General features: G+C 36.5%; 2 protein-coding genes, 1 long non-coding RNA gene and 1 pseudogene across 5 annotated transcripts; 2 read left to right on the top strand and 2 right to left on the bottom strand.

Moving 5' to 3' along the window:
• Nucleotides 1–12992: 12992 nt before the first annotated feature.
• On the bottom strand, nucleotides 12993–199996 carry CNGB3 (cyclic nucleotide gated channel subunit beta 3). Of its 2 annotated transcripts, XM_072603628.1 has the most exons (18): nucleotides 199917–199996; nucleotides 196004–196085; nucleotides 153369–153486; nucleotides 104802–104956; nucleotides 103349–103501; nucleotides 100811–101019; nucleotides 96465–96515; nucleotides 92577–92663; nucleotides 82865–82929; nucleotides 81994–82116; nucleotides 75626–75767; nucleotides 72654–72813; nucleotides 66833–66930; nucleotides 49509–49592; nucleotides 40769–40887; nucleotides 16609–16755; nucleotides 15827–16001; nucleotides 12993–13292 (listed from the first exon to the last, which is right to left on the bottom strand). In XM_072603628.1, exons 2-18 carry the CDS (start codon nucleotides 196044–196046, stop codon nucleotides 13014–13016), a joined length of 2208 nt encoding a protein of 735 aa, XP_072459729.1. In that variant the 5' UTR covers nucleotides 196047–196085; nucleotides 199917–199996; the 3' UTR covers nucleotides 12993–13013. The 2 variants fall into 2 exon arrangements, 1 of the variants encoding a protein (XP_072459729.1); XR_011965859.1 differs by lacking the exons at nucleotides 12993–13292; nucleotides 16609–16755; nucleotides 40769–40887; ... (12 more) ...; nucleotides 196004–196085; nucleotides 199917–199996 and adding an exon at nucleotides 16783–17103 and having other exon boundaries at nucleotides 15823–16001.
• LOC140500755 (uncharacterized) lies at nucleotides 131528–188799 on the top strand. The gene is made up of 5 exons (XR_011965860.1): nucleotides 131528–132928; nucleotides 167881–167933; nucleotides 178240–178300; nucleotides 179575–179838; nucleotides 181328–188799. It is a non-coding gene; the product is annotated as an uncharacterized lncRNA (long non-coding RNA).
• Nucleotides 199997–225107: 25111 nt separating the features above from the next.
• Nucleotides 225108–225251, bottom strand: LOC140502921 (U6atac minor spliceosomal RNA; annotated as a pseudogene).
• Nucleotides 225252–269097: 43846 nt separating this feature from the next.
• On the top strand, nucleotides 269098–964104 carry CNBD1 (cyclic nucleotide binding domain containing 1). Of its 2 annotated transcripts, none has more exons than XM_072603626.1 (13): nucleotides 269098–269511; nucleotides 355373–355445; nucleotides 376458–376571; nucleotides 427066–427218; nucleotides 659685–659830; nucleotides 669405–669601; nucleotides 769687–769824; nucleotides 775272–775404; nucleotides 845199–845308; nucleotides 847121–847271; nucleotides 912655–912722; nucleotides 951861–951920; nucleotides 958591–964104. In XM_072603626.1, exons 3-13 carry the CDS (start codon nucleotides 376498–376500, stop codon nucleotides 958702–958704), a joined length of 1344 nt encoding a protein of 447 aa, XP_072459727.1. In that variant the 5' UTR covers nucleotides 269098–269511; nucleotides 355373–355445; nucleotides 376458–376497; the 3' UTR covers nucleotides 958705–964104. The 2 variants fall into 2 exon arrangements, with proteins under 2 accessions (XP_072459727.1, XP_072459726.1); XM_072603625.1 differs by lacking the exon at nucleotides 269098–269511 and adding an exon at nucleotides 328346–328456.
• The last annotated feature ends 142516 nt before the right edge of the window (nucleotides 964105–1106620 follow it).

Genomic DNA, 1106620 nt, shown 5'->3' with positions numbered 1-1106620 from the left:
TCCTTCCTTCCTGTATAATATATAATTTTACCCCCAAGCAGTGTTACTTTCAAGTCTGAAACAATCAGGTCTTTCTCAGACAGTTTTGGTGGTCGTGAATTTGCTTTCCAGAGGGTCGCAGTATTCTCAATGCTCACCAGAGGGCACTTTCCTACAAACTTTAAGACCTTGTACAGATTAAAGCAGTAAACTGTGTTTGGGAGCAGCAGCTATCCCTGGATTCGGTACTGATCTAGGGTTATGGAAAAAGAAAATGGAAATTTGCTCTAAAATATTAAAGTCATAGAAATCTCCAATTGGACTGTCCCCCCTTCTTCCATGCCTTTAGGAAATCTGTTTTCAAATGACTAATCTCTTTCATGACATCCAGACAATTGATTTTTTTAAAAAAGCAGTCACATGGTTTGTTTAAACTCTATAAAGGAAATACCACATAGAAAAACTGGAAAAAAATTTGTTTTCCTGAGCTTCTTTTTGCTCCATGTTTCTGGGATCCTAGAAGAAGGAGTAAGGGGAAAAGCTGTGTGGCAAGAATCCACCAAGATCAACTCTGAGCAGGTGGAGAAGATGGGGGAAGGTGGGGCAAGGGTTGAGATCAGATTTTACTTGTGGGTCTGTATGACAATGCTAGTCAGTGTTTGCCATCACAGCCTTGGGGTCCTGTCTCCATTCTGGGTCTCCCCCACTGCGACTCTCCAGAGGCTGTTCTGGCATGTGCTCTACAGTAGATCAGCCCCTCAAACAACAGGGACAGCAGCAGCCACAGCCACTGGCTGCAGTCACCTGCCTCCAGTAATAACTCACAGCCTGATGGAAGTTATTGCTTGGGAAAATATCAGACTAAACCTTTCTAAAACTCAAAGGAAAAAGGACATTTGTGCTTGTTTGGGGTTCATGGGCTCATAGACTTTTTCTTCTCCAGTTCTGAGGAGGAAAGATACCATTAGAAGAGCTTGCTACAATAGAAATGAAAATATTTCACTTTTTTGGTGTAAAACAGATCTATCAAAACCCCTTTAAATTTAACTTCCTTGTCCATGTGAACAAAAAGGATCTCAAAGTTCAGCCCATCAGTGGGCATGGGCAGCTATCTCCTTTATTCTCCACTTTCTGAAGAGACTTAAAATCTGAAAGTGCTATCTGGGGTTTAGAAAGAACATTGACGCATTTCTTCTGTGACCCACTCTTCTACCCAAGAACTCTTGGGAAATGGAACTTCTCACCTGGAAATTCCTTTTCTAAGGTGGTAACAATTTCAGAAAGCAGGTTCGGGGATCAAACTCCAGTGACTCATATTTCTTTCCTAAACCTTAAAAGATAAAACCACAGCAAACTTTTACCTGAGGTTATTTTCATGTCCTTTATTTAGTTCCTTGGTTTTCCATCTTCTCTGAAATCTGGACGTTGTTTTCCTAGGATTTTTTCTCCTAGGACCTTTTGCTATCCCAAGGAAAGCTATTCTTTGTACTCTTGATGTTGGGGAGGATTACTCACGGTTATCTGACCACTAGACTATAGGACATCAGACAATTTAAATGGTTTTTTTGGCCTCCTGACATCACCTCACTGGGATAACCTATTTTCAAAAACAGACAACCAAAACCACTTCCCTGATTTGCCTATGCCATAGCCTGCTTTATTGTTCATGTGACTATTTCTATGTTGTTACTCCTATAGACTAAAAGCTACTTGTTTACCTAAAGCCCACTTTAAAAAACCACTTAGAGCATTTTGGAAATACAATATTTGTTCTCACTTTCTTCGAGAATTTTGGAACTAGAGAGTAGTTTAGGAATTATCTAATCCAACTTCATTTCATAGATGAGGACACAAGCCCAAGGCAAAGTATGAAGTGATTCCCCTGAGACTATGCAGTTCACGTCTCCCAGTTCCAGCCCAAAGCTCTTAATGTTACACAAAACTACCTTTGAATAGAAGTTATATTATACAAATACAAATTTGCATATTATACAAATTGTATTATACAAATATAATACAAATTATACAAAGGACAGGTTGTGTGACTTTGGCTTTGTTCTTTCATGTCACAATTTATGACTACTAATTTATTTATAAACAGGGTGGATAACCTTTCATATATTATTTCATTTTCTGCCCTAAGATATAACGACTTTTATGACACACATCTACTTGACCTTATTATCATCATCCCTGCTCATACAGGTCACGATAGTAAAATACATTCACTCATAAACTCATAAATGGCAGGAATGCTGTATAGGCCTGTAATACTTGGGAACATCAATTCTAAGGGACTTTAGGACTATGTTGAGATAATTAAGTCCAGTTCAAAACAACGAGCAACATCTCCAAAAGATTTCTGAAGCCCTTACAGAGAAGTCGATGACTTAGAAAACAGGCCAAATTTTATATCAAATAGCATACAGAGTCTAAAAACAGACGACTTTGGTGGAATGTCTATGTAGTCATTTTTACAACTAATGCCTGTAACTGAAATAAAGCAGATGCTCAGAGGCAAGTTTTTAAGAGTATCCATTACTATTATTTATTACTATACATTTATTAAATACCCAGTGTTAAATACACACTCATTTTTAAAAATTCCTTTTGGGGTGATGCAGAAAAAAAGTAAGTTTTCCCCAGAGACTACTTTACTTATAGTTTGTAGCCTGTTTTCATACCAAAAGTTTGGGATAGTTGTACATTTTACAAATAATTCTGAGCTTAAGGGTTTTTTTCCTTAATAGGGGAAATAAGTTTTCGTTTCTTTAAATACTCTGTGACATTGATATAAAGCAGGGTGGGCAATTTGACTGGAGGTTCACTTTATGAGTCGTACTGAGTTTGGAGGGCCACACACAAGTATAACATATAGAGGTAATCATGTAACAAGCACAGTGTTAATAACTCTTGGGGATGCCCTCAGTGGGCCAGAGGGAATCATTCACTGGCTCAGATGTGGCCCACACACCAGGTTTTATTTACTGCCTTAAAAAGCCTGTGCTTTGGATTCCTGGCTATTTTAAGGTCTGATTAATGATGCTAGATTATGGGATCAGATCTAGAGCTTGAAGGAATCTTAGAGGGCATCTAACCCAACCCTCACCTTTTAACAAGGAGGAAACTGAGACCCAGGGAGGTGGTAGTGTTCTTATTTGATGTCTAAATGGTTGCTTTTTAAAAAAAACAATCTGGGAAACTTTTCAAGATTTGTCTCTTCTAAGAGATTCATTTGGAGCCATCTTGAGCTGTCCGAAGGAGAAAGAGATCAATTAATCAATCAATAGGAATTTATTAACCACTTACTAAGTGGCTGTGGGAGGAAGATTATCTTTTCTTGGAGGAGACAACATGATTGTATATAAAGGAAAAAAACCCAAAATAAAAGTACAAGCTTTTTTAGGAAGGGAGGATGACAGAGGAGTGTGCTGGTGATGTTTAAAAACAGGCTTTCTCTGGGGGAAAAAAGGTAGGCTGGACACATCTTTAACGTTAATCTGCATCATTATCATTTTTGCCATCAGTTTCTTAAGTCTAGATAATCAACAAAATAACAATTCAAGCCCAGATTTTTAGCCTTTGCAAATTTCTGAGATGTAAATGCTCAGGCAGAAAATTTAATAATCGGCTCTGGGGAGCTGGTAGGAGATCAGTGGAGGTTAGAGTAGTTGGGAAATAGAGCAAAATTTCCAGGGGTTTGGAAGTATAGCAACTTCTGAAAAGTAGGAAGGCAGCAATGGAAAGAGAATATAATGGAAGGAGACTGGGTTCTAGAGTCAGTGATCCTGGGTTAAAATTCTGGCTCTACTATTTGCTATTGATATGAACTGAGGCAACAGTAAAGTCCTAGGAAAGAGTATTTGGGGGCCAGAGAGAAAAATGCCCTCCTTATTGTGATAACTAAGGGTGGCCACAGAATGGAAATGCAGTGCTTTGTAGAAAACTAGTGGAGAAAGCAGATTCTGGGAGGTTTTCACAAGACCTGGAAATGATCCCAACTTAAGTCTAGTTTTGTTTGGAATTTTGAGTATTTATGTTTCAACATTCTGATGACAAGTTCAAGAATTCATAACCAGCAAAGGTTTACCTTATTTATATCTACATCCTTCTGGCTCATGAGCCTTTAACATTTTATTTTTTATTTCTGAGGATTACAGGATCATACATATAGATGTAGAAGGAACTTTAGAGGTTATTCTAGTGCCTTTGTTTTACAGTGGGGGAAATTGGGACCCAAAGAGATGATATGATTTGCTCAAGTTCCCACAAATAATAAAGCACAGAGATGGGAGCTGAATCCAGGTCTTTTCACATCATTCGTGCTCTTTGAGATAATATAAAGTGCTTTTTCATTCTTAAATTGTGATATAATATGAGGTATTACTGAGATTAAAAAATGTTTTTAAAATGATGTAAGCATCAAGAACACTTCAATTCAATTTTTATTGCTTTGTTTTGTTTGTTCTAGTTTCTTAGTAAAGTCACCTTCCTCTTGAACCACTTGTGTGTCTTTAAGCCTGAATTCTAATCTATCCCAGGGCAGAATTTTTTTTGTAAATCACTACTACAGAGAGTCTAAATGTTAGCTCTGGAGCCAACAAGATCATGGAAAATTAGATTGAGAGCTCAGGGGAATCCAGGGCTAGGGCCATTTGTGGACAATCGTATCTGGCCCTTGTAGGTCCAATCTCATTTTTTCAGGGAGGAGAATGACTGATATTCATGGCCACTCATGCTATCTAGTTTCTGCTAACATTCTGAAAGAGCTACATGACTAACTAGGAATCAAGCCAAATTTACAAAATGATTAATAATGCAAAGGCATATTTTCTACTATTCTAGCAATTATGAAATTGGATATTATTTTTTAAACTGCTACTCTGTTGGCAGTATTGAAACTGCCTGATATCATCAGTATTATGAATACCAGTATGGAATGGCTCATTTAGTTAATCCCTGGTGACTGATGATGAATTGACTGAATGATTACTATGTGGGTTAACTTTCCTTTGGCATGAATGCTTGGTGACAGTCTGATTGCTTGATACCAGTAACCTGTCTCTCTTAGATAGATACCATTAGAAAAAGGTTTATTGATGTCTTTTGTTTTTAATAGCAAAATATTTTCCAGAAATATACCTTTTCCTTTAATTGGGATCTCCTTTACAGTAAACAATCCAGATTCTTCTAAGCATGTTTTGAGCATGCCCAGTTTGCCCAATATAGAGTGTGTGGTCTCCTAGGGGACATCCCCTTTGATGGCTACCTGCATCTTTAAAAGTGGTGGGACTGAGGTGTTTCCTCTCTTTCCCACCACCTTTTAGCTGTGTTCTTTTCAGGGAATCCTATCTGCTGTACCCAATGTGGATGTCATGAACTCAACCAGTGAAAGGGGAAGGACTTATATTTCTTTGCTTCTCATTTACCCTAGTTTGGAGAAATGGATCTGGTGGTGTTTGTTTCTGTCCTGCGTTGTTTGTCCTCGGTTTCATGGGACAGAAGTGATCATCGTAGCCTTTGGAATCTGAGCCATGGTAACCTTGCAGTCAGCATTGCAGGCAAGGTGGGGAAGCCAGCCAGGATGGCATGAAGGCCCTGAGAAGCTAGGGTGCCAGGGACTTGAGCCTCATACTGAGTGTTTCTTTGTAAATTTTTTGGTAAATACTTCTTTGTAAAAGATCCAGTGTAACATAATTAAGAAAAATCAACTGACACGGTAATGATGTTGGACAGAGTATACAACATTCGCTATCCCTTTCTAACAGAAGAGCAGAAACTATGTTTTACCATCTGTTTGATAGGACCAAAATTATGATTTCTAAGACTTGGGCCCCATTTTAGTGTTCTTTATAGTTACATTATTGTAGTCCTCAGGTATATTGTTATCTTTATTTTGCTTACTTACCTACATCATTTCACTTAACTTTTTTTTGAGCAAAGAGACACAGCACTGATAGTTCTGAGGAGGCTCCTGCTAGTAAATGTCTAAGAAATGGATCTCTGAAAAAAATGTATATACAACACATTTTTAAGTTTAATTTGAATTATTAACATTTTTTCCATAACTTTTTAAAGTCCAAACAATCAACAGTACAATAAATCAAGTCCTGATTTGCATTGATGCTCATGCTGAAAATTTAGCAATTGGCTCTGGGGAGCTGGTTCCAATTGGCTGCAGCATAATCCTATCTCTGAGTAACCTCATCACACCAATGGAAAACATTCAATTCAATAAACATTTATTAAGAGCCAGGCCCTATACTAAGCATTGAGGATACAAGAAAAGGCAAAAAGATCCCTTCCCTCAAGGAACTTAGAATCTACTGGGGGAGACAACATGCAAACAAATATATATCAAGGATAGATAGGAAGCAAGAGAAGGAAAACACTAGAATTAGGAGGAGTCAAGATGAGATTTTAGTTGAGATTTAAAGGAAGCTGAGAGATCAGTAGTTGAAATGGAGGAGGGAGAGAGCTTTCCAGGCATGGGGAATAGCCAGAGACAATGCCTGGAGCTGATGAATGGAGGGTCTTGTTTGTGGAACAGTCAGAAGGTCAGTATTGTTGGCTTTTACAGAGGAAAAAAACTGAGGCCCAGAGAAATGAAGTGATTTACCTAGGTCACACAATTAGTAGCAAAGCCAAGACAGGATTCAAAATCCAGCTGTGCTACCCATTAGTTCAGATTTTTAGCTCATCCAATACACCATCTTGCCTCAGAATCAACCAACAATTATTTGATTGAATGCCTCCTATATGCTAGTGTGTAGCACTATTATCTGTATCCCACCTTTAATAGGAAGTTTTTTCTTCTGACTTCCCTTAATTCTAATGCCTTCCTCTGTGGATTATCTGCAATTTATATTGTACATAATTTGCATGTGGTTGTTTCCATGTTGTCTGCCCCATTAGACTAAGAGATCTTTGAGATCAGGGACTGTCTTTTACCTTTCCTTAGTACAATGCCAGGCATTTAGTAGGTGCTTAATAAATGTTTGGGGTATATAGAGTGTTGGAGGAGTTCTAGCACCTCTGGTATGAGGGCTTGCTGAGCCCTTTTCAAGGCTGCTTCTGTACCTTTGGTGTCCATCTGTCACCCAACTCTCACCTGTGCCTCCAAGAAGCTGTTGCATGAGTAGCAGCCTGGTAAACCTTGGTAAACTGACACTGCAGAAGGGCTATAACCAGGTTTAGGGTAACCAACAGGCCTCAAAACAGTCAGTGAGTTGGGAGGGTGTCTACTCCAAGCATGTGAAGACTTCCTTGGGTAGAATGGGCAGATGGTCCCAATTTATTCCAGTGGCCATGAAGTCAGCTGAACACTTCAGCACTGTGGACTGCTTAGAACTTGGTCAGACATTGAAGACTCCAAGGTCATCCACTGCACCCCAGGCCATTGCCTTGAACTTTTGTCTTGCCATTGAACTTGACTCAAGAAGAGAGAGTGAGGCTGATGACTTTGTGGAACTTTGTCTCCCATAAGTTTAGAGTCAAGATATCACTCACAATGTCATCGATCCTCTTAGAAAATGAAGAACAAGCAACAATAAATGTTTATTGACTGGCTAGGATAAAGCTTCCCCCCTTTCTGCTCCCTCAAAAATATGAAAAGTCTTCAGAAGAAAATAATCAGGGAAAAATTTTTTTTCCCCTCTCAATTTTCCACATCTCCCTACTTACCCTTGGACTCAAGTCTGCCCTCCCTTTCAACCAATTCACCCCCAAAGACTCTCTCATCCTCCCTTCAACACTCACCTACGTTTTGATATTTCTTAACATCTGACAAGAGAAGCAGTATGGTTCAGTGGTTAGAGGGCTAGCCTTGGAGTCAAGAACACCTAAGTTTAAATTCTGCCTCAGACAGGTACTAACCATGTGACTCTGGGCAAGTCACTTAATTTCTTAGAGACCTAATGACCTTAAAACTATATATTTTAGGTGCTTTGGGGATCTGCTTTCGTGGAAGAAAGTCTCGATACCAGAAAATCACAGATCCAGATTCTTCCTCCCTCCCCAACCCCAAAGCCTCTGGCACCGTGTCTATTATGAGACAGAAGACAATAATTTGATAAAGTACAAGCTTTCATCATGTCTGTTGGGATTAGCACAGTTAAAATCCACAAAGGATTACCCATTTAGAGAGGGTACCTAATTTGAAAGCTTATATGACAAGTAATATAGTGAATAGTGTTGGATTTGGGATCAGGAAGACTTGAATTTAAATACTACCTCAGACACTTAATAGTTGTGCTACCTTGGGCAAAACCATTTATCCTCTACCTCAGTTTTTTCAGCTGTAAAATAGAAATAACCTGCCTCACATGGTTTTTGTAAGGATCACAAGACATCAGGCATGTAAAAGTATTTTTCAAACTTTAAAGGACTTTATAAATATTAACTATTATTAGTATGAATGACATTTTTTCTATGTAATTAAAATGTGTTTCCACCTTTATTGATGATATTCTTAACAAAATAACTCATGTACATGTTAAGGTTTGTGACCAGGCCTACCACAGCAGTGTGGGGAGCAGAGTTCTAGGTTCTCTCAGCTGACTGGGGTCAAGGAGCTGGGCCCTAATCAACCAATGGAGTGGGAAGTCTCTTCTGCAAGTGCTGTATTTTGGCTTAGGAATTAGAGGGGCTGGGGAATATAGCCTGAAGCCTCTGATTGTCCTCAATTCTGTTCTGCAGGCTCATCAACCAACACCAACTTCCCCTGGCTCACCAGTACCTGACAAATACAATTTTCAAACCTTTTTCCAGACCATACATTAGGTGACCTCCTCTTATTGATTTTTGTTTTAGAAAGTCTTTTCAGCAGGAAGGTGATGACTTTACCAGCTGTTTTGGGGCCTACTTCACTCTTCTCTTTTATTTTAGATTTTTATAGGGAGAAGTCTATTTTTAAAAGCTTGATGGGACATGAAAATGGTTCAGAGAGATATAGCCTCCTCATTTAACTTATGTAGCTGAGCTAATAGTAGTCTTTGCTAGGGAGAGGCTTATTAAACCGTTTCACCATCCTGTAGATGGGAGGGACTGAAAGAGATGATTGTCAGAACAGCTGGGGCAGAGGTGCTTTGCTAATGAATTGTAAAGATATTCAACTGATTGCAGGTGAGAGACAAGACCTGGTGCAGACTAATGGATAGGAGGAGGGTTTCGGATAGTTGAAGATGAGAGTTGTCTCTATGTTGTGCCCTGATCACTCTTATTCCATATATATATATCATATATACATAATATATACATATATGTATGTCATACATATGTATGTATGTGTATATGTATGTGTATATATGTGTCATAGTCTGAAAGTATTTGTTTTTAAAAGTTTTATTGATACCTTTTGTTTTTATATTTTGCTCATTTCTTGACATACTTTCCATCCCTTTCTAACCAGAGATCTTCCACATACAATAAAGAAAAACAGGTAAGTGAAACTAACACAGATACTTTGTCTGAAAGTGTATGCTTTTATTTTTTTCAATTAACAGGCTTTTATTCCCCCCCTTTCCCTTCTCCCACTGGAAAAAAAGAAAAAGTCCTTGTAACAAATATGCATAGTCAAGCAAACCCCTGAATTTGCCATGTCCAAAAATACATGCCTCATTCTACATCTTGAATCCATAACCTCTTTATCAGGAGGTGGGTTTGCATACTTCCTCATCAGTCTTTTGGAATCTAGGCTATTGATTGTATTGATCAGAATTCTTAAGTCTTTTGAAGTTGTCTTTACAATGTTACAATACAAATTGTTCTGGTTTTGCTCACTTCATTCTGTATCAGTTCATGTAAGTCTTCTCAAAATATCTCTGAAGTTTTTTTATATTTCTTACAGCATAATAGTATTTCATTCCATTCATATACCATACTGTGTTCAACTGTTCCTCAACTGATGGGCATCCCCTTGTTTCCAGTTATTTGTCATTCCAAAAGGAGCCATCTAAATGCTTTTCTATATGTTGTTCTTTTTCCTCTCTCTTTGATCTCTGAGAGGTATAAAATTAATAGTGTTAATACTGGGTCAAAAGACATGCAGAATTTAGTGATTTTAGAGGCCTCTTTTCAATTGCTTTCCAGAATACTTGGACTAATCCTGTCCACAGTATGGGCAGCTAGGTGGCATAGTGGATAGAATTCTAGGCTTGGTGTCAGGAAGACTCATTTTCCTGAGTTCAAATTTGGCATCAGACACTTTACTAGCTGTGTGACCCTGGGCAAGTAATTTAATCATGTGTGCCCTCGCTTCCTCAACTGTAGAATGATCTGGAGAAGGAAATGACAAACCACTCCAATATCTGCCAAGGGAACATGACTGAAAACTACTGAATCACAAATAGACAGGATGCCTATTTTCCTGAAGCCCCTCTGATCTTTGGTCCTTTACCTTTTTGTCCTCTTTGCCAACTGGTAAGTGTGAGGTAAAACTTCAGAATTGCTTTAATTGGCATTTCTCTTACTATTAGTGACTGGGAACATATTTTCACATAGCTGTTTGTATTTTTTTTAAATTAGAAAACTTCCTGTTCATATCCTTTCATCATTTATCAACTGGAGAATGACCTGAAACTCTATAAAACATTCTCTATCTCTAGCCCACCTTCTTTCTAACCAAAAGGAGATGCGTTTCCTGATTCTTTTCCTCATCTAACTTGGTCTTTACAATTAAAAAGTATTTAGCTTTTAGTGCTTTTTGTCATCTTTATTATTGTAGTCATTGTTTTTTACTTATTTCACTGTATTATTTCATAAAGTCTTTCCATGTCTTTGAATTTCTAATTTTTTTCTTGCAATGCAGTAATATCCCAGTACATTTATATAGTAAACTTGTTTGGCTATTGGTAGGCATCTGCTTTATTTCTAGTGTTAGGCTACCACAGAATGTACTGTTTTAAATATTTCAGTATTTATGGGACCCTTTTTTCTCTGTTTGATCTCCTGGAATATCACCCAGTTGTAGGATCCCCGAGTCAAAGGTTACATAAACAATTCTAAAACTTTTAATGTATAATTTCAAATTGTTCTCCATAATGGTTGGACAGATTCACTGCTGTCTCTGCGGTATGTTAGCGTTTGCCCTTCTACAACTTCTCCAGCATTGACTATTTCCATTTTCTTTCATCTTTGAAAATTTGTTCAGTGTGAGGTGATACCTGTTTTAACTTTTATTTCCTTCGTTATTAAGGATTTGAAACTTTTACATAACTGTCCATAGTTTTCAAGTCTTCTTTAGAATATTGTCTGTTCGTATTCTTTGACCCATTATCTGTTGGAGAATGCTTCTTGGTCTTAGACAATTTTTAAATTTCCACATGTATGCCACATATCATTCTTTTATCAGTAGTGTTTGATGCCACAACTGCGCTTCCCCATTTAAAGTGTCCTTTTTTATTTTAGCTGCGTTAACTTTGTTCATGAAAAAGCTCTTAAATTTTAAGAACTCAAAACTGTTTATTTTTTTCTTTTATTATTTCCTCCATTCTTTGGTTAGTTGAAGTTATTTATTAAAATGAAAACTTACATGCTCTCTAACTTCTAATGAGTCTCTTCCAGCTCTTAAGATTTAGATGATTCTTCTGTGAAGAATCTGTCACTATCTGCTTCCTAAGGACATCAGATTTTGTTAGTTTAAATGATGCTAATTAAGTCATCAAGACAGCATTCTAAAGTGTGTTTAATTAAGAGATTTTTTTTTCAAAATGTTTTTAAGTACACATCAATTGGACGCGTGATGTAGCCTGTCTCTCTCATCTTGAAACCTTTCCTAGGGTTTGAACTGAGCAGTATCCTAGCATGGCTATCCTTTGGGGTAAAGAAATGGCTGAGGAATGTACCTGCAATTTATGTAAAGGCTTGGGAGATTTTATTCCTTTTAAAAATAATCAAACTAAAACAAGCCCCAACTGTCTAACAACAATAAAAAAAAAAGCCTTTTACAGGCTTTACTGAATCACAGACTTTTCAGAGTTTTAAGAGGCCTCTGTTGTCACATAGTCCAATATTGTTTACAACATACTCAAGGGCATTGGACCTTTATTTGAGGTCTTTTGGTGACCCATTATCTTTCAAACCTTCCCATTCCATTTTAGAAAACTCCATTGGCTATTTTGAGTCAAAAATTTCCTCCTTTTATGTAGGTTAGATCAAATTATTTGGTTGGATTGTTGTATTGTGTGTTATGTAAGAAGACGGAATGAAATTTGTTTCCTTAGAACACAGTATAAAGTTATAGTCTCACTTTTCTACCATATTACTCTAATCTACTAATGAAACTTTAGACTTGGCTAGTTGCCAAAGTCCCTTAGTGTGTATGTTGTGTTTAGATTTCTGTATGGGGACATTTTTCATCTGAAATGTTTATTATAAGCCCCACAGCAGTCCTGGTTGCTTCTTGTTGAGAGGTCTGTTGCTTATTTGGTCTTGTGAACACTCTTAATATCTACATTAATGTGAAGGAACAGAAATCTTTCAACAGAAGTCACCAGACTTTTGATGGTAATTAAGCCCATGTTAGTTATCAAGGTAAAGTAGGCATAGGGGAAAAAAGAGAAAAATAGGCATAATATATCTAAATAAGAGTCACACTAGAAAGAGCTACAAGATGATGTTTAAATAAGAGTCACACTAGAAAGAGCTACAAGATGGGGTGTCCAGAAGAAAATAAAGAGGAATGGACCAAAAACCAATGATCAAGATACAATGCAGAGGGACAGGAAGAAACAATGACTGATGGAGAACAGGAAAAGGGAAGAGAAATGGAACTAGGAAAAAGAAGTGAGCAAGGAGTAAAAGCATAAAGTTAATAGCAAATATGAATCTGAGTAGATCGTTACTAACCTTACTATTCTTACATACAGTAGAACTGTCAAATAAAGTCCAAGAGATACAAGGTAAATGATTTGCCTGTGAGGGGATCTCAGGAGTAGAAGAAACAGAACCTTTCTTTTTTCATTCATTTAAACTAAACTCCTGGGTATACTCTGCCCTTAGGGAAATGCTTAGACTTTTATGAAATCAAGCATTTATTACTGTGCCTTCTCTTTGATTTCGACTGTAAGAATTTCTTCTTCTGCATTAGAGGAAGGGGTCATGGTGATGATAAGTGATTCTTCAGCATTTCCCCTGGGTAGGACTGCCTTTGGTATAGGCTGGGGCACTTCTTTCGTAGCAGGTTTTGATTGACATTTGAGCCTCTCCATTGGTTTTTCTATTTCATTTCCCAATTCACTTTTGACCTCTTCCAGTTGTTTTTCTGCTGCTTCATTTTCATGGATTTCTACTCCCTCAGTTTTTTTTTCTTTTTCCTGAAAAAAAAATATTGGCACAAGAATTAGCCCTGAAGTCACAACCAAGGGTTTTCAATGACATTTGGCTAGAGGTTAACTTAGTGTTCCAGGTTATCACTTAGAAAAGGAATATCTGAATTATGCTTCTCAGGGGAAGAGAATCTCTGCATGTAGTCTCTGCATGTCAAGTGGAATGTTGATACAGAACTTCTGAGTAAAGGTGAAGGGCAGGTTTGGGCCTGTGCATTTCTACATTTGCCAAAAGATTCTCCACCTCATTCCATGCATGTGATTGTTTAGACAGCAGAAGCATCAGGTTCAAAGTACTTATGCTATGAGTAGCTTTTTCTCTGTGTCCAAGTTGCTGAGGAAGAATGAAATAGAAATGAACTGCTCTGAGGAAGATTCGCATTTATTTGTCACAGTTGTTATTTGCAGAGACCATGGTATGCTCTAGATCTAGAGCATCTTAACCTATTGGGTGATGAACTTTTAAAAAAAATTGATAATTGATAATTTTGACATGAAATAGTGGAGTTAGGAAGACCACAGTCCAAATCCAGCCTCAGAAACATAGTAGATGTGTAACCCTGGGCAATTCACTTACTCTCCATCTGATTCAATTTCCTTATCTGTAAAATGATGGATGATTAGAAAAGCACCTGTCTCTTAGGGTTTTTTTTTTTGTGAGCATTAAATGAGTTAATGAAGTAGTTTACAAACCTTAAAGCACTATATATAACTGCTGGTCATTATTTTGTTGAGGTTGTTAAAAAGCACTATTCTGAGATGGGGTCTGTGGGCTTCACCAGACTGCCAAAGGGGTCCGTGACATAAAAAAGTTGAGCTCTCATTCTAGTTTCTTCTCTAGTAGTGACCTGCTTTTGATGTTAGGCAGGGTTAGGCAGACTACTTTATCCCTAACCTGTGTGGGCCTTAGTGTCAGCATTTGTAAAATGAGTGGGTTGGACTCACTGAGCTCCCAAGGTTCTTTTTGTTAGAAATCTATGATCCTTTCTATTTCACCATATTTCTGATGCCTCATATAGGAAAAATTTGGACTAGGTTTAAATGCTTATGAGAGGCAGAAAGTGAATAAAAGGACAGATTTTATTAGTGCAGAGAACTAGTGAATAAAAAAACCCAATTAAGCATTTATAATGTTGTCATGTGCTGTGCTAACTAAACCCTGGGGATGTGAACACCAAAGTAAGACAGTCTTTTTCCTCTAGGAGTCTCCATTTTAATTGGAGGAGACAACCCATATGGCTAGAGATTAGCATTTGCCTTCCGTTCAAGATGTGAATGACTCTGACCCATACTAGCTATGGAATTTCAGCCAAGTCTCTTCTCAGTATCCTGAACAACTCCTCAAGACTATAGATTGAAAAATAGATTCTGATCTGCATTGGTAGAATTTTTTTTAAACTGGGAGTTCTCTGCACCAATGAAATCACAGATTAGTCTTTTCCTTTACCTCCAAATACACTCACACACTCACACACAGTTTTTGAAAGGGGGTGGAATATCAACTTTTTATTTCATTAGTATAGGGAATTCCTAGCACAGAATTTCCCTTTCATGATTCATTAGCAACTCATCATTTTAGAGAGCTACCTAGGACATTGAGAGATTAAATGATTTGCTCAGGGTCACATATCTGCTATGGGCTTATGCATGTATAAAAGACTCTATTTGAACCCGGGTCTTTTCATATCTGTCTACTACCTAGTATACCATGCTGACATGATATGCATACATAACCACACACCCACCCATAGGCATGTGTGTATATACATATAAACACATGTGTACGTGCATATATTTATACATATCTACTCACACACACATATCTGTCTGTCTGTCTGTCTCTGTCTCCAACTCTATCTCCATCAACTCCACCTCCAAATCCAGCTTGCTGTTTCCAGCTCTCTCCATACAGGTATAACCTGGTCCTGTCCTACCTTTCCAGTCTTCTTATACCTTACTTCCTTTTTTGAGTATTCTTTGATCTAGTGGCACTGGCCTCTTTGCTGCTCCTCCCATAGCATACTCCATCACCTGATTCTGTAGATTCCTACAATTCTGTCTCATTATTTCTACCTGCTGGCTTCCCTGGCTTCCATCAATATCAACTAAAATCCTACCTTCTATAAGAAACTTATTTCTATCCCCCTTAATTCTAGTACCTTTTTTCCTGATTATCTCCAGTTTATTTTGAATATATTTTGCCTCCCTCATTAGATTGTGAGTTCTTTGACAGCATGGACATTTTTGGGGGTAGGGAATGGGGGATCAGACTTTGTATCTATAGACAGTGTAGACAGGTGTTTAATAAATGCTTGTAGATATCAATTCTCTCAGTCTCGGTTTCCTAATCTAAAAAATGGGAATAATATTAGCACCTTTCTTGCAATGTTGTGAATTTCAAAAGATATAATGCACATAACAAACTTTTCAAACTCTAAAGTGCTATATAAATGAGCTTTTCTCATTCTTTACCCTACCCAGGCCCCTGGGAAGTAAAAAATTTTTTTCCACTCATTCATTACCTGAGCTGCTATTTCTTTCTTCAGTCTGAGTAGTCTTGCAAGACTTGTTTTACCTGAGCCACCCAGCAAGGCTTTAAGCATTTTGGGTGTCTCTACTTTGGATGGGTTGAGAAGAGCAAAACCTTTCACTGGAGGTGGGGCCTCTGTGGGCTTAGCCTTCTGCTTTACGAGTAATCTGCAAACAGACAATAGGAGACCATCATTAAGGAGGCTCTGAAAAAATCTGAACAAAAATCATCCTGGTGAGTTGACCATTGTTGCTTCCCTATAAAATATTATCTACTTGTACAAACCAGGTTATATAAAAAATTTAGAGGAAGCCCCAACTAAACTGACATACTGTATTCTATGGTCACTCTTCTTCCTTTTTGTAGTGACTATGTGTACACACACACACACACACACACACACACACACACACACACACTCACACAACACAACACACACCATTTGCCTTGTCTTTAAAAAAAAGGAAATAAATAGCATAGCATCCAGCCATTATACCTCAGCAGTTCAGAGTCTCACTATTTACATCTAAAGGCTACATCTTCCTGAATTTTGGAGGCTCCCAAAGAATACTAATTCTGTGAGCATAAGTCATTTACATATGTCAATTGGATGAAGTTGTCTGTTGCCATCAGAATTCAGTTCTCCCCTCAAGAAGACTGTCAATAGGTATCCTAGGAAATGCTGTCTGATGTTCCCTCCCTCTTTTGATGTGTCACTTCTCAGTTTTTTTGTAAATTAAAATCCCCTCTCTATGGATTTTCTTATGGACGTACTTGGCTTTCTTCATGAGCAGCTTTTCAGAGTCTGGGTAGTGCACTAAGATTTCATTAAGGGTCTTTTTGTCAAGGATAAAGAGATTGGCAAATCCATGGGCCACCACATTAGCTGTCCGGCGGTTTCCTCCACCTTTTGCCAGAAGGCTGTAAGATAGAAAGTGATCATTTTACCTTTTGTGATCTTTCTCTCTTTTCTTCCTTTGATAGCCTTTCTTCAGAAATCCTGTAGTGTCCAGAATTTAGTAATGGTACCACATAGGAGATGATTCCCCACAGTCAAGTGAGCAGGTATGCTTCCTGGGGAGGTCAGGGATGTTATGGGGACAGAACTTATTTCAACTGAAGTACATAGAGGGCTTTATGTCTGTAAAGCACTCTCATACATACATGATCTCATCTACTCCTCAGATGCTACCCTGTGAGGTAATAATAATAATTGTGACTCACATTTCTGTAGCTTTAAGACTCAAGGGTTTGCCTGGCAATGACAGCCCTGTAAGGCAGATGGGGGAGTGTCAATCTCTATTTTACAGTTAAGTTAAGAAAAAGACTAAGGGAGATTTAGGTACTTGCCTAGGATTCTACAACTAAGTAAGCAGCAATTATAGGAGTGGAATCTAGTTCTTCTGATTCTAAATCCAGAGATCTTTCCATTAGATCTCAGGGACTAGAAGTAGCCACAGTTTTCTATCGGTCCTTCCTTTCTATCTATCAAAGACGTGTCCCACCAACACTTTTATCTCAGAACCTATATTTGAAGAAAGTGATCCTCCTTCAAAACCAAGACCAGCTCAAATGCCCAACTTTGATCCTACTGTAACTCTGGGGTATCTAACCTGGTCTCCATGCAGACCATTTCCTGGGATCTATGGACAGATTTAAAGGGGTCCATGAAATTCGGTGGAAAAAACCAGCATCTTTATTTTCAACTTCTACCTGAATGTAGCATTTCCTTGAATTACAAATGTAGAAGAAAAACATTGTGTAGAAGGTTTCATAGGTTTCTCCCAGACTACTAGAGGGGTCTATGACACAAAAAGTTAAGAAAATTTACTCTAACTGAAGTATTCCCTTTGTCTTCTAAATTCCCATTGTTGTACCACTCATATGGCAAATCATATGATGTTTTGAAGTATGTTATTTATATATGTGTCACATATCTTCCAGCTAGAGTGGTATACATTTCTTGAGGAAAAGAATAATTTCTTTAGTTCACTAGAACCAAACCAGAGAAATGGAGTTCTAAACCTTATATGACCCCGAGCAACCTCTATGACCCTCTGTTTCTTTCTCCATAGATGAGGGGGTCCTGAAGTCCCACGCAGCTCTAAATTTATCAATCAACAAAGTCTTCTAAGGTGGCACAATGATAGTGGGCTGGGCTTCAATTCAAATCCAGCCTCAGATACTTACTATAGTTGTGTGACCCTGGGCAAGTTACTTAACTCTGCCCCAGTTTCCTCATCTATAAAATGAGTTCGAGAAGGAATTAACATATTTGCCAAGAAAATCTGAAATGGGGTCATGAAGAGTTGTACAGCACTGAAAACAACTGAACTTTGCTAACGTGCTAGCAATGTAAGGGCAACAAGTGAAATAATTCCTGTCCTCAAGGAGCTCATGTTCTAATGGGGGAGGGGATATATAGAAGCCTATACATAATAGATACAGAATGAAAACAAGGTAGTTTTGGCAAGCTAGTTTTATAATAGCAGCTGGGGGAATCAGGAAAAGTTTTTTTTGAGTTTTGGGAGCTGATTTTTGAAGGAAACCAGGGATTCTAAGAGGGAGAGATGAGGATTCAATACATTCCAAGCAGAGGGGACCATTAGTGTAAAAGCATAAAGCTGAGAGATTGAATGTTTTTATTTGCATAACAGCACTGAGGCTGGTGTGGTTGGATTGCAGCAGAGTGCTTGGAGGTCAGGAATATGTAAAAAGAATGGAAAGGGAGGAAGGAATCAGGTTGCAAAGAGATTTAAATGTTAAAACAGAGAGGTAATAGGGAGCCACCAGAGTTCACTGAGCAGCCCAGTACTGGGGTGGGGGGGACAGCGTAACAGAATCAGACCTGAACTTTAGGACAATCTCTTTGTCCGATGAGTAGAAGACAAACTGCAGGGAGGTGAGGCCTGAAAAAGGGAGACCAGGTAGGAAGCTGTTGAAAAAGTCCAAATGGGAGGTGATGAGGACCTGAACTTTTGGGGCCATAGGAGTGCAGAGGAGGGAGGAGGAGGCAGGTCATACTGTGGTGATAAAAATGACAAAATTTGAATACTGATTGGCTCTATAGGGTGAGTCACAGGGAGGAGTCCAAGGATAGTGATATCTTTTAAATTACCTTGGGGCAGCTAGGTGGTACCTGGAGTCAGAAAGACCTCAGTTCAAATTTTACTTCTGACACTTACTAGCTATGTGACCCCGGGCAAGTCACTTAAATTCTATTTGCTTCAGTTTCCTCATCTGTAAAATGGGGATAATAATAGCACCTACCTCTCAGGATTGTTGTGATGATCGAATGAGATAATATTTGTAAAGAACCCAGAACTAGTTGTCATTATTGTTTGTCCTTTGTTTTTGAAGAAGACACTGGTGATGTCTTGACTCTCAGAGTAAGTTGGATTGAAGTGAAGCAGAGTTGCACAAATACATCAGCCTTACTTACTTTTTGTGAGTCATCCAAGTCCAATGGCAAGACAAAAGTCCGGATGACTGGGATGCAGTGGATGACCTTGACATCTTCTATGTCTGACATAAGCTCTAGGTGCTCCATAGCACCTACCTCAGCTGACTTCATGGCCATTGGAACAAATTGTTCTCATCCACCCATTCCTTGGAAATGGAAATCTTTATATGCTTGGGGTAGACATCCCCCTAACTCAACAAGAAATTTGAGGCCCATTGCTTACTCTTAATCTGGTTTAGTCTGTCAGCAAAGATAGTTTTCTAGGGTGTGACTACTGACCATACTACAGCTTTTTGAAGTCATAGGGGAGAGTTGGATGAAAGGTGGATACCACTGATGGAAGAGCAGCCCAGGAAAGGGCTCAGTAAAATCCTCAGAAATGCTAGTCCTCTCTGAACACTCCAACACTCCATGCACTCTCACCATTTGGTAAGATCTATGTAAGTGTTAGCTATTATTATTATTACCTTAAATTAAGAAGACCTTTCTTTTCACAGGCTCAAGTACTTTGTACATAGTAGGTGCTCAACAAATATTTGATCAATACTTAGTGAATGAAACTAAAGGATCCAACATACCAATGAATGAGATAAAAGATGAATTTTAAGAATATAAAGACCAAAAATAATAAGTTGCAAATTTTCTTGAGGCATTTAGGGACTCTGCTGTGTCAGGATAGCGGGAAGATTTTATCCTTTAGAGTCAGTTAATAGAAAATGGGGAGGGAAGAGAAATGTTAATCAAAAATATAATAGCTAAGGGATGGAAAGGATAAAGAAAAGTCCTTGGAACTAGTGATGTCTAGAATCCTGCAATGACATTTTGGGTAAAACCAGAAGCAGACAGCTTCTGCCTTCTGTAGCAGTGACATGCTGAGGAATATTGATCAGGCCCATGCTCAGTTATTGCTGTCATTCCAGGACGTGAAAGAAAGAGTGTTGCATAGAGATGAGAATGTTGATCTTAAGGTTAGGAAGACCTGAATTCAAATCCTATCTCAGACACTTTCTATGCTTCAGTTTCCTTATCTGTAAAATGAGACAACTGGACACATTGATCTGTAAGGTCCTTTCCAGTTCCAAACTGGCATTCCTGTAAACTGTATTAATGAGAGGAAGCCATAATCCTACTGGTTAATACTGAACTTTATTGGTTTAAAGATTCTCCCCACCCCCAGTTTTTTTCCTTTCTACCTAAGAACAACATCCAACTTCTCCCCCTATAAAGGTATTTTGGTGAGATCTAGACTAGTTTAAGATTTGTTTCCAAAATGAAATATCTCCACAAACACTTGGAAAAGACCTTTTGAAACTATAGCAGTTGAATCCATTAATGCCTATTTTTTTTTTTGTTTTTTTATATCCTCAGTACCTGTAGGGCATTGTGGCATTGTGTCTGGCACATAAGCATTTAATAAATGCCTGTTGATTGATTTTCCCCTGTTGGTCTTTGTTTTTCTTTCTGTTAAATATCTCTTGACCCAGAAAGCAGAGTAAAATTTCTAAGTCTTTCTTTTTTGCATTCTCTGGGGAAAAGAAAAAAAAAATGGGTCTGAAATTTTGTCTAAAGCAATACCCTGGCATTGCTTTTGTTAGAGGTGAAATGAGTGATAGAATTTGAACATTAATGACTAACTGGACCCCACCACAAGATGACCCAGTTGAAAAGCTAGTCACTTATGAAGCATTTGATTGTTGAAGATGGATAAAGGCAGGCCCGAAAGCTGCCCAATTTTGATCTGTGAGTGAGACTTGAGTGTTTATGCACGGCTGCCAGACTGTGAGAGTAGAACAGAAATAGAATATTTAAATGTCAGGTTATTTTGAGATTTCGCAAGCTTTAATTAAACTTGCCTATAGGTCACAGGTTGAGAGATCTTGATGAGCTTTTGAAGGGAAGTAATTGTCAGCCAGATGGATTTTACCCAAACTTTCTCAGCAATGTTTAAAATAGCTTCTTTTCTCTCTTGTCCACAGAGTATTTTTCCAGCTCTTTGGCAAAGGGAGGCTTTGCTCATCTAATCACACAGTTGAGGTTCAGTATGGTATGGTAGGTAGAAAGCTAGTTTAGGAGTGAGGAAGATGCAGGACAAATTTTGGCAGTGTGATGTTGGGCAAGTTTCTTAACCTCTTAGGGACCAAGTTTCAGAGAAGATCCTTATCTACACTGGTAGAAGTTTATCATCGAAGAGCACCCTACATTGATCAAATCAGAAATCTGTTAAAAAAGCCCACCCAGTAAGAAATTCCCCAAATGCTCAGAGTCCTGTAGTAAGATTCTTTAATGTTAGTCAAAGAAGAAAAGACATGTAACAGTTCAGGTTATGGCCACCTATTTCTAGGGAACATAAAATAGTGGACAGAATAATGAATCGGTAATCTAGGGATAAAGTCAAGATTCACCACTAATTTTCTGAGCAACCTTGGATAGTTGTTTGAGATACCTTTATGGGCCTTCATATAACATCAGTCAGCAAATATTTGTGGGATTTATTAACTGACTTTTCTTTCCAGAAAGTTGTTTACTATCTGGTGATTTTTTTTTTTTGGTACAGCACTTCCTAAACCCTTTTACTATGACATGGAAGCAATGAGATATGAGTCAGGGGAAGAATGAATGTCCACACAGAGAACTTGGTGTTTTGAATGTCCACTATTTGTTCAATGAATCAGCAAGCAATCATTAAATGCCCACTGTGAGCCAGGCATTATGCCAGCTGATGGTAGTACAAGGACAGAAATGGAAATGGTCCTGCTCTCAGGGAAGAAATACTTAAGAAATACAGAACAAATTCCAAGCAATTAGGGAGGGCACTAAAAATTTGGTGAATCAGAAAAGGCTTCATAGACAATATGCTGTTTGAACTGAGTTTTGGAGGAATTGAGAGATTCTGTGAGATTGAGGTGAGAAGGAAATAGATTTTAGGCATGGGAAAAGGTCTGTGCCAAGTCTCAGGATGGGAGACAGGATGGGATGAGGAATGTAGAGAAGGCTAGTCTGGTTAGACCGCAGAGGGCAGGAAGGGGAGCATGAGTGCTGGTCATTTTAGTAGAAATATGGACATTTGGTCCTTCCCTTAAGGAGCTGACTCTACTTAGGGAGAGGAGACCAACACAGAGATGACAATTAGGTAGCAATGGGAGGTAAAAATGATCATGGTGCCAAATTGTACAGTACAGACTAGAAGTTCTAGAGGAAATCAGAGAGGAGAGAAAAAAAGGATGAAGTACTAATGAAATACTTATTAAAAAAAGTAGAACTTGAGTTGAGCCTTGATGACTAAATAGACCATAAAGAGGGAGAGGGGAGGACATTCCAAGTGAGGGGACCAATATGAATAAAGGCATAGATGTGGAGAGGAAAATGTCATGTTCAGAAACATTGAGGAACAGAAGAACGTACTAGAGATGAGAGGGAAATAAACTTGGATAGGTAGTATGGAGTTATATTAGTAGGGGAATAGTAATAGGGACAGTTAGGTTGTGTGGTGGTTAGAGTGCTGGACCTGAAGTCAGGAAGATCTAAGTTCAAATCTGACCTCAGACACTTACTAGCTGTGGGGCTCTGGGCAAATCACTTAACTTCTGTTTGGCTCAGTTTCCCCATCTGTAAAATGAGGATAATAATGGCACTTCCCTTCCAGGGTTATTGTGAGGATCAAATAAGATAAATTGTAAAGCGTTTAACATAGTACCTGGTACACAGTAAGTGCTATATAAATGTTAGTTATTATTACGGACAGACTTAAAATTTGGGTGTAGTTCAAATCTGATGCAGTAGGAAAGAGGGAGTCATTGAAAGTGTTTGAGTAGAAGTGCTAAAATAAAATTAATATTTTTATCCCTTTTCCAACTTGTAACACCTGTAGAATTGAGGTCATATATTCATACTTTCTATAGCTATTTCATGGATCTGGTTATCTGTCTGTCTTTACCTCTGAACTCATATCACTCTCATTGCTATATACATTCTCAAACAACTGTATTTTCCCTCCTCTGTCTGACACTGGATCCAAACTGGCATCCTTCATGTCAGGTATTGATAAAAAGAAATGAGGCGTCAGTAGAGGTACCTTTGTACTAGTGGTGAACAAGGAAGGAAAGAAGGAAATAAATATTTTATTATGCCTACTATGTGTTAGGTAGTACTATGTATTTTATAAATATTATCTCATGAGATCCTGTGAGGTAGGTGCTATTATGACTCCCACTTTACAGTTGAGGAAACTGAGGCAGAAATTAAGTGACTTGTCCACGGTCACCTAGTTATTAAATGTCTGGGACTGGATTTGAACTCATGTTTTTCTGACTCCAGGTCCAGTGTTCTGTACCACCTATTTGCCTCTAACAAGGGTTTTTTGTAGCACCTTCTGCTGGTAACTGGATTTCTGCTAGAAGTTATGAGTATTGCAGATATCCTGGGGCATTTTGGGTGGTATGGAAGAAGTAGGGAATAGATAAAATTCTCTCTTTCTTCGGTTTATGTTTCAATTCTTAGGACATAATTAGATAAATCACACCGGGATGTGGGGGGTGGGGGGAAGCTATTTATTGGCAAGTGAAAATTGCTTGTAGAGGATCATAGGTATAGAATTGGAAGAGGTTTCAGAATCTATTTTCTCCAAACCCCTTCATTTTACAGATGAAGAAACTGAGGTCGAGGAAGATTGATTTTTCTTGGTCATTTAAGTAGTCAGCATCAATCAGGCTTTAACTCCACACACTTTGTCTTCAGGGCCAGGACTGTTTCCACTAAACCATACTGCTTGCCTCTAGAAATTGCTGCCTGGTGTGTACACCAGTAATACTTAGGACTTGTGTATGGAGCCTAGATGTCTGGGAGGCAGGGGTTGTATAGCAAAGAGAGAGACTCTGTGTGTGTGTGTGTGTGTGTGTGTGTGTATGTGTATGAAATAAGTTATATGTATGAGTGTGATAATCAGTCAAACATTTTAAGTGCCTATTATGTGCTAGGTATTTGAGCTATAAAAACAAATGTAAAACAATCCTTGCTCTCAGGGAGGTTCTGTAACAATAATTATAGGACTTTAAGGTTTGCAAAGCACTGTGTTATCTCATCTGGTGCTAGATGATTTGGGGAGGAGAGAATATTTGTTGCTTGGAAGAATTAGGAAAAAGCTGAATAAACAAGATAAATCTTGAAGGACACAGAGATTCTCAGAAGTAGAGGTGAAGAGGCTGTATGTGAATTCCATATGTGAGGGATAGTCAGTGAAAAAGACAGAGACAATGTCACCTGCAAGGAACAGTGAGAAGGTGAGTTTGACTGGACTGAAGATTGTGAAGAGGAATTTATAACAAAGCTGGAAAAGTGAGGGACAGGTTCTGGAGGGCAGTAAGTAAAATTAAGATTAAATTAAATGAGAACTAGGGGTGAGGTGGGGACCCAGCAGCAGGAGAGAAAGGGACTGACATGAGAGATTCTGTGGAGATAGAAATGAGAAGTTTTGGCAACTGACTTACTCTGTAGGTAAGGCATAATAGAGGATAACTGAGATGAATAACTTGAGCGATCATTGGACTAAATGGAGAAATGTGTGATGAGAGAGCTCCTGCCTTTTTGGAGATGCTGTCTTTTCCCTCAGATGTACCAGAGCATTTTGGAAATTTCTCTAGTTTTGGAAGAACATTGAATCTGGAGCCAAATGACTCGGATTTGAATTGATGAAGTGAATGGGATACCAGGCTTAGAGTCAGGAAAACTCATTTTCCTCAGTTAAAATCTGGCCTCAGATATTTACTACCTGTGTGATCCTGGACAAGTCACTCAAACTTGTTTGCCTCAGTTTTCTCATATGATTGAGTCAGAAAAGGAAATGGCAAACCACTCTAGTATCTTTGCCAAGAAAGCCCCAAATGAAGTCACAAAGAGCCAGACACGACTGAAAAAATGATTAAACAACAACAGCAATTCTTACTAGACTTTTCTGGTCCTCAGTTTCCTCATCTGTAAAATGAGAGGCTTGGATTAAATGACCAATACGATCTCTTCTAACACTAAATAGATGATTATTAGTGCAACTTTACATTTTATCTCCCTTTCTTGACTCTAGCTCTGAGAGGAAGGAAAGGTAGAACATTTAGGTAGCACCATACACCAGGTATTATGTGAAGGATTTTAGAAATATTATCTTATTTAATCCCCACAACAACCTCTATTATTATTCCCACTTTACAGTTTGGGAAACTGAGGAAGACAAAAATTAAGTGACATGCCCAGGGGTCAGGCAGCTAATAAGCATCTGAGGTCAAATTTGAATTCACGTCTTCTTAACTCCAGGTCTAATTTTCTGCGCACTCGTTACCTTAGCTGTCATATTCACAAAATGTTTTCCTTGTAACAGTCTTGTAAAAGAAATGGTGCCAATATTGTCTTTATTTTACAAATAAGATACTGAAACTTGGAGAAGTTAACTGATTTATCCATGGTCACATAACTAGTACAGAAGGCAGGATGTGATGTCAGGTTGTCTACCTGCTTACTTTTCTTTCTACTACATATCCTTCCAGGGACTTATAGGCAACAAAAGGCAAATTGTGGGGGGAAAAAGGTGATATTTGTGGTCAAGGGAAACCTGTGAGACTTACTAAATTAGAGATAACTCTATGCTGACAGCATTCACTGTCACTTGAGATTATTTTTTATAGGGGAAACAAAGCAAAGTCTAGTGATCTCTCTTTAGAGGTCACCACATCAAACATTGAATGAGATGAAAACTAAGCATTTTTAGCATTAGATACACATTTCAAGCTGAGGTCACGATTTGTAGGAAGAAGGTCACATCTTTTCTTTCTAGGCCTCTTTAGGGAAAAATTTGCATTTAGGTCAAAGTTGTTGAAAAAAATTTGCTGCTAGGGATTTTCAACAACTTCCTAATAATAAATCTGAATAAAACTCTGGTATATGTTTCTCTTTGTCTTTGTCTCCTCTCCATACTTCTTAATAATAAATTTGAAAAAAACTCTCTGTCTTTCTGTCTTTATGTATGTGTGTGCATTAGACAAATTTCAGAAGACATTTTAGGATTTTCTTGCTCTGGTCTCTCTCCCTATAAATGCTTTGATATTCACAGACTTGAGGGTGACAAACGTATATGGAAGCTCAGAAAGTTTTTTTTTAAAGAAAAACATTTTGAGGAGAATATGCACCCACAGATTCTTTGTAGTGCTTTTAGAGAATTCAGAGTCTGCAGGGAACAAGATTCAAACCCTCTTTTCAGACAGTTTTGATTCTGAGATTGACAGAAATTGAATGAAAGGTAGGGGATCAAATAAAAATTTGGGGGGGAGTGAAGAGAGGAAAAGAAATAGACAAAGAAAGAACTACAGATAGAGAGAAGGGTCAACTTCATTTCACTCCATATTTCTTTATTTGTTACTTTTTATCTTTTTATCTTATTTATTTATTTATGTTTATTGGATTTGTTGCTTTTTATCTTTTATTTTATCTTTTTATTATATTATTATCTTTTTTTATTTATTATCTTTTTATTAGAGGCAGCTTTATACAGCGGAAAGAACACTAATTTGAGGTTAAAAGACTGGGCTGGAGGTCTGACTCCACTGACCTTAAGTCACTTGACTTCTTGGAATTTTAGGTTCTTGGGTAAATTGGGGGTGATAATGTGAAATGGAGGTGACAATACTGGTGAGAAAGAGATGAGATAATAATGCATATAAAGCAGTTTGCAAAATGTCACCCTTTTTTATGATGTATATATAATGCTTAGCAAAGCTTAAACTGCTATGAAGCCTGGGCTATTATTTTTAATTTAAAAAATTTCAAATTCAATTTTATTTTATTTTCAGTCCTAAATCTCTCCTTTTCACCTCAACACCCTTGCCCCTCTCCTCACTTTGAGAAAGTAAGAAAAAAAACAACTTTGTTACAAACATCTACAGTCAAGCAAAATCCTGTGTTACCTCTGTTCAAATCTGTACTCTTGAGTCCATCACCTCTGAGTGGAGGTGGGTAACTTATCCTCTGGAATTGTGGTGGGTCATTGTGTTGGTCAGAGGTCCCAAGTCTTTCAAAGTTGTTTGTTTTTACAATATTGCTGTTATTATATAAATCATTCCCTTGCTTCTACTCACTTCATCTGCATCAGTTCACATAAGTCTTCCCAGGTTTCTCTGAAACCATCCCCTTCATCAGTTCTTACAGCACAATAGTATTCCATCACATTCATCTACTATAACTTAGTCAGTTGTTCCCCAATGGGTGGGTCTTCTAGTAGTTTCTGGTTCTTTTCTGTGAACTATTTTTTCATCTGTCCATATTCACAATCTCACAAATGCATCTGCCTTCAATTGAGTAATAGACTGATTCTACTCTGGCTAGACCGAGGAGTTCCTAGATAGAGTTGTTGTGTTGGTCCTTTGTTGCTGAAGAAGACCATGCCATCAGGGAATGATGACATGACTTGCACTTGACTTTGTTTTGTGTGAGGGAGGGCTGTGCAAGTCACCAGCCTCACTTTCCCCTCCTGAGCCATCTGAATGTAGTGACCATCAGATATATTCATCAGGATGTCTGGAGATGACCCAGGATGCATTGGGAGACTTTAGCTGCTTTAGGCCAAGGTCTATGCAGGTACTTGCTTAAGGTCAGGTAAAGCCCATTCATTGAATAGGTGTGTTTAAGACGTAGCCAGGGCATGGCCCCTTTAATGAGGCAAAGAAAAGAAAGACATTAGACTGGGAGGGAAACAGGACTTCTAGACTTTCCTGATGAAAAGACCGGAGTTCAACAGAGAATTTGGTCTTCAAATACAAGACTCAAGAGAGGCATGAAAAGATAAATAGGAAAGGGAAAAAAACCATATTACTCAATAAGGGCAAACTGAGAAGATGACATTATTAACTCTTGAAAGCTGTATTTTTATTATGACATTTAGAAGGGATATATATATGCATATATAGACAAAGGTGGTATGTTTAAGGTGACTGATGTAATGATAAAAAACCTAATTATGTGGTGAAAGGGGACTGTAGTAGAAGAGGAAAGGAGGAGGCAGACAAGGGGAAATGACATCACATGAAGAGGTACAGGGAGTTGGGGGGCCTCAGAGTTGGCATTGCTAGACCTTTGTTTTAGGAAGGCTATTTTGGCAGCTTTACAGAGGATGGATTGGAGAGGGGAGAACCAATTAGGTAAAAGAAACCAATTAAGAGATTTTTATAGTAGTTTAGGTGACATGTGATGAAGACCTTGAACCAGAGTAGTGGGAGTGCAGGCAGACAAAGGCTAATGGATTTGAGAGAGATGGTAGAGGTAGAATTAACAAGAACTGGCAACTGATTGAGATGTGATGGGAAGAAAAGCATCAAGGAAAACTTTCAGGTTATTGACCCAGGTTATTAGAAGAGTGGTTTCCCTCTATAATTTACAAACAAGAAGAAATAGATGGCAAATAATCACATGCAAATGAAGTCTTGCTGTCTATTAAATAAGTGTAAACTAGAAGTTTACACTAGTTCTAGTTTAAACTAGAAAAATCATTAAATATGACAAATGTCCTTTGCTAGGGGTGTAGACAAACAAATGTGGTCCTCTTGTGTATTTATTTATTGTTTTGGGAGACCACTTTGGCAACATGTAACAAATGCTACAAAACGTGAAAACGGTTTAAACACTTTGAGCTGGAAATACAGGAATATGCTCTGAGGAGCTGACTCAAAGGAAAAGAAAATTTTATAAGTGTGCATGTAGCAGCACCACCTATAAAAGCAAAGCATGGAAATAACATAAATGACCCAGAATAGGGGAAAGGTTTAGCTGCATTAGCATTGTGGAATCCTTTAGAGCTATTAAAAATTTTAGTGATTATGAACATTACATATAAAGTGCCGATGAAACACTGGTGCCAAAAAAGCAGCATGGCAGATGGTCATAATCAATGTGACAGGCTATGCAAAAATTTGTATAGCTTCATGAACAAAAATAGGAGAATTTGATAGAATATAAATAGTTAAGAGTTTAATGCTCAGTAGATTGAGATTTTTCCCCTTTGTTCCTGGAGCTGCTAATTCATGAAAATGTTTGACTTCAGATATTGTTACAAATGAATTTCTAACATGACCTACTGCATGTGGTCTTGGCTTGGCCCTAATTATAAGCAGAGTAAGTAGTTGTGTCTATCTATGGTTTCTTTTTGGGGGGACCTAAAGACAGGACCAAATATTTCCTCCTGCTACATCCACCCCAGGTTTCCACAATGCTCTTCAGTTAAGGCATTAACTCTTTTAAAATGCCATATTACCTGGAAGAGAAACACATTAACTCACTATCACACGACTCTGACAATTCAAGTACCACTTTCTACATCAGAAGTTCTTAATCCATTTCTTTTCATAGGCCCCCTTTGGCAGACTAGTGAAGCCTATGGAAAACTTCTCAGAATAAGGCTTTTAAATACATAAAACAAAATTAATAAATTGCAAAGGAAACCAATTATATTGAAATAAAATTATCAAAATGTTAAAAAAAAAAAACCAAGTTTATAATGTTCCTGAAGTGGTCAGTGCTTTCTTTTAGTTTCCTTTCTTCTTCCCCTTTGCCCCCAACCAAAGATCTTGTGTCTATTTTGGGTATATTTTTGTATATACCCTTGTGGAGAAGGAGTTAGTCAGGATACTCTGACCAAATGATCCCCTCCCCTACTCCCAAGCCCAAATGATAAAATCAACTGGACTTGAAAGTGGGCAAGCCTATGCCTGTTACCCCTTTATAAAGTGATGGGATTAAAGGAAAGCTACCATCAGCTAGCTGAAAATTGACCACAACCTAGGTGGGCTTTAAAAAGAATTTAGCTTCACAGCTTGAGAGACAGAGAGAGATGGAGACAGACACATACACACAGAGGGTCACTCAGACAGTCAATGGAGGTGATGCCAATGAGTGGGACATGTGGCAACAAAAAAGAGACCTAGCTATGGAAGGATTGGAGAGTTAGCGCTGACAGTCAAGGCAAGAGAGCTTTGTGGAATATGACCCCTGTATCTCTAATAGAGAGTATGATAGGGGAATTATTTCTTTTTCCTTCCTTCTAGTATTCTCCCTACCCTCCACCCCCCAGACCATGTTATCTTGTACATTTAGGAGACAGTCAGACAGTTAGGCAGGAAGCAGTCAATCAATAAGTACTTATTAGATGCCAGACTCTGTACTAAGCTCTGAGGATATGAAGAAAGGACAAAAATCGATCCTGCCTTCAGGGAGTTTTTATTTTAATGAAGTAGACAATATAAATTATTGTGTACATGTAAGTATATTCAGAGTAAATGGAGAAAGACGTTAGTCGCTGGGGAGGGAACTGAAAAAGACCGACAGAAGATAGGGTTTGAACTGTCTTGAAGGACGTCTGGGAAAGCAAGGAGCAAAAGTGAAGGGGCTGAACATTCCAGACATGAGGGAGAGCCAGGGAAGATAGGGGAACATGGAGTGTCAGCTTTGTGTTCAAAGACTTATAAATAGGCCAGCAGAACTGAGTAAAGCGTATGAAGAATGGGAAAGGTAATGGGAGTTAAAAATCTTCCCCACCCATTGATAGGCCTCAGGTGGGGCTCTTGAGGGAGGCTTGGTTGGGGGCAGCTTGTTTTGTATGGGGGCCAACACCTTTTGCTGATTGTTGGTGAGGCACTGGGTCATAAGGGTTCACCCTCCAGCTCTGAAGACAGGTGAGGTTTTGTTTTGGGCTTAGTCTTTGGAAGAAGATTTGTGTACCAGATAGACTCTGGGAAGCTATTTTAAGAAGCTGTCCCTCCTCCTCCATCCCCCCCCATTTGAAAACCCAGATGTTGGTGCTTCTCTCTGTGGTGATGATCGATGCATTATCTATGGTCAGGCAATTGAAAGCCCTGTTTGTATTTTCTCTGTTGGTATATGTGTTTGATTAAAGTGACTGTTGACTCCTCAAAAGTTGCTTTCCTCTTAGAAAAGCAGATCTAAGAACTGGTGTAGCAGGCCCTCCTGTGTATTCTGGGGTGCTTACTGCTACAAAAAGTAGGAAGGGAACAAGTTAAAAAAAGAGCTTTAAATGGCAAATTTATATTTGATCCTGGGAGCCTGTGGAAGTCATTAAGCAGAAGGTGGGATGACATGGTCAAAACTACATTTTAGAAAAATTACCTTGGTAGTTGTTCATAGGATAGATTGGAATGAGAAAAGACTTGAAGAAATTGTAATAGAGAAAGTGAGAGGTGATGAGAGTTTGACCTAAGGTTTTGGCTGTATGAGTAAAGAGAAAAAGACATGTATGAGAGATGCTGCTGAGGTAGAAATTACAAGATTTGGGACTAATTTGATATGTGAAGTTAAGAGTGAGAAGTTGAGCATAATACCAAAACTATGAGACTGGGTGATTGGAAGGATGGTGGGGTCTTTCACAGGAAAAGGGAGATTCAGAATAGGGGAGGGTTGTTTTTGTTTTTTGAAGAAAATACTGAGGTCTGTTTTGGTTATATTGAATTTGAGATGCCTATGGGGCATTTAGTTTGAGATGTCCAAAAGTCAGTTTCAAGGAGTATGACCCCTGGCAGCAGAGAAGAGAGCCAACTTTGAATTAAAGGGAGAAATAGCATTATTTGACCATTGGGAGCTGAGATGAAAGGAGGAGTAGACTCAAGGAACTTTGTTGAGTGACTCTCTCAGCAGAGATACTGTAACCAGGGGAATAGTATGAGTGTAGTTCTAGAAAAGAAAGGCTACTGGGGGACCCTTGGAAGTACTCAATGGCTTTGACCACGTGTATTTCATACATGTCTGTGTTACTACCAGTGCTCTCTATGTTTGTGGCCATGCTGTGTGTGTATGTATGTATATGATAGGGAGAGAGAGAGAGAGAGCGCTAGCATACACCCAGGTTCATGGGGAAATTTTTTGTGGTTACTGTTCTTATTTTACCAACTTAGTAAATACCTTTGCTTTGAGATAATTGTATTTTCAGATTCACTATTAAAGGTAAATATACAGGAGGGGGCTTGTGAATTATTGGTAGTAAAGATTTATAGAGTACCTTTGAACATCGAAACTAGAATAGTAGATGTCTGCTGGGTTACCTAAGCCATGAATTCAAGCACAACCATGAATTGGGGGATAGCCTTAGAGGAAGTGTTATGCCTATATACACTTTTCTTTCAGACTGTAAGCTTCTGAAGGACAGGGACTATTTCAGTTTTGTTTTTGAATCTCTAATGGCTGGGACAGTGTTTGGCACATGATAGTTGCCTGTTGATTTATGGATTGACATCATCAGCACAGTTCATTTCTCAGATTAGTAGAAAGCAGTTTAGGATTCTGTGGGAATGGGACATTAGATGGCAAATTTTGACAAAGGGAAAGGTAGGTGTTTTTTTGTGATGTTACATAATTACAAATATGTGAATATGTGATATTACATATTACATGTGACATTGTTGGGGAGGACAGGTTCCTAATTAAAGGAGATTCTGGACAGTAATGAGGGAGAGGGAGGAGGAAAGAGTATTTGGTGTTTGGTTGGTGGGAGAACAGAACTGAGAAAGGAAGAGAATTGTAAGAAATGGTGAGGAAGATGTTGAATACGGATGAGGGAGGAAAAGAGGAAAAATGGTCTATTTCAGGTTTTTCCTTGCATAGTTCAGTCAACAGCAGGGAATATGTCCATCATCCATAGCCCTATTGCTCATAACACACATAAAGCTGTAGAAATAGAAAGAGGTAGAGTTTGTATTTGAAATCTGGTGTTCTGACATCAAATCCAGTGCTTTTTTCTCTATTAGAGGTTGGCAAACTATGGTATCTGAAACAAACAAATTTAAAATGTAAAAACCATTCTTAGCTTGTGGGCCATACAAAAACAAGTGGCCGACTGGATGTGGTCTATGGACCATGGTTTGCCAACCCCTCCTCCATGCCATGCTTCCTTTCCCCTGAATTTTAAAGATAGACTGATTTGTCATGAATTATAGCAATACATAATAGAAAAACAGACCTTCAGATGCTTGTCAAGTTGCTACTGCTTTTCCTAAATAGGGAAAAAGAGATTATTCCAACAGAGGAACAAAATATTTGTGTAGAAAATTATTAAACAAAATACTTGAACCAAAAGTCTTGCAGGTTAACCCAACATTCAGGGAGAATGGGAAGGCGGCCAATATTCCCCAAATATTTGCAGACTTTGGGCTTCTTATCTAAGATTAGGTGACTAAGTTTTTCAAAGTACAATTGTGATTAAAATGTGGACATGTGGTATGCAATTTCTTTGTGGGCCATTATGAATTCTTATTTTAATTTGTCTTCCCCGCTTACGTTAATATGTGCGATCTCTTGAAAACTTTCAATTCTTCCCCATCACTTTTTTCTTTTTTTAAAAATTAATTTGTTTCCAGTTTTCTATAATCGTTTCCATAAATCTTAGATTTTCTCCCTCTCCCTCCCCCTCCTTCCCACTTCCCTCCCCTCTCACACTTTTTTTTTCTTTTAGAAAAAAGAGAAGAGCCTTCTCTCCAAACCCATATGATTCTGCTTAATTTAGCTCTTTTAAACAGAGGTCATGGAATTTTTGAATAGCAAATGTCAGAGCTCAATTTTTCCAGGATTCGCATGTTTGGCACCTCTGGAATAAAAAAGCTCAGGGTTCTGTGTGCGACTGAAAGCTGTGGGGGAAGCATGTGGCTGGGGACCATCAGGTAGTTGAAGAAAAGGCAATGACACCCCTCTTTCTCTACAGCCAAAGCACTGCGTAGGAATGAGGCAATTACATAGTCCATTCAGGCAAAAACTACCATTTGCTTGAATCATTCAGATAATTGAGTGTGTTTGTGGCCTGACAGATTTACCAGTTCCTCTTTGGCTGAGCTAACCTGGTTGGGAACAGGAGATTCTACATAAGCAGCTGCTATCAGGAATGAAGAATTTCATTCATTTGTGACTGAGCAACACCTGGATACTAGTCCTAGGGCTGTTTCCTCCTGTGATAATAGCAACAATTTATATTATTTTTTATTTACAAAGCACCATTGTCTTGGGAGCCCTCAATCCTTTATAGATGCCAACTAATTCATCTTCACAAAGTTTCAGAGAGAGAAAAGGGTGGCATGTTTTAAGATCCTAATTATTATAGCTATTATTAGCTAAGTCAAAGAAAGGTTAAATTACTTTCACAAGGTTTTACCACCCACAAAGGACAGTATTAGGAAGAATCCAATTTTCTGACTTCATATCCAGTGATCCTATCCCCTGTTGTTAAGGATTCTCTAAAGAAGGATTGAATGAATGTAATTCCAGATGTTCAGTGAGTCAAAAGGAAAAAAAAAGTACAATTTCATGAATAACCAGAAAACAAAAAAATATACTTGGAAGTGTTGGTGGAGGCCCAAAATATTTCAAAATACGCAGAATCACAGAATTTAAGAATTGGGAGAGACCTTAGAGGTCATCTAGTATATCTTACATTTGTCAAAGAATCTCCTTTATAACATCCTCAATAAGTGGTCTTCTTCCATCCTTTGCTGGAAATCTCAAGTGAGATGGAGGCCTCTGCTTTCCGTGGCAGGCTATTCCACTTTTTGGACAACTAGGAAGATTTTTCTTACATCAAGACTAGACCGACCTCTCTTTAGCTTTCATCTACCTATTGCTTCAAGTTCTAACCTCTGAGAATTTGCAGAAGACTGATAAGCATTTTAATATAAATCTAATCTAAAAGCCATTTATTTTAAAAGTCACAGGACCTGATAGTTTCTGGAGTATCAAAATTTGGGGTGACCCAAAAGACAGTGCAGAGACACATAGTGGGTTTATGAATTCTTGAGGCCGCCATATTACTGATAATGATTCTTGATCAGAACAAAAAGCATAAAACATATGCACGTGATAAATGTATGAGTGTATGTATGAGATGCAAATGTATGAGAGCAAGATATTATTATTTAATTTATTTATTAATTCATATTTGTTTTATTATATTATGACACAATATATATGATTATTTAAATTTTTATAATAATTTATGAAGCACTACTGTGTGCCAAGTACTATGCTAAGCACTTTAGAAATCTCATTTGATCCTCACAACAATCCTGGAAGGTTGTACTATTATTATCCCCATTTTACAGTTGAGGAAGCTGAGGCAAATAGTTTAAGTGACTTGCCCAAAATCACGCAGTCTCAAATCCTGAGACAGGATTTGAACTTAGGTTTTCCTGACTCCAGCTTCAATGCTCTTTCCACTTGTACACATAGCTGCTGGTACTATAACAAACACAGAGAGTTACCTAAAGAATGTTAAACCATTCCTGAAGACATTCAGTACATTGAGTGGTCCGCTCTAGAGAAGGATGAGGATCACATAGGATAAGAAAACATGAATGGGTTGTGATCTTTACCTCAGGCGACAAAACCCACACCAAAGACTGAAAAGGTAAAGTATCATGTTTCGCTTTGGCACAAGCACATTCAGGCTCGTAATCGTCCCTCCTTCATTATAAGTTCCTTCTGAGTTAGCTTCATTAGGCTTGTTGGAGAGAAGGAACTATAAAACAGTGGTAATAATCATCATAGCAAATAAACTCTAAGTTCTTTTCTAAAGATGATTCTGTTCTCTGATTTTTCAATCAACAAACATTCTTAAGTGTTTGCTCTATGTCTTGGTACTATTATAATTCTTACTTTGACCCTCTCGTACTTTGACTCTGCAGACCTGTGTAAGATTTATGATCTGTTTTGGCAGAGAGGGGAAATAGTCAAGTCAAATGAACAAATGAGAAAGTAGATAATCCATCTGAATGTTAATGACGGTCCAGAAAATACATACAGACTCATGTGACTTGGTCTCAGAGAGGATGGATGAAGGGATGAAGAAGGAAATGTGCCTACCAGAGTAGGCAGGATCATGGAATGGAAAAAAAATTTGAATAATACCTTCCTCCTCAATCCCTTTTTCTTTCACTTGGTGAGATAGGAAGAAGGAAAAAAGGATGATGGAAGTAAAGGAAATCCTGCTTCACTTAGTCACTCATGAATTATTCATTTATTTTGCATGAATAAAAGAAAGTTTGGTTTCTAAAAATAAGATAAATGGACAAAGAAATATTATTTTACATAAATAGTGATAATTGTATTAATTAGTAGAATAAAGTATGCATAGGCACACACACATATACACAAAGGCACACAAATATATTTCATATATATACATATATGCGTGTATATATAATATATACACACATATAACATACATATATAATATATACACACATATATAACATACCTATATAATATATACATATATGTATGTGTGTATATATGTTAAGCTTGTAGATTTAAAGCAGGAAGTAACATCAGAGGCCATCTAGGACTATCCTCTCATTTTACAGGTAAGAAAACGGAGGCCTAGGAAGTTAAATGACTTGCCCATGGTCACATTGGTATTAAGTTGTAGAGATGGAATTTGAACCCAGGTCTTCAGACTTTAAATCCAGCATCCTTTCCATTATACATTATGCTATTTCAATGTATTAATGTCCCAGGTGTTAGCAGCCACAGTTATTTTTCTACTCGCAGGCTCTTATTTATAAGAGCTCTCCCTCAGAAAACTTGGCAGCCGGTCTGTTACCAAAGACTTCCTCCCACTGATAAAATGTCTGCAAATAGCCAACACCACTCTCATCCATTGCATAAGAAGAAAAGGGAATAGAAATTTGGCATCCAGATGTAAAAGGTTCTCAACTTTTAATATGGCCTTGAAGAGGAAGTCTGGACCTAAGATTGAGGAGTAGAGGGAGTTTCTTGTAAAATAAATTCCCTCTACCAATGCAGGTTGATAAAAATTCTTAGAATCTTAAAGGGCTTCCTGGTGTTGAGGTTTAGAAGTGTTAGAGCTTGTTCAGGTGTGAAAGAATTCACTTGGACCTTCTCTGTAGCCACTGGGAGCTTTATTGACGTAAAAGCACACAGACCTGAGATTTAGCAAAGACCTAAAGAAAGTCACTGATGTAGGAAAAGAGCTAGACTTATATAGACAGAGCTACACAGCCTGTAGGATGTAATTTTAGGGTTTCTTATGGGGGTTGCAGATTTTAGGGACAGGATAAGTACAAACAAGGTGAGGAAGGTGGCTACTTGCAAGATAAGGAAAAATTATGACACAAGGATGAGAAAGATGAATGACAGGATACAAGGAACACAGGATAAGGGGGACAAAAGCAATTCTTTTGGTACAAGTTGCATGGTATTTCAAGATAAGGGGGAAAGGACATTAGGATTCCCTCAATCCTACAGGATGGGCTATAGAATGAGCCTCAAACCCCCTCAGAGAGCCTGGGAAAGTGACCCTTACTGACCCTCATAGGGAACCATTTATATCCACATCAATGGGGGCTAGAGTGGGGCAAATTAAGAGATTAACTGACACATTAGTTTCTGTCAAAAGTGGAATTTGAACTTCAGCCTTTCTCACTATAAGATCAGATCTCTAATGAATCTAGATCTCCCTGACACTGAGGCCAATGTCTCTCTTTCTATCTACTGTGCTATGATGCTTCTCTTATTAGTGTCCAGCAACTGGTATATCCAGATAATCTCCCATCTACATACTAACCACACCTCACTATGCTTGTCTTTCTAGATTACACAAGATTGGGTATCAAATAAGCCAATTATATGCTGGTTATGGTTTAGGATTATGCAGTGTCAAAGACATTATCTGGTTTATGAAGGGTTAAGTGCTGTACACAAGGCAAAGTGTGACTGGGGACTGGTCACCATGGACTGGTCACCATACAGTCCGGTAATGGAGGAATGATGAATAGACATCCTGTGGTCTGTAGTCCTAGAATCTGAGGTAATATCCTGAATTTTGGTAGACCTGTTGCCTGATTTCTATTGTTAATATACCCACACATCACAGGAGATTTTTCTGGAGTTTGTGATCAAATCGAAATCCATTAGATGCTAGAGGGTTTCTACTGTCATTTAAACTAGAGCAATTTAGGCCAATTTTCAGTCCTCTCTGACTTGCTATCACCTCTCTTTTTATAGGGTCATTATTTGTCTCTAACCAGATTTCCTCATCAAAATTATTTGTCTTGAGGCACCTTTTCATGAAAGATGAGGGAATTGCTGTCTTCTTCAGAAGCTAAATTAGGGGCCTTAGTGCTAAGACACTTTTGAAAAAAATCATATTTGCAAGGAGCTATATAAAGTGTGTAAGTGAATGCTGAATGAAGATTTTTACCTGGGAAACACCACCCCTAAACTCTTGGAAAATGGAAATCAAGTGACTATTAAGTTTTTAAGAAAATATATAATTATTGATTTGTTTTTTACATCCCTTATAGCCTATGCTAACTTTAGGGGTTTAATTGCTTTCAGTTTTAGACGTTTTAGCCAATTTTAAGATAATGTATCTAATGAAAATCAACCATCTGGATTGAGATATATCACAAATTTATTTTATATAACCTCAACTGGGTTTTCATTTTTCCACATCAATCCTTTTATTCTTTCCTATTTTACTGCCTAAGGGCAGCTAGGTGGTGCAGTGGTTAGAGCACTAATGCAGGAGTCAGGAAGACCTGAGTTCAAATCTCACCTCAGACACTTGACACTCACTAGCTGTGTGACCTTGGGCAACTCACTTAACCCCAATTGCCTCCTCCTGGGTCATCTCTAGTTATTCTGATGAATATCCGGTCACTGGATTCAGATGACTCTGGAGGAGAAGTGAGGCTGGTGACCTGCACAGCCCTCCCTCACTCAAAACAAAGTCAAGTGCAAGTCATGTCATTATTTCTGTGATGGCATGGTCTTCTTCGGCAACAAAGGATGAACACACACATTTGACTGTCTACCAAATTCTCTACAATAGATACTAGAAACCTTTATTCCTTTCCTTAAATCTTGTAATCTGACTCCTCTTTTCCCTTGCCGGCAAAGATCTTGACTCCTACTTTGCTGACAAAATGGGAACAATCTTTATAGAGTTTCTCTTCTCTACTCCTTATCTTAAAACTCCTCTTCACATTCCTTTTTGTCTTGTTTGCTTTATTGTCAGCTCAAGAGGTGTCCCTCCTCCTTGTCAAGGACAGCTGTTCTTTTATGTTCTACTCCTATCCCTCACTGTCTCCTTCATGTGTTTGCCTCCTTGCTGATTCCTTCTCTTTCATCTTCAGTCTACATACAGTCTAAGGTTTCCTCATTCTTAAAGACCTTCACATGACCCTATATTCCTCCTTTTACTGCCATGTATCTCTTCTCTTTATCACAGTCAAATCCTTAGAGACTATCACCTACTCATTGTCTCCATTTCCTCAGCCACCTATTTGCTTCTCAGCCCTTTGCAAATCTGGCTTTCAACATGACTGCTTGCCTGGAACTGTTCCCTTCCAAGGTTACCAACAATCTTTTACATCCAGTGACCTTTTCTCAGTCCTCATTCTACATGACCTTTCTGTGGGTTGTGACACTGCTGACTGACCGTTTTGCTATCTTGATTATCCTCTTGTGTGACCATTTGTCCCCACTGTACTGTATTTTCATCCTTCTCCCAACTACTAAGTATTATTGTTCTCAATGCTTCATTCTAGTTTGCCTTCTACTTTCTTCCCCAGTGATCTCATCAGATCTCATAGGTTCAATTAAGCTTCTTTGCAGATGATTCCCAAGTAGATAACAGCTTTGATAGCTTTCCTGATTTCCAGTTCTATGTCACCAACTGCCTACCAGAAATTTATGCTGAGCATAGCACCCAAACTCAAATATCTCTTCAAATGCATTCTTCTTCCAAACTGACCTATTTTGATTGACAGAACCACTATCCTTTTAGCCATCCAGGGTCACAACCTTGGAGTCATCCTTGACTCTCCATCCTCAACTCTTCTCTTTCTCCAATATTCAATGAGCTGCCAAGTCATGTTGCTTCTGCCTATGTAGCATTTCATTTATTTATTTATTTATCTGTGTATGTATTGTTTCTTCCCAGTAGAATGTAAGTTCCCTGAAAACAAGAACTATTTTTGGTTTTGTTATTGCATCTATCCACAGAGCCTAGCAGATCTTCTTGTACATAGTGATGCTAAGTATATGTTTATTGAATTGTAAGAAATATGATCTTCCTACATTTTTCTATATTTCTTTTTTCATTAGTTTTTTAAAAATAAGAATTTTTTTGGATAAAATTATGACTGTATCTGTTATAGTCAAAAGTTTATTAATTATTTAGTTAATGTGGCCCAGTAGAAAAATATCAAACAATAAATAATCACTTAAGTACCTGCTAAGTGCTGGGGAAACAACTATAAAAGTGTGACAATTTTTGCTTTCAAAAATCATATGTGATATTGGATACAGAGATATCTTTGAAGGCATGGTACTGGTAAATATGGGCAATGAACATTTTATGGGAGGAGAAACATTTTTCTGGCTGAATAATATTTTTGAAACAACCACACAGTGTCTTGAAGAAGATACCTGATCTCTCCAAAGACAGCTCCAGCTTTCAGAGTAACCACAACTTTATTACCGTCAGGGCCCCCAAGAACTTGAACTTCTCCTTGTTTAATGATATACATCTCTCTTCCAATCTCTCCCTGGAAGCAAAACATAAAGAATAAACAACAGCTCATTTTAAAGATCATTTTGTGTATCCACAGAAGAAGAGAATTTGACAGTTAGGAGGAGTGACTATCTAATCCAAAGTAGGGTTTCTTAGAGCTTTTTTGTTCATCATGGACTCTTTCGGTAGTCTCTTGAAGTCAATAGTCCCCTCCAAGTATTTGTTGTCCACATTAATAATTGAAGGAAATTCTAAGTTTGAGTTAGAAGTTAGAGAAAATAAAGATGCAATTTTTTTCCTATCCAAATTCACAGACTCACTTGGATATATCCTTTAACTTCTTTGGGGTCTGTGGATGCCCGGTTAAGAATCCCTGCCCTAAAGGAATTCCCACTATAACACATTTGAGAAGAGGTTATCCAGCTTCAACCTGAAGGGAGAACCCACCACTTCTCAAGACTTTTCTAAGAGTAGCATTATAATGAATAATAATAATAAAACCCTTATAATATCAAATATGTATCTCTAAACATAAAAGCAAATAAGACACAAAAACCATCAGATAAAAATTCTTTGTCATAGAATCTAGGTTTTATTATAGATACTAATTAGATATACTTTAAAACTTTAGATCAACTATGATCATGGTATTTTTAACCTCAGAAGCATCCTGTGGAATGAAAACCAATATGGAAAATGAGGCCATTTCAGGTTAGTCCAATGGCTTCAAAAGGATCATTGCTTTGTCACACCAATTTGTGGGAAGGCTAGCTGTGTTAGGGTCCAACAACCCTTTTAAACTTACCACTAATGTTAAGTTTTAAAGGAGTTACATGGGTCATCACTTCTCCAACAGCATGAAGCAGTCAGTACTTAGCTCTAAAGCTGCTCTGGCATCTAAGGAATTTTACCCTAGGGCCAGGAATTGGGGAAACCATATATTATTGAATATATTTGTCAGCACATTTCCATCCATTACTATTTGACAGAGGAATAAAGGACTCTTATAAGTTGCCTTAACTGGCACATATATCAAAAAAGGTTGTTGGACCATTCTGGCTACCTACTATATATCACAGAGAGGTTTTCACCCCTAAAATAGGTTAAGATTGGTACAATGAGTTGAGGTGAGGACTATTTGAGCCAAAAAAACCAAACCAAAACACAAGAATGCATATATATGTACATATGTAAACTGTATATATAAATATAAAACATATATATACATACACATAATCTGATAAGATTAAGGAGTGGATGTGACATTGGGTTCTCAAAGACTATGTCAGTGGAGTGCAGTCTGGGAGGTCCTAGTGGAAGGAGCACTGATCTTACAGTGACAGTACTTGAGTTCAGATCTTGACTGACACATAGTTTTTGCTTGATAACCTTCAGCAAGTTACTGAACTTTTCTAAATCTCTGTACTCTCATCTGTAATATGGTAATAAGAATTATAGTAATAATTTTTACACTATATACCTCACAGTATTGTTGTGGAAAAAAGTGCTATGCAAACTTTGAAGTTCTTTAGAAATGTGATATATTACTTTTATTAAGCTGCAAGAGCTTTAAGTATAGGCCTGGGAATAGACTTTCTTATCTAAGGATGGCAGAAGATATAGGTATGTTGAAAAGTTATAAGTCCTATCAGCTAGATATATCCTAACGTGAATTGGGTTGCCTTGATAGGTAGTGAGTTCCGTCTCACCTGAGGTTACTTACGGTCTTTAAGAGAAGGCCTAATGACTACTTGTTGACCATCCTGTTGAGTATGTTATAATTGGGATTGTTGGTCCATGGGTTGAACTAGGTCACAGACCATCAAGAATTGGAAGGAATCAGAAGAGGTTAACTAGTAAAATGTGTACCTGAGCAAGACTCTCCTCTACAACATATAAAAGAAGGCAGTTAGGTGGTACAGTGGATAAAGGTTATTTGTCCTAGAATTCAGATTTTTTTTATTAGACACTAATTAGATATTCTTTGAAACTGCAGACCTGAATCAGGGCCTGATGGACCTGCAGTCAGGAAGGCTTGAGTTTAAATCCAGCCTTAGACACTTATTAGATGTATGAATCTGGGCAAGTCACTTAACTTCTGTTGACCTGTTTCCTCATTGGCAAAATGGGAATTGTAATAGTACATACCTCCCAAGGTTGTTGTGTGGATCACAGGAGATAATATTTGTAAAGTGCTTTGCAAATCTTAAAACACTATTTAAATGCTAATTATTATCTAGCCTTTGTCTTGAAGTCCTTCACTACTGCCTACTGAGAGAGTACTTTCCACTTTTTGATGGTTTTCATTATTGCAAAGTCTTTTTCTGACAATAAGACTAAATTTTTCTTTTTGAAACTTTGATTCATTACCCCTACTTCTGCTTTCTTGGGCCAATCGGATCCAGTCTGATACCTCATCTTCAAGACAGCCCTTTAAATACAAAGAGACAGCTATCATATCTGTTCTTCACTCTTCTTTTCTTTTTGTTAAATATTTTAAGTTGCTTCAATCTGTTATCATATGATATGACCCCTTATCATTCCCTTGTTGCCCTCTTCTGTATGTCTATAGCTTATCAATGTCCCTTTCTCCAATGTGAATATGATACTTCAGATGTAGTTTCACTAGGGGAGGGAACAGTGGGAACTTAAAACTTTCCTAGTCCTGGATATGTTTCTCAGTGTAGTTGCCATTTCACTCTCTTGTCTTATATTGAGATTTCAGTCCGTTGATAAAGTCATTACGATCCTTTCAACATGAATATTCTGAGATTTTGTATCCCCTTTAGCTAAATTCAGAAAAAAATATATAACCAGAGGATTTGAACTCAGGTTCTGAATTTCCTTTCGGCTACAACCATGTGTGAAACAGTCTGTTAAGGAATAGTGAGTTTGTAATTTTTATTGATGGAAGAATACTAGTACTGAAGAAGTCATAGATATTTCGAAATACGTTCTGTAATTGGGGTACCAAGCGAATAAAAATTAGGTTATTAGAATATGAGAAAGCACTTGACACTAAAACTATAGGAAACATATTTTAATTTTTCTTTGATGGTTTAGTCAGTCCATAAGCATTTCTTAATCACTTACTACATGCCAGGCATTGTGTTAAGCAGTGAGAATGTAAAAAGAGTCAAAAGACAATTCCTGCCCTTGAGGAGCTCCCAACCTAAGGGGTCCAATATCTATATAATTTAATGGGTCCAATAGCATAATTGAATGAGGACAACAACAAGTTAACAAATATATACATGTTAAATACAGGATAAATAGGCTATAACTAACAGAAGGAAGACATTAGAATTCAGGAGGTTTGGGAAACACTTCAGTAAGAGATTTTTAGTTGGAATGTGAAGGGAGTCAGGAGGCAGAAATGAAGATGGAATTCATTCCAGGAATGAGGGACAGCCAGAGAAAAGGTCCAGAAGTGAGAGATGGAATGTCTTGTTCATGGGACAGCAAAGAGGTCAGTGTCAATGAAGATGGTCAAGGAATAAGGCTTGAGAATTTTGGGAGAAAGCAGGAGGTGGGGATATGACGGAGGAAAGGCTTTGAACATCAGAGGATTTTGTATTTGATAGAGGTAAAGGCACTTTAGGACCTTGTCATTCCTCAGGGTCATCATCATGAACTTAAATTGTCATTATAAACATGGGGAAATGCCAATTATTACCAATTATTTCCTATTGCAAGAATACCAAAGAAACAAATTTTTACGTAACATTCACAAAGTAATCTCATTTTTTAAAACAAACTTCCTATTTTATTTCATATTATACTAATACAATCCTTATTTTCACCTTTTTTAGATAGATAAGGGAAAGAAGAACCTAGTCATTTAAACGACCTGCTCAAAATCATGCTTTTGTAGTAAAATTAGGGCAAGAATCCAGGTCTCCTTGGTTTATTTTGTAGCATTATTAGCATCAGCACAAAAACATTGCTAATAATAAATTAAACATGCAAGACAAATGTGATTTTAAGTGCATTGGCAGGCAAAATGACTTTTTTCTCCTCTCAACATAAAATTATGTGTGTTTGATAAGGAATAGTGGAAACTGTCTGCAAGCTACAGTTGTTCAAGAAACACTGCAGGAGGTCATGATGAGAAGAGTCACATTTCTTCTCCCTGACATGAACCAACTTGAAAGGACCCAGAATGGCTTTTTAAAACTTCTCTTGACTAGGGGAAGAAGTACATAATGGGCTCTTCAACGTAATTCAACATTTTAAATTATTTTTAAATAATGTTTCCATAATTTTCTAAGGAGATTAACCAGGCTAAGTATTCACTGTTTCTTACATATTTCTAAGCTAATTTAAACTTTTGTTGGATGTTTACTTAACATTCAAAGGAAGTAGACATTACATGATAAGAATTACATGATAAAGTCAAATCAAGTCAGATTCTTTTGGGATGACATATATTTTAGTTTGAAATGGTTAGAGAGATAACTGAAATAAGAAATAAAATCTAGACCTGTCCTAAGCAATACCTACCTGCCAAAAAGGGTTCAGTAAATTTCCAGAATGCTTTTGTGGAGACTGAGTTCCAGGAATGGTAGACCTCTTCTCTCTTCGCTATTTCCCAAAATGCAAGCTACCCTGTAGCTTGTACCCAATTGCTCCCTGAGCTGATCTGTGCTGCTCTAGGTAAAGTTTCAGTCTGGCAATCGTCCACTGGGGATTACCAGTCCAGATAAATCAGATCTCAAGCATAACTAGTTAACATACAACAAATTAAAATCTTAAAAAAGTTTTGTGGACCTAACTATACATAACAGACTAAAATCTTGGCAATTTCCAGTCTTTAAGTCTCACCAGTATAAATAATAACTAAAAAAATCAACCAAAAATTCAAACTCAAGTTTAGATAAACAAGTTTATAATTTTAGTGTGAGAAGGTAGCATCAGCTTTGGAACTAAGCTTGAAAAGAAGGATAGGAATTCCTCAAAGAAAGAGGTGGAAGTGTTCGAAAGCACAGTCTTGTGCTGGGTGCTATTTGGATAAGCAAAATAGATTCAGTCCCTCAGGGAGATGTATTTATGATACATTTCAAAATTTGCCAAGCAATTAGAGCTACTTAGGATAAGGCTATTTATAAGCTCAAAATAGGAATGATCATCAGTTCCGGTTTCTGATGCTTGGACAATTTGGAATGCTTTCTTGGTGACGTAAGGCTGTGCCCACATGAGAACCTCCAAATAACATCAGTATCCTGAAGGTAGAATGGAAGAAGTCGAGTTGTTCCAATGTATATTTTCCATTTTTGTCACTAGGATTCCTTAACACCAACCTTGTTCTTAACTGATATGGACTTCTTTAGGACTTCGGAGTTAGTGGGGATTCATTAATTGACCTGGTGATTGATAACTGACTATGTACAACTCTCTGTAGCTAATATGAGATCCTTGACCAAATGAATGAATGTGTGTTCAGTGGCTAGGTGACCTTGGACTAGAGCTGACACTGATGATTTTTGCTCCTGGGGTTGGGGGCATAAAACATGCCCAGGGAAGCTTGTGAAGTGTACCTGAATTCCCTTGAGGAGTGGGGAGGGAGGGAGTGGAAATCCTGATTCTGGGATGTCATTGGGGAGAGTGGATGAAAGTGGACCAGGCCACGTCAGGTCAGAAAAGAGGTGGTTAGGGATGAAGCTGTCCAAAGTGGAGTGAGATTTATATGCCACTCAGTAACCTCCTCATTTTACTCATTATTCTTGCTTATAGGTGCTAAGGTTATTTATTTCTGCTCTGCTGAAGGACTACAAGTGCTTTCAATACCTTTAAAATTTCAGGCTTCCTGAGACAAAGCTCAGGCTTGGAGAAATCATTTCACCTGCTGGTGTCTTAAAGGACCCCCAACATCGGATTGTAGATTTAGAGCTGAAAGACACCTTGGACAACATCATTTCCAACTCCCTCATTTTACTATTGAGGAAACTGAATGACAGAGAGATTAAGTCACTTGCCCACAGGGTCTGAGGCAGAATTTGAACCAAGTCTATCCTAACTTGTGCTCCAGTGTCCTATCCATGACGCTATGCTTTCCTCCTAAAATATCATATTGAACTAGATCAGGGGTGTGGAAACTGTGGCCTTCTAGGTCTTTGGGTGCAGCTTTGCAACTGAGTCCAAGTTTTACAGAATAAATTTATTTTATTTTTTATTTAGGGGATTTATGATTTGGATTTGGATTCACTCAAAGGGCTATAGTTGAGGACCTAAAGGGCCACATGTGGCCTTGGGGCTGCAGGTTTCTCAATCCTGGACTAGGTGGTCTCTAACGTTCCTTCTGATTAAAAAATTTTTAAGATTTTGATTCTAACTTCTAATTCTTGATCATTCATACTCTTGATTTTAGGGGTAACCCCAGTGCTGGGCCTGGAGTCAAGAAGACCTGAGTTCAAATCTAACCTCAGACACTAGCTGTGTGACCCTAGTCAAGTCACTTAACTCTCAACTGTAAAATGAGCAGTATCTCTGCCAAGAAAATCCCATACGGGATCATGAAGAGTCAGACACAACTGAAACAACTGAACAATAAATTCCCCAAATAACTCAGTTTGGCTCAGCTTTCCCCTTTTATATAAGACAGAGTACTAGGGACTGGGGCAACAAAGATAAAAATTAGCTAGACTATCCTCAAATAGCTTATATTCTATTGGAGGTGAGGTCATAGACATGCAGGATGTGATATACCTGTCATAAAAGGTAAGTGAATGAAATATAATAATATAATATATTTTATAACATAATTTTTATATAAATAAATTTAAATTTATACATAAATTTATGTATGCATAAAATTGTATTTATAATTTTATAGTATAAAATATAATTTGAGAAGGGAGAGAGGAGAGTACATATACCTTAGGGGCTCAGGAAGAACTTCATAGAAGAGACAGGACTTGTGCTGAACCTTGGAGGAAGATAAGAATTTTGAGAAGAGGATATAGAAAAGGAATGAATTCCTGATACATGGAATAGTATATATGAATGTGGGAGGAGGCTGGAGAAGCAGGGATCTGAGATCTGGGAACAGCCAGTGGTCTAGTTTGGAGGAGACCTGGTTAATGAAGGGGAACAGTATGAAATATTGTTGGAAAAGTCTGATGGAGCCCAATTGTGGGAGAGCCTTAAATGTTGAACTAAGGAGTTTATATTTTATCCTAGAGGGAATAAAGAATAGATAATCGAAAATAATTTGCATTTTGTTTTGAACTAAACTTTGTTTTGAAGTGTGTGTGTGTGTGTGTGTGTGTGTGTGTGTGTGTGTGTGTGTGTATTTTTTGGGAGTGTAAAGGAAGAAAGATGAAGACTTTATTGTTATTGTGGCCCAGTCATTTTTCAGTCATGTCTGGCTCTTTGTGATCCCATTTCAGTTTTTTTTTTTTGGCAAAGATATTGGAGTGGTTTTCCATTTTCTTCTCCAGCTCATTTTACAGTTGAGGTAATTAAGGCAAACAGTTAAGTGACTTGCTCAGGGTCACACAGCTAGTAAGTGTCTGAGGCCAGATTTGAACTCAGGAAGATGAGTCTTCTTGATTCTAAACCCAGCCACTCTATCCACCTTGCCATGGAGAATTTATAAATGATGAACACTATACTAAGTGTTGGGGATATAAATACAAGCAAACAAAACAGTCTCTGCCATCAAACGACTTATATTCTGAAGGAAGATGGGGTTTGGGGAGGAAGTAAGCATTTATTAAGCATATATCAAGATAATATTTACAAATATTATCTCATTTGATCTTTTACAACAACACTGGGAAGTAGATGCAATTGTTACTTCCATTTTCCAGTTGAAGAAAAAGAGGTAGGCAGGAGTTAAGTGACTTGTCCAGGGTCACATAGCTCATAAGCATCTGAGGCCAAATTTGAACTTGGATCTTCCTGACTTCAGTCATTTCAGGCCCAGTGTTCTATCTACTGTGTCATGTAACTGTCTCTAGTCAGGAAAGAGGGGTAGTATGTCCTGGAGATAGCAGGGAAGTGAGATGAAGGCTTAAAAATGGGATAAGGTAAAGCAAAAGGGGGCCTATCTAAGCCTAAGGTGGTTCCAGGGGTGGAGATCAAGTTTTCAGAGGTAAAGAGCTAGGGATGAGTTCTGGAGTTGAGGCAACATGGTCTAGGGATGGGTGAAAGACATTCAGCAGAAAATTTTCCATCCTAATTCTGTTTTCCTTAGGATGGTCCCTCATTAATGATGGGAAGATGGGGTCCTATCACCTTTCTGGGGTAAAACTTTGTTTTAAAAATGGCCTCTAGATAATCCACAAAATAGAGAATCACACAAGAATAACTGCCAGTAGTTTCAAACAGCAGAGCACCTCCAGCTTCTATAAATATTTTAAATTAATGACCTGTGACTAAAATTTACATTGATACGAAGCAGTTTTTCAGATTACCCAAATTCCATATATACTGTCATGGAAGTGATGGGATCCATATTGTCTTGTTCATTTTGAAGTCTGGGAACCCATTGTTATTTTTATTATTATTATCCAGCTCTGTATATTATAATTATCTATGTACCATGGAATTTACTCAGGACAAATTTTGTTTAAAGCACATTCTTGGCCTTTATCTGAATTCCGCTTTGAATCTACTGATTAGTCTTGCATTTGAAAAGTAGAGTTCACTCACCTTTTTGCAGACAAAGTCACCAGGTAAATACACATTGGATTTCAATTTCAGCAGCATGTCATAAATCATCTGTGTATCACACCCCTATTATAAATGAAACAAATGAACAAACAAACACATTTTTCCTCCCTAGACTTGAGCATTACCTTTACTCCCTCTTTAAGAAATAACCCAAATGGTTTTTACAGTACAGTGGAAATAATAGATATTGTAAAGTATTTAGCAAAGCATCTGGAAAATGGTGAAGCCAAGCCCTGGATTCAGATCCTTACTTTCTTCTTTGCTACTTGTATGACTATGAGCAGATGACCACCTACGTGGGCCACGCTTTCTGCATTTGTAAAATGAGGGGGTTGGATAAGAGGCCTCTGAGATTCCTTTGAGTTTTGAATGTTGATCCTATGACTAAGTCACTGATAACTTGAACGGGAATCTACCAACATATCGCCTTTCTCAAGAATAGTAAGTGTTTTCCATCAAGGATACGGATTTTCCTTCAAAAGATAGAGTGACTTGCTGCAATTATTTAACAGAAATTTCAGTTTCTCATGACTATCTTGTCTACATCAAGGCAAGCAAGCATATTGGTAATGACCTAATGTAAGGTGTTATTTTAGTGTGGGATCAGGCTCCATCGTTTCATAGGATGGAATGCACTGATGGTGGCAGGCATGTGACTAGAGAGTTTTGGGTACCAAGTCAACCCTAGGGAAGGAAGTTAGTGTAACAGCAGGCACTTAATAAATGCTTACTGAATTGAATTACATTTATGTATTCATTTACATGTTCAATGTCTCCAACTAGATTAGAGGGCAGGGTACTCTCTGGGCCTCACTTTACTTATCTCTATATTGCTTTGCATCTGTGTATTTACACAGAGCAGGTACCCAATTCATCTTTGTTCTTGATGACGGCAAATTCACTCTTGGATCTTTAAACCTTCTTCACAAGGCAGGTCAGTTTCTGAGCTTTGATATGTGTCTCTGAAACTTAATCTGTGCTTTATTGCACTGCTGTTGGTTTTTTGGATGTCAGTCCTTTTCCTGGTTGGCTTATTCACACATCTTCCTTCCTTCCCCCTTGTAATCATTCAAGTACTACAGGACTTCTTAGGGGAAAATGGAGACATTGAGAGTCTTGACTGGGAGAAAATAAGGAAATATAGATCCACACAGTAAAGATGGTGATCAGTCTATAGCTTTACGATTAGTTATTTTGGTTGGTCAAACCGTAACCAATCATTTTTATTTGGCAAAGTGAGAATGAGGCCAAGGTTATGGAATTTCCACTGCTGACCAGCTACTTTTTGTTTCACTCCCTGGCTGTAGGCTGTGACTTTTAGGATTACCATTTCCCTTGCAAATGTATTATTCTATTTACAAAGGGTGTGAGGAGGCAGAGTTACACAAATTTATCACTACTGAGGGAGAAACATTTTGTAGAATGAGTCCCGTTCCCAATGATCTGCTCTCAAGTTTGTGCCAGATCATAGGAACATCATTTTGTGGCTTCAATCTTCCATCCAGTACAAAGCAAGAAGTACTTAATAGGTTCACACCACACACACACACACACACACACACATACACACACACATATACATACACACACACAGTGAAAAAGTGCCTATCCTAAAGGAACTTGCATTCTTCTTGGGGGAGGTGAAATGAGAATATGTAAATATATACATGATTATTATGGGAGAAACATGGTGGTAAAACATAATGGATAGAAGGCAGACCCTGGAGTCAGGGAAACCTGGGCTCAAGTTCTGCCTTTCACATGTATTAGCTCTGCCACTGTAGGCAAAGAAGTAGATTAGTGAAGTAGTATATAGAACATATGAAGAACAGTTGTGTGAAATATACCTGCAACGGTAGGTTGGAGTGAGATTACGAATGTCTTTAAATGCCAAGGTGAGGCAATTGTACAGTTTGTCCTTCTGTACTGATGACCTCAATTGAACTGACAATGCTAAATTAATTGCCAAGTTTCCACTTGAATTACTGTAGACACAGATCTTACTTTCACTTAGCCACTGAAACTTCGATTCCTTATTTTTTGGCAGGGCACCTTACGGAGGAGTTTTACTATCTTTATTCACATTTATTTTCTTTATGCCATTTTCTACCTACAAATCCTTTTCCAGAACAAATTCCAGACAGCAAATATTATGATTTCATTTGAAGAGTCACTTTCTAAGACCTAGCTTTCAGTGGCAACTCTCAAAATAAATTATCCTTTGGGCAGACCCTTCTTATTTGTTTCTCTGTTGAGAAGTGACTTATTTTTAGAGGGAAGGTATTCCAGCCACTCAGAAGGGATTTTTTTTCCCTTCAAAGCACTTACAAATTGGATACAAACCCTCTTCCTTTAAGGCTAGTAGTGCCTTTGATGTTACACAAGAAAATACATTAGACATGTACTCAGTGATGCCTAAGCATATCCATGTGAAGTAATTCTTATTGCCATAGAGCTAACTTTCATTTATCCATCCTAATGCAGGGGGCTTAGGAACATATCCTTAGCAGATAGGAATGGAAAATAAAACTGTCTTTAGTTGGATTTAAAATAGATAATACGATTTTTTTAGACCTTAGTTTCACAATGCTAATTGTATTTTGATTAGGCCAAGTTAAATTTGTTAATTTGTTAACTGAGAGGATGCTAATGAAATGAAAACCACTATTACCAAACTGCATTGATAGGAATAATTAATTTTGTAACTATTTACCTTGATAACAAAAGGTAAGACCAACTCCATCTAATATGGATTTGTCCCGATGAAATGAAGTTTCTATTTAATTCTTTCTATTCTGTTCTGCTTGTCCTTGGCTCAGGAAGATCTGAGTTCAAATCCAATCTTAGAAATTTACTATGGCTGTGTGATACTGAGCAACTCACTTAATCTCTGTCTGTCTCAGTTTTTTCATCTGTAAAATGGGAAAATAACAGCACCCATCTCCCAGGGTTCATGTGAAGATAAAACAAGATGTTTGTAAAATTTATAAACCTTAGAGTGTTCTATTAATGATAGTTATTATTAAAATTACTATTTTCTTTCAATTTAATCCAGTGTTTATTAAGAGCCCATTTTATGACAATGATTGGTGTTGGGGATACAAAGACGAAAATGAAACATCTTAGTCCTAAGTTTATATTCTATAAGGGGAAATGACAAATCCATAGTGACATAAATTCAAAATATATGCCAAATAATTTTGGGATGAGGGATATAATATTAGCTTCGTTGTTGTTCAGTCTGACAGTTGTGTCTGACTCTGCAACCTTATGAACTTTTGTTCATTGGGTTTTCTTAGCAAAGGTACTGGAGTGGTTTTCCATTTTCTTCTCCAGATCATTTTACAGATGAGGAAACTGAAGCAAACAGGGTTAAACAACTTGTCTAGGATCACACAGCTAGTAAGTGTGGTCCTCTATCCACTGTACCCCCTAGCTGCCCCCTAATATTAACTGTTAATATTAATAATTGGGTTATCATAGGATATTAGATTTTGATCTAGAAAAGACCTCAGAAACCATCTACTCTAACCACTTCATTTTACAGATAAGGAAATCGAGATCCACAAAGTTTAATCAAATTTTTCAAAATCATACAGGTAATAAGCATATGAGGCAAGATTTTTTGATTGTAATTTTAAAAATTGGTAAACAAATATATGACTTGGAATGGATTTGAGGCAGAGTTGTTGCCTGAAATAGGCATTTTTAATTTTAAAAATTAAATGACTAACAAAGTTTTAAAAGTAAGAATAGAAAAACATTTTCTGATGCAAGACCAGTACACAATAAAACAAATGAGTACTTGGATATAGTACACGTGTCTACCATTTTTAAGTGTATGTTGTTGACTGTCCATAGACAGCACAGTGTTTTATAGCTCCCTGTTTCAACAACATACTGGCTCTTCCTAGAGAAACCTTGTTCTTTATAAAAAAATAAAAGCATAACTCAGATGTTCCCTCATTTGACCAACTATATCTGTTTAGTTGTGCAAAAGAGCTTAGATATGTCTAGAAGAATCCACATAGAACACATACATGATCAGTTTCCCCAAATAAAGTTTCAGGATGATGAAAGTAAGGCAAAGGGAAGAAGTGAAGTAGCAGGGGGAAAGCCTTTTACAGAGAAGTAACAAAGGAAAGGCAAATTAAAAATATTGTAACAGAAATTCAATCTATTCTGGACAATGCTTCACTTTGCTGTCATCTTTTATACAAACTCCTCAGAGTTGACTTGACCATCACTATCCCCAATCATTTCATCAGTCTTTTCCTCTATTAACTTCTCTCCAGAGTTGTCATCATATGGCACAGTTCTGCTGTGCTCACTGAACCATCGCTGTGCTCAGCAAACACACAGTGCTTTTCTAATTTCTTCTTCACAATCTGTCTTTCATTTTCTTGCCATTATCAGCAGAAATTCTGCAAAGTCAACTGTGCATTCCTATCAGCATCTAATTCATTAATCATATCCTATAATTCCTCTACTAGGGGGTTCTGCCTAAGTGACCTCATTACACTAATTCCTTTTTCTCTATCCTAATCAAAGAGCAAAAAGACTTCTTTGAATTCTACAGTCTGCTCTCCTGTATGTCAGTTAGCTGTGATGCAAGTTTTGCTCATGCCCAGATTCCTATCAGATAATCCCCATGCTTGGTGGCTGTGCTCAGACTCCATAGGCAAGATCTGAAGCCAAGGCTGACTTCTCTGACTCCAGAGCTGATACACTTTCCACAGGTATCTTGAAGCTGATAGTACATGAGCTTATTCTTAAATCATGGAGATGAGGAGGGAGAATATTCTAGGCAAAGAAGGATAGACTGTATAAATGCACCACATACAGGGTCAGAAAGACTAAGGTTTGTCTGGAGTATAACATAAGGAAAGTAACATAAGATTTGGGAAAGGTCAGAGCAGCTTTTGAAAGATTTTAATGAACAGACAGAGAAATTTATATTTTATGTGAGAGACAACTGGAAGCCACTGGGACTCCTAGAGCTGGGGAGTGACATGGTCAGAACTGGGCGTTGGCAATGCCAGTTTGGTATTTACTTGTATGGAGGAGGAATTGGAGAGGGAAGAGATCAGAGGCAGGGAGGTCGAAAGGGAGACTATTACTGGAATTCAAAGAGATGATGATTCATTTCAACGTAAGATTAAAAAAAATTTGCTATTTTCTTAAGTATGAGTTTTTTTTTATTGCTATGAAGATTGCTTTCTTTGAGAGTATGCATTCATTGTCACAATAGAAGTCATTAGGAAAATTGTAGGACTTACAGAAATTCACTATATACCTAACATTTGAAAATGGTGCCTATTTTGTTAAGTGGATAGTATCAATAAATGGAAAGATGGTTTACCATCAGTACCTCCCCATCTTACAGAGGCAAGTCCTCCAGACTATTCAAATTCAAGGTACTCTGTGGTTCGGCATTCATTGAAAATCATAGCCATAGCCTCACTGATGTGTTTACTTTTTTTTTTTTTCAGCCGTTGAGAGGATATAATTAGTTAAAAAATAAAGGCATTTAATGAAATAGCATAGCAAAAAATGGAACAAAAAATGATGCCTCACTATCCTCTTACCACTTTCATAGGTTGTTAAAGTCTGCTCAAATGTCTTTCATAGAACAACTGGAACACAATGGTCACTCAAGTCCACTGTTGTCCATCAGAAAAATACACTCTATATTTCAACGTTCATTATTACTTCTTCATGATATCTTATGAGTCCAGGTGGAATAGACCCATAAACAATTGGTGATAAGATCAGGTTCTACATTTTGAGCCTGGGGTAATGCCCATATCCTTGACCTATCTTTATTTTCTGATGCTCCTTCTATGGGCAACTGCTTTTGCTGAACAAAGCCTGTATTTGCCTTTTCTAGAACCTTTCCCAGACCAACCATATTTTATTTTCTCCATGCTATAAGCAGAAGACTTCTTACTTTTGTGTTGAATGGTGCTGAGAAATATAGCATATGTTAGGTGTATGGTCCATTTCTGAAAAATTGTTTCTCCAGCATTTGCAAACATTCTTGCCTTGAGAATTCAAGAACTTCACCTTTCCAATTTCATCTACACATAAAACAAGTTTAAAATTTTTCTTGTATGTGTATCATGTGTATCCCTTTGGCAGTCTGATGAAACTTACAGAATTTTCCCCTAAAGAAATATTTTTAAATACATCAAATAAAATTACAAAGGAAATTAATTATATTGATATATAATTATCAAAATATGCATTAAAAATTCATGGACCCCAGATTAAGAATCTCTGATGTTGAAGCTGGTTTTCCAATACTTCCTCTGAGCTTAACCTTTTTTTTCTCTGTATCGCTTTCTTGTCAATGCTTCAAGACTTTGGTTGTATAGTCACCTCAAATTAAGAATGGGTCTTCCCTAAACAGATGTGAATATTATTCTTGGGGTAATGTGGTCCATGCCCTTGGGAGATGCAGAGTCCTCAGAGCATTGCTAGCCCCTCGTTGCTCAGCAGATGACCTTTTCTCCCATTTCAGTTCTGCTTCTCTATCTTCTGGTATTCTGTCTTTGATAAGAGAAATTAGTCTTATCCCCAGGAATAGACTCATTGACCAGCTTCAGTTCTCCTTCACGGCCTCCTTCCTACCAGGGAATTCAGAATGTTATTCATTGAGGTAAATTACTAAGGGAAGATAGGGTTTTTTTTGTCATCTTATATGCAGTTCTTAACTTGGAATACATGAATTTGCTTTGAGAATATTTTGATAACTGTATTTCAACACAATTGGTTTCTTTTGTAGTCATTTTTTTGTATTTTTTAGTTTTGTATTTTATTTTATGCATTTAAAAACTTTACTCTGAGAAGAGGTCTATAGGTTTCATCAGATTATTCACCAAAGAAGTCCATGAAACAAAAAAAGGTTAATAACCCCCATTTTTGTTACTGTTTCTCCTATTTTCAGAGTATCTTGGAGAATTTTACAGAATACTCTTAGCATCTTTATTAAACCGTAAAATATTCCTATAACAAACATGCCTCTGTGTGATTCCAGGTACAATGCTACACATTGGCATTTCAAGAATGTGGCATTCATCCAGCATGTGTCAGTTCGTGTGTGTGTGTGTGTGTGTGTGTGTGTGTGTGTGTGTGTATGTAATGGACACAGTAATAAAAAGAGATCAGGACCTAAGCACACAACTGTGCAAAGTCATATTAAAACAACTAGTTTGAACTGTACATGAAACACATCAGAAAATCCAGCTGTCTAATTTCAACTTGTAAACCAAAGAGAAATTATTATTATTTTTTCTCCAGGGGAATCCTTGTAATAGTGTCTAAAATGGGGATATCAGATGAGCCCCTATGCTGTAGCACCTGGGGGCACTGCCCTTCCAACTTGAGGAATGGGTCTTTTAGATAAGGCTACTCAAGTTTGAAGGTACTGTATAAATCTAGATCCTCTCACAACCATGGTTATCAAATCCTACTTTGGTATTGACTTTTATGAGTCATCCAGAGCAACATGCAGTAGTTTATTCAAAGCAAAGACATTTACTGAAGTAGCATAATAAGAAAAGTATCAATAAACTGTTTCTTCCTCAAACTTGAGGCATCCTGTCCTGCTAATATACACACCAAATACAATGGGAAGGGTAGCCATTCATCTGGAACACACATAGCCAAGGATTCTAAGGTCAGAGCTGGAAGGGACCTTATAGGCCATGGAGTCCAATTCCCTCAGTTTACATGTGAAAAACTAAAATTTACAGTGGTAAATACAGTGCCCAGGATGACATAGCTAGTTTAATGTCTGAGATGGAATTTGAACTCAAGTCTTATACTCTATTAACTATTCCATGAAGAACACATGTGGTTGGAGCACATACTTTGACAGATTTTTTTTTTTTTTGTATTTTAGTAATACAAAAGTCTGGGTCCTGGGAAAACTCAATTGTCAAAGCCATGGAATCTATTACAGAATGTAAAATTCCAGTGAGAACGCTAGGATACATAGTGTATCGTGGGTCAAAAAAGACTGTGAGAGACCATCTAGTCCATTCTTCCTGGAATAAGTCTGATTCTTCTAGTGTGGAAGTCACTTTCCAGTGATTTATCTTAATGGTGTTATTTCTCAGTTATCTCCCTCATCTCATTTGTTCACCTTGGTCAGGGGTGAACTGTAAATAGCTGGCATTCAGTAAATATAAGCAATAGAATTGTCTTTCTTATTTTTTCAGTTACTTGCCTAAGTGATAAATCAAATAGAGATGAAAGCACACACTTTTATTTTTTTCAGATTCTTTCTTTAATGTTGTATCCTGTTTGGGTCATTGGTCTCATAATTTCATGGGGTCTGAGAATAATAAGGAATGCTGGAGATGGAACACATTCATTACTAGAATAGGAGTATCTATTTTATACTTTTCATGTCTCAGTTTTGTTGATACCTACTAGGATGCTGTATTATTTTTCATTTTTATTTGAAAGGAAACAAGCATTTATTAAATGCCTACTATGTGACAGGTATTGTGTTAAGCATTTTATGTATATCATCTCATTTGTTCTTCCACAAAATTCCCAGGAGGTAGGTGTTATTATCATCCCGATTTTTCAGATGAAGACACTGAGGCAGGCAGAAGTTAAGGAATTTGCCTTTCTGAGGGCAGATTTGAACCCAGGTCTCCCTGATTCCAGACCCAGTGCTCTATACGCTGCTCTCGTCAGACCCTTATTGCACATGGACTATGCACTGCAAGACCTGTAATTAGAATACAATGGCTGAAGATTTGTTTCAGATCACTGGAATTTAGGTTATTCTGGCAGCAACATATTCTACTCCTCCTACATTAAAAAAATAACTGAATTTAATAAGATTATTTAGTTAAAATAGGAAGCTACTTTCTATTAGCTCCATCCAATCTCCAGCAGCCACATTCTGACTGCTATTTTCCCCATTCTAGCCTTGTTCTATAACCTCCACTTCCTACTTCTCAAATTAGTCACTTCTCTAGCAAAACCTTGTAGTGATTCATTCTGGGTGGTATCCTGGGAACTCTGCCTTTCACACGACCTTGTGCTACTGGGATCTTTATCTTCCCTCACCCTAATTTATTTAAAGAGGTTAAATTTAGAGGTGCTCTGGGGGGTTTTGTGAAATTTTTCCTGTGCGTCAAAATTGTTTGTTATGGATCTGTCTGCCATACATGTCAGCATATTGTTTAGGTACCAGTTGCCATTTGAGCCATCAGTGGGAGACTAGGGATGAGGGGGAGTTTCTTAATTTCTCCATTTAGGGTTTTGAAATTTTAACTATAGGAGGTGATAAATGACATTCATTAGATCATAGATCTAGAACAGGAGGTTCTTTAGCCCATCTTCCTTACTTTAGACATGAGGAAACTGAGACTCAGAGAGGGAGATGTGCAAAGGTCTAATCATTCATTTGATAGAGTATTTTTGAAGTCAAATTCTCTTATCAAAAGTGTAAGTAAAAACAAAATCTTAGAAAGATTTTGAGGATAAGGAATAGGAAAGTTGTAAGAAAGAAGACAATTTCCCAGTACATGGGCAAAATTCTTATTTATCTGTTTAGAAGGTAGGACTGGGGTTGAGACAACATGTACCCTTTATGAAGATGAAGTATAATTTTTAAACTTCCTCAGATGAGACTCTCTACACAAAGTAGAAAGCAGATCTTGACATATCATAGATTTTGACATAATTCTAGGACTGAGAATTATCTCAGATATTGAGGTTGTTAAAGACTAAACCCAATCATGGCAGCTGTAGTATCCTAGAATGAACTGTCCATTTAGAGTCTTACTTCTGAATGCTTCTGTACAATGATTCCTGCTTCAATATAGCTTAGATTAGATGATCTCTTAGGCATGTCCCATACCTTAAAGTTCAATTTTAGGAGAAGACAAAAATTCTCCCTGTTAAAGGCAAAGGAAATATGGTATTCAAGAATCCAGGTTTTTCTGCTGAAGTCTGTGGAAATGCAATAAGTTGAGATGAAAGAGAAAATCAGACCATTATGACACTTTTCTCCACCTTTTTTATTCATTCTAGCCCATATTGATATTTCTATACTGAAATATGTGAAAAGATGACCTTTCAAATTTTTGCCATTTTTTCTGCATATGTCAATATCCAAATACCCATACAGGCATGGCAAAATATGAATCTTATTAATGGTTTGGTTTCTTACTCTGGGGTTAATTATATTTCAAACAATCCCTACAGCATTTTGGGGGCCAATAAAAACTGGAGGATCACCAAAGTGACTGGTGATATTGTTCTCGGAAATAATTAATGAGTTGGAGAGGCATGTCTGCAAAATATGCCAAAGTCCAGAACTGGTTTAAGAAACATCACTATTTCTTGCCAAATAACTAGATACTTTCAGTCTGGAGTATATAAGGAATCTTTCCCAGTATTTTGGAGAAGATATAAGCAGACAGTGTCTGACAGATGGTAAGAAGACAGGAAGGAAAAGATGAACCTTATCATATAGGTTGGAGGGCAGGTTCTTTTTCAGGTATAGGTTAAACTATGTGTTTCTTAGGTTCCTTTCAACAATGAGAACCAATGCAAGGACACTCTGAGTATAGACAACTACTGTTTGCATTAGGTCGCTGGCATGAACCTGCTCATTGCAAATCAACTGTGTCTGGGAAAACAAAAATTATTAAAAAAACCAAACAGCAACAAAAATAGCAACGAAACACCCTTTCCTAAGGGTGTTTCACCCTCTAGCAGCTTCCTCCCTTCCTTAAGTTTGGCCAATAGGTGGAAAAACTAGGTAGTTAGTAATGAGGCTCAGAGAAATGAACATTTCAGTGCCAGCCAATATGCATAGCAAGATGAATAGTGGTCCTTCAGGACAAGTGACTTCCAGTGATTAAGGAATTGTGCCATGTTTTTCCCAGCACCGAACAACAACTGTGCATATGCTGAAGGAAGAGGTGAAAATAGTAAATGGGAGGGAGAATGAAGAATTTCTTGGAAGAATGGGAGAAATGCTTGAAGGGGAAAACGAAGAAAAAGAATCCAAGGATCTAGTGAGGCATCTAAACGTGTGACAGCAAGTTCAAGAAAATGATGTAGAGAAGTAAAGGAAGGACTATTGTATGTGGTACATATGAGGTTATTTCCCCTGAGTTAGAGTCAAATTCTTTAATGAGAAAGCAGCTTACCATTCCATTTAGAAGGGATTCACAAATGCCATCAGGGGAAGGAAAAGGGAATCAGGTATTCATTAAAGAAAGAACTGGTGCATTGACTTTCTTTTAAGGGTACTATATGGGAGAGAAGAGGTAGTAGACTGACTGCCAAACTGAAGGTCTCCAGAGCCATTGTGCTGACCTCATTGTTGTATGCCTGTGAAACCTGGACAGTCTACCAGTGCCATACCAGGAAACTGAATTGCTTCCATTTGAACTGTCTTATGAAGATTCTGAAGATCACCTGGCAGGATAAGGTACTGAATGCTGAGTCCTTTCTTGAACTGAGCTGACATGCATTCAAATTCTACATCAGAGAGCACAACTCTGATGGGCTGACCACATTGTTTGAATGCCAAACTTGCTTGCCTAAAAGACTATTTTATGGAGAACTCACACAAGGCAAGCACTTACATGGTGGTCAGAAGAAGCAATGCAAGGACACTCTCAAGGTCTCTCTGAAGAATTTTGGAATTGGTTGTGTGATACAGGAGATACTGGCAAAGGACTGCCCAGCATGGTGTGCCTATATCAAAGAAGTTACTGTACTCTGTGAACAAAGCCGAATTGAAGTAATTCAAAAGAAATGTGAAATGCACAAATTTAGAGAATCCAACACAAATGTTCATGTGGACTATTTGTGCCCAACTCGTGATAGAGCATTCTAAGCTCATATTGGTCTGATCAGCCACAGTCAGAAACACTGTAACTTGACTCCAAAATAGTGATATTATTTTGGTCCTCTTCATGAGTGATGAACGACCAACAAACCATATGTTACAGACAATTGGGATGTAGTCTGTTTTTGTAGGGCATGTGGTTAGGATGTAATGGTGAACCTTCTGAGATTTGTCAAACCAGACAGTCGTGACTCAGTTTGGGTGATTCACAGGGCAACAAATGACAATGTTAGAAAGAATGCTTTCTAAGGAGGCAGACATCCTAGACAGGAGAATGAAGACAGTAGGGGCACAGGTGGATTTTCATCACTGATGCCAATTGAAAACAAGGGCTTTAGAATAGAAAGGATATTGGGAACAAACCATTGCTTAAAAGATGGTCTTAGAGAATAATATTTTGATTTCTGGGCTGGGCTTAAGATATGGAAATGATGAATTTCTGGTAGCTGTGTGACTTTGGGCAGCACACAATCTCCTTAGGACTCAGTTTCTTCAACTATAAAATGAAAGTACCAAGTTTCATGGTCTCTAAGATTTTGTCCAGCTCCAAAATTCTATGGTTTTGTGATTAGTCCTTTGGCATTCATTTAATGAATATATTTGCTAGGGAGTTTCCTGATCTGATCAAAAGAAATTTTAACTGAAGACAGAAAAGGAAGGGAATACCAGAATATCAGACTTAGAAAGGTCTTCAGGGACAATTTCAATTCAAATATACTTGAGCAAGAATTCCCTCTGTAAATCACCTGACATGTGGTTATAGAACATTTATTTGAGCATCTTCCAGGAATGGGAATCTATCACCTCTCAAGACTAATCATCTACCTTTGGACGGCTTTAGTTGGGTACTCTCTTTCTATACAGTAATCATTCCTAGGAGAATGATTCATTCAATATACAGTAATCATTCCTAGGAGAATGTTTCCCACAATTGCTAACCTATATAATACAGTAAATAACAGGTTTAAGATAGAAAGTTAGCAGTGGAGGTGCCTAGTAATTAAAAGGAGATATCTAAGAAGAGAAGAGTTAATAATAAATGTTGAGAAAATAAGTGAGGATCCAAAAAGTCAAGTTGAATCAACAAATATTTATGAAGCTTCTTCCATGTGTCAGGCACTGTGCTAAGCAAAAACTAGCCCTGTTCTCAAAGAGCTCACAGTCTGGTGGAAGAAACAACATACAAAGAACTATGTACAAATAAGCTATATTGGATGAAGTGGAGGCAATCTCAGAGGCAAGGCATTAAGATTAAAGAGGATTGTAAAAGGCTCCTTGCAGAACGTAAAGCTTTAGCAGAGATTTGAAGGAAGAGATCCTAGGAAGCAGAGATGAGAAACGAGAGAGTCCCAGGACTGGGGGAAAAGTAGTGTAAATTCCTGCATTTGAGAGATCAAGTGTCTTGGGTGAGGAATAGTAAGGAGGCCAATGTCCTCTATCACAATGTATGTAGAAGGGAATAATGTGTAAGAAGACTGGAAAGATAAGAAGGGGCTAAATTATAATGGAATTTAAAAGTCAAATAAAGGATTTTCTATTTGACCCTTGAGGGAGTAGGGGGTCACTGGAGTTTACTGAGTAAGGGGGTGATATGGTTGAACTTGTACTTTAGGAAGATCAGTTTGACAGCTGAGTAAACACTGGAGTAGGGACGAAGCTGAGGCAGGGAGTCCAGTCAACATGCTGTTGCAATAGTTCAGACTAAGATCTTGATAGGCCAAGAGCATAGAAACAAATTTAATATGATGAAATATGAGAGTGATAAATTTAAAGTCCTACTTTTGTGTTAAAAGATCCACTTCAGAAAATCAATATTGGGGAATAGTGAAGAACAGCAGTTGAACTGCAAAAGTCTGCAGAATTTTAGGGGACTTTAAGCTCAGTAATACAGGGAGGTGTATTCAGAACTGATTGAATTACTCAATCCAAAAAACAATGATTACTTTATTTTTGAGCCTGGAGAGAGGTTTCTAGCAGAGTCCCCTAGATATGTGTCTATTGGTTCTATGTTGTTCAACATTTTGATAAATTGCTTGGATAAAGACATAGATGGCATACGTAAATTTAGAAATAACACAAAACTAGAAGGCGTAAATAACATGTCATATGTCAGAGATATAATCCCAAAAGATCTTCTCATGCTAGAATGATGAGCTAAATCTAATAAAATGAAATTTTATAGGGATAAATGTAAATTTCTACAGTTGGTTTAAAAAAATCAATGGTGTTGATTAGGGGAGGGGCAATTAGATAACAGTTAATGTTAAAAACCCACTTCAGCCTCATTATGTGTCAGTAGTGTGACAATAGCAGCCAAAAAACTAGCATTATCAGGCTGCATTAATAAAAGCATAATTCCCAAAATGAGGGAGGTAAATCACCCCTCTTTAATTTGCTCTAGTCAGGGCACATCTGGAGTAGTAGGTTCAGATCTGGACATCATATTTTAAGAAAGACATTGATAAACCCAAACTTAGGATAGTAAGAAGACTGGAAACCACCCTATATACACATTAGTTAAAGCAATGGAAGATTTTTATTATGGCAAAGATAGATTTAGATGGGACATTATAAGTGCTGTCCAGTATCATAATCCAGTATGTCATGTGGGAGACACATTTTGCTCTTCCTCAAAGAGCAGAACTGGGAACAGTGGGAAGAATTTGCAAAGAGAAAGATTTTAAGTGTGTATAAGAACCAATTTTTCAATATTTAGAGCTGTGAAAGCATGAAATGGGCTGCTATTGAAAGTCTTCTAACTCAAAGATGAATGAACCCTTATTGGGGATGTTATATAGAAGATTCCTGTTCAGGTACTATTATACCAAATGACTTCTAACTGGACAGAAGTAAAAATTTCCTTACAATCAGAACTGTTCTAAAGTAGAATTGACTGCCTTGGGAGGTAATGAGTAAGGGAGGAAGTTAGAACCATCATTTTAGGTGTTCAGGATGACCCTGGGTGACTATTTGTCAGGAATATTTTGGCAAAGGTTCATGCTTTGGATGGTTTTTGGATAAGATGATCTCTGAGCTATTTTCCAACTCTGTTGTCCCACTATTATATGGAATTGCTTTTCATTTAGCAAAACTATAAATGGAAATGGTCTTTCTGGGAGAAATAGAATCTTTAATGGTAATTTTAGGAAATAATGACTCAATATATATAGAACCTTAACCAATGAATATTTGATTTTTTCAATTATATCCACTGTAGAATACAGATTTTATGAATTTCAAGGAATATATGCTAAAAGAAAAATGGAAAAATTGAGTGACTAAGATCTAGTTGTCTTGAAAGTGAGAGATAATCTCTTATGAGTTATTGGTTTCTGATTTCAAAACCTTTCATTCAAAGAGGGGAGCTCATAATTGGTACTAAAATAATAAAAATAAGTTAATAGCATAATACATATTTATCCATCAAGTTGTCATGATATTTCCAAAGATCTAAACCCTAAAGAATTACATTTAATCATAGGGATGAGAACTGGATTTCATTGGTATAACAAACTTCCAGATGAGGACACTCTCTCTACCAATGCAGGTTGACGCCATTGACACAACTCTGAGAGAAGTGCCTAAAGAATTAAATGACTCGTCCAGCGTCATACATCTAGTATGTCCAACTACATGGTGCAAGGAATAGTGTCGAACCCAGAGTCAGGAAGACCAGAATTCAAATACAGCCTCAGATACTTACTAGGTTTGAGAAACTAAGTCACTTAATAACTGTCTCTGTTTCCTCATTTGTAAAATGTGACAATAATAGCACCTACCTCCAGGGTTGCTATGAGAATCACATGAGATAATAATAGCAAAGTACCTAGCACAGTGCCTTGCACACAGTAAATACTCTATAAATGGTAATCAATGCTAGTGACAATGATGAGGACGTTAACGATATGTCAGAGGAGGGACTTAAACCCAAGTCTTCCTGGTTTTAAGACCAGCTACCTCTCTGTTTAATAAGCTATGCTGTATTAATCATAGGATTGTGGAATCCCAGAGTGAAAAAGATCTTTGGAGACCATTTAATTCCATACCACCTAATGCAATGACCCTGTCATATGGTCATTCAGTCTCTGCTTGAATATTCCCAGTGATTTACACCTTCTTAAAATAGTCCTTTCTGTTGGATTTTATTGTTAGGAAGTTCTTCCTTATTTTGTCAGTCAAGAAGCATTCATTAAGTGGTTGTTATTATATGCCAAACACTGTGCTAAGTACTGGGCATTCAAAGAAAGGAAAAAAACAATCTTTGCTCTCAAGAAGCTCATAGTCTCACAGAGGAGACAGCATGTAAATAATCTATAAATAGACATAGTGAATAGACTACTGGACTTGGAGTCAGGAAGTCCTAAGTTTAAATCCAGCTCTGTGACCCTGGGCAAATCTCCTAACCACTCTCTATCTCAGTTTCCCCATTGTAAAATGAGATAATGATAGTACCTACCTCCCTAGGTAGTTGTGAGGATCTAATGAGGTGATTTTTATAAAGCACTTTGCAAACCTTAAGGTGCCATATTAATGCTAGCATGTATGTTATGTATTATAATAATATATTATATGTTATATTGTTATGATAATGATGATTTTATGTATATTTTATATATTTTATCTATTTTACACACACACACACACACACACACACACACACACACACACACACACACACACACACACACACACACACACTGAAAAGTAATTTCATAGAGGAAGGTCTTTGCAATTGGGAGGACCACAGAGGGCCTCTTGAAGAAAATGAGATTTGAACTGAGTCTTGAAGGAAGCTAGAGAAATTAAGACGCAGAGGCTCCAAGGCTAGCTTGCTCTCTCTTTACTATTCTTTACTTAAACTTGTATAGTAAATTGTACAAGTATTTAAAGATTTTAAATAAATCTCTACTTTACAAATGTGTAAAAAGAAGTATATTTTTGCAACAACTATAACGAAACCCCCCTGAAAAACTTAGAGTTTCAGATCCCAAGCCTTTAGAATGGGAGGCATCATTAAGTTTGATAATCAGATCTTTGAGCCACTCTGGACCTAACCAGAGCCTGGCTCAATAGACATGGCTAAGGCACAATCAGAAACCAGATAACTCCACAGATGGACCATAGAGTGTAATTATGTTTAAATTAATGCAAATTAAATTAACAACCTGAAGAAATCACTTCTTCCTTGGTTCTAATTAGGAAAAAGAGGAAAGGAGACAAAAGGGAGCAAATGAAAGCTTTGCTGGAAAAAAACTTAGCAAATGACTTTCTTATACATATACCCTTAATTTTTGAGCTTAATATTATAATATAATTATTAGGATAAAAGTTATTTCTTTAACAGTGACCATGGTTCAGATTCTACAGACCCCAGGTGTGGTGTACTATCCCTCATTTTGTAAGTACTTGCTTTGAACAATTCGATGTTAGTCACGATCTTGAAGTTCACATCGATGGCAATGGCCAATCGCATCTTGACTGGCAGGTGTTCCAGGAATTCTGATTCATCTTCAAAAAAGCAAAAAAAAAAAAAAAAAGTTAACATATTAACCAAAATGGGAAGGTTCATTATATAATAAAGAATAGATAAAATAGATGTGAGATGAAAGAAATGGAGCAATTAAATTAATTTATCAATTTTTATTGATATTATAATTAGTTCCCATTTACAGAAGCAATATTGAATAATTGGGAAAAGTGAAGTCAACAAGCGTTTGTTAAGTGCTGCTCTATGCCAGCAGAGTAAATGCTGGGATGGAAGTCAAGAGACTCATATTCTAGATTGCTGGTGATCCTAACTATAAAATGGTGATAATAACTTTTTTTTCTGTATCAGTACAATGGTTAGTGAGAGCCTACATAAGAAAATTCTTCTGAACTTTAGGATGAAAGGTGCAATACAAAATATTATTTAATTATAATCATTATTGTCAATATGATTATTTTCTCAAAAAGGTGACTTTTCCAGACTTTTTTTTTCTGTAGGAGTGCAAAAAGGACACAAAATTTTAGGTGAGTAAAATGTATGATAAATGACATAGCTTAATCACAGGTGCCAAGATCACATGAATTTGTGTAAGTTACTACTTACGAAATTCCAGGATTTTTATTGAGAATTACAGAAGATAGAAAATCGCAATATTATGCTCTAATCTGCTCTGAAAATTTTAAAATGAAATTAATGTTATAATTCATTGTTTTGCCTCAGAGGCTGAGAGTCATGGAGTATTGAGAGGGTGTTATTAGGAAAGAGGGAAGGATTTTGATTCTTTTATTTCTATCCTTCCATACCTACTTTTAGGATGGCTCTTGGAGCTCCTTTAGGATGTGTACTTCTTTCCCTTCCCCTCCCCCCATTCTTCATGGAGATGTTGGCAGTAGAGATAGCCAAAAGGGACAGGAGAGGAAACAGAGGGTGCTAGCCTCCATCACTAGAGAGTTACCTCTAGACACCTCCAGAGGTTAGTTTCTAGTCTTTAAACTTGATGGTTCCCAGAGGCACTAAGAGACTGCCTCATTCTTCACTCAGTGAACTTTTTAGAGCGTAGAGTTTGGCTGTAAGGATACCATTTATCAGGAGCAAGCACTGCAAAATGCCCTGAGGGATACAGCAACTTTTTGGCTATTCAGTGGCACTAATTCTTTAAGGTCACCAAGATACCAGTTAGCATACAAAAGCAGCCACTTAGTTGCTTGAAAGAGTTATGATCTCTCTGCACATACTTATTGAACTCCCTGGGGATGGGGGGATAACATAGTCTTGGAAAATCTTGTTGGCTACTTAAGAAAAAAAATCCCCATTTGTAAATTTCTTATATAAATACTGTATATGTTTAAAGACATACGAATCATGCAATTATTTGCTTTTGAGACTACCTTTTCTCAATATCTCTAGCCTCAGTTTCTACCTCAAAGAAGAATGAAAAGGATATGTTTTGAATAGTCGTCATTTTTATATCTGTAGAGTGCTTTCAATTTAATATAGTTCAAAATAACAAGTATTTATTGAATGTCTACTATTAAAAAGTATGGTGCTAGGTTGTTTTTGTCCATGCTTCAAGAGGACCAAAATGACATCCCTATGTCAGGGTCAAGATACAGTGTGTCTCATTGTGGCCAATCAGACCAATATGAACTTTGAAGGCTCCACTATAGCTAGAGCACAAATAGTTCATGTGAATATTTAGTGTACAGATGTCTCTAAATTTGCACTTCTCATGTTTCTTTTGAGCTACTGCAATTCTGCTTTGCTCATAGAGCATGTCACCTTCTTTGATGCAGGCATCCTGTGCTCTGTGGTTTTTTGCCATACTCTCTCATGTCATGCAAGTGATTCCAAAGTTTTTCAGAGAGACCTTGAGAGTGTCCTTGTATCTCTTCTGTATGTATGTATGTAGTAAGTAGTTAATTACGTATGATTGCTATGTGAGTGCCTGATTTGTATGAGTTCTCCATAAAACAGTCTTTTAGGCAAATGTACATTTGGCATTAAACAATGTGGCCAGTCCATCAGGGTTGTGCTCTCTGTAGTAGAATTTCAATGCTTGGCAGTTCAGCTCGAGAAGGGACCTCATTGTCTGGTATCCTATCTTACCAGCTGATCTTCAGAGTCTTCCTAAGAAAATTCACATGGAAGTGAATCAGTTTCCTGACATGGCACTGGTAGACTGTCCAGGTTTCACAGGCATACAATGATGAGGTCAGCGGCTCTGTAGACCTTCAGTTTGGTAGTCAGTCTAATACCTCTTGTCTCCCACACTTTCTTTCAGTCTCCCAAACACTGAGCTAGCTCTGGCAAAGCATGTATGGATCTCATCATCTATGTGTACATCCTGGAAAGTATACTACCAACATAAGCAAACTTATCCACAGCATTCAAAATTTCTCCATTTGCTTTAACCAATGGTTCCACATAAGAATAGTGCCATACTGGCTGGTGGAGAACCTCTGTTTTCTTGGTGTTGTCAGGGTGAAATTAGCACAAGTGGGAGAGAATTGATCTATATGGTTGCATCTCAGTCTCAGAGGCCGCTTTGAATGCAAAGTCATCTGTGAACAAAAAGTCACACACCAACCTTTGGCCTTTTCAAGCTAAATAATTTACTGTCAGTGTGGTAGCTGACCTTGATGCAATTTTTATCCTTGTTAAAGGCATCTGACAATATGTCTGAAAACATCATGCATGGGAGCAAGCTCGCAGCCCTGCTTCACTCCGCTGGTGACTGGAAAAGTATGAGAACATTGTGCATGATTTAGAACCTTGTGTAAACGTTCTCTCATGAAAATGATGTACAACACTGATGAACTTTGGGCAACCAAATTTTGCCACGTTCTTCCACAAACCTTCATGATTGACAGTATCAGAGGCCTTGATCAGATCAAAGAACATTGTGTACAGATCTCTGTTCTGCTACTGAAATTTCTCCTTGAGTTCTTGGGCAGCAACTCACTCATTCTTTGGCCCTTTTTGAAGGCTGTTGGGTAGATGGATGTAATGTTAATTATGTTAATGAGAGTTAAAGATCTTCCCCACCCATTAATGGGCCTACCCATAGTTTAATTATGGGAGATTTGTTTTATAAGAAGGTCCATGCCTTTTGCTAATTTCTAATAAGGCACTGGTTCTCAAGGGTTGTGATGCCCTCTGGCTCTGAAAAGTATATTTATACTCTGAGGTGAGATTTTATTTTCAAGTTTACTCATTGGAAATGTTTGTTTGGCCAGACTTTGGGTAGCTGCTAAGGAGGTCCCTTCCCCTCCTTCCCCCACCCCCTTTGAAAACCCAGAGATTGGTGCTTCTCTCTCTGGTAATGGTCAAACAGTTGGATCTGTATGTTGATCCGTGATGTATGTATTGCTTATGGTCAGACAGCTGGAAGCCCTGCCTATTGGTTTTTATTTCTCTGTTTATATTTTCTCTGAAGTTCAGGGTGCTGACATTTTCCCCTGAACAAAGTGAATGATATATGTGCTTGATTAAAGTAGATTGCTGGCCCCTCAAAAGGCAGGTCTAAGCAGCTGTAGAGCAGGCCCTCCTGCATATGCTGTGGTCCTTGCTGTTATAGATGAGCATCTTCCAGGTGAAAGATCAGCTTATTAAGGACGACTCTGGCAAGAATTTTGCCAGCAATGACTAGGAGACAGACTGCATTGTGATTGTCATAGCACAGACTATTTCCCTGTCTTTTATAGAGATGGACAACAGAGGTATCCTTGAACTCCTGGGGAATGACCTCCTCTTGTCATATGACCCGGAAGATTTTAGCCAGCTTTTGTAAGAGCACTGGACCCCTGCATTGTAAATCTCAGCTGGAATAGAATCAGCACCAGGTGCTTTGATACATGAGAGGAGCCTAATAGCATTTAAAACCTCTGCACCATGCATCGCCTTTGTCACTCTCACATCCTGTATGTCTCTTCTCCTTACAATGTCTATTAAATGCCAATGTTTGCTGCAAGGGCGCATCCATAAAGTTTCATTGTGTTTACATAAGTGGAAGACATTGTAAATAATTAGATTATGAGGGGCACAAGTCTTTAGTAGTAAGTGACCATTGCTGTTGCTGTTTCCAGCTCCATTCCTCCCAAGGATACCCTGCCATGTCTAGTGGTCTGTGCCTACTCTTGCGTTAAAGTCACTCAGAATTATGAGCTTGTCCTCTTTTGGCACATTGATGATGAAGTCTCCAGGTCTTCGCAAAAATTTTCTTTGACTTATTAGGGTTTGTCATGGTGGGAGAATATGAACTGATGATCAGAGCATGGAGCTCTTCTACAAGTGGCCATCACATTGTCATGAACCTGTCATTCATTCATTTTAGGGGGCATATGAACTTGTTAACCAAATTAGTTCTGATTGTGAAACCTATGCCAGCTTCACAGTGCTCTCCATCCCTGTGGTTGGAAAAAACATTTATCCAGGTCTGAATTTGGTAAGTTGAACTTCATTTGCCAGCCTTGTTTCACTCAGGGCTGCTATTTGGATATATTACCTACCGAGTTCTTTCACAGCAAGAGCTTTTTGTTTTTCAGGTCTACTGGATTTCATACTGTCCATAAGTGTGTGTACATTCCATGTACCAATGGTGAATGGAGTCATCTTTACAAGATTTTTGTATTTTTTTGTGTGTGTGTTTTGATGACAGTGTAGGATTCTTGCCTGCTGCAGTAAGCAGTCCAGGGTTGGGTGAAGCTGAAAATTTTTAGGGCACTTTTTCAAGCCCCTTCCTTATGCTAACAAGGTGAGCAGTGAGGTCCTTAAACAAATTGCTCAGATACCTATGGGCTGCCAAATCCCACTGCTGCTTTAGTCCCAGGATAAGACAACCCTGTGCCCTGGGCTGCCTGTGTGCAGGGATCTTTTGGGTCTTTTGACTTGCACATAAACTGGGTTTAAATGAGGCAGAGTTGTGTGAAGGTGTCAGCCTCATTCTGTCTTCCATAGTCATCCAAGTCCAAGTGCCAAGACAAAAGTCAGGGTGACTAGTGATGCTCTGGGCTGCAATGGATGACCTTGGCATCTTTGATGTCTAACCAAGCTCTAAGTGCTCCACTGCTCCTGCTTCATGGAGCTGCTGTCTTCACGGTCATCAGAACAAAAGATTCTCATTTGCCCATTCCATCAGTGGAAGTCTTTACGTATTTTAGACACCCCCCTAACTCACCAACAGGTTTGAGGCCTGTCAGTTACCCTCAACATAGTTTAGCCCATGAAATGGTCTACCAAGATGTGGTCACTATGCATACTATAGCTTCTTGGAACCACAGCTGAGAGTTGGGTGATGGGTGGACATCAAAAGTGAATGAGCTGCCCTCACACTAAAGGCACTAGTTTTCCCTGAACACCTACACTCTCTAAATAGGAAACAGGAATAGGAGGATAAGGAAAAAACCATCTCTGATCTCAAGGGACTTTCTTCTTTCATTGATAAGATACTTTTCTCTAAAAATCATAATGTAGAAATTCACATTTACCTGATGTGTTAGGATTTATAGAGTACTCATCTCACCCTATGAGCTATATAGGGAAGCTATTACTGAACCCATTCCCTGCCCCCCTCCCCAATTTACAGGTGAAGCAACTCAGGTTAAAATGAATTTTAAGTGATTTATCCAAAGACCAACAGATGATAGGAGGCAGAGCTCAACCTCATCCTCAAGTCTTTGTATTTCAAGTCTAATGCTCATATTACTACTTTTCAGGGATAGGGTGAATAATTAGGCATACTTACCCAATATTCTTTGAGAGACCCAAGTGTATTCATACCAAGTCCGAACTCGATGCTGCACTAATTTGGGTATTGAATACATATTCATATAAGAGATAGCATTATCCATGCAGGCACGGAAGTGGTTCTGATTTGCAGTAGCTGCACCAATGACATCTCTCATCTGAAAACATAAATTTCATATTTCTGATATTTTCATTTGTTTCTATAAATGGTGACAGAAGAGAAACTAAAAACAAACTAAAGTTGTATGAAATTAGTCTTTTGATTTGATAACATTCTTATTCCTTACTGATATATGGATCATTTATGTTTGAAAATCCTATAGACTGTGATTCCATGGGGGTGCTGGGGAAGAGGGAAGGATCAAGTACTTGTAAGCACTAACTATGTACTAGGAACTGAACTAAGTGCTTAAAAACATGATTTCATTTGGTAGCAGAATGATGTGGAAGCTTAGTAACTTCTTGGCAGAATAGCTAGTCAATCCAGATGTCAGGAGTCAAAGTGGAATTACGAACATAGATTATGCAAGTTGGCTTTCTAAATAATCCTGATTCATTGGATAATTGACAACTCCCAATTTCACTTGGTGCTATTTATACAATGTTAAACAAGTCTATGTTTAGAGTGTAGTATACAACCAAATTTAAAATATGCTTTGAATTTATTTGACTCTCCTCAGCAGCTATGGTAGTAATGAAGGAATGATTACATTTCAATTCATGGATGCTGATAGCTGAGATGTAAAAATTCACTCTAAATTAAGCCTGGTCTTTAAGGTCTTAGTTCAGAAACAGATGTATAAATTAGTTCTTTATATTCATCTCCCATTTCTCTCCTAAACCAGGGCACAAAGGATTGAAATTTGCTTTGTTTATTTAAAATGGCAGTGGGTGGTGGGGATCAATGACCTCTTCATTCAGAAGAAGTGAAACTCTTTGGCATCTTTTTTTCCTCTGTCTAGCTTAGGACATGCTATAAAAGATGCAAGAGTGGATTAACGCCAACTAATATGTATTACTAGTTCTTCATACTAGTATTTAGTCAGGTCCCCACTGATAAGAATCATAAATCCTGTGAAGTGGTCCTATATATTTAAACGTGTAACATTCAAAGTTATGATTACGTAAAATATGGTAATAATTCCAGTCCAATGGAAACAGGGAGTGCAAATAATGTTACCACTTCACAGGATTCATGATTTGACCTATTCAGGACCTAGATGTAGAGTGAAAATTAGTATTGTCTTTGGAGTCAGAAGTGGCCTAGGTCCAAAGAGCAACTCTCACATTTATGCATCCATCATGTGATCATGTGCAAGTCACTAAATTTCTCTAGGTCTGTCTCATCCTCTATATAATGGGAACAATAATGGACCTATATCATAAGTTTGTTGTACGAATTAAATGAGATAATGGATGTAAAGTACTTTAATAAAAACATTAATATTCTTCAAGTAGTCTGAGAACATTGTCTATGGTGCTATTTAAAATAGGATTCACCAGTGTTCCACCATAAGCTCAAAATGGAGTACAACCTGAATATTAAAGGTCATACCATTAAAAAATAGAAGAGAATGAGTTCATGTACCTTCATAGCTATGGCTAGGAGAAAAATTCTTAACCGATAGCAATGAATACCAAAGAAAATATACATGAAATTGGAAAGCTTTTAGATGAACAAAATTAGTACAACTAAGATAAGAAGGAAAGTTGTTAATTGGGCAAAACTCAGCATCGAAATCACTGACAAGGTTCTAATATCCAAGATCTATAGGGCACTAACACCAATGTATAAGACAGAGATATTATGCAATGGATAAGTAGTCAAAGGATAATGAACACATGAATCTTATAAGAAAAATTGCGAGGATAAGATTGCTCTAAATGACTACTAAGAGAAATGTAAATCAAAACAACCAACATCTAGAAAATTGACAAATATTGACAAAAGATGAGAACAGGTTAATTTAAGGGACTGTGGAAAGACTGGCATACTAATGTTCTATTGGAAGAACTATGAATTGAGTCAACCATTCTAGAAAATAATTTGGAATTTTGATGACTAAGATCATGTCCTTTGATTCAGTGTTCCCATCGTTAGACATACACCTCAAGGAGATCAAGGCAGAAAAAAAGTCCTATATACAACTGAGATATTTGTAACAACACCTTTTATCTTGGCAAAGAACTAGAAGCAAAGGACTGTAAACAAAGCAGATGCTCATTGATCCGGAAATGGCTGAACTAATTGTGATACATGACTTATAGCACATTGCTATGTTATAAAGATGATGACTATGAAGAATTCAGAAAAAACATGGAAAGATTTGTATGAGTTCATGCAAAGTGAAAAGTGAAATAAGTAGATAACAGACATTGACATAGTGCTTCGAGGTTTCTTTAGCTCTGTATATGTGTTATCTTAGATTATCCTCACAACAACCCTGAACTATAGATACTATTATTATTCCCATTGTATTTTTAAGAGACTGAGACTGAGAGAGGTTAAGTGACTTGGTCAGGGTCACGTACCTAGTAAATATTTGATAATAATCTTCCTGCCATGTCCGGTATGCTTATACACCATACCTATCTGCCAACATACATAATTATTAAACTAATACCAATGCAAAGGAAAAATTAAACTGGGCACTATTTAATTACAATGATCAAACTTTGTGCTGTAAGAGAGATAAGAAAATGCACAACCCTCCCTTCGTTAGAAAGGTGGAGAACTATGGGATGTGGAACATTGCATGTACTGTTAGGCTCAGTTAATGTATTGATTGGTTTTGAAGAATTCTTTTATTCTTATTTTTTCTTTTTTGTTAAAAGGGATGCTTCTAGATAGGGGAGAAAAAGAGAGATATATATGGAAATAAAGGTGATTTAAAAAACAAATATCAATAAGAATATAAATTAATATTAAAAAAATGAATGCAGCATAATGCAATTTTTTTTTCATTTTACCTGTCCAATTAGGCTGGAGAACACAAAAACTCCAGAGAAAAAATTCAAGAGTTGAAAGATAATCTCAAATGTGTTTTGTGGTTCTGGAAGACCACCAATGGTAATTAAAGTTCGAACTGCCCAGTAGTAACATCTCAGATACCTGTGAATACAAAGAATTTTCATTTAGGTTTTTAATCTGACATTGGTCAGTAACATTGAAGGACAATGATGATTACTTATAAGCTTTTCTACCAACTTACCTATGAACATATACATAGAAATGTATGCCGGTCTATACACATATCAAAGCTACTATGCATTATCTTGATGCAGAAAACAAGGAGGAATGCCATATGTGCTAGCACATCAGATGAATGGAAGTAGGGAAAATCTTATTAGAAAAATGATAATTTGGCCAATGACAAAAACTCTCCACCTCTTGTCAGAGAAAAATGTTGTAGGATCTACAGTGCCTTGAGGTGGTTGAAACTTTTGGTTCCAGTAGAAACAACCTCTATTAACAGACTGTAGTTTGGTATAATGCTTAACATTTCCTTTTCCTTGGAGAAAAATGATTCATTTGGACAGAGCCAAGGTAAATGTCTTGAGATACCTTGCTTATTGCCTATGGTTCATTCACTGTGGGCACACCATGGAACCTGGAAGGAATCTCTGGGAAAATAGCTATTCATTATTGTTATCAGAGGTGGAGGCTGTGTGGAGATTAAAATTTGGAGATCATTAGAATCTGGACTTTCTGTTAATCTATCAATCAACAAATATTTAAGTTATGTGTTGGGAACTGAGAATACCATATAAAGAATCAAACAATCACTAGGAGTTTATATTCAAATGGCAGACAAAAATAAGAGACTGCTATTTGCCAAGCACTGTTATTACCTAGAATGCAAAGACAAAACTAAAACAGTTCCTGTCCTCAAGGAACTTTTACTTTAATAAGGGACACATACAGGTACATGCAAAGTACATAGAAAGCAGGTACAAGGTAGATGGAGGAGAAAGCAGTAACCACTGGGGAGACCAGACCTCATATAAAAGGTGAAACTCAAGTTTAATCTTGAAGGAAATAAGGAATTCTAAGAGGCTGAGATGAGGAGAGAGAATATTCCAAAAATGTACGATAGCCATTGCAAGGCCTATAGACTACAGATAGACTATGGTAGATGGGAATGACCTAGCATGTCAATATGGCTGGATTGCAATGTTGAAGGGGAATAAAGGCTAACGGTAGGATAAGACAAGGTTATGAAGAGCTTTAAATATTAAACAAAGGAGTTTATGTTTGATCCTACAAGTAATAAGGAGGCCGCTGGAGTTTACTGCCTAGGTGGAGTTACGTGGTCACCTTTGACTAGAAAAATCACTTGGAGTATGTCATTAATTTTTTTGAAAGACAGCTGTTGTATCTTTTATATAAATGTACATTTTTATATCAAAGATAATTCTCATCTTTGAATAAAAAGACTTCATGGTTCCTTGCACATAGTATTTACTTTTTAAAAATTACTGAACATGTTTCTTCTTGATTATACTCCATATTAGAAACCATAGAAGAATCTCTTTCTAGAGGCTTTTATTTATTTTAAAAATAGATTTCTATATATTTTGTTAAATATTTCCCAATTATATGTATAATTTATTTTTTTTAATAATCATTTAAAAAATTTTTGAGTTCCAAATTCTCTCCCTCCCTCTCCCCAGAAGGCAAGTGATTTGATATTGATAATACTGTGAAGTTATGCAAAACACATTTCCATATTAGTCACATTGTAAAAGAAAACACAGACAAAAGAAAAGCAAAAGAAAGAAAAGTTTTAAAAAGTATATTTCAATCTGAATTAAAGCAGTATTTGTTATTGCTGTGGGGGGAGCTGTGTGGAGATGAAAATTTGGAGATCATTAGCAACTGGACATTCAATCAATCTATTAATAAATCAACAAATATTTAAGAAGTGCTGGCTATGTTCCAGGAACTGATACCATATAAAGAATGAAACAATTTTAAGGAGTTTAGTTTCAAATGGGAGATAAAAATAAGAGAGTGGTATGTGCTAAGCACTTTTGCTTAGAATTCAAAGACAAAATCAAAACAGTTCTTGCCCTCAAGGAGTTTTTAGAGTGCGTTAGTTCTCTCTCTGGATGTGGAGCATTTTTTATCATGGGTCCTTTGGAATTGTCTTGCAGGGGTGGAAAAGCTGTACCTTTAAAGCCACAGGTTCTGAGAAATTTGTATTTGGTCAAAGGGCCACATTTGAAGACCTAGAGGGTCACATGTGGCTTGGAGGCTGTAGGTTCTCCACCCTTGTTTAGATCATTTTTTAAATCAGATTAGCTAATCTTTCACAGTTAATCATCCTTACAATATTACTGTTACTGTGTACAGTGTTCTCTTGGTCCTGCTCACTTCATTCTATATCAGTTCAAATAAATATTACCAGGTTTTTCCAAAATCTTCCTGCCCATTATTTCTTGTAGCACAATAGTATCCCATCTCTTTCATATGCCATTATTTGTTAAATCATTCCCCAAATGATGGGCATGCCCTCAATTTTTAATTCTTTGCCAACATAAAAAAAAAGCTGCTATAAATATTTTTGTACAAAGAGTTTTTTTCTTTTTTCCTGGATTTCTTTAGGATACAGACCCTAGTAATGGTATTTCTGGGTAAAGGGGTATGCACAGTTTTATAGTTTTTTGGGCATAGTTCCAAATTATTCTCCAGAATGTTTGAAACAGTTCACAACTCCACAAACAGGGCATTAGTCTTCCAATTTTTCCACATTACCTCCAGCATTTGTCATCTTCTTTTTCCGTATGTTAGGCAATCTGTTAGGTGTGAGGTGGTATCTCAGAATTGTTTTAACTTGCATTTCTCTAGTCAGTAGTTTAGAGCATTTTTCATGTGACTATTGATAGCTTTGATTTCTTCTTCTGAAAACTGCCTGTTAATATTCTTTGACCATTTGTCAACTGAGGAATGACTTTTTTTTTTTTATCAATTTGACTGAAATCCCTAGGTATGTTTGAGAAATGAGACCTTTATCAGAGAAATTGACTATGAAATACCCCCTCCCCAATTTCCTGTTTTCCTTCTAATTTTGGCTGCATTAGTTTTGTTTGTGCAAAAACTTTTTGATTTCATGTAATCAAACTCATCTATTTTACTTCCCATAATCCTCTCTATCTCTTGTTTGATCAAAAATGCTTTCCCTTGTCCATATGTATGCCAGGTACATTTCCCTGTGCTCCCCTGATATACTTTTATTACCACCTACCTAAATAATTTGTCTGTTTTGACCTTATCTTGATATATGGTATGATTGTAATGGCAATTTAAATGAGAAGATCTTTCCCATTTATTAATAGGCCCATGTGACCTGCCTGGGTCACATGAAAGTCTGAGTCATATGGAGCCTATGTGGGAGAAGTTTGCTGAATGGGTGGAGCAAGAAGAGGCGGAGCCAGAGCAGAACTGAGAGAAAATTTGGTCAGAGAGTAGCCACAACTGAAGAAGGCTGGCAAGTCAGCAGCTGGCAGCTGGTTGTAAGTGAGATAAGGGCATTTTGTTTAAGGGAGCCTGTTTGTGATTTGTTTAAAGGAATTTGTTGGGAGCTAGTAGGGGGAAGGCTTGGGGCTGGTGTTGCCCTCTGCATTGTTATTGTGTATGGATGTCTTTGTTGCTATGATGGATTTGGCTTTCTGATGTCTGAATAAATTTTTTGATTCTTTCTTCCAAGTGGAGAGTCTGTTGTATTACATGATTCAGAATTACGCTGGCATATTCATGGCAACCGTAGGTGATGTGAATATTGCATTGGTGCTACAATGACATATGGGTCTATGCCTACTTCTGCCAAGCTGCTTTTTAGCCTTTGTAGCATTTATGTCAAATTCTGAGTTCTTATCCCAAAACATGGATTTTTGGGTTTATTAGACACTAAATTACCATGGTTATTTACTTTTTTGCATTGTGTGACTAATTTATTCTACTGATCCACCACTCTATTTCTTAGCTAGTACCAGATTGTTTTGATGATTGCTACATTTGAAATCTGGAATTGCTAGGCTGCCTTCCTTAACAGTTTTTAATTTATTTCCTTGATATTCTATACCTTTTATTCTTTCGGATGAATTTTGTTATTTTTTCTAGCTCTGTAAAATAATTCTTTGGAAGTTTGATAGATATGGCACTGAATAAGCAAATTAATCTAGGAAGAATTGTCTTTTATTATATTGTCTTGACTGTGCGCTTTAATATTTCTCCAGTTGTTGAGATTTGTCTTTATTTGTGTGAAAATGTTTTACAATCGTGTTCATATAATCTCTGGGCATGTCTTGGCAGGTAGACTCCAAGTATTTTATACTGTCTGCAGTTATTTTAAATTGAATTTCTCTCTTTTGTTGCTAGGTTTCATTGATAGCATAAAGAAATGCTGATGATTTATGTGGGTTTATTTTATAACCTGCAACTTTGCTGAAGTTGTTCGTTGTTTCAACAAGTTTTTTAGTCTATTCTCTAGGGTTCTCTAAGCATGCCATCATATCATCTGTGAAGAGTGATAGTTTTATTTCCATATTGCCTATTTTTATTCCTTCAATTTCTTTTTCTTGTTTTATCACTCTAGCTCCCAGTTCAAATACAACATTGAATGATAATTGAATTGAATCATTGTCTTCAAGGACAACTACTTTGTGTTTTATAGAATTTTATAGAATTCATTTTTCTAAAACATCTTTTGCTTCTCTTCTGCCCAATTTTTCTCCATTTCTGTATTTTTGTGCTCTTCCTTTTTGCTTTCAGAGCCTCCATTACTTTAGAAGGAGATATTAAGTTTTGCACTCTGATCCCACTACCCCTCCCCCAATTCTGCACCGATAGCTCTGATTTCTGACCAGATTTCATTCCTAGGAGAACATTACCTATGTCAGCCTACCTGCAAAAGGGGATCTGTAAAGGAGATCTTTTCTCATGTGTTTTCATGAAAGATGGATGATCTTAAACCACACTTAAGAGATCATTCTTATAAAATTCAGTTTAAAAAGAAAAGAATTGCTTCTTTCATGCTTTTCTCACAGTCTAGTTCAGATTCTGACTGAAATGTAGCTGATATCATTTGGTTCTCATGCCAGAAAGCCTGTGACTAGATTTGGACACTGTACAGACGTACAGGCATACTACCTTCCAATGTATAAAGAGTAATTTTGATAGAATGATATTGCCTAAGTCTCCCAAGATTTAGACGCAACCTTCCATCATGCAGAGCATGTCTTCCCTATCCCCACTCCTCACTAATTTAAATGGTAAACTCCTTAAGTGTATCATCTGTGTCCTTTCTATCTGTGTATTCCCGCTGCTGGACTTAGCACATTGCGTCGTGCTTAATTTGAATAAAATTAATTAATTTGAATTAAAATGAATTGAGACATCTCAGAATAAAGTTACGACTGAATAAACTGATCTCATGGCCTGAATACATTGAAGTAGATACTCACATATGCTTTCTATTTGTGTACTTTACAAGCAGCTTAATTTTCTATCCTAACTAGTCATTTGGATTGAGAAAAAAAGTGGGCAATTCTATTTACATTGGATCATTTTCCAAAGAAAGGAACCCACAGGACTGGTTATAAGTCTTTCCAACAAATCATTACCTGGTTTTTATTCCTGTCAGTGGGCCTCTATGATTTTAAATTCATTAAAACCAGGTATGGAAAAAAAAAAAAGCCCAAATATTTTTCTACCACTTCTTATTCACTCCAGGTACTATATTATCCTGTCTAGTGTTTCCACTCTCTTTCTTTTATCCTCTAATTGCCATCCTTCCCACAGCTGCTATGAGTTGCCCTTGATAGGACATACTAATACCTGCTACTTTCCAGCCAGGACATTGCTTTACAATATACCCATATGTGATTTTCACTGGAGCAGAAAACTAGTGGGGCCTCTTTTAAGCCCAAGGCCTTTGTCCCTTCAGAAAGGAAACTTCACTATTAAATAAGCCAGTGACATCTTGCTGTACACTGTATCATGATTCCACTCCACTAATCTTTTCAAATGATCTCTTATGCCTTGAACACTTGCATGCCTAATCGGCAAGTTTAATTTACAGTCCTTTTTACTTTCTAAATGTTTAATTGAGTTAGTGGTTATAGCTGACTCATAAACCCATAAAACCCCTCAGTGGTAAACTAATTATTCACTGCACCTGCCCACCAAATAATTAGCATCATTCATTACTAACAATCAGCAGTGGGGTTGTTGAAAAGTTAGTTATCCAAACAGTTGTAAAAAAAAAAAAAAAGACATTCCTTGAAATAGAAGCCGAGAAAAATCAATAAATGTTTCTCCCCAAATTAGCACTTACCTGTTTCCTTTACCATCATATACCCATTTAGTGCTACCAATTCCTTCATATTCTGAAGCCCAGGAATAAATGCATGCATTAACATGTAGGACAAATAACAGGTATCCAGTGGTACGAAAGATTCTGTCAGGAATAACATATGTCAAGCAAGGATTAATGGTTTTACTAAAATATGACCTGTTATTTTCCCCTGAAGATCCCCCCAGACCCTCTTGCTTTCACCTCTAGTGCTGTTAACTCTCATTAGGACTACTGAAAGTGATGGTGCCATTGCTTGTTTTCTGGCTCCAGCATCTTGACTGGGTCTGACAAAGTGGGAAAAAAAAAAAGATCCTGTTTTCTCCATTCACACATGGTATGAATCAGCTCCATGAAAGACTTGGCCTCCAGGGTCACCTCTGTGCTTGGAGCCTCATAAAGTACAACATGCTGATTTAACTGGATATCTCAGGAAGCCTCATGGGATTCCACCCTACAATTCAATATGACTGAAGGACTCTTTGCAAGAGGGTCAGAACGGCAAAAAAAAGAATGTATTTCAGATTAAGTCTGAGGTGTGATGACAGAGACATAGAGTGGACTTGCAAAAGAGCATGTCTGTCTAGACTAATCCCAATTGAAGCTGGTAATGGTCTTTTTTTTCTTTTAGAAGTAAAATCATGTAAGATCATGAAGTAATCCTTATACTTATATCTCATTTAAAAATGTGTCCATCATATCAGCCTTGGAATGAACCCTTATGTTTCCATTCTAGAAAATGTCTTCCCTTTGGTGAAGAGGGAGGTCATGACTTAATTCCACCCACATGTCTGTCTGGTTGGTTGGACCAATTAATCTCTTCCCTTTTCCAAGAACTTGAATTATACTCTACCTGTAGATATATGCTTTGTCCATTCTAGACTCCAGGCGGTCATTAAACTCAAAGAATGTGATGCACTTCATAGAAGGCAAGTGAAATAAATCAAAGAACATGTTAGTCTTATAGACACCTACTTTAAATGTAGCTACTCCTAATGGGGTTAGTTATAATGATCTATGTGCTCCTGAAAATGATACATTGATGTATTTTCATTTATAAATCTTCCATCCCCCTAAAAAAATCAACTTTATTTTTCATGGGAATTTCCTCTGGATACCATTTTAGACGTGACACTTTTCTATGTTATTTTGGTTGTATCATCAAATTACAACTTCTTGGTTAAGGAGCAGTGGAATAAAAGCAACTATATATATTATTTTTTAAAAAAGGCACAGGAAGACAAACAGTGTAATGAAAAGAAAGTTGCTTTGGAATCAAGAGTACTGGGTTCAAATCCAGCCTCTGACATATACTAGCCATGTGATCTTGGGCAAGTCATTGAATGTTTTATTGCCCTAGGTAACTCAGTTAAGACTATTAGTGACAAAATAGTTTCCTACCTGTAAAGGTAGAGGAAGATTCCTCACTGGGAGTTCCTTACACCATAAAAATCACAATTATGTTTTAAAACAAACAAATGCTATTATAATATGAATTTTACTTCTGTCCCCAATACCAATATAATTAAAAAGTTTTATGGTGTATGTGTGTGTGTGTGTGTGTGTGTGTGTGTGTGTGTGTGTGTGTGTGTGTGTAACATCTAAGTGGTATGCACATAGATGACGACTTGGAGTCAGTAAGATCTAAGTGCATATTTTGCCTTGGATAATTATTATCTGTGTGAATCCAGGCACGTTACTTAACCCCTCTGTCTTTCAGTTGCCTCATCTATAAAGTGGGGATAATGAAAGCCAGGGTTGTTGTTAGGATAAAATGAGATGCCATATGTAAAGTGCTTTTTACATTTTAAGTTCTATATAAATGCTAACTATTTTTAGGAAGAAAAAGAAAGAAACAGGCATTTCTATAGTAGCTACTTATGTGCCAGGTATTGTGCCAGGCACTTTACAGTTATCCTCTCATATGATCCTCACAAGAGCCTTAGGAGGTAGATTCTATTTTCGTATTTATTTTAGAATTAAGCAAACTAGGGTGGAAAGGTTAAATGACTTGGCCAGTCACACAGCTAGTAAATATCTGAAGCCAGATTGGAGCATGAGTCTTTCTGACTCCCAGTGCTCTGTCCACTGATCCACCAGATGCCTACTATTTCAATTAAATTCAACCACTAGCTAATACCAACATTGATTTGTTGTTGTTCAGTCATTTCAGTCCTGTCTGACTCTTTGTGATCCCACTAGGGGTTTTCTTGGCAAAGATACTGGAGTGATTTGCCATTTCCTTCTCCAGCTCATTTTACAGATGAGGAAAACTGAGGCCAACAGGGTTAAATGATTTGCCCTGGATCACACAGCTAGTAAGTGTCTGAGGCCAGATTTGATCTCAGGAAAATGAGTCTTCCTGACTCCAGGTCCAGTACTCTATCCACTGTGCTATCTAGCAGTCCCTAATCTTAAAACTGGTCATGATACATCTGCATTGACAACATGTGTTGCCAGAGCTAATTCAGTGTTTGGGAGGCTCCAAAGAAAAGTTTGGGAGAGAAGAGATATTAGATTGACTACTAAACTGAAGGTCTACAGAGTTGTTGTGCTGACCTCATTGTTATATGCTTGTGAAACATGGACAGTCTACCAGCGCCATGTCAGAAAACTGAATCACTTCCATTTGAACTGTCTTAGGAAGATTTTGAGAATGACTTGGCAGAATAAGGTACCAGACACTGAGGTCCTTGCTCGAACTGAACTGCCAAATATTCAGACTATGCTTCAGGGAGCACTACTCTGATGGGCTGGTCACATTGTTTGAATGCAAAATGTATGCTTACCAAAAAGACTTTTTTATGGAGAACTCGCAGGTTCTCCTGGGGCAGGTGGTCACATGGTGGCCAGAGGAAGCAATACAAGGACACTCTCAAGGTCTCAAGCTCTCTCTCAAGAACTTTGGATTTGACTGTGCAACTGGCACAGGACTGTTGAGCATGGCGTGCCCACATCAGAAAGAGTGCTGTGCTCTTTGAGCGAAGCAGAATTGAGACAGCACAAAGCAAACGCAGGATACGCAACTTTGGGATATCCACCCCAAACATTCACATGAACTATTGGTGCCCAACCTGTGGTAGAGCATTCCAAGTTCATGTTGGTCTGATCAGTCACATTCAGACACACTGAAAATTCACTTTATCATGGTGATGTCATTTTGGTCTTCTTCTAAGACAAAGGACAACAACCAAGCAATCTTAAAACTGGTCATGACACATCTGCATAATATATGTATATATATTATATAAATATATTTCCACAAATATATATCTCTGAATATATATACAAATAAATCTACATGTATATGCACATATATACATGTGTATATATGTGTGTATGTATGTATGTATATATGTATGTGTGTGTGTATCTATCTATACTCCTCTAGGGCTTGCTTTGGTGGTTTGCATACTTTTGAACATGACAACTACTTTTTCCTTAAAGTCATCATTTCTTTTGCTTCCAGATTCATAACTATATTCCAAGTGGTAGAAATTGCTAAAAGTATTATCTCTGGATAAATAGGGTGTTACTGGATGAGTAGGGTTTTATGTTCTTTAAAATATCTAAAATTATACTGCAACATAGAGACAGATGAAGTTGCTCAAATCTACTGATAATAGAAAGAATGTTTAGGTAAACATTCGGAAAAGTTGTTCACATTTGAAAAAAAATTGTGCCTCTATCAAAGATGTAGCTAAATTCTGATGTTGATTTTTGATCAAATTATTCTTGGGCATAATGACCCAATATGTCACGTTAGCCAAAGGTCACACAAACAACTGGACATCATTGGTGTGAGCCACAAACTCAAATAGAATATATGAGCCACTCATGTATGTCTGTGTTTAGAATGTTGTGTAATTTTAGTTCTTTTACCTCAAGAAGGTGGAAAATGCGAGTTCTAAATGATTGATTTTGATGGGAGTTTAAGTGGGTAAGCTCTGACCTCACCAAATCCTGGAGTCCTGGGAATAGTAGGAAATCCTTGGAGTTGGAAAGGATTTCTTTTTTTTTTCTAAGCAAATAGAGAGAAGTGCTACTTTGCATATGTAAAGTCTGTAGCTTCATTGGTGAAACATCAGTGTAGATCACGCAGTTCATAACCCATAAGTTTAGAGAACCTCTTAAGGCTCAGAGAAGTTAGAAACTTTGTCTAGTCACATAGTCAAGTGTCCTAGGTAGGATTTGAACCTAGGACTTCTTGTCTCCAAGTCTGGCATTTTAGCCACCATAACTTACTGTTCTTAATATTTTACATAAGAAGTAATAAAGTGCATTTATTTATTCAACAAGTATTTATTAAGTGCTTCCTATGTGCGAAGTACTATGCTAGGTAGGAGGGATATAATACCACAAAATATTCCCTGGCAACAAGAAGCTTCTGTTTTATTGGGGAAAACAATATTTACACAATTATATAAAGTAAATACAAAATACTATTTCTGAAGGAGGATCAGGCAAAGGCCTTGTGTGGCAGGTGGCAATTGATTTTAGTCTTGGAGGAATCTTAGGATTTTGCAAACAAAGGTAAGGAAGGAGACTGTTCCTGGCGTGGAGGACAGCTTGCACATAAACATGGTAGAGGGAGATGGAATACTATGTCTGAAAAACATCAAGAAATCCAGTATGACTAGAAGGGAGGGTGAGTGAAGGGAATTAATATATAATAATCTTGGGAAAGTTGGCTAAGGTCAGATTGTGAAGAGATTTTCAATGCTAAGTATGTTTGGTTTTGATCACAGAGGCAACAAGACAGAGTTTCTTCAGAAGCAAAGTGGAAGGTCAGACCTGAACTTCAGTAGCATCAGTCTGGCAGCTAGGTAGAGCATGAACTAGAGGTAGGGATATCAAATAGGAGATGGATACTCTGGGGTGATGGTTGTATTTATGGAGATAATGGGATAGACAGAAGAGATATTGTCAAGGAGGACAAATCGCTGTCTTGGCACCCCAAAGAATGTGGTTGGTAAGGGGAGTAAAGAGCCAAAAGACCGCTCCAAGGATATGTACCTGTGTGACTGGAAAGATAGTGGTACACTCCACAGAGACAGGAAAATTAGGATGAAATATCGGTTCTGGAGAAATGATGAGTCTGTTTTGGACACAGTACATTTCAGAGACTTACAGGAAGACATACTGGAAATACCAAGAGGCAGGTGGTAGACTCAAAACAATAGGATTGAGCTGTTTGAATAAATTAATAAGTGATCTATGACTAATCTGTTTTAGTGGTAATAAATGACATTTTTTTAGTACTTTACATATATCAATCCATTTGATCCTTAAACTTTGTGAGATATGCTATAGGTATTATTTCTCTACTTTATAGATGAGAAAACCAAAGCAGTGAGAAGTTGATATGGCTTGCTATTATCGTGCAATTTTTAAGAGATAGAATTTACACCCAGGTTTTCTTGATGCTGGGTCCAACCTAATCTACTCTACTATGTTGCCTTTCTCATAGCATATTCCTGAACTTTTGAGATTAATCTAATAGATTTTCCCTAAATACCTTTTGGCAGATAAACTATTGGTTTGACCCACTGTAACACTTATTGTACTTTTATTTTTACCCAATTAATTTTTATTTTTTTTCTAGCTAGTCATCAGACTTAGGAGTTTAAGATAGAATATATTCTTATAACATGTGCTTATTGCATATGTAGTATGTATTTGGAAAATAGTTAACAGCATATTGGGATAATGACTCATTGTCCTTCTTGGTAATGTGTAAGTACATAATAAATGGTAGCGGATAGTCAAACATGATTCCACAAAAGCAGTTATTTGCTGAAACTTAAGAATCCCCATTCTTTCTCCTCTTGGGGATTCTCCTTCTCTCTCTGTCTCTCTGTCTCTTTCTCTCTCCCCCTTCTCTCCCTCTCTTCTAGTTAGTGTGATAAACTATAATCAGACCTTCATCCTGTGGAAGATGTGAAAGCCCTTTATAAACCTCTGTAGATAAATGCCAAATTCCATTCTATTCCAAAAAAATCATAGAATCAAACAACTCTAGTCTATCTATTTCAATTTCCTCTTCATTCCAAGTAGCTATATGATAGAAAAATCGTATAACTAGTATGTGAATGGGGGAATTAGTTTTCTTTCCAGTCCAGTTGATATAATCACCTAAAGAGGCAGATAACAGAGAGATCTTACTGTGTTGAAAAAAGTGGGAAAATATGTCTAGTCTTCATCTCTTTATGAAGTGCCAAGCAGTTCTCACTGATGGAATTAGAAGGACAGGTGGTCATTGACTGGCAAAAGACTCTTAATGGTCTTTAGAAAGTCAAACATTGCCACCTTGCCTTTACTGGAGGGCACCTAGTGAGGGAAAGAATTCCTCTCTCTTTACTTTTTCCCATTGGCCATGCCTTGCAGAAAAACTACTTGCCCAGTAATAGATACTGAATCTAATAGAAAGTAGAGAAACAGAGAGAGAGTGAGTTAATGGAAGAAGTTGTAAGGAATATGATGACATTTGGCAGCCAATAAGAGAACCAATTGTGAATTAAAGAGAAAATTAGCCCTGAAGATGGGAAATGAACTGCAGAGGGCAGCAGGCTTAGGGAGCCCAGTTGAGTGACCTGCACAACAGAGATGCGATGCTCAGTGGGGAAAGGGGAACAAACATCATGAGGATTCTGTGAAAAGAGAAGGGATGTTAGGGTCATTCAGTACTGAACCCATGAACTGCCTTGGTAGCATATCTCACTTTTAATGTAGTCTAAGTTTATGACAACTCTTTCCGTTGATGCTGCATTTGTGGGAGCATGTACCTTAGATTTATGGAATGGATGTTTTGTAGTTACTGTTTTTACTATTCCATTTTAGTTGATTATTTTGCTTGAATAGTCTACTGTTTGACTATTAAAAGTAAGAATACAAGTGGGGACTTGTGAGTTATATTTTTAGTAATGCAGATCCATGGAGTATCTTATGAACCTGAGAGTAGTTGTTTCATAGGGGATCCAATTGCAACCTGTGAATACCTAATTGGAGGAGGAAGCCCTTGAGGGGCTGCTACACATGGACATACAGATGCACAGACACACACACACACATCTTTATGTATAGCAAAAGAAAAAAAAGGAACTGATTTTAGTAGATTGGGAATTTACACAAATAACTTGATTCTGCTTTAAAATTTCTTAAAGGACTAAAACCAATCAAGCTATTGCAACAGAACAACCAAAGCATGACAGATCTCAAATACTATTTAAAATATTTTGACATGGAAATGGTATCTTTCTAGAAATGTGTTAGATATTTGTGAAAACAGTCATATTAAGCAGTAGACATTTTGGGGGAGTAATAAGAAACTCATTTGAAGCAAAAACCACTGAACATTTAGCACAGTATGACGTGTTCTACAACTGTATAATTATCTATCTCAGCCTGTACATTCAGTTTATTTGTGGTTTGGGACTGGTAGATTGAAGTCTGAAAAGGAGAATGCAAACTCCTTGAGTTCAGGGTTCATGTAATTTTTGTTTTAGTATGTGTTATATGCTCTGCACTTTTTCACAGTGCTTTGAACATAGTCGGTCCTTAATAATTTTTTATTGAATTTAATTTAATTTCCTTTAAAGAAGTCCATACCTGAGATGCACACTTCCAGATTTTCAGGTTCCATGTCCTTTTTAGAGTAACTTGTTGCCAACACTTAATTACTTTGTTCATTTATAATTCAGGGACAAACATTTGATAAAGGCCCCTCTGTATGAATTGGTCTATCAAAATGACACCTTTTTCAGCATACTGAAATGACTTACAGTTTGGCAACTACTGAAGTCAAAGGTGGCACTGTTCATAAAGACTGAATGATATCCACCTCCAATTAGGTATTCACAGGTTGCAATTGGATCCCCTATGAAACAACTACTCTCAGGTTCATAAGATACTCCATGGATCTGCATTACTAAAAATATAACTCACAAGTCCCCACTTGTATTCTTACTTTTAATAGTCAAACAGTAGACTATTCAAGCAAAATAATCAACTAAAATGGAATAGTAAAAACAGTAACTACAAAACATCCATTCCATAAATCTAAGGTACATGCTCCCACAAATGCAGCATCAACGGAAAGAGTTGTCATAAACTTAGACTACATTAAAAGTGAGATATGCTACCAAGGCAGTTCATGGGTTCAGTACTGAATGACCCTAACATCCCTTCTCTTTTCACAGAATCCTCATGATGTTTGTTCCCCTTTCCCCCCCTTTCAAAACTCAAAAACTCTAGTTCCTCTTTGGGAGTACAGCTCTGAGGAACACTTACGGTCCTGGAATTTTCTAATTTAAGCCCAGAAAAGTCCCAAATGCACTGGATTTGAAGTAGTTTAATGAGTCATGTTTGATATCTCTCTACTTGGACTGGAAATTTGGTAAGGGTAGGGATCAAAACTGAGTTGTCAGTTCAAGGAATCTTGTGGTCCTTTGAGGTGGTTATGGTCTTGGAGCTGGCTACCAAGAATTCTTTAGCCTGGACCAGCAATGCAGAGATCATAGCACATGATGAGAATCTCTCATGACTTAGTAACACCGAAAGGTCATGGAAGTTTTATCTAGTGTATAGATTATCCAGCATGTTTACTGCCCATTAATTGGTACATTTGGTTGTTCTGTCATCCTCTGGAAAGTGATATAATTATGAAGTCTTCCATTTTTGGTACAAAAATTCAGAAATGAAAGTTTCTACTTCCAAGGAGATTACATGCAGATGGGGAGACAATAAAACACAATACATGAATATATCTCATATAAATAGTCATATAAAACCTATAAAATAGATACAAAATAACATTGGAGGGGAAAACACCAGGAAGGGCCTCATGTAGCAAGAAACATTTGAGCTGAGGCTTGAAGGAAAACAAAAGATGAAGGTGAGGAAGAGAAAGCATTCCAGGAACGGAAGACAGCCAGTACAGAGGCATGGAGATGGGAGATGTAGCATTGTATTTAAAATTGTAGGTCAGATGGGCCAGTGTATAATGGATAGACTATTAATGTTGGTGTTAGGAAGACCTAGATTTAAGTGAGGGCTTTAGCTGTGTGACCTTGGGCAAGCCACTAATCTCTATCTGTCACCTTCATCTAATTGTGTGGGATGGTTGAGATCTGTTTTGGTGGAGGGTATTTTCATATTGGTGATTAATTACTCATGATCATGCTATAGGTCTTTCATGTATTGCTATTAATAACAACAATTGTATAGCATTTCTGCCTTTTTTAAAAACTTTTTTCTTTTTTAGATACATGATAAAATTGTTAATTAAATATTTATTCCCTGGACTCTTTTGAAAGTAGAACTTTTCACTAAAAGAAATACCCTAATTTACCCTTTATAAGGTCACCATGTAAATGTAAACAATCATGTTTTGCAGGGGTTTACTTAAAAATGAGGTTACTTGAAATTGCTAAAAATTAATTGTTACAATATATAATAGAAAACCCAACAGAGAAGTCTCAATTATCAAAAGACATATAATTTGTATTTTATTTCTCTTACGATTTTTGCTGCTGGTTGGGATTAGGTTAGAGGGAATGAGTCAACATGGAACTGAGGAGAATTTGAAGAATACTGTACATTCTTTTTTTTTGTTCTGGACCCATGATTTTGTCTATGTAATCAGGCAACAAATATTTATTAAATGCCTATTATGTGCTCTCAGGGACTCCCAGTCTAATGGGGGAAGACAATGCACAAACAAGAATATATATGCAAGTTAGAGTCAGGGTAAACTGATGATTATTTTAGAGGGAAGATATTTGGGAGGGTAGAAAAGGCTTCATGCAGTAGGTGGGATTTTAGTTGGGACTTGAAAGAAGCCAGGGAAATCAGTAAGTGAAAATGAGTAACATTCTAGGCATAGAGGATGAGTCAGAAAAAATGCCGGGAATCAGGAGGTGGAATGTCTTGTTTGAGGAGTGGCCAGGAGGCCAGTCGCTGGATCACAGATTAAGTCAGGTCAGTGAGAGCTTCCAGTGAGGGAAGTACCTATGTACTTGTGTAGGCCAGTACTTTCTCTGTAAGATGTAGTCTTAGAGAGTTGCTTAGGGCACTGAGAGGTTAAGTAATTTGCTTACAGTCATTCAGTTATGTATTGTAAGCAGAACTTAGACCTAGGTCTTGTTGCCTTTGAGTTCAGCCCTCTATTCTACTACTACATACTGCTTCATATATGTATATGTATTGGAGTCAGGAAGACCTTCAAATCTAGTCTCAGATACCTACTAGCTATATGACCCTGGGCAGGTCACTTAAACCTCTGTTTGCCTCAGTTTCCTCATCTGTAAAATGAGGATGATTGTAGCACTTATCTCTCAGGGTTATTGTCTGGATCTAGTGAAATGATCATTGTAAAGCACTTAGCACAGTACCTGGCACACAGTAGGCACTATAGAAATGATAGCTATGATGATGATGATGCCTTGTAGACCTTATGGAAATTTAGAAACTCTTAAAGTACAGCCAGTAAACATCTGTTGAACTAACTGAAGTGGCTCCCAAATTTTCACTGTTTCTGAAAGAAGAATGGATTATAGATAACTCACCTTCAGTGTCCTATTTGTTCTAAATACTGGATTAAACCCAAAAATGAAGTAAAGAACATCGAATGGTATTATTGACATGAGATCCAGCTGTTGAAAGAGCACAGTTGACAATTAGGATGTGTTTACACCCCTTCATGTACATGGCTGGATTCAACATTCATTGTGTAGAAAAGTTGATCTGTCACCAAGAATTGTCCATGGGCCTCTATTTGAATGAACTTTCCATAGTAACATTCAGAGTCTTTGGAAAGCCACATTATCACCACAAAAATAAGAACTCTATTATGTTGCATACATACTGTCCACTTTAAATTTATTGAGGATTAACAACCATGAAACTGATCCTTTCTTAGTCACTGAATCCTGTGGGAGATCCCTCCCCCTTCTTCTCTTCCCCTCCCCCCCCAATTATATAGCACAGGCTTGAGTCATCACATATACTGAATTTATAGCATGGCTGCTGATGCTTAAGTACATTCTAATAGTATTTTAAAAGTACCCCTGGGAAGCAGCCTTCTGGCCTGAAAATCAAACCTAGCCTTGGCTTTATTTTAAACCAATGAACATTCATTACCTCCAATGTATTTTTATGTTGCAGCCAAATTTTTGATTACTCTGAGGCTCATTATCTAGCTTGTGGATTATCCAGGCCCTTTGTCCCATTTTCCCATTGTCTATCTTTGGACTGATAATTTACTGCTTTGGGTAGCACATTTAGTAGAGTCCATATTAAGGAAGAAAGAAGAGAGGAAACTCAAGTCAGGCTCCTTTGCAAGACTTCGGCAGCTTTCATAGATGGTCTGAAGGGAGTAGCTGCTGAATAGCTAAGGGATCATTTTGGATTTTTGTTTTGGCCACCATTTTTATGGTACTTTATGGCTATTCAAAGTCTGTTACATACATTATATCACTTATTCATCACAATAGCCCTTCAGGGTAGGCAATAAAATTATGACTATCCTCATTTTAAAGATGAGGAAACATAAGCAGAGATATTAAGTCACTTGGGCAAAATTCCATAACTAGTAAGTAGAAGAAGCAGGAGTCAAAGCTAGGTCTCTGGAATTCCAAATCACTGCTCTTTCCATTATGCTTCTCAGTGTGTCTATCTGTCCTAATTATTTCTCCTTTTCCATGGATAGCTGTAAAGTGATTATACAATACTTGTATACTATCTTGGTGGCAATGCCTTACCTTAGATCTTTCACTCATACCCATTATCAAAGACACCTCCCCACTTACCTTCCCTTTGCTCCCTCTTTTGATTCTCTCCAACCCCAGACCCACTGGGGTGACCTGGAAGCAAGATGTGCCCTTGGGTATATCCTCTTCCTTTTATTTCCTTTGCTCCTTTCTTGATCCCAGTCTCTCCCCACCCCAACCCCATGGGGTGGCTGGGTAGACTACCACAGAGGTGCCTTTGCCTCTTGACTTTCCTTTACTCATCCACTATCAAGTTTACAACAAGGCAGCCAGTGAAAAAGTGGCAGCATTCACATGGTTTGGAGGAGGTGAGATCTACCTTGGTGAGGTGGAGGACCCTGAGTACATCTTTATCATTTACCTTGCCACTGCCTCTTTAGGTGCTCTGAATCTTATTATCTGAGTTGATTCTACACCCTACAGACTCCCAGCACTGTTATCTGACTTACAACTAATGTGTCCTAAGAATTCCTGGGTCTTTCCATCCACCCAGCCATTATACCTTCAGAATATCCAGTTTTTACCATTTGCCATACAGCTGACTTCTCTTACATGCATTGTCTACCCTAAATAGAGTATGAGCTCCTTGAGAAAAGGGATTATTTCTTTTTCTCTTTGTATCTGTGGGACTTAGCACAGTTCTAACCACTTAACAAGTACTTAATAATTTTTTTTCCTTCATTTAAAGTAAGAATGCAGTATGGTTCGATGAAAATAGCATTGGGCTGGGGAGTCAGGAAACCTGGGTTCTAGTCCTATCTCTTACTAACTAGCTGAGTGTCCTTAGGCAAGTCATTGAATCTTTGTGGCTTAAACTCTATTTGGCTCTCTACTCTATAAAACAAGGTCATTGAATTATATGAGATCTCTAAAGTCTTGTACAGCTCTGTCAATGAGTAAATGAAAAAAGTATTCATCAAGTGTTTACTCTGTGTCACTGCACTGTGTTATAGTCCATGGGTACGAGTACAAAAGAAAGATAGCTCTTCTTAAAGAGCTTATGTTCTAAAAGAGTTGGATAATACCTACAGGGGAGTGGTAGCCTAGGAAAGATGATTTGGACTGGGAATAACACAAAGATTAATCCTTATATAACTTTGAGTTAGAGGGTTTGTATGTATTTTCATAGATATCTTAGAAATAGTAAAACTAAATTACAGAACAATTAAGGGTTTTATTCAAGGTCACAGATATGAAAAAGGAGATTAAAACAATTATCTAGAGAATTGCAACTTTGGAATAAAAATTGAACTTTTGGTCTGAATTAACCAGATTATTTGTTATTTATTAACATGAGTTATTGACATAGTAATCATGTAATGTAATCAGACTCCTTATTTTGCCTCTTGATAGCATTTCTTCAGCTATTATCTGTTCCTATAATAATTTTGGGAAGGAGGTGGGGCAGCCTCAGATGCATTTTGAAAATGAGGGGACTGTGATCTGGAACTGTGAATTGAATTATTTGAAGTCACCCTGTAGACCTAGTGGAGGAATCCAGGATCCCTGCCTGAGCCTAAAGTTCTTTCCACTGCCCTGCCAGACACTGGTTTCCCATTTCACTTGACATGTGCAGACTTGGTCATAAGGATTAGTATTTACACATTGCCATGAATGTAAGTTGGCCACAAATATCCTTGAACTTTTTGCTCCTTGTAAAATTACTGATGTTTTGTGTTACAAACTAGATAGGAATATGTTTTAGTAAGTAGAACAATTAAACTAAGTCCTTTCATTCATATTTAGGTTAAAAAATGATTGGGAAAGAGTCTGGGATGAACTTTGTAACATTCATAGAGATTACACATCTCTGATGGAAGGAAGGAAACAAGCATGAATTAAGTGCCTACTGTGTGCCAGGCACTATGCTAAACACTTTACAAATATGATCTCATTTGATCCTCACAACAACCCTATGAGGTAGGTAGTGGATATGACAGGTTTCTACTAGGAAGTAGAAACTAAATAAATTATAAAGAGATTTCAATCAATGTCAATTAACTAATAAGGATAACAAGGATTCTAAGTCCTGTTTTCAAAGGGTCATAGACTTAGAGCTGGAAAGGATCACAGAGCTCATGTGGTCCAATTTCTTTATTTTACAGATATGGAAACTGAGGCTCAGAGAAATTAAGTTACTGGCCCAAGGTTATGCAAGTAGTAAGTAAGGTCACTGGGATTTGAACCCAGGTGCTGAGAATTCAGCTTTACTAGTCTTTCCACTGAACCACATGCTTAAAACTTTTTTTTTTTTTTTGGAGGCATGGTGGGAAGAATCATGTTATTTGTTTCTTCTTTTTCATGCAACTTGGGTAAAAAAAAATCCCCAAAAGAAGCTGGGAGTAGAAACTAAATTTATCTGACTTTTATACTCACGTGCTGTGGAGTTAGGCAAAGTATACTGCATAGTACGCACTTGATAAATGCTTAAAACTTTCATTTTTGATGCTTCATTTAAATATAGGCATGAAATAACTTTGTTTAATATATTTTAACCCATGTAATAAAATAGGGTGCAATTGGTAAGGAGCAAACATTTTACATCTACTTGTGGCCAATCTATTTTCAGCTACAGGATGCATTTCATAAAAGGGTAGAATTAATTCTAAGAGAGAAGGGCTTTGTTTTAAAAAACTGAACATGAAAAGACTGCTTGGATTTTTAAAGACTGTGAAGGATACCAACCTTAAATTTTGTAGAAGTCCGGTAGTGCTCTTTCATCTCCTTTGGTTCTATCTAAAATATACATGTAAATGCAATATTAAGAACATAGGAGTTCATATTTCAAACTATATAACCCCAAATGATTAATATGAATACTGGACTCTATTTGCTTCTCTGCTTTCTTGGCCTGCCTTTTTCTGGATGGGAACTGTTTCCTAGCTCGCATTTGTCCTGGTGGACTGAAAGAGTAAATGCAACTTCAAGAGGAGAAAGTAGAGCCCCTCCTTCCAGTGATTTCCTGGACTCTAAGGTGCTTGGGCTTGTGTCTCTGTCTGCTGTGGTAAGATCAACAGCCTTCCTCTGTGCTAGTTTTAGTCTGTTTTCTGAATACTGCAGGGAAGTCAAGAAGTGCTAAGTCCTCTTCAGCTCTGCCCTCTTTGCAGACTTTTACATTTAGTTGTATACCCAACCTGGTTGAGATCCCCAGAGTGGTTCCAAGCATTTGAAGGATAATTTGCATTTATTATGTAGCACCCTGTAGGTTACAAAGCCCTTCGATTTTCCCAACCATTCTGTGAAGCAGGCAGTGCAAGTCATCATCTCTACTTTATAAATGGGGAAACTGAGGATGAGTTAAGTGACTTGCCCAAAGTCATTCAGCAACTAGTTTCATAGCTAAGGTCTGAACTCAGATCTACTGACTCCCTAGTAATCTAAAGGTGGACGTAGGTCAGATTTGTAATTTGATTTAGAAATTACAGATGCAAATCTGCTGGTGGTTCCCAGTACCTTCCTTTAATTTAAAATGGTTGGGAAGAGGACTTGATATACTTTTTATCTTTGTATCTACCGCTCCTAGCATAGCACTATTCATTCAGCTGCTTAGTATTTATTGAGCTGAACTATATGCACAAAAATACAGATCGCAGTCACTGAAACTGGTAGACTACACTACAAATGAGAAAATTAATTTCCAAGAGCATAAACCATTTCTACTTTGGGAAATTTATTACTATTATTTCATAACGCTATCATACGGTTATACTATGTATCTAAACATATCTATATATTTATATAAATGCAAACATAAACATATAGATTTGAAAGTAAGTAGATTAATTTTACACCATACAAATATTAGGAACGTTACATTACACCCATTTTAAAGTAGCAGACTTCATAGTTTTTCCCTTAGAACATTTAGCTCCATAGCCTTTATCCAATCCCCAAATTTCATTGAAATCTGTCAAAATGTTATACTTTTGACTGAGCCACAGATTAAACTTAGAGTGTATCTTTGTGCCCCTCAGTAGTGTACCAAATCTGAGCAAAATCAGTTATCCCCACGGAAAGCAGACATATGGGAAGTGCTGAGCAGGGTAGAAGTTAAAACAAAGAGCTCACATTCTGGGTCAGTAACAGCACATTCAGCAAATTGTTTCCTTGACTTTGATTCACAGTGTTGTCTATGGCCACAAGACTGGATGTATGGGTAAATTCAGTGGAAAATATCCCTTGTGAAATTTTGTGTTATACTATTTGAGACCAAAATTCAGTATCATTATGAATGACATATGAACTGCCAAAAATAGGTACTTAAAAAAATTTTAAGAACATCATTCGGTACCACCACTTACTAACCATATGAACCTAACCAAATCACTTAACTTTTTTGAGCCTTAGTTGTTTTTTCAATCTGTAAAATGGAGGCACCATCTACCTTGGGAGAAGGTTGTGAGGAAAGCCCTTGTAAGTCATTAAGAATAGTAGAAATTGCAATTATTGGCTGTGCAACTCCTGGCAAGTCATTGACCCTTTCAATGCCCCAGCTCTCTAAGTCTATTTTTTGTAGAGCAGTTTCCAGTCTGCATTGGCATAGGGTATTTTCTTCCTGGGAGGTCAATGAAATAATAGATCCTGACCAATTTCCTCCCTTTCTTTCAAATAAATAAATAATATGTTAATAGCTGGAAATATAATAATCAAGTTTAGTACTTGTGTAGCAATCTAAATAAAGGGACTCCTTGATCCAACAATAAATAGCTACTCACATCTATATATAACCCATATTTGTATAGTACTTTATATTTCCAAAGCTCTTTACCTATATAACCTTTTTGAATATTCATATTAACCTATAATGTAGGTAATGTAAGTATTCTCTTCTCCATTTTCCAGAGTAGGAAAGTGGAAGGAACTGAAAGAAAACTCTTCTATCCTACTGTCATCACCATCAAGGTATTAGGAAATTAAGGTTTCCTTGGAAGCATTTTTATGACAGGAACTAATCTAGTACTTAGCATTTTATGCATCTTTCCCAAGAACAGTCTAGGTCAGTTGTCTACATCCACATTAATTTCAACCCTTTTTATGTAGTTCATTAGGTCAAAGATTCTTTAATAGTGATGTCCTAGACTTAAGTCACTTTCATTTCTGTTTGCCTCAATTTCTTCTTCTGTTAAAATAGAGATCATAATAGTATCTACTTCCCAGGGTTGTTGTGAGGATTAAATGAGGTAACTGTAAAGGGCTTAGCACAGTTCCTGCCATAAAATAAGTTCTATATAAATGTTAACTAACATTATTTTGTTGTTGGTAGTTTTCTCTGACTTTAAGAAGGAAAAAACTCTTCTGATAAATGTTTGGAAAATCTTGCATCTTATACACCTTGCCAGTTTGGTGGCATGTAACTCTGAGCCTTGGGACTACACGAGGGTCTAAATGTAGATAGACGTTCAGGTTGTACCTTAGTCCTAAAAGGTTTTCTTATTAGAATACTAGCAATATTCCTAGCGGTCAAGAACAAAATCCAAGCTTTGCAACTTACTTCTTCTGGGATCTTGGGCAAGTTATTTAATCACTTAGGACAGACGTTGTTAACCCTTTCTGTGCTGTGCTCCCCTTTGGTTCATATATAGCTTGGTGAAACCTAGGGAATCTCTTTTCAGTTGTTTTTAAATGCATAAAATAAAACATAGGATTACAAAGAAAATCAAGGATCCTGAACTATGGTTATGAATTTTTTAAAAAAGTTTGTAGACTTCAGGTTAAGAACCCTTGTTTTAGGGTCTCAGTTTTTTCCTCTGTAATAGGAATGGATTGAAATATATGACTTATGAAATCCAGTCCATGTCTAACCCCTATGATCTTGTTTGCCTTTGAACTATTTTAAGTGAAAGAAAGTATTATGTGTCTTGTGACACAAAGCAAGTAGTTTTTACCATGTATTAGTAATCCATGATGATGCATTTTAAACAAATCCTGCAGAGTGTGTTTTTGTAGGTTATTTTTCTTGGCTCTAACTCTCCATTGTGTGCAAAGGCCTCTTAGAAAATTGAAAATAAAAGCCTTTCCTTACTGGTTTTGTCATTTTCCATTTGTCAGACATTGATTTCCCCCCCTTGTGTATCTAATGGAGGTTGAAATTAGCATTCTTTTTTGTTTGTTTTTGTTGATTCCTTATTTGTACACTCTCATCATCATTCTTCAAGCTGTCAGTGAGCTCTGGGGATATCAGTGGTGAGTTAACTAATGCTCTGGAGCCAGCAGAAGGAACACATTGAATAGATTCTACCTCATTGTTGACTTGTTATGCCATGCTGCCTGTTGTTGAGTTAATATGATCCTAATATTATAAGATTTCAAAGTCTTGCCCCACCTCAATTCATGTGAAAGTCCTTTTACGCGGTATTGGATTCAGAGAGGCTAGAATACCATTAACAGGTGCTCTTTACCTTTTGGCAAATGCTTCATAAACAAATAGAATGCTCACCTACCAAGGAAGATTATCTGGATAATAAAATAAAAATAATAATAAAAATAGATCATTCCATGATCTAAGTTAGGGATGTGCAAAGTATAGCCAGGGGACCAAATTCTGCTCTGGGGCCAAATCTTGCTGCAGTTTGTTTTTGTATATTAAATTAAGAAAATACAATTATGCCTCATACCCTGTTGATCTGGAAAATCCCTGTGAAAGTTTTTGTCCCTCCCTTCATACCAGAGAAAAAGTCTGAATTTTTTTCTTTTTCTTTTATGGGATGTTTATAACGCCTTATTGTAAAATTTGGGTTAAGTACTTGGTCATAGACTTTGTGTTATCTGCTGGCCTTTATATGTCATCTGCAGCTTTCATAAAACTCCCCCTCTAAAAATTTCCATTTAATTTCTTATGCTGTCCTGCAACAGATTGAAACCACGATGGCGAAAGCTGCGATGTAGAAGGGACAGCTGTAGTTTTTACATTCTAAATAAAGTTTTATTGTATCGGTATACAAAAATAGGCAGGGCCAGATTAGGACGTCAGGCTATAGCTTGTCAACTCATTGACCCAATGTACGAGAATTTTCCGACCATTTTCCACTTACTATTTTGTCTCCTCCTTTTAAAAATTCCAGTCTGGGCTGGACTATCAGCATGTCACTCAGGTATATGATATCACAAATTATGTCAATGACTAGCCAGTATATCATGTTGTTTGGTGTTTGATAGGGAAAAGTTAGGCGTATTGGAATAAACCAGCAGTTCCAGTTATAGGCAATAGTAATTAACAAGAGCCAGAAGACATAGGAGACATCTAGGAAAAACAAAACAAAATGAATAATTGACATAAAATAAACATCATCATCATTATTATTATTTTTGGTTTGGAATAAGAGGGGATTTCCATCCCAGAAACACAAGTTAATTGATATTGTAAATATATTTTAGCTTTTTAGCTCAATTCTTCATGTATATCTTATATATACTTAATATATAATTTAATATATTCATTCTATACATATATATGCGTATATAATATAGAGAGCTTTTTGAAAAAGAGACTTCACAAAATAGCCTTATTTTCCCTTCAAATATGAGAGCTTTCCCTTCTATTTCCTACTATCTCTTCTCAAGTGGCTATTTACCATGGCAAGACCAAGGAAAATCCAGGAGAGGACCATGGAGAAGCCATTAATTGACATGACTTCATTCATTTCCTTGTTTGGTCACTAGATTGCAGGTCAGCTCTAAGCAGGTGGGAAGGGTATAGACTATCTGAAGGGGAGGAGACCAATCCTGGGGAAGGGGCAGTCCATTAGTGGTCCCTGTATCTCCTCAACTTATTGACTTCTCAGGTTAAAGAAGAAAAAAAATAATGATTCATTTTTAAGGAATCACTGGCAATGTTAATCCAATAAAGAAGTGGCATAATATAGGTGAAAGAGTAACAGATTTGTTGCCAGAAGATTTGAGTCTTGCTACTATTGTTATTACTTTTTACCTGCGTGACCTTGGGTCTAATTTTCCTTAGCTGTCAAATGAGGAGATTGGACAAAATAATCTTTAAGAGGATTTTTCTAATTTTTGTTTTTGAGAGAGAGAAATCCTAACTAGAGATTTATTTGGTTAGGAGAATTCCCATATAGTCACTCCTTAGAACCTTAACTATATTCTTAAGAGAGTTACCTGGGGGGTATTATATATTTAAGTGACTTTCCCATAGTCACTCTGCTATTGTGTCAGAGTGAACTTGAATCCAGACCCTTTTGACTGCATTTTACCATACTAGCCCTATAATGAGATCATAGGATCATAGATTTAAAGTTGAAAGATTGCTTATCAGTCAGTTAGTCCAATCCCTTCTATTTGAAGCAATTAAGGTGACTGCACCTAGATTACTTCTTGCAAGCCATTATGAGTACATACAGGTTCTCTCAGGAGTCCATGAGGAGGATAAACAATCCTTTACTTTATATGAAGTTTAAATGTTGTTGTCTGTCCTTTGTTCTTAAAGAGGACCAATGACACCTGGAAGGAAGGAAGAAAGGAGCACCATTGCCCAACTGGAACTGGTCAGTTGGGTCCCCAGTGGGGCAGCAACTACCTCTTACAAATTGTTGTTTGTGCTTTGTTCTTGAATAGAACCAATGACATCAGGGAGGTGATGTCTGGATTTGTAAGTGAATTGGAATTAAGGGAGACAGGGCTGTGCAAAGTCACCAGCCTCACTCTCTCTTCCGGAGTCATCTGGGTCCAGTGGCAAGACATAAATCAGGATGACTGGAAATGGTCAAAATGGCCTCTTTTTCCTACTCAGATAACAAAAATCAATCTGGGAGGATAAGACCCTTGGGATTTCTGGCCAGAACAGAAGCAATTGCTATTTACACTCACTCTGAGCCATCAAAACCCAAATAATGATCAACAGAGACTTGGGCTGGGACTTATTATTGGCCAGTCAGTGAGAGCCTGAGTGATTTGGGTTTAAGGCAGTCAAGTAGCTCCATGTGAATCCAAATGAGCTTTATCAAAGCCTGGTTTAACAGAGCTTTATTTCAAGAAATTTATGTTCCTTTGGGCATGTAAGTGTATGTAAGTATGTAACTCCCTGTGTTGAAGGAGGAAGGGAAAAAGGGAAGGAAGGAGAGAGGGAAGGAAGGAAAGAAGGAAGGACGGACATTTAAATGTTGCTTCCTAGAGAAAGGTAAACTCTTGGGTTAGGACAGGTCAAAAACAAAAAGTCCTCAGTGCACCGTGCTGTATCTTGGCCTCTTAATGAGGAATTTCCTGATTCCATTCCAAGCCAAAACTACTGTTTCCTCCCCCCAAATTATATTATATATCCTTTATATAGGTTTCAGATATATTTATATGTGCACACATTGTTTTCTTTGGCAGTCCATACACAATTATTAAGCACCTACTATGTGCTGAGGCTAGAAGTACAAAGAAAGGTAAAAGACAACCCTTGTTCTTGAGGAGCTCACAGTCTAGTGATAGCATGTAAGCTCTGTGAAGGCAAAGACTGTTGCATTTTTGTCTTTGCAACCTCAGTGCCTAATGTAGCGCCTGGCACCTAGTATATGCTTGCTAAGAGATTAATTACGAACAGTCAGCCTTCAATGTGGGTGCCACCTATTTACCTGTTTGTGAATCTATACTGTTCGGTAATTTCATCTTCTTCAGATACTCCTTCAGTGGGACCTTCCTGAATTTGCAACACAGCATGTCACAGTAGTGTTCCTCTTCTCCCTGGGCCTCATCTTCTGGGTGAGGAGGAGGAACTACAGGGGCAGCTTAATGTGCCATGAAAGAAGAAAAACTTTCTTAAGGGTTAGATGTGATTAATCTCTCCCTTCTCCAATCCTCCCCATGGCTGGGCAATTAATATTCCTAAAGCACAGATCTAGCAGCGACACCCCTTACTCACCATCACCAATCACAAAAGGCTCCCTATTGGCTCTAGGATAAAACACAAACTTCTCAGGGCACTTGAAATCTTTCACTATCTGGCTTCCACCTACCTTCCTAGCAGTCTTTCTTTATTTTTAAAATTTTTATTTATTTAATTTATAGAATCAAACAAGCATTTCTATAACCTAGTATAATATATATTAGCATATACATATTAGTATATAATATAATTTATAGTGCATATATTAGTATAATACATATAATGTAATATACTATAACTTAGTATAACTAAAAAGATGATTGCACTTGAAACTGCAAATCAATTATATATAACTTGCTATTCCTTATATATAATATTTATCATCTAAATTTTCTTTTTTTTTTCTTCCCTCCCCTCTCTACCTCTCTAGAGATCAGATACCAATATGTATCTGTTTAATACATACTTCTGTTTATCAGTTCTTTCTTTGGATGCAGATAGCATCTTCCTTCATATGTGCTTTGTAGTTAATTTCAGCATTTATAAGAGTTAGTCAACGTTGTTCACACCTCTTCACACATACTCTGTTCTAGTCAAACTGTTCTGTTAACTGTTTCCTGTATATGACATTCAAGCTTCCACCTCTCTGCCTTTGAAATTAGGTATTCACTCTTTTTGGGAATGTGGTTCCTTCTTAATGACTCAGTGTAGAATCTTTAGCTTCCTTCAAAGAATAGTTCAAAGGCTGTCTTTTATACAAGGCATTTCCTGATCTCCTAGTGATTGACACTATCTCATTTTGAATTAATTTATATTAGTTTGCATATCTTTGCATTTGATTGTATTCCTGCTCTCTCCCTTCTCTCCCCCCGCCTCCCCGATGGAATATAATCTCTTGAGGAAAGGGACTTTTATTTTTGTCTTTGTATAATCAATATTGTTAAATAGAATTGGATCAAACATGTATTGATTATGATTATAAGACTTCAACTCTATCAATATTTATTGAGGACATACTACATGCCTAGTACTATGCCAAGAACTGAGGGTGAAGGTAGGTGGAAAGGGTGAAGAATACTTAGAGATAGAATTTCTACTCTTAGGGATCATAGATTGTAATTATGGCTTTTCTCTGGTACATTTCTTAAAGTATATTTGACCTAAATTTTCCTTTGCATTCTATTTTGATGAAAAATGCTTACCAGCTTTGGGACTGGCTTCAGGGGAAGACAAATCATCCTCTTCCAACTTTTTCTTATAGTGGGCTGTCCTTTGCTGCATCCTTTTAGCAAAATCCTGGAGCTGAGTTTCAACATACTTACTTACAATGGGGTTCTGATGTGACCTGTTTTCTGTACTAATTAAGCAAAAGAGAAAAAGCATTGAGGGATGGGCCAGTGAAAGAGTATACCTGGAGAAAAATGCATATTCTCTTCAACAGACTGTAATTTTCTTTAAATATTCCAGGATCTTCTTAATTTGCCCTCACCATTATTGAAAAGACCTGTTCTAATGGCAAATCTGCCTGAAACGCTGCTGGACTAGTATACATCTGCCATTAAGAAATTGACATCTTGAAGTGAATAACAATTAGGTTAGAACTGTGGAATTTTAGAACTGGTAGGAATCTTAGATTTCACCATATCCAGACTCTTCCTTTTGCAGGCAAGGAAATTGAAACCTAGAGAGGTTAAGTGACCTGTTACGTAGTACATACCATGTCTCAGGGTGTGATAGTTGAGACTAGAACCCAGGTCTTCTGACTGCCATCCAGTACTCTTTTCCCTGCAGTGCCCTGCATTCTTTATGTCCTAAGGTGGCAATACTCCTGTACAAAGCGTCATCTAATTGTGTTATGAGTTATATAAATTATAGTCAGTGTTTTTTCTTAGACTTTCCTCTGGAAAGAGGTATACTTTAACAATGGGCTAATTAGTGTAGGGTTTTTCCAAAAAGCATAATTTTGTAAAGAATGAAAGTTTCATGATTAATTATCTCTGTGTCTCACTCAGAACCTCCCATAAATTTGTGTGTGCTTTGCACATAGTAGATGCTTAATAAGACATGGATGAATGAATGAGTGAATGAAAGATCTTTCTCCCTTCCTTCCTTCCTTCTTTCCTTCCTTCCTTCCTTCCTTCCTTCCTTCCTTCCTTCCTTCCTTCCTTCCTTCCTTCCTTCCTTCCTTCCTTCCTTCCTTCCTTCCTTCCTTCCTTCCTTTCTTTCTTCCTTTCTTTGTTACTTGCCCTTTTGGAGCTTACAGTATAGTAGTAGAATATTTCCCTGCTACCTATGGGACAGGAGAAGTATAACACAGAGTCAGTCAGTCAACCAGCATTTATTAAGTACCACTAGCACTGTGAGAAGCTTAAGTATGCAAAATAAAGGCAAAAAAACAGTCCTTGCTCTCAAGAAGCTCACAGTCTGATGGGAGAGACAACATGCAAAAGCTATGTATAAAATGAGATGGATACAAGTTAAATTGTGGATTGTCTCACTGGAAGATAACATGGTTAGGGAAGACTGGGAAAGGCTTCATGCAGAAGGTGGGACTTCAGCTAAGACCTGTAGGAAGCCAGGGAAGCTAGAAGATAGAGATGAGAGGTATGAGGGCCCTGGCATGCAGAGGAGGGCCTGCTGTACAGGTTCTTAGATATGCTTTTCTAAAAGGAAGGAAACTTTTGAGGGGTCAACAATTACTTTAATCAAGCACATATGTCATTCACTTAGTTCAGGGGAAAAAGTCAGCACCCTGAACTTCAGAGAAATACAAACAGAGAAATAAAGATCAACCAATAGACAGAGCTTCCAACTGTCTGACCATAAGCAATACATATATCACAGATGAACAGACAGATCCAACTGTCTGACTATACTTACATAGTTACCAGAGAGAGAAGCACCAACATTTGGGTTTTCAAAGCTAGGGGACTCCTTAACAGCCGTCCAGAGTCTCATCTGGCCAAACAAACACTTCCAGTGAGTAAGCCCCAAAACAAAACCTCATCTCTGAGTATTTATGCACTTTTCAGAGTCAGAGGGCATCACAACCCTTGAGAACCAGTGCCTCATTAGAAATTAAGAAAAAGGTGAGAGCCTCTCCTAATCAAACTTCCCTTAATGGTCAGGCCCATCAATGGATGGGGAAGATCTTTAACTCTCATTAGCATTACAGAGGGAAAACCAGCGAAACATTCAGAGTGGGGAGATGAGTGTCTTGAGCAAGGAACAACAAGGCCAGTGCCTGTGGGATTCCCAGAGTATCTGGAATGGATGCAAGAAGGGGTCAGACGATGTAAAGCTTTGAAAACCAAATAGGAGATTTTATATTTTATCCTATAGGTCACAGGGGGTCAGGTAATACAAAATAACATATGTTAATTACAAAACAGAGTCTGTTCAAGCAAATTATTGTGTAAGTCTGGATAGGTAAAGATTGTTGCCTACTAGGGAAATCAAAGAAGACATTATGGAGAAGGTGAAAGATGAGTTAAACTTTAAAGGATGGTTATGAACTCTATAGGTAGAGAGGAAAAGGAGGGCATTTTAAGTCTAGGGAGCAATATGAGTAGATGTGCCCAAATGAGAAAGTACAGATGTGTTCAGTGTATGGCAAGTACCCAATTAGTTATGGTCTTAAGGAGTATGGAAAGGAGAACAAAGAGATAAAAATGTAGTAGAATGACCCTGGATTGTGGAAGGACTTGAATGTCAGGCAAAGAAGTGGGAACTTTCCCTGAATGGCAGTAAGAAACTAAGGAAAAGTTTTGAGCAGAGACATGACATGATCAGATCAATATATAAAAAGGATGAGTTTGGCAGCTGTGTGAAGGATGAATTAAAGGAGAAAGAGTAAAAAACAGGATAATGTAAGTCCAGTCACAATGGCATACCTGAGAACTGTGCTGTGGATAATTTTAAGGGTCTAATCATATAGTACAATAAACTCTCTATTTATTCAACAATAAATTAAACATTGTTCAGCACTTGGTATGTCATATGGCACATAGCATATATCATTGCATCTCTAAAGTCAGGGGGTTCCTGGCTAGGGTCTTCCCTAGTACTATACCACACCATCCACCTCTAGGTTACTATAAGAACAATCTCCTTTATCAATACACAGTGTCCAAGTAAAGTCCTCTCACTTAATTGGCTAAAACTCAACCCAGAAAAACAGCCAAAAAATCTTACTTGGCTTGTCATTACAGATGATCTAGCAGCGTTTGTATTAGGATTGAGATTATCATGAAATACAGGCCATACCAAGGATGGTCTCATCTCTTATTTTTTCTTTTGGACAGGATTACTAGGCTAATAAATTAGGGCAAGGTTGTAGATATAGTTTAATCAGCTAAGCATTTGACAAGTTTTTTTTTTTTTATCAGTCTTGTGGAAGACATAGATGAGGGTAAATAGAGTACAATTAGATGGATTTGTAATTTAAGGAATAAGCAGAACTAATCAGTAGTCATAAATGGGCCATTGTTTCTAAGTTTTTAATGAAAGGGATTGACTGCAAATAAAATTCCTATCAGCTTTAGAAAAGACTATTTTGTCTATGAGGGGACACTCAAATGCGTGTGTATGTATGTGACAGAGGCGGGGGGGGGGGGAGAGAGAGAGAGAGAGAGAGAGAGAGAGAGAGAGAATGAAAGAGAATGAATCTCTCCTTGTGACCTGGCAGAATCTCTTTTATTTATTTTCTTATACTTTCAGTATATAGTAGATCAAAATCAAAAACCATTTTAAAAGAGACATACTCTTATTGTTACAGTTTTTTTTAAAAGCCAATCTTTGGGATGAAGGAGCTCTTCAGTGGAGTGTCCCATGGATCTATGTTTGGCCCTTGGCAATAGCATTTTTATCAATAACTTGGCAAAAGTCAAAGATAGTATATTTGTCAAATCTGTAGGAATCAAGATGGTGGATTAGGGGCAGTCTCCCAGCTGAACTCTCCCAACATTACTCTCCAAACACTTTTAAAATAATTCCTCAAATCAAGTTTTGGAGCAGTAGAGCCAATAAAAGCTTGGGAAAATACAATATTCTGGGCTAAGAAAACTTAAGAGGTTGATTGGAGATGTCTTTGATATAGTGATGGAGGCCTATCTGGAGCCACTTCTCTCTGGAGTCCAGCAGCTACTTTGGGAACTCTCAGCATAGAGGCAGGAAGATGATCAGACAACTGGTCAGAAAGAGATTATGGAATCTTTTACTGATACCTGGGCACAGCTGGCACTGATTGGCAACTCTATTGACCATAAACAGTTTTGTGTCACAGGTTCAGGGAGGAGAGGAGTGCTGGTCACAAGGGAGCAGGGGCCAGGGAAGTTCCAAATGCTAGTGCTTGTGGTTTCAGGGCCACAAGCCCAAGACCCTTCCTGGATAAAGATCAGAATGCAGACCAGGAGAACAGTGATCATACCTCTCTCAGGATCACACCACCTTGGAAGCACCAAAAACTTTCAGACCTCCAGAATTAGCTCTGAAAACAGCAACATAAAAAAGCCTGAAGTTTAGGCTAGGGCCTTCCCAACTCCATGTGAGCAAAGCCCAATTTTAACATAAAATTCAAAGTAAAAAAAATTAGGCTGGAAATTGAGCAAATAGAAAGAAACAATTCAATTATCATGGAGTCACAATCAGGATCACACAGGATTCAGTGGTTTCCATATTAAACGAGTACAGAACTTGGAATATGACATTTCAGAAAGCAAAGGAGCTCAGATTATAACCAAGAATAACCTATCCAACAAAACTGAGTATAATTTTGTAGGGGAAAAAATGGACGTTTCAAGAAATAGAGGTCTTTCAGTATTTCTGATGAAAAGACCAGAGTTGAATAGAAAATTTGACCTCCAACACAAGATTCAAGAGAAGTATAAAAAAGTAAATATGAAAGAGTAATCATAAGGGATTCAATAAAGTTAAACTGTTTATATTCCTATACTGAGAGAGGATATATATAACTCCTAAGAACCTTACCATTATTAGGGTAGTTAGAAGGAGTTTACATAGACAGCATGGATGTGAGTTGAGTATGTTGAAATGATCTCCAGGAAAAAATGAAGGAACAAGAAAGAAGAATGCACTGGAAGAAGAGGGAAGGAAGAGGTAGAATGGGGGAAGTTTTCTCACACTTCTTCACAGAAGTGAAGAAAAAAGACAACTAGACAACAGTCTATGTAAGAAATAGTTGGAAAGTCTTTGTTAGGGGACTACAAACTCCATATCAGTCAGTATTGTTGTAGCCAAAAAGCGAACAAAATTGTCAACTCTATTAAGAGAAGCATAGTATCCAGAATTAGGGAGGTGATAATCTGGATCTTGTATTCTATCATAGTCAGGCCACAAAGAGTATTATGCAAGAAGGACATTTGGAGAGTATCCAAAGAAAGGTGACCAGGATACTTAGGTTTGAGCAAGTAGCTCTAGTAGCCAGAAAAACAGGGAAAAAACAGAGTTAAAGGTTTAATTAAAAGGGAAATTGGAACTCCTGCTCTCGCTCTTTCCAGGCTCTCTCTTTTCCTGGCCTAGAACTAGCTCACTCACCCCCTCCTGCATATTGAGATGGTTTCTCAGAGACAGTGACAGCTACATGCTGCTGTCACTCAACTTCAGGGTCCTAGGTATAACTTTATTGTGAGAAAAAATATGTTTCATAATAGCTAACATTTATATAGCATCTACTATGTGGCAGACAGTGCTAAGTGCTTTATACATATGACTGCATTTGGTCCTCAGAATTACCCTGGAAGGTAGATACTATTATTATCCCTATTTTACACTTGAGGAAACTGAGGCAGGATTTAAGTGACTTGTCCAGGATCACAGAGCTAGTGTCTACATTTGGACTCAGGTCTTCCTGATTGCATGTCCATTTCTTTATCGACTGTATGATTTAGCTGCCTGTCTACATTCATGGCTCAGCTCCTAGCATTAAGGCTTTCCTGAAATCAGGTTAGTTCCACATGTCAGTTGCAGACCCTGGTTGCTTTGTCAGCTTCTGTGCTCTGTCTTCAGTGAGCAGCTTCTTTTTCTGGTTTCTCTGAGTCTTTTCAGTGATTTCCAATCCTTTCACCCTTCAATTCTCCCCCAGACTATTATTCTGGCATGATCTACTTTCTCTTCTTCCCCATCTTAACCTCTTGGTGAAATAGTTCATCTCTCCTTTATCATCTTCTCTTGAGTCCTATGCCTCTTATCAAATGGTTGATGATGTCCTGCCAAGCCTCAGTCTACCTTTCCCCCTCCATTCACTACCTTTGCTCCTGTGGAATGAAGATAGAGAAAACCATGCAACTGTTTTGACTGGGCTCACTACAAATTAATGTTATGCAACCTCAACTAGGCCCTCACTTCTGCTAGGCAATCTTATTAAACTTCCCTTATCAACTCACTATGCTACTCTCCACAAGGACTTTTCCAAACGTTTTCATTTTACTTGTCCTGCCCCAATCTCTCTGCCGATCTCCAATTTTGCATCTCCAACTGACTTTCAGACATCTCAAAATGACTGTCTAGTAGACATCTTAAAGTTAACATTCCAAAACAGAATTCAATATTTTTCTCCTTAAACCCTCATCCCACTCCAAATTTCCCTATTTCTCACGAGGGCACCACCATCCTCCCAGAATCACAACTGTAGAAGGCAACACCATCTTCCCAGACCCTCATGTTCAAAACCTAGAAGTCATCTTCCACTCCTCACTTTCACCTCACATACTCTATATTGAATGTACCTTGCTTCTTTCATCTAATATTACCACTACCCTGGTATAGGTCCTCATCACCTTATACTTGGTTGATTGTAATAGGCTGCTGGTTGGTCTGTCTGCCTCTAGTCTCTCCCCACTCTGGTCCATCCTCCATTTAGCTGTCAAAGTGATTTTCCTAAAGGACAGATCTGACCATGTTCCCCGACCTTGCCAACCTTCCGCCAACAAACTCCAGTGGCAACCTATAACTTCTAGGATCAAATACAAATTCCTCTGTTCATCATTGAAAGTCATTCATAACCTGTCTTCTCCCAGACCCATGTTCTCTGCAATCCAATGACACTGGCATCCTTTCTGTTCTAACAAGACACTCACTCTCTTGGATCCAGGCATTTTCTCTGGTTGTTTCCTGTGTCTGGAATGCTTTTCTTCCTCATCTCTGCCTCCTTGTTTCCTAACTTTCTTTAAGTACCAACTAAAATATTGTCTTCTACAGGAATCTTTTCCCAACCCTTCTTAATCCTAGGACCTTTCCTCTGTTAATTGTTTTTTGTTGATCCTGTATATAGCTTATGTATATGCACTCCTTCCTCCACCCTCCTCTCCCCTTTGGATCATAAGCTTTTTGAGGGAAGGGACTGCCTTTTGCCTCCTTTTGTTTCCTCAATGCTTAGCACAGTGCCTGGCACATAGTAGGCTCTTAAATATTTGATGAACTAACTGCTTCTCAAGCTTTGACTTCTCAGCCATATGATCTAGCTTCTCATGCCTCAGACAAGGGCCTGATAATATATGGTAACTGATCTCTTAGACTGAGAAACTCCAGGTCCATATTTTTGCCAGATACAACATAGATATGGTCCTAGAGCCTCCAAATATCTTTTTAATTCTAAATTTCTCAGCAATAGACTTCCAAGTCCTAAAAACAGTTTAATGTAGAAAACAATTCACTGAAATAATCAGTCAATACTTTTGCTTTAAAGAGAGTCTACTTTCTCTCAGGTTATCCTGAGAGGATATCAAGGATATCCTCATATGTTAAGAGGGGCTGTTTTATCTTTGATACTCAGAACTGTTGATTTCTTTATAAGCTGCTTTTCTCTAGGCTTCTCTACAGATATCCTTTTCCCACCTCTTTCAGCAAATAAAATATTCATGTAAGTTAGGGTCACTATTTACATATAGATTTGGGAGTCCTCTGGAGAGAGGTGACCATTGTAGGCATAGGAATAGATGGATTGCCAAAGTAGAAGTGTGGAGTTGATGAGTTTTGAGAGATTCAGGGCCTCCCAAAGACCAGAGTACTGGATAGGGTTGTCTGGAATGAATTCTCGGACTCGTGTTCTTTAAGTCAAGGTGGCAAAAGTTTATTGTAATGCCAATATAGTGGGCAGAGTTGCTTAGGGAACTTGCAACTTGACAGAAAAGATGATAAAGCATGTATAAGAAAAGTAATGGATTATCTGGCAGATATGCTAATTGGGTATAATTTACAATCTTGGTCACTGGTGTCATTCCCTACTGGAAACCATGCGAAAGGGTTACTCAGGGGTGTATGTTTTTGGTCTGTTACATCTGTAGAAAGATAGCTTTGAGAGTTGATGTCTATAGCTTGACCTCTGGATTGAATATGATAACTTTGGGAATCAATACATGATAATTCTTTGGTTACAAAATAGTCCTGTTTTTACAAGAGAATTTCTTCAGAGGTCAGCTTGTTCTTGTGATGGGGGAAGATAGTTTATTTTACTGGGGCCCACTCATGAGTAATTGTGGGGAAAGGTAATTTGTCTTTACTGAGGCCCACTCATCAATTATTGCTAGGCTTGTGTCCTTGGGCTGGAGAGAAAACCATCAGGGATAGTGTTTTGAAGCTAGAGAGAATGTGATCTTGGAATTGGGGTCTAAGCACAAGCTTGATGGGGATGGAAGCTAGATTGCAAGGGATATGAAAGTAGTTTACAAAGAAGGTGAGCCCATTAGGCATAGACTTTTTTTTTTTAAAGGATATGACTTAAAGGAAAAGCAAAGAAAGAAAGAAGGGAAAGTAGTTGGATGGGATAGAAGGAACAAGGGAAGTCCTTTATGGTAAAGGGGAACCTGAGCATGTTTTGAGACAAATGGAAAGAAGACTATGAGAAGGGAGACATTGAAGGTACATGAGAGTGAGGGGGGAAGGTAGCAGGAGGGAGAGGGGGAAGGAGAGGACATGGGAGAGAGAAAGAAAGAGGGAAAAGGAGAGAGAGAGACAGAGAAAGAGAGAGAGAGTTTGAAGGGAGGATAAGAATAGGAGAAAGGGTACAAGATTAGCTTTAGTGACAAATAGAAATACTTCTTCTGGCACAGGAGAGGAGGAGGAAAGAGTAGGTTAGGAAGCTGAGAAGTTTTGTGCATGGAAGAGTTAAAGGACATGTTGCCATGGTAAAGTGGAAAGATCATTGGATCTGAAGTCAGAGGACCTGGGTTCAAATATTTCTTCTATTCCTTACTTATTTGTGTGACTGTGGGCAAGTTACTACCTTTCTGAGTCTCTTTTCCCTCATCTCTAAAAAAAGTGAGTTGGACTAACTGGCCTCTGAGGTCTCTTCAAGCTCTAGATTTATGACCAAGTAGCCTCAGTCATTTTTTTTTTTTTTTTTTTTTTGCGAGGTGGGAGGCTAATCATCATCCCTTAAGTATGATGGGTGAAAGTATGGTTATAGACTTGAGAGGGAGGAAGAAAGGTCAGAGTAGTCACTTTGGGAAATGAGACAGAGGGTGATCGCCGAGCTATCATTGTTTCTTGGTAATACACCCATTTTTGTTTTTCTGTCCTCTCTCTTTCCTCTTCATTATCATCATTCTGGGATCCAAACAAAGAGTTTCATCATTGGGTGTGGGATCCTTTCTAGGTGTGTCATTGAGAAATTTAAAGTTTGCCAAGGAATAATGAAGGCTGACATGTGTAGTATAGCAGCATTTAATCTATCTTAAACAACATAGAAATGCCTGCAGTTACACCCTTATCCAGGGAAACAAATTACTTGATAAAGAAATCCCTATTCCCCCATCTATTATGCCAGTGATTCCATTTAAAAAATTTTACTTAGTATGCTTGAAAGTTCAGCATTCACTTGAAATTGAACAACCTTTCAAATGAATAACAAATAACTCTTTACTACAATAACATCTGCGCTGAATCTATTATCAAGGGATTATTGGGAACATTTTTAAAAGGGATCTATAACCACCAACATGAAATATAAGCTTCTCTTCCTGCTCAAAATAAAGTATCATAATTCGAGGCACATTCATCAAGTCTCCTCTACTATACCCACCCTTCGTCTTTTATTTTTTTTTTAGCAGAAACATCTGTTTAGCCAACTCAGTTTTACTTTTTTACCCTTTTCTTCTACAATATTACTTAAAAAAAAGAAATGTAGATTAATAGTATGAGCATATGCTGAGGGGTGGGAGAGAGGTGGGAGGAAGTTTTCATATAGAAAAAAAGACTGCCATGTCAGTAGGCAGCTAATGGGCAAAGAAGGCAAAACTGTAGCAGCCATTGAGGTACTGCACTCTTGGAATGAAATAGATGGAGTGTTGTTATGACAGGGTTCCTAGTTCAACCCAGGTAGATCAGAACACTGCAAACTGATGTAGAGGGATGGCAGGTTTCTGGTCAATTAGGAATCAGCAGATAATACAAAGGAAAAAGACAATCACATTGGCACTTAGATTATCTAGATTGGCTGCCCATGTAGTCTGAATTTATTGGTTAATGGCCAAGCTGCCACTCCACTTCGTGCATTCTATAGACTTGGCCTGACTTCCTTAGAGCATCTGTATGCTTTAAATGAAATATGGCCAAGAAGATAAAAAAAAATAAAAGAGGAATAAGGAGTTGGGTAGGGAAATGTGAGTGGTTATTCATTTGGACAAATTTATTATTAGTTTTTCTACTGATGTTAATAGCAGGTTCACATGACAGGGACTTGGAATGTATTTATAATCCTCAAATAGTGTTTTGGGCAATTATTCATTTCTGGACATGTTTCTCAGAAATAGTCATTTCCTCTTAATGTTTCTCTTCTGCTGGAGACCAGGGCTCTGCAAAATTCCTCTTGTCAGGTTGATCTAAAGTTTGCTGATTGATGCATGCACCCATTTGCTTCATCCTTCTCCAATTCCAATTGTCCAAATTCCCCCCAAGTCTGCTTAATTTTGTTTTGTTTGTTTAAATAGCGGACAGGGATGGAGCAGGAAAATATTCTGTCCCTAATCTCTTTGCTTCATTTATTTGTAATTGTTTTCTTTTTTCTTTTGCCTTTTTTAAAAAAAAATTTGATGTGGGGAACCATCCATTTTCTTCAATCACTCAGCCAATAACTGATAGTTCAAAAGCTGACTGACAAATGGAGATAATTTCTTAGAACTCAGTCTAATTCTAGAAAAACTCTGTACTTGTCTTTTAAAATCATTGATGACTTTTACAGTTGCTGGTTTTCCCAGTCTCTAAATTCATGCCCTAGAGCAAAATCCAGTCACCTTGCCTTAGTTATGGTTTTGGGAAAAAGCAATATAGATATAACACAAAATTTAGAAGTTTAGGCAGTGAAGACCATCCAACTCATACGTTTCCCCTTGTTCACCTCTAAAAACTGCAGGCATTTTGAGTTGTTTATCACATTTGATTTTTTGCATATGGTTATGTTTCTACACATTCATTTGTACATATGGTTATGTGCATATGGATGAAGATGCATAATTTTCTAAATAAAATTATTCCTGATCCTTGTAGAATAAGTTAAAATGTAATTATGCCTCCAGAGACTGTTACTCTGGTGTTAGCCCTACTTCACAAGTCTTTTCTTCTATTCCATATGTGGGGGTGGAGGGTTGTGTCCTTGGTGTTTATTTCCCACCAGTGATAGAAATAGATAGAATGTCTGTATCTGTAAGAGACCCTAACATTTACTGGATAAATTGATGTATATGGATTAGCTTGCAAAGTCTCTACTTATAGAATGTGAGTTCCAAAGGACAGATACAATTTTTTGCTTTTCTTTGTGTCCTAAGTACCTGGCACAATGCCTGGCATAGAACTTTTGTTGTTTGGTTGTTTTTTTAGTTACTTCTGATTCTTTGTGATCCCATTTGGGATTTTCTTGGCAAAGATAATGGAGTGGTTTGCCATTTCCTTCTCCAGCTCATTTTACAGATGAAGAAACTGGGGAAAACAGTGTTAAATGACTTGACAAGGGCCACACAGCTAGAAAATGTCTCAGGCCAGATTTGAACTCAGGAAGATGAATCTTCCTGACTCCAGGCCTAGTTGCCCAGAGTAGGCCACTTACTAAATGCTTATGGACTGACTCACTGATGTGTTTGTTATATGCTATCGAATATATAGTAAGCAACAGTATATAACATGTAGTACATACAGGGTGGCACAGGGCAAGGTATCAAACACATAGGATGGCCTGCAGGCTGCATTGCCCTGGAAACACTCCCTAGTGCAGCAGGAGCTAAATTAGAATGAAATTAGGAAATAACAAAATAAATAAAAATATGATAGAAAATAAACAATGATAATTTGTGTTTTCTGAGTCAATATGTGGCATGCAAGAATCATTATGACCCCCATTTCTATTTAATTTTTGACACCACAGCATTGGACTCAAGAATACCAGGGTCCAAGTCCTCCCCCTTATGTAGACTAGCTGAGCAACTCTGGAAAAGTCAAGCAACCTCTTAGTGACCAAAGCAACTCTCAATTTATAATCTTAATATTATTTACAATCTTGAGATTTTTCATAATCTAAACATTACAAATCTCAGAGCAGGTGCTAAACTGCACTGGCAAAAGAAGTTTCCTTATCAGGAGTTTCATATGCAGTGAGATTGCAGTTCTGGTCTAAAAAAAGTATAGGCAACCTTCTATTAATAATAGCTAGTATTCATGTAGCACTTTAAGGTTTTCAAACTGCTTTCTAAATATTATTTCAGCTTAACTGATTGATTATTTGTCCTTTCAACAACTCTGGGAGGTAAGTACTGTTTTACAGTGCCCATTTTACAGATGAGGAAACTGAGGTAAGATAGAGGTTAAGTGCCTTTCCAGGGTCATACAGCTAGTAAAGTATCTAAGACTAGACTTAAAATATCTTAAGTCTTCCTGACTTGAGGTCTAGTGCTCTATCCACTGTGGCACCTAGTTTCCTAAAATTGTTTTCTGAAGACTCATCAAGAAATGGAAGTGACTCTGTGCTTTTGAAAGAAATGCCAATGGGATATTTAAAATCCAAAAGTAAAATTCAAATGAAAATGGTTATGAGGTTTTACCTTACACCCAAGAAATTATCAAAGATGACAAAAGCTAGAAACAGAAAATGTTGGACTAATGCATTTTTGGTGCAATTGTGAATCGATCCAACCATTCTGGAGAACAATTTGGAACAATGCTCAAAGGGCTATAAAACTGTGTATACCTTTTGATCCAGTAATACCACTACTAGATTTATATCCTAAAGGGATCATAAAAAAGGGAAAAGGACTCACATACACAAAAATATTTATAATAGCTCTTTCGTGGTGGTAAAGAATTGGAAATTGAGGGGATACTCATCAGTTGGGGAATGGATGAACAAGTTGTATAATATGAATGTAATGGAATGCTGCTGTTCCATAAGAAATGGTGAGGGATTTCAGAAAAAACCTGGAAAGACTTACATGAACTGTTACTGAGTGAAGTGAGCAGAACCAGGAGAACATTGTATACAGTAATAGACACATTGTGTGATGATTGACTTTGGTAGACTTAGCTCTTGTCAGCAATGTGATGATTTAAGACAATTCCAAAAGACTCATGATGGAAAATTCTATCCATATCCAGAGAAAGAACTATGGAGTTTGAATGAAGATTGAAGTATACTATTTTCTCTTTTTTTTTTCTTTCTCATGGTTTATCCATTTTGTTCTGATTCTTCTTTCATACCATGACTGATGTGGAAGTATGTTTAATATGACTGATTGTACACATATAGCCTATACCAGATTGCGTACCATCTTGGCGAAAGGCAAGGGGAAGGAGGGGCAAGTTTAGAATTCAAAATCTTATGAAAGTGAATGTTTAAATCTAAAAACAAATAAATAGGAAATAAAAGGAAATGTTGGATCCGTAGGAAGATAGGCACAATTTTACACCATTGGTGTTGAATTGGTGCACAACAATTTGGAGCCTCTCTTTGATTTAGTGATCTTACAAATGGGAGCCTACTCTCAAAAGGTCAAAGATAAAAAGAGAGGTCTCATATATGATGGGATGATGGATTTAGAGCCAGAAGGAACCTAAAAGTTCAACTAGTCCAACCCATGATTTTTACATGTGTAGAAACTAAGGCCCAGAGAAATCAAGCATTTTCAATCAAGCCCAAGGTCACAGAGGTTATTAAGAGTCAAGCTGGGATCTGAACCCAACTACTCTGACTCCACACTCAGTGTTTTCCCCAGTGTGCTTTCTGTGGTAGCCAAAAACAAACTGAATATCTGTCAGTTGGGGTATTGGTTGAACATAGCATGGTATATAAATGTGATGGAATATTATTGTATTGTAAGAAATAATGAACAAGAGAAATTCTTAGAAGACTTGCTGCTTGTGCTAATTTTGGCCTAACAACACCAAGAAAACACAGGTGCTCCATCAGCCAGCACCACACCATCCAGATGTGGAACCATCAATTACAGCAAATGGAGAAGTTTTGAATATTGTGGATAAGTTCACTTACCTTGGTAGTATACTTTCTGGGGATACACACATTGATAATGAGACTGCCACTCATTGCCAAAGCTAACTTAGTGTTTGGGAGGCTTGGAAGAAAAGTGTGGGAGAGAAGAGGTATTAAACTGACTACCACACTGAAGGTCTGCAGAGCTGTTGTGTTGACCTCATTGTTGTATGCCTGTGAAACATGAACTTTCTTGCCATGTCAGGAAACTGAATCACTTCCATTTGAATTGTCTTAAAAAAATTCTCAGGATCACCTGACAGGATAAGGTACCAGACACCGAGGTTCTTACTTGAACTAAACTGCCAAGCATTCAAATTCTACTTCAGACAGCACAACTCTGATGGGCTGGCCACACTATTTGAATGGCAAATGTATGCTTGCCTAAAAGATTATTTTATGGAGAACTCACACAAGGCAAGCGCTCACATGGTGGTCAGAAAAAGCAATACGCAGACACTCTGAAGGTTTCATGGAAGAACTTTGGAACTGATTGTATGACATGGGAGACACTGGCAAAGGATGTCCAGCATGGCATGCCCTCATCAGAGAAGGTACTATGTGGTATGAGCAAAGCAGAATTGAAGTAGCTCAAAAGAAATGTGAAATGCACAAATTTAGAGAATCCATTCCAAATGTTCACATAGATGCTTTGTGCCTGACCTGTGATAGAGCATTCCAAGTTCATATGGGTCTGATCAGCCATAGTCAGACACACTATAACTTGACTCTAACATAGTGACACCATTTTGGTCTTCTTTGAGAACGAAGAACAACAACCAACTGAAAACCAAACCAAAACCCAATATGAATATGATGGAATATTATTGTTATAATAAATAATGAATAAGAGGAATTCTTAGAAGACCTGTATGAATTGACACAATATGAAGTAAACAGAATCAAGAGAAAAATTATAAAATAATAACAATAATGTAGAGGGAAATAGTGCTAAAAGACACCATAACTCAGATGATTAAAATTATCCATCTTGACTCTAAAGAACTGATGATGGAATATGCCTTTTTCATCTCAGTAAAGAGATAGAGATCTGTAGGAACAGAGTGACTGTAAGTATAAAATAATAACAGTATTTACATGAAATAGTGAGGTGGCTCAGAGGATAGAGTGCTAGGCCTGAAGTCAGGAAGGTTCATTTCCCAGGTTCAAATACGGCCTCTGATACGTCTTAGCTGTGTGACCCTGGGCATGTCACTTAATTCTTTCTGGCTGAGTTCTTCATTTGTAAAATGATCTGAAGAAAGAAATGAGAAACCACTCCAGTATCTTTGTCAAGAAAACTCCCTAATAGGATCACAAAGAGTTGGATACAGTTGAAAAAGGACTAAAGAACAACATATGCTTTGCACTATGCTAAGCACAGGGGACACAAAAATAAGCAAACAACAGTTACTGCCTTCAAGGGACTTGCAGTTTAATGGAGGAGATAACATGCAGGCAAAGTTATGCAAAGTAAGCTATATATGGGATAAATAGGAAAGAATTAAAAAAGGGAAGGTACTGAATTAAGAGGGTTTGGGAAAGGCTTCCTGTAGAAGGTGGGATTTTAGTTGGGACTTAAAAGGAAGCCAGAAAAATCTGTAGTTAGAACAGAAGAGGGAGAGTATTCCAAGCATGGGGGCAGCCAGAGAAAATGCCCAGATGATGGAGTGTCTTGTTCATGAAACAGCTGGAATGCCCATGTCACTGTTGTGAAGAGTATGTGTTGGGGTATATGGTGTAAGAAGACTGGAAAGGTAGGGGAAGGCTAGATTATTAGGTGCCAACTATGTGCCAAGCACTGTGCAAAAGCATCAATAAAATATACACACGTTGTTTCTTGTGTGGGATCCTCGTATTTTCTGCATCTGTCTTTGTGTTTTACTGGTGTTTTACTCATCAGAAGAAGGTGACCAGACTCCATGAATTGCAGTAAAGTAAGAGAGCTCAGAGGCCATATAGTCCAACTCCCTCCACCTTCCCCACCCCTAAAATGTATTTGACATGTGGCTGGCCACATTTTACTTGAAATATTCCATTGAGAGACTTCTTCAGGCTGTCCATTCCATTTTGGTATAGCTCTAATTGTCTACTATTCTCATTGTAATTTTATTGTCAGTCTAGAGAACTTTGGTCCTTATTCTTGTGTGTGTGTGTGTGTGTGTGTGTGTGTGTGTGTGTGTACGTATGTGCACGTATGTGCATGTCACAGACCCCTTTGGAAGTCTGGTGAAGCCTTTCAGATTATGTTTTTTGAATGAATAACATAAAATACATAGTATTATAAAGGAATCAATTCTATTGCAATAACTATCAAAATAAAATAAAACGAAAAAGTTCAGGTTAAGACCTCGTTCTACAGAGTTTACCTGTCTGTCAGTGTATGTGGAACAGATAGTAAAAATGGACAGTGATTTAAAGTTAGAGTTAACTAGGAGGAAGGCTGGAATGCTTTAAGGGAATTGGAAAGTCCCTTTGATGACCCCAAACACATCCCAGACACAAAAACCCATCTTTTGAGTGCCAGTGTTTTTATGTAGCTAAGAGACCTGGAACACAATGGTCTCTAAAGAATTGATAATGAGGATGATGCAGAAGGTAACTGAGAGGTTGCACGATGGGTGTGAACAGGCTGTAATACATAACCAAGGAGGAACTTAAAAGAGTAACAAAGAAAAGATGTCATCGCTGAAATGTAAGGTAAGAAGATGGACTGGTCATGTGACAAGGACAAGAGACGACAAGTTGACAGTGTATGTGCTCTACTAGTCACCTTGTCAAGTCAGGAGAACATGAGGAAGGCATTAAATCTTGTGTTGAACATATGGAAGGACAAGTTGAACTAGTATGAATGGCTCATGACTGGCATCATTGGAGGGAACATTCAAATGGCTGAGATCAGAGGTCCATTTGAATTTTAGGGAATTTTAAGAATGTGAGCTCCTTGAGAGTCACCGTTATTTTAATTTTTGTCTTTTTATCTGCAACACAGCAAAATTATTGACTTAGAGTGCTCAAAGTATTGAACTGAATTAAATTTTAATCAGTTTCTTTTCTTGTTTTCCCTTCTTTCCTTCCCTCTGCTGCTTCTCTCCTCTTTTTAGTCAGTGTCCAAAGATTAAAAACTACTGAGGAAAATTAATTTTAATGTTGTATCCTTTGATTATTAATATTAATTTGCAATATACCTTTCTTTGTTTAAAATTTCTGCTTCTTAGTTTTAGCTCACATAGGAAAAAGTGTCCAGAAACTAGCTGAGGAATGGGGTCACATACCAGCCCCTCCCAGGGCTTGGTCCGGGACTTTCTGTTTATTCCATAAACAAAAGTTAAACTGAGCTGTGTTAAAAAGCTAAATTTACTATCCAGTCACCGAGAGTCATTTTTGTGACCTTGGTCCCTTCATCAGAGTTTGGAGTGGCCTTTCTCATGAAGGAGAAAAAAAAATTAGAGAGAACCTTATCAGGGTGCCCAGATTGCTAGAGGGACCTCAAAACTCATGATCACACCTCATTTCTCAGCTGACCTTCCCTTCTTCCCCCAAGAGTAATCAGGAGGAGTTAAAGGGCTCTTTGCTCACTTACTCATTTAATATTCACTAATCAGGGATTGCTTTTGTCAGGTGTGTTCCAGTAATTTGCTGTCAGGAAGACAGATCCACATTGGTACTGGGTCTTTGATTACTGAGAAAAATCACTATCAATTTAACGCTTATTGGCTGACCTAATTAATAAATTGATTTTTAATACTGGGAAACTTTGTCTCTCATATTTTATTCCTGACACTATTTGTGAGCAGAGATTCTATTTTTTAATACTATGGAGACAAACTCAAATAGAAATGGGGGGGGGGGGTCACTATTTTGTAACTGAGCATCCCAATGGCCTATACCTTGATTTAGTTTAAAACTGTAATGTTGTCTATGTTTTATAGTATTTTCTTTTGTTCATGTTGTTGAATATTTTCTAGTTACATGTTAATCTGGTTCCAGCCAAACTGGGGAATGTTGTGAGCTTCATGCAGCCTGTGGGTACGTTGGGGGGCTGTTTGATACTTATGCTTCAAAATATATTCTATCCCTGAGGTCTAGTACCCTGCTGTGCATTTTAATATAAACTCTTAACTTAGATTATTAAGTTTTTATTTGGTGATAGCTCCTTCATATACTCTCTGAATTCTTAGAATTAGATGTTATTGGCAGGGGTGGATATTTTCTGATGTGAACCTTTATGTTATTTCTTTCTCTCTCTTTCTCTCTCTCTCTCTCTCTCTCTCTCTCTCTCTCTCTCTCTCTCTCTCTCTCTCTCTCTCTCTCTCTCTCTTCTCTCTCTCTCTCTCTCTCTCTCTCTCTCTCTCTCTGTTAGCAACTCTAAAATTTAGTTACTCAATTTCACATTCATTTCCTGTTCACCAAGGGCAGTTCATTGTTGCAGAGGATCTCTGAGTCTGGATTGATGACTTGATCACCTCCATCATCTGCTTTCAATTCAATTTGATAATCATTTGTAGGCTATTCAACATTGTACTGGGCTGCTGAGATAGATGCAAAGATGAATGTGTTGGCTGGCTCAAAGCCTGAGGAATCTGTTTTCCAGCCAGACTTATATGTGAAGGCAGGAATCTGGGGAAAAAAAGAGTTTGAGGCACCAGACCTAACCTCTGCTGATCTCTCCTGGTTTTTTTCTTGCTTTCCTTTATCCATCCATTTATGTGGTAGGCTCAGCAGAGATTGGGAAAAGGGAAAAAAACCTCAAAAAAACTAGTCATAAACACTCTCAAAGTTCTCATGACTTTTCTTTGTCAGAGTTGTCTGAAGCAGATTTTTAGTTGAACAAATTATAAAGATCCTCTCATCAAAAGTCAGACAGATACTTGGGACAGGAGAAAAGAGATTTAAAAGATAGACTTGATTTTAGCCTGGGAATGTCCTTCCTGCTTTCTGTTTTTGTCCACTTGCTGGATGTGGCGGCTTATAAAACCATTTCAATCATTGCATCTTTGTAGAAAGGAGCCAAACAGTCACTGAGTAGCCCTGAAGAGATGAAGTTCAGACATTGGTAACAGATTGAACTGCAGCCACATACCTAGTGGAGATGCCAAGCACAAACCATGGGACTGGCAGAACTGTACCCATAGCAAATTGAGGGGATTATGATAGCAAGTGGTCAGTGGTGGGAACTGAGTGAATCACACTGACTCCATCTTGTACTGCAATCCTGGAGCTAGATTAATTTCTATTCAATTATGGGTCTAATCCAATTTCTGTTTTTTGAGAAAACTTTGTTCAATTGTGGGAATTGGGAGATCTTATTGCATTCTTTGAACCTAGTCCTGTATGTCTGGTAAAATGGATCACCTCTTCTTACTGCTTAGAAACCCTTGACCAGGGATCTAGGTTATACTGACCAGAAACTCAATCAGATCCAGAGACTGATGTAAGGAATTTTCTCACAACTGCACATTTCAACTAAATTGTGGTTGATGGTTGAACTTCATTCTCAAAGAAGACCAAAATGACATCTCTATGTTAGACTCAAATTACAGTGTGTCTAACAGTGGCTGATCAGACCAATATGAACTTGGAATGCTCTACCACAGGTCGGGCACATGGTCCATGTAAACATTTGAGGTGGAGTCTCTAAATTTGCATATCTCACATTTCTTTTGATCTGTTTCAGTTCTGCTTTGCTTGTAGAGCACAGCACCTTCTCTGATGAGGGAAGTCCTGTGCCAGTGTCTCCCATGTAACACCATCAGTTCCAAAGTTCTTCAGTAAGACCTTGAGAATATCCTTGCATTGCTTCTTCTGACCACCGTATGGGCACTTGCCTTGTGAATTCTTCATAAAATAGTCTTTTAGGCAAGCATACATTGGCATTCGAACAGTATGGCCAGCCCATCAGAGTTGCTCTCTGCAGTAGAGTTTCACAGTTTAATTTAAGACAGGACCTTAGTATCCAGTACCTTATCCTGCCAGGTGATCTTCAGAATTTTCCCAAGACAAATGGAAGCGATTCAGTTTCCTGAAGTGGTGCTGGTATATTGTCTGGGTTTCACAGGGATTGTGTGAAGCAACCCATATGTCTTATCTGAAAACTGGTCTTATATTGATCAATCAGTCAGTGTTTCCATATCCCTTTGATTGTTTACAGGTGCTTGGGTGGAGTAGGACATGTCTTTTTCTGAATTCAGGGAATTGCACCTGTTTACCTTCCTCCTCCTAACTTGGAAAGTCCCTAATTTTTCATCCAACTAGATATTAGGTTAGCTAATGTTGTATTGTTTCCTTTTAATTAAATGGCCTTATTTGATGAATTATTTTTAATGTATAACGGTCTGTTTCCCCCTGTATTCGATTAGCTGACGAGGTCTGGTCTGACTTTGTTAGGCAATTGGCATTCATTGCTTAATAAATTGATATACTTGGAAGATTGAGCCTTTGTTTTCCTCAGTCTTTCAACTGCCATACCCAGAAGTATGAAGATATAATTGTATAATAGCTTTCATGATTGCTCCTAGATATTTCGGTTGGACCTTTTCTGCCACTGAGATTTTATAATACCCACTGTCATCCAGCACTAAAGACCACAGGTGAGTCTTCTGTGGGTAAGTCTTTGTCATGCAAGCCTCCACTGATTTTGTGTCTTTCACAGGTGAGTCTTTGTCACTCTATTTATATAGTTACTTTTTATAGTTAAGTAGAGTATACAGTTAGTTCAAAGCTCATAATCTGAAGCAAAGACATTAAATGAACTATGACAGTATGAAAAATAGCAATTAAACATTTCGCTCATGAACCTGGGATATGATTTTTTACAAAGACATGTATCATCAGTGGGAGGAGTGAAGGTGCTAGGGAAGATATAGAAGGTCATGTATGTAGTGAGCATGTGTGGAGAACACACACATAAAGAATTCATGTGGCCATCTAGGGAGGACACACATGAATGAAATATATATATATATACATATACATACATACATATATATATATTTTCCCAGGTATATGTATACCTGGGAAAATGTATGAAGAGGCACATATTGGTTATCTATGTTGAAGTCATATGTGTTCGGGGAAATTTAGACTTCTGACACTGGAGGAACAATGATATCCTCTTGGGATGGCTTTGTGCTGATGTTTCTCCTGGCTGTTTATTACTCTGCTGGCCTGGCGATCATTGCTTGGTTTGTCGTTGAATGGTCATTATTCCATTTGTCTTCTGGTCACTGATGGGCATTTCAGAACTTATTTCTACTATGAACTTCTGGGCTTTATCTCTTTCTGTCTGCTGATCATCTCAATTCTTATTCTGTTACGGTAAAATGATTAGAAAATCTCTCCTTGATAAAAACAGACTGACATTTCTGACATAGCCTTTATACTCAGCAGTATACCCTATAAATGGCCCAGAATAGAAGCAAGAAACACCTTTCTGGCTAAGATTAATTCTGCCTTTTGAACTATCTCCATCTAATAGGATCTTTATGTCTCAAGCCTCTATCTGATTTAGGGTAAGAAAGTCCCTATAATTCCTTTACAGTCTCTAACAGGAATCTTGTGCCCCCCTAACATCTTTCAGTTGTCCCTGCCTAAGAAATCCCATAGGAACACACCGAGTCCTGAGTCACTACTGTTTTTCCTCTGCTGACTTATTTTGTGTCTCACATGGAAATTAGTAGGTAAAAAGAATCACGAACAATGACAAGAACAGGGAAGATTTGTCACCTTTCACATGAAAGTGTGCTCAGTGACAAACCTCCCAGGTTTTGTTCAGGTAAAGATTCATGGAAGAGGCACCTAGCTCCAAGCCTGGATTCAGGAAAACCTGAGTTCAAATCTAGCCTCAGATCCTTCCTAGCTGTATGATCCTAGGTAAGTCACTTAACTTCTTTTTGCCTACATTTCCTTATCTGAAAAACGGGGATAATAAAGTACTTTCCTCCCAGGATTATTGTGAGGATCACATGAGATAATAATTGTAAAACACTTGGTTGGGCACATAGTCAGCACTATATAAATGTTAGTGATAATTATTTGATCTGAGCTTTGAGGGATGGATAGGATTAGCACAGGCAGAAGAACGATGCAATATAATGAAGACTGGCATGAACATGCTTATTAATATTTTAATAGTTCAGTGGCTCTAATTAAACAAATAACCATCAGGATTAGGGTCCTTGATTGTGTCTTGGGTGCTCAACCCTTCACTGCAATTGAAGAAAGTGCTGAACACAGTGGGTGGGCCTCCTGGTGCTGCAGGAAAGCAGCAGTCATCCCAAAGCTCGGCATCCAAATGGTGTCATTTGCTCTCCTGGCTTCTGACCCTGAAGCAAGATGAAAATGAAAGGGAGCGATTTGGGGAAGAATAGTTAAGCAGCCGTAGAAGCGTCCATTGTCTCTAAGCTAAAGTCAGCTTGCATAGAAGTTCCAATTCCAAACCCGTCATGTGGCTTGTATTAGATCCCTTTTGCTAAGTTCAAAGGTTTGTCATGGCTGTTGCTTCGACAATCCCCTTAATCTTCCAATCACAACAGGTGGTGAATCCTTTAATCTTCCTTACAGCCTTGCTAAAATGACTGTCAGTCAGGGCCGTGGATAGAGTTCTCAGATGGAGGGAGATATTAGATTAAAATTTGAATTTTGTTTTCTGCCTGAATCAGATTTGAGAACTGTAGTTGAGGATGGGGGGCTTCAAAGGGCTCGTTAATTTATTTAATTTTTCAGATGAATAATACAAAGAGAGCTGATTGCACTGAATTTTTACTGCTGCTTAAAAAAATCAAAACCAAAAGGAGAGACTTGAACCTTTATAAAACTAATTACCACAGAGTGGAGATAGTCTATGAGATGCAGCATTTTATAGTATAATCTCACTTAACGTAGTCACACATCTGGAACCCTGGAGCCATGGGGTTTTCCTACTTGGGAGTGATTAACTCTGTTCTATCTCGGGCATCTTTACAATTTATCTCAGAAATTATTGAAGTACACTGCTTGCCATTTTCAAGCACTTATAAACTCAACATGATTTACTTAAATGCTAGGTAATTTACACCTAGGGAATTTCCCTGAATGTTATTTTCAGGCAATTTTTTTTTCTTCCACATCTATAGCTTTAGGTAAGAAGAAATAAAAGTGTTTCTACAAGGTGGACTTTTCTGTCTGTCTGTATTTATGTTCTCATCTGTCTGTCTATCTATTTATCTATCTATCTGTCTGTCTATCAGAAGTTGTCATTAATTCAAGCCTCTATTCAGTTTCTTAGGGTAATGGGCTAGAGGTAGCATGAGCCACCAGAAGTCATAGATTTCAAATATAGACTCTCAAGTTTCATTTTAATTAGCAGTCTTAGCTTCTTTGCCACCAAACCTTTCTCTCAGAACAGTCAGCAATCCCTTTTTATATCTCAAGCCCATTTTTTTATCCTTTTCTTCCTTACCACTCTTACGTAGACTTACTGATTGTTCAAATGGCCATTGCACTTTTTTCCTTTAGATTTAGTTGTGTATTGGGGCAAGGAGATTCTCTTTTAACAATTTAACAAACACTGGAGAGGTGGCTAAGGACTTGGCATTTTCTATCTTTTCTGAGAAAGATTAAGAAGAAAATCCTTACAATTGAAGATATGGAAGACTTATGAAATCAACAGATTCCATTCCAGTTTGGTTCAGTGGAAAAATCACTGACTTTGGAGTTAAAATCCTACCTGTAACATTTATTTCTGTGTGACTTTGAGGTAGTTTTGTGTATTCCTTAGGCCTAAATTTGTTGTTGTTTAGTTATTTCAGTTGTGTTTGTGACCCCATTTGGGATTTTTTGTGACTCTTTGTGATTCATTTGGGATTTTTCTTGGCAGAGATACTGGAGTGGTTTGCCTTCCTCAGTATATTTTACAGATGAGGAAACCAAGGCAAACAGGGTTAAGTGACTTGGTCAAGATTACACAGCTAGTTAAGTGTCTGAGGTTGAATTTGAACTCAGGAAGACTAAACTTCCTGACTTTTGGCCTGACAATCTATCCACTATACAATCTAGTTGTCCCAGACCTAAGTTTACTTTTTAGTAAAATAAGGAATTGTTGTACTAGATGACCTCTGAGGTTCATTTTAACTCTACTTCTGTAATTCTTATTACAATTTTATGGATGTATTTTATTTTTATTTCATATTCATTTTACAATACATTCTACCCCAAACTATCCCTTATAATAAAGAATCAAAAAGTAAAAAAAAAAAAAATTAGCTGACCCAAAACTAGCAAATACATTAAACACATTCCTTGTTCTCCACTTTTGCAAAGGACAAGGCAGCTAGGTGACAAAGTGGCTGGAACACTGGAGTTGGAATCAAGTAATGAGTTCAAATCCTTTCTCAACACCAAATAGCCATGTGATCCTGGGTAAGTTAACTAACATCTTCCAGCCTCACTTTCCTCATATGTAAAATGGGATTAATAATAGCACCTACCTCATAGAGTTCTTGGGAGGAGCAAATGAGATTACATATGTAAAGACCTTTGCATATCTAAAAGCATTTTTAAAAATGCTAGCTATTATTATTTTTATAGTTCTTTTTTGTGACCAAACTTGGCTCTTATAACTTCACATTCTTGAGTTTAATTTATTTTACTACAGTTTTTAGACTTTGATTTACTTTCATTTATAGACATAATACATGTAGTTCTCTTGATTTGCTTACTAGATTTTACATCACTTCATGCTTTCTCATGATTTTCTAAATGATTCATATTCATTATTTCTCACAGTACAGTAATAGCCCATTACATTCATGTATTTCCATTTACTTTGGAAGGATTATCTTGCTTGCTATGATATGCACTTTAGGCAAGGCAGATTTATCTTCTAGGATTTTAGAGTGAGATGGAACTTTGGAGGTCACCTTGAACAATGTCTGAGGGACAGCTAGGTGGCTCAGTGGATAGAGTATCCTGTCTGGAATCAGGAAGGCCTGAGTTCAAATCTGACCTTAGACACTTACTAGCTGTGTGACCCTGGGCAAGTTAATGTGTCTTTGTTCGTTTCAGTTTCCTCATCTGTAAAATGGGGATAATAATAACACCTACCTCCCAGGGTTGTTATGAAGATCAAATGAGATAATTATAAAGTGCTTAGCACAGTGCCTGACATATAACAAAGTGTTCTACAAATATTAGCTAATATATATTTCATATTTCCATAAACTATTATTTATTGTGCACTATTATTTGTATATACGTATGTATGCATATATACCCACATACATACTTATACGCATAGGCACACATATATGTTGTCTATTCCTTTAGAATATGAACTTCTTGAGGACAGGGACTGTTTTTGCCTTCATATTTTAGCATAGTGCCTAGAATAGCAAGTGTACAATAAATGTTTGTTGACTGACTGACAAGAAACTTTTAGAAATATTTGATATATTTCATTTCTTTCCTATTCCCAGTAAGTACCTAGATATGTTCAATACCCTTGCAATCTTGTATAGTATTTTCCCTGGAACTCTATTTCCAAATGCAATACATTTTTCTCTAAGCAGTATTTTCACTCTCACATTTTCCCTAAAGTTTGTTTTTTGAATGCCTCTTCTAATTACATTCCTTGCCTGGACCCACACAAGGCTATGTAACCCTTACAACTTGTAGTATAAACAGGTAGGGCCCCCTTCTCCATGGTTTTTGCATTGTTCTCAAAGATTTCCCTTCCCTCTGCACCCATGTAGAGAGTGTGTAGGGAATGCCTTATACTTCTACTTTTTATTTGTAGAAGATAATGCATTTGGTGCAAACAACTTATTTCTTCTCTAGTTAGCCTTTTCTTCCCCTTTGTCTTGATACTTCTCTGATATATCGCCTATTAGTTTGCCAAGAACATTCAGAAATAGGATTCTGATGTGGTACTGCCCTGTTTAGCAGCAGAGGGCACTGTGAGTACACTTTCTAGGGTACCTAAAATGAGCAGAGCTGTGGGAAGGAGCAAACGTGTACTTCTGTATAGAGCTATGTCTTTGTTGAGACTGCTCCTTAAAATAAACCCTTTCTTTCTTAATGCCATCCGTGTTTCTGTTTAGCAGAGGTGTAGACTAGGACAAAATGTTTCCTATCCTACATACCTAACTAAGCACAGACCTTGGCACGGGGTATGCTGGGAGTGCACAAGCATACTTTAGAGTTTCAAAATTTTTTTGGTAGTTCATACTTCATTTCTTTAGTTTTTAAATTTAAAAATTCATTTTAATGAAGTTTTAGTTTCTTTAACTTATAGTGTACAAAAACATCCTTTATGATTGATATTTAATAAATGTTCTTCTTATAAACATTCCTAGGGTACATACCCTAATGAAATTTGCTGTGTGTTCTTATAACTTTATGCTATCCATGTACCAGCAAGCATTTATTAAGTGACTACTATGTGGCAGGCTAGCTAGGTACTTGGGTTTAAAAAAAATTGAAAGTCTCTGACCTGCAGGAGCTTATCATTTATAGCCATAATAGCGATTTCTCCTTATTTTAATATCATAGATTTTACCCATATTGAGAGTCATTGCTATCTACTTGTTTGAGCATAGTGTGGGGAAAAATATGAATCTGGAGGGCAATAGTATAAATTGAAATTCTGGGACCCCAAGTACAAATTTTGGAATAGGTTTCTTGCCTTGTCTCAGTTGAAATTATAGGAAGAATCTTAATTTATTTAAATCCTTATACATGTGATGAATGGACATTAAGAATGCCCTCTCAGGAATTTGTTTTTGAATTCTTTTTTTGTCCCCTTTTTTTGGACTTGAGATTTCTCTCCCTCTCTCCTTCCGATTCCCCTCATTTTCATCCACCCTATTACTTCCCAGGGTTACCCTTGTTCTCCCAATCTCAGTTTCTCCTCTTTGCCTTCATGGAGCATTATAGAACATCTTCAGTATCAGGGATAGCTAGGGGTTGGAGAGGGTAGAGATGAAGAAACCCTTGAATGAATAAAACAAAAAGCATTTTAGGCATTTGTTATGTGACAGGCATTGTTTTAAATGTTGCAGGTGCAAATATAAAAAGAGAGGGAGTACCTGCGCTCAAGGAACTGATGTTCTTGTAAGGGAAGACAACACATAAAAGAGCTAAGGGGCCAGAGAAGTGAGTCACCTGTGACTGAGAAGTCACAGACAAAAATGGTAAGTTGGTATGTAGGGTAGTCAATTGACATGGCTTTTCCAGATTTAGGGGCACTTTTGATTTAATTATTGTGCTCCAAACAAGAGGTGGAAAGGGGGGTCAGGAAAAGTACTTGGAAGGATGAAAATGGCAAGATGGCCTGGGCTGGTGGCTAGGTAGTTGAATGGGATATGAAGGTGAAAAACAAACATTTATGGTCACTTCTCCTCTACCCCACTGTCCAGTCACCATTGTTGAGTAGCTGCTGAAGCTTCTAGTCAGTGAAGAAACAGTATCAGTCTTTTCTTTTTTGCAATTTGGGTCTGAGTTATTGCCATGCTTTGGTTAGCAGGGTTTGTTTGTTTTGTTTTTCGTTTTTTTTGGTCAGTCTAATTAATTATTAAAAAAAGTTCTTAGAAGTCTTTCATTTCCAAGCTGTAGGCTTTGGTCTATGAATTGTTTTTGTTTCACTGTTCTCTCTGCACCATGGTGATTCAACCCCTGCCTGGGAATCAGGTTTTTTGTTAAGAGTCAGGGCTGTGCACTACAGGAGTTGTAGAGTTCATGATGGGAGTGTGACCTAGGTGTAACAGGATGGGGGTGGTAGCACAGAGGACAGACTGAACATGCTGGAATCAGAGCTTTGCCCTGGGACTTTGTTTCTCTGGAGGCAAGTGTAACCTCCAAATACAGGTAAGCAGACTTCTTAAAGAACTCGCCTAAGAATCCTTAGTAAATGATCACAGTTACCAAAGGCTGTTAGTCCTGGTGTAGATTGTTCTCTGAATATCGTATACGTATTCTCCTTTCTTTCCTGTTTGTTGAGCCCCTCATTTTACCTCTCTTTGTCTCAGTTTTCCCATCTGCAAAATGAAGCAGCTGGATTAGATGATTGCTAAAAATCCCTGCCAGCTCTAAATCCTATGATCCTTCCATCTTCCCAGCTCACAGTGTTTTCCTTATCCTCTGAACTCCCACAGTACTTAAGAGTCTATACCACATAGTTCAGCAACTCCAACCTTGCTTCTGACACATACTGTCTGTGTGACCCTGTGTTAGTCACTTAATAACTAATATAATAATAGCTAACACTTATATAGTGCCTACTATGTGCCAGGGACTGTGCTAAACACCTGGAAATTATTATCTCATCTGATCCTCCCCATAGCTCAGATCTTCCTGACTCTGGGCAGGGAGCTCTATTCATTGTGTTACCTAGCTTATCTGAACTTCTAAGTGCTTAATATAATTTTACAAAGCAGGTATGTTATTGATCTACCTTGGGAGAGGGGGTGTCTTACACCGAAGAAATTATCAATCTGGTAATGAACGATAATGAGATAATAACAAAGCATATTTATACAGAGCTTTAAAATTCAGAAAGTGCTTTATAGCTAGTCTTCCATATATTCCTCTTAACAACCCTATGAATCAATGTCATTATCTCCATTTTGCAGATGAAGAAGTTGAGATTCAGAAGGGTTAAATGTTTTGCCCACAATCACACAGCTAGCAAATGCCCAGGGCAGGATTCTGTCCCAGGTTTTCTTGACTCTAGGTAGGGTATTCTATCCAGATTATTCAGGTAAAGTGCTTTTTCCAACTTTAAGGTACCATATAAATGTCAATATCATATTTATTATAATTCACTGTTTTTTATTTGCTGGTCACCTCTCTGACTCGACTATAAGTTCCTTAAGGATGGGACCACCATTTTGCTGTTCTTTCTGTCCTCCATAGCATCAAGCACTATGCCCTGTGTAGGAGCTACTCAGTTACTTAGTTGTCTCACTGATGGACATAGATATTAGCACCTAGTGAATGCCACCAGGCAGAGGAAGTTGGTCCCTGTTAAGTCAGAACTAAGATCACTGAGGAGGAGTTCTAACTCAGATGCAACTCAAACTTAACTCAATTGCATTCCATTTTGAAACACATGTTGCTGAAGTGGAAAGGGAATACTCATTGATTTAAAAAATACCTTCTGCTCCTCATTTAAGAATCACATGAGTAAATATATTGCTCACTATATTGGGAAAATTGCAGTCCCATGATCCTCGTAGGTAAAAATGTAGCAGCAATAGCTTTCTCAGGAATGCTTTTACGTGACCAGTTTGTTTGCCTTTTGATGTTGGCCTGGAACAATAACTTTCTACAATTACCCTGGCACACAATAGGATATAAATCTCAGGGAGTTTTTGTCTTATGGATTAATGCTCACTCAAGACTAGACTCACATCGTCATGTTTGTTTCATTTGGTTCTTAGTCACGTCCAGGACTCCAAAGATGAAAAGTCAGCTCACTAACCTTCTGATTACAGAGCTCTCCCCAAACCTGGATATTGCATAAGCCATTACAATAATAACACTTGAAAGCAGTAGCTGCAGAAAGGGAATGTAAGAGTTTACTTGCCTTACTGGAAGCTCTTTTGTTTTATATAAGGTCATGAGGATTGAGCTTTACACCTGAACCTGGTTAGGTTAAAAGCACATTGAAAGTGACACTGGTGGAGTTGCAGAGGTATAAAGTATGCTAAAGTAGGCTATGCCTTTCATTAGGAATGGGGCTTGATTAGCAGGAATAGATAATGGCTCATTGGTATCTGAGCTATCCCAAAGTGAAATGTTTTCCCTTAGGAGACTGTGAGCTCTCTCTCATTGGAGGTCTTCAAATGAAGTCTAGGTGATTCCTTTTTGGGGGTGTTATTGAGGGGATTTTTTTCCAACCTGGGTTGACCTAAATGGCTACCAATGTACCATCCAGCTCTGAAATTCTATGATTCTATATGTGCCTATTATTTAGGCACTAATGGACTTATTCCAATACTACAATTGCTGTCCTTCATAAATGTTTTAGTAGAAAGTTTTGCCTTTCCTTCAGCTTTGTGACTTTAAAAGGTTTGTGGCACACACAAGTAGGTTTTTAATTACATCTACAAGCCAAATTTGGAAGACAGTGGAAAAATGAAATTCACTTTTTAACAAACTTGGCTGGAATTTCACTCTCCCTCAGATTTTTTTTTTTTTTACATTTATGTCATTTCCCCTTTAGAGTATAAGATTCTTAAGAGCAGGGTGTCATATGCAGGGTATCATATCTGTTTCTATCCATGGTTTCTAACACAGTGCTTTACATAAAGTTGTTCTGCTGTTTCAGTCATGTCAACCTCTTTGTGATCCCATTTGGGGTTTTCTTGGCAGAGATACCAGTTTGCCATTTCCTTTTCAAACTCATTTTACAGATGAAGAAACTGAGGCAAACAGGGTTAATTAAGTTGCCCAGGGTCACATGGCTAGTAAGTGTCTGAAACCAGATCTGAACTTAGGAAGAAGAGTTTTTATGACTCCAGGCCTGGCACGCTATGCCCTGGACCACCTAGCTGCACATTTACATATAGTATGCACTTACTAAATGTCAAATTGTTGAATGATCTATTTGGTTAAGGAATAATAGCACTGTCTTTCTTTTTGTTATGGTAGCACATAATTTGAAAGCAATTAAAGAACCAAGGAATAAGTTAGGTCTCAATCTAGAGCTAAGTTAAAGAAAATAATAAATGTAAGACAATCATCTTTTTAGATGACATAAAAAAGTTGGTGAGAAATAGTTTGGTTATTTGCTATTCTTTTATGTCAAAAGGAAACAAAGGAAGTTTCGTCCATCTGGACTGATTTGTTTGAAATAGAGAAAACTGATGTATCTCTCCTTCATGATAGATGAATTGTCAGTGCTAAATTAGGACCACAAACTGAGCCTGTAGGCGGCCTATCTCTCAGGGCCACTACACATCTTTAGGGAGTTTTTGCCCCCTTGGCATGTGTAGAGTCATTTCTTAGTCATCTACTTTAGTACTCTTGCTTTTTCCAATACAGACCCATCCCCTTAGTACAAGGATTTAATTCATGCTGTGTCTCTAATAACTTGAAAACACTAGCAGGTAATTCTCTGTTGAGAAATGTCCTCTCCCATCATTAGAATGAACCTAAAGCCTGAATACTGCATTTGGAGTAAGGATTTATGTTTCTAGGATTACCAATGACACGCTGAATTCCTTTAGGCCACTCATCAAAAGGCGCTGTGCTTCTTTTCAACCTTAGAAATGAACAAATGGGAATAGCTGTAGTGATCTAAATCACTCGGACGGATCTGTGATCTCATGGAGTTGAGAATCTCCTTCAGTTCTACAGATTGCAAGCCATCCATGCCTGCCTGTGTCATGTAACTCTCATCCATGTTTCCCCATAAGTCTGCCAGAGAGGGTTCACCCAACATGCAGAGGCCTTCTTCATTTTCTTCTGAAGTCTCAAAAGTACCAGTGGGGCACTCTGGCTGTCACTCTTTCATCCATTGACCTCAATACATAACCAACCCTTTTCTTTTCTCCTCATCACACAATTTCTTGGTGACATCTTTTGCTTCTGTTTTTCAGAGCTTCTCATTAGTTTGATGTTGTACTCTGCTCACAACCACAGTGTGCCTCTGTATTTGTAATTAATTCTTCCGTGGCAGCGATATTTCATCTCTCAGTGCCTGCCGATATCAAAATGATTAAATCCTTAATAACTTTTGCCCTCTAAAATGGAATGGAAGCACTTTTACTTCAATGAACTGATCTGCCTAATGAAGTAGATGCCAACCTATCCCTTTATCTCATATCATCCTTATTCATGTTTTCCATTAAATCTTCTGTAGATATCTACCCAATGTATTGGAAGACCTCCTCAAGTTGTACTAACAGTTTGTGAGTATGAGAACAATACGTGGGTTGATATCTGTTATTTCTTACTTTTACTGCATGATCAAGGTACTTCCTTTTCTAGTCACATATTACATTTCCTGGATGTTCCTTATTCTACTTTGTATGTGTAAGTCACTGTTGGTAATATTTCCCAGACTACTTATGGCCTAATTATACCCAGTCTACTTATACTAATGTCTGTCCATTGTCCTTTGCTTGAAATATGACATTGTTTCTTTGGAAGTTATGGTTTTAGAACATCGCTTGAAGAATGCTCAAATGGATCTGATTTTATTAATTAGATTCACTGCATTGACTCTAATGATACACAGCCATCCTTTGCAATACTTTCAGCAACATATTCATCACATCAAGTTTACTGAACATGCTGGAAGCCTTTATTGCTTTTTTCCCCCAACATCACGTTGATGACAATGGAGTACACAGGCTTAATCAATAAGGAGTCCTTCACTCTCACCACATGATGAGCTTATCTTCTTTTATAATCATCAATTTATTTGATCTCATCATTTATTCCATTTCTCTTTCTAAATCCTTTGTCTATAATGTTACAGCCTGCTTACACCTTCTGTTGCACCTCTCTATTCAACCGTTTGAGCGATTTTCATTGTCAATTCTTCAGAGGCTGCAGGGTTTCTTGACTTACGCCTATAAATCATTGTTGTGAAAAAGATGGATTTTGACTTCAGGTAGAAGACTAAGATCACTGAAATTGCTGTACAATTTCCCAAATGCAAGCCAGCCTGATTTCTCCTTCATATTCAGGTGCAGGCCCATTCATTGTCTATCTGCAGTACCTGTCCAAGATATGTGTATTCATACATAAAATCAATGGATTGTATACACAGCTGCCTGACATAGTTTGAGCAATAGGCATTATTATCCAATATCAAGTGAGGCATAAAATGGGGAGATGTTAGCTCATCAAAAGTGATTGTCTTTGTGATGAAGAACATCCTATGCAGGGTCCAAGAAGAGGGGAGTCTCTCCAGACTCTCATTTTTGCAGTTAACATTCAACTGATTGCTTCAAACCCTAGAAATGTTTGCTTCAATTTATATTAGTAATATATATGCATAAAAATGGAGTTAGCCATATGAGGCCAAATTCTCTGTAGTCATGATAATTTTTTTACTCTGAGAAACTTTCACAGTGTCCTGGAATCATTAAAAATCATTATGAATGTGTTCAGTCCTGCTTAAAATCTTTAACAGCCTCCTCATTGATTATAGGATGAAGGCTAACCGTCTTAGTTTGTATACAATTGCTAACAGTTATATAACACTTCAAAATCTGTCAAATGTTTTGTGCACATTATCTCATTTGATATGCAATATATTAATGTTTAAATTGTGAGTTATGACCATAAAAGTTCTAATATCCAGTTTTGGTAAGCATTTAATTACTAAACATAAAACAAGGTGCTGTGATTTAAATTCTTTACACACTGGTTCCTATTGAGTTGAGCTGAGGAAAAGTGAGCTTTGAAACTGATTCCTGGCTGGAATCACCCTAACCCTATTTTTAGATTATCTATATTTTACAAATAAGGAAACTGAGGCTCAGAAATTAAATGACTTGTCCAGGGTCACCTAGCTAACAAGTGTCTTTGGCAGGATTCAAACTCAGCTCTTCATGACTCTAAGCAATATCCACTCTTGACAAACTGTCTCTGTTTGTGATCTGATCCCTACCTAAAAATAAATAATTCATATTTGTATGGATTGAGCTTTAAGGTTCACTAAGCACTTTCTCCAAAATATTCCTATGAGGTAGGTAATGCAAGGAATTGATATCCCTATTTCACAGATGAGGGAATTTTAATCATATCTTCTCAGATTTTGCCAAGAATCAAAGTGGAATAGTACCCTGACCTATAGTTTACAGATATTACCCTGCTCCCTTTTTAAATAGGAGGGACATTTACCTTTCTCTAGTCATGTGATACCTCTTCCATTTACCAAGATCTTTCATAGAAACTCAGAAGTCCCATCTTCCAGTTCTTTTAATACTCTTGGCTGTAGTTCATCTGAAACTAGTGTCTTGATTTTTTTTTTTTGAGACACTAAAGTATCTTTTTGCCATCTCTTACTTATCTTGGATTTAAACTCCTTGTTAACCACTTTTTTTTCTTTTTGATTTGAAGATCATTATCCTTGGCAGGAAAAAAAAATCCAAACAAAAACCAGAAGCAAAATGACAGTTGAAGATTTCTGCCTTCTCACCATCATCCGTCATTATTGTCTTATTCAATAAAAAGCATGGGCTTATCCTCACTTGGACCTTTCTCTTTAGGAAAATCCTTAATTTACTTGATTGGAGCTCCATTTCCTTTGACACATGCTATGTGCTCTAACAGTAAGTTTATATATTTTCATATGTATATGTACGTATGAAAATATGAATTTAAGTATGCATATATAAATGTGTACATGTGCATAATAGAGGTCAGATCATCTAACATGGAGGGACTAAGATGGAAGCTTGTCTGAGTATGGCCAGATCGCCTAGGAGAGACTCTTTATTCTGGACCACTTAGGTGAGTAGCTTCCTTTGTTTGGCTATGTACCTGGAACAGGCTACATCTTTAAAGTTGGTGAGACTGATTTGGTTGTGCTCTTCCTACTGTAGTTTTTTGGATTTCACTTTTTCTTTCCTGCATGATCTTCCTGCTGTATCCAGAGGGTGAAGATCATAGTTCACCCACATCAGGGATGTTTTGAACAGAACTGTCTCCAGTTCAGTTTATGGATGCAGAAGGAAGGAGCATGCAGGAAAGACAGAGTGAAATTCAGAAAGGATGGAATATATAAATACATCATACATATACACACACGTTTATTAATAGGAATAATGACAAATAAGGCACTTATGATGTGCTAGGCATTTTACAATTATTGACTATTTAATTCTCACAACAATCCTGTGAGGTTCAGTTTAGTCATTTTTCAGTCATGTCTAACTCTTCATGATCCCATTAGTATCTATGACAGTGGTTCACCATTTCCTTCTCCAGTTCATTTTACAAATGAGGAAACTGAGGCAAACGGGGAGAAGTGACTTGCCCAGGATCACATAGCTAGCAAGTGTCTGAGTCTGGATTTGAACTCAGGTCCTCCTGACTCTAGGGTCAGTATTCTATTCACTATGCCAACTAGCAGCCAGGAATCAGTTTTAAAGCTCACTTGTCTTCAACTCACCCCAGCAGGAACCAGTGTGTGAAGAATTTAAATCACAATACCCTGTTTCATGTTTAGTAATTCCATGCTTTCTAACCTGTGAATATTAGGACTTTTATTACCATAACTCATGATTTAAACAATAATAGATAATATTTTCTGTTTTGTGGTTAAAAATCTTTGTACATCGAAATGTTTGTATTTGTTGATAAGTTCAAAATAACAATAAAAATTTTAAAAATTTTTAAAAATTTAAAATTTAAAAATGATGAAAATATTCTCTTACCAATGAAGAAAATTTCAAATTTCAAAACATTTTTGCTTGTAACAGATACACAGTAATGCAGAGATAGCAAAAGCTACAACTGGTATTTTCTATATTTATATATGATTGATGTAAAAAAATCCCTATATTTTATTTTTGCTAACATGGTAGAATAGATTTCTTTTCTAGTCCTAACTATGACATCGCTTACTAATCTTTCAACGTTATTACTCTTTTGATTTTTGCTTTCCTGGTTATAACATAATATAAACTTCAGTGTCTTCTAAATGCTGATAAGATTCTGAATTCCATTCTCTTTTCATTGTTCCTGCTGAGAAGTGATTGCATATTTTAAAAACCACCAAAATAGAGACTGATTGCTATTGTGGAGAAAGAATCCCAGAATCCCAGAATACCGGAACAGCTATTCATAGCCATAACCTTGCTTCCTGACATAATGGTAAGGGATGAATATGTACTGAACTAGAAAAGTCAGTTTTCTTCCTCACTCCCCTTTCCCACCTCCCATTCCCCTCTTCTCAGGCACCCCCCTCCCCAGCCTGATTGTAGCCACTGAGCATCCATCTCCTTTCCTTCCTTGTTCATCATTTGACCACTGGGCCCATCAGCTATTCAAGTGTGTGCTCTATGCAGAGCACTTTGACATTTCCAGGCAAAACACATCTCCTTCTGCTGGCTCTTCATTAATGTCCATCAGATTGTATGTTTTATATTTAAAAATGAGAATGTGCTGAGATAGAATGCCAGAAATAGGTCATTTCTCTTGGTAATGGGCAAACAGTATCAGTGGGACTTTTTAAGGCGTGAACCCTGTGTCTGTCAGGAGCTAAGTGATTTGTCTGACAAGGTAATGAATTGGTTTCTTCTCTCAGAGAAGGTTGGCAAAGAATATTTTTCCCCTCTTAGGATGAGAAATTTAGGAAATGTTGTGATAGGAGCAAAAAGCTACCTTAATGCAGATGGATTCCAATCAGAGATGTAGACAGGTATCCTGGAAATATCTTGAAAAATCCCCTGCTGGGTTGACATGTGGCTGTTTGAGATACATTGCATTACTGTAGTAGCGAAATTAGGGATAGACTCTATCCTATTTAGATTCTTATCTAAGGGAAGATGTAAAATCACAGAAAAGGTGATACTGGACTTTTGGGAAAAAAAACCCCAACAAACTTCAGTTTTAATAGAAATAATACATTGCATTTACCTAGAACCTTCCCAGAAGCTGGTGAGATAATACATGTTCAAATGCAGCTGATTTATATTTTCTATACAGATTTTTTTTTTTTTTTTGTGAAGGGGAGAAGAGGGTTCACGTCTGTGATTTCATTGGCAGAGAGTTTCCAGTAAATAAGGACCTTCTATCAGTGCAGAAACAACCATTCCATAACAGTTTCCTGGGTTCACTGAGGAGTTGTCACACTGCTGCACATGTCAAAGACAGGATTTAACTCCAGGACTTCCTGACTGAAACAAGCTCTCTACTCTGCATTTTATCATAGTATAGGATGCTGGCTCTAAAGTCAGAAGACCTGGGTTCAAATTCTGCTCCTAGTACCACTTGACCTCAGTTTCACTAGATAGAATCTAGGATAATTCTAGGTGATCTCTAAAGTCCCTTGAAACTCTGTGCTAGACATACATTTTTGCTCTTCATTTCCCCTGGAATTTGTCTATTAATGGACAAGAATATATTAAGTACTTACTTTGTACCTGGCAGTCCTAAGGGCTGGGAACATAAAAGAAAGTCAGGAACTGTCTTCAAAGAGCTTACATTGTAATGGGGAAGGCAACATGAACAAGGAAGCCAAAGGAGTAGGCTTTAGGGTGGGGATAGGCAGCCTGGTGAGAAGTGAAGAGATGGCTGACCTGGCTGCCTTCCTTTAATGGAGCTTCTGGGAGGAGCCATCCATTCAGAGGACTGAGGGTCCTTCCAAAGTGTGAATACTAGGGCTGAAGTGATCTTCTAGTATGAAGAGATTTCTGGGGCAAGATGGAGTCTAGATTTCAGCTAAAATCTTAACTTTTATAGGAGTCTTTCCTGATTTCTTGTAATTCTAGTGCCTTCTCTCTGCTGAGTAGCTCCAATATATCTATCTTCCCTATATCTTGTTTATACATAGTTATTCTCCTGTTGTCTCCTCCATTAGACTGGGAGCTCTTTGAGAGCAAGGACTGTCTTTTACCTTTCTTTGTATCCCCAGGACTTAGCACAGTGCCTGCCACATAGCAGGCACTAACAAATGTTTGTTGACACATTCTAACAGGAAAAGGAAATGCCTTACCCCTTTAACAAACTGGATAATGAAGTTCTCCTTTGTTGCCTTACTAGCTGTAATCAGTACTTCTGTGGTACTTAGGTAAAGAGTAATTTTTTTCCCTTTTATCTAGAATTTATTTGTCAGGTTCTCCCTCGATATACGTATACCTGGACCTTTGGTTAGATGTAACGGAATCAAAGGATTTTAGAGTTGTAATTCCGTCATCTAATCCAACCACCACATTTTATAGGGGAGAAAACTGAGTACCTGAGAGATTCAGTGATTTCCTGAAGGTCAAATAACTGGTAAGTAAAGTATTCCTGAAACACAGATCTGATTGTGTTACTCCCTTGCTCCACTGGCTCCCTATTGCCTCTAGGTTCAAGTGCAAACTACTCTGTTTAGCTTTAAGACTTTCCTCAGCCTGGGTCCAAACTATATTATTAGACACTTCAGCTATGGTCCAACTAAACTGGCTTTCATGATATTTCTAACACATGACACCCTCTTTACCATCACCATGCTGGCTGTGCCTCATGCCTGATGTGCACTTCCTTCTCATCTCCACCTTTTTAGAACTCCTGGATTTCTTCAGATTCAGTTGAAATATCACCTTCTGCATGAGGCATTTCTTGATCCCTCTGGTTGTTAGTGCCTCCCTTGGAAATTTACTTTGCATAAATTTTATACTTATATGTGTTCCTGATGTTTCCACTGATAGAATACAAGTTCTTTGAGGGCAGAGACTTTCATTTTTGTTTTTGTAACCCTAGCATCTAGCACTGTTGCTGGTATATAGTGGGCACTTAACGAATACTTATTGATTCATAATGGGCACTTAATAAATGTTTACTGATTCATTGATCGAAGTAAAGACATAAAAAGGGACAGTTGAATCCAGGAGAAGAAACAGGGGGTAGAAGGGCACTTAAGATGTTGCCTGATTCAAAATGTGGCCAGTCCAGGAGAGGCATGGTGGCCAAGAATGAGAATGGTAAATTGGTAGGAGGAAGAAACTTGAAAATAGTTCTTACTCTCTCTAGACAGTCCCCTGAAAAGTCTCTGCTCATGATATTATTTACTAATATGAATAATAATAGCTAGCAATTATATAGTGTTTTAAGGCTTGCAAAGTGCCTTACATTATTGTCTCATTTCATCCTCATATCCTAGGAGGTAGGCGCTACTATTTCTCTCCATTTTACAAATGAAGAAACTGAGGCAGACAGAAGGTAAATGACTTGCCCAGAGTCACACATGCATGAGGCTGGATTTGAACACAGGTCTTCCTGACTCCAGGACCAGCTTACTATCCCCTACTTTACCTCCCAGCCTTTTCTCACCATACTGAAATCTAGACTCTATCATTCCCCAGAAATCTCTTCATACTAGAAGATCACTTCATCCCTAGTACTCACACTTTGGAAGGACCCTCAGTCCCTGTGGTCTCCTTTTCTCTGAATGGATGGCTCCTCCCAGAAGCTCCATTAAAGGAAGGCAGCCAGGTCAGCCATCTCTTCACTTCTCACCAGGCTGCCTATCCCCACCCTAAAGCCTACTCCTTTGGCTTCCTTGTTCATGTTGCCTTCCCCATTACAATGTAAGCTCTTTGAAGACAGTTCCTGACTTTCTTTTATGTTCCCAGCCCTTAGGACTGCCAGGTACAAAGTAAGTACTTAATATATTCTTGTTGATTAATGGACAATTATTAAAGCTTTAGAAAGGTAAAAGGAAATCTTGGTTAGATATTTGTGCCTCTCTTTTCTTTTAGAAGCTTCCAAAATGAGAGGCAGCTCTGAGGACTTGAGATAAAACCTAGGATAGTTAGAGAGTCTGGTGAGAATGATAACTGGCTCACCTTCTGGATTATCTGTGATTCTGTCCCATCCTCCTGGAATGAGATCAGAAGAGTTAGCTTAATTATGCTGAACTAGAATTGGTTGCCAGGGAGATGGATAGTTAAACGAAGGGGCCAGAAGTAGGAAGCAACGTTTGAATCAAAAGAAGTGTGGTACCATTTTAAAGTGTGAACAGAGAGAAATGGTCTGGGCTTAAGGTTGAAGGACTGATATTGAGATACTGTTGTCTGGGTTCTAGACACAGTTGACACATTTAGAGGTCCAGATTCAGGGCACATGAGTGTTTTATATCCAACTACATAAGGATGGTTTTACCTTCCAGCTTCCTCTAAGGTAGAAATATCCTACCAGTTAGGAGCAGCATGTTCTCTATGGAAATGTTTGGCTCTAAGTGGCAACCAGAGAGGTAAGTAGAGAATTCTGGGACCAGCAATTTCAGTTGGAAGTTGGGGTAGTAGCGCAGGCAGGCTTTGTGTAGGGCAATCTACTTGCTGGTGCTGCATGTGGGGAGAGGGGGCGATTCATCCAGTTCCTTTTTCTCCCATGACTACTTGGTGGTCTTTGTCTTATCCTTTTCTTTCTCTCACAGGATCTCCTTCTGCCCTCCTTTAATTTTTCCAGTCATGGATTGAGGCACAAGAATAGCATTCTCTGCTTTCTTTCATGAAGGAAGTTGGCATCCAGGGAAAACTCTAGTTGTCTCACCCGCTCTTCCCCTCAGGATCCTGAGGCTTGGCTTGGTCCAACTACTGTTGGAAGTCCTCCATGAATTTGGGAGCATTAAAGAAGTGTGCAGGCTTTTAGGTTCTTTCCTTCAGCATGTATCAATGAGTGCTTGGTTAACTGTATGACCTTGGGCAAGTCACTTAACCCCAATTGCCTCATCCTGGGTCATCTCCAGTCATACTGATGAATATCTGGTCACTGGATTCAGATGGCTCTGGAGGAAAAGTGAGGCTGGTGACCTGCACAGCCCTCCCTCACTCAAAACAAAGTCAAGTGCAAGTCATGTCATCATTTCTCTGATGGCATTGTCTTCTTCGCCAACGAAGGAAGAACACGTATGAGTGCTAAGGGTGACTCTATGAGTCAAGAATCTCGGATGAGGAAATTCTCCTTCTTCCTGATCAGCGTTTGAAGCAGGCAAAGATGTAACAATTCTACTATAAACCCAGATCTACATGTGTAAAGTGGAGCAGAAATTGATAGGTAATTACCCTCAAAAACTAGGAGGAGATAGGACAGTGGACTTATTAGCAGAACAATGGGTAAATTATCATATGACCATCTATCAGCTACTTTGAGGATCTAAATGTTTGGTGCAGTCTGGGTCCGATCTGTCCAAGGTTTATAGGCAACTTTGGCCACTTGCAGTATCATCTGTAGACTGACCTGGGCTGTTTCCAGTTTTGCCAGGAAGTTATCACCACTGGTGTAGCCATGTGGGAAGTGAATTCAGGGAAAAAAGTAAAGGCAAAAGTCTCATTTGCAAAGATACAGGAATAAATATTCAGGCAGAAGAGTACATGTGCTATCATAACAGAACTTTCCAGTGAGCAAGAAAGTGTCCCCTACTTACTAAGTCCTCATAATAATGAAAGACAACAGTAATAAACCACTTGAATACTTTCTGGCTAATTCACAACTCTAAAGTACTCGGTCCTCAAATGCTCTCTATTTGTGTTGTCTATTGCTGTCTAAAACACATTTTTCCATTCATTCCTTTCATGAACTGAATAAAGTTATAGGCCTCCCTGTAGGATAAGTCTGGTGAAGATGCAGCTGGTCTAATAAGTTAGAGATCAGGGGTGGAGAATACATGCTGTGATAGCACAGAGGGTCTCATAATTGTGTCTGAATTTCTGTTCCCTATTCTTTTTCTTTATGAAGAATATCAGGACCCTAAGGGAAGAGGTGGAAAGATGGATGAACCCCTTATGCATATTCTTTCTCCAGAAAGCCTGGCATGCTTCCTCCTGGTTCTGGTCAATAAAGAGCCATGACTCCAGGAAATGAAAATACTGGTAATAAAATGAGTCATGCAGTCTGTTCTGTTCAAGAACAACATTTCCACCTGGATGGCTCTTAACTCATCCTGAAGCTCCTATTAACAGCAGCACTGGTGTACTTTCTGACTCAGGAGACCACATGCTCACCTCCCCTGAAATTCAGGTGGCAGATTTCAGAGCAGGAAAGGATTGACTTCCCCTGAGGCTCACCTAATAACTGGATGATGCTAAACCAAACATGTAGGCTGAAAAATGATTACAAATACAGGAGATCAAGTGACAATGGGTAGAGGCTGTCAGCACCAGACCAGTCATCCTTCATTCTCTGGACTTTGCCACCAAGCCCCTACTTTTTTCATTTTTCAACTCTTTTTTATGTACTGTCTTCCCCCATTATAGTACAAGCTCTTTGAGGGCAGGGGCTATCTTTTTTTTTTTTTTTACTTGTTTTTTGTATTCCCACCACCTAACAGTACCTGGAACATAGTAAGCATTTAATAAATACTTGTTGATTTGTCGATTTGACCATATTCCCCTATTCTGTGCCCCACGATGATTTTATTTTCCTGAGTCATTTTTCCCAAACTTCATGTCTACCAATGAGCCAACCAATCAATAAAGCTTATGTAACTGGAATTTCTAGGACCTCAATTTCTGACTGTCTTCTGCCTTTCTGTTTTCTGTTCATGAAGACAAATCAGAGACTACATCCTGAGAAAGGATATTTTTAGCCTTGCAACAGTTACCTTATGGATAATTCTGAATTCCTGAATTAGGGAGTTTGATGTTTGGATATCAGCTACACAGATGAAGATCTCCTCAGCAGTGACTTAAAGTAGAAGAGAAACATTAACAAGATGACCATTCAGTAGTTGAAACATTAAACAGTAGCAAGCTGGGCAGGAGATCTGAACTTTGTCAACGCTTCATGATAATTGCTATGAGTTGTTTGAACAGTACAGGGGTGAGATGAGTGGTAAGTATCTAGTAGTCCCACAAAGGGCTTTTTGCCCCCTGGGGCAATATAATGAGTCCCATGGGATCCTTGAGTGGGATCCTATATTTCTGCATATGTTCATAGATTCTTGGACATTGTATACATCTTATAAATTTTCTGTGTATGAGGAAATAAAAAGCTGACTCATATCTGAAATCCATATCATACACTGGTTGCCTTTTTTGTGAGGGGATACCTATTATTAGACATGAACCATACCTAAGCTTTGTTTTAGAGATTTTCTTGGAGGTAGAAAGAAATCTGAACCCATTGATTTCAGACCCCCCCCACAGTATTGAACCCATAGAGTCCCTTTGGGGTACCCTGGACTATTGGTTACATCTGCAGTGCTCTCCTTCACCTCACCTGTGTCTTGGAACCCCTTAGCTCCCTTCAGCTTTTCCTGATTTTCCAGTTACTCCCCTGTGCATGTATAACCTCTTTCTACTCATATGTTTTGTTTCCCAGGTAAAACGTAAGCTCCTAAAAGACAAGGGGCTGTCTCATTTTTGTATGTGTATCTTCCATGCCTTGTACATTTCTGATAATGATAAGAAGAGTTAGCATTTACAGAATGGTTTAAAGTTTTTGTAAAGTGCTTTATATTTATTACCTCATTTGATCCTCATAACTATGTGAATTTGGTACTATTATTATTCCAATTTTACAGATGAGGAAACCGAGGCACTGAAAAATTGTATCTTGCCCAGGTCCCAAGCTAGTCAATGTCTGAGGCAGGATTTGAACTCAGATCTTTCTGATTCCAAGTCTGGTACTCTACCCACCATTCACCCAACTACCTCCAGGACATAGTACGCTTTAATAATTGTTGATAGATTGGATCAATTGCTAGACACTGTTCTGAAGGCTGGAATAGAGATACAAAAAATGAGACAGTCTTTGCCTTCAATGAGCTTGTATTCAACAAGGAAATACAACATGTGCATGGATGAGTAAATACAGGATAACTAAAAAGAAATACATGGTGGGGATGTGTGTGTGGTATTAACAACCAAGGAAATTGGGAAAGATCTCTTGAAGAGGAGCCGTTTGAGCTGAACCCTGATACTCTGAGCTCACTCAAGGACTATGGAAACACCTTTTCCCTCTGGGGTTGTTTCATGTGCCCAAAGTTTGCTGACACCCTTGGAATCTACCAAGATCTGAACCTGAAGCACCTAGCTTTAAGAGGCAGGAAAAGAAGGTATTTTTTTGAGGGGGGGGTGGAGAGGAGGCATCTTGCTTGCAAAGGAGGTATCTTTACCATTAAATTGTTGTGTTCCTTTTGTCCTATTCCCTACTTGGGAAATTTCTCTTGAATAGTGCTTTGAAAACCCACAGAACCAATGAACACCCTTAATGAAACATCAGACCCCTTTAATCCAGGCTGGTTCTCTGTCAAGGTTTCTAGACTTATTTAAGGTTGGAGCTGATTGATATTTACTCCATCAAATCTCTATACTTCATTTACAGTATGTGATTGCCCCCATAGCCATTATCCAAGGAAGCAACTCTTTGGAAAGCTGGGGTCTTTTCCCCCCATCTACTGACAACTTGCAACACACAGGACAGGCAAGTGAGCCCATATGAAGCAGCAAAGCATGCTAAATCACAGGCAGGAGGCAGCAGATGCCAGGTGAGTCAAACTGTCACCACTACCTTGACCAATATCTTCCCTTAGACCCCTGATGGAGACAGCCCAGAAACTTAAGACTAAGAACCTTGGGAATTTCAGTGCCTCCCAAACCACCAAACATGCTTCTGGCTCGAAATTGAGAGCTGAAATCATTGTGGAGAGGGAGCCCACATTTCTCATTACCACCAGTAACAACTCCTGAGCAACTGTAACTAATGGACAGATAGGCAAAGGAGCTAAAGGCAGTACTCCCCAGACCACCAATTCTGTTTCCAGCTGAGTCATGACAGCAATCACCTGGGGAAAAATTCCTGTGGAGAAGCGGTTAGCCTTCCCTACTCCAGAGCCCATGGACAACCAGCATCAGCTTTGAACTAGTAAGTGATTAGAGAATTTCCCATCCAGGGAAGTTCCATCTAACTGAAGGGTATTTTCTAAGCCGGGGACAGTTAGGTGGCACAGTGGATATGAAGCAGGCCTTGGAGTTAGGAGGAACTGAGTTCAAATGTGACCTTGGACACTTACTAGCTGTGTGACCCTGGGCAAGTCACTTAACTCCGTTTGCCTTGGTTCCTCATCTGGAGAAGGCAATGACAAACCACTCCAGTGTCTTTGCCAAGAAAGCACCAGTTGGGATCATGGAGAGTACGATGCAAGTGAAATGACAACACATTTCGCTAAACTTTTCCCTCAGCAGGTGTGTTGGAACTCTGACTAGTGATCAGGAAATAGTGATAATGTTAATGATGATATTTATATAGCCTGTTAAGATTTGCAAAGCACTTTTCATGTTATTTCATTTGATTCAAGAACACATTATAGTTATCCTATTTTTTTATAGACTATAATACTTTTATGTCTCTGTACTCAAATATTTAATACCAGGACCCGACCAAGTTGAGTAGAACTAGGAGTCTAAGAGGATCTGAGATGGTTTGGTTGAGAGCTGCTTCTCTCCCCAACATAACCAGTCAACCGGAGGTGCTGATGAACTACCGTCATTCCCATCCCCTGGCTTCAGTCCTGGAAAGGAAGGCTAAAAGTACCATCCTTACATTCTTGTGTGCCACAAAGTAGTGCCGGGAGGAAGTGGGGCCCACAAGATTATGGACCATATGACATACCATATCATCTCTCCCCCAAACCAGCCTTCTCCTGACTTCCTCCCTAACTCTGCCACTCAAGCCTTATGTACTGCGTAAAGTCAAGGAATCAAGTATCGTACATAAATAAAACAGGCAGTCTGGTTCACAGCATAGGCTTAAAAGAGGGACATGCTTGGGGTCATACAGAAGGAGAAAGGTCAGTTCAGGAATTCAGAGGCTAATCTTGCTTGTACTGACTGGGCTACCACAGGCAAGCTAATTAACCTCTCTGTGCCTCAGCTTCTTATCTGCAAAGTGAGTATTATAATAGAAGGACTGCAGGTCATACTACATACTCTGCAAACGTGATGATTCTAAAACCTTCTGCAAATATTATTAATAATGCCTGGTCCCAATTGGAAAGCTCCAAACCTAACAAAGAATTCAATCACCTTCCATATTTCTCTGCCTAAAGACTGTCATGTTACACCTTTTGTCTAACTGCATTTTTCATTGCAAGCCTGTGTTTATTTTTGTATATGTATAACTTTATGTTTACCCCAGAATGTACCCTCTGTTTTAGAAGCCTGTTGTTCCATAGTAATATACTGGATCCTAGATATTTGGTCTCACACATATTGACAAGCACCCATTATAGCAAATTAGAGCAGCTGCTGGAAGAGGAGAGGAGGAAAGAAGGTATTTTTAACTTCTTTTCAGACTGACAACTTTTCTTGCCTGTTGAATGAGACATGTACGCCTTTATTGTCCCATAAGCATATTGCAATTATATTAACCATGGTTAAGCAATTCAAAATTGGATCAGTAGGCGCATAATGACATGCCAAAGAAGTGGCACAATGAAGGAGCTCTTAGTTGGGCTTTATTGTGGATTTGCTGATTCACATTTAAATTGCCAAGTCTTTTGTGACATTTCTAGTAATTCTAGTGGGAGGTATTTATATAACTGTATTCCTTTGGTGGTGTAAAGATTACCAGTTCCTGTCATTATTCCTGGTCATTATGCCATAGCTTCTTTAGAAGAGAAAAAAAATAATACACAATCTTATTTAACAAAAAAATAGTTACAAGATTGGAAAAGCCATTTCTTTGCATCCTTGGAAGAGATTCATGCAGCATTTTTCTTAATTTTTTTTCTTGATTTATGCTTCATAAAGATATAGGCTATGTCTGTATGATGTTCTCTTTGTACTGGATATAAACTAAATAATCTGGTTCGTTTGGTTTGATACATCTCAATCTTTGAAGACTAAACTGACATTATGCAGCCCAGTTTGGTTGGCTCTTCTCTGCAGAAACTCCATTCCATTCAAACTGGACAACTAACTCTTCCCTGACCTCATCCAATCTCTGCATTCATAGAAGCCATTTCCATAGGCCTACAACATATACCTTCCTCATTCACTTCTCAGAATCCTTGTTGTCCTTTAAGTAAGTTAAGATGACACCTCCAGTGGGAAGCCTTCCTCAATCCCTCCAGTTGTTAGTGCTTTCTCCCTCTTCAGCTTACCTTTTATTATTGTCATCTGTAACTGTAATATAGCACTACTCTACTGACTCCTATCTGCACCAATAGGTTGGATCTCCAGAGCGAGGCTAGCTAAATCTCCTCTTCTGGATTATAGGGTACCCCTGAGGTATTAGAGGTATCTTTCTAATCCTATAGCACATAAACTTTTATGATCTCCCCTCTCCGCTTCATGATTATCAGTCGACATCCATTAACCAATCAGATTTACTTAGTTTTGAATTAGTGGCATATGAGATGGTATTAAAACCCCCCAAATCCAAAACCAACAACAATTGGTACAAAATGTTCCCTCTTTCCTTAACCCCTCCAAAAGTCTGGGACTCTCTCTTTCACAAGTCCATAAAGAACCCAAGGGAAAGTGGGATCAGATTTAGAGGGCATGTGTAGCAAAGGAGTAACTCATAGCCTCTGGTTACTGGAAGTCATTTTGTCTCTTTTGTGGCATCTGATGAAGCTCCTTGGGCATACAGGAGCAGAATCTTGAAGCTATCTTTCCTCAACATTGTCCTCGGCTCTTGATACAGACACTACATTGGTTATTCTGGGGATACTGATATAACTAGACTTCTGATGGGAAGTTAACCTTCTCTGACCCTTTGAAACTCTCAGGGGCCTCCTCTGGCCAAGGAGGTGGGAGAAAGAGACCAATGCCAAGGCTAGGAATGAAGCTTCTTCATTCCCAAACTAGTCCTTTTATGGACTTGGCCGGAAAGCTTCCACCCCAATTTACTAGTCTTGAATCTCCAGTTCCAAATTAGATTGCTAGTTTTATGCAAACACCATAGCATGTGACAAAGTCCCTCAAATAAACCAAATATTTGTTGTCACATTTAGCTGAAACTAGATTGGTTTTGATTTGATTGATTACAATTATTCTAGGCCTAGGGGGTCTGGGTCTTATTCACACTTAATTTATCCATTTGATTGATTGATTCAATCCAGATGTATACAGATGTATTTTCATCTAGTAAAAGTACCAGGGCTAAGTATGGTGGGGTGATGGATTGACTCAACCTCCACCATTATAAGTACATGTTGCATGCCCCTTTAGAATGCAATCTCTTTGACAGCAAAAATTGTCTCAGTTTTGTCTTTGTATCCTAGTACAAGTATGTATCTTAGTACTCGTATATGGTAAGCACATAATAAATGCGTTATTAATTGCTTGATTTTTGTTGAAATTCCCTAGTAGGATGTTATTTTCTTGAAAGATGACAGTGTTAGTTTTTGTCTTTAAGTCCCCAGTACCTAACAGTGCCTTTAACAGAGCAGGAACTTACTAAGTTTTTTGATTTGAACTGAATAGACAAAGGGTGGTGAGTTGAACTGAATCAATGGTTCTGTCTTGGATCACTTCCCTTGTGTAGATATGTTGATAGCTATTCTATTAGCCTCTAAAGTAAAAAAAAAAAAACCAAAAGAACAAGGTCTATGAGGAGCAGGTGTTTGAGTTTCTCAGTGCAAGCTAAAAAATTTTTATAACATGCATTATATGTTTCAGAAAATTCTTACTTGTCTGCTTCTTTTTCCCAGTTATTCGTTTCCTTCTGAATTGGTGTTATTCTGCTTCGTTCTTCTGGATTTTGAGGATGTACAAGGTCAGGATTTAAGTTCTCCCCTGGAATTACATCTAGAAGGGGGGGAAAGTACAGCTATAAGAATAATATAATAATAGTACACAGGAAAATTACACACGGAACTCAAAACTATGAAGATTTCACTTGTTTTTTTCTAAGACACATATTGTTATAATTCTTAGGCAAAACTTCCCTTTGGTGGCTGCTTCAAATGATTCAGGGTCTCCAGTAAGAGAGAAATATAGCAGAACCCTTATAGGCCAAGGATTGTGGTATTTCAATGTAGATGTATTATGTAATAATACCATGTTTTACAGGCTATTTCTTTGTGACTCCTGCAGAGCCCTGGGTAGTTCAACTTGACTTTAACATAATACCTGCTCAGTATTTAAAAGGAGTTAGAAGGAGGGAAGAGAACAAGTTTTTGTTGAGTACCTACTATGTGCCAGATACTGTGTTAAGCAGTATTATCTCATTTGATCTTCACAACAAAGGCTGAGACAGAACTTACTTACTAGGTATTGTTGCTTTGCTCCTGTTGGACTCTTCCTACCCCATTTGGGGTTTTCTTGGCAAAGATATTGGAGTGGTTCTCCATTTCTCCAGCTCATTTCACTCTCCAGCTCATGAAGAAGTTGAGGCAAACAGGGTTAAGTGACTTGCCCAGAATCACTCAGCTAGTAAGTGTTTGAGGCCAGATTTGAACTCGTGAAGATGAATCTTTCTGACCGATATGCCAGGATATGCCTGGCATATCCTCTGCATCACCTAACTGGTAGGTACTTTTGTTATTCCTATTTTCCAGTAAAAGAAACTGAGACAGATAGAGGTTAAATGATTTGTTGAGGGTCATGCAGCTAGTAAGTCTCCAAAACTGGATTTGAATGCAGGTCTTCCTGATTCTAGGTCCAGCTGCAAAAACATTTTTTCTTTTCATCCATCAGAGTTCTAGCTTCCATAAAAATCTTCTTCCCTAATCTTCCTTTCCTTCCACCTTCCCTTTCTTCTTTGTCCAATGATGCCTCATTGTAATGTGCAAGAGTGGATAGATTTTTTATTTTTGTCTTTGTAGCTCCAGTGATCAGCACAGTGAGTATGTTTGCTTAATTTGTGCTTGTCAATTGATTGTTTCTTAAAGGCTATCTGAGCCCATTGTGAATTCTGGCAAGTCTGGCTAAGTGAGAAAGGTTTTTAGTATGGTATGGCAAGGGACAGCTATCTCTTTATTATATGGGGGATCAGTCTAGGTCCAAGAGGTTCACCAGCATATGAATGATGACATCTTTGGCCATCATAATTCATGAAACTAACTTGTGTGGGTGGAAATGTTCTAAATCTTAAGTATCAATGAGGCAATTCACATTTCTTAAGTGCCTTCCATGATAGGAGATGAAGATACAAAGGACAAAAATAAAAGTCCCCACCCAAGGAGCTTACATTATATCAGGGTAGATGATGTGTAACATATATGTATTTTCATACCATATGTAAAATGAATACAAAGTAATTTTTTACGTATTCACTTAAAAATTTATTTTAGACAAATACTCAAACTTACATACATCATAAGAAAAAGAAACATTGTAGACTTAAATATAAAATAAAAAAGTCATGTGCACAACAGAACAAAAGAGAGGATTCAAAATGTGTATCAATAGCTTATTTCAAGAAAGTCTATATATTAACTATGGTGCATTAGATTGAAAGTTGTCCATCTCTCTTTGGCTGCCTTGTAGATTTTCTTTTATTCTCTGCTGTGCACTTTTTACTTTGTGCTTTTTCCCTCCTTCCTTCCCCCTACCTGCCACCCCAAGACTACAATGGAGCATGGATATATTTTAATAGGTACCGATATATACAAACACCTATACATACATGCACATACATACATATATGTAAACAGATACTTTCCCTAAGAGATTCTACTCCTAATCTTGCTTTAATTTTTGTGCATATCTCTTTTTTCCTATTTCTCCAAACTCCTTTGCTTCTACCTGCTACCTTCCCCATTCCTATTACTTAATCTACCTCCACTTCAACAATCCCTCCCTTATCCTCCCATTCTCCTAAATCTAAACACCCTTCTATATCCCCCTTTTAACCTATTCCCTCACCCTCTCCTCTAAAGATCCCTCCTTTATCCTTTTCCTCCCTCCCTATTCCCTTAGTTTTATTTTTTTCTAAATTTAGAAGACTTTTATACTCTTCTAGATGAATGTGTATTTTCCCCTCTTAAACCCATTCCCCATGAAAGTAGGTTTTGAAAACTAGCAATCCCCCTCTCCCATCTAATTCCTCTGTATTAGTTCTTCCTCTTGCATCTTATTTAGATAAGATTATCACTCTTTTGGCTGTTCTTGAATGATTTTGCTTCTTTTTTTGGATATACAATTTATTTATTTTTCAGTTCTTAACATCCACTTTCATAGGAATTTGAATTCAAAATTTCCTCCCCATCTCTCCCCATCCCCCATCCCAGGACAGCATATACCCCATCTACTCTTTCCTCCAGTCTGTCCTCCCTTCTATTACCTACCCTTCTTCCATCCCCCTTCCCCTCTATTTTCCTGTAGAGCTAAATAGATTTCTATACTCCATTGCCTTTATAGCTTAATTACCAGTTGTATGCTAAAACATTTTTTAACATTAATTCTTAAAACTTTGAGTTCCATTTTCTCCCTCCCTCCCCACCCACCCTCATTGAAAAAAGAAGCAATTCAGTATATGTTATACATGTGTAGCAATCCAAAGCACTTCCATAATAGTTATGTCATAAAAGACTAACCACATTTCCCTTTGTCCTATCCTGTCCTTCATTTATTCCATTCTCTCCCTTTACCTGTCCTCCTACAATAGTGTTTGTTTCTGATTATCCCTTTCCCCAATTTTCTGTCCCTTCTATTTTCTTCCCTCTCCCTTCCTCTTCCCCCTTGTCTTCCTGCAGGGTAAAATAGACTTCCATATCCAACTGAGTATGTGTTATACCCTTCTTAAGCCAAATACCATGAGAGTAAAGCTCAATTATTTCCTTTCATCTCCCCCCTCTTCCCCTCCATTGTGAAATCTCTTTCTGCTCTCTTTTATGTGAGATGATTTGCTACATTCTACCTATCCCTTTCTCTTACCCCTAGCACATTCCATTCAACAGTAAATTTTATTTTTTTAGGTATTCTCCTTTCATATTCAGCTCACCCTGTGCCCTCTGTGTATGTATGTATATATACATATACACACACACATATATACACATATACACACATACATACATGTACATATACGTATCTACACAAATATAATATACACATACGTACATACCTGTACACTCTTACATATATATTCTCTTTAATACTGAAAAAAGTTTCATGAGTTACAAATAATATCTTTCCATGTAGGAATATAAACAGTTCAACTTTAATGAGTTCCTTAAGGCTTCTCTTTCCTGTTTACTTTTTCATGTTTCTCTTGGTTCTTGTATTTGAAAGTAAAATTTTCTATTAAGCTCTGGTCTTTTCTTTTCTTTTTTTTATTTCACTTTTAACATTCATTTTCACAGAATTTTTGGGCTCCAAATTTTCTCCCCCCTTGTCCCCTCCCCCCCCCCAAAACACCAAGCATTCTAATTGCCCCCATCTCCACTCTGCTCTCTTCTCCATCATTCCTCTCTGCCCTTGTCTCCATCCTCTCTTCTGCCCTGTTGGGCCAAATAACTTTCTATACCCCTTTACCTGTATTTCTTATTTCCTAGCGGCAAGAACAGTACTTGACAGTTATTCCTAACACTTTGAGTTGCAACTTCTTTTCCTCCCTCCCTCCCCTTCCCCTCCCTTTGGAACGCAAGCAATTCAATATCGGCCAAATCTGTGTAGTTTTGCTAATGACTTCCATAATAGTCGTGTTATATAAGACTAACTATATTTCCCTCCATCCTATCCTGTCCCCCGTTACTTCTATTCTCTTTTGATCCTGTCCCTCCCCATGAGTGTTGACCTCAAATTGTACCCTCCTCCCCATGCCCTCCCTTCCATCGTCCCCCCCACCCTGTTTATCCCCTTGTCCCCCACCTTCCTGTATTGTAAGATAGGTTTTCATACCAAAATGAGTGTGCATTTTATTCCTTCCTTTAGTGGAATGTGATGAGAGTAAGCTTCATGTTTTTCTCTCACATCCCCTCTTTTTCCCCAAACTAAAAAAAAATCTTTTGCTTGCCTCTTTTATGAGAGATAATTTGCCCCATTCCATTTCTCCCTTTCTCCTCCCATATATTTCTCTCTCACTGCTTGATTTCATTTTTTTTTAAGATATGATCCCATCCTCTTCAATTCACTCTGTGCACTCTGTCTCTATGAGTGTGTGCGTGTGCATGTGTGTGTGTGTAATCCCACCAAATACCCAGATACTGAATAGTTTCAAGAGTTACTAATATTGTCTTTCCATGTAGGGATGTCAACAGTTCAACTTTTATAAGTCCCTTATGACTTCTCTTTGCTGTTTACCTTTTCATGCTTCTCTTCATTCTTGTGTTTGAAAGTCAAATGTTCTTTTCAGCTCTGGTCTTTTCATCAAGAATGCTTGAAAGTCCTCTATTTCATTGAAAGACCATTTTTCCCCCTGAAGTATTATACTCAGTTTTGCTGGGTAGGTGATTCTTGGTTTTAGTCCTAATTCCTTTGACTTCTGGAATATCCTATTCCATGCCCTTCGATCCCTTAATGCAGAAGCTGTTAGATCTTGTGTTATTCTGATTGTATTTCCACAGTACTTGAATTGTTTCTTTCTAGCTGCTTGCAATATTTTCTCCTTGACCTGGGAATTCTGGAATTTGGCCACAATATTCCTAGGAGTTTCTCTTTTTGGATCTTTTTCAGGTGGTGTTTGGTGGATTCTTTCAATATTTATTTTGCCTTCTGGTTCTAGAATATCAGGGCAGTTTTCTTTGATAATTTCATGAAAGATGATGTCTAGGCTCTTTTTTTGATCATGGCTTTCAGGTAGGCCCATAATTTTTAAATTGTCTCTCCTGGATCTATTTTCCAGGTCAGTTGTTTTTCCAATGAGATATTTCACATTATCTTCCATTTTTTCATTCTTTTGGTTTTGTTTTGTGATTTCTGGGTTTCTCATAAAGTCATTAGCCTCCATCTGTTCCATTCTAATTTTGAAAGAACTATTTTCGTCAGTGAGCTTTTGAATCTCCTTTTCCGTTTGGCTAATTCTGCTTTTTAAAGCATTCTTCTCCTCATTGGCTTCTTGAACCTCCTTTGCCAATTGAGTTAGCCTATTTTTCAGGGTGTTATTTTCTCCCTCATTTTTTTGGGTCTCCTTTAGCAGGGTGCTGATTTGTTGTTCATACTTTGCTTGCAAGTCTTTTATTACTCTTCCCAGTTTTTCCTCCACCTCTCTATCATGATTTTGAAAATTGTTTGGGCTCTTTAAGACCTCTTCCCAGAACTGATCCCATTGAGTGGGCTGGGATGTAGAAGCACTGACTTCCGTGTCTTCCCCTGATGGTGAGCACCGCTCTTCCTCATCAGAAGGGAGGGGAGGAGAAACCTGCTCACCAAGAAAGTAACCCTCAATAGTCTTGGTTTTTTTCCCTTTTCTGGACATTTTCCCAGCCAGTGACTTGAGCTCTGAATAATCTCCTCACACCCACCTTGCCTCCAGATCCTCCCAGCCCGCGCTTGGGGTCTGAGAATCAAATGCTGCTTCCCAGCCTCAGGGCTTTGGGTGGGGGCAGGGCTGCTATTCAGTGTGAGATTAAGTTCAGGTGCTCAGGTGGGGGCAGGGCCGCCTCACAGGCTCAGTTCCCTCAGGGGGTTTATGCAGAGACCTTCAACAATGGATCCGTGCTCCTGCCTGCTTGGGGAGCCCCAGTCTGCTCCTGCCTCCGCTGTTGCCTTCCGCAGGGGCCTGAGTATGGGGGCACCCCACTCTCCTCTTGACCCACCAAAGAGACCTTCTCACCAACCCCCGTCACCTGTGGGTGGAGGGACCCGCGTGGCCGCTGGAGATCCTGTCTCTGAAGTCCGGATCTGTTCCTCTCGTTGTCGGGGCAGGTGCAGGGCTGGGCTGGGCTCCGCGTCCACAGCGTGACAGACCTTTTGCAAGAGGTTTGCAGGTCCCTCTGGAACAGAAATCTTATCCGCTCCACTATTATGTGGCTTCTCCTGCTCCCGAATTTATTGGCGGCTCTTTACTACGGATATTTCATGGGCTGTGGGTTCGGAGCTAGTGTATTTGTGTGTTTCTACTCCGCCATCTTGGCTCCGCCCCCCTGGTCTTTTCAACAAGAATGCTTGGAAGTCCTCTATTTCATTGAAATTCCACTTTTTCCCCTGAAGTGTTATACTCAGTTTTGGTGAGTAGGTGATTCTTGGTTTTAATCTTATCTCCTTTGACCTCTGGAATGTCATATTCCAAACCCTTGATCCCTTAGTGTAGAAGCTGCTAAATCCTGTGTTATCTAGATTATATTTACACAATACCTGAATTTTTTCTTTCTGACTGCCTGTAAATATTTTCTCCTTGACCTGGGAACTCTGGAATTTGGCTACAACATTCCTAGGAGTTTTCCTTTTGGAATCTTCTTCAGGGGGTGATTGGTGGATTCTTTCAATATTTATTTTGCCCTCTGGTTCTAGAATATCAGGGCAGTTTTCCTTGATAATTTCATGGAAGATGATATCTAGGCTCTTATTTTTGATCATGGCTTCCAAGTAGTCTCACAATTTTTAAATTGTCTCTCCAGTATCTATTCTCTAGGTCAGTTGTTTTTCCAATGAAATATTTCACATTGTCTTCTATTTTTTCATTCTTTTGGTCTTGTTTTATACTTTCTTGGTTTCTCATAAAGTCATTAGCCTCCATCTAATTTTTTTTTTTAAATGAAAGAAATCATATAACAAATCAAAACATGATACACAAACACATACACATACACAAACATGATCTGCTACATTTTGTGAATGACTTCCATATTTCTTTCTCTGAGTGTGGAAGGCATTTTGCCTTGAGAACCACCTTTGGGATTTTTTTTTTTTTATAAGAAGTTTTTGCGTTATTACAAAATTCCAAGTCTACCAGAAAAAACTCTTGTACACTGTGGTCGTTGCTGTGCACAAAGTTCTCCTGGTTCTGCTCCTTTCACTCAGCATCAGGTCATATAAGTCCTTCCAGGCCTCTCTGAAGTCTTCTTGTTCATCATTTCTTATGGCACAATAGTACTCCATTACATTCATATACCATAATTTATTCAGCCATTCCCCAATTGATGGACATCCCCTTGACTTCCAGTTTTTGGCAACTACATAGAGTGCTGCTATAAATATTTTTGTACATGTGGGACCCTTTCCCATTTTTATGATCTCTTGGGGATATAGTCCTAGTAGCAATATTGCTGGGTCAAAGGGTATGCACATTTTTGTAGCCCTTTGGGCATAGTTCCAAATTGCTCTCCAGAATGGTTGGATGTGCTCGCAGCTCCACCAACAATGAATTAGTGTTCCAACTCTCCCACATCCTCTCCAGCATTTATCATTTTCTTGTTCTGTCATGTTTGCCAATCTTCCATCTAATTTTTAAAGAACTATTTTCTTCAGTGAGCTTTTGAAGCTCCTTTTCCATTTGACAAATTCTACTTTTTAAAGCATACTTTTCCTCAATGACTTTTTGGACCTCTTTTGTCATTTGGGTTAGTCTATTTTTAAAGGTATTATTTTCTTCAGCATTGTTTTGGGTCTCCTTTAGCAAGCTGTTGATTCACTTTTCATGATATTCTTGCATCACGCTCATTTCTCTCCCCAATTTTTCCTCCACTTCTCTTACTTGATTTTCAAAATCCCTTTTGAGCTCTTCCATGGCCTGAGACCATTACATATTTTTTGGAGGTTTTGGATGTAGAAGCCCTGACTTTGATGTCTTCCTCTGATGGTATGCTTTGTTCTTCCTCATCCAAAAGGATGGAAGAAAATACCTATTCACCAAGAAAGTAACCTTCTATAGTCTTATTTTTTTCTAATTCTAATTAATTCTAATTGTGGCCCAATCATATGTAAATTGTTTTTTTTCTTGTTGCTTGTAATATTTTGTCCTTGATCTGGAGGTCTTGGAATTTAACTATAATACTTCTGTGAGTTTTTCTTGTAGACTTTCTTTCAGGTGGTGATTGGTAGATTTTTTTTTTCATTTCTACTTTCCCCTCTTGTTCTAATGCCTCAGGATAATTAAAAAGTTATTTCTTGTATTATTGTATCAATATTCTTTTTTTGATCAGAACTTTCAGGTAGTACAATTATTCTTATGATTTCTCTTCTTGATCTGTTCTCTAGATCTATTGTTTTTCTTGTGAGAGGTTTCACATCCTCTCCTATTTTTTATTCTTTGTATTTTGTTTTTTTATTTCTTCATCTCTTATAACTTCACTGGTTTCCTCTTGCCTAATTCTAATTTTCAGGAAGTCATTTTCTTCCTTGGATTCTGAATCTCCTTTCTAATTGGTTGACTTTCTTGTCATAATCTTCTTGTTTTTCTTATATTTTATTTTCTTTTTTAATTTTTCCTCAACCTCTCTCATTTGATTTGTAAAGTCTTTTTTAAGTTCTTCAATGGATTCTTTTTGAATAGATGACCATTTGACATTACTTTTTGGAGTAGAAGAGGGTTTGTTTGTTTGTTTTTTTTTGCTTAAGTATACTCCTCTGAAGATGAACCTTGGTCTTCTCTATTCCCATAATAGCATTTTTATTTTTGGTAATAATTTAGGTTTTAGTTCTGGAGTATGGGGGCATGGTGCCTTTACACTCAGTTCTCCCCCTCTGACCTTGAACTCAAACCAAGACCTCCAACCTCCTGTAAGTACCCACAGCCACCAATGTCCCTGCCCCCACTGCTTCTGCAACTCACCTCAGTGCACTGGTTCCTTCTCATCCGCGGCTCTGCACTGCGGGGTCTGGCATTCCTTGTTAGCAGAGGTTCCTTAGATCTTTCCAAGGTCAGAGGCCTAACTCCCCTCACTGTCCTGGGAGTAAAAGTTCCTGTGGCTGGGGCCTAAGGCAGCCTCTCAAACCAACTAACCCCAGGGATGGCGCTTGTTCTAGCCTGGAGGTGTTTATTTTTCACAGGATGAAATCTAGTCTGGGATTTTTCTTCAGATGGTCCTCCGATTATCCCAAAGGGACCCCTATTATGCCCCTACTCTTATTTGCTTTCATGGCTCTAGGTTCACCCAGAAGCACTATTTTATCTCTTTTTTGGAGGAAAATCTTGAGAGCTTGAAATTTTCTGACCCACTCCTCCACCTTCCCACAATCCTCCCAAAGTAACTTTTGATAAGGAAGGATGAAGGTTCTGGGAAGCAATTTTGGGGAAAGAGGTTCTAGTAGCTGTGGGAATAAAGAAATAAAAATAAGAAAATGTAATACCTGGAGTTTCATTCAGCTCAGGTGCAAAGCAAGACAACAAAGAAGGAAAATGCAGAAGAGATATTTGAATTGAAATCACTGATACTCTGTATTAAATTTGAGTATTTGTCTTTTATGAAACTAAACTTTTAAAAGCTATTGGTCAGTTTCTGTTACTGCCTAGGACTGAAAGTAACAGAATCAATAATAACAATAAATAAAAAAATCTATGATCACAAAAAACAGGAGCAAAAAGAGTGGGCCAGAAAGTTCCATGAGCAACATGCTGTTGATTTGGTGATGATCAAATAAGCCATCAGAAAGCCCCATGGCAATTCTATAAACCCCTCAATTGTGGTGCCTTCCTTCTGTTAATTGCTGCTTATTTATTCCTTTATGTACCTTATTTGGTCATATTTGTTTGCTTGTTGTTTCCCCCCTAGATTGTGAGCTTCTTGAAGGTAGCGATTGTCTTTTGCCTCTTTTTATATTAGCATTTAGCACAGTATCTGGCACACAGTAGATGCTTTAATGTTTATTGACTGACTAACTGAATATCTTAAACCTTTTGACTTGATTCTTGACTTACAGCTTAGTCATGGATTGTATATAAATAAAATTAATCTACACAGAGTCAGAATGTCAAAGTATTTGATGTCCATGCAGAAAAACAATTTCTATTTAAAATAGACCTCCATTGCAAAGTAATGTCAAGGATGGTTGATATCAAATGCGGTATTTTCTAATCAACCAACCAGCATTTATGTAGTGTCTACCATATGCCAGATACCATAGTAGGTGGTGGGATAAAAGCACCAAGAATTAAACAGTTACTGTGCTTAGGGTAGCTAGGCGGGGTAGTGGATAGAGTACTGGACTTGGAATCAGTAAGACCTGAGTTCAATCCAATCTTAAACCTTTACTAGTTGTGTGACTGCAGGCAAGTCACTTAACCCTGTTTGCTTCAGTTTCATCATCTGTAAAATTAGCTGGTGAAGAAAATGGCAAAGTACTCCAGTATCTTTGATAAGAAAACCCCAAATGGGGTCGTGAAGAGTCAGACACAACTAAACAACAACAATAGCTGGGCTAACCTCTTTCGCTATAAAGACAAAAAATGAAATGGTCCCTGCCCTCAAGGAACTTACATTCTAATGTGGGAGGCAAAAATGTACATATACGATTCTATACAAAATGAATAAAGCTAGTTTTGAGTTGGAATGTACTAGTAACAGAGGTTATTAGTAAAAACTCATGTATAAGGAGTAAACTAGGGATTTAAAGAAGCAGAGGTATATAAATAATGTATTCCAAACATGGAGGATAGACAGTACAAAAGCATGGAGTCAGGAGATCAAGGATTGTGTATGAGGAACAATAAGTAAGTCAGTATGACAGGAGCATGTACTATGTGGAGAGAGTTAAAGGAATACCAGTAACAGTGAAGAATACTAGAAATCTAGGAAAGGGATAGGTTGCAAAGAACTGTCAATGTTAAAAGAGCTTATATTTGATCTTAGAAATAACAAGGAATCATTGGGGTTAATAGAATGGGGACTGATACAATCAGTGCTTTAGGAAATCATGGTATTATCTGGAGGATGAATTGGCCTGGGAAGAAGTTTGAGGTAGGCTGTCCAAATAAGTACCTATTATAATAGGCCAGGTGAAAACTAATAAGGAAGGACTGTGGAAGTGGAGAAATGAAATATGGAAGAGATGTTGTGGAGAGAGCAGCAAGGTTTGCCAGCTATGTGGGCTATGTGGCATGAGAATGAGAAGTCAAGGATGACACCAAGGTTGAAAATCTGAATGACTGGAAGAATAGTGAAGCCCTTAACAGTAATTGGGAGGATCAAGAAAGGACTGGAATTTTGGGGAAAGATGTTTTTGTCATGTTGAGTTTGAGATGCTTAAGAGACATCCAGTTCAAAATGTCCAATAGGCAAGACTGGAGCTCAAAAGAGAACAGTAGCTAGTAGAATCAGGCAAGTTTCCTTCCAAGTGGATGTATCACTGCAGGTTGCAAAAATTTAGTATCTACCAGATACCTGGAAAAATAGCTAGAGTTAAGCTCATTATCTTTTATGAACAAATGGATGACAGATCCCTATAGTACAAATACAAACCCAAAAGCATCCTTGAGAATTCATCAAATAAATTTTACTGGACCTAGCCAGTACTGCCTACAACTCTATGGACATAACACTGATCCATAAAAATTTTAGAATAAGATTTTAAAAGATGTTTTCATCCTGAATACTCAATGTCCAACCAAATAAGATGTATAACTTCCTGTATATAAAGACCTCATGGAAGAACTGAAAACAATTTGGGAACAAGATAAAGTACATGTCATCCCTTCCATTTTATTTGCTGCTTTGATGTTGCTTTAAAGATAAGCTTAAATTCCAATGTTCTTATTCAATTTCAAAAGTAGTAATTTTGTTCATCTGTGTAACAGTCAACAAAACATTTAATATATGTGAATACTAGCAGGGAAGTGACTTGCTCTTGGGCTATTTGTTTCAAAACCTATCAAAAAAGATGAGACGAATGAGATAACAGTGATATGATGATGATCATGATGATGATAGGCATACCAGGTAATAAGTTGTGTAAGTTAAGTAACACACTGACTATGTGATCCTGAACAAGTCATAAGTCATTTTAGTGTTCTAGTCAGTTCTGTAAGACCCTAAGCTAAAGAGAAGATGCCAACATGAATTGGTGAAGAAAATTTTCTCACTCGGCAGTACCCTATGCAAATGAAATCAAAAGTCCAGACCCTGTCCCTAATAATAACCATATATATCTAGATCTATGAAACACATAATGCTTTGAAGTACTATCCTCCCAATAGCACATTAAATGATCTTGCTTTGCATTCAATGTATGAAACTCTTTCCCTCAAATTGTACATATAGAGCAGTCCATTAATAAAGATTAATTTAAGATCTGCCCCTGGAAAATTCATGCTTAAGCAGTGAAATTGCTGAAAAGTTTTAATAAAAGGAAATTAATGTAGAGAGAAATATAGAATAGGAATAAGAGGAATGATATGAGAATCATGTAAAGTACATTTAGTAATTTGTTTTTAATTGGATGTAGTCTACTTAAGAAATTACAATTGCCCTGGGAAAACTTTCCTTGTTTAGTTTTCTGAATTTCAGTTTGAATACTTTAAACAAACACTATATAAGAAAATCTGTATTTACGAAACCAGGAAATTTGAGAGTGACCATCCATTTAATGCTACAATTGTCTTTTAAATTACAAACTCCCCACACACGTTTAAAATGTGATTTGATTTACCCAATTTGATTTTTTTCATGTAACATTGCAAGAACTATATCATTTGGAAGAAATGAGACACATGCAACCAGCGTAAAATTGGATAATTAGTCATATTTTTAAATGGAGAAGAGAAAGTTTCATGCTATAACTCTCCCAAGATGCTTTTGGCTATTATACCTCTTCTACCTAGATTCACTTTAGAGTGGGAAGATAATTTTGGCCTGAAGGTAGCAAATATAAACATCAAAAAAGTCTCAGTTCATTTTAAAGTCCAATTCCCAGAGCTGTAGCAGACCCCCCCGACTCTATCAATATGCAAACACCCAGCAGCCTCACTCTAATGCTGTCCTGTAGGTCTAGTCAGCAGGAACATGTTTTAGGTAAAACACTGCTATCTGTATAATGAGGTCCTGCTGTTATTCCAGTAATAAAGCCAAGGGTTTATTCCAAGGGAACAAGCAGCAGGACCTCATTATATGTATAGCAGACGTTGGAAAGGGGCCATCCTTTTACCAAATTCCACACTAGAAGGTCATGATATAGCAAGATATAGGATTTAACGGAGAAAATCCAGCATTTGCAGAATAAATCACTTCCCACTATGAAGGCTTTGAGAATAACAAGATGTACCGTATTTCTCACTCTTTTACACGTTGAGTCGGGATGGCATTTTTCACACATACAAACAAAAACGGATCCACTCTCAAATTTATGAGCTCGTTTAAAAGGCAACCAAATAATCTGTCTGGGCTCATAAATAACGTCAATTTTGGTTCAACTACAGAAAAAAATTTACATATATTCAGGTCTTTCTCCGCTTCCTTCCCCTCTCCCCAACCCCAATTAGCTGCCTTGAATGTTGGCATTGGGAAAATGATGAGAGATTTACTATAAAAGGTGAATATAATGATTGCTTGTAAAATCTGAATGCCTAGCAAGAAACGGCTAACCAGTTGAGATTTTAGAATCAAAGAACATGAAACCTGGAATAGGCCTTAGGTATCATTTAGCTCAACCTCTACATATAGTAGATATGTAAACAGATCCCGGAAAACGAATGTCTTAGACTTTGGTCACATAGTTTCCAAATGGTATAGCCAAGACTTAAACCTAGGTCTTTGCACTTCAAATCCAAAGCTTCTCTTTCTATTCTTAAAAAGGATTTCATGAAACTCTTTGTTTTTAAAGCCTTGGGAATGTGCACACAATTATTTATAGTATGGAAGTTACTTGAACTAGTGAAAAGAACACAGCAATTAGCGTAAGAAAATCTGAACTTAGCTTCTGACTTCTACAGTTGCCTGCTTGCCTTGGATTGACTTGTCAGCCTCTCTGAGCTTCAGTTGTCCTCCTTAGTAAAGTGCTGTTTTAAGACCTACTGTCCCTTACCAACTTCACAGAATTGTGGGGATCAAATGAAAGTATGTATATATTTGTGAAATAGTTGAAATTTATATAATGCCCATATAGGGTTTGTAAAAAACAAACAGCAAAACCCCCAAACCTAGATTTTATTTTCATTAACCTAGTGAGTGATTATCCTAATGAAAATTATCCTGATTTTGCCAATAGGGTAATTGAGAACTAGAGAAACTGTCACCTGTCTAGGGTCACATAGCTAGTAAATAACTGAGGCAGGGTTTGCACCCAGGTTTTCCTGACTCAAATCCAATACACTATCCGCTATCCCCATGCTACCTCAGTAGATACATACTTATTTTATAACTTTATTTTCTTTCATTTGTTTCATAGATTGCCATGATCAACAGTCTCATTGTCTAGTGGGCAGACCTGCATGAATTAAGGTAAGGGTTACTAATGGAAGAGGCAGTGGGAGAATCTTATATTGTGAGTGAGAGATAATAGCTAGTCCACATGCGGTATTGGTATCCATGTGATGTCAAGATATTAAAAGGAGTATGCCTATTGTCCTGGAAGGACTCCCTGTAGGAGGATTTAGGTAATATATGTACAAGAGTCACATAGGATGAGAAAGGATGGATGGGTTAGAATTCACAACATTGGAGAGAGCACCCACATGGATGATATCATAGGCTCATGGTAATTTTATAGCAGAATATCCAATTCCTTGCTATTCTCACTAATTCGAACTATAGCTGCCTGCATGTCTAATCTCTTTACGGTATTTGCAATATTTCCTCCCATGTTATTATTCAAACATGACTGTCCTGTAACTCTCTCCCACTCTGATGATTTTATTAATGATGGTTCACTTTTCCTGGCTGCAGCACATGGCTTAAATTAAGCCAAAGCAGAACTCAGCTCCCCACCAGGGCTTTTCTTGTTCTCAGAAGTCATGAAGACCTTGTAAAATGACACCACCTCTGTTATAACAGGAATAGTAGAAGTAGCACTTGCCTGACAATATGTTTTTCTTCTTGGAAATAACCACTGAATTACCAGGTAAAGCTTGGGGGAATGGTATGTTGATGAAGACCAAGGAACCTACAGATAAGTTATTGCACATTCTTGGACCCACAGCCAAACCACTATCTGAGGAAAAAAAAATGTCTTGGAGACTTTCAACAAAAGAGCTCCAGGCAACTGCAGTTTAGGGTGGGTGTTTCTTTGTACAGAGTATGACTTTTCTTTTTTGGGAGAGCAGATGGTCAGATTGATTGCATCATTTTCGACATGAAATACGAATCCAAAATACATGGCACATTTTGTTTTGGCATCTGGGTGAGGTTGTGCCAGCCATGCATTGTGCTTCATCCCAGACTTCACATAGGGACAGCAGGATTCCTTTCTGGGGCCATGCAAAGGAACCGTGTAAATCATGTTGCCTGCCAACCATGCTTTTTACATTGCCCTTCACATTTGCCAACTTCCTTCAATGCACATAGTCAAATTATGCCCTGGGATGCACCCACATAGCTCCCCATGAGATCCAAGCTCAGCATGCTTAGGGATAGGTTGGTTTTTATCAAATAAGGAAGCATGATTAAAGCACAGTTAGCCTTGCAAACAGCTGATGCTGACGATCTGTTTGATTGTTTCCCACTCTGAGTGACTATAATACACTTCCAGCCTGCTGTGTCCTGTGCTGTAGCAGGGCACATTGGAGACCCTTGCAGGTGTGAGACATCTGTTCCCCCTTCCAGTGATGAAATCATGATGCAGAAAGCCATTAACCTTTAGCAATTAATCAATGGCCCTTAGTCATTGCTTTAAAGGAGGTCTATGAAAAGTGACTAACTTAGGAATGAAATCTTATACTGCATCCAGGATCTAAATTAAACAACTCAGTTTTGAGTGATAAGATCACTCCTCCTTTTTTTTAAAGGTCACAGAAAGAAGGCCTTGGCTATTCCAATCTAACTAGTCAAATCAACAGGAAAAGATAATGTATTTTTATTTTATTTCCAATAGTTATATAGAGGTAGCATGGGATAGTACTGGGCTTGAAGTTAGGAAAATCCATTTCCATGTTTAATACTTACTAGCTGATCCTAGCAAATCTTTTAACCTTCATGTGCCTCTGGAAACTGCCTAGAATTTGTCTAAGTCATGTGTGGGTTGTGTTGGAGGAGAGATTTCCCACACAGGGAGGAGTCAGATCACCCATTCTTTCTATATTTGTGTATCCCAACAATGATAAACCTAAACAGCAGAACTGTTCTATCTCAACAATAAAATCTATCGGTAGAATGTAAATTTATCAATGACAGGGATTGTTTTGTGTTTTCTTTTCTTTTAATCCTTTAGCATGGTCCCTGATTACTTAGGAAGCAATTTATCAATGCTTATTGAATTAACTTAAGTAACAACTACCTAAGAGGTGAATGTTAAAGGAATTCATGATTATATATTGATATTTTGGTTAAATACATCAGTGTAAACATATACTTTTTTTGTTGCTATGAATGAGCATTTGGGACTTAAAGGGGTATTTACAAATATAATGATAAATTATTTTCTGATGTGTCTTCATTTTTTATGATGACTTTTGCTGAAGTGCTCATGACCTGTAATTAGAGAAAGTATATTTAAAGAAAATCCTCCTATTTAATTTACTATTATGTAGCTGCTAGAATGCATAGCATCTCTAGAATGATTTTAATTATCCTCTGTTGGGGGTGGAAGCTCAATTCCATGTGGACAGTCTCGGGCGGGTAAAGGTGGGAACTTCTAAATCTTAGAGTTCTCATGAGGCCCCCCAGGAAACAGCAGGGAATTGAGGAGTGAGACCGAGCTATCTCGTGTATTTCCGCCTCTTCCCGTGAGAACGTGATGGGAGAGGCATCCCTGCCCTCGAGACTGGCCCGGATCTGGGCACACCTATTGTTATCTAACAGGCACGGTATTCAGGTGCAAACTATGCAGCAGGAGAGCTTAAGTAGGGTCAGGAAAGCCTGAAGGCGTTCTTAGCGCTGAGGGGCCCTTACAGGACAGAAGGCCCCTCTTCCTTCTCTCCTCTCTTCTTTCTTCCCTCTCCCCTCTCTCCCCACTTCCACTTCTGCTTTCATTCTCTTACTGTAAGATCTTTGCCTCCTTGGGAGATTTCTCTCTCTCTCCTAAGGAAGAGTTCCCCCTGCACATGTAACCAGGACCCTGAATAAAGCCTAACCCTTGTTCGACTCTGGAAAGTCTCTTCTCTCATACGTTTATCCGGTTTGGCCAGCCGAAGACCTGTGATAGGTAAGGTAAGACTCGGGTAGCCCTCAGGCCTCTAGGCCTGGCAATCCTCTTACTATCACTTTTGAGATTATGCTTTATTTTGCATAAATCATTTAAGAGAGAATAGCCAAAATACAGTTCCAAGGAGGAAGATTTTGGCTATCCACTGAGTCATCTAGCTGCCTACTGTATGCCTAGCTTTGGTGTACAAGCATTAATAAATGGAACAGGTATTAAGAAATAGTGATACTGAGAAGTAGATACTTATAATGAACCATCCCTGTCTGTGTGACTACAGGGAAGTTACTTTTTGAAACAATTTCTTCATTTATAAAATGAGAAATACTTATGCCATAAAAATTTCTGTAAGAATTAAGTAAAGGCTCCATTTGGAGAAGACATCACATAAAAACATAGGCTCTATTTTACCAGGGAAGAGAGTATAAAAAGCATTTTATTTTGGAGATACATTAACTCCTTCAAAGTACCATGACACAGTATGATGGGTGTTGGAGCTACAATTTATGAAAAAGGAACCCCAATGGACTAAAAGGTATAATGCAGCTTCCCAGTGAGAGGCAATTGCCTTCCTTTAACTCTACAGAGAGAGACTCAAGGTCTCCAAGGGAGAGATGTGGTATTTTTTTCTGTTGAATTACCGAAGAATTGTTAAGAAATGTGAACTATAAATTTAGGCTTAGACATTTGCTTAGAAAAAAGAAAAAATGATTCACTTTGCCTCAACTATCTTCTAGTTTCGGTGAATTTTTTTTTTAGTTCATAAAAGAAGACATATAGAAATAGATTGCTTTTAGAGAGAACTGAGGAATGTCATTAAAAAAGTCCCACATCTATCACGGTAAGAAGATATTCTATATTTGTTATTTCTCTAGATAAATTTTCTGACACCTTTTATATCAAATCCCTTCAATTTCTAATTTATTTTGATTGTTGAGAATATGTTCAGTAATGTATAAATAAAAAAAAAAAAGGTAAAAAAAATTCCTTAACACCACAAAACTAACAGATTGCCATGAAACAGGTCATTTTTGGACAAGATGAAATAAAATCTTTCTGAAGTTGAAGAACACTGAGGCAAATTGACAGAGTAAATAACGTATTAGATCTGGAATCTGAATGCCTGAGTTCAAATTTTAACTCTTCAACTTACCGCTTGTATCACCTTTGGCAAATCATTTGATACCATTTGTCTTTAGTTTCTTTTCTTTTCTTTTCTTTTTTTGGTTTTGGAGGCAATGGGAGTTAAGTGAGTTGCCCAGGGTCATAAGTGTCTGGGACCAGATTTAAACTCAGGTCCTCCTAACTCCAGACCTGGAGCACTATCCACTGTACTGTCTAGCTGCCCCTGGTCTTTAGTTTTGTTATATCTAAAATGTGAGGGGGTTTTACTAGAATAAGGTTTTTAACCTTTAACTTGTGTCAGAGACCTTTTTGCAATCTATTAAGCCTATGAACTTCTCAGAATAAAGTTTTTACATACATAAAACACATAGGGTTACAATGGAAACTATAGTGAAGATTAAGATATATTTTTTTTCCATTCAAATTCACAGACTCTTCAAAATCTATGCACAAATCCTTAAAAGGAGTTAAGAAGTCTTGGACTCGATGATCTCTAAGGTCTTCTTCAGCTCTAAATCTATGAACCAAGTATTGATGACTTGACTTCATACATTTCCCTATTCCCTTTTTCTAATGCTTTTCTTTTTCTAGCCCAGGAGGTTAAATCAACCAACTTTTGTAAGGGTTACCCAAATCTCTAATCCCTGAAGAACTATCAGGCAAGCTTGTTGCTTTAATATATCTGTGCACTAAATAATTCTCACAAATGAAATTTCAATGAACTTTTGGGAGCTGCCCACCTTTCACACCATGTTCACATTCGGTCATAATGAATGAATAATTATTGATGACTAGGAGCTAATAGTGTTTCTCTATCCAGTTAAAACATGGATAATTTTTTTAATGGAAAAAAGGTAGCAGTAGAATCACTACTCAATTTGGTAACAAATAATTTGTGATTATATATAGTACTTTTCAGTTTGTGAATGCTTTTCTCACAAATCTCAGAATAGGTGTGAAATGATTTGAGTAATGTTTGAATGAAAATCCCTTTAATTCCAAATCTCTCTCAATGTACCTTAAGTTTTCAGTAGTGTTTGAAATGGGCATCATTAAAGATTCACTTGAATTAGTGATTTATTAGAGTGAAAAGGATCTTAGAGAGTTCTATTAAAAAAAAATTATCCCAGGAGATATCAGCAAATATTGATCCATATGCTTACTTTTTTTCATCTCTAAAAAGTCTTTTGAGAACTCTATTTACAACAGAAGAGAAAGTGGAAGCAGTTTTCACTTAATTGAATGCCATGCTCTTTAAGTTTCAGAGTACTTATTATGTTATGCAATAAGCAACAAATTGCACAATATTGATGTTGTAGAAATGTGTACAAAATCCATATTTGCTCAAAGCATTGTATTGCCTGAGTACTCTTCTAGAAAATTCTTTGACATCTATAAGCAGTTACAATAGGTTTGTCTAGGAGAATAAAATGTTCACAATTTTTACTGTATGTACTTTACTAAAATAGTAAAATATACCTGTAGTTTGATATTTTAATTTAATAATATGATGCTCTCCTTAATTTTACAATATGGATTGGTTTGTTAAGATAAGAAAAGGAACAGACAAACTGAATTATAATTAATATGCTAGTAGCTGTGGAAATGGCATCAACTCTTCATTTTAAAACTTACATTAAGATAATGATGCGACCAGCTCATGTTTGTACAGTAAAATGAATAATGACCAATTGAAACAGACTTTCTCTCTCAGTTTTTTAGTCTTGGTTCAGTGTAATTCTTATTCAAAATTATCAAACATTTCATTTGATGATCTGATTGGTGGTGGTACACGCAGTTCATCAATCCTCTCTTTTTCTAATTTGTTAATGTATGTTTTTAGGAACATAATTTTTCCTCTGAAGACTGTTTTTGCTGTAGAAATATATGATATATATTGTTGATATATATGAGCCATCATTATCTTTTTTTTACATATTTATCATTTCTATATTTTCTTCTTTGACCCACTCATTATTTAGGATTTCTACATTAAGTCTCTATGGCTTCTTGAATTGATTGCTATATTTATATTATTGTCTTGGAAAGATGTGTGTCTGTCTGTTTACACGTATTTGTAATGTATGACCCATTTTTGTAAGAGTTCTGTTTGGTGCTGAGGATATATACATTCTTTAGTGGTCCAATTCATAAGGCATTCTCAATCTTTTAACTTTAAATCCCTTAAGAATTTATTTGATTCCATCTTCCTATTTGTTCATCTTTCTTTTGGATTTGTCCAGCTCTGAGAGAGGAACATTTAAGTCTTCTAATATTATCATGCTATTATTGATGTGATATTGTAATTCAGATAATTTTTCTTTCATGAATTTAGATGATATGCCATTTGGAACACAAGTTTGATGTTGATATTGGTTCATTGTTATGGTTCCTCCAAACATAATGCAATTTGTTTATCTCAATTTATATTTTGAATTTTAATTTTTTCTTGGCCTGGGATATTTAACAAAAAAAGATTAGAAAGTTACTACCTATTATCTAGAAGCCCTTCTTAAGCTAGATTTAATATGTTTCCTACAAGTAAATTAGGTAATAAAAGAATGTTTTCTCTCTGAATGTTAATGAAAATTATAGGTGAACAGAATACAACTCATCAAAGAATGTAGCATTTTGCTTTTGTTGCTATTTCTTCTCTATGTGATGCAGCAAACAAAAGTTATAGTGAACCAGCATTTATTGGTAAAGAATTTAGAGATTGGAATGGAGCTGACAAATGTTTTGGAAAATCACTATCTGTCAAAATTTTATGTGCTGGTCAAAGTTTTATAAAGGGAAACTTATTGATAAATCTATGGAAGAGCACAAGCAGTTTTATCTAACTAAATAAGAAGGATGGTGTCATAAACAATATTTAATAGAATGATTGAAAGGCTTTGTTTTGTATTGAGAAAAAGACAGAAGACCTTTGAAAAGTCATATTGAAAAAGCTAACTGTTGTGAGGAAAGTTTATTTCTTAATATTGCCAATATGATCCATAGATGTGATCTTCAAAATCTTTCAAATAACTTGAAATAATCTCTTTAAAATATATATATATATCTGGACAATTGGATCCAAAATAATATAATTTAAGTTTTTTTTCAAAAATATTGTGAAACAGAAGATTATGTCTTCATTAAGTGGAGAAATGATCTCAGTAGTGAATGATACTACTGACTATACTCACCATGAACAAATAGCATTTGTCATATATTATCCTGCTGAAAAAAATTCCAGTTGAACTTTTGTGTCTGTTTAGAGACTATTAACAAGTTATGCTCAATCCATTTTTAGCCAGTTTAAAGATATCTTAAGTATTCTTAAAGTTGATGTCTGTTTATTTTAATCATGCAACTATAATATCAGATTTTATTGTGGGAATTCATGTGAATACAGGAAAATATTCACATGAATATACATAGAATATATATATATAAATAGAAATATAGAAACAATGAAATATGTACTCTGTAAGTTGCTATACATATTATTTGAACTCTATCCCAATAGAAGCATTCATTTAAAGCAAAAATAGACTGTTTTTGATTTTTGGGATGTCATTCAGACTCTTTATTCCTTTAGACCTTCAAAATTAATGATTTCTTAGTTACCAAACTAATGGTCTTTTATTAATCCTTTTTCTTTTTGACCTTTCTGCTGATCTTTGACATCGTTGATCACCCTTTTCTCTGATATTCTGTTCCCTCTAGATTTTCATCATGGCACTACTTTCTCCTAGTTCTCTTTACATTTTTGACCACTCCTTTTCAGTTTCCTTTGCCAAATCTTCCATCCACATCACACCTCCTGAGCTAATGGTGGGGGTCACTCATGACTTTGTCCCAGGCTCTCTTCTCTTCTTTTATATTATTTCTCTGTAATCATCTCAACTCCCATAGATTCAATTATCTGTATGCTTATGACTTTCATATCTACTTATCAAACCCTAACCTAACACTGACCTCTTCACTATTCCTCAGAGAAGATAATCCATTTCCTGACTTGGGGCATTTTCATAGTTTCCCTTCATTCCTACAGCTCTCTTCCTCCTCCTCTTCACCTTCTGGCTTCCTTCCTTCAAGTCCCACCTACTACAAGAATACACATACACACACAAACTATATGTGTATGTATATATATATGTACATATACATATACACCCATATATATGTACACATGTGTATATATGTATATGTATGTGTATTCATACATAGTTTGTGTATCTCTCTCTTTATCTGTTTGTACATAGTTTGCATATTTTCATCTCCCCCAATAGACTTGTTCCTTGAGGGAAAGTACTGGTTTCTTTTTTTTTTTTTTTTTTGCTGTCTTTTTATCTCCAGGACATAGTACAGTGGCCGGCACAGAGTAGGCACTTAAAATGCTGATTTACTGACTGACTGGTTCATGGAGGGATTCTTATGTAATATGTGGGAAATTTCACAAGAAGAAAAACCCAGTTGATGACTTTGAAGTTATTGTTAAACACTAGATGGCATGCAGAGCTGAATCAATGACTGCCCTAAAATAAAACTGTTTCATCATTTTTCAGATATTACAGGAGATTAAGCTAGGTGGCATGGTGGATAGAACACTGGGCTTGGAATCAGGAAGACTCATCTTTCTGAGTTCAAATCCAGCCTAAGACACTTACTAGCTGTGTGATCCTGGGCAAATCACTTAACCCCTTTTGCCCCAGTTTCTCATCTGTAAAATGAGCTGGAGGAGGAAATGGGAAACCATTCCAGTATCTTTGCCAAGAAGACATCACAGAGTTGTACACAACTGAAATGGCAGGAGGAGGAGGAGGAGAAAGAGGAGGAGGAGGAGGAGAGTTTTCTGACACAATTTGCCTTGATGATCTTAGTTTATCCATGAATAAAATTCATTCAAGTTTATCTTTGCCCTTTATTTGCTGCATTCTATTCTCCAGATTGTGGTAAAAGTGATTAAAGCTTTTCTAGCTCCAGATTTCGACTCAAGTCACTGTCATCAAAGCAACAAAAAGCATGTATGACTTTTACTGTGATGAGAAGTGGACCAAAAGACCTATTTTCAAAAATGGTGTGAATGTGTGTACAGAATGATATGTAAATTCCCACAGTTAGGAAAAGAAAAACATTTACTTTTACAGATGATTTGTTGCCTATAAAAGAAAATACCTTCTTTTTGCCCATTTCTAGGCTCTGATTACTGGTATTGACTGGTGATTTGAATAAGAGATGTGTAAAATTGTGGCTGTAGTACGGAAACTGCATTGGGAGAGACAATATAAGGAACTATTGATGATTTTCCTTGGATAAAATGGGAGCTGAAGTAGGATTGCTTTGGGGTGATGTTGTATCTGTTCCTAAAGGAAGCATAATTAATGCCAACAGTGAGTGGTTTGAGGATCAGCTGAATTTTCTATGATTCGTATCTTTTCAAATCTATTCCATACTTTTCAGTTTTATTTATGAGAAACTATTCATGGGACGGGTATGGAGTGGTACCTCACAGTTGTTTTAATTTGTATTTCTCTAATCAAGAGTAATTTTGAGCATTTTTTCATATGACTATAGCTAGCTTTGGTTACTTCACGTGAAAATTGCCTTTGACCATTTACCAATTGGGAAATGGCTCTTATTTTTATAGATTTGACTCAAATCTCTATATATTTGAGAAATAAGGTCTTTATCTGATAAACTTGGTGTTAAATTTGTTCACAATTATGATTGCTTTGTATTTCCCTCCATTCTCTTTCCCCCTGTATTTATCCTACTTCCTCTCTCCTTTTACCCTGTCCATCCTTGTTTTTTTTCTGACTAATACCTCTCCTAACTCAAACTCTTTTGTATCAGTCCTGCCTTTTCCTATTCCTTCTGCTTTCCAGTGGAATAAGATAGATTTCTATCTTATGTGTATGCTATTCCCACTTTGAGCTAATTCTGTTGAGAGTAAGTGTTGTTTAATTCTCCCCTGCCTGTTTTGCCTGCCATTGTAAAAATTTTTTTGTGCCTCTTTTATGTGAGATAATTTACCCTAGTCTATCTCTCCCTTCCCCCTTCTCCCAGTGCATTTCTCTTTCTCATCCTTTAATTTTATGTTTTTAGATATTATTCCATCACATTCAACTCACATGTATGCCCCTTGTCTTTATGTACTTCCAACTGCTCCAATAATGAGAAAGTTCTTAGCAGTTATGAGTATCATTTTCCCCTGTAGGAATGCAAACAATTTAAGATTATTGAAGTCCTTATGATCTCTCTTTCCTTTTTACCTTTTAAAAGCTTCTCAAGTCATATTTGAAAGTCTTATTTTCTGTTCAACTCTTGTATTTTCATCAGGAATGCATGAAAATTCTCTGTTTCATTGAATGTCCATTCCCCCCTGCCTCAGTTTTTCTGGGTAAGTGATTCTTGGTTGTAATTCTAGCTCCTTTGACCTCCAGAATGGCATATTCCAAGTTCTATGATTCTTTAATGTAGAAGCTGCTAAATCTTGTGTTATCCTGACTATGGGTCCATAATATTTGAGTGGTTTCTTACTGACTGCTTGCACTTATTGACCTGATAGCTCTGGAATTTGACTATGCTATTCCTGGGAGTTTTTATATTGGGATCTCTTTTAGGAGGTGAATGGTAGATTCTTTCAGTTTCTATTTTACCCTTTAGTTCCAGGATATCAGAGCAATTTTCCTTGATAATTTTTGAGAGATGATATCTAGGCTCTTTTTACAAAAATCATGGCTGTTAGGTAGTCCAGTAATTCTTAAATTCTCTCTCTTCAACTATTTTACAGGTTAGTTGTTTTTTCAATGAGATATTTCACATTTTATTTTTTTCCCTTTCTTTTGATTTTATTTTATTGCTTCTTGATGTTTCATGGAATAATTATCTTCCATTTTCTCAGTTATAATTTTGAAGAAACAGTTTTCTTCAGTGAGCTTATGTACCTCATTTTCCATTTGGCCAATTCTACCTTTAAACGACTTCTTTTCTTTAGTGAATTTTTGTATATATTTGTCCATATCTTTTTCCAATTCTGTTTTTAAGGAGTTTTTCTCTTCAGTGAATTTTTGTGCTTCTTTTTTTTTAACCATTTGGCACATTCTATTTTATAAGGTGTTATTTTCCTTAGAATTTTTTTGTGCCTTTTTTACCAAGCTGTTGACTTTTTATCATGATTTTCTTGTATCTCTGTCATTTCTTTTCTCAATTTTTCATCTACCTCTCTTATTTGAATTTTAAAATTCTTTTTTGAGTTCTTCCAGGAATCTTTTTTTTTGGTTTTGAGACCAATTCCTATTTTTCTTTGAGGCTTTGGATCTAGCAATTTTGAATTTTTAAAAAATTTATTCTAAGTTTGTTTTTTGGTCTTTTCTGTCATCCTAGTAATTTTCCATGGTTAAATTTTTTTTTTTATTGTTTGACCATTTTCCATTCTATTTCTCTTGACTTTTAAGTTGTTATTAAAGTTGGGCTCTGTTCCCAATGTGGAAGAGGCACTGTGCCAAACTTCACTTTTTTTGTACAATTTTTTTTCAGTGCTAGTTCTGGGATTTGTGTAAGTTTTCAGTTCTTCTAAGGTGGTATGATCTAATGAGAGATGTGTTTACTACTCTCCTGGTCTGTGCTCTAATCTGTGAGTGACCAAAAGCACTCTTTTCTGCCTTGGAACAGACATCAGGGTCCCTGTTCCCCTGTGGCTACAAACTATTGTGTGTTAGTGGCCCACCTTGACTGTGACCTGGATCCATGTATGGGCAATGCAACAGGATCCTGCACCCAGTGCCAGCAGAAGAGTCCTGTGGGCTCTCCCAAGTTGCCACTACCACCACTGATTTAATTGCCTCCAAGACCTGATGATGGGGCCTGGCCTATGCTGGACTGACTGTGCTCCATTCTCACCTTGGTGTGACAGATCTTTCCTACTAACCTTCTAAGGTACCTTGGGCTGGAAAATTCTTTCACCTTGTCCTTTGGTCAGCTCTGCAACTCCAAAATTTGTTTTGAGGCATTGTTTAAAATTATTCAGAGGGGAATCTGGGAGAGCTTAGGTGAGTCCCTGACTTTTTCCCCCCAGTTTGGCTTTGGCCCCCCTTAAATTAAATTATTTATATGACATCAGTTGTGATAAGAAGCATTGACTTTTGAGTCAATAGACCTATGTTCAAATAACCAAGTTCCATTTATTCATCTGTAAAATGAAAGCATTGGCCTCTGTGACCACTAAGGTGTTTTCTGACTCCAGATCTATGAACCAAGAATCATGGGGGTGGACAATGAGCTAGTGCTTAAGCCAAATGGGAAGAGTGTGGAAGTGTGTCACATTTAGCAAATCACAGAACATTTCCAAGGATCCTAAGCAGCTCCCTGTCATAAAGATACACCTTTTAAAACCTATATTCTCCTAGTGTTACTACATGGCTACAAACCATGGAATATCACAATCTCAGAAGATCAGAATTTTAGGTAAACTAAAAGATGATGAAAAGATGCAAGATGAGTGCAAATAACCTGGAGCATTTTACTATAAATGCCTTACTTTGGAAAAGTGGCATGAAAGACATTATCAGGAAGGACTGTGACAAAGAAAGATACTGGCCAACTATGTAGGGAGAACCCATGGAAAACCTCAATGCTCATACCCATGAAATATTTAAAAAAATAGGAGAGTCTCCAGCATATTAAGCATATTATCCATGTAAAATATAAGGAAAGAAATTGCTTGGAATGAAAATACATGGATAGGTAATGACCTGAATTGAGAGAATGAACATCCAAATTAATGGAACACAGATTCACGGATATAGTAAAAATCCAGGTTCTTTCTTTGTGGATTAAGTCAGTGCTCTATTAAAAATGCCCAGTTTTGGAAGGTACCCTTATTGTAAATAAGTTTATCAGAGTACCTCTTGAATGCCACTTATCTAAGAAAGAAAAGAAGTAGAGATAGGTAAGAAACAGAGAGAATAATGGAATGGATTTGGAAGGTCTGAGTTCAAGAGCCAGCCTTCCCATTTATTAATAGACTGACCATGGAAAATGACAATTTTTCTGAGCTTCAGGTTTCTTATATATAAATTGAGAATTGGACTAGATGAATAAGGGTTTTCAAAGTACCTTCCAGCTTTAAAATTCCATGACTAATGTAAGCAAAAGGGATAGATCCAGACTATAGGGTAATGTCAGAGAATCGTCAAAGGACTTTAAAGGTCACCTTAAAGGTCACCTAATCCAACTCAGACTAAATGCATGAACTTCCTCTGTAGCACCTTTTCAAAATAATCATTCAGCCTTTGCTTGAATACCTCCAGTTATGAGGCACTTACTACTTTAAAAACATTAGATATCTTTACTAAGTAGTTCTAATCGTTAGTAACTATTTCTCACACTGATTCCAAATCTACTTCTTGTAACTTCTCATTCATAGGATCACCATAGAACCAGAACCTGAAAGCTTACCTCAGAAGCCAATGTCATCAAACCTCATCATTTTACAAAAGAGAAAACTGAAACTTGAGGTTTGCCAACATCACACAGAAGCAGCTAGCTGGTACATTGGAAAAAGAGTTGTGCCTGGAGTCAGGAAGACTTGAATTCAAATCCAGCCTCAGACACTTCCTAGACAAGTTACTTAGCCTGTTTGCCTCAGTTTTTTCATATGTAAAATGGAAATAATAATAGCACTTATCTTTTAGGGTTGCTGTGAGGATCAAGTGACATAATAATTGTCAAATACTTAGCACAGTTCCTGGCACACTGTAAGTATAAATTTCTTCTTCTCCTCTTCCTCCTCTTGTTCTTTTCCTCCTCCTTCTTTTTCTTCTCCTTCTCCTTTTTCTTCTCCTCCTTCTCCTTTTTCTCCTTCTCCTCTTTCTTCCTTCTTCCTCCTTCTTCCTCCTCCTCCTCCTCCTTCCTCCTGCTCCTTCTTTTTCTCCTCCTCTTTTTCTGAGGCAGGATGTCCACAAAAGTCTAATTCTTCTTTCATAATATTTAAAACTCATTGGCACATCTTACTTGGAAGGGTACCAGATAATATGTCATACAGGACACTGAGCCTCCAATGGGACAGTTTGAGGACCATTTGTATGAGGGGGTGGATACCATAACTCATGAAAGGACCCCTGGAGTGGGAAGGTAATAATGTGACTCAGAAAATCATGGACTTCAATTTTCTTATCTATACAACGAGATTGTCCATTTAGATGATAGCTAAGGTATCTTCTAGCTCTAACCTCCTACTATTAAAAACTTTGCCTACATCAGAATTTTTCTTAGGGTTGGTAATTTCAGCAGTCTTTTCTCCTTTTAGCAGCATCAAGTCAACAAGTATTTATTAAGACCTTAGCATGTGCCAGGCACCATGCTAAGCACTAGGGATACAAATAACAAATCAGAAGAAAGATAGTCTCTGCCCTTGAGGGGCTTACACTATAATGGGGGAGGAAAACACATAAAAGGGAGCTGGAAAGACTGAGTTGGGGAAGAGGCGATGGTGCTGGAGCCACCTCCACCTGACTTTTGAGAAGTGATTGTTAAATTTTCAGTCTGAACATTTGTACCTTAGAAATCGACAAATGCTACAATTTGATGTATTCTTTATTGTTTTGTTGATTATCTTGATCTAAGAAAGTGTTGGGAAAAGGTTAATAATACAGATTAATGTTTTTAACTCAAATATAGTATTTAGCTTTACTTGATATTTTGTTCTCTTAAAAATTTTATTTATTTTATTCTGAACCTAGGGAATAAAATGAACGTTTCCATAATAGAGGAGAATAGAAAAAAAGATGATTGTACATGAAATTACAAATCTATTATGTACAACTTGCTAGTCCTTTTAAATATATAATGAAGTTACCATGTAACTCCTTTTTTTTCTTTCCTCCCCCCTTAAAAGTGTATTGTAGGCACATTTTTCTTCCTCTAGAGAGCTAGTTATTGCACATTTAAGCAGCACACTTCTGGGCAGAAGATATTTGTGTTGGGATATGGTGGCAAAGTCTGGAGAATTAGCAGCAGAACAAGGAGAAGAATGCAGGATGGCTAGCCTGGACCCTTGCTCAAAATAGAAGTTCTGGGTGGAGCTCACAAATGGGACAAAGGGGCATAGGAGCCAAGGGATGTTCCAGGTGAGATGATAGTTGAAACATGGTAGTGCAGTCTGCAGAGTCAGAAGCAGAGATGACAGAGGCATTTGGGAAGACTGACCTAAGACCTTCACCTATACCCTCACTGCCTTTGGAAGGATTTGAATCAATGATGTTTACCTTGAAGCAGTGTCTCATATAGAATATGACTTTGACATCGCCATGCTAAGCTTTTAACTCACTTATGATTACAGCATTAGCTTTCAGGGTTCTCTGAATAGGTTTGAATTCCACCATTAGTTAAATTAAAATTGTTTTCAGAAAGCACTCCATATACTCTAGATAGGGAATGGAGAGAGAGAAGGATCACAAATGTGATTTCATTGATACAGGAAATTTCTAATGGCAAACTCTTTCTACCAATGTAGGCTAAAACCTTCCTTGCACCTTACAGTCTTAGAGCATTGCCTAGAGCAGTGAGAGACAAGACACTCGATCTCTCAGCTCTAAGCCTCGTCTCTGACTAGTCTACATTCCTGGAATGCCCTCCCTCCTTTACTCTGACCACTGACCTCTCTGGTTTCCTTTAAGTCTCAACTGAGATCCCACCTCCTACATGAAGCCTTCTTCAACCCCTCTTCATTCCAGTGCCTTCCCTCATACACTATTTCCTATTTATGTTGTGTATAGTTTGCTTTGAATATATTTGTCTGCATGTTGTCTCCCTCATTAGAGTATAGGTCCATTGAGGGTGGGGACTGTCTCTTGTCTCCTCTTGTATCCCGAGCACTTAACACAGCACCTGACACATGGTTGATGCTTAGTAAATGTTTATTGAGTTGAACTAAATTGAAAAATTAAAGGGTTTGCCAGGAGCTGACATATGTCAGCGGTAATACAAGTGAAATGAGAAAAATACAGAAAAAGCCCTTTTAAAGTAATTCTCACTCTGAAATAAAATTTGTTGCATTGTGTATTGCATTATAAAGGTTAAAAATGACATGGGTGGGGGAGCATGACAACTGTCTTCAAGTGCTTGAAAGACTGTCATGTCAAAAAAGGAATTAAAACTAGATACATAAGTCCCAAAGAGATCAAAGAAAGGAGAAAGAGCCATCCATGGAAACGTATTTACAACAGTTATTTTTTGTGGCAAAGACTGAAAAATGAGAAGAGCTTAAACTGGGGAATGACTGAACAAATTATGCCACATCAGTGTAATGGGATATTACTGTGCTCCAAGATATGACAAAAAAGGTGGTTTTAGAGAATCCTGGGAAGACTTATGTGAACTGAAGTGAAGTCACGTGAACAGACCCAGGAGAACTATTTATATAGCAATTAAAAGACTGTAAAGAAAGACATTTAAAGAATAAGAACTCTGATTAATGGAATTGCTGTGGAGGAGTGATGAAGAAATACGTAGCTCATCTCCTGACGGAGGAGTGACGGATTCAAAGTGCAGAAAAAGACATAAGTTTTTGGACAAGGCAAATGCGTATGTTTGTTTTGCTTGAAAATGCATATTTATCATAAAGATTGTATTTTTCTTTTCTTTTTGTTTGGCAGCGAGGTAGTTGTTCCAAAGAAGGGAGCTAGTGATAGAGTTGACAAAAAGGTAAAGAGAAGACAACTGGAGTATTGGGGCATTAAAAAATATACAAAAGAGAAGTCAAGGAGATTAAGAAAAAACAAATAAGGATAGTTTTGAAAATAACATGTTGAATATGTTATATACTTTAAAAAGCAAGTTATATGTAATAGAAATTCATGTTTTCACAATATGCTTCTCATTCTGTTCTACTTATTATTATTTTGATGATAGTCAGATTCCAAATGGAAAAAAGTGATTAGACTTGTCCCAGAGGGTAAAACTTGGAGCAGTAGGTAGAAAGTACAGAGATACTGATTTTAAATATTTGTAAGGAAAACTTCTTAACGTTTAGAGCTATCCAAAAGTGGAATGACCTGCCTTATGTGGCAATGGATTCCCCCTCACTGGGGGTCTTCAAACAAAGTCTAGATGATCACTTATTGGGAGTGGTTGAAAGAGGATTCTTGTTCAGGTATGTATGGGTCAGGTTAGACAGGTTTTGAGGTCTCTTCTCATTCAGCAATTCTGAGATTCTGGGGTGTATGTCTTTTTTCCCCCCAGCAGATAGAATTTAGACTGAGCTCTATAACATAGTGCTATAATCGGCAGCCAACATCTGCGGACGTTGTGACATTGCACCTGCATGTTTTGAAGTGAGGAAAATGAAAATTCCCAGCACATATAAGAGGCTATCTTTAAACACTAATAATTTTGTTTTTTCAAGACCAAATAGCTTTTATAGAACTCTTATTCCCATTAAGGAATGTAAGTACATGCCACGTCTGCAATTTTAAACGAAATCGTCTTTCCGCCCACTCTCATATAAGTCAGAAATAGTTTTTATCTTTTCAGTGAAACTTCCACAAAAGAAATCACCCTTCCCTGTAGAATACCAATGAAAAATATAAGCTTACAAGGAAATTTTTTGGAGGAAGGACTAGGACATGAATGAAGCTGACTGTCATCACAATTTGAACTTCATTTAGGTCCTATAGTGATCTGTGATCTTTGGTTACATAGGTCATTGGAACATAATCTACCTTCTAAATGTAGGTTGTCTCCATATGTAAATAATGAGAGAGTTTAGGGAGTTACTAGAGTTAGATAATTCCAGCACAAGAATTTATCTGGTCTGAATTATCTGGATAATTTTATGTTTTTTTCTTCTTTAATTGGTTTTTGAAGATCTGGCCTATATTGTAGGGGATATTTTATTATTTTCCATATGAATATTACATGATATAATACAGAAAATTGCTATTTTATATAGGAAATTCAATAAGGCAGTTAAATGGTAAAGTAAATAGAGTGTTGGCTCTGAAGTCAGAAAGACCTGAATTTAAATCCTGCTTTAGGTACTTACTGTCTATGACCCTGGTGAAGTCATTTAACCTTTGTCTCTATTTTGTCTTTTGTAAAATGTGAATAATAGCTCCTCTCTCTTATGAACTGCTTATTCATATCCTTTAACCATTTATCCCTTGGAGAATATTCTTGGCACAAAGTAAACAGTTAATAAATGCTTGTTGATTGATTGACTGAGGAACGCTGTAACTTTCCCCTTCCAAGGAGAGGCTTAATAACCCCAGTACTCCCAAAGGAATGGTGACGGTGACTGAAAAATCCAACTGTCAGAATCATTATCTTTTCCAATAGAGGAGAGCTTACTACCTAAAACATTGCTTAGTGGATGTTTGAGAGGGTGTTAGGTGACCTTGAAGGTGGATGCATAACTGGAATTCAGTTTCAGTGAAAATATAATGGTAGGAAACAAGGGTGAGCAGAAATCAGCATCATAATGTCTCTTGTAGAAAACTGATACTTTTCAGTATTGGGGATGTGAGTTGCCCCTCGATGCTTGTGTCCTATCCAAGTTTGCATGCTCCATGTGATTCTTGTCCACGTCCTTTTTCTTTACTTATTGGGGTATATATTTGTTGACAAGTGAGCTCTGAGTTTTTGAGAGGATCATTCTAAAGTTACTTTTCTCATTTGACAATTTCATTAAATGCCTTTGCTTTCTCTGGCTAGCGAGTAAACACAAACACATTGGTAGGGACTTGTGCCATTTATGGTCTGAAGAGAATTCTGACCCACAAAATACCTGGAACCTAGGGTAGGTGAGGGCAATCCTCAGTGCTAACACCATAAGACTATTAATTTTGCAAGACCACAGTTTTTGAAGGATCAAAATTGTGGAGAATGAAAGACAATGTAGACAGAGATCATATTCCTTATTTACAAAGATACAAAAACACATTTTTATCCTATATTTTGGGTGTGGAATATTTAAAAAATAAATATATCTATTTGAAACACATCCTCGTTAAAGGCTTACATCATTTTGTAATGATAATAATAATATCTAATATTTATATAGTGCTTCAGGGTTTGTAAAATACTTTAGAAATATTATCTCAATCCCTCAAACTCTTGGAGATATATACTATTATTATCCCACTTTACAGGTCAGAAAACTGAGGCAGACAGACAACTTGCTCAAGTTCTTATGGCTAGTAAAATCTGTAAAATGTTTTATATATATTCTTTTATTTTATCCTTACAACAACCCTGTAAGGTTGTTTCAATTGTTATATTAATGGAAATTAATCAATGTACCTTTAAAACCCAAGTTTTTTTTTTTTTAAAGTGGAGAATGTTAAGAATGGACAGAAAATCACTATCTTCATGGTACTTTGGCCACTGTATTATCTCTTGGTCAGATAGCCTTGAAAGGGGAGGGTCAAGATGAACTGGGAGTTGAGATACTTTTAACAGTATCTTTAATAATGAGTATTCATTTGATTGAGAATTTTATTTTTCGTCTGCCTAAATCTTTGAAGTCACCCAAACTTCCCTATTTTGGGACCCTTCAGTAGAGGTAAAACTCATGGGGTAGTTAGTTTGTAGCATTTGTTCAGTGGAGGGAGAGGTGGATTGTTATGAAGATTAAACTGGGCATATTTGAAGATCTTTGTAAGCCTTAAAGACCCATATAAATACTAGTAATCATTAGAGTCTTTTAAATTTCCCTATTTCATTCCCTTTTTTTTTCAGTTGTAGTAGTAGATTTTCTCCTTGCCGCAAGAGCCCTTGCTCTGTATTGGCACCAGAGAGGAAGGGAAGGTAGGTGATGGTTAGGTAATATCTGTGTGAGTCCAGGGCTAGAATGGCCAGCTATGCAGAAATCTCTGCATCAGTCACCACCAGGTGGCATTCTGAGCTCAAGCTGCTCCAGCTCCCAGACTTTTTCACTTCCTATGTCCATGTTCAAATGTGATTTGCTTGGGTTCCCCCATGGCTTATTGCTAGTGCCTTGCCCAGGCTTTCTGACTAGGGAATGAAAATCCTAACTTATTTGGTCTGTTTGCCTCCATTCTCATTAAGATTCATATCTCCTTTCCAATTTCACCTGACCCCAAAAGGACTGTAGTTACTTCATGGAATTGAAATTAAAAAGATACAACATTAAAACTCCCAAGTGGCTGAACTCAGCTGCTCTCAGAAAAAGGTCTGAAATTTCAATTTCTCAGTGCCTGCAATCACTTTCCTTAAGGCCTAGGAGTAGTGGCAGACTGCAGGATGATAGGGAGAAGGAAAATCCCGGAGGCTAGGAAGGCCAATTAGAGGACTAGGTATTCTAGGTATGTAGAAGGCAACAATCTAGGTAGGGAATAGTAATAATAAGGACTTGGACTGAGATAATGGAAGATAGAAAGAATGAAACAAATGTGAGCATGATTTTCAAGGAATAATAAGGAAGATGATGTGTGAATGAATATGGAATATGTTGAAAATGTACCACAGATGACTGTTTTCTGGGATATTAGAAATGGGGTGGTTTTATTAATGGAACCTATAGAAGTTAAGCTGGGAATTAGTTTTGGGGGATGAAGGGATGTAGTGAAATGAAAAGGGCTTTGGTTTTGGAATCAGGTGACCCAGGTTCATGTCCTGTCTCTGCTATTTATTCTGTGCCAAAGTGGGAAATTTACATTCCCTCTGTAGACTTTATTATTCATTTGTAAAATGAGAATGTTGTATTATGTAATCCCTAAGGTCCCTTTCAAGTAGGGATATATTGGTAAATGTTTACTCTCCAAAAACAACAACCAACAAACCAACAACAACTGTGTGTGTGATACATTTTAAAGTTTTATCAGTATTGTCAACATTTTTCTACCAATCAACAAAAAATAAATGGAACTCTAGTTTGTAGTGTTTGCCTGATCTGATTTGCCTTACACATCTGATGTGTAAGCGCTACACTGAAAATTGAACAATTAACTTTTGGGAAGTTATTGGTATGAGGTGACTCTAGCAAACCACTGCTTTCAACTCTAAATCCTGTCATTCTATGATGAGATCAACTTTAGACATGCCAATTTTAGGTGACAGTAGGAGATATAACTGGAAATGTAGAGCAGGGAGTCGTAGCTGGAGTTCAGTCTCTGTGGGGCTAGAGTTATGGATTTGAGAGTCACATGCAGAGAGGTGATAGTTAAAGCCATGAGTTTGAATGGTGGGATTACTATGGGTCAGAGTAAAGCGAGAGAAAAGCATGGGATCAACAATGGAATTGTTTTTTTTTTTTACAAATTTGATTCTTTAGATTTTCTTCATTCTTTAAAATTCTTCTGTATGTTTTGGTTGGTCATGCTGTTCTTTAATCTCTAAGAGGACCAAAATGACACTACAATGTTGGAGTAAAGTGTGTCTGACTGTGGCTGATCAGACCAATACAAACTTGGAACACCCTACTGCAGGTTGGGCACAAATAGTCCACATGAACATTTGGAATGGAGATGTCTCTAGGTTTGTATAATTTCATTTGTGCATGTTTATTTTGAGTTACTACAGTCTTGCTTTGATCATAGAACACAGAGCCGTCTTTGATGTGGGCAAGCCATGCTGGGCAGTCCTTTGCCAGTGTCTCCCATGTCATGCAATTGATTCCAAAGTTCTTCAGAGAGACTTTGAGAGTGTCCTTATCTTGTTTCTTCTGACTTCCATATGAGTGCTTGCCTTGTGTGAATTTTCCATAAAATAGTTTTTTAGACAAACCTAGGTTTGACATTTGAACAACATGGCTAGCCCATTGGAATTGCACTCTCTGAAGTAGAGTTTGAATGCTTGGCAGTTTAGCTTGAGAAAGGACCTCAGTGTCTGGTACCTTATCTTACCAAATGATCTTCAGAATCTTTTCAAGATAATTCAAATGGAAGAGATTCAGTTTCCTTACATGGTTCAGGTTTCACAGGCATACATCAATGAGGTCACCACAATGCCTCTATAGACTTTGAGTTCGGTGGTTGTTCTAATACCTTTTTATTCCTGCACTTTCCTTTGAAGCCCCTGAAGCACTGAGCTCACTCTGACAATGAGTGTGTCAACTTCATCATTTATGGAAACGTAAATGGAAAGTGTATTGCCAAGGTAACTTATTCACAGTAGTCAGTATTTCTCCATTTGCTGTAACCAATGGTTTCACAAATCTGTGTTTTCTTGATGTTAATCATTAAACCAAAATTAGTACAAGTGGTAGAGAATCCATTCATGCTTTGTCTTGGCCTCAGAGGCTTCACTGAGTGCACAATCACCTGCAAACAAAAAATCATGCACCAACTTTCTCCATTTTAGTCTTGGCGTGTAGTCTTTTTTGAGTTAAATAATTTACCCTCTGACCTTGATGCCCTGTTTGTCCTCATTGAAAGAATTGGCAACATTAGATGGCAGAATAACAACACTGACTTTTTAGAGTACTCCCACAAGCATAGCCAAATACCTATAAAAATGGAACTAAATAAATTCTAAAGCTGCAGAACCCACAGAATGATGGAGTGAAGTAAATCTCCAGTCCAAGACAGTCTGAAAGGTCCCTGGGAAGTGTCTGTTGCACCACTCTGGTCCAGTGTGGCCAGCACCAGTACAGAGGGACCTGAGCAGGCCTTGGGGAGACTGAATCTCTCGGTGGCAGTTTCCAGACTTCAGACCCCCAAAATACCAAGGACAAATTGGTCAGTGGAAAAAGCCTGTGGGACCAGTGTAGAAGAGTGGACTGGTCTGGCCCCAGCTCCAGAGCAGCAGAGGGGGGAAGGGATGGAGGAACCAGCAGCAACCACAGCAGCAGCTGCAGCCACTGTTTCTGGAGCTCTAGGCCCACAGATTGTGGGGGGAGTTGAGTGGCTGACAGTACACTCCCCAACCCCACTGGAAGCACAGAATTACTGCGGCAAAGAACTCAAAAGTCAAATAAATGACTGGGGAAATGAGCAAAAACCAGAAAAAAATCAGACTATAGGATCTTACTTAGGTGACAAGGAAGACCAAAACATGCAAACAGAAGAAAACAAAGTCAAAGTTCTTCCATCCAAAGCCTCCAAGAAAAATATGAATTGATCTCAGGCCATGGAAGAGCTCAAAAAGGATTTTGAAAATCAAGTAAGAGAAGTAGAGCAAAAATTGGGAAGAGAAATGAGAGTGATACAAGAAAATCATGAAAAATGAGTCAATTGTTTGCTAAAGGAGACCCAAAAAATGCTGAAGAAAATAACCCTTTAAAAAATAGACAAACTCAAATGACAAAAGAGATCCAAAAAGTCAATAAGGAGAAGAATGCCCTCAAAAGCAGAGTTGGCCAGATGGAAAAGGAGATCTAAAAGCTTACTGAAGAAAATGATTCCTTAAAGATTAGAATGCAGCAGATGGAAGTTAATGACTTTTTGAAAAATTAAGAAATTATAAAACAAGACCAAACAAATGAAAAAAAGAGCAGACAATGTGAAATATCTCATTGGAAAAACAACTGACCTGGAGAATAGATATAGGAGAGACAATTTAAAAATTGTGAGACTACCTGGAAGCCATGATAAAAAAAAAAAAGAGCCTAGATATCATCTTCCATGAAATTATCAAGGAAAACTGCCCTGATATTCTAGAACCAGAGGGTAAAATAAATATTGAAAGAATCCACCAATCACCTCCTGAAGGAGATCCCAAAAGAAAAATTCCCAGGAATATTGTAGCCAAGTTCCAGAGTTCCCAGGTCAAGGAGAAAATATTGCAAGCAGCCAGAAAGAAACAATTTGAGCATTGTGGAAATACAATCAGGATAACTCAGATCTAGCCACTTCTACATTAAGGGATTGAAGGACTTGCAAGGAGCTGGGATTAAAACCAAGAATCACCTACCCAACAAAACTGAGTATAATACTTCATAGGAAAAATGGTCATTCAATGAAATAGAGGACTTTCAAGCATTCTTGATGAAAAGACCAGAGCTGAATAGAAAATTTGACTTTCAAACACAAGAATCAGGAGAAGCATGAAAAGGTAAACAGGAAAGAGAAATCATAAGGGACTTACTAAAGTTGAACTGTCTACATTCCTACATGGAAAGATCATATTTTTAACTCTTAAGACTTTTCTCAGTATTTGGGCAATTGGAGGGATTTTATACATATAGACAGAGGACACAGGGTGAGTTGAATAGGAAGGGATGATATCTAAAAAAATAAATTTAAGGAGTGAGAGAGGAATATATTGGTAGGAGAAAGGGAGAAATGGAAAGAGGCAAATTATCTCTCATAAATGAGGCAAGGAAAAGCTTTTTTAATGGAGAGAAAAAGGGAGGAGGTGAGAGAGAAAAAGTGAAGCTTACTCTCATCACATTTGACTTAAGGAGGGAATAACATGCACACTCAATTTGATATAAAATTCTATCTTACACCACAGGAAAGTAGGGGATGAGGGGATAAGAAGAGTGGGGAGGATGATAGAAGGGAGGGCAAGTGGGAGGAGGGGGCAATTAGAAGTAAACACTTTGGGGAGGACAGGGTCAAAAGAGAGAATAGAATAAATGGGGGGCAGAGTAGGATGGAGGGAAATATAGTTAGTCTTTCACAACATGACTGTTATAGAAGTATTTTGCATGACTACACATGTATAATCAATATTGAATTGTTTGCTTTCTCAAGTGGGGTGAGTGGGGAGGGAAGAAGGGAGAGAACTTGGAACTCAAAGTTTAAAAAACAAATGTTAAAAATTATTTTTACATGCAACTGGGAAATAAGCTATACAGGTAATGGGGTATAGAAATCTATCTTGCCCTACAAGAAAATAGAGGAGATGGGGATAAGGACAGAGAGGGGTGTGATAGAAAAGAGGGCAGATTGGGGGAAGGAGTAATCAGAATGCATGTTATTTTGGGTTGAGGGGAGTGGTGAGATGGGGAGAAAATTTGGAACTCAAAATCTTGTGGAAATGAAAGTTGAAAATTAAAAATAAATAAATAAAAAGAATTTGACAACATTACTGATATCATGCTAAAAAGTATGGGGAACAAGCACATAGTTCGATTTCACTCCATTGGTAACTATCAATCTCGAGAGTATTGTTGATTATCCAGAAGTTGGGCAAGCATGCTATCATGAAACTGGTACATGATACTTACGAACTTCTTACAGGTACCCATATTTTGTCATAATTTTCCACAAGTCCTCATGGTTGACAGTATCAAAAGCTTTGGTCAGATCTGCAAATGTTATGTGCAAACCTCTGTTATGCTCCTGGAATTTCTCCTGAAGTTTTCAGACAGCAAACACATATAAACAGTTTTTCCATCCTTTCTGAAGCCACACTGGTTCTTGGGTGGACAACCATCTTCCATGTGAAGGATCAACCTATTAAGGAGTACTCTGGCAAGAATCTTGCCATCAGTAACTAAGAGAGAGACTCCCCTGTGATTGTCACAGGACTACTTATTTACCTATATAGAGATGGACAAAGGAGTCATCCTTTAACTTCTGGGGGATAATCTGCTCTTGCTGTGTAACTCAGAAAATTGCAGTCAGTTTTTCTATGAACAGTGAATCCTCTGCCTTGTAAATCTCAGCTGAATAGAATCAGTATCAGGTGCGTTGTCACACAAGTGGAGCCCAATTGTATTGAAAACCTCTTCTTCAGTTGCAAGTTTTGGCTAAACAGGGATTGACTTCAACTTAAGTGTATGGTCAATGACTTCAGCATTGATTGATGATGATTTGTTCTGAACACTGTGGAATTGTTCAGCCCACCTCTCCAGGATCATGTCCTCATTACTAATCAATGTGACTTCATCAGTACTGGGTGGTTGAGATGCACCATAGATCTTTGACTCATAAATATCCACAGGCCATCATAAAAGTATTTTGGTTTGTTACTTTCAGCTTAAAACTGAATTTCCTCTGCCTTCTTACTGAGCCAAGAATCCTGCATCTTTCTAAGTTTCACTTGTACTTTACTTGTGATGGAGTTAAACGTTGCCTTCCTAGAGATGGATGAACTACCTTGCAGGTAAACCCTTTGGAGTTCTTGTTTTTTGTTTCTGGATTTTCCCATCATTTTTTGTTAAACTGATTTTGATGTTTGTGAGTTTTCTGGCCCAGATGAGTAATTGCAGTGCTGTGCACCAAATCTCTGAAACCTGTCCACTCCTTTTCTGCTCCACTGTTGCCAACCATGGGTTGACAATTTTCCCTCCAAATTAGCCTAACTGATCTCTCATGAAGAAGCACCCTCATCTGTTGACAGTAAGTCTTCTGGTAGTTGTCTTGCTTTGGGGCAATTCATTTTTGTTGAATGCAAATTTTTAACTTGGAGAGGATATCTATAATCACTCTGCACCATACATCACCTTCATCACTCACATCCTTTTTTTCCTCCTTAAATGACATCTATTAAATGTAAATGTTTGCTGCAGAGGTGCATCCACAAAGTTTTATTGTGTTTAGGTAAACAGAGGACAGTGTTGGTGATGAGAAAGACATGAGGCACATAAGACTTCAGTGGTAAATGACCACTGCTGTTGCAGTTTGCAACTCCATTCCTCCCAAGGACTTCCTGCATGTCTGGAATTCTGAGCCTACCCTTAGAGTATTAAAGTCACCTAGGAGGATAGTTTGTTGTCTTTTGGTACATTGATGATGCAGGTCTCCATAAAATTTTTCTTTAACCACATCAGGGTTTATTATACAGGGAACATATGCACTGCTGATGGTGGGATGATGCTTTTTTGCAAATGGCAGTCACATCATCATGAGCCTCTCATTCACTCTTTTTGGGAGACATACACGCTTGTTGACTAGATTAGTTTTGATTACAAACCCATGCCAGTTTCACGATGCTCCCTTTTACTGTGGCCACTCCAGAAAAATGTGTATCCTGCTCTGACTTTGATAAATTGGCCTTCATTTGCCAACCTTGTTTCATTCAGGGCTGCTCTTTGGCTATGGTATTTGCTGATTTCTCTCACAACAGGAGCTCTTTGTCTTTTTGGTCTACTGGATTTTGTGCTGTCCATAAATGTGCACATATTCCATGTACTGATAGTGAGTGGAATTATCTTTGCAAAAGTTTGTGTTCATTTTTTGTGTTTTCTGCAGGGTGGGATCCCCACCTGCCATGGTTAACAGGCCAGGGTTGGATGAAGCAGAAAATTTTTAGGGCACCTTTTTCTACCCTCTTCCTTACACCAGGAGGGAGCAGTGTAGTCATTAAAAAAAGACTGCTTAAGACATCCAGGAGGCTTTTCAATCCCATTGCTGCTTCAGTACAGTGAGAAAAAAACCCTGTACCCTGGGCTGCTTATGTGCAAAGTTGTGATTACAGCTCCCATTGCATCTGCACCTGCTGTTTCCTCACTTACCTGTTGCCACAGGACTTTGAGACAGTTAAAAATGGTAGAATAGCATGGGTGATATCTTTTGATTCGTGCGTAAATTGGATTTAAGTGAGGCAGAGCTGCACGAAGGCATTGGCCTCATTCTTTCAGTCATTGAAGTCCAGTAGCAAGACAAAAGTCAAGATGACTGATGATGGTTCGGGATACAACAGATGACCTTGGCATCTTCAATATCTAAACAAGCTCTAAGTGCTCCACAGCACCTGCTTTGGCTGCCTTTATGGTCATTGGAACAAATTGTTTTCACCTGCCTATTCTGCAGGGGATGTCTTCACATGCTTGGAGAAGACACTCTGCTAATTCACTGAAGGGTTTGCAATGCATTGGTTACCCTTAACCTGGTTCAGTCTATCTGCCAAAATGGTTTACTGGGATGTGGCTATTGTGCATGCTACAGTTTCTAGGAGCTTGAGAGTTGGGGGGCAGGTGGAAACAAAACATAGGAAATAGCACTGAAAAGGACTTGGCAGCCCTTCACACCAGAGGTACTAACCTTCCCTGAGCACACTCTACACTTAGAATAGTGACTTTTTTTTGTTCTACCCCCCCACTTATGTGTGTATATATACATATATGTATATACAACATGTATATGTCATGTTAATAGAGATATTTTTCCAGAGAGAAGAAAATTTCCAAAATAATTTGACTCAACATATTTCTATGACAGCCAAAAATTTCTGTTTCATGCCACTTACTGACCTTTTCTTTGGGGAAGTGATGGTTCACCTGAGGCTGAAGACATCTTGGCTTTAGGAGGTTCCTTTTCAGCTTGACATTCTCTCTAAGGTAACAAAACATGTGCATGATGTATTAAAATATGAAATTGGGTATTGGTCAAACATCAGTGCCTAGTACAGTGTCTGACATATAGCAAATGTTAAAAAATGCTTCCATTCATTAATTTTTCTTTTTTCTGTTTGTAATGCACTTAGAAAATAATACCTTATATCTGTGTATTTAGTCTTCACCTTTCTTTAGTCAAATTTAAAAAATAACCTTTACTTGGTTAGTGACTCTTACTTTGTGGTCACCCAGGTAGAGTGGTCATAGGAATGCTACCCTTGAACCCAGTCATTATTGCTTGAGATTTCCCTTTCTTCCCTTCTTTTTCCTTTCCTTATCCCTTCCCTCCTTTCCTTCTTCTCTTTCCTTTCCTGTTCTCTTTCCTTGCCTCTCTTCATTACTACCCTTTCCTTGCTTCCTTTCTTCTCTTTCCATCACCCTTATCTGTCTTCTCCTTATTCTGCCCACAGTTTGGTGTTGTCTAAGACTCAACCTTCCAACATTGGTTCCTGCTTCTGACATCTTCCAGTGTTCATGTAGATACAATGGAGTCTGTAGCAATACTGAGGGGTAAAAAAATTGGGGTAGGTAAGTTCTCTAAACTCATCAGCTGAGATGAAATACCCCAGAATCTCACTGAGTCTGAAATACTGATGAGTTTAACTTTCATTCTTTGTATACCAAGGATGAACCAAGGGGAAAGGAAGGGAATAGGTATTTATTACGTGCTTATTATGTGCTAGGCTCTGTGCTAAATGAAATTTGTTTTTCCTCTGGGGTCTGAGAAAAAAAATAGAAGGGGGAAAGGTAGAGAAGATTCTCAAAACTATAATGTAACAGATGTGCTGAGCCAGAGATGAAGATTTGGGAATCCCTTGTATAGAGGTGATAGGAGCCAGATTAAAAGAAAAATCATCTATCTCCTTTTGTTACTGGTAGTAAAACCTTTGGGCAAAGGTTGAAAAGGTTTTGTGGCTTGCTTTTAGAGGCAGAAAAATATGACGATTATGTGAGACTACATTGCTTTGTTCTGGGCCAGTGGAGGAGAAAAACCCTGGCCAGAAGCAGCAGGTAGATATGATTGAAATGGAAGCTCGCAGGCTGATTCCTTAGAAGAAAAAAAAGGGAGGTGATTATGGATAGTTTATTCCAGCAGAAAGGTCTGGGCTATATTCTTCCTCTCTGACTCACTGGAAACCCCTACCCTCTTCTCCTACCCCCTCACTTGAATGGAGCTTCTGTCCATGTAAGCTTAATAAAACCATTGGAAATTGGGAAAGTATAAGTGGACAGGAATGGGGAGGAAAGGGATTCTCTAATCATGATTCTGGGGTTAAATTAGAAGAAAATGTGTTTCTGACATCCTAAGTTAGGACCTCCCCACTCTACCCTCCTCCTGGACCACGGATGGTTAGGTTCTAATATCGTTAGTATTGAAGTGCAGGAGGAAACATTAAACACAGTTTACAGGCTGCACAGCTTCCTGTAGCACTACCAAGTGCAACCTGAACCAGATTAAAATGTAATTGGGAAGTATGAAAAAAAAAACTACAAAATCCTTCTACACAGATAATGTTAATTTGTGGTTTTCTAAGTTGATATGTGGCCTGCTGGGAACCTCATATATGGTTTAGCGGCCTCAGTTTCTATTTGAGTTTGATACCACTATTGAAAAAGACTGTTTTTCAGTACATTATGGGTTTCTGTAAACTGACCTGAAAAGATAACCACTTATAGTATTATTTCTTTGGGAAAATGCTTTTCGAGTTCTAAGCAGTTGACTACTTACCAACAGATTCCTCCATTCATTGATTTGTGTAAAAACACCTGTGTAGAGCTTTATAGATTGCAAAGTACTTTTACAAATATTATTTAATTTTAATTTTTTATTTTAATTTATTTTTTAATTATTTAATTTATTTAATTTGTACATGTTAAGTCTGAAAGGTATGTAGGTGAGATATTATTATCCCTATTGTCCAGATGAGGGTACCAATCAGTAAGCATTTATTAAGGGAATGTTATACAGTAGGAACTGAGCTGGGCATTAGGGACACAAAGGCAGAAATGCAATGATCTCTGCCCTGACAAAGTTTACATTCTTTCCTAATTTTCTACTGGTAAATTTAGTTTAGTCAGTCCTCTGTAGCTAAGTGACACAATGGATAGAGTCCTGGACCTGGAGTCTGGAAGTCTCATCTTGGTGAGTTCAAATCTGGCCTCAGACATTTCCTACCTGTGCAACCCTGGGCAAGTCACTTAACCTTGTTTGTCTCCGTTCTTCATGTGTAAAAGCTGGAGAAGGAAATGGCAAACCACTTATATGTCTTTGTCAAGAAAGTCCCAATGACTGGAAAAGGACTTTACAACAACAAAAACCAAAGACCAATCAAGGGGAAGGGAAGAAGCATTTATTGTTTGGGAGAAAGTTCCTTCTATTAGAGACATTTAGAAAGTTATCTTTCTAAACAAGGAAGATTAAATAGTCATGGGTCTTTTCTATGTCCAATGTAAATGTTACCTGCCTTTACTTTCTGTGAGAAAGTAAAAGAACTTTTTATGTGAAACTGGCCTGAAGTCTTGGAGTCATGGAGAAAATCTTCAAGAGAAGGTTCAGGCTTATTTTAGAAAAAAAATTGTGTGTGTGTGTGTATACATATATACACATATACATACATATATATGTGTGTATATATGGATACATATGTATGTATATGTGTATATATAGATACATATATATGTGTGTATGTATATGTGGGTGCATATATACATATACACTCACATATATAAAAGTCAGGGAATAAGACCTCTGAGTTATTCAAAAGGGGTGGTTTTAGGAAGTCCCAGATTGATCTGAGTGAGTTTTTTAATCAACTTGATAAGATTATAGGGTGTGTGAACCTTTGTTTGAAAGCATCTAAGGGACAAGTCTCCAGGGAATTTGAGTGTGCCCACTTAATTGGATAGAGCAGTATTTTAGGATTCTGTCCTACAGTTGCTCTTGTTTTTCCTTAAAAGGTATTAAAATCATCCTGGGAGATTAGGAGGCCCAGGGGACTAACCGATAGGGCAAAAGTCAGGTTATGAATAATAGCTGGCCTTCTGAACCACAGACCAACTACTTGCTCAATACCAGCACAGGATGTCTATGTTCAGTTGAACAAACATTTTTTTTTCATGAATAACTTTTCCTTGCAGTAAACTTCCTTTCTTTTTTCCTTTTTAACTGTTCAATGGGCTACAAATGACTCATTTTACCTCAAACACAAAGCACCAGACCTAGGTCAGGCCTACCTTACTACAGCACTGTTGCTTTACTGATGGGATTTCAGAGACTACGTTACCCCTTAGAATCAGCTGTACCTTTTCTGCTACTCATTTTCCCCTTTCCCTGTCCCTCTTTGGAAGAGTGTTGGGAGAACAGCAGTGTGGACCAGCACTTTGATCTCTAAGCTTGTACCCTTGTACAGTTTCTTTCCCCAGGAGGAGTTCATGGTGATTTGTAGCAAAAGCACATGAAAAGCTGCATGTGTTTGCTAGGGTGACCTTAGGGGAATTTGAAGATCTCAAGTTTCATTACACATATAAGAATATAAAAAGGAATTTCTCTTAAGAAGGGGATAGACTGATTATAAGCATCATGTATGAAGAAGGAAGACAAAAAACTTCAGCTCAATGGTAGATACAAGCTAACCTCACAAATCATCTGTCAGGATCCAAGACTACCCCTCTCTTTTCACTCCTCTCTTTTACTATTAGGAGATAGCCTGTTTTCCAGAGTTAAGGTCCAGCAAGTGAGCTTGGCATAACAACAATCCTTTGCACTCACCTTCTAAATAATCACTGCTGAGCCAAATCACAGAACTGATGGTCCTGGAGCTCAGACAAGCACCAACAGGCCCAGGCTTGAAGCCCTGCTACGATGGGCTCTTTGTTACTAGGCAACCTTGCCTCACCGTTGCTGTTGTGTCTTACTACTGTTGCTACACTACACTGTTTGATTCTTTATCTAGCCACAAATATATAAATCAAGGTTTAGCCCCACTGCCTCAGGTCTCCTATTAGAGGAGGCCCTGACAAGTGTCTAATTTCTCTCCCCCATGGTAATAAAGAAAGCTTTTTGCTTCTAACCTGCATGGGCTCTGGTATCTTTAGTGTTAACAATGGTTGTAAAACCTCTGTGACTCTTTGGTCATCTGTTACCAGAGTTGACACATCCATATTTCTAAATGGAAAGAGAAGTGTCATTGAAAATATTGAATATATACATGTATGTATATATATATAAACATACATACCAACACAAATATATACATATATACACGCATATACACATACATAGTTATATTCATATACCCAGATACTTGTAAAACCTATAGAAAGATAATAAGACTTTTTTATTTGGTCAGAAATAAAGTGGAATTAATTCAATATTAGTGTCAAGGTTGAGCCAATGTAGTTTACCTATATATAGATTACTTATATATTTACATCAGGCATATTTAGCAATACCCTGAAGTACAGCTCTCCAATGCTGGTTTCATGGAGGAGAAATGACTCTTAATGGTGATAGACTTCTAAGAGAAAAGCCTAGAAGGACAGAGATATGGAATAAGAGAAGAGGCAAAGAATGGACTTTGAATGGTGAATGGGGGAACCTTTGAGCCCCAGGCATGTGAGGGAAATCTGGCATCCCAGCATGTCCATTGATTCTCAGCATCTACACCCGCAGAGATTCTGAGTGGACTACTCCAATGAGATTATTCTTCCCCTGGTTAAACTGAAATTGAATTGTAATTCCACACAGAGTATCTTGGTTCTTCTTGTGGTTTCTATTACCTAAATTGATCTGTGTAATTTTCCTGCTTCTCTGTTTCTAGAATTCTCTCTATTGATTGGGAATTATCTCTCCCTACATTTAGAATCACAGGACTGTCCTCCAAGGAGATGGACAAATTTACCTGGGGGTGGAGGTGGGGTGGGACTGCAGATGTAAAGAGCAGCAGTATGCAAAACAATCTATAGATTTAATGTATTATCTATCAAAATATAATGGGAAACCTGTAAGAAATGGATAAAATACAAGAAAATCTATGTGGAAGAAAAGATAGTAAAGAATTTAAAGAGAAAATATAAAAACAGAAGAAGGGAAACTTTTATTGCCAGACATCTCCAAATATATGACAAATCAGTCATCATCAAGGCAATTTAATTGGGTTCTAAAATAGAAATACAGATTTGTTAAATAGATTTGATGACTAAGAGAAGGAAACAAAGAGATTTAAAAAGAGTGTTTGATAAATCCAAAATCACAAAATACAGGAGCAGGAACTTATTCAGTGGAAACTCTTGGGAAAATTGGATAGAATTAGCTGAAAATTGGACATTACATATTATATACCACAATAAATCCCCAATGAATCTGTGATATTTCAAAAACCACTTTAAAATGAGAAGATAATGGATTGTTATATCTATAACAATTAAATCCTTAGCTTTTAACAACAGGAGAAATTATTGGAAACAAGAGACAAATTTGATTATATAAAAATAAGGTGATCTCGTAGGAAGAAAAAGCAATACATACAGAATAGAAATAAACACATTAGCTGAGAAATCATTGAGATTCCTGACAAAAGTCTGACAGCTAAAATTTGCAAAGAATGGGGACAAATTTATGAGTAATATCCATTTTCCAAAGGATTATTGCCAAAGAATATGATCAAACAGTTTTCAGGAGGAGAAACATATAGATTGATAGCCATGACAGCCAATAACATGACAGTTATTCGAACTGGTCTAATGATCAGATAACATGAAAATTAAAATGACTCTGGAATACCACCTTTTGCCCATTAATTTGGCAAAAATAGTTTACAGGGATAAAATTCAGTGTTGACACGTCTTGGAGAAACAGGAATGCTATTATAATGTTGGGTGGAGTGGTGAATTGGTTCAATCTTTTTGAAAAAATTTGAAATTACACAATACGAAATACAAAACTGTTCATATACTTTGATACCAGTATTCCATTACCATTATAAGGATGTTATCAACAGAAGGAAAAAGATCTATTTGTGAGAAAAATTCTCAAAACGTGATATATGAACCTACTGAAATATAATTGCTGAAGAAATTATTGTTATATGTGAATTTAATGGAATAACATTGTGCTACTGCAATGACAAACTTAAAAAAAATACTAAGAAATATAGGAAGACACAGGAAGTGATGCAGATTAAAGAAAGCAAAATCAAAATAACTGTATAGACATCAATAATAGCAACAAACTCTGGAAAAATATACAGTAATTGAAATAATTTCATAAGGGGATATGGAAAGAAAGAGAATAATTTTGTTACTACCTTGTTAAAAGACAAATTTATCTACAGAAATAGTAAATCACTGATGTGATTCCATATGTATTTCTTGGTTTTGTGTATTTGAATGCTTGTGTTTGTTGGTGGTTATTACATTTCTAATTTTTAAAAAAAGTAATAGTTTTATTAATAACCTTTTTTTGCATTCAATTTATTGCTGAATGTTTCCCTCCCCATTTCCCTATTCAGTGAGCCATCTCTTATAACAAATATTTTTTAAAAGGGGGGGGGAAAGAAATGCACCAAAAGAAAAACATGTATATTGTGATTGGCTGCATATATAATATTCCATAGTCATAGTCTCACATCTCTGCAATTAAGGGAAAGGGTGAATTTTCTTAATTTTTTTCTCTAGATTCTGTTTATTTTTTCATTTTTTTCTGTATATGTTATTGTGGTCATTGTGTATATTGTTGTCAGTTTTTCTAAAACTTCCTGTATTTCTCTGAATTCTTCATATTTGTTCCTTCTTATAGCAGTATAATGAAACAAATACTGATGAAGAGCTCAGATGTGCCAGTCGTTCTAGTGGTTAGTGACTTTAATTTGCACATCTAGTGTTAGATTTGGTCCCAAAGAGATCCTTGCCTGGTAGACTACTGTGTTAAATATTTATTTACTCATTATATTTGCACATCGTAGTCCACAAAGTAAATTTTAAGACACTGACATATTTAGAAATGAGCAAATCTAATAACTTTCAAAGATAAAGAAGTAAGTGAAGGACAGGAAGTGTACTTCAGGAAAAAAGAAGGAGTGGTCTTATTTTTTGGATAAAATGAACTTAGAGAATAGCAAAAACCAAAACCAAAACCAGCCCCCTCAAACCTAGATGATTAAAAAAATGGTTCTGGAGCAATTGACTTTCTGTTTTACAATAATAACTTTAAAAATTTTTTTATCTTTGACCTATATTTGCTCATTTTCTCTCGTGCTTTTGCTTTTCAAGGCCAATCCCTTTCCATGAACCCTTGATGCTGTCGCCTGTTGATTTTTCTGGAAAAGTATACTAAATAATATCATCCTTCCCCCCTTACATTCCCTCTACTCTCTCGTTTTTAATCTTTCCCTGTCTAATGGCTTCCTTGCTGCCTACAAATATATCTAAGTCTTCCCCTTACCTTAAAAAAAAATCCTCATTTGATCTGAGCATCCCCAGAGGTATCATCCTCCCCTTCTCAGCAAAACTCCTCTAGAAAGCTAGTTAAAATTGATGCCTCTACTTCCTGCACATTTAATCTTTTCTAAACCTGTTGCAATCTGGCTTCCAACATCATCATTCACCTGAATGCTGCCTTATCCAAATTTGCCAGTGATCTTTTAATTGCTAAATCTCTTGGGCTTTTCTCAATCCTGATCCTAGCTGACCTCTCAGGCAGTTAGTCTAAAAGCATTTGTTAAGTGCTTGCTGTCTCAATTACCGTGCAAAGCATTGGGGACACATGGAAAGGCAAAGCACAGTCCCAGCCTTGAAGGAGTTCACATTGCAAAAGGCGAGACAGTATGCAAACAAACTATGAACATACAAGATAATTATAATGTTGATCTCAGAGGTAAGGCGCTAAGTGGGAGAGACTGAGAATGACCTTCTCTAGAAGGTAGAATTTGAGCTGAGTTTCCTGGCCAGGGAAGCCAGGAAAAGGAGGTGAGGGAGAACCTTTCAGGAATTAGAAATAGCCAGTGAAAATTCAGTCAGGAGATGTATTGTCCTCTAAAGGGAACAGAAAGAAGACTAAGGTTGCTGGATGATAGAATTTATGAAGGGATATAAAGTGTAAGAAGACTGGGGAGGTAGGAATGGGCCTCTTCAAGGGAAGAGATCTATGAGAGGGGAAGATCTATGAGGAGGGATCATAGAATGGTAGCAGAGGAGGTCAGTTCTCTCCTGGGCAGCTTACAACTAAATCTCAGGGACTCTTAATGAGGGACATAGTTAGCCACAGGACAGCTGCCACGGTAGCTATGCCTATGACTTTAGTTCAGAGTTGATTTATCACCCCTTAAGCAAAAGGATAGGTGGATTGTCTGTTCTTAGCACAGGCCCATTGGTCAGGTATCATGATAGTGAGGGAGATGGAAAAGACTTTGCCCCTTTGATCATCCTTTCTCTCTTTCTAATTGTCTATTTCTCCCTATACATTTGCTCCATCCTGTTGTCTGCAAATATGGTGAGGTTACCCTTATTCTTAAAAAACAAAAACAAATCTTCAACTTGACCTTATTTTTTTCCTATTATATCCTCTTCTACAGTCAAACTTCTAAAGGGGGAAAACCTGTTTACACGTTGCCTTCGTTTCTACACCTTCCACTCATTTCTCAGCATCTTGTGGTCCAGCTTCTGACCACTCTACTTGATCGGTCGCTTCCTTCAAGGTCATCAACAATCTCTTAATCACTAAACCCAATGACTTTTCCTCCTCATCATCTTTCTTAACTTCTTTGAATTATTTGACATCATTGACTACCCTTTTCACATCAATAATCTCTCCTCTTTGGATGTTTGTGGTAATGTTCTCTCTTGTTCTTTATGTGATTGCTTCTTCTCAGTCTCATAAAAAGATCATTTTCTATGTTTCATCCCCTCTCTGCGAATGCACCTCAGAGTTCTGTTCTGGGCCTTCTCTCTTTACTGTCTCTGCTGCTGGCCTCACTAGCTACCATACATTTAGCTATCTTCTCCATGCAAATGACTCCCAAACATACACAGTAAGTCCTGATTTTTCTCCTGAAATCAAGTCCCATGTCATTATCTTCATTCTGGACATCTCTACCCAGATGTTCCATTGGCAAACTCAACACAACCACAGCAGAATTTTTTTTTTTGCCCTAAATCCACCTCCCTTTTTAGCTTCCCTTTTCTTTGAAACTTTGAGTCATTTCAAATACCCAGTTTACAAATTTTGTAGTCATTCTTGACTTTTCCCTTTCCTTTACTCAATCAGTAACAAACATTAATTTAGAACCCACTATGTGTCAAATATTATGCTAGGTGCTTAAAACAGAAATAAAGTAATCCCTGCCCTCAAGGTGCTTACATGTTACCATCTACCATATTCATTCCCTTCCTAAGTATTGTCAGTTCTACCTTGACATCTCTAGCATGTATCTCTTTCTCTCCACTTACTGTCAGGCTCTCATCATCTCTTCCCTGGACAATTGTAATAGTCTCCTGACTGGTCTCTGTGCCTCCAGTCTCTCTCCTTTCTGATCCTTCTGCTAAGCTGCTAAATTGATACTCTTTCTTTTTTGTATATTTTTTATTTTCTCCCAAGTACATGTTGAATAATTTTTCATGCTTGCTATTTTTTTAAGTTTTAAGTTCAAATTCTATCCCTCACCACCTCCATCCACAATAAGCAATCAGATATAGATTATATATGTGCAAATTTGATATTTACAAAAAAACAGGTCTGAGCACCTTACTTCACTATTCAAGGAGCTTCAGTGGCCCTCTAACACCTCTAAAACCCTTTACAATCTGGCTTCAGACTAGCTTTCCAGACTGATTTTATATTACTGGCCTTCACATTTTATGTTCCAGCCATATTGGCTTTTCTTACCATTAAAATGCTTCATGTCCCATCTCCATGCCTTCTTACAGGTGTCTCCCACAGATGGAATGCTTTCTGTCTCTAGCTATCTCTTAGAATCCATCATTCATTTCCTTCAATATTCAGCTCAGGAGCCCCCACCTACAAGAAGCAGTTCCTGATTCCCTTGTTAGTGTTCTTCTCCTGATGCTACTTTTTGATTTATTTTGTATTTACTTATCTCTGTGCATGTTATCCCTGATAAGAAGATGACAGCTTCATTTATATCTCCAGTGCCCAGCATAGTGCTTGCCACAATTGACTACACATAGGTGAAAGTCTGAAAGACAGTTGACCTGGATTTCATAGGTTCACTGCCTTGGTCTCTTCTGACATGTATGTTCAGCTAAGAAACCAATGGTCATTTCAAGTGAATATTCTTGGGATTCTTTTCAATCACCCTGCTCTTTTTCTCTCACCCCCAGTCCCAAAAACTTCAGGGTGGGAATTTTATTTTTCCTTTCAATTATGCTATAGTAACCTAAACATAACTTGTGAAAAGGACTTATGTCTTCAATGGATAAAAAAAATGCTATGACACAATGTTATTTACAAATATGCTCTTCATTCTCTGTCCCATTTTCCTCCATCCTCAGCCAGGTGAGCTGATAAGATAAGGTTGACAGAAACTGAAATGAAGACAACACAGTCTCTTAAAAAGCTGGAATAGCTTTCTTTTTGAGTGATATCACATATTAAAAGCTACACCCAACACTTTTTTTCTGACATAGGAAACAGCTTCCCAATCCTTCATCACATACCAGTAAAACACAGGTAAATGGACAGAGAGAGAAAATAAACCATAAAAGAAGAAGAGATATTTTGAACAGATGATGCTGAACAATCGTAGGGAAGCCTTGAGATTTCTCCCATGTTACTGCCCTAATTTCCATTAACCATTTCAAACACACAGCTGTTTCACATGAGTATATTCAACATTGCGTGTACATTACCTGGTCCATGGATGACTGAACATCTGGCTTAGTAGTTTCTTCATTCTTATTTCCTTCTTTAGGCTTCACCTTGTTGAATTTTGCTTTTAGTGGCTTAAACATCTTCCCTTCCAGATTAGGAAGCCTTGTTCTTCTGCCTACATTAGTCGATAGAGTTGTGAACCTTGTTTTTCTTTCTACCACTAGATAAGCCAATTAGATGCTTAATCAGGATTTTGTTCTGGTTAATTCCTAGAACCAACTCCCTAGAGAAGCAGGCTTTTCTAAGACATATTTTGTCAAAGGCCTTGATTTTAAGAGAAAGATATTTCTACTTTGGTAGTCAGCTGTGTTTAGAGAGTCACTTTCTGTTTTTCAGAAATGTGTGTGAAGGGAATGTTTGAGAGGCTTGGATATTTAGTTGTAACTAAATTGCCCAAACTAGTAACATTTCCTCACATTATTTTTGAATATGAATTCACAGTTATGCTTTTAGATTTAATCTTTTAGTTAAAAAGACAAAGATATAATGGGGAACTAGTTAAAGAACATAATTGACACATAATAATCTGGGCATGCCATCTTCTAAGGTGGTATATTTTCCCAAGTGGAACCTTTTTGATTCCAAAGCACTTGCACAACTTCTGTTATATAATACTATATGAATTTTAAGACTTTGTTCAGTTAAATTTCATTTTAATTTCCATTTTGGCAGTATTATCAAAATACAACATACATTTAGTTCAAGTGAAAATACCAAGAGAAGATGGAAAAATCATCTACCCAATACTGTTCTTCACTGAGACTTGGACTTGCAAGTGGGGACCCAAAGCCTGTTTCCCAGGAACCTCATGATATTGTTTTCCTTTTGAGTCAAATAGCTTAGAATCTAGTTCACTGGCATACTGGGTTTTTGGTATTGCCATTTCTTGTCATATTATTTTTTTTAAAAAATATTTATTTTCAGTTTTCAACATTCACTTCCACAAAATTTTGAATTTCAAATTTTCTTCCTAATCTCCCCCTCCCCCACCCCAGGACAGTGTATTCTTGTTACCCTTCCTCCAATCTGCCCTCCCTTCTATCAGCCCCCTCCTCATGTCCTTCCCTTCTATTTTCCTGTAGAGCAAGATAGATTTCTATATCCCATTGCCTATATATTTTATTTCATAGTTGCACATAAATACAGTTTTTAAAATTCATTGTTAAGGTTTTGAGTTCCATATTGTAAGGGGTGCTGACCGCCACACCATCTGGGATGCCACACTGACGGACATCAGGTAAACTGAGTCCGGTGCAGGGAAGGGTGAACAAGATGGTGCTGGAAGGGACGGCCCCACCCCTGGTTTGTTTTTGTCACTATAGTACCAGCTTGTGTTCATTACTATAGCTTTGGGTTTGTTTGTGTGTGTTACCATGGTTCACTGGGCTAGCTGGCAAAGACTATATAATCAGAGTGCTTGCTTGAATAAATTGGAGTTGCTTCATGACCCGCTCTCCCGCCTCATTCTTTTACTCGCGAGCTCCACAGGAGGACAAGCAGCCTGCTGGTCAGGCATAAGACTTGCTCCTCTTGGTAAGCTATGCCATCACTATAGCACCATATTCTCTCCCTTCCCTCCTTCCCCTCCTCCCTCATTGAGAAGGCAAGCAATTCCATATAGGTTATACATATGTAGTCATGCAAAACACTTTCATAAGTCATGTTGTAAAAGACAAACTAGATTCCCCTCTATCTTGTCCTGCTCTATGTTTATTCTATTCTTTCCTCTGACCTTTCAATCTACCAAAGTGTTTGCTTCCAATTATCCCTTCCCCCAATATGTCATCCCTTCTATTATCCTCCCTCTTGTACCCCCTTCCCCCTTACCCTGTAGGGTAAGATCAACTTCCATATCCAATTGAGTATGTGTTATTCCCTCTGATAAAAGGAAGGCTCACTTATTCCCTCTCATCTTCCCCTTCATTTTAAAAGATCTTCTTGCCTCTTTTATGTGAGATGATTTACTACATTCTACCTCTCCCTTTCTCTTTCTCCTAGTGCATTCCTCTCAACCCTTAATTTTCTTTTTTAGATATCATCCCTTCATCTTCAGCTCACAGTGAAAAGTCATGGAGTTAAGAGATGAAGTGTCAAGTGCAAAAGATAACAAGAAAGTCAATGTTGCTGGATTGTGGAATATATGGAGGAGAATAAAGTACAAGAACATGGGGAAGGTAGGAAGGGACCAGTCTTTGACAGCCAAACTGAAGATTTTATATTTGATCTTGGACATAAAAGAGAGTGACTGAAGTTTATTGAGTAGGGGGTGATGAATTTACATGATCAGACCTGTGCTTTAAAAAGATTACTTTGGCAAATGAGTGGAGGATGGACTGGAGTTGAAGCAGGGAGATATATAGGGTTATTATAATAGTTCAAGCATGAGGTAATGAGGGCCTGTATCAGGGTGGTGGCTGTATAAGTAAAGAGAAGGGAATGTATATACTAAGATATTGTGAAGGTAGAAACAAAGTTTGGCAACAGGTTGAATATATGGGGTGAATATGAATATAATGAATGAAACAAGCCTTCCCCTCAAAAAGCTTATATTTTAACTGAGGAAATACATATTTAGATATATGTATAGATATAGACAAACACAAACAGTGCATATGAAGAGAATAAATACAATTAAACATAAAGTAGTTAAATATCAAGTAGTTTGAGAAATAGGTACATAACAGTTGAAGAGATCGTGTATGAGTTGGTCCTTTAGCTGCATTGTGAATAGAAAGAGGGTTCCATGAATCATAATGTGAGAAGAGAGTTCATTATGGAGGACATCCATTACAAAGGCACAGAGAAAAGAACTGGAGTACGTGTGTGAAGAAGAGAAAGAAGACCAACTTGACTAGGTCACAGAGTAGAAGAAGGGGAATGAGGGAGGAAAAATAGATTGGGATAAGGCTTTAAACAACTTTAAAAGATAAACAGAAGAGTTTTTATTTGATTCTAGGGACAACAGGAAGCCACGGAAGTTTATTGTGTAAAGGAGTGGCGTGATCACATCTTTACTTAAGTGAAATTATTTTGGCAGTAATGTGGATGGTCTCAAGTGAGGAATGACTTGTGGCAGGTAGAAGAATTAGGAGGTTGTTGCAATAATCTAGACAAGAGGTGATCTAAGGTGGTAGCTGTATGAGCAGAGAGAAGAAGTCAGATGTCAGACATGTGGAGGTAGGAGCAATAAGACTTCACAATTGGTTGGATATATGGGCTAGGGGAGATTGAGGTGTCAATGATAAAGCCAAGGGTGCAAACTTGGGAGAATGGAAGAATCATAGTACCTTTGACAGACTTAGGGAAGTTTGGAGGAGGCATGGGTTAAAGGAGAAAGGTCAGTTTTCAACATGCTGAGTTTGAGATGTTTCTGGGGCATTCAATTTGAAATGTCCAATAGGCAATTGGTGATACAGATTTGAAACTCAGAGGGGAATGAATGTATAGCTTTTGGAGTCATCAGCATAGAAATGATAATAAAACCACTGTCATCTGAAGAGGTCATCAAATTAGAGAGTGTAGAGAGAATTCTTGAGGAACACTTACAGTTAGGTGGCATGATCTGGATGATGGACCAGTAAAGGGGACTCAAAAAAGAGTAGGCAGATAGGTAGCAGGAGAATGAGGATAGAGTAGGGTCATGAAAACCTAGATAGGAGAGCAAATCCAGGAGAGACTGGTCAGCAGCAACACATAAGGAAATGAAAATGAGAACTAAAAAGAGACAACCAAATCTGATAAGTAAAGATCATTAGTAACTTTGGATAGAACAGTTTCGGTTGAATGATGACATACGAAACCACATTGTGAAGACTGAGGAATACTGAGATTGAATGAGAGATTGAAGGTCTCAATGAAGGTAAAAAAATGGTTCTAGGGGCAGTGAGGCAGAGAGAGAGAAAGAATGATAGGAGGTAATGGTGAGAGAGAGTTAGTCCAGTTTTGATTCTTATAATATAACTGATACCTTAGTGATTGATACATGCTTCTACACCAGCTGTGTGGACTCTGGGCAAATCAAACTTTCTATGCCTAGCTTTTCTCATTAGTAAAATGTGGGGTTTCATTCAGTGGCTTCTATCATCCCTTCTAGCTTGACATCGGTCATTCCATTTTCCAACAACTAGATGGCCTCAAGGGTCAATTTAAGCTCTTAATCTATGATCCTATGAATTTATAATTCAAAAGTTACTCTTCTTTCTCTTTTTTCTTTCTTTCTTTCTTTTTTCTTCGTTCCTTCCTTCCTTCCTTCCTTCCTTCCTTCCTTCCTTCCTTCCTTTCTTTCTTTCTCTCTCTCTTTCTTCTTTCCTTCCTTCCTTCCTTCCTTCCTTCCTTCCTTCCTTCCTTCCTTCCTTCCTTCCTTCCTTTCTTTCTTTCTCTCTCTCTTTCTTCTTTCCTTCCTTCCTTCCTTCCTTCCTTCCTTCCTTCCTTCCTTCCTTCCTTCCTTCCTTCCTTCCTTCCTTCCTTCCTTCCTTCCTTCCTTCCTTCTGTCCTTCCTTCATTCCTTCCTTTTCTTTCTTTCCCTGCATGTCATACACTGGTTCATGATGAGGTATGAACCACTCTGGTTCTTGTTGGGGTAAATTCTGACAGCTGGACTTTTCTGGTAATCTCTTTCCTTGATAATGAATTTGCCTCATCTATCTGACCATCTTTTCACATGGAACTCTTTCTCTACAATGTCCCCACACTGCTCACATAATGGCAGCTTCCCCTCCCCCAATTATATTCTCCTTCATTCTGGACTTAGGTCCTCTGGCAGGCCTGCTTCTAGCTTTCCTTTCATTGGTTATGCTAAAATTGGCTAAATACCATAGGACTAATGGATGCTTTGGTATCAGCTGCTGGCCCTAGTCATTTCCATTTCCCTACCTCATAAGCAGTGTTACAATATTTTGTTTTATAAGTTATGTCTCTTTTTTTTTTTGCTATCATGTTTTAAACAGGAATTGAAATACAAATATTTATCCTTATAATTATCAAATGTCCTTGAACATCATTCTTTATATTGGTAACTTCACAGACTGCAATAAAAACATGGTCCCTAACCTCACAGTATGTTTTTGCAGCTAGACTCTCAACAGTAAAGTCAGGTCCACATTTAAGAAGTAATATAGATGCTTATTAAAATATTTTAGAAATGAAGAAATGATTTATAATAATCTTACTTGGTAAACACAGTGGTGGTAAATTCAGCTATTAAAAATTAACTATAAAGGAATTTTAGTTTCAGTATCACTTTCTCTGTGTTAATCCTCTCACCTTCCTCAAATCTCTTATGTTTTCTTCAGAGCATCACCATAGATTTACAGCTATAGGGGGCATTGGAGGCTGTGTACACATTTTAATGCCATGGTTTATTGTAAGATCCTAGTGTGTAGGTACTCTTTCATTTTGTTTTTGTGTTCTCAGCCACTGGTAGAATTAGTTGACCAAAGCAGGCATACGATGTTTGTTGAATTTAAATGGAATTGAATGGAATGCTTTGTGTTCTGTCTTTATAGATCAATTCCCAAAGCATAGTTAAATTTTCTCCATCTAGGCTGTCTTCAGATATTTACATGTCACTATATTGTCCAATGAGAATAACTGTGTATACACACGCAAATGTATATACATATACACATACATATGTATAGCCATTGTAGGCTATATTTAGTAACATCTATGATATACACATTTGTTATATATGCATATACATTCTCATATAAGTACATATATAAATATGTATATAGATTCCAGGATTGATTTCATGAGCATAAAGAACTTCTGACAAGAAAATCCTGGCTGCCAATGCAGATGAGATGTTCTGAAACTTCTCATTTTAGAGTTGCCTGGGGCAGGGAGAGGTTAAATGACTTGCCTAGTCACACAGTTGGTATCTGAGTAGCTGCTTATTAGCAAAGAGGCAGATGCATAGTCTTTTCTGACTAGGGAAAGTGATTGAAGAAGGATGGCAGAAGTCTGGAAGGACAGGGAATCTGGGAAATTTTTGCTCTCCATGTAGAGAGTTAGGGAAGTCACATTTGTGTGCCACCAAGAGTGTGCTTATTGGAAGGAAGGGTGATCTAACTCCAAACTGAATATAATTGTGAGCAGTTGGAGCCTTGTCTAGCTCACTGACACACTGAAGGAGTGATCTGCCTTCACAGAATTCATTGTTTGTCTGGCTCTTCCTGTTTGCAGCACTGTGGGACAAGATGAAGCTATCTCCTTTCCACTTCTCTCCTCTGCCAGATTACAGTTCTACTTTGCATTACTACCCTGAGGAGTCACCTGCTCTCCTTAAACCTTGTTTATTTGCTGTTCATACTTTTACAAGGTTTGGTTTACTGAGAAGTTAATTTTTGGCATATTTTGAGCAAGTGTTTTCTATAAAGGAATATACTGTGCAAGGGAGGGGATGTCAAAAGGGAATGAACAAAATGACTACATCTGATAGTGTATGTGACATTTCATGTCATCTCTCCAAAGAAAATAGGGTAGTGCATTTCCTCATGTTTTCTACTGGGGCCAAGATGGGTCATAATTATACAGAATTACCTCTACTTATTTGTCTTCTTTTATTTCTCTTCTGAAATTGTATTATTTTCTGCTACTTTCCCCCATGCCCATAAAGAATGCAATCAGATATTGAGGATGCTATGAAATTCTTCTGGTTTAAGTTATGGTAGTTTGATTATAATTCTTTATAGACAATATAGAGAATAGGATCAAAATTTCTATACGGAATGAGATTGTTGGACTAGATTACAGCTAAAGTATCTTCAAGCTTTAATATTCTTTTATACTCTTATTCTACGATTCAGCAAACTTAAAATGAATGATTAGTTTGCCACAAACTGAACCCAAGATGCTCAGGATTCGGAATTAATCAGAACTAAACTAAATAAAGCTTAAGCAGAAGTTTTGTAGACATACTTTCTTCATATAAAGAAGTAATTCACATGAAAACAAGCTGATAATTACCTTGAGGCCCTGTAATATTTTGGCATCATTGAAGAAAAAGGCCATTATGTTCATTTGCTATCTCTACTAAGGCAGGAATGAATGTTAGTACATTTTACAAAGATTTGCAACAATAAGGGTTGGAATAACATGTAATTTTCTGATAAGCCTCTGAGTTAGTCAGACAATGTTAAACAAAATATACAGGTTTTTTTTCTTCTGAGCATCTTGTTAATCAAATTTTGAGAAAAGTAAGTGCAAATTTTGGCAAAAGTAAATACAAAGCACAGAAGATATTATTACATTAAATTATAAGCTAGACTATTTCTTTGTCATTATTGTCTGACCTGTGATTTCTTTGTTAAAAGGCACTCTCTGGTAAGAAAACTTCCTCTACCAATGCAGATATGCAAGTGTTCTCTAATTTACAGTTTTAGCTATTAGGAGGCATTGAAAGGTTAAATAACTTTTCCTTAGTTACCCAAATGGTAGATGTCAGGGGCAAGTCTGATTACAAAGTTTCTATAGCCACTATGTCCTCTATTCACTATGTCCTGCTGCTTTGTATCATTCTCATTTTTAAGCGTTGATTTCAAATCTTTCAAGTTTTAAATATTCGACATTGTTTGTGTAGGAAGCATAAGGTGCGTAAGATGAATTGCTAAAAAAAACTTCAGAATATATTTATTTTTTCTTGAGTTTAATAATTTGAATACTTAATGAATTTATAAAATTGCTACTTTTCCCACCATGGAATATGTAAAATTCTGTTTAGAAATATTTATCAGTATGATTTTGTGGATTACAAATTTAGACTTATTTAAATATTTTTTTTAGTCACTTGCAGGTGTAATGATAATGAGATGTTGCATTTTTTCAGGTGACTCAGCTGATGCGAAGTTCTGTAACTAACATACTTTTTAATATGATATTTCAGTAAGTAGAAATGATTTCAGTTTCTTTGATTATAATATTTGCATTGCTTTTAATTTATAATTAAAATGCATGAAGAGGGTAACAGATATTAAGGATGAAAATGCCTTTAGGAAGTTGCTAATAACTATTGGCATCTGTGACTAATGAATACTATATTGGCTTAGGCTGTGACTAATGGAATAAATGTTTTGGGAAAAAAACTCTTGTATGTTATTATTTTATAAACAGCAATCAGACCATGATGAATTTGTTATGTGAATTCAAATGAGATAACTGTTTGACCTTTACTCATTCTTTGCCACTCCACAAAGTTGATTAACCTGCTTCCTTATTTGATTCCCTTCATGTACAATGCCTCTTTGTTTGAAAAAATCATTCATTGAACGTTCCGAAAGCAGCTTCATTAATCAGACATCATGATCAACTGTTAAGTAAGAAGATTAATAGTGTGGCTGGCAAAGAAGATAGTCTATAACCAATTAGCTTCTTAGCTAAGGTACATTTAATCAGTGTGCTTAAAAAAAACAACTATATGTTAACTTTGCCAATAGTAAAAACACAAATGACTTGCAAAGTTATTCTATGTTTTTCTTAAGTATAACAAATAATATTCTCATTAACCCTTAATCCAGTAATAGAAAGCTACATACCCCAAACTTCCATTTCTTCTATCTTTGGAAACATGAAGTTATTACTAAGGTAAGTTACAAATTTGTCACCTGCTCTGCTTTTGGCGGAAAAAGAGCACTGTATGCTCACATCCTGATGATGCATTTTTATGACAAGTTCAAGAACTGTAACTTCATCTAATTCCTTCTTCTGTCCTGATGGTTTTTAGTATAAATCACTTTGAATTTTGACCTCTTTTGATCTCACCCAAGTGTTTTTCTCTATGTTTGTTTCTCTCAGTTTCCTGGAGGTCCTAAAGCATAAAGCATTTTCAGGGAAGTAGGGAGAAGCTACTGTAGTAGTGGCATAGAACAAATAAAGGAAAGTTATGTGACATGTGGCCGGAAAGGTGATATGATAACCACATTATCTTTTTATATCAATTTGAATGGGATAACTGTTTGAGATATAACCTTTCTTTTACCTTCGCTACTCCACAAAATTGATTAATCCTTATTTAATTCCCCTTCGTGTACATTTCCTCTTGGTTTTTAAAAAAATCATCCATTGAACATTCTGAAAGCACTTTCATCAAATGGACATTGTGATCAACTGGTGAACGAGAAGATAACTAGTGTGGCTAGATCCTATCTGTAGATAGGATCATAGAATTCCTGAGTTGGAAGCAATCTCAGTGATCACCTAGTCCACCAAATCATTTACACTGCAATATCCCAAGTGGTCATCCAGCTTCTGTTTGCAGATCTCTAGTAAGGAGGAAGGAACTCTGTTTAGTGCTTTATGAAATAACTCTTCGCTTTTGCACAGTTCCAAAATTTACCCTGATATTAACCCTAAATTTGTCTCTATAGTTCCCATCCGTTACTCAGAATTCTGTCCTCTGAGGCCAAACAGAACAAGTCTAATCCCTCTTTAACAGGACTTTGTTTCAAATATTTGGAGACAGCTATCATATTCTCTCTCAATTTTTCCTTCTTCAGGCTAAATATCTCTAGTTTCTTCTAATGATCTTTCTATATAATAGAGTTAAGGCTATTCACCATCCCAATTGTCTTCCTCTTGACACTGTCTAACTTGACAATGTCCTTCTGTGACTTCAGTGCCCAGCACCAAACACAATACTAGAAAATTTTGCATGATCAATGACAGGTTACAGATAGACTGTATGTATCACCTCCTTATTTTTCTGGAAGCAATGTCTTGCTTAATGCCATTTAAGACTTCATGGGCATTTTTTGGCTGCCATATTAGACTGCTGATTCCCATTGATCTTGAATTTACCAAAATGTTTTTGTCTTTTTCAAATTGTTGTTTTCTAATACTCTCCCCATCTCATACCTAGGAACTTGATTTTTTTGAACCCAAGTTTAGTATTTTACATTTTTCCTTTTCATGTCATCTTCTTCAATTCAGACCATAGTTCTACTTTGTCATGAACTCTTTTCATTCGGACTAAAAATGTCTTGTGTTGGTATCTTTGTATTTGACAAGCATACTAACTATGACTTTTCCCAAGGCATTTATAGAAAGATTAAATAATGCTGGACTCTAGTCCCTGGAATACTCCACTGGAATCTCAGTTGACATAGAACCATTTTTTACTCAGGTAATTCAATCCCTTCCTAATTCATCTTACTGGACTATTATGTAACCTGCATGTCTCTATAGCACAAGATACTTTATCAAAAGGTTTATTAAAATCTATATCTCTTTTTCTTTAGTATTTTTTGGGTCTCCTTTAGCAAGTTGTTGACTCATTTTTCATGATTTTCTTGCATCACTCTCATTCTTCTTCCCATTTTTTCCTCTACTTCTCTTATTTGATTTTCAAAATTCTTTTTGAGCTTACATGGCTTAAGAACAATTCATATTTTTCTTGGAGGGTTTGGACGTAGGGACTTTGACTTTATTGTCTTCTTCTGGTTGTATGTTTTAATCCTCTACAATATGATACCCTTCCCCCCAGTCCCCAACTGTATGCTCATTTTCCCACTTTGACTTTTTAGTTCTTTGTTAAGGTATGACTCTGCTTCCACTGAGTAGGGTATACTGTCCCATGCTTCAGGGATTTTGTATAGCTGTTTTTAGAGATACTTCTAGGGACATATAAATTTTCAGTTCTTCCAAGGTGGTATGATCAAAGGAGAGGTGTTTACTCCTCTTTTCTGCCTTAGAACTGTGAGGAGGATTCCCTCTCTACCACCACAAACTCTGCCATGCCAGCTCTCCTCCTTGTCCCAGGACTACCACCCAGGATTGCAATACAAATCCAAGCATGAGCAAGGCAAGAGAATCCTGCCTCAGCACAAGCAAAGAGATCATTGCAACCTCCCCCCCTGCCCCCAGCTCCTTGATTTCCCCAGTCTGTAGGCTGAGAGTTCTGGAAGCAACCACCACCAGTGCTGCCTCCGTAGCCACCCTGAGGCTACAGCATGCTCCTCTCTCACCCAGGTCCCACAGACCTTTCCTACTGACCTTCTAGGTTGTATTTGGTGTTTGTGGGTTGAGAAGTCTGGAAACTACCACAGCTGCCAGTGATTCAGTCCCCTGAGGACTGCTATGGCCCCATCTGTGCCAGTATGGCCTATGGTGGGACTGCACTCTTCTCTTAGACTGGTGCAATAGACTTTTCTTTCCAGGTTGTTTTAGACTAGAAATTTGTTTCACCCTGTCATTTTGTGGGTTCTGCTATTCTAGAACTCATTTAGAGTCATTTTTAAAGGTACTTAAGCGTGTTTGGGGGAGAGCTCAAGAAGATCCCTGCTTTTACTCTGCCATTTTGGCTCTGCTTATGTATTAAAATCTCTACCAACAAATTTGTTCTTATCTGTCATTTTAGAAACCTTGCCAACAAAGGATTAGACAATTCTGGCTTCTTTTTGTGGAAGCCATGTATACAATTGTAAGTTCCTTTTCTAGCTATTCAATAAACATCTCTTTAATTCTAATTTAAAAATGGATATTTTTATATTGCCTTAATTTACTTTTCCTCTCTTTTTCTTAAGTTTTATTGATGTCTTTTAGCAAACATTTACATATTATATTCATTCTATAAGAGGGATCTTTTAACAGATTAAGACTAATAATTAAATGACCTCATCTAAAAGGGCATGCACTTTTCCCATAACTGCGATATCTCACTCAACTCTCTAAAAAAGAAAATCAACAAAAATCTATTCTCACTTTCATCCTCTACCTCACTGAGAAACGAAAATAAGAAAAACAAATTCCTTATAACAAATATGCATTATCAAACAAAATAAATTCCTTCAGTGACTGATACACACACATTTACCTTAAATCTGTCACCTCTCTTGTAATGTTTCATCATGGAACCTCTAGAATCATGAATGGTCACTGTATTGATCATAGTACAGCTTTTAAAGTTTTTTTTGTGTTATCATATAAATTATTCTCTTAATTGTACTCATTTTATTAATCAGTTTATAGAAGTCTTCAAAATGGTTCATTTTTATAATATTGCTGTTACACTATGAAATATTTTAGTTTTGCTTCCTTCACTCTGTATTAGTTCATATAAGTCTTTCCTTGTGTTTTTGAAATAATCAATTTCCTATTTTCTTACTGTACAACAACATTCCATTACACTGATATCAGGCATTTCTTCAATTGATGCTTTTCCCCTTAGTTCCCTTTTTTTTTGACACCACAGAAAAGACTGCTATAAATATTGTTCTAGCTATAAGATCTTTTCTTCTTTCTTTGATCTCTTTTGGGTATAGGATTAGCAGTTGTATAGCTGAGTCAAAGGGCACACTGTATTTAGTAACTTTTTGTGTATCATTCCAAATTGTTTTCCAGAATGGTTGTACCACTAACAATAAATCAAGAAGTCTGTTTTCCACAGTCACTTCAAAATTTATTATTTTTACTTTTTTTTTTTTTTTACCTTTTCCATTCTAATGAGTGTGAAGTAGAATCTAAGAATTGTTTTTATTTGCATTTCTCTAATTTGTAGTGATTTGGAATTTTATTTTATATGGCTATAATAGATAATGTGGAATTCTTCTTTGAGAACTGCCTTTTCTCATTGTTAGGCCATTTATGAATTGGAGAATAACCTTTAAGTCTTACAAATTTGAATCAATTCCTTATATCTTGGAAATGAAATTGTTATCAGAAAAGCTTGCTGAAAAGAAAATTTTCCTTTTAATTTTAGTTTTATTGGATTTGTGCAAAAACATTATAATTGTATATAATCAAAATTAACTAGTTTATCTTCTTTGATTCTCTCTATCCCTTGTTTAGTTACTTTTCCCCTTTTCCATAGGTATGCTAGACAATTTTCCCCCTTAGTCTTCTAATTTGTTTATCATGTAACCTTTTGTTTAAGTCATGTATTCTTCTAGAGCTTTCTTGATTAAAGTATGAGGTGTTGATCTAAATAAAATTTCTTCTATGCTTATTTTCAATTTTTTTTCAGTAATTTTTATCAAATAGCAAGCTCTTGTCCCAATAGTGGGGGATCTGCATGTTAATCAAATACTAGGGTACAAGATGCGTTTGCTTTTATATGCTGTGCACTCAATCTGTTCCACTGTCTGATTTCTGTTTTTTTAAACCAGTATTAAATTGTTTTGAGAATTATTGCTTTGTAGATCTGGCATCTTGGCCTACTTTACCCCATTTCTTTTTATTGTTTCACTTGAGATTCTTGATCTTTTTCCTCCACATAAATTTTATTGTTTTTTTCTAGTTTTTTAAAAAAATATAATCCTTTGGAAATTTGTTTGATATGGCATTGAACAAGTAAATGAATATAGTATTGTCATTTTTACCTCTTCACAGCAAACCCTCCCTTGAAACAAAGAATATATTGGAAAAAAATGCACTTCAGCAAAACTAAGCACATAAAAATATATTGACAGTATATACAATATTTCAGGCCCCTCATCTCCCACCTCTGCAAAGAAAGGAGGTAGCTGCATCTTTTTCATTTCTTCCCTGGAGCCAAGTTTTAGTCATCACTTTAGTAGTACTAGAATCTAGCATTTTCTGGTTTTTGAAGTTAGGTTCACTGTTTTCTAGTTTGTGAGATTAATTTTCTTTTCTTTTTTGCAAGCAGGGGAATTCATGCAACATCTGCCCTTCTTTTATCCTGTGGTTCATCTCTCGGTCTCTGTCATCTTTCAGATATTACTGACAGTGACTTAGTAATCAAATCTATCAGTGTTTTTAGAACTGAAGGATGTAGTTCATTTGGGACAGGTGATGTAAAGGGCATCAGTAAGGTCAGCAAGGTATTTCTTATTACTTTCTTCCTTATCAAATCTCATTTGGCCATTTTGTTCTATCTTTAGGCTGAAAGTCATTTTTTTTGGCAGAAACCAGAACAAAAATAAGAGTTCAGCTTCTTGACCTTGTTATTATCAGTTACTATCACTCCATCCATGAGGAGCAGCTAATCCAGTCCTTTTTTGGTTCTTTTTTTTCCCTTTGATCCTCCATCTGCCCCATATACCAAAAACAGCTACTTTTGTTGTTTTTAGAGTTTTTTTTTTTTTTTGTCAATTTCGGAACATTCTGAGCTTTAATACTTTTGGTACTATTTTTATGATACCATGTGATACAGGATTATATTAATCCTCTCTTACCTGCCCTTGCTTCCATCTTCCACAAAAAACCTTAAAAAAAAATCGAAGTTGGTTAGTGACTTATCTGTGTACATATAATGGTCTCTAAAGGTACTTCCAAACTGGATCAGCTTGTAGATCTGGCCCTCTGGGTCTGTACTTCTGCATCTTAGACCTCCAAAATTCATACCCCTAATTCTTGAGAAAGTTAACTCACTCATCTTTGTGGCCCTAACTACCAGATATTACAACTACAACCCTTTTGTTCAGAGTCCCAAACACAGAATTGAGGACACTACAGAATCAGAGCTCCTAACTAATTTTTGCCAGTCGTGATAATAGCAGTGAAGCTCCAAACCCCTAAATTGAGGTTTACTTGGGCACACTGACCAGCAGGAAAATGCAATAGGATCAGACCAACAGATCTATCTAGCCCTGGGACTGATCCAGAAGGCTAGTCCATAACCACTCTGATCATCTGGCTGAAGAAAATTTGTGAATCCATATTAAAACAGCATTGGGAGAAGAATAGACTATCTGGCACTGTCAGAAAGATGATAATCCACTGTCCTGTAAGGCATGCCAAAGAAAATATCATTAAATAAAACTGAAAATTGGTTTAAAAAAGGTCAAGTTTATTGAGGGACTTTAATATGAGCATAAGGAGTACATATTTCATTTCGTAGGCAGCGGGAGGTACTGAAATGCTGAGCAGGTAAATGCTAAGTCCTATAGAGAAGGAAGATTAATTTGACAATATTGTGAAGGATGAGTTGGAGAAATGAGAGAGAAGAGAAGGGGAGACAGATTAGGAAGTTTTTAGCCAATAATAAATAATGAGATCTAGAATTACAGTGACAGCACTAGGAGAGGGCAGGGGGTGGAAGCAAGAGAAGTTTTGGAGACTGAAGAAGACTCAGAAACACTTTTGACTACAACCTATAATTCAGGGCAATTTTATGGAACAAAAATTAAGATTACCAAGAAAGGTACCAAATTGGAATTTCTGGAAAAACAATGATGCTAACATAGTATTAGCACTTTTCCAAAAAAAAAACAGGTAACCATCAAAAAATGGTTAATTCATATTAATAATTTAACTTTTAAATTGTTATATTTTTGATAAGATGAAAAATTTGTGAAAAATTATTTTTAAAATAATGTAGTTTTAAAACTCTTGCTGCCATTTCTTGAGTCTAAAAATGCCCAAATATTATAAAATATATTTTTTAAAATATAGAAACTCTGTAAAATAATGAAGTAAACGGTCACTTCATGATGATTGTCTGCCTGATGCTATGCAAAACTTCACTGAATTACATTAAAATATTCATAACATAACAGTTTGAAAAAATTCTTCAGTTAGGGGGAAACTATAAGGAAATAAAACTTCCAATGAAAGACATGGAAATACATGTGATTTTCTCCCGAAGCTCCTTTTCCCTCGCCACAACCCATAATCTGAAGGCCATCAAGTATGCACCTTGATCAGCTCTAAGGGGCTAAGCTTATATGCTGATAGTCAGTTTTTAAAAACAGTCTAGAAAAACAGATTCAACACAATTCGACCCACAGTCTTATTTTATTGTTAGGCTTGCTTCATTTCACCATAGCTTCCTACAATAAAGATTCCTGTTCTACAATAAAGATTGAAAATTACAACTTTCTGCTCGAGTAGTTTCACTCTCTCTAGATTTATTTTATGCTGCTAGACTCCCTTAACTCTTTGGTCTATAGCTTGAGCATTTTATGACATATAACAATAAAATTAAGCTACTTTTTCAAATGGGGAGACATTTTGAGTCTTTATTGTATTAATTTTGAGCAACCTTTTTATGACAATGAATGAAGAATTTGGAAAAAGGAAAGGGATTATTATCAGATACATAGAAATAAGGTGGGGACACCTTACTAAAGGCCTATGGTGTGCCCTCATTCTGTCTCTTGATGAATGAAATCACTTTGGTTGGATCATGCTCACAGTATACCCAAAGAAAAATAAGAAGAATAAACATTCATATAATGGAAATTATTTGTATGACTGTGCAAAGTTTCTTGCAATGATATTTCGCAAGATCTTGATGTTTTAGAGAGTTTATGATCCTATTGGAGACAACTAGACAGAGACATAGATAGACAAATACTGAAAGAGTGAGAGCAGTGTGGTGTATAGGAGCATAACCATTGGACTTGGAGTCAGAAGAAACCTAGGATACAAACACTAACTTGAAGATTTACTATACATTGTATTTCCAAGTGTCTTCATATCTCTGACCACCTGTCTCTTTATCTGTATATTGTTACCAGATACTATTGATAACTACTTGCTGGGAACTTCCACATTTGCCCTGAAAATTTCTTCCTGCTCTTCTTGGTAGAAGTTCTTTGCTGTATATAGAACTTGGAGTGTCAGTGACACTTTAGTTTTAGCCTTCTCTATAGTTCACAGTGTATAGGACAGCTTCATTTTCAGGGTTATTTGGAGTTGTAGATATATCCTAAGTTAGAACTTAGCTTTGAACCCCTTGCCAACTGGCAAAATCCCATTTTCTCCTCTAAATTTGCTATATTGCAATAAACCTAGTCATGTAGCCTTGGCAAACGGAATTTGTAACTTATCCTGGGCTTCTGCCACCGTCAGCGGCCTCATTGTTAACAATGTCTTCTAAGGCCCACTTTTGACTTTGTTCTCCAGGATCTGTGGCTCTAGATTAGTAACCACACCATGGAAGTTATTGATGTTGACATCTTTCTTCTTTGTATTCTTGCTACCTCTTAATGTCTTTTGCTTTTGCTAAGTCTACCACTTTTGTCTTTCACCAAGCCCACTTTTTCATGAAACATTTTCCTTGACATCTCTATTTTCTTGAAGAGAACTCATCTTTCTCATTTTATTGTTTTCTTCTATTTCTTTGCATTGTTCAAAACCTTTTTATTTCTTCTTGCTATTTCCTGGAATTCTGCATTCAATTCAATATTTCCCCTTCTCCTTTCCTCTTTCTTCTATCCCCAACTATTTGTAAAGCCACATCAGACAGCCATTTTACTTTCTTGGTCTTCCTTTTCATTGGAACTTTTTTGTTGTTGTCTCCTAATTGTCCATATTTCTTTAGGCACTTTATCTACCAGATCTAATACCTTAAATCTATTCATCACTTTCACTTCATATTTATAAGGAGTAATACTTAGGTGATACCTATACAGCCTGATGATTTTCCTTATTTCCTTTAAGTCTGAATTTTGCAATAAGAAGTTCATGATTGGAGCAACAATCAGCTCCAGGTTTTGTTTTACTGACTATATAGAGCTTCTCCACTTTTGGCTACAAAACACATAATCAATCTGATTTCTGTATTGACCACCTGGTGATATCCATGTGAGTTGCCTTTTGGGTTGTTGAAAAAGAGTGTTTGCTGTGATCAGTGAGTTATCTTGACAAAACTCTGTTAGAATTTGCTCTGCTTCATTTTGTACTCCAAGATCAAACTTGCCTGTTACTTCAATTATCTTTTGATTTCCTGCTTTAGCATTTCAGTCCCCTATGATGAATGTGACATCTTTTTGGGCATTCTTTCTAGAAGACGTAGGTCTTTAACTTTGGCCTCTTCAACTTCAGTGGTTGTAGCATAGCCTTGTATTACTGTGATGTTTAACAGTTTTCCTTGGATTTGGACAGATATCACTATAATTTCTGAGATCATATCCCAGTACTGCTTTTCTCACTCTTTCATTGACTGTGAGGGCTACTCCATTTCTTCTAAGGGATTCCTGCCCAAAGAAGTATATGTAGTGATCACCCGAATTAAGTTCACCATTGAAGTCATACTATTCTGATTAATAAAAATGAAAATGTAGAAAAATAGAATAGCATCTGATTAACAAAAGTCTACAACATAATAAACCAAGGATTGAGAAAATGATTCAAGGAAGTTAGGTATTAACCATATTGATTGTTTTCCAGACATTAAAATAACAGTATTTAGATGCTGTAGAAGAGGTGACAATGTCTTAACTATTTATGTGTCTTAAAGTCTATTTGGACAACATAGGGTCTGACTTCTTCCATCCTTTATCAAGGGCAATGCTGAGATTTTCTCCTTGTATACAGCTTATTAATCAATTAAATAAGTAATGGTATATTTTGTGATAAATGGTAAAAATAACTTGTAATATTTACTCAGTCATGTGTTATTGGAAGAGATAACCTCTTCCCTATGTACTGGATGAAAAAAAGATTTGATCATGCTATAAATTATGAGTGTGTGTGTGTGTGTGTGTGTGTGTGTGTGTAGTGTGTCCATGCAAGTGTGTTTATGTGAGGTCTTTCTCTGGTCAGAGGCAGGAGCAGTAGGATACATCCACAGGATATTTTATCCACAGGAGAAAGCTGGTAAGACTCCTGTTGGGTCTACATGGGGCCAATTATGCCTGTTCTGCATGTACCAGTGTCCTTGGAATTCATTAATGTATAAGCAACTAAAGTATTTTTTTACATTAATCAATTAATCAGAAGGTATTTGTTAGGCAATTATTATGTTGTATCTAGACACTGTGCTTAGTGTTGGGGATGCTAAGGCAAAGAGAAAAGCAAAGCAGTCTCTGCTCTCAAGGAGTTTTCTGGGGGAGTAACAGATACATACAAACACAGGGTAAATACAAGGTAATTTAATGGTGGGGAGATTCACTAGCATCTGGAAGGGGGACAGGAAAGGCCTCATGTAGGAGGTGTTACTTGAGCTACGTGTTGAGGAAAACTAGAAATTCTAAGAGGCAGAGCTGAGGAGTGCATTCACACATAAGAAACAACCTATGCTAAGGCATGGCAATGAGAGAAAGAAATTCTATGTTTGAGGAGTCCTGAGTAGGTCAGTTTGACAGGACTGTAGATTTGCGTATGGAGGGGAGTAATGTTTTGTATATCTGGAAAACTAGGCTAGCTGCAGATTGTGAAGGATTTTAGTCCTAAACAGATGAGTTGAAATAGAAGGGAGTCACTGGAGCATATGGATTGGGGAGGTTAGACTTGGGCTTTAGGGATAGCACTTTGGCAACTTTGTGGAGAATAGAGTGAAGAAGATAGGAGAGAGGAGAGAGAACAATTAGGAAGCCATTTCAATAGTCTAAGCAATGGATGATGATGACCTGAACTAGGGTGATGGTCATGTGAGTGGGAAAAGGGGAGAGATGTGAGAGATACTAAGACAGAATCAACAGAACTTAATGACTGTGTATATGTGAGTTGAGAGAGAGTATGGAACCAATCAATCAGTAAGCATTTACTTAGCACTTATTACATATTTGGCATTGGAGTTACAAAGACAAAAATGGTATGGTTACTGCTTTCAAAGAGTTTACATTCTGGATACAAAATAAATAGAAGGCAATTTTAAGGAGCAGCTTGGGGGTAGGGTGGAGGTGCAGAATGCATTAGAAAGACCTCATATCTTCATATGAAAGATAGCATTTGTGATGAATTTTGAAGGAAATAAGCAAGTCTAATAGGCAAAAGAGAGTATATTCCAGGCAGAGGGACAACCAATTTAAAAGAATAAAGAGGGAAGAGTGCCACGTATGTAGACTGGCAAGGTCGGTTTGACTTGACCGTAGAGTATGGAAGGAAAATAGGGTTTGAAAAAGTTGGAAAGATGGATTTGAGGCCAATTGTTAAGGGTTTTAAAAGTCAAACACAGGAATTTATACTTAATCCTGAAAGCAGTAGAGAGCCATTGGAACTTGTTAATTAGGGAAGCAACATGATCAGACTTGTGTTAGGGAAAATCTCCTGAGTAGTTGTGTGGAGAATGAATTAGAGGGGGGAGAAACTTGATGCAAGGAGATCAATTAGGAAGCTATTGCCATAGACCAGGTGAGAGGTGATAAGGACCTAACCTAGAGGGGTGATTTTCTAAGTAAAGAGAAGGGGACGAATGTGAGAGTGTGAGATTTGTTGTAGAGATAGTCTTTGACAATCATTCTCTTGCCCTTGACACTCTCCTTTTTAGGGTTTTGTGACACTATTCTATCCTTATTCTCTTCCTGCCTGTTTAACTATTCCTTCTCAGTCTCTTTTGCTATTTTTGCATCCATGTCAAGCTTGTTATCCATGGGAATCCAGACTCTGACCTGGGACCTCTTCTCCTATACTATTTTGCATGCTGATTTCATTATCTTCTATGGATTCAGTTATCTTCCCTATCTATGCTGATGGTTTTCCAATCTATTTATCCAGCCCTAATCTTTTGGCTGATCTCCAGGCTCCCATCTCCCATTGCTTATTGGACTTCTCAGACTCAATGTCCCATAGACACCTTAAGACTCAGCATATCCAAAACTGAACTCGTCTTTCCTCCCAAACTCCTTCCTCTTCCTAATTTCTTTATGATTGTGAATACCACTGTCCTCCTAGGCACATGGGCTCCTTATGTGTCATTTCGAGCTCCTCACTCTTATTCCCATATCCAATTAGTTGTCAAGGGCTGTCATTTCTACCTTCACAAAATCTCTCTTATATACCACTTCTCTCCCCCATACTACTATACCTTGGTCCAGGTTTTCATCTCCTCACACCTGAAAATGGTTGTGTGTATATTGTCTCCCTCATTATTAGACAGCTCTTGAGAGCAAGGGATGTCTTTTATCCTTCCTTGTATCTCCAGTGATCAGCTAAGTGCCTGGCACACAGAATATATGATAAATGTGTGTTGCCTGACAAAGATAGAGACATCTGCCAACTGATTGGCATATGTACATAACCTACAATAAGGATAATACTCATATTGCAAAACTATGATGCAAAGGATGTTCTGCCATTAACAGATATAGGAAGGTATAGAAGGGGGTTGATTTTTTTTTTTTGGAAAAGATAATGAATTCTATTTGGGACATGTTGAGTTTGAGATGTCTATTAACCATTGATTTTGACATGTTCAGTAGATTGTTGGAGGTACACAAATGGACTTCAAGGGAGAGACTAAGGTAGGTTTGGTAGGTAGATTTGGGAGTCATCTGTATAGGGATGATAGTCAAACTCATGGGAACTGGCAGATCCCCAAGATAGGGAGCATAGAGGGACAGGGCCCAAGACCAAGACTATACTTCCACAATAAGAGACATGATACAGATACTGAATTCCACAAAGGAGATTGAGAAGGAGCAATCGAAGAGGTACGGAAACAGTCAGGGAAATTAGGGTCATTGAAACCCAGAGAAGAGTAAATAGTCAGGAAGAGAGTGTGGCCACTTGTGTCAAATGTAGGAGAGGTCAAAGAAGATGAGGACTGAGAAGAAGCTATCACATTTGGGAATTGAGGTCATTGGCAAGTTTGGAAGGTACAATTTCAACTGAGTGATGAGATATTTTAGAGGGTTGCAAAGAGAGTGAAAAGAGAGGCAATGGATGCAGTGAATGTAGATGTCTTTCTTTCTAGGAGTTTTGCTGACAAATGGAGGAAAGATATAGGATGCTAGCTTGGGTGGGGTTGTTGAGTTCTAATGTGGATTTCTTTTTTTTTTTTTTTGAAGGATGGGAGAAACTTGAGTTTGTTTGTAGGCAGTAAAGGAGGAACAGCAGAATGTCACTGAAGATTAGATATAGATGAAATGATTGTGTGTGGACAGTCTTCTAGAGAAGACATGACAGGTGGGATCAAGGGTATATATAGAGATTTCTTGGCTTCTCAATAGGTGGTGAAGGGGTGGAAGAAAGTGTAATTGGAAATAAATGTAAAATAAGAGACATGTATCTATATCTATGTATCTAATCTGTAGAGATGTTGAGTTTGAGATGCTTAATAGGACATGTGGTTCAAAATGTCCAATAGACAGTTGGTGATGTGTGATTAGACTTCAGAAGAAAACTTGGGTAGGTGATTTGGATCTGAGAATCATCTGTATAGGAATGATAATTGAACCCAAGAAAATTGATCAAAACATCAACTGAGAGAGGATGGATAGAGAAGAGAAGAAAGTCTAGGACAGAACCTTGGGTTACAACTATAGGTAGAGTATGAGACATGGATCATACTGGTCATGCTAGTAGGAAAATGAAGAGAAGACAATATCCCAACAAACCATAGCAAAGAGAGTCTCTAGGAGGAAAGGGTGATAATTAAAGCTAAATTTTGCAGAGTTCAAGAAAGTTGAGTTCTGAAGGAAGACCACTGACTTTCACAATTCAGAGGTAATTTTGGAGAAAGTTCATTTGCATCATGAATTTACTAGTTAAGGTGAAAGGGGTTGAGAAGCCAGTGAAAAGAGAAGAATAGACATCAAGAACAGACATCTTTTTCTAGGACTTTGACTATGAAAGGGTGGAGAGATATAAGACAACAGCTTGTAAGGTCAAGTGAGAAGTTTTTTTTTTTTGAGGAAGGGAGAAAGATCTGGATGTGTTTATGCCTTAAAGGGAAAGAGTCAGTAGATAAGGAGAGACTGAAGATTATATACAGAAGAGATGATTAAGTGGATGATTTGTTGGAGAGGGTGAGAGTGAATGATATCCAGGGCATGTGTAGAGTGATTGGTCTTAGTGAGGAGAGGGACCACCTTTTCATGAAAGACTGAAGGAAAGAATGGAGGGTTGATATCAAAGAGTTTTAAGATGTAAAGAAGATCAAAGGGAGAAATTGTGCTAATAATTGTGTTGTCAAAGTGCAGTTTCAGGAATGGACTCTTTATATATTGAGACCTGCATGCAATTTATGCAACTCAATTCAAATACTCAAATGGATCTGTTTTGATTGAGGAGTTCCTTTAAAAAATGTCAACCCATCTATACTCAAAGTGTGTGACTTTCATCTATATTCTCCCAAATGTTTGCCACAGGGGATCTGCCTAATGCACTCTTCACTTTCTCCTGACATTATTAGGGTACCAGTAGAACACTCTGGCTGTTTGGGTCATTCCTTGGTTTGGCTATCTGACCAATTCTTCTTTTTTCATATTATCCAATTCCTTAATGACATCTTTTATTTATAGTCTTCCTTGGAGTTCCTTTTTGGTTATATGTTCTTTAATTATCAATTCTATTTACAATAAAATACCCAATGTTTTAATTTTACATTCTCATTATCACTGAGTCAAATAGTTTCAGTTCTTACCAAGATGGTGGGGGAGCCATAGCTGAGAGATGAAGCAAAAAGGGAAGAGAGGAATAAAATTTGTTTCAGTGAAGTACAATGTAGTTAGCATAGATTTAGTTAAGTCAGGAATTATTGAATTACTGACTGCCCTCTTTCATTTTCAGGTGTTTGGGGATTTTTCTGCAGACAGAGCCTTAGAGGGGTCAGGAAATAGCCACAGGGAGATTCTAGGGGATCCAAATGAAAAGCTCCAAATTGTTATTGCTTCTAAATTTGATCTTCAAAGAATGATTTCATTTTTCTATTTCACCTTAAGCTAATTAATGGTCTAATTCACTACTGGGCACATTGCTATATAAATCTGATCTTCAGGTCTCAAACTAATTAGGAATCTGTCCACTTGAATTTGTGTCTCTTTCAGAATCTCTAGTCTCATCTTTACCATGAGTGGCATTCTGTGTAAATTCTTCCAGATTTATTTACAATGACAGAAACTCAAAAAATAATACTTTGTTAGTTGTTTCTTTGAATATTTTTTTTGAGTAAGTAATTCCAGAGGGAGAAAACTCCATTCATTTTGTAGACAATTACATTCTTGTAATCTCAGGACTTTCTGTACACATCAAAGAATGAGAAGGAAGGTGTTTTGCTTTCAGAAGACAGGGGAAAAAAAGAGAAATCAGTCACTTGTGGCTATCTTTAGTAACCTAAAACTCTTCAGGAAACTGCAATGTGTTATGATATCAAAGGAAAAGGCTCAAAGAGGTACCGTACTTCTTCCAGCCCTCATGTTGTGTTGTCTGCACTTTCCTGAACCATTAACCTGAGAGTAACTTCCTGCTGCATTGACACAGAGACTTCATGTTCTTTTATCATGAATATTTAAAGCATGCCACTGTAGAAACCAACTTATTGAATTCACAGCATAACCTGAGAAGTCTTGCTCTCTGGTAAAATGAGAGCACTTAGCAAAGGGGGAGTCTATCCCTCCAACTCTGATGATCATCCTGAACAAAACTGATTTTTTTCTTAAGTTTTGTCTCTGACTTGTGTGGAAATATATGGGCAAGTCACTCAGTATGCCTCAGACAATCTCTAAGACTTTAAAAATAGTTGTTCTTCATTGGTGGAACAAGTTTAGTTTCCCTAAGTCAGTGAAATTACACATATGGCCAAATTTTTTTTTAATTTTCGCTCCCATACATTGGAATTAAATTGGTTTTTCCCTGATATGACAATTATTTAAGAAACCTTGGAGAGAGAATTCTGGGAAGAGTAGGTCAGAAAATTCTAAACTCTCAAGATTTCTTCCCACAAAAGAGATAAAATAGCACTTTGAAGTGTACAAAGTATGAAAAATAAATAAGAATAAGGGCACAATAAAGGTCTTCCAGGGATAATTTGAGAAGATCCGAAGAAAGATCTCAGGATGGTTTGGTCCAGTAAAGAGTAAAAACTTCCACACTAGAGTCTGCATTAATGAGCTTTAAGCCACTTAAACAAGTGGCAAGCCCTGGGGTTAGTTTTTTTGGGAGGCTGCCCTGACCCCAGCCATTAGAACTTTTCCCCTGGGATAGTGAGGGGAGATGGGCATCTGAGCAGGGGAAGATTAAGGGAACCTCTGCTGACAAGGAATGTCAGACTCAACTGTGCTGCTGAGAGTGGTGAGGGGAGAAGGAATCTGCACACACCAGGTAAGTGGAGACGCAGTGAGGAAGAATGCCCTTGGCTGTGAGCACTTGCAGGAGGCTGGAGGTGTGGCTTTGGTTCCAGGTTAGAGGGGAGAACTGAAGATCTGTGGCAAGAGGCACTATCCCCCACACTCTAGGACTAGAGGTGATTACAAAAATCAAACTATTACTACCAAAAAAAATGCATAGACAAACGAGAAAGAATCCAACCATAGAAAGTTATTATGGGAATAGACAAGACTGAGGTTCATCTTCAGAGGAGGATATAGAAGCAAAGAAACCCTCTTCTGCCCAAAGAGTAATGTTAAATGGTCACCTGTCCAAAAAGAATTCATAAAACTTAAAAAAAAAACTTTAAAAATCAAATGAGAAAGATGGAGGAAAAGCTAAAAAAAAAAAAAAAAAAAAAAAAAAAAAGAATAATCCAAGAGAAGCAGAACAGTCAATCAATTAGAAAAAGATATCCGGAATTTTAAGGAAGAAAATGATGCCTTGAAAATTAGAATTGGGCAAGGCAAAGCCAGCAAAGTTATAAGAGATCAAGAAATAATTAAACAAAATATGAAGAATAAAAAAATTAGAAGAGAAAGTGAAACATTTTATAAGAAAAACAACTGATCTGGAGAACAGATCAAGAAGAGAAAACATAAAAATAATGAGACTGCCTGAAAGCTATGATCAGAAAAGGAATCTTGATACAGTAATACAAGAAATAATCAAAGAAAATTGTTCTGAAGCAGTAGAACAAAAGGGAGGGAAAGTAGAAATAGAAAAAATCCCTCCATCACTACTTGAAAGAGATCCTATGAGGAAAACTCATAGGAATATTATAGTCAAATTCCAAAACTCCCAGCTCAAGGATAAAATATTAAAATCAACAAGAAAAAAATCCAATTTAAATATGATAGTGCCACAATTAGAATCAGACAAGACCTAGGAGCAGAGACATATAAAAGACAGCAGGCCTTGGAACACTATATATCAAACAGCAAAAGAACTGGGGTTGTGTCCAAAAATATCATAATCAGAATGAAAAAATAAATGAACGTTTGATCAGCTATCAGATTTTCAAGACTTTGTTAACATGACAACAACCTGAACTTAATAGAAGATTTGACATACAAGTGCCAAGAGAAACATAAGTAAGGTACATCCCAAAGACTGATTACAAGGGATTTGATAAGGACAGACCATTTACTTTTTATGTATGTAAAATGTAAAATGTACAATTAGTAACTAGGTAGTTTGTAAGAAAGATCAGGATAGAACTGAGTATGATACGACTTTAAAAAGTAAATCCATTTAGGAACAGCTAAAAGGAGTAATTATTCTATACAAATGCGGTGGAAGAGGAAGAATCAATAGTGAGGAATTAGAAGGGGGAGTTGGGCTGGTAGTTCTGATAGCCTACTTTCATCCAGAATGGGTTTAGGAGAAAACAATACATATATATACATATATATCTAGAAGAGCATAAAAGTCTTCTAAATTCAGAAGAAATAAAATGGTAAGGGGATAGGGAAGGGGGACAGGACAAGGGAGGGATCTCTCCTCTAGAGGGGAGGGTGAAGGAATACGTTAAAGGGGCTGTAGAAGGGTGTTTAGATCAATGGGAATGGGAGGATAAGGGAGGGATAGAGGAGACAGTGAAGGAATAGGGAATAGGAGGTCATAGAAGGGTGTTTAGATTTAGAGGAATAGGAGGATAGGGGATGTATCCTTAGAGGTGGGTAGGTTAAGTAATAGGAGGGCAAGGTAGGAGGCTAAAACGTAAAGTAGAGGAGGGGGGAGGGATAGGAAACAGATATGTACAAATATAATAACAAAGATCAGGAGTAGAATGTACGTATTTATGTTTGTGTGTGTGTGTGTGTGTTTGTATAAATATATCCACATTCATTTGCAGCTTGAGGTGGGGAGAGGAGGAAGGGCAGAAAAAAAGAGCAAAGTACACAGCAGAGAACAAAAGAAAATTCGCAAGGAAGCAAAGATGGACAGCTCTCAACACAACATATAGTATTTATCATACAGGCTTTCTTGAAATGAAAATTTATCATTACGTATTTTGAATCCTCTCATGTTCTGTATGCACGACATGCTTTTTTTCTTTTCTTACTTTATTATTTATTATTATATTACTTTAAGTTCCAATATTTAAGATTTTTTTCTCTATTCTGTATTTGTGTTCTAGTGTTTGAGTCTAAAATAAAATTAAAAAAGAAATCCTGTGTCCCCATGGACACAGAGCATGAGGGAGTACAAATTTAAAGAAATTAAAGCCATTTAATATGGCTTTGAATGGGACCTTAGTTAAATGGATCACTGGTCACTTTGCACTTTGATTCTTAAGGTGTCATTTGTGCTTTATAAAATAAGTAAGGGGATCAAGAGGGTGTGGGGAAGATAAGAATGCTAGGAAAATGAACTTAAACTACCTGGAAGGACAATGAAATGCCAGCAATATACATATACATATATATACACATACATATACATATACGTATGTATAGTGAATATGACTCTTCATTCGTATATGCATATATTAAATATTTATGTATAGGCAGATACATATAATACTTATATGTATGCACACATGCACACATACAGATGCTAGACAGACAGACAGAGAGATAGAGAGGAAACAGACCCAGAGGGCTAGATTTATAAATAAAAGCATTAAATTCATAACTTGGCTCTGACCAGTGACTGCTTTGTGGTTTGAACTCTTTGTGCATTTTTTTCCTCCCCCTTTTCTTCCTGGGTATCTAAGATTAATATTAGATGTGTGCTGTATGCCCTTACTACCTCACCCTAAAAGTTCATCCTTATTGAGATTAGCACCACTCTTCCCCAGGCCAGCTTCTAACCCTCTCCTAGTATGTTCCACAGGGTACTTTGAAATGCCTGCTTTATTCTTAAATTTCTTGAATTTTTCTTCCCCCAACACACTTTTCACCTTGACTTAAATCTGACTTTCCACCAAGAATTCCATAGTTCTTTTCACTGGAGTTTCCTGCTTTTGCCCTGACCATTCAAAGACAGGAGAAGGGTTTAATATACGGTATTTCTTGTTCTTGGGTGTGGTTTCCAGGCCACTTCTTTTGCCATGGGTGTTTCAGTAACTTTTCCAGCTTTAAAGTACATGAACTCCAATTGTTTCATCCCCAGGCCTCAGTCTGAACAGATAAAATAAAAGGTGTAATAATAATTGTAATAAATTGTGTCAATAAATTGTGTTAATTGTGTAAATAAATTGTGATTACAAGGGTGTAATAAATTGTGTAATACCTTGAAGGTCGTTACAACTCAAAAACTCTGAAATTCTATCATCCTTGTAACTTTCCTGAATTCTTTGATTTTAGGTCTTGTTTTTCAATCTTCCTAAACATTATTCATTGGGATAGAGAGGTGACATGGACTTTGAGTCCACTGGGTTTGGAGTCAGGCAGTGAATCTTGCTTTAGATCCATGTAAGATATGAGAGGCTGAGAAAGTCCGTTAAGATCTCTAAGTATCAGTTTTCCCATCTGTAAAAGGAGAAAAATAATAGCACCTACCTCATAGAGTTATTTATTGTAAGGATCAAATGATATAATGCATCTAGTGTGGTTTGCAAACCTTAGCACACCATATAAATATCAGCTAGAATTATTGTCCTTGCTGTGCTCCCATGACCCTTGATGCCTACTTATTCTCTTAGTCTGAGAGCCTCTCAGGGTTAACCATGACTAAGTAATGAGTACTCACTTGTGTTATTAGTGACAGAATTATGTTTTTTAAAATAAGGCTGAATATTACTAAATGCCTGATTAAGGGAGTTTATGGGCCAGATTATGCAATAGAAGTTTTGCATAGTATTTGATTTTTCTCCAGGGCCAGGTTATCAAAGTAGGTTATAAATTGTTTTATTCTGAGGCAACGATGGAAAATATATTGATACCCAATCTATTTGGATGAGAGAATATGCATAAAATGCCTTGCAAACCTTAATTGTTATATCTGTGCTGTTTAAATGAACATTGCAGAAAGATACAAAGTGAGAAATAGGTCCAAGGCTCATTTTACAAAAACTATAAATATGAACTTTAGAAATATTATTTACAATAGATGTATACTTCAGGGGGTAGAGTTATTTTCTGGGTGCTGAGTGATATTTTTCTTAATTACTCTTTGCTTTCTATTAGAAATGTTTCAAGGATTATCTGTGGCTTTCCTTGTGAAACTCTTTGGATATTTTTTGGGCTCAAGACTTCCCTCAGGCATGTCTGAAGTATAGCTTGGAGCACAAGATTTCCCCATGGACACAGAGCATGAGGGAGTACAAACAGTAATACAGACAGAAGACCATGTTACAACAACACTGAGGATGCACAGATATATCACATAATCATAGAATGTTGATGCTGGAAGCAACCTTAGAAGCCATCTCATTAGCTATATGGCTGCCATATCACACTTAATTCATATTAAGCATTAGGTTCCCTAAAACCCCTAGATCTTTCTTTCCCTCAGCTAAATGCTAGCTAATAGTCCCCTAGTTTGCATTTGTGATGCTGATGAACTACAAAGATGTCTCACCTGGTTCCTCTCTCTCTCTTTATAAAGAGAGCTCTGTGCTCTGCATGTTGACGGGGCCATCTTGTGTCTTGCTTTGTAACAGTAGTATAATGGGCCAGCATCCCTGTCTGAATAAAGAAGCTCTGCCTCCAAACTTCTATTTGATTGAAAGGCTTTTGGTGAGCAAGAAAATGCAGCCCTTTTTTAATGTTATTATTAGAACAAACTGCTGCATTTTGACCTATACAGCTCAGTTACCTTAACTTTAATATATGTCTCTCTCTCTCTATATATATATATTCAATGATATCTTTTGTTTTTACATTGCTTTGATTTCCCCCTCTATCACTTCTCTTCCTTTCCCAGAGAACCATTCGTTATAACATTGAATTTTTTAAAAAGAAAAACAAGGAGGGAAAAAATGTTTTATAAAACTGAAACAATCTGACATTATATGCAATGTGCCATACCTATTGCTGCAAAGGAGTGGGAGGAGGTATCACCTTATATCCAAACTTATTCTTTATACTTTTGGAAATTTTCATTTTTGATTATTTTATGGTAGTTGTTCCATTTACATTGTTATAGTTATCATATTTTTTTTTCTTCCTGGCAACTACTCTGACTTTTAAATAGTTGCAGTAAAACTGCAATTCAATACTGAAATGTTTATTTTCATTTAGTATGACAGCCAAATGCCATCAAACTGTAAGAAATATATTCACATATGTATACATACATACATACACACATGTACTCCTATATATCTATATCTTGCTTACTGTATACTCAGTTGCCACAAAGTTCTACTCAGATGACTCTTCATGGTATGGTGTCAGTGATGCTTAAATTCCAATAAGTTCTGCTATGTTGAGAAGGCTGCAAGTATGATCTTAATGACAGAATGAGTCTCTGAGGATAAATCTAGGTAAGGACAGACATGTTCTGCATTTCTTCATCACAGCATCCCATGAAATAAAGTAAAAAAAAAAGGTTCTTAATTCTGTGTGGTTTTCTTCTACTTCTGTTGTGATAGAGAGGAAGATAATGAGACAAAAATGATTGTAGGAGAGAGTTTGTAGATAATTTATTTAAATAAAAAATTTATTTTTAACATTCTTTTAAAAAGATTTTGTGTTCCAAATTCTATCCTTCTCTCCCAGCCCCTTCCATATCCACTGAGAAGGCAAGTAATTTGGTATCAATTGTACATGTGAAATCATGCAAAAAATGTTTTTACATTTGCCATATTTTAAAAAGGCCATGAAAAATAAATAAAATGAGAAAATTATACTTCAATTTCCACTCAGAGTTTATCAATTCACTTTGTGGAGGTAGATAGCATTTTTCATCATGAGTCCTTTAGAACTGTGTTGAATCAATGTATTTATCAGAGTAGTTAAGTTTTTCACAGTTGATCATCATTAAAAAATTGCTATTTCTGTGTATAATGATCTAGTTCTTCTCACTTCACTTTGTATCAGTTCATAGAGGTTTTCCCAGGTTTTTCTGAAACCATCCCCTTTGTAATTTCTTATAGCACAACTGTGTTCCATCACAATTATATACCACAACTTGTTCAGTCATTCCTCAGTTGATTGGCATCCCTTCAATTTCTAATTCTTTGCCACCACAAAAAAGAACTCCTATTAATAATTTTGTACATGTAGGTCCTTTTTTTTGATCTCCTTGGGATACAGATCTAGTAGTGATGTTACTGGTTTTATAGCCTTTCGGGCACAGTTCTAAATAGTTCTCCTGAATGGTTCAACCAGTTCACAACTCCACCAGTGGTTCATTGGTGTCCCTATTTTCCTATATTTCCTCCAGCATTTGTCATTTCTGATAGGTGTGAAGTGGTACCTCAGAGTTGCTTTAATGTGCATTTCTCGAATCAATAATAATTTAGAGCATTTTTCTTATGACTAGAGGTAACTTTGATTTTGTCTTCTGAAAGCTGCTTGTTCATATCTTTTGACCATTTATTACTTTTTATAAATTTGACTGAATTCCCTACATTTTTGAGAAAGGAGACTTTTATCAGAGAAAATTGCTATAATTTCTTTTTGATATTACTTCATTGTCTATGGTAAATTTTTTCAAAATATTGTTTCTCTGATTATTTTTTAATTAGGTCTACTTTCTTTTTGCTTTCTGATCATAATTGCTACCTTTGCCTTTTTAAAGACAATTTTTAATTTTTTCAATAAAAAGCTATATTTATTGCTTTTTGCAACGTTCATTTTTTATAAGATTTTGAGTTCCAAATTTTTTTCCTTCCCCCTCCTCACCTGTTCTTATACATGTACAATCATGTTAAATATAATTCTACATTAGTTAGGTTTTGAAAGAAGAATCAGAACCAAAAAGAAAAAGCACAAGAAAGAAAAAAAACACCAAAAGTGAAAATAGTATTCTTTGATATATCTTTAGACTTCATAGTTTTTTCTTCTGACTGTGGAAAGCATTTTTCATCATGAGTCTTTTGGAATTGAGAAGAGCTATGTGTATCAAAGTTGGTCAGTTCACAATGTTGCTGTTACTATGTACAATATTCTCCTGGTTCTGCTCACTTCATTCAGCATCAATCCATATAAGTCTTTCCAGATTTTTCTGAAATCTGCCTGCTCATCATTTCTTATAGCACTATTGTGCACTCTTCCATTACATTCATATAGCACAGCTTGTCCAGCCATTTCCTAATTGATAGGCATTCCCACAATTTCAAATTTTTGCCACCACAAAAAGAATTGCTATAAACATTTTTGTACATGTAGGTCCTTTCCCCTTTTTTAATAATCTTTTTGGTATACAGACCTAGTAGTGGTATTGCTGGATCAAAGTATGCCTTTGGACACAGTTCCAGATTGCACTCTAGTTAGATAGTGGTTAGATAAGTTCACAACTCCACCAACAAAGCATTAGTGTTCCAAGTTGCCTACATCTTCCCAAACATTTATCATTTCCCTTTTCTGTGATATTAGCCAATCGGATAGGTGAGAGGTGATACTTCAGAGTTGTTTTAACTTGAATTTCTCTAATCAATATTGAGAGTATTTTTTCATGACTATGGATAACTTTAATTTCTTCATCTGAAAACTGCCTGTTGATGTCCTTTGTCTATCTCTCAATTGTAAAATCACTTGTATTTTTTACAAATTTGACTCACTTCTCTATGTATTTGAGAAATAAGGACTTTTTTTAGAAACACTGGCTGTAAAAATTGTTTCCTAGCTTTCTGCTTTTTTTCCAATCTTGATTGCATTGTTTTCATTTGTGCAAAACCTTTTTAATTTAATGTAATAAAAATTATCCATTTTGCATTTCATAATATTTTATACATAATATTTGTATGATAAATTCTCCCTTCTCCATAGATCTGACAGGTAAACTATTTCCTGCTGTCCTAGTCTCCTTATGGCATCATCCCTTATGTCTAAATCATGTACCCATTTTGACCTTATCTTGATATAGAGAGTAAGAATTGGTCTATGCCTATTTTCTACCATACTATTTGCCAATTTTCCCAACAGTTTTTGTCAAATGGTAAGTTCTTATCCCAGAAGCTGGAGTCTTTGGGTTTATCAAGCAGTAGATTACTATAATCATTGACTACTGTGTCTTGTGTACCTTACCTATTCTACCACTGTAGTTTTTAGTTAGTACCAAGTAGTTTTGATGATAGCTGCTTTATAATATAGTTTTAGATCTGGTACAGCTAGGCCACTTTCCTTTGCATTTTTTTTCATTAATTCCCTTGATATTCTTGACATTTTACTCTTTCACATAAATTTTGTGATTATTTTTCCTAGCTTTATGAAATAATTTTTGATAGTTTGATTGGTATGACTCTGAATAACTAAACTAATTTAGGTAGAATTGTCATTATAATTATATATTAGTTTGACCTACCTATGAGCAATTGATATTTTTCTAATTGTTTAGATCTGACTTTATTTTCATGAAAAGGTGTTTTGTAATTGTGTTAATATGGTTCTTATGTTTTTCTTGGCAGACAGACTCCAAAATATTTTCTGTTGTCTACAGTTATCTCAGATGGAGTTTCTATCTCTTGCTGCTAGGTTTTGTTGGTAATATATAGAAATGCTGATGATTTATGTGGGTTTATTTCATGTCCTGTGATTTTGCTAAAGTTGTTAATTATTTCTAGTAGTTTTTTAGCTGATTCTCTAAGTATAATCATAGCATTTGTAAAGGATATTTCCTCATTGCCTGGTCTATTTCCTTTAATTTCTTTTTCTTCTCTGATTACTAAAGCTAACATTTGGTGATAATGTGCATCTTGTTTCAACCTTGCTCTTATTAGGAAAGTTTTTAGCTTATCCTCATAATAGATAATGCTTGGTGGTAGTTTTAGATAGATACTGCTTATCATTTTAAGGAAAGCTCCATTTGTTCCTATGCTGTCTAGTGTTTTATAATAGGAATGGGTGCTGTAATTTTGTCCAAAGTTTTTTCTACATCTATTGAGATAATTCCATGATTTCTGTTAGTTTTGTTATTGATATGGTCAATTATGCTAATATTTTTTCCTAATGTTGAACCAGCCCTGCATTCCTGTTATAAATCCCACCTGGTCACAATGTATTATCTTGGTGATAAATTGCAGTAATCTCCTTTGGCATCAATATTAATTTGGGAAATTGGTCTATAATTTTCTTTCTCTGTTTTGGCTCTTCCTGGTTTAGGGATCAGCACCATATTTGTGTCATAAAAGAAATTTAATAGCATCCCTTCTTTGCCTGTTTTCCGAAATAGTTTATATAGTATTTGAATTGATTGTTCTTTAAATTTTTGGTAAAATTAACTTCTATATCCATCTGTCCCAGGAAAAATTTTTTAAGGTGTTCATTAATGGATTCTTCAATGTCTTTTTCTTAAATGGGGTTATTTAAGTATTTTATTTCTTCTTCTGTTAATCTGGCCCATATACACACAAAAATAAAATATTCATCCATTTCAGTTAGATTGTTAGAGATATTGGGATACAATTGGGCAAAATAGCTGCTAATTATTGCTTTAATTTTCTCATCATTGGTGGGTAATTTACCCTTTTAATTTTCATCCTGGTAATTTGGTTTCTTCTTTTTAAAAAAAATCTAATTAACTAAAGGTTTATCTATTTTATTAGTTTTTTTCATGAAACCAGCTCTTAGTTTTATTTATCAGTTCAATAGTTTTCTTACTTTCAGTTTTATTAATCTCTCCTTTGATTTTCAGAATTTCTAATTTGGTATTTAATTGGAGATTTTTAATTGGTTAATTTTTTTTTTTTTAGCTCTTTTTAGTTGCATGCCTAATTCATTGATCTGCCCTTTCTCTATTTTATTCCTGTAAGCATTTAGAGATATGAAATTTCCCCTAAGTACTGCTTTGGCTGCATCTCATAAATTTTAATATGCTGTTTCCTTATTGTCATTCTCTTGGATGAAGTTATTGATTGCTTCTATGATTTGTTATTTGACCTACTCATTCTTTAGGATTAGATTATTTAATTTCCAATTAATTTTTAATCTATCTTTCCATGACCCTTAATTACATGTAATTTTTATTCCATCATGCGATATAATTTATCCTAGTGTGCCTCCCCCTTTCCTGTTCTCCCAGAAGAATCCTTTTTTCCTATCTCTTAATTTTTTTTGTCATATAAAAGTTAACCTTTACTCACACCCTCTGTCTATATATACTTCTTCTAACTGCCCTAATAGAGATACAGTTCTCAAGAGTTACAAGTATTATTTTCCCATGTAAACAGTTTAACTTTCTTGAAAAACATACTTTATTCTTTCTTGTTTACCTTTTTATGCTTCTCTTGAGTCTTGTATTTGAGGATCAAATTTTCTGTTCAGCTCTGGTCTTTTCATCAGGAAAGATTTAAAGTCTCCTATTTCATTGAATGTCCATCTTTTCCCCTGAAAGATTATGCTCAATTTTGCTGGGTAGTTGATTCTTGGTTGTACAAGTTCTTTTGCCTTCAGGAATGTCATTTTCCAAGCCCGCCAATCCTTTAATGTAGAAGCTGCTAAATCTTGTGTAATCCTGATTGTGGCTCCTTGATATTTTTTTTTTTTTTTGGCTCCTTGATATTTGAATTTTTTTTTTCTGGCTGCTTGCAGTATTTTCTCCTTGACCTGATAGTTCTGGATTTTGACTGCAATGTTCCTTGAAGGTTTCATTTTGGGATCTCTTTGAGGTGATCAGTTAATTCTTTCAATGATTATTTAACCCTCTGGTTCTAGGATATCAGGACAGTTTTCCTTGATAATTTCTTGAAAGATACTGTCCAGGCTCTTTTTTTGATTATGGCTTTCAGGTAGTCCAATAATTCTTAAATTATCTCTTCTGGATCAAGGGAGTTGTTTCTCCAACAAGGTATTTTGCATTCTCTTCTATTTTTTTCATTCTTTTGATTTTGTTTTACTGTTTCTTGATGTCTCATAGAATTATTAACTTCCACTTTCCCAATTCTATTTTTTAAGGAATTATTTCCTTCAGTTATCTTTTGTACCTCCTTTTCCATTTAGCCAATTCTACTTTTTAAGGAGTTACTTTCTTTAGCGAGTTGTTTCCCCCATTTGGCCAATTGTATTTTTTACAAATTTATTTTCTTCAGTCAATTTTTGTTCTTTTTTTTTCAAGCTATTGACTCTCTTCCATAGTTCTCATTTCTTTTCCAAACTTTTTCCTATCTCTCACTTGATTTTTAAAATCCTTTTTGTGTTCTTTCAACAAGGCTTTTTGGGCTAGACACCAATTCATCTTCCTCTTTGAGACTTCAGACACAGGTATTTTGACATTGTTGTCCTCTTCTGAGTTTGTTTTTTGATCTTCCTTGTCACCATAGTAGCTTTCTATGGTCAGGACTCTCTTCTGTTTTTTTCTCATTTTCTAGCCAATTTCATGACTCTTAAAGTTGCGTTCTGCTCCTAGGGCATAGGGAATATTGTCCCAAGCTTTTGTGCTAGGTGCCAGGGGACTGGTCACTGGCTTTCTGCACTATATCCTCAGCTGCTGACAGCTTACTCACTGCACTGGGGTGGCCTGGCCTAGTCATACCTGTTGTGATGGGATTCCTGGGCTGGTAGTTTGCCTTCCACACTAGGGCTTGAAGTTTCACAGTTGGCCTACTGTACCACTAACCTATTGAACCAGGAGCTAGGGGCCTCAGTTGCTGATCTGTGCTGTGGCAATGAGCCTCCTGCTGACTTGTCTAGATACAATTCACTGGACTGTGCTCTCCTTTTACCCAAGTGAGACAGACTTTTCCTGAAGTCCTTATAAGATATCTTAGGCTGGAAAATTATTTCACTCTATCTTTTTGTGGGTTCTGTCATTCTAGAATCTGTTTAGAAGTTTCATTTGATGTTGTTTCTGAGGGAAACTGGGAAGAGCTCAGGCAACTTCCTGGCTTTTCTCCTCCATCTTCTGTGTCTGCCTTTTTTGCCTCAGTTGAAGCATAACAGATTTCTGATCCAGCCCCTTATTTTAACCCTGTGTGTGTCTTTTTGTTTCAAGTATGTCTCTTGTAAACAACATATTTTTGGATTCTTATTTCTAATACTTCTGCTATCTGCTTCTGTTTTATAGGTGAGTTCATCTCATTCAGATTCTCAGTTATGATAATTAATGATGTATTTCCCTCTATCCCATTTTTTTGACATTCTCTGTCTCTTTTTACCCTGCCCTTCTTCAAAAAGCATCTTCTACTTTTCCTTTACTTGATAGTTCTGGAATTTGGCAACAATATTCCTTGGTGTTTCTAGTTTGGGGTCCCTTTCAGGAGGTGAAAGGCGGATTCTTTTGGTGACAATTTTGCCCTCTGGATCTAGGATTTCAGGGCAATTTTCCTTGATAATTTCTTGGATGATGTTGTCCAGGCTCTTGTTTTCATCATGGCTTTCTGGTAGACCAATAATCCTTAGATTTTCTCTCCTGGATCTATTTTTCAGGTCAATTGTTTTTCCAATTAGATATTTTGCATTTTCTTCTATCTTTTCATTCTTTAGATTTTGTTTGACTGATTCTTGATGTTTTACAGATTCATTAGCTTCTACTTGTCTGATTCTAATTTCTTCTACTTGTCTGATTCTAATTTTTGTCAAATTGTTTTCTTCAGTTAACTTTTGCATCTCCTTTTCCATCTGTCCAATTGTCCTTTTAAGGAGTTATTTTTTCCAGTTAGATTTTGCACTTCCTTTTACATTTGTCCAATTGTCCTTTTTTAATTCTTCTGTGATTTCTTTTTTCATATTTGTAAAGTCATTAGTCAGTTTTTCTTCTCTTTCTCTAATTAGGCTTTTAAAATCTTTCTTAAGCTCTTCCAAGAAGACTCTTTGTGCTTCAGACCAGTTCATATTCCCTTCTGAAGTTTCAGATGGGAGTACAGTTTCAATGCTGACCTCTTTGGTATTTTTGTTTTGTTCCTTCTCCCAATAGAAAGATTCCATGGTCTTTTCTGCTTTCCTTTTTATTCATTATAATCACCCTTTTCCTGGATTTTAAAGTAGATCTCTGCTTCTGGGGCACAGGGGGCTCTGTTCCACAGTTCTTGTGCCTAAAACTTGAGGGTTTATGTGTTGTGGTCTCTGGTTCTTTCATCTAGAAGCTAAAATGTTGCAGCTTACCTGGAGCTGAGCTGGTTGGTGTTGGAAAGCAGAGGCCAGGTGAGGTCTTTTTGGTTTTCCCTGCAGTTACCCTGTAGCTAGCTTGTCAAGTGTAGGGGAGGGGTGGTCTGGCCACAGGGGGTCTCCTCTGCTGACCTAGAGCATAGGGAAGCTGAGGGGTTGTGCTAGTGTCTTCCCAATTTCTCTGGGATACTGAGGTACACCCAGGGTCCTGGTATTGGCAGTTGCTGGCTTCACCCCACCATGGGGCTCAGGATCTTTTTCTGGTTTGTGGAGGTGGGGCTGTCTGGGACAGCTCTGATCCTGTACTGGTTCCCTTTAGCCAAAGCAAGAGAGACCCTCCTTAGCAATCTTCCTAGCCTCATGTGCTAAGAGTCTGTTTACCCCTTCAGCTGCTCCCACTGTTCCAGGGTTTTTCCCATGGAGATATTCTCTGGGCTCGTCAAGATCAACGATGGGAGGCAGATAGCAATTACCAATTACTCCACCATCTTGGCTCCCAGAACCAGAAATCTCATCTCTTTTACTTCTGGCCACTACCTCCCTTAATCCTCCCTCCCTTTTATTGCCCACCTTTTCCTCTTATCCCCTTCCCTTCTTATTCCCTGTTAGCTAAATTAGATTTCTCAACCTACTTGCGTGTGTTGTTGATAATTTGTAATCATCAGCTTTACTGCATGTACTCTAAATATGAGATCTTTGTTCAATGACATAATATTGATAAATTTGTTGGAAGAATCAAACCATAGAAACACTGATATTCATAAGAATAATGGTCAGATTAAAGGAAATTGATTTGTTTTCCTTGAGTAGACAAATGAAGGACTTGGTGGAATTGGTCTTATTGGGCATCAAAGGCAAGTAGGATCATAATTTCAGGGACTTCTTACAACTTTCATGGGGATCTTACAACACTCACAGTGAAACTTCCATGAAGATAATTGGAGGTTATGTACCAGTTTCTGTTGTAGAGGATGAAGGGGTAAAGAACTTGGTGACATATGAACTTTACAAAATCCTTGAAAGCATGCCAACATATACTTTTATTCCTCAGTGGATTTAATGCAAATGTGGGCACTGGGGAGAACAGAACACACAGAAATATTAAAAATATGGCTCAGTTCTGAGAAATGAAAGAAGCTAAAAAGAATCATAAATTACTCAGAAGCTTCATACCTATATATTATGGATTCTCACTTCCAGAAGAGAGTTAGAAAGTGTCAGATATGGTGAGTACCACACAATAATACAAAAAATGAATTCTTTTCTTGACAGGAAACAACAGGTTATTAGTATGGGAGTCATATCAGAATCAACTCTCTATGTGTAGTCATACCATCAGCTGGTCAGAGGAAATTTACATAAAATTAGAAGGAAGTCTAAAAATGAGAACAAGATACCTGGAATAATTGCAACTGTTTCAACCTGGCATTAATATGAGTCCTCAATATTGAAAAATGGGAAAAAAGGGAAGGAAAATATTGAACTTTATTATTTTCTAATAGTTTGGGTATTGTAAATTAGTTGCCACAATGTGAAGAACAAAAGAATTTAGAAATTGTCATAGATAGAAAATACTTGATTTGCTCTCCAAGAAAAGAGAAAGACAGTTAAAGACAATGCCAGACAATCTGGCCTCAGACACTTAACTATGTGGCTCTGGGCAAATCACTTAACCCTGTTTGCCTCAGTTTCCTCATCTATAAAATGAGCTGAATTAGGAAATGGCAAACCACTCCAGTACTTTGCCAAGAAAACCCCAAATATGATCAGGAAGAGTCAGACGCAACTAGAAAATATCAACAACAACAACAACTCAATCATAATATTATAAAGGGGAATGATTAAGGATTATGGGCAATATTTCAGTAGAGGTGAATGTCTACAGAAAAGCTCAGCCCCTTGATTGTGAGAACATTATAGATGAAACTGATAGGACAGCAAATAAAAAATGAAACACATTTGCTTATATTTCTATAATTTATTTTAGTGATCAGTGACAATGGAAACACTGTAATTATATTCAAACACCTCAGTTCCCATAAAACTATATGAGGAATTTGAAATGGCTCTTAAGAAGATAAAATCAGAAAAAGTAGCAGGACCAGACTAAAAGCGTATTATACAATCTCAAAAGTATTGCTTCATCATAAGCTATTTCAGGGGAATGGAAAATTCCAAACAAATAAAAAAATGACAGAGAAAACAATTGAGAAAATGTCAATAAGTGATAACCCAGTGCTATAACAAAGCAGGCTGATCAGGGCTTTCAATCGGGAACTGACATCTGTGGGAGTGGATGGATACATTTCCTCCCTATGATTGTCCTTTGGTCTATAGGCTACATGTGGTTTGACTATTCTTGTTCCTTTATTCAGCCCCAGCTTCTGTCTTTAGGATCATGCTGGGATCTGTCTTCCCCTACTTTAGAATCCCTCTACTTCTTCTGGAGAGTTGGAGACGATTGATTAAGTTATGGTACTGTGGGATAGATTCTCTGGGGATTGACTGCCTTGCTGATATTCCTGTTTTGGAGATAGTTGGTTCTCTTTGAAACTTGCTTCCACTCTGACCCCATCTCTTTCAAAAGAATTTGCTCTCAGTGCAAGAATTACTGATTACAGCCCTGTAGTGACCCATATACTTACCTTTTCATCTTTATGCAATCTTTAGTAGAATTATTTATTTATACATCAAGGGCATCTTTCATGAAAATATGAGAAAGGGAGGCAGATTTTTCACAAATCATTTTCGACAACAGACTGCAGCTTTACAGTCACACATTAAACCAAAAGGGGAAAAGTATATTAGCTTCCACTGTTTATTATTTTCTTGATTACCACCCTCCCCAAACAAACTCAAAACAAAAAAATAACCCCTTTAAAAAACAAACCCAAAATGTTTGATTCTATTAGCACAAGGCCAGCCTTGAAAGTATTCGTCCAATAAAAAATTTATGTTGCACATATTAAGATTGTATGATTCCTAGCTAAATACAGCTAGATGATTTTGTCAATGATATAGCAACCAATATATATTAGAATCAAGTGAAGAATAAAATAAGGAGGATGTTTATTAGTCAAAGACGTTTACCAGTATCATAGAGAGATGGCAAGTAAATACTGTCTTGCCAATATCATCTACTTATCTTGAGTTTCAAAACCATTTTGGATTTTTTTCTATATTCTGTCCTTTCAAGGTCAAAGAGCTTTTTTCTTGGTGGAGAAATGAGAACATGAATAAATGGAAGAGCTAGGACTTCAGGAATTCAATTCAGCAAACATTTGGGTAATTCAATAAAAACTGCTAGTTGGTCTGGAAATGGCTTGTTCTAGTAAAAGAAAGAAGTAGATTGAGCAGACCAAGGAAGTGTTGAGTAGTTATGCCTTAAGCAAACAAAAGAAGCAAGCTAGAATAAGGATGAGATAATGTACTTAGATTGGAAGTATGGATTTAATCTATTGGTGTGCACAACATGGTACAATGGAAAGAATAATAAATTTGGAGTTGAAGGACTAGATCCAAATCTAGACTTTACCACTTCTTGTATGAACATGTGAAAGTCAATAAACCTCTCTCAGACTCAGTTTCCTAATGTAAAGGAAACAGTTTGCACTAGATGATGACTGAAGTCACTTCCAGCTCTAAATGTGTCATCCTATAATCCTATAAGGTGAGTAATTTTTCTTTTTCTCCACAAGCTGTTATAATTTCGCTCACCATCAGGAAAATGGACTCTATCCACTTGAGATTCCTATTTTCTAGATGAACAAAAAACCCCCAAAGTAACAAACAACAAAAACCAAACAATAACAACAAGAAAACCTTTTTTTGTCTGTAACCTTCCTTCTTAGTTGGAGCTCAAGTTTCCCATTGACTCTCTTGACACTACCCCTTAAAGATCATTCCATGATTTGTTTTAATTTTTCCATTTCTAGCATTTGCTTTCATTTTCAATTACTATCGCTTTAAAGACCTATATTGGGTGTTCTGTTCCCTTAGACTTTTTTCTTCTTTAGAATTTTTGTGTGTGTGTGTGTGTGCACTCACAACTTTATTCTCAGACTTACCATTATTCCACTGTTGATGGCCTCTGTTAAATTTTTTGGCCATGAAATCTTGCCTGTTTCTCTGAACACTTTGAAATCCATTTTTTTGAATGAGAAATCTATTTTAGACTATGCCTAACTTTTATCTTTTTCTGAATCATAAATGCCAGTATATAGCTTGGTCACTTTTTCTCAGTTTTGCTGTCATTTCAAATTAAGAAAACAATTCCTTCCTGAGAAGATCAGGTCCAGAATAACAGATCTACTTACTACCAACTTTTAAAGGCTGAAATCACTATTAAGAAAATATACTAAGTAATTAATTGCTTTGCTTTTGGTAGAAAGAGACCTCTAACAGATGTCTGGATGATTGAAGTCAATCATCATGAGGGATAATAACAAACGACATTTATAAAACACTGTTGGCAAAGCACTTTACAAACAGAAACTCAACTCATGTGAGCCTCAAAAATCCTGTGAGGTTGGTACCATTGAAGAAGGTAAAGTTCAGAGCTGTGAAGTAGTGTGTCCATAATCTCATAGCTAAAATTGTCAAAGGTGGGATTTTGAACCAGATCCTGCTGACTAAGTTCAGCTCTATTCATTATGTAATGCTTTCTCTCCACTATTGAAATATACCTCTGTGTAGCAGGATTGGTTTCTAGAACACGTCACCTATATTCATCAATGTTTAATGTTTCAATGTTTAAGGTGTAAATGTTTAGGTATAATTTAGGTATAAATGTTTAATATGTGGCTCTCCAGAAAGAAAAGGACACTTTTAAATTTAATCTGCATTATTAACATTTTCTCTATTTCTAAGTCTGGACAGTCAACAAAACAATCAGTGAAGCTGTGATATATAGAATTTGCCAATTTAACAATTGACTTTCCTGAGCTAGTATGAGCAAGCTTCAGCATACTTCTGAATCTCTGACCTGTTACTGTGTAATGTACTAAGACCAGAGTTTTTCTGTAACAGTTCATTCAGATCATACATGAGAGTGGATGATTGTGTTCAGTGTGAGCATTAATATTTCAGAAATAGGCCTTGATTTATTGTTTTCTTCACTTCTCAACTTAAGAAAGTGATTAAAGTCAGTCAGTAAATACACATGACATGGTTACTCTATTTTACACATTGTACTAAGCATTGATGATACAAAGAAAGGCAAAAGACAGTCTGGCCTCAAGGAGCTAACAATCTAATGGAAACAGACAACACATCAAAAGAAACTTAAAAGAAAGGGGTTTGGATGGAGGTTCCCCATGGTGGGGGGTATGATAATCTCTGGAGCAGTGCAGCCTGGTGGGAAATGAAGAAATGGCTGCCCTGGGCTCCTTCTTTACATAGGGAATCTAGAAGGAGGCTCCACTATTTGCCCTCTACCTTCTCCACTCCCAACAATGGCAGAGGGTACTTGTTGAGAAGTGAGTTTCAGGGCTGATATAACCTTGCAGGATGATGAGTCTGGGGAACATGTTGACTACTTTACATCTATGACAAAGTGCCCACCATCATTTCTTCATTCTAAACCATGCTTGGAGAATCCAAGTCCCAAATATCATTTTCTTAACCAACCATTCACTTTCCAAAAACTAATATGAAGTTTGCCCTTCTGGAGAGTAAACCCTTCACTTTGGGAATAGTACAGCTATGCTTCAAAAACAGAAAGAAATGCTGAGTATGGATGTTTTAGCCTGTGTTGCACACATGGCCAGCAAGTATATCAAAATCATCAGATAATTTGAAAATGAATTGCTCCAAAGTGGGAGGATTACTTCTCAGTTCTTTTCAGGCTACTATCCTGTTTTATCTTTCTGCTTTTTAGTGTTGAGATAGTTCAAATGTTTTAGAGTCTTTGTACTTTATAACTATGGTGAGTGTGGGATGTATCTATAAGCAAATAGGTTGAATTCTGTAATACTTTGTCAGTTATGAGTAACCAATTCTAATACTCTGGATAGTGTCAGAGATCTAATAAAAGAGCAATAAATATGGCCCGAATTGAAGAGTGGATTTTAGAAAGTCCCTTCACACCTGTGGTGTATTTTCTATATTTTGATTGCAATCTGACTCAAATTCTAGCAGGTGTAGGTATAAAAATATCCATATATGCATATATGTAGCTGGTATAGTGAGGAAATTGCAAAAATTAGGCATCCTTTTAATTTTATCACTCAAAGAAATTGCTTGTCTTATTCCATTAGGTAGCTTTTTCAGGAGTAGGATGACACTTTTTTTCCTCTCTTTTGAAATCTCTTGCCTGGTTAAAAAAAATCCACACTTTTCTCTGAAAAATTGCTTTGATTTCATAGGGGGAAAAAACCCTTAAGTTAAAAAAAAATACATATCTCCTCCAATATAAAATGAGAGTGATTACTACTGTTTACTGATTACTTAAATATTCACAAGGAAAAATATATCTAAGATAAAATACTTGTAAATGGAAAATAAGAAAATATTAGTTTTTTAAAAATGTATTTTACAAAAATATGTGACCTAGTTTTCCCTCCACTATGAGATTCCTGGTAAATCTGGAGTTTTGCCTTCTCTATCTTGCCCCACAAAACAGAATGTTTCTACCCGGAGTTTGATGCCATGGTCATTCAGCTGTTATATTACTGCAGCTATGACAAAGGGGCTAGGAGGGCACAATGGGGTTGCACTTAATTAAAATTATTTTGTTATTATACCTTCTATGGCCAGCTTGTGAAGTCAACAGGTTGCTCCCTCCCACCCCCCCTCTTTTTTCTTCTTGTTGTGGTTTCCCCATCCTTACCCATCCCAGGTCTGCTCTGTGTTTATGGTAACAATCACCAAAATGTGTTTTCAGGACAAACTTTGATATCAGTCTTTTGCTCTTTCATATGAGTTTAAGTCACTATGTGTGTTACTTATGGAGTTTTATGTATTATGAGCCTTATTTGTTTCCTTTTCTTTTTTCCTAATTAATTAATTGATTGCTTTTTAGTTTTCAACATTCACTTCTGAAAGCTTTTGAGTTCCAAATTTTCTCCACATCTCTCCTCTTCCTCCATGCTAAAGCAGCATGCATTCTGATTACCCCAATCTGCCCTCCCTTTTATTGTACCCCCACCTTCTCTTCTCCCTTTCCCCTCTGCTTTCTTGTAGGTCAAGATAGATTTCTGTACACCATTGCCTGTATGTCTTATTTCCCAGTTGCATGTAAAAATAATTTTTAACATTTGCTTTTAAAACTTTGAGTTCCAACTTCTCTCCCTTCTTCCCTCCCCACCCACCTCCATTGAGAAGGCAAACAATTCTATATAGGTTATACATGTGTAGTTATGCAAAACACTTCCATAACATTCATATTATGAAAGACTAACTATATTTCCCTCCATCCTATCCTGCCCCCCATTTATTCTATTCTCTCTTTCGATCCTGTCCCTCCTCAAAAATGTTTACTTCTAATTACCCCCTCCTCCCATTTCCTCTCCCTTCTATCAATCCCCCCCTCTGCTTATCCCCTTTCTCTCTCCTGTAGTGTGAGATAGATTTTTCATACACAATTGAGTGTGCATATTATTCCCTCCTTAAGCCAAATCTGATGAGAGTATGGTTTACTCTTTCCTTCTCACCTCCCCCCTCTTTCCCTCCATTTCTTGTCTCTTTTATGTAAGAGATAATTTATCCCTTTCTATTTCTTCCAATTCTTCTTTTCTGAGCCTTATTTGTGATCGCTGAATTTGTAATTGCTGAGCCTTATTCCTAATTGCTGAGTGTAATTATTTATGTTGCATTTGGAACCAGGTGACTTGGATTCAAATCCTGACTTTGTTACTTACTCCCTGTATAACCTTGGGTAAATTACTTAGACTATTCAGGTCTCAGTTTCTCCATCTAAAAAAGCTAGGTTTGGGGGTGGGGTGAGTATTGACTAGATAATCTCTAAGGTCCCTTCCAACTATATATCTATGATCCTGTGATCTCTCATTAGTCACCTCCCTTTGATATGTTAATACTGTGTTCTTAATTAGATAGACTATAATCACTTTGAGGGCTGGAACCATACCATTTTCCTATACCCTTCATGGTAGCTGAGAATTCAATGCTTAGCTTATAATGTACACTCATTCAAAATGTGTTTTTGGCTGGCTCTATCAATAATTATCGCAAGCCCAAGGCAAAATCATCATAGGCAGCTTCAGCCCATGATTTACTTACTGTACTCTTATGACAAAGCTACAAAAATGCCTTACACTCTCTCACCCTCTTGCTCATAAAATCTGCCAAAAAGCTAGGTGCCCCCACTAGAAACTGTAATCAATTGGCAAGCTTGGTTCATTAATCAGTAGTAGGATCCTATTTGTATTGTTTCTTCTCCCCCTTTTGGGGGCTTCTATTAATTTCATTTAGTTCCTTTTGGGAATTCTTTCATTATCCTTTCAGAACTGGGATTTGGGAAGTATAGTTTTGGTTTGGCTGAGAAGAATAAGTGATGTTGTAGAGTTGGAGTGTGGGGACCTCAGTTCAAGCCCTGGCTAGTCACTTCATCTCTCTGGACCTCGGTTTCTTCACTTTAAAAATGTGAGGTTGGACTAGATGTTCTCAAAGGTCCTTTCCAGGCTTAAGACTCTAATAGTTTGTGAAATAACTTTTCTTCAGAATGCCCTTATAGACATTAACTATAGCTAGTAGATTCTAGCTATAATTTTTTGTTCTCTATTGTTTGAACCCTCAGTAAAATTTTTCAAATATGAAAATGGTTTGGGTCCATTGTATGACAGAAACTTACCTTAGTGAGATATTTGGGTTTTGGAGATTTTTATTTTTGAAAGGAAAGCAGGAGGAATGCAAATCACTCTTTCAAATCCATTTGCCTCTAGGAGAGGCTATAACTCTAAAATCACAGCTTTGAAATAACTTTTTTTTTTTTGTCACTTACAGGTATATGATTTTTCTTTGCTTTTACCAATGACAGTTATTTAAATACAACAACACGTGGTTCAAAATCCTTTGTGGTAATGAGTAAAAATCTGCTGACATTTAATGAAAAACTGAAAAATACATCCTTTTGTAGAAATAGTGCTCTTTTCCTACCTGAAATCATTATCCTCTTTTACAATTATGTAATAATTTCCATGGAAACAAATTCTAATGCTATAAACAGATGATAGTTAAGTAGATTTTTTGGTGGAGAAATATTATTTTCCTAATGTATTTGGGAAGAGACCTGTGGAAAGTTGTATACAATATGCACAGAAAATATTATTTATAAGAAAAGGTAATGTATCTTCATGACAAATAAGAATATTTTCTTCCTTCGTTTCTCAGAGGAGAAAAGTGACAGAACAATAATTAAGGTGGGGGTAGTTTTGCCCTAGATTGTCAGATTTAGAAGACTCTGAGAATCCTTCTGAACTATAGGAACAATAGAACTTAGCTCCTAGTTAGCAAGAATAGCTAAAATTGAAAGCTACCAGATGATGGACTGGAATGAGCTCATCTCCTGTTTTCTTTATTTTTCCTTTCCTTCAATTTAAATTGTGTTTCATGTTATTTGCCCCAAGTAGAATTTTTTGTACTTGCCCTGGGCACAAAAGTTCCTAGTTACAGCTCTGAGTAGGCAATATAGGTTAAAGGCCCAGCTCTACTATCAACTTGCTGAGTGACCTTGAGAAAGACAATTTCCTTTCCTTCACACTCAGTTTCCTGTTCTGAAATAGGAAGGTACAGGGTGAGAAGAACTCTATAATACCTTCTATTTCTAATATTTTATAATTCTCTTCACCCTCCTAGATATGTAGAGGGAAAAGCCCTTTTTTTCTATGTCTCTATCCAATCCTAAATCCACCTTTTTGTCCTGAAGCAAGGCAAAAAAAAAAATCTTTGAAATAAAAAAAAAATTACTTTGTTTGTAATTTATGAAATAAAACAAGCATTTCCATAACATAGTAGAATAAAAAGATGATTGCATATGAAACTGAAAATCTGTTAGGTATAACTTGTGATTCCTTTTCAATATATAATAAAATTATCATGTGAATGTCTTTTTTTCCCTTTTCTCCCTTTCTTCCCCTCCCCTACCCCCGCCCTAGAGAAGGCTACCATTAGATACAAATACATCCATGTAAGTAAGATCATTCTGTACATACTTCTATTTATCATTTCTTTCTCTGGATGCAAATAGTATCTTCTTTCACAGGTCCTTTGTACTTAATTTGGATATTTATTATAGTCAAAATGACTCAATTGCTTAAAGTTGTTCTTAAAACAACATTGCTGTTATCGCATATAACGTTCTTTTGAATTTCTTTAAGATTCAGGTTCCAAATGTCCTGAAGTGAAGTGGTGAGATGACCATGGAGTAAACACAAGAAAGTGTATCCACAAAAACAATGTTAATACTAACTCACAATTATGTTGAACTTTAAGGTTTGCAAAGAGCTTTATTCAAAGTAACTCAATGAGGGAATTACATAATATAAATATAATTTTCTCCATTCTATACAGAAGAAAACTGAAGACTCAGAGAAGTTACTGGATTTGCCTACAGTCACCTGCTCAGTGAGTATCAAATCCAGACCTAGAACCTAAGTGTTCTGACTCCAAAATACTGCCTTTTAATTACCAGTGTAACTTCACATTCCTTAGCACACAGAGCCCTGTGGGACAGAATAGAGTAGTGAAAAGTGCCCTGGATTTGGAATCCAAAGACTTGGTTTCAGATCCCAGCTCTGATTTTTACTGCCTGTATTACTTTGGCCAACTCCCTTAATATACCTGAGCCTCACTTTCCTCAACTGTAGAAGGAGAGGGTTCAACTAAATTAACTCCAAGGTCTCTTCCAGCTTGAAATCCTCTGATTTCACTTTTTAATTCTTGATGAAGATTAAGTTTAAGTCATCCAGGGTCACTGAAAAATTTTCTCTGGCTGTGTACGTCTACAAAGGCTCCCTTGCCCTCCTGTGACAGAGAGGATAGATCCCAATCAATATATGAGACTTTGTTACATAGGAGCATATGATTTCAACCCTTCCTTGGCAACAAGAACAGATAACTTCAGCTCAAAGACCTTGAGCCCAAGTTCCCCCATGCATAAGGAGGATATTGATAATGCTTAACTTACTAACTGGAAACACTCTGACTTCATAGGTGAAAAGTACTATGTGAATGAAAGATATTCATCCTGCTGGCTTCACTCAAATTACTCAACCTCCTTAGTGTCTCTGGTTTAAGTTGAAAATCATTCTTTTGCAGTGGGTGGCCTCTACAATCATGGACCAAAACAAGTCTAATGAGTTTTCAAAGCTGCTTATGATGGCTATTGAAGTGGGTGATCAGAGGCTACATCTGTGTGACCAGGACACAAACATCTGGACATGCGTATGTTAGCAATTCCACTCATGTACCCAGATAGGATTTTTGTTTCTCTTTTATGCAGAAACCTTAAGAGTAACCACAGTAAAGGCAGACAATATTCATTTTTTCCCATCCTGTAAATCCATAAAGGCAAGCTAGGTCTCTACTGACAGATTGTAAAATTGAGTTCAACATCATAAATGTGCATATAAATATATATATGTCTAAAATACCATATAAATAAGTAATTAGTTGACAGCATTTCTTTAGATTGGCTCATCTAGAGAGCTCACTTCAGATCTGATTCTTTACTTGCTATGCTTTCCTGCAGAGTTCCCATGGACTTCAAAGTCAGCTTTTCACTTAAATCAGCTGCATTGGAGTAGAGAATTAGATAAGCTGGGGTCTTTCAGCTGTGAAGCTTGAATTTCTTCTAATTCACTTTCTCTCAAGATATGCACTCATAGAATATTCATTCATTTATTATTTAAAATGTGGTTTATGACAGAAAAATAGAGCGTACCAACTTTATTTTAAAATATATGTAAAAATTCAAGCCTTCCTGTGTTCCCTCCCCCTTATAGAATGACCCAAAATTGTCCTAAAAGGAATATAGCCCTTGCTGTGTAGTGAATGAGTGTATCTTTCCACCTGCCTTTTTCTCTGTCTTGACTGTCATAGAAATGGAAATATGGAGCCTCCAGAACACCAGGATAAAGGGGATTTGCAAAAGATTGAACCTGTTGGTATAATTTTTAAAAGGGCAGATTTTGCTTTTGCTGGCTTACTTGGACTCCAGGACCTTTGCAGCTACACACTAGGGAACCCTACATCTGAGTGATAGCAGAAATAGGAAGGTATTTTCCTAGGGTGTGTCCATGGAAATACTCAGTGGCTGCCTTGTTTTAAGATTTCTGGCTGATCTATGATAAATTGATGTAGTGACAGGAGATGTAAAGAAGGAATCTGGGCTGCCTAAATTGTACTGCTGGTTTTGTATGAATATTGTCCAGAAGAAAATGATCACTGCTGCTAATCTTTCAAGGAGGCAAGCCATGGATACAGTGTTGGACTTGTGCTCCAGAAGACTTGAGTTCACAATCCTGCCTCAGAGGCTAATTATGTGAACCTTGGGCAAATCATTTAATCTTTCTCAGTCTCAGTGTCCTTCTCTGTAAATTAGGGATAATAACAGAGGACTTGTAGGTTTATTGTGAGGATCAAATGAGATAATACATGTAATGCGCTTCATAAACCAGAAAGTTCTATAATGATGCTCACTATTAATATTATTATGGTGAGAGTATGATGAGGTATCTTCCCCTTTTCCTGATGACTTTGTGACTGTGAGAATGCTTAGTAGGGCTTCTTTTCTCTTCCCCTTTCTTCATGATATTTTGACCCAGTAATCCACATGGGAAAAGCAACATGAATAAAGAATGCTAGATAGTGGTTTGCTATTCAATTGCTTCAGTCATGTCTGATTCCCTGTGACCCTATATGGGGTTTTCTTGGTAAGATGCTGGAGTGATTTGCCATTTCCTTCTACAACTCGTTTTAGAGATGAGAAATGGAGGAAAACAGGGTTAAGTGACTTGCCCAGGATCACACAACTAGCAAGTATCTGAAGGCAGATTTGAGTTCTGGTCCTCCTAATTCTATCCACTGTGCCACCTACCTGCTGCACTAGATTATGATAAGTTGTTGGATTTGCAGGCCTCTTAGTTGGTCCATCAGTAGCTTGGACAGACAGTATAGATAGACAGTATCCCACTGTTAAACAGGGGAAGAGCAAGAGCAGGGGGCACCAAATTTGAGAAGTTGTATAATGTGTGATTCCAAGTTGCTCATTATCAAAAGTTCATCTTTTTAAAAAAATGCTAATATTTTCTGAATGATTCTATATAGGTACAAGCGATCATTCATTAATAGATAAATATTAAATGCTTAGCATGAACCAAGCAGGATGTTAGGTACTGGGGGCACTAAGAGAAATGAGATTGCTGAAACGTATACATGTTAGTCCATAAACAAGATAAAAACAATTTATTTATACATATATTCTATACTCTTTTGCTACATATCAATACATCCATGATGGCAGAGGTGGTGGTTGAAGATCTGACTACAGAAAGCAATAGTTATAGAACTGGTTATGGTCTTTGTGACCATGGCCAACTCAATTTCTTTCCCCATCATTTTCAGTTCACCTCCCCTCCTACCCCGACCCCTGGACGGAGATGCCCAGGGCTTCAGAAATAGCATTTTACATAACACTGTGGCCTTCTGCTTTCCCTCTACGGCTGCTGACCCGGGGCTGAATTGACCCTTTCCTGTGGGATAAGATGCTTCCAGTCACAGTAGGGATGATTTTGACTTCTTCTTCATCCACTGCCAATGTGTCAGGGGCAGTCGATCTTAATTTCACTGAATTATAATCACAATGTGCGATAATGGCATGAATATTGGATCTTCCAGACTTTCTCACCCTTAAAGATCCTTCCACACATGGGGCCCCCTCCTCTGATTGGTGAGCTCCTTCTGGAATCTCCATTTAGAGGAAATGCTCTGATTGGACGTGCTTGTTTCTTTATACCTCTCCTGGCATCTCTCTTGACTCTTCAAATATTTCCTTTCCTCCCTGATTTTCAGCTGTCTTAGATATGTTTCTCATTCCTAAAGTCTGTCAAGAGTTAAAAGTACTCTTCATAGTACTAGAGATTTTCAGCTGACAAACATGCTCTTCATATTAATCACACACCCAACTTTTTGACTGAATTTTATTGGAGGATCAAAGATGAAAAGAGCAGTAATCTTCTGCATCTTTCCCTTTAGAAATAGTAGAGAAAATTGGGATATCAATCCTCACTCCAAGGTTGATTTCTGTTATATTGTGCTGGAAATCCATGAGCTCAGAAACAAAAGCTTGGAGTTATTAACAAACAATGCCCCCTACATTCAATGGGCTCCATTTGTTAAAGCAGACACATAGACAATGAGATTTTTGCCATGTAGTTACTTATGTCCTCCTGCCCAAGGCTTAAATATACCATCGATAATATTAAACTAAAATTTAAGGCATTATATGGGAGCAAACCTGGAACTTTGAGGTAAATTAAATTGGATCTTTTTTTTTTTTATTATTATTTTCTAGTATTATAAGCTTGACATTGGGGCTTAAGGAGGGATCATAGGATCATGGACCTGGAGGCCACCTCATAGGTCATTTAATCCAGTATCTTCATTTTACAATTGAGGAGACTGAGACTGAAGGAGGTTAAGTAACTTGCCCAAGTTTGCACAGGTTGTATGACAGGCAGGATTTGAACCCAGGTACTGAGACAGTTCTCTGGGTTTATTATTCAACATTTAGGACAAATAGGTAATAAATAGATAATTGCAATATGTAGCAGTTTAAAATCTGTGACACTCAACATATGTCATTTGGTCTTCAGGTGAGGAAACTGAGGCTGAGAGGTCATGCAACTCGCCCAGAAACACATAGCTAGTAAATGTCTGATGCAGGAATCCAACTCTCTTCCTGATTCCAAGCCCATTGCTGTAACTACTGCACCACCTAATTGCCACCTTTTGCTCTTCATTTGTCTGTCCCCACTACAGATTTGGAGTTTTTAGAGGGACTTGAGAAATGGCAAGTACCTGGTCTGTTACTCAGACCAGAGTCATACAATTCCTGAAAATAGCATAGAATTTGATTAGTCAAGTCTGATGGCCATCTCAGATCCCTACTGTCTTTCTCTCCATTGAAGGCTGTGCTTTTTTGTGTTAAAGAAGCCTGCCTGGTGTATATAATACCCAGGCACTCTTTCTTTAGAAATGGGGAGTTCTGCTAGATCTTTGGTGGCTTTCCAGAGAGGACTCCCTTCTTCTAACACATTTCTCCTGTCTGAAGGTAGATATGGAATTCTTAAACCAGAGAATACTCTGTATCTCATATTAGGTGACTATATAGTTCCTTTAACATTGCATATTCATGCCTTTAGCTAAAGATACTTCAGTTTGCCCCCATCTCAAACTGAAACATGCTCAGGAGATATTGAGTTGACTTGTTTGACTGGAGCCAAAATCATACATGGGTAATCTGGCAAAGTACTGGGTTTCTCCATTTTGTTCCAGACTCATGGAGTCAAGACAGTGAGAGCCAGAAGTAACTTTGAATATCAAAATAGCTAGGTAATAATAATAATAGCTAATATTTATATAATACCTTAAAGTTTGCCAAATGCTATTTCATTTGATCTCTACCATAACCTTTCGAGATGAGTGCTATTATTATTCCTATTTTACAAATGAGAAACCTGAAGTTAAGTAAAATTAAAAGCCTCACCTAGGAATATACAACTAGTAAGTTTCTGAGGCAGGACTTGAATGCTGATCTTTCTGACTCCAAATCCAGTCTGCTATTTATTATTCCACTAAGTTGCCATCAGGTCAGCTTTCTCCAACTTACTCATTTTGTGGAATTTAACTTTTTTCATTGCACTGCATTTCTTCCACTGGGAAAGTCAATGAAATGAATGGGAAAAGAAAAGTATTTATTAATTGTTTAATATGTACCATATAGCATGCTAGAGAAAAAGAAGACAGTTGGTGAAGGCAGGCCCCCTTTTTCTAACAATTATTTTCCTATATACTCAGTAAGAGGATTAACTTATCTTCAACAACATGGGAAGGATCTCTTTGTGTAAGGAATATATGGGTTATTGGGTAAAAGTGCCATGGGATTTGATGTTAAGTACTCAAGTGCTCTCAAAACAATGCCATTGACTCCGTAGAAAGTCTTCACAAAAATGCATTTACATAAAGCACATTCATTATTTTCCAATTAATAAACGTAAAGGAGCATTCTGAAACATTTGCTTGGAAATTCAGGGTTCTTGAATTTAAACTTCGGCCATCCGTTTATTGATTCAAAGTAGACCTATGATTGCATTATAGTAGGAAACTCCCAGTGAGGAAACTCCCTCCAACAATGCAGGGGAGCAACTACTTTTCAGTTTAGTCTTAGAGAGCTGTCTGGTGAATTGGAGATTAATTGCATTGCCCAGGGTTACAAAGTCAGTATGTATAACAAACAGGTCTCAAACCCAGGTCTTTCTGACTCTAAGGATCTTTAGGCAATACTTTATGTTGTCTTAACTATCAGGTTAGTGTTTAAATATGAAAATATTAGGACTGGTGAAAGGACCTGAAACTGAACAAAAGACAACCATGAACCAATATGAGAATGAGTCAGAGGAACTTGTTATCTTTTAGATAAGAGAAAACTCAGGAGGGGCGTGATCACTCCTTTAAAATATTTGACCATGGTTAAGATATGTTAAACTTGTTCTGCTTGAGCCCAGGGGGCAGATTTGGGACCAAATGATTTAAGTTACAGGGGAGCAAATTTCAGCTCAAGGTAGGGAAATACTTCCTAACGATTAGAGTTATCCAAGACACCTAGACTAGTATGTCCTATATCTTACTTCACAGAATAGGTTACTGAATAGAGAAAGGAGCTGTGATTTTTGTCAGTGTCAGGGAACTTAGTAGATAAGTACTAGGGAGTCCCTTGAGTCAGTCAATTGGTCACTCAACAAGCACTACTTGTTTGCTTACTATTTATGTGCTTACTACTTGTCAGACTCTGTGCTACGTGTTAAGGGTATGAAGAAAGGCAAAACATTTCCTGCCTTCAAAGAGTATACCTGCTTAAGGGGATACAATATTTAAATAACTGGATATACACAAGATACATACAGATTAGGTGGGTGCTAACCTTACAGGGGAAGGCTCTAGCAGCTAGGAAGCCTTCCTGTACAAGATTGAATTTAAGCTCAAGTTTGAAGGAAGCCAGAAATTCTAGGAGGTGAAGGTAAAGAGAAATAGTATTTTAGGCATTGAGGACAGTCAGAGCAAAGGCACAGAGAAGGAAGAAAGGAAAGAAATAAGCATTTATTAAACACCTACTTGTAATGGTAATTTAAGTGGAAAGATCTTTCCTTTCATTAATTCATTTTCTATTCATTAATTCTTGTTCATGTGACCTGCTTAAATCACATGGAAGCCTAAGTCACATGTGGTGGGAAGAGCTTGCTGAATGGGTGGAACAGGAAAGGTGGAGCAGAGCTGGGAGGAAGTTGTAGGTTAGTCAGAGCTGGGAATGATGCAGACAGGCAGACACCTAGGCTCCTGAGTGTTTGTTTGTGGGGGAGGGGGGGAAGGCTTGGAAATGCCTTGTTCCCTGCAGTGATAACGTATATTGACTTCTTGGTTACTATGATGGATTTGGCTTTTTGATATTGGAATTTGGCTTTCTGGTGTCTGAATAAATGTTTTTCTTCTGCCTTCTATATGGAGAGTCTGTTATAGTTTGCAATTCAGAATTACATGGGCATATTCATAGTCACCCTTGGTGCTGTGAATATTGCCTGGGTGATACACTGCTATGTGCCAGGCACTATGCTAGAAACTTTACAAATATCTCATCTGATCCTCACTACAAACCTGGCAGGTAGGTGCTATTTTTATCCATATACTACAGGCAAAGAAACTGAAGCAAATAGATTAAGTGATTTACTCATTATTACATAGCTAGTAGGTATCTGAGGTCACATTTGAACTCAGGTCTTGCTGACTCCAGTCCCAGAACTCTATGCATTGCACCACTGAACTGCCTTGAGATGAAATGTCTCATTTGAGGAGAAGCAAATAAGGCAGTAGAACTGACGTGTAGCATGTGTGGAGGAAAGCAACATGTAAGACTGAAAGATAGGAAGGAGACTGGTTGTGAAGAGCACTGAATGCCAAATAAAAGACTTTATACAGTTAATCACATTCATATATAATCTGGGCATGGAATTAAAATGTTAACCATGTCCCCTTTTCTCTCTCTGGATGGGCTTACTTCCAATCCATTCTCATGCTGAGAGCTCTGAGTCATCCCCTTTTCATCCACTTAGTCCAGGGCCCTACCACAGCTACAAACATGGTGCTGCTACTCAGTCTTTCTCAAGGTCCTGGGGTAACCTCAGTTTTGGTATCTTTTAAGTAGTATTTTTAGTACTCACACTGTGGCAACTGAGCTTCCATTGCTGTATTTCTCATTTAAACAATTACATTAACAGTGTCACCATTTACTCTTAAAAGTGAAATATTTACTAAATGATAAAGTAAAATCCATACAAATCCTAACATTTCCTCAATATGAGACAAAACAGGAATAATCAAATATGATAGTCCACACAGAAACCTGAGGCATTAATAGGAGATCCCTAATGCATACCATGTATGTGGGGGAGAGCTGGCAAACACTTGACAGAAACCTAGAAAGAGGCTCATGGGTAGAGAAGCCTTATAAGAGGACTTTCTTCATAAATCTGAGTTGTTGAACAAATTATGGTATACGAATGTAAAGGAGTATCATTGTCCCATTAAAAAAAAACAGCAAAGGGGATAGTTGTAAAGAAACCTAGGAAGACCTGGGTAAAATGATGTAAAGTAAAGTGAGAAGAACCAGAAGTACAATTTATACATTAACCATAATGTGGTGATGGCTATCCCCCACATGTAGCATGGGTGTGTCCCTGTGTGGCTCAAAGGGAAGTAAAATAGACCTCTCTAGCCTCTTTTTTCCACACCAATCTCCCAGGAAGACTTTGTTTCCTGTTGGGAGGAGAAACAAGTAGTTGGTGTCAAGACATAGACCTTCTGCTTTCCTCCAAAAAAGGGGTATCAGGCTAGAATTATATCTATCTGTTCCATTAAATATTATTAATTTAAGGGATGTAGTTTTCAGGTGTAAGTTAACTTCTCATCACTGTTTCATCAATGGGGAAAACAAGACTCCAAGCTTTATACACAAGGTTTGATTCCCTTCCTGCCACAAACTAGCTCTACCATGAGCACTTAGTAGGTAACAAGAAACCCATTTATCTAAGTTGAATATAAAAAAGAGAATCCAGAGAAACTGTATATAGGAGAATATGTACCAGACGTTACAGAATGAAGGAGTTTTTCTCTTGGGGGTGAAATGACTCAACTCAACCAAAAAAGAGAGAGTCCTAGATCTTACCTAAGGCAAATTCCCCAAAGTCTAGTGTAACAAGCTGAGCATAGGGGTATGGTGGAGACTGCTAGCTCCTCTTGTAATGGTCTCTTTTAGAATCTTATTTTCCCTTCAATAACCTGAAGTAGAGTTTCTCTCTCTCAAAGCTGGAAGCCAGAAGTGCCCAAAGCTTAACAAGACTCAGTAGAATGGAAGAGGCTCTGAAGCTCAAAGAACAGCGAACTTCTGTTCTCTCCTGTTCTCACCAGCTCTGTCCCATCCCTTAAGCAGGCACAGGGCAACTCAGATTAGAACAACATTCTTAATACTAACAACATTAAGAGTCTTTATAACTGTGATTAACACAATGATCAACCATGATTCCAGGAGGCTGATGATAAAGAATGCTTCCCATTTCTTGACAGGGAGATGATGGAGTAAATTTGCTGAATGAAAGGTGTACTTTTGAACCTGGTCAAAGTGGGAATTTGTTTTTGCTTGAATAAATATTGTGTATATTTATTAAAAGGATCCCCACCCCAGTGGTGGAGGGAAGAGGTGAGAGTGAGAGAAAATAAATGCTTATTAATTGATAAAACAAAGAAACAAAAAGAAATACTGAGGACTTGTATTGTTGGAGGTATAAGTTGTCTGGGCCATATGTAATATATTCCCTCCCTGTGTGCCTTTCTACTATTGTACTCTTCCTGTGTGTCAACCCTTCACACTGAGGCTGTATATGTGGAATAAGGTGCCCCAGGTTTACGGGGAGAATGTTTTGTCATTATTGTTCATGCTATGCTGTTCAATAAATGCCTTTGATTTGAGCTGTGTCCATTGGCTGACTATTAATGGTGATGCGCTAATGGTGAGTGACAGTGAGCTATAGTTTTAGGAGTGAGAACTCACTGAGTATCTTGAACCTGGTTAGTCATTCCTTTTGGAGCAAGAGTTAGGGAAGTAACCCTCAGATGACATTTTGAACCATAAGATCACAGAATCAGAACAGTCCTCCAACGCTGTCTAGTTTAACCCCTAAATAGCACATGTTGTTCTGAGTACAACACCTATTGTGAACATAGGCTTGTATTCAACTGTACCTAAAAGAAGCTTTTTTGTGGATAGCATTGCTATTATATTGATACATATTGGATGCCTGGATCCCACATCAACATCTACATCAATAAAATGAAGCAGGAAATTGAAGAAATTATTTCAAATAATTCAGTCCTAAATTCCCCTCTGAGAAAAAAATGCTCTTTGAGAATTTAAATTATGTAAGTTGGCTACCCCTACTGATCAAATTCATCTCTTTCTTGTTTATCATATCATTTAGCTTGCCTTTGTAAACCTAGCCAGTGTAAATATGTGATTTCTGTTATTTTCCTCAAGCTTTCTTTATATTTGATATCTCAAAAGCAATATGAGTAAAATATGAAAGTATTAGCTCCTCATGAGCTTTGGTGGTGGGTAGTTTTGAAAGGTAGAAACAATCCCTGGAGTCCAATGTTCAAAGGCTACCTTATAAGACACATTTTCTTATTTTGATATAAATCTATTTGTAATGTATAAAATCTATTCTAAGCCTTTTTTTCATTACCTGTTTTGCCTTTGGAAATATTTATTTGTCTTCCTGTTTTCTGGTGTTTCAAGTTCAGTTACCTGACAGTTTCTGCAGTAACTGACATTTGGTGCATTACAACTGGTGCCCTATAGATACCTTAGGCATATATTTATAGGAACTTGGGGAGACACTGTCGAACATTTTATTTGTTTCAAAAGAGAAACGTTTTTTTTGTTGGGAAAAGAACCTAGTAACTGCTCAAATCATTTCCAAATGATCAAAATCAGCTCAGTGCCCTGGTTTTTCCTTTATATTCACATGTAATCATAACTTCTGAGTCAGCATATTCATTGAATTCTTAGCTTCCATTTAACAGCCTCTGTCCTATTTAATTCACCCTTGATGAATTTGGTTGCCTTTAAGCTAGATTATACAACTGAATCCTCAGTCTGCAGAAAATCAGTTTTTGTTCTGTGCCGCTTTAGATATTTCATGCATCCAATCCTTGTTGCAATCTTTCTGTGTGCATAGAACTGTGCTGGGAAAGACATAATTTATCCCTTATAGTTTGAGTTTAGGTGATGCCAATGCCCTTGGACTGAGCAAGAAGGAAATGTTTGAACCTTTTGACTTGCCACCTTTCATCAGCATTAATCTGCTGACCTGACTACATGTGATCTTAGAAATGGGGATCAGCTAGGGCTAGGCCAAGTGTTTTGGTCCTGGTTACATTCAGCTATGGTTTTATAAATACAACTTAAGGTAACCACTACTTTCTAAGAAATATAGTCCCTTAAACACATTACTCAAATAATTGAAGAAACAAAACATTTTAAAAAACAAATTTCCCTCCACTATTAGGGCTATATACCCCAAGGAGATCAAAGAAAGGAAAACCACCTATATTTATAAAAAAATAGCTCTTTTTGTAGTGGCAAGGAACTGGAAACTAAGGGGTATCCATCAAGTGGGGAATGGCTGAAGAAATTATGGTATATGATTGTGTGGTAAGAAATGATAAAAATAGTTTCAGAGAAATATGAGGAAACTTGTATAAACTGATATAGAGTGAAATGAGTGAATTGAGTGAAATGAGTAGAACTCAAAGGCAGATTGTGCAAAGACAACTCTGAAAGACATTCATGAGCTCAAAGGCAGACTTGTGCAAAGACAACTCTGAAAGACTTTCATGACTAAAAGGACCAGTCAAAAATCCCAGAAGACTCACGGTGATATATGCTACTCACCTCCTGAGAGAGAGGTGATGGACTCAGGGTGCAGACTGAGTCAATTTTGGGGGGACAGAGTCAATGTGGGAATTTGTTTTATTTAACTCTACGTAACTGTTTTAAGAGTTGTATTTTTCTTTCTTTTTCAAGGTGGAGGTGGATGGTGAGAAGGCAGGAGGAAGAAAATACACATTATTTTAAATTGAAAAATATAAAATAAAAATGTAAAAACAGCAATAATTTTCTTTAAGTGGCCTGGGAAGCCATGGCAAGGAGTTAATGACTTTGAGCTCATTCCAAAAGTAAGGAAAACAGTCATTTAGTAGTTGCGTCGTAATGACTAAAGAACACAAAATAGTCTAAGTTCTTGTGAACTCTATAAATAGAACCACTATGAATACTAAGAACTCTGTGGTGGCAAAAGAAAAAAATAGAAGTATCTTTTACTTTTAGAGGAAAAAGAATAAAATGTTTTCTTTTTCATGTTTTTTTAAAATTTGTGTGTGTGTTTTCAGAGATAATATTCCAACCTCTCTTCCCTGCATGGCCTTATTCCTCAAATCTTAAGTCAGTTATAATAAAGTTCATGTAAAAACACTATAGAACTATGTATTAAATCACATTGTTCAACTGTAGTTATAATGGAACAGCCATTATAATAGCTCCAATTATCAACATGCTTTTTTTTTTTTGATAAAAACTCCTTCTAAGAGTGATTTATACCATATGCTCCCAAGTAAATGTGAAATCTTTGCCTAATCTGCCATACAAATCCTAACCATCTTATATGTTTATCAGATGTAATGAAAAAAAGGAGTGAGAGAAGAATGTTTCATATATTGGATGAAGTATTTGGGCAATGGATACGTTTCTGAATTCTTCAGATTTTATCTGTCATTTACATACAAAAAAAAGGGATAATAATAACTAATATTATAAAATGCCAAAGAACACTTGTTAGAAGAGAAATTCTATGTGAAACAAAATACAAATCTAGTTTTATCAGTCTATTTTTTTTCCTTTTCTTTCACAATCAAGGAAAATCAGCCAGGCCTGGAGGTGTATTCTGTAACATTAATAAATGGGGTGTAGCTATTTATGATGCAGTAGGGCACAGGGAGAAGAATATTATAATGAACTTAACCTTCAGGAGAAAAAGATATATGAAAAGTTACAGTAATTCCTGTTCACTCCTCCCCCACCTCTTCCACAACATGAACAAAGATTTTCAGTTAAAAAAATACCAAAAACATGTGAAAGGAACATAAATTAATGGTTAGCATTTATCTAGCACTTTAAAGTTTGCAAAATGCTTTACAAATTTCTCATTTTATCATCACAACAACCCTGAGAGATATATGCTATTATTATCATCGTTTTACAAAAGATGAAACTGAGACAGGCAAAAGTTAAGTGACGTCCGGAATCACACAGCTGCTAAGCATCCAGCTTCTCCAGGCTCAAATTGTTATAAATAATTGTATATTCTTTAATTACAAATCAGAATATTGTTTCTATTCGTAACATACAAAGCACACATTTGTGTGCATACTTGGAAGTCATTTAATTTCCATAGATCTCATTGTTTAGGATTGGACTTGATGAGATCTGAGATTTTTTTCTAGCTTTAAAATTCTATGGTATCCCATGGTACTCTTGTGGAATGTTGGTTTCCATTGTTTCAAGGGCCATGGAGGTGTCTTCCAAATTGTCATAAAGGACCAACGAACTGAAAAATCAAACTATTGTCTAGTGAATTGAAACAATGTTGCCATGTTCTTAAGAGAGTGAAATCTTTTTAGTATCTTTTGGGTGGTTTTGAGACTAGACCTGTGATTTTTTTTTTTTTTTTGTCCATGTAAGGAATTTCTGATGAGAAACTCTTTCTACTAATGCAGATCAGAACCTATTCAGCCACTTGGAGCTTGAGAGAGTTGCCTCAGGGCATGGAAAGGTTAATAGATTTATCCAAAGTCACCATGTCAAGTAAGTCAAAGGGAGGATTTGGATCCCGGTTTTCTAACTTCTGAGGCCAGCTGTCTTCACCATGTCACACTGCTTCTCAATGTCTCTACCTCCTTAAAGAGTGTTTTAAACACAAATAAGTGAGACGACTGCCTCAACCTACCACTTCATTTCATCTTTGCAGACAGCTTGAGGAGAGAGAACTTTCAAGGTAATCCATGCTGCCATAGCTATATTCAATTTAATAAGGTCACACAGTTTAACGTCGGTATAGACAGTTTCTGCTTTACGTAAGTGGACCATTTGGCACACCTGTACATAGATTTTTGCATAATGTGAATTTACCCCTACTTATCAGCTTCACTTAGCCTATATAACAAGGCATACCCAAAATAATACCTTCTCACAAGTGAGAAAATGTACTAAGATACACACATATTAAATATTGTACCATGATAAGAAACAAAATTATGAAATGAAAGGTAAAGTTAATAAGGTATGCATGATAGCGTATGGTAGAGTTAACATGTGTGTGCAGTATGCTGCCCCCTTCTCCTCCCACTGCACCCAGCCTTTATCACTAGTGGTTGATTGCGCAACTTTTTTTATGAAGCTGTGGAGAGATGTTTGGACAGCAGTTCTGTTCTATTCCTTGTATATTTGATAATAGCAAGCAATATCATCCTCAACTAGTCTTTGGACTTTTAAAAACTTTATAGTATTTGGATCTATATTTTCAATGCAAGAAAAAAATTCGCTCAACGTTTTTGCCAGGTTTGGTTTGACCTCAGGTTCCCGTTTCCCTTTCTTCTTCTTTAATCTTTGTGATTGGAAGCTCAATCACATCCTCATTCAACAGTTCTCCATGAAACTCAGCTCCTTCACATCATTCTCATCCACTTGTAGCTTCATTTCTTTTTTTTTTTTTTTAATTAAACTTTTAACATTTATTTTCACACAATTTTGGGTTACAAATTTTCTCCCCTTTTTTCCCCCTCCCCCCCAAGACCCAAGTTTTCTAATTGCCCCTGTGACCTATCTGCTCTCTCCTCTATCCTCCCTCCCTGCCCTTGTCTCCGTCTTCTCTTTTGTCCTGTAGGGCCGGATAGCTTTCTTGACCCCTTAACCTGTGTTTCTTGTTACCCAGTGGTAAGAACATTACATTTGGTCCTAACACTTTGAGTTCCAACTTCTTTAGCTCCCTCCCTCTCTACCCCTTCCCCTTGGAAGACAGGCAGTTCAATATAGGCCATATCTGTTTAGTTTTGCAAATGATTTCCATACTAGTTGTGTTGTATAAGACCAACTATATTTCCCTCCATCCTGTCCTGTCCCCCATTACTTCTATTTTCTTATGGTCCTTTCCCTCCCCATGAGTGTTGACCTCGTATTGCATTCTCCTCCCCATGCCCTCCCCTCTATCCTCCCCCCCTTCCTGCTTGAGCCCCTGTCCCCCACTCTCCTGTATTATGAGATAGGTTTTCCTATCAGAATGAGTGTGCATTATATTCTTTCCTTTAGTGGAATGTGATGAGAGTAGATCTCATGTTTTTCTCTTGCCTCCCCTCTTTATCCAACCACTAATAAGTCTTTTGCTTGCCTCTTTTATGAGAGATAATTTGCCCCATATAACTTCTCCCTTTCTCCTCCCAATATTTCCCTCTCACTGCTTGATTTCATTTTTTTTTTTTAGTATATGATCCCATCCTCTTCAATTCACTCTGTGCACTCTGTCTCTATGTATGTGTGCGTGTGTGCATGTGTGTGTGTGTGTACTCCCACCCAGTGCTCAGATACTGAAATGTTTCAAGAGTTATAAATATTGTCTTTCCATGTAGGAATGTAAACAGTTCAACTTTAGTAAGTCCCTTATGATTTCTCTTTGCTGTTCGCCTTTTTATGGTTCTCTTCATTCTTGTGTTAGAAAGTCAAATTTTCTTTCCAGCTCTGGTCTTTTCATCAGGAAAATTTGAAAGTCTTCTATTTCATTGAAAGACCATTTTTTCTCCTGAAGTATTATACTCAGTTTTGCTGGGTAGGTGATTCTTGGCTTCAGTCCTAGTTTCTTTGACTTCTGGATTATCCTATTCCATTCCCTTCTATCCCTCAATGTAGAAGGTGCCAGATCTTGTACTATCCTGATTGTATTTCCACAATACTTGAATTAAGATGGCGGAGTAGAAAGACGCACATACACATAGCTCCGAACCCACAACCCATAGAATGGCTACAGGGAAGTAACTCACGGCGAATTCCGCACCCAGAGGCCACGGAACATAGGAGCGAGGGAGATTTCTGTTCCAGAGAGACCTGCAAACCTCTCGCGGGGGGGTCCTTCGCGCTGCGGACTGGGCACCGGGACTGGGAGCTGAGTGCAGCCCTGCCGCGGCCGCGCCACCGAGAGGAAAAGATCCGAGCAGGCTTCACAGACAGGATCTCCAGCGGCCACGCGGGTCCCTCCACCCACAGAGGGATCTGCAAACCTCTCGCAAAAGGTCCGTCGCGCTGCAGACACAAAGCCCAGCCCAGATCTGCTGCGGCCACGGCTGCGGCACCGAGAGAAACAGATCCGAGCAGGCTTCAGGGACGGGATCTCCAGTGGCCGCACAAGTCCCTCCACCCACAGGTGACAGGGGTGGGTGAGAGAGTCTCTTTGGCGGGTCGAGAGGGGAGCGGGGTGCCCCCATAATTCAGGCCCCCCCCGGGAGGTAGAAGCTGAGAGGCGGCTGCAGACAGGGGCTCCCCAAGCGGGCGGGAGCCTGAATCCATTGCGGAAGGTCTGTGCATAAACCCCCTGAGGGAACTGAGCCTGAGAGGTGGCCCTGCCCCGACCTCAGCACCAGAACATAATCTCATACTGAATAGCAGCCCTGCCCCCGCCAAAAGCCCTGAGGCTGGAAGCAGCATTTGAATCTCAGACCACAAACACGGGCTGGGAAGATCAGGAGGTGAGGTGGGTGTGAGGAGAATATTCAGAGGTCAAGTCACTGGCTGGGAAAATGCCCAGAAAAGGGAAAAGAAGTAAGACAATAGAAGGCTACTTTCTTGGAGAACAGGCATTTCCTCCCTTCCTTTCTGATGAGGAAGAACAATGCTTACCATCAGGCAAAGACACAGAAATCAAGGCTTCTGTGCCCCAGCCCACCCAATGGGCTCAGGCCATGGAAGAGCTCAAAAAGAATTTTGAAAATCAAGTTAGAGAGGTGGAGGAAAAACTGGGAAGAGAAATGAGAGAGATGAAAGAAAAACATGAAAAGCAGATCAGCTCCCTGCTAAAGGAGACCCAAAAAAATGTTGAAGAAATTAACACCTTGAAAACTAGCCTAACTCAATTGGCGAAAGAGGTTCAAAAAGCCAATGAGGAGAAGAATGCTTTCAAAAGCAGAATTAGCCAAATGGAAAAGGAGATTCAAAAGCTCACTGAAGAAAATAGTTCTTTCAAAATTAGAATGGCACAGATGGAGGCTAATGACTTTTCTCAAAACCAAGAAATCACAGAACAAAGACAGAAGAATGGAAAAATGGAAGATAATGTGAAATATCTCATTGGAAAAACAACTGACCTGGAAAATAGATCCAGGAGAGACAATCTAAAAATTGTGGGACTACCTGAAAGCCACAATACTTGAATTGTTTCTTTCTAGCTGCTTGCAATATTTTCTCCTTCACCTGGGAATTCTGGAATTTGGCCACAATGCTCCTAGGAGTTTCTCTTTTTGGATCTCTTTCATGTGGTGTTCTGTGGATTCCTTGAATATTTATTTTGCCTTCTGGTTCTAGAATCTCAGGGCAGTTTTCCTTGATAATTTCGTGGAGGATGATGTCTAGGCTCTTCTTTTGATCATGGTTTTCAGGTAGTCCCAGAATTTTTACATTGTCTCTCCTGATTCTATTTTCCAGGTCAGTTGTTTTTCCAATAAGATATTTCGCGTTATCTTCCATTTTTCGAATCTGCGCGGTATGTTCTGAGATATCTGTCTTTCTCGAAAAGTCCAAAGCTTCCATCTGTACCATTCCAGATTTGAGAGATCTATTTTCTTCAGTGAGCTTTTGAATCTCCTTTTCCATTTGGTTAATTCTGCTTTTGAAAGCTTTCTTCTCCTCATTGGCCCCTTGCACCTCCCTTGCCAGCTGAGTTAGGCTAGTTCTCAAGGTGCCAATTTCTTCAAGATTTTTTTGGTTCTCCTTTAGCAGGGAGCTGATCTGTTTTTCATGCTTCTCCCTTATCCCTCTCATTTCCCTTCCCAGTCTTTCCTCCATCTCTCTAACTTGATTTTCAAAATTCCTCTTGAGCTCTTCCATGGCCCGAGCCCATTGGGTAGGCTGGGACACAGGATCCTCGATTTCTGTGTCTTTGCCTGATGGCAAGCATTGTTCCTCCCCATCAGAAAGGAAGGGAGGAAGTTTTTTTTCTCTGATAAAGTACCCTTCAATAGTTTTATTTCTTTTCCCTTTTCTTGGCATTGTGTCCACCTAGTGGCCTGACCTCTGAATGTTCTCCTCACACCCACCTCGCCTCCTGGTCCTCCCAGCCAGTGTTTGGGGACTGAGATTCAAATGCTGCTTCCCGCCTTAGGATTTTTGGCAGGGGCAGGGCTGCTATTCAGTGTGAGAATTAAGTTCAGGTGCTGAGGTCAGGGGCAGGGCCACCTCTCTGGCTCAATTCCCTCAGGAGGTTTATGCACAGACCTTCCACAATGGATCCAGGCTCCCGTCCATTTGGGGAGCCCCCGTCAGCAGCCGCCTCTCAGCCCCCACCTCCCGGGGGGGCTCGAGCTATGGGGGCACCTCACTCCCCTCTCAACCCGCCAAAGAGACTCTCTCACCTACCCCCGTCAGTCACCTGTTGGTGGGGGGCCCGTGCAGCTGCTGAAGATTCCGCCTCCGGATCCCTCTCAGAACTTTGTCTCTCGGAGCCGCCGTCGCCGCCGCAGGTCTGGGCTGGGCACCGTGTCTGCAGCGCGACGGAACTTTTGCTAGAGGTTTGCAGGTCCCTCTGTGGGTGTGGGGACCCACGTGGCCTCTGGAGACTCCGTTCCGCAGCCCTCTCGGATCTCTTTCCCACGGTGTCGCTGCCGCGGCGGGGCTGATCTCTTCTTCCCACCCCGGCGCCCAGTCCCCAGTGCGAAGGTCCCCCCGCGAGAGGTTTGCAGGTCTCTCCAGAACAGAAATCTCCCTCGCTCCAATATTCCGTGGTCTCTGGGTGCAGAATTCGCCCTGGGTTAGTCCCCTCTGCCGTTCTGTGGTTTGTGGGTTCGGAGCTATGTGTATGTGCGTCTTTCTACTTCGCCATCTTGGCTCCGCCCCCTGTAGCTTCATTTCTTGTGTTAATTTTACAATCCTGTTATTCCTTCAAGCCATTTCCTCTTTGTCAAATCCACAAAGACTGGGAACTAACTGTGGGCATACTCCAAACTCTCTTCATATATTACTCTATTACTTCTTCCCATGCCTTAGCAACAACCCTGATTGCATGGTAAATATTATAGGTCTTTCAGAAATCTCTCAATGTCAAGTCCTTGTCTGTGTTCAAAGCTGCGATGGCCTGGGCAAATGTAGTTTGTAAATAATGTTCTTTGAAATTAATAATCACTCTCCAATCCATAAGTTGTAATAATGAGGTAGCACTAGGGAGAAGGTAGACCACTTTTACATTGTTATTAAAATCATCCATATGGAAAGAGTGATCTGGGGCATTATCCAAAATAAGTAGAATATTGAAAGCAGTGCCATTATCATTAGAAAACTTCTAGGCTTGGGAATGAAACAGTATATAAACCATTTTTCAAAGGTGATGAGAGTTTTCCATGCCTTAGGGTTAGTGAAATAATGCATAGGTAGTGTTGCTTTGCTGATTTCTTTCAATGCTCTGGGATTTTCTGAGTAGTATACAAGAGCAAGCTTTAATTTGTAAGTCCCAGATACCTTCCAAGCAGAAAAGAAACTCTATTTTTTAAAAACTCTATGCCCTGGCATAGTTTTTTCCTCCACTGAGATATGGTTTTGAGATTGGAATGCAGATTTCTTTCAGAATTCTTTATGTAAAGTTGAATTCGTTTAACGAAAATTTATTCAAAGTGAAAATTGCCTGTACATTTTTCTGTGGGGAGGGGGTATAGAGGTAGGAGAAGAGAACAAGTGTTTGACAAGTGAAAATTAATTTTAAAAATCCAAAATGTTCCTGTCATTGGTTATCAGTAAGTCAGATTCCCCACCCTATCCTTTCCCACCTTTTCCATTTCCATGTTGAAACAGAAAAGAAAGAGATAAAACACCATTTGAGATCAAATGTTTGGAAGTGACTGACTCTGATATCCCTTGGTTATGAAGCTATCACTCTAAAACTTGTGCATTGATACATTCCTGTCAAAACTTTCATTTACTGATATTTACATAGGGCAAAAGTCTGCTTCTATAACAAGCCTTGTTTCAATGGTCAAATATCCCAGACAAATGGATTTTTACAATGTTATAGGCCAAGTAAACATTTCATTTAGAGCCATTAAAACAATTATTTGCAAAATACACTCACTTAATAATTTCAATGAATTGGGAGGCACCCTTTAATAGAACACCATTCAACTGGGGGATGTCTCATGCCTTTAGTTTTGATGGAAACAATGAGCTGCTAAGTTTTGCCTTCTTATCCTCTATGGAATTTAAAAGGTATGGGTATGGTAATGTTGGGTTTTTGAATCAGTGTTCCTTAACATATATACCATTTATAATAGTGTTTTAAGGTTTATAAAATGTTTTACGTACATTAATTGAGAAGCTGAGAACCATGACATCTTTTCTCCTCTACAAAATTGCTAGCTCTTCAAGAACAATGTCCATGTCTTATATTTTGAATTTGGCACTAATCCTAGCATAGTGCTATAAACATAGTAGAAGCCCCATAGATATTTGTTCAATAAATTATGGATTTAATGATGTTCAAAACAAACAAACAAACAAACAAACAAACACAATTCTTTCTTCCTGAGTATTGCCCTGACTCAGAACACTTAGCCTTGGTAGGATCTCATTGGTGGAATTCCTTCACTAGTTTAAGGACATGAAGAGATCTCATTTTTCTTCTTTGGTACAGATGTTTCTGCCATGTCCTATTACTTTAACTCACCAAGTCTTTAAAACACCTTCTACTTATGGGAATTGAGAAATTCCTTCACTTACAATTTCCCTTGCTTTTCTGCAAATGCTGGGTTGGCATTACGATGTTATGGCATTATGACATTGTGAGTAGGGGCCAATAGAACTCAGTATTATGTTTCAAGAACAATGGGAGCTCTAACCTGTGGGCTACTGTGTATACTAGTTGGAAAGTCAATCAATCCTCTTACTTTACCTACCATTTATTTAAGGACTTCTGAGTACAATTTTTTCTCTTATTTGCAAACATTCCTGTGTCTATCTAGTATCATTCTCATGGGCAGGCCTATGTCATCTCTGATTCCCTCTACTTGATCCTCCAGTCGTTTCACTGTGAGTGAGGAGTTGAATACAGAGAAAGAACCAATTGTGAATATACTATAGTTTAGGTGGAAATGGATCAATGTGGAAGAGTGGATGAAATGGATCTAACAGAGCTCTCTGGTGGGCAGAAAACCTCCTAGCTGTCTCTACCCACATTAACTTCCATGGAGTATGGAGTTGTGGGCTCATTCCCTACCTTTTCAGTTGGATTGCTCCCCACTTTTGTGAACTTCCATGGAATTAATGAAGCTATGGAGAGTCTAATGGTAAATAAATAAATGATAATATTGAGAAAAACCCAAACTTTAAAATTACCCAAAGCAAGAAATCTTTTTGGACTTCTGGACTAATTCTCATGTTTACTATTCCATCTTTCTCCTTGAAATCTCTTGGTTCACTTGCTTGTGATTTCTTCTCTGTAAAAAGTCTCCTGTATTCTGTCAATACCATTCATTCACATACAATGTGTGCAAAATACTATACTTTTTTTCTGTCTCTTGTCATCCTCCCTGACTCAAGGTGGAAAAAGCACAGTGGAAAGTTGAGCATTTTGTTTCTAGGGCAGAAGGTAACTTTAAATATATTTAAGGAGGCTTATTTTTTTTATCAGTTACTTTTTATTTGCATTCCTGTTGAATATGATTATGATTCTAGTCCAATTCAATACACATTTATTAGGCACCTTCTCTGCATACGAAGCATTGTATTCTGGGGACACAGAAAGGAGGAAGGAGAACAAGCATTTATGAAGTGCCACGTACCATCATAAGCATTTTACAAATGCTATCTCATTATATCCTCACAACAACCCTGGGAGATAGGTGCTATTATTATTCCCATTTTACAGTTGAGGAAACTGAGGCAGATGGAGGTTTAGGGACTTTCCAGGGTTACACAATTAGAAATTGTTTGAGGCTAGATTTGAATTAAAGTCTTCTTGATTCCAGACTCAGGGCTCTATTCACTGTGCCTCCTAGATGACACAGATATAAATGAAATAGCCTCTGACTTCAAGGACTGTGGTTTACAAGGTTGATAAAGCAGGTGCACATTTATGTATGATAGATAATTTGGTTAAATGCTGACACTTCTGGACCTCAAGGAAATTTTTGGAGTCTCTTAAGAAGGAGTACTTACTTTGGAGGGATCAGTAGAGTAGTGATTAAAGAAACCAGAATTTAAGTTTTGAAGACTCTAGTGATGATGAAGTAGATGAAATATGTATTTGACTTTAAATAGGAGGAGAGAAACAGGATAACTTATACAGATTCCTAAGAAAGCCTTTAAGATCATGAATACCACTACACCCAGATCACATATATAGATCCTTGATTAATCTTGTTTAGTTTATTTCTGCCTTGGGGATAGTTGACAGGTGGTAGATACATTTATTTTTAATATGCGATGCTTGTTAAATGTACAAATAACATGTGACAATATGAAGAGGCAAAGGAGAAGTCTATAATCAAAGAAAGAAAACAAATTAAATGAAGGCTCCTCATTTTGTGGAACAGCTTCATAATTGCAAGAGAAGGTACATCGAAAGTTGTCATATTATTGCATTTGTAAATCTAATTTTTTAAAAACAACTTTACTTCCTTTAAAATTGCTAACATGCAAGAACAGTGCAAAATGTAAACTAGAAGTAATCAAAATCAAGTCTTAATTTGAGATTTTGAAGAAATGAAGTTGAATGCTAATTTGACATCAACTATCTTGTAACATTAAAAAAAAAGATGCTCAAGCAATCCAAATTATTCAAAGTTTCACTTGATTTGCTAATACTCTAGAGGAAAAACAAAGCCAGCAAAGGAGAATTCAGATAAGAAGTAGTAGGAAAAGTCCTCTGATTGAGAATGTCCAAGAGAAGATGTTTAAGTTATGCAAATATGTGGTGTTGTATAATAAAAGCTATCTTTGACACTTCTGCCTGTTTTCAAGTACAACAATAATGTTCACGTTGACTCCTACCTCTAGTACAAAGTCCAAATTCCCAAGCCTGGTCTGAAAGCCTGAGCCTTAAGTGCCACAAGTAGACAAAACAAACAGGCACTTTACTCACAAGAACTACCAACCAGTCTGGCAGAGACCTGCCTTCCAGCTACTATGGAGGCATTTGGAATTTTAGAGTGACTTGCAGAAACTAGGCCACACATTTTTATCTTCTAGTGACAAGCAATGCAGAAAGTCCAAATTGTTTTCTCTTCTAGAGGAGAAGGTGAAATCAGTAGAATCAGACCATTTTATAGTCCAGGTCAGGGGTGGGGAACCTGTGGTCTCAAGGCCACATGTGGCCCTCTAGGTCCTCAGTTGTGGCCTTTTGACTGAATCCAAGTTTCACAGAACACATCTCCTTAATAGAAGGATTTGTTCTGTAAAATTTGGACTCAGTCAAAAGACCTCACCCAAGAAGCTAGAAGGCCACATGTGGCCTCAAGGCCACAGGTTCCCCACCCCTCATCCAGGTTATCAGAGACAATGAAGTATCTCCAGAAAGATTAGAAGGAGCAAGGACAGAAGCCTTTATTAAGCATCTACACTATGTGCCAAGTCTTTTATTTGTAAAACATGAATGCCTTGACTTACTCTGCATAATTCAGATGATAAAAAATAGATTACTTCAAAGGGAAAGTAGAAACCACTGCTAAGAATTGGCAGATCTGGTTAGTTAAGAAGATAATGTTTGAGAATATGATTGGATTTCTGGGTCAAAACTTAAAGCAAAAGTATGACCAGCTCCTTACCAAGCAGAGCCCATCTATTAAGGTGCTATCTTAACTAAAAGGTAAGATTTAACACATCAACAATTTGCTTTAATAGGTTCTTTAAAAGGTAGAGAAAATAATAAGGGATTCTACTATCTGCTACATTGAACCTGGTTCAGAACAACAAGATTGGATGGGTTACTAAAATAGAAGTACTCAATGCCACCCTAAAATTCATGATAAAAAAGCAGATGAAATCCGGCCACAGTTAAAACTGATCTCAAAGCATTCAGATTAAGGATAGATGGGATCTCATAGATAAAATTCTGCAGTAGTGATCAGTTCCAGAGGGATAGCAAGCTTTTGAGAATTAAATTCTAACAACACAAACACAAGTAGTTCTAATGAGGTATCATAAGAATTAGGTATAATTCCACATTTTTTAAATGGGGGTTGTCTAAAGAGACCTTGTAAAATTAAAGCTATCTATAGTCATATGAAAAAATGCTCTAAATCACTATTGATTAGAGAAATGCAAATTAAAACAACTCTGAGGTACCACATCACACCTATCAGATTGGCCAACATGACAAAATAAGAAAATAATAAATTTTGGAGAAAATGTGGGAAATTGTAACACTAATGCATTGTTGGTAGGATTGCAAATTGATCCAGTCATTCCGGAGAGCAATGTGGAACTCTGCTCAAAAGACTATAAAACTGTACATACCCTTTGATTTAGCAATACCACTACTAGGTCTGTATCCCAAAGAGATCATAAAAAAAGGGAAAACGACCCCTATGTACAAAAATATTTATAGCAGCTCTTTCTGTGGTGGCAAAGAATTGAATGCCCATCAGTTGGGGAATGATCGAACAAGTTGTGGTATATGAATGTAATGGAATAATATTGTCCCATAAGAAATGATGAGCAAGCAGATTTCAGAACAACCTAAAAAGACTAATGTGAACTGACGCTGAGTAAAGTGAACAGAACCAGGAGAACATTGTAGAGTAACAGCAACATTTTGTGATGACCAGCTTTGATAGACTAAACTCTTCTCAGCAATACAATTGATCTATGACAATTCCTAAAGACTTATGATGGACAATGCTATCCACATCCAGAGAAAGAACTATGGAGGCTGAATGAAGATCAAAGCATGCTATTTTCTCTCTCCTTTTTTCTTTCTCATGGTTTTTCCCTTTTGTTCTGATTCTTCTTTCACAACATGATGTGTTTAATATGATTGTACATGTGCAGCCTATGTCAGAATGCTTGTTGTCTTGAGGAGCGGGGAGGAGAGAGAGAAAGAAAAATTTAGAACTCAAAACCTTAGAAAATTGCATGCTGAAAACTAAAAATAAATAAATTTAATAAAAAGAAGAGAAAGGAAAACAGGGATCACTAAAGTCTGTGATTTGAAAGACTGTCATGTAAAAGAGGAATTAGACTTGTTCTGTTTGGTCCAGAACGAAGAACTAGGAATGATGGGTAGGAGTTTTTTTTTAAATTGGAACTGCGATTTCAATGACATAAGGTGGTCTCAGTAAGAAACTGTTCCCCACTCCAGATTGACAACCATTCTATAAATATAGTATAGAGAGTGGCCTTGGAACATTGAGTAATCAAGTGACTTGTCTGAAGTTACATAGTCAGTATGTGTCAGAAAAAAAAATTGAACCTGAGAATTTCTCTCTCTAAGACCAGCACTGTCTTTACTTTTGCCTTGACTTCCTCTGTGCCCTAGAAGTTAGAAAGCTTTGTCAGAAGCCAAAAACAAAACAAGAAACAAACAGAAATCCTTCATAACAATTGGATCTGTCCAAAAGCAGAATGAGCTGCCACTGGAGGTAGAGGATTGTCTTTCACCGGTAATTTTCAAGCAAAGATTGGATGAATACGTTGTAGAGACAATTCTTGTTCAGATACAGGATGAAGCAGATGGTTCTCCTCACAAGAAATTCCTTGATTCTATGATTCTATAGGATTACATACTCAACTGGAGTCAATAATATTATGGCAAAAACCAAAATAAAATAAAAGCAAAAACCTACCTTCAAGTTAGGCCTTATTAAGAGAGGCACAGTGTCCATTGTGAAATCAGAGATAATCCTGCTGTACTTTGCCTTAGCTTGACTATATCTATAGGACTGATTGAGTTCTGGGTTTTTAGGAAGAGCTGTAACAAGGCAGAGTGAGAGGAGTGTGGTGCAGTGGGAATGATGCTTGATGTGAAGTCAGAGGACTGATGTTATCAGGCTGCTGGATGGCATAGTGGATAGGAGGGTGGACCTAAAGTCGGAAAGATCTGAGTTTCAATTCTACTTCACACATTTACCAGTGATGCAATTCTGGGAAGTCATTAAACTTCTTTCAGCTTCAGTTATCTCATCTGCAAAACAGAAATAATAATAGCATCGTGTAAACCTTCAAATGCTATGCTACTACTACTATTACTACTGCCACAATGACTACTACTGTTAACTATTACTGCTGCTGCTGCTACTACTACCACCACAACCACCACCACCAACTATGATTACTGTTATTTCTGTGACCTTGGACAGGTTCTGGGTTTCAATTTCCTTATCTGTAATATAGGAGAATTTGACTAGATGATCCCTAAAGTCCCTTCTAGCTCTAAGTCCTTGATCCTTTTCTTGAGGAGAGTGAATGCTACAGCACAGGACTTTGAGGTCATTTGAGAATCTATTGAAGGAACTGGGGAGGTTTTCCTAGGAAGGAGGTGGCAATGGTAGACAGTAAAAGCAGTCTTTTAGTGTTTGAAACACTGTCATGTGGAAAAGAGATTCTGCCTGTCTTACTGAATTCACACCAGAACTAGTAGCAATGAATAGATGTTCCAAAGAGGCATATTCCAGAAAGGCTTAACATAAAGGGGGGGAAAAGATTTCTAGCATTTAGTGCCATCCAAAAATAAAAAAAGGGACTATATCACGAACTGATGTGTCACTGGAGATCTTTAAATGGAGGTCTGATGGCTACTTGCTATGGATATTGTAGAGGAAAATTTCTCTGAAATTTATTTTTAACTCTGTGATTCTATGAAAATAAACTAATGTTCTCTTTTTGAAGTTGACTGTGAGGAATGGAAATGTTTATCAGGATTATACCAGCAGCATGCTATCTTATATAAAATAAAATTCTAGATTTTTATAAAACTTAATGATATTTGAAAATTTACAAAGTTACCAAAAGTAGAGTTAGGACTAATTCATATGATTCACTTGAAAGTTGTAGTGCTTTCAGATTTTTGTGCTTGGCATGTTTTGGTATCTCTGTGTTCTGGAAAGTTGTAACCAAACTTACTAGCATTGAACTTCCTTTTTTTCCCCCTTTGAGTAACTTCTTTTCTTCTCAGCGTTTTTAGGGTTTGGATTCTGGCTTTGGAGAGGCAGGTCTGGCAGATAATCATGTCAGTCCCTTCTGTGATTCATGCATTAAGCAGGAATTTCATCTCCCCTAACATCTTATTCAGCTTTTTTATTGGGTGTGGTGGTAATTGTGGCAATGGTCATATGTATCAAGCTAGAATGACTTTAGGTAAGGGTCCAAAGATGGACATTTTTGTCTGAAGACTAGCCTAATTAAGTACAGAGAGTTTCACCACCAGGTTGACCACAAGGTGATCAGTTTTTAATCTATAGAAAATCTCAGAGAATATCTACCAAATTATAGGGTTGTTGCCATCTGTATTGGTGTAGAAATCACCAGTTCTTCAAGTATTCACATAGGCTAAGATGTAACAAACCACTGGAATCAGTGCCTATCAGAGAGACCTTGTTTCTAATGACAAAGGCCTATTATTACCTAAGTTATCTCTCTCTCCCCATTGTTCTCCAGGAAACAAGAGTCAATTCCTTTCTGCTTTCCAGATTTATATTCACAGGAACTAGACTCATTCAGTACTAGCCCACACTTTTGGAACTTTTTCTCTTTCCTGATCTGATGGATTCCCAGTGTGCTGAATTCCAGGACATGGAGAAAATAACTGTTTTCCCTCCGGATAATTACAATTTTTTTGTTACTTTAGAGCCAAGATTTTTATGGTTTTTTTTGAAAGAGTATAGTTGTTTTATGTGTACTCAGAGTCTTTCAGCAATGGACATTTAAAAACATGTAAGTAAATAATGGTTTCTTCTTGAAGTTCATCTTGGAGAGCAGGCTTCACATTAAAATAAAAAGATCTAAGTCCTAGCTTTAATAACTTATTGTATGGTAATGTTTCAGGGTCCAGGATTTTAGCTTTGGTTTTCCTTTTGATAGTTTGCATAATAGTGTGAGATCTAATTTGATTGGGAAAGAAATTCATGCCTTCTGCTGAGTTGGAAGATGTTTGTCCTTTCACGTTTTGTGTGCAGGAGATTGTTTCATTTGTATATACTTTATTTGTTCTGGAATTCAGGTTCTTAAAGTATTCCATTACCATCCACCTTTCTCCCACCCCCAAATAAAGATAATAATTTCCAACAAACACTACCTGCACCAAAGAAGATAATGCAAATGGATGATGTCATGGATTCATGGGAGTGTTGATGCATTAAAATTTTTAATAGTGGATTTGTTATGCCCTTTAATATATTTCCTGAATGTGCACTTGATATTTCTAAAACTGTCTCCAATGTCTGTTTTTCCTTTAAAAATAAATTTTATTATGGCCTTTTGTTTTTATATCACCATCATTTCCCTTAATCTCCAACTCAATGAACCTTTCCTTGTAACAAAAATCTTTTAAGCAAAGCCAATGAATACACAGAAACTACATCTTCTGGTGCAAACCACTCCCCAAGTGCCTCTTCATGCTCACAGATGCAGAAACTCAAGACTGCTCAGGAAAACTGTCATGCTCCGTTGAGTAAAAACTTACTTTGATAAGGTTCTTAAGACCATATAGATGTTTTTATGACACTCTGATGGCATATTACACTTTTTCTTGTAAAAATGTTTTTAAAAATACTTTATGTAATCACATGAAAATGGTACTGTTTCTCTTGACCCACTCTAAGGAAAATCTGGGACATAGGCCTGAATGCTTTCCAGCCTAGGGAGAAAAATTCCCCAACTCACATAGAGAAAGGACTGAAAGGTGGGGGTGGTCACACAGAACTAGAGTTGGTGCTCTGAGAAGTAAGGGCTCTGTTGCAGGGCACCAGAGGTAGAAGGTGGGGTCCAGTGCAGAAACCAGAATGGGAGCAAAGGTCAAATTTAATATATGGCAGCTAGATGGCTCAGTAGATAGAGGACTGGGCCTGGAGTCAGGAAGATCCTGAGTTCATATTCAGTCTCAGACATTTACTAGATGTATGACCCTGGGAAAGTTGCTTCATCTTTGTTTGCCTCAGTTTTCTCATCTGTAAAATGGGGATAACAACAGCACCTATCTCCCAGGATTGTTGTGAGCAAGAAGTGAGTTCATCATTTTCAAGTACTTAGCACAAGGCCTGGCACATGGTCAGTGCTACCTAAATGTTAGTTACTATTATAATCTGAGTCAGGCAGAATGGCTTGATCTTGGGGTGACAAGCAAGGTCTGTGTTTCAGAGAATCTCTGTTAGTTTGCTGCCCTCACTTTTCTGATGCCACTTGTGCATCACCAAGGCAATATTCACATCACTGCTGGCAACTATGAATATAGTAAAATAGTTTTGAATCACAAAGTATAACAGACTCTCCATATGGAAGACAGAACCAAAACATTTATTCAGACACCAGAAAGCCAAATCCATCATAGTAACAAAGAAATCTATACACAATAACAATGCAGAGGACAACACTATTCCCAAGTCTTCCCTCTGTTAGGCTTCCCTGAGCAAAATGTCCTTCTCTCACTCACAGCTAGCTGCCTGCTTCTTCTGTTCTTCCTCTGTCTTTCCCAGCTCTGACTAGTCTGACCAACTTCCTCTCAGCTCTGCTCCAGCTCTACCTCTTCCTGTTCCACCCTTCCAACTCCATCTGTTCAGTAAACTACTCCTACCACAGGCTCCATGTGACTTAAACTCCTGTGATTTAGGCTTACATGTGACTTAAGCAGGTCACTTGAGTCTATTAATGAAGGGGAAAGATTTTCCCATTTAAATTACAGTTACAACTTGTGAGTTGGAAATTTTTCGTCAATGATCTGAGATTGGCTCCATTTCTCAGGTTTTTTTCTATTAGCTGTGGTTGGATGACTATTGAATAGTGATTTTAAGTTGAAGCAGAAAAAAATTGAATAACAGTATTTGTTTTCAAAACCTGACAATCAATCATTAGCTTTAAAATGTCTTTAAAATGAGTAAATTTTTTCAAATATATATTTTCAAAACCAACGTCTTCAGAAAAACCATAACCATCAAATACAGGAGTATCTTTTGGAAACTATGCCAAATTAGAAATCTATAGGATTAATCATGCAAATATCATGTCTTTTCTTTTGTGATTTTTTAATATGTGCAAGATATATGTGTGTTTTGCCCAAATATATAAAAACAGTTCGGCTCATGTGTACAGGATATTCAAACTGAAAACTGGGTTTCTTAATTTTTAAGGAATGCTGTTATTATCACATTTGCAGATATGAGAAGGGGAAGTCTCTGCATAGACACCAAGGTGGGACAGGCAGGATCCATGACTGTCACAATTGAGTGATCACTCCTATAGTCTCCTATCCACAAGAGAGATATTAGGCTAGAACTAGAATCTATCTACTTCACATCACATGTCTGTAAGTCTATGAGATACAATATTGGGGTCGAGCATCCACACCATTTTCCTTGCTTGCTTTCAAGAGGAGGATAACAGCTTAGTATTCCCACCTGAGTTCTCTCCCACCAAATGTTGACTACACAAAAGACCATCACAAGTAACAAATAATGAGCAAACTCACCTAGCCAAGTGAAACAGCAAACAGACATCATGGAAATTAATAATAGAATATAAAAAAGTAAAGGAGCTTTTTTCATGAAACAGTGAACAGACATCATGGAAATTATTCAGATTAGAATAAATAATAGAATATAAAAAAGTAAAGGAGCTTTTCATTTATCTGGGCATAAGATAAAACACTTTACCTAAACCAAAGAAAGAGAGAATGATTTCACTAAGGGAAACCAGCCCTTAGCATTCTCCAGAATTATAAGACAGGGATTCAAGGAACATGATGAAAAGCCAGTTTCTCCTCCAAGGAGATCTCTCCATGGCTAGAGTCTAACCTACTATTCAAAAGTCTGTTCCTTGTCATTTTGTGACATGCCTCTCTTCAATTGCTTTTCAAAAGATTTTGCCAACCATTTCCCTCATGTATCATTGCATCATGCTCAGCATTCTCTCAGCCAGTCAAGAATCACATCTCTGTCTGAAAATACAAAATGCAACACTAGGCTGAGCCCTTGGGAAAACTTTACACTTTGCCTGGGTGGAAGTGGATGTTGTAAATGCCTTTTCAATTTATTTTGGACTAAAATATAGTTGAGTCAAATTAAGTAATGCTTTGAATCTACATAAGTAAGGAATAAAATGAAGATTTGTCTACAAAGTAATGATGCAGAGAGTTGAAAAATTGTTGGTGATTAACAAACATGGATGGCCAACATATAATTTTGTTTTCTTCAACAGATGGATTCTCCCTCTCCTCCCTTGTGTCAGAGACTATTCTAATCCCTAATAATGGGCTACTGGTCCATCTCAGATATAATACATTCTAAATTATGAAGTACTGAAAAAAATATTTTGATCACTTATTGCATATTTTAGAGTTCAGATATTGATGAAAGAATATTGAATTAATTAGAAATTTAGACCACCAACTAATCTTGTGGCAGGTAGTTAGGGGCTCAGACAGATAGTGGATGCCCACCTTGAGATATAAACCTGAGGAGTGACAGCGTTCCTCATCTCCAGTTTTCCTAAGATCTCAGTTGACTGTAATGATCATACTTCACCAAATTTCATTTGGGTACATAAATCTTGTGCATAAACTCTTTCTCCTCTTTGCATGAATGCTTTCTTACTACAAAAATCACTTCTTTGGAGAAGCATTGCTATCATCTCTAGTAGAACTAAATTAGACTAATTCAAACTTGGACTAAAGCATCCAGATGTTTGAATTAGCTTACCATTTTGTTGTCGTTGCTTTTTGCCATGCCCACAGTGGATGAAGTAAAATAAAAACTTGGAAATCATTCCACAGGGTGATTAGTAATGTGTTGGAAGCACAATAGAAAAGTGAATGGCATGTTAGGCTTGGAGTCATGGAGACCTGACACTTTATTAGATGTGTCACTGTCTATTTTCCATGTGTTTTAGTTAGCTCCCCTGGATTTATCCATTAAAGCATAACTAGGTTAATAAATTGTCAATCTTTGTTGGTGAAGGGGATAATTGCCAAATTCTCACTTCACAATGGCTTGAGCAGCCAGAGATTATAAGTCAACCCTAAAACTCCATCCATATTTGGTTCCAAGATTCTTCTAACAGGCTCCCAGACTTTATAGCACTGCTACAAGTAGCTCAAAAAAAAACTTCAGTAAAATGACATTTTATAAAGTGTCACTTCTATATTGTTTTTTGCTACTTTTGCCTGAAATCAAAGCCTTAGCTAGTCATTTATATATCACATAGATTAATAGTGTCAAATTTAGGAGTGTGAAACACTGTGTTCAAACTCATTTTTTCAACCTGACAACCTGAGAATTCATAAGAATTGTATCTGTTATAATTTTTTAAAAAAAGATTTTTGAACTTATGTTGGCAGGAAACTTATTTCTTTAAAAAGGTTTTATTCTTGAAGATTTTGTGCTCAAAGAAAAATCACATAAAATAATCAGAAACTAAAATCATGTTAGGGTTGGGAGGGGCTAAAAATTATTTAATTGCTTACTGTATGTAAAGTGTTAAGCATTTTGATAGGGGTGGAGTGGGGAAAGGGTCAGAAAACAAAAAAACTTGCCCTTGATTTCTGTTCTCAGGGGTCTGCAAGATAGAAATGGTTTGGAGTTAAGAAATACACAGGCATCCCTCCCACTACTACCTTCTCTCTGAGACTACTTTCAATATACTCTGCATACATGTTATAGGCACAGTTGTTTGCATGTTGTCTTCTATATTAGATGTGAACTCTTTGAGGGCATGGGGCATGTTTTTGCCTTTCTTTGCATCTCAAGAACTTAGCCAGTGTCTGGCACATAGTAAATACTTAATAAATGCTTCTTGACTGACTAATGGAGGTACGTGTAAATTTTCAAAGGCTATTCCAGTGGAGTACAAATTCTGGTCAGTCCTAGCAAGCTGAAATGGCTTTAAATATAGAACCAGTGACATCTGCCATCTGAGAACAAGACTAGCTGAGTTGGGAGAGGTTCAATATAAAGTTGGTTCCAAGGCGATGAGTTGTTTTGGCCATAATCTGTGAATTTATCTACTAAGGTAGGGAAAGGTTGTCATCTTTGTTGGTAGAAAAAATACTCACAGCAATGAAACCATAGATCTTTGAAGTATTAAAGAGTAGATATTCCAAGGACTATAGTTCAATATGAAATGTCCTTTGACCAAAGGCAATAAAATCTGACCCAAATAAAGGACCGTGAAATTCCCAAAATTGAATTTCGGAAATTGGTTTACTGGCCCTATGTTTCATAAAGCCCTAATAGATCACCTTTTCTGGTGGCTGTTATACTGAATTTAGACACAATTAGGATCATAGAGCTGGAAGGTACCTTAGAGTCCATTAAGCCCAACTCTAATTTGATAAATAATGGGATTAAGGTCCAAAGAGGGAAAAAAGTTACTTGCTCACATAGAGATAATAAGAACCAGAAGTGGGATTTGAAATCAGATCTGACTCCAGAGACAATATTCTTCTCAATCTACCATACTATTTACTATATTATATTGAGTTATATTATATTACAATAATTATATTATTAATAATATCAATTAAGAGAAATTTAATTCAACTTAAAAAAATAAGATGCAAGCACATTTCTAAATTTTGTAAGGGAGGTAGAGAAATATAGAGATTTTTACTTTAAAGACATCTATCTATTTAACCCTTTGGGAAATTAAAACTCTCAGGCTTGGTGCTATTTGCACTGGACAGATAGCAAGCATTCAAAATGTCATTTGAACCAAAATTTTCTGACTCCAGAGCACTCCAATTGTACCATATTGCCTTTCATAATATTATGCCCCAATAATTATATTTTCTTTGCTTTGCTTTATTGAATAAAGTCAAATTTAATACAGCTTATACAAATAAGGTGCAAATATGTGCTTGTGACTTTTGAGGGGGGGGTTTGGAGGAGGACCGTGAAAACTTAACCCTGATGGCATCTATCTACCTAATCCTCTGGAAACATAAAACCATCAGGCCTAGAGCTATTTTACTACTATTTACTACTGTGCAGTAGAGTTCTGAGACTTTTTTTTTGGGTAAGCAGCCTTCCATCTCTTCTTTACCATGGTGTAGTATAAATACTTATTCCACAGTAAAACATGGAACCCGGGAAAAAAATCAGATTTTCCTTCTGAGGCACAATATTCCATTGTGGAAGATATTGATCTCCCACAGTGATTGCTGAATTCTGAAGGCTCAGAAATTTGCTGCATTACTCTGATTGGCCAAACACAGGATGGGGTTAGAAGTGAGCACAGAGGAAGCTCCCTTTGAGCATGAGAGAGTGGTCTTCTATTAATGGTCTTTGTGAGCTACTTAACTGGGGTTTGAAATGTTCTTAACTGCTGTGATGTCACTCAAAGCCAATCTGCCAGGTGGTAGGAGTGAGAATTAGGAGAGCAGAGACTCTGGCTCTGCATAGTTCATCAAGAAAAACTTATAAAAATACTCAGAGATGAAAAACTTTGGTCTCTTGAAAATAATAGTATATTGTATGTCTTAACAGATTGTAGGGGCAGATGGGAATGTGACATTCACTACAGTAATTTACATTAACATGCAATGAGACAGATTCACTTGCTCAAAAAACCAAAAAAAAAAAAAAAACTCAAAACACTCAAACCTCTTCAAAGATTCAGGAACAGCTTTTCATCAGTTAATTTCATCTTAATGAAAATTGATGTGATTCAGTCAATTAAAAAAAAGACACGCTATAAATAAGCATCAGGTCCAATGATAAACTGCTGAGATCTCCTTTCAAGTTTTCCATCTTTTAGGAGTTCGGATTTGTAAAAAGATGATCTCTTGTTGTCAAATGTGTCTATTTTGTTATGAATATGTTTTGTGTTCACCAAAATAGAATAGTGGATGATATACTGCATCTGTTAGGAAGAGACAAAGTAGCACTAAAACATCTGCCCCTAAATTTCCCATATGCTTGTACCTGTACTGAGGCTCCCTACCATCTCACTTTGTGTTTTCTCCTTAATTGGGTGAACTGTGTTGGTCTAGATTTTCTCAGCCAATGCATATTCTGGCTTGTCTGGATTGTTGACTTGCCACTAAACATACACCTTTTCTCAAATTTTTCATGAAAAATATTTAATTATAAATTGAATATTAGTGAAATTCAAGTTGTTGTTCTGATGCATTATAAAGATGCTCTGAATTTTTTAAGTTTCTCTGAGTAGCAAAGCACTTGGAGAAAGTAGGATAATGTCAAAGAAGTAAAGATGATGTCACTCAAAAATTGTACCATAGCATACAAAGCAGTAGCTTTTTATTTACCTCATAACTAGGCCCCAGTCTTCAGAGCCTATTGAGATCTCTCACTGGTTAATCAAAGCCAATTAGTTGTGCTATTAAGAGGGTTTGAGGGTGGCTAGGTGACACAGTGGATGGAATGCTGGCTCTGGAGTCAGGAAGACTCATCTTCAAGAGTCCAAATCCAGCCTCAAACACTTGCTATCTGTGTGACCATGGGCAAGTCACTTAACCCTGTTTACCTCAGTTTCCTCATCTGTGAAATGAGCTGGAGAAGGAGATAACAAATCACTTCAGTCTCTCTGCCAAGAATACCTCACATAGGGTCATGAAGAGTTGAACACAACTGAACAACATTAAGAGCATTTAAAACAACCTGAATGACACTTTACTCTTATAGTATGCTTTAAATGTATCCAGTGCTTCCCTCTCAACCTGCAAAATGTAGCACAAATATTCTCTCTAAATTGCAAGTAAGGAAAATGAGTTATAGAGTTGTGTGATTTGTGCCAGGTCCCATAGAGAGAAAGCATAGGGCCAAACTCAGGTTTTCTTATTCTAAGTAAGACCAGGGCTCTTGCAATTATACCGCACTGCTGCTCAAATACAAGACAAATAATGATAATACCAGCTGATATCTGAGTGGCACATGGAGTCTCCCTGCAGTCCTGTGAGGTGGACTCTGTTGTTGACCTCATTTTATAGATGAGGAAAAGGAGAATTAGTGTGGTCTGGGCACTTGCCTACAGTTAAACAAATATTAAGAGCTCATGGTAGAGTTTGAACCAATGACTTCCTAACTTAAGGTCTAGCACTTTATGCACTGCATCATACTTATTTTCAGCAGTCAGCTCTTGACACAAATAGTGCTAATCAAGTACAAATACTTGGCTCAAAGTTTTAAAAGAACAAGTAAGTTTTCCTTTCTTAAGTTCAAGTTGGAAACGTATATTGACTTAGAGTACCCTCAGAACCATGTGGCTTTGTCATGGGGTAGTGTAAATTTTTATTCCACAGTAGTCTTGTTTTAATTCATACCCATAATGAGTTGTCTGGAATTTATTAAGCTGAAACATATGAGAGTCTATTAGCCATAGTTTGCAGTCATGAAAATTTACATACTTCAGACACATGTTCTCCCAATCACCACTATAATACAAGCTCATTTCTTATTCAATCACTAGAGTCTTGAACATGAATCATCTTCTCCCCAACAAAGCAGGATTTATAAACTCTGACGCAAACAATGACGTGTGAGTGAATCAGAGGAAGGCTAAGTAAATTAATCAGTGTGTGCAAATTAGCTCACATATGGTATAGACTCTCAGAAGCCTGGGCACCACTTGGCAGGAGGGTGCCTGAGAGGACTGTGGCTGATGAAAAGAAGATATTAATTAGCACTAGCTATACGGAAGTGATTTCATGAAAAGGAGAATTTGTATGGGACAGGATGGGCAAAATTGTAAGCTTTCCACAAGCCTTGTAGCTGGCAGAAATACTGAAAGTGCCTTCTTATTCAGGAAATGTGGTATATCCTGGATCATTTTTTCAGGGGGACATCTTGTTCAGTACATTTCTACTTAATAAGCCATTTTTTTTTAAATGAGGGGAAAAGGGACATACCCATTATTACAGCTTCAGTAGGAACTTTGGCATCTATAAAGCCTAAAACTCCTCAAACAAAGTATTAAAGGATTCTTCTTATTGTTAATGAGTTATCTTTCATGCAGATGTTTTCCTGATGTGTCAAGGAGATGAATAAACAACTACCTACTGCCTTGGATAGGGCTCTGTGGGAATGGAGAAAAGGGAATTTGATGCATGGTCTTTGGAGGGAAATTCCAGGTCCAATTGTACCATCATATATGAGGGAGGGGCAGATTTTGAAGAGAGGGAGACAACATGATTATGAAAATTCATGTTCCTAAAGTGTGTGTTGTATGTGGTAGGTGGTGATGATAGTGGTACTATCTGGGGAAGTGTGTAACTTATTCCTTTTCATGATTGGTTCAGCTACAGAGCTGAGGGAGAGGTTGAGTTTCTACAATACTTTTTATGCCTGATGGTAGATTGCTATGTGATCCTTCTGTCAAGGTTTTTGGTTTGTTGATCTTGAGACTGGCTATTCCTATCTTACCCGGGCTGGAGGTTCAGGGACACTCACAGGTTAATCCCACCGCGTTTAGGCAGAGAAGCTTTTACCTGCTCCATTTCAGACCTATGGATGTCCAATTTGCCCCTTCTTAGGCAGCCTGATAGCTCTCAGTGCTCATCATATTGGTGCTGAACTTGGTGAGGGACACCTACCAGGCTTTAGACCTACTATAACTTGGAACCCCCAAACCCCAAGGAGTCAACCATCCTAACTTTCCACTATTAGCATGGATCACAGAAGCGCATAACTATGCCTGAAGTTTTTTTGTTTTTGTTTTTTTTTTTGTTTTTTGTTTTTTTACTAATATCCATTTTCATGAGGGACCTGTTTTTTTCTGGTCAAATGTTTAAAATTCTTTCCTTCCACAGAAAAGCTGAATTTGAGGCAAGTGGTGCTTTTTCTTATTCTTCATGGATGGTATAGCTGGTGTTAGGAGAAAAATGCCTTATCCAAAACTAGGCTTGCATCACTTGACCAGGAATAATTCCAACCAGCAACTAAATACAATTTGATTTTTATGGACTTCTTTTGAATGACTTTGATCAAGAATCCTGTCTTGACACTAACCACTGATTAGTATTTGCTCAATGGATATTAATTCTTTTACATCTGGAAGAACCCTTCTTCTTTGTCATAAACTTAATCTATTCAGATTATTTCCCAAAAGCTGGGCTTGCATCCAGAGCTACTGATCCAATATTAGGAAGGTACTAACAGCATGTCAGGGGCAGCTGGGTTGCTCAGTGGATAGAATAGTGGGCCTGGAATCAGGAAAACTCATCTTCCTGAGTTCAAATCTGACCTCAGAGACTTACTAGTTGTATGACTCTGGGCAAGTCACCTAATTCTGTTTGCCTCAGTTTCCTCATCTATAAAATGAACTGGAGAAGGAAAGGCAACCCACTCCAGTATCTTTGCCAAGGAAACTCCATGGAGAGTTGGACATGATAAATACAACTAAACAACAACAAAGTACCATGCCATAGGTGATAAAATAAGTAGCATTTTATAACATCTTGAGGTTTGCAAAACATTTTAAATATGTCAATTCATTTGATCATCACATTGACAATGTGAGATAGTTGCTATTATTATGTGCAATTTAAAGATGAAGAAATTGAGACAGAGAAGTTAAGTGAGTTGGAAGAAGATTGGTCTTTTTATAAGGTACTATAAAAATCGTGTGGACCTGTACTTAGTGATAGATTCTTCATAAACATAGCATTAGCTGTTTACTGACACCCTGGGAATCCATGAAAAGTCTTAAACTCCCTTGGACATCAGTGTTTCCTCATCCGGAAAATAAGGGCATAGCACTATAAGATCTTCAGGGTCGCTTTCAAGTCTTAAATTTTTTAATTCTCTATGAGTCTGTGTCCAAAGCCCTAAGGCAACGTCTGTTATTTACTACTGTCTATGTGATTTTGGACAAATTACTTCAGTTCTCTGGGCTTCAGGTTTTCTCATCTATAGAATTAAGCTTAGTACCAAAGGGCCTCTGAGATCCCATCCAGCACCAGATGATCCTTATATTAAGATTAATCCTTATGATAATATCCTATGATATTATAACTGCGAACCATAGACTACCAAATTAGTGCTGCTTTTAGCTCCCGTTTTGCCATCTCCTCCACTGCAGAAGTTCTTTGATATATTCAAGGACATAATATATAAATTTCTCTTCTTAACCATGCTAGATGTCTTGGCATTTTCTGTGACATGGACTGTTTTAGCTGGTTCTTGTACTTTAACTTCCTGAGTTGGATTCTCTCCATTGAGCTTAGATTGCAATGACTTCTCCCAGAGGTGATGATGGAAGATATCTATTCCTTACATTTCCACAGTGCTTTAGGTTTTTTTTCTTCTCAAAGTTCTTTTACATACATTTTCTTATTTCATTCTCACAACAACAATTTATGACAGGCTCTACAGGATTTTATTTTATAAATCAAGGAATCTGCAACCCAGAAAGATTAAGTGAATGGCATGAGTCACATAGTTGGTGAGGCTGGAGTAGTCTTCCTGAGAATTAAGTGAACATAAGAACAATTACAGTATCACAGATTTGTAGCTGGAAGGGTCTTTGGTGGTCATCTTGTCCAATACCCTCATTTTACAGATGAAGAAATAGGGTCTCAGAGCAGTTAAGTGAATTAAAATATGGATCATAGAGTATGAGCTCGTAGGAACTGAGGCCATCTAGTCCAACCCTTCATTTTACAGATGAGGAAACTGAAGCACAGAGAAATTAAGAGGCTTGCCCAGGATAAAATAAATAGTGATGGGCAGTCCAGGGATTTGAACTTAGGTCCTCAAACTCCTTGATCCTGCATCCTTCTCTTTATAGCATGCTGACTTTCCAAGAAAAAGTACGTAAAGTGCTTTGCAGACCTTAAAGCTCCTTATAAATGCCAACAATAATTACTATTATCTCACACTGCATTTGCTTTTTCCACCCTCCCCCCACTCCCCATTGTACTCTTATATCACTAAAAATCAAGATTTATGCTTAATTCCAGGAAACAAAGAACATTGCTGTCAGGCCAGTGAGAGGGGGATTTTGTTTCAGCAGCTGAAAACTGGAGAGCACTCCACCAGGTTTTATTCAATTGGCAGGATGGTGACGACTGCCATTACTGGTTTTGCCTAGGATATCTTCAATCACGCCCCATTCTGAGTTGGATGTCCAGGTATTTGCATGAATAGAGTGGCTGATGAAGATGGATAGCTGCACAGTGCTTTCCCTACTTCTAAATGCATGAAAAATTTAATGCAATGTAAATGTTTGTTAAGTATGTACAATATGTCCAGCACTTTGCTCAAATGTAGATTGGACCAGATTAACAAGCACCTGATCCAGACCTTGAGCTCAAGCAGCTTCCAATCTAGATTAACTGAACAATAAAATCATAGAATTTTAGAGTCAGAAAGGACCTTACAGATCAAATCCAATGCCCTCACTTTATAAATGAGGGAATAGGGACCCAATGAGGGGAAGTGAGGTAACAGTAATCCAGTGAGAGATCAACGGCTTGGACCAGGGTCTCTAAGTTAGGAAAAAAGACATGAAACAGCTGGAGAAAAACACAAAACACAACATAGTTAATTGCCAAAATTTGTGATACATGAAACAAAAGTGTTCTGGGAAAATCCTCTCTGGGTTTTGCCATAGATCCTTGATTTTTTATCTCTTCATTACTGTAAGAGACTGAACTTTGTTCTCTGTAATAACTTCTTGTAATAAATAAATAAAAATTAATAGTTGCAGTCATTTACAAAGAACATGAAACAAGAAAGTTAAACATTGATCAATACTTCAATGAAATTCAATAACAAAGTACATTTGATTATGTAACCTTTTGCTTCTGCGTGTGTGTGTGTGTGTGTGTGTGTGTGTGTATGTGCACGTGTGTGTATTTGGAAGCATGCCTTAGTGGATAGAATAAAGCTGGTCTCAGAAAGACCTTGACTCAAATCCTCTCTCTGGCATATACTGGTTATGTGAAAATGGACAAGTTGCTTAAACCTGTGTCCCATGCAACTTGTTAAGCCTATAAATTGCAGAACATTTGTGAATCTGTATTAGTAGTTGTCCCCTACAGTAGTGACACTATTGATTTGGACTAATACACAGAGATGTATGTTATTTATGTTCTTGTCTATAGGTCCCAAAGGGCAGCTAGGTGGCACAGTAGTCAGAGTGCCAGACCTGGAATCAGGAAGACATGAGTTCATAATCTGACCTCAGACATTTACTGGGTGTGTGATCCTGGGCACATCAATTTACTCTGTCTGCTCAATTTCCTCATCTGAAAAATGAGCTGGAGAAAGAAATAGCAAACCATTCCAGTATCTTTGCTAAAAAAAAATCCCAAATGAGGTCATAAAGAGTCAAACATGACTGAAAGCATTCAAAATGATGCCAAAGAAGGTTATTTTATATATAAATTTATATATATAAATGATAACACCAAGCAACAGTAGTCAATTTTGTCCAGACCATGAGCCTATACATCAGACAAACAAGTCCAATACAGAAATGAACTGACAGCACGTATCTCATCTTCAGTGTATTTTGTATAATAAATTCTCCTATAGTATTCTCTAGTTTTATAGAACCCTCTTAAATTCTTTTTACAGTTTCCCTCAATGTTAACATGGTCCCTCTGAGATTACTTTTAACTTCATCTGTATCTCACATGTCCATAATTGTTTGCATGCTATCTTTCCTGTTAAACTTTCAACCACTGAGAGTAGAGATTGTGTTTGGTCTTTCTTTGTATCTGAGTGCCTGTTACGTAGTAGATACTTAATAAGTGTTTGTTGACGAGGAAAAATCTATTGATTCTTGTCTCTATTTCTCCTCAAAAGCATGTGGAAGTTCATTTTCAGTAATGCAAGAAGTCTTTATTGTCTTTTCTCTTTTAAAACCAACTTTAGACTTGAGAGATATTAAAACAAATTTGGACAGCACTTAGGATCTTTTTCATTCGTAGGCAACAATTGATTGAATTTGAAATTATCAAGTGTCCTGAACCTCAGATCAGGTATCAGGGCATGCGTGAGTTTGAGGTGAAAGACACACAAACCACACATGGTGAGAATGAAAATAGATTTATTGTAGGGATTCTCAGAGCAATTCAGGTGCTCATCAGCTCCCTCAGAGGTGTTAGAAGGAAAATTATCATCAGTCTTACTCATGGAGTCCTCATTTCCTGTCCTTGAGGATATTCAGGGGCCTAGATGTCCAGCCATAAAGTGGAGAAAATAACTGAATGTTGTTCTTGCATTCTGAGTTACACAGTATTCTCTGGGGCTGAAGAGATTTTTTTCCCCTTCAGGAGGCTGCAATAGAGAGCTATCAACATAGCTGAGAGGCATTATCACCTAGTATTTAGGGGACTTGGCTTGAAGCTAGGAAGTCTGGGTTCAAATCCTACCTCAGACATTTATCAAATATGTGACCCTGAGAAAGTGTCTTAACTTCTCTGTGTTGTTATTCTCTAAATTCTCATCCGTATCTAAGTCTATGATCCCTCAGGACCTGAGTGGGTGATTTATTTCTCTCTTTTCTATCAGGACAAACTCATGCAAGGCATCTGGGGTGGACGGGAGGAGAAGAAGAGGTTGGGAGAAACTTCAGGCTTGAGATCTTATCTGTGGGGAGCTGCAGGAATCCAGGATGAGTGACATGTGGCTGCAACCCTGGTATTTTGGAGTTATACCAACTACTGTGCAAACAACGAATCAGAAAATCTTAATGTGGCATCAAGATGGTCCTTGAGATGCTTCCCATGCTAGGTCAAAACAATATTTATTAGAAGAAATGAAAAAAAATTGCTCCAAGAATAGGATCACATAGTAAACTTCTCAGTCCCTAGAAATGTCTCATTGTCCATCAGTTGAAAGCAACTATTCATAAACTTAACTAGTATGGAATTATGGAAAAGTATTTTTAGGGCTATTGATAAATTCAAAAGAGGCCAAAGTTCATGAAAAAGGTTCCAGATTCAAATGTTGCTTACAAATACTTTCTGCTTTGGTATGCAGTGTATTACCTTAAGAGCTAATGGAGAAAACAAAATCTCATAAAATTGCTAAAGGAAAAGAGAAACTTTTATGGCAATTGATCATGTACAGTTGCTAGTAGCATCAAAAAACCCAGGAATACCCTTGCCCCAGCTTTGTCCCCTCTTCCTCTTCCATTCTAATTTAGACACACTTCATGACATATCTGCATACTCTGAAAAGAAAGTGCATCTTCTTTTAGAAGATGTACTTTAAAAACTGTGTTTCTGTGATGCAAACTCAAAAGTTAGAGATGAAGAAGATGCTTGAGTGTATCAATGCAGGAACAACGTAATGACCAATTAATTATTAAATGAAATTTTAGTACCCAGTACAGTTCCTAATAAATGCTTGTTAATTGATCAGTTCTCTTTATTTTCAGTAATCTTTTCTCCCTCCTCTTTTGTTTAAGAGGTAGCAGTGTTCCTCTGATTTTCAGAGACTTGGCCTATGCTCTTGTCCCTTACTGTCTTCTCTCTCCTTCCTAATAACTCATATTTGTACAGTGTATTCAGATTTGCTCACAATGACCCTGGGAGGTAGGCATTGCAAATACTATTCTCCTCAAGTTGCAGATCAGAAAACGGAGGCTCAGATAAATTATGTGGTGGGTTGAAGGTCATACAATGAGTACCTGCCAGAGATTCAAAGCCAGATCTTTCTTGATGCCAGATCCAATACTCTTTCCACTACATCAAGCTGCCCTTCCATAAATTAATTCTTTTTTTTTTCACACCATCTGTAATCTCTCTATTCCATTGTTTCCTTCCAGTCTGTGGACAAACATGATCAGGTGCCCTCAAGCCTAGAAAAATAATTTTTTCTTTTGTCTCAGCCTTGCTCTTCTCATAAGTTAATGTCCTATCATTTCTCCTTCTTATTCACCTAACCTTCAATACTTTCTTATAGATCATTCATCCCTCAATCCCTTGTGACCTGACTTCCATCTCTGCCCAAACTACCCCCTATAATACTAACATTGACCTGATTACCAAACCTAATGCCCTCTGCTTAATTTTCATCCTGGCTAAATTCTCTGCCAACTTTGACATTGCCAAATACTCCATTATGAAAACTCTCCCTTTCCTTTATTAAGGCAATTATTAATTTTAAAAAATCTCTTTGTTAAAGAGAATTTTAAAGGTTCCTTTTATTAAATGCTTACTATGTGTAAGCTGCCGTTCTAGGTGATAAAGAAACAAAGACAAAAACTAAATAGTACATACCTCAAAATACTTGAATATAAAATATATGCAAAGTAAATAATGATTTTTATTGGTGGGAAGAGAGTTAATATCCAGAGACATTAGGAAAGATCTTGTGTAGAAGCTGGCGCCTAAGTCAAACCTTGAAAAGAGGGTTTATGGGAGGTGAAAGAACATTCCAGGTATGGGACCCTGTAAACACAGGGGCAGCTTGGTGGCACAGTGGATAGAGACTGGTTCTGGAATCACGAAGATTCATCTTCAAAAGTTCAGATCTGGCCTCAGACCCTAGCTGTATGACCCTGGGAAAGTCCCTTAACCCTGTTTGCCTCAGTTTCTTCATTTGTAAAATGAGCTGGAGAAGGAAATGACAAACCACTTGAGTATCTTTGTATCCCATATCTTTGCTAAGAAAATTCCAAATGAGGTCATGGAGAGTTGGGCATGACTGAAAAAATGACTAAACAAAAAACACACATAGGAATACTTGCATGTAGTACGACAGACAATAGTAATTAGGACAGTAAAGGCAAGAACAGAGTGCTTGAGGAAGGAATAATGTGAAACTAGTTTGGAAAGATCAGTTGGAGTCATAATATGAGAGACATGAAGCTTCTTGAACAATACAGTGACATAATCAGATCTACATTATAGGAATATTATTTTTGCTTGTATAGAGGATGAATTAGAAAAAGGAAAGAGTGGAATAGGAAAATCAGGTAGGAGATCACTATGAGAGTACAGGTAAAGTTGACAAGGGTCTGAATTAAGGTGGTGGTTGAATGGAGGGAGGGGGATATATGCAAGAGAAATGACAAGACTTGGCTACTGATTATACATTTGGTGTGCTATAGAGAGTTAAGTATAATTCCAACATTGCTAACCTAGGTGACTGGAAAGTTGATGGTGTACTTGAAAGAAATAGGGATTTAGGGAGAAACATACTTTGGACATGTGGAGTTCTGTTTTCATAATGATGAGGTTGAAATGCATATGTTGTATACAGGTGGAGATATGAAACAGGTATTAGCTATGATGTGAGATTGGAGCGCAAGAGAAAGATAGACAGTGCAGAGAGTCATCTCCATAATGATGATAATTGAATCCATGATGAGATCAGTAAGAGAGACTGTAGAGAGAGAGAGGGTCCAGGATAGAACATGGGAATGTGCCTGTGCATTGTAGAAGTATACAGATGATGATCCAGCAATGGAGACTTGGAAGGAATGCTCAGACAGTAGGAAAGTCATGATGGAGCAGTATCATGAAAACTCAGGGTGAGAGCACTCAGGGTGAACTTTCTAATGACTATTAGAAGAAAACTAGACTTTCTAAGGAAATTAAGGTAAAAAATCAAGGGCAGTCTTTGATATTGTATTATTATTATGATTGAGTTAAAATATTTTACTATAAATGCAACACACTAAACAGCAAGAAACACACAGTGGAACCAAAGATGAAGTAAATCTCTACTTAAAACCTCCAAATTGGGAAAAATTTATATTTTCATGTTTGTTGTAATGCTGTTAAGTCATTTCAGTCATGTCTGACTCTTCATGAGCCCCCATTGGAGGTTTTCTTGACTGAGGTACTAGAATGGTTTGTCCTTCCCTTCTCCAGCTCATTTTATAGAAGAGATACTGAAGTAAACAGGGTTAAGGGATTTGTCCAGGTTCACACAATGGTAAGTATCATTTTAATGTAGTAGGAAGAAAATTTTTACACATATAATTTAAATAAAATAAAAAGATAATAAATGAATCAAGTAGCCTGACTGGGACTTAGAGGGAATGACTGGGCTCAAATCCCAGCTAGCTCTCTGAGCCTAGAGAAGTCACTTAATCCTAATCAACCTTAGTTTCTTCATCAATAAAATGCAAATAATAATAGCACCTAACTCACAGTGTTGAAGCGAGGATAAATGAGATAACATATGCAAACATATATCAAAGCATATGATAACATATGCTTTCCAAACCTTTAAGCCCTATGTAAGTATTAGCTAACATTATAAAAATTTTTATGACATCTTACACATTTAAGTTCATCTGTTTATAAATAGTTGTAAAGCAGATTTAATTGGCACGGTGGATATTAAGCAGTAATATTATGGCAATCATTTTGAAAGGTTAAAAATCAAATAAAACTCACAAAAAATGCCTAAGTATACTTGTTAAAAATGTTATTGTCTTTGGCTTTGTTTCATCGAGGATAGTTACGAAAGAGAGAGAAATTGCAGAAGGGCAGCCTGAAGGTCTCTTTTTGTGGAAGGTGGGGCAAGATAATCTCTGGTACATGATTGGAATTCTAAGGTCAAACCATGAGATGCTCTCAGTGAGATTGGCATTCTGATGTCAAGTCTTCTGTGGCAGGTGCGAAGGTAGCGCTGGGAAGACCTTTTAGGATGATAAGACATAGTGACCTATGCAAATGGCTGTTTGTTCCCTGATCCCTTTATTTGCTTCTATGTAATGTCACAGAATAAAAATGATATGCAAACCTCCCTAGGGACTTTGTCAGAGTTGGATTGAGACTTATACCAGTTAAACTATCTAGGATATTCTTATCTTAAGAAGATTACATTTAAAAGGGAAATGGAAAGAATGAATACTAGAGAAAGAAAATTGGGAAGTACTTTTAAAAAATCAGACAGGAACATCTCAAATAACACATTCAAAGCATTTTTTTGTTGGGGTGGATTTCATTTATGTAGCAAATCCCTTCATAGGTGTAAACTGACAACTTGTCTATAACTTCTGGACTTAGAGATATGTTTGAGGTATGAGGAGGTTAAATTGTTTGCCTATGCTCACATAGTCAGCATATGTTATAAGAAGGACTTGAACTCACATCTTTTGACTCTGATAGCAATCCTCTAATAACCAGCATAGTACAATGAAAAGGGGGCTAGATTTGGAGTTAGAGGATGGAGGTGAAAAGCTTGGCTCTGTCCTTTGTTACATGTGTGACTTTGGTGATATACTTAATCTTCTTGGGTCTCCGTTACCTCATATGAAAAATGAAACAGCTGGACTAGAAAGTCTTTAAGACCCCCTCCTTGCTTAGCTATCACCTCTCTTACTAAAAGGAAGTGGTTTAACATTAAAGAGTAATATTTTTAGCATGACAGAGAATGCACAGAGTTATGGCCTGCTTTCACTTAGGGGACTGCTTCTGGTTCAGTTCAGTACTCTGGAGTATCTTTCATTGCAAGCCCTTCAGTCACACTTAGTTGGAAATAACTCAAATTATATTAAATTTCCAGGGAAAATATTTTTAGTTAATAAGACATGCTATTCTCATTATCCTCATTCAGTTTACTACTTATTATTAAACTAGATGTACTGACAAAATCCTTTTCATTCCATTCAAAACCTATTTTTTATTCACATATTATGTGGAAGTCACTGTGTCAGGATAGGGATACATGAAAAGTGAAAATAGTTCCTTTGTCCTCAAGGAGCTTACTTCATAATAAGGTACACACAACCTGTACACAAATTTGTTGTTCAGTTATTTCAGTCATGTCCAACTCTTCATGACTCCATTTGGGGTTTTCTTGGGAGAGACATTGGAGTGGTTTGCCATTTCCTTCTCCAGCTCATTTTAGAGATGAGGAAACTGAGGCAAACAGGGTTATGTGACTTGTCTGAGGTCATAGCTACTAAGGGTCTGAGACTAGATTCTAGTTCAAGATGAGTCTTCCTGACACTAAATCTTACATTCTATCCTCTGTGCTACTTAGCTGCCCAAATACAAATAAAGAGGGAGAACCCAGAGATTGTACACACTTGAAGAAAGACAAGAATAAATGAGTTCTGAAAGACAAAACTGAAGAGGCAATTCATTCCTTTACAATTTGACTCCTTTTCAGTTTTCTTACCCTTAACTTTCCTCTTCTCACTTTATGATCTACATTTGTCTAATTGCTCTATAACTCCACCTCCCAACTCCATGTCTTTGCACCGTCTATTACCGTGTCTGGAATGTTCTCCTTACTCCTGCGTCTGGACTTCCCAGGTTTCTTTCAAGATGCAATTCCAATTCCACCTTCTGTAGGAGAAAATTCCCTATCTTTGCTCCCCCTCATCCTCATTGTAGTGACTTCCTTTGAGATCACCTTTCTCCTCTATATGTGTCGTATATACATAGTTATATGCATGTTGTCTTGCCCATTAGAATGTGAACTTCTTGAGAGAAGGGAATTCATCTTGCATCAGATTCCCAGCCCTGACACTTAAATGCTTAATAAATGTTTGCTGATTGACTGGTATTCTAGTCATGAAGGAGGGCTTGCATTAATAAGGAATTGATAGTTTTAAAGATCCCTCAGTGACCTGACAATGCTATAAAGCTTTGAAATCTTCTCATACTCTTTAAGCATCTCTTGTGCACAGATAAAGCCTACCTTAGGGTTCAGTAGTCTAGGGTATCTGTACTGAAAGTATCTCCCAGGCTCCTTTTCTCTGCTCTGAAACCTTGTTGGCTATTGTCACATCCATGTTTCTGACACTTGTGAGAGCCTGTTGATTGCCAATGGTTTGCAGAAACTGCAGCTACCTGGCTTATGATAGGTGGCTCAGGGTCACCCCTTCCATTCCTTGCCTTGGGAGTCTATGCTAATAACTTCTTCCCCTGAGTTGGCATAGCAACCACCCTCATCCCAGCAATACCAGAACACCAGAGGCCTGAACCTTGGCACACCACTGTGGAAAGGTTGCTGACCCCCAATTTAGCTCAATAGCTGTTATTTTGGATTCTTATTTTCTTCTATTTTCAGCTACATTATTGTCTAGAAATTGTTTTGTTTCCTACTTAGTATTCTGGATAAATCATTCTAACTTGAGCATCTAGCACATTTAAAAAATAATTATCTCAGAATTCTTTCCAACTGTTCAACTAGTAGCCATAGAAGATTTTTCTCATGACTCAATTAAGAAAACTGTTTTATTGGTGCCTTCTTTTTCATCACAGTGATAAAAAAGTGCTTGTGTGAATACTATGACACATATAGTCTTTCTGTCTTTGACATAGTGGGGATATATGCCAAAACAGAGTATTGCTGGGTCAAAGGGCATAAGCAACTTAGCAACTTTTCTTCAATATTTAAAGTTGTTTTCCAAAACGACTAGACCAACTTATAGCTTACCAATAATGCATTAATGTGCCTATCCTTTCATGGCACCTCCAACATTGACTACTTCCCCCCCTCTTATCATCATTGGCAATTTAGTGGTTGTGAAATGAAACCTCAGACTTGTTTTAGTTGACATTTCTTTTATTATTAGTGATTTTGAGGATTCTTTATGTAGTTATAGATAGTGCTCATATCTTCTTTTAAAATCTTCTTGTTCATAATTCTTTGTCCACTTCTCTTTGGGGGAAATGGCTTAATTTCCATCACAATAGTACTCTATTATTTAAAAAAATGTGTTTAATATCAAGCCCATGATATATACTTATCTCATTATTTCTGCTCTTTATAAAAAAAAATCTTCTTTTCTTTGCTTATCAACTCTAACTACATTTCTATAGTCTGATGTTCTATTTAAATGACAAGAGTAGGTAGCTCATTGGAAAATACTAATTATAAAATCAACATGAAAGTATTGTGGAAGTTTTAATTCAATTCAATAAAATTTTTGCATTTATATGATAGGCAACATGGTGTATTTAATAGACAGCTTGCTTTAGAGTCAGGAATACTTGGGCTCAAGTCCAGACTCTCCTATTTAATGACTGTGACCTTAAGCAAATCACCCAGCCTCCTGGGCCTCACAGTCCTCATTTGTAAAATGATGGGCTTGGACCAGATGGTTTCTGAGATCTCTACTAGCTTAAAATCTATGATCCTGTGATCAGTGCTATAGTCAGGTCTCCAAGACCCTAAGTTATAGAAGGGGTGCTAGCCTGTATTGGTAGAAGGAGTCTTCCTCATTTTGGAGTTCCCTTTATCAATGAAATCACAGATCTATTCCCCTTTGTTCTCTTCTCCCCTTAGTCTTTTTTCTGTCTATACACATGTCACATGTATGTATACATATGTGAAAACTTATAAACTTAAGCATTCAGGATATAGCAGTTTAATTACATTATCTGGATTACATGTTTCTTCATGATGTAGCCAAGGAATGTGGAACTAACAAAATTCCCATGATTCCAGCTAAGCTATTTAGATAGTATTTCTAGAAATAAGAGGTTACAAATAAAGGACAAAAAAAAAAAATCTACAAACCTTCAGGCAAATGCTTGATTTTTTTTTTTCTGGGGTGATCTAATCTCTAAGCTGAGTTGCAATGGGATAGGCAGATCCTTACTTATTTTTCAGAATCACCTGTCTTCTGGCTTCCCTTGGTTCCTTTCAGTGCCTTTATTTAGGATCAGGCAAGGGAAGGAAGTTGGAATGAAACTCAAATTAACTAAGCCTTAAGCAGTTAATGAAAAAGGTCAGTGAACAACAAATAAGCTATTTTGTATTAGGATTTAAAGCACTGATCCAACCACATTGACTCATCCACTGGTCTTTCATACATCCCCATGGACACACTAACACCCAGTCTTTATTGAGCATCTACTATGGGAGCTACATTGCTATGGGTCATGAGGGGCAAGAAAAAAGAAGCTTATGAAAGAGCTTCCCTGAGAGAGCTAGCACAAAACCCAGAACATGAAATATGGAAATGATGAGAGTATATAATTAGATGCCAAAATGTATGATGCAGGTTGTAGGTGTTATGGAAATTCAGAGGATGAAGAAAACAGTGGGTAATAGAGAAGATGGCAAAGGTATCACTAAGACTCCTATAGAATGACACTTAAAAGGGGCATTTGAGATCATCTAATTCAAGCTTTTTGATTTGTAGTTGAGAAACCAGAAGCTAGAGAGGTTAAATGACTTGACTAATGACACTCAATCAGCAATAAACATTTTATTAAACATCTATTATGTGCCAGGCACTATGCTAAGCTCTGGGGGTACAAAGAAGGGAAAAAGACAGTTTCTGCTTTACAGTTTAACGTGGGAAGACAACATATAAACAACTTTGTACATACAAATTACAGACAGGATACATTTGGAAATAATCAAGAGAGAGAAAGCACTAGAATTAAGAAGGGCTAGGTTCTTGAACCTGGGATTTTAGCTGGGATTTGGAGAAAGGCAGGAGGTAGAGATGAGAGAATTCTAGGCATATATACAACTAATTAATAATAAGTTATGAACTAGAACCTGGGTCTCACATTCCACTCCAGGGTTATGAACTGACTCTTAAAGAATGGAAAATAATGAGGGGCATGGGTCAGGTATATGAAAAGGACAATGAAGATAGTCCTTTGAAAAGAGCTAAGTTGTGCTACTAAAATGCAGGAGGGAACCTATCATACTAAATTGTTGTGAGGTTGGGTAGAAAAAAACCAAAAATGTGAGTATTGCAAACCTTTTCCCAGAAAACCCTTCAATTTAGTCTGAAAGTAAGATTTAGACAGCTCTTCCCTATTCATTCACCACCATCTCCATGCATCATTCTCACTGCTATTTTCATGACACTCAGAAACCTGAAGAGAAGGAATTCAGGATCATAAATTTAGTTTCCTTTCCAGACAAAATCTTTTTAAAAAATTCACTTCTCAACAATTGTCTTCATTCGATCGTTTGTAACTGCTTTCTGCTGTTTTTTGTCAAATGGCCATGTATATAGCATGAAAGCAGAAAGCTGAGTGGAGATGACAAGGAGCACCTCTGTAATGTGGCCTTTCAGACAACTATGGCCATTTATTTAGCCTTTCTTTCATTTGTTTAGCTAGAACACATTTTTAGCCTCATATTTTATTTAGTTATTGATGATATACTTTTTATTTTCTCTTACCTCTTTGTCTTTCTCTCCTCCCCCTCATTTCTATCTCTGCCTCTCTCTCTGTACCTCTGTTTCTATGTCTCTGCCTCTCTTTTTGCTGTCTCTCTCTCTCTCTCTCTCTGTCTCTCTCTCTCTCTCTCTCTCTCTCTCTCTCTCTGTCTCTGTTTCTGTTTCTATCTCTCTATCCCTGTTAATGCTCTGCAATGCTTCAGTGTTGATGTAACTAGTACAATTTCATTTATCGAAAAGAGCAACTAGAGGATTTCACTATCTGCTGTTGTTCAGTCATGTCTGACTCTTCGTGGTCCCATTTGGGGTTTTCTTGGAGAAGATACTGGAGTGCTTTGCCATTTCCTTCTCTAGATCATTAGAGCAAACTGAGTTAAGTCATTTTCCCAGAGTCACACAATAAGAAGTGTCTGAGATGAGATTTGAACTTAGGTCTTCCTGACCCCAGGTGTGGCACTCTATCCATTCCACCACCTAGCAGTCACTATCTACAGGGAATCTCTTTGATGTTGACTCTACACTGCACACCTTCAATGATAGTGACAAACACTTTTGGGGATCATTCATTCTCTGTTTTACATCTTTCTTGATATTAATCATCAAATAGTCAACACAAAGTTATTTGTTGTTTACTTCTTTTGAGAAATAATGTATAATGATAGCTAATAGCTAGATATAACACCTTAATGTTTGCAAAATTGTAATGTAAACAACCTCAGGCAATGAGAGTTAAAGAGCTTCCCTGTCCATTAATAGGCCTCAGGTGGAGCCCATTAAGGGAAGCTTGATTAGGGTAGGCTTGTTTTGTAAGAAGGCCCATACCTTATGTTAATTGTTATTGAGGTCCTGGATCTTGAGGGTTGTGTTGATATATGTAATTAAAGAAGATTGTTGACCCCTGAAAATTTGATTTCTTTTTAGAAAAGTAGATCTAAGAACCTGTGCTCATAGGCCATCCTGGATGTGTTGGGGTGCTTGCTGCTACAAAAGTGCTTACAAATACTACCTCATTTTGTCCTCACAACAACCTGAGAGATAGGTACTATCATTGTTTTCATTTTACAGATGAGGAGACTGAGGCAGATAGTGGTTAAGTAACTTGCCGTGGGTCGAATAACTAGTAACTGCAATTAGATTTGAACTCTTTTTTTTCTGACTACACATCTAGTACTCTATACTGTACCACCTAGCTGTGAGATACTTTCATGGAAATTTGTTCCATTTGCTTATATAGAAATTGTTTGTTTAAATGCAATGTAGATGTAATTTAGTTCAACTTTCCCATTACATGGATGAGGAAAATGTAAATAAGTGTTCCTTTACTTATGGGCAGCTAGGTAGTACAGTGGATAGAGTGCTGGCCTTGGAGTCAGAAAGATTCATCTTTCTGAGTTCAAATCTAGCCTCAGACACTGACTAGCCCTGTGACTCTGGGCAAGTCACTTAACCCTATTTGTCTCAGTTTCCTCATCTGTAAAATGGGCTGGTAAAGGACAGAGCAAACCATTCCAGTACCTTTGCCAACAAAACCCCAAATGGGGTCATGAAGAGTCACCTACACCTCTTGCTTTCCTTGGCTTCCTTCAAATCTTTGCTCAAAATTTCGTGTTCTTTAGGAGGTTACTAATGCCTTTCACTCCCAGATCACCTTCTGTCTACTTTGTGTGTGTATGCATCTAACATTCAGATGTTATCTCCCCATTAGAATATAAGTTCCTTGAGGGCAGGGAATGTTTTTGTCTTTCTTTGTATCATAAACACTTAGCACCAGAACTGGCCAGTGATGAGAGCTTAATAAATGCTTGTTGACAGACATAGTTGGGTGTTACTGTGGATGGAGGGGTAAGCCTCCAGTAAGGAAGAGGAGTTCAAATTCATCCTCAGATACTTAGTCATTTAACTTCAGTCTAAGTTTCCTTGACTATAAAATGGGAATAATACTAGCACCTACCTCATAGGGATATTGTGAAGATCAAGTGAGATATTTATAAACAGCTTAGCACAATGGCTGACTTATAAGAGGTGCTATATAAATGTTGGTTATTATTACTATTATTATTTTTATAGGGGCAGCTAGGTGGTGCAATGGATAGAGCACTGGATCTGGAATTAGAAAGACCTGAATTCAAATTTGGTCTTAGACACTTACTAGCTGTGTGATCCTGGACAAGTCACTTAACCTTGTTTTCTCCTCAGTTTCTTCATCTGTCAGATGATCTGGAAAAGGAGATGGCAAATCACTCCAGTATCTCTATTAAGAAAATACCAAATGAGGTCATGATGAATAGGATATGATTGAAATGACTGAACAACAAGAATTAGCATGCCTTTCTACCCACAGCCAGTGTTGTCATAGTGCCTAATAAGTAAGATTTTTATCTCTCTATGAAGAATCAAATAGTTCTCTACTTAAGCATCTTTCCCTAGATGTTCAATCTCATGTTAGTCATTCATTCTTGGGTATTATCTCTTCTGACGACACTGCATGGATGAGGAAGAAACTTTCATTCCTTCCACTAACTGTTATTATGGATTTAGACATAGGCAGAAATGGCTCAAAGTCTAGTTCTAAAATCTTCAGTTTCATAAAGTATTTTCTCTTCAGCCCAAACCTGAGTATTAGTTGCCTTCTTAGTTATTTCATGTCTTTTTCAAAGCATGAGGCCTCTTCTAGAATTCTCTATCATTATAGAGCCTGCAATTCTCATAATTTACAGCATGGGTAAATCCATTTAGAGAAAAGGGAGAAAAACCACCTTTCTGCCTATGTCTATAGCTCTCTGATGAGAGTACAGGAGAATCTCAAAAGCCCAAGTCACAGAGCAACATTTTTGCTTTTCATGAATTGACAGACATCACTGAAACCTAATAGAAGTGCTAGTCAGAATGGACAATTTACCAGTAGACAGCAGAGTGGCTTTGATCTTTCTGAAAATGTGGCTAAGAATAGATGTCTTCACTAGGGCCATCATCAGACAACTGTTCAACCTGACATCTTTTTAAACATTCAGGATTGGCAGTATGGGGCTTTTATTATTATTATTTTTTTTGAGTGGAAGAGGTAAGTGACAGGGATGAGGTAGAACTTAAAAGTAAATATACTGTGGAACACCTACTTTTTGTTTTTTTCTCTTTAACATTTTGTTATTCCAAGCTACATTTGGGCATTATTGGCTTTGCCAAAGAAAGTACTTTGTAGACTGGATTTTATTTAAATAACTATTATTTATTACATAATAAGCATAAGGGACATAAGATTTTAAATGGTTTGAATTAAGATACAATGTGGCAACCTTAAATATCATTGGATCTAAGTTCAAATTCTACCATTCTTACTTACTACCTGTGTGATCTTGAGCAAATAAGCAGTTTACTTTTTCTGGGCCTTTCCTAATCTTTTTCTAATCTTTTTTTTAACCCTTTCCTATTCTGTAGAAGGAAGGGTATAGGACCAGATGACCTTTAAAGGTTCATCTATGATCCCATGTTCTTATAATTCTAATGGCCATGACTTGTAATTTGATATGCAGCTAAATTAATTATCAGGGAAGACTTCCTGTGCAATCAGTCAAGAGAGTAGACATGAAGTGATGGGAGTCAGGGCCAAAGACCATGCTAGAGCAGTGTAGGGGGGAAAGGGATAGAACATAGATTGGAAGAACTTTTAAAGATCATCCAGTCCAGGCCCTACATTTTTCAGGTGAAGAAACTGAGACTAAGAGAACTTAAGAAACTTCCCTAAGTTTCCAGAGGTAAAAGTGGCCAAGGTGGAGATTCTAACTCATCTCTTCTGATTCCAAATCTAGATGCTTTCCCATTGTACCATGTTGTATCAATGTATCAAGCCAAGATATGTAATAAAAAAAGCAACAACCCAGGAATTTAGAATTGCAAGATAGACTCTTTTCTAAGAATCAAAGGGGACTAGGAGTAGAAGTTGGGTCAAAATGAGCCAAAGGTGATCAAAAAATTTTGGGAAAAAATTAAGTAAGTAAGGAATAATAAGTTGATAGCTGAAAGATAACTGCCAACACGCCTGGTGGACTTTGCTTTCAGAATGGGCCACATGCCCCCTGTTTCTAAAAGGAGTAGTACTATTAGTATCTGGTTGTTGTCCTTCGTTCTTGAAGAGGACCAAATGACATCATCATGATAAAGTGAAGTTTCAATGTGTACTACTATGATTGATCAGACCAATACGAGTTTGGAATGCTCTACCACAGATTGGGCACAGATAGTCCATTTGAACATTTGGGGTGGTTGTTCTAAATTTGTGCATTCTACATTTCCTTTGTGCTGTTTCAATTGGGCTTTGCTCATAGAACACAGCACTTTTTCTGATGTGGGCATGCCATACTGAGTGGTCCTGCATCATGTCCCACAATCAAATCCAAAGTTCTTGAGAGAGACCTTGAGAGTGTCCTTGTATCACTTCTTCTGGCCACCATGTAATTGCCTGCTCCTTGCAAGTTCTCTATAAAATAGTCTTTTTAGCAAGCGTACATTTTGCATTTGAACAATGTGACTAGCCCATCAGAGCTGCACTCTCTGAAGCATAGTTTGAATGCTTGGCAGTTTAGTTCAAGCAAGGACCTCAGTGTCTGGTACCTCATCCCGCCAGGTGATCTTCAGAATCTTCCTAAGACAGTTCAAATGGAAGTGATTCAGTTTCCTGGCATGGCTCTGGTAGACTATCCATATTTCACAGGCACACAACAATGAGGTCAGCACAACAGCTCTGTAGACCTTCAGTTTGGTAGTCAGTCTAATACCTCTTCTCTCTCAAACTTTTCTTTGGAGCCTCCCAAACACTGAGCTAGTTCTGTCAATGCATGCATCAACCTCATTGTCAATGTGTACATCCCTGGAAAATACACTACCAAGGTGAGTGAACTTATCCACAGCATTCAAAACTTCTCCATTTGTTGTAACCGATGGTTCCACATATGGATGGTGTGGTGGTGACTGAGGTAACCTGTGTTTTCTTGGTGTTAATTATTAGGCCAAAATTAGCACAGGCAGCAGAGAAGTGATGCATACCTTGTTGCATCTCAGCTTTAGAAGTTGCATTGAGTGCACAGTCACCTGCAAACAGAATATCATGCACCAACACTCCATCCACTTTGGTCTTGGCTTGTAGTCTTTTCAAATTGAAGAACTTAACATCAGTATGGTAGCTGACCTTGATGCCTTGGTCATCCTCATTGAAAGTATTTGAAAACATGGCTCAAAACATCATACTAAACGGCATGGAAGCAAGCACACAGCCCAGTTTCACTCCATTGGTGACTGGGAAGACACAAGAGCATTGTTCACTATCCAGATCCTGGTCAAACATACCATCGTGTAATTGACATACAATATTGATGAACTTCTCCAGGCAATCAAATTTTTACATAATTTTTCACAAACCCTCACGACTAACAGTGTCAAAGACCTTGGTCAGATCTACAAACGTGTACAAACTTCTGTTCTGCTCCTGGCATTTCTCCTAGAGTTGTCAGGCAGCAAACACCATATCTACTGTTCCTTGTTCCTTTCTGAAGTCACACTGGCTCTCAGATAGATGACCATCTTTCTGGTGAAGGATCAGACTATTAAGGAGGACTCTAGCAAGAATTTTGCCAGCAATGAATAAGAGAGAGATCCCCCTGTGATTGTTGCAGGACAGTCTATTCCCTTTACCATTATAGAGATGGATAATAGAGGCATCCTTGAACTCCTGGGGAATAACCTCCTCTTGCCATATAACCTGGAAAATTTCAGTCAGCTTTTGTATGAGCAATGGACCCCCTCCTTGTAAATCTCAGCTGGAATACAATTAGAACCAGGTTCTTTGCCACATGAAAGGAGCCTAATGGCTACTCTTCTTCATATTATCTTCTTTAGATATAATTAGTATCTAAGAAGCACATCGAAGACTACTGTGATAGTATAATTACTGCTTCCTACCACATTGCAAGCACCATGGTGGTACAAAGGTAGCGCAGTGGATAGAGCTGGGCCTGGAGTCATGGAGACATTTTCCTGAGTTCAAATTGAGCATCAGACACTTACTATCCCTATGATTTTGGGCAAGTCACTTAACCCTGTCTGCCTCAGTTTTCTCTGTAAAATGAGCTGGAGAAGAAAATGGCAAACCACTTTGATGAGAAAAACACAAATTGGGTCATGAAGATCTAGACACAACCAAAAAACCACATTGCAATAAAGCTATGTCTTTTCCTCCCTTGTCTCCTAAAATATCAACACAGCAGAGAGTATGCTGGATTGGATTTATAGGAAGGGGACAAATCCCAGCTCTGACGTTTGCTTTGTAATCTTAAGGGTTCACGTCTTGGGACCTCAGTTTCCTTATTTGTAAAATGAAGAAGTTGACTTAAATTGCCCCTAAGCTGCCTTCTAGCTTGAATTCTATGATCTTGTGACCCTAATTCCATGCTTCTGTGATCAGCACTTTTAAAATTAAGTTAAACAGACATAATCCTTTTTAGGCAGAGTTTACAAAGACAGACTCTAGAGGAGGCTCAAGCCACAAATACAAACAACAAGGGGCCCAGGCTTTGCAGAAGTGCTGGAGGCCTTTTTTTCAGTTCCATGGTAGAGCTACAAGGCAAAATAGCAGGCAGTAAGAATCTTACTGATTTCATTTTAATTCCCTTCAATAGAGTTCTATTGAGGGTTAAGGAAAGATTCTGTAATCTTAGCCCCTGGCTAAAAAGATATAATAGGAAAGACTATTAAAAATTGTCATTTAAATCAGTTGAATTTACTTGGGAGTAGGAAGAATGACACTGAGGTCCAAATGTGATGAAATCCTTTTTAATTTAGCTACTTAATTAAGTCAAAACTAAAAATAATCTTCACTGAACATGAGAACAATAAATTTACATAAACTTCTGAGTGGTAACAAAAATTCATTAATAATGAAAACTTTTCTGGAATAAATGAGACCAATAAAATGTGTGACAGAAGTTCTCTAAGAACTTTAGAAAAACACAATGCATAATATATTCAGAACATAGGAAAATAGCTGTGCTCTGAAAAAAAGCAGAGTTCTGTTGACAAAAAGGAGAGGGCTATAGTGATTTCCAGATTTAGGCAAGTCCTCCACCCCATCACTGTAGGAGTTATAGAAAAGACAGTCTGGGATAGTCAAAGTCATTTTTGAAAGAAAAGTTATTTTAAGTCTAAATACTCCTTTTCTTTACTTGAAGCCAGGGCCAATGTTTATTCAAATACTGAGACTGTGATAAGCCCTTATCTGAAGGTTACTTACCCAGCAATCTCAACTCTCAGGAAGGTGTCCAAGAATTCAGGAAGTTAAAACAAACAAAACCCAAACTCCTCCAGAGTCTCAAGCCCTCAAGCCTTGGGTCAGGCCCTATTTATTCCAGAAAGGAGAGGTGATAGCTGTACTCTGCTCTGCCTTAGTCAGACCACATCTGGAGAATTCTGTTCAATCCCTGGCATTGCGCTTTAGGAATTACTCTGATATGCTGGAGAATATCCAAAGATGGATATTTGAAGAGATTCAAAGTTCTTTATGATCAGGGAAATTTCTTGATTGACAAATCAATTAAGGTACAGAATCTGTGCTTGAGACTTTGTATTTCACTGACCAAGATGAATAGGTTGACTTGGGTTATTGCATCACAGTTGCATATAACATGGTTTGGACAGTTTTGAGTAAATGCTATCTTTCCGTGCTGGACTATAAAAATGATGCAGTTGGAGATTCGAATCAGCCTTTTTATCCTTTTGCCTTTTTCAGGAGAGGCTAGATGCAGGATTATCCTTGGGCATATGGGACAGAGACATGTACTGAGCCTCTCTCTCTCCCATCCCTTCACTAGGAACTATTAATGACTGCCCTGAGGTAGAATCACATGAAAGTTTTATGTCCTCATATAAGTGTCCAGAAAAGAGACTTTCTTAGGATTAAGTAGTAGAATTCAGCCTTGGAGATTGGACAGGTTTGGGGGGTTGTAGTGGCGGCATTTCTTAGGAAACTGAGTCCCAGCCTCATGGGGAACAATAAATCGTATATATCTCTTCTCCCCTCACCCCCAAACTTTTATCTAGAGGAATAGAAAGAGATTAAAACTATAATATGTGGGATTAATACATAAACTTCACCTAATTCAGATGGTATAGTTCTCTCAATGGTCTAAATTTATTTCTCTTATGAAGGGAGTACAGACCACAGGATGCTATTACAAGAGACAATGCTATGGCTTGGGGCAAAGATGAGACTTACCTGAGAGGGATGATAATTATGTTGATTGTTAAGGGGCTACTCTAACCACGTTGTCTTTTATGTATTTTCTGTATTTTTCATGGTCTGTAATAAAGGTTATTTAGAACTCAACATGAATTGTTACCTTTTGCTTTTACCAAATCTGGGGGCCCTTCTGCCCACAACTGTGGAGACCTAGACAGGAGCTATTTTCAAGATCCATTCTGAGATTTCCTAGTAAGAGCTCTGTATTGGGACAAAGTAAAACAAAGTGAAATGCCTAGTGGGCTCTCCCCGAATTTGAATCCAGTCTGGATAATGCATATATGTATGTGTTTGCACATACATACATGTATAGATACATACATATGTATAGATTGGTTAAAGACCTTAAAGATGTTTAATTTGAAAAAGAAGATTCAGAGCAGATATGATAGCTAACATCAAAGAAGTGAGAAAGACGAAGATGAGAGAGAAATTAAAATCAATTTGCTGGGTCCCAGAATACAGAACTAGAAGCAATGGGTCACATGGATTTTGACTAGATGTGGGGAGAAACTTCCTGTGAATTAAAGGCAACCAAATCTGGAGTGTGATACCTTAGGGGATGATGGAATCCCTTTCACTGGAAGTCTTCCAGACTTTTCTTGAAGACTACTTCACACAAGGCTAGAATTTCAGAATTGGAAGAGATCTCTGAGGTCATTTAATCTGATTTATTTTCAAAAAATGAATCCTATAATATACCTGTGGCATAGCCATCCAGATTTTTCTTTCCAATGAAGGGGAACCCACTACATTTTCAGGCATAAATTTCACTTTTGGATAGGAAGTTTGGAAGGTTATCTTTAAATCATACCCAAAAAGGTCTATTTTGCAATGTTTTCCCCCCCATTACCACTGCTTCTACTCTCTGGGACTAAACAGAACAATTCTGGCTTTTCTTCTATATACTAGGCCTTTAGTGTTCAAGCACTCCACTTCTCACAGGAGTCTGCCTTCTCTGGCCTAACGATCCCCTTTTCCTTGAACTCATGTAATAGGAACTTTAGGTCCTTCACGATCCTGGTTGGATCCTTTGGATAGTCTCCATTCCTCCATTGTCCTTAAAGCACAAAACTTAGAGCTGAACAATATACACAATATGTTCCTGACCAGGACAGAGAATAGTGGGGATATCATTTCTTTATGTCTAGAAGCCAAGCCTCTCTTAATGCACAGCCTAAGATCACACATGCTTTTTTTTTTTGGCTGCTGCATCACACCATTGACTCATATTACATTTGCAGTCCAGCCAAATCCCCTTATCTTTTTTCCTACAAATCATTGTCCAACTATGTCTCTCCTATCTACTACTTATGAAGCCAATTTTTTTGAACCCAAGTATGAGACTTTATGTTAATAGTTATTAAATAACGTCTTATTAGATTTTTACCAATGTTTTGTACTATCTAGATTTTTTTGGACTGGTCTTCTTCTGACTCTTGTTATATTACCTATTTCCCCCGAGCTTGGTGAAATCAGATTCCATTAAGGTTGCTGTTTATTTTCTTTTTTTTGAAGAGTTATTGATGAAAATTTTAAAATAGCATAGGGCCCTGTATCCCTGGGGCACCGTATTAGAGACTGTCTTCCAAGCTGATATGGGACCATTCAGCCAATTCCAAACACATCTCATCATACTATAGTCTAGCCCACAATTCTGCTACAAGAAAAGAATGAGGAACTTTATTCAATCTCTTGTAAATCTAAATAAAGTGCAATGATAACATTTTCCAGACTTACTAGTTTTATAACCTTTTAAAAAGGTTAGTCTAGTCCAACTCATGCTTGCTGAAGCTTGCTCTTGTGATTATACTTTCTTTTTCTAGATATTCACTAACTATTCCTTTAACAACATATTCTGAATTTCCCCAGGAATTAAAGTCAAGCTTATTGGCCTGTGATTAATAAGTTTCATTCACTGATTTTTGGAAAATTATTTGTTGAAACTTAATTCAACGTTTGTCTCTTTCCAGTCCTGAAGTACCTTTCCTGTTCCCCACAGTCAAATAGATGTATACATATATACACATTATATATTTAACATATTATATATGCGTACCTATATACATACATACACACATTTATTTCAGTGATCCCGCAATCCCAACAGCCAATGTTTTTAGTATCTAAGAAGTAGTTCATGTAGGTCTGGAGGCTTCAACTTATTAGGGCAACTACTTTGTTTTGGATTTCAACATTCTACCTATCATTTATGTGTTGTTCTTCTGTGTCCAAAGAAACAAAGCTTCTGTGGCAAAGAAAATGAGTATGAAATAAAAATTGAGCAGTTCTGCCTTCTTTTGGTCATCAATTACCATTTACTCAGCTGTCCAAGTAGCAATCCTTTCCCCACTTTGATTTTTTTCCCCTGTAATGTAGATTAAAAAAAAAGTCCTTTTTGCTCTTTTAGCTTTCTTGGCAGTCATTTAATATAGTCCTTGAAGACTGAGACACACTTTTGTATTTACCTCCTATTACTTGCCTTTGTAATCCTTTGTATATATCTTTTTAAAGTAGGTTAGCAAATTCCCAGTACTTCTACATCAGTGTCTTCAAACAAATTCTCCTTTCATTTTCATCAGAATTGTTTCTCTTAGTTTTCAAAATTTTATTCTTTAAAGTTTCACCTTCTTCCTGATCTGTCTTTTCATATGGAGACTGAGGCAAAGAGGAGTTAAGTGACTTGCGCAGGCTAACACAGCTAGTCAGTGTCTGAGGTGAGATTTGTGTTCATGGATTCCTGACTCCAAGTCAAGCACTCTTATCCACTCTGTCACCATATCCTTTTCTGTTACTGTGTGCCTCTTTCTGGAATGTTCTCTCTGAACCTCACTTTTCTAGAGTTGCTTTGAATTTTTTAGAGTCTCAGTCTATGAGGATGTGTTAACATCTTTACAATGCTTCAAATGCCATCTCTGACACTTAGTAGCTGACTCAGGCTAGTAATCAGGACTTTTTATCAAAATCATGGATTCATTTATTCATTAAAGAAGCATTCATCAAGCATCCTGTATGGTCCAGGCACTGGGGATACAAAGGTATAGAAAACAAAATGAAACAAAAAAGCCAAAACTGGCCCTGCCCACAGGGGCTTATGTTCTAGTGGCTGCAATTTGTATGGTAGAGGGAATCCCACACCAAGAGTTCTCCAAGCTGATGACAGCATATCTCCTCCTCATATTGTACATATATGCAGACACAGCATATGATTACGCAAGCATCCTATAAATGTGAGCTATTAGGTATACAAAAGATAACTTCAAACAAGAAGAAAGACAGACAAGAGGTCATTAGTACGGTTTCTCTTCCTAAGCAATAAAACACAACTAACAGTTTTCTGGGGGAAGCATGATATGATATATATTCACTCAAGTTACGTTTTATGTTAATGTGATACTTTTACCAGATTATAGGCCATTTTAGAAGCTTCTAGGACATCTTGTAAAGAAAACTCATTGTGTAGTGTCAATCACTGTGATTTCTTGAAGGACAAAAAGATCAAAGAGACATGCTTTTCACTCAACCTGTCGTGGGGTAGAGGGAGAGCAACAACTCGGATGACCGAGAAATGGGGGAGGACAGGCACCTCAGAGAAGTATAGGAGCTCCAGCCTAGGACATGTCAAATCTCCATGATAATGGGATTGCATTAGAAAGAAAATCAATATGACAAGTGGCTCATTTGATGATGTAAACTTCATATTCATGAAACTCCTGTACGATATCACAAACTGAAAGGGACTGCAAATTCTCCAGGGAAAAGAAGAATGACATGTCCTGGTTAAATAGATGAGCCAGGAAACTAAAGAGGAGATAGCCTAGTCTTTCAAAGGCATGCCAGACTGGGACTAAGGTGATAGGGACCTCAAGATTAACTCACTGATTCAGTGTTTGAGCTTTAGAAATAATTTTACCTAGAACTTTCATTCAATTAAACAAAATTATTATTTACCATTCTTGAATTACTGTTATGTGCAAGATGCTATGCTGTATTCTGGGGGCTACAAAAGCAAACCCCTCCCTGCTGTGTAAGTGCTTCTATTCTACCAGAACAGGACAAAGCAGAAATGCAATCTGTACATAGACACCCCATCATTTGAAGGAGAGACTGAGTACTAACCAATGGAAAAGTCAAGAAAGGCTTCATGGAACAAGTAACACCTAGACTGCACCTTTAAGAAAGATCAGGATTCTGAAGGGGATATATCTTAGGCATAGGTTTGTGCAAATGCACAAAATCAGGAGATGAGACGAATATGCTATATTAGTCAATAAAACCACAAACATTTTTTATGAACCTGTTTTCTCTCAGTCACTATACTAGGTTCTGAGTATGCAAAGCCAAAAAAAAAAGAGATGAGACTGCCCCTTTCCTCAAAGATCTTATATTCTACTGGGGGAAATAATTTGTATACACATAAGGATATATGAAGTATGTAAAAAAAATACATACAAGGTAATTTTTAGAGGGGAGGTGCTATCAGCTGTGGTGAATCTGGAAATATAGGAGAAAAGGAGCCAGTGTGTAACCAACAGTTTTTTAATGATTAAACTTAATGGTCTTTTCTCAGTGCACATCCTTCTTGACCTTTCTGCAGCTTTTGATAACACTGATCACCCACTCTTTGGGAAGAACCACTTCTCCCAGGGTTTTGATAACTTTACTCTTTCCTGGGTTCCTCCCTACCTGTATAATCACTCCTAAGTCTTGGTTGAATCAGTATCCACTCGCTTTATGAATGGATTTATCCCAAGGACTCTTCCGTGGGGTCTCTCTTCTTCTCATTTTCTTCTTCTTCTTGGTGATCTCATTAATCTAATGGGTTCAATTATTATTTAAATATAACCCTCAAACCTAACTGTTTAGCCCTCATCTCTCTCATGAGTCTTTTGTCACCAATTGCTTATTAGACCCCTCACCCTGGATGTTTCATAAACATCTCAAGGTCATCAAGAACCAAAATAAAATTCTTTTTTTCTGTAAATTCTTTTTTTAAATTAATTTATTTGTTTTCAGTTTTCTGCAATCACTTCCATAAGTCTTAGATTTTTCTCCCCCTCCTTCCCCAAGATGGCATGCAATCTTATATGGGTTCTACACATACATTCTTATTAACCACATTTTCACAGTAGTCATGTTGCATAGAATAATTAAAATGAATGGGAGAAACCATGAGAAAAAACAAACCAAAACAAAACATAGCACAAGAGAGAATATTCTGCTTTATTCTGTGTTCTGATTCCATAGTTCTTTCTCTGAATGTGGATGACATTTTGCCTCAAGAGTCCTTTGGGAATGTTTTAGGTCTTTGCATTGCTGTGAAGTGCTAGGTCTACCAGAAACAGTCCTTGCACACTATGGCTGATACTGTGTACAAGGTTCTCCTGGTTCTGCTCATTTCATTCAGCATCAATTGTTATAAGTCCTTCCAGGCCTCTCTCTGAAGTCTTTCTGTTCATCATTTCTTATAGCATAATAGTATTCTATTATATTCATATACCACAACTTGTTCAGCCATTCCCCAACTGATGGGCACCCCCTCAATTTCCAGTTCTGGGCCACCACAAAAAGAGCTGCTCTAAATATTTTTGTACAAGTGGAACCTTTTCCCATTTTTATGATCTCTTTGGGATACAGTCCTAGAAGCAATAGGGTGTGCACATTTTTGAAGTCCTTTGGGCATAATTCCATAACTCCATAGTTCCAAATTGCTCTGCAGAATGGTTGGATCACCTCTACCAGCAATGAATTAGCGTTCCAACTCTCCCGCATCCTCTCCAACATTTATCATCTAACTGTTCTGTCATGTTAGCCAATCTGATAGGTGTGATGTCATACCTCAGAGTTGTTTTGATTTTCATCTCTCTAATCAATAGTGATTTAGAGCATTTTTTCATATGACTACAGATAACTTTAATTTCTTTCTCTGAAAACTGCCTGTTCATATCCTTTGACCATTTATCAATTGGGAAAGACTTGTATTCTTGTAAATTTGACTCAGTTCTCTATATATTTTAGAAATGAGGCCTTTATCACAGACACTAGTTGCAAAAATTCTTTCGCAGTTTTCTGTTTCCCTCCTAATCTTTGTTGCATTGGTTTTGTTTGTGAAAAACATTTCAATTTAATGTAATCAAATGATTCATTTTGTACTTCATAATGTCAAAATAAAATTCTTTACCTTCCTTCCTAAACCCATCCTTTTCCCAAAGGAACCCCCATCCTTCTGGTCACCTAGGTTCGTAACTTTGGAGTTATCTTTAACTCCTTATTCTCCCTTCAGTTATATATATAAAAATATATATATATATATATACACACACACACATACATATATACACATATACATGTATACGTATGTATACATGTATATGTTTATATGTATACACACATAAACACACACATATATAAAATTAGTTGCAGAATCTTATAAGTTCTGATTCCTCTTGCACTCATCTCCTCTCTATTCACACAATTACCCTCCTTTATGGACTCTTTATCATCCCTTGCTTGAATTATTTCAGCAGCCTACTGAATGGTCTCCCTATGCCCAGTCTTTTCAACAAGCACATGACTGATTCTGAACAGATAATCTTGATGGATTTATATGAGTCCAGAGCAGGGCAGAAATAGGCTAGGGATGGGATGAGATCAAGGCAGGAAATATGTATCTCTGTTCTCTGTTGTTATATTGAAGATATTTTTCAAGCTGTTGTAGCTGTCAGAATGGCTGAATGGTTCTTTGGGGTTATCTAGGTCCAACATTAAAGAAAAAGAAAGAGGTCATGGGGCTAATGAACTGGGAAATGGCTAAACAAATTGTGATACACAAAGTAGGTGGAATATTATCATTCCACAAGAAGTAACAGACATGAATGACTCAAGTATGAGAAGACTAGTGGGCAGCTAGTTGGTACAGGAAATAGTGTGCTGAACCTGAAGTCAGGGAGACTAAGTTCAGATCTACCCTCAGAAACTTTTAGCCGTGTGATCCAGGGGAAGTCACTTCTGTTTTCTCTGTCTCAGCTTCCTCATCTGTAAAATGGGGATAATAAGAGTACCTACCGCACAGGGTTGTTGTGATCAAATGAGACAATATTTAAAGGTGTACTTTATAAATCTTAAAGCATTACATAAGTGTTAGTTATTATTATTACTTCTATAAAGTGATGCTGAATGAAGAAAGCAGCATCAGAAGTATATGTATGCAGACACACATACATGCTGATTTTAGTGACTAAAAAAATAAAAAAAGTTTATTGTAAAAAACCAATGACATCAACAAAACCTGAAAAACTGTAGACAGATGAAAAAGAGATTAGAAGAAGGAACAGAAGCAAGCAGGATGTGTTTGTTGTAATTTGTTAAAGCTAATACAAATCTTTTCCCAATTTGTTTGACTGATTGCAACTTCTCATGAACGTTTCCATGCAGTTCCTCTTACTTAGGGTGAACAGTTTGTATTTATCTGAGGTGGCAAAGAGTCAGAAATGTAAAAGGAAATTTCTGGAAGAGATGGAGAAGAACTGGATTGTATAGTGGGAAAAGAAATAGCCTGAGAATTAGGAGAATATACAATTTAACAATCTACCAAAAATGAATTTATTGGTTTCATATGTGATAATTATGGTTCTGTTTCTTGCTGTTTCAATTTCTACGATTTTATTTGTAAAAATATTTTCATTTGAATATTTTTGTTGATTTTACTGGGTTTCTGAAAATAAAAAAGGTGAGAGAAAAAAATAGAAGAGAGAGATTTTTATTTACTCTTAATACCAGTGAAATATGGTTAGTGTCCTTATGACCCTAAAAGGTAGAATTCAATTCTGATTTTAGAGGAGTTTTGGATTCCTAGGAAGGAAGTTATTAGAAATGCAAAATATTGTATCTGAAGCATAAATGAAATATATCTGCAAATATGTAAGCAAATAAAATACTGTACCACTTGTCTTCTCTCTCGTCCTTTCCCTGTTCCTCCCCACCCTTTCCTCTCACTTTCCATGTTCTACCTCAGCTGAAGTTTTGGGACTTGGAAACAAAGAGAGAAAAAAGATAAAGGTAGTAGTCTTCCCATGGCCAAGAAGGTGGTACTCTCAAGGGCCACAGCCCAATCATGGCATCCACTGGTTTCTGCCATATCTGCAGATTGAACGATGACTTCCAAATAGATGAGCTGGGATGTGTGTGACTGCATGTTTTTATTCAGCGCAGGACTGCTGAAAGAAACAAGCTGACCCTACTGCAACCCAAACTTACTTCCAGTTCATTGTTTTTAAAAATTTATGCTGCCAAGAAATACATTTGCTGGATTTAATATTATTTGTCCACAAATTCTGGTGGTTGAACTTGTGCTTATATTGCTGGGTGTCGCTCTGTTTGTGGCATGAGGGTGTAAGAAGAACCATGCAGGAGAAGGCCTTTTCCTAGCATGTGGGTGGGAGCCCAACCCAGAACACTTGTTTAGAGTTTTGCTCTCTTACTGTGTCTATAAGCACAACCAGACTTTTAAGTGCAGAATTACAATGAATGAAAATATATGAATAAACATATGCAAATATGAATACCTCCTTGACACAAGTCACTCTCTGTCTCTGTCCCTTTCTGTGTGTCTCTGCCTTAATCCTAGACTGAACTGGAGAGGAGAATATTCACAGTTGGGAAGAAGGGTCACCATGTAAGATATGTAGTACTAGAAGGGTGCTTAGAGATTATATAGTACAAACCCTCATGTTATAGATGAAGAGTCTCTAACTTGCTGTTCTTGTGTTGTGTCCAACTCTTCGTGGTCCCATTTGCACCACCTAGCTGCCCTTTCAGAATGGTAAATTAACTTGACCCAATTTACTTGTAAGGACGAAATGGAGAAGAGATCTGATCTCCAGATCCTCTAGGTAGTGCAGTGGATAGAATGCTGGGCTAGGAATCAGGGAGAGACTTAACTTTGGGCATTCAAATCTGGCCTCAGAAACTTGATAGCTATATGACCTTAGGAAAGTCACTTAATCTTGTCTGCCTCAACTTCTTCATCTGTAAAATGAGCTGGAAAAGAAAATGGCAAACCACTCTAGTATCTTTGCTAAGAAACGCCCACCCCCAAAAGGGTGATTATGAGCCAGACTCTAATGAACAATAACAACCTCCAAATCTAGTGCTTTTGTTCCTAAACTATTGGGCTACGCATCATTGTAACTGTGTATTAGTTTAAGTAAGACCTTCTGCCAGGAGCAGGGTTCTTGGAGAAAATGCTGTGGGATATATTCAGTGAACTGTGAAAGAGAAATGTATCTCTTGTGCTCCAATCAATTGAATAGCGGTTCTTTGAATAATTAGTCTCAAGCATCGAAACCTGAGAAGAAACGTTGAAAATGAACATAATAATACCCTCACTATGGACTTTAAGCTGGAACAAGCTGCTGTGCATGATTTATCTGATAGGAAGTGAAGCCTAAACCCGACTTGCGGCTTCAGAGATAATGCAGAGCAGGTAATCAAGTACTGAAAAAGGTCCTGACCCTGTCTGTTTGAATGAATTGTTTAATATCCTGGCCTGGCTTAAACATTTTGGTAATGTAAATGTTGTGTGTCCTTTATTGTAATGGAAAAACAAAAGAAAACAAAATGAATGAGGGCATACTGAGAAAGTAATTTTATGGCAAATAAAAGTTGTTTTTTCAGGGTTGCAGCTCACTGAATGTGCTTTGTGCAGATTTCTGTGAAGATAAGTAATTGCTAATGTCATCTGTAAAATAGAACGGGAACATCTGAGGCCAGTTTCTCATCTCAGCCATGTTTTTCAAAAGATGCAAGTCACTGTCATGTCTTTTATTAGTCCCAAGGACGGTTGATTTCATTTAAGATGTTGTTTGTCTGCTGCAATCATCAACAGCTGATAACATCGCGCTCATTTTAAACGCCACCCCCCAGTATTAATGTGCTGTGCGCCGTCCTGTTGAATATTTATATTAGATCCGAAGACACTGACATGTAGGTTTCTCTCTATCCTGTTGTGTGGAATGTGTTAAGAAGTTGTTTTCTATACTTTTCTTATAAGAATCGATCTGATTCTAATCATACCCTTCAAAAAATTTCCTTGGTTCATTTGATTCATTTTTATCGGAGTTCTTTCTTATGGAACTTGCAAAAAGAGTGCTAGATTTTGATATAGAAAACTGGGTTCAGTCATAGCTCCGCTTCTTTTTATGAAAGACAAGTCATTCATCTCTCTTGGCCTCAATTTCCTCACCTGTAAAATGAAATGATTAGACCAAGAGTACTGCAAAGATTCCTTGTAGTTACACATTTATAATCCTTTGGCCCTCTTATCAGTTAGTCAACAATGAATGGCGGCAGCTAGGTGGTGCAATGGATAGAGCACCAGTGCAGGAGTCAGGAGGACCTGAGTTCAGATCTCACCTCAGACACTTGTCACTCACTAGCTGTGTGACCTTGGGCAAGTCACTTAACCCCAATTACTTCATCCTAGGTCATCTCCAGTCATACTGATGAATATCTGGTCACTGGATTCAGATGGCTCTGGAGGAAAAGTAGGCTGGTGACCTGCACAGCCCTCCCTCACTCAGAATAAAGTCAAGTGCAAGTCATGTCATCATTTATCTGACGGCATGGTCTTCTTAGGAAACGAAGGATGAACACACACAACAATGAATGAATAAATGGGAAAGTATTTATTAGGTACTTACTTTGTGCCAAGTACTGTGCTGAGCACAGGTGCTACATATGAAATATAAGATACATAAGACCAAATGATAGTGCCTGTCTTTAAGGAGCTCACATTCCAATGGGGCAGACAATATGAAAATAATTAAATCAGTTCTATCAAAAGGATATGGAAGGTATTTGTAAATGACCAATTTTGTTTAGCTCCACAAGTCAAAACTTCCTAGAATAGGGAGAAATTGCAAAGAGGCACATTTATGCTTCCCCTAAGGAAGACTTTGTAACAATCGGAGCTGATTAAAACTAGAACGAGTTGTCTCTCTACTCGAGGTTGTGGGATTGATTAACCTTATTAGAAGTCTTTAAGCAGAGTGTGGATGGCTGTTTGTTGGGTGTGTGGTGGTGGGGTCTATTGCATATGAGTTGGACTAAATTCTTATCGAGGTCTCTTCTAATTCTAAAATTTTGTGTTTTAGTGACTATATGTGCATTAATTATGTCTCAAAAGCATCACAAGCAGTCTATGAGAGAGAGAGAACAATGTGGGAAAGCAGAAAAAGCAGAAACAGAAATTGAGTTCAGGACCCAGCTCTGCCATTAGCTGACTATGCCCTGGGACAAGTCACACCATCTTACTGAGCTCATTTCCCTTATTACAAAATGAAGTTTGGACTGGATAATCTTTGAGGTTCCTTCTAGTTATGAAATTCAATGATTCTAGAACAGTTGCTTTGACACAGTGAAAAAACTAAAATTTGGATTTCTTTTTAAGGAAAAGGAGAGGAACAGATACTGGTGTGGGAGAAAAAGAGAACTTGGATTCAAATCTAGTCTTGTTCCTTTTAGGTGACATTTTTCTTTGGTATTCCTCACATCCCCTTTTAGGTGCCCCACTCTCTTTCAGTATCTTTTTTTGTCCCTGTCACATCTCTTCTAATTCGTAGGATAAATCAATACACAAATCACTCAGAATAAATTAACTGGCACTAAGAATTTAATGACATTTCTTGAAAACATGTGCACGTTTGAAGAGGACCGCAGGGAAAGGGTGATGTTCAATACAAAGAAATAAGCCTCAAATGTTAGAATTCATGCAAGGAGCCACCTGCATGGAAGCTACTTTTCAGGTGATTCAGAAATGATAACATGTAGGTGGTAACTACTTACTCCACTAAATGGCACTAGACCTGCTGTTTCAATCATTCATCAGACCTCCATGCTCACTGTCCTGTATTTCACTTCTCATCTTCTCAAAACATAAATAACTTGGTGTACATGTAGACCAGACCATGAAAGAATTCTTCCAGAGCCATTTTTTATTCTCAGGAAAGCCACTCAGTAAGATAAGAAAAATGTGTTACCAAGGCTCAACCTATCAGAGGCCACTTTGAGAATTCTGACTTATGATGTCACGAATAAAAGTGATATCCTTTGGACTTTGAGACTCAGATTGTTTGCCTATACAACAAACTCACAGATAGCAAGATGCCGCTCTACTCAGTTTCCCAGACTATTTTGGCTCTTATGGAAGGTATCCCACCTGTTCCACCCCGGGGTGTACCAAGTGAGTAGAAGATGTTTTGGGGGGCTTCTTCATCTGTTACTTATTTTAATGCACCTACAAATCAGATAACTCCTACAATTTTAAGGCTAGAAAAGGCCATAGACCATTTAATTCAACCCCATAATTTCATAAGGGGAAACTAAGCATGGAATTGATATGAAATGCCTGAATTATACATTTAGTTATGGGCAGGTCTCTTGACTCCCTTTCCTGTATTTCCTTCACTGTACCACATAGTTTGATAATTAATTTTTACTTCTAATTTCCAGGTTTCACAGTTGTGGATACCTGCTTTTTAAAAATTAAAAAAAAAATTTTAAAACCTTCAATGAATGAGAATCCACTCCAGAAAGCCTATTCCACCTTTAGATGGTTCTAATTTTTATGAAGTGGTTTTTTTCCCCCTTACATTAAGCCTAAATTTGTCTTTCCATTTGCCATGTATTGCTCCTAGTTCTTCCCTCGGTGGCTAAGTAGAATAATTTTCACCCCTCTTCTAGAAAACAAATATTTGAAGATTCCTTTTGTGCCCCAATCTATCTTCTCTCTTCCACTGTAAACATTCCTACTTGATATGATTAAAACACAGTCTGAGTACGTTATTTCCATTATTCAAGAAATTTCAGCAGCTCTCCACTGTCTTGAGGTGAAAATAAAATTAGTCCTTTTGGCATTTAATTCTTTCTCTGTCTGGTTCCAGTCTATCTTTGCGGGTTGATTACACTTACTGCTACTTTATACTCCAGTTAAACTATCCTGCTGCTGTTCCTTGTTCATGGATACCATCTCCTGTCTCCATCTTTTCATAGGTTGTCCTTGTTCTTGGAATGCTCTCCCTTCTCTACCTCTTGCAAACCCTAGTTCCAGTGAGGCTCAGTTTGTGCCACAACCCATATGAGATCTTTCCCAATTTTGCCATATTTAGTCCTTTCCCCACTCCAACTGCTTTGTATGTATGCCATGTTTACTTATTTGTGTCCACGCCATTTCCTTCAGTAGAAGGTAAGCTCTTTGGAGGCAGATGCTTTTTCTTTTCTTTTTTTGCATTTGTGTCCCTAGCAATGAGCTCAGTGTTTGACAGCCTAGTAGAGTTGAAAAAGTACTTGTTGAATTGAACTTAGTCAATTCTCTCATGGCATGATTTTGAGGCCCTAGATACTAGTGGCCAAACCTCCAAATTAACTTATTTATTTTTATGGATTTACGATATATTCATATGTGCATATGTTGATTCACTGGGTAGAATGTAAGCTCCATAAAGGTAGGGACTGTTTCCTTTTTGTTTTTGTAGAAATACTTGGCACATACTAGGGTCTTAAATGATTGATTGATTGATGGTTGACACCATATTTGTCGCACTCCAGATGTTCTCAGATTCTCAATGTCTTTTGGAATGTAGATTCCCAGACTGAACATAATATCTCAGATGTGGTCTGACCAGGGCAGAAAACTGTATGATTTATTGCTTCCTTTATTTTGGATAGTCTATGTCTCTTAAGGCAGCCTAATTCTGAGCAGAAAACTATATCATATTATTGATTCACATTGAGCTTTCAGTTCATAAAATCCCTAGGATTTTTTCAGATAAACTCTTGTTTAATAATATCTCCTCTTTACTATACCTATAATGCTGACTTAAAAAAAAACTTAAATAGAAAATTTTACATTAATTATCCATGTCAAATTTAATTTAGGAACACTGAAAGTACAGGGATATAAATGCCATCATGTTAGATTCAGTTTAACATATATTTTAGTCTTTCAAGATCTTTTTTGGATCCCAAGTATCAGCCAACATTTTATAGTGAATTCTCCAAACTTTGAATCATTTTCATATTTGCAAAGCTTGCTATTTATGCCTTTCATTCAAGTCATGAAAAATTTTAAAACAACTCAGATTTCATTCAGCACACACACCTGGGATGCTTTACTAGAGACTTTCTTCCAAGAGTGATTTCAAAACATTATAGAATAGTGTTTGGGTCTAACTATTCAGTGAATTCCTAATCCTCCTAACTGTGGCATTGTCTGGTCTATATTTCTTCACTGTGTCCAAAAGATTAGGGTAAGAAACTTTTTGAATGCTTTGTGAGGAATTTCCTATCTACTAGTCTAGTAACTCTGTAAGAAAAAAAAATATTTTTTAACATATCCCTTCTCCAGTTCACTGAGTCCTTTTCCATTCTCTATGACCTTTGAGGTTCCTAATAGTGTCTTCTTAATCTACTAGTGCTTTGAGTATCCTGTCATGAAATTTATCTGGATTTGAAATCTTTCTGGGTAGCTAGGTGTTCATTTGTTATCTCCCATTTTATTGTGGGTCTGAACTCCTTCTATGCCACACTTCTAGTAGCTGAAAGCTCACTGGCCAAGGATCATTCTCTGATGCAGAGAAGCAGAAGCAATGTGAGTTAAGTAGTCATAACATTTCTCTGGGGGGGATCAGTTATTATCCAATCCTCTCTTAGCATTGGTTCCGTCTCGTTTCTGATCCTCTTTTCCCCAGTATAACTTCCTCTTCCCTTCCCTTTTTTGTTGCACTTGACATTATTAAAGCCTTAGCTTACTTTGATTTTTAGGGCTTCTATCCTATTGCTGCAAGGCCCTTTGTATTCATCCTTTATTACTATTTTTCTTCATACTGATATAGAAATGGAGCAACTATGTGGTGCAGTGGATAGAGTACAGGGCTTGGAGTCAGGAAGACCCGAGTTCAAATTTAGCCTCAGACACTTACTAGCTGTGCTACCCTGTGCAAGTCCCTTAACCTTTGTTAGTTTTCTTATCTGTAAAATGCGGATAATAATGCCTCTTACCTATTAGGGTTGTTGTGAGGATCAGATATAATAATAATTGTAAAGTATTTAGCACAGTATCTGACACAAAGTGTTATATAAATACCAGCTATTATTATTGTTATATAGATGTTTTTCCTGTGTATCTACATCCCTTTTGTTAGACACTACTTCCTTTGTCTCTACATCAAAATTTTATATGTCTTCAGAATTTCAAGTTTCCCATAACTTTTGGGCTGACTTTCCCTGTAGCTATTTATGAGAATTCTGCTTCCCTTCTCACAGAAGCCTTTGCAACGTGCTCTCTCTAACCTTTTATGCATATCATACATAGGACAATAGATTTAGAGAGGTGGAAGGGACCTTAAAAGTCATCTAGTCTAGCCTCCTTACTTATAAACTCAGTAAACATCAACCTTCCTACATTTTCTCTTATTGTCAATCAATCCATCAAAAACATTTGTTGAATATCTGTTTCAGGCTCTGGGGATATGAAGATAAAAATGAAATGTCCATCATGACTTCTAAAGTGAATTGGTCAATTCTCTCTACGTTCTCTTTGAGAAAAAAAATACTCATGACACTTTTAAAGTATTGTTAGCACTTTCTTAAATCTGGGCAATCAACAAAATAAAAACTCAAGCCCTGATTTGTAATTTGCCAATTTTCGTGGTGTAAATACTCACACAGAAAATGTAACAAATGTAACCATTCAGATGATTGAGTTGGCTCCAGCACACTGTTATGTGGTTTGTCCTTCATTCTCTAAGAAGACCATGACATTAGGAAGATGATGCCATGACTTGTAAGTCCTTTGGATTTAAGTAAGGGAGGGTTGGGCAAAGTTACCAGCCTCACTTTCTCCTCCAGAGACATCTGGGGCCAGTGGCCAGATATAGATCAGGACAAGTGGAGATGGCCTAGGATGCAGTGGGAGACCTTGACATTTTAAAGTTAGAATCTTTCAGAGTTCTCATTTTGCCTGAGCCAACCCCCATCCAGTGATTAGGGCTGTTTAAGAAGTGTCAATAACCATTCCTTTATTGTTGGCCAACGAAAGTTAATTGTGAAAATGGAAAGTAAATCTCTCACATATTTAGGCTGGTTCCAACTATTCTTAAGTACTGCTACAACTGGAGATAGAATAATCTCTCACAGCAAATATTCTGCCTGATATTTGTAAAATTAAAAACATAAGTATGAAAAATTTCTGAAGGTTGTATTTTATTTATGCCTTAAGATATATTAGATAAAATCCTTTGCCAAATAAACTCCTGCATGTTCTAGTTTAAAATTTATTTTTGTCATTACTAAGGAAATTAACTCTGGATATAATTTGAAAATATTATTTTCTCTTCACACAATCACAGTTTTCAACGACAGAGCTTGGTTAGACTAGCTGGTCTTTAACCACCTTGGATTATAAGGACAATTATAAGAAAATCAAAATAAACTTATTTTTCAGCCATCTAGGAGTCTAGAGGTCAGCACAGTAGAAAAATCAGATTAGTTTGGAATTAGGGATGTTCAGTAATGCACTACTCCCATTTTCAGCATTTATCAATGGCCCTCAATATATAGAACTGTTTTAAAAATGAGAAAAAAAATCCCAACAACTTAACTCAAGCTTATATTAATACCCCATGAAGTACAGGGGTACATATTTCCTAGTTTCCCTTCAGAACCATTTCCTGATGTCTCTTTTCTGAACTTCTCTTTGGAGAAATTCCCTGGTTGCCCAATAGCTGTGTTGTTGTTTTTTTTTTGTGCTAACTCCATTAAAACCAACAATTTCCTTTCCTACTCTCAGGTAGCTACAGTCTAATAAAAATCTGGGCAAGAGAACCCAGCAAACTCTTACAGAGTCAGAGCCGAAACAGTAATCACCAATAAATCTCACATAAACAAGTTGAGCTCCAGTATGACTAAGCCTGATTTCTAAAAAACAGAGGCATGGGGAAAATCTAAGGTGTAGCCAACAGAAGTAAGAAGGATGTTTCTCAGAGATAAGCAAAACAAAACAGCATAAATATCCTTGTCTGTTTAGCACTGGGAATTGCCTTGATAGATTGTTTGTCTTCTAAACATTAAAACCAAACCAAACCAAAACAAAGCGCAGGCCTTTCCTCCACTTGAAATACTTAGGCATTTTACATTTTAAGTGGCAGAGATCCCTAGGGCTTTTTGCAAGATGTCATTTTGGGTGGCTCTATTGTTTTCTGTGATGAGAGAGGGGAACAGCTGAACACATCATACCTCTCCAAAGGCCCAGCTAGTGCCGCCTCATTACCCATATACTTCATGCTCAGAGGCATTCCAAGTAGTTAAGCAGCTGTGCCAATTTACGGCTTAAAAACTTCTTCTAATCCTTTAAGTTCTGTCCTCTGGTGGCCTCCCTTCCCTTCCCCCCAGAATCTTTACAGCCTGGAAGACCTTGGACAAAGCGTTTGTTTTCCTTGTGTGATATGAAATAACACCTCCCTTTTGCTCTGGAAAAGAAGAGGTTAAAAACCCAGTTGCTAACACAGTCCGAGGTCCACACCTGGGTGAAGTAGCACCTGAATCAGGTATACACATGCCTCACTGGCTGCAGTTAGCTGATTCCTGACCTAGGTTGGGTGGGAAAAGAGGCAGAGGGAGAAGAGCTTTTTTAACTCTCCCTTTTCTTTGGAGACTGTAAGATGTTGCACCTGGAACTTTAGGAACTGAGTAGTGGAAACTACTTTTACATCTCTGTGGTGTGGGTAGTAATCTCTTGTTTGCTTTCATTAATATTTCCAAATGCAGAGAGGTGTCTGCTTTGCCTGAGGTCCATTCTGTACTGGAGACCCAAAAGAGAAACGTAAAGGAGGTAACATTATAATCATAGTTTCTTGATGCTTGATTAGACATCTTTCAAGGAGGACTAAAATTTGGCCGTGTTGTGCACTTTGCCCATTGGTTGGTTGCCTGGAGAAGAGGGCAGAATGCTCCTCATCTTCCATGAATGATACAGAGCTCAGAGGCATTACTAGATGTACTGTGGTGGTAGAGATGAAGGCTGGAACCCTATTATACAGGAGGAATAGAGAGAAATCCTCTTGTTCTGTATTTTGATCTCGCTGTCTCGGGCCCCTGGTTCATGTTTATCAAGGGGAAAAAATAGTTTTCTAAATTTGAAAACTTCGAGGGTTTGTAGAATAGTGGTAAGAATTCTAGATTTGTCATTAGAAGGCCTCAGTTCAAATCCTGACTCTGGTTCTTATCATGACTCTGGGCAAGTTGTATGTCAGTTCACCTATAGAATTGGTGATAGGGAGCAATGAGCTGGTTGATTTTCTAAGATCTTTCTAGCTCTAGGTGACTTTTAAGGATATTCCTTTTTTCCTCTAGGGATTTTGCTCCTGGAAAAGTGTTCTATTTTTCAATGGTGTAGGGAGTTGCAAATATGAAATGTATCAATAACTTGCTTGGTGTGAATGGGATTACAGTATCATGTCAGTTTAATGAACCATTGAATAACCTGGGTATGTGTGTGTGTGTGTTTCTGTACACGTTTGGGGGGAGGTGTGCAGGCAAAAATATGTGTAAAGAAGAAAAGCCAAAAATGGATAATAAAATGAAAAAAGCTAAGTAAAATGAATCAAACAATAAAAATTCAAAACCAAACAGGGCAAAAAGAGAAAAGAAGATCAAATTCGGGAGGAGACACAGTTCTGGAAAAGGTTCCTTCTTCTCTATGATTCTTCAAAGCTCAAATCTACAAGTTTTTCTTTTGTTTTGTTTTTTTATCCCTAGGACTCTAGGTTGTTATTTCTCTGCACTAGGAATCTTTAATTCTTTATAGGTCTCTCTGGAAAGGGTCATGAGTTGATTTAGATGATGAAAGAAAGTTATAGGGACTGGGATAATTTGATTTTTAACTTTTGATATATGAGGTGACACTATCATCATAGAATCTTAGAGGTCATATAGTTTGCTTCACTATCATTGATTCTCAAAACTTTTTTTGGTCTGAGGACCTTTTGACCCTCTGATTGAGGACTCCCCAAAGAACTTTTGTTTATGTGGATTCTATTTATCAATATTTTATTGTGTTGGAAATGGAAATGTCTTAGTATTATGAAAACAGTTTTTACCTCATGGACTCCCTGAACGGGTCTTGGGGAGCCCCAGGAATCCCTGGGCCACACTTTGAGAATCACTGCTCTACCACATTTGGGAATCCTCTTTACAAAATTCTTAAGTGACCTTTGCTCAGAGACCTCCTTATGAGACAGCCCATTCACAACTCTAATTATTAGGAAATTCTTTCTTCTGTTTAGTGAAAACCTGCTTCTCTGTAACTTTCACCCATCAGTCCTACATCTTTCCTCTGAATACAGTAACTGATATTCATATAGAACTTTTAAAGTTTCACAAATTATGTTATCTAGATAGTAGATTTACAGTTGGGGTGGATCTTAGAAGTAATTTAGTTGAACATCCTCATTTAGAGATGAATAACCGGACGAAAATGGTTAAGTGACTTGTTCAAGGCCAGGGATAGGGAACCTGTGGCCTCCAGGCCACATGTGGTCCTCTACATCCTCAAGTGTGGCCCTTTGATTGAATGCAAACTTCGTAGAACAAATCCCCTTAATAAAAGGATTTTGTTTTGTAAAACTTGGACTCAGAAAAGGCTGCACTTGAGGACTTAAAGGGCCACATGCGGCCTGGAGGCTGCAGGTTCCCCATCCCTACCTAGGCCATACACTTAATAAGTATAAGAGATATGATGTGAATCCAAGTCTTTCTAACTCTGTATCCAGAATTTCTTTCACTGTACCGTTTTCTACCTCCCCTTGTTTAAGCTTTGTTATATTCCATTGGGGTTTGTATTATGATATTCATTTCACAGATATGGAAAGAGGTTCCCAGAGGATGACTTGCCCAAGATAACATAATTTGTGTCAGAAGAGGGATTACCCAGTTCTGTCTGACTCTAAATCTGGCACTCCATCTAAGAAATGTTACCTCTCTAAGGAAACATATTTATCATAATGCTTAATCTGATGATTTCCATGATCTCTTCCTGTTCTGAATTTTTTATTCCATGATCTCCTTCAGACCAATTATCTGAATATTTGAAGATGGTTCTTTTGCCTCTTTTGATCCAGATTAAAATATTCCCAGTTCCTTCAACCATTCCTTATGTAATAATAAATCCTTTTGCCATACAAGTTAGTTTCCACTGAACTTGCTCAGTGGTATAATCGATACTTACTTAAAATGTAACACCAAAGTGTTTCTGGGCACTATACTTCTATTAATGTGACCTGTGATTTTGTTAACTTTGGGACCAGCCATTTCCCAATGTGGATTTATCCTCTTTGTATGCAAATAAGACACTTTTTTTCACATAAATTGACAAAATGTGTGTCCCCCATCTTGTTCATGTACATTGATTTTTTATTTTTGTAATCAAAATACAATAGATTTATTCCTATTCAGTTTTGGTAAGTCCATGATTCTTCCTTACCTCCATCCCCAACCCCTGAAAGATTTTTTTGGATTATCATTGTTAGCCAATGAATTAGCTTATCTTTCCAGGCAATCATTTTCCTTCTTAATGCTTGTTGATGTTCAGTCATATCCAAATCTTTTTGTCTTCATTTGGAGTTTTCTTGGCAAAGACACTGGAAGAGATAACTATTTCCTTCTCCATCTCATTTGGAAGATAAGGAAACTGAGGCAAACAGGGTTAAGTGACTTGCCTAGGATCACACAACTAGTAAGAGCCTGAGGCCAGATTTGAATTTAGGGAGATGAATCTTGACTCCAGATCTAGCTCTCTATCCACTATGCTACCTAGCTGCCCTAGTGCTTTCAGACTTACTGCTCAGTAATTCATTCTAGACCTTTGTTCTATATAAACATCAGTCTTAATGATGCAGCCTAGGTCTTCTTCACCATTTTGAAAACTAGAGTATTTGCCTACATCTTGTCCTCTGGATCATCTCTTTATTCTCCACCCTATTCCTTAAAATCATCAAGAATCATACAACCTATAATTTGTGTGAGAATTTGTATCATATATAATCTTAATAAGTATGCTAGCTATGAAATCATCCACGTCACTAGAGAAAATGTTGACCAAGTGAGTGCCAAAGACAAAACTCCTGCCATGCATTGCTAGAATCCTTCTCCTTGAACAATGAATATGTATACACTTATTCAACCAGTTGAAATCAATCCACCTTTACTGTTGACTAGTTCACACTTTTCCATATTTTTCAGGATAATGCTATGTGATACATTATTGAATAGAGAGATTGGGATTTCATAGATATAGGATACTTACCCTACCAAGGTGCCAAAAAACTTCTCTGGAATTTGTAATCTTATAATGTTTTATATGAGCTCTGAGAAGTTAAGTGATTTGCCTAGGGGAGGAGACAATTTGCTTAAATTCATATTGCATTGTCAACTCCAGTAACAAATGACTAGAGAATCACAGAGGTTTGCAACCACTTTTAATTCCCCAAATACTAAAGCACTCACACAGATTAAAAGCAAAAAACTTTCTTTATTCCATTGAGGGAGAGAAATTAGACATATGTTTCAGGAGAGAAATTAGATACAGAGTAGGAGATCTTAGGCAATGGAGCTAAATCTTGATTTATATATTGGTGGCTAGATAAATCAAATGGTGTAATGTAATAACAGTGTTGAGGCACAACAGCAGCAGTGAGACAAGGTTGTCTAGTTGACAAAAAGTCCATTCACAGCAAGGTTTCATGTCTAGGCTGTTGGTGCTTGCCCAACCTCAGGACCATCAGTTCTGTGATTTAATTGCAGCAGAGTTCATCCAGAGCTCAAAGGATTGTTGTTATGCCAAGTTCAGGGCACAGTTTGCTCTCTGGAAAACCGAATATCTAAAAAGAGAGAGGAGGTCTTGAATCCTGACAGTATTAAACACATACAGCTAGTATAGCTCAGAGGGAGGATTTAAGATCAGGTATTCCTGGTCTTAAGGCCAGCTCTCTGTCCATTGTGACAAACTATCTTTTATCAAATGCTTTGCTAAAATATAAGTTCACATTCTCTCGTATTCTCTTGATCTTGTAAATTTAGTAACCTTGTCAAAAAGGAAATGGAGTCACTTTGACATGACTCAGTTTTGTTAAATTGGTGCCAGGACTAGTTATCATCACTTTTCTTCCTAATGCTCACAAACCTACTCTTCAGTGACTCATTCTAGATCTTTGCTTTGGATAGACATCAAGCTTACTAATGTAGAGTTTGTAGCCTAGGTCTTCTTCACCATTTGGAAAATTGCACTACTTGCCAACCTGCAGTTCTCTGGGGCATCTCTTCATTCTTCATGATTCTTTAAAATCACTGAGAGTCATACAACCTGCAATTTGCAGCATGAAACCTACAATCACACCTGCAAATTCCTTCAATATCAGGGCACTGAATTCATTTAGAGTAGCTGGGGCTGTCTTTCTATTTCCAGTTTTCTCTTACTAGTGCCTATTCCACTCTTTTATAGTGTGAAGCTATGACACTATAAGCATTATTAAGTGCCTACTTATTAAGTACTACTTGCCAGGCACTGTGCTAAGTGCTAGGGATATAAATAAGAAAAAGACAGTCTCTGCCCTCAATGAACTTGCAATCTATCAGGGGAAGAAAATATACAAAAGGATGCTTAAAATTGGCGTAGGGGAGTGCCAGAGGGAACCTGTGCAAGAGAGTATGATGAAGATGATGCCTGAGTTAAAACCAAGCAGACTGGCTCTTTGTGGGAATCGTGAGCCCTTTGGAAAGCAAGAGTATGGGAAATGTTTTTCTTTCTGCCCTCTAGTCAGAAAGGCAGAAGCCACTGAGGGTACTGATGAAGTGTGAGTAGCAAAGCTGAAGCAATCTCCATAAGTTACCTGGTGATGAGTTTATCCTGGGCAGGGCATGATGAAGAGGATGATGGAGCTGAAACTAAGCAGAACAGCTGATGACAAATGAAGCTCACTGTAATAACTCTGTAGTAATAGCAACTCACTTTTTGTTAAACAATGCTTTAAAATTTACAAAGCACTTTGTACTCGACAAATAAACAAATTAGTAGTTATACTTCTGTCTCTCAGCCACTGATATTATGTGATCTTTCCATAAGCAGTGAACCTAGTCTTTGTTGTTATTTTTATCCTGAATGTAGATTACAAAGTTCTTGGTCATGAAGGAAGAGGAACTAAGGAAGCTTTGCCTGATCTCCAAGAACAGGAGGAGCAGTGAATAAAGCTACAGAGAAATAATGATAAAAAAGAAAAGACTTCCTAACAATTAGAGTTGTCCACAAGAAAAATAAGAGCCTACCTCATGAAGTGGTGACTTCTTCCTCACTGCTTTAAGCAGAGGCTAGATAATTACCTTTTAGAGATATTGAAAAAAGTCATTTCTTTATGGATTATACTTGTTTGACCTCTGAACCAGAAATTCTGACTCAGAAATTCTATGATTCCTAGAACAAGAAATAAGGAAAGGCGCCTTATATATTCCATTCAACCCATTTATATTCCATTTCTTTTCATTGTTAACCTTCTAGCCATGATACTCTTTTTGCCCTAAACAATCTTCTGTGTTCTTTGGATAGTTACTATTAAGAATTAGAATATCTTGAGCAAACAGCTTCATCAAGGAATGAAACCTGGGCTCTTGTAGAGGCTTATAAACAGGAAACATTTCAATGTAATTGCAATGCAAATCATATACCTCCACTAGAGGTCACACTTTATTAACATTGCATGGTAGACTAATAGCTAATAAAGAAAGCACAGTAGGCGAATGTGAGCATCTTTAAGAGAATTTTGCTGAACAGGTTTATAATGAATAATAATGACAAAATCTTGATTTTTTTTCTCCCCTCATACCTCCAAAGATACTTTTTACAGGGTCCAGCTAAGTCACTGGGGATGGAGGGAGTTTCTTTCTGCATCTATTTTTCATCATTTTGATCCTGCCAATGTGGAGTTAAGAGAAGGGGTAGGATGCTACTGACTGTTCCCCAAGATGCAAATTGCTTCACTGCCACATTTTTTTGTAACTAATACAATTGTGTTTTTACTTCCATGCTTTAACACTGTCTATCTTTTTCTTTCATAGTTAATTTCAAGATTGCAATAAACAGATATCAAGTTCTGTTGAGGGATTTAAATCACTTTACCCTCTAAATTCTTTTACTAGCTGTCATATTGTTACTACTAAACAAATAGTGCTTTCCTGTTTTACCATTCCTTCTGTACACAGAGATAATGACTATACCACATAAGTATAACAAAACTGAGACATTTGGGTGCATGAATTAATGCACAATATAATAATTCACAAATAAGCACCTATTGTACAACACTGATAGATTTGGTTTTGGGCACTGAGTTTTGGTTTCTGCAGCCACTAAACATTTTAACCAGCCTTATTTCAGCCTTGTAATGACCATCCTTGCCAAGTACTGCCTTATTTGAGTAATTACTCTCCATTCACTCCATCACAGTGGCAAACCACTTCTTCCTTTAGCCTAGCTCTGACTAAAGTGAATATTGGAAGTAATTCTTTAAGAGAAAAAACTAAGAAGAAATGGGTTTTGATTAAACAGAAAGAAATCTTACTGGGGTCAGAAGGTTAAAAGGTTATGGGACTATGGCTCTAGAGCGAGAAGCAATCTTAGAGACTTTGGAAGAGAAGGAACCTTAGAAATCGAATCTAATAATCCCTTTAAAAAACAGGGGAACAAAGGATGGGGGTTTGTGGCTTACCCAAAGCCACACAAGTGATGCCGGGAAATGGGATGCTAGGATTTAAACCTAGGGTTGTTTTTTTTAATTATTATAATCCAAACTATTTCCCCAAATCATTTTTTTCACCAAACTTTCCACCAAACCATTCTAGTAGTAAACAAATATTAAGAAAAGATGGAATTGGGATTGGAATTTGGGATTTTTGAACTGTGGCATGATCTAGACGTCTCTTTGCCAGGTAGAGAGTACATCTAATAAGAGTCAGCAAGAATTTATTGTTTAAGAGATTTGTGGACCTGCTCAAAAGGGTTTTAAACTGAAAATAGAGGCAGTGGAAAGGCGAGGGAAGATTCAATTTGATTTGCTTTTGTCAAATACACTCACAAGGAACCTAGGCACTGGGCAAGATGCTGAGGATACAGAGACAAAAAAATCAAATGACTTTAAATTGAAGTCAAAGATCTTATATTCTCCTGGGAGAATATGTAATAAAAATAGTTATAAATATATGTAAATATATTTTTATATAAATATATGTAAATATACTTATATTTATATATGCATGCATGCACATATATATTTATGTACATATATAAAATGTGAAGATATAAAATATGTAACATAAAATATTTACATATAAAATATGTAATAAAAATAGTTATAAACTATAGAAAACAAATTTTATTTGATGGGGGAGGGTAAGATAATAATTGGGTTGAACAGTTTAGGATTTGTATAGGAGATGGGCACTTGAACTGAACCTTGAAGTAAGATGGGATCATTTGAGATGGAGTTGAGGAAGGAGTGAATTCTAGGTATAGGGCACAGTTTATACAAAGGCATAGAATTCAGAGATAGAATGTCATGCATAGGATTGCCTAGAATATAGATTTTGTAAGGGGGAAATAATGTGACGAGCTCAGAAAGCTGGCTTGGAGCCATTTCTTGAAAAGCTTTAAGACATGCTAAATTGAAGATTTTGTATTTTATTCTAGAGGCAAGAAGGAGCCATTAGAGCTTCTTGAGGAAGGGATTGACACAACCATATCTCTGCTTTAGGAAAATCAATTTGACAGTTTTTAGAAGGTTTACAAACTTGACTTCTATTCCCAGAGAAATTCTAGAATTTATTATTAAAAGGATGGCTTGGGAGAACTTAGAAAGGGAATCAGTGATCAATAAGAAACAGCATGTGTTCCCCAATTACAAATCATGTCACACTAACCTCACTTTCTTTCTTGACTGGATTATTAGACCGGTGGCTCAGGGGAGTGTTGCAGATATAATAAAAATTATACGTGGCATTCATATAGTGCTTTAAAATGTGCAAAGTAGTATGCATGTATTATCTCATTTGAGATTTCAGCAAAGCATTTGATAAAGTCTTTTAGGTTGTCACTGTTGACAAAATGATAAAGTGTGGAAGAGATGACATTTTACAATTAAATGAATTCAGAACTATTTTATGATGATGCCCAAAGACTAGGTGTTAATAGGCTGACATCAGCTTATTGGAGGAAGCCTGTGAGTAGAGTACCCAAAGGATCTTTCTTTACCCACTACCCATGCTACTGAATGTTTTAAATTTTTAAATCAATAATACGCTTATTGAATTTGTAGAAGAAATAAAGCTGGTAGGAATAGGTAGCTTGTGAATGACTGCTAGCATGTAAAATGATCTGGATAGGATAGAAAGACAGATTCAATCTACTATGATGACAAATAGGATGAATATTAAGCCCTATGTTCAGATTTAAAAAAACATAACTACATAAGGATCTTATCTGACTCGTAGAAAATGTGGGAGACATGGCCAGATTACAGTTAATAAGCAAATAATCTGGTGGCTTTAGGGAACTACAAGGTCAATATTAGGTAATAGTGTGACAGAGTCCCTGAGAAATTAAATACTGAATTAGGCTGCTTTGAGAGTTATAGTGTAAGAATGAGGAAGGTAATAGCTTTGCTGTATTCTGCTTTAGTGAAAAACAAAACAAAGCAATGGAATGTCCAGGATTCTGTTCCATGTAGTACAACTTAAGAATCACGTTACTTGATTAGAGTATATCCAGAGGAAAGTGACTAGGATGGTGAGAAGATTAGAGGAGATCGGTTGGAGGAGCTGGGGATGTTGAACCTGGAGAAGACCAAGTGGTTGTAGGGCTGGGTTTGATAGATATCTCTAAGTAATTTAAGGGCTGCTATGGGATGGGAAGGGAGATGAGACTTGGTTTTTTTGGCTTTAGAGAACACAACTAAAATCAACGGGTGGAAGTCAGAGGTAGGCAAATTTTCATTCAACATAAAGAGTAATGTCTTAAAATTAAAAGAGGGCAGATTTAATTAAGTTCAAGAAACATTTTTAAAGCACCTTCTGTATACCTGTCTGGGCCAGTTAGGTAGTGTGCTGGGTCTGAAGTCAGGTAGACCTCTTCCTGACTTCAGATCTGGCCTCAGACATTTATGTGTGACCCTGGGCAAGTCACTGAACTGTTTGCCTCAGTTCATCATCTGTAAAATGAGCTGGTGAAGGTAACGGCAATCTGCTCCACTTTCTTTGCCAGGAAAACCCCAAATGTGGACATGACTTATAGTCCCACAAAATTTCATCTCCAATAGCAAGTTTCATTAATCATGTTTAGCGCTAGATGCAGTTATGACTACTCTCATGTTGTTGCAATAAATTAGCTAGAATAAAAAAAAGTGTATTAGGTTTTCCAAAGTCACTCAACCCAGTTTTCTTTTGCTCATTTCACTTCTCTAATTTAAACAAAAGTCTATCAGGCACTGATCTAGCTTCTAGGGGTACAAAAACAAAAATGAAATAGTTCCTGACATGAAGGAGCTTACATTCTACTATGTAAAACATACACATAAATCTACTATATAAAACACAGAATTGAATCAGTCAATAGAATGATCTCTAGGTTCTAAGTGATCTCGAAAGTCCCTTCAAACTCAGTCCAACAGGTGTTTATTAAGCACCTACTATGAGCAGGACACTATGATCTATATCTATGCTTCTATGCACCCAAGGGTATCCAAAAGTAGAGGATGAATGACCACAGGGCCAAGATGGTGTACAGCAGGGATTCTTGGTTCTCTTATATATTGGGTTGGATTTTTCTTGTAGGCCCATTCCAACTCTAAGAGTCTATGATTCCATGATTTTAAGTTCCTTGATAACTTCTACAAGTCCTGCTTTCCTGATTTCTTGCCACCTTCAACCTCAGAAAATGATGGCAGTTCATGAATGGCACTAAGTTAGACATGGTAATTTTCTTCCTCTTTAAAGCTGTGCAGCAGGGGAGACAGTAGATAAGGAAACAGACCCAAGGAGGGCTATGACGCTTGCACATGGTCATAGAGGCTCTAATGGCAGAACTTCCAATTCCAAGGCTAACTATCTTTTCCTTATACACTATACTGCCTCTTTGGCATCCTCACCTGTAGCCCAGGCAAATCACTAAGACATCTGGCTTGACTCCTGCCCCTACTCTGTTTTGATGCTCAGTTTGAGGAGGGGATTGTTCTTTTCCAGTTCTCCAAGTCTAAGTGGTCAATAAGTTAAATGATTATGGAATCTATTGCTCAGGTTACCATGCAATAATACATTATAGAAAAATTATCACAAAGTATTATTGGTACCTGTGTTATAAACTTGATTGTTTGTAGCATTAGTTCACATGGAGCCAAAGAATCCGACAGTTTTGCTTTTATATATTATTTGCTTCATATAAGTAAAAGGTGACTTAATTATGAATCAGTCTTTTGAAATATATTAAATTGAAACCATTATGTTTAGTAACCAGTTTTCATTATAAATTTTCACACATTTCAATTTCACATTTAGAAAGTGGCATCTGCCATTGCTGATTAATTTTTGGCCACTAAGGATTGCTATAAAGTCAAATTTCACCCTTCAAAAACCTGAATTTAAAACAGTATTAATTTGGGTTTGTCAATTTCTAATTCTTTATTATGAGAATCTAGTCACTGAGTAAACTTCTAAAAGTTTTAGAAATACATAATGGACTAATACATTTGCCTTTCTTTAGGGCAAGGGAAACTAGCACATACAGCAATATTAAGTGGTTGCTATGAGTCAGGCACTGTGCTAAGCCTGAAGATACAAGAAAGGCAAAAGCCACGTCCCTTCCCTCAAAGAGCTTACATTCTAAAAAGACAACATGCAAAAAGTAATTGCATGTACAAGATTGTGACCTCAGAGGGGAGGCAGCAATACATAGTAGGGCACTGGGAAAAGACTCCCATAGAAGGTGTGATTTGAGAATCTAAGAGATTGGGGTGAGGAAAGGGAGCATTCCAGGCATAGGAGACAGTCACTACAAAGGTGATGTAGTATCAGGAGAAGTAGCAAGGAAGCGATTGTCACAAGCTCATAGAGTAGGAGGATGGGAGTGAATGACTTCATTCAGTAACCCCTTAAGTTCCTCTTATGTATTGAATCTTATTCCAAAGACTAGAGGAAATAGAAAGATAAAAAAGACAAAGTCTCTACCATCAGAGTGTATATGGCCTTGACACATTATAACATGTATATAGATACCTGTACTATAAAATAAAGATGTATAAACTTCTTGAACATAGAATGCCTTTTATTTCCTTGTAACTGCAATGCCTGGTATAATGTCTTGCATATATTAGGCATTTAATAAATGGTTGTTTAATTGAACTGAATAGAATTGCAATTCAAAATACTGTTCAAAGTAAAAATTCCTAATTCCATTCCTAATTGAGAGGAATCATGGGAACTTTTGTATAAATGGCATTTAAGTTGAATGAAAATGAAATGGCTTCATTTTTGTCTTTGTATCATCAACATCTAATTAACAAGCATTTATTAAATACCTACTATGGAACAGATACTGTGCAAAGCTCTGGGGATACAAAGAAAGGTAAAAACGGTCCCTGCCCTCCAGAAGCTCACAATCTATGAGGGATGACAACATGCATACGGATACGTGCAAACGACACATATATAAGATAAATTAGGGACAGTCTCAGAGGGAAAGCACTAAGATTAAGGACGATGGGGAAAACTTCTTGTAAAAGATGGGATTTTAGCCAAGACTTGAAGGAAGCTGAGGATTCCATGCACAGCCCTTAGCACAGTCCCTGGTTCATAGTAGGTATGTGCTTAATAAACGTTTATTCATTTCTTAATTGATAAGTATTTCAGCAGGTGGAGATGGAGAAAAGAGGACAGTTTTAAGCATACAAAACTTAAAAGTTTTGTGTCACCTAGCAAAAAAAAAAATGTTTGAGAATTAGGAGACATAGGATCTAGTCTTAAATTGATCACTATCTCACCATGAAACCTTGAATAAGGTCATTTGAGGTAATCTGGTGTTTCAATTTTTTCATCTTCTATTTCTATTCATGATAGAAATAGTGAATGTGAAGTCCTTTTGATGCTGGTATAAATCCAGATCCAAAGGGACAACCTAGAATATTGTCCTATGCTTGAGTGGTAGTATAGACAAACTTCTGGATGTTAACAAATGAATCAGGACTTTTTAATTCCTTTATTCAGTTAAGATGTTTTCAGCCACAACTTGGCATAGTTTAGAGAAAGGGAAAGGAGCAGAGTGTAAGAACAGGGAACTCCACTCTTGGTCAGAATACCTACAGGGAATTCCTCTCTGTGGGTCTTTTTCCTGCCCAGTGGTTTATATAAAACCTAATTACATCTTATGATCATACTCTCTATGTGACCACATGTGTAGTATATAGGCACTTTTTTTCTTTCAAAGAGATCTCAGAGGAGTTCAGCTATATTCAGGGCTAGTGCTTACACAGAAGCTACATAATGCAAAGTCAGTAGGGTACTACTAGGGATTAAGCTTGTCATTGAAGTTCTGTAGAAGTAGAATATGGAAATCCTTGTTGGGGTGCTGTGCAGTCAGCAATGGAAATGGTCTTGGATATGCCAACCCAGCTGAGAAGCTGTGTGCTATCAAGAATTTGCAGGTCTTAATTTTACCCTGCAAGGGGTGTGTGTGTGTGTGTGTGTGTGTGTGTGTGTGTGTGTGTGTGTGTGTGTGTGTGGTACTATGTTGTATATCCTAATGAATGTGGGTAAGAAGGAGCATTTCCAGGCCATAAGAGTGGCTGATGGTGGCTGTGTTAGTGTGAGTTGCCATCCAGCCTAGCGATTACCTAAAGGAACACTTCATAGGTATCTTCTCCCTCCTTAACAGTAACATGATATGAAGTGTTTATTAGAATTGCCCTCTCTAATGTAATGAGAATTGAGTGGGCACTGAAAAAGGGAGAAATGTGGAGGAAAATGTTAGATGTCTCTTAAGTACTGACTTGTAGGACTTTTGTGGTGAACCACAGATTATAGGGTTTTTTTTTTTTAATTCTGTAACACACAGACGGTCCATCCTTGAACCACCACCACTTATTTTGGCATAGTTGCAAATATCACATAACTTTAGGAATGCTTATAAATTCATGCCTTCTTCGAAAATGCTTATAAATTCGTGCCTTCTCTCTTGTGTTTTATCTAAGCTTTATCTGAGCTTGGAGTTAGGAAAACTGAGTTTAAATCCTACTTTAGATACTTAGCAGTTGGGATAATTGCTTAACCTCTTAGTGTAAGTTTCTTCTTTAAAATGGGAGACTTGACTTGATGATCACTAAATCACAGGGTTCTATGATTTTATGATGAGGGTCCACTGGTTTCAACATGGAAATAGAATCCTTCACTTAGATACATAGACTGAAAATTGATTTTGTGACCTGGCTGTATCAAATTATGAAGGCATTTGTAGAGTTCTCTTCAGTAGCTGAACTTCTGGCAAGACGTGCATCAGAACCAGAGGTCTTCAGAATTAGAGACCCACTAAGACTAGTTCAGATGTCTTTGGACTCCAGAAAGAGGAATACCCAGTTGATATACTCTTCTTTGGATCCTTAGAACTGGAGTCCAGCCACCAGTCCAGATTCTACAGGTGAAGGATGAGGGCTTTCACATGCTTCGTTGGCATATCAGTGATCTTATGCTAACATATTGGGTACCCGTTTTTAACATTTTTTAAGTGGGATGAAAAATATCCAGGCAAGTGCTTTCTTAAAGTTACCAAAAGTCATAATCTCAGATGGGAAGAGACTTGAAAGATCATCTAGTTAACTCTGTACCTGGATAAGCTAACTAATAACAATATCTGTCAGCATTTATATAGCATTGTAAAGTTGCCAAAGTACTTTACATAATGTTATTTAATCATCAAAATAGCCCTTTGAAGTTGGTGCTATTATTATCCCCATTTTAAAATTTGAGGAAATTGAGGCTGAGAATAAGTGACTTGCTTCAGATCTCACAGTTTGAAAGGGCCCAAAGGCAGGGTTCAAACTTAGATCATGATTACTTCAAATCTACCACTTTATCCATTACACCATCTGCCTGCTCCAAATCACTCAAAGATGTACTTGTCAAGTGGCCATCCATTCTGGGCTTGAAAACACAGATGGATGCTCTTAACGAGGGTCCGTGGACCAGATTTCTTGTGGTTAGTGAAATTCTATGGGAAAAATATGACATCTTTGGTTTCATTGACCCCTAACTCTAATTTAGTGCTTCAATAATTAAAATAATTGATTAGAGAAGGGTTTTACTGGAGATGGTTTGACCAGACTGCCCAAAGGGTCAGTGAACTTCCAAGAGACTAGGAACTCACTGCCTCCTAGGGCAGTTCATTCCACTTTTAAATGGTATCCTGATAATCAAGGCTCAATCTAGGACCTACATATAGAATGAATTCTATTCAGCTTGGCATAGTGAAATGGAAGAAAGGTAGGAAGAAAAGAAGGAAATAAACATTTGCTTCCTGTACTAATTTTGGCCTAATAATCAACACCAAAAAAACACAGGTGCTCCATCAGCCACCATAACACCATCTATATGTGGAACCATCGGTTACAACAAATAGAGAAGTTTTGAATGCCGTGAATAAGTTCACTTACCTTGGTAGTGTACTTTCCAGGGATGTACACATTGACAATGAGGTTGATGCATGCATTGACAGAACTAGCTCAGTGTTTGGGAGGCTCCAAAGAAAAGACTAGGAGACAAGAGGTATTAGACTGACTAACAAAATGAAGGTCTACAGAGCCGATGTACTGACCTCATTGTTGTATGCCTGTGAAACATGGACAGTCTACCAGTGCCATTCTGGGAAACTCAGTTGCTTCCATTTGAACTGTCTTAGGAAGATTTTGAGGATCACATGGCAGGATAAGGTAGCAGACATTGAAGTCCTTGCTCGAGCTGAACTGCCAAGCATTCAAACTATGCTTCAGAGGGTACAATTCTGATGGGCTGGCCACACTGTTCAAATGCAAAATGTACGCTTGCCAAAAAGACTATTTTATGGAGAACTCACATGGAGCAAGCATTCACAGCGTGGACAGAAGAAGCAATACAAGGACACTCTCAAGGTCTCTCTCAAGAACTTTGGATTCGACTGGGAGACACTGGCACAGGACCTCTCAGCATGGCATGCCCACATCAGAAAGGGTGCTGTGCTCTATGAGCAAAGCAGAATTGACACAGCACAAAATAAACATAGGATGTACAAATTTGGGGTATCCACCCCAGATATTCACATGGACTATCTGTGCCCAACCTGTGGTAGAGCATTCTGAGCTTGTATTGGTCTGATCAATCACAGTCGGACACACTGAAACTTCACTTTATCGTGGTGATGTCATTTTGGTCCTCTTCAAGAACAAAGGACAACAACCAACCGACCAATTGCCTGAGTTCTTACTAGTAGCTAGTTGTGATCCTGGTCACATAATCTTATTTCTCTGGGCCCTGATTTTTCTCTTCTATAAAAGGAAGAAGTTGGACTACATGATGTCTAAGGTTACTTCTAGCTGCATTATTCTATATCCTCTATTCCTTTCTAGTGCTAAAACCTTCTAATTCAATTGAATGTCCATTACTTGTCAGAACTGTATTGTACTATATGAGTGATGCTGAAGAAAATTATGAGTTGATACTTTAATTGAATGGAAATTATATGTATAGATACACAGATGGAAGAAAGGCAGATGTTGCTAAACCATGTTTATCATAAAATATTTAATGTATGCATTCCCATATATGTATACTTATATATTTATAAATTATATAATATATAATCATGTATAAATAATTATATACATTTTAAAGCTTACACAAAAATAGAAATAAAAATAAGGTAGACAAAATAATATTTGATCCTAGAGTCAATAACTCTTTTTCAGTAATCTAAAAGGTGATTCTACATGTGGATATCACCAGATAGTCAATGTTGAAGTTAGATTGATTATATACTTTACAGACAACAGTAGAGAAGTTCTATACAGGCAGGTAAAACAAGACTTGGATCTGACTATAGATTAGATCATGAGTTTATTGCAAAATTCAGACTTAAGGTAAAGAAAGTAGGGAAAACCACCAGACTGTATAGGTATGACCTAAACAACATCTCGTATGAATATGAAGTGGAAGTGACAAATAGATTTAATGGATTAGATCTGATAGAGTGCCTATGGACAGAGGTTTGTAATATTGTACAGGAGGCAGAAACAAAAAAAAACATTGCAAAAGAAAAGAAGGACAAGAAAGTAAAAAATGGTTGTCTGATGAGGCTTTATAAATAACTGAAAAAAGAAGGAAAACAAAAGGCAAAGGAGAAAGGAAAAGCTATACCCAACTGAATGTAGTATTCCAAAGTATAGCAAGGAAGAAGAAGATTTTCTGATATGAGTTATGCAAAGAAATAGAAGAAAACAATAGAATGGGAAAGATAAGAGATGTCTTAAGAAATTAGAGAATATTTGATGCAAAATTAGGTATGATAAAAGATAAAAATGGTAAGGACTCAACAGAAGTAGAATTGATTGAGAAGAGGGGGAGAGAATACACAAAAGAACCATACAAAAAAGATTTTAATATTACCAATAACCACAATGGTGTTCTTACTGATGTAGAGCTAGACATCCTAGAGAATGACTTGGCAACAATAAGACTAGTAAAGGTGAGGAAATTCCAGTTGAGCTATTTAAACCCTAAAAGATTATGCTGTAATGTACTACACTCAGTTTACCAGCAAATTTGGAAAACTCAACAGTGGCCACTGGATTAGAAAGGATCAGTTTATGTCCCAATCCTGAAGAAGGCTAATACTAAAGAATGATCAAATTATTGAACAGTTGTGCTCATTTCACACAGCAGCAAGGTTATGTTTAAGATTCTACAAGCTAGACTTCAGCAAATTATGAACTGAGAATTACAGAAGTGCAGGCAGAGGAACTAGAGACCAAATTGCTAACATTTGCTGAATTATGGAGAAAGCAAGGAAGTTCCAAAAAAACGTTTACTTCTGCTTCATTGACTACATGAAAGCCTTTGACTGTGTGGATCACAACAAAATGTGGCAAGCCCTCAAGGAGATGGGAATACCAGATTATTTATTTGTCTCCTGAGAAACATGTATACAGATCAAGAAGCAACAGTTAGAAGTGAACATGGGAAAGGAATAGAACAGGACTATATATTGTCATCTTATTTAAGTTTTATGCAGAGCACATCATATAAAATGCCAGGCTGGGCAAATCAGAAGCTGAAATTAAGGATTTCAGGAAAAATATCAAGTCTCAGATATGCAGATGATACCACTCTGATGACAGAAAGTGAAGAAGAATTAAGAAGCCTCTTGATGAGAATGAAAGAACAGAGCTGACTTGAAGCTTAACATTTAAAAAAAACTAAGATGATGGCAACTAGTCCCATCATTTACTGACAAATAGAGGGAGAAGAAATGGAATCAGTGTCAGATTTTACATTCTTGGGCTCAAAGATCGCTACGGATGGTTATTATAGTCATGAAATTAAAGGACATTTGCTCTTTGGAACTGTCATGAGTGAAATTTAACCAAAAGGTAAACTGCTTCTCTGAGCAAGACATTTTATTGTCAGGGCTGGTAGCCTGAGAATAAGATGGGTCAATATTTGCCTCAGTTTCTAGAGCAAGATCCTGAATTGAAAATGCAACTCTTTATAAGCATAGAACAAAGAATAGTACAGAGTAGCTGACATCATGGGATTAACGACAACATGATTGGTTACATAGTTGGTTGGAAGTTTGGTGATGAGGGGCTAGCAATAGCCCCTCCCCCACATGTTCTCCCCGCCCCCAACCCCCAGGACTAAGAAGTGCTCATTGTTTAAGTCCAACTATAAGGACTAGAGATTATGGACCAGACATTTTGGACAGCAAATCAGACATCTTTGAAGGACAGTTTGGTGGTATAAAGATATTAAACTTAACTCCGTTATGGCAAGCCACATTCCTTGAGCTAGATTCCTCAAGGCAAGAATAGAACAGTGATTAGCAAGAGAACTGTTATTTCTAAACTTAACCTTTATAGGTCTGCCGAATTCTGAACTAAGTTCAGAGACAAAGCACCTTGACTTGGGCAGTTACAAGACAAAATCAATTATTTGTAAGCAAGATCAACAGAAAAAGTGACATAGAATCAATTTAAACTGCTCAGAAGGAAAACTATGGCAAATCTGGACAGCATGCCAAAAAGCAAAGAAATCACCTTGCTGATAAGAGTCCATATAGTCAAAACTATGGTTTTGCCAGTAGTAATATATGACTGTGTGAGTTGGCCTATCAAGAAATCTGAGTGCTGCAGAATCGACACTTTTAAACTGTGGTGTTGGAGAACACTTTTGAAAATCCCTTGGACAGCAAGGAGATCCAATCAGTCAATAATACTTAGAGAAATTAATTCAGACTACACATTGGAAGGCAAAATATTGATGCTGAAGCTTAAATATTTTCACCACATAATGAGAAGACAGGACTCATTGGAAAAGACCCTGATATTGGGAAAGATTAAGGCAAAAGTAGAAGAAGATGGTAGAGAATGAGATGGATAGATAATATCATGAAAGCAACAAACACAAGCCAGGACAAACTTGATGGTAGAAGATAGAAAGGCCAGGTGTGGGTCTATGGGGTCATGAAAAATCAGGTATGATTGAATGAATGAACAACAAGAGAGGCAAATAGAGATCTATCGGGGTTGACTGAGGAGGGGAGTTAATATTGTCATACTTACATTTTGGGAAATTAATTTTGTAGTAGTGTAAACATCAGACTGCACTGAGGAGAGAATAGCGGCAAAGAGACCAATTTTAGGAGGCTATAGTAATTGTCTAGTCAAGATCTGATGAGGGCCAACTACAGTGGCTATTGTGTGAGTAGTAAGAAAGGGAATGATTCCAGAGGTATTGTGAATATAGAAATGATGAGACTTGAAGTAGGGAAATCTGGAAGAGAAGAGGGGAAAATGAGTAAGTTCCATTTAGGACATTCCATTCAGAATGACAGTTTGTGCTGTTGGGACTCTTCATAGAGATGAGAATTTAACCTATGGAAGCTGTTGAAATAACCAAGTGACAGAGTGCACAGATTGAAGAGAACATCCAGTACAGAGCCTTTGGGAATACCCATAGTTAGAGGGTATGATATAAGTGATGCTCCAGCAAAGGAGACTGAGGTGGAGTTGTGAAACAGGTAGGAGGAAATAGTGGGGTAACAACAATACAGAGAAGGAGGAGTATCCACGAGGAGATGGTGGTTAACAACGTTAAATGCTGTAGAAAGACCAAGAAGGATTAATGCTGATAAAAAAGACTTTCAGATTTGACAATTAAGACAAAAGTAGTAATTTCAATTTAGTAGGGAGCCAAAAATAAGTAGGAGGTTGAGAACCTGGGAGAATGAAAAGATGGTGGTACCCTCTACAGAAATAGTAAAGCTTGGAAAAGACATAGATCTGGGGTGGGGGGGGGCGAAAAGTTAATTTTAACTCAGGGTGCCTGAGAATGCCTCCTTATCTTGTGCTCCTTATTATTTCCAAATGAAAAATGAAGAGAGCTAGAGAGTGAAAGAGTGAGAAAGACAAAGGGCTTATTCATTAACCATTGCCCCAAAGGCAGAGCCAGGTGCTGTTGTGACAGAAGATAGGACATGGGAACGATTGGGTTTGGGACTGTTAAATAGTTTGTTGTAGGAACCTAGGTGTGTTCATCCTTCATTGCTGAAGAAGACCATGCCATTGGAGAAATAATGACATGACTTGCACTTGACTTTGTTTTGAGTGAGGGTGGGCTGTGCTGGTCACCAGCCTCACTTCTCCTCCAGAGCCATCTGAATCCAGTGACCAGATATTCATCAGGATGACTAGAGATGACCCAGGATGAGGCAATTAGGGTTAACTGACTTGCCCAAGGTCACCCAGCTAGTGAGTATCTAGTGTCTGATGTGAGATTTGAACTCAGGTCCCCCTGACTCCTGCACTGGTGCTCTATCTACGGCACCACCAAGCTGTTCAGGAACCTAGGTAGGGATGAGTTATACGCTGCTTGTCCTGAGGGACCTGTACCAGTCAGTCAGTGAAGGTCAGGCCAGCTGTGGAACAACATGGGTAATTATATTACAGATAAGCTCATGATTCACTGTGGAGGGGGAGGGAGAAGGTGTAATACATTCCCTCTTTCTCCCTTCTGATCAGTTGATCACCCATCCCATGGATTTGAGCTAGAATAACCTTGGGGTTATTCAATGATCTCCCCTTTGGAGATTACTGAAACAAAGAACAAGGTAAGCAGATGGTATAAAATTAAGAGCCAACATTGAATAGCTCACTTTTCCTTTCCTTCTCCAAACACCAGTAGGTGTCTGCTACCTTCATTTTCAACTAACTCTCCTTTATCTTCCCATGGAAAAACTCCTGTTTTAGGAAATGTTTCTTCTGTTTGGCATCCCAAATTTTAAGATTCTGAAAGACACATCTGGATGCAGTGTCCTTAATGAACCACTTCCAAGCTAAGTTCAAATGTTTGAATCCTACACAAGGCTTTTCCTGATTTTCCCCAAATGTTAGGCTTATGGTGTTCTCTCCCTCTCCACCTCCAATTTCTTTGTATTTTCTTTGAATAAGTTTGGTATAAATAAATCTGTAGACATAGTCAATTATAAGTTTCTGAAGGGAAGGGGCTGATTTTTCCCCCTTTGTATTCTCAGTACCTGGAAGAGAGTCTGGCATGTAGTCTAACAAGTGCTTATTAAGTGAATAGTTTAAGCAACATTTTATCCACCTACTTGCCCAATTGAATGCTACTCAAATCAGATTAATGCTACTAATATATCACTTCAGTAGTCACTGAATTTCTATCTGTACTAACCTTAATTTACGTATTTACCTCAGTTTGTGACTTTAGAAAATTCCTTACTTTAAAATTTTTCCTTTCTTTTCTTTTTTTGCAGAATTAAAGTCTTCTGATCGAATTGATTATAAACAACTAGAAAAATTGTGTGAAATCAAAGGACTTAAAACTGGGTAAGAATAAAATACTGACTTTTAAATTATATAGCTCAAGTAAATAGGAAAGTATGTAATTTGGGGGAGATCATATAAGAATAAAATAATTATTGATTCTCAACTTATTTCTGTAGAATAAATGCTATCCTTTAAAGAAACAATTTAGTAGGAAACAAACATAAATTATTATGGCCTTAGTACTTCTAATGTTTAGTGTATATTGAGACAGTGTGGCATAGTGAAAATAGTTCTGGCCTTGGGATCAAGAAGACATAGGTTAAGTCCTGACTGACTCATAATAACTGTGTGACCATGGGTAAGTCACTTCATTTCTCTATATGGTTAAAAGAGCACAGTGAAGCAAATAAGCATGTTACCATTGCTAGAATATAAGAGGGTGTCCTTCTTTGAATCAGGATGCTCACCTTCTCAGCAGAGCAGCCTATATTTATAATTTCATAGATTTAAACTTCTCCCTTATGGGAGAATATATTTAAAATCTTTTCAAAAATATGCTAGTGTTTTGATGGTTTGTTTTCCTTTCAGACTGAAAAGCAGCATGATATTTACTTCTATTTCTTAGGATGCCTAAGAAGCTTGAAAAGTGTTTGCCTAGAGCTGTTAGTCAAGGGAAAGAGAAAACTGTGCCATAGCTAGAGAATTGGGCCAGTACAGCTAACTGGCCTCCTTAGATCCTCAAATCTCAATAAACAGGATCATTTTAATGATTGCTTTTGATAAAGAAAGGACTCCTTCTTCTGGGATGATTAGAGACAAGTTAGGGCAAATCCATACTTATAGTGTGATTTGTCTTATTATCTGGAGAACTAATTATTTATCATGATTTAAAAATAGGAACCAATTTTGCTTCCTTGATATTCCAGTCTTTTCTTGGACAATATCCTTCAGCTTTTACTTTGTAAGTGTTCTGAATCTATTCTCTGGTTGCCAAAACACTTTATATCTATGGTATACACACTTGCCTGATTTATTATATGATTAATAATAACAATTTATATTCACATAATCTTTTAAAGTCAATAAAATATTTTGTATTTTTTTTAGGGGGGAGTAGAGGAATACACTCATTTACACGTAGTTCTTTTTTTTGCATTTTAAAGTCTTGGTTGCTGGGTGCATTGGGAAATTTAAGGCCATGGTATTGGTCAGAAGCAGGATTTGAACCCATGGCCTCCTTACTCTCTGGCCAACTATCAATTACACCATGCTGCCACTTTGTTTTACCTTTTTCTTTGGTGTGGGCATTTCCTCCATAGGAACACATTGAAACTCATCTCTTTTTTCACTGTGCTTGATTTTTGTTCAAGTTCTTTCATAGATTCTATGCAGAAAATCCATGAGTGACTTCTTCTAGGTCTTTTTTACAAATTATGGATACAAATGAAATAACATGGTGGCTATTCATTTATCACTTCTTACTCTTGCCCCATAACTAGTTTATGTCCACTTTCCTCCACTGTATCCATGATGCTACTTTTGGGCTACATGCTGTGGCTTACTTGTGTCTACCATTTGTATCTCTCCATTGCTCTTTGGGTCATTCACAAATTTGATACCTTGGCAATTGTTGCATTACAAGACTAGTAACCATACAAAAGCCTTGAGAGAACATTGTATTAAAAATGATGTCTTTGTTCTAGAGCAGTTTAGGAGCTTCTAAAAGTCCCACTCAATTTCTCAATGTAATCCAAGTCACTTTATTCTGCCTACGTAATTCTAGGACCAATTTATTATCTCTCTTCAGTGCATTTCCCAAATAATATGTACTTATACTCTAACTCCATAGTAAGGCTGTCCAGCTGAATGCCATAGTCTAGACAATAAGCATTTTTCATTCATGTAGTTTTTTTCTTTTTGAATTGTTGCAAGAATCTCTTTTGATTATTCATGGATTTACTCAAGGAGGCCCTGCAATATACTGGGGCTTGATGTAATTAAAGGATATCATTGGTAAATAGAAACATCTGGAAGATTTTTAATTTTTAGAGAATCCCGTCTTCCACTTGGACTTTGTATAAAATTTTCTCCTCAGTATTGGAAAACACACTTTTGAAGCATATATTTCCCGTTCTTATGCTTTATGTGGTCATTAATAATGAGGAGGTTGTTCATTCTCTATGGTTATGCTGATCAAAAAAATTTTCACATGTGTATGAATGACTCCTTGTTGGAGAGGAGCCTTCCCACATTGTATTTTGCTCCTTGTTAACATTTGATAATGATAACACTAAGTATAGCAACAATTATTTTTGAGTCTCTATTTTGAGCATAGCATTGTGCCAGCTGTTGAGAGATATAAAATTTGGCTATGATGGAGCTTTAAGTCTGTTGTCTCATTGTATCCTCCCACCATCCATGAGGTAAGTAGTATGAGTATAATCGCCACAGTTTTAAGATGAAGGAACCAGGAATCAGGGAGATTAAAAAAGTGACTTTCTTAGTCACATAGATAATCAGTGATGGAACTCGGCAATCAAAATTAGGTCTTCTGGGATGCTAGTGTTCCTTCCACTACACTTCTGACATGAAAAACAGTTTGTTATGAAATAAATTTCCTGTGTTCCCAAGAATCAAATATATGAGAATTAGATCTTATCTTTATAACTTCATTTTTACTTGTCACTATCAATGAACAAAAACATATTGCCTAAATGACACAATTAAAAGATGAAAACATCTTCAAAGTTTTTCTAAAACATGAAATATAAAACTAAAGAAATAAACACAGGGACATTCTGAGAAAATAAGTCTGTCTGAACATATTCACTCCAGAAAAATTATTAACATTATTATGTGTAAATCATCAACAAACAGAAAATTTTGACAAATTAGCATATCCAAAAAAATCAGGAAATTGCAAAACTGTTCTAAGGAACCCAAACTTCTACTGAAACTAGCTCATTTAAAAAATAGCAGTATTTTGTTGGCATTATATGTTAGTGAGTCAAGGAAGACACTGAAGAATTAAAATTGAGTACCATGAGAGGGCAATGAAGGCAGGGTGGGTGTTAATAGGCTACAACCTATAACAAATAAGGAACTTTGGAGAAGAAACAGAGTAAAAGATCTGTATGATCAAAAAGAAAGTTGACTATTCAATGGTGAGGTTGATGGATAGCTGGTATATGATCTAAATACTGCATTGGTGTTTTTGAGATATCTAGAAAAAGCGAGGAATATATCCAGAACATTGTGCAACCCCCTGAGACAAACTTATGTGAGATCACGAATAACAATTAAATAGAGTGGCTTTGCCTCTCTGGTGACAATATCCAAATTAATGAACCCATAAATCCACTTGAGCACTTTACTACCATCTGTAATACATCTGAATACATGATACACAAAGGCAAAAAGTTATACAATTCATGTTCTCAAGGAACTTACTATCTAGTGAAGTAAGATGAGACATACACACCTATGATATGTATTATGTACACATACATGTACGTACATATACACATGCACACATACACACATACATAAATATGCATACTTAATATGTATACATATAACACACTATAAAGGACAATATGATTAATATATGAGTAAAATGAAAGATAAATTGTTCTTAGGGGAATCATAGGTTTCATGGTAGAGGTAGAAGCTTAGCTAGGTACTTTGGGATGCATAAGATATCAGTGAAGACTAAAGGAAGAACATTATTGTAGTAGGGAAAAGTACAATCAAAGGTACAGAGGTAGCAAAGAATTAGGGCATATTTAGGTTTGGTAGATAATCCAGTTTGGCTGGATCATATAGTATGTGAAGGGAAGTAATGTGAGTAAAGATTGGAATGATAGATTGGGGTCCCTCGGGGAGAGCCTTGAATTCTAAGTTAAGGAATTCAGTCTCTATTTGGTTAGATAAACTTGTTGAGCACTGTTTTTCAGTTGTGTCTGACTTTTTGTGACTCTATTTGAGGTTTTCTTGGCAAGGATACTGGAGTGATATGCTATTTCCTTTTTTAGTTCATGTTATGAATGAAGAAACTGAGGCAAATAGGGTTAAGCGATTTGCCAAGCGTCACACAACTAGTAAGTGTCTGAGTCCAAATTTGAACTCAGAGAAATGAGTCTTCCTGACTCCAGGTCTGGCACTCTATCCACTGAGATATGTAGCTATCTCCAGACATCCTACTCTTGAGTTCAGAAAAGAGGTTAGGATTAGAGCTGTTGATTGAAAAACTGTTCAAAGGTGATAAGGCTATGAAAATGAATGAAATTACAAGACAGATTATATAGAGATAGAAGGGCCAAGGGCAGAATTTCAGTATTTACCTTAAGTGTTTGGGAGGAGGAAATAAAGACAGAGAAAGAGTAGTCAGGTAGGAAGATCGTAATACTTCATTTTTCTAGAGAACAAATGAGAAAACTTAATCAAGAAGAAAAAGGAAGACAATAACAGGGTAAAATTTCTCAGCATAGAGTGGTGCTATTGACCAGGAAAGGGCCAGAGCTCTTGAATCATGGCCACATCAGGATGGTCCCTCAGGAAGAAGCTCATTTTGATAAACTAACAAGATGCCAAAACCTTGTACCCTCCATAGTGTTCTCTTGATCTTACTGCATATAAAATCAGAAATGCTATTAGTTTGTTTGTGAGAGTTTGAGAAATATCATTCACAATTATAAAGTAGAAGGGTAATTAAGCATGCTTTGCTTGACTCTGAAGAGTCTAACTGAGAACAAGGAAAAGGAGCCACAAGGATGCATATTTGGGGTCTATAAAAGGAAAACACCTTATAATAACCAGAACATCTGAAAGTGGAATGGATTGCCTGGGATAGAAATGGCTTCCCTAGAACTGAAGGTCTTCAAATAGAACATAAATATTTACTGGAAGGATTCCTGTTCTATGAAGGGATGATATTAATAAATCTTTGATGTCTGTCTAGGATCTTAGATTCAAGTCTAGGAATGATTAGCAAACAATCTTAAATTCAAACTGAATTCTTAGGAGGAAATTAAAATCTGTATTGTATTTTTATTTATTTTGTTAAATACTTCCCAATTTCATTAAAAAATTTTAAGCACAAACTTTTAAATTATTTTTTTAATTCCAAATTCTCTCTTTTCTGATCCCTCCTTTCCCTCTTTCCCATTCAATGAGAAAGCAGGAAAAACAAAATCTATTATAAAAATATATAATAATGCAAACAAATTTCTACCTTCCCCCAGGGAAAAAAAAAACAAAACAAGAAAAAGAAAGAAAAAAATCTGCTTCAATCTGCACTCTGCATCCATTAGTTATCTATCTGGAGGTGGCTAGCGTATTTCATTATGTGTCCTTTGAAATCATGGTTGGTTATTGTGCTGATCACAGCAGCTCAGTCTTTCAAAATTGCTTATTTTTACAATGTTGTTGTTGCTATACAGATTGTTATGGTTCATTCAACTCTCTTTGTGTTGTGTCAGTTTATATCGATCTTCCCAGGTTTTCCTGAAACCAGCTCCTTTATTGTTTTTGGCAGCACAAGTTTTCTATCATATCCATATAATATAACTTGTTCAGCCATTCCTCACTTAATGAGCCTCCACTCCGTTTCCAGTTCTTGCTGGCATTAAAAGAACTGCTATCAATATTTTTGTACACATGGATCTTTTCCTTTTCTTTGATCTCTTTGAGATATAGCCCTAGGAGCGATCTTGCTGGGTTAAAGAGTATGTGCAATTTACTGTTTTCTAGCATTTCTCTAGCTTTTTTCAATTTTTTGGTCATCTTAGTTAATTTGAGGAGTTGAGAGATGGTGCCTCAGAGTTTCTTAAAGTTGTATTTTTCTAATTAGTGTTTCAGAGAATTTCTCATGTGGCAATGGATTGCCTTGATTTCTTACTCTAAAAACTGCCTATTCATATCATTTAATCATTTACCAATAGGGGAATGTTTCTTATTCTTGTAAATTTGAGTTACTCCCCTATATGTTTTAGAAATGAAAACTTTATCACAGAAATCTGCAGCAAAGATTTTCCCCATTTCCCTGAGTTTTTCTAAATTTAGCTGCATTGATTTTGCTTGTGCAACAACTTTTTAATTTTATGTAATCAACATTATTCATTTCTCCTTCCATGAACTTCTCTACTTTTTGTTAGATCTTGAACTCTTCCTCTATCTGTAGTTCTGGAAGGTAATTTCTTCCCTCTTGCACTAATTTGCTTATGGTATCACTCTTTATGTCTAAATCATGTACACCTTTTGAGATTATTTTGGCATATAATATGAGACGTTGGTGTTTACCTAGTATCTGACAGACTACTTTTCAGTTTTCCTAACAGTATTTTGTCAAATTGTAAGTTATTGCCATAATAGCTTGCACCATGGGATCATTAAACTCTAGGTTGTAGTGTTCCTTTGCTTCTGGATATTGTGTACCCAATCTGTTCCACTGATTGACGTCTCTATTTCTTACCTATTTCCGAACTGTTTGGATGATTACAGCTTTGTAGTATATTTTGAGATCTGGTACTGTTGGGCGTCCTTCCTTCCCATTTTTTTTTCTTGAATTCTCTTGATATTCTTGAACTTTTTCCTCCAAAAAAATTTTATCATTTTTTTCTAGCTTTATAAAGTAATTCTTTGGTAGCTTGATATGACACTAAATAAGTAAATTAATTTTATTGGCATTGCAATTTTTAACTATATTTTCTCAGCCTACCCTTGAGCAACTGATGTTTTTCCAAATTATTTGGATCTAACTTTATTTTTTTAATTCTAATTTATTTATTTATTTTTAGTTTTCAACATTCATTTCCACAAGATTTTGAGTTCCAAATTTTCTCCCCATCTCTCCCCTCTGCCCACCCCAAGACAGTGTGCATTCTGATTACTACTTCCCCCAATCTGCCTTCCCTTCTATCACACCCTTCCCTTCTCTTATCCCCATTCCCTCTATTTTCTTGAAGGACAAGATAGATTTCTAAACCCCATTCCTTGTATAGCTTATTTCCCAGTTGCATGTAAAAACAATTTTTAACATTAGGTTTTAAAACTTTGAGTTCCAACTTCTCTCCCTTCCTTCCTTCCCCACTTATCTCCACTGAGAAGACAAGCAATTCAATATATGTTATACATGTGTAGTTAGGCAAAAGACTTCCATAAAAGTCATGTTGTGGAAGACTGTATTTCTCTCCATTCTGTCCTGTCCTCCATTTTTTCTAATCTCTCTTTTGACCCTATTCCTCCTCAAAAGTATTTACTTCTAATTGCTCCCTCCTCCCATTTGCCCTCCCTTCTATCATTCCCCACCTTGTTTATCCCCTTCTCCCCTACTTTCCTGCAATGTAAGACAGTTTCATAGCAAATTGAATATCCATGTTAGTCCCTCTGTAAGCCAAATATGATGAGAGTAAGGTTCCCTTTTCCCTCTCACTTCCCCTCTCTTCCCTTCCTTTTTCTTGCCTCTTTTATGTGAGAGATGATTTGCCCCATTCTGTTTCTCCCTTTCTCCTCCCAATATATTCCTCTCTCACCCCTTAATTTTATTTTCTTTAGATATCACCTTTTCCTATTCAACTTACTCTGTGCTCTCTATCTATATGTATATAATCCCTGCAACTACCCTAGTACTGAGAAAAGTCTCAAGAGTTGTAAATATTATCTCTCCATGTAGGAATATAATCAGTTCAACTTTAATAAGTCCCTTATGATTTCTCTTTCCTTTTTACCTTTTCATGCTTCTCTTATTCTTGTGTTTGAAAATCAGATTTTCTATTCAGCTCTGGTCTTTTCATCAAGAATGCTTGAAAGTCCTCTATTTCATTGAATGACCACTTTTTCCCCCTGAAGTATTATACTCAGTTTTGCTGGGTAGGTGATTCTTGGTTTTAATCCTAGTTCCTTTGACTTCTCGAATATCATATTCTAAGCCCTTCGATCCCTTAATGTAGAAGCTGCTAGATCTTGTGTTATGCTGATTGTATTTCCACAATACTCAAATTGTTTCTTTCTGGCTGCTTGAAATATTTTCTCCTTGACTTGGGAGCTCTGGAATTTGGCAACAATATTTCTAGGAGTTTTCCTTTTGGAATCTCTTTCAGGAGATGATTGGTGGATTCTTTCAATATTTATTTTGTCCTCTGGTTCTAGAATATCAGGGAAGTTTTCCTTGATAATTTCTTGAAAGATGATGTCTAGGCTCTTTCTTTGATCATGGCTTTCAGGTAGGTCCTTAATTTTTAAATTGTCTTTCCTGGTTCTATTTTCCATGTCAGTTATAAGCCTTCTATTTTTTCCATTCCTTTGGTTTTGTTTAATAATTTCTTGATTTTTCATAAAGTCATTAGCTTCCATCTGCTCCATTCTAATCTTCAAGGAATTATTTTCTTCAGTGAGCTTTTGGTCTTTTCCATCTGGCCAGTTCTACTTTTTAGGGCATTCTTCCCTTCGTTAGCTTTTTGGATCTCTTTTGTCATTTGGGTGACTCTATTTTTTACAGTGTTATTTTCTTCACCATTTTTGGGGTCTCCTTTAGCAAGCATTTGACTCATTTTTCATAATTTTCTTGCATTGCTCTCATTTGTCTTCCCAATTTTTGCTCTACTTCTCTTACTTGATTTTCAAAATCCTTTTTGAGTTCTTCCATGGCCTGAGACCAATTCATGTTTTTCTTGGAGGTTTTGGATGGAGGAGCTTTGATTTTGTTGTTTTCTGTTTGCATGTTTTGGTCTTCCTTGTCACTAAAGTAACATTCTATAGTCTGATTCTTTTTGCAGTCCTTACTCATTTCCCCAGCCATTTATTTGACTTTTGAGCTCTTTGTCTCAAGGTAGATCTCTGCTTCCAATGGGAATGGGAATTGTACTGTCAGTTGCTCAATTCCCCCACAATCTATGGGCCTAGAGTTCCAGAAATAGTTGCTGTCTCTGCCCCTGCTGCTGCTGTGACTGTTGCTGGTTCCTCCACTCCCTTCCCTCTCTGCTGCCCTGGGGTTGGGACTGGACTACTCCACTCTCCCACACTGTTCTACAGGTGTTTTCCACTGACCTTCCAATTTGTCCTCGGCGTTTTGGGGTCCTGAAGTCTGGAAACTGCCACAGGGTGAGAGATTCAGTCTTCCCAGGGCCTACTCAGGTCCTGTTTATTTGTGGCCCACACTGGACTGTGCCCTACCCCCTGTGTGGCATGATGGAGACTTCTGTGTGACCTTCCAAGCTGTTCTGGGCTGGAGATTTGCTTCACTCCATCATTCTGTGGGTTCTGCAGCTCCAGAATTTGTTTAGAGCCACATTTTACAAGTATTTGGCTGGGCTTGAGAACAGGGCTCTAGAAAGTGTGTGCTGTTACTCTGCTATCTTGGGTCTGTTCCCCATCTAACTTTATTTGTGTGAAAAGTATTTCAGATTGTTTTCATGTAGTTCCTGTGTATGTCTTGATAGGTGGATTCCCAAGTATTTTATATTGTCTATAGTTCTTTTAAATAAAATTTATTGTTCTATTTCTTCCTGTTGAATTTTGTTGCTAACGTACAGAAATGCTCATGATTTATGTGGTTTTGTCTTGTAGCTTTCCTGAAGTTGTTTCAGAATTTTTTAGTTGATAATCTAGGTACACCATCATATCATATGTAAAAAGTGATAGTTTTGTTTTCTCATTGGCTTTATTTATTTATTTCTTCAATTTCTTTTTCTTGTGTTATTTCTATAGCTAACATTTCTAGTATAATATTGAGTAGTAATGTTGATAATGAATGTACTTGCTTCACCCCGATCTAATTGCAAAGACTTTTTTTTCTTTTAAAGTGGCCAGTTTAGTTTTTTCTATGCACAAAACTGGTGATAACATTGCTTTCTTCAAAAATCTTCCATGGCTTCCTCTTGCCTAACAAATGAATTTCAAAATTTCTATGCCCTGGTATTCTAGGTGTTCCACAATTGGGCACCACTCTATCTTTCTGTCACATGAATTCCATGTTCTAACTACACTGAACTATGCTGTTCCACAAACTATTCCCTGTATATTCTCACTTCCACACATTTACTCAAACTATTCAAATTCATGTCTGGACCATTATGGAAACCTTATAATTGATCTCCTGGACATATCCCTTTATTCTTTTTGTTGGATCATTCCTATTCATCTTTTGAATGGAGTCCTCCCTGATTTCTTTGTGGGAAATGCTTCTTTCCCCTCAGACCTCACATAGCCCTTTGATCTTCACCTCTCTAATGCACCTCCCATTTATGTTCTCTGTTTTTGGTTCTTAGAGCCCTATGAGTCAGAAAACCCCATGAAGTCAAGAACCATGGTTTTTTGTTTTTTTTTTTTTTTTTTCACCATTTTCACATAAAGCTTTCAATGCCAAATTCTATCCTTCCCTCCCCTCTCCTCTCCCTGAAATGGTAAGCAATCAGATATACATACTACACATGTAATTATGCGAAGCCTTTGCATATTAGTTATTTTATATAAGAAGACTCAAAAAGATCAAAAGTGAAAAATAACATGTTTCAGTTTGTATCCAAAGAATATCAGTTCTTTCTTTGCATGTGGATAGCATGCTTCATCATTAGTCCTTTGGGATTGTCTTGGATCATTGCATTGCTGAGAATAGCTAAGTCATTCACACTTCTTCATTGAATAATATTATTGTTGCTGCATACAATTTTCTGGTTCAGTTCACTTCACTATACATCAATTCATGTAAGTCTTTCCGGGTTTTCCTGAAGTCATCCTACTTGGAAAGGCTTCTAGCTCATCTCCATTACAGATGATGGTTGCTCTTGGTTTTAGATAGATCCTACATATCACTTTAAATTGCTGTACTTTCTAAGATTTTTTTTCTAACTTTTTAAAAAACAGAAATGGGTGTTAAATTTGTCAAAAGGTTTTTCTGTCTATTGAAATAGTCATATAATTTTTGTTGTTTTTTAATTAATATGGTAAATTATGCTTTTAGTTTGCCTAATATGGAGAAAACCTTGAATTTCTGACATGAATTCAACCTGACATAATGGATGATCTTTGTAATACTTTACTGTAATCTCTTGGTTAGTATTTTATTAAAAAATCTTGCAGCAATTTCATTAAGGAAATTGATCTGTAGTTTCCTTAATCTGTTTTGAACCTCCCTGATTTAGATATCAAGATGATATTTTGTTGCAAAAGAAATTTGGTAGGACTTTTCCTTTATCTAATTTTCAAGCAATTTTTGTGGTATTGGAATTAATTGTTCCTAAATATATGGTAGAATTCACTTATTAATGCATCTAAGGAGTTTTTTCCCCTTAGGGGGCTAATTGATGGTCTGTTCAGTTTCTCTTTCTAAGATAGGATTATTTAAATATTCTGTTAATTCGTCTAATTTTTATTTTTGTAGTTATTCATCTATTTAATTTAGAGTTTCAGTTTTATTAGTATATAGTTGGACAAAATGGCTCTCAATTATTTCTTTTATTACTTCTTCATTGGTTGTAAATTCATATTTCTCATTTTTGACACTGGTTAGCTAGATTTTCTTCTTTTTTTAAATAATCAGATTAGCTAATTATTTACCAATTTTATTGCTTTATTTTTAAAATTTCTTTTTTAACAATTTCAAGTTTTTAAAACTTTAATTTTTCTTAATCTCTTCTTTGATTTTCAGGATTTCTATCTTTGTGTTTAACTGGTATTTTAAAATTTGTTATTTTTCTAATTTTTTTGTTGCATGTCAAATTCATTGATCTACTCTTTCTCTTATTTATTGATATACACTTTAGAGATATAATATTGCCCCTAAGTATTCCTTTGGCTGCATACTACAAATTCTGTTGTGCTGTTACTGTTTCTGTGATTTATTCTTTGACCTACTCTTCTTTAGGTTTGGGTTATGTAGTTTTCAATTAATTCTTAATCTATGCTTCAAAGACCTTTTACTGAATGCAATTTTTATTCCATTATGGTCAGAAAAAGAAATATTAAATATTTCTACTTTTCTGCATTTGTTTGTGATGTTTTTATGCCCTCATATTTGGTCATTTTTTTTTTAAAGGTGTCATACACAGCTGAGAAATAGTTATACTGCTTTCTGTTTCCATTCAATATTTTCAAGAGATCTATCTAATTTTTGTAAAATTTCACTAATATTCTTACTTTCTTTCTTAATTATTTTATAATTATATTTTTGAGGTTCCCAACTAACATAATTTTATTTTCTATTCTTCCTGTAATTCACCTAACTTTTCCTATAAGAATTTGGATGCTATTCAATTTGGGACATATATATTCAATATTAATATTAATTCATTTCTATGGTATTGTAGATTTATTTTGTCTGAGATTATGATGGCCATCTCTGCTTTTTTTTTTTTTTACTTCAGCTGAAGCGTAGTAAATTCTGCTCCAGCCCCTTACTTTAATTTTGTTGTTTTTTCTATTTCAAGTGTCTTTCTAATATACAGCATCTTGTTGGATTCTTTTTTCTAATTCATTTTGCTATCCACTTCCATTTTATTGGTAAATTTACCTCATTTATATTCAGTTTATGTTAACTGTGTGTTTCCTTCTATTCTTCTTTCTTCTTCTTCTTCTTCTTCTTCTTCTTCTTCTTCTTCTTCTTCTTCTTCTCCTTCTTCTCCTTCTTCTTCTCCTTCTTCTTCTTCTTCTTCTTCTTCTTCTTCTTCTTCTTCTTCTTCTTCTTTTCTCTCTCTCTCTCTCTCTCTCTCTCTCTCTCTCTCTCTTTCATCACATGCCCCCTCAAGGGTCTGTTTTGATTCTATCCAGTGCCACCTTCTTTAATCTACCTTCCCTCTTACTTACCTCTCTCTGATTTACCTCCTCACTCAAGTGAAACTGCACTCTCTAAAATAAAAAAAAAGATCTTAAAAAAAATAGTTTCATTATAGTTTCCTCCAGCACCTCTCTCCCCTTACTGCTAGAGAAGTGTTTTTGAACTAGTATCTTTTGAAGAAAAAGAAAATGAAAAAAAATCACCACAACTAATTAATGCATAAAAAGTCTAAAAAATGTACATTATGCAACAGCTGTGAATACCCACCTCTGCAAAGATCTCATGATCTCATGACTTTCCTTCTGAGCCAGTCTTTATAATTTCATAACATTCACTTATGCTTTTTTGTGTATGTAGTTATTCTTTCTGTTTACATTGTTATAATCATTGTATATATTTCCTTGGCTATATTTACTTCACTCTTCACCAGTTATGTATGTATCTTTTCATTCTCTGTATTCATTGCATTCATCATCTTTTACAGCATAGTAGTATTCCCATACATTCATATATCATAATTTGTTTAGATACTTCTCAATTGATGGTTATCTACTTTTGTTCCCAATTCTTTGTTGTCACACAAACATGCTGCTATGACCAATTTGGCATATATGGGGATTTTCTTCTTATCAATGGCATCCTTGGAGTATATGCCTATTAATGGAATTACTGGTTCAAAGATGGTAGACATTTTAGTCACCTTAATTGAATAAGTCCAAATCACTTTCCAAAATAGCTGTATTGATTCATAGTTCCACTAAAATGCATGAATATGCCTATTTTCCCACAACCCCTTTCAATGTTAACTATTTCCTTCTTTTGTAATCTTGCCAGTATACAGGGGATGAGATAAAATGTCAAGGTTGTTTTGATTTTCATTTCTCTTTTTCTTAGTGGTTTGGAGTATTCTTTCATGTAGTTAATAATTTTTAATTTTTCTTTTGAGAACTGTTATTTTAAATATCCTTTCAGCATGTTCTCTGGGGGAATAAATTTTGTATATATATGCCACATACATGTTATTTATCTATGTTGTACACCAAGCCCCTATTAGAAAAAATGTGATGCAAAGATGTTTTTCCCCTGTTGTACTGCTCTCTTTCTTATAAATTCATTACTTTTTTTTATTCATAGTCTTTTAAGTTTCACATAATCAAAGTTATGTATCTTATATTTTGTAATTGCCTCTGCCTCTTGTTTGGTTTAGAACATAACCCTACACATATCTGAATGAGGTATTTGATTTTCTTATCTTTACTATTTTACCCATTTTGAATGTTATATGAAATATGGCATAATGCTTTGGTCTAAGCATAATTTCTGCCAGATAAATTTCCAATTTCCTCAGCAGCTTTTAATCAGATAGGGAATTACTTCCTAAATAATGTTTTGAGTTATTGACACTAAGTTATTGAGTTCAGCTGCTTCTGATTCTCCTTTGTCTAGTCTGTTCCATTGATCTATCTAGTTTTTAACCAATATTATAGGGTTTTGATGACTTCTGCTTCATTATATAGCTTGAGGTCTAATAATGATCACTTAATAGTTATATCTGATGACCCAGACTTTATTCTCCTTGACCTTTTAATGTAATTTGACACTGATGACCACCCCTTTCCCTGAATACTGTCTTTTCTCTGAGTTTCCATGACATTTCTCTCTCCAAATTCTTATCCTACCTCTCTGATTCTTCAGTTTCTTTTGCTTATCATTTATATCCCATTCCCTATATAGAAAGCTATAGACAATTTGTCCAAGAACTTCTTCTCTGTCTATACTCTCTTAGTTATTTTATCATATGCAATGAATTCATTTATTCTGTCTATATAGATGATTCCCAGAGATAAAAATCAAGACCTCTCTCCTGAGCTCTAGTTCCTCACCACCAGCTTCTTGTGAGTAATTTAAAATTGGATATCCCACAGGTATCTCAAAATAAGACTTATCTAAAAAAAAGGATTTATTCTTTCTCTTCCCCCATCCCCAATTTCCTCTCTTCCAAATTTCCCAGTTTTGTCAAGGGTGCCATCAGTCATTTACCCAGGTTCACAATTTCAAAATCATCTCAATTCTTTTTCTCTTTCTCTTATACGATCATTTGCCAAGACCTGACTCTATCTTCACATCTCTTATCTATTCACTTTTGAAACACCATCCTATTTCAGGTCATCATCACCCTTAGCCTGAATTGTTTTAATAGTCTCCAGATTTTCCCCTTTAAAAACCTATTATCTATTTAGCCATTACATTGATATTTCCAAAGGATCATTTTAATCATGTCATTCTCCTGCTCAAGAAGCTCCAGTGGCTCTCGTGTGCTTTTAGGATAAAAATTCTTTGTATTTTTTTTTTTTTTGTGGTCAGTTAAAACTCTTTTTATTCTGGCTTCAGCTTACTTTCCTATCATCCCTATAAATAACTGTCTTCCAACCACTCTATTTTCTGGCCAAACTTGCCTACTTCTTGTTACTCACACATGATTTTCCAGCTCTCATATCCATATGTTTTCACACATTGTCCTCCATATCTGGAATGTACTTCTTTGCCTTTAACTTTTGGAATTCCTAACTCCCTTCAAACACAACCCAAGTGCTATCTCTTATATGAGAACTTTCTTGATGACTGCTTCCCTCAGACCCAGTTGTTAGTGTCTTTCTGAACTTACTTTGTGTATATTTCATATTTACTTACATACATTTATGTGGTTTACTCCAATAGAATATAAGGTCTTTGAGGGCAGAGACTTTTTCTTTTTTATTTCTATATCCAATCCCTTACCTTTATGCCTTGCTCACATTAGCTGCTTAATAAATCCTTAAATGAATAGAATTAAGCCAAAATAATAAATTAGGGTTGCTTTATAGGCAGACCACACTGGCAACTAAATCCTCCCTTTCCCATTAGCAGCATCAATGAACAACATTAGGATGGTGGCGAAACAGGAATTTGAGATTGCAGTGAATTACAGACATCATGAATTTAAGTGTACCTGCAGTGAACCTGTAGTCAGAACATCTAGGTTGATGTTCTGTAGCTGCATAATTTTGTGACCCTGAGTAGGTCACCTCTAAACATTAGAGTGCTCACTGGGGTAATGACAAGCCCTAAAGGATAAGAGAAAAGAGGCTGGAGTCTAATCCACTCCTTTGCATGGTTGAAGTGGAATGGAGACAGAGATCGTGGGAACTGAGCAGGCTTGGAGGCAAGGTTGCTCAAAGGTGACAGTGATTGAGGTAGAGGAGATGATTATAAGCCAGGTATTGCCTTTATTGGAGCCAAAGGACAGTGACCCTTAGGTCCAAAGATGATAGAAAAGAAGGTTGTGAATCACATGTAGTTAACTTTAAGAGTCAAAAGGTAGCTTCTGAGTGATAGTGAGAAGAGGGTTTGATGTTGGCAATGCAAAGCATATTTCAATTCAGTTAATTAACATGTATGCTGTGCTAGATACTGGGGATATAAGCATAAAGAATGAAACAATCCCTACTCATAGGATGCCTATGAAACAGAAAGAGCAGCCTTGGAATAGTATGCCAAGAGATGAGATGTCTCTAGAAGCAAACTATATTTTAGTAACCACCAGAAGAAAGGAAGTTAAGAATATGAACTCTAGGAACAGAGGATGAAAGATTTCGAGTTGGAAGGGATATAAGAATTTATGAAGTCTAACCGTATCATCTTATAGATAAGGAAACTGAGGCTTAGAGAGGCTACATGACTTAACTAAGGTCATGTAGCCTAAAGTCATATATATAACTAGGGTCATATGACTTAAGGTCATAAGTCACTGAGTGAATATGAATTTAGTTCCTCTGACTCTAAATCCAGCTATCTTTCCAATATACTATAACATATAAGGGATTCAGGATATTCAGAAGAAACAGGGGGCAGAGGAAGATTAGGGCTGGGTTTGCTGTGGAAGTGTACCAGGTCAGGTAATGTATGAATCAGACTACCTGTCTACCTTCTGTTGTGAAGGCAGACTAGAGAGTGGCATGATAACTACAGACTCTTGGTGTGTGGTATCCTTTGTGTGAGTAAAGGAACTGTAGAAAGACCAGAACCAATGGACAACCAACCTGTGCTTAGGGCTAAGCGGAGAAGGTAAAACACAGGTCGGAATTTTACTCCCTTAGATGCTGACCTACTCCGTGTTCCATCTTCCATTTTTCTGTCTTTGCACTGGCTGTTCCCCATGCAAAGAATACATTCTTTCCTTACCTTGGACTCATAGACTCCTCTTTCTTTAAGCTCTGTCCCCCCTTCTACATGAAGCTTGTCCTGATCCTACCAAAGGCTAGTGCCCTTCCTCTTAATCTGCCATGTATTTTACTACCTTGTACTTACATGTATTTATCTTGTATATATTGATGACCTTATGTTCTCGTTGTTGCCCTATTAGAATATAAATCCCTTGAAAATAGGGCTTGCTTCATTTATTTTACTTGAATCTCCAGTATTTAGAGCAGAGCCTGGCACATAATAGGTATTTAATATATATTTGTTCATTGATCAATTGATGTGTGTTAGAGATTTGGTTGTGCTATACTAGTCCTAGCTTTGCCTTACTACTTAACAAGATTATTTTGAGAAAAGCACCAACTGAGCTGAAAAATCCTATAAAAACACAATTACTAGTTAATACCAGTGACTAACAATTAGTGACAAACCAACGGGGCTCCACTGTGTAAAAGTTTTCCAGGGCAGAATTGGAATGAAGAGTTCTCAGATTATAAGTGAAGCTATTTTGTAGGGAAAAACCACCAATAATGAATCAGGCCAATGTCTATATAGGTTCATATTGATTCCCCCAATAATTCTGTGATTTCGTTATTGTGGGAAACTTGTGCTGTGGAAATCTCTTCCCAATGTATTAGTAGATCAGTTGTAATAGATGCATGAGGTAAATAGAGGTGAAGTGAATCTCCCCATGATTACATAGCTAGTAAATGTTAGAGGTGAGATTTGAGCCCATGTCTTAATAAGAGTCAATCTAGCATTCTACCCATAATACGATGCTAGCTGTTTTTAGGCTGATTTAGAGTCCTTTAAATTCAACCATGAAGTTTCTGTAAATTTGGCAAATAATTTGAGAACAAGAAATGCTTGTTAGTTTAGGATGTCAGAACCATATTTGTCTGGAACATAAAAGCCATCTATTATTTTGAACAATAAGTTTGAGTCTTAAAACTTTGACTTTAGAATATAATCCTGTGGAAGAAATAGTCTTAGTTTGTTTCCAGGAAACACTCAAGTGAAAATTAGAGGCTGGATATCAATAAATTAATTGAACTAAGATTTTTAACTCCTTTGGGAATAGACTGTGAAATTACAGGACCACAAATATAAGAGAAACTTGAAGCCATAAATATCTCTTGATTAGAAAAAGGCAGTGAAATCTGAGTCTAATCTCTTCAAATAAAATGTATAGAATGAATTGAATAGACCTTATACAACGGAGTGCTAATGTTGAGGGATCTGAAATAGCTTCTAGTGGTATACCCTTTTCATTTGGGTCAAGGGCATATTAAAAATACATTAGTGTGATCACTGGGTAATTTTTTCAAGACACTATAATGAAAGGATGAAATCCAATTATGGGTATAGTTAAAAGTATGGGAAATTAGCTTAATTCATACAGAATTGCACCTGCTCCTTTCCTAATGTGGAAGATAGACATTCACATTTTGCTAGATTCTTATTAGATAAGTTATGTAAATGTTGGAGTTTTGGCTTGTCTGATAAGCCCAAGAGGGCACATAATCTATAGAAAATGCAATGAACAGATTTGATTTTCTGGCCTGTTTCCCACTAATTGGTTTATGGTCATATATAAATAAGAAAATTAATTCACCAAATTAATTTGCTACTTATCAAAATGTGTTTTCTTCTCTATGTCCTCCAAATAATTTAAATAGATGAGTGGAAACAAAGTATACCAAAAAGTTATTTAAAGCTTTGTGATACATTAAAAAAAAGATATTCTCTGTGATTATGGTAATGAAATTGATACTTCTGCCAAGCTAATTCAGTGGTATGTATCTATTAAGTGCCTTCAATGTGTAAGACACCATGAGACAACACAGGGATCCAAAAATGAAAAAAAAAAGACATAGTCCCTGCCTTCAAGGAGATTAGTGGGGGAAGGGTGGGAGAGGAAGTGAAATATATCTATATCTATATCTATATCTATATCTATATATACATAGATAAATATAATACAAGGAAAGGGATGATGGGAACAAAGAGGAGAGTCAGAATTAGAGGAATGAGAGAATGCAGGTTGGAGGGATCATGGAAAGTTCCTCATTGGGTAGCACTTGAGCTGAGCCTTGAAGGAAGCAGTCATTTGAATAGATTGTTCTCATCCTTGGGGAATACAGATGCAAAAGATAGGGAATGGAAAGGCATAGTTTTTCTAGCATGAATAGTATGTGAAAGGGAATATGTGAAGTAGATTTGGGAAAGTAGATTTGGAATAAGATCATTGAAGGCCTTGAATGCCAGCCTAAAGAACTTCCATGTTATCCCAGAGAAAAGAGAAATGAAGGGCAGCTTCTGCCCATACTCTGCTTAGTCCTGGTTGCAGAGGTTAAGACCAGACAACACCAAAAGGAATTTTCTGATATTTTTGTCCTTGTGTTCAAGCTTAGTCTGCCCTTTATACTGGATTGAGTATGGTCTATCTGTGTGCTGATTTGGCTCTGTCTCCTGCTAAGTTTGAGCCTCTGATATGGCCCTGAACTCTTTACTGGTCTGGTCCTATTTCTTGCTCCAGCTAGAGCTCTGGAGAAACCCTTTGCTGGACTCTTGTATTGTCTCCTGCTGTATTTGGTGAGGCAGTATGTTTAATAAAATTTTCCAGTACGACTTATTTATTGTTGTAATTTGCCATCTCTCTTAAGCAGTAAGTTCAATATGATGATATTCTATGACTAAAGATCTTGATCTTGGAAGATAAGAAGAGGGAAATCATGAGAAATTACAAAGCAAGGTTACACCATCACTAAACTAGGAGTCAGAAGACTTGAGAGGGATCTTGGGGAAAAAAATCAACAAACCAAAACAAAAGAGAAAAAAAATTCAAACCTTCATTATTCATAGACCTCAATTTGCTCATCTATAGTGAAGGGACTTAACTATAAAAGAGGTCTGCAATCTTTTGAGGGAGAAGAACCATGCCTTTATGAAGACCCACTTCAAGAACCATGTATATTTTCCTATTTGTATTTTTTTGATCTAGACCTATGATGTCCTTGGTGCATGGAGCCCCAACTATTAGTACATTCCCCTCTCATGTAATAAGGTAGCCTTCCATCTACCCTGTATATAGTATGTATGTATGTATGTGAGTGTATGTACATATATATGTATATATTCAGATATAATAAACGCATATATACACATACTGTTTCCCCCATAAGAATGCAAAGCTCCTTGAAGGAACGGACTATTTTTACTTATTCTCTTGTATCCCCAGCACTAAATACATTGTCTAGCACCTAATAAATTGCTTCTGAGTAATAACTCCTCAAAGTTCTCAGTTTTCAAAAATTGCCCCGAGACACTGAGAGGTAAGGAGCATGTGTGAAAGACAGCACTTGAAATCAGGTCTTCTTGACTTTGAGGTTAGACTTATCCACTATGCCATACTACCAGTTTTAATTTATGCAAGTTAATGTAACTTAATAGGCTAAATAATAATTTTTTTTCCCCCAGAAGGTTTGCATTACAATGCATGAATGTGGCCTGGGAACTGGAGGGAGATGCCTGAAGTGCTTCTACAGTCTTCTTCCTTTCATTCAATTAGTTTAGGAGGTTAGCTTACTATTAGTTTGGAGGGCCATGCCCTGAATGGATCAAGATGTGAAAAATTTTAAAAATGGAGACAGATTAAGGGAAATGTGGCAACAACAAATGGTAGTCTAATGTGTTTTAGGCAGAGCAGTGGTGGGAGCAGAGGAGAATGTTGTCAAAGAGGAGCTACAGTAAGGATAGGGGTACTTCAGAAAGGGAGAGGAACCTCGAACAGCTTAGAGGGGGCTCTACTGGCCCAATGATTCAGTGTTTTATTATGTCAATGTTTACGTACTAATGAGATATGTCTATACATAGCTCCAGATTTGTTTATTTTTGGCTAAAAGAGGCACATGAATGTGTTTAAAACTCTGTAAGGAGCCCAGGAACCTTTGAAGGTGATGATTTCTGTTTTCTTCCTTGTCCCCTAGCTCTAATGTTGATGATTCTATACACAAATTTGAATTCTGTATAATGAAGATATGTTTTCGACCTTTATTCCTTAGAAAAGGTGATCAGAGCACCAAAGAAGCTCATGAAAACTTCATGAAACATTATAAAAAAATATTTCAGGAAGAAAAGAGGATCTTGCCCTACATCCCAGCACCTACAGCCAAAATGTAAGTAGCGTGACTTCTAAAAGATCATTTTATATACATGTGTAAGACTGAAAGTAACAGGCAAGTTTTTCCCACTGTATGTCAGCAAAGATTGATAACTAGTGATAACTTCATTTTCAGCTTGCTCAGAAATACTTGTTTGTTGCCCAGTAATGTGTTGTTCCAATCTTTTGCAAAATGAGTATTTCTACTTACTGGCATTTTGTGATGTATAGAAACAGAAGGTTATTAAAGCAGTCTGGGAGGTTCATCTCCACTCAACATACCTGTACTACTATTATTGGTAATGATGGTATTTATTCGTGGAGAATGTTTTGAAATGAATAAGTTATCTGAGAGTGAATCACAGTAGAGGTAAAAGATTTGAGGAGGAAATCTTGCTCAATTCATGTATCCAGACAGAAAATCCTAGACAAAGGATTATCTGTTGTTTTAAAGCTAAAAAAGGATAAAGCACTTTAAATTGAATAAAAATAAAAATAATCATAAAGAACCAACTTATTTTGTCAATAGGAGACCTAGTAGAATTTTATCTATAGAGGATCTGAAATTCTTTTTCTTGGCTAGTCTTCTTACTTAGCATGACCTTAAGAAAGTCATATTTTGGGTCTTTCTCTTTTTTTTAAATCTGTAAAAGTTGCTGTTCAGTAGTTTTTAAAGTCATACTTGAGTCTTCATGACCCTATTTGGGGATTTCTTGACACAGATACTGGACAGGATTGCCATTACCTTCACCAGATCATTTTACAGATGAGGAAACTGAGGCAAACAGGGGTATGTGACTTGCCCAGGGTCACACAGCTAGTAAGTATTTGAGGTTAGATTTGAACTCAGGAAGATGAATCTTCCTGACTCCAGACCTGGCATTCTATCCCCCCTGTGCCACTTAGTTGCCCAAATCTGTAAAAGGCAGGATGTTATAGTCGGAAAGATTTAGTTTCAGGTTCTATTTCTGACACATACTAGCTGAGTGACCTCAAGCTCATAACTTAAGCTCTCAATTCCTCAGACAGCTCTATAAGTCTATGAGAAGCAATGAGCTATCGTGGATAGAGACCTGGAGACAGGAAAAATTAAGTTCAAATCCTACTTATGGTGAAGCAAGTTCCATAACCTCTATGGGTCTTAGTTTCCTTATCTATAAAATGTGAAAGTTGGCTTTGATGACCTTTAAGGAAACTTTTAAATTTAAAGCTTTGAACCTCTGATCCTAAGTAAAAGATGAGTTCCTGACCTACCTTGGTGAAGGGAGTCTCCAAATGGGAAATTTCTCCCACTGACAAAATTGCAAATGTGAACAAAAACAAAGCAAAAAAACAAACAAAAATGTGATATCTTGGATAATTTTGAAGATTAATTTTAACTTTGAAAGTCTGTAATTCCTTAGTTCATCATTTTTCTTGATCTGTTATTTTACTATAGTTCAACCTTTATACAATAAAGTGGCAATGATGAAATAGGGAAAAAGGAAGCTTATCTTTGTGGCTGATAATGAGGTTCAAATGACTTGGAGAAGGTATTAAATCTTTGAATAGTAGCAATATAGGAAATGGTGCCTTAATGATAAGAAGAAACCAAAGGATTTAGAAGAAGTTAACGAACTGTTTATTCTCTGTTGGTTGGCATAAGTAGACCCAAGGGTAGAACTGGGTTTTTTTTTAACGAATATTTTAATACCCTGAATTGTATTTCAGCTATATCATATCTTCTAAGATCTGCTTTCCTTTTTCAAAGAGCACATAATTAAGACAATCAACCAAACAACAATTATTTATTAAGTGCCTACTACATGTCAAGCACAGTGCTTGAATATTAGATAGAAAGACAAAAAATAAAATCTATGCCTTCAAGGGAGGGAGGAAAGAGAGGGAATAAGCATCTATTAAGAGCCTACTACATGCCAGATATTATGCTAAACCCTTTATGTTCTATCAGAGGAGAAAACGTACATATATACATATATATGTGCGTATGTATGTATGTAAATATTAGATCATTTTTAAAAATCAGGGCCAGGGTGGAGCACTCATTTAAAAGGCCTCATTTAAAAACTGGACCACATCCACCATATCCACCACATCAGTCAATAAACATTTATTAAGGCACTGTGCTAAGCGCTGGGGAGGTATATCTTATTTATGGAAGAACCAGGAAGCCAGTATCACTTAGATGAAGAGTAAGTGTTGGGGAATAAGATGTAAGAAGAGTGGAAAAGTAGGGTGGTGCTAGGTTGTGAAGGGCTTTGAATGTCAAGCAAAACATTTTGTATCTACACTTGGATGCAATAAAAAGCCACTGGAGTTATTTAGTAGGGGGTGGGGTGACATGATTGGACCTGCAGTTTAGGAGAATCACTTTAGTCACTAAATGTAGGATAGATTGGAGTGGGGAGAGATCCACCAGCAGGTCATAGTACTAATCCAGGCATGAGGTAATGAAGGCCTATAATGGAATGGTGACAATGCCAGAGGAGAGGAGAATTTTAGAAGAGATACTGCAAAAGTGAAAATTACAGGTCTTGGATGTGGGGGGTAGGATGTGAGAGATAGTGAGGAATTTAGGATGACTTGTAATTTGGGAGCCTGAAAGACTCAGAGGATGGTGTTACCCTCAATAAGAAAGGTGGTGGTTATGATGGGGAGAGTTTAGGAAGAAGGATAATAACTTTTGTTTTTTGACACACAGAGCTTAAGATGTCTAATGGACATCCAGTTTGAGAAGTTTGAAAGGTATTTGGAGATTCAAGATTGGAAGTCAGCAGAGAGACTGGGGCAGAATCATCAGCATAGAGATGGTAATTAAGTCCATGGGAACTGATGAGATCATCAAGTGAAGTAGTACAGAAGAAAAGAGGGCCCAGGGAAGAACACTGAACTGTATCTATGGTTAGAGGCCAGGATCTGGAAGAAGATTTAGCAAAGGAGACAAAAAAGCAGTGTGCAGTTTGGTAGGAAGAAAGAAACAAGAAGTGACTAAGGCCCATTGCTCCTGGCCTTTGGCCTATAACACCTACCCCTCCAAAGAGATAAAGACTACTATTGCTAGCAAACTCATACCACCTTTTAGTCTCTTTATACCTGTATTCTTTAATCATGGACTAGCTGAGTAAAGTATCCACAACCTCCACCTTCCGTACTTTCATTCCTTCCTCCTTAAACCCACCCCATCCATATATTCTTCTTATCCTCATCCTATTAATAGATAATTTGGGACATGGGAAACATATACATTTTCTGGCTCACATGATTAGTAAATGTAAGCGCAAGGTAACTTGATCTTTGATATGGTGACCTTAAGCCCATTTATTTATTTAGTTTTTTTACCCTATGCCATGTGATCATCTATGAAAGCCATGGAAATAGATGAGATTGAGAAGGGAGTGTCAAAAGAAGAGAACAGAGGCTTGAAAACAGGTCTGTGAAGGACAACAGTTAGGAGGGGATAGAATGCTATTAAAGAAGTCAGCAAAAGAGACATAGAAGGTTTGTTCAGAAAGGTAGGTGGTGAATCAGAATAAGGACAGTGTCAGAGAAACTAAGGAAAGGGGAAGTATCTATAAGAAGTGGGTGATCAGTTTTGTCATGTTACAGAACATATTAAGAAAGATAATGACTGACAAAAGTAATCAAATCAACAAATATTTATTGAGCGCCTACTATGAGTCAGGAACTATGCGAAGTACTAGGGATATAAAGAAAGGAAAAAAAGTTCCTTCTCTCAAGTAACTTCCTCCATGCAGGAGACAATATGCAAACAACTCCATACAAAAAGACATATGCAAGATAATATGGAGCTAATTTCAGAAAGAAGACATGAAGACTAAAAAAGGACTGAGAAAGGCTTCTTAAAGAAAGCAGAACTTTAGCTGAGAGTTAGAAAAAAGGCCAGGGAAGCTATGGGATGGAGATAAAGAAGAAGTTACAGGCATGGGGTACAGCCTTTAGAAATGTCCATGAGTCAGGAGATGGAGTGTTGGATGCAATGAATAATATGAAAGCCAGTGTCATTGGATGGCAGAGTACATAGAGAGGGAATAAAGTATAAGAAGACTGGAGAGACAGGAAGGGACTAGGGTAAGGAAGGTCTTTATAAGCCAAACACATCATTGAATTTGCTTATTAGGAGGTCATTGGTAACCTTGGAGAGTTGAGTTAGAGTAAGTGTTGGAAGAAGAAACCTCTTGAAGGGACAGTGTGGTCAAAATAATTTTTGTTTGTTTGAGAATAGGGGAAATGAACTTGTTTGTAAGCAATAAATAGGAGTTTTAGGGAGGGAAAGACTGAAATTGAGGGAGAAGTCACTACCACATAGGTAAAGATTCATCACCTTGGAGAAAAGGAATGTGAATGGAGGGATACCTTTAAACCTACTATTTTTCCCCCATCCCCAATAGTGATGGTGGGTGCACAGAGTTTTATTTCCTGTAGCCAGAAGTGTATTCATTAGAATTATATTCTATCAAAGTGTTTGCGCCCTATGGGGTAAACTATATTATGAGATTTGATCTACATATAAACACATAAGTCATCTTGACTTTTGATCTGAGATAGGGCTAGGGAATGAAGCTGTGGTTATATTGGTCAGGAACTTCTTGGTAAACGTTAATTCACTCTATCAATGCAGGCTGATATTTTTTCTGCAATTTAACATTTTAGTTGCTGAGAGTATTGAGAGGCCATGGGAACTGCTCAGTGTCACATAGCCAGTATATGTCAGACATAGAGTATGATCCCAGGTCTTCCTGGCTTTGAGGCTAGCTTTTTGTCCGCTATGTCTCACTACCCCACTTTGATCTTAAAATGTGGTAAAATAGTTTGAGGGTTTCTGTGTGGTTATCTGAGTCTCAAAAAATAGGAATTTCTATTTTTGTGCTGATATATTCCATTTGCTGATTAATGAACTTTAAAAAGTTCTTCAGGGAATGTTGCAAAGCTAAATAGTTTCCTTAGGTGTGCAGTCTTCTTGGATTGTTCTTTTTCCCTAAAAGAAAATGGGGGGAAAAAGGAAGCTTAAAGAACTTTATGTGATGCATATTGGAAAAGGTAGATTTTGGAAGTTAATTTGTAATTTTACTCATACTTCAGCATCTAAACTGGAAAAACTGATTTCCATCCCACTCCATCATCATCATCATCAATCATCATCTTCATCATCATTATCATCATTGCTAACATTTATATGGCACTTCAAGCTTTACAAATTGCTTTATGTATGTTATCTCATTGAGTTCTCACAGAAGAGTCTTGTAAGGTAGATGCTGCTCTTGCCCCACCCCCCCTTTAGACAGAGAAACTAAGACTGAGATCAGTTTAAGTGATTTTCCTGGGGTCATACAGAGAGCTAATAATCTGGTGCAAGGTTTGATAAAGGGCTTACATCTTCCTGACCGCCACTTAACTCTCCCACTTCCTCTTAAAAGAGGAATTGCAGCATGGTATATGGAATTTCTGAGCTTCAGCTCTCTGAGTGTTTGGCTTTGAGTACTCATCGTAGTCTACAGTTAATAAAGCTTCATGGTGTTTATGGGCTGATGATGCATTTGAGTGGACAGATAGCATTAATTGTGAAGACTGAGGACAGGCAGAGCTGGCTCTTCTGATCTGAGACAGACTCTTTCTGGCTCACTGGTTTCTGTCTCTGTGTCTCTCTGTCTCTTTTTTCACATAGTACTGGACAGAACTAAGGATTATATATCTTAGGATGACTCTTTCCAAAATTATGCAGCAAGGACAAACACTTTAGAGAAGGTAATGATCAGAATGTTATACCTAGCTTCTACCAGGGATGGGACTAGCCAGGCTTGGAATGACTGGGTTCTTTGAGACCAAATGCATCTACACAGAGAGAACAGACAACCAGAAGTCCCATCAGCTATCAATAAGAAGAAGTTCTAAAGGATGTAAGGTAATGGAAAAGAACACTAGATTTGGAATAAAAGGTTATCTTGGTTCAAATACTCTGTCTCTGCTTACTTAAGTGATTTTGGCCTTCATCTTTTTGGGGGCCTCAGTTTCCTCATGTATAAAATGAAAAATTTGGATTAGATGCTCACTAAGGTTATAAATCCTTTGATTTCCTAGGGTAAAGGGCAAAATGATGGTCAAGGAGAGTCATGGCTATGTCAGCAGTATGTAGAACTAGAGATCAGGAGTAGAACTCAGTTCCATAGAAGGGTGTATCAGTAGAAAACCTCAGTCTCAGAAGAGGTTGGCTTACTTAGTAAGGAGGCAAGGTAAAGACATGAGGCACAAGACAGTAAACTAATTATTTGACCTTGGATACAAGATCAGGGCTTGGTCACAAGGAACAAAGCAAGAATCTACTTATAAGCAAGAGAGAAAGAGAGGAGTATTAGTAGCTAGGATGCCCTGATGATGTCCTACTGGCCATAGTTTCTTTAAATTCCTTTTGTTTGGAGCAGGAGAAGGGATGACTATAGGTGGAAGTTAAAATGTTCTGGCTTTCAAATCTAGGACCAAAGGATGAAATAAAGAGTTTAAACTGACTCAATCAGTTAATAGTTATTTATTAAATAGCTACTATGTGTCAAGTACTAAGAAGAGAAAGATCCAAAATGAAATGTTTTCTGCCCTCAAGAAGCTTGATTTCTACCCAAAACGTCTAGCTTAGAAGATTGGAGGAATGGCATTATCACTGATGGAAAAATTTTAGATTGGTGAGGGAAGAGGATAAGTTTTGTTTGCTTATTTTGAGTTTTAAGAGACTGTGGGATGTCTAAATGAAGCTGATTTGTAGGTAGATCAAAATATAGAACAAAAATACTAAATAAAAAAGAGATTTCATAGCCTCAAATTCTAACTTTTCTATTTTGTTTTGTATTATAGGAATAATAATTTAATACATCTGTGTAAATGCCCTTTCTCAGTATAGTGATGCTTTGTAACAGCAGAATGAAAGAAAAACTGAATTTCACATATTTTATTAATTGGAGACCTGCCAAGTTTCTCTCAGAGGTCCACAGATTGGTCAGGGGGAACAAAAGTGAGCTGGTAAATGTATTGTATTATGTGCAAGGATGATTGCAAGTCACTACAATTTTTTGTTTGTTTGTTTTTGTTTAGTTGTAAAATGCAAAGACTACTCACCTATTCCTAAATTGTTTTGAGCTCCTGAGATTCTAAAATCTTATTAAATATAATAAATCATCTTATAAACCATTGAGGAACTTGCACCAATCCTTTGATTCAGCTGTGCTGGTCATCATACAGACTAAGTCTGAAAACTGGAGAATGCTATTCATGTTAGGCAAGGTACACTTCCCAATACCCTTAGAGAGGGGCTGTTTAAAAGGTGGTGGGACCAAGGGAAAGTTGGTGGTCATAAGTATGGAATTTTGGTTATCAGAGAGAACTGGAGACTGCCATCTTTATGGGAAAGTTTGTTTTTTTCTCCGTCCCCCATCTCCTCTCTATTAAGATATTAAAAAAAGTTGTCTATGTTTTATGAGTGTTTTCTGTAACGTAAGGCATCTCTGAATTCTAAGCCCTTGAATGACACCATGTTTTATTTGATCAGTTTGTGTTTCCTGGGTGGTCTTTTCCACTTTATATTTTATAATGTCATATTTCCCAGATATTGGTTACTCCAATGTTGTCATTATTGTTGGGGGTGGGGGGGGAGTTAAAATGAATTTCCCCAGACCATTGTGCTTTGGAACCTTGCTATTTTGTTAGGCTTCCTTTATGGGAAATGATTTTATCATTAAATTCTGTAGCACCTCTCAGATGCCTTATACTCTGCCCTTTGTACCAAATGATGACTCACGGCTTAGTAAGTCTGCCACAACATATGCTAGCCATGTCCTGCCACAGGTGTAAAGTCTGTTGTAAAAGACCAACAAGGAAAGAGAGGACATAGCAGTACTCAACAAGGCCATGATGTGATTGAACTCAGGAGCAGGAGAGGCATTTGAAGCCAGGAACATATTTAACTGGAGTGAAAATGGCAATATTAGAGTGAACAATGCTAAATTTAAGAGGTTTTGTTTTTTTTTACCCCAAACAAGTGTGGGAGGGAATATACAGGTATTAATGTGCAAGCAATAACTGAATTCCAGTTATTATTATCTTTGGGTATGACAACAGTATGATCACTTTCTGACAGTTTTGATTGTAAAACAGATTAATCAGCACAGAAAGATTAGAGATTGTTTGAAGAATCGACTAGCTTAGACCAGCTCTGGAAATGTATTTTTCGACTCTCAATATGAAAATATAACATTAAAACTGAGTAGAAGGTCAACAAGTCATTTGGGATTACACCTTGAGTAATTTTTGTTTCTGATTAGAATCTTGAGGAAGATTCCTAAGGCAGAAATTCATGGACAAACAGTAAATTATTAGTTCTGATATTGCCATAAAAAATCATGTGATTTAGTACCCTCACCATTAAAATCAATGAAAACTGCAGCTGATCAATTTGTTATCCCTTGTTATCCCTTATCAGTCATAGTTATGGTACCCTACTTTTAAGAGCTGAAATGACTGATTTCTACAGTCCTTAAAATTCTTACTTCATGAAGTTAGTACTATTTCACCGAAGGTGAGCAAGTGAAAGAGGAAAAAGAATGAGACCAGAATTGATCAGATTAAATTTAATACTTAAAGGCACATTAAACATGATGGTAAATGAGTTATTTGATCCAAATCTATACATATGCAGGTCAATGGGAAGTTGTTAACTAGTAATGTTGTGAATATAAATAATTAAGATCAACATTAAGTCCTAAGATAGATGAACAATATGTCCACAATTGTGGAAAATATCAGGAAGTAGGAAATGTTTTGATATTTTCTGCTGCAACAAACCTTCCAACGCTATCTTTTTTTCTCTATTTCTGTCTCAGTGAGATTCAGATGTGAAAAATGTTACACACAATTAAATCCCTGCAGAAAACTAACACATTCTTGTCAGAGTATACTGACCTAAATATAAATATTAAGGAAACTGAGGAAATATAAAAATGCAGTCTATATGAAATATATTCTCCCCAATTCCTACATATTGGCATTAAATCCACTGAGATATTATAATTATTAGATATTAATTTGTTAATTAGATATTAGGATATTGGGCCATATCTCCCATTGGAAGAACACAAGCTTAAAGGTAACTGGATTCCAATATCTGTTTACAGATTGAAGTCTGGGGTTGAAAAGTAGATAGCTAACACCAACTATAGTGTTGAATTGTAATAGAGTATCAAAAAAATGATTAGAACAGTAGAAGTCCCCGTCAATAGGAAGCTTATGATTCTTATAGGCCAACGTTGGGCCACATGAAATATCTAATATTTGAGGGAATCTCACAGCTGTAGGGCTCATGCGGAACGTTAATTATGAATCCCCCACAAGTAGTTGGACAATCTTGTAGATTTTCTTTTACAAAAAAGAAACCAAATGGTAGGAGATGATTGCATGACAACATGACCTCTCCTCTGTGGGAATTTAATTTATTTAAAGATTTTTTAATCTAGTCAGCATGTGCAGAGGTAGGGCTTCTTGGCAGTAAGAGATAGAAAGTCAGTCTCCTTGTTTTCATGAATCCCTTCAACAAATCACAGATCCAAAATGCAGTATGTATTTTTTTCTTTCAGAAAGGAAGAAAAAATCAAACCATCTAAGCAGGACATGTCTCCTGTTTTCAAGTTGAAACATGTAGCCCATTCTTCCATTTAAAAAATACTGATATCTGACTTTATTTGAATTGATGACTATACAGATGTATGTCCCTATATTCAATTTACTCATGTTGTTAAATTAAGTAACAAGAGAGACCATGCTTAACAGGGAATTAAGACATTACTTTGTCAAAATGTCATATCTAAATTATAACAGTTTCAAGAAATGACTTTTATTGTAGAAAACTTGATCTTAATTAGTCACAGAATATGATAAAGAAAAAGTTTGGTATCAAGCTAACTAAATTGTTTGGTTCATAACTTCATCCTCTAACACCACAGTTTTGTGAAATGACCTTTTTATTTTAACATTGAGTTATGCAAATGGATGTTGGAAAAATATATATGTGATCATCTTATCATGGTCCCTACAATCTCAATGGAAGAGTCTTCCCAAGTATAGTGTGCAGCATATTTGTTAGGGACATGTCTTTTAGACCTTATTCAATATGGTATGTGTGGTTAGTAGCCCTTTTCAGAAGACATGATAAAGCAGTAAAAATCTATTCTATTTAAAGAATTTGCATGTTAAATTTGAGCATTTAAATAAAGGCTAGTAGAGCTTTCTTTAAAAATACTCTAGTTTGTCAATGGTCATCTTAAAATATGTACAAAGTGAATATAATACTGTTAATGTGGTCTGCCCCATTGGTGGGAAGAGTAGAATTTTATTTTTTTTTCTGGACACTATGCCCCACCCTCGATAGAGTCTTATTAGCTTTGTCCCTCTTTTGCCACACTGTTGACTCATTCGCCCCAGATCTCTTCTTTTATACAAATCATCATCTAATCAAGCTTCATCCAGCCTGATTTTGTATAGCTAATTAAAAAAAAATAAGCGTACAATTTTATTCTATCTGTATTAAATTTTGTTATATTACATTCATGGAATTGTTTTCACTCATCAAGATCTTATTGATTTTTAATTGTCATCTTTTGTGTTAACTTTTCTTTTCACATTATCTACAAATTTGATAAGTATGTAATTTATGATAAAAATGTGGCCAAGAACAGGTCATCATGATACTGTACTAGAGACTTTTCTCTAAGCTGACAAAAGACTTTATTAGTGACTTTCCCTTAGTTGTGATAAAATGCAAATAGTACATTGTACTGTTATAGTACTAAATAGTACTATAGTACAATAACGCTACAATTGTATTGGAATATTGCAATAGTAATGATGTAATAGTATACAATATTGTAAAAGTACAATAATAATACAATAAATAGTACATAATGTGGAACAGGAAAATGAGAGTGGCAGTTTCCAATTTGATTCCGAAGTTTGAGAAAGTGTGCACTACCCAATAGATGCACTTATACCACTGGTAATTATAGTTATTTAAGAATGAAATAAACTGTTTTCTTTTAATTTATGTGTAATTTTTTCAAACAGTTACTAAATTGTTAGGACATAAACACTTATTTAGTTGTTTGGATGTATTAAAGGAGACTATTAAAGGAATTATTAGGTATTTCTTTCAGCCTTAGGGTGTTATAGAAAAATTCCTGAATCGCTAGTGGTGCCATGGACCAAGAAAACTTGGGAACCTCTGGAGGGAATGATAAAATAACCCTTAAGTCTCACTTCTTTTTTAAACTTTGGTAAGTTTATTGTAGATGAAAAATTCCAAGTTTAGTGACGGTTGTTCAGAGCTCTCGGGAAAATGCTCAATAATTACGTATATATTTATTTTTAGCTAATCACTGGCATCTTTGTGGTTGGGGTAAAGTTCAATTTACTGAAAATATTTAGGCAACAAAATGGTAGATCAAATTATAATGAGGAAAGGTTGAGGGAAAGGTAACTTTTTCTTGGGACTTCTTTTTAACCATACTCCTCCTTTTTGAGATGCCCAGAGTCAACAACTATCCTTTATCTCTGCAATAGCTCAGTCCACCGTTATCCAGCTTCTCCAGATCAGGTGCTCTTTCTTTTCCCATAAATTCTGAGACAATGTCTTCCTTTTAAACCAATTTTTAGAGCACAATGCTTTTGATTGATTCAAGGAGGGTCACAGGCCTTGTTCACATTCAGTTCTGATCATTTGATTCAATCCCCAAATGGTTTCTTCTAGTCAAACACCACAACCAAATGGTGTGGTTTCAACCTCACTCTTAAATAACAACAACAATAATAATAATAATACATAAAAATGATTATTAGAGAGCAATTTATTGATTTAGTAATTGCTGAACAAACTGACAAAAATAATTTTGTGACTTGATTATCAAAAAGCCTTTGACCCCGTTCCACACTCAGACCTTAGTCATATATGACAAATATATGACATTTATCTATTTATCTGTTTAGGTATATATATCTAGATCTAGACATATATAGTTGGGTCTATAGAGAGAAGGCTAGAGTATTTTTGATAGCCACATGGAAAATTGTTTTTTATTTAAAACAGGCCACCAACACAATAATGTCAAGAGTAATTGATAGAAAACATAGTTTTATTTCAGGGAAATAGTTCAAAGTTCATTAAAATTGTGCCTGATCTTAAACTGATTACCATCTATCCTAAAGAGGACAAGGATAACTAACAAATTATAGGAGTCAAACAGAATTCTCTTTTTAACCATGTGATTGGCATGAATGGAATCAAGCTTTGTGGCTACACTGAAAAAAACATTGAACTCCTTCATCTCATGAAATCTTTCTCTAGTGACGTCAAATTTATATTAGAAAAGTAGAAAATTCATGATGTATTCCAAGGAAGGGTGGAATTTGAGTGCTTCAAACTTGAATCTAACGGTCGTATTGAACCAGTAAATGAAAGTGATCATGCTTATGGTATCAGCTGCTTGATCTACTCCAGACAAAACTACTTCCATGACAATGAAAAGGAAAAAGCTGTGGCTGATTATGTTAAGAGAATTAGTAATAATTTGGAATCAAAGCTTAATGTTAAGAAAATATTGAAAGCAATTAGCACTTCGTCAATAGCAGTTTTAATATAGTCTTGGAATTATAAAATGAACCAAAGTATGGCACATAGCACTGTCATTTTTTTTTATCTATATTTACTGGAATTTAGATTTTCTGTTCCCTTTACACCTCTCTCTCTCTGTGTCTCTGTGTCTCTCTGTCTTTATTTCCCTGTCTCCGTCTATGTCTCCCTCCCTCCTTTCCTCTCTCTGTCTCTCTCTTCCCCCTCTTCATCTCCCTCCCTCTCTCTCCCTCTCTTTTTCTCTTCCCCACAAAAGTACAAGGTGGGAACACATGACTAATTAGAAGTTTATCTGTAGGATTTAGCAGACTGCAAGCACAGAATGAGTTAAGGATATGGCAACTAAAACAACTCATTCAAAGTTAGGGTTGTGTAAAAGAAGCGTGGTACAAATGACTATTTAGAGGTAATAGTTCCATTAGACTTTGCTCAGATGAAGAATTGTTATCACTCCTGGGTGACATATTTTTGCAAATATGTCTAGTTATAATTAAAGTTAAGTTAGAACACATCCAGGGAAAGTAAGAAGAATATCATATGAGGGTCAATTGAAGGAACTGAGAGTTTTTTTCTGTTATTAGTTTATTTTTAAATTTTATTCTTATTTTCAGTTTCAAATTCTTTCCCTCCATCCAGTCTCTCTGCCACCCTGTAGAACTCAAGAAATATGATATGTATTATGCACATGAAGTCATACAAAACATATTTCTATATTAATCATGTTTTGAAAAAAATCAAGTAAAATAAAGAAAGGAAAAAATATGCTTTAATCTGAACTCTGAATCCATCTGTTCTCTCTCTGGAGATGGATAGAATTTTACATTATGAATCTTGGAATTGTGGCAGATCATTATTTCAATCAGAGTTACTAAGTCTTTCACAGTTGATTATCTTTACAATATTGCCGTTACTATGCAGATTGTTCTCTTGGTTTTGCTCACTTCATTTTGCATCAGTTCATATAAATCTTCCCAGTTTTTTTTCTCCTGAAACCATCCCCTTCATCACTTTTTTGTTGTTAGGCAGATGATGAAGTGGATAGCGCTGGGCCTGGAGTAGGAAGACCTCAGTTCAAATCTGACCTTAGACACTAAATAGCTGTATAACTCTGTTTGCCTCAGTTTTGTAAAAATGAGCTGAAGGAAATAGCCAAACTCTCTAGTACCTTTGCCAAGAAAACCCAAATGAGATTACAAAGAGTCAGACACAATCAAAATGACTGAACAACAGCAAATTATTAGTAATTTGGAGAGTTTTTCCCTCTGACTATTGATAGCTTTAATTTCTTTCTCTGAAAAGTACCTGTTCATATCCTTTGACCATTCATCAATTGGGGAATGGTTCTTATTTTTATCAATTTGAGTTAGTTCCCTATATAAGTCTTTATTAGAGAAACTTGATATAGAATTTATTTCCCAGAAGTAGGGGATTTTAGCCTGGTAGTGGCATGCCATACATAGTTGTTTTTATGTTTTGTAAAGGATGTTTTGTGTAAAGTTGATTAAATTTGTCTTCTTGTCCCCAGAGGACAGAGTTAGAAGTAGTGGATGAACATTGCAAAAGGAAAGATCTTAGCTCAGCACAGGGAAAACATTTAATAAAAATCAGAGGAATTCAGAAGTGAACTGCATTGCTTCAAAAGGTAGTGGATTCTCCCCATTAGAGGTCTTCAGGTAAAAGCAAGATGTGTAGGTAGTAAAGGGGATTATCATTCAAATAGGGGTTAAGCTATATAGACACTGAGGTCTCTTGACACTGACATTCTTTGAGATTATGACACTTTTAATTGTGTCAATATGCCAATCCATTTCCATTTTAAGGTATCTCTCCTAGAGACTCTTCTAGTATGCTCAGGCATCAGAGATTAGTAATTAACATTAGCATGCTAATTTCTCAGCTAAGGGTTCTGCCTGGTCTCCTTAAGCAATCACTAGACAAGAACAGCAAACACAGAATTCCTGACCAGAATATTCAAACAACTCTCACCACTTCTACCTCTTCTGTTTAATAAGACTGTTAGCAATGCTGCTGGGTCCCAATCAAAGGAAACCCTTTAAAAGGTCTAGAGGGAGGCTAATTGGTGGAACAAACTTTCCTACAGGGAAGAGATGGTTTACAGCATACAGGTAAAGGGATTAGCCTTGTCCAGGAGGAGGACTGTTTCTTCCCTTGAGACCGAAAGGGTTGAAGATGGGTAAAGGGACCAGAAATATTTTGAGTCATACAGGGAAGTAGGAGAGCTCATGCTTAATAGCCCAATGTTGGGGACATCTGCTAAAAGTGAGGAATCTTTGGAAAAATCATAATTTTACAGGGGAAAGTGAGCTAGTCCATCACCTTTTTTTTTAACAGGAGAGATTATTGAAGCCCAGAGAAGGGAAGGGACTTCTCTAAGTAGCAGAACTGAGATTCAAACTCAGATACGTTAGCTTCAAATACAGTGTCCTTTCCCAGTGGGTTTGGGACTCCAAGGGGAATGGAGGCAGTTTAGGATAAACATTGTAAAGAGTGCATAATAGAATCAAATAAATAAATAGAAGTAGGGCTTTGCTTCTGTGATGAACAATAATATAAATTTTTAGTTGGTCATTGGTGGGAATGTGCTTTTATTACTCCCATATTGCTCTGTGGTCTGGGAATAGGAAAAGAGAACTCTAACAATGAAGGTGGATTTGTACTTGGGGAACAGAATTTAGACCACAGAACTTAGGGGAGTAAGAAAGTCTAGGACCTTCAAAAGGGCAAAGTTTCAAAAGGCGTTATGTCTTTTATAAACTGCAAATGCAAGAAAGCAGGTTCATTAAGGGACTATTGGTGGAACTCTGAACTGATTCAACCATTCTGGAAATAATGTTGGAACTACATCTAAAAAGTCACTAAACACTTAAAAAATTTCAAAACCAATTAAAAAACCTAAGGCTTAAAAATAAAACCACCCACACTTAAAAACTGTTCATTACCTTTGAGTCAGTGACATGTTTACTAAACTCATATACTCAGAAACACCAAAGAATGAGGAAAGGACCCATATATATGAAAATATTTATAGCAGCTCTTTTTGCAATGGCAAAGAATTAGAAATTGAGGGGGTACTCACCTACCGGAGAATGGCTGATGAATTATATTGTATGCATAATGGAATAGTTTTGTGCTAGAAGAAAGGGATGATTTCAGAAAAACCTGGAAACACTTGTATGAACAGTTTGTCCTTGTTTATTCTTGAAGAGGACCAATGACATCACGAGGCTGATGTTTTGATTTGCTCTAGAATTGGATTTAAGTGAGGCAGAGCTGCACAGCCTTTAGCCTTACTCTCTCTTCCAGAGTCATCAAAGTCCAGTGAAAAAACAAAGTCAAGATGACTGGCTATGGCTCAGGATGCAGTTGATGACTTTGGCCTGTCTACATTAAAGCGTTTCCCTGGCTTTAGTTTTTCTGAGGCAATGCTCCTTCAATGACTAAGGGTTAGATAAGAATTGAGACAAAAGATAGCCCTTCTTACACTCTTTCTAAGCCATCACAACTTAACAATGAGCCATAGAGGGTTGGACAGGGCTACTACTGGCCATTCAATAAAAGCCAGAGTGATATGGGTTTAAAGGGTAGTCAAGTAGCGCCATTTGAAACTCAATGGACTGGTCCAGGGAATCATTGGAGTCCTTTAAAAACCATTAATTATTTTTTTAAATTTTTAAAAATTTTTTTAAAAATTTATTTATTTAACTTTTAGCATTTATTTACACAAAATTTTGGGTTCCAAATTTTCTCCCCATTTGTCCCCTCCCCCCACCCCAAAACACCAAGCATTCTAATTGACCCTATCACCAATCTGCCCTCTCTTCTATCATCCCTCCCTTCCCTTGTCCCTATCTTCTCTTTTGTCCTGTAGGTCCAGATAACTTTCTGTACCCCATTGCCTGTGTTTCTTATTTCCTAGTAGCAAGAACAGTACTCAACAGTTGTTCCCAAAACTTTGAGTTCCAACTTCTCTTCCTCCCTCCCTCCCCACCCATTCCCTTTGGGAAGGCAAGCAATTCAATATAGGCCATATCTGTGTAGTTTTGCAAATGAATTCCATAAAAGTCATTTTGTGTAAGACTAACTATATTTCCCTCCATCCTATCCTGACCCTCCATTGCTTCTATTCTCTCTTTTGATCAGTCCCTCCCCAAGTGTTGACTTCAAATTGCTCCCTCCTCCCATTGCCCTCCCTTCCATCATCCCCCCCACCCTGCTTATCCTCTTCTCCCCCACTTTCCTGTATTGTAAGATAGGTTTTCATACCAAAATGAGTGTGTATTTTATTCCTTCCTTTAGTCGAATGTGATGAGAGTAAGCTTCATGTTTTTTCTCTCACTTATCCCCTTTTTCCCTCCACTGAAAAGTCTTTTACTTGCCTCTTTTATGAGATAATTTGCCCCATCCCATTTCTCCCTTTCTCCTCCCAATATATTTCTCTCTCACCCCTTAATTTCATTTTTTAAAGATATGATCCTATCCTATTCAATTCATTCTGTGCTCTTTGTCTCTGTGTGTGCGTGAGTGTGTGTGTGTGTGTAATCCCACCCGCTACCCAGATACTGAAAAGTTTCAAGAGTTACCAATATTGTCTTTCCATGTAGGAATGTAAACAGTTCAACTTTAGTAAGTCCCTTATGACTTCTCTTTGCTGTTTACCTTTTCATGCTTCTCTTCATTCTTGTGTTTGAAAGTCAAATTTTCTTTCCAGCTCTGGTCTGTTCATCAAGAATGTTTGAAAGTCCTATGTTTCATTGGAAGACCATTTTTTCCCCTGAAGTATTATAGTCAGTTTTGCTGGGTAGGTGATTCTTGGTTTTAGTCCTAGTTCCTTTGACTTCTGGAATATGATATTCCACTCCCTTCGATTCCTTAATGTAGAAGCTGCTAGATCTTGTGTTATCCTGATTGTATTTCCACAATACTTGAATTGTTTCTTTCTAGCTGCTTGCAATATTTTCTCCTTGACCAGGGAACTCTGGAATTTGGCCACAATGTTCCTAGAAGTTTCTCTTTTTGGATCTCTTTCAGGCAGTGATCTGTGGATTCCTTGAATATTTATTTTGCCCTCTGGTTCTAGAATCTCAGGGCAGTTTTCCTTGATAATTTCATGAAAGATGATGTCTAGGCTCTTTTTTTGATCACAGCTTTCAGGTAGGCCCATAATTTTTAAATTGTCTCTCCTGGATCTATTTTCCAAGTCAGTTGTTTTTCCAGTGAGATATTTCACATTATCTTCTATTTTTTCATTCTTTTGTAATTTCCTGGTTTCTCATAAAGTCACTAGTTTTCATCGGCTTCATTCTAATTTTTAAAGAACTATTTTCTTCAGTGAGCTTTTGAACCTCCTTTTCCATTTGGCTAATTCTGCTTTTGAAAGCATTCTTCTCCTCATTGGCTTTTTGAACCTGTTTTGCCAATTGAGTTAGCCTATTTTCCAAGGTGTTATTTTCTTTTTTTTTTTTTTTTAATTTTTATTTATTTATTTATTTATTTTTATTTTTTTTATTTTTTAATGTTTAACAATCACTGCCATACAATTGAGATTTTATCCCCCCCCACCTACCCCCCACTACCCCCCTCCCTCCCCAAGACTGCATATAATTCTGTATAGATTCTACATATACTTTCCTATTGAGTATATTTTCACTATAGTCATGCTATGTAGTCAGACTAAAATAAATGAAAGAAATTGTATAACAAATCAGAACATGATACACAAACACATACACATACACAAACATGATCTGCTACATTTTGTGAGTGACTTCCATATTTCTTTCTCTGAGTGTGGAAGGCATTTTGCCTTGAGAACCACCTTTGGGATTTTTTTTTTTTTATAAGAAGTTTTTGCGTTATTACAAAAATCCAAGTCTACCAGAAAAAACTCTCACACACTGTGGTCGTTGCTGTGCACAAAGTTCTCCTGGTTCTGCTCCTTTCACTCAGCATCAGGTCATATAAGTCCTTCCAGGCCTCTCTGAAGTCTTCTTGTTCATCATTTCTTATGGCACAATAGTACTCCATTACATTCATATACCATAATTTATTCAGCCATTCCCCAATTGATCAAGGTGTTATTTTCTTCAGCATTTTTTGGAGTCTCCTTTAGCAAGGTGTGGACCTGCTTTTCATGCTTTTCTTTCATCTCTCTCATTTCTCTTCCCAGTTTTTCCTCCACCTCTCTAACTTGATTTTCAAAATCCTTTTTGAGCTCTTCCATGGCCTGAGCCCATTGAATATTTATTCTGGATGTTTGGGATACGGAAGCCTTGACTTCTGTGTCTTTCCCTGATGGTAAGCCTTGTTCTTCCTCATCCTGAAAGGAAGGGAGGAGATATCTGTTCACCAAGAAAGTAACCTTCTATGGTCTTATTTTTTTTCCTTTTCTGGGCATTTTCCCAGCCAGTGACTTGACTTCTGAGTGTCCTCTCCATACCACCTCGCCTCCAGATCTACCCAGCCAGTGCTTGGGGTCTGGGATTCAAATGCTGCTTCCCAGCCTCAGGGCTTTTGGTCGGAGCGGGGCTGCTATTCAGTGTGAGATTAAGTTCAGGTGCTCAGGTGGGGGCAGGGCCGCCTCACCAAATCAGTTCCCTCAGTGGGTTTATACAGTGACCTTCAACAATGAATCTGGGCTCCTGCCTGCTTGGGGACCCCCCTGTCCACTGCTGCCTCCACTGCTGCCTCCACTGCTGCCTCCCGATGGGGCCCAAGTCATGGAGACACCCTGCTCCCCTCCCAGCGAGCCAAAAAGACTCTCTCACCCCTGGTGCCTGTGGGTGGAGGGACCTGCGCAGCCACTGGAGATTCCATCCCTGAAGCCTGCTCAGATCTGTTCTTCTCAGTGCCATGCAGCCAAGGCAGGGCTGGACTCCACTCTGGGTCCCGTGCGCAACGGACCTTTGGTGTCTGTTTTCAGGGCTCTCTGGAACAGAAATCTCTTCCACTCTGTTGTTCTGTGGCTTCCACTGCTCCAGAATTTGTTGGAAGTTCTTCTTTACAGATATACTATGGGCTGTGTGTTCAGAGCTAGCATATGTGTATCTTTCTACTCTGCCATCTTGGCTCCTCCCATTAATTTTTTTTAAAAGCCTGTTGTTTCAGAGCTATAGTTCAAGAAATTATAAATGAAAACTATACAGGATGAAAAATAAATAGACCCAGCTTTTTGAAAAAAAATCTAGCTCCAAGCCCAAAATATTTTACAACCATAAGCAACCAAAAATTATATTCCTACTAACAGAGCATCCACATATGAGGATATGTTGCCCCAAGTGGAAAAAGAGAATACAAGTGGTAAGGGGCCGTAGTTGAATGTGACTAGTAATGAACCACTCAAACAATAACCCAGGAAAATTTCTATTATATGACAATACTTCTGCTCTCTATCTCCTTATGGAATTGATATTTCTAATAGCAAGTTATAATGGAAAAAAGGGGATGAGGCAAAATCTACAAGGCAGTAACACAGTAACAGTCTAAGCTGTTACTCTGAAGAAGGGGATTCAAAATAGAAATTTTAGAACCTTTAATTCCAAGAGGAAAATAGAGATGAAAAGGAATAAATAGGTATAAGGAACATGAATTGAAGAGTAGAAGTCTAAAACCGGCAGAAAATGAAGAGAATTAATAAAGAGAATGAAAGAAATAAATCTGTTTTTAAAAATGGTGAAGAAAGAAAAACACAATGAAAGCTGAAGAAGAAGGGAGGAAAGGGGAATTTACTTGACAACTGAGAGAGAAAAAAGTGGGGAAGAAATAGATTACTAGAAAAAAGAAAAAAAAGGAATAAATAAGATGTCAAAACTAAGCAAAAGGGTGGCAAATGGTGGGAAACAATTTGAAGGTTAGGGGAAGAGAGCCAGAGGGAATAAGTTTGCCTTAAAGCAGATTGAACAAAAATAAGTGAAGACACAGAGTACCAAAGTGCTCCTTCTTTAGAGGAAGAGGCATGAGCAAAAAATCCTAATTCAGAATAAGACAATAGTAGAAATAAATGGGGAAAAATTAAAGCTAACTCAAAACTTTTAAATGTGAATGTATTAAACAATCCAATGAAATGAAAAAGATTGACAAATTAGATAAGAAAATAAAACTCCACAATCTGTTGCTTAGAAGAAAAATATTTAAGAGATCTAAGGTACTTTTACTCCCAGGGTAGAGAGAAAGCACAGTTAAGGAAAATAATAATCAACTGTTGTCTGTAAATGTCTTTAGGATCACCTAAGATTCAGCTTAGTGGCTCAGTGGATAGAGCACTGGGCCTGAAGTCAGGAAAACGTGAGTTCGAAGAAAATGAGAAGAACTAGGTGAACAATTTATATAATAATAACAACATTGTAAATCTAATCAATACAACAATCAGGATTCCAGATTTCTGAGGAAGAATGTTAACTTGCTTCTTTAAAGAGAGGTGATGTACTCAATATATAGAATGAGGCTGACATTTTGGGACAGGGTCAATGTGAGGATGTTTTCCTCAACTATACTTATTTATTACAAGGGCTTTGTTTTTCTTTTTTTACTTCTAATTGGGAAGGGGTGATAGGAGGAAGAGAAAACAAATACTTGCTAATAGAAAAAAACTGTGACAAAAAACTGTGATTTTAATAGAAAATACATTTTAATATCCCTTGTGTTAATCTATCCATTTACATACATGTATCAAGTGCCTTCTGTCTTCCAGTCTTTATGCTATGTGGTCAGGATAAAAAATACAAAGAATAAAACAATCCTTTTTATAAGAAATTTACATTCAGGCAGAGCCAAGATGACAGAGTAGAAAGATGTGCTTTTCCCATACAGCCCATAAAGTACCTGTAAAAAATGACTCTAAACAAATTCTAGAGTAGCAGAAGCCACAAAACTGTAACAGCGAAAGAGATTTCCAGCCCAAGGTAGCCTAGAAGGCCAACAGAAAAGGTCTATCGCAGGGACGTGGAGTGGAGCACAGCCTTGGCCACACAGCACTGGCAGGAACAGGACCTGAACAGGCTTTAGGGTCAGAATCCCTGGCAGCTGCAGCAGGTCTCAAATCCCTCTAACCACAAATACCAAAGGTACTTCAAAGGTCAGTGAAAAAGCTTTTTCTCCTGGGTGAGAAGGGAGCAGGGTCCATCGCTAGCCCCAGGCTCAGGTGGTGGCAGCAGCAGCAGCAGTGTCCATTTTTGGAGCCCACGGCTTAAAGTCCCCGGGGGAATTGAGCCACTGATCTGGGTCTCAGTCCTGAGTGGTGGTCTGGGGGTGAGGAAGAGTGCTGGCTGGCATGGTAGAGCTGGTGGAGTCTCTGGAAAGGGAATTCTACTTACAGATTCTGGGCAGAAAAGCTTTGGTAGCTCCCAGACCAGAGTTCAGGACAGGAGAGGAGTAAACTTCTCTCCCTTGATTGAGCTATCTTGGAGGAACTAAGAAGTTACAGGTCCTCAGACTATACCCCCTCCTTTGTCAGACTCAAAAGTCAAGTAGCTGGCTGGGAAAATGTCCAAGAAAAGGAAAAAAATATAAGATTATAGAAGGTTACTTTCTTAATGATCAGGTACTTTCTTCCATCCTTTCGAATGAGGAAGAACAATGCTTACCATCAGAGTCCTCCAAAATAAATATGCAAAGGTCTCAGGCCATGGAATAGCTCAAAAAGGATTTTGAAAATCAAGTAAGAGAGGTGGAGGAAAAATTGGGAAGAAAAATGAGAGCAATGCAAGAAAATCATGAAAAGCAAGTCAACAGTTTGCTAAAGGAGACCCCAAAAGTGCTGAAGAGAATAATACCTTTAAAAATAGGCTAACTCAGTTTGCAAAAAGAGGTCCAAAAAACCAATGAGGAGAAGAATGCTTTAAAAAGCAGAATTAACGAAATGGAAAAGGAGGTCCAAAAGCTCACTGAAGAAAATAGTTCTTTAAAAATGATAATGGAGCAGATGGAAGCTAATGACTTTATGAGAAACCAAGAAATTACAAAACAAAACCAAAAGAATGAAAAAATGGAAGATAATGGGAAATATCTCATTGGAAAAACAACTAACCTGGAAAATAGATACAGGAGAGAGAATTTAAAAATTATGGGACTACCTGAAAGCTGTGATCAAATAAAGAGCCTAGACATCATCTTTCATGAAATTATCAAGGAAAGCTGCCCTGATATTCTAGAACAAGAAGGCAAAATAAATATTGAAAGAATCCACCAATCACCTCCTGAAAGAGATCAAAAAAGAGAAACTCATAGGAGTATTATAGCCAAATTCCAGAGTTCCCAGGTCAAGGAGAAAATATTGCAAGCAGCTAGAAAGAAACAATTCAAGTACTGTGGAAATACCATCAGGATAACACATGATCTAGTGGCTTCTCTGTTAAGGGATTAAAGGGCTTTGGAATATAATATTCCAGAAGTCAAAGGAACTAGGATTAAAACCAAGAATCACCTGCCCAGCAAAACTGAGTATAATACTTTTGGGGAAAAAGTAGTCATTTAATGAAATAGAGGAATTTCAAGCATTCTAGATGAAAAGACCAGAGCTGAATAGAAAATTTGCCTTTCAAACACAAGAATTAAAATAAGCATGAAAAGGTAAACAAGAAAGAGAAATCTTAAGGGACTTACTAAAGTTGAACTGATTATATTCCTTCATGGAAAGATAATATTTGTAAAAATATTTGTAAATCTTGAATCTTTTCTCAGTATTTGAGTAGTTGGAGGGATTATACACACACACACACACACACACACACACACACACATTGATAGAGAGCACAGGGTGAGTTGAATAGGAAGGATCATATCTAAAAAAATAAAATTAAGGGGTGAGAGAATAGTATATTGGGAGGAGAAAGGGAGAAATGGAATGGGGCAAACTATCTCTCATAAAAGAGGCAAGAAAAAGGTTTTTCGATGGAGTGAAAAAGGGAGTAGATGAGAGGAAAAAAGTGAAGCTTACTCTCATCACATTTGGCTTAAAGAAGGAATAACATGCTCACTCAATTTTTTATGAAAATCTATCTTACGCTACAGGAGCATAGGGGAGAAGGGGATAAGTAGGGTGGGTGGGATGATGGAAGGGAGGGCAAATGGGAAGAGGGAGCAATTAGAAGTAAACACTTTTGGGGAGGGACAAGGTCAAAAATGAGAATAGAATAAATGGTGGGCAGGATAGGATGGAGGCAAATATAATTAGTCTTACACAGCATGACTATTATGGAAGTTGTTTGCAAAACTACACATATATGGCCTATATTGAATTGCTTGTCTTCTCATTGGGAATGGTTGGGGAAGGAGGAAGGAAGAGGAGTTGAAACTCAAAGGTTTAGTAACAAATGTTGACAATTGTTTTTGCATTCAACTGGGAAATGAGAAATACAGGTAATGGGGTTTAGAAATTTATCTTGCCCTATAAGAAAAGAAAGAAGATGGAGTTAAGGGAAGGGAGGGGTATTAGAAGGGAGGGCAGATTGGTGGAAGGGGTAATCAGAATGCATGATGTTTTGGGGTGGGGGGAAGGGAGAGATGGGGAGAAAATTTGGAACTTAGAATTTTGTGGAAATGAATGTTGAAAACTAAAAATAAATAAACATTTAAAAAAAAGAAATTTACATTCAAATGAACACAGGAAGGGCATATGTAAATACATAAAATAAATATAAAGAGATTAAATACAAATCAATTAAATCTAAGTTATTTGGGAGGGAGAGCAATAGTAGTTTGAGGGATCAGGAAAGGTTCCACATAGAAGGTGATATTTGTGCTACATTTTGAAGAAAAGAGGGATTCTACGTGACAGAGATGAGGGGCAAGTGCATTTGAAGTATGAGGGATGGCACCGATATGAGAGATAGCAGAGTTGTATATGAAGAATTGAGAAAAAGCCAGTTTGTGTGGATTTTAAAGGGCTAAAGTAGGGGAATAATGTCCAAAGAAGCTGGAAAGGTAGGATGGGGCCAGATTGTGAAGTGCTTTAAAAGGTAAATAGGAGGAGTTTACATTTTATGCTAGAGGCAATAGGAAGTATCTAGTTGAATAACTGATGTGATTAGAACTTCACTTAAGGAAAAATACTTTGGTAGCAATGTACAGGGCAGTGACTAGAGTGTTGGTCTTGGAGTAAGGAGGATTCATCTTTGTGAGTTCAAATATAGCCTCAGACACTTATTAGCTGTGTGACCATAGGCAAGTCTCTTCATCCTGTTTGCCTCAGTTTTCTCATCAGTAAAATGAGCTGGAGAAGGAAATGACAAACCACTCCAGTGTCTTTGCCAAGAAAACGCCAAATGGGATCAAGGACAAGGCTGAAATGACTGAACAAATCAGTGTATGGGATAGAATGGAATACTAATTGATTTGAGCCAGGGACACAAATTAGACTTACAATAATTTAGAGAAAATGTTATGAGAGCCTGATTTAAGGTGATTGCTGTGAGGGTAGAGAAGGAATCAAATGTGAGAGGTGTGAAGGTAGAAATGATAAGACTTGGCAACTGATTGGCTATGTGGGATGAAGGAGTGCAAAGAACTGAGGGTACTGCTGTGGTGAAGGAAGATGGTACCTTGCAGGATGGACAGAAGCAGAGAAGTCTGGAAGAGGGGAGGGTTTTTTGGGGTTGGAAAGAAAATGAATTCAGACATGGGCATGTTGAGTTTGAGATGTCTTTGAGATATTCATTCTGAAATGTCTAATAGGTAATTAGTGATGTGGGACTGAAATTGGACTGGGGAGAGAACAGGGCTGGATAAATACATGTAAGTCACTTGTATGGACATGATAATTAAACCCATGGGGTTACCAAGAGAGAATACAGAGATGGAAGAGTGCCTGAGAGAATCTTGAACAATCCTAGTAAAGGATAAGAATGATGAGTCTGTAAAGGCAGAGAAAGAGCAGACAAACAGGAAAGAGGAGAAGTGGAAGGAATAGTATGAAAATGCAGGAGAGGATGAAGGGAGAGGGATTAGCATTCATTAAACACCTACCACGTGCCAAGTCCTGTGTTCAATACTTTACAAATGTATTTTGATCATTTGATCCTACCAAAATCCTGTGATGTAGGTTACTATACTATACTTATTTTACAGTTGAGGAAAGTGAGATAGATAGATGTTAAATGACTTGTCCAGGGTCACATAAGTGGGAAGTATTTGAGGTTGGGATTTGAACTCAGGTTTTCCTTACTCTTGGCTCAGCGTTCTATATACTACACCACTTAGCTGCCTCCTGTTGAGACTCAAAGGGATGAGGACTGGGAAGAGGCTGTCAGAGCTGGCAATGAAAAGATAACCAGATGCAGCTGAAATCAGAAACCACATTGCCAAGGTTTGAAAGGTGAGGGAAAGGAGAAGTGAAGACAATGAGTTTAGATAGTAGTCTTCTCACTGGAAGAGTGAGAAGAGCTAGAAAAATATCTTGAGAAATTAGTGAAGTCTTTTGAAAGTTCATTAAGCATAGAGGAAATTTGGGCATCATTGAAGTCTTGAGGGAAGAAACTTGTGGTTTGGGAGAGGGTGAAGATTTCAGAAACTGTGTGAGTGAGGTTGCCATCTGCTTGAGAAGATTGGAGTGGATGAGATCAAGTGCACAGGTAACCAGGAGTTGGTCTGGCCAGCAAAAGGACTACCACTATCTGAAAATGGGGGAAAGGAGGTGAGAGTGAGGGATGCTTTCAAGGTGTTTTAAAATGAGAATGGGAGAAGAAGCAGGCCATCAAATGGCCACATTTTTTTTGGTAAAATAAATCAATTCCCTCAACTGAGAAGCATTTAGAGGAAGTGTGGGAGGTTTGAGGAGGAAAGAGAAGGTTTGGAATCACTGCATTGGAGAATGAGATTAAAAATCAGTTAGGGAGGAATAAAAAGACTGCCTTTCTGCAATGAGGGCCAAGTTGAAGTTGGATAACACCAATGCATAATGTATCCAAGTCAATAGGATTGTGTGACTTTCTCCAGTTTTGTTCAGCAGGGCAGAGTGTGAGCACAGAAGGCAGATGGTGAAAGTCATTTGGGCCAAGACTGGCAAGCAATGAGTAGTGATTGAACAAGGGATTCAAAGAGGTCCAGAATGGATAGGAATCTTCTCACTTAGGAACTGGGATTCTGGAGGACACAATGTTTTGGCAGGGTTAGAGTGGGATATACAGAGAGTTGGGTTGAGAAGAATGAGTATGAGAGAATGTGAGTTGGGATTAGGGTTTAGTTTGCTTCTTTATGTGAGTGGTAATTGAGTTATAAAGTAATAAACAGAGAAATCAGCGTTGGGAGATTGTTTGCCATAGTGGTCATAGTGAGTGGTAAATGAATATATTTTAAAATTCACAGTTTCTGATGGGTATGGCAGTGGGTGCTCACTCAGCTTTAGATTTGGGCTGTTTTAAGCAATATAGAACAAAGTACAGATTCCTTTAATACATTTGGTGTCAGGAAGGCCTAGGTTAAAATTCTGACTCTGACAGTTGCTATTTGACTATGGGTCAGTCGCAACCTTCTTTGAACTCTAGTTTCTTCATCTATAAAATGAGAAAAATAATAATACTTGTAGTAATAGCCTGCCTCACAAGGGGCCATTCTGAGGTTTGAGATAATGTTTGTAAATTTTTAAATTTAAAAGAGTCATTTTGGTCCTTATTTTTCAGTCGTCTACTCTGTAGCATTTTTAAAGGATTTACTATGTGACTGATACTGTGCTAAACTGGGGGCCACAGAAAAAGGCAAAACATGATTTTGCAACAAGGTCATATTCAAATGGAAGAGATAACTTGTGAAAAGCTATACATGCACAAGCTATGTATGTACATTTACATTTATGTGTACAATGTAAATGTACATACATTTACACGTACAATGTAAATGAGACTCAATTTCAGAGAGAAGATGTTAGCAGAGCAGATGAGAGGTAGGAAAGGTACCCAGAAAGTTCTCTTGCAGAAGGTAAAATTTGAGCTGAGTCTTGAAAAAGTCAGAAAGCAGAGGTGAGGAGGGAGAGAATTCTAGGCATGACAGGCAGCCAGTGAAAAGGCATGGAATTGGAGATGGAACAAAGAAGCCATTTTTGCTGGATCTTAGAATATATGGAAAGTATAAAGTATAAAGAGACTAGAAAAATAGTAAGGGTACAAATTATGAAGGGCTTGTCAAGTCTGGTAAGAAATGACCAAAGAGTCAGAGAGGTTTTGCAACCACTGTTAGCTCCAAAAATACCAAAGAGCTCATACAAGTTATAAGTAAAAAGCTTTCTTTATGCTGTTAGGGGAGGGAAATTAGACACATGTGCCAGGGCCTTCTCCAGTAGGAGACCAGAGGTAGTTGGGTTAAACCTTGATTTATATATTTGTGGCTAGATAAAGAATTCAACAGTGTAGAGTAACAGTGGTGAGGCATTATAGCAACAGTGAGGCAAGGTTGTCTAGTGATGGAAAGCCTATTCATAGCACGGCTTCATGTTTGGGTCTCTTGGTGCTTGCCCATGCACAGGGACCATCAGTTCTGTGACTTAGCTATAACAGGGTTCATCAGGTGAATGAAAAGGATTGTTGTTAGGCCAAGGTCAGGGCACAGATTGCTTGATGTGCCTTAGCTCTGGAAAACAGGGTGTTTCCTAATAGCCAAAAGAGGAGGAACAAAAATTGAGGAGTGGCCTTGACATGGGGATCCCAACAAACAGAGGTTTTTATATTTTATCCTTTAGGTAATAGGAAGCCACTGGAGTTTATTGAGTAAGGAGGTTATGCGGACAAACCAACACTTTAGGAAGATTGCTTTGATAGCTGAATGGAGGATGGACTAGAGTGGGGAGAGATTTGAGGCAAGTTCAGACAAGAGTTGGTAGGACCTGAACAAGTGTGGGAGCTATATGGATGGAGAGAAGAGGGATAAATATAAGAGACATGATAGTAGAAATGGCAAAACTTGGCAACAGATTGATTATATGGGATTGGAAGCAGAAGGGAGAAATTAAGGATGACACTGAGATTGTGAACCTGGGGAACTGAGAGTGTAGGGATTCCCTTGACTAAGTAATAGGAAAGTTAGGAAGAGAAGAGGCTTGGGTGAAAGATGAGTTTGTTTTGGACATGTTGAGGTTGATGGCTATGGGGCATCTAGATCAAGATGTCCAATAGGCATTTGGTGATGTGATGTTGTAGCTCAGTGGAGATACTAAGATTCAATATGTAGATCTGGATATTATCATCTGTGTAGAGATGATAACTCAACTCATGGGAGCTGATGAGATTTCCAAGTGAGACTGTATAAAGGCAGGAGAGATGAGACCCAGGACAGAGCTTTGAAGGACAAGATTCATCAAAAGAGACTGAGAATGAATGGTCAAAAATTAAGAGGTGACTCAGGACAGAGTATGGCAGTTTTAAAAAAAACAGAAATCAGGGAGTAACTAGAAGAAGAGGATGATAAGTGTCAAAGGCTGAAGAGAGGTCAAGAAGCATAAGGATTGAGAAAAAGTCATTCAATTTGGCAATCAAGAGATCAGTGATAACTTTGGAGAGAGTAGTTTCAGTTGAATAATGAGATTGAAACCATACTGCAGAGGATTTAGAAGTGAGAGGAGAGGAAGTAGAGGCCTTGCTTTCTTGTTTAGCCATGAAAGTGGGGAGATATGGGATAACAGCTAGTAGGGATGGCTGGGTCAAGTGAGAGGTTTTTAAGGATGGGAGAGATGTGGGGATGCTTGTAGGTAGCCAATAGATATGAAGAAATTGAAGATTAGCAAGGGAGGGGGAATGCTATAGGACAATCTGATAAAAAATATGAGATAGAATATTATCAAGGGTGCAAAAAGAAAGATTAGCTTTGGCAAGGAGAAGGGTTACTTCTTCATTTTAGACAAGAGTGAAGAAGATAGTTTGGCAAGATATCTGAGTGACATGAGATGAGCCAGGGGAGAAAAGAAAACTCCTGGCAAATAGCCTAGGAATTGAGGGATGAAGGAATTGGAGGTTATGGAGAGGTTATGAAGAGGATAGTTATGGAGGTTATGGAAAGGATGAAAAACAGGGGCAGAGGTCATAAGACAGAGGCAAATATGGAATGGCAAATGATTATAAGGAAGTAGCTCATGGATAAAGTGCCAGTCCTGGAGTCAGAAAGATTCACGTTCGTGAGTTCAAATCTGGCCCCAGACATTTACTAGCTGTGTGACCCTGTGCAACTCCCTTAATCCTTTTTTTTTCCTTGTCTGTAAAATGATTTGGAGAAGGAAATAGCAAACCACTCCTTTATATTTATCAAGAAAACCCCAAAAGGGATCATGAAGAGTTGAACATGACTGAAAAACAACTAGACAATGACAAAAACGTTTAAGTGATAAAGGAATTTTGGAGTTTATATAGATGGAAGAGGAATATATGTGGGCGATGGCAAAATCAAGAATCATTTCTATTTATAGCTGAGGTGGAGGGGAAGACTATGTCATAGGAACTGAATAGGTTAAGGAATTGGGAGTTTAGGATATCTGAGTATCATTACATATGTTGCAGTCTCCTAGTATGAGGGCTGAGTTTGAATTGGAGAGAAAGCCTGGCATTGAGTTCATTGAGCATTTCATCAGTATAACTTTATAGAATATACATGAATTTCTCTCTTTAACCTTATCACGCTTTTTGAAAATCAGAAGACTGTTTCTTTGTATGACAGGGGAAGACATTCAACAGGAATGGGGAATACTGCTTACTTTTTTCTGACTTAGAAATATCTTTTTTTTTTTTGATATCACAAGATGTGACAGAAATCCGATGTTTGTCAAGAATTTATAATGGAATTTGCCTTTAACTCAGTTTCAACTTTTAATTTCTTTGGCAAAGCTTGATACTAGTTCAGCAGTATGTAGCTCAGTATATGCCAAATCCAAGATTATTAGTGAATGTACTGAGAAGGTGGGGAGGAATTGCCCCAAGGTTCACTTGACTTGTTTAGCCCTGGACATAATTAAACTCAGCATTTCAGTCTTTAATGGTGTCACTTGCTAACTGATTTAAAAGAACTGGATTTAATTTGTTTTCTTACTAGTCCCTAAGCAGATTTCAACATCCATAATGTGTAGCTTCAGAAATGAGTAGGTACATGGTTCCTTGAAAGACTGACCATGTGGGAAAGACTCTTCAGGTATCTTCAGAAGGGCTGTCAGATGCAAGGAGGGGTAGACTTGTTTTGTTTAGCTCCAGCATTCCTCAGACCCAGGGAAGCTGAGGAAGATTTAGGCTTGATGAAACACCACCTAACAATTTGAGCTGCCCCAAGGTGGAATGGGTTGCCTTAGTAGGGAGCAGTTTTCTTCTGTTTTGAGGTGTTTGGGCAGAGACTGGATAACAATTCATTGGCTCATAGGATCAAGACATAGGTTACCTGAAATCCAAGTCCCAAAAGCTATCTGAAATCCTCTTATTTTTTACCAATGATGAAAATGAGGCCTGAGGAGGTTAAATGACCTTGTTAAGATCCTGTAGGTAATAATCATCATAGACAGGATTTGAACCTAGTTCTTGTGACTCTAGAACCAGTCATCCCTCCCTCCTTCCTTCTTTACTTCCTTCCTTTTTTGCTTCCTCCTTCTTTCTTTTTTTTCCTTCCTTCCTTCCTTCCTTCCTTCCTTCCTTCCTTCCTTCCTTCCTTCCTTCCTTCCTTCCTTCCTTCCTTCCTTCCTTTCTTTTTCTTTCTTTCTCCTACCTTCAGTATATGTTAGAATGTATTATTCTCCAGGAATTGGTTGGACTGCATGGCCCCTGAAAGATTTTTTGATTCTGAAATCCTATGATTCTTGATAAAGCATCAAGGATACTTCTCTAGTTGGGTAATCTCCCAATTAACTTATTTTCATGAAACAATAACAACAACGGCAAACTTGCTATAAATATTGCCTATACTTTACATTTATACTTTATCAGTACTTTATACTGTAACAATCTTTACTGTAAGACTTCTAATAGGACATTTGATCATTTGATCTTAGGGTTGGGGAAATAATAATTCATATGTATAATCTACTTCAAGGTTTTCAAAGTATTTTCCTTACAAAGATAATGTGAGATAGGTAGAAAATTAAAAACATATGCAAGGACATTGCTAGCCTAAAGAGACTTTCAGTCTTGTTTAAAGTTTCTCTAGGGAATTACAAGAAGAGGAAGAGAAGCCAACTTTCTAGGCTGAATAATCATACAAATATTGCATTTGATAAATTTTATGTTTCTCAATACTTCCCCCCAAAGATTGCACTTTTGAAGAAGAAAGCAGGAGTATGATCATCCACTTTAGGAGTTGGCTAGCTTTCCACAGTGTTTTGAAATGAAAATAGGTGCTCCCAGTTACTACCATCTGTCCTTTGTGTAGAAAGATAATATGAATTACTCACCCTGAGTTCGACATACACTCTGAGCTTTTTGTACTAGAAGTGATGGGCTGCCCTTAGGATATCCACATTTTCTTCCTCTGCTTATGACCAATGGTCAGATAGGGATATAGAATGTAGTTTTTAGCTAAGAAACAGTTCCCTTTTCCCCTTAGAGAGTTAATGTGCTTGTAGATGATTGATTCTACCATCTTGGCATCATATCCCCAGTGCTATAATTAAATGAACTAACTAGGCAAGATTTCTGCTAAATAAGAGAATATGATGACTTTGCTATTTTAACTCTCACAATTACTTTTGGTACTTTAGCAGAAAATACACAAGCATAGTTACCCCACCAGTATGTTTCAGATACATTTGATCCTGGGCTTCAGGAATCTTCCTGTAGCCTTGTAGTTTTCTCATCAGTGTGTTTTTGGATCCAGAAGTCCTCCATTTGTTTTTTAGCCCCAAAGGTCCTTTTTTTGAAAGGTCCTTTTCTTTAAGTAAATCAAATTTTGTAAATGATTATTTTGTTAGAGATAGGGAAAGTTATAGGTACTAACCTTTTATTTCATTGGTATAGGGAATTCCTTTCATTGGCGTGGGGGGCTTATTGAATCAAATTAACTGATGTATGTAATGTTTTATAAAATGCATATTATATCATCTAATATGGATATCTAAAGTATATATAGTATTTCATATATTTTTTATACTCTATTTGAATTTATAGCTAATGCTTAGATATGCTATTTTTTTATTTCTGTAAAAAAATGGGAATTAGACCTCTAAGGAATTCAGTAGTAAATGAACCTAATAAATGAAGAAGCTCTGGGGAATTGAAAAACTCCTGAGTAAGGCTATCAGAATAAAACCAGTAGTAGTAGTCAAAAAACTCTTTTCTAATGGCCAGGGGTTTGCATATCAACTATCCTCCATTTCTCCAGATGTTCCCAACTCTCCCTCACTTTTCCATAGAAACATAAATCATCATCAGTCCTCAAGTCTGGGCTCTTCTACTCCCTCTCCACAATCCCTGATCTTACTCAAGCAAGATAAGAATTTTTGGTTCTCAGTTCCACTTGGGGTCCTAATGGAATGGCCCATTCTACTGCTTCCTTGTAGATATGATCTGTTTCTGTAGTCCCTGACTTCTTGACTGTGACTATGCCTCTTCAATAAAGCTGGTTTGCATTACTTTTTCTGCCTTGGGTGCTCATGTTTTCTTATACTGAATTTTAACTCTCACTGAATCTGTAATAAAACAATAGCATTGTTCAACAATTTTGTCCCATATTGTGGTACTGTTTGTATGGGAAAATGTGATTCAGCTTAAATTATCTCAACTTAGGTTCTTTTTCCAAGAAAAGAAAAATAGCATAATGTATGTGGGGAATAGAAAGCCTCAGAGTCAAGAAAATCTGGATTCAGTTCCTAATTCTGATACATATTGGTTGTGTGACTCTGGACCAGTCACAACCTCTACATTTCCCTAGATAAGTCTCTAAGACTATAAATTAGAGTGTGGTCAGTTATCTGTATTGATAGAACTTCACATGAAACTCCTAATACCAATGAAATAATAGATCTGATTCTAAAAAGAGTAAGAAAAACTTTAGATAAAAGAATTTTAAGTAAAAAAATGCTTTAGATTAAAAAAAATTGAACTTTAGGGCTGGAAATTTCCATGGAGATTATTTGGTCCAAACCATTGATTTTATCAGTAAAGAAAGGGAGAAAGAAAGAGAGGGTAAAGCTAAAATAAGTTATCCAGATTCATCTGGGCCAGGACAAAGACCTAAGACTTTTATTTTCCAGCCCCAATAATCTTTTCATTCCATGATAAATTACCCTAATATTGGAGGGTTTATAAATTTGAAACTCATAATGTAGAACTAAATCTCAGTTATTATTGATCTATATAGAGGAGAATTAGAAGAATAATCAGTCTGATTCTTTAAAAAAGTCCTACTCAATAAAGAATTTAGTGATTCTGTGCAAATTATATGCTACTAAATTTTTGACTTGTGATAAATTCCAAGTAATTTTCCTTCTCTCTTATTTATTTGATTATTTAGGAGAAAATAAAAGGTTAGTCAGGGTTTCAAGGAGGTAGCTTAACTAAAGCCAAATATGTAGGCATAAATATGTGGCCACAAGGAGACATTACTGAGGAACACTTATAATTCCCTGGACTGGGCACTCACCACACTGACCCAAATTATAATAGCTCTGTACCTCATTAGGTGGTCTGTCTACATAGCACACTGGATAAAAACAATGGACTTGATGTCAGGAAGGGTTGAGATCAAATTCAGCACTAGTGTAATCCTGGGCAAGTCACAACTTCTTTCAGCCTCAGTTTCCTCATCTGTAAAAGAGGGCATAATATTGTACCTACCTCCTAGAGTTATAAGGATAAAATGAGAAAATGTTTATAAAGCACTTTGCAAACCATGAAGTTATAATCGTATATAAATGCTCATTATCATTACAGTAGTCACTGTCATTCTGACTGAAGTTTTGACCTAGCCAGACTTGGGACAAGCCTTTTTGGACTTGGTGTGATTGAGCTTTAGTCAACAACTTTACATCCTAGGCCCATTCAAAGCCTTTAGTTCTTGGTAGGACCTGCTAGGGCATGTTCATCACTGAGCACAGAACTTGAGAACTAAGGGTCTCCTTCAGGCTGTTGAAAGGCACCAGAGTATGATTTCAGTAAGCAGATTTTAGTTTGAGGAAATACCCTGAAATACATTTCACAGGTCTGGAAGACTCCCATATATTTGTTGTTGATCCAGCAAATTCTTTGGTATCACCTAAATGAGATTCCTCAGCTGGTCATCAGATTCCCTCCCTCCCACGAAAAAAAAGGGAAAAAAAAGAAAGGAAGAAAAGGTCCCTTTGGATTGACTTTTTTAAAAAACAAATGCCATTGTCTATTCTTAAGAGTATTATTATTTCCATTATTTCCATTTCTCCAGCTCTGTTCCTTTTTTTATAGTAGTTAACATGCAAAACTCATTACTAGGGTCACAGGGGGTAAGGTAGGCTGGGGGTTGCGGAGCCTTGTGTGTGTTTTCTGAATATCACAAGGTCATTGGCACTTCACACAGAGAAATCATGGTAGTCCCAGGATCTAGGGGAATTTTTTTTTGCCTTTTTATTTTTTTTTCCCTTTCCTTTATTTTTGTGTGTTTGTGTGTAAAACTTGATTCTAGATCTGATTTTTGGGGTGGTTGGTGGAGAAGCAGTTGCAGCATCAGCAGAAATAACCAGAATTCCTGGGCCATGCAGCTCAAGGATGGGAGTGGGGGAGAGAGGGTTAGATAAGGGATGTTTGAGAAAGGAAAGTGAAGAGCTGGACTCTGGAAGGAGGAGGGGGGGGCAGCCCCACTTTGGTAAGACCCAACCCTTGTCTTCGGCTCTCCTGGGAGAAGCTGACACCCCTCTCCCCCTGCCCACTTTAGTATAGTCCCTCAGGCTCATTCCAGGCTCTCTGCACATTTTGGCATCTGTACAACTAGGGGTTTGGCTTGATTCTTTGGCAACAGTACTTGTAATGACTGCAGATAAGCTTCCCTCTCATATGCTCATTCCATCGCATTCCACAGAGCTGGTTCCCTGCTACAAAACACCTAATCTCTTAGGACTAGCTGTGAATGGTGAAGTAAGCAGCTGCTGTTGTAACTGGAATCTTTGGGACTATCTGGGATGCACAGAGAGGCATCGGGCAGACCCATTGTCAAGAACAATTTAATTCAGTTTGATTCTACAAGTATTTTATTTATTGATCTCACACTGCATGTAAGATAGTATATTAAGCACTTAAAATTTAAAGAATTTTAAGGCATGGACCATTCCCTAAAAGGGTTCATAATACAGAGGGTGAGATGGGGTCCATTTCCCATCTCACATGTGGGTCCTTCCAGGTAAACTGTTAGAGGTTCAAGGTACATTGTGTTTGAGCATCTGCTTAAGAACAAAGGATAGTTCACTAGCTCCCACCAACAGATTTGCCTTTATTAGTTAGAGCACATGGTTCATGAAAGAATGAATGAAAAGAGTATTTATTAAGTTCCTATTCAGTGTCAGGTGCAGAGGGTACAAATACAAAACTGGAAAATCCCTAGGAACAAATGAAGAGGCACATAATAGGAACATATGTGGCTAAGGTATGGATGTAGAGGAGTATTCAGGGAGGGAATACTTACGGCTGAGGAATTCTTGTGGTGAGGGTGCTTTTGTTGTGGGCTGGTGGCCTGTGTAAAGGAACAGTCTGTGCCTCTAAGGCTGCAGGGCCTCTGATGTCTTCAGGCGATATCATGTTGCTCACTCTGGATCTGTTTCCTGCAGGACTCTCCTGCAGTACAGTCTACATCAGGTATATGGTCCCTGTTAGATATAGTTTGCTGCTGATCTCCTATGGCAACTGCTTCTTAACAGTGCTTCATTGATAGATAAACCACTTTGTGTCATGAACTGAGCTGAGATTTAGGGCAGCTAAGTGGTGCAGTGGATAGAGCTCTGGGCCTGGAGTTAGGAAGACAAGTTCAAATCCAGCTTTAGACACACTAGCTATGTGGCCCTAGGAAAGTCGCTTAACTCTGTTTGCCTCTGTTTCCTCATATGTAAGATAACCTGGAGAAGGAAATGGCAAACCACCCTAGCATCTTTGCCAAGAAACCCCTCCTTTCCCAAAGGATCACAAAGAGTCAGACACTCCTGAAAAAACCCAACAACCACCACAAGGATCTTTCATTCTAATATTGGAAAATGACACACAAAGGGGATTTGAAAAGCCATACAGTGGCTAAAATGTGCTAGAAGGTAGAGGGTTGAGGAAGGGGACACCAGGCTCTTGAAGGGAAAGGTAAAAGCTGACCCATCAGAGTTGAGTGACCCAGGGGCAAAGTCCAGTTTACTGGTGGGGAGAAGGAGGTAGAAGTGAAGGTGATAATACTAGCAGAAACTAAGTACTAGTCAATGAATCAGAATTGCTAAGATGGGAGAAAATTGAGAAATTATCTAGCCTAAAAGGAATACCACACTTGACAAAGCTTTCCTTAAAGATATCCAGTGATAACCTATTCTTTCCTGAGGCAGCCCATCCCACTTTTGAACAGCTGTAATTGAGAGGAAGTTCTTCTTTGGCACCAAGTCGTATTCCAGTTTCTCCTCACTGTCTCTACCTTCAATCTTTGGGATCAGACAAAATGAATCTAATCTCTTTTTCACATGACAGTCCACCAAACATTTGAGCTTGATAATTATATCTTTCCCTCTCCAACCCTCCCTCTACCTCTCCAGTCTTACCCTCCTTTCTACAGATTAGGCATTACCAGTTCACCATTCTGGTTGCCCTCTTCTGGATGGGTTAGAACAGTGGTTCTCAAAATGTTACCTGGTGACTCATGGGGGTCACCAATACCCTTTTAGGAGGGCTGTGGGGTCAAAACTATTTTTATAATAATGCTAAGATATTTTAATTTCTAATATGGTAAATATTTATAGGTAGAACCCACATAAACCTAAACTCAAGGAGATCAGGGTGAAGCAAGGATTTTCATTATTATCACTATTATTAGATACAAGAAAGAGAAATTCAAGGAGCAAAAATCGTCAAGGAAGAATCAAAACCATCACTTTGAATAAGTTATGATGGTAGACTAAGAGAACCCTAGAGAATCAACTAAAAATCCAATGGATACAATTGACTTTAATAGAGGTACAAGATATAAAATAAACCCACAGAAATCTTCAGTATTTCTATATACTACCAACAAAATCCAGCAGGAAGAGATAGAAAGAGAAATTCCATTTAAAATAACTGCAGACAATAATAAATATTTGGGAGACTTATCTGCCAAGATGAACCCAGGGAATACATGAACACAATTAAAAAAAACATTTTACAAACAAAGATTCAAACAATTAGAGAAATATTAATTGCTCATGAGTAGGCTAAGCTGATATAACAAAAATGACAGTTCTACCTAAGATCATTTACTTATTCAGTCCCATACCAATCAAATACCAAAGAAATATTTTGTAGAACTGGAGAAAATAATAAAATTCATCTGGAAGAGCAAAAGATCAATAATATCATGGGAATCAATGGGAAAAAATGTGAAGACATGTGACTTGCAGTGCCAGATTTCAAACCGTATTACAAAGTGGTAATCATGAAAACAATCTGGTACTGGCTAAGAAATAGAGTGGTGCCTCAGTGGAATAGATTAGATGCACAATACATACCGGTAAATGACCATGGTAATCTAGTATTTGATAAACCCAAAGATCCAATTTATTTTTTTTTGATGTAAGATCTTGCAATTTGAAAAAAAATCCTGGGAAAACTAGAAAGTAGTTTGGAAGAAAGTAGGCATAGGCCAACATCTTACATCCTATACTAAGATAAGGTAAAAATAGATAAATAATTTAGACATAAAGGATGGTAAGTAAATTAGAGGAGTATCTGTCAGATTTGTGAATGAGAAGAATTGATGATCAAACAAGAGATAAATAGGATCACAAGAAGTCAAAGGGATAATTTTGGCCGCATAATATTAAAAAAAACTTTCAAGCAGAATAAATGAATGCAGTCAAAATTAGAAGGAAAACAGGGAAAAAAAACTTTTTATACAAGATTTCTCTGACAAAGGCTTTTCCTGAAATACATCGAGAATTAAGACAAATTTATAAAAATATGAGCCATTCCCAAACGGTAAATAGTCAAAGCAGCTTTAGTAATCAAAGCTATCTATAGTCACATGAAAAAATACTCAAAATCATTACTGATTAGGGAAATGTAAATCAAAACAACTCTGAGGTACCATATCACACCCACTAGATTGGTTAACATGGCAGAAAAAGAAAATGACTAATGCTGGAGGGCATGTGGAAAAATTGGGACAGTAATGCATTGTTGGTAGAGTTATGAACTAGTCCACTCATTCTGAGAACAATTTGGAACTATGCCAAAAGAGATATAAAACTGTATAACCTCTGACCCAGAAATACCACTACTAAGTCTGTATCCCAAAGAGATCATAGAAAAAGAAAAAGACCTATTTGTACAAATATATTTATAATAGCTCTTTCTGTGGTGGCAAAGAATTAGAAATTGAGGGGATGCCCATAAATTGTGAAATGACTGAACAAATTATGATATACGATTGTGATGGAATACTACTGTGCTATAAGAAAGCATGAGTAGGATGGTTTCAGAAAAACTTAGAAAGACTTAAATGAACTAATGCAAAGTGAAGTGGGCAGAGCCAGAAAGAACGTTTGTATAAAGTCATAGCAATAGTGTGAGGATGATCAACTGTGAAAGGCTTAGATACTCTGATCAAGACAGTGACCAACACAATTCCAGAGGACACATGATGAAAAACACCATCTACCTCTAGAGAGACGGCTGATGAACTATGAGGGCAGAATGAAGTATACTTTTAAAGATTTCTTTATCTTGTTTTATTTTTGTCTCTATTTTCTATTGCAACATGGATAATATAGAAAAATGTTTTGCACAACTTCACATGCATAGTTGAAATTTTGCTTGCCTTCTTGGGGATGAGGGTCTATCTGTCTGTCTGTCTATGTTTGTTCTTCATTTTTGAAGAAGACTATGACATGAGAGAAATGATGACATGACTGAGGGGCAGTAGGGAAGAAGAGAATTTAAAACACAAGATTTTTAAAAAATGAGTTAAATTTTTTTTACGTTACTGAAAAATAATTAATGAAATAATATATTAAAAAATAATTTAAAGAGATCAAAAAGTTTGAGAATGGCTCCTCTAGAGCATAAATACCTTCCAAGAAAGTTCCTTCTTGAAACGTAGCACCCAAAGCCAAACACAATATACTAGATGTGGTATTACCAGGACAGAAAGATTATTACTTTCTTATAGATAAAGTTACATCTCTCTTCATGCAGCCCAAAATGGCATTTTTAAAAATCCACATCGCACTGGTGACTCAGATGGAACTTGATATGCACTTAAACCCCCTGATCTTTTTTGTTTCCGACAAACCACTACCATCCTTCTCTCATCCTGTACTTACGAAGCTGATTATTTGAACCCAAGTGTGAAAATTTGTGTCTATCCCTGTTGCTTTCATCTTATTAAATTTCACCCAGTTCCTTAATTTGTCATCCAGTTTTCTCAGCTCTGGAATTGTTTTGCTCCACCATGTGAATGAATGGGAAAGAGAATAGCAGAAGGACAGATAGTTTCTTGTAGAGGACCAATGACATCAGGAAGGTGATTTCTTGACTTGCAAGTATATTGGATTTAAGTGAACCAGGTTTGTGAAAAGTCATCAGCCTCACTCTTTCCTCAGAAGACTTCTGGGCCCAGTGGCAAGATATAGATTAGGATGACTACAGATGGCCCTGGATGGAGTGGAAGACTTTTGCCTTTTTAAGCTAAAGTCTTTCCCAGGTTTCAGTGTGTCTGAGGCAATGTCCATTCAGTGATTAAGGTTAAGTAAAAAATGAGGCAAAAATGGCCTCTTTTACCTGGTCAAAAAAAAAAATCATTCTGGGAATGGAAGACCCTCAGGATTTCTGGCCAGAATAAAAACAATTGTGTTATTTACACTTCTTACTCTGAGCCATCAAAACTTGGTCAAACAATGACCTATTGTTGGCCAATCAGTGAGAGCCAAAGTGATTTGAGTTTAAGGCATGATCAAGTAGCTCTTTGTCAGGAGGATTTTGTTTCTTTTAGAGTTTAGTTTCTCAGAATCCATGACAACGGTAATCTCCACTTTTCAGATGTTTGATCACTCCTGCAATAGTCTCAAGGATTTTGGGTAGTAATTCCCAGAATTATAGTTACAGAGTCCTACTGAGCTGGAGCTGTGAGATAAGGGGTGACATAATTGATATTTACTACACTTGCACCCAATGGCAATGTTGCTAAAGTTAACCTGGGAGGCTATTATTGGCAAGATGCATTCTTTGTCTGTTGCCTTATAGAAGAGAGTGGACATTGATCAGTGAGGGGGGAAAAGAAGTTCCATGGGGAAAAACCATGGGGAATCCCTTGGGGAATCTGTGTGTGCCTCAACTGGCCCCCATTGAGGCTTGAGGGGATTTAGGAGAGTGCACAAGTGTGCCTGTCTCGACTGAACCCATGGAGATGTAGGAGTACTTGCCCCCTCATTCTCACTGGCCCCTGAGAGAAAGAGAGAGGATGCTGTAGGAGCTGGTTCTCCCCAAACCATGTGAAAAGACAAGACTAGGATAAAGCTGATTATTAACCCCTCCAATGCTGTCTGTTTGTCTGGTCAGATCACGAGTGAACCTCTTAGAGGCTGAAGACTAACACCCCCAGTGCCTCCTATGTGTTATCTGTGAAACAAAGCTCTCCCAGGAATTCTTTTTGGGCCTGAGACCAAATTACAATTTTTTTTTGAGGCTTCACATATAGCCATTTTGACGCTATTGTACACTGAGTTTATGCCTTGATCTTCCCTGTCACCCTAGTAATTATCTACTTAAACTTAATATAAGTCAAGTTCTTGTTTTTGGTCACTTTTTTCTTCTTTTTTTTGTGACTTGGTGTTTTTATGTGAGAGTTAGGCTCTTGTTCTGCACTATCCCAGTCTTTTTGTTCTGTGGCTCTGGGTCTTACTGGTGCCTTTCTCTGGGGCTTCAGGGCCTCTCTGTCTGCTTTCTCTGAAGGATAAATTTCCCTTCTGGTTGGTACTAGGGATGTGGGAATGGGCCTCCCTGTTGCCCTCCCCTGGGTATGGGTTTAGCTGGGTTGGGGCCCTGCTATTGTGTTGCTATGGAAAGAGGGTTTCTCTGCTGGCAGGTGCCAGGGGTGGGGCCTTGCTACTGGGTTGCTATTTGTGCTAGAAGGCCTTAGAGGAGTAATGTTAGTTAGTGGTCAGTCTTAGGGGGTGGGGTCCTGTTGCTGGGTTGCTATGGAAATAGGGTCCCTCTTTGGGCAGACCCCTAGGGCCTGTTGGCCAGCCCTGGGATGGGGTTTCACCACTGGTAAGCAGTGCAGTCAAGGCCTCCCTGGTGACTTGTGCTGGGGTGGGGCTACTGGGGTGAGGTTTTGATGAGCTGCACAGAATCCTCACCTGATTAGGAGGCTGCTGGTTTACAGGAGGGTAAGGCTTCACTGGTGGGTTGCCCCAGGCCTGAAGCTTTGCTGCAGGTCCCCTGCTGTGAGGTTGCTGCAACTGTTCTTGGACCTTGCTCCCCTCCTGCCCTAGTGAGACAGACATTTCCTGCTGGGCTGGTAAACTGCTTCCTTACTCTTAGACTAATTCTGTGGAAGTTTACTAGTTGTTTGGAGGGGAACTCTGGAGGGCTTCAGAGGGTTCCTTCTTCACTCGGCCATCTTGGCACCAGAAGTCCACCTTGAATATTAAAAATATGCACATTCCAGAAAAAGAAGGGACAAAAAGAAGGAGGGCAGAGATAGATGGTGGTAGTGGCTAAATTCAATTTAATTCAATAAATGTTCATTTTATTTTTTTATTAATTTATTTATTTCTAGTTTTTAGCATTCATGTTCACAAGATTTTGAGTTCCAAATTTTCTCCCCATCTCTCCCTTCCCCCCACCCCAAGAGAGCATGCATTCTGATTACCTCTTCCCCCAATCTTCCCTCCCTTCTATCACCCCCCCCCCACATTCCTTTATCCCCTTCCCCTCTATTTTCCTAAAGGGTAAGATAGATTTTTATACCCCATTGCCTGCATATCTTATTTCCAAGTTGCATATAAAAACAATTTTTTAACATTCATTTTTAAAACTTTGAGTTCCAAATTTTCTCCCTTCCTCCCTCTCCACCCCTCCTAATTTAGAAGACAAGAAATTCAATATAAGTTATACATGTGGAGCCATGCAAAACACTTCCATAATAGTCATGTTGTGAAAGACTTACTACATTTCTCTCCATCTTATCCCACCCCCCATTCTATTCTCTCTTTTGACCCTGTCCCTCCTCAAAAGTGCTTGCATTTGATTACCCCCTCCCTCAATCTGCCCTCCCTTCTATCATCCCTGCCTCTGTTATCCCCTTCCTCCTACTTTCCTGTAGAGTAAAATAGATTACATACTCAATTGAGTGTGTATGTCATTCCCTCCTTAAATCCAAAGAGAGTAAGGTTCACTCATTTCCTCTCAGCTCCCCTTTCTTCCCCTAGATACTGTAAAAGCTTTTTCTTGCCTCTTATATCTGAGAACATTTACCCCATTATACCTTCTTTTCTCCTCCCAGTATATTCCTCTCTCAAGTCTTAATTTTACTTTTTAGACATCATCCCTTCATATTCAACTCACCCTGTGCCCTCTGTCTATATATATATATTGACTCCAATTACCCTAATAGTGAGAAAGGTCTCATGAGTTACAAATACCATCTTTCCGTGTAGGAATATAACAATTCAGCTTTACTAAGTCCCTTATGATTTCTATTTCCTGTTTACCTTTTCATGCTTCTCTTGAGTCTTGTATTTGAAAGTAAAATTTTCTATTCAGCTCTGGTATTTTCAACAAGAATGCTTGAAAGTCCTCTCTTTCATGCAATGACTATTTTTTCCCCAGCAGCAGTATACTCAGTTTTGCTGAGTAGGTGATTCTTGGTTTTAATCCTAGCTCATTTGTCTTCTGAAATGTCATATTCCAAGCCCTCTGATCCCTTAAAGTAGAAGCTGCTAAATCTTGTGTTATTCTAACTGTGTTTCCATAATACTTGAATTGTTTCTGGCTGATTGCAATATTTTCTCCTTGACCTGGGAACTCTGGAATTGGGCTAAAATATTCCTAGGAGTTTCCCTTTTGGAATCTCTTTAAGGAGGTGATGGGTGAATTCTTTCAATCTCTGTTTTACCCTCTGATTCTAGAATATCAGAGCAGTGTTCCTCGATAGTTTCTTGAAAGATATTGTCTAGGCTCTTTTCTTTTCATTATGGCTTTCAGGTAGTCCAATAATTTTTAAGTTCTCCCTTCTGGATCTATTTCCAGGTCAGTTGCTTTTCCAGCGAGATATTTCACATTGTCTTCTATTTTTTCATTCTTTTGGTTTTGTTTTATAATTTCTTGATATCTCATAGAGTCATTGGCATTCATTTGCTCCATTCTAATTTTTAAGGAATTATTTTCTTCAGTAAGTTTTTGGACCTGCTTTTCCTTTTGGTCAATTCTGCTTTAAGGCATCTCTCTCTTCATTGGATTTTTGGACCTCTTTTGTCATTTGGGTTAGTCTATTTTTTGAGGTGCTATTTTCTTCAGTTTTTTTTAAGAGGTCTCCTTTAGCAAGCTGTTGATTCATTTTTCATGATTTTCTTACATCATTCTCATTTCTCTTCCCAATTTTTCCTCTACTTCTCTTACTTGATTTTCAAAATCCTTTTCGAGCTCTTCCATGGCCTGAGACCAATTCATATTTTTCTTGGAGGCTCTTGATGTAGGGACTTTGACTTTGTTGTCTTCTTCTGGTTGTATATTTTGATCTTCTTTGATCTAAGATCTCCTTTGATCTTTTGATGTAAGATTCTGTAGTCTGGTTTTTTTTTCTGATATTTGCTCATTTTCCCAGCCAATCACTTGACTTTTTAAATCTTTGTTAAGGTGGGTAGGATTTTGCTTCTAGTGTGGAAGGTGTACGGTCCCAAACTTCAGGGGTTTTATGCAGTTGTTTTCAGGGATACTTCTAGAGGCAGTATGATCAAAGGAGAGGTATTTGCTCTTCTCCTGCCCTATGCTGTTGTCTGTGAGTGACCCCAAGCATTCTTTTCTGCCTTGAAACTGTGAGGAGAATTCCCTCTTCACCGCTGCCCCAAGCTCTACCATCCCAGTGCTCCTCCTTGCCCCAGCAATACCATCCAGGATTGCAAACCAGATCCAACCATGGACAAAGCAAGAGAATCCTGCCTCGGTAGCAGCAAAGAGATCCCTGCAATCACTCTCTGATCAGCTGCTTGATTCCCCCTACTGTTTGTGGGCTGAGAACTCTGGAAGCAGCCACTGCTGCCACCTCTGTTCCTGCTGTGGGAGTATAGGGAAGAACTCAAGCAAGTCCCAGCTTTTACTCTGCCATCTTGGCTCTACCCTTCAATAAACATTTATTAAGTACTTACTACATGCAAGGACTTACAGTAGGCAATGGAAATATAAAGTAAAAAATATTATAGATCCTGTCCTCAGGGAGCTTACTTTTTGCTGAAATGGTTAAGAAGCATTTGCTATGATGGAAAAAAAAATACTTTTTATGAAGGGAAAGTCCTGTGTGAATAGGACTATTATTGACTATTTCTATGTAATGGGCAACATGAAGATTAGAAATAGATTAAACCAATCATTCCCTGTCAACAAGCATTTACTGAATGTCTACTGTGTGACTCTAGCAGGTACTCTGCTAGTCAAAAGGGATAGAAAAAAATACTATAAAGAAAACAACTGGACTTACGGAAGTTTTCTTTCTTAGGATCATAAGTATTCCCTGTACAATGAGACCTACTCTAGCTTGACTTTGACTAGAGAGGGCAACTGAAGTGAATAATAGTTTCATGGATATAGCTATATGACTTTTTTTTCAAATACTTTTGTGAAGATCAATGGGGAAATTTTAACTTCAAGTGGGCTCTACATCAGGGAGTGAGTATAGTTGATTACAACTGAAGTGTGGAGGGTAAGAATAAGGTGAGTCACTCCACTGTAGTATCAAATTATAACTGATATTTATTCAAGAACTCTTAAGGCCATAAATGGACATAGATATGAAACAAGGTTTTTAGTTGACATTAAATAAAGATTTTTTGGATGAATGAATGACTTAAGTAGAGATTGTTAAATAACATTGCGAGACCTTAACTTTGGACCCTATTTTATAAGAAATATTTTTACTTAGTCTGTAGAAATAAGTCTATAGACCAATTCCAGAAAAAGGAACCTGTGAAATTCAGAATATTAGTAAGTGGAGCATTTACTCTAATTTGCCAAGAAGATCAATAAAATATTACAACATTAAGAAATTTCTAAAAGGTGAACTCAAATCAGAGAATCTTTTAAGGTTGTCACACTTTTCTTTAACCTTCATGGAACATTTTGGAGACTTAAAATCTCATAAAAGAGGCAAAAGGAAAATATTCAAACATTCTCCATCCTTGATTTTTTTCAACCAATTCTCTTTTATCTGTTCACTCTGAGAACACTGCATAGCTCATAGCTTTCTTCAGTAGAGGCCAATTCTTCCACTTACTGAGTCTCTTAAGGGTGGGGGCAGAGATAGTTGGCATATTCTTGTTCCTTGCTTTGGTTTCCAGACCATCCCTTAACAACTATCTCTCAAACCTTTCTCTTTTTTGAATTTCATGAAATCTACTAATTGTACCTTTCCTTCTTCCCATGGCTGTTACTCTGATACATGGTTCTTCCATAAACTTTCTCCATGACTTCAGTAGTTGGTTCAGTTTCCTTCTCTAGCCCTTGGGTGTGAAGAGGGAATTCTCCTCACAGTTTCAAGGCAGAAAAGAGTGCTTGGGGTCACTCATAGACAAGAGCATAGGCCAAGAGAAGAGCAAATACTTCTCCTTTGATCATACTGCCTTGGAAGAACTGAAAATTTATAGATCTCTAGAAGTATCCTTGATAACAACTGCACAAAACCCCTGAAGTCTGGGACAGTACACCTTCCACACTAGAAGCAGAATCCTACCTACCTTAACAAAGATTTAGCTGTCTTTCAAAAAAGGATTTCTTTCTTTCACTCTTTTCATTATTTGTCTTCTATTTCTGTCTCTTCTAGACTTTTTTCTTTCATTCATAGGCCTTATATTTATTTAGTCCTTCTTTAGTCTCTATATTTCTCATGGAATTAAGGTTTCTTTAAGTAAAGGTATCTTAGTGTTTATTATCTTCTAAATAATTTATAGATCTTTTAGATTCTTGTAGATCTCATACCATGGCCCCTTTTATCTATTGTGCCTCACTCTTAGAAATGCCTGTTCTTGCAGGTGATTGATAGTTGCTCCATAGTAGGAAATTCCCTATGTTCCTGATAGTAGTTCATTATTAACCATTGTCCTTCCCATAGTCATCCTTCCCCTTTTTCCCCTCCCCAATTTCCCAAACAGCTTTCTTCCTAAGTTCATTCCTTTCACTTCAGGGTTTTAGTTTCTTTCAGGAGCTCTGATTCCCTTTCTCGCATGGCAGGATGAGTTCTCTAATTACAAATCCCTGCAGTTTATGCTAGTAAGATCTCCATCCCCTTTTATAGAATACATCTCTGTGCCTATGGTAGTGTTCATCAGTGGCAGCCCTTCCAACACTGAAATGAGGTTTCTTCTTGTATTTAGCCTTGTTTCAATTACTCTTTTTGCATCTTTATTCATCTTCCTGTAAGATCTCATCTTCCTGAAAGATTGAAGTAGTTATTTTCCTTCATTGTTAGCCTTTGACTTAGAGTACATCACGTATTTCTCTATATCTTTCCTCCTTCTCTCTTTTTTATGCTCTGTCCCTTTCTATCGTGTGGTTCCACAAAAACATTGATTTACTTATAAGTGGCATGTTGTGAGGTTTAGTCCAAGATGTTTCAGGCCTCTTCTTTACCATAACTCCTATTCGTCTTCTGCTTTCACCCTTGTCTGCTTGAGAAATATAGAAAGAAATTCACAGAAAGAAATATCTTAGTAATCTCTTTTGTTATTTGGTCTTTGTGCTTTTTCATTATGCTTCTGGAATTTCTTTTTGTCAGATATTTCAAAAAACAAGTAAATATGTCAGGTCTAGTTTTCTTTCTAGAAATACTCCGAATCATTCTTTCTGATTAAACATCCTTTTAAAATTGTTCTTTCTTTTTTCATTGATGGCTAGTCTCAAGTTATTGGGGTAGGTTATGTAAAGTTTCATCTTGAACTCCTTTCTTCCCCAGAACATGTTATTCTCCTGCCCTCTATGATTTCTGGGAGGTACAAAGCAGTGTTGTGTTATTTGAATTTCCATTCCCTTATATTTGAAGGGTTTTCTTCTGGTAGCTTCCAGAATTTGTTGTTTTTCAGTGGAATTGTTTAATTTAACCACTACATGTCTTAAGACTTATAGCATAGGGTATTTTCCTTTCCGGAAGTGATCTGCAGATTATTTCTATTGATTCTTTGTTTTCTATGTTCAGAAATCTGTGCAGTTTTCTTGCATTATTTCTGTCTGGTATTATGCTGTCCACATTTTTTGACTTGCTATATTTTTCTGAAAATCCTATAAACCTTAAATTATCTTAACGCATCCTGTCTTTTAGAGCAATCTATTTCTCTTTTATGGAGGTCATGTTTTCTTTAAATATTATTCCTTTTTGCTTCTCTTTTTCTAGATCATTCTTCATGTCTGAATATTTACATGTCCAAAAACTCAGTCTCTTTTTTCTTTCTTTGTTGAAAATTGCCACCAGGAATTCAAGTTTTTCTATTCTGTGCAATTATTTTTGCTGTGTTGTATAAAAATTCTGCTTTCATATTTCTTATTTCTCTTTTTAACCATTCAGGAACATTCTGCTTTATTTCCATTCTGTTTAAGGGATTCACAGGGCCCTCTGACTCATCAGGTACTGATTCATTTTCCTTTTTCTTGCAATATTTATTCAGAGATGCCTGGAATCTTACCTAATCTGGAGGCCTCATCCCCTTCTACTTTTAAGATCATCTCTGGTCATTTATCTGTTTATGCATAAGGTCTTCGGCTGAGTTTTCTTTCACCTGAGATCTTTAATAATTTTCATCTTTCCTTCTAATTTCCCTCTACTGCTCACTCTGTTATTCCTTCCTCTTGATCACAGTTTCCCTGGTGGCCTTACCTCAAACTCATCTTGGTCTCCTTCCATCCTGGGAAAGTCAGGTTTGACCACACTTAGTTTCTGCCTCAAATGCCTTTTGAGGGGACAGTGCTGCCTCTGGCTGGGTGCTAGATTGCTCTCCTAAACCATAGTGGAATATTGTCCAGTCATACTTGTGTCCTGTCCCTGTGGCTAAGATTTGTTATAGCATAGAGGGGTGCCATGTTGTTGTCCCAGCTACATATGATTATGCCTTTTGATTTTACTGAGATTGCAAGGTGGGAGGGCCGAGCTGTATTCTGTTCCAAGACTGGGGGTTAGTTTTCGTAGCCCTGCTTATATCATGGGCAGTCAGGGATGGATTTCTGAGTGAGAAAGTTAGGGGATTAGTGATTAGTCTTCTCTTGCTGTTAGTTCATTGAATTGTTACCTCAGGAGGGTTTTTGATGAGCTGGTCCTGGAGACAGTTGAAATTGCTTTGTCTTTTGTATATAAGTCTTGTTTTGGAGAGTTTTGAAATGTCATGAAGATCGGGGGGGAAATCTAGTTGTATATTTTGTTGATTACATGGCCTGGAAATCCAAGATAATTAGTTTTTATTGACTGTGTGCTTCAGATAACTCAAACTTTATTGTAATTATTTTCTTAGGTATTAAAGTTAAAAGGGCAATTCTCTAATTGCCAGAGTTTATATTTTTTTCTCCCAGTTTTTAAAGGCAGATAGAAATATGCTATGGAGGAAACAATAGTTGGATGTGGGCTGATTATACCTGAATTCAAGTCACGCCTCTGACATTTACTGGTGTGTGATTATGGATGAATGGCATTTTACTTCTCTGAGCCTCTGTTTCTTCACCAGTAAAATGCTATCCTTACACCACAGGATTGTCCTCATCCAGGTGTTTTGTAAACTTAAATGTAAATTAGCATTATTTATTCCTTTTACTCCTCTATGAGCTTTTAATTGGGAAGATAATCTGAAAGGAATTAGATCAGAGTATTCCTCCAATTATGTGTGCTTTAAAATTATTTAAAGTTAGTTGACATGGGTTCTTCTATCAGAGCCTCCTCTATATTTAAGATCTGAATATTTCAAAATATTATGGACTCTTAGCATTAAATTGTATTGTAGACTCTATATGAGAACCTTATTAATGATTTCGAAACTCCTTCTAAACCACTGGAAAAAGAAACCATTATTAAAATGCCAGAACATATAAGAAAGAGCCTCACATAGCAAGCTAACCACAAATTCCTATAGTTGGGAACAAAAAAAGTGTGTATATAGAGAGCCCTGAAGTCAGGAAGAAGAGTTCAAATCTGACTTGAGACTTACAAGCTGTGTTACCCTGGGCAAGTCACTTAACCCAATTTGCCTCTGTTCCTCATCTGTAAAATGAGTTGGAGAAGGAAATGGAAAACCACTGTAGCATCTTTGCCAAGAAAACTCCAAATGGGATCACAAAGAGTCAGATATGACTGAAATGAAATGACAACAATAAATATTGAGTGTCCCAAAAACCTAAGTGCAGTTTACATATGTAAGCTTTAATGTACATATTTTATATGCATATGAAATATATATATAATCTTATATATGTATATATCTATAACTTATTCCTGATTATAAAGCTATTATTTATTATTATTATCTAAACAGAATTTGATAATACTACTTTGTTTTCTTATTTAGAGTCTCCCTTGTAGGTCCTGGAGATGATCCTGTAAATGATGACATTCATAATATTGGCATTTATATTAGAGACATTCATGGCCAAACATCTGTAGAACTTGCACTACAGTTCAAGGACAAGTTGGAAGAATTCATTAATGTCTTGAAGAAATTGTAAGTGAGAACATTTTGCTTTTTATTGGAGAATGCCATCTATTTATTAGATAATCTGGAGTAACACTGACAGACCTCTTGCATAACCTGGCAGTGCCAATGATTTCTGATGGACTGGGAATAGGAGTGATTTAATTTTTATTGTGTATAGAATTTGTGTGCACAGAACTTTAGGATGTACCAGAAAAAAAGAATATATTATTTAAAACAATGCAGCTGCAAAGTACTATACATCTATATGTCTATATCTATATACTCTTCAGGAGTTCAGAGGTATGTATGAATTAATCTGCTTTCCATTCAGAAGAATCAAAATCACAATCACTTCACTTCTTGAGGATGTATGGCTACTATACAACTAACCACTAAATCTTAAAAGGTAATTAAAGAATGAGGGGTGCCCGTTGCTTTCCTTATTGACTCCCATCCATTAGTCCTAAAGCTTTTAAATCTATAGATTTCTTTAAGTTTAGTTTCTGTCAAGTAATTTGGACTAAGATTAGAGCATAGCTGGTTCATTGGAAGTGTTGTGGACTTAAGTGGGCAGAGTCCAGTTGCAAAACTTCTACTGTGAATGAAAAAAGGTTCTCGGGATAAGGCCTAAAGTGGAAAAATAGGTCAGGACTGAGAAATGGGGCAAAGGAAAAGTATAATCTTAGAACTGAAGTTGGGTCTGGAACTGAAAATATAAGCAAGAATGAGAGTGAAAGGAATGTTCTTACTGAGATTGGAATTGTGGCCGAAAGGAGAACTGTGGCTCAATGTGTTATCAAGAGGTATTCGGGAGTTTTAGGTCATTATACATAAATGGATATTATTTATTTTCAAAAGGCACTATACCAATAAATTCCATTCAAGATTCTATGATGGAATTTAAATTTTTATGGAATCTTTCAAGACTGTACTATATTAAAATGAGAAAAAAAGGAAAATGTTTTTCTACAAAAAATAAAACATAATTTTCTCAAAAAGAAATGATAAGACTTGAGGATGAATTAGAGGTCAGAAATGTTTACTTATTTTTTGCCTGGTACAAAAATGGAGCAAAAAAAAAATATCACGGAACTAGGGAAAAGAGTAGGAAGAAAAGAGAAGTCAAGAGAAAGAAATCTTTTCCTCCTTGTTTTATACAAATAACTAAGAAAATAGAATTACCTTTGACTTTCCAAAGGAGGGTATCAAAAAGGATTGTGAGATTTAATTCTGGCAAGAGCCTTTGAGAGGATCTATTCCAGACCAACATTTTTCTTTGATAGATTAGGCAATTATTGGCCAGAGAGATGAAGAAATTTACCCAAGGTCACACAATGGGGGAAGAACTGGAACCAGGTCTACATGTCTGGTTCAGTGGAATTCCCCTCTTACTATGAGTTAATTTAAATTTGAAACTTGTGAGGCAGCTAGGTGGTATGATCACCCATATGGGGTTTTGACTCACAATTTAAGAAATGCTGAAGGGGTGATGAGTGGAAAAAGTTTTAGAAGCCCTGGGCTAAAGCGGATAGTGTGATGTGATAGTGTTTGCTATCTGACAACTCCAGGAGAAATACCAGGAGCAGAACAGAAGTCTGTGTACAATGTTTGTAGATTTGACTTTGATACTGTTAGTTGCGAGGGCTTATGGAAAATTATGTCCAAATTTGGTTGCCTGGAGAAGTTCATCAGCATTGTGTGTCAGTTTCATGACAGTGTGCTTGCCTGGGTTCTGGATAGTGGACAGTGCTCTCGTGCCTTCCCAGTCACCAATGGAATGAAACAAGGTTGGGGGATTGCTCCTGTGCTTTTTAGCATGATGTTTTCATCCATGTTGTCAAAGGCTTTCAGAGGGATGATCATGGCTTTTTCAGCTACTACACTGATGATAAATTTTTTAACTTGAAAAGACTACAAGCCAAGACCAAATTGGAGGGAGTGTTATTGCATGATTTTCTGTTTGCAGATGATTGTGCACTTAATGCAATCTCTTAAGCTGAGATGCAAAAAAATTTAGATCAATTCTCTGCTGCTTGTGCTAATTTTGGCCTGACAATTAATGCCAAGAAAACACAGGTGCTTCACAGCTACCACCATATCAGTCACATGTGGAACCATCAGTTTCAGCAAATGAAGAAGTTTTGAATGCTTTGGATAAGTTCATTTACCTTGGTAGGGTACTTTATAGGGATGTACACGTTGATAATGAGATTGATGCATGCATTGCCAGAGCTAGCTCAGTGTTTGGGAGGCTCTGAAGGAAAGTATGAGAGAAAAGAGGCTGATTACCAAACTGGTCTTCAGAGCCATTGTACTGACCTCATTGTTGTATACCTGTGAAACCTGGATAGTCTACCAGTGCCATGCCAGGAAACTGAATCACTTCCATTTGAATTATCTTAGGAAGATTCTGAGAGTCACCTGGCAGGATACGGTACCAGACACTGAGGTCTTTGCTCGAACTGAACTGTCAAGCATTCAAACTCTGCTTCAGAGAGTACAACTCTGATGGGTCTTGTTGTTTGAGCGCAAAACATATGCTTGCCTAAAAGACTATTTTATGGAGAACTTAGGGTAAGTGTTCACATATGTATCAGTAAGCACCCCGACATTCACAGTGGGGCCTGCTATTACAGGTTCCTAGATCTGCATTCATAAAAGGAAAGGCAGCGTTTGAGGGGTTGACAATCACTTTAATCAAGCACATATATCATTCACCTAGTTCCAGGGAGCCAACACCCTGAACTTTAGTGAAAATACAGAGAAATCAAAGATCAACAGATATGGTTTCCTCTGTCTGACCATAGTCAATACATATATAAAAAATCAACAGACAGGTCCAACTTTCTGACTATAGTTACCAAAGACTGAAGCACCGACTTCTGGGTTTTCAAAGCCGGAGGGCTGCTTAATGTCTTCCCAGAGTCTCTCATCTGGTACACAAACCTTCTTCCAAAAACTAAGCCCCAAGGTAAAACCTTACCTCAGAGTCTTCATATACTTTTTAGAGTCAGAGGGCATGACCCTCTGACCCAGTGCCTCAAAAGAAGAAACAAAAGTTACTTGGAACTCTCTTACAAAACAACTACCTTCATCAAGCTTCCCTCAATGGGCAGACCCATGAATGGGTGGGGAAGATCTTCTTTAATCACATTCAAACAAACAAAACCAGCAAAAGATCCTACTTTGCTTGGCCTCACATAGTCAGAAGAAGTGATACAAGGATACTCTCAAGGTGTCTCTTAAGAACTTGGGAAATGATTGTGTGACATGAGAGACAATGGCACAGAACTGCTCATCTTGGTGTGATGACAAGCAAAGCAGGATCTTTTGCTGTTTTTGTTTTAGTCTTAATCAAGTGCCTCTGATGGAATCTTGCCTTTATCAACCAAGAGTCTTTACTAGGAGCAAAGTAGAGTAGAATAAACTAGAAACAGTATATGTATTTGAATTGTTAGTTATTTTAACGTGATTAAACATCTTCCCTACCCATTAATGGACCTGAGAAGATTTGTAGGAAGGCTCACACCTTTTGTTAATGAGGCACTAATTCTCAAGGGTTGTGATGCCCCCTGGTTCTAAAAAGTATATAAAGACTCTGAGGTGCAGTTTTACTTTGGGGCTTACTGATTGGAAGTGTTTGTCCAGAAGAGACTGTGGGAAGCCCCTAAGAAGCCCTCCCCCAACCTCCTCTCTTTGAAAACCTAGATGTTGGTGCTTCCCTCTCTGATAATTATGGTCAGACAGTTGGATCTGTCTGTTGATCTATGATGTATGTTTTGCTTAAGTCAGACATTTAGAAGTATGTCTGTTGACCTTTGATTTCTCTGTATTTTCTCTGAAGTTCAGGGTGCTGACTTTTTCCCTTGAACTAAGTGAATGATACATGTGCTTGATTAAAGTGATTGTTGACCCCTCAAAATTTACCTTTCCTTTTATAAGTGCGGATCTAAGAATCTGTGATAGCAGGCCCCCCTGTGTATGTTGGGGTGCTTACTGTTGTACATGATATGCCCACATTAGAGAAGGTGCTGTGCTCTATGAGCAAAGCAGAATTGAAACAGTTCAAAGGAAACACAGAAAGCACAAATTTAGAGAATCCACTCCAAATGTTCACATGGACTATTGGTTCCCGACCTGTGCATTCTGAGCTCATATTGATCTGATCAGCCAGAGTCACACACACTGAAACTTGACTCTAGCATAGTGATGTCATTTTGATCCTCTTTAAGAATGAAGGACAATAACCAAACAATCAACCAACCAGTGTGATGTATAAAAAGTTTGAGAAACATAGTATATGGGTAATTAATAATTTTATTAGTACGGTCAGCATTTTATTGATAAAAGGAAAGATCATTTGGCCATTTCTCTCAGACCAAAGACAATCGTGGCAGCAGGTTCATGCCCTTTTAAAAGTGAGTATACCAGAGGGTGGCAATCAACTCTTACTGGTTAATATTTAATGATAAGTACACCTATTCTGAGGGCCTGGGAGAGTGACATCATGTCTCTGGTAGACAAAGGGACTACCTCTACTCAGATCACTCACAGCCTTGAACAACCTAGACAGAGTATCTACTGTTCTCAGATTAATTTGAGAGGGAACACAGTGGGCAGGAATTCATTTTCCCATGAGAAGTCTGATCTAATTGGGTGGAGTAGCAATACTTAAAATGAGGGGAATGTTAATCCTATCTTCCATCAGCCCTGTACACTGGGTTTTGGAGAATGAAATGGCGCAGGTGGAAAAGTTTGGGCCTCCTTGATTTTAATAATTGGCTTTTAATATGAAAGAGAAATAATCAATTCCTGCCCCAGACACTTACTAATTTTGTAACTTCATATAAATAAGTTTACCATTCTCAATCTTAGTTTTCTCTCTTGCAGAATAGAAATAATAATTGCATTTTCCTTGCAAGGTTGTTGTGAGGGTTTAAAGGAGATTTTATACACACACACATAATTTTGGATAACTAGATAAATGTTAGCTATTAGCTAAGACAATCTAAACTTAGATCAATAGCAACCTGAAAAGGAAAGTTTTCAAGGTAGAGGAAAGGAGAGATAGTTTTAGGTCATTAGAAACTTCAGAGGGTGATGCTAGATTGCCTCTGGGGTTTGTTGCCGCTATGAGATTCTGTGAAGCCAATCTTTACAGTCTCCTTAAGGAAAGTTTTGATTGGTTTTATAATTTTACACCTGTGGGGCATGTTCTGCTTTAGGAATTTAGATATGGTATCTAGTATAAGGTTTTAAAAATATTTTAAGAGAATAACAGGGATAAAATAGTAAGCCTGGGAGCAAGAGAAAAAGCTCTATTCTTACCTCATTTGATCTCTGACTTGATTCAGAGTCCTGGACAAATAATTTCATTTTGGAATCTTGTTTTTCCTCCTTGTGACAACTGGATAAAATCAAACCAACTTTTGAAAATAAATCAAGCAGCTTTGGTGGAAATTTTTTTTTGACACGTGGAATATTTTCTTTAAAAGGGATATTGAGGTATGTGGTGTGGGGAGGGTGGGCAGAGGACATGACCTAAGAAATGAGCTAAGGAAATTCTCACTTTGAGCTGTCAGTTCCAAATGCAGTGATATGTACTCTTGCCTTCCTCATGTGCCAGTTTCATGTCCTTTGAGAAAATCAGCAAGGATTTTATTTATTTATTTTTCTCTTCCCAGTTAAAGATTTTCCCTTCCAGGGGACCATACATCTGAAGATCATTATGTTTCAGTAGAGCAGTGATGCAAAAACTCTTCCTAGGAAAGAGTCAAAGGAATTGCTCCCTGGAAGAACATCAGGAATTTTGTCATTTAGGCTTGTGCTGTCTGAAATCCCAGAGTGTCATGCTTCTTGTACCACTTTGCTTTGGTAAAATGCTGTGTAAGGACAGAAATTACAGGTTCGAATTATCAGAAGTGAAGCAGATTTTGGTTTGAGTACAAGGGTTGTTCCTGATTGTGGATGCTATAGAAACAATGGTAGTTGCTCATACAGATGTTGTGTCATTTCAGTCACGTCTGACTCTTCATGACCCCATTTGGAGTTTTCTTGGCAAAAATACTAGAGTGGTTTGTCATTTCCCTCTCCAGCTCATTTCTCAGTTGAGACAAATAGTGTTAAGTGACTTACCCAGGGTCACACAGTTAATAAATGTCTGAGGGCAGATTTGAACTCATGAAGATGAGTCTTCCTAATTCCAAACCCAGTGTTCTATCTATTATGCCACCTAACTTCCCCCTCATATAGATATAGCTGTAAAAGAGAGTATCCTGTCCTCCAGTAGAGAATGTCCAGAAACACTTTTACTAGGGTCCAGAATTGATATAGGTTAATTAATATGGAATGATGTTCTAGCTGATACCTATATATGTCAGAGTCATGTCATTAAATATATGTCATTAAATTAATACCTGTGGTTTCTTAATGCAGCTAGGTGGCATAGTAGATAGAGTGCAGGACCAGGAGTCAGGAAAACTCCTCTTCCTGAATTCAAATCTGGCCTTAGATGCTTGCTAGCTATGTTACCCTGGACAAGTCACTTAACCTTGTTTGCCTCAGTTTCCTCATCTGTAACAATAGCTAGAGAAGAAAATGGCAAACCACTTCAGTAACTTTGCCAAGAAAACCCCAAATGAGGTCATGAAGAGTTGGATACAACTGAAAATGACTAAACAGTAACAACAACAAAGTTCCTAAATATCATTAGGATCAAAAATAAATTCCTGGCATTTAAAGCTCTCATGACTTGACCCCTGCCCACATTTCTGTGCTTCTTCAACATTACTTCTTTCCACACACTCTGTTGTTCCAAAGATCCTCCATCTTCCCCATCTTTGGGCCTTTGGTAGCCAATGACTTTCTTCCACACCTGGAGTGTTCTCACTGTTCACTTCTGCCTTTGGGAATCTCTAGTAGATTCTTTCTCAGAACTACATTCTGTGAAATATCTTTTCTGTTCCCCAAGTCACTAGTACTTCTCCAAACTATCTTGTATTTATTTTCTAAAAAAAAAAAAAAAAAAAAAAGAAAAAAGAAAAAAGAAAAATGTATACATACATACACATATACATATACATGTATATATATATATATGCATATACACATAATATTCATACATTTTCCTTCCCCTACAATCTAAGCTCCTTGAAGGCTGGGACTTTCACTTTTTTTGTATGTATCCTCAGGGGTTAGCACAGTGCCTGTCACAAAGAAAACATCCGATAAATGCTTGCTAATTAATTAATTGATTGATGGAGATCAATGAGGATCTGATCTAGTCTCAACTCACGGTTTAAGAAGTGCTGAAGAGGTTGAGAGTTGAAGAAGTTTAAGAAACCCTGATCTCGAGTGATGGTCTTTTGAGTGGAGAGAGATGATAGGTGATAGCTGAAAAGTGAAAGAAATATATTAGGAAGGTAGAATTGGCAGGATTCAGGGATGGGGAACAGTGAAGGATGTCTCTGATGTTATTAATCTGGGTGACTTGGAGGATGGAAGTAGGAAAAGAGGAAGGAAGGAAGGAAAAAAGCAAGAATTTATTAAGTACTTATACATATATATATTATATATATTATACACACACACACACACACACACACACACTATCTTTTAGGAACTATAATAAGCATTTTACAAATGTTGACTCCTTTGCTCCTCATAACAACCCTTCGAGATAGGTGCTATTACATAGCTGTAATAGAATAGGTGTTACTTTGCAATCAAGGAAACTAAGGCAAACAGACGTTATTTGATTTTTCCAGATTCATAAAGCTAGTAAATATCTGAGGCCAGATTTAAAGTCAGGGTCAAAGAAGGAAGGGAACAAGCATTTATTAAGTACTTACTAAGTATTTGATACTTTGCTGAGCACTAGAGATACAAAAAGATGCAACAAAAAAGACAAAAAAAAAGAAAAACACTTCAGTCCCTAACAAGGTAGTGTTTTAACGGGGGAAGACAACACACAAAAGGAAGTGGAAAAGCAGGCGTCAGTCAAGGAGAGATAGGATGAAGCCATTCAGTGTGAAGGTATGGTTTTGAAATTCAGAAGGTCAGGAACAGTGCTGAGAGGGGACAGGAAGAAAGAAGGAAATAATGGGCCCCTTTACAAAATGGCAGCTTTTAAAGGAAGTCACCCATAGGAGAAGAGATGGGACTGGTCTCATCTAGGGATGTTGCAGACTGATCAGGCTACACAGGTCTAGATGGTAACAGGGTGAGGAGGCCACAGGCTTTGAGGGAAGTTCTAGGTTGAGACAACACTACAGGAGCCATAGTTTTAAAGTCTAGAATATCAGGAACAAGGCTAGGATAGCAACATTACTGCAGCACAAATAGGAAAGTCCAGAAAATAGAAATATTTAAAAAGGAGGATTATCATTTTTTTGTTTTGGACACTTTGAATATGAGATATTTGCAGAATCTTCAGATATAATTCAGGAAATTAGGGCTGAATACACTGATTTGGGAAGTATATATGTAGAGACGGTACCTAAATCCATAGAAATGGATGAAATCACTAAGAAATAGGCACAGAATGTCCAGGCCAACACCTATGGAATACCTACACTTTGGCAGTGGAAGATGCATGTGAATCAGCAAAGGAGACTACGAAATATTATCAGAAGAGTCTAGAAAAATCAGTGCCACAAAGCTGAAGGAGAGACTATTTAAGAGGAAGGGTTGGTCAAAAGCATTAAAATATAGAGACATCAGGATGGATGAAAACTAAGAAAAGACCACTGGATTTAGCAAAATACTAGAACTGACATGTAGGGAGGTGATTCAACATCAATTTGGCCAACAGTGATGTTACACCTTTAAGTATGGCTCTTTTCCCACACTAGCTTCGTCCTCTCACAAATTTGATCAGTTGCTCTCTCTGGTCCAAATACCTATTCCATTTTCAGAACCTCAGAATGTTAGTCATGTTAGACCTTATGGATCACACACAACATTACATCCATTCTATAGGCGAGGAAAATGAGGAAACCAGAGACTTGTGCAATGTCATACTTCTCTGTTCATTTCCTCTTTATCCTAAAAACATCCAGGGCAGGCTTTGTGTCCTCCAAAAAATTCTAAGGACCAGTTCCCTTCTTCCTCTTTTGTTGTTGTAGAGTCATGTCTGAATCTTCATGACCTTGTAGACCACACTATCCATGGAATTTTCTTGGTAAAGATATTGTAGTGGTTTGCAATTTCCTTTTCCAGTGAATTAAGCCAAATAAACATTAAGGGACTTGCCCAGGGTCACACAGCTAATAAGTGTCTAAGACCAGATTTGAACTCAGGTCTTCCTGACTTCAGACCCATCTCTTTATCCACTGAACCATCCACTGGGTGACCCTAAAGATTCCCATAGATGACAGTTGATTATTACCTTCCATAGGTTTCCCTCTTCCCTGAGTGTAGATGTACTTTTGGACTGCTCCAATACAAAATGTCCCCACCTGCTTACTGTTTTTAGCATGAACCCAAGCAATTCAGCAAGCATTTCTATTGTGCCTCCTATGTACATTCTGCTAGGGGCTGAGATTATAAAAAAGAGCAAGTATGTTGCAAGGTAGGCTTTATAGTACCACTGCTGAAGATATTTCTCATGCAGAGATAAAGCTGAGGAAGAGTAGGGCCATGGATAGTTTTGGCTTCATTTCCAAATGAAGATAACACCCCTTGGTGCCAGGGATTGTTTTGGTATCTGAATGCAAAGAGGGGCCCACAAACTTATACCAGGAGCAGAGACCAGCCTTTTCAAGCAAAATGCAGTTCCCTATTTGTTAAGCCAAGATGAATGAAAATAAAATAATAGGTTGACCCTTTGTAATATCAAACTTGTGATTTGATAGACCAGAAATCATCCATGATATTTACAAACCACAGCTTTGTTACTGAGTAAATAACAGCACTAAAAAATGAATAAATTTTCACTTTCTTATTCGTCATATAGAAAAACAAATAAACCTGGATTTTAAAAGAAGTTACACAAAACATTATCTACAGATACCCAAGGTCTTTATAAATGAGTATTTATGTTATAGAATTATTTCATGAGCAATTACATTACGGAAATTATCAAAGAAATAGACTTCATGCTATGAAATAGTTAAATGCTACAAAAGGATAGAAATATTCATTAAATGTTGTATATATTCCAATTTTCATAACATAATGTACCAAAAATCTTTAAAATTGTTTCCACAATGTTACCTGTTAAAGTGATCACCAAAAGGAGCCACAGAGGTGGAGAATCTATGTTTCATACTAGAAAAGGTTGTTTTTCTTTCCAATTGCATTTTTTCATGTATAGATAAGGGTATTTGAGGGCAAAAATCAATAATAGCTGCCATTGGAACTAATATTAAGATGTTCTTTTATACCATAACCACCATACATTAAATGAATCTTAATTATTATATTTTATAGACAGTGGTTATTTTACCTCAGATGTGTAGGGTTAGAGATCTATCCTGAGTGATTAGGGACATCAGGCTCAATCTCAGGCCTCTTGGGATTGGAGGCACCTGGGAAAATTTGGTTGTTTCTAGATTGAATGGAGTCTTGAAGGGTTAGTTTCATTGGTTGCTTCCTGAGATCATCCTGGATCAAATAGTAAAATGTTAGGCAAGTTCTATAAGACTGGAAAATGCTTTTATACTTCCCACAAATATTGTTTAACTTGTCATCTTTTGCTATCAAAATTATGTTAGTGACAGAATTGCTAATCTGGAGAAGTTTGAGTTAAGAGACTAATGTGTTATCAGCAGTCCTTTCCATGTTACATGTATCTGCTCTTTTGCTTTCTGACCATGGAAGCTGCATGCAGTTATGATTTGAGAACTGACCTTTTGACTTTTCAGCCAACATGGTGCTTAGGCTCCAAATGAGCTCTTCCATCTGGGCTTGCTGTGCAGTGAGTTGATCTATCAGTATGTGGTTCAATGTTTTTATTTTCTTTCTTTTTTTTCTTTGACCTTTAGCAGCAGCTTCATGACCTACAAAGTATAATTGGACACTATTCTTTTCCAAAGTCTTTCACTCCTCAATCCTATAGTTTAGGTATATAGGTATACTCCAACTGGGAAATCCTGTGGGACCATGGCCAACCAAAAAACATGTGAGAGGGAGGGAGGAAAGGAGAGAGTGAGAGACAGAAAAGAAGAAGAAGAGAAAGAAGAAGGAGAAAAAGGAGGAGGAGGAAGGAAATAAAGTAAGCAAGCAGGGAAGAAAGGTAGGAAAAAAAGATAAAGTTAAATGAGAGAGAATAAAAAAATTCACTCTAACACCTCTCATTCTAGAGATTTTCCTAAAGAAAATAGAACACGAGTTTTCTGTGTCCAAACCTCAGGACATAATAATATGGATGAAATAATAAGGGATTTGTTTTGTGAATAATATTTGTTTAATTTAACTTTTCAGTAATCATAGGACCACAAGATTTTAAGCTATAAGAGGTCTTAAGCATCATCTGGTCTAAACCACTCATCTTACAGATGAGGAAACTGAGTCCCCCAAAGTGACAAGGATTTGCTCAAATCACCCTAAAGGTCATGATCTAAACCTAGACCTTTCAACTTTCAATCCGTTGTCATTTCCAACACCCTAAAAAATTTTGAAATGGTGATTAAGATACACTTGCATCAGCAAGGTACCTAAAACATATTTTATGTGACCATGAATGATGTAACTGTAGCCTTAGTTGCTTAGCGTAGTTCTCATGGGAAGAGGATTCAACCAGCGGGCTCAGGAAGCAGGTATTCTAACTAGTTACTCTTTATATAGCAAAATAAATGACTCTCTCTAGATAAAATGGCAAGATGTAGCTGATATCTGCTGATTTTCCCCTTTTATCTGATGATAATGTCCTTGAAAAGGCTTATGGACTAACTCTAAAGGATCCTGATGAACCACAGACATGGCACAAAAGCACAAGTTCCACTTCACCTCCAAACTCAGAAATGTAGTAGAAGGCAACAAAAAGAAGGAAGGAGAAGTAATGGTGAAAAGCGAAAGGGCATTTTGTCTTTCTTTCCCTGATAGTGACATTATAAGATAATGGATAGCATTGACCTTTGAGCCAGAGCTATATAACATTTAATGAAATGGAGGTTCAAAGCCAAAATCTCACGGAAGGAGAGATCACCTTTTCTGTATATCAAGGGTATTTGTGACCTTTTACTAGTCTGGAAGCCATTGGAAAGACTGTAAAAGATACCAATACTATGGAATAGGTATGCTCTCTCTCTCTCTCTGGGGCAGCAGCCTTGAGAATTGGTGAGTTTTTCTCCAGGGGGTCGCTTCTTTGAAAGACAGATCACTTTCTTGTCCCTATGTGGATGCTACTGTGGTCTGCTAATTGGCTAGAACATTGGGATGATAATTCTTTTTAGGCTCTAAATCAATCAATAAGCACTTTTTTTGGTACTAAGCCCTGGAAATACAAACACAAGAATGTGATAGTCTGTAGCTTCTAGCATCTTTCAATCTTTCTATTAGGAAATATCACATATTTTGAGATAAATGGATACCAGATATATACATGTGAATATGAGATGGTTCACAAGTAAACCAATATACTCAGTCAGTAAAGTGACTAAGAGAATTAGGAAAGTCTTCTTGAAGGATGTGAAACTTGAGCTGAATTTTGAAGGGAATTAGGGCTTCCAAGTTGTCTCTTTTCTTATGACAATTTCTGTATGGCTCTTCCTATATTTCTATTTAACTGAGACATTTTAACTTTATGATTTGTTTGGAGCCTGGGACTTCACTAGATATCTGGCTAGCCATTCAAGACGTCCATCTGAAAAACTGTGATTGCCTTCTGTCCCTTTGCTATGCTTAGTCTATGTTTTTTGGTTTTGTTTTTGCTATTGGACCTTTGATACACATCAGTGTAGGAATATACTGTTTCACTTTAGATTTTTTTTACAGCTGACCATCTGTATTATTACTGTATTTTTAATGGAATGGGAAGATCTTTCCCATCCATTAATAGGCCTTTGTAACCTGCTTAAGTCATATGAAAGCCTGAGTCACATTAGTCTAAGTCATATGGAGCAGGAAGGGGTAGAGCAGGAAGGGTGGAACAGAGCTGAGAGGAAGTGAGACAGAGCACACAGAGCTGGAAAGAGAGAGGAAGCAAGGCAGATTTCTGTGAATGAGAGAGGCAGTGGTTTTGCTTGAGGGAGTTGGTTTGTGGGAAGGCCTCATAATGTGTACAGACTTCTTGGTTACTATGATGGATTTCTTTATTACTACAATGGATTTGACTCTTTAGTGTTTGAATAAATGTCTTGGTTTTGTCTTTGAAGAAGAGAGTTTATATTTTTCAAATTTACCGTGGAAATACACCTGCATATCTATAGCGACTACTGTGCATATTGCATTGGCCCTACACCATCTCAGAGAGCTTGTTGAGGAACTGAAAGGTTAATTCATTTGACTACACAGCCAATATATGTTAGAGACAAAATAGGAACCTTTCTGACTCTGAGACTGGGTCCTATCCACTAGGTCATGCTTTTTCCCCCTTATATGACAATATAGTTACCATTTTTATATTAAAAGTCAAATTCTATATACACGGAGCTATTTTGCAGATTAGTATATTGTTTTTGAGCTAAAATTCCTCTTTCCCTGATAGTCGTCATGAACTGTCAATTTGTATTTTAGTTTTGTGTCTTTGATAAATTACAAATCCTGTGTCAAAGAGTAATATGTATGCTTAAAATTTATAGGAGATGAAATGGTCCTGTCTTTTCTGATAAATCATAACTTACTGAGACTTGTCATAGTCACCACTTAAAAGATCCCAGGGTTTAAAGATGCAGCCTACTGGAAAATTTGGGGAAAATCCCTGCCAGAATGGGAGCAACATTCATAGGAATTGACATCTTTAAACATATTGAATTATTATGTTTTTCAAATAATTTTCATTTAATTCACACAAAAATAATTTGTGTGAATTTTTTTTATCATAATGTCTTTGATCACTACGTAAGTATGTAAGCATATGGTTTTCCCAGTGCGTCATGCTTTCAAACATGGAATTTTTCTTTTACCATTTCATTCTCCTTCACCCCCCCATATCTAAACATTATGCCCTGATTTTCCCATCTGCAATATTATCATTATCATAGTTATTTGATAAACATGTTGAAAACTTCAAAAGCTTCTTTTAGAACAAGTAGCTATCAATTTACTGAGCCACAGCAAAGGCTGGTACTAGGTCTATGTTTAAGATTTGACAAATGTGCCTAAAAGTTGCTTACCTTTGGAAGATAATGAAATAGCTAAGATCCCAGAGTGGAAACAAATACAAGGCCCTCCCATGAGAATGTCCACATGAACTCAATCAACAATGTGTTGACATTGAAACATTGAACAAATGATTAAATCCTGTTGAGTTGTTTATAGAAATGAGGGGACCGAGTAGAGTTCATGATGGCAATACAAACTCAGATCATTAATGCCAGAAATTTGAGACAGATTACCCGAAAGGAACACAAACTTAACTGATCAATTAAGATTATGAAAGGAAATGCTAGCCATGTATGGCCACAAAAACTTAGGACCTCCTGAATGCTTTGTAATAAATGTTCGGATGACTAGAATTATAAATAATAAGCTTGCTTTCTAATGGAAATTAACCGATGACAAGTCCCTGTATGACAAATACAGACTTCAAAATATCTCTGGCAATTAAGTCAACAGATTGTACTTGACTGGAGTATTATCATAGACCAAATTGTTGCCCACATTCTCCTAGACATAACACTGATCCATAAAAATTAAAGAATGATGTTATTTAACAAATGTTGCAATGCAAAGCTATCTCCAAGCTATGTGGAGTAAAAAGCTTTTACAAAAAAAAAAAGAGTTAGGAGAAGAAATCAAACCTAGCAGAGGAAAAAGGATGAAATATATGTTATGTCTGTCATTCTGTTCACTACTGGAGTTCTCCTGAATGTGTTTTCAGGGAGCTATAATAGCTGAGTTTATATCTTTTTATTTCTATTCAATTAAAAAAAAAAGGTATTTTATCTTCCTGTTCAGTAGAGTGTCAAACATCAAATATGAAAGAAAAATAACAGGGTGATGATTTGTCCCAGAACTGTTTCTGCCTCAATTTTATTGAATGTGATGTTAATAACCACAATGGCAATGATGACAAAAACAATTCATACATAACACTATATTCTGTGGCCATTGCAAAGGTAATGACTGTAGAAAGAAAGGTGGAGCCATCCAGAACTCTTAATGATTAGAATCAAATACTGCTTTGGTAGAGACAGCTTGGGAAATTTAGTACTTATGGAAAGATATTAGAAAGATACGTACATATTTAGATGGTTCCTGTATAAGAAAATTTGAAAATAATATTACCCCCATTAAAGTCAACAAGAACGAAACCTTCAGAATGGCTTTGTGAAAATACAAAGTATGTTCAGAATTTTTGATATCTGTAATCAAATACTAAAAGTCAAGGTCTAAAGTTTAGGGAATTTGGGGATTTAGAGTACCACAAAGAATAAAATAAACAATTAAATATTCCTCAAACACTGTACCACAAGGGCTTAAAAAACAGAAGTTTTGTTATGTTTTGTTGTCTTTAAGACTAGGTCTCCTTTCTAAGTGCAAGAGTCTACTCATGACTCTGTCCTATGTTAACCAGCACAGGAGCTACGAATTTTATTTCTGAAGCTTTGCTTTCTATCTAACCTTGACCTGTTTTCCCCTCCTTAGGCATCTTGACGCTTTCCCTTACACCCCAACTCCCTGGGCTTATTTTATTAATATCTCACTTTAGTATGGACATCAGATCAACTTAGCCTACAGCAGTTCAGAACTCCAGAACTCAGGAGAACCATTAGCCTCTGCTGTCCCAGTAGCAGGGATTACAGCCATGTACCACCAACCCTAGTAAAAAGCAAGGATGTTAGGCAGTCCTTGAAGAAGGCTGATGTGGAAAATTTTCCAAAAGAAGTGCAGTGCATCAAAACCATAGGGTAGGTTAAAGGTGAAACAGAAAGTTTTGTATACTGCTAATATAATGAACAAAAGACTGTGTCAAGGGATATGACAGAAACTCTTTTCTGTAAAATTGGAAGGTTATTCTCCACTGTTATATGTGAATTACTAGCAAGGAATTCCAACTGCTTCCTCTCAGTTAGAAGTATAATCTCATATTTCTTTTTTATAAATCAATTTTTATTGGTACCTTTTTGCTATTATGTCATCATTCTTCCCAAGCCTTGATACTATGAAATATGAAATCTATGTATTTCAATAGGTCAGTTTGTGAGGTGTTGCTGTAGGGGGCGGTATTGATGGTTGGCTAATACTATCAATACTCATCACCAACCTTTCTGCCCTTTTTGACTATGGAAATTTGATCATCCACATGTGATAACTATTTCCTTTCTTAGACTAGGAACAATACAATGGCCCCAAAGAGCTCTACAGTCTTTTTCTCAGTTGCTTGATAGAGTTTGTATCAGGTACGACATTAGTAGCAAAGTTACAATAGCACAATTCAGCAGTTAGGAGAATTTCTAACATTTGTAGTGAGATTCGACTTTCTGCTACAATTAACATTTATACTTATGTTTGTTACCAAATACACATGGGGCAGGAAGTTACAGGAAAGAACAGAAATTTTTTCTGGAACTTCCCATAGTCTTTGAAAAGATGAGTACAACGGCTAACTTCAGCTCGACTCTTCTGATCAGAGACGGCAGTGGTCCTTCTTTCACTCCTGTTCTGGACAGCTAGAACACCTGAGGTCAAATCCAGTATTAAATATTTCCTAGTTGTATGAACTTGAACAAATCACTTAAGCTCTTTCTTTCTCAATTTCTTCATCTCTAAAATGGGGGTATTAACAACACCTACCCCCCAGGATTATTGTGAGGATCATATGAGATAATTGAAAAGTGCTAAGCATAGTAACTGGCACATAGTAGACTCTTAAATAAATGTTTATTTCCTTCCTTCCTTGTTTGTTGTACCTGTGCACATACTCTTTGCAGCTCAATTTCTAAAGTCTTAATTAAGTAGGGGTAGTAGGCTAACTTCCATTGCTGCTACTGCTCAGCTCTTGAGGTCCCCACTATTCTCTCCCCTGTTGCTCTTAATAGATTCTGCCCCTTTCTGCCTTCTGATTCCAAGATCTCCATAGTCTCAAATTGCTTTTGGGACTAAGAGAGGAATGCTTCTCCCGCTGAACTACAAATCCCAGAATGCTAGTCAGCTCTCAAATCTCTATCACACAATGAAACTTAAAAAGTAAAGCCAACCAACCAGGCAAAAAACCCAAAACCAAACCAGAAAAACCCCAAACCAAACCTAAATCAGTTAATAGGATTTAGACCTCGGAGTAACCCTAGACATAATTTTGCCTAACCCTTCTTTTCATAGAAGAAGAAGTATCAGGTTCAAAGAAATTAAATGACTCTTATATAGTCAGAACTTGAACTCAAAATCTCTGGGTCTGAGCCAAGTGGAAAAAAAAACCTCCCCCAAATGTAGCAATCTCTTCAGGAGAACACAGAACGCTTGTTGTCTTCTATTTGTAGACAGATTGAAAATATTCTTCATTTCCTGGATAAGTTGCTTAAGGGAATAGTCTCTCTCTATCTTAAACTAATATATCATGCACCTAGATCAGCTTTTTATTTTCTGGTCTACAAAACCAGAAAACCCTCCTTTGTAACACTCTTTGGCTGACCATTGTGATTAACTTTCCTTTTCTTTACTGTGCCCACTTTTCTCCTTCATAAATCTTTTAATTATTTGGTAGCTTTGAGAACAAGCCATAGAAACTGTGCCCTCTCACTTCACTATTCACTTAGAAACTAAGACAAAATCTCAGACCATGTGTCTCGCTACAAACAGGGTAGCATTCACCAAGACTTGATTACGGAGGCAAAGTGGATTTACAAGCTTAGAATTCAGTTGTTTTCTTGGGGAAACAAGTAAAAAACAAGCCACAGTATTTTAAATATATAGACAAGAGTAAGGAGAGGGAGATTTTACACCAACTATTGGAATCACATTTGCTGATAATTTCAAATTGCCCTTTCTTATGATAAAATTGACTACTGAATAATGTGAAATTTTTTCAAGGGTTTGAGTTGTCTAGAACATATTTTCTATAGAAATTTTGTCAACAAATGTATTTTGAAAAGAAGAGAGGCATCACCTTTCTAAGGGGCATTTAGGTGGCACAGTGGATAGTGTGTTGGGCCTGGAGTTAGGAAGAACTGAGTTCAAATCCAATCTCAAATGCTTATTAGCTGTGTGACTTGGGCAAGTCCTTTAACCATGTTTGCCTCAGTTTCCCCATTTGCAAAATGTGCTAGAAAAGGAAATGGCAAACCCAGTATCTCTGCCAAGGAAACATTTAATGGAATCACAGTTGGACACAACTGAAATAACTGAAAAATAACAAAAAAAAAATACCTTTCTAAGTGTGGAATGGAATGCTTTTTCTTTTTCTTTTTCATTTGTGAAAATTAAAATTTTCATTTTTCTAACAACAGGGTTGAATACTCTCAGTGTTGCCAGCAAGTGGAGTATAGTCCAACCTGTGCCTAATCATGAGTCTAGAAAATACCCAACAAATAGTGTGTGTGTGTGTGTGTGTGTGTGTGTGGTATGTGTGTGTGTGGGGTGTTTATGAAGTGAAAAGCCCAGTGATGTGCAAAAAAGAACATTTGAAGTAAGAAGACCAATTCCAAAATAAAATAGATTTTTTTCTGGAAGTGGTAAGTTCATCCTCATTTCATTTTATTTTACATAAACTTAAAGGGCAGCTAGGTGGTGCAGTGATAGAGCACCAGTGCAGGAGTCAGGAGGACCTGAGTTCAAATCTCACCTCAGACACTTGACACTCACTAGCTGTGCGACCTTGGACAAGTCACTTAACCCCAATTGCCTCATCCTGGGTCATCTCCAGTCATCCTGATGAATATCTGGTCACTGGATTCACATGGCTCTGGAGGAGAAGTGAGGCTGGTGACCTGTATAGCCCTCCTTCACTCAAAACAAAGTCAAGTACAAGTCATATCATTACTTCTCTGATGGCATGGTCTTTGGCAATGAAGGATGAACACACACATATAAACTTAGATGTGTTTCCCCTAGTAGAACGTCCTTGAGATGGAATCTATTTCAATTTTGCCCTTTGTGTGCCCAGTACCTTCACATAGTATGCATTTAACAATATTTGTTGAATGATTGATTAAGCAAAAGCTAGGTGACCCATTGTCAGGTTTATTGGGATTCTCCTGGTATGGGTTATATAAGGCCCTTCTATCTCTGAAATTTTGTGACTCTGAGTTTGTCCCAAGTCCTAGTTCTCAATCTTATCACTTATGTAACTTTGGGGAAGTCACATGTTCTTTACCTTAATCTTCCCAGTTGTAAAATGTTGCTAAGAATGCTTGTATAACTTACCTGGCAAGGTTGTTCTGAAGGAAAGTACCTTGTAAAGATAAAAAAAAACCCCAGTGATGTATCAGTTCTAAGAGCAGTGCAACTCTTACTTTCTTCCTAGTAATACATTGTAAGCTCCTGAAGGGCAAGAACTTTTTTTAAAATTTGTATTCTCTTATAGAGTACCCAGCACACAGTAGGTGATTAATGTGTTTGTGGTTGTTACTCAATAATAGGTTTGTTATTAAATAATAAAAGTTGTGGTTCTGACTCGCTCTGGGAATTCTTTATTCACTAGCTTGAAGCACACACATTAGCATCGGTGAGTTCACAGATCCATCATGTTGCCTTTGAATTCAGATGAAGATCATGACTTGTTTTCCTTTGTGATCTTTATCATTCCCATTGTTCCTTGTAGAGCAGTAGCTTTCTTTTGCCTTTTGTTTTGAGTTGTGGTTGTCATCTTCTGAGATATAGAAATGGGCAATAAAAAACCGAAAGCAATGGAAAATAGGTTTTAACAAAGTAACATGGAGTAGTCCGATCCAGATTTGTTTTATAGTTTGGGTAAGAATTCTTCTACCAGCATTTCTGCCACTCTCAGGTAAGCTGACATTTCCATAGAACAAAGTTGGGGGCTATGATAAGCTGGTTTTATAAGAAGTAATTCACAGGGCCCTCAACTCTATAAACATTGTACACCATTGACTTCAGGTCTAGATTATGAATGTAACCTCAGGAGCAACATGACTCATACTCATATTTTTACTGCTTTTTGAGAGAGCAAGAGTTCGGAGACCAAAAAATTTAGAGCTGCTGCTCCAGATAACTTCTTGAATTGCTTCATATGTGTCCATTCTATCTTCCCAATTAGATTTTCAGTTTTTTAAGGTCAGACATAAGGAACTTATCTTATTTATCTATACTCCCTATAAAGGGGGAGAGAAGTTGCGCAGAATACAGAGAATTGCTTAATAAGGAATAGTTGATTGATACATATATACATGATCAAAGCTTGTAGAGTATGCTTAATTAGAAGAAAAAATTGGTTAACAAGTTAGGAGACTTATTGCATAAATGTTTTCAAATAAACTCAATATATTAAAACATATAGCAGCACATGGTTGGTTGGTTGTTATCCTTCATTCTCAAAGAGGAACAAAATGACATCACTTTGCTAGAATCAAGTTTCATTGTGTCCTACTCTGGCTGATCAGATCATTACGAGCTCAGAATGCTGTAGCACAGGTTGGGCACAAATAGTCTGTGTGAATGTTTGGGGTGGATACTCTAAATCTGAGCACCCTGCATTTCCTTTGAGCTGTCTCAATTCTGCTTTGCTCATAGAACACAGCACCTTCTCTGATGTGGGCACACCATACTGAGCAGCTCTGTGCCAGTGTCTTCCATGTCACACAATCAAATCCAAAGTTCTTGAGAGAGACCTTGAAAGTGTCTTTGTATAGCTTCTTCTGACCACCGTGTGAATGCTTGCTCTATGTGAGTTCTCCATAAAACAGTATTTTTGGCAAGTATACCTTTCTCATTAGAACAGTGGTTAGCCCAGAGTTGTACTCTAACGCAGAGTTTGAATGCTTGGCAGTTTAGTTTGAATAAAGACCTCAGTGTCTGGTACCTTATCCTGCAAGGTGATCTTCGGAATCTTCCTAAAACAGTTCAAATGGATGTGATTCAGTTTCCTGGCATGATACTGACAGATCGTCCAGATTTCACAGGCATACAGCAATGAAGTCAGCACAATGGCTCTGTAGATCTTCAGTTTGGTAGTCAGCTTAATACTTCTTTTCTCCTATACTTTCCTTCAGAGCCTCCCAAACACTGAGCTAGCTCTGGCAAAGCATGTGTCAACCTCATTATCAATGTGTACATTCCTGTAAAGTACACTACCAAGGTAACTTATCCAAGTGATACTTATCCACAGGATTCAAAACTTCTCCATTTCCTGTAACTGACAGTTCCACATATGGATGGTATGGTGGTGACTGATGGAACACCTGTTTTCAGGACTGCTTTCTACCTTTGATGTCCACTTGTTTTTTAAGTTTTTTAAGGTCAGACACAGGGAACTTATCTTATTTATCTTGTGTGTGTTTGTCCTTCATTGTTGAAGAAGACCATGCCATCACAGAAATAATGACATGACTTGTACTTGACTTTGTTTTGAGCGAGTGAGGACTGTGCAGGTCACCAGCCTCACTTCTCCTCCAGAGCCGTCTGAATCCAGTGACCAGATATTCATCAGGATGACTGGAGATGACCCAGGATGAGGCAATTGGGGTTAAGTGACTTGCCCAAGGTAGCACAGCTGGTAAGTGTCAGGTGTCTGAGGTGAGATTTGAACTCAGATCCTCCTGACTACTGCACTGGTGCTCTATCCACTGTACCACCTAGCTGCCCTTTCTTATTTATCCATACCCCCTGTAAAGGAGGAGAGAAGTTGTGCAGAATACAGAGAATTGTTTAATAAATAATAGTTAGTTGAATGAGAGCCCAACTCTCATCTGTGGCTCCAAGAACCTGTAGCATGAACAGTGGTCACATCCCAGTAAACTGTTTTGGCAGGTGGGCTAAACTAGGTTGAAAGTAGTCAAGGGGTCTCAAACCAATTGGTGAATTAGGGTGAGCATGTGAAGCATGTGAAGCAAGCATGTGAAGACTTCCCCTTTTGGAATGGGCAGATGAGAACAATTTGTTCCAACGGTCATGAAGGCAGCTGAAGCAGGCGCTGTGGAGTGCTTAGAGCTTGGAAGTCATCTACTGCATCTTGAGCCATCACTAGTCATCTTGATTTTGTCCTGCCACTGGATTTGTGTGACTTGAGAGGAGAAAGTGAAGCCAACAACTTCATGGAACTCTGCCTCACTTAAATCCCATTTACTCATGAATCAAAAGAAATTACCCATACCATTTTATCATTAATACCTATCGCGAAGTCCTGTGGCGACAGGCAAGTAATGAAGCAGCAGGTACAGATACACTGGGAGCTGTAGTCACAACCCTGCTCACATATGGCGCAGGCCATAGGGTTGTTTCTCACTGGAAGCAGCAGTGGGATTCAGCAGTGTGTCAGAGCAGCCTTATAAGGATCACACTGCTCACCTCCTGGTGTGAGGAAGAGGCTAGAAAAGGTGCCCTAAAATTGTCTGCTTACCCAACCCTGGCCCGATTACTGCAGCACACAGAACCTGTATAAAGCACTACACATTCTTTTTTTAATTTATTACACTAAAGGGGAAACTTTTTCCCCATACTTTTAATAGGATTATAATAAGAGAGGTGTGGCTTTGGCAACACTACGAATAAATCCTCAAGGTTGTCTTTTTTTTTTATTGTTATAATTCTAATTTAATCCTATTCAAAGTCTAGGAAATTTTAACACAAATCACAGACAATTATGTGTTTTCTGCTCTTAATGACCTTATTTACTAAAATAAGGAACAACTCATGGTCCCTATAGAAAGACTTCACTGCTTGTTTATTCCCTGCCCAGTACTTTACCAGGACTTTAAGTGGAGAATATATTTAAATTAGGTCAGGATAGCTCCTCATCTTTCTAACTAAGACCATCAGGCTGCCTAAAGAGAGATGAACTGGTCCAGTTTAGAAATAGAAACAGGTCAAAGCTTTTGTCTCCATGATCAGCAGCCGGGTTGGTCTATGAGCAACTATTGTACCTCTAGCCTGGGCAAGATAGGGAGACCCAGACTGTAACACAACAATAAAAGACACAAAAAACAAACAATGCACAAGTTGACAAAATAAATGTTCTTCATAATCAAATAAAAGTAGTCATGTAAGCTCATTTTTCTGTAAGCTTACTGAAAGGATCTTTAGGGCAACTCTAATAACAAAATGAATAACAGGAATGATGTGAATCTTATTCTATTCCCATGTTTTTTATTTTTCCTGTTAATGCCCTATATTTTGAAAGGTTTTGTATTAGTTAGCTTGTATTGCAAGTATTTGATTGATATGGTGTTGAAAATATTGTTCACCAATGTTTTTGGTATCAATGCTACATCTCAGTAATTGTGGGTAAAAATTCTGTCTGTGATAATGGTCCACTTCTAGTACAGTTTATCTGTTAAATTCTCAAGGATACTTGGAAGTCTATTACATGAGTATGGGGATTTGATATATATAGTTTTTGAAAGTTAATTAGAATTGCTACAGCAATTTTTTGTTGCAGTTCTGTTGTCGCAGTTGTGTCCAACTGTTCGTGACCTCATTTGGGGTTTTCTTGGCAAAAATACTGGAATGATTTGTCATTTCCTTCACTAGCTCATCTTAGACATGAGGAGCTGAGGCAAATAGGGTCCAGGGTAACACAACTCGTGTCTGAGGCCAGATTTGAACTCATTGAGAAGAATCTTCCTGATTCTAAGCTCAATGATCTATCCACTGTGCCAACTAGCTACATTGTTACAATAAGAGCTACTATCTAAGATAATGTACTTCTTATATATAATACTAGCTAGCAGGTCATGACCTGAAAGCCAGGTTTTCAGTAGATAGCAAATTTTTGTGACCTGCTATGAGTTTTTGTTTTTCAAATTTCTAACATCTCCTTCCACAAGCTATCCTAATAAATGCAGTAGAACCTTGGTTTACTAATTTAATTTGTTCTGAGATTCTGTTTGTCATTCTACTTGTTCCTATTGTAAAGTGAATTTTCCCATAGGAAATAATGAAAGTCAGATGATGGGTACCACATCCCCAAAATATTCATATAAAATAATTACTTATAATTTTAAGGAAGTTTTGTCTCTAATGTGCCTGAAATACAATAGCAATGATTAGTACACAATATAAACCTAAAATAAAATAAATTAATCTGCATTTTACCTCTGAGAAAAGTCATGGCTGGTGTAAGGGAGACTAGAAGGAGAAGGAGGAGGAAGGTTATTGCTTGGAAAGAGAATCTCCTATGAGAACAATGGGGATTTCAATGTCGGGAGTGTTCTCTCTTATGCTATTTTCACTCAAAGTAAGATTGACACTACTGCCTTCACTTATTTTTCATTTTTTTATAGAATTACTTTCATGTTTTGATCAAATGATTTGATTGATACTTTCACTGATTTTTTTCTTTGTTTTCACTTCTGACAAAGAATATATCTAATGATACTGTTTTTGATGTTTTTAAAATTTATTTATTTATTTTCAGTTTTCAACAATCACTTCTATAAGTTTTAAATTTTCTCCCCCTTCCTTCTCTGAAATGGCATGCAATCTTATATGGGTTATATAAAACAAACAAACATTGCACTAGTTGAACATCATCCCTTCAAGAGGTGTTCAAGTCCAAACATGATGTTCGAACTGTGAATTTTTGGTCCTCCTGTAAGACAATTTGGGAAAAATTTTTCATGGTCCAGCGAAACCTACATAAACCCGGTTACTCATAAACCGAGGTTCTACTGTACTTAGAGTTTTTAAAGACAACCCATTTTTAGTATGTGATATTGATGGCCTTGAATTGCCATCATAAACCCATTTGTTTTTATTAGTAATAACAATTTTTGACCATCTTCAGTGCTTTTAAAAATTGACATCTTGATTGGTTGAATTCATGTGGATGTTTCCCATTAAAGGTTTTTGTTTCTACTCTTGGATCTCAGCTCTTTTATAGAATCTATCTCAAAGTAAACACTTTTGACAATTCCAGAAGCACAGAGTGATTTTCATCCTTTATAACTGATTAGTGGAGTGATATCTATCACAATAATATTTTTTCAGGTTTTAAACTTTTTCATGGCCTCTGAAGTGATGATGATGCTCTATTGTTTTTCACAGAGGAAAATGGGAATTATTTAAATTTGTCCACATTAAAATAAGATTAGAATTTGTATTTATTAACAATATACTAAATTCTCAAATATATACATATATATATTTCAGTTTTATATTATAGCCAGTTATAGAAAAGAGGCAGAATGAAACAAAGGCAAGAAATTGGTACAGGCTAATTTTCTGGCCAATTGATTTATCTGAGACCATCACCTCTTGGTACTTGTTATCAATAAATTAAAATTAAGCTGAAGATCAAGTTCTCTCTGTTCCCCATTCCTGGATGACATAGTACATATTACATGTTCACAGATAATTACTTCAGTATTTCATGGATCTATGATTTCAACATGGTAGGCATGTCTTTCACCAACACCAATAAATGGCAAATCTTCTTTTTCTTAGTCTTTTGAATGGCCCTGGACCAAGCGAAAAAAATTACACTTTCTGCCTCCTCCATTGACTAACATTTTGATTGATCCTAAGATTCTTTGAAATGAGCTGGTTTGGTATTTGTCTCTCTTGCTTAGTAGGAAGAATGGACCAGAGTTTTTACTCTCTCAGACAGAGTAGAACCATTGAGAACCTACATTTATGTTCACATCATGGTGGGGCATTTATCTGAGTGAAGAAAAGTGATAAATATGCAAAGAAAAACACAAGATAATATTTGAATATGGGGATGAAGAAGACATTGTGGGAGCAGAGCTAAGAATAATGGATAGCCTTAATTAGAGAAAATGACTAGAGGGTACACTTGGAACCAAATATAATGAAAGATTGAACAAGATTGAAGAGAGAGAGACGACATTGATGAACTAGAAAAATACCTTTCTCTTAAAAGATGCTGCAGTAATGCTTAGGTGTGAAGGAAAAACAGTGCACTGCCGTGGCCCTAATTAAAACATTTTATCAGTTTGCTGTTGCTCAGAATCAATCATTTCACACTTATGAAGTGCTTACTATGTACCAAGCACTGAGTCATAGTATAGTATAATGTTTCAAAACTTTGTACATCTCGTTTTAAAACTTTGTACATCTCGAAAGACTATGGATTCATTTTGGATACTCTTAATTAATGATCTTAATTCAAAAACATGGGGAAAATGCTTCCATAAAATAAGGCAAAAAGAATGAGAAAACCATCACCACATAGACAAAGGGAGTAAAACCTATGTAATGGTGCTATTTCTTCTGAATTATTCTTCTGTTTTACAAATAAGATCAAAACTAAGAATTAGTAATAAGGAGACAATCTTCAGTATTTCTTTGGGGATTTTAAATGTTTAAACATGAATCCATGGAGTCTCTGTTCATTACTGTATGGTGTTACCATTTTATAATTTAATCCAAGATCTAATTATGATACATAGGAGGTCATTAAAATATGTATTAGCTTAATAAACTTAACTAGCATGACTCCTGCTGGACTAAATTTAATAGAAAATCTTCATTTCCCTGCAGGGCCTTTCAGTCTTTACTTTGGGCATTCAGTAATTTTGATTGTGGGTTATTATTATTTATATTCCACAAAGAGCAGGGACTGGGTTGAGCAGTTTCCCTGCAAGCTTGCAAATTAACAGGACAAGTGGTGCCCAGAGAGCAGACATTATCAGCAGAGGAGATAGAGTTTGTTGGAGCCAGAAGGCTTAGTGGAAGAAGGGTTACAGTTAGGTGCTGTTCAACGCCGCTCCCCCTTGAAAATGGGAAGGAAGATTTTGTATCATGCCATTTATAACCTGACTGTTGTGAAAGAAATAAAAAAAAATTTAAAAATCAAAAATGAGGGAAATATGAATCAGGAGAATTGCCTATGGAGTGGACAGAATATACTTGAGGAATGATATGGAAAGTGGGAGTTATTAGCTTTTGATAAGAGAATAAGAAATCCATAACTTTATTTAAGACAGTGGAGATAGAGTTCAACGCAATTTGTTAAGCACTGATTTTGTGCTATGAACTTACCCTTCTTACCCTCAGGAAGCATATACTATTCTATTGGAATCAATGGAATAACAAGTCTATTTTTATCTGAGATTCATATCCATAGAATTATAGAATATCAAAATTAAAAGGGACCTCATAGGCCATGTAGTCCAGCACACACTTAAATTAGAATCCTTGTTATAATACATCAGATAACTGATGATCTGGCTTCTACTAGAAGACCATCAGTAACTGGGAACATGCTACCTCTCCAGGTAGGACATTTTACAGCTCAAAGTATTGGGGAAGGTTTCTTTTTCTCTTATATTGAGTTAGAATTTGCCTTTCTACCTTTTTTTTACCCACTGTTCTTAATTCTGTTCTCCATGACCAAGCTGATCAAGTTGTATCCTCAAACTTATTAAACATTTTAAGACCATGATCATGTAGCCTTTAAGTTGTTTCTCCCAGGTAAACATAATTAATTTCTCCAACTAATCTTCCTGTTGAGTTCATGCTCCCTCTTAGTTGCCCTTTTCTGGACACACACCATCTTGTAATTATTCTTTCTAAAATGTGGTCCCAACCAAAATAAATGCAATAATAAAACAAGAAAACATTTATATAGTGCATTAATGTCTGAAAATGTTTTACAAATATTAGCTTATTTTATTCTCACAATGGCCCTGTGAGATCGGTTCTGTTTCTCTATTAAATTCTTATAGGGATATAATCCTCAGTCCCACCAGGAAGCAACCTTTACTTGCATCAGCAAAGGGGTTGACAGAACAGATATTCTGAATAGTGGACATGAAATACAATTCCTTTTTCTTGGTGGAAGTGGCATGCCAAAGGTGGTGGTGAGAGAAGGGAGTGGGGAGAAGAAATGTCAGGAAGCCAAGAGCCTCAGAGGGGAAGGCTACTGAGTCCTTGTGGAGCGGCAATCATCCTGACACATGTTCAGGATGACCTGCTGGCACAGGTTCTTAGATCTGCTTTTCTAAGGAAAGCAACTTAAAGTGAGTCAACAATCTTCCTTAATTATATACCAACAGAGAAAATACAAGCAGAAAAATAAAGACCAACAGGCAGGGCTTCTAACTATCTGACCATAAGCAATACATACATCACAGATCAACAGACAGATCCAACTGTCTGACTATTACTTACATACATGGTTGCTAGAGAGAGAAGCACCAACATCTGGGTTTTCTGGGGGTGGGGGCGGGGGAGGGGGAGGGTGGGGGGTGTTCTTTAATGGCTACCCAGAGTCTCATTTGGCACACAAACCTCCTTCCAAAGAGTAAGCCTGCAAAGCAAAACCTCACCTCAGAGTATATATACACTTTTCAGAGCTGGAGGGAATGATTCTCATAACTCAGTGCCCCATTAGCAATAACAAAAGTTGTGGATCTTCCTACAAAACAAACCTCCTGTAATCAAGCTTCCTTTAATGGGCTCCATCTGAGGCCTATTAATGGATGAGGAAGATCTTTAACTGTCATTGACTGTGGTTGTTTACATTACACCTTGGTGGTGGCTCAGTGATTGAGCATATATATCCTTTTTTACCTACCTCTCTCCATTTTCCATCTAAAACCTTCTTGATCAGACCCTGAAGGTGTGGCTAAAAATGGCAGCATGATACAAGAAGATCATGTTTTGTGGCTTTTAGACTGAGTATCATAAAAATTTTTGTCTTTGCCTCTTGGAATGGTGATACCTTGATCCTGAAAGATATACGTGTATATATGTATATATATATGTGTGTGTGTGTGTGTGTGTGTGTGTGTGTGTGTGTGTGTGTGTGTATATATGCATGTATATATATATTTATGTATGTATATGTATGCATGTGTATATATATATATATATATGCATATGTGTATGTACTGTTGAACACAATTTTATTTGTGTGATATCATTATGCCTCAGAAATCCATTATAGGTTTTGTGTTATTTATCTATAAATTATTCCTCTATTGTATATAGTTTCTTAAGTTTGCCTATTTATCATCTCCCCAATGTAGCTCACATCATGGTGGCTATTATAGAAAATGTTATCCATCCATTCCCAATACATTTCCTACCCTGGAAGGGGTGTGTATTTTATGCTATATCATGTAAATGATACATTATGGCATCATCATTATTTTTTTTAAATCAGAAATTTGTAATGAAGTTTATTATTATGATATTCAAATGGGAATGAGATTTGAAATCCTTTTGTGTATTAAAATGAAGCAAATAACCCCAACTAGGACTAACTCAATACTGTGGTACATAGGAAAAAGTATGTGTGGGGAGGTGAGCTTTATTATACTTATTTGATACTAGTGAATATTATTTTCCACAAAAGTCCTAATCCAATATCTCACTTGTTATAGTGTATAGATGGATATTCATAGAACATGTTCCATCACATCCTGCAAAGAACATTGCCCTTTGCTCTTTTGTTGAGGGTTGAAGGTAGGGATAGAATGCTGGAGGATCTGGGTTCATATCTCAGTCCTTCTATTTACTACCTGCATGACCTTGGTCATGTATCTCTAGGTCTCAAGTTTGTCATTATGAAATGGAAATGTTGGTCTAGATGACCTCTAAGGTTCCTTCCATTTCAGAAGATGTCTCTACTGGATCATCCCCTGAAGGAAACAGGAAGGACAAATGGCCTTGTTTGCCCCAAGGTATGAAAGGACATCCATCTTCTATTTATGTCTGTGATATGAAGGTGACCCTGACTCCTTTAGGGATATGCCAACAGAGTACAATTTTTTGAAGGTGCTAAAAAGTTGGAAAGTTTACATGCATGGAAATGGATTATTCTGGGTCATGGGAGTTTGGAGAGGCTTGTCACTCAAAGATTGGTTACCAACATATTTGGTCTCAATATTTAATGAAGATTCTTCAGTAAGATTCAGATGGGATGTGATGTCTGCTTATGTTATTGGATGAAATTAGGGGTCCTTGAAATATTGTGTATAAAACAGAAAAAAAAATATAGTGGAGTGGTGAGAATGTGGGAGTGCCTGTAGATTCAGAATTTTTAAATTGATTTCTTTTGTCTTTATATAAGTCATTCATTGTTCTCCTTTGTGATAAGAGAAAAATAATTAAACAACAACAGAAAATTCCAGACACAGGATTTTAAAAATCAATTTCAGAGGGTACTTAGGACTTTCATCATATTTTTGCATATCTTTATAACACAGCTCTAACTAATAAAAGAGATTAAGCTTTTGAGGATTCTCCTTTTCTGATGTTTGTCCCCTCCTTTTGCTTATTTTCCAGAAAATGCATTATACAAGTAGCTTCCCCAAGACAATGCTTTTAGTTGCCTAGCAATTATTTTCCTGTTGACTGATCAGGTGAAAATAAATGTCCAAAACATGTTTTTGCTATTAATTTCTGAAATGATTGTATTTTCTAGTATACCTTAATGTGGAGAAAAATAATATTGTCTTCTTGTATATCCATACAGCTCATTTTTAGATGATATTTGAAGCTGAGGCAGTTTAGATTTGTGATAGCTCTACTGTGCCTAAGTTTTCATAGTTGGAACTGATCAGCTAGTTGTATGGGCTCTCAATCATCACAATGAAGCTAAAGAAGAAATGTTCTATGTGAACAACAATTAGCGAAACAGGGCATTATTAGAATGTAAAGAAGAGCAAGACATAGAAAAGGTGGGTCCATGAACCCATTAAAACAATTTAATGACTATATTTCAATATAATTGATTTTCTTTATAATCCTATGGATTCAATGTTATACATTTAAAACTATCCTGAGAAAGAGATCTTTTACCAGACTGTCAGAGAGATCCATGACAAAGTTGAAAACTTCTGGTGTAGGGGAAAGAGAAGTGGATTTGGCATCAGAAGACATGGGCTTTTCTACTTCAAATCATCTCATCTCTCTGAACCCGTTTCTTCACATATAAAATGAGAGTGCTGGAGCAGATGACCTCTAACATTCCTTCTTCCTCTAAATCTATGATCCTATGAAAGTGCTATGAGAAACGAGAGGAAGGAAAGATAATACCTAGCTTGGATAATAAGGGAAGACCTTATGGAGGAGAAGGTGAACTTGAACTGAGTTTTAAAGAAAGAACAGGATTTAAACAGATGTAAATGAGAAATGGACAGCTAGGTGGCTCAGTAGATAGAGGGCTGGGCTTAGAGTCAAGAGGTCCTCTGACACTAGTTTTATGACCCTGGGCAAGTCACTTAATCCTGTTTGCCTCAGTTCCTCATCTGTAAAATGAACTGGAGAAAGAAACTCTTCCAATATCTTTGCCAAGCAAACCCCAAATAGGGTCACAAAGAGACAGATATGGCTGAAACAGCTGCACAATGTATGAGGAATAGAGTGTTCAAGGTATAGGGAATAACCAAATTAAAAGTAGAAAAGTAGAACCAAGAAGGTCATATTCAAGGACAAAGAGTAGTCCGGTGGTGCTGTTCATACAAAGGGGTGTATGTAAGGTGCGTTTTAGTGTAAGGTGAATTTCAGTGTAAGGTGGAATTTAGTGTGTATAGAGTGAATTTTTGTTATTATTTCTCAGAGGTCAGTTTCCCAGGATCCATAGCCATAACAATCTCCTGTTCCCAGGTACCAGATATGAGTTCCCCACAGTTATGGTTCAAAACATCTCCACCATGTTTGTGTAGCATTATATAATGATAAATAATACAAACATCTACTGTGGCTGTGCAGTGAGATACAAGGATGGGGTGATGTCAACCTGTGAGGCTATTGATGGCAATATGCCTTCTTTGTCTGTTGGACTATAAAACAGGCGGTCACTAGACAGTGAATGGGGAACCCTTAGGGTTGAATGCACAAATGCTGTCTGTGCCTCCACTGGCCCCAATTGAGGCTTGAGGAAATTTAGGCACAAGTTATGCCTGTCTCCATTGACCCCATCGAGGCATAGGTGTAGTTGCCCCTCACTTCTCTCTGGCCCCTGAGAGAAGGGCGATTAGGGAATGCTGTAAGAGTTTGTGCTGTCATTATCAGCATCCCCTTCTGAGGAAACAAGACTAGAATAAAGTAAGATTATTAACCCCTTCTTAGTGTCTTTCGTATCTGACCAAATCAAGAATGAACCTGTGCTAACAGCCCTCAATTGTGCTGTGTTTATCTGTCTTACAAGGGGTTTGATGAGATAAATCGAAAAAGATTAACTGCTCCCAGGTTATAGATGGCCTTGAATTTCAACAAAGAGGTTTATTACTCAGAAGGTAATTCAGAATCAATCAAGAATTTTGGACAGAATGACATAGTCAGATATGTCTGCAAGGAAGATGAATTTGGAAGTAGTATGAAACATTGAATGTAGGATGCTGGTGGTATGTGCAAGAAAGACAGGAAGTCATGTTCTAGCCTGGGAGATAGAACAGGGTTATAACTGAAAATGAGAGAAAGGAAAGGTGAGAATGAAATATCAGATCCAGACATGGACAATGGTGCAAACAAATGCACAGAGATGGGAGTTAGAGTATTCTACTTGGGGAATTGCTAATAATCTATTTTTGATTCAAACATATAAGGACATAATATAAAATGAGACTGAAAAATTAGATGAAAACCATATTGTGAAGAGCCTTAGATATAAGTCTAAGGAAACTATTTTATATAGGCCATGAGGAATCAATTAAAATTTAATCCATCTAACCTCTGATTCTCCTGCCCCTCCCAGGTGGTTACTCTTCTGAGATGTGTTGGAAAGTCACATTTACTTCAATTTCTGGAATTCTATCCTTTTTAAGCTCACTTGATAATTTATCAGTGATCCCTGGCTATGGGCAAGTTTCTTCAGCCTCTCTGAACACAATTCTTGAGTAATACCATTCTAGTTCTTGAGCAGTATCATTCTAGGAGGACAACTAGGTGGCACAGTGGATAGAGTGCCCGCTTGAAGTCAGGAAGACCTCATCTTCCTGAGTTTAAATCTGGCCTCAGACACTTACTAGCTGTGTGATCCTGGGCAAGTCACTTAAACTGTTTTCCTCAGTTCCTGATGTGTAAAATAAGCTAGAGAAGGAAATGACAAACCATGCCATTATCTTTGCTAACAAAACCCCAAATGGTGTCACAAAGAGTCAGACATGCCTGAAAATGACTGGACAACAACAATAAAAGTATTCTGGGAAGGCCTTTTTTAGCATTGAATTTAAGGTTGTTGGGAGATTGATTGGGATATATTCTTAATGGGGTGTTGGTAGTTTGACCCCACCTTTACAGAAGTTTTTGAGCAAAGGAATGGCATGGTCATAGGTCATGTCTTGCCTTTTAGCATCACAGAACAGTAGAACTGGAAATGACTTAAGAGACCTCCTCATTATAGAGAAGTAAACAGAGGCCCCAGGAGGGTAAGGAGACATCATGCATGGATGGCAAAGTTGAAATTAGAACTGAGGTCTTTGCAATTCTTGTAGGAAAATCTTGTTGGTTAAAATGACCAAAAAAAAAAAAATCACTACTTTTGATATTTACAAAATATTTCTCCTACAATCTGTGAACTATATAGTATGAGAGTAATTGTACACATTTTACAAATAAGGAAACTGATTTTCAAAAGAGGTGAAGTGATTTATGAGAGTCAGAGTGGCTAAGTGGTAAAGCAAGGAATCAGGCTCAGGTGTCCAGATTTCCCTCTGATTCACTTTTCATAGCTAAGTGAATGCTGCCTAGATAAAATGTCTGAATGTAGCTTTGAATAACAAATCAATGATCATTTATTGTCCATGCTGCTGTTTCTACTGATCTTTTAACTCAAGTAAAGCACAGGGATCTGTGGAGAAAGGATTAGGTTCCTGACCCCTAGACTGCTTCATCTATGCCTAATTTTATGGCTAGTAAATCAGAATCTGGGACAAGGCCCACATGTAAGGTACATTTAAAACATATCCATCATTTTTTTCTAATTTAAAAGCTGAAAACTTTTAAATCTCTGAGCATTGATTGTGGAAAGAAAACCCCACATACCCATCCTGTAGTGTTACCAAATGAAAACAGACAATGTAAGCAGCGCCCAAAGAATCATAGAACCTCTCTGTTGTATCACTCCTGAATCTGATTAATATTGGTTGTTATACAAAATTCAATGAATCTAACTCATTTATTTGAAAAGTATAAATAAGTATACTAATATCTCCCTTCTCATCATTTTTGTTGTTTATTGAACATGAAGTATAGAGCATTATGCTAGGCACTGGGTGTGCAAAGAAACATGATAAAGGCTTACAAATCAGTTGAAGAGATGGGACACATTTTAAAAAATAAATTCATGAAAATCATATAATCTTAAGAGTTAGATGACACTTCAGGGGTCACTGATTCCAACTCCCTCTCCTTACCTGCCATGCAAGACACCTTCTTTATAATAGCAGTCATTTTACAAGGTCACAATAATACTTAAATTCAAATTACAGAAATACATTTTGTGCCTAATTGTAATCTAAACTCTCATTAGTATCAATTGAGCAAGATCTTTTTTAGCGGCACTAGGAAAGACCACTTGAACTTTCATGTGACCCAACTGATTAATTCTGATTATTCTTGATTTCTTAAAACTTAGATTTCTTGATTCATTCCTGTATTTTTTTTTTTATAAAGGATGACCCAGGAATGAATAAATGAAGAAGTGTTTAAGGGCTTACAATGTGCTAAGGGAAGGATAAGATGGCTATATAGGAACATATGCCCCAACTTCTCCAATGTGAGAGTTAGCATTGGATCTGGTATTAATTTAGGAACCACTTCAGGAAGCCACATATACCATGATTTTCATTTTGAGCCAAATGAATGTATGCACATAACCTTTTCTGTTATGTGGTTCCATTTCCCTTTACTTCTACACCAATGATCATTCTTTTATGTATGTTGGAAATCAGTGCTTCTATTAGGATGTCATGTATTTATTGTATTAAATTGTTCAGCTCTTCTACTTGCTTCTTTTACTCTAGGTTGCAGGAGTGGAAGTGTCAATTTTACCCTCTTTTCACATGGTGAACTTTCCATTTTCTTTCACAAATCTGAGTTATCTTTGCCACCTTCCCTTGGTGATTGATGACATTGCAGTATGTGAAGAAAATCTGCTTTTAACTTTACATTCCTTGTCCTTGAGAAGGAAAGATTTCATTACCTGTTGCTGTACTTCAGTTAAATGAATAATCCATGAAATCCCTCCTTACACAGTTTGTTTTGATTGTTTCCTTAAAGATAGTTTTCCTTGAGTAGTCAGAAAACTCCTGGGAAGACAGAGAATAGGATGTCTACACATCAAAGGAAGTAATGCAAAGAAAGTGTTTTGTGAACTTTAAGATGCTATATTAATGCAAATGATTATTGCTATCATACAAAATTGATTGTATAACACTTAATTTCTTAATCTTCACAATAGAGGGGAAAAAACCACCTGCTTCGCTTATTAAAATGACCAAAATTACTAGATTAAATGACATCATTCTTCCCTTTTTAAAGAAAATCTATCATGAATAATCACTCAGCTAAATAAATCAGTAAATACATATTATTTGTTCCAAGTTCTTGGAGTATGGTGGCTGATACATACACATGCATCTACATGATAGACATATACATATATAAATATATATGTATTCAAACATAGAACAAGATATGAGATTGAGAAGAAAGTAACTTCATATGTCAAATAGTTTGACTATATTTTTAGGTTGCTTAAACTTACATGGATTTTGAAAAAAAATCATTCAAGTTTGACTTTTCACATTAAACTTTTAGCATTACAGATCAAATTCACTGTAATTCTAATATTCTACAAAATGGACTGAGACAGTTCTATTTTACCACCCACTGGTTTGAATTTCACATCATTTGTTTCAATTTTTTAAAAAATGTAAATTCAGGGCTAATGTAATAGGTTGTTATGAGTCCTGAATTAGCTCTCAGGTTAATTGTCACAGAGTGTCTTTTGTTACATTCATTTGAATATATTTCCATATCTTGATTTACATATTACTCTATCTCTTTCTCTTTTGGCTATTCTACTTTCTGTTCTTTCATTTATAAAGTGTCTGTAGGTAGAAAGTCTTTAATGCAGACTCCTAGAGGTGAATGTCACTATGTTGGTGTTTCTCTGATATGTTTTACACAGTAATTGTTTTTTTTCCATCATCATGAGCTCTTTTATTTTTCCTTATGTCTTAGAAGTCATTCCTGCAGTATTTATCCAGGATACTTTTGCTTTCTGCTACAGTGGGGGTTTTTGTTGTGTGTACTCAGTGTTGACAAGTCCAATGTTTCCCAGCATCAAAGTTCCTGCAGAGCTAAATGCTTTGCCAGAATTAAAAAGTCTGCGAGGAATAGCGAGGCTCATCAGGGAGTTAGCCTGATGCATGAAAGACCCATGGGAAATAAAATTGTACTAAAGGGGAAAAAATTGAAAGTGGGAGCAATTAAAAAGGACTCTGCTGGTGTCCACGTGGCACAATTAGCGTATGTGGAGCATCAGCAATTTCTCTGACCAGTTTGGCAAGTAGATGGCAATTGAAAAAAGTTCCAAATAAATGAAATCTTTCTTTTATCTTGTGAAAACCTAGGGACTTTTTTAAATGAAAAGAAAGGCTTTTGTTTAGATAATTAGATTTCTTTTGTTCTATGAAATAATTTAAAATAATTTTTCCTTGGATCTTCTTTTCAAAAAATAAACACTGCAAACCAGATAATCTGGGGTTTTTTTTGCCTCTTAAAAAAAACCCCAAACTTTGTGCCTCCTCTTACTCTACCTGCCAAGCCTTGAAAAAAAGAAAGTCAAATCCTCATAGAATTTCTAAATGTCTCGTTCACCTTTTGGGTTAAGCTCTTTAATCCAAAGTATAATGTTAGAATGTAGGCTCCTAAAGGACAAAGTTCTGTATACCATCTGTCATAATATGGGCCCTTGAAATACTATTTATCGTTCTGATTGATCTTTATCACTGAAGAGCACTTGTATTAATAACCCATGTTTGAGATGATATTAGGCTCTGTACAAGATGAATGAATAATTCTTAACATTTGGGAGCTTATATTCTATTGTGATGGCAAAATAAATTTCAATCAGTTTATCTCCTTTATTTTTTATGATAGTTATAAAAGCTCACAGTTATATAATGGTTTATGATTTACTAAGTACTTTCCTCCCAAATGGCTTGTGTGGTAAGAACTGTAAAGAGAGCTCGAAAAGAACTTAGAAATCATCTGGTCCAATAGACACATTTTACAAATGAGGAAACTGAGGACCAGAATGGTTAAGTCCTGTGCGCATTGTTATACAGTTAAGAATGGAACCAAGGTCTTATGACTCTTAATTTCTTTTTCTGCGTTTTTTCCTTAAATATTCCTACCCTCCAAGATCCAACTTATATCCCACCTTCTCCAATAATTTCTCTCCCTGAAGCTACATAATTCCATTCTTCAACAATCTGTCCATATATTATGGGCATGTTAACTGCTTTCAAATTATATTACATCATATCATTTCTTTATACATCATATTATATATTATATCATATCTCTCCATTGAGCTTGTTCATTAATTAAAGAAGGGGACCATGTTTTCAATTGTCATCTTTGGCATTTATTTCTTTTGGGGAGAACAACTACCCCACATGCTGCTTGCAAAATGCTGAGCACATATGGTCATAGGACCTGCCTGAATTTGTATTCTAGTCATAAAGACTTTGAGAACCTCTATACCACAGAGAGCCATTAGAATAATGATTTGGTAGAGGTGAATAAATGATATTGACAAGTAATGCATATGTATTCAATTCAGTTGCATTCAACACACTCATTGAGTATATGGTTAGCACTGTGCTAGGCACAGATTTATGCTTTTTCACAACAAATCCTTTATATGTTTCTAGCATTTTACTATCATTTGGCCCACCAGAAGATGCTGGTGGTATTAGATGATTTGATGATACCAGTAAATCTGTCTCTATAGATTAAATTTTGCTATACTTCTGGCAGATTATTCTGCTGAAAAATTTGACATTGTGAATGCAACTATCATAAAGGTAATACAAATAGCAGCTTGCATTTCCATGGTACTTTATATATATTATCATATTTGACACAACCAAATGAGACAGGTAGTGAAGTCCCCATCTGGTAAATTAAATGAGTGAAATTCAGAGGTGGTGACTTAGTGATGGAAACTCATGGGGCTAGAAATGAGACTGAAATAGGAGAGATCTGCCTAACAGTAAGTTATCTGATTTTTGGTCACTGTATTTTGTTCCTTATTTCATTTAAGCTGCCATGTTTAAAATTCCAATATGCTAAGCAAATGGAGGATAGATTCTAACGACAAATTCAGGAGTCTAACTTAAATGTTATATAAATGTTCACAACATTTGTGTGACGGTATGCACCTAAGTGCATGGTGTAGGTCATTTGTGTGGGGACAGGGGTTCTACTCCTGTGCTTTCATTAGTCGGGTCAACAAACATTTATTAAACATTTACTGTATACCAGGCACTGTGCTAAATGCTGGGAACATAAAGAAAGGCAAAAGTACATTCCCTGCTGTCAAAGAACTCTCATTCTAATGGAGGAGGCAACATGTAAATAGATGTATAAACAAGATACCTACAGGGTAAATTGGAAGTAATTCCAGAGGGAAGGCACTAGCACTAAAGGGGACCAGGACAGATTTCTTTCAGAAGGTAGAATTTTAGTTGGGATTTGAAAGAAACCAGGGAAGCCTGGAGATGAAGGTGAGAAGGGAGCAAATTTTAGACATGGGTAACTGTTGTAAAAATTCATACATTTGAGAGATGACATCTTTTTTATGAGGAACAACAAAGAAGTTAATATTAATGGATAATAAAATACACAGAAAAGAGTAAAGTGTAAGAAGACTGGAAAGGCAGGAAAGGGCTAAAGTTGAAAACTCCCACTTTGGGGATCTTCTCCGCTTATCTTATTCTCTGACATTTTTAAAGATAAAATACTAGAGCTTGCCAGTTTGCTTTAGGACACTGTGGCATTTAAAAAAGTTTGAGAGACATAATTTCTGAGTAATTTAATAATTTTGTTAGTAATGCTAGCATGTTTATTAATAAAATGATGGTCATTTGGCCATCTCTCTCTTAGCTAAAAGGCCATCATGGTGGTGGGTTCATGGTTTATTTGAAGAGGCTTTTCCTGAGGGTGGCAATCAACTCTGATTGGTTAACAATTAAGGAGAGAATAATATTACAGTGAGGGGTTGAACCTATTCAAATGAACTTTGATTATATCATCACTCCCATCCTTGGGCAATCAATTCAAGGAATTTATCCTTACCTAGACCTAAGTAGAGCACAGTGGTTTCCCCACCTGCATGGGGTCTGAACAAGAAACTCATTCCAATATTATTATGGGTAGTATCCTTCAAGAAACTGAATTTTTGAAATCAGAACTTTAGAAAAAGAGGAGAACCCTTGACCTCCACAAATCATTGGTTATTAATAATCATTTTCTCTCAACACAAATTTAAGAATCAGTCTTAGAATCAGGAAGACCTTTTGGTTCAAGCTCTGCCTCTGATACTTTACAAGTTCTGTGATCCTGGTCAAGTCATTTGTCTCTCACTGCCTACCCACCCCTCCCGAAATGCTTGAAGAAAACAATATACATCAAGTTAATGATATTCTGTGCTATACCATATGATAATCTAATTTTAATTTAGACTCTGGTTTTGCCTTTAATTTTAAAATGAAGATAATGAAATATAAGGTATATCATAACTAAACTGAACTATTTTTGGTGACATCATAAATGTTTCAGTCAGATGAAGGGAGGAGAGAGTTTAATATAACTTCACATATTTAGATGGACCTGGTAATCTAGAAAGAGCAACAATAAATGAAAATATAGATAATTCAGAATATTGTTTATGGATTTCTTATCAAAGATGACCAGGCAAAGGGGAAGAGACTCTTTTTGTAAACTGACAACTGAAATTGCTTTAGTATACAGAAGAGTTAATGACCTCCTTAAACAGAATAATTCACAAAGGAAATTGTCAGATAAACCTGAAATCTGGAGAGATAGAGGGTTCTGAAGTGATATGCTCTGCTTTTTTCCCCCTCCTGTGCTCTGATTTCTTTTTTTTAAATCCCATTTGTTCACACAGGAGTCATCATATAACTATGTCAATATACTATTTTTCATTTAGAACATTTTATCAGTACTTGGCCTTGAACCATTGATTTAATTTCTCTCAAGTTCAGTTTTCTCACCTTTAATATGAAGGAATGTGGGTAGGGGATCCCTAAAGTCCCTTCCAGCCCTGAAATTCTGCATCTCTTACCCCAAATGACTTAAACTTTCGTCTCTGCTTTGTGTAACATAGGCACAAGATAGTTTTTTGATTGAGAAAAAAGAAGATAGAATAAAACATTTCCAGATGCCTACATCATCTTGTCCTCTGATTTTTTAAAAATAAAATATCATATCTTGCCAGTTTGTTTCAGAACACTAATTTAAGGAATAAACATGAACTCCAAACTATTTTCACAGAAGACTAATTGAAACTTCAGAACAGATAAACAGTGTTAGAAGAATAGCTCAGATAATTGACACTGAACATAATTGTTCATGGAATAATTTGGGCTTGAAGAAGAAGGATTAATTGGAGTAAAGGACAGCTAACTAGCATCTGGGAGTTTTGCTTTGCACTTGTGTGACTTTTTTTTTTTTTTTTTTTTTTGGTGTGCGTATGTGTGACCCAGTCATGCTGGAACATAAAGGAAACACAGAACTCAGAGCCAAGTCTGTAATTTGACAAGTTCATTGTGGTTTGGGATTGTGAATCATGGGGAGCAACAACTGAGTATACGATCTCTAAAAATCACCTAGTAGGCCCTGAGAAATTTCCTCTTTCAACTGCATAGTGAGGGAAGGCAGAAATCTGTTATGGAGTCTGACAGCAAAGATCACTGGTTATAGCAATGCCAAAAGATTTAAATATACACCACACACACACACACACACACACACACACACCCCTCCATTACTTCTAGTAAAAGGAAACTTGAGGGATAGTCTTAGTGTCATCCAATTTTGAGAACTTGTAATTGCCCTTTCTCTCAAAGCACTTTTAGAAATGTTTACCTTTCACTTTGTGATAAGGAATAAATGCTTTTATTTCTCTTACATTGGAACATATTGTTTGAATAGCATGAAACTAAGACATACGAGAAGATATTTTTTACCTTCAAATGGAAATGGCATTTCCTTTGTGTTTCAGGGGACAAGAAGCTTTTATTTGTGTCCTTCTTACTCTTTACTGATATCCTCTCTCACCAAGAATTGTTTGGTGTTCCAGGCATGTGAATAAATAGCTAGCATACAGCAGTTGATGAATTTGTCAGTAATAAATATATATCTGTTGATCGATTTAAAGTGTCCCTCTGCTTTGTCACTACAAATCATTTTGTTATTGAGTTAAGTGTTATGCATTCAATTTGTTCTCAGTAAATACAACAATGATGGTTATTATTCCTGAAATTCTTTGACATTATGTACATTATGTACCTGACATTATGGTAGAATGTCAGGCTATTGAGAAATCCAGTAGAATGTAAGATCCTGGAGGGCAGGAATATTTCTTATTCTGCTTGTATATTCTAAGAGCTCAGAACAGAAATAATATTTAATATTAATATATAACATTCGTTGAAATTGATTGAGTTGAATGATGACAAAAACTCCATATGTACAAGGTTGAAAAATTATTTTACAAAGTTACTTCTTTGCGTTAGACCCTAAATCCTAGGGTCTTGCATTGCTGCTAAACAAGCTATATAATTCAACCAATATTTGTTAAGAGCCAATCTTAATAAAGGCACTGTATTAGGTTCTGGGGATATAAAGACAGAATTAAGAACAGTTTCTATTCATAAAATATCTACACTCTTGGAGGAGATACAGGTCAATAAGCATTTATTAAAACCTACTATGCACCAGATACTATGCTAAGTGCTTGATGCAACATGTAAACAGATAACCTAGGATTAAAACTTGGATCATTTGCATCATTAAGAGTCATCAATGGATGTCTCAGTGGAAAGAATTATAACTTGATCTTGCATGACTGTATAAGAAATAGAGCTTATATGAGAGCTTTGGAGAAGTGAGACCTTCTTGTTTTGAGAGAGGACATGTGATTCTTGACCTTCTTTGGGGAGAAAACTGGAGAGAAAGAGAATGGACTTTGAAGGCAGATATATATGGGAAAGTCAAACTTCCTGGCATGGCCCTGATATCCAGGTTTCTTTAAAGAGACTTTGGGAGATTTCCCCTTGGAGGAGATCAGGAGTTCTCTGTCTTGGTTGAGTTGTGGTATTTCTTCCCAGTGGGAAAGTTCATTCACTATGTGTATTGTCTGGAAAATTCTAATCTTTTAACTTCTCTGATTTTGGATTGTTATATCAGATAAGTGAATTTATTAGCCCTTCACTCCTTGTGATGGTCTTTTTGTGTAGCTGGCATTTAGTGGAAAAGAATAGAACCTTTCATTATAAACTAAACCTTTTCCACTTTAAGGTACTGTGGCCAGGAGAGCAATTTGAATCTAAGAAAACATAATTTCCTTTTGAACAGCAGTATTTGTGGGGGCAGTTAGATACAATTCTAGTCTGGCACCCCTATCTTTGAGCAGAACAGCGACCCCTTCAGCTCCCTTCCAGGAAAGAATTAAAATCTCCCTTGGTGACAAATGAGTGAGATTCCACAGATTTATATTTTATTTCCTTGTGAGATGCATTTAAACAACTCATGTGGATAAGTTCTACATAGGCAATAGCACATATATTATGCCTCAGTTTTCTGTTGAATAAAGCTGAACATGCAGAAAGAAGGTGGTGAAGTTGAAAACTTATATTTACCTTTGCCCAAAACATGTGAAAGTAACATGTAATAATAACAATTTATAACCTATTTCACATGAAATTTTCCTATTAGTTTTAGGAGAATTTAGTATACTAAAGGTGAGTGTCACATGTGAAAATACCATTTTACACTGACTTCTTCTATTAACTCCATGTGATTAGAAACTCTTATAACTTCTTATTTATGCAAATATGCTAATCAAAAACCACATTTTGTTAGTCAGATTTGGATTCAAGAATTGAATTAACATTTTATCTCTCTTCCTTGCACTTGTGAATAACAAGTAGATTTAATCATACAATAAGTTTGAATTACTATCTACTTTATTAATGAGTTACAATGTTTTGTTAATGCCACTGTATATCTTAGACTTCTCAAGAAAATCAGGCTCCATTATTTCCTCCCAAATATTTTTGGGTACTTTTTGTCTGGGACTAATATTGAGAGCTATAGACTTCAACAAAAAAAATTAACTACCTCACTTTGGAGAAGCCATTTGACTTATTTGAATATCATTTTCCTTATCTTTAAGGTGACATTCAGTGCCATCTTAAAGAGTAACTGGGAAAGAGTATTAGACTGAGTTTCAGGACCCCTGAGTTTCAGTCCTGCTTTTTATATATTCTAGTTGGCTAGAAAATTATCTTGAATTGTTTGGGGCTCAGTTTTCTCATCTTTAAACCAGGGACAATAAGACTTATGCTGTCTATCTCATGGATTGCTGTGAAGATAATGCTTCGTAAATCTTAAAGCATGGTGTTAATTTGAGTTATTGCTGTGACTGCCTACCTTAGAGGGTTGTGGTGAGGAAATTGCTTTGTAAAATATAAAATGTGACATTATAATCATGTAATGATTGCTGTCCTATAAATTATTATAATTATGCTGAAAATTTTCAACTAAAATAAGCCACTATTCCTTTTATTAATGGATGAGAAAAGCCCAATTTCAGGAAAAGGCAGTCAACTACAGTCTCTAATATAAGACTAAAGGTAACAAGACACTTCAGGAAATGTTCAGACCAACAGGATATGAAGAGCTCTTGGTGAAATATGAGAGAAAATCTACTTATGATGATGAAATATAATATGTTAATGCTTTTGTCTTCAACTTGTCCATTTTAAAATAAAAAAAAAGTTACATCTCTGAATGAAGGCAAACAAATGACTGTGAATAAAGATATTGATGGGATTGATTCTACTAGCATCCCTTCTCCCTTATCGTTGTCCCAAAGTTGTTAATGCATCATTTTGAATTATATAATATTTATTGTCTTCCTAAAGAAGTAATTGCCTTTTGTAACATTTTTTTGTTAAATATTGTTTCTTCAAGGAACTAATGAATCAAATTTGGGTGGGGGGGCAAAATCATGTTCTTCCCAATTTACAGATAAGGAAAGTGAAGCTTAGAATTTAAGTGACTTGTCCAAGGTCATGTAGTAAGCAGGTATCCATCATTAAAGCACTGAAATAGATACCAGCTTGGCGGATGCTCTAGGGATGACTGGTAGAGCAGAAAGTTTTTTGGGGGAAACTTTCTTCAGTTTGTTTCTTGGAGTTGTCCAGTCCCTAAACAATGCTCAATGAAACAGATTTGATTTACAAACTCCTTATAAATGAACCCAAAATATTATAAATAGTGAGTCAAATCTCCCTGTTATAATTTAAGGTGACATATAAACAACATTACTTAGAGATGGGGAAGAAATTGAAACTATTGCCCAAAATTGCCTAAATAAAAGGACTGCCTTAACTACTTTTAATTAATTGGTAGTTAATTCATATGCACACTAATATAAACATTTCCTGGGATAATTGGTTGTCTGGAATTGTGTGATATATACCAATATCTTGAATAATAAGACACTCAATTCTCACTCACTCTCATTTATTTAAGCCAAAGGAATAGGAAATACTAATTTAAAGATAAACATTTAGTTTACAAGACAAATTAATTCTCTCATCTATATTTGAACATGATTTTCTTTTCAGAACAAATGCTGTGTAAGTTGCAGCCAAGTCCTACCTTTATGATTCCTGTTGTCAGTAAAAGGCACATGAACTGGAGTTAAAAACACATATTTTTTACATTGCTTTGATGATAGTGCATTATAAAGTTTTAAAACAAGAGATTTTTTTCTAGCCCAACTCTTTAATTTTTTTATTTTTATTGATACCTGTTGATTGACACAACAGAAAATTTTAAAATATTCAAACAAGCCATATAACATATATGTACAAATATATGCGTATATCATAAGAAGAGTAAAACAGAATTGCCTAATTAAGTGAATACAATTGAAAACACTTGTGAATTTCTATTTCTACTGATCATTAACAGAAGGGAATCATTATGCTCTAATCTGAATAATTTATTTGGATCAACTTTGGTTTTATCCTTATTTAGTTCTTTACTCTGCATCATTTTATACAAGTCAGTACATGTTTCTTTGAAGTTTTCATTTTTATTCTTTTTTGGAGGATAGGGTACAGATTCTTTATTTTAAATGGAGAAGATATTCTTAGAGTGCCATCTCCTGCACTAATGCTACACCAGTGGCAAGACTTGATCCCAGATCTTTCTAACTCTAAAGCTTACTTCTATCCATTTTGTCTTAGTTTTCTCCTTACTTACAGCACAATAATACTCCATTACACTAATATATCATAATTTTTCTTTAAGATCTTCTAAGTAAACTATCAGTTTCTACAAATAGGGAGGATGTAGAAATTCTTTTTCCTATGTTGATTCCCTTAATTTCTCTTTTTTTTATTACCATAGGTTGAATTTCTAATGTTGTTAAAAATAGTAAAGATATCTTTGTTTCACCCCTGATCTTACTGAGAAAGCTTTCAGTATTTTTCAAAATTAGAAATAATGCTAGCTTTTGGTTTTAGATAAGTGCTTTCGAGGGCATTAAGGAAAGGGCTTTTCATTTTTATGTATTTTATTAGCATATTTAGAAGACAAATGAAAGTTGCGTTTTGTTGAAGGCTTTTTCTCAATCTGTTGACATAATTATGTTATTTTATAATGAATATGATCAATTTTGTTAATAGTTTTTCCAATGCTGATCCATTCTTGTATCTCTGGCATTAATACAACTTAGTCATCATTAATACATATTTTACATATAGTATACTTTTCTAATATTCAACCTATTGCTTTTGCATCAAAATTCATTAGTAATATTGATGAATAGCTAACTTTCTCTGCTGTATCTCTCTTAGTTTGAGTCTTAAGACCTTATTTTCTTGTACGAAGTTTTTTATAAGATATTTTCCTCTATTCTCATAAAACTTTATGTAACAGGGATTATTTGTCTTTAAATGTTAAAATTTGCTGGTAAATATGTGACCCAGAGTTTTTTTTTTCCCCTTTAGGATCAATCAGTCCAAGAACATTAAGCTCCTACTATGTGCCAACCTCTGTACTAAATGTTAGGATACAAAAAGACACAAAAGATAATCTCCACCCTCAAGGGATTTATAATCCAATAGAATTAAATTTGCTTAATTTCAGTTTCTCTTAGCTGTTTAGATACTCTACTTCCTATTTTACTAATTTTAAAATTTACTAGTGAGGCAATATTCAGTTTATGCTTTTCATTTTGTTGACCTAGAATAGCATATGGTAAGATTAATAGTAGTGATTTTATTGGATACATTGATTTCTTTCTGCCTATATTTTCAATCTCTACTCTTCATCAAAAATACCCTTGCATTTTAGTTTCCTTGATCTTTAAATTGCTGATATTAATCAGTGATTTATGGATTTTAAGATCTTATAATTATGAATTTAGAGTTGTAACATATTGAAAAATCATCTAGTTAATCACGCTTATTTCATAGTTGAGAAAATAGAATTTTAGGGCTTTTAAGTAATTTTGCTTTCGTTATATAGCTAGTTGGTAGCAGGATGGGACTTCAGTAGTCTTTTTGTTAAAACTCACTCTTCTGTTTATTTCAGTGGTCTTTTATTTTCAATTGGGTTTAATCTATCTCTCTTTTGGCACTTTCTTCATTTGTTCTGTAAGACGTTTTCAGTATCACATTGAATTCATTTGAACTCGCATTTTCTCCTCTGTTTATATACACATTTAGTGATGGAAATTTTCATCTAGGAATCACTTACATTCTCTCTCCAGGTTTTTTCCATATTATCTCATCATTCTCTTTACTGCAGCTATTTATTGTTTTCATGACTTACTTTTAACTAATGTTTAGGATATTGCTTTTTAATTTCAATTTAAGTTAGCATCTTTGTTTCACATTTCCTCTATCAAATACTATTGCATTGTGTTTTGTTACATAAAATAGATGGTTCACATTTCTATTTTCTGCATTTATAAGATCTTTGTGTCTCATCAAATTATTAATTTTTGATGTTATATGATGACTAAAATAACTACGGTCTTTAAGATTCCCATTCATAATCTGTCATATCCAACAATTTGTTCAGATTCACAATTTTTTAAAGATTTGGAATGTTCTGAAAGACACACATTAAAGTTATTGCTATTATTTTCTGTCAGTGAATTTCAGTTTGTATTTCTTTTAAATACTTAGATCCTATATTGTTCTATGTATATGCATACTTAACAATATTATTTCATTTTCTGTACTTCCTTATGGTTGTCGTATTTCCCCATTTTTCTATGTAAAAATAAAATCAAGACACACACACATATGATATCTATGTATTTTTTTTTATCAGAAATCATGATTGCAACTTCCTAGTTCTTAGGATTCATAGAATCACAAAATCACTGTATATCACAGTTGCAAGGCAGTATAGTTGTCATCTAATTTAATTCCTCTATAACTTGTCAGATTAAGCATAAACAAAATGTATTTATGCCCTTAGTATTTTATCTTTGTGTGTATCTTTATATTTTATTTTCTGTATACACAAAGTTATTAGATCCTCAAAAAAAGACAAAATATTCTTCAACTTCCTTTCCTTTAATGAGTATGGTTAATCCTTTAACTTCCAAAGTTATAATTGTCAAGATTTTTTCCTCTCCAAAAAACTCTATTATATTTGTTTTTAAACGATCAACAATAGATACTTGCAACTTGTTTTGCTTATAATGATCATCTCTCAGTCTCTACTTTCACACACATGTACTCTTTGATACTCTGCTCAGATGAGCCTTGCCTCAGGCCTCCCAATTTTCTTGCAGTTTTAATGTTTTTTAGTCTTCTCTTTTCTATCTTAGATAAGAGTTTCTTCCCTCTTCTCCTCACTTTTTTTGTATGAATTACTCTTGCTGCCTCTGGTGCCCTGATCCTTCAAAAAAGAAGGAAACAAAACAAAACAAAACTTCTTCCCCTTCCTCACCCTTCCCCTTTTTAAAATAATATTTTTAGAATACATCTGTCTGATTCCCCTGTGGTACTATCCCATATATATTCTCTGTTTCCTCAATGATACCTAGAAATGGAAGGACTTCCAGAGGTCAAGAGTCTTCTCTTCTCCTTGAAGAGTATACATATATGTTAAATTTCTTTTTTCTGCTGAGTTTGAATTTCAGAGACTGCTCATCTCTTGTATTCATTGGAGGAATGATTAAAAGTCTGATATCCTAATGAAGATCCAATTTTTAAAATTTGGAACATGTATAGTTTTGCGATGGTTATTTTGAGATAAAAACAGATTTCCTTTGCTTTTCAGTATATGATGTTTTAGCTGTTTCCTTAATTTTTCTTTGTTGATTAGCAATTCTATGTGACTCATGCCTGTGTTCCTTGATAGGTGAATTGCCTCATATTGACTGCTTGTAACACCTTCTCTATTGAATTTCTTGATATTTCTGATCATTTAATATTTATAAGCTGATTTTTATATTTGTGAGCTAAACTTTGGGATCTGCTCTGACACATCATGGATTCTATTATTTTTTACTTTGCTCTCATTTTCCCATATTTCTGGGAAATTTTCTTGTATAACTTCATAAAATATGACATTCAGGAGCTTTGTTTCATCATGCTTTTTTGGGATTTCTGTAATTCTCAGATTTTGTACCTAAATTGTCTTTAAGGCCAGTTGCTTTGGTTTTTAGAGACTTTAAGCATTCTCAGCAGCTAAGTGGCACAGTGGATAGATTGCTCATTCTGAGTCTCTGAGTTCAAATCTGGCTTTAGACATTTAGCTGTGAAATCCTAGTTGAATTATTTAACCTTATTTGCCTCAGTTCATCATCTGTACAATGAACTAGAAAAAGAAATGAAAAAAATATTTTAGTATCTTTGCCAAGAAAATCCCAATGAGAGTCAGAGTCTTACATTACAGAAACAACTGAACTAAGTATTCTAATTTTGTATTAAAATTTTTCTTTCTATTGGTGTTCCAGCTCTTCATTTTTGAACTTTTCTTTGCCATTGTCTTTGTCAGAACATCTACTTGATTAAGATTTTCTACTCCCTCTTTCAAACTGGAAACTTAATGGTCTTTTCCAATAATTTTTTATGTGCTTAAATCTTACTACTTATATGTTCCTTCAATTCTTGTATTCTCATATCCAATCTAAGAATTACTAAAATTGTTCCATTTTCATTTCTTGACATCTGGTTATTGTTAATATCATACTATTCTTTTTTTTCCTGGGGATTTTTTTCTCAGTATCTTTTATATTTCTTCCCCTAATAATATTTGTTATTTATTTTAGGGCCTTGTGGGGGGGTTCATTTTTTGGTTTCTGAATTCTTCTATCTCTCTAATTGTTCATATATAATGTTTTCCTTTCGAAGGCTTCTTTACTTTCCCATCTTCTTTTGTTATGGCTCTTTTAACTTGTTTGGTACTGTTTTCAGGTGACAAAGGGTTGCTGAGATTAGACATGGCCAATCAATCACATTGCTGGAATTCTAGAGGCACAGTATTATTGGGGAGAAATGTGGTTCATTTCCCTCTTTAAAAATATGTGTGTCAAGAAAATGGTGTTTTTGGAATAAATATGTATATACCAATTTTACATTTGAAAATTTGGTTCTCAGATCAAATTTGCACTCTCTAAAGAGAATGCCTGGTTTCTGTGAGATCCTTGACCATAATAGTCACTTCTGATTTTGAAGCAACACTTCAGAATAATATTTGACTAGAATTAACTGTTTGACCCTGTACTCAGGTTCCCTTTTTCTTGTCAGTCATTCAGGAAAGAATATTTTAAAAAGAGAAAGACAGCCAGATTTGCAAAGTGGAAAAAAGAAGACATATTGCCATTCCAGAAGGATATTTCAGGACAAACAAATGCTTAATTTGTTTTCAAACCAACTTCTATCTGTGACTAAATGTTTTGCTCATGTTTTAAATTAGGATGAAGAGATGTTCCCTAACAATTGCTTAAAGAAATATCTTATTTGTTTTTTAGCAAAGTCATTTGATGAGAATTGGTATATATCAGTGTAATTCTATTGACTTCAGAGGTCCACAGTTTTTTTTTTCTCCCCTTCTCTAATGAATTTCCTAGTTATTAGAATTGCTAGGCGAAGAAGAATAATTAGAAATCTTGACTTTTAAGTATTCAACCTCTTGAATTATCTCAGAATCCTTGAGTATAACTGTCTATAAGTCATTTTGTAATTCTGCCCATATCTCCATACTGAATGCCACCATTCTTTATTTGAAATATTTAGCTCTTCTTCGGGATTATTATTACCAATTCTTATATGTAATTTTCATACAGATGTATTTGGGAAATATATTTATATATCTTTTAAGGCTTGCAAATATCATATACAAATGTTCATTTCCCTGTCTCTCTGTCTGTCTGTCTGTCTCTCTCTCTCTCCCCCTCTCTCTCCTCCCCTTCCTCCTTCCTCCTTCCCTCTCATCCTTTCTCCTCTTGGGGATTCTCTCTGTCTCTCCTCTCCTATCCTCTCCAGTCCTCTTTTGTCCTCCCCCCACCCCCCAATCTCTCTCTCTCTCATTGAAGTATCCGAGAGCTGGAAAACGTTTTAGAAACTATATAATCAGATTGCTTCACATTCAAGGTGAAAAAACTAAAGCTGTGAGAGAGGTATGATATTGTCTAAGGTGACAGTGGACAACAGAACTGGAGTTTGTAACCCTGGACTCCTGATGGTCAGCTTATTGTTCATTATATTACACTTACATTGTTTTGAGGGACCAAGTCTTATACTTTGGAAATACTTCCAAATGACCCCAAAATAGTAGATGCCCAATAAATATTTATAGATTTGGTTCTAGAGAGGCAAGACAATGATGTTTCCATTTTCAAATGTTATCTCTGGATCTTTAATATTCCTAACATAAAATACAAAGTCTTTATCCTGGATAAATAACCATGAAAAGGCCCAAAATAGTCTTTCTCCAACTTAACATTCCCATCTTTATTTCATGTTGTTTTACCTTCCCATATTCTACATCCTAGCCAAAATAGATTACTTACTGATGCAGTAATTTGATACGCCACTTTCTGCCTTTCAGTGTTGGGACTTGCCATTTCTCAAGCCTGGCACATTTTCCATCTCATCTCTTTTGGAATTCTTATCTTCTTTCATGGATCAGCTCATGACTCATCTCCTTGAAGCCTTCTCTGACTTCCTCTCTTTTCCCCACCTTAAGCTATAAATACTCTCTCCACCCTCTAATATTCTTAGAGCTAATTGTCTGTCCTCTGCTCTGCCCCAACCCTTAATTCCTAACCCTATATTAGAATTATCTACCTTTAACTTCATGACACCAAGAGAATGTCAATTTCTTGATACCAGGGACTATTTCCTTGTCATTTTTGTTTTCCCACAGCCTAGAACAATTTGTTACACACAGTTGGTAGTAGTATTTAGTAAATATTTATTGAAATGAATTTGGATTTATTTTTTTAAAGGTGAAGAAGGTAGCTGTTAAGAATCATAGGCTAGAAAGTTTAATATAAATTTCTGCAAAAAATTTTATGTTAGAAAATGATCCATTTGAGAGTATTTAGCCAGTATGAGCTCACTAAAAAAAGTGACATTAGTTTGATTTCTTTTTTTTGACAAAACTGGTAGACATGTAAATCAGGCAAATACTTTAGACAAAGCATTTTTTTAAAAAAATTGTCTCATAGATAAAATGTAGAGGATAAGATTGTAGCTCTGCATTTGGAAGGGACAATAATGGTAATGTAGTTCAACTCCCTTATTTTACATATCAAGAAAAATGAACCCAGAGAGGTTAAGAAACTTACCCAAGGTCGTAATGAGATATGGTAAAAGAGGACAATACAGTTGGACATAATAATTATAATAATGATAGCTAACACTTACATAGCACTTACTAGATATCAGGCATTGTGCTAAGCACTTTACAAGTGTTATCTCATTTAAGCCTCATAATAGCTTGGAGAGGGAGTTGCTAGTATTATTTTAATTTTATAGATCAGGAATCTGAGGCAAAGAGAGGTTAGATGACTTGCCCAGGTTCCACAGCTACTGAGTTTCTCAGGCTGGATCTGAACTCAAGTCTTTCCTGACTGCAGGTCCAGTATTTTATCCATTGGGCCACCTAGCTGCCTTCAGTGTTCATGTTCATAATTCATTGACCTTACTTAAAGTTGGCTTTTGAAGGAAGAAAGGGATTTTTAACATTTTTATACGTGTAGGAAGTGAATTCCTTTCTCGAGCTATATAGATTGAGTCACATCACAGAAATGTGAGCAAACAGGATACCAAGATGAACTAGTGTGGGGAAAGACTAGGAAAGAAACCAGTGAGGAAGCTATAGATTCCTGACCTTAGGTGGTACGGGTTTCAACTCAGTACTCACAGTGTGAGTAGAGAGAAGTATATCAGTGTGAGAAACGTTATGGATTTCACATTTTGGCAGTTAATTGAATGGAAATATGTATGGTGGAGAAGGAAGAAACTGAGGTGACTAAAAATTAGGACCTATATAATTGGGAGGATGTTAGAGAGGAAAAGTTCATGGAGTTCAGCTTTAAGTTCTAGGATCTATCTAATACCATGGAAAGAATGCTGGCTTTGAAATCAGAGGACTTGGCTCCAAATTCCACTTTTGCTTCTACCTGTATGACCTTGGGCAAGTCATTGAACCTCCCTTGACTTTAGTTTCATATATAAATTGACAAGTCTTGGATTGGTGGCCTTTAATGCCTTTAATGTCCCTTCTCACTCTAGATGTATGAGCTTATGGTAGACAAGTGAAGAAGGAAATATAGGACTTTGCCTCCTATGACTTTTACCTTATTATTCTAGATCTTTCTACCTTCTGGGGCCATAAAGACTAAGTACAACTGGTGATTCTTCCACCTGACACTTATTCAACTACTTAAAAAAAAAACTGTCATGTTTCCTTTAGATTTTTCATCCACCACATTCCATGATTCGGGAGGCCGCCTTCAGTCATCCTGGTCTTTATCTTGTCTCTGAACCCAGATGGCTTTGGAGGATAAAGTGAGGCTGGTGACTTTGCCCAGCCCTTCCTCACATAAATCCAATTCACTCCCAAGTCATGGTATCATTTTCCTGATATCATGGTATTCTTTGAGAATGGAGGACAAACAGCAACATCCTGTGACCCACTCATCATCCTATTTGCCCTCCTAAAACCAGTCACCAAAATAATAACAACTGACATTTATATTGACTCTTGAAGATAGCAAAGTTCTATAAATATGTATATAATTTCATTTGAGATTTACTATATTTATCTTCTTTGAGCCATATGATATACCCTTTGAGGTAGAAGCTCCATTTACAATTATCTGCATTTTACAGATGAAGAAATTGAATTTCAGAGCAGATAAGAGACCAAGTGATTTGCTCATGGTCCTACCATTAATGTGTAAAAGAGATGGCTTTGGCACCTAGGTCTTCTCACATTTAGGGAACACTCTGTCCACTATACCATTATGCCTCTTGACATATTCCCTTATACATTTGCACATTGCCAAAAATAAACTTTGTTTCATTTATTTTATTTTATTTTTTTGTGGTGGGGAGAAGTGAAAGATGAGTTTATTGTCTACATCTCTCTTACTGAGTCATGCAGGCAGAAGGTTCATTTTTCTAGCCCCTCTTCACCCATGTCTAGGATGGACTAGTTTTTAAAGAGCAAATCCAGCTCTCCTTTTTATGTATTTCCCAGCTTGGAATCTGGGCTTCTTGGATTCAAACAGGTTCAGTTACCAACTTGGCAATTTGCTTGGTAAGACTTGTATCTGGATATGAGATCAAATACTCTCAGTCAAACTGACTTTATGCTGGTGATTTTTTTTCAAACTCTATGCTTTACTTTTACTCTAACTTAGTACTTTATAAGCTTTATACATTTTTTCAAACTCTGTACTTTAGAAACACTGCATCCTTTAAGTTGTAATTTTAAATAGCTAACCAGTATGACCAAATAACAACCAATATGATCAAAATATTTCCAGCAGCACTGTTTCTCACATATTTATTCTTGGACTTGTGCTGAGAAGAGAATTTAAAGGAATATGTGCACACAATTAGAAGAGCCCTCTTAAGGATGTCAGCATTTAATTTTCAACAATTTAGCTTGTTTTAACCTGATCCCCTATGGTGAATGTTAACAAAATAATTCTTACTCCAGAGTATTTCAAGGATACCTGATTTTATTGATGTTGGTATTCTACCAATGAAGGCGGTAAAAACTCTATGAATAATGAACATACTAAACACCTACTGTGGGCCAACCACTGTCATGGGGATACAAATACAAAAATGAGATAGTTCTTGCCTTCAAAGAAGTGATATTGTAATGGGGGGTGGGTAAGGGAAAGAAAGCACACATGGGAAAGTTCACCAGGGAAAAATGATTTAGTCCTGGGAACCACAGAAATAATGAATAAAGTCATAGGGTTATAACACCCTTTATAGAAAAAAATGAAAATATTGACTTGAATACTTTATTTTGAATGTGGATAGCAGGCTATCTAAGGCAGATGGATATGAAGCATGGTCTGGAGCCAGTCAGCCAGTAAGCATTGATTAGGTGCTTACAATGTGCCAGATACTATATTGAGTACTGAAAATAAAAATATAAGCAGAGAGTGAGAAAGAGTGAGAGAGAGAGAGAGAGAGAGAGAGAGAGAGAGAGAGAGAGAGAGAGTCACTGAGAGAGACAGAATGAGTGTCATTGGCAGAGTCTTGCCTTCAAGGAGCTTACATTTTAAAGGGGAAAGACAATATATGCAAAGGAACCTGAAAATCTGACATCAGAGAAAATGGGGAATGAAGATATCTATTGCCAAGGCATGTTAGAGAAGTCCACTGTGCAGTCTGGTGTAAAATGGAGACAAGACCTGCCTGGGCATTCTCTTTAAATAAAAGTTATTTATGGAGTCATTCAGTCAGAGGGAGAAGATGCCAGTGAGGAGGTTATTTCCAAAGTATGGATTCCAGGGCTGGAGTCATGTTCTAGGGAGAAGAGGTTTCTAGAGTATGATAGAAAAGTCCAGCATATAGTCTTTCAAGTGCAGCTAAATATAGTGGGTTGGAGGAGTTTCTACTCTCCTCTCCCCTTTCCCCCTGCCCTCTCCATTTTGGACAAGGCACAATGTTCCCCAAAACAGTTAGTTACTCTACAACATAGTAGATTGTTGCTATAAGTTGATATGATTGAAAACATTCATCACTTGCCAATAACCTTCTGGTGACAAACCTGTTTAAAGTTAACTAAGCTGACCTTCAGACAAGACATAATCAAGGGTCCCATCCTCGAACCCTTTCCATTTTAGTAAGGTTTGCTTCAAGGGGCACCTTCGTGCCCAAGGATGAACAACTAGATAACCACCAGCAGATTAATAAAACTGTATTGCTTGAATCTGGTTTCACGGAAAACTAGAAATATAAATATATATAAATATTTCACAATTTGCACTCTGAGTGTGTATTTCAAACCTTTTTCTTACAGATGATCTGACTTCCTAATAATGAAATGTAAAAATCAAGTAGGAAGAAATTCTACATTGACCCTATAAATTATGTTTTTCATAGGGACAACATGGTCTACTATAGAGGACATTTGACTGGGATTCAGGAGAAGTAATAATAATAGCTTACATTTATACAGTGTATTAAGGCTGATGAAATACCTCATATGTAAATATCTCATTTGATAAAGTTCTAGTCCTACTCTTGTCATTCACTAGTGATGTTAAGTTGGGTAGGTCATTTAATGTCATTGGGCTCAATTATCTCGTCTGAATAAAATGAGGAAGTGTACTAGATCATCTCTATGATAGATTTTCAGAACACCTCCTATTCTAAGTTGGCAGTTTGAACTGCACTTGCCTTAGGAGAATCCTATGATTCTTCCTCAGTTAAACTGGCTATTTTGAGTTCAGAGTAGCCTGTCCCAGTGTCACTATGCCAAGGACCTACAATTTTTGTTTACTAGATCTATTGGCTATATCATGACTTAAAAAGTTTATATGTCTGGCAAGTGTCTGAATTTAAACCAAGTCTCTTTGAATATAGTTCCTAGACTCTACACTACTTTTTCTCTCCTTCAAATATTCTTAATTTTCCAATATCACCATTTTAGTATGTGCTTAGTGCATTGCATGTCATACAAAGTGAAATGAAAATCACCGTAAAACCTTGAATGTTGTAAGAATGCATTCTCCTCAAATTAATTACTTAACTGGTTCTGGATTAAACAGGAACTCCTTTTTGCTTTAAACCTAGCTAAAAACTTCCCTAAAATACACAAGTCCACTTTCCTCAGGTAAGTATAGTTCAAACCATTGCCAACTCAGAATGAGACTTTCCAAAAGTTTATTTGTAAATCAATTTGAAGTTCTGAATGGATTTTCCCATAGAAACAGTGTTGCAACTGGAAGTTAGGTTATCAGGACAAATCCTAAAAGGCTATTTATCTCATAACATACCTGTATTTCAGTCCTTCTAATACTACAAAAGTGATAATACTTTTTCAAAACTTAAGTGGATCCACCGTCATGCTGATGTAGGTATTCCCTTCACTAAAGAATCCATGATGACTCTATCCAATCTGACCATGGTTTTACAGGATAATAGATCTCAGAAGCCCCCATATTTTACAGATGAGGACACTGAGGTGGCTTAGGGAAGTGGTGTCTTGCCCAAGCTAAACAGGCAGTAAGAGTCAGAGGTGGGATTTGAACCTTGGTCTTCTAACGTCAAAGCCACTCTTCTTTCCATTATACCACAATCATGGCCATGCTGGCTCTCATGAATCGCAAATTTATCCAACATTTCAGAGATCTTTCTCTAGGACTTTTAAATTTCATGAGTGCCAGTGGAACATTTTGGCTGTAGCTCTGTTAATCCATTCTTGTTTATATGACTAAACCACCTCCTCTTTCAAGCTTACATTTCCTGTATTGTTTTTATACCACTCTTTGCACGCAAGACATTTTTGCTAATATAATGTAATCTCACAACCAACATGCTTCTTGACATTGCCCTTTGGATCATCCACAATTTTAATTCTTTGGAGATTGTGATAGTCTGTGATTTACAACAATAGTAATAATAATATGTAATGTAAATTTTGAAATACTTTTACATGTATTATAGCACAACCTGGTTAGTATCTATTTGCAGAAAATAATAATTAAAAAAGCCTTTAGGTCAGTACCCCACCCCCCCATTCCTTTACTCTGGGTATTTTGAATTGTAGGACCAAAAGACATTTGCCCTGGAGGGGGTGGACATTGATAAGAGTTCCAGTCATCAGAATCTGCTGCCTGTTTGTAATGTCAGGCTTTTCCTAGCTACAGAAATTGCTTACCTTGTGATCATAACTGAATCTGTCTTGAAATAAGGCTCTTTAGTGGTTCTAGCTCATTATTCATAACAATTCTCACAGGGTAATAATGGAGATAGAGCATTTTATCAGTAAAATAAGTATTTTAAAAAATATCTACTATGTTATGTACCCTGTGCAGCACCCCATTATTCTTTGCACTGTACAAAATATGGGCAATTGAACTAAGCTCAGGAAATCTGGAAATTGTTTTTTTTTAAAGAAAACTTTGCTATTAATTCAATTCAGACTAACTTCATTTATTAATTGCTTAATGTTGATATGTGTCAGGTGTTAGAGATCCAAACACAAAAATGAAGGCAAAATGACTTCAGGTACAAGAGGATAGGTTACTTATTATTCTCCTCGTTGATAGTTAGACAGCCAACAAGAAACATGTTATTTTAGGCTTTCTGTTTAATTTAGATTTTTACCATACATTGAAATGAGATCATTTTTCCTGGTTAGGGAACAATGTGTTTCAATTAACATTTAACAAAAAAAAGAGAAAGAAGACAAAGTCCTAGTGTGAGTTATTTTGTTTGTTTAGCCACACACCTGGTAATATGGGAGAGGTGGCATGATGTGGATGGAGGGTATCAAACCCGAGTCTCTGTCCTTCCCCCACCAAGGAACTTTTTCCCTGACATATCTCCATTTCAGTTCTTGATCTTTAAGATAAGAATAAGCATATATATGCTATCTTTCTCACAGGGTTATTGTGAGGATCAAATGAAATAATGTATTCAAAGTATTCCATTAGCATAAAATGATACATGAATGTAAAATGTTTTTCTATCATGTTGTCAATTTGAACAATATCAGCATTCCCCCCAGTCCCATAGGCTAAATAGCTAACTCTCTACTACAAATACTGTGTTAACTGTATTATTTAACAGTTATTAGAACAACAAAGCTAGACCTGGATATTTTGAACTTAGCAAAGAGGTACAACTCTGATGTACATATCTGAGCCTTTAGAAAAGAACATCTCTTTGAATTTGTGAACAGATAATAGTGCCTAGAAATTTTAAGTTGTAAAAATTTTGTGAAGTAAATAAAAAAGAAGAGAATCTTAATATTCAGAGACAGCTTCAGAAAGGTTCAGGTCGTAATGGGACTTGTTCATTAAAATAAAAAAAAAAACTATAACAGGAAGTATTGGGAGAAAATGTTCCACAGCAGATAAGGTTATTTTAAATTTAGTAATATCTTTATGTTCATCACTTATTTGTAAAGAGACCTGGAAAAAATATTGCATAAAATAGGTTTTTAAAGAATTATGGTCATTATTTAGTGGAAATGTCCTTAAATTATAATATCTAGACCTATTAATAAAACAACTATACTCTACTTGAATGAACATTTTTGACTAATCCACATCCATCTGATATTTAATATGCCAACAGAACTGTGAGTGCCCAGCAGAGGCATATAAAATGACCCAAGGATTCAAGTGAAGCAAATCAGAATCTGGGTTTTCTAACCAAATACAGTACATTATTCATTAAAATGTCACAAATTTATTGAGCTTTTAGATTATCACTTGTTATAAGGAATAGATGATTATTAGTCAAGATAACTGTTTCTGAAAAAAAGTCATGTGAAGGGACTATTTTTTTCTTAAAGTAGGATATCTCAAACTGTGGGGTTAAATGGGGTAAGCCATGGCAATAGCATTCCATTGCTTGTTGTTGGATGAAATTTAAAACCCCAGCGTAAAACAATAGAAAAAAGATTGGCAGTTGCTGAAAAAAAAAATACATTTGCTTGCAGTTTTATTTTTTGGTAGTTCTTAGAGAATATGGACTGAAGGTTCTCCTCTCCACCCTGTTATTCAGAAGTGTACAGGCAATGGAGTTGCCTAACAGTTACCTCTCAGGGTTTCCACTCCCTCTTGACAGAAAATGCCCCATCTCTGCTTTTGAATAAGCCATCAGTGAACTCCTTAAAAAAATAATCCCCAGGATCAGATGGATTCTCCCTAAAACAAGTCCCCAGGATTAGTTAGGGTGGTTTTGGGGAAGTAAGATAGATAATTTCGATTATATGAAATTAAAAAGCCTTTGTACAAACAAAATTAGAAAGAAAACAGGAAACTGGGGAAAAATTTATAGCAAGTTTCTCTACTAAAGGTTTCATTTTTCAGATACATAGGGAACTGAGCCAAATCTGTAAAAATAAGAGCCATTCCCCAGTTGACAAATGGTCAAAAGATATGAACACACAATTTTCAGAAGAAAAAAAATCAGTTATCAGTAGTCCCATAAAAAGTTGCCCTTAAACACTACTGATTAGAGAAATGCAAATTAAAATAATCCTGAGATACCACCTGATACCTATCAGATTGACTACTGTAACAGAAAATGAAAATGACAAATACTGGAGGGGAAGTGGAATACCAATGCACTGATGGTGGAATTTTGAACTAGTGCAACCATTCTGGAGATCAATTTGGCACTATTCCCAAAAAGCTATAAAACTGTGCATATACCTTTTGACCCAACAATACCACTACTATGTCTCTATCCTCAAGAGATCAAATAAAAAGGAAAAGGACCCACTTACACAAAAAAATATTTATTTCAACTCTTTTTGTGGTGGTGAAGAATTGAAAATCGAGGGATGTCCATCTATTGGAGAAGAGCTGAACAAGTTGTGGTATATGATTGTGATGGAATACTACTGTGATGTAAAAATTATGAGCAAAATCTTTTCAGAAAAATCTGGGAAGACTTGTATGAACTCATGCAAAGGAAAGTGAGCAGAACCAGGTCACCACTATATACAGCAACAGCAATATTGTAAGGATGATCAAAGATGAAGAACTTAGCTACTCTGATTAAGACAATGATCCAAGACAATTCCATGATGAAAAATGCTATCCACCTTCACAGAGCTGATGAGCTTGAATGCAAGTTGAAATTTTCTTTTTTAAAAAAATTCTTGATCTTTTTTGTTTAACTTTATTTTTGTTTTCTCTTTCAACCTAGCTAGTATGGAAATATGTTTTGCATGACCATCTATATATATACATATATACATATAATCAAAATGAAATTGCTTGCCTTCTCAAAGAGGAGGGGAGAGAGGCAGGAGGGAAAGAGAATTTGGAGCTCAAAGTTTTAAAAAAAATGATTGTTAAAATATTTTACATGTAATTGGGAAATATTTAACAAAATAAATAAAAATAATTAAAAACAAAAAGTGAAGTTAATTGAAAAAAAACAAATGGAGTTTGTTGTGATTCAGATTCAACTCAGTATGGACCCAAAAATTATTCCTAGAGCAATGTGGGAAAGAAATTGAAATGGGAAGGTTGGGTAGGGAAGAAAAAGGAGCAGACATTGCAGCAGATATTTTGAGAGAGAGAGGAAAAAAAAAAAAGATTGACAGCTGTTCCTGATCAGGAGAAGAGGAAAGAAAGGGGAGCTTTTTAGTTAATATAAAGAAACCGACTGTGGAACATGAAAGTAGGTAGTGTTTCCTGTAAAAATTCAATGGAGGGATGTACAAGGCATATCATGGTGCCAAAATAAGTCTTTGGCAGACATAGTTGGGCACTTACAGCTCTCTATCTAGATGGTGTTTAGTGAATGAAAATATTGTACCTGGAATAGCTACCATGCCTTCCTAAACAGCCAGACCAGTCAGTAAATACTGCTGAATCAATTTATTTATGGAAGTAGATTGACGGAAATAAATTAATTTATGCTGCACTTAAGGACTATTGTACAGAACACACAGTTTCTTACTTTCTTGTGACTATGTAACAGATGCTTAGGTTTTGTAATTTATTCCTCTGAGAGGCAGTACTGTGAAACTCAGAGTTTTCTACCTTCTATTTTATTACCCCTTACCCTGCAGTCTTTAATGTAGCTCAGCAAATAAAACATAAAACTTTTCCAAGTAGCTTAAAAATTCTTTAGTACCTTTGCAAGGGATTGTATTTTAGGGTTCTCTTTTAGAGGATGAAGTGAGGAAAGAAATTGGAATTGAATCTAAGAAAGAGGAAAGGTCTAATTAAATCTGCAAAACAGGGTAGGCAGTTGCCCATGATATCTGGACCATGAAACCATGGGACTGGATGAGACTGTAGAAGTTATCTAATCCAATTCTCTCATTTTTCAGATAAAGGGATTTAGTCTAAGATAGGTTAAGTGACTCATCCAAGCCAGGTCATAAGGTAGCTTCTAGGAAGAATCGTGAGGCAACTAGATGACTCAGTGGATGAAGCGCTAGACTTGGAGTCAGAAAGACATGAATTTGAATCCAACCTCAGACATTTACTAGTTGTATGACCCTGTGCAAATCACTTAACCTGGGTTTGCCTTAATTCAGTGGAGAAGGAAATGGCAAATATCTTTGCAAGAAAAACCCATCAAAAAAGGGGTCAAAAAGAGTTAGATATGACCAAATGACTGAACAGGAATAATGAGAGACAGAACATAGAAATCCATACCTCATTCTTTCCCTGGGAGGGACAAATGGTATCTGCAAGGTGCCAGTGGTATTATGGATTAGAATCTAAGTCAACTTGTGGCCTACATCCTCAAGAAATCTGGAATGGTCCCATTCTTCTGATTTATAGGCTATAGAAGCAGGTGATTTCTTGCATCCTTGCCAGGTGACCTACCACCTGCCTGCTCTCTTTGTGAGACCTGAACTATTCTGAAAATAGGTAGTAGGGTCAGTGTCACCAGGGAACATCCCAATTATGAGTTCTATTACTTTCCCTTGGTCTTTGAAAGTAATTTTTTGTTATTATCATAGTATTATCATTATTGAAAATACAGCCATGGCATAATAGGTAGGGAGTTGGCCTTTGATCTAGTCCTTTGATCTAGTTCCATCTCTGATTGTTGGCTGGGTAATCCTAGACAAGGCATTTAACCTTTCTGTGCTGTGGGCAATTTTATAAGACTACACATTGCAGGTTGGGTGTCAATCTGCATGGGTGGAGAAAGTTTCCTCATTGGGACTTTCTGGTGATAATAAAGTCATCGGCCTAATAAATTATGATTATTATCATTATTATTAGACTTGTGATTTCATCAGCAAAGCAATTTTAGATATGAGCATATACCGCAAAAACCATATGTAAATTTAAATTAAATTAATTGGTATTTAATTAAAATAATATTTTACTAGATTTATTATTTCATTGGTGTAGTGGATTCCCAGGGAGGAAACTTACTCTACCAATGTAGATCAACACCCAATCTTCAACTTATAGTTTTAGAGAGTTGCCTAGGGCACAGAGCATGCTCTGGATTAGTAACCTAATAATTAGATGATTATCTGAGTATTATCATATAATTCCACTAGAAAAAGTTTTTAAATGGCTAGTAACAAAGAAAAAAGATGAAGTTATAGGATCATAAAATGGTAGCACTAGTAGGCATTTCTCACTTTCATTTTCATTCCATTTTATGAGAGTGCATATGAATGGATTAAAAAAAAACACATTTATTAAGGCTTTACTATGGGCCAAGCCCTATAATAAACTCTGAAGGCATAGGTACAAATAGAAAGACAATCCAAGGATCTTGCTTTCTAATAGGAAGAGATAAAATATATGGGGAATGATGGTCAAGGAGGGATATTTGGCTTGGAAATTTACAGAGATAATGAGTGGAGCTCTAGTGGAGTATAGAGGCACATCCTTTCTGGGAGTTGATTTGATCATATTTTAAGAACTGGAAAGGAAAATAGGTGTGTAGCAGAATGAATGGCAGCTGGTAAGATTTCACAGAATTAGGTGAAGTATGTCTGGAACCAGACCTAAATTTTATTAGTGGGTGTCACTGAGGTGACCATTATTCATAACGACAGCTTTGTGGAGGATCATTTGGACTAGGGAGAGAACTGAGCCTGAGAGGCTAATCATAGAGGCTATTGCAATAGTCATGGGAAGAGAGAGGAAATCCTGAATGAGAGTAATGGCTGCTTGAGTGCAGACAAAGATATAATATATAGTATAATTAAGAAGAGAGAATTGAAGATATCTCCAAGGCTGAGAATCTGGGTTATTAGAAAGTTAGTGTTACTTTCAACAGTAATAGAGAAGTTAAGAACTAGAGGAAAGATAATGAATTCTGTTTGGTCATTTGAATTTGACATGCTTTTGGGAAATTCAAAAATATCCAGGGGGTGGTTGGTATTGTGGTCCTGGGCTCAAGTGAGAGTTGGGCTGGAAATATAGATTTTGGAATCATCAATAAGAACATCATTACTGAACTTGTGGAAACTTCTTGCTGTTCAGTCATTTCAGTTGTGTTGGACTCTTGGTGATCCCATCTGAGGTTTTCTCGACAAAGATATTGGAGTGGTTTGCCATTTCCTTCTCCAGCTTGTTTTACAGATGAAGAAATGGAGGCAAACAGGGTTAAGTTCAGGTCATACAGCTAGTAAGTGTTTGAGGCTGGATTTGAACTCAGGAAGAGGAATCCCGTGTTCCACCCAGCTGTACTAGGATCACTAAAGGAGAGAGTATAGAATAAAAAGAGAGAAAAGAGCCCACATAGAACCTTGTGGAGACACAGTTAGTGGGCATGACATGCCTTTAAGAGTATCGTTGGTAAAGGGAAAGAACAGTTTTAGTCGAATGATGAAGTTGGTTATATTGTAGTGGGAGGTTCAGTAAACAGGGAGAGAAGCGGAACAGAGGCACTTGCTATATCTTTCTAGCAGTTTTGATGAGAAAGGGAGGAGGGATCCAGGATTATGAATAGTGGATATTCATAATAGGATATAGTAAGGAGGGCTTTTTTTTGTTTGATAGCATTAAAAATAGATTTGTGTTGACATCTTTTGCTTTTAGTTAATTTTGATTTTCCTCTTCATCTTTTCTTTCCCCATTACCAGAAGGCCAACTCCTAAAACCAGGAATGTTTATTTTTTTTTAGAAAGAAAAAATAAGTGTATTAAAAAGATGTAATGTAATATGCAATATTCCATATCGATGACCTGTGACCTCTGTAAAAGATCAGGGTGAGATGTCTTTTTATATCTCCTTTTTGGGCACAAAATTATTCTTTATAATTTTGTAACATCCAGTGTTGATTGTTTTGCAGTGCTTGATATGTATTGCTTTTCAGTTTTGTGTAAGATGTTCATGTATTTCGTGATTCTATATATCCATAAACCTTGCCATTTCTTAACAGCAAAATAGTATTTCATTACATTCACTTATCACAATTTATTTAGCTTTTCCCCATTTGAAAATCTAGGAGTAAAGCATTTGAACCTAGTTGCACTGATCTGGACTTCAAATATTCTGCTTTTTGCCTCTCTTAGGATGCCTTAATCCTAGAGCTTTTAGGGAAATCATTAGATTTGTGATCCTAGTTCAATCTGCAGATCTTATCACTTATCACAGAGTCTAACTGTGGTCCATACAAGGATATTTTGGAGAAAACAGACATGCTACATGAATTGCCTTCTACAGAAGGTCAGTAACAAAGAGGGAACTAGAAAGGAAATCACATGCCACCACTGCTCAGTCAGTACAAGCTTATAGAGCTTGAACATTATCTCCTCCCAATATCTCCCATATAACAGACTGTGAACTTCCCCAAAGATGGAACACTTTTAACAATTGTATATTAGCCCTGTATATACTGGAGGAATCTTCCTTAAATACCTTCTCATCCTTAAGACTGCCCATGAAACTCATTTGAATTTCCCCAACTATATTACCCTAGGTCTTCATATGTAATGTTAACAGCAACCATTGTCAAGGCAGACCAACAATAAGCAATAAGCAAAAGCAGCGTGGTTTCTAAGGGAATCTAGCAGTCAGCAAAAAGACCTACAGAGTCAGCACTGGAAAGTCTGTGACCTATTTTTAAGGACTGAGCCACCTGATGCACTGAGAACTAATGATCATGGCTCTGAATAAAGCTCGTTAATGCTTTCATGAGGGCCTTGGCTGTTTTAGGACTCAGAATGTTATGAATCATGACTCAGTGCCATGATGAGTTGGAAGAGATATGGTTGGTACCCAGGGAATATATAGACCTGAAGGAATAGAGTTGGAAAAGGTCCTAGCACCAGGTAAAAGACTTGAGGGTGTATACAGGTAGGTAATCAGAGTGGTCTTGCAGGTAATAGGGACCAACAACTAACTATGGCTTGAGAGAAAAGCTCCATTTTACTAGGAGGGCTGAGTAGGGCCAAAGAAGAATCTTGATTCTGAAGAAATTCAAGCAGAGGCAGGGAGTCAATGGAGACTGAAGAAGGAATACACCAGGCCAAGAGGTGGAGACTAGGACTTTGTTGTGTTTGTCCTTCATTGTTGAAGAAGACCTTGACATCAAAGAAATGATGCACTGGGAGACCCTGGCCCCTTTAAGCCAAGGTCTATTCAGGAAGTCTCTTAGGGTGAGGTAACTCCCATTCATTGAATAAATCTGTTTAAGAAGTAGCCAGGGGCAGGCCCCTTTAATGAGGCATAGAAAAAAAGAGGACTTCAGGCTGGGAGGGAAACAATAACAGTTACTATTGATAATCACTCTTAAGCCAGGAGAGTCCAAAAGAGAGCCCTCAGGGAGGGGCCTAATGTCCTCCAATGTCTGAGCTTTAGAGTGCAGTGGATTTAAGGTCTGAGAAAGGAATGGAAGGCAAATGAGGGAAAGGAAGGGAAGGGGGAAGAGAAGGGAGGGAAGGGAAGGAAAGGGAAGGGAAAGGAAAGAAAAGAAAAGGAAAATCTAGCCAGTAAAAGCCCAAGTTAACTGGGCATCTACTGGCCATCCAAATTTGCCTTTTTTGGAGAGGAGAAGGAAGGGAAGGGGGAGACAGACAGGAGAGGAAGAGCTGAGCTGGAAGGAATAAGGGAAAGAACTCAATTACCAGTACTAGTTTGTAAGTTGGGGGTTCAGGCACTAAATCCTATTTCATTAAAACAAACTGCAGAAGAGTTGAGGAAATCCACCTCCCTTCCTTCCTTGTTGTGATGTCAGGAATGATTGATATTGTTTTACTGAACTGCTACTTTTCTCTTTAAAAAACAAAAACAAAACAAAACTAGAAAAACCCTTTGTTGCCAGGGAAGGCTTACTAAATATAGGAGAGGGGAGAGATTTGGAAACAGATGTGGGATATAAAAACAAAAGGCTTCAATAAGAAACAGATAAATAAGATTGATAGATACATCAATAAGACAGGGTTTGGACAACAGGTGTGGAGATTAGAGGGACCTCCTGAGGCCACACTTCAGGAACTATAGTCTTTTTTTTTTTTTTTTTAATATTAAGCAACCCTTTTTTGCCTTTCCAGAAAGTAATGAATGACTTTTCAAACCCAAATAAAAGCTGCCCAGGAGGTCTACGACACATTTAGCCAGAAAGTAGCCAGGCTTATTTAGACCTCTGGTTTATAACTGCCAATTTACATGAGAATAGAAATAAAATTTAAGTCCCAAGACACTATCAGCTCCTCTGGTAGAATGGACGTTCCCTGAAAATAAAGATTATTTTAGAGACTGCTAAATGCCTCAGTGGATAGAGTGCTGGGCCTGGCCTCAGGAAGACCTGAGTTTAAATCTGTTCTTAGCTAGTTACTAACTGTGTGATCCTGGGCAAGTCACTTAATCTCTGTTTGCCTTTTTCCGCTGCAGAAGGAAAAGGCAAACGACTCCAATATTTTTGCCAAGAAAACCCTATCCTGGGTCACAAAGACTCTGATAAGACTGAATGACTCAACAAGAGGATGATTTTCCTCAGATCATAAGATCTCAGAATTAGAGCTAGAAAGTCCCTTCAAGGTCATTTCATTCAATCCATTTAATATGTGGTTGAAGATATAACTGAAAGTTACATTGTAAAGTGGAGGATCAGGATTAGAGCCCAGGCCTTCTTCCTACTTGAAATCCTCTTTCTCCTGGATGGTATCATGCTGTCTATGTCTATCCCAGTTACTTGTAGTCATATACAGTAGTAAATGCTTTTTGAATTGTTTGGATATATCATGAACGAGTGAGGTGGAAAGCACCAAAGTTGGAGAGGGGATATAAGTAGAGACTAAATTGAATCAAGGGCAGTGAGGTGGTATAGTAGATGGAAGACTGGACCTTGAGTCAGGAAGACCTCAGTTCAAATATGGCCTCAGAAATTTTCTTATCACTTAACCCTTTTTGCCTCAGTTTCCTCTTCTGTAAATTAGCTGGAGAAGGAAATGGCAAACCATTCCAGTGTCTTTGCCAAGAAAACCCCAAATATAGGGTCATGAAGAGTCAGACATGACTGAACAGCAACAAATTGGATCTGCTATTGTAATGAGAACAATTAATTGATTCTATTAGAAAATTCAGTTAGATTGCCAGCCAGGGGTGGGGAACCTGCGGCCTTGAGGTCACATGAGACCCTCTAGGTCCTCAAGTGTGACCCTTTGACTGAATCCGAACTTCACAGAACAAATCCCCTTAATAAAAGGATATGTTCTGTAAAACTTAGACTCAGTCAAAAGGTTGCACCCAAAGACCTAGAGTGCCACATAAGGCTTCAGGGCCACAGGTTCCCCATCCCTGGGCCTATGCAGTGCTGTGTTGATAACAAGTATCCTATGGAAAGTGAGAGGCTCGGACTCATGATTTCTAGGCCATCCCCCTCTAAATCCTATGATCTCATGATTTTAAGCTGTAAAACAGTAATGGAAATAGATCATTAAGATGGCTGGCTGGCAGCCAAGAGCATTATTCCTGAGCCTTCTCCTCCTCCTCCCAATCTGTTATTGTTCAGACAACCCTGACCATCTTTGCCTTAGTATTGTTGTTCTAATCACTCCAACTTTGGTGTACTTATCACCTTTTCTGGAAGCGTTGTTCTCATTCTGAAGTACAAATTTTTATGGGCATGTGCTATGCCCAACTTCAGTGTGTTTGCCCACTGGAATATTTGATTAGTGATGTGTGGGCACACACTTGACAATATTTCAAAGTAGCTGTTCATTTTTCTGTGAGTTTGAAATGCTTTAAACATGCTTTATTTTATTTATTTTTTTATTTTAAAGAAAACAAAATACTTCTGAGCTGAAACCTTGAGGCACACTTTTCCCAGATCAGGCTTTTTTTTAAAACTACTTAGTCATAACAGGGCTCTGTCAGAAGCACCAGGCAACCTTAATAATGGCATCTCAGCAGGGAGCTCTATAATTATTGTACCCTGTGGTGTGGACTGCCAGCTACTGCTAAGTTTGACAGAGGAAATGAGATGATCAATGTTATCCAGTCTCTTTCTTTAGCCTAACAAAGGTGGCTCAACACAGTGAATTGTTCACTGTTAAGAGTGGGCCATTAGTAATGTTAAGACTCTAGCACTTTGAATGAGATGGGAGCTAACTAAGACTGATGCTGAATCAATAGGGCCTCAACAACCCAACCTGAGTTAACTGACAACAGAGTATTCTCACACACACACACACACACACACACACACACACACACGACAGGTATGATTTATAGTAATTATAATACAGGTTGATATTTTGCCAGTTAATGGGACTAAATGAGATTTTAAATTTCTAAAATGTTGACAGGCAGCTTTTTTTGCACTATGATTTCAGCCTTGAAAATAATTATTCTAAATTTTACTAGCCCAGGAGAGGCATTACAGAATGATCACTAGTCTGTGGTCCAAAGATGTAAGTTCTAGCCTTCATCCTTATTGTGAGCTCTACCCAGTCCCTCTGCTTTCTCATGCTTGTTCTGATTTCACTTGCCCCCTTTTCCAATTTCAGTTCTACAGCTAGTATATTTAAATCCCAACAGTCCTCTACTCTCAAATCTCTCACCTCCTTGTCCTATCATCACTCTTCCCTTGCCACGCATCAGTCCTGGGGGACTCCCTTCATTTACCTTCTTTACTCCTACTCATGTACTAAGAAAGGATCTAGAGAAGTCACATAACCCCTTGTTGATTGTGCATGTTATAAATTTATGTTGTCATAATTTCCCCATGCCCTTTCAATAGCATGACAATCCTTATGTGCTCTTGTCTTCCATCACCTCTTACCTTCTCCAACAATTCTATCCTTAGTACTCTCTCCCCGCCACCAAATCTTCAGTCTCTCCTCTATTGGTTCTTTCTCTACTGCTTTCAAACATGCCCAGGTGCCTCTTATCTTGAAAAAAAAATTCCTAACTAGTACCAATCCACACTGCCATCACTTGATATAATTTTTTTTCCTTTTCTCAGTAAAATTTCTAGAAAATGCCATATCTACTTCCTGTCTCCATTTCTTCCCCTCCTTTTATAATCTGGTTTCTGGTTGCATCACACTCTCCTCTTAGTTTCCCTATTAATTTTGAGGTTACCTAGGTTTCATTTTAAATTCCTTACTCCCTCTTTCTCATGCCTTATAGTCAATCAGTCGCCAAGACCTGTGAATTTTACTCCTTCATCACATCTCAGATATATATCCCCTTTTCTTCTCTGCTGCCACCCTGGTGCAGGCCCTTATCACCTCATGCCTGCTGGCTAGTCTCTCTGCCTCATGTTTCTTTCCATTCCACACAATGTCAAAATGACCTTCCTAAAACTCAGGTCTGATGATGTCACCCGCCATTTTTCATCTGTTCAGGTGGATCCCTCTTACCTCCAGGATTAAATATAAAATCCTCAGTTTGGTTTTTGAAGTCTCTTGTAGCCTGGCCATTCCCTACCTTTCCAGTCTTCTTCCACCTTACTCCCTTCCATGTCCTCTGCCATTCAGTGGAACTGGCCTCCTTGCTGCTCATATTTTCACTGATTGTCTCCCAGTTCTGGAATTCGATTCCTCCATATTTCCACCTCTTGGCTTTCCTGACTTCATCTAAGTCTCAGCTAATAGCCAGCCTTCTATAAGACTTTCTCTGTCATGCTTTCCTTGGGTGTCTTTCTTCTGTTGACTATCTTCAGTAGTGAAAAGAGTGCTGGGCCTGGAGTTGGGAAGACCTGAGTTCAAATCCTGCCTTAAATATTTACTAACTGTGTGAGCCTGGGCAAGTCATGGAACCTCTCTCTGTCTCAGTTTCTTTACTGGTAAAATGGTAATAATAAAAGCCCCTTTCTCCCAGGATTGTTATAAGGATCAAGTGAGATAATAAAGTCCTTAGCACAGTGCCTGATATGTTGTGGGTGCTATATAAGTATTAGTTATCATTATTATTATTTACATATCCTGTACATAATTTTGTTTTTACATAGTTATGTTATGCTGTCTCTTCCATCATACTGTGGTGTTCTTAAGAACGTCTTGTACCTTCCTTTGTATCCCCAGTGCTTAATACAGTGCCTGGAACATAGTAGGACCTTAAATGTTTGTTGACTGATTAATAAACCTGTTAAATTTCTTCTCCCTAGGAGGAATCAGAATAAATTAATTCATTGCTACTACTTTTCTATTCAAATTTTGCTTCTTCTAGGAGTCTATATAAGGCTGTTATATCATTCTTGGAATAATAATGTTTCTTTCATCTTTCATATGCATTCTTGTGTATATGATTTTTATACATTTGTGCATTTCATGCATTTTTATATATCCTTATATGTGATTTAAAGATTTCATTGCTATTAAATATTGCCATATTGGCACTTTGCTATTGTATCAGTTACTAAAATTTTATAGAAATGGTGCCTTTAAAATCATATACATGATAATCATATATGTAAGAATGTATATGAAAGATGAAAGCAGTGATTACTATTCTCATAATGATATAACAGCCTTATGCAGGTTCCTCAAAGATTAGTCCATCAACGAATATTTGGTAAGGTCCTACTATGCTCCAGGAATTGTGTGAATCACTGAGGTTATGAGGAATGAAATAAAGGACTTATATTGTAATGGAGAAGAAAGCAAATTCATATAAAAACATATGCAGCAGAAATCTAAAGAGAATAAGTGTATATATGTGTGTGTGTGTGTGTGTGTGTGTGTGTGTGTGTGTGTGTACACACACATACACAAAGTAAATATATACAAGGTATTTGGAGAGGAGAGGAATACTAGCATGTGGGGTGGCAAGTGCGAAAACACAGAGACAGATGATGGAATTCCATATCTGAGAAACAAAGAGGATTGTCTGAATCAGGAGGAGGAGCGGTGCATAATGAGGTTGGAAATTTGATAAATTAGCCTCAGGTTGTGTAGGACTTTAAAAGATAAACAGAGGAGATTGTATCTAATCCTAAAGGCAAGAGAGAGTCATTGGAATTGTTTAGGGGAGTCACATGGTTAGATTTGCACTAATGGAAAATAATTTTTATAGAAATGTTTAGGGTAGATTGGAGTGACAAGACATCTGAGGCAGGGATACCAGTTGGGAAACTGTTGCAATAATATAGGTAAGATGTGGTAATAACCTTATCTAAGATGGTGCCTGTTTGAGTGGGAAAAATGGTTCAGATGTGGGGGGTGGGTGAAGGGTAAAAGAATAACGTGGCAACTGATTGGATATGTGAAGCAAAGGAGAATGAGGAGTCTGGGAAAATGCAGAGGCTATAAACCTGGAAAACTGGAAGGATGATGATTCTTTTGAAGAAATAGAGAGGTTTAGAAGAGAAGAGGATTTAGGGAGCAAAAAAAAGTTCAATTTTGGACCTGTTGATTTTAAGATATCTCTGGAACATCTGGTTTGAAGTGTCCAGTAGGCAGGTGGTAATTTCAGATTTAATCACAAAAAAGAGATGAGGACCAAATATATCCAGTTCTAAGGGAACTGATGAAATAATAGAGAGAGAATAGAGAAGAAGGTCCAGGGCAGAGTCCTAGGGAATACCACAGGTAAAGAGTGGAATAAGGATGATGAGCTAGTAAAACGAAACTGAGAAAGTGAGATTAGCCATGGAAGGGAGAGAATATCCAGAAAATGTCTCCTCATTATCAGGGACTGAAAGAAAAGGAGAATATGGATGATGATGTCAAAGACTTTTGAGATAAAGAGAGGAAGTTTATATTAGAAGGTCTTTATTTTCTTAATAAAGTATGTATTTGAAAGAAGGGAGAAGAGATGTGATGTTTGAGGAATGAGGAGGGAACAGAAGGTTTGGAAGAACTTCTGTGGGAAATTAGATAGGGGATCAATTATCAAGAAGAGAAATAATATACTGAATAATTAGAACTCACATGCAAAATCAGTTACAGTTCTGAATAGCTCCATTTAGACCTGGCCTCTAATCCTGGTTCTTGTCATACATTAGCTGTTTGACCTCAGGCAGTAAATTCGGCCTATGTCTGGTTCAAGTTCCTTGTTTCTAAAATGAGGGGAATGGTCTAGATAATCTATCTCTTAGGTCCCTTTCACTCTGAAATTCAATGATTATATTTTATTTCACATTTTAAAAATGTAGCATACTGTTGGCTGCACTTTTAATCTAGGTAAAATACACTCATGCACTGGCATTAGTCAGAGATCTGCATTATTTAATCTTAGATTAATATGCTTTGTAGCTTCACATATTCTATATAATGAAACTATCAGATGAGCTCATTTGCTTAGAGATGGAATATTAAACATTTCTTCATCTGGTGCTCATATGTGAAGAGAAAACCCTAAAAAAATTATTGGCCATCATCCACCTTAACCCCACTAAATAGTTTTGAAAATAGATAATAACAAATTTAAGGCAGGACAGGGAGCTAGTAGTTAGTAAAAAGGTTTTCCTCAAAGGATACATCCTGGTAAATATAGATACTTAGGAGAAGCACAAGGGACAAGGACTGATGGAGTCAAAAGACTTGGGGTTCCAGTCCTGGGTGATCATGGGCGAGACACTTAACTTTGTCATGTTCCAGGTAAACTCTACATTTTTAGGTCAAAGATGAGTTGTTGATCCACCTTGAGGGTGGGAGTTCAACATTCAGAATTCCTTCTATCAGTGGAATCATCATCTTGAACATACTAGACTGGTGCTGGGATCTCCTAGGCATAGGGAACTCCCAATGAAGAAACTGCCCTCACCAATGCAAATCAGCATGTGCTTTGCCTACAACTAGCAATATTATGGAGTAGCCTGGGGCACTGAGGATAAGAAGGGATTTGCCTGGGTCATATGGCTGCTATGTGTCGTAGTAAAGGTTCTTTTGAACTCTGAGGCCACGCGCGCACACACACGTATGCATGCGCGTACCCCTTAATAAATATAAAGACCACTTTCATAATATCATGCAGTAAATATCTGCATTCTAATTGAAAACCCTGACATTTTCTCTGGTGGGTACCTGTGTCTTCTATTGGGAACAGCTGGAGAGTGTCATTCATTTCACGAGCCCTAGGGCATGCTGTTTCAGATATTCAGTGACAGTATTTATGGAGGACTTCATGACAAACAATAATTCTGTGTACTTTTGGATATTTGAAAACTTTGTTCCAAGCACATAAGAAAGAGGCAAAAGTAGAGAAGCTTTTAAGCTAAAAGCCTGTTGTCTCTCCCCCTCTCCAACATAAATCTTCTCTTATTTCCCTAGGATTCATGGGGGTCCTTTATCAGGGAGGTTTCTGAGTGTTTGTTTCCTCTTTTCAGGGTGAAGATTACTGGTATTAGTTTTTAAGAGTTCATCTGTTTTCATTCATCCAAAGCCTTATATTTTTAATTTCTTTGTAAAAAATTTGGTTACTCTCCATTAAGGAATATAGTGTCTCCTTTGTAATTTGTTTCATACCTGAAGATATGTTGAATAATTACTTTCATCCCAGAGGGCCTATGTATCTCCCTTAAAATACATGTTCCTCATCAATAAATTTCTTTTCTTTTTCATTAAAGAGAACAAGATCAAATTGGAAACTAGAGTTGACCTAAGGGTAGTTAATTTTTTCTTTCTTGAAATTAATTTTCTACCAAATACTGAGAAATTATGATATTCTAAAGAAATGCAAAAAAAAGAAAAAGAAAAACAAACCTTTGCCCTCTCACTCCAATAAATTATACTCCATGGTTAAGTTCAGCATTCTGGGGTGTGGACCAGTAATCATCTGTTCTTTCAGTTTTTAATTGCTTTTTAAATTGCATTTGTGATTTTGGCCTATGACACTCACCAAGCATGCATAATTAGGTTATCAGTACGGTAGTAGTAATAATATATGTTATCTCCCTATTCACAGTTTAGCAGTGCTTTTGGCTGATTTGCAAATAGTAAATCGTTCTATCAGCAGTCTTTAAATTGTTGAGGTTGAGTGCTCACGTTAATATTGAACAAACTTTTCACATTAATACTTTATTTTGAAAGTTGCCAAATGGTGTAGCTGTGGTAGATTGTTCATTTCTATGTATTTAGGGACTCAGACCAGAGGAAAATTCAGTTGCTTAATGGCTCATGAACTTGGAATGCATTCTCAAGTAATTAGAAATCATAGGCTGCATCAGACAGTGGAAAGATAGTCATAGATTTGGAGCTGTAAGTTACCTGAACAGCAAGCATTTCTCCTTGTCTAGATATATTATGTGCTTATATGTGTACATGTAACTTCCCCCAATAGAATGGAAGCTTTATGAAGGGAAGAACTATTTAATTTTTATCTTTGCATTTAAACTTCTATCTACAGTAGATGTTTAGATAAGCGAAACATTAATTAAGCCCCTACTATATGCCATACAGTGTTCAGGAGTGAGGATAAAAGTTCAAGAAAACAACATAGTAGGGGCTCTCAAGGAAAGTATTTTTTAAGGAAGTTATGGGGGAAGTCATGGGGCAAAACACAGAAAAGGGTGCTCAACCATAGAAGGGTGTACATGAGGAGGGGTAAGCAGTGCCTGTGGCATGTGAAGAGATGGATGACTGGGAAATGATATAGTGGACTCCCTCCCGGCAAGATAAAACTAAACACAAACTTAAACAAAGCTTGTTTGTTCTAGTATGACAACCGAATTTTCCAGGAGTAATCCAAGATCCAGAGAGATTAAATGACTTGCTCATAATATCCCAAGGGTAAAGGGGGCAAATGTGGAATTTGAAACCTGGTCCTTTGACTCCAAGGGTTCAGCTAGGTGGTGCAGTAGATAGTGCGCTAGATAGAGCGTGTAGTCAGGAAGACCCATTCCTGAGTTCACATCTTTCCTTAGACACTTATCAGCTGTGTGATCTTGGGCAAGTCACTTAACACTGTATTTGTAAAATATGAGGGGAGAAGGAAATGGCAAACCATTCTAGTAGCTTTGTCAAGAAAACCTAAATGAGGTCACGAAGAGTTGGACACAGTTGTACAACAACCTTTGACTCCAAACCCATTGCCCCTTCCTCTCCTTCAAGCTTTAAAAGGCTTCTCATAACTTCTATACCAACCTAGTGATATTTCTTCCTATTAGTGAACAGATGGAAAAGTATTTAAATAATAAAGCTGGCCAATAAAGGATTGAAAAGCTTGTACTGATTGTCTACTTTCACAAATTAAACTTCAAACAGAGATAGTGAAAAGAATGCTGTACTTGTAGTCAGGAGAGACTTAGGTTTGAATTTTATTTCTGGGCCTCACTAGCTATGTGAACAAGGGCAAGTCACTTAACCAGTGTGTAAAATGGGAATCATAGTGGCTGTAATACCTACCTTACATGGCTGTTGTGAGGATCAAGTGAGATAACGTATATAAAGTGGTGGTCCTACAAAAATGTCATGTTATTTTCAAGACTCCATTTTCCAAAGCTGAGCAAATGTACTAAGTTTTCTAGTGTTGAAGTTTTGAACTGTCTGATAGATTTATTATTCAAGACAAAAATTCTATTAATGTGGCTGTATGGAAAATTTTACCATCTTGCCACCAAAAAATATTGTTGTGAAACTTGCCAGATATGGAAAAAAAACTTACATGAAAATTAAAAAAAGATTTTATTATGGAAACCAGATTTTGTAGCAAAAACTGCTTTTGAAGCCTATGAACAGAACACTGTTTTCAACTTTAAGGAAAAAAATTTGGAAAGCTTTACTAAAGGTCATTATTATGGACCCTGAAAAATATGAATCAAATAAAGCATTGTGTTGGTATTCGGTGCCATTCTATCTTACCTGTTCCCTTCTTGAACCAGTTTGGAGGCCTTTGGATCCCAGCTGTGTAGGCCTAGTGGGTACCTTTTTTTGTGATTTTCAACTAATAATTGTACTCCACTTCATCAGTGTCATATTGATCCACCAATTCCATTGTGCTTTCTTTGCACCTGTTTTTAATTGTGAGCCTGGAGCTTGGATGAAACACTGCATTTCTTTTGAAGGGTAATGGAAAACTTCATTCTTGGTCATAACTGTGATTTTTTTTGAAAGCTTCTGCTTGGCGAGGAAAGACTCTCTAAAGATGGGAAATTTGCGTTGTTTCCCAGATTGAAAGGTCAGTATGATATTTATGGGGTGTTTATTAGTCTTTGGGGCTAGAATATAGTGATGGCACCTATTTGGCATTATGTTCTTTGACAATGTAGTCTTAAACATGGAGTCTGACACCAATAAAGTCTATGTGAGGAAGTAAGTAAATAGCAAAGTAACTTTTATTTTTAAATTGGGGAAAAACAAAAATTCATGTTATTAGAGTTATTAGAGTCATAGATTTTTTATAATATTTCTAGATCTCACTGATGTCTACTATGACTATGAGCAGTGACTTCCTGAATGCATTTTATGCATTCATCCAACAAATACTGATATTAATGCCTACTGTGGGCAAGCCACTCTTCTAGGTACTGGGAGAAATATTAAAATAAGACATGGCATCTGTCCTCAAGGAGCTAACATTCCTGCGTATAAGTTAACATGAATAATGATAATGGAAAACAGAATGTAATAAATATTCAAGAGAAGTATGAATAATGTACTATGAGAGAGAAGTCATGTCTGATTAGAGGAGTTGGGAACGGCTTCATGAGGTACTTTATTTTTGAGATAGACATTGAAAGCTGGCTAGACTCATAACAATTGGATGGAGTGGGGAGGGAAGGCAGCACAGGACATGAGCAAAGATGCAGTGTCAAGAAATTATGGGATATTTTGTGGGAACCGCACATCATTCACACATTCATCATTCATACAACTGCTTTGTATCAAAGGAAGAACTTGAATCCAGGTCTTCCTGACCCTCTATTCACCATGCCATACTATCCCTCACCAAAACCTACCTTTCTTTCACATGGTTATTGTGGGGAAAGCACTGCGCACAATTTAAATGGGTGTAAAAATGTATAAAAATATCATGACTAATAATATGGAACACTTTTTATGTGGTACCTGGGGATTACTATTCCTGTTTTTATTCAGTCATTTCAGTCATGTCTGACTCTTTGTGACCCCATTTGGAGTTTTCTTGGCAAAAATGCTGAAGTGATTTGCAATTTCCTTCTTCAGCTAGCAGATATCTGAGGCTGAATTGGAACTCAGGAATATGAGTCTTCCTGACTGGAAGCCTGGTGCTCTCTCCACTTTGTCACCTGTAGGGAGTCTATACTTTGGTTACTGTGTCCGGCACACTGAGTCCTCTCTTCATTTGCTAGATTGATATATTTGTTAACCACAGGAAAATAAATTTAGCTGGGATGATCAAATGGTAGAAAAAGGCTTACGTGTATTTTAGTAATCCCTGAGTGGATAAATGAATTAATGAATGAATGAAAATTCACTTATTAAATGCTTATTATGTGCTAAGTGTGGTCTTCAGTGTTTAGGCTCCAAATACAAAAAAGAGAGATAATCCCTATCTTTTTTTCACCTTTATTTTATTTTATTTTCATATTAGTCATATTGTATGTTCATCCTTCGTTGCCAAAGAAGACCATGCCATCAGATAAATGGTGACATGACTTGCACTTGACTTTGTTTTGAGTGAAGGAGGGATGTGCAGATCACCAGCCTTACTTCTCCTCCAGAGCCATCTGGGTCCAGTGACCAGATATTCATCAGGATGACTGGAGATGACACAGTATGAGGCAATTGGGGTTAAGTGACTTGCCCGAGGTCACACAGCTAGTGAGTGTCAAGTGTCTGAAGTGAGATTTCAACTCAGGTCCTCTTGACTCCTGCACTGGTACTCTATCCACTGCACCATCTATCTGTCCCAGTCATATTGTGAAAGAAGATATAGCCCCCAACCCCCCACCCCAATATAAAAAAAAAATAAAGTGAAAAATGGCTTGCTGTGATCTGCATTCAGATTCTTCAATTTTTTTTTTGCAGATGAATAGTATTTTTTATCATGAGTTCTTTGGAATTGTCTTGGATTGTTGCATTTCTGAGAATATCTAAGTCATTCACAGTTGATCACCATACAGTAGTGCTGTTATTATGGGCAATGTTCTCCTAGTTTTGTTTACCTCACTAAGCATAAGTTCATGTAAGTATTTCTAGGTTTTTCTGGAATGATTCTGCTCATCATTTCTTATAGCACAATAGTGTTCCATTACAATCATATACCACAACTTGTTCAGCCATTTCCCAATTGATGGGCATCCACCCAATTTCCAGTTCTTTGCCACTACAAAAGGAGCTACAATAAACCATTTTGTACAAATAGATCCTTTCCCTCTTTTATCTCTCTGTAACACAGAGCTGGTAGTGGTATTGCTGGATCAAAGGGTTTGCCTAGTTTTATGGCCCTTTGGGCATAGTTCTAAATTATTCTGCAGAATGGTTGGATCAATTCACAATCCCACTAACAGTAATTAGTAAGCCAATCCCCTCCAACATTTAACTCTTTTCTGTCATATTAGCTAATCGAATAGATACGAGGTGCTTCCTCAAAATTGTTTTAATTTGCATTTCTCTAGTCAATAGTGATTTAGGGCATTATTTCATATGAGTATAAATAGCTTTATTTTCTTCATCTGAAACTGCCTGTTCATATCCTTTCATCATTTATCAATTAGAGAATTAATTGTATTCTTATAAATTTGACTCAATTCTCTATATATTTGAGAAATGAAGTCCTAATAAGAGATGCTTGCTATAAAAATTGTTTTCCAGCTTTATGCTTTCCTTCTAATGTTGGCTGCATTGCTTTTGTTTGTGCAAAGACGTTAATATAATCAAAATTATCTGTTTTAAATCTTGTAATGCTCTCTATCTCTTATTTGGTTATATAGTCTTCTCTTCTTCACAGATCTGCCAAGAAAATGATCCTTTGCTCTCCTAATTTTTTTATGGTATCACCCTTTATGTCTAAATCATGTAGCTATTTTGACCTTATCTTGGTACACATTATAAAATTTTGATCTGTGGTCTAATAGTTTTTGCCGTGATAGTCTCTGACTTTAAGGAACTTATATGACTATAGAAGGAGACAATACATATAAAGGAGTAGTAGTTAGGGAAGGATGTTTTGATCTTGAAAGTCTGGAACCATAGAGAAAGCATTTAGGCAAATATCTAGGTCAGATAAATTTGTGGCCCATTTAAATATATCTTTTCTGCTTTCAGTATGAATGGTCTGGGTTGATTAAATTGCCATAGCTCAGGTTAGAAAGGAAGTCATTATTGTGGACAAATGTGGGTCTTGAACCCAAGCATATAGCTTTCCGGCCAGTGTTTGATAGTTTCAGAATATGTGCTGAAATGATAGTAATGGAATTTTAATTCAGCATACCTTTAAATAATTAATAGTGAGCTGCATTTCAATGTCAGATTGTGCATGGAAATAATGTTTATAGAACTCATTAAGATCCATAGGGATGACCTCCCCTCCTTCCAGATATACAAGGGCTATTTTTAATCTTTGCTTTTAGCTCTTAGTTTAGTCCTTTAGGCAGTAGAACAGTCCTCTCTAGCTGGTGAGATTTATGATTAGCAGTCATTAAAAATATTATTTCAAGTGTCTGATGGACAGATGAAACAAGTTGCATATGGTGGATGCCCTTTGTAGTTTTCCCCTAAATGTTAAGTTCTTTCTGCTAGATGATTTGTACCATAAGAATTCTGTCTTCTTTCCCTGGGTCATGAAGATAGTCTAAATTGGAGGAACTGAAATTGCTGCCTAAAAGCACTGCTGAACATTTTGTTAGTAGTCTTAGGCAGCTTCTTGCTCTCCTGTATGTGAATTATTTATACAGATATTATGTTTTCTGGTAAGAAATATTGCAAGAATAAGAAATAACTCAAGCTTCCTTGTTCCTTGTTAAACTACTTGGACATTGTTCTAGAAGGATATACCACTTCCTATGAGGTTAAGTTCACGAAGACTTAATTTAATGAACAAAAATTGACAGACAGCATTGCTAAGTAGTGGTTTGCCTTATGATCTTAGCGGTCCCAAAATAGGATTTTCTAAGGTGCCTAGTTTTACATGCTTTGGAGTAAGCCCCAAACAGGTAATTTTGATTTCTCGTTATTAGAGTAATTCTTATTTATATAGTGCTATTATGCTTACAAAATATTTTCCTCACAAAGTTCTGGGATGTAGATAATAGAATTAGCCTGTTTACAGATGAGGAAACTGAGGCTCAGAAACACACAATAAAACCAAAAACAGGCCTTTGCCTAGCACTTAATAATTTGTGAAGACTTCTTATACAGTTTATCCCATTTGATTCTCAGAACAGTCCTGTGAACTGGCTGCTTTTATCATTCCTGTTTTATAGATGAGGAAACTGAGGCAGCAGAGAATTAGATATATTTCAGTGGATTTATAATTTCATTGATGCAGGTGTGCCCTGTCAGAAAGTCTGAGAACATTTTGGACTCAATATCCTTTCCATCTGACTTCTACCTCCTGGCCCTAGTTCTTCTTTCCATTAGTCAGTAAGTATTTATTAAGTACTTCTCTGTTCCGGGCACTGTGCAGAGAGCTGGGGATCCAGAAAACAACAAGGCAAAAGAATTCCTTTTTTAAAATAATTTATTTTTCAGTTCTTAACATTCACTTCCACAATAATTTGATTTCAAAATTTTTTCCCTATCTCTCCCCACCCCCTGTCCCAGGACAGCATGTACCCCATGCAACCCTTCCTTCAGCTTATTCTCCCTTCTATTACCCACCCTTCTTCCATCCTCTTTACCCTGTATTTTCCTGTAGGGCAAAATAGATCTCTATACTCCATTGCCTTTATAGCTTAATTATTAGTTGCTTGCTAAAACAATTTTTAACATTCATTCTTAAGCTTTGAGTTCCATATTCTCCCTCCCTCCCTGCCCACCCTCACTGAGAAAACACACAGTTCAATATGGGTCATACATGTGTAACAATGCAAAGCACTTCTACAATAGTTATGTTGTAAAAGACTGACCACATTTCCCTCTGTCCTATCCTGCCCTTCATGTATTCCATTCTCTCCCTTGACCTGTCCTCCTACAATAGTGTTTGCTTCTGATTATCCCTTTCCCCAATTTGCTGTCCCTTCTATTTTCTTCCTTCTCCTATCTGCTTCCCCCTTGCCTTCCTGCAGGGTAAAATAGATTTCCATATGCAATTGACTGTGTATTATATTCTCCTTAAGCCAAATCCCATGAAAGTAAAGCTCAATTATTTTCTTTCATCTCCCCCCTCTTCTCCTCCACTGTAAAAGCTCTTTCTTACCTCTTTTATGTGAGATGATTTGCTACATTCTACCTCTCCATTTCTCTTACTCCTAGTACCTTCCATTCAACAGTAAATTTTATTATTTTTAGGTATTGTCCCTTCATTTTCAGCTCACTCTGTGCCCTCTCTGTAGGTATATATATATATATATATATATATATATATATATATATATATATATATATGCATACATATATATATATATACACACACGCACACATATATATACACACATACACACATGTACATATACATACCTACACATATATAATATACACCTACATACATACCCATACACACCTCTAACTACTCTAATACTGAAAAAGGTTTCATGAGTTACAAATAACATCTTTCCATGTAGGAATGTAAACAGTTCAACTTTAATGAGTTCCTTAAGGCTTCTCTTTCCTGATTACCTTTTCATGTTTCTCTTGATTCTTGTATTTGAAAGTCAAATTTTCTATTCAACTCTGGTCTTTTCAACAAGACTGCTTGGAAGTCCTCTATTTCATTGAAATTCCATTTTTCTCCCTGAAGTGTTATACTCAGTTTTGCTGGGTAGGTGATTCTTGGTTTTAATCCTATTTAATCCTAATTCCTGAGTTGACCTCTGGAATATCATATTCCAGAATGTTCATCATATTTGGGAACTGCAGCTGCTACCTGTGATTCCGTGCCCTGAGGCCTGCTCCAGTCCTACCTGTGAAAGGCTAGGCTATGCTCTGCTGTGAGCCTGGTGCCATAGACCTTTCCTGTTGGCCTTCCAGGATGTCTTGGGCTTTAAATCTCTTTCACTCTGTTGTTCTTGGCTTCTGCTGCTCTAGAATTTGTTTAGAGTCATTTTTTACAGGGATTTTATGGGCCATGGGGTGAGAGCTAGAGCAGGTCCATGTTTCTATTCTACCATCTTGGCTCCACCTTGGCATAACAATTCCTGTCCTGAAAGTATTCATCTTTTAATCAAAGAGAGATAGCATATAAACTCACATACAATGAATTCAATCTTTCTTTGAATGCACAGCTTTTAAAATATTTGATGACAGGTTTACGTCTCCTAATCTCAGCCATTCTCTCAGCCAGGAATTCCCAATTCCTTCAATTTAATTATATGTGAGATAGTTTGGGCTTCCTTCACTTTCCAGTTTTTTTTCTTTTAAAACCCTCAGGTTTGTCACTGTCTTTCCCCTGACGTCTGGCCACAGACTTAGATGTTTCCTGACCAGTCCTGAACAAAGTTGTATGGTCACTTTCCTTTTTCTGGATGCTATGTTTATTATGCTTCTAATAACATATGATATACTTTACTCTGAATGCAATGCTTGTGCTAAAGCTAATAATATATGATATTATCACATAATAATATATTAATAATGGGACTTCACGTCATTTATTTTGCAGTTGACTTAAATTGAGGTTGCGATGAAATATAACCTCCAGATATTTTTCACATGAATTGTTATTAAGCCAAGTCTCCTTAGTCTTTCATTTCTGCAGATGATTTATTTGTATTCAACTATAGTACTTTGCTATTAAATCTGTAATGGAAAGAGGACTGGATTCAGTCAAGTCAAGTCAACAAGTATTTATTAAACACTTACTATGTGTAAGGCACTGGGCTAAGCAAGAGGTTGAAATACAAATGTAAGCAGAAGAAAAGATAGTCCCTGCCTTCAAAGTGCTTATATTTTAATGGGGAAGATGCTACATAAAAGGAAGCTGAAAAGAGGCATATGGACAAGATGAAAGTATCTTATGCTCAGGGCTGGTGGGGGGCGGGGCGGGGCAGGGGGAAGGAAATGATAGTAAATCCAGAAAGTCCAGAATAATCTTCAAACCCGGTCTTTACCACCTACCACTCTATTTTTACGAACATCAGGTTCTTCATCTGTAAAATGGGGTTAATTTTTTTTTACTCCTTTCAATGAACATCTAAGATTATAAGATCAAGGGAAGATGATATTTGTTAATCTTGAGAACTGTATATTTATTATGATATATAAAAGGGATATACATAGAGGGAGCAGGTATAAAGCAAATAATGCCATGATAAAATTATAAGTTCATAGATTTAAAGAGGAAAGAATCCCTGAAGTTGTTCCACTTTGCAGATTAGGATAGTTAAACTCAGGGCAGATGTGATTTACCAATGGTCTTTCAGGTGGTAAGCATCATACAGGGTTTTTGTGGGGAATTTGCTTTGCAAATATGAAAAGACTATATAAATACTATTTGTAACAAAGGGTCCCACTTAACTTGCTACCTTGAGTTCAGTGTGAGGTGTTTGAGGTAATAATAATCGTGAAGAGTATAGCTTGAGACCATAACTAAACAAACAAAAAAACAACCAGAACATAGTAAAATACTTCAATGAAATGGAATATGGATGGGGCCATAATAAGGCAAGTGAAAAAGGAGCAATAGTTGGGTGACAGAATCATGGATATGGAACTGGCAGGGACTTCAGAAGTCATCACGTTGCACAACTTTCCCATTTTATAGATGAGGACACTGGATCATAAAGACAAATGATTTCCCCAAAATCACATAAATATTAAGTGGTCAGGCCAGGATCTTATACCGGTCTTCCAATCCCAAATCTAGCATCCTTTTCACTATACCAGCTGCCTCAGTTACTCATATATAAATAGGTACCACTTGCTTACAAATTCCTAGTGGATTACAATCTAATCCCTTCCTAATACCGCTGTACATGGTGGGAAAGTGACAACTGTCTCAGAAACTCAAGCACCGCACAGGTAAAATTCAGCTTTCAGTGCAGTCTTCCTTTCTGAAAATCTGCAGAAGCCATGGAGAGAGCCATTGGCACTTGGCTTCTGTGAAGTAGGAATCTAGGGAAACTTCTGAGTGAGAGCACTGACCTTGGATAACAAGGGTTTCATGACTTTCCTAGGATGTCAGCTGTGATCAGTTACTCTTTTAAAGCAAATGTGTTAACCAGATAAAGGTAAGCTAATTCACCTGTCATATAGAAGAATTTGAGAATAAAATATAATGGTAGTATGTCATCTTAATTTTGTCTCCGAAAAGCTTTCTGTGTCTATATTTTTCAGAATACTTTGGGGCAGGAGAAAGACCTGCCTCTTTGTACTGGGTGAGACACTTCACATTTTTCCCTTTGGCTTTGATTCTTTGTCTCCTTGCTACCTAGTTCAGTGATTCATCTTTCATATCCAGTACTGGATAGTTTATATTTTAAATCTCACCCCATCTGCCACACGTTGGAGATTTTCAGCAAGGATCATACTTAATTAAATTTATGCTTAGAAAACAAGGATTTAATATTGTAATGACTTTGATTTCCTTATCTTAGATGCTAGGGAATGTCTTGATATATTTAATACCTGACTTCTCAGATACATGAAAATAGTGCTACTATATCATTTTCTCTTATGTGTCCAGGGATGATAGATGCCTGGCCCAAATCACAAAGCACGTCAGTTGCTGAGTAGAAATACCATACGTGAAATTTAGTTCTTTATTGTTGTAGACTGGACTATCCACAAGGGATAACAATAAATGGTAAAATAATATGTAATAATATGGAACTATCATTGCAAAATAAAAGTCCATAGACTTGTATGGTTAGTTGAAGAAGAATCAAGAGGAAAAATAATATACTCAGAAGGTAGCTGCCTATTGTCTTCCTTATAGTTTTTCACTTTATATTGAATGACCATAAAAGTTTATTTTTCTATTTTCTCTATAATAAGTGAGAACGTTTTGTACTCAGCCTTTTAACCTAAATTTTTAGGGTACTTTTGGACAAGGGTCTTTGAATGTATTTTAAAGGTTAAATGCTTAGAAGTTATGTGTTAAATTTAAACTTTTGAATAAAAAATCATATGGAAATAATTTGTATTTTGAAATTAGCTGTTCCTGGGCTACTAGTTAACATAGGATCACAACAAAACAAAGTGGTCTGTTGTATTGGACTCACTTTTGAAATGAGGAAAGATATGTTTGGCTTATGTTTGTGTTCTTTGAATAATGAATAAGATAAAATGATTTGTGTTTCAGAAAGGATGCATATCAAACAAGGTAACAATTCAGATGGAAACATGTGTTTTATTATATATATGCATATATATTATCCCATGAACCGCCCCCTGTGTGCACATATACATATATACTCATAAACATGTATGTGCATATACATACACTTTTAAATAAAAGTTGCCATCAAAGACATGTCATAAATGTATGAATGAGGGAGAATATAAGCTGGTCAGTTAGTGAGAGTAAGGAATAGATATTCCTTCTGATTTAGTTAGCATAAAGTACAGTACTGTGAGGAAACTCCCTCTAGTGCAGAGGTTCTGAAACTTATTTAGCCTATTGCTTCTTTAAAGAAAAATTTCTCAGCACTCCTCCAGAAATCTACTTTCTTTGACCTTTTAATGTTTTTTTAATTTGGAAAATAATGTAATCACTACAATTTTAACTCTGTTGTACAACAGATAAAACATGTATGAATGGTTTTTCAAAATTTTATTCATTTCCTTTCTTCTTTCTTCTTTCTTTTTCTTCTTTCCTTATTCTTCTACTGCCCCCTTATTTTTATGTAATGCCTCCCAATTTCACCAGAGCTACTACCACCTATCTGGATCAGTCGTGTTCTTCTCCCCACTGGGGGTAGTGACACCGGCTTTAGGAACCAATGCATTGGATCAGTGTAGGTCAGTATCTTCTCAGCAGCTCACATTTTGAGAATTCCATAAAACTGTGAAAATTTAAGAGATTTGCTTAGGGCCACAGAGCTTAGTGGATGGCAGAGATGGGACTCAAACCCAGACCTTTCTGGCTTAGAGTTTTTCTTTTCACACTGTTCATTCTTTTTCTCTCCCTCCTTCCTTTTTCAGGATTTCCAAACATGACTGATTCTAAATAGGGTTCACTTGGTAATATTAAAAATTATTATCCTGATCTTGAAAAAAAAGCCAAATACTTTCAGTGATGTTATATAGAAAAATAAATAATTATTCATGAGTTAGGACAGTCTTCATTCTCCATCCTTTCCCTATTCCCATGTTGAGAAAAAGAAACAATGCAGGAACATAGATAGGGATCTTTATTTCTTTTGGCCAGCAGAAATGTGTTTATTTAGTGATTTTTGTAAGTTGGCTCATTTATGTAGCACCAATGGGATATTCATAGCACCCATGGTGGCCATGAATATCCTGGTACAATTCTGAATCATGAAATACAACAGACTCTCCACACAGAAGACAAAACCAAAACACTTATTCAGATACCAGAAAGCCAAATCCATCATAGTAACAAAAATCATAGTAACAAAACATCATAGTAACATCATAGTAACAAACATACGTAGTAACAAACAAACAAAACATCATAGTAACAAAAATCATAGTCACAAAAATCTATTGTTAACAATAACAATGCAGAGGACAACACCATCCCCAAGCCTTCCTCCTGCTAGGCATCCCACAAGCCAGGTCCATTAAATAAATCACAAACAAGCTCTTTCACTCACGCTAGCCGTTTGCTTTCTCGCCTGCATCTTTCCCAGTTCTGACAGCTCTCAAGACCAACTTCCTCTCAGTTCTGCTCTAGCTTTGCCTCTTCCTGCTCCACCTTTCCTGTTCCACCCATTCAGCAAACTCCTCCCACCACAAGCTCCATGTGACCCAGGCAGTTGACATGGGCCTATTAATGAATAAGCAAGATCTCTCCATTTAAATTACCGTAACAATTAGGATGTTTATGATTTTTGCCATTATCAGCCTATACTTAAAACATTGGAATATATGAATTTATAAGTTACTGAGAGAATATAGTACTTACTTAGTCTTAAATAACATTATAGATATTGTGAAAAAGAAAATCTTCCATGAAAGAATGTTCATTTACGAACATTAACTACAATATCAAACAATCAATAAACATTTATTTAGTCCGTACTTTGTTCTAGGCATTATACTAAGTCCTGGGGATACAAAAAGAGACAAAAGACAGTCCTTGTTCTCAAGAAGCTTACAATGTAATGGAAAAGATAACATGCAAAGAAATATATTCAAAGTAAGCTATATAGGATAACTAGGAAATAATAGAGGTAAGAAGGGCTGGGGAAGCCTTCTAGAAAAAGATGGGATTTTAATTGGGACTTAAAGCAAGCCAGGAAAGTCAGTAGGTAGAGGTGAGGAGGGAGAACATTCCAGGCACAGAGGACAGCCAGATAAAATGTCTGGAGCTGAGAGCTGGAATGTCTTGTTCATGGAACATCGAGGAAGCAAGTGTCACTAGATGGAAAGTACATGTTGGGGAAGAAGGTCTAAGAAGACTGGTAAGGTAGAAGGATACTGAGTTATGAATACTAAACTGAACATTTTTTTTAAAAAATTGATTTTGAAGAAATAGGGAACCACTGGGGTTTATTGAGTAGATGAGGAGGTGGTGACATTATCTGATCAGTACTTTACTAAAATCACTTTAGTGGCTGAATGGAGGGTAGATTGGAATGAGAAGAGACTTGAGAAAAGCAAAACCACCAGCAAGCTATTGCAGTCATCCAGATGTGACGTGAGGAGGGCCTGATCTAGAGTGCTGGCAGTACCAGAGAAAGATACGTAACTGAAAGATGTTAGAAATGGAATCGACAGGTATTGGCAACAAATTGGATATGATAGTGTGTGAGAGAGAGTGAGGAGTCCAGGATGATTTATACATAAATGGATGAATGAAAAAGTATTTAATTTATTAAGCACTTACCTTGGGTTAATTTGGGGGCACACAAATAAAAAAAAAATAAGACATTTCCTGCACTCAGTGTGCTTCATTTCTAATAATATCCTAACAGGTTGAATGTTTAATAGCAATGAAAAGCATTTTCCTTACAGTAATTCCGTGCTCTCCGAGGTATATTAATCATCTTTTGCAGACCAAAGAAATACAAGTCATTAAAGAGCAAAGACACTAGCCCAGGTCTGCAGACTTCAAAGCCAGTTATTTTTCCACCAAGCAGTGCTGCCTCAGTTGACTTGTATCTGATAGAAGTGTCAAGTTTTATTAGTAGATGACAATTAGGGATTACCTATTGCCGTTAAAGCCCACCATTTAACAAATAAGGGAATTGAATCCAGAGATGTGAAATGACTTGCCCAAAGTCACAAGCCTGGCTAGTTGGAGGTGTTGGGACTAGAACATGAGAACTAGAACTCCTTGTTTTTCTGTCTCCGTCCTCTTTCCACTTCAACTGTAATGTTTTCTCTTCATTGTAATTTTGTGGCCTTGTAAACCCAGAGTAGTTTCCAAATCTACTAATCACCTTTTCAAAATGATTGGTGTTGTGTGTGTGTACGTTCTAACTTTTCTTATAAAATAACAGTCTGTATTTGTGCCTGTGGCTGCAAAGGAACTTTCAGATAGAAGGATAAAGTTACAGGCAGTCTATTTTTTTCTTTTTCAAAGACATTTTTCAAATGTTTCACCTTTGCTACTGCCACCTACCAACAATTATGAATATTAAATAGTGTTATAGGTTAATGGACTGCTAATCATAGGCTGTTGTAACTCGATTGGCCTTTCATGGCATTAAATGTCCAATAAAAATGCTCTTTGTTTTTTCAAGGTTATAGTGATCTTCATTGAAGATGTAGGGAATTTGGTGATTTATAGATCCACAGGCACAGCTTGTACTGTATGTATCCTATCAGAATATTTATAGCTTCTATGACTGAATGGTGACTAAATTAATGTACTCACCTTGAAATTACTTGATAAATGGCAAAGCACTATGTAAATAAGTTTTATTAATATTTCCTTTATTTTAAAAAGTTCCCATATAGACTCATAATTTAAAATTATTTTTTCCCATTTAAGTGTTATTTGATTTTTCTTCAAGGAGTGAATGACTTCTGTAGAGTCTGAAACCATAGACTCCCTTGTGTCAAATATTCTCTAAGACATGTTCAAATTATATTCGAAGGAAATAGTTCTTACTCCTTTGCTTTATTATTCATAGAGTTAACATGCTCAGGGAGAAAATTTATGTGAATGCTGGAGTCATTCATTTCTATTCTTCCTTTAAAAAACTTATCTTCAAACTTAAACTTTTTATCGTACCAGAAAATATGCATCTTTTTGAGAAAAAATATAGGCTAGCAGAGAAAATAGAGGTTTCTAAGCTACAATTTATACTTATAGAAAGCTCTAATTTTCTTAAACCTGGACAATAACAACAAAAAACAAGCTTTTATCTAGAAGGTTCTAATCTTCATCATCTTCTTTTTCTCCTTCTCCTCAGCTCACTTTGAATATACTTCTAATAGTTAAAAGATCAAATTTACTTTTCCTTTCAACAGTAACATTAAAACATTTTCTTTTTCTATGTGGGTGATCAGTTCTGCAAAGAGTAACTTTTAATGAGGAAGGTAAAGTTGGACTTTGTTTCTGTCTTGTGTATCTTATCCTCCACCTCTATTTTTCTTGCTGCTTATTGAAAATCAAAATAAGAAATATACTTTTGTGGTAGTTTTGTTTCTAACAGCAAGGCATTTTCTGACAACCCTTTTGAAAGAGTGCAATGTTTCTGTCTTTTTGCTGCTTCTTAATTAGTATGGAACTTGTGTATAATTCATTTGAGATGAACAAGATGTATTGTCCCTCTATGTATGCTAGGCAACAACTTGAAAATATGCAGGACATAGTATGCTTTGTAAAGATAGTTTCAAATGAGATGATTTCCTCTGTGCCTGTTTTCTAATGTGCCCTTTATGGAGAATGCTAATTTCTTCTAAAAGGCTACCTGGTATGCATTCTTAATTTTATTTTATTTCAGCTCCACCTGAATTGGCGACTGACAGTTTCATGCAGCTTTCATCAAGAGCCTGTAGGGATAAGGAGTAGATTTGACAATTCTAAAAAAGTCATTGTAACCAGTTCATAGGTCACTTCATCCTGATTTAACTAAAGCATTACTTTTGATAGTCACTTAATAAATGCCTGTTGATTGACTGATTTGATAGCTCATTTACATTTGGATGGAACTGGGGTGCAAATTAACCATAAAGGAGACTAAACGTTGCTTAGAGTTAAAATTAGTTTTTACACAGAGTTTTGTAAAAACTTTGTCTTTGGAAAAGACATTGTCAGTATACTTAGTTAATATCTAGACTTGTTGATTATAGGTCCTATAATTTTTTTTCTTCAAAGAAGTAAAGTTTTCTTTTTTATCCCATAAAGTTATCTTTTTTATCTCAGGACTTAAACATAAATTGCACATTCCTTACCAAAGAGGTTAAAAAGAAGTATTGTTTTCAAATGCTTACTAAAATTGAAATTTTATTATTTTTGGAAGATAAAAATGCAGTAATTTTGCTTCATAACAATGATCCGTTAAATTATAAGCTCCTTGAGGACAAAGACTGTCTTTTGTCTCTTTAATAAGGTAAGATCAAGTCTAACTAGTATCCATCTAAGTTCTTGTTCCTACAGGAAAGTTTCCCAACAAAGAATTTCTGTTTTTCTATCCCTGTCTGGTTCTTGTAACCCAGAATCTTGATTCCCAGTCAGAAAACCATTTCTTTTCTAGATGATCCCAGTAAGATTAAAATGTTTCCAGGGGCCATTTACAGATTCAAAGCTTCTGGGATATACATGGGGTGAATCTAGGGATTGATTCCAGGATGCAGATCCTACGTTGCAGTACATCCCAACCATTAGACACTCTAGGAGAAAGTCTATAAGATCTTAAACGAGGAAAGAGAGAGTTTTGGTTGATTCTAACTTTATATATCTAATTTTTTCACACCCTCTGCTTAACTTCTCTCCACCACGATTCTTTGAACTGTACTGAGTACTATAAGTAACAGAAGGAAAGGGGAAATAGGTGAAAATGGTATAGAATAAGAGATAAAGAACAGAGGAATAAAATAAGGAAGAAATGGGGAAAATGTGGAGGGAGCATAAAATTTAGGTCTAAATCTGGCATAATTTGAATTCCTCTCATCATTTTTTTCCAGTTCTTATGCCTTCATACCCTTACTTTGTCTTCCTAGAGAAGCTATGTGTTATAGTGGATAGACCATTGAGCTTGGAGGCAGGATTAGATACGGTCTAACATGTAGTATCCATGTGACTCTGAGCATGTCAATTAACATACATCTGTCTCAGTTTCTTCACTGCTAACATGGAGATAATGATAGTACCTATATTCATGGCATATTGCAAGGATCGAGTCAATAATATTTGTAAAAGTGCTTAGCACAGTTCTTGGAACATAATAGGTGCTTAATAAAAAGCTTGTTTTTTTTTCTGTCTTTCCTTTCCAGCTCTCCTGACTCCCCCTTAGTAACTGGGGATTTTTCTTTGAATGAAGTAAAAATGTTTTTCCTATCAGCCCCCCAAGGCCAAAGGGGGAAGGGTAGAAGTTTCTGGCCTTTGCTTTGAACAACAACAACTAAAACTTGATTCCCTAATCTTGCTACTTTATTTATCTCTCTTTTCCTTTTCCAGCTCAGACCCTTTTTCAAGTGAACCCAAGACAAACAGCTATGATATTTTACTTAACACATACTAGCCCTGCTGTTTACAAGCCATTAGAAATAATTATCATCTTCCCTGATAGGGCAGAGGGCAGCTGGCTTCTTTGATGTAGTGTCTTAAAGGGAAGAATAACATTTTAATCCACAGTTTAGACTTTTCCCCCCATTTTATAGCATGTTCAGTTTTACATTCTAGTGATACCTATCTCCAAAACTTCAGTGTAGTTAAAGTCACCTCAAATGCAAGTTTTATTAGAATACATTCATGCCATTTCAATTCCCCATTTCGATTTCACAGCTGGAACTTTCTCTCTCCCCTGTCTTTGTGCCCCTTCCATACCTCTTCTTTAGCCTCAGAACCTCATTGCCTCAGATAATGGTTTGGAAGAAAGTTTCTTGTCATAGTAACTACAAAGATTTACACTCTTCACAGAATCATAGAATTTCAGAGTTGGAAGGGAGCTCCAAAGTTATCTAACTTTTACCTGACAGAGAATCTTTTCCAAAGCATCCCTGAGCTTCTGTCCTTTAGTCTTTGTCCAATGAACTCTAGTGAGGAGAAACCATTAACTCCACAGGAGAAGCCTGTTCTTGTTTTGGATAACTCAAGTGGTTATGAACTTTGTCCTTACGTACCAGGTGTGAGGGGATTATTGATTCCTCAGCATTTCATTACTGATACTTCTGAGACTGAATTCACAGCCCATGTTCAAGGTAATCTGCCTTGGATCATTTTATCCGTACCCATGGGGGAACTCTTTCATCTGAGATCCAGCTGTTTGCAAGTTGCTTAAACCTCATGTTGTTGCAAAGTAAAACAGTTTAATTGAATTAAAAACAGCTTGGAGGTATCGAGTCGCAGCAGACACTGATAGACAAAAGTGCATCAAACTCAGGTGTCTTGAAATGTCATCATATCATTGATCAAATGAAATAATATGTGTAAAGTCCTTTGTAAAACTTCAATTGATATATAAATGCTACTTGTCAGTGTCGTCATCATCATCATCATCATCATCATCATCATCATCATCACATCCAAAAACATTATACCGCTGGCCCCAGGCAGCTAACAGATACAAATTTTCACATAAGACAAAAATGACCTGCCGCTTACATCCTTTGCCTCATAGATCTGAGTAACCCACTCCTTTCCTGTTTGTTGTGAAATTCATCAGGACCAGTGCCTGTGATTTCAAACTTATAGGGAACTCTCCAGAGAAGGACATTCTTTATTGATGCAAATCAGTATCATCTCTATAACTTCTAGTCTTAGCAAGCTGCCTGGAGTGAATTAAGAGGTTCAGACAATCAGGATGCATCTGAGGTGGAATTTAAACTTAGGTCTTCCTGACTTCAAGGCCAGCTGTCTATTCCATACACCATATTGTCTTTCAATAGTAAAATAAGTTAGACTCATGCAAGAAAAATCTCACATACAATTGATCACTTGTAAAAGAAAAACAAAGTCTGTTGTAGAAAGGTGAATTGTAATTAAAATTTTCCAATGGGGAGATTACATAATGCATACTCTATTATAGTTGCCTTCTCATATTCATTATTTGTGGCATTATTGTACCTGACATTAATATAGGGAATATTTTCTCTCTCCTCTACCCTTTAGTGGGAGAAATGCAAAGTAGCTACTTTGTGCTTAAAGCAGAAAGTAGAAACTCTTAGAGAATGCCTGTATTCCTAAGAAATAGTCTACCTTACTCATTTGTGTTATGGGGTAATTATTGATTATCTAATATAAATGAATTCATACTAATTAAGCTCTGTTAAGGACTTAGGTTTCTTGACCCTGGAGAAGAGAAGATTTGGGCAGGATATAGTAGCTGCCTTCAAGTATTTGAAGGACAACCTGGTAGAAGAGATTAGCTTTATTTTAGCATTAGCCCTAAAATTAAGAGTATTAGGTTAAGGTTGCAAGGAAATAGATTTCAGCTTGATGAAAAAAAAATACTACCTAATAATTGGAGCTATTCCAAAGTGGAATATGGTACCTAAGAAAATTGTGAGTTCCTCTTCCCTAGAAACTTCAAGAAAAGCTCAGTGAACATTTGTCAGATAAATTGCAAAGGGGATACTTAGTCAGGTACACGTAAGACAAAATAACCTGAAAGAAACATAATCAGCACTCCTGAGGTGATTTCTAAGGGAAAGGACCCATTTCTCTTCCTATTCTGTCTCTTCTTCTTTTCTAAGGGCAATGTGTTTTACCATAACTCATTCTGATCATCAGACTAGCCAGCCACCTTCCACCACTGGCCTCTCTTCCTTTTGACTCCATAGCAGAATAGACTTGTGCTTAGGCCTGTTGTCCAGTTTTTACCACCTGTCCACTCTATCAACAAGACCTGCTCTGATAGGCTGTGCTTGAGTAGCCAAAGAATTGAAATGCATTTTTAAAATGCCTATGTTAATTTCATGCTTTCTACTTTGGGCATGATGATGAATTAATATTTTGCTTTCTGAATGAAAATAGTTTTCATTTTTCATAAGAAAACACTATTTTTCAAGTGTTTTCTTTGAGCTCTGTTATACTACCAACTTTTTTATTTTTTACCATTTTGAAGAAATTGTACTATTTTTTGAAGTACTTCTAGAAGGTGAAAGTAAATGACATCTGAAGATAAAATGACAAATTTTTAAATGATTAAAGAAAATTACCTTTCCTCCTTTACCTCAAAAATCAGATGCATTCATTTAAAAGACATTTAGACTTTTAAAAAAGCTAAAATTTGAAGGAATAATTCATTCAAGTCCAAATCCTTCATACTAGAGAAGAAACTGAGGTACAGAGAGAAGAAATTATTTACCCAAGTTCCAGTGCTCTTTTTACTCCATAACACAAATTAAAGTTGATTAGCTTTTAAATATTCACTTTTTTGGGTAAAGATTAAAAGCAAATTAAAAAAATCTCCTGCCAAGTGCACACTTTTTAAACAATAGGAACAAAAAATGATTTTAAACCTGTCTTACATTTTTCTAAAAATTAAAGAATGCCAAGTCAAAAATAACTTTTGAGTACAACACTCGATTGGGTTCATAATTTTTGGAAAATAGATTGAAATGTATTTCGATTTATTGTACCAACTTCCACAAAAGTCCTCTATGCATACCTCAGCATGGTATGGAGTTGACTTTTTGTTCTGGAAGACTATTCCAGTGGAATTTAAGTTTTGGGAAAGGCTTAGAATATGATCCTGAAGAGAAGAACAAGCTTCCCCCACCACCACACACACAAAGACCAGCATGGTTAACGGAAAAGTTTAACTCCAGTAAGGTGGCACCTGATGATGAAATGTTTTTGACCATGCACCTTGTGAAAGAAAGAAAAATATAAAACAAATGACCCCTAATCTTAGGTGTTCTCTTTCTCCTACTGTGCTGATGGTAGCTGAGTGACACAGAAAGGGGTAGAGGGTGCTAAGAATCACTTCATTTTTAGAGAATATATATTTAAAAAGCCCTTTAATTTGACTTCTGCTACTCTAAATGTGAAATCCTTATCTAGTGATCAATGACTGGACATATTGATGGGGGAGTTCAATTATATTGATTATAACATTCTTAAGATAAATAAAACCAGAAGAAAGTATTTCGGGGAAACAAAGTGATGAATTGATGGAATAGGTTTTATCCCACATCCCAAAGTTATGAGAAACATTACTTCATGGAACATTTGGCTTTCATGTAATTGCAGTATTAATGATAAATGTTTGCAAAACAGATCATTATAAAGATAATTGCAGCTTATATACCAACTGCTTGATAATATCCTCTCACTCAAATAAACATGCATTCTTATACTTGGTGACTTTAAGGTAGAGACAGGAAGAAGTGAGGGCAGTGAGATATATATACGAAAGCATGGTTTGGAATAAATAAATAAACAAATACAGAAACCTCATTCCTCTAGATCATGGACACTTCAGAAAAAAAGAATTGTTTGGTGCTTGAAATAGTGAGCCACAAATAATAAAGAATAAGATTAAATGAATTTTAATAGACAGGAAAATATTTATTATAGATGTGTTATTCATGAGTCAGCTGTCTGTACTGTCAGACCATTAACTTGTCAGAGCTAAAATCAGAATTTATAATAAATAAAATGAAAAGTAATATGAAAAAATATGTTACAATTAAGACACGAATGGTTTTAAACAACCCATTAAAGGAAAATATGGGGAATGGAAAATGGAAACGATGTCAATAATGCTATAATAACTTTATCCAGTAATTAAACTAAAGTAAATTAATTGCTACAACGAAGTGGGCAAAAAAGCACAAAAAGTGCCCTCGTCAGCAAACATCTGACTTTCTTCCAAATGGTGAGAGAGCTACAAACACTAGGTTAACACTGGGTTAGAACACAATTCATTTGTTAAAATATTATGAAAAAAATAATGGGCAATTATGAGTAGTATCATTTCATAATGAAGAGAAAAGCAAGGGAGGACAAAAGCAGTCTAAGGAAAGCTTAGTAACATAAGCTATGGAAAGTCATCCCAAGGGCTTGGAAAGAAGGAAGGAAAGAAAAACATTTATCCAACCCATGTGCCAGGCACTGTACTAAGAGCTTTACAAATATCTCATTTGATCTTCACCACAATGCTCTGAGGTGGGTAATATTTTTATCTCTGTTTTACAGTTGAGGAAACTGAGGAAGATAGAGGCTAAATGCTTTGTTCAGATTAAATATCTGAGGTGAGATTTGAACTCAAATCTTACTTTCTCTGTCTACTGCCCACTCTAAAAGAAAGAGGACCATAAATAGAAAAAAAAAAGGAAAACATTTGGAAAAATTGTTATAAGAAACCTTTTCCTCCTTCAGGGATACTGGAACTATTATACTTGGAACCTATTATCATAGCCTTATTGATTTGATTGATACACATGCATATATGTGTCTGTGTAGAATATATATATGTATATGTGTGTCTATGTCTATGTATATATGTATATATATACAAATATACATATGTGTATGCATACACACACATATATATTCCATATATTTTGCACACACACACACATATATATGTGTATATATATATATATATATATATATTCCATTCTAGGGGTGATAATTTAATTGCAAGTGCCCTGAAGGATCAATTAATAAGATATACAATGGAGGAGAAGATATCAGACATAAAAAATCTCAGATCTCATTGACCCAAACACTACCCCTCCAAAAAAAAAGATGACCAAGAAAACATAAACAACAGCCAACTTTCATGCCAACTCTCTCATCTATACAAAATCTTTATGATGAATTGAAAGCATCCTTGATGATGGTATTTGTAGGAAATAAGTAGACCTTTGTAAAATATATTCAACAATGAACCCCCATCTTTGCCATTTCCCAACTGATTAAATGAAGTAGAGACATAAGATCCCACTGTGCTTTCTAAAACAGATTCCCCCAGTAGAAAAAAACAAGACAAAACACCTGTCAGGCTGTTTTACAACAAAGTATTTCTCATTCATATGTTGAGATTATTTGAGATTCCTCACAAGATGTAATGATCTATCTCAACAGATGTAACCCAATTTAGTAAACTTTCGATTACAAATATCAGGTTAAATATAAGTATCAGGGAGTTTCCTGCTTATCAAAGGTGTTTGCCACAGTTTTAGAAAGAGATATAATATAGAACTCAGGTTGAAGAAAGATTCCCTTTGAGGGGTGAGATCATCCACATCCTCCTGTTTATTGATACCGTTGTGTTGACTGAATCAAGTCCTAAGATGTTGCAGGATTTCCTGAAGAGATCTATAATAGTTCAGAGGAATTTGGCATGTTCATTTATATAGGGCAGATCAACTAGATAAAGAATGTCCATTATCCAGGTTTTGATATACATCTGAATGTACACCCTATAGAACTTATCTGATAGTAGATATGTGTGGACAGATGAAATAGATGTACAGAGTATAAGAGTAGAAAAGGAGAGTAGGGTGAATTGCTTTTGAGAAATAATACAAAACTTTAACTCACTCCAAGCTTCTTATAATGTCAAAAGTCCATATTTTAAATAAAATAATTTTACCAATGTTGCTGTATGATAATGAGTCCCTAAACACTCCAAACACACTGAATACCATTCCTTCTGAAGAACTAAAGATGAGTCATTGAGAAGGTACATAAGAGATGTTAACAGACTGTAAAATATAACAGAATAGGAACTCAGAAGAGTAAAGGTGATCATCCAAGAACTGCATGATAGAAAGAGAATATGGGCTGGTAAGGTGGTGAGAGAGAAAAATGATAGGTGGATGACCAGAGTGCTCTACTGATCCTCTGAAGTTTAAGGATGAGAGGAAGGGTTTGAGTGTATTGGGCATGTTCAATGTGAAGAACTTTTGGAAGGACATGGATGAAAGGCACAAAGGATGGCAGGCATGCATGGATTGTTATCTGCATTGGTGGATGAAATTCCTAAATGATGAGATTACAGATCCTTTTAAGTTTTTGAGTATCAAATTAGAATCCAAATACAGACCACACATAGGGGTTTTCCCCATATTTCTTTCCTTTATCTCAAAGAGATGTATACCAGCTAGGTTGCACTTGAGATTCCTGTGATGCTCCACTTCTGAGTAAGTCATCATGTTCAATAACATTAAAAATATCATTTATCATGCCTTAAAGTTCGCAAATTTCAAACTTTAGATATGTTGTCTCATTTGATCCACTCAACATGGTGACCTAGGTCCTATCATGATTGCCATTTTAAAGATGGGGAAACTAAAACTGAGAGACATTTCATGATTCGTCCAAGGTTGTTAATGTCCTCAATCTTACCTTCTGAAATTATTTTGTGTTCACTTTTTATATATGTTAATCTCCCTCCTTCTCTTTCTCCCCTTCTTTCTTTCCCTCTCCCCCTCTCTTCTATGTGCTCTCTTTCTCACTCTCACAATGTCTCTCTCTCATATTCCCTCAGTAGAATGTAAGCTTCCTGAAGATGGGGATTTAGTCACTATCATTTTATGTCCAGTGCCATATATATAGTAAGTTCTTAATAAGTGCTTGTTGATTGATTGAATGAATGTCATCTCTAAGTAGGAGGATGTAGAGAACTTTATTGGAAGAGATTTTAACTTTGGACTTTGTTCACACTATCTTCTATATCATGTAACACATATCCCTTTTTATATCAAAGCCCAGTAGGTTATTTAGCAAAATTATCTCCATGGTAAAATTTATCCCAGTTTATTCAATTTTAATATATCTATGTGGGAGATACTTTGTTTGAGGAGAGCCTTTAAAGATGTATGTTCTATCAAAGACTTTTCCAATCAATTTTAAAAAATTCAATAAACAATACACACAGTAAGAGTCATACCTTCTCTGTATGTCTTTTGGTTTTCATTCCAAAGATATGATCTGTTTTCTGCCCATTCCAATCTCATATTTTCATCAAGGATACCATTGTTGTGTTCGTAGCTTAATTTTCTGTTGTTGTCTGTTTTTTAATCCTCTAAATTTATTTTTTCAATATAAAATTTATTTATTTTTCAGTTCTTAACATTCACTTCCACAAGAATTTGAATTCAAAATTTTCTCCCCATCTCTCCCTACTCTCCACCCCAGGACAGCATGTACCCCATCCACCTCTTCCTCCAGTCTGTCCTCCCTTTTGTTACCCACACTTCTTCCATCCTCCTTTCCCTCTATTTTCCTGTTGGGCAAAATAGATTTATATACTCTATTGCCTGTATAGTTTAATTTCCAGTTGTATTCTAAAAGAATTTTTAACATTCATTCTTAAAGCTGTGAGTTCCATATTCTCTCCCTCCCTTGCCACCTACCCTCATTGAGAAAACAAGCAATTCAGTTCCACAATATCTGAATTGTTTCTTTCTGGCTGCTTGTAATATTTTCTTCTTGACCTGGCAACTCTGGAATCTGGCTATAATATTCCTAGGAGTTTTCCTTTGGGGATCTCTTTCAGGAGGTGGTCAGTTAATTCTTTCCATTTCAATTTTACCATCTGGGTTGAGAATATCAAGGCAGTTTTTCTTAATAATTTCTTGAAAGATGATGTCCGAGCTCTTTTTTTGATCATGATTTTCAGGTAGACTAATAATTTTAAAATTATCTCTTCTGGATCTATTTTCCAGGTCAGTTGTTTTTCCAGTGAGATATTTCACATTGTCTTCTATTTTTTCATTCTTTTGATTTGTTTTATGATTTCTTGATTTCTTATAAAGTCATTAGCTTCCATCTGCTCCATTCTAATTTTTAAAGAACTATTTTCTTCAGTGAGCTTTTGAACTTCCTTTTCCATTTGGCCCATTTTCTTTTTTAAAGCATTCTTCTCCTCTGACTTTTTGGACCTCTTTTGCCATTTGGGTTAGTCTATTTTTAAAGGTGCTATTTTCTTCAGCATTATTTTTGGGTCTCCTTTAGCAAACTGTTGACTCATTTGTCATGATTTTCTTGCATCTCTCTCATTTCTCTTCTCAATTTTTCCTCCACCTCTGTTACTTGATTTTCAAAATCGTTTTTGAGCTCTTCCATGTGCTGAGACCATTGCATATTTATTTTGGAGGTTTTGGATGTAGAAGCCTCAACTTTGATGTCTTCCTCTGGTGATATGCTTTGTTCTTCCTCATCCAAATGGATGGAAGAAAATACCTTTTGACCAAGAAAGTAATCATCTATAGTCTTATTTTTCTCCCCTTTTATGGGCATTTTCCCAGCCAGTTACTTGACTTTTAAATCCTTTGTCAAGTGGAAGGTGTACTCTAGGGACCTATAAGTTCTCATTTCCTCCAAGGTGGCACAATCAAGGGAGAGTAGTTTATTCCTCTACTGGCCTGTGCTCTGGTATGAGAGCAAGCACAAGCACACTTTTCTGCCCAGGATATGTGAGGAGGATTCCTTCTCCACAGCCACCAACAGCATCACCACACCAGCACCAGGACCTCAACTCAAGATTGAGCCCCATATCAGCTGCATAATTCCCCCAGGGTCTTTAGGCCATGGGCTCCTAAAGTGGAAGCTGCTGCAGTGACTGCCACCACCCTGGGGCTAGGGCTGGGGCAGGACTTACCCCTCTCTCACACAGGTGAAAGATCTTTCTTACTGACCTTTGAAGCTGTCTTGGGGGTTTATGGGTTGAGAAATCTGGGAACAGCAGCTATTAGCCATGATTCCATACCTTGAAACCTGCTCCAGTCCTGTCCCTGCCATGCTGCATGGCCAAGGCTGGGCTGCACTCCTCTCTGTGTTTGGTGTGATAGACCTTTCCTGTCAGCCTTCTAGGCTATCTTGGACTGGAAATCTCTGTCACTCAGTTGTTTTGTAGCTTATGCTGCTCTGGAATTTGTTTACGGTCATTTTTTTTACAGGTATTTTATGGGCTAATGGAGGGGTGAGCCAGAGCAGGTTTGTCCTTTTACTCCACCATCTTGACTCTGCGCCATCCCTAGTTTAGTTTATTAAAGATTATATAGATAAAAGAAAACAGCTTGATGGGTTGGATATTGGTTGATGTCTCCTTCAGTAATATTTTTTTTTTTAGATAGAAAGATCACCTGAGCCTTACTTCAGGAATTTTCCCTTCTGAGATGTCTTAGAAATAATCTCCTTACTGTTTTAGTACTAGACCATCTCTAATAGGAATTTCCTTCAATCCAGCCTTGCTTTCATACTTCATTTTAGGTGTCCTGGTCACATTCTGAAACAGTGAATTGGATACTAAGGAAATAGAGTTCAGTGGAAATAGAACATTAAAAATCATATCACATTTTTCCTGCTCTCTTTCTATTTATTGGTCTCTTGGCTTTGTTTACAAATGAAATTGTAATGACCTGGCCCAGTTGGATTTCATGACAAACACTCCACAGGCTTGTTTTTTGAGCTACTTATCATTATGTGAGGCAGTGATGCGCATAGTCTTTTATCTTCCTGCAAAATAGATAAATAACATCTAAGACAATTTAAAAAATGGAAACTCAATAGAAAGTTTTCCTCATATTATGAAATCAACATCAAACACTTGATAAAACATTGACCATTTACCTTGATAGAAACCATAACTAAATAACTGATGCTTTACTTTGAGTTAATATAGTATATTTATCTCGTATTTCTTTTGGGTTTTTTTTGCATTACTACTGCTTTTCAAGCTTCTTTTTCAAAATATGCTACTTTTCCAAGGTGCTAATATTACAATTTTAAATCTGATAAAAGAATAATGTCTGATATTGTGGGAGTGAGTCTATGTGTATGTGTCAAGGTATGTATGAGTGCCTATGTCTGTGTGTCTATTATTCTTTAACATTTTGCTTACTCCCTAAAACCCCACAACAAAATATTGGTTCTGACACCATGACTTTGTTCTGTTCAGGGGAAGGAAAGGGAACAAGGATTTATTCAAGTATGTACCATGCACCAGACACTCTACTAAGCACTTTAAAAACATTTTCTCAGCAGAAATGTGAAGTTATTTTCACTTCCTTAAACTATTGCTCAAGGTTTTCAAAATTGCTTTGAAATAAAACTTCTTACCCTCAGTTGCTCCTCTTTGCTTTTTCTTTCACTTTTTCTCCCTACTTTTTTTTTCTCTCTCTCTTGCCCTCCTCACTCTTCCCTTCTCTTTCTCAGTTTACACAGAAGGGATTTTTTTTTAAGTTATGAATTTTATATCCACCTCAAAAGTTGCTGGTAACTTATTTCAGTGTATTTTTATTTTTTCCATACAATAATAATTCTTTTTTTTTATTGCAATTCTTTATATACCTTTTTTTAGTGTAAGGCTTGGGGCAAAGGTGGTGAACCTGCAGCATGTCTGGCCCTTTAGGTCCTTAAGTATAGCCCTTTAGATGGAGTTTGAAAGGTGGGGGATTTAGGGACCCCTCAAAGACTCTTGTAGAAGAGTGTCATCGAAATGAATTCACAGACTCAAGCATTCTTGAAGTCAAGTTGGCAATAATTTATTGTTATACTTATCACCAGGCAAGAGTCAAAGAAGTTGGGATCTTAGAGGGATGCAGTTAAAGTTTACATAGGTATTCTACAGTAAAATATGTGCCAGATGTGCTAACTAGTTGATTCAGGGTGGGATTATGGAGTGATTAAGAAGTGACCAGTTCTTAAAGGAGCATGTACTTTTAGTGTATATTGAACAGGTGTTTTACCCAGAGTTTTACCCGGAGTTATCTGGAAGTAGCCCAAAGGGGGCTACATGGAGGTGTGGTTTTAGCTCTGCAATGTCAGTATCACTAAGTAAACTAACAGTCAGGGCTGACTGAGAAATACTCACACTGTTCCCCCATCAATATCTTGTTTTGACAAGATAAACATAGGGAGCATACACCTGTCTAAGTCCAGGATGCACATAATGAGGAAGGGAGATGGGAGTGGGTAATAAATGGCTTTATGAGCTAGTACAAAACCAATTCAAATTAATTCCTTCAGGTATAGTTTCTTACTATTTCAGGGAGAGAGACAAGTGTTTTACTGGAGCCCACTCATTAGTCATTGCTAGGCATAGTATCCTCAGGCTGGGAAGAAACTGCCAGGGATAGTGTCTTGAAGCTACAGAGAAATGTGATCTTGGAATATGGGTCCAAGCACAGGCACCCAAGCACCCCATCACTTTGACTACATCCAAACTTCACAGAAGAAAAAAGAAGTTGACTGGATTCAGTCAAAGCGCCTCATTTGAGGACCTAGGGGGCCACATGTGGCCTCAAGGTCACAGGTTCCCCATTCCTTATGGAAGCTGAAAATTCTTTCCTGTCTATCCCTGAACTTTGAAAATGGGAGAAGGAAAAAAAAGAAAAGAAAATAAAATGGGAGGAGGGAAAAAGGCAAGATATTAAGTCATAATCATGAATTTCCTCAAATGCTCAATATTTTATGGAATATTTTCCCTACAACTTGAAACTGTTCTTAAGATATCTTTATGTGGTATTAGAAGGAATTCAAAGTTGTAATGAAACCATGACATTTTAAAAATATAAAATGTTGAAACAAACTCACTTTAGTTTAAGAAATAATATGCTCAGGGACACTAGCTGGTGCAGAGGATACAGCACGGACTATGGAGTCAGGAGGACCTTATTTCAAATCCAGCCTCAGATGCTTGACACTGTGTGACCCTGGGCAAACCACTTAACCGCAACTGACTCAGCCCCCTCCCCATCCCTTAACACTGTGTGACCCTGGGCAAGTCATTTAACACCAATTGCCTCCCTCTTCCCCCCAAAACAAAATAACATGCTCAGTCACATAAATACTTTTTAACTCTCTCCCTTCTTATTGTGCCCTTGCATACCTCTTGTATTGAATAGCAATAATCAATAGAAAAATAATAGGCTTTCCACAAGAAACTTTATTGTTCCAAAACTCCTTGGGGCTAACATCACTCTAAAATTGTTATCCCATTTAAATACAGGAACTCAAAAATCAAAAAACTCTATTATTAAATTGTAGTACCTTCTGAATTGATAATATTCCCTCTACTTATGGCTCAGGAGGAGAAGTGAGGCTGGTGACCTGCACAGCCCTCCCTCACTCAGAACAAAGTCAAGTATAAGTCATGTGATCATTTCTCTGATGTTATGGTCTTCCTCAAAAATGAAGGACGAACACAGCCTATGAGTAGACCAAGCTGCCTAAGTCTGGACCCAGCTATCTCCGTAACTTAACTCATCCTCTCCCTTCTGTCTCCCTCTCCTCTTCCTTCTCCTCTTCAAAGGAAGGTAAAATTGGATGGCCAGAGGCTGCTTAGTTTAATTGGGGTTTATTGACTTGATTTTATAAGTGGTAAACACTTAACAAATTCTTACTGAATTAATTGAATTGAATTTTTTATGCTACTAGTCACCTGAATCTTTGTGGGAGGTATAGCACAAAAAAATACAAGATGACGCTAGATGATTCTGATGACTATAGTTTTCTAAAGTTACTCTGAAAAGTAAGAGTTAGTGGTTAATTAAGATTGTGCTGCCACGTTTAACTCATATCCACTGGGGACTTGGCATGATATAAATATCATAAACCACATGAAACCAGTTACAGTGACAAGCATGCATCTAGGTTCAGTTCTAAAGTACCTCCACAAAATTGGATTTTTTTGCTAATTAATGATCAAAGAGCAGGTCTATTCATAAAGCATCAGGAATATGACTTTGCTTGTCTTATAATTCATCAGATGAGTATGAATGTAAGTGACTGAGGCAAATAATCATTGCATGACTAATATATTGCTAGAGATGCAGAAACATATAATCAAAATTAATGAGACTATTAAGAATCACCAAATTTTATCTGTAAGGGGGAAAACCATCACAACTACATGCAGATGATAATATAAACATTTATATCCTCATTGAATAGATGAAGAAACTAAATTTATGGCAAGTTTAAAGAGGTGCTCACAATTACATGGATATAGCTGGTGGTATAGCTAAAAGTTACAAAAAGGTGTAGTTTGGATCAGAAGAATTTGTGGTCCTACTGTATTTGGAGATTGTAATTCAATGACTAATACTTGTGTTCGTTCTATAATGACTTTCCACAATGATTTTTTTTTGATGATCAGCTAGTGGGTGTCTGAGGTTGGGTTTGAACTCAGGCCCTCCTGACTCCAGGGCTGGTACCACTTAGCTGCCCCTCCACAATGTCTTCTAAAAGACTGCCCTTTTAACATTTAACCACAATTTTGAAATCTTGTTCAAGTCAACCTTTTCATATGTTTCTAATTCCTGCCCTTCATGAACTCTGTATTCCAGCTAGATGGGTTTACTTGTACTTCCTCTACCTTAGGACTCTTATCTCCTGCCTCTGTACCTTATGTTCAGGCTAACTCTAATGTCCAGAATTTATTCCTTCTTTACCTCTGATATTTATTATAAAATCTTTAGCCTCCTTCAATTATTAGCTCAAGGCATACCTCTGATTTAAACCTGTCCTGATCCTCCTAGTCATTAATGCTCTTGTCCTGTAATTAGAATATAGACTTATTTGTTTACATGTTGCATTACCCTCTAAAAGGTAAGCTCCTTGAGGAAGAGACTATTCATTTTCATTTAAATCTTTATATCCTTAGTGGCTACTTCACAGCAAGTATTTAATAAATGTTGAAATTTAATTGAGTTGTTGATGCAAAGAGAGTGATATGTTTAGTAAAGGGAAACCTGACACATCTTGTTGACCACTGTCCAAGAGTCAACTTGCTACCATCTTTAGCTGTCAGTATCATCTGTTTTAGACTGATCGCTGAATGAGGGCAGTGACTAACTAATGGTGGCAGTTTGGATAAATGTTTTGTTGACAAATTCCTTGCACTCAACTGAAATAAAAGTTGATCTTTTGTTAGAAATGACAATATCAAGCAAACTTTGTGTTTTACAGAATTAACATGGAGCTGTAGTTATTGCTGCAAAGGCTTGAGAAAGTGACATAGGTTTCCAAAGTGGGCAATACACTCCCTGGGGAGTATTGGAATGATGGGGTGGTGGTGATAGTAGCCTCAGGTGATGCAAATTAAAAAAAAAACAAACCCTTTAAAGAATTAAAGAAACTATACTGGGGCGAGGCAGTACTTGTAATGTTAATGAGATTTATGTTAATGAAAAATCTTCCCTGCCCATTAATGGACCTAAGATTAGGAGAGTCTTATTTTGTAGGGAAGTCCACACCTTTTGTTAATTGTTAATGAGGCACTGGATCAGGAAGAGTCCTGACACCCAGTGGCTCTAAAAGGTGTGTGTGTGTTTCTATCTATTTATCTGCCTGCCTATCTATCTATCTATCTATCTATCTATCTATCTATCTATCTATCTATCTATCTATCTATCTATTGTTGACCTGAAAACTTGGTTAAAGAAAGGCAACAGGCTAAATGCATACATTTTATGATTTAATTAATTAATTAATCAGTTCCCTATTAAAGACAATGGTAACATAATGCATTATGGAGCCATAAATATTCTGGCTACCCAGTGCAGAAATCTTCTGGCTTATATACATTTTGCCGTGAGAAATTCAGTAAGACAGGACAATTAACAAAGCCATGTTGGTCAGGCCTTGAGATTCCAAGCTGGGTAAACATATGTCTCGGAAATCCCACCACTAGTAAGTGGCAGGCTTCCTGCCCCAAACAGATAACTGACGCAGGAAAGGGTAAACAATGTTCAATAGAAATTATGACCTAGATGTATGTGTCTATAGATAATAAGATACAAAGGAAAGTCCCATTATTCAAGATAGTGTCTTAGGTTAAAGGTCTCCTAAGGAATGTAGAGTCAGCCTTGGCTGGCTTTTGCTGACATAGGAAGAGGTACCCTCTGAGTTTGCTTCAGAGAGAACAAAGAGATTATTCCAAAATTTTATATTAAACATTATCACTATCTATCTCTGTCTATCTATCTATCTATCTATCTATCTATCTATCTATCTATCTATCTATCTATCTGTCTGTCTGTCTGTCTGTCTGTCTGTCTGTCTGTCTGTCTATCTATCTATCTATCTATCTATCTATCTATCATCTCTCTCTCTCTCATCTGTCTGTCTGTCTGTCTGTCTGTCTATCTATCCATCCATCTATCCATCCATCTCTCTCTCTCTCTCTCTCTCTCTCTCTCTCTCTCTCATATCTATCTATCTGTCTGTCTCTCTGTCTATCTGTCTGTCTGTCTATCTATCTATCTATCTATCTATCTATCTATCTATCTATCTATCTTTCTATCTATACTCTGAGGTGTGGTTTTGCTTTGGGGGCTTGGAAGAAGGTTCAAGTGCCAGGTGAGACTCTGGGTAGCCAGTGCTCCCCCTACCACTTCCCCTTTGAAAACCCAGATGTTGGTGCTTTTCTCTCTGGTATGTATGTATGTATGTATGTATGTATGTATGTATGTATGCATGTATGCATGTATGCATATATGTATGTAATGGTCAGACAGTTGTATCTGTCTGTGGATCTCTGATGTATGTATTGCTTATGGTCAGACAATTAGAAGTCTTGTCTGTTAGTCTTTATTTCTCTGCTTGTTTTTTTTTTCTGTTGGTGAATGTAATTAAATGGATTGTTGACCCCTCAAAAATTGCTTTCTTTTTAGAAAAGCAGATTAAAGAACCTGTGCAGCAGGTCCTCCTGTGTATGCCAGGGTGCTTGTTGCTGCAGTGCTGAGTAATTTTTTTTTATTTGAAGAGGGAGTGGCAGCCCAAATAAGTTTGGGAACTTCTGAGAGCAGTCTGAACCATTTTGATTTGATTGCTACAAGTTACTTACTTTAAATGATTGTCTGTAATAATGAATATAGACTCTTGATCAGGGCTTTTTAAATACTTATCTTAGAACTATAGATATCTTTGTGCAGTAATGCTAAAAATAATCAAATACATACTCTACTTGTTCACATTCCCTTCAATATCAGGATCAGTTACTGACCATAAGACATAAATATCAGCCCTAGTGTACCTTTGAAAAAAATCTAAGATGTCCTGTGCACATTGAGAGCATGAATATGAAAATCCCTTTGTGGAATGACAAATAGTTGGCTGGATTTATCATTACTGGGTACGTCCCCTGTTATAAGCATGGCATTGACCAGGGAAGGGAGTTAATTCCCTAGTAGTGGCATTGCATTGATAAGTAAGATTTCTTGAGAGAGCAATGGCCTCTATTCAGAAATCTTCTTTCCCTAAATGAGAAAATTGGAGGGATGAACAGAATAAGTCATATTTTAGTCAATGGCCAAGACAAAAATGATACCTGAGGAGAAGAGTTTTCTATAAATTTTTCCAGACTTTGTAGTTTCCATCTGTTTGTGATCTTCCCTTTAGTTTTATCCTTAAATACTTTGGTTATGCCTTTGCTTAGTTTGTCTTTCGCTAAGATTTCTTTAAGCTTATTTTCACTACCACTGCTTCTAACTTTTGTGAAATGATATTGCTCAGTCACCCACAATAATCTTCCCTGAGATCTTAAAAAGAGAGTCTATATTCTAAAATATTGTTGATCTTGGCTGCCATAAATCTCCACTTGGCAAGAGAACAAATGGGTTCTAACTGAGCTGCTTTCTAGTCTCTCTTGGTCTTTTCATTATGATGATTGATCTACACCATCTAAACTTCCTTAGTAACTGATAATAATCTTGTTGATGTATTTTCCTTTGTTCATCTCTCTCTCTCTCTCTCTCTCTCTCTCTCTCTCTCTCTCTCTCTCTCTCTCTCTCTTCTCTCTCTCTTTTTTTCTTTCAGCATCAATGTTTATTTAGATTGGATTGTAGTTTCCTCTGGGGCATTTTCATTTTTATTCTTTTAGTTTAATACCAACTTTTATCTTTGCTCTAAGAAATTGTGATTTAGCCATATGAGATAGCTTACATGGAAATGACTCTTCTATCTTCTGCCAGCAATTTCCTTTCTATTAAAATATAATCAATTTCATTGTTAATGATGTTATTTGATATTTACCACATCCAACTTGTCTCAACTTGCTTCTTGAAGAAAATATTTATGTTAATTTATAATTTATTATTAATATATGTTCTACAAAGTCTCTCTTCTTACTCCTGAACCACATTTTCACTGTCTTAACCACTTCGTTTTAACTTTTGAAGTGATGTCACCAAGCTTTAAAGTATATTTTAACATAATTTGGAGGATCTTTCTGATTGATTCATCATGAAATTTCTCTAATTCCTTGTTTCCTGTAAGAAATCCTGGCAAATAATTTTCAGGTATTTTCATGTTTGTCTTTTTGCAAATATGAGCATTTCAATATGACAAAAAACAATGCCCACTAAAATACTCCTTCTTGTTGCCCTTGGTCACACAATAAATCCATTTCTTCTAACCCTTTTCTTCTCCACACAGACCCTGTGAAAACCGTTTCATTTAGCTATAACTTCCTTGTGACTTCTGGTTCCATTTGCATTGAGAATACTAAGATTGATATGATTCAGTTCCTGTAACAATAGATTTACTTGCTGGTCACTGCACAAAGATCTCACATTTATAGTATCAGTTAAAGTTAATAAATAGTGTGAAAACTCTGAGGCATATTACCTCTTCACCTTTTCTACTAGGCTGTTTCAATTACTTCTGACATGGATAAAGGCTACGAGGAACTGTTAGTCATTTTGTAATCCTCCCTCCCTCCTCCCCTCCCCTCCCCTCCCCTTCCCTCCCCTTCCCTTCCCTCCCCTCCCCTTCCCTCCCCTCCCCTTCCCTTCCCTTCCCTCCCCTTCCCTTCCCTCCCCTTCCCTTCCCTTCCCTCCCCTTCCCTCCCCTTCCCTCCCCTTCCCTCCCCTTCCCTCCCCTTCCCTCCCCTTCCCTCCCCTTCCCTCCCCTTCCCTCCCCTTCCCTTCCCTTCCCTTCCCTTCCCTTCCCTTCCCTTCCCTTCCCTTCCCTTCCCTTCCCTTCCCTTCTTTCTTTTTTGTTGTGTTATCATGGCTAATTATACTAAAGTAATCATGGCTAAAGTGCTACACTCTCTTCTGAGTTGCCCCATTTCATTTTTGTATATCTCTAGTTGTTAGGGAAATTTTCTTGGCATTAGGCTAAGACTTGCTTCTTTGCAGCCTAACCCACAGCTCCTAACTGTGCCCTCTAGAGTCAGTAAGAGCAAGTTCAATCCTTCTTCCTTGAAACTGTTCCTCAAATGCTTGGCCACTTGCATCTTTCTGCAAGTCTCCTTTTCTCTAGGGTAGGTATTCCCAGTTCCATCTTCAGACTCTGAATGCATTACAGTAGGTACAGAGATACAAAGATAAAAATGAAACTGTTAAAGAATTTGCAATCTACTGGAAGGATACATTATATATTTGTATAATTAAATTAATGTGAAGATAGAAGTAGTACTAGCTGAATTTATTAAAGAAGACTTTGTATAGGTGGTAGATTCTGTACTGAACCTTCAAAAAAAATTAAGGTTTCTTAATAGTGGCTATAGAAAAAGAAGTACAACAGAGCTATGCAGGATCGCTCTTATTAATGTATAGAAATGTGAGCTGGAATGCTGACCTTGGACAATAACCATTTAGCCAGTTGGTCTGGAGTACTGAGTCCTTGAAAGGGGAGTAACATGAAAAAGACTGGAAAAATGGTTTGTATCCAGATTGTTAAATGTCCTTCCTTTAATGCCAGACTAAAGACTATGTATTTTATTCTGGAAGCAATGTGGATATGGGAAACAGAAAGACAATTTGAGAGATTGTTATAATAGTTCAGGTAAGAAATGATAGGAGCTCAAACCGAGTAATGGTCATGTTAGTGAAGTAAAAGGAACATGTGAGAGATGCTGTGAATGCAGAATCCTCAGAACTTGGCAGCTGTTTGGATATGGGAAAAGAGGAGAGGATAGAATCTAGGATGACTCTAAAGTTATAAACTCGGGTGACTTGTAAGATAGTGTAGCACCAATACAATATTCACAGTGCCTACGGTGGCCATGAATATCCTGGCACAATTCTGAATCATGAAATACAAAGGACTATCCACATGGAAGACAGAATCAAAACATTTACTCATATACCAGAAAGCTGAATCCCAACACCAGAAAGCCAAATCCATTATGATAACAAAGAAATCTATACACAATAACAACACAGAGAGCACTGCCAGCCCCAAGCCTTCCCCCTACTAGGCTTCCCACAAACCATCTCCCTTAAACAATCACAAACAAGCCCTCCCATTCACACTAGCTATTTGCTGCTTTTTGCAGCTCTGATTGCTCTCTAACTTCCTCTCAGCTCTGCTCTAGCTCTGTCTTTTCCTTTTCCACTCTTCTTGCTCTACCCCTTCCTGTTCCATATGACTTGACTCATGTGACTCAGGCTTCCCATGTGACTTAAACAGGTCTCATGAGCCTATTAATGGATGGGAAAGATTTTCCCATTAAGAAGCAAAATTACATTAACAGTAAGCAAAAATGCATTATCAATACATATGCTAGTAGAAATATGAAGGCTCAGTTGGAGGAGGGCCATGTTTAAAGGAGAAGATGACCAGTTGTATTTTGGACATGTTGAGTTTGAGTGGTGAAAGTGACTTCCAGGTGATGTCCTGCACACAGTTGGGGATATGTGAATGTGACTCATGACCTTTGCCAGTTACTAGCAGGTTCCCTTGGAGTTTTTCCTCCTGACATTTAAGAGATATTGGATCCTATGTCTTCTCCATATGCAATAGTTGACATCTGTGTAGCACATAGGTTCAGAGGAATTTAGATTTAGAGCCGGAAGTGATCTCAGGTTTTATCTAATCCATTTCTTTCTTTTTGACAGAGCAGGTTTAGTGACTTGTTCATAGTCATGTAAGTAGTTGGCAGCAGAGCTGAGATTTGAACCCGGATGTTTTGACTCCATATCAAATACTTTTTCCCTCTGACCTACATTGCCTGATTTTCAAAGTGGTTTGCATATTTTGTCTACTTTGATCCTCATAGGAATTGTTTGAGGTAGAACATGCAAGCATTATCATCCTGATTTTATTAAAGAGAAAACTGACTTTTAGAGTGATAAATAAATGACACCCCAAGTCATAGACCCACAAATTTAAACCTACATTTTGTATGTTCATGTCCCATGGCCTAATAAGATCATCCAAGGCATACTCCATGGGTTTCTGACTGATGAGCCTTCACCTTATGTTGCATGGAAACAAGCCCACTTTATTACTTCCTGCTCCTCTGTATGCTATGCTACCTCTGTGTTAGTCATTTCTCTCTTACCCCCTGTTTTTTCCCAGTCCTTGGCAATTACAGCTTCGTGAAACTTATGTGATAACTCAGTTTATTACAAGAAAAATGAATATGGATGTGGAACTTAAGAGTTCACAATATATACAAAAGTTTGAATTTTTGTACCAGTAGGACAAAGTAAGAAAGAGATATCAGAAATCTCCATCTTAAAAGGGTGTGGTATGGAAGGGGAAAAGTTCAGTAAAGGAAGGGAAAAGGACAAAACCCTTCCCAAAGGAGAGGAGTAAGGCAAAAGTGGAATTCTTTTAGCTGGGGAACTGCTAGACTATGAAGATAGGATTGTCTGCTTATCTAAAAGGGTCTCTGTGGCACAAGCAATTTCTCAGTCTAGCACAGACTGATTGGTGCCTGTCTTGACTCCCAATGGCACACAAGGAAGTCCAGTTTGATATGCAAACAACAAATTATTTCAGCTGTGAGGAGTGCAGAGGAGGAAGGAAAGGTGTTCATGCCTCCTGCATACTCTGGGTCTATTGAAACTATAGTAACTAAAAAAGACTAGTTCAGGTGTCCCCTAAGCCCCTAAACATTATAACTCCTTTCCAATTCTAGCTCTGAGAATAGTAACCAAATCAATATTTTTATTCCTATGAAGTATGTGTCAACCAATTGCTCAATAATGCCAGCAATTATTTCCTCTGACTCTCCTGTCCAAAAAGTATTCTCAGCACTTCCTACCCCATCTTTCTCTCCACACACACACACATGTGTTTACACACATACAAACATATATTCCTACAAACATATATGTACACACTCATGCATATGTACACAAACATATATAGGCATGTATATATATATATATATATATATATAGGCAGGCATGGGTATCTATATATACATAAATATACACATATAATTTATATATATACATATAAATACACACGTGTATATGTGTGTACATACCTTTTATTAAAAAAGGACAGATATGTGGTGCAATGGATAGAGGGGCTGACCCTGGAGTCAGGAAGACTCATTTTCCTGAGTTCAAATCTGGTCTCAGACATTTTCTAGATGTGTCACCCTGGACAAAGCCATTTAGTCCTGTTTGTTTCAGTTTCCTTATCTGTAAAATGAACTAGAGAATAAAATGACAAACCACTCCGCTATCTTTGTCAAGAAAAACCCAGACGGAATCAGGAAGAGCTGAACATGATTGAAAATTATTGAACAACAATAGAAATCTTTTTGAGGGCAAGGACTTTATTGCTTGCTTGTATTTCTATCTCCAAATACAGCACAGTTCCTAGAATATAATAAGTCCTTAATAAATGTTTTTTTAATCATTTTAGTCATTCATTCTTCCACCATGATTTTTTGGACTTACTTTCTCCTAATTCTTCTTATGAATGGTAATTTCTACCATTATCCTCCTATATTCATCACCTTTCCCTTCATTCTCCTCCTAGCCTCAATATTGGTTGGAACAGATTCAGATAAAATAAAAATCAGTATGTGTGTAGCTATGGTCACCATTATACCACATAGACTCCACTACATCTTCCTATAGGTTTACAACTGAATTATATGATAGAATTTTATTTAATTTTTTTAATTTAATTTTCCTTAACCTATTTTTGTGTAGTTTAACAGTTTTGGGTGTCATCCTTGACTCTTACATTCTCACTGCTGAAATCTAATCTGTTACTGTCTTATTATTTCTTCCCTTATAACATCTCCATCCTAGTTTCTTGACTCATACAGTCATAAACATGATGTAGGCTCTTATAACTTTATGCCTGAGTCAGTATTATAACCTTCTGCTTCATCTCCCTGTAATGGCAAGTAAAACAGGATCTTTTGGTGGTTTTTGTTTTAATATAATCAAGAAGTATAATGCCTCTATTTGAATGTCACTAAGAAGGATCTTTTCCACACATTTTCTGGCCTGGGAAGATTTGTAAGAAGGTCCATGCCTTTTGTTAACGAGGCACTTGTTCTCAAAGAATGTGATGCCCTCTGACTCTAAAAAGTATATAAAAACTCTGAGGATGAGGTTTTATTTTGGGGCTTAGTTTTTGTAAGAGTGTTTGTTTGACCAGATGAGAACTCTGGGAAGCCCCTCAGGAGTCCCCTGGCTTCGAGAATCCAGATGCCATGCTTCCCTCTCTGGTAACTATGGTCAGATAGTTGTACTTGTCTGTTGAATTCAGGCAGAGGAAGCCATGTCGGTTGGCTTTTAATTTCTCTGTATTTTCTTTGGAGTTCAGGGTGCTGACTCTTCTGAATGAGGTAAATGGTATATGTGCTTGGTTAAAGGAATGATACATATGTTTGGTTAAAGTGATAACACCTCAAAACTTGCTTTTCTTTTTATGAATGCCAATCTGAGAACCTGTGATAGCAGGCCCCCCTAGGTATGTTGGGGTATTTACTGACACACTCCCCGACTTGTGTCTCTTCTTTTCAGTCCATCTTCAACATAGCTGCCAAAGAAATTTTTCTTAAAATATGGATGTAATCATTTCATTCTCCTCAATAAATTCCATTGGCTCCTCATTATCTCCAGTATCAAGTATTTAATTGTCTAGTTGGCCTTCGTAAGACCTTCACAATCCAATCCCTTCCTAATTTTTCAATCTTTTTATAACTCACTCCTTTCCACATACTCTATGGTCTAGTGATACTGGCCTTCTTGTTCTTTTTCACATGTAATATTTCATCTCTACACTCCATGTCTTTCCACTGGCTGTCCCCTCTCACTGCAATACTCTCCTTCCTCACCTTGTGCTCCTGGCTTCCCTGGTTTATTTCAAGTCTCAGCTCAAAATTGATCATCTTTAGAAAGTTTTTCCTGATTCCCTTTACACTTATTTTACACATTTTTAACTTTTTAAAAACTTTGAAAAATGTACACTTTAAATTTTTTGACACTTTACATTTTTTATTTATACTTATTATGCACTCTTTACACTCATTCCTTTCCCTCTGAAATTACTTCCTATTTATATTGCATATATTATATTAGAGGCAGTGAAGTGACACAGTAGAGTATTGGGCCTGGAGTCTGAAATGTGAGTTCAAATCTGGCCTCAGAAATTTACTGGCTTTTTCACCCTGGTTAAGTCTGCTTCAGTTTCCTCAAATATAAAATAGGGATAATAATAGCACCTATCTCACTGGATTATTTTAAGGATCAAATAAGGTAATGTTTGTAAAATTTCCTTATCATAATGCTTGGCACACAATAGGTACCATATAAATACTTATTCCCTCCCTTCTTCCCTCCTTTGCCCCTAGTATGTACACTTTAAAAAAAAAAGAACAAGTTGTTTCTCCTATTTGAATGTGAACTCTTTGAGTATGGGGAGGTTTTGTTTGTTTGTTTTTTGCCTTTCTTTGTATCTCTAGCACTTAGCACAGTGCCTGGCACAAAGCAAGCTTTAATAAATACTTATTGGCTGGCGTCAAACCCTATAGACCTTATCTTATTAGAGTAAATGTAATTCTCACAAAGTAACACAAATGTACTTGCTTAAAATCTCATTTTTCCAGGAATTACAATTCCGTGATTATGGTCCTTCGCTGTACTGCACTTGTGATTCTGTTCTTAGCTGATCTGTTTAAGAGGTGATGTATTGTTTCAGCAGCTTGCTCTAGTGTGTAATCAAGACCATAATTTCATGCAGCAGATTTTTTAAATTGGTAAGAAAGTCAGAGAGGTAAACATTCAATCTGAGAAACTATCCCCTTTGGAACATTGAGGAAATCAGCTGATATTGATTCTTGTTGAGATGAATACAAAAATCTATTGATTCAAGAAATAAATATTAGCTGAGGCATCTTCAGCCTTGATATTTGCCCCACTGTCTGGGAGGGCTACGTCTCCAGACTTTGCTATGTAATTAAAGAAGGTCACCTTTGACTTTGGTGATCACGCTCTGGAGAACAGTATGTTATGGACAAGAATCTTGATGTGCAAGTAGATAGGGAGTAAGGGTCCTGTACATTTTCTGGAAAATTCCTAGAAAGGAAATATTCAATAATAACAACACCCAATGTTTTACTCACTGGTACTTCTTGAAATGTAGAGATTTTATGTTTTATTGATTTCCCAAGAAAATAATGTCCAAACAAGTCTGCCAACTGACTGATGACCCCTCTCTTCAGAGTTTTGATTTGATGCAGTGGTTAACTTGGAGTCACAAGAAATGAGTTTGAATCCTGTGCAGGTGAAGTCCTAGTTTCCTCATTTGTAAAATTAGGATGTTGGCATAGATCAATTCTAAGGTGCTTTCCAGCTCTACCGTTGATCAATTAACTTGATTATGTACTTGGGGCAGGGTCAGCTTGCAGTGGATATATTGATTTTGGGATGCCTACTGTACTCTCTGCTGCCCAAGGTGATGCCTGACTGGCATTTAGCACCATAGAGAAAATTACATTAAATAATCTTTTGACCGTCAATATTAGGCAATGGCCAAAACAAACCATACACCCATAATGATAACTACCCAACCAATAATGACAATGGACATTATAAGGTTTATGAAGTACTTTGCTTTAATTCATGTAATTCTCACAACAATCCTGTGAGGTAGATGCAGCTATTATCCCATTTAATAGCTTGAGGAATCTGACTTGTCAAGGATCATGCAGCTTGCAAGTATCTAGATCATCACTGAAAGTTTTCCTGACTATCCAATTCTTTGTGCCATACCCTATGCTATGATGCCTTTCTTTGCTTTCAAAAAGTGCTTACCATTGTCATGGCGGATATACTGCCCAGAGTCCGAATAGGAAACAGATTGCCTATAAATGGTGAAGTACCTCTAATGTGCAAATTTTCAAAGGATATTGTGCTGTGTGCTAGTCTGCATCTCCCCCATTACTATATGACTCTCTCTCTCTCTCTCTCTCCCCCATTTCTTTCTCTCTCTGGCTTTGAAAAGACTTCTCTTTATTTGACAGAATAAGATACATTCATGATGTAACTTTGAAAGTACATGAATATTAATGGCACAATAATTTATGGGCCCGTCCTTGAACTCCATACATATGGAGTACTATATATAAAAGACTACCTCAATGGACTATTGGTCCAACTGTATGTCATAATCTGAGCAACAAACATTCTTTAATAGTTTTTTCCCCTATTCATATTTTTAGATCAAGTACTTTTCAATGACGGTGGATCTTATGTGACCTTTTTAGTGAGATTTACCATCACTGAAAAGTACTTTTTCTAAAAATATGCCTATGGGGAGAACTATTGAAGAATGTTTGCTGTTCTGATCATGACATACAGTTCAATGGTGCTTCATATATATGTAATAGACTACAAATAAATAATGAATTGACTTCTGAACTGATTGGAGGAAACAAACAGGTGGGATTATATTTTGGATTAAAAAATAATTTTCAATAACCCTGAGCTGCTCCTTGACATGGAAGCAGGCTTTTTAACAGTGTTATTCTCCAGGTGTTTCTGTGTGGCTGAATTGTCTTGGAACACTATAATCTCTGAAGAATCAAAATTATGGATGACTCAAAGGGTAACGGAGAGACACATGATGGGCATAATTAGACTGCCAACCATGAATAGCAATGACTTGGACACAAAAAGCAGGATAAAAATAATTCAGGAAATATGCTCAGGAAAAGAGGCAGGCCCATCATGTAGTGAGAGAGAGGAAGACATAAGAGATAAGACAATGAAATGCTACATTGTTATCCATGTGATGTGAGAAGACTTAAAGCAGGTGTTCTTAGCCCTTTTTTGTTTCATGGAGCCTTTTGGCAGTATGGGAAAACCTGTGGACTTTCTTGTGGAAGCCTTTCTCAGAATAGTGTTTTTACATACATGAAAAACCAAAAAAAAACATTGCAAAGAAAACCAGTTTCATTGAAATACAGTTATATATATATATATATATATATATATATATATATATATATATATATATATATATATATATATATATATATATATATTTTAAAGAGAGCAAGTTTCACAATCCCAGGCTATGAATCCCTGTCTCAAGGAAGACCCCCTGCACTTTGGGGACTCTTCTGTGGATCATGGGTACAGACAATAAGCACAAAAGATATGAAGACAAACTCGGGTTAAATCTAGATCGTGAGCAAAGTGATCATGGATCTATTGATGTATTAAGAACCTCCACTTATTTTCTTCTCTGATGCTTTATTGTGACTCAGAAGTGACATTTGCTCAGGAAGCCTGTTACCCGAGGAGCAAAGTGTATCATTTGTTTTGTTTATAGAAATTTCCTTATGCAAATGATAGAGAGAGGGGAATTGTGGGTACTGGATTTAGTCACAGAATCCTGTTTGACATGGATTAAAATCTAAGTTGGGATTTTCATTTTTAGCCCATTTTATCCTTAGCTTCTCTAGACTAATTATTTTCACTGGACCCTCTAGTTGAGAACTACAGATACATTCTGGATGGACTCCAGGTATGCAGTGACACTAATTGAAATACAATTTACTCTCCAACAGCAGTTTAGTAGGAAAAAAAACTAGCAAAGAAACATCATCAACAATGATGATAAAAACAAACAAATGGAGTCTAAAGACTGTGAGCTGAATCTTTTATCTACTAACTTGCTGTGTGGACATGTCATGAATTCTCTTGACTTTGCAATGTCCTCATCTGTACATCGTGGAGAGTGAACTAGATAACCTTTGAGGCCTATTCTACTTCTAGGTCCTATGATTCTGAAATGGAGACTTTTTTGTTCCCTCAAATCTGTGACCTGACCACTTGTCTCTAGAGTCAGATCCAATAAGGTGACTTGTGTTGCTCCCTGTTATTGATGAATTCTCCCATTTTCTCATTATCATTGTTTTCTTTACTCTTCATAACATTTTTTTCATAAGTAGATTCATACTTTTTGCTTTGAAAATCTCTTCTTCCCTGTTATAATCATTTTTCTTCTTCCCTCTTCCTTTACTCAAAATACCAACTTACAGTTGCAAACAAATATTTTTTCGTTAAAATGGCGCTTGTTCAAGCCAAAAGGAGCTATATTTGTGTGGTATACATATGCAATTTTAGAAAAGAAAGGGGTAGTAGGAAAGTAGATTTTCCCATACATCATTCTCTTTTCTTTCCTTCAAGTCATAGAATACTTTAATCCCTAACCATTATTAAGATTCTGACAAGGAGAATGGAATTTGCTTATTTTCGAAATCTTGACCTATTGCTATGTGTTTGTCTGGTTTTCATGGACTGCATGCTGGTGAATCAGGAGAATTCAGACTGTACTCCTCTGTAAGCTCCTCACACCCATTTCTATCGTGGTATTTATACATGAAATATGGCTCATTTTCATAAACTGGGCACATCAAGCAATGGATTCATTTTCTATTAATATAAATACTGATCTGGCAGTAGGCAAATTAGCTCCCCTAAAAATAGTTAGCAATGGTGTCAAATGAGTAGAAAATGTTTCCTCTCCCTCAGCTTCCATAGATAACTATATGTAATATTTGATAAAGCTGGTATTCTCTAACTTTCACTCTAACCTGGCCTTCCAATACAGTGAGCTATCAATTCTCCCTTAGAATTGTTAGTATAATCCAACTTTGTAAGTTGCATCCATAAATAATGCACATTTGGTCAGTAGGAAACTTTCAAAGACCTCTATTTATCTATGATTTAGTCTTGACCAGAGACATATTTTAGCACTGGAGGACAGACATTTGGAACATAAAGCATATTGCATGATAATCAGCCAAGTTTCATTTAAATGAGTAACACAGAGATGGATCGACAGATTACAGCAGTTACTTGTAACAAAAGAGTTATTGTAGGCAGACAGAACACAAATCTTTCTCCAATTTTTTTTCTGAAGATATTAGGCAGGCCTGAAAAGACAAACAGAAAGACTCTTTTCAGTCATTTGCCTACTTTATGCATTTCAGCCTAGTTTTAAATAACAGTTTTGTAAAATTTTATTCTTGGCCTTCATGAAAACCCGGATGCAATACAAATTTATTATTAGGAGAAAAAATATTCTGCTTCTGTGATTCTATTTTTTAAAAAATGTAAAATTGTTTGGAGTGGGAATGATAGAGGAATGTCTACTGGATACAAACTTAGGAGAAACCTCCTTGGCATATAAGAATGTGAAAGAGTTAGGGTGTCTCCTAATAGTTATGTGTTGAGGACGGTAGTAGATGAGATCAAAGGATTTATCAGTGTTATCCTTAGTGCAGAAGAAAATGTGAGCTCCTTGAAGTAAGGGATAATTGCATTTATGTCTTTATATCTCTAGTGTTTGGCACACAGAAAACATTTAATAAATACTTTTTGAATAAATGAAATAACTGTCTTGTTCTTATATCTACATCAATTTCAAGATGGTGAGACCTTTCCTTACTTTTCTGTTATCCAGAGTAATTGCCTTTATAATATAATGTGTTCTAATCAATAGAATACAAACTCCCCAAGTATTGGGACTAATATTCATTTTGTGTTTATATCCCTGGTGCTTAACATAGACCTTTGGATATAACAGGTACTTAATAAATACCTATTACATATCTAGGATACACATTTTTGACATAGGGAACAGAGTATATTAAGATAAAAGTGCATAAATAATAGTTACATTGTCTGGAGAATGTCTCAATATTCCTGGAAGACCTTGTATTCTTCTAGTACTAATTTAGAGTGACATCTAGGATCAGATAACCTGATAAACCAACTTGGATGACCCACATAATTCTAATCTCTTTTGCTCAGCTCTTGTTGTCTATATCCAGCACTTGCTGCTTTTCAACTGAGGTGACCAAGAGGTATAGGTCACCTTGAGTTTCTCTCCTAAATAATATGGTGACCAGTCCTAGCATTTGGAGACATTTGAACTCAACTCATAAGTTGGTTCGTAGGTATATTTCTTGAGAAGAGGTCTTCAATATTTATGTCATATTTTTAAACTTTATTCCTCAAAGTTGGATGAGAACTTCTAGATGTTTTTGATTTTATGGAGGTGGCCCCTACCTTAGGGGAGTTATTCACATGACTAACCATCTGTGAAGGAGAGTTACCTTTGTTTGTCAAGTTTGTTTACTCATTACTCTCGAAATTAGTATTGTATTATCTCTTCCCTAACCAGTTAGGGAATTGTCCTTGTTTCTGGTTTCTTTTCTGAGACAATATGTTATAACATATATATGTACACACATATATACATACACATACATGTATACATACACATGTATATTATATGTGTATAGCTGTATACATACATGGATGTATATGCACATACATGCATGCACATGTATACACACACATATATATTTGCATGTGTGTATATATGCATGTATGTATGTGTATATGTACTGGATTTGGACAAAGGAGGCCTGTATTTGAATCCTTTCCCTGCCATATGCAATCTGGGTGACCATGGGCAAATCACTTAACCTCTCTGACACTCAGTTTCTCCACTTATAAAAAAAAAGGACAGTTTATTTGCGCCACCTATTTTATAGAAGAAAATGTCTTAAACTCTGCAAATCTAAGTGGTTGGTCACTGGACCTGGGTCTTGTAATTCTGTGACTAGAAGGCTTCTGGTTACAGGCCTTGGTTGCAGCCTGATTTGAGGATTCAAAGCTTTATATCTCCTCTCCCTCAGAATTTAGTACTGTTCTGTGTATGGATTAGATATTTAAATGTTTATTGAATATTGAATGAAATGGAACTAACTATAACCATGAGTTTCTTCTCTTTGGCTGAGGTCATTCTTAAATAATTAATGAGGAAACCAAAATTTTAGACTCTTGCTTACATGAAAAATTATGAGACCTGTCTCACAGTGCTTGGTTACATACTTCATGAATATTATAAAACCAATACATTAATAAACCAGGAAGATATGTGATATTAAATATCAAACGTGCACCAAGGGGTTTAATGGCTGCCTGGCCAAGGTGAGGAAACATGTCGTCTTTGAAAGGAAATCACAAAATGAACTTTCTGCAGAGGAGTCATCTATTTTGGTTTGATGAGCCTTAGAAATTCATGAGAATAAATATCTGGTTTTTTCTCCAGTTGATAGCATAATTTTTGATTCTTTCATTTGGGCCAAACCTGGAAATTCTTGAGGAAGGGAAGTGATACACATGGTTTTTGACAGTGCCTTCCTCCGTTGCGATTTATGCTAGTACATTGGCATCAAAGCAGTACCATCATGAACTACACACCATCTGTCCCTCCCCATTGCCTTAACTTTTAGGCCTTCTGTATTTTGTGGAGCTCCACAGAGTGGAGCTCCTTTTTTTCTGAGAAAGGCCATAGTTTGGGGCAGCATGCAATGTAAATATGTAATAGCTGGGAATTCCAAACCTGTGAAGCTGGGAAGATCTTTGGCAGTTAGATAGTACAGTAGAGATAATTGGAGGGGGAGTGAAGAAGACCTGAGCTTGAATATTATTTCACATACTTAAGCTTTGTGAAACTGGGAACGTTACTTCACTTTTCTCAGTTTTAATTCCTTCATCAACCAGTGAAGCATACATTAAGCATGACAAGGCACTGTACTAAATATGGGAGATGCAAAGCAAAAGTAAAAAACCAAAAATACTCTGCTCTTGCCTACTGTATACTCCAATGTGGGAAGGCAACATATCAAAAACAGAATATACAAGAGAATCTTGGAAAAGATGGCACTAACATCTGGGTGGAGCAAGGCTTCCTGGAAGAGATGGTCCTTAAATTGAGTCTTAAAAGAAACTGGAAAATTTTTTGAGTCTGAAGGTTGAGAGAGTAAGCCTTCCAGGCATGAGGAGTAGCTAGTACCAAGACAGTGAGACAGGAAATAAAATGTTATGTGCAAGTAACAGTGAGTAGGCTAGCATGGTTAGATCTTAGATTATATGGAAGGGAGTAGAATATGAAGATTAGAGGGTAAGAAGGGTCTAGATTGTGAAGAGCTTTAAATGCCCAATGACTTCATAGGACTTCATATTTGATGCTGGAGGTAATAAGGTGCTGCTGAAATTAACTGGCACTCAAGGAAAAACACTCTAGTAGCTGAGTAGAAGATGGATTGGAATTGAGAGTAACTTGAGGCATGGAGAAGAATAGAAGGTCATTGGAATAGTCCAAGTGAGAGGTGAAGGGGGGAAGTGCTGAACTAGAGTTGTGACTGTATGAATACAGAGAAGAGGAATTTTTTTTGTTCAATCCTTTTCAGTCATGTTTCATTCTTTGTGACTCCCTTTGGGTTTTTCTTGGCAGAGATATTTGAGTTTGTGATTTCCTTCTCCGGTTATTTTACAGATGAGGAAACTGAGGCTAAGAGGTTAAATGACTTGCTCAGTTACATAGTAAATATCTGAGAGTGGATTTGAATTCGGGAAGATGAATCTTTTTGATTCCAAATCTGACATTCTTTCCTCTGTGCCACGTAGCTGTCCATGTTGTAGAGAAATATGAGAAGAATTGGCAAATGTTTAGACATGTGGAGACAAAAAGATTTGAGCATGGCACTGAGGTTTCAAGGCTAGATAACTCAGAATGATGATCCTCACAACAATAATATAGAATTGCAAAAGAAAGGAAGGTTTGGGGGAAAAGTCAATATGTTCTGCTGTAGTTATATTGAGTTGCCTACAGGATAACCAATTTTAGATGTCCCGTAGGCAGTTGGCGATACAGAATCATAGCTCAGGAGAGAGACTAGTGCTGGATTTATAGATTTCAATCTTGTCTGCATAGACATCATTATTGAACCATTGGGAACTGATGGAATCACTAATGTGAGAAAATATTAGACGATTGGAAAGAGAACCAGGAGGGAGCAATTTAAAAAAAGATAGAGAAGAGAGAAGTAACCAAGAGGAGAATATAGGTAATGGTGTCAATTGCAACAAAGTGGTTAAGAGAGATGAATATCAATAAGGCCATTAGATTTGGCAATTAAGAAATCACTGGTAACTTTGGTGAGAGCATTTTCAGTTGAGTGATGAATGTAGAAGACATTGCAGAGAGTTAAGAAGAGATAGGAGAACTAGGAGAATCACTGAATTTGTAAAATTTTTCCAACTTTAGTTGGAGAAAAAATAAGACTCATGGTCCTGGTTGGATCTTTTTTTTCTTTAAGGTTATGAGAGACTTGAACTTTTTTGTAGGTAGAAGGGAAAACAAATATAGAGGAAGATGTTGAAAATTAAGGATAGAGTCGGCATGAGGGCAAGGGCAGACTACTAGAAAAGACAGGACAAAATGAGATCAAGAGTACGTGTGGAGGGAGGTGACTTTGGTCTCATGAGAGACTAGAGTGAGGAGTGAGTTAATGGAGTATGGCATCTGTAGGATTTGAGATGAAGAGGGGACCAGAGAGCTCTTGACAAAAGTTCTTAATTTTTTTGATGAAGCGTTGAGGAAAGTCCTCAGCAGAAAAAGTGTGGAAGGAGCTTAAGAGGCTTGAGGAGAGAAGAAAAGATTCCACAATGCTCATTTCTTCATTGAGGTCAGTTCTTTGGTTCTTGATTTATCTTTATTTCTTTATCCTTAGCCCATTCATCTATTTTTGTCACTCTTTCTTTCTCATCTTCTCAATACATCTTGTCTCATGTCTGTCTTATTCATTCTCTTTTTGCCTTTTAATTTTGGGATTCCTTTCAGTAAATGCTTCTTTGCTGCTTATTCTCAAGGTATTACTTTCATTGTCATCAAGACAACAGAATGTCTTCAGATAGTCAGTGACATTTGTGTTTGTCCTTCATTGTCAAAGAAGACCATGCCATCAGAGAAATGATGACATGACTTGCACTTGATTTTGATTTGAGTGAGGGAGGGCTGTGCAGGTCATCAGCCTCACTTCTCCTCCAGAGCCATCTGGATCCAGTGACCAGATATTCATCAGGATGACTGGAGATGACCCAGGATGCACTGGGAGGCCTTGAGCCCTTTAGGCCAAGGTCTGTTCAGATACTCAGGCTGAGATAAGGCCTATTTGTTGAATAGACCACATTATCTCTGAATCCCCATTCACTTTTACCCCAGAAGATAATGGCTAATGATTGAAATTTCACCTAGGGAATACGAGGTATTGGAGTAATCAGATTTCTTTCCTAGTTAACATAATCTGTTAATAAATTCTTAAAGAATTTTGTAGAATTAGTACAATGGTGTAGAATAAAGGGACATCAGAAGTAACCTGGAATAATGACATTGTTCTCATGTACATGCTTGAACTTTTGTTCTTGGGGATTCATTTATTTCTGTTCTATTTTCTGGTGTAGTGAATCTTACTGTATTGACATCTGATATAAAGGGGCCAATAATATTGCATATGAAAGACAGTTTTATCTGTTAACATTTGCCTTCAACTACCTCACCCTTCCAACACTGGAAAAAATAATTTAATACCCTGGGGCTAGGAGGAAAACAACAATGAAGTCATCCATGGAACTTAGTGCATGGTCACAAAAAGATTAATTTGACATTAGATTTCAGTCTCTAAATCTATTTGGAATAATATGGCTTCTAATACACATAGTTTTTGAATAAATCAGTTTTGGTTAACTATCTAAGTTTGTCATTACTTGGTATCAGCTAGACCACGTACATCATTCACTTTCGTTATTTCTTATTAATATTGATGGTCACAATTTGGGCGTAGAAGATGCATAATTGGCATATTGATAACTAATTTATTATTGTGACACATTCTTTCCAAAAGAATAAAAGGGACAAGGCTCCCTGAAATATCTTTCCACTATTACAAATGAGCTGACTTTGGGTAAGCCACATAAGCTATCAAAGGGCTTCCTGTTCTTCAGCAAAAGGAAACCACTGTATTGTTTGTTCTTTAAGGTTCTTTCCAATTCCAGATCTCATGAAGCTTCAGAACTGGAGGAATTCAAATGGAGTAATCAAAGGACAAAGTTCCAACTTTTGCATCATTGATCACAATATGTTCTTTCCTAAGGTATTTGTGCCTGGAAATGACTCCCTAGCTCTTTACTCACACCTCTCTTGAATACGTTACAGGTATTATTTTGTACTATAACTTTATGTATATGCCATATCTCTCTCTTGGAAGTAAGACCCATGAGGGCAGGCACTTCTTCTTATTCAAACTTATTTCAACAAGCATTAAGCATAGGTACTTAATAAATGTTTGTTTCATTGACGTTTTAGTGGATATAATGTTAGAGATGGGGGATCTCAAAGGGAGATCTCAATGTAAACTTGAATAAGAATCCCTTCTACCACATACTTGACAATTGGCCACCCAGATTTTACTTGAAGACCTTAAGGGAAGGGGAAATTACCATCTCCCTTAGGAATCCTGTTTCATTTTAGATGGGCCTAGTTGTTAGAAAATATTTTTCCTTTAATGATTCAAAATCTGCCTTTTTGCAATCTTCACCTGCTCCTACTTCTTGCCTCTGGCGCAAATTTAATCACAGCCTTCACATACAGCTACCTTCTCTTCTCCTCTGGTTTTGTTCATTTGTTTCTGACTCTTCATGACTCTATTTGGCATATTCTTGGCAAAGGTACTGGAGTGGTTTGCCATTTTCTTCTCTAGCTCACTTTACAGATGAGGAAACTGGAGCAAACAAAATTAAATGATTTGCCTAGGGTCACATAGCTAGAATCTGAGGTCAGATATAAACTTAAGTGCTCCTGATTTATTACATGTATATATATATATATGCATATATATGCATATATACATATATGTATATAGGTATAGGTATACACATGCACATATATGTACATATGTATACACACATATATAATGTTTATGCCAACTTGGTTAAGAACCCCTGCCCTAGTTTATTAATTCAACTTTCACTCTCCCATCTATTATCACCAAATTTCACATTTCTTTCCTATCTTCTTCTCCTCTAGCCTCCATGCTCAAATTGGTCCCTAGCTCAGAATATTTGAATTTACTATGAGTATTTTGGATACATATCAGAAAATTTTCTTTTTATAATTCAACTGAGACATGTAAGGGATTAAGAAGCTTTATTTGGAAATTGATGAGAAAAGTAAAAAATAAAAACTCACAAAGTCAGGGATTGAACTTTGGTGCCACTGACTTTATAGAACCACAGAGATAATTTTCAGTTTAACTCTTATCTGGACCAATGTGACAAGTTACCCTTGGATATTCTTCTGTTTTAACTCCTCTTTTGACACCCCTTTCTTCCTCCCCATTAGGAAGCAGAAGTAGCCTCATCTGTCCCCTTCTCTTGCAAAGAAAAGAAATTTATATATTGAAGAGTACTTTTACATATTGACAGGATACTTTACCTTCCAAACCTTGCCTTTTGAGATGAAGGAGAAAAATAAATTTCCTTGTAGATCTTAAACAATTTGAATCAACTCTTTGCAGCAGCAGATAAAAATGCTATTCTAAGAAGAATCTACCACTATGAAGTCTTTATCCCTCTCCCCTTTTCCTCATGGGAACATGGACTCTGGATTTTCCCTCATTGACACTCCCTCATTTGAGAAAATGGCTCAACCTTCCTTGGAACTTGAGAAGAATGGAGAGATTATCATTACTTTGTGATTATATGAGGAAAGAGAGCAGCAAGGTCCAGCCAAGAAATGGGGTTGAAGCTCCAGGAGCTCCATGTTAGAAATTTAAGTCAGGCATGCTGGCCCTTAACATTGACTCAGTCTTCAGCTTTCCTCTGGGAAAGAGTATAATCCAGGGAAAGTGTGAATCAGTGTTAGAGCTGTGACTCAAGCACATATAGCATTCCAGGTGTTCTGTTAAAATATTGGAATTATAGTTGCTTTGTGAGAATGTTGAGATACTTCTTATTACTGCATACATTTCTTTAGGTGATCATGTATATTAGGTGCTATGACAATTAAAAGGAATGCTTACACAGACCCTCAATAAGATATGCTCTCAATTCTGTTGTCATTGTTTTCAGTTGGGTCCAATTCTTTGTGACCCCATTTGGGATTTTCTTGGCAAAGATACTAGGGTGGTTTAACATTTCCTTTTTCAGCTCATTTTTACAGATGAGGAATTGAATCAAACAGGGTTAAGTGACTTACCCAGAGTCACACAGCTAATAAGTAAGTGTCTGAGGCCAGATTTGAACTCAGGAAGATGTCTTCCTGACTTTAGGTCAGGCACTCTACCCATTGCATCACCTAGCTGCCTTTAAATCTAAACAGAGGGTCATATGCCTCTTTACAAAGAGCTTATCTCATATTATCTCTTTTGTTCCATATAACAGGAAAGCAGTATAACTGTGATTATCTCTGCTTTATAGATGATGAAACTGAGGTTCATATAAGTAGGGTGATTTATCCAAAACCACAAAGCTAGTTAGGCCTTGAATTCTGGTCCTGCTGGCTTCAAATTTGCCATGCTTTTCATTATAAGACATTGTTTTATGTAAAGCATACACTAGAAACAACTGGCTAACAGCCTATCATGGTCTGTAGTAATGTGCTTAATTACATTTTATAGAGGCTATCAATGCAGGAATTTGGAGAAGAGCAAGATCAATGTGGACTTGAGCTTCCCAGGATACTTGAACTGAATGATACTTCAGATACTATATAGTCTGACTCCTACCTGACTAACATTCCTTTCAGCAGCATCCCCAAGAAATGTTCCCATACCTTCAAGGGCATGCTGGTACAACTGTCTCTCAGAAAAATGTAAACCTGACACACCTTAAGTTTAACTGCATTATTAATATTTTCTCCATCACTTTCTCAAGTCCAGGCAATTAAAATAATAAATCAAGATCTGGTTTTTGTAGCCTTCACTGATTTTTGAAGTGTAAATGCTCACACTGAAAGTTTGACAGATGGTTATTGGGAAGTTGGGCTTGTTCCAGCATAAGCCTGTATTCCAGTTGTCTATGTCCAGTAATGGGTCAAATACTACCTATGGAAGCTGCCCATTCCACTTTTTGTCAACTCTAATTGCTAGAAAGGGAAAAGAGAGGAGGGAAGGAAGCATTGTATTAAGCACCTACTATATGCTAAGCACTGTTGCTAAGTGCTTTACAAATAACCTCTTATTTGATCTTGGCAACATTACCTTGTGAAGTAGGTGCTATTATTATCCTCATTTGACGGTTGTAGAAAGTGAAGCAGGTATTAAGAGACTCGTTTATAGAGGTCACATAGTCAGTGTCTAGGACTAGATTTGAATTTGGGACTTCCTGACTTCAGGACCAATGTTCTATCCATTGTGTCAATTAACTGCCAAGGAAGATTTTCTTTATATCATATCCTCTTCCTCCTCCTCAACAATAATTAATATTTACATGGTGCTTTCTTGCTAGGCACCATGCTAAGTACTTTATAATTATTATTTCATCAATAACTCTGGGAGGTAGGTGTTATTATTAACAAAAGCAAACAGCCAAAGAGAGCTTCAGTGACTTGTTGAGGATCACGTACCAGGTAAGCAAATGAGGCCAGATTTGAACTCAGGTCTTTTTGACTCTAGGCCCAGCTCTATCTCCATTGTACCACTGCTCCAAGTTGTGCCCTAGGCCAAGTACAGCGATTTTTATCCTTCTTTCAAACAATTCTCATCTTTCTTTCATATGATAGCCTTCCTAATTTTGTTGTACTCTGATCTGGCTAAAATCCTTAATTCCTTCAATTGGTTCTAGTATGTCATGGTCTGCATTGATTTCAATATGGTTGTACTTCTTTGTAGATTTCACTTTGACAATGTCTTCCCACAGATGAGGTGCTGAGATCTAAGCACATTATCCCAAATGTGATCTAACGAGGACAGAATACTATGGGACTGTCACCTCTTTACTCTTAGAGTAGCCTGCCTATCTATGTATCTCTATATCCCTGTATATATGTATGTATGTATGTATCTGTCTATCTATCTGTCTACGATTTATCTATCATCTATCTATTTATCTATCATCTGTTTATTATAATGTAATTGAAGTTGATCCTCAGATTGATTCTATTGTTTTATTTTTTGGGAGGGAATTCCATGTCACATCCTCGACTCATATTGAGCCTGTGGTCCAAATAGAGCTAGCAGAATTCCTTTATTTTTGTATTTTTTTTGTCAGGTCATGCCTCCCTCTCCTATTCTTATACAACACATTTTTTTCAAACTCAAGTCTAACACTTTCCATTTATTTTTGCAGAGTATAAATAGGTTACATATTTCCTAAATCTTTGAGATGAGGGAAATGTTTCCTTACTACATACCCTGCAATATTCTTATTAAGAAGGATCAATTCTAGCCCAAGAAGCTTGAGAGAGGTTTAGAGAGTCTTCTGAGTTTTAGTAAGATATTAGTTGAAATAACTGATTGGTATAGGTATAGGTGGAGGGAGAGAAAGGCAGAGAGAAATGATTACTGCATGAATACAGTTATCTAGAACCAGGCTAGACTGAGCGTAGATGTAATAGTTATGGAGAGAGACACAAGAAGGTGCACACCTGGTCCAGGTGTCCTGGAGTTCTGGTTGTCAAGAGGTTAGTCTTGTTTTCCATTGTGCTGATAGAGAAAAGGAAGTGACTTAGAGTATCTTACATGAACACTTCTAACAAACACTGTACCATGAGTTTTAACTTGAATTCTACAAATTGAGAAGGAGGAATTACCTTGGGAATGTCATAAACATTCAAGTTCTAAGCCTGATTAAATTATTTGTCATGTACTTTGCATTGGGTTTCAAATAAAAGTATTTTGCTCTGATTTTATATATCATGTTGCTAGTTCTAGTAAAGAAATCATTGGATGAAAGCTTAGAACTACTTTCTACTTATTCTTCTACTACCTGTCTGGGCACTCTTCAGTCACCTTATTGTCTTTTCATTCAGATTGCACCTCTCAGTTGTGGATGTCTCCCAAGGCTCTGTCCTCCTCCCTCTCTAATGTTCTCCCTCTATACTATTTCACTTGGTGATCTTATCAGCTCCTATGGATTCAATGATCATCTCCATGTAGATGATTCTCAGATCTATTTGTTTAGCCCCAAACTTTTTCCTGATCTCTAGACTTATATCTCTATCTGCCTATTGGACATCTCTAATTGGATGTCCCATAAACATCTTAAGGTTGACATGTCCAAAATAAAACTCACTATTTTTCCCCCAAGTCTTTCTCTCTCCCTCAATTTCTTATTGCTGTCAAGGATAACATCTTCTTCTTAGTTGATTCAATCAAATAATCTAAGTGTCATCCTTGACTCCCCATTCTTGCTCAACCCCCATATCCAATCAGTTGCCAAATCCTAGTCATTCTACTCCTTTGTAATATCTTTTATATGCTCCCCTTCTCTCCATATCATACTTGGATTATTTCAATAGCTTGTTGATTAATCTCTCTGCCTGAAGTTTCTCCCCACTGGAGTTCATTTTCCACTTAGCTTTAAAATTGTCCTTAAAGGGTGCAGGTCTGACCTTGTCAGACACCTCCGCCCCATCCCTGCCACTTTTTTCAATCAACTCCCTTGACTTCTTCCAGGGATATTATCTCCAAGATCAAATATAGAATTCTGTTTGACTTTTAAAGCCCTTTGTAATCCCACTTTTTCCTATTTTTCCCATCTTCTTACACCTCACTCTCCTCTGCTACTTTGGGATCTAATGACACTGGTTTCTAGGTTATACCTTTGACCCAACATTACACCTCACAACTCTATGCTTTTCTTATCCCCAATGTCTGCAATGTTTCTCTACCTCATTTCTACCTCCTGTCTTTCCTGGATTTCTTTAAGTCTTAGATAAAGTCCCACCTTCTCCAAGAAGCCATTCCTTCTGTGTTCTGAGTATGTCTTGTTAGTATTTAGGTGTGTGAATTGTCTCTCCCATTAGACCTTGTTTTCGAAAGCAAGGGCTAGGGTTTTGGGGGTTTTTTTTGTCTTTCTTTGTATCTTTAGAGCTCAGAACATTATATGAAACGTAATTAGTACTTAATAAAGTCTCGTTGACTTGTTGACAAGGAACTATAGATTTGAAAATACCTATCATCTATCTATCTATCTGTCTGTCTGTCTGTCTATTTGTCTATCTGTCCATCTATCTATCTTCACCTAAAACATGAAATGTAACTTGGGAAATAGTGTGAGGCCATAGAATTATGTCAGGACTAATAGAAGGCAATATTTCTTACCTATTAACTTCTATCTCATTAGTTGAACATTCAATTCTGTGGAGATTGGGGGATCTTGCCTCTGTCATCTCTTTCAGCTTTGTACCATCAGAAAATCTAATAAGAATGCCATCTATGACTTCATCAAAGCCATTGTTAACTTGTTAAGCAACACAGAGCAAAGATTAAGTCCTTGGGATCTTCCACTATATACTACCTTATAGTTAGGCATTCAGTGATTGATCACTACTTTTTGGGTGTGGTCATTGCTAAAAGCTCAATTCCACCTACATGTAGTATTGTCAGATCTCCACCAATTTCCTTTACCTACTCCACATGAGTAAAGTGCAAAGCTTCTCTGAAATGGAGTAGAATCCATGGTATTCTCCTGATAAACCAATTTAGTAACCATATTAAAGAAGGTAATGAGGTTAGACATTATATAACTTGTTTTTGATAAAAGCTTGGTGATTCTTAAACAATGCTTTCTCTTATGCATCATGTGTTATGTTTAAGCAGAGAGATTGCACAGGGAATGCATTTTGCTTTTTAAAATTTATCTGGAATTGAAGTTAAGCTGCTTGTCAGATAGTGTGAAGATTCCATGTTTTTTTCTTTTTATTTTCTGAAAATTGGAGTATTTATCTTTAGCCTTGTGGCTCCTCTCCAGATCCCTGTGAATTTTGAAAGATTACATTCAGAACCTCAGCAATTATCTTTGTAGTTTTTAAGTATGCTGGAATGTGGTTTGTCAGGAACTGGTGACACAAACCTATTGAGAGCAGTTAGAGGTTCACACTTATCTTAGGGATACAGGGAAGGCTTTGTGAAGAAATGGAATTTTGGACTCTGATGACTGATGAACATATAAATCAGATACAATTCCAAAGCAGACAACAGAATCCCACCTTGAAAGTGACTTCATATTATATTTATCTGCCACGTTCCTATACAAAGATATCTTGAAGTCTATTTGACTAAAATTCATTCTAAGGATCAAATTCAGAAAGGAATATGAAAAGCAGATGCCTACATGTTGTAGTGCTTTAAAAAATGTCCAGATATTAGCTATTTGGTACTCTACGAATGCGCACTGACAATATTCTCTCCAACCCTGGATGTCAAACACATTACCTATTTTCTCTCAGGAATTTACTAAAGTCCCATCTTTTCTATTACTTCTTCCCTAACTTTAGGAATGTGAAATACAGATATTTTTTCTATTTATGCTCAATATTTCCAGGAATGATTTTATTCTTGGTATCCCAAGGTTCGGAGAGGCAGCATTGAGAAGATCAGAGTTCTAGTTCTGTTCCTGACATCTTGTTTTTGAGACTGTAGACAAGTCATTTAATACCTCAGTGCCCAAGACAAACCTAAGACTTGAAATTGATCTGCTTCATTCTTCACTGAGATCACTCTATACTGATGAAACCACAAGTCCATCAAAACATAAAACAATAGAAAAAAAAAGTCAAGCTACCATACAACAATAATAAAGTCTCTAAATATTGAGCATTTTCTTTCCATTTATTTACTTTTTATGTAATCATTATCTCTGTATTACACATCCCATGTGCATTTTTGTGTTTAAAGGTTGGAGATCATATTCATATTAATTGTGACATTTAAGTCACACATATAGTAATGGAGATATTAATGGAGAAGATATTTTTCAACAATATACACTATGACTAGAAGTAGAAAGAATTTAAGAGGTATGTCTGTGGTATAGATATACTTTTCAGAAAAAGAGAAAAGCAAATTAAATATTAGCATAATTATACATTGCATTAATGTTTTGATTCCATCAGCTTCCATACTCTCTTGAGTCTGGTTCAGATCGTAACCTATCCATGTGCTTGCATCCTTTGTAATTATTGCATATATCTTTCCTTAAATCTTTCACAGAGTATACATTGCACCCCTTGGAGGGCTTTTCTTTGATTTTCTTCCTCTTTTTTTGGTAGATAAAAGTATATATAATCTTAGCCCTCACTCTTGGTCCATGACTGGTTCCTTCCTCTTTAGGTCAAACATTTTCTAGAAACACCGTATTTTATACCATTTCTAGTATATAAATAATTCTTAGTTTCATGCTTTAACTTACTTTAAATGTTTTAAAATCTCTGTGTTATAAAGCTGTCCCTTTGGGGGCACTGAGAAGAAAGAGGTTGCCCATAAGCCTTTCCATTACCTTTTTCACCACTAAAAATTGCTATTTTTTGGAGACCTTTGTGTTCCACAATTGAAAACTTAAAGAAAGTTTTTTTAAAGTGTTAATACAGAAGGCTTTTTGTGGGAGTTCACATTGAGAGTATGAAACATTTTCCCAAATGTAATCTACCTCTCACAGGGTATCTATCATCTTGCTGAAGAGAGCTCACAATAGCTGGTAGGTGCTTCTCTAGGGAGGAGTAGGTAAGACAATTCTTTTCAATGTGGCCAGTGGTCACAGATGTTGTGAGGAGGCAGAACTGGAATTCAGACTCATGTCTTTTGCTTTTATGTCCAGCATTTTAATTGCAATACCAATCACTTATCTCTGAGGATCATCTTTATACTACAGCAAAGCATCAAATTAGGACTGAACTTCAGTGAATGCTTCATTTACCATTTCCACCAAAAGGCAGGCGTAACACAAAGCATAACAATTAAGGATATTTAGCCTTTACAGGCAAAGAGCAATATACAAACAGTAAGAGACTTCTTGGAATGTTTTTACTGAGATGTGTGATCCCACACCTTGGAAATAAGTAGCACCTATTTACTTTGAGCTCCAATAACAACCCATGGGAATGGCAGTCAGAAGTAATTTCATGAATACTAAAAAATAAAGAGATCTGGTTTCCTCAAAAATTATGTATGCACATCTCAAATATTTTCTAGAAGGAAATTTGTTTAAAAAAGAAATTCAAAACTCTGCTCCCTTGTCATGAATGCCCTTATTTAACTCACACATGGCTTGGATTTGTTCTGCTACTCATAAGTTATGAGATTTTCTTAACTTGTCAAAATATTTCCCACATCACACAATCACACATCATCCAATAATGGAGAGACTTCACTGAGTCTTACTGGCCGTGTAATGACTTCTGATGTTAATATGGATCATGTTAAAAGTTAAAGCCATTATACCAATCAGTAACACTGCTTACTCAGATTTCTTTGAATGACTGCTGCTTTTTATTTAAAGACAGTGAGATCTATATGTGTGTGTTCATTGCAAGATACATTTGTCAAGAACTTAAGAACGGGGAGATTTGTATCTTTTCATTATTTTTCTGATAGACCTAAATATATGTGTGCATGTATGTATATGTAATATATACACATAAAGACTTTTGAGCAGAAAATGACATATACATGTGTATAGACACAAATGTGTCTATATGTGTGACATAAATCTATACATGTGTATAGACACGTGTAGTGGTACAAAGATTATTTAGTCCATGTGTGTAGTTGTGTATACACATAGAGCTACATATGTGTATGTATACACACACCTATATACATGCTATTCTATTACACTACCATTTTATACATGCACACACACATAAAGAATGGTAGTGTGATATGGTAGATAGAAGGCTAAACTCAGAGTCAGGAAGACCTGGGTTCAAGTCTTGCCTCTGACTTGCACTATCTGCAACAGTCACTTAATCTTGCAGTATCGCAGAAAGCTCTTTAAAACTATAAGTAATAGATAAGTGACTAATGTGAACACGTAACTAAAGGGAGTTTCCATGGGGACAGCTCTCTACATTGAAGAAATCAATCAAATTTTGTGAACAATTTATTAAGTACCTACTATGTGCCAGGTACTATGATAGGTGCTGAGGATGCAATTAATAGAAGTACACTCTCTGCCTACAATATAGTGGGGGAGACAGCACACAAAAGGAGGCAGGAAAATGGGTGGAGGGACAACAACATGCATTATCTTGTTCCATGGAATTGAAACCAGGCAGAACAGCAGATGCAAAGTGGAGTGAGCTGAAAATTACAGGTTCAGACGCACACAATGATAATCTAATAATAGCTAGATTATACAGTGCTGTTATGTATAGGACTTTACCAGGCACTGCGCTAAGCACTTTACAAACATAACGTTTGATGCTCACAACAACCCTGGAGAGAAGGTGCTATTGCTGTCCTTATTTTACAGATGGGAAATCTGAGGCTGGGAGAGTTTAAATGATTCTTCCACAATCACATAGAGGATAAGCGTCTGAGGCCACGTTTGACCTCAGGTCTTCCTGACTCCAGGCCTAGCATTCTAGCCACTGCACTACCTAGCTCTGCACAAATACGTGGTGTGTATGTTAAGTTAAATTCAACTCGGTAAACATTTATTAAGTGCCTTTTATGTGACAGGTATGGTGTTAAATACAAAAAAAAGGCAAAAAACTGTCCCTTCCCTCAAGGGGCTTACAATCTAATGAGGGAGACAACATGGAAACAAATATATACATATATATATACACATAAACACACACACACACACACACACACACACACACACACACACACACATATACCAAGCAAGCTATAGATGCGATAAATAGGAAGTAATGAACAGAGGGAAGGTGCTGGAATTAGGAGAGGTTAGGGACGGCTTCTAGTACGAGGTGGGATTTCATTGGGATTTAAAAGAAGCAAGGAAGGTCAATACTTGGGCTTGGAGGACAGCCAGAGAGAATGCCCAGAGCTGGGAGATGGACATGGTTCATGGAACAGCCAGGAGGCTGGTGTCATTAGAGTAAGGAGTACATGCTTGGGAGTAAGGTGTATGAAGAATGGAAAGATAGGAGAGGGGTAGGTTATGAAAGTTTTTGAAAGCTAGCCAGAACATTGCGTTTGTTCCTAAAGACACTAGAGAACCACTGGAGTTCATTGAGTAGGGTGGAAACTATTGGAATTTATTGAGGGGGGTATAGGAAGTGACATGATCAGACTTGTGTTTTCGGAAAATCACTTTAGTGGTAGACTGGAGAATGGATTGAAGTGGGGAGAGACATGAAGCAGGCTGACCCACCAGCAAGTTATTGCAATAGTCCAGGCATGAGACAATGAGGGCTTGCACTAGAGTGGTAGCAATGTTAGAGGAGAGTAGCATTTTATTACGTTTCACATGTTCATGCGTGTGTTCACCCTTCATTGCCGAAGAAGACCATGCCATCAGAGAAATGATGACATGACTTGCACTTGACTTTGTTTTGAGTGAGGGAGGGCTCTGCAGGTCACCAGCCTCACTTCTCCTCCAGAGCCATCTGAATCCAGTGACCAGATATCCATCAGAATGACTGGAGATGACCCAGGCTGAGGCACTTGGGGTTAAGTGACTTACCCAAGGTCACACAGCTAGCGAGTGTCAAGTGTCTGAGGTGGGATTGGAACTCCGGTTTTTTATTTCCATTATTTATATTTATCTTCAGTGACTCTGTCAATCCATTAAGAAGCTCTTGTTTCATGGATTATGGATTTCCTCCCCTGATCGAGCTCCTACCTGTCTATAACTTTTAAATAGTTAAGTGTCAGAGGCAGACTTTTCAACTAGGTCTTTAGGGCTCTCAGTCTAGCTCTTTATTCAGCTTTATCCACTATGCAGCACTGTTTCTCTAAATACCTATATTTTCATGTGTAGTGCATCTTTCTTATGTATATATGTGTGTGTCTATGTACAAGTACATACATTCATAGGCATATGAATGTATGTACAAGTACATACATTCATAGGCATATGCCCATATATGTGTACACGTATATGCACATATGATTGAGAGACTGTGTATATATTATTCTTGCAGGGCTCTTAGAATTTGTTCTTTAATTTGAAAATATAGCTAGAGACAGTAACATAAAAATTTAACTTGAGGACCATCCCATTAAAAGAAGGTGCTAATGAGAGGACCAAGAAAAGATAAACACTATTAGGGATGAACAGAAAAATTATCATAAAACATGAAGTTATATTCTGAGGAAGTCACTGTCCTCTGCCAATTTGTTCATTAATGCACACTTAATCAAACCCACTGTAAGTTGCAAACCTTGCTATAATATTGTATAACCTTAGATAAGGTACTTCATGTCACAGGTTCCTAAAAGTGTAAAATCACTTTTGAAATGAAGTATTGTGAATATAGAGTAGCAAGAGACAGTTTGAGTGGATAGGGAAGTCTTTATTGGAGACTAGGAACTTGAAACTGGCCTTAAGGATGCCTGTGATTTGGGTGGTAGAAGTAGAAGGAGGGGAGCATTCCAAATGGGAGGATTATGCGAGTGAAGATATAGAGACAAGTGAGTGTGGTACATATTTGAGGAATGTTGAATTTGGTTAAGTAGGGAATTAGTGATCAAGGATTTGCCCTTAATGCTGCAGGAAATGAAAATCATTTAAAGTTCTACACTTCATAGAGAAGTAATGTGGTGAAAGTAGCACATTAGGAAGATTCATATGTAAGCAGGGTGAATGAGGAGGACCTGGAGTCAGCGAGGCTATATTGTTAGTTCTATAATGAGATTATGCAGTGGTAAAAGAATGGGCTAGGGTGGTAGACCAGGGCAACTATATGGCATTGTGTACAGGGTCTGAAGTCAGGAATTCATCTTCCTGAGTTCAAATCTGGCCTCAGACATTTACTAACAATGTGACTCTAGGTAAGTCACTTAACCCTTTTTACTTCAATTCCTCACTAGTAAAATGAGCTGGAGAAGGAAATGGCAAGCTACTCTACTATCTTTGCCAAGAAAACCCCAAATGGGGTCACAAAGAGTCAGGCATGATTGAAAAATGACTATACCTTTTGTATAATTTCAAATTGCTTCCCAAAAGTGTTGTACTAATTTACAGCTCCACCAATCATGCGTAAGTGTGCCTATCTTCCCACAACTCCATTCCCACTAGCAAATTGATTATTCCCATTTCAAAAATTATTTGCTAATTAGAAACTTCAAGGTTATTTTGATTTGGATTTCTTATTGTTGTAATGTGAAGCATTCTGTCATATGGTTGCAATTTTTCTTTTGAGAACAATTTTTTCACATCTTAGGACTACTTGTCATCCTCAGGAGCAGCTTAACAGTTTTCAGTTCAGACTGTTTTATTGTTCTTTTAACTTGCATTATTAAAGTCCTTATATATATTGTTTAGCTCAGTTTTTGTTTTTGTTCTCTTTGAATCAGAAGTTCACATAAGTTACATCATGTGTCTGTATTTTTATATTCATTTTTGGCTAAGGTACAATAATTTTCTATTATATCCATCTATGACAGCTTTTTAGGCGTTCCTCAGTTGGTGGTTATCTACTTTATCTCCAATTCCTTGCCATTACAAAAAGTGATGCTATAAATATTTTCAGTGTATATAGAACTTTTGTTTTTGAATTGTTTTGTTACTTCCTTGGGGTTAAATGTCAGAGGGTGTGGAATTTTAGTCACTTTCTTAGTCTAATGGTTGAAGCAGTTCAGAACTCTCCAAGGACAGCGCTTTAGCATGCGTCCCACTTCACAACTCCTCTTTTGTCATCATTGTAGTTAAGTCATTTCAGTCATGCCTGACCCTTTGTGACACCATTTTGGGTTTTCTGGACAAAAATGCTGAAATAATTGGTCATTTCCTTCTCCAGCTCTTTTACAGCTGAGGATACTGAGACAAAGAGGGTGAAGTGATTTGCTTAGGGTCGCACAGTTAGTGTCTGAGAATGGATGGGAACACAGGTCATCCTGACTCCAGGCCTGGTGCTCTAGCCACTGAGCCACCAACTGCCCTCTCTTTTGTCATCTCCAAATGCTTTAAGAACACAAAGGTTTCTATTGGGGTAACTTTGTACTTATTAAATTGAATGAAACTTACTCTTAGTAAGGCACAATAAATTCCTGCATTCTTGATGAATTTATATTCCTTGTTTAGGCCGTGATAGTTGCTTTGATAATCAAGTTAAGGGCCCAAATTAGGAACCCATAATGGAAAAGGGCTTGAAAGGGATAATGTCTTAGAAACAAGATGTATGACAAATTAGGTGCATCCTATTTCAGTGGCTTAGCTTTAGAAGGTACTTTTTGAACATTTCCTAATAGGTTGTTATTAATAATTTGGCAATAGAAAACTAAGCCTTATAAATTATGTGACTTTTATTACATACACACATATATGTATATATGTATTTCATATGATCGAATTGGTGAGAATGATTAGGTAACAGGGATTACAGTGCTTGGCTAGATGATATATCATATTAATCATATGGAAATTCAGATGTTATTCTTTTATTTCTCATTAAAACAGAACAATTAAGTAGGGACATAATGACAATGATTTTTTTGTGCCATATTTGGTTCTATTATTAAGGATTCTTAAGTCACAATTGTGCTAACTAATTTATTTAAAACTTTTATCACAATTCTTAGAATCACTTCAAAGATTCTTTAAAATGCAAGATATCGATTAAATTTCCACCAGCACCTTTAATATGCTTATTAAAAATCCAAATCCCAAAGCAGGCAACTATATATTAAAAGAAAGCCAGAGCAAAACATTAACTTAATGGGGAAATTAAAATGGCATCTCTTAAAAATATTTTATTGGAGCTTTTGAAAAAATGGAAATAAAAAACATACACATGGAATTATTATTAAGGAAAAATGATATAAAGAAACAACCTTTTACATTTACCAAAATATTCTGTTAAACAGTTACAGAGAAAATAATTTTCATGATTTGAACACTGCTGTTCTGTAAAATTAGAATAGTGGAGGCCTTTTTGTAACATCTCAAAAAGATCTGTTTTCTGTTTCCTTTAATAAGTTTCATGGTATAAGTACCTAATTGCTTATTCAGTATACTCTGGCTCTCTTGGATTTTGTTATATCTCATTCTTCCTTAGTAGAATGTCAAATATCAAAGAACTTGCTCCAAACAAGCTTAGCTTAGTATGTAGTTTCAAAAATTGTGGTCTACAGAGCTTACATCAATCCAGACCTTAATTTTATACCTTCTAGCTAGTTCCAAGTTTTATTATTCTATTTCTTACCCCAGTGGAATAAAACAGGGCTCTTCAATCATTTCTAGACAGAACTGCCATGTCCTTGAAATCATAACATTAGAGTATGCATAGAAGAGGATAGAGCACTGGAGCTGAAGTCAGGAAGACCTGAGTCAAATTTAGCTTCAAACATTTTCTAGTTGAGTGAACCTGGGCAAGTTTCTTAACCTTTGCCTGCCTCAATTTCTTTATCTGTAAAATGGGAATGATCATAGTTATTACATATAACTATAACTCTATATATGCATTATGATTATATACATATATACATACACCAGTTAGAGTCATGAACTAAGAAGGGTTCTGAGGAAACATCACACAAAAGTATACATTGACTATGTTAGGTTATTTTTTGCTGAAGCTTTCCCCTTACTGTGAGATTCCGTGACTTTTAGACCTTCATCTGCTTTAGTGGCAGTGTTGCATTTGTCATATATAGAGTGACAAACATACTCCAAGATTCTCATCATCAGGAAGATCTATACTTTTGACAGTTGTATAACCATGAGGGAGTAACTTAATCTCTAAGCCTCAACTGCCTCATTGGTAAAATGAGAATAAGAATGTTTGTACTACCTACCAATATATGTAAGATACTTTACTAAATCTAGAACCTTCTATACATGTTCTCTATTATTATTTTATTTTCATTTCCTTTTTGCCTTTTGCAAATAGGACAGTACTTATTTTCATGGCTCACTTCGAGCATAGTGAATTAAGATATTTGAAACATTATGATAATTTAATCATGAAAGTAAATTACTCATATGCTATAGCCAATCTCTGGTGTTAGAGTTCATTTACATTTGGCAGTCACAGATGTTATTTTGAATTATACATGCAATCAGTGTTAACATGCAATTAATGGGGATGACACTGCATTCTCTTGGTTACATTTCTGTGCTTGGAAAATAACAATACGGTGTAGACCTTTAGATCAAGAAGAATTCTATGTTCATTTTTAACAATTTTGCTTTCTAATTTTTTTTTAATTTAACTTTTAACATTTATTTTCACAAAATTTTGGGTTACAAATTTTCTCCCCTTTTATCCCCTCCCCCCCCCAAACCCAAGCATTGTATTTGCCCCTGTAACCAATCTGCTCTCTCTTCTATCCTCCCTCTCTGCCCTTGTCTCCGTCTTCTCTTTTGTCCTGTAGGGCCAGATAGCTTTCTTTACCCCTTAACCTGTATTTCTTATTTCCTAGTGGTAACAACATTACAGTTGATCCTAACACTTTGAGTTCCAACTTCTTTACCTCCCTCCCTCTCTACCCCTTCCCGTTGGAAGGCAAGCAATTCAATATAGGCCAAATCTGTGTAGTTTTGCAAATGATTTCCATAATAGTTGTGTTGTATAGGACTAACTATATTTCCCTCCATCCTATCCTGTCCCTCGTTACTTCTATTCTCTTATGATCCTTTCCCTCCCCATGAGTGTCGACCTCGGATTGCATTCTCCTCCCCATGCCCTCCCCTCTATCCTCCCCCCCACCCTGCTTGTGCCCTTGTCCCCCACTCTCCTGTATTGTGAGATAGGTTTTCCTATCAAAATGAGTGTGCATTTTATTCTTTCCTTTAGTGGAATGTGATGAGAGTAGACCTCATGTTTTTCTCTCGCCTCCCCTCTTTATCCCTCCACTAATGAGTCTTTCGCTTGCCTCGTTTATGAGAGATAATTTGCCCCATTCAACTTCTCCCTTTCTCCTCCCAATATTTCTCTCTCACTGCTTGATTTCATTTTTTTTTTTTAGTATATGATCCCATCCTCTTCAATTCACTCTGTGCACTCTGTCTCTATGTATGTGTGCGTGTGTGCATGTGTGTGTGTGTACTCCCACCCAGTACCCAGATACTGAAATGTTTCAAGAGTTACAAATATTGTCTTTCCATGTAGAAATGTAAACAGTTCAACTTTAGTAAGTCCCTTATGACTTCTCTTTGCTGTTCACCTTTTCATGGTTCTCTTCATTCTTGTGTTTGAAAGTCAAATTTTCTTTTCAGCTCTGGTCTTTTCATCAAGAAAATTTGAAAATCCTCTATTTCATTGAAGGACCATTTTTTCTCCTGAAGTATTATACTCAGTTTTGCTAGGTAGGTGATTCTTGGTTTTAGTCCTAGTTCCTTTGACTTCTGGAATATCCTATTCCATTCCCTTCAATCCCTTAATGTAGAGGCTGCTAGATCTTGTGTTATCCTGATTGTATTTCCACAATACTTGAATTGTTTCTTTCTAGCTGCTTGCAATATTTTCTCTTTCACCTGGGAATTCTGGAATTTGGCCACAATGCTCCTAGGAGTTTCTCTTTTTGGATCTCTTTCATGCGGTGTTCTGTGGATTCCTTGAATATTTATTTTGCCTTCTGGTTCTAGAATCTCAGGGCAGTTTTCCTTGATAATTTCATGGAAGATGATGTCTAGGCTCTTCTTTTGATCATGGTTTTCAGGTAGTCCCAAAATTTTTACATTGTCTCTCCTGAATCTATTTTCCAGGTCAGTTGTTTCTCCAATGAGATATTTCACATTATCTCCCATTTTTCCAATCTTCTCGCTATGTTCTGTGATATCTGTCTTTCTCACAAAGTCCTTAGCGTCCATCTGTGCCATTCTAGTTTTGAAAGAACTATTTTCTTCCGTGAGCTTTTGAATCTCCTTTTCCATTTGGCTAATTCTACTTTTGAAAGCATTCTTCTCCTCATTGGCTTTTTGAACCTCTTTTGCCAATTGAGTTAGGCTAGTTTTCAAGGTGTTAATTTCTTCAACATTTTTTTGGTTCTCCTTTAGCAGGGAGCTGATCTGCTTTTCATGCTTTTCTTTCATCCCTCTCATTTCTCTTCCCAGTTTTTCCTCCACCTCTCTAACTTGATTTTCAAAATCCTTTTTGAGCTCTTCCATGGCCTGAGCCCATTGGGTGGGCTGGGACACAGAAGCCTTGATTTCTGTGTCTTTGCCTGATGGTAAGCATTGTTCTTCCTCATCAGAAAGGAAGGGAGGAAATGTCTGTTCTCCAAGAAAGTAGCCTTCAATAGTTTTATTTCTTTTCCCTTTTCTGGGCATTCTCCCCAGCCAGTGACTTGACCTCTGAATATTCTCCTCACACCCACCTCGCCTCCTGGTCCTCCCAGCCAGCGTTTGGGGACTGAGATTCAAATGCTGCTTCCAGCCTTAGGGCTTTTGGCGGGGGCAGGGCTGCTATTCAGTGTGAGAATTAAGTTCAGGTGGTCAGGTCAGGGCAGGGCCGCCTCTCAGGCTCAGTTCCCTCAGGGGGTTTATGCACAGACCTTCCACAATGGATCCAGGCTCTCGCCCGCTTGGGGAGCCCCTGTCTGCAGCCGCCTCTCAGCTTCTACCTCCCGGGGGCGCCCGAATCATGGGGGCACCCCACTCCCCTCTCGACCCGCCAAAGAGACTCTCTCACTGACCCCTGTCACCTGTGGGCGGAGGGACTTGTGCGGCTGCTGGAGATCCTGTCCCTGAAGCCTGCTTGGGTCTGTTTCTCTTGGTGCTGTGGCCACAGCAGGTCTGGGCTGGGCTGGGCTCCGCGTCTGCAGCACGACTGACCTTTTGTGACTTTCTAATTTTTAAAGAAAATAAAGTAGAAGGAAACACTGGAGTCTCTTTTGAGGGAGTGAAAGAACCTAATACATTAATTTTCCTTTAATTCTCAGGAAATTGATACAGTTAAAAAAAACAAATTAGGGTATCAAAAATAGATATAGAAGAATCCCTGGCCCTGGACATTTTCAGTATTAACAGAAAAGCCTGCTCAGTGTTTCAGATGGTTTGGATTTATTCCTTTCCAAAGACAGAAAGCTTGCAGTAGTCATACAGACCTCCTTACGTCTTTATGCTTTTATGACACAGATTGCTTGCATTTGAAAACCCTTTTCCATTCTCTTCCAAGTTTTTTCTTTAAAACAAACACATAAACATACAAACAAATAAGGCCTTGAAAGTTTTTGCCTAGGAAAAGGGGAAGGGAGGAGCAAGTAAATTTTGCCTAAGGCTCAAGTTCTCACTGAGTAGCGACAGTTGGTGCTATGAAGTAAACAGAGTCTGGAGACTTGTTGCAAATGCAAACTTTGCAAATCTGTCCTTCCCCTGGAACTTTGATAAGACCAGGGTATGTGGGAAGAATTGTTCCAGAGCACCTTTTCTCTTATGTTTGTTCCTAGGCTTGAAGAAATAACATTTTAGAGTTGGATGGGAAGTTAAAAGAGTCTATTCATTCAAACAGTGCCTACTCTGTGTCCAGCATTATACAAGATGCTGTAGAGGACAAAAAAATTACAAACTCCTCTCTGCCACTGAGGTAGCTAAAGGATATTTGGGTATATGAAACAACTAGAAAAAATTCCAATGCAAACATAAGCCAATAGCGCAGGCATTGTAAGTAAATGTAAGGGCTTTATAGGATGGGGCTAATTTAAAGACTTCATGGAAAGTTTGGAGTTGAGTTAAATCTGCAAAGAAGAAAGGAAAGTTTGAATGAAACTTACAGAAAAGGAGAGGGGTCTGATTCTACTTCTCTTTGGAAGATGGAGTTCTTTAACCACTTTCCTCTTTTACCATTATTAATTCCCAGTGATAGAGTCAGTCACTCTCTCCTGCAAACTGAAATCAAGCTACATATTTCTACTCGAATAAGAATAAATTGTTTACCAGTGAAGAAACACATGAACACTTTTAGGTAATTGAGACACCATTTGGTGCTGGAAGTGATAATTTGCAAAATTTATCATCCTGCCCTGCAGGAGTTTATATATCCCTGAAGGTGACTTGGCACCTGCAGATGAATGTATAACCAGTAGCAAATAATTGTAAAATCTTTTATCTCATAGATGTACACCCTGTAAGTCATAAAATATAAAAGAAAGCCCATAGGTTTTAGATGAGCAAGCTAATTTGTTAATATTTAGGATGTAGGATGATGTATTGAAATATTGATAGGACTGAAGTAGTGGTATGGAATGAGAAAGCCAAGCAGAGATGTGGGGATTTTTATCTGGGGAGAGCAGGCATCTCTTATTAAAATTTTTCACATCCAATTTTTCAAAATTACAGTAATATATCAAGTTTCCTGTTAGAAGTATTATAAAATGCAAGGATTCAGCCAATTCATCTGTCAGGATACACATAGCATGCAGTAACGAAACCTTTCACAGGGAGAAAAAAAGAATATCACAGGATGAAATGGCAAGAAGCTCTACTGTTAACGTAGACTCATGGGAGCATGGGAGGAGGCAGAGCTGTGATCAAGAAAGAAGAATATTCATCCAAAGGAGAAGACTCTTTGAGTCTAGAATTTCTCTTTTCATCATTTAAATGGTCTTAAGTTGCAGTTGGAACTTACCTAAATCTTGTGCTACTTTTCTCAAATATTGGAAGAGTTTTTATTATTCCAATAAAAATGTCATCTTTTAAAGTCTTTGATCGGAGAAACCACAGAAAACCCTTTGTAGATATTAGGGAAAATGCTTCACCTTCCCAGGTATTGGTTTCATCCTATATAAAATGAGGGGCTTGGACTAGATTTCTTATGTCCTTTTCCTGATGAATTGTGAACATTTGGCTTCATATTGTGCTATAAATACCTCTCCTATGAATATATATATACATATATATGTACATATATAAAGTTGAAATAAAATATAGTGAGATCTTTTACTGAAATTGATTTTTTTTTACATCAGTAATAGCTAAGATCATATGTATAAGGGAAATCCATTGCGTAGCTTTATATGAATGAAGGTAATTTCTACTTTGTCAATTGACTATTTAAATTCCCATACTATATGGTATGGTACTATAGTTATACAAAAAACCCCCAATTAATAATGTTAAGAAATCACAAGACATGCATGTATGCATGTATATAACTATATATATGTATGTGGACATGTACAAATATATACACATGCATACAAATGCATACATATGTATAAATATGTGAACAAGTTTACATAGTTCTATGTAATTTGCATGTATATGATATATATATTTATATTTTGTGTACACATATGTAAATATATGTATGTATGATACATTATTTCAACATGATTAATAGAGTGTTTTAAAATACCTGCAGGTTACACAGTACTGCAGAATACACCACAGGAATTTACATGATCATGTATAAAAAACAAAATGCCCTTTATTCTTAAAGAAGTGGTGGATTTCCCTTCTGCCCCATGACTTTAGCTTTATGATTAATATATAAAATGAACTCATTGAAATTAATTGAAAGATCTTAATTGAAAAATTTCACTGTAGTTTATTTGAACACATTTTTATGTTTCTTTGTACTGTTATACATTTAAAATATCTTATAGCCTTGATTACCTTACAGTATTATTGAGAACTGATAAGATATTTGAGATTATCCAGTAAAATCCTATAATTTTATGGATGAGGAAACTGAGACATTCCAGAACATGATTTTCCTAAAGCCATATCACTAGTATGTAGCTGAGTTGGGAATGCTATTCCAGGTTTCCCAATAACAAATACAGGGATTTCCCCCCACAGTTTACCATATTTCCTCTTTAGGTGTATGTAATTTTAATGGCAGAAACTGCAGTTTCATTTGTTAGTTAATATTTAGAACCTTTGTTGAAGGATGGAGTTGGATTTAAAAAATATTAATCTCTTTGGATTAAAAAAAACCTTTAAGTTTAAAGATTATTTTAATTTCTCATTTTTCTATTAAGTGGAAGTTATCTTGATGGATTTCTAATTCAAACAAGAAAATTAGATGATATATTCATATCTAAACCACTGAGCACCAGTATTATCTTACCATTTTAAGTTATCTCCTGGGATGGAGGTTGCTCAGCTTGCAATTACACATCTTGCTTCCTCCCTGCCATCACTACCCTCCCATTCCTCTCTCCAAATACACATATAACTCTGGTGTATACTGCTTTAATGGGTTATTTTCTGTTGATGGGGTGGCACCTGAACTTCTAATGTGCTGATATGATAATTTCAAAAAGTAAATATTTAACTTATGTGTTCATAAACTCATGGAGGTTGTAAAGGACATCAATGGAGCTTATAGTAAGTATTAGTATTGATAACAATGACCCACATTTAAATAGCACTTACAGTTTTCTGTGTAATTTCCTATAACAATAATATGAGGTGAGTAGTGAAAGTTTTATTCATTTTATACATGAAGATAATGTTTTGCTTGTGATCACATTGTCAGTAAGTGCTTAAGGGAAGATTTGAGCTGAGGACAACTGTGTCTCAGTTTGGTAGTATATTTAATTATACCACCTCCTTTTATGGAAGATTGACTTATAAAAACATTTTAGTACATATTACATACACATATTGCTTTTATCTGACCTTATATACAGGAGTCTAATTAAATTTTTTATGTCAAAGCAATGAAAATTATCTTAATTTTTTTTTGTGATCCTCAAGGGCAAATCTCACTTTTCACACATCTCAATGATAGTCCTGTATATTTAGAATGTAATATTTTCATTAAACATTAGCAGATCCACTTATCTATAATCTTTCAATAGAAGTTAATATCCACTACTATAAAAACTGAGTTGAGAGTGTACGATGATGTATAGAAACATATCTTTAATTGTGAAATTTTGTGTAAGCACTGATGTTCTACTTTCTTATTACTAACATTTTAATAAGAATTTAAATCCACAAGGAACTTGCCTATAGGAGATTTTTAACACTTAAATATATCAACATAGTTAAAATTTTACCCATCCTAATTTAGCTATTCATAAACTTCAGTTGACTGATTGGAGTAGCCAAAAAAGGTATTACAAAGTTCATGCACTTTGCCTATAACAAAGGATTTTTTTAAAGAAAGTTTTATTGATACTTAAAAAAAATTCCTGTCACTTCCCTGTGAGATCCCCCTTCCCTATACAACTCCCTTCTTACAACACTCCCCAACTCCCATCCATGACAAAGAGGAGAATATTTTTGTATTTATAATACATTTTCCTTTGTCTTGCTTTGGAGTAAATGTCCAATAATGGCATTACTGATTTTAAGGGTATATAAAGTTTAGTGACTTCTCTAGTATATATCTAAATTAAGTTCCACAAATATCAGGGCCAATTAACAGTTACTGTATTAATTTAGCCTTAACTTTGTACCCTTTTCATCTTTTGTCATCTTTGCCATTCTGAAGGATATGAAGGGAACCTCAGAATTGTTTTAGTTTAGCTTTCTGATATTTTGCTAGTTACTAGTTATTTGTAGCATTTTTTCACATGGTTTTTGGCAGTTTGTATCCTTTTAAAAAACTTCTTGTTCATATCTTTATTTAAAAAATTTAATTCAATTATCAATCACTTATTACATGCCTACAATGTGCTAGATGTTCTGATGACCATGGAGGATGCAAAAACTTAAGTGAAATTATTAGGAATCCATTGAAATAGGCCTGGGGGGGGGGTACTGGGAACAGGAATTAAGATGGCAGAGAGAAGTCAGGAATTACCTGAGGTCTCCCCAGTTTCCCTCAGAAACAATGTTAAATCAAGTGTCTAAAAGAATCCTGGAGGGACAGAATCCACAAAAAGATGGAGTGAAACAATTTTCTAGCTCAAGATAACTTAGAAAGACTCCAGGAAAGGTCTGTCTCACTTGGGCAAAAGGGAGCACGGACCAGTGCAGATGTTGTCCAGGCAAGTCAGTGGGAGGCTCTTAGTCACAGCACAGATCAGTAACCAAGTTACCGCAGCCTGGGCTCAGAAGGCCAATGGGTCAATTGAGAGGCCTACAGTTGAAGTGCAGCAGGCAAACTACCAGTCCTGGAATCCAGGGCACAATAGGCATGACTAGGCTGGGCCACCCTAGTGACAGTGGCAAGCCACCAGTCCCAGAGGCCCCAGTACAGAAAGCAAGTGACAAGATGTCTTGGTCCCTAGTGCACGAAGTTGGGCACAGTGCTCCCTGTTCCCCAGGAGCAAAGCTCAATTTTTAAAAATGAGCATTAACAACAAAAAAGAGCCCTGATCAGAGAAAGCTTCTGTGGCAACAGGTAAAATCAGAACACAAACTCGGATGAGGACAACAATGTCAAGCCTACATGTAAAGTCTCACAGGGGAATATGAATTGGTCTCTAGCCCAGAAAATCCTCTTGGAAGAGCTTAAAAATAATTTTAAAAATCAAGTAATAGAGGTAGAAGAAAAACTGGGAAAAGAAATGAGAGTTCTGCAAAAGAATTATGAAAAAAGAGTCAACAGCTAGAAAAAGGAAGCACAAAAATGGACTGAAAAAATAACTTAAAAAATAGAATTGGCCAAATAAAAACAAATCTACTGAAGAAAAGAACTCCTTTAAAAGCAGAACTGGCCAAATGGAAAAGGAGGTACAAAAGTTTACTGAAGAAAATAATTCCTTAATAATTAAGACATCAAAAGTCAAATAATATCTAAAGAATGAAAAAATATAAGAAAATGTAAAATACTTAACTGGAAAAACAACAGACCTGGAAAATAGGTCCAGGAGAGACAGTTTAAGAATTATTGGACTACCTGAAAGCCATGATAAAAAAAAAGAGTCTGGACAAAAATCTTTCAAGAAATTATCAGGGAAGACTGCCCTGATATCCTAGAACCAGAGGGTAAAATACTTAGCCAGCAATCCATCCTGAAAAGAGATAAAAAAATGGAAACTTCAAGGAATATTGTAGCCAAATTCCAGAGCTATTAGATCAAGAACAAAATACTGTAAACACCCAGAAAGAGATAATTTAAATATCAAGGAGTCACAGTCACAGTCACAGGACTTAGCATCTTCTATATGAAAGGAATGGAGGGGTTGGGTTATGATATTCCAGAAAGTAAAGGAGCTTGGATTGCAACCAATATTTGGCTGCCCAGCCAAAATGATCATAATCTTTCAGGCAAAAAGATGAATGTTCAATGAAATAGGTGACTTTCAAAATTTCTTGATGGAAACACCAAAGCTGAACAGAAGATTTGATCTTCAAATAAAAGACCCAAGAGACACATAAAAAGGTAAGCAGGAAAGGAAAAAAAACCATGTTATTCATGTTTGAATTTAAATTATTTACATCCCTACATGGGAAGATGATATTTGTAACTTTTAAAAACTCTATCTCTATTAAGGAAGTTAGAAGGAATATACTTAGGCAGTGGGTGTGGGTGTAAGTTACCTTTGATGTGATGCTAAAACAATTATTAAGGATTGTACTGGGAGAAGAAGAAAGGGGGAGGCATAATGGGGTTAATTATGTCACAGGAAGAAACATGAAAGAGCTGTTACAGTAGAGAGAAAGAAGGGAAGGGATGAACATTGTTTGAACCTTACTCTCATCAGATTAGGCTCAACAAGAGAATAACATACACACTCAATTGGGTAAAGAAATTTATCTTACCCCATAGGGAAATAAGGGAAAGGGAAAAAGGAAAAAATGTGGGAGGACTGATAGAAGAGAAAGTAGATTGAGGGAGGTGGTACTTAAAAGCAATACCCTGGTGAGGAGGGAAAGGGTGAAAGGTGAAAGAGAGAGAGAAAGAGAGAGAGAGAGAGAGAGACAGAGACAGAGACAGAGACAGAGACAGAGACAGAGAGAAAGAGAGGTTATAAATGAGAAAATGGAATGCAAGCAAATACACAATTAATATTCACAGTTATTCACAGAACTGTGAATGTGAATGGATTGATCTCACCTACAAAATGGAAGTGGATAGCAGAGTGGATTAAAAACCAGAATCATGTAATACATTGTTTTCAAGAAACATATTTGAAGCAGAGAGACACACAGAGTAAAAGTAAACAACTGGAGCAGAATCTATTATTTTCAGATGAAGTAAAAAAATAAAAAGGGGTAGCAATCCTGAGTTCAGACAATGCAAAAACAAAAATATATTTAATTAAAAGAGACAAGGAAAGAAATTATATCTTGCTAAAAGTTACAATTGATAATGATGTAATATCAACTCTAAACATATATTCACCAGGTTTTTTTTAGAGGGGAATTGAAGTGAGATATGGGAAGAAATAGACAGCAAAACTATAAAAATAACAGACCTCAACCTCCTCCTCTCAGAAATAGCTAAATCTAACTACAAAATAAACAAGAGATAAATAATATTTTGGAAAATTTAGATATGATAGACTTCTGGAGAAAAATTGAATGGGAAAAGAAAGGAATAAGCCTTTTTTATAGCAGTACATGGCACCTACACAAAAAGTGACCATGTATTAGGGCATAGAAATCTCACATTCAAAGGCAGAAAGATTTTAAAAAATCATGATGCAATAAGAATTACATATAATAAAAGGCCACATAAAGATTGGCTAAAATCTAATTGGAAACTAAATAATCTCATCTTAAAGAATGAATGGGTCAAACAACAAATCATAGAAACAATCAATAATTTCATCAAAGAAAATGATAATAATGAATCAACATACTAAAATTTATGAGATGCAGCCAAGACAGTACTTAGGGGAAATTTCATATTTCTAAATGTTTATGCATATAAAATAGAGAAAGAGCAGATCAATTAATTGGGCACACAATTAAAAAAGCTGGAAAAAAAACCAAATTAAAAATCCCCAATTAAATATCAAATTGGAAATTCTGAAAGCCAAAGGAGAGATTAATAAAATTAAAAGTAAGGAAACTATTGAACTAATAAATAAAACTAAGAACTAGTTTTATGAAAAAAGCAACAAAATAGAAAACCCTTTGGTTAATTTGATTTAAAAACAGAAAGAAGCCAAATTACCAATATCAAAAATGAAAAAGGGTGAATTTACACCAAATAGGGAGGAAATTAGAAGAATAAGTAGAAACTACTTTGCCCTACTATATGTTAATAAATCTGACAATCTAGTGAATGAATGTTTACAAAATTATAAATTCTCCAGATTACGAGAAGAGGAAGTAAAATTATTAAATTACCCCCATTTTAGGAAAAAAGAAATTGAACAAGCCATCAATGAACTCCTTAAGCAAAAATCTCCAGGATTTACAAGTGAATTCTATCAACATTTAAAGAACAATTAATTCCAATACTATATAAACTTTTTAGGAAAAAAATAGATGAAGGAGGAATCTTACCAAATTCCTTTTATGATACAAATATTGTGTTGATAGCTAAACCAGAAAGAATCAAAAGAGAGAAAGCAAAATTCCCAAATGACTATTGGTGCAAAAATTTTAAATAAAACATTAGCAAAGAGATTACAGTAATTTATCAACAGGATATTACACTATGATCAGGTGGGATTTATACCAGGAATGCAGGGCTGGTTTGAAATTAGGAAAACTATTAGCATAATTGACAATATCAATAACAAAACTAACAAAAACCATATTATTATGTCAATAGATGAAAACAATGACAAAACACAGAAACCATTCTTATGAGAAACAGTAGGTAGCATAGAAATGAATAGGGTTTTCCTTAAAATGGTAAATATTTTCTAATTAAAACCATCAACAAACAAGTATAAACTATAATCAGAATAAGCTAGAAGTCTTCCTAATAATAATAAGATCAAGGTTGACACAAGGATGCCCACTGTCACTACTATTATTCAGTATTGTACTAGAAATGTTATCATTGGCAAAAAGAGAATAAATTATAGGACTTAGAATAGGCAATGAGGAGACAAAACTATCACTCTTTGCAGATGATATGATGATATACTTAGAGAATATTACAGAATCAACTGGAAAACTCTTTGAAATAATTGAAAACTTTAGCATGGTAGCAGGATATACAATATACACCACATAAATCATCAGCAGTTCTATATATTACCAACAAAACTCAGCAGCAAGAAATAGAAAGAGAAATTCTATTTAAAATAACTGTAAACAATATAAAATATCTGTGAGTCTAGCTGCCAAGACAAATGCAGGACCTATATGAACACAATTACAAAACACCTTTCACACAAATATAGTCAGACCTAAGCAACTGGAAAAATATCAGCTGCTCAGGGGTAGGCAAAGCTAATATAATAAAATGACAGTTCTACCTAAATTTTTTTATTTATTCAGTGCCATACCAATCAAGCTTCCAAAAATTATTTTATAGAACTGGAAAAAATCATGACAAGACTCATCTGAAAGAATAAAATATCAGGTACATCAAGAGAATTAATGAAAAAAATGCAAAGGAAGGTTTTTGTACCAGATCTAAAACACACAAAGCTACTATAAAGTAACAATCACCAAACCTATCTGCTAGTAGCTAAGAAGTAGAGTGATGAATCAGTGGAACAGATTAGGTATACATGACATAGTAGTCAATGACTATAGTAATCTAATGTTTAATAAACCCAAAGACTCAAGTTCTGGGGTAAGAATTCACTATTTGAGAAAAAGTGCTGGGAAAACTGAACAATAGTATGGCACAGGCAGACAGCTCCTCCTGTATATCAGATAAGGTCAAAGTGGGTGTGTAATTTAGAAATAAAGTATGATAGTATAAGCAAATTAGCAGTTCAAGGAATAATTTACCTGTCATATCTATGGAGAAGAAAGAATTTATGACCAAACAAGAGTTAGAGAATATTATGAAATGCAAAATATATAATTTTGATCACATTAAATTAAAAAGGTTTTGCACAAACAAAACTAATGCAACCAAGATTAAAAGGAAAGCAAAGAGATGGGAAACAATTTTCACAAGAAAGTGTTTCTAATAAAGGCCTCATTTCTAAAATATATAAAGAATCGAGTTATATCTACAAGAATGCAAGTCATTCCTCAACTGAGAGATGGTCAACGGATATGAACAGGCAATTTTCATATGAAGAAATTCAAGCTGTCTATAGTCGTATAAAAATGTTCCAAATTATTATTGATTAGAGAACTGTAATTTAAAACAACTTTGAGTTACCACATCACCCCTATCAGATTGGTTAATATGACAGAAAAGAAAACTAATAAATATTGGAAAAGATGTGGGAAAATTGGGACACTAATGCATTGTTGGTGTAGTTGTGAACAGATCCAACCATTTTGGAGAGCAATTTGGAAATAAACCCAAAGGTCTACAAAATTGTGCGTACTCTTTGACCCAGAAATACCACTTCTAGGTCTGTATCCCAAAGAGATCATAAAAAGGAAAAATGACATACATGTATGAAAATATTTTTTTGTGGTGGCCAGGAATTGGAAAATAAGGGGATACCTGTCAAGTGAGGAATGGCTGAACAATTTATGGCATATGAATCTGATGGAATGCTTCTGCTCCATAAGAAGTGATGAGGAGTCAGACTTCATGAAAACCTGAAAAGACTTACATAAACTGATGCTGAGTGAAGTGAGCAGAACCAGAGGAACATTTTACACAGTAGCAACAGCATTGTGTGATGACTAACTTTGATAGATTTATCTCTGATTAGCAATGCAAGGATCTAACACAACTTCAAATGACTCATAATGGAAAATACTGTCTACATCCAGAAAAAGAACTATGGAGTCTAAATGCAGATTGGAGCATATTATTTTCACTTTTTTGTGGTTTTTTCCATTTTGTTCTGATTCTTTTTTTACAACATGACTAATATAGAAACATGTTTTCCCTGATTGCACCTGAATAACCTCTATCAGATTGCTTGCCATCTTGGTGAGAAGGGAGGAAAGGGAGAGAATGAGAAAAATTTGGAACTCAAAATCTTGTAAAAATGGATATTAAAAACTATCTTTACATAAAATTTGAATAGAATAAGTTACTATTTACAAAAAAAGAAATAGGTCCATGGGTTGTAATGCGAGTAGAGGAAAGAAGAAAAAAATGTTGAGGAATAGAATAAATAAGACTTGGAAACTGATTACATATGGGTGATAAGAGAAAGGAGAGAATTGAGAACTAATGGATTCCTAGAAAATGGTGTTGCAAGATAAAAGATTACAGGAAATAGGGTCATTATAAAAAAAAATGGGAATTTGAGGAGAGATTACTAATAATTGCCTGCTGTACCTCTTCACCCCAGTGTCACATGTGCATCTCAAAGTCCACAATTCCAAGGTGGAACTAATAATCCTGCAGATGTCTCACAAATATACATAACCAGTCATCACCTTTCTTCTCAGCTCATCTACCTCAAACTGACGGGAAAACTCTACTCAGGATTGGGATAATGTTTTAATATTTATAGTGTAAAAAAAATTTGCAGACATCAGTAGACTGATGTCCAAGTAAAGAACACTGGATTTAACATTTACAAAATTACTGGTCACCTTGGTGAGAGCAGTTTCAGGAAATTGTAGGATTTGAAACTGGATTTTAATGAACTGAAAGGTGAATGGAAAGTGAGGAAAAGGAAACAATGATTATAGATGACTTTTTTTCTAGGAGTTTGCCTATAAAAAGGCAGAGAGATATAGCACTAAAGCTTGAGAAGATTCCAGGGTCAAGTGAATAGTTTTTCAAAAGATATGGAAGATATTGACATGCTTGTAACCAGCAGAGAAGAAGCCATTAGTTAGAGAATGAAGGTTAGAAAGAAGATGAGGAGGGAATGACTGAATTCCTGGGGCAGCAACATGGGATAGTGGTAGAGCACCGACCTTTCAGTTAGGAGGACCTGAGTTGAAATAAAATCTCTATCCCTCAATCTGGATTGCCTTCCCCTTCCCCCAAACAAAACAAAACAAGCAAAAGGAAGTGAAACTCCTATAGGATAGAATATAGGAGGTATAAGTCAAAAGTATAAGTAGTTGGGTTGTTTTTAGCAAAGAGAATGACCACCTCTGTCAGAGATTAAAATAAAGAGTAGAAAATGGGGGATGATGTTGAGGAAATTTAAGGCAATAGAGAGAAGAGGGTACTCACAATAAAATTTAAGTAAAAAATAATATTTCCCATTACCAATAAAATTTACCATTTTGTTGGTAAATTATGAGGTGAAATTTTTGTTGACTAGTATGAGGGGAAGGAGGTGATGAAGATGGCTTGAAGTAAAAAGAGTAGGTAGGTGGAGTATGATAATCAAACATGGAGGAACAGAAGGTTACTGTGGCTATAACAGAGGTGTGTTTTGATTCATCTATTGTGGAATTTGACTACTATCACAGTAATTCTGAATACTTAAAATCCCTTGTCTGTACATCATGAACATATAATTCAGGAAGACTGCAGGCTCTGGACATAATAAACATTGAGCAACATTAAAAAGCTGAGTTTAATTACACTTGAGTAGGCAATAAATGTTCTGAAATACATGCAGAAATCATTTGAGAGTAAATAGTCTGCAATTGGTTAGATAATCCACTAATCAGTGTCAAAGTAGGGATTTAGGTAAGTCAATTAGATGGCACAAAGTGGATAGAGTAGTGGATGAAGAATTAGGATGCAAGATCAAATCTAGCCTAAACACTTAATAGCTTCATAATCCCGAATAAGTCACATATCATCTGCCTCAGTTTCCTCATCTTTAAATTGAGGATAATAATAGAACCTACCTTTCAGAGTTGTTGTGAGGGTAAAATGAGATAACAGTTGTGAAGCGTGTTGCAAACTTTGAAGTGCTACATAAATGTTAGCTATTAAAATGCAACACTAAATTAGAAGAGATGAAAATGAAAAGAAGGAATTTAATGTTATTGCAGCAGGTTCAATCTGACCTGCTTAAACAAGGTGTTGTCTTCTCCAAATGGGAAATGTACAAAGTTTACCATTTCTTAGAAAACTGAAACTTTGAGAACAGTGTCCAAAAAGTATAGCAGCTGCTCCAGTCAAAACACACACACACACACACACACACACACACACACACACACACCACACACCACACACACCCTAATTTCTTTGCCAAATGAAGTGATGTTAGTAAGAAGCTTATCTGCAAAATGTTAAAGAGAAACTTAGCTCCATAAGCAGCTCACTGAATAGTTCAAAGTAATTAAGGAGAAAGTAGATGTACCTATAGTAAGTAGAAGATCCACCTATCCTAGAACATCCCCAAAATATTTTTAGATGAAATCAAAAGGGCAATAAAAAAGGACATATCTTCTGTATTTCAATAGATATCTATTTTAATCATCACAATAACAATAATGAAGCCATCACATTATTTTGACCTTGGGAGCATCATTTAATATCTTACAGCTTCCATCTGGTCTCCAAGACTGTTATTGAACAGTTGCCTATTTGCATTGGTAGAATTTGACTTACCAGATGTTCCCTACAACAATGAATTGTCAGATCTATCCCCCAAATAAAGTACAAAAGCTCAGAAAATTACTACCACTTCTTGTCAATTTCCTGAATCAAGGGGAAGGGGAGAGATTGGATAAAAACCTGCTTCTGGATACGTTGAGGCCACTAAGAAGTGATAAATTTAAGTTCAAGCTCTTACTACTTCCTATTTCTGATGCTCATCTATGAGATATTTCATCAAGTTGAGGCTTGAACTAGATGGAATCCTACAGCATCTCAGTTTCAGTGACTTAAACAGACTTGTGCTTTTATTTATTGGAGTTGGAAATGCTTGAATCAATAGGTACAGACGAGTATTTTTTTTTTCCTTTGTCCATTTAAACCCTGATATCAGTATGTTATCAGTCTTCCCAAGGCTTACTGAATATAATCATTTATTACATTAAATCAAATGGTCTTTCCATAGTATAAGAACAAATTTTTCCTCTTCACTTCATTTTTTCCAAGTTTGTGATAATTATGATTTTTTCCAATCAGCATAACATTAGTTTAAGACTCTTCAAGAACTGGTGCCTGTAGAATTTTTGATATTCATTTACATATTAGTCTCCAGACATATTATTCCTTATCCGTGAATTACCTTGGCAGACTTTTTCTGTTCAATCTGCCATCTAGAATTTAATACACAAATTTTTCCTTGATGTCAGTTTAACTTTAATTCCATTTCGTGAAGGCTTTGCCTAACATGGAAACCTAAAGGATCGCAGGATTTAGATCTTGTAAAGGATCCTATTTCAAGCCGTTTGTTACTTCTACCAGATTTCTTCTCTCAGCTCCATCTCCTTATATACATTTGGAAAGAAGTTTCTTACTGATCTTTCTGTTGTCACTTTGTAGTTGTTACTGTACTTGCCTATTGCATTAATTCAGTCCTCGTGTATTTCTGTTGCTTGGGGTGTTCAAAGGGCAGTTCTATGTATGCTTGATATTTGAATTAGTGGCTTTATGTCTGTGTAGAAGTGAGTTGGCATAGTTTTTTTTTTTCACTATATTCAGCTTAAAATGGGCAAAAATCATAGTGAGGACTGAGGGAATAAGATGCACATTCCATGGGAATATATTTTTATGAGACCTTTTCCCAATTTTATTTTTTTACCACTTTGGCTGAGATAACTTTAAATGTTATTAAAATAACATTTCACATTAAAGAATAAAATGAGTGGTTCTGAAGCAGAGCTACTTTGTAACAGAGGATTTTGAAGAAAGCTTTCTTTACGGTTGATGAATCTGTACCCCGATTGGTTGGATCATCTTGTTTCAACCTGCAAGTCTCAGTTCTCAACTTCTTCCTTTTTTACTCTTTGTTTATTTGCTCTTACTATTTTAGTAACCCTTTCATTAAAAACTACAGCTTCCAATTTTTACTACCAGCTAGGCTACAAATCATGCTATTTTTCTGTGCCAAGGAATCTTTCAAAACTCTAATTTCAATATAAATGTACTGGTCCAATTTTAAAAAAAATGTAATTGAGTAGATATTTAATAGTTCACTCTGAAGTTTCCTTCCTTAAAAAGTAATTCTGTTCACAGAAGAAGCATGACATAGTGGATAAAAATTTAACTGAAGGGTAAATCTTAGAAAGGTCTTTTCATTCCTCCCTAGTACTATATTTTCACTTCAAGATTCCACTCATAGGTGATTAGCAATGCCTATTCAGGGCAGCATAAACTCAGTTGTTAAATTTCAAGGATGGGAAATTCAGGGGGAAGTAACACTCAGTATATCCCTTTGTGCTTTTTAATTTAACACTGACTTTTACTACAGAATATTTTCATTTTTGATTATATAATGTGAATATGTAGGAAGAAACAGTAGGAAGAAATGAAAGTTCTAAAAACAGTATGTTACTTCATTTTTTTGAAATCCAGTGGTACTGGCTTCCTTGCTTTAGAAAAGACAAATCTTCTTCCAGTAGTGCATTTTAACTAGCTGTCCCCTTTTCCTGGAATACTATTTTAAGTATTACAAATACTTTCTTTAAATAAGCATTTGTGATCTTTTCCATTTTCCACAATGCCTTAGACCATGTTCTCAGTTTATAGGTATGTATGTCATCTTCTGTTTAGTTGAACCTTAAATCCAAGTCTCAGTTATGGACTTCATACACGTTCATTGCTTACTGAGATCAGGAAATGTCTACAATAAGCTTCTGAATCTATCTTCTCACACATTCTTCTGTAATTCTGAACTGCCATTTAAGTCAGCCTCTGTCTAGCCCTAGCTTTTTCTAGTTCACCAAATCAAGGTCTCCTTTTCTAGGCTAAACTCTTTGAGAAAAGGCTACCTACAACTGGTGCCTCCATTTTCTTTTCCTTTTGCTCTCTTCTTAAGTTTTTGCAGTTTTCCAGCCTTATCATTTAGCTGAAAACGATCTCTCCAATGTTACCAAATGATCACTCAATTACCAAATCTAATGATCTTTTCCAAGCCCTCATCCTTCTTGATCTTTCTGCAGTCTTTGATACTGTTGATCAAATTCTTTTTGATACTGTGTTCCATCTAGGATTTTGTGACACTACTCTCTCCTGGTTCTTTTTCTGTTTCTATAACTGCTCATTAAAATTTTCCTTTCCTGGAATGGCATAACTAGGTCTAGAAACCAGGTCTCTTGGTTATCAGGAAAATCTTCTTCTAGTAAAGCATTTGATAGTTAAAGTAAATTAATAATTAGTAATGTAAAACACTATTCTTATGCATACTTTTAGTCTCAACTTTGTTCCAAATTTCATTTATTTAATTGTTCTTCTCATGGACATATCAGTTTATCAAAAAGTATTTAACACCCCAAAGTTAGCCTTAGGAAGCATACAGAAAACAAAAGCAAACTAAATTTCTTTATCATATTCAAGTTTATGTTAACAACCTTTAATTAAAAATAAAACAAAATATCAGTTTTATAGGCAAACTATTACATTGTTAAAAGAAGATCCCCTAATGGGCAGAACCTAGAAATTTGTTGGTCATTATTGGGCATTACCTAGTTAATGACATTTTGTGTATATAAAGGTTATTTTGACATGACACCTGTGATAGTGGGAAGAGGACAGGATTTGGAGTCTGCCATTTATTAACCATGTGACTTTACCTGCTTGTGGGTTGGTTTCCACACATGTAAAATAGGCATAATAAGGTTTGCCTTGTCTATGGAACAATAATAAAATAAGATAATAAATAAATAATAAATAACACATATTTATAAATAAATAATATAAAAAATAAGATGATAGAATGAAAAATAAAACTAAAAATAATATGGTATGTGTAAAGAACTTTGTAAACTATAAAACTTTGCATCAAAATGAATAGTTATTGAATGAAACCAGCCAGGAAGTATGGTTTGAATTCTGGTTCTGTAACTTAATACTTGTATAACTTCTGAAAAGTTACTTGCCTTCACTGGGTTTCAGTCTCATTTGTCAAATAGTAGATTTCAATGAGATGATTTCAAAGGCCTGACCTCAGTTCTGGAACTCATGGTCTTAAACAAATTTATTTGTGATCAAAATAATGGCAGACTATTATAGCACATATGATTTTGTGTCTTACAAAAAGAAAATTCAGAATGTTTACCATTTGCTGCTTTTTTGTGTGTGAATGATGTATTCCAGATTAGCCATACACATATGGATTTCTATCTGGACTCTGCTAGCTGCATACTGTTATTATTGTCAGTTACAGTAGATAGTTGTCCATGGTTCTGAATCAACAGGGCAATAACATTGATGTATGGTCAAAGCAGACAAATTATTCCTTTTCCCAACACTGTTTAAGAAAGGATTGTCCATTAATGATGAGGATCAGCATTGACTATAATATAGGTGAAGGGTTCCCTGAAGTGTTTTCTTAAAGTTTCTTCCTCTGAGATTTGAGTATGAACACTTCTTTCAGGAGTTTGGTTGCTGGGATCTTAGTACCTAAAGTATTTTTTGGGCTAGTTCCTATATTCCTTAAATTGTGAATATATTCTTTTCCTAGCCAGGATAGTAGGTTTGTAGATAGTTTGTCCTGTACTTTGGATGGGGTCACCATATACCCTCTCCTCAAAGAAGAAATATTGCAGAAGTCAGCTAGAAAAAAGTTGGGGGTGGATTGTGATGCATTATATGTTCTTTTATAAAGATATTTTAGGATTAGGGGAGAGTGGAGTAGTGGAGAGAAATGACTTAGCAGTTTTGTTTCATCTCCAGGTGATCTGAAAGGGGAGAAAATTATCAGGATATTTATTTGGGGCTAATTCATTTACTGGCAAACTGTTGGTCTAATATAATACTTGATCCAAAATCCAGTCCCTATCCCCCACCCTGCCTAGATTCTTGTCTGAAGAAACTAGATGGTGCAGTGGATTGAATGTCGGGCTTGGAGTCAGCAAGATTGAGATCAAAATTGGCCACAGACAATATCTGTGTGACTCTTGGCAAGCCACTTAACCTCAGCTTGGTTCAGTTTCCTTGATTACAAAATGTGGGTAAGAATGGCAGCTACCCACAGAATTATTGTGAGTATCAAATGAGGTCGTATATGTACCTACCACAGTGCTTGGTACATAGTAGGTGGTTAATAATTGATTGATTTCTTCCTTCCTTCCTTCCTTCCTTCCTTCCTTCCTTCCTTCCTTCCTTCCTTCCTTCCTTCCTTCCTTCCTTCCTTCCTTCCTTCCTTCCTTCCTTCCTTCTATTATGTTAATTTCCTACTCATTAATCTGCAGAGAGAGGCATATTGACAAATCACATAACCACGATGTACTCACATTTTCACTATATAAAGTAAGAGAATTGGAGCTATACCCTCTTTCATTTCTAATATTGTACAACATTACACTGGCTCTCAGTGTTTTGAAATGTGAAGACTCCTTTGCTTGACCACATGACAGTTGTTATAGTATTAGTTCCCAGTGATTGAAAAATATTTGATGGTATAAAGTTACTAGGAACTAAAAATGTTTTTTTAGTTAAAACTGTATCTATGTAGAGTTGAAAAATAGTGAAATATAAAAATGAGCAATATTATGTATTTAGTATATAGAGAGAATACTTGCTTATTTATCATATTGAGTCATTCTGCATACTGATGTAACATTGTAACCACATCAGGTCCTAGTGGTTTAGTTTTGAAATCATGTCTCCAACGTCTTTGAGAGGTGCCATGGTGGTGTGGTTAGACTGCTGAACTTGGAATATGAAAGACCTGAGCTTGAATATACATACACATACATACATACATACATACATACATATATATATATATATGCACATACACATATATGTATGCCATATGATCACATGACCTTGTGTAAGTAATTCATATTTCTGAGCCTAACTTTCCTCATCTGTACAATGAGAATAAGTAACTATACAGTTGTTATGAGAATTAAATGCAAAAGGTGTGCAAAATATTTTATAAACCCTAACACATTTATATAAATATCTTCTTTTGTTATTGTTTTTGTCATCCTTGTCATCACTGTTATCTCATTCTTACAAAAAGGCACTCTGGGGAAAAGTTACTATCCAGTTTATTATATTCTTTTATGTTTAATATACTGCATCATATACATGGATAAATGCTTTTTTGTAATTGAATTTAAGTGTAGGATTGAAGTTTGTCTTCTGTAAATGCATAGAAGGCATCTTCAAGACAACTGTCAGAGCAGACAGTATAACCAGTATAAACCAGTTTCCATTCTATTTGACAAATCCAATAGTGAATGCCTGTTATGACCTTTTAATGTTGCTTTGTGAAGTAAGTAAAAAAGTTCCAAAAATTTTAACCTGTGTATCAAGTACTTTAATACTACTACTAGGTGTTTTTCCAAAGAACACTTTTATTACTACTTCTCACATTGGCAGTATGTTCAGCTTTCAAATGCTGCCTTAAATCCATTTCTGTTGCTTCATAATCCGGCATGAATATACCCTTTTTCATTTCTATTTTTGATTTTAAGCCTATTCTATAAATATATGATTATAGGTATAATGCAATTGCTATGATAAAATGATATGATACTAACACTTGCTGTGTGACCTTAGGCAAGTCACTCAAACTCCCTGAGCTTTACTTTACTCATTTTATAAAACAAGAAGTTTGACTTAAATAATTTTTAAGGTCCCTTCTCATTTCTAGTCCATGATCCTATGGCCACATAATATCTTCATCATACAACAGTATAAATTGTTTTATTAATACTTACATTTGTAAATGGTTAAAATGCTTAAAGTGTATAAAGAAGTTATTGAAATATTGTTACAGTTTGAACCGATTAATTACTATCTGAAAACTGACAAAGCTTCTTTTGTATAATAATTTGTTTGCCTGTTTCAGTGAATTTAAGCACACATTCCCTAACATAATTCTTAGGACATAAAACCATGAATGGAGTCCAATGTCATAAATTTAAATTCTGGTGCTCCTCAGGCAAAAAGAAAATCTTTTACTCTTTGTTAATTAGAAAATAAATGGATATTTAGCAGAGAGGAGTCAACAGGGTGTCATGGGTCCCATTGAAATGCTGTAGGCTACTGAGCAGCATTTCTCTCTATCATACCAATATTTTTCAAGGAAAACTTTCTTTTTCATTCTTTGACTTTCTTCTTGATGTTTTTGGAGTGGTTTCTCTTCTTATTCTTATTTCAAGTGTAAATTTTCTCTCTGTTTTCTATGCAAAATGCTCTTCTCAAAATGTTCCCTCTGGCATTTCTAGACATTTTTAGTCTTTGCCATGTTCAATTGGTTTTTTGAAAATTTAACTTTCTATTGAGGGAGATACACAGAATCATACACTAAACTTTCATCTATATGCAGATGATGGTCAGATTTATTGTTGTGTAAATACTGTAGATATGGTTTCCTCTTATAAATCTGAAGCGTGTATTTACAATTGTACGTTCATATAAATGGACCAAGTTTCTTACATTTAAACGTCTTGTGCCTAAATTACTTTTTTTCTGGTTAGGTGTCATGTATGCAATGTCAAATTTCAGCTCCCCTTTCCTTCCGCTTATGTTAGTAGTATCATTTTGTCACAAGTCGTGACTACAACCCCTGTACTTTGTTGCTTATATAGGACAAGGTATTTAATATTATATTTATAATATAATATTTAATATTACTGTAAAACCCATGAAGGGTACAGTTGTGGTATTGTTAAGTCATGTTTGACTGTGATTTTCTTGGCAACAGTACTAGAGTGGTTTACCATTTCTTTCTCCAGCTCATTTTACAGAGAAAGAAAATGAGGTAAACAGGGTTAAGTGACTTGCCCAGGGTCACACAACTTGTAAGTGTCTGAGGCCAGATTTGAACTCATGAAGATGAGTCTTTCTGACTCCAGGTTTAGCACTCCAGCCTCTGTGCCGCCTAGCTACCCCATAGTTCTATCTTTTATTATAGGATAAGTGTCAACATTGGACAGTGGCTAGAGCTGTTAGAGTGACCCTGGAGTCCATATTCTATTTCTGACATACTGTTTTCATAATAATATAAAGATGTCTTGATTTCTAATATAGAGAAATATCAATAGATATAACCACATAAACAAGAAGGTCCTTAATAATTTTTAGGGGTATAAAGAGACCAAAAAATTTGAGAATCCCTGATTTGATAAGGTAGCCATAAAACTGAATGCCAACTTAGGCTGCACTGAGAATAGTGGGAACAGGGTTGAGGCCTAGGTATGTGATAATCTTAGTATTCTATGCCATTGTTAGGTTGTGAGTGAAGTAGTGTGTTCAATTCTATGCACTATGTTTTAGGAAGAACACTGTTAAGTGAGAAGATCCTTAAGTTCATGGCATTTGTGAATGTTAAAAAAAAGATCAATGATTTACCCTATGAAAGAGAAAATGTGTATGTGTGTGTGTGTGTGTGTGTGTGTGTGTGTGTGTGTGTGTGTGTGTGTGTGTGTTTATATACTGACTCAGTGACATTGGGAAGTCACTGAACCTCTCAATGCTTATGGGCAGCTTTCTAAGAACAGCTGTGACTGATCAGCATTAGTTCAGAAAATTTCATCGTCAGCATCAAGCATATGGCTGCTGGCCTGCAAACTTCCACGGGGCCTGAACCAGATTGAAATGTAATTAGGAAATGGTTAACAATGGAAAAATATAGTGCAACAAGATATTGTTATTTTGTGGTTTTCTAAGTCAATATGCTGTTTATTTCAGGGTTGCAAACTCAACCCTCTCCCACCTTTCTCAGCCTCCTTTCCCTTCAGTTTGGAGGGATAGAGAATAGAGCACTAAATTCTTGTCATAACTTTCACTTATAGAGGGTAGGGACCTGGACTTTCCAGATAACTTTGTTTGGTTTGACATCCCTATGATGGACCTAGCTTTCTTTTTCTTTCTGTTTTCTTTCCCCAGTAGATTGTAAACTAGGACAAAAATTGTCTTTCTTCTTATTTGTATCTCTAGCACTTAGCATTAAGCCTGGAACATAATAGGTACTTAATAGAAGTTTATTGGATTGAAATAAATTGAAATATGCATCCATTAAGAATCTGTTTCCATTAGAGTTTGACATCACTATTCTATACCAATGAAATCACAGTTTCAGAGTAAAATTATCTTTCTGTTGCTGTCAGCATTATTTGAAGTGTATGTTGTTGAATGACCAAAAAGCCTTGCTCAATATACTCTTGTGTTTTTCTGCACATCATTTTCTTCATTTGCTCTAGATGTCTATGCTGCCATTTGAGATCTGGAAGTCAATAAAAATCTCATCTCTTCTCATTGCTGTTGAATATCACCTTGTAGGTGTTTTAAAAAATCTTTTCCAGTTCCTCTTCTAAATTTTCGTTCTTTGTGTTAAAAAATTCTTCTTGTTTTAACCTAAGGCACATTCAAATTTATGTAGGGCTCTTAATTAATAAGATGGTGATCAAGTTAAATAGGTTGTTCCTGAGACAGCAAATGAGAAGTGGAGTCATTTAGAGGAGCTTCTAATAAATGAATGAATACCTCTTTCTGACTGGTGAGAGACATGGAATTTTGCTTTACTCCAAAGAGTTCTTTTCTTTTTTACCATTTGAAAGAAAAGTAATGATTTTTCAATTGGGAGAGAGAGCCTCAGTCTGCTTTAGGAAAAGATGAACTAGAACGGCAAGACATTGCGTTTTGACTAGCCTAGTGTGATGGCAATCAAAATAGAATCTTTTGTTTTTGTTTTAGAGTAATCAAGTGCCTGAGACTGAATTTTGCATTTTCAATCAAGAGTCTTTACAAGGTGTCAAGTACAAAAACAAATTCTTTAACTGGAAGCAGTTGTATGTACTTGTATTGTTAATTATTTTAATGTGATTAAAGATTGTTCCCACCCATTCATGGGCCTGTCCATTGTGGGAAGCTTGATTAAGGGAGTTGTTTTATAGGGAGCGTCCCAAGTACCTTTTGTTTTTTCTATTGAGGCTCTGGGTCAAAGGGTTATGATGCCCTCTGGCGCTTGAAGAAGGTATAAATACTCTGAATTGAGGTTTTACTTTTGAACTTAGTTGTTTATTTTGAATTATTTTGTTTTCAGTGTTCTACAATCACTTCCATATAAGTTAAGATTTTTCCCCCTCCCTCCCCCTCCTTCTCCCCTCCCTTTTTCCCTCCTTCCCTGAGATGGCATATAATTTTATACAGGTTCTACACATACATTCCTATTAAATACATTTTCACCTTAGTCATGTTGCATAGAAGAATTAAACTGAATGGGAGAAATCATAAAACAAACCAAAAGGTAATACAAAAGAAAATGACTTGCTACATTCTGTGATCAAATTCCATAGTTCTTTCTCTGGATGTAGAAGGCATTTTGCCTTAAGAGATCATTGGGAATTTTTTAAGTCCTTGCATTGCAGTGAAGTTCTAAGTTTACCAGAAAAATTCCTCACCCAAAAATCCTCACACACTGTGGTTGTTGCTGTGTATAAAGTTCTCCTTGTTCTGCTCCTTTTGCTTAACATCAGTTCATATAAGTCTTTCCAGGCTTCTCTGAAGTCTTCCTGTTCATCATTTCTTATATCCCAATAGTATTCCATTACATTCATATACCACAATTTATTCAGCCATTCCCCAGTTGGACACCCCCTTGATTTCCAGTTTTTGGCCACCACAAAGAGTGCAGCTATAAATATTTTTGTCCATGTAGGACCTTTTCTCATTTTTATGATTTCTTGGGGATACAATCCCAGAAGTGGTATTGCTGGGTCAAAGTGTATGCACATTTTTGTAGCTTGGGGCTTAAAGTTTGCAAGAAGCTTTGAATGCCAGATGAAGACTCTGGGAAGTCTCTAAAGAGCCTCCCCCCACCCCAGCTTTGAGAACCCAGATGTCCTGCTTCCCTCTCTGGTAACTATGGTCTGACAGTTGGGGTTCAGTTGTCTTTTGAATTCAGGCAGAGGAAGCCATATCTGTTGATCTTTTCATTTCTCTGTATTTTCTTTGAAATTCAGAATGCTAATTCCCTGAACCAACTCAATGATATATGTACTTGGTTAAAGGAATGATACATGTGCTTGATTAAAGTCATTGTAAACCCCTTGAAAACTGCTTTTTCTTTTATGAATGCACATCTAAGAACCTGTGATAGCAGACCACCCTGTGCATGTTGAGATGCTTATTGCTATACCTAGGAAAGAGTCAATCAGTAAGTTGACTTATTCTGAGATACTAGCCAGTGACTGAGAACTCAGATAGCAATTGACAGAGATTGAGATCAAATTAAGGAAAGTGAGTCTCTAGAAATCTCTATCTATCTGATAATAAAAACTTAGTGGTAACTGGTTGTATTAACAATAATTACGCAGCTTTAGATGTATATGAGATATTGCTTAGAATTTCATATTTGAAATATATGGCTGGAAAAGGCTGTGTGATCCTGAGCAGCTCACTTTATTCAGGTTTATTTTATTTTTTAAAATGAATCTATTTTCAGTTTTCAGCATTCACATCCACAGGATTTTGAGTTTCAAAATTTCTCCTCATTTCTCCCCTCTGCCCATCCCAGGACATCATTCATTCTGATTATCCCCTCCCCAATATGCCCTCCCTTCTATCACACCTCTCCCTTTTCTCATCCCCTTTCCCTCTATTTTCTTGTTGGGCAAGATAGATTTCTGTACCCCATTGCCTGTATGTGTTATTTTCCAGCTGCATCTAAAAAATATTTTTAACATTCATTTTAAAGACTTTGAGTTCCACCTTCTCTCCTTCCCTCCCCACCCGTCCCCCCTGAGAAGGCAAGCAATTCATTATAGGTTATACATATGTAGCCGTGCAAAACACTTTCATAACAGTCATGATATGAAAGACTAACTATATTTTTCTCCATCCTATCCTGCCCCCCATTTCTTCTATTCTCTCTTTAGACCTTGTCCCTCCCCAAGAGTGTTTACTTCTAATTGCTCTCTCCTCTCATTTGCTCTCCCTTCCAACATCCCACCCACTCTTTTTTCCCCCTTCTCCCCTACTTTCCTGTAGTGTAAGATTTTGGTTTTCATACCAAACTGAGTGTACATGTTATTCTTTCCTTGAGTCAAATGTGATGAGAGTAAACTTCATTTTTTCCCTCTCACCTCCCCTTTTCCCCTCCATCGAAAAAGCTTTTCTTCCCCCTTTTATGAGAGACAATTTGCACTATTTCATTTCTCCCTTTCTCCTCCCAATATATTCCTCTCTCACCCCTTAATTTTACTTTTATAAATATCATTCATTCCTATTCAACTCACCTTGTACTCTGTCTACGTTTTGTAATTTCTTGGTTTCTCATAAAGGTGTTATTTCCTTCAGCATTTTTGGGGTCTCCTTTAGCAAGCTATTGACTCACTTTTCATGATTTTCTTGCATTGCTTTCATTTTTTTTCCAACTTTTCTTCCACCTCTCTTACTTGATTTTCAAAATCCTTTTTGAGCTCTTCCATGACCTGAGACCATTGCATATTTATTTTGGAGGTTTTGGATGCAGAAGCCTTGACTTCCTGTGATGTTATGCTTTGTTCTTCTTCTTCTGAAAGGATGGAAGAAAATACCTGTTCACCAAGAAAGTAATGTTCTGTAGTCTTATTTCCCCCCCCCCTTTTTTTTGGCATTTCCCCAGGGAGTTATTTGATTTTTGAGTACTTCATCAGGTGAAGGGTGTACTCTGGGGACCTGTAAGTTCTCAGTTCCTCCAAGGTGGCACATTCAAGGGCCTGAGCCCTAGTCTGGAAGCTACCAAAGCTTTTCTGTCCAGACTGTAGGAGTAGCAGAATTCCTTCTCCACAACCGACTCCAGCTCTGCCACACCCCAGGACTGTGCTCACGGCTGAGGTTTAGATCAGATGCTCAATTTCTCCAGGGGTTTTAAGCTGGGGATGCTGGTACTGCTGCCACCACCACTGCCACCTGGGGCCAAGGTTAGGGGAGGACCCTGCTCCCTTGTCACCAAGGTGAAAAAGCTTTCTCACTGACTTTTGAAGCTGCCTTTGGCATTTATGGGTTGAAGGATCTGAGAACTACCACTACTGCTGGGGATTCTGCTCCTGAGGCCTGTTCCAGTTCTGTTCCTCCTGGTGCCAGGTGGCCAAGGCTGGGCTGCTCTGTGCCCCATGTGATGGACCTTTCCTGTTGGTCTTCCAGGTGACCTTGGGCTGGAAATCTCTTTTGCTCTGTTGTTCTGTGGCTTCTGCTGCTCTACAATTTGTTGAGAGTCATTTTTTGCAGCTATTTTATCAGCTGTGAGGGAAGAGTTAGAATATGTACATCTTTCTACTCTGCCATCTTGGCTGTGACCCTCATGGAGAGAAAATGCTTTTTCTTGCCTTTTTTATGTGAAAGACAATTTACCCCATTCTATTTCTCCCTTTCTCCTTCTCCCAACATATTCCTTTCTCAACTCTAAATTTTATTTTTTTAGATATCGACCCTTCGTATTCAACTGTGTGGACCCCCTCCTGTAGATAAATATATCCATCTATCTATATCTATCTGTCTGTCTGTCTATCTATATATCTATCATCTATCATCCCTCCATCTACCATAATACTGAGGAACCTCTCAAGAGGTACAAATTTTATCCTTCCATGTATGAATGTAAACAGTTCACCTTTAGTTAATTTCCTTATGATTTCTTTTTGCTGTTTACCTTTCCATGCTTCTCTCGATTCTTGTATTTGAAATTCAAATTTTCTATTCAGCTCTGGACTTTTTTTAAAATCAAGAATGCTTGAAAGTCCTCTATTTCATTGAATGACCATTTCACCCCCTGAAGTATTATACTCAGTTTTTTGGGTTGGTGATTCTTGGTTTTAATCCTACTTCCTTTGACCTCTGGAATATAATATTCCAAGTCCTCTGATCCCTTAATATAAAACCTTCTAGATCTTGCGTGATCCTGATTGTGTTTCTACAATACTTGAATTGTTTCTTTCTGGCTGCTTGCAATATTTTCTTCTTGACCGGGAAGCTCTGGAATTTGACTACAATATTCCTAGGAGTTTTCCTTTGGTGAGCTCTTTCAGGAGGCAATTGGTGGAGTCTTTAAAATGTATTTTACCCTCTGGTTCTAGCATATCAGTGCAGCTTTACTTGATAATTTCTTGAAAGATCATATCTAGGCTCTTTTTTTGCTCATGGCATTCAGGTAATTCAATTTTTAATTTGTCTCTCCTGGATCTATTTTCTAGGTCAGTCATTTTTCCAATGAGATATTTCATATTGTCTTCTATTTCATTGTTTTGGTTTTGTTTTATGATTTCTTGATTTTTCATAAAATCATTAGCTTCTACCTGCTCCATTCTAATCTTTAAGGAATTATTTTCTTCAGTGAGCTTTTGGACCTCCTCTTCTATCTGACCAATTCTGCTTTTTAAGGCATTCTTCTTCTCATTGGATTTTTGGACCTCTTTTGCCATTTGGGTTAGTCTATTTTTTTAAGGTGTTATTTTCATCAGCATTTTTTGGTTCCGCTTTAGCAAACAGTTGACATGTTTTTTATGATTTTCTTGCATCACTCTCATCTCTCTTCTCAATTTTGTCTCTACTTCTCTTGATTTTCAAAATCCTTTTTGAGCTCTTTCATGGTCTGAGACCACTTCACATTTTTTCCTGGAGGCTTTAAATGTAGGAGCTTTGACTTTATCTTTTTCTGTTTGTAAATTTTAGTCTTCCTTGTCACCAAAGTGTAAGATTCTTAAGTCTGATTCTTTTTCCAGTTTTTGCTTATTTCCCCAGTCATTTACTTGACTTTGTCAAGGCAGTTCTCTCCTTGCAGTGAGAGTGGGAGGATGTGCTGTCAGCTGCTTGAGCCCCCCCACAATCTGTGGGCCTAGAACTCTAGAAACAGCTGCTGCTGGGGCTGCCACAGGTTCCTCCACCCCCTCTGCCACCTTAGGCTTGGGGCCAGAGCAGTCTACTTTCTCACACAGATCTGATAGGTTTTTTCCACTGACCTTCCAATTTGTCCTTGACATTTTGGGGTTGTGAAATATGGAAATTGCCACTGGTGCCAGAGATTCAGTCCCTTCAGGCCTGCTCAGATCCAGTCTGTGTGGGTGCTGCACCTGCTAGACTGAGTTCTGCTCCCAGCATGGCATGATAGACGTTTCCCATCAACCTTCTAGGCTGTCTTAGGCTGGAAATTGCTTCACTCTATCATTCTGTGGGTTCTCTAGCTCCAGAATTTGTTTAGAGTCATTTTTTTACAGATATTTGGCTGGGCTTGGGGGTAGAGCTCTAGCCAATTTCTGCTTCTACTCTGCCATCTTGGCTCCCTCCCCTTCTGCAACTCACTTTTCTCAGAGCCTCTATGTAATTCTTGAAGCATATACATTGAAAAGCAGTTGCTATTCTACTTTGAAGGAAGGGATTTCTGCAGTTGTTGTTTTTGTTGTTGTTGTTGAGTCATTTCAGTCGCATGCAACCTATATAACCCCATTTGGGATTTTCTTGGTAACGATTCTGGATCAACTTTCCATTTCCTTCTCCAGCTTATTTTACAGATGAGGAAACTGAGGCGAGCAGGGTTGAGTGACTTGCCCAAGACCATACAGCTAGTGAGTGTCTGAGGTTGGATTTGAATCCAGGATGATGAATCTTCCTGACTTTAGGCACAGCACTCTATCCAGGGCACCACCTAGCTACCCAGTTTCTGCATTGGGAGTTAAAACACAAATGAAATCACAGACATATTCCAATAATGTACTTATATCTATGTGTGTACATATCTACAACATACCTAAAACACATAACACATTCAGAGTTATAATTATCTATAACATCTATGTCATTTCTATCTATTCCATCAGTAATTCATAGCATTGGAATAACTGGACTTTTTATTTCAGTAGTAAAGGAAACTCACAGTTGAGGGAATTCTCTCTACTAACAAGGGTCACTATCTTCTTTGAAACTTACATTTTTAATGAATTGACTAATGCACTAATGGAATAAATGACTTGCTGAGAGTCACAAGCCAGTATAACTATCTATCTACAACTACAATTACATCTGTGGTTGTTCATTCAGTCACTGCGGTCATGTCTGACATTTCATGACCCCATTTAGGGTTTTCTTGGCAAAGGTGCTGGAATAGTTTGCTATTTCCTTCTCCAGCTCATTTTGGACATGAGGAAACTGAGGCCAATTTTGTTAAGTGACTTGTTCATGGTCACACAGCTTGCAAGTATCTGAGTCTGGATTTGAACTGAGGTCTTCCTGACTCTAAGCCCAATACTCTATCCACTTTATCATCTAAGTTGGCCAATTACGTCTACAAGGTAAGTCTTGTTTCATTAGTGTAGGGAACTCCCAGGTGAGGAAACTTCCTTTAGTAGTGCTGGTTGCCACTAGCTCTGAAACTTACAGTCAAAGAGTTTCCAAGGGCACTGATAAGATGTGACTTGCCAGGGTCATGGACCCAGTACACTCTAGAGGTCAGACAAAGCCATCTTCCTGGCATTGAGACCATCTCTCTCTCTAGTATTCATGCTGTCTTTCCCATTTGTATCTATAATACATATCTCTACATATACTCTACTCTCTTTGTACCTGTACATCATGTATCTGTGTGTATACATGTATGTGAATACGTATGTGTGCATGTGTGTTTTGTGTGTTTTGTGAGAGTTGATGGATAAATGATGGGCACATCTTGTACTCCATTTGTACCCATCCAAGGTAGTGAGAGTTAGAGGAAAGCCTTCTGCATACTAGATGGGTAGTATTTGGAGGATTAATGATAGTGCATGGAGAATAGCTCTCTAAGATGTTAGGGGTTATTCTTCATCCTTGGATTCATATAGATGAGAAGCCAGATACACCCATATAGAAAAAAGCGGGGTTTCTTTGGCTGATAATGATAATACTGCCCCCTTCAGTTTAGTTGTACACTTTGTTACTACATTTCAGTTTTTCTTACAATATTTTCTATTTTTGTAGAAATTATGTTTTGGTATTCATAGTTATGCATCTGTGGACAAAATATAATTTATAAAAATGCAATAGAAAGAACACTGGTTAGAAGATCAGAGTTGGAATACTGACTCCACCACTTATCACCTCTGTTAACACTGGGCAAATTACTTCAACTCCATGGACCTCAGTTACCTTATCTTGAAAATAATAGTGTTAGAGTATATGATCAATAAAGTCCCTTCAAATTATAGCTTTCTTATCTCTATTAAAAATGTATCCTTAGTAAAGAATTCATTGAACCACAACTCTCTTTTCTTTTTTGGTGGTACAATACTTAAATTTAAAGGACTATTCTTTTTTTTGACTTTTTTTTTTTACAATTTTTAAAAAATATTTATTTATTTATTTCAAATTTGCAATATTTAGTTCAACAAATTTTTGAATTCCAAATGTTCTCGCCCTTCTTCACCACCCCTCTCCTGAAGACAGCATGCAATCTCATATAGGCTCTACATTCACATTCACATTAAACCTTTCTTCACATTAGTCATGTTGCAAAGAAGAATGATAACCAATGGAATGAACCACGAGAAAGAAGAAACAAAACAAGAGAGAGAGAGAGAACAAATAATATGCTTTGATCTGCATTCAGACTCCATCATCTTTCTCTGTATGTGGATGCATTTTCCATCGTGAGCCTCTTGGAGTTGTCTTGGAACTTTGCATTGCTGAGAAGAACCAAGTCTATCAAAGTTAGTCATCATAGAATGTGACTGTAACTGTGTACAGTGTTCTCCTGGTTCTGCTCCCCTCACTCAACATGAGTTCATATAAATCTTCCCAGGTTTTTCTGAATTCACCTGCTCATCTTTTCTTACAGCACAATAGTATTCCATTAATTCATATACCATATAAAGTATCACATTACATATAGCCATGTAATGCCAGTCATGGCAGCACCACTGAGGACTGCTTCTGTCAATGATTTTAAGGGTCTCGTTGCATAGTATGATGAACTTTCTATTTATTCAGCAATAAACTAAACATTGTTCAGAAAAGTAAAGCATAACATTCCTAGCAACATCCTTAAGCAAAACGTATCATCTAATACATATATGTGTCTCATAACAGTCAGTATGTCATATGGTGCATAGCATATATCATCGCATCCCCAAAGTGAGGGGGTCCCAGGTCAGGGTCTTCTCTAGCATGATGTATCCTTAAGGGGCAGCAGAAAATGCTGCTCTGTCCACCGCTAGGTCACTGTAAGAACAATCTCCTTAATCAGTGCACAATGTTCAATGTCTCATCTTGACTCAGGGCTGACTTCTAAAGCCCAGGGCTCCTCTTCTGTGGGCCCACTTCTCCCAGCTCTTGCCTGGGTTCATACGCAGGTAGCTCTATGATCCTGCTCCTTGTCTCAGCTCACTGGGACTCTTCCACTCCAAACTCTTCCTGCTTCTGTATCCTGATAGCAGGCTCCAGGGGCTCCTGCCTACAGCTTCTGTTTCTAGGAAAGCAAAGTTTAACGGGGCAATAACAATATTTATACACATTACCAGTGCCATTATCTCAATTCACTCATAAAGACCAACAGACAGGGCTTCTGTCTGAGAAATATACACAGATCAACAGAGAGAACTTCTGCCTAAGAAATTATCATAGACTAACTGAAAGGACCTCTGTCTAGGAAATCAACACAGATCAACAGACAGGGCTTTTGTCTGAGGAATTAATATAGATTAACAGATAAAGCACTGATATTACAAACATTCTCTCTGTTAGGCCTCCCCACAAAGAAGTTCCCCTACCCCACTCACAGTTGCCTTTCTCTTAGCTCTGCCTCTCTCTCTGTTTCTCTCAGCACTGCTTCACTCTCCAAGCAATACAATACACACACACACACACACACACACAGAGAGAGAGAGAGAGAGAGAGATATTCTTGATTGAGTCAATCAAAGGCAAGACTCAATCAAAGGCACTTGATTGGTTAAAACTCAGTCTGGAAAAACCAGCAAAAAAAATCCTACTTTGCCTGCTGTTATAAGCCATTCCTCAACTGATGGACATCCCCTCCATTTCCAATTCTTTGCCACCACAAAAAGATCTGCTATAAATATTTTTGTACTTATGCATCCTTTTCCCATTTTTATGATCTCTTTGGGATATAGATCTAGAGGTGGTATTATTGGGTGAAAGGGTATGTACTGTTTTATAGTCCCTTGGGCATAGTCTCAAATTGCTCTCTAGAATGATTGGATCAGTTCACAGCTCCACCAACAATTTATTGTTCTAATTTCCCCATGCCTTCAACCTTTTTCATTTTCCTATTTTGTCATGTTAGCCAATCTTAAAGATATGATGTGGTACCACAGGGTCATTTTGATTTGCATTTCTCTAATCAATAGAGATTTCAAGCATTTTTTTATATGACTATAGATATTTTTAATTTCTTCCTCTGAAAACTATCTGTTCATATCCTTCAACCATTTATCATTTGGGGAATGACTTGCATTCTTATAAATTTGACTCAGTTCTCTATATATTTTAGAAATGAGGCTTAAAGCACTATTTTTGATAGATACAATATTATAGAATCATAGAATGCCACAGCTGGAAGTGACCACATAGATCGTGTTGTCCAGCTTTTAAACTATATATTGTCTCTCCAATCAGAATGTAAGCTCATTGTGTAAAGGGGCTGTTTCATTCTATTCACAGCACCTAGTACATTTCTTGGCACATAGTAGGTACCTGAAGACACTTTTGACTGATCATGAATCCTATCTACAATACCTGCTACAAAAAATTAATGAATCTTTGTTTAAAGGTATTTCCAGTATCTGGGTTTGAATACTTCCTCCCTTCCTTCCTTCCTTCCTTCCTTCCTTCCTTCCTTCCTTCCTTCCTTCCTTCCTTCCTTCCTTCCTTCCTTCCTCCCCTCCCTCCCTCCCTCCCTCCCTCCTTCTTTCCTTCCTTCCCTCCCTCCCTCCTTCCTTCCTTCCTTCCTTCCTTCCTTCCTTCCTTCCTTCCTTCCTTCCTTCCTTCCTTCCTTCCTTCCTTCCTTCCTTCCTTCCTCTATAATTCCTCTACTCACTTCCTAGACTTCCTGAAAGATTAAATTTCCAGTAAGGAGATAAACACACACATAAAAATATATGTACATGCATATAAATACATATATATGTATACATAGGTTTGGCTAATGGACTTTGTGCCTGTTGTCTCAGAACAATAATTGCATGTGAAAAAATGTATTGCTAGAGGTTCAGCCACCAGGTAATTAGTACTTTAGCCACCGCAATTTAGAAAACTTGGATATTATCTGCTTTGGTTCACAAATCACTGTGTTAGAGGATCTCTGATCCTACTTCCAAGGTAAAGTTAGCTCAGGGCACTTTTGATCTGTCTCCTTTGAAATTTTTTTAACCCCACTGATAACCAATTTAATTGTAGTTTTCAAAGCTACAAAGCAACTGTCACAAAAGTTTTGCCACTTTGTTCCACATATGAAATTGAATACAAGATAAGAGCGATCACCTGTTGGACCTACAAATAATGAATCCAAATATGAAAAAAATTATCTTTTTCCTATGCAAAAAGGCTAGTGAAATTTGGATTGCAAAACCAGGTCTCTGCATTCTGGCAAACTAAACTATCTGTTTCTCCCCAAACTTTATATTCCATCTCTCTCCTGTTTGCCTTTGCAAGTCTTACTTCCATGCCTCAAATATACTTCTTCCTCATCTGATCTTTTCTATATCCCTTGCTTCCTTCAAATTTTAGCTTATGTATTTGAAAGTGAAGCAATGTGAAACAAGGTAGAAAAGAGAGATTGGAACCCAGATTTTGGAGGGCCTTAAATTCAAGACCTCTTTGGTAGAGGCAACAGGAAATAACTGAATGTTTTTGAGCATGGAAGCAATGTGGTTAGACAGTGTCATAGAAGAAGGATTTTGGTAGTTGTATGGTAAATTGAAAAGGCTGTTCACGTAGTACCCCTTAAAGGAATTATCTTCTGATTCCTTGTTTATTAATTTCTCTCTTCCTTAATGTATATGTACATTATTATCTGTTTACATATAGTATCCTCTTTATGCTACAGCAATTCCTTCATTGGTAGAAGAATGTAAGCTCCTTGAATACAGGAACAGATTTTTATTTTGTCTTGGTTGTGTATGCTGAGGACCTCTTAGCATCTTGCACATAGCTGACACTAATATTTGCTGGATTTGGTTGGGTTAAATATATGAAGCAGGATGTTGCTGAGCACTGGGGTTCCCCAAGTACCCACAAATGCAAGTGAGGTAGCATCTCTTCTTACATATTTCCTCCTCAAACTAACAGTCCCATGTTGAAGACCTTTTCTCTGGTTTAGATAATGAAAGAATGGTACTTTGTCTCCAGAAGCATATTAAAATGTATCTGAGCAAGGAGATCGACATTGGGAGTAGGCAGTTCTCTTATATTCTGTTAGTCTCCTATAAACTAGAAATCATTTAGGGGTTGCAAATTGTTATCTTCTATGCTTTGGAGTGAGGAAAGTCCAAGGAGGTGAAATAAACCCTGGATATGGTTCAATTTAGTGTACCCTGGAAAACATTATATTAAGTCTCAGGAATGCTGGGATCAGTTTTTCAGTCACTGTGGGAGAATAGATTTCAGTGAAAGATAACTGCCTAGGGCAGATGCCTTGGGGGTGAAGGAAGATACCCACTTTATGATTTCAAATAGGACTGCAACTATCTAATAGGAAAATGATTCTTTTTTTTTCTAGTTAAAAAGAAAAGGCTCTGAGAATAAAGTGGGACTTCAAAGAAAATTTTAAAATTTAGATTTGTTGCAAGATTAAAAAAAATAAATGCAGCTCACCAATGATCTTCTTGCATTATTTGAAAAAAATTCACAGTTGGAAATTATAGTCTGTTGAAGTTTCACCTTCTTTAAGGCTTTTTATCTGACAAAGCCCCTCAAATAACAGTAACATCAACAGTTTTCCATAAATAAACACTTCATAGAAAAAAAGAGAATTACATTAACTCAGGGCCTATAACCTTTGTCATCCAGATGATGCTTCATAAAATTTGTGGCAGCTGCTGCTCAGGGTGGACCATTGCACCATCACCTTTCCACACTTTCTATTTGACTGGTTAGTTATTTTACCCTTCTTTTTGTTGATGGTCCCCATAATAGGAAAGAAAAGGTGTAGTTACTCACTAAAATATAAAATATTGAAAGGTGAAGCCAGGAAAGCACTTTACCAGTCTCATGGGGAAGAGAATTGCTTATCTGTAATTGTTTTGCTCTCTGAAGAAATACATCAGACAGTCATTTCCAAATGATTTTCCTGGATGCAGTGTGACCCAATATTTTAATGTCAAGTGAAACAAAGCCCTTGTTAGAGTTTCAGAGCCTTTTGTATGCTCTAGTTAGCCTAGGGGACCTTTCAGCCACAATTTGTACTGAAGGATGCTGGCACACCATTGAGCTTGGAGGGATTGATTTGAAAATAATGTTCTAGCACAAGCAGTGACAAATTGTGGACAGATTCACTTGAGATAAAGAACGAAGTAAAAGTAAAACACACACACAAACACACACACACACACACAAACACACACACACACACACCCCAGTGGCCCTCCTGAAGCTCAGGGAACATAGAGAAAATGACTAAATCAGTGCCATAAAAATGCAGGTGGACCCCAGGACGTTAAGGCTTGGTCAGAAGTAAAATTTTAACTAAACATGTGTAAGAGACCTTTACAGGAAGCTTTGTTGAGAAAGACATTTCACCAAAACTGATCTGGATAGATTAGTAATTATCCTCTTCCTAAAGATTTCCACATCAAACCTCATTTAGCACAAATGTACTTAGCAAAAATTTGTTTTAATGGGAATGAAACCTTTGTATATATGTATGTGTATATATGTGTGTGTGTGTATACTCATGATTTTGTGTATACACACACACTGAGTATCCTGGGCCATCTCCAGTTGTCTTGATCCATAGCTGACTACTGGACCCAGATGGCTCTGGAAGAGAAAGTGACTTTGTAGAGCCCTCCCTCATTTAAATCCAATTCACTTGCATGTCATGGCTTCACCTCCCTGATGTCATGGTCCTCTTTGAGAACAAGGAATGGCAGTCTCAGTGAGTAGAGAAGGTCATTAGGGTCCAAGCTTCTAGTTGGGCAACATGGCTTTCTTTCTATCTTTTTTTTTCTTTCCTTCCTTCCTTCCTTCCTTCCTTCCTTCCTTCCTTCCTTCCTTCCTTCCTTCCCTTCCCTTCCCTTCCCTTCCCTTCCCTTCCCTTCCCTTCCCTTCCCTTCCCTTCCCTCTCTTTCTGTTCCTTTTATTCCCCCTTCTCTTTCCACTCAAGATATCATGCTCTTGGTATCATACCTTTTGCTCTGCCCCAAGGGAATGTAAATTTTAATCTTTGAAACTTTTATTTTGTTTTTCTCTTAAGAATCAGCCTAAAAAATACTGGCCCTAATTCCAAAACACCCTGAACCCAGACTGAGCCCTACTTGATCACTGTTTTGGCTAGAAACCCTGAGAATCTTACCTTCCCAGATGTATTTTTTTAGAAAAGAGGCTATTCTTTGCCTCATTTTTTTTATTAAGCCTCAATCACTGACTGGGTGCTGCCTCAGTCAAACTGAGACCTGTTAAAGACCTTAGCGTGAAAAGGCCAAGGTCCCCAACTGCATCCTAGGCCATCTCCAGTTGTCCTGATCCATGTCTGGCCACTGAACCGAGATGATCCAGAGGAGAAAGTGAGGCTGGGGACTTTGCAAGCCCTCCCTCACTTAAATCCAATTCACTTGCACATCATAGCATCACCTCCCTGATATCATAGTCCTCTTAGAAAATGAAGGACAAACAGCAGAAACAGCAACATTGAGGCCTGAACCTCCAATGCTACCATCAATGGTGATTTCATCACTGGTCACGTGCCATGGGCCCCTAAACAAGTCAATATGATCAAAACAATCCAGATGGGTGAAGGCAGTTGTCCTCAGAGGGGCATGGTACTGCCAGAACTCCTGGTTATGGGGGAAGTAGCAGCATATGCCATAGCCTTTTCTAGGATTCAGCCTAGTTGCCACTGATCATACCCCCAGTGCCTTTGTTGAGCTGAGGCAAAGCCCTGTTCTCCCTATGCTAGTTATGGCTTTGATCTTCTATGTTCCTGGCAGGAATGAGTTCAGCCAAAACCTAAACTTCAGTAAATATCACACATTTCAAAACAAGTTAGATTGTGGCAATTATAAAATGAGCTGAAAACTAACCCTGTGGAGCTTGTAGTCTTAGTCAGTGGGAGATGAGACATCTGTACAAATCAGTAAAATAAAAAGTAGAATATAATGGGGGAAGAGGATATCTAGGCAAAGTGCTTCAAAGAAAATTGGGAGGGGAAGAGGGAAAGAGGGAGAGAAAGAGAAACAGAGAGAGAGAGAGAGAGAGAGAGAGAGAGAGAGAGAGAGAGGGAGAGAGGGAGAGAGAGAGAGAGAGAGAGAGGGAGAGAGGGAGAGAGAGAGAAAGGGAGAGAGGGAGAGAGGGAGAGAGGGAAAGAGGGAGAGAAAGAGAGAGAGAGAGGGAGAGAGGGAGAGAGGTGTATTTGTTGTTTTGTTGATTTAATGGCAATGGAATATTTCATACAGAAGAATAAATTGAAAATTGGATTTTCATAATATTATGCTGCTTCAACTTATAATTTATTAAGTTATATTTAATAAAATTCATTCTCACATTCTAATAGGAAAACATTTTGTCTTCCTTTGGGGGTGAATGGGATTCTGCAAACATGGAATATAAATTTTGGTAAATCCTACCAAGAGGTAAAGTTGACAAATATTAATCAAGCAATAGGTTATAAGCTGTGTAAATATAGATAGCTGCCATCTGGTGAAGAACTTTCTATTTTGTTATTATTATTGTGAATATAGTCTTATACTAATGGCTCTTGTTTAAAAATGGTTTACGTATCCATTTCCTCACAACAACCTAGAGAGGAAAATACTAAAAGTATTATCATGCCCGTTTACAGATAAGGAAATGGAGCTTTACAGCAGTGATATTCCTAGAGTTGCGCAAGTTAACAAGTGTGAGAGTCAAGATCTGAACTTATTTCAGTAGACGCCAAGGCTGATGTTCTTTTCACTAAAGCCATTACTCCTAAGCTATAGAGAGGTTTCCATCTGCATTGATTGAGTCAGTGTCTTATAATGAAGAATGTCAAATGTTTTATCAAAAACTTAGATAAAATATAGCATTTTCTCATCTACCAATGGTAATAATAATGATTAGTAATTGCATTTATATAGTTTTCTAAGATTTCAAAATACTTTCTCTGAGTTCATAACATGTTATCTCATTTGATCCCACTATTTTAACTCAGCCAACAAAGAGAACTCATTCATTTGGAGTAACTTATTCTTTATGAATTATTCTTGATGGGACTGTGCCAACTCTTTGGGATCACTGCTTCCTTTTCTAAATATTCAGTAACCTTCCTTTAATATTGTGTACTAGAATTTTGCCAGTAATCAAAGTCAAGATCACTGCCCTAGATTTGTAGACTCTTCTCCTTTCAATTTTTAGTAAATCAGTAGAGCATTTCTAAAGTCCTGGGGCACCTCTTTTGTTCTCTACAATCTTTCAAAGACCATTGACAGTGACTCAGTAATCAAATCTGTCAGTTCTCTCACAGCATCCTGAGATGTTGTTCATCTTTCCTCAATAACTTGAACTCATCAAGGACTGGTTTTTTATTACCAGCTCACCACTTACCCAGAGTAACTTCTTATTTATTTTGCTCTTTTCAGTCCAAAAATCATTATTCTCAATAGAAAAAAAACCCCTAGAAACTAAACAAGATAAGCATCTTTGCCTTCTCTCTGTCATCTGTTTTCATCTACCCTGAGCAACTGTTCTATCCTTTCTTGGATGCCTCTCTTTTTCCCTCTTTTCTCATCCTCAGATTTCTTTGGTAGAGTTAGCTCATTCTGAGCTTCGGTAATGCATACACTGTCCTCATATCACGGTGCCATGCTTGTACAGTAATCTTTTTATACACTCACCACTTCTACTTCTGTATGTCTTTAAAATAATATAAAATAATCTAAGTTGGAAGGTGTTTCCTATATGTTCACATCAATATCTTTTCAATAATTTGCTATTTTCCTTCAGGTAAAGTTTTACTTTGTGTCATTTTTGACAGCTTTCTATTCTATTCTCCCTAAATTAATTTCCCCTTGTCCACTGGCTCTTACCTAACCTTTTTCTGAATCCTTTGAAATTTGTTCTTCTCAAATCCTATTGCCAACATTCTAGCCATGTTTTCACAAATTCTACAATAAGTCATTTCCCCACAAGGTTGTTATCATTTCCTTTTCAGTGATCCCTCCTTGTTAGTGAAAAACAAATTCAGAATGGTGGTTTAGTATTATTTTCTCCCTCTTTTCTAGGATGAAATCCTAATTCAAGTAATTCAAATGTTTATTAGTTGAATTTCTTTGAATAGAGGGAAAACTCCAGAATTTTATGGTCACCACAATGAAGATAAGAAGGGCAGATATTCTTAAAAATACACCTAACTTTTATAGGTGAGTTCTCTATGAGGAAAGTGACCTGCTCAAAATCCACACTAGATTATTCTAAGACTTGACTCTAAAATGCAGGTCTTCTGACTGTGTATCCAGTTTTTTTTTCTTACTTTCTGATATTTGGCAGGGTAATATTAAGGGCAAATAAGATTCCTGATCAAGCATGAAGAGAGAAAATATTGTAAGAGAACCTCTATTCTAGAGAGGGCTTTCATGGCTGTGTATCTCAAAAAAATCTAATCCTTTACAAGTCTAATTTCCCAAGCTCTGTAATATAGCCTGGCAGTCACCTCAAGACATAAATCTGTTTTTGCCACAGTTGGAAAAATGATTGTGGCATTCATTTTTTATTTTCATTTTTTTGGTTTATAGTAATCTTTTTTCTTTTGTTGTTAATAAGCTGCCAAACCCTCCATTTTTATAGGAGAATCTGAGACCATCATCTTCTTCATCCCATTTCAGATCATAAAAGGCCATTATTGACTTTCAAAGCAGTACGTAATCAGGTTCTATTAGTGCCAGCTATGAGCCTTGCTGTTATATAATCCTTCAGTCTATATCGTATTAATACCAGCCTTTGGTGATTTACAGGGAACAGATAAGCATTATTTTGGGTACATGCTCTATAACTATATAACTCATATCTTTTCTAGGAATTTTTGCATAGGGTGCAGAAAAATATGTTTGAAGTTGAAATAGTACTGATCATTCCACTTGTGGCTATAAGGATTATAATTAGTAGAAGACAAATAGTGAAGACTTAGTAGAAGACAAATAGTGAAGTTTTAAATGGCATTTTATCACTTGCATTCATGAATCATTACTTGTAGTAAGTGCTGACAGTGTGCTTCTAGCATGTTCTGATTGTTAGTAAAATCCCCTCCTGGAGGCAGGATGCCTATCCTCTCCCTTGATCATGATGATTGTATCACAGATAAAATTCTTTGGTAAAGGAGTGCATTTTATTGATTCATTTTGCACCAGCATCAGTAAAATAACCTCAAAATAAACAAGGAAAAAATAAGCAATTAATTCTAACATTGTTTGAAATAGCTATTTAATAAAAAGCATTTTTAATTTATATACATTTAAGTAAAACATTGAGGATATAGTACAGCTTAGTGCATAGAATGCAGGGCTCAGAACTATTAAGACTTGGGTTACAAGTTCCATCTTAGACATTTACTACCTGTACATCCCTGAGCAAATCCCTTAAACTACAGTAACCGCGTGTCTCAAGTAATGAAGAAAATAAGTGCCTACTATGTGCCATTAACTGTGTCAAGTGCTTTACAAGTATTCTGATCCTTATATCAACCCTGGAAGGTAGGTACAATTATCCTCATTTTAAAATTAAGGAATTTGAGGCAGAAAGAGGCTAAGTGACTTGTCCAGGGTCACACCACTAACACGTTTCTGTGGTTCCATTTGAACTCAAGTCTGCCCAACTCCATACTCAATGCTTTAGCCAATTCATCACCTAGGTGTCTCAAGCAACTCATTATTTATCTGTTAAAACACAGTTGGATTGCAATTTTCATTAATCTGAGGAGTTCTCATACAGGAAGTTCTCTAGGCTGCTTTAATCACTGGTCTTTTGCATAATGATATTAGAAAGCATGATTTGATGTACTGGTATAGGAGTCACCATCTAAACCCTTTCCCTAGCCTTCAGATTTTAATCAATGCACCTAAATCACTTGAGAAAGATCCAGATTTTTTTCATGTAAATTTTTTTAATATCCTTTCCCAAAATTTAGCAGTTCTTACCATCAGGAATTTCATGTCTAGCCTAAACTTTATTCTGAAATTCCAGCCTACTTCTTCTTTTTCTGTCCTCAGAGAAGGTCACTCTCCTCCTTATGGTAATCTTTCATGTAATTGAAACCTTTGATTAAGTTACTCTTTAACTGTTCTTACCCCTAAAATAAAATATTAATTTGTTTAGTTTTTTCACAGTCTTATTTTTCAAACATTTTAATCATTTCTGTGACTCTTCCCTGACCCCTTGTCATGCTATTTTAAAGCTTTTTCAGTTATAGTGCATAGAACTTCTGTGATTGTGTTTATAACCTGCCAAGAAGGTTATGAACCATCAGTCTTGTGTTCATGAGTTTGAGGTCACCTTCTGGATCCCAGAAGCTAATTCATATACTTTGAGATTGTATTTACTCTCCAATAGCAGTGTTTCCTTACTGCCTCTTACTAAGTTTATCCTTAAATTTCATTTGCCTCCTCCCACATCATAGCTATATAACCCCATTTATTTTTTCATTTTATTAATAAAATAAAATTCACATATCCAACAATATTAAAAAATAAAGGACTACAGAGGAATTGTTTTTTGGATGACTGAAGCTTACCTTTTAAAACTTAACATTCAAAAAAAATCTTAATCCATTGAGAAATCTTTCTAAAATGTATTACACACCATTTTGCCTTCTTATACAGAATGTATTAATCATGATTTGATCTTTTTATTACTCAAAGTTAGAAATAGGTATGCCATGACAAATTAAAGGGCAAAAAAAATCAAGAAAAATTCTGGGGGGATATTCTACCCATTAAAATATGTTATTTGCCTTATGGATGTTCCTTTTGAGGTTAAAGAACAAAATATTCGAGATATATAACACATTTATAGTTTTTTCATCTCTATTCCCATAAAACAAATTATAAAAAATCTTTGCTATGGGAAGATGTTTATGTAAAACTATTTATTATATCCGATCATTACAATTCCTGTATCACAAGGAAAAATAGTATGTTATACCAATCAAAATGAAAGCTAAAAACCTGTGGGGGACATTATCATTCTGCTTGCATTGAAGGATTCTGGACCTTCTTTGCTTTTGTGTGAGTTTTGTGTTACTGAATTTTGCTTTTCAATGGCAGTAGATATGTTCCTAGTCTTTGAATTGTCCCTCAAAGTACTGGAAGGACAAAAAGGAGAAGGCTTTAATTCACACTATCAGACTCTATTTTCACTACATTTATCAATTTGCATAGCCAATCTATGCAGAATTCTCATCTGACAAATCCGGAGTTTCACAGGGAAATGATGTACCGAACCTTAGCACTGACAGAAGGTTTTGGAGTTAGGGGGTTCTTTTTGGTTGACACCGAGGAGATGCCATTTTTGCATTTGAACATTCTATAGCTTTGTGTTGCTATCCAAGCTGGTAATTAAACCTCATTTTTCTTTTTTTCTCTTCCAGCAAAGTTGGGAGGTTAATATTTAGCATTTAAAAAACATTTCCAACCTGCAAATTATCCTGAGGGGAGAAATGTGATTTGGAAATAGTATTGTCAAATGGAATATGCATTTTCATGGGCTACAAGCAGAACTGGACACTTCCTGATATGAAAGATGTATCTTTCAGGCACTTCTAAAAGTCCATCATAGGCATAAGTACAGTAACACCATTACGATGGATATAAAAATCGCTGTGAATAGCATTCTCAAATCTGAAATCCTGCTCTTTCATAAGAATTGTTCAAGTTATGTCCTACAGTGGTTAAATATTGAGAACCACTGCTGTACTTATGATGTATATAGTACAATAAAATAGAATACAGCATAATCTGATTGAAGATAACACAACATAATAAGATGCTTTTGTGATATGATAAGATAGGGATAGTGATAAGGCATGTGATTTCATTGAACTCCCCTGAAGAAATTCCCTCTGCCAACGTCTGTTGACACTTTCTCTGCAATTTATAATCTCAGAGAGTCACTTAGAGCATTACAATGTTAGATAGCTTGCCCAGGATCACACAGCCAGTATGTATCTAATTTTGAGGCATCTAGGTGATGCATTGGATAGAACACTGGCGGAGGAGTTAGGAAGACCTTAATTCAAATCTGGCTTCAGCCACTTTCTACCTGTGACCCTGGGGTTAAGTCACTTAACCCCATTTGCCTCAGTTTCTTCATCTGTAAAATGAGCTGTAGGAGGAAATGCAAACTACTCCAGAATTTTTGCCAAGGAATTTGCCAGATGGGGTCACCAGAGTCAAACATGACTGAACAACAACTGCTTGGATTTAATCTCATTTCTCTTTCCACTAGACCACATTGCATCTATTCTATATGAATTTATTTTTGTTTCTATTCTAACCTCTTTTATTATTACTCCATTTTATCCCACCCTACCCAATATTGCTTTACCCTAGCTATCCTAACCTATCCTACCCTATTCAAACCCTATCCTATCCTATTTCATCCCATCTCACCCCACCCCACCCCACCATCCCATCCCATCACATTCACCATTGAAATGTGATAAGAACAAGAATTAATAACAATGTTCCAGATGAAAAGGACTATACTCCTATTGTGGAGGTTTTCCTCACTCTGTCATAAACCTTATCTCCCAGACTTACTATTTTATGTTTCCCTCCTCTCCATAATGAAAATATTTATAGATCTGTAATATCTGACTCAACACAACAGTGTTGAGTCATGTCCACAAATAGGGCCTTCCACCAGTCATGGAAGGAGTATTTCTTCATATATATACCTATATATATGTATATATATATATATATATATATATATATATATACAGGCATACATATATATATATAAATAATATATGCATATATATATACACACATACATACATGCATACATATATATTGAAAGGCCATAATGTGGATATCATCTGTAAAGTATGGAGGATTGTACTTAAGGGCCTCTAAGTTCTGTCCTAACACTAAATCTATTTTCATATGTATACACACATGTATGTATGTGTATATATGTAGGTATGTATATATGTACACACACGCATATAAACCACCTGTCAACAGCTTCCTTGATATATAAGGTGATTCTGAAGTTGAAGACTGGGTATAACCCAAGTTCTTGCAAAAGTAATGTAACATTTTGAAAGTCATTGTCAAATACATGAGAACACACACTAGCAGGAAAGTTTCTAAATTATTAGACCACTGTGATGTCTACAAGACATATATTCTTTAAACAATCCTCTTTGAAAATCAGAACAGAAATGTGCAAAGGCATCTATATCAGGAAGAATCAGTGTTGGTAGAATGTCTTGGAAGAATTTAAAGATGGATAAACAAATGTTCAGGGAGGAATCGTAAACTCTAGGATTGCCTCTCACCTATTTTTTTTCCTTGAAGAAGTACTGAAACAGGAGAGAGTGGACAGAATACAGCATACCAATAATGGAATGTGTGAAGGTATAAAGCATGGAGGGATTTGTGAAGCTCTGCTTTGCTAAACTTCAAGAGCAAATAACCTGACAACCCGACAATCCATTATGAGAGACCGTATGGGTAAATAACCACATAATCCTGCAATAAGATGCCTGCCCTCTGATTTAGACTTATTTCTCTATGATAAGGAGAATTTGGAGCTCTCCCTGAACATTATGTAAGTGCCAAAGAAGATAAAAAGACTGTATAATAGTGATTGTCGTTGTTTGTCCTTCATTCTCAAAGAGGACCACGGCATCAGGAGGGTGATGCCATGACTTGCAAGTGAGTTGGGTTTAAATGAGGGAGGACTGTGCAAAGTGACCAGCCTCACTTTATCCTCCAGAGCCATCTGGGTCTAGTGGCAACATATGGATCAGGACAACTAGAGATGGTCCCATAATGCTGTGGGAGACCTTGGCCTTTTTAAGGTCTTTCCTAGGTCTGTTTGACTGAGGCAATGCTCATTCTATGACTAAGGCTTGGTAAGAAATGAGACATAGAATGGGGCTTTTTACCTAGTCAAAAAGAAAAATCAGCCTTCGAGGGGAAGACACTCTGGGTTTCTGGGCAAAATAGAAACAATTGCTATTTACATTTACTCTGAGCTAGAGGCAGGGAACCTGAGGCCTTGAGGCCATATGTGGCCTTCTAGGTCCTTGAGTGCGACCTTTGACTAAATCCAAGTTTTATAGAACAAATCCTCTTATTAAGGGAATTGTGGACCTAGAGGGCCACATGCGGCCTTGAGGCCTCAGATTCCCCTCTCATGCCTGAGACATCAGAGCCCGAATGATGAATAAGTGAGCTTGAATTGGGACCTATTGTTGGCCAATCAATGAGAGCCAGATTGAATTGGATTTAAGGCGTGGTCCTCAATATTAACCTTGAGATATCTTGTTAGGTTTCAGCAATCAAAATTTACTTCCCTGTGGGGAGAGTATCCACACAGGTAAGGGTATGATACTCTATGTGGACAGAGGGAGAGAAAGGAAGGAAAGGAAAGGGAAAGGGAAAAAGAAAAGAAAAGGGAAAGGACAGGAAAGAAAAGGAAAGGAAAGGAAAAAGGAGGAGGAAGAAGGAAGGGAAGTGCTGAGTTGCTCAACTGGAACTGTCCATTTAAGTCCCCAGTGGGGGAGCCTGTACTACTCACAGGTTGTTTATTCTTGAAGAGGACCATGGCATCAGGAACGTGATGCCATGACTTGCAATATTTTGTTTTGTTTTGTTTTTTTTGTTTTTTTTTATGAAAGAGAGGAAAGGCTGTGCAAAATCATCAGCCTCACTTTCTCCTCTGGAGCCATCTGAGTCCAGTGGCAAGATATAAATATGGATGATTGGAGAAGTCTCCTTCCCTTCCCCACCCCAATATCTATTAAGTCAGAGACGAACATTGTAGCTACAACCATACAAAAGAAGCAAGAAGAGGCAAATGTACAGATGCAAAGGGTGATGTGATGTCCATTGGGAATCTACCAAAAGTAAAGATGATTTATGAAGCAGCCATAGCTGAAAATGCCCAGAAGGAGAAGGAACACTTGTCTTTGATGAGATGTCTTCTGGATTCAACTGCAGAACTCCCTGAAGATTTAAAAACCAATTTCCTCTGCAATCACTTCTTATAAATCAGATAGGAAATTTTGACCAGATGTTTCTCACCAAATATTCTAGAGAACAGAGATGAATCTCTGCTCACCAGTACTACAGAAGAAAATAAAAAGTAAACGACTTTATTAAAAAATGGAATTTGTCTCTAGCCTCTTCATGTGAGTGCAAATCCCTCAGATATGAGAGTCAACGGCAGAAATGGAAGTTGTGATAACTACTGTTTTTGGTGATAGAACAAGAAGCCTACTTAGGATGTTGTGTTGAGAAAGTACTTTCAGTAGTTGCTAAATGAGATCATCATGTCTGTGTGGTTCTGAAAGACATGCCAGGAGAATGGCAAACATGCTTCTCTGGCCTCAAGTATTAACGCTTCTGGATGTCACAGTCCTTGAGTCCCCTAAGTCAACGTACTCCTCATCTGCTTTAACTTTCTCCATCTTCTACAGCATGTGCATGAAGTTGTCCTCTGTTTTCAAGTTCACCACCAAAAAAAATTACCTGGTTCACAGAGTTGTTGAGTAGATCATTAAGGCATTGTACATGTCTAATGTGTTTTCCAAATAGAAGAGCTATAAGGCCAACTACTACGACTACTACTACAACTACTACGACTACTACTACTACTACTGTTGTTATTGGCAACTATGCATAGTGGATAGAAGGAAGGGTTAAGATTCATAAAGACCTGAATTCAAGTGCCATCCTAATATATTCTGGTCGTATGATTCTGAGGAAAGTAATTTAAATGTTAAATAAATGGCCTAGGCAAATCCTCAAGATTTTAAGGTATATAGGAAGAATTGAGAGAATTTCATCTAATGTTTCTGTGTATGCATATGGTGCATGTATATATGTATGTATGTGTATGTATATATGTATATATTGTTAAGCTATAACCCCTTGTGAACTGTTAAAATGAAAGAAACCCCAGGTCCACAAAGGGGACTTGGAATGAGCCAGGGTGTGATCATAGTTTACAAAGATTATAATTGCATTTATTGCTTGAGTTGGAGCTTACAAACTGGAACATGAGACAGGGTTCACATTTGTTTGAAGGGGAGTGGGGAAGTATGAGTTATTTATACTTCTCAAACAAAGGAAGACCTAGAAAGGAATGAGACAGGGAGCCCTATTCTCAAAGAGAGGGGGAGATGTAGGAGCAGGGGGAGTGAAAAATTCCATGGGTCAGAACTGTGGAGGTGGATCCCTTTGTCTAGATTGCCTGAGGTGGGTGTGGTCTGGGTGGAAGTGAATCTCTTTGTCCAAGTATAACATAATCAGAGTCATTCCCCAACCCCCCTCACAGCCCCTCATTAGAATAAGCCCACCTCTCTTTAAAATAAGCATTCTCTTATTGTTAACCAATCAGAGTTGGTTTCCACCTATTGGGAATACCTACTCTTGAAGGGGTATTTAAATGTTCAGTGGCCCCAAGGTTTGTTTCTGGTTTTCTAAGAGAACCAATGATTCAGTCTATTATTTGCTAGCATAATTGATAAATTGGTTGTTAATTACCCAGAAACTACATCTCTTGGACATTTCATTCATCACACTATTAGTATGGTAGTAGATAGGAAGTCAGAATCTCAGTGTCAGAAAGCCCTAGCTTCAGTCTTGCCTCTCACACATAAAGATGTGTAAGGTACCTATCTGCATTGGTAAAGAGAACTCCTTACTGGGAGCTTCCTACATAGATGAAACACAATTCCTATTCAAAAAGAAATTACTCACACATATACACATATGTTCATTTAAACCTATCTATATGTATATATACACATATAAAATATACAATAAATTAATATCATAAAGGATAGAACTTGTCTCAATTATATAAACCTTTTATAAAAACTGATTTAAAAAAACACTAGATTTTTTTAATGTCCAAAGGTATTTAAGTGTACTTAAGACTTTGTAGCATAGTGTAAGCACTTAATATTAAGTGACTGACTGATCCATAAACCCCTCTTCCTGCTTTTTGTTCTTGGGCCTTTCTATTTTTAAGAAAAGATGACTTTTTTTTTTTGGTAGTTAAGAACCAGATAAAAGTAATGATTTTGTTTTACTCCAGTGTTAATAGCTTCCTGTGTTCCAAAGTCTGCCACTTTGTAAAAAGACTATCTCTTTGATATAGTACAATCTGTGTTAGCACCGATGCTTTGAATTACTTTTCTAAAGGTCAGGCAATTCATTCAACTAAAACGTTGCTGTTGATGATTCTTGGAGAGTTATGAGAAAAAAAACAATCGCTATCACCACTACAAATCCGTCATCATTTCAGCACATAGTCTTTTTTTCTGTCTAAAATGTTGCATTCTTATCTCCAAATAAAATAATCTTGTATGTATTTTAATTTTTCAAGGAAGAAAGAAATACCCCATATGTAAAAAAACATATGCAGCAGCATTTTTAAGGTCTCAAAAGGTTGGAAGTAAAGAGGTGCCCATTGATCAGGGGGACAGTTAAACAAACTGAAGTATAAGTGTGTGTAGAATATTACTGTGATTCAATCATTGATGACTATGAAGAATTCAGAGAAACTTAAGAAAACGGCAGAGCAAAGTAAGTAGAAGGAAGAGCACAGTATTTAAAATGGCTATTAACAATGTAAAGAGCAACATCTTAAAAGACATAAGCAGTCAGTTCAATGTAGTGATGGATCATGGTTCCAGAGAACTGACAGCAACACATGCCACTCCTCTTAGCAGAGAGGTAATATACTACAGAAGTGAAATGATACATATATTGTCAGACATAATGTGCCATTTTATTTTGTTTAACTGTACTTCTTTGTTATAAAGAAAACTCTTTGGGGGTTGTGCTGTGAAATGACAGTAATGGTTTTAGCAAGTATTAAGAAGGTATTTTAAAAATCATGTCTGACTGGAGCGAAATCATTTTCCCCTTATGACATATAAAATTTTTTGATAATGATATTATCCATCACAAAAGTTTAAAAGATCAAAAGATCCAGGTTGTTTCTTTTTTAGTGTGCTATAAGCTCAGTGTGATTGAAAAGTGTCATTTGGTAACTGCAAAGTCAATGAAATCTTAAGACTACACTGAAGACAGAGCCATAGTGTCTGGCAAAAAGGAAGGAAAAAGGCACATAGTAGGTGATTTCTGTCAGACCACATTTGAGGTAATGAGTACAATTATTAGTACTATATTTATTGAAAGACTTTTATAAGTTGAATACTCTCCAGGAAAGGTAAAATTAGTATAGTAAAGAATCTCAGCTTCATGATCAATTAAAGGTCTAGGAATGTTTAGCCTACAGAAGATGATACTTAGCAGGACCATTAGCTGTCTCCAATAACTATTACTTGGAAGAGGGATTACAGTTAATCTATTTGTCCCCCAGAAGGCAGAAATAAGAGCAATGAGTAGAAGTTGCAGAAATGTTGTTTTAAGCTTTCTATAAGAAAAGAACTATGTAACAATTTGAATTCTGTAAGTGGCATGGGTTGTCTCAGGAAGTAGTGGGTTTTATTTCATCGGAGTTCTTCAGGTAATCGATGGAGGATGTTGGGCATATTTTGTGGTGAAACATTTTCTTGAATGAATTATACTAGCTGACGGTGGAGGGATTCTCCAACTCTGAAATTTTGTGAGTCTTGTCCAATCCTTGTCTTGTTCTCTCTCAGTGTTCTCTTTCTTGGTAATCTCATTCAGTGCTCTAGGTTTAATTATTTCTGCTATGATATGACACCCAAATCTATATGTCTAGCTTTAATATCCCTCTTGAACTCTGATCTTATCTCCTCAACTATCTGTAGGATGCCTCTAGCTGGATTTTTCCTTAGGATCTTAAACTTCAGATGTTCATAATGTAACTCACCATTTTATCTCCTAACCTTGCCCCTCATCCATATCTCCCTATTTTTGTTACTGACATCATCATTGTCCCAGTTACTCAGGTTCATATGTTTTAATGGTCACTCTGACTCTTCCTTATCTTTCAAAGCCCATTATAAATCAGTTGCCAAGTCTTTCTATTTCTAATGCTACATCTTTCTCATCTACCCATTTTTCTTTACACTAATTGTTACCATCCTATTTAAGGACCTCATTACAATGTACAGTTTTATAATAACTTCCTAATTGGTCCATCTTACTTCTATCTTTCCCCTTCTGTACAATCTAACAAGTATTTATTATGTCTATGTGCAAGATACTGTGCTAGATTTGGTCACATCCACACAAAGTGAAAAACAGTCCCTGACTTAAACGAGCTTACATTTTATTGTGGGGATACATGTAGGTACATAATTATGTACATGATAATTTGAGAAGCTGGCATCATTACCTAATGACATCAGGAAAAGTTTCTCCTAGGAAGTAGCATCTGAGTTGCATTGCCATTTCATTCTCTGTAGAACTAACATTGTCTTTCTAAGGCAATTTCCCTGCTCAGGAATCCTTAGTGACTCCCTATGGTCTCTATCATAAACAAAAAATTCTTAAGCTGGCAGTGGAGACCTTATACATTCTAACACCAATTTCATCTTGTTTCTCAACATTGTACTTTGTTGTTCAGTCATCTCAGTCATGTCTGACTCTTCATGAACCCATTTTGAGGTTTTCTTGTCAGGGATATTGGAGTAATTTGCCATTTCCTTTTCCAGCTCATTTTACAGATGAGGAACTGAGGCAAACAGGGTTAAGTGACTTGCCCAGGGATACACAGTAGTAAATTTCTGAGGCTAGATTTGAACTCAGGAAGGTGAATCTTCCTGATTCCAAGTGGTTTATCCACTGCACCACCTAACTGTCTCCTATCTTGCATCCCAAATAAGTTCCTTGCCATTGTTTCCTGCATTCCATCCATTTTCCACTCAGCTGTCAAATTGATCTTTCTAAAGTGTAGGTCTGGCCATGTCACTCTCTACTCCCTTATTAACTTTTCCTCACTTTATTAACTTTATTAAACAACCTAGTGGTATAGAATACTCGTTTTTCAATGTAGCTGAATGACATTGATGTAGAAGAGCCATTAGGCATTCTGTTTGGACTAATAAGACAGAAGTAGGAGCAATGGGCGAAAAGCTGCAAAGAGGCAGAATTACTCTTTAGCTCTTCAGAATTGTGTCTCTTGTCTTCTCAACTAGATCATAAGGTCTTTGGGGACATGGGCATCTTAGGCAACTAGGTGGTGCTTTGAAGAGAGTTCTAAATTTGAAGTCAGGAAGACTTATATTTGAATCCTGCCTCAATATTTACCAGCCATTTGACTCTGGGAAAGTTACTTAGCTTCTCTTGACCTCAATTTCTCATCTGAAAATGAGGGATCTGGACTAAGAGGTTAGCTAAGATTATTTCTAGTTCTAAATCCTGTGGTGCTATAGGATTATATCATCAGAGCACAAGTTCTAGAAGACCTACCAGGCCAGAGGAAGTTGGAATTTGGACCTAGAGAGAGACTAAATCATCACCAAATGATGAAAAATTTTAACTTCAGAAATGTAAAAAGACCAAATATTAAGGCATGGATGTGTCATTGAAAGAAATCCTATGTTTGTCTATGTGGATTAAATCATTGGTTCTCAAAGCATGAGAATCTATTTTTTTCCTATATGGTACATTAGTATATTTTATAATATCCCTAAAGCAAATTTAAACTGATAAACCACTCTGTCTGCCTCAGTTTCTTCATCTGTAAAATGATTTTTGTAAAAAAAATTGTTGCGATGATAAAAGGAAATATTTATAAAATATTTTGCAAAATTTAAAGGACTACACAAATACTGGCTATCATCATCATCATCATTGTCATTATTGTTGTTGGTGGTGGTTCTAGCAGGGGTCATGGTGGTGGTAATGTAGTACAAACAGTTTTATCCCCCAACAATTAGAGTTACCCAAAAGGGAAATGACTTGGCTTAGAAGGTAATAGATTCCCTCTAATTGGAGGTCTTCAATCAAAAACTATCACCATTGTGGATAGGATTGTAGGTCAGATACTGGTTGAACTAGATTGCCTTCAAGGTCCCCTTTAACTCAGATTCTCTTGGTCTGTGACTTTGCTCAAATCACATCTCTTTAAAGCTTTCTGTGACTACTCGGCCATGAAATGATTTCTCCCTACTCTGAACTCCTATAGTAATTATTGTCAGTACAATTTACTGGCAATTAATCATGTTCCAATGTGTGACATCTCTTCTATCTTTGTTCTTGACCTGTTCTTTAAAACTTTTTCCTACTTTTTAAAAATCACCATTTTATCCCTTCTCTCACCATCTAGATTATAAGCTCTGCAAGGGCATGAGCTACATCCTATACTTCATTTTATCTTCCATAATACCTGGGACAGTGGATTGAATATAAATAATAGAAGCAATAACTATTGTTGATTGATTAAATTAAATCAAGTTTAGTTCAACAACATTCTCTGTATAGAGTATTGTGTCAAGTACACGGGGAAATACATAGGTGAGATAAGATACTGCTCCTGTCATTTATAAACTTATTAATCTAGCTATAATATAAAAGTGCACAAGAAATATTCCTTTATTTTTTATTATTTATTTTCATTGCTTTATTAAATCAATGAATATTAAGTGCTATTTGCCAATTGTTCAGGAACCAAAGACAAAAATGAAATGATTCCTGCCCTCAATTAACTCAACATTTTCCTAGGAGTGGGGGAGGGGAGAAATGAACTCATATATATACACACACGTAAAAATAAATGCAAATTCATAAAAAAGAAATACAAGTTAATCTCTGAGGGGAGATGACTAGCAATTGAGGGAATCAATGTAGGTCTTGTATCATCAGTAACCCTTAACCTGAACCTTGAAAAAAGCTAGTGATTTTTGGTAGAATCACCTAACTATCGTCCATACTTGGAACGCTTTCCCTTCTCATCTCTACTTCTTGGTTTCCTTGGCTTTCTTTAAATCCCAGCTAAAACCTCACCTTCAAAAAGACTTCTCTAAACTGCCCTTTGATTCTAGCATTTTTCCTTCTGTGATTATCATCTGTCCTGTATCTTGTTCCTGCAAAGTTGTATTTTGTCTCCCTAATTCTAATTAGATTGTGAGTTTTTTGAAAAGAGGCTCTATTTGTATTAGTAGTATTATTATTATTGCCATTAGACATCCCTTTTATCCTGGCCATTTAGTACAGAATATACCACATAGGAGGCATTCAATAAACATTTATTGACTAACTGATTGGATATGTGGGATGAGAAACAGTAAAAGGTTGAGAAGAATTTGGGGATTTTAAACACACGCAACTATAAGGATGGCAGTTCATTCAGTAGCAATAGGGAAGTTAGGAAGATAAGTGAGTTGCGCTGGGGACTGGGGTCTCTGTTGAGTTCTATTTGGGACATGTTGAGTTTGAAGTTTTTACAGAGCATCTAGTTAGAACATGTAAATTGACGGATGGCAATATGGAAATGGATATGATCTTTAATTAATGCAACATTTGTTTATGATGTCTTAATGTTACTAAGCTATTGCTAAGTGAGTGACAGTGGGTAGAGGGATATCTACATTGTCTAACCTCAGTTGGTTAAGATGGTATAGATTCCTACTAAAGTTTATATTTTGTTATAATAATGCTCTTTTATATTTTTGTGGAATTGTAAATATAATAAAATTTTGAAAACAAGTATCTTGGAAAATTGCCGGTTAGACTTGGTGGTAATGACATAACTTATGACTTGCCTAGGCTTTATCCATATTATCAGTGAGTTCCAAAAAACTGATAATTCTCAACTCCCCTAAACCTGATATATAGTATTAGATCTGAGATTCTGATTATATATTCCTTCAGTGCATTAGAGTAGCCATTGTAATTAATTTTATTAATTTATGCATCAATCTAATCATTTATCCATGTATCTATCCATCCATCTAACCATCCACGCAAACATCCGTGCATTCATGCTTCTATCCAAAAATATCTCCTGAGCATCTGTTATGTATATGCACTATACTAGTTGATGTATGGGATTCAAGGTTGTTAGAAAAATTCTTTGTTTCTTCAGAGAGCTCGCAATGTATTAGGTAGAGCAATGGGCACCCACATGTATGTATATATATATATATATATATATATATATATATATATATATATATATATATATATATATATATATATATATATATATATATATATATATATATATATATATACATATATATATATATGTGTGTGTGTGTGTGTATACATACATATATATGTATGTGTGTGTGTGTGTGTGTGTGTATATATACATATATATATATGTATATATATATATATATACATATATATATATACTCAAATATTCAAATGAATTGTGATCTCCTAGATTTGGAATATCCTTCCAATGGCCTCCATATTGGGACATTTATCCATGTCATGTCATGAGTTCACTACAGAAAGTGTATCCAAAATGTTACAGGTACATACATACACACACAATGTATATGATATGCTATATCCTTATGAATATATATTTACAAATATGTCTATGTAACTAGGTTATTATATGATTTCTGTGAATGAGAAAACCTAAGTGTTACAGTCATGCAGAAGAAGGAAGGATGTCTCTCTTTTTGAGGGCATGGTTTTATACAAGTTTTTATTGATAATAAGTACTTAATATAGCTTGTTGACTGACTGGCTGACTGACCTAATGTACTACACAGGAAAATGGTGTTATCACTCTTGAGGATGAAGAAAAAAACAACATTATTGATCTTTTATTTGTGGAGGAAGTGAATCAAGCTTTCTTTAATTCAAAAAGCGCTTATTAAGTACCTACTATAAGAAAGGTTCTGTGCTAGTGAGTGAACTTAGCCTGTGCCAAAAGAAAGTTTCCAGGACTGACTTTCTGTGTGAGTGGGTGCCTCACACATAGTAGATCCGTGGTTTTTCCAGTGCCCTGGTTGTCATTTTCATCCTCTGGGGAGGCATATGAGCTCAATACAACTACTATAATATCATACAATTCCAGAGTGACCTACATGCAGAAATGTGCTTTTCAAAGTGCTCGATTGAAGGCTCCTCTTAAAATCAGGCTCAATTGATCAGTAATATATGTGTATAGTTTCATTGTGCTGAAAGGAAGGTGCTCTTTTGCAAAGTGTTCCAGACTTTCTATTTAACTGAGAGTGGGACTATTTGTCCTCTGATAGGAACTGTTTCGATAGTATTTCTTCCTAAAGGAACTGTGTGATGAGGAGTGTGTTTCATCACTGCCACGTTGGTGAAAGGCATTATTAAATAGAAAAAATTTGCAGTATTTCAATTCTAAACAGCTTATTTACCCGTTCTGTGTTGAAAAGCTAAAACATACATGGCTCTAAGCCATTACAAACAGTTGGTTATTTTGGAGATGATATCTCCAATCTACTATATGTAATGCCATCATCTAATGCAGTTATTATAGTGGCTATCAAGTTTTCAATCTCCTGAGATTAATTTATAAAGATATCTAAACATAAAATCATTGACATTCTTTAAGGCAAGCAGGGAGCCTTCCTCAGCTAAAGATGGGCTCACTGATGTTCCTGATGTAATACAGCTGACACTAATGATGAAGTCTGGGAATGCTAACAGAGTGATAAATTGGCTTTGTGCCTACCTTCAAAATTCAGAGCCTCAGTGAAAACTCTGGCCATGCGTTGCTCTGTGAGAAGCATAAAGTCTTAGGGGAAATTCTCAGAGGAAATTTATTAAGTTTGTCCACAGAAAATATAGTCAATTTAAAGAGTGAATTTAAATCCTTTTCAAAGTACAAAGAACTATGCCAAACCTCAGTGGCTTTCAGTCAATGTTAATTTGCACTATTGTTCTCATAAAAATGTCCATTCTGCTCTGAAGATTATGGTTGGTACCTTTCCAAACATTATGCCAAGCTAGTCATAGGTTATCCTCCTCTTTACATATTGTTTATATACATATGAATTAAGGGGATCTTGTGTAATTTGTGTGAGATTTCAAGTGAGGAAAGAACTGGACTTGCATTCTCCTTTTGATCCCTCAGTTTTTCTTTTCTAAAATGGGGGGGAGGGAATATAGGGCTGATGTCTAGAGCAAATGAAATAAAGCAAGTACAAATATTTAATAAACCTTAAAGTGTCATAAAAATATTATATTTATCAATGTGTCCAATACTAACGAAAAAAATGAGGAAGCCCTCAAAGGAAAGCTCTTTTTATTTGCAAAAATTACTTGGGAGTCAACTAGGTTGCACAGTAAATAGAGCACTAGCCCTGGAGTTAGGAGGGCCTGAGTTCAAATCTGGCCTCAGACACTTGACACTTACTAGTTATGTGACCTTGGGCAAGTCAGTTCACTCCAATTGCTTCCCTCCACCCTCAAAAAAAAAATCTCTTGAGGCAGAATCATCACAGTAAATACTAAGAGGCACTCAAAAAGAATAAGACAATAAGAACTCAGAGAACTGATAGCACTAATAGGCTTGTAGTGACTGGAAAATAACAGAACTGGAAAGGAGCTTAGAAATAATACAGTCCAACCTTCTTCTTTTACAAGGGAAGAAAACTGAGGACCAGATACAGTAGATTGAGTAATTAGTCTAAGTTCAAGCAGATAGCAGATAGCAGAGAAAACCTCCCAAATGGAATGTCTTTCTTTTTTTCCTTTATAGTCTTTCAGTATCAGAATCAGTTTTATATCACATAAAACTTTGAGCCAATGCCTTCAAATGGAAAATTCTGAAGTTTACTATGTGTAGAGATAACAGAATGACTACTATCACTTAGAATGACCATTTAGCTTTTTCATAAATGATGACTTACATGGGTAACTAATTCATTTTTGGTGACTTGTAGAAGGTTTAAATTCTAGAGGAAGAACCTGTTAGATACACTGTCCATCTGCAGTTGAAGATGCAGGATGATATGTGGTGTCAAACAGATAATGTGACTTGTTCAGTATTATGAGGCAAGTAAAAGATGACCTCAAAAATCAAAACAGATAATCTCAGTTCCATAATGGTAGACATATTAAAGAATCCATATTTAGTATTACTTTTCAAGTCTCGAAGACAATTGTGTGATCCAGAGTACTGAGTAAAATATTCTGGTGCTATAAATATGGTGACATAAATAAAAGAAGTATTTTTCCATAGAAAAAAGCTGATGGAAAACTTGTAATGAGTACAAATTTTAAATTCATAATGACAGAAGTAGTTATGGAACTTTTCAGTCCTATTATAACAAAGTCTTCTTTGTCTACTTGCATTTTATTCCTTTCAAGTATAACGTTGATCTGAATAGTAAACAATCAATTCTTCACTGTAGTAAAATACAGTTTCAGCACCATTGAGATTAGTGGTATGAAGCAGTGACAAGTTCATAATTTGCGTTGCAGCACAGGAGTAGAAATGAAAATTTTTGCTTCATGTTTGGGAATATTATCATTCTGACAAATGACTCTGAATGGGTATTCTTAAGTATTTAAGCTATCTAGGATAAATTCACAAGATTTTTACCTTGTGCTGAGATTCCATCTTGGGAATTCAACTTCATTCACCTGAAATCTAGTCCATCACTTTTTCTTTTGAGGTTTTGAGTTTGGAAAAGTTAGCAGAAACAATTACACCATCTTGATGGCCACATTTCACTTATACAGGATTTGGGAAATGAAATAAAATACATAGTTAGGAAAGAAGTATTTATTTACCAAAAATTTCTGAGCACATTGGAAAGTTGTTTGGCAAAAACTAAATTTAGACTAGCAGGTTACACCATATAACATGATAAACTCAAAAGATAGACATGACGTGATATTAAAAGTGGTAACAATTGAAAAAAAAGACCAAATCAGATATATTTCACAGTTATAATGAGGGAGAGAATTCTTAACCCATCAAGTAATATAGTTGATTATAAAACACATAAAACTGATCATTTTTATTGCATTAAGTTGAAAAGCCTTTACAAAAAAATGCAACTAGGATAAGAAAGGAAATTTTCCATCAGAGCAAACAAAATCTTTATCACTTATTTCTGACATAGGGTTTTAAGGTCCAACATTTATAGAGAAATAATGCAAACATAAAATCAAAGCCATTTCCCAGTGGATAAGTGCTCAAAGGACATGGTAGAACATTTCTCAAAAGAAGATTTGCAAATTATCCTCAACCATATAAAATATTGCTCCTAATAATAAGAAAAATCAAAGCAATCCTAAGATTTTACTCTGAAACTCAGGAAACTGGCAAAGACAATAGAATATGGACATCTGAAATACTGAAGTGGCTATGGAGAAAAAACCACAATCAGTTACTGATGTTAAAACTGTGAATCGGTCCAATCATTCTGGAAAACAATTCTGAATAATGCTAAAAATGATTGGCATACCTAAATCCGTTGACCCAGAGATCTCACTTCTAGGAGTCCAAATTGAAAAGTGGTCCAAATAGAAATAAAGCTCCCATATACATCACAATGTTCATATTAATATGCTCTTTTCTAATAGAAAAGAACTGGAAACAGAATAGATGCCTATAAATAGGAAATGGCTGAAAAAGTTTTTGTACATGTATGTAATGATATTACTGCACTGTAACAAACAGGAAAAATGAAGAATTCAGAGAAGCATGTGGAGACTTACTGAACTGATGAAGACTAAAATAACAGAATACAGGAAATCAAAATTACGAATGACCACAGCAGTGTAAATAGAAAAAAACCTATCACCAAAAAATGAAACGAAGCTCTTTAATTAGCATGGTCAAGGTTGGCCCAGGAGTAAAGATCAGAAAAAAGCAGTTCTTTCCTTTCTCTGCAGAGGAATGGTACATCGTATATACTATTAAACTTGATTTTGTGTTTTGCTGGACTACTCCCCCTCCATTTTCTTTACATCTGATATGACAATCTGATAACCTATGCTACCTTTACTCTTAATTTCCTCCTCATTTTCCCCTTAAATTCCAGACTTTTTGTTCTTATATGTGGATTAAAAATTATTGAGTTCCTAAAAATATTCATGTGGTAATTGGGTTGGATAGCACTAACTGCTTAAATTAATTTAGGTATTACTGTTATTTTTATTAGATGGCCATGATCCAATTATGACCAATGAATCTCTTACCCTTAATGTTTATGCCCCTTCATTTTTGACAAACTGTTTTGTAGTTGTATATGTATATATATATATATATATATATATATATATATATATATATATATATATATATATATATATATATATATATACACACATACACACACATATATATATTCACATATATTCATACACATATACGTATATATATATACAAATTTATTTTCAGTTTACAACATTCACTTCCACATGATTTTGAATTCCAAATATACCCCCTTGTCTCCCCACCCCCATCTCAGGACATTGTGCAACCCTTCCCACAATCTTTCCTCCTATCTGTCATTGCCCCCCCCCCTCCCATCGACCTTCCTTTTGTTTTCCTGTACAACAAGATAGATTTCTTTACTCAATTGCCTGTACATCTTATTTCTCAATTGCATGCAAACCAATTTTTAACATTCATTTTTAAAGCTTTGAGTTCTATATTCTCTCCCTTACTCCTTCCCCATCACTCTCTTTGAGAAAGCAAACAATTCAATGTAGGTCATACATGTGCAGCCATGCAAAACACTTTAACGGTCATGTTGTAAAAGAATAACCACATTTCCCTCTATCATGTCGTACCCTCCATTTATTCCATTTTCTCCCTTGACCTGTCCTCCCACAACAGTGTTTGCTTCTGATTACCCCTTCTTGCAATCTGCCTGCCCTTCTATTATCCTCCCTCTCCTGTCCCCTTCTGTCCTGCCTTCCTGCAGGGTAAGATAGATTTCCATGCCCAATTGAGTGTGTGTTATTCCTTGCTTAAGCCAAATCTGATGAGAGTAAAGCTCGCTTGTTCTCCTTCACCTCAACCCTCTTCTCCTCCATTGTAAAAGCTCTTTCTTGCCTCTTTTGTGTGAGATGATTTGCTACATTCTACCTCTCTCTCTTTCTCTCTCCCAGTTCATTCCTCTCAACAATTAATTTTATTTTTTAAGTATTTTCCCTTCATATTCAGCTAACCCTGTGTCCTCTGTCTACATGTACAAACACACACACATACATACACACATATACATATCTACGCATATATGTACACATATGCAATATAGACACACACACACACACACACACACACACACATATATATATATTCCATCTAACTACTCTAGTACTGAGAATGATCTCATGAGTTACAAATATAATTTTTCCATGTAGGAATGTAAACAGTTCAATTTTGATGAGTCCCTTATGGCTTCTATTTCCTGTTTACCTTTTCGTGTTTCTCTTGATTCTTGTATTTGAAAGTCAAATTTTCTATTCATCTCTGGTCTTTTCAACAAGAATGCTTGGAAATCCTCTAGTTCATTGAAATTCCATTTTCTCCCTGAAATATCATACTCAATTTTGCTGGGTAGGTGATTCTTCCTTTTAATCCTATTTCCTTTGACCTCTGGAATATCATCTTAGGGTCTTTTTCAGGAGGTCATTGAGGAATTTTTAAAGATTTATATTATCCTATGATTCTAGAATATCAGGGCAGTTTTCCTTAATAGTTTCTTGGAAGATTATGTCTAGGCTTTTTTTTGATCGTGGTTTTCAGGTAGACCAATAATTTTTAAATTATGTCTTCTGGATCTGTTTTCCAGGTCACTTGTTTCTCTGGTGAGATATTTCACATTGTATTGTATTTTTTCATTCTTTTGGTTTTCTTTTATAATTTCTTGATCTCATAAAGTCATTAGCTTCCATTTGCTCCATTCTAATTTTAAAGGTGTTATTTTCTGCAGTGAGCTTTTGGACCTCCTTTTGCATTTGGTCAATTCTGCTTTTTAAGTCATTCTTCTCCTCATTGGCATTTTGGACCTCTTTTGCCATTTGGATTAGTCTACTTTGAAAGGTGTTATTTTCTTCAGCATTTTAGGGTCTCTTTTAGCAAGCTCTTGACTCATTTTTCCTGTTTTTCTTGCATCTCTCTCATTTCTCTTCCCAATTTTTCCTCTACTTCTCTTACTTGATTTTCAAAATCCTTTTTGAGCTTTTCCATGGCCTGAGACAATTTCATTTTTTGGGGGGGAGACTTTGGATGTAGAAACCCTGACCTTGATATCTTCCTCCATTTGCATGTTTTGATCTTCCTCCAGTTGTATTCTTTGATCTTCCTCATCTGAAATGAAGAAAGCACATTTTCTCTAAGAAAATAACCTTCTATAGTCTTTTCCCCCCTCTTTTTGGACATTTTCCCAGCCAATTACTTGACTTTTGAGCTCTTTGTTAAGTGGAGGGTGTTTCAGAGATTTTGTATAGCTATTTTCGGAGATATCTCTAGGGACCTGTAAGTTCTCAGTTCCTCCAAAGTGGGATAATCAAGACAGAGGTCTTTTCTCCTCTCCTGGCCTGTGCTGTGGTCTGTGAGTAACCATAAGCACCCTTTTCTAGCCTAGAACTGTGAATAGGATTCCCTCTTCATAGCTGCCACCAGTTCCACCACACCAGTGCTCCTCCTCACTCCAGGATCATGACTCAAGGGTGAGACCCAGATCAGTGGCTTGATTTTCCCACTGTCTGTAGGCTGTGAGCTGCAGAAGTAGCCACTGCTGTGGCAGTGGTTGCCTCCAGCTTGGTTCTGGGTCCAAGTCTGGACCACACTCCCCTCTCATCCAGGTGAGAAAGCTTTCTCACTGACCTTTGAATCTATCTTTGGCTTTTGTGGGTTGAGAAGTCTGGAAACCAGATTGCCAGCTGTTCAATTCCGTGAGGCCTGTTTCAGTCTGGTCTGTGCTGACACAGAGTGGACCTGTAATAGACCCTTCCTGTGGGCCTTCCAGATTGTCTTGGGCTGTAAATGTGTTTCACTCTGTCATTTTGTGGGTTCTGCTGCTCTAGAATTTCTTTAGAGTCATTTTTTACAGGGATTTTGAGGGGTTTGGAGGGAGCGAGCTCAAGCAGTTTCCTGCTTCTACTCCATCTTGCCTCTGCCCAGCTACCAATCATTTCAGGTAGTTTCTTCATCTCCATCAATATCTCCACCTCTCGTCTTTTGAGCTTCATTCTATTTATACCCAACACCCAGTAAAAATTGTGGTAGTTATTGTCCACAGATGCTCAGGTCACTCCCTTCCTGCTCAATGAGCTCAGTACATGAATCTCAATTTTTCTCCCATTCACAATTTCTGTCCTTTTACTAGGGGACTTCATACATATTGACTCTTTCTCAAATACCCTAAACACTGAGTTCCTCAACTTAGTCATTTTCCATGAACTACTCTTCTACCATACCTCAGCCACATATAAAGATGGCTATAACCTTGATTTTGTCATCACTTACAAATGTTATCATCTCCATGTTTAAAACTTCCAAAATCCCCTTACTAATTATAACATGGCATCTTAATCTGAACTTATCAAAAGCAGAACTCATTACCTTTCTCCCAGGGAGGGGAATCTCTCACCTTGAGAGCACATGTGGCCCTCTTGGTCCTCAAGTATGGTCCTTGTCCTAATTCAATCTTCACACACACATATTTTATATATATATATATATATATATATATATATATATATATATATATATATATACACACACACACACACACACACACACACACACACACATACACACATATAACACACACATATATATACACATACATACACACACATATGTATGTATATATAGCCTTAAAATGATACATATAAGTTAACTTTCATTATAATTGGAAAACCACTAACTCTCATTTAGAGGGTTTGTCTTTTGTTAATCCTTGTTACTGAGTTTATCTATCTCTGATCCCCCTAGGTATTTCTCTCACCTCTCTTTCAGCTGAAGGGCTCAGTGGCCAAAGTAGTCATTTCTACCATTTCTAGTAAAATATGGGTAATGGTAGAAGGTAGTTGTTAGTGGACCCCTAAGTAATAACAACAATAATATACTATTATTAATAATTGTAGTTAATTATTTTATATAATTACTTTATAATCATATTGCAAGGAAATATGCTATAGTAAATTTGGTTTAGACATGTGATTTTCCTTAGTATAAGGGAACTTCATTTTGGAAACTCTACTGATGATCAGTAATGCAACTGTAGCTTACAGTTTTAGAGAGTTATCTAGGGACACTAGAGATAAAATAAATTATCCATGGTCACAGAGCTAACATTTGTTAGAGAAGGTGCTTGAATGCAGGTCTTCCTGACTCCAAGCCTGCCCCTCTGACCACACTACATTATGCTTCTTTCCTAAAATCATTTAGGAGGTGAAAATGTTTACCAGAATTTCATATTAGAATTTTTTTTATCATGCCTTGAGTATCATTAAACAATAAACTCTCTCTCTTCCCCCCCTTCCCTCCTTTCTTCTCCTCTCTTTCCTTCTTCAAAAATTATGAACTTTTTGATAAGCTCAAATTAGAATATATTTTGTTCTTATGTTGACTGGGGTGGAATGTAAACTACAATGACAGTCTCTCTTTTTCCAACTTACTTGTAAATGTGCTCAGAGACTAATAATGAAAGAAGTCTATCCAACACATATTTAGACAGAATAATTATTCATTTTTATTTTCTTTCATTTAATTATTCTCAGATTCCTAATTTATTCAACATATGACTTCATTAGTATAAAATTTACATTGGCACATAATCATAATATTGGCTAGATTCTCCTTGTCTATGAATTGTCTGTTCAACAAATGCCAGGATAAATCTCTTTTATCCAGCTTCTTATCCTGCCTCTTTTCCTGTGTGTTAGCTCTTTGGCCAAGCTCTGTAATCCAGTATATCAATAGTCATGTATTATTTCTTCATGATTATTATAAGAATAAAGTTTCTTCTCAAGAAACCCTTATCACTTAAAATTAAGAAAGACAGCTACAAATATATAATGAGGTACATAGTCACAATTTTTAAGGGATTATTTTTAGTTCTTTTGAAGGACACATCTCATTGTTCTCTTTTATATTCTTTGTTCCCTTGGCGAATTAAAGAAAAATAAAACAGATTAAGGAGTATGTGTAAATGAACTGGAGAGAAAGTGGCATAAGAATAAATTTAGGGAAAAGCTGACGGGTGGGTGAAAGCAGAAGAGAAGAGAATCTTGTCTAGGGAAAGAAGCATATAGGAGCAGAGAATTATCTGGCTTGCTTCTAAATCAATAGCTTTCATGTCCTGAGAGAAATGTATTAAGATCTGAGGAGAAACTTCGAATTAATAAAGAGGTGTGGTTTGACTGAAATGAGATTTTTAAATTGAGAACAAGTAGTTTAGGGAAGGTAGAGTCAGAGAAGGTAATAGTATGAAGTAGAGAAAAATTTTAAAAGTGATTAAAAAATAATTTAAAAAATTAAAAAAATCAGGAGAGTAGAAAAAGGTAGTAGCTGGTGAAAGTAAGGTGCAACTTACCATAAAACTATTTAATACATTTTATTTTCTGAAAAAAGAAAAGGATGTTAGAGAAATTTAGTAAGATATTAAAGTCAACAAAGAGATCCCTTCACTAATGAAGATTATAATTCACCTGTAATTTAGCAGATAAGCCTTAGGGAGTTCTCAAAGGCCCAAGGAAGTTACCTGACAGTAAAATAGTTGGGTACTTGTGAGTGGGAATTTTTAGCATTTTGTATCAAGAGAAGCATCTTTGGTGTGGTCAGCAGAATGCAGGCCTTGGAATCAGGAAGTGAGAATCGTTAAGCCTCTCAGTTCCACTGATAAGACTGCAAGCTACAGCAGAACTGTGAATCTGTATCAAGGGAGGATATTTCTACACAGACATTTCTCCATATTGATGAAATTACAGATCCACACAGGAGAGATATTGAATAATGACATAAGTGATCAGAAACCAAGACGCTAATGAATAGATTACATTTGTTATCGTTCAGTTGTTTTTAGTCATGTCCTACAATTTGTGACCCCTTCTGGGGTTTTCTTGGCAAAGATACTGGAGTGGTTTAACATTTCCTTCTCTAGCTAATTTTACAGATCAGGAAACTGAGGCAAACGGGGGTAAATGACTTGCACAAGGTCATACAGTTACGATGTATCTGAGGACAGATTTGAATCCATGAAGATGAGTTTTCCTGACTCTGGTCCCATCACTCTATCCCTTATGCTATCTAACTGGATCACATAGATAGGATTTATTCAACCTGGTTATGTTGTACTCTCACTGGGTAGGATGAAAGATAAATAAGACATGATACTTGCTCTTAGGAAGAATATGATTTATTAAGATACATATAACCAATAATTATAATACAAAATGTAATTTGGTGTATGTGTAAAAGAGATATAGACCAAAGACTTTCAGAGAAGAAATACATCACAACTAGCTGATGTGGTCAGGGATAATTTCATGGGGAAAACAATGTACCTAACCTAAGAAATGAAGGAGATGATTTCCAGAGATTACATGGATATAGGTATTTCAGGAGCAGGGAACAATGTAAAGAACAGGGAGGTGGGAAATTATAAGACACTGATGGATTATGAGTATTCTAGAATGGATGAATTAGTTAAGAGGAAGTTTTTGACTAGGCAGATGAAGAGGAAAAGGCAATTTAGAGGACTGCCATCCTAAAAGATGTAACTGTATTTAGTGGCTTTATATAATACAATATGATGGAGTTGAAAGCAGTTCTTTTTTTTTTTTTTTTTATTGAACCCAGAGAAGAAGAAAATATGGTGAAAATTTTTTTTTAAAAAGAAGAATGTCAGAGAATATATACAGAATTCATCTTTTTGCTGTGTTGAGTTTGGGGTGGTAATAAAACATTCTGACAGATGATTCAGCAAAACAGTTTAAAAATGCGCAAAGAGCAAGATTAGAGGTGGAGACCTAGCTCTCAGAGTCACTCATATGCAGAACAGTAAAGGCATAGGAGAGATTGCCCAGAAATGAGTGTGGAAAGCACCAGTATGATCCCCAGGATACTAGTCAATCACTGGAAAGGGTGAAGGAGAAAAATCACTGAATAACAATGCCCAGGTTTGCATTTTAAACATTTGTCTATTCATTTCCAGGGAAAATCAATGTATTCTTAAAAAAAAAAAAAAAAGAACTTATTTCTTTCTAAGCAATAAGTGCCCCATGATTATAATATGGTTATAATTTTGCATCAATGAACATATTCTTTAATGCTTTAAAAATAAAATCTTTTACTATTTTGTATTATCTCTTTTAATTATGAATGCCTTGTGTATATTTCCAACATGCATATACAGACATATATATGTATGTATAAATATATTTACATTACACAAGGAACTATTAAATTGCTTCAAGAAATTTCACAGATTATACTTAGCTGCCACTCAGATATTAATATATGGAATTATCAAAACTTTTAGATATAGGTGATAGGAATTTCCATGCATCTTATTTTATTTTATATTCCTCCCAAGCTACTGAATCCTTTCTGTGTTTCTGCCCCTTCATTCTGATTAGAAGACTTGACTTCCTATTTTGTACTGAGTTTGAACTATCTTCCAGCATGGGCTCTCTTAATTTCCTTCCTCTGTGCTTGAAAATGCTTCTATATTTTCATCCATTTTCTCATCCTATTCTTTAAATTTATTCTTGTTCCTTTACCTGTGTTTTTGATGCCTGCTCCTCTCTGTTATTCCCATCTGCATCTCTAAATTCTTTGTCTCTTCTAACTCCTTCCAGTCTGACAACTAACATTGCTTCCAACAGGATTCATGCCAAATCTATATCGCCAGGCTTGACCCTCTGCCATCAGTCAAATGATGGCATCAAACCGGGCAATTTCTTAGGGCCCTTTTTATTTTAAAATTCTATTCTTAGTTGGTGGTCTTGACTGCCTTTCACATAACAACTACATGAGTAGCTTGCTGTAAAGCAAACATTCTGATCTTTTTCTGGTTTTGATAAACATAGCATAGGCTCAACACACAAAGCCAAGAAAAATTTTAAGCAGCTATTTAAATTTATTTTTTTTTACAGTGCAATACAGGTATCTGTTGTTATTGTTATTGGAAAGGGGGAAGACTTGTAATTTTATTTGTTCAGGAGACTCCTGGTAAGGAAACTATCTTTGCCAATGAAATTGGGAACTCTGCTACAAATTCTTGTTGGAACATTGACTGAGGACACTGAGAATTCAGGGTAGCTTGTCCAGGGTCACATAGCTAGTATGTGTCGAGAAATGGGACTTGAACTCAAGTCTTCTTAATTCTTAAGCCCAGATTTCTATTTTCTATGCCATACTGTATCTGCATTATAAGTCAATTCAAATATGTGAAAATTAAAGTTGCCTAAATGTCAAAGATGGGCAACAAGGTTCCTTTGTGGTCCCTCACACTCTGAAGTGTTAAATATTTTGGTTTCCTTGCTAAGTTTTGGAGCTTTTTAAAGGCTATTTTGCAGGAAAAAGCCTGAGCATTAGTATTTTGGCCAGTTATTTTTCTGAAGTCTAGTGAGAATAACACAAACCTGATTGGATGAATATGTGAAGGATATGAACCCACAATTTTCAGAAGATGAAATCAAAGCTATTAATAGACACATGAAAAAATACTCTAACATACTACTGATTAGAGAAATATAGATTAAAATAAGTCTGAGATACCACAAGTCTGAGATTGACTACCATGACAGAAAAGGAAAATGACAAACGTTGGAGAGGATGTCAAAAAATTGGGAAACTAGTGCACTGCTGGTGTAACTTTGAACTGGTCCATCCCTTCTGGAGAACAAATTGGAACTATGCCCAAAGGGCTATAAAATTGTACATAGGCTTTGACTCAACAAATACTGTACTCCAAAGAGAACAAAGAAAAAGGACCTATATGTGCAAAAATATGTATAGAAGGTCTTTTAGTGGTGGCAAAGAATTGGAAATTGAGGAGATGTCCATCAGTTGGGGAACAGCTAATTAAGTTGTGGTATATGATTGTAATGAAGTACTATTGTGCTATAAGAAATGACAAGGTGAATGGCTTCAGGAAAAAAAAAAAAACTTTGGAAGACTTATATGAACTAATGCAAAAGGAAGTAAGCAGATCCAGGAGAACATTGCATAGTGTAACAGAAATATAATGATTGTATTTATAGTGATTATAGGTGATTATAGTGATTGTGAAATGCCCATTCAGTGAATGAAATTTTCTTTTTTCTTTCTAATTATAATGATAATCAACTGTGAAAGACTTAGCTATTCTTATCAAGATAAAGTTCAACACAGTTCCAAAAGACCAAGGATTAAAAATGCTATCAGTTTCTAGGGATAAAATTGCTGAACCATGAGTACAAATTAGAGAAATTTTCTTCACTTTATTTTTCTTGCTTTTTAGTTTTGCAACTTGGCTAATAAAGAAATATATTTTGCATGATTTCATGTATGTAATGGGTTTCATATTGCCTGCCTTCTCAATGTTTAGGGGAAAAGTTGGAAGGAAAAGAAAGAAGGAAGGAAGAGTGCAGGGGGAAAATGAAGAGTTCTTTTTGGGGCATTTTAAGATTAAGATGTCTACTGGACATGCAGTTAAAAATGTATAAAAGGCAATCAGAGAATGCAAGATTGGAAGTCAATAGAGAGACTGGGGGAGTATGGAAAGACTTGAGAATCATTAGTAGAGATTGTAATTAAATTCATTGGAGTTGATGAGATCATTAGGAGAAGTTGTATAGAGAGAAGAGAAGAGGGCCCAGTACAGAACCCTGAGGGGACACTTACAGTTAGAGGGTGTGATCTGTATGAGGATCCAGCATAGGAGATTGAGGAGGAGTGAGATAAATAGGAAAAAGAAATAGGTGATATCCTGAAAACCTTGAGAAAGAGAGAGTGTCAAAAAGTAGAGGATGATCAACCATATCAAAAATTGCAGAGAAGTCACGAAGAATGAGGATTGAGAAAAGGCCATGGGATTTGGTAACTAAGAGGCCAGTGGTAATTTTGGAGAGAGGAACTTTAGTGGAATGAGAAGGTGAGAAGTAATGATGAAAGGGGTTAAGAAGAGAATGAGAGATAAAGATGAGGTACCCACTGATGATGGCCTGTCGTGTTTATCTTAAAAGAACAGAAGAGATAACAGAATGAAAGGGAGCAAGAATGGAAGGGTCAAGTGAGGATTTTTTTTTCCAGGATAAGGTGGACATTGGAATGATTGTAGGCAATAGGAAAGGAGCCAACAAATAGGGAAAGATTAAAAAAATGAAAGTGAAGTAGGAATGACAAAAGGGGCTATTAGCTGTAGGAAATGGGATGGAATGGAATTGTTTGAACAAGTAGAGGTGCTAGCCTTGATAAAAAGTAAGGCAGTTTGATCGTATGAGACAGGTAAAAGATAAGAAAGTGGCAGAATGCATTTGAGTGATAGATTAGAAAGAGAAGAGAAAGGGGAGCTTCTGGCAAACGGCCTCAACTTTTTCTGTAAAATATGAAGCAAGTATTTCAGCCAAGAGTGTGGTAGGAGGACTAGCCATGGAAGGTTTGAGGAGGGATAAAACAAATCTTGGAAGAGTCACTGTGGAGAGTGGGATAGGGAGTTGATAAAGAAGAGATATAGTAGAATTACCTAGCAGTGGTGAGAACCCAACTGAGTTTGTATAATATAAACTTGTAATGCACAAATTTGTAGTAATGATTCCATGATTTTCTCCATCTTTTTTCAGTAGAATATGTGTAGGTGTGAAGTCAACAAATGGTGGGAATCATCCAAGGCTGAGGCATGGCAAGGCATAATCAGAGATATGATAAAGGGGCTAGGAATTCAAGAGAGAAGGATAGTATAGAGTTGAATTGATTCACTAAGTGTGGAAGATGGAGAAAAGCTAAGAGAATATCTAGTGCAGTGCAGATAGCCTGGGAGAAGGTGGGGGTCAAGAATTAGGAATCATGTTATGAACAAAAAATATAGTATTTTATAAGGAAAGGCAAAGAGAGAAAAAAATCAAGAGGTTATGGTCAGATAATCCTTGGATATAGAGGTGATAAATTTGGGGGTGATGTCAAGGTCAAGATTATGCCCATCTTTGTGAGTGACTTTGTGAGGTGGAGTGGACTAACTCATGAGAAATGAGGAGGCTGAGGAACTGAGTGATTAGGGAATTTAAGAGAGAGTCATTATATTTGTTGATGTCTCCAAATATGAGGGCAGGAGTAGGGGAGGAGAGAAAAACTGTGAACTTATTGATAAAATAAGAGGAGTTACCAGGGAGTCTAAAGAAACAGCTAACAGTATTTGGTTTGTGGAAATGAACTGAATGAACCTCAAGGTAGGAAATATTACTGAGTGATGAAAGTAGGGAGAGAACCTGAAAATAGCAATGTGGAGCAAGGAGCATTCCAATTCTTCTGCATCAACTAGTGAGTCAAAGTGAATGAGTGAAGGTGTAAGCCAATACTGGAAAGGGTGAGCAAGGGGACTATGTGACCTGGAGAGAGCCAGGTTTTAATAGTAGCTAATAAATGGAAGAAGTGAGAGAGAAAAGATTTGGGATGGAGGGAATTTTGTTACCTATAGAACAGATGTTCTAAAAAGATATAAATACTCAAAAGTCTATCATATGGAAGGTTTAAATTTTTCTTTTTTATTTAATATTTTAATTTTCCCCAATTGCATATGAAAACAATTTTTAACATTCATTTTTCAAAATTTCCAGTTCCGAATTCTCTCCTTCCCTCCCCTACTACCCCTAATTGATAAAGGCAAACAATTTGACATGTGGTGATGCAAAACCTATTTCTATAGGTCTATATATATTTTTATATATATTTCAATATAACTAATATGTTATATTGTGAAACAAAAACACTGACCAAATAAAAATGCAAGAAAAATAAAGTAAAGTAAGTATTCTTTGATCTGTATTCAGACTTCCTTAGTTCTATTTTTGGAGGTAGATAATGTTTTCATCATAAGTCCTTCAGAATTGTATTGGATTATTGCTTTGTTGAGAATAACTAAGCTATTCACATTTGATCATCGTGCCATATTGCTATTACTGTATATGTTCTGCTGGTTTAGTTCACCTCACTTTTCATCAGTTCATATAAGTCTTTCCAGGTTATTCTGAAAGCATCCCACTTATCATTTCTAATAAAACTATAGTATTCTAACAAAATCATATGCACAATTTATTAGACATTCCCAAATTGATAGGCAGCTCTTCAATTTCCAACTTTTTGCCACCACAAGAAGAGTTACAATTAATATTTATGTACATTTAGGTCCTTTTCATTTTTGTCTTTTATATATTTGGGGTAGTGACACAGTACTGGTATTGCTGGGTCAAAGGGAATGTATTGTTTTACAGCCTTTTTGGCATAGTTTCATACTGCTCTCCAGAATGGTTGAATCAGTTCACAACTTCACCAATAGTGCATTAGTGTCTCATTTCTCATATATCCCCTCCAATATTTTTCATTTTTCTCTTCTGTTGTATTAGTCAATCTGAAAGATAAGGGGTAGTACTTTAGAGTTGTTTAATTTGCATTTCCTTAATAACTAGTGATTTAGAGTATTTTTTTCATATCACTATAGATAGCATTGATTACTGTCTTAAAACTGTACATATCATTTCACCATTTATCAATTGGGAAATGGCTCTTATTTTTACAAATTTGACTCAATTTTCTATACATTTGAGAAATTAGTCCTTTATCAGAGAAACTTTCTGTAATTTTTTTTTCATGGTCATGATTGCTATGTATTTCCCTCTATACTATTTCCCCCCTGTTTATCCTTTGTGTCTTTACATTCACCCTCTCTATCTTCAAAAAAGTATTTGCTTCTTACTATTGTATCCCTCAGTGATCCCTCCTTTCTATCAGTCCCCCTTCTCTTATTCCCTTCCACTCCTGCTTTCTTGTAAGCCAAGAGATTTCTATAAGCCAGCTGAGTGTATATATTACTCCCTCTTTGAATCAATTCCAGAGACAATAAGGTTCAAGGACTACCTCTTCTTCCCAATTCCTTTTTTTATGTGACTTAATTTACCCCATCCTACCTCTCCCTCTCCCCTTCTTCCAGTGCATTCCTCTTTTTAATGCCTTCATTTTGCTCTTATTTTTTAGCTATAATTACATTTCTATGTATTCCCCTTTCAACTGATTTGATATTGGAGAAGTTCTTATGAGTTATAAAGAAAGTATCATCTTCTGATGTAGGAATGTAAACAGTTTAAACTCATTGAATCCCTTATAATTTATCTTTCCTGTTTACCTTTTAATTCTTCTCTTGAGTCTCACATTTGAAAGTGAACTTTTCTATTCAGCTCTAGTTTTTTCATCAGGCATGCTTAAAAGTCCTTTATTTCATCTAATACCCATCTTTTTTTCCCTGAAGAAGTATACTTAGCTTTGCTGGGTAGGTGATTCTTGGTTGTAATCCTAGTTCCTTTGCCCTCTGGCATCCCATAATGCAAGCCCTCTGATCCTTCAATGTAGAAGCTATACAATGTTGTGTTATTCTGACTGTGGCTCCACAATGCTTAAATAGTTTCTTTCTGGTTGCTCCAATATTTTCTCTTTAACCTGGGAGCTCTGGAATTTGATTATAATATTCTTGGTATTTTCAACTTGCCATTTCCTTCCAGCTCTTTTGTAATCATAGCTTTCAAGTAGTCCAATAGTTCTTAAGCTATCTCTCCTCAATCTATTTTCTAGGCCACTAGTTTTTCCAATGAGATAGTTCATAATTTCTTACTTTTTTCATCTTTTTTTTTTTTAGTTATTCCAAATATTTTAATAAGAGTTCTCAGCTAGACATTTAAAACACTAGTTTGTGAGGATAAACTCCACTGGAGAGAGAGAATGCAGAATGCAGATAGCCATGGAGTTGAGGAATTTTCTTGATTTGGGGCAGGATCTGTGAGTCCACTGTTTTCAGATCAGCCTTGTGCTTGCTGCTCTGTAATCTCATATTTCTATTTTTCTGTATCAAAAATCTCTCCTACTTGGTGTCTGGGTTTACAGAGCCTCTTCTTCTTGAAGTAGACATCAGTAAGATGATTTGGAATTTTTACACCTGAAAGGTAACCCTGGGAGACATGGCAATGACAAATTTCTGATGGGTCCTTCTCAGAGGAACATCATTGATGGTCAGATGTCCAGTCACCAGTAGCAAACCACTAGCCAGCTCCTCAGGAAAACCACTCACTTGCCCTGCGGTGGCCAGTGAGCATGATCAGAATGGTTCCAGAGGTGATGCTAGCTCAAAGACTCCTTGCATGCTGGCTGAAGGGCTTTTTACCATGACTTAGCAGCTTTCTAGGTACATCCTCAGTAGGGTAATACCTATGCATTTTGCGAATCTTTGCCACACAGGTTCCTCCATTCTTATTGCTACCAACTGACTTTGATATAGTAGCAGGTAGTTTCTCTTTCTTTTTCCTTTCAATACAGGTTTTTGGTGCAGCATATTTCCACTTGTACATGGCTTTCTGGGAATACATTGCAGACCTGAAGTACCTACCAATCCCTTGGGCCAGGACCGGGTTCTGACTGCAATGCTTTCAAGGCTTTTTCACCACCTTTTCAGCCACATTTTCCTTTTTGCTCTCCTTTTTTTACTTTTTAACCTTGTTTTCCTTTGGTTCCTTTGGGGGCTTTTTGTCTGCCATCTTGAGAGATTGGAAAGAGGTTTTTTTTCATCTTTTTAATTTTATTTTGTGGTTCTTGATGTCTCATAGATTCATTAGCTTTCACTTGCTCAGTTCCAATCATGAAGGAATTATTTTCTTTAGTGAGTTTTTGTATCTCCTTTTCCATTTGGCCAGTTCTGCTTTTTAAGAAGTTCTTCTCTTCATTGAATTTTTGTACACTTTTTTCCATTTTGCCAGTTCTTATTTTTGAGGACTTTTTCCTCTTCAGAGGACTTTTGTATTTCTTTTACTATTTGGCTTGTTCTGTTTTCTAAGATGTTTTTTTTTAGTATGCTTTGTGTCTCCTTTACCAAGCTTTTGCCTCTTTTTTCATGATTTTTTAAAATTACTCTCATTTTTAAATCAAATTTTGCTTTACTTCTTTTATTTGATTTTAAAAATCCTTTGTAAAACTCTTCCAGGAATTATTTTTGAGCCTGAGACAAATTCACATTTTTCTTTGAAGGTTTGGATATAACAGTTTTGACTTAGTTGTTTTCTTCTATGTTTTGAACTTCCCTGTCCCCACAGTAACTTTCTATGGTTAGGTGATTTTTCTGTTGTTTGCTCATTTTCCAACCTATTTCTTGCCTTTTAACTCTGTGTTAAAGCAAATTTATGCTCCTGGGGTATAGGGGACAGACACTCTGTTCTTACTGCTGCTCTCAGAATTAGTTCTGAGGGTCTGTCAGTTTTCAGTTATTCCAAGGTGGTATGGTTTAAGGAAAGGTGTGATCATTGCTCTCTTGGCCTGTGCTCTGTTTTGTGAGTGACCACAAGTACACTTTTCCACTCTGGAACTGTGATCAGGGTTTCTACTCCCTTATGGCTGCAAGCTCTGAAATGCTAGTGCACCTCTTTGCCATCAAACTACAATCTGGGTCTATGGATGGGCAACAAAACAGATTGTTGTGCCCAGTGTCAGCAAAAGGACCCCCATGATGATCTTCTGATCAGTTGTCTGACCCTATTACTGTCTGCGAGCTGAGATCTCCAGAAACTGCTTCTGCCACTGCTGATCTAGTCAACCTCAAGGCTTGCTGCTATTTCGCTGGGTCCTGGACTGAACTGTACTATATTGGACTATGCCCATTCTCACACTAGTGCAACAGACCTTTCCTATTGTCCTTCTAAGTTGTCTTGGACTAGAAAATTGTTTCTTTTCATATTTTTGGTGCTTCTCCTACTCCAGAATTTATTTTGAGGCATTATTTAAAATTGTTTGAAGGGAAATTTGGGAAAACTCAGGCAATTCCCTGCTGTTTCTTTACCATTTTGGCTCCATCCCCCTTAGTTTTTTTTTCTGTCTCATTATAGAGAATATAAAAATTATATTCCTTCTCAATAAAAGAACAGAAAGATATGTTCTCTTTTAATAGATGTACAAAAAGTAGATAGATGACCATCAAATGGTATTTTTATAAAAGCACGAGGTTGGATGACATGACATATGTGGTTCCTTACAACTATAGCGTTTGATGACCTATGAAATGGGGATGGTGACACTTTTGCTATGAAGTGACAGGCCTGGACTTGACGGTTTCTTGAGATTCCTTCCAACTTGTAGATCTGTGATTCTATAAGAGTTTCTACAGAACCATTTTGTGCACACAGAGGGTAGGGCTTTTCTCTAAATAGAATATATGAAGGAGGATTGCAATGTGGAGGCATAAGGGAGCAACATTTATAAGCATCCTTTAGAATTTCCTTAACCCTCAGAACTGTAAGAGATTTTATCATATTGAGCCTGAATTCAAAATAGATGCACTGATAGAAGTATGTCAAGTTGGTTAAAGAACAAACAAATTTAAAAGTCTTGTTATTAGATAAAATTTATTTGCTATCAGATTTGTTTGTTGCTTTGTTTTCACTGACTTGTCTATCTCATTCACAGTGCTGAAACTGGAGTTAGATGATGTAGGTTTAAATCTGGGCTTTTTTACTTACTACCTTTGTGACCTTGGGCAAGCTATAGAAACTCTGCAATCCACAGATTGCTCACCCACAAAATGAGAGGGCTGTACTACATGACCTCTAAGGTCTCTCCATGCTGTAAATCTATGTCTATAACTTTTAATTTGGATAAAATGCTTGTCTTGGGAAGAAGTAAAAGCCCATGAATAAAATGAAGTTGGAAACATAAACTTCTGATATTAGTTATCTCTCCTCCCCCTTTTCTTCTTATCTGGGGTAGTAAAAAAAATAGAAGTTTTTAGATACTTTGTGACTTTTTCTTTCTCTTGGTGTGTGTGTGTGTGTGTGTGTGTGTGTGTGTGTGTGTGTGTGTGTATGTGTATTAACCCTTGTATTTACAGTTAAAGATGTGTATCTTGAGCTCATAGAATCTACCAGAGGAAGTGTGATGTAGAGGAATGAATGATGATTTAGGAAGATATAGATGAGACACTTACTCAGGTATGTTCTGAGGTTTACCTCTCTGAGTCTCATTTCTTCATCTGCCAAATGGAGAGGATTACATTTGTAAGACAATTCTAAGGACTGTTTTTGAGCAAAGAGCTTTGCAAACTTTCAAGCTCTGTAGAATGAATGTAAGTTGTTAGTGATGAGGCAATGTGGCATAAAGAAGCTAAGCTCTCTTTGAAGCCAGGAAGGCCTGTGTCTAACTCCCACTTTTGATGCTGCCTAGCCTTGTTATCCTAGGCAAGTTGCTTCTCAGTGCTCTAGGCAATTCTCTAAGATTTTCAATTATAAAGAAGGCACCAAACTTCCTTGAAGAGGGAATTTCTCTTTATAGGAGTTTGTGTTAGTCCTTCGTTGCTGAAGAAGACCATGCCATCAGAGAAATGATGACATGATTTGCACTTTACTTTGTTTTGAGTGAGGAAGTGTCACTAGCCTCATTTCTCTGCCAGGGCAATCTGAATCCAGTGACCTGATATTCATCAGAATGACTGGAGATGACCCAGGATGCACTGGGAGACCTTGGGCCCTTTAGGCCAAGGTCTTTGCAGGTGCTCATTTAGGGTGAGGCAACACCCATTCATTGAATAGGCCTGTTTAAGAAGTAGCCAGGGCACAGCCCCTTTAATAAGGCCAATAAAAAGAAAGACATCAAGCTGAGAGGGAAACAGCAACAGTTACTACTGATAAACACTCTAAAACTAGGAGGGTCCAGAGCAGCCTTTAGGCAGGGGCCCATTGGCATCCCAGCTTCAAAGAGTGCAGTAGGTTTAAAGTTTTGGGACAGGAGAGAGGTGAGGGAAGGAGAGGGGAGGGGAATTTACTATATGAATGAAACCACAAGCCCAGTCTCTGTCTTCTAAGATACTGATGGTAATAATCACTTGCTCTGTGATTCCTGATTCCTGTACATGAGAAACTTTACAACTCTCAAATGAAATGTAGCTTGGATATCAAGAGTTGAGGATTGATGAAAATGTTAAAAATACATAATTTTCATAATTCATATGAATATCAGGGAGGATTCCCACCCCCTTTTTAATCTATGTTAGCTTCTCATGGTTTCTCTCATTGGTTCTAATTCTTCTTTACAACATGACTAATGCAAAAACAGGTTCAGTATGAAGGTATATGTAGGGCCTATATCAATGTACATACTATCTTGGAATGGGGGGAGGGGAGAGATAAGGAGAAAATTTGGAACTTAAAATCTTATGGAAGTAAATGTTGAAAAAAGAAATTAGTTAAAAAATAAAAACTATGCCAAGATGTGTGCATTTACCCTCCTGTCATGAGATGTGTTGAAATGTGTTTTCTATCTTTTCCCGTTTAAATGTCCTTGAGGTTTCGAAGTTGCAAGTGTTCTCCCCCTGGAAGAAATAGTGCAGGTAGCAGGGTATAGGAAGACAGTTTGCTGGTCTTGAAAACCCTTTCTTTCCAGAAATGAAGAAGTCATTTCTCAGCAACAACAACTCATTACCATTAGCCTGGGCAAGTAGAGGTAATAGGTGCTCTTCCAGCTCTGTTAAATGTCAGATGTATATAAACATAGCAATAAGCTCTGACAGATGTCTGCTCCTTCAAAGACCCAACCCACTTTCTGGAGTATTGAATAGCAGTGATCAGTTGTTACCTGAAATGGGATGATCAAGCAAGGCTGAATTTTTATTCAGTTCACTCATCCCTAAATGATTAAACAGTACAAATGAGAGGACAGAGGAGGATGTGCACATTGATGGTTAGGGAGGCGCTGATTAGTAGTAATTATAAGCCTGCCATGGCTTCCTACAGTGGAATTTGAGGATGCACTGCCTGGGAATTAGGGGTATCAACCTAGCTGCAAAATTAGTCAGTATTAATGCCTTTGTTCAGTACATTCTCACATTATTGAAAGTATCAGATCTCAAAGTCTGACTTCTGATATTAAACCCTTAATGTTACTCTGGCCTGCAAGGAAAGGAAGTATTTATAAAAGAGTAAGGTGGTTTGTTAAGCTTCTTTTTGGCCTATAGCTTCTAGGATGACATGCCTTTTACGTAGATTACTTTAAGTGATAGTTTTTCTTAAATATTGATAATTAGCAAAGCATCCCACATTTATATGTTGACACAAAGTATATGACCAAATGTTGTGCTCATAAGAAAGTGAGGCTGTAGACAAGGAATTTTGGAAAATTTTCTTATGTCGCCCTGTGTGGGCCTACCAAACCCCTATGATCCTTTCTTTTCTTTTTACAAGAATACTTCTATTCTTGTGTCATAGGTTTCTAGAAATGATATCTTGCTGCCACTTCCCTTCCTGTGGTGAATTCTTGACTATTTATTTTGCCATCAGAAATATATGGGATACATTTTTAAAAATAGAGAATAATTTTTTAAATTTACTTTTCTTATAGTTTCATTTTTCATAATGTAGATGAAATGGGAACTATTATTAAGTATTTTTTGAGACCAATAAGAAAGAAATAGATGAGGCATAGAAATTATGGAATACTTCAGAAAAGGAAACCCTGCCAATGGAGCTCAATCAGGAGAATGGTTATCTTGTTCGCTAGACATTTAGAAGATTAGATATGTATGGCCGGAGATACTAAAATAGAAATTAGCTTAGGAACAAAATCTAAATACACAAATTCAAATAATCAAGATGAGGGATAAAAGGGAGAGATACATAAGCAAACTGACATAGTTACACTGGAAGCTTATCAATTAATACAAATAAAAATTAACATATACATGACAGTATATTACATATATATAAAAATTCCGCACACATAGCAGTAAAAATATGTAAGTGAAGATGAATTAAAGGAACATACTGTAAGAATGGTATCAAAAGTATTATAATAATGAGAAAATGTTCCAGAATTTTTGAGTTGAAGCTGAAGCGGTGTTCAGATGAAAATTAAAAAAAAAATTCTGAAAACACACATTAAGAAAATAGAAAAATATGGGATCAGTAAATTGAGCATACAATTTAAAACCTAGAAAATCAACAATAAAAACTGCAAATAACAAGAAGACATCCTGAAAATTGGAAGAGAAATAGATACAAGGGGAAGAAAACTATGTAGATTTTTAAAATCTTGCAACCATGATAAGAAAGGAAAAAAAAAATCTTTGTATCAAAAATCTCTTAAAAGCGTCTGGTATACAGACTGGTGACTGTGACAAAAAATGAAAATGATAAGTATTGGAGGGTGTGGGGGTGAAATTGAGAGACTAATGCACTGTTAATGGAGTTGTAAACTGGTCCGTCCATTCTAGAGAGTTGAGAACTATGCCCAGAAGTCATACTCTTTGATTTAGCAGTATTACTACTAGCTCTGTATCCCAAAGAGATCACAAAAAAGGGCAAAGGAAAATATTTATGACAGCCCTGTTTTGTGAATGCAAAATATTAGAAATTGAAAGGAAGCCCATCATTTGAGGAAAGGTTAAACAAGCTGTGGTATATGAAAGTAATAGAATATTATTGTGCAATATGAAATGATGAACAGTCAGATTTCAGGAAAAAAAAAAAACCTGGAAAGACTTGTAGGAACTGATGCAAAGTGAAATAAGTAGAACCAGGAAAATATTGTACATAGTATTAGCAACATTGTGTGATGATCAACTATGAATGACTCAGCTCTTCTCAACAACACAGTGATCCAAGGCAAGTACAAAGGACCCACGATGAAAAATGCTATCTATATCCAGATAAAGAACTGATGGACTTTGAATGTAGATTGAAGCATATTTTTTTCACTTGGTTTATTCTTTCTTGTGTTTTTTCCCTTTTGATCTGTGTCTTCTTCCACAATTGTGACTAATACAGAAATATGTTTTGTGTGATAGCATATGTATAAACTATATCAAACTGCCTGCCACTTTCACAGGAGGGGAGGGGAGGGAGAGAGGGAAAAAATTGGAACTCAAAATATTATAAAAATAAATACTAAAAATTCTCTTGATATGTGATTGGGAAAAAAACAAAATACTATTAAAATATAATACCACCCCCAAAAGATAACTGTCTGATAGGCAAGGTATGCAGAATACTAACAAAAATGTATGACCGGGAACCATTCTATAGTAGCTAAAAGGTGCATGTTGTCTCACAAAAATCAAGCCCTTAGTCCGTACTTTCTGACTGATGGATTAATGGATGGATTAATTGTAAGGATAATGAATAATTTTCAAAATAAGAATCTTTAATACTTAGAAAAACAACATTAAGAGAATGAACATCGAAAGAATGTTGAAGTCTTACCTCACATCCAGAAAATTTTCCAAGGATGATAAAGAATAGTTGCAGAAACATAGTCAAACTGACACAATATTTGGTCTTTGAATTGGTCCAGCTGTTCTAGAAGGTAATTTGGAATCATTCTCTGAAATTACTGGGCAGCTGGATGGCACAGTGGATAGAGGACCAGGACTGGACTCATGAAGATTCCTCCTCCTGAGTTCACATTTGGCCTCAGAAACTAGATATGTGACCCTGGGCAAGTCACTTAACCCTGTTTACCTTAGTTTCCTCATCTGTAAAATGAGTTAGAGAAGGAAATGGCCAACCACTCCAGTATTTTTACTCCCAAAATAATCCTAAATGGGGTCATGAAGAGTTGTACACAACTGAAAAATGGCCAAGCTGAAATAATTATCTATCTAAAATATATATACAATATAAATTATTAAATATCTATAAATAAATAAAAGTAAATATATTATTAAAATATCTATACCCTAAAATAAGAAAAATAAAGTAAATACATTATTAAAATATCTATACCCTTTGATCCACTATTATATACATACAAAAATAAATTCAAAGACAGAGAAGTCACAATATAATGAAATTTTGATATTAATGCTTTCTGTCATAAAAAAGGGAACTAAACATAATATCTGTTGAGTAAACAATGGCTGAAGAATTATGACGTGTAAATGAAAGGAACAAGCACCAAAAAATGAAACTGAATTGTATTGACTAATGTTATCCTAGAAGAAAAGATGAGAAAATGCAAATCCATCTCCTCTTAGCAGAAGCAGGATGGAGGGTATAATAGTAATAATAACAACCAAATTATTGTAGTGGAAGATAGTGAAAAATGCAGCCTCCTCCTTTCTTTGCAGAGATGGAATATGTACCATTGTATTTGCTGTCAAACTCCATTGATATGTTGGTTAGTTGTATTTTACTGTTATTTTCCATTCACTCCATTTTCCTTTCCATTCTTCGTTAATGATATCTAAGATGGATCTCTTTGTAGGGAAGGCAGAAGGAATACATTTGGAAATGAAAGTGATAATTAAAACAATCTACTCTTAAATAGTGTCAGGAAGGCTAAAACCCAAAAGAAGATGATGCTTTAAAAAGATCATGAAATTAAGAAAAATGATAAGTGCTTTTTAAAAAGTTATGTAAATAATGAAAAATAGGTATGTCCACTCTCTGGGACAATATGGTACAACAACTTATGCCAGAGAAATCAGAATTACTCCACTTATATTTGCTTCTTTTTTCATTAGCTAGGGTAATAATGATCTTTATATTGGCAAAGGTCATATAAATAAGATTAATAGGGATTGAAAATCAAGATAAATGAAGAGAAGTAAGAGAGCAATTATCTACTCTAAATGAACTCAAGTCACCTGGCCAAGATAAATTACATCCCAATGTACTAAAAGAACTTGTAGATATGGTAGATGAAATGCTGTCAGTGGGCTTTAGGAATTATGCAGAATATTAGAGGTGAGGAAGTAGTGGAGGCAGGCTAATATACTGGTTTTAAAAAGTCAATCAATACTTACAAAACATAGAGTAATTAGCTTGAATTTTATTCTAGGAAAATTTTAGGAAGAATTATTAAAATGATTATTTGCTCAAGCTTAGAAATGCTGATCACTATGAGCTCTTATGATTTAATTATGAACAAGTCATATAGCCTGCTGATCAGTCTGCTTGCCTCAAGTCTTTCCCCACTCCAGTTCATCCTCCACTCAGCTGTCAAATTAATCTTCCAAAAGCATTGATCTGACCATGTCATTCTTCTTTTCAGTATATTCCACCCACACAATCAAATAGAAAATTATCTGGAGTTCATTTTTACTCGTCTCTGCTTTGTATCTTCCCTGGTCTCCTTTAAGTCTCAGATAAAATCTCGCCACCTAAAGGAAGTCTTTCCTGAACCCCCTTAATTCTAGTGCCTTCCCTTTGTTGATCATTTCCAATTTATCTAGTATCTAGCTCTCTGTGATAGCTCCACTGTATCGTTTACTTACTGTTGCCATTATTAGATCACATACTTCTTGAGAAACCAGGACTATCTTTAAATATTCTTTAATCTCCAGTGTTTAGCACAGTCCCTGGTACATAGTAGGCACTTAATGTTTCTTGACCGAATAGCTATCCTCATTTCATTTTTAGATATTATTATTAACCATGTAGATAAAAGAAATTTCAGACATATACCTAAATTTCAGTTAGATATTTGATAAAGCTCACAACAGATACTTTGTTGCAATGCATACAGAGCACACTCAGAATAGTAAGGTAATTTGATATAATGCCAAATAAATACTTGCAGGAACAGAATTTCCTCAAGAAGAGGAAATTTATTGGGAAAATTATTCCTGGTTTCTAATATTTAAAGAGCTGCCATTTGGAAGAAAGTTTAGAGAAAGTCACTGGAAATCATGGGGAGACAATTTTATTATAAGTAGAGATTCTCTAAAAATTCGAGTTCTCTCCAAATGCAATTGGGTATTTTAGAAGCTAGTGAATTTTCCTGTTGTTGGTCATCTTAAAGTATAGTTTGGAAAACCATATGCTTTTAATGTTGTAGAGGAGACACAGTCCCTTAATTCCCTCAGGTTCTATGATTCTAGAATTTTAATAAATATTTATTGGAATGAATTGCAAAGCATCAAATTCTGCTGCCCCTACATCAAGATCCAGTGATATTCTATTTGACACTTGTTGCCCAGTAGTATATGATTGAACATTTCCTTTTAAAATTTTACCTTACAATCTAGTTCTTCACCTGGCTTTTTGTAATTCTTCAGTTGTCTCTCCCTCAAAAATGGCTCATGGTTCCTTCTTCTTTAATCAATTGATTCCAAATGTGTAGGTACTATCTACCCCATATAACTCTCCACCACCCAGGGAAGAAACTACTTGTTTCAGATCAGCCACTTTTTCTTACAAAACAATCCATATGCATAATTAGTCACAAATATTCTGAGTGATTCACTAAATTTTCTTCAGAGGTCATCACACTGGATAAAAACACACTCTGATGTTCATATGTATATATATACATATATGTGTATGTGTGTGTGTATATATATATGTACGTATATATACACGTTATATTGCTAACTCCATAAACATTATTTCATACAGGAGGATGTTACAATTGTACAGCAGAATTAAATGATTAGGAAAATTGTGAGTCTACTTCCTGTTAATCACAAGGTCCCATAATTTCAGTAATGGAATGGATGCCAGTGACCATCTAGTCTAATCCTAACCAGAATAAGAATAATAGGTATTACTCTAGGCACAAAAAAAGTCTCATTTGTGACATTATAAGACCTCAATAAAAATCTATAGATGATTTTTACACTAGTGCATTCAAAGAAGTTGTTGAATTTCAGACGTTTGGAGCATCCTCACAACAAAGTGTCTAAAATCAGATGTCTCCCTGTAGAATCACATTGAATTTAATGTCTTTTTTAAAAAAAATCAAGATGTTATTTCTTTAGTGTAGAGAGTTTTCAGTAAACTCCTCCTACCAATGAAGATTGTCAGTGGTTTTAACTTTTAGACTAGGGGAGTTGCCTCTGCCACTGAGACATTAAGGGAAGTATCCAAGGTCACACAGCCAGTACAGAGCAGCATGAGGTCTTGAACCCAGGCCTCCCCTGACTCTAAAACTGATTCTCTATCCACTACACCATACTATTTTTTTAAATGAACTTTCTAAGTGTTAATGTTTTAAACAGGAAAAAAATAGGCAGTGGAACTAACATATAAAAACTACAACCATCTTCTGAAAAGAATTCATACTCATCATACATGCTTCATAATAGGTTTGTAGGATTATTTTTTCTAGATGATCAATTTTACTATGAGAATTGAGTCTATTATATGATGGAGTTGTGCTCCTTGTACAATATTTTTATCACATTCACACCCCTCTTCCCCCCACACCTCCCAGGATCCTCTCCCACACTTCTGAAATGTGGGCTTAGAGCATTCATGCTATGCTTATTATTTTAAAGTACGAACATTATAGCTCATTAGCATTTTCCTTGAAGCTTGATTATGGTTAAGATTAAGGAGTACTAAAATACTATATCTTTTGTAATTATGTCAGGCTTATCAAAACACAAAAAAGTATTCTTTGATATCCTTTAGTTTCAAGCAACCACTAATATTATTTTGTGATTTGATGACAGTGATTAGAATGCTGAGCTGTAAGTCAGGATTAACTGGGTTCAAATTCTGCCTCTAGTTTATTGACTATGTAAACCTAGGCAAATCAATTATTTTTATGTTATTTAGTCATTTTCAGTTGTGTCCATCTCTTTGTGGCAAAGATACTGGGGTTTCATTGGCAAAGATAATGGAGTGGTTTGCCATTGCCTTCTACAGCTCATTTTGCAGGGGAGGAAACTGAGTGAAACAGAGTTAAGTGACTTGCCCAGGGTCATACAGCTAGTCAGTACCTGAGGTAGGATTTGAACTAAGGCCTTCCTGACTACAGGCCCAATATTCTATCCACTGTGCCACCTAGCTGCCCTAAAATTACTGTTATAAATAAACATTAGTTAATTTCTTGGGTCTTAAGCTAAATCATCCATGGACTGTGGTCTGCCTGGGTGGAAAGAGATTTTGGTAGTGAGGAACTTAAAGATCCTTCCTTTACATTCATGCCTATTTCATGTTTTCCTTTAACTTTTTTTAGCATGCCATTTTACTCATGTGGTTCTGTGATCTCATTGAATTGAATGCTCTTTCGATCAGTGTGAACTGCAAACCATTCATGCTGACCTGTAACATATAAAGATCATCCACGTGCTCCCCATAGGTTTGCCAGTACAGTTCTGCTAATATTCTAGAGACCTTCCTCAGTTCTTCCTGACATCAAAAGGATACCAGTGGAGTCCTCCGACACTCATATCTGTTGTCTCTAGATTTCACTAAGTGATCAGCCCATTTTCTTTTCCTCTCATACATTTCCTTGATGAGACCCTTTATTCCAGTTCTCCCTTTCAGGTCATCATTTCTCATACACATGTGCATGGTATAGTTTGCTTACATCTCTCTATTGCCTGCTCTGTCATAATCACTTATATTTACTCATAGCCATATAATACTGGTAGAATACTGGTACTAAACATTTGGGCCTTTATTTCTGTATGTGCGTATACATATACGTGTATTTATGTATACATACAAACATGTGTGAAAACATACATGTATGTGTATATATAATTTTATGGTGCCTTCAGAGCATTATTTTTGATGTTACTATTGCTTTTGCTTCATTACATTTTTCTTGTGATTGTTTTTGGCTTTCTATTTTTTAATCTATACTTCTTTTGTATTGAAGCTCTTTGGGTTGCTGAAGAGTCTTCATGGAAGTCCATTGGTATTTTTTCTAAATAAGTCACAGCGAAGAAGTAAAATTCTCAACATTTGATCTATTTTTTTTTTTAACAGCCCCATTCACAGGAGTCATGCAGAACGTCGTTTTGTATATAAGATGATGAAAACCATGCCTGATTTGTCTTCTCAGCTGACACGTGAAGACTTCAGGGCACTTAGTCGAAATATCACTGTTGAGACCTGGTTGAGAGGCACTACAGGTAATGGCATAACATGTAGTGAAACCCTTTTCTCAGTTTAACTTCTGTGGAGTTACAATGTTTCAGTATTTCAAGTTGCTTAATGTTCAATGAGCCTCCTACTCATATTCAGTATTAGGTTTAGTTAAAGGTATAAAGTGGATAAGGTAATCCATTCCTAGTTTCAGCACTTGTTTTTTTCCATATGAATTTAATGAACAATACACTTCATAACCACTTGGTGTCAGCTTGTATAGCTAATAGGTAGGAGAGCAGGGAGCTAGAGAGGTTATTTGAGTAGCCCAGAGTTAAATGTTCAGAGTGGAGGATTTCCTAGTCATGAACTCAATCCACTGGATCCCTTTGTCAAGGGCATAGTTCAATGATACTGTTTTCTATTTTTTTCCTTGGGTAAATTTAAAAAAAAAAATATTCAAAATGTCCCTTGCATCTATTAAATACTTACTTCATATAAAAAGTTTCTTATTCATTTTTAGAAATTTTTACCTATTTTGTATATCTTTGTCCGAAAAATTAAATCCTTAGTTGCTTTTTTCCTTCCTTTTTCTTTTTTCTACCGGCAAATTCATTTTTATAATTAGGATTTTAGAATCAGATTTAGAGCTAGAGTGGACTTTGGAGTTCATCTACAACTGCCCCCTCATTTTACACATGAGGAAACTGAGGACCAGAAGAGTAAATGTTAGTTCACACAACTAACAAGTAAGAGAGTTAGGTTTGGAACCCATTCCTCCTGACTTCATCTCATGTTTTTTTTTTTTAACCTCACTCTAATTAATTCCGTTTGACCCGAGCACAAGTAGTAAACACATAATCATAAATACTTTCAGGGAAAAATAAGAGAAGTGAACAAGCCAATAAAAAGAATATTTATATTTACCATTATTTTGTTATCAACTTCAATAGGTTTTTAAATTAGGTGAATTATTTCTGCCACATAATGAATATTTAGAAGGAAAAATACTTTTCCATCTTTAAATGATGCCAGAGCCACTCATATAATAAACATTACAACTCTGATTTATATGTAGAGGTAATAAAAATGATCAAATTGGCATAGTTTGAATACATATAGCTTTTGATTAAATGTGTATAAATTTAATAAAATTTATTAAGCAATAAAAAGTCCAGATTTGGATTTCACAAGAACATGCATTCAGACATTCAAACAATATTAGCTATCTTCACTCAGAAGCCTCAAGGCTTACACCTGTCTATGTTGAAATATTTCCCTTGAACTCCCCCATCTCCTCTGTGCCTCAGTCTCAGAGCTCCAGTAGGATCAACTTTCATATCAAAGCAGTGAGCCATTAAATACTAAGCTTTTTTTTCAAGTTTCTTTAGTTATTCAATTGAAAGGACAACAAGAGACCTCCCCAAATGTTTGTAGCACCCCCTTTTCTTTATTTATGCTTGAAGTTTCACTCACTCAACCAGGATCGCTTAGAGCTATCTTTCAACTTGCTATTAAAGCAGCTGGTGTCTCTAGTACAATTCCAAACAGCACTATGTATTCCTTAGACAATTTTCTGGCCACAGGTTTTCAGACTCATTCTTTTCAGGAAACTTTTTAAATTCTTTTGTTTCTCAGCACCTCTGTTTCAGTGTGATCAAACAAGTTTCACAGAATTCTCCTGGAGTTAAGGCACATCGTGAAAATGGGGAAACCCAACATCAGTGCATTAAAATATTTCCCTAAGGACACAAAATGACTAAAAAGTCTGGAACCAGAACTCATTTGCCTTGTAAAGAGGCAGATAGATGGTGCAGTGAATAGAACCGGGGAACTCTCTAATCAACATCTGGGAAGAGGTTCCTTGACTCTCAAGGCAATTAGTTCCATTTAAAAAATATTTATTAATCACCTACTATGTGCAAATTACTAAGCTAGCCATTGGGGAAACAAAGATGTAAATAGACAATGCTAATGAGAAGTCTGTGTGATGAATGAATCCCTCCCAAAAGAGTTTCTGGGTAATTATTTATTATACATATATATATATAGAATATACATATATAATATACAAATTTATTAATTAGGCTAGCTAAAAATCAATAAGTTCATGGTTAGTTGTTTCTCTTGGAAAACTAAAACCAAAAATATGAAAGCCTTAAATATCTTTTTTAAAAGAAAATACCCCTGACAAGTGGAAATCAACCCTAATTCATGGGCAATTTAACAAGGCGTTGTGTTAGAATTCTTCAGCTCCTCCTGCTGAGAATGTGGCTTGATCATAAGACTCACTTGCCTCTAGCCATGTAGACAGGGGAATCCATCTCCATCCAGAGCACATTAGCTGGTTTTCTCCTTCATGAGCTGGGTCACCCTGAGTTCTAGTGGTGGGGTACAAAGACAGGAGGTCTTCTCCTTGGGGAAAGAATTTGCCAAGAGTGGATTCTGTTTACACTCTAAACAGAGTAAGGTCTCCTAGATGAATGGGGTTAGGCCCAAGACAGAAGAGCATGTTCCCTGAGAGTTAGGACAATCACCTCAATCAGTCATGTCTATCAGAGACTGATATTTTACATGAGGAACTATGAGAAGAAAATCCTGGATCCTAATTTAATAATTGATTATTGATATGATAGCAAAATAGTTTCCCTGATGCGCATGTAATAAGTTAAGGGTTTTTTTTTTCTCTAAGCAAAGTGATAGTTTCTTATAAGCTACACCAAACTTGTGCAATACCAAATTACCCAGAAGACATTCCTTTTTGATGCACATCGTCAGAGAGCCATCATGAAGATGATGTATAATATTAAATGTCATTCTTTTTGTGATGGATAACCCAAAGTGTCATTGCCCAGATGATGGATAATAGAAACCAGCCACAGCTTTTATGATCTATTCTAGTGTTGGAACAGCTCTGCTGTAAAATACGTGATTAGAGTAAGTCTCTCTCTGTTACCTGTCAACAGGCTAGTAGTTCTGAGTGTTATATATCCTCACTATGGTGCTGACCTGACGATATATAATGTAAATTTTAATCTTTTAACTGCTGTAGAAAATTGTATCTATTTTATGAAACTGGCAAAAATGAGAGGATTAAGAAAAGTTCATTTTATAAAGATAAAGAGAAAGGTATAACTATCTTAAAACTATGGAGTACTAATCCTTTTATTTAGGCATAAGACAGAAAGCAGAAATTCATTGTTGTATGCATATGTGTAATGTTACATAATTGATCCTTTCCAGGTGATATCTATTTATCCAATAAACATTCACTAGATGTCCATCATTTGAAAGAAAGAATGTTGGAATATATATGCATATATCAAATGTGATAAATATGTATATAAATATCTATATATAGATATATATATATAGTGTGTGTATGAAATGTTCAAGAGACAATTTCTGAGTAGTTAGTCATTTTATTAATTATGGCTAGTAATTAAAAAAAGGGTAGTCATTTGTCTTTCTTTCATAAACCAAAAGATACCTTATGGAGGCCTCTTGATACTTATATATGCTTGGATGAGTAAGTGTTTCTGACAGTTGGGAATAAATTCTGATTGATCAGCAAGTAGTGAGAAAATGAATATTATAATGAGAGGTGGGCCCATTCTAATGAGGTGCTAAGCATGAGACTCTGATATGTCACTCATGGACAGAGACTCATCTCAAATCAGACTACTGAAAGTCTTTAATATTTTTTGAAAGAAAATACCTCTGACAAGTGGAAATCAACTGTGATTGGTGGACATACAATGATCCTCTTCACAATAAAGACAAGATTTACTTTGGTGATTTCATGTTGCCATTAGCAGCAGGCAGAGGGCCAGGAAAATGCAAAGCTCCCTTTGCTCTCCATTGAGCTGATAATCTTGTTTCTTTCTGGGTGGCAAGTGCTTCTCTAATTAGTCTTAGAGGTGTGGTCAGTATGAATATGTGAAATCAAAATCACCCCACCCCACCAGGAAAGCTACTCTCACTGGTGGAGTTGGCTGTGAATTGGGCATCAGCAAGTGCAATACATAGACAAGCAGGCTGTAGTATACTCTTTTTGACTTCTAGGTATAGATGTACAAATGGGAATAAAATCATAGTATCTCTACTGTCGTCCTTACAGCCTCTTTCAAACTGAACTTACATCTAGCCATATGAGCTTGCCCTGAACCCAATAGAATGTAATGTTAATAGAATAGAAAGATCTTTCCCACCCATTAATAGGCCGCATGCATGAAACCTGTGATCACATGGAGCCTCTAGTCACATGGAGCCTGGGTCACATGGAGCTCAGACTGGAAGGAACTTGGTCAAGGAGGGGAGAGAGAGAGAGAGAGAGAGAGAGAGAGAGAGAGAGAGAGAGAGAGAGAGAGAGAAAGAGAGCATGAAGCATAAGCAGAGTGTGAGAAGCAAGCTGTGAGTGGGCAGAGGGAGAAATTTGTCTATGGGAACTTGTTTTTGTGCGGAGGCCTGACAGAAAGAAGGTTTAAGATGTCAGTGCTCCCTGGATTGGTGATAAGTGCCCTGTTAAATCTTACCTCCTGATATTCTAATGATGTCCCAAGTAAATATTTTGGTTTTGCCTTTGAGGAAGAGAGTATATTATATTTTGTGAATTTAGCCTGGAAATATGCATACATATTCATAGTGGCTGCAATGGATATTGCATTGGCTACACAGAGTTAGGAAAGGCATGGTTTATTTTTTTGGTCAATGATCTTATTTCCTCCTTTCCTAGGAATTAACTAAGAGGGTTTATCCCATGAAATTCCATACCAAACTGAAGTTTTATTCTTTTTTTTTCTTTTCTTTTTTAATACAATCAGGGTTAAGTGACTTGCCCATGGTCACACAGGTAATATCTAAAACTGGATTTGAACTCTGGATTTGAACTGGATTTGATTTAAGAACTAGTGCTTTATCCACTGATGCATCTAGCTGCCTCTTGTTTTATTCTTCTAGAAGAGTCATAATCCCATTCCAAGAGTCATTTGGTCACTTGGGCCATTATTCAGCTCTTCTTTGAAGTGTTAAAGAAGCAGATTTAAAGATGCCCCTAGGGCAAAGCAGGGCCCTAAGAATAGCTTTTTTCCCCACTCCCACTGCTATGGTACATTCTACTATTCTGGCCTTGATATTCATCTCATAAATCATGTCCTCTCCCCCACCCAAAAGGCACTTTAATGTAGTAAAGAATATTCTTAATCTGGGTCTGTAAACTTAAAAAAAAAATATTTCAATATAATTATTGTCCTCTGTAATCCTATATATTATAGAGCTCACTTGGTCACAGATAGAACTGATCCTTCTCTATAATGATTGTTATCCAGACTCTCCTTCCTTCCTTCCTTCCTTCCTTCCTTCCTTCCTTCCTTCCTTCCTTCCTTCCTTCCTTCCTTCCTTCCTTCTTTCTTTACTTCTTTCTTTCCTTCTTTCTTTCCTTCTTTCTTTCCTTCTTTCTTTCTTTCTTTCTTTCTTTCTTTCTTTCTTTCTTTCTTTCTTTCTTTCTTTCTTTCTTTCCTTCTTTCCTTCTTTCTTTCCTTCTTTCTTTCCTTCTTTCCTTCTCTTTCCTTCTTTCTTTCCTTCTCTCTCTTTCTTTCTTTCTTTCTTTCTTTCTTTCTTTCTTTCTTTCTTTCTTTCTTTCTTTCTTTCTTTCTTTCTTTCTTTCTTTCTTTCTTTCTTTCTTTCTTTCTTTCTTTCTTTCTATCCCTCCATGTGTTACAATTCATCTACTGATTAAGAACTACTCGCTTTATCTTCCCAAATTTCAACTGTCTTTTTAGTTATTTGAGTTGGGCTGAGCCAAAACCGTTCAGACATTCAGATAGGGCATAAACATTTAATTTTTATTACACGTATATGCATGCACATACACATTTGTACATGATTTCTTTGTCTTTTTTTTCTAATGGCCTATTAATATTTCTCAGAAATATGATATCTCCAAAAGTGAACTCCAGAGTCATGGAGGCAGTGAGGTATGATAGAAAGAGCACCAGACATAGAGACTCAAAAAACCTTTCAGTTTTAGTTTTTACATCTGTAAAATCTTTTAAGGTGTCTACTCTTTTTTACATCTATACCATAAAGAGTAATTGTGTAGCTCAAATAGGAAAATGTATATAAAGTGCTTTGTAACCATAAGACACTATGCAAAGGTATGATACTATTATGACTCTGTCTATTATAATGATTGTTGCATTTGATTATATGAGAAGGGGAGAGGATGAAATTGGAATAGAAAATGTGTGATGAATGAGTACTAAAAGATAAATTTCACTTTTTGATAATCGCGAGTAGTTTTCTTCAGATTCCTGAATAACAGATATTCTTGAATATCTTATCTCCGTTCTGTCTTTTAGTGTCCCTCTCTTCTTTCAAGATTTTCAGTTTAAGAGCTACATCCTACAAGAAGTCTTTCCACATTCCCTGAATTGCTAGTGTTCCTTTCCATCAGAAATTATTTTGAATTTATTTTCTTCATATTTTGTATTTATTTGTTCAATATAGAATATATAATGTAATATAATGTAAACTTGAGAACTGTGATTATTTCATTTTTGTCTTTATGTCCCCAGGACCTAGCACAGTGCCCTAGTTCACAGAAAATAAACATTTGTTGAATTAAATGTATGTATAATATATACATACATGTATGTTATATATTAATTTTATATACCACAAATTAATCATGTTATTATGTGTCAATATATTATACATGACATTAATATATGCAATAGTATTATATTAAACATATAAGCATTTGTATAGTATCTACTATATGTCAGATGCTGTGATAAGCATTTTACAAATATTATCTTATTTGACATTCACAACAATCTTGCAAGGCAGGTGCTGTTATTACCCCCATTTTATAGTTGAAGATTTAAGTGAATTAAGAGACTTCCCCCAGATCACAGCTAGTGTTTTCCTTACTCCCTGCTCAGTTCTCTACTTACTGTCACCTAGTTGTCATACATGTGTATATATGACTTTGTAATCCTTCTAATAAAATATCAGTTTGTAACTTTTTGTGCATGCTATGTGGTAATATAACCTACAATCCCTTTTACATTAAAAACATGGAGTAGGGTTGTTCATTTTCCTTTTTTACTTAAAGCATAAAACTAAAAGTTTATTCAGAGCAGAGTTTCAAAGTGTATACAATTTTTCCAAACTTTTAATCATTTAATGGGAAATCACTTCTGAAATACGTTATTCAAGATTATATATTAAAACACTTTTTGGTGGGTAAGGTAAACTTTGTTTGAAATAATAAGCAATTTTAGAGCTAATAATGTGGGGAAAGATAATCTTAAAAGTCACCTAGATCAATCCCTTCAGTTTATAGATGAGGATACTAAGTGCTAGAGGAGTTACCTAATTTTCCCAAGACTATAGATAATAGCAGAGCCACATCCAATTCTCTATGCTCCATGGATCTTCCCTTTAAATTAAAACAATGACAACAACAATAGTATAACCTTTAGACAGGCTCTATTTATATATTTCATCCATCTTTGAAATGAAAGGAAAAATTTCCTTTTTGAAGTTGATATGATCATACAAAGAAGGTTCTGAGCTAAAGTTGCCTCTGTTTAGTTTGGTAATTAAGACTTGACACTGAAATGAAAAGAGACACTCATAGACCATATAACCTTTAATAAAAGAAATTTCCTTAGCAGTGGCATGGCAAGGATACTCAGTAAAGATTCAGCATTGATTCATTTGGATTAAACTCTTCCCCCCAGTCCCCACCCCATTAGCCTCTTCATTTGCCAAGGTGATGAGCCCTGTTAGAAGTCTGTGGTGATTACAGAATAGTAGGGAATCCGTTAAAGATAAGTAGCCCCTATTCCATGTGGATTGCTCTTTTTATATCTAAGGCAACTGGGAAACTACTTCAATAATTTAGACTTAGTCCCTGGGATTGATTAAATCTCTTGGATGTTTCCCTTATCTCTGTAGAGAGAAGCTGACCTGATCTATATGGAATAAACATTGTTCTTATCACAGAGAGCTAATATTAAATGAGATAAATTAAGCAGGTAAAACATGAATTTTTTAAAATTTTAATACAAGGTATAAATTGAAGGACTAAGAAAAGAAGAGTGACCAAAGATGTTTTTGCTAATATGCTGAACTTTTCATTATGAGCTTTATTACTTAAAGGTTTTGTTGAGGAAAGGAGAATTTTTAATGGTTATTTTGCTTCAGAAGAGGGCTAGTGATACAGGAGCTATATAGATTATCTGATCAATCCATTGTCACTGAACTGAGAGAAGAGTTTGGAAGGAATGGGACAGCTTTTAATGAAGTTTTTTTGGAAGCATTCATCATTCAGAGATAGAAGGTCAAAACTGCGAGAGACCTCAGAGACCATATAGTCCAACTGATACTTGATTGAGAATCCTTTTTATAACATATGTACCAGTGTTCATCTACCAGCTTCTTTCTGTGTCTCTGTGCCCATATTAGACTTCTACTTAGTTCCACAGTTTTAAATTATTTCGTGTGATATATATTGTGTCTGTTAGTTGTAGTGTCCTATGCCATAATACCAATGTACATTTGTAGAATCATCTAAGGTTGGCAAATTACTTTTTCTTACAATAATCTTGTGAGGTAGCTATTGAAATAACTATTATCTCCATGACATACATAAGGAGAATGACAAAGAAGTTAAGCAGCTATCCATGGTCACACAGCTAGTGAGTTTTTAGAGTTAGGCTTTGAACTTTCTCTCTCTCTCTCTCTCTCTCTCTTTGCAGGTGGTCAACAATGTTCTTGACCTCAAGGAGTTTATAATACGGTAGAAAAACAATAAATGTCAGTCTCTTATATGAGTTATAAAATGATACTTGTGAACACACACAAGAAAGCAAAGAGAGGCATATAAGATTTGTGGAGGGAAAGATCATTTATTAGTAACTTGCAGTCAGAGGACTGGGAAAGACTGGACCAAAAAGAAAGGCAGACTATTGGAGGGACTCTTTATACATATTGGGGATATGTTCAGATGCGCAGAGGTAGAAGATAATAGGATAAAGTTGGCTAACAGCTAGTGGTTAAGTTTGGCTAAAGACTTAACTATTCTCTCTTAGTTTCACTGTTGGTACTTGGCACCAGTGTTCTAGAAAATGACCTCCTTTTAATTATTATAACCCCTTAAATTATACTGAGCTGTCTTTCCTGCACAATGCTTAGCACATTGTAAGTGTTTTATTCTAGCTAGCCTCCTTACTTCTTAGAAAATTTTCTGTGTTGGGAATTGAGATTAAATATTGAGAGTGACTACTTTGAGATTTCAGTAAAATTCCAACTTTACAATGTCATGGTTTCCAAACTTCTTGATCCTTTGCCATTGAGTCCATTTTGTTTCTACAAATACATGTTCATGGTCCTTCTCTAGAAAATGTCAATGAAACTATGAATGCTTATTTGTACCATAGATGCCTTTATGGATTTGAGTGCTTTTTATGTGTCTACTGGAAAGATATTTCATAGAATAAAATAAATGAATTAAAATAAAAGACAACTCACAGATAGTATTCACATTTATAGGAGGTGGTCTGGGAAATTAAAGTTTAATATTCAATTTCTTTTTCTTTAATCTTCTTCCAGTAATTGCAAATGAAGGTTTTTATATCATATTGAAAGGTTCTGTCCGACCTCGATGCAAAGTATACAAAAAAATGATTGAATTAGTGTCTACAGACTTTTTCAGTGCTCAATCCTCTGAACGTTCATCTGAAGAAGAATTTTTCCAGGAGAAACCACTTACAGAATATCGTTCTCTTCTGAATCCACACTATGTAATAGTAAGTAATTCATTCCTTTTTTGTTATGAAATAGTTTAAACTTGTTCTGATATACACCTCCAGATCTCCTTGATTAGGTAATAATAATATTGAGAGAACTGTTATTAAACTTTTTCTCCCCTGAAACTACAGGTCCTAGAATGATGACTGAATTTGAAATTTGGTCATAACACTTATTTTTCTGATACTATCAATATGATTTTTTTTAATCTATTGTATATCTTCTTATAATTTCTTACATTTAAATTTAAACGTACATGTTAAGTAATGTTCTCATTGTTCAGTTTATTCTTAAACTACTTCTGTATCCTGATAGGACTTAAAATCCACCTGACCATTCTTTCTGGATAGTGATATTTTGCCTTAGTAAGGGAATTTTTTAGTATCCTTTTGGTTCAAGTCCCTCATTTCATTGATGTAGAGATCGAGGCTCAGAAAAGTTAAGAAATGGGGACATTTAGCCTGAGCAAAGAAGATTTCAGTATTTCATGAGAGCTGTCTTCAAGATTTATCATGTCTAAGATTTTTTAGACACATTATAAGTAGGTGCAGAGGCCACAATTAGTGTCAAGATGTAAAAGTTGCAAAAGCAGATTTAACAACTGATGTCATGAAAAAAGTTTTTAACATTTAGAGTTGTCCAACAGTCTGATGAGGTATTTTCCCTTCATGGGAGGTGTTAACGTATGTGGTTTGTCCTTTGTGCTTGAAGAGGACCATGACATCAAGGAGACGATGACATGACTTGCAATTGATTTTGATTTGAGTGAGCAAGAGCTGTGTAAAGTCACCAGCATCACTTTCTCCACCAGAGTTATCTGGGTCCAGTAGCCAGATATGGTTCAGAATGACTGGAAGTGACGCAGGATACAGTAGGAGGTATTTAAGTAAAGGCTGGGTGATCACTAGACAAACATGATTTAGAGTGGGAGAAATTAATGCAGAGTCTGTGAAATTGTTTATAAAAATACTTTGATAACTGTATTTAAATATTATCAGTTTATTTTGTAATCTTACATATTTCAATTTTTGCATTTAAAAGCATCTTTTAAAAAGCATTCATAAGCTTCACCCTTGTGGGGGGAGAATGAATAACTCACATCAAAAATATTTTCTGTTTAAGTGTGTGTTGACCTAGATGACTGTTAAAGTTCCTTCAAATTTTGGAATTTTATGATTCAGGGTATAAGGTTTAGCGGGGATGGTGAGCTGGAAGTACATTTTAGGGCCATTTAGAGAAATTGGAAAACCAAAAGGAAGTACAAGTTCAGAAAAAGAAGTTAGTTAAATTTTGTGCACATTGAGCTCAAAATACATGGTTCAGACTCAGAATCTGATTTGAAAGGGATAGTAGAAATATCTAGGCTAATCCATTCTTCAATAAGAATTCTTTCCTATACCACATAAATCAGTCCCCTACATTTATTAAGGACCTACTCTATTCTAGGCATTGTATTAAGTTCTGGGGATATATATCAAAAGTGAGAGTCTCTGCTGTCAAGAAGCTATATTTCAATGGAACAAACTATATCTACATATATAAGCATATATACAGATACATGCTATATCTTTACATACATGTATATATGCACACAAACATACGTGTATATGAATACAAGGGACATTTTAGAAAGAAAGCAACAAAAGCTAGAGTTGGGGGGGGCAGATCAGGAAAGGCTTCTTATAGAAGATGGTTTTTGGGTTTTAAGAGGCAAAACTGATGAGGGAGTACATTCCAGGCATAACAGATGAAAAATGAAAATTTCATAGAAGCAGAAGATGAAGTGAGAGGAGGAACAGGAAGGAGGTCAATATGGCTAGATGATAGATTGTGGAAGGGAGTGATAAGTAAGAACCTTGGAAAGATAAGACAGAGCTATGTTTTGGAAAAATTCAAATGCCAAACTGAAATAGTTTATAATTGAGCCTAAAGGCAATTGGGAGTCATTTTATTTTATTGAGAAGGAGTAATATGAACACATAAATGCTCTAGAAAAATCAACTGGGTTGTTGGGTAGAAGACGGATTAGAAGAGGGGAGAGATTTTAGGGAAAGAAGCTAATTAGGAAGTTATTGCAGAAGTTCAGGCAGGAAGACACAAGGGTCAACTAGAATTGAGGCTATATGAACAGATTTTAAGGAGATACATAAGAAATATATTGTAAAACAATGTGCTTTAGCAAATAATGGGATATGTGGGATAAGTGAGAGTGAGAAGTTGAGGATGAGATAGAGGTTGTGAATCTAGATGAATGGAAGGATGGTGGTAACTCCAACAGTGTTAAAGAAGTTGAATCAACAGAGACATAACCAGCAAGGAGTGTCCTGTTGCAGCCCACTCCATATTATAGCACTATATGTTTTAGAAAGTTTTGTCCGTATATTGAGGCTAAATCTGCCTCTTCATAGACACTTGTTGGGTATCTAAGTGTTAAATTTCTCTTAGAGATATTTAAGCTTGGTGCTCAGGGGAGATATTATGGCTAAAGATAAAGATCTTGGAATCCATCTGCATATAGTTATTGAGTTGTAGTTCCAATGCAATATTCATAGTACCTACAGCAGCCATGAATATACCAGCATAGTTCTGAATCGTGAAATACAACAGACTCTCCACATGAAAGACAGAACCAAAACATTCAGACACTAGAAACCCAAATCTATCATAGTAACAAAGATATCTATACAAAATAACAATGCAGAAGGCAAAGTTAGTGCCAAGCCTTTCCCCTTTCTAGACTTCCCACAAATCAGCTCCCTAAACAAAATCACAAACTAGCTCTCTCACTCATGCAGGTCAGCTGCCTGCTTGTCTGTATCCTTCCTAGCTCTGACTACTCTCTAACTTCCTCTCAGCTCTGCTTTAACTCTGCCTCTTCCTGTTCTACCCTTCCTGCTCCACCCCATTCTGTTCCATGTGACTTAGACTCATGTGTCTCAGGCTTCCATGTGACTTAAACAGGTCACATGGGCCTATTAGTGGATGGGAAAGATATTCCCTTAAGCAAAAATATATTAACCCGTTATGCAAAAATACATTATCAATACATGAATAAAGGACAGGAATGGTTTAGAATACCAGTTTCTATGGTGACATTACAAGACGGTATAAGAAAACATCACAAATGATACAGTACTTATTATGACTCACTTTTAAAACTGATTTCTATGATAACTGACTAAATAAAATGTTAGTAACACCTATATTAAAATAGTTACAAGTATAATTTTATATTGATGTCCAAAATGTTGACACATTTTCAGCTTCATGGCAGTGAATTAGTGTATATTTTCCTGAAATCCCATCAAAGTTTTCCTTGTTTTCAAATTTGTTAATTTGATGGGTGTTATCTCATTTATATTTCTTTGATTTACATTTCTTTTATAAGAAATTTTGAACACTTTTATGCTATTTTTAAAAAATTAAGTAAAACATGTTTATTGTATCCTTGGATAAATTATTACTCAGAGAATGACTTTATGTCTTAAAAACATGATATTTAATATTTTTCTCATAGTAAACTTTTATCAGAGATGATTAATTAAAATAATTGGCATTTATTAAGTAATTATGTCAAGTATTATGTGAAGTACAGGGTATACAAAGAATGGGAAAAAAATGGCCTCTCAATTAAAGGAGCTTACATTCCAATGAGGGAGATAACATGGAAACAGCTAGGTATATGCAAAACATATATGGAGTAGGAAGAATCCAAACAGGGAGACACTGGTAGCTGGAGGGGGGAATGAGGAGAGAGACTAAGAAAGACTTTTGGTGGAAAAGGGATTTGGAATGGATCTTGAAAAAAAATCCAAGAAAACTAGAAGGAACAGGTAAGGAGGGAGAGCATTCCAAGCATGGAGAAGAATAAGTAAAAACATTTTTGGGAGAAATTTTAAATCATTTAAAGTATATATACATATACGTATACACATATGTATCAAGATATATACACATATGTATGTACACACATATATGCATACACCTATATGTGTGATATACACACACATACACATGCATATACATATATACACACATGTATATGCACACACACGTGTGTGTGTGTGTGTGTGTATAAACGTCAGTGTCCTGGGCTCAGAACTGAATAGGGGGAAGAGCTCAAGTTTTATTGCTTAGCTATTGTATTCAGCAAGTAGATAACGTGATGGAACCTCTCCAATGTATTTCCAAATCTTACATTTTTAAGTGTTCATTGCTTGCTGTTTCTTATGCTCAAAGCATTTTGAGGATCTAGGAGCCATGCTGATTTCATTATTGTATTTCTGTTTTAACAAGAGTGGTCCATTTTAAAATCTAAAATATATTCTAATCATCATATCAAAATTGGTTTTTCCAAGAACAAATAAATTCTCTTTGGAATCTTTTTGCACGTTTATACATATTTTTATGCGAGGAACAGGAAATTATTCAGAATGCATCATTTCTCAGTTGAGTGTCAGAATAGGCACTTAAGAATTGTTTATTGACTTATTGAATTACACATGGTGTGACAAAGGACAGTCTTTTTGCAAAACCTAGCTAAAAGTACACATTCATTTCTTGAAAATAAGGTCTACCTCTTCTGGTCACCATAATTATTACAGATTTGAGAATAACTTCTAAAAAAATATATCAACTAAATAAAAAAAAATATTGCCACTGCTCTGCTTTGTTCATCAAAGAATCCTAAGAATAAAATGAATGAAAAGTGACATTATTGTGAAAAGAGGCCCACAACAAATTGACATCTTTTATTTAATCAATGGACTCCCCTCCTGTTCACTGACCCTGCCTGCCTACCCAGCCTAGATCTCATCTGGCATGAAGGAGAACAACTTTCCCCCTTCTTCTTTTTACAGTCTTCATATATTTTACTCCCCTCCACTTGTTCTACAATCCGGCTATACTGTGCTATTTGCTGTCCCTTGCATATGGCACTTCATCTCCCAACTCCCTGCCCTATACTGTGAGTTTACACTATAATCGCAACATTCCTGCCATCACAGGGACTCTCCTAATGCATGGACTCTCTTTTCTCCTTCTGAGAAAGGGGATAAGGAGAACAGAAATCAGCAAGGATGGGGAAAATGTCTTAACATCTGTCCTGTCCTGTTCCATCTGGAACAATAGCTAATACCATCCGACTTGCCAGTGCCACCTAAGAATGCCACCCTGAACTTTGTCATTCTCCTACAGAAACAACCTTAGGATCTCTATCTTGATACCTTCCATTCTCAATATGTTTCCTCTCCCATTTAGAATGTGAGTTCAGTGAGAGGAGGGCCTATCTTTTTCATTATGGATCCCCTGTGCTTGGCGTATAAGGAATAGAAACGATCTGCGATTTCACTGATATATCGATCTCCCAGTGAGGAAACTCGCCCAAATAGATTAACTTATTTTCTGCAATTTATAGTCTTAGAAAACTGTTTCTAGCACCCAGAGGTTAAGTGATTTGCTCAAGACTGCACAGCTAATTTATTGAATCCGTATTTTCTTTGTTTCCAGGATGGCTCAGTAACTACTATACCAATCTGCCATACTTGGGGGTATTTAGCAACTTTTAAAAATTCATTTGTCCTTGTGGATTAATAGATTTCTGCAGTCTCTGTTTTCTGTGAGAATGATGGCTTCTTTATATGACAGAGCAATGAAATATCATGAGTTTGTGTTAAATTCATTAAAGTGGCTTAAGGCAATTGTAATGCTAGTCTGAGTGGCGAATCTAGATGTTTTAACTTCTGCATGTATTGTTTAGCTTTAGAAGACTGAATATTTGATACCACCCCACCAAAGCTTTCTCATAAAAAAAAAAATCAAATTCCCTGTTCTTGGTAAATTACATGAATGTCAGTTTCTGTTGGTGATTTACTTTGCATCCCATCCCTATTTAAAACTAGCAGATATAAACTAAAAATGCAGGGGCTACTTCTAAATCTATATGCTGTTCTATTCCTAGGATCAATCAATTGTTTAACTAAAAGGTATTTATTAAGTACTTATTATGTGCCAAGCATTCTGATAAGTTCTGAAGATTCAAAGAAATATAAGAACCTAGTCTTTAGCCTCAAACAGCTAATATTCTAATGATGGAGATAACATGTATTAATGTCAACATACGAAAGAAATACAGAGAAAATGAAAGGTAATCTTGGAGGAGGAGTTGGAGGTAGGGATCAGGAAAGGTTTCCTGCAAGACATGACACTTGAGCTATTATATTTTAAGTTCCTTGAGAGCAGAACCTGTATTTTTCCTCTTCTGGCATCCCCAGGGTTTAGTAGAGTGTCTGGCACATAATAGGCCCTTAATAAATATTGATTTATTGAGCTACATATGAAAGTAATCCAGAGATTCTAAGAATCCAAGTTAGTGAGGGAAAAAATTATAGATGTGGGAAAAAGTCAGTGAGAAGATATGGAGATAGGAAATGTAGTATTGTGTGTGAGAAAATACAAATAGGAAATGGATTGTGGAGTATAGGGAGAGGAGTAAAGTGTGAGAAGAATGGAACCCCAAGTTCTGTTTGACATTTAAAGTCCTTCACACCTTGCCCACTTTTTGCCTCTCCAGTCTTCTTATTCTTTACTCACCTCCACAAGTTAAATAATCCAGCCACAAAGGCCTATTTGTCATTCCTTGTAGAATACTACATTTCCCATTTCCCTGCTCCACACTGCAAGTACCTTCCCATTGAAATTATTTTTCATTTACACTTCATATATCTTATATGTCTGTACTTATTTGCATGTGATCTCCTCCATTAGAATGTATGTAAACTCTTTGAGGTTAGAGACCAGTTTTTTTCTTTCTTTGAATTCTCGATGCTTAGCACTGTGCCTGAAACACAATAATCACTTAAGGAATGCTTGTTGACAGCTAACCAACTAATAGGGAGCAACTGGAGTTAACTGAGTAGAACTGGTCGTCCCTTCCAGGTGAGATCATCTCCTCTAATCTCATTGCTTTGTTGCTAACTTAAGCCATGATTGATGCCATCTCTCTCAGTTTCCTCTCCTGTCAGATTAGAAGACTGGAGGGTAGACTATCAACTCCTCCCAATGCCTTCCTTTATTGAGGGCAGAAACCAGACTCAGCACCTGCTGTTTTGCCTGTTTTCAAATCAGTGGAACAAGATGTCTTCATGCCAGTACTCCCTATTGTCCTATTTCCCACACCCTTGTCCTCCTGCCTCCTTTCCATGTGTTGCCTCTCCCCCTACACCAATTAGATGTAAGCTTGCTAAGAGCTAAGACTATCTTTTCATTAATTGTATCCCCAGTGCATGGCTTAGAGTAGGTGCTTTGTTGTTGTTCAGTTGTTTCAGCCATGTCTGACTCTTCATCACCCCATTCAGGGTTTTCTTGGCAAAGATGGTGGAGTAGTTTGATATTTACTTCTTCAGCTTATTTTACAAATGACAAAACTGAGGCAAACGGGGTTAGGTAACTTGCCCAGGGTCACACAGATAATAAGTGTCTGAGGCCTGATTTGAATTCACATCTTCCTGATTCCAGGCCCAGTACTCTGTCCACTGAACCACTTAGATGTCTCAGCAGGTACTTAAGTAGGTGTTTAATGAATAGTTACCAGACTGAACTGGGAGTGATCAGATCTGTGCTTTAGAAAAATCATTCTGGCTGCTAAGTGGGGGATAGATTGGTGTTAAGGCAAGGGTTATAGTTCAGGCAAGTGGAGAAGGAATGAACTAGGTATTTTTATGTGAAAGAAGAGAAGGCAGTATAATTGAGAGATGTCTTGGAGAAATTATAAGGTTTGGTATTATTTGGATATGAAGGGTGGACATGACAGAGGAATCAAAGGTGATGCTCCAAAATGATGAAAAAAAAAAATACAAGGTATGGATGATTGGTTAGCATATTGGGAAGCATTCACATTTTCAGATTTAATTTCATTTTAATTAATGGTTGCATCCAATTTCAAGTATTCTTAGGTTAGTGAACTGTTGATGACATTTTATTGTACTAAAAAATTTCTCGTTTTCATTATTTTACATGAATGGAAAAGCATTTATTATAATATATATATATGTCTATATGTATATAGATGCAGATATCAATATCACTATGCTAAGAGTTAGATACATAAAGAAGGGAATATAATCCTTGACTTGATGGAGTTTGCATTCTAATGGGAGAGTGGTGAACAGGAAGAAACTCCTTTATATGGGAAATTATTAGGATTGTGAGTAGGGCCATTGGGGAGGAGGTTAAAATGCCACTTCCAGGAATAATACCAGAGGTAATTTGACCCTGGTTCATGGTTCTGGAACTAGAAATTGGGGGAAGGAGTATGTGGAAATGGGTAAGGAAGTAATATCCTAATAAGCTGTGGAGGAAGTGGCCAGAGAGGAGGAAGTCTTTCCAGAAATAGTGGACTTTGAAAAGGAGCTAGCAATCAGGAAAGTAATGGCACATAGGATAAAGTTTGTCTAGAGCCTAGTTTCTGGTGTGGGTAGTGAGATGTTTGATGAGGAGGCTGGGGAGCTCTGGCTCTCTGGAGCACTAATGTCATTTTTTGCCTCCTCAAAGCATGTGGTAAAGGACAGAGTCCTCAACAAATAGAAAAAATGGGAAGGGAAGGAGCATGATATCTTAGGGTAGTTGAGTGACATCACTCATGATGTCCTTAACATACAGAAAGAATAAATCCATCTTTCATATGATTAAGAAAACAGATGAAAATGTGTTAGAATTATGTTTGAATAACAGAATTATTCTACCAGAGAGCTATCACTTTAAAAAAATCAGGTTTTATTTCTTTGGAAAAAATAATGATCCTTCTTTGTTGAAATATTATTAAGAAATATATATTCTACAACATATGAATGATATTTGTGGAAAATGTATAAATATATTGAAATGAATGCTTATATAATTTTGTAAATTTTGTTTATGTGCTTTTTTGTTAGAAACATGACACTCATCAACAAATAGAAATATATTAATCTGCAAAGAAGAAAAAATAGGATTACATGTGAAAATGTGAATTTCTACTGTATAGTTTTTTTTAATATGATTTGATGATATATTTGGGAAATCCAAAGACTCAACCAAAAAATTAGATAAAACAATAATTTTAGCAAAGTAGCAGGATGCAAAGTAAATCCACATAGATCAGCAGCATTTCTGGATATTTCAAACAAAACTCTATAAGAAGAGATAGTAAGAGATACCCCATTTAAAATATCTCAAGGCAGTATAAAATACAGGGGAGTGTGCCTGCCACAACTAACCCCAGAACTATATAAGCAAAATTATTAAAAGAAAACTTTTTATACAAGTATAATCAGATTTAAGTAATTGGAAAAATATTAATTGTTCATGAGTATGACAGTTTAACAAAAACTAATTTATGTATTTAATGCCATCCCAGCTAATTTATCAAAAATATTTCACAGAATTAGAAAAGATGACAATAAAATTTATTTGGAAGAACAAAGAGTCAAGAATATCAAAAGAACTAATAAAAATGTAAAGTAAGGAAGTTTATCTGATACTGACCAAGATATAGAAGGTAGATAGATAGAACAAAGTAGACATACAATTTACAGTAGCAGATAAATATAGTAACCTTGTATTTGGCAAGTATAAAAGACTTGTTTTGAAATAAGAATTCATTGGGTTTTTGGTAAAAATTTTTGGGAAAACTGGAAAGCAGTGTGACAGACCAATATCTTATACTATTTACCAAGGTAAGATCAAAATGGATACATGACCTAGATATAAAGAGTGCTATTACAAGAAAATTTGAAGAACATGTAACATATTACATATTAGACTTAGGAATAGGCAAGCAATTTATGAATAAATAAGATAGAGAGCAGATTGAGGTATAAAATGGATAATTTTATTTACATTAAATTTAAAAAGTTTTACACAAAATTTAGACTGTTCCTGATAAAAGTATCATATTTAAAATATATAAAGAACTTTGTAAAATCTATAAGAATATGTCATTCCCCAATTGATAAATAGCGAAAAGATATGAACAGACAGATCCTAGAAAAAGTAATCAAAACAATTTATAGTCATATGAAAAAATGCTGTAAATCATTATTGAATAGAGAATGCAAATTAAAACACCCCTGAGATATCATTTTACATCCATCAGATTGGATAAAATTATTGAAGGGAAAAACAACAAATGTTGGAAAGGATGAGGAAAAATTGGAACATTAATTCATTGTTGAAAGAATTATGAACTGATTTTGGAGAGCAATCTGAATTTATGTCCATAGAGCTATTTAACTGCCTATATATACCCTTTGACATTCCCCAAAATGTTGAGGAAAAAAGGAAAAGAATCTGTATGAGTTTTCCCCCAGTTTATTTATTTATTTTTAGTTTTCAACATTCACTGTCATAAAATTTTGAGTTCTAAATTTTCTCCTTCTCTCTTGCCTTGCCCCTCCCAAAGGTGGTGTGCAGTCTAATACAGACTCTACATATACATTCATATTAAACATATTTTCACATTATTCATGTTGTAAAGAAGAATTAGAACCCATGGGAGGAAGTACAGGAAAGAAGAAACAAACACACACACACAAAAGGAGAGCAAATAGTATACTTTGATCTACATTCAGACTCCACAGTTCTTTCCCTGGATGGTGGATAACATTTTCCATGATGAGTCCTTTGGAGTTATCTTAGATCCTTGCAGTGCTGTGAAGGGCTAAATCTACTACAGTTAGTCATCACACAATATTACTGTTACTGTGTACAATGAAGAACCTATTTGTTCTGAAATGTTTATAGCAGCTCTCTTTATGATGGTAAAGAACTAGGAATTATGGGGGTGTCTGTCAATTGGGGTGTTGGTTGCTGTGTTCGTCCTTCCTTGCCTAAGAAGACCATGCCATCAGAGACATGATGACATGACTTGCACTTGACTTTGATTTGAGTGAGGGAGGGCTCTGCAGGTCACCAGCCTCACTTCTCCTCCAGAGCCATCTGAATCCAGTCAACTGGGAAATGGCTGAACAAAGGGTGCTGTATGATTGTGATGGAATGCTGCTGTGCTACAAGAAATGATGAGCTTGATGATTTCGGGGAAAAAAACACAGTTAGACTTGCATGAAATAATGAATAGTGAAATGAGCAGAACATGATATACAGTAGCAACAATATTGTTTTAATAACATCTTTGAATGCATGCCATGTTTACTCTCATAAATAGCCCAAATAACTAAAAAGGATGTATAAAGAAAGATGCTATCTGAATCCAGAGAAAGAACTGCTAAGCAAAAGTGCATACAGAATGGATTGAAGTACATTTATGTATACATACATACATGTTTATGTCTAATAAATAGCAATCTCTAAGGTAGGGGGAATGGAAGGGAAGAATAAAGGGAAAAAATACATAATAACTTTATAATATATATTTAAAAGGAATAGAAAGTTGTACAGAACAGATCTGCGGTTTCATGTGCAATGATTTTTTATTATTCTAGGTAATAGAAAGGTTTGTTTTATTCCATAAATTAAAAATAAAATAAATGCAAAATTTATATTAAACAAGGTAACAAAAAAGTATTGCCCTATATATCAGTGTTCACATTTACACTATTTTTTCTGTGCACATATTTCTATAAGTACATGTATACACACTTGTGTTGTATGACTTTATATCTCCTTCCAAACTTGGTTTTGCTTTCTTCTCCATATTTAATATATTGTTTTCAACATAAGTGAACCATTATTATTTAAAAAGAAAAGTAATAGGACCTGGAAATATATTTTTAAAAAATATGTATGTGTATTATAAAAGCTCAGAAGAAGACATAGAATTGTATAATACATACAGCATGCACATGAACAAATACATAGAATGTTTTATTTGTTCACAATTTTTTGCTGTTTTTTGCATCTTTCACACTTCTCTTAAACTTGCCTACTCATCTTCCTAACCCCAAATAGAAATTTTTGCTCATTAGGAATAAAATTAACCATGCAAATCAGCTCTTTGATTGTGTTCAAAAAATGCATCTCATTGGGACTAGTCTATCATCTTTCTTCCTAGAGGTGGTAGACGTTCCATCATAAGTCTTCTAAGGTCATAATTGGTCACTGTATCAGCTAGAGTTCTGGATTCTTTCATTGTTGTTTTTCTTTACATTATTATGGTCATCATTTAAGTTGTTCTAGTTCTGCTCATTTTATTCAGCATCAGCTCATACAAGTCCTGCTAAGTTTCACTGAAATTTTCATATTTATCATTTTTTGCAGAATAATGATTTTGTTCAGTTTCCCAATTGATGGTTACCAATCTTTTATAACAACCACAAATGCTTCCATAAATATTTTTCTACAGATGGGACCTTCTCTACTGTCTATGACTGCTTTGTATCTATGTCTAGGAATGAAATTTACAAGTTAAAGACATATACAGTTTATTGACTTTTGGGGGCATAGTTCCAAATTATTTTGCATAATGTTGGAATCAGCTCACAGCTCCACAAAAAGTATTTTGTATGATTGACCTCATAATAAAACAATCTCAATTTTTATCTTTGGTTATCTTTTCTCAAAGGTATGAAGTAAAAGCTTCAAATTTTCTTAATTTGATACAAACGAGATAGGGGTGATTTTGCCCTCACCAACATGTGTTTCATTTCCATGGTCATGAATTCCCAAATTCTTTGATTTGAACATAATCATTTATTAATCTATCTTACCCTGTACTCTATGACCCTTAACCTTGTACTTAATCATTAAAATGGTCTCTATTCTTTCCCACTTTGTTACTCCTAAACTAGCTAAACCTTTTGTCTCTTTTCATTATCTCAGCTTCTCAATTTTTTAATGCCTTCTTTGACTTTCAAAATTTTTATTTTTATATTTGTTAACAGTTTTTGATTTGTTGAATTAGGCTTTCTTTTTGTTTGTTTTTTATCTGCATGACCTATTCATCAATCATTTCACAGAGACATAGATTTCCTCATAAGAATTATTTGATTACCTCCCAAAAGTTAGTGTTACACTATTTTCCTCATTTTATTTGAAAAAAAAATCTTTTTTTTTGTTTTGTTGTTTTGCTCATGCATTATTTTGGGTGGTATTATTTGGCCAACAATTGCCTAACGTGGTTTTAAGTCTCTATATTTTTTCTGGTCATGCTTTTTGGGGCATCCTTCTTTGGAGACACTCCTCAACCATGGTTGCCAAAAATGATTACAGTTCTCCAGATGTGTTCTGCTCAGGACAGAGTCTAGTAGAACTAAAAACTTCCTTGTTCTGGACACTGCTTCTATTAATGCAGTTCAAGATCACATTCACCTAAGTGGCTATTGCTTCATCCAAATAAGCCATCTTCTAAAACTCAAAGATGGTTTTTCATATGAATTGTTGTTTAGCCTTATTGCTTCTGTGCTTTCTCTTTGTATGTAATTTTCTTGTTTCTTACATGTAGGGCTTTATAATAATTCTTATTACATAATAGTCGTTCATATTCCTATACACAATATAATCATTCATATTCCTAGATTTAGCCCATATTTCATGATATAAACTGTTAGGAGTAATGATCCTACCAACTATTTTTTTTTTTAACAAATTTTAAACTGTTGCTAAAATGAATTAGTATTTTTTGAGAATTTTTTAGATTTGATTTTTTTCAAAGAAAATATTTAAAAATTGTTTCACAAAGGAGTTGTGATTGGGAAAGGAGGAGAATATATGTAGTACAGGGGTAATGGAGTGGGAAAGAATTGAGGCTTTGAGGGAATAGAGATAATTTTTTAAATGAAGTACAGGGTTAGGGCTCATAAAGTATAGAGAAAGATGGATTGATAAAAAATTATGGATGTTCTACTACCCATCACAATCGCTATCTCTCCAAATTAAACACTTCTGCCTCTTTTGTATAGTTTATTAATTATTACTCCCCAACTACCCCAAACTGTGGTAATGTCTCCTTTTCAATCATTTTTTCCCCAGCCTTAGTGAAAATCTTTTTAGCATTTTGTGTTGTCATGATATGTAGAGAAGGATTTTCCAGGAGACCCTTAATCAATTCAATTTCCTAATCCACTTGATGAAATTACAGGATTTCAGATTTTAATCAGCCACATGTGGAATCTGTGAGTGAGTGAAGTCAAAAAACAACCCCACAAAACTCTCCAACTGGACCAAGTAAATTCTCTGCTAGTTTGAGGCAGTTAAAAATGTGGCAAGCTCTGTTTGCACATGGTTTCCCCAGGTAGGGTCCTGAGAAAACAATTCACTCTTTCCATGACAAGCAGTTTCCTTAAGCTACAGAGCTGAGAAGCCCCTTACACCTGTTCTGGGACTTTGAGGAGTTCATTTCTTTGACGGCCATTCTGCTTTTCCCCAGTTACTTCCTCAATTAGTGAGGGATTCTGCTGGTCCAGTAAGTTCCTGGAAAACCATTACTCATCTCACAACAGAGCTTATGCCAAACTTGTCCTTCCCTTTCTTGCTTCTTCTTAAATCAGGGGAAGGTTCCAAAGTATAATGCATATAAACCACCTGAGAAAATTCCTCTCTCTCAAACTAGATAGTACAGTCCTCCCTTTCTCAAGCCAATCAGGTCTCAGAAGGCAAGGCCACTCTTCTAATCATCATGATTCAAAAACAAAAACAAAAAACAATATAAAACCACAAAACAGAAACAAACGACCAACAGCAAAAACCACCTGTAGATCCTGCTTCTAGCTTTTATCAACTTCTGTCAGGTCTCTTATTCTTTCTACTATTAACATCACTTACAGTCACCTCCTGTGCCTTCTGGACATGGCTACTGGTATTCACTTTCTTTGCTACTACATTCATCTGGTTGTCCTCTACCCCTCCTCTCCTCCTTTTGGTTTCTTTTGCCTCAAACCAGAACCTCTCCAAAAGCAGTGTTGTTGTTTAGTAGTTTCAGTAGTGTGACTCCTTGTGACCCCACTTGTGGTTCCTTGGCAAAGATACTGGAGTTTTGCCTTTTCTTTCTCTGGGTCATTTTACAGATGAGGAGCTGAGGCAAACAGGGCCAAGTGACTTGCTGAGGGCCACATAGCTAGGGTCTGAGGTCAGATTTGAAATCAGGAAAACGAGTCTTCCTGATTCCAGACCTGGCATCCTATCCATTGTGCCACCTAGCTGCCTCTCATAAGCAGAGACCTAGCTCTAAAGTGACATGAACGTGACGAATTCTGCCTCTCTCTGGAATGACCAATCATACTTCTGTAATCCTCCCATATTCTTCAAACTATTAGTTGATTTAAAATTTATTAACTATGTCCTTAAAAATTCTGAAAATGGTCATGGGAAAATGTGACTAGAATTACAGTTCTGTGTTGTCATTCATTATCTCAGTCAGTCTGCTTTCAAACAAGACCTCAGTACATTTATCTAAGGAACTAAGGTCTTTCTCAGATCTGAGCAGTCTATAGCTCTCCTCACTATCTATTTGGCAGACTGTAGTTTCTTCTTCTTCTTCTTCTTCTTTTCTTCTTCCTCCTCCTCTTTCTCTTCCTCCTCTTCCTCTTCTTCTTCCTCCTCTTTCTACTCTTCTTGCTCTTCCTCCTCCTCCTCTGTAAATAACACCCAAGTCCTCCTGATTCCAGGAGTATGCTCTATCCATTGTGCCACCTAGTTGCCACCAGTCTATATTTCTTCCTAAGGTGATTTTTAAATCAGTTTTCTTTACATACATGTTATTTCTACCACCACTCCCTTACAGGAACCAAAATGTCCACATATGAAAGGGGCTGTACCTTAATGGATTTTGATAGAATGCTTTAAGGCTTGTCAAGAGCTTTTCATATACTATCCCATTTGAACCTCACAACAATTCTAGGAAGTATCAAAAGAATTGTTGCTTCTATTTTTATAGATAAGTAAACTGAGGCTTAGAGCAATTACTTGACGACCATTACCACAGTTAGTTAATATCAGGAATAAATATCAAATAGTAAATATCAAATCAGGGTCTTCCTAACTCCAAATTTAAGATTCATTCTGCTACACCATACTATCTTTATGAAATGAGGTGGAATTTCAATAGGATTGGATGGAATAATTATTCTAATACAGAGCAATTACTACTACTACTACTACTACAATGAGGACAACAGTGACAGATACAATGACAATGATGGTGATGACAACAACAGCTACTGCTATTACTATGAACTTTCCACTAGTATTTTAGGAACCTTTAGTTAAATGCACTTTTAAACAAGTAATCACAGTTTGTACTCATTCATCAACGATGACACTTCACAATTAACTTTTGAAGAGATTGCCTCCAAATTGTATTGATGATCCAGAAAGTCACAGCTGGTTAGTTTTCTTTTCTGTCTTTTGCAACATATCCTATGCTGCTCTCCTTGTCTTTAAAAAGCAAACTAAAACATAAATTTGGGAAGTTTACTCTATTTACACATCCCCAAATTTACATATACCAGGTACATGTTTTAGACTTCTTGAACAAAACTCCCACCGATATAATTTTCTCTGTGTAAACATCTCTGCTTGAAAGTTTACTTAAAAGGATTACAGATTTAGGACAGTGGGCATGGTATTTTTTAGGACAGTATGCATGGTATTTTTAAATTCGAATTATTCTTATTAAATGTATAGTTTAACATATTGCTGTATGTGCTTGCAAGTTATAGTGTAGCTTGCAAGTTATAACCTGTGGTTCATGGTTGGGTTAGCATCACTTTTAAAATCTTAACCCTAGAATTTTCAAGCCAGTAGGATCATAGATTTAAACTATGTTGGGCTGAATATAGATAGTAACTCATGTTCATTATAATTGCAAGGTTCAAATTAATCAGTGTAAAGCACCTTCCCAAACTTGAAGTGCTATATAAATGTCAAGGTTCAGTGATCTGCTCATAGTAAGGTTTGACATAAGAACAGACTGCAGATCTCCTAACTTCTAGTCCAGCATCCTGTCTCCCTGCAGAAACCTTTATGTGTTAGAGATGAGGAAATTAAATCGAAGATAGGTCAAGGAACTTACTGGTCTGAGCTAGTTACTGGTCAAGCTAGAATTAGAATCCAGTTCTCCTTAAACCAGTTCTCTGCTCCTCCTATAACACAAAGTTGTTTGCCTGTGTGTTAGCCATATAAAAATATCTTGGCTTATTATTTTTTTTTATTTAATGGGACCCTCAAAAAAAATCTCTTTTTAAAATCAAACTGCTAAATTATTTTAAGATGAAAAGGTGGCAGCCTCTGGAATACTTCAGGAGGATAGTTTGCATTTTATTATAGTAATTGTTGAATTATTAGTATTCATATCAATGAAGAATTATACATTATTTAAAAGTTTTATTTTTAATAGTGAATGCATTTAGTCAACCTTTCCAATAGAAATATGTTTTATATTTATTTTCTAAATGCAGATTAACAGGGAGCCCACCATCATGAGTTGAAGAGTATTTGCCCTATAGCTTATGAAGTGATTGGCATTTTTTGCCATTTCCTGAGGTATGGGAACATAGGAAGGAAGGAAGGAAGGAAGGAAGGAAGGAAGGAAGGAAGGAAGGAAGGAAGGAAGGAAGGAAGCATTTATTACGTACCTATTATGTACCAGGTACAAATGTTATCTCACTTAATCCTCAAAACAACCCTTGGAGAAAGATGCTATTATTATCCCCAATTTACACATGAGGAAGCTGAGGTGGACAGAAGGTGACTTGCCTAGGGTCACACACTTGATAAGTTTCTGGTGTTAGATCTGAGCTCTAATCTTTCTGACTCCAGGCTCAAAGCTCCATCCACTATGCCATCTAGCTAATTTCTGGGGGATAGATAACATGATCTACTGTCTCCAGAAATGCCCAGTGTGATGAAGGAACTGCAGAAGTCTTATAAACTTGAACTATATTAAAACAAGCCATTTAATTCCTTGCTAAAATATTATGTAATTTCACTGAAGATTATTCCTAATGGGGAGTATTAAATTACAGTTTTGAATTTGAATGAAGAAAAAAATATGCACAATAGCTGATAAAATAGAATATGAAATATTACAAAGTAAGAACTATTTTTTTATTTTGTAATATAATGTTAAATGATGTTGGTATCAAGATTTGGCTGCAGCTGGACTGCATTTTACTTTGTACATCTGGGAAGCTCATCAACATTGACAGCTGGCATTGAAGAAATCAGTTCTCTGATGGCTAACAAATATTTTGATGTATTTTTGAATATTAATGTAGTTGAAATTGAAAGACTGAAACATGAGAATTAATAAAATGATCTTTATTAATATATAAACATTTCCATACTCCTGCATGATGGTTGAATCAAGGCCATCAAAAATCTAAAACTGACAAATAGTTACTGATTGTGTATGGGCAAGATGTTGCCCTCAATGCTATGGGGACTGTTAAAGAATGTAAGGGAATTTATGGTATTGTAGACCTTGCAATCTTGTGGAGGAGATAAGATATAGATACTTTGAGGTATTTGTTGTCTCACTGATGTGGTCACTTCCTTCTTGGATCCAGATAATATCCCTGAATGTTTTGCATCCTGAATGATTACTATCCATTATGTCTTTCCATAAATTCTCCATAGAAAGTCCAGCCAGCATGTTGGCACTCTTACTCTGGTTCTTTCCTCGTCTTAGCTGTATGAAAGTGATATTTGAACTAATCCTATTTCTTTTTTAAAAAAATTAGTAACTTCTTATATCTTAATAATTTCCTGATATGCACCTCTACCTCTGCCCCCAAATTAAGAGCTACTCATGCAAAACCAATGGATATAAGAAGCATATGTGAGCACTTATCTGTCCATTCAAAAGCAAGGGTATGCATTTCCTCATCTCTTCTCTGGACCAGTATGGGTCATTATAACTGCACTGTGAATATCTCCAACTTATTTTTTAATTTACATTAATACCCTCAATATGCATGCCATTTTTCTTCTTTTGCTTACTTCATCAACCTGCAATACTTCATATATTTTTCCACTTTCCAATGAATTATTCCTATTATTTTTAACTTCACAAGAATATTAGATTAAATGCAGATACCACAGTTTGCTCAAACTTTCATTCTCCAGTTGATGGGCACTCATTTTGTTTCCATGTGTTTTTTTTTTTTTTCCCATTACAAACAGCTGAATGAACTCAGCTATAGTAAAATCTCAACACTGTTTCACACCAGCACTAGATGGTCCCGAAGCTTGGACAAGCACCTGCATTACCCATATTCTGCTCATGAAGCTCTGCTGTGAATCAGACTTGCCACATTGTTGCTGTTATCCCTCATTGTCAGGGCCATAGCTCATTGTGCAGTAATTGGTATATATACTGATGTTTGCCCACTCTAAAGCGGGTCTCCTGTTAGAGGAGGTCCTGACACATATGTCTAGTTTCCCTCCTCCAACAGAATAAAAAAACCTTTTTACTTATGACTGCTGTTAACTCTCTGTTTTTTTTTTTTAATTTGTATTATCTTTTTTTAAATTTTTTTCAGAGTTAACTGTGACTGTGATAACCTGTGTGAACTCTTCACCGTTTTTAGAGTTGACAGTGGTTGCATGAGCTCTGTGACTTTTTGGTCATTTGTTTGTAGGGTTGATAATTCCACAATACTTTTCAGAATATTGGACTTAGTCATAGTTTTACAAACAACCCACTATTATGCTTATTTCCCCACAATTTTTTCAACATTGAATTTTTTCATCTTTTGTTATCTTTACTAATTTTCTGGAGTGGGATGAATTGTTTTGTTTCATATTTCTCTTAATATTAATGACTTAGGACATGAATATGATTGCATATAATTTTCAATTATTTGATTCTTTAACCATTTATCTAGTGGAGAATGCCTTTAAAAATCATATACATTCTGCCTAATAGCTTTTGATAATTTTTCTAAAATATTTCTTCTAAGGTGTGAGCTAGTCTTGATTTTTTTTTTTAATTTTATAGTTTTATTTTCTTCTTACTTGTTTTTATCAGGTTGTTATTGTTGAGTCGTTTTTCAGTCATATCTGATTTTTTGTGACCCCCACTTGTTTTCTCTTGACAAAGTGTTTTGCCATTTATTTTCTTCCAGATGAAGAAACTAAGGGAAACAGAGTTTTATATGACTTGCCCATGGTCACACAACTAATAAGTGTTTGAGCTCAGATTTGAACTCAGGAAGATAAATCTGCCTGACTCCAGTCCTGGAGCCTTATGCTCTCTATCCATTGTAATACTTAGCTGCCCTTTTCTCAGATTGGCTAGTTTTACAGATTTTATTAGTCTTTTCAAAGCCCAGACTTTTTTCCCTTTCTGTATTGTTTGTTTGCTATTTTATCTATTTTCCCCGCTTTAGAAGTTTTGTCTTTTTTCCTAATTTTGGGGTTTATTAATTTACTGACTTTCATTTTAAAATGTTACTTGTTCAATTAATAATGCTGTTTTTTTAAAAACTGAACTTTCCCCCTAGCCCAATATATATTAGTGCATTTCTAAATGTCACTCAATTCTCCCTTCTACTAATTTCATTTTTTTCATTTTTTTTCTATTTATTTATGATGTCTTATTTTTTTTTAAATTTTAATAGTATTATCCCCTTCAATTTTTACATCAAGACAATTTTTAGCACTCATTTTTACAGGATTTTGAGATTTTTCTGATAGGCAATTTGATATAGGTTATATTTGTGCAATTATGTAAACTATATTTCCTTATTAGTCATAACTGTGAAAGAAGAAACAGTTTAAAAAAACACTAAGAAATAAGTGAAAAAACATGCTTCAATTTACATTCAGAGTCCATCAGTTCTTTATCTGCATATGGATAATATTGTACCTGGTTCATTGTGTTGCTGAGAAGAGCTGAGTCTTTCTTTCATAACTGAACATTACACAATGTTGGTGATACTATGTATAATGTTTTCCTTGTTGTGCTTATTTTACTTTGCATCAGTTTGTACGAGGCTTTCTATGTTTTTCTGAAATCTTACTGTTCATGGTTTCTTATTGCACAATAGTATTCTATTACATTCATATACCACAACTTGTTTAGCCATGCCTCAAATGAGGGGATTCCCCTCAGTTTCCAATATTTTGCTACCATGAAAAGGGCTGCTATAAATATTATTGCACATGATATTACTAGTTCAAAGGATTGGCAGAGTATGGTTGCCCTTTGGGCATAGTTCTAAATTGCTCTCCAGAGTGATTGCATCAGTTCACAACTCCATTAACAGTGTCCCAGTTTTTCTCACATACTTTCCAACATTCATCATTTTTTTGTCATATTAGCCAATCTTTTAGGTATAAAGTGATACCCCAGGATTGTTTTAACTTGTGTTTTTCTTATCAAAAGTTATTTAGAGCCTTTCTTCATATGCCTATAGATAGATTTGATTTCTTCATCTGAAAATTGCCTGTTCATATCCTTTGACCATTTATTAATTGGGATTTAATTTGCTCCCTATTCAAACAGTTTACCACTCTGTTATTCTCTGAATGAAAATATTCCTTCACATTCAAGGGATTATAAAATTTAATCTTTGGACTATTGATTAATTTCTTCCATTCTTCTTTTGCTGAATCTTTGACTTCTCCTTAAACCTTTAACCCTTTAAAGTCTGTCATTCCCCGATGATACCTTTGTGAGGTTTTTCCCCCCATTTTAACTGGAACTTCCTTTTCTTTAAGCAATAACCATATTAAACAATTGATTTTTTATCACTTACTCTTTTTTTAATAATAATCTTTTTCTTTGAATCTTCCTTGAGTTTATCTTTTTTGGATTGTTTTGTTTGTAATACAAATTTTCCACTCACCTCTGGTAACTTTTGCTTGAAGGTCCACATTAAAATCTTTTGTTGAAGGTCAATATTTTTTCTTTTACCAGTTTTTCTTTTTATTATTATTATGGTCTTGAAAAATACAAATAAGTATGAACATATACTTCAAGAACAGAAAACTGAACTTGTAATATGATATCTTGAATCTTTATCATTCAATGGTATTTTTGTATATCATTGATTTTGTATATTAAAACTTAAACTTGTAGTTCCAACATTGCCTTGCCCTGTTCTTTTTGAACTTTCTTTTGCTTATTTTTTTTTAATGATTCATTGATGTTCTTTCTTTTCTTATTTTTGGTATCATTATCTCTGTCCTGAATGTGTCCTTATTGTCCCTGTTCCTATTCCATTAAAAGTTCTCCCTTCTAACAAATAGTAATGCAAAACACACCCACATATTCACCATATCTGGGAACGTTACTCATGAAGATCCAAATTTTTTCACTGATAATTACATTTAACTTTCCAGGATATGTCACTTTGGTTTCATTTTAAGCTCCTTTGGTTGTGGGAGTAATCATATTCCAATTTTTTCTTCTCTAATGTGTCATGATTATAGAATTACATAGAGTAATTTGAATTGATGTTCTTTCGTAATTCGAGGTTTTTGTCCTGTCTGCTTCTAAGATTTGTTGTTTGTCATAGAATTTTCTAAATTTAACCACTGCATGCTTTGAAGTGTCAAAAAGAAGACTTTTTCTCTGGTTTTCAAGCTGTAAATTATCTGTCCTGTATTCAAAGTTATTTACTCTGCTGTTTGACTTAATTATGCATTAAGAGCTCTGCTTTCTGTCTCAATTTCCATCATAATATATCCCTTTTAAAGTTATATTTCTCTTTTGGACCCCTTTGAAGTTTCTTGCTGTCATTCCATGATGTTAGGGGAATCTGCACAATTTATCGATATGTTCCTTTTTTTCATTGGGGATTTCTGATCCATTTTCCTTTAAAGTATAATATTATTTGATTATGTTGCGCTATTTTTAAAATAAAAAAATCCTTTTTCCTTTAAGATTTTCACTGTAGTTATATATAATTAGGCAGTAGTTTTGTCTCCAGCCTTTCTTTTCTTGGACCTTTTGTATTTTGGCAGTTTTTGTTTCTTGGACGTTTTATCTTTGAGCATTTTTCTTATATTCCTAGTAACTTTGGCTTTTCCTACTCCGAGTTTGACCTCTTTCCCTTCTACTGCTGTGTGGCCCACATTTTCTACTAGATGTATCCTAGATATAAGCATCTTTGAAGTGTAGGAGAAACTATTTGGACCCCTGCTGTCATCAGATCATACCAGAAAAGGAATTACCATAGCTAAGTTCCTACTCTGGAGCCCCTCAAGCTGATACTGCACTACTGTTTCTCTCTCTTGCTTTCATAGTGGAAACTCTTTTATGTAACATGACTGCTCAGGATCAGTATTTTCTGCCTCTTATGAGATGTAGAGGGATTCAGGCTTATTCTTTGCCTAAGGAGGATGAGTTAGGGACCCCCACAACTGAGACTTGCAACAATATACTGTCTAGTTGCTCGTGTTGTCTGCATCCAGACTATGGCATGGCCTAGTAGAATGTTAGGTAAGGCAGCAGCAACAGGTATTCAGTAAAGGCTTACTATGCCAGGCCCTGTTACTAAGTGTTAGGATATAAACAAAAGCGAAAACAAGTAAATTTCTTGCCCTCTAGGAGATTATATTCTAATGGAGGAAAATAACACATAAAACAGCTAACAAAGTGGTAGTGGGGGTGGTACCCAAAAAGAGGCATTGTGGCAAAGTCCTTAAAGACAATAGCACAGCCAAAGAGGAAAATGAATTTTGAACATCTTGGACCTGTCCCCCAAATGAAGACCCAAGAAAGAAACGACCAATGGGAAAAAAGGGTCCAGCATGGAGGCGGGTTGTTCCAGAATGTGAAGGCACCAGACACTGAGGATAGTTACAGGGTGAGAAGACAGTTAAATCGTACTGGGTATGTCCATTGTTGGGTGAGGGAGAACTTTAAGCATTTCAGTAGTGAATTATATTTCAAATAGATTTTAAATTGTTCAGTTCTGAATAGCTTGTTTTGCATCTTGTTGATTCAGGTTTTAATTACTATAGGCTTGTATTTTTTTGTGTTGTATTTGTTAGTTTGGCTGAGTTATGCTGAAAACAGTGACTCAGTAAACTTGCCAATCATATGGATTTCCCTTTTATTCTTGTTCCGTGACCGGCTAACATCTATTTTCTAGACACACGTACTCAAAAATCTTTTTTACAACAGTTCTCATATGCATGTCCTGGATGCCATCGAATATTCTCCCTGACATGCATAATTTAAGTACCATTCACAGTAACAACTGATGCCACAAAATTATGTGGTGAATTACGAAATAAATTACATACTTAGAAATTACTTTGTTATAGATACATATTAATGCATGTACATGTTGTATATATACATGTACATGTATGTATATACACGCAAATACATACACACATATATACATTAGGTAATACCAGAAAACTGAAATCTTAGGGCATATTATCCATTCATGTGAGATTCTTTGGCAACTACATGACGCTGTGGATAGGGCACTAGGCCTGAAGACAGAACAAATATCACCTCAGATACTGACTAGCTATATGACCCTGGACAAGTCATTTAGCCCTATTTGCCTCAATTTTCTCATGTGTACAATGAGCTGTAAAAGATCACTCTAGTATCTTTACCAAGAAAACTCCAAATAGCTAAATGTAGTGTTGGATGTGACTGAACAACAGTAAATGAAATGTTATTTTTTCAAAAGATTTGTTAATGCAAAAATTTCTTCCACATATATATGCAAATACACCTAGTAGGTGCACATAAACTTCCTTGTAGTCCTTTGCTCTCATAATTGATGACATATGAAGGAAGGGTAGCCCACAAAGGTAGCATCAAAAATGAGCAAATATTTTAAATGGTACTTACAGCTTTTACCATAGTTTTGAGGAAATATCTCAAAAAGATTCCATTTTTGTTTTAATAAAAAGGATGAAGTAGCTTGCATAAGGTTATATGGCTGGGTATTTAATTTAATGTCTGTGCATAAATTGGATTGATGGGTGCTTAAGGTTAATTGCTTTACGTGTATAGGCATAAATCCCTTGATGAAGAGCCATTTCAGATATTTGCCTTTCTTTTTAGTCAGTTTCTGTCACTAACCACGCCACTAGGAAACATGGCAGCCTTGAGCAGTGTAACTGTGCTGGACCTTGGAGTGAGTCCTAAATCTCAAGATATCAGTGTAAATAGTCTAAATGTCATATCAAGAAAACCGCTTATGTTTTATCCTCCAAACCATTTTAAAATAGATTATAGGGATGCCACCAGTATCTTCAAATAAATTAAATCGTATTTGAAAGGCATGAGTGCTTTGTTAAGATCACCAATTTTCTCTTATATCTATATCCCACCTGAAGTTTCAAAAGAAGTGCCAAGATTCTTTTTATATTTAAAATAAGTACTTAAATTTTTTAAATTGATTCTTTGAAAAATGTTACTATCATTTCCCTATGCCTTTCCCCAATAAAATATTTTCTTATCACAAAGAAAACAGGAGGATTATATTGGTTCAAATTTATATAGTGGAATAGAGGAAGCACTGCAGCTGATGTTTCCCAACATTCCCCTTCAAACACTTTAGAATAATACTTCAAATTAAATTCTGGAGCAGCAGAGGCAATGAAAGGTCACAGTGACATTCTTCCAACCTAAGACAACTTTTGTCAGGAGGAGAGATCTGTGACATGAAGGTAGGGCCTGACTTAGAGCCCTTGTGGATGTGATATAAGTCGTGATACTTGATGATGGTGAGAGCAGCAGCAGAAACTTTGGGAGCTCTCAAACCAAAGACAGTAAGGAGATCAGGCCACTGGTCATAAAGAAAATATAGGAGACCCCTATGTTCACAATGGGTGCGCGATAAGATGCTGTTTCACAACTCCATGGCTTATTTCCACTTCTGGGTCACAGTTCCAGGGAAGAGAAGAATGCATTCTATCAAAAAGGATCAGGGACCCTGAGGGAAAGTAAAACTTCTGGTCTCAAGGAAGGAGGACACCTTAAAAAGAGTACTGTTTTTGCTCCTAAGGGGGCAGAGGCCCTGAGGAACAGTATTTTTGGGGACTGCGAGGGATCAGGGGCACTTACTGAAAAAGGACTAGGGCATGGACCAAGAGAACAGTGACCACATGTATCTCTGGATCATACCACATTAGAACACCAAAAATCATCTGAATTCCCAGAAAGAGCTCAGAAAACAGAGTACAAAACAAAAGTCTGAATTGTGACACAGTGCTGCTCTTTTCTCCCCTACTTTAACAACAAGAGAAGAGTCCAGCTTTAACATAAAGTTCAAAGTCAAGAAATGGTTTGGAAAAAATGGGCAAACAACAAAGAAAGAAACTGGCTTTAAAATGACTGTGGTGATAGGGAAGATCAAGAAACAAAAGTCAGTGGGTTTAGTCAGGATGGTAGAGTAGAAGCAGGGAACTGCTTGAGCTCTTTTTCCAAACCTCTTAAAATATCTGTAAAAAATGACTCTAAACACATTCTAGAGCATCAGAAGTCACAAAATGACAGAGTGAAACAGATGTCCAGGCCAAGACAATCTGGGAGGCCAACAGGAAGGGTCTATTACACTGGGCTCAAAGTAGAGCACAGCCCAGTGTGGGCACACCAGCACAGACTAGACTGGAGCTGGCCTCAGGGCACTGGCAGCTGCTGTGGTTTTCAGATTTCTCAACCCACAAATGTCAAAGACAGCTTCAAAGATTAGTGACAAAGCTCTCTCATCTGGGTGAGAGGGGAGCATGGCCTGGCCCCAGCCCCAAGGTTGGGGCAGCCACTTCAGCAGCAGTAGCTGCTTCTGGAGCTCTCAGCCAACAGATGGTGGAGGAATCTAGCAGCTGATCTGGGTTTCAGCTTTGAGTCATGTTCCTGGGGTGAGAAGGAGCACTGATGTGGTGGAGCTAGTGTCCGCTGTGAAGAGGGAATCCTACTCACAGTTTCAGGGCAGAAAACAGTGCCTGTGGTTGCTCACAGACCAGAGTGCAGACCAGGAGAGGAGTATACACCTCTCCCTTGATTATATCATTTTGAAGAAACTGAGAACTTATAGGTCCCTGGAGATATCTCTGAAAATAGCTGCTCAAAACCTCTGAAACCTGGGGTAGTATACCCTTCACTTAACAAAGAGCTCAAAAGTCAAGTAATTGACTGGGAAAATGTCCAAAAGGGGTAAATTAAGACTATAGGTTACTTTCTTGGTAAAAGGGTATTTTCTTCTGTTTTTTTTTGGATGAGGAAGATCAAAGCATACAACTGGAGGAAGGCCAAAGAAAACAAGTTGAAGAAGACAGCAAGCAAGGTCAAGTCTCCTACATTCAAAACCCCCAAAGAAAATATGAAATGGTCTTAGGTAAAGGAAGAGCTCAAAAAGGATTTTGAAAATTAAGAGAAATAAAGCAAAAATTGGGAAGAGAAATGAGAGTGATACAAGAAATCATGAAGAATGACTCAACAGCTTTCTAAAGGAGACCTAAAAAATGCTGAAGAAGATAATACCTTTAAAAATAGACTAACCCAAATGCAAACGAGATCCAAAAAGCCAATCAGGAGAAGAATGACTTAAAAAGCAGAACTGACCCAATAGAAAAGGAGTTCCAAAAGCTCACTGAAGAAAATAATACCTTACAAATTAAAATGGAGCAAATGAAAGCTAATGACTTTATGAGAAATCAAGAAATTATGAAATAAAACCAAAAGAATGAAAAAACAGACAATATGAAATATCTAAATGGAAAAACAACTGACTTGGAAAATAGATCCAGGAAAGATAATTTAAAAATTATTGGTTGACCTGAAAACTCTGATAAAAAAAAAAAAGAGCCTAGACATCATCTTCCAAGAAATTATCAAGGAAAACTGACCTGAAATTCTAGAATGAGGGAGTGAAGTAGAAATTGAGAGGAGGATTCTGGGAAGATGGCAGAGTAGGTCAGAAAATTCCAAGCTCTGAAGATTTCCCTCCACAAATAGATAAAATGATGAACACAGAGCAATTAAAAATAAATAAGAACAGTAGCAGAACAGGAGTCCTCTTGGGAAAATTGAAGAAAATCTGAATAAAAATTCTAGGATGAGATTTTGTCTCTGTGAAGCATGAATATCTCCAGGTTAGGTCCATTTAAACAAGTGGTAAGCTCTAGGGTTAACTGAGTGGGAAAGCTGACTTGGTCCCAGCTGCAAGATCTTTTACCACAACCCCCCCCCCCCCCATCCCAGGGACAATGAGGTGTGTTGGGTGCCTGAGCCAGGGAAGATGGAGGCAACCTCTGCTGACAAGGAACACCAGACTCAGCTGTGCTGTGGAGATACTTTCCAGGGCAGGAAAACCAGCACACTCTTGGTGAGTGAAGAAGTAGTGGGATGGGGACTTGCTGGTTGTGGGCACTTGCAGGAGGCTGCAAGGCTTGGTTTCAGTTTCAGGCCAGAGGGGAGAATTGAAGGAAGATCTGAGGCCAGAGACATCATCCCCCATAACCCAGGTCTATAGGTGATTACAAAAACTAAGCTACTAAAAAAATGCATAGGCAAAGGAGAAAGAATCCAACCATAGAGAGTTGCTATGAGAATAGAGAAGGGTGGGGTTCATCTTCAAAGAAGAATACTGAAGTAAAGAAACCCTCTTCTACCCCAAAAAGTAACATCAAATGGTAATCTGCCCAAAAAGAATTCATAGAATTTTAAAAAGAATTTAAAAATCAAACAAGAGTTTGAGGAAAATAAAAAATCAAACCCAAAACAAGCAAAAAAACCTCAACAACTGAGAGCAATCCAAGAAAAGCAAGATTATGAAAAGAAAATCAACTAATTAGAAAAGGAGATCCAGAATCTAAAAAAAGAAAATGACTTCTTGAAAATTAGGATTGAGCAAGGGGAAGCCAGAAGGAGTTAAAAGAGATGAAGAAATAATAAAACAAAATGTAAAGATGAAAAAATATAAGATAATGTAAAACATCTCATAGGAAAAACAACTGATCTGAAGAGCAGATCAGGAGGAGAAAACATAAGAATAATTGGAATGTCTGAAAGCTGTGATTAAAAAAAGAATCTTGATTCAATAATACTAGAAATAATTAAAGAAAATTGCCCTGAAGCATTTCCCCTGAAGAGGGGAAAGTAGAAATAGAAAAGAAAAAATCACCACCTGAAAGAGATCTTATGAGGAAAATCCACAGGAATGTTATAGTCAAATTCTGAAACTTCCAGGTGAATGATAAAATATTATGAGCAAGAAAAAAAAAGCCCAGGAGTTAAGACAGCAGAGTAGAAAAATGGACCTACTCTAGCTCTCCCCCCATAGCCCACAAAATACCTGTAAAAAATGACCCTAAACAAATTTGAGAGCAGCAGAAGCCACAAAATGAGAGAGTGAAAGAGATTTCCAGCCCAAGAAAACTTGGAAGGCAAACAGGAAAGGTCTATTGCACCAGGCTCAGAGCGGAGCTCAGACCAACTTTTCACGGATAAGACTGGAGCAGGCCTCAGGGTACGGAATCACAGGTAGCAGGTGCAGTTCCCAAATTTCTCACCCACAGATACTAAAGACAGCTTCAAAGGTCAGTAAGAAAGCTTTTTCACCTGGGTGAGAGGAGAGAGCCTTCTGGCCCCTATACAGGGCTATGGCAGACACTGTGGCAGGAGCATCCATTTTTGGAGCCCTTGGTCTAAAGACACTGGGGTACTGAGCAGCTGATGTGGGTTTCAGTTCTGAGTATCGGTCCTGGGGTGAGGAATAGCACTGGCATCATGGAGTTGGTGGTGACTGTAGAGAGGGAATCCTTCTTGCAGATCCTGGGTTTATAAGAATGCTTGTGTTTGCTCACAGACCAGAGCACAGGATAGGAGAAAAATAAACTCCTCTCTCACAATTATGCCACCTTGGAGGAACTGAGAACTTACAGGTCCCTGGAGGATACCCTCCACTTGACAAAGGACTCTAAAGATAAGTAACTGGCTGGGAAAATGCTCAAAAAAGGGAAAAAATAAGACTATAAAAGTTTACTTCCTTGAAGAGCAGGTGTTTTCTTCCATCCTTTCAGATGAGGAAGAACAAAACATACCATCAGAGGAAGACCTAAAAGTCAAGACTTCTAAATTCAAAACCGCCAAAAAAAAATACGCAATGGTCTCAGGCCATGGAACATTTCAAAAAGGATTTTGAAATTCAAGTCAGAGAGGTGGAGTAAAAATTGGGAAGAGAAATGAGAGTGATACAAGAAAATCACGAGAAATGAGTCAACAGCTTACTAAAGGAGACCTAAAAAATGCTGACAAAAAAAACATTTTTAAAAATAGACTAACCTAAATGGCAGTGATGGTGGCTGTTGTCATTTGTCTTCAAAGAGGACCAAACTGACATCACTATGATAAAGTAAAATTTCAGTGTGTCTGACTGTGACTGATCAGACCAATATGAGCTTGGAATGCTCTACCACTAGTTGGGCACAGATTGTCCATGTGAATACTTGGGGTGGATATCCCAAATTTGCACATCCTACTTTTACTTTGTGTTGTCTCAATTCTGCTTTGCTCAAAGAGCACAGCACCCTTTCTGATGTGGGCACGCCATGCTGAGTGGTCCTGTGCCAGTGTCCCTCATGTTGTACAGTCAAATCCAAAGTTCTTGAGAGAGACTTTGAGAGTGTCCTTGTATTACTTCTTCTGACCCCTGTGATTATCTACCATGCGAGTTCTCCATAGAATAGTCTTTTTGACAAGTGTACATTTTGCATTCCAACAACAGGGCCAGCCCATCAGAGTTGAGCTCTCTGAAGCATACTTTGAATACTAGGCAGTTCAGTTTGAGTAAGTACTTAAGTGTCTGGTACCTTATCCTGCCAGGTGATCCTCAGAATCTTCCTAAGACAATTCAAATGGAAGTGATTCAGTTTTCTGACATGACTCTGATAGACTGTCCATGTTTCATAAGCATATAACAATGAAGTCAGCACAACAGCTCTGTAGACTTTCAGTTTGGTAGTCAGTCTAATGCCTCTTCTCTCCCAAACTTTTCTTCGGAGCTTCCTAAATACTGAACTGGCTCTGGCAATGCGTGCATCAACTTCATTGTCAATGTATACATCTCCAGAAAGTACACTACCAAGGTAAGTGCATTTATCCACATCATTCAAAATTTCTCCATTTGTTGTAATGGTTACATGTATTGATGGTGTGGTGGTGGCTGATGGAGCTGTGTTTTCTTGGTTTTAATTGGGGTTAATTATTATGCCAAAATTAGCACAGGCAGCAGAGAATTGATCCATACTTTGTTGCATCTCAGCTTCAGAGGTTGTATTGAGTGCACAATCATGTGTGAACAAAAAATCATGCACCAACACTCCCTCCACTTTAGTTTTGGTTTGTAGCCTTTTCATATTGAAAAACTTACCATCAGTAGGGTAGTTGACCTTGATGCTGTGTTCATCCTCATTGAAAGCATTTGACAACATGCCTGAAAACATCATGCTAAAAGGCACAGGAGCAAGCACACGGCCCTGTTTCACTCCACTGGTGACTGGGAAGGCATGAGAGCATTGTCCATTATCCAGAACCCAGGCAAACATGCCATCATGAAATTGTCATACAACATTGATGAAATTTTCTAGATAACCAAATTTTGACATAATTTTCCATAAGCCCTCATGACTAACAGTGTCAAAGGCCTTGGTCCAATCCACAAACATTGTATACAGACCTCTATTCTGCTCCTGGCATTTCTCCTGGAGTTGTTGGACAGCAAACACTTTACTGATTGTTTCTTGGCCCTTTCTGAAGCCACACTACCTCTCAAGTATATGACCATCTTCCAGGTGAAGGATCAGCCTATTAAGGAGGACTCTAGCAAGAATTTGCCAGCAATGACTAAGAGAGAGATCCCCCTGTGATTGTCGCAGGACAATCTTTTCCCTTTACCTTTATAGAGATGGATAATGGAGGCATCCTTGAAATCCTTGGGGATAACCTCCTCTTGCCATATAACATGGAAAATTTCAGTCAGCTTTTGTATGAGCAATTGTCACCCTACCTTGTATATCTCAGCCAGAATAGAATCAGCACCAGGTTCTTTGCCACATAAAAGGAGACTTATGGCCCTCAAAACCTCTTCTTCAGTTGGAAATTCAACTAAAGAGCAATTGACTTAAACCTGAGGTAAATGGTCAATTGCCTCAGCATTGATTGATGGTGGTCTATTGAGAACATTATAGAAGTGTTTAGCCCATCTCTCTAGGATCATGTCCTTATCACTAATCAATATGGCTCCATCAACACTGAGTAGTTGTTATGCGCCATAGGTTTTTGATGCATAAATACCCTTCAGGGAATCATAAAAGTGCTTTGGACTGTTACTATCAGCATAAAACTGATTTCATTTGCTTTCTAACTGAGCCAGGAATCCTGCATCTCTGAGCTTTGCTTGTACTTTACTTTTGATGGAATTAAATGCTGCCATCTTGGAGGTGGATGAACTGTCCTGCTGGTAAATCCCATGGAGTTCACGTTTTTCATTTAGCAGCTTCTGGATTTCCCCATAATTCAAACTAGTCTTGGTGTTTGCAGGTGTTCTTGACCCAGATGAGCAAATGCAGTGCTGTATACCAAATCTCTGAAAGCTGTCCAGTCCTTTTCTGCTCCACTGTTGCCAACCGTGCATTGGCTCAACTTTTCCTCCAAGTTAGTAACAAACTGTTCACACTCAGAGAAGAGAATTTGTTGACACTAATTCTTCTGGTAATCATTTTGCCTTGGGTGAGGCACTTTTGATGAATGTGAATATTTAGCTTGGAAAGGTTAGGTCTATGATCAGTCCAGCACTCTGCACCACACATTGCCTTTGTCAGTCTCACATCTTGACCATCTCTTATCCTTACAATCACATTGTCTATCGGATGCCAATGTTTGTTGCGAGGGTGCAGCCATGAAGTTTTATTTTGTTTAGGTAAATGGAAAACAGTGTTGGTGATGAGAGGGTCACGTGATGCACAAGTCTTCAGCAGTAAATGATCATTGCTATTGCTGTTTCCAACTCCATTCTTCCCTAGGACTCACTGCCAAGTCTGGTAATTAGAGTCTATTCTAGCATTAAATTCATTCAGAATTGTAAGCTTGTCCTCCTTTGGCATATTGATGATAAAGGTCTCTAGATCTTCATAAAATTTTTCTTTGACTTCATCAGGGTTTGTCATGGTGGGCGCATAGGCACTGATGACGGTAGCATGGCATTTTCCTGTGAGTGGCAATCGCATTGTCATGAGCCTGTCATTCACTTCTTTTGGGAGGCATACCAGCTTGCTGATTAGATTAGTTTTTATTGCAAAACCCATGCCAGCTTCATGGCACTCCCTTTCACTATGCCCACTCCAGAAAAATGTGTATCCAGCTCCAACTTCAGTAAGCTGGCCTTCATTTGCTAACCTTGTTTCACTCAGGGCTGCTATTTGGATGTGATACCTATTGAATTCTCTTGCAAAAAAGAGCAGTTCTTCTTTCAGGTCTGTAAGATGTTGTGTTGTCTATTGGTGTGTGAATGTTTCATGTGCCAATGGTGAGTGGAATCATCTTTGCAAATGTTTTTGTATGTTTTGTGCATTTTCTGTGTTTTGACCACATAGTGGGATTCCCTGCCTGTCATGGCAATCAGGCCAGGTTTGGGTAAGCAGACAATGTTTATGGCACCTTTCTAGCCCTGTTCCTCACACTAGAAGGTGATCAGTGCAATCCTTAAAAGACTGCTCAGATTCCCAGGGGGCTGCCAAGTCCCACTGCTGCATCCAGTGAGAAATGATCCTATGGCCTAGGCCGCCTGTGTGAAGGGTTGTGACTACAGCTCCCAATGTATCTACACCTACTGCTTCATCACTTGCCTGTCACCACAGGACTTTGAGGCATAATCATAAAATGGTATGGGTGATATCTTTTGACAAAGCAAAAAAAAGTTAAAGAAAATAGTACTTTAAAAAATGAACTAACCCAAATGGCAAAAAAGGTCCAAAAAGTCAATGAGAAAAAGAATTCTTTAAAAAGTAGAATTTGCCAAATGGAAAAGGAGGTTCAAAAACTCGCTGAAGAAAATAGTTCTTTAAAAATTAGAATGGAGCAGATGGAAGCTAATGACTTTGTGAGAAACCAAGAAATTACAAAACAAGACCAATAGAATGAAAAAACAGAAGACAATGTGAAATATCTCATTTGAAAAACAACTGACCTGGGGAATAGATCCAGGAGAGACAATTTAAAAATTATGGGATTACCTGAAAGCCATGATCAAAAAAAGAGCCTAGACATTATCTTTCATGAAATATCAAGGAAATCTGCCCTGACATTCTAGAACCAGAGGTTAAATAAATTTTGAAAGAATCCACTGATCATCTCCAGAAAGAGATCCCTAAAGTACAATGCCTAGGAATATTATAACCAAATTCCAGAGTTCCTAAGTCAAGGAGAAAATATACAATCAGCCAGAAAGAAACAATTCAAGTATGGTGGAAATACAATCAGGATAGCACAGGAATTAGCAGCTTCTACACTAAGGGATTGAAGCACTTAGCATATGGTATTCCAGGGGTCAAAGGAGCTAGGATTAAAACCAAGAATCACCTACCCAGCAAAAGTGAGCATAATACTTCAGGGGAAAAAATGGAATTTCAATGAAATAGAGAACTTCTAAGCACTCTTGCTGAAAATCTAGAACTGAATAGAAAATTTGACTTTAAAATACAAGAACCAAGAGAAACATGAAAAGGTAAACAGGAAAGAGAAGCCTTAAGGAACTCATTAAAGTTGAACTGTTTACATTCCTACATGGAAAGATATTATTGCAACTCATGAAACCTTTTCTAGTATTAGGGTAATTAGAGAGAATACATATATGTAGGTATGAATGGGTTTCAATGTATGTGTATATTATATATATATGTGTGTGTGTGTGTGTGTGTGTGTATGTGTGTGTGTGTGTGTGTGTGTGTGTGTGTGTGTGTGTGCATGTATAGGCAGAAGGGACAGGGTGAGTTGAACATAAAGGAGAATACCTAAAAAAATAGAATTTGTTGTTCAATGGAATGTACTTGGAGTAAGAGAAAGGGAGGAGTAGAATGTAGTAAATCATCTCATATAAAAGAGGCAAGAAAGAGAAGGAGAGGACATTAGAGAGGAAGAGGGTAGAGATGAAAGGACATAATTCAGCCTTACTGTCATGGGATTTGGCTTAAGGAGGAACTTACACACACTCAAGTGGGTATGGAAATCTATTTTACCCTGCAGGAAGGCAAGGGGAAAGGGGATAGGAGAAGAAAGATAATAGACAGGACAGCAATTTGGGGAATGGGATAATCAGAAGCAAACACTATTTTGGGAGGACAGGTCAAGGGAGAGAATGGAATAAATGAGGGGCAGGATAGGGCAGAGAGAAATGTGGTTAGTCTTTTACAATCTATTATGGAAATGTTTTGCATTGTTACACATATATGACCTATATTGAATTGCTTGTTTTCTCAAGGATAGTGGGTGGGGAGAGAGATAATATGGAACTCAAAGCTTTAAGAATGAATGTTAAAAATTGGTTTAACATGTAACTGGAAATTAAGCTCAACAGGCAATGAAGTACAGCAATCTATTTTTCCCTACAGGAAAATAGAAGGGATGAAGAATGCAAGAAGGGTGGGTAATAGAAAGGAGGACAGACTAGAGGAATGGGTGGATGAAGTGCATGCTGTCCTGGAGTGGGGGGTGGGGAGAGATGGGGAGAAAATTTTGAATTCAAATTCTTGTGGAAGTGAATATTAAAAAATGAAAAATAAACTGTATATTTAAAAAAATAATCACATAAGACCTAGCATCAATGATACTAAAAGACTGCAAGTTTTAGAACTCTATATATCAAAGAGAAAAAAAACTGGGTCTCCAGCCAAAAATATCATACCCAGCAAAGCTAAACATAATCCTGAATGGAAAAAAGAGGACATTTTATGAATTGTCAGTTTTTCAGGGCTTTGTTAAGACAAACCAAAAGAAAACAAATCTGAACTTAATAGAAGATTTGACAAAAAGAGCCAAGAGGAATATAAGATACAACTAAAAATTAATTACAAGGGACTCAATAAAGACATACTGTTTACCTTTTATGTGTATAAAATGTAAAGAATTTGTCTAAGATTAGTATTAGTAATTGGGTAGTTCATAAGAAAAATTAGGGTAGACCTGAGTATGATATGACTTTAAAAAATAAAACCATTTAATAACAGTTGAAAAGAGTAATTATCTTATATAAATGAGGTGAAAGGAAGAACCAATGCACAGGAATTAGATGGAGGAGGAGGGCTATTCTAGAAACCTGCTTTCATCAGGAATGGGTTCAGGAAGAATCTATGTATCTATGTATGTATATATATATATATATATATATACACACACACATATATATATACATATATATATATACACATATATATGTATACATATATACATGAGAATAAAAGTCTGCTAAATTCAGAAATAAAATGCTGAAGGGATGGGGGAAAGGAAAATGGAGTTATCTCTAGAGGGGAGGGTGAAATAATAGGTTAAATGGAGGGTATAAAAGGATCAAATTGATGGGAATGAAAGGTTAAGGATGGAATCCTTGGGAGAATAAGGGAGGGATTTTTAGAGTGGAGGGTGAGGGAATAGGTCAAAGGATGATATAGAAGGGTGTTTAGATTTATGGAAATGGGAAGATAAAAGAGAGATCTTGGGAGTAGGTTAAATAATAGGAGGGCAAGATAGTGGGTAGAAATAAAGTAGAGTCAGACACGATAGGATTAGAAGTAAAGAGACATGCACAAACATAAAATCAAAGATCCAGAGTAGAATTTTCTAGGGAAAGTATGCATCAATGTATTTATGTATGTATGTATATATGTGTATGTATATGTCTATATTTATATATAAATATATTTGCACTTAATTGTAGTCTTCTGGTGGAGGTAGGGGGAAAAAGAACAAAGTAAAAAGTGTACAGCCAAGAACAAAAGAATACTTACAAGAAAGAAAAGAAAAGATGGGCAGCTCTCAACATGAATAGTATTTACAGACTTGAAATGGAAAAATATTGCTGTATATTTTGAATCCTCTCATACATTCTGCTGTGCACATAATATGCTTTTTTCTTTTCTTATTTTGTATTTGTTTCAACATTTAAGTTTTTAATGTTTCTTTTCTGTATTTTATATTTATTTTAGTATTTAAGTCTAAAATAAAAAAAAAAAAGAAATTGAAACAGTCCATCAATTGACAACTGAAAAATCCTAAAGTGAAAATTCCCAAGAATATTACAAACAAATTCCAGTTTGAAGAAAATATTTCCAGCAGCCAGAAAGAAACTATTAAAATATCTTGGAGCCACAATCAGGATCATACAAGATTTAGCATCTACCATGTTAAAGGAGCTGAAGTCTTAGAATGTGATATTCCATAAGGCAAGAGAGCTAAGATTACAACCAAAAATAATCTACCCAGCAAGACTGAGTATAATCCTTTAGGAGAAAAAAACAGATATTTAATGAAATAGAAGATTTTAAAGCATTTCTGGTAAAAAGACTAGAGCTGAGTAGAAAATCTGACTTTCAAATGTGAGACTAAAGAGAACTTTCACATATGGGAGAATGTTACACGTAACTCCTAAGAACTTTATCATTGTTAAGGAGTTAAAAGAATTGTCTATAGACAGAAGGCACAGGAATCAGTCAATTATGCTGGGATAACAAAAATAAATAGATGGGTGAGACAGATGAATGCATTAGGAGAATGGGAAAGGAAGAGAAAGAATGGGGAAAATTATCTTAAATTAAAGAGACACAGACAAGGAAGAGCTTTTATACTGAAGGGGAAAATGGTGTATGTGTGGGGGAGGCAGGTAATACTTGGATCTCACCCATTTAAATAGACTCAAAGAGGGAAAAATATAAGAACACTGAACTGCATATAGAAATCTATCTTATTCAATAGGAAAATAGGAGGGCAAGTGGATATGGGAAATGGAGGGACAATAAAAGAGAAAGCATATAAAGGAAGGCAGTGGTCAGGGGCAAAACAAACAGAGGAGGGACAAAATAAAAAGAGAGATGTATAAACAAAAGAAAATAGGATAAAGAGAAATACACAGTAATCATAACTGTGAATGTTAATGGGATGAATTCACCCATAAAACAGAAACAGATAGAATGGATTAGAAAGTCCAGCAATATGCTGTTTTACAAGAAACACTTGAAACAGAGACACACACACACAGAACTTAAAATAAGGGACTTGAGCAAATTCTATTTTGCTTCATCTTAAGTAAAAAAGGCAGGTATAGTAATCAAGTAAAAGCAAAAAAATAGACTTAAAAGAAATAAGTAGGGAAATTGCATCTTGCTAAATGGCACCATAGACAATTAAGTAATGTCAATTCTAAATATATATGCACTAAATGGCATGCCCTCCAAAATTTTAAAGATGACTTAAATGAATTATAGGAAGAAATAGACAATAAAACTAAACCCTCAACTTTTCTCTCTCTGAGCTAGGTAAATCTAACTATGAAATAAATAAAAAGTTAAAGAAAGGAATGGAATTTTAAAAAGGTTAGATATGTTTCTGGAGAAAATTAAATGGGAATAAGAAAGGAGTGCACATTTTTCTCAGCCCTACATGTCTATCTTATAAGACAATGTATCAGTCATTCTATTTACATAGCCTACATCTCCTTTTCTTAGAGGAGGAAGGTATGTTTCATTATTAGTAGTCTGAAATCAACAGTGATCATTGTATTGATCTGAAATTTTGTGTCATTTTTTCTGACATTATTGTGGTCATTTTGCATATTTTTCTCTTGATTCATTTTATTTCACTCTGAATTAGTTCATATGTCTTTCCAAATTTCATATTTTATCCAAAATTTCTTATGTCTCAATATTATTCCATTATACTCCTATTCAAACGTTTTTCATTTTCCAATTAATGGATACTCCCAACCTTTATTTTTTTTCTGAAACAAAACACATTGTCATGAATATTTCACTATTTACCCAACTTCTCATTGCCTTACTCCTTAGAATATATACCTAAGAGTTGGATTGCTGGATCAACAGAACTGAATAATGAAATGAGTTCTCATCTATATAATTTTTCCCCATAAGAGTTAGATTAATTTACTGCCCCAACAATACATCTGCCTCTCTTACTAAATCTCTCCAACACTGAATGTTTCTAACAAAATATGAAAGATTTTATTTAATAGGTTTGCTACAATTCTACCCTCTGAACCCTCCCCCACCAATATATCTAATCCTTCTATATGAAAAAAAATTCAATTACTTGGCAAATCATTCTGCTAAATTATGTTTTTCCAGAACAAGCATCTGATATGCAATGACTTGATATTGTTCATTATATACTCGATAGCCAGGTTTGTGCTAGATTTAACTCTGACTTTCAGAAGCCTATTGTTAAATTATCAGTGATTGTTTTGTTTATTGTCTAGAGTTAGGAAAGTGTTAACAATGATGATTAAGTTTAAAATTCTGTGCATATTTTTTTTCTGGGTAGCTCAGTTTTTAAGCATTTGCTACCACACCCCGTATTACTCTCTGAACAATTCTTGAGTTCAGCAGCAGTTCCAGGAGTTCAGTAGAAAACTCAGAGAAGGAAGCCATTACCATACTGAAAGCCCCTAATAATAGTAACTGGTATTCTTTATATAGCACTTTAAAGTTTCCAAAATGCTTGTCATAATTGAACCTCATAACATCTCTGACTACAGTTTCATGTAAAATTCTCAAAATGTACCTCAGAGATCTGAGTACATCACTTTAGATATAATCTGAAGACCAACTTTTTTAGAATCTCAGTTTCATCTACATGGTAGTTTCAATGTTTGACCATCGCTTCCTTCAGTCTTCCCTCCCTTCTTTCAGGTCCCCTCCCTTTTAATCCTCTTTTCCTTTACTACTTTTTCCCTCCCTTTTAGCCTCCCCTCCCTTTTCTTTCCCCCTTCCCCTCCTACTGCCTTTAGAGCTAATTGTATTTCTATACTTAACTGAGTTTTTTTTTGTACCCTCCTTGAATCCAGTCAGATGAGAGTACCTCTCAAACAATGGTCCTCTCCCTCCTCTCTTTTGTACCTCTTCCTGTGATGGAATTTATTTTTTTATGCCTCCAGTTTTTCAATATATCCCATTACAATCCCTTGTCACCCTTAAATCACATTTGTTATCATCACATCATTTAATTTATGCCCACTCTGTCTATCTATATATATATCCCTTTTAAATTTCATAATAAAAATACATTTATCAAGTTTAACAAGTATCATCTTCCCTTATAGGGCTGTGAACTGTTTGCCCATGTTGTGTAACAATTTTTTTTTTCCTTTGCTTTCCTTTTTATGCCTCTCTTAAGACCTGCATTTGAAGATCAAATTTTCTATTGAGTTCTGGCCTTTTCATCAAGAAGGTCCGGATATCCCTTATTTCATTGAATGTCCATCTCCTTGCCTGAAATATTGTGCTCAACTTTGCTTAGTAATTAATCATTGGTTGTAGTTCCAGCTCCTTTGCCTTATGGAATATCATATTCCAATTCTTTTGGTCTTTCAGTGTAGAAGCTGCAAGGTCCTATATGATCCTGACTGTAGCTCCTCGATATTAGAATGGTTTCTTCCTGGCTGCCTGCAGAATTTTCTCTTTCACTTGATAGCTCTTGAATTTGGCAACGATATTCCTTGGTATTTTTAGTCTGGGGTCCCTTTCAGGAGGTGAACAGTGAATTCTTTCGATGACATTTTGCCGTCTGGGTCTAGGACTTTGGGCAATTTTCCTTGATGATTTCTTGGATGATATTGTCCAGGTTCTTTGTTTTCATCATGGCTTTCTGGTAGACCAATAATCCTTAGATTTTTCTCTCCTGGATCTATTTTCCAGGTTAATTGCTTTTCCAATTAGATATTTTACATTTTCTTCTGTCTTTTCATTCTTTAGATTCTGTTTGACTGATTCTTGATGTCTCATAGATTTGTTAGCTTCTACTTGCCCAATTCTATTTTTTATCAAATTGTTTTCTTCAGTTAACTTTTGCATCTCCTTTTGCATCTGTCCATTTGTTTCTTTTAAGGAGTTATTTTCACCAGTTAGGTTTTATACTTCCTTTTCTATTTGTCCAATTGTCCTTTTAAATTCTTCTGTGATTTCTTTTTTCATATTTTTAAAGTCATTGGTCAGTTTTTCTTCTATTTCTCTAATGTGGGTTTTTAAATCTTTCCTGAGATCTTCCAAGAAGGCTTTTTGTGCTTCAGGCCAGTTCATAATCCCTTCTGAAGTTTCAGATGGGAGTGTCATCTCAATGCTGACCCCTTTGGTATTTGTGTTTTGATCCTTTTCCCCATAGAAAGATGCTATGATCTTTTCTTTTCTGCTTTGTTTCTTACTCATGATAATAACCCTTTTCCTGGCTTTTAAAGTGGATCTCTGCATCTGTGGCACAGGGAGCTCTGTCAAAGTTCTTGTGCCTAAAACTTGAGGCTTTTTGTATTGTGGCCTCTGCTTCTTTCAGGTAGAAGCTAAAATGCTGCAGCTTACATGGTGCTGAGCTGGCTGGTGTTGGAAAGCAGAGACCAGGTGAGGTCTTTTTGGGTTTCCCTGCAGTTACCCTGGAGCTAACTCATTAAATGTGGGGGAGGGGTGGTCTGGATGCTGGAGGTCTCCTCTGCCGAGCTAGAGCATAGACAAGCTCTGCTGTCTGTGCCAGTGTCTTCCCAATTCCCCTGGGGTGCTGAGGCACTCCTGGGGTCCTGGTGTTGGCAGTTGCTGGCTTCACCCCCCTGGGGCTCAGGATCTTCTCCTGTTTTGTTGAGGTGGGGCTATCTGGAACAGCTCTGATCCTGCACTGCCCGCCTTCAGCCACAGCAAGAGGAACACTTCTTAGTGATCTTTCTAGCCTCATGGGCTAAGAGTCTGTTTACCCCTTCTGCTGCTTCCACTGTTCCAGGTTTTTTTCCTGTGGAAATATTCTCTGGGCTCATCAAGATCAACAAGGGGAGGGAGATATCAATTACCAATCAATCACTCCAACATCTTGGCTCCCAGAACCAGAAATCCATGCTATTCTATCCGTCTAGAATTCCCTCATTCTTCCCTCTGCTTTATTCAAGTTTCTCTACCTTTATGAGATGGCTGCCTACTCCATTCTACTATAATGTCTAAACCCCCCATTTCAGCATTTAATCACTTACTTCTTTGTCCTGCTCTCTAACTGTTGCATATAAGTTATCTTTTTTAATGAGACTGTGAACACTTTGAAAACAGGGAACATGTTATGTTCCTTATGTTCCTTATGCCTACACCTATGATCAGTAAATCGCTGAACGTTTATTACTGACATAGGTGATACCAAAAGACAGAAATAGTCACTATCCTCAAGAAGTTTATATTTTAGTGGAATAAATAGCATATAAGTAAATGGTGCCATATGCCACATATGCAGTCCATAAAAAGTACCCATAGAGAAGGAAGACTGCTAGTGTAGCTGGGAAGAACTGGACAAGACTCCTGAAAAGTGATGCTCTGGTCTATAACACAACACTAGGAACAACAAACTAGGAACAATAAAGACAACCAGCATATCAAGTCTTCTGAAGGTTAAACCTCTAGTTTCTTCAACCCATCTTCAAATACATCTTGAAGCCTTTCACTACCTCAAGCTCCCTCTGTTATACCTTCTCAGATGTGTGGGTATCATTTCTAAAATGTGACACCTATTTTTATCTTGCTAAAAACAAACTATATCCTGTTCAATTAAACTGAAAATAGCCTCAAAAGGCTGGAAAATGAGCTAGGGGAAGACTTAACATTTACTTCAATATAAGTAGTACATACCAAATTTTAGAGACAAAGCATGGTATACAGTAAACATTGGATTTGAAAATGTGTAGACTTAAAGATATCATTACATATCTCTCATAACCAGTTTCTTCTTCTGTAAGAGAACTGATCATGTAGTAAAACGAAGGGAAACCTAAGTAAGTATTGTGATGGTATCTGAGAAATGTCAAGAGATCAAGAGGAAGGTTTTCAGCCTATCTGGTAAATTCCCTGTGAGGAATCCATGGGAGAACATGGATAAGTATCTCTCAGAATGACATTGCTTAGAAGGGTTGCGAAGAGGCACATTAGTGAGTTCAGATATTCATTTAAATTTCAAAGGATGGAACTTGTCTTCTAGGATTATTAGGAGAATGTGAAGAAATTGTTCAAAGTGCTTTGGAAAACATTGCTCCATGCATAGAAACTATAATAATAATCGTTATTGTTATTTTTAGGCTATAATTAAAACAAGCATTTACCAAGCAATCTTGATGTGTCAAATGCTATGTTAGTCATTGGAGATTCAAAGACAAAAAGAAAATTGTTTTTATACTCAAAAACTTATTAAACTATTTGAGGAGGACATAATTTACAGAGAAAATTAATAACTGTATGTATGAAGTAATTTCCAAAGGTAGTACACTAAAAATTTAGTGGATTTGGACGTGCTTCTTCCATGAGGTAGCACTTGAACTGAGCTACGAACGAAGATAGTGATTCTATGAGACATTATTGAGGAGGGAGCGCATTCTAGGCACTGGACATAACCTGTGAAAATACTCAGAGATAGGAGATGGAAGGTCATACACATGGAAAGGTAAGAAATTTATTTGACTGTAACAAATGGTTCAAAGACTATAACAAAGCAGTGTGCAATAAGCCTGGAAAGGTAGATTGAGGCCAGATTGTGGAGAAAATTCAATCATTCAACAAGTATTTATTATTTGCATACTATTGTCAAATACTATGCTGTTGCAAAGAATGAAACAAGATGTGTTTAACCCTAGAGGAAGGAGGGAGCCACTAAAGTCTTTGAGGAGAGCAGTGACATGGTCGGACTTGTGCTTTAATACTACCTGTTTGGAAGATGTATGAAGGGCTAATTGGAGAAGAAATTTGAAGCAGGAGGACTAATCAGGAGACTTCTGAGTTAGTCCAGGTGAGAGGAGATGAAATAAGTTGGTGGTTATGTGAGAGGAGAAAAAGTTACAGATTTGAGATGATATTATGGGGGTAGAATCAAAAGGAATTGGCAATTGATTGATTGTGAAGGATGAGAGAGATGGAATAGCTATGGATGACTGACACTGTGAACTGTAGAGACTGGATACATAGGGATACCCTCAATAGAAACAAAGATATTCTGAGAGATTGGGGCATGTTGAATTTGTCATGCTTAAAGACATCTAGTTAGAAATGTCTAGAAGGCACCTGGTGATACAGAACTAGACTTGCACATAGTGATCACAAGATCTTATTTCTACATGAGATGATTTGTTTATCCTAATTAAATTCTAATTTGTTAAAAATTAAACATGTAGTGATTCATTATTCTTTCATTAAAAGGTACATTAAATGTACTTTTTATGACATTTAAATTTTTTTAAAAAAGGTATGAGGTAACATAGTATAGTTGATTGAGTGCTTTACTTGTATTTGGGAACATCTAGGTTCATAATTCGCCTCTGATCCCTTCTACTTGTATTACCTAGGACATGATACTTAATTCTGTGAACCTCAATTTCTACATCAGTAAAATGGTCAAAATAATACCTGTGCCATCTATAGTAGTGAGGGTTAGATGAGATGATGTATCTCTAATGTTCTTTAGAAACTTTAGAGTATATACAGGTGTCAGTAATTACTATGCTATTAAAGAAATGATTGATTTTATCAAGGTTGAAGCCTAATTTCTGGTTGTCACAATGTCTGATAGAAGTCATTAAAAATCTTGCAAGTAGCCGCTGATTTCCATAAACCATGAAATTTCTTCTTTTGCTCATCACCCAAGAAATATAGCATCATTTCCCCAAGACATTAAGAAGTATCTGAAAGCAAACATGAGGTCATAGAATATTTACTACTATTTGAAAGTAAAATTAGAAAAAGGAGAGTGAGAATTTTTCTATAATATGTATATAAAATTTTTTTACTGCTACCCCTTATAAAAGTAATAAAAGATGTTTATTGTCATACATTAAATCTGTTTGCTGATGCTCTTCTAATAAAATCATAAAAGAGAACCTTATGTATACACATTAAATCAGTTTAATCCGTATTTTAGGAACAAGCATACGATGGAATTAAAGTACAAAATAATGTTTTGTATCCTAAATTGTGGTATTTCATCACAGAATATTAAAATAGGAAGATCATTTAAAATATCTCATTTTAAAGATGAAGAATCTGAGACTCCAGGGGATGGACTTGTCCAAGATCACATGGAATGTGGTATAACTAGGACCAGAACTAAGAGAATCACAGATTTTCTGTGGTATAAGGCAGAGATATCAAACAGGGCCTGCTGACCACATGTGGCCTGCAAAACTCCCATTTGTGGCCAAGTAGATTAAAATGTAATTTGATAACATTTATTTTCCCCAAATTACATCTTAAAATGGTTTTTACCATTAATTTTTACAAGATTTTGAGTTGCTGATTTTCCTCCCTTTTTTCCTTTCCTCCCCTCTTCCTAAATGGTAGGAATTTCATATAGGCTATAGATGTGCTATCATCTAAAACATATTACCACATTAATCACAGTTGTTAAAGAAACAAATCAAAATAAAAACTAATATAGTAATTGAAAAGATATGCCTTGATCTACATTCAGTCTATTAATTCTTTATCTGTATTTGGATAGCATTTTCTTTCATGACTCCTTTGTATTTGTCTTATATCATTGTGTTGCTGAGAACTGAGTCATAGATAGTTGATCACACAATGTTGCTGATACTATGTGCAATGTTTTCCTGGTTCTCTTCATTTTAATTTGCATCAATTCATGCAAGTCTTTCCAGGTTTTTCTGAAATCTGCCTGTTAATTTCTTATTGCACAATAGTATTCCATTACATTCATATACCACAGCTTGTTCAACCATTCCCCAATTGGTGGGTATCCCCTCAGTTACCAACAGTTTGCCACCATAAAAAGGGCTTCTATAAATATTTTTTTACATGTAGGTCATTTTTTTTCTTTTTTTCTGATGCCTTTGGGATACAGACCTAGAAGTGGTGTTGCTGGATCAAAGACTATGCACACTTTGGTTGCCCTTTGGTCATAGATCCAAATTGCTCTCCAGAGATATTTCATCAGTTCACAACTCCACCAACAGTGCATAAGTGTCCCAATTTTTCTCAAGTCCTAACATTTATCATTTTCCTTTTCTTACCATATTAGTCAATCTGGTAGGAGTGTGGTAGTACCTTGGAGTTGTTTTAATATACATTTCTCTAATCAAAAGTGATTCAGAGAACTTTTTCATATACCAATAGATATCTTTGTAGTCTTCATCTGAAAACTGCCTGTTCATATTCTTTGATCATTTGTCAATTGGGGAATAGTTTGTATTCTTATAAATTTGACTCATATCTCTATATATTTGAGAAATGAGGCCTTATATAAAAGACACTTGCTGTAAAGAGTGCTTCCCAGCTTTCTGCTTTCCTTCTAATCTTGGATGCATTGGTTTTGTTTGTGCAAAAACTTTTCAATTTAATGCAACCAAAATTATTTATTCTACATTTTATAGCACTCTCTATCTCTAGTTTTGTCCTGAACCAGTAAATCACTCAAATTCTCCTCTAAGAATCTGGATGCTGTACCATGTGGTGCATATATGTTTGATATTGAAATTGATTTATTGTCTGATACCTTTTAAAAAAGGTTCTTTTTTATCTCTTTTAATTAGGTCTGTTTTTACTTTTACTTTGTATGAGATCAGGAAACTCTGCCCCTGCTTTTTTTTTTACTTCAGATAAAGCATAATGATACTATTCCAGTCCCTTGCTTTTACTCTGTGTGTGTGTGTGTGTGTGTGTGTGTGTGTGTGTGTGTGTGTGTGTGTCTGCTCCAAGTGTTTTTCTTGCAAACAGCATGTTGTAGGATTCTGGTTTTTGATACGCTCTGCTATTTGCTTCTGCTTTATAGCAGAGTTCATCCTATTTACATTCACAATTTTGATTACTGTGTGTTTCCCTCCATTCTAGTTTTTCCTTCTCTTTCTCCTTTATCCCTTTCACCCTTTCCCTACTTATCAGTGTTTTACTTCTGTTTACTGCCTCCCCCAATCTGCCCTCCCTTTTGTTAGTCCCTTCCCACACCCCAGTCCTTTACTTAGTCTCTTCCCCTCCTACTTTCCTGTCAGGTAAGAGAGATTTCTATATTCAATTGATTTCTTATATTATTCTCTCTTTGAGTCAAAACTGAAGAGAATAAGATTCAAGTCATGCCCACTGCCTACCTTCCCATCTTTCCCTCTGCTGTAATAGGTTTTTTGTACCTCTTTTTAAAAAATTATTTCATTTGTTTTCATTGTTCTACAATCACTTCCATCTATCTTAGATTTCTTCCCCTCCCTCCTCCTCTTTCCCCCCTCCTTCTTCACTCCCTCCCTGAAATGACGTACAGTCTTATATAGGATTCAGCACTTACATTTCTGTTAAATACATTTTCACCTCACTTATGTTGCATAGAAGAATTAAAATGAATGGGAGAAACTATAAAACAAAACAAAACATAATACAAAAGAAAATGGTCTGCTTCATTCTGCAATCCAATTCCATAGTTCTTTCTCTGGTTGTGGAAGGCATTTTGCCTCAAGAGTCCATTGGAATTTTTTAAGTCCTTGCATTACAATGAAGTACTAAGTCCACCAGAAAAAATCCTTGCACACTGGGGTTGTTTCTGTGTACAAAGTTCTTCTGGTTCTGCTCCTTTCACTCAGTATCAGATCATATAAGTCTTTCCAGGTCTGTCTAAAGTCTTCCTGTTCATCATTCCTTATAGCACAATAACATTCCATTCCATTCATATGCCATATTTTTTTTTATCCTATTCTACCTCTCCCTTCTGCACACAATGTACTCCTCTTTCTCATCCTTGAACTTTTTACATCATTCCCTCAAATTCACCTTATACCTATACTATCTATCTATCTGTCTGTCTATCTATCTATCTATCTATCTATCTATCTATCTATCTATCTATCTATCTATCTATCTATCTCTATCTATCTATCTATCTATCTCTATCTATCTATCTATCTATCTATCTATCTATCTATCTATCTATCTATCTATCTATCTATCTATCTGTCATCTATGTAGGGTCATAAATAGTTCAGTTCCATGGAATGCCTTATGATTTCTTTTCCTTTTTTACCTTTTTGGGCTTCTCTTGGGTCTTGGTATTGGAGTTCTTTTGTTGTTGCTGTTCAATTCTGGCCTTCCCCTTATGAAAACTTGATTTACTTCTCTTTCATTGAATGACCATTTTTTTTTTCCCATGAAGTATTATGCCTAATTTTACTGGGTAGGTGATTCTTGGTTGTAGTCCTACCTCCTTTGCCTTCTAGAATATCATGTTCCATGACCTCTGATCCTTTAATACGGCCTCTGCTAAATCCTATGTAATCCTGATTGTGGCTCCCTCATATTTGAATTGTCTCTTTCTGGTCATTTGTAGTACTTTTTCCTTGACCTGATAGTTCTGAAATTTACCTGTAATGTTTCTTGGAGCTTTGGTTTTGTGATCTCTTTCCTAATCCGTGGATTCTTTCAATGCCTATTTTGCTCTGGGATATCTGGGCTGTTTTCCTTGATAATTTCTTGAAAGGTGTTGTCTAGGACCTCTTTTTCATTATGGCTTTTAGCTAATCCTATGATTCTGACATTGTCTCTCCTGGATCTATTTTCCAGGTCAGTTGTTTTTCCAATGAGGTATCTTACATTTTCTTCTTCTTCTTTTTTTTTTATTATTCTTTTAAACTTATTTGATTCACTCTTGATACCTCACAGTCGTTAACTTTCATTCGGCTAATTCAAACTTTTTCAAACTAATTCAAACAAGAGATTGTTTTCCACAGTTAGCTTTGGTAATTCTTTTTCCATTTGGCCAATTGTACTTTTCAGGGAGTTTTCTTCAGTGGATTTTTGTACCTCCTTTCCTATTTGGCCAATTCTTTTTAAGCAATTTTCTTTTTCCAAGCTGTTGACTCTTTGTTCATAATTTTCCTGCTTCACTCACATTTCTTTTCCCCATTTTTCTTCTACTTCTCTTATATGATTTTAAGCTCCTTTTGGAGCTCCCCTATGAGTTCCTCCTGCGATTGAAATCACTTCCATTTTTCTTTGGGATTTTGCCCATGGGTGTTTTGACATTGTTGTCCTCTTTTGAGTTTGTATCTTGATCTTCCTTATCACCATAATAACTTTCTATGGTCAGATTTTATTTTTGTTCTTTTCTTCTCATCTTTTTGGGCCTTTTTTTCTTTTAAGTTTAAGCTTTGTTCCTGAGAAAGAAGGGGCACTGTCTCAGGTTTCTTGTGTCAGGGGCTGGAGGCCTTGGTTGTTTGGGTGGTGCTATAGTGTTTTGCCATGATTCCAACAGGGGACCCTGATGTCTGGTGCTGCATTGAGGGGGTTGATTGGGTCGGACTGGCACTTCTGGAGGCCATAGGGATCTGTCAGCTTACCTAGTGCTGGTGTCTGGCATGTGCTGAGGCCTGGCGGTTTTTCTGAATTTCTTCTTGGCTACATTGATGCATGTGACAATCTGGCCATTACCTGTTTGCCAGGGCCTCTGTTGAAGCATTAGTGGTTCTCATTGCTGGAATCTGTCAGTTCCCCTGTCTATGCTGAGACATGTGGGGCGGGGAGTCCTGTGTTAGCTTTTGCCTTCTCCTCCATATTGGGGCTCAGGATACCCAACTGGTTTGGTGAAGTGGGACGTGCTGCTGGCTTGCTTGGAAACTTCCTGTCCTGGACTGTGCTCCTCTTTTACTTGAGTGAGACAGATCTTTATTCCCAATCTTCCAAGTTTCCTGGGCTAAAAAAATGTTTCACTCCATCTTTTTACTGATTCTACTATTTCAGGATTTGTTTTGAGGTGCTATTTTATGGTTGTTTGAAGGTAAACATGAGAGAGCTATGGCAATTTACTACTCACTCCACCTTCTTGGGTCCTGGAAGTCATCATAAAATGTAATCTGGAAATATTTAACAAAATAAATAAAAATGCAATTAGAGATAATGTTACATTTTAACACAGTCAATATGCAATCCACAAGGATCCTTATATATGGAGTGGTGTGGCTTCCCCTATTTCTGTTTGAATTTGATACCATTGCCAAAAGGGATTCCAAAATCCGTTTTGTCCATTCTATATCTGAACAATAAACAACAAATAATCACCTGTCCTTTATTTGAAGACCTCCACTGTGTGAAGACATTACTTTGCAAGGCATCCAGTTTTGCTTTGGGACAGCTTTTATTGTTAGGAACCTGTGTTCTCCATTAATCCTGACTCTGCCTTTGCTTTCTATTTATACTCCCAGTTCTCTCCTCTAAGGTGAAGTAGGATGAAATTAATCATTCTTCCCCATGACAGACCATTGAATCCTTGAAGATGTCTGGTGTATCTTCTAAGTCTTCTGAAGTTTAAATCCCCAGTTCTTCTACCCCATCCTCAGAAAGAGTGATCTTGAAGCCTTTCTCTATCCTGATCTCCCTATGTTGGACATCCTTAGGTGTGTGGGCCATTCCTGAAATGTGATAGCTGCAGCTGGAGAAAGTACTCCAGATTTAGTCTATGACTAGCATCTTGCCATACCTGAAAACTATAACTTTCCCAATATATTGATGTTTCTGGCTCATTTATCAGACTGCTGATTCATATTAAGTTTGTAGTCTATTACCCATAAATGTATTTTAGTCAAACTACTTCTAGCCATATATCCTTCATCCTGTACTTGCAAAACCTATTTTTTTCAATCTTGAGTGTGAGAGTGTATTTATTTCTATTTGATTTAATTATGATAGTTTTAGTTTAACATTTGAGCTTAACAAGTCTTTATGGATTATACCTGTGATTCTGAATTTTAGCTCTGTGTCATCTGAAAATTTGATAAACGTGCTATCATTTAATAAGTGTGATCTCATTTGGACCATTAGGAAAAGGTCCCAGCTAGGCATTCTTTGCTATTCAGATCCCATCCAAACACTGACAGTCCCAGTAAAGCTGGTGCTGCAGGCTGTCATTCTTCTTCAAACATCCTACCAATGCCTCCTTCCTCTCCTGGCTGGAAAATGACCCCCCCTCCCATTCCCACTCCTGAAGTAAGGAATAAAATCCTTCTCCATTCATACTCTCAGACCTACTTCCTGCGATGTTAGGCTAGGCCCCTCTCTGTAGATGGGATATGTTGCTCATACTAGTTGGTTAAGGGTCAACAGCTCTAAATGCTTTATTAAGATAAGCAATCACTGGGCATTACCATCTGCTCTGATATTGTGCACTAAAATCCATCAGTTCTTACATTATACTGGGTGATGTTCTCTAGGTTGCTGGTCATTGCCAGATAACATATGACTCTTCTGATCCACTTGGCAACTGAAACTTCCTCAATTGGAATGTTAGCTCTTTGAGAGCAAGAACTTTCTACTTTTCTGTTTCTCTACTGAGTACATAGTGTTTGGCTCATAATAAGTGTATAATAATTTTAAATTGTTGTACATTTCTCATATGTCAAGGAGAGTTATCATAGTAGAGTAGAAAAAGAGCTTGGATCCTGCCTTTGCCATCATTCATTTGACCTTAGTCATATAACTTATCCTCTTTATGCCTTGATTTCTCCTGTAATGTAATAAGATAAGACCAGATGATATTTGAGGTCCCTTCTAGCTCTGGCTTTATAATTTTGATTTTTAATAAGTAAATTAAAATTATATCCAACATTGCATGTTTTTCCTGAGATCACAGAAGCACTCTTCAAGAGATGGTTTATAATAAATATTAACTAATCTTTGGGCAAAGTCATTACGTTCATAACGTACAAAACTTCACTACTTTGTAGCCCCTAACTCTAGATTTTTTCCTTAAATACAACAGGAAAGATTTTGTCAAATACTTAGCTGCAGTCTGTTGTTAACTGTTTTTCAGATGTGTCTGGCTCTTCATAACCTTTTTGGGGGTTTTCTTGCCAAAGGTACTAGAGGGGTTTGCTATTTACTTTTCCAGCTCATATTACAGATGAGGAAACCAAGGAAAACAGGATTAAAAGATTTACTCAAGGTCACACAGTTAATAAGTGTCTGAAGTCAGCTTTGAACTCAGGAAAAGGAATCTTCCTGACTTCAGTCTTGATGCTCTATCCACTGTGCCACCTAACAACTCAGAACAATAATTATTCCATAAACATGGAAGCAAAAATTTTTTCAAATCCTTAAGCTAAAAATTGAATTTTACTTTGTTTAATCAGCAAAAATCTTACTTCTCTTCCTGCCTTCCTCCCCCGTTAACAATGAAAGCAAAACAAAACTTTTATTACAAACATATTGTCAAGTAAAGAAAATGTCCACAATAGCAATGTCACATATACATGCACATACACACATTATTCTGTATGCTTGAGTTTTTCCCTTCTCCGTCAAGAGGTTAACAGCATATTTTATCCTTAGTCTTCTGAAATTATATTTGGTTTTTATGCAGATCACTTTCTAAGTCTTTCAAAGATTTTTGTCTTTAGAATGTTATTGTTATTGTATAAATTTTTTTCCTAGTTCTGTTCACTTCACTATGGATCAGTTCATACATATCAATCCAAATTTTTCTAAACCCATTTTCTTCATCATTTCTTATAGCACAATAGAATTCCATCATATTTATATACTATAACTTGTTCAGCCATTCCTCAGTTGATGGGCAGCTCTTATGCTTTGCCATGTCAAAAAGATCTACATTTTTTTTTTTTTTGGTGCAGTACATACTTAGAATTTATTTTTCTTAGAATGAATCCCTTCTTAATCTACTCTACTTCTATTTCCCCCTATTCTGTATTGATTTTATTTCCCTGTTAAGTGGAATGAATTTTTGTACCCAGCTGCATATATATATTCTTTCCTCCTTTAACCAGTTTAGATGAGAAGGGGTAAGATGCACCCCAAACCCTTCATTATTTGCATAGACTTCTTTCTATTATATCATGTGCAATGATTTCCCCTAACCTTCCATTCCCGTTTCCCTACTAATGCTTTTGTTTTTCTTGCAGGAGAGGAAGGTGGTAGTGGTCAGAATTCCTGATACTTTCTATACTTCTGCCCTCCTGGTTTCACCCCTGATGAACTATATATCTAGGGAACATACTGCAAAGCAGGCAGTTTTATCTCCACTTTTGATACTTACTAGCTATGTAACTCTGACAAGTCACTTAATCCCTTAGCCACTCAGCCACTGTTTCTTCATTTGTAAAATGTAGATAATGAGTCCTTGCCTCTCAGAATTGTTATTTGAATGTGACTCACTTGTCTACTAAGTGACACTACTTCTATTATTAGTTCTTTTGTCTCCTCTGATTTTCTTTTCTAGCAACAAAAGAAAAGAAAATGAGGTTAGTTTGTCATAACCTTCTCTTAAATCCATGCTGAACTTTTCTGATAATTACTTTTTTGTTTTATATGTTCACTGATCATTCCTTTGTTTTTGCATTTTACAATTTGTCTAGAAGTCAAAGTCAAGGTCACACTGATTTATAGTTCACAAAATATTCTCTTTCTTTTAAAAAAAAATATAAAATCAAAGGATTATTTGTTCTCTGTTTCTAAAGCATCTTTCCTATTTTCCATGATTAAAGATTCAAATCTTGGAATTCCTTATCTATTTCTTGCTTTTGCCTAGATTTTTTTTTTGAGAGGTAACTGTCTCAGCATTAACATGTCTATTTCTGAGTGTATTGTTTTATTTTTCCCAAATGATTTCTTCTATGTATAACTTATTTTCTTCCTGGATTTTCTCACATCAATGTATAAACACACACACACACACACACACACACACACACACACACGCACACACACACACCCCTGCTGTGTTCTCCCTTTTATCTATTCTTTTTCTTCCTCTCTTCAGCTGCTTCCTTGAGAATGCAAGCAATTTCATATTAATAATACATGTGAAGTCATGTATAACAAATTTCCAAGTTAGCCATGTTGCTGAAGAAAACAGATAAAAAATAACACAAGAAAAATATTTTATAAAATTTTTAAAAAGTATTTTTCAGTCTGCATTGGGAGTTTACCAGTTTTCTTTCTTGAAGTGAATAACATCATTCATCAAGGATCATTTGGAATTGTCTTGGATCGTTATATTAATCAGAGTATGTAAGCCTTACGCAGTTGATCATACATACAATATCATTGTTACTATGTATAATTTCTTCTAGTTCTGCTCACTTCATTTTGTAAAAAAATTATTTATTTTAGTTTTCAACATTCATTTCCACAAGATTTTGAGTTCCAATTTTTCTCCAAATCTCCCCATTCCTCCATCTCAAAACACTGTGCATTCTGAATATCCCTTCCCTCAATCTGCCCCCCTTCTATCACACCCCTCCCTTCCCTTATCCCCATTTTCTCTTTTTTCTTGTAGGGCAAGATAGATTTCTATGTCCCATTACCTGTATTTCTTATTTCCTATTTGCATGCAAAAACAGCTCTCAACATTTGTTCCTAAAAGTTTGAGTTTCAACTTCTCTCCCTTCCACTCTCCCCACACATCACCACTGTAAAGGAAAACAATTCAATATAGGCTATACATGTGTAGTTATGCAAAAGACTTCCATAATAGTCATGTTGCAAAAGACTAACTATATTTCCCTCCATCCTATCCTGTCCCCCATTTATTTTATTCTCTCTTTTGACCTTGTCATCCCCAAAAGTATTTGCTTCTAATTACTCCCTCCTCCCTTTTGCCCTCGCTTCTATCATCCCCCTTACTCCTCACTTATCTCCTTCTCCCCTACTTTCCTGCAGTGTAAGATAGATTTTCATACCAAATTGAGTGTGCATGTTATTCCCTCCTTAAGTCAAATGTGATGAGAGTAAGCTTCACTTTTCTCCTCTCACCTCCCCCTTTGAAAAAGCTTTTCTTCTTGCCTCTTTTATGAGAGATAATTTGCCCCATTCCTTTTCTCCCTTTCTCCTCCCAATATATTCCTCTCTCCTTAATTTTATTTTTTAGATGACATTCCTTCCAATTCAGCTCATTCTGTGCCTTTTGTCTATATGTATATAATCCCTCCAACTACCCAAATACTGAGAAAAGTGTCAAGAGTTAAAAACACTATCTATCCATATAGGGATGCAAACAGTTTAACATTAATAAGTCTCTTATGATTTTTCTTCCCTGTTTTCCTTTTCATGCACCTCTTGATTCTTGTGTTTGAAAGTCCAGTTTTCTATTTGGCTCTGGTCTTTTCATCAAAAGTGCTTGAAAGTCCTCTATTTTATTGAATGACCATTTTTCCCCTGAAGTATTATACTCAGTTTTGCTGGGTAGGTGATTCTTGGTTTTAATCCTTTGACTTCCTTCTGGAACATCATATTCCAAGCCCTTCAATTCCTTAAAGTAGAAGCTGCTTGATCTTGTGTTATCCTGACTGTATTTCCACAATACTTGACTTGTTTCTTTCTGGCTGCTTGCAATATTTTCTCCTTCACCTGGGAATTTTAGAATCTGGTTACATTATTCCTAGGAGTTTTTCTTTTTGAATCTCTTTCACGAGGTTATTGGTGGATTCTTTCAATATTTATTTTACTTCTAGTTTTAGAATATCAGGGCAGTTTTCCTTGATAATTTCATAAAAGCTGATATCTACATTTTTTTTTCCTCATGACTTTCAGGTAGCTCCATAATTTTTAAATTATTTTTCCTGGATCTATTTTCCAGGTCAGTTATTTTTCCAATGAGATGTTTCATATTGTCTTCAATTTTTTTTCATTCTTTTGGTTTTATTTTGTAATTTCTTGGCTTCTCATAAAGTTGTTATCTTCCTTGGTGGTGCATCCACCCTTTTCATTTTTGAAACTGGTAATTTGGCTTTCTACTTTCTTTTTTTAAAAATCAAATTAACCAAGGGCAGAGCCAAAATGATGGAGTAAAAGTAGGGACTTGGTTGAGCTCTCCACTGAACCCCAGCATATGCTTTTAAAAATGACTGTAAACAAATTCTGGAGCTCCAGAACCCACAGAATGACTGTCTGGAGCAAATCTCCAGCCCAAGACAGCTTGGAAGGTCAACAGGAAGTATTTATCTTCTGGGCTGGGAGCAGAGTGAAGCCCAGTGTAGACCACTGGCACAGATGGAGTCTGAGCAGGTCTCAGGGTGGACTGAATCACTGGCAGTTGCTGTGATTTCCAGACTTCTCAATCCCCAAAATGCCTAGGAGAACTTGGAAGGTTAGTGGGAAAAAAACCTGTCAGACCTCTCTGAGAGAGTAGCAAAGTCAGGCCTTAACCTCAGGGCATTGGAGGGTGCCAGGGAGCCCCAGGCAGCAGCAGCAACAGCATCACCAGTGGTCAGTAACCCTGTACAGCAATTGACAGTACACCCACCCACCCACTCCCACTGGAAATAGAAAACTGCCTTGACAAAGGGCTCGAAAGTCAAGTAAATGGTTGGGGAAATGTGCAAACCATGGAAGAGCTCACAAAGGATTTTAAAAATCAAGTAAGAGAAGTAGAGTAAAAATTGGGAAGAGAAGTGAGAGTGATGCAAGAAAATAGTGAGAAATGATTCAACTGTTTTCTAAAGGGGACCCAAAGAATGCTGAAGAAAATAACACCATAAAAAAATAGACTAACCCAAAAATGGCAAAAGAAATCCAAAAAACCACTGAGAAGAATACCTTAAAAAGCATACTGGGCCAAATGGAAAAGGAGGTCCAAAAGCTCACTGAAGAAAATAATTCATCAAAAATTGGAACTGAGTACATGGACACTAATGAATTTATGAAAAATCAAGAAACTATAAAACGAAACCAAAAGAATGAAAAAATAGCAGACAATGTGAAATATTTCATTGGAAAAACAACTGACTTGGTAAATAGATCCAGGAGAGAGAATTTAAAACTTTTTGCACTTGCTGAAAACCATGATCAAAATCAGAGCCTAGACATCGTCTTTCAAGAAAAGCTGACCTGATATTCTTGAAGCAGATTGTAAAATAGATATTGAAAAATCCACCAATTACCTCCTGAAAGAAATTCCCAAAGTAAAACTCCTAGACATATTACAGCTGAGTTCCAAAGTTCCCAGGTCAAGGAGAAAATATTGCAAGCAGCAGAAAGAAACAATTTGAGTATTGTGAAAACACAATCAGGATAACACAAAATCTGTCAACTTCTTCATTAAAGGATCAAAGGGTTTGGAACATGATATTTAAGAGGTCAAAGCAGCTAGGATTAAAACCAAGAATCCCCTATTCATCAAAACTGAGTGAATACTTCAAGGAAAAGATTGTCATTCAATGAAATACAGGATTTTAAAGTATTCTTGATGAAATGACCAGAGTTGAATAGAAAATTTGACTTTCAAGTACAAGAATCAAGAGAAGCACGAAAAGGTAAACAAGAAAGAGAAATAGTAAGAGACTTACTAAAGATGAACTGTTTACTTTCTTATAAGGAAAGATAATGTTTGTAGTCCTTGAGAGTTTTCTCAGCATTAGGGTAGTTGAAGGGATTTTATATCTATCTATCTATCTATCTATCTATCTATCTATCTATCTATCTATCTATCTATCTATCTACCTACCTACCTACCTATCTATCTATCTATCTATCTATCTATCTATCTATCTATCTATCTATCTATCTATCTATCTATATCTATCTGTATAGACAGAGAGCACAGAATGAACTGAATGTGAAGGGATATAAAAAAAGTTAAATGAAAGGGTGAGGAGGAATATATTGGGAAAAGGAGGAATGGAGAAATAGAATGGGGTAAATTATCTCACGTAAAAGAGACAAGAAAACACTTTTACAATGGTGGGGAAGAGGGGGGTGGTGAGAGGGAATGAGTGAGCCTTACTCTCATTGCATTTGCTTTAGGGAGGGAATAACATGCACACTCCATTGGGCCTGAAAATCTATCTTACCCTACTGGAAAGTAGAGGGGAAGGAGACAGGCACAGGGGGTGGGGTGTTAATTGATGATTGAAGGGAGGGCCAATGGGAAGAGGGGATTATTAGAAGTAAACAATTTTGAGGAGGGACAGGGTCAAAAGAGAAAATAGTATAATTGGGGGATAGAATAGGATGGGGGAAATACAGTTAGTATTTCACAACATCACTGTTATGGAAGTGTTTTGCATGACTACACGTGTATAACCTATATGGAATTGCTTGCTTCTCAATAGTAGTGAGTGGGGAAGAAGGAAAGAAGGGAAGCTGGAATGCAAAGTTTTAAAAACAAATGTTAAAAATTGTTTTTACATGCAGTTGGGAAATAAGGCATACACACAGTGGGATATAGAAATCTATCTTGCCCTACAAGAAAATAGAGGGGAAGGGGAGAAGGGAAGACAGGGGTGTAATAGAAGGGAGGGAAGATTGGGGAAAGGAGTAATCAGAATGCATGCCATCTCAGGGTGGGGGGAGTGGAGAGAGATGGAGAGAAAATTTGGAACTCAAAATCTTGTGGAAATGAATGTTGAAAAATAAAAATAAGTAAATTAATAAATTACAAAAAAATAAAATGTTTGCAAATGAAAAAATCAAATTAACCCATGATTTATCTGTTTTTAAAATTTTTCCATAAAACAGTCTTGTTTTTCTTATTAGTTCAATGCTTTTTAAACTTTAATTGTATTAATCTGTATTTTGATTTTCAGGGTTTTCATTTACTATTTAATTAAGAATTTTAAATTTGTTCTTTTGAAAGCTTTTTTCTTAGTTGCAAGCCCAATTCATTTATCTGTTCTTTCTCTCTTTTATTGAAGTATGCATCTAGAAATATAAATTCTCCCTTGAGTACTGCTTTGGTTTCATCCTCAAATTTTGATATGTTGTCTCATTGTTATTATGTTTAATGAAATTATTGATTGTTTTTATGATTTATTCTTTGAGTCACTTATTCTTTAGGATTATATTATTTAGTTTCCAATTAATTTTTGGTCTGTATCCACATGACTTTATTGAATTTAATTTTTATTGCATTGTAGTCTGAAAGTTATGCATTTAATATTTTTCCTTTTTTTGCATTTGCTAGTGAAGTTGTTATGCCCTAATACAGGGTCACTTGCTTTGAAGGTACCATGTATAGCTGAGAAAAATGTATAAATCTCTCTTTCTAGTCTCATTTGGTTTTCTCCAGAGGCCAATCATATTTAACTTGTCTCGGATTTTGTTCTTTAACTTCTTTTTTATTTATTTTATAATTAGAGTTATCTAGCTTTGAGAAGGGAAAGTTGAGATCACCACTAATACAGTTTTACAGTTTCTTCCTACAATTCATTTAAGTTTTCATATAAGAATTTGGACAGTATGTTGTTTGGTGGACATATGTTCAATGTTGATAATACTTCCTTGTCTGTCATGCCTTTTAGGGAAATGTAGTTTCCCTGCTCTTTAAGTTAGATCTCTTTTTGCTTTTGTTTGAGATTATGGTAGCTAACCATGTTTGTTACTTCCCCCAAGTCATAATAGATTCTGCTCAAACACCCTATTTAAACTCCCCGTTTGTCTCTCTGTTTCCAATGTATTTCTTGTAAACAGCATGTTGTTCTATACTGGTTTTTAAGCCATTATGATATCTTTTTCTGTTTTATGGGTGAGTTCATCCTGTTCACATTCCCAATTATGATTAACTGCTCTTCCCTCCATCCTATATTCATTGTTTATCCTTCTCCCTCTTTTTATTCTTTCCTCTAAAATCTATTTTGCTTTTGACAATTGCCTTTTTTATTTTGCCCTCCATTTTCTCACTATTCACCCCCTTCTCTTATCCCCTTCTTTTCCTACTTCCATGTTGGATAAGATAGATTTCTATCCTCAGTTGAAAATACATATATCTAGACCTATATATTTCCTTCTTTGAACTAATTTAGCTAAAAATGAGGCTCAAGAATTGACATACCCCATGCCATTTTCCCCTCCAACGTAAAAGTTCTTTGTATATCTCTTTCTATGTGTGATAATTTTCTTCATTTCTTCTCTTCCTTTCCTTCACCCTACTCACAGGCCATTTCCTCTTTCTCACCTATCCATGTTTTCACATCATTCCAATATAATTAAGTCACTTCCACACCCTCTTTCTATGTAAAATCTATTGCCCTAATAATGATTCTTAGAAGTTAAATGTATACTTCTCATATAGAAAGGCAGTTAACACTATTGAATCCCTTATTATTTCTCTTTCATATTTACCTTTTCATGCTTCTCCTGAGTTTCATATTTGAAAGTCAAACTTTCTATTTAGCTCTGGTCTATTCACTAGAAATTCATGAAAGTCCTCTTTTTCATTAAACATTCTTTTATTCCCTTGAAGGATTATAGTCAGTCTTACTGTGTAAGCTATTCTTGGTTTTAATCACAGTTCTTTTCACCTCTGGAATATTACTCCCAGCTCTCCACTTCTTTAACATGATAGCTGTTAAATATTATATGATCCTGACTATGGCTCTGTGATATTAAAATTGTTTCTTTTCTGGTTGCTTGCAATATTTTCTCCTTGATCTGGAAGCTCTGGAACTTAGCTAAAATATTCTAGGGAGATTTCATTTTGGGCTCTCTATTAGGTGATGATCAGTGAATTCTTTCAATTTGTATTTAACCTCTGCTTCTAGGATATCAAGGTTGTTTTCCTTGATAATTTCTTGAAATACGATATCTAAGCTTTTTTTGATCATGGCTTTCAGGTAGTCCAATAATTCTTAAACTCAATCTATTTTCCAGGTCAGCTGTTTTTTGTTTTTTTTTTATTAAGTTTAAAATTTTTTTTCCACTTAATAGTATTTTATTTTTCCCAATTACATGTGAAGAAGAATTTCACCATTCACATTGATAAGGTTTTGAGTTACAAATTGTTCTTCCTCCCTCCCATTCCCTCTCCCCAAAATAGCAATCAATCTGATATAGGTTACACATGTACAGTCATATTAATCATATTTCCATATTAATCGTGTTCAGAAAGGAGAATCAAAACAAAAGAAAAAACCATGAGAAATAAAAAAAAAACCCAAATCCCCCAAAATAGTATGCTTTGATTTACATTCAGATTCCATAGTTCATTCTCAGGATGTGAATAACATTTTCCATCATCAGTTTTTTGAAGTCGCCTTGAATCATTATATTGCTGAAAAGAGTTGCCTCTCTTAGTTGATCATAGCACAATGTTGATGTCACTGTGTACAATGTTCCCCTGGTTCTGCACACTTCACTCAGGATCAATTTATGTAAATCTTTCCAGGTTTTCCTGAAATTCACCTGCTCTTATTTCTTACAGCAAAATAATATGCCATTACATTCATATACCCCAACTTCAGTCATTCCTCAATTGATTAGCATCCCCTCAGTTTCCAATATTTTGCCACCACAAAAACAGATGCTATAAGTATTTTTGTACATATACATCCTTTGCCCTTTTTTAGTGATCTCTTTGGGATATAGAGCTAGTACTGGTATTGCTAGATCAAAGGGTATCCACAGTTTTATAGCCTTTGGTCACAATTCCAAATTGCTCTCCAGAATGATTGGATCAGTTCACAGTTCCACAAACAATGAATTAGCGTTCCAACTCTCCCACATCTTCTCTAACCTTTGTCATTTTACTTTTCTGTCATATTGATCAATCTGATTGGTGGGAGGTGATACTTCAGAGATGTTTTGATTTGTATTTCTTTAATCAATAGTGATTTAGAACATTTTTTACATAACTATAGATAATTTTAATTTCCTCTTCTAAAAATTGCCTGTTCATATTTTTTGACCATTTGTCAATTGAGAAATCATGGTATTCTTATAAATCTGACTCAGTTCTTTGTTATATTTCAGAAATTATGTCTTTATCAGACACAGTTAGTGTAAAATTGTTTTTCAGCTTTATGTTTTTCCTTTTAGTCTTGGTTGCATTGGTTTTGTTTGTGTAAAACATTTTTAATTTAATGTAATCACAATGACCCATTTTACATTTCATAATGTTCTCTGTCTCTTATTTGGTCATAAATTCTTCTCCATAGATCTGACAGATAAATTATTCCTTGCTCTCCTAATTTGCTTATGGTACCACCCTTCATGTCAAAATTATGTACCCGTTTTGACCTTATTTTGGTATACAGTGTGAGTTGTTGGTCTAAGCCTATTTTCTGCCACACTATTTTCCAGTTTTCCCAGAAGATTTTGTCAAATAGTGAGTTCTTATCCCAGAAGTCTGAGTCTTTGGATTTATCATTATGGTAGATTACTGTAGTCATTGACTACTATGTCTTGTGTACCTAACCTATTTCACTGATCCACCAGTCTATTTCTTAACCAGTACTAAATAATTTTGATGATTTCCTCTTCATAGTATATTTTTAGATCTGGGAAAACTAGGGCACCTTCCTTTGCCTTCCCCCCACCCCCATTAATTCCCCTGATATTCTTCATGATTTCTTCCTCCTGATGAATTTTATAATTATTTTTTCTACTTTCTATAAAATAATTTTAGGTAGTATAATTGGTATGGCACTGAACAAGTGGATTAATTTAGATGGAATTATCATTTTCATTATATTAATTCAGTCTAACCATGCACAACTGATATTTTTCTAATTGACTAAATCTGACTTTTTTGGTCAAAAGTGTTTTGTAATTGTGTTCATACATCTGTTGGGTTTGTCTTGGTAGATAGACTCTTAAATATTTTACATTGTCTTCAATTATTTTAAGTGGCATTTCTCTTTCTGCCTCGTGCTACTACTCTTTATTGGTAGTATATAGTAATACCAATGATTAATGTGGGTTTATTTTATATCCTTCAACTTTACTAAAGTTAATAATATCAAGACTTTTTTAGCTAATTCTCTCAGGTCCTCCTGACTCCTGCAGTGGTGCTGTATCCACTGCACCACCTAGATGCCTTGAGTTCAAATCTCACCTCAAACACTTGACACTCACTAGCTGTGTGACCTTGGGCAAGTCATTTAACCCCAATTGCCTCATCCTAGGTCATCTTCAGTCATCCTGATGAAAATCTGGTCACTGGATTCATATGACTCTGGAGGAGAAGTGAGGCTGGTGACCTGCACAGCCCTTGCTCACTCAAAACAAAGTCAAATGCAAGGAATGTCATTATTTCTCTGATGGCATGGGCTTCTTCGGCGATGAAGGACACACACACACACAGAGCTAATTTTCTAAGATTTTCTAAGTATACCATCATATCATCTGCAGAGCAATAGCTTTGTTTCCTCCTTGCCTCTTCTAATTCCTTCAATTTCTTTTTCCCCCTCTTATTTCTAGAGTTAACATTTCAGTACTATACCAAATAACTGTACTGGTAATGGGCACCCTTGTTTCACCCTTATTGGGAAAGCTTCCAACTCATCCCAATTACCTAAAATACTTGCTGATGGTTTTCAATAGATGCTACTTATCACTTTAAACCAAACTCCTTTTATTCTTATATTCTCTAGTGTTTTCAACAGGAATGGGTGCAGTATTTTGTTAAAAGCTTTTTCTGAATCTATTGTGATAAGCATATGATTTCTGTTAGTTTTGTTATTGATATGGTCAGCTATGCTAACAGTTTTCCTAATATTGATTCAGCCCTGCACTTCTGGTATAAACCCCACCTGGTCATAATGTATTATTTTTGTGATAAATTGTTATAATCTCTTTGTTAATATTTTATTTAAATTTTTTGCATCAATATTCATTTGGGAAATTGGTCTATAATTATCTTTCTCTGTTTTGTCTCTTCCTGGTTTAGCTGTCAGCACCATATTTATGTCATAAAAGGAATTTGTAGGACTCTTTGCCTATTTTTCCAAATAGCTTATAATGTATTGCAATTAATTCTTTGTCAAATATTTGGTAGGATTCACTTATAAACCCATCTGGCCCTAGAGACTTTTTTTTAGTGAGTTAATTAATGACTTGTTCCAGTTTTTTTCTCTATTTTAATGTTTATTTATTTTTAGTTACCAATATTCATTTCCACAAAATTTTGAGTTCCAAATTTTCTCCTCATCTCTCCCCTTCTCCCACCCCAAAACATCATGCATTCTGATTATCCCTTCCACCAATCTGCCCTCCCTTCTCTCACACCCCTCCCTTCTCTTATCCCCATCATCTCTCTTTTCTTGTAGGGCAAGATAGATTTCTATACTCTATTACCTGTATTTCTTATTTCCCAATTACATGGAAAAACAATTCTCAACCTTCACTCCTAAAGCTTTGAGTTCTAACTTCTCTCCCTTCCTCCCTCCCCACCCAACCTCACTGAGAAGGCAAGCAATTCAATATATCTGTGTAGCTTTGCAAAAGACTTCCATAATAGTCATGTTGTGAAAAACTAACTATATTTCCCTCCATCCTATCCTGTCCCCCATTTATTCTATTCTCTCTTTTGACCTTGTCCCTCCCCAAAAGTGTTTACTTCTAATTACTCTCTCCTCCCATTTGCCCTCCCTTCTATCATCTCCCACCACCCTACTTATCCAGTTCTCCCTTACTTTCCTGTAGTGTAAGGCAGATTTTTGTACCTCTTTTGCCATTTGTGTTAATCTATTTTTAAGGGTATTATTTTCTTCAGCATTTTTTGGGTCTTCTTTAATAAGCTGTTGACTCACTTTTCATCATTATCTTGCATCACTCCCATTTCTCTTGCCAGTTTTTCCTTTACCTCTCTTCTTTGATTTTCAAAATCCTATTTGATCTCCTCCATGGTCTTAGACCATTGCATATACAGGTTTTGGGTGCAGAAACCTTGAATTTTATGTCTTTCTCTAGTTCTATGCACTATTCTTCCTCATCTGAAAGGATAGAAGAAAATACCTGTTCACCAAGAAAATAACCTTCTATAGATATTTTTTCCCCTTTTTGGGGTATTTTTCCAGCCTGTTACTTGACTTTTGTGTTCTTTGTCAAGAGGAGGGTATACTCTAGGGACCTGTAAATTCTCAGTTCCTCCAAGGTGGCACAATAAAGAGAGAGGAGTTTACTCCTCTCCTGGCCTGCACTCTGGTCTGGGAGCAACCAAAAACTTTTCTGCCCAGGATCTGTGAGTAGAATTCCCTCTTCGCAACCACTTTCAGCTCCACCAAGCCAGAGCTCCTTCTCACCCCAGGGCCGCCACTGAGGGTTGAGATCTAGATCAGCTACTCAATTCCCCCATGGTCTTTAGGCAGAGGACTCCAAAATGGACACTGCCCCTGCAGTGGCTGTTGCCAGTGGGGCCACACAGTGTTACCTTTCTTATCCATGTGAAAAATCTTTCTCACTCATCTTTGAAGCTGTCTTTGGCATTTGTGGGTTGAGCAATCTGGGAACAGCAGCTACTGCCAGGGATTTCTCCCCTGAGGTTTGCTCTGGTTCTGTCACTACTGATGCCATGCAGCTAAAGCTGGTTTGTGCTCCACTCTGAGCCCTGTGTGATAGATCTTTACTGTTGGCCTCCCAGGATGTGTTGGGCTGGAAATCTCTTTTCACTCTGTAGTTTTGTGGCTTCTGTTGCTCTAGAACTTGTTTAGAGTCATTTTTTACAGGTATTTTATGGCCTGTGGGGGAGAGCTTTTACATGTACATCCTTCTACTCTGCCATCTTGGCTCCACCATCCCCCTCCCCCCCCCCAGTTTCTTTTTCTAAAATAGTGTTATTTAAGCATTTTATTTCCTTTTCTCTTAATCTGGACAATTCATATTTTTGTACATATTCATCTATGTCACTAAGCTTGTCAGATTTTTATGTCATATAGTTGTTGCTTTAATTTCCTCTTCATTGGTGGTGAATTCACCCTTTTTATTTTTGATTCTGGTAATTTGTTTTGCTTCTTTCTTTTTTTCTAATTAAATTAACCAAATGTTTGTCTATTTTATTGTATTTTTTAAATAAAATCTGCTCCTAGTTTTATTTATTCAATAGTTTTCTTTCAGTTTTATTAATCTCTTCTTTGATTTTCAGAAACTCTAATCTGGTATTTAATTGAGGATTTTAATTCATTCTTTTTCTAGTTTTTTTGGTTGCATGCCCAATTCACTAATCTGTTCTTTCTCTGTTTTATTCATGTAAGCACTTACAGATATAAAATTTCCCCTAAGTATTGTTTTGGATGTATCTCATAAATTTTGATGTTGTCCCATTATTGTAATTCTATTGAATGAAATTATTTATTGTTTCCATGATTTGTGATTTGAATCACTCATTCTTTAGGATTAGATTGTTTTCTAATTAATTTTAATTTACCATTCTATGTACCTTTATGGCATGTAATTTTTATGGCACCATGATCTGAAATGGATGAATTCAATATTTTTGCCATTTTGTATTTTATATAGTGGTTTTTATATGTTAACGTAAGGTTAATCTTTGTATAAGTGTCATGTACTAGTGAGAAAAATGTATTTTTTTTCCCATTAGATTTTTTCCAGAAATCTATCATATCTAACTTTTCTCAAATTCTATTCATTCCCTAACTTCTTTCTGGTTTATTTTGAGGTTAGAGTTTTCATTTTTGCTATTTCTTCCTGTAACTCTCTTAACATTTCCTCTAAAATTTTGGATAGTATACCACTTGCATATGTATTTAGTACTAATATTCCTTAATTGTCTATGGTATTTTTTAGCAAGATGTATCTTTCTTCCTTTTCTCTTTCATTTATATCTAATAGCTTTTGTTTTGTTTCACATCAGGATGGCTACCCCTGTTTTTTAAAATTTAGCTGAAGCATAATATATTCTGTTCCAGCTCTTTACCTTAATACTCTATGTGTGTTTCTCTGCTTCAGATGTATGGTATTTCATCAACATTAGCTCCATTCTAGCCTTCACCCTCATGACGCAGATCTCTGTTTTTGGCTTCCTAAGTTTTCTGGACCTAGAAGAATGTCTGATCTTCTGTTGTCTCTGCCACTCCAGAATTTTATTTGAGACATTATTTTAAAGTTATTTAGAAGGGAATGTTGGGGGAATCTCAGCTTTTTTTACCTTGTTATCATGGCTCCACCCCCAGAAATCCTTATTCTATATAATTTTTAAAAGGTACTATTTACTCTTCCAGAGGTCCTTTCCCACCATTTCTCAGTGTTCTTTGATGGATCAGATTATCTCTTTATATTAAGCATTTTAATTCACCATGACTGTTATTCATACTTTGCATATTTGTGAGTAAACATATGAGGCTCTACCATTTACTATTTTATTTTTTTAATATTGTCTCCCGTTAATTTCTTGGTATATCTATTATTAATCTTCTTTCATTATGGCTATATGGTATTATGTTTAGCTTTGCAGATTTACGTGGTTTTCTATCCCCTTCACTCCTTTTTTCTTTTTTAAGCAATTAAAAACACCATTAGTACACTTTGAAAAGCTCATCTTAGTTGAAAAAGAATCTAAAATATTCTCCAATACCGTCTTTGCAGTCAATTGTTTATATCTTCAAAATTTACCGTTTTCTTTTAAAGTCCTTAATTTGAACAGAGAGCAGCAAAGACAGCCCACTAAATAGGACTTCAGTTTCTTGCCAAAAAGATCAACATCCTTAGCAGTGTGATTCTGGATTCCTTTATACAGTATTGTTTGTGACATGTGAGTCATGATGAGTTAGTGGTAGTCATTGAATTTGCCAGTTCTTACATTTTATCTTGAATATGTGCACAGAAAACATGACTAATTTTGCCATAACACACTACCTATTTCAATGATTTCTTCTTTGCTTTAGCAATTTTTCTTATAGTTTTAGTACATCTGAGATATTTTCATATTACAAAATATATAAGAAATTATCTCATTATCATTATGGTACTAATTTAATCATAATTTAATTTTATTCCAATAAGATACCACAACTTTTACATAATCCAGAATTTATGTTGATTTTCAATGCTTATTTATAAGTTTAACAACTTGTTTTTTCCTTTAATATAATTCCATGAAATTGTTGATAATTTCACATTGGATTACTTTAAAACTGACAGAAGAAAATATAAATGATTGATTTTCCTTATTAATATACTTAATGTTTGAATTTTAATTTTAATGTATTTGATAAATGAAATCACTCAAAATTAATTACTATTTTCCTCAAAGAGACATTAAACTCCAAAACATAATTCATTCTGTATCCTATTGTAAATTTCATTTTAATTAGAGAAACAATTGAATTTTTACTGAAAATAGAATCAGGAGCGTGAGGTGGGTAAAGATGCAAAATCTATTTGTATAGTTAAGAATTATTTACTGGCTATTTGCTTTGGGTGTCACATAATGAGGGATGCTCAAGGATCTCTGACTTGGTTCTTGTCATCAATGAATTTGTGACCTAATTGTAGAAAAATACATTTAAATAAAAAAGTTAAGTATCGGATTATGATAATATTTATGATTTATTTCTAAATAACTGATAGGCAGAATAAGTGTTATAGAATTTAAGTTCAATTGGGCAAATCACTTTCTCAGAGCTTCTGTTTCCTAATGGTGGTAATAGGGAGGTAGACCAAGATGATCTCTTTTAGCCTTAAAACCTTTGACCTTATGACATTTCAAGGCTATATTTTGAAGGATGGTTTCCAAAAAGACTTTTTCTACTGTTCTTTAAAGATGAATTATGAAGATTTTTGATAAGAGACTCAGACCAGGACAGGGATTTGTGAAAGGAAGAGCTGTTGTCATCTATGCTATGTAGGGATTGTGGAGTTTATATGAATGGGTCAATTTTATTGCAGCAACACTCTAGCTATAACATGTTTATGTTTTCCAGGGAAATGGGAAGAATTTCCAAACTCATGGAACATAACACTTATTTGGATTTTTATAAAATAACCACTGAAGACCTTATCATTGAAAACTTACTTACTACTAAATAACGTATTCTCAGCTAATTGAGAGAGATTGAGAATAGTCACAACTTACAAAAATCCTAGGGAGTGGAATCTTTTGGGGATACATAGCATCCTCATTACATCTTCATCATATCTTTGAAGTGTCTTAAGGATCACAACAACATAGCTATGTCCTTAAATAAGCCCCAGAGACTTGTATGAATGAGTCTACATTAAACAAACTGAAAATACAACAACCCTTCACAATATCATCTTCTAAGAACTGGTGGAGGGAGGGCAGTGTCCACATTGTCCCTTATATCAATTCTGAAACTCATAGTCCTCCACCCTCTTTTCCCTCAGGACACTGATAGGGAATGTCTGAGAACAAAGGGTATTTTGCAGGTACCAACCTGAGGCAGCAATCATCTCTTTGACTAGAAATTCAATATCCACTATTGAACATATGATAATCATGTGTTTTCTAACACTTTCCCTCTTCTGATAGTAGACATACAGGAAGAAGGAAATATTCTTTATGTCAGTTCCTAAACATGTGCAGATTTTAAAAGAAAAAATATATGAGATTAATTTAGAATTGGTAAGTCCTATAACATACAAATGAGAACAATAATTAAATAATCAAATCATTTAAGGTAATTTAAGCTTTGTAATCAGGGTAACTTAAAGAGCATGTGATTGACAGTACATTTCTGAAAGTGTGCAGAGGAATCATGAATGTAAAGAAAGCTTGGCCCCATTCATTTTCCATTGAATTCCAATACATTGATTTTAGTAATTTTTATGATTATGTAAAAGAGGCATTCATGTACTTCTTACAATTAATATACTTTAAAATATATTCCACCTTAGTAAGATCTTATGATTTGAGCCATTTGTATTAGCTTATGGTAATTTTTGAGAATTCACTGTTGCAATTTACCATTTGAACAATATTCAGGTATTAGAGGACAGTTTTACTAATGACATTTTGGCATTTAGGATCAGCTATTTTGCCTTATTGAATAGGTTATTATTAAAGCTCAAATCATAGTTGGGAATATATTGGTTTTTCCTGTATAATAGAAAAATCATTTTAAATCATACTTTTATTAAAACAAACTTCAAATGACCTGTAAGGAATGATAACTGTTCATTGAGCTCACACAATATATAGCAAATGAATTTGTTTATTTTTTTGAACTGTTTTTTTTTTCTTCTTTTTTCTGTGAGGGAGGCATTGTTTTTTGGAGATCCTTGCAGTCAGGAAATGTCAAGCAGAAAGTTAGACATCATTAGACAAAAAGAAATGAGGTGGATCATTAGACATATTTTTTATTATTGGATCTTACCTTATGGAAATAGCTTCTGTTTTCAAGGCAGGAACAATTTAAATGTCAAAAGGTAAGGCTGCCATAGTTGAATTAAGCCCCTTGCAGGAGGTCCCAGTAACTTAGGTTCCAGTGTAGTGATTAAGTGGCACTAACAGGCATGTTATCACAGCAGGTGGCCACAAAAGCTAGCCAGAAGAATACCAAAAGGAAATTCAATGAAGTTCTCAATTTCTTGCTTCAAGCAAGTTTCAAAGACAAGCAGAATTTTGCACCTGTCTATAAAGAGTATGTAATGTCTCTGTCTCTCCCGAGACTCACACATAAATAGTAAATACCTATATCCCATACATTAGCTGAAGAGGATAATGAGGCTGTGGAGTTGGGTCATCTAGAAAGGATTCAAGAGATAGATATTCTCCTAGTCTAGAGAGTTTGATTGACATAAAAGCAGTGGGCTAGTCCTGGAAAGGGGGAGGGACAGTACTAGAAGTTTTCAGGAAGATAGGGGTTTGTTTTTATGCACAATTTTTTGGCACTCAGTCAAGAATGGAATATGTTCCTACATGAATAGTTAACCACAAGGAAAGTGGGAGACAGGAAAGGGTAGTGCTATAAGGTGTGCTGAAAACCAGTTCAAGGATATTATCACAGAACAATGAGCTTAGTTTGCAACATTCGTTCCAGTATGGGGGCGTGAATCATGTACACAGAGTAAAGGCTAACGAAACAAGGTTTTTATTATCTGACAGAGCTTCCTGTTGCTAAGCAGATTTAGATGAGGCCCTCTTAGTTGCTGGGCAAATGTCAGCCTCATCATTAACAAAGTGTAAGATGGTCTCCATCCTAGGAAGGAAAGTGAAAGGGTTTCATGAATAAGCAGGTAGAATAAAACCTTCCTTTAATGAATAGAAGATTTCCTTTAAAGCTGAAATACAAAAGGAAAGGATACTGTAAAGATATGGTGGAAAACATTTAACTTTGGCCAAAGGATAGAAGAAATGTGAAAAATACATAGAAGGATAAGGTGAATGAAGAAGAAGGCAATGAATATGTGGGTGAACTTTGTCTTCTACAGTTTTAAGCTATTAAAGTTTAGAACTTTTAAAATATTAAAACTAAAAACTAAGACTTATACAACAACCTGTAAAATAAGAATGAAGCTCTTTAAGTAGGGAGTTGGAGTTGAACCAAGTCTAGAGGATGACGCTTCTTATACTCCAAAATGGGATTATGTGTATCCACAGGTATTATCAAGTGTGAAATCACTCACTAACGGTCAGAGGGACAAAAAGCAAGTAATTGTCTTCCTTGACTCCTTGTGGAAACCTAAAAAAGTGATTTTTGTTGTTGTTGTTTGATCTGATACAAAAATAAATCTAAGTTTGCTGTTTTTTCTTAGGTATATATTTTTGGGAATGAAAAGCTTCTTAATAATTAAAGCTAGTCAAATATAGAGTGAGTTGCACCAAGGGGCTTTATCTCCATTGCAGTTCTTCAAGAAAAGGCTGAATTCACCTTTTGTTGGGGAGACAATAGAGGACATTCTTGGTTAAGTAAAGGTTGAACTATATGACTTCTGAGATGCATTCCAGGGCTGTGGTTTTTCATTCTATCTGGAGTGTGATGGGAGTCTTACCACATTTTCAGAAATCTGATAATCATTTTCTTCTTTTATTTACTTAGTATTAAGAAATGATGTTAAGCAAAGCAAGCTAAGGATGACAAAGTCCTGTAGAAGAAGGTGTACAGTTTATGGTTTCATCAGTGCTATTGTTTAAAAGTAAAGGATTCAGTAGAGAAAAGTAGGTTTGAGAAAGAAGAGCTAATAAGAGTTTCAGAAAATGGGTTTTGGGTTTCTGGTTTTTTTGTTCATTCAATTCAGTCATGTGTGACTCTTTGTGATTCCATTTGGGGTTTTCTTGGCAAAAACGCTGGAGTGGTTTTCCATTTTCTTCTCTAGCTCATTTTCCAGATGAGGAAAATGAGGAAAACAGAGTGAAGTGACTTGCCCAGGGTCACAGAGTAGGTATCTGAGACCAGGTTTGAACTTAGGAAAATGAATTTTCCTAACTGTAGACCTGGTCCTCTATCCACTGTGCCACCTAGATACCCTTGGATTTCTGGTTGAATCTTTTTATTTTTCAGTAGTGTCTGACTCTTTGTGAGTTTGTGCTTTGGAGTTTTTGGAAAACTCCCATTTGGAGTTTTCTTTGCAAAGATACTCAAGTGGTTGGCTACTTCCTTCTCCAACTCTCATAGAGGAGGATCTGAAGCAAACAGGGTTAAATGATTTGTCTAGGGTCACACAGCTGGTAAGTGTCTGAGGCCAGACTTGAACTCAGGATAATGAGTTTTACTAGTTCCAGGCCCAGCACTCTATCCACTGTACCACCTAAGTGCCCATCTGGATTTCTGCACCACAGTTGAAAAATCAAAGGATGATGGACACTTGACTAGGGACTAACTCTATCTAACCAAGACTGGTCAAAACCCAGTCAGTTTGTCTATACTCTTACAAATCTGACCAAAAGGATTTTAAGTTGAAAAAGACAAGAGAGAAAGAAAATTTCACATTTATTGGCCAATCCTAACGCCACAGAGCAGTAGTCTTCAAACTTATTGGATTCATATACCCTGTTAGTTAAGAAAAAAAAATGTTGATCATCCTAAATGTATATACATTGGCTTATTTATAAGTACATAAATATGCTATAGTATGAGCATTATAAAATGTACACAGAGTATTCATTAAAAAAATCAAACCTGAGCTTTAGTAAAATGACTTTGACAGCCATATGAAGGAGAAATTGGAGAGGGGAGAGATTAAGCAGGGAGACCATTTAGGATTCTGTTACTAATGATGAATTAGCTGCCAAAAGAAATAATTGACTATCTTAGATTATTTTAAAATGCCATATTAATGCCTTTTAATTTATATTATAGTAATTTCCAAATAAAGGAATTTCCTCATCTACCATCCTTATAATGGAGGGAAGCAAACACATCTGATATAATGACCAGATATGACTAACTCATTATGCCTTACTAATGTCCTTCTGTAATAAGTAAGAAATGTGTTTTCATGCTCTGTTCTCTGAACTATCCACTGTTTTTTTGGTTACTCAGATTTGAGCTTCTTTTTAGTATCCTTTTGAAAAATTAATATTTGATATTTGTTATAAAATAATAATCCATTACATTAATATACTATAGGATATTTTTTCCAGTCATTCTCCAGTTGGTGAGTAGCCATTTCATTTTCATTTCTGTGCTCCCAGAAAATATTATGCTTTGATTATTTTGGTATATATTGGATCTTTGTTTCTGACTTTTATTGTTCTTATGGATAGAGAGTATGGATAATTTAAATGCTTATTTTATATAATTCAAAATTGGTATGTAGAATATTTAGAACAACCTATATTTCTTCCAACATTGACTATTTTTATTTTTTGTCACTTTTGTGAGTGTTGAATACATGTTAAAATTGAGTTATTTTAATTCCCTTTTCTCTATTAGTGATTTGTGAAGTTTTTTAAGGATCATTTATTGCCTATGTTTTTTTAAACTTTTCCTGTCAGTTGAAAATATGTATTGAGGAATGGCTCAGAGTTATAGATCTGTGTCTGTTCCCTTTTTTTCATGTCAGATTGTCTTTGGTGGTACTTGATATTGTTATGACCTTTCACATGTCTATTTCAAACTTATTTTATATATGGTGTGACATATCAGTCTAAAAGAAATTTCTTCTAAAAAGCTTTCTAATTTTCTCACAAGTTTCTGTCAAAGAATCTTCCCTCCAGCAATTTACGTTCTTGAGCTTATCAAACAATAAGCTGCTGCTTTCAGTTGCTTTTATTTCTTGCTTACCTAATTTATTCTACTCAGCTACTCCTCAACATTTTAACCAGGATGAAATAGTTTTGATGGATTGTACTTTATAAAATAGTTTGAGCTCTGGTCATGTCATGTCACTTTCATTTGTACTTTTTTTTCCTTATAATTTCAATCGAGGTCCTAGACTTGTTGTTCTTCCAAATGAATTGTTTTCTTTTGTGTTGCTTTAAAAAGTTATGGTTATCTCCATTTTTAAAAAATCAAAAACCCATGTTCATAAAAAATGATCACAAATTCTCAATATCATATATATGCATACATTTGCATATATATACACATGTACATTTTTTATAAATTACATAGTGTGTTAATAATTTTGTATACTTTGAAATATAGAAAGTTTGAAATTAAAAATTTAAAAGGATGAGCTAATGATGAAAGAAAATTTGATCCTATATTTAATAGAGAAATACTGGGAGATTAAAATATTAAAATAAGTATGATAGTATTGGAGACAATCCTAATTATTTGCTATTATTAGAAGGATTGAAAGAGACTTATCTTCTCATCTTCTGATCAGTTGATCACACAAGTCTCAGGATTTTGGCATGGCCCTCTAGTGCATTTTAGCCTCCAGTTTGGAGACCATTACTATAAATTATCTAAAGATAATTTGATGGATATAGTAATTAGCCTGTAAATAAGTTATGTCATTTTTTTATGTTGGATTACCTCGTCTATAAGCACTAGCTATCTCTTAGATCATTTAAGTTTTCCTTAGTTTCTCTAGATGGTCTTGTAATTACAATCATACATTTTGAGTCTTACTATGTTAGGTGTGAAATTTATTTTATATTTTGTAGCTACTTAAAGTGGAATTTCTTTTTGTTATTTATTTTGTATTACTATATATAATTGACAATTTGATGGTTTTATTCTGAGTTCAGATACTTTACTGAAGGAGCTAATCATCACATTTAGTTTCTTTACTTATTCTCTGGATTTTTCTAAATATGTCATCACGTCCACACTCTTCCTTCAAGGAGCTCACATTTTAATGGGAAACAACATGTAAACAACTACGTACAAACAAAATCAATGCAGAATAAACTTGAGATGATATCAGAGATAAGCTATTAACTTTAAGGGGTATTACATCTTACTTAAGTAGGAATATGTCTTACAGAAGGTGGGATTTTAATTGAAACTTAAAGAAAGCCAGGGATGCTTTCCCCCTTTGATTTTTCCCCTTTTTCCTACAAATAGACTGATTCTTCACAATCCTGAAAAAAACCAAAACAACAAAGAACACTTTACATGTCCCTTTATTCAATTTGTCTACTTTACCAACCTATCATTGTCTTTTTTCATGTACCTGATCCCTCTTTTACTAACAATTTACTCCTCAAATACTTGGAATCTGTCTTCTTCCCCCAATGTTTCGTTCACTCATTAACAGATCTGTGATCTAATGAGTGAACTTAAATAGTAGTTTAGACTCAGAATTAAGTAAGTAGAGATACTTCCTCAATTGATCCAGATTTTAATCTATTCATGACTTTTGATTCTTATTTGTGTCTTCCATTAGTCTCCCCAAAAGTATGTATTTGGGTGCATTAAATTCCTTTTTCTAGACCTTTGACCTTTTCCAGGTACTAGCATTTAACTTAGCTTATATATCTGTTGTAATCCCTTAGTTTTACTATATGACCACCCACCTCTTTTTTAAATCAAAAATTTATTCATTATCCTTTATGACACTTATTGCGTAAAAGTCATCATATATAATATGCTACAGTACACTTAGGCAAATTGTGCATCTCTTTACCACTCTTTGGTGACCTGAATTTTGATTTTTTGAATAGCATTTTTTATTTTGATTCATACCCACAAAAAGATGGATTATTATGTATGCTTATACTACTTTGCATTTTTCAAATGTGAATGAAACTTCTTGCATCTTCCTATTTATTTCCGAGTCAAACACACTGTCCACCTTCAATGCCTGCTCAAGGCTTACATACAGATAGACAAACTCAGTGGTTGCCCATTCAACCGTATACCATAATCTATTTGGTAGGCATTTATTATCAATATTTTTGTGGTATAGACTGCTATACAGATAGCTTATGGGTTATCATGGACAAAATCAGTTCTATAGTTCAGAAATAAGAACACTAACCTTATAAGGGGTCAGGAGTTTGAGTTTTACAAGAGCTTTATGGTTTATAAAGAAACTGAATGTCCTAACAGACTGAGTCCCTGCTCTATTAATCTAATTAAGCACTGTCCTTTGTAGGCTGACCTTCCACAGGAGCTGGGCCTCAATGAAGAAACAGAAGAGAAAAAGCCTGGATCCTAATTTAATAATTGTCTATTAATATAAGAGAAAAATAATTCTCTCATCCAGCTATATCTTTTATCTTGACCCTCCACTCTCTAACTGCTGGTTGGATATATTGAACTGAATATCTTTGAGATACCTTAAACTCAATATGTCTAAAACTTAATTCATTATCTTTTCCCCAAAATCCTCTCTTCTTCCTAACTTTCCTATTACTATTGAAGGTACCATCACTATCTTCCCGGTCACTCAGGCTCACAACCTCACTGTCATCTTAGATTGATGACTTGTACACTTTTCACATCAAATGATTCATTTTTGCCTTTGTAACAACTCTCAGTAGTCCTTGTCATGTCCTCTGACATTGACACTATCCTAGTTCAGGGCTATGTCATCTTATGCCTGGACTATTTCCATAACCTTCTGGTTTTTCTCCCTGCCTCAAATCTCTCCCCAAGTCAGTTTATCTTCCACTTAGCTGTCAAATTGATCTTCCTAACATGCACTTCTGATGATGTGCCAGCTTTCTCTTACTTGATATACTTTAATAGCTTACTATTACTTCCAAGGTCAAATATAAAACCCTCTTTTGGGCTTTTAAAGCTCTTCATAACCTGGGAATTTACCACCATTCCAGTCTTCTTATACCTTATTTCCCTCCATTTACTTTGAGATCCAGTGACATTGACCCTCTGCTGTTCATTGCACCTGTCACTCCATATCTTAAATCTGTGCATTTTTATTGGCAGGCTCCCACTCCTGAAACTGTCTGTCACCTCATCTTCACTTTCTGGGACTTTTAGTCACAGAGCCTTAGCTTCTACAAGAGGCCTTCCTGGTCCTTTTTAATCTTAGCACCTTTCCTCTGAGTTTGCCTTCAATTTATGCTGTATGTATCTTGTTTTTACATAGTAATTTGCACATTAACTTCCCCATTATACTGTGAGCTCAAGAGTAGGAACTTTGCCTTTCTTTTTGCCTTTCTTTTATCTCTATTGCTTAGTGCAGTGGCATAATGGTAGACACAGAACAGCACCTGAATATTTGCTGACTTCTTAACTCAACTATTCCTGCCTTAGTTTATATGATCCATAAGGGTAACTTATAGCTATAAATCCAATGATCTCAATCAATTCTCCCTTGAAGTCATATAGTTATAAATCACGGAACTCCATGATCTAAAAATTATCACATTGCATGTGTTCCAAACCACAAAAGACCCATGGCGCTGGTAATTAGATGATAGGATTTTTGGGAAAAGATAATGAGTTAAGTTTTGGACATGTTGATATAATATGTAATAGGTGTAGTTAGACTGAATCAAAAAAAGGTGGGATGAAATGGTAGGAACAATATTCTAAAACCTCCCCCCGTACAAGTAGGGTAATTTTCTTTCATGTGCAATCATCTTTTTTTATTGTACTATATTATGGAAATGCTTCTTTTATTTCATAAATTACAAATAAAACTAAAAGAAAAAAGCTATTAGTAACATCCTCCATTCTTGATTAGATCAGGCAACTAAAGGTTCAAGCAGTTTATTTCACTTTTTGGTCCCTGAACCAACAGAGACTCTAGTTTGATTGTAATGCCTTTTAAGGAAAAATTGATCCATTTAGGGGAAGAGGTTAGGCTCTTTCATAGCTATTCACCCAATGAGAACAAGTATAAGCACGTTTGATTGGAAAAGGAGATAGATACATTATCATAATGAAATATTAAATGACACAGAGAAAGGAGCCTCTAGCACATTGGGCAGGCCTGTGTAGAAAACTTACAAAAATAAATGGAGAAGATTATATAGGAGAATGATAATTATGATAATAGTCACAGTAGTTGACCATAGTAAAACTATTTAACGTCTGCAGATCTCTTTACACACATTATCTCATTTCATTTTCATAGCTCTAAGAGGTAATTGTTCGAAGTATTATTATCAGAGGATCATAGGTCTAGAGTTGGAAGAGTCCTTGGAAATAATCTAGCCAAATTCCTTCATTTTACAGTTGAGGAAACTAAAAAAGTTAAATTATTTGTCTAGAGTCATTCAACTAGTCAGTGTCTGAGGTAGAACTGTAACTCAAGCCTTCCTGACTCCATGTTTATTTGCAATCTATACTGTACCATAGAGAACCAGCACTGATGAGATCACCAGTATACTGGTTTTCAAATATTATCTTTTATTTTGGATCAAGATACATAGCTTTAATATCCTTAATATATATCTTTCTGAATAACTTAGTTGAGATGATTGAAAGTTGGATAGGTGATAGGATGGGAGTCTAATGCCTATCCCTCTGTTTCTTCTCCATATATTTACATTGCATCTTGAAGGAGCTGTCCTGTTTTATTCTTCATATAGTCCTGGTTTGTGTTCCATTCTCACAATCTAGGTCTTTGTGATCTTAGTGACACAAAATCACTTTCGCTTAGGTGATCTGCTTTGGGGAATTCTTTGTGCCTGACAATTTCCTATAACCCTTCATCTACTGAGACCATCATCACTCAAAGAAGAAGAGGGGGGTTGTGAAAGGAACAGAGGTTTGACATCAGTAATAAATAAAGATAGAGTAGAGAAGACTGGCTGAATTGGAAGAGCAAAATTAGTTCTTATGGTGGCTTTCCTTATTATAGTCCTGGGAATGTATCTAGGAAAACCTGAAGGTAAAATGTTAGAAAAAGCTGAAATTCCCCTCAGAATTCTATGAGTAACTCAGGCATTGTTAGGGGAATTTGGTGCAGCCTTACTTGTATAAGCTAAGGATCTTCATTGGAGGAAATCTCTAACAGTGCCCAGTTCCCTGGTGAGCAGGCTCTATTTATGGATTGTAGTCAATTCTATATCTGCTTTCTTGGTGTGCTCTCCTCTGCACTTGGAAGTTATCAGATGTTATATCTACAAATGCCACTAAGATGGAAATCCTGGGGAATATTAAAGGAAACCTCTTCAGGAAAGAGACTTTGTGTAGCTGAATGTTAATAATGTTATCTCCATAAAAACACATGTCCTTCACTATGGAGAACAAGGCCTTTTCTTGGTTTAAAAACAGCAACTCTAATCTTAGTTACTGAATTTTCTTCAAGCACAGAAGTCTGGAAGCCAAAGGCAGTGAGAAGAATGCAAGTAGAATAACCACCAGAACTTTTTAAAGTTCCTTCCTTTTTTAGATTTTTTTAAAACCTCCCCAACATGATGTTTTCACACTGTTTCTATATCTGTTGTTCTTTTTCCATCTGGATCTACTCCCATGTATCCACATTCACATCTGCTAATTTGTAATGAGAAATGCATTAAAAATCATGGATGTTGAACCTCCAAAGTTTAAAATACCTAAGAGGCCATCTAATCCAACCAATCCTCCTCATGACTTTATGAGCAAGTAATCTTCCTTTTTCTACTCAAACATCTCTGGTTATGGAAAACTCACTACCTACCAAGGCACACTATTCAACTTTTGTGTTGATCAATTTTTTTCAAGATTAAACAAAAAAATGAAAAAACTTTATTAGTAATGACAATATTCATGATATTTCCAAAAAAAACTTCCTAAAAATCCTTCATTAGAGTAATTTTTAAAAAATTATTATTTATTTCATCAGATATATCAGAATAGCATGTAAGTAAATTTTAGCAATCATTAAAAAATATGTTTTACTTCTAAATTCTTTCTCTCTCTCCTTTCTCCCACCTTTTCTTGAGAAGGCAAGCACTTTGATTTCAATTACACATGTGAAGTCATGTAAAACATATTTCCATACTGTTGCTCTAATTTTTAAGAAACATTTTCCGAGTATTAATCCACATCTGATGTTCTGTAATTTTATAGGACATAGAGATTTAGAGATTCACAGATTTAGAGTGGAAGGGACTTTTGCTTCCTCATTTTACATATGAAGAAACTGAGAGTCAGACCTCAAGTGACTTGTTCAAGTTCACAGAGCTTATAAGTAGCAGAGCCAGAATTGGAACCTAATCTTCTGACTCTAAATCCATTGGTCTTTTCATTATTCTATTCACATAATTTTATTCTTTTAAACTTTATAGCTTTATAACTATATCTTTTAAAAATTATGTCTTTCTCTCACTTCTCAATCAATTAAACAATTTAAAAATCTTTCATAATAGACATACAACAGTCCAGTGAAACAAATTCCCATATTGTCCATGTTCAATATTGTTATGTATTTTCAGTCCATCACCTCTCTGGAAAGAGGTGGGTATCCACCCAATGTTCCTGCTTTTGCCTTTTGAGACCAAGAAAAATGTGTCTAGTGACCCTTCTGTATAACAACAGAAATATTTGAGAATGTGATCATGCCCCCCTTAAATTTACTCTTCTTATGGCTAATCCTCTGAAATTTATTTTATCAATCTTAATTTGTCAGAGTTTCAAATCCATTCGTCACCTTGCTCACCATCCAGTGGACATTCATGAATTCAAACACATTTATTAAGATCTTACTATGTGTACTGAGGTGTATGAGGTATCATAGAGAACTAGCATCTCTAGTATGAGGACTTGCTGAGCCCTTTTCAGGGCTACCCATCCTCCTTTGGTATCCAACCATCACCCAATTCTTACCTGTGGCTACAAGAAGCTGTAGCATTCTCAGTGGCCACACCTAAGTCAAACTGTCTCAGCAGATGAGCTAAATCAGGTTGAGTATAATCAATAGGCCTTGAAAACATTGGTGAATTAGAGGGATGTCTACCTCAAGCATATGAAGACTTCTCCTGGCAGAAGGGGTAGGTGAGAATAATTTGTTCCAGTGGCCATGAAGGCAGTAAAGCAGAGTATGTATGGTGCTTAGAGCTTGGTCAGATATTAAAGATGTCAAGATAATTCACTGTATCCTGGATGATCACTAGTAGTCTTAACTTTCATCTTGTCATTAGACTTCAGTGACTTTGGAAGGGAGAGTAAAGCTAATGACCTCAGGCAACTCTGCCTCACTTAAATCTAATTCACAAATCAAAACATTACCCTGTGTTGTCATTGGTCTTCTTTGAAAACAAAGGATGAACAACTATGTGTACTACAAGGCATTCCCCTAAACTCTGGCATTAGTCTCTTATGGAAAGGAGCTTACATCCTATCAACAAAGAGATAAGTTAAGTAGGAAATTCAGGATCAATGACTAAGTGAAACACAGGCTTTCAATGAATCTACAGATTCTAAAGAGTTAAGGGTAGGAGTACATTTTAACCAGTGCAAAGACAGGGAGGTAAAAGATGCAATTCTGAGTCTGGGGAACAAGAACATAAACTGTTTTGGCCTGAATGTAGGTGGTATTAAGTAGAATAATATGATGGCCAGGGGAGGGAAGATGGGAGACAGACTGAAGTTCTTTTAATGCATGCTTTGAAAATTCTATTTCATATTCAAAACAATTGGGAGCTACCCAAGATTTTTGATTATAAGAATGATGATTTTTATGTCTTACCTAAACTGTGGTTCCAGCAATTAGCATACATGCCTAAGTATGGTCTATCACTGTCAGATTATACCGCAAAGCTATCATCTCCATTTTTTAACACTAACCAACTTTTAAAGACGCCTACAATTACATTAGCTTTATTGTGTTTTACATGATATTTTGTGTCATCTTGTGCTTGAAACTCAATACAAACCTATAGGTCTACTTTACACAAGGAATGTACAGACTTGATACTTTCTCACATCTAATATAGCAAATCTTATCATGTTGTACGTGCAATATTCCATTTCCCTACTTCATTCATTGGAATTGGTTGTCTGAAATACCTGTAATAATAGCCAGCTTCCTCACCTCTAGCTCTTAAAAATGTGCTTTCCTCCACCTTCTAATACCTTCTAACTATTCTATATCTAACTAATTCATCCCAATTTACTGTCTATTTATTTTGTATTCAGGTACATTTTTTTCTGCCTTGATAAGCTCCTTGGGAACAGGGGCTATTTTAGTTTTATCTTTCTCATCCCTGATGATTAGTACTAAGCCTGCAATATAGTAGGAACTTAATAAATTGTTATTATTTGATAGCTTTCCTATTATACTTGTGTGGTTTTTATTTTTTTAAAAGCAAAAACATTTATTAATCAACATAACAAACAAGTCAACTGCTATATTCAGTGTTTTACACCTTTGGGTGTAGGGTTTTCTAATTCTTTTTTTTTTTTTTAAGATTTAACTTTTTTGCCTTCCCAATGTGGGGTGGGTGGGGAGGGAAGAAGAGAGAGAATTTGGAACTCAAAATTTTAAAAACTAATGTTAAAAATTGCTTTTACATGCAACTGGGAGATAACATATAGAGGCAATGAGGTATAAAAATCTATCTTATCCTTCAAGAAAGTAAAGGGAAAGGGGATAAGAGGAGGATAATAAAAGGGAGGACAGGCTGGGGGAAGGGGTAATCAGAATGCATTCCATCTTGGGGTGGTGGGGAGGGGAAAAGATGGGGAAAAAATCTGAAACAAAATCTTGTGGAAATAAAGGTTGATTTTTATAAACTCAATTCTATATCACATTATTATACATTTTTAATTAATTCATTTATTTTTAGTTTATGTTGAACATTCACTTCCATGTGATTTTGACTTTGAAATTTTCTTCCTCTCCCCTTTCCCCCCTCCCCAAAATATCATACAGTCTGATATAGGCTCTACTTATACATTCATGTTAAACATATTTTCACATTAGTCACAATGTAAAGAGGAATTAGAACTAATGGGAGGAACCACAAGAAAGAAGAAACAAAACAAACTAACAAAAGAAAAAGAGAGCAAATACTATGCTTCCATCTGCATTAAAACTCCACAGTTCTTTCTCTGGATGTGGATGTATTTGCCATCATGAGTCCTTTGGAGTTTTCTTAGATCCTTGCTTTGCTGAGAAGAGCTAAGTCTGTCAAAATCAGTCATCATACAAAGTGGATGGTAGTATATACAGTGTTCTCCTGGTTCTTCTCATTTCACTCAGCCTCAGGTCATATAAATCTTTCTAAGTTTTTCTGAAGTCCACTTGCTTATCATTTTTTATAGCACAATATTATTATTCCATTCCATTCATATACCACAACTTGCTCAGCCATTACCCAATTGATGGCATCCCCTCAATTTCTAATTCTTTGCCAGTACAAAAAGAACTGCTATAAATGTTTTGGTGCGGGTGGGTCCTTTTCCCATTTTTATGATCTCATTGTGATATAGACCTAAAAGTGATATTGCTAAGTCAAAGGGTATGCACAGTTTTATAGCCTTTTGAGCATAATTCTCAATTGCTCTGCAGAATGGTTTAACTCAGTTCCCAACTCCACCAAAAATGCATTTGTGTTCCAATTTTCCCAGTCTTCTCCAACATTTATCATTTTCCTGTTTTGTCATGTTACACAATCTGATAGGTGTGATGTGATAATGTTATTATATTTAATCCATTGCTTCTGACTGATAAGGATTTTTTCAATGCTTATTTCACTATCCAGTTTCTGTAACTACCTTGTTCAACTTAATATCATTTTAAAATATAGTAAACAGAGGGGGAGGAGCCAAGATGGCAGATTAGAAAGACACACATATGCTAGCTCCGAACCCACAGCCCATAAAATATCTGTAAAGAAGAACTCCCAACAAATTCTGGAGCAGCCAAAGCCACAGAGCAATGGAGCAGAGATTTCTGTTTCAGAGAGCCCTGAAAAACTGACGAAAGATCCGTGGTGCACCAGACCCGGAGCAGAGCCCAGCTCTGCCTTGGACGCGTGGCACCGAGAGGAGCAGATCTTCAGGAGCAGGCTTCAGGGATGGAATCTCCAGTGCCCACGCAGGTCCCTCCACCCACAGGTGACAAGGGTCAGTGAGAAAGTCTTTTTGCGTGGCGGACAGGGGAGTGGGGTGTCCCTGTGGCATGGGCCCCCTCGGGAGGCAGCAGCGGGAGGCAGTGGACAGAGGCTCCCCAAGCAGGCAGGAGCCCCGATCCATTGTTGAAGGTCTCTGCATAAACCCCCTGAGGGAACTGAGCCCCTTGTGGCAGCCCTGCCCCCACCTGAGCACCTGAACTTAATCTCACACTTAATAGCAGCCCCACCCTGCCCAAAGCCCTGAGGCTGGGAAGCAGCATTTGAATCTCAGACCCCAAGTGCTGGCTTGGCAGATCTGGAGGTGTGGTGGGGGTGGAAAGAAAACTCAGAAGGCACGTCACTGGCTGGGAAAATGCCCAGAAAAGGGAAAAAAAATAAGACTATAGAAGGTTACTTTCTTGGTGAACAGATAATTCCTCCCTTCCTTTCTGATGAGGAAGAACAATGCTTACCATCAGGGAAAGACACAAAAGTCAAGGCTTCTGTATCCCACACATCCAAAATAAATATACCATGGGCTCAGGCCATGGAAGAGCTCAAAAAGGATTTTGAAAATCAAGTAAGAGAGGTGGAGGAAAAACTGTGAAGAGAAATGAGAAAGATGAAAGAAAAGTATGAGAAGCAGGTCAACACCTTGGAGACCCCAGAAAATGCTGAAGAAAATAACACCTTGAAAAATAGACTAACTCAATTGGCAAAAGAGGTTCAAAAAGCCAATGAGGAGAAGAACGCTTTCAAAAGCAGAATTAGCCAAATGGAAAAGGAGGTTCAAAAGCTCACTGACGAAAATAGTTCTTTCAAAATTAGAATGGAACAGATGGAGGCTAATGACTTTGTGAGAAACCAAGAAATCACAGAACAAAACCAAAAGAATGACAAAATTGAAGATAATGTGAAATATCTCATTGGAAAAACAATTTACCTGGAAAATAGATCCAGGAAAGACAATTTAAAAATTATGGGGCTATCTGAAAGCCATGATGAGAAAAAGAGCCTAGACATCATCTTTCATGAAATTATCACAAGGAAAACTGCCCTGATATTCTAGAACCAGAGGGCAAAATAAGTATTCAAGGAATCCACAGATCACTGCCTGAAAGAGATCCAAAAAGAGAAACTCCTAGGAACATTGTGGCCAAATTCCAGAGTTCCCTGGTCAAGGAGAAAATATTGCAAGCAGCTAGAAAGAAACAATTCAAGTATTGTGGAAATACAATCAGGATAACACAAGATCTAGCAGCTTCTACATTAAGGGATCAAAGGGCATGGCATAGGATATTCCAGAAGTCAAAGGAACTAGGACTAAAACCAAGAATCACCTACCCAGCAAAACTGAGTATAATACTTCAGGGGAAAAATTGGTCTTTCAATGAAATAGAGGACTTTCAAGCATTCTTGATGAAAAGACCAGAGCTAAAAAGAAAATTTGACTTTCAAACACAAGAATGAAGAGAAGTATGAAAAGGTAAACAGCAAAGAGAAGTCACAAGGGACTTACTAAAGTTGAACTATTTACTTTCCTACATGGAAAGAAAATATTTGTAACTCTTGAAACTTTTCAGTATCTGGGTAGTTGGTGGGATTATACACATACACACATGCACACACACATAGAGACAGAGAGCACAGAGTGAATTGAATAGGATGGGATCATCTCTTAAAAAAATGAAATTAAGCAGTGAGAGAGAAATATATCAGGAGGAGAAAGGGAGAAATAGAATGGGGCAAATTATCTCTCATAAAAGAGGCAAGCAAAAGACTTTTTAGTGGAGGGAAAAAAAAGGGAGGTGAGAGAAAAACATGAAGTTTACTCTCATCACATTCCACTAAAGGAAGGAATAAAATGCACACTCATTTTGGTATGAAAACCTATCTTACAATACAGGAAAGTGGGGGAGAACGGGACAAGCAGGGTGGGGGGGGATGATGGAAGGGAGGGAAATGGGAGGAGGGAGCAATTTGAAGTCAACAATCTTGGGGAGGGACAGGATCCAAAGACAGAATAGAAGCAATGGGGGCAGGATAGGATGGAGGGAAATATAGTTACTCTTATGCAACATGACTATTATGGAAGTCATTTGCAAAACTACACAGATATGGCCTATATTGAATTGCTTGCCTTCCAGGGGGAATGGGTGGGGAGGGAGGGATGAGGAGAAGTTGAAACTCAAAGTTTTAGGATCAACTGTCAAGAAATGTTCTTGCTACTAGGAAATAAGAAATACAGGTAAAGGGGTATAGAAAGTTATCTGGCCCTACAGGACAAAAAAGAAGATGGGGACAAGGGAAGGGAGGGATGATAGAAGAGAGGCTAGATTGGTGATAGGGGCAATTAGAATGCTTGGTGTTTTGAGGTGGGGGGAGGGGACAAATGGGGAGAAAATTTGGAACCCCAAATTTTGTGAAAATGAATGTTAAAAGTTAAATAAATTAATAAAAAATATATAGTAAACATTGGTTCAATGACTTCATCCAAATCAGTGATAAAAGTTTCAAAGCCAAGAAGGAAGCCTCAGAACACTCATAAGGAACTCCTTTCAGCTTAGCATCAGTCCATACCTTAATCACTGAAATTTGGATGTGATCACTGAAACGTTTTTAAATACACCAAAAATGTCCCATCAGAGTGCTAGATCTAAAGACAGGTAGACCTGAGTTCAAATCCAACCAAAGATACTCTCTAGATGTACAACCCTGGGTAACCTTAATCAGTCACAATTTCCTGATCTATAAAATGGGTTTAATAATAGTACCTACCTCTCAGGGGTAGGTTGTTGTGGGGATAATGCACAATACTATTTGTGAAAGAATTTCGCACATTAAAGCATGATAGAAATGCTAGCAATTAATATATTTTTATTAATGTTAATATGGATATTAATTAATAATAATAGCAATAATCTAAATTTTCTATGCATTCTCCACAAGAATATTAAAACTTGATCAGTCATATTAATGAAATCAAAATATGCCACATCTACAGGATTCCTTTAATACAATTGCTCAATGACCCTATATAAAAAAAAAATTAGGTTAGTTACTCTAGCATGTGTTTTTTTTCCATATAAATTTATTCATTTTCAGTTTTCATCATTCATTTCCACAAAATTTTGAATCTCAAATTTTCTCCCCATCTCCCCCTGCCTCCACACCAGAACAGCATGTATTCTGATTTCCTTTTTCTCCAGTCCACTTTCTCTTCTATACTGCCCCCTCCTCTTCCCTTCAATTTTGCTGTAGGGTAAGATAGATTTCTATACCCCATTGCCTATATATCGTATTTCCTAACTGCATGTAAAAACAACTTCTAACATTCATTTTTAAAGCTTTGAGTTCCACATTCTGTCCCTTCCCCTCTCCCTACCCACCTCATTGAGAAGAGAAGCAATTCTGTAAAGGTAATAAACTTGTGGTCATGCAAAGCACCTCCATAACAAGATGTTGTGAAAGACTAACTATATTTCCCTCTATCCTGTCCCACCTTCTATTTATTCAGTTCTTTCCTTTGACCTATCCCTCTACCAAAGTGTTTGCTTCTGATTACCCCTTCCTTCAATCTGCTTTCCCTTCTATTATCCCACCCTCTCTTATCCCCTTCTCCCCTGCTTTCCTGTAGGGTAAGATAAACTTCCATACTCAATTTAGTGTATATGTTGTTCCCTCCTAAAGTCAAACCTGATGAAAGGAAGGCTCACTTATTCTCTCTCAACTTCCCCTTCTTCCCTTCCATTGTAAAAGATTTTTCTTGACTCTTTCATGTGACATGATTTACTACATTCTACCTCTCCCTTTTTCTTTCTCATAGTACATCCCTCACAGCCCTTAATTTTCTTTTTCAGGCATCATCCCTTCATATTCAGCTCACCCTATGCTCTCCCTCTCTCTCTCTCTTTCTCTCTCTCTCTCGATAAACAGATATAGATTATAGACATAGATATGCACACATAGTATATACATACATGCATATATACATACACATAAACACACATACATTTACATATATAAATATATAAAAATTATATATATGTATATATATATGTGTATATATCTATCTACCTATCTATCCATCTGTCTATCTATCTATCTATGCACATATATTCTCTCCAACCATCCTAATACTGAGAAAGGTCTCATGAGTTACAAACATCTTCTTTCCATGTAGAAATGTAAATAACTCAAGTTTAATAAGTCCCTTATGGTTTCTCTTTACTGTTTACCTTTTCTTGTGTCTCTTGATTCTAGTATTTGAAAATCAAATTTTCTATTCAGCTCTGGTCTTTTCAACAAGAATGCTTGGGAGTTGTCTATTTCACTGAAGTTACATTTCCCCCCCTGAAGTATTATACTCAGTTTTTCTGGGCAGGTGATTCTTTGTTTTAATCCTAGCTCCTTTGACCTCTAGAATATCATATTCTAAGCTCTCTGATCCTTTAGTGTAGAAGCTGCTAAGTCCTGTGTTATCCTGATTGTGTTTCCACAATACTTGAATTGTTTCTTTCTAGCTGCTTATAATATTTTCTCCTTAACCTGGGAACTACGTGTATCAGTAAGCACCCCAACATACACAGGAGGCCTACTATCACAGGTTCTTAAGTCTGGATTCATGAAAGGAAAGACAACTTTTGAGGGGTTAAAAATCACTTTAATCAAGTATATATATCATTCACGGAGCTTATGGAAATCAGTACCCTAAACTTCAGAGAAAATACAGAGAAATAAAAGATCAACAGACATGACTTCCTCTGATCATAATCAATACATACATCATAAATCAACAGGCATGTCCAACTGTCTGACCATAGTCACCAGAGAGGGAAGCACCAGCATCTGCTTAGCAGCTTCCCAGACTCTAATCTGGCACTCAAACTTTCTTCCAAAAACTAAGCCTCAAAGGGAAACCTCACCTCAGAGTCTTTATACACTTTTTAGAGCCAGAGGGCATCGCATCACTTGAGAACCAGTGCCCCATTAGCAAAGACTTGGGCCTTCCTACAAATCTTCCCAGGCCCAACAATGGGTGGGAAAGATCCTCCTTAATCACATTATTCAAAGGTATTATACTTCTTGGTATAAATAAAAACAGTGAAATGATCCTACTTTGCTTGCCCTCACATTCCACCCTTGCAGTATCCTTGGCCTTATAATCTAAATGGCCATGCATCCTGGAACAAATAGGCATTAACTTTCTTAGGTAAATACAACATAATTCACATTTGCACAATACATAACACAGTAACTTATTACCAGGGTGGCCAAATAGCTTTAAACAAACACAAAGGTATGGGCACAAAGATATAGTATCATTCTATGAGGAGAGAGCAACCAGCTCCTCCTTCCTCAATCCCAAACAGAAATGTCCAAGAAAAGTTCTCCTGGGGGTGTGTCCTTCACACCCTGTACTCTCAGGAGCATGCTCTAATGAGCCAAGTTTATCTTAACAGTGCTTCAGCCCCCACTTCCAAGTCTGAGGAATAGCTGGACAACAAAGTCATCAGGGTGGGATCTGTGGGGGTACTTGGCACTCTTTTCCCCTCCCCCCCCACCATAGGCAACTCTACCCTTGGGTCCCAAATTGTCCCAGAAGAACACTGCAAATAAGTGCACTCAGTGCCGCACAGTTCCCAATCTTGCCCCAGGACTGTACTCCAAACTCCTGGGTTCTGCCTCCTCTGGCAGGAGTCAGCTGCTTCCAGCTCCCACTTGGGTCTGTGAACTGGTAGCTCTTTTTCCTGTTCTTCTCACCTCACCAAGGTTAGCATAGAGGCCATTCTCCACTTCTGCTGAGTGGTTCAGCACTCAATTTTTAGCTCCTGTTCCAAGGCTCTGCATAAAATACAATCTCAGGGCATTCACCCCTCCAACACAGTCCAGAGCTGGACACAAACCCAGGCTCTGGCCACTCCCACCTCCCAGGTCTCCACAGAATCACAGCCACCACAATTGTGAAACAATAGACAATCATCACAGTCCCTATAATTTCCTTCTAATTTATGCAAATCCTGCCAACTATGCCATAATGAATTAGTAAGCATCCCAACATACACAGGGGGGCTTGCTACCACAGGTTCTTTGATCTGCTTCTCTAAAAGGAAATACAACCTTTGAGGGGTTAACTATCACTTTAATCAAGCACAGGTATCAGAGAAAATCAAAATCAAAATTTTAGAGAAAATAAAGAGAAATCAATCATTACATACATAGACAGTTATCAGAGAGGGAAGCACCAAATTTTGGGTTTTAGCCAGGGACTCCCTAGCAGCTTCCTAGAGTTTCTTTCACCAAAGAAACACTTTTAGTCAGTAAGCCCTAAAGTAAAACCTCAACTCAGAGTATTTGTACATTTTTTAGAGCCAGAGGGCATAACCCTCTGACCTAGTGCCTCAATGGAAAGAACAAAAGGTACTTGGGACCTTCCTACAAAACAATTCCCGTAATCAGGTTTCCCTCATTGGGCAGACCCACCTCCTTAATCAAATTATTTAATCATAGGCACTTTAGTAAAACAAAAACAGCAAAAGATCCTAATTTGGTTGCTATCATAGTGGGCCTTCCTACAAATCTTCCCAGGTCCAATAATAGATGGGAAAGATCCTCCTTAGTCACATTATTCAGAGGCATTATATTTCTTGGTATAAACAAAAACAGCAGAAAAATCCTATTTTGCTTGCCCCCACACTATGGAATTTGGCTACAATATTCCTAGGAGTTTTGGTTCTGGGATATCTTTCAGGAGGTGATTGGTGGATTATTTCCATTTCTATTTTACCCTCTGGTTCTAGACTATCAGGGCAGTTTTCCTTGATAATTTCTCAAAAGATTTTTAGGCTCTTTTTTTGATCATGGCTTTCAGTTATTCCAATAATTTTTAAGTTATCTCTTCTGGATCCATTTTCCAGGTCAGCTGTTTTTCCCATGAGATATTTCACATTGCCTTCTATTTTTCATTCCTTTGGTTTTGTTTTATAATTTGTTGATTTCTCATAAAGTCATTAGCTTCCATTTGCCCCATTCTAATTTTTAAAGAATTATTTTGTTCATTGAGCTTTTGGACCTCTTTTTCCATTTGGCCCATTCTGGTTTTTATGTTTATTTGTTTATTTTTGTTTTCAACATTCATTTCCACAAAATTTTGAGTTCCAAATGTTCTCCCTATCTCTCCCCTCCCCTACCCCATAACACCTTGTATTCTGATTACTCATTCCTTCAATATGCTCTCCCATCTATCACAGCCCTCCCTTCCTTTATTCTCATTTTCTCTCTTGTAGGGCAAAAGAGATTCTATACCCCATTACCTGCGTATCTTATTTCCCAGTTGTATGCAAAAGCAATTGTCAACATTCATTCCTAATACTTTGAATTCCAACTTCTCTCCCTTCTTCCCTCCCTACTCATCACCACTGAGAAGGCAAGCAATTCAATATAGGGTATATATGTGCAGTTTTGCAAAAGGCTTCCATAATACTCATGTTTTGTAAGACTTACTATATTTCCCTCCATCCTATCCTGCCCCCCCATTTTTTCTATTCTCTTTTGACCTTGTCCCTCTGCAAAAGTGTTTACTTCTGATTACTCTCTTCTCCCATTTGCCCTACCTTCTGTCATCCCCCTCAACCCACTTGTCCCCTTCTCTCCTCCCCTTCTGTACTGCAAGGCAAACTTTCATACCAAAGTGAGTGAGCATGTCATTCCCTCCTTAAGTCAAATGTGAAGAGAGTAAGCTTCACTTTTTCCTCTCGTCTCCTCCCTTTTTTCTTCTACTGAAAAAACTTTTTCTTGCCTCCTTTATGAGTGACAATTTTCCCCATTCCATTTCTCCCTTTCTCCTTCCAATACATTTCTCTCTAAACCCTCAATCTTAATTTTTTTAGGTATCATCCCTTCTTATTCAACTCACCCTGTGCTCTGTCTACATATGCATGTGTGTGTGTGTGTGTGTGTGTGTGTTTGTATAATCCCTCCCACTTCCCAAATACTGAGAAAAGTCTCAAGAGTTACAAATATCTTTCCATGTAGTTGTACACAGTTCAACTTTAGAAAGTCTTTTATGATTTCTCTTTCCTGTTTACTTTTTCATGCTTCTCTTGATTCTTGTGTTTGAAAGTCAAATTTCAATCCAGTTCTGGTGTTTTCATCAAGAATACTTCAAAGTTCTCTATTTCATTGAATGACCATTTTTTCCCCTGAAGTATTATACTCAGTTTTGCTGGGTAGGTGATTCTTGGTTTCAATCCAACTTTCTTTGAGTTCTGGAATATCACATCCTAAGTAAGCCTTTCAATTCCTTAATGTAGAAGCTACCAGATCCTCTGTTATCTTGACTGTATTTCCACAATACTCAAATTGTTTCTTTCTAGCTGCTTGCAATATTTTCTCCTTACCTTGAGAACTCTGGAATTTGACCACAGTGTTCCTAGGAGTTTCTCTTTTTGGATCTCTTTCAGGACGTGAGTGGTGGATTCTTTCAATATTTATTTTGCCCTCTGGTTCTAGAACATCAGGGCAGTTTCTCCTGATAATTTCATGAAAGATGATGTCTAGGTTCTTTTTTCCATCATGGCTTTCAGGTAGTACCATCATTTTTTAATTGTCTCTCTTGGATTTATTTTCCTGGTAAGTTGTTTTTCCAATGAGATATTTCACATTATCTTCTATTTTTTTCATTATTTTGGTTTTGTTTTGTAATTTCTGGGCTTCTCATAAAGTCACTAGCTTCCATCTGCTCCATTCTAATTTTTAAAGAACTATTTTCCTCAGTGAACTTTTGAACCTCTTTTTCCATTTGGCTGATTCTGCTCTTTAAAGCTTTCTTCTCCTCATTGCCTTTTTGGACCTCTTTTGCCAATTGCATTAGCCTATTTTTACACATGTTATTTTCTTCAGCATTTCTTGGAGTCTCCTTTAGAAAGTTGTTGACTCGCTTTTCATGATTTTCTTGCAGCGCTCTCATTTCTCTTCCCAATTTTTCTTCCACCTCTCTTACTTGATTTTCAAAATCCTTTTTGAGCTCTTCCATTGCCTGGGATCATTTCATATTTATTTTGGAGATTTTGGATGCAGAAGCCTTGACTTCTTCTGATGTTATGCTTTGTTCTTCCTCATCTGAAAGGATGGAAGAAAATACCTGTTCACCAAGAAAGTAGCCTTCTGTAGTCATGTTTTTTCTACCTTTTTTGGGCATTTCCCAGCCAGTTACTTGATTTTTGAGTCCTTTGTCAAGAGGAGGGTATAGTCTGGGGAGCTGTAAGTTCTTAGTTCCTCCAAGATGGCACAATCAAGGGAAAGGAGTTTACTCCTCTCCTGACCTGCACACTGGCCTCAGAGGAACCAAAAACTTTTCTGTCCAGAGTCTGAAATTGGAATTTCCTCACCAAAATGGCCTCCAGCTCCACCACTGGGCAGAGCTGAGGGCTGAGAATCAGATCAGTGGCTAAATTCCTCCAGGAGCTTTAGGCAGAGGTCTCCCAGGGCTGCCACTTAGGCCTGAGATTCAGATCAGATGTTCAATCCCCCCAGGGGATCTAGAGTGAGGGCTCTAAAAATGGCAGCTGCCACTGTAGTGCCTGGTGTTGGAGGTCCAGACCATGCTTCCCTCTCCTGGGTGAAGGAGCCCTCCCACTGACCTTTGAATTTATTTGTGGCATTTGTGGGTTGAGCAATATGAGAACTGCTGCCAGTGGCACCCTGAAGTCTGTTCCAGGTCCTGTCCCTGCTGCTCTATGCTGGTCTGTGCTCCATGGTGGTCTGCACTCCACGCACTAGGCTGTTCTGTGCTCAGCATGCTGGGCTGGTCTGCTGCTCATTCTGCTTTTTTAAGGCATTCTTCTATTCATTGGGTTTTGGGACCTCTTTTGCCATTTGGGTTAGTCTAATTTTAAAGCTGTTATTTTCTTCAGGATTTTTTTTTTTTTTTGGTTTCCTTTAGCAGGCTGTTCACCTGTTTTTCATGATTTTCTTGCATCACTCTCATTTTTCTTCCCAATTCATGCTCTACTTCTCTTATTTGTTTTTCAAAATCCTTTTTGAGCTCTTCCCTGGCCTGACATCAATTCATATTTTTCTTAGGGGTTTTGAATGTAGGAATTTGTACTTTGTTGTCTTCTTCTGGCTGTATGCTTTGATCTTCCTCTTCACCAATAACATAAGAAAATAACTCTTCACCAAGAAAGTAGGAATCTATAATCAGTTCCTTCTTCCCCATTTGCTTATTTTGTCAGTCAATTACTACAATATTCCTAGGAGTTTCTCTTTTCAGGTCTCTTTCAGGACGTGACTGGTGGATTCTTTCAATATTTATTTTGCCCTCTGGTTCTAGAATATCAGGGCAGTTTCTCCTGATAATTTCATGAAAGATGATGTCTAGGTTCTTTTTTCCATCATGGCTTTCAGGTAGTCCCATCATTTTTAAATTAAGCTTTATTAAGTGGAGGGCTCAAGAAGAAACCTCTGTTTCAGCACTGGCTGCAGTTTTCCTGGGGCTGGGGCAGGTGCTGGACCAGGCTGCCCTCTCAGCCAGGTGGGAGACCCTTCCCCCTTCCAATTGAAGCTGTCTTTAGCATTTGTGGGTTGAGAAGTCAAGAATTCACAGCAGTCCCAGGAGATTCAGTCCCCTAAGGCCTGCTCCTGCTTTGTCTGCACCAGTATGTCCCATACTGAACTGTGATCTGCTCCCAGCCAGGTGCAGTAGAGCCTTCCCATTGACCTTCCAGATGATCTTGGGCTAAAAATTTGCTTCAATCTGCCATTTTGTGGCTTCTGCTTCTCTAGAATTTGTTTAATCATTTTTTTTTTTATTAAACTTTTAACATTTATTTTCACACAATTTTGGGTTACAAATTTTATCCCTTTTTTTCCCCCTCCCCCCCCAGACCCAAGTTTTCTAATTGCCCCTGTGACCTATCTGCTCTCTCCTCTATCCTCCCTGCCTGCCCTTGTCTCCTTCTTCTCTTTTGTCCTGTAGGGCCGGATAGCTTTCTTGACCCCTTAACCTGTATTTCTTGTTACCCAGTGGTAAGAACATTACATTTGCTCCTAACACTTTGAGTTCCAACTTCTTTAGCTCCCTCCCTCTCTACCCCTTCCCCTTGGAAGACAGGCAGTTCAATATAGGCCATATCTGTTTAGTTTTGCAAATGATTTCCATACTAGTTGTGTTGTATAAGACTAACTATATTTCCCTCCATCCTGTCCTGTCCCCCATTACTTCTATTTTCTTATGGTCCTTTCCCTCCCCATGAGTGTCGACCTCGTATTGCATTCTCCTCCCCATGCCCTCCCCTCTATCCTCCCCCCCTTCCTGCTTGAGCCCCTGTCCCCCACTCTCCTGTATTATGAGATAGGTTTTCCTATCAGAATGAGTGTGCATTATATTCTTTCCTTTAGTGGAATGTGATGAGAGTAGATCTCATGTTTTTCTCTTGCCTCCCCTCTTTATCCCACCACTAATAAGTCTTTTGCTTGCCTCTTTTATGAGAGATAATTTGCCCCATATAACTTCTCCCTTTCTCCTCCCAATATTTCTCTCTCACTGCTTGATTTCATTTTTTTTTTTTTAGTATATGATCCCATCCTCTTCAATTCACTCTGTGCACTCTGTCTCTATGTATGTGTGCATGTGTGCATGTGTACTCCCACCCAGTGCTCAGATACTGAAATGTTTCAAGAGTTATAAATATTGTCTTTCCATGTAGGAATGTAAACAGTTCAACTTTAGTAAGTCCCTTATGATTTCTCTTTGCTGTTCACCTTTTTATGGTTCTCTTCATTCTTGTGTTAGAAAGTCAAATTTTCTTTCCAGCTCTGGTCTTTTCATCAGGAAAATTTGAAAGTCTTCTATTTCATTGAAAGACCATTTTTTCTCCTGAAGTATTATACTCAGTTTTGCTGGGTAGGTGATTCTTGGCTTCAGTCCTAGTTCCTTTGACTTCTGGAATATCCTATTCCATTCCCTTCTCTCCCTCAATATAGAAGGTGCCAGATCTTGTACTATCCTGATTGTATTTCCACAATACTTGAATTGTTTCTTTCTAGCTGCTTGCAATATTTTCTCCTTCACCTGGGAATTCTGGAATTTGGCCACAATACTCCTAGGAGTTTCTCTTTTTGGATCTCTTTCATGCGGTGTTCTGTGGATTCCTTGAATATTTATTTTGCCTTCTGGTTCTAGAATCTCAGGGCAGTTTTCCTTGATAATTTCGTGGAGGATGATGTCTAGGCTCTTCTTTTGATCATGGTTTTCAGGTAGTCCCAGAATTTTTACATTGTCTCTCCTGATTCTATTTTCCAGGTCAGTTGTTTTTCCAATAAGATATTTCACATTATCTTCCATTTTTCGAATCTGCGTGGTATGTTCTGAGATATCTGTCTTTCTCGAAAAGTCCAAAGCTTCCATCTGTACCATTCCAGATTTGAAAGATCTATTTTCTTCAGTAAGCTTTTGAATCTCCTTTTCCATTTGGTTAATTCTGCTTTTGAAAGCATTCTTCTCCTCATTGGCCCCTTGCACCTCCCTTGCCAGCTGAGTTAGGCTAGTTCTCAAGGTGCCAATTTCTTCAAGATTTTTTTGGTTCTCCTTTAGCAGGGAGCTGATCTGTTTTTCATGCTTCTCCCTTATCCCTCTCATTTCCCTTCCCAGTCTTTCCTCCATCTCTCTAACTTGATTTTCAAAATTCCTCTTGAGCTCTTCCATGGCCCGAGCCCATTGGGTGGGCTGGGACACAGGATCCTCGATTTCTGTGTCTTTGCCTGATGGCAAGCATTGTTCCTCCCCTTCAGAAAGGAAGGGAGGAAGTTTTTTTTCAGCGATAAAGTACCCTTCAGTAGTTTTATTTCTTTTCCCTTTTCTTGGCATTGTCTCCACCTAGTGGCCTGACCTCTGAATGTTCTCCTCACACCCACCTCGCCTCCTGGTCCTCCCAGCCAGCATTTGGGGACTGAGATTCAAATGCTGCTTCCCGCCTTAGGATTTTTGGCGGGGGCAGGGCTGCTATTCAGTGTGAGAATTAAGTTCAGGTGCTGAGGTCAGGGGCAGGGCCGCCTCTCTGGCTCAATTCTCTAAGGAGGTTTATGCACAGACCTTCCACAATGGATCCAGGCTCCCGTCCATTTGGGGAGCTCCCATCCGCAGCCGCCTCTCAGCCCCCACCTCCCAGGGGGGCCTGAGCTATGGGGGCACCTCACTCCCCTCTCAACCTGCCAAAGAGACTCTCTCACCTACCCCCGTCAGTCACCTGTTGGTGGGGGGCCCATGCAGCTGCTGAAGATCCCGCCTCCGGATCCCTCTCAGAACTTTGTCTCTTGGAGCCGCGGCCGCCGTCGCCGCTGCAGGTCCGGGCTGGGCACCGTGTCTGCAGCGCGACGGACCTTTTGCGAGAGGTTTGCAGGTCCCTCTGTGGGTGGGGGGTCCCGCGTGGCCGCTGGAGACTCCGTTCCGCAGCCCTCTCTGATCTCTTTCCCACGGTGTCGCTGCCGCGGCAGGGCTGCTCTCCTCTTCCCGCCCCGGCGCCCAGTCCCGGGCGCGAAGGTCTCCCCGCAAGAGGTTTGCAGGTCTCTCCGGAACAGAAATCTCCCTCGCTCCAATATTCCATGGTCTCTGGGTGCAGAATTCGCCCTGGGTTAGTCCCCTCTGCCGTTCTGTGGTTTGTGGGTTCGGAGCTATGTGTATGTGCGTCTTTCTACTTCGCCATCTTGGCTCCGCCCCCCGAAAAGTATCTTTTCATATCACTTCTTTGTAATTTTATAATTTTCTTTGTAATTTTGAAACATTCATTTTCTATTGTTCTGTCATTATTCTTTTAATTTACATGTATACTTAGTCATTATATATATATATATACATATATATGTATATATGTATATATATACATGTATATATATATATAATTTTCTTGTCCTTGCTTTACTTTGCATTAGTACATATAAATCTTTCAAGGATTCTCTGTATTCTTCATATTTATAATTTTTATAGCACATTATATTGCATCACATTCATGCACAACACTTAGTCTGTTCCCTAATTGGCATCTACTTTGCTTTCAGTCCTTTGTGAATCAGTGCTGTTATAATATTTAGGTGTATTTGGAAATCTTTTTTTTTTTGATTAATGGCATTCTTGGTGCATATGCTTAATAGTAGAATCTCTGGATGAAAGGTTATGAACATTTTAGTCACTTTATTTGCATAACTGAAATTGCTTTTCAGAAGGATTGTAGTCATTTGTAGCTCTACCAGCAATGCATTAGTGTGCATGGATTCATTTCAAAGTCCTCTTACTTCTTCACTGAATCATTTTAATATTCAACAAGTCCTTCCTAAATGATTTTTCACATATCTATTTCCTTTTCCCCATACACAGGGTCACATGGTCACTTGGTCTGACCATGCCACTTTTTGTTCAACAATTTTCCAGTTTTAGTATTGCTTCAAAGATTAAAAAAAAAGAAAAGAAAAGAAAAAACCTTCTGACTGTGTTCAAGTCCCACACATAGTGTGTGTGTGTGTGTGTGTGTGTGTGTGTGTGTGTGTGTGTGTGTGTGTGTGTGTGTAAGGCTAACATTTCTTCCTTTTGTGTCTCCCTTTCATGCAAGTTTTGTTCCAAATAAATTATATCTCTAGTTTTTCTTTTCTCCTGATTTCAGCCTGCATTTTCCCCCCTAAGGTAAATTGTCCACCCAACCCTGTAATGCACACTCTACTGATTTCTGTCTTTTGAAGTCTTCTTCAGGTTTTTTTAACCTCCTCCTTTCAGCCTTCTCTGATTTCTCAATAGATGGAAGAGAACTTTTTGTCTTTAAATTTTCTTAGGTTGATCCAGTCTTCCCTTTTCACTATCACATTCTACCTTGTATGATGCTTATTTTATGCGTGTGTATGTGTATAAACATACATATCTGTGTATACACACATATATTTATATGTGGGTAGATATATATATACATACACATGTACATAGGTAGATAGAGAGATAGATATACCCTTCTTTTAGAGAAGAGAGAGATATATACCTATCTATATATCTGTCTATATCTATATATCTATCTATCCACCCTGCTCTTTGATTGTAAGTTTATTGATGGAAAGTATTATATAATTTTTAACCTTTGTATTTTCAGTGACTAACACAGGACCATAATTGTGATTAATATATTTGAGAAATGAATTGAATTGTGTTGGGGGTGTAAGCTCAGTTCCATGTGGACAGTCTTGGGCAGGAAAAAGTGAGGACTTCTAACCTCAGAGTTCTCATGAGGCCCCCCAGGGAACAGCTGGGAATTGAGGCATGAGATATGGGCTATCTCGTTCATTTCCGCCTCTTCCCCGTGGGAAACTTGCTGAGGAGAGCATCCCACCCTCGAGATTAATCTATGGTCTGAGCATACCTATTGTTGTCTAGCTAAGGTCTGAGAACAGGCACGATATTCAGGTGCAAACTAAGCAGCGGGAGAGCTTAAGTAGGGTCAGGAAAGCCTGAAGGCGCTCTTTGCGCTAAAGGGCCCTTAGAGGGCAGAGGGTCCCTCCCCTCTCCCCTCTCCCATGCTCCCATTCTCTTGCTGTAAGATCTTTGCCTCCTTAGGAGGAGGAGGAGGATTCCTCTCTCCTGAGGAAGAATTCACCCTGCACATGTAACCAAGACCCTGAATAAAGCCTAACGCTTGTTTGACTCTGGAAAGTCTCTTCTCTCATACGTTTATCCGGTTTGGCCAGCCGAAGACCTGGACGACAGGTAAGGAAAGACTCGGGTAGCCCATCGCCCTCTAGGCCTGACAGAATTGAAATAGTGTAAAACAATCTAGTCATGTACTATGTGAGTCTGACCCTTCAGTAGTAGTATTGCAGTTCAGACACAGATTACTTTATTAGATCTTCCCCTAGTCCGGTGTCACCACTACTGCTTCTACACATTATTATAATTTTAAATGCTATAGTAAGTCACTTCTCCTTTTGTTTTCTTCACAGCTGGGTCCCTGGAATGGCTTTGGCACACTGATAGAATTGCCTGAACCTAAGATGGGTTCAAATCTTTATGCTCTTACCATGGAAGATGATTGTCAACTTCTTAAAATCAATGCAAAGGAGTATGCCAAGGTTAAAAAGGTATGGTGAGCATATTCCCTGGTGTAAAATAGTCTTATATGATATAAAAGATAATAACATTATAAATTACATAATTATGTTAAATGTTAGATAATGTAATGCATCATATATTATCATATGTATATATGTATCTGTAAACATAGACATATATAGTTGTATATAATTTTTCTTAGTCATATATACTTGTACATATATAATATTGTGTATAATAAAAAATTCAATGAATTATGCAATATAATATATAGTATATTATAATATATCATATTTTATATTCTATTATTACTAAAATATAATATAATATATTATCTTATATGTATATATAAACATATCATTATATTTATTTACATATGCACATATATTATATAATATGTCACATATTATATAATATGCCATTGAATGAATTGTATTATATATCTGACTATATCTTATTATACCATATTATAATATATCATTATCTTATATAATATAAATTGTAATGTATTATATATTATATAACATGATATGCAATATGTTGATCTATATGTGTATATAAATATTGCATGTATAGATATATACTTATGCACATGCATATCTATCTGTCTATCTATGATGACATGTCTGTATTACACATTCATGTATTAGGGAGTCCTATTCTGTGTATACCACAGTACAGTCAGATCTAATGGGACTCACTTTTATTTTTGGCCAATTCAGATTCAATAAATATTAAATACCTTTATTCTAGAAGAAGCAGTATGCATTGAGAAGAATCATTACTGTAAATAGTGTGGGATTGTTAGCAGTACATTCATTTGAAACATCAGATCTCCTCAGATTTCATATTTGTAAGCATTAGAGTTCAGATTTGTGTGGGATATGAAGGCAGTGAAGTTTTAGGATTCATCTCTGCAGAGGTAGATAGTGTTAGAGACATCCTTCAAAGTACAAAAATCCCTGAGGATTGTGTCAATGCAGTGACCATTAAAATACACAAACAAATATAGGTTCTCCCTCTGATTCATCTGAAGGAGTCTCAGGTGTTTGCTAAACTTGATTATCAAGGCATGATGTCTAATCAGGGGTAAAACAGAGGATTAGTGGAAAGTTGCTTTTCAACTAAGCTATGACTATCAATACCCTATTATGGCATTTATTTTCCTAGTACTCCTAACACTTCTCAGAAGTTTTAAAATAATGATGCCAGTAATCTGTTGAACAGGGCAACAATTACACAGATAGTAAAATATCATGATCCTGTCTCCTTTACCCCATGAACTTCCTGGAGTACACATAGCCTCTACAGGGTAGCCAGCTTTCTGATAATATTGCCTTGCAGAATGTGAAAAGTGAATTTTGGACAAAAAAGAAATTGTTTCTGGGGTATATTGTTGTACCCTGCTATGAAGTTTAAGGGGAGTGCTAGAAGGCAAAATGCCCTGGAAACCACCTCTCCTACTCCCATAATGACCTCACTGGATAATGTTTACATTGTTTTGATAATATTTGCTATTACTTTATAGGAGAGCCTCCATTTGTTGGGACTATAATAATAATAATAATCTAACTTTATGTGGTACTTTCATATTGACCCAAGAGAGTGCAAATGTTGTCTCCGTTTTATAGAAGAGAAAGCAGACTCAGTAATGGTGAGTTAAACGTGGCTCCATGGCTGTTGAAGATGTCATTTGATCCTGAATCTCCTGACCATAGATTCATTGTTGTTTCTGCTTTATCACATGGTCTCTCCATTGCAACGTTTAAGAAGGAAGGAAAGAAACAAGCATTTATTAAGCACCTACTATGTGCAAAGCGTTGTGCTAAGCCCTTTACAAATGGTATCTCTTTAATTCTTACAATGACCTTACAAGGTAGGTGCTGTTGCTGTCCTTATCTTCAGGTGAAGAACCTGAGGCAGAGAGAGGTTAAGTGACTTACCCAGGTTCTTACAGCTAGTAAATGTCTGAACATTGATATGAACTCAGGTTTTCCTGATCCCAGGCCCAACATATTATCACATGAGATATTAAGAAGCACTTGACTGTGCATGCTATGTAGTAAGCACTACAGAAAACCTTATTCCCATTCCTTCCCTCCTCTATTCATTGTACTATGTGGTAGCTGTTCACAAGGTGGCAATCCTATTTCTTACAGACCCTGAAGACTCATACTTTCTTTGATCACTTTTTCCTTCTTTTTTCTACTCTTATTAGTAATCCTAGTACAGCAGGATCCTTCCATCATGGAACAAATACTTTTGGCTCATTAACTGGTTATATCTTGTTCCCATGATGTAACCTGTGTTGCTTTCTCATTTCATTCAAGTCTTTCCTCACTCTACTCCATTCTCCACTCTACTTCATCCTCAAATAAGCTGGCAAGTCAATTTTCCTAAAGCACAAATCTGACCATTTCACACTCTACCTGCCCTTCGCCATTCAATCAAATCCAGTGCTCCCTTACTCAAATCAGAGTCAAGTTCAAGTCATGTCATCATCTTGATGTCATGCTCCTCGCTATATATGTATACGTGTGTATACATACACACGTATACACACATACAAATACATGTGACTTTTAAAGCCCTTAGGACCTTCATAATCTGATTTATTCTTATCTTTCTTCTCTTATACATTACTTCCACCATGTCCTCTTTGGTCCAGGGATATTGACTTTCCTGCTATTGCTTGCACACAGTACTCCATTTACTGACTCTTCATATTTTCATTGGCTGTCTCTCATGCTTGAAGGACATCTTCCTCCTGGATCACCATGCTCTATCTCCCCTTCCCCTCCTTTATTTCTGCCTTTTGCTTTCCTGGCTTTCTTCAGATCTCAGCTAAGGTCTTACCTTTCTATGATAAGACTTTCCTTGTCCTCTTTGATCTTAGTGCTTTTCCCCTAAGATCATCTCCACTTTACCCCACATATATCCTAGTTGTACATCACTCTTTCCATATTTTCTCCCTTATTAGACTGTGATCTCCTTTTATCTTTCTTTGTATTCCTAGCACATTGCCTGACACATTACATATGGCACTTAATAAATGCTAGTTGACGATGTCTAAGCCTATTATTCTTTTCACCAAGTGACCCTAATGGAGCAAAACTGTAATAACTAGGGCTATAATTTTCAAAGTTAGAGCTCTATTTTTCGAGTGTCACAGACAAATGACATTTTTTTCTTTTAAAATGTCTCTCTACAGTTTCCTGAAATAAATAGATGAATGAATGAATAACTGAATACATAATCTGGAATACAAAAGTACAAAACATGGTGTCTGCTTTCCAGAAGTTTACAATATGATTGAGATACACCACAAATACACATGTACACATAGACATAATGATAATTAGAAAGATAGATATATTAAGTGCCAAATATAGAAACCAATAATAATAGCATTTCAGAATTGAGAGAGAACACCATGGAATGAGATAGTCAGGGAAAGTTCCAAGAAGGTGGGATTTAAGCTGAACTTTAAAGAACTTTTTAAGGAGTTGTGTGTATAGGATGACTGACAATAAGCATTCTAGATAGCCAGAACAGAAGGGAAAAAAAAAGATAGGAGATAGGAATGGCCAAGTATCCACTGACTTCTAGTAAATCAGCATGGCTAAAAGTGGAGAGTTATTTTTATGGAAATCATAGGATCATAGGATTACTAATTTAGAGTTAGAGAGTATCTAACTAAATCACCTCATTTAACATATGAGGAAATTGATGCCCAGAGTGATTAAAGAAATTGCCACTGGCCACACAGCTAGTGGAAAAGCTGAGATGGGAGCCCAGGTCATCTGACTCTTTCTGCTATGTCATGCCGAATTATTATAGTTTTCAATCATCATTTGTTTCCTATGACAGTCCTGATTTTATGACAACAAAATATTCTTTCTAACAAGAGTCTTACAATAACAATTACTTTGTATTCAGAGCTTTGTTTCCAGGAGTATCATCCAAAGAAGAATAGTGGAACAGTTGCTTAGAAGGTAGGTTTTAATTCATGTTAGGGAAGATCTGAAAGACAATTGGGAGTCATTAAAATTTTTGAGTATGGGAATAACATGAAATCAATCTGTTAAGAAAATTGATATTACATGATTACCATTGCATTGTGGAGGACTGTGAGGGGCAAAGTAGCAGGGACCCTTCCCCTCCATTTACACTGAAACTGTATTTGTTAAAGTCCTTATTCTCTTCTACTTGTTTATTGCCTCTGATTTTGAGCTGTCTTTTCTCTAAACCAGTCTGAATACTCCTAATAAAACTAATCTTTCTATAATACTTTGATCAAAATCTTAAATACATAGCAGGCACTCAATAAAGACTTTAGTTGGTTGATTTATAGTATATCAATAATTATTAAGACTTATTTTATAAATTAATTCAATTTGATTTCTCTCTATTTTCTTGTTAATACACATTAATTAAGTACTTGATATGTGTTAGGCATGATATTTGCTATACCATAACCTCCTAAACAGCATCCCCCCCTCCCATTTCCAGAATATATTTAAATAAGGCAACATTGCTAATTATTTATGCTTGCATATAGTGTCTACTTGACTAGATTTCCAAGGTCTATTGCAGGGATGGGGAAACTTCAGCCTTGAGACCACATGTGACCCTCTAGGTCCTCAGCTGTGGTCCTCTGACTGAATCCAAACTTCACAGAACAGGATTTGTGCTGTAAAACACCTAAGGACCTAGAAGGCCACATGTGGCCTTGAGGCCATAGGTTTCCCATTCCTGGTCTATAGCCATAGTAAGTTCCTCAAGATCAGGAAGGAGAAATTATTTATTTTTTCCTTTCATTCATATCCTGTAACACAGGACTTCTTGAACAGTTAGCATTCCTTGAATGCTTAAAGTATAATAGGGACCAGAGAGTTAAGTCAACAGGCAGGGATATTTACCTCAAGAATTTACAAATTTTTGTGTCAGAAGAACAGAAGCATGATGTGAATTGGACATTGAAATTATTAATCCTGAAGCTGAAATCTGCTTTTTAGGAAAATTGTTTTGATTTTCAGAGTGGCAGCTTTTTATTTCAAAGTATTACTGTTTCAGTTTTGAGCCTGAGAAGATGAACTTTTGAATTTGATCTGATAGAATGATGGAATTATTAAAAACAAACAATGAAATTTTTTAAAAAATGGAATGCCATGTACAAGGATTTGCAAAGTGAAAAGTGAGGAAAGAGGGAAACAGAATTTAATTAGCATGCCTATACTTATAATTCTTAGAAAGTATAAACATGTTCACCTCTCTGTGGTAATAAAAGTGATGCTTTTACAGTAAATGCCATTCCTTCAGTATGTGTTAGATTCTACTGAATTCTAACCAGGCAAAGACTGTTTTTTTTCCTTTGCCAACCTCCATAGTTGTAGTCCATTTTTTTTCCTATTTTCTTCTTGCTATCTTCTTTTTTACCTGGTGATGAATAATCTGTACATTCATTCTCTTTCAGGAACAAGCTAAAATGGAAAAACTTATAAGGGAGCAGCTAATCCATAAGTGCCCCTATTATCGAAATTGGCCTAAGCTTTCTGTAGATGAGTTAACTGTTCACATTAAATGGAGGCGATATCCTCCTGGACATGGTAAGTTCCATCCTTTAATTTGTGCATTACATTTCCAAAGTATTGCCATGGTGAGACGTAGATTAAAAAGAGTAACAGATGAGATTTTTGCAGAATTCTCAAAATTGATCACTTTCTTAAGCAATTTTATATTAGTCCAGGGCATTCATTGTGGTAGACAGTCAATAAATATTTGTTGAATAAATTGATAATTTCCATACAAGTTTAATTTGTTACAGAAATTACTGCTGGTCATTTAAACACAATGCCAATAAAACATCTGTTAAGCATCAACTACATGATACTGTAATAGATGCTAGGGATACAAAGATAAAAACAATAGATCCTGTCCTTAAGGCCTTTATATTCTTTGTGTAAAGATGACATAATATGTATAGAAATGAGTAAAGGCACAGTAAAGTCAGGTATTAGAGAGCTCTTTTACTAGGGGTTGGGCATTAGAAAGATTAGAAATCGTATCTGAGGAGGAAGTAGCTGAGAATTGAAGTGAGGGAAGGATTCTAAGAAGATGAAGGAGAAATGCATTCTGGATATGTTGGATATATACACATACACACACATATATCTATATATCTATATTTATATTATATCTGTATCTATATCTATCTATATACATACATAGTGTGTGTGTGTGTGTGTGTGTGTGTGTGTGTGTGTGTATGGCAGATATAGTGTTGAATTCACAGAAAAGCTAACAATACTGTTTGGCTAGGATTAAGAGTTCTATTCAGAAGAAATCTGAATGATAACAATATGATGATAATTCATGTCTTTTTAAAGCAATTTAAGTTTACAGATTTTTACAGTTTTGCAAATTCTCATGAGAATCCTGTGGAGGTAGGTACTGTGAATGTAATTATTCTGTCAATATCTCTCATAAGACACAAAGATACCTGGCACATGTTGGAGTGGGGAGGTGGGCAATAGTTTCACTTTTCTAGTTTTGTCCCTACTTGAATAATCTGAGAATTTCACTAACACCACCCAGCATTTTGTGATCAATTGTCCTTGTATGCATAGTCTTCACAAAACAAAACAAAAATAAAAGGAAAGGAAATTTATTTTGAAATGAATTCATTCATCCATCTATTTATTCATCTATGTTTTCATTTTTATATTTATATTCTCAGATAATCTGAGAATTTCACTTTATAATACCACCCAGTGCTTTGTGATCAGCTCTCCTTGGATGCATACTCTTCACAAAACTCAAAAGGAAAAGGAAAGCAGGGAAAGGTCAGGAAAAAACAAATACAATTTTATGTTAGAGCTCATAGAAATACCCATCAGTGTGCAATCCTTCCCCAGAGACTGACTTGACCATAGCTAGCCATTTAATAGGCAGAGCTTCTACCTACAATTCTCTAGTGTGGCTCCTTAGAACGTTTCCTCCTGAGACTCCTTGGAAGATGGCCCTGGTCAGCTGTTCTGTGTGCCTTATCTCTCCTCTGCACAAGTCAATCCACTGTTCTCTTCTGCTTTCATCAGATATTATGAGGTTTTGTTCCTTCTGCTGTCCAGTGTCCTGGATAGTATGTCATTCTTCCTGAAGTTTTTTGTAGCTCAGAGCAGATTTTGATCTGCAGCTTTCCTTGGCTGCTCTCTCATGCTTGTGCCTCAGTCAGAGGTCTTTTCCAAATTTTTGTTGGATTCTCTAGTCCTCCTTCTCATTAGCACCCCATCCCCTTTACCCATTTATTGTAGCATTGTCAAACAGTGGAAACTGCTCCAAATTTCCCCTTTGCATTATAGGTACCTTAATCTTGTTCTCATGGGACACATTATCACCCCTTTCTAAAGCCTGAGTCCCTTTGGGGCTCACTGAGTATAGTTATATAAATTACGTAGAGATACTTCCCTCAATTGCCAGACTAGGAGAGTGAGACTGTGAGGATGACCAGAGCACTCCAATTGCCTAGAACTAACCTTAATCATATTACAAAGAGACAATTTTACATAATTCTCTATGAAACTTCCAAAACTCTATTTTACAGATAGGATAATTGAGATAAAAAGAGATTAAATGATTTCCATTTCTATTTTCATCCTCAAGCTACCTGGTAATTACTTGAACATCTGCATGTATTATGTCTCCAGTAGAATGTCAACAACCTTGAAGCCAGTGGCTATAACCTTTTCTGAATTCCCATTTCTTAGCGTATAATACTATGTACACAGTGAGTGACCAATAAATATTTGTTGGATTAAATTGGAAATGAGAAACAGATTTGATTAAAAAAAATTGTTTATTATTCCACTTAATGCTGTGTGTGGGAGAGAAAAAAATACATTTATCAGATTTTAGAGCTGTATGTGGCCAGATTCAGTAACATTAAATAATATAGGCTGTTAAAAGAATGTCAACTAAATTCCATATGTTATCCAAAATAATCTTCCAGTAATCTTCTTATTACTCTCCATTTGATTTATGTAATTACTGGACTGGTCTGACAGAGATAATAATTTAGAAAGACATTAACTCTCAGAAATACATTATTATATAAATGAACCACTGTTATTTCAGAAGATAAAATTCTATTCATTTGGTAACTAAAATACCTAATTGGGTATTCATGACATGTTTGACCTAATGTAGCATGTTTCTATTTGCTGTTTGTGATATTATGTGAAAAAATGTAATGGAATTATGTTGTGAAATTGGGGCATATGAACTTTTCTGAAAGCAGAGTGATCATTAATAATGAATAGAACCTCATTCTGTAAATCAGAAAATGTTGTGGTAGGAGGTTTAACTTTTCTAAGGACTACATCTTTGGTGTCTAAAGTATCAGTTGGGTTGTTGCATCAGCTTTCATTTCCAGATCTTTCAAATAAAATTTCTATAAATCAGTGTGAGAACATGGGAATGGAATTTAAGATGCATTGAGATATTTTAGACATGTAATGTCTTGTCTGGAATGGAATGGAATCCAGAATGTGTTTCTTGTGTATGTCTTTCACATGATGCACAGAACCTTGGTACATTTGTTGGTTTTGCTTTTTCACTCCAGCAAAATCCTGCCTCTTTCTCTTCACCTAAATAATTTGAATTTTTAATGATCTGATACCACCCAGTGGTTGCTGACTAATTTCTTCATAGGCACACCATTCACCAACTCGAAAGAGAAAAAAAAGGACATTTTCACAAAATAAATAAACTCCTATTAGAACCCATAAAATTGACAATACACATCATTAGTCAGATTTACTTTTTAGCTATAAGATTAGGGAGATTCAATAACCCTTTGAGTCTAGTTTCCTTATCTACAAAAATGAGATTAATATTTCTATCTGATCTACCTCACAGAATGGTTATGAGGAGCAAGTGAGATAATGTATATGAAAAGGTTTTGGAACTATGAAAACATGTTATAGATTTAAAGAGGAATGATATCAAAAGTATGCCAAGTATATGAATCAATGATACTGATGATCTTGTGATGTTCCCTATTACTTGGCATAAATCAAGATCTTTCAAAATTGTATTAGTCTAGAAAGAAAATTAAGAATGTGTAAGAGGAAGCTTTTTTTGTGAAGATAATTGATCATCAATAGTAATTGTTAAATATCAATCTGAATTATTAGTGCTCAAAGAACATACTATTAGTCACATTTAGAAAACCATTGAAATGTTTTAATTGACTAAATCTATTTTCCTTTTCTCAGCATCACAATTCTAAGAAAAAAAAGTCCTTTAAATAAATATTCATAATAAAGAAAAACTAATTTCTGCATGTCATATATGTATATATCTATATCTACATAGACATGTATATAGTAGGTATTCTAGTATCATGGGCTAGGTCCAAGTCTTTCAAAGTCATTTGCCTTTACAATGTTGTTACTGTACACATTGTTCTCCTGATTCTATTCGCTCTTCATCGTTTTGTATGAATATTTTCAGGTTTCTCTGAAACCATCCCCTTCCTCATTTTTTATGGCACACACAACAGTATTCTACTAAACTCATATACCATCCTTTGTTCAGTCTTCCCCTAGTTGATAGATATCATTTACTTTCTTGTTAACTGCCACCACAAAAGAGCTGCTGTAAATATTTTTGTGCATATGGATGCTTTTGCTCTTTAATCACTTTGGAATATGTATACCTAAATATGGTATCACTTGGTCAAAGGGTAAGCTAGTTATTAACTTTGGGGCATAATTTTAAATTGCTTTCCATAATGGATGGATCAGTCCCCAACTCCCGTGATAGTGCATTCATTGGTTCATTTCCCCAGTCTTTCCTATACTTGTCATTTCCTTTTTTTGTCAGTTTTGCTAATCTGGCGAATATATAGTACTCATTTATTTAATCTAATTTGTATGTTCCTAATTATAAGATGTTTAGAGAACTTTTTTCTTATGGCTATTGATAACATAAATTTCTTTGTGAGAAAGCTGCCTACCTCTAATCCTCATATATGAAGCCCATTTCTTATTTATCTTGGAAATGAAATCTTTATCATAGAATCTTGTTACAAAGACTTTTGGAAAATCTTTTTAAACCTTGTTTCATACAGAAATGGTAAACCCAAAGGTGATGCTGTTTTTGTTTTGTTTTGGTGAACATCTCAGAAAATAATGACAAATTACATAATTTTGTGGTACTCTTCCATGATTATGGCAAATTCATTCAAATGTTACTTCCATACCCTCTCTGTAACTCATATATTTATCTTCTTGTGAACCTTCCACAGTAGCATTTATCTAATGGGAAAAATGCTTTCTCTAAGTTTCTTAATATTTCAAAAGTTTTAGTGTACCTTGTCTATTGACTAGCCTTTGATCTTGCCATGTGGCTGATGCACCTCATTTTGTAATTATGCACAAGGCTGCTGATATGTTTTATAACAACTGTTATATATAATTCTTCCAGGATAACATGTTCATCATATTTATTTGCCCTTTGCATTCAATTCCTCAGAGATGACTGTATTCAATAAATGGCATCTTCACAGGGTCACTAGAAGAATATTGGTATTAGGAAGAGGGATCTTCATTTCACAAGAAGAATTAAAATTATATTTTTATTAAACAGATGCACAATTGAATAAAAGCATACTTCCATGGAATATTTCTCATTATTTGGAGGTCATTGTGCTGGAGAAGCACTATAGGAGAGAAGTTCTGTAGGATTTTTTAAAATTAACATAAACAATGGAATAGACTTCATAAGTGGACTGAAGCAAAATTATGTGTGAGGCAAAGTTTGTGTGGAAATTTCTCCATTCTCATTTGGCACCTTTAAATTATATCATAATTTCTCCTTAGACAGCTGATACCTCCCAAGCATGTGATCTGCCCATGTGGGTGTGCCCTTCCTGATTATTGATCTGTGCTCTAGACTCATAAGGTTTCTGCTCCCCATTCGTGTTCTCTGTCCAAGAGTGTCAAGATTCTTCTCTGCTAGGTGACAAACAATCTGAGAAACTGATTGATGTTATTATTTTAAAGGGCACTGATATGTTAATAGAAGTCCTGGATTAAAATTTTAAAGGGAACTCAATTTTAAAAATAAATATTTATACTTGTTTGAATTTAGGAAACTGGAGAGAAATATAGGATAATTCTGTTAAACTAAAAGAACAGAATTTACCTATAAAGTTGAAGAAGGAGATTCCTCCTTTGAAGAAAAGGTTCTTCATCCAAACTTCAACATACAATAGGAGGATTTGAAAAGACAGAATATAAAGAGAGAAATAAGCTCATGGCTATTTTATTATGGTGCCCAGTTACTGGATCAGAAGTTACCAGTTAGTACTGGTAAACTGGTAAAATGCAACCAATTAGGAAATCAACCAAAAATCAACAAGCATTTCTTAAGTGCCATATATATATATATATATATATATATATATATATATATATATATATATATATATATATATATATATATATATATATATATATATATATATATATATCAGACAAAAATGATATAGTCCCAGCTCTCAAGAGACTTAAATTATATCTAGGAGATAAAATATGTAAGCATATTCAGAATAATTATGAAATTGGTGGCCCAATCTTGATCTATCTCCCCAAAAGTCTTGAATCTATCCCTTTTCCACTCACAGAACCAATACTTTAGTTTAGGCCCTCATCACCTCTTACCTGAAATACTTTGATAGCCTCCAATTTGGTTTCCCTGCTTCAAATAACTCTTATTCATCCTCAACATGTCAAAATGATTTTTCTTAAAAAAAGAAAAAGGCGATTATGTCACCTGCTTCTTCTGCAAACTCGAGTGTCTCTTGATTGCCTCTAAGTTCACATATAAACTCTTTGATTTGCTATTTAAGTCTTCACAACTTGGCCCCTTTCTATCTTTCTAGGTTTTGTTGTTGTTTTGTTGTTTTACAAATTACTTCCCTCTTTGCATTCTGTATTCAAGCTATAATGTGCTACATGCTGAGTTAGATATCTCATCTTCATCTTCTCCATCTTCTATCTCAGTACTTTTACAATGACCTTTTCCCACATCTAGAATGCACTGTCTCTTCACTTATGCCTCTTAGAATCTCTGATTTCTTTTAAGAGTTACCTTCTTTAAAATAAACCTTTCCTGGTTTTCTCTCCTGCTAGGAAAAAAAAACCTTCTTTACACTAGCTTGAATTCACTACATATACATTCTGTATATATCAGGTACAGATGAGACAAAATGGAATGTGTAACAGTATAGTATATCAAGAAGTTATATTCATGTGAGCAAAGTCAATTCTCTAAGATGAGAAATACAGCAGAAGGCATTTGGGTAACAATCACTGATAGGAAAAAGAGAAGCAATATTGAGTTGAGGGTTCTGTGTATGTTGTTTCTACTATTATAATGTAAGATCCTTGAGGGTAGAGAGTGTTTCACTTATTTCTTTCTGTCCTAGGAGCTTAGCCCAGTATCTTTCACTAGGCTAGAAGCTGCTGTGGTTGGGCTTTCTCAGTATTGTCTTCTTGCTTCATGTGGTTACAGACAAGCAGAAATTTCACTTTTATGACAATATAGATTTTTAAATATCATTTAATTTTTCATAAGCTAAATAAAGAAACCTATTGTGGAATGACAGATGTGTAAGGGAAGACTAATGTCAAAAAATTGTAAGTTAGTAAGGAGATACAGACATTTAGATTTTCAAACAACTAAGATTCTGCTCTCTTTGTTCATGTCCCTTTTAATTTGGAGAAATTTTAACTCTTTCAACATTTTGATTAGTTTGTCTTTTCCTCAGTATGGGTACTTCATCTGTCAGCACACTGTAAATCTCACTATTCATGCCTTCTTAACCCATAAAATTCATGTCCATTGCATTCCATAAATCCTTCATAAAGAATCTAAAATACCTACTGTTGCCATGTATATAGAGTGTTGAATTTGAAACCAGGAGATCTGAAGTTAAATTTCATCTCTGACATTTACAAATTATTACAAACTATATGACCCTGGGCTAGTCACTTAGCCTCTCTGTGCCTCAGTTTCCTCTCCTGTAAAATGTGAAAATTAATAGTCCTTAACCTCCCAGGGTTCTTATATGTAAAGTTAATGTATAAAGCCCTTTGCAAACCTCTAGGTTCTATATGAGTGCTAGCTATTAAATCTTCCCATAGGACATTGATATTTCTTAGATTACAGAATATCAAGCCTAGAAGGGAAGTTAAGACTACTTGGGACAATATGCACTTGATCATGAATTATCTCTAAATGCCTCAAGAATTTATTAGACGATTGGTTGGTTGGCTGATTGTTGTCCTTTGTTCTCAAAGAGCATCAAAATGATATCACTATGGTCCAGTCAAGTTTCAATGTATCTGTCTGTGGCTGATCAGACCAATATGAGCTCAGAGTGCTCTACCACAGATTGGGCACAAACACTCCATGTGAACATTTAGAGTGTTCAACATTTTGAGCTGTTTCAATTCTGCTTTGCTCATAGAACACAACACCTTCTTTGATATGGCAAGTCATGCTGAGATGTCCTGTGCCAGGGTCTTCCATGTCACACAATCAGTTTCAAAGTTCTTGAGAGAGACCTTGAAAGTGTCTTTGTATTACTTCTTCTGACCACCATGTGATCACCTGTCCTGTGTGATTTCTCCATAGAATAGTCTTTTTGGCAAGTATATGTTTTGCTTTCAAATGATGTGGCCAGCCCATCGGAGTTGCATTCTTTGAAGCATAGTTTAAATGTTTAGCAGTTTAATTTGAGTAAGCACCTCAGTGTCTGGTGCCTTATCCTGCCAGGAGATTTTCCAAATCTTCCTAAGACAATTCAAATAGAAGCAATTCAGTTTCCTGGCATAACTCTGGTAGACTGCCCAGGTTTCACAGACAGACATACAACAATGAGGTCAGCACAATGGCTCTGTAGACCTTCAGTTTGGTAGTCAGTCTAATCCCACTTCTCTCCCATACTTTCCTTTGGAGCCTCCCAACCACTGAGCTAGCTTTGGCAATTGCACGTCAAACTCATTATCAATGTGTGCATCCCAGTAAAGTACACTATCAAGGTAAGTAAACTTATCCACAGCTTTCAAAAATTCTCTATTTACTATAACCAATGGTTCCACATATGGATGGTGTAGTGGTGGCTGAAGGAGCACCTGTATTTTGTTGGTGTTAATTGTTAGGCCAAAATTAGCACAAGCAGCAGAAAATTAATCCATGCTTTGTTGCATCTCAGCTTCAGAGGCTGCATTGAGTGAGTGCACAATCATCTGCAAACAGAAAATCATACACAAATACTCCCTCTACTTTGAGCCTTTTCAGTTTTAAGAATTTACCATCAATACGGTAGCTGACCTTGATGCCAGGTTCATCCTCATTGAAAACATTTGACAACATGACTGAAAATGTCATAGTAAAAAGCATGGGAGCAAGCACATAACCTTTTCTCACTCCATTGGTGACTGGGAAGACACGACAGCAAACTCCACTATCCAGAACGCAGGCAAGAATGAAATTGACATACAATACTGATGAACTTCTCTGGGCAACCAAATTTTCACATAATTTTCCATGAAACCTCATGACTAACTGTGTCAAATGCCTTGGTCAGATCTATAAACATTGTGTACATTCCTCTATTCTGCGGCTCCTGGTGTTTCTCTTGGAGTTGTCAGGTAGCAAATACCATATCGACTGTCCCTCAGCCCTGTCTGAAGCCACATTGGCTCTCAGGTAGTTGACCATTTTCCAGGTGAAGGATCATCAAATTAAGTAGGACACTGGCAAGAATCTTGCCAGCAAAGACCAAAAGAGAGACCCCCCCCCCCACTGTGATTGTCACAGGACAATCTATATTTCCTTTACCTTTATAGAGATGGACAATGGAGGCATCATTGAATTCCTGGGGGATAACCTCCTTCCATATAACCTGGAAAATTTCAGTCAGCTTTCATATGAGCAATGTATTCCCTACCTTTAAAATCTCAGCTGGAATAGCTCAGCAATATCTCTAGCATCCAAGGTGTGCTTACCCAGTCTGATTCAAGGATGACATTCGCCCCCATCCTCTATCCCTGGACTCATGCTTTAAGTTGAAAAAAATATATATCTGAGCTTGTTGTAAAATGACATAACATCCAAAATTGTCTACCACTTTAACCCTGGTCAGTATAGAAATTTTATGTATTATAATGCTAACAATTTTTACTGAATCCATTCTCATTTTTATCACACTCATATCTGTATTCTGGTGTGAGTTCTCTGATATTGAATAGATGAATACTCTCATAAACTGTTTTCCCACATTCACTACCTTCAGACTTTTAGACCAGACAGGGTCCCATGATCATGTCAGGAAAAATCTAAGGGTCTAGATTAGTGGTTCAATTTGTGCAGTCACTAAATTTCCAAGATTTGGTTCATTCATTCATTCATAGGGTATGGTAAAAGGTCAAGTGATACTAATTTATTCTCTTTCCATGGAATGATGTAATATGATAGGTTCTTACTAGTGCAATGTTTTTAATGTCTCTCTTTTTGACAGCAAAACATTGCATAAGCAACTTGAGAAATATTCTGAGGAGAACAATTACAGAAATTAAAATTTGGTAAATAGGTCCTAGGAGGAAAATATAAATGAACTAAGTGTATTTAGCCTAGAGAAAAGAGAGAACCTGAAAAATGTGACATGAAATATATTTTCCTCAACTTGTACTGAATATAGGATTTGAACTTAAATTGAATAATAGGCAATTGCCTATTATTAGACTGGACATTAGGAAACAGTAACTGAACTTTGTGAACTTCACCCAAGTGTCACCTTTTCTGGTGGGTTCTAGGAAAAGTCCAGGTAGTATTTATCAGAGAGGTTTAAATGTAATGTAATCTTATCCAAAAGTGAATGAATAGATAGAGATAGCTTCTGAGGTTCCTTCAAGGTCTGTAATTCTTGAAATGTGTATATATTTTTAACCATATGATAATATATGTAAAGTTAGGCACAACTGCATATAGATACACAAATTTATAATATATTTCAGTGGACTGTGATTTTTTTGATGGGAGTTGCAGTCTTACCAAAACATGTCACTCCTCTGCTCTGACTTAGTGAAAAGTATTTGACAGTTTCAGTGGCCAAGAAAGTCTCATCACCCTTTAGTCACACTAGTTATAAATTTTTCTGAAGTCAGCTGATCTGGTTCTTGGATAACAGAATGTTAGTTCCTGGAGAGCAGGGATGGTTTTATTTTTAATATTTTGTTGCAAGTAACAACTTTGGTCCTTGGCAAATACTATGTGCATAATAAATACTCCTTGATTGTTTGAATGTCCTATTGAGATTGTACTGAAATTCTTTTCAGATTTGAAAGATCTTCCAGAATTTGTAATAGGCTTTGAGGATCCAGGGATCATCTTAGTGCCCACATCAGAAGCTTTTAAAAGTCTTTTAGTTTGGGACATAAATATATAGATGAGCATGTGTATGTAAAGAAAATACTCTATATATTTACAGAACTTTCTATTTTCTTATTCATTCCACATTGACACAATTTTGATTTTTCTCCCAAATTTCTTACCAAGTTGATCAAAAAGGTAATATTTTTAGTGCTATTTCCAGAGAGGCATTGCCTTAAAATGGGGAAATAATTGTCTTCGTTTAACTTCTATACATCAGAAGAGCTAGTGTGCAGAAGTGCTGATTAATGCCATTGCTTTATTCTGCTATGCCTATCTGACATTCATTTCCTATCCCCCCCCACCCTTCCTTCCTGCACTCACTTCAGATAATTTTGCTTTTGACTCACTCCTTGAATTTGCTGACATTATCTCCAAGGAGATACTAATTTGATGAACCTCTGGGCTGCCTGTCTCCTATTGCCAATTTTTTTGGGGGAGGGATAAAGGGAGAGGAAATACTAACAACATACCATGTGTTAATTTGGCTGACTCCCAAGGTCCTTGAAGCCTGCTCTTTCTGCTGTGTCTCTTGATAAGAAAATAGTTTACTAGTTAAAGGCATTCAGCCAAATTTGGAAAGAGATTTATTATTATAATCAATTTACCTTTAGGAATGTATGGAGGTCATAGATTTTGAGATTTGTGTTAAGAAAGAGGGAAAATCTAGATTTGAGTTGAAGTTAGGAAGATAAGGCATAGTATTTTAATAGCAATAAAGATAAAGATGTCCATCTCAAGAGTTGTTAAAATGGAAAAGAAAAATAGAACTAAATATACAGATATGTGTATATATTCCACATAGCCATGTATTTTCATATATTCAAATTCACTATTATCTAGCTGCATGATAAGGCTCTGTCTAGTCCTTGCTTTCCTATCTTTAAATATGAAGGAATTAGACCAGGTAAGGCACTTGCTATAAATTATATTTTCAAAGAATTTAGCTATAAAGGCAAAAGAGATAGAAGGGTCAAGTGAGAGTTTTCTCAGATGTTAGAGACATGGGCATGTTTGTAGGCAATAGGGACTGAGTTAGTAAGTAGGAAGAGGTTGAAAATAAAGGATAGACTGGTAACAACACAAAGGGCAGTCTATTAGTAGATATTGGATTAAAGGGGACCAGTTAAAGAGTTAGAGCCAACAGCCTTGGGAAGGAATAAGACCATCTAATTTTCTGAGACAGGGTAAAGGAGGAAATAGTGGCAGAAGGCATCTGAGTGATATGAGATGGGGAAGAGAGGAGAAGAGGGAGCTCATAGAGAATGCCCTTGATGTTTTGAGGCAAGGTTCTTGTATGAGAAGGTAGGGATGAGGAGCTATGGGAGACTTGAAGAGGGATGAAAATGTTTGGAAGAACTGCTATGAAGAACGGAATAGTTGTTATTGTTCATCCTTCACCTTCAAAGAGGACCAATAACATCACTAGTAATGTCTTGACTAGCTCATGAATTGGATTTAAATGAAGCAGAGTTGTGCAAAGTCATCAATCTCACCTTCTCTTCTAGAGGCATTGAAGACCACTGGTAGGACAAAATTCAAGATGACTAGCTATGGTCCAGGATGGCCTTAGTAGCTTGGATTCTGATCAAGCTCTCAGCACTTCATAGCACCTGCTTTAGCTGCTTAAATGGCCATGGGAACAAACTGTTCTCATCTGCTCATTCTGCTAGGGAAAGTCTCCATGTGCCTGGGATACTTGACAAAGGAAGTGTAGAAAGATTGCCTAGCTACATTGAAGGGTCAGCTGGAGTTGTGTAACATAAATTTGTAGTGGACCCATCCAGAATGGTTACATGCTTTTCTTTATTTTTTTTCCAGAAGCATGTATGTAGGATGAAGACAGTGAATATGAATAGTAGGAGGTATCCAAAGTTGAGGCTCAACAGGGAGTAAATGTAGAAATTAAAAGGGGGCTAGGGATTCAAGAGTTGAATTTGCTTGCCCAGGGGAAAGCATGGGAGATGAGAAAGAATCCATGAGATGGAGAAAATGGGAGAGTAACTAGTGAAGGGGTAATTGGGAGAGAATTAAAATTTGCTAAGGGATTAGTGATCATAGGGTAGATGAAGAGTAGAGTTTTGTAAGGAAAGGCAAAGGGAGAGGTGAAAAACCTAAACACATGTGTGCACACACATTTATACACATATATTTTATATACTTATGTACATATAATATACATAAATAGTGACTTCTCACCCATATATATGTATATATACATATTTATATATATAAAATATTAAAATTGGCTTTTCACTTCACACACACATATACATGTGTTGGGACTGGAAGCTCAATTCCGTGTGGACAGTCTCGGGCAGGTAAAAGTGGGACTTCTAAATCTTAGAGTCTTACGAGGCCCTCCATGAACAGCGGGGGTTCGAGAAGGTCAGACCGAGCTAGCTCGGCTAGCTCGGGTATTTCCGCCTCTCCCCCGGAGATACCTGATGGGTGGAGTCTCCCTGCCCTCGAGGTTGTCCCGGATTGGAGCACACCTAGTTACCTAACAGCACGGTATTGAGATGCAAACTGTGTGGCTGAAGATTAAGTAGGATTGAGGAAGCCTAAAAGCTCTCTTAGCACGTGTGGAGCCAAAGAGAAAAGTAGGGCTCCGCTTCTTTTCTTTCCTCTCTCCCCTCCCCCTCTCTCCCCGCTTGTACTTCTACTTCCAATCCCTTAAGCTTAGCCTCCTTAGGAAATCTCCCCCTCTTCGTCCTAAGAAAGAAGACTCCCTGCACTTGTAACCGAAACCCTGTAATAAAGCTCAACCCCTGTTTGACTCTGGAACGTCCTTTCTCTCATACGTGCATCCGGTGTGGCCAGCCGAAGACCTCGGGAGGTGAGGTAAGAAAGACTCGGGTAGCCCAATACAGGCCTCTAGGCTTGGCATACATGCATATAAATAAAGTTATTTACAATGGTTATTAAACACCTATATGCCAGACACTAATAAGTGCCAGGGATGCAAAAAAACCAAAAACATAAGATAGAAGACTGTCCCTGCTCTTAAAGATCTCATGTCTAATGGGATAAACAACATACAAACAGCATAATGTACAAGCAAGTTCTGTATAGTATAAATTTAAAATGGTCAACAGAATTAAGAGAGATAGAGAAAGGCTTTTTGTAGATGTTGGGATTTTAACTGAGACTTGAAGGAATCCAGGAAAGTCTGGTGAGAGATTAAGGAGAACATTCTAGGCATGAGGGACAGTCAGTGAAAATGCTGGGAATTAGGACATGGAGTATCTTGTTTGAGAAGAGCAAGGAGGCCAGTGTCACTGGATCAAAAAGTGTATAAGGGATGAGAGGGTAAATGCCAGGCCTAGAGGCCTGTGGGCTACCCGAGTCTTTCTTACCTCACCTCCCGAGGTCTTCGGCTGGCCACGCCGGGTGCGCATATGAGAGAAAGGACGTTCCAGAGTCGAACAAGGGTTGAGCTTTATTTCAGGGTCTCGGTTACAAGTGCAGGGGATTCTTCCTTAGGAGGGATAGAAGAATCTCCCAAGGAGGCAAAGATCTTACAATAAGAGATTGGAAATAGAAGTACAAGCGGGGAGAGAGGGGGAGGGGAGAGAGGAAAAGTGGAGCCTTGTGTCCTCTTTGGCTCCTCACGTGCTAAGAGAGCTTTCAGGCTTCCCTGATCATACTTAACTCTCCAGTCGCATAGTTTGCATCTAAATACCGTGCTGTTAGATAACAATAGTGTGCCCAGATCTGGGACAATCTCGAGGGCGGGGAGATCTCTCTCCCATCACGTTTCTCACAGGAAGAGGCGGAAATACACGAGATAGCTCGGTTCACCTCGATTCCCAGCCGTTTCCTGGGGGGGTCTCATGAGAGCTCTAAGATTTAGAAGTTCCCACCTTTACCCGCCCAAGACTGTCCACACGGAATTGAGCTTCCAACCCCAACAGGTAAAGGAGGTATAAAGTATGAAGAAGAATGAAAAGGTGAGGGAAGTATTATTATAGGCTTTGGATGCCTATTTTTATGTTTGTGCCTGAAGGTGATAAGTAGCTGCCTGAGTTTACTGAGTACAGAGTAGGGGATATTTGTGACATGTTAGTTGATGGTTAGCCAATTAGCTTTCTTGTTCTATAGACATGTTAAACTTGATTTGTACAAAACTGAGTTCATTCTTTTTCCTCCCCTCCTTCTTCCTAACTTTGCTATTACTGTTGCAGATAACCATCAATACAGTTTAGATGTCAGCCTCATTGTCCCTCTCACACCCATATCCAATCTGTTGCCAAGACCTATCAATTTCTCCTTTGCAACATCTCTCAAATATTTCCCCTTCTCTCTTCAGACACTGGCTGGTACAGAACCTCATAACTTCATCCCTCAACTATTAAAATAGACCTGAACATCTCAAGCTTCTACCTCAGTTCTTTCCTTACTCCAATCCATCCTTCATTCCCTTGCTAAATTAATCTTCCTTAAGCACAGTCTTACCATGTCACCCACATATTCAATAATCACTAATGGGCCCCATTTACTTCCAGGATCAAATATGTAACCAAACTCTGTTTGGCTTGTAAAGCCTTTTGTGACCTGGCCCCTTCCTTTGGTCCCAGTCTCCTTATACACTCTTTGTCCACCCCCAATGCCATGTATCCAGCAATCCAATGACACTTACCTCCTTACTATTCTTGGCACAGTACACTTCAACTTTCAACTTAACGTTATCATTGCCCATTCTTCTTCCCAGAACTCTCTTCCTCTTCATCTCTGCTTCCTAACTGTCATGGTTTCCTTCAAGTCTCAGCTAAAATTCCACCTTCTGTAAAAAGCCTTTCCCAGTCATCCTTAATCTTTTTTCTATTATTAATTTTATTTATTTTCAGTGTTCTACAATCACTACCATACACCTTAGATTTTTTTCGCCTCCCTGCCTTCTACCTTCCCCTTCCCTCCCCAAGACAGCATACAATTTTATATAGGTTCTACACATACATTCCTTTTAAATACATTTTCACCATAATTGTGTTGTATAGAAGAATTAAAATGAATGGGAGAAATAATATAATAAACCAAAACATAATACAAAAGAAAATGATCTGCTACATTCTGCAATTGAATTCCATAGCTCTTTCTCTGGATGTGGAAGACATTTTATCTTAAAAGACCATTGGGAATTTTCTTAAGTCCTTGCATTGCAACGAAGTTCCAAGTCTACCAGAAAAAAACTCTCAAACTGTGGTCATTGCTGTGTACAAAGTTCTCCTGGTTCTGCTCCTTTTATTCATCATCTGTTCATATAAGTCTTTCCAGGCCTCTCTGAAGTCTTCTTTTTTATCATTTTTTATAGCACAATAGTATTTCATTATATTCATATACCATAATTTATTCAGCCATTGACCAATTGATGGGCATCCCTTTGATTTCCAGTTTTTGGCCACCACAAAGAGTGCTGCTATCAATATTTTTGTACATGTGGGACCCTTTCCCATTTTTATGATCTCTTGGGCATACAGTCTTAGAAGCAATATTGCTGAAGTCAAAGGGTATGCATATTTTCATAGCCCTTTGGGCATCTTTCCAAACTGCCCTCCAGAATAGTTGAATCAGCTCACAGCTCCACCAACGAGTTAGTGTTCCAACTCTCTCACATCCTCTCCAACATTTATTATCTTCCTGTTCTGTCATGTTAGCCAATCTGATAGGTGTGATGTGGTACCTCAGAGTTGTTTTGATTTGCATCTCTCTAATCAATAGTGATTTAGAGCATTTTTTTATATGACTATATATATCTTTAATTTCTTCCTCTGAAAAATACCTGTCCATATCCTTTGATCATTTATTAATTGGGCAATGACCTGTATTTTTGTACATTTGACTCAGTTCTCTTTATATTCTAGAAGTGAAGCCTTTATTACCAACACTAGCTGCAAAAATTCTTTTCCAGTTTTCTGCATCCCTCCGAGTCTTGGTTGCATTGGATTTGGTTGTGCAAAACCTTTTCAGTTTAATGTAATCAAAATTATCCATCTTGCACTTCATAATGCAATCTCTTGTTTAGTCAAAAATTCTTCCCTTTTCCATAAATCTGATAAATACACTATTCCTTGCTTCACCAATTTTTCCATAATATCAATCTTTATACCTAGATCACATACCCATTTGGATTTTATTCTTGTGTACGGTATCAGGCATTGGCCTAGGCCTAGTTTCTGCCACACTGTTATCCAGTTTTTCCAGCAATTTTTGTCAAATATTGAGTTCTTATCCCAGAATCTGGGATCCTTGGATTTATCAAACAGTATATTGCTATATTCATTGCCTACTGTGTCTTGAGTACCTAGCGTATTCCACTTATCTACCCTTCTATTTCTTAGCCAATACCAAGTGGTTTTGATAATTGCTGCTTTGTAATACAATTTGAGATATGGTAGCATTAGGTCACCTTCCTTAGCATTTTTCTTTTCATTAGTCCCTTTGATATTCTGGACCTCTTATTCTTCCAGATCAATTTTGATATTATTTTTTCCTGCTCGAGAAAATAATTACCTAATAATTTGATTGGTATGGCACTAAATAAGTAAATTAATTTAGGTAGAATTGTCATTTATATTATATTGGCTCAGCCTACCCAGAAACAACTGATGTTTTTCCACTTACTTAGATCTAACTTTATTTGTGTGAAAAGTGTCTTGCAATTCTATTCATATAGTCCCTGGGTTTGTTTTGGCAGGTAAACTCCCAAATATTTTATCGTGTCTACCCTAGCTTTAAATGGGATTTCTCTTTCTATTTCTTGCTCTTGGGCTTTGTTAGTAATATATAGAAATGCAGAAGATTTGTGTGGGTTTATTTTGTAACCTCCAACTTTGCCAAAGTTGTTTATTATTTCAAGTAGTTTTTTACTTGAATCTCTGGGATTCTCTAAGTATATCATCATATCATCTGCAAAGAATGATAACTTAGTTTCTTCTTTGTCTATTTTAATTCCTTGAGTTTCTTTATCTTTTCTAATTGCTACAGCGAACATTTGTCATACCATATTGAATAATAGTGGTGATAATGGACATCCTTGTTTCACCCCTGATCTTAATGGAAATGCATCTAGCTTATCTCCATTACATATAATGCTTGCTGAAGGTTTTAGATACATACTGCTTATTATTTTATGAAAAGTTCCCTTTATTTCTATGCTCTCCAGTATTTTTAGTAAGAATGAGTGTTGTATTTTGTCAAAAGTTTTTTCTGCAAATATTGAGATAATCATGTGGTTTCTGTTAGTTTTGTTGTTGATATGATCTATAAAGCTAATAGTTTTCCTTATATTGAACCAGCCCTACATTCCTGGTATGAATCCTGTCTGATCATAATGTATTAGTCTCATGATAAGTAGCTGTATTCTTTTTGCTAAAATCTTATTTAAAATTTTTGCATCTATAGTCATTAGAGAAATTGGTCTATAATTTTCTTTCTCTGTTTTGTCTCTTCCTGGTTTAGGTATCAAAACCATATTTGTATCATAAAAAGAATTTGGGAGTACTCCTTCTTTTCCAATTTTCCCAAATAGTCTATGTAACATTGGAATTAACTGTTCTTTAAATGTTTGATAGAATTCATTTGTAATTCCATCTGGCCCTGGAGATTTTTTCCTAGGGAGTTCATTGATGGCTTGTTCAATTTGTTTTTCTGAGATGGGTTTGTTTAAGTATTCAACTTACTGTTCTGTTAATCTGGGCAATTTATATTTTTTAAAACACTCATTGATCTCATTTAGATTGTTGAATTTTGGGGCATAAAGTTGGGCAAAGTAATTTCTAATTAATGTTTTAGTTTCCTCCTCATTGGAGGTGAGTTCATCCCTTTCATTTTTGATATTGGTAATTTGGTTTTCTTCTTTCTTTTTTTAAATCAAATTGACCAAAGGTTTATCAATTTTTTTAGTTTTGTCATAAAACCAACTATTAGTTTTATTTATTAGTTCAATAGTTTTCTTAATTTCAATTCTGTTGATCTTTCCTTTGCTTTTCAGTATTTCTAATCTGGTATTTACTTGGGGATTTTCAATTTCTTCTTCTTCTAGTTTTTTTAGTTACATGCCCAAGTCATTGACCTCCTCTTTCTCTATTTTATTCATGTACGCATTCAAAGATATAAAACTTCCCCTAAGAACTGCTTTTGCAGTATCCCATAAGATTTGGTAGGTTGTCTCATTATTGTCATTCTCTTGAATGAAATTGTTGATTGTTTCTATGATTTGTTGTTCAACCTACTTCTTTAGGATTAGGGAATTTAATTTTTGATTTATCTTTCCATGGCCTTTTATTACATATAATTTTTGTTGCATTATGATCTGAGAAGAATGCATAAACTATCTCTGCCTTTCTGCACTGGGTTGTGAGGTTTTTGTGTCCTCGAACATGATCAATTTTTGCATATGCGCTGTGTACCACTGAGAAAAATGTACATTCCTTTCTATCCCCATTCAATTTTCTCCAGAGATCTATCTACCTTATCCAGAGTTTTATTCAACTCCTTAACTTCTTTCTTATTTATTTTGAGGTTAGATTTATCAAGTTCAGAGAGGGGGAGGTTGAGGTACCCCACTAGTATAATTTTGCTATCTATTTCTTCCTGCAACTCCCCCAACTTCTCCTCTCAGAATCTGGATGCTATTCCACTTGGAGCATACATGTTTAGTAATGATATTGCTTCATTGTCTATGGTGCCTTTTAGCAGGATATACTTTCCTTCCTTATCTCTTTTGATTAGATCTTTTTCTGCTTTTGCTTGTCTGAGATTACGATTGCTACCCCTGCTTTTTTTATAGCAGCTGAAGCACAATATATTCTGCTTCAACCTTTTACCTTACCCTGTATGTATCCCCCCATTTCAAATGTGTTTCTTGTAAACAACATACTGTTGGATTATGGCTTTTAATCCATTCTGCTATCTCTCTCCATTTTATGGGAGAGTTCATTCCATTCACATTCACAGTTATGATTGTAATCTGTCTCCCTCCATCCTCTTTCCCACTGTTTGTGCTTTCAGATCTCGTCTCCCTTCCCCTCATCAATAGAGTTTTCACATTTGACCACCACCTCCCAAAGTCTTCTCTTCCTTCTTTCAGCCCCCCTCCCTTTTACTCCCCTTTACCCTTATTCCTTCTTCCCTCCCTTTTAGCTTCCCCTCCCTTTTCTTCCCCCTTCCCCTCTTACTGCCTGTAGAGTTAGTCAGATTTATATACTTAAATTTATTTTTCCCTCCTTGAACCAAATCAGATGAGAGTACCTCTCAAACAATGTTCATCTCTCTCCCCTCTTTTTCTCTACTATAATATAATTTTTTATTTCTTCCTGTGATGTAATTTATCATTTTCTGCTTCCTCCTTTTCACATGTCCTGTTACAATCACTTTGCATGCTTGAATTACATTTTTATCACCACATCATTTACTTTCTACCCATTCCCTCTATCTATGTATATCCTTTTTATGCTTCATAATAGATGTACAATTCTCAAGATTAACAAGTGCCATCTTCCTTTATAGGAAGGTAAACAGTTTGCCCAGATTGAGTGACAAGTTTTTCTTTTCTCATTTACCTCTTTATGCCTCTATTGAGACCTCTGTTTTAAGATTGAATTTTCTATTGAGCTCCGGCCTTTTTGTCAGGAAGGCCTGGGAATCTCTTATTTTGTTGAATGTCCATCTCCTTGCCTGAAATGTTATGCTAAACTTTGCTGGGTAGTTTATCCTTGGTTGTAGTCCCAGCTCCTTTGCCTTACAGAATATCGTATTCCAATTCCTTTGATCTTTTAATGTAGAAGCTGCAAGGTCCTGTGTGATCCTGAGTGTAGCTCTTCGATATTTGAATGATTTCTTTCTGTCTGCCTGTAATATTTTCTTCTTCACTTAATAGTTTTGGAATTTGGTAACAATATTTCTTGATGTTTTTAGTTTGAGATCCCTTTCAGGAGGTGAACGGTGGATTCTTTTGATGACTATTTTGCCCTCTGGATCTAGCACCTCTGGGCAGTTTTCCTTGATGATTTCTCAGAAGATATTGTCCAGAGTCTTTTTCATCATGGTTTTCTGGTAGGCCAGTAATTTTTAAATTTTCTCTCCTGGATCTATTTTCCAGGTCAGTTGTTTTTCCAATTAGATACTTTACATTTTCTTCTATCTTTTCATTTGTTAGATTTTGTTTGACTGATTCTTGATGTCTCATTGAGTCATTAGTTTCTGCTTGCCCAATTCTAATTTTTATCAAATTGTTTTCTTCAGTTAACTTTTGCATCTCCGTTTCCTTCTGTCCAATTATTTCTTTTACAGAATTATTTTCTCCAGTTATTTTTTATACTTCCTTTTCCATTTGTTCAATTCTCCTTTTTAACAAGTTGTTCTCTTCAGAGAATTCTTTTTTCATACTTTTAAAATCATTGGCCATTTTTCTTCTATTTCCTTTTTTCAGCTGCTCCAGGAGAGCTGTTTGTGCATGCAAGCACTTCACAGTCCCTTCTGAATTTCAGATGGCAGTGCAATCTCAATATTGGTCTCTTTGGTCCTTGTCTCCATAGAAAGATTCTATGGTCTTTTCCTTCCTCCTTTGCTTCTTGCTGGTGATGGTGAGGCTTTGTGTGTTGTGGTCTCTGGTTCTTTCAGTTAGAAGATGGAGAACCTGGTGTTGAGCTGCTGGTGTGAGATAGCAAAGGGCAGGTTCCTTTTTCTCTTTTTCTTTTGTATTTTCTCGGATTAATCCTGGGACTAGCTTGTTAAGTGTGGTTGAGGGGTGAGCTGGTCACAGGAGATCTCCTCAGTTGAGCTGGAGCAAAAGCAAGCTCAGTGCCTGATGATCCTGGCTGCTCTATTGTTTTCCAGTTTCCCCTGGATCACTTAGGCACACCTGGGTCCTAGTGGGAGTTTCCACTCCCCTGGGGCTCCTCTCCTTCATCTCCACCACAGTAAGAGGAATATTCTTTAGCGATTTTCCTAGCCTCAGATGCTACAAGACTGTTTGCCCCTTTTGTTGATCACACTGATCCAGGATTTTTCTGGGGAAATATTTTATGGTTCTTTTCAGGTCAATAAGGGGAGGGGGGAGAGAGCATTTACCAATAACTCTACCATTTTGGCTCCCAGAAGTTCAAGTAGGTTGAAAGTCTCAGAACGGCTGCACCTGATACCTGGGGCTCAGCAGCTGTCACTCACTCTGCTCCTGCTGGTCTGCTGCCCTAAGCTGGCACTCTGCTGGTCCTCCATGCTGCTGCTGCCTGAGGCCTCCCCAGGGGTTTCTTGTTCAGCAGAAGTGGGATGTGCTGTGCTGTATGCTTTGTGTTCTTCCACCCCCATGGAACAGATCCATCCTGTCCGACTTCCAGTCTATCCTGGGCTGTGAATCTGCTACAGTCTGTCTCCTATTGGATTCTACACCTCCAAAATTTGGTCAGATTCTCTTTTTAGAGGTACCTGAAGGAGTTTGTCTAAGAGCTTAGGTGAGTAGTGGCTCTCATTCCACCATCTTGGCTCACCCCCAGTCATCCTTAATCTGAAAGATATCCTCTGACAATTATCCTATACATACTTCATTTGTATATAGTTTGCATATTTTCTCCCCCATTAGACCTAGAGCTCCTTGAGAGTCGGGACTATTTGTTTATTCATTTGTTTTGTGGGCCTTTCTAGCCCCCAGTTCTTATCATGGTGCCTGGAACGCAGTAGGCACTTAATAAATGCTTTTTGACTGACAAAAAGAGCTACTATGAAAGTTCTTTCTACTGATGATGCCTTTTGTTCTTCCTTTGATCTTTTGAGTATATAGGCCTAGTTCTGATACTGCTGTGTCAAAAGTTACACACAGTTTTATAATTTGTTAGGCATAGTTGCAAATTGCTTTTCAGAATTTCTGGGCCAATTCACAGCTCTAATCAATAGTACATTAAAATTCCTCTTTTCTTTTTTTCCCACTTAGAACCCAGTCACAGATTTTCATCATTTCTTTCTTTTTTTTCCTGTTTCTTTCCTTCCTTCCTTCCTTCCTTCCTTCCTTCCTTCCTTCCTTCCTTCCTTCCTTCCTTCCTTTCTTCCTTCCTTCCTTCCTTCCTTTCTCCCTCCTCCCTTCCTCCCTTCCTCCCTCCCTCCCTTTCTTTCTTTCCTTCTTTCCTTCTTTCCTTCTTTCTTTCTTTCCTTCTTTCCTTCTTTCTTTCTTTCCTTCTTTCCTTCTTTCTTTCTTTCTTTCTCTCTCTCTTTCTTTCTTTCTCTCTCTTTCTTTCTTTCTTTCTTTCTTTCTTTCTTTCTTTCTTTCTTTCTTTCTTTCTTTCTTTCTTTCTTTCTTTCTTTCTTTCTTTCTTCTTTCTTTCTCCAAAGCTAGGTAGTAAAATGGATCAAGTGTTAGATGAAAATGAGGAAGACCCAAGTTTAAATCTGGCCTCAGATGCTTATTAGCTACATGCCCCTACACAAGTTCCTTAGCCTTTGTCTGCTCAGATTAGGAATAATAAGAGCACCTTCCTTCCAGGGTTATTGTGAGAATCAAATGAGATAGTATTTGTTGTAAAGAGCTTTGCATAGTGCTTGGCACATAGTAGACACTTTAATAAATGCTTGTTTTATTTCTCCTTCTCTTTCACAGTTATCCTCAGAGTTTAAGATTTGTTTTATTTATGACTAAACTCTCCCTGAATCTGTATGTCTGGTTGTGTGAAATAAGTTCCCCTTTCATTTTTCCCTTTCCCTTCTTTCCCTTAGCAAAATCTTTTTTCCTTACTTTTTCATTTCTCCTTTTTACTTCATCAAAATGTAATAAAAGCAGCTCTTAGGCCCTATGTTTTGTTTAATTCTCTCTTTGATCCATTATGGCACTAAGATCCGAAGAGAACACTTGTGTTATCTTCTATAAGAATGTAAACACATTTTTTCTTACATGGTTTCATTTAATTGATAATTTGCATTTATAATGTGTTTCTTATGACTCCTATATTTGTATTTTAATATTTTTACTAAGCTCTTATCTTTTTCTCAGAAGTGCTAGGAACTCTTCTACTTTATTAAAGGTTTGTTTCTAGCTCTGCAGTGTTAGTGTTAGTGCAGTTTGCTGTTTAAATTATTCTCGATTGTAAGCCTGTATTGGTTAATGGATCATGGTGGCCCTTGGAAACAAGAAACTCATATTCTCATGTCAAGAATGATATCTGGCTAGCAACTGAGTCTGTCTTGGTTGAACATTTATATATCCCTGCGCTTTGGCCATGTATTCACCCCTGTATTCTGAATGTTTCAACCTATTTCTTCATTAAGTGGTTTTAATAAGAAACACAAATAGCTTAAAGAGAAAGCTTTTACATGTACTGCCATAGTATACTCTGCTTGCTTGCTTTCTATCACAAGGTGCTAGTGTAGGGTCTCCTATAAGTAAATCTCCTAAAAAACACTCAGTCTAATCACTCTGGCTTTGTGTACCTCTTTCTTGCAAAGGCCTTTTTTTTTTTTTGGATATCATATTTCAAGCTCTCTGCTCCATTTTTGTGTGATTGTGACTGTGGTTCTTCAGTGCTTGAACTCTTTCTATATGCTTATAGGTTTTTCCCCTCTTTACCTGGAAGCTTTGGATTTTGACTATGACATTCCTGGGAATTTTTATTCTGAAGCATGAGGATATTATTGGTATATTCTTTCTAACTCCACTTTTCCCTCTGGTTTTAATACATCTGGGTAATTTTCTTCTTATGACTTTTTGAAACATGACATGGAGGTTTTATTGTTCATTATACTTTCCCAGTGCATTCGATTATGTAACATAAATATGTAAATAAAAAAATTAAATTAATTGCAAGGAAAAATAGACAATATCACTCTACTACTGAAGAACCTTAATTTTGTCCTTATACCCATAGGTAATTCTAATCAAAAATTTTAAAAAAAGAATGAAGAAAAAAACAATGAATAGAATTTTAGAAAAAAAAATAGATGTGATAGACCTTTAACAACTAAGTGTATGCATTTACAGCATTGTATTATTCTCTTAGAAAAATTAATCATACTCTAGCACAAAAAGAAACTTACAAATAAATTAAAAGTAAGAGTATCATATGTGTCATTTACATGTCACATTGCAGTAAGATTATGTTAAAGGACCACTGAAAAGAGTATTAAAAATTAATGGAATAAATCAATTAATTCCAAAGCATATTTGGGAAAATACAAATTATAAAAATGATAGACAATTTCATTAACAACATTGACAACAAGGAGACACCATTCTAAAATTTTAGGTATTCATGCACAGCAATTCTGAGGTAAAAATTCATATATCTAAACATTTTTATTGACAAAAAAGAGAAAGAAAAAATAAATTAGTTTGCCATGCAACTAAATGTATTAGAAAATCATCATTAAAAACCCTCATTTAAATACCATAATAGAAATTCTAAAACATAAACAATAAATTTAAAAAATAAAAAAATTGAATAATAAAGCTGGGAGCTTACATTTTAAAAATAAAATTGAGAAATCATTAACTAATTAGACTACAAATAAGAACAAGGAAAAATAAATTACATCAAAAATGAGAATTTCAAGCAAATTACAAAGAATTAATGAATGTAAGAAATTATTTTGCTCAATTATATGCCAAAAAGACATTATATAAATGAAAGAAATTAATATTTAGAAAGAAACTAAACATCCAAATTACAAAACAAGGAATGGAAAATTTAAACAACATAATTTCAAAGAAAGAAATTTAACAAATCATAAATGTACCTTCAAAGAATAACACCCCAGAATCATATCAATTCATAAATGAATTCTAACCTATTTAAAGAATAATTATTTCCAATATTACATAAATTTTTGGAAATAAAAAATAAGATAAGAGACCACATCAAATTACTTCTATGACACAGATATGATCTTAATACATAAACTGAAGGCAATCAATGAGAAAAAGAAAACTAAAGAGCCATATCCCCTGTGAACAGAATTTAAAAAATAACTATTAGCAATAAGGGTAAAATAACAAATCATAAAAATGCATATTGTGTCCAGTCACCATTATGTACTAGGAATGTGGGATTGGTTTAATAATATAAAATTAGATTAACCATATTAACAATAATGTGAGCAAAAATAATAGTCATATCAATAAATATATTTAAAGTTTTTTGACAAAATAAAACTTCTAACAAAAAACCCTGGAAAAATAATAATAAACAGAAAATCTTGAAGATTTTATATATATATGCGTATACATACACACACATATATATACATATATATACACATATATATATACATACATACATACATACATACATACATACAAAAGAGCTACTATTATTTGTAACTGAAGTAAACCAAAATGTTTTCCAGTAAATCAGGGGTGAAACACGGATGTCCATCGCTATAATTTCTTTCTGACATAGTATAAGAAGTGATAAATAATAAGACAAGAAAAACAAAGTGAGGAAGTAACTAGAAGTAAAGAAAAATGAAATACTAGGTTATTTCCAGATATTATGATGGTGTACTTACAGGATCCTAAAACATTAATTAAAATTAATTGAAATGCTAACTTAAAATATACAGAATATAAAAAAATCCAGAAAAATCATCAAGGTTTCTATATAATGCCAACAAAAGCACCCAATAATACAACAAATTTTATAAAATACTTGAGAATATACCTTCCAAGACATGTCTAAGAACTATATAAATACAGCTATAAAGAACTCTTTATAGAAATAAAGACAAATCTAAATAATTAGGAAAATATTTTTTGCTCATGGATAAAGTATACCAATATAAAGAAAATGACAGTTACCAAATTAATTTTCTTATTCAATGCCATAACTGCCAAACTACCAAAACATTACTTTATAGCAATAAAAAAGTAATAATGAAATTTATATGGATTTTTTAAAGGTCGAGACTCTCAAGAGAAATGAAAAGAAAGGAAAATAAAGGGATGGGGCTAGCAATAAGTGCTAGGTTTCAAACTATACTAAAAGACAATTTTTATTCAAGGAATTTGATGCCAGTTAGGAGAGAGAGATTGGTCAGTAGAATGGATCAGGTACAAAACATACAAAAGTAAATTTATCTAATACATACAAATACAATAAATACATCATCTAACACTCAATAAGCACAGACTTTTGCTATTGTTATAATGACTCATTATCTGTCAAAGCCTTCTAAGCAAAAGTATTGCAGAAATAGATTTAGAATATTTTACAGCTTACACAAAGATAAATTCCAAATGTGTATGTAGCCTAAATGTAAAAGATGACATCATAAATAAATTAGAGAAACATGGAAAAAAATGTCCATCAGATCTGTGGCTAAGAGAAAAGTTAATGACCTAACAATAAACAGAGATAACTGTAGAAGAGAATATATATATATATACAATTTTAATTACATAAAATTTTTAAAAGATTTACACACATAAATCTAATGAAGCTAAGATTAAAAATGGAAGCAATTAACTTGAAAAATAACAACTTGATAAAAAATTTCTCTGACAAAGCCCTCATTGGGGTATATAAGGAAATTATTCAAATTTATAAGAAATATAATCATCTCACAATTGACAAATGGTCTAAGGTCATGAATTATATGCTTATAACTATGGTCAATGTGATAAAAGAAGAAAATGATAAATACTGGATGGATTGTGGAAAATAGACACATTGACATACTGTTCAACCTGTGAATGAGTAGAACAGTTCTCAAAAGTAATTTGGAATTATACAATACCCTTTGGTACAACCCTCTGATAAATGTATATCTAAAAGATATCAAAGAAAAAGGAAAAAGTTTTACATGTACACATACATATGGGCCACTATAAAAATACACATATATTTATACATATATACACAATATCTTCACACATATGTCACCATAAAATATACATACATATACATATTTCTATTTATATACATATTTACTATATAACATATATTACATATATATATAAAACATATGCACAATATGTATATTCTTTTTATGGTGGCAAAAAATTGTAAACAAAGAGGATATCCAATAATTAAAGAATGGATGAATAAATTTTGGTATAAGAATATGATGAAGTATTTTTGTACTGTAAGAAATGAAGAAATCAATAATTTTGAAAAAGATATTGAATGATTTCTAAGAACTGTTACAGAATGAAGTGATCTGAATCTGAAGATTATAAAAATGAACACTATGGAAGACTTTTTTTTTTTACAAACTGATGAAGAACTATATGAGTAGAACCAGGAGAAAAATTTACATGGCAACAACACTAAATACAAACAACAAACAACTCTGAAAACATTAAGAACTATAACGAGTATAATGACCATTCATGATTCCTTAATACTAATGATGAAAAGATAATATATTTATTCATAATTGAGAGGTAATAGATTCAGAATGCAGAATGGCATAAATATATATTTTTGAGTACAGCCAGTAGGGAAATTTTGGTTTTTTTATCACGCACAATTCTGCAGCACAGGTACGAACATTTTTCAGTTCTAACCCCTCCAGTAAAGAGTGAACTTTCCCTACGAAGCATCATTTGTTTATGGGATTGTTAGTCAGCTCTCTGACCTATTACCTAAAGAAATGGAATAATAAACATCCTTCAAAGAATTGCTTTATCTACAACTTCCAGACCATCTTCTCTTTGTTCTGCTATTACTTTATTAAATTTAAAATTCTAACTTATTTTTTAAGAAAGAAAGTGGAGGTATGTACATTGTAGAAGTGATCAAACAGTGACTGTTCCTTTGTCCTGAGAGTATTACTAAAGAAGAATCAATGAGGATTCCTAGAACCAAAATACCAAGATAATGTCATTGTCAAAGATTTGTTTATAGTAATCCCTACATTCAATCTGACATCATTCATTTCTCTTTAACTGACTTTCATAGAAATAAACAAAATCCCTGTTTTACGCCCATAGAGTTTTTGCCTCCTATGTTCAGAGGTAGAGGATTTGGACCTAATTATAGGTACTGACTTAAGCAGAATAATCTGACATTGAAAGCAAATTAAGCTGTTATCAAATTCATTTTGCTGAATAAATTTTTGTTTGGATAGAGATTATGCGTGGACAATGAATTGGGTCTAGAATTGAGGAGGAGACAGAAATCAAGTTTAGTTGTATTTATGGAACTCTGCAGTGCTCTTAATTACATGATGTTTCTCTTAATTTGAGATTCATCTTTTAACAACAATACTTTTCTCTTGAAACTCCTTGGCTGTAAACTATGTATTAATGATGAAGATCATCCCTAGGCAATAGACAACTATGTAATGCACATAGACAGCTGCACCTTACAAAATGGAGAAATACCCAAGAGAAGTAGTATAAATGATGTCAAAAGAAATGGATGATCTGAAAAAATGTTAATGAGATCATCATACAGAGAATGAAGAATGACTAATAATGCATTCCAGTGGTCTTTGTCCAATGATAAAAGTTCCAAAACGATTTCTTATGGAAATATATGGAAGTGCTCTATGGAAATATATACATATATATGTATGCATGTATATTTTTGTATATGTGTGTGTGTGTATAATTTAAGAATTTCAGTTTTAGAGCATTTAAATGGGAAAACATCCTGAGTAAGAATTATCTTATCTCTGTCTTTGGAGTATGTAGATAAGAGTCACACAGGATGGGTAGGCACGTAAGGATTGTGAACTACAATATTTACAAGGTTTGGCAAATTTAAAGTTTCATTTTAGGTATCAAATCTTTATTTATATATATAAAAAGAATTGGGTAGACAGAACTAAGAATTATGATCAGAACTACACACATATTGTCATGCAGTTTTTTCCAGAAGAAACTAAATAGTAATTACAACCATCTAAAAATAAGAATTTTTATCCATAATAATATTTTTTGTCATTTTATTTAGATAATTTACATAAGATAGTTCCACATGGTTCTTAAACATTAAAACTGTTGCCACAAGTTCAATTTTTTTCATGTGTTTCTCCACAAAACTTCTTTCTTTATATTTCCTTGATAATATGGTAGGTCACCTTGTTGCTACAGTCATGATTAGTAATAACAATACCTAACCTTTAGGGGAAAATTACTAATAAGAGTTTACATTTTATGGAGATTATTTCTTCTGTTATTCTTGTGAAAGTTTTCATAGTTTACTTCTGAAACTTTATGGATAATCTATTGTTAAAATATAATGTTTTCATTAAGATTGTGCTTGGTGATTTTTTCCTTGCTTTATTTTATTATTAAGGATTTAACCCTAAATATAATATATAGATCTTGGTGGCATGAGTTTATAGCTTATAAATCTGAGTATGTGCTTGGATAAGATCTTTAATACCATATCTTAATTTTATCAGTGCCTGTACCCAAAGAAAATTCAGAAAATGTTGTGATTACTTTCAAGCTTATTGCATTGTTATTCAGTCAAAGACATATTTATATCTTGGGAACACCAAGCTTCTGAACAGAGTAAGATTTTAATTTTGGATATACCCAAGGTCAATGTTTGACCAAATAAAGACATGGAGAACAGTTTGCTAGGTACAAGTTAACAAAATTTAGTTAGATAGAAGTTATTTTCTTAAGCTATTTTCTTGAATATAAATTTTCCTCTTAATTTCTTTTATAATTACACCAAGAGATTCATCTGTGTATGAAAAATAAAAATTCAAGCTTTATAAAAAGAAACTAATGAAAACATTTCCAAGTATGTTGTAAATTTCAAGGACTACAGGTACAAATCTGATTCAGTTTGAATTTAATTAATTGTGACATAAAATTACTTAATCGATCAAATCACTAACTAATTGTTACTTGATGTCTATTTATAAATCATTTTGATCCAGTACTTTAAAGTTTGCAAAACTGTTTTCACACAACAATCTTGTGAAGTAGAATAATAACTATCCTCATTTTACAGATGAAGAGTTTGATTCTCAGAGAAGTTAAATGACTTAACTATTACTATACAGTTGGTAAATCTCAGAATAACAATGTTTCCCCATATCACAGTCCTTTCATCAAGATACAACTATCCAGAAACTCTACAGGTTAGCTGGCTTGTTGTCTGTTCTTTGCCATTATCTCAATTCTTCTGTGATTATTTTATTTGATGCATGTAATCATGAATGCTCATTCCTTTCTTTCTTGTGATGATTTCCTCTTCTTATATATACTGCTTTTAAGTTTTCCAAAATAGCATTAAATTAGGTCATTGAATCCTGACATCATCTGTGTGAAGTTGCTGTTGTTACTAATATTTTCATTTTACAGTTGTGAAAACTGAAACTTAGAGCATTTGAACTCAGGTCTTTCTGATTCCAAGTGTACCAGATTCTATCCCCTGTATCATCTAGCTTCTAGTTTATAATGTAAGCACATGATTGTTTCCATAAACAGAAATCTTCTTGATTTAAGAGGTAACAATTCTTTAACCTATACAAGTTTTACCATGCAGATGAGAAAATTCTTCTTCTGCTGTAAAAATACCCTGTTCTGTGATAAAAAAAAAAACAAAAAAAAAAAAACTGGAGTTTCAAAGGCGGAGCCAAGATGGTGGACTAGAAAGACATACTTACACAAGGTCCTCCCCACAGCCCATAAAATACCTGTAGAGAGGGACTCTCAACAAATTTTGGAGCAGCAGAAGTGGAGAACAACAGAGTAGAGGATATTTCCAGCCCATGGTGACCTGAAAGGCTCATGGAAACGTTGGTTGCACCAGACACAGAGCCAAGATTGGAGCCCAGCCCAGCCTTGGTGGAGCGGCGTGGCGCTATGAGACTCTGGGAGGAGGACACCTTGGGGGAGGAATCTCTAGTCACAGTAGCAGGTCCTCAGATCCCTCAGTCCACAGGCACCAGAGGTCAGTGCCAGGGTTTTATCAGCTGACCAGGAAGGGAGAAAAGCCTTCCCATAACTCCAGCAGCAGGCAGCAGCCACAGAGCCTGCATAGCAGCCCTTACAGAAGCTCCGTTGTTGGAGTGGAAAAACCCCTGGTGTCATTGAAGAGTTGAGTCTTACCTCAGCCCTGGGTGGAAGTCCTGGGTGAGCTGGTCCTTGTCTCAAACTGAATGGTGGCCCTGCTCATCCAGCTTATCTGAAAATCAGTCCCAAGTGCTGACTTGGGAACTGGGGGCCAGGTGACTGTGGAGAGGTAACTGCTAAAATTCTGGGCATAAAAATCCCTCTCTGAGTCCAGACCAGTACACTCTTGATTGTGCCACCTTGGAGGAACTGAGATCTCACAGGTTCTCAGAGTATATCCTACTCTTGACAAAGGACCCAAAAATCAAGTAATTGGTTGGGAAAATGCCCAAAAACAGGAAAAAAAATAAGACCATAGAAGGTTACTTTCTTGGTGAACAGATATCTCCTCCCATCCTTTCAGATGACGAAGAACAATGCTTACCATCAGGGAAAGACATAGAAATCAAGGCTTCTGTATCCCAAACATCCAAAATAAATATTCAATGGGCTCAGGCCATGGAAAAGCTCAAAAAGGATTTTGAAAATCAAATTAGAGAGGTGGAGGAAAAACTGTGAAGAGAAATGAGAGAGATGCAAGAAAAGCATGAAAAGCAGGTCAACACCTTGCTAAAGGAGACCTAAAAAAAATGCTGAAGAAAATAACACCTCTAAAAATAGGCTAACTCATTTGGCAAAAGAGGTTCAAAAAGCCAATGAGGAGAAGAATGCTTTCAAAAGCAGAATTAGGCAAATGGAAAAGGAGGTCCAAAAGCTCACTGAAGAAAATAATTCTTTCAAAATTAGAATGGAATAGATAGAGGCAAATGACTTTATGAGAAACCAAGAAATCACAGAACAAAACCAAAAGAATGAAAAAATGGAAGATAATGTGAAATATCTCATTGGAAAAACAACTGACTGGAAAATAAATCCAGGAGAGACAATTTAAAAATTATGGGACTACCTGAAAGCCATGATCAAAAAAAGAGCCTAGACATCATCTCTCATGAAATTATTAAGAAAAACTGCCCTGATATTCTAGAACCAGAGGGTAAGATAAATATTGAAAGAATCCACTGATCACCTCCTGAAAGAGATCCCCAAAGGAAAACTGATAGGAATATCATAGCCAAATTCCAGATCTCCCAGGTCAAGGAGGAAATATTGCAAGCAGCCAGAAAGAAACAATTTGAGTACTGTATAAATACAATCAGGATAACACAAGATCTAGTAGCTTCTACATTAAGGGATCAAAGGGCATAGAATAAGATATTCCAGAAGTCAAAGGAACTAGGACTAAAACCAAGAATCACCTACCCAGCAAAACTGAGTATAATACTTCAGGGGAAAAATTGGTCTTTCAATGAAATAGAGGACTTTCAAGCATTCTTGATGAAAAGACCAGAGCTGAAAAGAAAATTTGCCTTTCAAACACAAGAATGAAAAGAAGCATGAAAAGGTGAACAGCAAAGAGAAGTCATAAGGGACTTACTAAAGTTGAACTGTTTACATTCCTACATGGAAAGACAATATTTGTAACTCTTGAAACTTTTCAGTATCTGGGTACTGGGTGGGATTACACACACACACATGCACACGCACAAGCACACACATATAGAGACAGAGTGCACAGAGTGAATTGAAGAGGATGGGATCATATCTTAAAAAAATGAAATCAAGCAGTGAGAGAGAAATATATTGAGAGGAGAAAGGGAGAAATGGAATGGGGCAAATTATCTCTCATAAAAGAGGCAAGCAAAAGACTTATTAGTGGAGGGATAAAGAGGGGAGGTGAGAGAAAAACATGAAGCTTACTCTCATCACATTCGACTAAAGGAAGAAATAAAATGCACAGTCATTTTGGTATGAAAACCTATCTTACAATACAGGAAAGTGGGGGAGAAGGAGATAAGCAGGGTGGGGGGATGATGGAAGGAGGGCAGTGGGAGGATGGAGTAATTTGAGGTCAACACTCTTGGAGAGGGAAAGGATCCAAAAGAGAGAACAGAAGCAATGGGGGTCAGGATAGGATGGAGAGAAATATAGTTAGTCTTACACAACGTGACTGTTATGGAAGTCATTTGTAAAACTACACAGATATGGCCTATATTGAATTGCTTGCTTCCCAAAGGGAATGGGGGGGAAGGGAGGGATGAAGAGAAGTTGGAACTCAAAGTTTTAGGAACAACTGTTGAGTATTGTTCTTACTACTAGGAAATAAGAAATACAGGTAAAGGGGTATAGAGAGTTCTCTGGCCCTACAGGACAAAAGAGAAGATGGGGACAAGGGAAGTGAAGGTTGTTAGAAGAGAGGGCAGATTGGTGATAGGGGCAATTAGAATGCTTGGTGTTTTGGGGTGGGGGCAGGGAAGAAATGGGGAAAAATTTGAAACCCAAAATTTTGTGAAAATGAATGTTAAAAGTTAAATAAATAAATAAATAAATAAATAAATAAATAAATAAATAAATAAATGAATAAAAACTGAAGTTTTATAAACTAAATTTGCAGAAATTTCCAATCTTTAGAAAGAGGTGCTTAACTTTACAATATGATCCACAGGCACATTCCTTCAACTGGCAAGTCCTCTTGTGTATTTAACATAAGATTTGCTTTACAGAAATTTAGCTTGTATGTTTTCAGAAACATGACTGTAGAATAAAATAATGTATATATCTGCACCAAAAGTATTCAAATACTCTTTTTAAGGGCAGAGCCAAAATGGTGGAGTAGAGGGAGCCTTTTAGCTAAATTCTCCCAACATTCCTTTTGAAACAACTTAAAAATAACACATCAAACTAAGTTTTCGAATTTTATAACCAGTAAAAGATGAAGGAAAGATATTTTTACAGCCAGGACTCTTTAGAGGGCAAGAAAGAGAGGTTCTTAGAATTGTGGTGCTGTGTAGCTGGCAGAGCAGAATATTAGGAACACCAGTTGTGGACCATGGGGATGGGAGGGTAGTGGTGGTAATAACAGAAGAGGAAAACTAGAGCTTACAATTGCAAAGAAGGAAGGACAATTCCTGAGGAAGGAAGCATATATACACATATACATATATACATGCATATATGCATACATTTATATATACACACATATACTCAGTTGGGTATAGAAATCCACCTTACCTAACAGAGAAATAGGAGAGGAAGGGGCTAAGATAAAATTGAGAAGGGTGATCAGAAGAGAGGACTAAGGGAAACAATGTCAGAAGGAAAACAGACTTTTGAGTTAGAAAAAGCTTTAAAAAAAAAAAAGAGGGGACAATTAGATGAGAATAGGATGGAATGAAATATGTAGTTAGCCTGTGAATGTGAATGAGAGGAACTCACTAATCAAATGGAAGTGGATAGCAGAATGAATTAGAAACCAGAATGTATCATACAAGAAACACATAAAACAGAGGGAGAAAAGAGAGAGAGAGCGAGAGCAAGAGAGAGAGAGAGAGAGAGAGAGAGAGAGAGAGAGAGAGAGAGAGAAATAGAGGGAGGGAGGGAGAACTGAAATAAGGAGCTGGAACAAGATCTATTATGAAGTGAAAATGAATTAAAAAGGGGAGGGGTAGTGATAAAACAAAGAAAAAGCAAAAATAGACCCAATTAAAAGAGATAACTTAAAATTGTATCTTGCTTAAAGATACCATAGACCATGAAGTAATATCAATGTCTGTCTTTACACGCACACACACACACACACACACACACACACACACACACACACACACTGAAACACATATTCTTCAAATTCTTAAAGGAAAGATCAAATGAAATACAGAAGGAGGCAGTAAAACTATATGCAACCTTTAATCCTCTCAGAACTAGATGAATTTTATTTAAATTTTATTTATTAAATTTTAAATAATTTTAAAACAGTTTAAAGGAGATGAAAAGTATTTTAGAAACATTAGGTATGTTAGATCTTGGGAGTATATTCAATGGGAAGAAAAAGAAGTATAACTTTTTTTTCCTCAGGAGCATATGGCACTTTCACAAAAACTGACCATTTATTAGGGAATAAAAATTTCACAAATGAAGAAAAGCTTCAGACCATAATGAAAAGAAAAAATTACATTAAAAAGGCCTTGGAAGCCTAAATCTAAACATAAAGAATGAGTGGGTTAAATAAGAAATCACAGAAAAAAAATTCATTGAAGATAATTAAATCTATGAGATAGTATACCAAAATTTGTGGGAGGAGGCCGATGCAGTACTTAGAGGAACATTTATTTTTTAAATGCTTATATCAACAAACAAAAGAGCAGAATGATTAATTGGACATGCAACAGAAAAATAGAAAAAGAACAAGTTAAACATCCCCAATTAAACACAAAAATGGAAATCCTAAAATTCAAAGGAGAGATTAATTAAATTGATTGTTAAAAAAAGAAACTTGAACTAATAAATAAATCTAGAAGCTAGTCTTATGGAGAAAATAGATAAACCATTGTTTAATTTGATTAAAAAGAAGAAAACCAAATTACCAGTGTCAAAGAATAAAAAGAATGAACTCATTACAAATGAAGATGAAATTAAAACAATTATTAGGAAATTTTTGCTCAATTATGTGCCAAGAAAATTGATAATGTAAATGAAATAGAAGTTCAACAGGCCAAAAATGATTTGCCTAAAAATAAATCCTCAAAACCATGTGGATTTGCAAGTGAAATCCTGCAAAATATTTAAAGAAGAATTAATGCCAATAGTATATAAACTATTTGAAAAAACAGTCCTACCAATTGCCTAGTATGATATTAACATGGTCTTGACACTTTTACCATGTAGATCAAAGACAGAGAAATAAAGTTCTAAACCAATTTCCCTAATGAATATTTATGCAAAATATTTAAATAAAATACTGACAAGATTACAGCAGTATATCACAAAGATCAGACGCTATGTCCAGGTGAGATTTATATCAGCAACACAAGTATAATTACCATATCTATAACAAAAATTAAGAAATTATATGATCATATCAGTAGATAAAAGAAAAAGATTTTGATAAAATACAATACACATTCCTATTAAAAATACTAGTAATATTTTTCTTAAAATGATAAGTAGCAGTTAGCTAAAACCAAAAGCAAGTATTATCTGAATTAAGGATAAACTAGAAACTTTTCCAATAAGAAGCAATAAAACTAACATGTACATCTTACATCATCACAATTATTATTCATTATTGTACTATAAATCCTAGCTATAGAAATGATGAAAAAAATGAGTGAGCACTGCAGAAACAAAACTTATCACTCTTGCAAATCATATGATAGTATACTTAGAGAACCCTAGAAAACTAAAAAAGCACAACAAGCTATTTGAAACAATTAAAAACTTCAGCAAAGTTGCAACATATAAATAAACCTACATATCACTACCAATAAAACCCAGCAGCAAGTGAGGGAAAGAGAAATTCCATTTAAAATAACTATAGACAATATAAAATACTTTAGAGCTGACCTGTTGAGATACATCCAGGAACTGTATGAATATAATTACAAAACACTTTTTCCTGAAATAAATATAGATCTAAACACATAGAAAAATATTAATTGCTGATGTGTAGGCTGAGCCAATATAAAAAAAATATGATAACTTTATCTAATTGAAAGTGCTATACCAATCATCTACAAAAAAAAATATTTTTATAGAGCTAGGTAACAAAAGGTCACCAATATCAAAGGAATCAATGAGAACAATGGTAAAGGAAAACAATCTACCAATACTAGGTTTCAAACTATATTAAAAGGCAATAATATTAAAAAAAAAACGTGGTATTGGATAAGAAATAGAGTGCTTCATCAAATTTTTGGCAGTAAATGACTATAATAATGTAGTGTTTAATAAACCCAAAGATCTAAAATTCTGGGGTAAGAACTCACTTTTTTGATAAAAACTCCTGGGAAAACTGTAAAGCAGTTTGGCAGAAACTTAGACATAAAGGGAGATATCCTAAACAAACTAGGGAACCATCGGAAAAATGTACCTGTCAGATTTGTAGATAAGGGAAGAGTTTATGATGAAACAATATTTAGAGAAGATCACAAGAAGTAAAAAGGTTGATTTGATGACATAAATTTTAAGTTTTTGGACACACAAAGCAAATCTAGTCAAAATTAGAAGAAATTCAGGAAACTGGGAAAATATTTTACATTTCTCAACAAAGTTCTCATTATAAGAAACAGAGTCAAATTTATAAAAATAAGAACCATTCCCAATTGATAAATGATCAAAGGGTATGAACAGGCTGTTTTCAGAAGAAATCAATGTTATCACTAGTCATATGAAAAAATGTCCTAAATCAATAATGACTGAGAACTAGATCACTAATAATAAAAGTTAAAACAACTATGAAAATTAAAACAACTTCACACTTATCACATTGGCTAACATGATAGAAAAGGAAGATGAAAAATAAGTACACTAATGCATTGTTGGTGGAGTTATGAATTGGTCTACCCATTCTGGTGAATAATTTGGACCTATGCCAAAAGGCTTATAAAATGGCACCTACTCTTGCTTCAGCAATTCACTACCGGATCTGTAAAGGAAACATAGAATGCGCAAATGTTCACATGGACTATCTGTGTCCAATCTGTGGTAGAGCATTCTGAGCTTGCATTGGTCTGATCAGCTACAGTCATACACAATGAAACTTCACTTTATTATGGTGATGCCATTTTGGTCCTCCTTGAGAATGACGGACAACAACCAACCAACCATCAACCAACTAGGTCTGTATTCCAAAGAGATCAAAGGAAATGGAGAAAGACCTATATGTAGAAAACTATTAATAGTAGCTCTTTTGTGGTGGTAAAAAGTGGAAAGTTGAGGGAATGTCCATCACCTGGGGAATGGCTGAACTAGTGCTATATGACAACGATGCAATACTATCATGATGTAAGAAATGATGAATGAAATAGTTTCAGGAACACAAACAACAACGACAAAAAACCTTGAAAGACTGATATGAACTTATGCAAAGTGAAGTGAAAGGAATCAGGAGTACATAGTTTGCAATAATAGCAATATTGTAATGATAATCAACTGTGACTTAGCTACTCTGATCAATGTTGTAATCCATAACCAATTCTAGAGGCAGAGAAAACTGATGAACCTGAGATTAAAGTACTTTATTTTTCTTGTTTAATGTGATTAATATGGAAATATGTTTTTCATTGTTTGCATTCTCAAGGGACTATTGGAAAAGATACAATTTAGGAGTCAAAATTTTTAAAAAATGTTAAAAATAAAGAAATCCTTTTTTTTAAAAGCAAAAATACTTGCTCCCCTAATTAAACATATAATAAATACTTTAGTTTGCTTTCCTTATATCTCAACTTATTCTAACTGGAAGAGAACTTGAAAATCATCTAATCCAGTGTCATCAAGCTTACATACAAACAGAAATCTGTACTGCATTTGGACTTAGAAAACCACAAATTAACATGTTATTTTGCATTTTTTGTCATTTAAAAAAAATCCCAATTACACTTTTGAGTGTCCATAAATTTTTATTCATTTAAAATTTAAATACAGAATGAGAAAAAGAAAAAAAGAACATTTCCATGTATACAGCAGAACATAAGAGAAGATTCATTGTAAAACAATAAATTTCAATTTCAAGAAAACCTATGCAGTAAATATTATATGTTATTTTCAAAGCTACCCAGCTTTTCCTTGCTTCCTTCTACATTTTCTTTTGTTCTCTGCAGTGTACTTTTTAACTTTATTTTTTTTTCTGTATCCCTCTCCATCACCCCCAAACTCAGAGAAGGCTACAATTAAATGTGACACACACACACACACACACACACACACACACACATACACTTACATATGTGTATGTGGACACATCCTCCCTCCCTCCCTCCCTCCCTCTCTCTCTCTCTCTCTCTCTCTCTTTCTCTCTCTCTATCTCTTTCTCTCTCTAATTAGATTTTAATCTGGTTCAGAATAACAGTTTTGCTACTTAAAGAGTTTTGCAAGCAATGGGTTTGACACCTCTGATAATCCAACCAATTCTTTTTACAGATGAGAAAAATAAAGTCCCCAGAACTTCCGTGATACATCCAAGATCCTATAATCAATGAGTGGATAGGAATGACCACCACAACAATAGTATTTATATAGAGTTTATTATGTGCCGGGCACTGTGCTAAGGGCTTTACAATTATTATTTCATTTGATCCCCACAACAACCCTGCTATTATTATTTCCATTTTACAGATAAGGAAACTGGCAGACAGAGGAACCACTAGAATTCAGGTCTCTAGATTCCTGGTCCCAAGTTCTTTTTATTCCACCTCTCTTACTCCGTATAGAAATAGCTTTAGGCTTTGTTAACATTCATTCCTGCCTTCTTTAGATAAGCTCTTAGATATTTTTGAGTACTTATTTTTACCCACCACTGTTCTAGGGAGATTAGGCAAGGGTCATCTCTGTTATGGTTCTCCTACACTGCTCAACTTTGAGTGTTCAGCTTCATACTCTCCAATAATATAGCTAAAACTTATCGTTGCCCTCCCAGCCTGTGCAGCTCCTGCTTAAGCACATATACATGGGGAATGGCCACCCCTTGTTCCCCATCTCCTAAGTATTTTTGCACTGGATGACACCCTTACTTCTTAACACTTTAGGTAAACATGATGGTCCTACAAGTTGATCAGGGCAGCACATGGTCCTACATATTGCACTGTTACATCACTACTATGTGATGACAGGTTGGCATGATTGCCTCAGAATCAGAAGACATACCTACATTCAAGTTCCTGTTCCACCACTTACAAACTGGGAGGTCCCAGGCAAATAAGTCACTTAAACTCTTTGGGCCTCACTTTCCACCTCTATAAAATGGGAATGATAATGTACCTACTTCACAAAAGAGTTATGAGAAAGGTACTTTGTAACCCTCAACTTAATTATTTTGAAGGATATAAATCGAGGACATTTCAGTTTTCCTTTTGTTGACACAAAATAGAGAAATAGGCAATAATGTGACTTAGCAAGTTTACAAGACTGGATTTACAAAATTGCTGTCAGGAATGATGAACAGTGTTATTAGTTGGGTTAAAGTCCTCATGAATCAGTTTAATAATTACTTTTACAGTGTGCACCATGGCTAAGCAGAGTATACTATGTCATTATATTTTAGTTTTTCTTAACTGACACATTGCTAACCTCTCTCCCTGTGGTCAAGTGTTTACTAATTTCTTTGTATGCATGTGGTAGTGTTAACATTGGAAAAAGTCAATATATCTTGGTATGTATTGCTTATTTCCAAATATATGAACTATTAAATATAGACATAGAGATAAATTTTGATTATGAATGCTTTAATCCTCATGAATGCAATTGTAGTTCATTATGTGAAATAGTTATATTCCTGAACATTGTTAAAAGTTTGGGTTTCATTAATCCAAATGCATTATAAAGGTCAATATTTGGAGAAATGTTGTAGTGAATGGTTTTCTGAAGTGTAGCATTAACTGCCAATTTTACCTAAGTTTTTATTTCTTCATTTCTATGTGTTCAGTTTCTTTGAAATAAAGTAAACCTAATTTACATTATTCTTTCCCCTACCCCTAACAATAGATGAAATGGAATACAAATTTTAACAAATAGAAAAACAAACAAACAACTTTAGTTTAGAACTTGGAAAACTTATTCTCATTAAAACAGTGACTTACTGGGTGATTAAATTCCTAGGCCAGTCTTTAAAAGCCTACTTAATCTTTAGAAAAATAGCTGAAGTTTATTGTCAAACTGCTACAGTTTTAGATCAGGACATAACTTTAGAGGTCATCTTGTTTAATTTTTTCACTTTAGAATCATCTGGAGTTGAAATGAATCTCTGAGGCTTATCAGTCCCACCCCATGATTTTATAAATGAGGAAACTGGGGTCTAGGGAGGCGAAGTAACCTGCGTAGTCATACAGATGGTCAACTTTAAAGAAAACTGAGGCTCAGGGAAGTTAACTAGCTTGTCACAAAGATCATAAACCTCAGAAGTAAGGTATGAAACCAGATTTTCAGAAATAATGGTCTTTCCACTGTACTACATCTACTTTTAATAAGAATATTACTACTACAAATACCATTGTTTTTGTGAAGGAAAGCTTTTAGAGTTATGATTTGATATTTTGGGAACACATTTCTCTACCTTTCCAACCCTAGTCGATTAGGAGTACAGAATTCCTCTCTCCATAGCTACTTCTATGTGCTACCACCTGAGTGGACCCCATTCAATTCAGCTCCCATTCATTAAGGGTAGTTCAAAGTCACCAGTAGAAGGTACCTAAACAGTGTAGGAGCTGAAAGGAATGAGCAGAGACAAGTTTGAAACAGTTATAATAATGTTATATGTTTCCCTTTGGCCAGCTCCATATTCTCTTGATGTTTAAGTTTGAAAATACAATGAAATTTTCTGACGTCACAACCTCATAGTTAGCATGTTCTTATCTTTCCATTTGGTCTTTGGTCTTTGCCTTTCTCCATAGGGACTAAAGCCCTATAGGCAATTAGCTTCCTTTACAATGAGTAATGGTTTTTCACAGAGGGCTTGAGGATTTTCTAAAGTAGGTGGGACTTACTTAAGACAATGTTTTAGAAGTCTTGAGAGATCTCTTGTAAATGTTCTATAAAAACTTTGGTGAATTAGTTAATCAAATGAGATCATTTATGTAAGGCACTTTGGAAAGCTTGATATAATATTCATGGTACCTGTCTCACAAAATTGTGAGATATGAGGTAATGCATTTAAAGTACTTGGCAAAACTTGAAGTGCTATATAAATGTCAAATGACACTTATGGAGAACATGACGTTGATAATGATCGTGATAACATTTTCTAATACACAACCCTATTCTAAAATGTCTGATTTGTTCTATCATGCTTCTTCTACCTCTCTTAGGAGCTGTTTTGGGTGGTAGCTTCAACTAAGGTCTATATACATTTTTGTTATTTCCTTGGTAAAAGGAACTTCTATTAAGGAAACTCTTCCACTGAAGAGGATTGGCAATTACTCTACACTAGGTTTGGGAACCTGCAGCCTCAAGGTCATATGTGGCCCTCTAGGTCCTCAAGTACAGCTCTTTGACTAAAGGCCAGCTTCATGAAACAGGATGGGTTTGCATTCAGTCAAAGGGCCACACTTGACCTAGAGGGCCTCATGTGGCTTCTAGGTTGCAGATTCCCCACCCCTGCTCTACACCTTTAAATCTTTGTTGTCTGGGACAGGTTAAGTGACTTGCTGAGGGACATATAGATAACATGACTCTGAGACTATCTCCCCACTATGCCGTGTTTCCTGTCATGATCAGGGAACATGTTATTTTTGCCACAATTCCCTACTTAACTATCAAAATAGTTCTTATGTTTGGTAATCCAGAAGTCAGTAACTAATTGTACTTTTTTGGTTTCTATTTTTGAATTATTTTTATAACTGTATTTTTGGCTAAGTTTGTGACAGTGGAGCCATTTGCTGGCACTCATTTGAATGTTAGTACATTCCTCTCCAGGACAACCTGACTTAGCTAGACCCAACCCACCCTTTCTTACACTATTGTAGACTTTCTGGTGCGCCAAATTTCAATTATAGAAATGACCCAGTGCTCCAGCATTTCACATCCATTAACCCCTTCCTGGCATCTAATAGTCACACAACCTCACTCATATTTGATTTGGAATATATTGTTTGAATTTATTTATAGACTTTGGAAATTAAGGTTGGGTTGTTATCCAAAGAATAAACTGTATGTATAAGGATAAACTGGTGATCTACCTTAACTGATACTTGGCTATTTTGTTACTTGTAATTTTAGCATTTTTTCCTTTTTTCCATGTTACTTTTTGTATGTGTTCATTTGAGTTCCCCATTTGTAGCTCTTGTTTGAGAAAGTAGAATATACTACCTAGTGTTTGATTTAATCCTTACTTTCTTTTGTAAAGACATAATTTCTTGTAGTTCAGAAGACTATCATTTAGCAAACCAACTTTTCTAGAATGATGAATGGTACCCATAGGGCCTAAAAGAGAGAGTGAATTTTCAAAAAGTGAATAATTCCCTTTTCACCATAGTAGAATTGCACAGATTATACTTTGTTCTTAAATTCTGGACACAAGTTTAAAGGGCAAACAAAAAATCCTTCATGAAATGAAGCTGAGTTAATGTGGAAGTCACTGATTGAATTTAAGTGTACAACAAGCCCCCTTTTTAGTCACTTTTCTGTCATAAATTCACTTTTGGAAAAATGTCAGTGATAGAAATTATTTGAGGCACAGTTCACTAGGGGTGTATAGTTGCCTATCCTTAAAAATTGGTACAGTTTTCTAGCTTGCATTTGCTTCTCTTTTTTTCCTCTTAGAAGTTGGAGTTATTTCTATCAGTGATAACTGTCTGTGGCATACTTTCCAGGACTTTCGGAGGGAACATTGCCACAGAGGAAGGGCACATTGTAAAACAATTATATTAATATCCTAATGTGCCTCAAAACTGGGTGACATATAGCAACATTTTCTATCCTAGTAACTTCCTTCCTCTCAGGAAAAAAAAATGTTTTGCAGCAACTTGAGGCAAGTAGAGATTTGTACTTATTTTGAGCTAGGGAAATGGTGTAAAAATTGAAATCTGGAAGTGGTATTGGGAATTCTCCTCAAATTCAGTGGCAAGCCTCTAAATGGTACATTGGGTATGGAAAGGTTGAGAGATTTAGCAGCAACATCTGGTGAAAAAGGAACCCTAAAATGAATGTCAAGCAAAAGAACTAAGTCATACTCTGGCCATACTATAGGATATAAACATCATTTGACTGATAAGTTCCACCAAATATTCCAACTATGTTTCTAAACCATGTTGTACATGATCTATGCAGAAAGAATAGAAGAGGATGATATTTTTAACTAAGGTTTGGAGGGTTGTATGTGTCCTCTCTGAGGGTTGTCTAATTATCTTCCCAAGGTAGTAAACTGGTCATATTTCTTCTGCTCAGTAATCTCCCTCTAGGAGAAAATACAAATGCCTTAGCCTAGCATTTAAGGATTGTTTAAATCAGATTAACTCCAACCAACCTTTAGAGCTTTAGCAATAAGAGTGTGTCCATTTTAAAGTAGATTTTGCTTTTTGATTCATTGTATAGACTCAAAATGTAAGGGAATGAAAATCATTCAGAGAGTCCAGGGTATAAGGAGAGATTCTCCCTGGTGTCTGAGTGTCCCCTCTCCCCATGTCAAAAGTCTTCTCTAAAGATGATTATATTCATATGTGCAAGAGGTGACTCCTCTAATTAAAACATGTGAGTCATATCAAGTCTAGCAGTAGAATAGACCATGAGTAAATATTCACTGTGGACTTGGTATTGCTAATGTTCAAGTATCTCTGTTCTCATTCTGTTCCTTAATCAAGTAGTCTTTGTATGCACGGTGCTCCCTGGATATTATCCTCCTTCATGTGGCCTATGTTATGGTCAGACTGGACTTTTGTCTACCTAGCTTGAAGCTACTAGTTATAGAAGCTGCTAGTAGACTCTCCATCTTCAATTTTCATTGTAGTATAAAAGAATTGTGTGTCAAACTGACTCCATCTTGTAAAACTCCATTTTGAGTATTTTCCTTCCAATTTCATCTGCTTGCTAATCATGGGAACTGAATGATGTCCTGTTTCACACCTGAGAAAGGCTACTTGCTCTCTCTTCCCCTTCTTAGTCCCCCAAATTCATTCATTCATCTCCCTCCTAATTTGGAAAATCCCTAATCTTTCCTCCAGTTAGAAATCAGATTACCTAAGCTTATGTCCTAGTTTATTTACAGTTAATGCTTTTCTTTTAATGCATAAAAATCCATCTCCCTTGTATTCAAGGTCTAGTGACAAGCTGAAGAGGTCCGGTCCTGATTTGTTATTCAATTGGTATACATTGCTTAATAAAATCAATATACTCAGAAGCTCAAACTATCATTTCTCAGTTATTTCAGATTTGTACTTATCACAGGTAGTAGTACACATGGCATCCTTCTAGTACAATGTAAGTTCGTTAATATCAGAGACTTTGTTTTTAAATTTTTTCTTGATGGGAAACTCTCTAGAATGAAGTCTTGAAGACAACAAGAACTCATTGAAAAACCTAATGTTTTTAAATATATGAAAAAATAAAATCAAGAGCAGATAACTATGTAAGAGTAACATCTAGAATATTAAGTTTAAGAAGAAGGTAAAACTGCAAACGAATGTAAATGACAACATAAAAGTTTTTTCAAATTTATGTTGTTGGCAAAAGAAATATCAGAGAAAGCTAGAACAACTACTTGTTAGATAAGGTGATATGAACAAGTGATAAAAAAGGGAAAAATGTTCTGTTCTTCTGCTTCAATTTTCTATGCCAAGAACAATGATCTTAGGCCTGAAAAGCATAGAAGAAACATATTTAAAGGGGAATTTAAATTTAACTAAAGAGATAGAAAAAACAAACCTACTTTCCTTCAATAAAGTGAAATTTACAGGAAAAGATTAAGTAAAACCCAGATTATTGACAATGTTCACTAAGTGTGTCATTCTGAGTTGGTGGGATGGATTCCTTAAAAATTATGATGAATGGAAGAGGATGTAGGCAAATGTTGCTCTACCTTTTAAATCCAGGGAAAGGGCATAAACTTCAAGCTATAAACAGTTATGGTTGAGTTGGTTTATTTACAGAATTCTTGGAAATACAATTAAATTAATCTCCCCATGGAGAATTTTCAAGTACAGGTGGAAAGATCTCATGCGTTGTAAGTGGATGAATAGGTCAAAACTGAAATATTGCGGAGAACTGCCATATTGAGACCACAGATCCATTGAAATATCACAAAGGGAATCATATCTAGCATGGGTTCATAATGAACAGGTTATATCAGGTTAGCTTCATTTCCCTATCTTAAAAAGATAAAACAATGGAAATGGATGAAGATAGATGTCTATCCTATGTCTAACATAGAATATATTCATTTAAGTAAGATTATTTCATGACCTCTCTCATTATGAGGAAAATGAAGATGAAGAAATATGAACTACATGATTGTATAATTCTATAGAGTTGAAACTAGCAGAATGATGAACCCAATGAATAGTAATTAATGGATCAATATAAACCTGGGAAGATGTCTCTAATACTCCAGCATTTTGTCTTTGGCTCTGTACTGTTTAACATTTTTATCAACAACTTAGATTAAGACATGAATGGCATGTGTATTGATTTACTGCTAGCATAAAGCTGAGAAGGATTGTTGACACATTAGTTGACAAAAATCAGGATCCAAAAAGATATTGACAGATTATAATAATTGGCTAAGTCTAATAAAGTCCAATAAGAATAAATTCATGTTAAAGATTGTACATGTTTAACAAATTAACAAATAGAGGATGTGCAAGTGTGGTTAGAGAGTAATTTAAGTGAAAAAAGATCAAGTTTTTGTGTATTCTAGGTTTAATATTTATCAACAGTGAGACATCCTAACAAAACACACATATACCAAAAATACTAAACCAAAAAAAACCCCAAATTTGTTCGTAGGTTGTATTTATAATTTTGATAGTTCTAACTTATATAACATTGTAAAATTTGTAAAAAAAAAAAAAAACCCATAAATTTTTTCATTTAATCCTATAAGGTAGCTGCTATTATTACCAAGATTACATAGATGAGGAAGCTGAGGTTTGGAGAAGTTTCCTTGGGGGCATATGCTAACTCATGTTTTCTGACTCCAAGTTTAGGTGTTAGAGCCTAGACCTATGAAAATGGGCTGCCATTCTAGCAGGTGCAAGAGGCTAGAACTATGTTTGAAGTGTAGTTGGAGCAGTGGAGTGCCAATGTTTAGTATTTGGTTGGAATCAGGGGCTGGGGAGCAGGGGTGGAAAAGCAGCCCAGCTCTGGTGACTTTTAGAGCTTAGCTAGGTTAAATTAGTTGAAGAAAGGGAAAGTGTAAGTATTGTCTTACACCAATGGCTTAGAATCTGGTTTACAGAGGAGGAGGTCTGGACCAGCAAAAGGTCCAGGGCTATAGGGCTATAGGTGTTTTTAGGTCCTCGGCTATTGAGCTAAGACAATGATCTAGCTTTGGCATTAGTAGGACAGCCTTCTTTTGGTGATAGAGAGACAGGAAGTGTGGGCAGTTGGCTTATCCTCAGCTCTAGACATGGAATCAATGTACAAATGACTGGACATCTTAGCTATAGGCTTTACCAGTCAGTAGAGACTGGTGATGTCTTCACCAGCTGAATTGGTATGGTAGCCTTAAGTCCTCCTTCTTCCATTGCTCTGGGATATTTTTACTTCCTTTCCATGCTAATAATGGCTTTGGGTAGCAGTTTATTCTCTGTCAAGTTAAAACCCTCATTCTATCCATAAATTTTACTATAAGCTTCTAGGACTTAGTAAAAATGATGAGATTCAAGACTGATTCAAATAAAATTTTATTATCTATTATGTGCAAGTGCTAGCACTGGGCTGTCATGATTTAAATTCTGATTTAGAAGACCTTAATGTTGAAGCATACCCTTTTTGCCACTATCTTGGATACTTATTTAAATATTGTATAGACCACAGACGAGAGACTTGGGGGAGTCTGCATAATAGCAATCTCCAGTATGTGAAAAGCTATCAATATAAGGAAGGATTGAACTTACTCTTCTCCTCCAGAAGGTAGAAGTAGGGACAATGGGTAAAAATGACAAAGAGTTAAAAATGTAGTCATCCAAGACAATTAAAAAAAAATTCCTACTGGACTTACGCAAAGTAGAATGGAATATTTAGAGAGTTCCTTCTCACTGGAGGTCTTAAAAAAAAAGCTAAGAAGTCATGTGTGAGGTCTATTGTAAGAAGCACATATTTTCAGGTAAAAAAAATAGCCTCTGAGTCACTTTCAGCTCTTACATTCAGCCAAGAAACATTAAGTGCCACAGCATGACAGGCAGGCACTATGCTAAGCACTGGGGATACAAAAAGAGACAAAAGACAGTCCCTGCCCTCTAGGAGCTCACAATATAATGGAAGAGATAACAAACAAACAAATATGTACAATCTATAAATGGAATTAGTAGGAAGTAGTTAAGAAAGAGAAAGTATTAGAAAAAAGAGGGATCAGGAAAAGTTTTCTATAAAAGATGGAATTTTATTTGGAAGTTAGAGGAAGTCAGGGAAGGCAGTAGGTAGAGATGAGGAGGGAGAACATTCTTGTTCATTGTCCTTCATTTTTGAAGAGGACCAAAATGACATCACTATGTGGAAGTCAAGGTACAGCGTAACTGCATCATTTGAATACCTGGCCGAAAGTTCATGATGGGATATTGAGGCAGTGAGGCCAGACCAGGAACTAGGAAAATTTTAACTAGGAAAATTGGAAGGAGTTAAAGGACCTACTGATTAAAGCAATGAGTAGATTCAAAAGATTGTTGGTTGGTTAATTGTTGTCCTTCCTTCTCAAAGAGGATAATATGTTTGAGTTAAGGTATAATGTGTTTGACTGTGGCTGATCACACCTACATGAACTTGGAAGGCTCTATGAAAGGTCAGGCAGAAATAGTCCCCATGAACATTTAGAGTGGAAATTTCTCTAAATTTGTGCATCTTATGTTTCTTTTGAGCTACTTCAACTCTGCTTCATTCATAGAGCCCAAGGCTTTCTTTAAAACAGACATGCCATGCTGGATGTTTCTTTGTCACTATCTCCCATGTCACACAATTGATTCCAAAGTTCTTCAGGGAGACCTTAAAGAGTGTCCTTGTATCACTTCTTCTGATTTCCATGTGAGCACTTGCCTTTTATGAGTTCTCCAAACATATGTTTGGCATTCAAACAACCATTTCCAACTATACCAGCAAGCATCCTAGCATACCCAGGATGACTTGCTAGCACAGGTTCTTGCATCTGCTTTTCTTAAAGGAAAGCAACTTTAAAGAAGTTAACAATCACTTTAGTTAAGCATATATAGCGTTCACTTAGTTTGGAGGAAAAGTCAGCACCCTGAACTTCAGAGAAAATACAAACAGAAATTACAGACAGAGATAATAGCATAAAGGCCAATAGACAGAGCTTCTAAGTATATGAGAAATTAGCACAGATCAACTGTCTGACCATTACATACACACATATTTACTACAGAGAAAAGGACCAACATCTAGGTTTTCAAAGCCATAGGGACTAGGGTGGAAGGAGGGCACTCCTTAATGGCCAACCAGTCTCATCTGACCAAATCACACAAAGACTCTTCCAATGAGTATTCCCCAAAGCAAAATGCTAACCTCAGAATACACAGAGAGCCAGAAGGTGCCACAACCCATGTGCTTCAGTGCCTAATTACCAAAAGGTGTGAAATCCTTCAAGCAAACAAACCTGTCCTAAGCAAGCTTCCCTCAGTGGACTCCATGTGAGGCCTATAATGGGCAGGGAAGATCTTCAACACCCATTAACATTACACCAACCCATTGGAGTTGCAGTCTGTACAGTAGAATTTGAATGCCTGGCAGTTTAGCTTAAGAAAGGACCTCAGCGTCTAGTACCTTACTTTGCCAACTGATCTTCAGTCTTCCTAAGACAATTCAAATAGAAGTGATTCAGTTCACTGGCATGGTGCTGGTATACTGTTTAGATTATGCAGGCATACCACAATGAGATCATAACAAGAGCTCTGTAGATCTTCAGTTTGGTTGGCAGTCTAATACCTCTTCTTTCCCATACTTTCTTTTGAAGGCTCCCAACCCTGAGCTAGCTCTGGCAATGCATGTGTCAACCTTATCACTCATGTGTACATTCCTGGAAAGTTAAAGCAAGTGAATGTATCCAGAGCATTCACTGTTTTTCCATTTGCTGTAACTAGTGCTTTCACACATGGATGATGTGGAGCTGGCTGGTGGAGAACCTCTGTTCTCTTAGTTAATTGTTAGGCCAAAATTAGCACAAGCAGCAGAGATTCATTCCATACTTTGTAGCGTCTCAGCCTCAAACTGCATTGAGTACATATAACCACACGCAAAAAACAAACCAAACCAACAAACAGCAACAAAAACATGCACTACCTCTCCTTCCTCTTTAGTCTTGGCTTGTAGCACTTTCTTTTTGTTTAGTATTTTATTTTCCCTCAGTTACATATAAAAACAATTTTTAACATTTGTTTTTAAAACTTTGAGTCCCAAATTTTCCCCATTCCTCCCTCCCCAGCCTCCTCACTGAGAAGATAAGCAATTCAATATAGATTATACATGTGTAGTTATGTAAAACATATCCATAATAGTCATATTGTGAAAGAAAATAGATTAAAAAACCCCCAAAAAACAAAAACTGCAAGAAAAATAAAGTAAAAAAATATGCTTCAATCTGTATTCAGACTCTATCAGTTCTTTCTCTGGGAATGGATAGCATTTTTCATCACAAGTCCTTCAGAGTTGTCTTGGATCATTGTATTTTGGAGAACAGTTAAGTCATTTGCATCTGATCATCTTACAACATTGTTCTTACTTTGTATACAGTATATTTCACTTTGCATCAGCTCATGAAAATCTTTCAGGTTTTTCTGAGAGCATCCTGCTCTTAATTTCTTATAGTACAATAGTATTCTCCCATAATCACATACCACAGCTGTATAAGTGAGCACATACACAGTGGATGCCTGCTACTATAGGTTCTTAGATCTGCATTCATGAAAGGAAAGGCAACTTTTGAGGGGTTAACAATCACTTTAATCAAGCACATGTATCATTCCTTTAGCCAAGCACATATATCATTCACCTCATTCAAGGGAGTCAGCACTCTGAACTTCAAAGAAAATACAGAGAAATCAAAGATCAACAGACATGGCTTCCTCTGCCTGATCATCAACAGACATTTCCAACTGTCTGATCATAGTTACCATAGAGGGAAGCACTGACATCTAGGTTTTCCATGGGGTGGGGTGGGGAGACTCCTTACAGGCTTCCCAGAGTCTTTGTCTGGCCAAACAAACACTTCCAATAAGCCCCAAAGTAAAACCTCATCTCAGAGTGTTTATACCTCTTTTAGAGTCAGAGGGCATCACAACCCTTGACAACCAGAGCCTCATTAACAAAAGGTAGGGGTCTCCCCACAAATCTTCCCTATTCAAACTCCCCTTAATGGGCAGGCTCAGTAATGGGTGGGGAAGATCTTTAATCACATTAAAATAGTTAATCCAAATACATATACTGTTTATAGTTAAAGAAACTCTTGTTTCTATACTTTACTCCTAGTAAAGACTCTTGATTGATGAAGGCAAGATTCAATCAGAGGCATTTGATTATACTAAAACAAAAACAGCAAAAGATCCTATTTTGCTTTCCATTACACTCTACCCTTCCAGGATCCTTGACCTTACAATCTAAATGACCATGGATCCTGGAACAAACAGATTATACTAAAACAAAAGCAACAAAAGATCCTACTTTGCTTGCCCTTACAACAACTTGTTCAGCAATTCCCTAATTGATGAGTGTCCCTTCAATTTCTAATTCTTTACCCCCAGAAAAGAGCTACTATAAATATTTTTGTACATACGGGTCCTTTTCCCTTTTGTTTTTTATCTCATTGGGGATATAGACTTAGTAGTGGCATTGCTAGGTATGCATAGTTTTATAACCCCTTGGGCATAGTTTCAAATTGCTTTACAGAATGATTGAATCATTTCACCACTCCACCAACAATTCCTTAAAGTTTTTCCCACATCTCCTCCAAAAATTTGTCAATTACTTTTTTCTGTCCTATTAGCCATTCTAATAGGTATGAGGTAGTACCTCAGAATTGCTTTAATTTTCATTTCTCCAATCAATAGTGAGTTAGAATATTTTTGTGTATGGTTGTAGATAGCTTCTATTACTTCACCTGAAAACTGATCATACCTTTTAATCATTTATCAATTGTGAAATGGCTCAAATTTTTTTAAATTTGACTCAGTTCTCTGTGTTTGAGAAATGAAGCCTTTGTCAGAGAAACTTGCTTCAAAATTCACAGTTACTCTTGCTAACTGAATTTCTCTGCATCCTGCCCTCCCAATTTATTCTCTCTTTCCTTTTATCCTGTACCTCTTCAAAAGTTTTTTGATTCTGGCTACCCCCTCTTCCAATCTGACCTCTTTTCTATCATCCCCTATCTTTTTTTATCCCCTTTCCTTCCTACTTTCCTGTAGGGTAAAATAGATTTCCATACCCAACTGACAGTGTATATTATTCCCTCTTTGAGCCAATTCTAATGAAAGTAAGGTTCATTCACTCTCCCTCACCTCTACCTCTCTTTCCCCTCCATTGTCAAAGCTTTTTCTTGCCTCTTTTATGTGAGATAATGTACCCCATTCTACCTCTCATTACTCTTTCTCCAAATATATTCTTCTCTCACTCCTTAATTTTGTTGTTTAGATATCATCTCTTCATATTCAACTTACACCTGTACCCTCCATCTACATATACTCCTTCTAACCACCTTAATAATGAGAAAGGTCTTAGGAGTTACAAATATCATCTCATGTAGGAATGTAAGCAGTTTAAAATTAATAAGTTCCTTATAATTATCCTTTCCTGTTTACTTTTATTTATGCTTCTCTTGAGTCTTGTATTTGAAAGTCAGATTTTCTACTTTTTTGTTAATTAAATTTATTTATTTATTTTAGTTTTTCAACATTTGCTTTCATAAGATTTTGATTTCTAAATTTTCTCTCCCTCCGTCCTCTTCTCCTCCCCAAGACAGCATACAATCTGATATGTTATACATGTATGATCATATTGAACATATTTCCACATTAGTCATGTTGTGAAAGAATTAGAACAAAAGGTAAAAACTGTGAGAAAGAAAAAATAGCTAATAAAACAAGAGAAAAGAGTATGCTCCCATCCAAGGAGTTTTGTGCAACTGTTTTCAGAGATACTTCTAGGTATCTAGGTATGTAAGTTTTTAGTTCTTCCAAGGTGGTATGATCTGAGGAGAGGTATATACTATTCTTCTGGCCTGTGCTCTGGTCTTAGAGCGACCACAAGCACTCTTTTCTGTCCTGCAACTGGGAGGAGAGTCCCCCCTCCATTGTAGCTGCAAGCTCTCATGTGCTAGTGCTCCTCCTCCCCCTGGGACTGCATTCAGGACTGTGACCCAGATCTAAGAATGAGGATATCAACAGAGTTCTGCCTCAGTGCTAGCCCAAAACAACCCTGCAATCTCCTGCTGGCCAATTGTTTGACCCCCTTACTGTCTGTGGGCTGAGAGCACTGAAAAGAGCTGCTTCTGCTACTGATTCAGTGGTTCCCAAGGTCTGCTCCTGGTATGCTAGAAAGGGATTGTGCTGGTACAGCCTGTGCTACACTGTACTCCTCTTTCACCCTGGTGCGACTAATCTTTCCTGCTCATCTTCCAAATTTTCTAGGACTGGAAGTTGTTTTTACTCCATTTTTTGTGGGTTATTCTGCTCAAGAATTTGCCTAGTTATTTTTAAAGGTATTTGGAGGGGTTTGGGGGAGAGATCAGAGAAGTCCCCACCTTTACTCAGCCATTTTGACTCTGCCTCCTGTTCTATGCCAGCTTGTAGCCTTTTCAATTTAAATAATTTGTCATCAGAGCAGCAGCTAAACTTGATATTCATCCTCATTGAAGGCATCTAACAACATTGCTGAAAACATGCTAAAAAGCAGGGGAGTGAAGAAGTAGCCCTGCTTCACTCCATTGTTGACTGGAAGAGCATGAGAGCATTGTCCATTATCCACAACCCATGCAAGCATGCTATCATGAAACTGACATAAAATACTGAGGAACTTCTCTGGACAACCACATTTTCACATAATTTTCTTTTTAAAAAATAATTCAGAGAACTTTATTTAATAAAATGTTACAAAAGTCAGTGTTGATTTACTGACTTACAATTTTCCATTACAACTGATAGTATTAAAGGCCTTAGTCAGGTCAAAGAACATTGTGTATAGACCTCTATTGTGCTCCTGGAATTGTTCTTGGAGTTGTCAGGCAGCAAATGCCATATCAACTGTCCTTCAGCCCTTTCTAAAGCCACACTGGTTCTCAGGAAGATGACCATCTTCCAGTGAAGGACAACCTATTCAGGAGGATTCTGGAAAGAATCTTACAACAATGACGAATATAGAGATTCCTCCAACCCACCCTGTGATTATCATAGGGCAATCTATTTCTTTTATGTTTACAAAGATGAACAATGGAGGCATCTTTGACCTCCTGGGTGATAACCTCCTTTTACATTATAAACTAGAGAATTTTTGTCAGGTTTGGCATGAGCAATGGACCCTTTGCTTCGTAAATCTAAACTTGAATAGAATCAGCACTAAGTATTTTGCCATACAACAGGAGCTTAATGGTATTCAAAACCTCTTCTTGAGTTGGAAGCTCAGCTAGAGAGGGATTGACTTCAACCTGATGTATATAGTCAGTGCCTTCAGCATTGAAGACAATACGTTGAGAACATTATGGAACATTCAGCCCATCTCTCCAGGATCATGTCCTTATTACTAATCAATGTGGCTTCATCACACTGAATAACTGAGATACACCATAGGTCTCTGGTCCATAAATAGCTTTCAGGGCTTTATAAAGGTACTTTGGATTGTCACTCAGCATAAAACTAAATTTCATCGACTTTCTTACTGAGCCAAGAATCTTGCATCTCTCTAACCTTTACTTGCACTTTACTTCTGATGAAGTTAAATGCACCTTCTTGGAGACAGATAAACTATCCTGCTAGTAAACTCTGTGGAGAGCTCTTTTTTCGTTTAGCAGATTCTAAATTTCCCCATCATTTTCATCAAACAATTCTTGATGTTTTTGAGTGTTCTGGCCCAGATGTGTAAATGCGATGCTATACATCAAATCTCTGAAAGCTGCCCACTGATTTTCTGCTCCACGGTTGCCAACTGTGTGTTGGCTCAGCTTTCCCTCCAAGTTAGCAAAAAACTCTTCATGCTTGGAGAAGGGCTCTAATCTGTTGACATTGTCTTCTGGTAGTCATCTTACCTTGGGCCTATTGTTTTTGTTAAATGCAAATATTTAGCTTGAAAAGAAGATAAGTCTATGATCAATTCAGCACTCCACATCACACATCATCATAGTCACTGTCATCCTGTCTGTCTCTTCTCCTTGTGATGACAGTCTAATAAATGCCAATGTTTGCTATGAGGCTGAGTCCATGAAGTTTTATTGCATTTAGTTAAATGGAAGACAGGGCTGGTGATGAGAAGGTCATGAGCTGCACAAGACTTCAGTAGTAAGTGATCATTGCTGGTGCTATTTCTGACTTCATTCCTCCCAAGGACTCCCTGACTTGTATGGTAATGGGTACCTACTCTTGCATTTTAGTCACCCAGAATTATAAGCTTTGTCCTCTCTCAGTACATTGATGATGAGAGTCTCCAGGTCTTCATAAATTTTTTCTTTGACCTAATCAGGGTTCATCAGGGTGGGAGCATATTCACTGATGATGCTGGTGTAGTGCTTTTCTGCAAGTGGCAATCACATTGTCATGAACCTGTTATTTACTCCTTTTGGAAAGCATACAAGCTTCGTTTTGATTGAAATACCTATGCCAGATTCATGACACTCCCCTTTACCAAAAAAGTATATCCAGCTCTGACTTTGGTAAGCTTACAATATGTACAATTGTGTGCACATATGCAATGTGTACACATGTGTGCACACACATTCACCATTGGTACATGGGATGGGCACACACTTATGGACAAGGCAAAATCCAGTAGATCTAAAAAATGAACAGCTCTTGTTGCAAGAGAACTCAACAGGTATTGCATCCGAATAACAGCTCTGAGTGAAAAAAGGTTTGTCTTGTCCATAAGTGTGCACACATTCCGTGTACCAATGAATGGAATCATCTCTGAAAAAGTTTTTGTACCTTTGCGTGTGTATGTGTGTGTGTTTTGACCATAGGCAGGCCAAGGTTAGATGAAGCAGACAATTTTTAGGGTACCTTGCTATCCCCTTCCTCGTACCAGGAAGTAAGAAGTGCATTCCTTCAAAAAGGCTGCTCAGATACCTAAGGGGCTATTGAATCCCACTGCCGCTTCAGTCCAATAAGAAGATGACCCTATGTCAAGCTACCTGAATGCAGGATTGTGACTATGGCTCCTAATGTACTTGTACCTACTGCTTGATCACTTGCCTTTCATCCTAGGACTTTGAAATAAGTAAAAATAGTAAAATGGTGATTTCCTTTGATTTGAGCATAACTTGGGTTTAAATGAGGCAGAACTGTGCAGAGTTATTAGCCTCATTCTCTCCTCCAGAGTCATTGAAGTCTAGTGGCAAGACAAAAGTCAAGATGACTTTTGGTAATGGCTCAGAATGTGTTGAATGACCTTGGCATTTTCTTTCTCTAACCAAGCTCTAAGTGCTCCACAAAGCCTAGTTAGCCACCTTCGTGGCCATAGAAACAAATTATTTTCATCTGCCTATTCTGCCACGGTAAGTCATCACATGCTTGGGATAGGCACTCCCCTCAATTCTCCAAATGGATTTGAGACCACTCAGTTACCCTCAACCTTGTTTAGCCCATTTACTCAAAGGTTGACTGGTGTGTAGTCACTGCACATGCTACAGTTTCTTGGAGTCACAGGTGAGAGTTGGGTGAATCAGGTAGACACCAAAGGTGGAAAGCAGCCCTCTTACTAGAGGTACTAATCTTCCTTAAACATACCCTATAACCCAGGAGAATATTCTAAATATGAGGGACAGCTAGAGAAAGTGTTGAGACTAAAGAGATGGATTATATTTTTCATGGAACAGCTTCGAGGCTAGTGTTATTGAATGAAAGTGTATGTGACAGGGAGTAAGGTGTAAGAGGACTGGAAAAGTGGGAGGGGGCGCTATATTATATATACAAACCTACATATATGCATATATACATACACACATCTATGTGTGTGTGTATCTTTGAATTTTAAACAGAGGGTTTTATATTTGATCCTGGAGGAAGGCACTGGAATAATTTTTTGAATGGGGTAGAGAGTATGTACGTGAAGTAAATGGGCCTGAGCTTTAGGAAAATCATTTGGTGGACTGAATGGAAGATGGTTTAGAGTGAAAAGAGACTTGAGACAGGCAGACCCACCAGTAAGCTATTTTAATAGTCCAAGTGTGAGGTGATAAAGACTTGCATTAGTGTGATAGCAGTCTTAGATGAGAGAGAGGGGACTATTTGAGAGATGTTAGTAGGGGGAAATTGACATGCCTTGGAAACAGATTGAATATGTGGGCGATGGGGTGAGATAGTGAGGGTCAAATATGACTGAGCCTGAGGAACTGGGAAAATGGTGTTGCCCTCTGCAGTAATTGGGAAGGTAGGAGAAAGAGGGTGGGTTTAGGGGGAAAGATAATGAATTTTGGTTTCTTTTTCTTTCTTTTTGTGGATATGGTGAGTTTAATATGTCTATTAGAACATCCTATAGAACATGTATGAAAGGCAGTTGGAGATGCAGGATTGGAGGTCAGCAGAAAGGTTGAGGCAGGAGAGGTAGATATAGAGAATTCAGTGTTAATATGAAACTTCTCATGTATTTATCTTGTCTCTCGAGTCAGCTCCTGGAAATTACTGAGCTTACCCCATATTTGTTTGCATTAGCTTTCAGTAAAAATGAGTTTTCTGCCTAAGGTAGTCAGTCCTTAGATGGGCTTCTCCTAAGAGCCAGTTCTTAGCCATTGGAACAAAGTATCACCATAACCTTTATAAGCACTCCTTCTATAAATAATCTGCCTGCCTGAAAATGTTTTCAGGGTTGTTCTCAGTGGCCTATGCATACTCCTTTCATATGATCTCCATTCTGAGGATTCTGACAAGGGCAGATTATTTCGTCAAGGAGTTCGAAGTACTTGGCACCTCCTTCAGTCCTGTGATTGATGTAGAATAGTTCAACAAGACTTCAAGCAATTGAAGAAATTGCCTTTTGCTTCACAGGAGAGATGTGCGTTTATTTATTTTTTTTCTTACAACAGTGTCTGCAGATAAACAGGAAGGCTATGAACGGGGAAATTAATTTAAAATAGATCTTAGAGGTCAAACCTGAAAACAAATCCATTCAAATGCAAATCACTTAGCCTATCTCCATCCACAACCAGTTAGTGAATCACTTGTTATTTAAGGTTGTTTTGAAGAATACCAGGAATGAAACATCTTAATGTTCTTATTCAAGTAAGAAGTACAGGGCACTGAAAGTTCAGTCATCAGAAAGTCCCCATGACATGGCCATCGGGATAAATGTCATTAAGGATCTAATCAGAGTTGACAGGCACTTAGTAGCAAATGAACCAAAGGAAAATACTGAAATGTCTTCTCCTGCCTCAAACTGTGTACAGCTAAGGTACCACAAGAACACTCTGTGTCTTCCATCTTCTAGTGGGCACAGCCTCAGTGTGTCCTCTGAGGTAAGGCTGGTAGGTGCCAGGTAAGGCATTTTCCATCTGTCTGAAAAAACTCCCCTTGTGCAGGGGACTTACCACTTCCTGCTGTCACCTCCTAATCATCTTCCTCAGGTGAGAAGATGTTAAACTGCCCTAGCACCTTAAGTCTTCCTTCTCCTGATCTTGTAGTATGTTCCCAAAGGGAAGGCTGCAAGAGGCCAGACTGGGAGTCTTCCAACTACCCTCAAGCAATAATTTTCATCTGTGCCAGCACAAAGTCACCTTCATCTCTTGATGCTAGCCCCATTTCTCAACTGAAACGTTGAAAGCCTCCAAGTACCTCTGTGCAAAGAGGAGCAACCTACACTTCAGGTATTTCATCTCCTACTACACTTGTCCTTTGAGAGAAGTGGAAAAGGAAAGATGGAAACAGCACTTCTTTCATTTGGTTGGTAGTCTTGACTTCAATCTCCACCTCACTTCAGTTTCTGCCTTTTTTCTGCCCAATCTCTAGCCTTTCAAGGGAAGAACATTTGTGGAGTAGGTCCTATTATCTGAGCATCTGACTGTTGGGAAGAGGGTGATGCCCTCTACTCAAGGATGAAAATTATCACATCTGATCAAACATTCTTGTTAAAGTCGTTTCAGTCATGTCCAACTCCTCATGACCCTGTTTGGGGTTTTCTTGACAAAGATGGTGGAGTGATTTGCTATTTTCTCCTCTAGTTCATTTTACAGATTAAGAAACTACAGCACACTGGGTTATGGATCACACAGCTTTTAAGTGTCTGAGGCCAGATTTGAACTCAGGTCTTTCTGGCTCCAGGTCCAGCACCCTGATGTCTACACCACCTAGCTGCCCAAACTCCTGTAAATCATCATCTAAATACCATTCTCCAACCCTGTCACCTGATATCCATCCCCATCCCCCTCAACCATTTCACCTCAAAATTTCTACCAACCAGCCCTTCTAATTTGCCCTGTGGAATATCTTTTTCATAGGCAACAAATTTCCCTACACCTTAAATCTTTTCCTCTCCTACTACATTCATCTACTAGCTATTACTGAAACCTGGCTGGCCCCCTCTCCCCCACCATGACATGGCCAGACTGGCCATCCTTTCAAGTAGTGGCTCCACCTATACTCATTCCATAGATACACACACACACACACACACACACACACACACACACACACATATGTATATATGTATAGATAGATTGATTATATATCTATCTATATGTAGATATTTACATATATATACATGTGTGTATGTATGTATGTGTGTATGTGTGTGTATATATATATATATATATATATGTACTCTCCCTGAAACACAGCAACCACTTAGTTATTCAAACTGCGTTCCCTACACGGCTTGGTGATGTGGTAAAGAAGGTGGAAGAAGATAGACCAACTCCATTTATTGATCTGAGGGTCAGGGTATTTATAGACAGAAACTGCAAGCCTAGTGACATTCTGCTTGTCTCCTGCCCTAGTGATCTAATCAATCTTATCTTAAAGACTGTGAGCCTAGAGGGCATCTATTTTACATATCCCTTGTTTTCTATAATTCCCTTGTTTGTCTCAGGGAGACAACATTTGGCGAGCATGGAGAGCCATTCCAGATGATAATGAACACAGTCTCAAAGAACAGTTTCCCTGAAGGTCTATCCTGATCTTGTCAACCACACTTCAACCTAGCCCTCAACACTCACTTTCCATGACCTTTTCCTTTATATCCCCTTAGCTACACACACAATGATGGTTATACCTGTGATCTTAAAACTACTCATAAATGCAATACTTCTGTGTTTCAGATTTCTGACATTCCCCCGTATAACCATAATCTGTTGGCTTTTCATATTTCCCTCTGCCTTCCCTTACAAAATTGTCCCCTTAGTCCATACTGTACCTGTAATCCCTTGACCCCTCAATTGTCTTCCAGGACATCTCCCCTATGTTAACCACTCTCTACTCTTTACCCTGTTGTAATCTCTTGGTGAACTAATTTAACTCTATACTTTCCTGACTTGAATCCCAGCCTCTTTATCATATTTCTGACACTGCCACCAGTCAAGTGTAGGGCTTCTTAAATTTTATCCACTCACAACCTCTTTTCAATTGGGAAATTTTTACATGATCCCAGGTATTAGTTATATAAATATATATATATAAAATTGGTATACAAATCAAACATTTACTGATAATGAATTAAAGAATTTTATTTTTAAATAATTCTTTGGTGTATATATATATATATATATATATATATATAATTTTAGCATTTATTAAAGACAAAAGCAAATTTTCATCCCAATGAGACTGATGTGCTTGTTTATTTTTACATAAAGAATTAATCATGGAAGAATATTTGATACTACAGGACATAGAACATCTTCAATGTTTTTCAGAGTTGATTGATATTTTGATTTTATATCTGCAGTGCTGAGAATGCCACTTCACATAAACACATAGTACAAAATGGCAGAAGTATGTTTAGGGCCTTTTCAGAAATTATTGGAAATTCTTTCCTAATCCCAAGCCAAAATTCATTTAATGATTTTGTATGCACAATAAAAGTGCTGCAATTCATAACATACAGTAGTCTCAAATCTGAACCAATGTGTTCCTGGCAGGGTTTATTGGCTTTGTGTGGCATGAAGTCATGTGCAGCACAAGTATGCATGCTATGTGTTTAGAACCAAGGTTGCAGTAAAGTTATACAATGCAATACGAAAAATCAATGCCAGATTCATTATGCATTTGATTTTGAATTATTTTTAGTCATCACGCATTTAGAAACTTCTTTTGCCATTTTTTTGCTAAGCCCATATTCAACTACATGAGCCCATGGGGTCATGACCCCCAGTTTAAGAAGAATTGCTTCAGTGTAGGCCATCCTCAGCTCATGCCTGGACTTCTATAGTGACTTTCTGATGTTTTTGCCTCTCTCAAGTCTTTACCCACTCTCTTCTCCATTCCACCACTAAAATGATTTTCATAAAGCACAGATCTGACCATGTCACCTCTTCTACTCAATAAATTCCAATGGCTCTCTATTGCCCCCAGTATCAAATATAAAATTTTCTGTTTGTCATCCAAAGCCCTTTATCACTTAGCCCCCTCCTACCTTTTCCAACTTATACCTTACTCCCCACCATGTACTCTTTGATCATAGTGATACCAGCATCCTAGTCGTTCCACAACCAATACTCCATTTCTGGACTTTGGGGTTTTCTCTGGATGACTCCATACCTGTTATGCTTTTCCTCCTCCATTTTGCCTACTGAACTTAACTTCCTTTAAGTCCTAACTAAATCCCTTCTTTGATTGGAAGCCTTTTCTTATCCTTCTTAATTACAATGCCTTTCCTATGTTAACTAACTTCTATTCATCCTGTATATTGCCTGCTTGTATATATTCGTTTTCATGTTTTCTTCCCCATCTCCCATGTAAGTCTCTTGAGGTCAAGGACCACCTTTTGACTCTTTTTTTTGTATCTTTAGAGCTTAGTACAGTGTGAAATATATAGTAGGGACTTAATTAATGTTTTTTAATAGATTGATTACAAGATATCAGAGTTCCTAGATAGTCCCAAATGAAACTTTCTCCTGAATAGAAATAGAGTGGATTACAATCTGTTCAGCTTGCCTTATTTGGACTTCCCAAGCACATATTGCCTTATTCAAATTAGGGAGCAAAATTAGGCATCACATATGCTAGAGACTATCTAAACGAGACATTAGAGAACATGAAATTCAACCTTCCTTTTTATTCAGAGGGTAAAACAGAGGTTCAGAATACTTAACTTAGAGTCAGCTGTATGGTACCATAGACAGAGGGCTGGTTTTGGAGTCATGAAAATCCGAGTTCAAATACTGACTCAGATACTAACTAGCTATATGACTCTAGACAAGTAATTTAAATTTTGTCTGTCTCAGTTTCCTCATCTGTAAAATGAGGGGATAATAATAGTATTCACCTTGTAGGATTGTTGTAAAAATAAAGAGCTGTGAAGATATTATTTGTAAAGCTCTTTACAAACTTTAAATCAATATGTAAAAGCTACCTATTTAGCACATTTGCCCAAGACCATGGAACTGAGAAGTGGTAGAGAGAGAAATACAACCCAGATCTTCTTGATTCTTTGCCCATTCTACTGTATTTGCCTAACTTACAGGCATTTTTTGGTACTTAGTTAAGTTTTTGCTTTTTTATCTGTAAGAAACTTCAGAAAGTTAAATGGGGTCAATGAAGGAAACTAAAATGTATAGCATGAAGTGACTTACTGATATATCTTATTATAAGAAAAATATCTGCTGTAATTTATATTGTTATTTATGGAAATATGCAAAGGTTCAAAATGAAAATGATTGAAAATTCATATTTTCCTAAACAAATATACCATGAAAGATTTTGGGAGTTCATAAAAATAAATTTTATTATTACACAAATCTGCAGAGGATCAAATTCTCAAATTCAACCTCTTCATCACAGTCTCTCAACTGGTATTCCTGAGGTACAGATCTTCAACCTAGATCTTCCTAGACCCCATGGTCAACCCTGTATGCATTATTCCATTCTACCTTTCCCATTCTTAATCATATTCATAGATTTTTTTTACTAACTTAATAATTATTTTATGAACTTCTTTAGACTGTAATATTGTTATTAATTAAATCAAGTATTTTTTTCCTAATAATAGCTCACATTTATTTAATGTTGTGTAGTTCACAAAACATTTTTCTTACAACAATATTCTTAGATGAAAATAATAGAAATCACTTTCACCAAACTTAAGACAGAGGAATTACGTATGGTAGTGGTAGCAAAAACTTTTTGCATGCTACATAGATAATTCAATTTCCTTCCTTTCAATAGTCAGTGATTGCCATCTCTGTCCTTAGCAATTGTGCTTATGATTCACAGTCTGAATATCCATCATAATGTTCCCCATTGGTGGCAAAGAACTGGAAACTGAGGGGATGCCCATTAATTAGGGAATGGCTGAACAAATGAAAGTATATGAATTTAACAGAATATAATTGTGCTATAAGAAATGATGGAGGGGATGGTTTCAGAGAAACCTGGGAAGATGTGCATGAACTGATACAGAGTAAAGTGTGCAGAACTGGGAAGAAAAATCTACATAACAACAATTGTGAAAGGCTTATGAATGTTTATGAGTATAATCACCAACCAGAATTGCAGAAGACCCATGATGAAACATGTTACCTACCTCCTGAAAGAGAGTTAATGGATGCAGAGTGCCAGTTGAGACTTTTTTTTTGAATTGTCCAGTTAGTTTTTCTTGACTATATATATTTGTTACCAGCAATTTCCTTCCCTTCCCTTCCCTTCCTTTTTATTTTGTATATATTTGACTATTCAACAAATGTTTTCCACCACCACTTACATAACTACTTTTGGATGTTTTTCCCCTTATAATTCAGAATCTTCAGAAAATCCTTAATAATTTTTTTGTTATTGACATTTATTCTGTTAATTTTGTATTTAGTCACCTAAATTAAATTTATCATTCAACAACTATCATAATGATTCCTTGTTGTACACACCTTACCTGTGTCTTGTCCAACAAAACTACCTGTTCTGTGTTGGTGAAAAAAGCCAGCTGCTCCATTACCCTTTTTTTTGTAGTTGAATTCAATTAATTCTATATTTCTATCAATTAATCTTATCACAAACATTTAGTATCAGCATGGAAGGTATTGCCCTAGGCATGTTGGCTTAACTTGGGATTTAATGACTATATGCACTTCATCAAAAATATGCTGCCTTCTTTATTTCTTATTCTACATTGTTATTTAACATTATGGCAGTTTTATACTATGCTTCTTACCTAGTAAAATTCACAATACTTTTCACTCCTGTATTAGACATAAAATTTATTTTGTCTAGTTGCACTTCTGTGGAGTACTTGCTGGCACATGACTAGTCATTTTCTAGTTTATATTTGAATAGTACTATTCTGAAGATTATATAATGGGATCCATGATTTCTTTAATATTTCTTTATGTATATGTCAAATTTGTATTCATTAATGCCTGAGAATTTAGGATGTGAGAACTTTGAAAGATGTTAATGTGTTAAATTGAGTTTTTCTCTAGGGTCTTGAAGTGACTCACCACAGCCACATAAAGTAAGCAAATCAAACAATTTATTAAGCGCCAAGTACATTCTAGGAACTATGTTAATTGATGGGGATATAAATAAAAACAAAGATAGTCCCTGCCCTTAAGGAGCTTAAAATCTAATGAGGGAAAACAGCACAGTAAAGTAAGGTAAAAAGCAGAAGTAGGGTAATATTGAATAATATTGAACATAAAATAATATTGATTTTGTTACAATTGCTCTTTTTCACTCCATTAATGGGTAGAATGTCTCACATAGGATGCTACCATAGTAGTAAGCTAATCAATTCCACAAAATCACAGCATCATTGGATCACGGGCAGGCAAAGGAATTGCCTAAATGTTGTGATTTGAGGAGTTACAAAAGCCTTATCTGTTCCCAAATATTTCCCTCACTGGCCTACCAGGATGAATAAAGTTCTCTGCCATTGGGATTATTACTTTACATTAAGGTTTACCTCCAGAAAGTCCATGCTGAAATGAAAATATATTAGCTGAGTAATAATGCATTCACCCATTAGCACCCATTAGTACATTGGCATCTTGATAAACTGAAAATGGAATATTTAGACTAGCAATTGTATTCCTAGAAAGCTCAAGAGTGTGACGTACCAGGCCTAGGAAATATAGTAAGAGAGGTTAGCACAGAAATATAAGAAGATGGGAAACACCAGAAGGATACAAAACAATAACTTATTTTTTCTTTATCTTATTTTTTATGTGCTATTGCATTTTTTAATTTTTAGTTTTTGTTCCAAATTCTCTCCTTCCATCCAGCAAAACCCTGCACCCATTGAAATGTCAAACCATATGAAAATCAACTTTTATTCACCACTTTTACCAAAACTGGAAGCTGGCTTCAATATTACCCTGTAGACTTTCAGCTTCTGCATATGGCCATACTTTGTAAATTCTTTTGTCATTGGCAACTTTGTTAATCCCTCGATGTCTTCATAAAACCAATTTTCATACTTTCATGCTTTCAAAACATTTATTAAGTACTATTCTCAAAGTCCTATTTGCCAGTTGATGTGGGTGATAAAGAGTAGATAAAGTAAACAAGATGGCTTTGACATTGACTTTATGTGTTGTTCATAATAATTCAGATGGTTCCATTGACCTTTTAGATCTCATGAGTATTAGCAGATATGGAGAAGATACTTGTCATTTGGGACAAACTGTATGTTTGTAAAAATCTGAAAAAAACTTAAATGGTAAATTTAACTTAAACGAATAGCATATAAGACTGTTGTCTCAGAAACCTTGGAGGATTCTCCAGACAAGAAGAATAATAGTCCGTTACCCAACAAAATAATGCAAATATTTCTTGCGATATTGACAAATGATTACTTTTCTCTATGTTAGCATAGGACATTTAAAAAAAGAACACCTTCATTCCATTGAAAATAAGATGGTCTTTGACCAGTTGGTATTTTACTGTATTATTTTTATCTGAAGAAGCACATTTTCCACATCAAGTCAGTGAACAAGCATTTATTGTCGACTATGTTCCAGGTATTGTTTTAATCACTAGGAATGCAAGGAAAGGCCACAAAATAGTCTCTTTGCCCAAAAGCTTAAAATCTAATGAAGAAGCAACATGAAACAACTATTTATAAACAAGATGTATACAGGATAAATTTGAGAGAGTAAACTATGGAAAGTCACTAGTATTATTAAGGAGGATAAGGAAAGATATATTATAGAAGAAGGGATTTTACCTGGGACTAGAAGGAAGCCAGGGAATCCAGAGAATAGAAGGGGGACAGAAAGAATTCTAGGCATGGGGGGAAAGCCAGTGAAAGATACATAGAATCAGGAGATGGAGTGTATTGTGAGAGGGATAGCAAGACGATCAATGTCATTGTATTGTAAGTAAGATGTAAAAAGACTGAAAAGAAAGAACAGTGCTGGTTTTTTAAGTTATTTTTAATTATAATTCTCTGACTTTGTTTACCTTTTGATTGACTAAAATGTCAAAAAGTCAGTACTTCTTATCATAGTCTTTCATCGAAAAGACTCCCTCACTTCAGATATAAATATGTATGTGCATATAAATATACACACTATTTATATACACATGTAATACATATGTATGTGTGTATATATACATGTGCTGCCATTCCAATATTTTAATCTCAATTTTATAAGACAGCCCTTGCTGCCTGTCAAGTTAATGAACTGGGATATACAATGCAGATAGACAGTGAGCTTAGTCAGAGTTGAACAAGAGAAGGCTAGCAGGATAGATTGTTTTGGAAAAAAGTACAAAGGTCTTTTGCTGACCCAAGTTTCCAATGTAAGTGAAGGTCTTCCTTTTCAACACCATGCTGATGTTGCTATATGACAACTATCGAAGGGCAAGTACTGCTTCCAGAGAACTAAAAGTGAATGTCACGCAGAGGACAACAGAAAACTGCATGGTAAGTGTGAGCAGTATATAACCAGTAGGAAAACCTGAAGAGTAGAAGTAGTTTGTCCTCAAGACATTGATTGATAAGAAGAGGAGTTGGTCATGTATCGAGAGCAAGAGATGAAAGGTTGACAGAGTTCTCTACTGGTATCATTTCAAGTGTTCAGAGAAAGTAAGGCAGGCCTCTAGCAAGTCAGACTTCATTGGATGAACTTTTGGGTCAACATGCACACATAAAATAGATAGGCATGGATAGACTGAAATCCCTGTTGTTCAAGGAAATTCTCAGGTTGATAAGATCAGAGATCCACTTGGGTATTAGGTATATCTATATCTGTATTCCCTAATATATGTGTGCATAGGTACAGTTCACATACAATTCACATGCTTCTGGGAATCTCCCCCTCCCAACCCAATCAACATGAATTCCCACCTTTTAATTGATTGACTGAAATGTCAAAAAGTCAGTACTTTTTAATCACAATCTTTCATTGAAAAGACTCCCTCACTTTAGATATAAATATGCACGTACATATAAATGTACATACATATTTATATGCATATGTAACACATATGTGGGTATACATATACATGTATGTATATGTGCATGCCTGACCTTCTGACTATGCTTCCAAAATGTTCTAGAAATTTTTAAATTTATAGTCTTCATGAGTGGGGAGGTGTGCATGAGAAATAACCTATACCAGGTTCCTAAAGTCATATATTTATGAATTATCATAATAAAAATGATGAAATATCATGCCTAATGTATAGGCTAACAAAATATAAGATAAAATGCATTAGTTAAAATGTATCAGATTTCTGAAATAAAAACATCTATGAGAGCTGAAGATGATTTTAAAAAGTGTCAATGAACAGCTACATTAATAAATGTGTGAACAGCAATGGAAGTTTCATTTAACTCATTTTTAAAGAATTTCTCCTTATTCAATATAACTAATTCCTCTGATTGGTGTAGTGCTAAAACTGAGGTTGTAACCATTGTTAGTTTGGTCTTTTTATTCTTATATCTGTAATTGTTCTAATTTTATTTGAATAGTTATGTTATTCCCTAGTATTTTTGTCATTTCGTTTACATTAATAATTACTTTCTATAATAATTACTACTGGCATCCCCTTTTACATTATGGAATAAACAGATCTCTCTGTCTCTGTCATACACACACACACACACACACACACACACACACACACACACACATGAATTTAGCCTTTTGTCTTTGTCTTACAAAATTTTTCTCAACTAAGTTATGGGATGCACTCTAGGGGAATATAATGAACATACCTTTGATTCTTAAGAGGAAAAAGTCTATAACTTGAAACTGACTTCCTTGCTTTTTCATTTGTCCAGGGTTTGTGACTGTAGCTTATAGTCTTTGAATCCCTCCTACCTGGCACAGTGTTTAATATAGTGAGTGTTGGAAGAAAAAATGAGTGTTGGATTGCATTGGATTGGTTGTGCTTTGGAGTGAGAGAAGAAAAAGATTTTCTTTTTGTTTATTGTTTACAGATTTCTCCTATTGATTAAATTACATTTTATACATTGACCAAATGGTTTTATTTTTAAAAATTTTAGTACCTTAAATAGTGTTGATAATTTTAATCTGATAAAATATTCCACAAACATCTTTTCACTACACCTCTTTGAAGTAAGTTAATTTTATGTATACACACACAAACACACACATATATATGTATATATCCATATACACACATACATATGTATAATATGAATTAATCATGGGATATTATTTTCAGTTTTTTATATATGTGTTAGTTTCTTAGATATGTTTATTAGAAATTAATGAATATATCCAAAAGCGTCATCTTCTTTAGACATATCGGAGTTTTAAAATGTGATACCCATCAAAACCTGAGAAATGGCACACATTGAGTCCAATGGGAAAGCTTTTGAGAGACATGATACATTAATTAAAATAATTTTTCAAATAGATAAATCTGTATGATGTATCTTTTGCAGTATTGGTGACAGATGGAGAGATTATCCCATTTGTGGCTTACATCCAATCTGGATTTTGTAAAGTTTATAGAGAAGTTATCGGGCTTATAAAATATCGACTTAGGAAAATGGTAAGTTATTTTAACCTTAAAAAAAAATTGAATCTGTGATTTCATTGGTATTGGGAACTCCTAGTGAGGAAATTCCCTATATAAATGCATTTCATTGAATGATCTTTAACTTTTAGGTTGTCTAGGGAAACAGATGTTAAGTAGTCAACCAGTCTTTGTGTGAAGACTTCTTCTGAGGGAAAACATTATTTCTCAATACAGCTCATTTTGTCTTGGCTCTCATTGTTAGGTAATATCTCCCTTACCTAAAATTTAAGCTTGCCTATTGGCAACTTCCACTCTTGCTCCTTCTTGTTTTGCCTACTGTGGCCAAGCATAAAAAGTCATGTCATTCTTCCATATGATGGTCCTCCAAAACTTTGAAGACAGCTATCATGTCCCTCCACATCTTCTCTTCTCCAGGCTAAACATCTCTAGTTCCTTTCAACAGTCTTCATGACATGAATTGAAGACCCTTCACAATTCTGGTTGTCTTCCTCTGGGTGACTTCCTTACGATCAATGTCATTCCTAAAATGAAATGACTAGCTCTGAACACGATAGTCCAACTGTTGTTTGACCAGGATAGAGTAAAATTGGATTGTCAACAATATGGCTTCTCTTAATATACTGAGATTAAGTGCTAATGTACTAAGTAATCAATGTAATTAATGTACACGTTAGCTTTCCTGTCAGCAATGTCAAATTGTTAATTGAAATTAAACAGGGTTCACTAAAATCTTCAGATATTTGCCAATGAACTGCTTACTGTCTGACTATACTTCTCCATTTCTGTAAATGTTATGTTGATTTTTGAACTCAAGACTTTTCATTTATTTCTACTTTCATCTTATTAGATTTATTCCAGTGCTCTAGTTTATTCAGATCTTTTCTGATCTCTGCTCTTCATTCAGTATGCTACTCACCCTCCAAATTTTTCATCCTCTACATATTGGCTAAGCATGCCATCCATGGCTTTATCCAAGGTATGGATAAAAATGTTAATTAATATTAGGGAAAAGCATATATCTTTTGAATACCCCCATGACAAACTCCTTCAAAGTTGACATTAAGCCATTAATGATTACTCCTTTGATCTGGCCACTCCACTAATTTTGAATGCTTCTAATTCCACTGTCATCTAGTTTCCTCCTTCCTACATCATTTTCACATTAAGAAATTAATGTTAATGCCAAGTTAAGAAATTATTAAGTACCTTGCTTTAGGTAGAACAAGTTCTAGCAAATGTCCAAAGAGTTGAAGTACCCCCCCCCACATACATTCTATTTTATTCTCTGTTAGATTTTTGATCTGTTTTCCTAGTTCTGCATCCATGTGCTCCTCCTGTCTATATTGTCTAAAATGTGCTCTACCTCCACTGAACTCTGCTCAAATACCATGCTTCACATTTTAAAAAATAGACAATGCTACTGGGTCCCCCGCCTATACTAAATTTACTCCATCAAGTTTCAAATTTGCCACCTTACATTATTATCTCTAGTAAAACACACCCATATATACATATAGATAGAGAGAGAGATAGATCTATGTATAGTTGGAAATAAAAAAATCAGTAACAGATATATGACTAACTAGGTGACATAGTGCTGTTCCAGGAGTCAGGAAGAACTGAATTTGAATTCTGCTTCAGTAACAACCTCCTTCAGCCTCAGTTTCTTCATCTGCAAAATGCCACCATCAGGGTCAGTGTGGAGATTAAATATGTTAACAAAGGAGAATTGCTTTGTAAACATTAAAGCCCTATATTATTCTATGGATGGACACAAATGAATTATTTTGCACAATACATAAATGTCCTGCTTCCCTTAAACAGAAAAAAAAGCGCAAACGCGTTTTTATGGGGAAACTTCAGGAGAAGGAATCCTTTGGAGAGATCAGCGTGCTTCTTCAAATTCCTTTCACATGCACAATCATCACTGGATCTGAAGTTGAACTTGGAATCATTGATGCTGAGGATATGCTAGGTAAATGAAAAGAAACGTTTTGTTTAATATCTACTTCATTTATATCAGGTTTATGGTGAATATATTACCTAGTTTAATTTGGAGGATGAGATTTAATCTATTACTACAAAACTTTAGCAATTTCTTAGGGAATGTATTAAATAAAATAGTACTTAAAAGTATAAGCAATGCATATCATCTTCCCACACACATCTACTAGCCAAACAAAAATGTTTAAAATTGCAATAGGAAAATAAAATGATTAGCGATTGCTTCAGCCATTCACTCTTCTCTTTCACGTATCAGACTTCATAGGCATCTCACTGCTTCTCAGGGGCCCATGTTTTATTTACATGAAAGTATATAATTTAGTGTTCCCAAGGTCAATGTAATAGCCTCCAGAACTGCCTTACTTAGCGGAGCTTCAGCAGCACATCAAAGAAGCCCAAACTTTGTGTTCTACTTCTGTGACAGCAACAGGGATCATGACCTGGGGTTCAAAGAGAGAGATAAAGTGGAGATACAGTAGCAGAGATAAAATGATGGTGTAATCAGAAATTCCACATATACTTGACCTTGGAGCATGTCTTTCTCTTTCTAAATTGTACAAATAGTCAAAGAAGGAAATAAAGTAGCAGGAGTCAGGAAAACAAAGAAGACTAGAGGGTTATAAGTCAGAGCCCAAATGTATAGCAGCATGAATGGCAACCTCCCTTGAGATAAAAATAGGAATATCAAAAGTTGGAAAAGATGAAAAACAAGAGCAAATGGTCGAAGTTAACCTGTTTAAGTGATTTGCTTAGGAAATAATCTAATGATAATTCAGTTAGAAATATCTAATAATAATACCATTTTGAAATACAATAATAAGAACAGAATAAGATATTTCAGGTTCGCTATAGCTACTCAGTGCCTTTCTGATACTTAATCTGTGTGTGACACCAGGCAAGGCGTTGAACATCCATATGATTCACCTGACTATCCAGAATTTCTTTAATAATTCTTAGGAGAATTTCAGAGGCAGGAATTACCTATATCCATACAATCACAGATTGATTACATGAAGTGTTTGAGTTGACTACATTTATTCATATTTATTGCTCTTTTTAAAGAATATGTTCAACATTCCTGCCTCGCTCTGGTTAGCCATGCAAAAATCAAGTGAATAATCATGTAATGTCAGCATTAAAATGAAAAACTCTGGGTTCAAATGTTATCTTTATTACCCTCTATGATATTCAAACATTCAGAAAAATAAACACCCTCAAGGTAAACAATCTTTAAAGAGGGACTGGTGATATTTTACTAGTGCTATGTTCTCTCTTGACATGATGCATTAATTTTCTCCTTGTATTAATTATGTTAACTGATGCAAGACATATTGGACTGTTTTCTATAAATCAATATTTCACACATGAAAGTACTTCTTCCAAGTATGTATTAAAGCCTTCTTTGCCATCTGGCTGACTGAAATCCAAAAAGAAGATATACTGTTTAGAGGATAGGGAAGTGGGATGGGGTAGGGAGGGATAGGATATGTGCATGTTGTCTACAACACCCTATCTAGATTTTACATTGCGAGGTCTCTGCTGTAAAGAAGCTGAATTTATGTGTACCTAATTAGTTAAAGATTCCCTGAACAGGGATGAGGTTTAGGATGAGTTTCTTCATCATTTTCTCACAATATGGGAGGGAAAAAAGGATGTTGAATCTATTGATCTGCTTTTCTTTCTGCAGTTTCATCATTTTGTGCTGATATTCCAAGGGTAGGGAAAAAAATAAAGCTAAACAATGAAAATTAAATAGCAATCAGGTTGTAATGGGAAATTAGACAAGGAGGCACATCTTCAAACATGAAGGACAATCCTCCTTCATGGGCATTTCTGTGGTAATCTATTTTGATCTCCATCTATTCATCTTTCTATTAATGTCATCAGTAAATACGAACTCTTGAAAATTAAGACAGACCAAGGTTGCAAATAAATGAAATGAGCAAATTAGGTTGCAGGTAAGTAAAAATTAAAATGAAAAACCATAACCCAAACCACTGTGCTTCTGGGTCACTGTTCACATTATGAATCATCACTAATATCCAATTTATTATCCCAATGGCATTGAGAAGATTTGGTGAAAATGAGGTGGGATATATATCTTTATAAATATACTTATACATATATTCACAAATAAACATGTATATTTGCACATATGCATGTGGTTACATAATATAGAATGTATGCATGTGCAATGAATGTAAATGTAAAATGTGCCTGTACACATGTGTACATATATTTAGAGACACATATATTCCATTTGTTCGATGAAATATGTGTCTGCATGTATATACATTTGCACATGTTGTATCTGCATATATGATTGTTATGAAGAGGTAATCAGTCAGCCACAAATCACTATAGGACATACAATTATTAACAATAAGCATCTAAATTTTCACAATCACACATCAGACTGGAGATACTGAGAACTGAGTAAAAACAAGCATAATTTAAATTGCATCAAAAATTGGGGGGGGATTTTAAGTTTAATTATGGTTGTTTAATTTTTAAAATACAGTAATATGCAATTTTGAACCTACCTTATAAAATCAATATGAGAATAACTACATGTGTCTCTTTTATTTGCTCATATAATAGTCAGATACGAACTTAACTGTCAAAATTAAAATGAAAACAGACACAGGAAATATTTTTAAAACTGCATTATAAGTACACCTATTCCCTTATAAGTGCCTTCCTGGTGATAGCAGGAATTTTTCCCCACAGATCTGATGCAGTAAGAACAAAAATCTGAATTTTGGGAGTAAGAAGACTTGAGTACAAATCTCTGCCAGTTGAATGGTTTGACTTTGAACAAGCCATTTAATTTCCCCAACCCTCAACTTTTCACCTCTGAAATAAGGGCATTTTCTGAGAGGATCATGAACATCTCTTCCAGTTTTACATATAGGCTACTATGTTCCATGACTTCCCTATTCATATAAATTTTATGAACCTTAACGACCTTAATGACCATTGATTATTCTTTGTGGGAGTACTTTTGTGTTTTTGTTGTTGAGTTTCAACATTTATACCTAATTTCAAAAGTAAACAGCGAAAAGAAACACAGATCCAACTGTTTCTTAATTGTATTCTGATCTGAAATCATATCTTTGTCCTTAAAATGAATTCTGTGCTTTTGTTGTGGCAAAGAACAGCCTTTTCTAGCATAAGTGATGTCACTATTATTCATTAAACCTCTCTGACTAAAAAAAGAGTCAATTGCAAAAAGAAAAAAAAAAAAAGGAGAAACACGAGTGTAAATTGCCTCTCCAGAAAGGAAAACTACAAGGTGACATTTGGTACAATTGGTTAAGAAGCTTTTCAAAGGAGAGAATTTCTTCAGTCCTTTATCTCTGATCATGAATCCCAAGGACAAAAGCAGAATACCAGGTTTCTCAGTAGAGCAGGTGAAACTGTAAGAAGTTACAGAGAAAATGTGTATGGTCTTATCCACAGGATCACTATCTGTATAGTGCCAGTCTTTGTCCTTGGACCTGGTAGAAATGAACCCATGGAGAGGTTTTTCTTTTTCAAACTTTTCTGCAGGTTGCCACATTAAGGATGTTCTTTTTTTATTGTTTTGTAATGGAAATACTGATCCTATCAAGTTATTTCCATTTTAAAGACCTGTATTCAAATAATCTTTTCCACTTTATAAGGTTTTCTTTAAAAGAAAAAAAATATTGCATACAGATATTTAAGTAGGAAAAAATGAGTTGCTTATGAATGAAAGTTATTTGTTCAGTTTTTCGTTCATACCTGATCCTTTGTTACCCTCTTTGTGGTTTTCTTGACAAAGACACTGGAGCATTTTTTGTCATTTTCTTCTCTAGTTCATTTTACAGATGAAAAAACTGAAGTAAAGAGGAATAAATGACTTTCTGAGGTCTCACAGCTAGTAAGTGTCAGACACCACATTTGAACTCAGGAAAATGAGTCTTCCTGACTCCAGGCCCAGCATTCTATCTACTGTGCCACCTAGCTGCCTGAAAATTGTTTGGACATGTTCTCATGGGAAGAAACAAAATTTACATAACCTTTTTGCATTTGAATGTATATTATATTTTTATGCTATTGACTAATCTCTTTAAAATACCTGAAAAGCTTTGCTTAATGGAAGAAGATTGTAAAGAATTGTGTGCATTATCTAGCTGTTGGCATTTTAAAAAACAGGCTTTAAATTCCCACAATTAAAAACTTTTAACCTTGATATCCATAAGTTTTCTTGTCAGTAAAAGAAACCATGGGCTAATCCAAAAAATAATATTGTGCCCAATATTCCAAATCAGTTCAGTAAGTATCTATTAAGCACATGCTAAAGCAAGCCTTGAACATATTCAGATTTTATTTTGAATATGTGCTATTAATCATTGAAAGCATCTCTTTCAGTGCCTTTAGAGGCATCAGCTAATAATTCAAATATGTTAAGTAAATTTTAAACCTTACACAGGTATTAATATCATCATGGTCATTGTTACTGTGTCCTTAGGTAAATGTTTATAACAAGTTTAAATGACAGTCTTTTAAGGTGGCTTTTTTTTTCTCTTTCAAGTTAAGTGTTATAAAAATATCACCTTGAAATGCTACCTATGAACTTTCATTTTCTTTTTTTTTTTTTGCAGTGAAAAACTAGATTTGTAAATTTGAATAAAGTTTCCAAAGTGAGCATCAGGCAGAGAGAGGTAAACGTCTGAAGAAAGAGATGGAACAATAGTAATGAATGACAGAGAGAGTGAAGAAAAACCTAAGCATTCATTATCCACATCTTGTGGTTTTGTTTTGCTTTGTTCCCTATTTTACTGATTCAGGGACCGCTCAGTGAGAAAGCTCCTTCTATTAGTACACATCAACTGTTTTTGCAGCTTATAATTTTAGAGTTGTCTAGGACATTCATCGAGATGCATTGATTTGTTAAGGGTTACACTGCCAATATGGCTCAGTGGCAGCACTTGAACTCAGAACTTTCTGGTTCTAGAGGTTGCTTTCCTTCCACGCGGAGGAAGAAGCAAAAGTCATCATTGTGTAATTAAACCAGGGGTTCAAACAGATTCAAACTAAGTTTAGGGAAAGACTCTAAATCTAAGTCTAATTGAGAGATTTGTAGAATCTGGCAGACGTTTTCTTTTCACTCTTAAAGATATTGAATTTATCAGGAGTTCTGGAGTAGAGTAAGTTGAGGGTGTGGCATCTATCACCATGGGTGTCTGGTAGTATCAAGAACAGTGATGATGACGCAGTGGTGGTAGGGGACAGAGTCAGAGAAGGACCTGAAGGTATTTTGAGGTATGAATTTAGAGACAAGGCTCTGGAACAGTATAGAGTTGGCTACAAGGGTCACAATCTTTGCTTATTTGGAAAAACAAACAAACAAATGATCAGAAGCAAAAAACAAGACCAAAACTACAGACTGCTAATGATCTTTGGGAATCAATGAAAGGATGAAAGGATAGGAAAGAAGACTCAAAGGGATAAGATACTTTTCTTCAAGTATTTAGAGGATTAATGTGTGGAAGAGGGGCTAGGCTTGTTCTACTTTTCCCCAGAGTAGAAGGAATAATGAGACAAAGTTTCAAAGAACCAGATTCTCCTTTGATGTAAACAACCTACCCTCCTAACAATGAGAGATATCCCAAAGCTGAATGGGATACCCCAACCTATTGTGATCCCTAGAGGTCTTGAAGCAAAGGTTGGATAATCATTTGTCAAGGAAGTTATAAGGAAGGTTTCTATTCACCTAATAGGTTATATTAGATGATCTCTGAAATTCCATTCAACTCTGATAGTCTGTGATCCAGTGTTTCATAATTATATTAGATATTGATAAGTGTAGCATAGTGAATAGAAAAGAAGTCTGGGATTCAGGAAGACCTGGACTCTGATTTTCTCTATAATATTTCCTGACTGTTTGAACCTTAGCAAGCTACTTAAACTCTCAGTATTTCACTAAACTCTCTAAGATCCCAAATTGCTGAGAAGTTCTGATTTATATTAATAGAAGGCGTTTCCTCATGGAGGTTTCTTATGCTAACAAAACCACAGGTGCCACCCTATCCTTTCCAATGGTAATTTATACAACATAAGAAATATAGTGGGAAGATGGCAAATAGAGTGTTGCCTTTGCTTTGAATTTATGCATCTTTGCTTTGATCTAAATGCTTAAATCTGGAAGTACTACTACTGGCTATTTTAAAAGATGAATGAAGGAATGAAAAAATCATTTGTGTCTAATGTGTATCAAAACTTTTCTAGGCACTGAGAATAAAAATACAAAAGTGAGACAGACCCTGCCCTTGAGGAGCCAATGGAGTAAGAAAAAATATATAGGAGACTGGTGGCCAGGAAAGGTGTATTTAGTCCACATAGTTACAGGGATGGTGAATGGAGCAATGGAAGTGGGGAAGAAGAAAAGCGGAAGAGAATAAGTATTTATTAAGCACTTGTGTGCCAGGCAATGTGCTAAGTGCTTTTCCATTATTATCTCAATCTTGGGAGGAAGTGTTATTATTGTCCCCATTTTATAGTTGAGGAAACTGAGGTGGACAAAGGTTATGTGTCTTGCCAAGGGTCACACAGTGAGTAAGCATCTGATACTAGATGTGAATGCAGGTCCTCCTGACTCCAGGCTCAGCATTCCACCCTCTTATCACATAGCTGCCTCCAAGTCCTGATATTGTTACTGTTCCTAGAAAAGGAGGGGGACAGTGCACTAGAGCCAGGAGAGGAGTTAATTACACACAATAGCAACATGCCTGGCATGGATATGATTTGAAGTTTGATCTGGGGCCTATTAGGTTTAAAGGATAATATATCTGTGTTACTCACCAATCAGAGCAGTTTTGACTGAGGGCAGACTTCCAAGGCTGAGTGGATTAACTCCTCCCGAAAAGAGAGTCATGGTCTTTGAAGGCAATGTTCTATGGGTGCTGTTCTAGATGAGAAGGTGGAGGTGGTCAGCTGTGAGAGGACATATGGCCTGCCATCTGGAGTTGATGGATAGAAGGTACATAGCAACGTATTTTGAGTAAATTGCTTACATATAACATTTTTATGTAACTGATCCAGTGGGCATTATTCTGTTTCAAACAGGACTATCCAAAATATTTAACACCTTTTTTTTTTTTAAACTCAGTACCTGGGTAGTAATTTATTTATTCAAATCTACAACTCTGATTAATTCTAACCTTCTCTTCTTAGACTTCCAAGTAGAAAACTGGAAGAAATCTAAACGTAATGTATGTCTGTATAATGAAATATCGTTTTATAGTCTTGAGCCTCAGAGGGTACTCACAATTGAAAGGAAAATATTTTATTCATTCCTAATTGATATGATTCTGTTTTCCTTAGGATGAGTTTTCTGTAAGTATTTATCTCCTTCAACCTTACATGCCATCCAACCCACTTCAACTGATGACTTTAATGCATACATTACCAGAGAAAATCGAGATCATTCTTTTGAGATCTTTCCCTCTACTTTATATGTCAGAACCCTCTATTATTACTGTGTTTCTTCCTCCTTTATTCCAGTCTTTGATGGACCTTTCTGCTGCCAAAGCCCAGCTTCTCTAAATGTCCCTTTTATCTCTTCTAACAAAATTGAATCATGATTCTTTAATCTTCAAACTTTACCCTGTATACTACTGTTTCCTTCCTTATCGCCAACCAACAAGTCCAAGTGGTTCTCTACTTAAAAAAACAAAACCTAAAACATATTTTCATTTGAGCCTACCTTTCCTGTAAACTCTTATTCATATCTTCTCTCCTTGCATATCTTCTCTCAATCCATATCCTCCTGTTCATAATCAAACTGATAGAAAATGCTACCTATCCTCCTTAGTTCCAATTTCTCTACTTTTACTTCTCAATTGAAACTGCTTTCCTCCTCAAAGCTTACAAAGGGTACCTTCACTGACATGTCCTTCTTGCTCATCTCTCTTAAACTCTCTGTAGAATTTAATACAGCTGATCACCTTCTGTATCTTTTTCTCCTCACTGAGGATTCCTTTCCTTCCTTCCTTCCTTCCTTCCTTCCTTCCTTCCTTCCTTCCTTCCTTCCTTCCTTCCTTCCTTCCTTCCTTCCTTCCTTCCTTCCTTCCTTCCTTCCTTCCTTCCTTCCTCACGTCTATGTAAAGTGTCAGGCACCATACTTCCTATTAGTTTGAGTGATAAAAAATGAAGCAGGTTCTTCCCTAAGGGTCCTTATATTTTATTTTTGGGAAAACAACATAAACCACAGGTAAGTGACTACAAAGCATAAATATACATGCATATACACTTGCAGATATATGTGTGTGTCTGTGTGTATACACATACATATACACACATACACATATAGAATAAGGACTGGACCTGTGATTCCATTCATCTCTCTCTAGAATTGTAAATGAGCATATTTTCTTTCTGTACCTTATATTCAGTTGCCTGGGGCACTATAATCTTAAATGACTTGCCCAGAGACCTACAGCCAGAACATCATAATATATCAGAGACAGATTTTGAATACAATTCTTGGTCTTAAAAGTCACATATCATGGCACTATGTCAAGTTGCTGAGTGTGTGTGTGTGTGTGTGTGTGTGTGTGTGTGTAAAAAGATGTACTTGAAGAGTGTGATAGGGAGACTGAAAAGTTGGGAAGAATAATAAAAAGACCTGGCAGAGGAGAAGGTACTTGATCTGATCTGCAAGTATTACATTCACAGTTGAAAAATGTTGCCTAATAACCCTTTGGGGATAGGGGATGGTCAATGAGGTAGCCTGGAGCAGAATCACTGGAACTCGTAGGCCTCCAATTTTGCCTGAATCATCCATATTCTTAACCCAGACCTTCTTCAAAATGTCTGGGAAAAGATCCCATAAAAGGCTATTCCATTCTCAAAAGGGGTGGAGGAGGGAAGGCAGGACAGTCTCCCCCTAATCCCATTAAAACGTCCTAAATCAGAATTTATGGAGAATTTACAACGTATCACTTTTCTGCTCTAGTGGAGCACAACATTAGATCCATTATTGTTGGTTTGGGGCCTATAAAGAGATTTTCTTTTGTTTCAAAGTTTGCATGACAGATATAAAGAGAGAGGTGGAGAAAAACAGAGTTCAGTGAGATTACCCAATCAATATGCCATACTGCAAGATGACAGTTTAATTGTATACCTATACAACATAAAACAAAAATGTGTTATTTTTCTTACTAAAATTTCCCATTATATTCACTTAGGTGATTTTTTATAGAGCATATATTTTAAGAAACTAATTTTAATTTGTATTTATAACTCACACTTAAATTTTCAAAAGTCTACTTTAAAAAAATGGATCTGTAATTATATCATTGTGAGGGGCTTCAACTGAGAAAATTCTCCCTGTTAATATAGATGTGCAGCTTCTCTGTCACCTAATAGGATTGGAGATTTGACTGGACATGAAGGAGTTACATGGATTTCCCAGGGTCCCTCAGTCAATAAATCAGTTACTTGTCTTGAATTCATGTCTTTAAACTTCAAATCAAGTTCTCTGTCCCCTTCCCTGACCTATTAAACATCTACTAATTAAATCTTTCTCTAATTGGACCAGAAAGTACATAAAATGCCAGGCCAGCTTACATGTCATTTGATCACAAAGGCACTGTTTGCCTCCTATAAAAATGACTATTTTTAATACTAATTAAATGTATTTGCTAATATTAATTGCTTTAGCAGCATTTCTGATATATTCATTACAATTCTCTAACTAATAACAGCTTTCGTTTCTTGATTTTATTTTTAATTTTGCATATTCGATAATGACTTGCCCAGAGTCAGATTTGAACTAAAATAATCCATTCTGTAGGACCAATGCTCTATCCATTGAGCCACCTAGCTACCCCATACATTCGATAATACAGTTTGTTCAAGATTTTAAAATATCATATGAATTCTTGTCAAAAACTTGTATATGTAGATAGCCCAGAGAATAATATAGTAATGTTCTCTGATGTCCAAAAGTACACCTATGCTTATAGTAGGATAAGAATAGGGCCTAGACTGGTGATTTCATTGTGATGACTCAGGTAGTCCCTGGGTCAGGAGACGCTCTCTACCAAAATATCCTTTATAAAAGTCCTCCTTTGATGCCTCATCATTTGGTGGAGGTGACCTTGCCTTTTCAAAGGCTATGTCAAAGAAGTTAATCTCTGGCACAACTTCCAAGTTGGAAAGGTTTCAAATACAGGTCAGATGATGAACTGCATGTCCAATATCTAAAGGCAAGCTGAGCTAGAGATATAAAGAGTTCATCATGGGAAGCTAAGCAAATTTAGAGATTGCAAACCAGCCATTTCCTTATCTCAGACCTCTTGCAAAAATGGATGAGCAAAGCTTCCAACAAAAAGGTCATTTCATTCTATTGAAATAAAAGAGTTGGGGAGAATACCCACTCCAGAACATCATGGAGCTTTGGAATTATTGATAACTTTTTGTTATCTGTCTAATAGAAATAACAAAATTTTAATGCTTTATTCAATCTATTCTTAATTGTTTACAATAAAAAGGAGGTGAGAGATCAATTATTTAATGGCATTTAATTCAACAAAATATTTTTGTTACATACATTGATCTAGGGACTGCAGTACATACAGTACGAATAAGGCAGAACCATTGTCCTTGGGGTAGATAATACAGAGAGATATAATTATAATGCTACCCAGAATATAAGTGCCTATGGAGGGTTATAGGCAAAATGTGAGGACCTTTATTAAAATACTATTGATTAAATTGCATTGGTAATAATTTTTTTTTGTATTTCACTTTACAGTTTAAAAAATATTTTCCTTACTTTGAGTTAGGTTGGCAAATATTATTGTCTTCATCTTACACAGCAAAACTAAGTCTCAGAAAGGTTGGGTGGCTTGCTAGGTGCAAAGCTAGTAATTTGTAGATCTAGAATTTTAATTTGGATCTTCTGACTGCCACCCCAGAATTCTTTCCTCTACCCCATAATCATGAATAAGTATAAAGTTGTATAGAAAACACAGAGAAAAAAAAATTCTAAAGCCAATAGTCCTCCTTTATGAAATAGAAAAATACACTTAAAACATAATTGTGATGTCTTCTGGCAAAGCAAGAGGTACACATGCCATCAGGGTGGCACTGTGATGGTACGTGTGTATGCATGTGTATGGGGCTCGGGCACAGAAAGTGAGAATCATCGTAGTAGAGAGGACTATGGATGGAAACTGTTTTGTTTTTCAGTTGTTTTAGTCGTTTCTGACTCTTTGTGACCCCTTTGAGGTTTTCTTGGAAAAGATACTGGAGTGCTTTGCCCTTTCCTTCTCCAAGTCATTTTATAGATAAGAAACTGAGGAAAACAAGGTTAAGTAACTTACCCAGTATAAGTGTTTGAGGCCAGATTTGAACTCAGATTTGAAGATAAGTCTTTCTGACTCCAAGCCTGGCACTCTATCTACTGTGTCACCTAGTTGCACTTATTGACAAGAATATAGGAAGAAAGTATTGAGGGGGCACAATAGGTAGGATGATTGACTTGAGGTCATGAAGACCTGAGTTCAAATCTAGTCCTCCCAGACCCTGATTAGTTGTGTGACTCCAGGCAACTATAATACTTACGTCTATTTCCATTTCCTCAACTATAAAAGGGGATGATAATAATAGCCCTATCCCCTAGAGTGGTTGTTAGGATCAAATGAGATAATATTTGTAAAGTGCTTAGCACAGTGCCTGTCACACAGTAGGCACTACAGAATGTTTATTCTCTATCCTTTCTTCCCATTCCAAAGGCCACTTCACAGAATTAATAGAATACTTGATTTTGAAATGGCAGGAACCTGAGAGGTCATCCAGCCTTAGCCTTGTAGTTAAGGAGCCAGAGAGTGACTTAAATATGCTTTGGTTGTAAAAATATGTATACATTTTAATAAAGAAAAGGGATATATTAGGCTTTGACTGCTATCTTTAGAATGTACTCTAGAATGACTACAAGCTCAATTTTCCAGAATGTACTGTTACTGAGAGAGATCATTGTGTTCTATTTAATAAACAGAACACTCTGAGAATCAGCCTAGTAATGATCCAGCACAATATAGTACCTGGTCACGTCCATAGGATAATTTCCCTTAATCTCTGGCATATAGTTATTTGTCAGTGACTTATATCTTCAAGTTAATTGTTACTTACTTAATTGCATCTACTGCATGCTAAACTCACAGGCCTAAATGATAGAAATGGACTCAAGAGAGATTAAGACCATTTAATTCATTGAAAAACGGATTTTCTATGAATGTTGATCCATAGTATGACTACCATCATTGGACGAATGATATGTGTTATGAACAATAATATGTGTTCAGATGAACAGCTTGCACAGTGAGGATATGATTGACCATAACAATGACCAAAATGACTCAGTTTATTTTGCTAAGGCTAACTTAGTGGTTAGGGAAAATAATTTTTGCATAGTTTTCATGAATGCCATTGAGAGACATTCACCTGTGGTGTAGAGGCTAATATTTAGTCTCTACCAATAGTTGTAGGGTAAGCTTCATAAGATTTCCCTGAAAAGTTAAATTTTTAATCCTTTGCCCAATTTACTGACCTTCCAAATTTGAGTCACAGAAGGGGATTCCTGTCTGGGTCTTTGCTTCTGTGCCTTGAGGGTTGTGTCAAAGGCAGTTGAATTCCTTTCAAATATTTAATACAATTATCATGTAAATTGCTTTTTTCCTTTTTTTCTTCCCTTCCTCCCCCCAAAAGAGCTAACATTAGATACATATAAGTATACACATACATACATAAACACATGCTTGTACATATACATATGTACATACATACATGCACACATATATACATGTATATATGTAAAGTTGTTCTATATATACTTCTATTGATCAGTTTTTTCTCTGGATGCAAATAGTTTCTTTTTTCATATGTCTTTTATAGTTAATATGGATATTTATAGTAGTCAAAACAGTTTTTTACTCAAAGTTGTTCTTAAAACAATATTGCTGCTACTGCACACAATATTCTCTTGGTTCTACTGATTTCACTCTACTATTTCTTGCAAGTCTTGTGGTATATGATTGTGTTGAAATATTACTGTGCTATAAGAAATGATGAGCTCAATGACTTTAGAGAATGTCTCTTTTCAGATATATCCAGAGATTTCTTTTCTTTAGATTTTCAGGTGAGAAAGGAATTGTCTCTTCTCTAACCAAGCCTGGTGGCAATAAGCATATGGCAACATAATCGTATGCTAGCATGGTGAGCCTAAGACTGGCATTTAAGCCCATGGCTACTTTTACTGCTGTTTTCCTTTTTTTGAGAAGTGGATGTTTCTAGGCTTGGAGGCCATCTTACGAGTTTGAACTTTCTCTGGTCCATGAGACAGGTGCCAGCTGCTTAGTATGAGGTGACTTCTATAGTGTTCTATAGCGTCATCTTTCTCAGAAAAGAAAATAACAAGTTACACAAAACCTTGAGGACTAAAGAATCATTCCTTGTTGGTCACGAGTTCAGCACCTTGTGAGTGCCTCTGATAATACAGGGGAATGCAAATATGTGTGTATATATATACATGCATACACACATGTATGTATGTATATATCTAGCAGTGTTCCCTCTTGAGACAACAGGGGTGTGATGACTTTTTACTTTACATTTTTCAATATTTGTCACTGAAAGCTTTTAAATCATTTGTATTTTAAGTATTTTCTCTTGTGGGGGAAATAAGCAGATGTCCATTACTTTTATTGACATATGAGTTGGCCCTTGAAGGAATGGAGGGATTTAGAGAACAGAGATTTTCTTTTAAACATTAGACACAGTGTGAAGAAATGCATGGAAATAGAGAACAGAATGAGAATGGGAGATTTAGAGTAGTATGTTTTACAGATATCATCAAACACACGTAGGGGAGAACTTTGAAATAAGATGGATAAGTCCATTGGAGACAGATTAAAATCAGACTTCAAGGCTAGGTATTCAATTTTTTTAGCGTATAAGCAATGGAATGTTACTTAATTGTGACATTCTGTTCTCTTCCTGGGGGAAGGAGGAGAGACAAAATAAATAAAACTTAGCAATGGGAAAGATAGGCTAGAAAGGCAATAGACCAGAAACAAAAAGAACACGTAGGAGTCTATTACAAAAATCCAGGAGAACACCCTGGGTGAAAGCAGGGTTAGTCTGTAGAATCATAACAGTGAGAGCAGAGGGGAGGGTCTCTGTTGAAAAGGGGTAAAGTCAGGCTTGGATATTAGTTAGATGTGTGAAGAAAAGGAAAGAGTGAAATATGGTTCTAAGCACAGGGAGAAGGGACGAGGTAAAAGGGAAGGGAAAAAGAATGTATTAATTGCCTAATACTATGTACTTTATAAATATCTCATTTGACCTTCACCACAACTGTCAGGTAAGTGCTGTTATGATCTCCATTTTACAGTTGAGAAAACTGAAACAGTCAGAGAGGTTAAGTGACATTCTCTCTGCCTGTCTGCCTGTCTGAGTCTCTGTCTCTGTCTCTCTGTCTCTGTATCTTCTCTCTCTCTCTCTCTCTCTCTCTCTCTCTCTCTCTCTCTCTCTCTCTCTCTCTCTCTCTCTCTCTCTCTCTCTCTCTCACACACACACACACACACACACACACACACACAAGTCTGAGACCAGATTTGAATTCAAATTTTCCTTTCTCCAGACCCAGTGCTCTATCCACAACGTCACCCTGCTGCCTGGGTCTGCAGAGCTGGTTTGCTGGATATGCTGGCTACCGCACTATGGAGACACATGATTTAATTGGCCCAAGCTCTGAAAAGAAAGGGAAGGAATGATGTGATTGCTTCCTCATAATATGCCAACAGACCCATACACCTCTGATTCCAAGTGTATGAGCCTGGGTCCCTGAAAGGATGGTGATGCTATTAATATCAATGAAAAAGCTATAGCATGGGTGGAGAGAAGAAAAAGAAGGGATGGTTTTTTCCAGGATAGCTTTAAATATGTAACACTTAGTCCAGTTTATCTGCCTTTTCTGAGTTCTGTGCTTCAAGAACTACTGTGTTTGTGTGTGTGTGTGTGTGTGTGTGTGTGTGTGTGTGTGTGTGTGTGTAATTTAAGTTGGATAGGGTAGGAATTCTTAATATTCTGTCTAAATATACTGAGATGGTTCCTTAACTCCCCAGCATAAGATTATGAATGAAAGACTTATCTGAATGTGCAATTTGTATCTTTAAATTGCAGCATATTGCTTGGTTGATGAATCTTCGACAGGACACAGCCAGGGAAACTATTGTTTGCATGCTGAAAAGTTCAGTGGGTCTTGTAAGAGTCTGGAGGGGGTGGGATACTGTATTTTCTGACACCAGCACTGATGGCATAATTTAATGGATGTCCCACGAATCCTGTATCATAAAAAAGCTGAAAGTATTATCAGTATGTAAAACAAAGCCATATCCTAAGTCTAACAGAAACACTAATGAGATTCAGGATTATTCCATGCAGATGTGTGTGTGTGTGTGTGTGTGTGTGTGTGTATGTGTGTGTGTGTATGTGTGTGTTCAAAATACAGAGGATTGAAATGGATCTACTATAGCTCTTTTAGCACAGACAAATTTGCTTTAAGCAAACCAAATATGTGATTTTTTTCAAATTGTTAAAGATTGAATATCTACTTTTTGAAGCTTTTATTGCCTTGAGGGTTGGGGAGAGGTTTCACATCCTTTCTTGTCTAGTAGTCCATCTCTCTTGATTTCCACTGATGGTAAGGCCTAGCCCAGGCAAAGAATGACAAAGATCTGTGCTCATCATAGAGTAGTATCTGTTATCTAATATAAGATTGAGAATGTATGTCCTTATATCTATAGTTGATATTTCATCAAGGTTGATGTTTTTAATGTCTGATTTCCATTTTTTAAATTAAGTGCTTTTTATTCCATCACATCACATAACATCACAGTTTGTGATATATGTGTATATATACATGCATACATATATGTGTACATACCCAGATATAAAGCACATGTGTGCATACACACATACATACACACACTCTACAAAAGTCCTCCTCTGATAGCTTTTCATGGCAAGAAGATAACCATGATGATTAAAACCTATAACAGAGGAGCATAAACTCTAGCAGATCTTCCTAAACCAAAAGGGTTTTGTCTAAGGGCCTAAAGATGAGCTAGACTCCAAGGACCATCCTCACTCAGTCCAGAAGTCCATTCTAAGTTTGGAAGCAGGAAGATGAATTTTGCCTCCATAGCTATCTTGACCATCTTTATGACATTATAGATGAATTGTGAAACACAGAAGTAAAAGGAATATCCACACTGATAAAATCCAAGATTATTGAAGTATTGCAAACAAAAGAAAGCTAAAGAAAAGAAGCAAGATAGAAAAGTGCATAAAGAGCTGGCCTCAGAGTCAGAAGAATCTAGATTCACATCCTACTTTTGACAAATACATTCTCTGTGACCCTAAAAATGTCATTTAACATTTCCACTCTGCCGAGGCAATGCTCAAAGACAATACATTGTAGAACAGTTGGTGATATGTATTATCAGAGGGAAAGTCCCTTGTTGGGAGTTCCTTAAAGTAATGACACTATAGGTCTGGTTTTAAAAATGTGTATAATATTGACATTATCGATTGAACATTTAAAAATAATATAATAAAATATTAAAAAAATGTGGAAATGGCAGAAAAAACTGCAGTGGCTTCTGAGCTTATATTCCATTTAAAAATAACATACTTTCAATGTCTGTGTTGATGTTTTTGAGACCTATTTGTTATGGATTTTAATTTTAGTATGAAGAAAAAAAATTCTGAATTGGACCTCTTGGTACCAGTTAACACAGAGCATTTTAGTATGCTTCAAAGAGAAAAAGCAAAGTTCAACAATTATTATAAAAATTAGCCCTAGTAGACTGTGCCTGATAAATGTTCACCAAGAGTTAATAGAAAGTGACCTAGAAGCATTTGTAGACAAGGTTATCAGTAAATCCACTGAAAATAGCTCTCTATGATTTGCTTTCATAAGACATAACCTCTATTATAAGTTAATCTTTATATTCCTTAGACATATAACTAGCCCTTAAGGTGATCTTTCCTTCACCCTCTTCCATATCTCTTTCCTCCCTCAATATTATGTTTTCAGGAATAAATTAAGACTTTGAAATTAGGTTCTTGGGTTATGAAACAAACCAAAATGGACTAAATCCATTGACCTAAGACTTAAACCTTTCAGACTTTTTTTTGTCTCTCCATCCTTTATTCTTTTTCATGAATTGTATATACACTCAAGCTAGATTGGACTAGTAGCTGTTTGCTGAATTCAGTGACCTGTCTCCTTCTTAATACTTTTTCCAAGCTCTCCCTACATACCTAGAAAGGACTAAATACTCAACTCTGACTCTCAAGGTTCAACTCAAGTACAATCTCATATGTAAAGGCTTCCCTACTCTTCATCCCACCCCACCCCCAAACTTATTAGTATTCTTTTCCTCATCAAATCATCTTATATCTATTTAACTTTATTTAATATTTCTCCTCAATAACATCCTTGAGAACATGACCAGTTTCATTTTGTCTTTGTATCCCCAGCACTTAGTGTCCTGAATACAGTAGAGATTTAAAATTTCTTGATTTGAAATATAGTAATTTCACTTTGTCTATTATTATTCTGACAAAATGAAAATTTTAAAAATCATTTGCAGGTAGATTTTTGAAAACCATAATTTGTGTTAAATTTTCAAAAATTTTATAATGATTTATATATGATACGTTATATGTTTATGGAATTACTAATTATAACTTCTAAAATTTCCTTGATAATTTCATTGGAATTCTAACGTAACTGGCATGCAATTAAATAAAATTATTGTCCCATTGATTAAAAAAAATCTCATCAGCTTTTACGCTTGAATCTTCTTTTAAAAAGTGTTAAGGCATATGTGAATCTTGGAAATAAAAAATTTTACCACAGAAATTCAATATTATTTCCACCAAATTGTCAAAAACCACTCCCATTACATTGGTATGACAAATTAATAGATGAGCTCTTAGAGAACATCTGAAACTGAGGTTTGTTAGGGACAAGTCTTTTGTCTATTCCTACTCACCACTTCCCCACCCTCATTAACACTCCCCCCCCCCCCATTCTGTCTTTTATCCCTTGGTCTGATTTTGCTACTGGAGGGAGCTGTTTGTTAGTGAGGTTCATAGAGGCCTTGTACTGGGAATTGGGGGCACTCATTTTATTCTCTCTTCCATTAACAAAATCCTATTAAATCTGTCCTAAGTAACTACCTTCGAAATTCCTATCATCCAGTTACACTGCCCTGGTACACAATTCCTGTCCTTTGTACCTTATGCAATTCCCTTTTATAAATTAAATGTCCTTTGGAAGACCCATTGTATTCTAAACAAGTTCCCCATCCCCTTTCATTTTTTACTCAAGCACTCTTCCTCCGTCCTTGAATAAAATGAAACTTGGATTTCCTTTGAAGATACCACATTTCTTTCAATGCTTTCCAAGGAAGACCAATACTTATTCAATACTCTCTACCTCCTAGAACCAGGAGAGGTAACCTACTAGTTACTTCCCACTGGCACTTCTAGACCATTGTTCTACCATGAGCTTTCAACAACTTTTTTTATGATTATGTTCTTGTTATGAGATTATACTACCCTTTCTCCACTCTATTCGTGTATGCTCAAGTTTTACCTTTTCTCACAGGGGATCAGCATACATTTATCTTTCCTCTAAACTGTAAATCTTGCTGTCAGTATCATTTATTTTGTCATGTATAATTATAGAATTTTAGAATTGAAAAAGAACTTCAAGATTATCTAGTGAAACCCTTCATTTTATGGTGAAGGAAACTGAAACGTAGTAGAGTAAAGTGACTTATCTAGCATTCCTAAAGCTACCAAGTGGCAGAGCCTGGCTTCCTCATTCACTTAATCATGTCTAGCTAGTAAGCCCTGGGTCATTCTCCAAGAGCTATCTGGTACATCTTCCCCATAGGGTTCCAGGGAGTAATCTTGAGGGGTCAGTGAATCTCTCATCTCATCTGCCATCAGCTTGAGCCCCCACTGGTTGTGTTCTCTATTTTGTTAGAGACATGTGACTAGCTCACAGTTCTATTTAACCACTCAACATCATCAGTTTTTGTAAAGGAATATTTTATTTCAAATACATGAAAAGAAAAAAATACAAATATTTCTTCTCATCTCCAACATCTCAGGGAATGTGCTTTCCCCTATTCCACCTCAAACTGGTGGTGAGTTGGGGAAAGGAAGGCTCAATTTTAGTTTGGTTCCCACATAGCATTGGTCTCACCATTTTTATATGTTGATGTTGCACAGCTACCAGAAGAGTCCTTATCCTAAATGGGATAGAATCCCAAAGAACACTCCCAAATGTTATTTCTTACTACTCAAGGCCATGATACTGCACTAACTGCAAAACTTGACTTGGCTTCTAGTTTCAAGATTTTTGTGGCTTGTCTCTCAAATTTCTAATTCTCTACAGCTTGTGATCTGGACTTTCTTTACCCAGAAACCTCTTCATCCAGGGAGTTCTATCGAACTCTGTAGTTCACAAATTGAATGCCCTCCAGTCTCGAGGTTTCTTTCTCTAATTGAATGGTTCTTCCTAGAATCTCCATTTATGGAGAGTCCCCAGCCTAGCTAGGTCTCATTTCTTTCTAAGGTACCCTTGGACTTTCTCTACCATGGCTAAACATAGTGTCTTCATTTCTTCCTTTCACTCTACATTTGTCTTTTTTCCCAATCCTCTGGCTTTTCATCCTCATTTCATCCTCATTTTCATCCTCATTATTTTGTGTAATATCTTACTCCACTAGAATGTAATCTCCATCATAAGGGCAGAAATTTTTGCTTTTGTATTCTCAACTCTTGTATATGTATTCTCTGCTTGTGTGTGTGTATATTTTCAGTTCTTTGCACTGTATCTGACATATAGTGGACACTTAATAAATGCTTGTTGCCTGCCTGATTTTTGAAACTCTCAAGGTCAAAGGCCTTACTGCCTTTACTTAGAGTAGAAGAACAAAAGAAATTCTGTAGACCAAATTTTCCTTGGGTCTACATGACCTCAAAGGGGAAAAAATGCCAAAAACTTTGTCCCTGAGCTCATGGGATTTCTTTGAACACTGTGACTGAAGTTATTTAATGAGATACCCCAAGAGCTGTTGGGGAAAAAGAAAAGGAAATAAAGCTTATACATTTTGGATAGGCCAATCAAAGATGCTTATCTCCATTTCACTCTTAGTTGACCAGATTCAATTGCAAAATGTTTGCACATGTTCCATAGTCTCTCCAAGCCATTTCTCTTACCTTGCACATTATGAGTCTCTTATGAAGCAAGTTTGTTAGCAGTAGCTGAGCCAGCTGATGGGTTCTGCATATGCACCAAATCCCCATATCATACAACATGCACACGTACACGCACACATACACACATACACACACACAGAGGAAAGAGTCAGAAAGTGAATAAGGAAATATAAAAAAAGAAGACTGAAATTACCAGAGATCTCAAAGACCTTGAGTATAGAAGATATTAGTTTTAGGGTAAGAGTAAGGGAATAAATATTTATTAAGCACACGCTATGTACCAGACATTGTGTTAAGTGCTTTATTCATATTATCTCTTTGATTCTCACAGTAATCCAATAATATGGATTTCGTTATTATCCTCATTTTACAGCTGAGAAAACTGCAGCAGATAGGTGAGTTGACTTGTCTAGGGTCACACAGGCAAGAAGTGTTTGAGGCTAGATTTGAATTCAGGTCTTCCTGACTTCAGTCCCAGCACTCTACTGCACAATTGAATCAGGATATAACAGAAGTAATAAGGTAATATGAAACAAAATCCAAAGACCCATCTATGCCCGTTACTCCATTACAAGATGTGAAGAACTTTATCCCACTGGAATTCAAAGATCAACTTGAATTTGCCTGGCAAACATTGACCACAACCCCAGTCCTTTAAAAATCTCAATTTGCCAGACTCAAGGACAGTTAAGGCAGAGGTGAAACAAGGAGTTTTGTGGGCTGTGACCTCTTTTCTATTGAGGGTGGCAAGGGGGAATGGGGGCAAATTTCTCCCTCCTCCCCTACACCCTCTGGCCATGGCATATTGAAGCAGGATTGCTCCAGTAGGAGTAACATCTACAGCTTTGGATTTGGAGTAAGAGAAACATAGTCAATACATGAGTTTTACTCTAAGGAATATTACCTTTGGATGAAGAGAAGAGAGTTTTCATATTAAAAAGAAATTTTATGTCTGAAATTAGAAAAATTTCAAGGATAGGTAATGAGCTTGAATACAAAAGTACACCATAATCATATAAAAACAGTGTTAATAGTGATAATGTTTAGAATGATGAGACTATCAAGAAAATTTAAAAACAGAAAAAAAAGTTTCTTTGTTATCCTGGGGAAAATAGAAGGACACCTGATTGTGGCTCATTTTTAATGGAATGTGATAATTGCTATATTTGATCTTGTGACTCAGGTTAAAGCAAAGATCTGATTTCATAAGTTTATTAGGGAAATGGTACTTAGGAAACTTATAGAAACAGGAACTTATGTCACATAGCAAGCAGACAAAGGAAGCCAACATATACACACACAAACACATTATATGGCAATATAAAAAGACTGAGTTTCATCCCCATGCATGCAAGAAACCCATACAGTGCTGGAGGAGAGAGAAACATTGAGGGGAAAAGCATGCTTAAATTTGGGGCTCATGTAAGCAAGTTTATAGACCCTAAAAATGGGCTTGGTGGAGAATAGGTAATTGGTACCGATGTGGGAGGGGTCATTCCTGATCACACCTAAACAAGTCATCAATACCAGACTCGGGTGAAGGATAGGGGGAGTTTCTTTATTGGGACCAGAAACTGGGAAAGGGTCTAAGTCAGCTAACTACTTACAGCAGAAGGGGTATGACTCAGAAAACTGCTTCAGATGGTAGGGAGATTTATCCATCTAGAAGCTATGAGCATTAACTATTTGAAACAGGGTTAAGAAAGGCCAGAACAGTGGAAAGCATAAATGTGTCTTTCCATGTATGCTTCATGGGCATTAGTACCACTTAGCATTGGACTCCTATCATTGTAACTATAATATCAAGAAATATAAAGATCACAGTTAACAAAAGAGCAAATAAGGGAGAAAAGGAAGAGCTATTCAGTTTTTCACTTTGTACCTGTTTTCTCTGTCAAGAAGAATGATTGGCTAATGACTAATTGATATTCAGATTAGCATGAAGATAACCAGAAAATCCTTAGCTGATTTTTGTGAGTTCAGATCACTAGACCCAGATGTGCTATTTCATATGGGCTGGAAGGACTTGTGGGTATAACTAATGAACCATTATTAGTGACCTTTGGAAGATTGGAAAGAATGAGAAAGGTGCTATAGATCTGGAGATAAGTAAATATACCAATTTCTCCACCAAAAAAAGGGGGTTGGGAGGTAGGGAGGAAAAGAATGGAATCCATAAGGCTTAAGCAGTGGCCTTGACTTTGTTTTCTGATAAAATCAAATTATACTTATTCCATTATTAATGGCATGGTTAGAAAAGGAAATGCTCTTCAAAAATAAGTTAGTCCTCTCAATGTTACACTATTTTGTTTTTTTTTTTTTGCTTAATTATTAATATTTATTTATTTATTTATTTTTTCATTTTTTTTTTTTTTTATTTAACTTTTAACATTCATTTTCACAAAATTTTGGGTTACAAATTTTTCCCCTTTTCTCCCCTCCCCCCCCAAACGCCAAGCATTCTAATTGCCCCTATGACCAATCTGCTCTCTCTTCTATCATCCCTCTCTGCCCTTGTCTCTGTCTTCTCTTTTGTCCTGTAGGGCCAGATAGCTTTCTATACCCCTTTACCTGTATTTCTTATTTCCTAGTGGTAAGAACATTACAGTGGATCCTAACACTTTGAGTTCCAACTTCTTTAGCTCCCTCCCTCTCCACCCCTTCCCTTTGGAAGGCAAGCAATTCAATATAGGCCAAATCTGTGTAGTTTTGCAAATGACTTCCATAATAGTTGTGTTGTATAGGACTAACTATATTTCCCTCCATCCTATCCTGTCCCCCATTACTTCTATTCTCTTTTGATCCTATCCCTCCCCATGAGTGTTGACCTCAAATTGCACTCTCCTCCCCATGCCCTCCCTTCTATCATCCCCCCCCACTCTGCTTATCCCCTTATCCTCCACTTTCCTGTATTGTAAGATAGGTTTTCATATCAAAATGAGTAGGCATTTTATTCTTTCCTTTAGTGGAATGTGATGAGAGTAGACTTCATGTTTTTCTCTCACCTCCCCTCTTTATCCCTCCACTAATGAGTCTTTTGCTTGCCTCTTTTATGAGAGATAATTTGCCCCATTCAATTCTCTCTTTCTCCTCCCAATATCTTTCTCTCTCACTGCTTGATTTCATTTTTTTTTAAGATATGATCCCATCCTCTTCAATTCACTCTGTGCACTCTGTCTCTATGTGTGTGTGCGTGTGTGCATGTGTGTGTGTGTAATCCCACCCAGTACCCAGGTACTGAAATGTTTCAAGAGTTACAAATATTGTCTTTCCATGTAGGAATGTAAACAGTTCAACTTTAGTAAGTCCCTTATGACTTCTCTTTGCTGTTCACCTTTTCATGGTTCTCTTCATTCTTGTGTTTGGAAGTCAAATTTTCTTTTCAGCTCTGGTCTTTTCATCAAGAATGCTTGAAAATCCTCTATTTCATTGAAAGACCAATTTTTCCCCTGAAGTATTATACTCAGTTTTGCTGGGTAGGTGATTCTTGGTTTTAGTCCTAGTTCCTTTGACTTCTGGAATATCCTATTCCATGCCCTTCGATCCCTTAATGTAGAAGCTGCTAGATCTTGTGTTATCCTGATTGTATTTCCACAATACTTGAATTGTTTCTTTCTAGCTGCTTGCAATATTTTCTCTTTCACCTGGGAGTTCTGGAATTTGGCCACAATGTTCCTAGGAGTTTCTCTTTTTGGATCTCTTTCAGGCGGTGTTCTGTGGATTCCTTGAATATTTATTTTGCCTTCTGGTTCTAGAATCTCAGGGCAGTTTTCCTTGATAATTTCATGAAAGATGATGTCTAGGCTCTTTTTCTGATCATGGCTTTCAGGTAGGCCCATAATTTTTAAATTGTCTCTCCTGGCTCTATTTTCCAGGTCAGTTGTTTTTCCAATGAGATATTTCACATTATCTTCCATTTTTTCATTCTTTTGGTTTTGTTTTGTGATTTCTTGGTTTCTCATAAAGTCATTAGCCTCCATCTGTTCCATTCTAATTTTGAAAGAACTATTTTCTTCAGTGAGCTTTTGAATCTCCTTTTCCATTTGGCTAATTCTGCTTTTGAAAGCATTCTTCTCCTCATTGGCTTTTTGAACCTCTTTTGCCAATTGAGTTAGGCTAGTTTTCAAGGTGTTATTTTCTTCAACATTTTTTTGGGTCTCCTTTAGCAGGGAGCTGATTTGCTGTTCATGCTTTGACTTCATGTCTCTCATTTCTCTTCCCAGCTTTTCCTCCACCTCTCTAACTTGATTTTCAAAATTCTTTTTGAGCTCTTCCATGGCCTGTGCCCATTGAGTGGGCTGGGACACAGAAGCCTTGATTTCTGTGTCTTTGCCTGATGGTAAGCATTGTTCTTCCTCATCAGAAAGGAAGGGAGGAAATGCCTGTTCACCAAGAAAGTAACCTTCTATAGTCTTATTTCTTTTCCCTTTTCTGGGCATTTTCCCAGCCAGTGACTTGACCTCTGAATATTTTCCTCACACCCACCTCACCTCCTGATCCTCCCAGCCAGTGTTTGGGGTCTGAGATTCAAATGCTGCTTCCAGCCTCAGGGCTTTGGGCGGGGGCAGGGCTGCTATTCAGTGTGAGATTAAATTCAGATGCTCAGGTGAGGGCAGGGCTGCCTCTCAGGCTCAGTTCCCTCAGGGAGTTTATGCACAGACCTTCAACAATGGATCCAGGCTAGACCTTCAACAATGGATCCAGGCTCCTGCCTGCTTGGAGAGCCCTGGTCTGCCGCTGCCCCTCAGCTTCTGTCTCCCGAGGGGGCCCGAGCCATGGGGGCACCCCACTCCCCCCTCGACCCGCCAAAGGGACTCTCTCACAGACCCCCGTCACCTGTGGGTGGAGGTACTTGTGCGGCCGCTGGAGATCCCGTCCCTGAAGCCCGCTCGGATCTGTTCCTCTCGGTGCCGCGGCCACGGCAGGGCTGTACTCAGCTCCCAGTCCCGGCGCCCAGTCCGCAGCACGAAGGACCTTTTACGAGAGGTTTGCAGGTCTCTCCGGAACAGAAATCTCCCTCGCTCCAATGTTCTGTGGCCTCTGGGTGCAGAATTCGCCATGAGTTACTTCTTTGTAGTTGTTCTATGGGTTGTGGGTTCGGAGCTATGTGTATGTGCGTCTTTCTACTACGCCATCTTCCACTATTTTGTTTTTGAACTACAATTTTTTTCTTTTTTGAACAGGATTACTGGATTTTTAGATGAGGAAAATACTACAAATGTGGTTTACTAGATTTTTGCCCAACCACCTAACAATTTCTCCTGCTTGCATTTTGAGTAAAATAGAGAGATGTGATTTAAACAATAATATACTTAGGGAGATTTAGAATTAATTGAAGGGATTGACAGAAAGAGTAATACTTAATAACAGACCTATGTCCACTTAGAAGAAAGTTACAATTGAAGTGCCTGAGGGATTTGCACTTGGCCTCGTATTGGAATACACACACACACACACACACACACATATTGTGTTTCCACATGGTGCTTGACTGTGGTTGCTGTGGTTTATCCTTCGTTCTCAAAGAGGACCATGACATCAGGGAGATGTTGACATGACTAGAAAATGACTTTGAGTGAGTCACCAGCCTCACTTTCTCCACTAGTGCCATCTGGGTCCAATGGACAGATATTGATCAGGACGACTGGAGATGGCCCAGGATTCGGTGGGAAACCTTGGCCTTTTTAAGCTAAGATCTCTTCAAGTTCTCACTTAGAGTGAGGCAACACCCATTCAGTGAATAGGCCTCTTTAAGAAGTGAGTCAAGGGATGGGCCCTTTAGTTAAAAAAAAAAAAAAAAAGAATCACACTGGGAGGGTTGTTGGCCAAAAGAGAAACTGTTACTATTTACATTCACGGGGGGGGGGGGGGGGGGGGGGGGGGGAAGGAAGGGAGCAAAAAATAACCATTAAATGGTGTTTGGGCAAGGACCTATGTTGTCCAGTCCATGAGATCCAGAGTGAATTGAATTTAAGGCTTGATCTTTGAGAAAGACATCTAGCCAGTAAACTCAAAGATAACTAGATAACTTTTGGCCTTCAAACTTTACCTCCCTTTGGGCAGAACACTCTCAGGTAAAGGGAGAGGAAAGGAGAAGAGAGGAGAAAGAAAGGGAGAGGAAGGAAAAGAGAGGAGAGATTTGTATGTGTATATGTATGTATGTATATGTATGTATGTGTGTATGTGTAACAGTAAGCACCCCCAACATACGGGGGAGGGGCTTACTATCATGGGTTCTTAGATCCGCATTCATAAAATGAAAGGCAACTTTTCAGGGGTTAAAAGTTACTTTAATCAACCACATGTATCATTCCTTTAACCAGGTACATATACTATTCAGTTAGAATAGGGAGTCAGCACCTTAAATTTCAAAGAAAGTACAGAGAAATCAAAAGATCAGCAGACTTGGTTTCCTCTGCCTGAATTCAATAGTCAATTGGACCCCCCAACAGCCTGAACATAGTTTTCAGAGAGGGACGCAGGACATCTGGGTTCTCTAAGGAAGGAAAGGGGAGGGTGAGGCCAGGGCTCATTAGTGGCTTCCCAGAGTCTTCATCTGGATAAACACTCTTATAAAAACTAAGCCCCAAAGTAAAACCTCAACTCAGAGTATTTATACCATTTTTAGAGCCAGAGGGCATTACAGCCCTGAGACCCAGTGCCTCAATAGAAAAAACGAAATATATTTGGGACCCTCCTACAAAACAATTCCTCTAATCAAGCTTCCCACAATGGGCAAGCCCATCAGTGAGTGGGAAAGATCTTTAATCACATTAAAATAATTAACAATACAAATACATACACTGTTGCTGGTTAAAGAAATTCTTGTTTTCTGTACTTTAACTCCTTGTAAAGACTCTTGATTGATAAAGGCAAGATTCAATCAGAGGAACTTGATTATACTAAAACAAAAACAGCAAAAGATCCTATTTTGATTGCCATCATAGTATGTATGTATATGTAAATGTATGATCAATGTAATATATATAATATAAATTCTATTTCTATCTCCATCTGAATCTATATACCTATACTTACCTATATCTACATTTATATATCATATATAGCTATATATACCTAGATCTAGATCTGTAGTTGGATCTACTTCTATATAGATATAGATAGCTAACAGTGACTTTATGTAAGTCAGGATCCTAAATGGCCTAGTTTGCCGAAATATTGGGCCCAATCAATTATTATAGTATTTTGTTGTTATTGTTGTTATGTAAAAGGATTTGGAGTTCAAAGACCCACTTTACAAATACAAGGTAGACAGTCAGTAGTTCATTAAAAAATGGGTATTTATTAATATCATCTTTTCAGTATCATTCAACAGTATGATATGGTATTAGAGAAAGTTAACGTAATATTTGTCTATATTAGGAAAAGCATAGTGTTTCCTTGTTTGACCACCACTAAACTATGGTTTTAATTTCTGGTTACTGTTTTTTATAAAAGGACATTGAGAAGCTGGAGAGTATTAATATGAATATTGAAATGATGGTAAAAGACCATGAGTTCATACTTTATGAGAATTGCTTTAAGAAATAAGGATGCCTATGCTGAAGAAGAAAATTTGGGAAAGTAGTCTATAGCTAGCTATCTTCAAATTTTGGAAGGATTGTTAATTCTGAGAAGGAGAAGATTTAGTCTGCTTATCTTAAGAGTGAAGCAATGGTTGAAAGTTGCAAAGAAGCAAAACTTAGCACAGTGTAAGGGCATAATCCCAATAATTTGAGCAACCTAGAAATAAAATAAGCTCCTTAAAGAGGTAGTTAGTTCCCCTTAGGTAGGTAGCCTAGAGCACTGGAACTGGAGTTGAGATCAAATTCAGCTTTAGACACTTACAAACTGTGACCCCAAGCAAGTCACTTCACCTCTATCTGCCTCAGTTTCTTGATGTCGATCACAGCAGCACCTGTAACATAAGATTGTTGCAATAATCCGATGGAAAACATTTTTAAGTGGCTTAGCACATAGCCTGGCACATAGATGTTCAACTGATATTTTGTTTGTTTTTTCTCCTCCCCCTGGAGGTCTTAAAGCAAAGGTTGAATGGCCCTTTATCAGGTATTGTACAGTGAACTCTTATTTTTATATGGATTGCACCAGGCAGCCCCTCATGTCCTTCCACCTCTGAGATTCTGTACTGCTTTGGTGTGATTAGATAGGGATGAATAACAGCTAACCCCTTTAAAAATTAGATTAACTTTCAAATGCATGGTTCATAAGTTATTACAAATGGTTCTATATATATGGAAACATTGCTATTTTAGGTAGAACCTTTCATTTGACTAATAGTTCTGTTTATGATTGTATGAATACTTCAATATTATTTCATAAATCCCAGGAATATACACTTAGGTTTTCCTATCATTTTTCACTACCCAAAGCATTAATATGTCATCCTCTACATATTCTAAGAGCTTCCAAATCCAAGTTATTTCCTTTGAGTGGCAATGCCTGGGTATAAAAATATCCTGTCCTTAGATTTCTGTGTCACCTTTCTCTAGAGTAATGCTAAATGCTTTACAAACATTAACTTGTGGCAGGTTATATTAGCTTTGCTTTAAGGACAGAAAATCTAAGGCTAGAAAAGATAAATGACTTCTCCAAAGACATATGACAAATCAGTGATGTCATTAAAAATAAAATGGCAAAACAATTGAATTTCTGTTTCCTAGTCCATCTAAACCCATAGAATGCCAGGGCTAGAAAATAACTTAGATCATCTGGATTTTAGAGCTTAATCTTTCATTTAAGTCTCTCTGCAATTTTTCTCAAGTCCCAAGAATATGCACTATTAAAACTATTTTCATATTAACTTTCAAGCCTTATTTGACTTGTCCCCTTCACATATTCTATGTTTCACCCAAACTGGGCAACTATCTGTTTATCACCATCTGACCTCTCTTTCCTTGATGTGTTCATTTTTGCCAGCTTTCCCCTCCATCCACATCTATGTCCACTGAACTATTTCTCTTCCTTCATGGTCTAGCTCAATTGCCTCCTTCTTTTAAGCAAGTCAGCGAGGCAATGTGGTACAGTTGGTAGAATGTTAGACTTGAAACCAGAAACTGTGTTCAATCTTTTTCAGTCATGTCCAACTCTTCATGGCCCCATTTGGGGTTTTCTTGCAAAGATGCTGGAGTGGTTTGCCATTTTCTTCTCCAGCTTATTTTACAGATGAGGAAATGAAACAAACAGGGGTAAGTGAGTTGCCCTGGGTAACACAGCTAGCAAGTGCCTGAGGCCAGGAAGATGAGTCTCTCTGACTCCAGGTCCAGCAGGCCTGTGTCCACTGCCCTAAACCAGCAAGACAGGTCCAAATTTTGCCTTTGACACTTATTAGCTGTGTAACCTCTCTGAGCCTTGTTTCTTCCTCTGTAAAATAAAGGGTTATTACTAACTGGCCATCTCTAGAGGAACTAACAGCCTTCTAGCTCTAGATGTGAGATCCTCTTAAGTCTTCCTAAATCTTCCTAGCTGAAAGTGATCTTTCTCCCTAAATTTCTTTTTGTATTTTGCTCCATAAGTAATTGACACAATGCCCTTTTGTTGAATCAAAATGGAATTAAATCTAGTCTAATCTTATCATCTTAAATAATGGAGGAACCACTAGCAAGGTAGGTAAAGAGATTTGTCTAAGATCACAAAGCTAGTTAGTGGTAGAATAAGGACCAGAATACAGGTTCCTAATCCCCAGGCCAGAACTCTTTCTGTCTTACCATGTGATCTGGTACATCTCATGCCCTGTCATTTTAGAATATACAATTATATCCATCTGACTGCCTACCCTCACTGATATTGTATATGAAACAAAAGCCATTTAGTTCATCCCTTTGACGTTCCTCACTGGTTGAAGCCAGAGGTTGAAGCGTAACATTTCTTGACATTAATAACAGTCATCAAAGATACCTGACCAACTGTTTTAGAGAAAACAGAATGGTAGAGTGGGCATAGTGGCAGGTAACAGCAGTGAGCAATCATAGAAAATTATTTTCCCCTCCTCTTCCTGGTCTAAGCTTTAATTTCATCAGTAGGGGGAATTTCTAATGTAGAAACTCCTTCAGTCAATGCAGATTGGCAATTTAGCAAATCATTTGCAAAAAAAAGAAAACAAAAACCACAACAAACTAGTCTTAGAGCATTGTCTGGCCACATTAAGAAGTAGCACAGCTTACCTATAGTCAGATGGCCAGTATACTCAGAAGTAGGACCGGAATTCAGGGTTTTCTGCATCTATTGTTTTCTGTTGTTTCAAGCTTCCTTGTCACATGTCTACAATTTTACATCACGCTATATAGCAAACAATGCTTGTTTCATTTGCTGGTGGTATCATAGTAGACGTTGTTGTTAGTTTCTATGTGCCAGTCTTAAATTATATACAAGACTTGTTTTGAAGGGTACAATTAATGTCTCTATCATCTCTGTTTTTTCACTCAGCACATATTTTTGTATACAACCTTAGATGAGATTTCTCCTAATCCATTCAAGGGACAGAATGAGTCATATTAATTCTGTCCTTTGAGAGATTTTTAATAGTGAGCAGAAATCATCCCTGCATTATATATCTTTTCACTACTTTCCTTCAAATTTGATTTCATTAATATTTCTTGAGCATCCAAATATATTCAACACTGTGTTAAGTGCTGTAGATAGGGAAGTATGAAAGCACAAAAATATAAAACATGGTCTCTGCCCTCAAGAAGATCATGATCTATTTGTGGAGAAAAGTAAAAATATTATTGCAAAACATGTCTTAAACTTTTTTGCGTTTCTTATAAAGCCTAATATTGCCTTGTCCATAGCAGCTACTCGATAAATATTTGCTGAATAGATGGGTGAAAGTAAAAAGTTATGTGGCCACAGGGCACTCACTTTAAGAGATGTCACAATGAATCATTACATGGTGAATTCCAAGTAAGCGATAGAGACAATTGCAGCTGAATTTAGAAGAGAAAGCATCAGTGTCAGCTGGAGAAGTCAGGGAAGGCATCATAAAGGAGGCCATGAGATGGACTTCTTAGAAAAGATATATAGACATTCTTTGGAAGAGATAAGTGAAACACATATTGGTGACAGAAAGAGTATTGAACAAAGGGGAAGAGGAGTGAAGGTTAGAATGAATGTTGCCTATTCAGAAGATAATTAGTTTACCATTCTGGTTAGAGTGGAGGTTTCCACCACTGATAAATACTAGCTTAAAGAGAAAATGAGTAATAATGATGACATCAAAAAGTAGTTTTATATTTGTCAAATATTCATATGTAGTCAAAGACCATGATTTGATCAATGTGGGTAATTTCATGCTTTCATATATGTATTTTTCCGATGATATTGGCACCACCTTCAAGCATGTAGAATACAATCAATTTATTCCTTCTCTGTCTCTGTGAACTTGGCTTATGTCCTCCAGTATATTCTCCAAAAGTAGTACATCTAACATGCTGATGGGATATTGGTCTAGATACTTTGATATTTTGTGGAACACAATACACTCTACCAGCTTTCCCCATCATTCTACATGATCAGTTCAGCTTCTTTACCAAGCATATATCACATTGATAACTTTTATACACTTCTTCTGTACAGTTCTAAATCAATAATGTTTAACCATCTATTCACTCACACTATGAAGCTTTAAAAACTTCCCTTTGAGTTATTTGAATACTTCAGAGATTGCAGTATTCCAATGCTTAACAGCTATATGAGACAATAGGGAGGATAACAGTGATAAAAGATGGATTTTGTTTCCGAAAGAACCGTGGCACTGTCATTGTTAACCACACTGCAGAAATTTCATATATATATAAAAAACATACTTACATGTATACTTTCGAATTGCTAATTAATTTATGAAATTATGAGAGCTGGTTACTATGAATATTTACTGGGAAAGATCACAAGGTTCCAATCACACTGAAATGAGGCAGAGGGGCAAACAGCACAGAAAGTATAGAGACAAGTGGCAAAAAAGGGCAGCTAGATGACTCAGTGGATAGAACACTGGGCCTGGAATTAGGAAGACCTGAGTTCAAATCTTTCTCAGACACTAGCTTTGTAACCCTGAGCAAGTCAGTTAGCCTCTGTTTTATCTTAATCCACTGGAGAAGGACAGGGAAAACCCTCCTCAAAAGTATTTACTTCTAATTACTCTCTCCTCCCATTTGCCCTCCCTTCTATCATTCCCCAGCCCCAGTTTATCCTCTTCTCCCCTACTTTCCTGAAATGTTAGATAGAATTTCATAGCAAATTGAGTATGTATGTTATTCCCTCCTTAAGCCAAATGTGAGAGTAAAGTTCACTTTTTCCCTCTCACCTCTCCTCTCTTCCATTCCATTGAAAAAGCTTTTTCTTTTATGTGAGAGATAATTTGCCCCATTCTATTTTTCCCTTTCTCCTTATATTCCTCTCTCACCCCTTAATTTTATCTTTTTAAATATCATCCCTTCCTATTCAACTCACCCTGTGCCCTGTCTATATATATATAATTCTTCCAAATACCCTACTACTAAGAAAAGTCTCAGGAGTTATAAATATTATCTTTCCATGTAGGAATGTAAACAGTTCACTTTAGTAAGTACCTTATGGTTTCTCTTTCCTGTGTACTTTTTCATGATTCTCTTGATTCTTGTATTTGAAAGTCAAATTTTCTATTCAGCTCTGGTCTTTTCATCAAGAATGCTTGAAAGTCTTTTATTTCATTGAATGACCATTTTTTCCCCCTGAATACTCAGTTTTTCTGGGTAGGTGACTCTTGGTTTTAATCATAGTTCCTTTGACTTCTGGAATATAATATTCCAAACCCTGTGATCTCTTAATGTAGAAGCTGCTAGATCTTGTGTTATCCTGATTGTGTTTATACAGTATTCAAATTGTTTCTTTCTAGCTGCTTGCAATATTTCTTCCTTGACCTGGGAGATTTGGAATTTGGCTGTAATATTCCTAGGAGTTTTCCTTTGGGGATCTCTTTCAAGAAGTGATCAGTCGATTCTTTCAATATTTATCATACCCTCTGGTTCTAGAACATCAGTGCAGTTTTCCTTGATAATTTCATGAAAGATGATATCTAGGCTCTTTTTTTGATCATGGCTTTCAGGTAGTCCCATAATTTTTAAATTGTCTCTCCTGGTTCTAAGTCAGTTGTTTTTCCAGTGAGACATTTCACGTTGTCTGCTAGTTTTTCATTCCTTTGGCTTTGTTTAATAATTTCTTGATTTTTCATAAAGTCATTAGCTTCTGCTCCATTCTAATCTTTAAGAAATTATTTTCTTCAGTGAGCTTTTGAACTTCCTTTTCCATCTGGCCAGTTCTGCTTTTTTAGGACATTCTTCTCTTTGTTGGCTTTTTGGATCTCTTTCGTCATTTGGTTTAGTCTATTTTTTTACAATGTTCTTTTCTTCACCATTTGTTTGAGTCTCCTTTAGCAAGCAGTTGACTCATTCTTCATACTTTTCTTGCATCACTCTTATTTTTCTTCTCAGTTTTTACTCTGCTTCTCATACTTGATTTTCAAAATCCTTTTTGAGCTTTTCCCTGGCCTGAAACCAATTTATATTTTTCTTGGAGATTTTGGATGGAGGAGCTTTCACTTTGTTGTCTTCTGTTTGCATGTTTTGCTCTTCCTTGTCACCAAAGTAAGATTCTATGGTCTCACTCTTCTTTTGGTTTTTGCTCATTTCCCCAACCACTTACTTGACTTTTGAGCTCTTTGTCAAGGTAGATCTCTTCCAGTAGGAGTTGGGGATGTACTGTCAGCTTCTGGATTCCCCACAATCAGTAGGCTTAGAGCTCCAGAAACAGTCACTATATCTTCCCCTGCTGCTGCTGTGGCTGCTGTGGGTTCCTCCACCCTCTTCCCCCTCTGCTGCCCTGGGGCTGGGGCTCGATTACTCTACTCTCCCACACTAGTCCCACAGGTTTTTTCCACTGTCCTTCCAATTTATTCTCAGAATTTTGGGGTCCTGAAGTCAGGAAACTGCCACATGTGTGAGAGATTCAGTCTTCCCAAAGCCTGTCTGTGCACAGCCCACACTGGACTTGGCCCTACCCCATGTGTGGTGGGATAGACACTTCCTGGCAACCTTCCAGGCTGTCTTGGGCTTGAGATTTACTTCACTCCATCATTCTATAGGTTCTGCAGCTCCAGAATTTGTTTAAAGCCATTTTTTAATGATTATTTGACTGGACAAGGGGGCAGTCTCTAGAAAGTATATAGTGTTACTCAACCATCTTGGTTCCGCCCACTGGCCCCTTTCAATAAAAGAAAAAATAACCAAAAAAATCAAACTGGGAGGGGAAGACCCTCTGGTTCTCGGGTAAAGTTCTTAACAACAGCCCTTGGAAGCAAGTGCAGTATTATGCAAAATGTCAGCAGCAGAATTCAAGGAGCTTGAAGGCAATATTTTTTTTTTTTCATTTTTGCTCCTTTGCTCCTTGTTGAATTGACAATGCAAGTTAGCATTACTCTGGAGAAGAGAAAATTGTTGAAATGATGGATTTCTTAAGACTTCCCACCTCAATTCTAGGGGAGAACGCAGAATGTGTTATCATTTAGAGGAAAGGTGAAGTGCAGAGAGAGGAGAAGAGAAGTGCCTGGAGGGGACAAGGACAAGCTTCTTTCTCCCTACCCCATCCTTCCCAAACCCCTCCCCACAACCTGTCAGTCTCTCCCTTTGGAACAGGGACTACAATGCCATGTTGATGACATAGGGGATGTATGAGATGCTGATGAGCCCTTTTGGACTTTTTTTTTTTTTAACAAAATTACCAGTGATTGTGAAATGAGACTGATCTATATGAGAGGCTTCACATGTGTGTGTACATGGTAGAAAGCCAAAAAGAGAGCGCTGATTCATCAGTTGGCAGCAGGCAGATGCCAAGGGGTGACTACCTCTTACCACAAAAGGTTCCAAACGACGAGATAGTCACCATAGCAATACTGCTAGTTACTTATGTTTGGTTGTCTTTCCCACTTGTCTAGTGGAAAGGCACCAAAGGGACCACAAGAGGAAAGGGTGCATCATATTCTTAGAAGGTTTTACAGTCAGTCAACAGACATTTATTCAGCATCTACTATGTGCTGGTCACTGGACTAAGCACAAATCACTTCTACATCCATCACAGGATCACAGATTTAAAACTAGAAGAAACCTCAGAAGTCATCTAGCCTTACTTCCTTGTTTTACAGCTAGAAGGTTTGTTGATTTTCCCCAGGTTACACAGGCTGTAAGGAAGGAGAAGAGACGAAATCTGAATTCAGGTCCTCTTCCACATCTGTCAATCTCTCCACTGTACCACCCTCAGCCCATAAGTATGAAGGCTATTGTCTTTATCATTTCATTTAATGTACCCCACAACCTTAGAGGGCTTATAAATTCTTAGGCTGGGGACCACAAACTTGTTTGTAGATCAATAAATAGATATAACTGTATTTCACTATAACTTATTTCCTTTGTGATCTTATATGTCATGCATTTAAAAATATTATTCTGAGAAGGGATCCATAGACTTCATCACATTGCCTAAGGAGTCCATGACACAAAAAAGACTTAAGAACCTGCTATAATGTCAGCAAGGCAGGTATTATTATCCTCACTTTTACAGAGAAGTTCAGAATTTCAGAAGTGTCAGAACTGGTGGGCAGCAGAGTTGAAACTTGAGACCGAGACCTCCTCCAAGTCCATTGTGCATGTAATATCTCTATCAAATACATGGTCCCTACCCTCAAGGGTTTTGTGATAGTTAAAAACAAGGTCCAGCCACTGGGAAATTATATGTAATAACACAATGGAATGAGAAAAGCATTTATTAAATGCTTTCTAAAATCCTAAGTGCTAAATGTCTAGTTATTCTGTAGATGATAGAAAGACCTTCAATATTGGGTGAGTTTTCCATATTGCCTTTGTGATATGAAACTGAAAAGAATACCACATGATAAAAAAGCATGAATGTATTGCAATTTGTACTTTTAGAGAAAGTACCTACATTCTTAAGACCACAGGCTTATGGAAATGCTGATATATTGATGAGGAGATCTTTGCATTCAGAGAAAGAGGAGAAGTTAGAACAGAAGTGGTGGTACAAAAGATGGCCCTTGAAGGATGCCAAAAATATAAATCTAGTATAGTAACCAATAAATAGAATTTTGAATTTCCCTGGTGATAAGCTATGAATAACCCTGATTCTTTGACCACTGTCTGAGATCTTTTAACGGTTACTCATTATCCATCATATTTTTTAAGTATGCTTGATAGAATTAAAATGAAGGAGAAAAAGTGAAATGATCTTTATAACTTTCTGATAAAAATAATTAAGGTCAGGATAGTGAAAATCTGTCCTTGCATTTTTTCAGATAAGGATATTTGATATTGCCACAATAGGAGCAGAAAATGTAGGGGATTTATTTTTTCTTTTTTTATAAGGATTCAAAGGTTCAGTTGTAGTATAATATAGCATAGAATCAGAAGAATCAAGGTGGACCTAACAAGGAAAAAGAAAGAAATTACATGAAATAAGCATGCTTATTTGTTGTTCAGTATTTTCAGTCCTGTCTAATTCTTTATGAACCCATTTGGGATTTTCTTGGCAAAGATACTGGAGTGGTTTGCCATTTCCTTCTCCCACTCATTTTACAAATTGAAACAAACAGGAATAAGTGACTTGCCCAAGGTCACACAGCTAGTAAGTATCTGAGGACAGAAATTTGAACTCAGAAAGATGAGTCTTTCTGACTTCAGGCCCAGCATTATATCCACTGTGCCCTAGCTGCCCTAAACATTCTTATAATCTTATAATATTGAACTGAACCAATTATTAAGTTTAGAGAGGTCTTGTACATCCAGATGACAGTGAAGGAATCCTGAATCTGTTATTTACTAGCTGTGTCTCCCTGATCAAGTTTCTAAATTTCTTAGCCTCCTTTCCTCATCTGTAAAATAGTGACAATAATGCTTGTTATATTTACTTCACAGGGTAGTTGTGAAGAAAGTATATTGTAAATCTTGAAGCATTGCATAAGTATGAGATAATAGAAACAGGTGTCCTCATGTTAAAAGTATGGCAAGCAGTCCTTAGCTTGAGGTAGAAGGGAAGAGAATAAGAATTTACCTACCACACTATGTACCAGACACTGTGCTGTTTTTATGAATCTCTTTTTTGATCTATTTTGAGTTATTTTATTTTTTGCTATTTTCACAGAAATTGTTAATTTATTTTTCAGATTATGTTATTTCTTTGATTAGTCTGCTTCATGATACTTACCATAGTTTTCTAGTTTTATAATATCATGTGTGTATGTACATATTTCTATAATATATAATTAAAATTATTGTGATAATCACAACTAATTGGATGATGAGACAGACAGATGGATAGATAAAATTTAAATCTACAGTACCCATCTGGCAAGATAGATAGATGGACAGATAGATAGATAGATAGGTAGATAGATAGAAAGGTCAATCTACCCATATCTATCTATCTGTCTGTCTGTCTATCTATCTTTCTATCTACCTACCTACCTATCTATCTTATCATCCAATTAGTTGTAAGTGATTATCACAGTTGTTTTCATTTCTATGGGGAGAATTTCTCTACTCTACTCCTAAATTTAGGAATCTTTCCCATTTTTCACTGAAAAAGTTCTAAAGCATGAAAGAAAATGTTTGAATTCAAATAAGGTCATAGTCTCTATATCAATACCCTGTCTCTTTTTGTGACCTATTGCTCATAATGCCCTTATATGAGTTTGCCTTCCCTACAAAATGATGAGACCCTATTTCTGTTGAAAATTCTTCAAGCAGAAATGCTATCGAGAAATCATTGCAGCAAAGGAGCTCTAGCTAATGGTATATATGTCTCGATTGAAGGAACTGGGGATGTTTATCAGGGGATGAAGAGAACCTTCAGGGAGCTGTCTTTCTAGTACAAGAAGGGCTTTTGTCTAGAAGCATTTTTAGTTTGTTTATTTTTTTCATTTTGCCTGAAGACAAGAGTTAGGGGAAATGGGTATAAGTTATGTAGCAACAAATTTGGGCAGATGGAAGGATTATTTTCAATTATAGCTCTTCAAAAAATGGAATAAGCAGCCTTGGAAAGGACTGGGTTACTCCTCATTAGAGCTTTGTAAGCAAAGCCTGGATGACCACTTGAGGTCTGTGGTAGGAAAGTCTTTTTTTTTTTATATGAATAATAAGGAATACAGATATAGAGCTGGAAGGGAACCTTACTACCCATCTCATTTTATAGTTAAAGAAACTGAGGCTGAGAGGTTAAGTGATTTTCCCGATGTTGCACAGTTAGTTTGGGTCTGTGTCAGGATTTGAACTCAGTTGTGGGCTTTGCTATAGGTTTGCTTTAGTCCCTTTGAACTCTGGCAAGTTTGTGATTTCACTGTCTTATTTGGTCATTCATGAATATATCTGGCGCTTTTTGCATAAGACAATGGACATATAAGTAGATTCCAACAGGGGGCAGATTGAAATTGTAATGATGACTAGATAATGTATTGAAAGACACCATTAAACTTAAATAATAAGAGGAAGAAGAAACAGGGAAGGGAACAAGCATTTATTAAGTGCCTACTGTGTGCCAGAGATACAAGTATTATCAAATTTGGTTCTCACAACAACCCCTGGAAGGTTGGTACTAATCATTTCCCTTTTCAGTTGAGGAAATTGAGGCAAACAGAGGTTAATTCCTGGCCCAGAGTCATACAATCTGGAAATGTCTGAGGCAGGCTTTGAACTCAGGTCTTACTGACTCCAGGCCCAGTGCTCTATACTCTGTGCTACCTCGTTACCATTTCCTTCGTTTTTCCTTCTCCATTGTAAACCTTGTGAAAGGCTGGTTGATGAGGGTAATATGGGGGAGGATGTCTCTAATTCCAGGCAGCAGAAGACAAGGGGCAACATCTCCTCTTCGAACCACTATAACTCACATGAAGGACATAACATTGCTGGCTGTGAGAATACCTGAAGCTCTTCCTGTCTCCTTACAGGTGGTAGTCCTTTCCTCTGCCCATATCCTGTAAATAGGAGGGCAGAGTGGTACCATATCTGGCATCCCCGTCTCCAGATAAGTCTATTCATTTGATCAGAGCAGGTGATAGCATTGTTTGGAATGATGTATAAGAATTTTAGAGGTGACTTCTCACCCCACTTGACATACAGCAAAGGAAGCAGCCTCTTTCTACTCGTAAATTTTGATCAGACCAGGAGAATCACTGAATCACGGCATTGGGCTTTCAGAGTTCATCTATTTGCCAGAAGAACACGCTTCTTAAACAGCAGTTCTAAAATTCTGAGACTAGCATGCTTCCCTGAGGTCTCCAGTTGAATTCAAAGTTCTCCCTGTTGGGCCTTCATGTTCAAATACTGAAAAAATAATAAGCATTAGTGATCAAAGAGCTGACCCTTGTTTTCTTTTCATGTTCTATTTCTACTTTATCTCCTAGTTTAACCTGAAGAATTATAGCAGATATTCATTTTGTCTCTTCTCTGTAATTTTCTTAGCCTTAAAAAAATAATCCTCAGTAGGTGATGAACAGAATTGTCACTGATTCAAGGCTCAATCTTCAGTTTCTTACTCTGCTACCAGAAGTAGGACTGATCCTGGCAGCAATAGCAGGGCCTTCATCATAAATAATTCCTTATATAGTAATGTGTGGTTCTACTTTTTCAAAGCTTGTTTATATTTCCTCTTTCATTTAAGTAAAGTAGGAAGGGGATTTTTCTTTCTCCATTTGATAGAAAGAGAAACAGACAATGAGAGATTATGTTTGCACATATAAACATCACACAATCTTAGACCTGGACGTCTACTCAGCAATCATCCAGTTAAATATACACCTAGAAAATAATCTCAAGTATAACACATTCATCATATAGTCACACCCTACTCCAGCCTTTGCTTAAAGACTTCCAATGAGGCTCAAACCACTACTTCCCAAGTCAGTTCATTCCATTTTTTGGATAGCTATACTAGGGAGTATTTCCCTAAATTAAACATAAATTTTCCTTGTTGTAACTTTCATCAATTGCTCTGAGATATGTCTTATGGGACCAGGTCGAATAACCATAAATCCCTCCTTCATATGACAGCCTTGCAGATACCTGAAAATAGCTATCGTGTTCCTCCTGAGCCCTCTCCTCTCCAAGCTAAACCTGCCAAATTAGTCATCATGGGGTATGATCTCTAGGCTTTTCATCACTCTTGTTGCCTTCCTCCAGTACTGTCCAGATTATTAATGTTCTCTCTAAGGTATTGTGTACAGAGTTAAATATAATACACTAGATGTGTTTTGACTAGGAAAGAGTGTGGAAGAGTTATTACTCCTGGAGTCTTAAGCATTTTGCCTCTCTTGCCTCAGGCTAAAATTGCATTACCTCTTTGGTTTACTATATTACACTGTTAACTCATATTAAGCTTGCAGTTCACTAAAAACCCCAGATATTTTAAGATAGACTTGCTGTCTAGACATACAATCCCCATCTTATTCTGTAAAGTGGATATTTCTGAACCTAAATACAAGATTTTATATTTATCCCTATTAAAGTTCGTGTTATTTGCTTTTTCATAGCATTCCACGCTGCCAAGATGTTTTTAAATCTTGGCTTTGTCATCCACTTTGTTAGCTATCCCTCCTAACTTTATGTCATATTCAAATCTGATAAATGTCTGTACCCTCATACAAGTCATTAATATAAAGGGCCAAGCCTTGGTGCCTGGAAAAGTCTTATGGAACACTCCCATGGCTATTCTTGGACAATATTATTTCAACCAGTTCCAAATCCACCTAATTTTGTTGCTCTTTACCCCATATCATTCTATATTTTCCATAAGAATACCAGGAGAGATTTTATCCATCTTGCTTATATTAAAAAGAAAAAAAAACACTATTTAGAATAACATTGAATTTAGCTCTACATAGGGGAGATCTTTTTCTCCTTCAATCATAGTGCTCATCCAATATAGTATCAATAATTGAATCTTCAAATCCCACTGGAATACCTTGATAAGTGAAAAAGGTGTGTGTGCAGGTGTGTGTGCATGTGTGTGTGTGTGTATGTGTGCGTGTATACGTGTGTGTGTGCGTGTATATGTGTGTGTGTTTGTGTGTGTGTGTGTGTGTGTGTAGTAATAAGCTTTTGTTCAAAAACAGAGTCCACAGTATCTAAGCACTGGTAAAACAGAATATACACACTATTAGAAAGACTATCTTCCTTCCAAATTTTTACCACTTTGGAAAACTCTACTTTTCCTGGACTGTTCTACCTGCACTACTTTCATTTGGTCAAAGCAATTTAAACACTACAAAATGGAATTATTCAGTCTGCAGATCTTCACCAAGAACAATTCCTTGTCCATAACAAGACCCATCTGGTGTATCACTCTCTTCATCTTTACATATCCAAACTGATATGGTGCTTCTAGGTCCTATGTTAACTTCATCCAGTGACACAACCTCTGATCTTTCTTATGATAGAAGCCCTTCATATTTGTTACAGAGCTCACCAAACAAAATTCACATCAATGTGCCTCTGGTGGCCTAAATCTCCTGCTCCCTACGCCCTATGTTTCTTCAACTCCACTGGGATTCTGAGGCATTTTTAACTTTGTACTTGCTTTCCTTTTCTATACCTCATTCCTAGGTTGTCTCCTCAGGCCCTTTTTCTGGAGTAGAAAACCCAAGGAGGGATTTCTTACTTTTTCTATCTGTCAAGAACTATATTAGAACATTCCCTTAGAAGTTCCCTGAGGGAAGAAATCATCAATATATGTCTTTAGCTACCCAATCAAAGAATTCTCCTTAGTGGATTCCTTTGGTTGCTCTCCATTCCCTAATTGGACCAGCCTGAGACTCCTTGAAGACCTTTAGTAAGCAACCTCATTCACTAAACATTCTCTATTTAATCCTAGATCATTATAGAAATGAGTTTGTTTCTCTTGTTTTTTGATAACCTGATATACTTCATAATTTAACATGAACAAATTCTGATTCTTTGAACTGTGGTACTCTAACTTCCTGATGAATAGTTTTATTTTCTTTTGGACCTTGATAGGATGGAATGGTAGTTCATGACCTTGTGCTGGTTTACCACATTGCAAAGATTGGAATATTACTTCCAAGTGTAGTATTAATTAGATCTTCCCCACCCATTAATAGGCCTCAAATACCTTTTGTTAATTTCTAATGAGGCACTGGTTCTCAAGGGTCCTGATGCCCTCTGGCTGTAAAAAGTATATAAATACTCTGAGGTGAGGTTTTGTTTTGGGGTTTACTCATTGGAAGTGTTTGGCCAGATGAGGCTATGGGGAGCCACTAAGAAGTCCCCCAGCTTTGAAAACCCAGATGTTGGTGTTTCTCTCTCTCGTCTATGTATGTATGGTCAGACAGTTGGATTTGTCTGTTGATCTCTGATGTAAGGTCAGACAGTTGGAAGCTTTCTTTGTAATTTCTGCTTGTAATTTCTGTTGGTATTTTCCCTGAGTTCTGGGTACTAACTTTTTCTCATGAACTAAGTGAATGACATATATATATATATATATATATATATATATATATATATATATATATATATATATATATATATATATATATATATATATATATACACACACACACACACACACACACACACACACACACACATATACATACGTATACGTATGTATAAATAAATATATGTGTGTGTATATATATATATATATACATACATATATATATACATACATACACATACACACACACATACTTGATTAAAATAGATTGTTGACCCCTCAAAAGTTGCTTTCCTTTTAAAAAAGCAGATGTAAGAACCTGTACAGCAGGCCCTCCTGGGTATGTAGGGGTCCTTGCTGTTATACCAAATAACTAACAGTTCCCTATACACTCCCTATATTCTGCCTACCAGTAACTGAAGGGCCACTCCCTTATATTTGAACTCTTAACATCTGACTTATATTCACATATAGTGTCGGCTGATTTTTCTAAGTTCTTCCAATTAGTTCTGCAAGAGTTCAACTGCTTTCCCCACTCCCCTCAAAATTAGGAGGTATGTTTAAAAGCTGTTCATATAATCTTCAGAACTAAAAGCAGAATGCAGAGAATCTATAATAAAGGTAATGACAATATTCCTGGAAACTTGTGTCCCTAAATTTTCCTGTTAATCCCTGATGACTTTACAAACATAATAGCATAGCACAGCATCATGTCATAATATACCCTAATCTACCCTACCTTACCCAACTGCTACCATTATCATGCCATACCAAAGTACAAAACAACATGCACGCTTGTATTCTTTATTATACCCAGCCTCTTTTATGCTATACACTTCCATAATGCCTAACGCCTTGGTTTGTCCTTAATCCAAGGTGAGTGTATGAGACCCCCTTTTCTCCCCAATATCCATATTTTCTTTCAATCAGTTTAAAGTAAACTTGATATTTGGATAAAATAGTTACAGTGCTCAGAGTGAGAGAGATGGTAAGACCTCAATCCTCTGCTCTAGTTCGACTACATTCAGAGTATTCTGTTCATTCTGAGTGTCACACTTCTGGAAAAACAAAACAAAACAAAACTACAACAAAAACCACTGACAAGATAGAATTCATCCAGGGGAACAGAAGCATCATTGGTGATAATGCCATTTGAAATTCAAGTGAAGAAAATGAGAATATATGCCCTGAATGAGGAAAGACCAAGTTCCCCTGGGCCCTAGAAGGCCAAATAAGAAGCAATGGGTGGGACTTAAAGAGAAACACAATTTTCCCTTGTAGTTGCAAAAAACCATCTGACAAAGAGAGTTTTCTCCGAAATGCAGTTTGATGCCTCAGTAGATATGGAATTCCTTCTTGATTGGAGATCTTCTCATGGATGATGGAGGATTGCTCATTAGGAATGGCATAGATATGATTCTTTTTTCTAGGTTGAGAATTTTTCCAATTATGAGATTCCATGATTTTGTGAGGAAACATAATTGTTGAAATCTTGACTAAAGGATAGGAAACTCATAAGACCTTTTTCTGAGATCAGGATTTGAGGTAGGCAAAGACAGAATTAAACCACTAAGGAGAGAACATCTCTCATAGATAGAGGTATCAATAACAAGCTTTACCATTTCCTAAGGTTTCTAGAGTTTGCCAAATGCAGTAGTGTGAAATGGAGCTCCAAAGATAGACACCTGTTTGCCTTGAATGGCAGGACATTAATCTATACTTTATTTAGGAGGCTAACGGGGAGTGGGGGAGCATTAAAAGTTTTTTAAGTACAGTAGTGATATTTCCAGAAAAAAGAAACAACAAATATTTTTGGAACATCATATCAGGATCAGGGCGAAAGATATTTTTTTGTTTGTTTTAAAGAAGGAAGAACCTGTAGTCAAGGATACAAGGCTGGGGTTACTGTAGGAGACCATGTTAAAGAACTATGATGGTTACAGAGGTAGCTTTGTGAACAGACAACTGGGTTTGGAGTTGGGAAGTCCTGAGTTGGAATGCTGCCTCAGATTCTTATTTTCTGTATCTCCTTGCCAAGTATTTAAACCTTCTCAGCCTCAGTTTCCTCATTTATAAAATCAGGATAATAATCACACTTACTTCACAAGGTTGTCATGAGGGTCACATGAGATCCAATAACAATAGCCAGTACTTATTTAGCATTTGTAAGGTTTGTGTAGAGCTTTGATTTATTTGATCTTACCAAAGACTGTATAGAGTAGATATTATTATCCCCATATTACAGATGAGGAAAATGAGAGAGGTTAAATGTCTTGCCAATGATCACACAACTGTTAAAGTGTATAAGGCATGATTTGAACTCAGCTCTCTTGACTCCAAGTGTTTTGCACTCTATCCACTGTCACTGTACCTATCTGACAAATATGTATAAATATTTTATCTATATATGAAATATATAGATATGTATACCTATATGGCATCACATTACATCATACATGCTCATATGTGTGTGCATTTTTAATATGTTTGCAAGCTTTAAAGCACTATACGCTATACTCCAAAAGTTTTAATGCAGTTTTAAGTGACTAACGTTATTAAAGCTTCAAAACTACACTGACTTTTGGTATATTCTATATAAATGTTTTCTATTGTTATTAGGGGTTAGGGAAATAGAGATTGAGAACCATCTATCCAGTGGTGATCACTGAACACCCAGAAATAGGTATTCTCTCCAAAGCAACAAATCCAGATAGATAGAACTTGTCAAGGACAGGGTCTTAGTGGGCCAAAATAATACTTCTGGACTGGAACCATGAAAACATAGGGAAGGAACAGGAGGTGAACCAAGAGAGTATGATGTGATGAAAGCCAAATGGGGAAAAGACATCAAAAAGGAATATTTGACAGAATTAAATGTTTCAGAATGACCAAGAAGAATGAGAACTCAAAAAAAAAAAAAAACAGTGAATTTCATAGTTAGGATATCATGAACAAACCTTGGAAAAAGTGGCTTTGGAACCTGTTAGGAAAGAAAGTCAGATTTTTAAGAGGGTATAGGGCAAACTTAAGGTACAAATACTAGCAAAGAGAATAGATTACATTTTCCAGAACTTTGAGCCATGGAGGGAGAGGTTGGAAAAGTAGGAAGATAAAGTGATAGGATTATTTTGTGTGTGTGTATGTGTATGTGTGTGTATATGTGTGTGTGTTTGTGTGTGTGTGCATGCATGAACACATGCACATGTGTGTAGGGTATAGCCCCTTGGGATCAACCAGATATCAGCTATTCCAACCACAATGACAAAATATTTGGGAAGGATGGGGGAGTGGCTATAGTGGGAGAGGCTATAGGCCAGGAGATTATGATTAGAGTGGCAAATTACAAACAATATTTCAGAGGGGCAGTAGTCTTGAGTGATAGTAAATGCTAAGTAAGAGCCATTTCAGTGGATGACTGAAATAGATAGACGTTCCAGTCACAGAACTGGAGAAGCTCAAACAACAGGGAGGGCAGGATGGTAGAAGAGTCCTCAAAGCTAAGATTGAAGTGTCTGGAGCTAATAGCAGAGGACAGACGGAAGGAAGACTGTAGGGCAGGTGCAGAAGTCAGTGAAAAAGGTGGGAAAAGGTCCTGATTGCTTCCATCCTTTGTGATGGAACCATCTGTGTTTAGGGGCAAACTGGTGGGAGTTGACTACCTTTCTGATGAAAACACACAGCTCCTCAAAGAAATATATGAGTAGTTTGGCTTTCATATTTTGAAAAAGAATGACTTTGAAATGTAGACTGATGATGGCATTCATTTACAATTCATCAGAATATAAAGACAAGAGTAGTCATTTATTTTGACAAAGTTGAATATTTAGTAAAAAAGGACCAAAGTTCTTTCCCCACAGTGTAGTAAAAAAGATAAAAAGAAGCTAAGGGACTTGCTGTATGGACCGCTAATTTTCTTTTCGTTAAATTAAGAAGCAAGTGAATGACCTTTAAAGGAAGTGGCCATGCACTATCATGATGTATGGAAATGATGGTGAATGGAAAATAGTGTCAGCAGAAAAGGTTGGAAAATGTTTTATGGTATCTGATTATGGTATTACCTCAGTAACTACAAGTTTGAAAGCCATTTTTCCTGATCTTATTGGTTAAGGGGAGACAGGGAGGGTTATCTTGTGAGAGCTGAGGCAAGGCTTTTTGATTCTTCCTGAATAAAAATATTTTGCAAAGAAAATAAAAGGGCATAAATGGAGAAATATTGCTTCATTCATTGTGAAATATGAAATATTCTCATCTTTCGTGTATGAAGAAGGTCAGGACCAATCACATTCAATTCAACACTTTTCAAGTTCAACAAGCATTTATTAAGCTCCTATTCTGTGTGGAGCCCAGTGTGGAGAGATACACACACACACACACACACACACACACACACATATATGTTTACATATATATGTATATATGAAAAATATTATAATCCTTGCCCTTGAGAAGTTTATAGGTTATTTTAAGACCCTCTACATCCAGGAACTGCTTTACTTTTTCTGCTCCTTTTTCTATTATTTTCCTTACCACCTTGGACTATCATTCTCTGCTTCCTAAGCATAATCTGTACTTTTTGTCTGAGTCTTTTAGGCCCCAAACCCAGCACCAACTCCATCACCTAGCTTTGACACTTTTCTTAGCAGTTTGCTTTTCACATCCTCTAGGCACTAATCCGGAGATTTTTTGCATTGAAAATTAAATTCACTGAACAAGCATTTTAAAGTACCTACTCAGTGTTAGTGATAGTATTAGCTGGTAACATACAAGTTCAAATACAAAATCATTTCTGTTACAAAGAATTTACATTCTACTAGTGGGGGCGGTGGGATTCCCAAATGATTAGATAAGAAGAGGGGAGGTGTACTAGCAAATATAAGGAGAAAAGATACATCAGCACTTTGGGGAGGGAAGTTACTCTAGCAATTTGAGGAATCAGAAAATTTAATGCTATGATGACTCCTTAGTGGACTCTTAAAGTAAAGATGATCAAAGTTAATGATAAAGGCAATGCTAGGCATAGTGGATTGACTGCTTTACCACTACAGAGAGGCTTGATATTAAATGTTAAATTGAGGGGTATAGATAGTCCAATTTGGCATGAAAGGCAATAATATGAAATGCATTTTAAAAGGGAGATAGAAAATCTAAAAATGTACGGGTCACACTTGTAATTTAGGAAGATTATTTGAATAGCATTTGGCACTTAATAGTTGGAAACTTAGGTATTGTTACCTCTTTTATCTGTGTCTTATCTTCCTAATGAATAAAGAGCCTGGGACCAAAGTTTCCATTTCTTTTGTATCTACTCCCACTCATCCTGTACTTAGCATAGCTAAAAATCTGAATTGACCATTTCCTTTCTTAGAGATTTCATCATCTGCCTCTTCTAGAAAAATTTACACAGTCAATACTAGCATCCCAAGAAGGCCTATCTCACATATAGCATCACGTCATTCTAATTTTAAAAAGCAAAAATGCTTACCTGCCAAACAGGTGTGGTCTTTTACTGTGAATGTTATTTTCTCGAACATACTGACAATCGCCACTCAAACCTATTTCTTTGGCTTCCTTCAAGTCCCACTTAAAGTCCCACCATTTATAAAGAAGTCTTTCTTGATCTCTTCCCCCTCCTGCTTTAATGCTAATGCCTTCCTTCTATTGATTACCTCCAGTTTGGCTGGTCTATGTAATATTTGTATATAGTTGTTTGCACACTGTCTAACTCATTAGTGCCTTCTCTCCAAGAGCTCAGAGTGTCTTTTTCCCATTCTTAGTATTTCCAGAGTCTGTCTAGAACAGTGCCTAGCACATAGTAATAAGTCCTTAATAAGTGCTTGTTGAACTGCTTTGCCTCCAAGATAATTAGCTCTTAATGTAAAACTAAGACAAACCCATTGTGCCCCCTCCCCCCACCATTTTCTATTCCTCCATTTTTACCCTAGCCTCACATAGAATTAGATTTTGAATTTTAGATTGGGAAGGGACCTCTTTGACCTACCATGAAGAGGACAATCACCTCTTTGACATACCTGACAAGAGTTTATCCAACTTTTGTTTAGTACAATATAGTACACACAGTAAGCTCTTAGTAAATACTTTAGCTAATGTAATCTTTGTCTGAAGGTTGAAGACCTCCAGGGAGGGAGAACCCAGGAACTTTCCAAGCTTCTTATGGTCTCTGAACAGCTCTAATTTTCAAGGATTTTTTGTTTGTTTGTTTTCCTCCTCAACCAAGCCTAAACTTATCTCCATGCAAGTTCCATTCATTGTGTCTAGTTCTAGTCTTCAGGTAAATCTCTAGTTCACATGACATTATTTTAAGGTCTTAAATACAGTTATCATGTAATTCTTCTTTTCTTCCCAAACTGCCTTTTTTACTTTGATTACAGTAGTGGATACCTCAATTCCTCCTTTTTCCCTACCTCCGAGATCCATTGTCTGGCTTCACTCCTCCATATCAGTCATCTTGACAGTATGGTCAGCCACTGCAGTAACATTCTCTTCTCCATATTTCTATTTCTCCCTTTACTTTTTACCCTCTGGGGAATCACAAAACCTTGCTTACTGGGTTCAAAATGAACTTATCCTATTGAATCTCAGCTAGGCCTTCACAGCTGTGTGAGAGTTCTTTTTAATCATCTCTTATTGACTTCCTCTTACCGTTCTCACAGAGGCCACTTCTAAATCTCGTCTCTCTCTTCAAGCTTCTACTCCATTCCTCTCTCTTTCAACAAATGAACTTGGTCTCATACTTTTTTGGACAGCATTGAGGCCTTCATCATTGTTGTTTCATGAGAGGCATTATAGCATAACGGACAGGCAGCTGGACCTAGAGTCAGAAAACTGGTTTGAATTCTGTTTATTACATATATTGCCCTGGGCAAGTCACAACCTCTCTCCAATTCAGTTTCCTCATCATTGAAGTGAGGGCATTGGACTTCCAGCTCCAAATCAATTAGTTCCTGCCTTTTACCCCTTAAAACTTTTCTGTATATTAATCCAGCCTCACCCTCCTTGCAGTCTTAGAGTATGAGATACCAGTCTCCTTTGCCAAGGCTAAGGTTCACCAATGCTCTCAATGACTTCTTCTTTCACCTGAATAGTTTTGTTGTATTGAAATATCTCCTGCACTATCTTTGATCTCTCCTTTATTGGAGGATAAAGCTCTTTCTACCTATAAACTTACTTAGGTCTTTGGAATTCTCAGAAAATCTCTGTTGTTCTTGCTGTCTCTCGAAGCTATCATTCTACTTTCCTCCTCTTCACAGGCAAATTTCTAGGGAAAAAAAATCATTTACACCTCTTTCCTTCTGTTTTCTTCCCACCCTATCATTCCTGAAGCTCTTGCGATCTGGTCCTTTTCTGTGCTGCTCAAGTAATAATAAAAATAGTAGCTGACCTTCATATGATACTTTAAGGGTCACACGCACACACACGCCACTTATATTCAATCTGCTGTCAAAACCATTTATTCTAATGTACAGATCTTGTTTAACCACTCTCCTGTCCCCCCAAACTTCAGTGGTGCCCATTATTATCCATCATAATGGATAGAGTTCAAATCTTGCCTTATATACTTGTAAGTGCGATACTGGTAAGTCACTTAATAGATCTGGACCTCAGTTTTTTAATCTACAAAATGGGAATGATAACACTTCACAGGGTTGTTGTGAGGATAAAATGAGATAACTCATGTCAAGCATTTTGTAAACTTTAAAGTGCCACATAAATCCCAGCAACCTATACTATTACTAACTGAATGCAAATGTTTTTCTTTGCCATTCAAATCTCTTTATAATATTGCTTGAATCTACCTTTTTAGGCTTCTCTTTTTCTGCAAAGTCTTGCAAACACCTCCTTATTGGAATTCACTGTACTGTTTTCAAACTCTAATTTAGGAAAAAAAAACCATTTAGATGGTATTTACTATATACTAGGCTAGGGGTAGGGAACCTGTGGCCTCGAGGCCACATGTGGCCCTCCAGATCAAGTGAGGCATTGTAGCGTCAATGTGATATTCACAGTGCCCATAGTAGCCATGAATATTGTGGCACAATTCTGAATCATGAAATACCACAGGCTGTCCACAAAGAAGACAGAACCAAAACATTTATTCAGACATCAGAAAGCCAAATCAATCATAGTAACAAAAATCTATGCACAACAATCATGCAGAGGATAAGACCAGTCCCAAGCCTTCCCCCCACTAGGCTTGCCACAAACCAGGTGCTTCCCTTAAACAAAATGTCCTTCTCACAATCACAGCCAGCTGTGGGATTGCCAGTGTACTTCAATTCTGACTGCTCTCTCACTAATTACCTCTCAGCTCTGCCCCAGTTTCACCTCCTCCTATTCTACCCATTCAGCAAGCTTCTCCCACCACAGATTCCATATGACTTAGACTTATGTGACTCAGGCGTCCATGTCATCCAGGCAGGTCACATGGGCCTATTAATAAATATGAAAGATCTCCCCATCTTAATTACCATTACATGCAACCCCAAGATCTTTCATATTCATTACAAAGGTCAGTGAGGCTACTAATATCAAAAGAATTTTAACAGGGATAACAGAAAATAACCATCTAAAACTGTAAGCATATAAAATAAAACCAGTAGGCAATTGGTGTTAACAGAACTTTAGAGCATTATAACAGGAATCACACAAAATGAGCATATAAAACAATATCTTAGGGTGGGACTTGAACACAAGCATCCCATCATTCCCCCCACGAATAAATGGGGCCCAAAATCTTGGGGTAAGGGGCGATGGTCTCTTCTTCCATAGCTAATTCCTGCTGAGATTGGATGTAAAGCTATCCCTGCCCCAATATGTACCATTTGAGGGGTCAGTTCTTTAGCTGGCATCCAGAGGTTGGTCAATGCCAAGTCCAAGGATGACACATCACAGTCACGGACTGGGAATTACATATGGCTTAAGCAATCAGTCCTCTGCAGGCAGAGGGTATTAAGCCTGCAGAAAACAAATCTGACAAACAATGTGAACAGACAGCCAAAAAGAAACAAGGAGACAATAACCAGAAACAGGGCAGATAGGTTCAGCCATGCTTCTGGAGTTCATGAACCCACTATCATAACCTCATTCACTGTTGTTTACTGCTTTCTAACTTGCATTCTTGGGGTCATCATTATGGCTACATGTATACTTTCTTTAATCTCAGCTGGGGCCCCACAAACCTCCCATCCTCCCTGCAGGTGTGAATAACTTGGATACAATGTTTCAGAAGGATCTGTAGGGGCAATTCTCATCTCCTTATTCAGTCTAAAATCAAGTTTCTTTCCTTGATACATTTTATATAGTTCATTAGTTGAAATGTTATCTATTCTTCCAAAATCTACCCATGCTCTCCATAGAACAGTAAACCATCCTTTTGTTAGTCTCTTCTGATTTTGAATCTGCTAGCTATTTATTCTTCTCTTTTGAGGAAAATTATCTTTTTCACTGATTCTCAACATCCAAGGTACCAAGGATTCTCCCATTCTTTGGGTGAACTGACTCAAAATATCTGTGACCTGAGGAGTAAAATCTTCAATTACCTCTCCAGACACTGTGGGGCCCCCTTGATTCTCCTGTTGTGCTTCTGCCTGAGAAGCTGCCCACGTATCCTTTCAAATCTTGTTACTTTTTTGCTTCTTTTTGTGTGCCAAACTACCAACAGCTTTTCCTACCACCTGAGAGCCTACAGCTTGCTCAGCTAAAGGAGAGTTTGAATGCTGCAACCTAAAAAGTCTCTCGAGCAAACTAGCCAACTCCCTTTCCATCTGAGCCTTCTCCTCCAGCAGCTTCTCTCTGTTTTTACATGTAATTCCACAGCTTGTTAGCAAGACCCAGCATCTCCTACACACCCCTACCATTTCTTTCCGTCGTTCCATCTTTCTAAGACTCTGGGTTCTCCCTTCTGTAGCCTTGGTTCCCAGTTTTCACAGAGCCCTGTATCTTTAGCCCATTCTCCTTCCAGGGAGGAATAAGGCAAATCATCTCACTACGGGAAATGCATTTCTTCCTCTGTCTCCTCTGCCTTTCTGTCAGATGTCTGATATTTCACAATATTTCACAATCCCATCCCCATCACCCCTTGTAGCACCAATGCAATATTCATAGCACTCAAAGCAGACATGAATATTGCAGTGTCATTCTGAATCATGAAATACCACAGACTCTTCACATGGAATACAGAACCAAAACATTTATTTAGACACCAGAAAGCAAGTCCATCACAACAACAAAAATCTATAGCCAATAACATTGCAGAGGACAACACCATTCCCAAGTCTTCCCCCTGCTAGGCTTCTCACAAACCAGCTCCATCAGACAAATCACAAGCAGGTTCCCTTAAACAAGTCACAAACAAGCTTTCCTTAAACAAAATGCCCTTGTCACACTCACAGTCAACTGCTCTAGTTCCACCTCTTCCTGTTCCAGCCTTCCTGTTCCACCCATTCAACAAACTCCTCCCACAACAGGCTCCATGTGACTCAGACTTCCATGTGACCCAGACAGGTCACATTGGCCCATAAATGATTATGAAAGATCTCCCATTTAAATTACAGGCATTCAAAGGGCCTCACTTGAGGACCTAAAGGGCCACATGTGGCCTTGAGGCAAAATGTTCCCCATCTGTATAACTAATCATTGTACTGTACATTTTACAAGTATTATCTCATTTGACCCCCACAACAACTAGGTACATTTTTATCTCTCTTTTAAAATTGAGCAAATTGAGGCAGACAGGTTAAGTGAATTTTCCAGGGTCCCATAGCTAGTAAGTTTCTGTGTTTCAACTCTGGGCATAGTTTTCTATCCCTCGCACCACCTAGCTGCCTCATTCAGGATCTCCTTTTACATTAAGGTCTTTCCACATTCCCCTGGCTTTAAGAGATCCCTTTCTCTCTCCCTTCTTAGTCTTGTCCGTTGATCTTTCTAATGTACTTGTTTTAATTTGAATATTTGTTTACATGTTTCATCTTCCTGCTAAGTTGTAAATTCCTTGAAATCAAGGATATTATTATTTTTTTGTTCCATCTATTATTATCATTAGCATGGTTCCTTATACATTTTTGGGGGGAAGTGGGGGAGTCAGACCTGTGATTTCCTTAGTGTAGGGAGATCCCCCACTTGTAAACCCCATGTACCAATGCAAATTGGAACTTACTTTATAGTGTGTTATCTCAGAGAATAGCCTGAGAGCAAAGACTGTTTTGGTGGCGGGAGTTCCACAGTGAGAGTTCATCCCTACACTGATGAAATCAAAAGTCTGGATATGCACTGGACTGGACCTGTGAGATAATCTATAGAAAGAACAGCAGATGAGGAAACCCTCTCCACCAATTCACATTGGTGTTCAAGTTAAAGTCTTAGGAAATTATCTGGAGATACTGAGAGCAAATGACTTGCCTAGGGTCATGCAGTCTGTATATATCTGAGAACTTAAATACAGGCCTTCCTTATTCTAAGGCCAGCTCTTTATCTTCCATGGCATTCTATCTCTTGTTGCCTTGACCATAGTAGGGACTTAGTAAATGTTTAGTGAATTGAATTGAGTTGATCCATTTCTTGCCAAGGATGCCTAAGATCTGTCCATACTTCTGTCTCATTTCCTGGGAATGCCAGTTCCAAGTCAATACAGTAGGTATTGCCAGACCTAACAGGACCTCAAAAGATTTATTTACTTAATTAAAATTAACCTCTCCCCTGGCCTGTGACCAACAGAAGACTGGACACAAAGAAGGGTACTTCAAGGATGCTGTATAACAAGTCATGCAAATCAACTTTTCATATAGGTAGAAATTAAATTTTCTTCATAAAATTTCAAGTTTTAGCCTATAATCTATATGGTTTGATCTTCAATATCATTAGTGACAATAGTTCTAATCTGAGAAATAATAGCAGCTTTATTGAATTGACAATCTAATTTCCCTAGCCTTAAGGAGCTAAGTAGCTGCTAATGGGAGGGAAATTAGTCCAGTTTAGGTTTCTGCTCCCTTTCCTCTTTCTTACTCCTTTAATTGTCCATTAGAAATTGCATTAGCTGCTAATAACTGGAATGGAGAGTATTCCTTTGCTATTATAACCAATATATAGGTCAACTTCATTTTTGAGGTCACTTCCAATTTGTATGCTGTAATGAAGAAAGTCATAATTTTATTAACAGGTTATATCCCAAAAGTTTATTTAGAATTGAGTTGTTTGGAATTGGAAATAAATTTTCCCCTGGAAACAATATTGTAAATAGTTATTTTTTTTTAGGACAGTCCACAATAGCTTATTTAAACTTTTGTCCTTGTAGATACCTGAACTATAGGGCTTCTAGCAATGTAGCATGTGACCACCATTTAAAAAATATTTAGCAGGAAATGTAGTCAAAATTTCATCTTAATAGAAGCTGACAGTCATAGAAGGCTCTTGTAAAGGCCAAGGGTTGTTATGACTATTCCATATCTTATGCAATTCCACAAAGGCCTGCTTATCTTTTGCTGTTGTACTTTCAACACCTATCATAGTAGGTCTATAATATGCAATTAATTTCTGCTTGTTGAACTGAATTCAACATGACTTTCGGGCAGAAAGGCTATAGACATGGTAGTTACTACTGAGGCAAGACAGGGGAGAAAGAGAAGAGAAGGGAGGGAGGGGTCGATCAATCAATAAACATTTATTAAGCCCCTATAATGTGTCTCACACTGTGCTAAGCACATTCAACTGATAGACAAACATGTTTAAGATTTTACTGTAGGCCAGGCCAAGTACGGTGTGAAGTAATGGAAATACGATGACAAAATGAAACAGTCCTTGTCTTCAAGAAGCTTACATTCTATAACAGGAAACAATATAATTACATTTAAGTACATATCTAAGCATATGCTTAAGTATGTGAAACACACTAAATATACAATAAATACAAGCTAATTTAGCAGGAAAGGTACTAGCAGCAGAGGAAGGATGAGAAAGGTTGCATTTAGGACATGGTAACTAAACTGAACTTTGAAGCTTTAGAAAGAGAAACAGGAATTGGAGGTCAAGCTTTTCTGTGAGGCCATAGTGCAGGGAACTCTAGGAACTGGCAAAGGGCAAGAGTGGTTTGGGATGATGGACAGATGATAGCAATCCTTCCTATATGTGGACCATTTTTAATCAGAGATAACCTTTATATGATGTGTGGCAACCCTACACTTTGTACACTCATGTTATCTAAGGCCACAACCATTGTAAAGGGAAAGGGTTCTGTTGTACCTTGTAGTTACTCTTCTGTAACCTGGTCTAGACATTTTGGAAGACTTGGATAGCAGATGTTGTCTACCCATAAATACCCACACCTTGCTTTTTTATTCACTCTTGAAAATTGTTGAGAACAATACAGAACTCTGCCCTTTTCTTGTAGAACATTTATATTGTTCAAGTCATCTTGTGAGACAGTTATTTTCCTCATCATATTTCCCTTGGAACTAATCCATAAAATTCATACTGGCCTTGAAATATTTTTATAGAAACAAATGTCGCATGTATTTCTTGCTTATGAACATAGTTCTGGGCTAGTGTCATGAATACGTCCTTTTGGGAAAATTACGTCCACAGTCCATCAGTCTGTGTTTGTATTTATTTGTCAGCACAGTCAGTTGAAAAATAGAAATGATGACGCTATGTTCCTCAGTAGGAGTCCTTAAAAGCAATTGTCTATCATCAGATTTAATGTCTCTACCCTTCCTTTGTCTCCAAGAGCTCATCCTTCTTATTTCACCCTCTTTTGTAGGAATCAGTATTTGGCATTATTTTCCCTACTTCTACCTGAAATGTCACGGCTTTCTATTGTGTAAATGACAACTTTTACTCATCCATTTGGCAAGGACTCCACCTGCCCTCCTCTGGAAATTGTTCTGAACAGAGCATGCTTGAGTTATATCTTGGAGAAAGCAAGAAGGAATTTTCATCTCATAAAACTGCTATTCCACAGATCATTGTTGGGTGGGAGAAAAATAAGTCATTCTTGCTCATTGTTTAGAAAGAAAACAAATGAGACTGTCAAAAGCTGTGGCTGAAAATCTGAGTATACTCAACCATCATTACAAAATGAAAGGGAAAATGTAGATAAGAAAATAATATGCTAGGAGAAATGGACTTACTGGGAAGTTGCTCAGGCTAAGCATTTTCTTCATTTCTGTCAGAAAAATGACCACGGTTGCTATATGTGCCCAAACACTGGCTTAATAAGCAGTAAAGGACCGATTATTGTCAAAGAAAAGGTGACTGTTTTTGTTAGTCTTCCATTCTACCAAATGAGGAAATTAAAAAATAAATGAAAAGGACTAAGAAGAAAAAACTTGCATATTGGTTGGAGCAATGGAAACCTTCTAACCATTACTCATAGTTATTAATCTGGTAGATCCTCTCTCCCTGAAACGTGAGGATGTTTTGATATAAAACATGATTTTTAATGAGGAGTAGGAACAAAGAAACATTCGTAATGTTGTCTCCACATGCAGATATGTATTCTACTGACACTGGAATATTATCACTGTTCTAATACAGAATCTCTGTCTCTGTTTCTGCTTCTCTGTCCTCATTCTCTCTGTCTCTTTATCTTGTTGTATCTGTATTTGTCCTTCTCTCTCTTTTTGTCCTTGTGGATATGAATGAATATCATGGGAGTGAATCAGTCATTTTTTTCTAGAGAGAATGTGACCCAAAGGGAATATTTGTTGTTCTAATTTCATTTTAAACTTAGGAAATTGCCATTCTTGGGAAAGCCTATTTACTTAATAGAGGTTAGTACAGTACTTTAAATTTAATTCTGTGCTTTCAGTCTTAACTCTTCAAAATGCCCTCAACTTCAACCCTGAGAGTAGGAAAGAACTTCTTAAATTGTAGTAATTGTCTGGATTTTTAACTAGGCAGTTATAAAACTGGATGAGCTCTCAGGATCCCACTCAGTCTAGCTCCTATTTCTAAGCAAAATGTCTAAACCATCTAAGAAACTGATTGATTGTCTCACTTAAAAAACAAAAAAAGCTAAAAGGCTGGTTTCCATGTTTTTTTAAAAATTCCCCAAGCAATTATACATTATAGTGTCTTAATACTCAAAAACATCTCTGATTTCATCAGAGTGGACCCTCCCTCCAGTTGCTGTTGATTTAAATGATGTACACTTTTGCTAACAATCTTAATGAATTTCCATTGCAGTAGGTGGTGGCAAATTTCCTAGTAATAAATCTTTCCAAGGCTCATACTCAAAGGATTCATACATGGTTTGTCTCCAGGTTCATAGTCAGAGCCTCTGCATCTTGGTTGAAACTTTCTGAGCTTATATTCTACTGACATAGCCTTTATAAACTTGATTTAGCCTCCATAATGCAATAAGATATTAGAGGATTAATTCGATAGAGAACGTCATATATGTAAGTGGAGGAGCAGTATAAACCAGTTCTTAATTAAAAGGGTACCTGTACTTGAACAGGAATACATCTTTATCTAGATATAATTGATTTTCTTTCAAATCCCATTCAAGGTTTGTTTTAACTTCGTGAGGTATGGAGGCATAGCATCTTTCTCACATTAAGGATAGTGGAATACTTCTCTAAACGGTCCTCTCCCCTCCCTTTACAGACGGATTTACAAAAGGCTTTTATCATTACTAATTTATAATTTTTTCTAATATCAATCAAGAGTTTCCTTTCACAACTACCAAATTATATTTTAAGCCTCAGTTTCTTTGTTATACTCTTTTTCTCATTCTTATTTTCCTTTTTAATTTTCTAACTGTAAATCATTACCTGCTGACACAATGCTTTTTTCCATTTGTCATTCTTAGAATCTTAAAGGCTCTTTCTCGCTGTGGTATTCATCATTTACGCTTCCTCATTTTGTCCCATTTTAAAGAGAAATATATTCTTTCTTTCTATGTATAATTTGTTTATTCTTTCCTTCTCATACACTAAGCCAACTGGCTCTAAAGTAATTTTGCAATTTTGCATTTGGAAATCAGATGCCTCTGTGTCTCTTCCTTGCCACACCCTTCTCTTAGGCAAACATTTTTCAAACTTTTAAATTTCATGTTGATTTGACTGCAAATTGTTATACAACATTACATCTTTGCCTTTAGCCAATTTTTAAAATTTTATGCAACTTTCTAAAATTATTTTATAACAATTATTTGTCTTTCCATTTTTATGCCCTCTTAATATATCAATGCATCACTGCTCTACTTTTCTCTTTTATTTAACTGATTTAGTAACCTCTACTTCACATTCTCTACTGTACTTCACATCAACATATGGTTTAAAAAACAAAAAAAAAGAAAGTCTTTCCAGTTTCTAATGTGCTTTCTTCCCATCAGTTTTTAACCAAGATAGATGCAGATTCTATTCCTCCTCCTATGTTCCTGTCCTGGACTCCATCCTGACCCCAGAATACACATTATTGGGGAAGAGAAAAAAGATCAATACCTACTTAATCTGATTATCCTTTAGATGAGAAATGAAGCGTCCTATGGGAAGAGAGAAGGAAGGCCAGTTGTGCTGAATCTCATAGTAAAGGGAGTGGACAGAATAATAATCTGTAAGGCTGAGGAGATAGTTTGGGGCCAGATTGTGAAGGTGTTTAAAAGGTAAACATTGGAGTTTTTATTTTACGCAAGAGTCAGTAGGATGCAGGAGTTGATTGAGTACAGGAATGATTTTGGTCACACTTTTGCTTAAGGTAAATCACTTTGGCAAATTTATGGAGAATAGACTGGAGTGGAGATGCACTTGATGCAGGCAGATCAATCAGGATGCTATTATAATCATTTAAGCAAGCAGTGATGAGGGCCTAAATTAAGGTGGCAGCTATGTAAGTGGAGAAGGGACCAGATGTGAGAGAAATGGTACAAGTAGAAATGATAAGATTTGGGAATTACTTGGATATGAGGGCAAATGCCAAGGTTATGATCCTAGGAGAGTGGAAGAACAGTAGCGCAATGACTTGCACATAGCAGGCACTTAATAAATGCTTATAATTGGTTCAGTGATTTCAACAGGAATAAAAAAGCTTTGAAGAGATGTGTGTTTAGTGGTGGTGTGGGGGAGGAAAGGAAGACAATGAGTTCTGTTTTGGACATGTTAAATTGGAATGGTTCCAAGATATTCAGTTAAAATATTCAATATGCAATTGTTGATGTAAGATTGAAATTCAAGGAAAACACTGGAGTTGGATATATAGATCTTAGAGTCATCTGCCTAAATGATAATAATTAAACTCATTGCAGTTCATAAAGTCACTGAGAAAAAAGAGAGAATACCCAAGACAGAGCCCCAGAGATCACTTACCGTTACAGAGAATATTTATGATGAACCAACAAAGAGAACTGAAAGGAACCATTAGAGAAGTAAGAGATTAACCAGGAGAGAATAAGGGAGGAGAGAGTAAGTATTCAGGAGAGGCTGGTCAACAGTGACAAATATAATAGATAGGTGGAGGATGAGGACTGAGAAAAGACCATCAGATTTAGTAATTGAAAGATCATTGATAACTTTAGAGAGAGCAGTTGTCAGCTGTGAGATGAAATCAGGAGTCAGATTGCAAAGGGTTGAAAAATGAGTGAGAGGAGAAAAGATAGAAGCAACGAGTGTATCATTTTATCTAGGAGTTTGACTGCCCAAGAGAGGAGAAATATACCAAGTTTCTAATTTTAATCATTTAACTCATTCCTTATTTCTTTGCATTTTAAAATGAGATGTCAAAATGTTGTAAGATACGAGATTTAGAATTGAAAGGGATCTTAGAAGTAAATTAATTCAAATACATTAATTTAAAAATGAAGAACCTGAGACTGAGAGGTTACATGACTTGAATTGCCCCAAATCCCATGAATAGAAAATAGCAGAGACAGCCTTTAAACATACGTTGTCTGAGTCCATAGTTCAGCACCTCCCATGACGTCTAGCTCATAATGCCTTGTTCTAATGAGTAATGATAAAAATAATAAATTAGATTTATAGAACACTAATTTATAAAGCTCTTCATATAACTTAATAGATCCCAATACTCAAAAAGTTTGAATGACCTGCCCCTTGTCAACCAGCTAGTATTAAAGATAGAATTTATATACCAGAATCTTCTGCTTCTTCTATGTCATATACTCTGTCAGTGCATTCCTTTTGTACTATATCACTAGCGTTTGGTCTATTTGTATGTGTTTTCCATTTATAAATGTTTTATGAACACATATGTACATATATATCCACAGTATATACATACATTTATATATAGTGTGCGATTATGTGCACACACATATACATACACACATTACACACACATGCACACACACATACACACACATACACACATATATATGGTAGAAATTTGTTTTGAAAAAATGTAATTCCTCAGTTTTCAATCACAATTAAATTCAAAAAATACATTTTCAGTGTCTTTGATTATCCCTGAACTAGACAATGGGAATTCAAAGACAAAAATGAAAACAGTTCTTAACCTTAAGGAGTTTACTTTATGCTAGATAGGAACAATATGTACATAAATAAGTAAATCCTTTTGTAATGGGTGGCAATAACAATTAGAGGTATCCCAGTAAATTCCCCAAATTCTTTCTTGGGCTTGGTGCTGGTAATGAAAGATGCCACTATACTCTTGATGAATCATCCAGAGAGGAAAGCATATTCAAAAATAATTTTTATGTTATCTAAGCAAAAACAGTGATAAAACACAAGGCATTAATTTTTGTAAAAATAGCGATATGTTGCCTGAAAATTTCACCAACATTTTTCCTAAAAACAGAGTAATTTCTACCAAAATGTGACTTCTTGTTTCGTGGGGATTTCCACTGTGATATCATATTACAAGACTCTTTGCCTTTAATCCTCAGTACTGGCCATAGGACTCTTCAAGATCTCAGATTTCCAAATTCTTTTTTAAAAAAAATGAGAAAAATGACAGGCAAATTTGTCCACCAGACTGTCAATTATCTTGTGAAAACTCTCACTAATATAAACCACCATGCATGCGATTTTAGATAAATTTTTCCCTGCTGAATATTTAAAGTCATATGAAGTGACATCTGTGTTCAAACCCAAATGTGAAATTAACACAAACACAGAACTGGTAATATAATATCATATCACTTTGGCTTATACAATATGGGGAAAATTCTGCCTTTCAAGTGTTAGGCCAAAAAGAAGAGACATTAATATATCAAAAAAAAAATATTGATTCTATGGGCCTCATTACCACCCCCCTTGATGACACTTTTTGACTTTGCACAAAACCAATTAATGAACTTGGGTAGGAGTATAAAAATTGAATGTGGCGTTGAATACAAAAATTAGGTACAACTCTTTCTTGTTCTGAAGTGTATATAAAAATAAGGATATAAATCCTTGTAGTTCATTGTATATAACCTGGTACAAGTTATTGGTTATTTATTCATATGATTATATAGACATTATTATAAATTTATCTACATTGTTCAACTGTAATTTGGGAAAATTCCCACTTTTTCTGATCACATTTCTTTGAAGGATGTCTTTTATATCATTTCTCATATGCCATGATTGATAACACTGCAATTTAAATCCAAATATCTTTCATTTTTCCCTTGGAAAATACCTAGGTAATCCATGATCTACAGCTATATAATTTCACTAGGAGAATGTTGGTAGTAAAGAGATAGATGATAGATAGATAGATGATAGATGATAGATAGATAGATAGATAGATAGATAGATAGATAGATAGATAGATAGATAGACCTTTGCTCTTCCAAGAATTTTGGGATTACTGAAAATACTACACAATTCCTCAAATTCCATTAAGTCCAATCAGCTAATCAGTTCTGGGTCCAGCCCACTTTCCAACACCAACACCTGCCAAGACAAGTGTGTTTGTGTAGATACACATATACACACAAGCTCATGTACTAATTCAATGTGCTACTTATCCAATAACAAATAGTTATCTGGATAATATGTGCTTATCAAATATTATGTTTCCCATTTGTTTATTGTTAGGGCAATCCTTTCTGAAGGACTTTTGATTTAATTCACAAAACTTGCTGCTGCTTTAGGTTTTGATATGATTAGAGCAAAGTCATTCATAAATAATTACATTTATAAAACTTTATAGTTAATATACAACCCTTCTGTACCCCTTCTTCTATTTGGTCTCTATATAATAAAATATTCTCCATGACACTGGTGAGCATTTGTGGTAGACATATTTCTCTGTTTTTTGCTTAATCAATGTCGATACTCAGAATATTGTTGAAGAAAGTCATCTCCACAGCCATATATTTCATAAAATCTTGTATTATTTAAATATTTGTTTGGCAGATACCTCATGTGAGAATAGCTTCTAAAACTATATTTTATTATTTGAAGTCAAATAACATACATCTATATAGCATCCTAAGCTAATGTAGCTTTTTTAAAATAAAAAAATCTGATAAAGCAGAATTTTATTTGCTAATTACTTTAGCTGTATAACTTCTAAAATGGTCTTTTGTAGGTAATTAACTATGAATATCTGCTAGTAGTCTCATTTTTTTTTTTCATCTAGGTTACCTTTAATTCCTGCACTGACCATCTAATAAAAGATTTTATGACAGTACATCAGTGGTAGAGAGTCTGAATGTAATGATTCAAGCTTTGGTGCTGATGAGAATAGATTCCAATAGAAATAACAGCAAGTTGGTTCAATTACATGTCTCTTTGTTCTCTTTTTGGTTTATCTTTTAAATAGTCTTTGAAGGATATCTCTTAAATGGGTCACATTTTGCTCTTTGTAGGCTTATTTTGCCATTAACTGCTTTTCATTATTTTGAGAGGCAATACTGCTTCTTGTCATCTGTCATCCTCTAATACTTTACGAGAGTTTATTCTCAATTGCTTTATATTTGCGCTTCACGTGAAGATTAATTGTATGCTGGCTGAAGGAATCTTTCTACTGCTTTGACCTCCTCATTGTAGTAACTGTTATGCATCAATTAAGGTTCTCTTAGGAATATAGTCAATATCTTTCCTTTGGTTCATTTATGCTGTTATAGTCCTCTTGTTTAAACAATTTATGTTAGAATTGCCATAATACTATGAAATACCTTTTCATCCATATTATTTCTTGTTATTTGATAGTGTCTTTGATGTTTTCTCTAAATAGTTCCTGGTTATATAGAAGCTTATTCTGAAATTATTTATGGTTTGTGGTTGGACAAAAACTTGTTCTAAGATCATTAATATATTTATGAGGTATACATGGAGGGGCTCCAGAGGGGTCTATTAATAGAATCATGGATTCATTGCTGAAACAAATCCAACAATTTCATTTTGCAAACTAAGAACTTTAGTTATAGGAAGGTTAATTGACTTTCTCTGGGTCACATAGCCTTCAGGAACCCAAGATTACCCTATAAAGTGATATTGGGGTAAGACTTTAATATAGTTTCTTATCATTTATTAGAAATTGGGTAGTGCTTCTATAACCTAATAAATTAAATTGTTTTAAGCAAAGCACTGCATAGACCAATATACTATATATATTCTAGATGTCTTCTTTTCCTCCTTCCTTCCTTCCTTCCTTCCTTCCTTCCTTCCTTCCTTCCTTCCTTCCTTCCTTCCTTCCTTCCTTCCTTCCTTCCTTTCCTTCCTTTCCTTCCTTTCTTCTTTCCTTCCTTCCCTCCTTCCTTTCTTTCTTTCTTAAATCTTTTTAGTCCATCTATCCAACCATTCATTTATCCATCTGTCTTCAATTTTCTACCATGGCATCCACTCCAAGTTGGAATAGATGTGTTAACTATTGGGCACGTTAGTGATTATTTGATACTTTGGGGAAACTACATAATGATAATGATAGGATTATAGGTCCAATGCTAAAAGGGACCTTGTACGTCATTAAATCAAAATCTTTTATTTTGCTAATGAGGAAACTGAAGCCCAGAGAGAAGTAACTTGCCCAAGATCACAACATGTCAGAATTCTCCAAGTTCTTTGTCTCCAAATCCCATGCCATCTCCAATGTAATACTTTCTATTAATGTTGTCTTTGGTACACAATATAATGCTCTTGACATGTTGTTAGGAGGGCATGCATTTGTGATAGTTGTTTTATTTTTTAACTAATGTTGATGCTTTCTTGCCTACTCATCCACATTCTTGTGACTTACCCTCTTAGGAGGAAAACTTTATCTACAGAAAATCAAAAACCTAGTAGGCCAACATGAAAAAAGAAAACTGCTTTCTGCTCTTATTCACTATGATAATTTAATGGCTCATAGAAAATAATTTAGCTCACTCTTTGGAGATAGTTACATGTGAAAAAAACTGGATTAATATTTTAGAATAGTATTTGGATATAAATTGATATTCATATGATTTGATAAAGAACTTGGATATTACTGCCAAAGACTGCATGATCACCTTTGTTTTTGTTTTTGTTTTTTTGCTTGTCAATAGTTTCTGTCAATCTATATTGAAATTATTGAAAGCTTCATTTCTTTTCTTCCCTCTTTAGAATTAGACTGGGTGACCCGGAAATTGGTGCTTCAAACAGCTGAGCAAACTTTTGGCTATCTCACAGATGTAAGTAAAATGCATAAAACATGTAACAAAATATAAAACACCATAGGAAGTTAGACACAGAACCCTATATACTTATACTTATACTTGGATTGGTATTAAACTTTCCAGGACTGTTGAGAGAAAATATTTTGTACCTTGTAAAATACAAGGTAAGAATTTTTTTTTGAGGGGTGAGGGATATAATGCATACAGAACGAGAGAGAAAAAATGAATGAAATATATTTTGTCAACTCACCCACCTACATATGTGTGTTCATTTGGTTGTGGCAGCATTTCTGACAGATAACATGAGAATCTCCAATAGTCTATACAAATTGTCATATTCTAGTCACAACAAAAATACACAAAAAGAAGCCCTGTTTAAAAAGCTCAATTTAATTCTTTCAAAACATAGCATGAGCCTTCAGAACTGCTGATTCTAAAGCTTCATCATTCTATTTTTAATATTCCCTGCTTGAAACATGAATGAATATTATTTTGTAGTCATAAAATAGCATTATTATGCTGATTTTTATAAATTAATATTTATAAGACACCTGTAGGGTACATGGCATTATTCTAACTGCAACATCAGGGACTATATACCCTACTGAAGAAAAGTGGTCTTCAATGTTAGCAAGCTTACAGTTTACTGCAGGAAAATTTCAGTATTCTTGGTTTCCCCAGGGCAAATGTATTTGACACTCATTATTTTGCATTTGTTGAAATGTGTGTTGGTAATTGTTCTTAGGTTGCTTCATAATTTGTTCTTGAAAATGGCCCCTGCACCAATTAGGTTTTGAATAAAATCTGGTTAACTGATTATCTTTGATATGATTAAATAAAGCAGCCTATCATGTTTGTACACATTTAAACAACTTTATGAATTTTAGACATGCTAAAAGATGGGATTTATTATGTAGTGCTTTGGACTTCATGAGTTCTCAGGTACCTTCTAGCTCCATGATTCTATGAAATTAACATGTATTCTAATTTCTAGGGCTCAAATAGGGCAGCTGAGTGGTACAGTGAATAGATAATCAGGCCTAGAGTCAGGAAGATGAGTCTTCCTGAGTGCAAATCTGGCCTCAGACACTTACTAACTGTGTGACGCTGAGCAAGTCACTCAACCTTGTTTGCCTCAGTTTTCTCATCTATAAAATTAGTTGGAGAAGGAAATGACAAACCACTCCAATATCTTTGCCAAGAAAACCCTAAAATGGGGTCTTGAGGAGCCAAGCACAGGTGAAATGATTGAAAAGAAGCAACAATAAAGGGCCCAAAGGGATAGGAAGAAACAAAAACATTGGGAAAATAATCCACAGAATAAGTGTGTTAATTTTTCATTGCTCATAATCATAATATACAGAAAAACTAATGACAAAGGAATAGATCAAGACTTCTATGATGAGAGGACAAGCTGACCTGTTATGACTAGAACTTCGATCTGGGGTGGCTATAAAATTCTGAAAAGCACTTCATAGATGTACAGATGTTAGCTTCATAGAAGGTTATTAGAGCACCTCTAACATTTTTTGGAACTTGTCTGGCTCTAGACTTCTCTACATGACTGAGATGATGATGATAATGGTGGTGATGATGTTGACACTGGTGGTATTGGTGATGATCACAATCACAATGGATATTCATATCTATATAGCACTTTGTGCTTTAAAAATGCTTTCCTCCCAACAGATTTGTAAAGGAGATAGTGCAAGAATCATATTTCACTTTTTAGATCACAAAACTGAGTCTTGAAGAGGAAAAGTAACATTCTGGAAATCTCACAATGAGTAAATAGCAGGTCTGAACTTGAACAGAGCTCTTTTTACTTCAAGTCTAATGCCTGTACTTTATTTGGAATGAATGGAAGTGGGTTTTCTTTAAATGAAGTATGAGTCCCTATCTTATTCAGCATGGAAGGGGAAGGCTTCATGAAATGTTTTAAAGTACAGAAACTTTGTATTTTGTTAAACAAAGAGGCAGAGGATCTAATTGAGACCAAAGCAAGTTTGAAGTGATAAATGACAGTATATACAAAAGTAGAAAGTCCATCAATATGCATTTATTAAACACTTACTGTGTTCTAGTCACTGTGGTGAGCCCTGGGAGCACTGTTCTCAAAAAGCTCACTGTCTAATGGTTGATCTCAGCTTCTGGATTCATGTCTCTGACAATGATTTCCTAACTAACTATGAACAAGTCAGTTAAGTGCACAATCAACTCTTTAATATAATACATTTAAGGAAAGTCGCCAGTTGATTGACAAAAAGGCCTTTCTTGTTCAGAGTTCCCTACACCAGGTTTGAACACAATCAGTAAGGCAGTAAACAGATGTTAAGAATTTACCATGTTCAAGGTACTTAGCCAAACAGTGGGGATAAGAAGAAATGAAATGGGTCTGCTCATGCCTGCACATACACACGCACACAGTCACTGACTTCAAGCTCACATTCAAATGAGGGATAATATGCAAATAATAGTGAATATACATGATATGTGCCTAATAGCTGACAGGTAATCTCAAGATGAAAAGTACTAGCATTGAGGGTGGAGAAACAAGTGGATGAAAAAGGCCTCTTGCAGAAGGTGGAACTTGAAGAGAGTCTTGAAAGAAGCTGGAGAAACCAGGAGGTAGAGTCACTGGGGACAAGCTGTGCAAAGACAGAGGCAAGAAATGGAGTATCCCAAGGTAGGAATGACCAAGTAGGCCGATAAAGCTAGATACACACACACAAACATAGATGCACATATATGGACATGCACAAAGTATGATAGCTGGGTGGATATTATAATTAAATTCCAGGACATGAGGACGATAAACCTAAAGGTTACTTTAGAGTAAGAATGACTTGGGTATGCATGCATACAGAGGGAAGGATCAGAGAGAGACAAAGATTTAAAATGACATGAATCAAGTTAAATATTAGACTAAGTTAATAAAGACCTGGGTTTTTTTTACCCTCAGGAAAGCCTGTTAAATTCAGTGCAATATATTAGGAGGAATCAAGTTAGCTATCTCTCCTGTAGAAGAATACAGCTAGTGACACCAGTGAGAGCTAATAGTCTGATTACTGCTAAGGTAAGGAAGGACTGTCATTGAGCAGAGCTGTTAGCTGCGGTTCCTCAGAACACAAATCTAAACTTTTCCCATTGGAAGATTGTTTCCAAGTTAAGTTGAAAGCTGAAAGGAAGTTCATTTTCATTCTGGTCTTCTTTACTACCTTTACTTATCCTTAAGAAGACTTTCCTTTCTTCACTACTGGTTATCTTCCATTAGACTGCAAGCTCCTTGAAAGAAGGAACTTTCTCTTGTCTTTTAATGAATTCACCTCTTGACAATTTCTGTTGCATAATAGCATTTAATAAATGTTTGTTGATTGATTGATTGCAATTTTCACAGGAACAAACAAGTTTTCAAGAAAAGAAATAAAGCAATCACACTACTGCTGTCACTCATTCAGCAACATTCAACAGAAATTTATTAAGTGCCTACTCTGGCCAAGCCATTGTACTAGGCTTTGAACATCTAAACAGAAATGACAGGCCTGCCTTCTAAGAGGTCACATTGTCAGCATCATTAACACTTAATAATAGCTAACAATTATAAAAAAAATTAGGGTGTGTAAAGCACTTTAAAAATACTATCTCATGTGATATTCACCACCACCTTGGATGGTTGGTAGGTGCTATTACTATCTCTGTTTTACAAATGAGGAAACTGAGGCAAACAGTGGTTAAGTGACATTACCGGGGTTCAAGTTTAGGCTCAGATTATTAAATAGCCACACATCCACATAATCTATCATATATTCATCTATCTATCTATATCTATATCTATCTCTATATATGAAAATACAAATATATGATGATACATATATAGAGACATACACATATGTGATAGTACAATAATGTAAGTACACCTATGTGCACCCACACATATGTACACACATGATTTTTTGTATCTTCGTAGGCCTATGTATATATGTGCACATATACATATAGACACAGTGCATGCATATGTACACAAACACACACAATACTTGGTGATTTTGTTATCTCTGCTTTACCCTAAAAAGTAGAATTCTGAGTAATGGATAGAAGTTAACAGGGACAAATTTAGTCTTAATGGAAATAACAGTTGGATCTATCCCAAAGCAAAGTGGAATGAGCTACTTTAGAGTTGGTTTGTTTCCCCTCCTTAAAACTCTTTAAAAAAAAAAAAAAAGGCTTGATGGTCATGTGTCTGATATGTTATAGGAAAAGGTTTTATATTAACTTTAATTTAGACTAGATGACTACCAGTTTCCCTTTCAACTATGACGATGATTCTGCCTTTTGTATTGAAAATTTCCAGATTAACGAAATGTGATTTTTTTTTTGATCGGATACAGAACACAAAAATATAGTCACTTGATTTAAAATTAAATACTGTTCACTCCATTGGCTTATTGATACAATAACAAAAAGGCATATCAGATCTCAATTGATTTCAAAATTTTAATTTAAAATTTAGATATATAATGTATAAATACTTACTTTTCTGTTACTTGTATAGCCAGAAATTTACCATCTAATTTAATCTGATCAAATTGAGAATAATCTCTTCCTCTACAGCCTAGTTTAAAGAAAAGAATTCAAAGATTAATTTAATTGAGTTGACATTGATAAAAGTTTTGGTGTATATGGAGGGAATTGTTTCTATGAAATAAGAGCATTTAATGTCTAGAAAATGTGAGTTGAATAGTTTCACAGTAATTTAATTACTTTAAATTTCAAATTAATCCATTAAATTAAAAACAAAACCAAAATCTTAGGCTATGACATGAAAAGTGAATTGATTCTAAATTTATACAAGTGGTATGATTCCCTAAGCAAAATTGTTTTTGATTTAAAGGTTTTATAATATTTTTTTCTGGATAATTAATATTAGATACGTAGCTACAGAATGGCCAGTGATTATCTTGAGGATAATAACATAATTTCTAGAATTCTAGAACCTGAATACTTCATGTTTGGTGAGTTTAACAATACACGTATTTACTCCATTGGTGGAATTTACAATTCATTCATATCCCATGTCTTCTTATCCTAACCAAATTTTGACCATTTTCTTTCATTGAACTTGACAAAGGATCTACCTACCTTATTGAAGGCTTTCCTTTAGGGTTTTCCTTCCTCCCTCCCTCCCTCCCTTCCTTCCTTCCTGCATTCCTTCTTTCTTCCTTCTTTCATGATCAATAGTACTGTGCTCAGACAACTATCCTTTATGATGCCTCACTGTCTCCATGTGACCAGCCCATCTCTTTTTCCTATCATACTTTTAATAATCATGATTAAGATGTTGAAAATTTTATACATATATATGTCTAGCACATTCATATTTTTAAAAGTACTTTAAATGAATCATGTTTTTTGATTTTCACACCTTTTGAGGTAAGTGGCATAGATGTTATTATCCCCATTCTGCAAATGAAGAAATTAACACTTGTGTCTGGTTAAGGGATTTCAGTGCAGTTCCAAGTACTGCCTCTTAAGCCTAGGCCATCACTGCAAATATACCATAGGCAACATGAGTCTGCCATGTTACTCTCCACAGCACACTGAGTTACCTGCAATTTGGAATCCTTGGAGATTGTGATCTTCCAAGATTTGTAACCATACTGCGTCGTTGGTGGAACATCTGGGAAAATGAATGAGATCCCAAGAAGTTCCAAGGTGCAAAGACCATTTTTTCCCAAACACAATAATTTCCTTGTGGTCTTTTTCCTTAAAATATGAACTATAATATGTAAAGAAAATAATTAAGGTAGGTAGAAGTGGGAATGGGACCACATGATCATGGATTTAGAGTTAATGATTCTTTCTTTTTCTCTTCCTTAATTCATTCAACTCCTGGGAAATTATATGCAGGTGGACGAATTCTATTTCCTTATGCCATGTATTATTTATATTTCAATCTTTCTCTAATACTTATCATAGTGCTTTATACACTGCAGGTGCTTAAAAAACAACCATGGTCATGACATTCAGTGTGTCTCAACCTTCAGAAAGCATGGTGTAAGTGGTAAAAGCACAGAGTTTGAAATAAAAACATCTGGGTTGAGTCCCAGACGCAGACAGTGGTTACTTGTGGGACCTAGAGATATTTGCGTAGCTTTCTCGGAATTTTAGTTTTCTCATCTGTAAAGTAGAAATAATATTACACTACCTATTCTTATAGGACTAATATGCAGGTCAGATGAGACAAAGGACATCCTGTCCTTTTTAAACATAGATGCCCTGTAAGTTATTAATATTCTGTATTAGCCCTGAATCAAACATGCTTGGTATACTTTTTATATATTTAAAATCAATAAGTTAACAAACATTTATTAAATACCTTCCATGTGCCAGACATTAATATTAAGTATTGGGGACACAAAGAAAGACAAAACAAACAAACCAAACAGTCTTTGGTCTCAAAAAGCTCACATTCTAGTGGAAAATGCATCCCTAATGCTTAGTCAGAGTCTCATCTTTCACACGATTGTTTCAACAACAATTATTCAGTTGTAATAACTAAATACTAATAAGCTTCAAGGAGAGCTATATTTTTCTTGAAGGCCGCAGCAATAATGAATATTGACTAAAGAGACATCAGGAATTGTTCTGGAAGGTTGTATAGGTTGGAATTGAGACAAGGATTAGCTAAGTCCTTTATTTATTTATCTTTTTTATTAAATGACTTAATCTTTCTGAATCTTTCTGCTTATGTGGCATTGATCTGACAATGAGCATTGGCACATACTCACAGATACCTCAGAGGCACACTAATAGTTCTAAATCCCAAAGGTTAAGGTCTACCAGAGATCCTATGCTAATAGCCCCAAGGCCTTTAGGCTATTGCCCTCTGTTTTTGTCATGACCTGGCAAAGCTCCCCCTCATTGAGCTTCTGGGCACAGTGCATGGGACATCTGTCCAGCTGAGCATTTCTTAATTAATATCTTAATGAAAGATGACTTTTCTCTTTGAAACATTGAGTTTATATGGTGCCCTACATTTGTCCAGCGGCATTTCCCAAAAAAAACAACAAACAAAAAACCCAAAAACCCTTGTGTTATGCATCCTAAGCATAAATAAAACAGACTAACTTTATTTCATTATTGCTTCTGGACAAGTTATGTATCATGTAACCTCAACTGCTTTTTTTCCACCTCTGGCTCACCATGAGGCTCTGGGATTTCCTCCAGGATAAAGATTATCTCACTGGGATTCATGCATCTGTCACATCTGGACTATTTCAATGTATTCTACCCAGTATGTGCAGAGGCCACATGAAGAATGCAGATTTCATATAATGTGGCAACCTGCCTGTACTTGTGAGCCAAAAAATACAAACCCGTTTCTTATTTGTATGCTTTCTAATGTAAGTTTCTGATACATTGCATTCATTATTGATATCAACCACGTAATAGTGACAAACTAAACCACAACTAAACGTCATTAAATATAATTGTGGAATTCTGGAAAACAATGGCTGGACACAAAAGAGAAAAAATAGCTATTCTGGAATGAGGCAAAGAGGCTCAGCTATAAACAGTGACAAAACAGAGAATTACTAACCAAAAGAGAGTTTTCCCATCTATGCAGATCAACTGATTTGAATTTCATTTCCATTTTTTTCCCCTCTCCAGTCCCCAGTGAGAGTGTTTGAATGTAAAATTCTCCAACAGATGGGTAGGAGGATATGGATATGAATAATATAAAACCTAGTTTCTTAAAAAGGAGCACTGGCAATGTTAGACAATTTCAGGAAGTTACGTGTACAAAGCAGGACCCTCCCTCTAAAAATCTTATAATGCAAAACGGCAAAGAAAGGCTAAGGGACCTTAAAATTGAAAATGAGCACAAATGAATTTCAATACTTCAAGAATGGAAAGAGGCCTCAGCTACTACCATCTAGTCTCACACATTCATAAAAGAAATTCTCACTATAACCTACTAGCCTCTGTTTGAAGATCTCTGAGGATGGGAGAACCTAGAACCTCTCAAAGTAGCCCATTCCACTTTTGGGCAGCTCTGATAGAAATCTGTTGTTGTTTTCTTGACATCAAGTCTAAATTTTCCTCTATTTCTGCCCTGTGAAGCTAATCAGAAAGTATAATGCCTTTTAAAACTCTTCAGATACTTCAAGACAACTGTCATGCTTTATACTCCTTCCTCCATATCCCCCATCACCCCAAATCTCTTCTAGGCTAAACATGCTTAATTCCTTTAACTAATCCTCACAGGATTTGGACTCAAGACCTTTCAGCATCCTGGTTCCTCTCTGGACATTCCCCAGCCTATTAATTGTCCTTTATAAGCTATGGCCCCTAGAACTGAACAGAAGACTTCAGATAAAGTCTGACAAGGGCAGAGCAGAGTGACACTAGCATTTCCTTATTCCTGTAAGTTTACTTTCTAAATGTAGAGCAAGATTACAATAGTTTTTTTTTAACTGCTCCAAAATTCTACTGACGCATATTGACCCTGCAGTTGTCTAACAGCCAATATTTTCAGAACTGCTATCGAAACATACCTTTGCCATCTTGTACTGTGAAGTTGATTTTTTTGTATCTAAGTATAAGATTTTGCACTTATTCTTGTTGAATTTCATTTTAATCAGTAAACAATTTGTGTCCTCAAGGAGCTTACATTTTCAGGGGTTGGGAGAGATTCAACATAAGCATAGGTAAGTAAATATAAAGGATGTACAAATTAATTCAACAATGAGAGGAAGTATGGCATGGTAAATAGAGGATTGGGTTTGGAGTCAGAAAGATTTTGTCATATCTAGCTTCTGACAATTGTGACCTTGGGCAAGTCACTTGACTTCTTTATGCCTGAGAAAGCTCCATAGAACTCATGCATATAAAATTGCAGACAGGTGACCTCGGTTGCTGGAGGGAATTCTTTCCACTAAAATTTATAAAATATTAGATGAATGAAAAAGTGAGTGAGCAAAGGAAGTAGTTTTACACGCTTTTTGTTTTAGGCATTGTGCTAACTAGGGACACAAAGGACAGGACAGATAGCTACTTTCTTTAAAATGTTTACATTTTAATAGCAGTTGTTCAGTTATTTTCTTTTTTTTTTTGTTAATTAAACTTTTAACATTTATTTTCACACAATTTTGGGTTACAAATTTTCTCCCCTTTTTTCCCCCTCCCCCCCCAGACCCAAGTTTTCTAATTGCCCCTGTGACCTATCTGCTCTCTCCTCTATCCTTCCTCCCTGCCCTTGTCTCCGTCTTCTCTTTTGTCCTGTAGGGCCAGATAGCTTTCTTGACCCCTTAACCTGTATTTCTTGTTACCCAGTGGTAAGAACATTACATTTGGTCCTAACACTTTGAGTTCCGACTTCTTTAGCTCCCTCCCTCTCTACCCCTTCCCCTTGGAAGACAGGCAATTCAATATAGGCCATATCTGTTTAGTTTTGCAAATGATTTCCATACTAGTTGTGTTGTATAGGACTAATTATATTTCCCTCCATCCTATCCTGTCCCCCTTTACTTCTATTTTCTTATGGTCCTTTCCCTCCCCATGAGTGTTGACCTCGTATTGCATTCTCCTCCCCATGCCCTCCCCTCTATCCTCCCCCCTATCCTGCTTGTGTCCCTGTCCCCCACTCTCCTGTATTATGAGATAGGTTTTCCTATCAAAATGAGTGTGCATTATATTCTTTCCTTTAGTGGAATGTGATGAGAGTAGACCTCGTGTTTTTCTCTTGCCTCCCCTCTTTATCCCACCACTAATAAGTCTTTTGCTTGCCTCTTTTATGAGAGATAATTTGCCCCATATAACTTCTCCCTTTCTCCTCCCAATATTTCTCTCTCACTGCTTGATTTCGTTTTTTTTTTTTAGTATATGATCCCATCCTCTTCAATTCACTCTGTGCACTCTGTCTCTATGTATGTGTACGTGTGTGCATGTGTGTGTGTGTGTACTCCCACCCAGTGCCCAGATACTGAAATGTTTCAAGAGTTATAAATATTGTCTTTCCATGTAGGAATGTAAACAGTTCAACTTTAGTAAGTCCCTTATGATTTCTCTTTGCTGTTCGCCTTTTCATGGTTCTCTTCATTCTTGTGTTAGAAAGTCAAATTTTCTTTCCAGCTCTGGTCTTTTCATCAGGAAAATTTGAAAGTCTTCTATTTCATTGAAAGACCATTTTTTCTCCTGAAGTATTATAGTCAGTTTTGCTGCGTAGGTGATTCTTGGCTTCAGTCCTAGTTCCTTTGACTTCTGGAATATCCTATTCCATTCCCTTCTATCCCTCAATGTAGAAGGTGCCAGGTCTTGTACTATCCTGATTGTATTTCCACAATACTTGAATTGTTTCTTTCTAGCTGCTTGCAATATTTTCTCCTTCACCTGGGAATTCTGGAATTTGGCCACAATGCTCCTAGGAGTTTCTCTTTTTGGATCTCTTTCATGCGGTGTTCTGCGGATTCCTTGAAAATTTATTTTGCCTTCTGGTTCTAGAATCTCAGGGCAGTTTTCCTTGATAATTTCATGGAAGATGATGTCTAGGCTCTTCTTTTGATCATGGTTTTCAGGTAGTCCCAGAATTTTTACATTGTCTCTCCTGCTTCTATTTTCCAGGTCAGTTGCTTTTCCAATAAGATATTTCACATTATCTTACATTTTTCGAATCTGCGCGGTATGTTCTGAGATATCTGTCTTTCTCGAAAAGTCCAAAGCTTCCATCTGTACCTTTCCAGATTTGAAAGATCTATTTTCTTCAGTGAGCTTTTGAATCTCCTTTTCCATTTGGTTAATTCTGCTTTTGAAAGCATTCTTCTCCTCATTGGCCTCTTGCACCTCCCTTGCAAGCTGAGTTAGGCTAGTTCTCAAGGTGCCAATTTCTTCAAGATTTTTTTGGTTCTCCTTTAGCAGGGAGCTGATCTGCTTTTCATGCTTCTCCCTTATCCCTCTCATTTCCCTTCCCAGTCTTTCCTCCACCTCTCTAACTTCATTTTCAAAATTCCTCTTGAGCTCTTCCATGGCCCGAGCCCATTGGGTGGGCTGGGACACAGAGTCCTCGATTTCTGTGTCTTTGCCTGATGGCAAGCCTTGTTCCTCCCCATGAGAAAGGAAGGGAGGAAGTGTTTTTTCTCCGATAAAGTACCCTTCAATAGTTTTATTTCTTTTCCCTTTTCTTGGCATTTTCTCCACCTAGTGGCCTGACCTCTGAATGTTCTCCTCACACCCACCTTGCCCCCTCGTCCTCCCAGCCAGCGTTTGGGGACTGAGATTCAAATGCTGCTTCCCGCCTTAGGATTTTTGGCGGGGGCAGGGCTTTTATTCAGTGTTAAATTAGGCTCAGGTGCTGAGGTCAGGGGCAGGGCCGCCTCTCTGGCTCAATTCCCTCAGGGGTTTATGCACAGACCTTCCACAATGGATCCAGGCTCCCGCTCGCTTGGGGAGCCCCCGTCCGCAGCCGCCTCTCAGCCCCCACCTCCCCGGGGGGCCTGAGCCTTGGGGGCACCTCACTCCCCTCTCAACCCGCCAAAGAGACTCTCTCACCTACCCCCGTCAGTCACCTGTTGGTGGGGGGGCCCGTGCTGCCGCTGAAGATCCCGCCTCTGGAGCCCTTTCAGATCTGTGCCTCTCGGAGCCGTGGCCGCCGCCGCAGGTCTGGGCTGGGCACCGTGTCTGCAGCGCGACGGACCTTTTGCAAGAGGTTTGCTGGTCCCTCTGTGGGTGGGGGGACCCGCGTGGCCGCTGGAGATCCCGTCCTGTAGCCCTCTCGGATCTTTTTCTCATGGTGTTGCTGCCGCGGTATGGTTGCTCTCTGCTACCTGCCCTGGCGCCCAGTCCACGGCGCGAAGGACCTCCCGTGAGAGGTTTGCAGGTCTCTCCGGAACAGAAATCTCCCTCGCTCCAATATTCCGTGGCCTCTGGGTGCAGAATTCACCGTGGGTTGGTCCCCTCTAGCTGTTCTGTGGGTTGTGGGTTCGGAGCTATGTGTATGTGCGTCTTTCTACTTCACCATCTTGGCTCCGCCCCCCCATTCAGTTATTTTCAGTCCTGTCTGACAATGTGTGGCCCCATTTGGGGTTTTTTGGCAAAGATACTGGAGTGATTTGTCATGCTTTTCTCCATCTCATTTTGCAAGTGAGGAAACAGTCAAACAAGGTTAAGTGACTTATCCAGGGTCACATAGATAATAAGTATCCGTGGATAGATTTGAACTCAGGAAGATGAGTCTTTCTGACTGTGGGCCAGGTCCTCTACCCACTGAGTCACCTACCTGCCCTTTAATAGGGAAAGATAATGAATAAAGAAGAACTAAAAGTAAAAGGAGAGTATAGAAGGAACAGGAAGGTTTGAGTGGAGAAACATGGCTTGGGGAATGCTAAGAAGCATGTGGTAGACCAGGGACAGTTCCAGATTTAATGAAAACTTATTAAGAATATGTAAGAGTTCATGTTTCAGTGGAGGATGAGGTTGGATTGAAGGCAGTGTGGCTTGGAAATGGCTGGATATTTGAGTAAGTGCAACTGAATGATCGCTAGTATATTGAGACTGCACTCCAAATTTTTGTGATTCCTTAATGCAGTGAAACTATACAGCCTCAGTGATCTTGAGTCTCCAGGAGTTTTCTCTCCTGTGTATTTTTTTATCTTTGTAGAATCCGGCCCTGTCTAGTGATGAAGTTGTTGCAGGGTCAAATACACAACACAGGTCCATTAACTTAGCAGGTACTTTGGCAAATTTCATAGATCACACTTACATTAGAAGGTGAGGATGCCCCTTCACTAAAAGCTATTTTTAGAAGAGATGGTCATAGTGGGAGGAGAATGCCCCCAAGGAAGTAGAGAACAAAAGCCAGTCAATAAGGCAGGCAGAGGATCACACGGGGGCAGGAAAATGAGCAAACAACAGAACAAAATTTTTTTACCATAAATGTTACTATGGCCAGGAAGATCAAATCTCACACTCAGAAAACTGCAAAATCAAAATTATTGCATCCACAGCCTCAAAGTAAAATATGAATTTGTCTCAGGCCATGGAAGAGCTCAAAAATGATTTTTAAAAATCAAGTAAGACAGGTAGAAGAAAAATTATGAAGAGAAATGAGAGCGATATAAGAAAATCATGAAAAGAGTCAACAGCTTGCTAAAACGAGACCCCCCAAAATACTGAAGAAAGCAATACCATAAAAAAAAAAAAAAACCACACAGAGAACTCACCATTGGTAAAAGAGGCCCAAAAATCCAATGAAGAAAAAACTTGAAAAACAGAATTGGTAAAATAGAAGAGGGGGTACAAAAGCTCAATTAAGAAAATAATTCCTTAAAAGTTAGAATTGGGGAAGTAGAAGCTAATGACTTTGTCCTTCATTCTCCTTGAAGAGGACCATAACAACAGGGAGATGATGACATGACTTGCAGTTGACTTTGATTTGAGTGAGGGAGGGCTATGCAAAGTCACCAACCTCACTTTCTCCTCCAGGGCCATCTGAGTCCAGTGGCCAGATATTCATCAGGAATACTAGAGACAGCCCAAGTTGCAATTGGAGACCTTGGCCATTTTAGACTAAGTTCTTTTCAGGTGTTCACTTAGAGTGAGGTAACACCCATTCAATGAATAGACCTCATGAGACATCAAGAAACAGTAAAACAAAATCAAAACAATGAAAAATAGAAGAATATGTGAAATATCTTATTGGAAAAAAATTGACCTGGAAAAACAAAGTTAGAAGAGATAATTTGAGAATTATTGGACTACCTGTAAGTTAAAAAAAAAAAGCCTAGACATCATCTTTCAAGAAATTATCCAAGAAAACTACCCTGACATTCTAGAAGCAGAGGGTAAAATAGACATTGAAAGAATCCACTGGTTACCTCTTAAAAGAGATCCCCAAATGAAAACTGCCAGAAATATTATAGCCAAATTCCAGACCTCTGAGATCAAGGAGGAAATTGTACAAGCAGCTAAAGAGAAATAATTCAAATATTGTGGAGCCACAGCTAGGATAACACAAGATTTAGCAGCTTCTACATTAAAGAACTGGAGGGCTTTGAATATGGTATTCAGGAGGGCAAAAGAGGTAGGATAACAACCAAGAATCACCTGCCCAACAAAACTGAGTAAAATCCTTCAGGGGAAAAAACGGACTTTCAAGTATTCCCGATGAAAAGACCAGAGCTGAATAGAAAATTTGATTTTCAAATACAAGATGCAATAAAAGCATGAAAAGGTAAATAGAAAAAAGAAATCATAAGGGATTTGATAAGGTTGGACTTGCTTATATTCCTACGGGGGGAGATGATATTTATAATTCCTAAAAACTTTCTCATTATTAGGGTAGTTAGAAGGTGTGCATATAGACAGAGGGCACAGATGTGAGTTAAATGTGATGGTATGCTTATCTTAAAAAGAGGTAGAATTAAGGGCTGAGAAAAAAAGAATGTACTGGGAGAAGGGGAAGGGGAGAAGTAGAATGTGATAATTTATCTGACATAAAAGAGGTCTAAAAGAGATTTTACAGTGGAGGGGAAAATGGGAGAAGTGTGGAAGGGAGAATATGAACCTTACTTTTTTTTGGAGTTGGTCAAAGAGGTAATAATATATGCACTTAGTTAGGGGTAGAAAACTATCTTACCATGCAGGAATGAAGGAAGGGAAGGAAATGAGAAGTGGGGAACTGATAGAAGGGAGAAAAATTTGGGGGAGGTAAAAGAAGAATGGACAGGATAAAAGGAAATAGACAGTAGTATAAACAGGGGGAAATAAGATGGAGGGAAATACATAGTTCGTAAGGGATGTTGGAAAATTAAAACTCTGATGTACTTTTGGTGAAGTTGTACACTGATTCAACCATTCTAGAAAATAATTTGGAGCTGTGCCCAAAGGACTATAGAATCATGCTTACCTTTTGACCAAGCAATACAATTGCAGGTCAGTATGCCAAAGAGATATACAGCAAAAAGGATAAGGCCCTTTCTGCCCAAAAATATTTATAGCAGATCTTTTATTGTAAAGAATTGGGATGTTCATCAATCTGGAAATAGTGGGACAAGTTGTGGTATGTATTTGTGATGGAGTGCAATTGTGCTTTAGGAAATGATGAACATGATGCTCTCAAAAAAACGATGAAAGACATACAAGAATTCATGCAAAGTGAAATCAACAGAACCAGGCAAAGTGAAATCAATAGAACCAAGAGAACATTGTACACAGCAACAGCAATATTGTACAATAATTTATGAATAACTTAGCTATTCTCAGCAGTACAATGATCCAAGACAATTCTGTAGGACTTAATGATGAAAAGTACTGTTCATCTCCAGAGAAAGAACTGGTAGAGCCTGAGTACAGATCAAAGATACTTTATCTTTACTTTCTTTATTTTCCTTGTTGTTTTTTGTCTGTGTTTTCTTTTAGAGAATAACTTAAATGGAAATAAATTTTGCATGATTTCACATGTATAACCTAAGTCAAATTGCTTGTCTTCTCAAGGTAGAGGAGGGAGAGAATTTGAAACTCAAAAATTTTTTTAAAATGTTAAAATTATTTTTATGTATAATTGGGGAAAATAAAGTATTAAATAATTTTTAAAGAAAAAAATGCTGGAAATGTAGAGACTAAGTAATGAAGGAATTTAAAAGCCAAATAGAGGATTTTATATTTTGTCCTGAAAGTAATAGAAAGTCAGTGGTACGTATTGGCTGGTGGAATGACCTGTAATTTAGGAGTATCCCATTACCAGCTGAGTGGATTCTCCTAAAGGCCATATATGCAATAGAAGCTACAAGATGGAAGAGTTGGAATATGTGAGGTGTGGAAATGTCTGGAAAGGGACAGGAAGACGTGTTTTGCACTAAATAAAGAGAAGACACATCTATTTGATCTCTAGCCAGAGGGAGACAAAAGTTGTGGTAGGGACAGGGTGTGAAAATAGGAATGATGGTGGGAGTATAGGTTGCATATTGAGAAGAAGCCCAGAAACTTGCCCAGAATTGCCAAGAGAATAATTTCATGTAAAAGATCAGTTGTTGGATTATAGAACAGCTGAGAATTATCAGTAACGCTAAGAAAATTCTCAATGCATCCTATTATGTTAGTTTCCTTCTATTCAATTCTGGAATCAGTTGATTGTCCATCTACTCTGACCTTCCTCCAAATATGGATTAATTCAATGAACTGGTCATTCATCTGCATGCCCCAGTCTGGATGTTAGATATTTTACATCCATTTAGTTTTTCTTACATGAATTGTTAGGCTCTCTCTGGAGAAGCCATTTCATGTCTTGAGGCTAGATCTAATCGGCACAATATCATCCACAAATGGGAGCATATGGAAACCCTTACTGTACACAGTGAATCTCTTTTTCATCTGAATCTTATAGAAAGAGTTCTTTATGATGGCAAGCATATTTTTCCATGTAGCTTCCCCCTTTTTTTGTTGATATCATTAATAATCACAGAAAATTTGTATATTCATCTCTGTAGTTACATATCTCAAGGGATTTTGTATGATCTTAACAAAGATGAGAGGATATTGGGTGGAAGTTAACCCTTAAGGGAATGATTTTCCTTTGTTTAGTCAAATGCTATTTTTATGATAAATAAACAATAAATTCAGTGGGATCACACTTTCCTTGTGCCTTTCAGTCACTTGTATACCTATGAAGAGACAGGGTGCTATAGAGGTTTGTTTCTCCCTGTTCCCTAACTCATGAAGATTTAGCATTATGGAATGGTAAATATGAAATGTTATAGAACATATATGTATGTCAACTATTATTATTCTTAGAAATACACATGGCTACTCTCATGATAAACTGTCTAAAGCAGGTCTCAAAACCAGGAAATCTTAAATTCTAGTCTTGTATCAGACACATAGAGGCTGTGTGACCATGAGAAAATCACTCCAGCTCTCAATGCTCCTGAAACCTGTCTGACACTACAAGTTGCAGAGCAGGATCCAACCTGCATTAGTATAGAATTGTTTGACTGAGGAATTGTCTCTACCAATGAAATCATAGGGATGGTCCCTATCATAGCATAGTGCCTAGTCCATGGTAAGCTCTTATGTGCTTTAATTACCTATACACTACGCATACACACACTCGTATTCACAGAGACACACACACAGATACATACACTCAAGACTACACACACACACTGATAAAATAAAATTTTAAAAGCACTTTGCCTTATCTGTTCCTCAGTGTTTTTAGAAGCAATGACCTTATAGAGAATTTGTTCTAGAGGAAGATTTTAAGAGAGCAAACTTTGTCTTTGGAATCACCCTGCCTTCCTTTTCCACCTGAAGCATCCTTCATTCTAATCTCACCCCTATGCAGCAGCCATTTTGTCCTTATCAAGTGTTAACTAATGAAGTTTAAGGGGTTAACCATGAACATTGACATTTTCATACATCACTCTTAGAGACGAAATAACCATTAAAAAAGATAATAGATGTTCTAATGGCGGCATTAATGGCACTTTACAGTTTCAGGGGACAGTTTTTTTAGGTAAGATAATTTCAAATATCCTAGTAATTTTCAAACCTTACTCATAAGCCTAGTTATGTAGTTATATCTCACTGAGTCATAGCAACCCAGAGTCTCAGAGTTAGAAGGGCACAGTCTCCTGGTCCAAATTACATCTGAATACCAAGTTCCTCTAAAGTAGTGGTAAAAGTGGGAAGGTGTTCAATTAAATTACATGGTTAATTGGGTCAATGTAGAAAGTCAGATCACATAGTTAAAGTCACAAAATGGACTTATGGCAGGACCAGATTGCATACAGAAGAATTGTGCTTATGTAGAATAATACCAACATTTGTTCTCACCACTCATTTTTTTTCTGTCAATTTTTCCTGCCAAGATGCTTGTTGTTGATGGGTCCCCTTATCTAGCAACCAAAGAAGGGGGAGGAGTGTCACTTGGGATGATCTAGAGTCATAAATAAAACTATATATCATCTAGTGCAGTTCTTTAATTTTACAGATGAGAAAACTGAAGTCTAGAAATTTTAAATCACTTGGTTAAGGTTGCGAAAATAATTCAAGATCAGAGTTGATATCTGAACAAGGGTCTACTCCAAATTCATCATTCTTTTCACTATCTCCAGTTGTTCATTTATAAGTAGGGAATTAAACAGGATACCTTTTTGCCCAATAAGGTCATTTTGGAATCCCTACTGAAACAGCTAGATCCTGGCTGTAGTTCTTTGTAGAGACATCTTCAGAGCAGAAATAAAAGTTACTCTCATAGAGAGCTTGTCAGAAGGTGACCAAACCCTCAAACTCTAAACCTGCCATTTCCCTACTATTTGTTCCAATTAATTTTACTGAGATGAACTATAAAATAATGGTTCAAGAGTTGCTAATTATTGTCAGCTGGAAACCTGGCAGAACCATTTTTACAGGTCACAGGATACAATTATGATCTTAATGGAGCACAATATCCTGACAACTTAAATGGCTCATATTTTATAAGAATATTAAGCATCTTTTATAAGAATATTAAGCATTATAGATTCTCCTGTCCTCTCATTTTTTCTTCTTCTATGAGACATGACATATTGATGTTAGAGATCACCGAAAGGACAAAGGGGAGACTCATGGTGCACAGCATGTGAACACATTACAAATGAGGAATTATACAGGTGAACTGGTATGAAGAATATCATCAAATAAATGGCCTAAAAATATGACAAGAATGAGGGACATACAATGGTCAAACCAAATACTCCACAAAAGTACAAGAAGAAACGAGAAAGGTACTGGGAATGCAAGGTAGAATTGCTGTATCAAATTTATGAAAAAACATAGAGGAGATTCAAGCAGGATGGACAGACATGGATGGGTTTCAGTTTTCCTCATTGAAGGAATTCTTATTGATGAGATCATGGTTCTATTGGGGTATTAGATATATACACATACACACATGTGTATAGTAGTATATATGTATGTATATGTATGCATGTGTATATATGTATATATGTGTGTGTGTATATATATCACTGCATTATTCTAAATAGAATGTAACTTCCTCAAAGGAAAATCAGTTCTTTGTTTAGTTTTTGGGGGAGGGTACTATTTTTACATCTCCAACACCTAGAATAGGACTGTAACATAGCAAGTATTTAACAAGTGAGTGATGAATACTGGATTTTGAAACTCTTATATAAATAAATTTGTTAGATTTTTTTCTAATACATTTTCTTCTACCCTTCTCCATTTGGGGAGTAAGCTCATACTGTCCCTTTGCTTGGTTAGTATTTCTTTTTCTCTACTTCAAATACTATTATAGCCTTTCTTCCTTCATACTATGTCAATTCAATTTCTAATGTCTTTTTAGAACACCTAACTCCAGACTTTATATATTTTGTTTTCCTCAGTGGCTCTTAGATGAGCCACTTTTTAATACTTTTAGCATGTCAGAATTAGGTTATCATCTAATCCTTTCTAGTTATTCTACTTTCCTCATTTTTCTCTACCTTTTTAAAAATTCTTTTGAATGCTGCAGTTGAGTTTAAAGGATTTTGTCCAGTTCAGATATTTTAGTTCAAAATGAATGCTACAAATTTATTAATTGTGTTAAATTTTCCTCTTTAAGAAGTATAAAAATTTCTTAGGAATAAGATGGAAGTCATTTTACCTTTTCAGGGTGTTAGATGTCAGCCTTTCATTCTATTTTTTAAATTAATATTGTTTAGATCTGAGTAATTCTGACTGGAGTTCTTTTGTATGTGATGTGAACTCTCTATGTGCTTGTAATGTGTTTTCTTTGAGTCTAGATGATGACAATTACATTCCTGGGCATGCTATATCTTGGATTTGTCTCTGGTAGAATCTATGGTCTATACTTTATCAATCAACATTTTGCTTCCTTTCCCTAATCTTTCTAAGTAATTTAAAAACTGATTTCCAGAAATACAATATGATTTCCAAAGCTTCATATGATTTCAAGAGTCCAGATTAACATTGCAAACTCAATGTTACAGGTCATTTTAAAAATTTTATTTTTACTATTTCATATGTTCTAATTTTCTGTCATTTAGCTTTGCTCTAGTGATTTTGTGGGTATATTTTTGAATGTCTGAGTTCGAATTTTTCACATGTTAAGGGTGCTCACTGATTTGTAAGGATTTTCCAGCTTCTGTGTTATTAATACTCACTTTGATATTCCCAATAGTCTCTTTCCTTATCTCTTTAATTATTTTATTATGTTTTCTGACCCTTGGAATTTTAATGAGTTTATATGTAATCTCTTCCTCAGCCATCTCTCTAGTCTTAATGTAAAAAACCAAACATCACTATTTGGGTGGGCATAGTTTAAAGCTTAAATATATCAAAAGTTTAATCCTAGATCCTTTTAAAATGAAGTCATCAAAATATAATAATGTTGCAATTTCCTCAAATTGACCTGTTAAATTCATTGTGAAACATTTCCCATGCTAATATTTACCCACTGCACTCATAACTATTGCCTGTCATGAAATTCAACAACTCAACCAGCTAATAAAATTTGACAGTGTGATCATGACAGCTTAGACTTCCCGACTCCTTCCAACTCATTCCTGAATTTTTTTGAAGTTAAAATTTAGTATCCCTTGCCAACATGAGGTGGTACCTTCATATTCTTATTTTCAAGGCTTAGTCCAACTTAAAATTAAATTTCACTTGAAATAATTTGAATGATTAATTTACATTCCCATAACTGTTTTCTGCCTCCACTCAACACATTCAATTTTGTAGAAGTCTTCCTTTTCCTCTCCATGGGAGCAATCATGATACTCATTAGGCAAAGTGTGCTTCTATGGACACTGTAGAGTCTTGTAACTGTTTTTTCTCCTCCAGTTTGTCTTTAGCTCTTAAGTAATATACTATTCAGCCCAGACACTAGAGATAGTTAGTAGATACTGGTGAAAGATTCCAAATCCTCTGGACCACTGAAGTCTACAATGCCTTCCTCTAGTTAAGAACAAAGGGGCAAATTGAGACTGAAGTCTAAACCAACATTCTTCTCTTCCTAGTGATTCAATCTAAGGGACTTGGGGTGGCTATCTTCCATCACTGAAATGTGATATGCTAAAATGCTGGATTTCAAACTAACAGTTACATATATATATATACATATATATATATATATATATATATATATATATATATATATATATATATATATATATATATACACATACACATATATATACACATACACATATATATACACATATATATGTATATATGTATATACACACATACACATATATACACAAACACTTATATATGCATATATATATATATATAATATATGTACACACACACAAGTGTTATAGGACATGATCAAATCTCTTAACTAGTCCAAATATATTTCCTGTGCATTGTCCCCTAATGTCAACCAATGGCTTTCAAAGGCCACTAAAAATGATTAACGACTATTTCTATCTAGTATCAAGCCTTTGGTTGATTGATTCAAAAGAGATATCTAGGCCTTGTTCATACCCAGTTCATAATTCTGATTCAATCAAGGAGAGAAGTCAGACTCTCTATCATCACTGAGGTATGTAGTTAATAGGACAACTCCTTGTACACATTATTTCTTATACCTGTACCAAGATATGGGTAGATGACAGATAGATACAGGTAATATATATATATGCACATCCATCTATATTCATATGTCTCTCTCTCTCTATATGTGTGTATATTTACACATATTTGTATATTTACTTGAGATCATGCTACATCCTGTCAGCTAATTCTCCAAAAGGCAAATAGATGTTTTACATGCACAAACTTTAATATTGGGCCTTATTCTTATTGTGCAAGTTTTAAACCCTTCATTATTCTCTAAATAAGTTGTTTTCTAAAACATATGAATTAGTAATTACATAATTTAAGCATTTTTCAAAAGATTTCAAAGACTTTCCAACCCAGGAGTTTGGTCCAATTTTCTTCAAATTTTTATCATTTGTATATGAATCAAATTTTCATAGGAAAGATTCTACTAAATATATATTAGAATCAAACAAAAGAAGAAAAGCATTATTGTGTTGGTAACTTTGCTATATAGAATTAGTCAGAGGCAGTAAAGTGGTATAGTGAATAGAATGCTAGGCTGGTAGTCAGGAAGATCTGAGTCCAAACCTTACACACTTAACTAATTCTTTGACTCTGGTAAAATCATTTAATCTCTTTTTGCCTCATTTTCTTCATCTGCAAAATGATGAGGAGGATAATGGCACTTACCTGCTAGGGGTGTTGTAAGGATCAAGTGAGATAATATTCTAAAAACACTTTTTTGTACATAATACTTAATAATTTCTTGTTTCCTTCTTTCCTTCTTTAATGGAATTTTAAATTTTTTGCTTCATGGTCCCCTTTAGAATTTGGTAAAGTAGATGGAACCGTTCTCAGAATAATGTTTTAAAATACATAAAATAAAATCCATATGGGTATAAAGGAAAACAATTATATTAAAATAGCTATCAAAAATTAAGTTCATAGGTTCTTGATTAAGATCCCTTACTCTACAAGCTTCTAATTTTTGTTTGATATTAAATATCATTTGGTGTCTTTGGGAAGTTTGAGGGTTGAGATAGATGACTGGAATATTTTAGACAAGAGAAGAGAATAAGATGTGTTAATGACGAATTATTCCCTGATGGCAGAATCAAAGACCTTTGCAGGGTTCAACTATAGTTTAACACATCTGTACTAAAGTCACAAAATTGAAAAACTTCAAAATTGGACAGAGCACTTTAGAGATCATTTCATTGAAAGACCTCATTTTATAGACACATAACTCTAGTTATAGATTAAATGAATTGCCTCAGTGATAGAATCAAGACTAAAACTCAGGTCTCTAGACTTCTTATAAGTTTTTTTTCCACTATAATACAATGCCTTTCCTCTTCTACTTCTCACTTGTAGTTATAACAACACATAGTTACTTTCTGAATAGTCAAAATGGACAAATCTGAGATGGAATTTGTTATTTATATCTATTCATTATAAGGGAATTCCTTATAATCTAATCAATACTACACTCATATCTTTTCCAGAAATGGAAATAGCTTTGTTACGCAGGAAGGTCCCTTCTGGGTAGTAAAAATGTTGGAATGAAATTTCTCAGTAATACTGTTTTTCAAGGATTGAAATATATTCTTTATTAAAGCATCCCATTATTTGATATCCTATGCTGTTCTCAAATGTTACCCAGTTATCTAAGTATTGGCATGTGATCAACAGTGGAGTTGACAGATACTCAAAAATATTCCTCCAATTATGCTTTCTTGGAGATGGCCCAGTGATAGTTAGTTAGGGCTGAAATATATAGGGGTCCTCAATAAGGCCATTAAAAACCATTCCTAACTGTACTTGGCATTATAAAATGAAACTTAAATATGCATAGATCTTGTCCCCAAGGAGCTTGCAATCTCATACTGAATCTAATATTTATGTGACCAAATAAACAAAGAACTAAATAAGACCACTAAAGAGATGCATAAGATAGCAAGATATTTTCAGATATTCTTCAGGAATGGACAATAAAAATAATAAAGGAAAGGAAAATGAACTTCAGAAGCACATTTCATCACATTTGTTTCAGAAAATTTGCATGACTTAGTGACTTGAAAATTTATGGGAGCATCATTTATATAGAAAGATGCTAATCATAGGAACCCAAAGAATCTCAATGCTAAATGACCTGATTAATGTAGCATAACAGAACTAAACCTCTGAGTTGTTTAAACCCTCAAAGTGATTTGCTCTGGGAAATTTGAATTCAAATCCCTCCTTGATGTTCATGCTCTGCTGTCTGGGGGCAACTCATTAAATTAGTTCTATATTTTTCTGTTGTGTAAAATAACAATTTGATGGTGAAAGAGAGGGAGAAAGAAGGAAATAGAATGAGAGGCAGAGAGAACGGGAAAGAAGAAAGGGAAAGAGATTTTTTTTAGTTTTATGAAAACATAGAAACTGTCATTTTGGACTCTAATAACCTGATATGATTATACAAATTGAAAATATTTTCTCATTTAATATAGCATATAGTCGAACATCTTAGAAAAAATGAAGATGTTATGCTATAGCAATGAAGGTCTGAACTGATCCATTGTTCTCACTGGATAGAAATAAAAGAAATCTTTCCAAATCATGGAGAGCTATTTTGATCTGGTACAACATTGTTTACAAAGGTCAAGGAGATAATTCTTCTCTTTTTTTATAGGCTTATTTTCTGTCTCATGGGCAGTTTTCAGGATTTTATAACAAACCAAGTTATTTTCTTCTTTCTCTATACACTCATGAGAACTGGCTTCATTAATGGCTCTTTCAGTGATTTCATTTCTTGTTTGCCTGAACATTAAGAATAATTACTTTCCCACAAACCTGGTCTGTTTTGATGAAGACTACTGTTTTCCAAATGTAAAATGGTTATTGATCTGCCAAGAATGGACTCATTTGTAAGGCTGGGAACAAATTCTGGAAAAAAAAAAGAGTCAAGGAATCCATACTATGTTTGGCAGTCATAAATAGGAATAATTGGTTTCTGGATTTTCTCTGGCCATATTTAAGTCGTTTCCAGGAACTTCCAGCATGATTTTTGTGTATGAGTCACAATAAGCACAAAAACATAAAAAAATAGCTTTCTAATTGTAAATGCATCATTGGAGGTCAGCTGCATTTTAGCCTGTTGATTTCAGTTGTTCAGCATTACAGTAATAAGAAGGTAGATTCCTTCCTTTACAGGCAATGTGATAGACTAGAGAAAGATGAGTAGGTAAGATGTCAATGAGCTTATAGAAAGCAAAGTTTCAGGGGATTTACCATTTTGATTTAATTTGAGAAAAATATAATATTTAGAAGTTGTTTGAGATCCAAAGCTAAAATGCCTGTTGGTACTGTCCATGATGTTAAAATCTTTAATTAGAACTTTGCTTATATTTTCAAATTTTATTATTTTAGGAAAATAGTGTCAACAACTGGAAGGAACTTCACAAAACATCAAGTGTAGTCCACACCTGAAAAAAATTTTTTCTAAACAACATATCTGATAACTAGGTAGCCTCTGTTTGAAGACCTCTTCTAGTAGGGAGGAAGCCACTATCTCTTGATGCAGTCTATTTTTTTTTTTCAGAAAACCAAGAGTTTTTTTCCTCCCTTATCTCATTTTTGAGTTCACCTCTTTAAATTCCCATCTGCTGAAAAATCCTATGAGGTAGATACGGCAAACATTATTTTGTGCATTTTATAATTGAGGAAATCTAGGCTCTGAGAGTTTAACCAATGTACCCAGAATTACAAAGCTAGTAGCTGTCTGAGGTGAAATTAGAATCAAGGTCTAGTCTGCTGACCCCAAGTCCAGCATTCTATTCATTATGCTTATCAAAGTCAAAAGTGATTTCACTCCTAAGAGAAAAGTCTCTTATAAATGATAATCTAATAGCATTTCACCTTCTCTGAAACATGGGTTTTCTGATAATAACTTCATTCTTTTTTACTCCACATCTTTCCAAGAGTAAATGCAACAAACATAATTTTCCATGTATCTTTATTTTATCTGTTAAGAACTTAATGTACAAAGATCTACTCTAGAAGGTAGAGATACAAAGACAAAATGAAAAATAGTCCTTGTTCTTTACTAGCATATGTCTTATGGAGGGATACAATATATAAACAGATAAATATATTAAGGACAATTTAAGGATGAGGGAGAAAACGCAACTATGGGAAACAGGAAAAATTTAAAGGGAGATATAAAGCATGAGGAAAGAAACAGGCATTATTTTACTAAATAACATTTAAATAAGTAAAGTAAGTAAATATTTATTAATTTATTAAGTGCCTCTTATGTGTCCATGAACTGTATTAAGCTCTCTACAAAGATTATTTTGTGTGATCCACAGCAACCTTGGAACATTTGTACCATTATTATCTCATTTTACAAACACGTTAATTGACTTGTCCAAGGTCACACAGAATTAGTAAATGTCTATGGCTGGATTTGAACTCACATCTTCCTGATTCCAGCACTGTGCCACTTACCTGACTTATAAACTGAAACTTAAAGAAAGAAAGTAAGTCTAACAGGCAGAAGTGAGGATGGAGCATGTTCTACATGTATGGGATGGCCCATGCAGAGGTATGGAGGTGGGAAATGGAGCTCTGTGTTTAGAGAATAATAAGTAGAACATTTTGACTGGGACATAATGTATGTGAAGGAATTTAATGTGAAATAAAGGTGGGAAAGTTAGGAACACGGTAAAACATGCTTTTGGAAGATCATTTTGGGCCACGTTCTCAAGAATGGATTGGACAAAGGAGACATTGAAAGTATAAAATCAAATTAGGAAGCTACTGTCATAGTCCAGGTGAGAAGTAAAGGGTCCAAACTAGGGTGAGAATCTGAGTCTGATTATTTTTTATAAAAATATCTTTGTCTCCTTTAACTTCTTTTTCCTATAGTGAAAGCTACTTTATCCAGAACTTGAACTGAAAATTTCAACTTATCAGTTTTTGGATACTGTGCCTCTAGAGTGATAATTTGTTGGCTCCCCTGACTGAATGAATTCAAATTTGTTCTTGCACTTCTGTGACAAAAAAGAAGGACCACAGAACTGCAGCTGGCAATGATGAGTGTAGGTGGTTCTTCCCATGAGTATGAAAATAAGGTCTACTGCCAGGAGTGGGGAACCTGTGGCCTTGGGGCCATATGAGGTCTTCTAGATCCTCAAGTGCAACCCTTTGACCAAATCCAAACTTCACAGAACAAATCCTTTTCATACAAGGAGTTGTTTTGTAAAACTTGAACTCAGTTAAGAAGCTGCACCCAAGGACCTGGAAAGCCACAAGTGGCCTTAAGGCTACAGGTTCCTCACTCCTGGCCCATTCATTTCAGGTCAGAGAATGTAAGAACCATGAGATGGATCCCACTCATTGCTTCTGTATCTGGCTTACTCATCTCACTGTTTAACTTGGTGACTGGCACATAGTGGGAAATGAATAAGTGTTTATTGATTATTGATTGATTGTGTAACTATATATTATTAGAGATAGAAGGTATCTTAGGGATCATTTGGTTCAACTGATTCATTTTATAATGAAGAAACTGAGGCCTTGAGGGGTGAAGTCACTGTCACTTGACCTAGATTACAGAGGTTATTGTTTAGTTGAGACTAGAATCTGGTTCTTTTGAGTCTCAGTACTATGTATGCATTTGTATGAGTAGCACACTGCTGCTCAATACCAACCTTTCTTGTATTTGAGCATGTCAAATGATGGATTAATTTCTTAAACACAGGTTAGTTATGGTTCATGTTATACAGCAAAAATCCTTTGAACATTGCCTGAATACTGTACAGTGTGTGAATCTGACAATGGGAATCTCAGGCTTCAGGCTTTAGTAATATAGTTGAAGCTGTTTTGGGCAATTGGAAGGAAGCACCTGATCCCTTTATGAAGTGGAGAGATATGGCAGCCAAGGCAATACCAGTCTAGTATATAAACTTGTTTGTGAGATATTACACAGAAGTATGGTAGATTATGAGCAGTATCATCTCATAAAACAGCAAGAAGTCGTGGAGGGAAAATCAAGTCTTTGGAAGCCTTGGCAACAGATGCAAATAGGAAAAAATAGAAAATATCTATAAATATCTATAAAAAATAGAAAGTATCTAAAATATATATATATCTATATCTCTATAATTACATAAAAAATCTTTCCTTCATCAATAACATTTGGGCATTATTTAAAAAAAAATTTAGTTAATTAATTTATTTTTAGTTTTCAACAGACTTCCACAAGATATTGAGTTCCAAATTTTCTCCTCATCTCTCCCTTCCTCCCACCCCAAGACAGAAGCATTTTGATTACCATTGCTCTCAGTCTGCCCTCCTTTTCCCCACACCCCTCATTTCTCTTATCCATATCCCCTCTATTTTCTCATAGGGAAAGATAGATTTCTATACCCCATTGCCTGTATGTCTTATTTCCCAGTTGTAACATTTGGACTTTAACATTACAGTCCCTGATGTGCAACATGAGGAGGCAGAAATGATACCAAAGGGAAAAAATGGGAAATGCAACTGGATTGGACCTGCCGAAAAAGAAGAAATCTGGGCTGGAGAGAATTGAGGGATTAATTTTCAACTTATTTGAAACAGGGGAGGATACCAAAAACTTGTGGGAAAAACCTATAACCATTCTTGCCAATTAAAGGCAATAGAATATCAGTTACTACTGACCTAGATCCTAATTTCCTTGTCTAAAATTTCTTTGAAAATAAGTTATACATATGTTGAAGGAATATTTGTTGAGAGAATGGGAATTCTTTAGCAGAACATCTTTACTATCTCACTGACTGAGGATTGGAGCCAAGAGGATGGGAGGGACTAACCTGAGTTCTTTCCAATTCCCCTCCAAACAACTATAAAATAACACTTGAAAATAAATTCTAAAGTGGCAGAACCAACAAAATGATGGGGTGAAACAACTTTCCAGCCAAAGACAACTTAAAAGGTGAGCAGGAAGGGTCACTGGGTTAAAAGTAGAACCCAGTCCAATGCAGGCCATATCAGCACTGGACACAGTAGTGCAGGTCATACCCTGGTAAGTCAGCTGCAGACCTTGGGGGTGATTGACTTAGTAGTCATGGCATCAGCTTCATGGAGGCAGCTGCTTCCAAAGCTCTCAACCCACAAACAGCAAGGGGAGTGGAAAACCGGTCAGAAGGAGTTTACAGGAGATCCTTTGATGGCAATGGGTACAGGACTCTTCTGTATCATCTGTTCTGGGTCACAGTCCATGGCAAGGAGGAAGATTAGAAGGAACAGGGACCCTGGTTACAGTTCCACCAATGTGGAAAAGAGTTTTTGTTGTCACTCTCAGACAAGAGCACAGATCAGGAGACCACAACTCTCCTTAGATCATACCCCCTTGGAAAAACTGAAACTTACAAATCCCCAGCACTAGCAGAACAAAAATCTGAAGCTTGGGAAAATGTCCCTTCTACTCTGGGACTACAGCCCAATTTCAACATAAACCTAAAAGTCAAGAAGTAGGCTGGAAAAATGAGTAAAAAACAAATGAAGACCATGACCACCCAAAGTTACTATGGTGACAGGGAAGATCAAAATACAAAATCAGAAGACAGTGTCAAAACTGCTATATCCAAAGCCTCAAACAGAAATGGGAATTGGTCTTAGTCCCAGAAAGAATTCCTGGAAGGTCTCAAAAAGAATTTTCAAAATCAATTAAGTGAGGTAGAGGAAAAAAAGGGGGAAAATGAGAGTGATGCAAGGGAATCATGAAAAAAAAAGAATCAGCAGTTTGATAAAGGAGATACAAAAAATACTGAAGAAAAGAACACCTTAAAAACAGAATAGGAGTAGGGAAGATGGAGGAGTGAAAGCAACGACTCACCTAAGCTCCTGGAAAAACTCCTCTGGATATCTCTGGGGGGAGAGTCTGACCAGACTTTGGAGGTGTAGAATCCAGTGGGTGACGGACTTTGACGGATTCGGAGCCCAGGCTGGACCGGAGGGTCCACGGGAGGGATCTGTTCCGCGGGGGTAAGACCCCGGCGCACAGCGCAGCGCGGTCGGCGCGGCAGGGCGGAGGGGACCAGAGGAGCCCGAGAGTGGCGGGCGAGACCAGTGGAGCAGGAGATAAGCCAGGCCGAGCCAGTGAGAGCCGCTGAGTGCCAGACATCAGCGCAGCAGCCCTTGAAATCTTCAGCCTGAAGACGGACTTCGGTGGGTCACTACTTGAACTTCCAGGAACTGGGATGGCAGAGTGATCAGTAAGTGCTCTCTCCTCCCCCCTGATGACCGTGAGGGAGCCATAAAATTCTTCCCCAGATTAATCCTGGATCAGCGGGAACAGCTGAAGGGGGCGGGTGGTCTCATAACACCAGAGGCTGGAAAAGTGGCAAAGGGGGATTCTTCCTACGGTGGCGGAGAAGGCTGGAGGGACAGATGACCCAGGGCAGAGAAAATTCGCACTGAGACCCAGGCAAGCCTCAGAGCCAGGAGACGAGCCCCAGGAGGGGCGGGAACACGCGTTAGCTTCTAGGTGTGCCCCAGCCCTCCAGGGGAAAAGGGAAGACAATAGGGAAGCTGGGATCACCATCCCCTGACCTTGCCTTTGCCTCAAGTCAGCTGAGGAGATATCCTGAGACCAGACCACCCCTCCCACACACCTAACAAGCTAACCCCAGGGTTGATCGGGGAAACAAAAAACAAAAGCCTGCTTTTAGCCTAGACACACATCAGCTCAACTTAAAGATCTGTACCTTCTGACTGAAAGAACCAAAAGCTACAACACTCAGCCAACATCATGAATCGGAAAAAGCAGACGAAAAGTGAAAAAACCATAGAATCTTTCTATGGGGATAAGGACCAAAAACAGAATAGACCAAATGGTAGAAGAGGCACAAAAATCCATTGAAGAAAACTCCTTAAAAAGAAGCATTGGCCAAGTGGAAAAATAGATGTACTATCACATTGATTGAGATCTATAAAGATCCTTTTGTTGCTATTCAATTGTGTCCAATTCTTCATGACCCAATGGATCAACCATACTGTCCATGGGGTTTTCTTGGCAAAGAAAATGGAGTGGTGTGACACATTTTCTCCAGTGTCTCCTTTGCTTATAACAAGCAAAGATTAAGTGACTTGTCCAGGGTCACACACCTAGTAAATGTCTGAGGCTGTATTTGAACTCATGTCTACTTCACTTCAGTCTCCAGGCTCCAACCAGTAATCCACCTAGCTGCCCCCAAAACAAGATCTTATTTGTCTGATTATAAAAGAACAAAATACTACTCCTCCAAAAAGTTTCCTCACTATGCATATGTTAAAATCATCCTTGAAATATGCAACAAAAGAAAAACTTTTGTTTAATATTTCTTTACTTAGAAATACAGAGTAAAGCGCAAAAGGAAATATATTCTAAAGAAAGTTACTTGCTAATATATTGGAATATGTCTAGCAAAGGATTCAAATTAGTTAATTCAAAAGGGCTTCTCTATAGATGGTAAGAAAATGGTTCAGATACTTTATTTTTTGGATGAAATTATGCTAATTATACCATGTCCTAGAATAATTCAGAGCCTCATAAATGAGATCCATAATCACTTGAAGGAGTTTAGGCCAACAATTCATATGTAAAAGGTGAATAAGAATGCTTGTTGTCCAGAATTTAATATTCTGTTGGATAGATGCAGAGATCATGGACCATAGACTAACAGATTATGTCATCCCCTAGTCTATCTGGATACTGTTTATGGGCAAGTAGTTTGACCCATATTCGAGTAAGAGGAAAAAATCGGGTTGAATTCAAGTTTTGAAATTCCATAGTGCTCTCAATGAATTACCAAAAGTTTATCCAAGACACAGATTTTTGTTTCATTTCAAACAATATTCTTAAGTCAATGTTAGGGGACTACAAGTCACAGATACTCCAATTTAAAAAAAAAAAAACAAACAAAGTTTAAAAGCTCTCAAAAAGCAATTAGAAAGTGCATGATGGGAATGAATAAGTTGAAATATTTTACCAAATAAGAATTGTACTAACAAATTTCCACAAAGACTGCCATCAGAGAGATGAGAGATTGAAAAAGGAAATGGGAAATTTATGTGTCAAGGTGTCCCAGGTGCAGGAGTTCTGAATCTCCTTAGAGAAGAGCAGTCAGCATCCTTTCTTGTTCATTTCCTAAAATCTGAGCAAAGGTTCTTTTCCTCCTGATATTTAAGGCATTTTGTGCCTGGCACAAAACATGCTTCAGTGCTCATTCACTTGACTATTAGGTGTGTGTTCGTCCTTCATTGCTGAAGAAGATTATGCCATTAGAGAAATGATGACATGACTTGCAGTTGACTTTTTTTTTTTTTGAGTGAGGGAAGGCTGTGCAGGTCACCAGCCTTGTTTCTCCTCCAAAGCCATCCGAATCCAGTGACCAGATATTCATCAGGATGACCAGAGATGACCAGGATGAGGCAATTGGGGTTATGTGTCAAGAGTACGGAATAGCTGATGGATAGCTCCTATTCATTCAATGTCAAGAGAGCTAGAGGAAAGGTCATGGCACACTGGGTTAGATCTCTATAAAAGGCTGTATGGGAAGGCACTGACAAGGGTTCCACTGAGAAAAAGGGCATTGTTGCACTGTAACCTGCAAAATCCATGGAATTATCTATATGGGTAAAGATCACAAATTCATCAGACTAAAGAAAAGACCTGACTGAGTTAATAGACCTTCATAAATGCCTAACACCATTATCTAGAAAGGTATATAAAAAAAGTATACAGAGCTGAATATAAATGTAAGGTATAAATAGCTATACATATCAGAACTAAAGATGCCAATAGTTATGTAGGCTTAGTGGCAGTTGAAAGTATGCACATGTAAAACTGAGAAAGGCTTTAGGTAATAATAAACATCAAATTCAGTACTAGTTCCAATTGGTAGAGGCTAATTTCTACCATATATAGTATATATAGAGGCTAAATTCTCCTAATACAGTAACTTTTTGAACCTTTCTTTTTAATCCCATACCTGCATCTTTTACAAACATTGTATTTACTTGAATATTGTGTTTCTATCATTGTGTATAAAAATTATGTCATCTAACTGATTAAGATTTTTAAAAGCTTAATTGGTCATCTCTTTTTCATTTTTGGACACATTTCTACCCTTTGCAAAATACAATGATGCAATTAGGAAACCCTGCATAGTCTGGGTCAGCATTTCTCTTACACATGTCGGAGGATCGAAAAACTCCACGCCCTGCATATGTTTACAGTTTCAAAAGGAACATCTGCAAGCTTTGAACATCTGTTTTTATTTTCACTGAGACGCCTCACTTTTGACTGCCAGAAAAAGAATGGGGTCATTAGTTATTTTCCAACCTGAAGTTACCCAAGGCTCATCCTGGTGGGAAATAATAATGTACAAACCACATTTGAGTTTGGGCAAGAAAGAACAGTTACAACAAGTAATCCTTAGGACTTTGGATGGTTATTACAGGCTTTTCCCCAAAGAAATGGCTATTCAAATAGCACACAAAATTGAATGTAGGAAGGCTGCTGGATTTAGCTAGCATTGTGTCAGATTCTGTACTTCCTATTTACCCTGTATATAGCTTGCTTTGTATATATTTGTTTGCATGTTCTCTCCCCATTAGATTTTAAGATTTTTTGAGAGTAGGGAGTACTTTTTGCCTTTTTGTATCCACAGCACTTAGCACATGGTAGGAGCTCAAATAATGTTTATTAATTAATTGATTGAATTATTGGAAATATGGTGAGAAAGAAACACTTAACTTGAAGTCAAAAAGCATTTTATAAAATCATGGATCTTAAACTGAAAGAGATCTCAGAGCATCTCATCCAATTATCTTATTTTACAGATTAGGAGACCAAAGTCTAGGAAGGTTTTTCTAATGGTCGCACAGGTAGTAGTGAGGGCAAGAAGCAGGATTTAAATGCAGGTCCTCTGACTACAAGTTTGTTTTTTTTTTTCCACTCAAGGCTATCTCCTGAATTTTTGAGACACACATTTGCCACTTTATGACCTTGGGCAAATCTCTTAAATTTGTATGAGCTTCAGTTTCCTTATCTACATAAAATGATAATGTGACCTATGTCACATGATTTTTGAGAGGAGTACAGTGGGTAAACTCTGAAGCACTCTTCAAATATGCATAGTGGATTGAGCATTTGACAGGACAATTATGGTCCAAAGCCTGTTTCAGATCATTACTAGCTATAGAGATTTACCCTTTCCCATGTTCAGTTTCCTTGTCAGTAAAATGGGGATAATATTATCTGCAACATTTGTATTAACAAGTTGTAAAGAACTAATAAGATAATATCTATAAAGCATTTTCTATATCTTATACCATTAAATAAAAGTCAGTTGTTAATATTTCCAATCATTTTTAATGCAATAAAAAAATGATATTAAGGCATGGTAAGATTTCTGGGAGAAACTTTTGAATCATCCAAAAAAAGATCACATTAAGTACTGTTATAGTATTAAATTGATGTCAATATGTCAAGGATCTAGGTGATCTTAAGAATAGTGTAACAGGGTCATAGGATCATAGAATGAGAGGTCATTAGTTCGAATCTCCCTCATTTTAGAGGTGAGAAAAGGCTAGAAGGGATAAGTGATTTTCTTGCTTAAATTGTCTTCAAAGCTAGTAAAATAGCATAAATATATTGTGTATATACTGACATATACATGAATGTCTCATGTGTGTATACATATATATATTGTTTTTTACATTGTTGAGATATCCCCTTTATTTCTTCCTTTCTCTGAGAATAATCCCTTATTATATATTATGTCTATTATAGACATAATATAATATAATAATCCCCGCAAACTTAAAAAAATAGAAAGAAGAGGAAATAACAGAATTTTTAAAAGAGGAAAAAGATGAAATAAAATCAGCAAAACCAATCACTATATTACAAAGAAAACGATCTGACATTATATGCCATGTTCCGCACCCATAGATTTCCCTCCACCCTTGACCTCAGCAGAGGAGTAGGTAGAGGTGTATTCTCATAGCTAGCTTTTTAAAGGTTATCAGGAACACAGACAATCTTTGTCTTATAGAGGTTCCTAAAGTGGGTGATACTGCCCCTTGGTAGTCCCTGGAATGATCTGAGGTGATGGGGAGGTGGTGGTAGCTTCTGGTGTAAATTGGTGGGGTTTGAATAAAAATAAGGGGGCAAGGGAAGCATAAGGAAAGAAGAGAATAGAAGAAAATTTTGAAAAACCCATTTGTACAAGTTTCATCCGTTGCTGCAGCAGAGTTAAAGTCATAGTGATTACATTATTTTCCAAATAAAAACACAAAATGCAAGTTATAACCAATCAGTGGCCAAGTCTAGTAACTGCTCTTAAAAAGCAAGTGTTGGCAGGAGAGTGTCACATATTGGGAAGTTCAGCATACTTTGGCAAGAATATATGAGTGCAATGACTTGTTTACAATGCAAATCTGTATGGTTACATGATTCAATGTTGCGTCATCCAAGTTTCAATGCAGGAAAACCCCACAAATTTAAAAAGAAAATTATTAAAGATGCATCATTTCTAAAAATATATATTTTATATTTTTTTGAAATTATGCAGATTAAAAACAATATTAAAGGGTTAAAGAAAGTAGATTTCCAGGGGGAACTTAGTAAATTTTTTTAAAGGGAGCAGTAGGCCAAATAAGCTTGGGAACCTCTGGGCTAGCCAATGACAAGCTGACCTCCAATTCCATTAGGGAAAACTTCACAATGTGTAAAGTAACAGAGTATAGACATGTCTTTGTGTCTCCTTTAACAGAACACTTTAACCTTTACATTATATGATTTCATCACCTGAGCTGGGAGGGGAAATCAATTGATGAAGAGAGTCCTCACCAACTGCCTCTTTTTCTCTCAAAATAAAGCGATACTTTCTTATTCCTCTACCCCAACCCTGCAGTCTAAGGTGCTCTATTTCTAGAGAGAAATACATCCCCAGTGAGGTTTGAAATCGGAATCATTCTTGACTTTTCCTTCCTCTCTATAGAAATTAATTGTCAATTTTGATTAGTTCTGTCTCCAGAACATCACCCATGTGTCTCCTTTTCTCTATTCATACTTCTATTGCCTTTTTTCAGTCCCAAGTCATTTCTTACTTGACTGTTGCCATAGACTCTTAATTGGTCTCCTTCCCTTTAGGCTTTCCCCTCTATAATGTATCTTACACTCACCTGCAAAACTGATATTTCTAAAGACGGGTTCTGATGATGTCACTCCTGTAAGGCAATTAGACAGTTAATAGAATGCTAGACCTGGAGCCAGGAAGACCTGAGTTCAAATCCAGCCTCAGAAATGTGCCATCTGTGTGACCCTGGGCAAGACACTTAACCTTCATCTGCCTCAGTTTCCTTAACTGTAAAACTAGGATATAAAGCGCTCACCTTTCAATGTTGCTATGAGGACCAAAGGGAATGATACTGTAAAGTGTTTAGCATAATACTTCAGACATAGTACAAAGTTAACAAATACTTGTTTCCTTCCCAGCCCCTTCCTTTGCTCAGACTCTTCAGTGACTTCCTGCGATTACCCCTAGGATAAAACACAAATTCCTTTGTTTGGTGTATAAAGCTCTTTCCAAGTTAGCTTCAAACTATTTTTCTGAACTGATTTCATATTACTTCCCTGCATATATTCTGGCCTACCTGCTGCTCCTCACACAAAGCATTCCATCTTCCACCTCCATGCCTCTGCAATGCTTTAATGGCCCCTTGCTTCACATCTTCTAATCGCATTTTCCTTTGTGGTTCCTATCAAGTGCTATCTCCAAAGCATGACCTTTACTGATTTGTCTAGTTATTACAAGGAAAAGGAAGGGAAGGGAATATGCTTTCTCTTTGCCAAAAATGCTTTGTAGTTTGTATGTATTTTTTATAGACATCTATCTATCTATCTATCTATCTATCTATCTATCTATCTATCTATCTATCTATCTATCTATCTATCTTTCTATCTATCTTTCCATTTACTCCCAGAAGGATGTACCCTGTTACAAAGCAAGGACTGTTTTGGTTTTTTGTCTTTGTATTCTCAGACCCTAGTGAAAAATTGAACCCGGTTGCTATACAAATGCTTGTCCAGTTGAATTGAGTTGAACTGAATTGTGAGTCATTCTCAAAATTTAAGTAAACTTGGTTTGTTTTTAGATGGCTTATTTCAGAGTGTTTTTACACATAATCTCTAAATATCCTTGGGGCAAATGACTATCACCCTTGTTCCTGGTAGTGGTAATGCTATATCTATAATATATGGCTGTGTTGGATATAATATATGAATGAAATCACATAATTTAAATTCAACAGGCATATAGACATATATAAAAAAGAAGGAGCCATTAAGCAGAAGAAACAATTGTCTGTCACAGATTTCAAGACTATAGTGTTACCAATTTAGTTCTGATGATCATTAGAACTCTGAGTTATTTCCTGTAGATTTAATACGTGTGAATAGTTAGGAGGTATTAAGTTAAAGTGTGGTATGATTTTCATATAAAAAGCTTTTTCTGGCTATTAAAAGGCTTCTGGAAGACTACATGGAGATACCATTGCAAAGAGACTGGAACACTGGACTTGGAGTCAGAAACATCATTTTCTATTTTGCTTTAGACCTGTCAGAATTCTGCAACCCTAGATTGGTAATCTAAATTTCAGTTTCCTTATATATAAATTTTTTTTTACCGAACCTAATGAAGTCTCATATAAATCTGATCTATTTTTGTTGCAGGAAACAGTGAATGATGGAGATAAAAGAGTTAATAACTATAGACAGATAGATAGATAGATAGATAGATAGATAGATAGATAGATAGATAGATAGATAGATAGATAGGTAGGTAGGTAGGTAGGTAGATAGATAGATAGATAGATAGATAGATAGATAGATAGATAGATAGATAGATAGATAGATAGATAGATAGATAGAATAGACCTATCTATCTATCTGTTTGTCTTTCTGTCTATAGATAGACACTAAGAGATTGAATGGTGGAATATGAGTTGGAAATTGATATCTAGATGAATATATCTTAATAAATTTCAGAATATCAATCTTGGTTGGGCACTGATTTTCAAGAGGTGTTGGTGCTCATATTTGTAAATGCAGCATGGTATAATGGATAGAATGTTGGACTTAGAGTCAGGATGAAGTGAGTTCAAATCACCTCAGATACTGACTGTGGCTATGGGCAAATTATTTAGCCTGGGCTACCATTTTCTCTTCTCTAAAATGAGAATGTTGGATGCGATATTCTCTGAGGTCCCTTCCAAATTATGGGGCCTAAACAAGTTGAGTGTTATATAGGCCTATTTTTATTCTAAGGAAAAGTATACCTCTAAAGACTAACGGATCACTAGCTTGTCTTTTTCATTTCTTGTAGGAGTGAAAGCCAGCCACTTGTTATCTCATAACAAAAATTACATTTTTCCAGGACCTATCATTCTCCCATGTTCTGCCTCTTTTTCTTCATAATAATAATAATAACTAATATTTATATAGCCAGACATTGTGCTGAGAGCTTGACAAATATCATCTCATTTGATAATCACAACAACCCTGGGAACTGGGTGCTATTATTATCTGTGTTGTACAGATGAGGAAACTGAGGATAATAGAAATTAAATGATAGACCCAGGGTCATGCATATAGTATTTGAGGCTGGATTTGAACTCGGTACTTCTTGATTCCAAACTCAGCACTATATCCACTGTGCCACCTAAGTGCCTGATACCTTTGCTCAAATAACTCTTCCTATTAGTCATGAGAACCAAAGTCTTGGTTCACAGAAACTGAACTGGAAAAAGCTTCAGTGGCCACAAAGTCCAACTCATTTATGAAGGGAATCCCCACTGCAATGCACCTGATAAGTACTCGCAGCTCTTCTTGAAGATCTGTGTGGAGGTTGAACTCACCAGATGTCCAAAAAGCCCATTCTTCCTTTGGCTGATCTTTTGGATGCTGCTACTCCTTTACCTTCAGTCACCCCACCTTAACATCCATTCAGATTGCACGTTACCAGAGTCTCCTAGCATTCATTCCTCTCCCATTGCCCTACGTTGATGCCTCCATTCTACTCACCATACAGTAGCTGACAGGTAAATATAGACTTCTCTTCTCAGCTGCTGCTGAGCAGCCTTTTCTCCAACTGGTACAAAGTAAGCGCTTAATAAATGTTTCATGACTTACTGACTGACACATAGCACATAAAATATTACTTCTAAGCCCTTCAGCACAAGAGTATTAAGCACCAAAGTTCCTCCTCAGTAACCTTTACCTGATTTTGAATGAGTGGTCGAGATTTTTGTTGCAGTTGATACACTCACCAACTATTTCTTCCTGAGAAAGACATTATTATCTATGTTAAAAAAAATTCTCATTTTTGTGAAAGTCAGAGAACAACATTTACCAATATTTATTTCACTCCTCTGAATATGCAAGGTGTAGGAGTATATGATACAAATCTGGTCATAAATCTTAAAGGGATTATAAAACTGGTAGTTGAAATTCAATCATAGAAGATCTTAAATAATTAGAAGAAAACCGATTTAACTAATCAACATGGTTCTGTTTTCATGCAGGAAGATGTCCAAAATGAATACATAGCACGGCAACGATACAAGGAATGGAAAATATTCAAGGTACTGGATTTTCTGTAATAAAATGTGGAGGATTAGCTAAGTATCCTTGCCATTTTGGCAAAAACTATTAAATTAGTGATGACTTCACATTAGAAAGGAAGAAGATTAAGGAAAAATTAAATAACTAGTGCAATTATGATACTAAAGGAGGAATTTTACTGAAATTAACCACAGTCTTTTATTCTCATCTAGTCTAGCAGTATCTTGCAAGTGATATACAAAAGAAGGACAGCATAACCCCTATTCTCTATTTTTATTTATTCTAAAAGGAGTTTCAAAGTTGGGGGTAGGTGGGTGGAGGTAAGTGAAGAGATAAGACTCTTCATTTATTTCTAAGGAAAATTCCATGGTGGAGGGAAGAAAGCACTTCTGAGTGTGGTGCTTTCCATACCATCACAGATATTTTTTTTTTCCCTGGAAACTGCTGTCAGTTTGAAAAATTGACTACTAATATCATTAGATGTGCTGGGAAGAAAATTAGACAGGGTTACAGAGAAGGGGGCTAAGACTTCATTCTAGGTGTTCTCAACTATATTCCCCACTAGCACCAAAGAAAGGAAGAGAAAATGCTGTTGTCATGTCCAAGGCAATAGCCACTATTTCAGTAACCATTATTCATTTCTATTTCAACTATATAATGTATGGCATAGTCATGTCATATAAGGTAAATTAAAGATCACAGCCCTCTGGGATTGCCAGAATAGGAGAAAGCGAAAAAGGCAGCCAGAAATTGAGGCTGATACGTTTCATTTTCCTTGCATCGAATGACTTAGGGAGGCTAAGTACTCTTGAGTCAGATGACATGTGATTATCACAATGATTTAAAGAGCTTGATTCTTTGACTTGAAGTCTGAGTCTCCATGAGGTAAGAGCTTGTCAAACTGTATTGCTGCTTTAGTTCAAGTTGTTCCCCCCTCCCCCACTTTCTCCCCTGCATAAGTTAGTTTACAGAGACTTAAAAATGATATGAAAGATAGGAAAGGGTGGGAACATGGTTTACTGACACTCATGATTCTGTCTGAAAAATACTCTCCTCCAGAGAAATAACAGCACTACTGGACCCCGGGTGGGAACAACTCCCACATTCAAATAGTTCTTACTGCAGCTCAAAAGAATGCTCCTCTCTTGCCTCAGGAACTAAGTAACTGTGGCTGTTTTCTGTTATCATCATTTTGTTTTGAGCAACTGACTTAAATGTATTTGCAGAGGGTGACTCTTGTCAGCAGGTATGTCTGGATCATCCTGAAGCACCAAGCACTTTCCTGCTATGGTTCAACCTCCTTAGTAAGCTAGCTGTAGTCATGTATTCCTGAGTTCTCTTATTTGCTCATGTAAAATTCTTGTTAGACACAGTATATAAACAGAGTGTAGGCAGGTAATCAGAAGGATGATGGCATTGGAAGATGGGGAGTAGGAAGGGTCTTTTGCAGAGGGTGGGATTTGAATTGAATCTTAAAGGAAGTCAGGGAAAGTCTGAGATTGGGATGAAAGACACCCATGAAGGAAAACCAGTACATAAGCACAGAGATAGAAAGGTTGTAATTGTAGTCAAACAACTGAACTTGGTTGATTTTAAAGCATATGATATTGACTTACAAAACAATCATGGCTGATCAGTTCAAAAAGAAATTAGACAAGGAAGAAGACTATGTAGTCATTCTAGTGTGGAAGACTAGATGTGTTGTGCGAGTATTCAGTTAGAAGGTAGGGAATGCCTCAAATGGACTGATTAAAAACTCATTATTAACCCCAGCTGCTTATTGTAATGCAAACTGAATTACCTACAGAGCATGCTCAGTGTGAGGGAGTAGTCCCCACAACAGCTTATGTTTTCCCTATAGGACAAAAATCAGTTCAATTCAACAAATATGTACAATTTTTTTTTTCATATGTCATAAGGAAGACAGCCCTTAAGGAGCCCACAGTAGGGGATATTTGATAGAAACATATATTACCAATACTAGTACCATAGGAGAGGTACAAAATACTAAGAGAGATCTGAAAAGGAACCAATTACTTCTGGCAGAAGGCAATCAGGCAAAGGAATCAGGTAAGGCTTCATGGTAGACATGACATGAGGAAATTGGAAAGCTCTTAAGAGTCAAAGATGAGAGATGAAAATGGAAAAGTAAGGGGTTAGGTTGGAAAAGTTAGGGATTGATCCTGGAAGAGGGGTGGAAGGAAGAAAGAAAGGACAAGAGAAGCTGAACAAGGAGAACTCTGCCTTTGATTTAGCAACTTTGCTTAGGCATGTCATATTCTCTCTGAGTCTCAATTTTGTCATCTATAAAATAAAGATCATAGTACTTAAGTGACCTAATTTGCAGAGATATTATGAGGCAGTTGATGATGGTGCCTATAAACTACAAGAATAGGTTGTGGTTAATGTGTAAATCTTAAAGTTTTACCCATATGTGTACGGGGATGTAAAACAAAATACACAGGATGAGGTCTAGATGAATATGACCAGAATTGGTGATGAAATCAATCCTTTCACCTCAAGTTCTACCTGCTCCAAAAGACATTTTCTGATTCCTCCAGTTGTTGGTATCCTTAGCTTTCTCTGATGAATTTTTTTTGTTTAAATAATATTCTATATTTACTTCTCTGGGTATGAATTACACACACACACACACACACACACACACACACACACACCCCACCCCTGTAAAATGTCAGCTCCATGAACAAGGTGAGTTTCATTTTTGACTTTGTATGCCAAAGTTTTAGCATAATGCCTGGGTAGGTATTAAATAAATGTAAATTGTGTTGAAGTACAATGCTACCATGGTGGAGGGGGAGGGGGGAGATGGGGAACTTCCTTTTATTTTATAAAAAAAATTAAGGAGATCGTGGTGTCACTTTCAAGTTTTTCTTAAAATCCATTTAATTCCAAACTTAAATGAAGATAGAATTGTGGTATCAGTGCTTAGCTTGAGATCTCTTTGTAATCTTCCTCTTAGAAGAATTTCTTCCTTATTCTGCACATTTGCTTGTTTTGCCTACCAACTTAAATTAGATAAGATGGATGCCTGCCTGACAAACAGGAATTGAAAGTCTAAGTATGTGATTCCCACAGTACTAAATAACTACTCAATTAATTATAACTCATACTTATAAAAACTTCCCTTGGTCCTTGAAAAGATACTGGACCCTGTACAATTATATATTCCTATGTCACCATTTTTCTAAGTGTCAAAAAACTGATTTCATTTGTGTTGCTATATTGCTATTGAAAAAGTGGGCAACAGAAAAATCAATTGAAAAAAACATAAAGTGTTCTTGAATATCCAAGGCACCCACTCCTGGTGATCCCTGTCCTACAGATTTAGGCTCAGAAATAATTACTCAGACAAATTAATTAGAATAAAAATGGAAAATATAACCCACAGCTCTTATTCAATCTTGTTTACATGATTGGCACTCCTTTTAACCAGGTATCTATAACATTATTTGAGGATTTGAAACATATTATCTTTGCGATATCCTTTTATGGTGAAGGAATCTGAAAACTAAAAATTTCCCCAATCTTTTCTTCTCTAGGATGAATCTCACCAATTCTTTAGCTTCCCTCATAAATCCTATTTTCCTGTCCTTTAATCATTTTGTTGCTCTCTCCTGAACCCTCAAAGATTTACAGGAGACCACTAAACTAATTTTCACTTGTTATGCTTGGGTCTCTGTGTATCGAATAACCATATTAATTAATCTGTTGCCTCAGGCTAGTCTCCCTGAATAAAATGAAATATGTTATACAGAAGTGAAAAGTATTATAAAGGTGAGTAAAGGTAAATCTAAGATGCTCCCCTTTTGATCATAGCATTCAGATCATTATGTATATCAACAGGTTGAATAAAAGTATTCCATATCAATCACACATAGATATTGTTTTTATCTAGAGTCAAGTGGTAAACTGAAGAATTATCTAGCAGTTCAGCCACAAAATCACTTTCTCCTGAGATATACATAGGAGTTGAGGTGAAAGTTACTTTTTGTCTTGAACTACCTGGATAATTTTATTAATTTCTTGCTCCATACAACTCAACAAAAACTCATGAAAGCAGTGCACTAGGTGCTAGGGATGGAAAGAGTTGGAGGGCTGGATTCAAATCTGGCCTCTGACATTTACTTCCTCAATGACAATATCACCAACATGATGTTCACACTGACTACAGTAGCTATGAATATGCTGGGACAATTCTGAATCACGAAATACAACAGACTCTCCACATGGACAACAGAACCAAAACATTTATTCAAACACCAGAAAGCCAAATCCATCATAGTAACAAAGACATCTATACACAATAACAATGCAGAGGACACTACCATCCCCATGTTTTCCTTCTGTTAGGTTTCCCACAAATCAACTCCCTTAAACAAAATCACAAACAAGCTCTCTCACTCATGCTAACCAACTGTCTTTCCCAGGTCTGCTCACTGACTAAATTCCTCTTGGCTGTACACTAGCTCTGTCTCTTTCTGTTCTACCCTTCCTGCTCCATCTCTTCCTGTTCCATGTGACTTGACTCATGTAACTCAGACTTCCATGTGACTTAAGCAGGTCATGTGGGCCTATTAATGGATGGGAAAGATCTTTTCATTTAAATTATCATTACAACGATCCTTGGACAGAGTCACTTAGTGAGCCTCAGTTTACCCATCTGTAAAATGAATTTTTGTCTAGATGACCTTTAAGTCTTTTCTAGCTTTAAATCTAAGATTCTATCATCCTAAAACATAAAACTTCTCTGCCTTCAAGGTCATTATTTTCTACCAGGAAGATACAATATCAGCACAGCAAAACATAATATTATTTGAAAAAGAGGAAGCACTAATAACTGAAAAAATGGTGAATAGCTTTACTTGGGAAATTGCATTTGAGATGATTCTTGAAGGAAATTCAGGATTTTTTAAACTCTGGGTCTCTGATTACTTCAGCTTCTTTTTAAAGTTTTTGTTTGTTTATTTGTTTGTATACTCACCATTCACTATATTTGTTAGATTATATATGAAACATAGCTCCTACCTTATCTAGGCCTTAGGAATTTCTGGGAGTACAAAACTGCTTGTTGTCTTACTATGAGTGGTGAAATAGTATAGACTCTAAAGAACCAAAATTAATGTTTGCCAAAAGGCAATGAATGAGAGGCTATGAGAGGTTCCTGGAGAGGGTGTAACACATATAAAATAAGGAGAAGTGATATAGAGGGTGGAACCAAAGACATGTGAAAATGGAAAATGAGATGTGCTATTATTCATATGATGAGAGGAAAGAATAAGTCCATTTGTATCTTTGAAAAATGGAGAGAAAATAAAGCAGATATTTTACAGCTTCGATGGATTCCTCTGAAGGGAACCTATGGGAGGACATGGACAAGAGCCATTCAAGATATGTAGACATCCATAGACTATAATTCTTATCCTTGGAAAGATAATCAACTTCAAGGAGACCATACATTCATTTCAATGTTTGAGTAGATAACCATGCTTAATACAGGGATCATAAGATAATGTGTCCCCTTTTTCATTCTTTTCCAGTCACAAGTCTCTCAAAAATTGACTACTTAATATTTCCTTAGTCTTCAAACTAGTTCTCTTTCCCTGTCTCTGGTAAATGAATTGACTCCTAGAAACATACCCCACCACACTTAACAGCCTCCCTGCTATTCCAAAACTATTGTCATGAGAAACTTTTCCCTCCAGACAAACTCAATGCATTATTTATCATAAGCTCTTCGTTTGATAGTCATTTTCATACACCTGCTATATGCTCAGAGTTTAGCGATGAGAGAAGAGGGATAAAAAAAGAGGTAGAAGGGACAGTCTCCGTTCTCAAGAACTGACATTTTTTTTTTTTTTGGAAGGGAAAGGGAGAGAGGAAAAATACACATTAAACTAGAGAACAATTCTATGGTATTATATAAGCAATAGTGAAATGGTGCTTAATACACTATGAGGACAAATTGGTGATAGCTTCTTTCCCTCAAAGGGCAGAGTGGAAGTAACTCTGAATATTGAAGCAGAAGACTAAGGTTCAAGTCCTAAGCATTCACATCTATGTGACATTAGGCAAGACACTTCACCTTGGTTAGCCTTGTTTTGTTTTTTCTTCTTCAACTGTAAAAATGATGAAACTGAGCTAAATGACCTACTAAAAATCTCTTATGGTTCTATTACCCCTTCTGGTATCATTCTCTTTGTCATTATTTTTTTTCTGATTTTCTTCCATCATATCCTTCAAATTGAAGATGCTAGAAAACTTAAGTTAGAATAATTTGTTTCAGGGGAGGGAACTGTCTGTAGACAACTTCGCAAATACTTTATACCCCTCCTATTTATAGAATCAAAGTGGCAAAATTGCACTAAATGAAGAATAATGACTCAACAACCATCTTTTTGTCCTAAAGGTACTGTAAAAATTCAATGCATGACCATCATGTTACTGACTGCTATCGTGTTTTGGTTTTTTAGCCTCAGCTATCTCCATTGGGAAACTTTAAAGATGAAAGCTCATATTTACTTACTTAGAACTCATATTTTATATTGTTCTTCTGCACATTTATTCTTTTTGCATATTGGAATGTGTTCTTACTATTATAAAAATATTGTTTGAATGTTAAAAAAAATAATAAAATGACTAATTTCTTTAACAACCATTTTGTTCCAGGATAAAATAATCCAGTCATCTTTGGATTGCCGAGGAATTATACCTGGAAGTGGAAGATGGAGCCACTCCTGGAGAATAAAAGAGAACTCCAAGAAATCATCAGCAGATAATTGACTGACTATTGTTTCAGGGACAGAAGTTCCTGAGAAACTTGGAACTTCCAATGTAGGTCATGGTACACTTTGTTCTTCTCTGTCTTTCTTTTTCGTTCTCCCATCAAAACCAAGCCTTTTCTTCCCTTTCTTCCTGCAAACTTTTTTTAATTTATATTAGGAAAATTTAGGTTTCCATTCCCTCATGCTTCCTGCACTCTGACCCTATAACATATTTTAATATTTACAGGTATAGATGTATTTTAAAAAGCGTTAAAATAATTGTTTGGCTTTCAAATGGAATTTAGATTCTTTTTCTAGTTGAAATAGTGTATTTGCCTGAATAAAGAAAATTTACTTCTGCTTCTGAAAGTTTTATAAAATATGGTTTATCTTTCTATCATTATAATTATTTGAGATGGATGGCCTGCTTAACAAATACATTATAAAATGTAAGAAAACACACAGTTTCTATTCAACAGGCTGTTTAGGAGAACTCTGTTTCATAAAGTCAATATTGTGAATGCTTCTCAATAGTATATTCACTCTACAAATTTGGAGAAATTTTCTCTGAAGATTCTTTTTATTTGCTTCATTTTCCCTCAACAAAGTTCCAAAGGAGATTCCATCTCTGAAAAAGACATGCACTTTAATGGTTTAATATCTTAGATTTTAATTTCAGATACTGGAGTCAGAAAAGCATTCTATCCATATGAAGTTCTTGGTGGGAGTTGTTTCAATAACAGAAAAATGCAGTTTATTATAGTTTCTAATGGCATATAGAAATAATACTGTTATGTATAAGAAAGATTGGTTGGTTTTCCTTTGAATCCCCTACACTTAGCACATTCCTTGTAATGTAGCAGGAACTTAATAAATGTTTGTTGACAAACTGACTGATCAGAGGATGAGAGATAGTAAAGATACTTCAGAAGAATCCTCATTCTACAGTCAGAAGGAAAGAATTCACAGATTCATGAAGATTACATTATGAAAGGTATCTGAAATTATTTCTAGTATATTATGAATATTCACAGAATATTTTATATTTATTTACTCTTCTTGGAAGAAACTACAGTCCTAAATAAACAACGGAGTATTAGCAATCCAAAAATGAAAATTATTGTTATAGTGCATATGTACTTTACATGTGTAAACAAACCATGGCACAGCTTACCCTCCTCCCCCAAAACTCTGGGAACATACAGACATCAAGTCTCATATCTGGAGCTCACTGAAAATGTTCTTCTTTAAGGCTCATTGACCCCACCTGGAGCTACTCCAAGAAAATACCAAAGTATAAATTATATGTGGTTCATGTCTAGTTTTCCATAAATGTGACTCAGGAAGGTCTTTCACTCTCACTCTAGATAAAAACTGCATTTTGGGTAGAGGGTAGCTTTTATTTCACTCCACAGAAAAATCAAATAGATATAAAATACTCAAAGTATCCTCCAAACAGATGCATAATCAGTCAAACCATCAATTGATCAACAAGAAAACACAAATACCACCTCTACCCTCAAGAAGGTTACATTCTAATGGTGGAGTCATCATATCTAAATCAAAACATAAAAATACAAATTAGAGAGAAGGCAAGCTTAGAGGGCGTTGTGCTAGAAGCTGGGTTAGTGTGGGGGCCAGGAAAGGCCTGCTGGATTAGGAAGTATTGCTTGTGTTCAGACATAAATGGAGCCAGAACAACACAGAAGGCACTCAAGATTCAAGGAGGCCACAGAAAGGGAAAATAAACTCTCAGGCATTTGTCTCAGAAGAAACCAAACTCATTACTGCCATTTACATTGAAGTGAATACAGCTTTTTCTTAGGGTCCTTCACAGTCCATCCCAAACTAATAGTGCTCTTTGTAATTTCCGTTCTATCCACACACCTCAGGAAGGAAACACACTTCAGAGCTGCTAGATGAGAAAGCCCATTCCCATTGGAACAGTCCTATCTTAATGTCACAATGATTGGGTAGGGGTTGAGGAGGAGGGGAGTACAGAGAAGATTTAGATGTTTAACCTTCCACCTGCGGGGATCATTTGGATGATCTTATTCTAAGAAACACATCTACACTACATACTTTTGCATTAAATGCACATTTTCTATAAAAAAAAGCATCAAAATAATTTAAATTGCCATATTTGCAACAGATTGTATCCCTAAATGAGATCTCCATGAAAGAGATAAAATACATGATTTATGCTAAAATCAGAATACAAAATTATTGCAAAACTATTTTTTGAAGAAGTTATATTCATTTTTGCTATGACTATTCTCTTCATTTTAATCACTTTCATTTTTATTCTTCTCTTCAGAATCTTCCCATAATACATGATTAATCTGTTGCAGCTGAAAGTATGATTTGATATATTTTACTTATTTCATTAAATATTTTGCAATGACATGGAAAAATTTACTTTTAAAAAAATTCTGAATTATCTCCCTCCCTTCTGCCCCTCCCCCCTTGAGAAGGTAAGCAATATGATATTGATTATACATGCAAAGTCATGTGAAACATATTTATATATTAGCCATATTGCAAACACACATATATTAAGAAAAATTAAGTTTAAAAAAGGAACACTTCAATGTGCTCTTATAATTCATCAATTCTTTCTGTGGAGGCAGACATCATTCTTCACTGTGGATCCTTTGAATTGTCTTGGAGCATTGCTTTGATCAGAGTAGCTAAGTTTTTAGCAGTTGATTACCCATACGATATTAGTGTTGCTGTGTAAAATATTCTCTTTATTTGTTCAATGTTTTCTTTTTTTTTACTTTCAATTTTGTTGATCTCTCTTTTGATTTTTTGTATTTCCATTTTGGTGTTTAATTGTGGATATTTAATTTTTTCCTTGTTTTTTTCTTAGTTGCATGTCTAATTCATTGATATACTCTTTTTCTCTTTTATGAATGCAAGTGTTTACAAATATAAAACTTCCCCTAAGTATTTCTTTGGCTGCATTCCACAATTTTTGGTATGTTGTCTGATTCTTGTCATTCTCTTTAATGTGATTATTGTTTTTATGATTTGTTCTTTGACTTTCTTCTTTAGGATTAGATTATTTAGTTTCCAATTAATTTTAAATTTATGCTTCCACAGTCTTTTATTTAATATAATTTTTATTGCATTAAAGGGTGCATTTATTATTTCTGCTTTTATGTATTTCTTTGTAAGGTTTTTATGTCTTAGTAGATGGTCAATTTTCATGAAAGTGCCATGTGGAACTGAGAAAAGGCACACTCGTTTGTATTTCTATTCGGTTTTTTCCAGAGGTCTATCATATCAAGGTTTTCTAAGATTCTAATTATCACCTTATTTATTTATTTTATGGTTAGATTTATATAGCTTTGACAAGATAAAGATGAAATTCCCCAGTAGTATATTTTACTGTCCATTTCTTCCTGTAGTTCATATAACTTATCCTTTAAGAATTTGGATGGTATGCAATTTGGTGAATATATTTGTCAAAAGTTTATATTTGAACCAAATATAATGGATATTCATTATCAGAGGGGGATTAAAATACATAAGGGGCATGATTGGAGAAGTCATTTCACTATGCTATCTACATTCTTGAATATATCTTGATTATTATTTAGTCTTATTAAATAAATTTATGCATGTGAAGGGTCCTTAGAGGTCATTTGCTCCTCCCTACATACCAATGAAATCTCTATTATCTTATATCCAAAAGGCTGTCCTTCAAATATTTGAAAACATCTATCATGCTCCCTTTAATATTCTCTTCTCTAGTCTAAACATGCCATGCTCTTTCAACTGATTCTCGTTTATTACAATCTTAAGGGCCATTAAGGCTACTAATCTTGATCCATTAGTCTAGACACTCTCCAGATTATTAAAACCAGTCCTAAACTGAAAAGGACACAATACAGAAGAATTATCACTTTGTTCTTCATATAAACTTTTACTTTTAATGCAGCCCAAGATTGAATTGACTTTTTTTGGTGGTCTCAAGCCCTGTCTAATGGTGGCACAGCAGATAGGACACTAGACCTTCATAAACTCAAGAAGACCTGAATTCAAATCAGGTCTCCACACTTAATAACTTTGTGACTCTGGGCAACCTCTCTCTGTTTGCCTCAGTTTCCTCAACTGTAAAGTGGAGATAATAAAAGTACCCAGCTTGGAGGGTGGCTGTGAGGAATTTAAGAGATAATATCTGTTTAAAAAAAAAAAGAGCATTTAAAAAAGTGCCTGGCACATAGTAGGATATATTTATTTCCTTCCTTGTGTTCCTTCTATCACACTACCTATTCATTTTGAATTTGGTGTTTATAAAATCTCCAAATATTTTTGGCACAGACTATTTTTTAGTCATGCCTTCTTCATTCTGTACTTACAAAATTTACTTTTGAACTTCTGTAGGACTTTATATTTATCCCTATTGATTTTTGTCCTAATAGTTCTGATAGGCATTTAAGTTGTTAACTGTGTCATATGCAGGTTTTATGCCCATACCATCTATGCTTTTATCCAAGTCATTAATAAAAATTGGTGAACAGTGTAAAATCAAGTGCACTTTCTTGATGACTTCCTGCCAAGTTCACATTGAACTATTAACAATTTTTCATTGGTTTTGAGCATTCGTCCAGTTCCTTATCATTATATTGTTGTCCATATATTTCCATGAGAATATTGAGACACTTTATTAAATATTTTGCTGAAATATAGGTAAGCTCTATCCAAAGCATTCTCCTGATCTGCTAACTTAGTTATCCTATAATGAAAGAATATATGTGACTGGTACTGCTCATTCTTTATTAAGCCATACTGGCTCCTTGAAGTCACAGCTTCTTTTGTTTAGTCTCTAGATATTCAATAACATCTCTTCAATTCAAAAATAAATTTTTCCCAGAAATCAAAGGCTCATTGTCCTATTGTTTGTAGATTTGATTTCATATTTGTATACATATATGGATTCAGTGTCATATATACATAGTTTTATATACAAATACAGGTATGTCTGTATAGATGGTTCATAGATGCGTGAATAAATTATACAGTGTTCATGTCCATATGAATATTTACTGCGTGTACCTATCTTTGCCATATATGGAGACATTTTATGTCTTATGTCACATACACATCTTTACCATATGTGTATTTTCGTGGTTGTTCAGTTGTTTGCCAGTTGTGTTTAACTCTCTGTGACCTCTTTTAAGGTTTTCTTGGCAAAGATAATGGAGTGATTTGCTATTTCCTTCACCAGTTCATTTTATAAATGAAGAAACCTAGGCAAACAAGATTAAGTAGCTTGCCCAGGGTCACAGAGCTAGTAGAGGTCATATCTGAGCTCAGGAAGATGAGTCTTCTAAGACTCCTGATCTATCACCTATCTATCTATCACCTGCACCACCTAGCTGTCCTACTATATATGTATACATGGCTACATATGTCCCAATTTATTTCGTATATGTATGCATATACTACTAAAACACACACATGTGTGTGTATGTATGTATATATATGCATGTGTCTTCATAGTATGTAAATATATGTCTACCTTTATAGGTATGTGTATGTGTGTATACATACATATTTATTATGTGTGTACATGTAGATGTGTATGTTTTCATATATAACAGTGCATATAATATATACACATATATGTAATATACATGCATATTCATATACCTTTACCATATATGTCTACATACTTTTATATGTATGGATTTATTTCATATATGTATGTGTGCCTATAGCACACACACATATAATATGTATACATGATGTGTCTTTATAGTACATGTATATACACATGACTTTATGCATACATGGATTTCATATATTTGTGGATATAACATACATATATTTCAGAAATTTCATATGTATAAAACAGACACATTTTATATATGCATGTATATATTTCATATGTACATATATGGATATAGTGTATATATATTTTCATTAGCATGTGTACACGGACATGCCTTTACCACATATGTATTGTCCATGTATTTACAGTATGTGTACATACACATACCTTTGCCCATACATATATGCATATTTAAATCTATATATCTATAACCATCTCTATCATTGGCACTATTATTTATATCCATATAGCTACATAAAGATATACTGTATGCATGTACCGTGTTTGTTTATTTTGTCTTGGTCTGTGATTTCATCAATGTAAAGAATTCCCAATAAAGAAACTCTCTACCAAAGATCATAGCTAGTATGCAATTTGTAGTTTCAGAGTTTCTTGGGACACTGAGAAGTTATGTGACTTGCCCTGGATCACATATTCAGGGGTAGGTAGGGAACCCCAGTATTCCTAACTACAAACTAGCTCCTCATCCACTATCCCACTCTGCTATAAGTTGAAAATGTATATGACTTTTTTTCCTGGATAGCTTAGATAATTATAGGATCATCGGCTTAGAATTGAAAGAGACCTTAGAGGTACAGCCCTCTTATTTTCTAGGTAAGGAACTAAAGTCCACTTGGTTCAAATTGGATGTCAGTGGTCACATAGTATATAAGTGAAAGATGCAGAATTTGAACTAAGATGGTAGGGAATCAGAATTATAGGATTGTAGATTTAGAGCTGGAAGAAACATAACACCCAGTTTAATACTCTTATTTTACAGGTGAGGATATTAAGGCCCCCAAAAGTCAAGTGTCTTAATTAAAGTCACACAGTGAAAGGGCTAAGATTTCAACAAAGTTCATTTGAATCCAAATCCTTCAATCCTTCTATTATATTACAATCCCTCAATTGTCTAAAAGCAAAAGACTGTAAAGGTGCCCTCTACTTCTGTTATTTTGTAATTCTATACTCACTTGAAGATCTTGATAAAGTCAATCAATAGTCTTCATTTCTGTGAACACGGTGCACCACTCCTGTTTTCAATTCCATCTATAATACAAGATCTTGAAAAGAACCTTCAGAAAGTAATTTGTACATGATCTGATGAATTTTAATGTTTCTTGGGCATGAAAGATTTAAAAGAACCATATATAGTATTGTATTATTTATAAAGGGTAGCAAAGATATGAAGCTGCATGTTATGGAATAAATTGAAATGTAAATATGATAGAACCTTTACAAAAGACTATTCTCTTTAGCATCACTTCAAAAGAAAGATGGATTCAAAGTGTTGACCACTACGTGATACATCTTTTGACTCATAACTACTCATAAGAAATGTCTTTTAATGCCTTAGCGACTTGTGATTTGCATCATCACAGGAAATAAACATACTGATAAAAATCACCATTAATAAGTTTTCATAACAAGTCTTTATTTTAAACTTAACTTGTGAGAGAGAAGTGTGGTGGATTTGATTTATGATGGAGTGCAGATGGCAGATCCTTTCAGAATGAAGTCCTCCTAAAATTGATGACTGGAGTTTGAACACATTGGTAGAGATGGTTGTATAGTTTTGGGAGTGGAGAGGAGGATTTTCTCTAGTCTGCATCTCCAGGAATCATACCAAAGATCTAGAAGAGATGTATAAGGAGAGCTCTCTCTATCTTCCATGAGTTCATCATTATAATGACCTCAAAGAATCCCCCTTTACAATACAGATAACTGTAGGAGTTGTCCTAACTGATTTAGCTGTTAAGTACTAGATTTATGATATCATCAGCATAGGGAACTCCCAGATTAAGCTCTCCTCCTAATTCAGGTAAGCATAAGCCCCCATTTAGGATACAGAGAACTGCCTAAGTACATTAAGAGGTCAATTGACTTCCTTCCAGTAATAAATCCAATTTATATCAGAAGTAGGATTGAACCTGGTCTTTCTGGTTTCCATGTTAACTCTTTATCCACTAAGCTGTTTACTATAGAGAATTATCCAAAATAAAATTGACAGAAAGCATGAGAAACTGAATCATTACCTGAAAATTCCAGAATTTTTTTTTTTGTGTTGTTGTGTTTGGTGGAAGGGGAGTGTCAAAGACAAATTTTGCCTATGTGAGGCACTTATAAAAGTTTGCATTTTAAAAAAACAAATTCTTGCTATTCTAAGTTAACAAACACCAAATAAAATAAGCATTTCTATATACAAAGGATAACATGAAAAAAAGGTTGTTTGTGAAATTCTAAATCTCTACATACTTTTTCTTCTTCCTTTTAGGTATGTAATAAATTTTATATGTAAAATCTGTCCTTATTTCTATTTCCTTCTGGGCTTCCTTCTGTTCTCTTTTGTGAAATAAAAAATACTTTAAGAGGTCTCTTTTTCTTTTCTTTTTGGTAACCCTCTTCAATGGAAAAATAAAAATGAAAACAAATCTTGAAAAAAAAATATGTATTGTCAAGCAAAACAGGTTCCCGATTGGTCATGTCCAAAAACTTAGGTCTTATTTTTAACTTCAAGTTCATCACATCTTGGATCAGGAGGTGGTAAGCATGTTTCATTATTTTTTACTTGGATTTATGGTTGGTCATTCCATTGATTAGAATTCCTAAGTCTTTTAAAGCCTCAAATAACTTCTTAGGATCTTTTCTTTTCTCTATTAAGTTGTTTTTTTTTTTTTTTAATTTTTTAATGCTTGAAGGAAAAGGTAAGTTTTATTCTTAAAAGATATTGCCAGGAAACTTTAAGAGACATTCTGGTAGTGACATTATAGAGAGACCAGAGGGTTCAGGAAATATTTTAAAAAATGTATGAAAATACCTCTTCCTATTAAAGAAGGGGAAAGTCCTAAAGGGAAAAGTAATCATATGTACAAAAATATTAATAGCAGCTTTTTTTGTGGTGGCAAAGAATTGGAAATTGAGGGGATGCTCATCAACTGGGAAATGGCTGAACAAGATGTGGTATATGAATGCTATTTTTCTTTAAGAAATGGTGAGCAGGCAGATTTCAGAAAAACCTTGAAAGACTTACATGAACTGATGCTGAGTGAAGTATGCAGAAGCAGGAGAACAATGTACACAGTAACAGTGTGTGGGGAAACTGAGAAAGATTCTTCCCAGCCCCTTGCTTGATTGCCACATGACCTAACATAAGGAATGTAACTTAAAGTTGATATGCTTAACCGGGAGTGTCCGGGGAAACAGCAGAATTAATGAAGCATGCAACCAGGGACCCTTATCTTAAAAGTCATAAAACTCCTTAAGGGAGGAGTATCTGTGTTCAAGGACCTGGCCAGTCCCTGGGCACATACATCAAAGTCAACAACTGGAACTTTGGCCAGAGTTCCTTCTTTGTTCTAATGGTCCTCTTTTCCCTGAAGTTACATGTATAAAGGGACTAAGTGAGAGATGGATCTTTGGAGATCTTTTGCTGCAGAAGTAGGGACGCCTGCTTCTTTTCTCCCAGCCATGACCTTTGTCAACTGCTTCCCCTCTTTGAGCCTCCCCAGTTGTGCCAAAGTGTTGGAGCTCAGACTTTGCTGGTGACACATAATTCTTTTTCTATTCTGTCTTAACTATTATATATTATTTATATGTACACACTTACTAACTTGCACTATTTGTAGTTAATAAAGCTTATGCCTATTAAGCTTGTTTTAGTGCGTGTCATTGTATCTTAAAATATGAACCTTAAGTAAAAGTTCAGTGCAGTCTATGTAATCCATTTGGAATTACACAGTAATATTGAATGATGACTAACTTTGATAGACTTAGCTTTTCTCAGCAATGCAACGACCTAAGACAATTCCAAGGGATTCATGATTGGAAATCCTTTCCACATCCCAAGAAAGAATTATGGAGTCTGAATGTAGATTGAAGCATATTATTTTCTATTTTTTTCTTGTATTTTTCCCCTTATACTCTGATCCTTCTTTTATAATATAACTACTGTGGAAATATGGTTAATGTGATTGTATGTATATATAGCCTATATTGCATGCTCTCTTGGGGAGGGGGAAGTGGAGGGAGTGAGAAAAAAATTTGGAACTCAAAATCTTGAAAAAGTGAAAGTTGAAAACTTATCTTTGTATGTAATTGAAAAAAATAAATACTATTAAGTGAGGAAAAAACAACAAAAAACAAAACAAAAAGAAGGGGAAAGCCCAAAGAATAAGAAAAGAATAAGGAAAATAATGTTTGAAATGAGATTGTCACAGGAAAAAATATGAACTAGTTGTGAAGATAAACCCCAAGAACAATCTCTGGCTTGAGAACAAGGTACATAAATACACAAAGAAAAGTGGTGGTAATCTCAGAGGGAAGGTAGTCGCATTGAGCAGAACCAAAAATGACTTCTTGCAGAAGGTGGAGTTTTAGGTAAGATTTGAAGGATGCCCAGGTCAAGAGGTAAAGAATTCTGGGGATGCTGGACAGCCAATGGAAATACGTAGAATCAGGAAATGCTTTTTGTTTGAGAAATAGTAAGGAAACTTGTGTCACTGAATCACAGAGTACATAGAAGGGAATAATATGTAAGAAAACTGGAAGGTTAGGAAGTGGCCAGATTATGGAGCATTTAAAAAAAATTGTTTTAGGATTTATTTTTTCTTCTTTTTATTCCTTAAGTTTTAATTTTTTTTTATTTTTTATTTTTTTTATTTTTTTTTATTTTGTAATGTTTAACAATCACTGCCATACAATTGTGATTTTATACCCCCCACCTACCCCCCAATCCCCCCCTCCCTCCCCACGACTGCATACAATTCTGTATAGATTCTACATATACTTTCCTATTGAGTATATTTTCACTATAGTCATGCTATGTAGTCAGACTAAGATAAATGAAAGAAATCGTATAACAAATCAGAACATGATACATAAACACATACACATACACAAACATGATCTGCTACAATATGTGAGTGACTTCCATATTTCTCTCTCTGAGTGTGGCAGGCATTTTGCCTTGAGATCCACCGTTGGGATTTTTTTTTTTTTGGTAAGAAGTTCTTGTGTTATTACAAAAATCTAAGTCTACCAGAAAAAACTCTCACACACTGTGGTTGTTGCTGTGCATAAAGTTCTCCTGGTTCTGCTCCTTTCACTCAGCATCAGGTCATATAAGTCCTTCCAGGCCTCTCTGAAGTCTTCTTGTTCATCATTTCTTATGGCACAATAGTACTCCATTACATTCATATACCATAATTTATTCAGCCATTCCCCAATTGATGGACATCCCCTTGACTTCCAGTTTTTGGCAACTACATAGAGTGCTGCTATAAATATTTTTGTACATGTGGGACCCTTTCCCATTTTTATGATCTCTTGGGGATATAGTCCTAGTAGCGATATTGCTGGGTCAAAGGGTATGCACATTTTTGTAGCCCTTTGGGCATAGTTCCAAATTGCTCTCCAGAATGGTTGGATGCGCTCGCAGCTCCACCAACAATGAATTAGTGTTCCAACTTTCCCACATCCTCTCCAGCATTTATCATTTTCTTGTTCTGTCATGTTTGCCAATCTTATAGGTGTGATGTGGTACCTCAGAGTTGTTTTGATTTGCATCTCTCTAACCAATAGTGATTTAGAGCATTTTTTCATATGATTATAGATAGCCTTAACCTCTTCCTCTGAAAATTGCCTGTTCATATCCTTTGACCATTTATCAATTGGGGAATGACTTGTATGATTATACATTTGGATCAGTTCTCTATATATTCTAGAAATGAGGCCTTTACCCCCGAGCTTAGCTGTAAAAATTCTTTCCCAATTTACTACATCCCTCCGGATTTTGGTTGCATTGGGTTTGGTTGTGCAAAAACTTCTCAGTTTAATGTAATCAAAGTTATCCATTTTGCATTTCATAATGCATTCTATCTCTCCTTTAGTAAAGAATTCTTCCCTTCTCCATAGATCTGATAAATACACTATTCCTTGCTTCTCCAGTTTATTCATGGTATCAATCTTTATACCTAAATCATGTACCCATTTGGACTTTATTCTTGTGTACGGTGTCAGGTATGGGTCTATGCCTAATTTCCGCCACACTGTTATCCAGTTTTCCCAGCAATTTTTGTCAAACAATGAGTTCTTATCCCAGAAGCTGGGGTCCTTGGGTTTATCAAACAGAAGGTTGCTATATTCCTTGCCTACTGCATCTTGAGTGCCAAGTCTATTCCACTTGTCTACCTCTCTGTTTCTTAGCCAATACCAAGTGGTTTTGATAATTGCTGCTTTATAGTACAGTTTGAGGTCTGGTAGCGCTAGGCCACCTTCCCAAGCATTTCTTTTCATTAGTCCCTTTGATATTCTGGACCTTTTGTTTTTCCAAATGAATTTTGATATTATTTTGTCCAGCTCTAGAAAGTAATTGTCTGATAGTTTAATTGGTATGGCACTAAATAAGTATATTAATTTGGGTAGAATTGTCATTTTTATTATATTAGCACGGCCTATCCATGAGCAACTAATGTTTTTCCACTTACTTAAATCTGACTTTATTTGTGCAAAAAGTGTCTTGTAATTGTGTTCATATAATCCCTGGGTTTGTTTTGGCAGGTAGACTCCTAAGTATTTTATACTGTCTACCCTAATTTTAAATGGGATTTCTCTTTCTATCTCTTGCTGTTGGACTTTGTTGCTAATATATAGGAATGCAGAAGATTTGTGTGGGTTTATTTTGTACCCTGCAACTTTGCCAAAGTTGTTTATTAATTCAAATAATTTTTTACTTGAATCTCTGGGATTCTCTAGGTAAATCATCATATCATCTGCAAAGAGTGATAACTTAGTTTCTTCTTTGGCTATTTTAATTCCTTGGATATCTTTATCTTGTCTAATTGCTACAGCTAACATTTCTAGCACCATATTAAATAATAGTGGTGATAATGGACAACCTTGTTTCACCCCTGATCTTATTGGGAATGCATCTAGCTTATCCCCATTGCATATAATGCTTGCTGAAGGTTTTAGATAGATACTGCTTATTATTTTATAGAAAGTTCCCTTTATTCCTACATTCTCCAATGTTTTTAGTAGGAATGGATGTTGTATTTTGTCAAAAGCTTTTTCTGCATCTATTGAGATAATCATGTGGTTTTTGTTAGCTTTGTTGTTGATGTGATCGATAATTCTAATAGTTTTCCTAATATTGAACCAGCCCTGTAGTCCTGGTATGAATCCTACCTGATCATAATGTATTAATCTCGTGATAAGATGCTGTATTCGTTTTGCTAGAATCTTATTTAAAATTTTTGCATCTATATTCATTAGGGAAATTGGTCTATAATTTTCTTTCTCTGTTTTGTCTCTTCCTGGTTTGGGTATCAAAACCATATTTGTATCATAGAAAGAATTTGGGAGGACTCCTTCTTCCCCAATTTTCAAGAATAGTGTATGTAGTATTGGAATTAACTGTTCTTTAAATGTTTGATAGAATTCACTTGTGAATCCATCTGGCCCTGGAGATTTTTTCCTAGGGAGTTCAATGATGGCTTGTTCAATTTCTTTTTCTGAGATGGGGTTGTTTAAGTATTCAACTTCCTCTTCTGTTAATCTGGGCAATTTGTATTTTTTAAAATATTCATCCATCTCGTTTAGATTATCGAATTTGTGGGCATAAAGTTGGGCAAAGTAGTTTCTAATTATTGTTTTAATTTCCTCCTCATTGGAGGTGAGTTCACCCCTTTCATTTTTAATATTAGTAATTTGGTTTTCTTCTTTCTTTTTTTTAATCAGATTGACCAAAGGTTTATCAATTTTATTAGTTTTTTCATAAAACCAACTATTGGTTTTATTTATTAATTCAATAGTTTTCTTAATTTCAATTTTATTAATCTCTCCTTTGGTTTTCAGTATTTCTAATTTGGTATTTACTTGGGGATTTTCAATTTGTTCTTTTTCTAGCTTTTTCAACTGCAAGCCTAAGTCATTGATCTCCTCTTTCTCTATTTTATTTATGTAAGCATTCAGAGATATAAAACTTCCCCTAATAACTGCTTTTGCAGTATCCCATAAGTTTTGGTATGTTGTCTCACTATTGTCATTCTCTCGAATGAAATTGTTGATTGTTTCTATGATTTCTTCTTTAACCCAACCCTTCTTTAGAATTAGATTATTTAGTTTCCAATTGATTTTTGGTTTCTCTTTCCATGGCCTTTTATTACATGTAATTTTTAATGCATTATGATCTAAAAAGGATGCATTGATTATCTCTACCTTTCTGCACTGGATTGTGAGATTTTTATGTCCTAGTACATGGTCAATTTTTGTAAATGTTCCATGTACCGCTGAGAAAAAAGTATATTCCTTTCTATTCCCATTTAATTTTCTCCAAAGATCTATCATATCTACCTTATCCAGAGTTTTATTTACCTCCTTAACCTCTTTCTTGTTTATTTTGAGGTTGGATTTATCGAGTTCAGAGAGGGGGAGATTGAGGTCCCCCACTAGTATAGTTTTGCTATCAATTTCTTCCTTCAACTCCCCCAACCTCTCCTCTAAGAATCTGGATGCTATACCACTTGGAGCATACATGTTTAGTAATGATATTGCTTCATTGTCTATGGTGCCTTTTAGCAGAATATAGTTTCCATCCTTATCCCTTTTGATTAGATCTATTTCTGCTTTTGCTTTGTCTGAGATTAGGATTGCTACTCCTGCCTTTCTTACATGAGCTGAAGCACAATATATTCTGCTCCATCCTTTGACCTTTATCCTATGTGTATCCCCCCATTTCAAATGTGTTTCTTGTAAGCAGCATATTGTTGGATTATGGCTTTTAATCCATTCTGCTATCCGTCTCCGTTTTATGGGAGAGTTCATTCCATTCACATTCACAGTTATGATTACAATCTGTGTATTTCCCTCCAACCTCTTTCCCACCATTTGTGCTTTTAGCTCTCCCGTCTCCCTTCCCCTCCTCAATAGTATTCACTTTTCTCCCCCTCCTCCTGCAGCCTTCCCCTCCTTCTTTTGACCCCCCTCCCTTTTAGTCCCCTTTACTCTTATTGCTTCTTTCCTCCCTTTTAGCCACCCTCCCCTTTCTTCCCCCTTCCCCTCCTACTACCTATAGAGCTAGTTAGGCTTATCTACTTAAGATTACTGATCCCTCCTTTGAACAAATCAGATGAGAGTACCTCTCAAACAATGCTCATCTCCCTCCCCTCCTTCCCTCTACTATAGTTTTGTACTTCTTCCTGTGATATAATTTGCCATTTTCTGCTTCCCCCTTTCCACACCTCCTATTACATTCCCTTCTCATACTTAAATCATATTTTTGACATGACATCATTTACTTTATGCCCGTTCCCTCTACATATATCCCTTTTATCATAATAGCTGCACAGTTCTCAAGATTAACAGGTATCATCTTCCCTTATAGGGAGGTAAACAGTTTGCCCTAATTGAGTAGCAAGTTTTTGTTTTTGTTTTTTCCCCTCTGTTTACCTTTTTATGATTCTCTGGAGACCTGCATTTGAAGATCAAATTGTCTATTGAGTTCTGGTGTTTTGGTCAGGAAGCTCTGGAAATCCCTTATTTCGTTGAATGACTTTCTCCTTGCCTGAAATGTTATGCTGAACTTTGCTGGGTAGTTGATCCTTGGTTGAAGTCCCAACTCCTTTGCCTTACGGAATATTGGGTTCCAATTCTTTCGATCTTTTAATGTAGAAGCTGCAAGGTCCTGTGTGATCCTGACTGTGTGTCCTTGATATTTGAATTGTTTCTTTCTGGCTGCTTGTAGTATTTTCTCCTTCACTTGATAGCTCTGGAATTTGGCAACTATATTTCTTGGGGTTTTGAGTTTGGGATCCCTTTCGGGAGGGGAACAGTGGATTCTTTCGATGAGTATTTTGCCCTCTGAGTCTAGTATTTCTGGACAGTTTTCCTTGATGATTTCCTGGAAGATATTGTCCAGACTCTTTTCTTCATCATGGGTTTCTGGCAGACCAATAATTCTTAGATTTTCTCTCCTGGATCTATTTTCCAGGTCAGTTGTTTTTCCAATTAAATATTTTACATTTTCTTCTATCTTTTCATTCTTTAGATTTTGTTTGACTGATTCTTGTTGCCTCATTGAGTCATTAGTTTCTACTTGCCCAATTCTAATCTTCATCGTAGTGTTTTCTTCAGTTAGCTTTTGCATCTCCTTTTCCATCTGACCAATTTTTCCCTTTAAGGAGCTATTTTCTCCATTTAATTTTTGTACTTCTTTTTCCATTCGACCAATTTTCCCAGTTAGGTTTTGGGTTTCCTTTTCCATCTGATCAATTTTCCCAATTAGGTTTTGGGTTTCCTTTTCCATTTGATTAGCTCTTCCTTTTAGGGAATTATTCTCTCCATTTAATTTTTGAACTTCCTTTTCCATTTCTTCAATTTTCTTTTTCAGGGTGATGTTCTCATCAGTGAATTCTTTTTTTATAGTTTTAAAATCATTGGCCAGTTTTTCCTTTATATCCTTCTTCAGATGTTCCAGGTAATCTAGTTGTGCTTGCGAGAAATTCATAGTCCCATCTGAGGTTTCAGATGGAAGTACAGTCTCAGCTCTAACCTCTTTGGTGTTTGTGTTTTGGTCCTTATCCCCATAGAAAGATTCTATGGTTTTTTCACTTTTCGTCTGCTTTTTCCGATTCATGATGTTGGCTGAGTGTTGTAGCTTTTGGTTCTTTCAGTCAGAAGGTACAGATCTTTAAGTTGAGCTGATGTGTGTCTAGGCTAAAAGCAGGCTTTTGTTTTTTGTTTCCCCGATCAACCCTGGGGTTAGCTTGTTAGGTATGTGGGAGGGGTGGTCTGTCCTCAGGATATGTCCTCAGCTGACTTGAGGCAAAGGCAAGGTCAGGGGATTTTGATCCCAGCTTCCCTATTGTCTTCCCTTTTCCCTTGGAGGGCTGGGGCACGCCTAGAAGCTAACACGTGTTCCCGCCCCTCCTGGGGCTCGTCTCCTGGCTCTGAGGCTTGCCTGGGTCTCAGTGCGAATTTTCTCTGCCCTGGGTCATTCTGTCCCTCCAGCCGTCTCTGCTACCGTAGGAAGAATCCCCCTTTGCCACCTTTCCAGCCTCTGGTGTTATGAGACCACCCGCCCCCTTCTGCTGTTCCCGCTGATCCAGGATTAATCTGGGGAAGAATTTTATGGTTCCCTCACGGTCATCAGGGGGGAGGAGAGAGCACTTACTGATCACTCTGCCATCCCAGTTCCTGGAAGTTCAAGTAGTGACCCACCGAAGTCCGTCTTCAGGCTGAAGATTTCAAGGGCTGCTGCGCTGATGTCTGGCACTCAGTGGCTCTCACCGGCTCGGCCTGGCTTATCTTGAAGTTTTAATTTTCAACATTCACTTTCACAAGATTTTGCATTCCAAATTTTCTCCCCACCATTCCCCTGATGGTATGCATTATGGTTGCCCCTTCCCTCAATCTTCCCTCCCTTCTATCACCTCCCACCCCTTCTCTTATCCCCTTCCCTTCTATTTTCCTGTAGGGCAAAATAGATTTCTATACTCCATTTCTTGTATGTCTAATTTCCCAGTCACATGTAAAAACAATTTTGAACATTCCTTTTTTAAAACTTTGAATTCCAACTTCCCTCCCTTCCTACCTCACTACCCCCCTACCCATCCTCATTGAGAAGGCAAGCAAATTGATGTAGGTTATACATGTGCAGTCATGCAAAACATTTCTATAACATTCATGTTATAAAAGACTAACACTATTTCCCTATTTCCTGTCCCACCTTCTATTTATTCTGTTCTTTCCTTTGACCTGTCACTCCTCAAAAGTGTTTGCTTGTGTTTACCCCCCTCCTCAAATCTGCCATTGTTTCTATCATTGACCTTCTCTCATCCCCTTCCCTACCACTTTCTTGTAGGGTAAGATAGATTTCCATACTCAATTGAGTGTGTCTGTTATTCCTTCCTTAAGCCAAAAAGCAATGAGTGTAAGGCTCACTCATTCTCTATCACCTCCCTCCTCTTCCCCTCCACTGCAAAAACTTTCTTATCTCTTTTATGTGAGATGATTTATGACATTCTGCCTCTCCCTTTCTCCTTCTCCCAGTAGATTCCCTCCAACTACCCAAATACTGAGAAAGGCCTTATGAGTTGTAAATATCATTTTCCCATATAGGAATGTAAGCATTTCAACTTTAATAAGTCTCTGATGATTTTCCTTTCCAGTTTACCTTTTCATGCATCTCTTGATTCTTGTATTTGAAAGTCAAATTTTCTATTCAGCTCTGATCTTTTCATCAAGAATGCTTGGAAGTCCTCTATTTCACTGAATACCCATTTTTTTCTCCTGATGGATTATACTCAGTTTTGAAGGGTAAGTGATTCTTAGTTTTAATCTTAGAGTCTTTGAACTCTAGAATATCATATTCCAAGACCTCCAAACCCTTAATTTAGAAGCTGCTAAATCTTATGTTATCCTGATTCTGTTTCCACAATTCTTGAATTGTTTCTTTCTGGTTGCTTGGTATATTTTCTCCTTGACCTGGGAAGTCTGGAATTTGCCTATAATATTCCTAAGAGTTTTCCTTTTGGTATCTTTTTCAGGAAGTGGTTGGTGGATATTTTCAATTTCTATTTTATCCTCTAGTTCTAGAATATCAGGGCAGTTTTCCTTGATAATTTCTTGAAAGATGAAGTCCAGGGTCTTTTTTGATCATGGCTTTCAGGTAGTTCAATAATTTTTAAATTCTCTCTCCTGAATCTGTTTTCCAGGTCAGTTGTTTTTCCAATGAGATATTTCAGTTTTCTACTATTTTTTCATAATTTTAGTTTTGTTTCATAGTTTCTTGATTTCTCATGAAGTCATTAGCTTCTATTCACTCTATGCTAATTTTTAAAAAATTATTTTCCTCAGTAAGCTTTGTGGACTTCCTTTTTCACTTGACCAGTTTTGCTTTTTGAGGCATTCTTCTCTCATTGACTTTTTGGGCCACTTTTGCCATTTGAGTTAGTCTATTTTTAAGGTGTTATTTTCTTCAGCATGTTTTGGGTCTCCTGCAGCAAGTTGTTGGCACATTTTTCATGATTTTCTTGCATTACTCTCTTCTCTCTTCCTGATTTTTCCTTTACTTCTCTTGCATGATTTTCAAAACCCTTTTTGAGCTCTCTCTCATGGCCTGTGACAAATTTATATTTTTCTTGGAGACTTTGATGTAGGAACTTTGACTTTGTTGTCTTCTTCTAGTTGTATGTTTTGATCTTCCTTATCACTGTAATAAGATTCTATAGTCTGATTTCTTTTCCCATTGTTTGCTTATTTTCCCAGACAATTACTTGACTTTTGAGCTCTTTGTCAAGGTAGGACTCTGCTTCAGGGAAGAGATTATACTGTCTCTGGCTTCAGGGGTTTTGTGCAAGTGTTTTCAGAGATTTTTCTAGGGACCTGTAAATTTTCAATTGTTCCAAAGTGATATGATCAAAGGAGAGGTGTTTACTCCTCTCCTGGCCTATGCTGTGGTCTGTGAGCAACCAACAACATTCTTTTCCACCTTGGAGCTCTGAGGAGGATTCCCTTTCCAGTGCAGCCACAAGCTTCACCATGCCAGTGCTCCTCCTTGCCCCAGGAACACCAACCAAAACTGTGACCCAGATCCAAGCCTGGGCAAAGCAAGAGAATCCTGTCTCAGAGCTAGCAAAGAGATCCCTGCAATCCCCATCTAATAGGATGCTTGAATCACCCACTGTCTGTGGGCAAAGTGCTCAGGAAGAAGCCATTGCTATTGCTGCTGCCACCTCTGCCACCCTGGGGCTGGGACCAGACCTCGCTCCTCTCTTATTCAGGGCCAGCAGACTTTTCATACTAACCTTCTAAGTTGTCTTCAGCATTGGTGGACTGAGAAGTCAGGAAACCATCACAGCTGCCAGTAATTCAGTTCCCTGAGCCCTGCTCTAGGTTTGCTGGGGGTCAGTCTGTGATGATGTGGTCCATGCCAGATTGTGCTCCTCTCTCAGATCAGTGCAACAGACCTTTCCTGTTCACCTTATAGTTTGCCTTTGGCTGGAAATTTGTGTCACTCTGTCATTTTGTGGGTTCTATTGCTCTAGAATTTGTTTAGAGTCTATTTTTACAGGTATTTGGAGGGGTTTGGGGGAAACCTCAAGTGAGTCCCTGCTTTTACTCCTCCCTCTTGGCTCCACCTCCCTTATAGAGGGTTTTAACAGTCAAAGAGACAATTTGATATTTGATCTTGCAGGTAATAGGGAGTCATTTGAATTTCTTCCTTTAGGAGTGACGAGGTAAAACATTCACTTTAAAAGAAAGGTAAGTTTGAGAGCTTATTGTTATTAAATCATGTCTGACTTCTCATGACTCTATTTGGAGTTTTCTTGGCAAAGATACTGTAGTGGTTTGCCATTTTCTCATCTAGATGAGAAAACTGAGGTAAAGAGGGTTAAGTGACTTGCCCAAGGTAACATAACTAGTATATCTCTGAGACTATATTTGAATGTAGGTCTTCCTGACTCCAGGACCAGGGCTCTATCCACTGTACCATATAGCTGTTTGAGAGGTTAGTGGAGAATAAATAGGAGAGGGAAGAGGCTTGAGCTAGAAAGGACAGCCAGAAGGCAATTGTAATAGCCAGTGATTATAGTATCTGAAGAGAAAAGCAGTATATGAGAGATGATATGAAGGTAGTAACCACAGAACTTGGAACCTGGCAATGATTGGATATGGGGGTGAAAGACAGTGAGTTTAGGATGACACCTATGTTGTAAATCTGGTTGACTGTGAGTATGGTGTTTGTTGAGTACTCTCCACAGTAAAAGAGAATTTATGGAAAATGGGATAATTTTTTAGGAGGATATAATGTGTTCAGTTTTGGACATGTTGAGTTTAAGAAATCTAAGGAATATTTTTGAGATACATAAGAAGCATTTGACTATATAAGACTTCAGGTAAGAAGAGAGATTAGGGCTGAATAAATAAATCTCAGAGTCATATGTATAGGGATGATGATTCAATCCATGGGATCTGATGAGAGAACTATGGTGAGATCTAGTTAAATAGTATAATATAGCAGGAGATAAGAATAATGTCCAGGACAGAGCCTTGGGGTTATGGACAGAGCCATTGTTAGTGACCAAAACCAGCATGAATATTCAGAAAAGACACTGAGAAAGAGTAATAAGGAGAAAGTGAGAGGAAAAGTAGAGGCACTGATTATAGATGAACTGATTCCATATGTGTGTGTGTGTGTGTGTGTGTGTGTGTGTGTATGTGTACATATGGATTAATGTGGATGGGCACAGTGAAATTTTTATTTTATTTTTTAGGATTAAGGAGATATGGGTGTGTGTGAATTACAATGAAGCAGGCAGTAAACAGGGAGAAGCTAAAGCTTAATAAGAGAATGGGGCTGAAAGAGGGACAATATGCTAGAGAAGAAAGGATGGAATGACTTCATTTGTGCATACAGAAAAGATTGTCTTGGTAAGAAGGAACACTTCCTCATATGAGGTAGGGTGGGGAAAGACATCTATCTACATAATATGACATGAAGAGAGGAAATGATGGACTTTTTGGGAAATGATCTCAAATTTGTTCAATGAAATATGTCAGAGTTCTTTGGGAGAGAAGAAAAGGTTCTGAAAATCCTTTGTGTTCAATGGAATAGTGGAATCAGTTAAGGTGGTATAAAAGGATTGCCTTGCTTTGTTGAGAGCCCAGTTGAGATTGTTACAAATTTGTAGTGACTCCAGTCATGTTGGTTTTGTATTTTCTCCAGCTCCATTCAGTAGCACATGAACATGAGTAAAGGAAGAAAGGAAGGAAGGTAGGATGGAAGAAAAAAAGGAAGGAAGGAAAGAGGGAAGGAAACGTAGTTATTAAGTGCTTACTCAGCACTATGCTAAACACTTTTCAAAAGTTATCTCTTTTGATCCTCACAACAACCCTGGGAGATAGGCACTATTATTATCCACATTTTACAGTTGAGGAAACTCAAACAGATAGAGGTTAGGTGACTTGCCCAGAGTCACCCAGCTAGTAAGTGTCTACTACCTGATTTGAACTCAGGTTTTCCGGGGCTCTATCCACCATACCACTTAGTGGCATTAGTTGGTGGAAATAATCCAAGGTTGGGGTTTGATAAGGAATGATCAGCAATAGGAAAAGGTTACAAGAAACTTGATTGTAAAGGATAGTATAAAGTTAAACTGGCATAAGAAGTTCAGATGGTGAAAGTAGGAAAATGTGATCACTGAGGGGGTGATGATCTAAAAAGAAACTAAAGAGTAGAGGTCATGATTATGATGATGATGATGAACAAAACGAGAGGTCATAAGGCCGTGGAAAATTTTGAATGATAAATAATTATAATCAGACAAAGGAATTTCAGAGTTCATAAAAATGAAAGTGGAACACTTTCGGTTGAAAGAAAGATTGAGGCTATGATCATCTTTGTGACTATGTTAGGTGAGGTAGAGGAATAGTTCATGAAAAATAAGCCATTTAATGAATGAGGAAGTAATGTGTTTTTGAGGGAGTATCAGTAGGTGTGGTGAAGTCCTCTAATATAAGGGCCAGAGTTGAGGTTTGAAACTGATCTACTTATCCAGCTCTAACCTTTTTCTTGACCTCTTATTGAACATTTTCAACTACTTTTTAGAGATTTCAAACTGAAATCATCTTTTCTCCGAATCTTCCCCTCTTTCCAGCTTCTCTAGCTAGTCACTCAGGGTTGCATCCTAGATAGCATCCTCATCTTACCCTCTTACCTGATCATAATCAGTGTTCCAGAATATTTATTTATACCCCACACACAACATTCTGTCTCCCCCACTCTTCACTGTTTTCGCTAGTTGTCCCCTATGTCTCAAATTGTTGCTTCGTTTCTTCCTCCTGGCTTCCCAGATTTTTTTCAAGCCTCAACTAAACTCCTACATTCTGCATCAAGCCTTTCCCATTTCTTCTTAATCTTAATGTTTTATATAGCTTCACATTGTCTACCTCATTAGAATGTGAGCTACTTGAGAGCAGGAATTTTTTTTGTATTTTTGATTATTTTGTTTTTCCTTGTATACCCATGTTTCAGACCTAAATTGTCACAGTGTCGAGAACACACTAGATAACTACTTTGTTTTGTGGTTTAGTTGTTTCAGTCATATCCAATCATTCATGACCCCATTTGGAGTTTCCTTGGTAGATATTGGAGTGGTTTGCTATTTCTTTCTCCAGTTTATTTTACAGATGAGGAAACTGAGGTAAACAGGATTAAGTGACTTGCCCAAGGTTAAATAGCTAGTAAATGTCTGAGGTTGGATTTGAACTCAGGTCTTCCTGACCCCAGGCCCACACTCTATTCACAGTACCACCTATCTGCCCTCCAGATAGATATTTAATGAATATTAATTGATTGTGTGATTGACTTGGCCCTGAATTCTTTGGGGAAGAACAGAAAATGTCCTGGGGGTCGTTATGCCAGTTACCAGAATTTCAAGTCCGTGATAAATATCATGAAAGTGGATATCTTGATTTGCTTGAACACTTCCCCCCACTCACCCAGGTCTGCCTCCAATTATCCAGGTGACCAGAAGAATTGTATGAGGACTGACTTATTGACTTGACATACCAACAATCCTTTGTCTTAACTGAGAGTAACCTAGCTGGACATGCAGAAAATCAGCAACTCTGAAACCAATTAAGCTCATACCAGCTTTGAAGCAGACCCTGAGACATCTGGTGGTTTGTGGACCTTTGAAAGACATTCTTATCTGCAGAATCCCTGTTTTGCATCCCCTTATTTGTGTTCAAGCCTTGAACTATCAGATTGATTTGTGTATCAAAGAGCCACAGCTCTGACACCTGGAATTCCTCACTTCCCCTTCTGGATCTACCCATCCTCTTGGAGGATTCCTGTTTGTCTCCCTAAACTCCCTGTTTCCCATTGTTTGAAAAGATAAAAATTACACTCTTTTCAACTTGGCCTCCAACATGTCAGAATAGATATTGCTCCAACTTACAACCTTCTTCTTCTCACGCAAATAAATGCATTTATAATCTATTTAAACTGTGATTGGATTCTGGATCATTCCAGGTCTTTCTTTTGGATTTGGGGTTTAATGGTTTACAGGTTTTTATTTGTTTATTTTTTTAATAATATGGATTGAAAAACCTTAAAGGAAGAGGGATACCAATATATTTACTATGCTAGACCATAACCTGGCAACGGTCATTTGCCCAAAAATCAGCAAACAACTCTAAGATTCATGATTTCTCATTTTTTTTTCCAGAAAGAAGATTCTTCTATTGGGTCTATACAAATGATGGGGGGTGGAATGGGAGGGAGAGGGAGGAGGTGCAGAAGAAAGCTTTGCCTTGGGGATAAGGTTATTGTCTCTCTTGGCCTTTTCATATACAGATGAACTACTCCTCAACTCCTTTAGGAAATGTAAAATGATCCACAGACTTCTGAAAAGGAGCTCACCCCCTACCAGGTATGATTATAGTATGAATTTGATGCACCCTTACCTTTCATTGTCTCTGTAACTTGTCCTCTCAACCTCCAAATTTCAATTAGAAAGCAGAGTTGCCTGAGGGCAGCAATGTTCAGAGCCAGTCAGGAATGGCATGGTAGCCTAGTTCCTTGCATGTTAGGATAAATGCTTGTTTATCTTGTCTTAATGCTAGTTTATCTATATGCCTTGTCTACTCCCCTTGGAATGTAAGCTCTTTGACTGAAGGGATTGTAATTTTTGATTTTATTTATATCCTTAGCCCTTAACACAGAGTCTGGTACCTAGTATGCACTTCATAATTGATTTTTCATTCATTTCATTCCTTTAGTCAGGCTGTCAGTTCATCTATTAGGTACATATATTTATAAGACTCTGTTTGAGCTGCTGGTAGTATTTTCCAGTATAGCTCCTGTTGATAAATATAATCTACATTGAAAAAGATATATTAAGCGCTTACAATGTGCCAGATATTGTGCTAAGTGCTAGAGATGCAAATATGAAAATGAAAGAAAATTCCTTCCCTCAAGGAGTTTACAGTCTAATGGGGGAAGACAATATACAAATGAAAAATGAAAAGAATGGGGGTAGGTCATTAGGAAGGTACCCCAGGGACATGGTAAAGTAAAAAACATGCAGAATAGTCACTGCCCAATGTGAAGAAATCAAAATTGAGTTCAGCTAAATGGGAAATGAAGAGATGATGTTTCTTGTCATCACTACCCCCTTAAATTGAGGTTAAAAAGCTCCTGGCTGGTTCTGATGAGGTGTTTGGGTACCTGTGCTTGGACCCCAATTCTAAAATCACATTTCTCTCTAAAAATCACATTTTCTCCCTAGCCTCAAAACACTATCCCAGGAGGTTTCTCCCTAACCCAAGAACAGCCTGCCCTAGCAAAACTTTTATCTCTCTTCCTGATATAGCAGTCAACTCCACCTATAGAATTTATTAGTCTGAACCAACTGTGTACTGGCTGAACTAGCTGTGTACTGGGTCATAAAGATATTTAGTCCTTACTGACCAAACTTATGTATCCTAGACTTAGACATATGTATATTCTCTTAAGTTTATCTTGTCTAGCAAGACATTGATGGGAACAGCCTGGGTATTTCTCAGTCAGCCCTGACCATTAGTTGACTTAGTGATGTTTCAGGCCTAAAACCACACCTCCCTGTAGCCTCCCCTTGGGTGATTTCTTGTTGAACTCTGAGTAGAATACCTGTGCAGTAGATACTACAAGTGCATGTTCCTTTAAGAACTAACCACTCCTTAACCACTCCATAATCCCAACCTGATTCACCTAAAACATGGCACATGTTTTACTATACAATATCCTGTATAAACTTTAACTGTACCCCTCTAAAGTTGCAGGTTCTGTAAGAACTCTTGTTGGCTGAAAATCATAACAATAAATCTTTATCACCTTGACTTCAAGAATGTTTGAGTCTTAATTCATTCTAGAGGGCCCATCCCTGTCCTCTGGTCTGCCCTTTCCAACCCTCATTAGTTCTACCCTCCAATCAGAGGGGCAGAGTATACTGATGAGGTATGAGTACTACCAAGATGGTTAGACTTCCCAATGATGAGTTCACTGGGGTCATTATAGAGAAGTCAAGGAAGTTCAAGAAAGAGTGATGCCAGAAAATTCAAAGAAGCCTTTTAAAAGAGGCCAATTATATATTTATGCAAAAAGAAAAGATCAGTTATTCAAATGATTATTGTTACTTTTCAGGCATCCATACTGAACATTATATACTCTTGATTCTCTAACAATAAATCATCTTAGTATTTGGATTTTTTTAGTTGTAGACTATTATTTAATACTCTCATGTGTTCTCCCTGACATGAAATTCCCTCCTTGGTTGCAGATTTTACCCATCCATGCTTTTTTATCCTGTGAAATGCTTATCTATGTTCTTGTATAAAAACTCCATTAAAGGTCTACCCAGCACTTCAGAGGACTTTTCTATGCCTTTTAAATTGTGGAAGCCAGAACCCACAGGCTATTTATTTGCTACCCCCCTCCCAGACACTCATTATATTGCCAGCCCACTTTCATGTCCTACCATACATGTCTTTAATGATATATTTTTTTGCACTTTTGTATAAGTCACTAGTAATGATACGATAAGATAAAGAACAAGAAATAATACAAATAATAGCGAATGCTTTGTGTGACAAATATCATACAAGTTCGTTTGAAAAGATAAGGTAGTGTCTTTAGAATAAGCTGTAGATTGTGGAGTGAAACGTTTTTAAAATACTGTAGCAAACTGTATTGGTTCTCTTTGTTTATTATTTACCATTGCGCTCTGCTTAATTTACATACTGCTTAAAGAAATCTGTCCTTTTTTCTAGAATGCTTAGCACTTTCTGCATAATTTATTTTCTTCAAAATGTTTTACAACCAATCTCAAGTCTTTTCTTCTCCTCTCATTTCCCCTGGTCCCCATCCTTTTTATCCCATCCATTTTTATTTTTCTCCTTTACAAGAAGAAATGCATTAGTTTTTTGTGTTCTCCTTTACCCAAGTACTTTTTAATGTATATTTTTCTTGTTTCCTCATGAATGATCAATACTCAGACTGCAGGATCATGGATCTTAAGCTGAAAGGATACTCAATGGCCATCTAATGTGACATGGCCTTTGTCCCAATCCCTTAGTATTTGAAGGAATGTTCTCTGAATGCAATTTCTACTGTCCAATGCTCTTTTTGTCAGTTCCCTAAAGTAATCTTTCCTTTTCCCCTACTCACTCACCTTTCAAAAAACTTTCAATTCAGAAAGCATTTTATCCTATTTGTATGGTCTCAGAAATAGTCTTTCTTTTTCCTATGTGTAAGAAACCAGGGAAATAAATTAGATATAAGTTTAGTAACAAAGTGACTATCTTTCCTTTAACAGGTATCTCTACTATCTTTAGTTCTCCAACCACCCAGAATATCCAAAGTAAGCCATGCATTCATTTATTCCATATATGGGCTTATTTTCTTGTTAAAGGATTTTATGATTATGAAATATTTACAAAGATGCACTAATTTAGCTTTCCTTTGAATTTATGAGAGGTTGGAGTCGCTTAACAGAATACCTTTGAAATCCCTTATCAAATCTTTAACCTAAGAAGGGAGTAAATTGAATTTAATTTTCAGGAAAATATTAGCGTACACTGTGAAAATTTTGCAGCCTTTTGGACTTTGAAGTTTAATCAGATTTCTGAACAAACAAAGATCAGATTTCTCTACTCTTTAAAGCAATACTCTCTAACTGAAAGTAGCATGCTAAGTGAAATAGATCATCAGAAGCATGATGCTAGATTTCTGTCTCTCAAATTCTCTTCTCATTGAAATTTATATATATATAAATACATATGTACATACACAATATGGTATAATATATTTATTATAATATTACATATTACAATATTAATTATATAATATGTATACATATATGCATTTGTACCTATATGTATATGTATGTACACACACACACACACACACACACACACACACAGATATAGGTATATAGGTATATGAATGCAATTGTAGGACCAAAATCCATTATTATGAGACTTTCTTGCATGAGGGGTGGGGTAGAGTTGGTGTAAATGGTGAAGGAAAAAGCTCTAATTTTCTTTGGACCTTCTCTGAGCCACTGAGTCATTTTGGTCTTCTTTGAGTCATTTTGGACTCTGGAGTTACTTTAGTCACTTTAGACTTGAGAGAGAAAATGGAACAAGCTAACCCCACTTCAGGTTACTGAAGGAAATGACTCTGGGGTGAAACTTGCATAAGAGGAGCTCGAAGTCTCCATTATGTCCCTCCCTTCAGTTTGCCACACTAGAGACTTTGGGGAACTTACTCTTTCTAGGGAACTGAGACTCTCTTTCTCAGTAGAACTGTATTACCTTACTCTCAATAGTAGAGCTCCTTTACTTTGTATCACCCGGTACATGTTCTCATATGTATATTTTTGTGAATTTCTGTTTTGTCGCAGATTTGGATAAATCAGTTTTGTGGCTAAGTGATATGTGTGTTCTTTTTGGAACTGTTTTTTGATGGGAAAGGGGTCAAACCTGGATTATAAAACTGAAGGTATTCCTTCTAATAATGAAACAGTGATTAGACGTTAGCCAGAAAATCACATCCAGTAGACCAATAATATTTAAGGAAGCAGATGTCATTCTACTCCAATACTCTCTCTCTCCAAGGAAAGCAAAGGGCTCCATCACTGTCCTCCACCTCCTGCCTCCCCTCCTGGTAGGACTTAATGTCTCCCTTAGAGATCTATCCTGCCTCCCTTTGATCCACACAATAACACCCATTGCCCCATGTGCAAGACAACTGTAATGGTAATTTAAGCTTAATGGTAAGTGGGGGGCAGAGTTAAAGATGTTCCCCACCCATTAATAGGCCTCAATACCTTTTGTTATTTTTTATTGAGGCATTGGGTCAGAGGGTCCTGCCCTTTGGCTCTGAAAAGTGTATAAATACTCTGAGGTGAGGGTTTACTTTGGGGTTTACTCATTGGAAGTGTATGTTTGGCCAGATGAGACTGTGGGTGGCCATTAATCAGGCTCCCGAATTTGAAAACCCAGATGCTGGTGCTTCTCTCTCTGGTAGCTATGTACATATGGTCAGACAGTTGGATTTGTCTGTTGATTTGTGATGTCCGACAAGTAGAAGCTCGGTCTATTGGTTTTTATTTCTCTGTATTTTCTCTGAAGTTCCCTATGATAAGTGTCCTTGATTAAACTATATTGTTGACTCCTTAAAAATTGCTTTCCTTTTAGAAAAGTAGATTTAAGAACCTGCACAACAGGCCCTCCTGTGTATGTCATGACCCTTGCTGTTATAACAACACTCACTACATGGGTATGGTTATACATATAGAGCAATGCATTATGAGAAGAAAGAAGGATATTCTAAATCAATATATAGTGAAAGATATATATATATATTATACATACATACACATGCAAATATATATATATATACATATATATGTACATGCACATATACGCTTTTACCTTTTATTATTTTCCCACTTTTTTTTGCATGCTTCTTCTCCTCAGATAAAACCAACTCTGTGTCTTCAGTTAGTATCTCGTTTGACTCAGTGCCAAGAATAGTTACTGCCAACTTCATTCTGGCCACCAGAAATGTGAGTTGAGACCTACCTGTGGTCAAAGAGAGATATTTTGAGGCATATATAAGCACTACTAATGCACAAGAAATAACTTGTGGTGAGGAGGTAGGGCTCATATTACATGAACATCAACATAAGTGAAATCACAGATGCATTTGAGTACCACTAGATGGCACCATGGATAGAGTGCTGGACCTGGAGTCAGGAAGACCTGAGTTCAAATCTGCTTTCATACAGTAACTAGCTTTGAATCAGCAAAGAAGTCACAACCTCTGGCTGCCTCAGTTTCAATGAGTATAACATCACCTACCTCCCAGAGATATTTTGGGAATAAAATAAGATAATACGTATAAAGTGTTGTGAAAATCTTAAAGCACTATATTATGCTAGCCATTATTATTATGCCCCCTCCTCAAAAAATTATCCTTACTCATAGAAATACACAATCTGATGATGAAAGTTTTGAATCTGAGCAAAGAAAAGCCCAGATAAAGAAGTGGTTTTAATTGATTAGATAATATTTTAGCCTTCTTATTCTGACTAAAGTCTTATCTAACGTTGACACTGGAGTAGTCTAAAAGAAATTGATGAGATTTACAAAGTGAATAAAGACCATTTGGAATATACACACATACAGGTCTATATATACACACATAAACACACACATATATACACATGCACATATGTGGCACATTGTATATATATGTATCTATTATATATACATATATACATGTATATGTATATACTTGTGTGTGTGTATAATATATATAGTGTTTGTTGCCCAACAACTCTAGGAGAAATTCCAGGAACAGAACAGGGGTCTGTACACAATTTTTGTAGATCTGACCAGTCCTCTGGTACTGTCAGTTATGAGGGCTTATGGAAAATTTTGTGAAAATTTGGTTGTCCAGAGAAGTTCATCAGCTTTGTATGTCAATTTCCTGATAGCATGCTTGCTTGGGTTCTGGATAATGAAAATGCTCCTGGGCTTTCACAGTCATTGATGGAGTGAAACAATGCTGTAATCTTGCTCCAGTGGTTTTTAGCATGATGTTTTCAGCCATGTTGGCAAATGCCTTCAATGAGAATGAAGATGGCATCAAGGTCATCTACTGCATTGGTGCTAAATTCTTCATTTTGAAAGGCTACAAGCCAAGACCAAAGTGGAGGGAATACTGGTATATCATTTTCTGTTTGCAGCTTCTGAAGCTGAGATGCAATAAAGTATGGATTGGTTCTCTCATGCTTGTGTTGATTTTGACGTAACAATTAACAAAAAACCTAACAAAAAACACAGGTGCTCCATCAGCCACTACCACACCATCCATACATGGCACCATTGGTTACAGCAAATTGAGAAGTTTTGAAAGCTGTGAATAAGTTCACTTACCTTGGTAGTGTACTTTACAGGGAGGTTCACATTGATAATGAGGTTGACCCACACATTGCTAGAGCTAGCTCGGTCTTTGGGAGACTCTGAAGGAACTTGTGGGAGAGAAGAGACATTAGACTGACTACCAAACTGAAGGTCTACAGAGCAGTTATGCTAACCTCTTTGTTGTATGCATGTGAAACCTGGACAGTATACCAGTACCATGCCAGGTAATTGAATCACTTCCATTTGAATTGTCTTTGGAAGTTTCTGAAGATCACCTGGCAGAATAAGATAACAGACCCTTAGGTCCTTTCTTGAACTAAACTGCCAAGCATTCAAACTCTACTTCAGATAGTTCAATTCCACAATGCTTGATTGCAAAATGTATGCTTGCCAAAAAAGACTAATTTTTGGAGAACTCACAGGGGGCAGAAGTCCACATGGTGGTCAGAAGAAGTGATGCTCTCTAGGTGTCATAAGAACTTTGGAATTGATTGTGTGATATGGGAGACAAGGGCACAGGACCACTCAGCATGGTTTGACCACATCAGAGAAGGTACTGTTCTCTATGAACAAAATGGAATTGAAATAACTCAAAAGACAGGTGAGAAGTACAAATTTAGAGAATCCATACCAAATGTTCTTATAGAGTATTTGTGCCTGACCTGTGGTAGAACATTCCAAGCTCATATCAGACACATTGTAACTTGTCATTTTGGTCCTCTTTGAGAACGAAGGACAACAACCACTGTTATGTACACCTGTGTGTATAGTATGTGTATACTATATATGTGTATACATATATTGTGTATACACAAATTTGTAGCTACCTTTATCTATGATTAATGGAGCTAAGTTCAATTTGTATCTTTTCCAACTTCCTACTAGGCTGATTCAAGGTAAGCCACTTAACTGTTGTGAATCTCAGTTTCTCTAGGTGTTCAATAAGTTTGAGTTATATGACCTCAAAAGCTTCTATGATGGCTCATTCCTTCTTTTTTTTCTCTCAATAAAAGGACTAAATACTAAAGACTCAACATTCATTACTCATGGAAATCAGTATACTGTAGTGGATAGTGGATTGACCTAGCATTCATCTAGACCTGGGTTCATGTCCTTTCTCTGACATTAGTTTTATGACTATAGGAAAATCATTTTGTTGTCCTAAATAAGTCTGTAGGATTATAAATTAAAGATGACTTACTCTTTTGCATTGGTGAAAGGAGTTTTCACATAGAGCTCTCTACAATGATAAAATCTAAAGAGTAAAACAAACCACACTGAAATTAAATGTGGAGTCACTGAAGCCCTAGTACAACTCAAAAAGAGGTACATTTTTTTAAACTGAAAAATCAAATTAGCACTATAAATACAAGTGATAGTCCCTTGGTTTGTGCCTCTCAGTTTCAAAGGAGGTAATTTGTCATCCTTAGGAAACTTCTTGTGATATTAACAGTTAAAAAAACAAGAAAATATCATTATCTTGAGTTTTTTTTTTTAAATTAAGCAGTTCCACCCAAATCCATATGTATCATAACAGTTGTGTCTGGAGGCATGAGTCTCAGGCATTTAATACATCTATTTCCAGAAATTGGCTCCATATTGCTAATAAAATTCCTATTTGGCACAAACCAAAGAACATGCTGTTTTACTGTGTTAAACATGTGCCTGGGATATGAAGACCTATCAAACCATTCAATGCCTACTCACTTCTAGTTTTTTGTTTAGAGATAAATTATCGATAGTATAAGAACAGTACTGGAAAGTTTATTTAGAAATTATGGAATCCTTATTACATAGCTTCAACATTTGTAAACATAGTTTATAATTTCATTCCTTTTTCTTCTTGAAATTAGAACCTTTATTTCAAATTCTAGAAATATTTATTCAATGATTCGTGTATGAAATGTATTATTGTATTAGTAAGCACCCTCGACATACATAGTGGGGCCTACTATCATACGTTCTTTGATCTTCTTTTCTAAAAGGAAAGGCAACTTTTGAGGGGTTAACAATCTCCTTTAATCAAGCATATATATCATTCACTTAATTCAGGAAATCAACAAACAGTGCTTCCAAACTGTCTGACATAAGCAATACATAAAATTGACAGGTCCCGCTGTCTGACCATAGCTGCCAGAGAAGGAAGCACCAATATCTGAATTTTCAAAGCTGGGGGTCTCCTTAGGGGTTTCCCAGAGTCTCTTCTGGAATACAAAACTTCTTTCAAAAACCATGTCCCAAGCCCTCACCCTCAGACTATTTATACCTTTTTTTAGAGCCAGAGTGTATCCCAACCCTTGAGGACCAGTGTCTCATTAACAAAAGCTGTAGGCCTTCCTACAAATCTTCCCTAATCAAACTCCCTTTAATGGGCAGGCCCATTAATGGGTGGGAAAGATCTTTAATCACCTTAACAGGACAAATACATATACCATTTCTAGTTAAAGATACTCTTGTTTCCATACTTTACTCCTAGTAAAGACTCTTGGTTGATAAAGGCAAGATTCAATCAGAGGCATTTGATTATACTAAAATAAAAACAGCAAAAGATCCTCCTTTGCTTGCATTTACAATTATATAGGGTACTATGAATTCAAATAAAATAAACAGTTCTTACCTTCAAGGGACAATTTTAATAGGGTCATGTACACAAATAAGGAAATATATGCAGTAGTTACAAGATAATTTTTAGAGAGAGAGAATATTAATAAGTGGGGAAACAGTCAAGCAAGGTCTATGTACAAATTATTACTTGAACTGTACTTTGAAGAAATCTAGGGATTCTATAAGGTGGATTTGAGAAGATAGTATTCCAGACATTACAAAGGCATGGAGAAAGAATGTTGAATGCTTGGTCTAGGAATAGCTAGCAGACCAATTTGACTGTCATTTAGAGTCTTTCAGGACGATTAGTATGGAATGATTGGAAAAGTGGGTGAGATCTCTATTGTGGAAGGATTTCAGAAATGAACAGGCATGGGAAATGAAAAACTGATTATGAAGATGTGTCTGAAATTAATATTTATTTCTTGAGACCTCTGAAAAAAGAAAGAAATAGAGAGAAGTTCCTAGATAGGACTAAGTCTACGTGCCATACTGAATATTAGGTATGATATAAAAAGGAGAATACAAGTGGAAAACCATTCAGTTACTCACAGCAAAAAAACAGCTGGAATGTGGCATTTAAAAAGTTTAAGGGATGTAATTTCTAGGTAATTAGTCATTTTATTAAGTGACAGTCTTGAATGCCAGAGATCATCATGGAGGCAGGCTTCACACCTTATATGCCCTTGGTGTGTCCCTTGGGTGTTCCAAAAGGTGGCAAATAATTCTGATTGGTTAACATGTAAGAGAATGAACGTTACAGTGAGAAATGGACTCACTCCAAAGAGGGGCTGAGATCCTGGTATCATGTTACTTCTTGGACAAAGAGATTATCTCTATACCCACACCACCCCCAGCTTTGGGCAATCTAATAAAAAAAAATTATCCCCATACAAACCTGAGTAGAATACAATGGGCTTCCCCACCTTAGATTAAATTCCCTGTAAGGTTGGATGGGGTTTTACCAAGAGGAGAGTTAATGCAATCTCATCATCAGTAATGCACTTCAAGAGACTGAACTTTGAAAAAGAGGGAACAGAAAAAGAGGGAACTCTGATCTCCCCAAGTCATTGGTTATTAATAATCATTTCTCTCAGGAAAAAATGTTGGGAAAAGTGCTTAGGGCCCAACATAGCTTTTAAACAAAGTGAACTTGATATTTTAACATGAGGATAAAACTGGTTTTATATATTACCAAAATTTAATGGAATGAGACCCATTTCTTTCATAAAGGATTGAAAGAAAACTAGCACTGAATATCAAAAAAAAATATTTCTGAATGAAAATTGATGAACCTAAGGAGTAGATATTATTAAAGAGGATAAGCATAAACTAATTTAAAAAAAACCAATATCATTGTGTGAATATAATATTGACTGATCATTAAGTTCTCACATTGGCCTCTAAATTGGCACAGAAACAAAGAAATAATAGGGATTGAGGATTTCAATTACTCAGACTTTTGCTCCAAGGCTCCTTTTATTAAAAACAGATGATCTGGAATTTGTTTTTTGTTTTTCCCTGTAGACATTTTTACCTCTCTAAAAGTAGAAGAAATGGTCAGGTCATATGTGCATCAATTCGTACCTTCAGAGAAGTGACGGTTGAAGAGAAAGCAATAGAAACTTTGGGAGAAGGTAAGCAGATCATTTTAGAGTTAGTTATTTGAGAATGGAAACTCTGAGAAGAAGTCACATATGTCCTGGATTTTAGGGAAAAGGTATTTTAAAATTCATATGCACAGTGGATGGAGTTTTCCTTAAAGACAAAAAGGGAGAAAACTCTTAAAGATATTAATGTGGATTCACACAGAGGTCTCTGGTGAGCTCAGACTTTAAAGAATTTGTAAAAAAAAAAAAATTAACAAAGAACTCAAAAAGTAAGTATATGTATATTTTCATTTCTTGAGAAATTATATAGTTATTAGCCCACAAAATATATGTAGAAATTAAAATGGCCCCTAAAGTTCCTTTATTTTCTCTCAAAACAAAGGGTTTCATACTAAACACACTGGGAGAGAGCAAACCAGACTATAGTTACAGATTAGATTGCTAATTTGGTGCTAATGAGTCACAGATAGGTTGCTATTTGTCTTTCATTCTGGAAGAGAACCAAGACATCAGGGAGGTGATGCCATGACAAGCAAGTGAATTGGATTTAAGTGAGGGAAGGTTGTACAAAGTCATCAGCTTCACTTCCTTCTCCACAGCCATGTGGGTTCAGTAGCCAGATGTGGATCAGGATAATTGAATATGTCCCTGGATGCAGTGGGGGACCTTGGCCTTTTCAAGCTAAGGTCTTTGAGAGGTCTCAGTTTGATTGAGGCGAAAGCCATTGAGGTGAAGGCCAGCTGCCCACGAGGGGGGGGCGGGGGGGGGGGGGGCTAAACTTAAATGGGCCTATTGACAGCATGGCTTTCTTTTCTCCCTTCCTTCCTTCCTTCCTTCCTTCCTTCCTTCCTTCCTTCCTTCCTTCCTTCCTTCCTTCCTTCCTTCCTTCCTTCCTTGCTTTTCTCTTTCTTTCTCTCCCCCCTTCCTTTACTCCCTCCCTCCCTGTCTTTCTTTTCTTCTTCTTTCTCTTCTCTTTGTCCACATAGGGTATTACACCCTTACCAATGGGCACTCTTCCCAAACAAAATGTAAATCTTAATCTCTGAAACCTTTTTTTTTTTTTAACTCCAAATCATTCTTGCTTTCATTGATTAGCCAACAATAGGTTCCAGGCCAAGCCCTATTGAGCATTGTTTGGGTACTGATTACCTCAGGATTGACATAAATAGCAATTAGTTCTGTTTTGCCAAGAAACCCAGAGGGATTTCTTCTCCCAGATGGAGTTTTGTTTGTTTTTAGAAGAGGTCTGTCTCATTTCTTATTGAGCCTTAATCACTGAATGGATTTTGCCTCAGTCACACTGAGACCTGTTGAAGACCTTAGCTTGAAAAAGCCAAGGTCTCCCACTACATCCAAGGCCATCATTAGTTGTCCTGATCAGTATCTGCCCACTGGACCCAGATGACTCCAGAGGAGAAAATGAGGCTGATGACCTTGCATAGTCCTCCCTCATTTAAATCCAAATCTCTTGCATGTCATGGCCTCAACCCTCTGATGTAATGGTCCTCTTTGAGAATGAAGGACAAACAGCAAGCAGTTGCAGATTACCCATAAGCAAATTAACTACCTACATAAACTTCAGTTTATGACTTTGGGCAAGTCATTGTGCTGTTTTGAGTCTCAAATTCATCATCAGCAAAATGAGAGGGCTGGGACAATGTGATCTTTAAGTTTCCTTCCATTTCTAATTTTCTATGATCCAGTGGAGCTATTTTGAAGTTTCCCCTTCTGCTGATCCCATGTTATAAATTACACAGACTGCTCAACCAATATGTGGACCTCATATGCTATTAACCCCAACACCATGATGAATAGCTATATTTCCAAGAGTTATTTTAAAATCTATTATCTACTAAGAGATAGAGATTGCATGGAATATTTTTGATCCTAGACATTTACTTATTCTTCATACATTTCCTCTTCTCCTCATATAACTAGCAACAAAAACCCTGCCAAAAGAATGGATTTCTGCTGACCAGATGTTGGTGAGCATCAGCTTCTTGCTATGTTAAGAGCTGTCATTGCTTTTCATCCAAATATTCTACACACCCACTGAACCTTTGATAATTTCTTGAACTTCTACCAGGGCAAGATTTTAATAGAAACAAAGGCTGTCGAACCTAGGACTCTGACTTGGCCCATAATGTCCAGATTTCTCATGTAGCCAACCTGTTATTAGAACAGTATGTCTAACTCAGGAGATTCCAGTGCAGCCATTCTGCTTATCCAAGAGTTTGAAAAGTCTAAAAGCAATCACTGATTTTTTATTTTCCTCATGCTTTGAAGGTTGAGTATTTCTTTATACATTATGTATCACATAGAAGAAAATTCTGTCTCCTAATTGCTTATTTCAAAACTCTTTGGGAAAGAAATACAGGTCAAACATGTTGTCACAGGCAAGGGAATTGCTGGGTTGCTTTACAAATAGGAATTACTCCAGTCCAGGCTCTCAAGCTTTCATTGGGTAGGGACATGTATTATTTCTCATTTTCTATTCACCAACTCATAATTTGATGCACTGAAACAGAGGTGTTTGGGACTTTGGGATTGCACTTGCAGGCATTGGATTTTAAGAGAAAAGGCTGTGGCAGTGAATCATTAACTTGGAGCTATTAGACATTTCAAATTTGGGTTGTATTTTACATGCGTTGAGTTCATCAGCTTATCCGAGAGCTATGGAAAGGTTAAAATACATTGCTAGGTTCAGACACCTTGATAAATGGTTTGTAGTTTAATTTACTAGCTACAAAATATTTTGGTTCAATTTCATATTTGATATCTAAGTGATCATAGGAACCAATTACTTTTTACTTATCATTTTTAAGCTTCTTTCTCTCTTTCAACTGTGTCATGAAGTGCACCACAATCTATCTAAGCAATCATTCAAAAGTTTTAAAATCATTGCTCCTTTGAAAGAATAAACTATTTAAAAACCAAACACCTTTCAAAATATGTCATAGAAATTCCCTTAGAAATTTTCACAGAAAAATTTCCCATGGAAATAAAGATCCATGCCCTTACTTAGAAATGGTACTTTATTAAATAGAGGTACCTCTAGTGAGCCCATCTTTTTATATAACAGAGGGCATAATGGATAGTCTTTTTAAATCTTGATGTGGTGAAACAACTTCACACAACGGTGCATTTGCCAGTCACAAAATCTTTGAACACAATGTAGATTTAAGTGGTGAAATAATTAGCCCAAGCTTGGTCAATTTATATTTGCAGTAATGAACATCCTTGATCTATGTTACAAAAATCATTTGTGTTTTAAATAGGTAAAAAATAAATCTAGTGCCAATGATTAATTTCCAGCAAATATGTATTTGTCCAATGAGCGCTTCTTGGCAATTTCCCCAAAATGTACTAGTTCCTATGATCTACCAGCCAGAATTTATTACTATTATCATCATCATCATCCGTAATGCTTCTAATTTAACTTTTCATAGTATTTTAAAGTATAACGTTGTAAAAGTTTAAATATAGTTGCATCTACTATTCACAGACTTGGTTTTGGGTAAGTAATAAAATTATTCTTTTCTCCATTTCATAGATTTAAAAAAATGTGGCTCAGAGTTAAAAGGGCTTGTTTATGGCTGTACCATAAATGATAAAGGAAGAATTCAACCCTGGATGTCACACCTCAGATCCAAAGCTCTTTCCATCTTACTTCTGAAGTGTTTTTTTGCTTTTGAAAACCCTGGGGAAGATTCTCCAACTTTTAATGCTAATTTGGGTTTCTGGAAGTAAAGGGCAGGGCCCCTAACAACTTACCTCCCATGATCACTTTGAGAGTATGTCAAGCCACTTCATGCCTCTCTTTCTCAGTGTTTTCACCTGCCAAATTAGTATACTTTCCAACCTACTTCAGATGAGAGTGTTTTGTTATGATCAAATGAGATTCTTCTACATGCATTCTGAGCAACATATTCAAAAGGAGATAAGCAAGCAGAGAATCAGGTGCCATAGGGCACATTCTTAAGCTTAAGGAAGCGTATCTAAAGATTAAAAGTGACAGTGAGTTCATGGGGTGAATATAAGCCATGTGAGAAACACAGAGAAAGAAAAAAGAACTGCAAAGATGAGCAGTACTAGAGGCAGAATTATGGCAATTTGATTATGTACATTGCTTTTTTTTCCACCCTGCCTCAGTGGGAGGTGAAAGCAGACGTAGTTGCTGAGAAACTAAAAGAAGGAAAAATGAAAAAATGTTGAAGAACTGGGATGGCATGGAAGAAAAAAAATAAGGGAGGAAGAAGCACAAGGAAAGAAAGTAGTTGGCTTACATTTCTTTTTATCTTCATAAAATCTTGAAGCAAGCAAAGACAGAAAAAAAAGGAGAAAATTAAAAATATTAGTAATAGTAACATGGATTTTCTATGGGATTGATATCATAAGAGAGGTTGCACATAGCTAATCCAGAAGAGGGAAGGAGGGTTTTAATGGTTATAAAGCCAGTAAAACTGATTGAAATGGATCATCAGCTGCATAAATTAAGGACCAATAAGGCAAAATACTGCTGCACTTCTCTTTGATCAGAACTCATCAAGAGTATTCTATTTCATTCCTAGTGCCTCACTTTTGGAAAGACATTCTTAAGGTGGACAGCTTCTTAAGAAGTACAATCAGTGTGGAGATAGACCTTGATTTCATGTCATATCAATTAGTAAATCAATTTGTATGACCTTGACTAAATCACTCCTGCTCTCTGAGTTTGAGTTTTCTCATTTTTAAAAGTGAGGTGGTTGAGATAGGTTATCTCTAATTCTACATCTACCTCTAACAAGAAAGACAGGAAAGAAAATCTGGGGAGTTTGCTGAGGAAAGAATGGGTCTAAAGATGGAAGCAAAAATTGAGGAACAGGCCTGGGAGAGATAGAACACACGTCTCAGGAGGACTAGAACCTGTAGTAACTCATGAATAGTCAGTTCTAGATAAGTGGCAAAAGTAGGAAATGGAAAAACAGGCCAAAGAGAAAAATAAAGAAATTCAAATGAAGGCTTTAAAGAACTAATAAAAATCACACTAACATAGTTAGGAACATTTATCAGATAGTATGAGAGAGCAGAAGTCTAGAGATATAAACCATAGGATACTGAAACGAGAGAAACTTAAATAAAAGGGGTTAAATGGAGAATAGAATTGATTGTGCTTGATGTGAGGCAGGTTTGGGATTTGGAATTCTTTACACTGACCGGTGAAGGAAAGATATCAGATTAGTGAAAATTTTGTTCAGCTCAAATAATACTAGTATAAACATGTCTGATATGTATTGTATGGAATAAATAGCTAGTCTTAGAGAAGGAAGGATGTAGGTGCAATCCTGCCTCTGATATATGTCTGTATTTAATCTATATCTTGCCAGGTGAGGAGTCATTTCATCTTTCAATGCCCTCAAGGCAACTTTCTAGTGCTATAAATTGCAGAGTAGGTGGTGATATACACTAGTAGGGAGAATTTCATGTCTATGAGTTACAAATACTGATGAAATCACAGGTCAAAACCAAATTTGTCTGTGACTTACCTATGACTTCTCATCCTTTAAAATTCTTTTCCAGGTATCATACTAAATAACGTCATAGATATAGTAGATAGAGCACTGGACTTGGAGTCGGGAATCTTGGGTTCAAACGCTATCTCAGACACTTATTAGCTCTGTGATGGACAAGTAAGTTACTATCTATCCACTTCAGTTTCCTCAGCTGTAAAATAAGGACATTAATACTTGCCCTCCTTTCCTTGAAGATCTTTGTGAGGAATGGGTTTGCAAACTTTAAAATACCATATGTTATTATGTGATTATTATGTCATAGTGAATGGAGAGAACATTGATCTTGGAGTCAATCCTGAGTTCCTGAGTTCAAATTCTGCCTTAGACGCTTACTTGACAAGTTATTTAACATATCTTTGCCCTAGTTTCCTGATTTATAAAATGGGGGAAATAACAGATTTTACCTCCCAATGTTGTAAGACTCAAATGAGATATTTGTAAAACTGTAATAAACTCAAATATATATATATAATATAAATGCTAGCTATTATATTAACAAGTCTAACTAATGAAGATTTGTTGTTATTTACTTTCAAACTTACCTCTTTTTTGTTGTTTATTTTTAATTCTCTTTTATTTATTTATTTATTTATTTATTTTTATTTTTTCCCTAGTTACATGCCAAGACAACTTTTAGCATTAATTTTTGCAAGGTTTTAAGTTCCAAATTTTTCTCCCTCTCTCCCTCTTCCTAAAATGGTAGTCAATTTCATACACATGCTATCATGTAAAACATTTCATATCAGTCACAGCTGTGAAAGAAGAAACAGATCAAAGGGAAAAAAAAAACATGAAAAAATAAAGTGAAAACAATATGCTTCCATCTGCATTCAGATTCCCTAAGTTCTTTATCTGGATATAGACAGTATTTTCCTTTGTGAGTCTTTTGTATTTCTCTTGGATCGTTGTGTTTCTGAGAAGACCTGAGTCATTCATAGTTCATCATCACACAGTGTTATTGATACTGTGCACAATGTTTTCCTGGTTCTACTCATTTCACTTTGTATCACTTTGCATAAGTCTTTCTACGTTTTTCTAAAATGTTCCTGTTCATCATTTCTTACTTTCAATAGTATTTCACTTACATTCATATCCCACAGCATGTTTCATCATTACTTAGTTGATGGGCATTCCCTCAGTTTCCAATTATTTTGTCAGCACAAAAGGGCTGCTATAACTTTTTTCTGCCCATCTAGGTCCTTTTCCATCTTTTATGAATTTGGGGTACAGACCTAGTAGAGTTATTCCTGGATTTTGACTCAGCAAAGTATACAAAGTTTAGTTACCCTTCAGGCATAGTTCCAAGTTGCTCTCTAGAGTAGTTGGATCAGTTCACAACTCCACCAACAGTGCGTTAGTGTCCTGATTTTCCCACATCCTTTCCAGAATTTAACATTTTCCTTTTCTGTCATATTAGCCAATCTGGTTGGTATTTCAGAGTTATTTTAATTTGCATTTAACTAATTAAAATGATTTAGAGCACTCCTTCATATGCCTAGAGATAGCTTTGATTTCTTCATCTGAAAACTGCTTGTTCATATTCTTTGACCATTCATTTATTGAGGAATGGCTTATTTCCTCATAAGTTTCACTCTCTTCTCTATATATTTGAAAAATAAGGCTGTTAGCAGAGACACTTACTGTAAAGCTTTTTCACCCCTTCTTTCTACTTACTTTCTAATCTTGGTTGTATTAGTTTTGTTTGTACCAAAGCTTTTTAACTTAATGCAATCAAAATTATCTATTTGACATTTTGTAATGTTCTCTATCTCTTGTATGATCATGAATTTTTCCCCTCCTTGTAGATCTGACAGGTAGACTATTCCTTGTTTTTCTAATTTGCTTATGGCATCACCCTTTATGTCTAAGTCATTTCAAAGGTCTGTTATATCTAACTTTTCAAATATTCGATTTACTCCTTAGTTTCTTTCTTGTTTAATTTTTGGTTGAATTTATTGAGTTCTGAGAGGTGAAAAGTTGAATTCCTCACTAGTATAGTTTTGCTATATCTTCTAAGTAACTTGCTTAATGTCTTTATGAATTTAGATGGTACACCACTTGGTGTATAGATGTTTAGTATTGGTATTGCTTCACTGTCTGTTACCTTTTAGCAAGATATAGTTTCCTTCCTTATCTCTTTTAATTAAGTCTGTTTGCTTTTACTTTGCCTGAGATCAGGGTTGCTACCCCTGTTTTTTTCACTTCAGTTGAAGCATAATAGATTCTTCTCCAGCATTTTACCTGTACTCTGTGTGTGTCTCTGGTTTCTTAAGTTTCTTATAAACAACATATTGTAGGATTCTAGGTTTTGTTCCACCATGTTATGCACTTGCATTTAGTGACAAAGTTCATTCCAATCACATTACCGTGTATTTCCCTCCATCCTATTCTTCCAACTGTCTGTCTTCTCTCTCTTTTCACCCTTTCTCTCTTCTCCAGTTTTTTGCTTCTGTCAACTGCCTCCCCTGATCTGCCCACTCTTTTATCAGTCCCAAGCCACCCCCAACCCTCCTTTATGTGATCTCCTCTCTTACTTCCTTGGCGGGTTAAATAGATTTCAATATTCAACTGATTATGTATGTATATTATTCCCTCTTTGGTTCAGTTGTGAGAAGTAAGATCAAGTGATTCTTGTCCCTCACCCTCCCATCTTCCCCTCCACTACAACAGGACTTGCATCTTCATGTGAAATAATTTGCTTATTCTACATCTCTCTTCCTTCCGCACCCATTGTACTCCTCTTTCTTATCCTTTAAATTTTGTTTATGTCATTCCTTCAAATTCACCTAATACCCATATCTTCTGTCTATGGACATTCCTTTGTGCTGTTAGGGATACAATTTTTAAAAATTACAAGTATCATCTTCCCATGTAGGGATGTGAACAATTTAGCTCTATTGAATCTTTATGTTTTCTTTTCCCTTTTTGCTTAGTTACATTTCTCTTGTGTATTGATATTGAAGGTCAAATTTTTGGTTTAGTTCTGGTCTTCTCCCTATGAAAACTTGTAGTCCTATTTCATTGAAGGTCCATTTTTTTTTTCCTAATGTATTTTGTTGGTTTTGCCAGGTAAGTGATTCTTGATTGTAGTAGCTCCTTTACCCTTTGTTCCCTGACTTTTGATCCTTTAATGTTGCAGCTGCCAAGCTGTGTGTGATTCTCATTGGAAGTCCCCCATATTTGAATTTTTTTCCTGGCCATTTGTAGTACTTTTCCCTTGATTGGATAGTTCTGAAATTTGGATTTAATGTTCTTTGGAGTTTTTATTTGAGGGTGTCTTTCCTGAGGTGATCGGTCACTTCCTCCATTGCCTAATTTGCCCTCTGGTTTCAGGACATCGGGGCAATTTTCCTTGATAATTTCTTGAAAGATGTTCAGGTCTTCCATTTGATTATGGCTTTCAATTCTAATCATTCTTCTATTGAACATTCTGGATCTGTTTTCCAGGTCATTTGTTTTTCCAGTGAGGTATTTTACATTTTCTTCCATTTTTTATTCTTTTGAATTTTGATTGATTCATGATGTCTCATAGAGTCATTAGCTTCCATTTGCCCATTTCTAACTTTTATGGTGCTATTTTCCTTAATTAGATTTTGTGCTTTATTATTTGACCAGTTGTACTTTTTAAGGAGTTATTTTCTTCTGTGGATTTTTGTATCTCCTTTTCCATTTGGTCAATTCTCTTGTTTAAGCAGTTTTCCAAGCTGTTGACTCTTTTTTCATAATTTTCTTTTATTGATCTCATTTGTTTTCGCATTTTTTCTTCTGCATCTCTTATATGATTTTTAAGCTTTTTTTAACCTCTTCCATGAGTTCTTCCTGGGCTTGAGACCACTACCCATAGGTGGTTTGCCCATAGGTGTTTGACATTGCTGTCCTTTTCTGAGTTGTGCCTTTGTCTTTCCTACCACTTTAATAACTTTCTATGGTCATTTCCTTTGTGTTGTTGGTGTTGCTTTTTGCTCATTTTTTTGGCCTTTTTTCTTTCTTTTAAATTTGCACCCAGGGTGGAAGTGGCTCTGTATCAAGCTTCTTGTACTATTGACTGCAGACCCTGGTTGTTTACCTAGTGTTGTACTGATATTGACCTGAGGCTCCTAGGGTACCCTCATGTCTGGTGCTATGCTCAGGAGGTGGGGCAGGGGTTGGCTGATACCTCTGGACAGTCTAGGGGTCTGGCAGCTAATCTGGTGCTGAGCTGGCATCCCAGTGGTGGTGTCTAGTGTGTGTTGAGACCCAATAGGAGGTTTTTGTATTTCCTTGAGGCTACACTCATGCTTGTAGAAGTCTGACCTACTTTCTCATTATCCTGAAGGATGTTGCTTGCCTTGAGTTTTGCTGAAGCATGTGGTGGTTCTCAGAGTTGGAGTCTGTCAGTTCTCCTGGCTATTCTAAGGCATAGGGTGGGGGGCTTCCTGGTGCTGGGTGTTTGCCTCCTCTACTACAGGGGGCTTAGGATGTCCCACTGGTTTGTTGAGGTAAAGTTTGCTGCTGGTTTGCTAGAATGTTTCTGATTCCTTTTTACCTGAAATAGATCATTGTTGCTAATCTTCTAAGTTTCTTGGGCTAATAGATGGTTTTGCCCTCCCTTTTTGCTGGTTCAGCTGTTCCAGGGTTTGTTTTGGGGCACTATATTATGGTTTCTAGAAGTGAATATGGGACAATTACAGCGATTTACTGCTTGCTCTGCCATCTTGGCTCCCAGAAGTCTGGTTCCAGACTTACCTATATAAGACTTGGGCTGTCCATCTTTTATCTACCCTTCTTTATATCTCGATATCTACTTTTTCAGTTATATCCTACAAAACATTTTGTAAACTATGTTTTTACATGAAACCATCAATGGTAACAAATTGCTGCCTGAGTTTGCTCATCATGTGTCTTCCCCGTTGCCTTTTGGGTTGTCATTTTAATTCTTCCAAAATCATGGTCCTTTCTGTGATTTGCAGCTATTAGAAAAGACTAGGCATATAATTCTGTTAAAGAGAATGTTTTTTAGCAGATTGGTATCATAGAAACCTTGGTGTAATTTCCCAAAGGCAGTTCTGCACAATTTACTACTCCCTTTCAATTCCATTGTTGAACACATTTATCACCATCATCTAATTTGTTGCAGAGATCATCATCCTGATGTATCTATGAAATTCAGCCCATTTGAACAAAATCTTCATAGTCTCATTGTATACTTCCAAGGTAAATACTTCTATGGAATGATAAGAAAGAAAATATCTGAGCTCAAAGTGTTAATATCTACTTTGTTACTTTAAAAAATAGCAAATCTTTTATGAATTCATTTTTTTTGAGATATCATTCCATCCTCTTTGGAGACTTTGAGAAATGATTATTGACTTCTCTTGATTTCATACAACATAGAATTCTTCCGGATATAGCTTATTGAGGTCTAGATATTTTTTATGATTTAATTTCCTTAAATTCCATTACCACTTTTTAAATCATTAGATCATATACAGAAATAGTTATGTTTAAATATTATGATTCCACTATTTCTGTTGATTAAAAAAAGATGAATATAAAAGGCTAGCACATTAATTCCATTTCCTTCTAGTTTTGTCTACAACTGTTCTTCAAACAGAGGCTTAGTTGGATCTTAGGTAAACTATTCTCATCTATTTTACATTTTCTGAAGTGATTTTATTCATGGTGGTCTTTTCCCCATTTTCTCCATAGTGTTTTATATTTAAGTCTGTCCTTTATCTGAGCTGGCATGTTTTTCTGCTTGAAATGGAGATTATTAACCTCTTGATAGTTAAAACTTTTGGGTTTCCTTAGGCTCTTTGTTGTGGTGGCAGATTTCCATTATTTAAAATGCTTGAGGAAATAGCAATAGTAAAAGCATGTCCTAAATTCAATTCCTATTTTGTTTGAATGTACAGATTGTTTTTTTACATATTTTGGGCTGGATTTCTAGTTACATACAATGTTTTATCATTTCCCATATAAATCACTTTTTCTTCTAATCTGGTGTTTACTTGGACTTTTATTTAATAAACTAATATACTACTATAGTGATATATAGACAGCTGATTCCAAAGTGACTTCCATGTTGGTAACCAGTTGTTTATTATTCATTAGAATATTTTCAATTTATTTTTTTAATTGTCTGCATATCCAGTGATTTTTTTTTTACTTTCTTCCTGGTTATGCTGTTATGCTTCTCAGTGGATTATGATCATCTGTATTCTTCTGTTCATGTAGCTGTACCATCTTTCCATCACAGTTTTCATTACCCTCTCCAGTGTCTATATTCCTCACTAAAGTTGTTGAATACAGGTAGGCCAATGGATAGATAGACTTTAGTGTCTATTCTTAAAAAGACCTCATGTGATCCGGCAGTACCTGCTAGCTGTCATCCTATATATCTCCTCCCCTTTCTTGCTAAACTCCTTTAGAAGGTCATTTACAATAGGACCTCCACTTCATTTGTTCACACTATCTTCTTGACTCTGCAGTCTGGCTTCTAACCTCATCATATAATTGAAACTGCTCTATTCAAAGTTACTAATGATCTCCTCATTGTTATATCTATCTCAGTTCTTATCTTTCTTAACATCTGTAACCTTTGAAGGTATTAATCACTCTATGAAAGAGTGATTAATACCTTTGATAGATGTCTTTGATAGACTTCTCTCTAGGTCTTCTCTCCCAATTTTCCTATCTTTATGACCACTTCTCCATCTCCTTTGTTGTATTTTCATCCATGCCATCATCTGTAACAGTGAGGGAACAAGGGTCTTCAAGTTCTGTCCTAAGCATTCTTCTTTTTCGGTACTATTTATCTTGGTGGCTTCATTAGCTCCCATGAAGTCAATTGTCAACTCTATGAAGATGCTCTCAGACCTGCTTCTTCACTTTAGCTTCTTTTCCAACCTCTAGACTCAAATTACTAACTACCTTTTAGACATCTAAAACTAGATATTCATAAGACATTTTAACTTAATATGTCCCAAATTGAACTCATTATTTGCTCAAAAAACCATTCCCTCTTCCTAACTCCATTCTTAATATGGAGGGTACCACCAACCTCCTGGTCACTCAGATTCATAATCTATGTGTCCTCCTTGATTTCTCACTCTAATTCAACCACCATATCCAATCAGTGACCAAGTCCTAGGTCATAGCTTGATTGATTATTTTGTTTATTGCCTAGACTTCATAAAGTGATGGAGAAAATGTTAGAAATGCAGATTAAGTTGAAAAGTATGTCTCTTTCTTCATAGAATTAGCTAGTAAATATTTACCCAGTACATTCCCAACAGTGAACTAGTGACACTGACTTCCTTGCTGTCCCTTGAATGTGACACTGTATCTCCCAACTTCAAGCATTTTCAATGACTTTCTCCCATGCCTGGACAGCTCTCCTATATCATCTCTGCCTCTTAGATCCCTTTAAGTCTCTGCTAAGATTTCATTTTAGTGGCTTCCTTCTGAAGTTAATTCCAATTTATCTTGCATATATCTCATTTGTACATAATTATTTGCATGTTGGTTATAGATTAGACTGTGACCTACTTGAGAAGAGACTATTTTTCCCCCTTTTATTTGTATCCCCAGTACTTAGCATAGTTCCTTGCATATTGTAGACACTTAATAAATGATATTTAACTAACTGACTGGAAGTTATTGATAGAATTTCTTTATTTCTTCAGCCCTTGCACTGGGTATGGATGAATTAGCTGCAATTATAATTAATAATTATAGCTAGCATTTATGTGGTGTTTTAAGGTGTGCAAAATATTCTTTGATTATTATCTCATTTTATTTCCATGACAACCCTGGGAAGTAATTGCTATTATTATCCCCACTTTATAGATGAAGAAAATGAGGCATACAGATTTTAAATATGTTACACAGGGACTTCCAGGAGCTAAGATGGTGGAATAAGCAGTAACTCACTGTAACTTCCCCATACTCACCTCCCAACAACCATAAAATAGAGCCCCACAACAAATCCTGTGACAGTAAAACCAGTAAAAAGACAGGAAGAAAAATCTTTTAGCCCAAGAAACTTATGGGATCAGCCCTATCTCACTTGGGTTAAAGGAGAACACAGTCAAGGCTGGGAAGCATCCTAGCAAATCCCACCTTAATAAACCATTGGGAAATCCTGAACCCCAGTGTGGTGGAGCAGGCAAAGGTAAACACCAGGAACCCCCACTTGCCTTAGCATAGCCAGGGGAACTATCTACCATGTGCCTCAGTGAAACCCTAGGCAAATAGGCAACCTCCAGCACTGTCAGGGGGTCATGCTTCAGTTACTAGATCTCCACTTGGTACAGCATTGCTTCAGGTGAGCCAGCATTCTCCAGCAACCAGACCACTGTGTGCTTCAGAGTAGCCCTGGGTAGACAAGCATCCTTCAGATGCCAGACCTCTACAAGATTCAACATAGCTCAGAGTAAACAGTTAAAGCCCAACTGAAGGGGTGCCTAAGCAAATAGGCAGTTGTAGCCATGCTTCAGTGTAACCAAGGAAAGTTGCCAACCTCCAGAGGCCAGACCACCAGATGTATCAGTGTAGCCACAGGGAAATGCAGAAACACCCCATTGGGACTCAGCACATGCCAGAAACCAACACAAGGACCACAGCTCAGCATCAGGTAAGATGACAGACCTCTACGGCCTCCAGCAATGCCAGCCAACTCCTCACTCCACACCCTCAGCACAGCACAAAGCTGTGAAGCTCCTCCATGGGCCTCAGGGCAACATCAGTGCAGCACCAGGTATACAGCCAGAGTGTGCATCCAGTAGCACAAGAAGTCTGAGACAGTGCCCCTTCTACCCTAGGAGCAAACCTCAAATTTAAAAGAAAGGAAAAAGTCCCCTAACTCCCCCCCAAAAAAGGAAAAGATGAGCAAAACAAGAACAAGAACAACAAGTATCTGACCATAGAAAGTTATTGTGGTGGCAGGAGAGACCAAGACACAGAAGAGGACAATAATGTCAAAACACCTATGGGCAAAACCCCCCAAAAGGAGCTTAAAAATAAGAGATATATGAAAACATGGGAAAAGATGTGAGTGATGAAAGAAAATTTTGAAAAAAGAGTCAACAGCTCAGAAAAGTGCTTAAAAAGGAGAACTGGGCAAATGAAAAAGGAGAATCAAAAATCCATAGAAGAAAGCAACTCCTTAAAGAGTTCAATTGCCCAAATGGAAAAAAAAAACTATAAAAGCTATTTGGAAAAAAAAAAAAAAACAGCACCTTAAAAGTCAGAGTTGGGAAAGTGGAAGCTAAAGACACTATGAGATATCGAGAATCAATCAAGCAAATTAAAAAGAAGGAAAAATATGAAAGAAATATAAAATATCTCATGGGAAAAAGAACTGACGTGGAAAATAGATCAAGGAGAGACAATATCAGAATCATTTGGAATACTTGAGAGCCATAATCAAAAGGAAGACCTGGACAGCATCTTTCAAGAAATTATCATGGAAAATTGCCCTGATATCCTGGAACCAGAGGGTAAAAATAGGCATTGGAAGAACTGACCAATCACCTCAGGAAAGACATCCAAAAATCAAAATTTCAAAGAACATTGTAGCTAGATTTCAGAATTATCAGGTCAAGGAAAAAAATGTAAGTTGCTAGGAAGAAACAATTCATATATGGGGGAATCACAATCAGAATCCCATACTACTTGGCAGAGGTCATGGAATAAAGGGCAAAGGAACTAGTACTACAAACAAGAATCACTTAATTGACAAAATTAAGCATAATAATACATAAAAGAAAAAATGGCCCTTCAAAGATATAGATGTGCTTCAACCTATCATAGGTAGAAGACTAGAAGTAAGCCAAAAATTTGACCTTCAATATCAAGACCCAAGAGAAGTATAACTAGGTAAAAAGGGAAAGCAAAATATACATCCTCCCTACATGGGAAGATAATACTTGTAATTCTTAAAAATTCTTAAAAAATTGTATCCCTAAGAGTACAACTAGAAGGAATATACATAGGTAGAGAGTATGAGTATAAGGTGAGTTTGAGGGAATGACCAAAAACAAATTAAGGGATAAGAAAGAGGAGTACAATGGATACAGAAGAAAAGGAGATGTAGAATAGGATAAAATATCTCACATGAAAAGGTGAGAAAGATTTCGAGTGGAGGGGAAGATAGGAGAGTGGGCAAGAGTCATCACTTGAACCTTAATTTCATCAATATCAGCTCAAAGAGGGAATAATATTCACAATCCATTGAATATATAAATCTATCTTACCTGACAGGGAAGTAGGAGGGGAGGAGATTAAGTAAATGAGGATGAGGGACTGAGAGAAAGGAGGGCAGATCAGGGGAGATGGTGGACAGAAGCAAAACACTGGTGAGGAGGAAAAGGGTAAAAGGAGAGGGGACAGACAGTAGGAAGAAGAGCATGGAGGGAAATACACAGGTAGTAATCATAAATGTGATGTGAGCAGGATGAACTCTCCCATAAAATGAAAGCTGATAGCAGAGTGGATCAGATTCCTAGAGTACACTGCTTACAAGAAATGAACTTGAAGCAGAGAAACACAGAGAGAGTAAAGGTAAGGAGGTAGAGCAGAATCTATTATGCTTCAGCTGTAGTAAAAAAAAAAAAAGGAGGGGGGGATTTTTAGCAATCCTGATCTTAGCCAAAGGAAAGCAAAAATAGACTTAATTAAGAGAAAAGGAAGAAAACTATATCTTCTTAAAAGGTAACAAAGATGTGAAGCAATATAATTAGAAAAGTAAGGAGCAGTCTACCTGTCAGATGTATGGGGAGGGGAAGAATTTATGACTAAAGAAAAGATAGAGTGAATTATGAAATGTAGAACAGATAATTTTGAACATATTAAATTTAAAACTTTTGTACAAACAAAACCAATGCAGCCAAGTTTAGAAGAAAGCGGAAAGATAGGAAACAATCTTTGAAGCAAGTGTCTTTGCTAAAGGCCTCATTTTACAAATATATGGAGAAGTGAGTCAAACTTATGAGAATGCAAACCATTTCCCAGTTTATAAATGGTCAATGGATATGAACAGGCAATTTTCAGATGAAGAAATCAAAACTGTCTACAAGCATATGAAGAAGTGCTCTAAATAACTTTTGATCAGAGAAATGCAAATTAAAGCAACTCTTAAATACCACCTCACACCAATCAGATTGACCAATATGACAAAAAAGGAAAATGATAAATGTTGGAGAGGATGTGGGAAAATTGGAACACTAATGCATTGTTGGTGGAGTTGTGAACTGATCCAACCATTTTGGAGACCAATTTGGAACTATTCCCAAAGGATAACCAAACTTTGCATGTCTTTCGATCCAACAATACTATTAACATATCTGTATGCCAAAGAGATCATAAAAAAGGGAAAAGGACCTACATGTGAAAGATATTTATAGCAGCCCTTTTGGTGGTAGAAAAAATTTTGGAAAATAAAGGGATGTCCATCAGTTGGGGAATGGATGAACAAGCTGTAATGTATGAATGTAATAGAATAGTATTGTGAATGAGAAATGATGAATAGGCAGATTTCAGAAAAAAACCTGGAAAGACTTGTACAAACTGATGCAGAGTGAAATGCACAAAACCAGAAAAACACTGTACCCAGTATCAGCAACATTGTATGACGGTCAACTATGAATGACTCAAGTTTTCTTAGCAACACAATGACCTCAGATAAGTACAAAGGACTCCCAAAGGAAAATGGTATCCATATCAGATAAGAACTGATGGACTCTAAATGCTGATCAAAGCATATTTTTTCACTTTCCTTTTCTTTCTCATTTTTTTTCCCCTTTTGATCTGTTTCTTTTTCCACAGGATGACGAATATGGAAATATGTTCTACATGATAGCACATGTATAAACTACTACCATTTTCAGAAGACAGAAGGGGAGGGAGGGAGAGAGGGAGAAAAATTTGGAGTTCAAAAGTTTGTAAAAAATGAATACTGAAGTTTTCCTTGATATGTCATTGAGGGAAAAATAAAATGCCATTTTACATATGCACACACACATACATATTTGTTTACACATACACATATATACATACATACACATATAGATACATATGTACATATACATATTTACACACACATATTTTTTATATATGCATATATACATATACACACACATATATATACACATATATGTGTGTACACACACACACACACACACACACACACACACACACACACACATATAAACTTACCCAGATTCTGGAATTTGCTTCAGCTCTTGCTCACTCCAGGCTCAGCTCCTTATCACTGGTACCCCAGTCTCTATTATTGAAAGGTAAAATGACCAAGTTTTTCAATAAAAGTTGTTTCGTGTTGCCATTGAGTGTGTTGTAGAACAATCCTTGCAAACTCCCATATTCATTTCTCTGAGATGATGCTGTAATCTACCTTTCCCTCTAGTTGTGATTTGTTTGTATGTTTTAATGCCATTCACAGCATGTACCATTTGACTACAGTTAATACTTCTTACTTACTGTGCCTATTTATATTGGTCATGCAATAGAGATCACACATCAAAAGAATCAAAGGTTAAATGAATGTTTATATCCAGTCTAAAATTTTTGATTCTTGTCACATTCTTCCTCTTTTCCCACAACTTGGTGTAATGGCAAGCAAAGTAGGATCTTTTGCTGTTTTTGTTTTAGACAATCAAGTGCCTCTAATTGAATCTTGCCTTTCATTAATCAAGAGTCTTTAACTAGAAACAGTGTACACATATAGTGTAGAAAGAGTTTTAACCAATCAGACATGTGCGAATGGGCTCTAACCAATCATCAGTTGCTGAGGAGAAGAGTATATAAGGAGAGTCAGAGCTGAGAGAAGCATATGAGAAGAGAGCCAGTGTTGAAGGGGTGAGCCAGCATTGAGAAGAAGAGAGCTGAGAGGGGACCTCTGATTGCAGAGAGGAAGACCTCTGACAGCAGAGAGGAAGGCCTCTTATAGCTGGGAAGAAGTCCTGTCTGTTGATCTGTATGAGTGAATTGAGATAATGGTGCTGGTGGTGTGTGTGAGTGTTCTTGTTACCCTGTTGAGCTTTGTTTTCTCAGAGACAGAAGCTGTGGAGTGGAGCAGTCCCCATGAGTTATGACATGGAGCAGGAGCAGAGAGGTGCCTACTTGTGAATCTAGTTGAGAGTGGGAGTGGTCAGCCCACAGAGGAAGAGCCATGATACTTGGAAGCTATCCTTGAGGTAAGATGAAAGAGGATTTTACTTGGACACTTGATACTGATTAAGAAGATTGTTCTTACAGTGACCTAGGGATGGATAGGGTGGTACTTTGAAAAAGGACTTTACTTGGATCCTTAATATTGGTTGAATGATCTGTTTTACTTAAGGACATTGCTATTGTTATGAAATATATACTGATTGAATGATGTGTTTTACTTAAGGATGTTGCTATGAATGTCATGCTTTACTTTTTTGAACAATGCTTAATTTGTTTTTGAGCAAATAGAGAGTTCTTTATTCTACGCAATTAGACCCTTGAAATCATTCACAGCAGCAGTCCTCAGGCATGCTGCTGTGATTGGCATTGCCCTTGGCTACTATCATCAGGCAAGTGTACTGAAAAAGTGTTCTACCTTTATTTATTTAATCAGTCTCAATACTGCCCAGCAAAATAAAACATAACAAACAAATCATAACCCAATTGTCCAACTTCTCATGATGAATCTCTGCATCTATTTTGGTTAATCCTCATACAGTAGGTTTCATTTAGTCTTTGAAAGTCTCAGCTTTATCCTTTCCTCTACTAAACTAGCTTTCATTTGGTCCATATTTATCTTTCCAGCCTAATAGGACCTGTAACATCACTTGTATTTTAGTGACATTGTATTCAATAATCTGGAGCTCTACATTATGAGAAACCATTGGAAAAAAAAAGAAATTTTTGGAGGAAGTGTAAAATATGCCCCTTCCTACTCCCCCCTCTCATGAAGTTCACCAATAATAGCATTGCTAAGATGTATATGTAAGAAAAAAATGGAGATTGTGAAATACAAAGTGGAGAATATTGAATTTCTTGATAATATGGTAAAAGCTGAAATTAATTCCACCAAAGTTGAAAAATTTGTCAGAGATATGTGGAAGAGAAACAAATATTCTCACTGAATATGTATTTTTAAAAATGCATTAGATAGAATTACCTAAGGGTGAGAAGAAGCTCTGTCCTCTTTTCAAGAAGTCAAAAGATGGAAAAATGCATTTTAAAAAATGACGAGGAAACATACCAAGGAAAAGAGTACAGCCAACGATGTCAGAGAACAAAGTACATATTTCCATCTGCAGAACAGTTTAATGGAGTGCAGACATTGTGTGTAGGGGGAACTATCAAAAATAGGGAAGAAAATGAAGAAGGAATGAAAGTAAAAAAAATGATAAGAATGGTTTGCAAAGGAAAAGAAGCAAGTTAAGCAAAAATAAAAATTCCTTCATACTGACCTATTTTTCAAGAATTTCAGAGCTAAAAATAATTTTCTTGAATTATAGTCCATTCTCCTCTTTTTACAAAATAGGAAATTAAGTCTCAGAGAAATGAAATGATTTACCCAAACCACAGAAATAGGATTGCAGAAGGGATATCTGATAGTTCTGATAATGCTAGAGGAGAAGAAAAGCCAATAGAGGCTCACACCATATATGGTAGGAAGGAAAAGGATGCAAAAATAAATTGGAAACTAAATGTCAGAGAGGAAGAAAACAGAGTTAAGTTTGGAAGCTATCATTAGGAAGAAAAAAAAAGAGTCGATGTGGCATAGTGGATGGAGAGCCAACCTTAAAGCCAAGAAGTCAAGAAGATATTGTATGTCAAGTCCTGCCTCTGACATAACTGTGTGTCCCTGAGCAAGTTACTTCTCATTGTCCCAATGGCTACTTACTCCAGGCAACTAAGATAATAGGTTGCAGAGGAGGATCAGACACACATTGGTAGATAGAATTTCCTTGCCTGGGAGTTACTCTTACCAATAGGGGCAGTTAGGTGGTGCAGTGGATAGAGTGCCAGTTCAGGAGTCAGGGGGACCTGAGTTCAAATCTCACCTCAGACACTTGACACTCACTAGCTGTCTGATCTTGGGCAAGTCGCTTAACCCCAATTACCTCATCCTGGGTCATCTCCAGTCATCCTGATGAATATCTGGTCCTTGGATTCAGATGGCTCTGGAGGAGAAGTGAGACTAGTGACCTACACAGCCCTCCCTCACTCAAACAAAGTCAAGTGCAAGCCATGTCATTATTTTTCTGATAGCATGGTCTTCTTTGACAATCAAGGATGAACACACACACTTCTACCAATGGAATCACACTTACAAACCATATCCATATTTTGAGAAAATTGAATGTCTGATTAAATAATTTGTGGTACCAAATTTGTCACATATCTCATAAATATGATAAATACAATTGATGAAGGCTATTTTATGGTCATATAAACCAAAAAGAATGAGCTTAGTCAGATGAGAGTTAAGATGCCTGCTACTGAATGAAGTAATGCAAGCATGATTAATGTATAAGTTTTTTTCACATAATTTTAGGGACCCTGGAAATCGCAAAGTTCAACTACATCATTTTACAGGTTAGAGAATTGAGGCTCAGAAAGCATCATTTTTTTCAAGGTTACACGGATGACATCTAGTGAATAAATAGGATTCAAATATGGATTTTGGACAGACTAAATTCAAGATATTTTCTACTCTACCATGAGAGCTTGTAGACAACACCAAGATATTTAGCAGGTCAACATTCCATAGCTAAAACAAAAGAAACAAATACCTTTTGAAATCAGTATTCCAAGATTGAGGGTAAGAGTCACAAGTAATGAGAGTTTATGAGGCCAGATTAAAAATAAAGGAAGGAAAGAACAGAGGAAGAATAAACTTTTATTTTATTCAGAAAATATTTATCAGGTACTTGCTTGAAGAGACAACATGCTACAGTAAAGTAAACATTACATTTGTAGTTAGAGGACATCACCTGGATTCAATTTTCTGCTCTGACATGTGACCTTAGAGAAGTCACTTAGCCACTATGGACTTTGGTTTTCCCATAAAAAGGAGGCATTAAATTAAGTGACAACTTTTGACATCCTTTCAGGCTCTAAATCTATTATACTATGTTCAGAAAAGCCCCACACTCAGAGCTAAGAATATAATGCTTAAATAGCCCATAGACTGTGCCTTCAATCAACTTATAAGAGAAAGAGTTGACAGAAAAACTCTAATACAAGTCAGGATGTGATAAATACAGAAATGTCATTCATTTTATCTGTAACGAAGGGCTGGGTGGCTTGATGGAGGAATATAGATACGCTACTTTTTAAAGTAAGAGACATCTTGAGCAAATGTCTGAGGAAGTAGAAGGACATTGACTTTACAAAGAGGAAACACAGACTTGGGTCTTAACTTTAGTGTTTTAATTCAGTTCAATAAACATTTATTAAGTGCCTACCATCTGTATATGGAACCATCGGTTACAGCAAATGAAATTTTGAATGCTGTGGATAAGTTCACTTACCTTGGTAGTGTGCTTTCCAGGCATGTACACATTGACAATAAGGTTGATGCATGCATTGCCAGAGCTAGCTCAATGTTTGGGATGCTCCAAAGAAAAGTTTGGGAGAGAAGAGGTATTAGACTGACTACCAAACTGAAGGTTTACAAGGCCATTATGCTGACCTTATTGTTGTACTCCTGTGAAACATGGACAGTCTACCAGCGCCATGCCAGAAAACTGAATTGTTTCCATTTGAACTGTCTTAGGAAGATTCTGGAGATCACCTTGTAGGATAAGGTACCAGACACTGAGGTCCTTACTCAAACCAAACTGCCAAGCATTCAAACTACGCTTCAGAAAGTGCAACTCCAATGGGCTGGCCACATTGTTCAGATGAAAAATGTACACTTGCCAAAAAGATTATTTTATGGAGAACTCATATGGGGCAGGCCATCACATGGTGATCAGAAGAAGCAATACCAAGACATTCTCGAGGTCTCTCTCAAGAACTTTGGATTTGATTGTGCAACATGGGAGACACTGTCACAGGACTGCTAAGCATGGTGTGCCCACATCAGAAAGGGTGCTGTGCTCTATGAGCAAAGTTGAATTGAAACAACACAAAGGAAATGTAGAATGCACAGATTTGGAGTATCCACCCCAAATGTTCACAAGGACTAGCTGTGTCCAATCTGTGGTAGAGCATTCTGAGCTTGTGTCCACAACTGGACACACTGAAACTTGAGGTTATCATAGTGATGTCATTTTGATCCTCCTCGAAAACAAAGGACAACTAACCAATCAACCAAAGCAACTATATGCCAGGCACTGTGCTGGTTAATAACTGTGTGACTATGAGCAGTTCACTCAGAGTGCCTTAGTTTCCTTCTCTCTAAGATTATTAGAACATGGTTTTATGGAACCATAAAGTACTACGTAAGTGTGAGCCATTATTTCCATTATATCATTGTTGGCCTTATAGCAGTAATAGTACATTTCCCAGAATAAAGACGTTCAGAGTTCAAAGAATGACTCATCAGGAATCCTATAGAAGGAATTAAGGCAGTCATGTTTTAGATTGACTAAGTTACTTCTAAGATCCCTTACAGCACTAAGGTTCTCTAATTCTAAGGCAATGCCTTAAAAAGCCCCTGATGATTCTTTTATACGATTTGTTTAAGGTTATTCCAAATTTAGACTACTTGAAGCACTGAATAGATATCTGTCCATAATGGGATATATTATTATCATTTAGTGTTTCACTCTTCTTGAACTAGTTTTCAAACCCTTATTTCTAAAGTGGTTTGAGTGAGTGATTAAACTACGATTTTGTGAAGCACTCTAACATATGTTAATATGTAATTTGCTTAATTCATGAATTGCCAAATATCTTTGCTCATTCCATCATCAATTTTTTCAGCATCAGGAAGTCTCACTTGCAAATAACTAGCACATTTTTTTTTTACTAAGTGACAGTAATTTGTAATTTGATTTCTATTGCTCATAGAGTAAGGCTCGGGGCAGGCACAAGACCTGAGACTTCACTGGAATGAAAAAAACTGATTAGGATACTCCTTTTGTCAATGCAGGTTGGCAATTTCTTTGTCATTCAAAGTCTTACAAAATTATCTAGAGCACTAAAAATTAAATTACTTTCTCAGGATTAATTACTGTGCATATATACAGCAGAAGGTAGATTTGAACTTGGATCTTGGTTCCAAAGTCAGATTTCTTATCCACTATGCCACACTTTCTTCTATCCTGCATCACTCTTCATATTGCAAGTGTCCTATGCAATGTCCCTGTACTTAGTGATCTTCCTCTGTCTTTCCTGACCTTTGTTTGGTATAAGTTACAATAACTGGACATTCATTTCTGCTATTTGCTTATCTTCAGATGTCTTTTTGTATCAAGATTGCCTCAGTGTTCCTTTCTCAATTGCTGCTGAATAGGCACTGTATGAGTTTTGATTGTTGTAACTTCGTAGATATGATATTATACCATTTTCACATAGGTCAAGATGGGTCATTTTAGGCCAAAAGAAAGTTCTTAAAATATCTTTTTTTTGAAAGACTTGAATGGAATTTTATTTTTATTTTTTTCAGAGTTTCATATAGCTTTTTTATTCATTGTATACTGAAATGCTCATGTGTACTGATATTTGCTAAATTTACAATAAAAGAAAAAATTTAAAGAGTGAATATAGTTTTTTTAAAAAATCATAACGGAAGTAGAAGAAATAACTGGGAGGAATGATCAAGAAACATTACAAGTCCTAGGAAATAAGAAAGCAGAAATAGAAGAATACACATTGACAGACTAAATAAGTAAACAACAATATTTTATACATACACTAAAGAAAAAGGACAAAGAACAGAATTGGATAAAGTGGATGACACTTGTTCAAACACTCCTTTGTTGCAAATGGTGCTAATTGTATATTGGTTGATGGTGAAGTTTTTTGTCTTTTAATTTCAATGTTAGGCTAATAATAAACATATATATATATATATATATTTAATTTTATTTTTCATTTTTAACACAGTTTATAACAGATAAAACAATTTAAACTTTTAGTCAGGTGATATTTCTTTTTAAAGCATTTACAATATGGACCACAAAAGAATTTTTTTTTAAACATTAACCAACTGAGACACAAATAATATTTAAGTTGCTAACTTCATAAGCTCTTGACCTAATTGTCTCCACAGTACTGCTGAGAATTAAAGGACCCTAACTTAATGTTGTTGGTCTAAAATCCTATGATTAATAGCTTAATTTTAAACTGAACCTCGGATGTTCCCCTACCAATAATCTACAATTTAATAGATATGGTATTAAGCTTACAAACCTTCTGACCATAGGAAATTGTCACCAAAAGTAGGGACATTGCAGGGATACAATATCTCCCCAACTTCATGTCAGTTCCAGGCAGGATTAGATTATTCACTTGCATTCAGTCAGGCTTAAAGTCTACCACGTGTCAGTGAGGAAATTGAGTCAGGAGAATCCCACCTCAGCCCATGCTGAACAGCCGCTCTCCCACCCTTCCCTTGAGATCACCTATGCAGTTCATACCAGCATCTTATCAGCTTATTAGCATCATGTATTAGAGGCTCAGATCGCTTTTCTTGCTACCCATACCTGGAGTTAGACTCAGAAGAACAGTCCCTTAATAGCCCCATAGCATCTAAAAATGGCAAGTTCCAATAACCAGGTTTCAAATATGATTATAGTTTCACTTTGGCTAAGGAACATCTTTTGAGGCAAGTCTTAAGTGGCTTACATGTCTTTCTATATATGTTCTAGTTCCTGGTTAAAAGGCAATCATAAAATTAAATTTACCATTAAAACCTTGACTTTTCCATCAATGCCAAATTTTACCTGCGGTTACCTTCCTCTAGGAAATTTAGACTGAAATTCTTTTCTTTAAACTAAAGATGTCATTGATTTATTCTCAGTAATTAATTCAGTCTGTTGTTTTAATACTAATTGCTTTTACCTCACTATGTAACATATCCAATTTTTCTCCCCATCACTCGCCTCCCCCTGTTTCCTAATACCTTGCATTCTGATTACTCCTTCCCTCAATGTACCCTCCCCTCCAACACACCCCACCCCTCTCCTATCCCCATCTTCTCTCTTTTCTTGCAGGGAAAGATGAATTTCCATACCCCTATCCCTGTAGTTCTTATTTCCCGATTGTATGCAATATAAATTCTCCATATTTGTTTCTAATTCGTTTCTAATACTTTGAATTCCAACTTCTCTCCCTCCCCCCTTCCCTCCCTGCTCCCACTGAGTCCCAATACAGACTAAATATGTGTTGTTTTGCAAAAGACTTCCATAGTAATCATGTTGTGTAATTCTAATTATATTGCTCTCTGTCCTACTCTATTCCCCCCCCCACACAATTGACCTTGTCCCTTCTTGAAAGTGTTTATTTCTAGTAACTCCCTTCTCCCATTTGCTCTTCCTTCCTCCCTTCTATCATTCCCCTCACCCCACTTGTTATCTCCTCTCCTACTTTCCTGTGGTGTGATATACATTTTCATTTCGAATTTAGCAACCATGTTATTCCCTCCTTCGGCCACATGTGGAAAGAGTAGCTTCATTTTTCCCCTCTCCCCTTTTCCCTTTTCTCCTCCATTGAACAAGATTTTTCTTATCTCTTTTTTGAGTTATAACCTGCCCCTTTCCATTTCTCCCTTTCTCTTCCTGGGATTTTCCTCCTTTACCCCTTAATTTTTATTTTATTTTATTTTTTGATGTGGATATCATCTCTTCTGATTCAACTCACCCTGCACTCTGTGTGTGTGTGTGTGTGTGTGTGTGTGTGTGTGTGTGTGTGTGTACAATCTCTCCATCTACCCAAATACTGAGAAAAGATTCAAAAGTTACAAATATTTTCTTTCCATGTAATAATGTAAACAGTTCAGCTTTAGAGAGTCTTTTTATGATTTTTTTTCCTGTTTACCTTTTCATGCTTCTCTTGATTCTTGTCTTGGGAAGTCAAATTTTCTATATAGATCGGGTCTTTTCCTCAATATGAGTGATTGCAAGTCCTCTATATCACTAAATGACCATTTATTCCCTTGAAGTATTATACTCAGATTTTCTGGGTAGGTGATTTTTGGTTTCAATCACAGTTCCTTTGACCTCTGAAATATCCCATCCCAAGCCTTTTGATCCTTTAATGTTGAAGCTGCCAGATCCTGTGTTATCCTGATTGTATTTCCACAGTACTGAAATTGTTTCTTTCTAGCTGCTTGCAGTATTTTCTCCTTGATCTGGGAACTCTGAAATTTGGCCACAATATTCCTAGGAGTTTCTCTGTTTGGGTCTCTTTCAGGAGATGATCAGTGGATTCTTTCAATATTTATTTTGCCCTCTCGTTCTAGACTATCAGGGCAGTTTTCCTTGATGATTTCATGGAAGATAATGTCTAGTCCCTTTTTTAGATCATGGCTTTCAGGTAGTCCCATAATTTTTAAATTGTTTCTCCTGGATCTATTTTCCAGGTCAGTTGTTTTTCCAGTGAGATGTTTCACATTATCTTCTATTTTTTCAAACTTTTGGTTTGTTTACTAACTGCTTGGTTTAACTCATAGTCATTCATTTCCCTGAACTCACTTCCCTCTTTCAATGAATTGTTTTGTTCAGTGAGCTTTTGAACCTTCTTCTCCATTTTTCTAATTCTGTTTTTTAAAACCTTCTTCTCCTTATTGACTTTTTGGACCTCTTTTTCCAATTGAGTTAGCCTCTTTTTAAAGCTGTTATTTTCCTTAGCATATTTTTGGTTCTCCTTAAGTAATCTACTAACTTACTTTTTAAGCTCTTCTATTGCCTGGGTCCAGTTTAAGTTTCCTTTGGAGGACCTAGAGGCAGAGGCCTTGACTTTCTCTGACTATGCCTTGTTCTTTCTCATCCAAAAGGATGGGGGGAGACACCTGTTCCCCAAGAAAGTAACCTTCTATGATCTTATTTTTTTCCCTTTTCTGGGCATTTTCCCAGCCAGTTATTTGATTTCTGAGTTTCCTGTCCACAACTATCTCACCTCCAGTTCAGCCAAGCCAGCACTGGAGGCTGAGATTTAGATGAGCTGCTCCAATCCCTCAGGGGCTTTAGGCAGGGGCAGGGCCACTATTCAGTGTGAGATTAAGATCAGCTGCTTTATATTAGAGTTGGGATCTGTAGGCAGGGCTGCCACAGGGCTCAGTTCCCTCAGGGGGTTTACAATGAGACCTTGAACAATGTATATGGGATACTGCCTGCTTTGGGAACCCCATCTGCTGCTGCCTCCACTGCTGCCACCTGAGGAGGCCCGACTTATGGGGCACCCTGCTCCCTTCTCCTCCAGCCAAAAAGACCCTCTCACTGACCTTTGGCAGCTGTGGGTTGAGGGATCTGCACTGCATCTGGACATTCTGTCCCTGAAGCCTGCTTGCATCTGCTCCTCTTATTGCCAAGTGGTCAAGGCTGGGCTGGGCTCTGCTCTGGTACGATGGGACAGACCTTTCCCATAGGTCTTTCATGTCACTCTGGGCTAGAAATCTCCTCCACTCCATTGTTCTTTGGCTTCTACTGCTTTAGAATTTGTTGAGAGTTCTTCTTTATAGGTATTTTATGGGCTGTGGGGTAAGAGCTAGTGTATGTGTATCTTTCTATTCTGACATCTTGGCTCTGCCCCCCCTTAAATATCTTTAAGAGAAACTTGGGGTATGTCTAAACACATAACTTAAAGAAGGAAATGGTCAAACACTCCAGTATCTTTGCCAAGAAAACTCCATGGGTCATGTAGTCCATGAGACCACAAAGAGTCAGGCATGACTAAACAACTGAACAACAACTCACATATAGTTAAAAAGAGAACTAAAATATTCTATCTATTAATACAGGCCTGAGATATACAGATAGTTAAGGCCAAATGATTTTATTTGCTTGAATTGTTTGAATAATAATAATGCCCATTTTATGATTTGCCTATTTTTAGATAGCTATTATATTGAACCAAAATGCTTTCCTAACTTCTAGTGGATAGAAATTTTATTTGAAGAACATTTTGTGCCATATGTAAAAGAGCAACTCTGACTCAGAAGCTGGCAAACCTGCCTTTTAACATAACTTTTTCAAAACGTTAAGTCGATTTACCAATTGTACATAAGATCACATGGATCATGGTCATGCTGAGCTTCCCTTTTCAAAGGATATAGGATTAGTTGATTTTGATTGAAAACATTCAGCAATAAAGTGATCATTGTCAGTTTCAGTTAAAGAGGAATAAAATGAAATCTGTCCTTTATAGACGATACTACAGTACAGTAGTACCCAATTAATAGTTGTACTATTTTAGTTATCAATGATAGACTAGGTATATTGTAAGACTTTAAGATCTAGATTTGTCTCTTTTAAAATTAGGATTACTATCATTTTAAAAATGTTGAAGTTAATAGCAATAGAAGCAAACGCTATAATTTTGATACAATTAAATAGCTGCCAACATATCTTTTTCTTCCTTCCTTTCTTTTCTTCTTCTTCCTCTTCTTCTTGTTCTTCTTTTCCTTCTTCTTCTTTCTTCTCTCTCATGCTCAATAAATTCTTGAATCTGTTGAAGTACAAACTTTCACTCCTACATATGTGCAATACTTAAATTTGTTTTCAGATTTCTAGTAGATGATAAAACACTTTGAAAAATGATTATCAAATTTACTCAAGAAATATGACCCTGAAATATCCTCCTTTTAAGTGATATTAGGTTATATAGCTTTTCCTTCAAAGAGGAATGTGTGCCTCAAATTGTTGCACAATAATTTGTAAATATTTTCATAGGCTAGTGCCCAAAGTCCTAGGAAACTGATATTGGACTAATGTCTTTGAACATCTGGGAGGAAACTTATTGACTCTCCACATTCTACACATTCTATTCTGAATAGGTATATCATTTATATATTCAAATTTTAGAGTATGGTGGAAAATTCCATTACCACCATCATCTAATAATAATAATAAAAAGCAACAACATTTATATAGTACTTTAAGGTTTGCAAAGTGATTGACATATGTTATCTTCTTTGATCTTCACAATAATGCTGTGCTAGTATTATTATTTCTATTTCACAGATCAAATAACTGAGGTCATAAAGGTGGTGATCTTTTGAATTAACTATATTGAGAAGGAGTAGAGCAGTCAAAATGGCAGGTTGAAGTCAGTATATTTGCCTAACTCTCCCAAAACACCACTGTAAATAACTTTAAAGAAATGTGTCAAAATAAATTTTGAGCAAGATAACCAACAAAAAGGAAGCAGTCATCTTCTAGCCCAGCCAGCTTAGGAAGAATAAAAGAGAAGCCTGAAGACATTAGCATGGGGACTAAGTGGGAGTATGGGCAAATTTAGCACCATCTGTGGACCTTGGAGGTGGCATTAGCATCAGCAGTGGCAACAAGTGTGCCCAGTGCACAGATATGGTAAGAGAAATTAACACTTGGTCAGCAAAAGATTCTAGGGAATTGGGTACCATTTGGCAGCTCCTTCACCCATAGCAGTTTCTGGGTCACAATTCCAGGGGACCCTGTTGAGGTAAGGACTAGAGCACAGACCAGGAGGGCAGGGACAGCATATATCCCTGGATCATACCACTTTGAAAATGCTGAAAACTTGCAGGTCTCCAGAACTAGTTGTAAAAGCATCAGGTCATAAAAGTAAAAAATAAAATCAGGTCATGTCCCACTACCCCTTTCTCTCACCCACCAAACTGAGCAGATCCCAACTCTAATATAAAATCCAGAGTCAAGAAATAGGATAAAAATGATCATAAAAAGCAACTGTGGTGAAAGGGAAGCATAGGAAACAAACTCAGAATCAAACTTGAAAACTATGATTTGAAATCTACCAGCAAATGCCTCAAAGAAAAATGCAGATTGTTTACAACTCCACTAATAAATTCTTAGGAGAAAAGGAGAAATATGAACAATGTAAAAAATATGAAAGACAATTAACTTGGTAAAAGAAACACAAAAATGCTGAGGAAAATAACTTCTTAAAAATTGGAATTGATGAAACGGTAAAAGAGTTACAAAAATTCACTGAAAAAACTCGTTAAAAGTGAGAAATTAGAATTAGACAAGTGGAATCTAATGATGGTTTTATAAGACATCAAGAAATAATGAAAGTCGGAAGAACCAAGATGGTGGAGTAGAAAGATACACAAATGCTTAGCTCTTATCCCACAACCCATAAAATACCTGCAAAAAAGAACTTTCAACAAATTCTAGAGCAGCAGAAGCCACAGAACAACAGAGTGGAGGAGATTTCTAGCCCAGAGTGACATGAAAAACTGATGGGAAAGGTGTGTCATGCACCAGATGTGGAGCAAAGCCCAGCCCTGCCTTGACCACACGGCACTGAGAGGAGCAGGCTTTAGGGGCAGAATCTCCAGCAGCAGCCCAGTTCCCTCAACCCATAGGCACCAAAGGTCAGTGAGAGGGTCCTTTTAGCTGACCAGGAGGGGAGAAAGGTGTCCCCATAACTCAGACCCTCTTGGGAGGCAGCAGTGGAGGCAGAGGTGGACAAGGGCTCCCAAAGCAGTCAGTGGCCTGAGTCCATTATTGAAGGTCTCCTCATAAACCCCCTGAGGAAACTTAGCCCTATGTGGCAGCCCTGCTCTCACCTGAGCAACTGAACTTAATCTCACACTGAATAGCAGTCCCACCCCCACCGAAAGCCCCTAAGGCTTGAGAGCAGCATTTGAATCTGAGCCCCCAAGGGCTGGATGAGAGGAACTGGAGGTGAGGTGGGTGTGGAGAGGAAACTCAGAAGTCAAGTAACTGGCTGGGAAAATGCTCAGGAAAGGGAAAAAAATAAGATCATAGAAGGTTACTTTCTTGGGGAATAGGTGTCTCCCCCCATCCTTTTGGATGAGGAAGAACAAGGCCTACTGTCAGAAGAAGTCAAGGGCCCTGCCTCCAAAGGGGACTTAAACTTGGCTCAGGCAATAGAAGACCTTAAAAAACAAGTTAGCAGCTTACTAAAGGAGAACAAAAAAAAATGCTGAGGAAAATAACAGCTTTAAAAAGAGGCTAACTTAATTGGAAAAAGAGGTCCAAAAAGCCAATGAGGAGAAAGAGGTTTTAAAAAGCAGAATTTGCCAAATAGAGGAGAATTTTCAAAAGCTCACTGAACAAAATAATTTGTTGAAAGAGAGAATTGAGTCCAGGGAAACGAATAACTATGAGTTAAACCAAGACCAAACAAAACCAAAAATTTGAAAAAATAGAAGATAAGATGAAACAACTCATTGGAAATATAGCTGACCTGGAAAATAAATCCAGGAGAAATAATTTAAAAATTATTGGACTACCTGAAAGCCGTGATCAAAAAAAGAGCCTAGACATCATCTTTCATGAAATTATCAAGGAAAAGTGCCCTGATGTCATAGAATCAGAGGACAAAATGGATATTGAAAGAATTCATCGTTCACCACCCGAACAGAGAAACTCCTAGGAATATTGTGGCCAAACTTCAGAGTTCCCAGATCAAGGAGAAAATACTGCAAACAGCTAGAAAGAAACAATTTGAGTACTGTGGAATCAGGATAATACAGAATCTGGCAGCTTTAACAGGGCTTGGAGTGGGATATTTCAGAAGTCAAAGGAACTGGGATTAAAGCCAAAAATCACCTATCCAGCAAGTCTGAATATAATACTTCAAGGGAAAAAATGGTCATTCAGTGATATAGACAAATTTCAAGATTTCATGTTGAAGTAAAGACCAGATCTGTATCTAAAAATTTGACTTCCCAAGACAAGAATCAAGAGAAGCATGAAAAGGTAAACAGAAAAGAAAAATCATAAAAAGACTCTCTATAGCTAAGCTATTTACATTACTACATAGAAAGAAAATATTTTTAACTCTTGAATCTTTTCTCAGTGTTTGGGTAGTTGGAGAGATTGTACATATACACACATACACACACACATAGATAAAGAGCGTAAGGTGTGTTATATCAGAAGAAATGATACACACACACACCCACACTAAAATAAAATAAAATAAAAATTAAGGGGTGAAGGAGGAAAATCCTGGGAAGAGAAAGGGAGTAATGGAATGGGGTAGGCTATAACCCATAAAAGAGATAAGAAAAATCTTATTCAGTGGAGGAGATAAAGGAGAAGGGGGGGGGGGGATTAAAGCTACTCTCCCCACATGTGGCTGAAGGAGGGAATAACATGCTCACTAAATTTGATATGAAAATTTATATACACAACAGGAAAGTAGGAGAGGAGGTGACAAGTATAGCTAGGGGAATGTTAGAAGGGAGGGAAAATGAGAAAAGGGAGTCACTAGAAATAAACACTTTCAAGAAGAGACAAGGTCAATTGTAGGGGGAAAAATAAGGGGGGATAGGGTAGGTCAGAGGGCAGCATAATTAGAATTACACAATATGATTACTATGGAAGTCTTTTGCAAAGCAACACATATTTAATCTGTATTGGGACTCAGTGGGAGCGGGGAGGGAAGGGGGGAGGGAGAGAAGTTGGAATTCAAAGTATTAGAAATGAATTAGAAACAAATATGGAGAATTTATATTGCATACAATCGGGAAATAAGAACTACAGGGATAGGGGTATGGAAATTCATCTTTCCCTGCAAGAAAAGAGAGAAGATGGGGATAGGAGAGGGGTGGGGTGTGTTGGAGGGGAGGGTACATTGAGGGAAGGAGTAATCAGAATGCAAGGTATTAGGAAACAGGGGGAGGCGAGTGATGGGGAGAAAAATTGGATATGTTACATAGTGAGGTAAAAGCAATTAGTATTAAAACAACAGACTGAATTAATTACTGAGAATAAATCAATGACATCTTTAGTTTGAAGAAAAGAATTTCAGTCTAAATTTCCTAGAGGAAGGTAACCGCAGGTAAAATTTGGCATTGATGGAAACGTCAAGGTTTTAATGGTAAATTTAATTTTATGACTGCCTTTTAACCAGGAACTAGAACATATATAGAAAGACATGTAAGCCACTTAAGACTTGCCTCAAAAGATGTTCCTTAGCCAAAGTGAAACTATAATCATATTTGAAACCTGGTTATTGGAACTTGCCATTTTTAGATGCTATGGGGCTATTAAGGGACTGTTCTTCTGAGTCTAACTCCAGGTATGGGTAGCAAGAAAAGCGATCTGAGCCTCTAATACATGATGCTAATAAGCTGATAAGATGCTGGTATGAACTGCATAGGTGATCTCAAGGGAAGGGTGGGAGAGCAGCTGTTCAGCATGGGCTGAGGTGGGATTCTCCTGACTCAATTTCCTCACTGACACGTGGTAGACTTTAAGCCTGACTGAATGCAAGTGGATAATCTAATCTTGCCTGGAATTGACATGAAGTAGGGAAGATATTGCATCCCTGCAACGTCCTTACTATTGGTGGCAATTTCCTATAGTCCAAAGGTTTGTAAGCTTAATACCAGATTTATTCAATTATAGATTATGGGTAGGGGAACATCCAAGGTTGTCTAAAATTAAGCTATTAGGCATAGAACTTTAGACCAACAACATTAAGTTAGGGTCCTTTAATTCTTAGTAATACTGTGGAGACAATTAGGTCAAGAGCTTGTGAAGTTAGCAACATAAATATTATTTGTGTCTTAGTTGGTTAATGTTTTTTTTAAAAAAAATTCTTTTGTGGTCCATATCGTAAGTGCTTTAAAAAGATGTATCACCTGACCAAAAGTCTGAATTGCTTTATCTGTTATAAACTGTGTTACAAACAAACAAACAAATAAATAAGTAAATAAATAAAAAGGAAATAACTAAAGTCAAAAGACTGAAAAAACAGAAGAAAGCATGAAATATCTCATGGAAAAAATGAGAAGATATATCTAGGAGAGAAAATTTAAGAATTGTTGGACTAACTGAAACCCACAATAAAATAGAAGCCTAGACAGCATATTTCAAGAAATGATAAAGGAAAACAGCCTAGATATCTAGATATCTTGGAGCCAGAAAGAAAAATAACAATAAAGTATCCACAAATCACCTCCTAAAAGAAATCCACCCCCCCCAAACAATTTCCAGGAATATCATACACAAATTCCAGAGATCTAAAGTCCAAAGAAAATATTGAAAGTATCAAAGAAAAAAATTCAAATGCCATGTAGCCATAGTCAGGATCACACCATATTAGCACCTTTCATGTTAAAGGAGCATACGTCATAGGATATGATTTTCTGGAAGGTAAAGGAGGTAGACTGCAACCAGGAATCACCTATGCAACAAAATTAGATCTAATCTTACAGGGGAAAATGGATATTTAATGAAATAGAAGACTTTCACACATTCATGATGAAAAAATTAGAATGTAATATAAAATTTTTATATGCAAAAAGAATACTCGAGAAGCATAAAAGGGTAAGCATTAGTGAGAAATCATAAGGGAATTAATAAAGCGAGTCTTTTACTTCTCTATATGGGAAGATGATACATGTAACCTCTAAGAACTTTTTCATCCTGAGGACAGTTAGAAGGAATCTACTTGGAGAGAGGGCATGAGTTGAAGTCTTTAATATTGGGATGATCTCTAAAGGAAAATGGAAGAGTGAGAAAGAGTAAAAGAAGGGGGAAGGGAGAGGAAGAATGGGAAAAATTATTTTACACAAAAAAGGCATGCAAGGAAGAGTTTTTGCAATATAGGAGAAAGTGTGTGTGTATGTGTGTGTGTGTGTGTGTGTGTGTGTGTGTATGTGTGTGTGAACGGGAAATATTTTAACCTCACTCTCATCTGAACTCTTTCATTGAGGAAAGAATATATGAACTCTGTGTGTGTGTGTATACATACATATATACACATATGCACACACATATATATGTATACACACACATATATATGCACATACTTGTGCATATTTGCAAATATATAATATATTTACAAAGAATATATGTATATGTGTATCTACCTATCTATGCTCACAAACACCCACACATACACATACAAGTACACAAACACACTTAAACAACAGAGAAATAGGAGGAGAAGAGGTAAGAGAAATGAAAAGGTGATAAGTGGGAGATTAGATTAAAGGAGGCCATAGTCAGAAGTGAAACAGAATTTTGAGGAAGGGAGAGGGCAAAAAAAGAGAAGTATGAATAGAATAAAATGGAGAGAAATATGCAACTGATTATCATATCAATACCATAACTGTTAAGAAGAAAGTAATGAACTCAATGACAGAATGGAAGAGGATAGTCAAATGAATTAGAAACCAGAATGCAACAATATGTTGTTCATAAGAAACTCACTTGAAACAGAAAGACACACAATTAAAACCAGAGACTGGAGAAGAATCTGTGATGCTTCAGCTGAAATTAAAAAAAAAAAAAAACAAGACAAATCATATTTTCAGACAAGGCAAAAGCAAAAATAGATATAATTAAAAGAGATAATGGAGGAAGCTACATTTTGCTCAAAGTTACAATAGATAATGAATTAATGTCAAATATTGAACATATATGTACCAAATGACACAGCATTAAATTCTTGAAGGAAAAATTAAGTAAAAAGAGGAAATAGTAAAACTATAGTAATGGAGGATCTCCCTTTGGCCCTCTCAGACTTAGGTAAATCTAACCATAAAATAAACAAAAAATTAATTTAAAGATATGACTAAAATTTTAGAAAGTGTAGATATGATGGACCTCTGGAGACTATTGCATGGGAATAGAAAGGATATTTCTAAGATATGCATGGCATCATCACAAAAACTAAACCTGTACTAGGGCATAAAAACCTCACAAACAAGTGCAAAAAAACCAGAAATATTAAATGCACCCTTTTGGGACCACAAAGCAATATATTCAATAAGTGGCTTTTGAAGCATAGATAAAAATTAATTGAAAATTAATCTAATCCCAAAGAATGAATGATTCAAAGAGCAAATCATAGAAACAATAATTTCATTAAACATAATGACAACAATGAGACAATGAATTATAGTTCATAGGATGGAGGCAAATCAGTACTTAAGGGAAAATTTAGATCACTAAATGCATATGTTAATAAAAGAGAAAGTGGGATCAAAAATTGGGTGTGCAGCTAAAAAAACTAGAAAAAAAACCAAATGAACAATTTCAAATTAAACACCAAAATAGAACTCTTGAAAATTCAAAAAATGATGAATAAATTTAATAGTATTTTTAAAATTAAACTTGTAAATAAATCTGGGGATCAGTTTTATGGAAAAACAACAAAATTGACATAAACTACTGGCTAATTTGATCAAAAAAAATAAAAAAGAAAACTATCTTGAGAAAAATTTTTAATGTGAATGTGCAGCCAATGAAAATGAAATTGAAGCTATTGTTAGGAGCAATTTTTACCAACAATATGCCAATAAAGCTGACACTAAATGAAATGGATGAAATTTCCAAAAAATATTAATTCCCCAGATTAACAGAAAAGGGAATAGTGTACTTAACTAACCCTTTCTTAGAAAAGTAATTTGAGCAAGCCATGAGGTCCCTAAGCCAAAATCCCCAGTACCAGATGGATTGATTTACAAGTGAATACTATGAAATTCTTAAAGAATAATTAATTCAAATATTGCACAAAAGTAAAGGAGGAGTCCTACTAAATTCCTTCTATGACATAAATATGGTTTTGGTACCTAAATTGGAGAGAGAAAAATAGAGAAAGAAATCTATTAGGTCAATTTCTCTACAGGATATTGATGCAAAAAATTCTAAATAAAATACTAACAAGCAATAAATCTCAAAGATCATACACTGTAATCATGCTGAATCTATACCAGGAATGCAGAGTTGGTTCAACTATAAGAAAACTATAAACATAATTGACTCTATCAAAAAAAATCACAAAAATTTTATGATCCTATCAATAGATGTAGAAATAGTTTTTGCAAAATACAATATGCATTCCCATTAAAAACACTAAAAACCAAAGAATACACAGAATTTTCCTTAACACAATGAGTAGTATTTATCTAAAACCAAGAGCATTATCTACAATGGGGATAAATTATAAGCCTTTCCAATAAGATTAGTGGTGAAGCAAGGATGTTGATTATTACCATTACTATTCAATATTGTACTAGGAATGCTAGCTTTGGTAATGACAAGAAAAATATGATAAAGAAATAAGTAGTGGCAATATGGTAACAAAATTATCACTTTTGTTTATGGTATGATGGTATATAAAGAGAACCCTAGTGAATCAAATAAAAAATAGTTAAAACAACTAACAACTTTAGCAAAGTTAAAGGATGTAAAATAAATCCACACAAATAATCAATTCTATATGTTACCAACAAAACTAAGCAACAAGAGATAGAAAGATAAATTACATTAAAAATAATTGTGGACACTATAAAATACTTAGAAATCTACCTGCCAAGACACACATAGGAACTATATGAGTATAATTACAAAATACTCCACACAAATAAGCACAGATCCAAATTGTTGAAGAAAAATTAATTATTTATTGATAAACTGGGCCAAGATGCTAAAAATAAAAATATTACCTTAACTTATTTATTCAGTGTTGTAACAACTAAACTACCAAAAAATTGTTTGATAGAGCTAGGAAAAAATAATAAAATCCATCTGGAGGAGCAAAAGTTCAGGACTATCAAGGGAATCAATGAAAAAAAATGAAGGGAGCCTAGCATACCAAACTACAAACTACATCACCAAGTGGTAATCATCAGAATAGCTTCATACTGGCTAAGAAATAGAGTGGCTGATCAGTGAAATAGATTGATCACATGTTATGCAAAAACAAATGAGTGCAATCATCTAGTGTCTGATAAACATAAAGATCCTAATTTTGAAGGCAAGAAGTCAGTGTTTGACAAAAATCCTCTGAGAAAACTGGAAAGTAATCTGGCAGAAACTAGACATAGGTGAACAACTCATACCAACTATTAAAATAAAGTCAAAATGCATAACATAATGGGTGATATCATCAGTAAGTTAAGGGAGCCTGGAAGAAATTACCTGTCAGATCTATGAGTAAGAGAAGAATCTATGACCAAACAATCAAAAATGATGTTTATAGGAGGTTAAATGGATAATTTTTGCACAAACAAAACCAATCCAGCAAAAAAATATACAAGAAAATCAGGGAGCTAGGAAAGCATTTTTGCCTCACTTCCCTAATACAAATCTAACTTTTCAAAAATATTGAGAATCAAGCCAATTTTATTTTTAAAAAATCATCCCCCAATTGACAGATTGTCAAGGTATATGAAATGGAAGTTTTCAGAAAAAAATCAATCATGAATGGTCAAATTGAAAAATGTTCTAAATAACTGATAGAGTAAAGCAACTTAAAATAATTCTGAGATACCATCTCACAGTCCTCAGATTGACCAACATGACAGAAAAAGGAAATATCACATGCTGGAAATGTGTGAAAATAGATACACTAATACAGTGTTGGTAGAACTGTGAAGTAGTCCAACTATGCTGGAGAACAATTTGGAACTATGTCCAAAGGTCTTATAAAACTGTGTGTGCCCTTTGATCTAACAATACTGCTCATAATTAAAAAAAAAAAAAACACACAAAAGGAGTCATGACTAAGAAATAATCAAGTATATGAATATGATAAAATATTATTGTATTCTAAAAATATATTACAGGAATGAATTCAGAAAATACCTAGGATGACATGATCTTATGAAAAGTGAAGTAAGAAGAACCAAGAGGAGTCTACTTAGCAGCCACAACATTGTAAAGATAATCAGTTGTGAAAGACATGAACTCTGATAGATACAAACATCCACCATAACTCCAAATAAATCGTGATGCAAAATGCTATCTAAATGCTCCAGATTGTTAACTGATGGACTCAGAATGCACAATGAAGCATAGGTTTTTCTTGCACTTTTTTTCCTAGAACAAGTCTAACATGTAAATATCTTTTGCTTTATCTCATATGTATAATGGTTATCATATTCTTTGCCTTCCCAATGGGAAAAGGAGGAGGTGGAAGGAGAAAGAGAATTTGGAATAAAAAAAGCAAAAATAAAATTTAAAAAAAGAAAAAATATACAAATATAAAAAGAAAAAAAATAATAAGAGCTACTTAATAGAAGCTCTGACAAATATCAACTCATTTTTTAAATCTATAAGGCAAAGTAAATAGAGATTGTTGGATGATTTTTCATTTAAAAGTAAAATTACAATATCTTTTAATATTTTTTGTATTTAAGGCACATTTGCCCAAATGGGAGGAATTACAGTATGTTATAAAACATTACTTTATATCTCAGAAAATAAACTATGAATATGATCATTTATCAAATTATGAAATCATAGTGCTAAACATCCCGTTTTGAGTTGAAGAGAGAGTAGTGATATTAAATTACTTGTGGCTTCAGAGAAATCCAATTTAGGAATTTCAGTAGATTCACAGAATCATTTAGGAACTTAGTTTATCAAAATTAAATTTTAGAATATAAAATAAAATTTCAGGAGTAGTGTAGAAGAACAAAGAGTTGATTAGCAAATGTTTATTGAGTATAAAGGCAGCTTTACCCTTCACCTTACCTCCATGATTCTCATTAGTTCATTAGCATGGAATGCTAGATGGAATAAACTGGAGGAAAGTTTATCTAAATCCAAGGTGTAAAATAAATGCAAAGTTTCGCAAATCTCCTGCTAAAAAGGTTATCCTATAATCTTTCATCTGACAAACACATTAATGGCCTACTCTGTACCAAACAGTATGGTAGACACCAGAGATACAAACAAAGATATGACAGACCCAACTCATATCAAGTTTACTGGTTAATGGGGAAGGGTAGAGAGAAGTACACAATATCACACAAAGGAGTTTGAGATTCTTGAAAAAATTGGATATAACAAATTTGATAAAGAAGAGACAACTTTCATGGAGTTTAGGGACAGGTATGGTGGTCAAAAGAAGGCTTCTTGAAGAACATGCCTCTGAAGGTGAACTTTTAAGAAAGGCAGGGACTTTGACACACAGAAATGGCATGAGTGGAGTCCATTGCAAACAATGTAAAAGAAAGAGAGCTGGAAATGCATTCAGAGGATTTGGCTTTGGATTTGCACTCTGCCACTTACTCCTTATGTTACCCTGAGGCAAATCATTTAAATGAAGAATGGGGAAACTGTGACCTTGAAGTCACATGTGGCCCTCTAGGTCTTCAAGTGCAGCCTTTTGAATTCAAACTTCATAGAACAAATCCCCTTAATGAAAAGATTTGTTCTGCAAAACTTGGACTCAGTCAAAAGGCCACCTCCAAGACCTAGAGAGTCACTTCTGGCCTCGAGGCCACAGATTCCCCACCCCTGATTTAAACTCTCTGGGCCTAACTGTCCTCAACTGTACATTTATAAATCTTAATGATAAAATTTGCTGCAAATTTATAATCCTATCATTCTATTCTATAAGCAAAGAGATGAAATCAAGATAGTAAAGGACAAGACTGGGCTGGAATGTAAAATAAGTAAAGAGAAATAGTATGAAATAAAACTTTAAAGTTAGACTGGAGCTGTATTACAGAGGGATTTGAATGGCAGATTAGTCCATCCTTTATTTTATGGGCAATGGACAGACACTGCAGATTTACAAGTAGAGAAGTGACAACCAGTTCAGTGGAGCAAATGATGAACTAAAGAGGAAATAGACGAGAAGTTGGAAGGCCTGTGAGGAGCCTATTTTGATAGTTTAGCTAAGAATAGACAAGCAACGAAATGAAGGTGTCCATACTGAGAGCAAAGAGGAGAATACAACTTTGAGAAATAGTTCAAGGACAGAACTTTAGTAGTTGGTGGCCAATTGGATATGATATAAAAGAAAAAGGTAAAAGAGGACTGTTTAATAGTACATTTGTAAATAATGGTAGTTTCTTTTGGTTCAAACAGGGGCAATAGGAAATACTTGATAGGGTCAATCTGTCACATGACATTGAATTCATAGAAGTTGCCAATTTGAATTTGCTTTCCTATTTTTTTAAAAAAATGCAATGCCAAGTATTTAAAGGCAATACCAGCTACTAATGTTGTCTTTTGGTGTCCTGATTAATTTTTGGAAAAAAAAGATAATTTCCTTTTCTGTAGAAAGAATCATCAAGAATCCCAACGGTACAATTTGTTAATCTCTATTAAAACTTATCAAACCCTGTCACAAGCTTATGTAGACAAGAAAGTTTTAGGTAGTCTCATTAGCTAACAAAATTAATTAACAAAATAGGTGACCAGTATCCAAAAAGCAATCTTGACAAAGACCAAATAAAATAAAATGTAATTTAATAAGGGCAAATGCAATATTTTACACTTGGGTGCAAAACAACCTTAATTGATATAAGGAAGGATACAAGCATCTATTAAGCACGTACTATGCACTAGACACTGTGCTGATCACTTTAAAAATATTATTTCATTTAATTTTTACAATAATCTTGGGAGGTAGGTACTTTATTATCCCTCTTTTACAAACATGATAACTGATGAACTCAGTACAAATTAAAGCATAATTTTCTCACTTAAGAAAAAAACAAATACAGAAACTGAGCAAGCAGAAATTAAGTGACTTTGACAGGGTTACACAGTCAGTAAGAGTCTGAATTTGGATTTGAACTCTGGTATGCTTGATTCCAGGCTCAGCACTATATACAATGTACCTTCAAGCTACCTCTTATATGGACAATACTTGGTTAGGCTGAACAAATTGTCTGGTTTTAGTCCTAGTTCCTTTGACTTCTGGAATATCATATTCCACACCCTTCAATCTCTTAATGTAGAAGCTGCTAGATCTTGTTTTATCCTGATTGTATTTCCACAATACTTGAATTGTTACTTTCTAGCTGCTTGCAGTATTTTCTCCTTGACCATGGAACTCTGGAATTTGGCCACAATGTTCCTAGGAGTTTCTCTTTTTGGATCTCTTTCAGGAGGTGAGTGGTGGATTCTTTCAATATTTCTTTTGCCCTCTGGTTCTAGAATCTCAGGGCAGTTTTCCTTGATAATTTCATGAAAGATGATGTCTATGCTCTTTTTTTGATCATTGCTTTCAGGCAGTCCCATAATTTTTAAATTGTCTCTCCTGGATCTATTTTCCAGGTCAGTTGTTTTTCCAATAGGATATTTCACATTATCTTCCGTTTTTTCGTGCTTTTGGTTTTGTTTTGTGATTTCTTGGTTTTTCATAAAGTCATTAGCCTCCATCTGTTCCATTCTAATTTTGAAAGAACTATTTTCTTCAGTGAGCTTTTGAACCTCCTTTTCCATTTGGCTGATTCTGCTTTTGAAAGCATTCTTCTCCTCATTGGCTTTTTGAAGCTCTTTTGCCAATTGAGTTAGCCTATTTTTCAAGGTGTTCTTTTCTTCAGCATTTTTTTGGGTCTCCTTTAGCAAGGTGTTGACCTGCTTTTCACGTTTTTCTTGCATCTCTCTCATTTCTCTTCCCAGTTTTTCCTCCACCTCTCTTACTTGATTTTCAAAATGCTTTTTGAGCTCTTCCATGGCCTGAGCCCATGGAATATTTCTTTTGGATGTTTGGGATACAGAAGCCTTGACTTCTATGTCTTTCCTTGATGGTAAGCGTTGTTCTTCCTCATCCAAAAGGATGGGAGGAGATATCTGTTCACCAAGGAAGTTTCCTTTTATGGCCTTATTTTTTTTTCCCTTTTCTGGGCATTTTCCCAGCCAGTGACTTGACTTCTGAGTGTCCTCTCTACACCTACCTCGCCTCCAGATCCTCCCAGCTAGTGCTTGGGGCTGAGATTCAAATGCTGCTTCCCAGCCTCTGGGCTTTTGGCAGGGGCAGGGCTGCTATTCAGTGTGAGATTAAGTTCAGGTGCTTGGGTGGGGGCAGGGCCACCACACAGGGCTCAGTTCCCTCAGGGTTAGGGTCAGGGGGTTTATGCAGAGACCTTCAACAATGGATCTGAGCTCCTGCCTGCTTTGGGAGCCCCTTGTCTGCTGCCGCCTCCACTGCTGTCTCCCAAGGGGGAGTGAGTTATTGAGACACCCCGCTCCTCTCTCGGCAAGCTGAAAAGACCCTCTCATTGACCTTTGGTGCCTGTGGGTGGAGGGACCTGCGTGGCTGCTAGAGATTCTGTCCCTGAAGCCTGCTCGGATCTGCTCCCCTAGGTGCTGCACGGCCAAGGCTGGGCTGGGCTCTGCTCCGGGTCCGGTGTGTGACGGACCTTTGACGTCAGTTTTTCAGGTCTCTCTGGAACAGAAATCTCTTCCACTCTATTGTTCTGTGGCTTCTGCTGCTCCAGTATTGTTGGGAGTTCTTCTTTATAGGTATTTTATGGGCTGTGGGTTAGGAGCTAGCATATGTGTATCTTTCTACTCCACCATCTTGGCTCCTTGAACCAATTGTCTGAAAAAGGATCTGGGGAACATTAGTCAACTAAAAGTGAAAAATTAGTCAACAATATAATATGTCAATTGAAGAGTTAATGTAATCTTGGCCTACATTAAAGAACTCAGCTTCTAGGAATAAGGAAGTGACAGAGCTACTGTACTCTGCTCCTTTTTAGATCCCATCCAGGGTATTTTGTTCATTTCAGGGTACCATATTCTAGGAAAGACATTAATTATCTATAGAATATCCAATAGAAGATAATTTAAATGGCAAAAGATCTGAAGTTCATACCATAAAGGGATCAGTTGAAGGAACAGAAGATGTTTAGCCTGAAGAAAATGTAATTCATAAGGAATATGACAGCTATGTTCAAGTATGTGTTTATAGGACCATTGTGTTGAAGAGGAATCAGACATGTTTTAGTTGACACCAGTTGTTAAAACTGAGAACAACGGTAAAAGTTGAAATGAGGCAAATTGAGGGTTGATATTAGGAAAAACTTTCTATTTCAAAATTGAAAAATTCACCTTTGGAAGAATGGGTTCTCCTTTAACTGGAGTATTTTAAGCAAAGACTAGAAAAACCACTTAAATATATAGATGATCAGTGATGTCAAATAATCATAAAATAAGAGATTTATTCCCAGGAAGGACCTCAGTGGTCATTTAGTCTCATTACTTCATTTTGTAAAGAAACTGAAATGCAGATAGGATAAATGACATCCTTAAGGCCATGCAGATAGTAAGTGACTGACCTGAAATTTCAATTAAAGTCCTCTGATTCCAAATCCAATACTTTTTCCACAGTAAAATAAAGTCCCTCAGTCTTCCAACTGTAAAATTCTATGATTCTGTCCATTGAACAAACTGGTTTTATATTACTGCAAATTTAAGAGCAGCTGTAGACTAGCTTTGAAATTTGATTACATATACTCTACCAATAGCTATTTTGACAATGTAAAATTTTCAATTTCAACATATTTTCTAGAAAATTAAGTTAGATGTGAAATTACAGGATGACTTTTAAGATAATAGACGTAACATGGTGGTCCATTAGACTGGGAGCTCCTTGAACAGAAGAACTCTTTTGCCATTCTTTTCATCCTCATATCTTAGTATAATATCTGCACATAATAGGTGCTTAATACATTTTTATTGACTGACCATGGCCTTCCCTATACATACCTATGGAGGAACAAAGTCTTCATCTTAACTATGTGAATGATGAAGCCAAGGTATAAAAGTTTAATTTATTTTAAAATTACTTTTATTGATCTATTTCATTTTTACATAGTCTCAATTCCCTAACTTATGTCAAATGTCCAACTCCTCCCAGAAAGCCATAATTTATAACAAAGTTTGGGAAAAAAAAGAAAAAGTTTTACAAAACTAAATAATTTATTTTATGTTAACTGTTATGGTTTTTATTATTCCTTATCTATCATCCTCCACTTCAAAGGAGCAAGGCAAATCTTTCCCTTGGGACCAAGCTTGATTTTTATAATTCCATAGCATTTTTTTTCAAATGTTTCATTTTTATTTTCTTTCTATTTGAGTTGCTGCTGTCATTTTGTGTATTGTTGATCTGGCTGCATTTACTTGACTTTGCATAATTTCTATAAAGCTTCTCATGCTTTTCTGTATTCAAGATCTATATATATCTAATAGCAAAGTGATGTCCAATTACATTCATGAATCATATTTTCCAAGTGATGGAAATCTACTTTGCTTCCAGTTGATAATACCACAAAAAGTATGGGCAAGGGATTTTCAAAAAAGAGACTAAGCTATAATACTAATGAAGAGCTTTGAGGAAATTGAGCAACAGCTAACTATGGACTAAGATCTCTCTCTCTCCCACTGCCTTGTCTTAACTATGACATCCAGACCATGGTTTATAATCTATATGAGAAACGTCTCACATTAAAATGTTCAGGAAACAATTAAATGTGCATACCTTATAACAAGAGCAGAAGGAGAGTTGGGAAATAGAATTAAGACCTGGAAATTAAATCCATGCATGGCATCACCAGGCCTCCTCAACCTATGAAACATTTTTGATTGACTCACAGGAAACCTAAAGTTTGTCCAATTCATTAATGTGGGGTTGATTCACCCAAGGAATTTATAAGTGAAAATCTGTAAGTTAAAGACATTGATTACTCTTTGTTAACAGAGATGAGGAACTAAATTTAAAGTCTTTTGTTCTGTTGTCTATTAGGAGTGGGGGTGGAGGTAGGGTGGTCAGGGAGAATTGATATTGGTACTGAAAAGGTTGCCAGGGACCAGGCATTATCATGCTGGATATATTGCTATTAAAATTCTGTGATTAATTTCTACCATTCTGCATAAAGATTTTATTCACTGCATCTTCTTATGTTACTTTAAATGAAACACTGAAGGTAAAGAGAAATGTGAGCTGGAAGTGGGATAGACAACAAGCAAACTATGAAATCTGACTATAAGACAATAGACATAAGCCCTAAATGAAGATATTAATTCAATACCACCTATGGAGCTGTAAATGGTGACTTGCATTTTGGTGTTGGATAGTATGCATTATAATAGATAGGAATATTTAGCCTAGTTTATTCCAGTTCCCAGTTAGACTAGGAGTTAGGTAGAATAGATACAAATTAAGTTACAGAGAAAATCATCAGTAATCTGCTTTTCTTCTTCTTTATATGTGGAGTATTTCCATCCCAATGCAAACATTTATTAAGCTATCTATGCCTTTGTTAAAAAAATTCCTAAAATACATATGAATTAAATAGAAAAATGTGGTTAACTTTCATTTTTAGAGTACTTGGGTTTCAACACTCATTTTAACCAATCTGTTCTTTGTTCACTGCCAGTTTTCAAGAAAATAGCATAGATGTGTGAAAGTCATAGATGTTCACATTTAAAATACCAGATACATGCTTGCAAGCAGTGACAAACAAAATAGAACTTTTAAGTAATCTTATTTATAGTAATATAGTGATGATAATATAATGTTGAGAAAATTAAAAATTGAATTATGATATTTAAAAGAGAGATGCTTTTTCTCCAACTAAACCCTAAGTTTCTTGAGGGCAGGGACTGCATTTATTTCCCTACACAGGACAAAAATAAAGTAAAAATCACAAGGCATGAGATAATTAAATATTTTTGGATTGATTCATCAAAGATTTATCCGTAATAACAAACCAAAACCTGATTCAAATATGGATTGGACCAGAAGGCCTTTAGCATTATTGTAGAAAGCATAGCTTGAGTTCATTGTAAGCATACCAATTATTTAATTCAGCCTCTAACCTCTAGTTTTTCTTCAGTCATGAGGATTTCTAAATCAACAGGTATATTTACTTAATTGAAAAAAAGAAAGCTTTTAAACACTAACATTATAAAATGCCCTAACTTTGGAAAACCACAAGGAAGGAAAGGCAATATAATAGGAAGACTGAAAGAGAATTGCTAACGGTAGATGAAAAGCATGCAAAGAAGAGACGTATGATCTAAGCACTTTGCTTCCCAAAATTATAATAGTTTAAAGGTTCATAAATTTAGAACAGGAAAGGACATTCAAATCTACTGAGTCCAACTCCCCCATTTAAGAGATGAGAAAACTGAGTCCCAGAGAGAGAAAGAAGGGAAAAAAGCATTTATTAAGTACCTACTATGTGCCAGCTACTTTGATAAGTGTTTTACAACTATTATCCATCCTTAAAATAATCTTGGGAGGTAGGTACTATTATTATCTTCATTTCATTGTTCTGGAAACTACCCAGGCTCAAACAATTTATAAATTTTGGAGGCCAGATAGGAATTTGGGACTTTTCAAATACAAGTCCAGTGTTCCATCCATAGTTCTTCCCACCTGCTCCACTCTGTTACGTGCTTTGATAGTCTGACAAGCACCCTAGTGTTTTTGGAGAGCAGATTTCAAAGTGTTCAAAGAAAGGATTGATAGAACTCTAAGCACTAAGGACAGGTTGAAGGATCATGTAGCTGGGGCAAGGTTTATCACCAGATCTTTGTGACTCCTAATCCACTCTGCCAGATGTACTCCTGTTCGATATAATTTTGAAATAAATGTAGTTTTCTTCAGTCTTCTCTTCCTCCTCTTCGAGTACTTATGTTTTCAATGATGTACCCCTTAACCCACTTGACAAGATCCTGTATAGTTTGGCTAGTCCTCCCTCAGTGCTCTTGTGATACCAGCTTCCACAGAGCATATGATTTAATTAGCCTACATTATTGAAACTTAGGGCAGTTGGGTGACACAGTGGATAGAGTGCTGGTAGAGGAATACCTGAGTTGCTTGTGTGACCCTCTACAAGTCACTTAACCCTCTTAACCATCAGTTTCTCACCTGTAAAATGATCTGGAGAAGGAAATGGCAAACTACTTCGGTGTTTGCCAAGAAATCCACAAATAGAGTCACAAAGAGCCTGAAACAATTGAGCAACACTGAAAATTAAAATTCCTATATCATCCTTCAGGATCCAAGGTATCAGTTATCCAAACTTATAAGTCAATCGGAGCTAATATTCTACTACTTATTCTATTTTTTTGATGTTAATATTTTCCTTCAAAAGCAGTGGAAGAATCAGTGAGGAGAAATCTAATTCTCATTGGAAAGGACTGGTTTCTGCAGCCTACGTGATGGAAACTTAGATAGAAACTGAATATCTCACTTCAGAATTTTTGATAGAGAAGCTGAAGAAAATTGAGTCTTCTCAGATAGTGTAGTACATATTCTCATGCTTTGGCAGAGCAGATTTCAAAGGAAGGATTGGTAGGATTCTTAAGAATTAGAATATCTTGGAAAAACCCAGGGGGATATGAAGTTCTCAATAATAAAATGGTGAAGAAATAGAAAAAAAAATTTAACTAGAAGGAAAAAAAGGAATTGTCTAAAGGGACTTCTGTGAATATACAAGGAACATAAAATGTGATTAAAATTTTTTTGATAACATATACATAACTGGGCATGGTGGCACACAGCTGTTATCCCTGCAACTAGGAAGGCTGAGGATTGCCTGAGCTAGTGGATTGCTTGAGCAAGGGAGTTTTGTATTGCCAAAATACTGAACTTTATAGGGTGTTCATGCTAATGCCAGTACCCATATAGCAAGCACCCTGAGGCCTAAGGAAAGCAAACCAGCATAAGTCCATAATGTAGTAGGCCATAGCTTCTGTATCAAATAGCAGTTGGGCCTAGGTGAGAAAGGGAGACCCAGTCTCCCAAAAGAATAAAAGACATATGGAATATGAAAACATTGGCAGTTAATTAATAATAGTATCGGAAATGCTAAATTTCATATTGACTTCAACCTGGTGAATAAAAATAAAGACTACAAGGAAAAACATTGTATGTGTTAACTATTTCAGGGGAAGAGAAGGATCAAAGAAATGTCGGGACCATTCCTTCTTATAAAAAAAGTAAAGGAATGATTAGACATAGACCCAATTCATTTCAATAAATTTTTAAGTGTCTACTCTGTGTCAGATATTGTGTAATACTTAGGGATTAAAAAGATAAAAGATGAAAAAAGGCCCTGCTCTCAAAATGCTCATATTCTACAGCCCTCACTCTCAAGAAGCTTGAATACATCTTGTTAAAGGTAAATACCTTCTCCTATGCAGTAGTTCATTTGATCAAAGTTAATCATGACAGGTTGTAAGATGTAATGAAAAGAAAACTGGCCTGGGAATAAAGCAGTTCTAGATTGGAGTACTGACTCTGCCTCTAACTAATAGCATAACTGGTAGAAAATATCAATCTTCTTTGGAATCAGTTTCCTTTTATATAAATCAGATGATTGGGCTAATATTTCTAAGATCTTTTGCAAGTCCATAGTTCCACAATTATAAAACAGAAATTTTAGGGAAAATGGATCTTGTTTTGAATATTGAAGGGAATGGGGGAAATCAGTTCATGAAAATGTAGTGAGAATACATTCTAGCTGTCCAGAAAGGAAATGAGTTAAAATATTATGCCAACACAGAGGAGGTATGGAAGACAGTAAGTAAATCAGCAAACGGTAAAAGGCAAGAATTGGGAAACGTAAGACCATTAGGATATTTGGAGTAGGGAGTCGACACTGAGGTAATAAAGCCTCTTGAATACAAAGCTAAAGTCAATGAACAACCACTGTAGATTATCGAGTTGGAAAGGGATGATGAAGATGGTCCAGGAATTTCTAGGATTAGTGCAGAGGATGAATTTAAGAGGTAAAAGAGTTGGATTCAAAAAAGTCCAGCTAAGAGATTACAGAAGTAATACAGATTTGTTATAATAATGGCCTAAGCAATATAAAGTAAGGGTTGAATTTAAAAGCACTTGGGAGAAAAAAAATCTGCAGGATTTGACTAGGGGAATTAGGCAAAAGCAATGATAATAATTTCAAGTATGTGAACCTGGACGATTACGAGAATGGTAATGTCATGGATCTACCTGGTATTTTCACAGTATGCATTCCTTAAGGTCAGGAAGGAGAATGTCTGTATTCTTTTTTGGCATTCTTTTTAACAGAGAATGTTACATGAGGAAAACAGGTTATCCCCTTCTATATGTTTTCTTTGATGTATGTGGGGCTGACCTTTCCCTGACCTAGATGTATGGCCCAGAAAACTCTAAATGACAGAAGCACAAAATGGTGTTTGAGAGTCGTGTGTGTGTGTGTGTGTGTGTGTGTGTGTGTGTGTGCGTGTGTTTCTGAATTTCTTCTTGTGGCCACTGCTTATGTTTATCAGACCTGTCCACTTCAGGAGTTCCTCTTCTTTGGGGCCTTCGCCTGAGAGTTTGCAGTTGTGTGGTTAGCTAATGAGGTGGACATAGAATATTACAGGCAGAGCCAAAAAATGTTTAACTAGAGAGCCAAGTGACATTTTGTTTGTGCCAAAAAGATATGCATTTTCCACATCATACATTTTTTAAAGCCTGACTTATGATTTAAATAAATATTATAGAAAACAAGAGTGTCTATTAAAATACCTTGCTGCCACATTGTAGGAGGTTATTTCTTTGAAATTCAGCTTATTTTAAACAATGACAACACATGCAAAACACACACAGAACACACACACACACACACACAAACAAAAAATAGCAACAGCAAAAACAAACCCAGAAAACTCCCGTCATTATTTAACCATTGAGAAACAGAGAAAGAATAGACAAATTATTTTTTTGTCTATGTATCCTTGTTTCATTGATGTGAAGTCATATCATGTATACATATTACCATGTATGTTCCACATTATTCAGTAACATTTTTATTTCATTCAGTATTTGCAAAGTGCCTTACTAGCTTTATTAGATATTTAAAAAATCAGGTGTGAGCTCTACATAATCATTCCTTTAGTATGAATGGGGAATATGCAGACACTTAATGGATTGGAATTTGCCTATGACCAATTATGTCTAGAGGAAAAAGGAGAAGAAATCAGATGGATTTCAGTTTATAGCATAACTTATACATGTCAAGTCCATTAAATAAATATTATTGAGTCTAAAACTAAGTCTGTCAAAGCATATAAAGGGATAGAATAATGTGTATTTTTCTAATCTACCCTGTGCTCACTTCTACTGCTTAATCCATGAGCAGCATTTCTAATTTTAAAGAATCATTCAGTTGAACTAAATTGTGACAGGTAAAAAAAATATGGAAAGCATATGTCCTAGGTTTTTGACATCCCAATATACTTGAGAATTTAGGTCAAGTTTAACAAATATTAGGCAAAATGGAGATTTGTAAAACTGAGTGGGCTAAAATGCGTATTTGAATAGCCAAAGGTCAACTCTTGTTCCCAAACATATTTTTTCTGTCAGTTTAACAAACATAAACTAAGTAACTTGTATATGTTGAAAACACTGGAGTAAGTATCTTGGAATACGAATATAAAGAGACAAATGAAAATAGTCCTTGACTTCAATGGGTATATATCCTTCCATTAGGTATAGTATATCCTTCAAAAAGTATGCTCAAATTCTCAAGTATATCAGTGATTTCATCAATTTGGATGTCCCTTCCAATGTAGATCCTAACTCATTCAAGGCTTCCCATGCTCAGCCAATCTACCAAAAAACACCCATGAAGTGATGATGATCAACCAAACACTGCACTAGCTAATGGGAAGACAAATGCAAAGAAGAAAAGCATCCTAACTCAAAAAAGCTTTAATTCTATCAATGCAACAAGTGAAATGTTAGTATTTACAGAATAAATTTTAAGTAGAAGAAGATAAAATAATGAATAAAAATAAATACAAGAGGGCAATAATAGAGATAACTGGGTGGCTCAGTGGATAAATCACTGGATTTAGAATCAGAAAAAAAAAAAAAAGCTGAGTTCAAATCCCATTCCTGGCACTTGTTACCTGTATAATTCTGGACAAGACAATTATTTCATATTGGTCTCAGTTTCCTCATTTGTAAAATGAAGAAAATAGCACCTATTTCCCATGGTTGTTGTGAGGATTATATGAAATAACAAATGTAAAAGTATTTTGCAAACCTTAAAACATTGTATAACTGTTAACTACAATATAATAATGCATAAAAAGTGAAAGTTGAGCTGTGTCTTGAAGGAATAGAGGGATATTAGACTTTGGAAGTGAATATGGAGATATATTATTGAGCTGGAGGTTGGCCATGCTAAAGTTTAGATGCTAGAGATGGACTATGGTGTATAAGTACAGAAAGAAGTCCAGTATGAGTAAATTAGAGAGTGAAGGAAGAGACACAATGTATAGTTTTGTGAGAAAGATGGTTTGGGTCAGGTCTTGGTGGTCTTTAAGAGTTACAGAGAAATTTCTATTTTAGCTGACAGGAAATAGGGAGCCACTGTAGTTTACTGAATAGGGAAGTGACCTGGTCAGATTACACTTAAGGAAAATCATTTTGGCTGGTATATGGAAGACAGATTAGAGTGGAAAGAGACTTAATACAGGGAGATTAATTAGAAGGTTATTACAATAGTCCAGGCAAGAATGAAGAAGGGCTTGAATTAGAGTGATGTTTGTATAAGCAGAGAATAAAGGTTGGACATGAAAGATGTAGAGATAAAAATGAGAAGATTTGTCATCTGATTAGATATGTGAAATGGGGGAGAATGAGGAGTAAATGATAATGACAAAGTTTTGAACAAGGTTAACTAGAAGAATGGTAATACCTTCAACAGAAATTAAAATATTTACAAGTGGAATGAGTTTGGAGGACAAACTATTGAGCTCCATTTTGTACATGTTGACCTTGAGAGATTTCCAGTACCTGAAACATCCATTAGGTAGTTTAGTTAGTAAGTTAGAACTGAAGCTCAGAGAGAGATGAGGGCTGGATATTTTATACCTGTAAGTCATCTTAAAGAAATAACTAAATGCATGGAAGTTGATGAAATCAGAGAAAGACAGACCTACACAGATGGAGAGGCAGGAAGATAAAAACAGAGAGAAGAGGTGGGGACTCAAGAGAGAACCTTGAGGAATACCTAAAGACATGATTTAGAAAAGAAAACTGAGGAACGGTCAGACAAATGGAAAGAGAAGAAAGGGAAGGAAATGTTGTTACCAAAGCCCTGAGGGGAGAGGGAATCTAGCAAAAGAAGATGTTTGACCATATCAAATCGATCAGAGAGGTCAAACATGAAGACTTAGAAAAAATGCATCAGATTTGGCAATCAAGATCATTAATAACTTTTTGAGACTCTTATTCATATTCTTGATTAAGTTTGCTCCAGAGAGTCCAGTCAATATGTTAAAGGGTTTCCTTATTTTTTTTTTTTGTGGTGTTCACTCATTTTTCAGTTGTGTGTGGTTCTTTGTAACCCCATTTAGGGTTACTTGGCAAAGATACTGGAGTGGTTTGTCATTTCCTTCCCCTGCTCATTTTACAGATGAGGAAACTGAGGCAAATAGTGTTAAATGACTTGCTTAGAGTCAAATAACTAGTGAGTGTCTGAGGCCAGACTTGAACTCAGGAAGTCTTCCTGACTCCAGGCCTGGCACTCTGTGCACTGTACCACCTACTGCCCAGGGGATTAATAGGAATTATGAAAAAAATTGCAGAAAGAGAATGTACTAATGTTGGGACTGGAAGCTCAATTCCGTGTGGACAGTCTCGGGCAGGTAAAAGTGGGACTTTTAAATCTTAGAGTCTTACGAGGCCCTCCATGAACAGCGGGGGTTCGAGAAGGTCAGACCGAGCTAGCTCGGCTAGCTCGGGTATTTCCGCCTCTCCCCCGGAGATACCTGATGGGTGGAGTCTCCCTGCCCTCGAGGTCGTCCCGGATTGGAGCACACCTAGTTACCTAACAGCACGGTATTGAGATGCAAACTGTGTGGCTGAAGATTAAGTAGGACTGAGGAAGCCTAAAAGCTCTCTTAGCACGTGTGGAGCCAAAGAGAAAAGTAGGGCTCCGCTTCTTTTCTTTCCTCTCTCCCCTCCCCCTCTCTCCCCGCTTGTACTTCTACTTCCAATCCCTTAAGCTTAGCCTCCTTAGGAAATCTCCCCCTCTTCGTCCTAAGAAAGAAGACTCCCTGCACTTGTAACCGAAACCCTGTAATAAAGCTCAACCCCTGTTTGACTCTGGAACGTCCTTTCTCTCATACGTGCATCCGGCGTGGCCAGCCGAAGACCTGGACAGGTAAGAAAGACTCGGGTAGCCCAATACAGGCCTCTAGGCTTGGCATACTAACATCTGGAGATCAGTGTAGACTTCATGAAGGAGGTAGAATCTGAGCTGAGTCTTAAAGGAAGATGTTATGTTTTGCATCATTGATTGCAAACTATTTTTATTATACCTTGTTTGGAAAATCATAGTTACTGATTTGAGCAAAGTGAGGTAGAAAGCATCATTTAGTCGTGTATTTAAGAAATAACAGTTTGAAATAACGTAAATTCATTTTAACATTAACACATTTCATTTCTGTGCTTATGAGATCTTTTATGTGCCTCTTCAAAGAAAAGAAAAAAAACATTAATTTTTTATATATTCAGAAAGTTGAATACTAAATTGGGAGATGCAGAGTTACAAAGAACAAGTTCAGCACTATTCGGCATTTAACTAATATGAAAATAGACTATTTAATGCCAGCATAATTTAGTACAATCATAAATATTAATGAATATCTATACCTGAAAAATCAAGATGAACAAATACAGAAAGCAAAATATGTCAAATGAAGTATGAAATAGGAGCTATAAAATAAAGTGCTATAGAAAAGGAGCTGGCACTTGGGGTGATCAAAATATAGAGCATTTACTTCTGGTCACAAGGAATTGTTGATGAGAATTGTTACCTTGGAGGACTAATGCATCACCAGTGAAAAAGAAAAAAAAAAGGAAAAAAGGGGATATGCTATTGTAACCAAAAGAGGAAAAGAGGGAGAGAGGGAAAGAGAGAGAGAGAGAGAGAGAGAGAGAGAGAGAGAGAGAGAGAGAGAGAGAGAGAGAGAGAGAGAGAGACAGAGAGACAGAGAGACAGAGAGAGAGAGACAGAGAGAGAAGCAAACAGGTAGAGATATACAGAGAGAAGGAGAGCAATAGGATTAAGTGGTAAGGAAACATGCTTCAGCAGGAAAAAAATGAAGAAGCATTTTCTAAATGACATCCGTATTCATAATATGATTATTTACAAAAATATTTTTAGTATCATACCATTTTTCATATCAGAATGTGCAGTTACAAATATATGATGCTATATCAAAGTATCCCCTAGAATTTTGCAAGACAGAATATGTTAAATAATGCAACATATGCAACAGCTGAAGCATACTATACCATGTAAAAAAAATCAATTGTGAAATGAATCCTAGACAATAGAGTAATTCCAGTAGAAAAGGAAAAGGAAATGGAATATGTTGAGAAATGAGGTATGGTTGAAAATTCACTAACACTGAAGTTAAAGGATGGAGGTTCAAATATCCCCTTTGATGCTCATTTTCTGAGTGACCTCAGGCAGGGCATTTATCCTCACTACGTTCTAAGTTTTTTCATCTATAAAATGAAGGTATTGGGACTTGATTGCCTCTGACGTCCCTTTGAGTTCTAGGTCTATCTTAGCCTCTCTAATCTATTATATAACCACTAATCCCTAGCCTAGAACAAACCAAACCCACCTGATCTGTTCCAGTTCACAGAAATAATCTGTCTACCAACAGATCTCTCATATTTCTTTGTCTACATTTCTCAATTTAGTCCAACAAATGTTTTTTATGAATCTACTATTCCCAAGGTGAGAGGCAAAGAGGCATGGTGGATAAAGAGACCAGTTTCAGAGTCATTAAGACATTGCTTCAAGTCCTGTTTCTTACACATACTACCTATATATCACTTGATTTTTAAGTGTCCCAAGCAACTCCTTAAACAAGCAGAGGGGGCAGAGCCAAGATGGCAGAGTGTGAGCATGGACTCTCCTAAGCTCTGCCACAAATTCCTTCACATATCTCTAAAAGAGAATCTGTACAAATTTTAGAGTTGTAGAATCCACTAGGAGATAGTGGATGGCAGATTTCCAGCCCAAGAGAGTGAGGAGGGTTGATGGGAAAGATCTATTACATGGTGCTGGGGGATTAGAGCAGGTGCAGGCTGTAGCAGTGCAGGCCTTACCATAGCAAAGCTGAGCAGGAATCTCTGGGTAGACTGAATTGGAAGCAGGGCTGAGGATTCTAAAACATATCAGCACAGGACAGGAGTCCAGTGGAACTGAGTGAGAGAGAAGCACAGGACTCCAGGTAACAGCAGCAGTTTCTCCTAAGACTATCAGCCTGCAGTTTAAAGGTTTGTGAGTCACCAACTTGAACTTCTGAGTGTCAAAATTGTAGAGTGATCTGTAATTGTTTCTACCATCCCCTTGTTGACCTTCAAAAACCTAGAGAATATTTCCCCAGGAAAAATCCAGAAATAGTGGGATCAGCCAAAGGAGTAAACAATCTCTCAGCATCTGGAGAAGCTAGGAAAATCATCAAAGAGAATCCCTCTTGCTGTGGTTGAAGGGGACTAGTGAAGGACTGGAGCTGTTCCAGACAACCCCACCTCAGGGAACCAGGAGGAGATCCTGAGCTGCAAGAGAGTGGAGCTCATAAACACCAACACCAGGACTCCAGGTATGCCTTAGCACAACCAGGGGAATCAGAAAGACACCAGGGCAAATGGGGGTTCACCAACCACTGAACCAGCTGGTGCTCTAGCTCAGTGGAGGAGACCTCCTGGGGCCAGACCCACACCTCACACAGCAAGCTTCAGGATAACTCCAGGGAAACTCAGAAAGATTTCACCCGACCTTTGCCTTGGCACATCAGCCAGTTCAGCAACAGGTAAGCTGCAGCACTCTAGTTTCTAGCTGAAAGAACCAGAGGCCACAACACACAAAGCCTCAAGGTCTCTGCATAAGAACCATGAAGCATAGCCCCCTGAGCCCCAGAAGCAGAGATCCAATTTAAAATTCAGGAAAAAGGCAATTGTCATGAGCAAGAAGCAAACCAAAAAAGATAAGACAACAGACTCTTACTATGAGGACAAAGACCAAAATACGAATATGGAAGAGGTCAGCATTGATGCTGTATTCACATCTGAAAACTCAGAAGGGAATGTGAACTAGTCTCAAGACCAAAGAGCATTCTTGGAAGAGCTCAAGGAGGATGTCAAAAGTCAAATTAGTGAGGCACAAAAAAAACCTGATCAATGATTTGAAAAATATGAAAAAAAAGATTTCACAGAAGAATTTAAAAGGAAAATTGGGCAAATTTCAAAACCTAAATGGAATGATTGCACAAATGAAAAAAGAGATGCAAAAGTTAACTGAAGAAAACAATCTACTAAAAATTAAAGTGGGCAAATGAAAAATATTGACTCTGTGAGACATGATGAATCAGTCAAACAGAATCTAAAGAATGAAAAAATAGAAGAAAATGTAAAATAGCTCAGTGGAAATGAGATAAAGTCTTCCACAAAACAGAGGTGGATAGCAGAATGGATTAACAACCATAATCCAGCAATATGTTGTTGGATTTGAAACAGGGGTATACACACAGCATAAAGGTAAAATCTCCCCCTCTCTGCAAATAAACAAGAAAGAAGTTAAGGTGGTGAATAGAACTCTGGATAATGTAGATATAATAGATCTATGGAGAAAATTGAATGGGAATAGAAAACAATATACCTCTTTCTCAACAGTACATGGGACATATACAAAAATTTACCATGTATTAGGGCATAAAATCCTCAAAATCCAGTGCAGAAAGGCAAAGATAGTCAATTCATACTCCTGAGATCATAATGCAATAAAAATTATGTGTAATAAAAGGTCATGGAAAAATAGACTAAATATTAATTGGAAACTAAGTAATCTAATTCTAAAGAATGAGTGAGTTAAACAACAAATTACAGAAACAATCAACAACTTCATTCAAGAGAATGACAATAATGAGACAGTCCACCATATCTTATGGAATATTGCAAAAGCAGTTCTTAGGGGAAGTTTTATATCTTTGAATACCTACATGAATAAAATAGAGAAAGAGGAGATCAATGAATTGGGTATGCAGCTGAAAAAGCTAGAAAAAGAACAAATTGAAAATCCCCACTTAAATATCAAATTAGAAATACTGAAAACCAAAGGAGAGATTAACAAAATTCAAATTAAGACAACTATTGAACTAATAAATAAAACTGAGTTGGTTCTATGAAAAAAACAATAAAATTTATAAATATTTGGTTAATTTGATTTTCAAAAATAAAGAAGAAAACCAAATTAACAATATCAAAAAAGAAAAGGGTGAACTCACCTGCAATGAGGAGTTAATTAAAACAATAATTAGAAATTACTTTGCCCAACTGTATGCCCATAAATTTGACAATCTCAGTGAAATGGATGAATATTTAAAAAAGTATAAATTACCCAGAGTAATGGAAGAGGAAGCTAAATACTTAAATAACTCCATCTCAGAAAAAGAAATTGAACAAGACATCAATGAACTACCTAGGAAAAAAATCTCCAGAGCCAGATGAATTTACAAGTGAATTCTATTAAACTTTAAAGGAAGACTATTTAGGAAAATTGGGAAAATTCTTTTTATGATACAAATGTGGTTCTGATACCTAAACCAGGAAGAGCCAAATCAGAGAAAGGAAATTATAGATGAATTCTTCTAACGAATATAGATGCAAGAATTTGAAATAAGATATTAGCAAGAAGAATATAACAAAATATCACGAGAATAATATATTAGGATCAGATAGGATTTATACCGGGAATAGAGGATTGGTTCAATAGTAGGAAAACCATCAGCATTATTGATCAACAACACAACTAACAGAAACCATATGAATATCTCAATAGATGCAGAAAATGCTTTTGACAAAAATATAACCCCTGCTCCTATTGAAAACACTGGAGGGCATAGGAATAAATGGAGCCTTCCTTAAAATAATAAACAATATCTACCTAAAAATAACAGCAAGCATCGTATGCAGTGAGGAGAAACCAGATGAATTTCCAATAAGATCAGAGTTGAAACAAGGATGCCCATTATCACCAATGTTATTCAATATCGTACTAGAAATGTTAGCTTTAACAATAATAGAAGAAAAAGAAATTGAAGGAATTAGAGAAGGCAAAGAAGAAACTAAGTTATCACTTTTTACAGATGATATGATGATATCTTTAGAGAATCCTAAAATATCAAGTAAAAAAAACTATGTGAAATAATAAACAACTTTGGCAAAGTTGTAGATTAAAAAATAAACCTACTTGCATTTCTACATATTACTAACAAATTCCAAAAGAAAAAGGCAGAAAGAGAAATCTATCTTAAAGCTATGGTAGGCACTATAAAATATCTGGGAGCATACCTGCCTAAACAAACCCAGGGACTATATGAATACAATCACAAAACACTTTTCACACAAATAAAGTCAGATGTATGTAATAGGGAAAATATCAGTTGTTCATGGGTAGGCAGAGCTAATATAATAAAAATGCAATTCTACCTAAATTAAATCACTTATTCAGTGACATACCAATCAAACCACCAGAAAATTATTTTCTAGAGCTAGAAAGTAATATCAAAATTTGGCTGGGAGATCTAAAATCCAGAATATCAATGGAATTAATGAATAGTAATGCTAGGGAAGATGTCCCAGTCCTACCAGATATCAAATTGAATTGTAAAGCAACAATCATCAAAACCACTTTGTACTGACAAGAAATAGAGGGGTAGACCAGTGGAATAGGTTAGGCATTCAGGACACAGTGGTCAATGAATATAGCAATCTACTGTTTGATAAACCCAAGGATACTAGTTTCTGGGATAAGAACTCACTGTTTGAAAACTGCTGGGAAAAATGGATAACAGTGTGGTGGAAACTGGGCATAGACAAATGCTTGACACCATATACAAGAATGAAGTCCAAATGGAAACATGATCCAGGTATGAAGGCTGATACTATAAACAAATTAGGGGAGCAGGGAATAGTATATTTGTCAGATTTATGGAGAAATTTATAACCAAACAAGAGGTAGAAACCATTTTGAAGTGCAAAATGGATAATTTGGATTACAATAAATTGAAAAGTTTTTGCAAAAACAAACCCAATGCAAACAAGATTAGCAAGGACACAGAAAACTGGGGAAGAACTAATATTTGTGATAAAGGCCTCATTTTTAAAACATATAGAGAACTGAATCAAATTTACAAGAATACAAATCATTCCCTGATTGATAAATGCTCAAAGGAGCTCAAAGGAATAGGGAGTTTTTACAGGAAGGAATTGAAGCTATCTATAGCCATATGAAAAAATGCTCTAAATCATTATTGATTGGAGAAATGAAAATCAAAACAACTCTGAGGTACCACATCACATCTATCAGATTGACTAATATGACAAAACAGGATGATGATGAATGCTGGAGAAGATGTGGGAGAGTTGGAACACTATTTCATTGTTGGTGAAGCTGTGAGCTGATCCACCCATTCTGAAGAGCAATTTGGATCTATGCCCAAAGCAATATTGTTTCTAGGACTGTAGCCCTAAGAGATCATAAAAATGGGAAAGGGTACTACATGTACAAAAATATTTATAGCAGCTCTCTTTGTGTGACCAAGAATTGGAACTCCAGGGGATGCCCATCAATTGAGGAATGACTGAACAAGTTGTGGTATATGGATGTAATGGAATAGTATTGTGCTATTAGACATGATGAACAGAAAGACTTCAGAGAGATCTGGAAGGACTTTTATGAACTGATGCCAACTGAAATGAGCAGAACTAGGGAACATTGTGCACAGTAAGAGCCACAGTATGGGAGGACTCTTCCTGGTAGACCTAGCCCTTCACAGCAATTCAAGGATCCAAAATATTCTCAAAGGGCTTTTGTGGCAAAATGGCATCCCCATCCAGAGAAAGAACTATGGTATAAGAACACAGAATGAAGCAGAATATTTTCTCTTATGTTATGTTTTGGTTTGCTTTGATTTTTCTCATGGTTTCTTCCATTCATTTCAATTCTTCTATGCAATATGACTAATGTGAAAATGTGTTCAATAAGAATGTATGTGTAGAACCCATATAAGATTGCCTTCCATCTTGGGGAGGGAAGGGGTAGGAAGGAGGAGAATGTTTAAGACTTGTGGAAGTGACTGTTGAAAACCAAAACCAAATTAATTTATAAAAATAGAAAAAGAAAAATAAGTAGCATCAGCAGAGGGAGTTGTCATACTAGCAGCTCCTCAAAGTGATGAAATCACAGGTCAAATTGAAAATACTTCAAATAACTGATCAAGAAGATTGACTTGTAAAACAGAAACTTTATCTCTGTGTTAAATCCCGGGAATATGAAGGTAAAAAGGAAATGGCTTCTGATTTCAATGAGTTTATTCAGAAACAACAAAGAGCAAACAATATTGCTAGCTGCTAAAGACAGAAAGATGAAAAATTAAAGTCTTTTCTTCAAGTAGCTGGCAATTTACAAATGGGTAAATGACATGTGCACAGATAATTAATATAGGTGCAGAATAATAGGGTAAAAAGAAAGCTATCACACCCCCAAGGAAAAACAAAACAAACAATACAATAAAATAAAATACAACAAATATAAAGCACCTACTATATGCTTGACATGCTAAGTATTAGGGATACAAAAAAGAAAAAGTGTCTGTCCCCAAAGAACTTACAGTCTAATGGGAGAAGGCAGCATACAAAAGGAAACTGAAAAGTAGCAGTGGAGCAGTGGAAGGGTAGTCAAGGAGAAAGAGTGGTGATGATGAAATCCAAATCAAGTAATATAGCTAAATAATAATGAAGAATTGGCTAAGCTTTTTGGCTTTGGGGGAATCATTGGAAGGAATTTTCTTTTGCTCTGCCCTCCAGCTCTCCAATCTGAGGTTTAGAAGCAACTGAGGATATGCATGAGCTAGTTATAAGTACTAAAGCCGAAGCAATCTTAGTGATGATGAATTTCTTGATAATGAACTTTTTCAGATGGCAGAACTTAGAGGAGAAAGATGGTGAAATTTAAACTCAGAAGTGCTACTGAAGGGAAATGAAATAAACCAAATCCTGTAGGAAAATCTGAGTAGAGAAAGAGGGAGAAGGTAGTATACTTCAATCAGTATTCAGATTCCATAGTTCTTTCTCTGGATGTGGATAGCATTTTCCATCATGAGTCTTTTGGAATTGTATTGGATTGTATTGCTGAAAAAAGTCAAGTCCATCAAAATTGCTTATCCCACAATCTTGATGTTACTATAAACAATGTTCTCCTGGTTCTGTTCACTTCACTCAGCATTGATTTATGGAAGTCTTTCCGGGGTTGTCTGAGGTCTATCTGCTCGTCATTTCTTATGGAACAACAGTATTCCATTACATTCATATACTACAACTTGTTCAACTATTCCCCAAATTATGGGCATCCCCTCATTTTCCAGTTCTTGGCCATTGCAATAGAGCTTATATTAATATTTTTATACATGTGGGTCCTTTTACTACTTTTATGATTTCTTTGGGATACAACTCTAGAAGTGGTATTGCTAAGTTAAAGGGTATGCAATTTTATAGCCCTTTGGGCATAATTCCAAATTGCTCTCTAGAATGTTTGGATCTGGTTACAACCCCACCAACACTGTATTAGTGTTCCAATTTTCCCACATCTTTCCTAACATTTTTCCTTTTTTTCTGTTTTGTTTTGTTAGTCAATCTGCTAGGTGTGGTACCTCCAATGTATGAATTTTCATTAGTTTTCTCTAATATCTGGGATGCTCTTCCTCCTCACTCCTCACTTCTAGACTCCCCGTTTTTACTCAGGTATTAGCCAAAATCTTACCTTCTCCATGAAGCTTTTCCAAATCTCCATTAATGCAATGGTTCCTTCTCTAAAAGATTACCCACTCTTTATCCATACCATAACTTATACAGTGTGACTTGCATGTTATCTCTCACATTAGAGATTGAGTTCCTTGAGAGTAGGTACTGCATTTTTTTATTCTCTTTGTTACTTTATCCCCAAAGTTTAACATATAGTACATTGTAGGAACCTAAGAAATGCTTGTTGACTTGATTTGTCTCACTGCCCTCAGAAATTGTAAATTGCAGCTCAGATTTTACCTTCATTTGTAAAGTGAATTCCTCATCAAGAACTCCCTACTGTGATGTAAGCACAGATCTTGTAAAGAAAAAATGTATAGTTCATAGAGAATCATAAATTGACTGTAGAATGCTCTCTTGGTATTTTATATCACATATTTAAAAAATCTTTAGTCCTCACCAAGGTGAAATTTCTTTTTTTATATTAATCACTTGGCAAAATGTCACTTAGTGGTTACAATTATTTTCTTCTTTATATTTTATCCTTTCATGTTATGTTTTTCCACTAATTTTTGGAGGACTAGAATATCACATATCCCCTATTGACTGATTGAGGGTGGGAGAGTTAGCAGAAACAGAGTACTCTTCCTCTACTACCATCACTCAATAAATATCCCTTTGAAATTCAAGTTACCCAAATGTATCACCCAATTCTGATCCTAGTATCTATTAACTACCAATCCCTAGATCATTCTTTGTCTTTTCTCAATAGTATGTTCAGTGTTTGTCTCATTGTCTTTCTCTATGCTCCAATTCTTCCACTTATGCTAGATAATTTCACCACACCTACTGATGCTGCCTCATTGTCTCCAACATCCCAATTCTTTAATATAATCAGTTCACCAAACCTACTCTACTCCATCTCATCTATACCTAGAAAAGATTATACTTTTCATAAGTGAAGAAAGCGGGAACATTAAATAACTATGATGTACCGAGCACATGTACAAAGCTAAACACTGGGAAAACAAATGGAAAAGTAGAAGCAGGCCCTGGTCTCAAAAACATCACATTCTAATAGCACAGACAATACATGTAGTAGATTTCAACTACAGGTCAGATGGAAGGTGGCATGGTCCTTTGGGTGCAGGTGATAATGTGTCTTCCTTTAATAATATTTTCATTCTGATGCTGATCTTGCTGCTACCCACAAATGTTTCATGAACTATCAGTTCTGCTGTAATGCTTGTTTAGAAAATGCACATTTATTCCAACTTAATTGATATATTAGGGGACAGTCTAAATATAACATGAATTTTGCATTTTCTTATGTGTGATTTCGTGATCAAGTAAAACTGCATTACAATGACAAGCCATGCATCAGAGGGATGATGTATAGATGAGTTTGGGTGGGGTGTTGTGCCACCAGTATGTGAAAGAAGGGAAGAGGAGATGTCTGGCTACAACTGGTGGAAAGCTATCTTCCTTGACCCAGGATGAAGTAGAAGTACATCACCAGTAGCCTGGCACTTGGTGATGAATTATTTATTTGGCCACCAGAGCTCAAGAAATAAAGAAAATGCAAAGTGAAACCAATCCTATGAAGCTGACTTCTGTTTCTGTCATGTGAGTGGCTGAATGGTAGAAAATGCAGTGACAGATTAAAGGATCACAGTTTTTAGACTGTTTATAAAAAATATTTTGGATGTTAGTTCTCTAAATGTCAAAGCAGAGTTCATCTCATGCTGCTGAATATGCTCAGATATGCACATCCTGGTTCCAATGATCTTTCACACTCAATAACAATGGCCAATTAAGATAAAAGAAGACAGCTCTCTTGGCTACAAATCTTCCATGCATATTCCGACTCTGGATACCTATGAAGAGAGCTGAGGGGGTTGGGTGATGTTCATGTCTCCTACATTGTATCCCCACCCCTTGCTACTATTATGGTATAGAGAAAGATCAAGAGAACACTCACGGTTTAGTATGCTATATTAAAACTTAAAGTCCTTTCAGCAAGAAATCACCAGGTTGTGGGGGGTGGGGGCGCATGCCCCAAAGCAATAAGAACTGGAAAAGGCTTCTCTGAGCATGGTTTAAGGTAACAAGGATATAGGGATGGCCTCTGATGCACTGGCTAAGGGACTAACAAATTGACATGTGTAGAAGAAGAGAATCATATCAATCTTGATATTATTGAGTTAAACCACACACCAAAGCAAGTGGTAATTAAATAGAAAGGTGGCTCCCAGGTTCTTCTTAGAGAATTTTGATAATAGAGTTAGTAGAAGGAGAGAAGTTCTGTAGTACAGACAACACAATTTTGAGGGTTGAGGGGTTGTATTAATATATTTGAAAGAAAGAATGGTACAAAACATTTTGAAAAATCACAGGCATAGTTATTAGCAAAAAGGAGGCAACTAAGAAAATATAATTGGCTGCTGGCCTAGATGTATACCTATTTTCACATCTCTGAACAATCTTTTTGAAATAATTTTCATATGCATCAAGGATGTCTTATATTAGTTTAATTTTGAGAAGAGAACAGGCAGGACTTTGCAAACAATGCAACTGTCTACATTAGACCTCATCTTTTTTTAAAGAATTGACTGAAAAGTATAGAAAACCTAAGATCCCACTGTGCTTACTGTGTGCTGAACACATAAAACATTTAGCTTAGCAAAGTACCACTTTAATGATTCTCCTCTAACAAGGTGTCTCCCATACACATGTCAAAATTATATAAGATCCCTTTGAAAGATGTAATTACAAAGATAACTTTGTTTAGTACCTCTTTTATTATTAATGCCAAGTGAAGCATAGAACAGGGAGATGCATGCTTGCCAAAAACATTTGAACTTGTCATGAAGAATATTCAATACAGAGTTCAATGGACAAAGGATTTGCTAGAAATGGGTATGTTTTCCAAATGTTCCATTTGCAGATGACATTATAGTGTTTGCATGAGGCTCTGGAATGTTGCAGAGCTTATTAAATGAGATTTATAATCATTTAAAAGCATTTAGTCTAACCAACCACATACAGAGAGAAAAAACAAAACATGGATGAAAAGCCATTGTCAGCTGGGTTGGGGAACCTGAAGCCTTGAGGTCACATGTCACCTTTTGGGTCCTTGAGTGCAGCCTTTTGACTGACTTGAAGTTTTACAGAATAAATTCTTTTATTAAGGGGATTTGTTCTGTGAAGTTTGTATTCTGTTGAAGGGCTGTACTTGAGGACCTAGAGTGCCATGGGTGGTCTCAAGGCTGCAGGTTCCCTGCCCCTGGTAGACTATAATATATAGTTCTCTGGAGATAAGATGAGCCTAAAATTGATTGGGGAAAGAGGAATAGGTAGAATTACCTTTGGGATGTTGACTTTGCTTTGAAAATGCCTTTTGCTAATTCCAATACTCTCCCTGAAAAAAAGCCTTACTTTTAAAAACAATTTTTTTTTCAGTGACATAATATGCCTCAGAGTTACAGAGTACTACTATTTTGGAAGAAAGTTTTATATCACCCAGGGAAATGGAAAGGCGTAGAGTGGACATTATAACATATTAACAAGAAAAAAATATGGAGGAAGATCAGAAATTACTCTATGTGCTGAGAGAGAGATATGGCCAATAAAGGAGATCAACGGGTCATTAAACAAGAACAAGGAATGATCAATGTACAGCTGAGTTCAAGTAGTCCAAGTAGAAGATTCTTAGTAAAGAAGGTCAATTTGGTGTGGAGAATTTATTGGGACAAAACTCATTAAAGAAAACAAGGCATAGATGACTCTCAATCTGTACTAATGGAGGGAATGTTCACATCAAGGAAATCACAGTCAAGTACTGAAATATCCCTGCTTAACAATACTAGGAGAAGTTTCCAAAGAAGTCATTGCTTCCAGAATTTTGTAATAAAAATGAAGTGTCTTTTGTTCCATGGATTAAATGTGAAATAAGCCTTGGCTTATTAGATGAGGAAAAGGATTTGGCCTTTGCCCTCTTCATGATTGTAGTTGTTGTCCAGTACTTTTTTAATGATGTTTGACTTTTCATGATCCTGTTTAGGGTTTTTTGGCAGAGATACTGGCATGATTTTTCACTTCCTTCTACAGTTTCTTATACAGATGAGGAAATGAAGCCAAATAGAGATAAGTGACTTGCTTGGAGTCATACAACTGGTAAGTGTTTGAGGCTAGATTTGAACTTAGGTAGATGAGTCTTGCTGACTCCAGGTCCAGCACTCTATCCACTGCACTCTTCTCTAAGTAAGAAGAAGATGGAGAGGGAAATAATTTCTCTAAAATCTAAAGGATATCTGCCTTAGTCAAGATATTTATTCTTCATTCTCGATAACTCTGACAAATACACTAGTCCTTGCTCTCCTTTATTTGTTTATAGTATCAGCCTTTATACCTGGATCATGTATCCATTTGGACTTTATTCTTATCTACAGTGTCAGGCATTGGTCCTATGCCCAGTCTGTGATACACTGTTATCCATTTTTCATAGCAGTTGTTGTCAAACAGTGAGTCCTTATCCCAGAAGCTGGGTTTATCACTCTACTGTGTCTTGAGTACCTAATCTATTCCACTGTTCTACCCCTCTATTTCTTAGCCAGTACAAACTGGTTTTAATGATTGCTGCTTAATAATACAATTTGAGATCTGGTAGGGCTAGGACATCTTCCCTAGCATTACTTTTCAATAGTTCCCTTATTATTCTGGACCTTTTGTTTTTCCATATGAATTTTGATATTTGATTGGTATGGTACTGATAAGTAAATTAATTTATGTAGAATTGTCATTTTTATTATGTTAGCTCCTCCTACCCATGAACAACTGATGTTTTTCCAATTAACTTAGATCTGACTTTGTGTGAAAAGTGTTTCATAATTGTGTTCATATAGTCCCTGGGTTTGTTTTGGTAAGTAGACTCCCAGATATTTTATAGTACCTATGATAGCTTTAAATGGGATTTCTTTTTCTATCTCTTTCTGTTGGGTTTTGTTAGTAATATACAGAAATGCAGATGATTTATGTGTGTTTATTTTGTTATGAGATGCTGCAACTTTGCCAAAGTTGTTAATTATTTCACGTAGTTTTTACTTGCTTTTACTTGATGCTCTAGGATTCTCTAAAGATATCATATCATCTACAAAAAGTGATAACTCAGTTTCTTCTTTGACTATTCTAATTCCTTCCATTTCTTTTTCTTCTCTTGTTGATAAAACTAACATTTCTAGTACCATATTGATTAACAGTGGTGATAACGAACATCATTACTTCGTCACTGATCTTATTGGAAATACATCTGGCTTCTCCCCTTGCATATAATACTTGCTGATGGTTTTAGTAGATACTGCTTATTATTTTAAGAAAGGCTCCATTTATTCTTATGCTTTCCAGTGTTTGCAATAGGAACAGGGTTGTATTTTGTCAAAAGCCTTTTCTGCATCTATTGAGATAATCATTTGGTTTCTGTTAGTTTTGTTGTTGATATGATCAATAATGCTGATAGTTTTCCTAATATTAAACCAGTCCTGCATTTCTGGCATAAATCCTACCTGATCATAGTGTATTATTCTCATGGTATGTTGCTGTATTCTTTTTACTAACATCTTATTTAAAATTTTTGCATCTATATTCATTAGAGGAATTGGTCCATAATTTTCTTCCTTTGTTTTGGCTCTTCCTGGTTTAGATATCAGAACCATATTTGTATCATAAAAAGAATTTGGTAGGACTCCTTCATTGCAATTTTCCCAAAAAGTCTATAGTTCCTGGAATTAACTTTTCTTTAAATGTCTGATAGAATTCACCTGTAAATCCATCTGGCCCTGGAGATTTTTCCTATGTAGTTCATTGATGACTTGTTCAATTTCTTTTTCTGAGATGGGTTTATTTAAGTACTCACCTTCCTCTTCCACTAATCTGGGCAATTTATATATTTTTCAAATATTCAATATTTTCTCTTGAATTGTCAAATTTATGGGCATAGAGTTGGGCAAAATAATTTCTAATTATTGTTTTAATTTTCTCCTTTTTGGAGGTGAGTTTACCCTTTTCAATTTTGATGTTGTTAATTTGGTTTTCTTCTTTCTTTTTTTAAATCAAATTGACCAAAGGCTTATCAATTTTATTAGTTTTTGCACGCAACCAACTCTTAGTTTTATTTATTAGTTCAACAATTTTCTCAATTTTAATTATGTTAATCTCTCCTTTGGTTTTCATTATTTCTAATTTAGTATTTATTTGGACATTATCAAGTCATTCTTTTTCTAACTTTTTCAGCTGCATGCCCAATTCACCAATCTCCTCTTTCTCTATTTTATCCATGTAGGCACTCAATGATATAAAATTTCCCCTATGAACTGCTTTTGCAGCATCTCATAAGTTTTGGTGGGTTGTCTCATTGTTGTCATTCTCTTGAATGAAGTTCTTGATTGTTTCTATGATTTGTTGTTTTACTCACTCATTCTTTAGGATTAGATTATTTAGTTTCCAATTAATTTATGGTCTGTCTTTACATGGCTTTTTATTACATATAATTATTATTGCATTATGATCTGAGAAGGATGTATTGACTATCTCTGCTTTTCTGCACTGGATTGTGAGGTTTTTATGCCTTAATACATGATCAAATTTTTTATATGTGCCATGTACCTCTGAGAAAAAGGTATATTCCTTTCTGTTCCCATTCAATTTTCTCCACAGACCTATCAAACCTACATTATCCAGAGTTCTATTCACCTTAACTTCTTTCTTGTTTATTTTGAGGTCAGATTTATCCATTTCAGAGAGGGGGAGGTTGCGGTCCCTCACTAGTATAGTTTTCCTCTCTAATTCTTCCTGTAACTTCCTTAACTTTTCCTAAAAATTTTAATAGTATACCACATGGTGCATATATGTTTAGTAATGATATTGCTTCATTGTCTATGGTGCCTTTTAGCAGGATGCAGTTTCCTTCCTATCTCTTTTGATTAAATTTATTTCTGCTTTTGCTGTGTTGGAGATTAGGATTGCTACCCTTGCTTTTTTTACATCAGCTGAAGCATAATACATTCTGCTCCAAACTTTTGCCTTTACCCTTTGTATATCTCCCTGTTTCAAATGTATTTCTTGTGCCCCACTCTTCTGCGCAGCAATAAGGGCCTTGAAGGTCTTCAAGTTTTCAGGGTATACGTAGAGTACTGGCCATCATGGTGATTCCTCAGAGAAAGGGGGTGGGGATGCAGGCATTGTGGTAAAGTGAATCTATCCAGGAGGGGTTGGGGAGAAAAGGAGTAGCTGTTTGTTATTTTTTAAGTCAACATGCAGTCTACTGGGTTCCCTATATACTGTCTAGTGACTCTGTTTCTATTAATGCCATTGACCTTAATGAAGAAACAAAGAAACAAATTTTCGTTTTCTGTTCCAGACTAAGATAACTCATCTTTGTCTTGGTCTATTCTCTTTGTTCTTTCATAGTACAATATCTTTTTTCCTTTACCCTGTATATCTTCCTGTCCATTCTTAGATCACTCCTTTTAACCCTATGTCTCTTCTCTTTTATTGAAGCAATTCAAATATGAATGTAGTCATTTTTTTAATGTTTGTTTTGTTTTGATGGCAGACAAATTCAGAAGTACACAGCCAATATGAATTCCTCTTGGAGACAGAAGTAAAGGTAAAAAAGCAGAAATGATAACTATATTACTGAGCCAACAACTTAATTTATTGAATATGGAACATGTGCCCAACATGAGTACCATGGTGAATAGAAAAGAAATATTAAAAAGGCCTTTTGTCTGGTTTCTACTCAGCACACCCTAATTTCCTTGAAGATCTTGAGTCACATGGCTCTGTATTCACTATAGTATACTCACATGACCACAAAATCTTGAGATGTTGTCATAGATTTTGAGAACCAAAGTCTGTCTCCCCACATTGATGAGAAGCCAGAGTAGGATTCTGCTGAATTCAGAGAATACCCAAGGACATCACAAAAAATGAAACTGGCTATAACTTTGGAGACAGGAAAAGATTTGTTGCTAAAGTAAAAGTCTTTCCACATACAAACTCTGTGTGTAGTCTAATAAGAAAGTGGTTAGAGTAAAGGTTAAAATCAATATCCAGTTAGCTTAAAATATAAAGATGAAAGGCATGACAAGCAAGGACAACAGTGATTCAGAGTGCCAACCTCTTTGCAAAATTATAGACGAGGAGGATGGCTGATCACAAGCTGACTTACTTCACAATGCAGGGAAGAAAAAAACACAAAGGTGAATATACCAATTATGCAAATGGCACACTTGTTATGGGACCCAGCTACTACTGATCAAATTAAATGTAAAAGACAGAGAGACCTGTTAACATTTCTATATATTTTTTCTTATGTCATCATTGCTTCAATATCCAATACATTATGTGAAGAAATGGCATTAATGACAAGAAGCTATACCTAAGCAAATACCTAAGGAAGAAAGCTGTGTTGGAGGCAAGATGATTAGTAAACAATTTTGAATTGGCATTTATATACTATTCAACCATTTGAAAACTGTTTCATGTGCATTTCTTATTTGATCCATTGGAACGTGAGCTCCTTGAAAGCAAGAACTGCATTTTTCTCTTTTTGTGTGTATCTCTACTTCTTAACAAGGTTCTTCGGGACATCACAAGTGTTCAATAAATAAATGTCTTTTGACTGATTGATCCTCATAAGACTCACATGAGCTGTTAAAATATTGTTATTATCACTAATAAATGAGGAAACTGAGATGAGCTGATGACTTACTTGATTCACAGTTTCTGAGAAAGGATCCAAACCCCTGTGTTACTGGCTCCAAATCCAATATTATACGCATAATAGGCTGGTGCTGTGAAGTTACCCAGGTGTCCCTGTTTAAGCTGTCTTTTTTTAAAATGTTATTTATGTTTATACAAATTTATAACCTCTCCCTTCTGTCATCCATAATTGAACAACGATCTGAAAAATAAAACCCACACTATAAACTTGAACAATTCAGAAGGAAAAAAAATCCCTGTGTTGACCATGTTCACCAAAATATGTCTCTTTCTGCATTTTTTAAAGTTCATCATCTCTATAGAAGGCATTAAGTGATATTTTTCATCTTCTGGGATCATCATGGCTTACTGTTGCAATAATGAGTATTCTAAAGTCTTTCAAAGTTGTTTTTCTCTGCAATATAGTTCTGGTCATATAATTTGCTCTCCCATATCTGCTCAATTTGCTCAGTATTTGTTAACACGGTCCATCAGAGTTTCCTCCAAAACTGTCCATTTTGTCATTATGACACTGTAATATACCATTATTTTAATGTCCTATAATTTAGTCATTTTCCAATTGGAAAATAGTCTCCAGTTTCCAAATTTTGACTGCTATAAAAAGAGCAGGAATAAGTGTTTTGTACTCATAGGTCTTTTTACTCTCTCTTTGATAGCTTTGGAATACATGACTCTTACTGTTACATGTCAAAAGCATGCATGATTTATTAATTTCTTTGGGCATAGTTCCAAGTTATTTTCCAGAATGGCTAGATCAGTTAAATCAGTGTGCTCTACCTATTTTTCTGTAGTCTTTCCAATATTTGCCCATTCCCTCTCATTTTTGTCAAACTAACAGTTGTGAGGTAGAATCTCCAGGTTGCTTGAATTTGAATTTTTCTATTAGTCATTTAGCGCATTTAATATATGGTTGTTGATAGTTTTTATTTTTTACTTTGAAAACTGACTATTCAACTTTTAACCATTTACATATTGAGGAATGGCTCTTAGTTTATAAATCTGAATCAATTTCTTATGTCTTGTTTATGAGACTTTTATCAGAGAAATTTGCTTTTCCCCAGTTATTTGTCTCCCTTCCAATTTTAATTACATTTGTTTCTGTAAATCTTTATAATAACTTCATGTAATCAAAAGTATCCTTTTAATATTTCATCACATTTTCCTTCATTTGATTAGTTCTAAATTCTTTCCCTACTAATAGATCTAAAAATAAGTTCCTCCTTGGTCCTCCAATTTGTATATTATTATTTTTTTAATTTTACTTATTTTAACATTCTTTTCTTTTTAAATTTTGAGTTCCAAATTATTTTCCTCTAACCCACTGCCTTACCCACCCAATGAGAAAGGAAGCTAAATGATATCATGCAAAGTAAAATCATGAAAAACATATTTCCATGTTACCCATACTGAAAAACAAGAATGAGAAAATTATACTTCAGTTTGCACTCAGATTTCATTAGTTCTCTCTGAGGAGGTATATAGCATTTTTCTCATCATACGCCCTTTAGAATTGTCTTGGATTATTCTATTGATAAGAGTAGCTAAGTCTTTTGCAGCTAATCATCATTGCAATATTGCTGATGAGTAGAATGATTCCCTGGTTCTTCTCACTTCACTTTCCTTCGGTTTATATAGGTCTTGCCATGTTTTTTTTTGTACAATTTTATAACTTTTTGGGCATCACTCCAAATTGTTCTCCAGAATGGTTGAACTAGTTCTCTATGCCACCAATAATTCATTAGTGTAAATAGTTTTCCCCTCCAACATTTATAATTTTCCTTTCCTGGCATATTAGCCAGTCTGATAGGCGTAAGCTTGTACCTCAGAGTTGTTTTACTTTGCATTTCTCTAATCAGTAGTGATTTCGAACATTTTTTATATGACTATAGAGCTAGGAAAAAATGTTGACTAAATTTATCCATAGGAACAGAATATCAAGTATGATTGACAGGTGAAAAGAAATATAAAAGTGTGACCACTAGATCACATTCATATAATGGATCATAATTTGCAATGTTTTTTCCTCAGAACAATCTTGGGTGGTAGACAATACAACTGTTATCTTTGATGAGGAAATGAAAATCAAGAAAATTAAGTGATCTGTACTCGGTCACATGATTATTAAATACATGAAATTGTACTTATTCTGAGGTTGTTTGACTCCATGACATGAGCTGTTTTCACTAAAGTACACCGTCTTTCAATCTATCATCTTTTGTAGACAAGATTGTAAACCTGCTGATATAGTTGACTGACTTAAACGTGTGAGCAGCTTCTTCATATACATTTAGGGGATCTGGTTTAGTCAGAGCAAGCTGTTGGTCCTGCCCTCTTTCCCAGGTGAAGTCAGATTACATAAATAAGTTTTCTCTCAGATATTTAGATTATCTACTTTGGGGGGAAAATCACTACTAATTATTGTCTGTGATCCAGATTGATAGGGAATTGATTAGCTATATGAGGAGAGAGAAACATTTCTAAAGAACAGAATGGTAGTACATAAGAGAAGCAGAGACCTGCAAGCTTAGAGCAGAGTTGTGTCTGAAAGGTCAGCCTGAGAGAAAGAATTCTAATATTTTTTTCATGAAAGAAGTTAAAAGTAAAAGATACAATTGCTTCTTTTAGTGCATAAGATGAGGGTACCACGCCTAAGTACATATCTTTAGACTCTTATCTTTATTTCCATACTGACTAGCTTTGGCAAGTCACTGAACCTACCTGATCCCTAGTTTCCTCATTTGTGAGTTGCTAATAACAACATTTGAGCTGAACACTGTAATTAGTGTCAGTGGATAAAAGCATTCTGTAATGTTCAAAGCCATAAATGAATACAAGCTGATAATAACAAATCAAGTACTTATCAATAATAAAAAACAAAACTTTGTGTGTGTGAGTTCGTCCTTCATTGCTGAGGAAGACCATGACTTGCACTTGACTTTGTTTTGAGTGAGGGAGGACTCTGCAGGTCACCAGCCTCACTTCTCCTCCAGAGCCATCAGAATCCAGTGACCAGATATTCATCAGGATGACTGGAGATGACCTAGGATGAGGTAATTGGGGTTAAGTGACTTGCCCAAGGTCACACAGCTACTAAGTGTCAAGTATCTGAGGTGAGATTTAAACTCAGATCCTCCTGACTCCTGCACTGATGCTGTAACCACTGCACCACCTAGCTGCTCCTCTAAAACTTTGCATGCATTGACCCCAGATGGTGGGTGGAACCTTGTAAATGTAAAATCAAAGTACATATTTAAGCAAAAGAAATCTTGATGAGTTGAAACACTGGGGTAGGAAATGCAGAGACAAATGACAGTAAGGTGAACGTTAACATTATCTCTTTTTAAAAAAAATTTCTAAAGTTGTGTAATGCGGTGACAGGCAAGAATCCTTGCCAAGTAATGTTATACGTATATCTCGGGCATCTGCTAGCTTCCACAATAAAAGGAAGGATATCATAAACCCAAAGAAATTATCTCAAACATAAATTCAGCAATTAATCAATAGACATTTAATATTGCTAATCAATCAAAATCCTTTATTAGGTTATTATGTATGTGCTACGCATAGTGCTATTACTGTTTATCTTTCCATGACATCAGAAAGGTGATGCCATGACTTGAAAGTGAGTTGGATTTAAGTGAGGGAGGGCTATGCAAAGTCACCAGCCCCTCTCTCTACTCTAGTGCCATCTGGGTCCAGTGGCAAGATACAGATCAGGATGACTGGAGATGGTCCCAGATGCAGTGGAAGACCTTGGCTTTTTTTTTAAATTAAGGTCTTTCCGAGGTCTCAATTTGACTGAGACAACATCCATTCAGTGATTAAGGCTAAGTAAGAAATGAGGCAAAGCATGGCCTCTTTTACCTAGTCAAAAAAAAATAATCAATTTTGGAGGGGAAAATATAATACTAAGCATAGGGAATATAAAGAACAATGAAAAACAGTTCTTGCCTCCAAGAACTCACATTCTAAAGGGGGAGAAAACATACTTTACTTGATCACTGACATTTTCATAACTACACTTTGTACTTGCATTGGTAATAAGCATAATTTGCATATAACTTGATAGTTATACTCTTTGCATTTATATTCCTACTTGGGGAGAACTCCTAACTGACGGAAGATTATCTTGAATAGTGGAATTCTCTCTCTGATGAGTGTGTGTACAGTGGGAAGACAGCTATCCCTTTGACATTCTCATACATGATTTCATATAGATAAGAGCTAAATAATGGAGTACTGAAAATATATCTCCTAGATAACATGACCAACTGTACAAATTAGTACACACAAAGACTCAAATACTACAGATTTCTGAAAAATAGCTTATCTTAAATAAAAACTAAGCAACAAGTTAAATTCATTATTTAAAAATATAAAGGCTATTACATTTGTTCTGTCTCAGGTTACTCTGGGGCTATAAAGGTTCCTCATAGAAGAGTTTTACTATGCTTTTGATTTGTCTGCTAAAGCTGTGCTTACACCCAGTCAAAATATCTGGACAGTTTCTATTGTGCAGAAACAAAATATGTCCAAATAGCAGAGTAATTTTTTTTTACTTTGAATTCATTTATTGTGGCTCCACTATATGTTTTTTTTTGTTTATCTTGGATCATAGATTTAAAATCTGAAAAGGACCATGCATTGACTCCAGTGCTTTAATTTACATGAAGCTGAGGCCCATAGATATTTTATGCTTGTCCAAGGGTCACACAGGTAATAAACAGAAGACATATTAGAATCTTGATTTTGTACCTCTAAACTCAGTGCTCTTTCTCTGACGCTCCAAAGCCACCTTTATGGTACATTGAATGAACTATTTTTAATCTTTCTCCTAAGAATCACAAATCTCTCTTCTTGAACTATAATAAAACCTTTTATTTGCAACTACACACAGGGAAATAACTTTAAGCACTTAGGCAGGTTTTACTCCAAATTCTTTCTGATTTTTGACTAGTTGACCTCTAGACTAGCACAAATATGGGCCACCAACAAAGAAGCAATGACTATTGCTTCTACACTATATTATGTAATATTATAGCAAATGTAGATGATCAGAAAGTACAGTGTCCTCCAAGAGCTTAACATTCAATTATTTAAGAAACATATACTCAAAGTAAACATAGAACATCAAGGCAAGAAATTAGCTTGTGAAGAATTATGTGGTACAGACTGAGCTATTTAAGAGTATGAGAAAGATCATGTTGAAATGCCTGAGAATTCTTAGAAATGAGTCAACTCTAACAAACCACCAAAGGTTATGTATGAGCCTTATTTTAAAAGTGGAATCAATCCTTCTACCTTACTGTGATCCAAAGATATTCCTTCTCTCCCTATAAGGGCCATATCAAGGGTCTGAGTACAACCAACGACTACTTGTACTTTCTGTGTAAAATAATTGTAGGTTGTTAAAGACCTTGAAAAAACAAAGGGATTGGAGTTACTTTTATGGAGAAGGAGAATATTTTGCCTTAATAAATTTTCAGCTTTTTTTCTAATGGGTTTTGGGGAATATTTAAAAGAATTATAGGTAGATGTAATTGCAAGAATTTATGTCTTATAATTTTACAGTATAAACATACATATACCTACATTATCTCATAAAGAATGAGTTATCCCCATTTTATAAAAGGAGAAACTGAGATCTTATGGTTAATAAGTGGTAAAACTGAACAGGAATCAAGGTCTTAGGGCTAATCTATTATGTTTTCACTGTATGATGTTGCCTATCAGCTTGGTAAATTAATTTTTGGTACTCTGAATAAATTGTCCAATAAAAATAATATATTTCAAAACAGATACACATGCATACACATACACAGAGACAGACAAACACAAATGTCTATACCATTAGAAACTTACTTGACATTACTTTTGGTGGAATTGAAACAAATCTATATTGAAATTTTCATTACAAATGAAGCCAGAAGGCATAAAGAAACTACAGCAAGGTGTGATGATGGTTCTTAACAGTTTCATGTGTTGAATTCCAATTTAATGTCATTTTATGTCTGTTATATGAGATTTTTATCATTCAATATATTCCTGTGAAATAATAGATGATCTGCTATTTATTTATTTTTACATAAATGAGATCTATAAATTCAATCAATTTTCCAAGATTATATAACTAAGGGTATGAAATGGGAGTCAAGTGCTTTGTGGAAAATATATTGTATTGGTTCAAGCTATTCATATTGAAATAGGCATTTTAAAAGTGATTAATCTTCACTGTCAGATAGGTGTCTTCCCCTTATGTCACTTTAGAAAAGTGCATGTAGTTAACCCTTCCAAGACTATAGGGTGTGCTACAGGTATGATTTTTAAAAACTGAAATAGCAATGTTTGCATTGAATGTCCTTTTCTGTACTGTAATTTTATTATTAATTTATTTTAATGTTCTTTTTTAAAAATTCTAGTTCCAAATTTTCTTCCTCTCACCAATCTCTCTCCCGCCCATTGAGAAGGTAAACAATATTGTATCAATTATAATGATGAAATTTTTTTTCCATATTAGCTATGTCACAAAAAAATGAAAGCAAAAAAAAAAATAAAGTAAGAAAACTGAAGGTGCAGACTTCAGAGTAAAGACAGGGACTCACCCTCTCTCCCCAAACCTTTCACATATCTTTAAATAATTAATCTAAAGAAATTCTAGAGTGGCAAAACCTACAACAAGGTGGAACAAAACAGTTTTCAGTACAAGACAACTTAGAAGGTTGGCAGAAAAGGTCTGTTCCACCAGGTGAGACAGAAACACAGTTCAGTGCAGGCGAAGGCCAGGCCCCAGCAAACCATTAATGAGCCTTGGGATGACTGAATCAATAGCAGCAGTAGTGATTTCCAGACTTCTTAGACCACAGAAGGTAGGGGAATAAGACAGTGGATCAGAAGAAAATTTACAGAAGTCCCTTTGCTGGCACTAGGGGCAGGACCTCCTGCATTGCCTATGCTTGGATGTGGGTCACAGTCCAATCCTGAATCTTAGTCCCAGTATGAGAAGGAGCACTAGCACAGCAAAATTTGTGGCTGCAGGGCAGCAGGGATCCTTGTCACAGTTCCAGAGTTGAAAAGAATGCTTGTGAGCACTCACAAAACAGTGCACAGTATAGGAGATTAGTAAACTCACTCAAGACTACACTACCTTGGAAGAGCCAAAAACTTACAAGTTCCCAGAACTACCTCTAAAAACAGCTGCACAAAAAACCCTGAATCTTGGGACAATTTCCCTTCCATTTGGGAAGCAGAGCCCCATATTAGCATAGAGTTAAAAACCAAGAAATAGGCTGGAATATGAGAAAACAACATAAAAAAGAATTCTGACAATAGAAAGTTATTATGGTAACAAGGAAGCTCAAAACACACTTAGAAGAAGACAACAAAGTCAAAATTTCGGCTTCAGTCTCAAAGAAAAATATGAATTGGTCTCAGGTCATGGAAGAGCTCAAAAAGGATTTTAATAATCAAGTAAGAGAGGTAGAGGAAAAATTGGGAAGAAAAATGAGAATGATACAAGAAAATCATGAAAAAAGATTCAACAGTTTGGTAAAGGAGACCAAAAAAATATTGAAAAAAAATACAATGAAGATAAGAATGCCTTGAAAAGCAGAACTGGCCAAATGGAAAAGTGATATACAAAAATTCACTGACAAGAAGAGCTCTTTAAAAAGTAGAATCGGCCAAGAAGAAGAAGAAGTCCAAAGGCTCATTGAAGAAAACAATTTCTCAAAAGTTAGAATTGGGCAAGTGGAAGCTAATGATTTTATGAGAAAAATTTTAAAAGCAACAATAAAACAAAACTAAAAGAAAGAAAAAAACAGAAGAAAACATGAAATATCTCACGGAAAAAACAAGTGACCTATAAAATAGATCTAGGAGAGATAATTTGAGAAATATTGGATTACCTGAAAGTCATGATTCAAAAAAAGAGCTTAGACATCATCTTTCAAGAATTTGTCAGGGATAACTGCCCTAATATTCTAGTACCAGAGAATAAAATAGAAATTGAAACAATCCACTGATTACCACTTGAAAGATATCCAAAAATGAAAACTCCCAAGAATATTATAGCCAAATCCCAGAGAACCCAGGTAAAGGAGAAAATATTGTAAGCAGCCAGAAAGAAACAATTCAAGTATCATGGAGTCAGAATAACACAAGGCTTCTCAGTTTCTACAGTACAGAATTGGAGGACTTGGAATATTATATTCTGGAGGGCAAAAAATCTAGGATTACAATCAAGAATAATCTTTCCATAAAAACTTAGAATAATTCTTTTTCTTTCAAGGATAAAATGGATATTCAATGAAATGGAGGATTTTCAAGCTTTCATAATAAAAAGACAATTGCTGCACAAAAAATTTAACTTTCAAATATAAGGTGCAAAAGAAACATAAAAAGGTAAGTAGTAAAGAGAAATCATAAGCCATTCAACAAGGTTGAATTGTTCATATTCCTATATGGGAAAATGATATTTATAACTCTTAAAACCTTTCTCATCATTAGGGAAGTTAGAAGGAGTACGCATAGGCAAAAATCAGAAATGTGAATTGAATGTGATGGTATGATTATATACAAAAATGAAATTAAGGAATGAGGAGAAAGAGTGCACTGGGAGAATGGAAAAGGGAGACTTGGAATGGGAAAAAATCATCTGAAATAAAAAAAAACTTTTGAAAGAGATTATATAGTGGAGGGGAAAAGAGGGGAAATGGGGAGGGAAGTACATCAGAATTGGTTCAAAGAGGGAATAATATACATACTCAGTTGGGTGTAGAAATCTTTCTATCATATAAGAAAACAGGAATGGAAGAGAATAGGAGAAGGCATGGGGGGCTGATAGAAGGGAGGGCAGTTTGGGGGAGGTAAAAGTCAGAAGCAAAACACTTTTGAGAATGGACAAAGTAAAAAGGGAGAAAATAGGATTAATGGGGGAAATAGGATAAAGGGAAAGACATAGTTGCTAAGAGTTACTGTGGAAAAAAATTACAGTAACTTTCTGATAAAGACTTCATTTCTCAAACATATAAAAAACGGAGTCAAAGTTAGAAGAGTCATTCCTCAATTGATAAATGGGCAAAAGATATGAAAAGACAGTTTTCAGACAAAGTAATCAAAGCTATCTATAGAGATGTGAAAATGCTCTTTTAATGAGAGGTGCAAGTTAAAATAATTCTGAGCTACTACCTCACACTTGTAAGATTGGCTACTATGACAAAAAAAATGAAAATGACAAATGTTTGAGGGAATGTGGGAAAACTAAACCAATGTACTATTGGTGAAGTTGTATACTGATCCAGCTCTGGAAAGCAATTTGAAAGTATTGCTCAAAGACCTACAAAGCCATGCATACCCTTTGACCAAGCAATACCACTACTAGTTCTGTATCCAAAAGAAATAAAAAACAAAATAGGAAAAGGACCCATGGATATAAAAATATTTTTGGCAACACTTTTAGTGGTGACAAAGAATTGGACATTGAAGGGATGTTTATAAGTTGGGGAATGGTTGAATAAATTGTTGTGTATGATTGTGATGGAATACAATTCTGCTTTAAGAAATGATGAGCAGGATGCTCTCAGAAAAACATGGAAATATTTATATGAACTGATGAAAAATGAAATGAACAAAACCAAGAGAACACTGTACACAGTAAAAGCAATATTGCATAATGATCTATTATAAATCATTTAGCTCTTCTCAGCAGTACAACGATCCAAGACAATTTTGTAGAAATTCTGATGAAAGATGCTGTCCATCTCCAGAGAAAGGACTGGTAGAGTCTGAATATAGATCAAAGATACTTTTTCTTTACTTTATTTTTCTTGTTTTCTGTCTGTTTTCTTTCACAGAATGACTTACATATAAATGTGTTTTCCGTAACTGCAAATGTATAAGCTCTTCTCAAGAGGGGGAGGAAGGGGAAATAAGGAGGGAGAGAATTTAGAATTCAAAATTTGAAAAAAAAAATGAATGTTAGAATTATTTTACATGTAATGGAAAAATAAAATGCTAAATTAGAGAAGAGACATTGAGAAAATTATACTTCAATTTGCATTCAGAGTTCATCAGTTATCTCTCTGGAGGTCGATAGCATTTTTCTGCATGAATCCTTCAGTATTGTTTTGGTTCATTGAATAGATCTGAGTAGCTAAGTCTTTCCCAGTTGGTCATCTTTATAATATTACTGTTACTGTGTATAGCGTTCTTCTGCTTCTGCTCACTTTAAGCTGCATCAATTCGTATAGTTGCTTCCAGTTTTTTTCTAAAACCATCCCCCTTGTCATTTTTTATATTGTAATAGTATTCCATCCCAATCATATACCACATATTCAGCCTTTCGTCAACTGATAGGTGTCTCCTAAATTTCTAATTCTTTGCCACTACAAAAAGCAACATGGATACATACATATGTACATACATATATATATACATACACATATATATGTATGTGTGTGCATATATATATATATATATATATATATATATATATATATATATATATATATTTGTATGCATAGTTACTTTTTCCTTTCTTTTGATTACTTTGAGATAGTGGTATTCCTGGGTCAAAAGGTATTCGTAGTTTTGTGACCATTTGGACATAATTATAAGTTGTTCTCCACAATGGGCAGGCCAGTTCACAACTCTACCAATAGTGGATTAATGTCCTTGTTTTTCCATATCACCTCCCAAATTTATCATTTTTCTTTTTTCTCATGTTAACCAATTTTATGGGTGAGAGGTGGTTTTTGGATTATTTTTATTTTCATTTCTCTAATCAACAGTGATTTAAAACTTTTTATATAACTATATATTGCTTAGAATTTTCTTCATATTCATATCCTTTAGCCATTTATAAATTTGGGAATAACTATTATTTTTATAAATTTGACTCTTTCCTATATATTTGAGAAGCAAGGCGTTTATTAGGGAAATTAGATGTAATTTAAAAAATCACTTCATTGTCTATGGTATCTTTTAGCAAAATATAGTTATCTTGATTATAATCTTAATTAGGTTGCTTTTGCTTTGTCTGAGACCATGATTGCTACCCCTACAATTTTTTGTTACCTCAGATGAAACATAAGAGATTCTGCTCTATCCCTTTATTTTTACTTCATGTGTGTCTTCTGTTTCAAGTGCATTTCTAATAAACAACATATTGTTGGATTATGGTTTCTATTCAATTCTGATATCTTTTTCCATTTTATAGATGAGTTTATCACCTTCACATATGATTATTGTGCATTTTCCTCCATCCTCTTTTATCCTTATTTCTCTTTTCCCTTGTTCCTCCTCAAATGCCTGTTTTGCATTTAATAGGTTTCTATGCCTAAAAGGATATGTTTATGTACTTTTCTCTCTCTTTTTGAACCCATTGCAATGAAAGTGAGATTCATATTGCCTGCCACTTCCTTGTTATCCCTTCCACTGTAAAAACTTCTCCTTGCATGCCCCTTTTACGTGAGATAATTTTTTTTGATTCTTTCCTCTCCCTTCTATCAGTGCATCCTTTTCTCATCCCTTCGTTATTTTTAAAGATAATTCTCCCCCCCCAAAAAAACTGAGTCATAACATGCCCTCTGTCTATGTAGACTCCTTCTAACTGTCCTATAATTATAAAGGTCTCAGGATTTACCTGTATCAACTTCCTGTGTAGAAATATAAACAGTTTAACTTTACTGAATTCCTTGTGATTTCTCTCTCATGTTTACCTCTTTATGTTTCTCTTGAGTCTTCTGTTGAAATGTCAAATATTCTATTCGATTCTTATCTTGAGAGTCCTCTATTTCATTAAATATTTACATTTCCCCCCCCAAAGAATTATATTGTTTTGCTGGCTAGATTATTTTTGGTTGCAATCCTAACTCCTTTACCTTCTGGAATATCATATTCTAAGTTCTTTGTTCTTTTATTGTAGATGCTGCTAAATCTTGTGTGATCTTGATTGAGGTTTCATAGTATATGAATGGTTTCTTTCTGGCTACTCAGTATTTTGTCTTTGCCCTGGAAGGTCCTGAATTTGGCTGTAGTATTCCTGAAAGTTTTCATTTTAGGATCTCTTTCAGAAAGTGATTGGTAGACTCTTTCAATTTCTGTATTGCCCTTTGAATCTAAATACTGGGACTGTTTTCCTTGATGATTTCATGAAATATGATACCTAGGATATTTTTTAAAATCATAACTTTGAGGTAGTTCAATAATTCTTAAACTAGCTTTCCACAATTTATTTTTCAGGTCATTTGTTTTTGGAATTAGTTATTTCACATTTTCTTCTTTTTTTTATTCTTTTAATTTTCTTTTTTTGTTCCTTGATGTTTCATGGAGCCTTTAGTTTTTATTTGGCCAAATTCTAATATTGAAGGAATTATTTCCTTCATTGAGCTCTTGTGCCCCTTTTTCCATTTGTCCAATTCTGTTTTTTTAAAGAGTTCCTTTCTTTAGTGTATTTTTGTTCATTTTTTTTTACAATTTGACCACTTCTATATTTTAAGGTGTTAATTTCTTCAGCGTTTCTTTTTGCCTCTTTTACCAAACTGTTAATTCACTTTTCATCATTTTCTTGCAGCACTCTCATTTCTTTTCCCAGTTTTTCCTCTACAACTTTCAATTTTTTCTTTAACTCTTACAGAAATTCTTGTTAAATTTATGTCTTATTTGCATTTTTTTTTTTTTTTTGGTTTAGGCTTGCTTGTAGCTCTTTTCATGTTTTTGTATTTTTTTTTTGTTTGTGCTTTGATATTTTCTGACATGCTAATAGCTTTTTGTGATCAGTTTTTTTTTTTATCATTTTGTTTGTTTGTTTTTACTAGCCTATTTCTTCACTTTGAACTTTACATTAAAATTCATCTTTGTTCACTGTGAGGTGCTTCAAGGTTTTTCACACAAGTATTTTTTTGGGGGAGGGTGAGATTCAGCAAGTTTTCAGAACTTCCAAGATATTGTTAGCCTGGGAGAGGTGCTGTCACTGCTTTCCCTGATTTGAGCTTTGGTCTTTATCTAGCAAGGACACTTAATCCCCTGAAGTTGCGAGTGCTAGCAATCTTCTCTGTCCTTTAACTATGACCTGAATCCCTTCTCTCTTGTGACTGACTACAAGTGCTTCTTCTACCCTGGAACTATGACTCAAGACTATGTATGGGCAATGGATCTACCAGACAGTTGCAATTTCAGCACCCAATGGCAGCTCAATCTCTTTCTGACCAATGTCAAATCTTCTTAAAGTTTCTGGATCAAGTGCTCCTGAATTTATTGTTACTACAATCATAATCATATGCTCTTGGACCTAGTCCCTAGTTCAGTGTCACAGACCTGTTCTTCAGATATCTTAAGTTGTCTTTGCATGAAAAGAAATCTTATCCCAATTTCTTGTTTGCTACATCACTCTAGATTTTGTTTTAACAAATTATTTTAAAGTTATTTGGAAGGAAATTTTGGGAAGTGCAGCTGGGCTTCTGCCTCTACTCAGTCATCTTAATTTAATTTAATTTTTTTAAGTTTTGAGACTTTGATAAATATCTTAAAAAAATGAACTTTTCCCTATATAAGAAGAGCAGAAAAAAGAAAGCATATGAGTGAACCTAATAAGTTAGTGAGTAGAGCATCAGATCAAGTCAGAATTCACATCCTGACTCAGACAATCATTTAGCTACATGACTCTAGAAGTCATTTTATCTTTTTTAGACTCTGCCTCTTTAGCTGTAAAATGAAGGCAAAGGTTGCTCCTATCTCTGAGAATTGTTGTGAAGATTAAATGAAGTAATATAAATAAAATACTTTGAAAACCTTAAAGCAATATATAAATGCTAGCACTTAGCACTGTGCCTTGTACATAGTACCTGATTAATAAATATTTATGGATTGACCTTAATTCCAGTTATTGTTATTATCATATATGAAAATGAGAATCTCTATTACGTATAGTTTCTGTTAGAGCATTTAGTAGATATATTGCTGCCATACCCACACTCTTCTGATTGCCTTGATCCCCTTCTAAAGTTCCTTCTGTCCTCTTTAGTATGTACAATCTTTGCACGTGCATGTGTGTGTGGTTCTAGGTCTCCTTATCTCGTCCAGGCTTAAGGAGCAGCAGCCATTCATAGTCTCAATCCTTATGCTTATAGTTTAGATTTGCTTCATTTCTAACCTTTTTCTGTTTCATTCCTTCTTAGACTATGTGATAACCTCCTGCTTTGGAGAACTCACCATATCAGTGCTAGACTTCAACCCTACTGCAGCTCAGAACTTTTGAGTTCAATGGTTCCACCAGCCATAACCTTTGTAAGTAATAAGGATGACAGTTGTGAGTCACCATATGCAACTATGCACTACCATTTTGTCAAGCCTCACCGTTATTTGCTGTATATTCTTCTGTCCTTGTTATAAAATAGTCATAGCTAACATTTATGCTTTTTTTTTAAAGACTTGCGCAGTGCTTGACACAAGTTATCTAATGTGATTCTCACAACAACCCTATGGGATAGGTGTTATTTTTCCTCATATTGCAAATTGGGAAGCTGAGGCCAAGAGAGCTTAAGTGACCTCCCAAGGCAAATAACCTCTTCTTGTCTCATCAGATATTGAAGATTACCTGGACTCTCAAAATCAATTACAACAGAACATAATCTCTTGCATTTTCTGTAAGACTAGAAAGGTTGCATGTCTGGGCCTGGTAACACGTTATTTTAGCAGGGGTCCAAGGCTCAGCTTGGCTAAGCACAAAGAGGCTTATTACTAGAAGATTATAAACCAATGCCAAATTTATTTTGCATGTCACAGTATCATAGATTGGAACTCAAAGGGACTTTGAAGTAGATAAAAAAGTCCTTCATTCTTGGTTGACTCCCTTTGGCTTTTGTAGTGATGATAAAAGAGCAGTGGAAAAGCTTATCTAATGATAACAAAGAGTCAATAAGCCAGTCAATAAACATTTATAAAGTTCCTTCTTAATGTGTCAGACACTGTGTTAAACACTACAGATATGAAGAAGGGCCAAAGACAGCCTCTCTCCTATAGGAGCTCACAGTATAATAAAGGAGACAATGTCAAAATGCTGTGTACAAATGAGTTGTATATAGGATAAACTGGAATTATTCAATAGAAGAAAGGCAGTAGAATTAAGAAGGATTGAAAAGGTTTCTTATAGGTGGGATTGTAGCTGGAACTTGAATAAAAACAAGAAAACCAAAGGCAGAGGTGAGAGGGAATCAGGTATTGTCAGTCAACGCACATTTATTAAATTTTTACCATCACTGAGTGAAGCTCTGAGGATTAAAAGAAAGGGCAAAATAGTCCCTGCCCTCACACCTTATGTGCTTATGGGGGGAAATCACACAACTCTTGGATACATACAACTGTAAATTCAATTCTTTATAGCATAATGCGAAACTTTTGTTCAATGAGCACACTATTGGTAGAATTGAACCACATCCTCACTGAAGTCAGAAAACAGAAAGAAGTTAAAGCTATGTAAGAATAATTTTGGGGGAGGGGGCAAAGCCAAGATGACTGAGTAAAATCATGAACTTACCTGAGCTCTTCCACAAATTCCTTCAGATACCTCTAAAAAGTGAATCTGAACAAACTTAGAGTGGCAGAATGCACTAAGAGACAGAGTGTGGCAGATTTCCACCCCAGGACAGCCTGAAAGGTCCACAGGGAGGATCTGTTATACCAGGTTGTGGGAGCATAGAGCACTGCACCAATGCATACTTGGCCATAGTGGAGTAGGAATGGCCCCCAAAGGTCTGAGGCACCAGCAACAGTGTCAATTCCCAAACTTCGAGGGAGAATCCTGGGGCCTGCTGCAGTAACAAAGGCTACTCCTGGGGCTAGCAGCCCACAGACTGAATGTTTGAAAGTCATCTACTTGAAATTCTTGGGAGCCAAGATGGCAGAGTAAACTGTAAGTCCTCTTGACCTTCTTTGTTGACCTTGAGAAATCCAGAGAATATTACCTCAGGAAAAATCCAGGAATAGTGGAGCCAGCAGAAAGTCTTTTAGCTCAGAAGGCTAGTGATATGGAAAGGAAGGGTCCCTTTTGCTATGGTTGAAGGGGACCAGTGCAGGACTGGAGGTGTCCCAGCAAGCCCCACCTCAGCAGACTAGAAGAAGATCCTGAGCCCCAGGGGTAGAGCTGGTAAGCACCAACACCAGGACCCCAGGTGTGCCTTAACACAGACAGGGGAAATGGGCAGACAATAGTACACCAGCCACTGAGGCTGCTCAATGCTCTAGTGCAGTCCCAGGGTAGGAGGAGACCTCAAGTGACTAAACCACCCTTCCCCTACACCTCACACCATGAACTTCAGGGTAACCTGGGGAAACTCAGACTTCACCTGGCCTTGGCCTTGGCACATACCACCCGGGTAAATTGCAACATTATATAGCTTCTAGTTGAAGGAACGAGAGGCTACAACATACAAAGGCAGTAATCAGGCCCCCAGCTCCCATTACAAGAAACAGGGGACAGAGGCCCCTGTGCCCCAGAAGCAGAGAGGCACTTTAAAAGCTAGGAAAAAGGCAATCACCATGAGCAAGAAGCAAATTAGAAAAGCAAAGACCAAGAATCTTATTATGGGAACAGGGAAGATCAAAATGTGAATTCAGAAGAGGACAGCCTCCCTGTCTCTGAACTTGGTAAATATAACCCCAAAATAGACTACAAAGAAGTGAAGGAGGTGAATAGAAAATCTGGAAAATGTAGAGATGACAAACCTCTGGATAAAACTAAATGAAGATAGAAAGAAATATAACTTTTTCTCAGTAGTACATGGCATATACACGAAAACTGATCATGTATTAGGGCATAAAAAAAAACCCAGTGCTGAAAAGCAAAAATAGTCAATGCATCCATTACAGCTCATGCAACGAAAATTAGGGCCATGGAATACAATAAAGGGCCATGGAAAGATGGATCAAAAATTAATTGGAAATTAAATAACCTAATCTTAATGAATGGGTGGGTCAAACAACAAATCATAGAAAAAAAATCAACAACTTAATTCAAGAGAATGACTATAATGAGGCAATTTACCAAAACTTATGGAATTCAGTGAAAGCAGATCTTAGGGGAAGTTTTATGTCTTTGAATGCTTGTATGAATAAATTAGAGCAAGAGGAGATCCATGAATTGGGCATGCACATGAAAAAACTAAAAAAACAACAAATTGATAATCCCCAACTAAATACTAAAATAATTAGAAATACTGAAAACCGAAGAAGAGATTATTAAAATTGAAATTTAGAAAACTATTGAAGAAGCTAAAAGCTGCTTTTATGAAAAAAAATAAAATTGATAAATCTTTGATCAATTTGATTTAAAAAAAAGAAAGAAAAAAACCCAATTACCAGTAACAAAAATGAAAAGAATGAATTCCCTTCAAATGAAGAAGAAATTAAAAAATAAGAATTAGAAATTATTTTGTCCAACTGTATGCCCATAAATTTGACAATCCTAGTGAAATGGTTGAATATTTACAAAATTATACATTGCCCAGATTAACAGAAGAGGAAGCAAAATACTTAAATAAGCCCATCTGAGAAAAAGAAATTGAACAAGCCATCAATGAACTCCCTAGGAAAAACATCTCCAGGCCAGATGGATTTACAAATGAATTCTATCAAACATTTAAAGAACATTTAATTCCAATACTTCTAAACTATTTGAGAAAATTGGCAAAAAAGGAGTCCTACCAAATGCTTTTTATGACACAAATATGGTGCTGATACCTAAACTGGGATGATCCAAAACAGAGAAATAAAATTATAGACCAATTTCCCTAATGAATATAGATGCAAAATTATAAATAAGATATTACCAAAAAGATTATAGCAAATTATCATGAGAATAGTACACTTTGGTTAGGTAGGACTTATACTATGAATGCAGGGCTGGTTCACTTCTAGGAAAACTATCACAATTATTGATCATATCAACAATAAAACTAACAGAAGCCATACTGATTTCCTCAATAGATGCAGAAAAAGCTTTTGACAAAACACAACACCCATTCCTATTGAAAGCACTTGAGAACACAGGAATAAATAGAGTCTTCCTTAAAATAATAAGTAGCATCTACCTAAAACCCTAAGCAAGCATTATATGTAATGGAGATAAGCTAGATGCATTTCCACTAAGAATGGGGGTGAAACAAGGATGTCCATTATCACCACTCCTATTCAGTATGGTACTAGAAGTGTTAACTTCAGCAATAAGAGAAGAAAAAGAAATTGAGGGAATTAGAATAGGCAAGGAAGAAACTAAGGTATCATTCTTTGTGGACCATATAATTACATATTTAGAGAATCCCAGAGAATCAAGTAAAAATCTACTGGAAATAATAAATAACTTCAGCAAAGTTGCAGGATACAAAGTAAATCCACATAAATCATCTGCATTCCTTCATATTACTAACAACACCCAACAACAAGAAATAGAAGGAGATATTCCATTTAAAGTTATGGTAGATACTATGAAATATTTGGGAATCTGCCAAAACAAACCCAGGGACCATATGAACATAATTACAAAACACTTTTCACACAAATAGTCAGATATAAGTAACTGGAAAAACATCAGTTGTTCATGGGTAGGAGGAGCTAATAAATAAAAATGCCAATTCTACCTAAATTAATTTACTTAGAAAACTGAGTCAAATTTACAAGAATAGTAGTCATTCCCCAACTGATAGATGTTCAAAGGATATGAACAGGCAGTTTTCAGAGAATGAAATTAAAGCTGTCTATAGTCATATGAAAAGATACTCTAAGTCACTATTCATTAGACAGATACAAATCAAAACAATTCTAAGGTTCCACATCACACCTATCAGATTGGCGAATGTGACAAAACAGGAAGATGGCAAATGTTGGAAAAGATGTGGGAGAGCTGGCACACTAGTTGATTGTTAGTGGAGCTGTGAGCTGATCCAACCATTTTGGAGAGCAATTTGGAACTATGCCTAAAGGACTATAAAAATATGTATACCCTTTAACCCAACAGTACTGGGTCTAGGGCTGTATCTCAAAGAGATCATAAAAATGAGAAAAGGACCCACTGTGCAAAAATATTTACAGCAGTTCTTTTTTTGTGGTGGCCAAGAAGTGAAACTCCAGGGATGCCCATCAATTGGGAAATAGCTAAACGAGTTGTGGTATATGAATGCAATTAAATACTATTGTGTGATAAGAAATGATGAATAGGTGGACTTCAAAAAAACCTGAAAACACTTATATGTACTGATGCTGAGTGAGCTGAGCAGAACTTGAACATTATGCACAGTAACAGTCACAGTGTGCGAGGACTGTTTTTGATAGACTTAGCCCTTCATAGCAATGCAAGGACCTAAAACATTTCCAAAGAGCTCATGATGCAAAATGCCATCCACATTCAGAGAAAGAACTTTGGAATTGAAATGCAAAATGAAGCAGATTCTTTTCTCCTTTGTTATGTTTTGTTTTTCTTATGGTTTCTCCCTTTCATTTTAATTCTTCTATGCAACATGACTAATGTGAAAATGAGTTTAATGTAATATAATATTATTTAAATATAATATAAATATTATATAAATGCTGTCTTGGAGAGGGAAGAATTAGAGAGGGAGAAAAAATTTGGAATTTATAGAGGTGATTGTTGAAAATTGAACATAAATAAATTAATAAATTTGGAAAAAAAGGAACAATTCTTAGATTTTCTTAAATGATTAAAAAAAAGGAATTGGAATTTTTCCATCATGTTTCCAAAAAAACAATAAGACACATCACAAAGGATCTATCATCCCACCAGTTGGATGAAAATCTCCACATCATATTGTTTCAACAACCACTATAAGGGATTAAGAGATAAAGAATTTCTAAGAAGAACTTAATAAAATAATGCAAAATCCATCATCATGCACTTACAACACAGTGATTTCCATGTAAAATGGAGTAAAGTGAAGGACATTAGAAAACAAATAGGTGAATATCATAATCTCATCCTTTTAAAACTCAGAATATCAGTTCAGTGCAAAGTTAAGGACTTCTGAGGTTCACAAGAGATGACTACTTACTTATTCTGTAGTTTCTCTGCATGCACTGATGTTATCCTCAGGAACAACATGAGCACGAATATGCTGGTTTTTGCAGACCATTTGGTACATGAATGACACCTTTATGAAATATAGTAGTTTATTCTAATGGAAAGAATAGCACTGATTCTAAAGGTAAAAGGTCTGGTTTCTATTTCCTCTAACCTTTGACTTACGATTTTAGGAAAAATCAATGAACTTTTCAGAACCTCAGTTTTCTTATTTATAAAATGGAAAGTAAGACTTACCCCTTATAGTTGTTGTGAGAAAAGTAATTTGCAAATCAGAAAGGGCTACAGAACAGTGACCTACCCTTATGATCACAAAAACATATGATGCCATTGTATATTTTGTTACATTTTACTTGATTTATCAGAATGACATGTTGCCATTTAAATTAAATCATGTCTTACATCATTGAAAAAGGAAGTAATAACAATTATAAATAGCTATCATTCATATAGTGACTTAGGTTTTTTAAATTACTTACCATATCTCATCTCATTTGGACCTCATTATTCTTCATAAGACGGGTGCTATTATTATCCCTATTTTGTAGATGAAGAAACTGAGGCTAAGACAGGTTGATTGGCCCAGCATCACATAAAACTATTAGAAATCTAAGGCAGTGAAGTCTGTGCTAACTTCTAGTCCAGCACTGTATCTGGTATTCTGCCATCTTCCTTTAAATGAAAATGTGAAGTATTTGTGTTTTAGCACCAAGATGCTAACCAATTCTGAAAATGACTAAACTTTCAAATCTCCTCACTCTCTTCTGCATCAAAATCTCATTGTTCCTGCAGATGAGGGGAAGGAGAATGAACCTAAAGACTCTACTGCTCAGCTCAGTGCCCCAGATCATTCACTGCTTGGTACTTTAGTTTCCAAACCCTAGTTAACTAGACTGATCATCTGAACACCATACTTGCTAAATCAAAAGAGGAGGAGGAATGGGGGGAGGGGGGAAGAGGAAGAGGAGAACCCATAACCAACCTCTCTCCCTACAATGTAACATCCCACTGAACCTAATCTCTTAAGCCTAGTTCTACCATACTGTCTCTCTTCATCAGCAATCCTCAGCCTTCAATGCCTACTTGGTCATCTTACCTAGGTGATTCTTCCATGCTGGTAGCTCACGTTCTTTCTCTGGTCATCTGGAGATTTTGCTCTCTTGCAATCTTTGTATTCTACTGTGTTATCTCCTTTATAATTACATATGTCTTTTTAACTCACTATTCAAGTATAGGCTTTCTTCTGTGCCATCCAAGATATTAAATACATAAATTGTTAATCCTAATGAAAGATATTACCAATAATATATGGGCTTGTTTGTTTGCAGATATTGGACAAATCTCTAGTCTAAACCACAGTGACTTTAATGTTGGAATTTTCAGGTCAAGTTGACTGCATAATGAATTCACAGAGACAGGTGGGAAGAGTACTTTGGGGAAGTTGAAACTTTATAAAACTTTTCAGATTTTAGTGTGAAGGCTGCTATTCATTTCATCTGTGCATAGTCATAAATAAGATAAACAACACCTCATTTATGTATTTACCTTTCCCAGTGCTTGGCATAGTACTGGACACATAGTGGGTGCTTAATAAATGTGTTTATTGACTGAAAAACCTATGTGAAAAAATTTGAACCTAAAATTTATTAAATCAACCAATTAATTTTTTTTTCCCAAAGTATGAAGAAAATTAACATTAAATTCACATTTAGGGGAAGTTGAGGCTTGGGCTAGAACTCAAAATTTTTCAGAGATCCTAGAACAGATTCAGAATAAACCCAGGACAACCAGAGAATTTGACGATTTTAAGGGGAGGAAAGGGAATTGAGTCCTGCTTTAGGTGAGGAATGACTTGAAAAGATGATAGTTTCTGTGAAAAATAAATTGAAGTAAAACACCCCTACAAAAGACTGCTAAGAGGGATAAAATGAATGTGCTGAAAATGGCAAAGGGGACAGAAGAAACCCAAGAAAAAGTCACATAGTTAAGAACTGTAGGGAGCAGATAAGCTCTGAAAATAAGTAAACTTATCTAATACTATCTAAGAGGATTAGAGAAATGAGGGTTAATGGCCTTTTTGAATACCACTAGGGCCAAATAAATAAAAGAACCATCATTCGTGTAAGAGAAAGAAAAGATTATAAAAGGATTGAATTCTTTTAACTCATTGGTGCCTAAAATTAAGAATTTTTGTAAAAGTTTTGAATAAAAATAATTCTGTCACATATATTGATGTTTTTAGGTACAGTGTGGAAAAATACAGTATTTATTGTTTTGAAATGATGGAAAATCTGTTAGTTGTTTGTTTAAGCTGTTTCCTTATCCTTCCTTGGAGGAGGGGAATGATTACTTAGAATGACGAAGATTGCACTTTCTGACCTTTATTCCTCTGAAACTACAGCGAAGAGGAGGGATTGTGTTCCAGGCAAGAGGGATGATGACCCGTAGAATTTGATGGGAACATAGTGTACATTAAGGACACAGTAGTGCTAAATAAGGATTTTAAAGCTGGATGGGAGCCAGATGAAGGAGAGTCTTAAATCCTAAGGTAAGAGGCTTATATTTCATCTTTTAGGCAATAGGACGCACTGAAGACTTTCAAGAACGGGCAGGGGAGGAGGCAGTTACATGGCTAGGCCTCTGTGTTAGGAAGATTATTTGTGGTAACTGAAGCAGAAAGATTGGTTCTGAGGCAATTAGAGTATTCCATTTAAGAGGGGATGAAGGTTTGAACTGAGGCTATGGCAATGTGAGTGGAAAGAAAGAGATGCATTGGAGATGCTGTAGAAGGAGAAAGAACACGTCTGGGCCACTGGTTGGATGCTTTGCTCTTCACATTTTGTTGTGGAATAGAAACTGATGCAGCCAAATAACCCACTTGTTAGAAGTCACTGTATTTAATTCTTACCATGAGTCTACGATATAGGTAATACATATAAAAAATAACAGCATGCATTATAAATGTTATCTCATTTAATACTCCTGATAACCCTGGGAGATAGGTATTATCATTATCCACATTTTACAAATGAAGAAGCTCAAACAGAGATTCAGTAGCTTTCCCAGTCACACATTTAGTAAGTGTCTGAAGCTGGATTTGAATGTACTACGTTCTTATTTATTCCAGATCTTAATGTTCTATCTATTGTATCCCCTGTGTTACTTTCCCCATTTTATGGATAGGGAAATTGATAATTGAGGGAGGTAAATTGAGTCACATAAGGTCACCTGGCTCAGAAATTGAGGAAGTAGATTTTAATTCATTTATTACATTACATTAACATTACAACACTATAGAATGGTATATTTTTCTACCTTTTAAGATCACCTCCTCATTGATCACCATTGTGTAGCTATTGACTGAGTCACTCACTGGATTTTGTAGCTATTACCTACATCTATTCTCCATTCTGCAATTTTCTTGCCAGGGCTGGTGACTGAGGTATATGAATTCTTCTGTCTTCAAAACAGCATTTATCAAATCTTTCAGGTGATACCCTTTAATCCATTTATTTTTATTTATGTTCATTTCTAAGGTTGACTTAGATGTCTTCTGCATTAGCTGAAGTATTTTTTAAACTCCTTTACATATAAGAGAAAGATATAACCATCTGCAAAAAAAGTTGGCTAACCTCCTAGTGCCTATCTTTGTTCCTCTGAATATGGGAACTATGAATCGTTTTGTTGTTTGTTTAGTTGATCGTGTCTGACTGTGACCCCATTTATGGTTTTCTTGGCAAAGACTCTAGAGTAGTTTGCCATTTCTTCCTCTAGCTCATTTTTATATATGAGGAAATTGAAGCAAGCAGACTTACCCAGAGTCACACAGCTAGAAAGTGTCTCAGGCTGGATTTGAACTCAGGTTCTCTTGACTCTAGACCTAGTACTATGTCTACTGTGCTACCTAGATGTTCATTCAAAAGGACAAAAAAAAAGTTTAATTCCAGTTCATTGGCTAGCATTTAATCTATTATCATGAAATATCTTCATGCCATTATTATTTTCACTGTGTCCAAATGATTGTTTAGTATCCAAAAACATAGTTTATAGGTTTTCAACATTCTTTTGGTTTTTCTTGAAGTTACCAGGATGTGTGTATGTGATTATTAGTTGAAAATAGAAACCATCAATATGAAGTCTCTTCTTGCAAATTCGTGAAATGTTGTCTTGTAAAATTTAAGGACTCTTTCCCTAATCTTCATCCTCTGACCTCTCTGAAGCTGTTGACCCTGTCAGCTACCTTCTCCTCCCGAATAATTTGTTCTCCTGGGTTTTTGTAATGTGTAATGGTTATCAAGTAGGAAAGACAAACAGTGAAGGGGTGTGCAAGTGTAATTCAGTGGAAAAAGGATCCAAGGTCCAAGGAAGTTCATGGGAGGTACGAACTTCACTTTTGAGACTTATTATTCACACAATTTTAGGCAAATTCCTCACTCTTCTTAAGCCCTGTTTTTCAAATTTGTAAAATGAAGTGGTTTGATTAAATGACCTCTGAGATCCCCTTTAACTCTAGAGAATGATCTTAACTATTTAAAATTCTGGATATCTATTTTTTCAGGCATGTTTCATATGGGATTCCTTTTCTGGCAAGGGTTGAATTGAAGTGTTTCTGAAATTGATGTGAGATTCTATAATTCTAAAAGATCATTTTTGTTGTTATTGTTGACAGCAAAGGTCCTGGCAACTATTTAACAGCTGGCTCTTACCCTATGCCCTGAAAAAGTAGCCTTAACCCATTGACAACACATTAACAATATTTATCAGTATTAATCAAGTCTAAACAATCAATAAAACAAGCTTTGATTTTGCTTTAGCATTAACTGATTTCTAAGATGAAAATGTTCATATTCTTAACCAATCAGCTCTCTCAACCTTGTACCAGTCACTCCATAACGTACCGTAAATGACATTCACAATTTTTATTTTTCAAGGAGATCCCTATTCTGTTCTTTAATCAAATATTTGACTTTCTGCTTTCCTCAAGTTCTTCTTTCTTTTCAGCTCTTTGAAATGAAGTCTTCCAAATCTTCACAACCTTTAAGCAGAGCTATTGCCATTTACAAATCAGGAAATTCTGCCTCAGCAGTGCTATACTCCAAATCACCCAGCTATTAAATATTGGCTCCAGAACTCAGAGCTGACTTTTAGTAATGATTATCCTTTTGAAAGGAGTCACTGACATAAAGCATTTTAGGGCACAATATGTAGAAATCTGGTAAATGTACAAAGGCGTATGATTGGAAGACAGTTTCCTTGGTCATTAAAGGAATTCACCAGTCAGCTTATTCAGTGATCTATGCATGTAGGGGGAAATGGAAAAAATAATATTTTTTTTTCCTGAAAATGGAATGAGTGTTCTTGGCAGTGGGTGCCTATAAATTTTTATATCAGACTTGAGAAAATTAATATAACAAATGCTAATAGAAATAGCTAGCATATGATTGTGTTGGAATGAAAATGCATTGCTAATAAATCAGTTCACTAACATTTTATGTATTTTAGAGAATTGCAAAGTTGAAGTATTAACACAGGGACAATTAAATATATGCAACACATTTTGATTTTACTTATTATAAAAAATCAAATGAACATCATACAGTCTTTTGGGGAGAATATATTTTCTTTGAGTAAAATTATTTCCAAGAAAAACAAGCCCTCCTCCAACCCCCTAAAAAGAATGGGGTATGACTCCCTCCAAAGAAGATAAAGGAACAAAAAAAAAACCATCTTAATGAGAAGAGAAAGAAGGGATTAAATTATAAGATAATATCACAGAAGGAATTAATGAACAACACAGAGATGCAATATTGACTCTCTGACCCTTGCTTCAGCAAAGTCCAATGTGTTATTTGCAAAATATATACTTTAAAAGGTATATATGGTGGGGGGATTTGAATACATAGTTAAAACAAAGGGTTGGATTCCTCAATTTAAAAAAATAATAAATTCCTGAAAGAGGTACGGGACTCAGCCTAAATTGTAGGAAATGTTTCCTCCAGGTTGATAAGCTCTACAGTTGACATCTTGTGCACCCAAAAGTCACCAATGGGCCCTATCAAGTTGCCCCAACTTCTGTTCCATCGAATTTGCCCTTCTCTGGCTCACCCCAGACTCTCTTGAGGTGTCTCCAAGTAACTCAAATCTTCCCAGTTCTATAGGTCCAAATGTTATATCTTATGATCTATTGGCAAAAAGGTGGATGAGAATTTGGTCAGCCCCAGATTTTCTAGCAAGTTCTAGTCAAAGGGAAAGTACAATTATTCTATCCTTTGACACTGATTTGAGGAAGGGGAAGGAATGACTTCTGGAAGCCTTTATATGTAGGTAAATGTGGGCAGTCACTGGGAATTCTAGGGTTTTTCTCTCTATTGTATCACTAGCTGATTGTGTGATCATGTATATGCTACTTAGCCTCTCTAGGCCTTTGGTTTCTCACCTATTAACTTCGAGCATTGGATTCAGGAAATTTTATTCATTACAGGGTCAGGAGCTTCACTGGCAGTCTGGTAAAACCTACAGATCCCTTCTCAGAATGTTTTTAAAGATATGAAATAAAATAAATAGGACTTAAGAGAAAACCAATTATATTGCAATATAGCTATCTGTTTTTTTTCTGTTAAGTTTATAGACATTAAGGTAAGAACCCTTGGTAGAGGATCCAAAGCTTCATGTTGTTTTTTGTTTCCTTTTGTTTTGTTTTCCCTCCAGTTTGCAATCAGAGTGCCATCTGGTGGCCTTTCTGATCTGTATGGATGTGATCATTTTCCCAGACCCCAAGTTAACACAACATAGTTTCTCTTGTTTTGGAAAGAGAAATAGCGTGGGAGTAATTCCCTTCATTTTGCCATCTTTTTACCTCTAGCACACAAACAGCTAAGTTTAGAGCCATTAGGATCCAGTATAAAGGGATGATATGAGAAACATTTGCACTGATCCCCATTTTCTACTTTGTCAGCAGCTTCCCATTTGATGGCTTTAGAAGTAGCATGTCTGCCACTGGAAATTGACATACTGTGAAAATGAGCAGAAAGCTCTATCTGTAAACCATCTCAGACATCACAGTACACAATTTCTTAAATGTTAACCACCAACCTCTACCCTTTTCAAGATGGTTAAATTCTAAAGGGTTAGCCTGAGCAAGAGAAAGAGCAGCTTCGTGAAAGTTGGTCCAAATTATACAAGATTTGAAAAACAGAGCAGAATACAGATGCCCTGGCTCCCTGTTTAATCATGTATTCAGTGAGTATTAGAGCTGCAAGGGATCTTAGAAACCTTCTATTCCCAATTCTCTCAGCATATAGCCAAGAAAACCAAGGTGCAGAGAGGATGACTACAATGCCTAAATTTGATGGCTAGGTAGTGGCAGAGATAAGTCTATCTAGATTCGGGGTGTCTTAACTATTTGTTCATTGGTCTTTTTAATCATGCAGTGCCACAAGTTCGTCCATTTAGAACTGGAAAAGATCTTAGAGGTAAATTTGTTCATTTTACAGATGAAAAGACAAAGACTCAGACAGTTAAAGGACTTTCAAATGATCATACAAATAGTAATTAGTAGAACCAATTTGAGGGGTCACTAGGTGGCACAATGGATAGAGCATTGGGCTTGGAATCAGGAAGACTCATCTTCCTTAGTTTTACATCTAGCCTCAGGTGCTCAGTAGCTGTGTGACCTTGGGCAAGTCATTTAACTCTATTTGCCTCAGTTCCTCATCTGTAAAAATGAGCTGGAGAGGAAATGGGAAATTGCTCCAATACCTTTGCCAAGAAAATTCAAAATGGGGTCATGAAGAGTCAGACAGGACTTAAACATGACTGAACAACAACAAAGAATTGATTTGAAATCAGGTTCTCTTTTACGTGTTGAACATCATCATATTGGCAGCTGCCTCCTTTGATGGTACAGTGTATAGAGAACTGGACTTGGAGTCAGGAAGGCCTCAATTTAAACCCTCCCTCAGACACTTATTTACTATTTGACTCTGGGCAAGTCACTTAATATTCTTTCTGTCTCAATTTCCTCATCTGAAAAGAGGTGACAATAATAGCCCTCCCTACTGGTGCTATTGAGTGGATAAAATGAGATAAAATTTGTAAAGTGCTTTTTAAATCTTAAGATACTATATAAATATTAGCTATCATGATTATTATTAACTATTATTATCCAGAAGACCTAAGTTTCAGTCTGTTAATACTATCTATAAAACTTCTTTATATTCACTTGGGGCTAGCATTAATTACGTTGAGGAAACAATGACAATATATTTCCTATCTCTTGGACACAGCTGCCTTTACAAAAGAGAACTACTAGAGATGGCTACACCCTGACCCAAAAAAAATATTAGATAACATTGGGAATATAATATACCATAGGAGGCTGGCAAGAGAGATAATTTTGGTGAGAGGATTCTTTTGCCAGATTTCTTAGAATCAGACTTTATAGGCAATGATTTACTTTGTCTGTGCTTAAGGTTGGCTTTGAACGTACTAGTATTAGGTTTCTATGTATCCTGAATATGTGTGCATTGAGAGTTAGAGGCAAAAGAGATTAGGATTATAGATACGAGATTTTTGAGATCGCTTACCTCAAACACTTCATTTTACAGATGAAGAAAAATAAAATATAACAAAATCTAAGACCCCCTTGCAGGTAAAGTAATGTCCCTGAGGATATATATCTAGTAAATGAATTGTAATTTACATCTTATTAATCTAGGAGGATGCACATGCCTTTCCACAGAGGGGAAGGGACAGCTTGGATACAGTTCTTTGCTATCTTCATGATAGCAAAGGATCATAGGATCATTGATAAGAGCTGAAAGGGATCTTAGAGATTATCTAAATTATATGAAAAAATGCTCTAAATCTCTATCGATTAGATAAATACAAATCAAAACAACTCTGAGGTACCACATCACACCTATCAGATTAGCTAATATGACAAAACAGGAGAACTATAAATACTGGAGAAGATGTGGGAAAATTAGAATACTAATGCATTTCTAGTGGAGTTGTGAACTGATCCCGCCATTCTGGAGAACAATTTGAAACTATGCCCAAAGGGCTTTAAAAATGTGCATACTCTTTGACCCAGCACATCTAGAGCTGTATCCCAAAAGAGATCACAGAAAATAGGAAAAGGACCAACATGTGCAAGAATATTTATAGGAGCTCTTTTTATGGTGGCCAAAAATTAGAAATTGAGGGAATGCCCATCAACTGGGGAACGGCTAAACAAGTTGTGGTATATGATTGTAGTTAAAACTCAAAAGCTTATGGAGGTGAATGTTGAAAACCAAAATAAATTAATTTAAAGAGATTATATTTAACCCCCACTATTTTTGCAAGTGACAAAATTGAGATCAGACAAATGAAGTGTCTTGTTCAAAGTCAAGTACGTCACAAGTGGGATAAGTAGGATTGGAATTCAGTTCCTCTGATTCCATATCCATTGCTCTTTATGCTATAACAACGTGACAAAGATTTTGTAATGGGTGAAATTTGGCAGAAAGATTGCCCAGTGAGTAGAACACTGTGCTTAGAATCAAGATTAGTCTTCATCAGTTCATATCTGATCTCAGATATTAACTAGCTATGGGACCCTGGGCAAGTCATTTAACTCTATTTGCCTCAGTTGCCTCATTTGTAAAATGAGCCAAAGAAGAAAAGGCAAAGTAGTCCAGTATTTCTGCCAAGAAAACCCCAAATGGGGATCATTAAAAGTCAGATAGGACTAAAATAACTGATCAACAACAACCATGGGTTAAATAAACAGAAAACCAGATTTTTCCAATCTCCAATTAAAAAAAAAATCTTGCCTATGGGCATCTAAAATTTCATTTAGGGAAGAATGACTTCAGAAACTGAGGTCCCTCTGACTAATAAAGAAAAACTTTTTCCCTAGCTACTGAGTAATTAACTAGGGAATAGAAGATTAATCTGTAATATCAGGCCCAATGGTTCTCAGTGACCTCCACTGTCTTTGATTAAAATGGAGAACAGGTGAATGCACTTATTCCTTTATTCTATATTGCATGCAGTGTCTCAGTATTCCTTCCTTGATTAAAGTATCAGATAATGTTTTAAAGGAAACATGGGGGAGTCATACCAATTCTTTTAAGACCCCTTTAAGTTCTTCTTCCCACTAGTTTAGAGACTTTGGTGTAATAACATAAAGAAATAATAAAGTAGGTTGTATCAATGACCTTTTGATTCTGACACAAAATTCCTGCACATTATGCTATCAACAACACTCATAAAAGTTTAGTGTGTATTTTACCATGGACAGGGCACTGGAGTTCAGAAAGTCTATTAGGTTTTCCTCTTACTGGGATGACATTTACTCACAAAACAATTCCACAGATGTCTTTTTGGTGACATTTTAAGGTTAAAGCTGTTAAAAAAATAAGCTGAAGACTTTTGGGGGGTGATTCACTTATCAACTTCTCTACACTAATACCTTTTATGGCTCAGTAGATGCTCTTCCTTACATAGTTTTTTCACCATGAATTTCCCCTCAGACCAAGTACTTCACTCCTCCTGTTGGTAGCTATTGGAATTAGCTGCTGTACAGCTGGAGAGCATGGGGACCAAGTCATGGCTGATACACCTCTGACATAACAAACATCTTGAAGGGCAGGAGGTTGAGCCAAAGTGACTATTCACTATTGCCTCCTGTAGACTGTCTTCTGGAATTCCTTAAACTTTGTTCTCCATGGAAAAGTTAGACTCTGAAAAAATAGATTCTGCCTGGCTATGGTAGCATTCTCTCTTTTAATCAGGTATTGTTTTTTTAAAAATTTTAGATAAAGTGAAATTTTAGTGTGTCCGACTGTGGCTGATCAGAACAATATGAGCTTGGAATTCTCTACCACAGGGTGGGCACAGATAGTCCATGTGAATATTTGGGGTGGATGTCCCAAACTTGTGCTTCCCGTGTTTACTTTGTGCTGTCTCAATTCTGCTTTTCTAAAAGAGCACAGAACCCTTTCTAATGTGGGCACATCATACTGAGCTGTCCTGTGCCGTTGTCTCCCATGTTGCACAGTCAAATCCAAAGTTCTTGAAAGAGACCTTGATAGTGTCCTTGTATTCCTTCTTCTGGCCACCATATGATCGCCTGTCCCATGTGAGTTCTCCATAAAAGTCTTTTTGGCAAGTGTACATTTTGCATTCCAACAACATGGCTAGCCCATAGGTGTTGCACTCTCTGAAGCACACTTTGAATACTAGACAGTTCAATTTGAGTAAGTACTTAAGTGTCTGGTACCTTATCCTGCCAGGTGATCCTCAGACTCTTCCTAAGACAGTTGAAATGGAAGTGATTCAGTTTCCTGACATGACTCTGGTAGACTGTCCAAGTTTCATAAGCATATAACAATGAAGTCAGCATAAAGTCTCTGTAGACCTTCAGTTTGGTAGTCAGTCTAATACCTCTTCTCTCCCAAACTTTTCTTTGGAGACTCCCAAACTCTGAGCTAGCTCTGGCAATGTGTATATCAACCTCATTGTCAATGTGTACATCCCTGGAAAGTACACTACCAACGTAAGTGAACTTATCCACAGCATTCAAAACTTCTTTTGTTGTAACTGATGGTTCCACATATAGATGTTGTGGTGGTGGCTCATGGAGCACCTGTGCTTTCTTGGTGATAATCATTAGGCCAAAATTTACACAGGCAGCAGAGCACTGACCCATACTTTGTTGCATCTTAGCTTCAGAGGCTGCACTAAGTGCGCAATCATCTGCAAACAGAAAATCATGCAACATACTCCCCCCATTTTGGTCTTGACTTATATAGCCTTTTCAAATTGAAGAACTTGCCATCAGTATGGTAGTTGACCTTGATGTCGTGTTCATCCTCATTGAAAACATTGGTCAACATGGATGAAAATATCATGCTAAAAAGCATAGGAGCAAGCACACAGTCCTTTTTCACTCCATTGGTGACTGGGAAGGCACAAGAGCATTGTCCACTATCTAGAACCTGGGCAAACATGCCATCATGAAATTGATGTACAACACTGATGAAATTCTCTGGACAACCAAATTTTGACATAATTTTCCATAAGTCCTCACAACTAATAGTGTCAAAGGCCTTGGTCAGATCTACAAGCATTATGTACAGATCTCTGTTCTACTCCTGGCATTTTTTCCTGGAGAAACACCATATAGACTGTTTCTCAGTCCTTTCTGAAGCCACACTGGCTCTCACCTTCTAGGTGAAGGATCAGCCTATTAAAGAGGACTCTAGCAAGAATTTTGCCAGCAGTGTCTAAGAGAGATCCCCCAGTGATTGTCACAGGACAATCTATTCCCTTCATCTTTACAGAGATGGACAATGGAGGCATTCTTGAACTCCTGGGGGATAACCTCCTCTTGCCATATAACCTGGAAAACTTCAGTCAGCTTTTGTATGAGTAATTGTCTCCCTAACTTGTAAATCCCAGGTGGAATAGAATCCACATCAGGTGCTTTGCCACATGAAGGGAGCCTAATGTTCCTCAAAACCTCTTCTTGAGTTGAAAGTTCAGCTAAGGAGGGATTGACTTCAACCTGAGGTAAACAGTCAATGGCCTCAGCATTGATTGATGATGGTCTGTTGAACACACTGTGGAAGTGTTCAGGATTATATCCTTATCCCTAATCACTAATCGTGACTCCATCAGCACTGAGTAGTTGTGATTCACCATAGGTTTTTGGTCCATAAATAGCTTTCAGGGAATCATAAAAGCACTTTGGATTGTTACTATCAGCATAAAACTGAATTTCATCTGCCTTCTTACTGAGCCAGGAATCCTGCATCTCTCTAACCTTTGCTTGTACTTTGCTTTTGATGGAATTAAATGCCTCCTTAGAGGTGGATGAACTCTCCTGCTAGTAAATCCTGTGAAGTTCTCATTTTTCATTTAGTAGCTTCTCAATTTCTCCATCATTTTCATCAAACCAGTCTTGGTGTTTACAAGTGTTCTGACCCAGATGGACAAATACAGTGCTGTACACTAAACCTCTGAAAGCTGCCCGCTCCTTTTCTGCTCTACTGTTGCCAACTGTGTGTTGACTCAACTGTCCCTCCAAATTAGCAACAAACTGTTCATGCACAGAGAAGAGCTCTAATTTGTTGACATTAATTCTTCTGGTAGTCATTTTGCCTTGGGAGTGGTACTTTTGATGAATGCAAATATTTAGCTTGGATAAGTCTATGATCAGTCCAGCACTCTGCACCATACATTGCCTTTATCACTTTATCAGCATTTTGGGGTGTATGGTGTGTTCTGGGAGGACCAGTACCTTTGGTGTGATAGCTGTCAAGCCCTTTTCGGGCCTCTTTCCACCTTTGGTGTTCACATGTTTCACCTAACTCTCTCCTGTGACTCCAAGAAGCTTGTGCAGTGGCCACACTCCAGCAGACTATTTTGGCAGATGGGTCAAACCAGGTTGAGGGTAACCAAGGGTTCTCAAATCTATTGGTAAGTTAGGAAGGTGTCTACCCCAAGCATGTGAAGACTTCCTCTGGTGGAATGGGCAGATGAGAACAATTTGTTCCAACAGTCATGAAGTCAGATGAAGCAGGTAATGTGGAGCACTTAGAGCTTGTTTAGACACCAAAGATGCCAAGGTTATCCACTGGTCCCCAAAAAATCCTGAACTACTAACTGACACTGGTAGCAGATTTTTTATCCCAGACGAGCAAAAGTTTGTACCGTAGAGAAGATGTCTGGAACAGAAGGCTTGTTCTAGCCCCAGAGTGCAAGGCTTGGAGTCAGGATTTACCTGGGTTCCAATACTGTCTCTAATCCTGTATGTTTTTAGCAAGTTACAAAGCTGTGCATCTTAGGAAGCAATGTGTCACAGTGGAAACTGATAGAGGTGTAGCTGATGATTGTATCCTTGCCCTACAGCTTTCAGATTTTGATTCATTGAACCGGAGGCAGCTAGTGGAATAGTGGATAAAGATGTGGGTCAGAGTCAGGAAGACACAAGTTTTAACCTTCCTCAGGCACTTACTAGCTGTGTGATACTAAGCAAGTTGCTTAACCTCTTTGTGCCTCAGTTTCCTCATTCATAAAATGGAGATAATAACAGCTCCTATGTCCTAGGGTTGTGGTGATGATCAAATGTGGAAATGTATGTAAAGTACTTTATAAAGTGTTACTATATGCTAGCTATTATTACTATTGTTGTTTAGCCATCTGGGCCATAGTGGTCTTATCTATAAAATGAAGGGGTTGGATTAGATGGCTTCTAAATTCTCTTTCAGATTTAAATCTATTATTCCAAACTTGTTATCCCATAACTAGCTCAAACTTCTTGATCCTTAGTCTCCCCCTTGATCCTGCAAGATTCTTGGATGTGTTCTTTTATAAATACTTTTCAAATGACTTACTCCAAGGAGTAGAGGCTTTCTAAGTATTTTACATTGTTTAGACCCACTGAAAAATTTTAGCAATCTATTTATTGTCTTTTGCTCTAGATACACAGCTATTCTTTATGCTTCATTAGCTCTATAACCTGGATTACATCTCTAATGCTATTCCTTGCATGTAGATAATTGCTGAAAATATGCTACATTTTGTTTAAAACATTCTTTTTCTTCCCATTGCTCTTCAGACACCTTTAGCTTTCATAATGTGGAAATTGTGCTGATTCAGATATATGTAGGAGGCAGCTATTTGGTTCAGCAGAGAGAGCATTGGACCTGGAGTCACGAAGACTTGAGTTCAAATTTGGCCTTAGACACATACTAGCTGTGTGACCCTAAGCAAGCAACTTAGCCTCTGTTTACCTTAATCAGCTGGAGAAGGAAAAGGCAAATCCCTCTAGTATGCTTGCCAAGAAAACTTCATGGACAATATTGGCCTGGTCCATGAGGTCACAAAGAGTTGGACATGACTGGATGACTGAATAACAACAGGTATACATACATAAATATCTCACAATGGAGACACAATGTCCTTTGGAAAATACACTCCCCCAAATTCTGTATGAGCATGGAACAAAGGCTGATGTCACCTCAGAAAGTGACATGCAGGATGCTTTAGCAAGAAGTGCGACTGTTGAAGGAGAAAGGAAGGCAGAAATAGAAAAAGAAAATGGGAATGTTAAGAATCTCCTCTGGTACCATATTCCATCTGTGTTTTGTTGTTAGAGAACTTTGAGGTTTTCTCTTTGTCTCCTACAATGTGAGGCTTGACAGTGATGCAACATTACCATGAAATCCCAAGAGTTTTCTTTAATCCTGTTTATTTTGTATGCTATGCTCTACACGATCATTTTCTCCCATCCCATCTATTTAGCTCTCATTCTGAAAATCATGACTGCAGTGACCAGCAAATCTTGAAGATTTATGTGTTCAGTAGAATATGTTGGTGAGAGACATTGGGACAAATCCATTTTCAGGGTGATTAGATAAAGAACTTTATTGAGTCACTGCTTATTACATTGAGTACTGAGATGTTCTCTAAAACATGGGTCTAGCTCTGGGTTTCTGCTGGATTAATGGGGCCTAAACATGTATCCTCCTACATTGGAGTTTAGGGTAGGTAGATGGCACCATGGGTGGAATTCCAGAACTGGATGAGGAAGGAATAAATTCAAATCTGGCTTCAGATACTTATTAGTGGTGTGACCCTAGGCAAGTCATTTACCTCAGTTTCCTCATCTGAAAAATGAGTTAGAGAAGGAAATGGCAACTCCCTCCAATATCTTTGCCAAGAAAATCCCACATAAGATCATAAAGGGTTGGTTATAACTGAAGCAAGTGAAAAACAGCATTGGGGTTTAGGAGATGAATTATTTTAGAAAACAGGAGTTGAGAGTACTTGCTGTTAGGGTAATTTCCCTTTTCATTTATTTTGCTTTTGCATTTAAGGCATTATAACAAGTTTTATAATATGTTTCATGTGATTAATATTGGCAGATCATGGGAAAGATAGTCAGAGGAAATCTGGGGCCTCTGAGCATTCATTTAAGTATATATGAACCCAAACACTTTTACTAATATCAAGAGGTAAAAGAGATCTACCAACAATTGAGAAGAGGACAAAGTAACAAGAAGTAGAACTAAAATCCCTTCCTATCCCCAATTCTTCTATGTAGATTTAGGAAATACACCAGGGTCCTACTTGTGAAATCCAAGAAAAAAAAATCACAGTGACTATTTTTCTATTCAAGAAAAAAATCATAGTGAACCATTTTTATTCCTTGGGTAGGCACAGGGAAACAGACAAAGAAGTCTGCATACACTAGGGATAGAAATAGCTAAGAATATCCATGTGGAACATGTTAGCAAAGGAAAGGCTTTGTATCAGGGCAATAAATCCAACATCTAGTACAAAGAAGCCTGACCTCATGCAGTGCATATAAACAGGTGACAGCTGGCAGCTCTGGCACTACCCGTTTCTAGATAGAGGATCCAAGAAGACTGAGGTGGTCACTTGTGCATAGGGGTAGGTTGAGGAGAAGTCACAATCTAGACTTTATATTGATTCAGGAGTAGGTTCAGAAGTAAGTAGCAACTGTGTGCTACCAGCCTCCAGCTAAGTATGAGCCTATTGTAGAACACTATTACCCTAAAATTTGCTGTTCTTTCTTTTACTTTGAATGGATCTTTTACCCATGCATGATTTTGCAGTATTATCCATTTGCTATTTAGAAAATATTGGTTCTTTGAGTTTTGTGAATCTTCCAAAAGTTGACACATTTCATTGCATAATATAAAAAAAAATTATTTTGCTAATATTCCCAGATCTCATCAGAAAAGTCTTTATGTATTGAGAAGCTGTCAAGTTCACAGTGATAGACATGTTTTCCAAAATTCTACTTTTCACTCAAAAACTCAAATTTTATCACTGACAACAAATACTGTCAGTTGTTTTTCTTGAAGTAACAGGCTCATTTATTCATTTTCAATGAAATAGCTACTGAATACCTATCTGAATAAGCATAGTTTGCCTGTCAATTATTCTTTCAAGAAAAGGTACTATTCCATGAGAAAAAGTGGTCAGTTCATCTTGCAATTTAAATAATCATACGTGCTTTTCCTTGAGACAACCAATATGCTTCACTTTTCAGCAAGAGGGTTTTATGTGCATTTCCATTTTTATCACATATAATTAAAAAAAAAAGTACTCTAGTGTTAAAAGTTAATTTATACTGCTTTATTTAAGACATTCTTATGTAAAACTGGCACACTTAAGAATGTATGTATGTATGTACACATATTATATAAGTATATGTGTGTATAGATAGATTACTGTGAGTATGTAGAGTTAAAAAATAAAATGATTAACAGTCTAGTTGTGTGCCACTGACTTGATTGCTTCGAGGATGCCTGAAGTTTTACTCACTTTAATTTTATACAACCAGTGCAAATATAAACAGGAGAAACTATGAGAATTTTAAAAAATCCAATACTTAGAATATTTTAATACCACATGTCAAAAAGCATTCACATAAAAGATCTTCTAAATGATCAGTTGGTATTGATACTGCACTAACACAAGTAAAATAGTAAATCCAGAACATCTTTAGAGTCATCCATTTTAAAGTAAAACTTTAATTCTGCAGACTAGTTAGGAATGCAGTCTTCATACTTATCTGACACCACAGGTCATATGACAAATCACAGGTCTTGTAGCCTCTGGAAGAATACAACAGATATTTATGAGAGAATAGAAAGTGAAAAAAGAAAATATCGTCTTAGTATTATGAAGATAGTTTTGACCTTTTGGACCCCCTAAGAGGGTCTCAGGGACCTCCAGAAATGCCTGGATAACACTCAGAAAACTGCTTTCCTTTTTCATTAATCTTTCCTCAATATATTCTATCAGGACATTTTTTCTTTAATTCATATATTTTCCTTCAACAAAGCGGATTGAATGAATGGCAGCAAGGTGAGATAGTGCATACGGTTCTGGACCTGGCATCAAGACAATTGAAGTTTGAAGCCTGCCTCAGACACTTACTGGCTATGTAACCTGAGGCAAATCATTTAATACCTCTCAACCTGTTACCTAGTCTGTAAAATGAGATTAATAATAGTATCTATCTCCTAGAATTGTTGAGAGGATCAACTTGTATTACATACAAAGGGCTTAGCAAAACTTAAAGGGTCATTTACCTCATATTTACTACTACTACTACTACTACTACTACTACTACTACTACTACTACTACTACTACTACTACTACTGCTACTACTACTGCTACTGCTACTATTGCTGCTGCTGCTGTTACAGTTGCTACAATTCTTAATACTGTCAGACACACAGTAGATACTTAATAAAATCTTGTTTATTTAATTTTTAAATACCATTATAATTAGGAGCATACATAAATGCACAAAAACACTTTAGTTAAAATGAGAAAAAGAATGATTGCAACAAATTATGCAACCATACATGATTTTTTTTGAAATTTCTCAGTTTTTAAAAGAAAAGAAGTTTGTATGCTTTCAATGAAAGAAGGAAGTGACAATTTATCCAGTATTTTTAACGTTACTGTTTCAGTTTAATGGAGTTTTCGTTTACAGTTGTAGCAAATACTAAGTTTTATTTTCCCAGATACACTTTCTTTACTTTGTATTTTCATATAAATCATCATTTGGGTGGCAGGATTGGGGAATGTTTCTTATTTATCATTCTTTACAATGTAATTACATAGGATTTTACTAATGTATACTAAGGTATTATATAATGTATGCAGTTATTCACCAAACCAGAGGGCACAGTTTACTTCTAACTTTTTACCTTCTAAAATAGTACTTGTATGACAAATTTTGAACAGGTAGGTCTTTTCTTTTTTGTGTGTTAGTGGTTCAATGGTCTCTTTGTGATTTAAAACTAGAAGTGAGACTTCTGCATCAAATCGTTTCTTGTATAATTCCAAATTGTTTCCAAAATAGTCGGACAAATTTATAGCTCTTGTTACAGTGAATCAGCATACTTGTTTTCCCACTTTCCAGCCAAAATAAATATTTTCATCTTTTCCAAACTTTGTCAGTTTGATAGGTGTGAGATGATAATGTCAGTTGGTTAAATTTGCACTTCTTTGATGAGTAGCAATTTTTATAATGTTTTCAGATTATTGCTAATGGTTTACTTATTTTGGAAACTAATAATATCTTTTGACCACTTTTCTATTGGGGAATGTTTCTTAATCTTAGAGATTTATGCAAATTCCCTTTGGATTCGAGATATGAAAAATTCATTAGAATTTTTTAACGTAAAAACAAACAAATAAACCCTTACCTCTTCTTATTTATTTGTATTGATTTTATCTGTAGAAAGGATTATTATATTTACATAACCCAATTTAAAAATTTTTTGCTCTTATAATTTTCTCTATCCTGTAATTGGTTAAAAATTCTTCTGCTATCTATAATATAAAAAGTGAAATATTTCATTATTCTCTCTCTCTTTTTCTTTTACAGTCTGGCTTTTAATTTTGGGTCACCTTTAAATTTGAACTTTATCATGCTGTAATAAATAACATTCTGCACCCAACCTTTATTCCCCTAGAAAATTAGTCAGTTTTCTAAGAAATTCTCATTCAATAAAGAATTCTTTCTATAATACTATCCATTCTCAGGTTTGTGGGAGACAACTACTCTCTCAGATTTCTTTAAATATTAGCTACTTAATTTATTCTAGTGACCTATTCTTTTGATTTTTCATCTAGTTCCAGAGAGTTTTCATTATTACCACTTTATAATACCATTGAGATTAGAAATATCATTTTTTTTATTTTTTCACTTTTCCTTTGATATTCTTAACTTTTTTCATATAAATTTGGTTATTGTCTAAATATGCAATGTGTTCATGTGTGGTAAAGTGATTGCCTTAGCATTAACTTTCTAAATTAACTTGAGTAACAAGAAAAACAAATGACATTTACATAGGTTTTTTTTTTTAAAGCTATGCAAAGTAAGTGCTATTTTTACTGTATTGACTTAGTTGAGTGTAAACATTGGATATATTTCTACATGGTTAGGTATAACCTTTCTGAGAAGGGTATTTTTGAGTTGTTTTTAAATTACTCCTGTGTGGCTTAGTAGGTTTATTCTCAACATTTAAGACACTATCTGTGAATCCATTTTCATTATTTTATTTTGTAATCTAGAGATGTCTATGATTTTATGGATTTATTGTACATGCTTGTTCTTTGATGGAACTATTATCTTGATAATTTCTTTTCATTGATTAGGGACGCTTTTCCAAGTAACCATCATATCATCTACTAATAGCAATAAATATGACCCCCTTTCCATTGTTTATTGCGCTATCTTTTCTTATTGATATAGATAATATTATTAGGACTGTGCAAAATAATAATCACAAGAGTAGGTCTCATAGTTTCACCCTTATTTTCATTGGAAAATCTTTCAGTGTTTTACATAAAATACTATTAATTCTTGAGTTTCAGAGACTTTTGTTTCACAATATGGAAAGATCTCTTCATTCCAATAATATTTAATTTTTAGTTTAGGGAGTATTTTTAAACTTAAGTGCAATATTTCATCAAGGTCATGATCCATTATCATGATCCAATCCTGAAATTTTTGTTATTAATATAATCATGCCCTTAGCCTCAAAACTATCCTTCTCTCACTATGCTTCATCCCTATTAAACCTATTCTTTATCTTTAATGCGTGTTCCAATTCCATCTCTCCTGTCAGTATTCTCTTAGACACATTGCTTCAGCTCTGAATTCACTTTTCTGCCTTCCCAGTTTTATCCCCAATAGTAACCAATTTGATTCCACTCTTTTCTGTATGCTTTAACCCTCCACTCCTTTGTTCTGTTACTACTCATTTTTTGCCAAATTTTTGCCTTG

The sequence above is a fragment of the Notamacropus eugenii genome, chromosome 4, assembly GCF_028372415.1.
Source record: "Notamacropus eugenii isolate mMacEug1 chromosome 4, mMacEug1.pri_v2, whole genome shotgun sequence".
Lineage (NCBI taxonomy): Eukaryota > Metazoa > Chordata > Mammalia > Diprotodontia > Macropodidae > Notamacropus > Notamacropus eugenii.
This window is presented reverse-complemented; position numbering and strand designations above follow the sequence as displayed.

Coding starts and splice junctions, on each gene's coding strand:
- CNGB3 (XM_072603628.1), bottom strand. CDS start 196,046: ATGTCTTCAGCCTCAGGTGAACCATCACTTCCCCAAAGAAAAG. Junction 66,931..72,653: donor GGTCTCTCAAAGAATATTGG/GTAAGTATGCCT, acceptor GCTTTTTTGAAG/ATGAATCAGAATTCCTGGAA. Junction 16,002..16,608: donor CTGCTCATGAAGAAAGCCAA/GTACGTCCATAA, acceptor GTCTGTTTGCAG/ATTACTCGTAAAGCAGAAGG.
- CNBD1 (XM_072603625.1), top strand. CDS start 328,378: ATGCCGCTCTACTCAGTTTCCCAGACTATTTTGGCTCTTATGGAAGGT. Junction 669,602..769,686: donor TGAATCCACACTATGTAATA/GTAAGTAATTCA, acceptor TTTTCTTCACAG/CTGGGTCCCTGGAATGGCTT. Junction 847,272..912,654: donor TGATGCTGAGGATATGCTAG/GTAAATGAAAAG, acceptor TTCCCTCTTTAG/AATTAGACTGGGTGACCCGG.